Raw genomic sequence first — 841,297 nt, 5'->3', positions numbered from 1 at the left:
GTCACACTGTAAATGTGTGCTATAAATTCTGTGCTTTACAGTTGTGTCCTCCATAACCACCTGATGAAGGTGCGGCGCTCTGAAAGCTAGTGAGCTCCCAATTAAACCTGTTGGACTATAACCTGGTGTTGTGTGATTTTTAACATTGAAACGGGCTTCTGGATGGGTATATGAATAGGAAAGATTAGAGGGATATGAACCAAGTGCTGGCAAATGGGACTAGATTAGGTTAGGGTATCTAGTCAGCACGGGCGAGTTGGACCGAAGGGTCTGTTTCTCTATGACTCTATGTACGAGCCTCATGTTTTTGATTTCAAATTATCTGACCTCATTCTCTTTCACTTTCTTGGTCCATTCCCCTCTAATCATCTTCCAAGCACCTTTAACAACTTCATATACCATATGATATGATCCATTTGTCCCTTGCTGCCTTTATTGATATTCATGAAGAATCTTTCCATGTCCATTTAGAGAATTGCTTCATGGCTGTCATGTTCCCGTCAACTGACCCACTCCAACCTTTTCTTGTGTCATGTTGTACAATTCGCCTGCATTTCAGCGTGGTACAGGACACTGCAAGATATCTGTTCGTACTTAATGATAAGCAATGCAGTTTGGAGAATGCGTTATTTACTACTTCTGTTCTAACTCTTGACTTCATAGCAAAATTTACCTTCTCACAAGATTTTCCTTGGTACTTAAGTTATGCACCTGAGTGTCACCTTTGATTTCTTTTTGTGATCCTTCAGTTAGATTAATCAGACATTAGGAGATATGAACAAAAGCTTGATGAAATAAGTAGGTTTTCTAGTCATTTAAAAGAGGGAGAGGCAGAGAAATTGGAGAGGGCATTCTAGATATTGGAGTGAGAAGTCTGTGAGGGTGGTGGAACTGGAGAACTGCAAAGGTAGGGGTGAGGCCACAGCAGGGTTTGAAAATAAGTTTGAGATTTTTGATAATCCTTAAAGTTTGTGAATGACCTTTAGCGTATTCTTTAATATGACACACGCTATCAAATTCCATCTGTAAATGTCACTAAGTCAACACATGCTCTTTCACCTTCAGACCTGATTCTTCATATTTCTTGTGGCTTCCCACCTTGTAATCTTTAATTTCTCCATTGCCCTTGGATTTGCTATCATACATTGGCTCCTGGTCCCTGAATGCCAGAATTCTCTTCATGTAGGCATTGGAAATTATAATTGCACCCCCATTTGTGGCTGTGCCTGGAGTTCACACTAAACTACCTCAAAGCAACCTTCTTATGATATGTGTTTATCACTTGTCCTGTTAGCCAGAATTTACTGGTAAGAGTCCATAATGCCTGGCATTATTAGTCAAGGAGAAATAGTTGTTGTTGAAGGATAAATACACTGAGTTTGGTGGTGGTCGGGTGACTGGGGAGGTTGAGGTACCATGTGAGTGTTTGGTGATGGGAACTGAATTGTGAATCGGTTGTTTCAGGTAGAAGGGATGTCATTATTTGTATATCACCCCTTGTGTCCTGATGAATTGTATTGTACTATTATTGGGTTCAACTGTGTTTCTCATCAGCAGAAACAACACAGACTGGGCTGAATGGTTTGCTTCTGTGCTGAACTGTGGCCTTGATTCTGAAGGGTGAGGTTAGAAAAAACTCATGTTATAAGACGTGCTTCAGGAATTTGAGTCATTGTCTCCCTTTAACTTGGTGCTATTTTGGAATGTCTGTACTGTTGTGAAGCACCTTGGGGTGTCTTAATGCAATAAAGTTGCTTTATAGTTCTAAGTTCTTACCACTCAGTGGCTTCCTCCAATCCCACATGTTCCTTGTTTTAGAGTTTCTAGTATATTAAAATTTATTTTTGTGAGTGTGCCTGTCATGTTAGAAAATTGTGAACAGGTTTAGAATCTTTGTTCTAAGCCTGTGCTGTAACTACAGCCCTTGAAATAATCTTCAGGCACATTTTTGGTTTAGTTCATGAGATGTTTATTTTTAATTAATACTCATGTTTGTTACACATTTAGGAGTTGATTTGCTTGCTGGCATTATTCCTGAATTGTGCGTGAAATATCCCGATTTGCATTTTCTCATTGGTGGTGAGGGACCTAAACGAATTGTATTGGAAGAAGTGCGGGAAAAATACCAGCTTCATGAGAGGTAATGGTAATTTCCCAAACTTATTTGTTAGAAACTGTAGCAATAGTGGTCATCTTCCTGTTCAGTTATTGTTTTAAATGACAATGGAATTCAGTTCTTTTTTCTGAATACAGATTTTTCATAACTCTTTGCAAGTTTATATTTTCACTATAATGGAGGAGATAATAATATTGCAAAGTATTTGCCTGTTGATTACTTTTCGGGTTTAACATCTGTATATGCTTAGCTGCTCATGGAATGGACTACTTAATTTTAATTCATTGATCATTCTGTATCAAAGCAGAATTTGTTAAAGATTAATTCCCTCCTATAAATCTGTATTGAATTTGTCTGTAAGTATTATGATTTTCTAAGTGCCCTGTTAATGACATGCCTAACAATAGATTTCATCCTACTTATGTCAGGTTATTTTGCTGTTTTCTCCCTCCGTCTGTAGAATGGTTGGTATAAAATGTTCTACCTTCCAATTCCCGGGACTGTTCTAGAACTTAGAGAAAAAAATGCAAGATAAACAGATTCATCTGCAATTGCTAACGACCTTTAAAATCCTTAAAGGCCTTCGTGTCCAGGAGATTTATCTTTTTCAGGAGTATTACTTCCTCCAGTACCATTTTCTTTCTTAGTACTGATATTCTTGTGTTCCTCATTTTCACTTCTCCATTAGTTCGAGAATATTTTTCTGTTTCTTTGCTCCCTTTATTCTTGAAAATGATTTTCATCCTTTTTCCTTGATGAAATATTGTCAGATTTATTCTGTAGTACAAAGCTTGTTTGAGTGCCATTTGATTATGTCGGTAATTAAGCATTTCAATTCTTTATTGATAGCCTGTCTGTATTCCCTGTTATTAAATGAAAAAGTTCCTTTAAAAGGAAATGCTTGATGACATATTAGCACTGGTTGGTTTTTTTAACATGAAAAATTTATTAATTGTTTAAAAAAATCCATGAGAAAAAAATAGCTTACAGTCATAGTCACACGGCAGGGGAGTACACACTTTTGGTCCAACTCACCCCTGCTGATCAAGCTTCCGAAGCTAAATTAGTCCCATTTGTCTGCGTTTGGCCAATATCCCTCTAAACCATTCCTATTCATGTACCAATCCAAATGTCTTTTAAATGTAACTGTACCCGCATGTCCAATAAATCTTAGCCTGCTGGGGAGCCTAAAAGTTAGTGAACACCAAATTGCTCAATATTTATCATCATCGTTAGCAATATTTCTCATCGGTTTATAGGTAAAAATATAGGTCATAGTCAAAGAAATGTACAGCACGGAAACAGACCCTTCAGTCTAACTTGTCCATGCTGACCAGATATCCTAAATAAATCTAGTCCCATTTTCCAGCATTTCGCCCATATGCATCTCAACCCTTCCTATTCATATACCCATCCAGATACCTTTTAAATGTTGTAATTGTACCAGCCTCCACTTCCTCTGGCAGCCCATTCCATACATGCACCACCCTCTGTGTGAAAAAGGTTGCTCCTTAGATCTGTTTCAAACCTTTGCCCTTTCACCCTAAACCTAGACCCTCTAGTTTTGGAATCCTCCACCCCAGGGAAAAGACTGTCGATTTTCCCTATCCATGTCCCTCATGATTTTATAAACCTCTGTAAGGTCACCCTTCAGCCTCTGACACTCCAGGGAAAACAGCCCCAGCCTATTCAGCTTCTCGCTATTGCTCAAACTTTCAAAACCTGGCAACATTTTTGTAAATCTTTTCTGAATCCTTTCAAGTTTCACAACATCTTTCCTATAGCAGAGACCAGAATTGCACGCAGTATTCCAGAAGTGGCCTAACTAGTGTCCTGTGTTTTTGCCTTGGCTATTTTGTATGATGCTGCTTGTATTTTGACCAAACATTATCTGTTACAGGGTGCGTCTTTTGGGTGCCCTTGAGCATAAAGATGTGAGAAATGTTTTGGTGCAGGGTCACATTTTCCTCAACACTTCTCTGACTGAGGCCTTTTGTATGGCAATAGTTGAGGGAGCAAGTTGTGGTCTCCAGGTAAAACTGTTACAAAATGTTTTGTTCTATTTATAAATGCTCTAAATCAGCTATTTGTGTCTGGTATAGTGGTAAACCAATGCCCACTACGTTTTTGAGTTTGAAGATAGTTGTTAATGAGTATGGTAGTTGAGCTTACAGAATAAACCTATCATTGAACTTTGAATACTTTAAATAAAATTATTTATTTGTAACTAAGAACACAAGTTCTCATTCTCTTATGTCATTCCTGCAGCCTTTAGGACAGATATAAATCATAGTTACAAAGTACAGGATGCCATTCAGCCCATCAGGTCTGTGTGGCTCTTTCTGCATACAATCTAGTTAGTCCCTGCTTGATTAGTCCATTGGACTGCTCTTCCAGCTTCAGCACCTGTCACCAGATCTTAGTGAAAGAAGCCTGGGCTGGACTTGTCTGTGATCAGTCACAGTACAGTTGAGAGTATAATCCATGAACAGAGTTCCATTAGTTGCCAGGGTCATGTCTCTATGTGGCCCACTGCATTATCTCATGAAGGTTTTTATTCATTGTGTCGTACATTTACAAGCTGAGTTCTCAATAATCTAGCTTCAAAACTGGTTGTTCACTTCTTTTGTGAAAGGTTGTCAGTACCAGAGTTGGAGGAGTGCCAGAGGTTCTACCTGAAGATCTTATCATTTTGTGTGAGCCCACTGTTAAGTCTTTGTGTGAAGGATTGGAAGTAGCCATTACTAAGCACTACCAAGGGGTAGTGCCACCAGCTGAAGCAATCCACAACAGAGTGAAGAATTTGTACACATGGAGAAATGTGGCTGAACGCACTGAAAAGGTATAGATTCATTTTCTAGATCACTTATTTTAAAGGGCTTTGTGCATGACTATGAAGGTGTGCATTGGTCATTGGTAAATTGGAAATACACTGATCAGTTGCAGAATGCTATAAACAGCATATTATTCATTTGATTAACTCCTAAAACTTATGTGAATCTTGGTAGAAAAACAACATGCTGCTGAAGCGATTCTTTTTGCACTCGGCAAACGCAAGAATGCCAAATTTTAAATAATTATAGTAATTTTATGCAGTAGGAGAAATGGGTGCTGATGGGTTCACATGTCAACTTTAATTGGCTAAGTCTTTGCTGTAGAGAAAAGAATGAGAAACTGTGGGCTCCCAGTGCTTCCTGGTAATTCAAATAAGTACGCAAGTCTTGAAAATTCCTTTTATTTGCAGGCTTCTACTTATGAGTATATGTCCCTTCTCACAAGTGTAAATGACCACAATATGAGCTAAACTGGTTATGTTAAGCTAGTTGTTATAGCTACTAGCGCACAGGATTGTTCAGCCGTTGATGCTCATTTGCAGAATCACATTTTAGGTTTTATTTTGGGTTTTGTCAGCGGGAGCTGGTTGTGTAGAGTCTGCACTGTACCTGCCATGAACACATGGGGAAATATGCTGTTTGATTCCTCATGTTGTAGAGGACTTTAAATTGCACCAGTAGATTTTGCAATTCATTAATGTGAGTTCAAGTACATTTTTCCACATGGTTCAGATCTGAAATGAAATTGATCCTGAGACACTCTAAACTACACGCAACAGAAAAAAAAACAGTTTTTCACTAAATGCAAACCTTAAAAAGTGTTAATTATCTCTCAGTAATTTAAAATGATATTGAGCACTTGACTGGTACAGTACCAAGTTTCAGTATTAGCCTGTTTTTGATTGACTCTTGGAAATTAATGGTACCAATGGATTTTGTAATTTTCTCTAATTTCTTGGTGTTAATGCAGTCTTGGGCTTGGCATCCTAGTTTCATGTTTCTGTCAATGCAGTTCCAAATCAACCTTAAAAGCTTATCACATTAAGTCAAAGTCCCCAAAGTGCTGCAAAATTTAGTCTTATTTGACTGCATGAGAAACCATGCAGAGTACAAAGGTAATAGGTTCAGTTCCGCTCGTATTTCTTCATGTGTGAGAACTAACTGTTTCAGGCACAGAACTGTTTCGGGGTGCCTCAGCAGAGTAGTAATAGCATAATTTCAGGAGTTAGGAAAGGAAACTGAACACTTGCCATGTGTGTAAGCTTGGAAAGATTTAATGAAGGTGAAGTAGAAGGGTTTAGGAAGAATTTCTAGAAACCACGGCCTAGAGATTTGAGCACTTCACTATTCATGATGGTAATGGAATGAGGGAGGGATTAGACAGGAGGCCAAAATAGCCCCTGTGTGTGTGTGTGTGTGTGTGTTTATGTATTATATGTATTTTTTTTAACATCTTCAGTTATTTTTCTTTTTCTCATTGTGTATAATAGTACATTGCTTCCTATTTTTCGGATTAATGTTTTAGTTTACAAGTTGCTGTTGTGGATTTTACCCCATAGGTAACAAATAAGACCAAAATACCACAAACTATGGTGTTGCATCTGATGACTGAGATTTATTCTAATTTCTGTCTGACCTCCTTATGTTGTCCATTATTATTTGCGTTTCTCTTTTGCTAGAAGCAGAAAATGTTTCCTTTCACTATTTGTTTGCAAGCATCCCAATTTGGTGACATAGCTTCACTTAACCTGAAACACATTTTGGTAGTACCATCTCAATACTCATCTGCACTTCTTCAAAACATTAACTACCATCTTGTGCATCTGGAAGTGCTACGTTGCTTCCATTTTCTATATTTTTCAATCTTTTTGTTTCCATTTTATTTCGGTGGTTTTCCACTTATTGAGAAACCTCTTTAGACCTCTTCAGGTTGATCCAAAACACACTCCTACTTGGACAGTTAGCATGGATTTGCGTTGTCCGAAAGCATCAGCTGCCACTTCTGGTAGCAGGATAACTGTCTAGCAAAGGTCAATAATCTTTCTAACAGCTATACATACCCCTCAAGGCACTGGCATCATCTACTACATTTTCTTGCCCTGAGCTACCTTCAAGTATTAAAGTAAAACCAGTTTGCAGAAAAGAATATAATTGGAGTCAGAACTAATGAGAGGGGACCAGTCATTTTGACACAATTTCTTCTTGAAATTGTACTTTCCAGTATTCACATTGCAATCTTCCATCCGTCATTCTAATTTCATTGTCTGGACCCCGTCACATTCTCCCTGCAACTGTCATTTATTTGGCTGCGTTGGTGGAATTTCAGTATTGCATTGTGAAATCTGACTTCCCTCTCAGTTTCAACCTGCTCATCTGGGGCTTGAGATACTACCTACACACAAACACAAACCCTTCATTCACTTGTCAAATACAACTCTAGCTGAAGCATTCAGGTTTTCTCTGTTTCTGCCCCAGAAAATCTGTTGTCTCTGTTCCTGACTGACCGTCTGGAACTTGCTTTGAACCTTAAAGGAAGCTAAAGATTGTAGTTAAGTCTTCCAGTGTTTCAGTGGTGCCCATATAATTGCTTTGAATGTAGTTCTTGTTCTGAGAATCTGTGATTAAGATACATGGGAATGCCATCACCATCCTGATTTGGGAATATATTACGGTTCCTTCACTGTTGGATCAAAGTTCCCCTTCTAATGGCATTGTGGGTCTGTCTACAGCACAGGGACTGCAGCAGTTGAAGGCAGCTTACCACCACCACCTTGTGTAAACAGGTATGGGAAATACAGACTGGCAAAACCAGAGTGCCCACATCCCATCAGTGAATAAAAGATGTGTTGGATCTCCAAAGCCACACAAGTGAATCCATTTAGGTTGGATTAGCAAGTCCCTCTTCTTTCTGATCATTGTGGACATCTTTTGAACCCCTTTCTGGCAATAAACTTTTCAAAACGTAATCCAAGATTTCAGTTCAGTTACGAAAGGCTTTGTCCAGTAAAATTTTGTTTGTAATCTTCTAGAAGTGTGAATACAAACATTGCGCAAAACAAAATTCACTAGTCTGCTTATACTTTTAAGGTTACTTTCAACTAGAAATACTGACAAATACTATCTTTTATTTCTGCATTGTAAGAAATAGAAGTGGGGCTCAGCCATTGAGCTTGTTACATAAAAGTTAAGTCATGATCTTGTTGAATTATGTTAACTCTCCTGACCCCTGTATCCCCTGATACCCTCAGGATACATCCTATCTCTTTATCATCAAGTCCTCAGTGTTTTGTGTCATAAGCTCATGTCCTGTTCTTCTAGACCTCAAAAGATGTAGGTCCATTCTACTCAGTTGCTTTTTATAGTGCAATCCCTTCATCTCAGGAATAAGTCTAGTGAGCCATTTCTGCACCCTTTCTCAGGCAAATAGGAGTAGACAGCCTTCAGTAAGGGGATCACAATTATACACCATGCTGCTGGTGTGCCTTCGCACTTGTTTACTGATCCCTGCATTTCCCTTTTTGATATCCTGGTAATGGTCCTGAATCTAGTATCCATGCATAACTAGCTCTAACCCTGCTTCGTCTGATTTTTGTTTTAGGTTTATGACCGTGTGGCCAAAGAAAGGATACTGTCGATGAACGAACGACTGTACAGATTGATGACCCACTGTGGTCCTGTGGCTGGTTGCATTTTTGCTTTAGTTGCTGTTTTGGACTTTCTTTTCTTGTTGCTTTTGAGGTATATAGTTCCGGATGCTATGATTGACATTGCTGTAGATGCCACAGGTGTAAATGGAGCTTGGAAGCAACAAGAGCAACATTCAACTGTTGAGAAGATTAGGAAAACTCCACCTTTCTCTGAAAGGAGTGACTGCAATGTACAAACCTGATGCTTTGATTTATAGCTGCTTTTGGACTCCTCATTTAAATCCTTTGGGATTATCAAGGTTTTCTGTTTTGAATGACCGAGTGACTTCATCTGATCATTTTGCTACCTTCTTAAGTAGCCACTATGAACTTCAACTGCATTAAAAAAAGGGATTAATAAGCATAAAATCTTAATATAACAATTAAACAGGTGTGTTCATGATGTTGGAATTATAATTTCTGCTTCCCCAACAGCTTAAACTTTGGTCAGTTGAGTTGCTTTTTCTTAAAGATTCAAACAAGGTACTAAATCTAATTATAAATGGTGGTGAACAATCAAACAGATAATTAGAGAAGGAGGGCTACGTGAAAGGCTTAATTTTCAGTGATAAGAGTGGGCAGTCAGTGGGCAATTGAGGGGCAGATATTTGCTGGGGCATATAAAAATAATCAGTTATTAGGGAATTTGGACTACCTTCATATTAATCGGGGTAATCATAGTATAAAGGGTTTAGAGGGGATAGACTTCTTGAAAGGTATACAGAAAAGTCTTCTGTATCAGCATGTAGATGATCCTGCGAGGGATGGAGGAATGCTGGACTTAATTTTGGGGAATGATGCTGGACAGTGTTAGTGATAGTGACCTCAGCATCAGTTATAATGAGATCTATTATCTTGCTTGAATCTTTTCTTAAATTTGTTATGGAAAATGTAAAAAGATGGTCTGCAAAAAAGGGGCTTTGGTTTGGGGAGAGGGCAGATTTTATTGAAGTAAGGTAGGATCTTACCAAAATAGATAGGGAACTTGAGATTATAACTACAGTAGAACAGTGGGAGGCATCCAAAAAGGTATTAGAGAGCATATAGGCATGGTCCCTTTTGGGTGAAATGTAGGAGCAGCATATCCAGCAAACCCTGGATGTTTCAGCTTATTCAGGACTGAAGAAAAGGAAGTGAGGCATAACAGGTACTAAGGGAGCAAATAAACAGATGCCATAAGAACTGTAAGAAATAGGAACAGAAGTAGGCCATTCAGATCCTGAAGTCTGCTGCACCATTCAATAAGCTCATGGCTGATCTGACATTCCCACATAACTCTTGATTCCTCTCCTGATCAGCCTTAAATATACACAAGGAGTTGTCTGTGGCAAGGAGTTCCAAAGAGACAAACTTAAGTTCTTCCTTACCTTGTCTCAATAACAGTGCCAATTTAAGGCAGTGCCCTCTGGTTGTAGACTGTCCCATGAGGGGAAGCATTCTCTCAATTTACCCTTAAGAATCGTATATATTTCAATGTGATCACTGCTCATTCTTCTAAATTCCAACAAGTAGAGTTCCAACCTGTTTATCTTGCTTGTAAAATAGTCCCTCCATTCTGGTTTTCACCCTAATGAACCTTAATATCTTTTCTTAAATAAGGAGAGCAAAACTGCTGTCAGCACACCACACATGGCCTCACCTGCACCTTGTACAGTTGCAGTAAGAATTCCCTGCTCTTCTCCTCCCAACTCTTGAAATGGGAGCCAACATTCCATTAACCTTCCTAACTGCCTGCTAAAGCTATGTGCTAGCTTTGTTTTCTACAAAATTACCCCAAGTCCCTCTTGTGTTGCAGCGTGCTGCTGTTTTTCTCCATTTAAATAAAATTTGTTCTCTTCCACAAATGAACAATTTCATATTTTCCTACATTGCTAATTTTTGCTCACTTAATCTTTATCATCTCTTTACAGACTGTGTCCCTTTCACAACTTTCATTTCTACCTATTTTTGTGTTGTCTGCAAATTTGGATGCAGTACATTAGCTTCCTTCCCTCAAGTCATTAATATGTATTGGAATCATTAACGCATATTGCCCTATAGGAGTGCAGGGGAGATCTTAAAGCATTTAGGAGAGCAAAAATCACTGCGGGCAAGATTAAGGAGAATCCCAAGCTATTCTACAAGTGTATCAAGGGGAAGAGAATAACCAGGGAAAGAGTAGAGCCCGTTGGGGACAATGGACAAGTCTGCTTAGAGCACAAGAATTTTGGTAGAGTATTAAATGAGTACTTCAAATCTGTCTTTACTTAGCAGGTGGCGAATGTAGCTACAGAATTTAAGATGACAAAAGGTTCTTGATCAGTTTGATATAGGAAGTAAGGTGGTATTGGAGGCTTTTGCAGGTTTAAAAATAGAGAGATCCCCGGACAGGAAGAGTTGTACCCCAGGCTGTTGTGGGAGATGGGGGAGGGGATGTCGAGCCCTGACCTAAACTGTTAATTCCTCAGTGGCCACAGTGGAGGTACCAGACTACTGGAGGACACCTAGTGAGATTCCACTTTTCAAGAAGGGTGGTAGAGAGAGACACTGTGCAGATCAGTGAAAACTATTCTGGTGAATTTTTCGAGGAGGTGATTAAGGTTGTGGGTTGTGCCATTGATGTGGTTTATAATGGATTTCAGTCAGGCCTAGGAGATGTGGGAGACAAAGTCAAAAACTTGTGGGTTCCAGGCTGACGTGACAAATACAGTATTTAATACATACAGGGGCATGGGCAGGCTGGATAGAAAGCAGCTGTTCTTCTTTAAAAAAATGATAACATTTAGAGTGGGTTTAAGAAAAAGTATTTTCATCCAGAAGGTGGTAAGAGTCTGGAATGTGCTGTCAATGGTACAATGGTAGTTGAGACAGGTAACCTCAAACTTTTTAAAAGTACTTTGAACATTTTGAAGTATAATATTCAAAGCTATGAGCCTCTTCAGTACTATATGATTCTGTAAATCCAATCTAGTCCATTATGACCCATGAGCTTATTCGCAGATATCAGTAAATTGATCTAGTGTCCTCAATCACCTTATTGTACAGCTCTAATTCAAAGAATCCTTAATGTGGAAACAGGCCATTTGGCCCAGCAAGGCCACACCGACCCTCTGAAAAGTACCAGACCCATTCCCCAACCCTATTATTTTACATTTCTCCTGACTAATATGTCTAACCTACACGTCCCTGAAAACTATGGACAATTTATCATGGCCAGTTCTCCTGACCTGCACATCTTTGGACTGCGGAAGGAAACCGGAGCACCCGAAGGAAACCCACGCAGATGCAGGCAGAATGTGCAAACTTCACAGTCACCCAAGGCTGAAATCAAACAGAGGTCCCTAACACTGAGAGGCAGCAGTGCTAACCATTGAGTCACCGTGCCGCCCTTAATTCATCTCTAACCTGCTTGCTGTGTTCAGTTTGAGTTTTTCCAGATCTCAACATTATTGGCTCACGTAGTGGGCAAAAGAACTAATTCTAGAGTTGAGGTGAGAGAGAGATGTTGCCCTTGACGTCAAGGTAGTTTCTCAGTGTACCACCCCAAGAAGCTCCAGTGAAACTGAAGATAATGAGAATAGTGGTGGAGGTGACATTTTCCCACTGGTTGGAATCGTACCTAGCACAAATGAAGGTAATTGTGTTTGTGAGAGGTCAATCATCTCGGTCCCGGGACATGACTACAGGAGTTCATCAAGGTAATGTCTGAAGTCTAATCCTGTTCAGCTGTTTCAGCAAATGACCTGTTTTCTATCATTGGAGAACATGAGGACTCCGGATGCTGGAGAGTCAGAGTTAATGGTTTGTGGCGCTGGGAAAAGCACAGCAGGTCAGGCAGCATCCGAGAAGCAAGACATTTGATGTTTCGGGCATAACCCTCCTTCAGGTTTGTCATGAGACCAAACTCCGGATATTTATGCAGTGTTCCATTTGCAATTGCAACTTTTTAAAAAAATTTAGTTCTTTCACCAGATGTCAGTGTTGTTGGCTAGATCAATATTTATTGCCCATTTCAATTGCTTTTAGGAAGGTGGTGGTGAGCTACCTTGAATTGCTGTAGTCCGTTGGGCATAGGAACACCCACAATGCTATTAGGGAATGAATTCCAGGACATTGACTCAACAGCAGTAAAGAAAAGATGGTATTTCCAAGTTACAACGGTGTGTGGAGTGGAGGGGTTGTCATATGGGTGGTTGTTTCAATTGATCGGTTGCCTTTGTCCTTCTAAGTGATAGAAAATGCTGTCAGAGAGTTGGCATATCTTTCAGATGGACATTGCACGATGCATAGCAACAGCAATCAAGTGGCCTGCTTTGTCCTTGGTGTCAAGCTTCTTGAGTGATGTTGGAGCTGCAGTTTTCCAGGCAAATAGCATAACCCATCACAGTCCTGACTTTGCCTTGTTGATGGTGGTCAGGCTTTGACGTACCAGAAGCAATATGAAACAAAAGTCCACACCTGCACAAGACCTGGTCAGCTTTCAGGCTTTGGTTGATAATGCTAAGTAACATGATGACAATGGCCATCCTTTCTTCAGTGTTGCTGGGCCAAAGTAATGGAACTCTCTTATTGGAATTATGCATCTGTCTAAACCAGGTAGACTGCAGTGGTTCACAAAGGTAGCTCACCGCTACTTTCTCAGTGGCAAGTAGGATGAGCAATAAATGGTGGCCTAGCCAGTGATGATTCCCAGAACCTTTTTTTTTGTAGATTGAATTGAACTGTTGCCATGATGACTTAAAATATCAAAAGTTACCTTCTACTATCCAGTAAATGGTGTAACCTGGGTAATCTCTTTCCTTTTATGTTTATTAACTGATTTGTTTACTCCATCATGCAAGGAGCAGTAGCAACATGGATGTAAAATTGGCAGAGCCGCAGGAAACTGGGTAATCATCAATGGAAATGTTTCAGGCTGGGAATTTGAGTGAGTTTCCTAAGTGTCAGTGTTGAGACCCTTGATTTTCCTTGTATTAATGATCTGGACTTTAATGTATTAGGCACAGTTTGTGTCTGAGTTGACGACAACATTCAGAAGAATTGCAAACTCTGATAGTGTCAAACTACAAAAGGACATTGAGTTTATGGTGTTAGCAAAGGAACTTCACTGTGTAGAACTGATATATTTTGGCAAGTAGGATGTGGACAAGGCAAAACAATATAAAAGATTCAACTCTGAAGGTGGCACAAGAGCAGAGGGATCTGATTATTGAAGTTAAAAATCACACCACACCAGGTTATAGTCCAGTAGGTTTATTTGGAAGCACTAGCTTTCAGAGCACTTCTTCATCTGGTGACAACCACTTGATGAAGGAGCAGTGCTCTGAAAGTTGGTGCTTCCAAACAAACCTGTTAGACTATAACCAGGTGTTGTGATTTTTAACTTTATACACCCCAGTCCAACACCTCCACATCATGATGCCAGGTTATAGTCCAACAGGTTCATTTGGAAGTACAAGCTTTTGGAGTGCCACTCCTTTGTCAGGTAACTAATGGAGTAGGATCATAGGACACAATTTATAGCAAAAGATCATAGTGTCATACACTTATGTGATATATTGAATAAACCTAGATTAAGTCTCCCATCTTTTAGAATGGGTTGCAGGTTTTGATAGTGGAGTCAAGGGTTATGGAGATAAGGCTGGAACAGGATACTGATTGGGAATGATCAGCCATGATCATATTGAATGGCGGTGCAGGCTCGAAGGGCTGAATGGCCTACTCCTGCATCTATTGTCTATTGATTCATTAATCTATAAAGCCCAAAACTACTTTCAAGTCACATTCCTGAGATAAGTTAAGGTTTTATATTAAAAAGTGACATCTCAGCTCAGACAATGCGTTAACTTCACACCTTTAATGCATTCAAATAAACCTGTTAGACTATAACTGGAAATGTGATTTTTAATTTCATCCTTCCCAGTCCAACACCAGCACCTCCACATTTATTACTGAAGTTTTTGGCTCTATTTGAGAGGTATTGTTGAAAGTAAAAGTGCATGATAGGAGTTTCACACGAACAGTTGGGAGATCCAGAGTGAGGCACAGCCTGAGTTAGTAATATTTGTGAGTAATGACCTGGTAAATCTTTTGGACTTTATAAAAAGTTCAGTAGTCCAGTTAAAAGATTAATAAAGTAGCTGACTGGGGGGCAGTCATCAGTCAATCCCTTGAAGCCTGGATAGAAAAAGCACGACAGATAAGTAACTGTCAGAATAAGAAAAAGAAACAAGAGATTAAAGGTAAGGGGATTATCTTTCAGATTGTAGGCACCCCATCTGATTATTTATTATTTTTATTCTTTTATTATTCTGTTGTCTGAAGATGACCTTTGGATTGTGAGCAGCAGTTTATGTTAATAAAAACAGAACGATCAAGCTGTTGTTTGTTTATGAGACAAATTGATTGCAGATTGATTCTTGCTCAAAAGGATTCCCTAGACTCTGAAGGGTGGGGTTCGTGGTGAGTTTGACCAGATAGCAGATATTCTCCTATTAATGAGTTCAGTAGCTGGGTATTTGAGCCAATGAGTCTGAAAGTGAGCATAATCGTCAAACAAAGGGAAAGGCCCGAGTTTGAATTTTTTTTGACAGTTGATGTTACAGCATACAAGTTAGAAAACTCCTGCCCATTATCGGCTATTGAAGGTTCAGAGAATAAAAACAAATTTGAGTATCACTAACTTTTGCTAGAGTGAACTTCAAAGTGGTCCTAATTGATATTTTCAGAAAATCAACCAAGAAACAAACATAAATACCTGTGGACCAATGCATGATGAAAACTGCTTAAATAATCTTGGCTAGTCTTATGATTTTCTTTTATCCCTTAACTGTGTGTTTGTCTGTCTTATATGACTGAGGCTGAAAACAAAGGAAATTGGGTTTAAATCAGACATATAAATTAGATTGCTTTGTTTAATTTTGTTCTGTGGCTGGCACAGTGGTTAGCACTGCTGCCTCACAGCGCCAGAGACCCGGGTTCAATTCCCGCCTCAGGCAACTGTCTGTGTGGAGTTTGCACATTCCCCCTGTGTCTGCATGGGTTTACTCCGGGTGCTCCGGTTTCCTCCCACAGTCCAAAAATGTGCAGGTTAGGTGAATTGGCCATGCTAAATTGCCCGTAGTGTTAGGTGAAGGGATAAATGTAGGGGAATGGGTCTGAGTGGGTTGCACTTCAGGTCGGTGTGGACTTGTTGGGTCGAAGGGCCTGTTTCCACACTAAGTAATCTTATTATTGCTAATAAATTGCTAAGTCTTTTATTTAAGCTAGAAACGCAGTGTTGAGAATTAATTATTCATAGTGTCTGGGCTTAGTTATTCAAAATGTCTGGTGAGGAATCACTGGGGTCAGTTTTGAGCATCTTGGAACGTTTTGACTTTGTTGTGCTTTGGTGACAGGGTAGGAAGGGTGATTTGATTTAGCTAACTGACTCCATACTGTAACAAGACTGAGCAATTAGAAAAGTTAGTTAGTAAGATCAAATAAGTTTGGCTGGTGAAGGCAGCTTAGTGGAACGTATCACCTGTCATATGTGGGAAGTCATGGATCCTACCAGCATCCAGGATGACCAAGTATGCTCAACTGCAGAAACTTGAGTTCCATGTTTTGGAGCTTGAGTGGTGGCTGGAGACACCCTAAAACCTCTACGAGACTGAGTAATGCGGATGTGTTGCTGGAAAAGCGCAGCAGGTCAGGCAGCATCCAAGGAGCAGGAGAATCGACGTTTCGGCATAAGCCCTTCAGGAATGAGGAGGGTGTGCCAAGCAGGCTAAGATAAAAATAGGCGGCCGCAGCGGATGCAGTAAATGATGTGTGTGGAGGTGCAGGTGAATTTGTGACGAACACATCATATCATCCTTCGTCATTTCCGCCACCTCCAAACAGACCGCACCACCAAGGATATATTTCCGTCCCCTCCCTTATCAGCATTCCGGAAAGACCACTCCCTCCGCAACTCCCTCATCAGGTCCACACCCTCCACCAACCCAACCTCCACTCCCGGCACCTTCCCCTGCAACCGCAAGAAATGCAAAACTTGTGCCCACACCTCCCCCCTCACTTCCCTCCCAAGGCCCCAAGGGATCCTTCCATATCTGTCACAAATTCACCTGCAACTCCACACACATCATTTACTGTATCCGCTGCACCCGATGTGGCCCCCTCTATATTGGGGAGACAGGCTGCCTACTTGCGGAATGTTTCAGAGAACACCTCTGGGACACCCGCACCAGCCAACCCAACCACCCCGTGGCTGAACAGTTTAACTCCCCCTCCCACTCCAAGGACATGCAGGTCCTTGGCCACCTCCATCGCCAGACCATGGCAACACGACGCCTGGAGGAAGAGCGCCTCATCTTCCGCTTAGGAACCCTCCAACCACAAGGGATGAATGCAGATTTCTCCAGATTCCTCATTCTCTTCTTTCCCACCCCCCCCCCCCCCCCCAACACACACACACACACACACCTTATCTTAGTCCCAACCCTCGGACTCAGCACCATCTTCTTGAACTGCAATCTTCTTCCCGACCTCTCCGCCCCCACCCCCTCTCCGGCCTATCACCCTCACCTTAACCTCCTTCCACCTATTGCATTCCCAATGCCACTCCCCCAAGTCCCTCCTCCCTACCTTTTATCTTATCCTGCTTGGCACACCCTCCTCATTCCTGAAGAAGGACTTTTGCCCGAAACGTCGATCTTCCTGCTCCTTGGATGCTGCTTGACCTGCTGCACTTTTCCAGCAACACATTTTTCAGCTCTGATCTCCAGCATCTGCAGTCCTCACTTTCTCCTGAGTAATGCGGATGGCATGTTTACAGAGGTAGTCACATCACAACTCAAAAGGACTTAAGGAAAGAAGGGAAGAGTTGACCCCTAGATCATCAGAGGAACAGACAGGTAGGGGAGAAGTCCCCTAGGATTCCGCTTGCTAATTGGTTTTCCATTTAGGAAGCTGATTAAGGCACTGGTTCTTTTAGGAAATGCAGACAGTGCCAGGTTTGGCATCACAAGCAGCCTGACTGCACAGGGAGGGAGGAAGAAGAGAGCAGGAGTGAGAGTAACTGATGATTCGTTAGGAGAACAGACCAGCATTGCTGCAGCTGCAGACATGACTTCAGGGTGGTGTGTTGCCTTCCTGATGTCAGGGTCAAGGATGTCACTGAGCAACTGCAGGGTATTTTGAACGGGAAGGGTGATGAGATATAGGTTGTGTTACACATTGGTACTAATGATAGAAAAGGGAAATGAGATCTTGCTTCGTGTTGAGGGATCATTCCCAGTGCCACGTGCTAGCAAGTATGGAAGTAGGAGAATAGGGCAGAAGAATGTCTGGTTCGTGTTGGTGCAGAGTGGGATATTTTTTAGTTTCCTGGATCACTGGAACCAATTCAGGAGAATGTGCGACCTCTAGAAGCAGGATGATCCGCACCAAACCAGAATGGGACCCACAACCTTGCGGGTGTGTTTGCTAGTGCTGTTGGGAGGATTTTAAACTACTACAGGAGGGCAGGGGACACAGTGCGTTAGTTCAGTAATGACACAACATACTGTATCTTAGAAAAGAAACCTCTGCAAGGGAGTTCAGTCATGTGTCTCCAGGCAGGGAGGAGAGGCTGGAGGGCCTCCACTTTACTGCTCGGTCTACTACAAGTAAGACAGCTGAATTGGGTATGGATTGACATAAGGAATTGCCATGTTGTTGCCACCACAGACGTGATTAAGGGAGTGGCAGGACGGGCACCTCACTATTCACGGGTATAGGATCTTCAGGCAAGACTGGGTGATGTTGCACTATTAATTAAGGATACTAAGGAGGGCTGATGTCTTGGAGGGTTGTCAAATGGGGCTTTGAGGGTAGAGTTGAGGAATAAAAAGGGGTGTCACAATGTTCGGAGTGAGTCTTGACCCTCAAACCATCAACAGGCAGAGGAGAAGCAGATGTGTAGTCAATTCACTTAGGCTTGTAAAAAAAAATAGGGCAATTAGTGGATTTGAATGATCTCAATATTAACTGGGACAATCATAATATAAAGGGTTTTGAAGGGGCAGATGTCTTGAAATATTTTCAGTGGAGATTTTTATATCAACATGAAGATGATCGTACAAGGGATGGTGCAGTACTGGACCTAATTCAGGGAAATGAAGCTGCTCAGTTGTTCAAGGTGGTAGTGGGGGAGCATTTTTGTGACAGAGACCATATATTTTAAGTTTGTTAAAGAAAAAGAAATAGATGGTCTAAGGATAAGGCTTTTGGACTGGTGGAAAGGTAGATTTTATTAAAATAAGTCAGGATCAGTCCAATGTAGACTGAGAACAGCTATTTGAGGGCAAATTTACAGCAGAATAGTGGGAGGCTTTCAAAACTGGTACAGGCTCAACATATTCTCTTTAGTATGAAATTTAGGAGTAACCAGCCCAATAAACCCTGAATGTCTTAGAATATTCAGGACTGGATTTAAAAAATAGGCGTATAAAAGGTGCAGGGGGAGCAAATCAATGGAGATCATACAAAATAGGAACAGCAGTAGGCCATTAGGCCCTTTGCTAGCTCCACTATTCAATAGGATCATAGCTGATCCAACATTCCTTAGTCCATTTTCCTGCCCTTTCCCCATAACCCTTGATTTCCCTACTGACCAAGAATCACTTTCTCAGCCTAAAATGTACACCAGGGCTCTGCCTCCACAGTTCTCTGCGGCAAGAAGTTCCCAAAACTCAGCCTTCTGAGAAGAAGTTCCTCTACCTCTCTTTGATTGATGCCCCTTTATTGAGAGACTATGCCCTGAAGCCCCTTAAGAATACTGAATATTTCAATGAGATCACCTCTCATTCTTCTGAATTGCAATGTGTAGAGTCCCAACCTATTTAACCTTCGTTCATTAGACAATCTGTAGATCTCTGGGATCATCCTAGTGACCCTTCTCCGAATGCTTCCAATGAAGTGATAACTTCCCCATTATTTAAGGGGATGACAAACATTCACAGTGTACCAGATGTGGTCTCACGAGTGCCTTTGTTCAGTTGATGTAAGACTTCCCCAGTCCTACTCCAACCCCCTTGAAATAAGGGACAATGTTCCATTAGTGTTCCTGATGATCTGCTGCACCTGTGTGCTAGCTTTCACTTGTGTTTAATGCATGTGTCCCCAAGATCCTTTGTGTTTAGCGTTCTGTAGTTTTTCTCCATTTAAATAATACTCTGCGCATTTGTTCTCCTCAGCTCATCAGGTGTGCTCTGCCATTCGACTATTGGCTGATATGTTTCTCAAACCCATTCTGCCTTCTCCCTGTAATCTTTGATCCACTTACTAATTGATAACCATGTATCTCTATCTTAAATACACTCTGACAACTACAGCCTTGAGTGGCAATGACTACTACAGATTCAACACCCTCTACTGAAGAAATTTCCTTTATTCTGTGTGTGTCTCCTCTGGTCTGGTCTTCACCAATTGGTGGAAATATCTTTTTCATGGCCACTCTATCCAGGCCTGTCTGTATTAATGTAGGTTTCAATGAGATCCTAGCATCCTTCTAAACTGCATTGAGTACAGACCCAGTGTCCTCAACTCCTTACATGGCGAGGCCTTCATTCTCAGGAGTGTTCTTGTAATGTTCCTCTGGACCTTTCCAAGGCCAACATATTCTTCCTTAGATATGGGGTACAAAACTGCCCTCAATATTCCAACGTAGACAAGCAGGAGGCTGGAAGAATACAGCATGCCAGGCAGCACCGGGAGGTGGAGATGCCAATGTTTTGGGTATAACCCCTTGGAAATGGAGGTTGGGGTAGGGGGAGCTGCAGGTATAAGTGGTGGGTGGGGAGAGGGATGTCATGGTAAGGTGGTGATAGGTGGATCCAGGTAGTGGGTATGACCTGGTTGGTCAATGGGAGGAATGAATCCAGTTGGTAGCTGGAAGGAAGGGAGGAGGCAGGGCTGCAAAAGGAGTCAGGTGGGAAGGTTATTTGAAATCGGAGAACTCCATGTTGAGTCATCTGCAGGTTGCCCAGGCAGAAGAAAAGGTGTTCCTCCAATTTGCAGACTGATTCACTGGAGGAGGCAGAGGACGGGGACCGGGAAGGGGAATTGAAATGGGTGGTGACCGAGAGAGCAGGCTGGCCATTACAGGCCCAGCTGAGATGCTCGGCGAAACGTTCCCTTAGTTTACGTTTGGTCTTCCCAAGGTAGAGAAGACCACATCAGGAGCACCAGATGCAGTAAACTTGGTTGGAGGAGAGGTAGGTGAACCTCTGTCTCACCTGGAAGGACTGTTTGGAGGTGAGGAGGTGTTGCACGGGCAGATTTTGCACCTGCAATCTAACTCCCTTTCCAGTGCCCCCTCCTCCCTTCCATTCCACCTTCCGACTTGTCCTTCCAGCTACCAACCAGATTCATTCTTCCCATCAACCAACCAGGTGGTATCCACTACCTGTGTTCACCTATCACTAACTCTCCATTCTGCCCCTCTCCCCACCCAACCCCCCCTCCCGCAACAAAAGCTTTATCTGCAGCGACCCCTACTCCCACCTACATTCCTGAAGAAGGGTTATATCTGAAGCAGTGACTTCTCCACCTCCTGGCTCACTGTGTTATTCCAACCTCTTGCCTGTCTGCTTTAGATTCCAGCATCTGCAGTATTTTCTTTGTCTCAATATTCCAGAGCCTATACAGCATGAGCACTATAATCTCTGGTCTTGTACTCTAGCCCTCTCAAAATGAATGCTAACATTGCACTTGTCTTTTCCTAGCTGCCAATTGAACCTGCATGATAACCTTAAAGCACTGAACTTGGTCTTTTGTGATTCAGATTTCTGAAGTCTTTCCCCATTTAGAAAATTTTGCTACCAAAGTATTTCCTACACTATACTTCATTTGCCCACTTTCCTAACCTATATCCGTCTCTCTCTACCAACTGTTTGTATCCCTCTCAAACATGCCTTTCCATTTATTTTTCCACTCTACAGGCATCCTTCAAAATTCTTTCAAAGCTTGTGACCTCTACTATCTACAGGACTAGGTCAAAGGAGACACATAACACAACCACCTATAAATTCTTTCAAGTTGCTCAAAATTGTTATTTTGGCTTTGCTGCCACTGGGTCAAAATCCTGAAACCCCCTCCTTAACACGCACCATATGGACTGCAAATGTTAAAGAAGGTGATTTACCACAGCCTTTTCAAGGGTTATTTGCAATGAACAGTAAAGGCTGACCTTGCTAATGTTCACAGTCATAGAGTCATAGAGATGTACAGCACAGAAACAGACCTTTCGGTCCAATCCGTACATGCCGACCAGGTATCCCAACCCAATCCCACCTGCAAGCACCTGGCCCATATCCCTCTAAAACCTTCCTATTCATATATCCATTCAAATGCCTCTTAAATGTTGCAATTGCACCAGCCTCCACCACATCCTCTGGCAGCCATTCCATACACGTACCACCCTCTGCGTGAAAAGGTTGCCCCTTAGGTCTCTTTTATATCTTTTCCCCTCTCACCCTAAACCTCGGCCCTCTAGTCTGGACTCCCCGACCCCAGGGAAAAGACTTTGTCTAGTTATCCTATCTATGCCCCTCATAATTTTGTAGACCTCTATAAGGTCACCCCTCAGCCTCCGACGCTCCAGGAAAAACAGCCCCAACATGTTCAGCCTCTCCCTTTAGCTCAAATCCTCCAACCCTGGCAACATCCTTCTAACTCTTTTCTGAACCCTTTCAAGTTTCACAACATCTTTCCAATAGGAAGGAGACCAGAATTGCACGCAATATTCCAACAGCGGCCTAACCAATGTCAATAGACAATAGATGCAAGAGTAGGCCATTCAGCCCTTCGAGCCTGCACCACCATTCAATATGATCATGGCTGATCATTCCCAATCAGTATCCTGTTCCAGCCTTATCTCCATAACCCTTGACTCCACTATCTTTAAGAGCTCTATCCAACTCTTTCTTAAATGAATCCAGAGACTGGGCCTCCACTGCCCCCTGGGGCAGAGCATTCCACACAGCCACCACTCTCTGGGTGAAGAAGTTTCTCCTCATCTCTGTCCTAAATGGTCTACCCCGTATTTTTAAGTTGTGTCCTCTGGTTTGGCACACCCCCATCAGCGGAAATATGTTTCCTCCTGCTAGAGTGTCCAATCCTTTCATAATCCTATACGTTTCAATCAGATCCCCTCAGTCTTCTAAACTCAAGGGTATACAAGCCTAGTCGCTTCAGTCTTTCCGTATAAGGCAATCCTGTCATTCCAGGAATTGACCTCGTGAACCTACGCTGCACTCCCTCAATAGCCAGAATGTCTTTCCTCAAATTTGGAGACCAGTACTCCAGGTGTGGTCTCACCAGGGCCCTGTACAGCTGCAGAAGCACCTCTTTGCTTCTATACTCAATTCCTCTTGTTATGAAGGCCAGCATGCTATTAGCCTTCTTCACGACCTGCTGTACCTGCATGCTTGCCTTCATTGACTGGTGTACAAGAACACCCAGATCTCTCTGAACAGCCCCCTTACCTAATTTGCTACCATTGAGGTAGTAATCTGCCTTCCTGTTCTTGCCACCAAAGTGGATAACCAGACATTTATCCACATTAAACTGCATCTGCTATGCATCTGCCCACTCACCTAACTTGTCCAGGTCACCCTGTAATCTCCTAACATCCTCATCACATTTCACCCTACCACCCAGCTTTGTATCATCAGCAAATTTGCTAATGTTATTGCTGATACCATCTTCTATATCATTTACATATATTGTAAAAAGCTGCGGTCCCAGCACGGATCCCTGCGGTACCCCACTGGTCACTGCCTGCCATTCCGAAATGGAGCCGTTAATCACTACCCTTTGTTTCCTATTAGCCAACCAATTCTCTATCCAATCTAGTACTTTGCCCCCAATCCCGTGCACCCTAATTTTACTCACTAACCTCTTGTGTGGGACTTTATCAAAAGCTTTCTGAAAGTCCAGGTACACTACACCCACTGGATCTCCCTCGTCCATCTTCCGAGTTACATCCTCAAAAAATTCAAGAAGATTAGTCAAGCATGATTTCCCCTTCATAAATCCATGCTGACTCTGTCCTATCCTGTTACTATTATCCAGATGTGCCGTAATTTCATCCTTTATAATAGACTCCAGCATCTTTCCCACCACTGAGGTCAGACTAACTGGTCTATAATTTCCTGCTTTCTCCCGCCCACCCTTCTTAAAAAGTGGCACAACATTAGCCGCCCTCCAATCCTCAGGAACCGACCCTGATTCTATTCAACTCTGGAAAATAATCACCAGCGCATCCACGATTTCCCGAGCCACCTCCTTCAGTACCCTGGGATGTAGACCATCAGGCCCCGGGGACTTATCAACCTTCAGACCTAACAGTCTCTCCAACACCAAATCCTGGCAAATATAAATTCCCTTAAGTTCAGGTCCTTCAGCCACTGTTACCTCAGGGAGATTGCTTGTGTCTTCCCCAGTGAATACAGATCTGAAGTACCCATTTAATTCCTCTGCCATTTCTTTGTTCCCAGTAATATATTCCCCTGTTTCTGTCTTCAAGGGCCCAATTTTTGTCCTAACCATTTTTTTGCCTTGGACATACCTAAAAAAGCTTTTACTATCCTCCTTTATATTCTTGGCCAGTTTACCTTCGTACCTCATTTTTTCTCTGCGTATTTCCTTCTTACTAATCCTCTGTTGTTCTTTAAAAGCTTCCCAGTCCTCAGTTTTCCCACTTATCTTCGCTAAGTTATACTTTTTCTCTTTTAACTTTATATGTTTCTTTACTTCCCTCGTCAGCCACGGCCGCCCATGTCTCCTCCTGGGATCTTTCTTCCTTTTAGGAATGAACTGATCGTGCAACTTCTGCATTATACACAGAAATATCTGCCATTGTTCCTCCACGGTCTTCCCTGTTAAGGTATTGCACCATTGAACTTTGGCCAGTTGCTCCCTCATAGCTCCATATTTCCCTTTATTCAACTGAAATATTGTCACTTCGATTGTACCCACTCCCTCTCAAATTGCAGATTGAAGCTTATTGTATTATGGTCACTACTTCCCAATGGCTCTTTCACTTCGAGGTCACTGACCAATTCTGGTTCGTTACACAATACCAGATCCAGAATCGCCTTATCCCTGGTCGGCTCCAGCACCAGCTGCTCTAAAAATCCATCTCTGAGGCACTCCACAAAGTCTCTTTCTTGAGGCCTGATACCATCCTGATTCTCCCAGTCTACCTGCATGTTAAAATCCCCCATAACAACTGTAGTAACATCTTTGCGACAAGCCAATTTCAGCTCCTGATTCAACTTACATCCGACATCCAGACTACTGTTTGGGGGCCTGTAGATGACTCCCATGAGGGTCTTTTTACCCTTAGTGTTTCGAAGCTCTATCCACACTGACTCTACATCCCCTGACTCTAGGTCCCCCCGCGCAAGGGACTGAATATCCTCCCTTACCAACAAGGCCACCCCACCCCCTCTGCCCGTCAGTCTGTCCTTACGATAGCATGTGTAGCCTTGAATATTCATTTCCCAGGCCCTGTCCCCATGAAGCCACGTCTCAGTTATCCCCACAATATCGTATCTGCCAATTTCCAAAAGAGCCTCAAGCTCATCCACCTTGTGTCTAATGCTTCGTGCATTCATATATAGAATTTTTAATTTGTTACTGCTCTCACCCTTCCCCTCAACCCTTATTTCACTCAACTTTACAGCATGATGCCTTTTCCAGTTTTCTGCCTCCTTGATACAGATGTCTTTCTTGACTTCTCTTGTTCTAACTACCCCTTCAATTTCCTTTTTAAACATCCAGCTTGTCCCCTCCCCCCCGCTACTTAGTTTAAATGTAGCGGTGTTGCGGCAAAAAACCTGCCTGCCAGAATGCCGATCCCTGTTCTATTAAGGTGCAAGCCGTCTCTCTTGTAGAATTTATGGTTACCATAAAATATACCCCAGTGATCCAAGAACTTGAAACCTTGCTTCCTGCACCAGTTCCCTTACCACACGTTCAAGTCCATTATCTCCCGGTTTCTGGCCACACTAGCCCGAGGAACTGGAAGCAAACTGGAGATAACCACCTTGGATGTCCTGCTTTTTAGCCTTCTTCCTAGTTCTCCGAAGTCTCGCTGTAGTATGTTCCTCCTCTTCTTCCCGACATCATTTGTGCCGACGTGTACCACCACCTCGGGCTCTTCACCCTCGTCCTTGAGGATGTCCTGCACTCTGTCCGCGATGTCTTTCACTCTAGCACCAGGAAGGCAACACACCATCCTTCAATCCCGTCTTCTGCCACAAAAACCCTGGTCAGTTCCTCTCACGATGGAGTCCCCTATTACCACGGCTCTGTGCGATGTCCGACTCTTCCGCTCTGCTTCTGCGGCAACTTTTGATTGACAAACATGGCCGCCTTGCGAACTGGCAGTGTCATCAGACTCTACTGTGTCCAAAAGCTTCAACTTGTTCCTGACAGGTACTTCTCCCGGCGTCTCTTGCACCTGTCTCCTCTCTGCCTTCCTCATCGTCTGCACTCTTCTGCTCTCTTCTGGTACGATCGGTGTAATAACCTCGCTGAAGGTCTTGTCCAGAAAGATCTCGTTCTCTCGGATGAGCCTAAGGCCTTCGAGTTCTTTCGTCAGTGCTGCAATATGCTCGGTCAATTGCTGAATGTGCGCACACTTTCCACACATATACGAGCCAGACACACCAGAGTCGTTGACCTGCCACATCAAACATGTAGCGCACTGAACCAGCTGAGCAGTCATGTCTTCACCCTCTTCAACTGTGGCGTAATCTCTTTACTCAACCTCCTTATCAAGATTCCTGAGCTGAAGCCTCACTCTTCGATCTAAACTTCCTTAGACCCTCTTCCTATGGCAAGTCTGTGGACTCTTAATTAAGGTTAGAGGAGGAGGGAGGGAGCTGCAACATGACCTCCCAACTCCTGTACTCAATACTCTGACCGCTAAAGGAAAGTATACCAAACACCGCCTTCACTATCCTATCTACCTCTGTCTCCACTTTCAAGGAGCTAAGAACCTGCACTCCAAGGTCTCTTTGTTCAGCAACACTCCCTAGGACCTTACCATTAAGTGTATAAGTCCTGCTAAGATTTGCTTTCCCAAAATGCAGCACCTTGCATTTATCTGAATTTAACTCCATCTGCCACTTCTCAGCCCATTGGCCCATCTGGTCCAGATCCTGTTGTAATCTGAGGTAACCCTCTTCACTGTCCACTACACCTCCAATTTTGGTGTCATCTGCAAACTTACTAACTGTACCTCTTATGCTCGCATCCAAATCATTTATGTAAATGACAAAAAGTAGAGGGCCCAGCACCGATCCTTGTGGCACTCCACTGGTCACAGGCCTCCAGTCTGAAAAACAACCCTCCACCACCACCCTCTGTCTTCGACCTTTGAGCCAGTTCTGTATCCAAGTGGCTAGTTTTCCCTGTATTCCATGAGATCTAACCTTGCTAATCAGTCTCCCATGGGGAACCTTGTCGAAAGCCTTACTGAAGTCCATATAGACCAAAATCGAATAAAACAAACCTTTTTTTTTTAGACATTCATTTACAGGATGTGGATGTCACTGGCTGGGTCAGCATTCATTGCCTATTCCTAATTGCCCTTTGAACTGAATGCATTATTTCAGGCGGATAGTTAAGAATCTGTGGATAATATAAGATTATGCCTTTTGAAATGGTCAAGAACAGGAACATGCATTCACTGGAGGAACATTAGAGTGTGGGGATGATCAGAGACCCAAAGGTTCAAACATTATCGAGTCAAAGTTATACAGCACAGGAACAAACCCTTCAGTCCAACTTGTCCATCCCTACCAGATATCCTAAACTGAACTAATCCTATTTCCCAGCATCTAGTTCATATCCTCCTCAACCCTTCCTGTTCATATACCCATCCAGATGCCTTTTGAATTCATAATTGTACTCCCCTCCACCACTTCCTCCAGCAGCTCGTTTCATATGTGCACCACCGTCTGCATGAATAAGTTACCCTTTAGGTCCTTTTTAATCTTTCCCCTATCACCTTAAACCTATGCCCTCAAGTTTTGAACTCCCCTATCCTGGGAAAAAAAGAACTTGGTTATTCACCCTATCCATGCCCCTCATGATTTTATAAAACTCTATATGGTCACCCCTCAGCCTCCGATGCTCCAGGGGAAATAAAGCCCCAGCCCATACTCAGCAGCTCCCAAGAGCTCAAACCCTCCAATCCTGGCCACACCCATCTATTAGCTCTTTCAAGTTTAACAACATCTTTCCTATAGTAGGGAAACTAGAAATGAAAGCAGTGTTCTAAAAGTGGCCTTACCAATGTCCTTCACAGCTGCAACATTGCCACCCCCTATACTCAATGCACTGACTAATGAAGACAAGCATGCCAAATACCATCTTCACCACCCTGTCTACCTGCAATTCCAGTTTTGTTTTTATTCAGTCACAGGATGTGGGCATCGCTGGTTAGGCCAGTATTTTTTGCCCATCCCTAATTGCTCAGAGGGCAGTTCAGTTTCAACCACATTAAGTTGGGTGTGGAGTAAGCTTGAGACCAGACCAGTTAAGGATGGCAGTTTTGTTTCCTTAAAGGAAATTAGTGAACCAGATGGATTTTTCTCTGACATGGTCATCATTAGACTCTGAATTCCAGATTTTTATTCAATTCAAATTCCACCATCTGCCCTGGTGGGATTCAAACTCCAGTCCCTGAACATTACCTATCTCTTGACTAACCATCCAATGATAATGGCATTACCTCTCCATAGTTTCAAGGAACTATGCACCTGCGCCCCTTGGTCTCCTCATTCAGCAATACTGCTCAGTGCCCTCCCTTAAACTGTGTAAGTAATGCCCTGATTTGCTGTACCAAAATGTAATACCAAATGTATCTAAATTAAAGTCTATCTGCCACTCCTTGGCCCATTTGCCCACCTGATAAAGGTTCCATTGTACTCTGAGGTAACCTTTGCTATCCGCTACACCATCAATTTTGTTGTTATCTGCAAGCTTACTAACCATACCTGCTATGTTCACATCCAAATTATTTATATAGTTCCTTAAATGCAGTCAGCTATAGCTGTTACAAAAGTAGAAATTGCTGGGGAAACTTCTGGGTCACTGCATGAACTCTGCTTTCTCTCCACAGATGCCAGGCCTACAGAGTTTCTCCAGCATTCATAATTCTTTGTTTTAGTTCAAGCTGTTCCTTTTTTAACATCATTTTTGAAATAGGAATCTAGCGTACAAATAAACAGGTAATGTTAACGTTAAAATAGTCACTAAGAGATTGAAGAAAAGTGAAATATTTTTGCACAGAGGATTGTTGAAAGAGTGAATGTTTTGCCAAAGGGCATAGTGAGATTGAAATTGTTGCATCTTTTGAGGTAATTAGTTCAATATTTGAATTGGATGAAGATAGTGTTGTGGAGTGGATCAGGAAGTAGGATTAGTTTTGAATTGCTTGAGAACAGTTGTCACAGGCAAGATGGACAACTTACAAACATCCACAGCCCCATGCTGAATAGTTAATCTGAGAGGTGACATTTTATATAGAACTCCATGTAAAATTTTGATCATGTGACTGCATGAGTGGGACATGATGCTTCTGAATGTAACTGTGTAAACATTGAGGTACTGCACGGTGGCACAGTGCTTAGCACTGTTGCCTCACAGCACCAGGAACCTGGGTTCGATTCCAACCTTGGGTGACTGTCTGTGTGGAGTTTGCACATTCTCCCCGTGTCTGCGTGGGTTTCCTCCGGGTGCTCCGGTTTCCTCCCACAGTCAAAGATGTGCAGGTCAGGTGAACTAGCCATGCTAAATTGCCCATAGTGTTAGATGCATTAGTCAGGGGTAAATGTGGGGGAATGGGTCTGGGTGGGTTACTCTTCGGAGGGTAGGTGTGGACTTTTTGGGCCGAACGGCCTGTTTCCATACTGTAGGGAATCTAATCTATCTAATTTAAACATGTCCCTGGGTAAACACAACATGCTCATATTAAATCCCCCATGTTTTTGTTCAAACACACATTCATCCATGTAACTGATCTGAAGTTAGCCATGTAAAATAGAGAGAATTAGGTATTATGCTGCACCTCTTTGGAAAATACACCCTCCATTACTCCAGTGAACTTTATTGTAGGGAAATAAATTACGCATCTGCTCAGTTGTTTTCTATTGATTTGTGGTTAATAAATTTGTGACCCACTGTCTTCTCAGATTTGAATACAATGTGTATTTACTTTTTTCTAACTTCTAACGTCTCCTTCAGATATATATTGCATTTCTGTTGCATTCCAGTATGACAGTATTGAGTCTTGAATAATGAGTATTGAGTAATGAAGAAAAGTCAAAGGGAGATATGCAGTGAGTTCATTCAAATACAGTTAAGCTCTTAAATACAATGAGATCGCATAGACACAAAGGAAAATGATCTTCAGGATAAAAATCTTCTGAGCTCTAGCATTGTGCTTGCCTGTAACCAATGAAGTTTTGATGTTGAAAAGTTAATTATATTAGTTATGTCACAGGTGTTACGGCACGGGGCAAACCCTCTTACTTAATTTAAAACCAACACAGAAAAGATTTATCCTGTGCAGTAATCTGTAAAAATTCGAGTGGCCAAGAACTATTCAAAATAAAAATTAACAACTTTTTTTTTCTTAAAGTATAACAAAGAATAATTAACTAACAAAGATTTACAATTCCTTACTCTAACCTACCTGTTACCTTTCCTTCAACAATACTAGTCTGATAAAACTCCCAATTAAGATTTACAAAACAAGACTCCTTATCTGAAAACCAGGCAGCTTTTGTTTCTTCTATTTGGGTCTTCCTGTGTTGTCTTTTCTTCTTTTTAGGGATTCTGCTTCACAGGTCACTGATCGATTAAAGGTACTTTTAAGAGAGCTTTTTTTTGCCTCAGGCAGTCTTTTTCCATGCTGGGCAGTTCTCCTCTCAACAGTTCAGTTTTCCGAGAGCATCAGATTGTGTCATTGGCTTTTGAGATTGTCAATGTACTCAATTCAAATTGGATTGTAGTTTGATATTTTTCGGGGTATAATTTAAACTGGTCAAATTTGAATTTGTTTTTGTCTCCAGGCAACAAGCTAATCAAGTTGTTTGGCCAATTGTTAGATTGTTACCTTCTCGAGAACACTTGGTGCTGTGTCCGGTAAACCCCCATCTTCATAACATAAGGCTACCTTTAACAGAACCCACTGAACCTGCTGCTTGGTTCTGTCAGCCCTGCTTGTACAAGTTTTTTTTTCGACATTCGCTTTCCCAAGAACAGCAACAACAGTTTGTAGTTTCAATTTGTAATGTGTACTTTACCTCTACATCTGCCCTGGGTGTCAGAACTAGAGATACACATCAAAATGAGTCTGCTTCTGATAACTTACATGAAGTATTATGGACATTAATTGGGTCCAAATCTCCCAAAAACCTAGAGTTGAATTAATGGATTCCTAAATACATGTGAACACGGCTGCTGAAATATAGTAACTGACTTGGGAGGGTACACTCAAACAGCAGGAGCCCTCACCTGAGAGGGCAACACTGGATGAAACAACAGGCTTTGGGTTTCAGTGACAGGATGTTGCCTGGAAGAGCAGGTAGTGCTGTGGAGTTTCAGCGCCATCTAGTATCAGGAGAGCTGAAAGGCAAGGACAGGAAACTTTCATCAAAATACAGTACAGAGCGTTTGTCTATAACGTGACAGTTGTGTTCCTCTGCAAACTTGCACGATAGAGGATCGCGTGTAGAAGATCACTACAGAAAATCACTATACCTGTTCAGTAGAAAGTTATTCCAAACAACGTTTACAATTCACCAGTCGTGTTCTAACCAATTCGTGCTGGCAAAACACACGTTATGACAGAAAGATGTGTAAAACGGAAAGCATGCATTTAGAATTATCACACCTGGAATCATGGTGCAGAATGTGTACGTAACAGGACCTGTGTATTAATGGGGGTGGGGGCGGGGGGTGGGGGGGGGAAGGCATGAGTGGGAGTCAGAGAAGCCCCAGCTGTATCAGATAAAGAGGCAAAGGTTTGGAGACCTAGCGACCTTAACAGCAGAGCCTTGCTTAAATAAATCTTCACCACCTTTAGCTAGAGAGGTGGTTCAGAGTACAGGCTCAATGTCAGTGGGTCACAGCTTGGGACCTGCAGCACGTCGGTCATTACATGAGGATGAGGGCATCAGGTGTGACAGTGAGGCAGTGTGTTTGTTTCGGTCTGTAGAGGCAGAAGCCTTCCTTGTCAGGCCTGGGAGTATCACTTCTGCAGTAGGACTACAAGCAGCTTAAATTCTTTAACCTGGCCGTTTTTAGTCACTCAATTCCTTCCTCTTGCTGCTGCTAAGACCAGGCAGTGCTACCTTTGGATTTATTGTTGTTTCTAGTTCAACTTGAATTCTCTGAAACATTTGTACTGTAGAACATTTCTAACCTGTCACTTTTTCTAACTTGTTTGTGGATTGTGAGTTGGATCTTTTCCAAATTAAAGCAGCGTACACCATGTAGCCAGGATTTCTGAGGAGACATAATGAGGCCAACAGGACTAGTTCAGAAAGTGAGCTTCCCCATGGTGAAGTTGTCTAGAACCAGGAGTCATAGTTTAAGGATAAAGGGTAAATGTTTTAGGATTGAGATGAGACATTTCTTCACCCAGAGAGTGGTGAGCCTGTGGAATTCACGGCCACAGAAAGTGGTTGAGGCCAAAACATTTGTGCTTTCAAGAAGGAGGTAGGTACAGTTCGGGTAAAGGGATATGAGGGAGGGGTGTGGTGGGTGGGATTAGGTTATTGAGCTCAATGATCAGCCACGATCACATTGAATGGTGGGGAAGGGTTAATTTAATTTTATTCATTTGTAGGATATGGGCGTCGCTGGCTGGTCAGCATTTACTGACTATCCCTCAGCCTTGAGAAGGTGGTGGTGAGCTGTCTCTTGAACCACTGCAGTCCACCTGATGTGGGTTGACCCACAATGCCATTAGGGGGGGGGAGTTCCAAGATTGTGGCTCAGCGACAGTGAAGGAACAGCGATATATTTCCAAGTCAGGATGATGCATGACTTGGAGGGGGACTTGAAGCTGGTGGTGTTAGCATGTATCTGCTGCCCTTGTCCTTTTAGATGGAAGTGATCATGGGTTTGGAAGATGCTGTCTGAGGATCTTTGAATTTCTGCAGTATAACTTGCAGCGAGTACACACTGCTGCTACTGAGCATCGATGGTCCAGAGAGTGGATGCTTGTGGATGTGGTGCCAACTAAGCATGCTGCTTTGTCCTGGATGTTGTCAAGCTTCTTGTGTTATTGGAGCTACACTCATCCAGGTAAGTGGGGAATGTTCCATCGCACTCCTGACTTGTGCTTTGCAGATGGTGGACAGGCTTTGGGGAGTCAGGAAGCGAGTGTCTTCCATACTGCTGTTCCCCCCTCCTATATTTCTGTGTACTGCTGGTGGGATAGTGCTGGTGCCCTAGGTGGGGATGTTCTGGCAAGGCTGTAGAACTAGGAAAGAGGGATGAAGCAGAATGTTGGGACCAGTGGGGGGTGGGGATGGCATTCCAGACAACTGTATGAGACCTGACCTTCAGATTCTGAATAGAGGTCAACCCCCAACGTTTCCCCTCCCACCCTGCAATGTTGCTTCTCTGTCCTACAACCCGTACACACGCTATCCTTTCAGTGTCGGCCTTTTATTCTTTCTTTGTTCACATGACTTGGGGCTACCAGCCCTGGACCTGAAAACCCCACCTTACCTTACCTGGGGAAAAATAACTGTATGGAATCAGTGATATTGGAAAGCAAACATATAGGTTATAGTGGACCTCCATTTTGAAGTACACAAGATGAGTTGGATCAGTGTGTGTCACTCGCCATTTTGCATTTCATTCGTTCTTTGTAAATAAAATTTCATTCGGTCCATGGAGACTCCACTCCAGCAAGTCATCCCATGCTCCTTGGTGGTTCTTGGCTCTAGTCTATCTCCAAGCAGACAAAGACCGGTGTCATGGCGGGGCATATAGATTAAGCACCAAGGGTTCAAGAAGCACACGGATATTGTATCTGAAATATCGGATATGAGTGGTGCCCTGAATCACTCAATGCAAGGTAGCCAACTGCACTATATATTAACTGATTATCCTTTATTTTGATGTTATCGTGAGTTCTTTTTGTGGGGTGCAGGGATTACCTTTTGTCCCATATCTGTACATGTTGTGATAGACTGATCCTATCTCCAGAGTGAGTTTGAGCGACCTGAGAACGACTGCTGGTGAATGAAAGGGCCAGCAGGTAGGTAATGATATTCTGCCTCATCAAGGACAGCACGGTGGCTCAGTGGTTAGCACTGCTGCCTTGCAGTGCCAGGGACCCAGGTTCAAATCCTGCCTCGGGTGACTGTGCAAACTCCACACAGACATTCTCCCCGTGTCTGCGTGGGTTTCCTCCGGGTGCTCCGGTTTCCTCCCCCAGTCCAAAGATGTGCATGCCAGGTGAATTGGCCATGCTAAATTGCCCATAGTGTTAGGCACATTAGTTCGCGATAAATATAGGGAATGGTTCCTCTTTGGAGGGTCGGTGTGGACTTGTTGGGCCGAAGGGCCTGTTTTCACACTGTAGGGAATCTAATCAAGATAAGTTGCAAGAATTAATTGATTTTGATTTCATCCCTGCTCCTCTACCCTTTGCAGTTATAGCCTCTCAGAACTCGCCCATCCCACTGCACGCTTAGGCCCATTCTCACAGTCAGTTGCAACCCTTCACTGTGGTCACATAATCATAACGTCCTCTATTTTAGTCCATGAGAATTGGTCATCTTGGTGGGATGTGAGACACTTACCTTTTTTAAAAAAAAATGATTCTGTATAGGTCAGTCTGCCTGTATGTGTCCCAGTTCCACCTGCTTCGAGGCTTTAAATAATTTGAAGAGTTTGGTTACTCTTCAAAGCAATCAGGTTTACTGGCTGTCCTGCAGCCTGATTCGCTAAAACTTGTTTTTAGGCGTTAGGTTTGCCTGCTCTGCAAGTTTATTCTGCTTTTCCATTGATTGGCTCTGACACAGGAAGTTTCATCATGTGTGCTACCAGTGTTCAGGGTTGTTGAGCATTCAGTTCACCAGCACAGGCACAGCTGTTACTGGCTTCGTTCAGGTAATGGAGCATCAAGTACTGTAAAGACTTGGAGCTTAAACCTTGCCACCGTTTCCTGGCAGTTGTATCACTTTAAGATGTAAAATTTATGACTCTCCTTTCTCTCAAGATAATGTAAAATGCAGCTACATTTCTGGTGAAGGATGACTGAGAATGAAAACAGGCAGCCAGAGGCTACAGGAGGGGGTCTGTATAGGGAGTATATCTCCAACCCATTGATGAGTGGTAAGTCAATTACTTTATAAGTAACAAGGAAAACTGAGTGTTGCAATTCAGATCGTTGTGCTTTTAATGGTAGCTCTCTTTGAGAGAGTAATGTACAAGAAGAACACAGTCTGCTTCCTGTTTCAACTGTTCTGTGGGAAAACGCTTGGTCAGGTCAGACCCTGTAGCTTGTAAGTTAGGGGTTCCCAGCTGGAGATGATCACAGAAAAAAATCCAGGCTGGCATTCCTCTGTAACAATGAGTGCTGCACTCCCATCGTTCAGATAAGATATTGGACTGAGGCCCTATCTGAAATGGATGTAAAATACCCTCGATCCCAATGAACAAGAATTATGTGTGCCAGCCAAACATTTATCCCCTTCACTGTCTCAAAACTATGCAGGGCTGTGGTGTTTACATCAGTGACTGCACTTTAAAAATACTTTGGAAGTTGAGCACTTTGGGATGTCCCAGGTTTGTGAAACAGTTTATTTATTCGTGTGGTGTGGGCATCACTGGCTTTAAAACCAATCATTCTATAAACCACAGTTCTGTCCCAGTTCCACTTGCACTTGTGGTCGTAAATAATTTGAAGGGTGTAGTTGCTCTTCAAAGTAATTGAGTTTTCTGCAGTCTGGTTCAGGCTGTTTTAAGGCAGCATTATGTTTGCCTGCACTGCAAGTTTATTTTGCTTTTCCATTGATTCCGACACAGCAAGTTTGTGCTTAGCATGTATTGTCTCACCGACCCCACCCCCCACCACCTCCCAGTTGCCCCAGAGTGTGGCAGTGAGCTTCCTTCATGAACCTATTTGGTGTAGGTGGGAAGAGTTTTACTATTAAAGGGAGAGTTCCAAGATTTTAGGTCAAAATATACATATCAAGGCAAGTTGTTTTTCTTTTCTTGACACCATTAGTTAAATGTGTGTTTGAAATAATTGGGCTGAAAGTCACCATTTAAATGTGTGCTGTCCCAATTCCTCTGACAAAGGCAGAATGTTGTAGTCACAGGGTGGTCACTCATAGTTTGGATCCCAGACTTCATTTATTTTATAGGAAAGACAAAAGTCATTTTAAGTAAAAGCTCAACTAGTGAATATGAATAGTTTGGAACAATTTAATTCCAGTTGCTGCCTCAAATGCAATGGTAAATTGACCAAATTACCTCAAGTTAGAGTCATACAGCACAGAAACAGACCCTTGGTTCCAACCCATCTATGCTAACCAGATATTCCAACCTAATCTAGTCCCACCCGGCCTATATCCCTCCAAACCCTTCCTATTCATATACCCATCCAGGTGCCTTTTAAATGTTTAAATTGTACCAGCCTTCACCACATCCTCTGGCAGCTCATTCCATACACGTACCTCCCTCTGCATGAAAAGGTTGCCCCTTAGGTCCCTTTTATAACTCCACCCTCTCACCCTAAACCTATGCCCTCTAGTTCAGGACTTGCCCCACTCCAGGGAAAATAATTTTGTCTATTAATCCTATCCATACCCCTCATGATTTTATAAACCTCTAAGTTCACCCCTTAGCCTCTGACACTTCAGGGAAAACATCCCCAGCATATTCAACCTTTCCTGTGGCTCAAATCCTTCAACCCTGGCAACATCCTTGTAAATCTTTTCTGAACCCTTTCAAGTTTCACAACATCTTTCCAATAGGAAGGAGACCAGGATTGCATGCAACATTCCAACAGTGACCTAACCAATGTCCTGTACAGTCGCAGTATGACCTCCCAACTCCTGTACTCAATACTCTGACCAATAACGGAAAGCATACCAAACGCCTTCTTTACTATCCTATCTACCTGTGACTCCACTTTCAAGGAGCTATGAACCTGCACTCCGAGGTCTGTTTGTTTAGTAACACTTCCTAGGACCTTACCATTAAGTGTATAAGTCCTGCTAAGATTACTTTCCCAAAATGTAGCACTTCGCATTTATCTGAATTAAACTCCATCTGCCACTCCTCAGCCCATTGGCGTATCTGGTCAAGATCCTGTTGTAATGAGGTAACTTTTTTCGCTGTCCACTACACCTCCAATTTTAGTGTCATCTGCAAACTTACTAACAATGCCTCTGTTCACATCCAAATCATTTACATAAATGATGAAATGTAGTGGACCCAGCACCAATCCTTGTGGCACACCACTGGTCACAGGCCTCCAGTCTGAAAAACAACCCTCCATCAGAACCCTCTGTCTTATACCTTTGAGCGAGTTCTGTATCCAAATAGCTAGTTCTCCCTATATTCCATGGTATCTAACCTTGCTAAATAGCCTTCCATGGGGAACCTTGTAGAATGCCTTACTGAAGTCCATCTAGATTACATCCACCACTCTATCCTCATCAATCTTCTTTGTTACTTCTTCAAAAAACTTTAAGTTTGTGAGACATGATTTCCCACACACAAAGCCATGTTGAATATCCCTAATCAGTCCTTGCCTTTCCAAGTACAAGTACATCTTGTCCCTCAAGATTCCCTCCAACAACTTGCCCACCACTGACATCAGGCTCACTGGTCTATAATTCCCTGGCTTGTTCTTTCCACCTTTCTTAAACTGTGGCACCACGTTTGCCAACCTCCAGTCTTCCAGCACCTCACCTGTGACTATCAACGATACAAATATCTCAGCAAGGAGCCCAGCAATCACTTCCCTCACTTCTCCAGAATTCTAGGATACACCTGATCAGGTCCTGGGGATTTACCACCTTTATGCATTTCAAGGTATTCAGCACTTCCTCCTTAAAAATGTCCATGTTACAGAGATGTTATCATCTATTTCCCAGCATTCTATATCTTTCATGTCTTTCTCCACAGTAAACACTAATGCAAAATACTCGTTTAGTATCTCCCCATCTCCTGAAGCTCCACACAAAGGCCACCTTGCTAAACTTTGAGGGGCCCTTTTGTCCTCAATATATTGGTAAAAACCCTTTGGACTCTCCTAAACGCTATTTGCCAAAGCCATTTCATGTCCCCTCTTAGCCCTCCTGATTTCCCTCTTAAGTATACTCCGACTGCCTTTGTACTCTTTTAAGGATTCACTCGATCTATCCTGTCTATACCTGACACATACTTCCTTCTTTTTCTTAACCACACCCTCAATTTCTCTAGTCATCCAAAATAGCATACTTGTTTGAAATGGGGATAGCCACAGAAGGCTCCTGCATTACCTGCCTACCTCTTAGCTTTCCTGGAGTTAACCCATCTATGTGATTGTAGCTGTGCTTTTTCTCCTTCCTATAACTGCCATCCATCACAGCCCCTAGCTCTTGTAAATTTCTCATTGCCTCTAACTGTCAGTCCAACCAATCCATGCCATCTGACAGGATTCACAACCAACAGCATTTATGGCAGATATAATCCTCAGTAACATGTAAACTCTCCCTAAACTCCCACATCTGACAAGAAAAGGATATCACTCTACTAAGGGCCATTTTTGCTTCTTTCAATCTACAGACCCAGGAAATAGCACTGTCCTATCCCTCTACAAAACACTGCTCCTGGCTAACTTAATACTTACAACTTAAGAGAGTTAATTCAATAAAACACATAGTCAAGAAAGAGTCAACTCTAATAACTATTGTAGATTTCCAGCAAGGCTACACTTAAAACTATTCACTTATCTGTTTCTGTGCTGTGACCTCTCCCAACAGGTATCTCCAAGATCAGTTGTAGTTTCAATAGGTTTCAATAGAAATTTAGAAAAGTCAATGTCATCCAATTCAATGTTTTCTTGCCGTTTTGTACTTATGCTGTCGTCTTTCACAACCTGTGACTTCAGGGTGTGTTACAGGTGATGAAGCATCTTTGAGATTTACTCATTGTTATAACTATTGGCCAGGGCATTAGGGGAAAAAAAAAAAGACTCCCCCATTCTTCTGTAAAATAGTACCTTGGGATTTTTAATTTTTTAAAAATTAGTTTCCTTATAGTGTGGAAACAGGCCATTTGGCCCAACGAGTCCATACTGATGCTTCAGAGAGTAACCCACCCAGACGACTCTCCCCTCGACTAATGCACTTAACACTGTGGGAAATTTTTCATGGTCAGTTCTGCTAACTTGCACATCTTTGGACTGTGGGAGGAAACCGGAGCACCTGGAGGAGACCTATGCAGAAAAGCTGCAAACTCTACACACCGTCGCCTGAGGCTAGAATTGAACCCAGGTCCCTGGTGCTGTGAGACAGCAGTGCTAACCACTGAGCCACTGTACTGCCCTGCTTTAGATTTGCATCTGCTTGATAGAGCATTTGGGGGACCCTTGGCTTGAGGGTGGTTGGGGGGCATTTGGAAAGGGGCCATGGCAGATGGTTTGGTTGCCATCTGCAATTTGCAATGTCCAGACCACCAGCGGCTCTGGGAATACACGTAGCTGCTGTGTTCATCTGTTGTCATCCTCCTTATGCTCCAATTTCCCAGACCATTGAAAACAGGCTATGGCTAAATATCCCATTTTTTTAAACCAATTTAATTCGTGCTCTGAACTTCTCCTGTCTTTTCTTGGATGACAAAATTCCCCCATAGAATCAACTTCCCAATAGAAAATGATTATTTATCTGCATCAGATGCATATATTCGGAGGACACTTGGCTTTTCCAAAACTTTTTTTATTCAAAAATCTTGCGCATCAATTCAGAGAGAGTTAGAATCTGGGCAAAAGGACGGGTGATGCTTGTCTGTCTACAGATGTTGCTGGATGCACTGAGTGTTTCTAGCAATTTCTCTTTTTGTTTCAAATTGGCAGCATTTCCTTTTTATATTCAATTTGATGGTCAAGTTCAAAGTGGTAAAAGGAGAAATGTAGGACACAAGTTTGTGTGTGGGGCATGATGGCTGCAGACTACGACAGGAACATGCAGAAGACTCAAGACAGGAGAATGTATTCTGACCATAGGACTATCCTGCAAATGGCAATTGGGCTTTTAAAAGCAGCAAAGCTAACTTCCCTGTCCTGCTTATTTAGTGACATTGCCACCATGTGTGCTGACTGAGGACTGATCTTGTCCCAGTGTCCACCACCTTCTTACTGCTGACCCTCCAGGCTAAGTGATTGAATCAGCACTCTCTCTGCATTACCATCCAGAGTATTTGTTCTGTGAAGGCCTTTGATCCATGGGATAATTATATTGGCATCATGGCATTGACTGAGTTCTGGCTGAAGATGTCATTACACCTTCCCCTAAAATGAAACTTCCCCACCTGACTCCCTTCCACAACTTTCCACATTAAAACCATTACGATGGCCAAATTTGTCGTCAAACCATACCTTGGCCTGACTGTCTAATTCTCTGTAACTTCCTCCACCGTTAAACGTTTGACTTTATTCCACCCCTCTTGCCAACTTTTCACAATTATTTTTTCACCACGGCTGAACCAATGGAAAGAAAAATGTTCTGTCCATTATATTTTCACTGTCTTCCTCCTTCAGTTGCTGCATCAACATTGATATCTTTAGTGGTGGGGCAGAACGTAGGATGTGTCCACTTGCTCCTCTCTTACAAATCAGAAGGCATTATAAGATGGGGAGGAATGTGGAATGTGACAGTAGATAGGCCTGAGGAGGAGCTTTATTACACTAACTTAAGAATTTGGGAAGAGTTTTGAAGGGGAAGATAATGTCTGCTAAACCTTGACACATTATGAGTAAAGTGGACTCTTGCCCTGTTGTTTATTTAGATTTTCAGAAAGCATTTTTTCAGATGCTCCCACGGAGTGTTAAAAATAGAAACATAGAAAATAGAAGCAAGAGGAGGCCATTTGGCCCTTTGAGCCTGCTTCACAATTCATCGTGATGAGGGCTGATCGTCCAACTCAATAGCCTAATCTGGCTTTCTCCCCATAACTTTTGATCCCATTCACCCCAAGTGCTTTCTTGAGCCGCCTCTTGAAGACATTCAAAGTTTTGGCATCAATCACTTCTTGTGCTAATGAATTCCACAGGCTCCCCACTCTTCGGGCGAAGGACTGTCTCCTCATCTCCATCCTAAATGGTCCTCCTGGAATACTCAGACTGTGACCCCTGGTTCTAGACACACCCACGATCGGGAACATCCTCCCTAAATCTATCCTGTGTAGTCCTGTTGGAATTTTATAAGTCTCTGAGAATCCCCCCTCCATTCATCTGAACTCCAGCGAAAACAATCCTGACCTAGTCAATCTCTCCTCATACATCAGTCCCGCCATCCCTGGAATCAGCCTGGTAAACTCTTTCCCTTTCTATATTTAAAGACTTCCTTCACTTATCAGGACCCTTCCATTCTTTTGTTTAACCCATGTCTGATACTGTGTGTCAAGACAATGTATGCCTAACATCAAATACTGGATCTCCATGTGTACGTAGGCAGGAGTTTCAGATGCTTCATCAGTCATGCAGGATTTAACAGATGCCATGTCATCTCTCAATAAGTGAAGCATTTTATAGAAATCGGAAACAACAATCTTCAGGCTGGATTTTCAAATGCCTGGTGGACAGGAAGGAAGTTTGGTACTCTGTTGGAGGAATCATACACCTTAAGCAGGTGGAAGCTATCTGCCTGGTGCCAGGAGCAGCACCAGGCAAGAACTATTTTGGGGCTGCTCACTGCCTTAGCAAAGCTAGTTGGTTCATCAGATCTCATCTGAAAACAAAACGGCTTGGGCCCCACGGTAAAGCTGACACCTCGGCACTGACGTGCACAAGACTGTTCAGAACATCCGGGGAGAGAACATCAAAATTGCAATCCCAAACCAGCAAGTTTGTTCACAAGCCATTTAAGGAGCAATTTGAAGATAACCACATTTCTCCTTCCGCCACACCTCATTATTGGCCTGGCCCTTGTAAATTCAGAACTGTTCTGGAGGCATTTTGAGATCCTGTCCAGGCTGGAATGCGGGTCTCTACATGCCTTTGAAATTCAGTTCTTCATCTCTGCAATCTTGGTGCAGGGAATGTGTGACAATACAGTGCAAATTCATTTGCCTGTCTCACTGATCAAACTACATTTTTACTGCTGACAAAAGATTGATATTACTATAATTTAAAGTAGGTTTATTTAACTATCCTTCAGCTACACACTACTGTGGCACTTGCATTTTGTGATTTGTTTCCTGTTTACGTTTTTAATTTATTTAACCATAAGTGCAATCAAATGTTCAAATATAGCAGGATTTCCATCCTTTGTCTGATCTGTAGGAAAATCTCACCTGAATCATTGGGAATGATCAGCCACATTAGTTTCAAACTTAGAGTTTCTACTTTTAAAAATAAATATAACACCAAACATTCCAATGGAAATTGCTAGCAGCATTCGTCTTTACAATGATAAATCTCATTTTAAACACATGCTCCATGTTCGTAGCCCTGCTCAGTGCAACACAATGACTTTGTTAACCCACGGTTTTTGAGCTCTGCTGACAGTGGTTATTTGCTTGGTTCTGTCTCGTATTTTGCTCTGAGTTTCCCTGACTTACCTTGTGGATTTTAGACACTGCATCAGACTGGTCCCCACTGCATGATGCTGCTATTCATGGACGTCTCTGCTCACTCCAACAACTCATCAGCCAGGTAATATAATAATAATAATAAATAATTAAATATTAAATAATAACCTTTTTATTCTGACTTTACTGCAGTTATAGCAAACTACAGTAGAGACATATTTAAATACTTTGTTTTATCCTTTTCAGGACTTGTTTGAATGAAATCATTGTGAGCTAATTAGCTTTGCAGTATCTGCCAGTATGTGTGTATATATACATAAAATATTACACATTACCTTTTCCTTCAGTGTCTCAATGTCATCTTCCAATTCTCATTACTATTGCAATCAACTGCTTTCTCCTAACTTATGTAAGAGGCTGCCATAATGTTTGTATTACATGCTGTTTTACTGCACTGTTAGGAAAGTGCATCATCGACATTACGAGAATTGCCCATAAAAAAATCTTTGAACCTTCTGCTGATCAGATTGAGAGAGAGAAATCCTATTTCCATTTGAAGGACTCAAAAGGTTGATGCTCCATTTCCATGCTCCAAACGCAGAGGGACTGTCATCCATCATGTCTCAAAATTCCAGGTGTACACTAGACCTGGATCCTGTAGTCAAAGTATTTTCCTTCATAACATCAAATACTCCCAGGTCTTGTACAACACAGTTGCTACAGAGTAAAGCTTTTGTAATCTGCCTCCTATTCCAATGTGAATATTTTGATGTACTTGATGTCTACCTCTACTGTTAGTCTCCAATGGGTTGGAGGTTGTTGAGATCTTCGGCTTTGTGTCCGATACCATGATCCCTCACTGTTTCTTCCTGTCATCCTCGTCATTTTTAGCTTACTAAAGGGACTCCAGCGATTAACTTATTCATGAGACTATGTTCCAAAAATACAGCAAGCTATTGAACGTTGAAATTCTCAAATCTAATTAATATACAAATGAGAAGCAAAAACAAGTTGCTGGAAAAGCTCAGCAGGTCTGACAGCGTCTGTGAAGAGAGATCAGAGTTAACATTTTGGGTCCGGTGACCCTTATTTGGAGAGGGATCGTGGTATCTGATGCAAAGCCCAAGATCTCAAGAACTTCCAACCCATTGGAGACTAGCAGTAGAGATGGACATCAAGTACATCAAAATATTCACATTGGGAGTTTACCGGACCCGAAAAAATGCCAGCTTTGACTCCTTCAGAGAAGCAGTCAGACTTGCTGTACTTTTCCAGCAGCTTCTGATTGTGATTTACAGCATTTGTAGTTCTTTCAGTTTTTAATGTACAAATAATTTTGATGGTACAGATGTCGTCTTTTTTATATTGTGAAGAATTTTTTTTGATAAATCTTCATTTAAACATTGGAAAATTAATATTTTACAATTTTTTTTAGAAACCTGTGACAATCAATATTGTTATCAAACCTGCTTAATTGAAGAGAAATGTAGTGTCTGTACCGTCCAGATAGGGAGTATCCTCTAAAGGATTAGAATAACCATTCCTGTTTGCCTCAGACTGGATTTGCAGTAATATGAAGCTTTAGAGTCAGAGATGTACAGCATTGAAACAGACCCTTCGGTCCAACCCGTCCATGCCGACCAGATATCCCAACCCAATCTAGTCCCACCTGCCAGTGCCCAGCCCATATCCCTCCAAACCCTTCCTATTCATATACCCATCCAAATGCCGCTTAAATGTTGCAATTGTACCAGCATGCACCACATCCTCTGGCAGCTCATTCCATACACGTACCACCCTCTGCGTGAAAACATTGCCCCTTAGGTCTCTTTTATATCTTTCCCCTCTCACCCTAAACCTATGCCCTCTAGTTCTGGACTCCGCGACCCCAGGAAAAAGACTTTGTCTATTTATCCTATCCATGTCCCTCATAATTTTGTAAACCTCTATAAGGTCACTCCTCCGCCTCCGACGCTCCAGGGATAACAGCCCCAGCCTGTTCAGCCCTCCCTGTAGCTCAAATCCTCCAACCCTGGCAACATCCTTGTAAATCTTTTCTGAGCCCTTTCAAGTTTCACAACATCTTGATAGGAAGGAGACCAGAATTGCACGCAACATTCCAACAGTGACCTAATCAATGTCCTGTACAGCCGCAACATGACCTCCCAACTCCTGTGCTCAATACTCTGACCGATAAAGGAAAGCATACCAAACGCTGCCTTCACTATCCTATCTACCTGTGACTCCACTTTCAAGGAGCTAAGAACCTGCACTCCAAGGTGTCTTTGTTCAGCAACACTCCCTAGGACCTTACCATTAAGTGTATAAATCCTGGTAAGATTTGCTTTCCCAAAATGCAGCACCTCGCATTTATCTGAATTAAACTGGATCTGCCACTTCTCAGCCCATTGGCCCATCTGGTCCAGATCCTGTTGTAATCTGAGGTAACCCTCTTTGCTGTCCACTACACCTCCAATTTTGGTGTCATCTGCAAACTTACTAACTGTACCTCTTATGCTCGCATCCAAATCATTTATGTAAATGACAAAAAGTAGAGGGCCCAGCACCGATCATTGTGGCACTCCACTGGTCACAGGCCTCCAGTCTGAAAAACAACCCTCCACCACCACCCTCTGTCTTCTACCTTTGAGCCAGTTCTGTATCCAAATGGCTAGTTCTCCCTGTATTCCATGAGATCTAACCTTGCTAATCAGTCTCCCATGGGGAACCTTGTCGAACGCCTTACTGAAGTCCATATAGATCACGTCTCCTGCTCTGCCCTCATCAATCCTCTTTGTTATTTCTTCAAAAAACTCAATCAAGTTTGTGAGACATGATTTCACACGCACAAAGCCATGTTTACTATCCCGAATCAGTCCTTGCCTTTCCAAATAGATGTATGTCCTGTCCCTCAGGATTCCCTCCAACAACGTGCCCACCACTACAGTATTTCCCAAAATGAAAATTAGTTATGTGGTTTCCTGCTCCATTTAAGAATCCCTAAATCCAACCATCAGACCTGTGGAAATTTGACTGAAATGAGCAAAGTTACAGTAAAGATGTTTTAAAAATCAAACACAGTTTGACTTCAGTGATGACACATTCACAGTCAGTCTGTCAGCTCAAAACCAATTTCAGGATTTCAGCTGGTAATATGGATTGATATTTCAGTACAGCCCTTGCTGCCTTTCAGATGAAATTGTAAACAGAAGCTATTTAGTTACAGTGTCAGATATAAGAATTCCCTGCACTGTCCGTATACCTATGCCAAACGGACTTCCATTCAAGAAAACAACTCAACCTTTTGAGGGCAATTAGGGATGAAAAAGAGATGTTGGCCTTCCCAGTAGTGCTTGCACCACATAAGAATGAAATAACCCAGGGTGTGTATGCAGTTGCTACTGTGGTTTAGCCAGCACACTGCAGCAGACTACCAACACAACGCACTGGCAGAATTTCCTCCTTGTATGATTGGCACCCTCTCTGACTACTCATTGGTGCATAGGTTTGTGAGGTTATTTTCAGTCAGATCAAGAAGGCCTGTCAGAATCCTCATTGAAGAAGTAGATTTTAGTTAACGATCAGCAATTTACTGGAGTAGAGGGGAGGTACAAAGGCCTGCGAGGCCTCAGTTAGCTATTGATCAAATCTGTGGCAAAGACGTTGATGCGATCATATCCCACTTTCATGTCGGGAATGTCCACAACAAACAGATGGCTTCACTACCCAAACATGTCACAATGAATGGGGCCTGGAGCACAGCCGCACTCATGCAGTTTGGAGAAAGGGAGGTCTTCAGATGATGGAGATCAGAGTCAAAAGTGTGCTGCTGGAAAAGCACAGCAGGTCAGGCAGCATCCAAGCAGCAGGAGAATCGACGCTTCCGGCATAAGTCCTTCACCAGGAATGAGCTGATGAGCTTATGCCCGAAACATCAATTCTCTTGCTCCTTGGATGCTGCCTGACCCCATGTCATGTAGTTTTACAAGCTGTTCAAATTGTGCCAGCTGAAGTTATGATTTTAGCTAACAGTTACAAACTTAAGCCTCGTTAATCACATTTTTGTCTCAAAGTAGCACCCCATTTCATAAAAGACTTTTACAAATGATTTAATTACATTAATTATGTCATTTCTTTTCCAACACTTTCCTCTTCTGAAAGGGAAATGAACACATTCTGTTTTTGGTAAGGAAATAGTGTTTAAAATCTATTTCCAAGCCAGAAGATAGATTAGATTCCCGACAGTGTGGAAACAGGCCCTTCCGCCCAACAAGTCCACACTGACCCTCCGAGGAGTAACCCACCCAGATTCATTTCTCTTCATCTACCCCTGACGAATACACCTGAGACTATGGGCAATTTAGCATGGCCAATTCACCTAACCTGCACATCTTTGGATTGTGGGAGGAAACTGGAGCACCCGGAGGAAACCCATGCAAACACAGGGAGAATGTGCAAATTCCACACAGACAGTTGTCTGAGGCTGGAATCAAATCTGGGTCCATGGTGCTGTGAGGCAGCAGTGCTAGACACTGAGCCACCATGCCACCCAAGTTATGTAGAGTAAGTATTAAATAAGGTGTTCTCACCACATAGATGATAGACAGCAGGTACTAAATACTTAGCTGCTATTAGCTGCACATTGAGTCACGTGGGAAAATGAACATTTGTTTTCCAGGGCCATGGTGTAAATCTCCTTACAATGAACCGAGTCTCACCGCTCCATGAAGCCTGCCTTGGTGGACATGCTACCTGTGTAAAATATCTGTTGGAGCAGGGTGCTAAGGTAAGGTGCACTCTTAATCTAGTGAAGAACAACTGTCAGATTAAATTCCCATTTGTTCTGTGGAAGTGGACTAAAGGCAGGTTCAGTTGAGACATTGAAGAGAGCATTGGATGATTATTTGGACAAAAATAAGGTGAAAGGCTATGGGGGAGAAAAGCAGGAGACTGGTACAAGGTAATGATTCTCATTCAATGAATTGCTTCAGGCACAATGATACAAATAGCTTCCTTTTGCACTGTAATGCGCAATGATTCTGTGATTCGAAAGTAACAACTTGTCCTTTCCTTGTCTACCAAAACTTACAACTAATCCAGAACGATCCTGGATTCAGTGATGATATCTGGCTTCATTTTCCAACTGCAAACCATCTTATTAAACCCTTCAAGCTCATCTTTGAGCTCATCTTGTTCAGAAGACCCATCTCTTGCTCTCTTAACCCTATTTTCAAAACCTACCTTCCTGGTTCCAGAGTTAATTGATATTGTGGAGTATCCCCAGCGTATTCTGTTTTTACTTATTGTTAACGGATGTTTCTGTTGAAGTCTTATCCTCCTCTTGTTCAAATCTACCTCCATCACATCACCACTCAAAAGTCCGCCCATGACCCAATCACCCCTGGAAGCTCCTGCTCCATCTCCAACTTTCCTTTTCTTTAATGTGTTGTTGCTTCCAAAGTCCCAGCACATCTTTTCCAGAGCTTCATGTTGGATCCCTCCAATCTGTTTTTCTGCTTGAACAGCTCTCAGCTGGATAACAATTGGCACCCAGTTTGACTGTAATAAAGATAATCTATCCTTCCCCATTCTTCTCAACCAGTCCAATCTCCTTAACGTGATTAGTCAGACCAGCCTTGCTCAATGTCGACTTGCTAGGGAGACAACTCTCACTCCATACTGATCTACCCAGTCATAACCAGAGAATCTCTGGCAGTGGTTTATTCTCCTGCTCTTGCACTATTACCTCTGGTGCCCTTCAATAATCTATCCTTGGCCTCTCCTTATTCTCATCTACATGCTGCCCCTTGGTATCATCATCTGAAAACATTGCATTGAGCCCTACTGCCCCTATGATCATCTCAAAAGTTAAAGATTGAATAAAGTTACTCAAACTCCCCAATTTTCTTGTCTGATAATCTCTGGTTAACTCAAAAAAACACTGACCAATCTTCTGCACGTAACAAGAAAATGCTATTTATTATAAGTTAAACTATGCTAAATGTAAAACACCAAAACATAAATTATCAATTTATCAGCCTCAAACCTGAACTTTACCCCTTAAGCCCCTACACATATGTAGACAAACAACTAAACATAGATATTATCAGTGAAGAAAAAAGTATTAGGGGAACACAATTTAGTAGCATCAGTCTAAAGGATTCGGTAAGGTGTCCTCTTGCTGCTTCTGTGTCCTTCAGATCTCTGATCATCATCATGTTTCAAAGTCCCCTCATTTCTTTACCAGAGGTGGTTGGCATGGTAATTGCTGTTTTTCAGTCACTGGCTAGAGGAAGCTCCTTGTAGACAAATGGTAAGTGAGAAAAGTAAGCTGTCTTCTGATTTTTTTTGTTACATCTCTTCAAGGCGGTGGGGGGGAGGGGAAGAGGAAGAGTGTAATGGAGAGAACAAGATTTCCTTTTAAGATCCTGGAGGCTTTCTGACCTCCATTGTTCTTACACAGCTTGCCCATCTGCCAACCAGAGCTTTGTCATGCTGACAACTCGAGTCTCATCTTCTAAAAAGTTTAATTTAAAGGGGTAGGTCTTGGCAGAGAGCTCAAAAGCTGTGGTGTGCTCCTCCTGGTGTGGGAAGTAGGTCACATTTCCAGTGCCTGGTGTGGGAAGTAGGTCACATTTCCAGTGCCTGGTGTGCAGGAGGTAGGTCACATTTCCAGTGCCTGGTGTGCAGGAGGTAGGTCACATTTCCAGTGCCTGGTGTGCAGGAGGTAGGTCACATTTCCAGTGCCTGGTGTGCAGGAAGTAGGTCACATTTCCAGTGCCTGGTGTGCAGGAAGTAGGTCACATTTCCAGTGCCTGGTGTGCAGGAAGTAGGTCACATTTCCAGTGCCTGGTGTGCAGGAAGTAGGTCACATTTCCAGTGCCTGGTGTGCAGGAAGTGCCTCCAACTACAGCTCCTGGAAGTCAGGGCTTCGGAACTGGATTGGCAGCTGTGGACACTATATGGAGCATCTGCAAAGCTGAGAGAATTTTGAATAGTATACGTGGAGAGATGGTCACACTGTAGGCTTAAGACCTCACAGGTAGAAAGGAACCTGGGTGACCACCAGGCTGAGTAAGCGGTCTCAACAGTCAGTGCAGGAATTACTGTGTGACAATTACTCGGCAAAACAGATATACCGTTTTGAGTATGGATGGAGAGAATGGTCTCTTGGCATCAACTGAATTTGTGACACCACGGTTGACTCTGCTGCACAGCTGAGGAGCAAAAAGTAGGGAAATACAACTGAATCTTCTATGATTATTGAAAGGGGACCAGATAGACATTTCTATGGCTGCTTCTCTGGTGTTAAGGTCAAGAGTCTGAGTGGCTACAGGACATCCTGAAGGAGGAGGATGAACAGCCAGTGGTTTTGGTACACATGGGAGGTAGAACAACAGGATGAGGTCCTAAAAGCAGAATTTGGTGTGCTAGGAAGCAAGCTGAAAAGTTGGATCTCTAAAGGTAGTGATCTCGGGATTACTATCAGTGCCATGTGCTAGTCAGAGTAAAGATAGTAGTATAAACGTATGGCTAAAGGGATGGTTTGAGGGGGAAGGTTTCAGATTCCAAGGTCATTGTGACCAGTTCTGGGGGAGGTGAAACCAGCACAGCTGGGCACAGCTGGGCACAGCTGGGGCTCATGCCCTAGGGCAAATATTCGATGGTGTGTTTGAGGTTTGAAATAAAATTGGAGGGGAGTAGGAATCTGTGTAAGGAATCAGGTGAAGGGGAATCAAGGACAAGGACAAACAATGCGGAAATAGAGAAGGGATAGGCAGTGGGGTCAAAGACCAAAAGAAGTTGGGCTGCATGTGGACCTTCATAGCAAGAGGATTCAACTATAGGAATGAGGATGTCTTGCTGCATTTATACAGGGCCTTGGTGAGGCTACACCTGGAATAGTGTGTGCAGTTTTGGTCTCCATATCTGAGGAAGGACCATTCTTGCTATGGAGGGAGTACAGCAAATATCTACCAAATTGATCCCTGGGATGGCAGGACTGACGTATGAGGAGAGATTGAACTGGATAGGTTTGTATTCACTGGAGTTTAGAAGAATGAGGGGAGATCTCACAGAAACTTATAAAATTCTAACAAGACTAGACATGATGCAGGAACGATGTTTGCTGCGTGTGTGTGTTCCACAAAGTGATTGTGTTTTCAGGAAGCTGAGGTGGATAAAGGGAACAAGGGATTACGGGGGAGGAGTGTAATTAGGGTTTTGAGCTTGATGATCAGCCTTGATCCTATTGAATGATGGAGCAGGCTCGAGGGGTTGAATAGCCTACTCCTGCTCCCGTCTTGTATGTTTCTATATCCCATACAACTGTTCCGATTGACTAACCGATCAACAACCTGTCTCTGGGCAAAGCTGCCCTCAATACGCACTTACAGATCCAATGACCCCATCTCCTTAGCCATATGTTCATACTGCTATCTCTACTCTGACTAGCACATGGTACTGATAGTAATCCCGAGATCACTACTACCTTTAGAGTTCCAACTTTTCAGCTTGCTAAATTCTCCTCATAGCTTGAAGACATTAGCAGTGTCAAAACAGCACACATTGAATTCCATTAATTTGTTTCAAAACTGCAACATCTCCTAGTTCCATGGTCCTTGGTTTAAAATCAGTATCCTTTTTCTCATTTTGGTTCACAGTTCAAAATATAGAACAATAAGAAGATGTCATCTTTATGTTAGCTGTAACTCTACTGCCAAATGTCTTTCCTTGCTGCAAATTCCATTTATCCATCACTCCATGCACACTAACCTAAACTGACCCCTACGTGGTCAATCAACACCTCCATTTTAACATTTGAATCCTTCTTTTCAAATTCCTCCATAGCCTCATTCCTATTCCCACCAGCTGCTCAAGCCTCCTAAATAGCCATGCTCCTCAACTGTTGTCCTATTCAGCATGTTTGCTTTTAAACAGTCCACCACTGGTGGCTGTGCCTTCAGCTGCCATGGTCCTGAGCTCTGGAATTGCCTCTGTAAACCTCTCTGCTTAGCTTCTGTCCTTTCTTACTACTTACACTCTGAAAACCTATCTTTTTGGCCAAGCTATTGGTGATCCACTCTAATAGCATTGCTTAGTATAAGATTTTGCTTCATAAAGTTGTTCCACTAAATGCAAGTGCAAATTGATGTTGATACAGTGTGTAATGTATTTATTTGGATAATAAATTACTTAACGTGCACAGGGACAGACATTTCACAATGAGACTGTTGCTAGTACATTCAGAAGTATGGAATAATTATCACCTTTTCAAAGAGCAATACATGTCCTGGCTCAGGAAAACTGCTTTTGCACTGAAAGGATGGAATCACAGGAAATAACCTAAGCCAGGAGAGCAATCCCTTGGCAGAATAGCCAGTGAGGACTATTTCCTCAGTGTTGTCCCACCTCATCATCTGCCATACATTTTGTAGAAGATCCTCGGCAACAGCAGTTTTTCTTCATTTACATGGTTGGCATGATGCCTTTGCCTTCCATCAAACATGTGCACAAGATTGAGAAATCCTGAAGGAAATGCAAATAGGGATTACAAGAACAGGATACTGTGGGTGCTGGAGATTAGAATAAGAACAGAAAATGCTGGAAAGGCCTGGCAGCATCTGGGGAGAGAGGACCCAAATTACTCTTCCAAATCAGTGACCCTCCTTCAGAAATGGGAAATACTAGAAATGTAACAGGTTTTCAGCAGGTGAAGAGAAGTCTGGAAAGAAGTGAAAGGGGCCATCTGTGATCGTGACGAAGACAGAGATTAAATGAAGAGAGTTGGTGTGGGGTCAAAGAGCACAGAATAAGCAGTCGTCTTGATTGGCACCCAATCTGCCCCCTTTCCTGTAAGAACGTTTCCACATTCCTTTTGACCGTGCCTCCATTCTTCACATGCATTAAGGAATGACCCATTTTTGGTGGCCATGGCAGATGGGTCGGCTAATTCTTCCTCACTCAACCTGGAAAAGCTAAGATACTGCAAGAGCAACTAACAGCAGTGTAATGTTCATGGATCTCAAGATACGCAAGAGGCCTTGCACTGAGATCAACGTGAATGGTCAGACAAAAAAATGGCACATGGACAGCACACCACCTTTAAGAGAAAAAGTGATGCACAATAACCAAATTTTAAACAGAACTTTGGAGAGTCCTTAACCCTTTCCATTGCATTGATGCAGTACCAACAGTTACAGTTGGATTTAAGAGTTGTGGTGATCATCAAACAATGAAAGAGCTGTGTCCATTCTGAATGGAATGATTGAAATGTCTGCAACTTTCAGCAACTCCACATGTGCAGGAGATTCACAGAAGCTTCTTTAGACAGCACCTTCCAAATCAATGATTACTGCCTTCTAGAAGGACAAGGACAGCAGATACATAGGAACGCCACCACCTACCATTTTCCTTCAAGCCACTCACCATCCTGACTTGGAAATATATCACTGTTGCTGGGTCAAAATCCTGGAGCTCCCTTCTGAGCAGCCCATAGATATCCCTACACCAAATAGACCGCAGTTCAAGAAGACAGCTTACTACCACCTTTTTAAAGAGCAACCAGGAATGGGCAATAAACAATGACGCCCATATCTCAATCATTCTTTTAATAATCTGACAAACTGATTCCTATATTTTCATACTGGATCTAACCATTACTTCATTGAAGAACTTTGAGACATCTATTTGCTTGTACTCTTAAATAGAATACTAATATTAAGTCAACGTTTTTAAAGCACCACACTAAAACTGATATTCTAACATAAACTTGGGCATCAACCCTACTCTTCCACTAGGTAGATGCAGCTACAATTGACTGGAACACTCCACTCTACAATGCATGCTACAGTGGCAGTGAGGCCTGTGTAAACCTGCTCTTACAAAATGGAGCTGTGCCCCAAGGACAATGTGCATTGGCATCACCCATCCATATAGCAGCAAAGAGAGGTAGGTGATCCAAAGGTACACTCAGCCTCTCATTGTATAAGCTGTACATTTCCTGACCTTCAGACTAAGATCAACAATTGTAAGATTACCTGTCAAAATTGAAGCTCAAACTGTTGATTTCCAGGAAGACTGTCTGAAAGCTGACTAATTTTATTTCAATTAGTTGAAAACATCTTACTATGAATGTACTGAAGAAAACTATCTAATTCTGTTATGTACATTTCATGGACTGGTTTAGATCATAGAACCCCGACAGTGTGGAAACAGGCCATTTGGCCCAACAAGTCCACACGGTCCCTCCACCCTATTACTCTACATTTACCCTTGACTAATATACCTAACCTATATATTCCTGAACACTATGGGCAATTTATCATGGCCAAACCTGGACATCTGGATTGTGGGAGGAAACCGGAGCACCCGGAGGAAACCCACACAGACACGGGGAGAATTGCAAACTCCACACGGCTTGCTTTATTAATAGAGGTATCGAGTACAAAGGTTTTCAATAAAATTCACATCCAGTCCTTCCAGAAATTCCCACCAAGCATCACAGTTGCTTTACAAAATACTAGTGTAAAAGAACACGCTGAAGTAGTTTTCCCCCTCAGTTTACAATGGAAACAGTCTAAATTGGAGACACACAGACAGTCACCCTAGGCTGGAATCAAACCCCAGTTCCTGGCGCTGAGGTAGCAGTGCTAACCACTGAGCCACCATGCCACCCATTTACTGTATGAATAGAAAAATTACTTCTGATTAATTAACAAATGTAGTAAGTGTCTGTAGTATGTATGAAGCGAGATGGGTTCTTTAAATGAAGCCTCAGTGGCTAGTGGAATTCATTACCCCAATCCCTGGAACATCGGACTGTGAAAGTGAGAGACCTGTCCTTCTGTAGCACAGGAATTAGTATTTAAATGGAGTCAGATGTGCATTGGAAGAGGTTAGCCATTATTGTTAAATACAGCTTCTCCCAGATCCTTACTGAGGTGTCCACTGCTTGTCTAGAGTGAGATGATGGAACCAGGATGTTGAGAGTTGCTGTCACCTTCCTCACTGATGATAAGGCTTTGCAGAAGTAGACAATGATGTCATGACCTTCCTCAAAGGACCATACAGGGGGATGATCAATTGCTTTGGTGCAGTACACTGTGTGCAAGCAGAGCTGTCTGACAGTGCCTCATGTGACCATTTATCCTTTTACCCTCTCTGGTTGGAAGTGGTAATAAGATCAGTGCAATACGCTCTGCCACAAAAGGTAAGAGGCAGAAGGTTTAGACAGATGTGAGAGGATTTTCTTTTACCCAGAGGGTGTTAGAAATCTGGAACTCACTGCCTGTAAGTGTTAGAGACAGAAACCATCATAGCATTTAAGTAGTATCAACATGATCACTTGTGGTGCCAGGGTTTACAAGGCTGGAACATGGGATTAGAATAATTGGGTGGGTTGTCTTTAACTGATGTAGACTCAGTGGGCTGGAGCCTTTTTCTGTGCTGTAGACCAATGTGTCTGTAAACTTGCTTCTGGTCCAAGTCATCCAAAGTAAACTAAAACAGTCACAATGCTTTCTCCGTCTGTATGTAGAGGCGGAAGTCCTGTAAGTCATACCTTAACCAATGACTGAACTCTGGACAGCGAAATTAGCCAAGAGAATTAAAAAGGTAAAACTGTGTGTAGATTTCCAGACAGGTGAGGTGACCTTCACAGGGTGATTGTCACAGCAGGGCCTCAAACCAAATCAGCAGAAGGTCACTTTAATCTTAATGGCTGCAATACAAATGGGGATCAGTTTCTGTTGCTGATAATTGCTATGGACAACAGTGCAATATCTGCAATGTTTGGAGCCTGTTGGCTGCTGTTCTGGCATATTGTTGCTCTATTCCCAATCCCCCACAAAGGAAACACAGATTATATCTATAAAAAATTAGCATTAACTTTACCATCTCCAAAATGAAACTGGAACAGATATATATCAACCACTAGGAAGTGTCCATTACTGGAGAGTAGCAGGGTTATTGATTGAATGTTAGGGTTATGTGAGAATGAGGTTTTGGAACATTGCTGCCCATTGGTCTCAAACTGATCTTTTCAAGGTCGATTAAGAGGAAGGAACTGTATCATCATCCACTTCAGAAAAGTGGTTCAGACTGGATGGGCTCTATGCTATTATTCTATGAAGCAGCTTGAGTATGAGCAATTTCTCAGGGGAGGCAAGGTTGGGATTCCTAGCTCAGCAACATGAAAGGCTAGAGCAACAGAGTGGGTTCCTGTGGTGTCCGATCCCAGTACTCAATGCACTGTTACTGTTTGCACTACTGATACTATTTTGATAAATGGGAAATGACAGCACCCTTGCCATGACCAGACTGGTGCTATCATGGAGGCATTTTGTTTCCTCTCTAGAAACAGTATGAAAATTGAGAAACCATTGACATGAAGCTCGAATTCAGGTTTGTTGAAATGTAATGTAGGTGTTTTTTTAAATTCTTTCATAAAATATCAGAATTATTGGCAAGACTATGGTTTGATGCCCACCCTTAATTGCCCTTAAGATTGTGCTAAATTGCTGTCTTGAAGAGGCCAACTGGTGTAGGTACATCCAGAATTCTAACCCAGGAATAGTAATACATTCCCAAGTCAGGATGGTGAGTGGCTTGGAGGAGAACCTGCAGGTGATGGTATTCCCATGTATCTGCTGCCCTTGTCTGTTGAAGTGGTAGAGGTTGTGGATTTAGAAAGTGCTGTTGAAGGAATTTTGCTGAGTAGTTGCTGTGGACCATGTATATGTCTCTCACTGCTGGTGTAGGTGGATTGCTATTCAGGTGGGCTGCTTTGTCATGAATGGCGTCAAGTTTCTTGAGTGTTGGAGCTGCACTCGAGTGCATAGCGTTCCATCACATGTCTGACTTATGCTTCGTAGATGGTGGACAGACCTTTGGTAGTCAGGTTTGAGAGTGTGGTGCTGGAATTCCTGATGAAGGGGTCTTGCCTGAAACGTTGACTCTCCTGCTGCTCGGATGCTGCCTGACCTGTGCTTTTCCAGCACCACACTCTCGACTCTGATCTGCAGTCCTCACTTCCTTCGTTGGTAGTCAGGTAGTGAGTTACTTGCCCCTCACTCGCTGATTTGCTTTTGTAGGCATAGTATTGATAAGTTTCTGAAGATGTTGATTGTGATCCTCAGATTGAATGTGAAAACAAAAAAGATGATCTCTAAATAAACATCAGGCTTAATGCCAGTCTCACTAGGAAGCAACCAAGAAAGATTGGGTGCAAAACTGAAAATCTCCCATTGGTAAAATATGATATGGCATTTTGGATTACTTCCAAATTAATTGTAAATCATTAGCTCTGAAAATATACCATAAATGAAAATTCATTTCATAGAGAATTATTGACTTTTGGGATGACATTTTGCAATTCAGCAATTAATTTACTTTTGTGAAAGCCAGCTCCTTTACCAATTCTGGCTCCATCAGTTTGTTGCAAGGTAAATATTTCTAGTCCAGCACTTTTGCTTGCTCTATCACCATGTGCTGTAAAGGGGTTAGATACTGGCTCAAGGAAGCAGACTGGAATCTCTCTCAAGTTCTCCTGTAATAATCAGACAAGACGGGCTATTGCTGCATATTAAACTGCAGCTATGAGCCCACACTGTCTCTCAGTATCTTTGTGCAATATTGAATTTTCTGTCGAATTATTCAGTGCAGGTTTGAAAGAAACATGGCACCGGCGTTCAGCACCTACAGTGGTTTTGGACAAAGCTGTTCTCAAAACCCTTAAAACATCACTGGGGGATGACAACCAATTAGAGGCAATCACCCCTGTACATTGGAGAGATGTAATTGATGAAGAGGTGTTCTTCCGATCGCAACTTCCATCTCTCCCATGGTCACTGCACCAAGTCTCCAACACGTGAACCTTTCCTCCCTAATGTTCAATTGATACAATCTATTATTGGAGGAATGGCAAGAGTGGGAGGAAGAAACCTTTGATTAAGCAATTCTTCTGACTGGCGATGGGGAGGTTACAGGGCCAATCTATATGAGAGCAGATGGTTTTGAAGGAAAGTAAGAAATGGCTTTGCCAACAAAACCTGGACTTCAACTCTCAAATGAAAATCCCTAAGACCCTCATTTCAAAAGCAACAAAGATAGAAAACCCAGACTTAGAGGCTATAATATCTGGATTTGGAGGGTCCAAAACACAGACAGACCACCCAAATGGTGGACCTGAACTATGTGTACACAAACAACACAGAATCCTGTGATAAGGATTGAGAGCCTCCAAAACCTGTAAACTAAATCACTGAATCCTACACACAAAAACCTAGGTAATACCAGCCTGAAACCACCTAAATGCCAGACACCAAAAGCTGGGCCTAACACCCCCAGATACAGATCTAAAACCGGGACCCAGGGACACTGAAACTTGATCCCAGACCCCACTGTATCCAGACCACCACAGATCAGGACCAGACAAATCCTAGACCTGAGTGCTGACCCATTGAAACCATGACTGAGCTCGAAATCCCTGAGCCAGATCCACATATTGGACAACCAATACCTAAATCTGGACTGTCTAAAGCCAAACCCATCAAAAATCTGGACCTGGGATCCACAATAGCACAGAACCACCACTGGTGAATAGCCACTGGCTATTATTTTGAAAGAATGCTTTTGTCACTTTTTGTTTTGTGTTAACTTAAATGCTGTGGTGTCTACAAAAATTACTGCAATCCTGTATATGTGGCTTTAAGTTTAATGGAAGGATGATTATTATTGAGGATATTGATGAATTCTCCAAATCCTGCTTTTGAGAGTCAAAATACTGTCAGTTATCTGTAGTATTACACAGTGAGCCAGGAACACTTTCCAAATCCAAATCTCAACACTTAGTCATGTACATGTTTGCACAGGCTGGGTTATATTTCTTGCCCACAGATCTACCTTGGATTTGAAGGTAAAATACATGATTTAATTCAAAATCTTTTTTTTTGTTAAACCAAAGTGTGTAATTATTATATGTTGAGTCTATAAGGCAGAGAAATTTTATTTTAAAGGCAATACACCCAGGATAACTCCCTCCATTTTATATTTTTGTTCAATGACAATGTTCTTTGTTAAAAGTATGGCAATGGATGTGCACGTTTAGTGAGTTAACCACCTCAAAATGTTTGTGGCTTTAATATAACTAGGGCATTTCACTGATCAAGGATTACAGTATGTGCCTCATTTAAATACAGATGACCATACAAGGACATGGACCAACTGGGGGAAAAAAAATCATTGAAACATAGTAAATATTTAAAATCATCTATTACCTGATGGTAGTCTAGGTACCACAGAACTAACTTGTATATATACCCTGTGTTACACAGTTGGATCTTTGGAAGCCAATATCTTGGTGCACTTGTCAGTATGAATCTTAAACAGAAGTATTAAGCTGAAAAATACTTGAAATTTGCTGATGAAACTCAAGGTGGTTTGCAATTAATTGGTAATGGAGTACAGAAGATTTATTTATAATAAATGACTGTTTGGTACTTTTGCAACCTTATCTATCCAAAGAAATCTTAAAAGAGATTCTACCAAATACAATACCAAAGGTAATGTTACTTCTTGATTGCATCATCTATTAAAAGCGATGGTGACAATGGGACAACAAAAAAAACTCTTAAATGAAAATTAGCCCCTGGAAAATCAAGAAGTATCCTTTGAGAGAATCCCTCAAGCAAAAAAAATTGACCTCTTGTATGAACAGTCATAAATTACTAGGTTTCGGACTGTTTGAAAGATGTCAGGATCCAAAATAATCTTGCCTCTTTTGTGTAAATGCTTTCCCAATATATTTTCAGGGCACACAAAGTGCATGACCACCTTGTTGAATCATGGGGCACTCATTGACTACAATGTCACACATCTGGGGACACCCCTTTACGTAGCCTGTGAAAATCAGCAGATGGACTGCGTGAAAACCCTCCTAAACTCAGGTAAATCCCTCCCTTCTAAGACTTCTGAAATTGAGGTATCTGTTTTACACCATGAATCCTACATCAGTCAGTCTGAGGAAATGAAAGTGCTGGGGTCGATTTTTCAGATTTCAGCTTCTCAGGAACACTTTATAGCATTGTTTTTTTTAAAAAAAGGTTCCAAACTGATATATACTCTGAACTTCATCTTGATGTAGATGGATACTTATGTAAATTTTCAACAAACGTTCACAGACTTACTTGGCCTTACCCTTCCACTCACACAGGACTGTAGAAATGATGGCCAGCCAGACTCTACCACCAGCCCCAATCCATCATCACCTCTTGTGCTGTAGCCCGGGTGGTGTTCCCATTCTGGAAGGTCCTCCTTAAATGTACTATACATGGTTTTTCTTGACTGACCCTTTTGCCTCCTTCCATTCTGATGGGGCTCAGGTCCAGGTGTTGGAGATTATGTCCTACCAGCAGTTGTTTCTCTGTTAGGTTGGAGGCACCTGCAGTACACTGTTTTCTCCAGCACATAGGTAAAAACAATGACTGCAGATGCTGGAAACCAGATTCTGGATTAGTGATGCTGGAAGAGCACAGCAGTTCAGGCAGCATCCAAGTAGCTTCGAAATCGACGTTTCGGGCAAAAGCCCTTCATCAGGAGTAAAGGCTTTTGCCTGAAATGTCGATTTCGAAGCTACTTGGATGCTGCCTGAACTGCTGTGCTCTTCCAGCACCACTTCTCCAGCACATACTCATTGGTGATGCTAACTTTCCACATGATGCCCAGTATCTTACTCAGTCAACTTTGGTGAAAAACATTGAACTTCAATGATACCTTTCCTATTCTCTTCCATGTCTCGCTGGAATAGTTTGCAGTTAGTATGACTGTGAAGGTGTAGAGTTTCAGCTCCATGATGTGTTGACTGTGTGGATGCCCAGGCCATGAGTTGCTGTAAAACTGATGCTGCCTTGCCTCCTCTTGTGAGCACTGGCCTCGACATCTCCCTCCTTGGAGATGTGACTCTCTTGATAGTATAAGTGATCAGCATTCTCTGTATTCTGTCGCCTAGTGGTGATGAATGTTAACGTTCCTCTGCTGAAGCCAATCCCAAGTCTAGTCGAACTGAGTTGGATATGGAGTTAATGCTGTATAAAAGGCAATGATCACTACAAAAACAGGAAGTACCATCCATCCTGGTAAACATCACTTCTCTTTTTCAAGAAAGGGACAGCACAGTTGAGGATGTATGTAATGATAGGTTGAATAGGAATTCTTCAAAGATGAAGGAGAGGGTAGCTATCTATTTGGTAGAGGGGAGAAACAAAAATGATGGAGCACTAAAGCAAAATACTGAGGATGCTGGGCGATCTTAAAGACAGGAAGTGGTGGAGAAGCTCAACATTTTGTAAGGGACTCAACATTTTAGATTCAGTATGATGCTTCTCTTGCAAAAAAGAGTCATATCAGACTCAATGTTAACTCTGTTTCTCTCTCCACAGATACTGTTAGACCTGCTGAGCTTCTCCAACACTTCCTGTTTTTAATTCAAACATCAGTGGAACCCTGGCCCAGTGTGAAGTTGGTTGATGAAAGAAAGGTCAGGGAAAGGACATTAAGTGAAGATGATGAGAAGTACAGGAAACTAAATAAAGTAGTGGTGAAGAACTGCTGGAAAGACAAATGCGGATGGATAGAGTTGAAAGTCAGAGGGGCACAAGGAGCAGTAAATTAGAATGATCACACCCCAGATTCTGTTCAGGATTTCACAGAAGTGCAATCACTGTACCGATCAAAAGCAAAGAAGACAGGAAGCTATTATTGGGCAAGGAGCAAGAGATCCTCAACTTGCCCAATCTAGATCTATGTTTGAGTCCAGTGACAATACAGCATCGCAGCAGCTGAACGTCAATCTGGGCAATATTGCAAAATCAAAGATCCAAAAAGCCATCTGCGTTTGAAAAACAAGGCACCTGTGACCAGTATATCAGCAGAGTTGTTGAAACAGCGAACCAGCATATCTCCGCTCGTGAGCCTGTTCAATAGAATCTGAAATGAGAAGAATATTTTTCATCTGAGTGTCATTAGCCTGTGGTGAACAGCTCTTGTAGCCACACTAATATTTACATAGTTGGTCCAGTTCAGTTTCTGGTCAGTGATAATTTCCAAGTTTTCAATCATGAGTTAGTCAGCAGTACTAATGCCCTTGAATGTGAAGGGAGATGGTTACATTCTGTTTTGTTGGAGATACTCATTGTCCTGCAGTTTATATAGTCTGTTGTGTAACCTGTCCAAGCTTAAAGGTTGTCCAGATCTTTCTGTATTCAGGCATGGATAGCTTCAGTATCTGAGGAGTTACGAATGGTGCTGAAATTTATTCAATCATCAGTGAACATCCCCATTTCTAACTTTGGCGGACAGACTATTGATGGCGTAGCTTAAGACAGTTGGGCCTTGGATACTACCTAAGAACTCCTACAGCAATGTACTGGGGCTATGAAGATTTACCTCCAATAACTACAACCATCTTTTGTGCTCAGTAGAATTGAAATCACTGGGGAATTTGCCCCCTGATTCACCTTGAGTCCAGTTTTGCTAGGGCTCCTTGATGCCACAGTAGGTCAAATGTTGCTGTGATGTCAAGGGCAGTCACTCTTGCCTCATCTCTGGAATTCAATGCCATTGACCATGTATGAACCAAGGCTGTTGGCTCTTGACTGACGTACAAAACTCAAACTGGCTGTCACTGAGCAGGTTAATTGCTTTGTGAGTATCATTTGATAGTACTATCGATGATAACATCCAGCATTTTGCTGGGGCACTAATTGGTCAGGCTTTTCTTTGTGGAGGGGACACCCCTGGGCATTCTTCCACATTACTGGGAAGATGCCATTGTTATCACTGTACTGGGACAGCTTATCCAGGAACATGGTGCATGTTCAATGCCATTGCTGGAACATTACCAGAAATGATAACACTTGCAATGTTGGCATCATGTGGATGCCGTCCAGTGATTTGTATGGTGCTAAAGCTGTTTGAAGTGGAATAGATTCAGACATATTTAAAACTCAAAACTGGGCTTCAATGAGGTGTTGTAGGCCATCAATAGCAGTGGAATGGGCCATCTGCAACCTCGGCTCAGCGTACATCTCACTCAGTCATTACTGTTGAATTACAGAACAAGTGATGTTTCAATGAATGTAGGAGTGTATGCCAGGAACAGGACAACACATCCCTGCAAATGAGGATGCAACCTGAAGTTACAACAAAGGAACATATGCATGTTAAACAATGGAAGCAGTATACAGTGGAGCAAAGAAATCCCATCACTGTGACATCCAATCAAAGCTCCAACTATTTGATATTTTGAATATTCCAATCTGTTTGTTCCAAACTCCCAGCTCACTAATGTCTCTGATCCTTTTTATGGTCTTTGCCCTACCGCAATGTCTCCAGTCTCTGACTTTCTGATCATGTCATTAACACCACTATCTTCAGTGAACCAAGCATTTCTGAGCACTTGACAGTACTCTAATACCTTTTATCTGGTCTATGACCCATGACCTCTTCCACCCCTTTCTGCTACTTGGCATCAACACCAGCAGTGCTATAAATCCTATATAATCTTAGTGTTATTTCATAGAATCCCTACAGTGTGGAAACAGGCCATTTGGCCCAACAAGTCCATACTAACCCTCTGAAGAGTGACCCATTTCCCCCAACTAATGCCCCTAACCTACACATACCTGAACACTGGGCAATTTAGCATGACAATTCACCTAACCTGCACATCTTTGGACTGTGGGAGGAAACGTTATGCAGAGATATAACGATAGGTATGGTAGCACTTCTTTTGTGGGGCGTAGGTGTCGCTTAAAAAAGAAAAAACAGTCCTTTAAAGTCATCCTTTTTCTCTTTCCTAAAATTCTCTTGCTTAGGTGCCAATGTTAACACGAGCAAAAACCTTGAATCTCCACTTCATGTGGCAACCAAGAATTTGGATACACAGCTAGTCAATCTGCTGCTAGAACATGGGGCAGATACTGATGCTAAGAATGCTGAAGGAAAGCGACCTGTGGAACTCTCATTACCAAACAGTTCTTTAGAAAAATTACTTCTACAATGGGAAGGTACTGACAAACCAATAGTATTCATTTCTAAAGTAAAGATGCAAAAAATATATTACAGTTTCGGAAAAAGGGATTTGGGTATATTTAAATATTGATAACTTTCCTCTATTAAAAAAACAACATGTTTATAGGAGTCTCCTCTTTCCTTGTCAAGTTATAGTAACTACAGGCAGGATGTTTCATGTCGTTTTTCAAAGCATGTTTAGCCTGTCCTTTATTCATTGTTTTAAATTTTCCTTACAGGAAACAAAATAGGCTTTTCATCATAACTAATCCCGATGTGTTTTTCAGTTGATCCTGGTTGACCTGCCTTACGTCCATTTATCAGCATTTGTTCCACACCTCTTGGTACCTAACAGAAAATTTCAGTTGTTTCCCAGTATTTGCAGCTTTTTAAAAAAAAAATAGGACAGTGTTGCAGATTTCTACCCTTCTGTGTAGAAAAAAATGCTTTGTGATTTCACTTCTCAGCGGCCTAGTTCCAGCAAAAATAAAAGATTATGACCCCTAATTCTGGACTGTTCTTCCTGAGATTATACATTTGCATGGATAGTGGACTAGCTAATGAACAGGAAAGACCCGTTGATCAAAATTCTATGTACACATTGGTAGACTGTAACAAGTAATGCCATGCAGAATTGTGCTGAGGCATTAATATAAACTGTGAACAGCTAATGACTTGAGTGAAGGGACTGGGTGTATTATAACTAAATACATTAGTGATATGAGAATAAATCAAAAAGCAAATTGAGAGGAGTACTGATTGCCGGGAAGAAGGGATTATGCTATAAAGAAAGGTTTGGGCCTGTGTCAGAGTTTAGAGCAAAAAAAGAGGTATTTTAGTAAAACATATTTTGCGGGGTGCTGAGAGGGTGGTTATCCTCATGAGGGATTCTAGAAATATGAGGTACAGCTTCAGAACATGGGGTGTGTAAAACAAGAAAACAGTGAGGAATTTCTTATGGGTAGGGAAGGCTGAATCGTTTGTTATGTCCAACTCAACATTGAGTATCTTTTTACACAAGAATTATGGAAGGGTAGACAGGTTACTGGCAGTTGAACCCACCGTCAGATCAGCTATGATTTCACTGAAGAGGGGAAAAGGCTGAGGAGAACGGCTTATGCTCGAAACGTTGATTCTCCTGCTCCTCGGATGCTGCCTGACCAGCTGTGCTTTTCCAGCACCAAACTCTTGACTCTAATCTCCAGCAGCTGCAGTCCTCACTTTACCCGAGGAAACACATGGCCTGTTCCTATTCTAAGTTCTGTGTACATAAATAGCAGCCAATCACCTTTTCAGTTGCTGAGAAGAAAGATCTTTATAAAACTTGGTGGCCCCTCCATTCTGTCACTTGTAACTGAGCTCCAACTTAGAATCATGGCTTTTCAGATGATATAACCAGGTTACGGATATTCTTAGATCCTTTTTCTTTACAAAATGTTTAAGCTGATGTCTTGCTTCCATCGCTGCTGTTGTCAATGTTAACTGTATATTCATAACAACTCAATTGCCTTCTCATGTTTTTTAGGTCCACTGTCCTTGAAACAGTTATGCCGACTGTACATTGGAAAGTGTTTGGGTTATTCTCGGCCTATTTCCGTATCCAAGCTATCTATCCCACAGCAGCTAAAGGACTTTCTGTGCTACAGATAATAGTATGAGATTTGCATAATTGGACTACATGTCAGAAACTCATCCTGCATCCAGTGTTAGGAGATGCACCTGTTTAATTTGAAATAATACTTACCAAACTCTATTTCCATAACTGCAGCCTGACACTATTAGGTTCAGAGGTATGTACAGTACCAGATTTCAATCCTGTTATTCTGTGTGTACTGTCGCATTGTAGCAGTACAATCACTGCCTTAATTTGCAGAATTATTTGTTACTGTTACCAGAGTTCCTCAAAATTTTATGGGGAGGAAGGAAACTGATATATTGCAAAAACAAAATGGTTTACAAACATTTTTATTTTGCTTGAAATGTGACCTGTTTTATAGCACTGAGTGGCTTCCTAAGCCATTATTTTGATGAATAGGAAATGCACACTTCTTATGAATCAAGTTGTACTTTCCCATATGAGAGTCAGGCAAAACGTGGAGTTATTAAGCTATTTGATAAAAATCCAAATGGAAGCTTTGCACAGGTCAAGTTGGACAGTCTATATTTAAATTCAGAGAAACGTAGTCCCTGCTGGTCAGTGTTCCTCTCAAACTGACTCATCGATTCCAATCCTTTACCATCTCCCCAATTCCAGTAATGATGATCAGCTATGCCTGTCCTCTGCCCTCTGTTCCCAGCTGTCACATACTTATTCAATTGTCCTTTTAATGGTCTGTTTCCCCTCCCCTAATTCTAGGTACTGATCTGAGGGCCAGTGTTTGTGTGACAGTAGTTCAATGCTCAGGATTACAATGGCCAGCAGCATGATTGTCCATTTGAGAATCTGCAGTTTGCCTGCTCCAATTTCTAGGACTTTAACTGTAAACTAATCTCTCGTCTGGACTTCTGCCTGGGACTTATTGCAGGAATGTTGTATGACTTTTCCCACAGCCACAGCTAAGCATAATTTTGGAGGTGTTCACTTCTGGAGCTAAAGTATCGTAAATCTAGATATGAAGAAAGACAAAACAGTGTAAATGCTCAGTAAGTTAGGCAAGCTCTGTGAAGTAAGGAAGTTAACATTTCAGGGCAGCAAGCTGTAACCCTCAGTATTTTACTTTGGTTTTCATTCTTCTGAAACCCTGCTTGGTATACTTCAAGCCTTGCCACAAAAATATTGAGAGAGATTTTCATCACTCACTGTATTGATGATAATTCCTTTCTTGCCCTCTGGTCTACTATTGTCTTTAAATCCCCAACAGATGCGTTTCTTTATCAATAGCCTTGGTATGAGGGGTACGCAAGTGAATGAAGACAGTCTTCAGGATTCTATGATTCGGAGATGCCGGTGTTGGACTGGGGTGTACGAAGTTAAAAATCACACAACACCAGGTTATAGTCCAACAGGTTTAATTGGAAGTACACTAGCTTTCGGAGTGACGTTCCCTCATCAGGTGATAATTACCTGATGAAGGAGTGTCACTCCGAAAGCTAGTGTGCTTCCAATTAAACCTGTTGGACTATAACCTGGTGTTGTGTGATTTTTAACTTCAGGATTCTGTTAATCCACAGGACAGAAAGCAGCTCTGAGCTTAATGTAAAAACAAAATTAAGTGGTATTTCTTGGTTCTTATTGGGTTTGAGAGGATTAGATGTAAAATTGACTTTGGAGATGGAGGCTGAAGTGCTCTCTGTAAGAAAATATTTAAATAATATACAGAAGGGGACATTCAGCCTCAGCCTGATCCTTCAAAGTGTAATGTCAAATTGAAACCCCTACCTCACTACTTTTCCATGTCCCTACAAGCAACTTATCTTTCAACATATTACCTTTTGAAAGCTTCCAAGGAATATGCTTACACCATCCTTTTCAGGCACGCAAAAAGCTGTGCAAAAGCATTTCTCCTCTATCAACCTTCTTTTGCCCATTTACCCATCAAATGGCTCACTCCCTTGGGGTCCCATGCTCTTCTCTGCTCTCGGGAAAAGCAATTCCAGATTCTCCAGGCTCTGTACATAATGTCCCTCACCTCTGTCACAATTCTGTAATGCCCCCTGCAACATCTCAAAGTGCTTTACCTCCTTTGCAGAGGGTGATAGACCAAGTATCCTGCATGTTGTATGCTGCTTTCTTAAGTGTTGTCAACTTGCCTGCTAGAATTTGAGAGCATTCCCACCCATCTACTACTGCTTTTGCAGTCCCTGTTAATAACTGCACCTGCTTGTCTCCCAAACTGTCTTCGTTCACACTTTTCACAATTGCTATGTGTCTTCTCAACTCAATTTATGTCCTCCTAATGTCTGCTACTATTCTGCTCACAAATCGTCACATTGCTAAGTTCTATCATTATCAAAGGAGCAGGAGAATCGACGTTTCGGGCATAAGCCCTTCTTCAGGAATGAGGAGGGTGTGCCAAGCAGGCTAAGATAAAAGGTAGGGATGAGGGACTTGGGGGAGGGGGCGTTGGGAATGCGATTGGTGGAAGGAGGTTCAGGTGAGGGTGATAGGCCAGAGAGGTTAGGAAGAAGATTGCAGGTCAAGAAGGCGGTGCTGAGTCCGCGGGTTGGGACTGAAAAAGTAGGGGGAGGGGAAATGAGAAAGCTGGAAAAATCTGCATTCATCCTTTGTGGTTGGAGGGTTCCTAGGCGGAAGATGAGGCACTCTTCCTCCAGGTGTCGTGTTGCCATGGTCTGGCGATGGAGGGGGCCAAGGACCTGCATGTCCTTGGTGGAGTGGGAGGGGGAGTTAGTGTTCAGCCACGGGGTGGTTGGGTTGGTTGGTCCTGGTGTCCCAGAGGTGTTCTCTGAAACATTCTGCAAGTAGGAGGCCTATCTCCCCAATATAGAGGAGGCCACATTGGATGCAGTAAGTGTGTGTGGAGGTGCAGGTGAATTTGTGATGGATATGGAAGGATCCCTTGCGGCCTTGGAGGGAAGTGAGGGGGGAGGTGTGGGCGCAAGTTTTGTATTTCTTGCGGTTGCAGGGGAAGGTGCCGGGAGTGGAGGTTGGGTTGGTGGGGGGTGTGGACCTGACGAGGGAGTCACGGAGGGAGTGGTCTTTCCGGAACGCTGATAGGGGAGGGGAGGGAAATATACCTTGGTGGGGTCTGTTTGGAGGTGGCGGAAATGATGAAAGATGATAGGATGTATCTGGAGGTTGGTGGAGTGGTAGGTGAGGACCAGTGAGGTTCTGTCCTGGTGGCGATTGGAGGGGCGGGGTTCAAGGGTGGAGGTGCGGGAAGTGGAGGAGATGCGGTGGAGAGCATCGTCAACCACGTCTGAGGGGAAATTGTGGTCTTTGAAGAAGGAGGCCATCTGGGTGGTTCGGTATTGGAATTGGTCCTCCTGGGAGCAGATGCGGCAGAGGCGAAGGAATTAGGAATATGGGATGACATTTTTACAGGGGCAGGGTGGGAGGAGGTGTCGTCTAGGTTGCTGTGGGAGTCAGTCGGTTTATAATAAACGTATAATAACCACAAGAAATGCAAAACTTGCGCCCACACCTCCCCCCTCGCTTCCCTCCAAGGCCCCAAGGGATCCTTCCATATCCGTCACAAATTCACCCGCACCTCCACACACATCATTTACTGCATCCGCTGCACCCAATGTGGCCTCCTATACATTGGGGAGACAGGCCGCCTACTTGCGGAACGTTTCAGGGAACACTCTGGGACACCTGCACTAGCCAACCCAACCGCCCCGTGGCTGAACAGTTTAACTCCCCCCTCCCACTCTGCCAAGGACATGCAGGTCCTTGGCCTCCTCCATCGCCACACCATGGCAACACGGCACCTGGAGGAAGAGCGCCTCATCTTCCGCCTAGGAACCCTCCAACCACAAGGGATGAATGCAGATTTCTCCAACTTCCTCATTTCCCCTCCCCCCACCTTATCTCAGTCCCAACCCTCTGACTCAGCACCACCTTCCTAATCTGCAATCATCTTCCCGAGCTCTCTGTCCCCAACCCCTCTGCGGCCTATCACCCTCACCTTAACCTCCTTCCACCGATCGCATTCCCAACGCTCCTCCCGACCTTTTATCTTAGCCTGCTTGGCACACCACCCTCATTCCTGAAGAAGGGCTTATGCCCGAAACGTCGATTCTCCTGTTCCTTTGATGCTGCCTGACCTGCTGCACTTTTCCAGCAACACATTTTTCAGCTCTGATCTCCAGCATCTGCAGTCCTCACTTTCTCCAAGTTCTATCATTAACTGACTTCAACATTATGCTCCTGTACCCAGGTGATAGTTATTCTTGTAGAACAAGGAAAGTGATGCTTCTAATACGGATCTATGGAGGGACTCCACTGCTAACTGCTTTCCAGACAGGAAAGCATTTGTTTCTCATTATTCTCTACCCTTTAGCCAATTACACACTGTAATTACCACTTTTTTCAATGTTGTTGAAGTTTCCATAATCTTTCCATTTATCCATCCTGGCCTCCTACAGCAACCTAAAATGCGTCTTATCGAGATCTGAAAGAATTAAAAGTTGGAACACATTCAACTTCCACTTTCATAAAACCTTCAGTAGGATTTTATTGAAAGACGACAAAAAAGGTTTTGCGGAATTCCAACTTGGCTGTGACAGATTACTGAAGGGTCATTAAAGGTGAGTTATATTTTACAAGCAAAAGTCTGTCTCCCTGTCTCTTATGATCCATTAGCAATGAGTACCAAAAATGTTTGAACTTTCCTTCCTCTTCCGACCTGTTTGTTGTTGAGATTGAGCAACTCAGAATTTTTAATGCACCAGTCTACGCTTATCCTTGAACCGACGTCAATGACCTTTTAACAAGCAATTGTGGGATCTTGCTGTGCACAACTTGACCACTACATTGCATTTGGTTCTTTTCCCATTCACTTTAAATCAATGTCTTGTTTTCATGTCTGGAGGGAGTGCAGAAGAGAGAGTCACAAGAATGGTTCCAGGGCTGAGAAATTTCAGTTATGAAGACAGATTGAAGATGTTGGGGCAGCTGTTCTTGGATCGAAGGCTAAGAGTAGATAAGGAGAAGCTGTTCTTGCTCAAAAGGATCGAGAATGAGAGGGTACAGATTTTTAATGCAATGTTCAAATAGTGTTGTGATTTTCTTTTTCTGCACAAGTGATTTGGGTCTAGAATGCACAGCATGGAAGTGTGGTAAAGCTCGTTTCAATGGAGGTATTCAAGGAGGATTTATACTTAAATCAAACTATTATGTCCGAGTGTGGGGAAGACAAAGGAGAATGGCACTCGGTCACGATGCTGGCCTAGAGAGGCTGGTGCAGGCACGATTAGCTGAATAGCCGCCTCCTGCATTGCAACACCATGATTTGATCCCTCACGTTTTAAAACACCTATAGCAAATGTCTTCTCTCCTTTTGAGAAAAAAAAACAGCCCCAGCTTCTCCAATTTATCCACCTAATTGAAAAGGCTGTCACTCTGTGAATCTTTTCTGCACGACATTTATTAATAATCACATCCTAGAGTGTGACATCTAGATTTGGGCACAGCACTCTAGCTGAGGCCAAACCAACAATTTTATGAAGCAGCATCACAACTTCTTTGCTTTTGTATTTTGTATTCCATAATGTCCAGGATGTGTTCTTAACTACTTTCTTGCCTTGCCACCTACAATAATCTGTAAATCCTGAAGTCACTCTCCTCTTGCACCCTTTTAGAATTGTACCTTTTATGTAATATTGCTTCCCCATGTTGTTCTTACCAAAATGAATTTTCTGTCTGAGGTCCCCATTAACTTATCTTTACCTATGAGGCCTTTTGCATTGTAGATTGTTCAAAGCATCCACTTTTATCCTGTTAGCTTGGAAAGAATTAAAGTTTTAAAAGCACCCACTGAGGTTCAGTTGAGCCTTGCTTTTAATCGTTGGGAATGCGGTGAAACAATTACAAGACTTCCAAACTAGCTGTAAAATGTCAGATTGACTGTCAGAAAAGTTGATATGCTTGTGGCATGATTGGTAACATAATTTGTGGATTGACTAGTTACAATTTCCTTGCATCTGGATTAGTGGTGCTGGAAGAGCACAGCAATTCAGGCAGCATCCAAGGAGCAGTAAAATCGACGTTTCGGGCAAAAGCCCTTCATCAGGAATTTCCTTGCATGCAACTGTTGAAAAAGTGCACTTGGTGCCTGTCATTGCCTGTGTAATGAAGACAGTACTCCATTCAAATCAAAATAAAAGCACCCAATGTTTTCAATTCTGTATCTATGCAAAAGTATTGTTTTAAGTTTGCGATTCTTAAATTACATTCAGGTATGTAATACCTTGACTCAATTTCTACTGTTATTTACCGCACACTAAGACATGTTGTCACCTTGGACTTTTTCTTTATTCCTGTATTTTCATAATAAATATTTAGAAGAAATAAAGCCAGTGTTCTCACATGGTCTTCTAAATCAGTCAAGAATGTTCGCGGAAATAATTCCTAACACCCAGGTTACACATCATGCTGTTTATGTTCTTCATCATGAAGAAATCTACACAATCTGTCAATTTTTCCCTCCTCAGACATTCCGATCCATGGGTATATTGCTACCCAAGTCTGGCCATTCTTTACATAGGCATGGCTACTGGCTATGATCAGTTTGTTTGACATCTCAGAGAGCAGTTCAATTAAATGGAAACTAGTCACCAGGTTTCAGTAGTGTGGAGGAAATTTTGGATGGACTTCCCGTTCTGCCCCAATGCTGGATCACCAAATCCTATTATATAGCCCCTACTGCCGACTGAGCTGAAAGCTAACTTTACACTGTGGTAGATTCAATCCTGCAATCTTCCACTCTCTATGGTATGAATCTACACTTGCTTGAGAGTTAAGCAGGTCAAATTTGGATGAAGGTTTGCTCACTGAGCTGGAAGGTTCATTTTCAGATGTTTTGACACCACACTAGGTAACATCTTCAGTGAGCCTCCAGATGAAGCACTGCTGATGATTCTTGCTTTCTATTTATACATTTGGGTTTCTTTGGGTGGTGGTGGCGGCATTTCCTATGGTGATGTCATTTCCTGTTCTTTTTCTCAGGAGGTGATAAATGGGATCCAAGTCAATGTGTTTGTTGCTAGAGTTCCGATTGGAATGCCATGCTTCTAGGAATTCTCGTGCATCTCCCTCAGGGAGAATGTCTGTGTGGAGTTTGCACAGTCATCCAAGGTGGGAATCGAACCTGGGTCTCTGGTACTGTGAGGCAGCAGTGCTAAACACTGAGCACCGTGCCACCCTCTTTGGCTTGTCCTAGGATGGATGTGTTGTCCTAGTCGAAGTTGCGTCCTTCCTCACCCATATGTCATGTCGTTTTGTGGCTAGTTTAGCTCGCTAGGTCAAATTTGGCTTTTGGCCATGAGGATTATACAATATAGAATATAATTGGTAGTCACAAGTCTGCAAAATCTCTCACCTTTGCTGGTAGTCTCTTGGGGGATTAGATATCTAAAGAAAGAAAGAAATCCTATGATTTGAATATAAGGACCAAGCCTGGAGTTCTCATCCTGTCACCCAGTGAGACAAAAGCAAGAGAGGCCTAACAACGAAAGCAGATTTCCTACATCAGTGAGCTAGTTAGGTTTTAGTTACAGTTGGCTGGTAGTACCAGCTGCATCAAACTGTTGTGTAGCGCATGTGCTCAGGACTGATGTAAAGTATCCGAGAGGAGACCTTAAAGAAGAACCTTTTGTCTATGGCCATCGTATTTCTCCGAGACTGCATTTGTGGAAGCCAAGGCTGGATGTGGGTGGGAGAGGCATGAGAAAGATGGGCAGAACAAGACAGCACAGCTCCTAATGAATGCCTGAGGGAAGTCGTACCGTACCTTTCGAAGATATTTTCAGTATGATGTCCTGGACGGCATTTTTCAATGTGCCATACAGATTTTTTAAAGAAAATTAAATGGATTTAAAACCAGTTTGGCAACAGGAAGGGTGTGGTGAATGGATGTTCTTCAGTGTGGGAGGTGGTGAATGATAATCAGTTTTGGCTCTTATAATCTTCAACTTTCACAAACAGCAGTTTAGATGTTGTGAGCAACATTAAATAGTTTGCAGTTGATATGAAACTTAATACACAAAATCCAGTCTTTTAATGTACCATGTGTGTGGGGGGTGGGGGGAAACGTGTCAATGAAATAGGTTGGTTCACTAACACTCTCTTCGATCTAAACACAGGCATTCAGCAAGCAAGGTCAAATTAAAAAGTCTCAGAGTTTCACACCACTTATCTCTTCCAGCCACAATATTTCATTCAAACTAGCCAACCTTCTCTGCAGAGTAATGATTTCATATGCTGGTTTCCATGGAAATTAAACCTTAAGCAAATCCCAGTAAAAATAACTTATTAACCCAAACCCTTTCCTTTGACCTACATTGGCTGTGGATAGCTACAGTTTCCAAGATGAAAACGTACTGCCTCCTCGACCTGATTACTATTAAGACTGGGACATTTAATCCACCATGTAAACAAAACATCTCAATACTTGATTGGGTATTTTGAAAGAAAAAAGTCAGCATAGGAGCAAAAGGCTTTGTTAATCCATTCAACCACCCACCCTGAAAAGGACACAAAGTAAGAGAGATGGAGATTTTAGGAAGTGGTGAAGAAATCTGATAGAAGACTCCAGCCCAACTTCCCTGAGGGGTTCTAGAAGACCTGAATGCTAAGAGAATAGGAACAAAGGTCTGTTAATGTTTACCACCAGCTAGCCAGTCCGATCTAGACTAAAACTTGCTACTTGTCACAGTCAGATGTCTTTGCTGTAAAATTAGTCTCTTTCATCCCATCTTCAACTCTAACACCCACCTTAGTGGTTGCATTCAATGTCTGCTGATCGGATAGTGACTACTCTTTAGTAGTATTATGTTTAATTCAGTATTTCATAAAACCTTCACAGGAAGCGCCGTCTCTCTCTGAGAAATTCAAGGAATGTAATCAGTCAACAGATCACAACCCTGAATTATTTATGGATATTGAACTTTTAAGTACAACATGTTATTTTTCAAGGCATTAAACCAAAAGACAACCAACGATGTAAATTCATGGTTGTTCGGGCAAATCCCTCTGGAAACTATATAGACCAGAGGGGTATCAATGTGTCAAGAGAACTTAAAACAGCAATATTTCATAGGGAGAGATGCTATTCAAAAACTGTGATCTCCTGCGGGTTCTCTCTCTGATTGTATACGTGATGATTTGAAAGAAAGGCAGGTGTGGGCAAAAGAAATGTTTGCATTTCCTGTTCTAAATACATAGGAAATAGGAACCAGTATAGGCCTTTCATTCTGCTCTGCCATTCATAATGATCATGGCTGATTATTTCACGCAGTGCCCTACTGTATGTTAATCTACTACAGTATAATCCCAAAACACGCCTTCATAAATTAAAAAGTAACAAAACAACTTTTGTTTTATATGTAATACCCAAAACACCACTTGCATGATGCACACACCACAGCACTGAACATCTTGGTAGGTTTAAATCAATTGACTGGAACTGGCTTCAGGCTGCTTCTTCCTAAAGCTACCTCCTATCGGAGTTTGACTCTACATCCCCCCACCCTGAGAGTTCTTATCCCAACACTTTTTTGGTTGAGGATTAAAACTAACTCTTCACTCTAAGTTAATCTAATGCACCCTACCTTTCTTTTCCCAGGAGCACTGCTATATACAGCCAGCCTGTTCCACGATCTTCCTAGTATGAACACTATACAAAGTTAAAAGTGAAGCGGACTCTCTCAAATATGGTCATCTCTCGAGCTTAACAATAAAATCCCCAGATTTCAGAAGACTCTGATAAACCTTCAAGGCCTCATTATTTTTCATGCTGTGTCACAAAGATTTAAAAATAAATGAGTGAGTAGGAGCTGCAGTTTCCTTCTCTCTCAGCCACCCTGCTGCTCCACTGAACAGAGGGACGCAAAGCTTCTCTTCATAGGTGGTGATATCCCTAACACTGTTCACATGCAAAGGAACAGCTTTCTGCATATGATAAATGTGGGGTGTTGCATTTTGGCAAGGCAAGTCAGAGCAGGATTTATACACTTAATCTGGGGTAAGGTCTGGGGAATGCATTGAATAAAGAGATCTTGGGGGTGGGGGTGCAGGTTGATAGTTTCCTGAAAGTGGACTCACAGGTAGGTAGAGTCGTGAGGCGTTTGGTACACTTGCCTTTATTGGTCAGTGCATTGAATGTAAGAGTTGGGATGTCATGTTGTGCTGTACAGGACGTTGGTGAGGCCTCTTTTAGAATACTGTGTTCAAATCTGGTCTCTCTGCTGTAGGAAAGATGTTGTTAAACTAGAAAGGGTTCGGAAAAGATTTACAAGGATGTTGCCAGGGTTGGAGGGTTTGAGCTATAGGGAAAGGCTGAATAGGCTGGGGCTGCTTTCCCTGGAGCATTGGAGGCTGAGGAGTGACCTTCAAGAGATTTATAAAATCATGAGGGGCATGGATAGGATGAAGACCCAGTGTCTTTACCCCAGGGTAGGGGAGTCCAGGACTAGGGGGGGGCATAGGTTTAGGGTGAGAGGGGAAAGATTTAAAAGGGACCTGAGGGGCAGCTTTTTCAAAGCAGAGGGTGGTTCGTGTATGGAGCAAACTGGCAAAGGAAATGGTGGAGACTTGTACAATTACAGCATTTAAAAGACATCTGAATTGGTATGTGAATAGGGAGGGTTTAGAGGGATATTGGGCCAAGTGCTGGCAAACAGCACGAGATGAGTTTAGGATATCTGGTCAGCATGAAGAAGTTGGACTGTAGGGTGTGTTTTCATGCTGTACATCTATATCCCAGTATCTGTGTACCTTGATCATGCAGGGAAATCTGTTTTGCAGACAGGTACCTAGTAGTGAATACTGGAGAAAGGTAAAGTCTCCAAGTGTAAACACATTGTGGCATCTCTTGGGGTTGAGATGAAGGAATCTGCTATAGAGAGGTGACTTATGATCAGCCGTTCAGCTCCCCCTGCCTTGTATGCTTCTTTGAAAGAACTTCCCAATTATTCACAACCCTTCCTCTTTCCTTGTCATCACACAGCACCTTCCCCCCCCCCACCGACTTCTCCTGTCTTTATCCGATTCCCTTTTCCAGGGGCATTTCTCACTCTGCCCCCACAGTCCTTTCAGACAGTGCATTCCAGACCATAATAACTCTCTGAAATTAAAAACAAGGGTCTGCTTCTCAGTTATTCGGATCAGAAGAATGTAAAAAGGAGATGTGAATTAAGTGATATCATTTTTAAACTGGATGGAGGAACAGAGGGCAGGTTCCGTTGAGCTCCCTGGTGACAGGTTTTGTGGTGGTCGGACATTTTTTTCAGGTGGGGGGTGTGTCTGCGAGGGAGTTAGTGGATTCTCTTCCCACTTTGCCACCAATTAAAGACCTTAAGTAAACAAGTAGAGTCCAGTAAAGGACCTTATACCATGGCATTAACCCAGTACATGTAGGAAGCCTCAGTCACAGTCCTTCAGTTACTGACACTCCTGCCACTGGGAGCAGTTACTCCCTATATTTAGTTGATCAAAGCCATTTGAAACTTGGCTGTATTTAAATATTTTCATTCCCTTCTCTGTTGAAAGATAACAACTGCAGTTTATCCAATCAATTAACAGAAGTGAAATCCCTCATCCAAATCTCCTCTGCACCCTTTCTTTTAAGGCGATTAAAAAGCAAGGCTTTTTGCACGCTTTTGCTCATCCTTATAAATCCAAGGATCTCACATTATTTCCTAACACTTTTACAAATACATTCAAACATTTACATATACAGACCTTGCATTCCCCTGGACAGCCTCTAGCTTTGGGTCTTGCCTGTTGCTTAGAATGTTGATGAAAACCGAGAACTGCTGCGACCTTCCAAGGAAGGCCCTCTTGTCAAAGACCCATCAGGCACTTAACTAGACACAAGCAGGCCTCTCCTCAGATGCTGCCTGAACTGCTGTGCTCTTCCAGCACCACTAATCCAGAATCAGCAGGCCTCCCCTGGGATGTAGGCCTCCTGAGAATGCTGACCAATCACAGACCAGCAGCTGCCAGAGGAACACACCAAGTGATGACCCAATAATGTCACCATAGGTCACTGCTACTTCATAGAACATCACACCGCAGTACAGGCCCTTCGGCCCTCAATGTTGCGTCAACCTGTGGAACCAATCTGAAGCCCATCTAACCTACACGATTCCATTCTCGTCCATATGCCTATCCAATGACCATTTATGTGCCCTTAAAGTTGGCGAGTCTATTACTGTTGCAGGCAGTGCCTTCCACGCCCCTACTACTCTCTGAGTAAAGAAACTATCTTTGACATCTGTCCTATATCTATCACCCCTCAATTTAAAGCTGTGTCCCCTCGTGCTAGCAAACACCATCCAAGGAAAAAGGCTCTCCCTGTCCACCTTATCTAACCCTCTGATTATCTTATATGTCTCTATTAAGTTGCCTCTCAACCTTCTTCTCTCCAACAAAAGCAGCCTCAAGTCCCTTAGCCTTTCCCCGTAAGACCTTCCCTCCATACCAGGCAACGTCCTAGTAAATCTCCTCTGCACCCTTTCCAATGTTTCCACATCCTTCCTATAATGCGGACACCAGAACTGTACACAATACTCCAAATGTGGCCGCGCCAGAGTGTTGTAAAGCTGCAGCATGATCTCAAGCTTCTGAAACTCAATCCATCTACCAATAAAAGCTAACACATTGTATGCCTTCTGAACAACCCTATCAACCTGGGTGACAACTTTCAAGGAACTATGTTCCTGTGCACAAAGATCTCTCTGTTCACCTATACTACCAAGGACCATACCATTCGCCCAGTACTCTGCACTGCTGTTGCTCCTTCCAAAGTGAATCACCTCACACTTTTCCATTTGCCACCTCTCAGCCCAGCTCTGCAGCTTATCTATGTCCCTCTGTAACCTACAATATCCTTCGTCACTGTCCACAATTCTACCACCTTTAGTGTCGTCCGCAAATGTACTACGCATCCTTCTACACCCTCATCCAGCTCATTTATATAAATAACAAACAACAGTAGACCCAAAACAGATCATTTGATCCAACAAGTCCATAACAACCTCCAAAGTGTATCCTAAACCCCCCTTCCCCACATAATCTCTCCAACATTGTCCTGTACAGGGCAAAAGTGGAACCTGTCAAAAAGGGTGTTGGGGTGCAGTGTTGGGGTCGGGTCGGTGTTGGGGTCAGGTGCGGTGTTGGATGGGGTTGGGGTGGGAGGGGGGTGCGGGCGGGGTTGGTTGGGGACAGGGCCTCATGTGCTGTGGGCTGCTGTAGTCTCCTGAACAAGGAGGAGACTTTAAAAACTCCGAGCCCCAGAGGAAAGGCATTTAATCAATTAACCGAATAATTGATTATCCAAATGAAACATTACCCGCCCATCACATTCGGATAATCGAGGTTCCCCTGTATACCACATCAACTGCTTTACCCTTATCCACTTGTTTGGTCACCTTCTCAAAGAACTCAATAAGGTTTGTGAGGCACAACCTACCCTTCACAAAACTTATATTGACTATCCCTAATCATCTTGTTCATCTCTAGATGATTATAAATCCTCTCTGTAATAACCCTTTCCAACACTTTACCCACAACTGAAGTACGGCTCACAGGTTTATAATTTCCAGGGTTGTCTCTACTCCCCTTCTTGGACAAGGGGACAACATTTGCTATCCTTCAGTCTTCTGGCACTATTCATGTAGACAATGATAACATAAAGATCAAAGCCAAAGGCTCAGCAATCTCCTTCCTGGCTTCCCAGAGAATCCTAGGATAAATCCCATCCGGCCCAGAGGACTGATCTATTTTTGCGCTTCCCAGAATTGCTAACACCTCCTCCTTATGAACCTCAATCCCACCTAGTCTGATAGCCTGTATCTCAGTATTCTCCTCGACCACATTGTCTTTTTTTAGTGTGAATAGTAACGAAAAGTATTCATTTAGCGCTTCCCCCATCTCCTCTGACTCCACACACAGCTTCCCACTACTATCCTTGATTGGCCCTAACCTTACTCTCGTCATTCTTTTATTCCTGATATCTCTTTAGAAGGCATTAGAGTTTTCCTTGATCCTATCCACCAACAACTTCTCATGTCCCCTCCTGGCTCTTCTTTGCTCTCTTTAGGTCATTCCTGACTAACTTGTAACTCTCAAGTGCCCTAACTGAGCCTTCATATCTCAGCCTAACATAAGCCTCCTTCTTCCTATTGACAAGAGATTCAACCTCTTTAGTAAACCATGGCTCCCGCACTCGACAACGTCCCCCCCTGCCTGACAGGTACATACTTACCGAGGACTCGCAGTCGCTGGTCTTTGAATAAGCTCCACATTTCAATTGTGCCCATCCCCTGCAGTTTCCCTCCTCATCCTAAATCTATCCGAAATGCATTGTAATTGCCTTCTCCCCAGCTATAACTCTTGCCCTGCGGTATGTACCTATCCCTTTCCATCACTAAAGTAAACATAACTGAATTGTGGTCACTATCACCAAAGTGCTCACCTATCTCCAAATCTAACACCTGGCCGGGTTCATTACCCAGTACCAAATTCAATGTGGCCTCACCCCTTGCTGGCCTGAAACCCTCCTGCACACATTGGACAAAAACTGACGCATCTAAAGTACTTAACTATAGTATTCCTAGTCAATATTTGGAAAGTTAAAGTCCTCCATAACAACTACCCGTTACTCTTGCTCCTATCGAGAATCATCTTTGCTATCCTTTCCTCTACATCTCTGGAACTATTCGGAGGTCTATAGAAAACTCCTAATAGGGTGACCTCTCCTTTCCTGTTTCTAATCTCAGCTCATAACTACTTCAGTAGACGAGTCCTCAAACGTCCTTTCTGCCACCGTAATACTGTCCCTTGGATAACAATGCCACACCACCTCCTCTTTTCTACCTTCCCTGTTCTTACTGAAACATCGAAATCCCCAAACCTGCAACAACCATTCCTGTCCCTGCTCTACCCATGTCTCTGAAATGGCCACAACATCGAAATCCCAGGGACCAACCCATGCTGCAAGGTCACCCACCTTACTCCGGATGCTCCTGGCATTGAAGTAGACACACTTCAAACGATCTTCTTGCTTGCCGGTGCTGTCTTGCGATCTTGAAATCTTAGTTCTGACTTCGCTACTGTCATCCTCCCATATACTCGAACTACAATTTCGGTTCCCATCCCCCTGCTGAATTAGTTTAAACTCACCCGAACATCTCATTCCTTGTTGTTCTTTCTGCAACTATCCTGTGTGATGTTCTGGTGGATTGAGGGTGATGCTCGCTCACTGTGGCGATACTGTTGCACTGTGCTACCTCACAGGTCTGACTGACCAGGAAACTCTTCTTCGCTGACTGCCTGCCGTAGACATATAGATTGATAACCAAACTCTGGGGCCACTTTATGACAGCTCCCATGGCCACTACATTCTGAGACAGTAACTAAGACCAAAAATAGGAGCAGACGTGGGCCATTTGGCCCATCGAATCTCTCTGCCACTCAATGAGATTGTGGCTGATCTGATATTCCTCAATTTCACTTTCCTGCTTTCTCCCTATACTGGATGAGAATCTGTCTCTCTCAGCCTTGAATACACTCAGCTTCAACAGTAGTAAAGAATTCCAGATTCACTATCGGCTGAGAAATGAAATTCCTCCTCATCTCTGTGTTAAATGTTTGACCACCATTTGAGCTGTAGTCCTGAGATTATGCCCTCTGGTCCTGGACTCTCCCCCAGAGAGCTATAACCTCTCTGTATCTTCTCTAGCAAGTCTCCTCAGAATATTGTATGTTTCAATAGAGTCACCTCTCGTTCCTATAAATTCCAGCAAGTACAGGCCCAACCTACTCAATCTCTCCTCATAAGGCATTGCCTCCATACTTGGTATCAGCCAAGAAAACGTTGCCTCTGATGCCAGTAAGTCTCCCCTTACATAGGGGGCACAAAACTGTTCATGGTATTCCAGATGAGGTCTGACACGTGCCTTGTATAGTTTTAGCAAAATGGGTGGCACGGTGGCTCAGTGGTTAGCACTGCTGCCTCACAGCGCCAAAGACCCAGGTGCCTTGGGGGCGACTGTCTATATGGAGTTTGCACGTTGTGTGTGGGTTTCCTCTCAAAGGTCTGTTTCTGCCAACTGTAGTTAAGGGATATTACGAACCCAAGCCTCCTCTAAGTCTGAGATGCTTGTTTTTTACTCAGCAATTCGAATCTAAAGCGCAGCAGGTCAGGCAGCATCCAAGGAGCAGGAGAATCAACGTTTCGGGCATAAGCCCTTCTTCAGGAATGAAGCCCTGGCGAAGGGCTTATGCCTGAAACGTCAATTCTCCTGCTGCTTGGATGCTGCCTGACCTGCTGCGCTTTTCCAGCAACACATTTTTCAGCTCTGATCTCCAGATCTGCAGCCCTCACTTTCTCCTTACCAATTCGAATACCAGGGGGAATCCCTGGAGTTTTCGATAAGGTTAAGTTTACTGGCAGAAGCCTGTGATTTCGGTTTAACCCTGAATGAGATTCTTAGAGACTGTCTGGTATGTGGAATAAATGAGGCAACAACACAAAAGTGTCTACTGTCTGAAGTCCAACTAGACTTTAGACAGGCACGAGAATTGGCTTCATCATTGGAAAATGTGGCAAGTGGAACAAATGGTTTGCAGGGTATTCCGCTGGAAGTGGACACCTTCACCAGTCCAACTGAGCTTTGGGCACACCACGTGGTAATTGCACGGCCTCAGTCATGGCATATCCTGACCAGAAAGGCTCTAGGTCGGCCCACAGCAAAACTCCAAAACAAAGCCAAACCTCAGCCCAAATGCTCGCATTTTTCTTCAGGATCTTGGCCAGCAGGCCATCGTATTTGTTGCCAGTAGGTGGACTCAAGACAGCAGAAGATCTGGTTAGATGTAAATTGACTAAGAGAATTCATAGGCTGGTATCCAGGGGAGTCCCTACCCTGGAAAGGCCATCTACATCTAGTTTGGAACAGTTTAAATGTCTTAGCAACATCTAAATCAGAACCAGTCAAGATAGAAGGGCAAATCAGGGCAGGACTTATACACTAAATGGTCACATCCTGGGGAGTGTTGCTCAATGAAGAGACCTTGGAGTGCAGGTTCATAGTTTTTTGAAAGCGAGGTCGCAGGTGGATAAGGTAGTGAAGAAGGTGTGTGGTATGCTTTTCTGTATTGGTCAGTGCATTGAGTATAGGCATTGAGAGGTCATGTTGTGGCTGTACAGGACATTAGTTAGGCCACTGTTGGAATATTGCATGCAATTCTGGTCTCCCTCCTATCGGAAAGATGTTGTGAAACTTGAAAGGGTTCAGAAAAGATTTACAAGGATGTTGCCAGGATTGGAGGGTGAGAGCTGTAGGGAGAGGCTGAACAGGCTGGGGCTGTTTTCCCTGGAGCGTCGGAGGCTGAGGGGTGACCTTATAGAGGTTTACAAAATTATGAGGGGCATGGATAGGATAAATAGACCAAGTCTTTTTCCTGGGGTGGGGGAGTTCTGAACTAGAGGGCATAGGTCTAGGGTGAGAGGGGAAAGATATAAAAGAGACCTAAGGGGCAACTTTTTCTACACAGAGGGTGGTACGTGTATGGAATGAGCTGCCAGAGGAAGTGGTGGAGGCTGGTACAATTACAGCATTTAAAAGGCATCTGGATGGTTATATGAATAGGAAGGGTTTGGAGGGATATGGGCCGGGTGCTGCCAATTGGGACTAGGGTAATTTAGGATATCTGGTCAGCGTGTACAAGTTGGACCAAATGGTTTGTTTCTGTGCTGTACATCTCTATGTGCAGGTTAGGGTGAATTGGCCATGCTAAATTGCCCATGGTATTCAGGGATGTGTAGGTTAGGTGCATTAGTCAGGGGAAATGTAAAGTAGTTGGGTAGGGGAATGGATCTGGGTACTCTTTGGAGGTCGTTATGGACTTGTTGGATCAAATGACCTGTTTCCACTCTGTAGCGATTCTATTCTATTCCCTACTAACAACTCTATTCTCTTTGAAATAAAGGCAAAGACCCCATTTGCCTTTCTTATTACCCACTGAATGTGGCTGCTCGCTTTTTGTGATTCATGGATGCTGACTCCAAAACCTCTGTGCTGGAGTTTTGTACAGTCTTTCTTTACAGAATAGAATTAGAATCCCAACAGTGTGGGAACAGACCATTTGGCCTATGGGGTCCACACCGATCCTTCAAAGAGCATCGCACCCAGACCCATCCCCCTACACTTTCCCTGTAACCCTATATTTCACATGGCAAATGCGCCTAATTACACACCTCTGAACACTACGGGCAATGTTGCATGGCCAATCCACCTCAGCTGCTCATCTTTGACTGTGGGAGGAAACCAGAGCAAATCCCACACAGACATGGGAAGAACATGCAAACTCTAGACCCGGGAGTGGAATTGAATCTGGGTCCCTGGTGCTATGAAGCAGAGGTACTAATCACTAAGCCACTATGCCACCCCTAAAAATAAATCAACCCGTGCAGAGTACACCTCTGGGGCAGGTGAAATGTGAGCCCTGTCCAGGAGTAGGGGCACTACCATTCCACTACAAGAGGGCCCTATTTATTTAAATAATATTCAGCTCTTCTTTTCTTCCTGCCAGAGTGCATAACCTCACATTTCCTCATATCATATTCCATCTGCCATATCTGTGCCCACTCATTTAATGTACCTATATCGATCTGCAGACTCTTTGCGCCATCCTCACCACTTGCCTTCCCACCTATTGTTATGTCATCTGCAAACTTGCTGATGGTACATTAAGATATATTATATTTAACTGTGGCCCCAGCACTGATCCCTGTGGCCCTCCACTAGTTACAGGTCACCATTCTGAAAATGCCTCTCTTATTCTAACTCTTTGTCTTCTATTAGTTAGCCAATCCAATATCCATGCCAAAAGACTACCTCCAACACCTTATCTTATTAAGTAGCCTAATTTGTGGGGCCTTACCAGTCATCATCTAGAAATCCAAATATATTACATTCACTGCCTCCCTTTTATCTAACCTGCTTATTACTTCTCAATAAGTTGGATTTCCTCTTCAGAAAGCTATGATGACTGTGTATTTATAAATGTGTCCTTTATGATGGACTCTAACACTTTCCTAATCCCAGATGTTAAACTAATCGGTCTACAGTCATCAGCTTTTTTTGTTGTCTTCCCTTTTTAAATAAAGGTATTGCATTGGCAGTTTCTCAAACGTCTGTGAGATTTCCATTATCTAAGGGTTCTTGGAAGATTACTAACAATGCATGCAGCGCAAACATGGTAAACTGAGGAAAGGTGAGTTCACTGTTACAACTCACATTGTCATAATCCATTGCTTGGTGCTGTCGGTTACATTTCGGTGCGTCTCTGAATCGAGCTCCCTCATAATCTAAGAATCATCAAATCACATCACAGCAGAGGGAGGCCATTCTGGTGGTCCCGGTTAGGAAGGCTCTTTACAGGAGGTCGACTTAGATCAATCCCACCCTCTCAACCTTTCCCCTAGCTCAGCATCTTCTGTTCTACATTAATGCTTCTCCAATTCCTTTTTCAGAGGTATGATATTCCCTGCCTCCATCATGGTCTCAGGCAGTTGCTTGCCAGATTCCAATCACTCACAGAAACATAGAAACTAGGAGCAGGAGGAGGCCATTTGGCCCTTCGAACCTGCTCCACCATTCAATAGGATTATGGCCGACAATTGGATTCAGTCCCCTGTTCCTGCTATCTCACCATACCCTTGGATCCATTTATCCCTAAGAATTATACCTATCTCCTTGTTGAAGACATTCAATGTTTTGTTCCCCAGTTACGTTTTGCAGCAGACACCTCCACAGACTCATCATTCTCTGGGTTATGACATTTCTCCTCCTCCTGAGCGGCCTATCCCATATCTTCAAAATGTGACCCCCCCCGGTCCAGTCTTATTTGTTTCTTTCAATCTTCTTAAATTACTATCCTCTGGATCTCAGTTCTCCGTCCACACAGTTTCACAGTTTTGACTCTTGCCCAGACCCCTAACAATTTTGAACACCTCAATAAAAATGTTTATCCTTTAGGTGGCGTGGTTAGCACAGCTGCCTCACAGCGCCAGGGACCCAAATTTGATTCCACCCTCGGGTAACTGTGCGGAGTTCTCCCCGTGTCTGTTTGGGTTCTCTCTGGGTGCTCCGGTTTCCTCCCATAGAACAAAGTTGTCCAGCTTGGATGGATTGGCCATGCTACATTACCCATTGTGCCCAGGGATATGCAGGCTAGGTGGGTTAGCCATGGGAAATGCAGGGTAATGGGGATGGGGTGGGTCTGGGCGGGATGCTCTTTGAGGGTTGGTGTGGGACCCAATGGGCCGAATGGCCCGCTTCCACACTGTAGGGATTCCATGATGCTCTTTTCTGAAGAAGGACAGACCCAGCTTCTCTAATCTATCCACGTAACTGAAGTTCCTCATTCCGGACTGAATCTCCTCTGTGTCCTTTCTAAAAGCCTTTACATTTACCTGAAATGTGCCTTTACTTGGACACAACGCAATGTAGTCAGAACAAGTGTCTTCTAATAGTCCCTGCATTGATGGTGTCTGCAGAGTAAACTGCCCCAAGGCCCTGAAGCTGAGAAAGTAGGTCTCAGGGAAGGAAGCACAACTTTAGCTTTGCGCAGCCCTGAAGTTCCCTGAAACGATTGTATTCCACACGGGATCTGAGGAATGTCTTGTGCTCAGAGTAATACCCCAAGGACAGACAGACAAGTAGGAAACGGTCCTACACCAACACACCGTGAGGTAAAAATGTAACTTTTCATAAAAAATAATTTATTTCTAAATTGCACGATAGTAAGATTTTCCCATCTGTGCGATGCAGCCGGTATGAAGGTCATACGTATCAGGAAACAGAGAAGAATCACGATTCCCTTAGCACTTTTAACATATTTCAGTTTGACCCTCACGTGAGCAAAGAGAGAGAGAGAGGGAGAGAGAGAGAGAGCGAGGGAGAGACCTCAGTCTGCGTTGTGCCTGAGGAAAGGGGTCATCACTATGGGCTCCCCTTTTTCTCTTGAGCTCTACGCCTTGGCGTGTTTCCCAGCATGCTCTGTCCACAGCAGGGACCTTTCAGTGGTAACAGCCCCCCGGCCTGAAGTTTGCAACCAGTTTCTGGATCATCGGAATGTGTTCTCTCTCCAGCGTGGTCACCTGTGAGTATTTCCAATGACTTTTTTTCTTCCCTCAGGGTAGTTTACTAAGATCTCCAAGCAGTGGCTCCCACTTTACCCCCTCGCCGTTGAGGGAGAAGTCAGGTAATAGGAGTTTCTGATGTTCTGACATAGGTCAGTAGCCAGGGCCCAGATAGGTTTTTAGTCACCAGAGATACAACAGCAGTTTGATCTCAGGCCTGCACGGCTCTGCAGCCTTCATCCTCCTCGTGGTCACCAGAGTTCACTCTCACCGACGAATAAAACTTGAACTGCGGTAGGAAATCGATTAGCCAAGCTCCATTCTCAGCTCACTGGCTGACTGTCTTAATTCCTTCGAAGGCGCAAAATTTCCACCTTTTCTCCAGCGTGGCCCCAACGCCGGTGAACTCCTGTTTGAACATGTGCGGCAGCTGGGAGAGCAGCATCTCGATCTCACCTGAAGATATCTGCAAGGCAAAAGCCAGGCCGCAAGGTTAGTGAGCAGAGAGCTCCCAGCACAAGAGCGCCCAGATCGCAGAGGCTAATCTGGCCTCCCCACCCCCCCTCACCCCACCCCCTCCGAGTACCACCCCAAACCACGGAGACCCTCACACAGTGGCATTTGACCTTCCCCCATGGCGCAGTGTCACTTCACCCTACGTTGCCTGGTATCGCACACACTGACTGCTGCATTGCGGTTCTAACATGGTGGATTTGCGAACGAAGCAGGGCTGGAGCACGTTTAGTTGACATCACTCGGTGCTCTGAATTCCAGGTTAACACAACAACTAACTCTGTGGATTGTCAGCCGAGACAATTCCAAGGATGATTTTCTGCTCCTTCCCTGAATACTACGTGGGACGTATCAGATACAACATCGAGTGAGGGGGAGCATGCCTGGGCCAATCGATTCAGTGCCTGCATCTCTAACGTGGGCCTATCTGCTGGATTCTGCCTCAGCCTTCACTTGTATAGGTCTGTTAGCCCCATTCATCAGCGCACCAACTTGTCACCCTCTTGTGTTTTCGTGACACACTGTGGGAATTCCCCAACCCCATCCCTGACGGAAACTCTTTTTTGCTCTGGTGAACTTTGTTTCTTCATCGATTCAGAATTAAATCAGACGCAGGCCTATGACTTTCTGAAGGCCTTCACTCCCGGCATCGGGCTTGAGGCCTCTGAGGGCAACTGGAATGAGACTCTGCACTGCTTGAGGAAGAGAAAGCAACGTTACCACGGCGACCGGCCTGCTTGGGGGTTTCTCTTAACAATGGGAGATGTGCAAAATGAATCGCGGAGCAAGATGACACAAGACATTATTCTGAACTGAAAGAGCGTGCCTTCTTTTCAAAGTAAAATAACTCAGCAAGTATTTCCCGAGGAAGGTGGAATCTTGAAGATACAACTGATTAACACTCCAAACAAGGCTGAAACTGAGGAGGACAGACAGCCCAGTTGGCAAGTCTGGGGAGAGATGGCTGCTCCCTACAGGGGTCCATACCATTCTCAACTCTACTTGGGAGAGCCGTCACTAAAATACTGGGTGTCCCGCTTACGCCAGAAGGGGCTGTCAACTGGTTCAGGGCCAGCCATCTCCAAAATCTGTTGACCAATTAGCTTGGCCTAGTCAATCCAGACAGTGACACATTTGAGTGGTACCTGTGGCTGGGAACACCAGGCAGTCCCTGAACAATAAGGGGCTTATAGAGTCAGGCCTACAGGTAGGTCAGTGGACCAGCAAGACCCAGCTGGAAGACCCCAGTGAGGAATGGGGGGGGGGGGCACAGGGAGGGTGCAGGATGGATTAAGAGCCTGGAAGAGATTAAGGGAGTGGCGTGGCCTTGTGGGAAGGGGTGGCACTATTGGGCACAGAGGACCCCCTCCAGCACCACAAAGGGGATCTCCCCCTTCACATTCCCCAACCCAAACCCCTGTTAAAGCTGCCGGACCCCTCACTAGGAGTAGACCACCCCTCTGTGGCAGGTCAGGTAGTGGCCAAGCCGAGGAGCTGAGGTGGCTTCACTCGGTCCAAAAGAGTCAGCACACCCACCAATTGGGTGGTAACCTCCACAAAACTGGGGCACAGGTCAGAGTGAGCAGGCCATGTGCTGGTGTGCCCACCGACTCCCACCCTGAAGATCTGGGGAAAGCTGTTGGTGGGGGGGGCATAAAATGTCTTCTTGAATTTCAGCACAGTGTCCCCAACAACGTGAACTCTGCGGGCTGAAACATCCCCAAGCTCCACGGAGACAGGGTCAGAGATGACGGCCACTGGGGACGGAGAGGTTGGGGGAGGTGGGGGAGCGGAGAGATAACCCGTTGACTTTCTAGAGGCTGAAATACAGTAGGGAAGGGTTTGGGTAGGGGCAGGGGGAACCCGAATCCCGTTCCAAGGGGTCAGACAGACGGTTGCATCACCCAGAGAACATTTTTGGAAATTGAGAGCATCTTTCCACTTCCAGAGCAGTCCCTCATCACCCTCCTCTGTGTGTGTGTGTGTGTGAGTGTATGTGTGTGTCTGTGTGTGTGCGTCTGTGTGTGTGCGTCTGTGGGTGTGCGTGTGTCTGTGTGTCTGTATGTGTGTGTGTCTGCGTGTGTGTGTGTCGGCGTGTGTGTGCGTGTGTCTGTGTGTGTGTCGGCGTGTGTGTGCGTGTCGGCGTGTGTGTGCGTGTGTCTGTGTGTGTCTATGTTTGTGTGTGTCTGCGTATGTGTGTGTCTGCGTATGTGTGTGTCTGTGTATGTGGGTTTGTGTGTTGTGTGTCTGTCTATGTGTGTGTGTATGTGTGTGTGCCTGCGTGTATGTGTGTGTCTGCATGTATGTGTGTCTCCGTGAGTGCGTGTGTGTGTCTATGCGTGTGTGTGTGTCTATGCGTGTGTGTGTCTGTGTGTGTGTCAGAGTGTGTGTGTGTCAGAGTGTGTGCGTGGGTCTGTGTCAGTGTGTGTCTGTGTGTGTCTGTGTGTGTGTGTCTGCATGTGTGATTGTCTGTGTCTATGTGTGTGTGTGTGTCTGTGGGTGTGCGGGTGTGTGTGTCTGCATGTGTGTGCGAGTGTCTGTGTGGATGTCGTCATGTGTGTGCGTGTGTATGTGTGTGTGTGCCTGTGTGTGTGTGTCTCTGCGGTGTGTGTCTGTGTGTGCATGTGTGTCTGCGTGTGTGTGTCTGCATGTGTGTCTGTGTGTGTGTCTGTATGTGTGTGTCTGCGTGTGTGTTTGCATGTGTCTGTGTGTGTATCTGTGTGTATGTGTGTGTCTGTGTGTGCGTGTCTGTGTGTGTATCTGCGTGTGTGTCTGTGTCTGCGTGTGTGTGTCTGTGTGTGTATCTGCGTGTGTGTCTGTGTCTGCGTGTGTGTGTGTCTGTGTGTATGCGTGTGTCTGCGTGCATGTGTGTCTGCGTGCTGTGTGTCTGTCTATGTGTGTGTGTGCGTGTGTTTGTGTGTCTTTGTGTGTGCGTCTGTGTGTGTGTGGGTCTGCGCGTGTGTGTGTGTCTGTGTGTGAGTCTGTGTGTGTCTCTGTGTGTGTGTCTGTGTCTCTGTGTGTGTCTATGTGTGTGTGTCTGCATGTGTGTGTGTGTCTGTGTGTGTGTCAGTGTATGTGTGTGTCTGTGTGTGCGTGTCTGTGTGTGTATCTGCGTGTGTGTCTGTGTCTGCGTGTGTGTGTGTCTGTGTGTATGCGTGTGTCTGCGTGCATGTGTGTCTGCGTGCTGTGTGTCTGTCTATGTGTGTGTGTGCGTGTGTTTGTGTGTCTTTGTGTGTGCGTCTGTGTGTGTGTGGGTCTGCGCGTGTGTGTGTGTCTGTGTGTGAGTCTGTGTGTGTCTCTGTGTGTGTGTCTGTGTCTCTGTGTGTGTCTATGTGTGTGTGTCTGCATGTGTGTGTGTGTCTGTGTGTGTGTCAGTGCATGTGTGTGTCTGTGTGTGTGTGTCTGCGTGTGTGCGTGTGTCTGTGTCAGTGTGTGTCTGAGTTTGTGTGTCTATTTGTGTGTCTGCGTGTGTCTATGTGTGTGTGCCTGTGTGTGCATCTGCGTGTGTGTGTGTGTCTGTGTCTGTGTGTCTGTCTGTGTCTGTGTGTCTATGTGTGTGTATGTGTGTGTCTGTGGGCGTGCGTGTGTCTGTGTGTCTGCATGTGTCTGTGTGTGTGTGTCTGCGTGTGTGTGTCATCGTGTTTGTGCGTGTGTCTGTGTGTGTGTCTATATATTTGTATGTGTCTGCGTATGTGTCTGCGTCTGTGTGTGTGCCTGTGGTGTGTGTCTGTGTGTGTTGTGTGTCTGTCTGTGTGTGTGTGTGTCTGCGTGTATGTGTGTGTCTGCGTGTATGTGTGTCTCCGTGAGTGTGGGTCTGCGTGTGTGAGAGTCGGCATGTGTGTGTCTGCGTGTGTGTCTGTGTGTGTGTGTGTGTGTCTGTGTGTGTGTCTGTGTGTGTGTGTGTCTGCATGTGTGCGTGTGTCTGTGTCAGTGTGTGTCTATGTGTGTGTGTGTCTGCATGTGTGTGTCTGTGTCCGTATGTCTATGTGTGTGTGTGTGTGTCTGTGTGTGTGTGTCTGTGGGTGTGCGAGTGTGTGTGTCTGCATGTGTGTGTGTCTGCGTGTGTGTGTCTGCGTGTGTGTCTGCATGAGTATGTGTGTGTGTCTGTGTGTGTGACTGTGTGAGTCTGTGTGTGTGTCTGTGTATGCGTGTGTGTGTGTCTGTGTGTGTGTCTGTATGTGTCTATGTATGTGTGTCTGCGTGTGTGTGTGTTTGCGTGTGTGTGTGTGTCTGCGTGTGTCTGCGTGTATGTGTGTCTGCATATGTGTGGGTCTGCGTGTGTGTGGGTCTGCGTTTGTCTGTGTCTGTCTGTCTGTGGGTCTGTGTGTGTGTCTGTCAGTGTGTGTCTGTGTGTGCGTGTCTGTGTGTGTGTCTATGTGTCTTTGTGTGTGTGTCCTTGTGTGTTTCTGTGTGTCTGTGTGTGTGTCTGTGCATGTCTGTGCCTGTGTGTGGGTCTGTGTGTCTGTGTGTGTATGTCTATGTGTGTGTGTGTGTCTGTGTGTGTGTGTCTATGTGTGTGTGCGTCTGTGCGTGTGTGTGTCTGTGTCTGTGTGTGTGTCTGCGTGTGTGTGTCTGCGTGAGTGTGTCTGCGTGAGTGTGTCTCTGTGTGTGTCTGTGTGTGTGTGTCTGTGTCTGTGTGTCTGTGTCTGTGTGTCTGTGTGCGTGACTGTGTGTGTGTCTGTGTGTGTGTCTGTGTGTGTCTGTGTGCGTGTCTGTTTGTCTTTGTGTGTCTGTGTGTATGTGTCTGTGTGTATGTGTCTGTGTGTATGTGTCTGTGTGTGTGTGTCTCTGTGTGTGTCTGTGTGTGTGTATGTGTCTGTGTGTGTGTGTTTGTATCTGTGTGTGTGTGTCTGTGTGTGTGTGTGTGTAGGGGGGGTCCCTGTCCCCCCAGCCTCACCCCACTTTCTAATCAGACAACAGAGCTGATGCCTCCAAACCTCAATCAAGGCTGTCACCCAGTTAAAAGCTGTGGTACCACCTCCACGGCAACGGCTCCTTGTGTACGATAACCAGGAGAGCATATCTGTGTTGATCAATCCTTGCCTCACTGCTACAGCAGCATCTAACTCTCCCTGTGGGGCTGCTGGTCAGACATCATTGCCGTTTTCCTGGTAACGCCCTTAAACCAATAGTTATATTGGGACAGTTCTCTTAATTAGCCACTTTCAAAACATGGCATCACTGGCCAAGCCAGCATTAATTGTCATTCCCTCAGTTAACATTGGCTGTGGGTCTGGAGTCAGATGTAGGCCAGACCCGGTGAGGACAGCAGATTTCCTTCCCTAAAGGGCGTGAACAATCGACAATGGATTCATGGTCACCACGAGACATTGAACTCTAGACTTTTGTTTAATATTGAATTCAAATTCCACCATCAGCCATGGCGGGATTCGAACCCGAGTCCGCGGAACATTGGTAGGCCCCTGGATGAATAATTTAAAGATAATACCTCTAGCCCATCGCCTCCCATTTCAGGCTTTTGCCAGCCATCAGCTTTGGTTCAGTCAGGTGTCATCCTAGTCACTCCCCTCCCTTTCAAATAACTCACAAATATCCACCCAGTTAGGATGTGTGTCTGGGTGTCTACTAAATAGCTCACGGGAAATGAGGGGATAATCCTGAGGGGGTGTCACTGATCTCCAAACCCAACTTCGCAGAGTCATACATTTCACCTTGATATCTTACCTTGGCATCTAGTCGCTGTAGGTAAGACCAGAGATACTCAATGTTCGCTCCAAACGGATGGACATGTAGGAAAGTTGAAATAATACCTGTTTTAGAAAAGCGTATGCTTAGTTTTGAGATTCTGTCGTCCTCCTTTACATGCAGTAAATAAATTCTCAGACGACCAATCACAAGTTGAGTAGAGTTTTTTGAAGAAGTGACAATCAAGATGGATACAGTGGGCTGGGGGGAGCAGGTTGATGTGGTGTACTTGGATTTCCTCAATGCATTTGAAAAGGTGCCACGTAGGCTCCCTACAGTGTAGGATCAGACTGTTCGGCCCATCGAATCCACACCGACCCTCTCAAGAGCATCCCCACCCAGACCCAGCCCCCAACCCCATCCCTGTAACCTTGCATTTCACATGGTTACGGGGCAATTTAACTTGAACATCTTTGGACTGCGGGAGGAAACCCACACGGACACTGGGAGAATGGGCAAACTCTACACAGACTGACACCTGAGGCTGGGATTGAACCTGAGTCCCTGGTGCCGTGAGGCAGCAGTGCTAACCACTGAGCCACCGTGCTGCCCATTTAGATCCACCATTGTAATCCTCTAGCCCCCTTGTCGTTTATCCAGCCTCCCCTTTCACTTAATTTTCTAATCAACCTGTTCAGAGCTGTTCTTACACACCTCCAGAGGGGTGGTGGTGAGGGGGGGGAGACTTGAACTCTTGGTCCAGGGGTAGGGATACTATGCCGTGAGGCCCCCCCACAGCAGTGAAAGGCTGCGACACAAGAGTAGAGCTCAGAGCGTGGGTGGCAACCTTTTAACTGGGGCAAAGGATGAGATCGCCAAGATGGTGGCGGGAGCAGGGATAGATGCATCATCTTTAGATGAGGGAAGGATATGATGAATGGGACTGAAGGGATCCGTGCTGTGGGCCTCAGCTATTTACAATCAATATCAATGACGTGGAAGAGAGCCAGATACACGACAGCACATTGTGTGCGATCCCAGTCTCCCCGCTATCGGAAGGATGTTGTGAAACCTGAAATGGTTTGGAAAAGATTTACAAGGACATTGCTGGGGTGGGAGGGTTTGAGCAGGCTGGGGCTGTTTTCCCTGGAGCACTGGGGGCTGAGGGGTGACCTTATAGAGGTTTATAAAATTATGAGGGGCTTGGATAGGGTAAATAGACAAAGTCTTTTCCCTGGGGTCGGGTGGTCCAGAACTAGAGGGCATAGGTTTAGGGTGAGAGGGGAAAGATATAAAAGAGACCTAAGGGGCAATGATTTCACACAGAAGGTGGTACGTGTATGGAATGAGCTACCAGAGGATGTGGTGGAGGCTGGTACAATTGCAATATTTAAGAGGCATTTGGATGGGTATATGAATAGGAAGGGTTTGGAGGGATATGGGCTGGGTGCTGGCAGGTGGGACTAGATTGGGTTGGGATATCTGGTCGGCATGGACAGTTTGGACCAAAGGATCTTTGTCCACAAAATACGGCTCTAAGACTCTATAATATGGCATGTGTGAGTATGAGGGTGATGTGTGGGTCAGTGGATATGGCGTGTGTGAGTGCGGGTGATGTGTGGGTCAGTGGATATGGCGTGTGAGAGTGCGGGTGATGTGTGGGTCAGTGGATATGGCGTGTGAGAGTGTGTGGGTGATGTGTGGGTCAGTGGATATGGCGTGTGTGAGTGTGGGTGATGTGTGGGTCAGTGGATATGGCGTGTGTGAGTGTGTGGGTGATGTGTGGGTCAGTGGATATGGCGTTTGTGAGTGTGTGGGTGATGTGTGGGTCAGTGGATATGGGGTGTGTGAGTGTGTGGGTGATGTGTGGGTCAGTGGATATGGCGTGTGTGAGTGCGGGTGATGTGTGGGTCAGTGGATATGGCGTGTGTGAGTGTGTGGGTGATGTGTGGGTCAGTGGATATGGCGTGTGTGAGTGTGTGGGTGATGTGTGGGTCAGTGGGTATGGGGTGTGTGAGTGTGTGGGTGATGTGTGGGTCAGTGGATATGGCGTGTGTGAGTGTGTGGGTGATGTGTTCGTCAGTGGATATGGTGTGTGAGAGTGTGTGGGTGATGTGTGGGTCAGTGGAAATGGGGTGTGTGAGTGTGGGTGATGTGTGGGTCAGTGGATATGGCGTGTGTGAGTGTGGGTGATGTGTGGGTCAGTGGATATGGCGTGTGTGAGAGTGTGGGTGATGTGTGGGTCAGTGGATATGGCGTGTGTGAGTGTGGGTCAGTGGATATGGCGTGTGTGAGAGTGTGGGTGATGTGTGGGTCTGTGGATATGGTGTGTGAGGGTGTGTCGGTGATGTATGGGTCAGTGGATATGGCGTGTGAGGGTGTGGGTAATGTGTGGGTCAGTGGATATGGTGTGTGTGAGTGTGTGGGTGATGTGTGGGTCAGTGGATATGGCGTGTGAGGGTGTGGGTAATGTGTGGGTCAGTGGATATGGTGTGTGTGAGTGTGTGGGTGATGTGTGGGTCAGTGGATATGGCGTGTGAGGGTGTGGGTGATGTGTGGGTCGGTGGATATGGTGTGTGTGAGTGTGTGGGTGATGTGTGGGTCAGTGGATATGGGGTGTGTGAGTGTGTGGGTGATGTGTGGGTCAGTGGATATGGTGTGTGAGAGTGTGTGGGTGATGTGTGGGTCAGTGAATATGGGGTGTGTGAGTGTGGGTGATTTGTGGGTCAGTGGATATGGCGTGTGTGAGTGTGGGTGATGTGTGGGTCAGTGGATATGGCGTGTGTGAGCATGTGGGTGATGTGTGGGTCAGTGGATATGGCGTGTGTGAGTGTGGGTGATGTGTGGGTCAGTGGATATGGCGTGTGTGAGAGTGTGGGTGATGTGTGGGTCAGTGGATATGGCATGTGTGAGTGTGTGGGTGATGTGTGGGTCAGTGGGTATGGGGTGTGTGAGTGTGTGGGTGATGTGTTCGTCAGTGGATATGGTGTGTGAGAGTGTGTGGGTGATGTGTGGGTCAGTGGATATGGGGTGTGTGAGTGTGGGTGATGTGTGGGTCAGTGGATATGGCGTGTGTGAGTGTGGGTGATGTGTGGGTCAGTGGATATGGCGTGTGTGAGCATGTGGGTGATGTGTGGGTCAGTGGATATGGCGTGTGTGAGAGTGTGGGTGATGTGTGGGTCAGTGGATATGGCGTGTGTGAGTGTGGGTGATGTGTGGGTCAGTGGATATGGCGTGTGTGAGAGTGTGGGTAATGTGTGGGTCAGTGGATATGGCGTGTGTGAGTGTGGGTCAGTGGATATGGCGTGTGTGAGAGTGTGGGTGATGTGTGGGTCTGTGGATATGGTGTGTGAGGGTGTGTCGGTGATGTATGGGTCAGTGGATATGGCGTGTGAGGGTGTGGGTAATGTGTGGGTCAGTGGATATGGTGTGTGTGAGTGTGTGGGTGATGTGTGGGTCAGTGGATATGGCGTGTGAGGGTGTGGGTGATGTGTGGGTCAGTGGATATGGTGTGTGTGAGTGTGTGGGTGATGTGTGGGTCAGTGGATATGGCGTGTGAGGGTGTGGGTGATGTGTGGGTCAGTGGATATGGCGTGTGAGGGTGTGGGTGATGTGTGGGTCAGTGGATATGGTGTGTGTGAGTGTGTGGGTGATGTGTGGGTCAGTGGATGTGGCGTATGTGAGTGTGTGGGTGATGTGTGGGTCAGTGGATATGGGGTGTGTGAGAGTGTGGGTGATGTGTGGGTCAGTGGATATGGTGTGTGTGAGTGTGTGGGTGATGTGTGGGTCAGTGGATGTGGTGTGTGTGAGTGTGGGTGATGTGTGGGTCAGTGGATGTGGCGTATGTGAGTGTGTGGGTGATGTGTGGGTCAGTGGATATGGGGTGTGTGAGAGTGTGGGTGATGTGTGGGTTAGTGGATATGGTGTGTGTGAGTGTGTGGGTGATGTGTGGGTCAGTGGATGTGGCGTATGTGAGTGTGTGGGTGATGTGTGGGTCAGTGGATATGTGGTGTGTGAGAGTGTGGGTGATGTGTGGGTTAGTGGATATGGTGTGTGTGAGTGTGTGGGTGATGTGTGGGTTAGTGGATATGGCGTGTGAGAGTGTGTGGGTGATGTGTGGGTCAGTGGATATGGCGTGTGTGAGTGTGGGTGATGTGTGGGTCAGTGGATATGGCGTGTGTGAGTGTGTGGGTGATGTGTGGGTTAGTGGATATGGGGTCTGAGTGTGTGGGTGATGTGTGGGTCTGTGGATATGGCTGTGTGAGTGTGTGGGTAATGTGTGGGTTAGTGGATATGGTGTGTGTGAGTGTGGGTGATGTGTGGGTCAGTGGGTATGGCGTGTGTGAGTGTGGGTGATGTGTGGGTCAGTGGATATGGTGTGTGAGAGTGTGTGGGTGATGTGTGGGTTAGTGGATTTGGTGTGTGTGAGTGTGGGTGATGTGTGGGTCAGTGGGTATGGCGTGTGTGAGTGTGGGTGATGTGTGGGTCAGTGGATATGGCGTGTGTGAGTGTGTAGGTGATGTGTGGGTCAGTGGATATGGCGTGTGTGAGTGTGGGTGATGTGTGGGTCAGTGGATATGGCGTGTGAGAGTGTGTGGGTGATCTGTGGGTTAGTGGATATGGTGTGTGTGAGTGTGGGTGATGTGTGGGTCAGTGGATATGGCGTGTGAGAGTGTGTGGGTGATGTGTGGGCATCTGGATGAATATATGAATAGGAAGGGCTTAGGGGGATATGGGCCAAGTGCTGGCAAATGGGACTAGGCTAATTTAGGATATCTGGTTGGCATGAGCAAGTTGAACTGAAGAGTCTGTTTCCGTGCTGTATATCTCCATGAGTCTATGATCTGACAGACTGGGGTTGTTTCCTTAGAGCAGAGGAATTGAGTGGGACCATGACTGCGATGTATAAAATTATGAGGGGCATAAATAGGGTCGACAGGAAGAAACGTTGCCCTTTGGTGGAGGGATCAATGACTGGGGCGGGAGGAAATTGAAACTAAGCAGCAAGAGGTTTAGAGGAAATGTGAGGGAAAACCTTCTCACCCAGAGGGTGGTGGGAACCCTGAGCTGTGAGGCTGGGAGGCACAGAAACCCCCTTCACACTGTGGAAGGATTTAGATGCGTACCTGTGAAGCTAAGGCTATGGGCCAAGTGCTGGGAAATGGGATGAGAATAGTCAGGTGATTGTTTTTGACCAGCACAGACTCAATGGGCTGAAGGGTTGTTTTTTTTCTCTCTGTGCCGTTGATCTCTGTGACTCTATGAGACCAAAACTAGACATGGCCCTCCAGATGTGGTCTCACTAAAGCCCAAAAAGAGAACAAGAAAATAATACAGCTTGGTGTTCGTGACTGGAGCTAAATATATATCTGTTAGGACCCTGGGCAGAACACCCCTACTTTTCTTCCAAGCTTGGGATTCTTTGTAGGAACTGGCAAAAGGTGCTATATAAATGCAAGTTCTTTCCTTTCTTTGTTCTTGCAAAAAATCAAGATCACGAGAGTGATTGCTTTAAATAGCGGCTGACATTTGAAATGAGTCCTTTTGTCCCTCTTAAATAAATCAGCAATTGTAATGTGACCTAATCCTTCTGTCTGTGAAGGGTTTGAGTCCAATCTTATACCTGTCATTTTACTGATCAGTCTGCACAGCACTAACCTGGTTATTTCTGCTGATCTCCCCTGAGTCCCTTCTCATCAATCAATAGTCATTTGAATCAAGATTGAATGCCGTACACAAAATATCTTTCTGCTGATATATTTATACAATTAATATCAGAGAGCATGAGTGCTTCTGACAACTTAAACATCGGTGAGACGTCTTGCTGAGGCTTTTCATCTTTTTCTGGTAATGCGTCTGTCTTTTCAGCAACATTCAATCTCCCTTTAGTTCTTAGAACTAAATGGGGAGAGAGCAGGAACAGGCACTGAGAGTTGGACTATCAGACTGCATGGGGCAGCAGCAGCCTCAAAGGTCCGACTTGCACACCCCCTTTCTGCATCCCCAACCTGCACACTCATTATGACTTAGACTTAGAATCCCTACAGTGTGGAATCAGGCCAGTTGGCCCAACAAGTCCACACCGAGCTGCCAAACAGTAAGCCACCCAGACCCATTCCTCCTGTTGCTCTACATTTACCCCTGACAAATGTGCCTAACCTGCACATCCTTGAACACTACGGGCAACTTAGCATGGCCAATTCAGCTGACCTGCACATCTTTGGACTGTGGGAGGAAACCGGAGCACACGGAGGAAACCCACGCAGACACGGGGGGAACGTGCAAACTCCACAGAGGCTGGAATCGATCCCGGGTCCCCCTGGCGCTGTGAGGCAGCAGTGCCATCCACTGAGCCCCCAGTATCAGAGATCAATCTTCAGCCAAGGTGTCGAGTCTGCACCAAACCCAATCAAAGCACCCTGAGGGACAAACAGATCTGGCTTTGTACTGTCCAAAAGCAATCGGGATTGCAGTGTCTGATCCCTGCCCAACGAGACAGTGTGGTGAAGCAAAATGAAGCAAGTTGCACAGATGCAATATCAAACCGAGGACAAGCAGTTGGATTCTAATCTGTGATGCATCCCTTGATATTTGTGTAATGGTTATCAGAGTAGGCGCTGGGACTTTGCTCACGTTGGCTTCATATCGAGAGGGCATTGCCTGCAAATGCAGCCAAATGATATTTTCCAGGGATGCCTCCACGTGAAGAAAAGTTCCTCTTTTGCTTTCAACAGGGGGCACCGACAGCACCTCACATTGCCGGTGAGAATTACCAATTGTGGCTTGGCTGTTGCCTACGAGTTTGGACCCCAGGTCACTCACTCACCTCTTCCCCTCAGCATGGAGTTGGCAAAACTCAAGGATTGTTTTCAGATCAGCAGTGGCGTGGGGAGGGCACCGTGGTTTGGCTGTCAGATGGGAACTCTTCAAACATCTTGGTCTTGAAACATCAAATTCCGAGAGGGTTTTGACTGCGTTTAGTGCTTGCGAGGGTGTTTGCGGTCATGGTCTCGGATTTCAGTCTGAGATGAGGGGACAATTCATCACCCGAGAGGCTGGTGAGCCTTCAGAGTTCTGTAGCTGGCCGGAGGTGGAGGCCCAACAATGCACTCGTCGAATGGTGGAGTCAGTCCAAAGTGACAAAACGCCTACTCCTGCTTTCATTCCTTTCCTGATCAAATCCTCCAGCTCCAACTGAGGGCATTTTCATCTCAAAGATTTGCCATCATGGTCAGGAGCAGGGGGCTAGTGTTTTGCATAAATCCAAGGTGGAGGTCCTTTAGAAAATAGGCAGTTGACAATGCCTTTATACATGAAGTACAGACAAAATTTAGAGCCACGTAGACTGACACTTTCTATTCGTAGACTACCCTGAGCTCTGACAACTTGGACTGAACCACCATTTCCATGGACTCTGGATCTATTTTTTTTCCATTACTTCTCTAAGGCTTCAAAACGAGGAGGGTGTGTTGTGCTGCGTGTCAACAAGACAATGCATTTGGCACATGTCCTGCTTTACCCAGTATTGTTCGGTACCCACACTGGTCCACCCACCACCACCACCACCCATACCACACCCTTCACCCCCCCCCCCCCCCCAGCAATTCCTAGACACAGTCACAGCTATAGGAGTAGGCCATTTCAGTCGGCCCCTTCCAGTCTGCCCCCAACACGAGGTCAGACACTGACGGTAGCAGTCAATAGTCCACCAATCCCAGACCCAACAGTTTGGTCGGATTCAGCATTAGATTACTTACAGTGTGGAAACAGGCCCTTCGGCCCAACAAGTCCACACCGCCCCGCCGAAGCGCAACCCACCCATTCCCCTACATTTACCCAACACTACAGGCAATTTAGCATGGCCAATTCACCTGAACTGCACATCTTTGGAGTGTGGGAGGAAACCGGAGCACCCGGAGGAAACCCACACAGACACGGGGAGAATGTGCAAACTCCACACAGTCAGTCGCCTGAGTCGGGAATTGAACCCGGGTCCCTGGCGCTGTGAGGCAGCAGTGCTAACCACCGTGCTGCCCGTGTAGCATCTGCTACACTGAAGTTGTGAAGATATCCTCGACTGGCAGAATCATTATACATCATGAGCTGCTTGCAGCACTGAATTCAGAGGTTGTTATGCAATGGTTCATAAAACAGGAGCTAGTTGAATAAATTAGCCAATTAGTAAATCAGTGATAATGGCAGTTTTTCCATACACTCTTAGCTGTTTACTTCAGTTCGATCATCAGAGATAGAGGGGTCCACTCTTGCTAACTCCTTCTGTCAAGTTCAGATGTTATTCAGTGTTTGTAATAAATACCTCATTGTACCACTAGCTTGCAGTCATCCAACCTTGCCCTATCACTGACAGCGAGTGGTAGCCATGGAAACGCCCTTGCCACAATTGTTCCTTTGGACTCCATTACCTCCCCTCACGGCTCACCCTTAAACTCCACATCCAAAAAGAAATGCTCCATAACACGCGACAGTCGTGTGTAGAACTTTGCACCACCTGCTGGCACTTTGGCGGACACCACTGGGCCCGGCCGACGACCCCCAGATTCCAGGAGCTGCCTGCCAATCAGAGCAGTGCCACAGAAGAGGCACTGACTGCTGTTGGTACTGCGCCCCCTGGAGTCATAGAGACATAGAAGTTAGGAGCATGGGAGGCCATTTGACCCCTTGAGACTGCTCCACCTTTCAATACAACCATAGAATTCCGACAGTGTGGAAACAGACCATTCGGCCCAACAAGTCCGCACCAAGCCTGCGAAGAGTAACCCACCCAGACCCATTCCCTACACTCTACATTTACCCCTGACTAATGCACCCTACCTACACATCCCTGAACCCTACGGGCAATTTAGCATGGTCATTTCACCTGACCTGCACAGCTTTGGATTGCGGGAGGAAGCCGGAGCACCCGGAGGAAACCCCCTGGGAGAATGTGCAAGCATCACACAGACAGTCGGCCGAGACTGGAATCGAACCAGGGTCCTCGGCGCTGTGAGGACAGTCGGCCGAGACTGGAATCGAACCAGGGTTCTTGGCGCTGTGAGGACAGTCGGCTGAGACTAGAATCGAACCGGGGTCCTTGGCGCTGTGAGGACAGTCGGCCGAGACTAGAATCGAACCGGGGTCCTTGGCGCTGTGAGGACAGTCGGCCGAGACTAGAATCGAACCGGGGTCCTTGGCGCTGTGAGGCAGCAGTACTAACCACTGAGCCACTGTGACACCCCCCACGTGACACTCGAGGATCACACCTGATCATCGAGCTCATCACCCCAATCCCCCCCACCCCCCCCCACCACCGTATCCCTTAATGTTTCTACATTAACCTCCTTCTTGAAAACACAATGTCATGGCCTTAACCACTTTCTGTGATGATGAATTCCACAGGCTCACCACTCTCTGGATGAAGACATTTCTCCTCATCTCAGTCCTAAAAGATTTAGCCCTCATCCTTAAACAATAATCCCTGGTTCTACACTCCTCCCACCATCAGAAACATCCTTCTTGCATCGAACCACTCTAGTCCTGTTACAGTTTGATCGGTTTCTACCAGATTCCCACCCCTCAACTCTTCCAAACTCAAGTGTGTACAATGCTAACTGACTCAACCTCTCTCCTCTATGTCAATCTGCCATCCCAGGAATCAACTTGGTAAACCCTTGCTGCTCTCCCTCCTTGGCAGGGGTGAGCAGGGACAAAGGTGGGCATGATTAATGGGAGGGAGTCACGAGGACAGGTGGCTGTGAGGGCTAGCTACAAGAGCAAGGGGGTTGTTTATCACCAACTGTCCCATTGCTCCAGTCCATGTCCTCGATCAGGTACAAACAAGTTCAGTTCAAGGGCACCAGCTAGCAGACTGCTCGGATACATCCCCCTGTTGTGGAGCCTGTGTGCGGTCGGTCCCACCCTGAGCTGAGCTAATCGAAGCCCAGATGGGAACAGGCACCTAAACACTAGCCAAGTGACCTCGGATTGTGAGGCAGTGGTGAGTCGGAGGTCGCCCAACAGGCCTCTGCAGTGATTGTAACAAGGTCGCCCTGGTGGACCTCATAGAATATGAGTCCCCTGATTGGGGCTGTTAACCTGGTCAATCAGGGAGCCCTGGCTGACAGATATAAATAGGGGGGGGGTCTAGGGTTCTGTTCACTCTGAGGGAGCTGGATCAGTGTCAAGGTGTTTTGGTGAAAGGACTAGCCTCTTCCATCCTGAACTTCCTTGGGAAGGTGCTGGCTATCCATTCACACAACAACAATGTCTCGTTTTCCTGGCTTCCTCCTTCCGTGCCCCTCCTGAAGCAGGCTCACCATCCCGATTTTGGGAATAAAGGGAACGGCTTAAAGAGGGGTCACGGGACTCAAAACGATGACTCCCATTTTTCTCTCTCCACTCGTGTGTCTCCACTCGGGTTCTGCCAGCATTTCCGCTCTCGATTTCCGATCTCCTCCATTTTGCTTTCAATCCAGGCGATCTGGGTCACCTCTCTCGCTGTGGAGTGGTCTGTGTGCGGCTCCATTTCCTACATTGCTGTAGCGCCTGCACCTACGAGAAAAGGCCTTCGCTGACCGCACAAAAAAGCTACAGCCTCAAGAGGAGAGTGCTAAAACCGAACAGAGGGTGACCGTGACGAGCAAAATTCTGCAGAGCAACATTATTTTGATTCTTTTGCGTTCCCTGATTCTTACGTCCTGTCGTGTTGGTTAAGCCGGCTGTAATGCGTTCCTGGAGTTGAATCATAAAAGGTTTGTGAAAATCAAGTGTTTTTCAGAATGCGTTGTGCCTCATTTCTTCATAATTGCTCCTTTAGATTGTAATTGATGCTGATGTTTTTATTTATTCTCTAGAGGAGGAGACAGCAAATGGAGTAATGGATCATTTTTACCTAAAAGCTCCAGCAGTGCTTTGAACAGAGTACATCAGCCCCCGCGTTGCACCTAATGTGACATGTTATATTTAGTGGAACTACTGGAAGGATTACTTCTGCACGGTCCATTTTGCAGATGCTGGAAAAGAAATGGGGTGGATCTGTTGTGTGTGAAACTCCGAGCTCACTGTTTGACGTGAAGTTTTTTAGCCCCGATCCTTGCCCCTCTCCCCCAGGCGTCACTGCTCGGGTGGGCGGTGCTGAAAATTGCAACCTCCAAGAGGGCAGGATACACCCCCTCAGGCTTCAGAAACCCAGCACCAAATGGGGGCCACAATGGGATCAATTTTCCCCGCCAACATTAACCCTCAAATTGGCCGACCAATGGGCTCCAGGTGCTGCGGAGACACGCAGACAGTCTCTAGGAGCTGAAGAGGGCGATGGGGCACTAACTAACCTGGAGGAAGCCAGCAAGGTGCCCTCTCTGGCAACACTCAAGAGATCTCCCCTCCCCACTCTCCCTCTCCATCCCCCCATTGCCCACCTCTAAGTTTTGAAAAACTGGCCCTGGGCAGGCAGGCCCATTGTTGGTGACAGGGAGGCCTCCGGCTAGAGGCCGACAATGCATGGGAAGGCCTTGAGGCCTGGCCTAGAGTGTGCCTCCTGCCTCCAGTCTGCCACCTGGACGTGGTCTCCAGGCAGCTGCGGTGCGGCTCCATCTCTGCGCAGATGCTTGAAAATCCAAGCCCCTCTCTGACAGCACGATCATTAAACTGGCTCTTCGCTGCTTGTGGGCAGGCTCTCTGGGGGATAGGGCCCAGGTTTAGGGAATGGAGGTCACATGTTGGCGGACTGGACTCTCTGGCTCCATGCACTTCCCGCTGGGGCCTAGCGCTTCAGGCTGTGATCCCCCCCCTCCCCCCCGGGGAGTGGGAAATGTGACCGGGTGACCAGAGTGGCGTTTAAAAGAGAAGGGGGTCTCATGTGATCACCCGGTTTGTAAGCAGAGTCTTCAAGTCTCGGCCCAACCAAGAGGTGGAGCCGATGGCGAGCTTCCTTCACAGTAAGACTGGTGCCTATATGGGCTTGGAACCAATCTGAGGTTGTGGGCCCCAACATCAGGCTCTGAGCACTGTGCCTCTCCACGTCCCAGAAGGGGAGGGGAATCTACCATATCCCCCCTACCCTGAGTCAGGTAGCAAGTGGTCAGGCATTCTCTGGGGAAGGTCAAACAGGCCAAGCAGATCTTACTGGGAGCCCAGTGCAGTTACTTGGCCCGTACAGGAAGAGGGTTGGGACACATTTCCTACTCCCAGGGGTAGGGGGAATCACAGCCTGAAGCGTTAGGCCCCAGCAGGAAGGACATGGAGCCAGAGAGTCCAGTCCGCCAACACGTGACCTCCATTCCCTAAACCTGGGCCCTATCCCCCAGCGAGCCTGCCCACAAGCGGCGAAGAGCCAGTTTAATGATCGTGCTGTCAGAGAGGGGCTTGGATTTTCAAGCATCTGTGCAGAGATGGGGGCTGCACCACAGCTGCCTGGAGACTACGTCCAGGTGGCAGCAGCATGCTGATAACACATAGTTTGCTGATTGCTTTTAACTAGCCCAAACTCAGTGGGCCGAAGGGCCTTTTTCTGTGCTGTAGAAAGATTTAACTGGGACCTAAGGGGTAACTTATTCACACAGAGGGCGGTGCGTGTAGGGAATGAGCTGCCAGAGGAAGTGGTGGAGGCTGGTACAATTACAGCATTTAAAAGGCATTTGGATGGGTATGTGAATAGGAAGGGATTGGAGGGAGATGGGCCAAGTGCTGGCAGGTGGGACTAGATTGGGTTGGGATATCTGGTCGGCATGGACGGGTTGGACCAAAGGGTCTGTTTCCATGCTGTACATCTCTATGACTCTATGGCTGCACCTTGTGATGTGTCAGTTAAAGCAAATGTATGAACAAAAATCTCCACATGACAATACGCAGGCCTCATGCTTGCAGTCAAACATGTGCACCCTTCCTATAGTTTCCCTCCTGTGCCTTCCGGGATAAATTAGCCTATAATCTCAGAGACAAGAGTAGGCACTTACAAAGGCCAACATCCTTGTAGTATCTGACAGCTGATTCCCTGGCTTCCCACCACATAGTGTAAGCCACACTTGGAGAATTTTATCGACATACAGTTCGCACTTCAGCACGACTAGGGTTGGAGGACGAATTAGTCTTCCCACATGCTCAACCTATTCTTAAATTAATTTCTGAGGAGCGAGTGATTGATTGAGGGGATACAATTTGCACAGGGCCAGGGAGACTGGACAGTATGTGGGGTGAGGGAAGGAAGGTGGCAGGACACTGGGCTTGGAGAGTGTAAGAATGACAGGAAAGTGGGACTGGGGTGAGCTGGTTAAGGCTGGGCAGGAGAATGCGGGATTGGGCAATAGGAAGTGACAGAAACCAGTGTTAAAAATGTATCAAAGAGTGAGCAGGCTGGCCAATGGAGAACTTGGCTTGCAATGCCCTTTAGTGCTTTTCATTCAACTGAAGAAATTACAAGAATTTCAAAAGCAGCTACGATAAAGATCATATCTATTGATCACATCAGGAAGACCGCATAAATGATAAAGACTTGCCCGCATAAATGCCACAGGACTTTTGCATGATGCAGTTCATGGAAGCTACTGATGATTTTACTTAACAGTTGCCTCCCTGAGGTTGCAATTTTGTAACCCAAAGTCTGTGGATTGGATCTCAGGTAAAAGCGGATCTTTTCGGTGAGTAAAACACCCTTTAGACTCAAAGTAATAGAGTCGTCCAGCACGGAAACAGACCCACCTGCCCACACTTGGTCCATATCCCTCCAAACATTTTTTACTCATTTACGTATCCAAATGTCTTTCAAATGTTGTAACTGTACCCACATCCACCACTTCCTCTGGAGGTTCATTCCACGCATGACCCATTTGTCTGTGTAAAATAAAAGTGCCCCTCATGTCTTTCCCTTCTCAACTTAAAATTACATCCCCAAGTCTTGAAATCTCCCACCGTAGGGAAAAGACACCTATCATTCACCCTATTTATACCACTCCTGATTTTATAAATCTCTATAAGGTCACCCCTCAACCTCCAACACTCCAGTGAAAGAAGTCCCAGCTTCTCCCTATAACTCAAACCCTCCATTCCTGGCAACGTTCTATTAAATCTCTTCTGAACTCTCTCCAACTTAATAATATCGTTAATACTTAATACTCCTAAAAGTATGTATTTTAAAATCCTGTCCTTCGAATCAATGGAAGAAAAATGTCCAGAATATTAGAGATTTGCTTGCTATTTCACCATGTCTGTATATATAAACTCAAGGTCTTCCATTATTAAATTATTGCTGCATGACTGACTTCACAACCATCTATTGTCACAGCGGGATGGCCTCCCATTGCCTAGTTAGATTGCCAGCTACAAATAGTGAAAGACCCTTTGAAATGGGACAATGAATCCCATGATGAATTAGAGTAATAAGGAAGTGAATGAAGTGTTTGTCGTTCTGGATATAGGTTTGCTTGCTGAGCTGGAAGGTTCATTTTCAGACGTTTCGTCACCTTACTAAGTAACATCATCAGTGAGCCATATTTGTCATTATAGGGCTTTATTTAGGTGAAGGAATGTTAATGTAACACATGCGTTAATATGAGTGAGAGTGAAGCTTGCAACTTTATTTTATCAATTTTTAAAGTCTCATCTCCTCATAGCCTTGATGGAGTCACAAGGTAGATACAAGAGTAAAGGGTGTTGGACGGGGTGCAGGGAATTAACAACATGTTGACATCTGTGGCAAGAAAGGATATTGAGGATGGTTACTGGGTATACCTTGGCAAGGAGTAGAGAATAAATGGGATTGGGTGTGGGGACATGAGGAATCTTATCAGTTATTTACAGGGAAATTCCTTGACCTGCTACAGGGCTGGGGGAGAATTGGGATGTGATTGGGAGTCATTGGGATGGCATGAATGGGGCAGTATACATTGGAGGGTAAGGGTGAGGGAGGCTTCATGCTCCAAAAACCTTGCCAGTCTGTCAGGGCCAGGTCAGATCCATAGCACTGGGAATACTCTGTCTGTCCCAAGGAATGGAATCCTGGGCATTGAGTTACTTTCCCTGCCCGTGTCCCCACTGCTGTGCAGTTTATCTTGCCCACATGATGCAGAGGGTTAATAATGGGGTCAGGGTTACAGCATGAAGTCAGCATTCAGCTCTCAATGATCATGGGCCCTATTTGAGGGCACGCTTTGTTTTAATACCAATCCCTTGACGCCACACCTTCGACGTCTCACATTTTGAAGTGGGAGGGGGAGGTTGACCTGATCAAGAGCTTTATGACCAGGTTCTCCAGCGGTGATAAAGAAAAAGGGGTGGTGCAGTGGCTCAGTGGTTAGCACTGCTACCTCACAGCGCCAGGGACCCAGGTTCGATTCCAGCCTCAGGCGACTGTCTGTGTGGAGTTGCACATTCTCCCCGCATCTGTGTGGGTTCCCTCCCTGTGCGCCAGTTCCCTCCCACAATCCACAGATGTGCAATTTGGGTGAACTGACCATGCTAAATTACCACATAGTGTTCAGGGATGTGTAGGTTAGCTAGATTAGCCATGGGAAATGCAGGGTTACGGGGCTGGGTCTGGTTGGGTATCTGTTCGGAGAATCAGTGTGGACCTGATGGGCTGAATGGCCTGCTTCCACACTGTAGGGATTCTATGAAAAGTTGCTATGATTCTATGAAAAGTCATCAAAACTGCGTGCCAATAAATATAAGATACTCATTAATCCCTTTGGGAGTTTAAGCAGAACCTCTTCACTTGGAGATTGGTGAAAATGAAGGGAAAGCTAGGTAAATACTCAAGAAAGAAAGGGAACAGAAGGATATGTCGATAGAGTGAAACAAAGGACGGTGTAAATGGTCTGTGTGTGTTAATAGTGCACAGCGATAAACAAGGAATTGGTTAACTGATTGATTAATTGACGAGGTGGATACAGGTGGTGCTGGTGTTCGGGGGAAGGTGTAAGGCTGAATGCTCAATAAACTATTATCTACACTAAAAAGGTGACTTGAATACTGTTTCACTGCTTGGTTTGGATGCAAAATGACAGGATCACTGACGTACAGCAGATGGGCTGAATGGCCTATTCCTGTCCTGTAAACCCGATGCATTACATCAGGTTAGAGTAAAACTCAGGCGATGGTTCCTGTTTCTAACAGTTACATGCTTAGAGACAGCCACATTTCCTGTCATCTAATTGAATGTGCTGGAGACCTGAGCATTAAGTGATTTCTGAGCAGCATAAATATGTCACTCAGTTAACTAGAGCATGAGAAGCCAGCCAATCAATCCTGTCTCGAGCAAATTGTTGACAGTGGGCCTGTGCAAAGACGTGGAGCGTTGTTAACGGTTCTCAGCGTGCTGGTGAATCAGTCTGTCGGGGGGGGAAGCGGGACTTTGTGGCTATTTGAGGGAGGGTCCCGTAACATGTGCCAGGCTGCACACTTCCCAGAGCCAAGAGCAGTCTGGAGTCTCAGCACTTCCATTCATTCTGGGTCCAGCTGTGACCAGAACCGCAGCTGGGCTTCAGAGACTGAGGCAGTCAGGTAAGAGGAAGGTGGGTCCCCTCCAGATTTGTTAGGAATTGCCTTAAAAGAGATCATCATCCACATGAATCGCTCCATCCCGTAAGAACCAGGAGCAGGAGTAGGCCATTCGGCCCGTTGAGCCCGTCCCGCCATTCAATAAGATCATGGCTGGTCTTTATTGTGGACTCAGCTCCACTTACCCGCCCGCTCACCATAACCCTGGCTATGGGCTCAGGCCAGACCCCCTCAAGGAAGTAACCCAGACCCCTCACTTTGCGAGTTGTTTAAAGCAGGCGTAATGCGGATATTCCAGGTGGGATGCGGCCGGTCAACCCACATAGTTTTAAGCAAAACAGAATTTATTAACAAGGTTACCGAATGAAACGCAAACAAAAGGGAGTGGAATAACTTCACCTGTCCGAAAACCCAACAGATCATCCCAATGTAATGATGTCGTTCCAAATACTTGCAACAATCCCCACTAACACCCCTGGGCACAAAAGGTAAAATCCAACACATGGTCTTCCAGGAGAGAAATCAGAGAGAGAGAGAGAGAGAGAGGGTCAGCATGGAGCTGCTTCTCTTGGGTCCAGCAGCTTCCCAACACGACTGCTTACTGACCCAACCAAACCAGGGGTCAGCAGAGCTGGGAGAACCTGTCACTCCCCTTTCATCGTACAAGTGTTTTTTTTAAACCTGAAAGTCTTTTGCCTGAGGCAGTATCTGTTAGCGATAATCAAACTGGCCCTAAAACCCTTTTCAGAGTCTGGATCTTTTATGATCTCCCTGAAAACAAAACCAAGGGTAACATAACTGTGTTAACGGAGCAGCATCATCACAGCCTTACTTCCTTTACTGTTCAAAAATCTATCTTTGCCTTAAAATCATTCAATGAGGGAGCCTCAACTGCTTCACTGGGCAGGGAATTCCACAGATTCACAACCCTCTGGGTGTAGACATTCCTCCTCAGCTTAGTCCGAAATCTGCTCCCCCGTATTTTCTGGAAGTAGGGTTACGTCCAAAACATTGACTTCTCCCCCTCCCGATGCTGCCTGTCCCACCCGATGCTGCCTTCCTTGCTGTGTTCCCCCAGCCTCCTGCCTGTCCCTCCTGATGCTGCCTGCCTTGCTGTGTTCTCCCAGCCTCCTGCCTGTCCCCGTATTTTGAGCCTAGTTCTAGTTTTATCCACCAGTGGAAACAACCTCCCTGCTTCTATCTTATCTATTCCCTTCACAAGTTTTTGTTTCCTTAAGATCTCCCTTTTCCGAAATCTATTGACCTCTATCTTGAACATTGTTGATTACTGAGCTTTCACAGCTCTCTGAGTGAAGACATTGCACCTCATCTCAGTCTGAAACAGCCTGCCCCTTACTCTGAGTCTGTGTCCACTGGTTGTAGATCCCAGTTGTACATTGGCATCAGTGAATGCCTCTGAGAGGTGACCGAGTCATCGCTTTCGTGATTCTAGGCACTGCCCCACTTTCTCCTGGCTGTGTGTACTTTTGAGGCATTTTCCAGGAATAGGGAGGGGAAACTGATCCCACCGTCGTGATCGCAGCTTTGATGAGGGGCTGCTGGGAAACGGTACCTCCCTAGTCTGCCATCTTGATTAGCAGCCTCCCGGCAAAAGGCCCAGGAGATGGGCAGCCAATGAGAACAGCCATGTTGTTCACAAATTCTGATCGCCCCCTTTGAGGTGCCAGCAACAAGTCTGAGCCTCAGTAGGCCGCACTTAGAAATGTAGCCCCCAACGCCCTCAGGAGAGAGAGAGAGAGAGAAAAAAAAAGAGTCCATCAAACTTGATGTGGTATTCAACACACTGCCTCCCTCAACATTATCTCACCTCCAATCCTCTCACCTCCTGACTCTCCAAAGCCAGTCTACCAACTACAAGGCACAAGTCACAAATGTGGTGAAATATTCCCCACTTGCCTGGATGGGTGCAGTTCTAACAACACTCAAGAAGCTTGACTCCATCCAGGATAAAGCAGCCGCTTGATTGGCACCACATCCACAAGCATCCACTCCCTCCATCACCGATCCTCAGTAGCAGTCATGTATGCTATCTACAAGATGCACTGTAGGAATTTGCCAAAGATCTTCAGACAGCACCATGTCCCTAGAACATGAGCTTAGGGTTCTGGATTGCTAGTTCTTGGATGTTATTACTGCCTCCCCATTTGCAATCCTCAAGACCCTTTCAAGTCCACCAACTTACCTTTCAAGCTATGTCCTGGTCTTCTGTTCATCTCCGAGGCCATCCCCACCATCTCCAAAGACCCGCTGCCCCCTACCCCACCCCAAACCCTGACCCCCCCCCCCCCCAATGAGATCTCTGAAATCTCCAACCATGTGACTGTCAACAGGGCAAGGGAGTACTTCCTGCCCCATACCCTTTCCTGTGCCCTGCAAAATGGCTGCCGGATGGAAAACAGGCAGCATCGTTCTTTATGCCGTAGGGCGACCATTTTGTTTACTGAGATAAACAGCAAGATCAGGCCCCACATCTCCGAAACCAAGTCATTTTCACCCCAAAAAGTTGATGAGACTGGCGGGAGAACAGAAGGTTTGCAAAATAGGATTGACAGTTTTTTTTTGTTGAGGTAATTCCATGTTGGATCCAAAGCGATTCAGATAGATCTTGGGCACAGATTGACCATGACTGAACTGAATGCTGGGACAGGCACGAGGTGGGGAAATAGCTGACTGCTGCTCCAATTAATTTAACTTGATTCAGCCCAGGGTGGGGGACAGGCAAAACGTGAATTCAATGTTAAATCGAATCCACACCGAAAATAAGGCAGTTAGGATACTCTACCTACTAATAAAGCTTCTTTCTCCGATTTGAGTGGCCGGGAGGCAGGGCATCCCTCGCTGGTCTGGCTGCCTTGGGTAGACACGGACAAAGTGAACCCATTCATCTCCTGCACAGAAAACATAAAACAACAATACGGTGAAGTTATCCGGCACCTTTAACTAAGCAAGGAGGTCTAAGGCGTTCAGCAAGGAGAAAATTTGAGAAAAACATCTTTGATAATTAAGCCACTTACAACAGGACAGTTAACCAATAGAGGAAGGAGAGGGAGGGGTGTGGAGAAGGGGATCCAGAGCTGACAGCCAATTAGGCAACTGAAGCCAGTGCAACAAAATGGCCGCCCTATGCCATGGAGAGCGATGCTGCCTGTTTTCCTTCTGGTAGCCATTTTGCAGGAAAGGGCACGGGGCAGGAAGTACTCCCTTCCCCTATTGACAGACATACAGCCAGAGAGTTAATGGGTGGGTCAGGGTTGGGGGTAGGGTAGAGGGCAGCGGGTCTTTGGAGAAAAACAGAAGACCAGGACATAGCTTGGTAGGTAATTTTGGAGGACTTGTAGAGTCTTGAGGATTGCAAATGGGGAGGCAGTGACCATGTTGGAAAGAGTGCAGATGTGATTTACAAAAATGGGTTTCAGAGGGAGTACTTTACTCATCGGAATAGACTGCAGAACTCGGGACTGTTCTCCATTGACAGGAGAATGCTAAGAGGAGATTTAATAAAGGTTTTTGAGAATCATGAGCGGGCTGGATAGAGTCGAGAGGGAGAAGCTGCTCTGACTCGTAAAAAATGTGAAGGCACTGATTTAAAGTGATGCGGAAATGAAATGATGTGATGTGAGAAAAAAAAATTGTCACACAACTTTGTTGTTAGGATCTGGAAAGCACTGTCTGGGAATATGGTGGAGACAGCTTCTATTGAGGCATTGACAAGGGCATTGGGTGGTTACTTGGGAAGAAAAATGGGCAAGTGCAAGGGGGAAGAAAGCAAGACATGGCATTAGGTAATGATGCTCACCAAATGGCCTCCTTCAACATTGTAACCTTTCTATGATTGGGGATGGTCGAGACTTCAGAATTGGAGGAGATCGGAAATCTCGCAGGACTGTGTGACTTGGGAAGATTCATGATTTGAGGACGGGAACGCGAATGGAGTGTGGTTGGACTGATTGGGTGGCTGAGAGTTGAAGATGTGGGCAGCAGAGTTTGAGATTAGCTCTGCAATTAATGGCTGAGTCTGGGAGGGCCGCTGTGAACATCCAGCCTATCACAACGCTGCTTTCCAATTAATATTTCAGACAAAATGACCTGAACCAAAAAGAGAACACTAATAGAATAAAACTGAATTTTTTTTTTCCTCAAAAAGAAAGGAACTTTCCCTGCTCAATCTGAACACTGATGGATGCCTGACTGTGGTGGGCCTGGCCTCGCTGCCGCGGAACGCTCCGAGTAGTTGGACCGTTCCGTATCACCTGTCCTTCGTGGAGAAGTTTATGAAGAAAAACACCTTTGACCACAAGTCCATCAGGAAGTGGTCAGCACGTAGTGTCCTTGAGACCCTTTGGGAAAAGGAGAGGGTGGATCCTATCGAGCGGTTCCCTGAGCAGACTGTCAAAGCCATTTGGCAGAATGCCTCATCGCCAGAACTTTCCAACAAGCACCAAGACGTGGCTTGGCTGGTGGTGAGAAGGGCTATGCCTGTGAGATCCTTTATGCACGCCCGGACTCTCTCCTGCACCGCACGCTGCCCTCGAAGTGGCTGTGGCGGGGATCGAGACTGTCACACACCTCCTTCTGGAATGCGCCTACGCAGAAGAAGTCTGGAGAGGAATGCAGTGGGGTTTGTCGAGGTTCGTCCCGAGCAGCGCCGTGACGCGGGACTCCGTGCTCTACGGCCTGTTCCCCGGGACTCACACCGAGACGAGCATCAACTGTGCCTGGAGGATCATCAAATTGGTGAAGGACGCTCTCTGGGTGGTCCGAAACCTGTCGATCTTCCAGCTAAAGGAGTTGACCCCGACCGAGTGTTGCAGACTGGCACATTCCAAGGTCCAGGACTACGTGTTGAGGGACGCGCTGAAGCTTGGGGCAGCTGCTGCCAAGGCGTGGTGGGGAAAGACCACCGTGTAAGATCGGCCTGTCTGAGAAGAACAGGGGGCCCACGCAGTCATTTGGGCTCTGCTGACACCTCAGTTAAAAATGTAATCGTACCGACCTGTAAATAGGAATGATTACTCTGTTTCGGTATGCAAACAAATGGAATGTTTACATATGTGTGGCAAGTCCAACTGTACAGACCATTAAAGTATTTTATGAATAAAGTATATTTTTGAAATAAAAGAATGTCTGACTGTGGTGATTTCTGCTTCCATGGGTTCAATTCACTCAACCTGACCAGCAGGGGTCACTGTCTGCACAGTTTGAAGAGCCAGTGAACGGCCAGAGAGAAAGGATTGACTTTCCCACATCAATATCCACTGCAGAGGGACCCACAGGCAGTTCCTTTCCACTTGCTTCAAGACCAGTCCAAGGCAATAAATACAATTAGCAGGCCCCAGCGAAACACCGGGCAAGACACTGGAGCACAGAGGATGGGGAGACAATTCCCTGCTCCTTTTCCAATCAGACTGAACATATTGGAACCAGCACAGCACCGCAGACTTGTCTGGGATACTGCACTCAATTCCTGGGAATGAAGCTTAAGTGATTGCTTCCATATCCCCCCACCTCCATCCAGAGTGTAGTGCACTGAACCACATCACACCTATCTGTTTAATGCAAAGACATACTTGCTAGCCTGCAGTGAAAGCTTATTAATTGTTAATTCAGCCGTCGCGTGGAAACCTTGCTCTGTTTGCTTGGGATAATGAGATTTTGAACCTATTCTTCATGCACGAGCTTATGGGTATGTGGCGCACAGCACACAGGGGAAACTCTGCTCAATATAACCTGTAAATTAATGTTTAAAGGCAGAGATCCTTAATATCAAGAGGGATGAACTGATCTGCATCATATGTACAACAGCATTGCAAATATATCCAGAAAGCAACTGCTTAAAATGTCACTCACATGATATAAAGCACCTCTTCCCCAACAAATGAGGCTAGAAATTGCTATTGCGACTCTAAACTCTGAGCTACTGAGGCTCCTCGGACGAGTTGGACTGAAGGGGCTGTTTCTGTGCTGTACATCTCTATCGCTCATTATCAGACAATCACCCGCTCAATTAATTGGTGCCACTAAGACAGAGGTGGAGAGGACCTCCTCGTGGGTCTGCTCCTGGGCCTGGCCAAACTGGCCATCAACAGGTCCAGGCAGCGGGCCGTGGAGGGAGTCGTTAGGGCCTACTGCCTGCCCCTCTTCCGGGGTTACGTTAGAGCCCGGGTGTCCTTGGAGAAGGAGCACGCGGTGTCCACCGACACCCTGGAGTCGTTCAGGGAGAGGTGGGCGCCGCAGGGAGTGGAGTGTATTATTTCTCCCTCCAACTCTATTTTGATTTAGTCCCTACCCTCCCCTTCACTGTTTTGCTCACACAGCATTGCCCTGTGGTTTGAAGGGCAGTGCTTGTCACTGGCCACTCGGGTGTTTTCCCTATCTTCCTGGTGGTGGAAATCGAATAAAGATTTGTGCACTTTGTGTCTCTCACTGTAAAAAAAAAAGAAAAAAAAAATATATAACAGGAGACTTTTGATCACACAGCATTGCCCTGTGGTTTGAAGGGCAGTGCTCGTCACTGGCCACCCGGGTGTCTTTCCTATCTTCCTGGTGGTGGAAATTGAATAAAGATCTGTGCACTTTGTGTCTTTCACTGTGTCTCACACCTGCACACACACACCATGGGTGCTGGGGGAAAAAATAAGCACTACCGCACTTAGGTAGAGAAGAGAAAAAAAAAAGACAGAGGTGGAGAGGACCTCCTCGTGGGTCTGCTCCTGGGCCTGGCCAAACTGGCCATCAACAGGTCCAGGCAGCGGGCCGTGGAGGGGGTCTTTAGGGCCGACTGCCTGCCCCTCTTCCGGGGTTACGTTAGAGCCCGGGTGTCCTTGGAGAAGGAGCACGCGGTGTCCACCAACACCCTGGAGTTGTGACTGGCCACTTGAGTGTTTCCTTCCCTTCTGGAGAGATTGGACCATTTTGTGATTGTGACTCTGTGACTGTGCAAGGACTGTCCCTGTTGCTGCTTGGGGCCTGCCTCCCTGCTGGTGCCTGGGACTTTGGAGAGGCCTGCCTCCACTGCTGCTGCTGCCCGAGGCCTGTCTCTACCATCGCTGCCTGGGACTCGCCCTGGGGCCCCTCCCCAGGACCTCCACCGCTGCTGCTGTTGTCTGAGGCCTGCCTTCCACCACCGCTGTCTGGGACTCGATTTTGGGGGCTGCCTGGGACTTGCCTTGGGGGCCTTCCCCAACAGGTCTGCCTCCACCACAGCTGCAACCGAGGAACTGCCCAGGACTTGCCAGAGGCCTGCCTCCACATCCGCTGCCTGGGACTCAATCTTGGGGGCTGCCTGGGACTTGCCTTGGGGGCCTTCCCCAACAGGTCTGCCTCCACCACAGCTGCAACCGAGGAACTGCCCAGGACTTGCCAGAGGCCTGCCTCCACATCCGCTGCCTGGGACTCAATCTTGGGGGCTGCCTGGGACTTGCCTTGGGGGCCTTCCCCAACAGGTCTGCCTCCACCACAGCTGCAACCGAGGAACTGCCCAGGATTTGCCGGAGGCCTACTTTCCACCACTGCTGTTGCCTGAGGCCTGCCTCCACATCCGCTGCCTGGGACTCGCCTTAGGGACCCTCCCCAACAGGTCTGCCCCACACCACAGTGACTGAGGGCCTACCTGGGACTTGCCTGAGGCCTGCCTCCACTGCTGTTGTCGCCTGAGGCAGGTCTTCACCGTCGCTGGTTGGGACTCTCCCAGCAACTTCCACCACTGCTGCTGCCGGAGGCCTGACACCACCACCAGCAGCTGAGGATGGCGAGCCCAAAGGTCGCGGGGCCCAGCCGCACCTACGCCGGGGTAGCCGCTGCCTTAGGCTCGGCTGGCCCAGCCCCGGCTGCAAACCACACCCCCTTCAGGCACCTCACAAAACGCCTGGGGGTCAAGGCCTATCCCCACCCGAACATGACCATCGAGGCCTGCAGCAAGGCCATGGCTAGTGTGGTCGGCCCACTGGCCATAGTCGCTGCGGCCCGGATGTACGGGAAGGCCGTATTTTTCCTGAGGACCGAGCAGGCGGTCCACCTGGCCGTGGAGAGGGGGCTCACTGTGGGCGGGACACATTTGCCCGTCGACCCTCTGGAGGTTACGGCCCAGAGGGTCGTGATCTCCAACGTCCCGCCCTTCATTGCCAGCGAGCTCCTTCTCCCCCACCTCACCACCTTGGGGGAGATCCGGTCAGGGATCCAGCCGCTCCTGCTCGGTCTGAAGGACCCCGCCCTCCGGCACATCTACTCCTTCCGTCGCCAGGTGTTTATTTGCCTGGCCCGGGAGGAGGTCACGGAGGGCTCCTTTACCCTCCTCCACGAGGGCGCGGCCTACCGCGCCTTCTGGACGGCGGACGGCGTGCGGTGCCACCTGTGCCGCGAGGTGGGGCACATCAGGAGAAACTGCCCCACCCAAAAGGCCGCCCAGCCCTCACCAACGGCTGCCGGTGGTGCCGCCGTGCCCACCCCCCCTCCCCCAAAGTCAACACCACAGGCCCCGGCACCGGAGCCTGAGCCGGAGGCTTCCGATCCTCCAGCAGGGAGGGGGGTGAGTGTCCAGCCGGCCGGAAGGCGCTCAGGAAGGCGCGACGCGTCAGGCCCGCCCACGGGGAGACCACCCTATCCCCATCCCCGACACCCAGCCCACGACCTGCCCCGCCCCGGCACGACGATGCCCCTGCGGCCGTGCCAGCGTCGCCCCGGCGCGGGAACCCTGACCCCCAAACCCCCGGACCCGTACCCGACCCTGACCCCACGGACCCCTCATCTACCCCCCACCCCGATGGAGAAACCCCTAGGGATGCGACGCCCGCCCCGGGCACTGCAACACCTGGCTCGGGGGAGCCCGAGCCCGAGCCCGAGCCCCGCCCCACCCCACCCAGCCACACCCTGGCACTAACCTCGGGGGGACCACCGCTGCCCGACCTCCCGCAGCCACCGTGTCTCCAGGCCCCGGAGAGGGAACTGGGCCCCTGCCCCGCCCGCTATCACCTGATAAACCAGGGGCGGGGCAGGAAGTGACACAGCTGACCCTCCCCACCCTGGCCACGCCTCCTGCCTTCCCCCAGCCAATCGTATTCCGGGAAAGGCTGGGGGGAGGGGCTTCAGGCCCCATGACCACCAAGGCGGGCGGGGAGGAAAAGGCCCATAAATCCCCCCCTGTCTCTCTGGGGAAGAGGGGCTGGCCCTTGGAGGGGAGAGACAGTCCTGCAGCGCGCCGGCGGCGCTGCCCCTCTCCAGGGGATGGGCCCACGGGACCCTCCGACGATCCCGCACCGCGGCCTGACCTGCCCAACAACGACGACGAGGGCCGCGGTGCGGGCGTCGACAAAGGACCCTTTACTGGGTCGCCGAGCGGTGGAGGGGAGGTAGGTGTTATCCCCGCTCCTCCCTCCCAGACTGTTTTTCCGGGAGCCTTGGCCCTGGGGGATGACCTTTTCCCCGAGGAGCCAGGCGTCCCGGTGTCGGGAGGAGAGCGGGGCCCCGAGCCTCCGCCGCCCGACGACCCGAACTCGGGGCGTTCCGGGACGGGGTGCGCCGAGGAAGGTACCGCCGGTGACCCTGGGGGTGGGGTCGCCGGGGGTTCGAGGCCGGTTGGCGGCGCCGGACCAGCCCCCATCCTCTCGGTGGGGGAGGGGTCGGCGACCGAGGGCGACCTCCTGGAGGAGGGTTCGGGATCGGTGGCGGACACCGGGGACGACGCGGACTCCGTCTGCAGTGACGTTTTTGAGTCCCAGGTGCCCCCCGCCGATCTCCCCCTCATCCCCCTCGAGGAACTCCGGGAATTTGTCGAGGAAACTCGAGGTCGCCGGGATAGAGCCCAACTGGCGCTCGACCGCTGGAGCTCTTTTGAAAAAGTTTATTGGTCGGCCCACGCTGCTCGCCAGGCGCCTGGGCTCGACGTCAACGAGCGAAAGCGAGTCAGGAACTTCCTGGGGGCACTCCTGGTGAGGGCGAGGGACTCCTGTGCCCCTCCCTCGTCCTCCCAGTAATTGTACTTGTTTTTTAACTGTACTGGTGGTGGTAGCACAATGCTTCCGACATGGATACTACTATAGCCAGCCTCAACATCAACGGCAGCAGGGAGTCACAGCGCAGATTCCAGACCCTCTCGGTCCTTCGGGACGGGAGGTATGCGGTGTGCTTCCTGCAAGAAACCCACACTACCCCGGGAGACGAAGCCACCTGGCTCCTGGAGTGGCGAGGGGGGGTCTACATGAGTCACCTCACCCGCAGATCTGGCGGGGTGGCTATCCTGTTGGCCCCGCATTTTCAGCCTGAGATCTTGGGGGTCAGGGAGCCGGTGCCAGGCCGTTTGCTTCACCTGACGGTTCGGCTGGGGGGCGCGGTGCTTCACTTGGTGAACGTATACGCTCCCCTGGCCGGGCCGAGGCAAGCGAGCTTCTTCGAAGAACTGTCCGCTCATCTGGCTTCCATCGACGAGAACCAGTGCGTCGTCCTCGGGGGAGATTTTAACTGCGTCCTCGAGGGCAGGGACCACGGCGGTACCCGCACTGGCTGCGCGTCGGGGAAGAGGTTGGGGGACTTGGTCAAGTCCTTCGACCTGGTGGACGTCTGGCGGACTCTCCATCCCGACTCCATCGCCTTCACCTTCGTGAGGCCTGGGGTCGGAGCGTCCAGAATCGACCGCCTGTACGTTTCGCGGGCGTACGCCTCCTGTTTTCCGAAGGCCTCCACGCGGCAGGTGTCGTGCACGGACCATCACCTGGTGTGGGCGGAGCTCCTTCCGTTCGGCGCCAGGCTCGGCTCCGCGTACTGGCACTTTAACAACCTGCTGCTGGAGGACGAGCGGTTCCGGGACTCGTTTCGTCGTTTCTGGGCCGGCTGGAGAAGGAAGCGGGGAAGCTTCCCCTCCCTGAGGCTATGGTGGGACGTGGGCAAGGCTCACGTCCGCGTCTTCTGTCAGGGGTACGCGAGGGGGTCGACCAAGAGGCGGAAATCCAGGATCGTGGAGTTGGAGAGGGAGATGCTCGACCTGGAGTCACGCCTCGGTCAGCCCGACGCGGACCCGGCCCTGCGCGGGGTGTACGAAGAGAAGAAGGCCGCGCTCCGGGACCTGCAGCTCGTCGGGGCTCGGGGCGCGTACGTGAGGTCGCGGATCCAGCTCCTGCAGGACCTGGACTGCGGCTCCCCCTTCTTCTACTCGCTGGAAAAAAGGCGCGGCACCCGTCAGCAGCTCCTTGTGCTGCTGGCCGACGACGGGTCCCTCGTCTCGAATCCGGAGGGCGTCAGGGCCCACGTCCGAGACTATTACACGGCTCTGTTCTCTCCGGATCCGTCCAGCGAGGACGCTCGCAGAGTTCTGTGGGAGGACCTGCCGCAGCTCGGCCCGGAGGACGCCGGAAGGCTCGACGCTCCCGTCACTTTAGAGGAGCTGACCGGCGCCCTCGACCGGCTCTCGAGGGGCAAAACCCCGGGGCTGGACGGGCTGACTGTGGAATTCTTCAGGGCGTTCTGGGACGTCCTGGGGAGAGACTACGCACAGGTCCTGGGGGAGTGTCTAAATGCCGGACAGCTGCCCCTTTCTTGGCGCAGGGCGGTCATCGTCCTGCTGCCAAAGAAGGGGGACCTTCGTTCTTTGAAGAACTGGCGTCCGGTCTCCCTCCTCAGCACGGATTACAAAATTTTCGCCAGGGTGTTGTCTTCTCGCCTGGCTTCCGTGCTGGCCCACATGATTCACCCGGACCAGTCCTACACGGTCCCGGGCCGGAGGATACACGACAACGTCCACCTGGTCCGGGACCTGATCCATTTCTGTCGACGGGCTGGTCTGCCGAGCGCCTTCCTGTCTCTCGACCAGGAGAAGGCGTTCGACAGGGTCGATCACGAGTACCTGCTCGGGACTCTGCGGGCGTTCGGGTTCGGGACGCGGTTCGTCGCCCGGATCCGACTTTTGTACGCCGCCGCAGAGTGTCTGGTTAAAGATAACGGGTCCCTGACGGCGCCCCTTCGCTTCGGGAGAGGAGTGCGTCAAGGCTGCCCCCTGTCCGGCCAGCTGTATTCCCTGTGCGTGGAGCCTTTCCTGCGCCTCTTGCGGAGGAGGTTGTCGGGGCTGGTTCTGCGCGGCGCGGGCACGGGGGTGGTCCTCTCGGCCTACGCCGACGACGTGCTCCTCACTTTCACCGACCCGGCTGACCTGGGGAGGATGCGCGAGTGCCAGGCCGTGTACTCTGCGGCGTCTTCTGCCAGGATCAACTGGGCCAAGTGTTCCGGACTACTGGTCGGCCCGTGGCGGGTGGACTCTCTGCCGGAGGAGTTACGGGGGTTCAGCTGGAGTACCACCCATCTCCTCTACCTGGGGGTCTACCTCAGCCCGGCTGAGGAATCCTGGCCGGCCAACTGGCAGGAGCTGGAGGCCAAAGTCTCGGCTCGCCTAGGCCGCTGGACAGGACTGCTCCGAGTGCTATCTTACAGGAGTCGAGTGCTGGTCATAAACCAGCTGGTGGCCGCCATGCTGTGGTACCGGCTGGTCACTTTGGTCCCTCCTCCTGGCTTTGTCGCTGACATCCAGAGAACGTTGGTCGACTTCTTCTGGGACAAAAAGATGCACTGGGTCGCCGCGCAGGTTCTGAGTCTCCCTATCGAGGAGGGCGGTCAGTCGCTGGTGTGCGTCCGCACCCAGGTCGCGACGTTCCGCCTTCAGACCTTGCGGCGATACCTTTACGTCGAGCCTCCTCCTAGGTGGTGCGCCCTGGCGACGTATTTTTTCCGCCAGGTGCGTAACCTCAACTACGACACGCAGCTCCTGTTCGTCGACCGTGACGGTTTGGAGGTCGCCGTCAAGGTGCTGCCTGTCTTTTACCAGGACCTGATCACTGTCTGGAACATGGTCGAATCGCGTCGCGCCTACCCTCCGGCTGGAGTAGCGGCTGTCGTCAGGGAGCCGTTGCTCAGGAATCCGCACCTCCGTACTCGCGGGTTCGAGTGGCTGTCGGAGGGGAGGGCCGTGACTGTGAGGGTGACCAGGGTCGGGGACGTGCCGGGGGCCTGGGCTGGACGCTGCCGCAGGACATAGCGAGCAGGGCAGCGGTAGACGTCCGGTACGTGGCCACCGCCATCCGACGCCTTAAAACGGCGGTGCTCGGACCCGACGTAGTGCACCAGTTGGAGGACACTCAGGTGTGCGGTGGGATCCCGTCCGCGCTCACCCCGGCCCGGACGGAATTTCACATTGGCCCCAAGGTCCCGTACTTCCCGCGGGAGCCTGTGCCCCACAACCTGAGCCGCCTCCGGAATTTTAATTTTGTCGCCTTTAGGGACATAAAAAGGAGGGCCCTGTATCGACTGCTGCTGCACACCGTCCACCTCTTCTCCCTCATCCACCGTCCGGACACGCCTTGGCATGCCCATTTGCCACCGGGCGGTGGGGATCCCCAGTGGAGGGCTCTCTACGCGGGAGTCCTCCCCCTTTCTCTCGGGGATCTGGGGTGGAGGGTGCTGCACGCAGCAGTCCCCTGCAACCGCAGATTGCGGTGGTTCACGGACTCCCAGCCCAACTGCTTGTTCTGTGGCGCTGTGGAGTCCGTGGACCATGTATATATTGGGTGTGGGCGTTTGCACTCCCTTTTTGATTTTCTTAAAAACCTTCTCCTCTGTTTCTGGCTGCACTTCAGTCCCACGCTCCTGATCTTCGGGCACCCGGTACGGAGGAGGGAGGGCAGGTCCGAGGACCTCCTCGTGGGTCTGCTCCTGGGCCTGGCCAAACTGGCCATCAACAGGTCCAGGCAGCGGGCCGTGGAGGGGGTCGTTAGGGCCGACTGCCTGCCCCTCTTCCGGGGTTACGTTAGAGCCCGGGTGTCCTTGGAGAAGGAGCACGCGGTGTCCACCAACACCCTGGAGTCGTTCAGGGAGAGGTGGGCGCCGCAAGGAGTGGAGTGTATTATTTCCCCGTCCAACTCTATTTTGATTTAGTCCCTACCCTCCCCTCCACTGTTTTGATCACACAGCATTGCCCTGTGGTTTGAAGGGCAGTACTTGTCACTGGCCACTCGGGTGTTTTTCATATCTTCCTGGTGGTGGAAATTGAATAAAGATTGGTGCACCTTGTGTCTCTCACTGTGTCTCACACCTGCACACACACACACACCATGGGTGCTGGGGAAAAAATAAGCACTACCGCACTTAGGCGGTAGTGTGGGGGTAAGGAAAAAAAAAAGAGAAATGTCTGGCCACTCGGGTGTTTCCTTCCTTTTGGAGATTGGATCAGTGTAAAAAAAAAGACAGAGCTGGATAGGTCTTTGAGTGGTAAGTGGGTCAAGGGTCATAGGGAGAAGGCGGGAAAATGGGGTTGAGAAACACATCAGCCATGATCGAAAGACGGAGCAAACTCGATGGGCAGAATGACCTCATTCTGCTCCTATCCGTGCCTTATGGAATTCAAACACATTCCATTTTTATAATGTGGAAATTACGGATTTTAAAGAACAGTTTTAAATGCTCTTGTCAGATGCCAAAGGTCTGTAGGATAATCAAACTGCCAATATTTAAATCCCCAGCATTTTAAAAATAACAGTAAAGTGTGCCTGTCGCTGAAAGGTAAAGTAAAAATCAAGCTAATTAAATTGACAGGCCTTTTAAAGAATATCCAGAGAGATTTAAAAAAAAATCTTTTCTAGCTGTTTCCTGAGCAGCCTGTCGATATTATTAGATTGCGGTTCAATATAAATCAGCTGTTGACAATGACCCATTGCACCTCTGGTATGTCCATGCGGTTGCTACATGGGAGGTGATCAGGAGGATGATGGGAGGTGTGTTTGGGGGGGGGGGGGGGGGGGTGCAGATTGTAAAATCACTGTGTTCAGGTCTTGGGTGAGAAGCTATTGGGGTGGGTGTGGGATTGAGGCTTCTTTAACAGCCTACTTTCCACACTAGGCATAAGCCCCTCCACCCATTGCCTGCACCTGTCTCACCTGCACCCTCATCCTCTCCAAACCCTGCAAATGATTCCTCTTGTCCTCCCCCTGCCTGTCTACTTCAGACCACCAGCTCAACCTCCCCTCATTCCTCAGCCCCCTCCACCAACTCTGGGAACTTGGATGTGATCATGGAATCCCCACAGTGAGAAAGCAGGCCATTTGGCCCATCGTGTCCACACTGACCTACTGAAGAGCATCACATCCAGACCCAACCCACCCATCCTACCTTATCTACGTAACCCTGCTTTTCCCATGGCTAATCCACCTAGCCTGCACACCCCTGGACACTACGAGGCAACTTAGCATGGCCAATCCCACCCAACCTGCACATCTTTGGAGTGTGGGAGGAAACCGGAATAAATTCAGGCATACGCGGGGAGAAGGTGCAAACACCACACAGTCACCCGAAGGTGGAATCTAACCCGGGTTCCTGGTGCTCACCACTGCTGACGGCGAACTTGCAGTTCCAGTGCTGGCCACTGCGGCCTGTGGTGCTAATGAGACGGCTGTACTGCCTCTGGGATCTCCTGTCGAGTCAGTTGGCTCCATTGGTCACCCATTTGTGCTCCTTCTGGGCTGGGTGACCTGTGTCAGTGAGGGCGGTGTGTGGGGGGTGGTGGAAGAGATGCGGAATGGGGTGACGGTGCCCATCCCAACAAAAAAATAAAACTCCTGGGTTTTCCCCATTCCTGGAGGAAGGGCACCCTGGGAGACAGAGCACAGGAGAACGGCAGAAGCCGAATCCTCAAGACAGGCTTCATGAAAAAGTCAGCCCTGCTGCTTAAACAATAAGGCAAACTTTTATTCCTGTGATTAATCTCACCCCAGCAAGCCGAAGCAGCTCAGAGATTCATAATCCTTCCATGTTGCAGATGATTAAATTTATGATTGATTCAAGGCCATTGGAAAAAATTCAAGGAATGGTTACATCACTGATTTGTTTGCTCAAATATAACTGGCTAACGGTCTTTTTTTTCAGTTTCGTAAACTGGGAAACATAATATTGTTTTCAAATTTGAGCTCAACTTCCATCAATAAGCCAAGCAGTAATTATTTGTAATCTCGAAAAGGGATGCGGGCTTTTTTTGTATCTGTTGCGAAGGCCACTTTAACAAAGATTGATTGGAAAATTACCAGCAAGTTCTGGGCTATTAGACTGCAGACGTTTGTTTGCAGTGGAGAATTTACATTGAGATCAAGTAGCTCCACTATATAGGATTCAAAGGATTTCTCAGGAATTTTGCAATTCTCGGTCTTCTCGGTGCTTGGTTTGTGGGGAGGAATCACAGAGCACAGGAAGAGGCAGTTTGGCCCATCGTGTTTGAGTCGGCTCTTACCTCGTGCCACTCTCCTGTCTCCTCTCCCTAACCCCCTCACATTCTTACATCTCAGGTAATGATCCAATTCCCTTTCGAATGCCCTGGTTAAACCAGCCTCCAACGTTCCATCGGACAGTGTAGTCCAGTTCCTCAACCATTGGCACATGAAAGAGATTTTCCTCACCCCACTTTTTCCCGGTTCCTTCACATCTCAACCCTGCCACCAGTGGGAACAGTCTTCCCCTCGATACGCAATGAAGAAACCTCATGCTTTTGAACGCCTCAATCAAATCTCCTCTCAACTGACTCCTTCCGAACGAGAACAGTTCCAACTTCTCCAACCTATCCTTTATGACTGACGTTCCTCACCTCTGGAAGCATTCTTGTGAACTCTCTCCAACGTGGTCATACCCTTCCTAATGTGCAGTGCCCAGAGCTGGACGTGAATCGCTAGCTGAGACCAGCCAGTATTCCAGGAACGTAGACATGTTTCTGGACATTGTCTCTAGCCATTGTTTAGTCTCAATTATTCGGGACGAAAGTAGGTACTGCAGATACTGGAGATTAGAGTGTGCTGGAAAAGCACGGCAGATCAGGCAGCATCCGAGGAGTAGGAAAATCAATGATTTTGGGCAAAAGGCCTTCATCATGAATTCCTAATGAAATATTGATTTTCCTGCTCCTCCGTTGCTGCCTGATCTGCTGTGCTTTTCTAGCACCACTAAATCTTGACTCAATTACCTGGGACCAACCAGTAAGCACCAACCCAAGGACTGGCATTGTGTGGTGTCAATTCCCTAAATGGGTGCAGCTTCAACTAGACACAAGAAGCTTGACACCATCCAGGACAAAGCAACCCGCTTGATTGGCATCACATCCACAAACATCCACTCCCTCCACCACCAACAGTAGCAGCAGTGTATCCTATCTACAAGATAGACTGCAGAGGTTCACCAAGGTTCCACTGTTAGAGGTGCTCTCTTTCACATTAAACCATAGCCCCGTAGGAGATGGTGTAGGCCATTCAGCCCCGTGAGTCTACCCCACCATTCTTCATCATGGCTGATCACCGACCTCAACACCAATTTTCCAAGCCATTGCTTTGCCCTTATTAACACCTCCAAATCTATCCTGGAATGAACCTACTCAGTGACTGAGTCTCTATGGGCCTTTGGGAGTAGAGAATTCCAAGGATTCACCATCCTTGGAGTGAAGAGATTCCTCTTCATCTCACTCCTAAACAGCCGGCTCCCATTTTGAGTTTGTGACTCTGCTGTCTGGGACTAACCACTCACCTGTTCAGGTCATACAGAGATACAGCATGGAAGCAGAACCTTCGGTCCAATCAGTCCATGCTAACCCTAATCCTGAACTTTTCCCATATCCCTCCAAGCACTTCTTATTCATGAACTTATATACAACACAGAACATTGAACAATATGGCGCAGAACAGGCCCTTCAGCCCTCGATGTTGCACTGACCTGAGAACTAATCTAAGCCCATCCCCCACACTATCCCAACAACATCCATGTACTTATCCAATCTTTGTCATTTGGCTTTTAAATGTTGTCACTGTACCTACATCCACCAATTCCTCTGGAAGTTCATTCCGCACGTGAACTGCTTTCTGTGTAAAAAGGTTGCCCCTCGTGACCTTTTTAAGTCTTTCTCCTCCCACCTTAAATATCTACCCCCCAGGTTTGGAACTCCCCCCTACCCTGGGTAAAGATACCTGTGATTCGCCTTGTCTATGCCCCTCGTGATTTTGTAAACCTCTATAAGGTCATTCCCCAACCGGCTCCACTCTGCTTAGTGAAGCAGTACTCAAGAGTAGAAAATATCGCCTGCAGCTATGCAGAGCCCATGTGGTGCAGCGGTAGTGTCCTTACCTCTGAGCTGGGGGCAGTTAGGGTTCAAATCCCACCTGATCCAGGGAAATGCAATTGCATCCATGAATAGGTTGATTGTTTTTTTGTAAGGATACTGCTGACGGAATACCAGTGTTAGTCTCTAATGCTGACACAAGCACATTTCCTTCCCACATCTATAAGCCATGAGAGGCGCGGAGTCTGAAGATTATGGTAATGTTTCCGATTACTTACAGCTTTCCAATGTTACAATGAAGACTGAAAGTCAATATTGGAAAAAAAAGATAATTAGGCTGCTATGTTACTGAGAGCTGACAGGACAAGCCAAGCATGAACACGGCTAAATGATATTGTCACAGGTTTCATGTCAAGTGGATATTACTAATTTCTTCAATTCAGATCAATTAAATTTCAAGCTGGTACCTTTGATGAGATGCCGACGTTCAGGAAGTGAGAGGAGTCAGTGACAGCCCGATAAATATTGCACCAAGTTCAGGCTGATACTGCACTAGAAGCACAGAAACATTTACAGGAATAAAAGGAACACTATTGTGGGATTTTAAAGTCAGCAGATACTGAGAACCCGTATTTTCAGAGACATACAGCACAGAAACAGGCCCTTCGGCCCAACCCGTCCACGTCAACCAGATTTCCCAAACTGAACTAGTCTCATTTACCTGCATTTGGCCCATATCCCTCTAAACCCTTCCTATTCATAGACCCATCCAAATGTCTGTTCAATGCTGTAATTGTACCAGCCTCCATCACTGCCTCTGGTAGCTCATTCCATACACGCACCACCCACTTTGTGAAAATGTTACCCCTCAGGTCCTTTTGATACCTTTCCACTCTCACCTTAAATCTATGCCCTCTAGTTTTGGGACTCCCCTACCTTAGGGAGAAGAACTTGGCTATTCCCCTTATGATGTTATAAAGCTCTGTAAGGTCACCTTTCAACCTCTTGGTGCTCCAGTAAAGTTCCAGCCTCTCCAGCCTCTCCTTACATCCCAAACCTTCCAGTCTCAATGACATCCTTGTAACTGTGGTTTTGCACCATTTACAGCTTAATAACATCCTTCCTGTAGCAGAGTAACCAGAATTATACACAGTATTCCAAGTAGTTTTACCACTGTCCCGTACAACTGAAACATGACATCAAATTCTTGTACTCAATGTACAGACCAAAGAAGGTAAGTGTGCCAAACACTTTCCTCACCATCCTGTCTACCTATGATGCCACTTTCAAGGAACTATGTACCTGCACCCCCTCGGTCTCTCTGTTCGATAACAGTCCCTTGGGCCCTACCATTACTTGTGTAGGTCCTGCCCTGGTTTGTCTTACCAAAATGCAACACCTCACATTCATCTAAATTAAACTCCATCTGCCATTCCTTGGCCCACTGACCCAGTTGATCAAGATCTCTTTGTACGCTGAGGAGAACCTTCCTCACTAGCCACGACACCGCCAATTACAGTGTCATCTGCAAACTTACCAACCATGCCTCTTATATTGTCGTGCTGGAAAAGCGCAGCAGGTCAGGCAGCATCCAAGGAGCAGGAGAATCGACGTTCTGGGCATGAGCCTTTCTTCATCCCTGAAGAAGGGCTCATGCCTGAAACGTCGAAGATTCCTGAAGAAGGGCTCATGCCCGAAACGTCGATTCTGCTGCTCCTTGGATGCTGCCTGACCTGCTGCGCTTTTCCAGCAACACATTTTCAGCTCTGATCTCCAGTCCTCACTTTCTCCTGTTATACTGTCGCCCAAACCATTTCTATAAATAATAACAAACAGTGGACCCAGCACTGGTCCTTGCAGCACGCCACCGGTCACAATCTGAACAGCAACTCTCCACCACCACCCTTCGTCTTTGCAAAAAAACCAAACAGACCTTTTGAAAGAGGAGAAGGTTTGGGGAAGCACAATGAGAACACATTCTGTCAGAGGCTGTGAGCTGACCTATATTGCTTGTTTTGTCGTCAATTATAGTTACTTATAGTTGAGAGGGCATTGCTGGAAAAGCACAGCAGGTCAGGCAGCATCCGAGGAGCAGGATAAATCGCCATTTCGGGCCTCAGCCCTTCCTGATGAAGGGTCTGGGCCGAAACGTCGATTCTCCTGCTCCTCGGATGCTGCCTGACCTGCTGCGCTTTTCCAGCAACACCCTCTCAACTCTGATCTCCAGCATCTGCAGTCCTCACTGTCTTATAGTTACTTATAGTCAATTATGTGGAATCACTTCCAACCTCTGTTTGGGAAAAGCCACACACATTCCCCCGAACACTGTTACGTATATCCTTTTAAACAGTGTGCAAAACGTCCCGGTTTGTGACATTATTTAAGCTTCGGGAGGATGATCCTACATTGATCTGACAGGAGCAAAGGGTAGGTCAATCAGCCCATTGACTCTGCACCACCATTGATATGATGATGGCTGACTGAACACACTATCCTTGGTGCACACTATCCTCGCAATCATGTACGCCATTGACAATCGAAACTTTTATCGACCGTGACTGTAAAAATAATTTAAGGCTGGAATTCCCCAGCCCTCTGGGGTAGAGAATTCACCCTTGAGAGTAAAAACAAACATCACTTTCCATCCCACCAGCCTCCCCATTCGAAGGGTCATTCTCCGCCATTTCAGGCAGCTCCAGCAGAATGCCGCCACCAAACGGCACGGTGGCACAGTGGTTAGCACTGCTGCCTCACAGCGCCAGAGACCCGGGTTCAATTCCCGCCTCAGGCGACTGACTGTGTGGAGTTTGCACGTTCTCCCCGTGTCTGCGTGGGTTTCCTCCGGGTGCTCCGGTTTCCTCCCACGGTCCAAAGATGTGCAGGTCAGGGGAATTGGCCATGCTAAATTGCCCGTAGTGTTAGGTAAGGGGTCGATGTAGGAGTATGGGTGGGTACGCTTCGGCGGGGCGGTGTGGACTTGTTGGGCCGAAGGGCCTGTTTCCACACTGTAAGTAATCTAATCTAATCAAACACATCTTCCCCTCACTCCCTTTGTCTGCATTTCGCGGGGATCGGTTCCTTCCAGGACACCCTAGTCCATTCCACAACCGTTAACACCAGTCCCGTTCTCCATGGCACCTTCCCACGCAACCGCAGAAGGTGCAAAGCCCTGAGTCTTCACCTCCTCCCTGCTCACCAGCCAAGGGTTTGAACGGTCTTTCCAGGTGAAGCAGCATTTCACCTGTACCTTCTCCAATCTTGTGGCGCTGCATTCGCCACACTCAATGTGGCCCACTCCCCATTGGAGAAACCAAATGCAGACTGGGTGACCACTTAGCAGACCACCTCCGGTCCGCGTGCAAACGTGACCCTGATCTTCCCAGAGCTCGTCACTTAAGCAGTGTCCTGCTCCCATGCCGACATGTCTGTCCTGGGCACGCTGCAATCCTTCAGCGAACCACAGCAAAAACGAAAGGAGCGACTTCTCACCTTCAGGGCGGCACGGTAGCTCAGTGGTTAGCACTGCTGCCTCACATCACCAAGGTCCTAGCTTCGATTCCAGCCTCGGGCGACTGTCTGTGTGGAGTTTGCACGTTCTCCCCCGTGTCTGCGTGGGTTTCCTCTGGGTGCTCCGGTTTCCTCCCACAGCACCAAAGGTGTGCAGGTCAGGTGAATCGGCCATGCTAAATTGCCATGCTAAATTGCCCGTAGGTTAAAAACAAGGACTGCCAGATGCTGGAGATCAGAGTCTAGATGAGAGTGTGGTGCTGGAAAAGCACAGCAGGTCAGGCAGCATCTGAGGAGCAGGAAAATCGACGTTTCGGGCAAAAGCCCTTCAACATAGTGCTAGATGGATTAGTCAGAGGGAAATGGGTCTGGGTGGGTTACTCTTCAGAGGGTCGGTGTGGACTGGTTTGGCCGAACAGCCTGTTTCCACACTGTAGGGAATCTAATCTAATCCAGGCACTTTACAGCTTTCTGGGCTCAATATTGAGCTCAACACCTTCAGACTGCAAACCCATTCCTTCCCCTTCTTTTAGTTTTATTTGTTCCATTCTCTGTCACCATGTCCTCTCTCTCCCCTCCCCACACCCCAGTGGGTCTGCCTGATCTTCCCAGTCTGACAGTTAGACACACCATTACTTCACCATTCACATATTCCAATGAAGTAGGTAAAAACAAGGACTGCAAATGTTGGAAACCAGAGTCTTCCAGCATCTACAGTCCTTGTTTTTACTGAGCTGATTTTAACCCCACTGTGAATCCTCTTGCAAGGATGCCTGCCTTGGAGAAGTTCTCTTCCTCTCTCTACAAGCGAAAAAAAGCTCTCTGACCTTCCACCTCCATCCCCACCCCCATTCACCTATTGTACTCTATGCTACCTTCTCCCCACCTCCCCCCCCCCTCCCATTTATCTCTCCACTCTGCAGGCACCCTCCCTCTACGCCTGATGAAGGGCTTTTGCACGAAACGTCGATTCTCCTGCTCCTCGGATGCTGCCTGACCTGCTGTGCTTTTCCAGCACCACTCTAATCCCACACATTCCGATCACTTCATCCGAACTATTGACATCCTTTCTCCCATAGTCCTCCAAACCCCATGCCCCCCCAACTGTTGCATAAACACTGCCCCCCCTCCACACTTCACCTCAGGTCTGATGAAGAGTCATCGAGACTGGAAACGTAAGCTTGCTTGCTCTCCATGGAAGCTGCCTGACCCACTGTGATAGAACATAGAACATAGAACAATACAGCACAGAACAGGCCCTTCAGCCCACGATGTTGTGCCGAACATTTGTCCTAGCTTGAGCACCTATCCATGTACCTATCCAATTGCAGTTTAAAGGTCGCCAATGATTCTGACTCTGCCACTCCCACAGGCAGCGCATTCCATGCCCCCACCACTCTCTGGGTAAATAACTTACCCCTGACATCCCCCCATACCTTCCACCCTTCACCTTAAATTTATGTCCCCTTGTAACACTCTGTTGTACCTGAGGAAAATGTTTCTGACTGTCTACTCTACCTATTCCCCTGATCATCTTATAAACCTCTATCAAGTCACCCCTCATCCTTCGCCGTTCCAATGAGAAAAGGCCTAGCACTCTCAACCTATCCTCGTACGACCTATTCTCCATTCCAGGCAACATCCTGGTAAATTTTCTCTGCACTCTCTCCAAAGCTTCCACATCTTTCCTAAAGTGAGGCGATCAGAACTGCACACAGTACTCCAAATGTGGCTTAACCAAGGTCCTATACAGCTGCAACATCACTTCACGACTCTTGAATTCAATCCTTCTGCTAACGAACGCTAATACACCACAGGCCTTCTTACAAGCTCTATCCACCTGAGTGGCAACTTTCAAAGATCTATGAACATAGACCCCAAGATCCCTCTGCTCCTCCACCTGACTAAGAACCCTACCGTTAACCCTGTATTCCGCATTCTTATTTATCCTTCCAAAATGGACAACCTCACACTTGGCAGGGTTGAACTCCATCTGCCACTCCTCAGCCCAGCTCTGCATCATATCTAAGTCCCTTTGCAGCTGACAACAGCCCTCCTCACTATCCACAACTTCACCAATCTTCGTATCATCTGAAAATTTACTGACCCACCCTTCGACTCCCTCTTCCAAGTCATTAATAAAAATTACAAACAGCAGAGGACCCAGAACTGATCCCTGCGGAACTCCACTTGTAACTGGGCTCCAGGCTGAATATTTACCATCTACCACCACTCTCTGACTTCGACCGGTTAGCCGGTTTTCTATCCAACTGTCCAAATTTCCCTCTATCCCATGCCTCCTGACTTTCCGCATAAGCATACCATGGGGAACCTTATCAAATGCCTTACTAAAATCCATGTACACTACATCCACTGCTCTACCCTCATCCACACGCTTGGTCACCCTCTCAAAGAATTCAATAAGACTTGTAAGGCAAGACCTACCCCTCACAAATCCATGCTGGCTGTCCCTAATCAAGCAGTGTCTTTCCAGATACTCATAAATCCTATCCCTCAGTACCCTTTCCATTACTTTGCCTACCACCGAAGTAAGACTAACTGGCCTGTAATTCCCGGGGTTATCCCTATTCCCTTTTTTGAACAGGGGCACAACATTCGCCACTCTCCAGTCCCCTGGTACCACCCCCGTTGACAGTGAAGACGAAAAGATCATTGCCAACGGCTCTGCAATTTCCTCTCTTGCTTCCCACATAATCCTAAGATATATCCTGTCAGGCCCGGGGGACTTGTCTATCCTCAAGTTGTTCAAAATGCCCAACACATCTTCCTTCCTAACAAGTATCTCTTCTAGCTTACCAGTCCGTTTCATACTCTCCTCTTCAACAATACGGTCCCTCTCGTTGGTAAATACTGAAGAAAAGTACTAATTTAAGACCTCTCCTATCTCTTCCGACTCAATTCACAGTCTCCCACTACTGTCCTTGATCGGACCTACCCTCGTTCTCGTCATTCTCATGTTTCTCACATACGCATAAAAGGCCTTGGGGTTATCCTTGATCCTATCCGCCAAAGATTTGTCATGCCATCTCTTAGCTCTCCTAATCCCTTTATTCAGCTCCCTTCTGGCTATCTTGTATCCCTCCAACGCTCTGTCTGAACCTTGTTTCCTCAACCTTATGTAATCTCCAGTGTTTGTGGTTTTAGCAGCTGCAGTAATTTGTGCCCACACCGCAGGGTACCCACACTGATCCTTTGACTGATGCTAATTTAAAAATGAGTTCCAACCATATCTCTTGTACATGACTGAATCAGAAAATGAAGCAACAGAGGAGGAGACCGCTTGACCCACTGTGCCCCGTGCCAGCCCTTTTAAAAGGGTTATCCAAACAATCCCACACCCCTGCTATGCCTCTCGAGCCCTGTAGGTTTTCAGATCTCGGCAAGTTTCCCTTCTTGGAACGGTCGCGTCCGGGCGCTACAAAAGGTGTGGCCAAAGCTGGGCAGGATTAGCAGATGTGAAGAATGAAGTAAGGTCTGAAAAGGTTTCATCTGCATCGCTGAGGGGGTCTGTCTTCTCAGGCACATGTGAAGGCACGCAGCACTCCATAATGCACTGCACTGAGTAGGTCGCTCTGTGACTAGCACACATGATTCACTCCCTCTCAATCTGCATGTGGTTAAGAGAATTATCAGGCATTCCCAATGGTTGCACTGCGACCCAGGCTGACGCCGCCAAATGAAACAGTAGAGGGTGCAAACACACTCAGGAAACACTGCTCAGTGAATATAACAGTAAAAGACGAATCAATCTGACCTCTCCTATCACAAACTGAAACTTGTACATTACACCATGGTTTAAGCAGGACATTTTATTTTTCAATGATGCTTTAAACATTAATATTTCAGTTTTAATTTCTCTCGTGGTCCCTTCAATGGTCCAACTACAGGGGAACCTTGATTATCCTGCATTCGATTATCCAAATGTCGGATGATCCGGCGAGATCGCAAGGTCCCGATGCTCAGCGAAACTACGTTACCCGGCATTGGATGATCCGGAATTCAATTTACCGGACGAAATACGGCCCGCCCCTGAACTTTGGATAATCAAGGTTCCTCTGCAATCAGATGTTCAGAACATAAGGAAGGCGCGTTGGAATTGAAAAGGTGACACAGGAGGCAGGTTTTTCCAGTGTTGGTGGAAATTATGCTGGGGCCATGTTTCTTGTGACACCCAGAAAGATTATGCAGGAAACCTCTCTCGCCAGGCTAAGCGTCAAAGAGCTTACAACTGGGCTTCCTGCCATTACGTTAACTGAATTAATCTGGGGCACTCCATTCTTGACCCATATCAGCACCCAAAACCACCACGAGAGGGAAACAAAGACAGCATGGTCTCTTCATGTGGTATAACGTTTCACAGGAACGGCATTTCAAAGTGAAACACTAGTCAATGGTGTGTGATCCAGGGCAAATTAAATAAAAATTTGACTTAAGAAGCAGGGTTGAATGAATATATTCAGAAACAGTGCAGGGATTTAGTCGGGGTGGGGGGTGGTGGGGGGGAGTGCAGTTTCAGAGCCTTGGTGGTTGATGACAAGGGGTGAGGCAAAGGAAATCAAGGATGCACAAGACAGTGGAATTAGAGAAATGCAAACATGTTACTGTCTTTTCTCACCAGTGAACTGCGTGCAAAGGCTGACACACTGCTGCCTCCTCCCCCCGTGCGGAAACACTGCTGCTTGATTTGGACAAATTGAGAAAGCGAGCAAATGCTGATAAATGTGAGGTTATCCAACTTGGGAATAAAAAATAAGAAGGGGGGGGGTTCATTATTTCAAAGGCTGTAAACGGAGGGAGGGGAATGTTCAAACGAGACCTGGGTGTCCTCATGCACTGGTAGGGCGTGTAGGTGCAGCAGGCAGTGAAGAAGGTCAACTGTATGTTAGCCTTCTTGGTGAGAGGATTCGAGTGCAGGAACAAGGATGTCTTGCTGCACTTATGTAAGGCATTGGTGAGGCCACACCTGGAACACCATGTACAGTTTTGGTCTCCTTATCTGAGGAAGGTGTTCTTGACATAGAAGGAGTGCAGCTGAAGTTGGCAGGATTGACGTATAAGGAGAGATTGAGTCGGTTAGGATTGTGTTCTCTGGAGTTTACAAGAATGAGAGAGTTTCTCACAGAAACTATAATATTCCAACGAGGTAGATGGGTTAGATGCAGGAAGGATGTTCCCGATGGTGGGAGAGTCTAGAACCAAGGGTTGTAGCTGAAGGATATTTAGGACTCAGATGAAGGGAGATTTCTTCACCCAGAGAGTGGTGAGCCTGTGGAATACACTACCACAGAAAGTGGTGAGGCCAAAATATTATGTTTTCAAAGAAGAGGCAGATGTAGAACTTAAGAGCTAAAGGAATCAAGAGGTGAAAGTAGGAAGAGGGAACTGAGTTGGACAATCAGCCATGATGCTGATGAATAGCAGAGGCAGGCTCAACGGGCTGAATGGCCTACTCCCGGACCTATTTTCTACATTGCATGATGCTGGAAGGTCACATTATTTTGGGGATTTTGGTGACCCCCTTCCAGAGGTGTCTCTTACGATCGGTTTCCAATCCGATCAATCGCGGCCTTCAGATAGGCCTGACTTCCACATTGCATGGAATTCCCTGGCACAGGCTCCCTCCAGCGGTCCCCATTCCTGGTGATTTCCCTCGAGATTTGCAAAGGCCTCATTCAATTAAAGTTGAAAGGTCGACTGATGCTCAGCGATCGATTGGGATCTCCATTGCCCTCTGAAAGAATTTCCTTCACCACAATCTTTTGGATAATGGAGAACTCTACTCTTCCTCCCTCTCTCAGACCTCCAGCCCCTTCTGAGCTGGAGGGCCTTGGATTGGATCATCTTGGCTGCCATCTTTAGTTGGCCACTGGTTGGCTAGACTGCTGCCTACTGATATTCCCCGTGGTGGTGTGGGGTCAGGGACCTCATGTTTCCCCCTGGCCTGGGATTCCCTACACAAAATCCTGCCTCACACATCCCTGACTGTTGGGTTTGAGAGGAACAGACCGCCTCTCAGTATTTCAACTGCACCGTGGGCCCTTGAGAGCAGAATCGCTGGAGGGTCAGGAAGGGTTTGGAGGTCAGCTTAAAGCACGGCAAATCTGCCTTTGTAATGAATGACCCCTGAACTTCGATATAAGTATGGAGAAAGAAACCACATTGCATTACCTGCCAAACACTAAACTGACAACCAACCTAATCCTGTACACCCTATGGCCCATAGAGTCATATAGCACAGAAACAGACCCTACGGTCCAACCAGTCCATGCTGACCATAATCCTAAACTAAAATAATCCCAACTGCCTGCACTTGGCCCGTATCCCTCCAATCATGTACTTATCCCAATGTCAGTTAAACACTGTAACCGTACCCACATCCAACTCTTCCTCAGGAAGTTCATTCCATACGCGATGTGGAAAAACATTTGCCCCTCGTGTCTTTTTCAGACCTCTCCCATCTCGTCTTAAAAGTATGCCCTTCAACTTGAAATCCCCCACCCTAGGTAAAAGACACATCTTCTATTGGGTTATGGTTGCTCCTCAAGCTGGGACAATGGATTCTACACTGATTTATGTTTTTGATGCGAATATCTGAGCACTGACAGGAGCCTGATGGTCTCTTTGAAGGTCGGAGAGGTGGAAGCTCCGATGTTAAAACCCAAACCAGCCAAACAACCTCAGCATCCCCACCCTGAAACATAATCATCCAAATAGAACGTGGGCAGTTCGCTGGACACTTCCCTGAATAAACAGAAGACAATAGAACCCAATACAATAGAACAGAAATTTATTGCAATGTGTACCTTTACATGAAAAATACAGAGAAAGTTTTATAAGTTGCCCCACCACAGCACCTGAATAGAGCACACCCTCAGATTTCTGATTCAATCATGTCAGTCACGACCGAAACAACTGATCAGCATTTTGAGATTTGCATCAAATTAGTTTGCAGCCTGGAGTCTGAATACCACATCGGAAAACTCCTTCAATACTGGGATATAATTTGAAGATGTTTTCAGAAGTCACCGGAATAATACTGCTATAGTGCCAAAATAATACTCCAACAGAGCCAAGACAATATTCCTGTACAGCCAATACAATACTCCTATAGTGCCAATGCAATATCCCTATAGTGCCAATGCAATACCCCTATAGTGCCAATACAATACTCCTATAGTGCCAATACAATACCCCTATAGTGCCAATGCAATACCCCTATAGTGCCAATACAATAGTCCTGTAGTGCTAATGCAATATCCCTATAGTGCTAATGCAATACTCCTATAGTGCTAATGCAATACCCAAAAGTGCTAATGCAATACTCCTATAGTCCTAATGTAATACCCCTATAGTGCTAATGCAATACCCCTATAGTGCCAATACAATACTCCTATGGTGCCAATGCAATACTCCTGTAGTGCCAATGCAATACCCCTATAGTGCTAATGCAATACCCCTATAGTGCTAAGCCAATACCCCTATAGTGCTAATACAATACCCCTATAGTGCTAATACAATACTCCTATAGTGCTAATGTAATACCCCTATAGTGCCAATGCAATACTCCTATAGCCCCAATGCAATACTCCAAGAGTGCCAATACATTACTCCTATAATTTGATTAATCTAATAGGGTCCACAGGAGAGTTATCATGCCAAGCCACATCAGATATTAGTGCAGCTATTTGACCGATCGCTTGCCAAAAGGTTTCACAATCAAGGTGTGTTTTAAAGAAGGAACCTGCGAGAGCTGGAGAGGTGCAGGGGGCCAATTCCTGAGTTTTGATGTCTAGGCCCCTCCCAGTCACTGATGGTGGTGTGATCAAGGGCACAGCATTGGAGGAACACAAACAACATGGTGGGGAAGCCGTGGTGGGATTGGCGAATGGTAAAAAGTGAACGGTAATATGTGAATCATCAGTGATGCCAGGTTACGTGGCAGCGAGCTGTTCTATCTGGAAGTCCTGTGTAACGTCTGGATCTGTACCTAGTTTGAACTGGCTGAGTGTAATGGAAGGTAACGTGGTCAGCTTTTCTCAGCTTCTACCCCCAGCAAAACCCGAAGGAATTTCATCTTTCATTTTGGTCACCTCTTGTTCTCTGAACTCCACACAATACGACAATATTTTCAATTTCCCCTCATCCCAGGAACCGGTCTCTTGAACCTTACTTGCCTCCCTGGGGTACGAATGTCCTTCCTTAGATAAGGATATAAAAGGTCCACATTGTTCTCCTCATTAATGCCCTGGGCAATGATAAGGAAGTGTCTCACAGCCTTTCAAGCTAACACACTCTATGTTCCTCCCAGCTCACGAACACAAAGGAAGGTAGTTGTAATTGTTAGAAGTCAGCCATCTCAGCTCCAGGTGGTTGACTGAGGGAGGTCAGGACTGCGTGCGATGTCGAACCATCCTCAGCAACTCCCTCCATCCCTTTCTCTCCAGGTTAGATGATTGCATCATGTTTTGAGTAATTGGAAGTGAATCCTTTTTTTGTTTGCTTTACAAGGGTTCAGAAAAGATTTACAAGGATGTTGCCAGGGTTGGAGGATTTGAGCTACAGGGAGAGGCTGAGTAGACTGGAGCTGTTTTCCTTGGAGCGTCGGAGGTTGAGGGGTGACCTTATAGAGGTTTACAAAATCATGAGGGGCATGGAGAGGATAAATAGACAAAGTCTTTTCCCTGGGGTGGGGGAGTCCAGAACGAGAGGGCATAGGTTTAGGGTGAGAGGGGAAAGATACAAAAGAGACCTAAGGGGCAACTTTTCCACACAGAGGGTGATAATTGTATGGAATGAGCTGACAGAGGAAGTGGTGGAGGCTGGTACAATTGCAACATTTAAGAGGCATCTGGATGGGTATATGAATAGGAAGGGTTTGGAGGGATATGGGCCGGGTGCTGGCAGGTGGGACTAGATTGGGTTGGGATATCTGGTCGGCATGGATAGGGTTGGACCAAAGGGTCTGTTTCCATACTGTACATCTCTATGACTCTATGACTCTAAGAGGTAAGAAGTGGTGTGTTACAAGGTGTTAGTGCTCCAGTCTCCACATTTCACAATGTATTGAAGTGAACTGGATAAAGTCAGTTGAAGGTATGGTATCTCAATTTACTGATGATACAAAGATAGTTTGGAAAGTAAATTCTGAAGAGCTACAACCATAAAGGGATACAAATACGTTAAGTGATTAGGGGAAGGTCTGGCAAATGGAGAATAATGCGTGCGATTGTCCATTCTGGCAGGAAGAATAAAAGGATCACATTATCTAAATGGTGAGAAATCTGTGCAGAAGGATCTGTGTAAGCACATCCATGAATCACAAAAGGCCACTGTGCAGGTACAGCAAGTAATGAGGAACGTTAATAGAATTTTAACATTTATTGCAAGGGAATTGAATACAAAGGGAGGTTGCACTTCATTTATATAGGGCATTAGGGAGAACGCATCTGGGTGTACTGTTTATTTAAGAAAGCAAGTAAACACATTGAAAGCAGTTCAGGGAAGGTTTGCTAAATTAATACCTGCAACGTTGTCCTATGATGGAAGTTTAGGCAGGCTAGGCTTATATCGAGAGAGAAAGTGAGGACTGCAGATGCTGGAGATCAGAGTCGAAGAGCGTGGTGCTGGAAAAGCACAGGAGGTCAGGCAGCAACCGAGGAGCTGAAGAGTCTGGCATAAGCCATTCCTGATGAAGGGCTTATGCTCAAAACATCAACTCTCCTGCTTCTCGGATGCTGCCTGACCTGCTGTGCTTTTCCAGCGCCACACTTTTCGACTTCTACCGGAGTTTAGAAAAACAAAGAGGCAACTTGACTGAAACATACAAGATCCTGAGGGGACGAGACCGAGTGGATGTGGAAAATATGGTTCACCTTGTGAGAGAATCTCGAACAAGGGGGCCACTGTTTAAAAGTAAAGGGTGGCCCACTTCAGAAAGAGATGAGAAGAATTGCTTTGAGCCCTTCATCGAAAAGGGGGGCAGAGTTTTGGAACATTTTTAAAGCAGAGATGGACAGGTTTGTGATGAGCAGTCAGCAGGAATATAGAACAAGGTCAGGTTTGACTTTACAGAGCGACAGATCAGGCTGATGGGCTGAATGGCCTGCTGTTACTCCAGCTCCTCATTTATATGTTTGTATCTCTCGACTCCCTGTCTATCAACTATGAGTCAGGAGTGTGATAGAATGCTCCCCACTTGACTGGGTGAGGGTAATATCAAGGGCAGTTAGGGAGAGGCTATTACGTTGAGCTAGCCAGCAACACTTGCAACCTTATGAACAAACACAAATAATTTAAAATTGCACAATATCAAATACTTGAGAGATTGCTGACTGACAATTTTACAGCAGACCATTGTGTAAACTGACCAAGTCAAAACCATTCCCTGAACTGCAGTGAATGACTCCAATGTGGATTTGCCAGATAATCCTCCGAAAGAGCAGTGATATTGACAGAGGGGCTTACCTTTTCTTTCAGCGTTGCAAGTAATGCTTGCACTTGTGAATTCTCCTCCTTCATTTTCTCCAGTTCCAATTCCTTCTTTCTGCATTCCTCTTGCAGTGTGAGCAGTTGCTAGTTAGAAACAGGGTTGTTATCAGTCACAGGGTCTCTAAGTGAATGGCTGCAGAACTGTTGCATACTTTAGGGGTGAGGCGAGACGTTGTCTTTGTTATTTATTTCACTGTTGTTAATGTTTTTTAGATTAGATTAGATTAGATTAGTTACAGTGTGGAAACAGGCCCTTCGGCCCAACAAGTCCACACCGTCCCGCCGCAGCGTAACCCACCCATACCCCTACATGTACATCTACATCTACATCTACCCCTTACCTAACTCTACGGGCAATTTAGCATGGCCAATTCACCTGACCTGCACATCTTTGGACTGTGGGAGGAAACCGGAGCACCCAGAGGAAACCCACGCAGACACGGGGAGAACGTACAAACTCCACACAGTCAGTCGCCTGAGGCACCATCATTACTGCAGTTGGACTGGGCAAGGATGGGTACACTCTCAATGCCCTCCTATGCCACATAGCCACCTGTTAGTTCCATCGACCAACACTGAATGTTCATTTATGGCATCAAAGCTAATTTGAGAAACTGTTCAGTCTGGGCATGAAAGCTATTTATCAAAGATCACACGTAACTCATGAGACCATTCAATAAAGACCAAGATTGACAAGAAAGCAAAATGCAGAAGACACTCAGATTTTGAAAGAGACTGGCATTAGGTAATGATGGTCACCAGAGAGTGCAAATACAATGGGCAAATGGCCTCCATCTACACTGCAACTCTTCCATGACTGGGGATATTCAAGAGGGCAGTATTGGTGGAGCGCAGAAACATTGACTCCGATCCTCTCTCTACACAAGTTGCCCAACCTGCCAAACCATCCCAAAGCTTGTCATTTCAGATTTCTCGTAACTGTGGGGGTTTTCTTTTCCAATAAAGACTGAACCCAGCTGGATGGCAGAACTTCCATGTGGAAAATTCCATGGGAACTGGTCAAGTGGGGACTGTGCCCAGCAACGTTGCTGCAGCTGAGGGCAGTGGGACATTGGGAATGTCACTGGGTTAAATAATCCAAAAGCTCAAACTGATGCTCTGGGGGACGTGGGTTCAAATCTCATCATGGCAGATGGTGACATTTGAATTTAATGTTGAGCGAAATACGGGGAATAGAAAGGGAGACACTGTTGGTTGTTGTAAAACCCTATCTAATTCACCAATGTCCTTTCGGGAAGGAAATCTGCCGTCTATTTCTGGTCTGGTGACTCCAGTTTATAACTGACGGGGATGTCCTTAAGATTAGTTGAAACTATGAAGTGGCTGCGATCAAAAGAATGGGAAGATACAACTCAAGCTTGTGAATGGGACTCGGATTAAGGAATTAACCATTGTCCAATACTGAGATGGTTGTCACAGTCTGGAACTCTGCCATGACCATTATCAACAGGTTAGCTCCTGAAGCCTGTTCACATTCAACGAGGTTGCTTGCCCGATATCCCTTAATATATGAATCTATGATTCGGAGATGCCGGTGTTGGACTGGGGTGTACAAAGTTAAAAAATTACACAACACCAGGTTATAGTCCAACAGGTTTAAGTGGAAGCACACTAGCTTTCGGAGCGACGGTCCCTCATCAGGTGATTGTGGAGGGCTCGATCGTAACACAGAATTTATAGCAAAAATTTGCAGTGTGATGTAACTGAAATTATACATTGAAGAATTTATTGTCTGTTAAGCCTTTCATCTGTTAGAATGCCGTGATAGTTTCACTTCTTTCATGTGTAAATCACAAAACCCTTTTTTTAAAGTTACATTCTCGGGTTAGCTGTTAACAATGGTGATAGCTAGACAATATGTTGAAGGTGTTAGCCCCCTGTGTTCTCTGTCTATGACCTGATGTTTAGATTGATTCGAATCTAAAGAGTGAAATAACAGAGTTTTACATAAATTCATGCAGTTTTTGAGCTCAGAGTTCTACATGAATGTATGCAGTTTTTGAGCAAAGTGCAATGTAACTCTGCAAGTACAAAAAAATTCACCACATCAAAATATATGTGTGCATGTGGGTCTTTGTCTGTCTGTGTGTGTGTGTCTGTCTGGGGTGGGGGTTGTGAGTGTGAGAATCTACAAAGCCCCGATTCAACTTTAACATTTGTTTTTGCTGTTTGGATGGAAATGTTACATTCACAGGATATTGGCTCCGTTGGTGAGGCCAACATTTATTGCCCGTTCCTAATTAAGAGTCCAACCAGTGGTTTGGCTATGGGGAGGATGAAAGTTTTGGACATTAATTTTCAACAAGATTACTCAACTCTTGATTCCAGACTGTTGCTGGATTCAACCTCTACCATGGCAGGAGTTGTACCCAGAATGTTACCTCGGTCTCTGGATTATTAGGAGAAGGCGAGAACTGCAGATGCTGGAGATCAGAGTGGAGAGTGCGGTGCTGGAAAAGCACAGCCAGTCAGGCAGCATCTGAGGAGCAGGAGAATCCTGATCAAGGGCTTATGCCTGAAATGTCGATTCTCCTGCTCCTTGGATGCTGCCTGATTAGCTGTGCTTTTCCAGCAACACTCTCTCGACTCTGGATTATCAGCCCAGTGACAATACCACAAGACCGCGGTCACCTTCTGAGGCAATGCATTGAGTTTCTCTCTATCTACCTGATCTGTTCACCTCGATATGTTGGGAAATTTGATGAATTCCCTTGTCAATAATATCCATACTCTGTAATATCCATCCCCCATTTCAGGAGAGACCAGCATTGCTGGGTCATGTGAGTCAGGGTCTGCAGCACTCCATCTGCCTTCAACACTTTCAAACATTCCCGTTCATTCAGGCTATTAGAGGGGGCAAGACCAGGTCATTCTGACAAGATGGCCACCTGCCCTGGATTTCAAGGGACTGTCTCATCATTTTGTCTGCTCATCCTATATCCCACCATTTGCCCCTTATCTTTAGGCCTGCTTTCAGGATACTGATTCTGGGAGTCTTCATCTTGAATTTGAGTGACCAGAGATTACAGCCTCAGAGTAAAAGGATGACCCTTTCGGAACAGAGACAAGGAGAAACTTCTTCAGCCAGAGAGTGGTGAATCGATGGAATTCATTGACACAGAAGGCTGGGGAGGCCAGGTCATTGAGTATATTTAAGACAGAGATAGGTGGGTTCTTGACTGTCAAGGGGATCAAAGGTCATGGGCAGAAACTGGGAAAATGGGTTCATAAAACCTATCAGCCATGATTGAATGGTGAAGGAGGCTTGATGGGCCAAATGGCCTAATTTCTGCTCCTATGCCTTATGCTCTTATGATTTGACTGAGGCTGCAAGTGAGTGAGTCGGCCAACAAAAAGTTGATGACTCGGCGAGATGGCTTTGAAGTTGTTTTGAAAATTCCCACCCTTAATATGATAGGTATTAAGGCCCAGCTCCCCCAGAGTCTCTCATGCTTATTAAACCAACCAGCCTCTTCTCCCACCAATCCTATCACAGGAGCCATTGGGCGGTGTGCCCTCCACTTTATTTTGGAAGAGTGACCAGCCAATGAAGGCAGACATCCCACACAGACACCAGATACACACCACAGGCACCCTGCTGCTTTCCCAGGTGAACAGTGCGGGCACTCTGCCACATTTGCCACCTCTCCCAGTGCGGTACCATGGAAGGGCTGACTGAGGTTGCTCAGGGCCACCAATCCACCGTTATCCTGGGCCTGGCCAGTGATTTGCGGGTTGAGGGTAGACCATCACAGGAGTGTCCACAGAAGAGGCATCGTACTTCGATGTCAAGACAGGTTTCCACATGGAACTGCATTCAGTCAGGCTTCATTCCAAGGGTTGCTGTCTGCTTCCTGACGTGGCTGAAGCTGGAGAGGATGTGAACGGGACTTGAGCCAAGCAAGGGACCCACTCTTGCTCAGCCACCACTGCCTGAGTCCTGCTCCCCTCAAACTGCCCCCTTCCCAGCTGCTGACCTGTGGAGTGCTGAGCTGGTGCTTGTGATCAGTGATTTCCCTGGCACATGTCCATAAAGGTGTTACAATGCAATGCATATCACCATCGCTTTATTTTTTTAAAAAATTGACGTGATCTATGCACACTCACACAAAAAGAACACACACGCACACAAATCACACCTCACTCACAAATAACACACACACGAATTACACAAATCTCACACACAATCTCACTCACAAATAGAGTCATAGAGATGTATAGCAGGGAAACAGACCCTTCGGTCCAACCCGCCCATGCCGACCAGATATCCCAACCCAATCTAGTCCCACCTGCCAGCACTCGGGCAATACCCTCCAAACCCTTCCTATTCATATACCCAGCCAAATGCCTCTTAAATGTTGCAATTGTACCAGCCTCCACCACTTCCTCTGACAGCTCATTCCATACACGTACCACTCTCTGTGTGAAAAAGTTGCCCCTTAGGTCTCTTTTATATCTTTCCCATCTCACACTAAACCTATGCCCTCTAGTTCTGGACTCCCCCACCCCAAGGGAAAAGACTTTGCCTATTTACCCTATCCATGCCCCTCATAATTTTGTAAACCTCTATAAAGGTCACCCCTCAGCCTCCGACGCTCCAGGGAAAACAGCCCCAGCCTGTTCAGCCTCTCCCTATAGCTCAAATCCTCCAATCCTGGCAACATCCTTGTAGATCTTTTCTGAACCCTTTCAAATTTCACAACATCTTTCCGATAGCAAGGAGACCAGAATTGCACGCAATATTCAAACAGTGGCCTAACCAATGTCCTGTACAGCGGCAACATGACCTCCCAACCCCTGTACTCAATACTCTGACCAATAAAAGAAAGCATACCAAACACCTTCTTCACTATCCTTATTTACCTCTGTCTCCACTTTCAAGGAGCTAGGAACCTGCACTCCCAAGGTCTCTTTGTTCAGCAACACTCCCTAGGACCTTACCATTAAGTGTATAAGTCCTGCTAAGATTTGCTTTCCCAAAATGCAGCACCTCACATTTATCTGAACTAAACTCCATCTGCCACTTCTCAGCCCATTGGCCCATCTGGTCCAGATCCTGTTGTAATCTGACGTAACCCTCTTCGTTGTCCACTACACCTCCAATTTTGGTGTCATCTGCAAACTTATTAACTATAACTCTTATGTTCGCATCCAAATCATTTATGTAAATGACAAAAAGTAGAGGACCCAGCACCAATACTTGTGGCACTCCACTGGTCACAGGCCTCCAGTCTGAAAAACAACTCTCCACCACCACCCTCTATCTTCTATCTTTGAGCCAGTTCTGTATCCAAATGGCTAGTTCTCCCTGTATTCCATGAGATCTAACCTTGCTAATCAGTCTCCCGTGGGGAACCTTGTCAAACACCTTACTGAAGTCCATTTGGATCACATCTACTGCTCTGCCCTCTTCAATTCTCTTTGTTACTTCTTCAAAAAACTCAATCAAGTTTGTGAGACATGATTTCCCATGCACAAAACCACGTTGACTATCCCTAATCAGTCCTTGCCTTTCCAAATACATGTACATCCTGTCCCTCAGGATTCCTTCCAACAACTTGCCCACCACCGAGGTCAGGCTCACTGGTCTATAGTTCCCTGGCATATCTTTACCGCCCTTCTTAAACAGTGGCACCACGTTTGCCAACCTCCAGTCTTCTGGCACCTCACCTGTGACTATCGATGATACAAATATCTCAGCAAGAGGCCCAGCAATCACTTCTCTAGTTTCCCACAGAGTTCTCGGGTACACCTGATCAGGTCCTGGGGATTTATCCAGCTTTACCCGTTTCAAGATATCCAGCACTTCCTCCTCTGTAATCTGGACATTTTCCAAGATGTCACCATCTATTTCCCTACAGTCTATATCTTCCATATCCTTTTCCACAGTAAATACTGATGTAAAATATTCATTTAGTATCTCTCCCATTTTCTGTGGCTCTACATAAGGCTGCCTTGCTGATCTTTGAGGGGCCCTTTTCTCTCCCTAGTTACCCTTTTGTCCTCAATGTATTTGTAAAAATCCTTTGGATTCTCCTTAATTCTATTTGCCAAAGCTATCTCATGTCCCCTTTTTGCCCTCCTGATTTCCCTCTTAAGTATACTCCTACTTCCTTTATACTCTTCTAAGGATTCACTCGATCTATCCTGACTATACCTGACATATGCTTCCTTCTTTTTCTTAACCAAACTCTCAATTTCTTTAGTCATCCAGCATTCCCTATATCTACCAGCCTTCCCCTTCACCCTGACAGGATTATACTTTCTCTGGATTCTTGTTATCTCATTTCTGAAGGCTTCCCATTTTCCAGCCGTCCCTTTACCTGCAAACATCTGTCCCCAATCAGCTTTCGAAAGTTCTTGCCTAATACCGTCAAAATTGGCCTTTCTCCAACTAAGAACTTCAACTTTTAGATCTGGACTATCCTTTTCCATCACTATTTTAAAACAAATAGAATTATGGTCACTGGCCCCAAAGTGCCTCCCCACTGACACCTCAGTCACCTGCCCTGCCTTATTTCCCAAGAATAGATCATGTTTTGCACCTTCTCTAGTATGTACATCCACATACTGAATCAGAAAATTGTCTTGTACGCACTTAACAAATTCCTCTCCAACTAAACCTTTAACACTATGGCAGTCCCAGTCTATGTTTGGAAAATTAAAATCCCCTACCATAACTACCCGATTATTCTTACAGATAGCTGAGATCTCCTTACAAGTTTGTTTCTCAATTTCCTTCTGACTATTAGGGGGTCTATAATACAATCCCAATAAGGTGATCATCCCTTTCTTATTTCTCAGTTCCACCCAAATAACTTCCCTGGATGTATTTCTGGGAATATCCTCCCTCAGTACAGCTGTAATGCTATCCCTTATCAAAAATGCCACTCCCCCTCCTCTCTTGCCTCCCTTTCTATCCTTCCTGTAGCATTTGTATCCTGGAACATTAAGCTGCAAGTCCTGCCCATCCCTGAGCCATGTTTCTGTAATTGCTATGATATCCCAGTCCCATGTTCCTAACCATGCCCTGAGTTCATCTGCCTTCCCTGTTAGGCCCCTTGCATTGAAATAAATGCAGTTTAATTTATTCGTCCTACCTTGTCCCTGCCTGCCCTGACTGTTTGACTCACTTCTGTTCTCAGCTGGACCCGTCTCAGATCGATCTCTTTCCTCACTATCTCCCTGGGCCCGACCACCACCCTCCCCCTTCCCCCCACCCACCCCGCCCTTCCTAGTTTAAACCCTCCCAAGCAGCTCTAGCAGATTTCCCTGCCGGTGTATTAGTCTCCTTCCAATTTAGGTGCAATCCGTCCTTCTTGTACAGAACACTTCTACCCCAAAAGAGATTCCAATGATCCAAAAATGTGAATCCTTCTCCCATACACCAGCTCCTCAGCCATGCATTCATCTGCTCTATCCTCCTATTCCTGCCCTCACTAGCTCATAGCACTGGGAGTAATCCAGATATTACCACCCTTGAGGACCTCCTTTTTAAATTTCTGCCTAACTCTCTGTAATCTCCCTTCAGAATCTCAACCTTTTCCCTTCCAATATCGTTGGTTCCAATGTGGATAATGGTCTCTTGCTGGCCCCCCTCCCCCTTGAGAACATTCTGCACCCTCTCTGGGACATCCTTGATCCTGGCACCAGGGAAACAACACACCATCCTGCTTTTTCTCTGCTGGCCACAGAAATGTCTGTCTGTACCTTGGACTAGAGAGTCCCCTAACACAATTCATCTCTTGGAAGCCGACGTACCCCTCGTTGCATTAGAGCCAGTCTCAATACCAGAAACTTGGCTGTTCGTGCTACGTTCCCCTGAGAATCCATCACCCCCTACATTTTCCAAAACAGCATACCTGTTTGAAATGGGTATATCCACAAAAGACTCCTGCCCTAGCTGCCTACCTCTCTTACCTTTCCTGGAGTTAACCCATCTATGTGACTGTATCTGAGACTTTCCCCCCTTCCTATAACTGCCATCCATCACATACTGTTGCTGTTGCAAATTCCTCATCGCTTCTAACTGTCTCTCCAACCGATCCATTTGATCTGATAAGATTTGCATCCAACAGCATTTATGGCAGATATAATCTGCAGTAAACATTAAGCTCTCTTTAAACTCCCACATCTGACAAAAAGTACATATCACTGCAAAGGCCATTTTTGCTCCTTCACAATCTACAGACCCAGAAAATAACACCATCTTATTCCTCTACAAAACACTGCCCAGGTTAAATTAATAGTTATGGCTTATATTTTAAGTTTAATCAAGAGACATATCTCCAAAAACATATAATCAAGAAAGAACCCACTCTAATCACTACTGCAGCCTTTCTGTTGGACACACTTAAAACAACAATTAACTTATCTGATTCTGTGCTGTGAACTTCGCCCAAACAGGTTCCTCCAAGATTAGTTGTGAATTTCACTGTTTGTTAATTTTCCCAGGCGCACTCCGATATCCTGCGATACACGAATTCAAACAGCAAAGACAGTAACTGTGCAGGTTCTCTCTCTCTCTCTCTCTCTCTCTCCTGCACTGACCTCACCATGTGCTTCCTTTGTCTGCTCTTCTCCCTTTTAAAACTGCTATTGCTTTGACTTTTTTTTCCAAAGTTCCAAAACAATGCAACAGCATATAAAACAGGAATTACTGCTCCTGGAATTTGAGGAAATCACCTCCAGCACCTAAAATACCTCAAAAAAAAGGAGCAGCTGTTACAGCCAGAAATTTTTCCCATCCTCCATCTTGGATTACCCAAATAACACACACAAATCACACAAATTTCACACACACACACACATAAATAACACACACACACTCATGCACACATATACACACTCACACTTTTGCACACACACACACTCTTACTTCACATACACACCGATGCATACATACACACTTACACACAAGCACACTCATGCAAATACAGGCACACACGCACAAGTGCATGCACGTGTGTACACACACACGCTGGAAATCTGAAATAAAAATGTACAACTGCTAGAAAAACTCAGCCGATCTGGTTGCGGTGGTGGAAGGAGGAACGGGATTGCTGCTTACCTGCTGCATCCCCTGCATTGCTTGCTGCTGAAAGTGAAGCTGCTGCTCCTTGGTGTGGCTTTCGTCCATGCGTTGGAACATGCCCTGCTCCTGTTTAAGCAGCTCCACCTCGTTCCGATAGGCATCCAGCTGCCACCTCAGACTGTCATTCTCTTCCTTCAGGGCACGTGCCTGAGCAGCCAGAGCTACATCGGGGGCAGAATGAGAGAGAGTAACTATCTCCACTCTCCTTAGTCTTGGACATACATTCAAACACTCACTACTACTACTGCAGGAGTCCAGAACTGAAACTGGAAGGGAAAAGAAGTGTTAATGTATTAACAGATAAAAGCTACACGTTCAGAGATAACTTTTCAGTTATTAATTGAAATCAAAAGTTTGTTACCACAGAGGTAGATATAGGAAGAAGAAGTCATCTTGCAACTGTTCCAGAACATTATGGCTAATCTGTTACCTCTCTCTAAATACTTACTTTGTCCCTGTATTTCTGCCCTAACACCAAAACTCCTACTAATCCCAGAGAACAAAAATGTAATCGATCTCAGATTAAGAATTAACCAACCTCCTGGAGGCAACTGTCATTTCTCGAGGAGAGAAACAAACTTCCGCCATCATTTACGTGCAAGAATGCTGTGTTCAATAACTCCATGTTCAATTACTCGAGTCTAGTAGCTGATCTATGTCTGCTGTGCTTGACTGGTTAAGCCTGGCTATTGAGTCAGAGAAAAGGAAAGCAGGCCCACCAGAAGCTGGGCTGAGACATTTCAAATCATTGTGTAAGTCTCGATTAGTTGTCTCAACACACTTAAGAGAATGGGTGTCATCTCTTCACTGTGCTGTGGAAAATCAAATATATACAACATGCAACAGAAGCCTTTCCTAACTTTATCCTTAAAGGTCTGGTTGTAAGGATTTTGAGCTATGTTCTCCAGTGCTGGATACATCACCCAAGAGACTTTTCTTTCTTTATTTAACCTTAATTCCCCTTAGCATCATAATCTCTGTGTGATCTCTGGGCGGCACGGTGGCACAGTGGTTAGCACTGCTGCCTCACAGCGCCAGAGACCCGGGTTCAATTCCCGCCTCAGGTGACTGACTGTGTGGAGTTTGCACATTCTCCCCGTGTCTGCGTGGGTTTCCTCCGGGTGCTCCAGTTCCCTCCCACAGTCCAAAGATGTGCAGGTCAGGTGAATTGGCCATGCTAAATTGCCCGTAGTGTTAGGTAAGGGGTAAATGTAGGGGTATGGGTGGGTTGCGCTTCGGTGGGTCGGTGTGGACTTGTTGGGCCGAAGGGCCTGTTTCCACACTGTAATGTAATCTAATCTAATCATTGACAAACAAGATTTTAATGTTCAGCACCATTCGCGACTCCTCAGATACTGAAGCAGACCATGTTCAAATGCAACAAGATCTGGACAATATCCAGGCTTGGGCTGACAGCTAGCATGTAACATTCACAGCACATAATGCCAGGCTACGACCATCTTCTATAAGAGGTAATCTAACCACTGCCCCTTGACATTCAATGGCATTACCATCACTGAATCCCCTAATGTCAACACCCTGGAGGTTACCATTGACCAGAAACTGAACTGGATTCACCACATAAACACAAGAGTAGGTCAGAGGTTCTGAATACTGCAGTGAGAAACTCACCTCCTGACACCCCAAAGCCTGTCCACCATCTACAAGGCACAAGCCAGGACTAAGATGGAATACTCCCCACTTGCCTGGATGGGGGCAGCTCCAACAACACTCAAGAAGCTTGACACCATCCAGGACAAAGCAGCCGCTTGATTGGCACCAGATCCACAAACACCCACTCCTTTCCACCACCGATGCTCAGTAGCAGCAGTGTGTACCGTCTACAAGATGCACTGCAGAGGTTTACCAAGGCACCTTAGACAGCACCTTCCAAACCCACAACACTTCCATCTAGAAGGATAAGGGCAGCAGATGCAAGGGAACACCACCCCCCACAAGTTCCCCTCCAAGCCACTCACCATCCTGACTTGGAAATATATCATCGTTCCTGTTGCTGGGTCAGAATCCTGGAATTCCCTCCCACATGGCATTGTGGGTCAACCCACAGCGGTTCAAGAAGGTAACTCATCACCACCTTCTCAAGGGGCAACTAGGGACGGGCAATAAATACTGGGCAGCCAGTGACGTCAATGTCCTGTGAGTGAATAAAACAAACTCAATCCTCTTAAACTTAATATTCGAAATTCCACAGAATATAGCGTTGATTGTGTAATCTCCTAGTTTAACCCAGAGCGTTCAGGTATTATTCAAAGCTGCACTAACACCAAGGGCGATTTATTGCCCCGAAAGGACTGGTGCCCAGAACCATTGTCCACGCCCCATTCCTTGCTCAGCCCTCCCCCTGAGGACTAACACCTTCAAGGGCACATCCCCACAAGGTCAATGACAGCGCATCTTTCAGACTTGGCTCTCAGGCGCTGGCAATCTCAGCCAGATGAATAAATTGAGTGGTAGCTCAAGTCAAGGTAAACCCTTGATGCAGTGAATGGGAAGTCTTCCGATTCAGAATGAGGGCAGCTAATGGCTGAGCTGGATGGTATGAAACATGTGTAGACAGATTGTGGAGTGGATGGGCACTACCAGCAGGAACCCTACTGTGTGACAAGGCTGCTCCAGCCCTCCCCCCTCAAACACTGCTGAGTGAAACACTGGAGGTGACATTTTGGAGATCCCACATGACAGGGAGGGACTCTCGCTTAGAGCAGCTTCATTGGTTTGCCATATCTCCATCCACCCGCCCTCACCAGTTCCCAACTGACTCAATGGGAGTGTTGTGAGCAGATCTGGGCACCACACCTCAGGAAGGATGTATTGGCCTTGGAGGGAATACGATGTTTAAACCTACATTGCCGAAGCGCAACCCACCCAAGAATGACACCTGGACTTCAGGAGTTAAGCTACAAGGAGAGATAAGTAAAAACTAGGCCTGCTTTCTCTAGAATTTAAAAGGTTAAGGGGTGACATGATCAAAGTTCTCAAGATATCAACAGGAAAAGACACAGTAAATAAGCTGTTTCCACTGGTTAGGGATTCTAGAATTAGGGTCTAAGTGTCGGGTCTGAGTGGGATGCTCTTCGGAGGATCAGTGTTGACTTGATGGGCCGAATGGCCTGCTTTCACATTGTAGGCAGTTTATCATTCTATAACAGATTATGGCCAGACTGTTCAGGAGGGATGTTGGGAAGCACTTCTACACACAAAGGGTGGGAGATGTTTGGAGGTCTCTTCCATCGACATTGGTGGACGTTGCATTAATTGTTAGCTTCAAATCTGAGATAGATACATTATGTTCAGCAAAAGGGAATAGGGGATATGGGCCAAAGGCAGGAATGTGGAGTTGGGCCATGATCTCATTGAGAGGCGAAGCAGGCTCCATGGGGCTAAACGGTCTAATTAAAGACTAGAAAACGAAGCAGAAGGCAATGGAACATAAGGCCTGATTGCCATGGCGACAGCTTTGCAGAATGACAGTCTTTATATGGGAGTTTATATGGTGGAACAGAAACAGGTGCTTTAAGGAAGAACCCCGGCCTTAAGTCCTCTGGAGTGATTACCCAAACAGAACAGGTTAGCCAGTGCATCAAATGCCAAGGCTCACGTCGCACACGCAACATATCAGATAGTTTGAGGGAAATGTTCATGGACAGCCAAATCACAAGCAGATGTACAAAAGCAGATGGACGGAAAAAACGTGTTACATTATGAAAGCAGCTGGGCCATCGAGGTCAGTTGTAGAAATAGCTCCAAATGACCATAACAAGTGGTTCGTATAAGGTCTCACAACTGCCACTCCAACGGAATGGACAAATCTTCTTAAATCTTGCCGGTCCACGTCATGTGTATTGTCCTCCACATAACCTTCTGGTAACCTTTGAGGTGTACCTGCAGTTTACACTGTCCCTCAGCATGACCAAGTCCATCTACCTCATAACAGCCGAAATAGTCGCCAGTGCTACATATTTCTTTTAAAAATCAGATGTGTTATGGCTCCTTTGGACTCGAACCCAGGCCTCCTAGCTCAGAGATATGGACACTACCACTGCACCCTTAATTACCTTGACCGACGAAAGGCTGCTGCAAGGTATCCGCAAAGTAAATGTCACTCAATAGGTTGTTTTCACGTACAGTGCACCGAGGGGCTGGAGATTACACAGCCCTTCAGGCTACATTGCTGACAAAGAATAAACATTGCGAAGATCAATAATATTGAAAATGTCTCGAGGCGACTCAGAGCGGAACACACACAGATGCACGGAGTAAAGTTTACTTCTATTGACATTTGGCGATTTCCAATCTGAAATATTTTGCCCTTGGGCTGCATGTCAATCCTGGAATGTTTATTGCAAAAATTAAATATTTTACAATCGCATTGCATTCAACTTGAATTCCACTACAAATTTCTGTCATGTTCAAGTTGAACTCTGCTGCACTGTTCGTTTTTATCAAAAGTTTCGCTCTGTCTCTGTCTCAATCAAGACCCAGTTCCTTTCCTGAAAGCAATTTAGGAGGAAGGGGAGGAGATAGCGGCTATAGTCAGCCATTCAGTTCCTCAAGCTGGTTTCAGGTTTGACGAGATGATGGCTGATCATCGATGTCACTGCTGTTCTCCCAGTGTATTTATATCTCTTGGTATCTTTAATATCGAGAAGCCACTGATTTCTGGGGTGCCTTGTCGCTGTGCCAAGTTGTCAGCGTATCTGCAGGAGGGTTCTGTTGAACATCTGGGATCCTTCTGCCCATTTATCGCCCCACCCTATACATGGGAAGTCCATCACTGTGACTGGATGTCCTCTTGACATCCGGGCCTGTGATCTGGTTCTGGAGGCTCCCTGGGTCAGAATGAACATTCTTCTCCCTATGGTGGAGGGAGTAGTGTTCTCAGTCCTAGAGGGGCCAGAGCTCCAAACTGCTACAAAGAGAAGCATGTCGCCGAACCTCTACATCCATCAGGACCCAGATGCAAGAATGAAAAGTTTCCAGCAAGTGGGACAGTTTTGTTGTATTACCGGAGAGCCTGGGTAGCCTACAGTGTCTCTCCTTGGCAACACCTCGGGCAATCGGAGTTGACTTGTCACTCTTTCCTCAAGTAGCATAAATTGTTGTGGTCGTTTGAAATTTGGCATTCTTGCATTTGTCCTGATGACAAGAAGCTTCACAATGGTGTCTTTCTTTATGGTAGCAGCACTCCGCATCTAGAATCTCATCTGCTATTCGTGAAATGAGGCTGTTCTCATCCCTAATTTTGACAGAGGGCTTAAGAAAATTACAGTCCCGATGCTACTGAACATTTCTGTACCTCAGCTGGGAGTTCTTGCTGCCTGCTCGGAGCAAGTTAATGTAATTCTGATCCTTCCTAAAGGGCAATCAGGGAAAAGGCCTTAGGACCATTAGTAGGCTATTCAGCTCTACTTCATAAGATTTTGATTGATAGCCCAGCTCAATTGAGATTCAAGGGTACATCTTCTTTTAGAGGTGAGGATGAGGGTTAGATTGTAAGAAATGAGGTGCATTTATCTATCACCTTTCACTTTTCAAGGCCAGCGGCACTCAGGCTCGGCAGCGCCATTGAAGAGGCGGTGGTGGCAGCTGAAAGACCAGCCCTCAGAGTCCAGGGATCTTGGGGGGACCCAGGTCAAAGGGCATGGGTAGGGAGGGAGCAGCAGGTCAGAGGCATAGCGAGGGCGAATGACCTCTGTCAGTGACCCTCCTTCCCAGTCCCTCCATCCGGCACTGACTGTCTTTAAGGCAACACTGCCCCACCCCCCTCCTGCATGAACCATCACCCAATCCAACATCCCCTGAGCTAACACACTGTCTAATCAGGTTGCCCTGTTAGGTACATACAGTACTCCATGGTGTTGGGTTTATGGCTGAACGAATTTCTGGGGCAGTGAACTCAGGACTTTAAGTGAGACTAAAGGGCCTCCATTGACGGTAAATTAGGAAGGTCAAGGGAGACATCTTTACACCTTTCAAATCGTGACCTTCTGAAAAAATTTAATTCATGTCCATGGGAGGATCACCGACTAGGCCAACATTTATTGCCCATCCCGAATAGCCATGAAGGGGTAGCACGGTGGCTCAGTGGTTAGCACTGTTGCCTCACAGCACCAGGGTCCCGGGTTCAATTCCAGCCTCGGGCGACTGCCTGTGTGGAGTTTGCACATACTCCCCGTGTCTGCGTGGGTTTCCTCCGGGTGCTCCGGTTTCCTCCCACAATCCAAAGATGTGCGGGTCAGGTGAATTGGCCATGCTAAATTGCCCATGCTAAATTGCCCGTAGTGTTCAGGGGTGTTTAGGTTAGGTGGATTGGCCATGGGAATTGCAGAGTCACAGGGAGGGGGTTAAGAGTCTGGATGGGACACTCTTCAGAGGATTGGTGTAAACTCGATGGGCCGAGCAGCCTGCTTCCACACTGTAGGGATTCTATGTTCAAAGTTGCTCAGAGTCAACAGCATTGCTGCAGGTCTGGAGTCACATATAAACCAGGTAAGGATGGCAGATTTCCTTTTCCAAAGGGCATTAGTGAACCACATGGGTTTGTTACATCCATGGTTACACACCATTATTTCAGATGTTTGGTTTCAAATTTATTCAACATCCAATTATCATGTGTGAGCTTTGAACCCATGACCCCAGAACATTTGGCCTGGTCTCTGGACATCTAAACGCCAGCTCGCGGACACCTCCTCCTACTGCCCCCTTGACCATGACCCCACCTCCCACCACCAAACCATCATCTCCCAGACCATCCATAACCTCATCACCTCAGGGGATCTCCCATCCACCGCCTCCAACCTCATAGTCCCACAACCCCGCACCACCCGTTTCTACCTCCTGCCCAAAACCCACAAACCTGACTGCCCCGGCCGACCCATTGTCTCAGCCTGCTCCTGCTCCACCGGACTCATCTCTGCATACCTCGACACAGTCCTGTCCCCCTTAGTCCAAGAACTCCCCACCTACGTTCGGGACACCACCCACACCCTCCACCTCCTCCATGATTTTCGCTTCCCCGGTCCCCAACGCCTTATCTTCACCATGGACATCCAGTCCCTGTACACCTCCATCCCCCATCACGAAGGACTCAAAGCCCTCTGCTTCTTCCTTTCCCGCCGTACCAACCAGTACCCTTCCACCGACACCCTCCTTCGACTGACTGAACTGGTCCTCACTCTGAACAACTTCTCTTTCCAATCCTCCCACTTCCTCCAAACCAAAGGAGTAGCCATGGGCACCCACATGGGCCCCAGCTATGCCTACCACTTCGTCAGATATGTGGAACAGTCCATCTTCCACAGCTACATTGGCACCACCCCCCACCTTTCGTCGTGCTACCTCGTGCTCCCACGAGGAGGTTGAACAGTTCATCCACTTTACCAACACTTTCCACCCTGACCTCAAATTCACCTGGACCGTCTCAGACTCCTCCCTCCCCTTCCTAGACCTTTCCATTTCTATCTCGGGCGACCAAATCAACACGGACATTTACTATAAACCGACCGACTCCAACAGCTACCTAGACTACACCTCCTCCCACCCTGCCCCCTGTAAAAACGCCATCCCATATTCCCAATTCCTTCGTCTCCGCCGCATCTGCTCCCAGGAGGACCAGTTCCAAAATCGTACCACCCAGATGGCCTCCTTCTTCAAGGACCGCAATTTCCTCTCAGACGTGGTTGACTATGCTCTCCAACGCATCTCCTCCACTTCCCGCTCCTCCACCCTTGAGCCCCGCCCCTCCAATCACAACCAGGACAGAACCCCACTGGTCCTCATCATCCACCCCACCAACCTCCATGTACAGCGTATCTTCCGCCACCTCCAACGGACCCCACCACCAGGGATATATTTCCCTTCCCTCCCCTATCAGCGTTCCGAAAAGACCACTCCCTCCGTGACTCCCTCGTCAGGTCCACACCCCCCACCAACCCAACCTCCACTCCCGGCACCTTCCCCTGCAACCGCAAGAAATGCAAAACTTGCGCTCACACCTCCCCCCTGACTTCCCTCCAAGGCCCCAAGGGATCCCTCCATATCCGCCACAAATTCACCTGCACCTCCACACACATCATTTACTGCATCCGCTGCACCCGATGTGGCCTCCTCTATATTGGGGAGACAGGCCGCCTACTTGCGGAACGTTTCAGAGAACACCTCTGGACCAACCAACCCAACCACCCCGTAGCTCAACACATCAACTCCCCCTCCCACTCCACCAAGGACATGCAGGTCCTTGGACTCCTCCATCGCCAGACCATGGCAACACGACGGTTGGAGGAAGAGCGCCTCATCTTCCACCTGGGAACCCTCCAACCACAAGGGATGAACTCCGATTTCTCCAGTTTCCTCATTTCCCCTCCCCCCACCTTGTCTCAGTCAAATCCCTCGAACTCAGCACCGCCTTCCTAACCTGCAATCTTCTTCCTGACCTCTCCGCCCCCACCCCCAGTCCGGCCTATCACCCTCACCTTGACCTCCTTCCACCTATCACATTTCCAACGCCCCTCCCCCAAGTCCCTCCTCCCTACCTTTTATCTTAGCCTGATAGACACACTTTCCTCATTCCTGAAGAAGGGCTTATGCCCGAAACATCGTTTCTCCTGCTCCTTGGATGCTGCCTGACCCGCTGCGCTTTTCCAGCAACACATTTTCAGCTCTGTTCATCTAGCCCTGCTTACATTACCACTGTGCCACCATCTCCCTGCGAGAGGAATGGTGATTGTACCTGAGGCCCACTTCTTGAGGCTGGTCCTTCGAAATAGATGCCCACTCGTGTGCAGGGCAGAGGATGACATGAAAGGGGCAATCCAGGGTAGGGGCAGAGCACCGAGGGATGCCAGTGGTTCCTGCCAGGCCATAGCTCCCCCCATGAGGTTCACTGCCCAGTGCCGTCACCATGCCCATCTCATGGTTTTGCTGCGCCAACTGGTCATTTAGGGGAAACGTTGACCTGCTGTGAAAATGGCTGTTTTTCAATCAGTTTGATTTTAACCTGTTTTCCAGAGTGTCTCACTCTGTCAGCACATTCCCCCAGCCAGGATTTGGCCAGTCCTTCAAAAAAAATGTGATTAATTAGATTCAAGTGATTAATTCCAAATCAATGTCGCGTCACACCCACATTCAACCGTGAGATTTTGGGGTGTGACCGTGAGATGGAGCTCCAAGTGTAATAAGTCTTTTATTTTGATCTTGCTACACTCTGCTCCCAGATATATCTAGAGATGCCCTCACTTTCACTCTGCCAAAGTCATCCAAATACACACCTGAGTGGTCAATGCTATCCCAAGGTTATTTTACCTCTTTTTGACTTTCACTGCACCAACTCTGCAGCATCAGATCTAACATTGAAAGATTCTGACAGACTAACAAAATCTGTCTTAACACTGCAGTATTCAGTGAAGTAAAAATAGCCTGCAGTATCTGCGCTGTGGAGAAAGTGAGGACTGCAGATGCTGGAGTACCAGAGTTGAAAAACGTGGTGCTGGAAAAACACAGTAGGCCAGGCAGCATCCGAGGAGCTGGAGAATCGACGTTTCAGGCATAAGCCCTTCCTCAGGAATGAGTATCTGCGCTGTGTAGAGTATGAGAATCAACAACCCCCCCTCCCCAGGCGAGGTTGAAAGCTTAAGCCATGGGATGTGGGTGTCACTGGCTGGGCCAGTATTCATTGCCCGTCCCTAGTTGCCCCTTGAGAAGGTGGTGGTGAGCTGCCTTCTTGAACTGCTGCAGTCCATGTGCTGTAAGTATATTCACAATGCCCTTAGGGAGGGAATTCCAGGATTCTGGCATAGAAACAGTGAAGGAACAGCGATATATTACCAAGTCAGGATGGTGCGTGGGTTGGCGTCGAACTTGCAGGGGGTGATGTGCCCGTGTATCTGCTACCGTAGAGTCATATACATGGAAACAAACCCTTTGGTTCAACCAGTCCATGTTGACCGTTACCCCAATCTAAACTAGTCCTACCTCCCTGTGCTTGGCCCATACCCCTCCAACCCTTTCCTATTCATGTACTTATCCAAATGTCTTTTAAATGTGTTACTGTGCCCACATCCACCACTTCCTCTGGAAGTTTACTCCACACATGAACCACTCTCTGTGTAAAAAAAAAACCTTTGTGTCTTTTTTAAATCGTTCTCCTCCCACCCTAGTTTTGAAATGCCCCACCCTAGGGAAAAGACCCTTCTCATTCACCTCAACTGTGCCTCTCATGACTTTATAAACCGCTGGAAGGTCACCCCTCAACCTCGTACACTCCAGTGAGAAATGTCCTAGCCTATCCAGCCTCTCCTGATAACTCAAACGCTCCAATCCCAGCAACATCCTGATAAATCTCTTCTGATGCCTCTCCAGCTTAATAACAGCCTTCCTATAACAGGGCACACCATACTGCCTTTGTCCTTCAAGATGGAAGTGGGCGTGGGTTTGGAAGGTATTGTCTAAGGAGTCTTAGTGAGTTAATGTAAATGTTAGACACTGTTGCTACTGAGCGTTGGTGGGGGTGGAGGGAGTGAATGCTTAAGGAGCCTATTTTAGCTACTGTAGTGCATCTTGTAGTTAGAACACGCTGCAGTTGGTGTTCATTGGTGGATATTTAAGAAGCCTTTGGGAGTTATGGCAGTGCATAGACAGGTGGCAAACATTGCTCCGGGGTATCAGAGGATGGCATTAGACTGTAACTCAAAGCCCTGTGATGAGGTAGTTACCTTGGCAACCAGCTAAAACTCTCACGATTTCTTGTTGCTGCAATTATAGCTGTACCTAATGACTTGAATGTCCAAGTGATTAGTAATACAAGGTGTAATTACAGTGAGGGCAGATGTTAGCCAGTTTAATGATAAACTACAATTTGTAAAACAGACTATTGGCGCCGGGTGTTCATTCACTTGACACGGTTTTGAAAACAGATTCTGGTATTCTTTTTCACACATAGTGACCTAAGAGGAATTTATTAAAACCAATGAAGTTAAAACACTGATTGTCGCCCTGTTCAATCAGCCTCTCCTGTGTTGAAGTGGATGGGCCTTGTAACAGCTCAGTGCTGAACTAATATCGCATTGCTGCCAGGAACTATCTCCCAGCGCGATCTCTCACCTCAACAGACTCCAATAGCAGATACTCGTATTACAAATGAGTAATGTTTGTAGATACTCTTTGTGCAGTTACCAACAACGGATCCAACTTTTTCTTGAAATAAAACAAATCTGCATGTTATTTACTTTTTTTGAGAGTGTTTTTGGGACACTTGGCCCATCCTTAACTGCCCTTGAACTGAGTGGCATTTCAGAGGGCAGTGAGGAGTCTGCCACATTGCTGGGGGGGGCTGGAATCCCATGTAGGCCGGACCAGGTGAAGATGGCAGATTTCTTTCCCTAAAAGGGGCAGTACAATGGCTCAGTGGTGAACATTGCTGCCTCACAGCGCTAGCGACCCAGGTTCGATTCCAGCCTCGGGTGACTGTCTGTGCGGAGTTTGCACATTCTCCCCGTGTCTGCGTGGGTTTCCTCCGGGTGCTCCGGTTTCCTCCCACAGTCCAAAGATGTGCAGGTCAGGTGAATTGGCCATGCTAAATTGCCCAGGTGTGTAGGTTAGGTGCAAGTCAGGGGTAAATGTAGGGGAATGGGTCTGGGTGGATTACTCCTTGGAGGGTCAGTGTAGACTTGTTGGGCCGAAGGGCCTGTTTCCACACTGTAGGGATTCTAATTCTAATTCTAATTTTAAAGAACATTAGTGAGTCATATGGGTTTTCCCTCCGACAATCAGTGATAGTTTTACCATCACTGAGCTAGCTTTCGATTCCAGATTTATTAACATTACTGAAATTCTACCGGTGGGATCATTTGAACCCACATGCCTTCAGCATTAGCCTGGACCTTAGGATGACTAGTGCAGTATCTTACCACAATACCACAGACATCAAGGAGGGAGGACAGAATGAAATAAGGAGTGAAGAAAAGAGCCAGTGAACATTTATATCATGGTTGTAAGGTCTTTCAGACATTTATTTATGACTTTACATATGGTGGGTAGGTTGGGATGGGCGGGGTGGGGATTGGGTGTGGCAGCACGGTGGCTCAGTGGTTCACAATGTTACCTCACAGCGCCAGGGACCTGAGTTCAATTCCAGCCTCGGGCGACTGTCTGTTTGGAGTTTGCACAATCTCCCTGTGTCTGAGTGGATTTCCTCCCACACTCCAAAAATGTGCAGGTAAGATTGTATTTGCCATGCAAAATTGCCCATTGGTGTCCAAGGATGTGTGGGTTAGGTGGGTTATCTATGGGAATTGCAGTATTATAGGGATAGCGGGATGGGTCCAGTTGGGATGCTGTTTGGAGGGTTGGTGCGAACCTGATGGGCCAAATGGTCTCTTTCCACACCGAAGGGATTCTGGGATTGAGATGGGATTTATGCGACAGTTTATACAAGACAGCAGAGGGTTAGGATCTCATCGAAAGTTCAGGTCTTTCTTGACAGTCTTCGGAGTCCCAAAACCAATTCAAATCCTCTTGGTAAATTCAGCTTAGATGTTCCTCGAGATTCAATCCCAACTGAAGAATACTCAGGGATGCCAACACGATAAATGGTGGAGAAAATGTTGTTGGCATATGAAAACTGATCAGTGCAATGGAAACTGGGAGGGAGGGCAATTCTGTGATCTGTAAAGGTCAAGCCTGACTCTGGGGCAGAGTTACCCTGGGACAAGAGGATTTTGGGATTGACAGAACTACAAGCCCACGGTCATCCTTGCCTCAGGCTATCACTGAGGAGTTTGTCAAAAGCACGTCTCGCACAAAGAGATGCTGTTGAAGTCCAGAATATCAAGAAAGCCTACTTCTGGAAAGTTAAACAGATAGAGAGGCAATTGGATGCCATGGGACATTACACGCATCACTCATTCACATAGCAGCTGAACCAGGGCAATGGAATAAAACAGTTACATTATCCAGAGCTGGAAGTGCTCTGTATAATTGACCAACAAGATATGACAAAGTAAAAGGGCACAATTGTGCACTGTACAAAGAGTTCTGTCTAGTTGAGGGGCTACAGTGCGATGGTTTACAGCAGGGTTTTTAATCTGATCTCTCGCCCTGTGATTAACTGTCTGGATTGAACCGGAATGATCAAAAGCTACAAGCCTCGCCCAATTACCAAATAAACTTGCGATTTTCCTGTTGCTATCCTCGTCAGTTGTTGCTGGCTTTAGTTAGAGTTCCTCTCTGTGAAATCAGCACAGAGGAGTATAACAGAGTTGGCCTCATCAAAACTGCAGACAAAGGTAGCTGAGAGACCCGGACCAATAACAGAGATCTCTCAGGCCAGCTGTTAACCATTCATGGCTTCTAACTGGTCATCTGAAGGTGTCTCTCTCTGATTTAAAAAGAGGATTCTGAGGTCAACAACACACGTGCCGTATACACACTAACATACAAACATACCCACACTCTCACACACCCACATGTACATACACTCTGTCACTAGCTCTCTCATACACTCACATGTACATACACTCTGTCACTAACTCTCTCATACACTCACATGTACAAACATACACTCTATCACACAAACACACTCTCACAGACACAAACACACTCACTCTCTCACACACACTCTCACAGATATAAACACAGTCTCACAGATATAAACCCTCTCTCATCCATACACTCTCACAGATACAACACGCTTACTCTCTTACACACACTTACAGATACAAACACACTCTCACAGATACAAACATGCTCATTCTCCCACACACTCTCACAGATACGAACTCAAACATTCTCACACATACACACACATGTTGTTCTGCTATAACGCGACAGTTGCGTCCCTCTGTGACCCCACACCAGAGAAAGTTGTCCTGTAGAAGATCGCTATAGAAATATCATTATACCCATTCCATTGAAAGTTTGTATTATCCAAAAAGCATCTACAATTCGTCAATCACATCATAGCCAACTTGTGTTAACAAAACGCGTGTTATACCAGAACAACCTGCATACAAACACTCTCTCACAGGTACACACTCTCACACATAACACACTCACTCTCTCTCTCACACACATACACACAATACACTCATACGTATGGCTTTCAATCCCAGGGGAAAGACAACCCTGTATCTCTGAGCAATTGCTTGCAATATGCTCCAAAGTGGGACTGATTCTGTAGCCAATGCTATCAGACACTGATCCCCACCCAAGCTGGCTCAGGGACTATATCTCAATAGTCAGATACTAAAACTTGAATCCACTGTTTCCTTTTTGTATTCTTTATATACCTCACAATAATACCAACAATACAAACTAGCTTTTAGCTCTTAATGAAGGTTTCTACAAATCCAAGCCTGATCTAAGCCTCTCCAAATCTCAGATACCTCTGCTGTCCTTTTCCAGGTTATAATACTGTGCCTCAGTTACATCAGTCTGAATTGTTGAGCTTGAATGGATTCGAAAATAATTCTATGTGTTATCATTCTCAAATTGGTTGAGGGTGTGCAGTAATTTATCCCTTTAAAAGTATAATTCGTGTTCTCGGTGATTACCAGAGAACATACTCAGCATTTGGAATGAGTAATAGCTCTAGCGTCCAAACTAAAACTTCTCTGTTTTCCTGCAGAGACATGGAAGCCAGATCAAACCTGATGACCTGATGCCCGTCTGAGGGAAGGCTGTACTGCAAGAGGAGCCGTCATTCCAATGAGGTGCAAAGTCAATGTCCTGATTACACTCTCAGGTGGGCGTGAAAGATCTAAAAGTGCTGTTTGGAAGAAGAGAATCTCCAAAATAACAGAGAGGATCTGTTGGTTTATCTCTCTGTTATTGCTGGCTTATACAATGGCCGCCATACTTCCCAGAATGCAACAGCGACGATACTTTGAAATGATTTGATAGATTCAGGAGATGACATTCTTTCTGGTCTAACAATCAAAATGCCCAGAGTAGTGCTCTGGGAACATGGCTTCAAGCTCTGGCGGCTGATGGAATTTAACTCGACAATTGCGGGGATGTTGGGGGCGGGGGGGGGGAGGCTCATGTGGGCCAATGATAGTGTCCCTACCTCTGGATCTAGAGCCTCAGGTTCAAATCCCACCTGCTCCCAAGGTGTGTCATAACATCGCTGAACTGGTTGATTAGAAAATATCTGAATTTAGAATTGAAACTTAGTCTCAGCGATAGTTACCATTGATTTTTGAAAAATAAGCCCCATCTGGTTCTCTAAATCCTTTAGGGAAGGAAATCTGCCATCCTTAACCTGGTCTGGCCTAGACCCACAGTAAATGTGGATGACTTTTACTGCCCTCTGAAATAGTCTGACGAGCCACTCAGTGAGTAACTATTAGATTCCCTATAGTGTGGAAACAGGCCCTTCGGCCCAACCAGTCCACACCGACCCTCTGAAGAGAAACCCACCCAGACCCATCTCCCTCTGACTAATGCACCTAATACTGTGGACAATTCAGCACGGCTAATTCACCTGACCTGCACAGTCTGTATACAAACACACTCTCTCACAGATACATACTCTCACACATAACACACTCACTCACACTCTCTCTCTTTCCCTCTCTCACACACACATACACACAACATACTCATACATGTGGCTTTCAATCCCAAGGGAAAGACAACCCTGTATCTCTGAGCAATTGCTTGCAATATGCTCCAAAGTGAGACTGATTCTGTGACCGGAGCACCCGGAGGAAACCCACACAGACGCTGGGAAAATGTGCAAACGCCACCCTGACAGTCGCCTGAGGCTGGAATCGAACCCGGGTCCCTGGCACTGTGAGGCAGCAGTGCTAACCACTGAACCATCATGCCACCCTCCAACTAATGGTGGTCTTGGCCAGCGATGGACACTGCCTTGGAGTAATGCTGAGGGCATAAGAGGTGGCTACATCAATTCATTTGCTTGTAACAATCTCATCTCCCTGCCACCCCCACTTATGCCACTGATGGAGGTGGTCTTGGCAGCCATGCCCACCTTTATAGCCGTAGATTGTAAAAGTGGTGAGTGGGTATCTCCATCTTGGAAGTGCCCTATCTTTCCCTGAACTGCATGGACCAGATTATGGGCTCCATTGGCGCTGGACGAGGTCCTGCACCTGATTCCCCTCCCTCTGTTCAAAACCAAAGCCCTTGATTGGATAGTGAGTAGTCACTCCTGTCATTAACTGGCTAACCCTACAGAATTTGTAATGGGTATCTATTCCCGGTTGGATTGGGATCCTCCAGCGGGATCAGGATGTTCAGCTTTGAGGCCGGGCTGACACCTCATCTCCTCTACGTTGCTGATGGTTCATTTCGCATTTTTGATTTGTGTGTCCCACTGCCTCTGCTCTGCCTAGGACAATCTAACGACAAGGCTGGGGAGCGAGCGTTGAAAAAGGCAATAATCTGTGAATCTGCAGTTAATGAGACAGGTTGACGGCACAAGCAATGAAGGGTCTGTTTTGGCAATTTGGACGGGAAGAGGATTTGTAACTCCCACGAGTAAGGATCATGTCTAGGCATTCTGAGGCAGCACTGATGCCCCAATGTGACTCGCTGTTGTCCCTGTGTGAACGGAAACCCATAGAAGAGGGAGTCTTTCCCTTTGCTCCACCTATCAATCACACACACCCACTCCCCCCAACCCTCCGATCTTCCTCCCATCACAGTGTACTTAATAAAAGCCAACAGTACGTACACAAATAATCACATTATCGTCTTTTGCTCTCTGCTAATAACGATTTAAAGGCTGAGAGTCAACACACTGTCAAAATCATACGTTGGAACTGTCAATTAAAGGGACGCGAACAAAATGTAAATTTAGATTGCTGTTACAAATCATCGCTTGGGTGGCTTAAAATGTTAGGTTGCCATAGTAATTCCCATGGCAACATAAGATTTTACAGATGGATGAATTCCTCCTGTGGTCTTCATAATGACTAGCGAGAAACGAGGAATCAGATGCAAATGAGAGTTCAAGAATGAGAGTTCTCCAATGAAAGATACAAAGGCTATCGGTGAAAACTTTTCATTTTCAGATTTATTCGGAGCTTTGGTGCTAAGAGATTGTGTGGGCTTCGTCTCCTTGAAAACACACACTTGCAGTCTGTCAGTTACTTCTGAAACCACCAGACCTCCCTGAGATTACAGGCTGAGGCTAGGGCTGAGAGACCTAAGTATTCCAACTTGGAACACTTGGTACGGCAACTGCTCTGCCCAGGACCGTAAGAAACTACAGAGAGTTGTGAACCCGGCCCAGTCCATCACACAAGCCAACCTTCCATCCATTGACTCTGTCTAGACTTCTCACCACCTCGGGAAGGTGGGCAACAGTATTAAAGACCCCTCCCACCCCGGTGATTATCTCATCCAACCTCTTCCATCAGGCACAAGATACAAAAGCTTAAACTCACGTACCAACAGATTCAAGACCAGCTTCTTCCCCGCTTTTAGAAAGGAACTCTCAAATTTCAGATTCAACATTGTACAAAAAGTGCACCTTCTGTGCAGCCATAATGTTGTATTCCTCATTCTGTTCTATTACCCACAATGCACTTTGTATGGTACGATCTGCCTATACCGCACGCAGAACAAAATGCTTCACCGCACCAAGGTACATGTGACAATAACAAATCAAATCAAATCAATCAGTATTTTGCTTCTGTCCTTACAAAGGATGACCATGCTGCTTAAGCCCACGTGAAAATGCTTACAAAACTGGATGAGCTAAATATGGAGTCAAAAAGTGTAGTACTGGAAAAGCAGAGCAGGTCAGGCAGCATCTGAGGAGCAGGAGAGTCAATGTTTCAGGCATAACCCTTCGTCAGGAATGTGTGGGGGGGGAATGGGGACTGAGAGATAAATAGGAGGGTGGGGGGGTGAGGTAGCTGGGAAAGCGAGAGGTAGGTGTGCGTGGGAAGTAATGATAATAGGTCAGAGGGGAGGATGGAGTGGATAGGGAGGAAGGAAGATGGGCAGGTCAAGAGGGCGGTGCCAAGTGGAAGGGTTAGATCTGGGATGAGGTGGGGGGAGTGGAGATGAAGAACATCGTTGCCGTGTGCTTGGACACTCCCAAGGCAGAAGATCAGGTGTTCTTCCTCAAGACATTGGGTGGCTAGCATTCGGCAGTGGAGGAGGCCCAGGACTTGCACGCCCTTAGCAGAGTGGGAGAGGGAATGGTTGGCCACAGGGCGGCCAGGTTGGTTGGTATGTGTGAATCCCAGCGATGTTCTCTGAAACGTTCCGCAAATTGGCGTCGTAGAGGAGACCACATCAGGGGCTATGGACACAGTAGGTGAGGTGTCTGGATATGCAAGAACATCTCTGCCGGATATGGAAGGATCTTCTGGGGATCTTGGACGGAGGTGATGGTGGGTGGAATGGGCACAGGTTTTAAACCTCTTATGGTGGCAATGGAAGCTGTCGGCAGTGGAGAATGGGTTGGGGGTGGGGCGCATACCTAACAAGGGAGTTGCGGAGAGAGTGGTCTCAGCAGAATGCTGATGGGGTGGAGAGGGAAACACATCTCTGGTGGGTGGGGGGGGGTCTGACTGTAGGTGGCAAAATGGCGGAGGATGATACGTTGCATCTGGAGATTAGTGGGGTGGAAGGTGAGGACCAGGAGGGTTCTGTCCTTGTTGCGGTTGGAAGGGTGGGGTTCAAGGGCGGAGGTTCAGGAATTGGAGGAGATGCGCCGGAGTGCATCACTGACTACGCGGGAGGGGAAATTGCGGTCTTTGAAAAAGGAGGCCACCAGGGATGTCCTGGAGTGGAATTGCTCCTCCTGGGAGCAGATACTGTGAAGGCAGAGGAATTGGGAGTAAGGGATAGCATTTTTACAGGGATGGGAGTGGGGGGGGGGGGGGAACCTATCTATTCCGGGGCTGCGGAATGCATGAGATTGGCACTGAGTTAACATGCTCAGATGGGCTGAACGGCCTCTTCTGCAGTGTAGCAGCTCTGTGATTCTGAGTTGTTATGATCACCAAAGGGGAGTTAATTTGAGGAGGGCTAGCAGGAATCTGAACCTAAAGCAACAATGAGATTGGCCATGATTTTGGTGATTGGTAGAACAGGGTCAGTGGGCTGAATGACATTCCCCTGCTTCTGCTGTGTAAGCACAGGAAGGGTGCTGTATCACTCTCTGAAAGCTGGCCTGAGGAAACACAGCTGAGGACTCCCAGGGCACCTCCCTCCCTCCCGACTGTATACCCACTGTGCCACCACCTCTGCCGGGGCTGCAGAGTGCATGAAGAGTCACCGGACTCCAAATATTTGACTCTGCTTTCTCTCCGCTGACGCTGCCAGACCCGCCGAGTTTCTCCGGCAATTTGTTTTTTTCTCCAGTATCCGCAGTTTTTTGTTTTAATTATCTGCTTCTAATAACTTGCTTTGTACTCACAGACTCTATTTATAAATCCCATACATCTTCTGAACCACTCTCTGAACCTGTCCTGCACCCTACCATCAGTCACTGGGCACATCTCGCCCACTGGGCATCTGCACGGGCAGAATTCCACCCTGTCTTTTTCTGTTGCCTGTCCTCATTCATTCTTCCGACCGAGATGACTCAATTCTCTGCTTTAAATTCCATCAGCCACCTGCCCGCCTGTTCCTGGAACCAGTATCCTCTTGGGATCGACTGCTACCCTCTTCACAGTTCCCAGTCATTCCAGTCGGGAATTCTAGACTTGCGCCCTGCACGCCCAACTCCAAGCCCTTGATATCAATCAGTGAAAGCATTGGGCATCACATTCCTACCCTCGGAGAGCCCCGTGACTGCCCTCCTCCATTCATATGCCTGCTACGACTGGCCGTGGGCTGTTGCTTTGCCAACAAGCCTGTTGTATGACACTCACGCAAATTCCTTTCCAAAGTCTGTTCACACCACTCATTGCCCTCATCCACCCTCTCTGCTATCTTTGTGAAAAAAAAGTCTCAGTCAGATTAGTTTGACATGCTCCGCCCCTAAATAACACCCAGCAACCTCTCCTTATAAAGGCTGCTACTTTTGGCCTCCATGTCATATGCTTTCTCCTTCTGTGCTATAGCTGCTGGGCCCTTCCCCCTGCCCTTTTATTGGGTGGGACAATGACAATTCTCCAGTCCGTTAGCACCCGTCCCTGCCTGTAAAGATATCTGGGAGACTACAGTTATTACCTTTCATCACCCTTGGACACAGCCCTCCAGGACAAGAGCTGCTCCCTTATCCAGTGGCCCATCCTACTTGCAGCCCTCTATAGCACATCCCCTTGATCCAAATTCAGATCGGAGAGAAAATGAAGGGATCGGTTGGCAAACTGGGGAACATCATTTGGCCATCATTCAGATCTGAAGGAGGGTCACTGGACCCCGAACCCTGAACAACGCCTCCTCTCTGCAGACTCTGCCAGACCTGCTGTGGTTCTCCCAGAAATTCCCGATGGTTTTTCTGATTTCCTGCATCTGCACTTCTTTGGTTTCCAACTGCGAGGCTGTCAGCTTCCTGCCTCTGGAGGCTTGTTGTGGGAATGTGGAACTGGAGCACCAAGTGAAGCCACGGATATTCGACTGGAGATGTGGGGCTATGGGCAAATCATTGCTCAGAGCCACTCTTTCAATCCATTGTATTCTGAAAAGGGACAAATTAGGATCAAGCAAATCCTTAAGAGTTTCATAAAACAGACCACTTTCCGTGCTACTTCACTCCATGACTGTGTAACCAACACAGCATCCAACCAGCTGCCAGGCCTGAACACAGCAACCACTCAGAGCCAGCTTGTCTGCAGTATCCTTGGAAGAGTAACTTTATCGCATAATCTTTGGGTGAAATTAAATAGGATGGGGATACACAGGGACTACGCAACGCTTATTGTTAGTATGGGGTGCTTTGTATAAGGGACAGTGAGTGACTGCTGCAGCCCCAGTCTGTATCCAATGATTCTTGTTAAACAGTTGCCCCGGCTTTTGGTTGTGGGGTCAGTTAGCTGGATGGCTGATTTGTAACAGTGAGTAATGGCAATAGTGTGGACTCAGACTCCAGGCCTCAGTGTGGACTCAGACTCCAGGCCTCAGCGTGGACTCAGACACCCGGCCTCAGCGTGGACTCAAACTCCCGGCCTCAGTGTGGACTCAAACACCCGGCCTCAGTGTGGACTCAGACTCCAGGCCTCAGCGTGGACTCAGACTCCAGGCCTCAGCGTGGACTCAAACTCCGTGTCTCAGTGTGGATTCAGACTCCAGGCCTCAGTGTGGACTCAAACTCCCGGCCTCAGCGTGGACTCAAACTCCCGGCCTCAGTGTGGACTCAGACACCCGGCCTCAGTGTGGACTCAGACTCCCGGCCTCAGCGTGGACTCAGACACCCGGCCTCAGTGTGGACTCAGACACCCGGCCTCAGTGTGGACTCAAACTCCCGGCCTCAGTGTGGACTCAGACTCCCAGCCTCAGCGTGGACTGGGACTCCCAGCCTCAGTGTGAACTCAAACTCCCGGCCTCAGTGTGGACTCAAACTCCCAGCCTCAGTGTGGACTGGGACTCCCAGCCTCAGTGTGGACTCAAACTCCCGGCCTCAGTGTGGACTGGGACTCCCAGCCTCAGTGTGGACCGAGACTCCTGGCCTCAGTGTGGACTCAGACTCCGTGTCTCAGTGTGGACTCGAACTCCCGGCCTCAGTGTGGACTCAAACTCCCGGCCTCAGTGTGGACTCAAACTCCCGGCCTCAGCGTGGACTCAGACTCCCGGCCTCAGCGTGGACTCAGACTCCCGGCCTCAGTGTAGACTCAGACTCCCGGCCTCAGCGTGGACGCAGACTCCCAGCCTCAGTGTGGACTGGGACTCCCAGCCTCAGTGTGGACTCGAACTCCTGGCCTCAGTGTGGACCGGGACTCCTGGCCTCAGTGTGGACTCAAACTCCCAGCCTCAGTGTGGACTCAGACTCCCGGCCTCAGTGTGGACTCAAATTCCTGGCCTCAACGTGAAGCCTGGCACGGTCTGGGTTGGAAGAAGTGTTATTCTGAACTCTCATTTCTCTATTTTTCAAATTTATTGCTGGGCTTTAATTTCTTTTCTAACTTTCTTTGCTAAGAACTTGTACTTAAGAACCTGTACCTGGGGTACCTTGTAAGTGATGACTTGTAAACGTTTCACTGTACTGATGCAAGTACATGTGACAATAAAGCTAATTCTAATTCAATTCCTGCACTGGCTGAAGTTACCGTGACAGATTCGCCTTCTTAACCTCTGGCATGGTGACCCTCTGGTTAAACCCCCACCAGTTCTGTCTCTCTCTCTCTCTCTCTCTAATGAAGGAGTCACCCTGTGAACTGCTAGGACCATGATGACTTTACCTTTTTATTCATGATTGACTAGACATGTCCAGCAACACACCTCAAACAAGATCACAGCCCTGGAAAGATGGCTGACACATGAAGGTTTTCTCCTGTGGTTAATACTGTAGGTAATGCTGGTTAAAATCCTGACAGCTAGTTGACATTGCCATCACAAGAAGCGTTCCTTGTCCCTGATAGATTGTGTCATTGACAAATGGCACCATGGCTTGTGACAAGTTGAAGTCTCAGACCGCACTGTTTCCCCAACAAAGCTCCTTTATTTCAGAGCTCTTGTGGACCAATGGACTGTGTCACATGGACTCAATATCCAAGGAAGGCTTGTCCAAATGGGTGATCAAGCAGCATCGATGGCCAATTGAGAAAGCACCTCACACTGGTGGCTGTGGGAGAAACATGACTGATAACGTGGAGGGACAAAACAGGCTGAGTCTTAACATCAGTGCTGGCTGTGAAGCTGATAATGGGGTCCAGTTGGGGACGAGTGGGACCTGGCTATTTGACTGTCACAGGACTGAAAGAACACAAACCTCTTCTGCTCTGCATCACTGGACAAGAGCTGTCACAGTGAATTAAAATAGCAATTTGAAAACGCAAATAAACTTTACCATGTTCAATCCCAATTGGTCAAGATTAGCAGCACTCTGCTGAATTCCATTAGAGAGTCAAGTGATCCTGGGTCCCTGGTGTGTCTCTAAGACAAACTCTGTTTCAGATTCAGGCAGAGTAACTCCTAGATTCAATGGCAGGTCTGCATTGTTCACAGATCTCAATTGCTGTTACACTTGGGGCTAGAAGGGTTTATCGCACACAGTGGTCCATTTTGAACCATAACACAGCCACTGCTAATGCTTGCCTCATAATTTTAAGATGAGAGGACAAAGATTTAAAAAAGACACGAGGGCTAACTCTTTTTTATACAGAGTGGGTGCGTGTGTGAAATGTACTTTCAGAGGAGGTGGCGAATTATACTGTTTAAAATACATTTGGATAAATACATGAATAAAAAAATGTTTGGAGGGATATGGGCCAAGCGCAGAGAGGTGGGACGAGTTTAGTTTGGGATTGTGGTCTGGTTGGACCGAAGTCTCTGTTGCTGTGCTGTATGACTCTATGATATCCAGTTCCACAACTCCCTGATTAAAGGCTACGCACTCTTTCAATTCTGGCCTTTTCAAATTGCCCCAGTTGAAAATGTTCCACCACTAGCAACGTTGATGTTAAGAAAGCCCCAAATCTAGGATTCCCACAGATTGGCTGAGGAGATGTGGAAGGTATTTGGTGGTGATCTTTCAAAAATCACTGAGGTCAGGAAGGGTCAAAGAGGACTGGAAAATGGCTTGTGCAATCCCTCTGGTTAAGAAGGGAGGGAGGCAGAAGACAGGAAGGTGTGAGCTGGTGAGCCTGACTGTGGTCACTGATATGATTCAGAGTCCATTGTTAAGGATGAGATTGCGGAGTACTTGGAACAGCATGGTAAAAAGGGCTGAGTCAGCCTGGCTTTGACAAGGGGAGGTCAGGCCTGACAAATCCATTAGAATTGGATTTCCAGAAGGCTTTTGATAAAATGCTGTACAGGAAGCTGCTAAATAAGCTAAGAGCCCATGGTGTTGGGGCAAGCAGAGAGGATTGGCTGACTGGCAGAAGGCAGACAGTGGGGTAAAGGGTTATTTTTCAGGATGGCAGCTGGTGACTAGTGGAGTCCCGCAGGGGTCAGTGTCCAGGCATATTCACATTATGCATTAATGATCTGGACAATGGTAATGAGGGTGTTGTTGTTAAGTTTGCAGATGACACAATGATTGGTGGAGGGACAGGTAATATTGAGGAAGTGAGGAGGCAGCAGAAGGACTTGGATAGTTGCACAGAGTGGAATAAGAAGGGGGCGAATGGAATACAATGCGGGAAAGTGTGAGGTTATGCAGGAAGAACAGAGGCATAGACTATTTTCTAAATGGGGAAATCTGAAACACAAAGGGAGTTGAGTGTACTATTTCCAGTTAACATTGTTAAGAACACTGCTTCTTTAACAAGGCGATGTTGTCATTGGTTTTATTTTCAGGAGGTCGTTAAAACACAGGTTCCAAAAAGTCTGGGCTTGGATGGGTTTTAGGGCCAGTTTGATTACAACTAACAGATACTGCCTCAGGAAAAGGCTTTCAAGTTTAAAAATAACCCTTGAACAGTGAAAGGGGAGTGGCCAGTTCTCCCACTCAGCTTCCCTCTGGTTTGGTTTGGTCTGGTTTGTGGCAGCCTGGCTATTCACTGAAAGCAGTCAGGCAGGTTTAAAGCTGCTGGACCCAAAGGAGCAGGTCCGTGTGGATCCTCCTCTCTCTCTGACATCTCTCCTGGAAGACCCTGTGTTTGAGTTTGTGCCAAGGGGTGTTTAGGGGGATTGTCGCAAGTTTTGGGAACTGCATCATTAATGTGGCAGGATTTGTTTGGTTTTCGGGTAGGTTAAGTTATTCGGTATTCTGTTCTCTTTTGTCTGTGTTTCATTCGGTAATGATTAGATTAGATTAGATTACTTACAGTGTGGAAACAGGCCCTTCGGCCCAACAAGTCCACACCGACCCGCCGAAGCGTACCCACCCATACCCCTACATCTGCCCCTTACCTAACACTACGGACAATTTAGCATGGCCAATTCACCTGCCCTGCACATCTTTGGACTGTGGGAGGAAACCGGAGCACCCGGAGGAAACCCACGCAGACACGGGGAGAACGTGCAAACTCCACACAGTCAGTCGCCTGAGGAGGGAATTGAACCCGGGTCTCTGGCGCTGTGAGGCAGCAGTGTTAACCACTGTGCCACCGTGCCGTAAATAAATTCTGTTTCGTTTAAAACTAAGTGGTTTGACCAGCTGTATCCCTCCTGGAATATCCACGTTACACCTGCTTTACACAACTGGCAAAGTTAGGGTCTGGGCTACTTTCTGGAAATGTTCTGAGGGGGGTCGGGCCTGGTCCGGAACAACATGCAGGTTCAGTTGGCAGTTAGGAAGGCAAATGCAATGTTAGCATTCATTTCAAGAAGGTTAGAATACAAGAGCAGAGATGTACTTCTGAAGCTGTATAAGGGTTTGTCAGCCTCCATTTGGAAGATTGTGAGCAGTTTTGGACCCCGTATATAAGACAATAGACAATAGGTGCAGGAGTAGGCCATTCTGCCCTTCGAGCCTGCACCGCCATTCAATATGATCATGGCTGATCATTCCTAATCAGTATCCTGTTCCAGCCTTATCTCCATACCCCTTGACTCCACTATCTTTAAGAGCTCTATCCAATTCTTTCTTAAATGAATCCAGAGACTGGGCCTCCACTGCCCTCTGGGGCAGAGCATTCCACACAGCCACCACTCTCTGGGTGAAGAAGTTTCTCCTCATCTCTGTCCTAAATGGTCTACTCCGTATTTTTAAGTTGTAAGGAAGGATATGCTGGTGTTAGATGGGGTCCACAGGAGGATACAAAAATGATGCCAGGGATGAAGGGCTTGTCATGTGAGGAATGTACAGAATATTGATTCAGTACTCCTGGAGACACACTATTCTTTGTGTATATCCTTCCCTCATTAGAATTCCCCAAATCTATCGCTTCACATTTATTGGGATTAAGCTCCATCTGCTATTGCTCTGCCCAGTTTACTATCTGATCAACATCAACATGCAGCCTCAGACCATTGTCCTCACAATCAATGGTACCACATACCTGTGCGTCATCTGCCAACTTAGTTATTACATCTTCTACAATCACATCCAAGTCATTAACGTACAGAACAAACATACAGCAAGGGCCCCAGCACTGATCCCTGTGGTATACCGCTGGTCACAGGCTTCCAATCACAAAAGCCATACTCTACCTAGTGCCCGTCTCTCACCTTCAATTTAGAAGTCAAATATCAATACCTTCTTTACAGACTCGAATCTGTATTCTAGGCTAATGTTCCAGTGCAATACTGAAGGCTGCTGCACTGTCAGAGGTGCCATCTTTCAGATGAGATAGAGTCATAGAGATGTACAGTATGGAAACAGACCCTTCGGTCCAACCTGTCCATGCCAACCAGATATCCCAACCCAATCTAGTCCAACCCGCCAGCACCCGGCCCATATCCCTCCAAACCCTTCCTATTCATATACCCATCCAAAGGCCTCTTAAATATTGCAATTGTACCAGCCTCCACCACATCCTCTGGCAGCTCATTCCATACACGTACCACCCTCTGCGTCAAAAAGTTTCCCCGGAGGTCTCTTTTATATCTTTCCCCTCTCACCCTAAACCTATGCCCTCTAGTTCTGGACTCCCTGATCCCAGGGAAAAGACTTTGTCTATTTACCCTATCCAAGCCCCTCATAATTTTGTAAACCTCTATAACATCGCCCCTCAGCCTCCGACGCTCCAGGGAAAACAGCCCCAGCCTGTTCAGCCTCTCCCTATAGCTCAAATCCTCCAACCCTGGCAACATCCTTGTAAATCTTTTTTGAATCCTTTCAAGTTTCACAACATCTTTCCGATAGGAAGGAGACCAGAATTGCATGCAATATTCCAACAGTGGCCTAACCAACGTCCTGTACAGCCACAACATGACCTCCCAACTCCTGTATTCCATACTCTGACCAATAAAGGAAAGCATACCAAACACCTTCTTCACTGTCCTATCTACCTCCGACTCCACTTTCAAGGAGCTAGGAACCTGCACTCCCAAGGTCTCTTTGTTCAGCAACACTCCCTAGGACCTTACCATTAAGTGTATAAGTCCTGCTAAGATTTGCTTTCCCAAAATGCAGCACCTCGCATTTATCTAAATTAAACTCCATCTGCCACTTCTCAGCCCATTGGCCCATCTGATCAAGATCCTGTAATCTGAGGTAAACCTCTTCACTGTCCACTACACCTCCAATTTTGGTATCATCTGCAAACTTACTAACTATACCTCTTATGCTCACATCCAAATCATTTATGTAAATGACAAAAAGTAGAGGACACAGCACCAATCTTTGTGGCACTCCACTGGTCACAGGCCTCCAGTCTGAAAAACAACCCTCCACCACCACCCTCTGTCTTATACCTTTGAGCCAGTTCTGTATCCAAATGGCAAACCCTCCCTGTTTTCCATGAGATCTAACCTTGCTAATCTGTCTCCCATGAGGAACCTTATCGAACGCCTTACTTAAGTCCATGTAGATCACATCTACTGCTCTGCCCTCATCAATCCTCTTTGTTACTTCATCAAAAAAACTCAATCAAATTTGTGAGACATGATTTCCCATGCACAAAACCACGTTGACTATCCCTATTCAATCCTTGCCTTTCCAAATACATGTACATCCTGTCCCTCAGGATTCCCTCCAACAACTTGCCCACCACCGAGGTCAGGCTCACCGGTCTATAGTTCCCTGGCTTGTCTTTACCGCCCTTCTTAAACAGTGGCACCACGTTTGTCATCCTCCAGTCTTCCAGCACCGTACCTGTGACTATTGATGATACAAATAGTTCAGCAAGAGGCCCAGCAATCACCTGATCAGGTCCTGTACAGTCGCAATATGACCTCCCTACATTAACTGAAGGTGGTGCCCTGACTAATATCTATGATTTGTTGATGAAGCAGTTCAGCAGGATTTATACACTTAATGGTAAGGTCCTGGGAAGTGTTGCTGAACAAAGACACCTTGGAGTGCAGGTTCATAGCTCCTTGAAAGTGGAGTCGCAGGTAGATAGGGTAGTGAAGAAGGTGTTTGGTAAACTTTCCTTTATTGGTCAGAGTATTGAGTCCTGGAGTTGGGAGGTCATGTTGCGGCTGTACACAACATTAGTTAGGCCACTGGTTTCCCTCCTATCAGAAGGATGTTGTGAAACTTGAAATGATTCAGAAAAACATTTACAAGGATGTTGCCAGGGTTGGAGGATTTGAGCTATAGGGAGAGGCTGAACAGACTGGGGCTGTTTTCCCTGGAGCGTCAGAGGCTGAGGGGTGACCTTGTAGAGGTTTATAAAATTATGAAGGGCATGGATAGGGTAAATAGGCAAGGTCTTTTCCATGGGGCGGGGGAGTCCAGAACTAGAGGGCATAGGTTTAGGGTGAGAGGGGAAAGATATAAAAGGGACCTAAGGGGTAATTGTTTCATGCAGAGGGTGGTATGTGTATGGAATGAGTTGATAAAGGAAGTGATAGAGACTGATATAATTACAACATTTAAAAGGCATCTGGATGGGTACATGAATAGGAAGTGTTTAGAGGGATGTGAGTCGAGAGTGGGGTGCTGGAAAAGCCTAGAGTCCTCACGTTCGCCTAGCTTCGAGGGATGTGGGCCAACTGCTGGCAAATGGGACTAGATTAGTTTAGGATATCTGGTTGGCATGGACAAGTTGGACCGAAGGGTCTGTTTCTCTGCTGTACATCACTAATGACGCTAGGTTAGTCTCCCTTACTGCGTGTAGATTGGGTCCAAGGTTTTCTACATTACCGCAACGGCTCCACCTGCTGGTTGCAGACTTTCGGATCCGCCTGACACAATGTAAATGCGATTTTTTTTCTTGCTGTGTTTAACGTGTGCCACCTCACAGGCTCGCTTTTCTAAACAGCTGGTGAACTGAAGTTCTTCATTTGTATCATCATTGTTCATTTATTGAGGACACCAAATCAAAGGAAGGTTTCAGCTGAAGTCAAAGAGAAGGGACTCTGGCCTGTTGTAAGGGGTGTTAAATATTGTATCTCACACTGGCTGGCTTGGGCAGGAGGCTAAACCCATGTGACTACTTCCCTTCAGAAACAGCACTTTGTAATATTCTCACATCTCCTCCAGTGGTCTTTTGTTTAGGGAAATTAAAGATAAGAGTTTTGCAAGTCCTTCATTGGGAAGAATAGTTTTATATTATCAATGTCTAAGTAGCTTCGAAATCGACGTTTCGGGCAAAAGCCCTTCATCAGTGCACCAATTCTCTCTCCCCAGTCTAGTGAACCTTCACTGGAGTCCCTTCAATGCATATACATCCTTCGTTGCAGGTGGAGGTCACAACTGTGCACCATATTCCAGATGTGCGCTCACTAAAACCCTTCACCATCATAGCAAGGCTTCCTTCCTGCTCTCCTCTGCCTGGTACACGGGAACACCACCTGCTTCAAGTTCCCCTCCGAGGTCCTCACCATCCTGACTTGGAAAGATATCACTGTTCCTTCACTGTCACTGGATCAAAATCCTGGAATTCCCTCCCTAATGACCTAACTGTGAGTCAACCCACAACAGCAGTTCAAGGAGGCAGCTCACCACCACTTTCGTAAGGAGGGTAACTAGGGGCGGGCACTAAATTCTGTCAAGGCAACGATTCCCACATCCCACAAATGTATATCAAAAAAAAAACACCAATCCCCTTGCCAACATGCCATGTGGCCTTCCTAATGGCCTGCATGGGGAATAAATGCCGACCTCATTTGCAATTCCCAGATTCCAAGATGATCTGAGGAGGGGAATAGGTTGGGATTGGCTGGAGCAGTGTCAGTCTCCATCCCATCTCCTTGCTGGGATTCCTGCGCCCATCCGTTCTGGACTGAGGGAGAGTTTCTTTATCAAAACTGGGGTGAAAGGGGACAGGGTTCAGAAAAACCACTCCCCCTACACCACCCCACCCAAACTGGGCCTGAGGTACTCACTGTTCTCTGTCACAATGAAGTGGGACAGACTGGGTCCCTGTTGCAGCCTGGCGAGGGTACAGAAGGTGGCAGGGGTGGGTGGCGAAGGTGTGGGTGAAGGGCGTTCCATCATCTGCACTGGCGTTTGTGGCTCTCAACCCCCGACAATCCAAAGATTGATTTGTCGGGCAGGGACGCGAGTGAGAAACCTCACCAGTGGGGGTGGGGAGTTCAAGTTATTCTAAGAACAGAGTGTCACCATGGAGACCACATTGGTTAGGTATGTCTCCTGTTGGGGACACCTCCTTGAAGGAGCTGAGCAAGAAGCTGTGCTCTCCTTCAGCAGGAGACCCTCACAGACCAGAATCATTTGCTTGAACTGGACTCAGAGACAAATAGCCTTCTCTTTGGAGGGAAATGTGCAAAAGAGGACACCGTTAGACTCGAGTATTTCATGCAGGAGACGTCATCAGCAAAGGAACAGGACAAATGCTCAGAATAATAGAAGTGAAAGCGAGTTTATTACAAGGCTCTCTGATGGATTTGTGCAGCTGCCAGAGCACTATGCAGACATTCACTCACCTTATCAAGCACACAGACCTTGATAAGGTTGCTGGTCGTGACAAACTCATCAACGAGAATATCAGTGAGACCACTTTTATTGGCATGGCTGCACTGTAACAGAGCTGACAGGTTACAAATACCAGGAATGATTGGACAGGAGAGAGAGAGAGACACGGGCAGTGACCTGACATCAGGCTTTCGGCTTAAGGAATCGATCCAGGTAGATGCGCAAACAAGGTTCCCACTGAAGGCCATTAATATAACAGGGTCTCTAGTACAACTAGTGGGGAGGAATATCTTTACCAAGAGTGTGGAATTTTCCACCACGAGTTGTTATACTGAATAACATGGTTGCCTTTGACAGGAACCGAACCAAACATATGATAACATTGACTTAATGAGAAGGGCTAGCAGGAGGCTGAAGTGTGCAGCCAAGCCAGATGGGCTGAATGGCCTGTCTCTGTGCTACACATTCTATTCAGATCCAACGAACTGCTTCGCAGTGTCTTGGCTCACTTTAAAACAAGCTGAGGAGGAGACCAGGGTGTGAAACTGGGAAGCAGTCACCAATGATACCCTCTGCCTGATTTTACTTTGTTCTGTTGAGAATGCTGCTTTTGACAGCAATAGGGTTCCCCTTTCCTTACCTACCATCCCTCCAGCACCCACATGCAGAAAACTATTAGCTGCCATTTCCGCCAACTCCAGCGAGATGCCACCAACAGATACATATCCCCCTCCCCTCCCTTGTCAGCCTGCCGAAGGGACCATTCCCTCTGGGCGACCCTGGTCCACTCTGCCTTCACTCCCAGCATTCACCCCACAGCACTTTCCCGTGCAACCATCTGCCTGTTGACCTCCTCCCTCCTCCGTATCCAAGGGCGATTGCACTTCTCGCAATCTCCTCGACTGCGTGCATTGCTCACAATGTGGTCTCCTTTACATCAGGGAAACAGAGTACAGACTGGGTGACCGTGTTGCAGAACGCCTACGTTCTGTCCGCAAAAATGAGCCTGAGCTTCCAGTTGCCTGCTGCGTCAACATTTCACCCTGTTCCCCTTGGCCAACGTCTCTGCCTCTGGCTTGCTGCGGTGCTCTGGTGAAGCTCAGTGTAAGCTGGAAGAACAGCACCACATTTTCTGCTCAGGGACCCCACAGCCTTCGGGACCCAATATCAAGTTCAATCATTTTAAGACTTGAACTCGCTTATGTTCTAGCCCCCTAGCACATACACCCAGCCTTGTTAACACATAGTCTTCCATTACACACTCCCCATTGTTAGCCACTAACAGTCCCAATTGAAAGCTGTTCATCTTCCTAGACAGATCGTTATCCACTCCTTTATCTGTCCAACTGTTCTTCTCTCTCTTTGGGTTCTATCCCCCCCCCCCTCCTCCCCTACCCTATTTTCAGCATATAAACCGACATTTTCCTTGCTATTGCCAGTTCTGAAGAAGGGTCACCAGACCCAAAACGTTAACTCTGATGTCTCTTCACAGATGCTGCTCCATCAGCTGAGCTTTCCCAGCGACTGTAGTTTTTGTTGAAAACAAACTTCAGTTTCCCTCACAACCACAAGTCGGAAATCTATCTCGAGCCACTCACAAGGATACCCTGAGGGCTGAGATGCAGCCGAGACGTCTGTGCGATTGATGTGCCGATCTGTAAGATGGATTTTGGCCCACGGACAGGAACAGATAAAATGTGATTTCCTCGCTTTGCAATAGCAACTGGGAGCTCTCCCACCAGCTGTGCAGGTTGGAGATTTGGGAACGTGTTCGGTCCAATTGCCTAAACATTAATCATTCCTAATGCCCACTGGAATGCAGCAGAGTCAAATTGGAAAAGACCAAAATCATTTTGAGTCTGCAATCCTGTGAGTGACAGGACAGAATCCTCAGCTGCTCAGTCACATTTTTTGGATCCTTACACATTTTATATTCCTCCTTTTCAGGTACCTCTCCAGCTTCTGTTTTACTGATATTACAGCAGCTGCTTCAATAGTCACTTGAGGGATACCGATCCACATTCCTGTAATCTGTATGAAATATTCTCCCAGCTTCCTCCTGCATTATGATGACTCCGATGCTATCTCTGAGCTTTGAGAACGTATTTCACGCCAGATCAATGAGGTTTCGGGACAGGGGGCTGTCGGTACTTTGAAGAGCTATGAGTGGCTTACGATGTTGCAAAAGTTTAATTCTGGTTTCAATCAGCAAAAACAGCCCAGAATTTGCTCGGAATGTAACAAATTAATGGGCCTCGTGATCATTAACCTTTGTCACCCTTCTGCCTCCTCATATTCTAGAAGTCTCAAATCACACACATTTCCAGAGGGTTTCAAAGAAATGGCTGTTTAGCCTCAATCTTCCTGAGAATTGCACAAGTTTTCTTACAAACTCATTTAATGGGACATGGGAGCTGCTGTGCAGGAAATTACCCTCAAGAGTACCCTAACTCCAACCAATCTTCAGCTGCCTCATCATTGACCTTCCCTCCTTCATAAGGTCAGAGGTGGGGATGTTCGCTGCAGATTGCACAGTGTTCAGCACCATTCATGACTCCTCAGATACTGAAGCTGTCCATGTTCAAATAGAGTAAGACCTGGGCACTATTCAGGCTGAAAAGTAGCAAGTAACATTTGCGCCACACAGCTGCCAAGCTATAACCGCAAGAAATGCAAAACTTGTGCCCACACCTCCCCCCCTTACTTCCCTCCAAGGCCCCAAGGGATCCTTCCATATCTGCCACAAATTCACCTGCACCTCCACACACATCATTTATTGCATCCGCTGTACCCGATGTGGCCTCCTCTATATTGGGGAGACAGGCCGCCTACTTGTGGAACGTTTCAGAGAACACCTCTGGGACACCAGGACCAACCAACCCAACCATCCTGTGGCTCAACACTTCAACTCCCCCTCCCACTCCACCAAGGACATGCAGGTCCTTGGACTCCTCCATCGCCAGACCATAGCAACACAACGGCTGGAGGAAGAGCGCCTCATCTTCCGCCTAGGAACCCTCCAACCACGAGGGATGAACTCAGATTTCTCCAGTTTCTTCATTCCCCCCCCCCTCACTCACCTTGTCTCAGTCCCAACCCTCGAACTCAGAACCATTCCTAACCTGCAATCTTCTTCCTGACCTCTCCGCCCCCACCCCACTCCGGCCTATCACCCTCACCTTGACCTCCTTCCACCTATCGCATTTCCAACGCCCCTCCCCCAAGTCCCTCCTCCCTACCTTTTATCTTAGCCTGCTGGGCACACCCTCCTCATTCCTGGAGAAGGGCTCATGCCCGAAACGTCGATTCTCCTGCTCCTTGGATGCTGTCTGACCTGCTGCGCTTTTCCAGCAACACAGTTTCAGCTATAACCATCTCCAGAAAGACCCAGAGTCTTCCATCTCCCCTGGACGTTCTATCACCTTACTATCACTGAATCCTTCATGATGACCATCCAAGGGTTAACTATTGACCGCAAACGGAATTGGACTAGTCATATAAATACAGTCGGCACATGAGTAGGTCAGAGGTTGAGAACTTGCAAATTTATGGCCAGTTAAATTCAGCTCAGAAAAGTACTGACAAGTACAAGAACCTAATCAATGAGAAGATTTCAGTTACTGTAGTGATGCAGGGTCAGATTCAAACTTTGGCATCTCATTCTAATAGGGAGCAAACTGTTAGAAGCATTATATCCATACGGCCTTTTTTTAAAATCCAGTCTTTTTTTCCTCCTCCATTTGGAACTCCACACAAACCTGGCATAATTTTAGTGAATATTGGAGAAAGCTTGGAGCTGAATGACTTGCTCCTCCTGATTGGTTTGTTAGTATTTATTAAATTTGAAGGGAAGTTTGATATGAATGTAACTGATACCACTTCCTATACCAGCTGCCTTGGTCTTGCATGCCCCATGACCTTTGCACTTTCCACCTATTTGCAATTCCAGCCATTTTCCTCTGAAACCTTGCTCGGTGAAGGGCTTGATCTATCCATTGGAGACATCACCAAGATTCCCAGCTCAAGCACAACCCCAGGCTGATGATGGGACGTGAGGATTGGACGCTGCTGCTAACCCGGGTAGGTCAAAGCTGTTACCGTGTCACATCGACATACGATAGGCGACGCTAGGATGACCTCTGGGAAAATGAAGTCCCACTGGCGAATGACATTTCTCAGATTGCAGAGCTACAGACATTGACGGGACACTATCCTGACAGTCAGGGAGAGACTGTACTGTCCAGTGGTACTGCCATTTGGAACTCCACACAAACCTGGCATAATTTTAGTGAATATTGGAGAAAGCTTGGAGCTGAATGACTTGCTCCTCCTGATTGGTTTGTTAGTATTTATTAAATTTGAAGGGAAGTGGCCAGAACAAATCTGGATTTGCTTCACTTCTAGGATAGTCATTATTAAACCATTTGAAATTCAGCCAGTTGATGGAATAAGCCAAGAACCAATGTCCAACAAGTAGCAGATATAGGATCTTCCAGAAGTAATGTTTAATCATGAATGTAGTTGTGTCAATGCTGTTTTAGTTACGAAACTAGCCACGAAACGACACGACCAGCTATCCTTAGTATCCACACACACAGAGGACAAGCAACATGAATTCGACTGGGACAACACTACCATTATAGGACAAGCCAAACAGAGAACAGCCAGGGAATTCCTAGAGGCATGGCACTCATCCACAGATTCAATCAATAAGCACATCGACCTGGACCCAATATACCGACCACTGCAGTGGACAGCTGGAACTGACAACTGGAAGCGGCAGATTCAAACCACTACAAATGCCGGAGGAAAGATCACAGAAGCGCTTCACAGGAGGCTCCCACGCACTGAGGATGTCACCTAGACAGGGGACGAAACATCTGCAACACAAATTCCCAGCTCGGCGAACAGAACCACAACAACGAGCACCCGAGCTACAAATCTTCTCACAAACTTTGAACATGAGGTAATTTGAACAATAGTTGTTTTAGAAGCTAGATTGACTGCCTATTTCCCTTAATGTCTGTACTTGACTTGGAGACAGCAAAGTGATGGGATGCTCACCTGATTAAATGCCCCACCCTCACCACCACACTCCCAAACCTGCCAATGGGGAGGGCATTAAATTCTGCCCACTATCCAAACCACTGGCACATGGGCATTGCACAGAGCGAAACCTGCTGGTGCAGCAGGGATTCATCATCCCTCAGGGTTTTTCTCTGACGAGAGCAGGATTTGAGATGTTTTACTGGCTTTCCAGTGATCCCGTGCTGGAACATTCATTGGCGCAAACCGAGGGAGCGAGCTGCGCGCTTTCCAGTTCCGCAAACTCGTTTCCGGCCTTCCAGCAGGCTCCAGAGTTCTGGAAGAGGCTGGGCCAAGAATCTTCACAAATCACGGACGAGGCCTCAGCTGGAAGACTGTACCCTGATCCTGGGCCCTACATACTTTTGGAAGGACGCCGAGACTCAAGAGAGAGAGAGAGAGAGAGTGCAGAGGATGTCAGTCAGAATTCTATCAGCTACAAAAGATTTTTATTATGTGGACACACTGGAGACTGTTATAGACTCATACAGCATGGAAACAGACCCTTCAGTCCAACTCGTCTGCCTCGCCCAAACTCCCAATCTGACTTAGTCCCATTTGCCAGCACCCATATCCCTCTTAACCCTTCCTATTCATATTTCCATCCAGATGTCTTATAAATGTTGTAATTGTACCACCCTCCATCACTTCCTCTGTCAACTCGTTCCATACACGGACCACCCTCTGCATGAAAAAGTTGCCCCTCAGGTCCTTTTTAAATCTTTCCCCACTCACCCTAAACCTGTGCCCACTAGTTTTGGACTCACCCACACTGGGCTTAGGTGAATACACCAATCCTGGGAGATGGTGGGTGTTCTATATTCACATGATGTCTCAGTGTTTTACAACTGCTGGACAACATGTAGTGATCGGGAATCTGGGAATTTCATTCAAGGATTTGTTCTTCCGCCGGATACAGACGTTGCAGGTAACCTAGCACTTTCTATCCACGTCTTATTGCCCTTCAACTGGTTGACCCACTTCCAGGGGGTATTTCAGAGTCAACCACATTGCTGTGGGTCTGGAGTTACACATAGGTCAGACCAGGTAAGGATGGCGGTTTCCCTCCCTAATCTCCTTGGAGATTAGTGACCCAGATGGGCTTTTACAATTGTTGATGGTGGTGATATGAGTCATCTAGTTTTGTAAGTCCAGATTCACTTATTGAGTTTAAATCCCATTGGTTGTGCAGTAAGTTGTGTCTTCAGAACATTAGTCCAGACCCTAGTTTACTAACCACTGTCATTACCACTGCACCCGCCTCTTTGTTAGAGGCGTAGGAAGTAAAAAGAATAGGGGAAACAGACTTCCACCCGCTGATCACCTCTGACCCAGGAGGTGAATTGACCCAGCCACTCGGTAATGATTACGAGCCACCGGCTGGCCTTTCTGATAACCGCAATCCAGCTCCAATCCCCTGGGCGCCGTGACTAAAGCTACACCTTTGCCCCTCAACAGAAAACACTCCTCACCCCGGCACAGTCAACTGTGATGGTGAGGACATTCCCACTGCGTTGCTGGGAAACATTGAAATTCCAAACAAGCAGCCAGGTCGCCATGAGTTGGATCCATCCCAGCAAGCTAACGAGATCTTCATCCATAAATCTAACCAGAAGACCAATAACCAGGACGCTTCACTATGTCTATCATCCATTCATCATTCCATATAACGACAGCTCTCAAATGCATCACTTAACGCAGATAAACGCATCCCACATAAACAGACTTTCAGTCTGTGCGTATCTGTGTTCAGAATGCTGCGCAAGTAAACAGTTATTACAAAAGGTAGATTATGCGAATGCAATTTGTTTTGAGATGAAGGTATAAAGTGTTCATTTCTGGTTGTCGTAAAGCGTAGACTGTAAATGGCACATTATGCGTCGCCGCTCTTAATATGTTTTGGAGTGGTGCATTCGTTTTAAACGGCAGGTTGTTTTCATTGAAGAAAGCAAGCAATTGCTCCCTCACCTTGATAAACATTAATCTCAATTTTCAAATAAAAATGGCTCGTAAAACAGTGAGACCCTTAAAAAGTCATTAAAATGGAGCACTACGCTCATAAAGGAGCTTGTAAAAACAATTCAAATCCATACGTTTCTAAGTGGTATTCCACAGGCTCATAGTTGATGGGATGCAAAATCTTCCTTCCTACTGTACAGTGGGAATTATTTTTAGACCACTTTCTACAGCAGGGCTTCGGGAGGTGAGGGTCATAGAGCCTGGGGTAAGGGTGTTAAATCACAACTCAACAAAACCCCAAAGGTTAAGAGTTATTGTGGTCAAATGTACCTAAGTGCAGTACAACCCTCTGAACAGCATCCCACCCAGACCTATTCCCCCACCCTCTCCCTGTAACCCTACATTTCCCATGGCTGATGCACCTAACCAACACATCACTGGACATTCGGAGTAATGTCCCATGGTCGATCTACCTAACCTGCACATCTTTGGACTGTGGGAGGGACGCAGAGCACCTGGAGGAAGCCCAGGTAGACACAGGGAGAACATGCAAACTCCACACAGACAGTTGCCTGAGGGTGGAATCGAACCTGGGTCCCTGGTGCTGTGAGGCAGCAGTGCTAACCACTGAGCCACTGGGCCGCCCTACACACAGATCATCGGGTGCTTCGACAGAGGGAGGCAGATGCACAAAGGAAGGTCAATATTAGCATGATCACTGACTTAGAATTCAGGTTTAAAAGTGCAGAATGGTTAGAAGAAATGGGAGAATAAGGTCTGCTGAAGGGAGCTCGCAAAGAGTTGTCTGGTGTTGGCGCCATCTTGAATCGAAAGGTAAGGAACATATTTACAACAACAAATCCTCTCACATGAGTAGCGCCACCGCTACCCAATAAGAACAAGCATCAGAACAGGGCAGGGGCCAGCAGGAAGGGATGGATGGCAAGGCCATTAAATTGGGCACACAGGCGAGGCCAGAATTGGCACAGGGCTGATGCCCCGAATCCCTTTCCTGAGCTGCAGGGGATGAGAGAGATAGGAAGGGGCAGGGTTTAAAAACAAGGGTGGGAATTTGAAAACTGAGGTGTAGCTGGAAAGGGCACTGGTTCAGGTCAGCAAGGGATGGTGTGTGAACGGGATCGGATCGGGCAGTGGGGTTTTAGAGAGAGGGCTGAAGTTTATGAGGAACGTGTGGGGCAGTGAGAGACTGAGAAGTGAAGTTGGCTGCTGTGCTAGTATCAAACGAGGCTATGGACTGGACTGAGGAACTTTCCCGGTCCCTGGGAGACCAGAGTCAGTCAGTCATACAGCATGGAAACAAGACCCTTCAGTCCAACCAGTCCATGCTGACCATGTTCCCAAACTAAACCAGTCCCACCTGCCCGCTCCTGGCCCATATCCCTCCAAATCTTTCCTACTCAGGTACTTACCCAAATGTCTTCCAAAACAATGTAACTGTGCACGCATCCATCACTTCCTCGGGAAGTTCATTCCACATGCGAACCACCATCTGTGTAAAACATTTACCCCTTGCGTCTTTTTTAAATCTTTCACCTCTCACTTTAAAAGTAATGCCCCATAGTCTTAAAATCTCTGATTCTAGGGATAAGACACCTATCGCTAACCTACTTTATAAGCCTCTGTAAGGTCACCACTCAGCCTCCCACACTCCTGTGAAAAACATCCCAGCCTATCCAGCCCCTTTTTCTATAACTCAGACCTTCCGTTCCTGACAACATACTGATAAATCTCTTCTGAACCCTCTCCAGTTTAATGATATCCTTCAAATAACAGGGTGATCCCGAAACCGGACATGATACTCCAGAACAGGCCTCACCAACATCCTGTACAACCTCAACATGATGCCCCAACTCCTATCCTCAAAGATCGCAGCAACAAAGATGAGCATGCTAAACGCTTTCCCAACTACTATCTGAGACGCAAATTTCAAAGCATTATTTACTGGAATCCCAAGATCAGAAGGAGAATGTTCATTACGTGAGCCACCTGCTGTAGTCCTCCTGCCTCTGAGTGATCTGGCTGGAGGGAGGATCGAATCGCCATTGGACACCCACTTCGACAATGGCAGGTAGCAAGTTACCATCACTTCAGCCTCCACTTGGGATGAAACCTGCCAAGTGTTGGTTGCCCCAGTACATGGTCTGACCTGACGTATTGAAATAGTTTACCAGCACAAGGTCAGGGGACAATCAATGACCTCCTTCAGTTCCTGCGGACAGAGCCAGAGCTCCAGACACTGACTATCCTTGGAGATGGGGGTGGGGGGGGTGGGGGGGGGAAGCCGCAGTCCAGCAGGCTCCCAGAGGTGGCCACCACCTCAGACTGGCCAGGGTCTCCCTCACCATCAAACCCACCCCCACCCCCCGAACCCAGGGCGTTACTGGGCCACCCAGGCAGACTGACACTGTCAGAACCAAGACCCTGGAACTGATTAGATTAGATCAGGTTCCCTACAGTGTGGAAACAAGCCCTTCAGCCCAACCAGTCCACATTGACCCTCCAAAGAGTAACCCACCCAGACCCATTTCCCTCTGACTAATGCACCGAGCACTATGGGCAATTTAGCATGGCCAATGGCCAATTCACCTGACCTGCACAGCTTTGGACTGTGGGAGGAAACCTGAGCACCCAGAGGAAACCCACGCAGACATGGGGAGTACGTGCAAACTCCACACAGACAGTCACCCAAGGCTGGAATTGAACCTGGGACCCTGGTTCTGTGAGGCAGCAGTGCTAACCACTGAGCCACTGTGCTTCAGAACCTTCTCTGAGGAAGCGGGAAATGGAGAGTGAACGAGCAAGTGAGGGAGAGAGACAGAATGTGAGCAAAAAGAGAGCGAGAGTGAAAAAGATGGCTCGCTGGCCGCAGGGTTAGGCTGTGTTTCAATCATCAAGGTTAAAGCAAGACTGCGGAAGACAAAAAGGGTAACTAGGGAGAGAATAGGGCCCCTCAAAGATCAGCAAGGCAGCCTTTGTGTGGAGCCACAGAAAATGGGGGAGATACTAAATGGGTATTTTGTATCAGTATATACTGTGGAAAAGGATATAGAACATATAGAATGTGGGGAAATAAATGATGACATCTTGAAAAATGTCCATATTACAGAGGAGGAAGTGCTGGATATCTTGAAACGGGTAAAGGTGGATAAATCCCCAGGACCTGATCAGGTGTACCCTAGAACTCTGTGGGAAGCTAGAGAAGTGATTGCTGGGCCTCTTGCTGAGATATTTGTATCATCGATAGTCACGGGAAGTCTGGAAGTTGGCTAATGGGATGTCACTGTTTAAGAAGGGTGGTAAGGACAATCCAGGGGACTATAGACCAGTGAGCCTGACCTCGGTCGTGGGCAAGTTGTTGGAGGGAATCCTGAGGGACAGGATGTACATGTATTTGGAAAGGCAAGGACTGATTAGGGATTGTCAACATGGCTTTGTGCGTGGGAAATCATGATTGAGGTTTTTGAGGAAGTAACAAAGAGGATTGATGAGGGCAGAGCAGTAGCTGTGATCTATATGGACTTCAGTAAGGCATTCGATAAAGTTCCCCATAGGAGACTGATTAGCAAGATTAGATCTCATGGAATTCAGGGAGAACTAGCCACTTGGATACAGAATTGGCTCAAAGGTAGAAGACAGAGGGTGGTGGTGGAGAGTTGATTTTCAAACTGGAGGCCTGTGACCAGTGGAGTGCCACAAGGATCGGTGCTGGGTCCTCTACTTTTCATCATTTATCTAAATGATTTGGATTTGAGCATAAGAGATACAGTTAATAAGTTTGCAGATGACACCAAAATTGGAGGTGTAGTGGACAATGAACACGGTCACCTCTGATTACAACAGGATCTTGACCAGATGGGCCAATGGGCTGAGGAGTGGCAGATGGAGTTTAATTTAGATAAATGTGAGGTGCTGCATTTTGGGAAAGAAAATCTTAGCAGGACTTATACACTTAATGGTAAGGTCCTAGGGAGTGTTGCTGAACAAAGAGACCTTGGAGTGCAGGTTCATAGCTCCTTGAAAGTGGAGTTGCAGGTAGATAGGATAGTGAAGAAGGTGTTTGGTATGCTTTCCTTTATTGGTCAGAGTATTGAGTACAGGAGTTGGGAGGTCATGCTATACAGGACATTGGTTAGGCCACTGTTGGAATATTGCATGCAATTCTGGTCTCCTTCCTATTGGAAAGATGTGAAACCTGAGCGGATTCAGAAAAGATTTACAAGGATGTTGGCAGGATTGGAGGATTTGAGCTATAGGGAGAGGCTGAACAGGCTGGGGCTGTTTTCCCTGGAGCGTCGGAGAATGAGGGGTGACCTTATAGAGGTTTATAAGATCCTGAGGGGCATGGATAGGGTAAATAGACAAGGTCTCTTCCCTGGGGTGGGGGTGTCCAAACCTAGAGGGCATAGGTTTAGGGTGAGAGGGGAAAGATATAAAAGAGACTTAAGGGGTAACCTTTTCACGCAGAGGGTGGTTCGTGTATGGAATGAGCTGCCAGAGGATGTGGTGGAGGCTGGTACAATTGCAACATTTAAGAGGCATTTGGATGGGTGTATGAATAGGAAGGGTTTGGAGGGATATGGGCCGGGTGCTGGCAGGTGGGACTAGATTGGGTTGGGATATCTGGTCGGCATGGTCGGGTTGGACCGAAGGGTCTGTTTCCGTGCTGTACATCTAGAACATAGAACATAGAACAATACAGCACAGAACAGGCCCTTCGGCCCACGATGTTGTGCCGAACTTCTATCCTAGATTAAGCACCCATCCATGTACCTATCCAAATGCCGCTTAAAGGTCGCCAATGAATCTGACTCTACCACACCCTCGGGCAGCGCAGTCCATGCCCCCACCACTCTCTGGGTAAAGAACCCACCCCTGACATCTCCCCTATACCTTCCACCCTTCACCTTAAATTTATGTCCCCTTGTAACACTCTGTTGTACCCGGGGAAAAAGTTTCTGACTGTCTACTCTATCTATTCCTCTGATCATCTTATAAACCTCGATCAAGTCACCCCTCATCCTTCGCCGTTCCAACGAGAAAAGGCCGAGAACTCTCAACCTATCCTCGTACGACCTACTCTCCATTCCAGGCAACATCCTGGTAAATCTTCTCTGCACCCTCTCCAAAGCTTCCACATCTTTCCTAAAGTGAGGCGACCAGAACTGCACACAGTACTCCAAATGTGGCCTAACCAAAGTCCTGTACAGCTGCAACATCACCTCACGACTCTTGAATTCAATCCCTCTGCTAATGAACGATAATACTCCATAGGCCTTCTTACAAACTCTATCCACCTGAGTGGCAACCTTCAAAGATCTATGTAAATAGACCCCAAGATCCCTCTGTTCCTCCACCTGACCAAGAACCCTACCATTAACCCTGTATTCCGCATTCTTATTTGTTCTTCCAAAATGGACAACCTCACACTTGGCAGGGTTGAACTCCATCTGCCACTCCTCAGCCCAGCTCTGCATCCTATCTAAGTCCCTCTGCAGCCGACAACAGCCCTCCTCACTGTCCACAACTCCACCTATCTTTGTATCATCTGCAAATTTACTGACCCACCCTTCGACTCCCTCCTCTAAGTCATTAATAAAAATTACAAACAGCAGAGGACCCAGAACTGATCCCTGCGGAACTCCACTTGTAACTGGACTCCATGCTGAATATTTACCATCTACCACCACTCTCTGACTTCTACCGGTTAGCCAGTTTTCTATCCAATTGGCCAAATTTCCCTCTATCCCATGCCTCCTGACTTTCCGCATAACCCTACCATGGGGAACCTTATCAAATGCCTTACTAAAATCCATGTACACTACATCCACTGCTCTACCCTCATCCACATGCTTGGTCACCTCCTCGAAGAATTCAATAAGACTTGTAAGGCAAGACCTACCCTTCACAAATCCGTGCTGGCTGTCCCTAATCCAGCAGTGTCTTTCCAGATACTCGTAAATCCTATCCCTCAGTACCCTTTCCATTACTTTGCCTGCCACAGAAGTAAGACTAACTGGCCTGTAATTCCCGGGGTTATCCCTATTCCCTTTTTTGAACAGGGGCACAACATTCGCCACTCTCCAGTCCCCTGGTCTCTATGACTCTATGTCTCGAAGAGTACCAGATAACCACAGGATGAAGGGGGGCTGCGGTTTTGACGGAACAAGAGAAACAAGAGGAATGTTATCACGAGAAGGTGAGATTCATAACTCAGTAATGACCGCTGTTAGCATCAGAAAACAGAGCTGAAATTTGTTCAGAAGCATCAGAGCACGGGCGTTTTGGGGAGAATAAACTCTTGTCAGAAAATGAGACAAGAACCTGGGTGATAGTCCACTTGGCAATTGTACTGGAGAAGGGAGGCAAAGTGATAGAAAGGGGGAGTTTGAGTGCATTGTGTTGGAACTGATGGAGGGGCACTGTGAAAGGAAACACTCAGAGTCATATGTTATGGACTAGGCCAGACCCCTCAAAACCTCTTTAAGCAGGTAGCCCGGACCATAACTTTATTATTCGTTTAGCTAGGTGTATAGTGGATATTCCCAGCGTAATTTAGTTGGGTCGATGGTCAAGTTTTAAACAAACAAAATTTATTGACAAAATTACGGAATGAAACACAAAGAACAGGAAGTAGAATACCCGATAACTTATCTATTCAAACCCGACTTAATGGTGCTGTTGTGAAAACACACACACCCCTCAGCACAAACAGTTAAACATGGCACAGGCAACTCTCAGTTTGAAATCAGAAGGGCAGAAGAGGAGAGAGTCCCCAGCCTTTTTTTTTACACACACACCTGCTGAACTGAACCAAAAAAACCTCAGCTGCCAGGACTGGCCACTCCCCTTGCATTATACAAGTTATTTCTAAAAACATTAAAGCCTTTGGCCTGAGGTAGGAAACTGTTCAGGGGTAAACAATTATTCATCTCAGCACCAACTCTGCCGTTTAGGGGCCTGGGCTGTTTTACAACCACTCTGAAACAATCAAGGACACAGTCACTTGGAGAGAAAGGACCAGCTTTGTGACACATACAACACAAAAACAGACCCTTCGGCCCAACTCGTCCATGCCGACCAGGTTTCCATTTGCCTGCATTTGGCCCCCTTTCCTGTTCATGTACCTGTGCAAATAGCCCTTTTAAATTGTTTTTGCTCCTACCATTCCATACGTGCACTATCCTCTGCATGTTCCTGCCCCCTTTAGGTTCCTTTTAAATCTTTCTCACCTCACCATAATCCTGTGCCCTACCTTAAGAAAAAAAAAAGACCTTGTCTATTCATCCTATCTACGCCCCTCGTGATTTTACAAACCTCCATAATATCACCCGCTCAGTCTCTGACGCTCCAGGGGAAAAAGTCCCAGCCTAACCAACCTCTCATTATAACTCAAACTCTCCAGTCTACGTAACATCCTTATCAATGTCTTTTGCATCCTTTCCAATTTAATAACATCTTTCCGATAGCAGTGCAACCAGAATTGTATTCAGTTCTCCAAATGTGGCCTTACCAATAGTCTTGTGCAGCTATAACATGACGTCCCAACTCCTATACTCAATGCTCTGACCAATGAAGGCAAGCGTGCCAAATGCCTTCTTCACCACCCTGTCGACCTCACTTTCAATGAACTATGCACCTGCACCCTTAGGTCTCTCTGTTCAACAACGCTCCCTAGGCCCCTATCATTACCAGTGTTAGTCCTACCCTGGTTTGCCTTCGCAAAATACAAAACTTTGCATTTATCTAAATTTACCTCCATCTGCTATTTCTCAGCCCACTGGTGCACTCTGTTGTGAACAGTCTCCAGGCAAGGAAGAACATGCACATCTAGAATTACACGAGTGAATACAGAGCTAAAAGGTGGTTCTGGTCCCACTGTGATACTTCAAACACTGTGTAAAGAGGAGGGCTGGACAGAGCTACAGAGGGCAGGGTCACCGAAATCATCGACACCAAACTCCACTCTGTGTCTCTCATCCTTTGGATGCTGCAGGTGCAGTTTGATGTCGGAAGTGGTTCTTGTATTCTTGTTGGGGTGTGTCATGTCAGATGCATGAACTTGGAGTGACTGCCAATAGTGAGGACAATGTACATCATTAAGTGTATATAATTCATTGCCAACACTGCCATTTTGGGCGTCACTGGCTGGGCCAACACTTATTACCTATCTGTAATTGTCCAGAGGGCAGTTAAGAGTCAACCGCGTTGCTGTGGGTCTGGAGTTACATGTAGGCCAGACGAGGTAAGGATGGCAGATTTCCTTCCCTGAAGGGACATCAGATGGGTTTCTCCCCTGGTAATAATTGTGATTCATGGTCATTATTAAAGTCATAATTCCAGATTCTTTTATTGATTCTGCCATGGCAGGATTCGAACGCGTGTCTTCGGAACATTACCTGGTCTCTGAATTAACCTAGCAATAACACCCCCAGGCCATTGCCTCCCCAAATGTGAGAGAAGCTCCCCATTGGGAGGCCACAGGTTTCAGGGAGCAATTCATCCACCTGAACCTCAGAGAGGGGACGATTTCAGCAAGGATGTCCCGAATGAAATCTCATTCTGCTACAGGTACGAATGGACAGAGCCATTGGAGGACTGGAATGCAATGTGACGGTAATGCTGAACTTTGTGGCATCTGACTCCTTCCAGGCTGTGAGTGAAAAATAATTGTAGCATCAAGTTAACTGGCTACTAAGAGAGGTCTAGCAAGGCTCTCTCTACTCATGGAGAGCTAAGCCTATTCTATTCTCTCTTGTTAGAGAGAGCCAGCAAGGAGGAACATGCATCTTTGTGAGGATTTGCCAGCCTGCTTGTGCTGTCCATGTGACTGACCACTCTGGTGCAAAGGTCAAGGGGACACACACACACCAAACCTACGACAGAAGCCAACAGCATGGCACAGCTAGCCAGCAGCAAGGCCTCCACTGGCTCAATCTCTCTGGAGGAAGTCCTGGGGTAGCAGGGCCAACAAGCTTCCTAAAGCAAGCTGTACAGTGTGGCCATCACATGGGGGCCAGCCCCTGGCATTGCTCCTGAGAAACAGCCAGAGGAGAAGACGAGGAACCATGGAGTGTTTCAATACCATCACCGGAAATTATCTCCTTGCGCTTTTAAGTGCAAGCCTTAACTTTCATGGGTAACGTAGCAGGTCAATACAGTACAAACACAGCAACTTAATACAGGGAGTCCAATGTTGAGAAACTAATGGCCGAATCCATCAGAACCCAATGTGGAGATTTGTAATACATGCAGTATCTTGTCCACAAATTTGCATTTTCATAAAAAGCATTAAATTCGTTGTTATTTGGGGAATGGATCCAGGGCTGTTAGGGCAAAGAATAATGTGCTCAGATGGCCAATGTGAGATCTTGAATGCTGCCTGTTTCGATCGATCTGCAAGCTGAAAGATTAAGAGTGGTGTCTCCATCATTCTTCCTGAGATACAATAGATGTGCACTCTGTGATAAATAGCAAACACAGTGATAAATTTAAATGGTTTTGGCTGCACCATCCCACTCAAAGTGACTCAAGCCAAGACGTATAAAGACTGCCTGTCATGCTGACAGGACTCAGCAGCTTAATACAGACATCTTGAGGAACATTCTGCCTGCAATGAACAGCTAAATGCATCAAAACATGCTGCCAAGAACACCCTGGCTACAGAATCATTAAATGCTGTGGTTAACAAGGGACCTCTTCTGGATCAATGACCCTGGAAGACAAAAGAATGACAAGCTGGATCGAGAAACTGGAGGCTGGTTTTACTCTGGTGTAGTCCACATCATGAGAGCTGTCTCTCATACCAAGTCGGTGTTTTAGCTTGGCGTACTGCAAAGAAGGGAAGACCTTATACATTTGCAACACCTTCTGACCACACTTGTCTCGAGTCATGTGTTCTAATGGCTGCCACAGATGGCACACAATGGCAGAAGTCATAAAACAGCCAAGATACCATTGCATTTCTCCAAACGTGTCAAAAAGGAAGGCAGAGGAAAAACTTTGACACATCTTTGTTCAAGCTACCCATGGTCACCAAAAAAAAGTTATTATTCATTAACAAAACAATGTGTTAATTCTTTATCAGTCTCTGCAAATGCACTGCATTGTCCTGCACTCGTGTAGGTCTCTTTGCATGCATGCACTTTTTGACAATTGGGAATGTAACATTGATTTTCTGTTCATTCATTGGATTTGAATGCCACTGGCTAGTCAAGTCTTTATTGCCCATCCTGAAGCACCCAGAGACAATCCCATTGCTGTGGGTCTGACGTCAATGGAGGATAGATGAGCAGGAGAATCGATGCTTCGGGCATAAGCTCTGCATCATAAGGATTTAAATTCTTGGATCACTGGGGTATGTTTTGTGGAAAGCATAGATTCTACAAGAGAGACGGTTTGCACCTTAATAGGTTAGGGACCAGCATTCTGGCAGGCAGGTTTGCTACTGCAACACAGCTACGTTTAAACTAAGGAGCGGGGGGAGGGGACAAACTGGATGTTTAAGAAGGAAATTGAAGGGAAAGTTAGAACGAGGGAAGTCAAGAAAGACAACTGTATCAATGAGGCAGAAAACTCAGAAAGGGATCATGCTGTAAGGTTGAGTGAAATGGGAATTGATGGGAAGGGTGAGGGCAGTAACAAACTAAAAATACTATATATGAATGCACGAAGCATTAGAAATAAGATGGATGAGCTTGAGGCTCTTTTGGAAATTGGCAGATACGATATTGTGGGGATAACAGACGTGGCTTCAAGTGGACAGGGCCTGGGAAATGAATATTCAAGGCTACACGTGCTATCGTAAGGACAGACTGACGGGCAGAGGGGATGGGGTGGCCATGTTGGTAAGGGATGATATTCAGTCCCTTGTGCGGGGGGACCTTGAATCAGGGGATGTAGGGTCAGTGTGGATAGAGCTGAGAAGTTCTAAGGGTAAAAAGACCCTCTTGGGAGTTATCTACAGGCCCCCAAACAGTAGTCTGGATGTCGGATGTAAGTTGAATCAGGAGCTGAAATTGGCCTGTCGCAAAGATGTTACTACAGTTGTTATGGGGGATTTTAACATGCAGATGGACTGGGAGAATCAGGATGGTATTGGACCTCAAGAAAGAGACTTTGTGGAGTGCCTCTGAGATGGATCCTTAGAGCAGCTGGTGCTGGAGCTGACCAGGGAGAAGGCAATTCTGAATCTGGTATTGTGCAACAAACCAGAATTGATCAGGGACCTCAAAGTGAAGGAGCCATTAGGAAGTAGTGACCATAATAGAATAAGCTTCAATCTGCAATTTGAGAGGGAGAGGGTACAATTGGAAGTGACAATATTTCAGTTGAATAAAGGGAACTATGGAGCTATGAGGGAAGAGCTGGCCAAAGTTCAATGGTACAATACTTTAGCAGGGATGACTATGGAGGAACAATGGCGGATATTTCTGAGTATAATGCAGAAGATGCAGGATCAGTTCATTCCAAAAAGGAAGAAAGATCCCAGGAGGAGGCATGGGTGGCTGTGGCTGACGAGGGAAGTTAAGAAACATATAAAGTTAAAAGAGAAAAAGTATAACATAGCAAAGATAAGTGGGAAAACAGAGGACTGGGAAGCTTTTAAGGAACAACAGAGGATTACTAAGAAGGAAATACACAGAGAAGAAATGAGGTATGAAGGTAAACTGGCCAAAAATATAACAGAGGATAGTAAAAGCTTTTTTAGGTATGTGAAAGGCAAAAAAATGGTTAAGATGAAAATTGGGCCCTTTAAGACAGAAACAGGGGAATATATTATGGGGAACAAAGAAATGACAGAAGAATTGAATTGGTACTTCAGATCTGTGGCACTTGTCGCCCATCCCGAGTTGCCCCTGAGAAGGTGTATCTCCCAAATGCTGTCCAGAATACAGTTAGAAAACTGCTGCTGTGGTCCTGCCTCACTTGTCTGGAATTATCCATCACATTGATGGCATTAAACAGCTTCACCTTGGCAAACTGTGGCAATATTTTGTCATCGTTTGGCATGAAATAGTGAGATCTCTTCAAAGCATCGTCGACATTCTCTGGATCTGTGCTTACTCTCATCTTTCCAGGGACTTTTTTCACAATCACCACACTGAGTATCGAAGCTCTCGGAATTATCCTTTCCTTGATTATCCCTTTGCAGCTCCTTCGCATCTTGACCTTCAGGCGGGACTTGAGAGCAGCTGGAAATCTCCTCCTCAGGAAGGAGTCTGACATTTTCACCAAATTCAAGGAAACATTCAGGAAGATATCCCAGGATGTCTGGGTGCCTTTGTGACCTTTTACAGTCTGCTCAGCCACGGACTAGTGACGGCAAAACGGGCAAATCTCTTCTGCTATGTTCAGATTTACTCATTCAACTTTTACACTTGCTTCATTCAAGATGTCCGCTTCATGTCTACTGTCTGAAACTGCAGATCTCCAATCTTCCCACAGCACTGGGCTCACAGCTTCAAGTATGCTCATACGCTGAGCTTTGTTCTGTCAGAAACCTTCAGCCATACCCTCAAGGACCTCATTTCTGATTTGACATCTTGATTCAACTTCTTATTGGTTTGTGAAGTTCATCGTGTTCTAGGTTGTGGGTGTGAGGGTAAGGGGATGATGGGGGAGGGGTCAGTGTGAGGGCAGTCGGTGGGGGAGGGGGTCAGTTGGTGATGGGGATGGTATTTAATCCAGTGCCTGCTTCCAGCTTTCAATAAACTCTGACTGTAGATTTCCTATAAGAACTGTCTATAGATTTACTACAAGCATTGACTGTAGATTAGCACTGACTGTAGACTTACTGCAAGCACTGACTGTAGATTTACTACAAGCACTGGCTGTAAATTTATAACAAGCACTGACTATAGATTTATTGTAAGTACTGACTGTAAATCAGCACTGGCTGTAGTTTTACTACAAGCACTGATTAGATTTACTGTAAGCACTCACTGTAGTTTTATTAAAAGCACTGACTGTAGATTTACTGTAAGCACTGACTGTAAATCAGCACTGGCTGTAGTTTTACTACAAGCACTTTGTAGTTTTACTACAAGCACTGACTAGATTTACTACAAGCACTGACTAACTTTAATACAAGCACTGACTACAGATTTACTGTAAGTACTGACTGTAGTTTTACTACAAACACTGACTCTAGATTTACTGTAAGTACTGATTTTAGATTTACGACAAATAGTGACTGTAGATTTACAAGCATTGACTGTTAATCTGTAGATTTACGGCAATCACTGATTGCAGATTTATGACAAAGCCACTGACTGTAGATTTACTGCAAACACTGAGTACAGATTTGCTTAAAGGCATTGGCTGTAGACTTGTTTAAGCTCTGCATACAGATGTACAACAAACACTGATTGTAGATTCTGTACGAGCACTGATTTTAATTTTACTGTAAGTGCTGACTATGGATTTACTGCAAGCACTGACTACAGATTTACAACAAACACTGAGTGCTGATTTACAAGTAATGAATGTAAATTTACAACAAGGACAGGATGCAGATTTGCTAGAACTGGCTGTAGATCATTAAAAAGACTGACTGTAAATTCACCAAAAATGTTGACAGCAAATTCACTACTTGCACTGATTGTATCTTTTCAAGGACTGACTAGATTTTTGGCAAGTACCAACTGACTGACTATAGATATAATTCAGTGGTTGATGTGAGATTTGGTCCAAGTATTGTCTGGAGATTGAGTCACAGAATGGAAGAAAGCTATTCGTCCTGTCAGTGCTGGCTCTCTTAGACTGTCCACTGTCTTTTTCCTGCTGTCCTGCAAATTTATTCTCTCAATAAAAATACGCAATAACTCTTTGAAAGCCCCATGCAAGCCTGCCTCCAGCATAATGCCAGGCCTAAAATAATCCTTATCCAAACAACTCGCTATGTAAAAGCAAGTTTCACTTAATGCCGTCATTACATGTTCCACTGAACAACACGGCACCCTCCGTTTCTCAATCCTTCCACCAGTGGGAACAGTTTCTCCCTCTCTCCTCTGTTCCCTCTGCATTTGGAAACAGAAACTGAAATCACTGGAATCGTCTGTGGAGACTTAACGTTTTTAACCCAGTGACCATTCTCTAAAACTGAGAAGCCTTCTTCTTCAACTCATTTATTTTGAATGTCTCTATCAAATCTCCTCTCAACCTTATTTTCTTTAAAGAGAACAGCCTCAGCTTCTCCAATCTATCCATGTAAATGAAGATACTTGCCTCATAACAATTGCATGAATCATTTCTGAACTCTCTTCTAATGTGGTTATACATATTTTTAACTCATATTCCACCATCAGGAAGAAAGGAAATACCCAAGTGGCCAGTGGTGAGCCTTGTCAGCACAGGGCAATGCTTAAGTGATCAAAAAAGTGAAGGGGAGGGCAGGAATTAAATCAAAATAGAGTCAGGGGGGAAATAAAGCACTCCATGCCCCGCGGTGCTCACCTCTCCCTGAAAACCCCAAGGGTGTTGGTGGACAGTGCGTGCTCCTTCTCCATGGAAACCCAAGCCCAAATGTAACTGCGGAAGACGATCAGGCAATCGGCCATAACAACCCCCTGCACGGCCTGGCCAGGCACAGGAGCATCTCATGTGGTTATATTGGTCCTCACGTGCAGTACCCAGAACTGGACACTATACTCCCACTGGGGCTATACCACAATTTTGTACAGGTACATCACAACTTCCTTACTTTTCTATTCTGTACTTCAAGCTAATAGTTCCAAAAGCTAGTGCTTCCAAATAAACCCGTTGGACTATAACCTGGGGTTGTGAGATTTTTAACTTTGTCCACTAACACAGTTCCAGGGATTCCACGTGCTTTCTTAAGTACTCTCTCAACTTGTCTTACTCCTGGTGATTTGTGCACATATTACTACACGTCTCAATTGGAATGAATTGCTACATACTCCTCCGTGTTAAATGTCATCACTTCCATTTTCCCAGCCTGTCTCTGCTCTCTTGAAGTTTATCACTATCTCCCTCACTGTTCACAATTCCTCCATGTCTTGCGTATATTGAAACCGTGCCCTGTATAGCCAAGTCAAGGCCATTAATATACATCAAGGAAAAGCATTGGTACTAAAAGCAGCCCCTGAGGAATCGCAATATTTATAATTCACCAGCTCAAAACACAACCATTTACCATTACTCTCAATTTCCTGTCACTCAGCCAACTTTATTTCCCTGCAGTCACTGCCAGTTTTATTCCATGAGCTTCAACCTTGCTGTCAAGCCTATCACGAGCGTTTTGAGGGTCAGCTATGGCTTATGTAGCTCTCTTGCCTCTGAATTTCAGGCACTGGGTTCAAATCCTCCTCCAGGGCTAAGCACTGTAATCCAAAGCTGTTAGTGCTGAGGGAATGCTGTCTTTCAGATCAGAAGTTGAACTGAGGCCTTATCCACACACTCTATGAATATAGAGATATCCCGAGGCAATATTTTTAAGAATAGCAGCAATATTTTTAAAAACACTGTTGGCCTGGTCAAGATTTGTCAACATCACGAAAGCAGATTACCTGGTCACGATCATATTACTGTTTGTTGGAGGATACAGAGAGTTAGATGTACTCGCTCGGGTAATAATAAAACCGCTGGAACTTAACAGGCTCACAGTACACGGACACAACACAGAATCCAAAGAGACCCAGCAACGTATTGTGGATCATATAAAATCAATGAGTTTAGAATATGGATTAAGTTTAAATATCAAAAAAGAAAGAAAAACAACAGTTAGAAGAAACAAGAATGAAGATTGAAGTGGGTGGTGCCAAACTGGAGCAACTCAATGAATGTTACAGCCCACACCTGAGCCGAGGTTCCACAATTCCAAACAGGATACCTCAAACCATTAAATTGCCAGGTGAGGAGGGATGAACTGGGTCCCCTACTATATTCATCTGCCCTTTTTGTTGGTGACAACATGGTTAATTTACAAAGGATCCCCCTCTCTCTGAGTAGCTTTCTCCCAGATCCAATTGAACATATGCTTTAGACAGAGCTGACTTAACCAGGCTTTCTTGAGTTAGTAACAAGTTGAGTTTATTAATTACTACCTGCAAGAAGAAATACTAATGCAACACACAGCATAGAAGTAAAAGTTGAGCTCAAAAAAGATAGAATTTAATAAAATATAGACCAGTCTGCGAACTGGTTGCAAAGAGCAGATAGTCAAACATTATAATTCCTGCAGTGGACGTTACTGGGTGCATTACCACCAACAGTTGAACTAAGATTTTTGGTTTACAGATTTGACCGATTGAAATCCCTTTGTCCTAAATAACTTACAGTTGGTTCAGCTATAACGCGGTAGTTCCGTTCCTGTGTTATAAGAAAATCACGTAATCGCAGCACCATTTAAACGAATGGGGTTGGAATCACGTTATAACCGATACACACTTTAAAAGTTCGTGCTATAGAAATAGTTTCCCCAATTCGTCAATCGCATCACAGTGAATTTGCATTAAGGAACCGTGCGTTTTAGCAGAACAACCTGTACTTAGCTTGGTTTCAGCGCCGCAGTGTGAGAGAGAATTCTACCTTTCCTTCCAACACAGGGCTAACGAAGGGATAGTTCTTTGGAGTGTGACCTTCACAGCGTGTTAACACTCAAATCCAGGATGGTACAACAACAGCATTCAATCACACTAGAGCTGAAATGAACTTTTTAATCCCTGTCTGTATGTATTCATCAAAGGAAAGTCCCAAAATATGTCTCAGTTTTGCATATCATCTGTAGAATTTGGCTTGCAATTGAGCAGGGGGTTACCAACCCCCTCATTATTTTTGTAGTCCCAGTACAGTCTGCCTGAAGACCTTTTGACACCTTTAAGTGTCCCAATGGCTCCACACAGAGGTTTTACTACACTAGCAGTAATTGTCTCTGGAAGACACCTATTTTAAAAACAAAAGACATTTGGGAATTAAGGGTTAAAAATGTCCACAGCACTTTGAGATTCTGTCCAAATCACTAAATACAGAATGAGATTAGCACTGACAATAGTTACTCCAGACACTAGCTATAGATTTACTGCAGACATTGAATTTAGTTTTACAGAAGACACTGACTGTAGATTTACAGCAGATACTGTCTGTAGTTTTACTACAGGCACACTAGATTTATTGCAGACACTGAGTGTACATTAAAAGCAGATTCTAAAGATAGATTTACTTTAAACACTGACCATAGAGTTACAGTAGACATTGCTGGTAGATTTACAACAGACATTGCTGATAGATTTATGGTAGACACCGACTCAGACACTAACTGCACTGACTATAGATTTACAGCAGACTCAGCGTGGATTTACAGCAGACACAGTGGGCTGAGGAATTAGTGAAGGCACCAATTTTAGATTTACTACCCGGACTGACGACCAATTTATTACATTGAGTGAGTTTATTATGAAGTTTCACTAAAGTTTACTACAAGCACTGACTGTAAGTTCACTACAAGCAGTGACTAAACTTACTGCCAGGTAATTTTACTACGACTAACTGTAGATTTATTACAAACAGTGAGTAAGTGTACAATAAAATTTGACTATAGATTTAGTACAGACACAGTAGTAGATTTACTACTAGCACTGTCTAGATTTACTACATGTGCTGAGCACAGGTTCAATACATGCAGACACTGTAACTTTACCTCAGACAATTGTTGATTTATTGTAAACATAGACTTCAGATATATTACAAACACTGATTGAAGATTTACTACTGACACTGCCAGTAGCTTTACTGCTGATATGGTTGATAAATGTAGCAGAGACAGTGACTGTAGACTTACTGTAGATAGTCTGTAGATTTACTAGAAGCAGAGATGATAGATTTACCACAGGGACAGACTGAAAATTTGCTATGGACACTGTAGATTCAATAAGCCATGGCTGTAGATGCTCCATAGACACATATTGCAGATTTACTATAGGAACTGTTTCTGGATTTACTAGAAAGACTGACTAGACTTACCTAAGATACCAAGTGTAGATTCACAACACGCAGCAAATGTGGAAGCACTACAGGCTTGAATGTAGATTCACAACACACGTTGACTGCTGATTCACTACAGGCACTGACTGTGGATTCACTACAGGCACTGACTGTGGATTGACTACAGACACTGATTGTAGATTAACTACAGGCACTGACTGTACAGTAACTACAGGCACTGACTGTGGATTTACTACCGACACTGATTGTGGATTCACTACAGACACTGACTGTGGATTCACATCAGGCACTGACTGTAGATTAACTACAGACACTGACTGTGGATTCACATCAGGCACTAACTGAAGATTAACTACAGACTCTGACCGGGGATTCACTATAGGCACCGACTGTAGATTAACTACAGGTACTGACTGTGGATTCACTACAGGTACTGACTGTGGTTTCACATCAGGCAGTGACTATAGATAAAGTACAGGCACTGACTGTGGATTCACTACTGGCACTGACTGTGGATTCACTACAGACACAGACTGTGGATTCACTACAGGCACTGACTGTGGATTCACTACAGGCACTGACTGTGAATACACTACAGGCACTGATTGTGGACTCACTACAGACACTAACAGTGGATTCACTACACGAATGACTGTACATTCACGACAGGGACTGACTGTGGATACACTACAGGCACTGACTGTGGATTCACATCAGGCACTGATTGTGGATTCACAATAAAAACTGACTGTGGATTCACATCAGGCACTGACTGTAGATTAACTACAGACACTGACTGTGGATTCACTACAGACACTGACTGTGGATTCACTACATGCACTGACTGTAGATTCACAACAGACACTGCCTGTGGATTCAAATCAGCACTGACTACAGGTTCACTACAGGCACTAACTGTGGATTCACTACAGACACAGACTGTGGATTCACTACAGACACAGACTGTGGATTCACTACAGACACAGACTGTGGATTCACTACAGGCACCATGGATTCACTACAGGCACTGACTATGGATTCAATACAGGTACTGACTGTGGATACACTACTGGCACTGATTGTGGACTCACTACAGACACTGACAGTGGATTCACTCCAGGGACTGACTGTGTATTCACGACATGCACTGACTGCGGATTCACTACAGGCACTGACTGTGGATTCATTACAAACACTGAATGTGGGTTCACTACAGGCACTGACTGTGGATTCACGAAAGACAATGTCTGTGGATTCACATCAGGCACTGTTTGTAGGTTAACTACAGGCACTTACTGTAGATTCACATCAGGCACTGACTGTGGGTTCACTACAGGCAATCACTGTGGGTTAACTACAGGCACTGACTGTGGATTCACTACAGACACTGACTGTGGATTCACATCAGGCACTGACTGTAGATTAACTACAGACACTGACTGTGGATTCACTATAGGCACTGACTGTGGATTCACATCGGGCACTGACTGTAGATTAACTACAGGCACTGACTGTGGATTCACTACATGCACTGACTGTGGATACACTACAGGCACTGACTGTGGATTCACATCAGGCACTGACTGTGGATTCACTACAGGTACTGACTGTGGATTCACAATAGACACTGACTGTGGATTCACAATAGACACTGACTGTGGATTCACTACAGGTACTGACTGTGGATTCACTACATGCACTGACTGTGGATTCACTACCGACACTGTCTGTGGATTCACTACAGGCACTGCCTGTGGTTTCACTCCAGGCACTGACTGCGGGTTCACTACAGGCACTGACTGTGGATTCACTACAGACACAGACTGTGGATTCACTACAGGCACTATGGATTCACTACAGGCACTGACTATGGATTCAATACAGGTACTGACTGTGGATACACTACTGGCACTGATTGTGGACTCACTACAGACACTGACAGTGGATTCACTCCAGGGATTGACTGTGGATTCACATCAGGCACTGACTGTGGATTCACTACAGGTACTGACTGTGGATTCACAATAGACACTGACTGTGGATTCACTACCGACACTGTCTGTGGATTCACTACAGGCACTGCCTGTGGTTTCACTCCAGGCACTGACTGCGGGTTCACTCCAGGCACTGACTGCGGGTTCACTACAGGCACTGACTGTGGATTCACTACAGACACAGACTGTGGATTCACTACAGGCACTATGGATTCACTACAGGCACTGACTATGGATTCAATACAGGTACTGACTGTGGATACACTACTGGCACTGATTGTGGACTCACTACAGACACTGACAGTGGATTCACTCCAGGGATTGACTGTGCATTCACAACATGCACTGACTGCGGATTCAATACAGGCACTGACTGTGGATTCATTACAGACACTGAATGTGGGTTCACTACAGGCACTGACTGTGGATTCGCGAAAGACAATGTCTGTGGATTCACATCAGGCACTGTTTGTAGGTTAACTACAGGCACTTACTGTAGATTCACATCAGGCACTGTTTGTAGGTTAACTACAGGCACTTACTGTAGATTCACATCAGGCACTGACTGTGGGTTCACTACAGACACTGACTGTGGATTCACATCGGGCACTGACTGTAGATTAACTACAAACACTGACTCTGGATTCACTACATGCACTGACTGTGGATACACTACAGGCACTGACTGTGGATTCACTACAGGTACTGACTGTGGATTCACTACATGCACTGACCGTGGATTCACTACCGACACTCACTGTGGATTCACTACATGCACTGCCTGTGGTTTCACTGCAGGCACTGACTATCGATTCACTACAGGCACAGACTATCGATTCACTATAGGGACTGACTGTGGATTCACTACAGGCACTGACGGTGGGTTCACTACAGGGACAGAGTGTGGGTTCACATAAGCTACTGACTGTGGATTCACTAGAGACACTGGTTGTGGATTCACTACAGACACTGACTGTGGGTTCACTACAGGCACTGACTGCGGATTCACTATAGGCAAAGACTGTGGATTCACTACATGCACTGACTGTGGATTTACTACCGACACTGACTGTGGTTTCACTACAGGCACTGACTATCGATTCACTACAGGCACTGACTATCGATTCACTACAGGCACAGACTATCGATTCACTATAGGGACTGACTGTGGCTTCACTACAGGCACTGACTGTGGATTCACTACAGGCACTGACTGTGGATTCACTACAGGCACTGACTGTGGTTTCACTAGAGTCACTGACTGTGGATTCACTACAGGCACTGACAGTGGGTTCACTACAGGGACAGACTGTGGGTTCACATCAGGTACTGACTGTGGATTCACTAGAGACACTGGTTGTGGATTCACTACAGACACTCAATGCGGATTCACCACAAGCACTGACTGTGGATTCACTACATGCACTGACTGTGGATTCACAACAGACACTGACTGTGGATTCAAATCAGTACTGACTGCGGGTTCACTACAGGCACTGACTGTGGATTCACTACAGACACAGACTGTGGATTCACTACAGGTACAGACTGTGGATTCACTACAGACATAGACTGTGGATTCACTACAGACACAGACTGTGGATTCACTACAGACATAGACTGTGGATTCACTACAGGCACTGACAGCGGATTCACTACAGGCACTATGGATTCACTACAGGCACTGACTATGGATTCAATACAGGTACTGACTGTGGATACACTACTGGCACTGATTGTGGACTCACTACAGACACTGACAGTGGATTCACTCCAGGGACTGACTGTGCATTCACGACATGCACTGACTGTGGATTCACTACAGGCACTGACTGTGGATTCACTCCAGGCACTGACTGTGGATTCACTACAGGCACTCACTGTGGATTCACTACAGACACTTACTGTGGGTTCACTACAGGCACTGACTGTGGATTCACTCCAGGGACTGACTGTGCATTCACGACATGCACTGACTTTGGATTCACTACAGGCACTGACTGTGGATTCGCGAAAGACAATGTCTGTGGATTCACATCAGGCACTGTTTGTAGGTTAACTACAGGCACTTACTGTAGATTCACATCAGGCATTGACTGTGGATTCACTACAGACACTGACTGTGGATTCACTACAGACACTGACTGTGGATTCACATCAGGCACTGACGGTAGATTAACAATAGACACTGACTGGATTCACTATCGGCACTGACTGTGGATTCACATCGGGCACTGACTGTAGATTAACTACAGACACCGACTCTGGATTCACTACAGGCACTGACTGTGGATTCACTAAATACGCTCTCTATTCACATCAGGCACTGACTGTTGATTAACTACAGACACTGAATGTGGATTCATATCAGGCACTGACTGAAGATTAACTACAGACTATGACTGGGGATTCACTACAGGCACTGGCTGTAGATTAACTACAGTCACAGACTGTGGATTCACTACAGGCACTGACTGTGGATTCACTACAGGCACTGACTGTGGATACACGACAGGCACTGATTGTGGACTCACTACAGACACTGACAGTGGATTCACGAAAGACACTGTCTGTGGATTGTCATCAGGCACGGACTGTAGATTAACTACAGGCACTGACTGTGGAATCACATCAGGCACTGACTGTGGATTCACTCCAGGTACTGACTGTGGATTCACAATAGACACTGACTGTGGATTCACTACAGGTACTGACAGTGGATTCACTACATGTACTGACTGTGGATTCACTAACGACACTGACTGTGGATTCACTACAGGCACTGCCTGTGGTTTTACTACAGGCACTGACTATCGATTCACTACAGGCACAGACTATCGATTCAATATAGGGACTGACTGTGGCTTCACTGCAGGCACTGATTGTGGTTTCACGACAGGGACTGACTGTGGATTCACTACAGGCACTGACGGTGGGTTCACTACAGGGACAGACTGTGGGTTCACATCAACTACTGACTGTGGATTCACTAGAGACACTGGTTGTGGATTCACTACAGACACTGACTGTGGATTCACTACAGGCACTGATTACGGATTCACTACAGGCACTGACTGTGGATTCACTACAGGCACTGACTGCGGATTCTCTGAAGGCACGAACTGTGGGTACACTACAGGGACAGACTGTGGATTCACTACAGACACAGACTGTGGATTCACTACAGGCACTGATTACGGATTCACTACAGGCACTATGGATTCACTACAGGCACTGACTATGGATTCAATACAGGTACTGACTGTGGATACACTACTGGCACTGATTGTGGACTCACTACAGACACTGACAGTGGATTCACTCCAGGGACTGACTGTGCATTCACGACATGCACTGACTGTGGATTCACTACAGGCACTGACTGTGGATTCACTCCAGGCACTGACTGTGGATTCACTCCAGGCACTGACTGTGGATTCACTACAGGCACTCACTGTGGATTCACTACAGACACTTACTGTGGGTTCACTACAGGCACTGACTGTGGATTCACTACAGGCACTGACTGTGGATTCACTACAGGCACTCACTGTGGATTCACTACAGACACTGACTGTGGATTCACTGCAGGCACTCACTGTGGATTCACTACAGACACTGACTGTGGGTTCACTACCGACACTGACTGTGGATTCACATCAGGATTGACTGCGGATTCGCTACAGGCACTGACTGTGGATTCACTACATGCACTGACTGGGGATTCACTACCGACACTGACTGTGGATTCACTACAGGCACTGACTGTGCATTCTCTACAGGCATTAACTGTGGGAACACTACAGGGACAGACTTTGGGTCCACTACAGGGACCGATTGTGGGTTCACATCAGGCACTGACTGTGGATACACATCAGGTACTGACTGTAGATTCACTACAGGCACTGACTGTGGATTCACTACAGACACTGACTGCAGATTCACTACAGACACTGACTGTTGATTCACATCAGGCACTGACAGTAGATTAACTACAGGCACTGACTATGGATTCTCTACAGGCACTAACTGTGGGTACACTACAGGGACAGACTGTGGGTCCACTACAGGTACCGACTGTGGTTTAAAACAGGAGATGACTGTGGATTCACATCAGGCACTGACTGTGGATTCGCTATAGACACTGACTGTGGATTCACTACAGGGACTAACTATAGATTCACTACAGGCACTGACTGCGGATTCACTACAGGCACTGACTGTGGGTTCACTACAGGGACAGACTGTAGGTTTACATCTGGTACTGACTGTGGATTCACTACAGACAATGGTTGTGGATGAACTACAGACACTGACTGTGGATTCACTACAGGCACTGACTGTGGATTGACTACAGACACTGACTGTGGATTCACTACAGGCACTGACTGTGGATTCACTACAGGCACTGACTGTGGATTCACTACAGGCACTGACTGAGGATTGACTACAGGCACTGACTGAGGATTCACTACAGACACTGACTGTGGAATCACTACAGACACTGACTGCGGATTTACTACATGCACTGACTCTGGACTCACTAAAGACACTGACTGGGGGTTCACTACAGGGACTGACTGTGGATTCACTACGGGCACTGACTGTGGATTCACTACAGGCACTGACAGTGGGTTCATAGAACATAGAACATAGAACATAGAACAATACAGCACAGAACAGGCCCTTCGGCCCACGATGTTGTGCCGAACTTCTAACCTAGATTAAGCACCCATCCATATACCTATCCAAATGCCGCTTAAAGGTCGCCAATGATTCTGACATTAGATTACTTACAGTGTGGAAACAGGCCCTTCAGCCCAACAAGTCCACACCGCCCGCCGAAGCGCAACCCACCCGTACCCCTAACCTAACACTGCAGGCAATTTAGCATGGCCAATTCACCTGACCTGCACATCTTTGGAGTGTGGGAGGAAACCGGAGCACCCGGAAGAAACCCACGCAGACACGGGGAGAATGTGCAAACTGCACACAGAGAGTCACCTGAGGTGGGAATTGAACCCAGGTCTCTGGTGCTGTGAGGCAGCAGTGCTAACCACTGTGCCACCGTGCCACCCTACAGGGACTGACTGTGGATTCACTACAGACACTGACTGCGGATTCACTACAGGCACTGATTATGGATTCACTACAGGCACTGACTGTGGATTCACTACAGGCACTGACTGCGGATTCACTACAGACACTGACTGCGGATTCACTACAGACACTGACTGTGGGTACACTACAGGGACAGACTGTGGATTCACTACAGACACAGACTGTGGATTCACTACAGGCACTGACAGCGGATTCACTACAGGCACTATGGATTCACTACAGGCACTGACTATGGATTCAATACAGGTACTGACTGTGGATACACTACTGGCACTGATTGTGGACTCACTACAGACACTGACAGTGGATTCACTCCAGGGACTGACTGTGCATTCACGACATGCACTGACTGCGGATTCACTACAGGCACTGACTGTGGATTCGTGAAAGACAATGTCTGTGGATTCACATCAGGCACTGTTTGTAGGTTAACTACAGGCACTTACTGTAGATTCACATCAGGCACTGACTGTGGGTTCACTACAGGCACTCACTGTGGATTCACTACAGACACTGACTGTGGATTCACTACAGACACTGACTGTGGATTCACATCAGGCACGGACGGTAGATGAACTACAGACACTGACTGGATTCACTATAGGCACTGACTGTGGATTCACATCGGGCACTGACTGTAGATTAACTACAGACACCGACTCTGGATTCACTACAGGCACTGACTGTGGATTCACTAAATACGCTCTCTATTCACATCAGGCACTGACTGTTGATTAACTACAGACACTGACTGTGGATTCATATCAGGCACTGACTGAAGATTAGCTACAGACTATGACTGGGGATTCACTACAGGCACTGGCTGTAGATTAACTACAGTCACAGACTGTGGATTCACTACAGGCACTGACTGTGGATTCACTACAGGCACTGACTGTGGATACACGACAGGCACTGATTGTGGACTCACTACAGACACTGACAGTGGATTCACGCAAGACACTGTCTGTGGATTGTCATCAGGCACGGACTGTAGATTAACTACAGGCACTGACTGTGGAATCACATCAGGCACTGACTGTGGATTCACTCCAGGTACTGACTGTGGATTCACAATAGACACTGACTGTGGATTCACAATAGACACTGACTGTGGATTCACTACAGGTACTGACAGTGGATTCACTACATGTACTGACTGTGGATTCACTAACGACACTGACTGTGGATTCACTACAGGCACTGCCTGTGGTTTTACTACAGGCACTGACTATCGATTCACTACAGGCACAGACTATCGATTCAATATAGGGACTGACTGTGGCTTCACTGCAGGCACTGACTGTGGTTTCACGACAGGGACTGACTGTGGATTCACTACAGGCACTGACGGTGGGTTCACTACAGGGACAGACTGTGGGTTCACATCAACTACTGACTGTGGATTCACTAGAGACACTGGTTGTGGATTCACTACAGATACTGACTGTGGATTCACTACAGGCACTGATTACGGATTCACTACAGGCACTGACTGTGGATTCACTACTGCTACTGACTGCATATTCACCATAGGCAAAGACTGTGGATCCACATCAGGCTCTGACTATAGATGAACTACAGACACTGAGTGTAGATTCACATCAGGCACTGACTGTGGATTCACTCCAGGCACTGACTGTGGATTCACTACAGGCACTGACTGTGGATTCACTCCAGGCACTGACTGTGGATTCACTACAGGCACTGACTGTGGATTCACTACAGGCACTCACTGTGGATTCACTCCAGGCACTGACTGTGGATTCACTACAGGCACTGACTGTGGATTCACTACTGCTACTGACTGTGGATTCACTACAGGCACTCACTGTGGATTCACTACAGACACTGACTGCGGATTCACTAAAGGCACTGACTGTGGATTCACTACAGACACTTACTGTGGGTTCACGACAGGCACTGACTGTGGATTCGCTACAGGCACTGACTGGGGATTCACTACCGACACTGACTGTGGATTCACTACAGGCACTGACTGTGCATTCTCTACAGGCATTAACTGTGGGAACACTACAGGGACAGACTTTGGGTCCACTACAGGGACCGATTGTGGGTTCACATCAGGCACTGACTGTGGATACACATCAGGTACTGACTGTAGATTCACTACAGGCACTGACTGTGGATTCACTACAGACACTGACTGCAGATTCACTACAGACACTGACTGTTGATTCACATCAGGCACTGACAGTAGATTAACTACAGGCACTGACTATGGATTCTCTACAGGCACTAACTGTGGGTACACTACAGGGACAGACTGTGGGTCCACTACAGGTACCGACTGTGGTTTAAAACAGGAGATGACTGTGGATTCACATCAGGCACTGACTGCGGGTTCATGACAGGCACTGACTGTGGATTCACTACAGGGACTAACTGTAGATTCACTACAGGCACTGACTGTGGATTCACGACAGACACTGACTGTGGATTCACTACAGGCACTGACTGTGGGTTCACTACAGTGACAGACTGTAGGTTTACATCTGGTACTGACTGGATTCACTACAGACAATGGTTGTGGATGAACTACAGGCACTGACTGTGGATTCACTACAGGCACTGACTGTGGATTCACTACAGGCACTGACTGTGGATTCACTACAGGCACTGACTGTGGATTCACTACAGGCACTGACTGTGGATTCACTACGGGCACTGACTGTGGATTGACTACAGGCACTGACTGAGGATTCACTACAGACACTGACTGTGGAATCACTACAGACACTGACTGCGGATTTACTACATGCACTGACTCTGGACTCACTAAAGACACTGACTGGGGGTTCACTACAGGGACTGACTGTGGATTCACTACGGGCACTGACTGTGGATTCACTACAGGCACTGACTGTGGGTTCATAGAACATAGAACATAGAACATAGAACATAGAACAATACAGCACAGAACAGGCCCTTCGGCCCACAATGTTGTGCCGAACTTCTAACCTAGATTAAGCACCCATCCATGTACCTATCCAAATGCCGCTTAAAGGTCGCCAATGATTCTGACATTAGATTACTTACAGTGTGGAAACAGGCCCTTCAGCCCAACAAGTCCACACCGCCCGCCGAAGCGCAACCCACCCGTACCCCTACATCTACCCCTTACCCTTCACTGCAGGCAATTTAGCATGGCCAATTCACCTGACCTGCACATCTTTGGAGTGTGGGAGGAAACCGGAGCACCCGGAGGAAACCCACGCAGACACGCGGAGAATGTGCAAACTGCACACAGAGAGTCACCTGAGGTGGGAATTGAACCCAGGTCTCTGGTGCTGTGAGGCAGCAGTGCTAACCACTGTGCCACCGTGCCACCCTACAGGGACTGACTGTGGATTCACTACAGACACTGACTGCGGATTCACTACAGGCACTGATGATGGATTCACTACAGGCACTGACTGTGGATTCACTACAGGCACTGACTGCGGATTCACTACAGGCACTGACTGTGGATTCACATCAGGCACTGACAGTAGATTAACTACAGACACTGACCGCAGATTCTCTGAAGGCACTAACTGTGGGTACACTACAGGGACAGACTGTCGGTCCACTACAGGCACTGACTGTGGATTCACTACAGACACTTACTGCGGGTTCACGACAGGCACTGACTGTGGATTCGCTACAGGCACTGACTGTGGATTCACTATAGGCAAAGACTGTGGATCCACATCAGGCTCTGAGTATAGATGAACTACAGACACTGAGTGTAGATTCACTCCAGGCACTGACTGTTCATTCACTACAGGCACTGACTGTGGATTCACTACTGCTACTGACTGTGGATTCACTACAGACACTGACTGTGGGTTCACTACCGACACTGGCTGTGGATTCACATCAGGCACTGACTGCGGATTCACTAAAGGCACTGACTGTGGATTCACTACAGACACTTACTGTGGATTCACTACAGGCACTGACTGTGGATTCACTACTGCTACTGACTGCGGATTCACTACAGGCACTTACTGTGGATTCACTACAGACACTGACTGTGGGTTCACTACCGACACTGACTGTGGATTCACTACAGGCACTGACTATCGATTCACTACAGGCACAGACTATCGATTCACTATAGGGACTGACTGTGGCTTCACGACAAGGACTGACTGCGGATTCACTAGAGTCACTGTCTGTGGATTCACTACAGGCACTGACGGTGGGTTCACGACAGGCACTGACTGTGGATTCGCTACAGGCACTGACTGTGGATTCACTACTGCTACTGACTGTGGATTCACTACAGACACTGACTGTGGGTTCACTACCGACACTGACTGTGGATTCACATCAGGCACTGACTGCGGATTCACTAAAGGCACTGACTGTGGATTCACTACAGACACTTACTGTGGATTCACTACAGGCACTGACTGTGGATTCACTACAGGCACTGACTGTGGATTCACTACAGGCACTGACTGTGGATTCACTACTGCTACTGACTGTGGATTCACTACAGGCACTTACTGTGGATTCACTACAGACACTGACTGTGGGTTCACTACCGACACTGACTGTGGATTCACTACAGGCACTGACTATCGATTCACTACAGGCACAGATTATCGATTCACTATTGGGACTGACTGTGGCTTCACGACAAGGACTGACTGCGGATTCACTAGAGTCACTGTCTGTGGATTCACTACAGGCACTGACGGTGGGTTCACGACAGGCACTGACTGTGGATTCACTACAGGCACTGACTGTGGATTCGCTACAGCCACTGACTGGGGATTCACTACCGACACTGACTGTGGATTCACTACAGGCACTGACTGTGGATTCACTACAGGCACTGACTGTGGATTCACTACTGCTACTGACTGCGGATTCACTACAGGCACTCACTGTGGATTCACTACAGACACTGACTGGGGGTTCACTACAGGCACTGACTGTGGATTCACTCTAGGCACTGACTATGGATTCACTACAGGCACTGACTGTGGATTCACTACTGCTACTGACTGTGGATTCACTACAGGCACTCACTGTGGATTCACTACAGACACTGACTGTGGGTTCACTACCGACACTGACTGTGGATTCACATCAGGCACTGACTGCGGATTCACTACAGGCACTGACTGTGGATTCACTACAGACACTGACTGTGGGTTCACTACAGGGACTAACTGTAGATTCACTACAGGCACTGACTGTGGATTCACGACAGACACTGACTGCGGATTCACTACAGGCACTGACTGTGGGTTCACTACAGGGACAGACTGTAGGTTTACATCTGGTACTGACTGTGGGTTCACTACAGACACTGACTGTGGATTCACTACAGGCACTGACTGTGGATTGACTACAGACACTGACTGTGGATTCACTACAGGCACTCACTGTGGATTCTCTACAGACACTGACTGTGGGTTCACTACCGACACTGACTGTGGATTCACATCAGGCACTGACTGTGGATTCACTACAGGCACTCACTGTGGATTCACTACAGACACTGACTGTGGGTTCACTACCGACACTGACTGTGGATTCACATCCGGCACTGACTGCAGATTCACGACAGGCACTGACTGTGGATTCACTACGGGCACTGACTGTGGATTCACTACATGCACTGACTGGGGATTCACTACCGACACTGACTGTGGATTCACTACAGGCACTGACTGTGGATTCACTACAGGCACTGACTGAGGATTCACTACAGACACTGACTGTGGAATCACTACAGACACTGACTGCGGATTTACTACATGCACTGACTCTGGACTCACTAAAGACACTGACTGGGGGTTCACTACAGGGACTGACTGTGGATTCACTACGGGCACTGACTGTGGATTCACTACAGGCACTGACTGTGGATTCACTACAGGCACTGACTGTGGGTTCATAGAACATAGAACATAGAACAATACAGCACAGAACAGGCCCTTCGGCCCACGATGTTGTGCCGAACTTCTAACCTAGATTAAGCACCCATCCATGTACCTATCCAAATGCCGCTTAAAGGTCGCCAATGATTCTGACATTAGATTACTTACAGTGTGGAAACAGGCCCTTCAGCCCAACAAGTCCACACCGCCCGCCGAAGCGCAACCCACCCGTACCCCTACATCTACCCCTTACCCTTCACTGCAGGCAATTTAGCATGGCCAATTCACCTGACCTGCACATCTTTGGAGTGTGGGAGGAAACCGGAGCATCCGGAGGAAACCCACGCAGACACGGGGAGAATGTGCAAACTGCACACAGAGAGTCACCTGAGGTGGGAATTGAACCCAGGTCTCTGGTGCTGTGAGGCAGCAGTGCTAACCACTGTGCCACCGTGCCACCCTACAGGGACTGACTGTGGATTCACTACAGACACTGACTGCGGATTCACTACAGGCACTGATGATGGATTCACTACCGACACTGACTGTGGATTCACTACAGACACTGACTGTGGATTCACTACCGACACTGACTGTGGATTCACATCAGGCACTGACTGCGGATTCACTACAGGCACTGACTGTGGATTCACTACAGACACTGACTGTGGATTCACTACAGACACTGACTGTGGGTTCACTACCGACACTGACTGTGGATTCACATCAGGCACTGACTGCGGATTCACTACTGCTACTGACTGCGGATTCACTACAGGCACTCACTGTGGATTCTCTACAGACACTGACTGTGGGTTCACTACCGACACTGACTGTGGATTCACATCAGGCACTGACTGTGGATTCACTACAGGCACTGACTGTGGATTCACTACAGGCACTCACTGTGGATTCACTACAGGCACTCACTGTGGGTTCACTACCGACACTGACTGTGGATTCACATCAGGCACTGACTGCGGATTCACGACAGGCACTGACTGTGGATTCGCAACAGGCACTGACTGGGGATTCACTACCGACACTGACTGTGGATTCACTACAGGCACTGACTGTGGATTCACTACAGACACTGACTGTGGGTTCACTACCGACACTGACTGTGGATTCACATCAGGCACTGACTGCGGATTCACTACTGCTACTGACTGCGGATTCACTACAGGCACTCACTGTGGATTCTCTACAGACACTGACTGTGGGTTCACTACCGACACTGACTGTGGATTCACATCAGGCACTGACTGTGGATTCACTACAGGCACTCACTGTGGATTCACTACAGGCACTCACTGTGGATTCACTACAGGCACTCACTGTGGGTTCACTACCGACACTGACTGTGGATTCACATCAGGCACTGACTGCGGATTCGCAACAGGCACTGACTGTGGATTCGCAACAGGCACTGACTGTGGATTCACTACATGCACTGACTGGGGATTCACTACCGACACTGACTGTGGATTCACTACAGGCACTGACTGGGGATTCACTACCGACACTGACTGGGGATTCACTACCGACACTGACTGGGGATTCAATACCGACACTGACTGGGGATTCACTCCAGGCACTGACGGTGGGTTCACGACAGGGACAGACTGTGGGTTCACTAGAGACACTAGTTGTGGATTCACTACAGACACTGATTATGGATTCACTACAGGCACTGACTGTGGATTCACTACAGGCACTGACTGTGGATTCACTACTGCTACTGACTGTGGATTCACTACAGGCACTCACCGTGGATTCACTACCGACACTGACTGTGGATTCACATCAGGCGCTGACAGTAGATTAACTACAGGCACTGACTGCGGATTCTCTGAAGGCACTAACTGTGGGTACACTACATGGACAGACTGTCGGTTCACTACAGGCACTGACGGTGGATTCACTACAGACACTTACTGCGGGTTCACGACAGGCACTGACTGTGGACTCGCTACAGGCACTGACTGTGGATTCACTACATGAACTGACGGTGGTTTCAGTACACGCACTGTCTACCGATTCACTACAGGCACAGACTATCGATTCACGATAGGGACTGACTGTGGATTCACTACAGGCACTTACTGTGGATTCACTACGGACACTGACTGTGGATTCACTACAGGCACTGACTATCGATTCACTACAGACACTGACTTTGGATTCACTGCAGGCACTGACTGTAGATTCACATCAGGCGCTGACTGTGGATTCACTACAGACACTGGTTGTGGATGAACTACAGGCACTGACTGTGAATTCACTACAGACACAAACTGTAGATTCACATCAGGCAATGACTGTGGATTCACGACAGGCACTGAATGCGGATACACTACAGGCACTGACTATCGATTCACTACAGGCACAGACTATCGATTCACTGACTGCGGATTCACTAGAGTCACTGTCTGTGGATTCACTACAGGCACTGACTGTGGGTTCACGACAGGCACTGACTGTGGATTCGCTACAGGCACTGACGGTGGGTTCACTACAGGCACTGACTGTGGATTCGCTACAGGCACTGACTGTGGATTCGCTACAGCCACTGACTGGGGATTCACTACCGACACTGACTGTGGATTCACTACAGGCACTGACTGTGGATTCACTACAGGAAATGACTGTGGATTCACGACAGGCACTGACGGTGGGTTCACTACAGGCACTGACTGTGGGTTCACGACAGGCACTGACTGTGGATTCGCTACAGGCACTGACTGTGGATTCGCTACAGGCACTGACTGGGGATTCACTACCGACACTGACTGTGGATTCACTACAGGCACTGACTGTGGATTCACTACAGGAAATGACTGTGGATTCACTACTGCTACTGACTGCGGATTCACTACAGGCACTCACTGTGGATTCACTACAGACACTGACTGTGGATTCACTCCAGGCACTGACTGTGGATTCACTACAGGCACTGACTGTGGATTCACTACAGGCACTTACTGTGGGTTCACTACAGGCACTGACTGTGGATTCACTCCAGGCACTGACTATGGATTCACTACAGGCACTGACTGTGGATTCACTACTGCTACTGACTGTGGATTCACTACCGGCACTCACTGTGGATTCACTACAGACACTGACTGTGGATTCACATCAGGCACTGACTGCGGATTCACTACAGGCACTGACTGTGGATTCACTACAGGCACTGACTGTGGATTCACTACCGACACTGACTGTGGATTCACATCAGGCACTGACTGCGGATTCACTACAGGCACTGACTGTGGATTCACTACAGACACTGACTGTGGATTCACTACAGACACTGACTGTGGGTTCACTACCGACACTGACTGTGGATTCACATCAGGCACTGACTGCGGATTCACTACTGCTACTGACTGCGGATTCACTACAGGCACTCACTGTGGATTCTCTACAGACACTGACTGTGGGTTCACTACCGACACTGACTGTGGATTCACATCAGGCACTGACTGTGGATTCACTACAGGCACTGACTGTGGATTCACTACAGGCACTCACTGTGGATTCACTACAGGCACTCACTGTGGGTTCACTACCGACACTGACTGTGGATTCACATCAGGCACTGACTGCGGATTCACGATAGGCACTGACTGTGGATTCGCAACAGGCACTGACTGTGGATTCACTACATGCACTGACTGGGGATTCACTACCGACACTGACTGTGGATTCACTACAGGCACTGACTGGGGATTCACTACCGACACTGACTGGGGATTCACTACCGACACTGACTGTGGATTCACTCCAGGCACTGACGGTGGGTTCACGACAGGGACAGACTGTGGGTTCACTAGAGACACTGGTTGTGGATTCACTACAGACACTGATTATGGATTCACTACAGGCACTGACTGTGGATTCACTACAAGTACTGACTGTGGATTCACTACTGCTACTGACTGTGGATTCACTACAGGCACTCACCGTGGATTCACTACCGACACTGACTGTGGATTCACATCAGGCACTGACTGTGGATTCACTACAGGCACTGACTGTGGATTCACTACTGCTACTGACTGCGGATTCACTACAGGCACTCACTGTGGATTCACTACAGACACTGACTGTGGATTCACTACAGGCACTGACTGTGGATTCACTCCAGGCACTGACTGTGGATTCACTACAGGCACTCACTGTGGATTCACTACAGACACTTACTGTGGGTTCACTACAGGCACTGACTGTGGATTCACTCCAGGCACTGACTATGGAATCACTCCAGGCACTGACTGTGGATTCACTACTGCTACTGACTGTGGATTTACTACCGACACTGACTGTGGATTCACTACAGACACTGACTGTGGATTCACTACCGACACTGACTGTGGATTCACATCAGGCACTGACTGTGGATTCACATCAGGCACTGACTGTGGATTCACTACAGGCACTCACTGTGGATTCACTACAGACACTGACTGTGGGTTCACTACCGACACTGACTGTGGATTCACATCAGGCACTGACTGCGGATTGACGGCAGGCACTGACTGTGGGTTCACGACAGGCACTGACTGTGGATTCGCTACAGGCACTGACTGTGGATTCACTACATGCACTGACTGGGGATTCACTACCGACACTGACTGTGGATTCACTCCAGGCACTGACTGTGGATTCACTACAGGCACTGACTGTGATTTCACGACAGGGACTGACGGTGGGTTCACGACAGGGACAGACTGTGGGTTCACTAGAGAAACTGGTTGTTGATTCACTACAGACACTGATTATGGATTCACTGCAGGCACTGACTGTGGATTCACTACAGGCACTCACCGTGGGTTCACTACCGACACTGACTGTGGATTCACATCAGGCGCTGACAGTAGATTAACTACAGGCACCTTCTGCGGATTCTCTGAAGGCACTAACTGTGGGTCCACTACAGGCACTGACTGTGGATTCACTACAGACACTTACTACGGGTTCACGACAGGCACTGACTGTGGATTCGCTACAGGCACTGACTATGGATTCACTACATGAACTGACTGTGGTTTCAGTACACGCACTGACTACCGATTCACTACAGGCACAGACTATCGATTCACTATAGGGACTGACTGTAGCTTCACAGCAGGCACTGACTGTGGATTCACTACAGGCACTTACTGTGGTTTCACGACAGGGAGTGACTGTGGGTTCACATCAGGTACTGACTGTGGATTCACTAGAGACACTGGTTGTGGATTCACTACAGACACTGACTGTTGATTCACTACAGGCACTGATTATGGATTCACTACAGGCACTGACTGTGGATTCACTACAGGCACTGACTGTGGATTCACTACTGCTACTGACTGTGGATTCACTACAGGCACTCACTGTGGATTCACTACAGACACTGACTGTGGATTCACTACAGGCACTCACTGTGGATTCACGACAGACACTTACTGTGGGTTCACTACAGGCACTGACTGTGGATTCACTCCAGGCACTGACTATGGATTAACTACAGGCACTGACTGTGGATTCACTACTGCTACTGACTGTGGATTCACTACCGACACTGACTGTGGATTCACTACAGACACTGACTGTGGATTCACTACCGACACTGACTGTGGATTCACATCAGGCACTGACTGCGGATTCACTACTGCTACTGACTGTGGATTCACGACAGGCACTCACTGTGGATTCACTACAGACATGACTGTGGGTTCACTACCGACACTGACTGTGGATTCACATCAGGCACTGACTGTGGATTCACTACAGGCACTGACTGTGGATTCACTACAGGCACTCACTGTGGATTCACTACAGACACTGACTGGGGATTCACTACCGACACTGACTGGGGATTCACTACCGACACTGACTGTTGATTCACTCCAGGCACTGAGGTGGGTTCACGACAGGTACAGACTGTGGGTTCACTAGAGACACTGGTTGTTGATTCACTACAGACACTGATTATGGATTCACTGCAGGCACTGACTGTGGATTCACTACAGGGACTGACTGTGGATTCACTACAGGCACTCACCGTGGATTCACTACCGACACTGACTGTGGATTCACATCAGGCGCTGACAGTAGATTAACTACAGGCACCTACTGCGGATTCTCTGAAGGCACTAACTGTGGGTCCACTACAGGCACTGACTGTGGATTCACTACAGACACTTACTGCGGGTTCACGACAGGCACTGACTGTGGATTCGCTACAGGCACTGACTGTGGATTCACTACATGAACTGACTGTGGTTTCAGTACACGCACTGACTACCGATTCACTATAGGGACTGACTGTAGCTTCACTGCAGGCACTGACTGTGGATTCACTGCAGGCACTGACTGTGGATTCACTACAGGCACTGACTGTGGTTTCACGACAGGGAGTGACTGTGGGTTCACATCAGGTACTGACTGTGGATTCACTAGAGACACTGGTTGTGGATTCACTACAGACACTGACTGTCGATTCACTACAGGCACTGATTATGGATTCACTACAGGCACTGACTGTGCATTCACTACAGGCACTGACTGTGGATTCACTACAGGCACTGACTGTGCATTCACTACTGCTACTGACTGTGGATTCACTACAGGCACTCACTATGGATTCACTACAGACACTGACTGTGGGTTCATTACCGACACTGACTGTGGATTCACATCAGGCACTGACTGCGGATTCACTACTGCTACTGACTGTGGATTCACTACAGGCACTTACTGTGGATTCACTACAGACACTGACTGTGGGTTCACTACCGTCACTGACTGTGGATTCACTACAGGCACTGACTATCGATTCACTACAGGCACAGACTATCGATTCACTATAGGGACTGACTGTGGCTTCACTGCAGTCACTGACTGTGGATTCACTACAGGCACTGACTGTGGATTCACTACTGCTACTGAATGTGGATTCACTACAGGCATTTACTGTGGATTCACTACAGACACTGACTGTGGGTTCACTACCGACACTGACTGTGGATTCACTACAGGCACTGACTATCGATTCACTATAGGGACTGACTGTGTTTTCACTGCAGGCCCTGACTGTGGATTCACTACAGGCACTGACTGTGGTTTCACGACAGGGACAGACTGTGGGTTCACTAGAGACACTGGTTGTGGATTCACTACAGACACTGAGTGTAGATTCACATCAGGCACAGACTGTGGATTCACTACAGGCACTGACTGTGGATTCACTACAGGCACTGACTGTGGATTCACTACTGCTACTGACTGTGGATTCACTACAGGCACTCACTGTGGATTCACTACCGACACTGACTGTGGATTCACATCAGGCACTGACTGCGGATTCACGACAGACACTTACTGTGGGTTCACTACAGGCACTGATTATGGATTCACTACACGGAATGACTGTGGATTGACTACAGGCACTGACTGTGGATTGACTACAGGCACTGACTGTGGATTCACTACAGGCACTGACAGTAGATTCATTACAGACACCGAGTGTGGATTCACATCAGGCACTAACTTGGGGTCACTACAGGCACTGACTGTGGATTCACTACAGGCACTCACTGTGGATTCACTACAGGCACTCACTGTGGATTCACTACCGACACTGACTGTGGATTCACATCAGGCACTGACTGCGGATTCATGACAGACACTTACTGTGGGTTCACTACAGGCAATGATTGTGGTTTCACTACAGGGACTGACTGTGGATTGACTACAGGCACTGACTGTGGATTCACTACAGGCACTGACAGTAGATTCATTACAGACACCGAGTGAGGATTCACATCAGGCACTAACTGTGGGGTCACTACAGGCACTGACTGTGGAATCACTACAGGCACTGACTGTGGATTCACATCAGGCACTGACAGTAGATTAACTACAGGCACTGACTGTGTATTCTTTACCGGCATTAACTGTGGGAACATTACAGGGACAGACTTTGGGTCCACTACAGGGACCGACTGTGGGTTCACATCAGGCACTGACTGCGGATTCACTGCAGGCACTGACTGTGGATTCACTACAGGCACTGACTGTGGATTCACTACAGACACTGACTGCAGATTCACTACAGACACTGACTCTTGATTCACATCAGGCACTGACTATGGATTCTCCACAGGCACTAACTGTGGGTACACTACAGGGACAGACTGTGGGTCCACTACAGGGACCGACTGTGGTTTAAAACAGGCACTGACTGTGGATTCACATCAGGCACTGACTGCGGGTTCATGCCAGGCACTGACTGTGGATTTACTCCAGGCACTGACTGTGGATTTACTTCAGGCACTGACTGTGGATTTACTTCAGGCACTGACTGTGTGTTCACTACAGGGACAGACTGTAGGTTTACATCTGGTACTGACTGTGGATTCACTACAGACAATGGTTGTGGATGAACTACAGACACTTACTGTGGATTCACTACAGGCACTGACTGTGGATTGACTACAGACACTGACTGCGGAATCACGACAGACACTGACTATGGATTCAGTACAGGCACTGACTGAGGATTCACTACAGGCACTGACTGAGGATTCACTACAGGCACTGACTGAGGATTCACTACAGACACTGACTGTGGATTCACTACAGGCACTGACTGTGAATTCACTACAGGCACTGACTGCAGATTCACTACAGACACTGACTGTGGATTCACATCAGGCACTGACAGTAGATTAACTACAGGCACTGACTGCGGGTTCACGTCAGGCACTGACTGTTGATTTACTACAGGCCCTGACAGTGGGTTTACTACAGACATTGATTGTGGAAGAATTACAGGAAACAATGGTGGACTCACTACAAGCATCAAATATGGATTCACGAAAGACATGACTGTAGGTTCACTACATAGTCCGACTGCGTATTCGGTAGAAGAACCAACAATAGGTTCACTACAGTAACTGACTGTGGATTCACTACAGGCATTAACTGTGGATTTACTATTGACACTGACTATGGATTCATTACAGACAGTGACAGTGGATTCACGAGAGGCACTGACTGTGGATTCACTACAGGCACTGACTGAGGATTCACTACAGACACTGACTGTGGAATCACTACAGACACTGACAGTAGATTCATTACAGACACCGAGTGTGGATTCACATCAGGCACTAACTGTGGGGTCACTACAGGCACTGACAGTAGATTAACTACAGGCACTGACTATGGATTCTCTACAGGCACTAACTGTGGGTAAACTACAGGGACAGACTGTGGTTTAAAACAGGCACTGACTGTGGATTCACATCAGGCATTGACTGCGGGTTCATGACAGGCACTGACTGTGGATTCACTACAGGCACTGACTGAGGATTCACTACAGACACTGACTGTGGAATCACTACAGACACTGACAGTAGATTCATTACAGACACCGAGTGTGGATTCACATCAGGCACTAACTGTGGGGTCACTACAGGCACTGACAGTAGATTAACTACAGGCACTGACTATGGATTCTCTACAGGCACTAACTGTGGGTAAACTACAGGGACAGGCTGTGGTTTAAAACAGGCACTGACTGTGGATTCACATCAGGCATTGACTGCGGGTTCATGACAGGCACTGACTGTGGATTCGCTACAGACACTGACTGTGGATTTACTACAGGCACTGACTGCGGATTCACGACAGGGACTAACTGTGGATTCACTACAGGCACTGACCGTGGATTCACGACAGACACTGACTGCGGATTCACTACAGGCACTGACTGTGGGTTAATTACAGGGACAGACTGTAGGTTTACATCTGGTACTGACTGTGGATTCACTACAGACAATGGTTGTGGATGAACTACAGACACTGACTGTGGATTCACTACAGGCACTGACTGTGGATTGACTACAGACACTGACTGTGGAATCACGACAGACACTGACTATGGATTCAGTACAGGCACTGACTGTGGATTCACTACAGGCACTGACTGAGGATTCACTACAGGCACTGACTGTGGATTCACTACAGGCACTGACTGTAGATTCACGAAAGACATTGACTGTGGATTCACTACAGGCACTGACTGTGGATTCACTCCAGGCACTGACTGTGGGTTCACTACAGGAACTGACTGTGGATTCACGACACACACTGACTGTGGATTCACATCAGGCACTGACTGCTGATTAGCTACAGGCACTGACAGTGGATTCACTACAGGCACTGACTGTGGATTGACTACAGACACTGACTGTGGAATCACGACAGACACTGACTATGGATTCACTACAGGCACTGACTGTGGATTCACTACAGGCACTGATTATGGATTCACTACAGGCACTGACTGTGGATTCACTAGAGGCACTGACTGTGGATTCACTACAGGCATCGACTGAGGATTCACTACAGACACTGACTCTGGACTCACTAAAGACACTGACTGGGGGTTCACTACAGGGACTGACTGTGGATTCACTACGGGCACTGACTGCGGATTCACTACAGGCACTGACTGTGGATTCACTACAGGCACTGACTGTGGTTTCACTACAGGGACTGACTGTGGATTCACTACAGGCACTGACTGTGAATTCACAACAGGCACTGACTGCGGATTCACGACAGACACTGACTGTGGATTCACATCAGGCACTGACAGTAGTTTAAATACAGGCACTGACTGTGGATTCTCTGAAGGCACTAACTGTGGGTACACTACAGGGACAGACCGTGTGTCCACTACAGGCACTGACTGTGGATTCACTACAGACACTGACTATGGGTTTACTACAGACACTGACTGCGGGTTCACGACAGGCACTGACTGTGTACTCGCTACAGACACTGACTGTGGATTTACTACAGGCACTGACTGTGGATTTACTACAGGCCCTGACAGTGGGTTTACTACAGACATTGATTGTGGATGAATTACAGGAAACAATGGTGGAATCACTACAGGCACAGACTATCGATTCACTATAGGGACTGACTGTGGCTTCACTGCAGGCACTGACTGTGGATTTACTACATGCACTGACTGTGCATTTACTACAGGCCCTGACAGTGGGTTTACTACAGACATTGATTGTGGAAGAATTACAGGAAACAATGGTGGATTCACTACAAGCATCAAATATGGATTCACGAAAGACATGACTGTAGGTTCACTACATAGTCCGGCTGTGTATTTGGTAGAAGAACCAACAATAGGTTCACTACAGTCACTGACTGTGGATTCACTACAGGCATTAACTGTGGATTTATTATTGACACTGACTGTGGATTCATTACTGACAGTGACAGTGGATTCACGAGAGGCACTGACTGTGGATTCATTACAGGCACTGACTGAGGATTCACTACAGACACTGACTGCGGATTTACTACAGGCACTGACTCTGGACTCACTAAAGACACTGACTGGGGGTTCACTACAGGGACTGACTGTGGATTCACTACGGGCACTGACTGCGGATTCACTACAGGCACTGACTGTGGATTCACAACAGGCACTGACTGTGGGTTCACTACAGGGACTGACCGTGGATTCACTACAGACACTGACTGCGGATTCACTACAGGCAATGACTGTGGATTTACTGCAGGCACTGACTGTGGATTCACTCCAGGCACTGACTGCGGATTCACTACAGACACTGACTGCGGATTCACTACAGGCACTGACTGTGGATTCACATCAGGCACTGACTGTGGATTCACATCAGGCATTAACTGTGGGTTCACGACAGGCACTGAATGTGGATTCACAACAGACACCGGTTGTGGATGAATTACAGGCACTGACTGTGAATTCACTACAGACACAGATTGTGGATTCACATCAGGCACTGACTGTGGATTCACGACAGGCACTGACTGTGGATTCACAACCGGCACTGAATGCTGATTCTCTACATACACTAGCTGTGGATTCATTACAGGCACTGACTGTGGATTCACTACAAGCACTGACTGCGGATTCACTACAGGCACTGACTGTGGATTCACTCCAGGAACTGACTGTGTATTCACTACAGGGACTGACTGGGGAATAACTACAGACACTGCCTGTGGATTCACCACAGGCACTGACTGTGGATTCACATCAGGCAATGACTGTGGGCTCACTACAGGCACTGACTGTTGGTTCACTACAGGGACTGACTCTGGGTTCACTACAGGCACTGACTGTGGATTCACATCAGTCAATGTCCGTAGATTAACTACAGGCACTAAGTGTGGATTCATACAGACACTGACTGTGCATTCACATCAGGCACTGACTGTGGATTCACGACAGGCACTGACTGTCGGTTTACTGCAGGGACTGACAGTGAATTCACTACAGGCACTGACTGTGGATTCACATCAGGCACTGACTGTGGATTCACTACAGACACTGACTGTGGGTTCACTACAGAGACTGACTTTCGATTCACTACAGGCACTGACTGTGGATTCACTACAGACACTGACTGTGGATTCACTACAGACACTGACTGTGGATTCACTGCAGGCACTGACAGTGGATTCACTCCAGGAATTGACTGTAGATTCACTACAGGCACTGACTGTAGATTCACATCAGGTACTGACTCTGGGGTACACATCAGGCACTGACTGTGGATTCACTCCAGTCACAGACTGTGGATTCACTACAGACACAGACTGTGAATTCACTATAGACGGTGGATTCACTACAGGCACTGACTGTGGATTCACTCCAGGCACTGACTGTGGATTCACATCAGGCACTGATTGTGGATTCACTACAGACACTGACTGTGGATTCACTACAGACACAGACTGTGGATTCACATCAGGCACTGACTGTGGATTCACGACAGGCACTGAAAGCGGATTCACATCAGGCACTGACTGTAGATTAACTACAGGCACTGACTGTGGATTAACTACAGGCACTGACTGTGGATTCACTCTAGGCACTGACTGTGGATTCACTCCAGGCACTGACTGTGGATTCACTCCAGGCATTGACTGTGGATTCACATCAGGCACTGACTGTGGGTTCACTACAGGCACTGACTGTGGATTCACTACAGGCACTGACTGTCGATTCACTACAGGCACTGACTGTGGGTTCACATCAGGCACTGACTCTGGATTCACAACAGTCACAGACTGTGAAATCAAGACAGACAGTGGATTCACTACAGGCACTGACTGTGTATTCACGACAGGCACTTACTGTGGGTTCACTCCAGGGACTGACTATGGATTCACTACAAGCACTGAATGTGAATTCATGACAGGCACTTACTGTGGGTTTACTACAGAGACTGACTGAGGGTTCACATCAGGCACTGACTTTGGATTCACTACATGCACGGATTGTAGATTAACTACAGACACAGACAGCTGATTCGCATCAGGCACTGACTTTGGATTCACTACAGACACTGGTTGTGGATGAACTACAGGCACTGACTGTGAATTCACTACAGGCACTGACTGTGGATTCACAACAGGCACTTACTGTGAGTTCACTACAGGGACTGACTGTGGATTCACGACAGGCAATGACTGTGGATTAACAACAGGCACTCACTGTGGGTTCACCACAGGTACTAACTGTGCATTCACATCAGGTACTGAATGTGGATTCACGACAGGCACTGACTGTGGATTCACAACCGGCACTGAATGCTGACTCACAACATACACTAGCTGTGGATTCATTACAGGCACTGACTGTGGATTCACTACAAGCACTGACTGCGGATTCACTACAGGCACTGACTGTGGATTCACTCCAGGAACTTACTGTGTATTCACTACAGGGACTGACTGGGGAATAACTACAGACACTGACGGTGGATTCACATCAGGAACTGACTGTGGTTTCACTACTGGCACTGACTGTGGATTCACATCAGGCACTGACTGTAGATTAACTACAGGCAATGACTGTGGATTTACTCCAGGCACTGACTGTGGATTCACTCCAGGCACTGACTGTGGATTCACTCCAGGCACTGACTGCGGATTCACTACAGGCACTGACTGCGGATTCACTACAGGCACTGACTGCGGATTCACTATAGACACTGACTGTGGATTCACTACAGGGACTGACTGTGGAATCACTACAGGGACTGACTGTGGAATCACTACAGGCACTGACTGTGGATTCACATCAGGCACTGACTGTGGATTCACATCAGGCACTGACTGTGGGTTGACGAAAGGCACTGACTGCGGATTCACTACAGACACTGACTGTGGATTCACTACAGACACTGGTTGTGGATTCACTACAGACACGGACTGTCGATTCACTACAGGCACTGACTGTGGGTTCACATTAGGCAATGACTCTGGATACACTACAGTCACAGACTGTGAATTCACTACAGACAGTGGATTCACTGCAGGCATGACTGTGGATTCACGACAGGCACTTACTGTGGGTTCACTCCAGGGACTGACTGTGGTTTCACTACAGGCACTGACTGTGAATTCATGGCAGGCACTTACTGTGGGTTTACTACAGAGACTGACTGTGGGTTCACATCAGGCACTGTCTTTGGATTCACTACATGCACAGATTGTAGATTAACTACAGACACTGACAGCTGATTCACATCAGGCACTGACTGTGGATTCACTACAGACACTGGTTGTGGATCAACTACAGGCACTGACTGTGAATTCACTACAGACACAGACTGTGGATTCACATCAGGCACTGACTGTGGATTCACGACAGGCACTGAATGCGGATTCATTACAGACAGTGACTGTGGATTCATTACAGGCACTGACTGTGGATTCACTACAGACACTGACTGTGGAATCACTACAGACACTGACTGTGGGTTCACTACTGGGACTGACCGTGGAGTCACTACAGACACTGACTGCGGATTCACTACAGGCACTGACTGTGGATTCATTACAGGCACTGACTGTGGGTTCACTACAGGGACTGACCGTGGAGTCACTACAGACACTGACTGCGGATTCACTACAGGCAATGACTGTGGATTCATGACAGGCACTTACTGTGGGACTGACAGTGGATTCACTACATGCACGGATTGTAGATTAACTACAGGCACTGACTGCCAATTCACATCAGGTACTGACTGTGGATTCACGACAGGAACTGACTGTGGATTCACTACAGACACTGGTTGTGGATGAACTACAGGCACTGACTGTGAATTCACTACAGACACAGACTGTGGATTCACATCAGGCACTGACTCTGGATTCACAACCGGCACTGAATGCTGATTCACTACAGACATTGGCTGTGGATTCACTACAGGCAATGACTGTGGATTCACTCCAGTAAGTTACTGTGTATTCACTACAGGGACTGACTGGGGAATAACTACAGACACTGACGGTGGATTCACATCAGGAACTGACTGTGGTTTCACTACTGGCACTGACTGTGGATTCACATCAGGCACTGACTGTGGATCCACTAAAGACACTGACTGTGGATTCACTACAGGAACTGACTGTGGATTCACCACAGGCACTGACTGTAGATTCACATCATGCACTGACTGTAGATTAACTACAGGCAATGACTGTGGATTTACTCCAGGCACTGACTGTGGATTCACTCCAGGCACTGACTGCGGATTCACTACAGACACTGACTGCGGATTCACTACAGGCACTGACTGTGGATTCACTATAGACACTGACTGTGGATTCACTACAGGGACTGACTGTGGAATCACTACAGGCACTGACTGTGGATTCACATCAGGCACTGACTGTGGATTCACATCAGGCACTGACTGTGGATTCACTACAGACACTGGTTGTGGATTCACTACAGACACGGACTGTCGATTCACTACAGGCACTGACTGTGGGTTCACATTAGGCAATGACTCTGGATACACTACAGTCACAGACTGTGAATTCACTACAGACAGTGAATTCACTGCAGGCACTGACTGTGGATTCACGACAGGCACTTACTGTGGGTTCACTCCAGGGACTGACTGTGGTTTCACTACAGGCACTGACTGTGAATTCATGGCAGGCACTTACTGTGGGTTTACTACAGAGACTGACTGTGGGTTCACATCAGGCACTGTCTTTGGATTCACTACATGCACAGATTGTAGATTAACTACAGACACTGACAACTGATTCACATCAGGCACTGACTGTGGATTCACTACAGACACTGGTTGTGGATCAACTACAGGCACTGACTGTGAATTCACTACAGACACAGACTGTGGATTCACATCAGGCACTGACTGTGGATTCACGACAGGCACTGAATGCGGATTCACTACAGACACTGACTGTGGATTCATTACAGGCACTGACTGTGGATTCACTGCAGGCACTGACTGAGGATTCACTACAGGCACTGACTGTGGAATCACTACAGACACTGACTGGGGGTTCACTACAGGGACTGACTGTGGATTCACTACGGGCACTGACTGCGGATTCACTACAGGCACTGACTGTGGATTCATTACAGGCACTGACTGTGGGTTCACTACAGGGACTGACCGTGGATTCACTACAGACACTGACTGCGGATTCACTACAGGCAATGACTGTGGATTCATGACAGGCACTTACTGTGGGACTGACGGTGGATTCACTACATGCACGGATTGTAGATTAACTACAGGCACTGACTGCCAATTCACATCAGGTACTGACTGTGGATTCACGACAGGAACTGACTGTCGGTTTACTGCAGGGACCGACAGTGAATTCACTACAGGCACTGACTGTGGATTCACATCAGGCACTGACTGTGGATTCACTACAGACACTGACTGTGGGTTCCCTACAGAGACTGACTTTCGATTCACTACAGGCACTGACTGTGGATTCACTACAGACACTGACTGTGGATTCACTACAGGCACTGACTGTGGATTTGCATGAGGCACTGACTCTGAATTCACTACAGACACTGCCTGTGGATTCACATCCGGCACTGACTGTGGATTTACATCAGGCACTGACTGTGGGTTCACTACAGGCATTGACTATGGATTCACTGCAGGCACTGAGTGTGGATTCACTGCAGGCACTGACTGTGGATTCACATCAGGCACTGACTGCGTGTTCACTACAGGCACTAACTGTGGATTCACGACAGACACTGACTGTGGGTTCACTACAGGCACTGACTGCGGATTCACTACAGGCAATGACTGTGGATTCACTCCAGCACTGACTGTGGATTCACATCAGGCACTGACTATGGGCTCACTACAGGCACTGACTGTTGGTTCACTACAGGGACTGACTCTGGGTTCACTACAGGCACTGACTGTGGATTCACATCAGTCAATGTCCGTAGATTAACTACAGGCACTAAGTGTGGATTCATACAGACAATGACTGTGCATTCACATCAGGCACTGACTGTGGATTCACGACAGGCACTGACTGTCGGTTTACTGCAGGGACTGACAGTGAATTCACTACAGGCACTGACTGTGGATTCACATCAGGCACTGACTGTGGATTCACTACAGACACTGACTGTGGGTTCACTACAGAGACTGACTTTCGATTCACTACAGGCACTGACTGTGGATTCACTACAGACACTGACTGTGGATTCACTACAGACACTGACTGTGGATTCACTGCAGGCACTGACAGTGGATTCACTCCAGGAATTGACTGTAGATTCACATCAGGTACTGACTCTGGGGTACACATCAGGCACTGAATGTGGATTCACTCCAGTCACAGACTGTGAATTCACTACAGACACAGACTGTGAATTCACTATAGACGGTGGATTCACTACAGGCACTGACTGTGGATTCACTCCAGGCACTGACTGTGGATTCACATCAGGCACTGATTGTGGATTCACTACAGACACTGACTGTGGATTCACTACAGACACAGACTGTGGATTCACATCAGGCACTGACTGTGGATTCACGACAGGCACTGAAAGCGGATTCACCACAGGCACTGACTGTGAATTCACTACAGACACAGAATGTGGATTCACATCAGGCACTGACTGTGGATTCACTACAGACACTGACTGTGGGTTCACTACAGAGACTGACTTTCGATTCACTACAGGCACTGAAAGTAGATTAACTACAGGCACTGACAGAGGAATCACTACAGGCACTGACTGTGGATTCACTCCAGGAACTTACTGTGTATTCACTACAGGGACTGACTGGGGATTCACATCAGGGACTGATTGTGGTTTCATTACTGGCACTGACTGTGGATTCACTACAGACACTGGTTGTGGATTCACTAAAGACACTGACTGTGGACTTGCATCAGGCACTGACTCTAGATTCACTACAGACACCGGTTGTGGATGAACTACAGGGACTGACTGTGGATTCACTACAGACACTGACTGCAGATTAACTACAGGCACTGTCTGTGGATTCACTACAGGGACTGACTGTGAATTCACTACAGACACAGACATTGATTTCACATCAGCCACTGACTGTGGATTCACTACAGACACTGGTTGTGGATGAACGACAGGCATTGACTGTGAATTCACTACAGACACAGACTGTGGATTGACATAAGGCACTGACTGTGGATTCACGACAGGCACTTACTGTGGGTTCACTACAGGGACTGACTGTAGATTCACATCATGCACTGACTGTAGATTAACTACAGGCAATGACTGTGGATTTACTCCAGGCACTGACTGTGGATTCACTCCAGGCACTGACTGCGGATACACTACAGACACTGACTGCGGATTCACTACAGGCACTGACTGTGGATTCACTATAGACACTGACTGTGGATTCACTACAGGGACTGACTGTGGAATCACTACAGACACTGACTGCGGATTCACATCAGGCACTGACTGTGGAATCACTACAGGCACTGACTGTGGATTCACTACAGGGACTGACTGTGGAATCACTACAGGGACTGACTGTGGAATCACTACAGGGACTGACTGTGGAATCACTACAGGCACTGACTGTGGATTCACATCAGGCACTGACTGTGGATTCACATCAGGCACTGACTGTGGGTTGACGAAAGGCACTGACTGTGGATTCACTACAGACACTGACTGTGGATTCACTACAGACACTGGTTGTGGATTCACTACAGACACGGACTGTCGATTCACTACAGGCACTGACTGTGGGTTCACATTAGGCAATGACTCTGGATACACTACAGTCACAGACTGTGAATTCACTACAGACAGTGAATTCACTCCAGGGACTGACTGTGGATTCACGACAGGCACTGACTGTGAATTCATGGCAGGCACTTACTGTGGGTTTACTACAGAGACTGACTGTGGGTTCACATCAGGCACTGTCTTTGGATTCACTACATGCACAGATTGTAGATTAACTACAGACACTGACAGCTGATTCACATCAGGCACTGACTGTGGATTCACTACAGACACTGGTTGTGGATCAACTACAGGCACTGACTGTGAATTCACTACAGACACAGACTGTGGATTCACATCAGGCACTGACTGTGGATTCACATCAGGCACTGACTGTGGATTCACGACAGGCACTGAATGCGGATTCACTACAGACACTGACTGTGGATTCATTACAGGCACTGACTGTGGATTCACTGCAGGCACTGACTGAGGATTCACTACAGGCACTGACTGTGGAATCACTACAGACACTGACTGGGCTTTCACTACAGGGACTGACTGTGGATTCATGACAGGCACTTACTGTGGGACTGACGGTGGATTCACTACATGCATGGATTGTAGATTAACTACAGGCACTGACTGCCAATTCACATCAGGTACTGACTGTGGATTCACGACAGGAACTGACTGTCGGTTTACTGCAGGGACCGACAGTGAATTCACTACAGGCACTGACTGTGGATTCACATCAGGCACTGACTGTGGATTCACTACAGACACTGACTGTGGGTTCCCTACAGAGACTGACTTTCGATTCACTACAGGCACTGACTGTGGATTCACTACAGACACTGACTGTGGATTCACTACAGGCACTGACTGTGGATTTGCATGAGGCACTGACTCTGAATTCACTACAGACACTGCCTGTGGATTCACATCCGGCACTGACTGTGGATTTACATCAGGCACTGACTGTGGGTTCACTACAGGCATTGACTATGGATTCACTGCAGGCACTGAGTGTGGATTCACTGCAGGCACTGACTGTGGATTCACATCAGGCACTGACTGCGTGTTCACTACAGGCACTAACTGTGGATTCACGACAGACACTGACTGTGCGTTCACTACAGGCACTGACTGTGGATTCACTACAGGCAATGACTGTGGATTCACTCCAGCACTGACTGTGGATTCACATCAGGCACTGACTGTTGGTTCACTACAGGGACTGACTCTGGGTTCACTACAGGCACTGACTGTGGATTCACATCAGTCAATGTCCGTAGATTAACTACAGGCACTAAGTGTGGATTCATACAGACACTGACTGTGCATTCACGACAGGCACTGACTGTGGATTCACGACAGGCACTGACTGTCGGTTTACTGCAGGGACTGACAGTGAATTCACTACAGGCACTGACTGTGGATTCACATCAGGCACTGACTGTGGATTCACTACAGACACTGACTGTGGGTTCACTACAGAGACTGACTTTCGATTCACTACAGGCACTGACTGTGGATTCACTACAGACACTGACTATGGATTCACTACAGACACTGACTGTGGATTCACTGCAGGCACTGACAGTGGATTCACTCCAGGAATTGACTGTAGATTCACATCAGGTACTGACTCTGGGGTACACATCAGGCACTGAATGTGGATTCACTCCAGTCACAGACTGTGAATTCACTACAGACACAGACTGTGAATTCACTATAGACGGTGGATTCACTCCAGGCACTGACTGTGGATTCACTCCAGGCACTGACTGTGGATTCACATCAGGCACTGATTGTGGATTCACTACAGACACTGACTGTGGATTCACTACAGACACAGACTGTGGATTCACTACAGACACAGACTGTGGATTCACATCAGGCACTGACTGTGGATTCACGACAGGCACTGAAAGCGGATTCACTACAGGCACTGACTGTGGATTCACTACAGACACTGACTATGGATTCACTACAGACACTGACTGTGGATTCACTGCAGGCACTGACAGTGGATTCACTCCAGGAATTGACTGTAGATTCACATCAGGTACTGACTCTGGGGTACACATCAGGCACTGAATGTGGATTCACTCCAGTCACAGACTGTGAATTCACTACAGACACAGACTGTGAATTCACTATAGACGGTGGATTCACTACAGGCACTGACTGTGGATTCACTCCAGGCACTGACTGTGGATTCACATCAGGCACTGATTGTGGATTCACTACAGACACTGATTGTGGATTCACTACAGACACTGACTGTGGATTCACTACAGACACAGACTGTGGATTCACTACAGACACAGACTGTGGATTCACATCAGGCACTGACTGTGGATTCACGACAGGCACTGAAAGCGGATTCACCACAGGCACTGACTGTGAATTCACTACAGACACAGAATGTGGATTCACATCAGGCACTGACTGTGGATTCACTACAGACACTGACTGTGGGTTCACTACAGAGACTGACTTTCGATTCACTACAGGGACTGACTGGGGATTCACTCCAGGAACTTACTGTGTATTCACTACAGGGACTGACTGGGGATTCACATCAGGGACTGATTGTGGTTTCATTACTGGCACTGACTGTGGATTCACTACAGACACTGGTTGTGGATTCACTAAAGACACTGACTGTGGACTTGCATCAGGCACTGACTCTAGATTCACTACAGACACCGGTTGTGGATGAACTACAGGGACTGACTGTGGATTCACTACAGACACTGACTGCAGATTAACTACAGGCACTGTCTGTGGATTCACTACAGGCACTGACTATGGATTCACTACAGACACTGACTATGGATTCACTACAGACACTGACTGTGGATTCACTGCAGGCACTGACAGTGGATTCACTCCAGGAATTGACTGTAGATTCACATCAGGTACTGACTCTGGGGTACACATCAGGCACTGAATGTGGATTCACTCCAGTCACAGACTGTGAATTCACTACAGACACAGACATTGATTTCACATCAGCCACTGACTGTAGATTCACTACAGACACTGGTTGTGGATGAACGACAGGCATTGACTGTGAATTCACTACAGACACAGACTGTGGATTGACATAAGGCACTGACTGTGGATTCACGACAGGCACTTACTGTGGGTTCACTACAGGGACTGACTGTGGGTTCACTACAGGGATTAACTGTGCATTCACATCAGGCAATGACTGTGGATTCACTACATGCACGGATTGTAGATTAACTACAGGCACTGACTGCTGATTCACATCAGGTATTGACTGTGGATTCACGACAGGCACTGACTGTAGATTAACAACAGGCACTGACTGCTGATTCACATCAGGCATTAACTGTGGGTTCACGACAGGCACTGAATGTGGATTCACAACAGACACCGGTTGTGGATGAATTACAGGCACTGACTGTGAATTCACTACAGACACAGATTGTGGATTCACATCAGGCACTGACTGTGGATTCACGACAGGCACTGACTGTGGATTCACAACCGGCACTGAATGCTGATTCTCTACATACACTAGCTGTGGATTCATTACAGGCACTGACTGTGGATTCACTACAAGCACTGACTGCGGATTCACTACAGGCACTGACTGTGGATTCACTCCAGGAACTGACTGTGTATTCACTACAGGGACTGACTGGGGAATAACTACAGACACTGCCTGTGGATTCACATCAGGCAATGACTGTGGGCTCACTACAGGCACTGACTGTTGGTTCACTACAGGGACTGACTCTGGGTTCACTACAGATACTGACTGTGGGTTCACTACAGAGACTGACTTTCGATTCACTACAGGCACTGACTGTGGATTCACAACAGACACTGACTGTGGATTCACTACAGACACTGACTGTGGATTCACTGCAGGCACTGACAGTGGATTCACTCCAGGAATTGACTGTAGATTCACTACAGGCACTGACTGTAGATTCACATCAGGTACTGACTCTGGGGTACACATCAGGCACTGACTGTGGATTCACTCCAGTCACAGACTGTGGATTCACTACAGACACAGACTGTGAATTCACTATAGACGGTGGATTCACTACAGGCACTGACTGTGGATTCACTCCAGGCACTGACTGTGGATTCACATCAGGCACTGATTGTGGATTCACTACAGACACTGACTGTGGATTCACTACAGACACAGACTGTGGATTCACATCAGGCACTGACTGTGGATTCACGACAGGCACTGAAAGCGGATTCACATCAGGCACTGACTGTAGATTAACTACAGGCACTGACTGTGGATTAACTACAGGCACTGACTGTGGATTCACTCTAGGCACTGACTGTGGATTCACTCCAGGCACTGACTGTGGATTCACTCCAGGCACTGACTGTGGATTCACATCAGGCACTGACTGTGGGTTCACTACAGGCACTGACTGTGGATTCACTACAGGCACTGACTGTCGATTCACTACAGGCACTGACTGTGGGTTCACATCAGGCACTGACTCTGGATTCACAACAGTCACAGACTGTGAAATCAAGACAGACAGTGGATTCACTACAGGCACTGACTGTGTATTCACGACAGGCACTTACTGTGGGTTCACTCCAGGGACTGACTATGGATTCACTACAAGCACTGAATGTGAATTCATGACAGGCACTTACTGTGGGTTTACTACAGAGACTGACTGAGGGTTCACATCAGGCACTGACTTTGGATTCACTACATGCACGGATTGTAGATTAACTACAGACACAGACAGCTGATTCGCATCAGGCACTGACTTTGGATTCACTACAGACACTGGTTGTGGATGAACTACAGGCACTGACTGTGAATTCACTACAGGCACTGACTGTGGATTCACAACAGGCACTTACTGTGAGTTCACTACAGGGACTGACTGTGGATTCACGACAGGCAATGACAGTGGATTAACAACAGGCACTGACTGTGGGTTCACCACAGGTACTAACTGTGCATTCACATCAGGTACTGAATGTGGATTCACGACAGGCACTGACTGTGGATTCACAACCGGCACTGAATGCTGATTCACAACATACACTAGCTGTGGATTCATTACAGGCACTGACTGTGGATTCACTACAAGCACTGACTGCGGATTCACTACAGGCACTGACTGTGGATTCACTCCAGGAATTTACTGTGTATTCACTACAGGGACTGACTGGGGAATAACTACAGACACTGACGGTGGATTCACATCAGGAACTGACTGTGGTTTCACTACTGGCACTGACTGTGGATTCACATCAGGCACTGACTGTGGATCCACTAAAGACACTGACTGTGGATTCACTCCAGGAACTGACTGTGTATTCACTACAGGGACTGACTGGGGAATAACTACAGACACTGCCTGTGGATTCACATCAGGCAATGACTGTGGGCTCACTACAGGCACTTACTGTGGGTTCACTCCAGGGACTGACTGTGGTTTCACTACAGGCACTGACTGTGAATTCATGGCAGGCACTTACTGTGGGTTTACTACAGAGACTGACTGTGGGTTCACATCAGGCACTGTCTTTGGATTCACTACATGCACAGATTGTAGATTAACTACAGACACTGACAGCTGATTCACATCAGGCACTGACTGTGGATTCACTACAGACACTGGTTGTGGATCAACTACAGGCACTGACTGTGAATTCACTACAGACACAGACTGTGGATTCACATCAGGCACTGACTGTGGATTCACGACAGGCACTGAATGCGGATTCATGACAGACACTGACTGTGGAATCACTACAGACACTGACTGTGGGTTCACTACAGGGACTGACCGTGGAGTCACTACAGACACTGACTGCGGATTCACTACAGGCACTGACTGTGGATTCATTACAGGCACTGACTGTGGGTTCACTACTGGGACTGACCGTGGAGTCACTACAGACACTGACTGCGGATTCACTACAGGCAATGACTGTGGATTCATGACAGGCACTTACTGTGGGACTGACAGTGGATTCACTACATGCACGGATTGTAGATTAACTACAGGCACTGACTGCCAATTCACATCAGGTACTGACTGTGGATTCACGACAGGAACTGACTGTGGATTCACGACAGACACTGGTTGTGGATGAACTACAGGCACTGACTGTGAATTCACTACAGACACAGACTGTGGATTCACATCAGGCACTGACTCTGGATTCACAACCGGCACTGAATGCTGATTCACTACAGACATTGGCTGTGGATTCACTACAGGCAATGACTGTGGATTCACTCCAGGAACTGACTGTGTATTCACTACAGGGACTGACTGGGGAATAACTACAGACACTGACGGTGGATTCACATCAGGAACTGACTGTGGTTTCACTACTGGCACTGACTGTGGATTCACATCAGGCACTGACTGTGGATCCATTAAAGACACTGACTGTGGATTCACTACAGGAACTGACTGTGGATTCACCACAGGCACTGACTGTAGATTCACATCATGCACTGACTGTAGATTAACTACAGGCAATGACTGTGGATTTACTCCAGGCACTGACTGTGGATTCACTCCAGGCACTGACTGTGGATTCACTCCAGGCACTGACTGCGGATTCACTACAGACACTGACTGCGGATTCACTACAGGCACTGACTGTGGATTCACTATAGACACTGACTGTGGATTCACTACAGGGACTGACTGTGGAATCACTACAGGCACTGACTGTGGATTCACATCAGGCACTGACTGTGGATTCACATCAGGCACTGACTGTGGGTTGACGAAAGGCACTGACTGCGGATTCACTACAGACACTGACTGTGGATTCACTACAGACACTGGTTGTGGATTCACTACAGACACGGACTGTCGATTCACTACAGGCACTGACTGTGGGTTCACATTAGGCAATGACTCTGGATACACTACAGTCACAGACTGTGAATTCACTACAGACAGTGGATTCACTGCAGGCACTGACTGTGGATTCACGACAGGCACTTACTGTAGGTTCACTCCAGGGACTGACTGTGGTTTCACTACAGGCACTGACTGTGAATTCACGGCAGGCACTTACTGTGGGTTTACTACAGAGACTGACTGTGGGTTCACATCAGGCACTGTCTTTGGATTCACTACATGCACAGATTGTAGATTAACGACAGACACTGACAGCTGATTCACATCAGGCACTGACTGTGGATTCACTACAGACACTGGTTGTGGATCAACTACAGGCACTGACTGTGAATTCACTACAGACACAGACTGTGGATTCACATCAGGCACTGACTGTGGATTCACGACAGGCACTGAATGCGGATTCACTACAGACACTGACTGTGGATTCATTACAGGCACTGACTGTGGATTCACTGCAGGCACTGACTGAGGATTCACTACAGGCACTGACTGTGGAATCACTACAGACACTGACTGGGGGTTCACTACAGGGACTGACTGTGGATTCACTACGGGCACTGACTGCGGATTCACTACAGGCACTGACTGTGGATTCATTACAGGCACTGACTGTGGGTTCACTACAGGGACTGACCGTGGATTCACTACAGACACTGACTGCGGATTCACTACAGGCAATGACTGTGGATTCATGACAGGCACTTACTGTGGGACTGACGGTGGATTCACTACATGCACGGATTGTAGATTAACTACAGGCACTGACTGCCAATTCACATCAGGTACTGACTGTGGATTCACGACAGGAACTGACTGTCGGTTTACTGCAGGGACCGACAGTGAATTCACTACAGGCACTGACTGTGGATTCACATCAGGCACTGACTGTGGATTCACTACAGACACTGACTGTGGGTTCCCTACAGAGACTGACTTTCGATTCACTACAGGCACTGACTGTGGATTCACTACAGACACTGACTGTGGATTCACTACAGGCACTGACTGTGGATTTGCATGAGGCACTGACTCTGAATTCACTACAGACACTGCCTGTGGATTCACATCCGGCACTGACTGTGGATTTACATCAGGCACTGACTGTGGGTTCACTACAGGCATTGACTATGGATTCACTGCAGGCACTGAGTGTGGATTCCCTGCAGGCACTGACTGTGGATTCACATCAGGCACTGACTGCGTGTTCACTACAGGCACTAACTGTGGATTCACGACAGACACTGACTGTGGGTTCACTACAGGCACTGACTGCGGATTCACTACAGGCAATGACTGTGGATTCACTCCAGCACTGACTGTGGATTCACATCAGGCACTGACTATGGGCTCACTACAGGCACTGACTGTTGGTTCACTACAGGGACTGACTCTGGGTTCACTACAGGCACTGACTGTGGATTCACATCAGTCAATGTCCGTAGATTAACTACAGGCACTAAGTGTGGATTCATACAGACACTGACTGTGCATTCACATCAGGCACTGACTGTGGATTCACATCAGGCACTGACTGTGGATTCACTACAGACACTGACTGTGGGTTCACTACAGAGACTGACTTTCGATTCACTACAGGCACTGACTGTGGATTCACTACAGACACTGACTGTGGATTCACTACAGACACTGACTGTGGATTCACTGCAGGCACTGACAGTGGATTCACTCCAGGAATTGACTGTAGATTCACATCAGGTACTGACTCTGGGGTACACATCAGGCACTGAATGTGGATTCACTCCAGTCACAGACTGTGAATTCACTACAGACACAGACTGAGAATTCACTATAGACGGTGGATTCACTACAGGCACTGACTGTGGATTCACTCCAGGCACTGACTGTGGATTCACATCAGGCACTGATTGTGGATTCACTACAGACACTGACTGTGGATTCACTACAGACACAGACTGTGGATTCACTACAGACACAGACTGTGGATTCACATCAGGCACTGACTGTGGATTCACGACAGGCACTGAAAGCGGATTCACCACAGGCACTGACTGTGAATTCACTACAGACACAGAATGTGGATTCACATCAGGCACTGACTGTGGATTCACTACAGACACTGACTGTGGATTCACAACCGGCACTGACTGTGGATTCACTACATACACTAGCTGTGGATTCATTACAGGCACTGACTGTGGATTCACTACAAGCACTGACTGCGGATTCACTACAGGCACTGACTGTGGATTCACTACAGGCACTGACTGGGGAATAACTACAGACACTGACTGTGGATTCACATCAGGCACTGACTGTGGATCCACTAAAGACACTGACTGTGGATTTGCATCAGGCACAGACTGTGGATTCACCACAGGCACTGACTGTGGATTCACATCAGGCACTGACTGTGGATTCACGACAGTCACAGACTGTGAATTCACGACAGACAGTGGATTCACTACAGGCACTGATTGTGGATTCACAACAGGCACTTACTGTGGGTTCATTACAGGGACTGACTGTGGATTCACTACAGGTACTGACTGTGGATTAACAACAGGCACTTACTGTGGGTTCACCACAGGGATTAACTGTGCATTCACATCAGGTACTGACTGTGGATTCACGACAGGCACTGAGTGTGGGTTCACTACAGGCACTGACTGTGCATTCACTACAGGGACTGACTGCGGATTCACTACAGACACTGGTTGTGGATGAACAACAGGCACTGACTGTGGATTTACTACAGACACTGACTGTGGATTCACATCAGGCACTGACTGTGGTTTCACTACTGGCACTGACTATGGATTCACTAAGGACACTGACTGTGGAATTGCATCAGGCAATGACTGTGGATTCACTACAGACACTGCCTGTGGATTCACGAAAGACACTGCCTGTGGATTCACGAAAGACACTGATAGTGGATTTGCATCAGGCACTGACTGTGGATTCATTACAGACACTGACTGTGGATTCACATCAGGCACTGACTGTATATTAACTGCAGGCACTGACTGTGGATTCACCACAGGCACTGACTGTGGATTCACATCAGGCACTGACTGTAGATTAACTACAGGTACTGACAGAGGATTCACTACAGGCACTGACTGTTGATTCACTCCAGGCACTAACTGTGGATTCACTACAGACACTGAATGTGGAGTCACAACAGGGACTGATTGTGGTTTCATTACTGGCACAGACTGTGGATTCACTACAGACACTGGTTGTGGATTCACTAAAGACACTGACTGTGGATTCACATCATGCACTGACTGTAGATTAACTACAGGCACTGACTGTGGATTAAATACAGGCACTGACTGTGGATTCACTCTAGGCACTGACTGTGGATTCACTCTAGGCACTGACTGTGGATTTACTCTAGGCACTGACTGTGGATTCACTCCAGGCACTGACTGTGGGTTCACTATAGGCACTGACTGTGGATTCACTACAGGCACTGACTGTGGATTCACTACAGACACTGGTTATGCATTCACTACAGACACTGACTGTCGATTAACTACAGGCACTGACTGTGGGTTCACATCAGGCACTGACTCTGGATTCACAACAGTCACAGACTGTGAATTCAAGACAGACAGTGGATTCACTACAGGCACTGACTGTGTATTCACGACAGGCACTTACTGTGGGTTCACTCCAGGGACTGACTGTGGGTTCACTCCAGGGACTGACTGTGGGTTCACTCCAGGGACTGAATGTGAATTCATGACAGGCACTTACTGTGGGTTTACTACAGGCATTGACTATGGATTCACTGCAGGCACTGAGTGTGGATTCACTGCAGGCACTGAGTGTGGATTCACATCAGGCACTGAATATGGATTCACTAAAGACACTGACTGTGGATTTACATCAGGTACTGACTGTGGGTTCACTACAGGCATTGACTATGGATTCACTGCAGGCACTGAGTGTGGATTCACTGCAGGCACTGAATGTGGATTCACATCAGGCATTGACTGCGCGTTCACGACAGGCACTAACTGTGGATTCACTACAGACACTGACTGTGGGTTCACTACAGGCACTGACTGCGGATTCACTACAGGCAATGACTGTGGATTCACTCCAGGCACTGACTGTGGATTCACTACAGAGACTGACTTTCGATTCACTACAGGCACTGACTGTAGATTAACTACAGGTACTGACTGTGGATTCACGACAGGCACTAACTGTAGGTTCACTAGAGGCACTGACTGAGGATTCACTACAGACACTGGTTGTGGATGAACTACAGGCACTGACTGTGGATTCACTACTAGCACTGACTGTGGATTCACTACAGGGACTGACTGTGGATTCACTACAGACACAGACTGTGAATTCACGACAGACAGAGGATTCACTACAGGCACTGACTGTGGATTCACAACAGGCACTTACTGTGAGTTCACTACAGGGACTGACTGTGGATTCACTACAGGCAATGACTGTGGATTAACAACAGGCACTCACTGTGGGTTCACCACAGGGACTAACTGTGCATTCACATCAGGTACTGACTGTGGATTCACGACAGGCACTGACTGTGGATTCACAACCGGCACTGAATGCTGATTCACTACATACACTAGCTGTGGATTCATTACAGGCACGGACTGTGGATTCACTACAAGCACTGACTGCGGATTCACTAAAGGCACTGACTGTGGATTCACTCCAGGAACTTACTGTGTATTCACTACAGGGACGGACAGGGGAATAACTACAGACACTGACTGTGGATTCACATCAGCAACTGAATGTGGATTCACTACAGACACTGACTGTGGATTCACAACAGGCAGTGACAGCGGATTCACTACAGGCACTGACTGTGGATTCACATCAGGGACTGATTGTGGTTTCATTACTGGCACTGACTGTGGATTCACGACAGACACTGGTTGTGGATTCACTAAAGACACTGACTGTGGATTCACATCAGACACTGACTGAGGATTCACAGCAGGCACTGACTGTAGATTCACATCAGGCACTGAGTGTAGATTAACTACAGGCACTGACTGTGGATTCACTCCAGGCACTGACTGTGGATTCACTTCAGGCATTGACTGTGGATTCACATCAGGCACTGACTGTGGATTCACTCCAGGCACTGACTGTGGATTCACTTCAGGCATTGACTGTGGATTCACATCAGGCACTGACTGTGGGTTCACTACAGGCACTGACTGTGAATTTACTACAAGCACTGACTGCGGATTTACTACAGGCACGGACTGTGGATTCACTCCAGGAACTTACTGTGTATTCACTACAGGGACTGACTGGGGAATAACTACAGACACTGACTGTTGATTCACATCAGCAACTGACTGTGATTTCACTACTGGCACTGACTGTGGATTCACATCAGGCACTGAATGTGAATTCACTAAAGACACTGACTGTGGATTTGCTTGAGGCACTGACTCTGGATTCACTACAGACACTGACTGTGGATTCACATCAGGCACTGACTGTGGATTTACATCAGGCACTGACTGTGGGTTCACTACAGTCATTGACTATGGATTCACTACAGGCACTGAGTGTGGATTCACTGCAGGCACTGACTGTGGATTCACCACAGGCACTGACTGTGGATTAACTACAGGCACTGACTGTGCATTCAGTACAGGCACTGACTGTGGATTAACAACAGGCACTTACTGTGGGTTCACCACAGGGATTAACTGTGCATTCACATCAGGTACTGACTGTGGATTCACGACAGGCACTGACTGTAGGTTCACTACAGGCACTGACTGAGGATTCACTACAGACACTGGTTGTGGATGAACTACAGGCACTGACTGTGGATTAACAACAGGCACTTACTGTGGGTTCACCACAGGGATTAACTGTGCATTCACATCAGGTACTGACTGTGGATTCACGACAGGCACTGACTGTAGGTTCACTACAGGCACTGACTGAGGATTCACTACAGACACTGGTTGTGGATGAACTACAGGCACTGACTGTGGATTCACTACTAGCACTGACTGTGGATTCACTACAGGGACTGACTGCGGAATCACTACAGACACTGACTGTGGATTCACGACAGGCACTGATTGTAGGTTCACTACAGGCACTGACTGAGGATTCACGACAGACACTGGTTGTGGATGAACTACAGGCACTGACTGTGGATTCACTACAGGCACTGACTGTGGATTTGCATGAGGCACTGACTGTGGATTCACTACAGGCACTGACTGCGGAATCACTACAGACACTGACTGTGGATTCACATCAGGCACTGAATATGGATTCACTAAAGACACTGACTGTGGATTTGCATCAGGCACTGACTGTGGATTTACATCAGGCACTGACTGTGGGTTCACTACAGGCATTGACTATGGATTCACTGCAGGCACTGAGTGTGGATTCACTGCAGGCACTGAATGTGGATTCACTGCAGGCACTGAATGTGGATTCACATCAGGCATTGACTGCGCGTTCACGACAGGCACTAACCGTGGATTCACTACAGACACTGACTGTGGGTTCACTACAGGCACTGACTGCGGATTCACTACAGGCAATGACTGTGGATTCACTCCAGGCACTGACTGTGGATTCACATCAGGCACTGACTGTGGGCTCACTACAGGCACTGACTGTTGGTTCACAACAGGGACTGACTCTGGGTTCACTACAGGCACTGACTGTGGATTCACATCAGTCAATGTCCGTAGATTAACTGCAGGCACTAAGTGTGGATTCATACAGACACTGACTGTGGATTCGCATCAGGCACTGACTGTGGATTCACGACAGGCACTGACTGTGGATTCACTACAGACACTGACTGTGGATTCACTACAGGCACTGACTGTGGATTCACTAAGGACACTGATTGTGGAATTGCATCAGGCAATGACTGTGGATTCACTACAGACACTGCCTTTGGATTCACTACAGACACTGCCTGTGGATTCACTAAGGACACTGATAGTGGATTTGCATCAGGCACTGACTGTGGATTCACCACAGACACTGACTATGGATTCACATCAGGCACTGACTGTAGATTAACTACAGGTACTGACTGTGGATTCACAACTGGCACTGAATGCTGATTCACTACATACACTAGCTGTGGATTCATTACAGGCACTGACTGTGGATTCTCTACAAGCACTGACTGCGGATTTACTACAGGCACTGACTGTGGATTCACTCCAGGAACTTACTGTGTATTCACTACAGGGACTGACTGGGGAATAACTACAGACACAGACTGTGGATTCACATCAGGCACTGAATATGGATTCACTAAAGACACTGACTGTGGATTTGCATCAGGCACTGACTGTTGATTCACATCAGCAACTGACTGTGGATTCACATCAGGCACTGACTGTGGATTTACATCAGGCACTGACTGTGGATTCACATCATGCACTGACTGTAGATTAACTACAGGCACTGACTGTGGATTAAATACAGGCACTGACTGTGGATTCACTCTAGGCACTGACTGTGGATTCACTCTAGGCACTGACTGTGGATTTACTCTAGGCACTGACTGTGGATTCACTCCAGGCACTGACTGTGGGTTCACTATAGGCACTGACTGTGGATTCACTACAGGCACTGACTGTGGATTCACTACAGACACTGGTTATGCATTCACTACAGACACTGACTGTCGATTAACTACAGGCACTGACTGTGGGTTCACATCAGGCACTGACTCTGGATTCACAACAGTCACAGACTGTGAATTCAAGACAGACAGTGGATTCACTCCAGGGACTGACTGTGGGTTCACTCCAGGGACTGAATGTGAATTCATGACAGGCACTTACTGTGGGTTTACTACAGGCATTGACTATGGATTCACTGCAGGCACTGAGTGTGGATTCACTGCAGGCACTGAGTGTGGATTCACATCAGGCACTGAATATGGATTCACTAAAGACACTGACTGTGGATTTACATCAGGTACTGACTGTGGGTTCACTACAGGCATTGACTATGGATTCACTGCAGGCACTGAGTGTGGATTCACTGCAGGCACTGAATGTGGATTCACATCAGGCATTGACTGCGCGTTCACGACAGGCACTAACTGTGGATTCACTACAGACACTGACTGTGGGTTCACTACAGGCACTGACTGCGGATTCACTACAGGCAATGACTGTGGATTCACTCCAGGCACTGACTGTGGATTCACTACAGAGACTGACTTTCGATTCACTACAGGCACTGACTGTAGATTAACTACAGGTACTGACTGTGGATTCACGACAGGCACTAACTGTAGGTTCACTAGAGGCACTGACTGAGGATTCACTACAGACACTGGTTGTGGATGAACTACAGGCACTGACTGTGGATTCACTACTAGCACTGACTGTGGATTCACTACAGGGACTGACTGTGGATTCACTACAGACACAGACTGTGAATTCACGACAGACAGAGGATTCACTACAGGCACTGACTGTGGATTCACAACAGGCACTTACTGTGAGTTCACTACAGGGACTGACTGTGGATTCACTACAGGCAATGACTGTGGATTAACAACAGGCACTCACTGTGGGTTCACCACAGGGACTAACTGTGCATTCACATCAGGTACTGACTGTGGATTCACGACAGGCACTGACTGTGGATTCACAACCGGCACTGAATGCTGATTCACTACATACACTAGCTGTGGATTCATTACAGGCACGGACTGTGGATTCACTACAAGCACTGACTGCGGATTCACTAAAGGCACTGACTGTGGATTCACTCCAGGAACTTACTGTGTATTCACTACAGGGACGGACAGGGGAATAACTACAGACACTGACTGTGGATTCACATCAGCAACTGAATGTGGATTCACTACAGACACTGACTGTGGATTCACAACAGGCAGTGACAGCGGATTCACTACAGGCACTGACTGTGGATTCACATCAGGGACTGATTGTGGTTTCATTACTGGCACTGACTGTGGATTCACGACAGACACTGGTTGTGGATTCACTAAAGACACTGACTGTGGATTCACATCAGACACTGACTGAGGATTCACAGCAGGCACTGACTGTAGATTCACATCAGGCACTGAGTGTAGATTAACTACAGGCACTGACTGTGGATTCACTCCAGGCACTGACTGTGGATTCACTTCAGGCATTGACTGTGGATTCACATCAGGCACTGACTGTGGATTCACTCCAGGCACTGACTGTGGATTCACTTCAGGCATTGACTGTGGATTCACATCAGGCACTGACTGTGGGTTCACTACAGGCACTGACTGTGAATTTACTACAAGCACTGACTGCGGATTTACTACAGGCACGGACTGTGGATTCACTCCAGGAACTTACTGTGTATTCACTACAGGGACTGACTGGGGAATAACTACAGACACTGACTGTTGATTCACATCAGCAACTGACTGTGATTTCACTACTGGCACTGACTGTGGATTCACATCAGGCACTGAATGTGAATTCACTAAAGACACTGACTGTGGATTTGCTTGAGGCACTGACTCTGGATTCACTACAGACACTGACTGTGGATTCACATCAGGCACTGACTGTGGATTTACATCAGGCACTGACTGTGGGTTCACTACAGTCATTGACTATGGATTCACTACAGGCACTGAGTGTGGATTCACTGCAGGCACTGACTGTGGATTCACCACAGGCACTGACTGTGGATTAACTACAGGCACTGACTGTGCATTCAGTACAGGCACTGACTGTGGATTAACAACAGGCACTTACTGTGGGTTCACCACAGGGATTAACTGTGCATTCACATCAGGTACTGACTGTGGATTCACGACAGGCACTGACTGTAGGTTCACTACAGGCACTGACTGAGGATTCACTACAGACACTGGTTGTGGATGAACTACAGGCACTGACTGTGGATTAACAACAGGCACTTACTGTGGGTTCACCACAGGGATTAACTGTGCATTCACATCAGGTACTGACTGTGGATTCACGACAGGCACTGACTGTAGGTTCACTACAGGCACTGACTGAGGATTCACTACAGACACTGGTTGTGGATGAACTACAGGCACTGACTGTGGATTCACTACTAGCACTGACTGTGGATTCACTACAGGGACTGACTGCGGAATCACTACAGACACTGACTGTGGATTCACGACAGGCACTGATTGTAGGTTCACTACAGGCACTGACTGAGGATTCACGACAGACACTGGTTGTGGATGAACTACAGGCACTGACTGTGGATTCACTACAGGCACTGACTGTGGATTTGCATGAGGCACTGACTGTGGATTCACTACAGGCACTGACTGCGGAATCACTACAGACACTGACTGTGGATTCACATCAGGCACTGAATATGGATTCACTAAAGACACTGACTGTGGATTTGCATCAGGCACTGACTGTGGATTTACATCAGGCACTGACTGTGGGTTCACTACAGGCATTGACTATGGATTCACTGCAGGCACTGAGTGTGGATTCACTGCAGGCACTGAATGTGGATTCACTGCAGGCACTGAATGTGGATTCACATCAGGCATTGACTGCGCGTTCACGACAGGCACTAACCGTGGATTCACTACAGACACTGACTGTGGGTTCACTACAGGCACTGACTGCGGATTCACTACAGGCAATGACTGTGGATTCACTCCAGGCACTGACTGTGGATTCACATCAGGCACTGACTGTGGGCTCACTACAGGCACTGACTGTTGGTTCACAACAGGGACTGACTCTGGGTTCACTACAGGCACTGACTGTGGATTCACATCAGTCAATGTCCGTAGATTAACTGCAGGCACTAAGTGTGGATTCATACAGACACTGACTGTGGATTCGCATCAGGCACTGACTGTGGATTCACGACAGGCACTGACTGTGGATTCACTACAGACACTGACTGTGGATTCACTACAGGCACTGACTGTGGATTCACTAAGGACACTGATTGTGGAATTGCATCAGGCAATGACTGTGGATTCACTACAGACACTGCCTTTGGATTCACTACAGACACTGCCTGTGGATTCACTAAGGACACTGATAGTGGATTTGCATCAGGCACTGACTGTGGATTCACCACAGACACTGACTATGGATTCACATCAGGCACTGACTGTAGATTAACTACAGGTACTGACTGTGGATTCACAACTGGCACTGAATGCTGATTCACTACATACACTAGCTGTGGATTCATTACAGGCACTGACTGTGGATTCTCTACAAGCACTGACTGCGGATTTACTACAGGCACTGACTGTGGATTCACTCCAGGAACTTACTGTGTATTCACTACAGGGACTGACTGGGGAATAACTACAGACACAGACTGTGGATTCACATCAGGCACTGAATATGGATTCACTAAAGACACTGACTGTGGATTTGCATCAGGCACTGACTGTTGATTCACATCAGCAACTGACTGTGGATTCACATCAGGCACTGACTGTGGATTTACATCAGGCACTGACTGTGGATTCACATCATGCACTGACTGTAGATTAACTACAGGCACTGACTGTGGATTAAATACAGGCACTGACTGTGGATTCACTCTAGGCACTGACTGTGGATTCACTCTAGGCACTGACTGTGGATTTACTCTAGGCACTGACTGTGGATTCACTCCAGGCACTGACTGTGGGTTCACTATAGGCACTGACTGTGGATTCACTACAGGCACTGACTGTGGATTCACTACAGACACTGGTTATGCATTCACTACAGACACTGACTGTCGATTAACTACAGGCACTGACTGTGGGTTCACATCAGGCACTGACTCTGGATTCACAACAGTCACAGACTGTGAATTCAAGACAGACAGTGGATTCACTCCAGGGACTGACTGTGGGTTCACTCCAGGGACTGAATGTGAATTCATGACAGGCACTTACTGTGGGTTTACTACAGGCATTGACTATGGATTCACTGCAGGCACTGAGTGTGGATTCACTGCAGGCACTGAGTGTGGATTCACATCAGGCACTGAATATGGATTCACTAAAGACACTGACTGTGGATTTACATCAGGTACTGACTGTGGGTTCACTACAGGCATTGACTATGGATTCACTGCAGGCACTGAGTGTGGATTCACTGCAGGCACTGAATGTGGATTCACATCAGGCATTGACTGCGCGTTCACGACAGGCACTAACTGTGGATTCACTACAGACACTGACTGTGGGTTCACTACAGGCACTGACTGCGGATTCACTACAGGCAATGACTGTGGATTCACTCCAGGCACTGACTGTGGATTCACTACAGAGACTGACTTTCGATTCACTACAGGCACTGACTGTAGATTAACTACAGGTACTGACTGTGGATTCACGACAGGCACTAACTGTAGGTTCACTAGAGGCACTGACTGAGGATTCACTACAGACACTGGTTGTGGATGAACTACAGGCACTGACTGTGGATTCACTACTAGCACTGACTGTGGATTCACTACAGGGACTGACTGTGGATTCACTACAGACACAGACTGTGAATTCACGACAGACAGAGGATTCACTACAGGCACTGACTGTGGATTCACAACAGGCACTTACTGTGAGTTCACTACAGGGACTGACTGTGGATTCACTACAGGCAATGACTGTGGATTAACAACAGGCACTCACTGTGGGTTCACCACAGGGACTAACTGTGCATTCACATCAGGTACTGACTGTGGATTCACGACAGGCACTGACTGTGGATTCACAACCGGCACTGAATGCTGATTCACTACATACACTAGCTGTGGATTCATTACAGGCACGGACTGTGGATTCACTACAAGCACTGACTGCGGATTCACTAAAGGCACTGACTGTGGATTCACTCCAGGAACTTACTGTGTATTCACTACAGGGACGGACAGGGGAATAACTACAGACACTGACTGTGGATTCACATCAGCAACTGAATGTGGATTCACTACAGACACTGACTGTGGATTCACAACAGGCAGTGACAGCGGATTCACTACAGGCACTGACTGTGGATTCACATCAGGGACTGATTGTGGTTTCATTACTGGCACTGACTGTGGATTCACGACAGACACTGGTTGTGGATTCACTAAAGACACTGACTGTGGATTCACATCAGACACTGACTGTGGATTCACTCTAGGCACTGACTGTGGATTTACTCTAGGCACTGACTGTGGATTCACTCCAGGCACTGACTGTGGGTTCACTATAGGCACTGACTGTGGATTCACTACAGGCACTGACTGTGGATTCACTACAGACACTGGTTATGCATTCACTACAGACACTGACTGTCGATTAACTACAGGCACTGACTGTGGGTTCACATCAGGCACTGACTCTGGATTCACAACAGTCACAGACTGTGAATTCAAGACAGACAGTGGATTCACTACAGGCACTGACTGTGTATTCACGACAGGCACTTACTGTGGGTTCACTCCAGGGACTGACTGTGGGTTCACTCCAGGGACTGACTGTGGGTTCACTCCAGGGACTGAATGTGAATTCATGACAGGCACTTACTGTGGGTTTACTACAGGCATTGACTATGGATTCACTGCAGGCACTGAGTGTGGATTCACTGCAGGCACTGAGTGTGGATTCACATCAGGCACTGAATATGGATTCACTAAAGACACTGACTGTGGATTTACATCAGGTACTGACTGTGGGTTCACTACAGGCATTGACTATGGATTCACTGCAGGCACTGAGTGTGGATTCACTGCAGGCACTGAATGTGGATTCACATCAGGCATTGACTGCGCGTTCACGACAGGCACTAACTGTGGATTCACTACAGACACTGACTGTGGGTTCACTACAGGCACTGACTGCGGATTCACTACAGGCAATGACTGTGGATTCACTCCAGGCACTGACTGTGGATTCACTACAGAGACTGACTTTCGATTCACTACAGGCACTGACTGTAGATTAACTACAGGTACTGACTGTGGATTCACGACAGGCACTAACTGTAGGTTCACTAGAGGCACTGACTGAGGATTCACTACAGACACTGGTTGTGGATGAACTACAGGCACTGACTGTGGATTCACTACTAGCACTGACTGTGGATTCACTACAGGGACTGACTGTGGATTCACTACAGACACAGACTGTGAATTCACGACAGACAGAGGATTCACTACAGGCACTGACTGTGGATTCACAACAGGCACTTACTGTGAGTTCACTACAGGGACTGACTGTGGATTCACTACAGGCAATGACTGTGGATTAACAACAGGCACTCACTGTGGGTTCACCACAGGGACTAACTGTGCATTCACATCAGGTACTGACTGTGGATTCACGACAGGCACTGACTGTGGATTCACAACCGGCACTGAATGCTGATTCACTACATACACTAGCTGTGGATTCATTACAGGCACGGACTGTGGATTCACTACAAGCACTGACTGCGGATTCACTAAAGGCACTGACTGTGGATTCACTCCAGGAACTTACTGTGTATTCACTACAGGGACGGACAGGGGAATAACTACAGACACTGACTGTGGATTCACATCAGCAACTGAATGTGGATTCACTACAGACACTGACTGTGGATTCACAACAGGCAGTGACAGCGGATTCACTACAGGCACTGACTGTGGATTCACATCAGGGACTGATTGTGGTTTCATTACTGGCACTGACTGTGGATTCACGACAGACACTGGTTGTGGATTCACTAAAGACACTGACTGTGGATTCACATCAGACACTGACTGAGGATTCACAGCAGGCACTGACTGTAGATTCACATCAGGCACTGAGTGTAGATTAACTACAGGCACTGACTGTGGATTCACTCCAGGCACTGACTGTGGATTCACTTCAGGCATTGACTGTGGATTCACATCAGGCACTGACTGTGGATTCACTCCAGGCACTGACTGTGGATTCACTTCAGGCATTGACTGTGGATTCACATCAGGCACTGACTGTGGGTTCACTACAGGCACTGACTGTGAATTTACTACAAGCACTGACTGCGGATTTACTACAGGCACTGACTGTGGATTCACTCCAGGAACTTACTGTGTATTCACTACAGGGACTGACTGGGGAATAACTACAGACACTGACTGTTGATTCACATCAGCAACTGACTGTAATTTCACTACTGGCACTGACTGTGGATTCACATCAGGCACTGAATGTGAATTCACTAAAGACACTGACTGTGGATTTGCTTGAGGCACTGACTCTGGATTCACTACAGACACTGACTGTGGATTCACATCAGGCACTGACTGTGGATTTACATCAGGCACTGACTGTGGGTTCACTACAGTCATTGACTATGGATTCACTACAGGCACTGAGTGTGGATTCACTGCAGGCACTGACTGTGGATTCACCACAGGCACTGACTGTGGATTAACTACAGGCACTGACTGTGCATTCAGTACAGGCACTGACTGTGGATTAACAACAGGCACTTACTGTGGGTTCACCACAGGGATTAACTGTGCATTCACATCAGGTACTGACTGTGGATTCACGACAGGCACTGACTGTAGGTTCACTACAGGCACTGACTGAGGATTCACTACAGACACTGGTTGTGGATGAACTACAGGCACTGACTGTGGATTAACAACAGGCACTTACTGTGGGTTCACCACAGGGATTAACTGTGCATTCACATCAGGTACTGACTGTGGATTCACGACAGGCACTGACTGTAGGTTCACTACAGGCACTGACTGAGGATTCACTACAGACACTGGTTGTGGATGAACTACAGGCACTGACTGTGGATTCACTACTAGCACTGACTGTGGATTCACTACAGGGACTGACTGCGGAATCACTACAGACACTGACTGTGGATTCACGACAGGCACTGATTGTAGGTTCACTACAGGCACTGACTGAGGATTCACGACAGACACTGGTTGTGGATGAACTACAGGCACTGACTGTGGATTCACTACAGGCACTGACTGTGGATTTGCATGAGGCACTGACTGTGGATTCACTACAGGCACTGACTGCGGAATCACTACAGACACTGACTGTGGATTCACATCAGGCACTGAATATGGATTCACTAAAGACACTGACTGTGGATTTGCATCAGGCACTGACTGTGGATTTACATCAGGCACTGACTGTGGGTTCACTACAGGCATTGACTATGGATTCACTGCAGGCACTGAGTGTGGATTCACTGCAGGCACTGAATGTGGATTCACTGCAGGCACTGAATGTGGATTCACATCAGGCATTGACTGCGCGTTCACGACAGGCACTAACCGTGGATTCACTACAGACACTGACTGTGGGTTCACTACAGGCACTGACTGCGGATTCACTACAGGCAATGACTGTGGATTCACTCCAGGCACTGACTGTGGATTCACATCAGGCACTGACTGTGGGCTCACTACAGGCACTGACTGTTGGTTCACAACAGGGACTGACTCTGGGTTCACTACAGGCACTGACTGTGGATTCACATCAGTCAATGTCCGTAGATTAACTGCAGGCACTAAGTGTGGATTCATACAGACACTGACTGTGGATTCGCATCAGGCACTGACTGTGGATTCACGACAGGCACTGACTGTGGATTCACTACAGACACTGACTGTGGATTCACTACAGGCACTGACTGTGGATTCACTAAGGACACTGATTGTGGAATTGCATCAGGCAATGACTGTGGATTCACTACAGACACTGCCTTTGGATTCACTACAGACACTGCCTGTGGATTCACTAAGGACACTGATAGTGGATTTGCATCAGGCACTGACTGTGGATTCACCACAGACACTGACTATGGATTCACATCAGGCACTGACTGTAGATTAACTACAGGTACTGACTGTGGATTCACAACTGGCACTGAATGCTGATTCACTACATACACTAGCTGTGGATTCATTACAGGCACTGACTGTGGATTCTCTACAAGCACTGACTGCGGATTTACTACAGGCACTGACTGTGGATTCACTCCAGGAACTTACTGTGTATTCACTACAGGGACTGACTGGGGAATAACTACAGACACAGACTGTGGATTCACATCAGGCACTGAATATGGATTCACTAAAGACACTGACTGTGGATTTGCATCAGGCACTGACTGTTGATTCACATCAGCAACTGACTGTGGATTCACATCAGGCACTGACTGTGGATTTACATCAGGCACTGACTGTGGATTCACATCATGCACTGACTGTAGATTAACTACAGGCACTGACTGTGGATTAAATACAGGCACTGACTGTGGATTCACTCTAGGCACTGACTGTGGATTCACTCTAGGCACTGACTGTGGATTTACTCTAGGCACTGACTGTGGATTCACTCCAGGCACTGACTGTGGGTTCACTATAGGCACTGACTGTGGATTCACTACAGGCACTGACTGTGGATTCACTACAGACACTGGTTATGCATTCACTACAGACACTGACTGTCGATTAACTACAGGCACTGACTGTGGGTTCACATCAGGCACTGACTCTGGATTCACAACAGTCACAGACTGTGAATTCAAGACAGACAGTGGATTCACTCCAGGGACTGACTGTGGGTTCACTCCAGGGACTGAATGTGAATTCATGACAGGCACTTACTGTGGGTTTACTACAGGCATTGACTATGGATTCACTGCAGGCACTGAGTGTGGATTCACTGCAGGCACTGAGTGTGGATTCACATCAGGCACTGAATATGGATTCACTAAAGACACTGACTGTGGATTTACATCAGGTACTGACTGTGGGTTCACTACAGGCATTGACTATGGATTCACTGCAGGCACTGAGTGTGGATTCACTGCAGGCACTGAATGTGGATTCACATCAGGCATTGACTGCGCGTTCACGACAGGCACTAACTGTGGATTCACTACAGACACTGACTGTGGGTTCACTACAGGCACTGACTGCGGATTCACTACAGGCAATGACTGTGGATTCACTCCAGGCACTGACTGTGGATTCACTACAGAGACTGACTTTCGATTCACTACAGGCACTGACTGTAGATTAACTACAGGTACTGACTGTGGATTCACGACAGGCACTAACTGTAGGTTCACTAGAGGCACTGACTGAGGATTCACTACAGACACTGGTTGTGGATGAACTACAGGCACTGACTGTGGATTCACTACTAGCACTGACTGTGGATTCACTACAGGGACTGACTGTGGATTCACTACAGACACAGACTGTGAATTCACGACAGACAGAGGATTCACTACAGGCACTGACTGTGGATTCACAACAGGCACTTACTGTGAGTTCACTACAGGGACTGACTGTGGATTCACTACAGGCAATGACTGTGGATTAACAACAGGCACTCACTGTGGGTTCACCACAGGGACTAACTGTGCATTCACATCAGGTACTGACTGTGGATTCACGACAGGCACTGACTGTGGATTCACAACCGGCACTGAATGCTGATTCACTACATACACTAGCTGTGGATTCATTACAGGCACGGACTGTGGATTCACTACAAGCACTGACTGCGGATTCACTAAAGGCACTGACTGTGGATTCACTCCAGGAACTTACTGTGTATTCGCTACAGGGACGGACAGGGGAATAACTACAGACACTGACTGTGGATTCACATCAGCAACTGAATGTGGATTCACTACAGACACTGACTGTGGATTCACAACAGGCAGTGACAGCGGATTCACTACAGGCACTGACTGTGGATTCACATCAGGGACTGATTGTGGTTTCATTACTGGCACTGACTGTGGATTCACGACAGACACTGGTTGTGGATTCACTAAAGACACTGACTGTGGATTCACATCAGACACTGACTGAGGATTCACAGCAGGCACTGACTGTAGATTCACATCAGGCACTGAGTGTAGATTAACTACAGGCACTGACTGTGGATTCACTCCAGGCACTGACTGTGGATTCACTTCAGGCATTGACTGTGGATTCACATCAGGCACTGACTGTGGATTCACTCCAGGCACTGACTGTGGATTCACTTCAGGCATTGACTGTGGATTCACATCAGGCACTGACTGTGGGTTCACTACAGGCACTGACTGTGAATTTACTACAAGCACTGACTGCGGATTTACTACAGGCACTGACTGTGGATTCACTCCAGGAACTTACTGTGTATTCACTACAGGGACTGACTGGGGAATAACTACAGACACTGACTGTTGATTCACATCAGCAACTGACTGTAATTTCACTACTGGCACTGACTGTGGATTCACATCAGGCACTGAATGTGAATTCACTAAAGACACTGACTGTGGATTTGCTTGAGGCACTGACTCTGGATTCACTACAGACACTGACTGTGGATTCACATCAGGCACTGACTGTGGATTTACATCAGGCACTGACTGTGGGTTCACTACAGTCATTGACTATGGATTCACTACAGGCACTGAGTGTGGATTCACTGCAGGCACTGACTGTGGATTCACCACAGGCACTGACTGTGGATTAACTACAGGCACTGACTGTGCATTCAGTACAGGCACTGACTGTGGATTAACAACAGGCACTTACTGTGGGTTCACCACAGGGATTAACTGTGCATTCACATCAGGTACTGACTGTGGATTCACGACAGGCACTGACTGTAGGTTCACTACAGGCACTGACTGAGGATTCACTACAGACACTGGTTGTGGATGAACTACAGGCACTGACTGTGGATTCACTACTAGCACTGACTGTGGATTCACTACAGGGACTGACTGCGGAATCACTACAGACACTGACTGTGGATTCACGACAGGCACTGATTGTAGGTTCACTACAGGCACTGACTGAGGATTCACGACAGACACTGGTTGTGGATGAACTACAGGCACTGACTGTGGATTCACTACAGGCACTGACTGTGGATTTGCATGAGGCACTGACTGTGGATTCACTACAGGCACTGACTGCGGAATCACTACAGACACTGACTGTGGATTCACATCAGGCACTGAATATGGATTCACTAAAGACACTGACTGTGGATTTGCATCAGGCACTGACTGTGGATTTACATCAGGCACTGACTGTGGGTTCACTACAGGCATTGACTATGGATTCACTGCAGGCACTGAGTGTGGATTCACTGCAGGCACTGAATGTGGATTCACATCAGGCATTGACTGCGCGTTCACGACAGGCACTAACCGTGGATTCACTACAGACACTGACTGTGGGTTCACTACAGGCACTGACTGCGGATTCACTACAGGCAATGACTGTGGATTCACTCCAGGCACTGACTGTGGATTCACATCAGGCACTGACTGTGGGCTCACTACAGGCACTGACTGTTGGTTCACAACAGGGACTGACTCTGGGTTCACTACAGGCACTGACTGTGGATTCACATCAGTCAATGTCCGTAGATTAACTGCAGGCACTAAGTGTGGATTCATACAGACACTGACTGTGGATTCGCATCAGGCACTGACTGTGGATTCACGACAGGCACTGACTGTGGATTCACTACAGACACTGACTGTGGATTCACTACAGGCACTGACTGTGGATTCACTAAGGACACTGATTGTGGAATTGCATCAGGCAATGACTGTGGATTCACTACAGACACTGCCTTTGGATTCACTACAGACACTGCCTGTGGATTCACTAAGGACACTGATAGTGGATTTGCATCAGGCACTGACTGTGGATTCACCACAGACACTGACTATGGATTCACATCAGGCACTGACTGTAGATTAACTACAGGTACTGACTGTGGATTCACAACTGGCACTGAATGCTGATTCACTACATACACTAGCTGTGGATTCATTACAGGCACTGACTGTGGATTCTCTACAAGCACTGACTGCGGATTTACTACAGGCACTGACTGTGGATTCACTCCAGGAACTTACTGTGTATTCACTACAGGGACTGACTGGGGAATAACTACAGACACAGACTGTGGATTCACATCAGGCACTGAATATGGATTCACTAAAGACACTGACTGTGGATTTGCATCAGGCACTGACTGTTGATTCACATCAGCAACTGACTGTGGATTCACATCAGGCACTGACTGTGGATTTACATCAGGCACTGACTGTGGATTTACATCAGGCACTGACTGTGGGTTCACTACAGTCATTGACTATGGATTCACTACAGGCACTGAGTGTGGATTCACTGCAGGCACTGACTGTGGATTCACCACAGGCACTGACTGTGGATTCACCACAGGCACTGACTGTGGATTAACTACAGGCACTGACTGTGCATTCAGTACAGGCACTGACTGTGGATTAACAACAGGCACTTACTGTGGATTAACAACAGGCACTTACTGTGCATTCACATCAGGTACTGACTGTGGATTCACGACAGGCACTGACTGTAGGTTCACTACAGGCACTGACTGAGGATTCACTACAGACACTGGTTGTGGATGAACTACAGGCACTGACTGTGGATTCACTACTAGCACTGACTGTTGATTCACTACAGGGACTGACTGCGGAATCACTACAGACACTGACTGTGGATTCACGACAGGCACTGATTGTAGGTTCACTACAGGCACTGACTGAGGATTCACGACAGACACTGGTTGTGGATGAACTACAGGCACTGACTGTGGATTCACTACAGGCACTGACTGTGGATTTGCATGAGGCACTGACTGTGGATTCACTACAGGCACTGACTGCGGAATCACTACAGACACTGACTGTGGATTCACATCAGGCACTGAATATGGATTCACTAAAGACACTGACTGTGGATTTGCATCAGGCACTGACTGTGGATTTACATCAGGTACTGACTGTGGGTTCACTACAGGCATTGACTATGGATTCACTGCAGGCACTGAGTGTGGATTCACTGCAGGCACTGAATGTGGATTCACATCAGGCATTGACTGCGCGTTCACGACAGGCACTAACTGTGGATTCACTACAGACACTGACTGTGGGTTCACTACAGGCACTGACTGCGGATTCACGACAGGCAATGACTGTGGATTCACTCCAGGCACTGACTGTGGATTCACATCAGGCACTGACTGTGGGCTCACTACAGGCACTGACTGTTGGTTCACTACAGGGACTGACTCTGGGTTCACTACAGGCACTGACTGTGGATTCACATCAGTCAATGTCCGTAGATTAACTGCAGGCACTAAGTGTGGATTCATACAGACACTTACTGTGGATTCGCATCAGGCACTGACTGTGGATTCACGACAGGCACTGACTGTGGGTTCACTACAGAGACTGACTTTCGATTCACTACAGGCACTGACTGTGGATTCACTACAGGCACTGACTGTGGATTCACTAAGGACACTGATTGTGGAATTGCATCAGGCAATGACTGTGGATTCACTACAGACACTGCCTTTGGATTCACTACAGACACTGCCTGTGGATTCACGAAAGACACTGATAGTGGATTTGCATCAGGCACTGACTGTGGATTCACTACAGACACTGACTGTGGATTCACATCAGGCACTAACTGTATATTAACTGCAGGCACTGACTGTGGATTCACCACAGACACTGACTATGGATTCACATCAGGCACTGAATGCTGATTCACTACATACACTAGCTGTGGATTCATTACAGGCACTGACTGTGGATTCTCTACAAGCACTGACTGCGGATTTACTACAGGCACTGACTGTGGATTCACTCCAGGAACTTACTGTGTATTCACTACAGGGACTGACTGGGGAATAACTACAGACACTGACTGTTGATTCACATCAGCAACTGACTGTGGTTTCACTACTGGCACTGACTGTGGATTCACATCAGGCACTGAATGTGAATTCACTAAAGACACTGACTGTGGATTTGCATGAGGCACTGACTCTGGATTCACTACAGACACTGACTGTGGATTCACATCAGGCACTGACTGTGGATTTACATCAGGCACTGACTGTGGGTTCACTACAGTCATTGACTATGGATTCACTACAGGCACTGAGTGTGGATTCACTGCAGGCACTGACTGTGGATTCACCACAGGCACTGACTGTGGATTAACTACAGGCACTGACTGTGCATTCAGTACAGGCACTGACTGTGGATTAACAACAGGCACTTACTGTGGGTTCACCACAGGGATTAACTGTGCATTCACATCAGGTACTGACTGTGGATTCACGACAGGCACTGACTGTAGGTTCACTACAGGCACTGACTGAGGATTCACTACAGGGACTGACTGCGGAATCACTACAGACACTGATTGTAGGTTCACTACAGGCACTGACTGAGGATTCATGACAGACACTGGTTGTGGATGAACTACAGGCAATGACTGTGGATTCACTACAGGCACTGACTGTGGATTTGCATGAGGCACTGACTGTGGATTCACTACAGGCACTGACTGCGGAATCACTACAGACACTGACTGTGGATTCACATCAGGCACTGAACATGGATTCACTAAAGACACTGACTGTGGATTTGCATCAGGCACTGACGGTGGGTTCACTACAAGCATTGACTATGGATTCACTGCAGGCACAGAGTGTGGATTCACTGCAGGCACTGAATGTGGATTCACATCAGGCATTGACTGCGCGTTCAAGACAGGCACTAACTGTGGATTCACTACAGACACTGACTGTGGGTTCACTACAGGCACTGACTGCGGATTCACTACAGGCAATGACTGTGGATTCACATCAGGCACTGAATGTGGGCTCACTACAGGCACTGACTGTTGGTTCACTACAGGCAATGACTGTGGATTCACTCCAGGCACTGACTGTGGATTTGCATCAGGGACTGACTCTGGGTTCACTACAGGCACTGACTGTGGATTCACATCAGTCAATGTCCGTAGATTAACTGCAGGCACTAAGTGTGGATTCATACAGACACTGACTGTGGATTCACGACAGGCACTGACTGTGGATTCACGACAGGCACTGACTGTGGATTCACTACAGACACTGACTGAGGATTCACTACAGACACTGACTGTGGATTCACATCAGGCACTGACTGTGGATTCACTACAGACACTGACTGTGGGTTCACCACAGAGACTGACTTTCGATTCACTACAGGCACTGACTGTGGATTCACTACAGACACTGACTGAGGATTCACTACAGGCACTGACTGTGGATTCACTAAGGACACTGATTGTGGAATTGCATCAGGCAATGACTGTGGATTCACTACAGACACTGCCTTTGGATTCACTACAGACACTGCCTGTGGATTCACGAAAGACACTGATAGTGGATTTGCATCAGGCACTGACTGTGGATTCACTACAGACACTGACTGTGGATTCACATCAGGCACTAACTGTATATTAACTGCAGGCACTGACTGTGGATTCACCACAGACACTGACTATGGATTCACATCAGGCACTGACTGTAGATTAACTACAGGTACTGACTGTGGATTCACGACAGGCACTGACTGTGGATTCACAACTGGCACTGAATGCTGATTCACTACATACACTAGCTGTGGATTCATTACAGGCACTGACTGTGGATTCTCTACAAGCACTGACTGCGGATTTACTACAGGCACTGACTGCGGATTCACTCCAGGAACTTACTGTGTATTCACTACAGGGACTGACTGGGGATTCACATCAGGGACTGATTGTGGTTTCATTACTGGCACTGACTGTGGATTCACTACAGACACTGGTTGTGGATTCACTAATGACACTGACTGTGGACTTGCATCAGGCACAGACTCTAGATTCACTACAGACACCGGTTGTGGATGAACTACAGGGACTGACTGTGGATTCACTACAGACACAGACATTGATTTCACATCAGCCACTGACTGTGGATTCACTACAGACACTGACGGCAGATTAACTACAGGCACTGTCTGTGGATTGACTACAGGGACTGACTGTGATTTCACTACAGACACTGGTTGTGGATGAACGACAGGCATTGACTGTGAATTCACTACAGACACAGACTGTGGATTCACGACAGGCACTGAATGCGGATGCACTAAAGACACTGACTGTGGATTCACTACAGGCACTTACTGTGGGTTCACTACAGGAAAGGACTGTGGATTCACGACATGCACGGATTGGAGATTAACTACAGGTACTGACTGCTGATTCACATCAGGTATTGACTGTGGATTCACGACAGGCACTGAATGTGGATTCACAACAGACACCGGTTGTGGATGAATTACAGGCACTGACTGTGAATTCACTACAGACACAGATTGTGGATTCACATCAGGCACTGACTGTGGATTCACGACAGGCACTGACTGTGGATTCACGACAGGCACTGACTGTGGATTCACATCAGGCACTGACTGTGGATTCACAACCGGCACTGAATGCTGATTCACTACATACACTAGCTGTGGATTCATTACAGGCACTGACTGTGGATTCACTACAAGCACTGACTGCGGATTCACTACAGGCACTGACTGTGGATTCAATCCAGGAACTGACTGTGTATTCACTACAGGTACTGACTGGGGAATAACTTCAGACACTGACTGTGGATTCACATCAGGAACTGACTGTGGTTTCACTACTGGCACTGACTGTGGATTCACATCAGGCACTGACTGTGGATTCACTCCAGGCACTGACTGTGGATTCACTCCAGGCATTGAATGTGGATTCACATCAGGCACTGACTGTGGGTTCACTACAGACACTGACTGTGGGTTCACTACAGGCACTGACTGTGGATTAACTACAGGCACTGACTGTGGATTCACTCTAGGCACTGACTGTGGATTCACTCCAGGCACTGACTGTGGATTCACTCCAGGCATTGACTGTGGATTCACATCAGGCACTGACTGTAGATTAACTACAGGAACTGACAGAGGATTCACAACAGGCACTGACTGTGGATTCAGTCGAGGTACTGACTGTGAATTCACAACAGGCAGTGACAGCGGATTCACTACAGGCACTGACTGTGGATTCACATCAGGGACTGATTGTGGTTTCATTACTGGCACTGACTGTGGATTCACTACAGACACTGGTTGTGGATTCACTAAAGACACTGACTGTGGACTTGCATCAGGCACTGACTCTAGATTCACTACAGACACCGGTTATGGATGAACTACAGGGTACTGACTGTGGATTCACTACAGATACTGATGGCAGATTAACTACAGGCACTGTCTGTGGATTCACTACAGGGACTGACTGTGAATTCACTACAGACACAGACATTGATTTCACATCTGCCACTGACTGTGGATTCACAACAGACACTGGTTGTGGATGAACGACAGGCATGGACTGTGAATTCACTACAGACACAGACTGTGGATTGACATAAGGCACTGACTATGGATTCACAACAGGCACTGAATGCGGATGCACTACAGACACTGACTGTGGTTTCACTATACAGGCACTCACTGTGGATTCATGACAGGCACTTACTGTGGGTTCACTACAGGGACTGACTGTGGGTTCACTACAGGGATTAACTGTACATTCACATCAGGCACTGACTGTGGATTCATGACATGCACGGATTGTAGATTAACTACAGGCACTGACTGCCGATTCACATCAGGTATTGACTGTGGATTCACGACAGGCACTGAATGTGGATTCACAACAGACACCGGTTGTGGATGAATTACAGGCACTGATTGTGAATTCACTACAGACACAGATTGTGGATTCACATCAGGCACTGACTGTGGATTCACATCAGGCACTGACTGTGGATTCACGACAGGCACTGACTGTGGATTCACAACCGGCACTGAATGCTGATTCACTACATACACGAGCTGTGGATTCATTACAGGCACTGACTGTGGATTCACTCCAGGAACTGACTGTGTATTCACTACAGGTACTGACTGGAGAATAACTACAGACACTGACTGCGGATTCACATCAGGAAATAACTGTGGTTTCACTACTGGCACTGACTGTGGATTCACATCAGGCACTGACTGTGGATCCACTAAAGACACTGACTGTGGATTTGCATCAGGCACTGACTGTGGATTCACGACAGACACAGACTGTGAATTCACGACAGACAGTGGATTCACTACAGGCACTGATTGTGGATTCACAACAGGCAATTACTGTGGGTTCATTACAGGGACTGACTGTGGGTACACTACAGGCACTGACTGTGTATTCACTACAGGGACTGACTGCGGATTCACTACAGACTCTGGTTGTGGATGAACAACAGGCGCTGACTGTGGATTTACTACAGACACTGACTGTGGATTCACATCAGGCACTGACTGTGGTTTCACTACTGGCACTGACTGTGGATTCACTAAGGACACTGACTGTGGAATTGCATCAGTCAATGACTGTGGATTCACTACAGACACTGCCTGTGGATTCACTACAGACACTGCCTGTGGATTCACATCAGGCACTGACTGTATATTAACTGCAGGCACTGACTGTGGATTCACCACAGGCACTGACTGTGGATTCACATCAGGCACTGACTGTGGATTCACAACCGGCACTGAATGCTGATTCACTACATACACTAGCTGTGGATTCATTACAGGCACTGACTGTGGATTCACTACAAGCACTGACTGCGGATTCACTACAGGCACTGACTCTGGATTCACTCCAGGAACTGACTATGTATTCACTACAGGGACTGACTGGGGAATAACTACAGACACTAAATGTGGATTCACATCAGGAAGTGACTGTGGATCCACTAAAGACACTGACTGTGGATTTGCATCAGGCACTGACTGTGGATTCACCACAGGCACTGACTGTAGATTAACTACAGGAACTGACTGTGGATTTACTCCAGGCACTGACTGTGGAATTACTCCAGGCACTGACTGTGTATTCACTACAGGGACTGACTCTGGGTTCACTACAGACACTGACTGTGGATTCACATCAGTCAATGTCCGTAGATTAACTACAGGCACTAAGTGTGGATTCATACAGACACTGACTGTGGATTCAAATCAGGCACTGACTGTGGATTCAAATCAGGCACTGACTGTGGATTCACGACAGGCATTGACTGTTGGTTTACTAAAGGGACTGACAGTGAACTCACTACAGGCACTGACTGTAGATTCACATCAGGCACTGACTGTGGATTCACTACAGACACTGACTGTGGATTCACTACAGGCACTGACAGTGGATTCTCTCCAGGCACTGACAGTGGATTCACTACAGACACTGATTGTGGATTCACATCAGGCACTGCCTGCGGATTCCCTCCAGACACTGACTATGGATTCACATCAAGCACTGACTGCGGATTCACTACTGACACTGCCTGCAGATTCACTACAGGCACTGACTGGATTCATATCAGGCACTGACTGTGGATTCACGACAGGCACTGACTGTCGATTCACATAAGGCACTTACTGTGGAAATACTACAGGAACTGAGTGTGGATCCACATCAGGTCCTGACTGTGGGTTCACTACAGGCACTGACTGTGGATTCACTACAGGCACTATGTGGGGATTCATACAGACACTGACTGTGGATTTACATCAGGCACTGACTGTGGGTTCACTACAGGCACTGATTGTGGGTTCACTACAGGCACTGACTGTGGGTTCACTACAGGCACTGACTGTGGGTTCACTACAGGCACTGACTGTGGGTTCACTACAGGCACTGACTGTGGGTTCACTACAGGCACTGACTGTGGATTCACTTCGGTAACTCACTGTGTATTCACTACAGGGACTGACTGTGGATTCACATCAGGCACTGACTGTGGATTCACTACAGACACTAACTGTGCATTCACATCAGGCACTGACTTTGGATTAACTGCAGACACTGATTGTGGATTCACTACAGGGACTGACTATAAATTCACTACAGGCACTGACAGTGGATTCACTACAGGCACTGTTTGTGGATTCACTAGAGACACTGACTGTTGATTCACTGCAGACACAGGTCGTGGATGAACTACAGACACTGACTGTGGATTCACTATAGACACTGACAGTGGATTCACTATAGGCACTGACTGCGGATGCACTACAGACACTAACTTTGCATTCACATCAGGCACTGACTTTGGATTCACACAAGGCACTGACAGTGGATTCACTACAGGCACTGACTGAGGATGCACTAAAAACACTGACTGCGGATTCACGACAGGCACTGACTGCGGATTCCCTACAGACACTGACTATTGATTCACTACAGAAAATGACTGTGGATTCACTACAGGCAAAGACTGTGGATTCACTTCGGTAACTCACTGTGTATTCACTCCAGGGACTGACTGTGGATTCACATCAGGCACTGACTGTGAATTCACTACAGACACAGAATGTGGATTCACATCAGGCACTGATTGTGGATTCACAACTGGCACTGACTGTAGATTCACATCAGGCACTGACTGTAGACTAACTGCAGGCACTGACTGTGGATTTACTCCAGGCACTGACTGTGGATTCACATCAGGCACTGACTGTGGATTCACTACAGACACTGACTGTGGATTCACGACAGACACAGACTGTGGATTCACATCAGGAACTGACTGTGGATTCACTACAGGCATTTACTGTGGATTCACTACAGGGACTGATTGTGAATTCATGACAGACACTGATTGTGGATTCACATCAGGCACTGACTCTGGATTCACTACAGTCACTGACTGTGAATTCACTACAGACAGTGGATTCACTACAGGCACTGACTGTGGATTCACGACAGACACTGACTTTGGATTCACTACATGCACGGATTATAGATTAACTACAGACACTGACAGCTGATTTGCATCAGGCACTGACTGCGGATTCACTACAGACACTGATTATGGATTCACTACAGTCACTGACTGTGGATTCACTACAGGCACTGACTGTGGATTCACTACTGCTACTGACTGCGGATTCACTATAGGCAAAGACTGTGGATTCACATCAGTCTCTGACTATAGATGAACTACAGACACTGAGTGTAGATTCACATCAGGCACTGACTGTGGATTCACTACAGGCACTGACTGTGGATTCACTACAGGCACTGACTGTGGATTCACTGCAGACACTGGTTGTGGATGAACTATAGGCACTGACTGTGAATTTACTACAGACACAGACTGTGGATTGACATCAGGCACTGACTGTGGGTTCACGACAGGCACTGAATGCGGATTCTCTCCAGACACAGACTGTGGATTCATTTCAGGCACTGACTGTGGATTCACGACAGGCACTGGTTGTGGATGAACTACAGGCACTGACTGTGAAATCACTAAAGACACTGACTGTGAATTTACAACAGGTACTGACTGTGGATTCACTACAGACACTGACTGTGGATTCACTCAAGACACTGACTGTGGATTTGCATCAGGCACTGACATTGGATTCACATCAGGCACTGACTGTGGATTCACGACAGGCAACTATTGTGGATTCACAACAGGCACTGACTGTGGATTCACTACAGGCACTGACAGTGGATTCACTACAGGCACTGACTGTTGATTCACTGCAGACACAGGTTGTGGATGAACTACAGACACTGACTGTGGATTCACTACAGTCACAGACTGTGAATTCACTACAGACAGTGAATTCATGACAGGCACTCACTATGTATTCACGACAGACACTGACTTTGGATTCACTACATGCACGGATTATAGATTAACTACAGACACAGACAGCTGATTTGCATCAGGCACTGACTGTGGATTCACTGCAGACACTGGTTGTGGGTGAACTACAGGCACTGACTGTGACTTCACGACAGACACAGACTGTGGATTCACATCAGGCACTGACTGTGGGTTCACGACAGGCACGGACTGTGGATTCACTACAGACACAGACTGTGAATTCACGACAGACAGTGGATTCACTACAGGCACTGACTGTGGATTCACAACAGGCACTTAATGTGGGTTCACTACAGGGACTGACTGTGGATTCACTACACGCACTAATTGTGGATTTGCAGCATGCACTGATTGTGGATTCACTAAAGTCACTGACTGTGGATTTGCATCAGGCACTGACTGTGGATTCACATCAGGCACTGACTGTGGATTCACGACAGGCAACTATTGTGGATTCACTACAGGCACTGACTGTGGATTCACATCAGGCAATGACTGTACATTAACTACAGGCACTGACTGTGGATTCACCAGAGGCACTTACTGTGCATTCAGTATAGGCACTGACTGTGGATTAACAACAGGCACTTACTGTGGGTTCACCACAGGGACAAACTGTGCATTCACATTAGGCACTGACTGTGGATTCACTACAGGCACTGACTGTGGATTCACTACAGACACTGACTTTGGATTCACTACATGCACGGATTATAGATTAACTACAGACACTGACAGCTGATTTGCATCAGGCACTGACTGCGGATTCACTACAGACACTGATTATGGATTCACTACAGGCACTGACTGTGGATTCACTACTGCTACTGACTGCGGATTCACTATAGGCAAAGACTGTGGATTCACATCAGTCTCTGACTATAGATGAACTACAGACACTGAGTGGAGATTCACATCAGGCACTGACTGTGGATTCACTACAGGCACTGACTGTAGATTCACTACAGGCACTGACTGTGGATTCACTGCAGACACTGGTTGTGGATGAACTACAGGCACTGACTGTGAATTTACTACAGACACAGACTGTGGATTGACATCAGGCACTGACTGTGGGTTCACGACAGGCACTGAATGCGGATTCTCTCCAGACACAGACTGTGGATTCATTTCAGGCACTGACTGTGGATTCACGACAGGCACTGGTTGTGGATGAACTACAGGCACTGACTGTGAAATCACTAAAGACACTGACTGTGAATTTACAACAGGTACTGACTGTGGATTCACTACAGACACTGACTGTGGATTTGCATCAGGCACTGACATTGGATTCACATCAGGCACTGACTGTGGATTCACGACAGGCAACTATTGTGGATTCACAACAGGCACTGACTGTGGATTCACTACAGGCACTGACAGTGGATTCACTACAGGCACTGACTGTTGATTCACTGCAGACACAGGTTGTGGATGAACTACAGACACTGACTGTGGATTCACTACAGTCACAGACTGTGAATTCACTACAGACAGTGGATTCATGACAGGCACTGACTATGGATTCACGACAGACACTGACTTTGGATTCACTACATGCACGGATTATAGATTAACTACAGACACAGACAGCTGATTTGCATCAGGCACTGACTGTGGATTCACTGCAGACACTGGTTGTGGGTGAACTACAGGCACTGACTGTGAATTCACGACAGACACAGACTGTGGATTCACATCAGGCACTGACTGTGGGTTCACGACAGGCACTGAATGCGGATTCTCTCCAGACACAGACTGTGGATTCATTTCAGGCACTGACTGTGGATTCACTACAGACACAGACTGTGGATTCACTACAGACACAGACTGTGAATTCACGACAGACAGTGGATTCACTACAGGCACTGACTGTGGATTCACAACAGGCACTTAATGTGGGTTCACTACAGGGACTGACTGTGGATTCACTACACGCACTAATTGTGGATTTGCAGGAGGCACTGACTGGATTCACTAAAGTCACTGACTGTGGATTTGCATCAGGCACTGACTGTGGATTCACGTCAGGCACTGACTGTGGATTCACGACAGGCAACTATTGTGGATTCACTACAGGCACTGACTGTGGATTCACATCAGGCAATGACTGTACATTAACTACAGGCACTGACTGTGGATTCACCACAGACACTGACTGTGGATTAACTACATGCACTGACAGTTGATTCACTCCAGGCACTTACTGTGAATTCAGTATAGGCACTGACGGTGGATTAACAACAGGCACTTACTGTGGGTTCACTACAGGCACTGACTGTGGGTTCACTACAGGCACTGACTGTGGATTCACTTCGGTAACTCACTGTGTATTCACTACAGGGACTGACTGTGGATGCACATCAGGCACTGACTGTGGATTCACTACAGACACTGACTGTGGATTCACGACAGACACAGACTGTGGATTCACTTCGGTAACTCACTGTGTATTCACTACAGGGACTGACTGTGGATTCACTAGAGGCACCGACTGTTGATTCACTGCAGACACAGGTTGTGGATGAACTACAGACACTGACTGTGGATTCACTATAGGCACTGACTGCGGATGCACTACAGACACTAACTTTGCATTCACATCAGGCACTGACTTTGGATTCACACAAGGCACTGACAGTGGATTCACTACAGGCACTGACTGAGGATGCACTAAAAACACTGACTGCGGATTCACGACAGGCACTGACTGCGGATTCCCTACAGACACTGACTATTGATTCACTACAGAAAATGACTGTGGATTCACTACAGGCAAAGACTGTGGATTCACTTCGGTAACTCACTGTGTATTCACTCCAGGGACTGACTGTGGATTCACATCAGGCACTGACTGTGGATTCACTACAGACACTGACTGTGGATTCACGACAGACACAGACTGTGGATTCACATCAGGAACTGACTGTGGATTCACTACAGGCATTTACTGTGGATTCACTACAGGGACTGATTGTGAATTCATGACAGACACTGATTGTGGATTCACATCAGGCACTGACTCTGGATTCACTACAGTCACTGACTGTGAATTCACTACAGACAGTGGATTCACTACAGGCACTGACTGTGGATTCACGACAGACACTGACTTTGGATTCACTACATGCACGGATTATAGATTAACTACAGACACTGACAGCTGATTTGCATCAGGCACTGACTGCGGATTCACTACAGACACTGATTATGGATTCACTACAGTCACTGACTGTTGGTTCACTACAGGGACTGACTCTGGGTTCACTACAGGCACTGACTGTGGATTCACATCAGTCAATGTCCGTAGATTAACTACAGGCACTAAGTGTGGATTCACTACAGACACTAACTGTGCATTCACATCAGGCACTGACTTTGGATTAACTGCAGACACTGATTGTGGATTCACTACAGGGACTGACTATAAATTCACTACAGGCAATGACTGTGGATTCACTAGAGACACTGACTGTTGATTCACTGCAGACACAGGTTGTGCATGAACTACAGACACTGACTGTGGATTCACTACAGGCACTGACAGTGGATTTACTACAGGCACTGACTGCGGATGCACTACAGACATGAACTACAGGCACTGACTGTGAAATCACTAAAGACACTGACTGTGAATTTACAACAGGTACTGACTGTGGATTCACTACAGACACTGACTGTGGATTCACTCAAGACACTGACTGTGGATTTGCATCAGGCACTGACATTGGATTCACATCAGGCACTGACTGTGGATTCACGACAGGCAACTATTGTGGATTCACGACAGGCACTGACTGTGGATTCACTACAGGCACTGACAGTGGATTCACTACAGGCACTGACTGTTGATTCACTGCAGACACAGGTTGTGGATGAACTACAGACACTGACTGTGGATTCACTACAGTCACAGACTGTGAATTCACTACAGACAGTGGATTCATGACAGGCACTGACTATGGATTCACGACAGACACTGACTTTGGATTCACTACATGCACGGATTATAGATTAACTACAGACACAGACAGCTGTTTTGCATCAGGCACTGACTGTGGATTCACTGCAGACACTAGTTGTGGGTGAACTACAGGCACTGACTGTGAATTCACGACAGACACAGACTGTGGATTCACATCAGGCACTGACTGTGGGTTCACGACAGGCACTGACTGTGGATTCACTACAGACACAGACTGTGAATTCACGACAGACAGTGGATTCACTACAGGCACTGACTGTGGATTCACAACAGGCACTTAATGTGGGTTCACTACAGGGACTGACTGTGGATTCACTCCAGGCACTAATTGTGGATTTGCAGCATGCACTGACTGTGGATTCACTAAAGTCACTGACTGTGGATTTGCATTAGGCACTGACTGTGGATTCACATCAGGCACTGACTGTGGATTCACGACAGGCAACTATTGTGGATTCACTACAGGCACTGACTGTGGATTCACATCAGGCAATGACTGTACATTAACTACAGGCACTGACTGTGGATTCACCACAGGCACTTACTGTGGATTCAGTATAGGCACTGACTGTGGATTAACAACAGGCACTTACTGTGGGTTCACCACAGGGACAAACTGTGCATTCACATTAGGCACTGATTGTGGATTCACTACAGTCACTGACTGTGAATTCACTACATGCACAGATTGTAGATTCACTACAGGCACTGACTGTGGATTCACGACAGACACTGACTTTGGATTCACTACATGCATGGATTATAGATTAACTACAGACACTGACAGCTGATTTGCATCAGGCACTGACTGCGGATTCACTACAGACACTGATTATGGATTCACTACAGTCACTGACTGTGGATTCACTACAGGCACTGACTGTGGATTCACTACTGCTACTGACTGCGGATTCACTATAGGCAAAGACTGTGGATTCACATCAGTCTCTGACTATAGATGAACTACAGACACTGAGTGTAGATTCACATCAGGCACTGACTGTGGATTCACTACAGGCACTGACTGTAGATTCACTACAGGCACTGACTGTGGATTCACTGCAGACACAGACTGTGGATTGACATCAGGCACTGACTGTGGGTTCACGACAGGCACTGAATGCGGATTCTCTCCAGACACAGACTGTGGATTCATTTCAGGCACTGACTGTGGATTCACGACAGGCACTGGTTGTGGATGAACTACAGGCACTGACTGTGAAATCACTAAAGACACTGACTGTGAATTTACAACAGGTACTGACTGTGGATTCACTACAGACACTGACTGTGGATTTGCATCAGGCACTGACATTGGAATCACATCAGGCACTGACTGTGGATTCACGACAGGCAACTATTGTGGATTCACAACAGGCACTGACTGTGGATTCATTACAGGCACTGACTGTTGATTCACTGCAGACACAGGTTGTGGATGAACTACAGACACTGACTGTGGATTCACTACAGTCACAGACTGTGAATTCACTACAGACAGTGGATTCATGACAGGCACTGACTATGGATTCACGACAGACACTGACTTTGGATTCACTACATGCACGGATTATAGATTAACTACAGACACAGACAGCTGATTTGCATCAGGCACTGACTGTGAATTCACTGCAGACACTGGTTGTGGGTGAACTACAGGCACTGACTGTGAATTCACGACAGACACAGACTGTGGATTCACATCAGGCACTGACTGTGGGTTCACGACAGGCACTGAATGCGGATTCTCTCCAGACACAGACTGTGGATTCATTTCAGGCACTGACTGTGGATTCACTACAGACACAGACTGTGAATTCACGACAGACAGTGGATTCACTACAGGCACTGACTGTGGATTCACAACAGGCACTTAATGTGGGTTCACTACAGGGACTGACTGTGGATTCACTACACGCACTAATTGTGGATTTGCAGGAGGCACTGACTGGATTCACTAAAGTCACTGACTGTGGATTTGCATCAGGCACTGACTGTGGATTCACGTCAGGCACTGACTGTGGATTCACGACAGGCAACTATTGTGGATTCACTACAGGCACTGACTGTGGATTCACATCAGGCAATGACTGTACATTAACTACAGGCACTGACTGTGGATTCACCACAGACACTGACTGTGGATTAACTACATGCACTGACAGTTGATTCACTCCAGGCACTTACTGTGAATTCAGTATAGGCACTGACGGTGGATTAACAACAGGCACTTACTGTGGGTTCACTACAGGCACTGACTGTGGGTTCACTACAGGCACTGACTGTGGATTCACTTCGGTAACTCACTGTGTATTCACTACAGGGACTGACTGTGGATGCACATCAGGCACTGACTGTGGATTTACTACAGACACTGACTGTGGATTCACGACAGACACAGACTGTGGATTCACTTCGGTAACTCACTGTGTATTCACTACAGGGACTGACTGTGGATTCACTAGAGGCACCGACTGTTGATTCACTGCAGACACAGGTTGTGGATGAACTACAGACACTGACTGTGGATTCACTATAGGCACTGACTGCGGATGCACTACAGACACTAACTTTGCATTCACATCAGGCACTGACTTTGGATTCACACAAGGCACTGACAGTGGATTCACTACAGGCACTGACTGAGGATGCACTAAAAACACTGACTGCGGATTCACGACAGGCACTGACTGCGGATTCCCTACAGACACTGACTATTGATTCACTACAGAAAATGACTGTGGATTCACTACAGGCAAAGACTGTGGATTCACTTCGGTAACTCACTGTGTATTCACTCCAGGGACTGACTGTGGATTCACATCAGGCACTGACTGTGAATTCACTACAGACACAGAATGTGGATTCACATCAGGCACTGATTGTGGATTCACAACTGGCACTGACTGTAGATTCACATCAGGCACTGACTGTGGATTTACTCCAGGCACTGACTGTGGATTCACATCAGGCACTGACTGTGGATTCACTACAGACACTGACTGTGGATTCACGACAGACACTGACTGTGGATTCACATCAGGAACTGACTGTGGATTCACTACAGGCATTTACTGTGGATTCACTACAGGGACTGATTGTGAATTCATGACAGACACTGATTGTGGATTCACATCAGGCACTGACTCTGGATTCACTACAGTCACTGACTGTGAATTCACTACAGACAGTGGATTCACTACAGGCACTGACTGTGGATTCACGACAGACACTGACTTTGGATTCACTACATGCACGGATTATAGATTAACTACAGACACTGACAGCTGATTTGCAGCATGCACTGACTGTGGATTCACTAAAGTCACTGACTGTGGATTTGCATCAGGCACTGACTGTGGATTCACATCAGGCACTGACTGTGGATTCAACGACAGGCAACTATTGTGGATTCACTACAGGCACTGACTGTTGATTCACTACAGACACTGACTGTGGATTCACATCAGGCAATGACTGTACATTAACTACAGGCACTGACAGTTGATTCACTCCAGGCACTTACTGTGGATTCAGTATAGGCACTGACTATGGATTAACAACAGGCACTTACTGTGGGTTCACCACAGGGACAAACTGTGCATTCACATTAGGCACTGACTGTGGATTCACTACATGCACAGATTGTAGATTCACTGCAGGCACTGACTTCTGATTCACATCAGGTACTGACTGTGGATTCACGACAGGTACTGACTGTAGGTTCACTACAGGCACTGCTTGAGGATTCACTACAGACACTGGTTGTGGATGAACTACAGACACTGACTGCGGATTCACTACAGACACTGACTGTGGATTAACGACAGGCACTTACTGTTGGTTCAACACAGGGACTAACTGTGCGTTCACATCAGGCACTGACTGTGTATTCACATCAGTCAATGTCCGTAGATTAACTACAGGCACTAAGTGTGGATTCACTACAGACACTGACTGTGGATTCGCATCAGGCACTGACTTTGGATTAACTGCAGACACTGATTGTGGATACACTACAGGGACTGACTATAAATTCACTACAGGCAATGACTGTGGATTCACTACAGGCACTGACTGTGGATTCACTAGAGACACTGACTGTTGATTCACTGCAGACACAGGTTGTGCATGAACTACAGACACTGACTGTGGATTCACTACAGGCACTGACAGCTGATTTGCATCAGGCACTGACTGCGGATTCACTACAGACACTGATTATGGATTCACTACAGTCACTGACTGTGGATTCACTACAGGCACTGACTGTGGATTCACTACTGCTACTGACTGCGGATTCACTATAGGCAAAGACTGTGGATTCACATCAGTCTCTGACTATAGATGAACTACAGACACTGAGTGTAGATTCACATCAGGCACTGACTGTGGATTCACTACAGGCACTGACTGTGGATTCACTACAGGCACTGACTGTGGATTCACTGCAGACACTGGTTGTGGATGAACTATAGGCACTGACTGTGAATTTACTACAGACACAGACTGTGGATTGACATCAGGCACTGACTGTGGGTTCACGACAGGCACTGAATGCGGATTCTCTCCAGACACAGACTGTGGATTCATTTCAGGCACTGACTGTGGATTCACGACAGGCACTGGTTGTGGATGAACTACAGGCACTGACTGTGAAATCACTAAAGACACTGACTGTGAATTTACAACAGGTACTGACTGTGGATTCACTACAGACACTGACTGTGGATTCACTCAAGACACTGACTGTGGATTTGCATCAGGCACTGACATTGGATTCACATCAGGCACTGACTGTGGATTCACGACAGGCAACTATTGTGGATTCACGACAGGCACTGACTGTGGATTCACTACAGGCACTGACAGTGGATTCACTACAGGCACTGACTGTTGATTCACTGCAGACACAGGTTGTGGATGAACTACAGACACTGACTGTGGATTCACTACAGTCACAGACTGTGAATTCACTACAGACAGTGGATTCATGACAGGCACTGACTATGGATTCACGACAGGCACTGACTTTGGATTCACTACATGCACGGATTATAGATTAACTACAGACACAGACAGCTGATTTGCATCAGGCACTGACTATGGATTCACTGCAGACACTGGTTGTGGGTGAACTACAGGCACTGACTGTGAATTCACGACAGACACAGACTGTGGATTCACATCAGGCACTGACTGTGGGTTCACGACAGGCACTGAATGCGGGTTCTCTCCAGACACAGACTGTGGATTCATTTCAGGCACTGACTGTGGATTCACTACAGACACAGACTGTGAATTCACGACAGACAGTGGATTCACTACAGGCACTGACTGTGGATTCACAACAGGCACTTAATGTGGGTTCACTACAGGGACTGACTGTGGATTCACTACACGCACTAATTGTGGATTTGCAGCAGGCACTGACTGTGGATTCACGTCAGGCACTGACTGTGGATTCACGACAGGCAACTATTGTGGATTCACTACAGGCACTGACTGTGGATTCACATCAGGCAATGACTGTACATTAACTACAGGCACTGACTGTGGATTCACCACAGACACTGACTGTGGATTAACTACATGCACTGACAGTTGATTCACTCCAGGCACTTACTGTGAATTCAGTATAGGCACTGACTGTGGATTAACAACAGGCACTTACTGTGGGTTCACTACAGGCACTGACTGTGGGTTCACTACAGGCACTGACTGTGGGTTCACTTCGGTAACTCACTGTGTATTCACTACAGGGACTGACTGTGGATTCACATCAGGCACTGACTTTGGATTAACTGCAGACACTGACTGTGGATTCACTACCGGGACTGACTATAAATTCACTACAGGCACTGACTGTGGATTCACTAGAGGCACTGACTGTTGATTCACTGCAGACACAGGTTTTGGATGAACTACAGACACTGACTGTGGATTCAGTATAGGCACTGACAGTGGATTTACTACAGGCACTGACTGCGGATGCACTACAGACACTAACTTTGCATTCACATCAGGCACTGACTTTGGATTCACACAAGGCACTGACAGTGGATTCACTACAGGCACTGACTGAGGATGCACTAAAAACACTGACTGCGGATTCACGACAGGCACTGACTGCGGATTCCCTACAGACACTGACTATTGATTCACTACAGGAAATGACTGTGGATTCACTACAGGCAAAGACTGTGGATTCACATCAGGCACTGAGTGTGGATTCACTCCAGGCACCAACTGTGGGTTCACTACAGGCACTGACTGTAGATTCACTACAGGCACTTACTGTGGGTTCACCACAGGGACAATCTGTGCATTCACATTAGGCACTGACTGTGGATTCACTACAGACACTGACTGTGGATTCACTACATGCACAGATTGTAGATTCACTGCAGGCACTGACTGCTGATTCACATCAGGTACTGACTGTGGATTCACAACAGGTACTGACCGTAGGTTCACTACAGGCACTGCTTGAGGATTCACTACAGACACTGGTTGTGGATGAACTACAGGGACTGACTGCGGAGTCACTACAGACACTGACTGTGGATTAATGACAGGCACTTACTGTGGGTTCAACACAGGGACTAACTGTGCGTTCACATCAGGCACTGACTGTGGATTCACTACAGGCACTGACTGTTGGTTCACTACAGGGACTGACTCTGGGTTCACTACAGGCACTGACTGTGGATTCGCATCAGTCAATGTCCGTAGATTAACTACAGGCACTAAGTGTGGATTCATACAGACACTGACTGTGGATTCAAATCAGGCACTGACTGTGGATTCACGACAGGCATTGACTGTCGGTTTACTAAAGGGACTGACAGTGAATTCACTACAGGCACTGACTGTAGATTCACATCAGGCACTGACTGTGGATTCACTACAGACACTGACTGTGGGTTCACTACAGAGACTGACTTTCGATTCACATCAGGCACTGACTGTGGATTCACTACAGACACTGACTGTGGATTCACTACAGGCACTGACAGTGGATTCTCTCCAGGCACTGACTGTGTATTCACATCAGGCATTGCCTGCGGATTCACTACAGGCACTCACTGCGGATTCCCTACAGACACTGACTGTGGGTTCACATCAAGCACTGACTGCGGATTCACTACAGACACTGCCTGTAGATTCACTACAGGCACTGACTGGATTCATATCAGGCACTGACTGTGGATTCACGACAGGCACTGACTGTCGATTCACATCAGGCACTTACTGTGGAAATACTACAGGAACTGACTGGATTCACATCAGACGCTGACTGTGGGTTCACTACAGGCACTGACTGTGGATTCACTACATGCACTAAGTGGGGATTCATACAGACACTGACTGGATTCACATCAGGCACTGACTGTGGGTTCACTACAGGCACTGATTGTGGGTTCACTACAGGCACTGACTGTGGGTTCACTACAGGCACTGACTGTGGATTCACTTCGGTAACTCACTGTGTATTCACTACAGGGACTGACTGTGGATTCACATCAGGCACTGACTGTGGATTCACTACAGACACTAACTGTGCATTCACATCAGGCACTGACTTTGGATTAACTGCAGACACTGACTGTGGATTCACTACAGGGACTGACTATAAATTCACTACAGGCACTGACTGTGGATTCACTACAGGCACTGACTGTTGATTCACTGCAGACACAGGTTGTGGATGAACTACAGACACTGACTGTGGATTCACTACAGGCACTGACTGCAGATGCACTACAGACGCTAACTTTGCATTCACATCAGGCACTGACTTTGGATTCACACAAGGCACTGACAGTGGATTCACTACAGGCACTGACTGAGGATGCACTAAAAACACTGACTGCGGATTCACGACAGGCACTAACTATTGATTCACTACAGGAAATGACTGTGGATTCACTACAGGCAAAGACTGTGGATTCACATCAGGCACTGACTGTGGATTCACTCCAGGCACTTACTGTGGGTTCACCACAGGGACAAACTGTGCATTCACATTAGGCACTGACTGTGGATTCACTACAGACACTGACTGTGGATTCACTACATGCACAGATTGTAGATTCACTGCAGGCACTGACTGCTGATTCACATCAGGTACTGACTGTGGATTCATGACAGGTACTGACTGTAGGTTCACTACAGGCACTGCTTGAGGATTCACTACAGACACTGGTTGTGGATGAACTACAGGGACTGACTGCGGAGTCACTACAGACACTGACTGTGGATTAACGACAGGCACTTACTGTGGGTTCAACACAGGGACTAACTGTGCGTTCACATCAGGCACTGACTGTGGATTCACTACATGCACTGACTGTTGGTTCACTACAGGGACTGACTCTGGGTTCACTACAGGCACTGACTGTGGATTCACATCAGTCAATGTCCGTAGATTAACTACAGGCACTAAGTGTGGATTCATACAGACACTGACTGTGGATTCACATCAGGCACTGACTGTGGATTCACGACAGGCATTGACTGTCGGTTTACTAAAGGGACTGACAGTGAATTCACTACAGGCACTGACTGTAGATTCACATCAGGTACTGACTGTGGATTCACTACAGAGACTGACTTTCGATTCACATCAGGCACTGACTGTGGATTCACTACAGACACTGACTGTGGATTCACTACAGGCACTGACAGTGGATTCTCTCCAGGCACTGACTGTGTATTCACATCAGGCACTGCCTGCGGATTCACTACAGGCACTCACTGCGGATTCCCAACAGACACTGACTGTGGGTTCACATCAACCACTGACTGCGGATTCACTACAGACACTGCCTGTAGATTCACTACAGGCACTGACTGGATTCATATCAGGCACTGACTGTGGATTCACGACAGGCACTGACTGTCGATTCACATCAGGCACTTACTGTGGAAATACTACAGGAACTGACTGGATTCACATCAGACACTGACTGTGGGTTCACTACAGGCACTGACTGTGGATTCACTACATGCACTAAGTGGGGATTCATACAGACACTGACTGGATTCACATCAGGCACTGACTGTGGGTTCACTACAGGCACTGACTGTGGGTTCACTACAGGCACTGACTGTGGGTTCACTACAGGCACTGACTGTGGGTTCACTACAGGCACTGACTGTGGGTTCACTACAGGCACTGACTGTGGGTTCACTTCGGTAACTCACTGTGTATTCACTACAGGGACTGACTGTGGATTCACATCAGGCTCTGACTGTGGATTCACTACAGACACTAACTGTGCATTCACATCAGGCACTGACTTTGGATTAACTGCAGACACTGACTGTGGATTCACTACAGGGACTGACTATAAATTCACTACAGGCACTGACTGTGGATTCACTACAGGCACTGACTGTGGATTCACTAGAGGCACTGACTGTTGATTCACTGCAGACACAGGTTGTGGATGAACTACAGACACTGACTGTGGATTCATTATAGGCACTGACGGCGGATGCACTACAGACACTAACTTTGCATTCACATCAGGCACTGACTTTGGATTCACACAAGGCACTGACAGTGGATTCACTACAGGCACTGACTGAGGATGCACTAAAAACACTGACTGCGGATTCCCTACAGACACTGACTATTGATTCACTACAGGAAATGACTGTGGATTCACTACAGGCAAAGACTGTGGATTCACATCAGGCACTGACTGTGGATTCACTCCAGGCACCAACTGTGGGTTCACTACAGGCACTGATTGTAGATTCACATCAGGCACTGACTGTGGATTTACAACAGGCACTGACTGTGGATTCACTACTGGCACTTATTGTGGATTCACTGTAGACACTGACTGTGGATTCAGTACAGGCACTGACTCTGGGTTACACATCAGGCACAGACTGTGGATTCACATCAGGCACTGACTGTAGATTCACATCAGGCACTGACTGTGGATTCACATCAGGCACTGACTGTGGATTCACTACAGACACTAACTGTGCATTCACATCAGGCACTGACTTTGGATTAACTGCAGACACTGACTGTGGATTCACTACAGGGACTGACTATGGATTCACTAGAGGCACCGACTGTTGATTCACTGCAGACACAGGTTGTGGATGAACTACAGACACTGACTGTGGATTCACTATAGGCACTGACTGCGGATGCACTACAGACACTGACTTTGCATTCACATCAGGCACTGACTTTGGATTCACACAAGGCACTGACAGTGGATTCACTACAGGCACTGACTGAGGATGCACTAAAAACACTGACTGCGGATTCACGACAGGCACTGACTGCGGATTCCCTACAGACACTGACTATTGATTCACTACAGGAAATGACTGTGGATTCACTACAGGCAAAGACTGTGGATTCACATCAGGCACTGACTGTGGATTCACTCCAGGCACCAACTGTGGGTTCACTACAGGCACTGACTGTAGATTCACTACAGGCACTGATTGTAGATTCACATCAGGCACTGACTGTGGATTTACAACAGGCACTGACTGTGGATTCACTACTGGCACTTATTGTGGATTCACTGTAGACACTGACTGTGGATTCAGTACAGGCACTGACTCTGGGTTACACATCAGGCACAGACTGTGGATTCACATCAGGCACTGACTGTAGATTCACATCAGGCACTGACTGTGGATTCACATCAGGCACTGACTGTGGATTCACTCCAGGCAACAACTGTGGGTTCACGACAGGCACTGACTGTAGATTCACTACCGGCACTGACTGTAGATTCACATCAGGCACTGACTGTAGATTCACATCAGGCACTGACTGTGGATTCACTACAGACACAGACTGTGAATTCACTACAGATGGTGGATTCACTACAGGCACTGACAGTGGATTCATGACAGGCACTTACTCTGGATTCACCACAGGCACTGACAGTGGATTCATGACAGGCACTTACTCTGGGTTCACTACAGGGTCTGACTGTGGATTCACTACATGCACGGATTGTAGATTAACTACAGGCACTGACTGCCGATTCACATCAGGTACTGACTGTGGATTCACGACAGGCACTGACTGTAGATTACCTACAGGCACTGACTGTGGATTCACATCAGGCATTAACTGTGGGTTCACGACAGGCACTGACTGAGGATTCACTACAGACACTGACTGTGGATTCACTACAGGCACTGGTTGTGGATGAACTACAGGCACTGACTGTGAATTCACTCCAGACACAGAATGTGGATTCACAACTGGCACTGACTGTAGATTCACATCGGGCACTGACTGTAGACTAACTACAGGCACTGACTGTGGATTCACTCCAGGCATTGACTGTGGATTCACATCAGGCACTGACTGTGGATTCACATCAGGCACTGACTGTGGATTCACTCCAGGCACTGACTGTGGATTCACTCCAGGCATTGACTGTGGATTCACATCAGGCACTGACTGTGGATTCACATCAGGCACTGACTGTGGATTCACGACAGGCACTGAAAGCGGATTTACCACAGACACTGACTGTGGATTCACTACAGGCACTGACTGTGGATTCACTACAGGGACTGATTGTGAATTCACGACAGACACTGATTGTGGGTTCACATCAGGCACTGACTCTGGATTCACTACAGTCACAGACTGTGAATTCACTACAGACAGTGGATTCAATACAGGCACTGACTATGGATTCACGACAGGCACTGACTTTGGATTCACTACATGCACGGATTGCAGATTAACTACAGACACTGACTGCTGATTCACATCAGGCACTGACTGTGGATTCACTGCAGACACTGATTGTGGATGAAATACAGGCACTGACTGTGAATTCACTACAGACACAGACTGTGGATTCACATCAGGCACTGACTGTGGGTTCACAACAGGAACTGAATGCGGATTCTCTCCAGACACAGACTGTGGATTCATTTCAGGCACTGACTGTGGATTCACGACAGACACAGACTGTGAATTCACGACAGACAGTGTCTTTAGTGAATCCACAGTCAGTCCCTGTAGTGAACCCACTGTCAGGGTCTGTACTGAATCCACAGTCAGTGCCAGTAGTGAAACCACAGTCAGTGCCTGATGTGAATCCACAGTCAGTGCATGTAGTGAACCCACAGTATGTGCCTGTCATGGATCCACAGTCAGTTCCTGTCATTAATCCACAGTCAGTGTCTGTAGTGAATCCGCATTCAGTGCCTGTCGTGAATCCACAGTCAGTGCCTGATGTCAAACCACAGTCTGTGTCTGTAGTGAATTCACAGTCAGTGTCTTTAGTGAATACACATGCAGTTCATGATGTGAATCCACAGTCAGTGTCTGTAGTGAGTCTACACTCAGTGCCTGGAGTGAATCCACAGTCAGTGCCTGTAGTTAATCTACACTCAGTGCCTGGAGTGAATCCACAGTCAGTGCCTGTAGTTAATCTACAGTCAGTGCCTGATGTGAATTCACAGTCAGTGTCTGTAGTGAATCCACAGTCAGTGCCTGATGTGAATCCACAATATGTGTCTGTAGTGATTCCGTAGTCAGTGCTTCTGGTGACTGTAGATTAACTACAGGGACTGACTGTGGATTCACCTCAGGGACAGACTGTGAATTCACATCAGGCACAGACTGTAGATTAACTACAGGCACTGTCTGTGGATCTACTACAAGCACTGACTGCGGATTCACTACAGGCACTGACTGTGGATTCACTCGAGGAAGTGACTGTGTATTCACTACAGGGACTGACTGCGGAATCACGACAGACACAGACTGTGGATTCACATCAGGCACTGACTGTAGATTAAATACAGGCACTGACAGTGGATTCACTACATGCTCGGATTGTAGATTCACTACAGGCACTGAGAGCTGATTCACATCAGGCACTGACTGGAGATTAACTACAGGCACTGACTGAGGATTCACTGCAGACACTGGTTGTGGATGAACTACTGGCACTGACTGTGAATTCACTACAGACACATTTTGTGGAATCACATCAGGCACTGACTGTGGGTTCACTACAGGCACTGACTGTGGATTCACTACAGGCACTAAGTGGGGATTCATACAGACACTGACTGTGGATTCACATCAGGCACTGACTGTGTGTTCACTACAGGCACTGACTGTGGGTTCACTACAGGCACTGACTGTGGATTCACTACAGACACTGGCTGTGGGTTCACTACAGGCACTGACTGTGGATTCACTTCGGTAACTCACTGTGTATTCACTACAGGGTCAGACTGTGGATTCACATCAGGCACTGACCGTGGATTCACTACAGACACTAACTGTGCATTCACATCAGGCACTGACTTTGGATTAACTGCAGACACTGACTGTGGATTCACTACAGGCACTGACTGTAAATTCACTACAGGCACTGACTGTGGATTAACTGCAGACACTGACTGTGGATTCACTACAGGCACTGACTATAAATTCACTACAGGCACTGACTGTGGATTCACTACAGGCACTGACTGCGGATGCCCTACAGACACTAACTGTGCATTCACATCAGGCACTGACTTTGGATTCACACAAGGCACTGACAGTGGATTCACTACAGGCACTGACTGAGGATGCACTACAGACACTGACTATTGATTCACTACAGGAAATAACTGTGGATTCACTACAGGCAAAGACTGTGGATTCACTATAGACACTGACTGTGGATTCACATCAGGCACTGACTTTGGATTCACACAAGGCACTGACAGTGGATTCACTACAGGCACTGACTGAGGATGCACTACAGACACTGACTATTGATTCACTACAGGAAATGACTGTGGATTCACTACAGGCAAAGACTGTGGATTCACTATAGACACTGACTGTGGATTCACATCAGGCACTGACTGTGGATTCACTACAGACACTGGTTGTGGATGAACTACAGGCAATGACTGAGAATTCACTACAGACACAGACTGTGGATTTGCATCAGGCACTGACTGTGGATTCACTACAGACACTGACTGTGGATTCACATCAGGCACTGACTGTGCATTCACATCAGGCACTGAATGTGGTTTCACTAAAGACACTGACTGTGGATTCACATCAGGCACTGACTGTGGATTCACGACAGGCACTGACTGTAGATTAACTACAGGGACTGACTGTGGATTCACCTCAGGCACAGACTGTGAATTCACATCAGGCACAGACTGTAGATTAACTACAGGCACTGTCTGTGGATCTACTACAAGCACTGACTGCGGATTCACTACAGGCACTGACTGTGGATTCACTGCAGACACTGGTTGTGGATGAACTACAGGCACTGACTGAATTCACTACAGACACATTTTGTGGAATCACATCAGGCACTGACTGTGGATTCACGAGAGGCACTGACTGTGGATTCACTACAGACACTGACTGTGGATTCACTACAGGAACTGACTGTGTATTCACCAGAAGCACTGACTACGGAATCACTACAGACACATATTGTGGATTCAAATCAGGCACTGACTGTGGATTCACTACAGACACTGACTGTGAATTCACATCAGGCACTGACTGTAGATTAACTACAGGCACTGACTGTGGATTCACTACAGGCACTGACTGTGGATTCACTACAGACACTGACTGTTGATTCACATCAGGCACTCACTGTAGATTAACTACAGACACTGACTGTGGATTCACATCAGGCACTGACTGTGGATTCGCATCAGTCAATGTCCGTAGATTAACTACAGGCACTAAGTGTGGATTCATACAGACACTGACTGTGGATTCAAATCAGGCACTGACTGTGGATTCACGACAGGCATTGACTGTCGGTTTACTAAAGGGACTGACAGTGAATTCACTACAGGCACTGACTGTAGATTCACATCAGGTACTGACTGTGGATTCACTACAGACACTGACTGTGGGTTCACTACAGAGACTGACTTTCGATTCACATCAGGCACTGACCATGGATTCACTACAGACACTGACTGTGGATTCACTACAGGCACTGACAGTGGATTCTCTCCAGGCACTGACTGTGTATTCACATCAGGCATTGCCTGCGGATTCACTACAGGCACTCACTGCGGATTCCCTACAGACACTGACTGTGGGTTCACATCAAGCACTGACTGCGGATTCACTACAGACACTGCCTGTAGATTCACTACAGGCACTGACTGGATTCATATCAGGCACTGACTGTGGATTCACGACAGGCACTGACTGTCGATTCACATCAGGCACTTACTGTGGAAATACTACAGGAACTGACTGGATTCACATCAGACGCTGACTGTGGGTTCACTACAGGCACTGACTGTGGATTCACTACATGCACTAAGTGGGGATTCATACAGACACTGACTGGATTCACATCAGGCACTGACTGTGGGTTCACTACAGGCACTGATTGTGGGTTCACTACAGGCACTGACTGTGGGTTCACTACAGGCACTGACTATGGGTTCACTACAGGCACTGACTGTGGATTCACTTCGGTAACTCACTGTGTATTCACTACAGGGACTGACTGTGGATTCACATCAGGCACTGACTGTGGATTCACTACAGACACTAACTGTGCATTCACATCAGGCACTGACTTTGGATTAACTGCAGACACTGACTGTGGATTCACTACAGGGACTGACTATAAATTCACTACAGGCACTGACTGTGGATTCACTACAGGCACTGACTGTTGATTCACTGCAGACACAGGTTGTGGATGAACTACAGACACTGACTGTGGATTCACTACAGGCACTGACTGCGGATGCACTACAGACGCTAACTTTGCATTCACATCAGGCACTGACTTTGGATTCACACAAGGCACTGACAGTGGATTCACTACAGGCACTGACTGAGGATGCACTAAAAACACTGACTGCGGATTCACGACAGGCACTAACTATTGATTCACTACAGGAAATGACTGTGGATTCACTACAGGCAAAGACTGTGGATTCACATCAGGCACTGACTGTGGATTCACTCCAGGCACTTACTGTGGGTTCACCACAGGGACAAACTGTGCATTCACATTAGGCACTGACTGTGGATTCACTACAGACACTGACTGTGGATTCACTACATGCACAGATTGTAGATTCACTGCAGGCACTGACTGCTGATTCACATCAGGTACTGACTGTGGATTCATGACAGGTACTGACTGTAGGTTCACTACAGGCACTGCTTGAGGATTCACTACAGACACTGGTTGTGGATGAACTACAGGGACTGACTGCGGAGTCACTACAGACACTGACTGTGGATTAACGACAGGCACTTACTGTGGGTTCAACACAGGGACTAACTGTGCGTTCACATCAGGCACTGACTGTGGATTCACTACATGCACTGACTGTTGGTTCACTACAGGGACTGACTCTGGGTTCACTACAGGCACTGACTGTGGATTCACATCAGTCAATGTCCGTAGATTAACTACAGGCACTAAGTGTGGATTCATACAGACACTGACTGTGGATTCACATCAGGCACTGACTGTGGATTCACGACAGGCATTGACTGTCGGTTTACTAAAGGGACTGACAGTGAATTCACTACAGGCACTGACTGTAGATTCACATCAGGTACTGACTGTGGATTCACTACAGAGACTGACTTTCGATTCACATCAGGCACTGACTGTGGATTCACTACAGACACTGACTGTGGATTCACTACAGGCACTGACAGTGGATTCTCTCCAGGCACTGACTGTGTATTCACATCAGGCACTGCCTGCGGATTCACTACAGGCACTCACTGCGGATTCCCAACAGACACTGACTGTGGGTTCACATCAACCACTGACTGCGGATTCACTACAGACACTGCCTGTAGATTCACTACAGGCACTGACTGGATTCATATCAGGCACTGACTGTGGATTCACGACAGGCACTGACTGTCGATTCACATCAGGCACTTACTGTGGAAATACTACAGGAACTGACTGGATTCACATCAGACACTGACTGTGGGTTCACTACAGGCACTGACTGTGGATTCACTACATGCACTAAGTGGGGATTCATACAGACACTGACTGGATTCACATCAGGCACTGACTGTGGGTTCACTACAGGCACTGATTGTGGGTTCACTACAGGCACTGACTGTGGGTTCACTACAGGCACTGACTGTGGGTTCACTACAGGCACTGACTGTGGGTTCACTACAGGCACTGACTGTGGGTTCACTACAGGCACTGACTGTGGATTCACTTCGGTAACTCACTGTGTATTCACTACAGGGACTGACTGTGGATTCACATCAGGCTCTGACTGTGGATTCACTACAGACACTAACTGTGCATTCACATCAGGCACTGACTTTGGATTAACTGCAGACACTGACTGTGGATTCACTACAGGGACTGACTATAAATTCACTACAGGCACTGACTGTGGATTCACTACAGGCACTGACTGTGGATTCACTAGAGGCACTGACTGTTGATTCACTGCAGACACAGGTTGTGGATGAACTACAGACACTGACTGTGGATTCATTATAGGCACTGACGGCGGATGCACTACAGACACTAACTTTGCATTCACATCAGGCACTGACTTTGGATTCACACAAGGCACTGACAGTGGATTCACTACAGGCACTGACTGAGGATGCACTAAAAACACTGACTGCGGATTCCCTACAGACACTGACTATTGATTCACTACAGGAAATGACTGTGGATTCACTACAGGCAAAGACTGTGGATTCACATCAGGCACTGACTGTGGATTCACTCCAGGCACCAACTGTGGGTTCACTACAGGCACTGATTGTAGATTCACATCAGGCACTGACTGTGGATTTACAACAGGCACTGACTGTGGATTCACTACTGGCACTTATTGTGGATTCACTGTAGACACTGACTGTGGATTCAGTACAGGCACTGACTCTGGGTTACACATCAGGCACAGACTGTGGATTCACATCAGGCACTGACTGTAGATTCACATCAGGCACTGACTGTGGATTCACATCAGGCACTGACTGTGGATTCACTACAGACACTAACTGTGCATTCACATCAGGCACTGACTTTGGATTAACTGCAGACACTGACTGTGGATTCACTACAGGGACTGACTATGGATTCACTAGAGGCACCGACTGTTGATTCACTGCAGACACAGGTTGTGGATGAACTACAGACACTGACTGTGGATTCACTATAGGCACTGACTGCGGATGCACTACAGACACTGACTTTGCATTCACATCAGGCACTGACTTTGGATTCACACAAGGCACTGACAGTGGATTCACTACAGGCACTGACTGAGGATGCACTAAAAACACTGACTGCGGATTCACGACAGGCACTGACTGCGGATTCCCTACAGACACTGACTATTGATTCACTACAGGAAATGACTGTGGATTCACTACAGGCAAAGACTGTGGATTCACATCAGGCACTGACTGTGGATTCACTCCAGGCACCAACTGTGGGTTCACTACAGGCACTGACTGTAGATTCACTACAGGCACTGATTGTAGATTCACATCAGGCACTGACTGTGGATTTACAACAGGCACTGACTGTGGATTCACTACTGGCACTTATTGTGGATTCACTGTAGACACTGACTGTGGATTCAGTACAGGCACTGACTCTGGGTTACACATCAGGCACAGACTGTGGATTCACATCAGGCACTGACTGTAGATTCACATCAGGCACTGACTGTGGATTCACATCAGGCACTGACTGTGGATTCACTCCAGGCAACAACTGTGGGTTCACGACAGGCACTGACTGTAGATTCACTACCGGCACTGACTGTAGATTCACATCAGGCACTGACTGTAGATTCACATCAGGCACTGACTGTAGATTCACATCAGGCACTGACTGTGGATTCACTACAGACACAGACTGTGAATTCACTACAGATGGTGGATTCACTACAGGCACTGACAGTGGATTCATGACAGGCACTTACTCTGGATTCACCACAGGCACTGACAGTGGATTCATGACAGGCACTTACTCTGGGTTCACTACAGGGTCTGACTGTGGATTCACTACATGCACGGATTGTAGATTAACTACAGGCACTGACTGCCGATTCACATCAGGTACTGACTGTGAATTCACGACAGGATCTGAATGTGGATTCACGACAGGCACTGACTGTAGATTACCTACAGGCACTGACTGTGGATTCACATCAGGCATTAACTGTGGGTTCACGACAGGCACTGACTGAGGATTCACTACAGACACTGACTGTGGATTCACTACAGGCACTGGTTGTGGATGAACTACAGGCACTGACTGTGAATTCACTCCAGACACAGAATGTGGATTCACAACTGGCACTGACTGTAGATTCACATCGGGCACTGACTGTAGACTAACTACAGGCACTGACTGTGGATTCACTCCAGGCATTGACTGTGGATTCACATCAGGCACTGACTGTGGATTCACATCAGGCACTGACTGTGGATTCACTCCAGGCACTGACTGTGGATTCACTCCAGGCATTGACTGTGGATTCACATCAGGCACTGACTGTGGATTCACATCAGGCACTGACTGTGGATTCACGACAGGCACTGAAAGCGGATTTACCACAGACACTGACTGTGGATTCACTACAGGCACTGACTGTGGATTCACTACAGGGACTGATTGTGAATTCACGACAGACACTGATTGTGGGTTCACATCAGGCACTGACTCTGGATTCACTACAGTCACAGACTGTGAATTCACTACAGACAGTGGATTCAATACAGGCACTGACTATGGATTCACGACAGGCACTGACTTTGGATTCACTACATGCACGGATTGCAGATTAACTACAGACACTGACTGCTGATTCACATCAGGCACTGACTGTGGATTCACTGCAGACACTGATTGTGGATGAAATACAGGCACTGACTGTGAATTCACTACAGACACAGACTGTGGATTCACATCAGGCACTGACTGTGGGTTCACAACAGGAACTGAATGCGGATTCTCTCCAGACACAGACTGTGGATTCATTTCAGGCACTGACTGTGGATTCACGACAGACACAGACTGTGAATTCACGACAGACAGTGTCTTTAGTGAATCCACAGTCAGTCCCTGTAGTGAACCCACTGTCAGGGTCTGTACTGAATCCACAGTCAGTGCCAGTAGTGAAACCACAGTCAGTGCCTGATGTGAATCCACAGTCAGTGCATGTAGTGAACCCACAGTATGTGCCTGTCATGGATCCACAGTCAGTTCCTGTCATTAATCCACAGTCAGTGTCTGTAGTGAATCCGCATTCAGTGCCTGTCGTGAATCCACAGTCAGTGCCTGATGTCAAACCACAGTCTGTGTCTGTAGTGAATTCACAGTCAGTGTCTTTAGTGAATACACATGCAGTTCATGATGTGAATCCACAGTCAGTGTCTGTAGTGAGTCTACACTCAGTGCCTGGAGTGAATCCACAGTCAGTGCCTGTAGTTAATCTACACTCAGTGCCTGGAGTGAATCCACAGTCAGTGCCTGTAGTTAATCTACAGTCAGTGCCTGATGTGAATTCACAGTCAGTGTCTGTAGTGAATCCACAGTCAGTGCCTGATGTGAATCCACAATATGTGTCTGTAGTGATTCCGTAGTCAGTGCTTCTGGTGACTGTAGATTAACTACAGGGACTGACTGTGGATTCACCTCAGGGACAGACTGTGAATTCACATCAGGCACAGACTGTAGATTAACTACAGGCACTGTCTGTGGATCTACTACAAGCACTGACTGCGGATTCACTACAGGCACTGACTGTGGATTCACTCGAGGAAGTGACTGTGTATTCACTACAGGGACTGACTGCGGAATCACGACAGACACAGACTGTGGATTCACATCAGGCACTGACTGTAGATTAAATACAGGCACTGACAGTGGATTCACTACATGCTCGGATTGTAGATTCACTACAGGCACTGAGAGCTGATTCACATCAGGCACTGACTGGAGATTAACTACAGGCACTGACTGAGGATTCACTGCAGACACTGGTTGTGGATGAACTACTGGCACTGACTGTGAATTCACTACAGACACATTTTGTGGAATCACATCAGGCACTGACTGTGGGTTCACTACAGGCACTGACTGTGGATTCACTACAGGCACTAAGTGGGGATTCATACAGACACTGACTGTGGATTCACATCAGGCACTGACTGTGTGTTCACTACAGGCACTGACTGTGGGTTCACTACAGGCACTGACTGTGGATTCACTACAGACACTGGCTGTGGGTTCACTACAGGCACTGACTGTGGATTCACTTCGGTAACTCACTGTGTATTCACTACAGGGTCAGACTGTGGATTCACATCAGGCACTGACCGTGGATTCACTACAGACACTAACTGTGCATTCACATCAGGCACTGACTTTGGATTAACTGCAGACACTGACTGTGGATTCACTACAGGCACTGACTGTAAATTCACTACAGGCACTGACTGTGGATTAACTGCAGACACTGACTGTGGATTCACTACAGGCACTGACTATAAATTCACTACAGGCACTGACTGTGGATTCACTACAGGCACTGACTGCGGATGCCCTACAGACACTAACTGTGCATTCACATCAGGCACTGACTTTGGATTCACACAAGGCACTGACAGTGGATTCACTACAGGCACTGACTGAGGATGCACTACAGACACTGACTATTGATTCACTACAGGAAATGACTGTGGATTCACTACAGGCAAAGACTGTGGATTCACTATAGACACTGACTGTGGATTCACATCAGGCACTGACTTTGGATTCACACAAGGCACTGACAGTGGATTCACTACAGGCACTGACTGAGGATGCACTACAGACACTGACTATTGATTCACTACAGGAAATGACTGTGGATTCACTACAGGCAAAGACTGTGGATTCACTATAGACACTGACTGTGGATTCACATCAGGCACTGACTGTGGATTCACTACAGACACTGGTTGTGGATGAACTACAGGCAATGACTGAGAATTCACTACAGACACAGACTGTGGATTTGCATCAGGCACTGACTGTGGATTCACTACAGACACTGACTGTGGATTCACATCAGGCACTGACTGTGCATTCACATCAGGCACTGAATGTGGTTTCACTAAAGACACTGACTGTGGATTCACATCAGGCACTGACTGTGGATTCACGACAAGCACTGACTGTAGATTAACTACAGGGACTGACTGTGGATTCACCTCAGGCACAGACTGTGAATTCACATCAGGCACAGACTGTAGATTAACTACAGGCACTGTCTGTGGATCTACTACAAGCACTGACTGCGGATTCACTACAGGCACTGACTGTGGATTCACTGCAGACACTGGTTGTGGATGAACTACAGGCACTGACTGTGAATTCACTACAGACACATTTTGTGGAATCACATCAGGCACTGACTGTGGATTCACGAGAGGCACTGACTGTGGATTCACTACAGACACTGACTGTGGATTCACTACAGGAACTGACTGTGGATTCACCAGAAGCACTGACTACGGAATCACTACAGACACATATTGTGGATTCAAATCAGGCACTGACTGTGGATTCACTACAGACACTGACTGTGAATTCACATCAGGCACTGACTGTAGATTAACTACAGGCACTGACTGTGGATTCACTACAGGCACTGACTGTGGATTCACTACAGACACTGACTGTTGATTCACATCAGGCACTCACTGTAGATTAACTACAGACACTGACTGTGGATTCACATCAGGCACTGACTGTGGGTTCACTACAGGCACTGACTGTGGATTCACTACAGACACTGACTTGATTCACATCAGGCACTGACTGTAGATTAACTACAGGCACTGACTGTGGATTCACTCCAGGCACTGAGTGTAGACTCACTACAGACACTGACTGTGGATTCACATCATGAACTGCATGTGTATTCACTAAAGACACTGACTGTGAATTCACTACAGACACAGACTGTGGTTTGACATCAGGCACTGACTGTGGATTCACGACAGGCACTGAATGCGGATTCACTACAGACACTGACTGTGGATTAACGACAGGAACTGACTGTGGATCCATGACAGGCACATACTGTGGGTTCACTACATGCACTGACTGTGGATTCACATCAGGCACTGACTGTGGTTTCACTACTGGCACTGACTGTGGATTCAGTACAGACCCTGACAGTGGGTTCACTACAGGGACTGACTGTGGATTCACTAAAGACACTGACTGTGGATTTTCATCAGGCACTGACTGTGGATTCACTACAGACACTGACTGTGGATTCACATCAGGCACTGACTGTAGATTAACTACAGGCACTGACAGAGGATTCACCACAGGCACTGACTGTAGATTAAATACAGGCACTGACAGTGGATTCATATTAGGAATTGACTGTAGATAAACTACAGGGACTGACTGTGGATTCACCACAGGCACTGACAGTGGATTCACTATAGGCACTGACTAGGATTCACTACAGACACTGACTGTGGAATCACTCCAGGGACTGACTGCGGAATCACTACAGGCACTGACTGTGGATTCACTCCAGACACTGCCTGTGGATTCACTACAGACACTGCCTGTGGATTCATTAAAGACACTGACTGCGGATTCACATCAGGCACTGACTTTAGATTAACTACAGGCATTGACTGTGGATTCACTACAGACACTGACTGTGGATTCACATCAGGCACTGACTGCAGATTAACTACAGGCACTGACTGTGGATTCACTACAGACACTGACAGTGGATTCACTATAGGCACTGACTAGGATTCACTACAGACACTGACTGTGGATTCACTCCAGGGACTGACTGCGGAATCACTACAGGCACTGACTGTGGATTCACTACAGACACTGCCTGTGGATTCACTACAGACACTGCCTGTGGATTCATTAAAGACACTGACTGTGGATTCACATCAGGCACTGACTTTAGATTAACTACAGGCATTGACTGTGGATTCACTACAGACACTGACTGTGGATTCACCACAGGCACTGACTGTAGATTAAATACAGGCACTGTCAAAGGATTCACGACAGGCACTGACTGTGGATTCACTCCAGGCACTGACTGTGGATTCACATCAGGCACTGACTGTGGGTTCACTACAGGCACTGACTGTGGGTTCACTACAGACACTGACTGTGGATTCACTACAGACACTGACTGTAGATTCACATCAGGGACTGACTGCAGATTAACTACAGGCACTGACAGTGGATTCACCACAGGCACTGACTGTGGATTCACTACAGACACTTACTGTGGATTCAGTACAGACACTGGTTGTGGATGAACTGCAGGCACAGACTGTGAAGTCACTACAGACACAGTTTGTAGATTCACATCCGGCACTGTGGATTCACGACAGGCACTGAATGCGGATTCACTACAGGCACTGACTGTAGATTAACTACAGGCACTGGCTGTGAATTCACTACAGACACATATTGTGGATTCATTACAGGCACTGACTGTGGATTCACTACAGGCACTGACTGTGGATTCACTAAAGACACTGACTGTGGATTTACATCAGGCACTGACTGTGGATTCACTACAGATACTGACTGTGGATTTACATCAGGCACTGACTGTGGATTCACCACAGGCACTGACTGTAGATTAACTACAGGCACTGACAGTGGATTCACTCCAGGCACTGACTGTGGATTCACATCAGGCACTGACTGTGGATTCACTACAGACACTGACAGTGGATTCACATCAGGCACTGACTGTAGATTAACTACAGGCACTGACTGTGGATTCACATCAGGCACTGACTGTGGATTCACTACAGACACTGACAGTGGATTCACATCAGGCACTGACTGTAGATTAACTACAGGCACTGACTGTGGATTCACCACAGGCATTGACAGTGGATTCAAGTCAGGCACTGACTGTGGATTCACTACAGACACTGACTGTGTATTCACTACAGGCACTGACCGTGGATTCACTACTGGCACTGACTGTGGATTCACTACAGACTCAGGCTGTGGATACACTACAGACACTGACTTTGGATTCACTTCAGGCACTGACTGTCGATTCACATCAGGCGCTGACTGTGGATTCACTTCAGACACTGGTTGTGGATGAACTACAGGCACTGACTGTGAATTCACTACAGACACAAACTGTGGATTCACATCAGGCAATGACTGTGGATTCACGACAGGCACTGAATGCGGATACACAACAGACAATGATTTTGAATTCACTACAGGCACTGACTGTGGCTTCACGACATGCACTTACTGTGGGTTCACTACAGGGATTAACTGTGCATTCACATCAGGCACTGACTGTGGATTCACTACATGCACGGATTGTAGATTCACTGCAGGCACTGACTGCTGATTCACATCAGGTATTGACTGTGGATTCACGACAGGAACTGACTGTGGATTCACGACAGGAACTGACCGAGGATTCACCACAGGCACTGACTGTGGATTCACTACAGACACTGACTGTGGATTCACTACAGACACTGACTGTGGATTAAGTACAGACACTGGTTGTGGATGAACTGCAGGCACTGACTGTGGATTCACTACAGGCACTGACTGAGGATTCACATCAGGCACTGACTGTAGATTATCTACAGGCACTGGCTGTGAATTCACTGCAGACACATATTGTGGATTCATTATAGGCACTGACTGTGGATTCACTACAAGCACTGACTGCGGATTCACTTACGGCACTGACTGTGGATTCACTACAGGGACTGACAGTGGATTCACTAAAGACACTGACTGTGGATTTGCATCAGTCACTGACTGTGGATTCACATCAGGCACTGACTGTAGATTAATGACAGGCACTGACTGTGGATTCACCACAAGCAGTGAATGCGGATTCACTACAGACACTGACTGTTTATTCACTACAGGCACTGACTAAGGATTCACATCAGGCACTGACTGTAGATTAACTACAGGCACTGACTGAGGATTCACATCAGGCACTGACTGTAGATTATCTACAGGCACTGGCTGTGAATTCACTGCAGACACATATTGTGGATTCATTATAGGCACTGACTGTGGATTCACTACAAGCACTGACTGCGGATTCACTTACGGCACTGACTGTGGATTCACTACAGGGACTGACAGTGGATTCACTAAAGACACTGACTGTGGATTTGCATCAGGCACTGACTGTGGATTCACTACAGACACTGACAGTGGATTCACGAAAGACACTGACTGTGGATTTGCATCAGTCACTGACTGTGGATTCACATCAGGCACTGACTGTAGATTAATGACAGGCACTGACTGTGGATTCACCACAAGCACTGAATGCGGATTCACTACAGACACTGACTGTTTATTCACTACAGGCACTGACTAAGGATTCACATCAGGCACTGACTGTAGATTAACTACAGGCACTGACTGTGAATTCTCTACAGACACATATTGTGGATACATTACAGGCACTGACTGTGGATTCACTACAAGCACTGACTGCGGATTCACTACCGGCACTGACTGTGGATTCATATCAGGCACTGACTGTGGATTCACTACAGGCACTGACTGTGGATTCACATCAGGAACTGACTGTAGATTAACTACAGGCACTGACTGTGGATTCACTTACAGACACTGACTGCAGATTAACTACAGGCACTGTCTGTGGATTACTGCAGACATAGACTGTGGATTCACATCAGGCAATGACTGTGGATTCACGACAGGCAATGAAAGCGGATTCACTACAGACACTGACTGTGGATTCATTACAGGCACTGACTGTGGATTCACTACAGACACAGACTGTGAATTCACGTCAGACCCTGACTGTGGATTCACATCAGGCAATGACTGTGGATTCACTACAGACACAGACTGTGGATTCACATCAGGCACTGATTGTGGATTCACGACAGGCACTGAATGCGGATTCACTACAGGCACTGACTGTGGATTCATGACAGACACTGACTGTGGATTCACATCAGGGACTGACTGCAGATTAACTACAGGCACTGACTGCGGATTCACTACCGGCACTGACTGTGGATTCATATCAGGCACTGACTGTGGATTCACTACAGGCACTGACTGCGGATTCACTACCGGCACTGACTGTGGATTCATATCAGACACTGACTGTGGATTCACTACAGGGACTGACTGCGGAATCACGACAGGCACTGATTGTGGATTGACTAAAGACACTGACTGTGGATTTGCATCAGGCACTGACTGTGCATTCACTACAGATACTGATTGTGGATTTACATCAGGCACAGACTGTAGATCAACGACAGGCACTGACTGTGGATTCACCACAGGCACTGACTGTAGATTAACTACAGGGACTGACAGTGCGTTCACTACAGGCACTGACTGTGGATTCACTACAGACACTGACTGTGGATTCACTACAGGGACTGACTGTGGATTCACTACAGACACTGGCTGTGGATTCACGACAGACACTGACTGTGGATTCACATCAGGCACTGACTGTGGATTCACTACAGACCCTGACTGCGGATTCACTACAGGCACTGACTGTGGATTCACTACAGGCACTGACTGTGGATTCACTACATGCACGGATTGTAGATTCACTGCAGGCACTGACTGCTGATTCACATCAGGTATTGACTGTGGATTCACGACAGGAACTGACTGTGGATTCACGACAGGAACTGACCGAGGATTCACTACAGGCACTGACTGTGGATTCATTACCAGAACTGACTGTGGATTCAGTACAGACACTGGTTGTGGATGAAATGCAGGCACAGACTGTGAAGTCACTACAGACACAGTTTGTAGATTCACATCAGACACTGTGGATTCACGACAGGCACTGAATGCGGATTCACTACAGACACTGACGGTGGATTCACTACAGGCACTGACTGAGGATTCACATCAGGCACTGACTGTAGATTATCTACAGGCACTGGCTGTGAATTCACTGCAGACACATATTGTGGATTCATTACAGGCACTGACTGTGGATTCACTACAGGCACTGACTGCGGATTCACTACCGGCACTGACTGTGGATTCACTACAGGGACTGACTGCGGAATCACTACAGGCACTGACTGTGGATTCACTAAAGACACTGACTGTGGATTTGCATCAGGCACTGACTGTGGATTCACTACAGACACTGCCTGTGGATTCACTAAAGACACTGAGTGTGGATTTGCATCAGTCACTGACTGTGGATTCATTACAGACACTGACTGTGGATTCACATCAGGCACTGACTGTAGATTAACGACAGGCACTGACTGTGGATTCACTACAGGCACTGACTGAGGATTCACATCAGACACTGACTGTAGATTAACTACAGGCACTGACTGTGAATTCATTACAGACACATATTGTGGATTCATTTCAGGCACTGACTGTGGATTCACTACAAGCACTGACTGTGGATTCATATCAGGCACTGACTGTGGATTCACTAAAGACACTGACTGTGGATTTGCATCAGGCTCTGACTGTGGATTCACTGCAGGCACTGACTGTGGATTCACCACAGGCACTGACTGTAGATTAACGACAGGCACTGACTGTAGATTAACTGCAGGCAATGACAGTGGATTCACTACAGGCACTGACTGTGGATTCACTATAGACACTGACTGTGGATTCACATCAGGCACTGACTGTGGATTCACTACAGACACTGGTTGTGGATGAACTACAGGCAATGACTGAGAATTCACTACAGACACAGACTGTGGATTTGCATCAGGCACTGACTGTGGATTCACTACAGACACTGACTGTGGATTCACATCAGGCACTGACTGTGCATTCACATCAGGCACTGAATGTGGTTTCACTAAAGACACTGACTGTGGATTCACATCAGGCACTGACTGTGGATTCACGACAAGCACTGACTGTAGATTAACTACAGGGACTGACTGTGGATTCACCTCAGGCACAGACTGTGAATTCACATCAGGCACAGACTGTAGATTAACTACAGGCACTGTCTGTGGATCTACTACAAGCACTGACTGCGGATTCACTACAGGCACTGACTGTGGATTCACTGCAGACACTGGTTGTGGATGAACTACAGGCACTGACTGTGAATTCACTACAGACACATTTTGTGGAATCACATCAGGCACTGACTGTGGATTCACGAGAGGCACTGACTGTGGATTCACTACAGACACTGACTGTGGATTCACTACAGGAACTGACTGTGGATTCACCAGAAGCACTGACTACGGAATCACTACAGACACATATTGTGGATTCAAATCAGGCACTGACTGTGGATTCACTACAGACACTGACTGTGAATTCACATCAGGCACTGACTGTAGATTAACTACAGGCACTGACTGTGGATTCACTACAGGCACTGACTGTGGATTCACTACAGACACTGACTGTTGATTCACATCAGGCACTCACTGTAGATTAACTACAGACACTGACTGTGGATTCACATCAGGCACTGACTGTGGGTTCACTACAGGCACTGACTGTGGATTCACTACAGACACTGACTTGATTCACATCAGGCACTGACTGTAGATTAACTACAGGCACTGACTGTGGATTCACTACAGACACTGACTGTGTATTCACTACAGGCACTGACCGTGGATTCACTACTGGCACTGACTGTGGATTCACTACAGACTCAGGCTGTGGATACACTACAGACACTGACTTTGGATTCACTTCAGGCACTGACTGTCGATTCACATCAGGCGCTGACTGTGGATTCACTTCAGACACTGGTTGTGGATGAACTACAGGCACTGACTGTGAATTCACTACAGACACAAACTGTGGATTCACATCAGGCAATGACTGTGGATTCACGACAGGCACTGAATGCGGATACACAACAGACAATGATTTTGAATTCACTACAGGCACTGACTGTGGCTTCACGACATGCACTTACTGTGGGTTCACTACAGGGATTAACTGTGCATTCACATCAGGCACTGACTGTGGATTCACTACATGCACGGATTGTAGATTCACTGCAGGCACTGACTGCTGATTCACATCAGGTATTGACTGTGGATTCACGACAGGAACTGACTGTGGATTCACGACAGGAACTGACCGAGGATTCACCACAGGCACTGACTGTGGATTCACTACAGACACTGACTGTGGATTCACTACAGACACTGACTGTGGATTAAGTACAGACACTGGTTGTGGATGAACTGCAGGCACTGACTGTGGATTCACTACAGGCACTGACTGAGGATTCACATCAGGCACTGACTGTAGATTATCTACAGGCACTGGCTGTGAATTCACTGCAGACACATATTGTGGATTCATTATAGGCACTGACTGTGGATTCACTACAAGCACTGACTGCGGATTCACTTACGGCACTGACTGTGGATTCACTACAGGGACTGACAGTGGATTCACTAAAGACACTGACTGTGGATTTGCATCAGTCACTGACTGTGGATTCACATCAGGCACTGACTGTAGATTAATGACAGGCACTGACTGTGGATTCACCACAAGCAGTGAATGCGGATTCACTACAGACACTGACTGTTTATTCACTACAGGCACTGACTAAGGATTCACATCAGGCACTGACTGTAGATTAACTACAGGCACTGACTGAGGATTCACATCAGGCACTGACTGTAGATTATCTACAGGCACTGGCTGTGAATTCACTGCAGACACATATTGTGGATTCATTATAGGCACTGACTGTGGATTCACTACAAGCACTGACTGCGGATTCACTTACGGCACTGACTGTGGATTCACTACAGGGACTGACAGTGGATTCACTAAAGACACTGACTGTGGATTTGCATCAGGCACTGACTGTGGATTCACTACAGACACTGACAGTGGATTCACGAAAGACACTGACTGTGGATTTGCATCAGTCACTGACTGTGGATTCACATCAGGCACTGACTGTAGATTAATGACAGGCACTGACTGTGGATTCACCACAAGCACTGAATGCGGATTCACTACAGACACTGACTGTTTATTCACTACAGGCACTGACTAAGGATTCACATCAGGCACTGACTGTAGATTAACTACAGGCACTGACTGTGAATTCTCTACAGACACATATTGTGGATACATTACAGGCACTGACTGTGGATTCACTACAAGCACTGACTGCGGATTCACTACCGGCACTGACTGTGGATTCATATCAGGCACTGACTGTGGATTCACTACAGGCACTGACTGTGGATTCACATCAGGAACTGACTGTAGATTAACTACAGGCACTGACTGTGGATTCACTTACAGACACTGACTGCAGATTAACTACAGGCACTGTCTGTGGATTACTGCAGACATAGACTGTGGATTCACATCAGGCAATGACTGTGGATTCACGACAGGCAATGAAAGCGGATTCACTACAGACACTGACTGTGGATTCATTACAGGCACTGACTGTGGATTCACTACAGACACAGACTGTGAATTCACGTCAGACCCTGACTGTGGATTCACATCAGGCAATGACTGTGGATTCACTACAGACACAGACTGTGGATTCACATCAGGCACTGATTGTGGATTCACGACAGGCACTGAATGCGGATTCACTACAGGCACTGACTGTGGATTCATGACAGACACTGACTGTGGATTCACATCAGGGACTGACTGCAGATTAACTACAGGCACTGACTGCGGATTCACTACCGGCACTGACTGTGGATTCATATCAGGCACTGACTGTGGATTCACTACAGGCACTGACTGCGGATTCACTACCGGCACTGACTGTGGATTCATATCAGACACTGACTGTGGATTCACTACAGGGACTGACTGCGGAATCACGACAGGCACTGATTGTGGATTGACTAAAGACACTGACTGTGGATTTGCATCAGGCACTGACTGTGCATTCACTACAGATACTGATTGTGGATTTACATCAGGCACAGACTGTAGATCAACGACAGGCACTGACTGTGGATTCACCACAGGCACTGACTGTAGATTAACTACAGGGACTGACAGTGCGTTCACTACAGGCACTGACTGTGGATTCACTACAGACACTGACTGTGGATTCACTACAGGGACTGACTGTGGATTCACTACAGACACTGGCTGTGGATTCACGACAGACACTGACTGTGGATTCACATCAGGCACTGACTGTGGATTCACTACAGACCCTGACTGCGGATTCACTACAGGCACTGACTGTGGATTCACTACAGGCACTGACTGTGGATTCACTACATGCACGGATTGTAGATTCACTGCAGGCACTGACTGCTGATTCACATCAGGTATTGACTGTGGATTCACGACAGGAACTGACTGTGGATTCACGACAGGAACTGACCGAGGATTCACTACAGGCACTGACTGTGGATTCATTACCAGAACTGACTGTGGATTCAGTACAGACACTGGTTGTGGATGAAATGCAGGCACAGACTGTGAAGTCACTACAGACACAGTTTGTAGATTCACATCAGACACTGTGGATTCACGACAGGCACTGAATGCGGATTCACTACAGACACTGACGGTGGATTCACTACAGGCACTGACTGAGGATTCACATCAGGCACTGACTGTAGATTATCTACAGGCACTGGCTGTGAATTCACTGCAGACACATATTGTGGATTCATTACAGGCACTGACTGTGGATTCACTACAGGCACTGACTGCGGATTCACTACCGGCACTGACTGTGGATTCACTACAGGGACTGACTGCGGAATCACTACAGGCACTGACTGTGGATTCACTAAAGACACTGACTGTGGATTTGCATCAGGCACTGACTGTGGATTCACTACAGACACTGCCTGTGGATTCACTAAAGACACTGAGTGTGGATTTGCATCAGTCACTGACTGTGGATTCATTACAGACACTGACTGTGGATTCACATCAGGCACTGACTGTAGATTAACGACAGGCACTGACTGTGGATTCACTACAGGCACTGACTGAGGATTCACATCAGACACTGACTGTAGATTAACTACAGGCACTGACTGTGAATTCATTACAGACACATATTGTGGATTCATTTCAGGCACTGACTGTGGATTCACTACAAGCACTGACTGTGGATTCATATCAGGCACTGACTGTGGATTCACTAAAGACACTGACTGTGGATTTGCATCAGGCTCTGACTGTGGATTCACTGCAGGCACTGACTGTGGATTCACCACAGGCACTGACTGTAGATTAACGACAGGCACTGACTGTAGATTAACTGCAGGCAATGACAGTGGATTCACTACAGGCACTGACTGTGGATTCACTATAGACACTGACTGTGGATTCACATCAGGCACTGACTGTGGATTCACTACAGACACTGGTTGTGGATGAACTACAGGCAATGACTGAGAATTCACTACAGACACAGACTGTGGATTTGCATCAGGCACTGACTGTGGATTCACTACAGACACTGACTGTGGATTCACATCAGGCACTGACTGTGCATTCACATCAGGCACTGAATGTGGTTTCACTAAAGACACTGACTGTGGATTCACATCAGGCACTGACTGTGGATTCACGACAAGCACTGACTGTAGATTAACTACAGGGACTGACTGTGGATTCACCTCAGGCACAGACTGTGAATTCACATCAGGCACAGACTGTAGATTAACTACAGGCACTGTCTGTGGATCTACTACAAGCACTGACTGCGGATTCACTACAGGCACTGACTGTGGATTCACTGCAGACACTGGTTGTGGATGAACTACAGGCACTGACTGTGAATTCACTACAGACACATTTTGTGGAATCACATCAGGCACTGACTGTGGATTCACGAGAGGCACTGACTGTGGATTCACTACAGACACTGACTGTGGATTCACTACAGGAACTGACTGTGGATTCACCAGAAGCACTGACTACGGAATCACTACAGACACATATTGTGGATTCAAATCAGGCACTGACTGTGGATTCACTACAGACACTGACTGTGAATTCACATCAGGCACTGACTGTAGATTAACTACAGGCACTGACTGTGGATTCACTACAGGCACTGACTGTGGATTCACTACAGACACTGACTGTTGATTCACATCAGGCACTCACTGTAGATTAACTACAGACACTGACTGTGGATTCACATCAGGCACTGACTGTGGGTTCACTACAGGCACTGACTGTGGATTCACTACAGACACTGACTTGATTCACATCAGGCACTGACTGTAGATTAACTACAGGCACTGACTGTGGATTCACTCCAGGCACTGAGTGTAGACTCACTACAGACACTGACTGTGGATTCACATCATGAACTGCATGTGTATTCACTAAAGACACTGACTGTGAATTCACTACAGACACAGACTGTGGTTTGACATCAGGCACTGACTGTGGATTCACGACAGGCACTGAATGCGGATTCACTACAGACACTGACTGTGGATTAACGACAGGAACTGACTGTGGATCCATGACAGGCACATACTGTGGGTTCACTACATGCACTGACTGTGGATTCACATCAGGCACTGACTGTGGTTTCACTACTGGCACTGACTGTGGATTCAGTACAGACCCTGACAGTGGGTTCACTACAGGGACTGACTGTGGATTCACTAAAGACACTGACTGTGGATTTTCATCAGGCACTGACTGTGGATTCACTACAGACACTGACTGTGGATTCACATCAGGCACTGACTGTAGATTAACTACAGGCACTGACAGAGGATTCACCACAGGCACTGACTGTAGATTAAATACAGGCACTGACAGTGGATTCATATTAGGAATTGACTGTAGATAAACTACAGGGACTGACTGTGGATTCACCACAGGCACTGACAGTGGATTCACTATAGGCACTGACTAGGATTCACTACAGACACTGACTGTGGAATCACTCCAGGGACTGACTGCGGAATCACTACAGGCACTGACTGTGGATTCACTCCAGACACTGCCTGTGGATTCACTACAGACACTGCCTGTGGATTCATTAAAGACACTGACTGCGGATTCACATCAGGCACTGACTTTAGATTAACTACAGGCATTGACTGTGGATTCACTACAGACACTGACTGTGGATTCACATCAGGCACTGACTGCAGATTAACTACAGGCACTGACTGTGGATTCACTACAGACACTGACAGTGGATTCACTATAGGCACTGACTAGGATTCACTACAGACACTGACTGTGGATTCACTCCAGGGACTGACTGCGGAATCACTACAGGCACTGACTGTGGATTCACTACAGACACTGCCTGTGGATTCACTACAGACACTGCCTGTGGATTCATTAAAGACACTGACTGTGGATTCACATCAGGCACTGACTTTAGATTAACTACAGGCATTGACTGTGGATTCACTACAGACACTGACTGTGGATTCACCACAGGCACTGACTGTAGATTAAATACAGGCACTGTCAAAGGATTCACGACAGGCACTGACTGTGGATTCACTCCAGGCACTGACTGTGGATTCACATCAGGCACTGACTGTGGGTTCACTACAGGCACTGACTGTGGGTTCACTACAGACACTGACTGTGGATTCACTACAGACACTGACTGTAGATTCACATCAGGGACTGACTGCAGATTAACTACAGGCACTGACAGTGGATTCACCACAGGCACTGACTGTGGATTCACTACAGACACTTACTGTGGATTCAGTACAGACACTGGTTGTGGATGAACTGCAGGCACAGACTGTGAAGTCACTACAGACACAGTTTTTAGATTCACATCCGGCACTGTGGATTCACGACAGGCACTGAATGCGGATTCACTACAGGCACTGACTGTAGATTAACTACAGGCACTGGCTGTGAATTCACTACAGACACATATTGTGGATTCATTACAGGCACTGACTGTGGATTCACTATAAGCACTGACTGTGGATTCATATCAGGCACTGACAGTGGATTCACTACAGGGACGGACTGCGGAATCACTACAGGCACTGACTGTAGATTAACTACAGGCACTGGCTGTGAATTCACTACAGACACATATTGTGGATTCATTACAGGCACGGACTGCGGAATCACTACAGGCACTGACTGTGGATTCACTAAAGACACTGACTGTGGATTTACATCAGGCACTGACTGTGGATTCACTACAGATACTGACTGTGGATTTACATCAGGCACTGACTGTGGATTCACCACAGGCACTGACTGTAGATTAACTACAGGCACTGACAGTGGATTCACTCCAGGCACTGACTGTGGATTCACATCAGGCACTGACTGTGGATTCACTACAGACACTGACAGTGGATTCACATCAGGCACTGACTGTAGATTAACTACAGGCACTGACTGTGGATTCACCACAGGCATTGACAGTGGATTCAAGTCAGGCACTGACTGTGGATTCACTACAGACACTGACTGTGTATTCACTACAGGCACTGACCGTGGATTCACTACTGGCACTGACTGTGGATTCACTACAGACTCAGGCTGTGGATACACTACAGACACTGACTTTGGATTCACTTCAGGCACTGACTGTCGATTCACATCAGGCGCTGACTGTGGATTCACTTCAGACACTGGTTGTGGATGAACTACAGGCACTGACTGTGAATTCACTACAGACACAAACTGTGGATTCACATCAGGCAATGACTGTGGATTCACGACAGGCACTGAATGCGGATACACAACAGACAATGATTTTGAATTCACTACAGGCACTGACTGTGGCTTCACGACATGCACTTACTGTGGGTTCACTACAGGGATTAACTGTGCATTCACATCAGGCACTGACTGTGGATTCACTACATGCACGGATTGTAGATTCACTGCAGGCACTGACTGCTGATTCACATCAGGTATTGACTGTGGATTCACGACAGGAACTGACTGTGGATTCACGACAGGAACTGACCGAGGATTCACCACAGGCACTGACTGTGGATTCACTACAGACACTGACTGTGGATTCACTACAGACACTGACTGTGGATTAAGTACAGACACTGGTTGTGGATGAACTGCAGGCACTGACTGTGGATTCACTACAGGCACTGACTGAGGATTCACATCAGGCACTGACTGTAGATTATCTACAGGCACTGGCTGTGAATTCACTGCAGACACATATTGTGGATTCATTATAGGCACTGACTGTGGATTCACTACAAGCACTGACTGCGGATTCACTTACGGCACTGACTGTGGATTCACTACAGGGACTGACAGTGGATTCACTAAAGACACTGACTGTGGATTTGCATCAGTCACTGACTGTGGATTCACATCAGGCACTGACTGTAGATTAATGACAGGCACTGACTGTGGATTCACCACAAGCAGTGAATGCGGATTCACTACAGACACTGACTGTTTATTCACTACAGGCACTGACTAAGGATTCACATCAGGCACTGACTGTAGATTAACTACAGGCACTGACTGAGGATTCACATCAGGCACTGACTGTAGATTATCTACAGGCACTGGCTGTGAATTCACTGCAGACACATATTGTGGATTCATTATAGGCACTGACTGTGGATTCACTACAAGCACTGACTGCGGATTCACTTACGGCACTGACTGTGGATTCACTACAGGGACTGACAGTGGATTCACTAAAGACACTGACTGTGGATTTGCATCAGGCACTGACTGTGGATTCACTACAGACACTGACAGTGGATTCACGAAAGACACTGACTGTGGATTTGCATCAGTCACTGACTGTGGATTCACATCAGGCACTGACTGTAGATTAATGACAGGCACTGACTGGATTCACCACAAGCACTGAATGCGGATTCACTACAGACACTGACTGTTTATTCACTACAGGCACTGACTAAGGATTCACATCAGGCACTGACTGTAGATTAACTACAGGCACTGACTGTGAATTCTCTACAGACACATATTGTGGATACATTACAGGCACTGACTGTGGATTCACTACAAGCACTGACTGCGGATTCACTACCGGCACTGACTGTGGATTCATATCAGGCACTGACTGTGGATTCATATCAGGCACTGACTGTGGATTCACTACAGGCACTGACTGTGGATTCACATCAGGAACTGACTGTAGATTAACTACAGGCACTGACTGTGGATTCACTTACAGACACTGACTGCAGATTAACTACAGGCACTGTCTGTGGATTACTGCAGACATAGACTGTGGATTCACATCAGGCAATGACTGTGGATTCACGACAGGCAATGAAAGCGGATTCACTACAGACACTGACTGTGGATTCATTACAGGCACTGACTGTGGATTCACTACAGACACAGACTGTGAATTCACGTCAGACCCTGACTGTGGATTCACATCAGGCAATGACTGTGGATTCACTACAGACACAGACTGTGGATTCACATCAGGCACTGATTGTGGATTCACGACAGGCACTGAATGCGGATTCACTACAGGCACTGACTGTGGATTCATGACAGACACTGACTGTGGATTCACATCAGGGACTGACTGCAGATTAACTACAGGCACTGACTGCGGATTCACTACCGGCACTGACTGTGGATTCATATCAGGCACTGACTGTGGATTCACTACAGGCACTGACTGCGGATTCACTACCGGCACTGACTGTGGATTCATATCAGACACTGACTGTGGATTCACTACAGGGACTGACTGCGGAATCACGACAGGCACTGATTGTGGATTGACTAAAGACACTGACTGTGGATTTGCATCAGGCACTGACTGTGCATTCACTACAGATACTGATTGTGGATTTACATCAGGCACAGACTGTAGATCAACGACAGGCACTGACTGTGGATTCACCACAGGCACTGACTGTAGATTAACTACAGGGACTGACAGTGCGTTCACTACAGGCACTGACTGTGGATTCACTACAGACACTGACTGTGGATTCACTACAGGGACTGACTGTGGATTCACTACAGACACTGGCTGTGGATTCACGACAGACACTGACTGTGGATTCACATCAGGCACTGACTGTGGATTCACTACAGACCCTGACTGCGGATTCACTACAGGCACTGACTGTGGATTCACTACAGGCACTGACTGTGGATTCACTACATGCACGGATTGTAGATTCACTGCAGGCACTGACTGCTGATTCACATCAGGTATTGACTGTGGATTCACGACAGGAACTGACTGTGGATTCACGACAGGAACTGACCGAGGATTCACTACAGGCACTGACTGTGGATTCATTACCAGAACTGACTGTGGATTCAGTACAGACACTGGTTGTGGATGAAATGCAGGCACAGACTGTGAAGTCACTACAGACACAGTTTGTAGATTCACATCAGACACTGTGGATTCACGACAGGCACTGAATGCGGATTCACTACAGACACTGACGGTGGATTCACTACAGGCACTGACTGAGGATTCACATCAGGCACTGACTGTAGATTATCTACAGGCACTGGCTGTGAATTCACTGCAGACACATATTGTGGATTCATTACAGGCACTGACTGTGGATTCACTACAGGCACTGACTGCGGATTCACTACCGGCACTGACTGTGGATTCACTACAGGGACTGACTGCGGAATCACTACAGGCACTGACTGTGGATTCACTAAAGACACTGACTGTGGATTTGCATCAGGCACTGACTGTGGATTCACTACAGACACTGCCTGTGGATTCACTAAAGACACTGAGTGTGGATTTGCATCAGTCACTGACTGTGGATTCATTACAGACACTGACTGTGGATTCACATCAGGCACTGACTGTAGATTAACGACAGGCACTGACTGTGGATTCACTACAGGCACTGACTGAGGATTCACATCAGACACTGACTGTAGATTAACTACAGGCACTGACTGTGAATTCATTACAGACACATATTGTGGATTCATTTCAGGCACTGACTGTGGATTCACTACAAGCACTGACTGTGGATTCATATCAGGCACTGACTGTGGATTCACTAAAGACACTGACTGTGGATTTGCATCAGGCTCTGACTGTGGATTCACTGCAGGCACTGACTGTGGATTCACCACAGGCACTGACTGTAGATTAACGACAGGCACTGACTGTGGATTCACTACAGGCACTGACTGTAGATTCACTCCAGGCATTGACTGTGGATTCACATCAGGCACTGACTGTGGGTTCACGACAGGCACTGACTGTGGATTCACGACAGACACTGACTGTGGATTCACATCAGGAACTGACTGCAGATTAATGACAGGCACTGACAGTGGATTCACCACAGGCACTGACTGTGGATTCACTCCAGGCACTGACTGTGGATTCACATCAGGCACTGACTGTGGGTTCACTACAGGCATTGACTGTGGATTCACTACAGGCACTGACCGTGGATTCACTACAGGCACTGACCGTGGATTCACTACAGGCACTGACTGTGGATTCACTACAGACACAGACAGTGAATTCACGTCAGACCCTGACTGTGGGTTCAGTACAGGGACTGACTGTGGATTAACTACAGGCACAGATTGTGGATTCATTCCAGGCACTGTCTGTGGATTCACTACAGACACAGACTGTGGACTCACATCAGGCACTGACTGTGGATTCACATCAGGCACTGACTGTGGATTCACGACAGGCAATGAATGCAGATTCACTACAGACACTGACTGTGGATTCATTACAGGCACTGACTGTGGATTCACTACAGACACAGACAGTGAATTCACGTCAGACCCTGACTGTGGGTTCAGTACAGGGACTGACTGTGGATTCACTGCAGAGACTGTGGATTCACATGAGGCACTGACTGTGGATTCACGACAGGCACTGACTGTGGATTCACTACAGACACAGACTGGGAATTCACGACAGACAGTGGATTCACTACAGGCACTGACTGTGGATTCACAACAGGCGCCTACTGTGGGTTCACTACAGGGACTGACTGTGGGTTCAATACAGGGACTGACTGTGGATTCACTAAAGACACTGACTGTGGATTTGCATCAGGCACTGACTGTGTATTCACTATAGACACTGACTGTGGATTCACATCAGGAACTGACTGTAGATTAACTACAGGGACTGACTATGGATTTACCTCAGGCACTGACTGTGGATTCACTCCAGGAACTAACTGTGGATTCACTTACAGACACTGACTGCAGATTAACTACAGGCACTGTCTGTGGATTCACTCCAGGGACTGACTGTGGATTCACTACAGGCACTGTCTGTGGATTCACTCCAGGGACTGACTGTGGATTTGCATCAGGCACTGACTGTGGATTCACGTCAGGCACTGATTGTGGATTCACTACAGACACTGACTGTAGATTCACTACAGGCACTGACTGTGGATTCACTCCAGAAACTGACTGTGTATTCACTACAGGGACTGACTGTGGAATCACCACAGACACTGACTGTGGATTCACATCAGGCACTGACTGGAATTCACTACTGGCATTGACTGTGGATTCACTAAAGACACTGACTGTGGATTCACTACAGACACTGACTGTGGATTCATATTAGGAATTGACTGTAGATAAACTACAGGGACTGACTGTGGATTCACCACAGGCACTGACTGTGGATTCATGTCAGGCACTGACTGTGGATTCACTACAGACACTGACTGTGGATTCACTACAGGCACTGACTGTGGATTCACGACAGACACTGACTGTGGATTCACATCAGGCACTGACTGTGGATTCACTACTGACCCTGACTGCGGATTCACTACAGGCACTGACTGTGGATTCACTACAGGCAATGACTGTGGATTCACTCCAGGCACTGACTGTGGATTCACATCAGGAACTGACTGTAGATTAACTACAGGTACTGACTGTGGATTTACCTCAGGCACTGACTGTGGATTCACATCAGGCACAGACTGTAGATTAACTACAGGCACTGACTGTGGATTCACTTACAGACACTGACTGCAGATTAACTACAGGCACTGTCTGTGGATTTACTACAGACACAGACTGTGGATTCACATCAGGCACTGACTGTGGATTCACGACAGGCAATGAAAGCGGATTCACTACAGACACTGACTGTGGATTCATTACAGGCACTGACTGTGGATTCACTACAGACACAGACTGTGAATTCACGTCAGACCCTGATTGTGGATTCACATCAGGCAATCACTGTGGATTCACTGCAGACACAGACAGTGGATTCACATCAGGCAATGACTGTGGATTCACGACAGACACTGACTGTGGATTCACATCAGGGACAGACTGCACATTAATTACAGGCACTGACTGTGCATTCACATCAGGCGCTGACTGTGGATTCACTACAGACACTGGTTGTGGATGAACTACAGGCACTGACTGTGAATTCACTACAGACACAAACTGTGGATTCACATCAGGCAATGACTGTGGATTCACGACATGCACTGAATGCGGATACACAACAGACAATGACTTTGAATTCACTACAGGCACTGACTGTGGATTCACATCAGGCACTGACTGTGGGTTCACTACAGGCACTGACTGTGGATTCACTACAGACACTGACAGTGGATTCACATCAGGGACTGACTGTAGATTAACTACAGGCACTGACTGTGGATTCACCACAGGCACTGACTGTGGATTCAAGTCAGGCACTGACTGTGGATTCCCTACAGACACTGACTGTGGATTCACTACAGGCACTGACCGTGGATTCACTACAGGCACTGACTGTGGATTCACTACAGACTCTGGCTGTGGATACACTACAGACACTGACTGTGGATTAACTACAGGCACAGATTGTGGATTTATTCCAGGCACTGTCTGTGGATTCACTACAGACATAGACTGTGGATTCACATCAGGCACTGACTGTGGATTCACATCAGGCACTGACTGCGGATTCACGACAGGCAATGAATGCAGATTCACTACAGACACTGACTGTGGATTCATTACAGGCACTGACTGTGGATTCACTACAGACACAGACAGTGAATTCACGTCAGACCCTGACTGTGGGTTCAGTACAGGGACTGACTGTGGATTCACTGCAGACAGAGACTGTGGATTCACATGAGGCATTGACTGTGGATTCACGACAGGCACTGAATGCGGATTCACTACAGACAATGACTGTGGATTCATTACAGGCACTGACTGTGGATTCACTACAGACACAGACTGGGAATTCACGACAGACAGTGGATTCACTACAGGCACTGACTGTGGATTCACAACAGGCGCCTACTGTGGGTTCACTACAGGGACTGACTGTGGGTTCACTACAGGGACTGACTGTGGATTCACTAAAGACACTGACTGTGGATTAACTACAGGCACAGATTGTGGATTCATTCCAGGCACTGTCTGTGGATTCACTACAGACATAGACTGTGGATTCACATCAGGCACTGACTGTGGATTCACATCAGGCACTGACTGTGGATTCACGACAGGCAATGAATGCAGATTCACTACAGACACTGACTGTGGATTCATTACAGGCACTGACTGTGGATTCACTACAGACACAGACAGTGAATTCACGTCAGACCCTGACTGTCGGTTCAGTACAGGGACTGACTGTGGATTCACATGAGGCACTGACTGTGGATTCACGACAGGCACTGAATGCGGAATCACTACAGACAATGACTGTGGATTCATTACAGGCACTGACTGTGGATTCACTACAGACACAGACTGGGAATTCACGACAGACAGTGGATTCACTACAGGCACTGACTGTGGATTCACAACAGGCGCCTACTGTGGGTTCACTACAGGGACTGACTGTGGGTTCACTACAGGGACTGACTGTGGATTCACGAAAGACACTGACTGTGGATTTGCATCAGGCACTGACTGTGTATTCACTATAGACACTGACTGTGGATTCACATCAGGAACTGACTGTAGATTAACTACAGGGACTGACTATGGATTTACCTCAGGCACTGACTGTGGATTCACTCCAGGAACTAACTGTGGATTCACTTACAGATACTGACTGCAGATTAACTACAGGCACTGTCTGTGGATTCACTCCAGGGACTGACTGTGGATTCACTACAGGCACTGTCTGTGGATTCACTCCAGGGACTGACTGTGGATTTGCATCAGGCACTGACGTGGATTCACGACAGACACTGCCTATGGATTCACATCAGGCACTGACTGTGGATTCACTCCAGAAACTGACTGTGTATTCACTACAGGGACTGACTGTGGAATCACCACAGACACTGACTGTGGATTCACATCAGGCACTGACTGGAATTTCACTACCGGCATTGACTGTGGATTCACTACAGACCCTGACTGTGGGTTCAGTACAGGGACTGACTGTGGATTCACTAAAGACACTGACTGTGGATTCACTACAGACACTGACTGTGGATTCATATTAGGAATTGACTGTAGATAAACTACAGGGACTGACTGTGGATTCAGCACAGGCACGGACGGTGGATTCATGTCAGGCACTGACTGTGGATTCACTACAGACACTGACTAGGATTCACTACAGGCACTGACTGTGGATTCACTCCTGGCACTGACTGTGGATTCACTACAGACCCTGACTGCGGATTCACTACAGGCACTGACTGTGGATTCACTAAAGACACTGACTGTGGATTTGCATCAGGCAATGACTGTGGATTCACTACAGACACTGACTATGGATTCACATCAGGAACTGACTGTAGATTAACTACAGGTACTGACTGTGGATTTTCCTCAGGCACTGACTGTGGATTCACATCAGGCACAGACTGTAGATTAACTACAGGCACTGACTGTGGATTCACTTACAGACACTGACTGCAGATTAACTACAGGCACTGTCTGTGGATTTACTACAGACACAGACTGTGGATTCACATCAGGCACTGACTGCACATTAACTACAGGCACTGACTGCGGATTCACTACCGACACTGACTGTGGATTCATATCAGGCACTGACTGTGGATTCACTACAGGGATTCCTGCGGAATCACTACAGGCACTGACTGTGGATTCACTACAGGCACTGACTGTGGATTCATATTAGGAATTGACTGTAGATAAACTACAGGGACTGACTGTGGATTCACGACAGGCACTGACTGTAGATTCATGTCAGGCACTGACTGTGGATTCACATCAGGCACAGACTGTAGATTAACTACAGGCACTGACTGTGGATTCACTTACAGACACTGACTAAAGATTAACTACAGGCACTGTCTGTGGATTTACTACAGACACAGACTGTGGATTCACATCAGGCACTGACTGTGGATTCACGACAGGCAATGAAAGCGGATTCATTACAGGCACTGACTGTGGATTCACATCAGGCAATGACTGTGGATTCACTAAAGACACAGACTGTGGATTCACATCAGTCACTGACTGTGGATTCACGACAGGCACTGAATGCGGTTTCACTACAGGCACTGACTGTGGATTCACGACAGAAACTGACTGTGGATTCACATCAGGGACTGACTGCAGATTCACTACCGGCACTGACTGTGGATTCATATCAGGAACTGATTGTGGATTCACTACAGACACTGACTGCGGAATCACTACAGGCACTGCCTGTGGATTCACTAAAGACACTGACTGTGGATTTGCATCAGGCACTGACTGTGGATTCACTACAGATACTGACTGTGGATTTACATCAGGCACTGACTGTAGATCAACAACAGGCACTGACTGTGGATTCACCACAGGCACTGACTGTAGATTAAGTACAGGCACTGACAGTGGATTCACTCCAGGCACTGACTGTGGATTCACTTCAGGCACTGACTGTGCGTTCACTACAGGCACTGACTGTGCGTTCACTACAGGCACTGACTGTGGATTCACTACAGGCACTGACAGTGGATCCACATCAGGCACTGACTGGAGATTAACTACAGGCACTGACTGTGGATTCACCACAGGCATTGACAGTGGATTTAAGTCAGGCACTGACTGTGGATTCACTACAGACACTGACTGTGGAATCACTACAGGCACTGACCGTGGATTCACTACTGGCACTGACTGTGGATTCACTACAGACTCTGGATGTGGATTTAATACAGACACTGACTGTGAATTCACTACAGACACAAACTGTGGATTCACATCAGGCACTGACTGTGGATTCACTACAGACACTGGTTGTGGATGAACTACAGGCACTGACTGTGAATTCACTACAGACACAAACTGTGGATTCACATCAGGCAATGACTGGATTCACGACAGGCACTGAATGTGGATACACAACAGACAATGACTTTGGATTCACTACAGGCACTGACTGTGGATTCACGTCAGGCACTGATTGTGGTTTCACGTCAGGCACTGATTGTGGATTCACTTCAGACACTGACAGTGTATTCACTACAGGCACTGACTGTGGAATCACCACAGACACTGACTGTGGATTCACATCAGGCACTGACTGGAATTTCACTACTGGCATTGTCTGTGGATTCACTACAGACCCTGACTGTGGGTTCAGTACAGGGACTGACTGTGGATTCACTAAAGACACTGACTGTGGATTCACTACAGACACTGACTGTGGATTCATATTAGGAATTGACTGTAGATAAACTACAGGGACTGACTGTGGATTCACCACAGGCACTGACTGTGGATTCATGTCAGGCACTGACTGTGGATTCACTCCAGGCACTGACTGTGGATTCACTACAGACACTGACTGTGGATTCACTACAGGCACTGACTGTCGATTCACTACAGACCCTGACTGCGGATTCACTACAGACACTGACTGTGGATTCACTACAGGCACTGACTGTCGATTCACTACAGACACTGACTTTGGATTCACTGCAGGCACTGACTGTAGATTCACATTAGGCGCTGACTGTGGATTCACTACAGACACTGGTTGTGGATGAACTACAGGCACTGACTGTGAATTCACTACAGACACAAACTGTGGATTCACATCAGGCAATGACTGTGGATTCACGACAGGCACTGAATGCGGATACACAACAGACAATGACTTTGAATTCACTACAGGCACTGACTGTGGATTTACTACATGTACTTACTGTGGGTTCACTACAGGGATTAACTGTGCATTCACATCAGGCACTGACTGTGGATTCACTACATGCACGGATTGTAGATTCACTGCAGGCACTGACTGCTGATTCACATCAGGTATTGACTGTGTATTCACGACAGGAACTGACCGAGGATTCACTACAGACACTGACTGTGGATTCAGTACAGACACTGGTTGTGGATGAACTGCAGGCACATGTTGTGAAGTCACTACAGACACAGTTTGTAGATTCACATCAGGCACTGTGGATTCACGACAGGCACTGAATGCGGATTCACTACAGACACTGACTGTGGATTCACTACAGGCACTGACTGTGGAATCACATCAGGCACTGACTGTAGATTATCTACAGGCACTGGCTGTGAATTCACTGCAGACACATATTGTGGATTCATTACAGGCACTGACTGTGGATTCACTACAGGCACTGACTGCGGATTCACTACCGGCACTGACTGTGGATTCACATCAGGCACTGACTGTGGATTCACTACAGACACAGACTGTGAATTCACGTCAGATCCTGGCTGTGGATTCACATCAGGCAATGACTGTGGTTTCACTACAGGCACAGACTGTGGATTCACATCAGGCACTGATTGTGGATTCACGACAGGCACTGAATGCGGATTCACTACAGGCTCTGACTGTGGATTCACGACAGACACTGACTGTGGATTCACATCAGGGACTGACTGCAGATTAACTACAGGCACTGACTGCGGATTCACTACCGGCACTGACTGCGGATTCATATCAGGCACTGACTGTGGATTCACTACAGGCACTGACTGCGGATTCACTACCGGCACTGACTGTGGATTCACATCAGGCACTGACTGTGGATTCACTACAGACACAGACTGTGAATTCACGTCAGATCCTGGCTGTGGATTCACATCAGGCAATGACTGTGGTTTCACTACAGGCACAGACTGTGGATTCACATCAGGCACTGATTGTGGATTCACGACAGGCACTGAATGCGGATTCACTACAGGCTCTGACTGTGGATTCACGACAGACACTGACTGTGGATTCACATCAGGGACTGACTGCAGATTAACTACAGGCACTGACTGCGGATTCACTACCGGCACTGACTGCGGATTCATATCAGGCACTGACTGTGGATTCACTACAGGGACTGACTGTGGATTCACTACAGACACTGACTGTGGATTCATATCAGACGCTGACTGTGGATTCACTAAAGACACTGACTGTGGATTTGCATCAGGCACTGACTGTGGATTCACTACAGACACTGCCTGTGGATTCACTACAGACACTGCCTGCGGATTCACTAAAGACACTGACTGTGGATTTGCATCAGGCACTGACTGTGAATTCACTACAGATACTGACTGTGGATTCACCACAGGCACTGACTGTAGATTAAGTACAGGCACTGACAGTGGATTCACTCCAGGCACTGACTGTGGATTCACTTCAGGCACTGACTGCGTTCACTACAGGCACTGACTGTGGATTCACTACAGACACTGACTGTGGATCCACATCAGGCACTGACTGTAGATTAACTACAGGCACTGACTGTGGATTCACCACAGGCATTGACAGTGGATTCAAGTCAGGCACTGACTGTGGATTCACTACAGACACTGACTGTGGATTCACTACAGGCACTGACCGTGGATTCACTACTGGCACTGACCGTGGATTCACTACTGGCACTGACTGTGGATTCACTACAGACTCTGGCTGTGGATAAACTACAGACACTGACTGTGGATTCACTACAGGCACTGACTGTCGATTCACTACAGACACTGACTTTGGATTCACTGCAGGCACTGACTGTGGATTCACATCAGGCGCTGACTGTGGATTCACTACAGACACTGGTTGTGGTTGAACTACAGGCACTGACTGTGAATTCACTACAGACACAAACTGTGGATTCACATCAGGCAATGACTGTGGATTCACGACAGGCACTGAATGTGGATACACAACAGACAATGACTTTGGATTCACTTCAGGCACTGACTGTGGATTCACGTCAGGCACTGATTGTGGATTCACGTCAGGCACTGATTGTGGATTCACTACAGACACTGATTGTGTATTCACTACAGGCACTGACTGTGGATTCACTACAGACACTGCCTGCGAATTCACTAAAGACACTGACTGTGGATTTGCATCAGGCACTGACTGTGGATTCACCACAGGCACTGACTCTGGATTCACCACAGGCACTGACAGTGGATTCACTCCAGGCACTGACTGTGGATTCACTTCAGGCACTGACTGCGTTCACTACAGGCACTGACTGTGGATTCACTACAGACACTGACTGTGGATCCACATCAGGCACTGACTGTAGATTAACTACAGGCACTGACTGTGGATTCACCACAGGCATTGACAGTGGATTCAAGTCAGGCACTGACTGTGGATTCACTACAGACACTGACTGTGGATTCACTACAGGCACTGACCGTGGATTCACTACTGGCACTGACTGTGGATTCACTACAGACTCTGGCTGTGGATATACTACAGACACTGACTGTGGATTCACTGCAGGCACTGACTGTGGATTCACATCAGGCGCTGACTGTGGATTCACTACAGACACTGGTTGTGGATGAACTACAGGCACTGACTGTGAATTCACTACAGACACAAACTGTGGATTCACATCAGGCACTGACTGTGAATTCACTACAGACACAAACTGTGGATTCACTACAGGCACTGACTGTGGATTCACGTCAGGCACTGATTGTGGATTCACGTCAGGCACTGATTGTGGATTCACTACAGGCACTGACCGTGGATTCACTACAGACACTGACTGTGGATTCACTAAAGACTCTGGCTGTGGATATACTACAGACACTGACTGTGGATTCACTACAGGCACTGACTGTCGATTCACTACAGACACTGACTGTGGATTAACTACAGACACTGACTGTGGATTCATATTAGGAATTGACTGTAGATAAACTGCAGGGATTGACTGTAGATTCACCACAGGCACTGAGTGTGGATTCATGTCAGGCACTGACTGTGGATTCACTACAGACACTGACTGTGGATTCACTACAGGCACTGACTAAGATTCACTACAGGCACTGACTATGGATTCACTCCAGTCACTGACTGTGGATTCACTACAGACACTGACTGTGGATTCACATCAGGCACTGACTGGAATTTCACTACTGACATTGTCTGTGGATTCACTACAGACCCTGACTGTGGGTTCAGTACAGGGACTGACTGTGGATTCACTAAAGACACTGACTGTGGATTCACTACAGACACTGACTGTGTATTCATATTAGGAATTGACTGTAGATAAACTACAGGGACTGTCTGTGGATTCACTACAGACATTGACTGTGGATTCACTACAGGCACTGACTGTCGATTCACTACAGACCCTGACTGCGGATTCAATACGGACACTGACTGTGGATTCACTACAGGCACTGACTGTCGATTCACTACAGACACTGACTTTGGATTCACTGCAGGCACTGACTGTAGATTCACATCAGGCGCTGACTGTGGATTCACTACAGACACTGGTTGTGGATGAACTACAGGCACTGACTGTGAATTCACTACAGACACAAACTGTGGATTCACATCAGGCAATGACTGTGGATTCACGACAGGCACTGAATGCGGATACACAACAGACAATGACTTTGAATTCACTACAGGCACTGACTGTGGATTCACGACAGGCACTTACTGTGGGTTCACTACAGGGATTAACTGTGCATTCACATTAGGCACTGACTGTGGATTCACGACATGCACGGATTGTAGATTCACTGCAGGCACTGACTGCTGATTCACATCAGGTATTGACTGTGGATTCACGACAGGAACTGACTGTGGATTCATGACAGGATCTGACCGAGGATTCACTACAGACACTGACTGTGGATTCAGAACAGACACTGGTTGTGGATGAACTGCAGGCACTTGTTGTGAAGTCACTACAGACACAGTTTGTAGATTCACATCAGGCACTGTGGATTCACGACAGGCACTGAATGCGGATTCACTACAGACACTGACTGTGGATTCACTACAGGCACTGACTGTGGAATCACATCAGGCACTGATTGTAGATTATCTACAGGCACTGGCTGTGAATTCACTGCAGACACATATTGTGGATTCATTACAGGCACTGACTGTGGATTCACTACAGGCACTGACTGCGGATTCACTACCGGCACTGACTGTGGATTCATATCAGGCACTGACTGTGGTTTCACGACAGACACAGACTGTGGATTCACATCAGGCACTGACTGTGGAATCACATCAGGCACTGACTGTAGATTATCTACAGGCACTGGCTGTGAATTCACTGCAGACACATATTGTGGATTCATTACAGGCACTGACTGTGGATTCACTACAGGCACTGACTGCGGATTCACTACCGGCACTGACTGTGGATTCACATCAGGCACTGACTGTGGATTCACTACAGACACAGACTGTGAATACACGTCAGATCCTGACGGTGGATTCACATCAGGCAATGACTGTGGTTTCACTACAGACACAGACTGTGGATTCACATCAGGCACTGATTGTGGATTCACGACAGGCACTGAATGCGGATTCACTACAGGCTCTGACTGTGGATTCACGACAGACACTGACTGTGGATTCACATCAGGGACTGACTGCAGATTAACTACAGGCACTGACTGCGGATTCACTACCGGCACTGACTGTGGATTCATATCAGGCACTGACTGTGGATTCAATACAGGGACTGACTGTGGATTCACTACAGACACTGACAGTGGATCCACATCAGGCACTGACTGTAGATTAACTACAGGCACTGACTGTGGATTCACCACAGGCATTGACAGTGGATTCAAGTCAGGCACTGACTGTGGATTCACTACAGACACTGACTGTGGATTCACTACAGGCACTGACTGTGGATTCACTACTGGCAATGACTGTGGATTCACTACAGACTCTGGCTGTGGATATACTGCAGACAATGACTGTGGATTCACTACAGGCACTGAATGTGGATACACAACAGACAATGACTTTGGATTCACTACAGGCACTGACTGTGGATTCACGTCAGGCACTGATTGTGGATTCACGTCAGGCACTGATTGTGGATTCACTACAGACACTGATTGTGTATTCACTACAGGCACTGACTGTGGATTCACTCCAGAAATTGACTGTGTATTCACTACAGGGACTGACTGTGGAATCACCACAGACACTGACTGTGGATTCACATCAGGCACTGACAGGAATTTCACTACTGGCATTGTCTGTGGATTCACTACAGACACTGACTGTGGATTCACTACAAGCACTGACCGTGGATTCACTACAGACACTGACTGTGGATTCACTACAGACTCTGGCTGTGGATATACTACAGACACTGACTGTGGATTCACTACAGGCACTGACTGTCGATTCACTACAGACACTGACTGTGGATTCATATTAGGAATTGACTGTAGATACACTACAGGGACTGACTGTGGATTCACCACAGGCACTGACTGTGGAATCATGTCAGGCACTGACTGTGTATTCACTACAGACACTGACTGCGGAATCACTACAGTCACTGACTGTGGATTCACTAAAGGCACTGACTGTGGATTTGCATCAGGCACTGACTGTGGATTCACTACAGACACTGCCTGTGGATTCACTACAGACAGTGCCTGTGGATTCACTAAAGACACTGACTGTGGATTTGCATCAGGCACTGACTGTAGATCAATTACAGGCACTGACTGTGGATTCACCACAGGCACTGACTGTAGATTAACTACAGGCACTGACAGTGGATTCACTCCAGGCACTGACTGTGGATTCACATCAGGCACTGACTGTGGATTCACTACAGACACTGACAGTGGATTCACATCAGGCACTGACTGTAGATTAACTACAGGCACTGACTGTAGATTAACTACAGGCACTGACTGTGGATTCACTCCAGGCACTGACTGTGGATTCACATCAGGCACTGACTGTAGATTAACTACAGGCACTGACTGTGGATTCACTACAGACACTGACAGTGGATTGACATCAGGCACTGACTGTAGATTAACTACAGGCACTGACTGTGGATTCACCACAGGCATTGACAGTGGATTCAAGTCAGGCACTGACTGTGGATTCACTACAGACACTGACTGTGGATTCACTACAGGCATTGACCGTGGATTCACTCCTGACACTGACTGTGGATTCACTACAGACTCTGGCTGTGGATACACTACAGACACTGACTGTGGATTCACTACAGGCACTGACTGTCGATTCACTACAGACACTGACTTTGGATTCACTGCAGGCACTGACTGTGGATTCACATCAGGCGCAGACTGTGGATTCACGACAGACACTGCTTGTGGATGAACTACAGGCACTGACTGTGAATTCACTACAGACACAAACTGTGGATTCACGACAGGCACTGAATGCGGATACACAACAGACAATGACTTTGAATTCACTACAGGCACAGACTGTGGCTTCACGACATGCACTTACTGTGGGTTCACTCCAGGGATTAACTGTGCATTCACATCAGGCACTGACTGTGGATTCACTACATGCACAGTTTGTAGATTCACTGCAGGCACTGACTGCTGATTCACATCAGGTATTGACTGTGGATTCACGACAGGAACTGACTGTGGATTCACGACAGGAACTGACCGAGGATTCACTACAGGCACTGACTGTGGATTCATTACCAGAACTGACTGTGGATTCAGTACAGACACTGGTTGTGGATGAACTGCAGGCACAGACTGTGAAGTCACTACAGACACAGTTTGTAGATTCACATCTGGCACTGTGGATTCACGACAGGCACTGAATGCGGATTCACTACAGACACTGACTGTGGATTCACTACAGGCACTGACTGAGGATTCACATTAGGCACTGACTGTAGATTATTTACAGGCACTGGCTGTGAATTCACTGCAGACACATATTGTGGATTCATTACAGGCACTGACTGCGGATTCACTACCGGCACTGACTGTGGATTCATATCAGGCACTGACTGTGGATTCACTAAAGATACTGACTGTGGATTTGCATCAGGCACTGACTGTGGATTCACTACAGACACTGCCTGTGGATTCACTACAGACACTGCCTGTGGATTCACTAAAGACCCTGACTGTGGATTTGCATCAGGCACTGACAGTGGATTCATTACAGACACTGACTGTGGATTCACCTCAGACACTGACTGTAGATTAACGACAGACACTGACTGTGGATTCACCACAGGCACTGAATGCGGAATCACTACAGACCCTGACTGTGGATTCACTACAGGCACTGACTGAGGATTCACTACAGACACTGGTTGTGGATGAACTACAGGCACTGACTGTGAATTCACTACAGACACAAACTGTGGATTCACATCAGGCAATGACTGTGGATTCACGACAGGCACTGAATGTGGATACACAACAGACAATGACTTTGGATTCACTACAGGCACTGACTGTGGATTCACGTCAGGCACTGATTGTGGATTCACGTCAGGCACTGATTGTGGATTCACTACAGACACTGATTGTGTATTCACTACAGGCACTGACTGTGGATTCACTCCAGAAATTGACTGTGTATTCACTACAGGGACTGACTGTGGAATCACCACAGACACTGACTGTGGATTCACATCAGGCACTGACAGGAATTTCACTACTGGCATTGTCTGTGGATTCACTACAGACACTGACTGTGGATTCACTACAGGCACTGACCGTGGATTCACTACAGACACTGACTGTGGATTCACTACAGACTCTGGCTGTGGATATACTACAGACACTGACTGTGGATTCACTACAGGCACTGACTGTCGATTCACTACAGACACTGACTGTGGATTCATATTAGGAATTGACTGTAGATAAACTACAGGGACTGACTGTGGATTCACCACAGGAACTGACTGTGGATTCATGTCAGGCACTGACTGTGGATTCACTAAAGACACTGACTGCGGAATCACTACAGGCACTGACTGTGGATTCACTAAAGACACTGACTGTGGATTTGCATCAGGCACTGACTGTGGATTCACTGCAGGCACTGTCTGTGGATTCACTACAGACACAGACAGTGGATTCACATCAGGCACTGACTGTGGATTCACGACAGGCAATGAATGCAGATTCACTACAGACACTGTCTGTGGGTTCATTACAGGCACTGACTGTGGATTCACTACAGACACAGACAGTGAATTCACGTCAGACCCTGACTGTGGGTTCAGTACAGGGACTGACTGTGGAGTCACTGCAGACAGAGACTGTGGATTCACATGAGGCTCTGACTGTGGATTCACGACAGGCACTGAATACGGATTCACTACAGACAATGACTGTGGATTCACTACAGGCACTGACTGTGGATTCACAACAGGCGCCTACTGTGGGTTCACTAAAGACACTGACTGTGGATTCACCTCAGACACTGACTGTAGATTAACGACAGACACTGACTGTGGATTCACCACAGGCACTGAATGCGGAATCACTACAGACCCTGACTGTGGATTCACTACAGGCACTGACTGAGGATTCACTACAGACACTGGTTGTGGATGAACTACAGGCACTGACTGTGAATTCACTACAGACACAAACTGTGGATTCACATCAGGCAATGACTGTGGATTCACGACAGGCACTGAATGTGGATACACAACAGACAATGACTTTGGATTCACTACAGGCACTGACTGTGGATTCACGTCAGGCACTGATTGTGGATTCACGTCAGGCACTGATTGTGGATTCACGTCAGGCACTGATTGTGGATTCACTACAGACACTGATTGTGTATTCACTACAGGCACTGACTGTGGATTCACTCCAGAAATTGACTGTGTATTCACTACAGGGACTGACTGTGGAATCACCACAGACACTGACTGTGGATTCACATCAGGCACTGACAGGAATTTCACTACTGGCATTGTCTGTGGATTCACTACAGACACTGACTGTGGATTCACTACAGGCACTGACCGTGGATTCACTACAGACACTGACTGTGGATTCACTACAGACTCTGGCTGTGGATATACTACAGACACTGACTGTGGATTCACTACAGGCACTGACTGTCGATTCACTACAGACACTGACTGTGGATTCATATTAGGAATTGACTGTAGATAAACTACAGGGACTGACTGTGGATTCACCACAGGAACTGACTGTGGATTCATGTCAGGCACTGACTGTGGATTCACTAAAGACACTGACTGCGGAATCACTACAGGCACTGACTGTGGATTCACTAAAGACACTGACTGTGGATTTGCATCAGGCACTGACTGTGGATTCACTGCAGGCACTGTCTGTGGATTCACTACAGACACAGACAGTGGATTCACATCAGGCACTGACTGTGGATTCACGACAGGCAATGAATGCAGATTCACTACAGACACTGTCTGTGGGTTCATTACAGGCACTGACTGTGGATTCACTACAGACACAGACAGTGAATTCACGTCAGACCCTGACTGTGGGTTCAGTACAGGGACTGACTGTGGAGTCACTGCAGACAGAGACTGTGGATTCACATGAGGCTCTGACTGTGGATTCACGACAGGCACTGAATACGGATTCACTACAGACAATGACTGTGGATTCACTACAGGCACTGACTGTGGATTCACAACAGGCGCCTACTGTGGGTTCACTAAAGACACTGACTGTGGATTTGCATCAGGCAATGACTGTGGATTCACTACAGGCACTGACTGTGGATTCACATCAGGAACTGACTGTAGATTAACTACAGGGACTGACTGTGGATTTACCTCAGGCACTGACTGTGGATTCACTTACAGACACTGACTGCAGATTAACTACAGGCACTGTCAGTGGATTCACTCCAGGGACTGACTGTGGATTCACTACAGGCACTGTCTGTGGATTTGCATCAGGCACTGACGTGGATTCACGACAGACACTGCCTATGGATTCACATCAGGCACTGACTTTGGATTCACTACAGGCACTGACTGTGGATTCACGTCAGGCACTGATTGTGAATTCACTACAGACACTGACTGTGGATTCACATCAGGCACTGACTGGAATTTCACTACTGGCATTGACTGTGGATTCACTACAGACCCTGACTGTGGGTTCAGTACAGGGACTGACTGTGGATTCACTAAAGACACTGACTGTGGATTCACTACAGACACTGACTGTGGATTCATATTAGGAATTAACTGTAGATTCATGTCAGGCACTGACTGTGGATTCACTACATGCACTGACTGTAGATTCACTACAGACACTGACTGTGGATTCACTCCAGGCACTGACTGTGGATTCACTACAGACACTGACTGTGGATTCACTACAGGCACTGACTGTGGATTCACTACAGACCCTGACTGCGGATCACTACAGGCACTGACTGTGGATTCACTACAGACACTGACTGTGGATTCACATCAGGAACTGACTGTAGATTAACTACAGGTACTGACTGTGGATTTACCTCAGGCACTGACTGTGGATTCACATCCGGCACAGACTGTGGATTCACTTACAGACACTGACTGCAGATTAACTACAGGCACTGTCTGTGGATTTACTACAGACACAGACTGTGGATTCACATCAGGCACTGACTGTGGATTCACGACAGGCAATGAAAGCGGATTCACGACAGACACTGACTGTGGATTCACGACAGGCACTGACTGTGGATTCACTACAGACACAGACTGTGAATTCACGTCAGACCCTGACTGTGGATTCACATCAGGCAATGACTGTGGATTCACTACAGACACAGACTGTGGATTCACATCAGGCACTGACTGTGGATTCACGACAGGCACTGAATGCGGATTCACTACAGACACTGACTGTGTATTCATTACAGGCACTGACTGTGGATTCACTACAGACACAGACTGTGAATTCACGACAGACAGTGGATTCACTACAGGCATTTACTGTGGGTTCACTACAGGGACTGACTGTGGATTCACATCAGGAACTGACTGTGGATTCACTAAAGACACTGGCTGTGGATTTGCATCAGGCACTGACTGTAGATTAACTACAGGCACTGGCTGTGGATTCACTAAAGACACTGACTGTGGATTCACATCAGGCACTGACTGTGGATTCACGACAGGAACTGAATGCGGAATCACTACAGACACTGACTGTGGATTCATTACAGGCACTGACTGTGGATTCACTACAAGCACTGACTGCGGATTCACTACAGGCACTGACTGTGGATTCACATCAGGCACTGACTGTGGATTCACTACAAGCACTGACTGCGGATTCACTACAGGCACTGACTGTGGATTCACATCAGTCACAGACTGTGGATTCACTACAGGGACTGACTGTGGATTCACTACAGACACTGCCTGTGGATTCACTACAGACACTGCCTGTGGATTCATTAAAGACATTGACTGTGGATTCACATCAGGCACTGACTTTAGATAAACTACAGGCATTGACTGTGGATTCACTACAGACACTGACAGTGGATTCACATCAGGCACTGACTGTGGATTCACGACAGACACTGACTGTGGATTCACTACAGGGACTGACTGTAGATTAACTACAGGTACTGACAGTGGATTCACTACAGGCACTGACTGTGGATTCACTCCAGGCACTGACAGTGGATTCACATCAGGCACTGACTGTGGGTTCATGACAGGCACTGACTGTGGATTCACGACAGACACTGACTGTGGATTCACATCAGGCACTGACTGTGGTTTCACTTCTAGCACTGACTGTGGATTCACTACAGACTCTGACTGTGGGTTCACTACAGGGACTGACTGTGGAATCACTAAAGACACTGACTGTGGATTCACATCAGAAACTGACAGTAGATTAACTACAGGGACTGACAGCGGATTTACCTCAGGCACTGTCTGTTGATTCACTACAGGCACTGTCTGTGGATTCACATCAGGCACTGACTGTGGATTCACATCAGGCACAGACTGTAGATTAACTACAGGCACTGACTGTAGGTTCACTATACACACTGACTGGATTCACCACAGGCACTGACTGTGGATTCACTACAGGCACTGACTGTGGATTCGCTCCAGGACCTGACTGTGTATTCACTACAGGGACTGGCTACGGAATCACTACTGGCACTGACTGTGGATTCACTAAAGACCCTGACTGTGGGTTCACGACAGGGACTGACTGTGGATTCACTAAAGACACTGAATGTGGATTTGCATCAGGCACTGACTGTGGATTCACTACAGACACAGACTGGGAATTCACGACAGACAGTGGATTCACTACAGGCACTGACTGTGGATTCACAACAGGCGCCTATTGTGGGTTCACTACAGGGACTGACTGTGGATTCACTAAAGACACTGACTGTGGATTTGCATCAGGCACTGACTGTGTATTCACTACAGACACTGACTGTGGATTCACATCAGGAACTGACTGTAGATTAACTACAGGGACTGACTGTGGATTTACCTCAGGCACTGACTGTGGATCCACTCCAGGAACTAACTGTGGATTCACTTACAGACACTGACTGCAGATTAACTACAGGCACTGTCTGTGGATTCACTCCAGGGACTGACTGTGGATTCACTACAGGCACTGTCTGTGGATTCACTCCAGGCACTGACGTGGATTCACGACAGACACTGCCTATGGATTCACATCAGGCACTGACGTTGGATTCACTACAGGCACTGCCTGTGGAATCACTAAAGACACTGACTGTGGATTTGCATCAGGCACTGACTGTAGATTCACTACAGGCACTGACTGTGGATTCATGTCAGGCACTGACTGTGGATTAACTACAGACACTGACTGTGGATTCACTACAGGCACTGACTAGGATTCACTCCAGGCACTGACTGTAGATTCACATCAGGCGCTGACTGTAGATTCACATCAGGCGCTGACTGAGGATTCACTACAGGGACTGACTGTGGAATCACTAAAGACACTGACTGTGGATTCACATCAGAAACTGACTGTAGGTTAACTACAGGGACTGACAGTGGATTTACCTCAGGCACTGACTGTGGATTCACATCAGGCACAGACTGTAGATTAACTACAGGCACTGTCTGTGGATTCACTAAAGGGACTGACTGCAGATTAACTACAGGCACTGACAGTGGATTCACCACAGGCACTGACTGTGGATTCACTACAGACACTGGCTGTGGATTCACTACAGACACTGACTGTGGATTCACTCCAGGAACTAACTGTGTATTCACTACAGGTACTGACTGCGGAATCACAACAGACACTGACTGTGGACTCACATCAGGCACTGACTGTGGATTCACTACAGACACTGGTTGTGGATGAACTATAGGCACTGACTGTGAATTCACTACAGACACATACTGTGGATTCACTACAGGCACTGACTGTGGGTTCACTACAGGGATTAACTGTGGATTCACATCAGGCAATGACTGTGAAATCACGACAGGCACTGACTGTGGATTCACGACAGGCACTGACTGTGGGTTCACTACAGGGATTAACTGTGCATTCACATCAGGCACTGACTGTGGATTCACTACGTGCACGGATTGTAGATTCACTACAGGCACTGACTGCTGATTCACATCAGGTATTGACTGTGGATTCACGACAGGAACTGACTGTGGATTCATTACAGGCACTGACTGTGGTTTCAGTACAGACACTGGTTGTGGATGAACTACAGGCACTGACTGTGAATTCACTACAGACACAGCTTTTAGATTCACATCAGGCACTGACTGTGGATTCACGACAGGCACTGACTGTGGATTCACTACAAGCACTGACTGCGGATTCACTGCAGGCACGGACAGTGGATTCACTCCAGGAACTGACTGTGTATTCACTACAGGGACTGACTGCGGAATCACTACAGGCACTGACTGTGGTTTCACAACTGGCACTGACTGTGGATTCACTACAGGGACTGACTGTAGATTCATGAAAGACATTGACTGTGGATTTGCATCAGGCACTGACTGTGGATTCACTTACAGACACTGACTGCAGATTAAGTACAGGCACTGTCTGTGGATTCACCACAGGCACTGACTGTGGCTTCACTACAGGGACTGACTGTAGATTAACTACAGGCACTGACTTTGGATTCACTTACAGACACTGACTGCAGATTAACTACAGGCACTGTCTGTGGATTCACGACAGGCACTGTCTGTGGATTCACTACAGACACAGACTGTGGATTTACATCAGGCAATGACTGTGGATTCACGACAGGCACTGAATGCGGATACACTACAGACAATGACTGTGAATTCACATCAGGCACTGACTGTGGATTCGCGACAGGCACTTGCTCTGGGTTCACTACAGGGATTAACTGTGCATTCACATCAGGCACTGACTGTGGATTCACTACAGACACTGGTTGTGGATGAACTACAGGCACTGACTGTGAAATCACTACAGACACAAACTGTGGATTCACATCAGGCACTGACTGGATTAATGACAGGCACTTACTGTGGGTTCACTACAGGGACTAACTGTGGATTCACATCAGGCACTGACTGTGGTTTCACTACTGGCACCGACCGTGGATTCACTACAGGCACTTATTGTGGATTCACTACAGACACTGATTGTGGTTGAACTACAGGCACTGACTGTGAATTCATTACAGACACAGACTGTGGATTCACAACAGGCACTGACTGTGGATTCACATCAGGCACTGACTGTGGATTCACATCAGGCACAGACTGTAGATTAACTACAGGCACTGACTGTAGGTTCACTATACACACTGACTGGATTCACCACAGGCACTGACTGTGGATTCACTACAGGCACTGACTGTGGATTCGCTCCAGGACCTGACTGTGTATTCACTACAGGGACTGGCTACGGAATCACTACTGGCACTGACTGTGGATTCACCAAAGACCCTGACTGTGGGTTCACGGCAGGGACTGACTGTGGATTCACTAAAGACACTGAATGTGGATTTGCATCAGGCACTGACTGTGGATTCACTACAGACACAGACTGGGAATTCACGACAGACAGTGGATTCACTACAGGCACTGACTGTGGATTCACAACAGGCGCCTATTGTGGGTTCACTACAGGGACTGACTGTGGATTCACTAAAGACACTGACTGTGGATTTGCATCAGGCACTGACTGTGTATTCACTACAGACACTGACTGTGGATTCACATCAGGAACTGACTGTAGATTAACTACAGGGACTGACTGTGGATTTACCTCAGGCACTGACTGTGGATCCACTCCAGGAACTAACTGTGGATTCACTTACAGACACTGACTGCAGATTAACTACAGGCACTGTCTGTGGATTCACTCCAGGGACTGACTGTGGATTCACTACAGGCACTGTCTGTGGATTCACTCCAGGCACTGACGTGGATTCACGACAGACACTGCCTATGGATTCACATCAGGCACTGACTTTGGATTCACTACAGGCACTGCCTGTGGAATCACTAAAGACACTGACTGTGGATTTGCATCAGGCACTGACTGTAGATTCACTACAGGCACTGACTGTGGATTCATGTCAGGCACTGACTGTAGATTCACATCAGGCGCTGACTGAGGATTCACTACAGGCACTGACTAGGATTCACTCCAGGCACTGACTGTAGATTCACATCAGGCGCTGACTGTAGATTCACATCAGGCGCTGACTGAGGATTCACTACAGGGACTGACTGTGGAATCACTAAAGACACTGACTGTGGATTCACATCAGAAACTGACTGTAGGTTAACTACAGGGACTGACAGTGGATTTACCTCAGGCACTGACTGTGGATTCACATCAGGCACAGACTGTAGATTAACTACAGGCACTGTCTGTGGATTCACTAAAGGGACTGACTGCAGATTAACTACAGGCACTGACAGTGGATTCACCACAGGCACTGACTGTGGATTCACTACAGACACTGGCTGTGGATTCACTACAGACACTGACTGTGGATTCACTCCAGGAACTAACTGTGTATTCACTACAGGTACTGACTGCGGAATCACAACAGACACTGACTGTGGACTCACATCAGGCACTGACTGTGGATTCACTACAGACACTGGTTGTGGATGAACTATAGGCACTGACTGTGAATTCACTACAGACACATACTGTGGATTCACTACAGGCACTGACTGTGGGTTCACTACAGGGATTAACTGTGGATTCACATCAGGCAATGACTGTGAAATCACGACAGGCACTGACTGTGGATTCACGACAGGCACTTACTGTGGGTTCACTACAGGGATTAACTGTGCATTCACATCAGGCACTGACTGTGGATTCACTACGTGCACGGATTGTAGATTCACTACAGGCACTGACTGCTGATTCACATCAGGTATTGACTGTGGATTCACGACAGGAACTGACTGTGGATTCATTACAGGCACTGACTGTGGTTTCAGTACAGACACTGGTTGTGGATGAACTACAGGCACTGACTGTGAATTCACTACAGACACAGCTTTTAGATTCACATCAGGCACTGACTGTGGTTTCACGACAGGCACTGACTGTGGATTCACTACAAGCACTGACTGCGGATTCACTGCAGGCACGGACAGTGGATTCACTCCAGGAACTGACTGTGTATTCACTACAGGGACTGACTGCGGAATCACTACAGGCACTGACTGTGGTTTCACAACTGGCACTGACTGTGGATTCACTACAGGGACTGACTGTAGATTCATGAAAGACATTGACTGTGGATTTGCATCAGGCACTGACTGTGGATTCACTTACAGACACTGACTGCAGATTAAGTACAGGCACTGTCTGTGGATTCACCACAGGCACTGACTGTGGCTTCACTACAGGGACTGACTGTAGATTCACGAAAGACATTGACTGTGGATTCACTACAGGCACTGACTGTGGATTCACTACAGGGACTGACTGTAGATTCACGAAAGACATTGACTGTGGATTTGCATCAGGCACTGACTGTGGATTCACGACACACACTGACTGTGGATTCACATCAGGCACTGACTGCAGATAAACTACAGGCACTGACAGTGGATTCACCACAGGCACTGACTGTGGATTCACTACAGACCCTGACTGTGGATTCACTCCAAGCACTGACTGTGGATTCACATCAGGCACTGACTGAGGATTCACTACAGACACTGACTGTGGATTCACATCAGAAACTGACTGTAGATTAACTACAGGCACTGACTTTGGATTCACTTACAGACACTGACTGCAGATTAACTACAGGCACTGTCTGTGCATTCACTACAGGCACTGACTGTGGATTCACATCAGGCACTGACTGTGGATTCACTACAAGCACTGACTGCGGATTCACTACAGGCACTGACTGTGGATTCACATCAGTCACAGACTGTGGATTCACTACAGACACTGCCTGTGGATTCACTACAGACACTGCCTGTGGATTCACTACAGACACTGCCTGTGGATTCATTAAAGACATTGACTGTGGATTCACATCAGGCACTGACTTTAGATAAACTACAGGCATTGACTGTGGATTCACTACAGACACTGACAGTGGATTCACATCAGGCACTGACTGTGGATTCACGACAGACACTGACTGTGGATTCACTACAGGGACTGACTGTAGATTAACTACAGGTACTAACAGTGGATTCACTACAGGCACTGACTGTGGATTCACTCCAGGCACTGACAGTGGATTCACATCAGGCACTGACTGTGGGTTCATGACAGGCACTGACTGTGGATTCACGACAGACACTGACTGTGGATTCACATCAGGCACTGACTGTGGTTTCACTGCTAGCACTGACTGTGGATTCACTACAGACTCTGACTGTGGGTTCACTACAGGGACTGACTGTGGAATCACTAAAGACACTGACTGTGGATTCACATCAGAAACTGACAGTAGATTAACTACAGGGACTGACAGCGGATTTACCTCAGGCACTGTCTGTTGATTCACTACAGGGACTGACTGTGGATACACTACAGGCACTGTCTGTGGATTCACTACAGACACAGACTGTGGATTCACCACAGGCACTGACTGTGGATTCACTACAGACACTGACTGTGGATTCACTATAGGCACTGACTGTGGATTCACTACAGACACTGGCTGTGGATTCACTACAGGAACTAACTGTGTATTCACTACAGGGACTGACTGCTGAATCACTACAGACACTGACTGTGGACTCACATCAGGCACTGACTGTGGTTTCACTACTAGCACTGACTGTGGATTCACTACAGACCCTGACTGTGGGTTCACTACAGAGACTGACTGTGGAATCACTAAAGACACTGACTGTGGATTCACATCAGAAACTGACTGGAGATTAACTACAGGGACTGACAGTGGATTTACCTCAGGCACTGACTGTGGATTCACATCAGGCACAGACTGTAGATTAAGTACAGGCACTGTCTGTGGATTCACTACAGGGACTGACGGTGGTTTCACATCAGGAACTGACTGTGGATTCACTAAAGACACTGACTGAGGATTTGCATCAGGCACTGACTGTGGATTCACTACAGACACTGACTGTGGAATCACATCAGGCACTGACTGTAGATTAACTACAGGCACTGGCTGTGAATTCACTACAGACACATATTGTGGATTCACATCAGGCACTGACTGTGGATTCACGACAGGAACTGAATGCGGATTCACTACAGACACTGACTGTGGATTCATTACAGGCACTGACTGTGGATTCACTACAGGCACTGACTGTGGATTCACTCCAGGCACTGACTGTGGATTCACATCAGGCACTGACTGTGGGTTCACTACAGGCACTGACTGTGGATTCACTACAGACACTGACTGTGGATTCACATCAGGCACTGACTGCAGATTAACTACAGGCACTGACAGTGGATTCACCACAGGCACTGACTGTGGATTCACTACAGACACTGACTGTGGATTCACTACAGGGACTGACTGCGGAATCACTACAGACACTGACTGTGGACTCACGTCAGGCACTGACTGTGGACTCACGTCAGGCACTGACTGTGGAATCACTGCAGACCCTGACTGTGGGTTCACTACAGGGAATGACTGTGGAATCACTAAAGACACCGACTGTGGATTTGCATCAGGCACTGACTGAGGTTTCACGACAGACACTAACTGTGGATTCACATCAGAAACTAACTGTAGATTAACTACAGGGACTGACAGTGGATTTACCTCAGGCACTGACTGTGGATTGACATCAGGCACAGACTGTAGATTAACTACAGGCACTGACTTTGGATTCACTTACAGACACTGACTGCAGATTAACTCCAGGCACTGTCTGTGCATTCACTACAGGGACTGACTGTGGATTCACGACAGGCACTGTCTGTGGATTCACTACAGACACAGACTGTGGATTTACATCAGGCAATGACTGTGGATTCACGACAGGCACTGAATGCGGATACACTACAGACAATGACTGTGAATTCACATCAGGCACTGACTGTGGATTCGCGACAGGCACTTGCTGTGGGTTCACTACAGGGATTAACTGTGCATTCACATCAGGCACTGACTGTGGATTCACTACAGACACTGGTTGTGGATGAACTACAGGCACTGACTGTGAAATCACTACAGACACAAACTGTGGATTCACATCAGGCACTGACTGGATTAATGACAGGCACTTACTGTGGGTTCACTACAGGGACTAACTGTGGATTCACATCAGGCACTGACTGTGGTTTCACTACTGGCACCGACCGTGGATTCACTACAGGCACTTATTGTGGATTCACTACAGACACTGATTGTGGTTGAACTACAGGCACTGACTGTGAATTCATTACAGACACAGACTGTGGATTCACAACAGGCACTGACTGTGGATTCACATCAGGCACAGACTGTAGATTAACTACAGGCACTGACTGTAGGTTCACTATACACACTGACTGGATTCACCACAGGCACTGACTGTGGATTCACTACAGGCACTGACTGTGGATTCGCTCCAGGACCTGACTGTGTATTCACTACAGGGACTGGCTACGGAATCACTACTGGCACTGACTGTGGATTCACTAAAGACCCTGACTGTGGGTTCACGACAGGGACTGACTGTGGATTCACTAAAGACACTGAATGTGGATTTGCATCAGGCACTGACTGTGGATTCACTACAGACACAGACTGGGAATTCACGACAGACAGTGGATTCACTACAGGCACTGACTGTGGATTCACAACAGGCGCCTATTGTGGGTTCACTACAGGGACTGACTGTGGATTCACTAAAGACACTGACTGTGGATTTGCATCAGGCACTGACTGTGTATTCACTACAGACACTGACTGTGGATTCACTCCAGGAACTAACTGTGTATTCACTACAGGTACTGACTGCGGAATCACAACAGACACTGACTGTGGACTCACATCAGGCACTGACTGTGGATTCACTACAGACACTGGTTGTGGATGAACTATAGGCACTGACTGTGAATTCACTACAGACACATACTGTGGATTCACTACAGGCACTGACTGTGGGTTCACTACAGGGATTAACTGTGGATTCACATCAGGCAATGACTGTGAAATCACGACAGGCACTGACTGTGGATTCACGACAGGCACTTACTGTGGGTTCACTACAGGGATTAACTGTGCATTCACATCAGGCACTGACTGTGGATTCACTACGTGCACGGATTGTAGATTCACTACAGGCACTGACTGCTGATTCACATCAGGTATTGACTGTGGATTCACGACAGGAACTGACTGTGGATTCATTACAGGCACTGACTGTGGTTTCAGTACAGACACTGGTTGTGGATGAACTACAGGCACTGACTGTGAATTCACTACAGACACAGGTTTTAGATTCACATCAGGCACTGACTGTGTATTCACGACAGGCACTGACTGTGGATTCACTACAAGCACTGACTGCGGATTCACTGCAGGCACGGACAGTGGATTCACTCCAGGAACTGACTGTGTATTCACTACAGGGACTGACTGCGGAATCACTACAGGCACTGACTGTGGTTTCACAACTGGCACTGACTGTGGATTCACTACAGGGACTGACTGTAGATTCATGAAAGACATTGACTGTGGATTTGCATCAGGCACTGACTGTGGATTCACTTACAGACACTGACTGCAGATTAAGTACAGGCACTGTCTGTGGATTCACCACAGGCACTGACTGTGGCTTCACTACAGGGACTGACTGTAGATTCACGAAAGACATTGACTGTGGATTCACTACAGGCACTGACTGTGGATTCACTACAGGGACTGACTGTAGATTCACGAAAGACATTGACTGTGGATTTGCATCAGGCACTGACTGTGGATTCACGACACACACTGACTGTGGATTCACATCAGGCACTGACTGCAGATAAACTACAGGCACTGACAGTGGATTCACCACAGGCACTGACTGTGGATTCACTACAGACCCTGACTGTGGATTCACTCCAAGCACTGACTGTGGATTCACATCAGGCACTGACTGAGGATTCACTACAGACACTGACTGTGGATTCACATCAGAAACTGACTGTAGATTAACTACAGGCACTGACTTTGGATTCACTTACAGACACTGACTGCAGATTAACTACAGGCACTGTCTGTGCATTCACTACAGGCACTGACTGTGGATTCACTACAGGCACTGTCTGTGGATTCACTACAGACACAGACTGTGGATTCACATCAGGCACTGTCTGTGGATTCACTACAGGGACTGACTGTGGATTCACTACAGGCACTGTCTGTGGATTCACTACAGACACAGACTGTGGATTCACATCAGGCACTGTCTGTGGATTCACTACAGAGACTGACTGTGGATTCACTACAAGCACTGACTGCGGATTCTTTACAGGCACTGACAGTGGATTCACCACAGGCACTGACTGTGGATTCACTATAGACACAGACTGTAGATTAACTACAGGCACTGACTTTGGATTCACTTACAGACACTGACTGCAGATTAACTCCAGGCACTGTCTGTGCATTCACTACAGGGACTGACTGTGGATTCACGACAGGCACTGTCTGTGGATTCACTACAGACACAGACTGTGGATTTACATCAGGCAATGACTGTGGATTCACGACAGGCACTGAATGCGGATACACTACAGACAATGACTGTGAATTCACATCAGGCACTGACTGTGGATTCGCGACAGGCACTTGCTGTGGGTTCACTACAGGGATTAACTGTGCATTCACATCAGGCACTGACTGTGGATTCACTACAGACACTGGTTGTGGATTCACATCAGGCACTGACTGGATTAATGACAGGCACTTACTGTGGGTTCACTACAGGGACTAACTGTGGATTCACATCAGGCACTGACTGTGGTCTCACTACTGGCACCGACCGTGGATTCACTACAGGCACTTATTGTGGATTCACTACAGACACTGATTGTGGTTGAACTACAGGCACTGACTGTGAATTCATTACAGACACAGACTGTGGATTCACAACAGGCACTGACTGTGGATTCACATCAGGCACTGACTGTGGATTCACATCAGGCACAGACTGTAGATTAACTACAGGCACTGACTGTAGGTTCACTATACACACTGACTGGATTCACCACAGGCACTGACTGTGGATTCACATCAGGCACTGACTGTGGATTCGCTCCAGGACCTGACTGTGTATTCACTACAGGGACTGGCTACGGAATCACTACTGGCACTGACTGTGGATTCACTAAAGACCCTGACTGTGGGTTCACGACAGGGACTGACTGTGGATTCACTAAAGACACTGAATGTGGATTTGCATCAGGCACTGACTGTGGATTCACTACAGACACAGACTGGGAATTCACGACAGACAGTGGATTCACTACAGGCACTGACTGTGGATTCACAACAGGCGCCTATTGTGGGTTCACTACAGGGACTGACTGTGGATTCACTAAAGACACTGACTGTGGATTTGCATCAGGCACTGACTGTGTATTCACTACAGACACTGACTGTGGATTCACATCAGGAACTGACTGTAGATTAACTACAGGGACTGACTGTGGATTTACCTCAGGCACTGACTGTGGATCCACTCCAGGAACTAACTGTGGATTCACTTACAGACACTGACTGCAGATTAACTACAGGCACTGTCTGTGGATTCACTCCAGGGACTGACTGTGGATTCACTACAGGCACTGTCTGTGGATTCACTCCAGGCACTGACGTGGATTCACGACAGACACTGCCTATGGATTCACATCAGGCACTGACTTTGGATTCACTACAGGCACTGCCTGTGGAATCACTAAAGACACTGACTGTGGATTTGCATCAGGCACTGACTGTAGATTCACTACAGGCACTGACTGTGGATTCATGTCAGGCACTGACTGTGGATTAACTACAGACACTGACTGTGGATTCACTCCAGGCACTGACTGTAGATTCACATCAGAAACTGACTGTAGGTTAACTACAGGGACTGACAGTGGATTTACCTCAGGCACTGACTGTGGATTCACATCAGGCACAGACTGTAGATTAACTACAGGTACTGTCTGTGGATTCACTAAAGGGACTGACTGCAGATTAACTACAGGCACTGACAGTGGATTCACCACAGGCACTGACTGTGGATTCACTACAGACACTGGCTGTGGATTCACTACAGACACTGACTGTGGATTCACTCCAGGAACTAACTGTGTATTCACTACAGGTACTGACTGCGGAATCACAACAGACACTGACTGTGGACTCACATCAGGCACTGACTGTGGATTCACTACAGACACTGGTTGTGGATGAACTATAGGCACTGACTGTGAATTCACTACAGACACATACTGTGGATTCACTACAGGCACTGACTGTGGGTTCACTACAGGGATTAACTGTGGATTCACATCAGGCAATGACTGTGAAATCACGACAGGCACTGACTGTGGATTCACGACAGGCACTGACTGTGGGTTCACTACAGGGATTAACTGTGCATTCACATCAGGCACTGACTGTGGATTCACTACGTGCACGGATTGTAGATTCACTACAGGCACTGACTGCTGATTCACATCAGGTATTGACTGTGGATTCACGACAGGAACTGACTGTGGATTCATTACAGGCACTGACTGTGGTTTCAGTACAGACACTGGTTGTGGATGAACTACAGGCACTGACTGTGAATTCACTACAGACACAGCTTTTAGATTCACATCAGGCACTGACTGTGGATTCACGACAGGCACTGACTGTGGATTCACTACAAGCACTGACTGCGGATTCACTGCAGGCACGGACAGTGGATTCACTCCAGGAACTGACTGTGTATTCACTACAGGGACTGACTGCGGAATCACTACAGGCACTGACTGTGGTTTCACAACTGGCACTGACTGTGGATTCACTACAGGGACTGACTGTAGATTCATGAAAGACATTGACTGTGGATTTGCATCAGGCACTGACTGTGGATTCACTTACAGACACTGACTGCAGATTAAGTACAGGCACTGTCTGTGGATTCACCACAGGCACTGACTGTGGCTTCACTACAGGGACTGACTGTAGATTCACGAAAGACATTGACTGTGGATTCACTACAGGCACTGACTGTGGATTCACTACAGGGACTGACTGTAGATTCACGAAAGACATTGACTGTGGATTTGCATCAGGCACTGACTGTGGATTCACGACACACACTGACTGTGGATTCACATCAGGCACTGACTGCAGATAAACTACAGGCATTGACAGTGGATTCACCACAGGCACTGACTGTGGATTCACTACAGACCCTGACTGTGGATTCACTCCAAGCACTGACTGTGGATTCACATCAGGCACTGACTGAGGATTCACTACAGACACTGACTGTGGATTCACATCAGAAACTGACTGTAGATTAACTACAGGCACTGACTTTGGATTCACTTACAGACACTGACTGCAGATTAACTACAGGCACTGTCTGTGCATTCACTACAGGCACTGACTGTGGATTCACATCAGGCACTGACTGTGGATTCACTACAAGCACTGACTGCGGATTCACTACAGGCACTGACTGTGGATTCACATCAGTCACAGACTGTGGATTCACTACAGACACTGCCTGTGGATTCACTACAGACACTGCCTGTGGATTCACTACAGACACTGCCTGTGGATTCACTACAGACACTGCCTGTGGATTCATTAAAGACATTGACTGTGGATTCACATCAGGCACTGACTTTAGATAAACTACAGGCATTGACTGTGGATTCACTACAGACACTGACAGTGGATTCACATCAGGCACTGACTGTGGATTCACGACAGACACTGACTGTGGATTCACTACAGGGACTGACTGTAGATTAACTACAGGTACTGACAGTGGATTCACTACAGGCACTGACTGTGGATTCACTCCAGGCACTGACAGTGGATTCACATCAGGCACTGACTGTGGGTTCATGACAGGCACTGACTGTGGATTCACGACAGACACTGACTGTGGATTCACATCAGGCACTGACTGTGGTTTCACTGCTAGCACTGACTGTGGATTCACTACAGACTCTGACTGTGGGTTCACTACAGGGACTGACTGTGGAATCACTAAAGACACTGACTGTGGATTCACATCAGAAACTGACAGTAGATTAACTACAGGGACTGACAGCGGATTTACCTCAGGCACTGTCTGTTGATTCACTACAGGGACTGACTGTGGATTCACTACAGGCACTGTCTGTGGATTCACTACAGACACAGACTGTGGATTCACCACAGGCACTGACTGTGGATTCACTACAGACACTGGCTGTGGATTCACTACAGGAACTGACTGTGTATTCACTACAGGGACTGACTGCTGAATCACTACAGACACTGACTGTGGACTCACATCAGGCACTGACTGTGGTTTCACTACTAGCACTGACTGTGGATTCACTACAGACCCTGACTGTGGGTTCACTACAGAGACTGACTGTGGAAACACTAAAGACACTGACTGTGGATTCACATCAGAAACTGACTGGAGATTAACTACAGGGACTGACAGTGGATTTACCTCAGGCACTGACTGTGGATTCACATCAGGCACAGACTGTAGATTAAGTACAGGCACTGTCTGTGGATTCACTACAGGGACTGACGGTGGATTCACATCAGGAACTGACTGTGGATTCACTAAAGACACTGACTGAGGATTTGCATCAGGCACTGACTGTGGATTCACTACAGACACTGACTGTGGAATCACATCAGGCACTGACTGTAGATTAACTACAGGCACTGGCTGTGAATTCACTACAGACACATATTGTGGATTCACATCAGGCACTGACTGTGGATTCACGACAGGAACTGAATGCGGATTCACTACAGACACTGACTGTGGATTCATTACAGGCACTGACTGTGGATTCACTACAGGCACTGACTGTGGATTCACTCCAGGCACTGACTGTGGATTCACATCAGGCACTGACTGTGGGTTCACTACAGGCACTGACTGTGGGTTCACTACAGGCACTGACTGTGGATTCACATCAGGCACTGACTGCAGATTAACTACAGGCACTGACAGTGGATTCACCACAGGCACTGACTGTGGATTCACTACAGACACTGACTGTGGATTCACTACAGGGACTGACTGCGGAATCACTACAGACACTGACTGTGGACTCACGTCAGGCACTGACTGTGGACTCACGTCAGGCACTGACTGTGGAATCACTGCAGACCCTGACTGTGGGTTCACTACAGGGAATGACTGTGGAATCACTAAAGACACCGACTGTGGATTTGCATCAGGCACTGACTGAGGTTTCACGACAGACACTAACTGTGGATTCACATCAGAAACTAACTGTAGATTAACTACAGGGACTGACAGTGGATTTACCTCAGGCACTGACTGTGGATTGACATCAGGCACAGACTGTAGATTAACTACAGGCACTGACTTTGGATTCACTTACAGACACTGACTGCAGATTAACTCCAGGCACTGTCTGTGCATTCACTACAGGGACTGACTGTGGATTCACGACAGGCACTGTCTGTGGATTCACTACAGACACAGACTGTGGATTTACATCAGGCAATGACTGTGGATTCACGACAGGCACTGAATGCGGATACACTACAGACAATGACTGTGAATTCACATCAGGCACTGACTGTGGATTCGCGACAAGCACTTGCTGTGGGTTCACTACAGGGATTAACTGTGCATTCACATCAGGCACTGACTGTGGATTCACTACAGACACTGGTTGTGGATGAACTACAGGCACTGACTGTGAAATCACTACAGACACAAACTGTGGATTCACATCAGGCACTGACTGGATTAATGACAGGCACTTACTGTGGGTTCACTACAGGGACTAACTGTGGATTCACATCAGGCACTGACTGTGGTTTCACTACTGGCACCGACCGTGGATTCACTACAGGCACTTATTGTGGATTCACTACAGACACTGATTGTGGTTGAACTACAGGCACTGACTGTGAATTCATTACAGACACAGACTGTGGATTCACAACAGGCACTGACTGTGGATTCACATCAGGCACTGACTGTGGATTCACATCAGGCACAGACTGTAGATTAACTACAGGCACTGACTGTAGGTTCACTATACACACTGACTGGATTCACCACAGGCACTGACTGTGGATTCACTACAGGCACTGACTGTGGATTCGCTCCAGGACCTGACTGTGTATTCACTACAGGGACTGGCTACGGAATCACTACTGGCACTGACTGTGGATTCACTAAAGACCCTGACTGTGGGTTCACGACAGGGACTGACTGTGGATTCACTAAAGACACTGAATGTGGATTTGCATCAGGCACTGACTGTGGATTCACTACAGACACAGACTGGGAATTCACGACAGACAGTGGATTCACTACAGGCACTGACTGTGGATTCACAACAGGCGCCTATTGTGGGTTCACTACAGGGACTGACTGTGGATTCACTAAAGACACTGACTGTGGATTTGCATCAGGCACTGACTGTGTATTCACTACAGACACTGACTGTGGATTCACATCAGGAACTGACTGTAGATTAACTACAGGGACTGACTGTGGATTTACCTCAGGCACTGACTGTGGATCCACTCCAGGAACTAACTGTGGATTCACTTACAGACACTGACTGCAGATTAACTACAGGCACTGTCTGTGGATTCACTCCAGGGACTGACTGTGGATTCACTACAGGCACTGTCTGTGGATTCACTCCAGGCACTGACGTGGATTCACGACAGACACTGCCTATGGATTCACATCAGGCACTGACTTTGGATTCACTACAGGCACTGCCTGTGGAATCACTAAAGACACTGACTGTGGATTTGCATCAGGCACTGACTGTAGATTCACTACAGGCACTGACTGTGGATTCATGTCAGGCACTGACTGTGGATTAACTACAGACACTGACTGTGGATTCACTCCAGGCACTGACTGTAGATTCACATCAGGCGCTGACTGTAGATTCACATCAGGCGCTGACTGAGGATTCACTACAGGGACTGACTGTGGAATCACTAAAGACACTGACTGTGGATTCACATCAGAAACTGACTGTAGGTTAACTACAGGGACTGACAGTGGATTTACCTCAGGCACTGACTGTGGATTCACATCAGGCACAGACTGTAGATTAACTACAGGCACTGTCTGTGGATTCACTAAAGGGACTGACTGCAGATTAACTACAGGCACTGACAGTGGATTCACCACAGGCACTGACTGTGGATTCACTACAGACACTGGCTGTGGATTCACTACAGACACTGGCTGTGGATTCACTACAGACACTGACTGTGGATTCACTCCAGGAACTAACTGTGTATTCACTACAGGTACTGACTGCGGAATCACAACAGACACTGACTGTGGACTCACATCAGGCACTGACTGTGGATTCACTACAGACACTGGTTGTGGATGAACTATAGGCACTGACTGTGAATTCACTACAGACACATACTGTGGATTCACTACAGGCACTGACTGTGGGTTCACTACAGGGATTAACTGTGGATTCACATCAGGCAATGACTGTGAAATCACGACAGGCACTGACTGTGGATTCACGACAGGCACTTACTGTGGGTTCACTACAGGGATTAACTGTGCATTCACATCAGGCACTGACTGTGGATTCACTACGTGCACGGATTGTAGATTCACTACAGGCACTGACTGCTGATTCACATCAGGTATTGACTGTGGATTCACGACAGGAACTGACTGTGGATTCATTACAGGCACTGACTGTGGTTTCAGTACAGACACTGGTTGTGGATGAACTACAGGCACTGACTGTGAATTCACTACAGACACAGGTTTTAGATTCACATCAGGCACTGACTGTGGATTCATGACAGGCACTGACTGTGGATTCACTACAAGCACTGACTGCGGATTCACTGCAGGCACGGACAGTGGATTCACTCCAGGAACTGACTGCGGAATCACTACAGGCACTGACTGTGGTTTCACAACTGGCACTGACTGTGGATTCACTACAGGGACTGACTGTAGATTCATGAAAGACATTGACTGTGGATTTGCATCAGGCACTGACTGTGGATTCACTTACAGACACTGACTGCAGATTAAGTACAGGCACTGTCTGTGGATTCACCACAGGCACTGACTGTGGCTTCACTACAGGGACTGACTGTAGATTCACGAAAGACATTGACTGTGGATTCACTACAGGCACTGACTGTGGATTCACTACAGGGACTGACTGTAGATTCACGAAAGACATTGACTGTGGATTTGCATCAGGCACTGACTGTGGATTCACGACACACACTGACTGTGGATTCACATCAGGCACTGACTGCAGATAAACTACAGGCACTGACAGTGGATTCACCACAGGCACTGACTGTGGATTCACTACAGACCCTGACTGTGGATTCACTCCAAGCACTGACTGTGGATTCACATCAGGCACTGACTGAGGATTCACTACAGACACTGACTGTGGATTCACATCAGAAACTGACTGTAGATTAACTACAGGGACTGACAGTGGATTTACCTCAGGCACTGACTGTGGATTCACTACAGGCACAGACTGTAGATTAACTACAGGCACTGACTTTGGATTCACTTACAGACACTGACTGCAGATTAACTACAGGCACTGTCTGTGGATTCACTACAGGGACTGACTGTGGATTCACTACAGGCACTGTCTGTGGATTCACTACAGACACAGACTGTGGATTCACATCAGGCACTGTCTGTGGATTCACTACAGAGACTGACTGTGGATTCACTACAAGCACTGACTGCGGATTCACCACAGGCACTGACTGTGGATTCACTACAGACACTGACTGTGGATTCACTACAGGCACTGACAGTGGATTCACTCCAGGAACTGAGTGTGTATTCACTACAGACACTGACTGTGGATTCACGATAGACATTGACTGTGGATTTGCATCAGGCACTGACTGAGGATTCACTACAGACACTGACTGTGGATTCACATCTGGCACTGACTGCAGATTAACTACAGGCACTGACAGTGGATTCACCACAGGCACTGACTGCGGGATTCACTACAGACAATGACTGTGGATTCACTACAGGCACTGACTAGGATTCACTACAGACACTGACTGTGGATTCACTCCAGGCACTGACTGTAGATTCACATCAGGCACTGACTGCAGATTAACTACAGGCACTGACAGTGGATTCACCACAGGCACTGACTGCGGGATTCACTACAGGCACAGACTGTAGATTAACTACAGGCACTGTCTGTGGATTCACTAAAGGGACTGACTGCAGATTAACTACAGGCACTGACAGTGGATTCACCACAGGCACTGACTGTGGATTCACTGCAGACACTGGCTGTGGATTCACTACAGATACTGACTGTGGATTCACTCCAGGAACTAACTGTGTATTCACTACAGGTACTGACTGCGGAATCACAACAGACACTGACTGTGGACTCACATCAGGCACTGACTGTGGATTCACTACAGACACTGGTTATGGATGAACTATAGGCACTGACTGTGAATTCACTACAGACACATACTGAGGATTCACTACAGGCACTGACTGTGAAATCACGACAGGCACTGACTGTGGATTCACGACAGGCACTTACTGTGGGTTCACTACAGGGATTAACTGTGCATTCACATCAGGCACTGACTGTGGATTCACTACGTGCATGGATTGTAGATTCACTACAGGCACTGACTGCTGATTCACATCAGGTATTGACTGTGGATTCACGACAGGAACTGACTGTGGATTCATTACAGGCACTGACTGTGGATTCAGTACAGACACTGGTTGTGGATGAACTACAGGCACTGACTGTGAATTCACTACAGACACAGCTTTTAGATTCACATCAGGCACTGACTTTGGATTCACTTACAGACACTGACTGCAGATTAACTACAGGCACTGTCTGTGCATTCACTACAGGGATTGACTGTGGATTCACTACAGGCACTGTCTGTGGATTCACTACAGACACAGACTGTGGATTCACATCAGGCACTGTCTGTGGATTCACTACAGGGACTGACTGTGGATTCACTACAGGCACTGTCTGTGGATTCACTACAGGGACTGACTGTGGATTCACATCAGGCACTGTCTGTGGATTCACTACAGGCACTGACAGTGGATTCACTCCAGGAACTGAGTGTGTATTCACTACAGACACTGACTGTGGATTCACGAAAGACATTGACTGTGGATTTGCATCAGGCACTGACTGAGGGTTCACTACAGACACTGACTGTGGATTCACATCTGGCACTGACTGCAGATTAACTACAGGCACTGACAGTGGATTCACCACAGGCACTGACTGCGGGATTCACTACAGACACTGGCTGTGGATTCACTACAGACACTGACTGTGGATTCACTACTAGCACTGACTGTGGAATCACTACAGACCCTGACTGTGGATTTGCATCAGGCACTGACTGAAGATTCACTACAGACAATGACTGTGGATTCACATCAGAAACTGACTGTAGATTAACTACAGGGACTGACAGTGGATTTACCTCAGGCACTGACTGTGGATTCACATCAGGCACAGACTGTAGATTAACTACAGGCACTGACTTTGGATTCACTTACAGACACTGACTACAGATTAACTACAGGCACTGTCTGTGGATTCATTACAGGGACTGACTGTGGATTCACTACAGGCACTGTCTGTGGATTCACTACAGACACAGACTGTGGATTCACATCAGGCGCTGACTGTGGATTCACTACAGACACTGGTTGTGGATGAACTATAGGCACCGACTGTGAATTCACTACAGACACAGATTGTGGATTCACATCAGGCACTGACTGTGGATTCACGACAGGCACTTACTGTGGGTTCACTACAGGGATTAACTGTGCATTCACATCAGGCACTGACTGTGGATTCACGACATGCACGGATTGTAGATTCACTACAGGCACTGACTGCTGATTCACAACAGGCATTGAATGCGGATTCACTACAGGCACTGACTGTGGATTCACTACAAGCACTGACTGCGGATTCACTACAGGCACTGACAGTGGATTCACTCCAGGAACTAACTGTGTATTCACTACAGGGACTGACTGCGGAATCACTACAGGCACTGACTGTGGATTCACTAAAGACACTGACTGTGGATTTGCATCAGGCACTGACTGTAGATTAACTACAGGCACTGACTGTGGATTCACATACAGACACTGACTGCAGATTAACTACAGGCACTGTCTGTGAATTCACTGCAGGGACTGACTGTGGATTCATATCAGGAACTGACTGTGGATTCACTGAAGACACTGACTGTGGATTTGCATCAGGCACTGACTGTTTATTCACTGCAGACACTGCCTGTGGATTCACTAAAGACACTGACTGTGGATTTGCATCAGGCACTGACTGTGGATTCACTACAGACACTGACTGTGGAATCACATCAGGCACTGACTGTAGATTAACTACAGGCACTGGCTGTGAATTCACTACAGACACATATTGTGGATTCACATCAGGCACTGACTGTGGATTCACGACAGGAACAGAATGCAGATTCACTACAGACACTGACTGTGGATTCATTACAGGCACTGACTGTGGATTCACTACAAGCACTGACTGCAGATTCACTACAGGCACTGACTGTGGATTCACATCAGGCACTGACAGTGGTTTCACTACAGGGACTGACTGCGGAATCACTACAGGCACTGACTGTGGATTCACTAAAGACACTGACTGTGGATTCACTACAAGCACTGACTGCAGATTCACTACAGGCACTGACTGTGGATTCAAATCAGGCACTGACTGTGGATTCACTACAGGGACTGACTGCGGAATCACTACAGGCACTAAGTGTGGATTCACTACAGACACTGACTGTGGATTCACTAAAGACACTGACTGTGGATTCACCACAGACACTGACTGTGGATTCACCACAGGGACTGACTGTAGATTAACTACAGGCACTGACAGTGGATTCACTACAAGCACTGACTGTGGATTCACTCCAGGCACTGACTGTGGATTCACTCCAGGCACTGACTGTGGATTCACATCAGGCACTGACTGTGGGTTCACTACAGGCACTGACTGTGGATTCACTACAGATACTGACTGTGGATTCACATCAGGCACTGACTGTAGATTAACTACAGACACTGACAGTGGATTCACCACAGGCACTGACTGTGGATTCACTACAGACACTGACTGTGGATTCACTACAGGGACTGCCTGTGGATTCACTAAAGACACTGACTGTGGATTTGCATCAGGCACTGACTGTGGATTCACATCAGGAACTGACTGTAGATTAACTACAGGGACTGACTGGGGATTTACCTCAGGCACTGACTGTGGATTCACATCAGGCACAGACGATAGATTAACTACAGGCACTGACTGTGGATTCACTTACAGACACTGACTGCAGATTAATTACAGGCACTGTCTGTGGATTCACTACAGACACAGACTGTGGATTCACATCAGGCGCTGACTGTGGATTCACAACAGACACTGGTTGTGGATGAACTATCGTCACAGACTGTGAATTCACTACAGACACAGACTGTGGATTCACATCAGGCAATGACTGTGGATTCACGTCAGGCACTGAATGAGGATACACTACAGACAATGACTGTGGATTCACGACAGGCACTTACTGTGGGTTCACTACAGGGATTAACTGTGCATTCACATCAGGCACTGACTGTAGATTCACTACATGCACGGATTGTAGATTCACTACAGGCACTGACTGCTGATTCATGAAAGATATTGACTGTGGATTTGCATCAGGCACTGACTGTGGATTCACTTACAGACACTGACTGCAGATTAAGTACAGGCACTGTCTGTGGATTCACCACAGGCACTGTCTGTGGATTCAACACAGGCACGGACTGTGGATTCACTACAGGGACTGAGTGTAGATTCACGAAAGACATTGACTGTGGATTCACTACAGGCATTGACTGTGGATTCACTACAGGGACTGACTGTAGATTCACGAAAGACATTGACTGTGGATTTGCATCAGGCACTGACTGTGGATTCACTTACAGAGACTGACTGCAGATTAAGTACAGGCACTGTCTGTGGATTCACCACAGGCACTGACTGTGGCTTCACTCCAGGCACTGACTGTGGGTTCACTACAGGCACTGACTGTGGATTCACGACACACACTGACTGTGGATTCACATCAGGCACTGACTGCAGATTAACGACAGGCACTGACAGTGGATTCACCACAGGCACTGACTGTGGATTCACTACAGATACTGGCTGCGGAATCACTACAGACACTGACTGTGGACTCACATCAGGCACTGACTGTGGTTTCACTACTAGCACTGACTGTGGAATCACTACAGACCCTGACTGTGGGTTCACTACAGGGACTGACTGTGGAATCACTAAAGACACTGACTGTGGATTTGCATCAGGCACAGACTGAGGATTCACTACAGACACTGACTGTGGATTCACATCAGAAACTGACTGTAGATTAACTACAGGGACTGACAGTGGATTTACCTCAGGCACTGACTGTGGATTCACTACAGGCACAGACTGTAGATTAACTACAGGCACTGACTTTGGATTCACTAAAGGGACTGACTGCAGATTAACTACAGGCACTGACAGTGGATTCACTACAGGGACTGACTGTGGATTCACTACAGGCACTTACTGTGGGTTCACTACAGGGATTAACTGTGCATTCACATCAGGCACTGACTGTGGATTCACTACATGCATGGATTGTAGATTCACTACAGGCACTGACTGCTGATTCACATCAGGTATTGACTGTGGATTCACGACAGGAACTGACTGTGGATTCATGACAGGAACTGACTGTGGATTCATTACAGGAACTGACTGTGGATTCAGTACAGATACTGGTTGTGGATGAACTGCAGGCACAGACTGTGAAGTCACTACAGACACAGTTTGTAGATTCACATCCGGCACTGTGGATTCACGACAGGCACTGAATGCGGATTCACTACAGACACATATTGTGGATTCACTACAAGCACTGACTGCGGATTCACTACCGGCACTGACTGTGGATTCATATCAGGCACTGACTGCGGAATCACTACAGGCACTGACAGTGGATTCACTACAGGGACTGACTGTGGATTTGCATCAGGCAATGACTGTGGATTCACTACAGACACTGCCTGTGGATTCACTACAGACACTGCCTGTGGATTCACTAAAGACACTGACTGTGGATTTGCATCAGTCACTGACTGTGGATTCACTACAGACACTGACTGTGGATTCACATCAGACACTGACTGTAGATTAACGACAGGCACTGACTGTGGATTCATCACAGGCACTGAATGCGGATTCACTACAGACAGTGACTGTGGATTCACTACAGGCACTGACTGAGGATTCACACCAGCCACTGACTGTAGATTAACTCCAGGCACTGGCTGTGAAGTCACTACAGACACATATTGTGGAATCATTACAGGCACTGACTGTGGATTTAATACAAGCACTGACTGCGGATTCACTACCGGCACTGACTGTGGATTCATATCAGGCACTGACTGTGGATTCACTCCAGGCACTGACTGTGGATTCACTCCAGGCACTGACTGTGGATTCACATCCGGCACTGACTGTGGGTTCACTACAGGCACTGACTGTGGATTCACGACAGACACAGACTGTGGATTCACATCAGGCAATGACTGTGAATTCACGACAGGCACTGAATGCGGATACACTACAAGCACTGACTGTGGATTCACCACAAGCACTGACTGTGGATTCACATCAGGCACTGACTGAGGATTCACTACATGCACGGATTGTAGATTCACTACAGGCACTGACAGTGGATTCACATCAGTTATTGACTGTGGATTCACGACAGGAACTGACTGGATTCATTATAAGCACTGACAGTGGATTCAGTACAGACACTGGTTGTGGATGAACTACAGGCACTGACTGTGAATTCACTACAGACACAGCTTTTAGATTCACATCAGGCACTGACTGTGGATTCATGACAGGCATTGAATGCGGATTCACTACAGACACTGACTGTGGATTCACTACAGGCACTGACTGTGGATTCACTATAAGCACTGACTGTGGATTCACTACAGGCACTGACAGTGGATTCACTCCAGGAACTGACTGTGTATTCACAACAGGGACAGACTGCGGAATCACTACAGACGCTGACTATAGATTCACATCAGGCACTGACTGTGGATTCACGACAGGAACTGAATGCGGATTCACGACAGGAACTGAATGCGGATTCACTACAGACACTGACTGTGGATTCATTACAGGCACTGACTGTGGATTCACTACAAGCACTGACTGCGGATTCACTACAGGCACTGACTGTGGATTCACATCAGGCACTGACTGTGGATTCACTACAGGGACTGACTGCGGAATCACTACATGCACTGACTGTGGATTCACTACAGACACTGCCTGTGGATTCACTACAGACACTGCCTGTGGATTCATTCAAGACACTGACTGTGGATTCACATCAGGCACTGACTAGATTAACTACAGGCACTGACTGTGGATTCACTACAGACACTGCCTGTGGATTCACTACAGACACTGACTGTGGATTCATTAAAGACACTGACTGTGGATTCACCACAGGCACTGACTGTAGATTAACTACAGGCACTGACAGTGGATTCACTACAGGCACTGACTGTGGATTCACATCAGGCACTGACTGTGGGTTCACTACAGGCACTGACTGTGGATTCACGACAGACACTGACTGTGGATTCACATCTGGAACTGACTGCAGATTAACTACAGGCACTGACAGTGGATTCACCACAGGCACTGACTGTGGATTCACTACAGGGACTGACTGCAGAATCACTACAGGCACTGCCTGTGGAATCACTGCAGACACTACCTGTGGATTCACTACAGACACTGCCTGTGGATTCTTTAAAGACACTGACTGTGGATTCACATCAGGCACTGAGTTTAGAGTAACTACAGGCATTGACTGTGGATTCACTACAGACACTGACTGTGGATTCACATCAGGCACTGACTAGATTAACTACAGGCACTGACTGTGGATTCACTACAGGCACTGACAGTGGATTCACTCCAGGCACTGACTGTGGATTCACATCAGGCACTGACTGTGGGTTCACTACAGGCACTGACTGTGGATTCACGACAGACACTGACTGTGGATTCACATCAGGAAATGACTGCAGTTTAACTACAGGCACTGACAGTGGATTCACCACAGGCACTGACTGTGGATTCACTACAGACACTGACTGTGGACTCACATCAGGCACTGACTGTGGTTTCACTACAGGGACTGACTGCGGAATCACTAAAGACACTGACTGTGGACTCACATCAGGCACTGACTGTGGTTTCACTACTAGCACTGACTGTGGATTCACGACAGGAACTGAATGCGGATTCACTACAGACACTGACTGTGGATTCATTACAGGCACTGACTGTGGATTCACTACAAGCACTGACTGCGGATTCACAACAGGCACTGACTGTGGATTCACATCAGGCACTGACTGTGGATTCACTACAGGGACTGACTGCGGAATCACTACATGCACTGACTGTGGTTTCACTACAGACACTGCCTGTGGATTCACTACAGACACTGCCTGTGGATTCATTCAAGACACTGACTGTGGATTCACATCAGGCACTGACTAGATTAACTACAGGCACTGACTGTGGATTCACTACAGACACTGCCTGTGGATTCACTACAGACACTGACTGTGGATTCACCACAGGCACTGACTGTAGATTAACTACAGGCACTGACAGTGGATTCACTACAGGCACTGACTGTGGAATCACATCAGGCACTGACTGTGGGTTCACTACAGGCACTGACTGTGGATTCACGACAGACACTGACTGGATTCACATCAGGAACTGACTGCAGATTAACTACAGGCACTGACAGTGGATTCACCACAGGCACTGACTGTGGATTCACTACAGGGACTGACTGCAGAATCACTACAGGCACTGCCTGTGGAATCACTGCAGACACTACCTGTGGATTCACTACAGACACTGCCTGTGGATTCACATCAGGCACTGAGTTTAGAGTAACTACAGGCATTGACTGTGGATTCACTACAGACACTGACTGTGGATTCACATCAGGCACTGACTAGATTAACTACAGGCACTGACTGTGGATTCACTACAGGCACTGACAGTGGATTCACTCCAGGCACTGACTGTGGATTCACATCAGGCACTGACTGTGGGTTCACTACAGGCACTGACTGTGGATTCACGACAGACACTGACCGTGGATTCACATCAGGAAATGACTGCAGTTTAACTACAGGCACTGACAGTGGATTCACCACAGGCACTGACTGTGGATTCACTACAGACACTGACTGTGGACTCACATCAGGCACTGACTGTGGTTTCACTACTAGCACTGACTGTGGATTCACTACAGACCCTGACTGTGGGTTCACTACAGGAACTGACTGTGGAAACACTAAAGACACTGACTGTGGATTCACATCAGAAACTGACTGTAGATTAACTACAGGGACTGACAGTGGATTTACCTCAGGCACTGACTGTTGATTCACATCAAGCACAGACCGTAGATTAAGTACAGGCACTGTCTGTGGATTCATTACAGACACTGGTTGTGGATGAACTGTAGGCACTGACTGTGAATTCACTACAGACACAGACTATGGATTCACATCTTGCAATGACTGTGGGTTCACGACAGGCACTGAATGCGGATACACTACAGACAATGACTGTGAATACACTACAGGCACTGACTGTGGATTCACGACAGGCACTTACTGTGGGTTCACTACAGGGATTAACTGTGCATTCACATCAGGCACTGACTGTGGATTCACTACATGCACGGATTGAAGATTCACTACAGGCACTGACTGCTGATTCACATCAGGTATTGACTGTGGATTCACGACAGGAACTGACTGTGGATTCATTACAGGCACTGACTGTGGATTCAGTACAGACACTGGTTGTGGATGAACTACAGGCACTGACTGTGAATTCACTACAGACACAGATTTTAGATTCACATCAGGCACTGACTGTGGATTCACGAGAGGCATTGAATGCGGATTCACTACAGACACTGACTGTGGATTCACTACAAGCACTGACTGCGGATTCATTACAGGCACTGACAGTGGATTCACCACAGGCACTGACTGTGGATTCACTACAGACACTGACTGTGGATTCACTACAGGCACTGACTGTGGATTCACTGCAAGCACTGACTTCGGATTCACTACAGGCACTAACATGGATTCACTCCAGGAACTGAGTGTGTATTCACTACAGACACTGACTGTGGATTCACGAAAGACATTGACTGTGGATTTGCATCAGGCACTGACTGTGGATTCACATACAGACACTGCCTGTGGATTCATTAAAGACACTGACTGTGGATTTGCATCAGGCACTGACTGTAGATTAACTACAGGCACTGACTGTGGATTCACCACAGGCACTGACTGTGGATTCACTACAGACACTGACTGTGGATTCACTACAGACACTGACTGTGGGTTCACTACAGGGACTGACTGTGGATTCACATCAGGAACTGACTGTGGATTCACTAAAGACACTGACTGTGGATTTGCATCAGGCACTGACTGTGGATTCACTACAGACACTGACTGTGGGTTCACTACAGGGACTGACTGTGGATTCAATTCAGGAACTGACTGTGGATTCACCAAAGGCACTGACTGTCGATTTGCATCAGGCACTGACTGTGGATTCACTACAGGCACTGTCTGTGGATTCACTGCAGGGACTGACTGTGGATTCACATCAGGAACTGACTGTGGATTCACTACAGACACTGACTGTGGATTCACATCAGGCACTGACTGTAGATTAACTACAGGCACTGGTTGTGAATTCATTACAGACACATATTGTGGATTCACATCAGGCACTGACTGTGGATTCACGACAGGAACTGACTGCGGATTCACTACAGGCACTGACAGTGGATTCACTCCAGGAACTGAGTGTGTATTCACTACAGACACTGACTGTGGATTCACGAAAGACATTGACTGTGGATTTGCATCAGGCACTGAATGTGGACTCACTACAGACACTGCCTGTGGATTCACTAAAGACACTGACTGTGGATTTGCATCAGGCACTGACTGTAGATTAACTACAGGCACTGACTGTGGATTCACCACAGGCACTGACTGTGGGTTCACTACAGGGACTGACTGTGGATTCACATCAGGAACTGACTGTGGATTCACTAAAGACACTGACTGTGGATTTGCATCAGGCACTGACTGTGTATTCACTACAGACACTGCCTGTGGATTCACTAAAGACACTGACTGTGGATTTGCATCAGGCACTGACTGTGGATTCACTACAGGCACTGTCTGTGGATTCACTGCAGGGACTGACTGTGTATTCACATCAGGAACTGACTGTAGATTAACTACAGGCACTGGCTGTGAATTCACTACAGACACATATTGTGGATTCACATCAGGCACTGACTGTGGATTCACGACAGGAACTGAATGCGGATTCACTACAGACACTGACTGTGGATTCATTACAGGCACTGACTGTGGATTCACTTCAAGCACTGACTGCGGATTCACTACAGGCACTGACTGTGGATTCACTACAGGCACTGACTGCGGGATCACTACAGGCACTGCCTGTGGATTCACTACAGACACTGCCTGTGGATTCATTAAAGACACTGACTGTGGATTCACATCAGGCACTGACTTTAGATTAACTACAGGCATTGACTGTGGTTTCACTACAGACACTGACTGTGGATTCACTACAGACACTGCCTGTGGATTCATTAAAGACACTGACTGTGGATTCACATCAGGCACTGACTGGATTCACCACAGGCACTGACTGTAGATTAACTACAGGCACTGACAGCGGATTCACTACAGGCACTGACTGTGGATTCACTCCAGGCACTGACTGTGGATTCACATCAGGCACTGGCTGTGGATTCACGACAGACACTGACTGTGGACTCACATCAGGCACTGACTGCAGATTAACTACAGGCACTGACAGTGGATTCACCACAGGCACTGACTGTGGATTCACTACAGACACTGGCTCTGGATTCACTACAGATACTGACTGTGGATTCACTCCAGGAACTAACTGTGTATTCACTACAGGGACTGACTGTGGAATCACTAAAGACACTGACTGTGGATTCACATCAGAAACTGACTGTAGATTAACTACAAGGACTGACAGTGGTTTTACCTCAGGCACTGACTGTGGATTCACATCAAGCACAGACCGTAGATTAAGTACAGGCACTGTCTGTGGATTCACTACAGGGACTGACTGTCGTTTCACTACAGGCACTGTCTGTGGATTCACATCAGGCAATGACTGTGGATTCACGACAGGCACTGAATGCGGATACACTACAGACAACGACTGTGAATTCACTACAGGCACTGACTGTGGATTCATGACAGGCATTTACTGTGGGTTCACTACAGGGATTAACTGTGCATTCACATCAGGCACTGACTGTGGATTCACTACATGCACGGATTGTAGATTCACTACAGGCACTGACTGCTGATTCACATCAGGTATTGACTGTGGATTCACGACAGGAACGGACTGTGGATTCATTACAGGCACTGACTGTGGATTCAGTACAGACACTGGTTGTGGATGAACTACAGGCACTGACTGTGAATTCACTACAGACACAGCTTTTAGATTCACATCAGGCACTGACTGTGGATTCACTACAGGGACTGACTGTGGATTCACGAAAGACATTGACTGTGGATTTGCATCAGGCACTGACTGTGGATTCACTACAGACACTGCCTGTGGATTCACTAAAGACAGTGATGTGGATTTGCATCAGGCACTGACTGTAGATTAACTACAGGCACTGACTGTGGATTCACTTACAGACTCTGACTGCAGATTAACTACAGGCACTGTGTGTGGATTCACCACAGGCACCGACTGTGGATTCACTACAGGCATTGACTGTGGATTCACTCCAGGCACTGACTGTGGATTCACATCAGGCACTGACTGTGGGTTCACTACAGGCACTGACTGTGGATTCACGACAGACACTGACTGTGGATTCACTCCAGGAACTAACTGTGTATTCACTACAGGGCCTGACTGCAGATTAACTACAGGCACTGACAGTGGATTCACCACAGGCACTGACTGTGGATTCACTACAGACACTGACTGTGGATTCCCTATAGGCACTGACTGTGGATTCACTACAGACACTGGCTGTGGATTCACTACAGACACTGACTGTGGAGTCACATCAGGCACTGACTGTGGTTTCACTATGAGCACTGACTGTGGAATCACGACAGACCCTGACTGTGGGTTCACTACAGGGACTGACTGTGGAATCACTAAAGACACTGACTGTGGATTTGCATCAGGCACTGACTGTGGATTCACTACAGACACTGACTGTGGATTCACATCAGGAACTGACTGTAGATTAACTACAGGGACTGACAGTGGATTTACCTCAGGCACTGACTGTGGATTCACATAAGGCACAGACTGTAGATTAAGTACAGGCACTGACTTTGGATTCACTACAGGGACTGACTGTGGATTCACTACAGACACAGGCTGTGGATTCACATCAGGCGCTGACTGTGGATTCACGACAGACACTGCTTGTGGATGAACTATAGTCACTGACTGTGAATTCACGACAGACACAGACTGTGGATTCACATCAGGCAATGACTGTGGATTCACGACAGGCACTGAATGCGGATACACTACAGACAATGAATGTGAAATCACTACAGGCAATGACTGTGGATTCACGACAGGCAATTACTGTGGGTTCACTACAGGCAATTACTGTGGGTTCACTACAGGGATTAACTGTGCATTCACATCAGGCACTGACTGTGGATTCACTACATGCATGGATTGTAGATTCACTACAGACACTGACTGCTGGTTCACATCAGGTATTGACTGTGGATTCACGACAGGAACTGACTGGATTCATTACAAGCACTGACTGTGGATTCAGTACAGACACTGGTTGTGGATGAACTACAGGCACTGACTGTGGATTCACGACAGGCATTGAATGCGGATTCACGACAGACACTGACTGTGGATTCACTACAGGCACTGACTGTGGATTCACTACAAGCACTGACTGCGGATTCACTACAGGCACTGACTGTGGATTCACTACAGGCACTGACTGTGTATTCACTACAGGGACTGACTTCGGAATCACTACACACACTGACTGTGGATTCACGAAAAACATTGACTGTGGATTTGCATCAGGCACTGACTGTGGATTCACTACAGACACTGCCTGTGGATTCACTAAAGATACTGACTGTGGATTCACTAAAGACACTGACTGTGGATTCACTAAAGACACTGACTGTTGATTTGCATCAGGCACTGACTGTAGATTAACTACAGGCACTGACTGTGGATTCACTTACAGACACTGACTGCAGATTAACTACAGGCACTGTCTGTGGATTCACTGCAGGGACTGACTGTGGATTCACAACAGGCACTGAATGCGGATACACTACAGACAATGACTGTGAAATCACTACAGGCACTGACTGTGGATTCACGACAGGCACTTACTGTGGGTTCAATACAGGGATTAACTGTGCATTCACATCAGGCACTGACTGTGGATTCACTACATGCATGGATTGTAGATTCACTACAGGCACTGACTGCTGATTCACATCAGGTATTGACTGTGGATTCACGACAGGCACTGACTGTGGATTCACTACAGACACTGACTGTGGATTCACTATAGGCACTGACTGTGGATTCACATCAGGAACTGACTGTAGATTACCTATAGGCACTGACTGTGGATTCACTACAGGCACTGTCTGTGGATTCACCACAGACACTGGTTGTGGATGAACTACAGGCACTGACAGTGAATTAACGACAGGCACGGCCTGTGGATTCACTACAGGTACTGACTGCGGATTCACTACTGACAGTGACTGTGGATTCAAATCAGGCACAGACTACAGATTAACTACAGGCACTGACTGTGGATACACTATAGACACTGACTGCAGATTAACTGCAGGCAGTGTCTGTGGATTCACTACAGGGACTGACTGTGGATTCACCACAGGCACTGACTGTCTATTCACTATAGACACTGACTGCAGATTAACTACAGGCACTGTCTGTGGATTCAATAGAGGGACTAACTTTGGATTCACTTCAGACACTGTCTGTGGATTCACTACAGACACTGACTGTGGATTCACTACAGACACTGGTTGTGGATGAACTACAGGCACTGACTGTGAATTCACTACAGACACACACTGTGGATTCACATCAGGCACTGACTGTGAATTCACTACACACAGACTGTGGATTCACATCAGGCACTGACTGTCGATTCACGACAGGAACTGACTGTGGATTCATTACAGGCACTGACTGTGGATTCAGTACAGACACTGGTTGTGGATGAACTACAGGCACTGACTGTGAATTCACTACAGACACAGCTTTTAGATTCACATCAGGCACTGACTGTGGATTCATGACAGGCATTGAATGCGGATTCACTACAGACACTGACTGTGGATTCACTACAGGCACTGACTGTGGATTCACTCCAAGCACTGACTGCGGATTCACTACAGGCACGGACAGTGGATTCACTCCAGGAACTGACTGTGTATTCACTACAGGGACTGACTGCGGAATCACTACAGACACTGACTGTGGATTCACATCAGGCACTGACTGTGGTTTCACAACTGGCACTGACTGTGGATTCACTACAGGGACTGACTGTGGATTCACGAAAGACATTGACTGTGGATTGGCATCAGGCACTGACTGTACATTCACGGCAGGCACTGAATGCGGATTCACTAAAGACACTGACTGTGGATTCACATCAGGCACTGACTGTGGTTTCACTACTGGCACGGACAGTGGATTCACTACTGGCACTGACTATGGATTCACTACAGACTTTGACTGTGGGTTCACTACAGGGATTGACTGTGGATTCACTAAAGACAATGACTGTGGATTTGCATCAGGCACTGACTGCAGATTCACTACAGACACTGACTGTGGATTCACATCAGGCACTGACTGTGGTTTCACTACAGACTTTGACTGTGGGCTCAATACAGGGACTGACTGTGGGTTCACTGCAGAGACTGACTGTGGTTTTGCATCAGAAACTGACTAGATTCACTACAGACACTGACTGTGGATTCACCTCAGGCACTGACTGTGGATTCACCTCAGGCACTGACTGGATTCACATCAGACACAGATTTTAGATTAATTACAGGCACTGACCGTGGATTCACTATCGACACTGACTGCAGATGAACTACAGGCACTGTCTGTGGATTCACTGCAGTGACTGACTGTGGATTCACTACAGGCACTGACTGTGGATTCACTACAGGCACTGACTGTGGATTCACTACAGATACTGACTGTGGATTCACTACAGACACTGACTGTGGATTCACTACAGACAATGGTTGTGGATGAACTACGGGCACTGACTGTGAATTCACTACAGACACAGACTGTGGATTCACATCAGGCAATGACTGTGGATTCACTACAGACAATGGTTATGGATGAACTACAGGCACTGACTGTGAATTCTCAACACACAGACTGTGGATTCACATCAGGCACTGACTGGATTCATGACAGGCACTTACTGTGGGTTCACAACAGGGACTGACTGTGGGTTCACTGCAGGACTAACTGCATTCACATCAGGCACTGACTGTGGATTCACTACATGCACGGATTGTAGATTAACTACAGGCACTGACTGCTGATTCACATCAGGTATTGACTGTGGATTCACGACAGGAAAGGACTGTGGATTCACGACAGGCACTGACTGTAGATGAACAACAGGCACTGACTGTGGATTCACATCATGCATTCACTGAGGGTTCTCGAAAGGCACTGACTGAGGAGTCACTACAGACACTGGTTGTAGATTAACTACAGGCACTGATGGTGGATTCATGACAGGCACTGACTGTGGATTCACTACAGACACTGACTGTGGATTCACTACAGGCACTGACTGTGAATTCACTACAGATACAGATTGTGGATTCACATCAGGCACTGACTGTGGATTCACATAATGCACTGATTCTGCATTTACTAAAGACACTGACTGTGGATTTGCATCAGGCACTGCCTGTCGATTCACTAAAGACACTGACTGTGGATTTACATCAGGCACTGACTGTGGATTCACTACAGATACTGACTGTGGATTCACATCAGGCACTGACTGTATATTAACTACAGGCACTGACTGGGGATCCACCACAGGCACTGACTGTGGATTCACTACAGGCACTGACTGTGGATTCACTCCAGGCACTGACTGGGGATTCACTACAGACACTGACTGTGGATTCACTCAAGGCACTGACTGTGGATTCACGAGACACTGAATGTGGATTCACTCCAGGCACTGACTGGGGATTCACTACAGACAGTGACTGTGGATTCACTCCAGGCACTGACTGTGGATTCACATCAGGCACTGACTGTGGATTCACATCAGGAACTGACTGTAGATTAACTACTGGGACTGACTGTGGATTCACCTCAGGCACTGACTGTGGATTCACATCAGGCACAGACTATAGATTAACTACAGGCACTGACTGTGGATTCACATCAGGCACTGACTGTGGTTTCACTACAGACTTTGACTGTGGGCTCACTACAGGGACTGACTGTGGGTTCACTACAGGGACTGAATGTGGATTCACGAAAGACACTGACTGTGGATTTGCATCAGGAACTGACTGTAGATTCACTACAGACACTGACTGTGGATTCACCTCAGGCACTGACTGGATTCACATCAGACACAGATTTTAGATTAACTACAGGCACTGACTGTGGATTCACTATCGACACTGACTGCAGATTAACTACAGGCACTGTCTGTGGATTCACTGCAGGGACTGACTGTGGATTCACTACAGGCACTGACTGTGGATTCACTACAGGCACTGACTGTGGATTCACTACAGGCACTGACTGTGGATTCACTACAGGCACTGACTGTGGATTCACTACAGGCACTGACTGTGGTTTCACTACTATCACTGACTGTGGATTCACTACAGACCCTGACTGTGGGTTCACTACAGCGACTGACTGTGGAATCACTAAAGACACTGACTGTGGATTCACATCAGAAACTGACTGTAGATTAACTACAGGGACTGACAGTGGATCTACCTCAGGCACTGACTGTGGATTCACATCAAGCACAGACCGTAGATTAAGTACAGGCACTGTCTGTGGATTCACTACAGCGACTGACTGTCGATTCACTACAGACACAGACTGTGGATTCACATCAGGCACTGACTGGATTCATGACAGGCACTTACTGTGGGTTCACAACAGGCACTGACTGTGGATTCACTACAGACACTGGTTGTGGATGAACTACAGGCACTGACTATGAATTCACTACAGATACAGATTGTGGATTCACAAAAGGCACTGACTGTGGTTCCACTGCTGGCACTGACTGTGGATTCACTAAAGACACTGACTGTGGATTTGCATCAGGCACTTGCTGTGGATTCACTCCAGGCACTGACTCTGGATTCACTCCAGGCACTGACTGTGGATTCACTACAGACACTGACTGTGGATTCACTACAGACTTTGACTGTGGGTTCACTACAGGGACTGACTGTGGGTTCACTACAGGGACTGACTGTGGGTTCACTGAAGACACTTACTGTGGATTTGCATCAGGCACTGACTGTAGATTCACTACAGACACTGACTGTGGATTCACATCAGGAACTGACTGTAGATTCACTACAGTGACTGACTGTGGATTCACCTCAGGCACTGACTGGATTCACATCAGGCACAGACTATAGATTAACTACAGGCACTGACTGTGGATTCACTATAGACACTGACTGCAGATTAACTACAGGCACAGTCTGTGGATTCACTACAGAGAATGACTGCGAAATCACTACAGACACTGACTGCAGATTAACAACAGGCACTGAATGTGGATTCACATCATGCATTAACTGAGTGTTCACGAAAGGCACTGAATGAGGAGTCACTACAGACACTGACTGTGGATTCACTACAGACACTGGTTGTGGATGAACAACAGGCACTGACTCTGAATTCACTACAGATACAGATTGTGGATTCACATCAGGCACTGACTGTGGATTCACTACAGGCACTGAATGCGGATTCACTACAGACACTGAATGTGGATTCATTACAGGCACTGACTGTGGATTCACTACAATCACTGAATGCGGATTCACTACAGACACTGAATGCGGATTCACTACAGGCACTGACTGTGTATTCACTACAGGCACTGACTGTGGATTCACATAAGGCACTGACTGTGGATTCACTAAAGACACTGACTATGGATTCACTACAGGCACTGCCTGTGGATACACTACAGACACTGACTGCGGATTCACATCAGGCACTGACTGTGGATTCACTCCAGGCATTCACAAATTGATTCACTACAGACACTGACTGTGGATTCACTCCAGGCACTGACTCTGGATTCACTACAGACACTGACTGTGGATTCACTACAGGAACTGACTGTGGATTCACTCCAGGCACTGTCTGTGGATTCACTACAGACACTGGTTGTGGATGGACTATAGGCACTGACTGTGAATTCATACAGACACAGACTGGATTCACATCAGGCACTGACTGTGGTTTCACTACAGACACTTTTTGTGGATAAACTACAGGCACTGACTGAAAATTCATTACACACAGACTGTGGATTCACATCAGGCACTGACAGTGGATTCATGACAGGCACTGAATGCGGCTTCACTACAGACACCGACTGTGTATTCACTACAGGCACTGACTGTGGATTCACATCAGGCACTGACTGTGGATTCACTAAGGACACTGTCAGTGGATTTGCATCAGGCACTGACTGTGGATTCACTACAGACACTGGTTGTGGATGAACTACTGGCACTGACTGTGAATTCCTAACAGACACAGACTGTGGATTCACGACAGGCACTGACTGTGGATTCACATCAGGCACTGACTGTGGATTCACGACAGGCACTGAATGCGAATTCATGACAGACACTGACTGTGGATTCAATACAGGCACTGATGTGGATTCATGACAGGCACTCACTGTGGATTCACTACAGGGACTGACTGCGGAATCACTACAGACACTGACGGTGGATTCATTACAGGCACTGACTGTGGATTCACTACAAACACTGACTGCGGATTCACTACAGGCACTGACTGTGGATTCACTCCAGGAACGGACTGTGTATTCACTACAGGGACTGACTGCGGAATCACTACAGACACTGACTGTGGATTCACATCAGGCATTGACTGTGGTTTCACTACTGGCACTGACTGTGGATTCACTAAAGACACTGACTGTGGTTTTGCATCAGGCACTGCCTGTGGATTCACTACTGGCACTGACTGTGGATTCACTACAGGCACTGAATGTGGATTCACATCAGGCACTGAATGTGGATTCAGATCAGGCACTGAATGTGGATTTGCATCAGGCACTGACTGTGGATTCACGACAGACACTGGTTGTGGATGAACTACAGGCACTGACTGTGGATTCACTCCAGGCACTGACTGTGGGTTCAATACAGTCACTGACTGTGGATTCAATACAGGCACTGACTGCGGGTTCACATCAGGCACTGACTGCAGGATCACTACAGTCACAGACTGTGGATTCACGACAGGCACAGACTGTGAATTCACTACAGACATTTGATTCACTACAGGCACTGACTGTGGAATCACGACAGGCACTTACTGTGGGTTCACTACAGGGACTGACTGTGCATTCACATCAGGCACTGACTGTGGATTCACTACATGCACGGATTGTAGATTAACTACAGGCACTTACTGCTGATTCACATCTGGTAGTGACTGTGGATTCACTACTGGAACTGACTGTGGATTCACTACAGGCACTGACTGTGGATTTGTATCAGGCACTGACTGTGGATTCACTACAGACACTGAATGTGGATTCACATCAGGCACTGACTGTAGATTAATTCGACGTACTGACTGTGGATTCACTACAGGCACAGACTGTGGATTCATTACAGGCATTGACTGTAGATTAACTACAGTCACTGACTGTGGATTCACATCAGGCACTGACTCTAAGTTCACTACAGGCACTGATTGTGGATTCACTCCAGGCACTGACAGTGGATTCATATCAGGCACTGACTATGGATTCACTACAGTCACAGACTGTGAATTCACTACAGGCACTGACTGTGGATTCACAACAGGCACTGACTGGATTCACGACAGGCACTTACTGTGGGTTCACTACAGGCACTGACAGTGGATTCACTACAGACACTGACTGTAGATTAACTACAGGCTCTGACTGTGGATTCACCACAGGTACTGACTGTGTATTCACTACAGGGACTGACTGCAGAATCACTACAGACACTGACTGTGGATTCACATCAGGCATTGACTGTGGATTCACATCAGGCACTGACTGTGGATTCACCTCAGGAACTGACTGTAGATTAACTACAGGCACTGACTGTGGATTCACATCAGGCATGGATTGTGGATTCACTACAGGCACTGACTGTGGATTCACTACAGACCCTGAATGTGGGTTCACTACAGTGACTGACTGTGAATTCACTGAAGACACTGACTGTGGATTTGCATCAGGCACTGGCTGTGGATTTGCATCAGGCACTGACTGTAGATCAACTACAGGGACTGACTGTGGATTCACCTCAGGCACTGACTGTGGATTCACATCAGGCGCAGACTGTAGATTAACTACAGGCACTGACTGGGGATTCACTACAGGGACTGACTGTGGATTCAGAACAGACAATGGTTGTGGATGAACTATAGGCACTGACTGTGGATTCACTACAGGCACTGACTGTGGATTCACTTCAGGCGCTGACTGTGGATTCACTACAGTCACAGACTGTAGATTCACTACAGGCATTGTCTGTGGATTCACTACAGGCACTGACTGTTGGTTCACTACAGACACTGACTGTGGATTCATTACAGGTACAGACTGCGGATTCACTACATGGACTGACAGTGGATTCATAACAGACAATGGTTGTGGATGAACTATAGGCACTGACTGTGGATTCACTACAGGCACTGACTGTGGATTCACATAAGGCACTGACTGTGGATTCACATAAGGCACTGACTATAGATTCACTACAGACACTGCCTGTAGATTCACTACAGGCATTGTCTGTGGATTCACTACAGGCACTGACTGCGGAATCACTACAGACACTAACTGTGGATTGCATCAGGCACTGACTGTAGATGAACTCCAGGGACTGACTGTGGATTGCATCAGGCACTGACTGTGGATTCACTACAGGCACAGACTGTTGATTAACTACAGGCACTGTCTGTGCATTCACTACAGGGACTAACTGTGCATTCACTGCAGGCACTGACTGAGGAGTCACTACAGACACTGACTGTGGATTCACTACAGACACTGGTTGTGGATGAACTACAGGCACTGACTGAGGATTCACTACATACGCTGACCGTGGATTCACATCAGGCACTGACTGTGGATTCACATCAGCCCTTGACTGTGGGTTCACTGCAGGCACTGACTGTGGATTCACATCAGGCATTAACTGTGGGTTCACAACAGGCTCTGACTAAGGATTCACTGCAGACACTGGTTGTAGATTAACTGCAGGCAATGACTGTGAATTCACGACAGGAACTGACTGCAGAATCACTACAGACACTGACTGTGGATTCACAACAGGCACTGACTGGATTCACGACAGGCACTTACTGTGGGTTCACCACAGGGACTAACTGCGCATTCACATCAGGCACTGACAGTGGATTCATTCCATGCATGGATTGTAGATTAACTACAGGCACTGACTGTGGATTCACGACAGGAACTGACTGCAGAATCACTACAGACACTGACTGTGGATTCACATCAGGCATTGACTGTGGATTTACATCAGGCACTGACTGTGGATTCACCTCAGGAACTGACTGTAGATTAACTACAGGCTCTGACTGTGGATTCACCACAGGTACTGACTGTGGATTCACATCAGGCACTGACTGTAGATTAACTACAGGCACTGACTGTGGATTCACATCAGGCATGGATTGTGGATTCACTACAGGCACTGACTGTGGATTCACTACAGACCCTGAATGTGGGTTCACTACAGCGACTGACTGTGGATTCACTGAAGACACTGACTGTGGATTTGCATCAGGCACTGGCTGTGGATTTGCATCAGGCACTGACTGTAGATCAACTACAGGGACTGACTGTGGATTCACCTCAGGCACTGACTGTGAATTCACATCAGGCGCAGACTGTAGATTAACTACAGGCACTGACTGTGGATTCACTACAGGGACTGACTGTGTATTCAGAACAGACAATGGTTGTGGATGAACTATAGGCACTGACTGTGGATTCACTACAGGCACTGACTGTGGATACACTTCAGGCACTGACTGTGGATTCACTACAGTCACAGACTGTAGATTCACTACATGGACTGACTGTGGATTCAGAACAGACAATGGTTGTGGATGAACTATAGGCACTGACTGCGGAATCACTACAGACACTGACTGGATTCACATCAGGCACTGACTGTAGATTAACTTCAGGGACTGACTGTGGATTCACCTCAGGCACTGACTGGATTCACATCAGGCACAGACCGTTGATTAACTACAGGCACTGTCTGTGGGTTCCCTACAGGGACTAACTGTGCATTCACTTCAGGCACTGACTGTGGATTCACTACATGCACGGATTGTAGTTTAACTACAGGCACTGACTGCTGATTCACATCAGGTACTGATTGTAGATTAACAACAGGCACTGACTGTGGATTCACGTCATGCATTAACTGAGGTTTCACGAAAGGCACTGACTGAGGATTCACTGCAGACACTGGTTGTAGATTAACTACAGGCACTGAAGGTGGATTCATGACAGGCACAGACTGTGGATTCACTACAGACACTGACTGTGGATTCACTACAGGCACTGACTGTGGATTCACGACAGGCACAGACTGTGGATTCACTACAGGCACTGACTGTGGATTCACGACAGGCACTGACTGTGGATTCACGACAGGCACTGACTGTGGATTCATATCAGGCACTGACTGTGGTTTCACAACAGACACTGCCTGTGGATTCACTAAAGACACTGACTGTGGATTTGCTTCAGGCACTGACTGTGGATTCACTACAGACACTGCCTGTGGATTCACTAATGACACTGACTGTGGATTTGCATCAGGCACTGACTGTGGATTCACTACAGACACGGCCTGTGGATTCACGTCAGACACTAACTGGATTCACTACAGACACTGGTTGTGGATGAACTACAGGCACTGACTGTGAATTCACTACAGATACAGACTGTGAATTCACATCAGGCACTGACTGTGGATTCACTACAGGCACTGACTGTGGATTCATGACAGTCATTTACTGTGGATTCACAACAGGAACTGGCTGTGGATTCACGACAGGCACTGACTGTAGATTAACTACAGGCACTGACTGTGGATTCACAACAGACACTGACTGTGGATTCACAACAGGCACTGACTGTGGATTCACAACAGGCACTGACATTGGATTCACTACAGACACTGACTGTGGATTCACTACAAGCACTGACTGCGGATTGACTACAGTCACTGACTGTGTATTCACTCCAGGAACTGACTGTTGATTCACTACTGGAACTGACTGTGGATTCACTACAGGCATTGACTGTGGATGAACTACAGGCACTGACTGTGGATGAACTACAGACACAGATTTTGGATTCACATCAGGCACTGACTGTGGATTCACGACAGGCACTGAATGTGGATTCACTGCAGACACTGACTGTGGATTCATTACAGGCACTGATTGTGGATTCACTACAAGCACTGACTGTGGATTCACTACAGACACTGACTGTGGATTCACTACAGGCACTGACTGCAGAATCACTACAGACGCTGACTGTGGATTCACTACAGACACTGACTGTGGATTCACATCAGGCACTGACTGTGGATTAACTACAGACACTGACTGTGGATTCACGACAGGCAATGACTGTGGATTCACTCCAGGCACTGACTGTGGATTCACATCAGGCACTGACTGTAGATTAACTACAGGCACGGACTGTGGATTCACTCCAGGCACTGACTGTGGTTTCACACCAGGCACTGACTGTGGATTCACAACAGGCACTGACGGTGGATTCACTACAGACACTGACTGTGGATTCACTACAAGCACTGACTGCGGATTGACTACAGGCACTGACTGTGCATTCACTCCAGGAACTGACTGTTGATTCACTACTGGCACTGACTGTAGATTCACTACAGACCCTGACTGTGGGTTCACTCCAGGGACTGACTGTGGATTCACTACAGACACAGACTGTGGATTCACATCAGGCACTGACTGTCATTTAACTACTGGCACTGACTGTGGATTCACCTCAGGCACTGACAGTGGATTCACATCAGGCGCAGACTGAAGATTCACTTCAGGCATTGTCTGTGGATTCACTACAGTCACAGACTGTAGATTCACTTCAGGCATTGTCTGTGGATTCACTACAGGGATTGACTGTTGATTCACTAGACAATGGTTGTGGATGAACTACAGGCACTGACTGTGAATTCACTCCAGGAACTGACTGTGGAATCACTACAGACACTGACTGTGGATTCACTGCAGACACTGATTTTCAATTCACTACAGACACAGACTGTGGATTCACATCAGGCACTGACTGTGGATTCACGACAGGCATTGACTGTGGATTCACTCCAGGCACTGACTGTAAATTAACTACAGGCACGGACTGTGGATTCACTACAGGCACTGACTGCGGATTCACTACAGGCACTGACTGTGAATTCACTCCAGGAACTGACTGTGCATTCACTACAGACACTGACTGCGGATTCACAACAGGCACTGACTGTGGATTGACTCCAGGCACTGACTGTGGATTCGCAACAGACACTGCCTGTGGATTCACTACAAGCACTGATGCGGATTCACTACAGGCACTGACTGTGGATTCACTCGAGGAACTGTCTGTGGATTCACTACAAGGACTGACTGTGGTTTCACGACTGGCACTGACTGTGGATTCACTAAAGACAACGGTTGTGGATGAACTACAGGCACTGACTGAGGATTCATTACAGGCACTGACTGTGGATTCACTACAGGCACTGACGGCGGTTCACTACAGGAACTGATTGTGGATTCACTACAAGCACTGACTGTGGATTCACTACAGGCACTGACTGTGGATTCACTAAAGACACTGACTGTGGATTCACTGCAGGCACTGACTGTAGATTCACTCCAGGAACGGACTGTTTTTTCACCACAGGGACTGACTGCAGAATCACTACAGACACTGACTGTGGATTCACATCAGGCACTGACTGTGGATTCACGACTGGCACTGACTGTGGATTCACTACAGGCAATGACTGTGGATTCACTACAGACCCTGATTGTGGATTCACATCAGGCACTGACTGTGGATTCACTACAGGCACTGACTGTGGATTCACTACAGACACAGACTGTGGATTCACATCAGGCACTGACTGTGGATCACGACAGGCACTGATTGTGGGTTCACATCAGGCACTGATTGTGGATTGACTACATGCACGGATTGTAGATTAACTACAGGCACTGACTGTGGGTTCACGACAGGCACTGACTGTGGATTCACTCCAGGCACTGACTGCGGATTCACTACAGACACTGACTGCGGATTCACTACAGGCACTGACTGTGGATTGACTCCAGGCACTGACTGTGGATTCACTACAAGCACTGATGCGGATGCACTACAGGCACTGACTGTGGATTCACTCGAGGAACTGTCTGTGGATTCACTACAGGGACTGACTGTGGTTTCATGACTGGCACTGACTGTGGATTCACTAAAGACAACGGTTGTGGATGAACTACAGGCACTGACTGAGGATTCATTACAGGCACTGACTGTGGATTTACTACAGGCACTGACGGCGGTTCACTACAGGAACTGATTGTGGATTCACTACAAGCACTGACTGTGGATTCACTACAGGCACTGACTGTGGATTCACTAAAGACACTGTGGATTTGCATCAGGCATTGACTGTGGATTCACTACAGACACTGACTGTGGATTCACGTCAGGCACTGTCTGTAGATTAACTACAGGCACTGACTGCGGATTCACTGCAGGCACTGACTATAGATTCACTCCAGGAACGGACTGTGTTTTCACTACAGGGACTGACTGCAGAAACATTACAGACACTGACTGTGGATTCCCATCAGGCACTGACTGTGGTTTCACGACTGGCACTGACTGTGGATTCACTACAGGCACTGACTGTGGATTCAATACAGACCCTTATTGTGGATTCACATCAGGCACTGACTGTGGATTCACTACAGGCACTGACTGTGGATTCACTACAGACACAGACTGTGGATTCACGACAGGCAATGATTGTGGGTTCACATCAGACACTGACTGTAGATTAACTACAGATACTGACTGTGAATTCACTACAGGAACAGACTGTGGATTCACTACAAGCACTGACTGTGGATTCCCTACAGGCACTGACTGTGGATTCACTAAAGACACTGTGGATTTGCATCAGGCACTGACTGTGGATTCACTACAGACACTGACTGTGGATTCACGTCAGGCACTGTCTGTAGATTAACTACAGGCACTGACTGCGGATTCACTGCAGGCACTGACTATAGATTCACTCCAGGAACGGACTGTGTTTTCACTACAGGGACTGACTGCAGAAACATTACAGACACTGACTGTGGATTCACATCAGGCACTGACTGTGGTTTCACGACTGGCACTGACTGTGGATTCACTACAGGCACTGACTGTGGATTCAATACAGACCCTTATTGTGGATTCACATCAGGCACTGACTGTGGATTCACTACAGGCACTGACTGTGGATTCACTACAGACACAGACTGTGGATTCACGACAGGCAATGATTGTGGGTTCACATCAGACACTGACTGTAGATTAACTACAGATACTGACTGTGAATTCACTACAGGAACAGACTGTGGATTCATTACAGGCACTGTCTGTGTATTCACTACAGACCCTGAGTGTGGATTTGCATCAGGCACTGACTGTGGATTTGCATCAGGAACTGACTGTGGATTCACTACAGGCACTGACTGTGGATTCATCTCAGGCACTGACTGTGGATTCGCTACAGGCACAGACTGCGGATTCGCTACAGGCACTGACTGCGGATTTGCTACAGGCACTGACTGCGGATTCGCTACTGGCACTGACTGTGGATTCACTACAGACACTGCCTGTGGATTCACTACAAGCACTGATGCGGATTCACTACAGGCACTGACTGTCGATTCACTCGAGGAACTGTCTGTGGATTCACTACAGGGACAGACTGTGGATTCACGACTGGCACTGACTGTGGTTTCACTAAAGACAATGGTTGTGGATGAACTACAGGCACTGACTGCGGATTCATTACAGGCACTGACGGCTGTTCACTACAGGAACTGATTGTGGATTCACTACAAGCACTGACTGTGGATTCACTACAGGCACTGACTGTGGATTCACCACAAGCACTGACTGAGGATTTGCATCAGGCACTGACTGTGGATTCACTACAGACACTGACTGTGGATTCACATCAGGAACTGACTGTAGATTAACTACAGGCACTGACTGTGGATTCACCACAAGTACTGACTGTGGATTCACATCAGGCACTGACTGTAAATTAACTACAGGCACTGACTGTGGGTTCACTACAGGCACAGACTGTGGATTCACATCAGGCACTGACTGTAGATTAACTACAGGCACTGACTGTGGATTCACTACAGGCACTGACGGCTGTTCACTACAGGAACTGATTGTGGATTCACTACGAGCACTGACTGTGGATTCACTACAGGCACTGACTGTGGATTCACTAAAGACACTGACTGAGGATTTGCATCAGGCACTGACTGTGGATTCACTACAGACACTGACTGTGGATTCACATCAAGAACTGACTGTAGATTAACTACAGGCACTGACTGTGGATTCACCACAAGCACTGACTGTGGATTCACATCAGGCACTGACTGTAAATTAACTACAGGCACTGACTGTGGATTCACCACAGATACTGACTGTGGATTCACATCAGGCACTGACTGTAGATTAACTACAGGCACTGACTGTGGGTTCACTACAGGCACAGACTGTGGATTCACTACAGGCACCGACTGTGGATTCACTCCAGGCACCGACTGTGGATTCACTACACTGACTGTGGATTCACTACAGACACAGACTGTGAATTCACTACAGACCCTGATTGTGGATTCACTACAGGCACTGACTGTGGATTCACTACAGGCACTGACTGTGGATTTACTACAGGCACTGACTGTGGATTCACTTCAGACACAGACTGTGGATTCACGACAGGCACTGATTGTGGATTCACATCAGGCACTGATTGTGGATTGACTACATGCACGGATTGTAGATTCACTACAGGCACTGACTGTGGGTTCACGACAGGCACTGACTGTGGATTCACTCCAGGCACTGACTGCGGATTCACTACAGACACTGACTGCGGATTCACAACAGGCACTGACTGTGGATTGACTCCAGGCACTGACTGTAGATTCACTACAGACCCTGACTGTGGGTTCACTCCAGGGACTGACTGTGGATTCACTACAGACACAGACTGTGGATTCACATCAGGCACTGACTGTCATTTAACTACTGGCACTGACTGTGGATTCACCTCAGGCACTGACAGTGGATTCACATCAGGCGCAGACTGAAGATTCACTTCAGGCATTGTCTGTGGATTCACTACAGTCACAGACTGTAGATTCACTTCAGGCATTGTCTGTGGATTCACTACAGGGATTGACTGTTGATTCACTAGACAATGGTTGTGGATGAACTACAGGCACTGACTGTGAATTCACTCCAGGAACTGACTGTGGAATCACTACAGACACTGACTGTGGATTCACTGCAGACACTGATTTTCAATTCACTACAGACACAGACTGTGGATTCACATCAGGCACTGACTGTGGATTCACGACAGGCATTGACTGTGGATTCACTCCAGGCACTGACTGTAAATTAACTACAGGCACGGACTGTGGATTCACTACAGGCACTGACTGTGAATTCACTCCAGGAACTGACTGTGCATTCACTACAGAGACTGACTGCGGATTCACAACAGGCACTGACTGTGGAGTGACTCCAGGCACTGACTGTGGATTCGCAACAGACACTGCCTGTGGATTCACTACAAGCACTGATGCGGATTCACTACAGGCACTGACTGTGGATTCACTCGAGGAACTGTCTGTGGATTCACTACAAGGACTGACTGTGGTTTCACGACTGGCACTGACTGTGGATTCACTAAAGACAATGGTTGTGGATGAACTACAGGCACTGACTGAGGATTCATTACAGGCACTGACTGTGGATTCACTACAGGCACTGACGGCGGTTCACTACAGGAACTGATTGTGGATTCACTACAAGCACTGACTGTGGATTCACTACAGGCACTGACTGTGGATTCACTAAAGACACTGACTGTGGATTCACTGCAGGCACTGACTGTAGATTCACTCCAGGAACGGACTGTTTTTTCACCACAGGGACTGACTGCAGAATCACTACAGACACTGACTGTGGATTCACATCAGGCACTGACTGTGGATTCACGACTGGCACTGACTGTGGATTCACTACAGGCAATGACTGTGGATTCACTACAGACCCTGATTGTGGATTCACATCAGGCACTGACTGTGGATTCACTACAGGCACTGACTGTGGATTCACTACAGACACAGACTGTGGATTCACATCAGGCACTGACTGTGGATCACGACAGGCACTGATTGTGGGTTCACATCAGGCACTGATTGTGGATTGACTACATGCACGGATTGTAGATTAACTACAGGCACTGACTGTGGGTTCACGACAGGCACTGACTGTGGATTCACTCCAGGCACTGACTGCGGATTCACTACAGACACTGACTGCGGATTCACTACAGGCACTGACTGTGGATTGACTCCAGGCACTGACTGTGGATTCACTACAAGCACTGATGCGGATGCACTACAGGCACTGACTGTGGATTCACTCGAGGAACTGTCTGTGGATTCACTACAGGGACTGACTGTGGTTTCATGACTGGCACTGACTGTGGATTCACTAAAGACAACGGTTGTGGATGAACTACAGGCACTGACTGAGGATTCATTACAGGCACTGACTGTGGATTTACTACAGGCACTGACGGCGGTTCACTACAGGAACTGATTGTGGATTCACTACAAGCACTGACTGTGGATTCACTACAGGCACTGACTGTGGATTCACTAAAGACACTGTGGATTTGCATCAGGCATTGACTGTGGATTCACTACAGACACTGACTGTGGATTCACGTCAGGCACTGTCTGTAGATTAACTACAGGCACTGACTGCGGATTCACTGCAGGCACTGACTATAGATTCACTCCAGGAACGGACTGTGTTTTCACTACAGGGACTGACTGCAGAAACATTACAGACACTGACTGTGGATTCCCATCAGGCACTGACTGTGGTTTCACGACTGGCACTGACTGTGGATTCACTACAGGCACTGACTGTGGATTCAATACAGACCCTTATTGTGGATTCACATCAGGCACTGACTGTGGATTCACTACAGGCACTGACTGTGGATTCACTACAGACACAGACTGTGGATTCACCACAAGCACTGACTGAGGATTTGCATCAGGCACTGACTGTGGATTCACTACAGACACTGACTGTGGATTCACATCAGGAACTGACTGTAGATTAACTACAGGCACTGACTGTGGATTCACCACAAGTACTGACTGTGGATTCACATCAGGCACTGACTGTAAATTAACTACAGGCACTGACTGTGGGTTCACTACAGGCACAGACTGTGGATTCACATCAGGCACTGACTGTAGATTAACTACAGGCACTGACTGTGGATTCACTACAGGCACTGACGGCTGTTCACTACAGGAACTGATTGTGGATTCACTACGAGCACTGACTGTGGATTCACTACAGGCACTGACTGTGGATTCACTAAAGACACTGACTGAGGATTTGCATCAGGCACTGACTGTGGATTCACTACAGACACTGACTGTGGATTCACATCAAGAACTGACTGTAGATTAACTACAGGCACTGACTGTGGATTCACCACAAGCACTGACTGTGGATTCACATCAGGCACTGACTGTAAATTAACTACAGGCACTGACTGTGGATTCACCACAGATACTGACTGTGGATTCACATCAGGCACTGACTGTAGATTAACTACAGGCACTGACTGTGGGTTCACTACAGGCACAGACTGTGGATTCACTACAGGCACCGACTGTGGATTCACTCCAGGCACCGACTGTGGATTCACTACACTGACTGTGGATTCACTACAGACACAGACTGTGAATTCACTACAGACCCTGATTGTGGATTCACTACAGGCACTGACTGTGGATTCACTACAGGCACTGACTGTGGATTTACTACAGGCACTGACTGTGGATTCACTTCAGACACAGACTGTGGATTCACGACAGGCACTGATTGTGGGTTCACATCAGGCACTGATTGTGGATTGACTACATGCACGGATTGTAGATTCACTACAGGCACTGACTGTGGGTTCACGACAGGCACTGACTGTGGATTCACTCCAGGCACTGACTGCGGATTCACTACAGACACTGACTGCGGATTCACAACAGGCACTGACTGTGGATTGACTCCAGGCACTGACTGTGGATTCGCAACAGACACTGCCTGTGGATTCACTACAAGCACTGATGCGGATTCACTACAGGCACTGACTGTGGATTCACTCGAGGAACTGTCTGTGGATTCACTACAAGGACTGACTGTGGTTTCACGACTGGCACTGACTGTGGATTCACTAAAGACAACGGTTGTGGATGAACTACAGGCACTGACTGAGGATTCATTACAGGCACTGACTGTGGATTCACTACAGGCACTGACGGCGGTTCACTACAGGAACTGATTGTGGATTCACTACAAGCACTGACTGTGGATTCACTACAGGCACTGACTGTGGATTCACTAAAGACACTGACTGTGGATTCACTGCAGGCACTGACTGTAGATTCACTCCAGGAACGGACTGTTTTTTCACCACAGGGACTGACTGCAGAATCACTACAGACACTGACTGTGGATTCACATCAGGCACTGACTGTGGATTCACGACTGGCACTGACTGTGGATTCACTACAGGCAATGACTGTGGATTCACTACAGACCCTGATTGTGGATTCACATCAGGCACTGACTGTGGATTCACTACAGGCACTGACTGTGGATTCACTACAGACACAGACTGTGGATTCACATCAGGCACTGACTGTGGATCACGACAGGCACTGATTGTGGGTTCACATCAGGCACTGATTGTGGATTGACTACATGCACGGATTGTAGATTAACTACAGGCACTGACTGTGGGTTCACGACAGGCACTGACTGTGGATTCACTCCAGGCACTGACTGCGGATTCACTACAGACACTGACTGCGGATTCACTACAGACACTGACTGCGGATTCACTACAGGCACTGACTGTGGATTGACTCCAGGCACTGACTGTGGATTCACTACAAGCACTGATGCGGATGCACTACAGGCACTGACTGTGGATTCACTCGAGGAACTGTCTGTGGATTCACTACAGGGACTGACTGTGGTTTCATGACTGGCACTGACTGTGGATTCACTAAAGACAACGGTTGTGGATGAACTACAGGCACTGACTGAGGATTCATTACAGGCACTGACTGTGGATTTACTACAGGCACTGACGGCGGTTCACTACAGGAACTGATTGTGGATTCACTACAAGCACTGACTGTGGATTCACTACAGGCACTGACTGTGGATTCACTAAAGACACTGTGGATTTGCATCAGGCATTGACTGTGGATTCACTACAGACACTGACTGTGGATTCACGTCAGGCACTGTCTGTAGATTAACTACAGGCACTGACTGCGGATTCACTGCAGGCACTGACTATAGATTCACTCCAGGAACGGACTGTGTTTTCACTACAGGGACTGACTGCAGAAACATTACAGACACTGACTGTGGATTCCCATCAGGCACTGACTGTGGTTTCACGACTGGCACTGACTGTGGATTCACTACAGGCACTGACTGTGGATTCAATACAGACCCTTATTGTGGATTCACATCAGGCACTGACTGTGGATTCACTACAGGCACTGACTGTGGATTCACTACAGACACAGACTGTGGATTCACGACAGGCAATGATTGTGGGTTCACATCAGACACTGACTGTAGATTAACTACAGATACTGACTGTGAATTCACTACAGGAACAGACTGTGGATTCACTACAAGCACTGACTGTGGATTCCCTACAGGCACTGACTGTGGATTCACTAAAGACACTGTGGATTTGCATCAGGCACTGACTGTGGATTCACTACAGACACTGACTGTGGATTCACGTCTGGCACTGTCTGTAGATTAACTACAGGCACTGACTGCGGATTCACTGCAGGCACTGACTATAGATTCACTCCAGGAACGGACTGTGTTTTCACTACAGGGACTGACTGCAGAAACATTACAGACACTGACTGTGGATTCACATCAGGCACTGACTGTGGTTTCACGACTGGCACTGACTGTGGATTCACTACAGGCACTGACTGTGGATTCAATACAGACCCTTATTGTGGATTCACATCAGGCACTGACTGTGGATTCACTACAGGCACTGACTGTGGATTCACGACAGACACAGACTGTGGATTCACGACAGACACAGACTGTGGATTCACGACAGGCAATGATTGTGGGTTCACATCAGACACTGACTGTAGATTAACTACAGATACTGACTGTGAATTCACTACAGGAACAGACTGTGGATTCATTACAGGCACTGTCTGTGTATTCACTACAGACCCTGAGTGTGGATTTGCATCAGGCACTGACTGTGGATTTGCATCAGGAACTGACTGTGGATTCACTACAGGCACTGACTGTGGATTCATCTCAGGCACTGACTGTGGATTCGCTACAGGCACAGACTGCGGATTTGCTACAGGCACTGACTGCGGATTTGCTACAGGCACTGACTGCGGATTCGCTACTGGCACTGACTGCGGATTCGCTACTGGCACTGCCTGTGGATTCACTACAAGCACTGATGCGGATTCACTACAGGCACTGACTGTCGATTCACTCGAGGAACTGTCTGTGGATTCACTACAGGGACAGACTGTGGATTCACGACTGGCACTGACTGTGGATTCACTAAAGACAACGGTTGTGGATGAACTACAGGCACTGACTGCGGATTCATTACAGGCACTGACTGTGGATTCACTACAGGCACTGACGGCTGTTCACTACAGGAACTGATTGTGGATTCACTACAAGCACTGACTGTGGATTCACTACAGGCACTGACTGTGGATTCACCACAAGCACTGACTGAGGATTTGCATCAGGCACTGACTGTGGATTCACTACAGACACTGACTGTGGATTCACATCAGGAACTGACTGTAGATTAACTACAGGCACTGACTGTGGATTCACCACAAGTACTGACTGTGGATTCACATCAGGCACTGACTGTAAATTAACTACAGGCACTGACTGTGGGTTCACTACAGGCACAGACTGTGGATTCACATCAGGCACTGACTGTAGATTAACTACAGGCACTGACTGTGGATTCACTACAGGCACTGACGGCTGTTCACTACAGGAACTGATTGTGGATTCACTACGAGCACTGACTGTGGATTCACTACAGGCACTGACTGTGGATTCACTAAAGACACTGACTGAGGATTTGCATCAGGCACTGACTGTGGATTCACTACAGACACTGACTGTGGATTCACATCAAGAACTGACTGTAGATTAACTACAGGCACTGACTGTGGATTCACCACAAGCACTGACTGTGGATTCACATCAGGCACTGACTGTAAATTAACTACAGGCACTGACTGTGGATTCACCACAGATACTGACTGTGGATTCACATCAGGCACTGACTGTAGATTAACTACAGGCACTGACTGTGGGTTCACTACAGGCACAGACTGTGGATTCACTACAGGCACCGACTGTGGATTCACTCCAGGCACCGACTGTGGATTCACTACACAGACTGTGGATTCACTACAGACACAGACTGTGAATTCACTACAGACCCTGATTGTGGATTCACTACAGGCACTGACTGTGGATTCACTACAGGCACTGACTGTGGATTCACTACAGGCACTGACTGTGGATTCACTACAGGCACTGACTGTGGATTCACTTCAGACACAGACTGTGGATTCACGACAGGCACTGATTGTGGGTTCACATCAGGCACTGATTGTGGATTGACTACATGCACGGATTGTAGATTCACTACAGGCACTGACTGTGGGTTCACGACAGGCACTGACTGTGGATTCACTCCAGGCACTGACTGCGGATTCACTACAGACACTGACTGCGGATTCACAACAGGCACTGACTGTGGATTGACTCCAGGCACTGACTGTGGATTCACAACAGACACTGCCTGTGGATTCACTACAAGCACTGATGCGGTTTCACTACAGGAACTGACTGTGGATTCATTCGAGGAACTGACTGTGGATTCACTACAGGGACTGACTGTGGTTTCACGACTGGCACTGACTGTGGATTCACTAAAGACAACGGTTGTGGATGAACTACAGGCACTGACTGTGGATTCACTACAAGCACTGACTGTGAATTCACTCCAGGAACTGACTGTGGAATCACTACAGACACTGACTGTGGATTCACTGCAGACACTGACTGTGGATTAACTGAAGACACAGACTGTGGATTCACGACAGGCACTGATTGTGGGTTCACATCAGGCACTGATTGTGGATTGACTACATGCACGGATTGTAGATTAACTACAGGCACTGACTGTGGGTTCACGACAGGCACTGACTGTGGATTCACTCCAGGTACTGACTGCGGATTCACAACAGGCACTTACTGTGGATTGACTCCAGGCACTGTCTGTGGATTCACAACAGACACTGCCTGTGGATTCACTACAAGCACTGATGCGGATTCACTACAGGCACTGACTGTGGATTCACTCGAGGAACTGTCTGTGGATTCACTACAGGGACTGACTGTGGTTTCACGACTGGCACTGACTGTGGATTCACTAAAGACAACGGTGTGGATGAACTACAGGCACTGACTGTGGATTCACTACAGGCACTGACTGTGAATTCACTCCAGCAACTGACTGTGGATTTGCATCAGGCACTGACTGTGGATTCACTACAGGCACGGACTGTGGATTCACTACAGGCACTGACTGCGGATTCACTACAGGCACTGACTGTGAATTCACTCCAGGAACTGACTGTGGAATCACTACAGACACTGACTGTGGATTCACTGCAGACACTGACTGTGGATTAACTGAAGACACTGACTGTGGATTCACTACAGGCACTGACTGTGGATTCACTTCAGGCACTGACTGTGGATTCACTACAGTCACAGACTGTCGATTCACCACAGGCATTGACTGTGGATTCACTACAGACACTGACTGTGGATTCACTACAGGCACTGACTGTGGATTCACTACAGACACAGACTGTGGATTCACATCAGGCACTGACTGTGGATCATGACAGGCACTGATTGTTGGTTCACATCAGGCAATGATTGTGGATTGACTACATGCAAGGATTGTAGATTCACTACAGGCACTGACTGTGGGTTCACGACAGGCACTGACTGTGGATTCACTCCAGGCACTGACTGCGGATTCACTACAGACACTGACTGCGGATTCACTACAGGCACTGACTGTGGATTGACTCCAGGCACTGAAAGTGGATTCACTACAAGCACTGATGCGGATGCACGACAGGCACTGACTGTGGATTCACTCGAGGAACTGTCTGTGGATTCACTACAGGGACTGACTGTGGTTTCATGACTGGCACTGACTGTGGATTCACTAAAGACAACGGTTGTGGATGAACTACAGGCACTGACTGAGGATTCATTACAGGCACTGACTGTGGATTCACTAAAGACACTGTGGATTTGCATCAGGCACTGACTGTGGATTCACTACAGACACTGACTGTGGATTCACGTCAGGCACTGTCTGTGGATTCACTACAAGCACTGACTGCGGATTCACTGCAGGCACTGACTATACATTCACTCCAGGAACGGACTGTGTTTTCACTACAGGGACTGACTGCAGAAACATTACAGACACTGACTGTGGATTCACATCAGGCACTGACTGTGGGTTCACGATTGGCACTGACTGTGGATTCACTACAGGCACTGACTGTGGATTCAATACAGACCCTTATTGTGGATTCACATCAGGCACTGACTGTGGATTCACTACAGGCACTGACTGTGGATTCACTACAGGCACTGACTGTGGATACACTACAGTCACAGACTGTGGATTCACGACAGGCAATGATTGTGGGATCACATCAGACACTGACTGTAGATTAACTACAGATACTGACTGTGTATTCACTACAGACCCTGAGTGTGGATTTGAATCAGGCACTGACTGTGGATTTGCATCAGGAACTGACTGTGGATTCACTACAGGCACTGACAGCGGATTCGCTACAGGCACTGACTGCGGATTCGCTACTGGCACTGACTGTGGATTCACTACAGACACTGCCTGTGGATTCACTACAAGCACTGATGCGGATTCACTACAGGCACTGACTGTCGATTCACTCGAGGAACTGTCTGTGGATTCACGACAGGGACAGACTGTGTATTCACGACTGGCACTGTCTGTGGATTCACTAAAGACAACGGTTGTGGATGAACCACAGGCACTGACTGAGGATTCATTACAGGCACTGACTGTGGATTCACTACAGGCACTGACGGCTGTTCACTACAGGAACTGATTGTGGATTCACTACAAGCACTGACTGTGGATTCACTACAGGCACTGACTGTGGATTCACTAAAGACACTGACTGAGGATTTGCATCAGGCACTGACTGTGGATTCACTACAGGCACGGACTGTGGATTCACTACAGGAACTGATTGTGGATTCACCACAGGCACTGACTGTGGATTCACTACAGGCACTAACTGTGGATTCACTAAAGACACTGACTGAGGATTTGCATCAGGCACTGACTGTGGATTCACTACAGACACTGACTGTGGATTCACATCAAGAACTGACTGTAGATTAACTACAGGCACTGACTGTGGATTCACCACAGATACTGACTGTGGATTCACATCAGGCACTGACTGTAGATTAACTACAGGTACTGACTGTGGGTTCACTACAGGCACAGACTGTGGATTCACTACAGGCACCGACTGTGGATTCACTCCAGGCACCGACTGTGGATTCATTACAGACACTGACTGTGGATTCACTACAGACACAGACTGTGGATTCACTACAGACACAGACTGTGGATTCACTACAGGCACTGACTGTGGATTCACTACAGGCACTGACTGTGGATTCACTACAGGCACTGACTGTGGATTCACTACAGACACTGACTGTGGATTCACTGCAGGCACTGACTGTGGATTCACTTCAGACACAGACTGTGGATTCACGACAGGCACTGATTGTGGGTTCACATCAGGCACTGATTGTGCATTGACTACATGCATGGATTGTAGATTAACTACAGGCACTGACTGTGGGTTCACGACAGGCACTGACTGTGGATTCACTCCAGGCACAGACTGCGGATTCAATACAGACACTGACTGCGGATTCACAACAGGCACTGACTGTGGATTGACTCCAGGCACTGACTGTGGATTCACAACAGACACTGCCTGTGGATTCACTACAAGCACTGATGCGGATTCACTACAGGCACTGACTGTGGATTCACTCGAGGAACTGTCTGTGGATTCACTACAGGGACTGACTGTGGTTTCACGACTGGCACTGACTGTGGATTCACTAAAGACAACGGTTGTGGATGAACTACAGGCACTGACTGTGGATTCACTACAGGCACTGACTGTGAATTCACTCCAGGAACTGACTGTGGATTCACTGCAGACACTGACTGTGGATTAACTGAAGACACTGACTGTGGATTCACTACAGGCACTGACTGTGGATTCACTTCAGGCACTGACTGTGGATTCACTACAGTCACAGACTGTAGATTCACCACAGGCATTGACTGTGGATTCACTACAGACACTGACTGTGGATTCACTACAGACACTGACTGTGGATTCACTACAGGCACTGACTGTGGATTCACATCAGGAACTGAATGTGGATTCACTAAAGACACTGACTGTGGATTTGCATCAGGCACAGACTGCGGATTCACCACAAGCACTGACTGTGGATTCACATCAGGCACTGACTGTAAATTAACTACAGGCACGGACTGTGGATTCACTACAGGCACTGACTGCGTATTCACTACAGGCACTGACTGTGGATTCACTGAAGTCACTGACTGTGGATTTGTATCAGGCACTGACTGTGGATTCACTAAAGACACTGAAGGTGGATTTACATCAGGCAGTGACTGTAGATTAACACGATGTACTGACTGTGGATTCACTACAGGCACAGACTGTGGATTCACATCAGGCACTGACTGTGGATTCACTCCAGGAATGGACTGTGTTTTCACTACAGGGACCGACTGCAGAAACATTACAGACACTGACTGTGGATTCACTACAGACACTGACTGTGGATTCACTACAGACACACACTGTGGATTCACTCCAGACCCTGATTGTGGATTCACATCAGGCACTGACTGTGGATTCACTACAGGCACTGACTGTGGATTCACTACAGGCACTGACTGTGGATTCACTTCAGACACAGACTGTGGATTCACGACAGGCACTGATTGTGGGTTCACATCAGGCACTGATTGTGGATTGACTACATGCACGGATTGTAGATTCACTACAGGCACTGACTGTGGGTTCACGACAGGCACTGACTGTGGATTCACTCCAGGCACTGACTGCGGATTCACTACAGACACTGACTGCGGATTCACAACAGGCACTGACTGTGGATTGACTCCAGGCACTGACTGTGGATTGACTCCAGGCACTGCCTGTGGATTCACTACAAGCACTGATGCGGATTCACTACAGGCACTGACTATGGATTCACTCGAGGAACTGTCTGTGGATTCACTACAGGGACTGACTGTGGTTTCACGACTGGCACTGACTGTGGATTCACTAAAGACAACGGTTGTGGATGAACTACAGGCACTGACTGTGGATGAACTACAGGCACTGACTGTGGATGAACTACAGGCACTGACTGTGGATTCACTAAAGACACTGACTGTGGATTTGCATCAGGCACTGACTGTGGATTCACTACAGGCACGGACTGTGGATTCACTACAGGCACGGACTGTGGATTCACTACAGGCACTGACGGCTGTTCACTACAGGAACTGATTGTGGATTCACTACGAGCACTGACTGTGGATTCACTACAGGGACTGACTGTGGATTCACTAAAGACACTGACTGAGGATTTGCATCAGGCACTGACTGTGGATTCACTACAGACACTGACTGTGGATTCACATCAGGAACTGACTGTAGATTAACTACAGGCACTGACTGTGGATTCACCACAAGCACTGACTGTGGATTCACATCAGGCACTGACTGTAAATTAACTACAGGCACTGACTGTGGATTCACCACAGATACTGACTGTGGATTCACATCAGGTACTGACTGTAGATTAACTACAGGCACAGACTGTGGATTCACTACAGGCACCGACTGTGGATTCACTCCAGGCACTGACTGTGGATTCACTACAGACACTGACTGTGGATTCACTACAGACACAGACTGTGGATTCACTACAGACCCTGATTGTGGATTCACATCAGGCACTGACTGTGGATTCACTACAGGCACTGACTGTGGATTCACTACAGGCACTGACTGTGGATTCACTTCAGACACAGACTGTGGATTCACGACAGGCACTGATTGTGGGTTCACATCAGGCACTGATTGTGGATTGACTACATGCACGGATTGTAGATTAACTACAGGCACTGACTGTGGGTTCATGACAGGCACTGACTGTGGATTCACTCCAGGCACTGACTGCGGATTCACAACAGGCACTGACTGTGGATTGACTCCAGGCACTGTCTGTGGATTCACAACAGACACTGCCTGTAGATTCACTACAAGCACTGATGCGGATTCACTACAGGCACTGACTGTGGATTCACTTGAGGAACTGTCTGTGGATTCACTACAGGGACTGACTGTGGTTTCACGACTGGCACTGACTGTGGATTCACTAAAGACAACGGTTGTGGATGAACTACAGGCACTGACTGTGGATTCACTACAGGCACTGACTGTGAATTCACTCCAGGAACTGACTGTGAATTTGCATCAGGCACTGACTGTGGATTCACTACAGGCACGGACTGTGGATTCACTACAGGAACTGACTGTGGAATCACTACAGACACTGACTGTGGATTCACTGCAGACACTGACTGTGGATTAACTGAAGACACTGACTGTGGATTCACTACAGGCACTGACTGTGGATTCACTTCAGGCACTGACTGTGGATTCACTACAGTCACAGACTGTCGATTCACCACAGGCATTGACTGTGGATTCACTACAGACACTGACTGTGGATTCACTACAGGCACTGACTGTGGATTCACTAAAGACACTGACTGAGGATTTGCATCAGGCACTGACTGTGGATTCACTACAGACACTGAAGGTGGATTTACATCAGGCACTGACTTTAGATTAACACGATGTACTGACTGTGGATTCACATCAGGCACTAACTGTGGGTTCACGACTGGCACTGACTGTGGATTCACTACAGGCACTGACTGTGGATTCAATACAGACCCTTATTGTGGAATCACATCAGGCACTGACTGTGGTTTCACTAAAGACACTGACTGTGGATTTGCATCAGGCACTGACTGTGGATTCACTACAGGCACGGACTGTGGATTCACTCGAGGAACTGTCTGTGGATTCACTACAGGGACTGACTGTGGTTTCACGACTGGCACTGACTGTGGATTCACTAAAGACAACGGTTGTGGATGAACTACAGGCACTGACTGTGGATTCACTACAGGCACTGACTGTGAATTCACTCCAGGCACTGACTGCGGATTCACTCCAGGCACTGACTGCGGATTCACTACAGACACTGACTGCGGATTCACTACAGGCACTGACTGTGGATTGACTCCAGGCACTGACTGTGGATTCACGACAAGCACTGATGCGGATGCACTACAGGCACTGACTGTGGATTCACTCGAGGAACTGTCTGTGGATTCACTACAGGGACTGACTGTGGTTTCACGACTGGCACTGACTGTGGATTCACTAAAGACAACGGTTGTGGATGAACTACAGGCACTGACTGAGGATTCATTACAGGCACTGACTGTGGATTTACTACAGGCACTGACGGCGGTTCACTACAGGAACTGATTGTGGATTCACTACAAGCACTGACTGTGGATTCACTACAGGCACTGACTGTGGATTCACGAAAGACACTGTGGATTTGCATCAGGCACTGACTGTGGATTCACTACAGACACTGACTGTGGATTCACGTCAGGCACTGTCTGTAGATTAACTACAGGCACTGACTGTGGATTCACGACAGGCACTGACTGTGGATTCACTACAAGCACTGACTGCGGATTCACTGCAGGCACTGACTGTAGATTCACTCCAGGAACGGACTGTGTTTTCACTACAGGGACTGACTGCAGAAACATTACAGACACTGACTGTGGATTCACATCAGGCACTGACTGTGGTTTCACGACTGGCACTGACTGTGGATTCACTACTGGCACTGACTGTGGATTCAATACAGACCCTTATTGTGGATTCACATCAGGCACTGACTGTGGATTCACTACAGGCACTGACTGTGGATTCACTACAGGCACTGACTGTGGATTCACTACAGGCACTGACTGTGGATTCACTACAGGCACAGACTGTGGATTCACGACAGGCAATGATTGTGGGTTCACATCAGACACTGACTGTAGATTAACTACAGATACTGACTGTGAATTCACTACAGGAACAGACCGTGGATTCATTACAGGCACTGTCTGTGTATTCACTAAAGACCCTGATTGTGGATTTGCATCAGGCACTGACTGTGGATTTGCATCAGGAACTGACTGTGGATTCACTACAGGCACTGACTGTGGATTCACCTCAGGCACTGACTGTGGATTCGCTACAGGCACTGACTGCGGATTTGCTACTGGCACTGACTGTGGATTCGCTACTGGCACTGCCTGTGGATTCACTACAAGCACTGATGCGGATTCACTACAGGCACTGACTGTCGATTCACTCGAGGAACTGTCTGTGGATTCACTACAGGGACAGACTGTGGATTCACGACTGGCACTGACTGTGGATTCACTAAAGACAACGGTTGTGGATGAACTACAGGCACTGACTGAGGATTCATTACAGGCACTGACTGTGGATTCACTACAGGCACTGACGGCTGTTCACTACAGGAAATAAGTGTGGATTCACTACAAGCACTGACTGTGGATTCACTACAGGCACTGACTGTGGATTCACTAAAGACACTGACTGAGGATTTGCATCAGGCACTGACTGTGGATTCACTACAGACACTGACTGTGGATTCACATCAGGAACTGACTGTAGATTAACTACAGGCACTGACTGTGGATTCACCACAAGCACTGACTGTGGATTCACATCAGGCACTGACTGTAAATTAACTACAGGCACTGACTGTGGATTCACTAAAGACACTGACTGTGGATTTGCATCAGGCACTGACTGTGGATTCACTGCAGGCACGGACTGTGGATTCACTACAGGCACTGACTGTGGATTCACTACAGGCACTGACGGCTGTTCACTACAGGAACTGATTGTGGATTCACTACGAGCACTGACTGTGGATTCACTACAGGCACTGACTGTGGATTCACTAAAGACACTGACTGAGGATTTGCATCAGGCACTGACTGTGGATTCACTACAGACACTGACTGTGGATTCACATCAGGAACTGACTGTAGATTAACTACAGGCACTGACTGTGGATTCACCACAAGCACTGACTGTGGATTCACATCAGGCACTGACTGTAAATTAACTACAGGCACTGACTGTGGATTCACCACAGATACTGACTGTGGATTCACATCAGGCACTGACTGTAGATTAACTACAGGCACTGACTGTGGGTTCACTACAGGCACAGACTGTGGATTCACTACAGGCACCGACTGTGGATTCAACTCCAGGCACTGACTGTGGATTCACTACAGACACTGACTGTGGATTCACAACAGACACAGACTGTGGATTCACTACAGACCCTGATTGTGGATTCACATCAGGCACTGACTGTGGATTCACTACAGGCACTGACTGTGGATTCACGACAGGCACTGACTGTGGATTCACTAAAGACACTGACTGAGGATTTGCATCAGGCACTGACTGTGGATTCACTACAGACACTGACTGTGGATTCACATCAGGAACTGACTGTAGATTAACTACAGGCACTGACTGTGGATTCACCACAAGCACTGACTGTGGATTCACATCAGGCACTGACTGTAAATTAACTACAGGCACTGACTGTGGATTCACCACAGATACTGACTGTGGATTCACATCAGGCACTGACTGTAGATTAACTACACGCACTGACTGTGGATTCACTGCAGACACTGACTGTGGATTAACTGAAGACACTGACTGTGGATTCACTACAGACACTGACTGTGGATTCACTTCAGGCACTGACTGTGGATTCACTACAGTCACAGACTGTAGATTCACCACAGGCATTGACTGTGGATTCACTACAGACACTGACTGTGGATTCACTACAGGCACTGACTGTGGATTCACTACAGGCACTGACTGTGGATTCACTTCAGACACAGACTGTGGATTCACGACAGGCACTGATTGTGGGTTCACATCAGGCACTGATTGTGGATTGACTACATGAACGGATTGTAGATTAACTACAGGCACTGACTGTGGGTTCACGACAGGCACTGACTGCGGAATCACTACAGACACTGACTGCGGATTCACAACAGGCACTGACTGTGGATTGACTCCAGGCACTGTCTGTGGATTCACAACAGACACTGCCTGTGGATTCACTACAAGCACTGATGCGGATTCACTACAGGCACTGACTGTGGATTCACTCGAGGAACTGTCTGTGGATTCACTACAGGGACTGACTGTGGTTTCACGACTGGCACTGACTGTGAATTCACTAAAGACAACGGTTGTGGATGAACTACAGGCACTGACTGTGGATTCACTACAGGCACTGACTGTGAATTCACTCCAGGAACTGACTGTGGAATCACTACAGACACTGACTGTGGATTCACTGCAGACACTGACTGTGGATTAACTGAAGACACTGACTGTGGATTCACTCCAGGAACTGACTGTGGAATCACTACAGACACTGACTGTGGATTCACTACAGGCACTGACTGTGGATTCACTTCAGGCACTGACTGTGGATTCACTACAGTCACAGACTCGATTCACCACAGGCATTGACTGTGGATTCACTACAGACACTGACTGTGGATTCACTACAGGCACTGACTGTGGATTCACTACAGGCACTGACTGTGGATTCACATCAGGAACTGAATGTGGATTCACTAAAGAAACTGACTGTGGATTTGCATCAGGCACAGACTGCGGATTCACCACAAGCACTGACTGTGGATTCACATCAGGCACTGACTGTAAATTAACTACAGGCACGGACTGCGGATTCACTACAGGCACTGACTGCGTATTCACTACAGGCACTGACTGTGGATTCACTGAAGACACTGACTGTGGATTTGTATCAGGCACTGACTGTGGATACACTACAGACACTGAAGGTGGATTTACATCAGGCACTGACTGTAGGTTAACACGATGTACTGACTGTGGATTCACATCAGGCACTGACTGTGGTTTCACGACTGGCACTGACTGTGGATTCAATACAGACCCTTATTGTGGAATCACATCAGGCACTGACTGTGGATTCACTAAAGACACTGACTGTGGATTTGCATCAGGCACTGACTGTGGATTCACTACAGGCACGGACTGTGGATTCACTCGAGGAACTGTCTGTGGATTCACTACAGAGACTGACTGTGGTTTCACGACTGGCACTGACTGTGGATTCACTAAAGAGAACGGTTGTGGATGAACTACAGGCACTGACTGTGGATTCACTACAGGCACTGACTGTGGATTCACTCCAGGCACTGACTGCGGATTCACTACAGACACTGACTGCGGATTCACTACAGGCACTGACTGTGGATTGACTCCAGGCACTGACTGTGGATTCACTACAAGCACTGATGCGGATGCACTACAGGCACTGACTGTGCATTCACTCGAGGAACTGTCTGTGGATTCACTACAGGGACTGACTGTGGATTCACGACTGGCACTGACTGTGGATTCACTAAAGACAACGGTTGTGGATGAACTACAGGCACTGACTGAGGATTCATTACAGGCACTGACTGTGGATTTACTACAGGCACTGACTGTGGATTCACTACAGGCACTGACTGTGGATTCACTAAAGACACTGTGGATTTGCATCAGGCACTGACTGTGGATTCACTACAGACACTGACTGTGGATTCACGTCAGGCACTGTCTGTAGATTCACTACAAGCACTGACTGCGGATTCACTGCAGGCACTGACTGTAGATTCACTCCAGGAACGGACTGTGTTTTCACTACAGGGACTGACTGCAGAAACATTACAGACACTGACTGTGGATTCACATCAGGCACTGACTGTGGTTTCACGACTGGCACTGACTGTGGATTCACTACAGGCACTGACTGTGGATTCAATACAGACCCTTATTGTGGATTCACATCAGGCACTGACTGTGGATTCACTACAGGCACTGACTGTGGATTCACTACAGGCACTGACTGTGGATTCACTACAGACACAGACTGTGGATTCACGACAGACACAGACTGTGGATTCACGACAGGAAATGATTGTGGGTTCACATCGGACACTGACTGTAGATTAACTATAGATACTGACTGTGAATTCACTACAGGAACAGACCGTGGATTCATTACAGGCACTGTCTGTGTATTCACTACAGACCCTGAGTGTGGATTTGCATCAGGCACTGACTGTGGATTTGCATCAGGAACTGACTGTGGATTCACTACAGGCACTGACTGTGGATTCACCTCAGGCACTGACTGTGGATTCGCTACAGGCACTGACTGCGGATTCGCTACAGGCACTGCCTGCGGATTTGCTACAGGCACTGACTGCGGATTCGCTACTGGCACTGACTGTGGATTCACTACAGACACTGCCTGTGGATTCACTACAAGCACTGATACGGATTCACTACAGGCACTGACTGTCGATTCACTCGAGGAACTGTCTGTGGATTCACTACAGGGACAGACTGTGGATTCACGACTGGCACTGACTGTGGATTCACTAAAGACAACGGTTGTGGATGAACTACAGGCACTGACTGTGGATTCACTACAGGCACTGACTGTGGATTCACTCCAGGCACTGACTGCGGATTCACTACAGACACTGACTGCGGATTCACTACAGGCACTGACTGTGGATTGACTCCAGGCACTGACTGTGGATTCACTACAAGCACTGATGCGGATGCACTACAGGCACTGACTGTCGATTCACTCGAGGAACTGTCTGTGGATTCACTACAGGGACAGACTGTGGATTCACGACTGGCACTGACTGTGGATTCACTAAAGACAACGGTTGTGGATGAACTACAGGCACTGACTGAGGATTCATAACAGGCACTGACTGTGGATTCACTACAGGCACTGACGGCTGTTCACTACAGGAACTGATTGTGGATTCACTACAAGCACTGACTGTGGATTCACTACAGGCACTGACTGTGGATTCACTAAAGACACTGACTGAGGATTTGCATCAGGCACTGACTGTGGATTCACTACAGACACTGAAGGTGGATTTACATCAGGCACTGACTGTAGATTAACACGATGTACTGACTGTGGATTCACATCAGGCACTGACTGTGGTTTCACGACTGGCACTGACTGTGGATTCACTACAGGCACTGACTGCGGATTCAATACAGACCCTTATTGTGGAATCACATCAGGCACTGACTGTGGATTGACTCCAGGCACTGACTGTGGATTCACTACAAGCACTGACTGTGGATTCACTACAGGCACGGACTGTGGATTCACTCGAGGAACTGTCTGTGGATTCACTACAGGGACTGACTGTGGTTTCACGACTGGCACTGACTGTGGATTCACTAAAGACAACGGTTGTGGATGAACTACAGGCACTGACTGAGGATTCATTACAGGCACTGACTGTGGATTAACTACAGGCACTGACGGCGGTTCACTACAGGAACTGACTGTGGATTCACTACAGACACTGACTGTGGATTCACGTCAGGCACTGTCTGTAGATTAACTACAGGCACTGACTGTGGATTCACGACAGGCACTGACTGTGGATTCACTACAAGCACTGACTGCGGATTCACTGCAGGCACTGACTGTAGATTCACTCCAGGAACGGACTGTGTTTTCACTACAGGGACTGACTGCAGAAACATTACAGACACTGACTGTGGATTCACATCAGGCACTGACTGTGGTTTCACGACTGGCACTGACTGTGGATTCACTACAGGCACTGACTGTGGATTCAATACAGACCCTTATTGTGGATTCACATCAGGCACTGACTGTGGATTCACTACAGGCACTGACTGTGGATTCACTACAGACACAGACTGTGGATTCACGACAGGCAATGATTGTGGGTTCACATCAGACACTGACTGTAGATTAACTATAGATACTGACTGTGACTTCACTACAGGAACAGACCGTGGATTCATTACAGGCACTGTCTGTGTATTCACTACAGACCCTGAGTGTGGATTTGCATCAGGCACTGACTGTGGATTTGCATCAGGAACTGGCTGTGGATTCACTACAGGCACTGACTGTGGATTCACCTCAGGCACTGACTGCGGATTCGCTACAGGCACTGACTGCGGATTCGCTACTGGCACTGACTGTGGATTCACTACAGACACTGCCTGTGGATTCACTACAAGCACTGATGTGGATTCACTACAGGCACTGACTGTCGATTCACTCGAGGAACTGTCTGTGGATTCACTACAGGGACTGACTGTGGATTCACTAAAGACACTGACTGAGGATTTGCATCAGGCACTGACTGTGGATTCACTACAGACACTGACTGTGGATTCACATCAGGAACTGACTGTGGATTCACCACAAGCACTGACTGTGGATTCACATCAGGCACTGACTGTAAATTAACTACAGGCACTGACTGTGGATTCACCACAGATACTGACTGTGGATTCACATCAGGCACTGACTGTAGATTAACTACAGGCACTGACTATGGGTTCACTACAGGCACAGACTGTGGATTCACTACAGGCACCGTCTGTGGATTCACTCCAGGCACTGACTGTGGATTCACTACAGACACTGACTGTGGATTCACTACAGACACAGACTGTGGATTCACTACAGACCCTGATTGTGGATTCACATCAGGCACTGACTGTGGATTCACTACAGGCATTGACTGTGGATTCACTACAGGCACTGACTGTGGATTCACTTCAGACACAGACTGTGGATTCACGACAGGCACTGATTGTGGGTTCACAACAGGCACTGACTGTGGATTGACTCCAGGCACTGACTGTGGATTGACTCCAGGCACTGCCTGTGGATTCACTACAAGCACTGATGCGGATTCACTACAGGCACTGACTATGGATTCACTCGAGGAACTGTCTGTGGATTCACTACAGGGACTGACTGTGGTTTCACGACTGGCACTGACTGTGGATTCACTAAAGACAACGGTTGTGGATGAACTACAGGCATTGACTGTGGATTCACTACAGGCACGGACTGTGGATTCACTACAGGCACTGACTGTGGATTCACTACAGGCACTGACTGTGGATTCACTACAGGCACTGATGGCTGTTCACTACAGGAACTGATTGTGGATTCACTACGAGCACTGACTGTGGATTCACTACAGGCACTGACTGTGGATTCACTGCAGACACTGACTGTAGATTCACATCAGGAACTGACTGTAGATTAACTACAGGCACTGACTGTGGATTCACCACAAGCACTGACTGTGGATTCACATCAGGCACTGACTGTAAATTAACTACAGGCACTGACTGTGGATTCACCACAGATACTGTCTGTGGATTCACATCAGGCACTGACTGTAGATTAACTACAGGCACTGACTGTGGATTCACTACAGACACAGACTGTGGATTCACTACAGACCCTGATTGTGGATTCACATCAGGCACTGACTGTGGATTCACGACAGGCACTGACTGTGGATTCACTACAGGCACTGACTGTGGATTCACTTCAGACACAGACTGTGGATTCACGACAGGCACTGATTGTGGGTTCACATCAGGCACTGATTGTGGATTGACTACATGCACGGATTGTAGATTAACTACAGGCACTGACTGTGGGTTCACGACAGGCACTGACTGTGGATTCACTCCAGGCACTGACTGCGGATTCACGACAGACACTGACTGCGGATTCACAACAGGCACTGACTGTGGATTGACTCCAGGCACTGACTGTGGATTGACTCCAGGCACTGCATGTGGATTCACTACAAGCACTGATGCGGATTCACTACAGGCACTGACTGTGGATTCACTTGAGGAACTGTCTGTGGATTCACTACAGGGACTGACTGTGGTTTCACGACTGGCACTGACTGTGGATTCACTAAAGACAACGGTTGTGGATGAACTACAGGCACTGACTGTGGATTCACTACAGGCACTGACTGTGGATTCACTAAAGACACTGACTGTGGATTTGCATCAGGCACTGACTGTGGATTCACTACAGACACTGACTGTGGATTCACATCAGGAACTGACTGTGGATTCACCACAAGCACTGACTGTGGATTCACATCAGGCACTGACTGTAAATTAACTACAGGCACTGACTGTGGATTCACCACAGATACTGACTGTGGATTCACATCAGGCACTGACTGTAGATTAACTACAGGCACTGACTATGGGTTCACTACAGGCACAGACTGTGGATTCACTACAGGCACCGTCTGTGGATTCACTCCAGGCACTGACTGTGGATTCACTACAGACACTGACTGTGGATTCACTACAGACACAGACTGTGGATTCACTACAGACCCTGATTGTGGATTCACATCAGGCACTGACTGTGGATTCACTACAGGCATTGACTGTGGATTCACTACAGGCACTGACTGTGGATTCACTTCAGACACAGACTGTGGATTCACGACAGGCACTGATTGTGGGTTCACAACAGGCACTGACTGTGGATTGACTCCAGGCACTGACTGTGGATTGACTCCAGGCACTGCCTGTGGATTCACTACAAGCACTGATGCGGATTCACTACAGGCACTGACTATGGATTCACTCGAGGAACTGTCTGTGGATTCACTACAGGGACTGACTGTGGTTTCACGACTGGCACTGACTGTGGATTCACTAAAGACAACGGTTGTGGATGAACTACAGGCATTGACTGTGGATTCACTACAGGCACGGACTGTGGATTCACTACAGGCACTGACTGTGGATTCACTACAGGCACTGACTGTGGATTCACTACAGGCACTGATGGCTGTTCACTACAGGAACTGATTGTGGATTCACTACGAGCACTGACTGTGGATTCACTACAGGCACTGACTGTGGATTCACTGCAGACACTGACTGTAGATTCACATCAGGAACTGACTGTAGATTAACTACAGGCACTGACTGTGGATTCACCACAAGCACTGACTGTGGATTCACATCAGGCACTGACTGTAAATTAACTACAGGCACTGACTGTGGATTCACCACAGATACTGTCTGTGGATTCACATCAGGCACTGACTGTAGATTAACTACAGGCACTGACTGTGGGTTCACTACAGGCACAGACTGTGGATTCACTACAGGCACCGACTGTGGATTCACTCCAGGCACTGACTGTGGATTCACTACAGACACAGACTGTGGATTCACTACAGACCCTGATTGTGGATTCACATCAGGCACTGACTGTGGATTCACGACAGGCACTGACTGTGGATTCACTACAGGCACTGACTGTGGATTCACTTCAGACACAGACTGTGGATTCACGACAGGCACTGATTGTGGGTTCACATCAGGCACTGATTGTGGATTGACTACATGCACGGATTGTAGATTAACTACAGGCACTGACTGTGGGTTCACGACAGGCACTGACTGTGGATTCACTCCAGGCACTGACTGCGGATTCACGACAGACACTGACTGCGGATTCACAACAGGCACTGACTGTGGATTGACTCCAGGCACTGACTGTGGATTGACTCCAGGCACTGCATGTGGATTCACTACAAGCACTGATGCGGATTCACTACAGGCACTGACTGTGGATTCACTTGAGGAACTGTCTGTGGATTCACTACAGGGACTGACTGTGGTTTCACGACTGGCACTGACTGTGGATTCACTAAAGACAACGGTTGTGGATGAACTACAGGCACTGACTGTGGATTCACTACAGGCACTGACTGTGGATTCACTAAAGACACTGACTGTGGATTTGCATCAGGCACTGACTGTGGATTCACTACAGGCACGGACTGTGGATTCACTACAGGCACTGACTGCGGATTCACTACAGGCACTGACTGCGGATTCACTACAGGCACTGACTGTGAATTCACTCCAGGAACTGACTGTGGAATCACTACAGACACTGACTGTGGATTCACTGCAGACACTGACTGTGGATTAACTGAAGACACTGACTGTGGATTCACTACAGACACTGACTGTGGATTCACTTCAGGCACTGACTGTGGATTCACTACAGTCACAGACTGTAGATTCACCACAGGCATTGACTGTGGATTCACTACAGACACTGACTGTGGATTCACTACAGGCACTGACTGTGGATTCACTACAGGCACTGACTGTGGATTCACTACAGGCACTGACTGTGGATTCACATCAGGAACTGAATGTGGATTCACTAAAGACACTGACTGTGGATTTGCATCAGGCACAGACTGCGGATTCACCACAAGCACTGACTGTGGATTCACATCAGGCACTGACTGTAAATTAACTACAGGCACGGACTGTGGATTCACTACAGGCACTGACTGCGTATTCACTACAGGCACTGACTGTGGATTCACTGAAGACACTGACTGTGGATTTGTATCAGGCACTGACTGTGGATTCACTACAGACACTGAAGGTGGATTTACATCAGGCACTGACTGTAGATTAACACGATGTACTGACTGTGGATTCACTACAGGCACAGACTGTGGATTCATTACAGGCACTGTCTGTGGATTCACTACAGGCATTGACTGTGGATTCACTACAGTCACAGACTGTGGATACACTACAGGCACAGACTGTGGATTGACTACATGCACGGATTGTAGATTAACTACAGGCACTGACTGTGGGTGCAAAAACAGGCACTGACTGTGGATTCACTACAGACACTGACTGCGGATTCACTACAGACACTGACTGCGGATTCACTACAGACACTGACTGCGGATTCACTACAGGCACTGACTGCGGATTCACTACAGGCACTGACTGTGAATTCACTCCAGGAACTGACTGTGGAATCACTACAGACACTGACTGTGGATTCACTGCAGACACTGACTGTGGATTAACTGAAGACACTGACTGTGGATTCACTACAGACACTGACTGTGGATTCACTTCAGGCACTGACTGTGGATTCACTACAGTCACAGACTGTAGATTCACCACAGGCATTGACTGTGGATTCACTACAGACACTGACTGTGGATTCAGTACAGGCACTGACTGTGGATTCAGTACAGGCACTGACTGTGGATTCACTACAGGCACTGACTGTGGATTCACATCAGGAACTGAATGTGGATTCACTAAAGACACTGACTGTGGATTTGCATCAGGCACAGACTGCGGATTCACCACAAGCACTGACTGTGGATTCACATCAGGCACTGACTGTAAATTAACTACAGGCACGGACTGTGGATTCACTGCAGGCACTGACTGCGTATTCACTACAGGCACTGACTGTGGATTCACTGAAGACACTGACTGTGGATTTGTATCAGGCACTGACTGTGGATTCACTACAGACACTGAAGGTGGATTTACATCAGGCACTGACTGTAGATTAACACGAAGTACTGACTGTGGATTCACTACAGGCACAGACTGTGGATTCATTACAGGCACTGTCTGTGGATTCACTACAGGCATTGACTGTGGATTCACTACAGGCACAGACTGTGGATACACTACAGGCACAGACTGTGGATTGACTACATGCACGGATTGTAGATTAACGACAGGCACTGACTGTGGATTCACTACAGACACTGACTGCGGATTCACTACAGACACTGACTGCGGATTCACTACAGACACTGACTGCGGATTCACTACAGACACTGATTGCGGATTCACTACAGGCACTGACTGCGGATTCACTCCAGGAACTGACTGCGGATTCACTGCAGGGATTGACTGCAGAATCACTACAGATACTGACTGTGGATTTACTACTGGCACTGACTGTGGATTCACATCAGGAACTGACTGTGGATTCGCATCAGGAACTGACTGTAGATTAACTACAGGCACTGACTGTGGATTCACCACAGATACTGACTGTGGATTCACATCAGGCACTGACTGTAGATTAACTACAGGCACTGACTGTGGATTCACTACAGGCACAGACTATAGATTAACTACAGGCACTGACTGTGGATTCACTACAGGCACAGACTGTGGATTCACTACAGGCACCGACTGTGGATTCACCTCAGGCACTGACTGTGGATTCACTACAGACACAGACTGTGGATTCACTACAGACCCTGATTGTGGATTCACATCAGGCACTGATTGTGGATTCACTACAGGCACTGACTGTGGATTCACTACAGACACAGACTGTGGATTCACAACAGGCACTGATTGTGGGTTCACATCAGGCACTGATTGGGGATTGACTACATGCACGGATTGTAGATTAACTACAGGCACTGACTGTGGGTTCACGACAGTCACTGACTGTGGATTCACTCCAGGCACTGACTGCGGATTCACTACAGACACTGACTGCGGATTTACTACAGACACTGACTGCGGATTCACTACAGGCACTGTCTGTGTATTGACTCCAGGCACTGACTGTGGATTCACAACAGACACTGCCTGTGGATTCAGTACAAGCACTGATGCGGATTCACTACAGGCACTGACTGTGGATTCACTCGAGGAACTGTCTGTGGATTCACTACAGGGACTGACTGTGGTTTCACGACTGGCACTGACTGTGGATTCACTAAAGACAACGGTTGTGGATGAACTACAGGCACTGACTGAGGATTCATTACAGGCACTGACTGTGGATTCACTACAGGCACTGACGGCGGTTCACTACAGGAACTGATTGTGGATTCACTACAAGCACTGACTGTGGATTCACTACAGGCACTGACTGTGGATTCACTAAAGATACTGACTGTGGATTCACGACAGGCACTGACTCTGGATTCACTCCAAGCACTGACTGCGGATTCACTACAGGCACTGACTGTGGATTCACCACAGGCACTGACTGTGGATTCACCACAGGCACTGACTGTGGATTCAATACAGACCCTTATTGTGGATTCACATCAGGCACTGACTGTGGATTCACTCCAGGAATGGACTGTGTTTTCACTACAGGGACCGACTGCAGAAACATTACAGACACTGACTGTGGATTCACATCAGGCACTGACTGTGGTTTCACGACTGGCACTGACTGTGGATTCACTACAGGCACTGACTGTGGATTCAATACAGACCCTTATTGTGGATTCACATCAGGCACTGACTGTGGATTCACTACAGGCACTGACCGTGGATTCACTACAGGCACTGACTGTGGATTCACTACAGACACAGACTGTGGATTCACGACAGGCACTGATTGTGGGTTCACATCAGGCACTGATTGTGGATTGACTACATGCACGGATTTTAGATTAACTACAGGCACTGACTGTGGGTTCACGACAGGCACTGACTGTGGATTCACTCCAGTCACTGACTGCGGATTCACTACAGACACTGACTGCGGATTCACTACAGACACTGACTGCGGATTCACTACAGGCACTGACTGCAGATTCGCTACAGGCACTGACTGCGGATTCGCTACTGGCAATGACAGTGGATTCACTACAGACACTGCCTGTGGATTCACTACAAGCACTGATGTGGATTCACTACAGGCACTGACTGTGGATTCACTCGAGGAACTGTCTGTGGATTCACGACAGGCACTGACTCTGGATTCACTCCAAGCACTGACTGCGGATTCACTACAGGCACTGACTGTGGATTCACCACAGGCACTGACTGTGGATTCACCACAGGCACTGACTGTGGATTCAATACAGACCCTTATTGTGGATTCACATCAGGCACTGACTGTGGATTCACTCCAGGAATGGACTGTGTTTTCACTACAGGGACCGACTGCAGAAACATTACAGACACTGACTGTGGATTCACATCAGGCACTGACTGTGGTTTCACGACTGGCACTGACTGCGGATTCACTACAGACACTGACTGCGGATTCACTACAGGCACTGACTGTGGATTCAATACAGACCCTTATTGTGGATTCACATCAGGCACTGACTGTGGATTCACTACAGGCACTGACCGTAGATTCACTACAGGCACTGACTGTGGATTCACTACAGACACAGACTGTGGATTCACGACAGGCACTGATTGTGGGTTCACATCAGGCACTGATTGTGGATTGACTACATGCACGGATTTTAGATTAACTACAGGCACTGACTGTGGGTTCACGACAGGCACTGACTGTGGATTCACTCCAGTCACTGACTGCGGATTCACTACAGACACTGACTGCGGATTCACAACAGGCACTGACTGTGGATTGACTCCAGGCACTGACTGTGGATTCACAACAGACACTGCCTGTGGATTCATTACAGACACTGACTGCGGATTCACAACAGGCACTGACTGTGGATTGACTCCAGGCACTGACTGTGGATTCACTACAGGCACAGACTGTGGATTCATTACAGGCACTGTCTGTGGATTCACTACAGGCATTGACTGTGGATTCACTACAGGCACAGACTGTGGATTCACTACAGGCACAGACTGTGGATTGACTACAGGCACAGACTGTGGATTGACTACATGCACGGATTGTAGATTAACTACAGGCACTGACTGTGGGTTCAAAAACAGGCACTGACTGCGGATTCACTCCAGACACTGACTGCGGATTCACTACAGACACTGACTGCGGATTCACTACAGACACTGACTGCGGATTCACTACAGACACTGACTGCGGATTCACTACAGACACTGACTGCGGATTCACTACAGACACTGACTGCGGATTCACTACAGGCACTGACTGCAGATTCGCTACAGGCACTGACTGCAGATTCGCTACAGGCACTGACTGCAGATTCGCTACTGGCACTGACTGCGGATTCGCTACTGGCACTGACTGTGGATTCACTACAGACACTGCCTGTGGATTCACTACAAGCACTGATGCGGATTCACTCCAGGCACTGACTGTCGATTCACTCGAGGAACTGTCTGTGGATTCACTACAGGGACAGACTGTGGATTCACGACTGGCACTGACTGTGGATTCACTAAAGACAACGGTTGTGGATGAACTACAGGCACTGACTGAGGATTCATTACAGGCACTGACTGTGGATTCACTACAGGCACTGACGGATGTTCACTACAGGAACTGATTGTGGATTCACTACAAGCACTGACTGTGGATTTGCATCAGGCACTGACTGTGGATTCACTACAGACACTGACTGTGGATTCACATCAGGAACTGACTGTAGATTAACTACAGGCACTGACTGTGGATTCACCACAAGCACTGACTGTGGATTCACATCAGGCACTGACTGTAAATTAACTACAGGCACGGACTGTGGATTCACTACAGGCACTGACTGCGGATTCACTACAGGCAATGACTGTGAATTAACTACAGACACTGACTGTGGAATCACTACAGACACTGACTGTGGATTCACTGCAGACACTGACTGTGGATTCACTGAAGACACTGACTGTGGATTTGTATCAGGCACTGACTGTGGATTCACGAGAGACACTGAAGGTGGATTTACATCAGGCACTGACTGTAGATTAACACGATGTACTGACTGTGGATTCACTACAGGCACAGACTGTGGATTCATTACAGGCACTGTCTGTGGATTCACTACAGGCATTGACTGTGGATTCACTACAGGCACAGACTGTGGATTCACTACAGGCACAGACTGTGGATTGACTACAAGCACGGATTGTAGATTAACTACAGGCACTGACTGTGGGTTCAAAAACAGGCACTGACTGCGGATTCACTCCAGACACTGAATGCGGATTCACTACAGACACTGACTGCGGATTCACTACAGACACTGACTGCGGATTCACCACAGGCACTGACTGCGGATTCACTACAGGCACTGACTGCGGATTCACTCCAGGAACTGACTGTGTATTCACTACAGGGATTGACTGCAGAATCACTACAGATACTGACTGTGGATTTACTACTGGCACTGACTGTGGATTCACATCAGGCACTGACTGTGGATTCGCATCAGGAACTGACTGTAGATTAACTACAGGCACTGACTGTGGATTCACCACAGATACTGACTGTGGATTCACATCAGGCACTGACTGTAGATTAACTACAGGCACTGACTGTGGATTCACTACAGGCACAGACTGTAGATTAGCTACAGGCACTGACTGTGGATTCACTGCAGGCACAGACTGTGGATTCACTACAGGCACCGACTGTGGATTCACCTCAGGCACTGACTGTGGATTCACTACAGACACTGACTGTGGATTCACTACAGACACAGACTGTGGATTCACTACAGACCCTGATTGTGGATTCACATCAGGCACTGACTGTGGATTCACTACAGGCACTGACTGTGGATTCACGACAGGCACTGATTGTGGGTTCACATCAGGCACTGATTGGGGATTGACTACATGCACGGATTGTAGATTAACTACAGGCACTGACTGTGGGTTCACGACAGGCACTGACTGTGGATTCACTCCAGGCACTGACTGTGGATTCACTACAGACACTGACTGCGGATTCACTACAGGCACTGTCTGTGGATTGACTCCAGGCACTGACTGTGGATTCACAACAGACACTGCCTGTGGATTCACTACAAGCACTGATGCGGATTCACTACAGGCACTGACTGTGGATTCACTCGAGGAACTGTCTGTGGATTCACTACAGGGACTGACTGTGGTTTCACGACTGGCACTGACTGTGGATTCACTAAAGACAACGGTTGTGGATGAACTACAGGCACTGACTGAGGATTCATTACAGGCACTGACTGTGGATTCACTACAGGCACTGACGGCGGTTCACTACAGGAACTGATTGTGGATTCACTACAAGCACTGACTGTGGATTCACTACAGGCACTGACTGTGGATTCACTAAAGATACTGACTGTGGATTCACGACAGGCACTGACTGTGGATTCACTACAAGCACTGACTGCGGATTCACTACAGGCACTGACTGCGGATTCACCACAGGCACTGACTGCGGATTCACCACAGGCACTGACTGTGGATTCAATACAGACCCTTATTGTGGATTCACATCAGGCACTGACTGTGGATTCACTCCAGGAATGGACTGTGTTTTCACTACAGGGACCGACTGCAGAAACATTACAGACACTGACTGTGGATTCACATCAGGCACTGACTGTGGTTTCACGACTGGCACTGACTGTGGATTCACTACAGGCACTGACTGTGGATTCAATACAGACCCTTATTGTGGATTCACATCAGGCACTGACTGTGGATTCACTACAGGCACTGACCGTGGATTCACTACAGGCACTGACTGTGGATTCACTACAGACACAGACTGTGGATTCACGACAGGCACTGATTGTGGGTTCACATCAGGCACTGATTGTGGATTGACTACATGCACGGATTTTAGATTAACTACAGGCACTGACTGTGGGTTCACGACAGGCACTGACTGTGGATTCACTCCAGTCACTGACTGCGGATTCACTACAGACACTGACTGCGGATTCACAACAGGCACTGACTGTGGATTGACTCCAGGCACTGACTGTGGATTCACAACAGACACTGCCTGTGGATTCACTACAAGCACTGACTGCGGATTCACTGCAGGCACTGACTGTAGATTCACTCCAGGAACGGACTGTGTTTTCACTACAGGGACTGACTGCAGAATCACTACAGACAATGACTGTGGATTCACATCAGGCACTGACTGTGGTTTCACGACTGGAACTGACTGTGGATTCACTACAGACCCTGACTGTGGATTTGCATCAGGAACTGACTGTGGATTCGCTACAGGCACTGACTGTGGATTCACCTCAGGCACTGACTGTGGATTCGCTACAGGCACTGACTGCAGATTCGCTACAGGCACTGACTGCGGATTCGCTACTGGCACTGACTGTGGATTCACTAGAGACACTGCCTGTGGATTCACTACAAGCACTGATGCGGATTCACTCCAGGCACTGACTGTCGATTCACTCGAGGAACTGTCTGTGGATTCACTACAGGGACTGACTGTGGTTTCACGACTGGCACTGACTGTGGATTCACTAAAGACAACGGTTGTGGATGAACTACAGGCACTGACTGAGGATTCATTACAGGCACAGACTGTGGATTCATTACAGGCACTGTCTGTGGATTCACTACAGGCATTGACTGTGGATTCACTACAGGCACAGACTGTGGATACACTACAGGCACAGACTGTGGATTGACTACATGCACGGATTGTAGATTAACTACAGGCACTGACTGTGGATTCACTACAGACACTGACTGCGGATTCACTACAGACACTGACTGCGGATTCACTCCAGGAACTGACTGCGGATTCACTGCAGGAATTGACTGCAGAATCACTACAGATACTGACTGTGGATTTACTACTGGCACTGACTGTGGATTCACATCAGGAACTGACTGTGGATTCGCATCAGGAACTGACTGTAGATTAACTACAGGCACTGACTGTGGATTCACCACAGATACTGACTGTGGATTCACATCAGGCACTGACTGTAGATTAACTACAGGCACTGACTGTGGATTCACTACAGGCACAGACTATAGATTAACTACTGGCACTGACTGTGGATTCACTACAGGCACAGACTGTGGATTCACTACAGGCACCGACTGTGGATTCACCTCAGGCACTGACTGTGGATTCACTACAGACACTGACTGTCGATTCACTACAGACACAGACTGTGGATTCACTACAGACCCTGATTGTGGATTCACATCAGGCACTGATTGTGGATTCACTACAGGCACTGACTGTGGATTCACTACAGACACAGACTGTGGATTCACAACAGGCACTGATTGTGGGTTCACATCAGGCACTGATTGGGGATTGACTACATGCACGGATTGTAGATTAACTACAGGCACTGACTGTGGATTCACTCCAGGCACTGACTGCGGATTCACTACAGACACTGACTGCGGATTTACTACAGACACTGACTGCGGATTCACTACAGGCACTGTCTGTGTATTGACTCCAGGCACTGACTGTGGATTCACAACAGACACTGCCTGTGGATTCAGTACAAGCACTGATGCGGATTCACTACAGGCACTGACTGTCGATTCACTCGAGGAACTGTCTGTGGATTCACTACAGGGACAGACTGTGGATTCACGACTGGCACTGACTGTGGATTCACTAAAGACAACGGTTGTGGATGAACTACAGGCACTGACTGAGGATTCATTACAGGCACTGACTGTGGATTCACTGCAGGCACTGACGGATGTTCACTACAGGAACTGATTGTGGATTCACTACAAGCACTGACTGTGGATTTGCATCAGGCACTGACTGTGGATTCACTACAGACACTGACTGTGGATTCACATCAGGAACTGACTGTAGATTAACTACAGGCACTGACTGTGGAATCACCACAAGCACTGACTGTGGATTCACGTCAGGCACTGACTGTAAATTAACTGCAGGCACGGACTGTGGATTCACTACAGGCAATGACTGCGGATTCAATACAGGCGCTGACTGTGAATTAACTACAGACACTGACTGTGGAATCACTACAGACACTGACTGTGGATTCACTGCAGACACTGACTGTGGATTCACTGAAGACACTGACTGTGGATTTGTATCAGGCACTGACTGTGGATTCACGACAGACACTGAAGGTGGATTTACATCAGGCACTGACTGTAGATTAACACGATGTACTGACTGTGGATTCACTACAGGCACAGACTGTGGATTCATTACAGGCACTGTCTGTGGATTCACTACAGGCATTGACTGTGGATTCACTACAGGCACAGACTGTGGATTCACTACAGGCACAGACTGTGGATTCACTACAGGCACAGACTGTGGATTGACTACATGCACGGATTGTAGATTAACTACAGGCACTGACTGTGGGTTCAAAAACAGGCACTGACTGCGGATTCGCTACAGGCACTGACTGCGGATTCGCTACTGGCACTGACTGTGGATTCACTACAGACACTGCCTGTGGATTCACTACAAGCACTGATGCGGATTCACTCCAGGCACTGACTGTCGATTCACTCGAGGAACTGTCTGTGGATTCACTACAGGGACAGACTGTGGATTCACGACTGGCACTGACTGTGGATTCACTAAAGACAACGGTTGTGGATGAACTACAGGCACTGACTGAGGATTCATTACAGGCACAGACTGTGGATTCATTACAGGCACTGTCTGTGGATTCACTACAGGCATTGACTGTGGATTCACTACAGGCACAGACTGTGGATACACTACAGGCACAGACTGTGGATTGACTACATGCACGGATTGTAGATTAACTACAGGCACTGACTGTGGATTCACTACAGACACTGACTGCGGATTCACTACAGACACTGACTGCGGATTCACTACAGACACTGACTGCGGATTCACTACAGACACTGACTGCGGATTCACTACAGGCACTGACTGCGGATTCACTCCAGGAACTGACTGCGGATTCACTGCAGGGATTGACTGCAGAATCACTACAGATACTGACTGTGGATTTACTACTGGCACTGACTGTGGATTCACATCAGGAACTGACTGTGGATTCGCATCAGGAACTGACTGTAGATTAACTACAGGCACTGACTGTGGATTCACCACAGATACTGACTGTGGATTCACATCAGGCACTGACTGTAGATTAACTACAGGCACTGACTGTGGATTCACTACAGGCACAGACTATAGATTAACTACAGGCACTGACTGTGGATCCACTACAGGCACAGACTGTGGATTCACTACAGGCACCGACTGTGGATTCACCTCAGGCACTGACTGTGGATTCACTACAGACACTGACTGTCGATTCACTACAGACACAGACTGTGGATTCACTACAGACCCTGATTGTGGATTCACATCAGGCACTGATTGTGGATTCACTACAGGCACTGACTGTGGATTCACTACAGACACAGACTGTGGATTCACAACAGGCACTGATTGTGGGTTCACATCAGGCACTGATTGGGGATTGACTACATGCACGGATTGTAGATTAACTACAGGCACTGACTGTGGGTTCACGACAGTCACTGACTGTGGATTCACTCCAGGCACTGACTGCGGATTCACTACAGACACTGACTGCGGATTTACTACAGACACTGACTGCGGATTCACTACAGGCACTGTCTGTGTATTGACTCCAGGCACTGACTGTGGATTCACAACAGACACTGCCTGTGGATTCAGTACAAGCACTGATGCGGATTCACTACAGGCACTGACTGTGGATTCACTCGAGGAACTGTCTGTGGATTCACTACAGGGACTGACTGTGGTTTCACGACTGGCACTGACTGTGGATTCACTACAGGCACTGACTGTGGATTCACTCGAGGAACTGTCTGTGGATTCACTACAGGGACAGACTGTGGATTCACGACTGGCACTGACTGTGGATTCACTAAAGACAACGGTTGTGGATGAACTACAGGCACTGACTGAGGATTCATTACAGGCACAGACTGTGGATTCATTACAGGCACTGTCTGTGGATTCACTACAGGCATTGACTGTGGATTCACTACAGGCACAGACTGTGGATTCACTACAGGCACAGACTGTGAATACACTACAAGCACAGACTGTGGATTGACTACATGCACGGATTGTAGATTAACTACAGGCACTGACTGTGGATTCACTACAGGCACTGACTGTGGATCCACTAGAGGCACAGACTGTGGATTCACTACAGGCACCGACTGTGGATTCACCTCAGGCACTAACTGTGGATTCACTACAGACACTGACTGTCGATTCACTACAGACACAGACTGTGGATTCACTACAGACCCTGATTGTGGATTCACATCAGGCACTGATTGTGGATTCACTACAGGCACTGACTGTGGATTCACTACAGACACAGACTGTGGATTCACAACAGGCACTGATTGTGGGTTCACATCAGGCACTGATTGGGGATTGACTACATGCACGGATTGTAGATTAACTACAGGCACTGACTGTGGGTTCACGACAGTCACTGACTGTGGATTCACTCCAGGCACTGACTGCGGATTCACTACAGACACTGACTGCGGATTTACTACAGACACTGACTGCGGATTCACTACAGGCACTGTCTGTGTATTGACTCCAGGCACTGACTGTGGATTCACAACAGACACTGCCTGTGGATTCAGTACAAGCACTGATGCGGATTCACTACAGGCACTGACTGTGGATTCACTCGAGGAACTGTCTGTGGATTCACTACAGGGACTGACTGTGGTTTCACGACTGGCACTGACTGTGGATTCACTACAGGCACTGACTGTGGATTCACTCGAGGAACTGTCTGTGGATTCACTACAGGGACAGACTGTGGATTCACGACTGGCACTGACTGTGGATTCACTAAAGACAACGGTTGTGGATGAACTACAGGCACTGACTGAGGATTCATTACAGGCACAGACTGTGGATTCATTACAGGCACTGTCTGTGGATTCACTAAAGGCATTGACTGTGGATTCACTACAGGCACAGACTGTGGATACACTACAGGCACAGACTGTGGATTGACTACATGCACGGATTGTAGATTAACTACAGGCACTGACTGTGGATTCACTACAGACACTGACTGCGGATTCACTACAGACACTGACTGCGGATTCACTACAGACACTGATTGCGGATTCACTACAGGCACTGACTGCGGATTCACTCCAGGAACTGACTGCGGATTCACTGCAGGGATTGACTGCAGAATCACTACAGATACTGACTGTGGATTTACTACTGGCACTGACTGTGGATTCACATCAGGAACTGACTGTGGATTCGCATCAGGAACTGACTGTAGATTAACTACAGGCACTGACTGTGGATTCACCACAGATACTGACTGTGGATTCACATCAGGCACTGACTGTAGATTAACTACAGGCACTGACTGTGGATTCACTACAGGCACAGACTATAGATTAACTACAGGCACTGACTGTGGATTCACTACAGGCACAGACTGTGGATTCACTACAGGCACCGACTGTGGATTCACCTCAGGCACTGACTGTGGATTCACTACAGACACTGACTGTCGATTCACTACAGACACAGACTGTGGATTCACTACAGACCCTGATTGTGGATTCACATCAGGCACTGATTGTGGATTCACTACAGGCACTGACTGTGGATTCACTACAGACACAGACTGTGGATTCACAACAGGCACTGATTGTGGGTTCACATCAGGCACTGATTGGGGATTGAACACATGCACGGATTGTAGATTAACTACAGGCACTGACTGTGGGTTCACGACAGTCACTGACTGTGGATTCACTCCAGGCACTGACTGCGGATTCACTACAGACACTGACTGCGGATTTACTACAGACACTGACTGCGGATTCACTACAGGCACTGTCTGTGTATTGACTCCAGGCACTGACTGTGGATTCACAACAGACACTGCCTGTGGATTCAGTACAAGCACTGATGCGGATTCACTACAGGCACTGACTGTGGATTCACTCGAGGAACTGTCTGTGGATTCACTACAGGGACTGACTGTGGTTTCACGACTGGCACTGACTGTGGATTCACTACAGGCACTGACTGTGGATTCACTCGAGGAACTGTCTGTGGATTCACTACAGGGACAGACTGTGGATTCACGACTGGCACTGACTGTGGATTCACTAAAGACAACGGTTGTGGATGAACTACAGGCACTGACTGAGGATTCATTACAGGCACTGACTGTGGATTCACTACAGGCACTGACGGCGGTTCACTACAGGAACTGATTGTGGATTCACTACAAGCACTGACTGTGGATTCACTACAGGCACTGACTGTGGATTCACTAAAGATACTGACTGTGGATTCACGACAGGCACTGACTCTGGATTCACTCCAAGCACTGACTGCGGATTCACTACAGGCACTGACTGTGGATTCACCACAGGCACTGACTGTGGATTCACCACAGGCACTGACTGTGGATTCACCACAGGCACTGACTGTGGATTCAATACAGACCCTTATTGTGGATTCACATCAGGCACTGACTGTGGATTCACTCCAGGAATGGACTGTGTTTTCACTACAGGGACCGACTGCAGAAACATTACAGACACTGACTGTGGATTCACATCAGGCACTGACTGTGGTTTCACGACTGGCACTGACTGTGGATTCACTACAGGCACTGACTGTGGATTCAATACAGACCCTTATTGTGGATTCACATCAGGCACTGACTGTGGATTCACTACAGGCACTGACCGTGGATTCACTACAGGCACTGACTGTGGATTCACTACAGACACAGACTGTGGATTCACGACAGGCACTGATTGTGGGTTCACATCAGGCACTGATTGTGGATTGACTACATGCACGGATTTTAGATTAACTACAGGCACTGACTGTGGGTTCACGACAGGCACTGACTGTGGATTCACTCCAGTCACTGACTGCGGATTCACTACAGACACTGACTGCGGATTCACTACAGACACTGACTGCGGATTCACTACAGACACTGACTGCGGATTCACTACAGGCACTGACTGCGGATTCGCTACTGGCAATGACAGTGGATTCACTACAGACACTGCCTGTGGATTCACTACAGACACTGCCTGTGGATTCACTACAAGCACTGATGCGGATTCACTACAGGCACTGACTATGGATTCACTCGAGGAACTGTCTGTGGATTCACTACAGGGACTGACTGTGGTTTCACGACTGGCACTGACTGTGGATTCACTAAAGACAACGGTTGTGGATGAACTACAGGCACTGACTGAGGATTCATTACAGGCACTGACTGTGGATTCACTACAGGCACTGACGGCGGTTCACTACAGGAACTGATTGTGGATTCACTACAAGCACTGAGTGTGGATTCACTACAGGCACTGACTGTGGATTCACTAAAGATACTGACTGTGGATTCACGACAGGCACTGACTGTGGATTCACTACAAGCACTGACTGCGGATTCACTACAGGCACTGACTGCGGATTCACCACAGGCACTGACTGCGGATTCACCACAGGCACTGACTGTGGATTCAATACAGACCCTTATTGTGGATTCACATCAGGCACTGACTGTGGATTCACTCCAGGAATGGACTGTGTTTTCACTACAGGGACCGACTGCAGAAACATTACAGACACTGACTGTGGATTCACATCAGGCACTGACTGTGGTTTCACGACTGGCACTGACTGTGGATTCACTACAGGCACTGACTGTGGATTCAATACAGACCCTTATTGTGGATTCACATCAGGCACTGACTGTGGATTCACTACAGGCACTGACCGTGGATTCACTACAGGCACTGACTGTGGATTCACTACAGACACAGACTGTGGATTCACGACAGGCACTGATTGTGGGTTCACATCAGGCACTGATTGTGGATTGACTACATGCACGGATTTTAGATTAACTACAGGCACTGACTGTGGGTTCACGACAGGCACTGACTGTGGATTCACTCCAGTCACTGACTGCGGATTCACTACAGACACTGACTGCGGATTCACAACAGGCACTGACTGTGGATTGACTCCAGGCACTGACTGTGGATTCACAACAGACACTGCCTGTGGATTCACTACAAGCACTGACTGCGGATTCACTGCAGGCACTGACTGTAGATTCACTACAGACACTGCCTGTGGATTCACTACAGGGACTGACTGCAGAATCACTACAGACACTGACTGTGGATTCACATCAGGCACTGACTGTGGTTTCACGACTGGAACTGACTGTGGATTCACTACAGACCCTGACTGTGGATTTGCATCAGGCACTGACTGTGGATTTGCATCAGGAACTGACTGTGGATTCGCTACAGGCACTGACTGCAGATTCGCTACAGGCACTGACTGTGGATTCACTACAGACACTGCCTGTGGATTCACTACAAGCACTGATGCGGATTCACTCCAGGCACTGACTGTCGATTCACTCGAGGAACTGTTGTGGATTCACTACAGGGACAGACTGTGGATTCACGACTGGCACTGACTGTGGATTCACTAAAGACAACGGTTGTGGATGAACTACAGGCACTGACTGAGGATTCATTACAGGCACTGACTGTGGATTCACTACAGGCACTGACGGATGTTCACTACAGGAACTGATTGTGGATTCACTACAAGCACTGACTGTGGATTTGCATCAGGCACTGACTGTGGATTCACTACAGACACTGACCTTGGATTCACATCAGGAACTGACTGTAGATTAACTACAGGCACTGACTGTGGATTCACCACAAGCACTGACTGTGGATTCACATCAGGCACTGACTGTAAATTAACTACAGGCACGGACTGTGGATTCACTACAGGCACTGACTGCGGATTCACTACAGGCACTGACTGTGAATTAACTACAGGCACTGACTGTGGAATCACTACAGACACTGAAGGTGGATTTACATCAGGCACTGACTGTAGATTAACACGATGTACTGACTGTGGATTCACTACAGGCACAGACTGTGGATTCATTACAGGCACTGTCTGTGGATTCACTACAGGCATTGACTGTGGATTCACTACAGGCACAGACTGTGGATTCACTACAGGCACAGACTGTGGATTGACTACATGCACGGATTGTAGATTAACTACAGGCACAGACTGTGGGTTCAAAAACAGGCACTGACTGCGGATTCGCTCCAGACACTGACTGCGGATTCACTACAGACACTGACTGCGGATCACGACAGGCACTGATTGTGGGTTCACTACCGACACTGACTGCGGATTCACTACAGACACTGACTGCGGATTCACTACAGACACTGACTGCGGATTCACTACAGGCACTGACTGCGGATTCACTCCAGGAACTGACTGCGGATTCACTACAGGCACTGACTGCGGATTCACTCCAGGAACTGACTGTGTATTCACTACAGGGATTGACTGCAGAATCACTACAGATACTGACTGTGGATTTACTACTGGCACTGACTGTGGATTCACATCAGGCACTGACTGTGGATTCCCTCCAGGAATGGACTGTGTTTTCACTACAGGGACCGACTGCAGAAACATTACAGACACTGACTGTGGATTCACATCAGGCACTGACTGTGGTTTCACGACTGGCACTGACTGTGGATTCACTACAGGCACTGACTGTGGATTCAATACAGACCCTTATTGTGGATTCACATCAGGCACTGACTGTGGATTCACTAAAGACACTGACTGTGGATTTGCATCAGGCACTGACTGTGGATTCACTACAGGCACGGACTGTGGATTCACTCGAGGAACTGTCTGTGGATTCACTACAGGGACTGACTGTGGTTTCACGACTGGCACTGACTGTGGATTCACTAAAGACAACGGTTGTGGATGAACTACAGGCACTGACTGTGGATTCACTACAGGCACTGACTGTGGATTCACTCCAGGCACTGACTGCGGATTCACTACAGACACTGACTGCGGATTCACTACAGGCACTGACTGTGGATTGACTCCAGGCACTGACTGCGGATTCACTACAAGCACTGATGCGGATGCACTACAGGCACTGACTGTGGATTCACTCGAGGAACTGTCTGTGGATTCACTACAGGGACTGACTGCAGAAACATTACAGACACTGACTGTGGATTCACATCAGGCACTGACTGTGGTTTCACGACTGGCACTGACTGTGGATTCACTACAGGCACTGACTGTGGATTCAATACAGACACAGACTGTGGATTCACGACAGGCAATGATTGTGGGTTCACATCAGACACTGACTGTAGATTAACTACAGATACTGACTGTGAATTCACTACAGGAACAGACCGTGGATTCATTACAGGCACTGTCTGTGTATTCACTACAGACCCTGAGTGTGGATTTGCATCAGGCACTGACTGTGGATTTGCATCAGGAACTGACTGTGGATTCACTACAGGCACTGACTGTGGATTCACCTCAGGCACTGACTGCGGATTCGCTACAGGCACTGACTGCGGATTTGCTACAGGCACTGACTGCGGATTCGCTACTGGCACTGACTGTGGATTCACTACAGACACTGATGCGGATTCACTACAAGCACTGATGCGGATTCACTACAGGCACTGACTGTCGATTCACTCGAGGAACTGTCTGTGGATTCACTACAGGGACAGACTGTGGATTCACGACTGGCACTGACTGTGGATTCACTAAAGACAACGGTTGTGGATGAACTACAGGCACTGACTGAGGATTCATTACAGGCACTGACTGTGGATTCACTACAGGCACTGACGGCTGTTCACTACAGGAACTGATTGTGGATTCACTACAAGCACTGACTGTGGATTCACTACAGGCACTGACTGTGGATTCACTAAAGACAATGACTGAGGATTTGCATCAGGCACTGACTGTGGATTCACCACAAGCACTGACTGTGGATTCACATCAGGAACTGACTGTAGATTAACTACAGGCACTGACTGTGGATTCACCACAGATACTGACTGTGGATTCACATCAGGCACTGACTGTAGATTAACTACAGGCACTGACTGTGGGTTCACTACAGGCACAGACTGTGGATTCACTACAGGCACCGTCTGTGGATTCACTCCAGGCACTGACTGTGGATTCACTACAGACACAGACTGTGGATTCACTACAGACACAGACTGTGGATTCACTACAGACCCTGATTGTGGATTCACATCAGGCACTGACTGTGGATTCACTACAGGCGTTGACTGTGGATTCACTACAGGCACTGACTGTGGATTCACTTCAGACACAGACTGTGGATTCACGACAGGCACTGATTGTGGGTTCACTAAAGACAACGGTTGTGGATGAACTACAGACACTGACTGAGGATTCATTACAGGCACTGACTGTGGATTCACTACAGGCACTGACGGCTGTTCACTACAGAAACTGATTGTGGATTCACTACAAGCACTGACTGTGGATTCACTACAGGCACTGACTGTGGATTCACATCAGGCACTGACAGTGGATTCACTACAGGGACTGACTGTGGATTCACCACAAGCACTGACTGTGGATTCACATCAGGCACTAACTGTAAATTAACTACAGGCACTGACTGTGGATTCACCACAGATACTGACTGTGGATTCACATCAGGCACTGACTGTAGATTAACTACAGGCACTGACTGTGGGTTCACTACAGGCACAGACTGTGGATTCACTACAGGCACCGTCTGTGGATTCACTCCAGGCACCGACTGTGGATTCACTACAGACACTGACTGTGGATTCACTACAGACACAGACTGTGGATTCACTACAGACACAGACTGTGGATTCACTACAGACACAGACTGTGGATTCACTACAGACCCTGATTGTGGATTCACATCAGGCACTGACTGTGGATTCACTACAGGCGTTGACTGTGGATTCACTACAGGCACTGACTGTGGATTCACTTCAGACACAGACTGTGGATTCACGACAGGCACTGATTGTGGGTTCACATCAGGCACTGATTGTGGATTGACTACATGCACGGATTGTAGATTCACTACAGGCACTGACTGTGGGTTCACTCCAGGCATTGACTGCGGATTCACTACAGACACTGACTGCGGATTCACAACAGGCACTGACTGCGGATTCACAACAGGCACTGACTGTGGATTGACTCCAGGCACTGACTGTGGATTGACTCCAGGCACTGCCTGTGGATTCACTACAAGCACTGATGCGGATTCACTACAGGCACTAACTATGGATTCACTCGAGGAACTGTCTGTGGATTCACTACAGGGACTGACTGTGGTTTCACGACTGGCACTGACTGTGGATTCACTAAAGACAACGGTTGTGGATGAACTACAGGCACTGACTGTGGATTCACTAAAGACAACGGTTGTGGATGAACTACAGGCACTGACTGTGGATTCACTACAGGCACTGATGGCTGATCACTACAGGAACTGATTGTGGATTCACTACGAGCACTGACTGTGGATTCACTACAGGCACTGACTTTGGATTCACTAAAGACACTGACTGAGGATTTGCATTAGGCACTGACTGTGGATTCACTACAGACACTGACTGTAGATTCACATCAGGAACTGACTGTAGCTTAACTACAGGCACTGACTGTGGATTCACCACAAGCACTGACTGTGGATTCACATCAGGCACTGACTGTAAATTAACTACAGGCACTGACTGTGGATTCACCACAGATACTGACTGTGGATTCACATCAGGCACTGACTGTAGATTAACTACAGGCACTGACTGTGGGTTCACTACAGGCACAGACTGTGGATTCACATCAGGCACTGACTGTAGATTAACTACAGGCACTGACTGTGGGTTCACTACAGGCACAGACTGTGGATTCACTCCAGGCACCGACTGTGGATTCACTACAGACACTGACTGTGGATTCACTACAGACACAGACTGTGGATTCACTACAGACACAGACTGTGGATTCACTACAGACCCTGATTGTGGATTCACATCAGGCACTGACTGTGGATTCACTACAGGCGTTGACTGTGGATTCACTACAGGCACTGACTGTGGATTCACGACAGGCACTGATTGTGGGTTCACATCAGGCACTGATTGTGGATTGACTACATGCACGGATTGTAGATTCACTACAGGCACTGACTGTGGGTTCACGACAGGCACTGACTGTGGATTCACTCCAGGCACTGACTGCGGATACACTACAGACACTGACTGCGGATTCACAACAGGCACTGACTGTGGATTGACTCCAGGCACTGACTGTGGATTGACTCCAGGCACTGCCTGTGGATTCACTACAAGCACTGATGCGGATTCACTACAGGCACTGACTGTGGATTCACTCGAGGAACTGTCTGTGGATTCACTACAGGGACTGACTGTGGTTTCACGACTGGCACTGACTGTGGATTCACTAAAGACAACGGTTGTGGATGAACTACAGGCACTGACTGTGGATTCACTACAGGCACTGACTGTGGATTCACTAAAGACACTGACTGTGGATTTGCATCAGGCACTGACTGTGGATTCACTACAGGCACTAACTGTGGATTCACTACAGGCACTGACTGTGGATTCACTACAGGCACTGACGGCTGTTCACTACAGGAACTGATTGTGGATTCACTACGAACACTGACTGTGGATTCACTACAGGCACTGACTGTGGATTCACTAAAGACACTGACTGAGGATTTGCATCAGGCACTGACTGTGGATTCACTACAGACACTGACTGTAGATTCACATCAGGAACTGACTGTAGATTAACTACAGGCACTGACTGTGGATTCACCACAAGCACTGACTGTGGATTCACATCAGGCACTGACTGTAAATTAACTACAGGCACTGACTGTGGATTCACCACAGATACTGACTGTGGATTCACATCAGGCACTGACTGTAGATTAACTACAGGCACTGACTGTAGATTAACTACAGGCACTGACTGTGGGTTCACTACAGGCACAGACTGTGGATTCACTACAGGCACCGACTGTGGATTCACTCCAGGCACTGACTGTGGATTCACTACAGACACTGACTGTGGATTCACTACAGACACAGACTGTGGATTCACTACAGACCCTGATTGTGGATTCACATCTGGCACTGATTGTGGATTCACTACAGGCACTGACTGTGGATTCACTACAGGCACTGACTGTGGATTCACGACAGGCACTGACTGTGGATTCACGACAGGCACTGATTGTGGGTTCACATCAGGCACTGATTGGGGATTGACTACATGCACGGATTGTAGATTAACTACAGGCACTGACTGTGGATTCACTCCAGGCACTGACTGCGGATTCACTACAGACACTGACTGCGGATTCACAACAGGCACTGACTGTGGATTGACTCCAGGCACTGACTGTGGATTCACAACAGACACTGCCTGTGGATTCACTACAAGCACTGATGCGGATTCACTACAGGCACTGACTGTGGATTCACTCGAGGAACTGTCTGTGGATTCACTACAGGGACTGACTGTGGTTTCACGACTGGCACTGACTGTGGATTCACTAAAGACAACGGTTGTGGATGAACTACAGGCACTGACTGTGGATTCACTACAGGCACTGACTGTGGATTCACTAAAGACACTGACTGTGGATTTGCATCAGGCACTGACTGTGGATTCACTACAGGCACGGACTGTGGATTCACTACAGGCACTGACTGTGGATTCGCTACAGGCACTGACTGCGGATTCGCTACAGGCACTGACCGCAGATTTGCTACAGGCACTGACTGCGGATTCGCTACTGGCACTGACTGTGGATTCACTACAGACACTGCCTGTGGATTCACTACAAGCACTGATGCGGATTCACTACAGGCACTGACGGTCGATTCACTCGAGGAACTGTCTGTGGATTCACTACAGGGACAGACTGTGGATTCACGACTGGCACTGACTGTGGATTCACTAAAGACAACGGTTGTGGATGAACTACAGGCACTGACTGAGGATTCATTACAGGCACTGACTGTGGATTCACTACAGGCACTGACGGCTGTTCACTACAGGAACTGATTGTGGATTCACTACAAGCACTGACTGTGGATTCACTACAGGCACTGACTGTGGATTCACTAAAGACACTGACTGAGGATTTGCATCAGGCACTGACTGTGGATTCACTACAGACACTGACTGTGGATTCACTCGAGGAACTGTCTGTGGGTTCACTACAGGTACTGACTGTGGTTTCACGACTGGCACTGACTGTGGATTCACTAAAGACAACGGTTGTGGATGAACTACAGGCACTGACTGTGGATTCACTACAGGCACTGACTGTGGATTCACTAAAGACACTGACTGTGGATTTGCATCAGGCACTGACTGTGGATTCACTACAGGCACGGACTGTGGATTCACTACAGGCACTGACTGTGGATTCGCTACAGGCACTGATTGCGGATTCGCTACAGGCACTGACCGCGGATTTGCTACAGGCACTGACTGCGGATTCGCTACTGGCACTGACTGTGGATTCACTACAGGCATTGACTGTGGATTCACTACAGGCACTGACTGTGGATTCACTACAGACACTGACTGTGGATTCACTACAGACACAGACTGTGGATTCACTACAGACCCTGATTGTGGATTCACATCAGGCACTGACTGTGGATTCACTACAGGCATTGACTGTGGATTCACTACAGGCACTGACTGTGGATTCACATCAGGCACTGACTGTAGATTAACTACAGGCACTGACTGTGGGTTCACTACAGGCACAGACTGTGGATTCACTACAGGCACCGTCTGTGGATTCACTCCAGGCACCGACTGTGGATTCACTACAGACACTGACTGTGGATTCACTACAGACACAGACTGTGGATTCACTACAGACACAGACTGTGGATTCACTACAGACCCTGATTGTGGATTCACATCAGGCACTGACTGTGGATTCACTACAGGCGTTGACTGTGGATTCACTACAGGCACTGACTGTGGATTCACGACAGGCACTGATTGTGGGTTCACATCAGGCACTGATTGTGGATTGACTACATGCACGGATTGTAGATTCACTACAGGCACTGACTGTGGGTTCACGACAGGCACTGACTGTGGATTCACTCCAGGCACTGACTGCGGATACACTACAGACACTGACTGCGGATTCACAACAGGCACTGACTGTGGATTGACTCCAGGCACTGACTGTGGATTGACTCCAGGCACTGCCTGTGGATTCACTACAAGCACTGATGCGGATGCACTACAGGCACTGATTATGGATTCACTCGAGGAACTGTCTGTGGATTCACTACAGGGACTGACTGTGGTTTCACGACTGGCACTGACTGTGGATTCACTAAAGACAACGGTTGTGGATGAACTACAGGCACTGACTGTGGATTCACTACAGGCACTGACTGTGGATTCACTAAAGACAACGGTTGTGGATGAACTACAGGCACTGACTGTGGATTCACTACAGGCACTGACTGTGGATTCACTAAAGACACTGACTGTGGATTTGCATCAGGCACTGACTGTGGATTCACTACAGGCACGGACTGTGGATTCACTACAGGCACTGACTGTGGATTCGCTACAGGCACTGACTGCGGATTCGCTACAGGCACTGACCGCGGATTTGCTACAGGCACTGACTGCGGATTCGCTACTGGCACTGACTGTGGATTCACTACAGACACTGCCTGTGGATTCACTACAAGCACTGATGCGGATTCACTACAGGCACTGACGGTCGATTCACTCGAGGAACTGTCTGTGGATTCACTACAGGGACAGACTGTGGATTCACGACTGGCACTGACTGTGGATTCACTAAAGACAACGGTTGTGGATGAACTACAGGCACTGACTGAGGATTCATTACAGGCACTGACTGTGGATTCACTACAGGCACTGACGGCTGTTCACTACAGGAACTGATTGTGGATTCACTACAAGCACTGACTGTGGATTCACTACAGGCACTGACTGTGGATTCACTAAAGACACTGACTGAGGATTTGCATCAGGCACTGACTGTGGATTCACTACAGACACTGACTGTGGATTCACTCGAGGAACTGTCTGTGGATTCACTACAGGGACTGACTGTGGTTTCACGACTGGCACTGACTGTGGATTCACTAAAGACAACGGTTGTGGATGAACTACAGGCACTGACTGTGGATTCACTACAGGCACTGACTGTGGATTCACTAAAGACACTGACTGTGGATTTGCATCAGGCACTGACTGTGGATTCACTACAGGCACGGACTGTGGATTCACTACAGGCACTGACTGTGGATTCGCTACAGGCACTGATTGCGGATTCGCTACAGGCACTGACCGCGGATTTGCTACAGGCACTGACTGCGGATTCGCTACTGGCACTGACTGTGGATTCACTACAGGCATTGACTGTGGATTCACTACAGGCACTGACTGTGGATTCACTACAGACACTGACTGTGGATTCACTACAGACACAGACTGTGGATTCACTACAGACACAGACTGTGGATTCACTACAGACCCTGATTGTGGATTCACATCAGGCACTGACTGTGGATTCACTACAGGCATTGACTGTGGATTCACTACAGGCACTGACTGTGGATTCACTTCAGACACAGACTGTGGATTCACGACAGGCACTGATTGTGGGTTCACATCAGGCACTGATTGTGGATTGACTACATGCACGGATTGTAGATTCACTACAGGCACTGACTGTGGGTTCACGACAGGCACTGACTGTGGATTCACTCCAGGCACTGACTGCGGATTCACTACAGACACTGACTGCGGATTCACAACAGGCACTGACTGTGGATTGACTCCAGGCACTGACTGTGGATTCACAACAGACACTGCCTGTGGATTCACTACAAGCACTGATGCGGTTTCACTACAGGCACTGACTGTGGATTCATTCGAGGAACTGACTGTGGATTCACTACAGGGACTGACTGTGGTTTCACGACTGGCACTGACTGTGGATTCACTAAAGACAACGGTTGTGGATGAACTACAGGCACTGACTGTGGATTCACTACAGGCACTGACTGTGGATTCACTACAGGCACTGACTGTGGATTCACGACAGGCACTGACTGTGGATTCACGACAGGCACTGACTGTGGATTCACGACAGGCACTGACGGCTGTTCACTACAGGAACTGATTGTGGATTCACTACGAGCACTGACTGTGGATTCACTACAGGCACTGACTGTGGATTCACTAAAGACACTGACTGAGGATTTGCATCAGGCACTGACTGTGGATTCACTACAGGCACTGACTGTGGATTCACTACAGGCACTGACTGTGGATTCACTACAGGCACTGACTGTGGATTCACTAAAGACACTGACTGTGGATTTGCATCAGGCACTGACTGTGGATTCACTACAGGCACTAACTGTGGATTCACTACAGGCACTGACTGTGGATTCACTACAGGCACTGACGGCTGTTCACTACAGGAACTGATTGTGGATTCACTACGAGCACTGACTGTGGATTCACTACAGGCACTGACTGTGGATTCACTAAAGACACTGACCGAGGATTTGCATCAGGCACTGACTGTGGATTCACTACAGACACTGACTGTGGATTCACATCAGGAACTGACTGTAGATTAACTACAGGCACTGACTGTGGATTCACCACAAGCACTGACTGTGGATTCACATCAGGCACTGACTGTAAATTAACTTCAGGCACTTACTGTGGATTCACCACAGATACTGACTGTGGATTCACATCAGGCACTGACTGTAGATTAACTACAGGCACTGACTGTGGGTTCACTACAGACACAGACTGTGGATTCACTCCAGGCACTGACTGTGGATTCACTACAGACACTGACTGTGGATTCACTACAGACACAGACTGTGGATTCACTACAGACCCTGATTGTGGATTCACATCAGGCACTGACTGTGGATTCACTACAGGCACTGACTGTGGATTCACTACAGGCACTGACTGTGGATTCACTACAGGCACTGACTGTGGATTCACTACAGGCACTAACTGTGGATTCACTACAGGCACAGACTGTGGATTCACGACAGGCACTGATTGTGGGTTCACATCAGGCACTGATTGGGGATTGACTACATGGACGGATTGTAGATTAACTACAGGCACTGACTGTGGATTCACTCCAGGCACTGACTGCGGATTCACTACAGACACTGACTGCGGATTCACAACAGGCACTGACTGTGGATTGACTCCAGGCACTGACTGTGGATTCACAACAGACACTGCCTGTGGATTCACTACAAGCACTGATGCGGATTCACTACAGGCACTGACTGTGGATTCACTCGAGGAACTGTCTGTGGATTCACTACAGGGACTGACTGTGGTTTCACGACTGGCACTGACTGTGGATTCACTAAAGACAACGGTTGTGGATGAACTACAGGCACTGACTGTGGATTCACTACAGGCACTGACTGTGGATTCACTAAAGACATTGACTGTGGATTTGCATCAGGCACTGACTGTGGATTCACTACAGGCACTGACTGTGGATTTGCATCAGGCACTGACTGTAGATTCACTCCAGGCACTGACTGCGGATTCGCTACTGGCACTGACTGCGGATTCACTACAGACACTGCCTGTGGATTCACTACAAGCACTGATGCGGATTCACTACAGGCACTGACTGTCGATTCACTCGAGGAACTGTCTGTGGATTCACTACTGGGACAGACTGTGGATTCACGACTGGCACTGACTGTGGATTCACTAAAGACAACGGTTGTGGATGAACTACAGGCATTGACTGAGGATTCATTACAGGCACTGACTGTGGATTCACTACAGGCACTGACGGCTGTTCACTACAGGAACTGATTGTGGATTCACTACAAGCACTGACTGTGGATTCACTACAGGCACTGACTGTGGATTCACTAAAGACACTGACTGAGGATTTGCATCAGGCACTGACTGTGGATTCACTACAGACACTGACTGTAGATTCACATCAGGAACTGACTGTAGATTAACTACAGGCACTGACTGTGGATTCACCACAAGCACTGACTGTGGATTCACATCAGGCACTGACTGTAAATTAACTACAGGCACTGACTGTGGATTCACCACAGATACTGACTGTGGATTCACATCAGGCACTGACTGTAGATTAACTACAGACACTGACTGTGGGTTCACTACAGGCACAGACTGTGGATTCACTACAGGCACCGTCTGTGGATTCACTCCAGGCACTGACTGTGGATTCACTACAGACACAGACTGTGGATTCACTACAGACACAGACTGTGGATTCACTACAGACACAGACTGTGGATTCACTACAGACCCTGATTGTGGATTCACATCAGGCACTGACTGTGGATTCACTACAGGCACTGACTGTGGATTCACTACAGGCACTGACTGTGGATTCACTACAGGCACTGACTGTGGATTCACTCCAGGCACTGACTGTGGATTCACTCCAGGCACTGACTGTGGATTCACTACAGACACAGACTGTGGATTCACTACAGACACAGACTGTGGATTCACTACAGACACAGACTGTGGATTCACTACAGACACTGACTGTGGGTTCACGACAGGCACTGACTGCGGATTCACTACAGACACTGACTGTGGATTCACTACAGACACTGACTGTGGATTCACTACAGACACTGACTGTGGATTCACTACAGACACAGACTGTGGATTCACTACAGACACAGACTGTGGATTCACTACAGACCCTGATTGTGGATTCACATCAGACACTGACTGTGGATTCACTACAGGCATTGACTGTGGATTCACTTCAGACACTGACTGTGGGTTCACGACAGGCACTGACTGTCGATTCACTACAGACACTGACTGCGGATTCACTACAGACACTGACTGCGGATTCACAACAGGCACTGACTGTGGATTGACTCCAGGCACTGACTGTGGATTGACTCCAGGCACTGCCTGTGGATTCACTACAAGCACTGATGCGGATTCACTACAGGCACTGACTGTGGATTCACTACAGGCATTGACTGTGGATTCACTTCAGACACTGACTGTGGTTTCACGACTGGCACTGACTGTGGATTCACGAAAGACAACGGTTGTGGATGAACTACAGGCACTGACTGTGGATTCACTACAGGCACTGACTGTGGATTCACGAAAGACAACGGTTGTGGATGAACTACAGGCACTGACTGTGGATTCACTACAGGCACTGACTGTGGATTCACTACAGGCACTGACTGTGGATTCACGACAGGCACTGACTGTGGATTCACGACAGGCACTGACTGTGGATTCACGACAGGCACTGACTGTGGATTCACGACAGGCACTGACGGCTGTTCACTACAGGAACTGATTGTGGATTCACTACGAGCACTGACTGTGGATTCACTACAGGCACTGACTGTGGATTCACTAAAGACACTGACTGAGGATTTGCATCAGGCACTGACTGTGGATTCACTACAGACACTGACTGTAGATTCACATCAGGAACTGACTGTAGATTAACTACAGGCACTGACTGTGGATTCACCACAAGCACTGACTGTGGATTCACATCAGGCACTGACTGTAAATTAACTACAGGCACTGACTGTGGATTCACCACAAGCACTGACTGTGGATTCACATCAGGCACTGACTGTAGATTAACGACAGGCACTGACTGTGGGTTCACTACAGGCACAGACTGTGGATTCACTACAGGCACCGACTGTGGATTCACTCCAGGCACCGACTGTGGATTCACTCCAGGCACTGACTGTGGATTCACTACAGACACTGACTGTGGATTCACTACAGACACAGACTGTGGATTCACTACAGACACTGACTGTGGATTCACTTCAGACACAGACTGTGGATTCACGACAGGCACTGATTGTGGGTTCACATCAGGCACTGATTGTGGATTGACTACATGCACGGATTGTAGATTCACTACAGGCACTGACTGTGGGTTCACGACAGGCACTGACTGTGGATTCACTCCAGGCACTGACTGCGGATTCACTACAGACACTGACTGCAGATTCACAACAGGCACTGACTGTGGATTGACTCCAGGCAATGACTGTGGATTCACTCGAGGAACTGTCTGTGGATTCACTACAGGGACTGACTGTGGATTCACTAAAGACACTGACTGTGGATTTGCATCAGGCACTGACTGTGGATTCACTACAGGCACGGACTGTGGATTCACTACAGGCACTGACTGCGGATTCACTACAGGCACTGACTGTGAATTCACTCCAGGAACTGACTGTGGAATCACTACAGACACTGACTGGGGATTCACTGCAGACACTGACTGTGGATTAACTGAAGACACTGACTGTGGATTCACTACAGACACTGACTGTGGATTCACTTCAGGCACTGACTGTGGATTCACTTCAGGCACTGACTGTGGATTCACTACAGTCACAGACTGTAGATTCACCACAGGCATTGACTGTGGATTCACTACAGACACTGACTGTGGATTAAGTACAGGCACTGACTGTGGATTCACTACAGGCACTGACTGTGGATTCACATCAGGAACTGAATGTGGATTCACTAAAGACACTGACTGTGGATTTGCATCAGGCACAGACTGCGGATTCACCACAAGCACTGACTGTGGATTCACATCAGGCACTGACTGTAAATTAACTACAGGCACGGACTGTGGATTCACTACAGGCACTGACTGCGTATTCACTACAGGCACTGACTGTGGATTCACTGAAGACACTGACTGTGGATTTGTATCAGGCACTGACTGTGGATTCACGACAGACACTGAAGGTGGATTTACATCAGGCACTGACTGTAGATTAACACGATGTACTGACGGTGGATTCAATACAGGCACAGACTGTGGATTCATTACAGGCACTGTCTGTGGATTCACTACAGGCATTGACTGTGGATTCACTATAGGCACAGACTGTGGATACACTACAGGCACAGACTGTGGATTGACTACATGCACGGATTGTAGATTAACTACAGGCACTGACTGTGGGTTCATAAACAGGCACTGACTGTGGATTCACTACAGACACTGACTGCGGATTCACTACAGACACTGACTGCGGATTCACTACAGACACTGACTGCGGATTCACTACAGGCACTGACTGCGGATTCACTACAGGCACTGACTGCGGATTCACTCCAGGAACTGACTGTGTATTCACTACAGGGATTGACTGCAGAATCACTACAGATACTGACTGTGGATTTACTACTGGCACTGACTGTGGATTCACATCAGGAACTGACTGTGGATTCGCATCAGGAACTGACTGTAGATTAACTACAGGCACTGACTGTGGATTCACCACAGATACTGACTGTGGATTCACATCAGGCACTGACTGTAGATTAACTACAGGCACTGACTGTGGATTCACTACAGGCACAGACTGTAGATTAGCTACAGGCACTGACTCTGGATTCACTGCAGGCACAGACTGTGGATTCACTACAGGCACCGACTGTGGATTCACCTCAGGCACTGACTGTGGATTCACTACAGACACTGACTGTGGATTCACTACAGACACAGACTGTGGATTCACTACAGACCCTGATTGTGGATTCACATCAGGCACTGACTGTGGATTCACTACAGGCACTGACTGTGGATTCACTACAGACACAGACTGTGGATTCACGACAGGCACTGATTGTGGGTTCACATCAGGCACTGATTGGGGATTGACTACATGCACGGATTGTAGATTCACTACAGGCACTGACTGTGGGTTCACGACAGGCACTGACTGTGGATTCACTCCAGGCACTGACTGTGGATTCACTACAGACACTGACTGCGGATTCACTACAGGCACTGTCTGTGGATTGACTCCAGGCACTGACTGTGGATTCACAACAGACACTGCCTGTGGATTCACTACAAGCACTGATGCGGATTCACTACAGGCACTGACTGTGGATTCACTCGAGGAACTGTCTGTGGATTCACTACAGGGACTGACTGTGGTTTCACGACTGGCACTGACTGTGGATTCACTAAAGACAACGGTTGTGGATGAACTACAGGCACTGACTGAGGATTCATTACAGGCACTGACTGTGGATTCACTACAGGCACTGACGGCGGTTCACTACAGGAACTGATTGTGGATTCACTACAAGCACTGACTGTGGATTCACTACAGGCACTGACTGTGGATTCACTAAAGATACTGACTGTGGATTCACGACAGGCACTGACTGTGGATTCACTACAAGCACTGACTGCGGATTCACTACAGGCACTGACTGCGGATTCACCACAGGCACTGACTGTGGATTCACCACAGGCACTGACTGTGGATTCAATACAGACCCTTATTGTGGATTCACATCAGGCACTGACTGTGGATTCACTCCAGGAATGGACTGTGTTTTCACTACAGGGACCGACTGCAGAAACATTACAGACACTGACTGTGGATTCACATCAGGCACTGACTGTGGTTTCACGACTGGCACTGACTGTGGATTCACTACAGGCACTGACTGTGGATTCAATACAGACCCTTATTGTGGATTCACATCAGGCACTGACTGTGGATTCACTACAGGCACTGACCGTGGATTCACTACAGGCACTGACTGTGGATTCACTACAGACACAGATTGTGGATTCACGACAGGCACTGATTGTGGGTTCACATCAGGCACTGATTGTGGATTGACTACATGCACGGATTTTAGATTAACTACAGGCACTGACTGTGGGTTCACGACAGGCACTGACTGTGGATTCACTCCAGTCACTGACTGCGGATTCACTACAGACACTGACTGCGGATTCACAACAGGCACTGACTGTGGATTGACTCCAGGCACTGACTGTGGATTCACAACAGACACTGCCTGTGGATTCATTACAGACACTGACTGCGGATTCACAACAGGCACTGACTGTGGATTGACTCCAGGCACTGACTGTGGATTCACCACAGGCACAGACTGTGGATTCATTACAGGCACTGTCTGTGGATTCACTACAGGCATTGACTGTGGATTCACTACAGGCACAGACTGTGGATTCACTACAGGCACAGACTGTGGATTCACTACAAGCACTGATGCGGATTCACTCCAGGCACTGACTGTCGATTCACTCGAGGAACTGTCTGTGGATTCACTACAGGGACAGACTGTGGATTCACGACTGGCACTGACTGTGGATTCACTAAAGACAACGGTTGTGGATGAACTACAGGCACTGACTGAGGATTCATTGCAGGCACTGACTGTGGATTCACTACAGGCACTGACGGCTGTTCACTACAGGAACTGATTGTGGATTCACTACAAGCACTGACTGTGGATTTGCATCAGGCACTGACTGTGGATTCACTACAGACACTGACTGTGGATTCACATCAGGAACTGACTGTAGATTAACTACAGGCTCTGACTGTGGATTCACCACAAGCACTGGCTGTGAATTCACATCAGGCACTGACTGTAAATTAACTACAGGCACGGACTGTGGATTCACTACAGGCACTGACTGCGGATTCACTACAGGCACTGACTGTGAATTAACTACAGACACTGACTGTGGAATCACTACAGACACTGACTGTGGATTCACTGCAGACACTGACTGTGGATTCACTGAAGACACTGACTGTGGATTTGTATCAGGCACTGACTGTGGATTCACGACAGACACTGAAGGTGGATTTACATCAGGCACTGACTGTAGATTAACACGATGTACTGACTGTGGATTCACTACAGGCACAGACTGTGGATTCATTACAGGCACTGTCTGTGGATTCACTACAGGCATTGACTGTGGATTCACTACAGGCACAGACTGTGGATTCACTACAGGCACAGACTGTGGATTGCCTACATGCACGGATTGTAGATTAACTACAGGCACTGACTGTGGGTTCAAAAACAGGCACTGACTGCGGATTCTCTCCAGACACTGACTGCGGATTCACTACAGACACTGACTGCGGATTCACTACAGACACTGACTGCGGATTCACTACAGACACTGACTGCGGATTCACTACAGGCACTGACTGCAGATTCGCTACAGGCACTGACTGCAGATTCGCTACTGGCACTGACTGTGGATTCGCTACAGACACTGCCTGTGGATTCACTACAAGCACTGATGCGGATTCACTACAGGCACTGACTGTCGATTCACTCGAGGAACTGTCTGTGGATTCACTACAGGGACAGACTGTGGATTCACGACTGGCACTGACTGTGGATTCACTAAAGACAACGGTTGTGGATGAACTACAGGCACTGACTGAGGATTCATTACAGGCACTGACTGTGGATTCACTACAGGCACTGATGGATGTTCACTACAGGAACTGATTGTGGATTCACTACAAGCACTGACTGTGGATTTGCATCAGGCACTGACTGTGGATTCACTACAGACACTGACTGTGGATTCACATCAGGCACTGACTGTAAATTAACTACAGGCACGGACTGTGGATTCACTACAGGCAATGACTGCGGATTCAATACAGGCACTGACTGTGAATTAACTACAGACACTGACTGTGGAATCACTACAGACACTGACTGTGGATTCACTGCAGACACTGACTGTGGATTCACTGAAGACACTGACTGTGGATTTGCATCAGGCACTGACTGTGGATTCACGACAGACACTGAAGGTGGATTTACATCAGGCACTGACTGTAGATTAACACGATGTACTGACTGTGGATTCACTACAGGCACAGACTGTGGATTCATTACAGGCACTGTCTGTGGATTCACTACCGGCATTGACTGTGGATTCACTACAGGCACAGACTGTGGATTCACTACAGGCACAGACTGTGGATTGACTACATGCACGGATTGTAGATTAACTACAGGCACTGACTGTGGGTTCAAAAACAGGCACTGACTGCGGATTCACTCCAGACACTGACTGCGGATTCACTACAGACACTGACTGCGGATTCACTACAGACACTGACTGCGGATTCACTACAGGCACTGACTGCGGATTCACTACAGGCACTGACTGCGGATTCACTCCAGGAACTGACTGTGTATTCACTACAGGGATTGACTGCAGAATCACTACAGATACTGACTGTGGATTTACTACTGGCACTGACTGTGGATTCACATCAGGCACTGACTGTGGATTCACTCCAGGAATGGACTGTGTTTTCACTACAGGGACCGACTGCAGAAACATTACAGACACTGACTGTGGATTCACATCAGGCACTGACTGTGGTTTCACGACTGGCACTGACTGCGGATTCACTACAGACACTGACTGCGGATTCACTACAGGCACTGACTGTGGATTCAATACAGACCCTTATTGTGGATTCACATCAGGCACTGACTGTGGATTCACTACAGGCACTGACCGTAGATTCACTACAGGCACTGACTGTGGATTCACGACAGGCACTGATTGTGGGTTCACATCAGGCACTGATTGTGGATTGACTACATGCACGGATTTTAGATTAACTACAGGCACTGACTGTGGGTTCACGACAGGCACTGACTGTGGATTCACTCCAGTCACTGACTGCGGATTCACTACAGACACTGACTGCGGATTCACAACAGGCACTGACTGTGGATTGACTCCAGGCACTGACTGTGGATTCACAACAGACACTGCCTGTGGATTCACTACAAGCACTGACTGCGGATTCACTGCAGGCACTGACTGTAGATTCACTCCAGGAACGGACTGTGTTTAGACTACAGGGACTGACTGCAGAATCACTACAGACACTGACTGTGGATTCACATCAGGCACTGACTGTGGTTTCACGACTGGAACTGACTGTGGAATCACTACAGACCCTGACTGTGGATTTGCATCAGGCACTGACTGTGGATTTGCATCAGGAACTGACTGTGGATTCGCTACAGGCACTGACTGCAGATTCGCTACAGGCACTGACTGCAGATTCGCTACTGGCACTGACTGTGGATTCACTACAGACACTGCCTGTGGATTCACTACAAGCACTGATGCGGATTCACTCCAGGCACTGACTGTCGATTCACTCGAGGAACTGTCTGTGGATTCACTACAGGGACAGACTGTGGATTCACGACTGGCACTGACTGTGGATTCACTAAAGACAACGGTTGTGGATAAACTACAGGCACTGACTGAGGATTCATTACAGGCACTGACTGTGGATTCACTACAGGCACTGACGGATGTTCACTACAGGAACTGATTGTGGATTCACTACAAGCACTGACTGTGGATTTGCATCAGGCACTGACTGTGGATTCACTACAGACACTGACTGTGGATTCACATCAGGAACTGACTGTAGATTAACTACAGGCACTGACTGTGGATTCACCACAAGCACTGACTGTGGATTCACATCAGGCACTGACTGTAAATTAACTACAGGCACGGACTGTGGATTCACTACAGGCACTGACTGCGGATTCAATACAGGCACTGACTGTGAATTAACTACAGACACTGACTGTGGAATCTCTACAGACACTGACTGTGGATTCACTGCAGACACTGACTGTGGATTCACTGCAGACACTGACTGTGGATTCACTGCAGACACTGACTGTGGATTCACTGCAGACACTGACTGTGGATTTGTATCAGGCACTGACTGTGGATTCACGACAGACACTGAAGGTGGATTTACATCAGGCACTGACTGTAGATTAACACGATGTACTGACTGTGGATTCACTACAGGCACAGTCTGTGGATTCATTACAGGCACTGTCTGTGGATTCACTACAGGCATTGACTGTGGATTCACTACAGGCACAGACTGTGGATTCACTACAGGCACAGACTGTGGATTGACTACATGCACGGATTGTAGATTAACTACAGGCACTGACTGTGGGTTCAAAAACAGGCACTGACTGCGGATTCACTCCAGACACTGAATGCGGATTCACTACAGACACTGACTGCGGATTCACTACAGACACTGACTGCGGATTCACTACAGGCACTGACTGCGGATTCACTACAGGCACTGACTGCAGATTCACTCCAGGAACTGACTGTGTATTCACTACAGGGATTGACTGCAGAATCACTACAGATACTGACTGTGGATTTACTACTGGCACTGACTGTGGATTCACATCAGGCACTGACTGTGGATTCACTCCAGGAATGGACTGTGTTTTCACTACAGGGACCGACTGCAGAAACATTACAGACACTGACTGTGGATTCACATCAGGCACTGACTGTGGTTTCACGACTGGCACTGACTGCGGATTCACTACAGACACTGACTGCGGATTCACTACAGGCACTGTCTGTGGATTGACTCCAGGCACTGACTGTGGATTCACAACAGACACTGCCTGTGGAGTCACTACAAGCACTGATGCGGATTCACTACAGGCACTGACTGTGGATTCACTCGAGGAACTGTCTGTGGATTCACTACAGGGACTGACTGTGGTTTCACGACTGGCACTGACTGTGGATTCACTAAAGACAACGGTTGTGGATGAACTACAGGCACTGACTGAGGATTCATTACAGGCACTGACTGTGGATTCACTACAGGCACTGACGGCGGTTCACTACAGGAACTGATTGTGGATTCACTACAAGCACTGACTGTGGATTCACTACAGGCACTGACTGTGGATTCACTAAAGATACTGACTGTGGATTCACGACAGGCACTGACTGTGGATTCACTACAAGCACTGACTGTGGATTCACTACAGGCACTGACTGCGGATTCACCACAGGCACTGACTGTGGATTCACCACAGGCACTGACTGTGGATTCAATACAGACCCTTATTGTGGATTCACATCAGGCACTGACTGTGGATTCACTCCAGGAATGGACTGTGTTTTCACTACAGGGACCGACTGCAGAAACATTACAGACACTGACTGTGGATTCACATCAGGCACTGACTGTGGTTTCACGACTGGCACTGACTGCGGATTCACTACAGGCACTGACTGCGGATTCACCACAGGCACTGACTGTGGATTCACTACAGGCACTGACTGTGGATTCAATACAGACCCTTATTGTGGATTCACATCAGGCACTGACCGTGGATTCACTACAGGCACTGACTGTGGATTCACTACAGACACAGACTGTGGATTCACGACAGGCACTGATTGTGGGTTCACATCAGGCACTGATTGTGGATTGACTACATGCACGGATTTTAGATTAACTACAGGCACTGACTGTGGGTTCACGACAGGCACTGACTGTGGATTCACTCCAGTCACTGACTGCGGATTCACTACAGACACTGACTGCGGATTCACAACAGGCACTGACTGTGGATTGACTCCAGGCACTGACTGTGGATTCACAACAGACACTGCCTGTGGATTCATTACAGACACTGACTGCGGATTCACAACAGGCACTGACTGTGGATTGACTCCAGGCACTGACTGTGGATTCACCACAGGCACAGACTGTGGATTCATTACAGGCACTGTCTGTGGATTCACTACAGGCATTGACTGTGGATTCACTACAGGCACAGACTGTGGATTGACTACAGGCACAGACTGTGGATTGACTACAGGCACAGACTGTGGATTGACTACATGCATGGATTGTAGATTAACTACAGGCACTGACTGTGGGTTCAAAAACAGGCACTGACTGCGGATTCACTCCAGACACTGACTGCGGATTCACTACAGACACTGACTGCGGATTCACTACAGACACTGACTGCGGATTCACAACAGGCACTGACTGCAGATTCGCTACAGGCACTGACTGCAGATTCGCTACAGGCACTGACTGCAGATTCGCTACTGGCACTGACTGCGGATTCGCTACTGGCACTGACTGTGGATTCACTACAGACACTGCCTGTGGATTCACTACAAGCACTGATGCGGATTCACTCCAGGCACTGACTGTCGATTCACTCGAGGAACTGTCTGTGGATTCACTACAGGGACAGACTGTGGATTCACGACTGGCACTGACTGTGGATTCACTAAAGACAACGGTTGTGGATGAACTACAGGCACTGACTGAGGATTCATTACAGGCACTGACTGTGGATTCACTACAGGCACTGACGGATGTTCACTACAGGAACTGATTGTGGATTCACTACAAGCACTGACTGTGGATTTGCATCAGGCACTGACTGTGGATTCACTACAGACACTGACTGTGGATTCACATCAGGAACTGACTGTAGATTAACTACAGGCACTGACTGTGGATTCACCACAAGCACTGACTGTGGATTCACATCAGGCACTGACTGTAAATTAACTACAGGCACGGACTGTGGATTCACTACAGGCACTGACTGCGGATTCACTACAGGCACTGACTGTGAATTAACTACAGACACTGACTGTGGAATCACTACAGACACTGACTGTGGATTCACTGCAGACACTGACTGTGGATTCACTGAAGACACTGACTGTGGATTTGTATCAGGCACTGACTGTGGATTCACGAGAGACACTGAAGGTGGATTTACATCAGGCACTGACTGTAGATTAACACGATGTACTGACTGTGGATTCACTACAGGCACAGACTGTGGATTCATTACAGGCACTGTCTGTGGATTCACTACAGGCATTGACTGTGGATTCACTACAGGCACAGACTGTGGATTCACTACAGGCACAGACTGTGGATTGACTACAAGCACGGATTGTAGATTAACTACAGGCACTGACTGTGGGTTCAAAAACAGGCACTGACTGCGGATTCACTCCAGACACTGAATGCGGATTCACTACAGACACTGACTGCGGATTCACTACAGACACTGACTGCGGATTCACCACAGGCACTGACTGCGGATTCACTACAGGCACTGACTGCGGATTCACTCCAGGAACTGACTGTGTATTCACTACAGGGATTGACTGCAGAATCACTACAGATACTGACTGTGGATTTACTACTGGCACTGACTGTGGATTCACATCAGGCACTGACTGTGGATTCACTCCAGGAATGGACTGTGTTTTCACTACAGGGACCGACTGCAGAAACATTACAGACACTGACTGTGGATTCACATCAGGCACTGACTGTGGTTTCACGACTGGCACTGACTGCGGATTCACTACAGACACTGACTGCGGATTCACTACAGGCACTGACTGTGGATTCAATACAGACCCTTATTGTGGATTCACATCAGGCACTGACTGTGGATTCACTACAGGCACTGACCGTAGATTCACTACAGGCACTGACTGTGGATTCACTACAGACACAGACTGTGGATTCACGACAGGCACTGATTGTGGGTTCACATCAGGCACTGATTGTGGATTGACTACATGCACGGATTTTAGATTAACTACAGGCACTGACTGTGGGTTCACGACAGGCACTGACTGTGGATTCACTCCAGTCACTGACTGCGGATTCACTACAGACACTGACTGCGGATTCACAACAGGCACTGACTGTGGATTGACTCCAGGCACTGACTGTGGATTCACAACAGACACTGCCTGTGGATTCACTACAAGCACTGACTGCGGATTCACTGCAGGCACTGACTGTGGATTCACATCAGGCACTGACTGTGGTTTCACGACTGGAACTGACTGTGGATTCACTACAGACCCTGACTGTGGATTTGCATCAGGCACTGACTGTGGATTCGCTACAGGCACTGACTGCAGATTCGCTACAGGCACTGACTGCAGATTCGCTACTGGCACTGACTGTGGATTCATTACAGACACTGCCTGTGGATTCACTACAAGCACTGATGCGGATTCACTCCAGGCACTGACTGTCGATTCACTCGAGGAACTGTCTGTGGATTCACTACAGGGACAGACTGTGGATTCACGACTGGCACTGACTGTGGATTCACTAAAGACAACGGTTGTGGATAAACTACAGGCACTGACTGAGGATTCATTACAGGCACTGACTGTGGATTCACTACAGGCACTGACGGATGTTCACTACAGGAACTGATTGTGGATTCACTACAAGCACTGACTGTGGATTTGCATCAGGCACTGACTGTGGATTCACTACAGACACTGACTGTGGATTCACATCAGGAACTGACTGTAGATTAACTACAGGCACTGACTGTGGATTCACCACAAGCACTGACTGTGGATTCACATCAGGCACTGACTGTAAATTAACTACAGGCACGGACTGTGGATTCACTACAGGCACTGACTGCGGATTCAATACAGGCACTGACTGTGAATTAACTACAGACACTGACTGTGGAATCTCTACAGACACTGACTGTGGATTCACTGCAGACACTGACTGTGGATTCACTGCAGACACTGACTGTGGATTTGTATCAGGCACTGACTGTGGATTCACGACAGACACTGAAGGTGGATTTACATCAGGCACTGACTGTAGATTAACACGATGTACTGACTGTGGATTCACTACAGGCACAGACTGTGGATTCATTACAGGCACTGTCTGTGGATTCACTACAGGCATTGACTGTGGATTCACTACAGGCACAGACTGTGGATTCACTACAGGCACAGACTGTGGATTCACTACAGGCACAGACTGTGGATTCACTACAGGCACAGACTGTGGATTGACTACATGCACGGATTGTAGATTAACTACAGGCACTGACTGTGGGTTCAAAAACAGGCACTGACTGCGGATTCACTCCAGACACTGACTGCGGATTCACTACAGACACTGACTGCGGATTCACTACAGACACTGACTGCGGATTCACTACAGACACTGACTGCGGATTCACTACAGACACTGACTGCGGATTCACTACAGACACTGACTGCGGATTCACTACAGGCACTGACTGCAGATTCACTCCAGGAACTGACTGCAGATTCACTACAGGGATTGACTGCAGAATCACTACAGATACTGACTGTGGATTTACTACTGGCACTGACTGTGGATTCACATCAGGCACTGACTGTGGATTCACTCCAGGAATGGACTGTGTTTTCACTACAGGGACCGACTGCAGAAACATTACAGACACTGACTGTGGATTCACATCAGGCACTGACTGTGGTTTCACGACTGGCACTGACTGCGGATTCACTACAGACACTGACTGCGGATTCACTACAGGCACTGTCTGTGGATTGACTCCTGGCACTGACTGTGGATTCACAACAGACACTGCCTGTGGATTCACTACAAGCACTGATGCGGATTCACTACAGGCACTGACTGTGGATTCACTCGAGGAACTGTCTGTGGATTCACTACAGGGACTGACTGTGGTTTCACGACTGGCACTGACTGTGGATTCACTAAAGACAACGGTTGTGGATGAACTACAGGCACTGACTGAGGATTCATTACAGGCACTGACTGTGGATTCACTACAGGCACTGACGGCGGTTCACTACAGGAACTGATTGTGGATTCACTACAAGCACTGACTGTGGATTCACTATAGGCACTGACTGTGGATTCACTAAAGATACTGACTGTGGATTCACGACAGGCACTGACTGTGGATTCACTACAAGCACTGACTGTGGATTCACTACAGGCACTGACTGCGGATTCACCACAGGCACTGACTGTGGATTCACCACAGGCACTGACTGTGGATTCAATACAGACCCTTATTGTGGATTCACATCAGGCACTGACTGTGGATTCACTCCAGGAATGGACTGTGTTTTCACTACAGGGACCGACTGCAGAAACATTACAGACACTGACTGTGGATTCACATCAGGCACTGACTGTGGTTTCACGACTGGCACTGACTGTGGATTCACTACAGGCACTGACTGTGGATTCAATACAGACCCTTATTGTGGATTCACATCAGGCACTGACCGTGGATTCACTACAGGCACTGACTGTGGATTGACTACAAGCACGGATTGTAGATTAACTACAGGCACTGACTGTGGGTTCAAAAACAGGCACTGACTGCGGATTCACTCCAGACACTGAATGCGGATTCACTACAGACACTGACTGCGGATTCACTACAGACACTGACTGCGGATTCACCACAGGCACTGACTGCGGATTCACTACAGGCACTGACTGCGGATTCACTACAGGCACTGACTGTGTATTCACTACAGGGATTGACTGCAGAATCACTACAGATACTGACTGTGGATTTACTACTGGCACTGACTGTGGATTCACATCAGGCACTGACTGTGGATTCACTCCAGGAATGGACTGTGTTTTCACTACAGGGACCGACTGCAGAAACATTACAGACACTGACTGTGGATTCACATCAGGCACTGACTGTGGTTTCACGACTGGCACTGACTGCGGATTCACTACAGACACTGACTGCGGATTCACTACAGGCACTGACTGTGGATTCAATACAGACCCTTATTGTGGATTCACATCAGGCACTGACTGTGGATTCACTACAGGCACTGACCGTAGATTCACTACAGGCACTGACTGTGGATTCACTACAGACACAGACTGTGGATTCACGACAGGCACTGATTGTGGGTTCACATCAGGCACTGATTGTGGATTGACTACATGCACGGATTTTAGATTAACTACAGGCACTGACTGTGGGTTCACGACAGGCACTGACTGTGGATTCACTCCAGTCACTGACTGCGGATTCACTACAGACACTGACTGCGGATTCACAACAGGCACTGACTGTGGATTGACTCCAGGCACTGACTGTGGATTCACAACAGACACTGCCTGTGGATTCACTACAAGCACTGACTGCGGATTCACTGCAGGCACTGACTGTAGATTCACTCCAGGAACGGACTGTGTTTAGACTACAGGGACTGACTGCAGAATCACTACAGACACTGACTGTGGATTCACATCAGGCACTGACTGTGGTTTCACGACTGGAACTGACTGTGGATTCACTACAGACCCTGACTGTGGATTTGCATCAGGCACTGACTGTGGATTTGCATCAGGAACTGACTGTGGATTCACTACAGGCACTGACTGCAGATTCGCTACAGGCACTGACTGCAGATTCGCTACTGGCACTGACTGTGGATTCACTACAGACACTGCCTGTGGATTCACTACAAGCACTGATGCGGATTCACTCCAGGCACTGACTGTCGATTCACTCGAGGAACTGTCTGTGGATTCACTACAGGGACAGACTGTGGATTCACGACTGGCACTGACTGTGGATTCACTAAAGACAACGGTTGTGGATGAACTTCAGGCACTGACTGAGGATTCATTGCAGGCACTGACTGTGGATTCACTACAGGCACTGACGGCTGTTCACTACAGGAACTGATTGTGGATTCACTACAAGCACTGACTGTGGATTTGCATCAGGCACTGACTGTGGATTCACTACAGACACCGACTGTGGATTCACATCAGGAACTGACTGCAGATTAACTACAGGCTCTGACTGTGGATTCACCACAAGCACTGACTGTGAATTCACATCAGGCACTGACTGTGGATTCACTACAGGCACTGACTGCGGATTCACTACAGGCACTGACTGTGAATTAACTACAGACACTGACTGTGGAATCACTACAGACACTGACTGTGGATTCACTGCAGACACTGACTGTGGATTCACTGAAGACACTGACTGTGGATTTGTATCAGGCACTGACTGTGGATTCACGACAGACACTGAAGGTGGATTTACATCAGGCACTGACTGTAGATTAACACGATGTACTGACTGTGGATTCACTACAGGCACAGACTGTGGATTCATTACAGGCACTGTCTGTGGATTCACTACAGGCATTGACTGTGGATTCACTACAGGCACAGACTGTGGATTCACTACAGGCACAGACTGTGGATTGCCTACATGCACGGATTGTAGATTAACTACAGGCACTGACTGTGGGTTCAAAAACAGGCACTGACTGCGGATTCTCTCCAGACACTGACTGCGGATTCACTACAGACACTGACTGCGGATTCACTACAGACACTGACTGCGGATTCACTACAGGCACTGACTGCAGATTCGCTACAGGCACTGACTGCAGATTCGCTACAGGCACTGACTGCAGATTCGCTACAGGCACTGACTGCGGATTCACTCCAGGACCTGACTGTGTATTCACTACAGGGATTGACTGCAGAATCACTACAGATACTGACTGTGGATTTACTACTGGCACTGACTGTGGATTCACATCAGGCACTGACTGTGGATTCACTCCAGGAATGGACTGTGTTTTCACTACAGGGACCGACTGCAGAAACATTACAGACACTGACTGTGGATTCACATCAGGCACTGACTGTGGTTTCACGACTGGCACTGACTGCGGATTCACTACAGACACTGACTGCGGATTCACTACAGGCACTGACTGTGGATTCAATACAGACCCTTATTGTGGATTCACATCAGGCACTGACTGTGGATTCACTACAGGCACTGACCGTAGATTCACTACAGGCACTGACTGTGGATTCACTACAGACACAGACTGTGGATTCACGACAGGCACTGATTGTGGGTTCACATCAGGCACTGATTGTGGATTGACTACATGCACGGATTTTAGATTAACTACAGGCACTGACTGTGGGTTCACGACAGGCACTGACTGTGGATTCACTCCAGTCACTGACTGCGGATTCACTACAGACACTGACTGCGGATTCACAACAGGCACTGACTGTGGATTGACTCCAGGCACTGACTGTGGATTCACAACAGACACTGCCTGTGGATTCACTACAAGCACTGACTGCGGATTCACTGCAGGCACTGACTGTAGATTCACTCCAGGAACGGACTGTGTTTAGACTACAGGGACTGACTGCAGAATCACTACAGACACTGACTGTGGATTCACATCAGGCACTGACTGTGGTTTCACGACTGGAACTGACTGTGGATTCACTACAGACCCTGACTGTGGATTCGCTACAGGCACTGACTGTGGATTCACTACAGACACTGCCTGTGGATTCACTACAAGCACTGATGCGGATTCACTCCAGGCACTGACTGTCGATTCACTCGAGGAACTGTCTGTGGATTCACTACAGGGACAGACTGTGGATTCACGACTGGCACTGACTGTGGATTCACTAAAGACAACGGTTGTGGATGAACTTCAGGCACTGACTGAGGATTCATTGCAGGCACTGACTGTGGATTCACTACAGGCACTGACGGCTGTTCACTACAGGAACTGATTGTGGATTCACTACAAGCACTGACTGTGGATTTGCATCAGGCACTGACTGTGGATTCACATCAGGAACTGACTGCAGATTAACTACAGGCTCTGACTGTGGATTCACCACAAGCACTGACTGTGAATTCACATCAGGCACTGACTGTGGATTCACTACAGGCACTGACTGCGGATTCACTACAGGCACTGACTGTGAATTAACTACAGACACTGACTGTGGAATCACTACAGACACTGACTGTGGATTCACTGCAGACACTGACTGTGGATTCACTGAAGACACTGACTGTGGATTTGTATCAGGCACTGACTGTGGATTCACGACAGACACTGAAGGTGGATTTACATCAGGCACTGACTGTAGATTAACACGATGTACTGACTGTGGATTCACTACAGGCACAGACTGTGGATTCATTACAGGCACTGTCTGTGGATTCACTACAGGCATTGACTGTGGATTCACTACAGGCACAGACTGTGGATTCACTACAGGCACAGACTGTGGATTGCCTACATGCACGGATTGTAGATTAACTACAGGCACTGACTGTGGGTTCAAAAACAGGCACTGACTGCGGATTCTCTCCAGACACTGACTGCGGATTCACTACAGACACTGACTGCGGATTCACTACAGACACTGACTGCGGATTCACTACAGGCACTGACTGCAGATTCGCTACAGGCACTGACTGCAGATTCGCTACAGGCACTGACTGCAGATTCGCTACAGGCACTGACTGCTGATTCGCTACTGGCACTGACTGTGGATTCGCTACAGACACTGCCTGTGGATTCACTACAAGCACTGATGCGGATTCACTACAGGCACTGACTGTGGATTCACTACAGGCACTGATGGATGTTCACTACAGGAACTGATTGTGGATTCACTACAAGCACTGACTGTGGATTTGCATCAGGCACTGACTGTGGATTCACTACAGACACTGACTGTGGATTCACATCAGGCACTGACTGTAAATTAACTACAGGCACGGACTGTGGATTCACTACAGGCAATGACTGCGGATTCAATACAGGCACTGACTGTGAATTAACTACAGACACTGACTGTGGAATCACTACAGACACTGACTGCGGATTCACTCCAGACACTGACTGCGGATTCACTCCAGACACTGACTGCGGATTCACTACAGACACTGACTGCGGATTCACTACAGGCACTGACTGCGGATTCACTACAGGCACTGACTGCGGATTCACTCCAGGAACTGACTGTGTATTCACTACAGGGATTGACTGCAGAATCACTACAGATACTGACTGTGGATTTACTACTGGCACTGACTGTGGATTCACATCAGGCACTGACTGTGGATTCACTCCAGGAATGGACTGTGTTTTCACTACAGGGACCGACTGCAGAAACATTACAGACACTGACTGTGGATTCACATCAGGCACTGACTGTGGTTTCACGACTGGCACTGACTGCGGATTCACTACAGACACTGACTGCGGATTCACTACAGGCACTGTCTGTGGATTGACTCCAGGCACTGACTGTGGATTCACAACAGACACTGCCTGTGGAGTCACTACAAGCACTGATGCGGATTCACTACAGGCACTGACTGTCGATTCACTCGAGGAACTGTCTGTGGATTCACTACAGGGACTGACTGTGGTTTCACGACTGGCACTGACTGTGGATTCACTAAAGACAACGGTTGTGGATGAACTACAGGCACTGACTGAGGATTCATTACAGGCACTGACTGTGGATTCACTACAGGCACTGACGGCGGTTCACTACAGGAACTGATTGTGGATTCACTACAAGCACTGACTGTGGATTCACTACAGGCACTGACTGTGGATTCACTAAAGATACTGACTGTGGATTCACGACAGGCACTGACTGTGGATTCACTACAAGCACTGACTGCGGATTCACTACAGGCACTGACTGCGGATTCACCACAGGCACTGACTGTGGATTCACCACAGGCACTGACTGTGGATTGACTCCAGGCACTGACTGTGGATTCACAACAGACACTGCCTGTGGATTCACTACAAGCACTGACTGCGGATTCACTGCAGGCACTGACTGTAGATTCACTCCAGGAACGGACTGTGTTTTCACTACAGGGACTGACTGCAGAATCACTACAGACAATGACTGTGGATTCACATCAGGCACTGACTGTGGTTTCACGACTGGAACTGACTGTGGATTCACTACAGACCCTGACTGTGGATTTGCATCAGGAACTGACTGTGGATTCGCTACAGGCACTGACTGCAGATTCGCTACAGGCACTGACTGCGGATTCGCTACTGGCACTGACTGTGGATTCACTACAGACACTGCCTGTGGATTCACTACAAGCACTGATGCGGATTCACTCCAGGCACTGACTGTCGATTCACTCGAGGAACTGTCTGTGGATTCACTACAGGGACAGACTGTGGATTCACGACTGGCACTGACTGTGGATTCACTAAAGACAACGGTTGTGGATGAACTACAGGCACTGACTGAGGATTCATTACAGGCACTGACTGTGGATTCACGACAGGCACTGACGGATGTTCACTACAGGAACTGATTGTGGATTCACTACAAGCACTGACTGTGGATTTGCATCAGGCACTGACTGTGGATTCACTACAGACACTGACCTTGGATTCACATCAGGAACTGACTGTAGATTAACTACAGGCACTGACTGTGGATTCACCACAAGCACTGACTGTGGATTCACATCAGGCACTGCCTGTGGATTCACTACAAGCACTGATGCGGATTCACTCCAGGCACTGACTGTCGATTCACTCGAGGAACTGTCTGTGGATTCACTACAGGGACAGACTGTGGATTCACGACTGGCACTGACTGTGGATTCACTAAAGACAACGGTTGTGGATGAACTACAGGCACTGACTGAGGATTCATTACAGGCACTGACTGTGGATTCACTACAGGCACTGACGGATGTTCACTACAGGAACTGATTGTGGATTCACTACAAGCACTGACTGTGGATTTGCATCAGGCACTGACTGTGGATTCACTACAGACACTGACTGTGGATTCACATCAGGAACTGACTGTAGATTAACTACAGGCACTGACTGTGGATTCACCACAAGCACTGACTGTGGATTCACATCAGGCACTGACTGTAAATTAACTACAGGCACGGACTGTGGATTCACTACAGGCACTGACTGCGGATTCACTACAGGCACTGACTGTGAATTAACTACAGACACTGACTGTGGAATCACTACAGACACTGACTGTGGATTCACTGCAGACACTGACTGTGGATTCACTGAAGACACTGACTGTGGATTTGTATCAGGCACTGACTGTGGATTCACGAGAGACACTGAAGGTGGATTTACATCAGGCACTGACTGTAGATTAACACGATGTACTGACTGTGGATTCACTACAGGCACAGACTGTGGATTCATTACAGGCACTGTCTGTGGATTCACTACAGGCATTGACTGTGGATTCACTACAGGCACAGACTGTGGATTCACTACAGGCACAGACTGTGGATTCACTACAGGCACAGACTGTGGATTCACTACAGGCACAGACTGTGGATTGACTACATGCACGGATTGTAGATTAACTACAGGCACTGACTGTGGGTTCAAAAACAGGCACTGACTGCGGATTCACTCCAGACACTGACTGCGGATTCACTCCAGACACTGACTGCGGATTCACTACAGACACTGACTGCGGATTCACTACAGACACTGACTGCGGATTCACTACAGACACTGACTGCGGATTCACTACAGGCACTGACTGCAGATTCACTCCAGGAACTGACTGCAGATTCACTACAGGGATTGACTGCAGAATCACTACAGATACTGACTGTGGATTTACTACTGGCACTGACTGTGGATTCACATCAGGCACTGACTGTGGATTCACTCCAGGAATGGACTGTGTTTTCACTACAGGGACCGACTGCAGAAACATTACAGACACTGACTGTGGATTCACATCAGGCACTGACTGTGGTTTCACGACTGGCACTGACTGCGGATTCACTACAGACACTGACTGCGGATTCACTACAGGCACTGTCTGTGGATTGACTCCTGGCACTGACTGTGGATTCACAACAGACACTGCCTGTGGATTCACTACAAGCACTGATGCGGATTCACTACAGGCACTGACTGTGGATTCACTCGAGGAACTGTCTGTGGATTCACTACAGGGACTGACTGTGGTTTCACGACTGGCACTGACTGTGGATTCACTAAAGACAACGGTTGTGGATGAACTACAGGCACTGACTGCGGATTCACTACAAGCACTGACTGTGGATTCACTACAGGCACTGACTGCGGATTCACCACAGGCACTGACTGTGGATTCACCACAGGCACTGACTGTGGATTCAATACAGACCCTTATTGTGGATTCACATCAGGCACTGACTGTGGATTCACTCCAGGAATGGACTGTGTTTTCACTACAGGGACCGACTGCAGAAACATTACAGACACTGACTGTGGATTCACATCAGGCACTGACTGTGGTTTCACGACTGGCACTGACTGTGGATTCACTACAGGCACTGACTGTGGATTCAATACAGACCCTTATTGTGGATTCACATCAGGCACTGACCGTGGATTCACTACAGGCACTGACTGTGGATTGACTACAAGCACGGATTGTAGATTAACTACAGGCACTGACTGTGGGTTCAAAAACAGGCACTGACTGCGGATTCACTCCAGACACTGAATGCGGATTCACTACAGACACTGACTGCGGATTCACTACAGACACTGACTGCGGATTCACCACAGGCACTGACTGCGGATTCACCACAGGCACTGACTGCGGATTCACTACAGGCACTGACTGCGGATTCACTACAGGCACTGACTGTGTATTCACTACAGGGATTGACTGCAGAATCACTACAGATACTGACTGTGGATTTACTACTGGCACTGACTGTGGATTCACATCAGGCACTGACTGTGGATTCACTCCAGGAATGGACTGTGTTTTCACTACAGGGACCGACTGCAGAAACATTACAGACACTGACTGTGGATTCACATCAGGCACTGACTGTGGTTTCACGACTGGCACTGACTGCGGATTCACTACAGACACTGACTGCGGATTCACTACAGGCACTGACTGTGGATTCAATACAGACCCTTATTGTGGATTCACATCAGGCACTGACTGTGGATTCACTACAGGCACTGACCGTAGATTCACTACAGGCACTGACTGTGGATTCACTACAGACACAGACTGTGGATTCACGACAGGCACTGATTGTGGGTTCACATCAGGCACTGATTGTGGATTGACTACATGCACGGATTTTAGATTAACTACAGGCACTGACTGTGGGTTCACGACAGGCACTGACTGTGGATTCACTCCAGTCACTGACTGCGGATTCACTACAGACACTGACTGCGGATTCACAACAGGCACTGACTGTGGATTGACTCCAGGCACTGACTGTGGATTCACAACAGACACTGCCTGTGGATTCACTACAAGCACTGACTGCGGATTCACTGCAGGCACTGACTGTAGATTCACTCCAGGAACGGACTGTGTTTAGACTACAGGGACTGACTGCAGAATCACTACAGACACTGACTGTGGATTCACATCAGGCACTGACTGTGGTTTCACGACTGGAACTGACTGTGGATTCACTACAGACCCTGACTGTGGATTTGCATCAGGCACTGACTGTGGATTTGCATCAGGAACTGACTGTGGATTCACTACAGGCACTGACTGTGGATTCGCTACAGGCACTGACTGCAGATTCGCTACTGGCACTGACTGTGGATTCACTACAGACACTGCCTGTGGATTCACTACAAGCACTGATGCGGATTCACTCCAGGCACTGACTGTCGATTCACTCGAGGAACTGTCTGTGGATTCACTACAGGGACAGACTGTGGTTTCACGACTGGCACTGACTGTGGATTCACTAAAGACAACGGTTGTGGATGAACTTCAGGCACTGACTGAGGATTCATTGCAGGCACTGACTGTGGATTCACTACAGGCACTGACGGCTGTTCACTACAGGAACTGATTGTGGATTCACTACAAGCACTGACTGTGGATTTGCATCAGGCACTGACTGTGGATTCACTACAGACACCGACTGTGGATTCACATCAGGAACTGACTGCAGATTAACTACAGGCTCTGACTGTGGATTCACCACAAGCACTGACTGTGAATTCACATCAGGCACTGACTGTGGATTCACTACAGGCACTGACTGCGGATTCACTACAGGCAATGACTGTGAGTTAACTACAGACACTGACTGTGGAATCACTACAGACACTGACTGTGGATTCACTGCAGACACTGACTGTGGATTCACTGAAGACACTGACTGTGGATTTGTATCAGGCACTGACTGTGGATTCACGACAGACACTGAAGGTGGATTTGTATCAGGCACTGACTGTGGATTCACGACAGACACTGAAGGTGGATTTACATCAGGCACTGACTGTAGATTAACACGATGTACTGACTGTGGATTCACTACAGGCACAGACTGTGGATTCATTACAGGCACTGTCTGTGGATTCACTACAGGCATTGACTGTGGATTCACTACAGGCACAGACTGTGGATTCACTACAGGCACAGACTGTGGATTCACTACAGGCACAGACTGTGGATTGCCTACATGCACGGATTGTAGATTAACTACAGGCACTGACTGTGGGTTCAAAAACAGGCACTGACTGCGGATTCTCTCCAGACACTGACTGCGGATTCACTACAGACACTGACTGCGGATTCACTACAGACACTGACTGCGGATTCACTGCAGGCACTGACTGCAGATTCGCTACAGGCACTGACTGCAGATTCGCTACAGGCACTGACTGCAGATTCGCTACAGGCACTGACTGCTGATTCGCTACTGGCACTGACTGTGGATTCGCTACAGACACTGCCTGTGGATTCACTACAAGCACTGATGCGGATTCACTACAGGCACTGACTGTGGATTCACTACAGGCACTGATGGATGTTCACTACAGGAACTGATTGTGGATTCACTACAAGCACTGACTGTGGATTTGCATCAGGCACTGACTGTGGATTCACTACAGACACTGACTGTGGATTCACATCAGGCACTGACTGTAAATTAACTACAGGCACGGACTGTGGATTCACTACAGGCAATGACTGCGGATTCAATACAGGCACTGACTGTGAATTAACTACAGACACTGACTGTGGAATCACTACAGACACTGACTGTGGATTCACTGCAGACACTGACTGTGGATTCACTGAAGACACTGACTGTGGATTTGCATCAGGCACTGACTGTGGATTCACGACAGACACTGAAGGTGGATTTACATCAGGCACTGACTGTAGATTAACACGATGTACTGACTGTGGATTCACTACAGGCACAGACTGTGGATTCATTACAGGCACTGTCTGTGGATTCACTACCGGCATTGACTGTGGATTCACTACAGGCACAGACTGTGGATTGACTACATGCACGGATTGTAGATTAACTACAGGCACTGACTGTGGGTTCAAAAACAGGCACTGACTGCGGATTCACTCCAGACACTGACTGCGGATTCACTCCAGACACTGACTGCGGATTCACTACAGACACTGACTGCGGATTCACTACAGGCACTGACTGCGGATTCACTACAGGCACTGACTGCGGATTCACTCCAGGAACTGACTGTGTATTCACTACAGGGATTGACTGCAGAATCACTACAGATACTGACTGTGGATTTACTACTGGCACTGACTGTGGATTCACATCAGGCACTGACTGTGGATTCACTCCAGGAATGGACTGTGTTTTCACTACAGGGACCGACTGCAGAAACATTACAGACACTGACTGTGGATTCACATCAGGCACTGACTGTGGTTTCACGACTGGCACTGACTGCGGATTCACTACAGACACTGACTGCGGATTCACTACAGGCACTGTCTGTGGATTGACTCCAGGCACTGACTGTGGATTCACAACAGACACTGCCTGTGGAGTCACTACAAGCACTGATGCGGATTCACTACAGGCACTGACTGTGGATTCACTCGAGGAACTGTCTGTGGATTCACTACAGGGACTGACTGTGGTTTCACGACTGGCACTGACTGTGGATTCACTAAAGACAACGGTTGTGGATGAACTACAGGCACTGACTGAGGATTCATTACAGGCACTGACTGTGGATTCACTACAGGCACTGACGGCGGTTCACTACAGGAACTGATTGTGGATTCACTACAAGCACTGACTGTGGATTCACTACAGGCACTGACTGTGGATTCACTAAAGATACTGACTGTGGATTCACGACAGGCACTGACTGTGGATTCACTACAAGCACTGACTGCGGATTCACTACAGGCACTGACTGCGGATTCACCACAGGCACTGACTGTGGATTCACCACAGGCACTGACTGTGGATTGACTCCAGGCACTGACTGTGGATTCACAACAGACACTGCCTGTGGATTCACTACAAGCACTGACTGCGGATTCACTGCAGGCACTGACTGTAGATTCACTCCAGGAACGGACTGTGTTTTCACTACAGGGACTGACTGCAGAATCACTACAGACAATGACTGTGGATTCACATCAGGCACTGACTGTGGTTTCACGACTGGAACTGACTGTGGATTCACTACAGACCCTGACTGTGGATTTGCATCAGGCGCTGACTGCAGATTCGCTACAGGCACTGACTGCGGATTCGCTACTGGCACTGACTGTGGATTCACTACAGACACTGCCTGTGGATTCACTACAAGCACTGATGCGGATTCACTCCAGGCACTGACTGTCGATTCACTCGAGGAACTGTCTGTGGATTCACTACAGGGACAGACTGTGGATTCACGACTGGCACTGACTGTGGATTCACTAAAGACAACGGTTGTGGATGAACTACAGGCACTGACTGAGGATTCATTACAGGCACTGACTGTGGATTCACGACAGGCACTGACGGATGTTCACTACAGGAACTGATTGTGGATTCACTACAAGCACTGACTGTGGATTTGCATCAGGCACTGACTGTGGATTCACTACAGACACTGACCTTGGATTCACATCAGGAACTGACTGTAGATTAACTACAGGCACTGACTGTGGATTCACCACAAGCACTGACTGTGGATTCACATCAGGCACTGACTGTAAATTAACTACAGGCACGGACTGTGGATTCACTACAGGCACTGACTGCGGATTCACTACAGGCACTGACTGTGAATTAACTACAGACACTGACTGTGGAATCTCTACAGACACTGACTGTGGATTCACTGCAGACACTGACTGTGGATTCACTGAAGACACTGACTGTGGATTTGTATCAGGCACTGACTGTGGATTCACGACAGACACTGAAGGTGGATTTACATCAGGCACTGACTGTAGATTAACACGATGTACTGACTGTGGATTCACTACAGGCACAGACTGTGGATTCATTACAGGCACTGTCTGTGGATTCACTACAGGCATTGACTGTGGATTCACTACAGGCACAGACTGTGGATTCACTACAGGCACAGACTGTGGATTGACTACATGCACGGATTGTAGATTAACTACAGGCACTGACTGTGGGTTCAAAAACAGGCACTGACTGCGGATTCACTCCAGACACCGACTGCGGATTCACTACAGACACTGACTGCGGATTCACTACAGGCACTGACTGCGGATTCACTACAGGCACTGACTGCGGATTCACTACAGGCACTGACTGCGGATTCACTCCAGGAACTGACTGTGTATTCACTACAGGGATTGACTGCAGAATCACTACAGATACTGACTGTGGATTTACTACTGGCACTGACTGTGGATTCACATCAGGCACTGACTGTGGATTCACTCCAGGAATGGACTGTGTTTTCACTACAGGGACCGACTGCAGAAACATTACAGACACTGACTGTGGATTCACATCAGGCACTGACTGTGGTTTCACGACTGGCACTGACTGTGGATTCACTACAGGCACTGACTGTGGATTCAATACAGACCCTTATTGTGGATTCACATCAGGCACTGACTGTGGATTCACTAAAGACACTGACAGTGGATTTGCATCAGGCACTGACTGTGGATTCACTACAGGCACGGACTGTGGATTCACTCGAGGAACTGTCTGTGGATTCACTACAGGGACTGACTGTGGTTTCACGACTGGCACTGACTGTGGATTCACTAAAGACAACGGTTGTGGATGAACTACAGGCACTGACTGTGGATTCACTACAGGCACTGACTGTGGATTCACCACAAGCACTGACTGTGGATTCACATCAGGCACTGACTGTAAATTAACTACAGGCACGGACTGTGGATTCACTACAGGCAATGACTGCGGATTCAATACAGGCACTGACTGTGAATTAACTACAGACACTGACTGTGGAATCACTACAGACACTGACTGTGGATTCACTGCAGACACTGACTGTGGATTCACTGAAGACACTGACTGTGGATTTGTATCAGGCACTGACTGTGGATTCACGACAGACACTGAAGGTGGATTTACATCAGGCACTGACTGTAGATTAACACGATGTACTGACTGTGGATTCACTACAGGCACAGACTGTGGAAACATTACAGGCACTGTCTGTGGATTCACTACAGGCATTGACTGTGGATTCACTACAGGCACAAACTGTGGATTGACTACATGCACGGATTGTAGATTAACTACAGGCACTGACTGTGGGTTCAAAAACAGGCACTGACTGCGGATTCACTCCAGACACTGACTGCGGATTCACTACAGACACTGACTGCGGATTCACTACAGACACTGACTGCGGATTCACTTCAGGCACTGACTGCGGATTCACTACAGGCACTGACTGCGGATTCACTCCAGGAACTGACTGTGTATTCACTACAGGGATTGACTGCAGAATCACTACAGATACTGACTGTGGATTTACTACTGGCACTGACTGTGGATTCACATCAGGCACTGACTGTGGATTCACTCCAGGAATGGACTGTGTTTTCACTACAGGGACCGACTGCAGAAACATTACAGACACTGACTGTGGATTCACATCAGGCACTGACTGTGGTTTCACGACTGGCACTGACTGCGGATTCACTACAGACACTGACTGCGGATTCACTACAGGCACTGTCTGTGGATTGACTCCAGGCACTGACTGTGGATTCACAACAGACACTGCCTGTGGATTCACTACAAGCACTGATGCGGATTCACTACAGGCACTGACTGTGGATTCACTCGAGGAACTGTCTGTGGATTCACTACAGGGACTGACTGTGGTTTCACGACTGGCACTGACTGTGGATTCACTAAAGACAACGGTTGTGGATGAACTACAGGCACTGACTGAGGATTCATTACAGGCACTGACTGTGGATTCACTACAGGCACTGACGGCGGTTCACTACAGGAACTGATTGTGGATTCACTACAAGCACTGACTGTGGATTCACTACAGGCACTGACTGTGGATTCACTAAAGATACTGACTGTGGATTCACGACAGGCACTGACTGTGGATTCACTACAAGCACTGACTGCGGATTCACTACAGGCACTAACTGCGGATTCACCACAGGCACTGACTGTGGATTCACCACAGGCACTGACTGTGGATTCAATACAGACCCTTATTGTGGATTCACATCAGGCACTGACTGTGGATTCACTCCAGGAATGGACTGTGTTTTCACTACAGGGACCGACTGCAGAAACATTACAGACACTGACTGTGGATTCACATCAGGCACTGACTGTGGTTTCACGACTGGCACTGACTGTGGATTCACTACAGGCACTGACTGTGGATTCAATACAGACCCTTATTGTGGATTCACATCAGGCACTGACTGTGGATTCACTACAGGCACTGACCGTGGATTCACTACAGGCACTGACTGTGGATTCACTACAGACACAGACTGTGGATTCACGACAGGCACTGATTGTGGGTTCACATCAGGCACTGATTGTGGATTGACTACATGCACGGATTTTAGATTAACTACAGGCACTGACTGTGGGTTCACGACAGGCACTGACTGTGGATTCACTCCAGTCACTGACTGCGGATTCACTACAGACACTGACTGCGGATTCACAACAGGCACTGACTGTGGATTGACTCCAGGCACTGACTGTGGATTCACAACAGACACTGCCTGTGGATTCACTACAAGCACTGACTGCGGATTCACTGCAGGCACTGACTGTAGATTCACTCCAGGAACGGACTGTGTTTTCACTACAGGGACTGACTGCAGAATCACTACAGACACTGACTGTGGATTCACATCAGGCACTGACTGTGGTTTCACGACTGGAACTGACTGTGGATTCACTACAGACCCTGACTGTGGATTTGCATCAGGCACTGACTGTGGATTTGCATCAGGAACTGACTGTGGATTCGCTACAGGCACTGACTGCAGATTCGCTACAGGCACTGACTGCAGATTCGCTACAGGCACTGACTGCGGATTCGATACTGGCACTGACTGTGGATTCACTACAGACACTGCCTGTGGATTCACTACAAGCACTGATGCGGATTCACTCCAGGCACTGACTGTCGATTCACTCGAGGAACTGTCTGTGGATTCACTACAGGGACAGACTGTGGATTCACGACTGGCACTGACTGTGGATTCACTAAAGGCAACGGTTGTGGATGAACTACAGGCACTGACTGAGGATTCATTACAGGCACTGACTGTGGATTCACTACAGGCACTGACGGATGTTCACTACAGGAACTGATTGTGGATTCACTACAAGCACTGACTGTGGATTTGCATCAGGCACTGACTGTAGATTAACTACAGGCACTGACTGTGGATTCACCACAAGCACTGACTGTGGATTCACATCAGGAACTGACTGTAGATTAACTACAGGCACTGACTGTGGATTCACCACAAGCACTGACTGTGGATTCACATCAGGCACTGACTGTAAATTAACTACAGGCACGGACTGTGGATTCACTACAGGCACTGACTGCGGATTCACTACAGGCACTGACTGTGAATTAACTACAGACACTGACTGTGGAATCTCTACAGACACTGACTGTGGATTCACTGCAGACACTGACTGTGGATTCACTGAAGACACTGACTGTGGATTTGTATCAGGCACTGACTGTGGATTCACGACAGACACTGAAGGTGGATTTACATCAGGCACTGACTGTAGATTAACACGATGTACTGACTGTGGATTCACTACAGGCACAGACTGTGGATTCATTACAGGCACTTTCTGTGGATTCACTACAGGCACTGACTGTGGATTCACTACAGGCACAGACTGTGGATTCACTACAGGCACAGACTGTGGATTGACTACATGCACGGATTGTAGATTAACTACAGGCACTGACTGTGGGTTCAAAAACAGGCACTGACTGCGGATTCACTCCAGACACCGACTGCGGATTCACTACAGACACTGACTGCGGATTCACTACAGGCACTGACTGCGGATTCACTACAGGCACTGACTGCGGATTCACTCCAGGAACTGACTGTGTATTCACTACAGGGATTGACTGCAGAATCACTACAGATACTGACTGTGGATTTACTACTGGCACTGACTGTGGATTCACATCAGGCACTGACTGTGGATTCACTCCAGGAATGGACTGTGTTTTCACTACAGGGACCGACTGCAGAAACATTACAGACACTGACTGTGGATTCACATCAGGCACTGACTGTGGTTTCACGACTGGCACTGACTGTGGATTCACTACAGGCACTGACTGTGGATTCAATACAGACCCTTATTGTGGATTCACATCAGGCACTGACTGTGGATTCACTAAAGACACTGACAGTGGATTTGCATCAGGCACTGACTGTGGATTCATTACAGGCACGGACTGTGGATTCACTCGAGGAACTGTCTGTGGATTCACTACAGGGACTGACTGTGGTTTCACGACTGGCACTGACTGTGGATTCACTAAAGACAACGGTTGTGGATGAACTACAGGCACTGACTGTGGATTCACTACAGGCACTGACTGTGGATTCACTCCAGGCACTGACTGCGGATTCACTACAGACACTGACTGCGGATTCACTACAGGCACTGACTGTGGATTGACTCCAGGCACTGACTGCGGATTCACTACAAGCACTGATGCGGATGCACTACAGGCACTGACTGTGGATTCACTCGAGGAACTGTCTGTGGATTCACTACAGGGACTGACTGTGGTTTCACGACTGGCACTGACTGTGGATTCACTAAAGACAACGGTTGTGGATGAACTACAGGCACTGACTGAGGATTCATTACAGGCACTGACTGTGGATTCACTACAGGCACTGACGGATGTTCACTACAGGAACTGATTGTGGATTCACTACAAGCACTGACTGTGGATTTGCATCAGGCACTGACTGTGGATTCACTACAGACACTGACTGTGGATTCACATCAGGAACTGACTGTAGATTAACTACAGGCACTGACTGTGGATTCACCACACGCACTGACTGTGGATTCACATCAGGCACTGACTGTAAATTAACTACAGGCACGGACTGTGGATTCACTACAGGCACTGACTGCGGATTCACTACAGGCACTGACTGTGAATTAACTACAGACACTGACTGTGGAATCACTACAGACACTGACTGTGGATTCACTGCAGACACTGACTGTGGATTCACTGAAGACACTGACTGTGGATTTGTATCAGGCACTGACTGTGGATTCACGAGAGACACTGAAGGTGGATTTACATCAGGCACTGACTGTAGATTAACACGATGTACTGACTGTGGATTCACTACAGGCACAGACTGTGGATTCATTACAGGCACTGTCTGTGGATTCACTACAGGCATTGACTGTGGATTCACTACAGGCACAGACTGTGGATTCACTACAGGCACAGACTGTGGATTGACTACAAGCACGGATTGTAGATTAACTACAGGCACTGACTGTGGGTTCAAAAACAGGCACTGACTGCGGATTCACTCCAGACACTGAATGCGGATTCACTGCAGACACTGACTGCGGATTCACTACAGACACTGAATGCGGATTCACCACAGGCACTGACTGCGGATTCACTACAGGCACTGACTGCGGATTCACTACAGACACTGACTGCGGATTCACTACAGGCACTGACTGCGGATTCACTCCAGGAACTGACTGCAGAATCACTACAGATACTGACTGTGGATTTACTACTGGCACTGACTGTGGATTCACATCAGGCACTGACTGTGGATTCACTCCAGGAATGGACTGTGTTTTCACTACAGGGACCGACTGCAGAAACATTACAGACACTGACTGTGGATTCACATCAGGCACTGACTGTGGTTTCACGACTGGCACTGACTGCGGATTCACTACAGACACTGACTGCGGATTCACTACAGGCACTGACTGTGGATTCAATACAGACCCTTATTGTGGATTCACATCAGGCACTGACTGTGGATTCACTACAGGCACTGACCGTAGATTCACTACAGGCACTGACTGTGGATTCACTACAGACACAGACTGTGGATTCACGACAGGCACTGATTGTGGGTTCACATCAGGCACTGATTGTGGATTGACTACATGCACGGATTTTAGATTAACTACAGGCACTGACTGTGGGTTCACGACAGGCACTGACTGTGGATTCACTCCAGTCACTGACTGCGGATTCACTACAGACACTGACTGCGGATTCACAACAGGCACTGACTGTGGATTGACTCCAGGCACTGACTGTGGATTCACAACAGACACTGCCTGTGGATTCACTACAAGCACTGACTGCGGATTCACTGCAGGCACTGACTGTAGATTCACTCCAGGAACGGACTGTGTTTAGACTACAGGGACTGACTGCAGAATCACTACAGACACTGACTGTGGATTCACATCAGGCACTGACTGTGGTTTCACGACTGGAACTGACTGTGGATTCACTACAGACCCTGACTGTGGATTTGCATCAGGCACTGACTGTGGATTCGCTACAGGCACTGACTGCAGATTTGCTACAAGCACTGATGCGGATTCACTCCAGGCACTGACTGTCGATTCACTCGAGGAACTGTCTGTGGATTCACTACAGGGACAGACTGTGGATTCACGACTGGCACTGACTGTGGATTCACTAAAGACAACGGTTGTGGATGAACTTCAGGCACTGACTGAGGATTCATTGCAGGCACTGACTGTGGATTCACTACAGGCACTGACGGCTGTTCACTACAGGAACTGATTGTGGATTCACTACAAGCACTGACTGTGGATTTGCATCAGGCACTGACTGTGGATTCACTACAGACACTGACTGTGGATTCACATCAGGAACTGACTGCAGATTAACTACAGGCTCTGACTGTGGATTCACCACAAGCACTGACTGTGAATTCACATCAGGCACTGACTGTGGATTCACTACAGGCACTGACTGCGGATTCACTACAGGCACTGACTGTGAATTAACTACAGACACTGACTGTGGAATCACTACAGACACTGACTGTGGATTCACTGCAGACACTGACTGTGGATTCACTGAAGACACTGACTGTGGATTTGTATCAGGCACTGACTGTGGATTCACGACAGACACTGAAGGTGGATTTACATCAGGCACTGACTGTAGATTAACACGATGTACTGACTGTGGATTCACTACAGGCACAGACTGTGGATTCATTACAGGCACTGTCTGTGGATTCACTACAGGCATTGACTGTGGATTCACTACAGGCACAGACTGTGGATTCACTACAGGCACAGACTGTGGATTGCCTACATGCACGGATTGTAGATTAACTACAGGCACTGACTGTGGGTTCAAAAACAGGCACTGACTGCGGATTCTCTCCAGACACTGACTGCGGATTCACTACAGACACTGACTGCGGATTCACTACAGACACTGACTGCGGATTCACTACAGACACTGACTGCGGATTCACTACAGGCACTGACTGCAGATTCACTACAGGCACTGACTGCAGATTCGCTACAGGCACTGACTGCAGATTCGCTACAGGCACTGACTGCAGATTCGCTACTGGCACTGACTGTGGATTCGCTACAGACACTGCCTGTGGATTCACTACAAGCACTGATGCGGATTCACTACAGGCACTGACTGTCGATTCACTCGAGGAACTGTCTGTGGATTCACTACAGGGACAGACTGTGGATTCACGACTGGCACTGACTGTGGATTCACTAAAGACAACGGTTGTGGATGAACTACAGGCACTGACTGAGGATTCATTACAGGCACTGACTGTGGATTCACTACAGGCACTGACGGCTGTTCACTACAGGAACTGATTGTGGATTCACTACAAGCACTGACTGTGGATTTGCATCAGGCACTGACTGTGGATTCACTACAGACACTGACTGTGGATTCACATCAGGCACTGACTGTAAATTAACTACAGGCACGGACTGTGGATTCACTACAGGCAATGACTGCGGATTCAATACAGGCACTGACTGTGAATTAACTACAGACACTGACTGTGGAATCACTACAGACACTGACTGTGGATTCACTGCAGACACTGACTGTGGATTCACTGAAGACACTGACTGTGGATTTGCATCAGGCACTGACTGTGGATTCACGACAGACACTGAAGGTGGATTTACATCAGGCACTGACTGTAGATTAACACGATGTACTGACTGTGGATTCACTACAGGCACAGACTGTGGATTCATTACAGGCACTGTCTGTGGATTCACTACCGGCATTGACTGTGGATTCACTACAGGCACAGACTGTGGATTCACTACAGGCACAGACTGTGGATTGACTACATGCACGGATTGTAGATTAACTACAGGCACTGACTGTGGGTTCAAAAACAGGCACTGACTGCGGATTCACTCCAGACACTGACTGCGGATTCACTACAGACACTGACTGCGGATTCACTACAGGCACTGACTGCGGATTCACTACAGGCACTGACTGCGGATTCACTCCAGGAACTGACTGTGTATTCACTACAGGGATTGACTGCAGAATCGCTACAGATACTGACTGTGGATTTACTACTGGCACTGACTGTGGATTCACATCAGGCACTGACTGTGGATTCACTCCAGGAATGGACTGTGTTTTCACTACAGGGACCGACTGCAGAAACATTACAGACACTGACTGTGGATTCACATCAGGCACTGACTGTGGTTTCACGACTGGCACTGACTGCGGATTCACTACAGACACTGACTGCGGATTCACTACAGGCACTGTCTGTGGATTGACTCCAGGCACTGACTGTGGATTCACAACAGACACTGCCTGTGGATTCACTACAAGCACTGATGCGGATTCACTACAGGCACTGACTGTGGATTCACTCGAGGAACTGTCTGTGGATTCACTACAGGGACTGACTGTGGTTTCACGACTGGCACTGACTGTGGATTCACTAAAGACAACGGTTGTGGATGAACTACAGGCACTGACTGAGGATTCATTACAGGCACTGACTGTGGATTCACTACAGGCACTGACGGCGGTTCACTACAGGAACTGATTGTGGATTCACTACAAGCACTGACTGTGGATTCACTACAGGCACTGACTGTGGATTCACTAAAGATACTGACTGTGGATTCACGACAGGCACTGACTGTGGATTCACTACAAGCACTGACTGCGGATTCACTACAGGCACTGACTGCGGATTCACCACAGGCACTGACTGTGGATTCACCACAGGCACTGACTGTGGATTGACTCCAGGCACTGACTGTGGATTCACAACAGACACTGCCTGTGGATTCACTACAAGCACTGACTGCGGATTCACTGCAGGCACTGACTGTAGATTCACTCCAGGAACGGACTGTGTTTTCACTACAGGGACTGACTGCAGAATCACTACAGACACTGACTGTGGATTCACATCAGGCACTGACTGTGGTTTCACGACTGGAACTGACTGTGGTTTCACTACAGACCCTGACTGTGGATTTGCATCAGGAACTGACTGTGGATTCGCTACAGGCACTGACTGCAGATTCGCTACAGACACTGACTGCAGATTCGCTACAGGCACTGACTGCAGATTCGCTACAGGCACTGCCTGTGGATTCACTACAAGCACTGATGCGGATTCACTCCAGGCACTGACTGTCGATTCACTCGAGGAACTGTCTGTGGATTCACTACAGGGACAGACTGTGGATTCACGACTGGCACTGACTGTGGATTCACTAAAGACAACGGTTGTGGATGAACTACAGGCACTGACTGAGGATTCATTACAGGCACTGACTGTGGATTCACGACAGGCACTGACGGATGTTCACTACAGGAACTGATTGTGGATTCACTACAAGCACTGACTGTGGATTTGCATCAGGCACTGACTGTGGATTCACTACAGGCACTGACTGTGGATTCACTACAGGCACTGACTGTGGATTCACCACAAGCACTGACTGTGGATTCACATCAGGCACTGACTGTAAATTAACTACAGGCACGGACTGTGGATTCACTACAGGCACTGACTGCGGATTCACTACAGGCACTGACTGTGAATTAACTACAGACACTGACTGTGGAATCTCTACAGACACTGACTGTGGATTCACTGCAGACACTGACTGTGGATTCACTGAAGACACTGACTGTGGATTTGTATCAGGCACTGACTGTGGATTCACGACAGACACTGAAGGTGGATTTACATCAGGCACTGACTGTAGATTAACACGATGTACTGACTGTGGATTCACTACAGGCACAGACTGTGGATTCATTACAGGCACTGTCTGTGGATTCACTACAGGCATTGACTGTGGATTCACTACAGGCACAGACTGTGGATTCACTACAGGCACAGACTGTGGATTGACTACATGCACGGATTGTAGATGAACTACAGGCACTGACTGTGGGTTCAAAAACAGGCACTGACTGCGGATTCACTCCAGACACCGACTGCGGATTCACTACAGACACTGACTGTGGATTCACTACAGGCACTGACTGCGGATTCACTACTGGCACTGACTGCGGATTCACTACAGGCACTGACTGCGGATTCACTCCAGGAACTGACTGTGTATTCACTACAGGGATTGACTGCAGAATCACTACAGATACTGACTGTGGATTTACTACTGGCACTGACTGTGGATTCACATCAGGCACTGACTGTGGATTCACTCCAGGAATGGACTGTGTTTTCACTACAGGGACCGACTGCAGAAACATTACAGACACTGACTGTGGATTCACATCAGGCACTGACTGTGGTTTCACGACTGGCACTGACTGTGGATTCACTACAGGCACTGACTGTGGATTCAATACAGACCCTTATTGTGGATTCACATCAGGCACTGACTGTGGATTCACTAAAGACACTGACAGTGGATTTGCATCAGGCACTGACTGTGGATTCACTACAGGCACGGACTGTGGATTCACTCGAGGAACTGTCTGTGGATTCACTACAGGGACTGACTGTGGTTTCACGACTGGCACTGACTGTGGATTCACTAAAGACAACGGTTGTGGATGAACTACAGGCACTGACTGTGGATTCACTACAGGCACAGACTGTGGATTCACCACAAGCACTGACTGTGGATTCACATCAGGCACTGACTGTAAATTAACTACAGGCACGGACTGTGGATTCACTACAGGCAATGACTGCGGATTCAATACAGGCACTGACTGCGGATTCACTACTGGCACTGACTGCGGATTCACTACAGGCACTGACTGCGGATTCACTCCAGGAACTGACTGTGTATTCACTACAGGGATTGACTGCAGAATCACTACAGATACTGACTGTGGATTTACTACTGGCACTGACTGTGGATTCACATCAGGCACTGACTGTGGATTCACTCCAGGAATGGACTGTGTTTTCACTACAGGGACCGACTGCAGAAACATTACAGACACTGACTGTGGATTCACATCAGGCACTGACTGTGGTTTCACGACTGGCACTGACTGCGGATTCACTACAGACACTGACTGCGGATTCACTACAGGCACTGTCTGTGGATTGACTCCAGGCACTGACTGTGGATTCACAACAGACACTGCCTGTGGATTCACTACAAGCACTGAAGCGGATTCACTACAGGCACTGACTGTGGATTCACTCGAGGAACTGTCTGTGGATTCACTACAGGGACTGACTGTGGTTTCACGACTGGCACTGACTGTGGATTCACTAAAGACAACGGTTGTGGATGAACTACAGGCACTGACTGAGGATTCATTACAGGCACTGACTGTGGATTCACTACAGGCACTGACGGCGGTTCACTACAGGAACTGATTGTGGATTCACTACAAGCACTGACTGTGGATTCACTACAGGCACTGACTGTGGATTCACTAAAGATACTGACTGTGGATTCACGACAGGCACTGACTGTGGATTCACTACAAGCACTGACTGCGGATTCACTACAGGCACTGACTGCGGATTCACCACAGGCACTGACTGTGGATTCACCACAGGCACTGACTGTGGATTCAATACAGACCCTTATTGTGGATTCACATCAGGCACTGACTGTGGATTCACTCCAGGAATGGACTGTGTTTTCACTACAGGGACCGACTGCAGAAACATTACAGACACTGACTGTGGATTCACATCAGGCACTGACTGTGGTTTCACGACTGGCACTGACTGTGGATTCACTACAGGCACTGACTGTGGATTCAATACAGACCCTTATTGTGGATTCACATCAGGCACTGACTGTGGATTCACTACAGGCACTGACCGTGGATTCACTACAGGCACTGACTGTGGATTCACTACAGACACAGACTGTGGATTCACGACAGGCACTGATTGTGGGTTCACATCAGGCACTGATTGTGGATTGACTACATGCACGGATTTTAGATTAACTACAGGCACTGACTGTGGGTTCACGACAGGCACTGACTGTGGATTCACTCCAGTCACTGACTGCGGATTCACTACAGACACTGACTGCGGATTCACAACAGGCACTGACTGTGGATTGACTCCAGGCACTGACTGTGGATTCACAACAGACACTGCCTGTGGATTCACTACAAGCACTGACTGCGGATTCACTGCAGGCACTGACTGTAGATTCACTACAGACACTGCCTGTGGATTCACTACAAGCACTGATGCGGATTCACTCCAGGCACTGACTGTCGATTCACTCGAGGAACTGTCTGTGGATTCACTACAGGGACAGACTGTGGATTCACGACTGGCACTGACTGTGGATTCACTAAAGGCAACGGTTGTGGATGAACTACAGGCACTGACTGAGGATTCATTACAGGCACTGACTGTGGATTCACTACAGGCACTGACGGATGTTCACTACAGGAACTGATTGTGGATTCACTACAAGCACTGACTGTGGATTTGCATCAGGCACTGACTGTGGATTCACTACAGACACTGACTGTGGATTCACACAGGAACTGACTGTAGATTAACTACAGGCACTGACTGTGGATTCACCACAAGCACTGACTGTGGATTCACATCAGGCACTGACTGTAAATTAACTACAGGCACGGACTGTGGATTCACTACAGGCACTGACTGCGGATTCACTACAGGCACTGACTGTGAATTAACTACAGACACTGACTGTGGAATCTCTACAGACACTGACTGTGGATTCACTGCAGACACTGACTGTGGATTCACTGAAGACACTGACTGTGGATTTGTATCAGGCACTGACTGTGGATTCACGACAGACACTGAAGGTGGATTTACATCAGGCACTGACTGTAGATTAACACGATGTACTGACTGTGGATTCACTACAGGCACAGACTGTGGATTCATTACAGGCACTTTCTGTGGATTCACTACAGGCACTGACTGTGGATTCACTACAGGCACAGACTGTGGATTCACTACAGGCACAGACTGTGGATTGACTACATGCACGGATTGTAGATTAACTACAGGCACTGACTGTGGGTTCAAAAACAGGCACTGACTGCGGATTCACTCCAGACACCGACTGCGGATTCACTACAGACACTGACTGCGGATTCACTACAGACACTGACTGCGGATTCACTACAGGCACTGACTGCGGATTCACTACAGGCACTGACTGCGGATTCACTACAGGCACTGACTGTGTATTCACTACAGGGATTGACTGCAGAATCACTACAGATACTGACTGTGGATTTACTACTGGCACTGACTGTGGATTCACATCAGGCACTGACTGTGGATTCACTCCAGGAATGGACTGTGTTTTCACTACAGGGACCGACTGCAGAAACATTACAGACACTGACTGTGGATTCACATCAGGCACTGACTGTGGTTTCACTAAAGATACTGACTGTGGATTCACGACAGGCACTGACTGTGGATTCACTACAAGCACTGACTGCGGATTCACTACAGGCACTGACTGCGGATTCACCACAGGCACTGACTGTGGATTCACCACAGGCACTGACTGTGGATTCAATACAGACCCTTATTGTGGATTCACATCAGGCACTGACTGTGGATTCACTCCAGGAATGGACTGTGTTTTCACTACAGGGACCGACTGCAGAAACATTACAGACACTGACTGTGGATTCACATCAGGCACTGACTGTGGTTTCACGACTGGCACTGACTGTGGATTCACTACAGGCACTGACTGTGGATTCAATACAGACCCTTATTGTGGATTCACATCAGGCACTGACTGTGGATTCACTACAGGCACTGACCGTGGATTCACTACAGGCACTGACTGTGGATTCACTACAGACACAGACTGTGGATTCACGACAGGCACTGATTGTGGGTTCACATCAGGCACTGATTGTGGATTGACTACATGCACGGATTTTAGATTAACTACAGGCACTGACTGTGGGTTCACGACAGGCACTGACTGTGGATTCACTCCAGTCACTGACTGCGGATTCACTACAGACACTGACTGCGGATTCACAACAGGCACTGACTGTGGATTGACTCCAGGCACTGACTGTGGATTCACAACAGACACTGCCTGTGGATTCACTACAAGCACTGACTGCGGATTCACTGCAGGCACTGACTGTAGATTCACTACAGACACTGCCTGTGGATTCACTACAAGCACTGATGCGGATTCACTCCAGGCACTGACTGTCGATTCACTCGAGGAACTGTCTGTGGATTCACTACAGGGACAGACTGTGGATTCACGACTGGCACTGACTGTGGATTCACTAAAGGCAACGGTTGTGGATGAACTACAGGCACTGACTGAGGATTCATTACAGGCACTGACTGTGGATTCACTACAGGCACTGACGGATGTTCACTACAGGAACTGATTGTGGATTCACTACAAGCACTGACTGTGGATTTGCATCAGGCACTGACTGTGGATTCACTACAGACACTGACTGTGGATTCACATCAGGAACTGACTGTAGATTAACTACAGGCACTGACTGTGGATTCACCACAAGCACTGACTGTGGATTCACATCAGGCACTGACTGTAAATTAACTACAGGCACGGACTGTGGATTCACTACAGGCACTGACTGCGGATTCACTACAGGCACTGACTGTGAATTAACTACAGACACTGACTGTGGAATCTCTACAGACACTGACTGTGGATTCACTGCAGACACTGACTGTGGATTCACTGAAGACACTGACTGTGGATTTGTATCAGGCACTGACTGTGGATTCACGACAGACACTGAAGGTGGATTTACATCAGGCACTGACTGTAGATTAACACGATGTACTGACTGTGGATTCACTACAGGCACAGACTGTGGATTCATTACAGGCACTTTCTGTGGATTCACTACAGGCACTGACTGTGGATTCACTACAGGCACAGACTGTGGATTCACTACAGGCACAGACTGTGGATTGACTACATGCACGGATTGTAGATTAACTACAGGCACTGACTGTGGGTTCAAAAACAGGCACCGACTGCGGATTCACTCCAGACACCGACTGCGGATTCACTACAGACACTGACTGCGGATTCACTACAGACACTGACTGCGGATTCACTACAGGCACTGACTGCGGATTCACTACAGGCACTGACTGCGGATTCACGACAGGCACTGACTGCGGATTCACTACAGGCACTGACTGCGGATTCACTACAGGGATTGACTGCAGAATCACTACAGATACTGACTGTGGATTTACTACTGGCACTGACTGTGGATTCACATCAGGCACTGACTGTGGATTCACTCCAGGAATGGACTGTGTTTTCACTACAGGGACCGACTGCAGAAACATTACAGACACTGACTGTGGATTCACATCAGGCACTGACTGTGGTTTCACTAAAGATACTGACTGTGGATTCACGACAGGCACTGACTGTGGATTCACTACAAGCACTGACTGCGGATTCACTACAGGCACTGACTGCGGATTCACCACAGGCACTGACTGTGGATTCACCACAGGCACTGACTGTGGATTCAATACAGACCCTTATTGTGGATTCACATCAGGCACTGACTGTGGATTCACTCCAGGAATGGACTGTGTTTTCACTACAGGGACCGACTGCAGAAACATTACAGACACTGACTGTGGATTCACATCAGGCACTGACTGTGGTTTCACGACTGGCACTGACTGTGGATTCACTACAGGCACTGACTGTGGATTCAATACAGACCCTTATTGTGGATTCACATCAGGCACTGACTGTGGATTCACTACAGGCACTGACCGTGGATTCACTACAGGCACTGACTGTGGATTCACTACAGACACAGACTGTGGATTCACGACAGGCACTGATTGTGGGTTCACATCAGGCACTGATTGTGGATTGACTACATGCACGGATTTTAGATTAACTACAGGCACTGACTGTGGGTTCACGACAGGCACTGACTGTGGATTCACTCCAGTCACTGACTGCGGATTCACTACAGACACTGACTGCGGATTCACAACAGGCACTGACTGTGGATTGACTCCAGGCACTGACTGTGGATTCACAACAGACACTGCCTGTGGATTCACTACAAGCACTGACTGCGGATTCACTGCAGGCACTGACTGTAGATTCACTACAGACACTGCCTGTGGATTCACTACAAGCACTGATGCGGATTCACTCCAGGCACTGACTGTCGATTCACTCGAGGAACTGTCTGTGGATTCACTACAGGGACAGACTGTGGATTCACGACTGGCACTGACTGTGGATTCACTAAAGGCAACGGTTGTGGATGAACTACAGGCACTGACTGAGGATTCATTACAGGCACTGACTGTGGATTCACTACAGGCACTGACGGATGTTCACTACAGGAACTGATTGTGGATTCACTACAAGCACTGACTGTGGATTTGCATCAGGCACTGACTGTGGATTCACTACAGACACTGACTGTGGATTCACATCAGGAACTGACTGTAGATTAACTACAGGCACTGACTGTGGATTCACCACAAGCACTGACTGTGGATTCACATCAGGCACTGACTGTAAATTAACTACAGGCACGGACTGTGGATTCACTACAGGCACTGACTGCGGATTCACTACAGGCACTGACTGTGAATTAACTACAGACACTGACTGTGGAATCTCTACAGACACTGACTGTGGATTCACTGCAGACACTGACTGTGGATTCACTGAAGACACTGACTGTGGATTTGTATCAGGCACTGACTGTGGATTCACGACAGACACTGAAGGTGGATTTACATCAGGCACTGACTGTAGATTAACACGATGTACTGACTGTGGATTCACTACAGGCACAGACTGTGGATTCATTACAGGCACTTTCTGTGGATTCACTACAGGCACTGACTGTGGATTCACTACAGGCACAGACTGTGGATTCACTACAGGCACAGACTGTGGATTGACTACATGCACGGATTGTAGATTAACTACAGGCACTGACTGTGGGTTCAAAAACAGGCACTGACTGCGGATTCACTCCAGACACCGACTGCGGATTCACTACAGACACTGACTGCGGATTCACTACAGACACTGACTGCGGATTCACTACAGGCACTGACTGCGGATTCACTACAGGCACTGACTGCGGATTCACTCCAGGAACTGACTGTGTATTCACTACAGGGATTGACTGCAGAATCACTACAGATACTGACTGTGGATTTACTACTGGCACTGACTGTGGATTCACATCAGGCACTGACTGTGGATTCACTCCAGGAATGGACTGTGTTTTCACTACAGGGACCGACTGCAGAAACATTACAGACACTGACTGTGGATTCACATCAGGCACTGACTGTGGTTTCACGACTGGCACTGACTGTGGTTTCACTACAGGCACTGACTGTGGATTCAATACAGACCCTTATTGTGGATTCACATCAGGCACTGACTGTGGATTCACGATAAGACACTGACAGTGGATTTGCATCAGGCACTGACTGTGGATTCACTACAGGCACGGACTGTGGATTCACTCGAGGAACTGTCTGTGGATTCACTACAGGGACTGACTGTGGTTTCACGACTGGCACTGACTGTGGATTCACTAAAGACAACGGTTGTGGATGAACTACAGGCACTGACTGTGGATTCACTACAGGCACTGACTGTGGATTCACTCCAGGCACTGACTGCGGATTCACTACAGACACTGACTGCGGATTCACTACAGGCACTGACTGTGGATTGACTCCAGGCACTGACTGCGGATTCACTACAAGCACTGATGCGGATGCACTACAGGCACTGACTGTGGATTCACTCGAGGAACTGTCTGTGGATTCACTACAGGGACTGACTGTGGTTTCACGACTGGCACTGACTGTGGATTCACTAAAGACAACGGTTGTGGATGAACTACAGGCACTGACTGAGGATTCATGACAGGCACTGACTGTGGATTTACTACAGGCACTGACGGCGGTTCACTACAGGAACTGATTGTGGATTCACTACAAGCACTGACTGTGGATTCACGTCAGGCACTGACTGTGGATTCACTAAAGACACTGTGGATTTGCATCAGGCACTGACTGTGGATTCACTACAGACACTGACTGTGGATTCACGTCAGGCACTGTCTGTAGATTAACTACAGGCACTGACTGTGGATTCACGACAGGCACTGACTGTGGATTCACTACAAGCACTGACTGCGGATTCACTGCAGGCACTGACTGTAGATTCACTCCAGGAACGGACTGTGTTTTCACTACAGGGACTGACTGCAGAAACATTACAGACACTGATTGTGGATTCACATCAGGCACTGACTGTGGTTTCACGACTGGCACTGACTGTGGATTCACTACAGGCACTGACTGTGGATTCAATACAGACCCTTATTGTGGATTCACATCAGGCACTGACTGTGGATTCACTACAGGCACTGACTGTGGATTCACTACAGGCACTGACTGTGGATTCACTACAGACACAGACTGTGGATTCACGACAGGCAATGATTGTGGGTTCACATCAGACACTGACTGTAGATTAACTACAGATACTGACTGTGAATTCACTACAGGAACAGACCGTGGATTCATTACAGGCACTGTCTGTGTATTCACTACAGACCCTGAGTGTGGATTTGCATCAGGCACTGACTGTGGATTTGCATCAGGAACTGACTGTGGATTCACTACAGGCACTGACTGCGGATTCACTACAGGCACTGACTGCGGATTCACTCCAGGAACTGACTGTGTATTCACTACAGGGATTGACTGCAGAATCACTACAGATACTGACTGTGGATTTACTACTGGCACTGACTGTGGATTCACATCAGGCACTGACTGTGGATTCACTCCAGGAATGGACTGTGTTTTCACTACAGGGACCGACTGCAGAAACATTACAGACACTGACTGTGGATTCACATCAGGCACTGACTGTGGTTTCACGACTGGCACTGACTGCGGATTCACTACAGACACTGACTGCGGATTCACTACAGGCACTGTCTGTGGATTGACTCCAGGCACTGACTGTGGATTCACAACAGACACTGCCTGTGGATTCACTACAAGCACTGAAGCGGATTCACTACAGGCACTGACTGTGGATTCACTCGAGGAACTGTCTGTGGATTCACTACAGGGACTGACTGTGGTTTCACGACTGGCACTGACTGTGGATTCACTAAAGACAACGGTTGTGGATGAACTACAGGCACTGACTGAGGATTCATTACAGGCACTGACTGTGGATTCACTACAGGCACTGACGGCGGTTCACTACAGGAACTGATTGTGGATTCACTACAAGCACTGACTGTGGATTCACTACAGGCACTGACTGTGGATTCACTAAAGATACTGACTGTGGATTCACGACAGGCACTGACTGTGGATTCACTACAAGCACTGACTGCGGATTCACCACAGGCACTGACTGTGGATTCACCACAGGCACTGACTGTGGATTCAATACAGACCCTTATTGTGGATTCACATCAGGCACTGACTGTGGATTCACTCCAGGAATGGACTGTGTTTTCACTACAGGGACCGACTGCAGAAACATTACAGACACTGACTGTGGATTCACATCAGGCACTGACTGTGGTTTCACGACTGGCACTGACTGTGGATTCACTACAGGCACTGACTGTGGATTCAATACAGACCCTTATTGTGGATTCACATCAGGCACTGACTGTGGATTCACTACAGGCACTGACCGTGGATTCACTACAGGCACTGACTGTGGATTCACTACAGACACAGACTGTGGATTCACGACAGGCACTGATTGTGGGTTCACATCAGGCACTGATTGTGGATTGACTACATGCACGGATTTTAGATTAACTACAGGCACTGACTGTGGGTTCACGACAGGCACTGACTGTGGATTCACTCCAGTCACTGACTGCGGATTCACTACAGACACTGACTGCGGATTCACAACAGGCACTGACTGTGGATTGACTCCAGGCACTGACTGTGGATTCACAACAGACACTGCCTGTGGATTCACTACAAGCACTGACTGCGGATTCACTGCAGGCACTGACTGTAGATTCATTACAGACACTGCCTGTGGATTCACTACAAGCACTGATGCGGATTCACTCCAGGCACTGACTGTCGATTCACTCGAGGAACTGTCTGTGGATTCACTACAGGGACAGACTGTGGATTCACGACTGGCACTGACTGTGGATTCACTAAAGGCAACGGTTGTGGATGAACTACAGGCACTGACTGAGGATTCATTACAGGCACTGACTGTGGATTCACTACAGGCACTGACGGATGTTCACTACAGGAACTGATTGTGGATTCACTACAAGCACTGACTGTGGATTTGCATCAGGCACTGACTGTGGATTCACTACAGACACTGACTGTGGATTCACATCAGGAACTGACTGTAGATTAACTACAGGCACTGACTGTGGATTCACCACAAGCACTGACTGTGGATTCACATCAGGCACTGACTGTAAATTAACTACAGGCACGGACTGTGGATTCACTACAGGCACTGACTGCGGATTCACTACAGGCACTGACTGTGAATTAACTACAGACACTGACTGTGGAATCTCTACAGACACTGACTGTGGATTCACTGCAGACACTGACTGTGGATTCACTGAAGACACTGACTGTGGATTTGTATCAGGCACTGACTGTGGATTCACGACAGACACTGAAGGTGGATTTACATCAGGCACTGACTGTAGATTAACACGATGTACTGACTGTGGATTCACTACAGGCACAGACTGTGGATTCATTACAGGCACTTTCTGTGGATTCACTACAGGCACTGACTGTGGATTCACTACAGGCACAGACTGTGGATTCACTACAGGCACAGACTGTGGATTGACTACATGCACGGATTGTAGATTAACTACAGGCACTGACTGTGGGTTCAAAAACAGGCACTGACTGCGGATTCACTCCAGACACCGACTGCGGATTCACTACAGACACTGACTGCGGATTCACTACAGGCACTGACTGCGGATTCACTACAGGCACTGACTGCGGATTCACTCCAGGAACTGACTGTGTATTCACTACAGGGATTGACTGCAGAATCACTACAGATACTGACTGTGGATTTACTACTGGCACTGACTGTGGATTCACATCAGGCACTGACTGTGGATTCACTCCAGGAATGGACTGTGTTTTCACTACAGGGACCGACTGCAGAAACATTACAGACACTGACTGTGGATTCACATCAGGCACTGACTGTGGTTTCACTAAAGATACTGACTGTGGATTCACGACAGGCACTGACTGTGGATTCACTACAAGCACTGACTGCGGATTCACTACAGGCACTGACTGCGGATTCACCACAGGCACTGACTGTGGATTCACCACAGGCACTGACTGTGGATTCAATACAGACCCTTATTGTGGATTCACATCAGGCACTGACTGTGGATTCACTCCAGGAATGGACTGTGTTTTCACTACAGGGACCGACTGCAGAAACATTACAGACACTGACTGTGGATTCACATCAGGCACTGACTGTGGTTTCACGACTGGCACTGACTGTGGATTCACTACAGGCACTGACTGTGGATTCAATACAGACCCTTATTGTGGATTCACATCAGGCACTGACTGTGGATTCACTACAGGCACTGACCGTGGATTCACTACAGGCACTGACTGTGGATTCACTACAGACACAGACTGTGGATTCACGACAGGCACTGATTGTGGGTTCACATCAGGCACTGATTGTGGATTGACTACATGCACGGATTTTAGATTAACTACAGGCACTGACTGTGGGTTCACGACAGGCACTGACTGTGGATTCACTCCAGTCACTGACTGCGGATTCACTACAGACACTGACTGCGGATTCACAACAGGCACTGACTGTGGATTGACTCCAGGCACTGACTGTGGATTCACAACAGACACTGCCTGTGGATTCACTACAAGCACTGACTGCGGATTCACTGCAGGCACTGACTGTAGATTCACTACAGACACTGCCTGTGGATTCACTACAAGCACTGATGCGGATTCACTCCAGGCACTGACTGTCGATTCACTCGAGGAACTGTCTGTGGATTCACTACAGGGACAGACTGTGGATTCACGACTGGCACTGACTGTGGATTCACTAAAGGCAACGGTTGTGGATGAACTACAGGCACTGACTGAGGATTCATTACAGGCACTGACTGTGGATTCACTACAGGCACTGACGGATGTTCACTACAGGAACTGATTGTGGATTCACTACAAGCACTGACTGTGGATTTGCATCAGGCACTGACTGTGGATTCACTACAGGCACTGACTGTGGATTCACTGAAGTCACTGACTGTGGATTTGTATCAGGCACTGACTGTGGATTCACGACAGACACTGAAGGTGGATTTACATCAGGCACTGACTGTAGATTAACACGATGTACTGACTGTGGATTCACTACAGGCACAGACTGTGGATTCATTACAGGCACTTTCTGTGGATTCACTACAGGCACTGACTGTGGATTCACTACAGGCACAGACTGTGGATTCACTACAGGCACAGACTGTGGATTGACTACATGCACGGATTGTAGATTAACTACAGGCACTGACTGTGGGTTCAAAAACAGGCACTGACTGCGGATTCACTCCAGACACCGACTGCGGATTCACTACAGACACTGACTGCGGATTCACTACAGACACTGACTGCGGATTCACTACAGGCACTGACTGCGGATTCACTACAGGCACTGACTGCGGATTCACTCCAGGAACTGACTGTGTATTCACTACAGGGATTGACTGCAGAATCACTACAGATACTGACTGTGGATTTACTACTGGCACTGACTGTGGATTCACATCAGGCACTGACTGTGGATTCACTCCAGGAATGGACTGTGTTTTCACTACAGGGACCGACTGCAGAAACATTACAGACACTGACTGTGGATTCACATCAGGCACTGACTGTGGTTTCACGACTGGCACTGACTGTGGTTTCACTACAGGCACTGACTGTGGATTCAATACAGACCCTTATTGTGGATTCACATCAGGCACTGACTGTGGATTCACGATAAGACACTGACAGTGGATTTGCATCAGGCACTGACTGTGGATTCACTACAGGCACGGACTGTGGATTCACTCGAGGAACTGTCTGTGGATTCACTACAGGGACTGACTGTGGTTTCACGACTGGCACTGACTGTGGATTCACTAAAGACAACGGTTGTGGATGAACTACAGGCACTGACTGTGGATTCACTACAGGCACTGACTGTGGATTCACTCCAGGCACTGACTGCGGATTCACTACAGACACTGACTGCGGATTCACTACAGACACTGACTGCGGATTGACTCCAGGCACTGACTGCGGATTCACTACAAGCACTGATGCGGATGCACTACAGGCACTGACTGTGGATTCACTCGAGGAACTGTCTGTGGATTCACTACAGGGACTGACTGTGGTTTCACGACTGGCACTGACTGTGGATTCACTAAAGACAACGGTTGTGGATGAACTACAGGCACTGACTGAGGATTCATGACAGGCACTGACTGTGGATTTACTACAGGCACTGACGGCGGTTCACTACAGGAACTGATTGTGGATTCACTACAAGCACTGACTGTGGATTCACGTCAGGCACTGACTGTGGATTCACTAAAGACACTGTGGATTTGCATCAGGCACTGACTGTGGATTCACTACAGACACTGACTGTGGATTCACGTCAGGCACTGTCTGTAGATTAACTACAGGCACTGACTGTGGATTCACGACAGGCACTGACTGTGGATTCACTACAAGCACTGACTGCGGATTCACTGCAGGCACTGACTGTAGATTCACTCCAGGAACGGACTGTGTTTTCACTACAGGGACTGACTGCAGAAACATTACAGACACTGATTGTGGATTCACATCAGGCACTGACTGTGGTTTCACGACTGGCACTGACTGTGGATTCACTACAGGCACTGACTGTGGATTCAATACAGACCCTTATTGTGGATTCACATCAGGCACTGACTGTGGATTCACTACAGGCACTGACTGTGGATTCACTACAGGCACTGACTGTGGATTCACTACAGACACAGACTGTGGATTCACGACAGGCAATGATTGTGGGTTCACATCAGACACTGACTGTAGATTAACTACAGATACTGACTGTGAATTCACTACAGGAACAGACCGTGGATTCATTACATGCACTGTCTGTGTATTCACTACAGACCCTGAGTGTGGATTTGCATCAGGCACTGACTGTGGATTCACCTCAGGCACTGACTGCGGATTCGCTACAGGCACTGACTGCGGATTTGCTACAGGCACTGACTGCGGATTCGCTACTGGCACTGACTGTGGATTCACTACAGACACTGCCTGTGGATTCACTACAGACACTGCCTGTGGATTCACTACAAGCACTGATGCGGATTCACTACAGGCACTGACTGTCGATTCACTCGAGGAACTGTCTGTGGATTCACTACGGGACAGACTGTGGATTCACGACTGGCACTGACTGTGGATTCACTAAAGACAACGGTTGTGGATGAACTACAGGCACTGACTGAGGATTCATTACAGGCACTGACTGTGGATTCACTACAGGCACTGACGGCTGTTCACTACAGGAACTGATTGTGGATTCACTACAAGCACTGACTGTGGATTCACTACAGGCACTGACTGTGGATTCACTAAAGACACTGACTGAGGATTTGCATCAGGCACTGACTGTGGATTCACTACAGACACTGACTGTGGATTCACATCAGGAACTGACTGTAGATTAACTACAGGCACTGACTGTGGATTCACCACAAGCACTGACTGTGGATTCACATCAGGCACTGACTGTAAATTAACTACAGGCACTGACTGTGGATTCACCACAGATACTGACTGTGGATTCACATCAGGCACTGACTGTAGATTAACTACAAGCACTGACTGTGGGTTCACTACAGGCACAGACTGTGGATTCACTACAGGCACCGTCTGTGGATTCACTCCAGGCACTGACTGTGGATTCACTACAGACACTGACTGTGGATTCACTACAGACACAGACTGTGGATTCACTACAGACACAGACTGTGGATTCACTACAGACCCTGATTGTGGATTCACATCAGGCACTGACTGTGGATTCACTACAGGCATTCACTGTGGATTCACTACAGGCACTGACTGTGGATTCACTTCAGACACAGACTGTGGATTCACGACAGGCACTGATTGTGGGTTCACATCAGGCACTGATTGTGGATTGACTACATGCACGGATTGTAGATTCACTACAGGCACTGACTGTGGGTTCACGACAGGCACTGACTGTGGATTCACTCCAGGCACTGACTGTGGATTCACTACAGACACTGACTGCGGATTCACAACAGGCACTGACTGTGGATTGACTCCAGGCACAGACTGTGGATTGACTCCAGGCACTGACTGTGGATTGACTCCAGGCACTGCCTGTGGATTCACTACAAGCACTGATGCGGATTCACTACAAGCACTGACTATGGATTCACTCGAGGAACTGCCTGTGGATTCACTACAGGGACTGACTGTGGTTTCACGACTGGCACTGACTGTGGATTCACTAAAGACAACGGTTGTGGATGAACTACAGGCACTGACTGTGGATTCACTACAGGCACTGACTGTGGATTCACTACAGGCACTGACTGTGGATTCACTACAGGCACTGACTGTGGATTCACTAAAGACACTGACTGTGGATTTGCATCAGGCACTGACTGTGGATTCACTACAGGGACGGACTGTGGATTCACTACAGGCACTAACTGTGGATTCACTACAGGCACGGACTGTGGATTCACTACTGGCACTGACGGCTGTTCACTACAGGAACTGATTGTGGATTCACTACGAGCACTGACTGTGGATTCACGACAGGCACTGACTGTGGATTCACTACAGACACTGACTGTGGATTCACTACAGACACAGACTGTGGATTCACTACAGACACAGACTGTGGATTCACTACAGACCCTGATTGTGGATTCACATCAGGCACTGACTGTGGATTCACTACAGGCACTGACTGTGGATTCACGACAGGCACTGACTGTGGATTCACTCCAGGCACTGACTGCGGATTGACTACAGGCACTGACTGCGGATTCACAACAGGCACTGACTGTGGATTCACTACAAGCACTGATGCGGATTCACTACAGGCACTGACTATGGATTCACTCGAGGAACTGCCTGTGGATTCACTACAGGGACTGACTGTGGTTTCACGACTGGCACTGACTGTGGACTCACTAAAGACAACGGTTGTGGATGAACTACAGGCACTGACTGTGGATTCACTACAGGCACTGACTGTGGATTCACTACAGGCACTGACTGTGGATTCACTAAAGACACTGACTGTGGATTTGCATCAGGCACTGACTGTGGATTCACTACAGGCACTGACTGTGGATTCACTACAGGCACTAACTGTGGATTCACTACAGGCACTGACTGTGGATTCACTACAGGCACTGACGGCTGTTCACTACATGAACTGATTGTGGATTCACTACGAGCACTGACTGTGGATTCACTACAGGCACTGACTGTAGATTAACTACAGGCACTGACTGTGGGTTCACTACAGGCACAGACTGTGGATTCACTACAGGCACCGTCTGTGGATTCACTCCAGGCACTGACTGTGGATTCACTACAGACACTGACTGTGGATTCACTACAGACACAGACTGTGGATTCACTACACACCCTGATTGTGGATTCACATCAGGCACTGACTGTGGATTCACTACAGGCATTGACTGTGGATTCACTACAGGCACTGACTGTGGATTCACTTCAGACACAGACTGTGGATTCACGAGAGGCACTGATTGTGGGTTCACATCAGGCACTGATTGTGGATTGACTACATGCACGGATTGTAGATTCACTACAGGCACTGACTGTGTGTTCACGACAGGCACTGACTGTGGATTCACTCCAGGCACTGACTGCGGATTCACTACAGACACTGACTGCGGATTCACAACAGGCACTGACTGTGGATTGACTCCAGGCACAGACTGTGGATTGACTCCAGACACTGCCTGTGGATTCACTACAAGCACTGATGCGGATTCACTACAGGCACTGACTATGGATTCACTCGAGGAACTGCCTGTGGATTCACTACAGGGACTGACTGTGGTTTCACGACTGGCACTGACTGTGGATTCACTAAAGACAACGGTTGTGGATGAACTACAGCCACTGACTGTGGATTCACTACAGGCACTGACTGTGGATTCACTACAGGCACTGACTGTGGATTCACTAAAGACACTGACTGTGGATTTGCATCAGGCACTGACTGTGGATTCACTACAGGCACGGACTGTGGATTCACTACAGGCACTAACTGTGGATTCACTACAGGCACTGACTGTGGATTCACTACAGGCACTGACGGCTGTTCACTACAGGAACTGATTGTGGATTCACTACGAGCACTGACTGTGGATTCACGACAGGCACTGACTGTGGATTCACTAAAGACACTGACTGAGGATTTGCATCAGGTACTGACTGTGGATTCACTACAGACACTGACTGTAGATTCACATCAGGAACTGACTGTAGATTAACTACAGGCACTGACTGTGGATTCACCACAAGCACTGACTGTGGATTCACATCAGGCACTGACTGTAAATTAACTACAGGCACTGACTGTGGATTCACCACAGATACTGACTGTGGATTCACATCAGGCACTGACTGTAGATTAACTACAGGCACTGACTGTGGGTTCACTACAGGCACAGACTGTGGATTCACTACAGACACTGACTGTGGATTCACTACAGACACTGACTGTGGATTCACTACAGACCCTGATTGTGGATTCACATCAGGCACTGACTGTGGATTCACTACAGGCACTGACTGTGGATTCACTACAGGCACTGACTGTGGATTCACTACAGGCACTGACTGTGGATTCACTACAGGCACTGACTGTGGATTCACTACAGGCACAGACTGTGGATTCACGACAGGCACTGATTGTGGGTTCACATCAGGCACTGATTGTGGATTGACTACATGCACGGATTGTAGATTAACTACAGGCACTGACTGTGGGTTCACGACAGGCACTGACTGTGGATTCACTCCAGGCACTGACTGTGGATTCACTACAGACACTGACTGCGGATTCACAACAGGCACTGACTGTGGATTGACTCCAGGCACTGACTGTGGATTCACAACAGACACTGCCTGTGGATTCACTACAAGCACTGATGCGGATTCACTACAGGCACTGACTGTGGATTCACTCGAGGAACTGTCTGTGGATTCACTACAGGGACTGACTGTGGTTTCACGACTGGCACTGACTGTGGATTCACTAAAGACAACGGTTGTGGATGAAATACAGGCACTGACTGTGGATTCACTACAGGCACTGACTGTGGATTCACTAAAGACACTGACTGTGGATTTGCATCAGGCACTGACTGTGGATTCACTACAGGCACGGACTGTGGATTCACTACAGGCACTGACTGCGGATTCACTACAGGCACTGACTGTGAATTCACTCCAGGAACTGACTGTGGAATCACTACAGACACTGACTGTGGATTCACTGCAGACACTGACTGTGGATTAACTGAAGACACTGACTGTGGATTCACTACAGACACTGACTGTGGATTCACTTCAGGCACTGACTGTGGATTCACTACAGTCACAGACTGTAGATTCACCACAGGCATTGACTGTGGATTCACTACAGACACTGACTGTGGATACAGTACAGGCACTGACTGTGGATTCACTACAGGCACTGACTGTGGATTCACATCAGGAACTGAATGTGGATTCACTAAAGACACTGACTGTGGATTTGCATCAGGCACAGACTGCGGATTCACCACAAGCACTGACTGTGGATTCACATCAGGCACTGACTGTAAATTAACTACAGGCACGGACTGTGGATTCACTACAGGCACTGACTGCGTATTCACTACAGGCACTGACTGTGGATTCACTGAAGACACTGACTGTGGATTTGTATCAGGCACTGACTGTGGATTCACTACAGACACTGAAGGTGGATTTACATCAGGCACTGACTGTAGATTAACACGATGTACTGACTGTGGATTCACTACAGGCACAGACTGTGGATTCATTACAGGCACTGTCTGTGGATTCACTACAGGCATTGACTGTGGATTCACTACAGGCACAGACTGTGGATACACTACAGGCACAGACTGTGGATTGACTACATGCACGGATTGTAGATTAACTACAGGCACTGACTGTGGGTTCAAAAACAGGCACTGACTGTGGATTCACTACCGACACTGACTGCGGATTCACTACAGACACTGACTGCGGATTCACTACAGACACTGACTGCGGATTCACTACAGGCACTGACTGCGGATTCACTACAGGCACTGACTGCGGATTCACTACAGGCACTGACTGCGGATTCACTACAGGCACTGACTGCGGATTCACTCCAGGAACTGACTGTGTATTCACTACAGGGATTGACTGCAGAATCACTACAGATACTGACTGTGGATTTACTACTGGCACTGACTGAGGATTCATTACAGAGCACTGACTGTGGATTCACTACAGGCACTGACGGCGGTTCACTACAGGAACTGATTGTGGATTCACTACAAGCACTGACTGTGGATTCACTAAAGATACTGACTGTGGATTCACGACAGGCACTGACTGTGGATTCACTACAAGCACTGACTGCGGATTCACTACAGGCACTGACTGTGGATTCGCCACAGGCACTGACTGTGGATTCAATACAGACCCTTATTTTGGATTCACATCAGGCACTGACTGTGGATACACTCCAGGAATGGACTGTGTTTTCACTACAGGGACCGACTGCAGAAACATTACAGACACTGACTGTGGATTCACATCAGGCACTGACTGTGGTTTCACGACTGGCACTGACTGTGGATTCACAACAGACACTGCCTGTGGATTCACTACAGACCCTTATTGTGGGTTCACATCAGGCACTGATTGTGGATTGACTACATGCACGGATTGTAGATTCACTACAGGCACTGACTGTGGGTTCACGACAGGCACTGACTGTGGATTCACTCCAGGCACTGACTGCGGATTCACTACAGACACTGACTGCGGATTCACAACAGGCACTGACTGTGGATTGACTCCAGGCACTGACTGTGGATTCACAACAGACACTGCCTGTGGATTCACTACAAGCACTGACTGCGGATTCACTGCAGGCACTGACTGTAGATTCACTCCAGGAACGGACTGTGTTTTCACTACAGGGACTGACTGCAGAATCACTACAGACACTGACTGTGGATTCACATCAGGCACTGACTGTGGTTTCACGACTGGAACTGACTGTGGATTCACTACAGACACTGACTGTGGATTTGCATCAGGAACTGACTGTGGATTCGCTACAGGCACTGACTGCAGATTCGCTACAGGCACTGACTGCGGATTCGCTACTGGCACTGACTGTGGATTCACTACAGACACTGCCTGTGGATTCACTACAAGCACTGATGCGGATTCACTCCAGGCACTGACTGTCGATTCACTCGAGGAACTGTCTGTGGATTCACTACAGGGACAGACTGTGGATTCACGACTGGCACTGACTGTGGATTCACTAAAGACAACGGTTGTGGATGAACTACAGGCACTGACTGAGGATTCATTACAGGCACTGACTGTGGATTCACTACAGGCACTGACGGATGTTCACTACAGGAACTGATTGTGGATTCACTACAAGCACTGACTGTGGATTTGCATCAGGCACTGACTGTGGATTCACATCAGGAACTGACTGTAGATTAACTACAGGCACTGACTGTGGATTCACCACAAGCACTGACTGTGGATTCACATCAGGCACTGACTGTAAATTAACTACAAGCACGGACTGTGGATTCACTACAGGCAATGACTGCAGATTCACGACAGGCACTGACTGTGAATTAACTACAGGCACTGACTGTGGAATCACTACAGACACTGACTGTGGATTCACTGCAGACACTGACTGTGGATTCACTGCAGACACTGACTGTGGATTCACTGAAGACACTGACTGTGGATTTGTATCAGGCACTGACTGTGGATTCACTACAGACACTGAAGGTGGATTTACATCAGGCACTGACTGTAGATTAACACGACGTACTGACTGTGGATTCACTACAGGCACAGACTGTGGATTCATTACAGGCACTGTCTGTGGATTCACTACAGGCATTGACTGTGGATTCACTACAGGCACAGACTGTGGATTCACTACAGGCACAGACTGTGGATTCACTACATGCACGGATTGTAGATTAACTACAGGCACTGACTGTGAGTTCAAAAACAGGCACTGACTGCGGATTCACTCCAGACACTGACTGCGGATTCACTACAGACACTGACTGCGGATTCACTACAGACACTGACTGCGGATTCACTACAGACACTGACTGCGGATTCACTACAGACAGTGACTGCGGATCACGACAGGCACTGATTGTGGGTTCACATCAGGCACAGACTGTGGATTGACAACATGCACGGATTGTAGATTAACTACAGGCACTGACTGTGGGTTCAAAAACAGGCACTGACTGTGGATTCACTCCAGGCACTGACTGTGGATTCACTACCGACACTGACTGCGGATTCACTACAGACACTGACTGCGGATTCACTACAGACACTGACTGCGGATTCACTACAGACACTGACTGCGGATTCACTACAGGCACTGACTGCGGATTCACTCCAGGAACTGACTGCGGATTCACTACAGGGATTGACTGCAGAATCACTACAGATACTGACTGTGGATTTACTACTGGCACTGACTGTGGATTCACATCAGGAACTGACTGTGGATTCGCATCAGGAACTGACTGTAGATTAACTACAGGCACGGCTGTGGATTCACCACAGATACTGACTGTGGATTCACATCAGGCACTGACTGTAGATTAACTACAGGCACTGACTGTGGATTCACTACAGACACAGACTGTGGATTCACAACAGACCCTGATTGTGGATTCACATCAGGCACTGACTGTGGATTCACATCAGGCACTGACTGTGGATTCACTACAGGCACTGACTGTGGATTCACTACAGGCACTGACTGTGGATTCACTACAGACACAGACTGTGGATTCACTACAGGTACTGCCTGTGGATTCACGACAGGCACTGATTGTGGGTTCACATCAGGCACTGATTGTGGATTGACTACATGCACGGATTGTAGATTAACTACAGGCACTGACTGTGGATTCACTCCAGGCACTGACTGCGGATTCACTACAGACACTGACTGCGGATTCACTACAGACACTGACTGCGGATTGACTACAGACACTGACTGCGGATTCACTACAGGCACTGACTGTGGATTGACTCCATGTACTGACTGTGGATTCACAACAGACACTGCCTGTGGATTCACTACAAGCACTGATGCGGATTCACTACAGGCACTGGCTGTGGATTCACTACAGGGACTGACTGTGGTTTCACGACTGGCACTGACTGTGGATTCACTAAAGACAACGGTTGTGGATGAACTTCAGGCACTGACTGAGGATTCATTACAGGCACTGACTGTGGATTCAATACAGGCACTGACGGCGGTTCACTACAGGAACTGATTGTGGATTCACTACAAGCACTGACTGTGGATTTGCATCAGGCACTGACTGTGGATTCACTACAGGCACGGACTGTGGATTCACTACAGGCACTGACTGCGGATTCACTACAGGCACCGACTGTGAATTCACTCCAGGAACTGACTGTGCATTCACTACAGACACTGACTGTGGAATCACTACAGACACTGACTGTGGATTCACTACAGACACAGACTGTGGATTCACTACAGACCCTGACTGTGGTTTCACATCAGGCACTGACTGTGGATTCACTACAGACACAGACTGTGGATTCACTACAGACACAGACTGTGGATTCACTACAGACACAGACTGTGGATTCACTACAGACACAGACTGTGGATTCACTACAGACACAGACTGTGGATTCACTACAGACACAGACTGTGGATTCACTACAGACACAGACTGTGGATTCACTACAGACACAGACTGTGGATTCACTACAGACACAGACTGTGGATTCACTACAGGTACTGACTGTGGGTTCACATCAGGCACTGATTGTGGGTTCACATCAGGCACTGATTGTGGGTTCACATCAGGCACTGATTGCGGATTGACTTCATGCACGGATTGTAGATTAACTACAGGCACTGACTGTGGGTTCACGACAGGCACTGACTGTGCATTCACTCCAGGCACTGACTGTGGATTCACTACAGGCACTGACTGTGGATTCACAACAGACACTGCCTGTGGATTCACTACAAGCACTGATGCGGATTCACTACAGGCACTGACTGTGGATTCACTCGAGGAACTGTCTGTGGATTCACTACAGGGACTGACTGTGGTTTCACGACTGGCACTGACTGTGGATTCACTAAAGACAATGGTTGTGGATGAACTACAGGCACTGACTGAGGATTCATTTCAGGCACTGACTGTGGATTCACTGCAGGCACTGACGGCGGTTCACTACAGGAACTGATTGTGGATTCACTACAAGCACTGACTGTGGATTCACTACAGGCACTGACTGTGGATTCACTCCAGGAACGGACTGAGTTTTCACTACAGGGACTGACTGCAGAATCACTACAGATACTGATTGTGGATTCACATCAGGCACTGACTGTGGTTTCACGACTGGCACTGACTGTGGATTCACTACAGACCATGACTGTGGATTTCCATCAGGAACTGACTGTGTATTCACTACAGGCACTGACTGTGGATTCACGACAGACCCTGACTGTGGATTTGCATCAGGCACTGACTGTGGATTTGCATCAGGAACTGACTTTGGATTCGCTACTGGCACTGCCTGTGGATTCACTACAAGCACTGATGCGGATTCACTACAGGCACTGACTGTCGATTCACTCGAGGAACTGTCTGTGGATTCACTACAGGGACAGACTGTGGATTCATGACTGGCACTGACTGTGGATTCACTCCAGGAATTCACTGTGTACCCACTACAGGGACTGACTGTGGATTCACTACAGGGACTGACTGTGGATTCAGTACAGACAATGGTTGTGAATGAACTACAGGCACCGACTGTGGATTCACTACAGACGCTGCCTGTGGATTCACTAAAGAAACTGACTGTGGACTTGCATCAGGCACTGACTGTGGATTCACTATAGACACTGACTGTGGATTCACATCAGGCACTCACTGTAGATTAACTACAGGCACTGACTGTGGATTCACCACAACCACTGACTGTGGATTCACATCAGGCACTGACTGTAGATTTACTACAGGCACAGACAGTGGATTAACTACTGGCACTGACTGTGGATTCACTACACGCAGTGACTGTGGAATCACTACAGACACTGACTGTGGATTCACATCAGGCACTGACTGTGGTTTCACTACTGGCAGTGATTGTGGATTCACATCAGACACTGACTGAGGATTCACTACAGACCCTGACTGTGGATTCATTACAGGCACTGTCTGTGGTTTCACTACAGACACAGACTGTGGATTCATTACAGGCACTGTCTGTGGTTTCACTACAGGCACAGACTGTGGATTCACTACAGGCACAGACTGTGGATTCACTACAGACACTGACTGTGGATTTACTACAGGCAATGACTGTGGATTCACCACAGGCACTGACTGTGGATTCACTACAGGCACACAGACTCTGGATTCACTACAGGCACTGTCTGTGGATTCACTACAGGGACTGACGGTGGGTTCGCTACAGGCACTGTCTGTGGATTCACTTCAGGCACTGACTGTGGATTCACTACATGCACGGATTGGGGATTCATTACAGGCACTGTGGTTTCACTACAGGCAATGACTGTGGATTCACTACAGGCAATGACCGTGGATTCACTGAAGGCAATGACCGTGGATTCACTACAGGCAATGACTGTGGAATCACTACTGGCACACAGACTCTGGAGTCACTACAGGCACATGTCTGTGGATTCACTACAGCGACTGACAATGGATTCACTACAGGCAATGACTGTGGATTCACGACAGACATTGACTGTGGATTCACTACAGGCATTGTCTGTGGATTCACTACAGAGACTGGCTGCGGATTCACATCTGGCAATGACTGTAGATTAACTCCAGGCACTGACTGTGGATTCACTACAGGCACAGACTGTGGATTCATTACAGGCACAGACTGTGGATTCATTACAGGTGGATTCATTACAGGCACAGACTGTGGATTCATTACAGGCACTGTCTGTGGTTTCACTACAGGCACAGACTGTGGATTCACTACAGGCACAGACTGTGGATTCACTACAGGCAATGACTGTGGATTCACTACAGGCACACACACTCTGGATTCACTACAGGCACACATACTCTGGATTCACTACAGGCTCTGTCTGTGGATTCACTACAGGGACTGACTATGGATTCACTACAGGCACCGACTGCGGATTCACTACAGGCACTGACTGTGGATTCACTGCAGGAACTGTCTGTGGATTCACTACAGGGATTGACTGCAGAACCATTATAGACACTGACTGTGGATTCACTACTGGCACTGACTGTGGATTCACTACAGACCCTGACAGTGGGTTCACTACAGGGACTGACTGTGGATTTACGAAAGACACTGATTGTGGATTTCCATCAGGCACTGACTGTGGATTCACGACATACACTTACTGTGGATTCACATCAGGAACTGACTGTAAATTAACTGCAGGGACTGACTGTGGATTCACCTCAGGCACTGTGGATTCACATCAGGCACAGACTGTAGATTAACGACAGGCACAGACTGTAGATTAACGACAGGCACTGACTGTGGATTCACTATAGGCACTGACTGTGGATTCACTACAGTCACAGACTGTGGATTCACTACAGGCATTATCTGTGGATTCAGTACAGAGAATGGTTGTGGATTCACTACAGGCACTGACTGTGGATTCACTACAGACGCTGCCTGTGGATTCATTAAAGACACTGACTGTGGACTTGCATCAGGCACTGACTGTGGATTCACTACAGACACTGACTGTGGATTCACATCAGGCACTCACTGTAGATGAACTACAGGTGCTGACTGTGGATTCACCACAAGCACTGACTGTGGATTCACATCAGGCACTGACTGTAGATTAACTACAGGCAGTGACAGTGGATTCACTACAGGCACTGACTTTGGATTCACTACAGGCATTTTCTGTGGATTCACTACAGGGACTGACTGTGGATTCAGTACAGACAATGGTTGTGGATGAACTACAGGCACTGACTGTGGATTCACTACAGACGCTGCCTGAGGATTCACATCAGGCACTGACTGTGGATTCACTACAGGCACTGACTGTGGATTAACTACAGACACTGACTGTGGATTAACTACAGACACTGACTGTGGATTCACATCAGGCACTGACTGTGGATTCACTACAGGCACGGACTGTGGATTCACTACAGGCACTGACTGTGAATTCACTCCAGGAACTGACAGTGTACCCACTACAGGGACTGACTTTGGAATCACCACAGACACTGACTGTGGATTCACATCAGGCACTGTCTGTGGTTTCACTACTGGCAGTGACTGTGGATTCACTACAGACCTGACTGTGGATTCACATCAGGCACTGACTGAGGATTTACTACAGACCCTGACTGTGGATTCACTACAGACACTGACTGTGGATTTGCATCAGGCACTGACTGTGGATTCACTAAAGACACTGACTGTGGACTTGCATCAGGCACTGACTGTGGATTCACATCAGGCACTGACTATAGATTAACTACAGGCATTGACTGTAGATTAACTCCAGGCACTGACCGTGGATTCACTACAGGCACAGACCGTGGATTCATTACAGGCACAGAATGTGGATTCACTACAGGCACTGACTGTGGATTCATGACAGACACTGACTGTGGATTCACCACAGGCATTGTCTGTGGATTCACTACAGAGACGGACTGCGGATTCACATCTGGCATTAACTGTGGATTAACTCCAGGCACTGACTGTGGATTCACTACTGGCACAGACTGTGGATTCACTACTGGCACAGACTGTGGATTCATTACAGGCACTGTCTGTGGCGTCACTACAGGCACAGACTGTGGATTCACTACAGGCAATGACTGTGGATTCACTACAGGCAATGACTGCGGATTCACTACAGACCCTGACAGTGGGTTCACTTCAGGGACTGACTGTGGATTCACGAAAGACACTGATTGTGGATTCACTACAGGCATTGACTGTGGATTCACAACAGGCAACGACTGTGGATTCACTACAGGCAATGACTGTGGATTCATTACAGACACTGTCTGTGGTTTCACTACAGACACAGACTGTGGATTCACTACAGGCAATGACTGTGGATTCACTACAGGCAATGACTGTGGATTCACTACAGCCACTGTCTGTGGATTCACCACAGGGACTGACTGTGGATTCACTCCAGGCACTGACTGTGGATTCACTACAGGCATTGACTGTGGATTCACTCCAGGAACTGTCTGTGGATTCACTACAGGGATTGACTGCAGAATCATTACAGGCACTGACTGTGGATTCACGACTGGCACCGACGGTGGGTTCACTACAGGGACTGACTGTGGATTTACGAAAGACACTGATTGTGGATTTCCATCAGCCACAGACTGTGGATTCACTACAGACACTGACTGTGGATTCACATCAGGAACTGACTGTAAATTAACTGCAGGGACTGACTGTGGATTCACATCAGGCACAGACTGTAGATTAACGACAGGCACTGACTGTGGATTCACTATAGGCACTGACTGTGGATTCACTACAGTCACAGACTGTGGATTCACTACAGGCATTGTCTGTGGATTCACTACAGGCACTGACTGTGGATTCACTACAGACGCTGCCTGTGGATACACTAAAGACAACTGACTGTGGATTCAGATCAGGCACTCACTGTGGATTCACTACTGGCACTGACTGTGGACTCACTACAGACCCTGACAGTGGGTTCACTTCAGGGACTGACTGTGGATTCACGAAAGACACTGATTGTGGATTTCCATCAGTCACTGACTTTGGATTCACTACAGACACTGACTGTGGATTCACATTAGGAACTGACTGTAGATTAACTACAGGCAGAGACTGTGGATTCACTACAGGCACTGTCTGTTGATTCACTACTGGCACTGACTGTGGATTCACTACAGACCCTGACTGTGGATTCACATCAGGCACTGACTGTGGATTCACATCAGGCACTGACTGTGGATTCACATCAGGCACTGACTGTGGATTCACTACAGACACTGAGTGTGGATTCACATTAGGAACTGACTGTAGATTAACTACAGGCACTGACTGTGGATTCACCACAGGCACTGATTGTGGATTCACTACAGGCACTGACTGTGGATTCACTCCCGGAACTGACTGTGTATTCACTACAGACCCTGACTGTGGATTCACTACAGACACTGACTGTAGAATCACTGAAGTCACTGACTGTGGATTTGCATCAGTCACTGACTGGGGATTCACTACAGACACTGACTGTGGATTCACATCAGGCACTGACTGCAGATTAACTACACGCACTGACTGTGGATTCACCACAAGCAATGACTGTGGATTCACATCAGGCACTGACAGTGGATTCACTACAGGCACTGACTGTGGATTCACTGAAGACACTGACTGTGGATTCACTGAAGACACTGACTGTGGATTTGCATCAGGCACTGACTGTGTATTCACTACAGACACTGAATGTGGATTCACATAGAGCACTGACTGCGGATTCATTTCAGGCACTGACTGTAGATTAACTACAGGCACTGACTGTGATTTCACTACAGGCAGAGACTGTGGATCCCTTACAGGCACTCTCTATGGATTCACTACAGGCATTGACTGAGGATTCACATCAGGCACTGACTGTAGATTAACTACAGGCACTGACTGTGGATTCACTACAGGCACTGACTGTGGATTCACTACAGACCCTGACTGTGGATTCACTACAGGCACTGACCATGGATTCACTACAGGCACTGACTGTGGATTCACTACAGGCACTGACCGTGGATTCACTACAGGCACTGACCGTGGATTCACTACAGGCACTGACTGTGGATTCACTACAGGCACTGACTGTGGATTCACTACAGGCACTGACTGTGGAATCACTGCGGACCCTGACGGTGGATGCACTACAGACACTGAATGTAGATTCACATCAGGCACTGAATGTAGATTAACTGCAGACACTGACTGTGGATTCACCACAGGCACTGACTGCGGATTCACGTCAGGTACAGAATCTGTATTCACTACAGGCACTATCTGTGGAATCACTACAGGGACAGACTGTGAATTCACTACAGGCACTGTCTGTGGATTCCCTACAGACAAAGATTGTGGATACACTACAGACACAGACTGTGGATTCACTACAGGCACTGACTGTGGGTTCACGACAGGGACTGACTGTGGGTTCGCCACAAGCACTGACTGTGGATTCACTACAGGCACTGACTGTGGATTCACTACAGGCACGGACTGTGGATTCACTACAGACCCTGACTGTGGATTCACTACAGACCCTGACTGTGGATTCACTACAGACACTGACTGTAGATTCACTGAAGACACTGACTGTGGATTCACTGAAGACACTGACTGTGGATTCACTGAAGACACTGACTGTGGATTCACTGAAGACACTGACTGTGGATTTGCATCAGGCACTAACTGTGGATTCACTACAGACACTGAATGTGGATTCACCACAGGCACTGACTGCGGATTCACATCAGACACTGACTGTAGATTAACTACAGGTACTGACTGTGAATTCACTACAGGAACAGACTGTGGATTCATTACAGGCACTGTCTGTGTATTCACTACAGGCATTTACTGTGGATTCACATCAGGCACTGACTGTGGATTCACTACAGGCACTGACTGTGGATTCACTACAGGCACGGACTGTGGATTCACCACAGGCCCTCACTGTGGATTCACTACAGGCACTGTCTGTGGATTCACTACAGGGACAGACTGTGGATTCACTACAGGCACTGTCTGTGGATTCACAACAGACACTGACTGTGGATTCACTCCAGGCACTGACTGTGGATTCACTCCAGGCACTGACTGTGGATTCACTCCAGGCACTGACTGTGGATTCACTCCAGGCACTGACTGTGGATTCACTCCAGGCACTGACTGTGGATTCACTACAGGAACTGACTGTGGATTCACTACAGGGATTGGCTGCAGAATCACTACAGACACTGACTATGGATTCACTCCTAGCACTGACTGTGGGTTCACTGAAGACATTTACTGTGGATTTGCATCAGGCACTGATTGTGGATTCACTACAGGCATTGACTGTGGATTCACATCAGGAACTAACTATAGATTAACTACAGGGACTGACTGTGGATTCACCTCAGGCACTGACTTTGGATTCACATCAGGCACAGACTGTAAATTAACTGCAGGAACTGACTGTGTATTCACTACTGGGATTGGCTGCAGAATCACTACAGACACTGACTATGGATTCACTCCTAGCACTGACTGTGAATTCACTAAAGACACTGACTGTGGATTTGCATCAGGCACAGACTGTAGATTAACTGCAGGCACTGACTGTGGATTCACTACAGGCACTGACTGTGGATTCACCACAGGCACTGTCTGTTGATTCAACACAGGCACTGACAGTGGATTCACTACAGTCACAGACTGTGGATTCACTACAGGCACTGTCTGTTGATTCACTACTGGCACTGACTGTGGATTCACTACAGACCCTGACTGTGGATTCACATCAGGCACTGACTGTGGATTCACTACAGACACTGACTGTGGATTCACTACAGACACTGAGTGTGGATTCACATTAGGAACTGACTGTAGATTAACTACAGGCACTGACTGTGGATTCACCACAGGCACTGATTGTGGATTCACTACAGGCACTGACTGGGAATTAACTCCCGGAACTGACTGTGTATTCACTACAGACCCTGACTGTGGATTCACTACAGACACTGACTGTGGATTCACATTAGGAACTGACTGTAGATTAACTACAGGCACTGACTGTGGATTCACCACAGGCACTGATTGTGGATTCACTACAGGCACTGACTGGGAATTAACTCCCGGAACTGACTGTGTATTCACTACAGACCCTGACTGTGGATTCACTACAGACATTGACTGTAGAATCACTGAAGTCACTGACTGTGGATTTGCATCAGGCACTGACTGTGGATTCACTACAGACACTGACTGTGGATTCACATCAGGCACTGACTGCAGATTAACTACACGCACTGACTGTGGATTCACCACAAGCAATGACTGTGGATTCACATCAGGCACTGACAGTAGATTAACTACAGGCACTGACTCTGGATTCACTACAGGTACTGACTGTGGATTCACATCAGGCAATGACTGTGGATTCACTGAAGACACTGACTGTGGATTCACTGAAGACACTGACTGTGGATTTGCATCAGGCACTGACTGTGTATTCACTACAGACACTGAATGTGGATTCACATAGAGCACTGACTGCGGATTCACTTCAGGCACTGACTGTAGATTAACTACAGGCACTGACTGTGATTTCACTACAGGCAGAGACTGTGGATCCCTTACAGGCACTCTCTATGGATTCACTGCAGGCATTGACTGTGGATTCACATCAGGCACTGACTGTAGATTAACTACAGGCACTGACTGTGGATTCACTACAGGCACTGACTGTGGATTCACTACAGGCACTGACTGTGGATTCACTATAGACCCTGACTGTGGATTCACTACAGGCACTCACCGTGGATTCACTACAGACCCTGATTGTGGAATCATTACGGACCCTGACTGTGGATTCACTACAGGCACTGACTGTGGATTCACTACAGACCCTGACTGTGGAATCACTGCGGACCCTGACTGTGGATGCACTACAGACACTGAATGTAGATTCACCCCAGGCACTGAATGTAGATTAACTGCAGACACTGACTGTGGATTCACCACAGGCACTGACTGCGGATTCACGTCAGGTACAGAATCTGTATTCACTACAGGCACTATCTGTGGAATCACTACAGGGACAGACTGTGGATTCACTACAGGCACTGTCTGTGGATTCACTACAGACAAAGATTGTGGATACACTACAGACACAGACTGTGGATTCACTACAGGCACTGACTGTTGGTTCACTACAGGGACTGACTGTGGATTCACATCAGGCACTGACTGTGGATTCACTACAGGCACTGACTGTGGATTCACTGAAGACACTGACTGTAGATTCACTGAAGACACTGACTGTGGATTCACTGAAGACACTGACTGTGGATTCACTGAAGACACTGACTGTGGATTCACTGAAGACACTGACTGTGGATTTGCATCAGGCACTAACTGTGGATTCACTACAGACACTGAATGTGGATTCATCACAGGCACTGACTGCGGATTCACATCAGACACTGACTGTGGGTTCACTACAGGGACTGACTGTGGATTCACTACAGGGACAGACTGTGGATTCACTACAGCCAGTGTCTGTGGATTCACTGCAGACAAAGACTGTGGATTCACTACAGACACTGACTGTGGATTCACAACAGACACTGACTGTGGATTCACTCCAGGCACTGACTGTGGATTCACTCCAGGCACTGACTGTGGATTCACTACAGGCACTGACTGTGGATTCACTACAGGCACTGACTGTGGATTCACTACAGGAACTGACTGTGTATTCACTACAGGGATTGGCTGCAGAATCACTACAGACACTGACTATGGATTCACTCCTAGCACTGACTGTGGATTCACTAAAGACACTGACTGTGGATTTGCATCAGGCACTGATTGTGGATTCACTACAGGCATTGACTGTGGATTCACATCAGGAACTAACTGTAGATTAACTACAGGGACTGACTGTGGATTCACCTCAGGCACTGACTTTGGATTCACATCAGGCACAGACTGTAAATTAACTGCAGGAACTGACTGTGTATTCACTACAGGGATTGGCTGCAGAATCACTACAGACACTGACTATGGATTCACTCCTAGCACTGAGTGTGGATTCACTAAAGACACTGACTGTGGATTTGCATCAGGCACTAATTGTGGATTCACTACAGGCATTGACCGTGGATTCACATCTGGAACTAACTGTAGATTAACTACAGGTACTGACTGTGAATTCACTACAGGAACAGACTGTGGATTCATTACAGGCACTGTCTGTGTATTCACTACAGGCATTGACTGTGGATTCACATCAGGCACTGACTGTGGATTCACTACAGGCACTGACTGTGGATTCACTACAGGCACGGACTGTGGATTCAGCACAGGCCCTCACTGTGGATTCACTACAGGCACTGTCTGTGGATTCACTACAGGGACAGACTGTGGATTCACTACAGGCACTGTCTGTGGATTCACTCCAGGCACTGACTGTGGATTCACTCCAGGCACTGACTGTGGATTCACTCCAGGCACTGACTGTGGATTCACTCCAGGCACTGACTGTGGATTCACTCCAGGCACTGACTGTGGATTCACTCCAGGCACTGACTGTGGATTCACTCCAGGCACTGACTGTGGATTCACTCCAGGCACTGACTGTGGATTCACTCCAGGCACTGACTGTGGATTCACTACAGGAACTGACTGTGTATTCACTACAGGGATTGGCTGCAGAATCACTACAGACACTGACTATGGATTCACTCCTAGCACTGACTGTGGATTCACTGAAGACATTTACTGTGGATTTGCATCAGGCACTGATTGTGGATTCACTACAGGCATTGACTGTGGATTCACATCAGGAACTAACTATAGATTAACTACAGGGACTGACTGTGGATTCACCTCAGGCACTGACTTTGGATTCACATCAGGCACAGACTGTAAATTAACTGCAGGAACTGACTGTGTATTCACTACTGGGATTGGCTGCAGAATCACGACAGACACTGACTATGGATTCACTCCTAGCACTGACTGTGAATTCACTAAAGACACTGACTGTGGATTTGCATCAGGCACAGACTGTAGATTAACTGCAGGCACTGACTGTGGATTCACTACAGGCACTGACTGTGGATTCACCACAGGCACTGTCTGTTGATTCAACACAGGCACTGACAGTGGATTCACTACAGTCACAGACTGTGGATTCACTACAGGCACTGTCTGTTGATTCACTACTGGCACTGACTGTGGATTCACTACAGACCCTGACTGTGGATTCACATCAGGCACTGACTGTGGATTCACATCAGGCACTGACTGTGGATTCACATCAGGCACTGACTGTGGATTCACTCCAGGCACTGACTGTGGATTCACTCCAGACACTGAGTGTGGATTCACATTAGGAACTGACTGTGGATTAACTACAGGCACTGACTGTGGATTCACCACAGGCACTGATTGTGGATTCACTACAGGCACTGACTGGGAATTAACTCCCGGAACTGACTGTGTATTCACTACAGACCCTGACTGTGGATTCACTACAGACACTGACTGTGGATTCACATTAGGAACTGACTTTGGATTAACTACAGGCACTGACTGTGGATTCACCACAGGCACTGATTGTGGATTCACTACAGGCACTGACTGGGAATTAACTCCCGGAACTGACTGTGTATTCACTACAGACCCTGACTGTGGATTCACTACAGACATTGACTGTAGAATCACTGAAGTCACTGACTGTGGATTTGCATCAGGCACTGATTGTGGATTCACTACAGACACTGACTGTGGATTCACATCAGGCACTGACTGCAGATTAACTACACGCACTGACTGTGGATTCACCACAAGCAATGACTGTGGATTCACATCAGGCACTGACAGTAGATTAACTACAGGCACTGACTCTGGATTCACTACAGGTACTGACTGTGGATTCATATCAGGCAATGACTGTGGATTCACTGAAGACACTGACTGTGGATTCACTGAAGACACTGACTGTGGATTCACTGAAGACACTGACTGTGGATTTGCATCAGGCACTGACTGTGTATTCACTACAGACACTGAATGTGGATTCACATAGAGCACTGACTGCGGATTCACTTCAGGCACTGACTGTGATTTCACTACAGGCAGAGACTGTGGATCCCTTACAGGCACTCTCTATGGATTCACTACAGGCATTGACTGTGGATTCACATCAGGCACTGACTGTAGATTAACTACAGGCACTGACTGTAGATTCACTACAGGCACTGACTGTGGATTCACTACAGACCCTGACTGTGGATTCACTACAGGCACTGACCGTGGATTCACTACAGACCCTGATTGTGGAATCATTACGGACCCTGACTGTGGATTCACTACAGGCACTGACTGTGGATTCACTACAGACCCTGACTGTGGAATCACTGCGGACCCTGACTGTGGATGCACTACAGACACTGAATGTAGATTCACCTCAGGCACTGAATGTAGATTAACTGCAGACACTGACTGTGGATTCACCACAGGCACTGACTGCGGATTCACGTCAGGTACAGAATCTGTATTCACTACAGGCACTATCTGTGGAATCACTACAGGGACAGACTGTGGATTCACTACAGGCACTGTCTGTGGATTCACTACAGACAAAGATTGTGGATACACTACAGACACAGACTGTGGATTCACTACAGGCACTGACTGTTGGTTCACTACAGGGACTGACTGTGGGTTCACCACAAGCACTGACTGTGGATTCACATCAGGCACTGACTGTGGATTCACTACAGGCACTGACTGTGGATTCACTGAAGACACTGACTGTAGATTCACTGAAGACACTGACTGTGGATTCACTGAAGACACTGACTGTGGATTCACTGAAGACACTGACTGTGGATTTGCATCAGGCACTAACTGTGGATTCACTACAGACACTGACTGTGGATTCACAACAGGCACTGACTGTGGATTCACCACAGGCACTGTCTGTTGATTCAACACAGGCACTGACAGTGGATTCACTACAGTCACAGACTGTGGATTCACCACAGGCACTGTCTGTTGATTCACTACTGGCACTGACTGTGGATTCACTACAGACCCTGACTGTGGATTCACATCAGGCACTGACTGTGGATTCACATCAGGCACTGACTGTGGATTCACTCCAGGCACTGACTGTGGATTCACTACAGACACTGAGTGTGGATTCACATTAGGAACTGACTGTAGATTAACTACAGGCACTGACTGTGGATTCACCACAGGCACTGATTGTGGATTCACTACAGGCACTGACTGGGAATTAACTCCCGGAACTGACTGTGTATTCACTACAGACCCTGACTGTGGATTCACTACAGACACTGACTGTGGATTCACATTAGGAACTGACTGTAGATTAACTACAGGCACTGACTGTGGATTCACCACAGGCACTGATTATGGATTCACTACAGGCACTGACTGGGAATTAACTCCCGGAACTGACTGTGTATTCACTACAGACCCTGACTGTGGATTCACTACAGACATTGACTGTAGAATCACTGAAGTCACTGACTGTGGATTTGCATCAGGCACTGACTGTGGATTCACTACAGACACTGACTGTGGATTCACATCAGGCACTGACTGCAGATTAACTACACGCACTGACTGTGGATTCACCACAAGCAATGACTGTGGATTCACATCAGGCACTGACAGTAGATTAACTACAGGCACTGACTCTGGATTCACTACAGGTACTGACTGTGGATTCACATCAGGCAATGACTGTGGATTCACTGAAGACACTGACTGTGGATTCACTGAAGACACTGACTGTGGATTTGCATCAGGCACTGACTGTGTATTCACTACAGACACTGAATGTGGATTCACATAGAGCACTGACTGCGGATTCACTTCAGGCACTGACTGTAGATTAACTACAGGCACTGACTGTGATTTCACTACAGGCAGAGACTGTGGATCCCTTACAGGCAGTCTCTATGGATTCACTACAGGCATTGACTGTGGATTCACATCAGGCACTGACTGTAGATTCACTACAGACCCTGACTGTGGATTCACTACAGGCACTGACCGTGGATTCACTACAGACCCTGATTGTGGAATCATTACGGACCCTGACTGTGGATTCACTACAGGCACTGACTGTGGATTCACTACAGACCCTGATTGTGGAATCACTGCGGACCCTGACTGTGGATGCACTACAGACACTGAATGTAGATTCACCTCAGGCACTGAATGTAGATTAACTGCAGACACTGACTGTGGATTCACCACAGGCACTGACTGCGGATTCACGTCAGGTACAGAATCTGTATTCACTACAGGCACTATCTGTGGAATCACTACAGGGACAGACTGTGGATTCACTACAGGCACTGTCTGTGGATTCACTACAGACAAAGATTGTGGATACACTACAGACACAGACTGTGGATTCACTACAGGCACTGACTGTTGGTTCACTACAGGGACTGACTGTGGGTTCACCACAAGCACTGACTGTGGATTCACATCAGGCACTGACTGTGGATTCACTACAGGCACTGACTGTGGATTCACTGAAGACACTGACTGTAGATTCACTGAAGACACTGACTGTGGATTCACTGAAGACACTGACTGTGGATTCACTGAAGACACTGACTGTGGATTTGCATCAGGCACTAACTGTGGATTCACTACAGACACTGAATGTGGATTCATCACAGGCACTGACTGCGGATTCACATCAGACACTGACTGTGGATTCACAACAGACACTGACTGTGGATTCACTCCAGGCACTGACTGTGGATTCACTCCAGGCACTGACTGTGGATTCACTACAGGAACTGACTGTGTATTCACTACAGGGATTGGCTGCAGAATCACTACAGACACTGACTATGGATTCACTCCTAGCACTGACTGTGGATTCACTAAAGACACTGACTGTGGATTTGCATCAGGCACTGATTGTGGATTCACTACAGGCATTGACTGTGGATTCACATCTGGAACTAACTGTAGATTAACTACAGGGACTGACTGTGGATTCACCTCAGGCACTGACTTTGGATTCACATCAGGCACAGACTGTAGATTAACTGCAGGCACTGACTGTGGATTCACTACAGGCACAGACTGTGGATTCATTACAGGCACTGTCTGTGGATTCAACACAGGCACTGACTGTGGATTCACTACAGGCACTGTCAGTGGATTCACTACAGGCACTGTCTGTGGATTCACTACAGGCACTGTCTGTGGATTCACTACAGGCACTGTCTGTGGATTCACTACAGGCACTGTCTGTGGATTCACTACAGACACTGACTGTGGATTCACTACAGACCTTGACTGTGGATTCACATCAGGCACTGACTGTGGATTCACTACAGACACTGTCTGTGGATTCACTACAGACACTGACTGTGGATTCACTACAGACACTGACTGTGGATTCACTAAAGACACTGACTGTGGATTCACTAAAGACACTGACTGTGGATTTGCATCAGGCACTGACTGTGGATTCACTACAGACACAGACTGTCGATTCACATTAGGCACTGACTGTAGATTAACTACAGGCACTGACTGTGGATTCACCACAAGCACTGACTGTGGATTCACATCAGGCACTGACTGTAAATTAACTACAGGCACTGTCTGTGGATTCACTACAGGCACTGACAGTGGATTCACTACAGTCACAGACTGTGGATTCACTACAGTCACAGACTGTGGATTCACTACAGGCACTGTCTGTGGATTCACTACAGACACTGTCTGTGGATTCACTACAGACACTGACTGTGGATTCACTACAGATACTGACTGTGGATTCACTACAGACACTGACTGTGGATTCACATCAGGTACTGACAGTAGATTAACTACAAGCACTGACTGTGGATTCAATACAGGCACTGACTGTGGATTCACTCCAGGAACTGACTGTGTATTCACTACAGTGATTGGCTGCAGAATCACTACAGACACTGACTGTGGATTCACTCCTGGCACTGACTGTGGATTCACTCAAGACACTGACTGTGGATTCACTACAGGCACTGACTGTGGATTCACTACAGGCACAGACTGTGGATTCATTACAGGCACAGACTGTGGATTCATTACAGGCACAGACTGTGGATTCACTACAGTCACAGACTGTGAATTCACTACAATCACAGACTGTGGATTCACTACAGGCACTGACTGTGGATTCACTACAGGCACTGACTGCGGATTCACTACAGGCACTGACTGTGGATTCACTCCAGGAACTGACTGTGGATTCACTCCAAGAACTGACTGTGGATTCACTACAGGGATTGACTGTGGATTCACGACAGACACTGACTGTGGATTTGCATCCGGCACTGACTGTGGATTCACGACAGGCACTGACTGTGGATTCACGACAGGCACTGTCTGTCGATTAACTACAGGCACTGACAGTCGATTCACTACAGGCACTGACTGTGGATTCACATCAGGCACTGACTGTGGATTCACATCAGGCACTGACTGTGGATTCACATCAGGCACTGACTGTGGGTTAACTACAGTGACTGACTGTGGATTCACTAAAGACACTGACTGTGGATTTGCATCAGGCACTGACTGTGGATTCACTTCAGACACTGACTGTGGATTCATATCAGCAAGTGACTGTAGATTAACTACAGGGACTGATTGTGGATTCACCTCAGGCACTGACTGTGGAGTCACATCAGGCACAGACTGTCGATTAACTACATGCACTGACTGTGGATTCACTACAGGCACAGACTGTGGATTCACTACAGACACTGTCTGTGGATTCACTACTGGGACTGTCTGTGGATTCACTGCAGGCACTGTCTATGGATTCACTACAGACACTGACAGAGGATTCACTACAGACACTGGTGGTGGATGAACTAAAGGCACTAACTGTGATTTCACTACAGACAGAGACTGTGGATTCAAATCAGGCACTACATTTACTGGTTGTGGATGAACGACAGGCACTGACTGTGAATTCACTACAAACACAGACTGTGGCTTCACATCATGCACAGACTGTGGATTCAAGACAGGCACTGAATGCGGATTCACTACAGGCACTGATTGTGGATTCACATCAGGCACTGACTGTGGATTCACTAAAGACACTGACTGTGGATTCACTACAGGCACTGACTGTGGATTCACTACAGACACTGACTGTGGATTAACTACAGACACTGACTGTGGATTCACATCAGGCACTGACTGTAGATTAACTACAGGCACTGACTGTGGATTCACCACAAGCACTGACTGTGGATTCACATCAGGCACTGACTGTAGATTAACTACAGGCATTGACTGTGGATTCACTACAGGCACGGACTGTGGATTCACATCAGGCACTGACTGCGGATTCACTACAGGCACTGACTGTGAATTCACTCCAGGAACTGACTGTGGATTCACATCAGGCACTGACTGTGGGTTCACTACAGACCCTGACTGTGGATTCACTACAGACACTGACAGTGGATTCACTACAGACACTGACATTAGATTATTTACAGGCACTAACTGTGGATTCACCACAGGCACTGACTGCGGATTCACATCAGGCACTGACTGTAGATTAACTTCAGACAATGACTGTGGATTCACTACAGACACTGACTGTGGATTCATATCAGCAAGTGACTGTAGATTAACTACAGGGACTGATTGTGGATTCACCTCAGGCACTGACTGTGGATTCACATCAGGCACAGACTGTCGATTAACTACATGCACTGACTGTGGATTCACTACAGGCACAGACTGTGGATTCATTACAGGCACTGTCTGTGGATTCACTACAGTCACAGACTGTGAATTCACTGCAGTCACAGACTGTGGATTCACTACAGACACTGTCTGTGGATTCACTACTGGGACTGACTGTGGATTCACTGCAGGCACTGTCTATGGATTCACTACAGACACTGACAGAGGATTCACTACAGACACTGGTGGTGGATGAACTAAAGGCACTAACTGTGATTTCACTACAGACAGAGACTGTGGATTCAAATCAGGCACTACATATACTGGTTGTGGATGAACGACAGGCACTGACGGTGAATTCACTACAAACACAGACTGTGGATTCACATCATGCACAGACTGTGGATTCAAGACAGGCACTGAATGCGGATTCACTACAGGCACTGACTGCGGATTCACTACAGGCACTGATTGTGGATTCACATCAGGCACTGACTGTGGATTCACTAAAGACACTGACTGTGGATTCACTACAGGCACTGACTGTGGATTCACTACAGACACTGACTGTGGATTCACTACAGGCACTGACTGTGGATTCACTACAGACACTGACTGTGGATTCACTACAGACACTGACTGTGGATTCACTACAGACATTGACTGTGGATTCACATCAGGCACTGACTGTAGATTAACTACAGGCATTGACTGTGGATTCACTACAGGCACGGACTGTGGATTCACATCAGGCACTGACTGCGGATTCACTACAGGCACTGACTGTGAATTCACTCCAGGAACTGACTGTGGATTCACATCAGGCACTGACTGTGGGTTCACTACAGACCCTGACTGTGGATTCACATCAGGCACTGACTGTGGATTCACTACAGACCGTGAATGTGGATTCACTAAAGACACTGACTGTGGATTTGCATCAGGCACTGACATTAGATTATTTACAGGCACTAACTGTGGATTCACCACAGGCACTGACTGCGGATTCACATCAGGCACTGACTGTAGATTAACTTCAGACAATGACTGTGGATTCACTACAGGCACAGACTGTGGGTTCACTACAGGGACTGACTGTGGATTCACTACAGGCACAGACTGTGGATTCACTACAGGCACAGACTGTGGATTCACTACAGGCACAGACTGTGGATTCACTACAGGCACAGACTGTGGATTCACTACAGGCACAGACTGTGGATTCACTACAGCGACTGGCTGTGGATTCGCTACAGGCACTGACTGTGGATTCACGAAAGGCACTGACTGTGGATTCACTACAGGCACTGACTGTGGATTCACTACAGGCACAGACTGTGGATTCACTACAGGGACTGACTGTGGATTCACTACAGGGACTGACTGTGGATTCACTACAGGGACTGACTGTGGATTCACTACAGGGACTGAGTGCGGATTCACTACAGGCACTGACTGTGGATTCACGACAGACCCTGACTGTGGGTTCACTACAGGCACTGACTGTGGATTCACATCAGGCACTGAATGTGGATTCACATCAGGCACTGACTGTAGATTCACATAAGGCACTGACTGTAGATTCACATAAGGCACTGACTGTGGATTCACTACAGGCACAGACTGTGGATTCACTACAGGGACTGACTGTGGATTCACTACAGGCACAGACTGTGGATTCACTACAGGCACAGACTGTGGATTCACTACAGGCACAGACTGTGGATTCATTACAGACACAGACTGTGGATTCACGAAAGGCACTGACTGTGGATTCACTACAGGGACTGACTGTGGATTCACTACAGGGACTGACTGTGGATTCACTACAGGTACTGAGTGCGGATTCACTACAGGCACTGACTGTGGATTCACGACAGACCCTGACTGTGGTTTCACATCAGGCACTGACTGTAGATTAACTACAGACACTGACTGTTGATGCACATCAGGCACTGACTGTGGTTTCTCTTCAGGCGCTGACTGTGGATTCACATCAGGCACTGACTGTGGATTCACATCGGGCATTGACTGTAGATTAACTACAGGCACTGACTGTGGATTCACATCAGGCACTGACTGTAGATTAACTACAGGCACTGACTGTAGATTAACTACAGGCACTGACTGTGGATTCACTACAGACACTGACTGTAGATTAATTACAGACACTTACTGTGGATTCACTACAGGCGCTGACTGTGGGTTCACTACAGGCACTGACTGTGGATTCACATCAGGCACTGAATGTGGATTCACATCATGCACTGACTGTAGATTCACATAAGGCACTGACTGTGTATGCACTACAGGCACTGACTGCAGATTCACTGCAGACACTGACTGTGGATTCACATCCGGCACTGACTGTAGATTAATTACAGGCACTGACTGTGGATTCACTACAGGTGCTGACTGTGGGTTCACTACAGGCACTGACTGTGGATTCACATCAGGCACTGACTGTGGATTCACATCAGGCACTGACTGTGGATTCACCACAGGCACTGACTGTGGATTCACTACAGGCACTAAATGTGGATTCACTACAGACACTGACTGTGGATTCACATCAGGCACTGATTGTAGATTAACTACAGGCACTGACTGTGGATTCACATCAGGCACTGACTGTGGATTCACATCAGGCACTGACTGTGGATTAACTACAGGCACTGACTGTGGATTAACTACAGGCACTGACTGTGGATTAACTACAGGCACTGACTGTGGATTCACATCCGGCACTGACTGTAGATTAACTACAGCCACTGACTGTGGATTCACTACAGACACTGACTGGGTATTCACATCAGGCACTGACTGTAGATCAACTACAGGCACTGACCGTGGATTCACTACAGGCACTGACTGTGGATTCACTACAGGCACTGACTGTGGATTCACTACAGGCACTGACTGTGGGTTCTCTATAGCCACTGACTGTGGATTCACTCCAGACACTGACTGTGGAATCACTTCAGGCACTGACTGTGGATTCACTACAGGCACTGAATGTGGATTCACTACAGACACTGACTGTGGATTCACTACAGGCAGCAAACAAAAAAGACCAAAATATAAATGATAAATTCAGCACAGAAACAGGCCCTTTGGCCCTCCTATGTTGATTATCATGCCCTTACTAAAACTAACAAACAAACAAACCTTCTGCCCTCATTTGGTCAGTATCCCTCTGTTGACGCCCTATTCATGTAACTCTCCAGATGCTTCTTAAATGTCGCTAACGTGCCTCCTCCCAGCACCTCCTCTGACAGTGTGGTCTAGGATCAAACCAGTCTCTACGTGAAAAACTTCCCTCACCCACCTCCCTTCAACATTCCCCCCTCACCATGAATCCTGTGACCCCTTGTAAGTGAAACTTCAACCCTGGGAAAAAGCCTCTTGACTATCCACCCTGTTCATGCCTCTCATACTTTTGCAGGCCTCTATCAGGTCCCCTCTCAGCCACCATCTTTCCAGTGAAAACAATCCTAGTCTTTTTAATCCTTCCTCATAGAAATGCCCTCGAGACCAGGGAACACCCGAGATTGTCCTGGGCATCAATGATGCCAACAGTCAGTGCCTGTAATGAATCCACAGTCAGTGTCTGTAGTGTATCCACAGTCAGTGCCTGTAATGAATCCACAGTCAGTGTCTGTAGTGTATCCACAGTCAGTGTCTGTAGTGTATCCACAGTCAGTGCCTGTAATGAATCCACAGTCAGTGGAGCATGGGCAAAATTACCCAGATTCCCCACCCCCATTACAGTCTGGGCACATTCTCCCAACTGCAGACACAAGTCTGAATTTGCACTGGCACGGAGCCATTGAACACCATTATGCTCTGGCACCATCTGGGCAGGAAGGCGCTGCCCTGGTGTTCATGAGGCTCTTTAGCTCCTACACTCCAACAGACAAGAGCACAAACACAAGTGAATTTTGCAGATTTTTCAAAATGAGTTAGTATGAAGGCCTTTCATGGATTTGCACAAGGGACACCAATCGATGACTGGAAACAGTTGAAACTGACTTACCCGACTCCTCCAATGGGGCTAATTTATTTGGGCTTTCTTCGTAGTCATCATCAGACATTTCCATTTCCTCTTCGCGGCGAATCCCCATCAGTTCTTCACTGTGCACATTCCGGATTTCCTGTTGTCGAAGACAGAAACATGACGTCGGCAGGAATTCATCACAAATGGTCAGGTTGAGAAAACATTAAAGGTCGTGCATGATCAGCATGTCCCACCCTGATGTTCACCTACAACGGTTCTTACCTGTGAGACAACTGCAACATTACAGGGGCACAAGAGCCGGAACACACCAGATGTTCGACAAGTGTTGGATACCACAAGCAACAGTGAGCACGGAGGAAACAGGCAGCCAGTGTTTGATATTACAGGTTATCGAGAGCTGGGAGGGGCTGTGTGTTTGATATTACAGGTTATCGAGAGCTGGAAGGGACTGTGTGTTTGATATTACAGGTTATCAAGAGCTGGGAGGGGCTGTGTGTTTGATATTACAGGTTATCGAGAGCTGGAAGGGACTGTGTGTTTGGTATTACAGGTTATCGAGAGCTGGGAGGGACTGTGTGTTTGGTATTACAGGTTATCGAGAGCTGGAAGGGGCTGTGTGTTTGATATTACAGGTTATCGAGAGCTGGGAGGGACTGTGTGTTTGGTATTACAGGTTATCGAGAGCTGGGAGGGACTGTGTGTTTCATATTACAGGTTATCGAGAGCTGGGAGGGACTGTGTGTTTGGTATTACAGGTTATCGAGAGCTGGGAGGGACTGTGTGTTTGATATTACAGGTTATCGAGAGCTGGAAGGGACTGTGTGTTTGGTATTACAGGTTATCGAGAGCTGGAAGGGGCTGTGTGTTTGATATTACAGGTTATCGAGAGCTGGGAGGGGCTGTGTGTTTGATATTATAGGTTATCGAGAGCTGGGAGGGGCTGTGTGTTTGATATTACAGGTTATCGAGAGCTGGGAGGGACTGTGTGTTTCATATTACAGGTTATCGAGAGCTGGAAGAGGCTGTGTCTTTGATATTACAGGTTATCGAGAGCTGGAAGGGGCTGTGTGTTTGATATTACAGGTTATCGAGAGCTGGAAGGGGCTGTGTGTTTGGTATTACAGGTTATCGAGAGCTGGAAGGGGCTGTGTGTTTGGTATTACAGGTTATCGAGAGCTGGGAGGGACTGTGTGTTTGGTATTACAGGTTATCGAGAGCTGGAAGGGGCTGTGTGTTTGGTATTACAGGTTATCGAGAGCTGGAAGGGGCTGTGTGTTGTTTTGTGCTTAGTTGCAGATTATCCACAGCTCTGTGTTGCTGTGTTTTTGATAGTCACAGGTGGTCTAGCCGGTGTTTACATCAACAAATTTCAAATTTGAACTTGATCATTCTCTTTTTGCATCAGTGTGTGAACCTTAGGTAACAGATAACTGAATTCACGCTGTTGAGACTTTTAACAAGTGCTCCCAACGCATTCTGGAATTGGTTTAGTTTAGCTTTCTGAAATAATTGATTTGTGCTCCTGTGAGGCTCCAGTATCTATGAAAGCGTAGATTGTGCTGTGAACTTACCATGGCCTGCTCCACAGCTTCATTCTCAGGGAAAGATTATTTTATCAATCCAGCATTGTCTCAGAAACCACAACACACTGGCCAAATTCTCTCACTATGTTATGTCACTTACCTTAATTCCTGCTTTAATGAGTTTTGCGTGCTTCTAAAACTCATCTCAGAACTACAATAAGCTAAACAGTAGCATTTTATACACTTGCATCAACGTAATTAAGCATTGCCTTTGTGGTATTTTTAAACTGTCACACTAATGCACAACTGCACCCTCTGAGCCACCTTAATTGGGAAACAACAGGCTATGTGCTATTACATCAAGCAACTCACCTCCAAAGGAAAAACACTTGTCTCAAATAGCTAATATAATTGAAAGAACTCACCTTCAGAAGGAATTTCTCAGCTCGTGAAAATGTACGTGCTGTGCTGTCTGTTTAATTTCAACAGAAACCAACCTGTGAGGGACAATGTACATTGTCTTTACAATTACCTTCTTCATGAGGATGTTGATTGTCTTATAAATGCAATCGTGACTGGAACACTTTGGAATGGGTACAGGAGATGAGCAAATGAGTCATTTTCAATATATAGGATCTTAATCACGAGGACAACCTCAAGGAGTGGGACAAACATGGTCTTCGAGTTGTAAGATGATGAAGGCGACACACAGAGCTTCCGTTGATAACTGAGGGAGAACAAGAGGGTCACACTATGGCACTGTGAAATGGGTAGCTCGAGGTTAGGTGTTCCAAGTGTGTTCAGGTTTCTCCAAGAATTGTGGACTTCTGGAACATTCTGCGGGCTTTTGCATTGGACGCCAGCTCGTTTAGCTCTTTAGAGGGAGCACTGGGCCTGGAACTGGGTGAGAAAGGGCAGCCTCTCTCACCGAAGGTAGGTACTTCAGACAATTCAGGGCCAACACGCTCTGCTGAACTCGGTGTCAGTCGTTCAGATGGGTCACAAGAGGGGTTTGGTCAATTATTTCTTCCAAATTCCTTTGGGCTTACTTCTTAAGCTATGTTATTTTGGCGCTTGTGAGAGAATATCAGGGTAATAATCAAAGAAATGCATCCAGGAAAATGGTCCCGGTGACAAGGGAAAGACACAATAAGGCTTGGGTAGTGGTCACAATTAGATCACAGTGACTGATAACCCCGGTACTGTATGTTGGTAAAACAAACAAAGGCAGGACTTATACAATTAGAAGTAGGGCCTTTGGTGGTGTTGTGGAACAGAGAGACCGAGGGGTTCAGGTCCATAATTCTTCGAAGTTTGCATCACATGTGACTCAGAATGCATCGAGCACACTTCCCTTCATTGCTCAGTCCTTTGAGTATATAGGAGTTGAGACGTCATGTCGAGGGTGCACAGGACATTGGTGAGGCCTCTCTGGAGTACTGTGTCCAGTTCTGGTTTCTCTGCTTTAGAAAGGATATTATTAAGCTGCAGAGAGCTCAGAAACGATGCAGCAGAATGTTGCCAGAAATGGGGGGGGTTTGAGACATAAGAACGATGCTGGAGCCTTTTTCCTGTTGGGGCGTCGGAGGTTGGAAGGTGTCCTTATACAGATTTATAAAATCGTGAGGGGCATAGTTAAGGTGAATGGCCAGGATCTTTTCCTTTGGGGGTGATTCCAAGACCAGGAAGCGTATTTTTAAGGTGAGAGGAGAAAGATTTAAGAAAGACACGAGGGGCAATATTTTTACACGGAGAGTAGTTTGTGTGTGGAGTGAACTTCAGAGGAAGTGGTGGATGTGGGCGCAGTTACAATGTTTAAAAGACATTTGGACAAGCACATGAGTTGGAAAGATATGGGCCAAGTGCAGGCAGGTGGGACTAGTTTAGTTTGGGATTACAGTCAGCATGGACTGGTTGGATCGAAGGGTCTGTTTCCATGCTGTATGACTCTATGGCGTCTCCTGTCTACGTTCCTGTTCCACGCCAGACAAAAGGAAGATTGGATGGGGTGCACTTACTGCTGGATGTCTGATGCTGCCTCCCCGTCCCCCTGACCAAACCAACAAAATGAAGACAAGCTTCTGATGGTGGTAATTGTAAGCGCATGAGAATCGAGCCTGCAGTAATCAAAAACCACTGTGGACTGGAAGATATCTGTGACGCGATGTCCCTTTAAGAGGGATTTGCTCTGTGCTGTTTCTCTTGAAAAGGTGTTTTGTAAACCTGGTCTCGAGGGTCTGCTCCACGGAAAGCAGAGTAAATAATTTAGGGAGTTTTTAAAAATTTTGACAGAAGAAGCGTATGTAGGAGTCAGGCCCACACAGACCCAGGGTTTCAGTTTTTGTAACTAAAACAGCTAGAAACATCTCTCTGTCTCTCTCTCTCTCTCTCTCTCTCTGTGCTGCTAGATAGTTCCTTTCAGTTTCTCTTTTCCAAGGGGCTGGGGGAGATCACAAGTGAGGGGAACTTGTTTTGCTGAATTTGCCTTTGCCAAGGGAGTGTTTGTGGGAAACTGCTACATCGGAACAGCTGACGAGTAGCAGTTAACTAAAATATGATTTTATTAAGTATTTCAGTAGAGTTAAAAGTTATGCCAATCCTTTTGTTGTTTATACTTTAACTGTGGTGGAAGAATAATGTGTGTTTCACCTAAAGCCGAGTAGTTGGACCAATCAATTCACATTTGGAACACAACACCTTACACTGGCCTCTAAATAAGATAAAAGTTAGGGGGCCTCGGTTATCTCTCTGATATGTTTTGAGGGAGGTTTGGACCGGCCCATAACACATACAAGAGCCTAACTCAGGACAGTGTTTGAAGACCAATCATCAGTATAACCGTAAAACCATTGAGATCTGAGCTCCTTCCCTCGCCGAGACGATGAACAAATGGAGGAACAATTAGCTAGGTCAGTCACACACACCAGAATGCAAAGTAACAAAACCAGTGAATGAAATGTGCCAGTCCCACTCATTTTGTACCTCTACAAATGAAGCTCCAGCACATTCATTTCCATTTATAAATACCTTTTCTCTGTGGGAGGTCTTCGGAGTAGACTTGGGTGGAGTGGAGCTGATATTTTAGAGCAGAAAATCCTATCCCTTTTCCAATCTGTCATTGAGGCAGCTCCTCCAGACCTTGGCTGCACAATCAATTGTAAAACAGACATCAAAGGGGAATGAAGCTGTAAAGCAGACAGCTACAGCATAATGAGGAAATGTTGCTTCAGCGTCGCTGGGTCAAAAACCTGGAATTCCCTCTCTCAGGGCATTGTGGGTCAACCCACAGCACATGGACTGCAGCGGTTCAAGAAGGCAGCTCATCCCCCACCTTCTCAAGGGGCAACTAGGGACGGGCAATAAATGCTGGGCCCAGCCAGTGATGCCCAGACCCACCAATGGATAACATAAAAGGGTAGCTTCTTCTTCTTCTTCAGTAGTCTGCCTACAGACGGGTCTCATCCACAATGCCAAGTCTTCATCACAAAGAGGGCGAAGATGCCAGTCCGAGGTCCACTGCAGGCGGGTATGGGGACCAACCTCCTGCCCACACTTTTGACACCAATCTCATCCACATTAAGCCACCCCCAAGAAGCCCAATTTGCCGTGGCAACCTACGTTTTTACCTGTGTGTTGTAGCCTGGAGGCAGGGATTATGCTAAGGAATCCGATTTCTGTCAACCCATGAAGGAGTCTCTCTCCCATGCACCAACTCCCATTGGTGGATGTGGCGAGGATATGCAGGTGGGTGCTCAGTCTGTTTGAGCTGCAGTATAAACACGCCCTCCTTGGTTATCAAAGTCTGGGGTGCGACTTCATAGAATCCCTACAGTCTGGAAACAGGCCATTTAGACCATCGAGTCCACACTGACCCTCTGAACAGCATCCAACCCAGACCCACCCACCTACCCAATTCCTGTAACCCTGCATTTCCCACGGCTAACCCATCTAATCTACACAGCCCTCGATACAATGGGTAATATACCATTGCCAATCCACCCTAACCTGCACAGTCCCTGAACACTATGGGCAACTTAGCCTGGCCAATCCACCTAACCTACACATCTTTGGACTGGGGAAGAGAATCGGAGGAAACATCCCCTCTCTGGGAAAAGACTGCAAAGTGGGAATGCTGAATGATCAAGAGACAGCGGGAATACAGAGCTTTACTCATCCAGAGGTTTACAATAAGCAGTGCACCAGAAGATTTCTTGCCTGCTCTTTGCAGCAAAATTGCAAGTTTCTTTTTGTTCTCATGTACAATTTCACCACAGTTATGCTCTGGCAAATTTTATTGTGGTATAATTCATTTTAAATGTTAATTTTATAATGAGATATTCCTTCTAGTATTCATCTGGTAGAGTGCTAACAGAATGAATTCAGGTTTCAGTTAAAACTGTGAAAGGAGCAAAAGCCAAATTGGAGGGTCACTGCCTGTTTAAAGTTACCAACTGGCTCACACCCAGCCTTCGGTTTTATTTCAGGACCAAACAGCTTTCAACCTCAGGGCGTGAAAACACCCAATCGCAGAGTCAAAGATTCACCCTGAAGTTTGCTCAGAAGACAGGGGTGGCACGGTGGCTCAGTGGGTAGCACTGTTACCTCACAGCACCAGAGATCTGGGTTCAATTCCACCCTCAGTGTGCAGCTTGCACCTTGTCCCAGTGTCTGCGTGGGTGTCCTCCGGGTGCTCCAGTTTCCTCCCACAGTCCAAAGATGTGTAGGTTAGGGTGGATTGGCCATGCTAAATTGTCCCATATTGCCCAGGGGTGTGCAGGTTAGGATGGATAGGCCGTGCTTAATTGCCCCATAGTGTCCAGGGATGTGCAGGTTAGGGTGGATTGGCCGTGCTTAATTGCCCCATAGTGCCCAGGGATGTGCAGGTTAGGGTGAATTGGCCATGCTAAATTGTCCCAAAGTGCCCAGGGATGTGTAGGTTAGGGTGGATTGGCCATGCTTAATTGCCTCATAGTGCCCAGGGATGTGTAGGTTAGGGTGGATTGGCCATGCTAAATTGTCCCAAAGTGCCCAGGGATGTGTAGGTTAGGGTGGATTGGCCATGCTTAATTGCCTCATAGTGCCCAGGGATGTGTAGGTTAGGGTGAATTGGCCATGCTTAATTGTCCCATAGTGCCCAGGGATGTGTAGGTTAGGGTGGACTGGCCATGCTAAATTGCCGCACAGTGTCCAGGGGTGTGTAGGTTAGGGTGGATTGGCCATGCTTAATTGCCCCATAGTGTCCAGGGGTGTGTAGGTTAGGGTGGACTGGCCATGCTAAATTGCCGCACAGTGTCCAGGGATGTGTAGGTTAGGGTGGACTGGCCATGCTAAATTGTCCCATCGTGCCCAGGGATGTGTAGGTTAGGGTGGACTGGCCATGCTAAATTGCCCCATAGTGCCCAGGGATGTGCAGGTTAGGGTGGACTGGTTATGCTAAATTGCTCCTCACTTCCCTGTCAGTGAAATGTCAGGAGATGGGGAGCTTTCACTGATGTTCTAACCACCATTCACAATGAGAGGGAGGGGTTTCTCTGTAGGTCCTTGGCTGCTTGCTTGTCCTCCATTGTAGTGGCGTCACATCAGTCAAACAATGACAGCTAGTGTCCAGGGATGTGCAGGTTAGGTGGATTGGCCATGGGAAGTGCTGGTTTGCAGAGATGATCTGGGTGGGATGCTTGTTGGGGGGCTAGCATGGACTCAATGGGCTGAGCGGTCCGCTCCTACCATGTCGGGATTCTATGGCAGATACTCAGGCAGAATGGAGAGTGGATTCAGTCTGGGGTTCAATCGATAAACTTGCTACAGATTCAGCTTGCTCTGTTTGTTGATGTGTCCTTTCAAAGGTAGAATGAACGTATTGACTGAGGGTACAGCTTACTGAAAAACAACTGCAAGAATCAAAGATGAAAGACTGCTATTGATGCAGTCAAATCTCACTTCAAGTTAGCCAATTAGCAGTAAGAGTCTTTCTGATACATGATTTGCCAACTTGTTTAATCAATAAACATTCTCAAAGCAGCTTTGCAGTGATATTCAAGGCCATTACTTTTGGTCAGTTAGACTATGCTGTGCGATGAGGTCATTACCGTGGACCGAATCTTCATCGAACTACTTGAAAGATCCAGACCTCATCTAGAATTCAAATTAAACACTGACAGCATTGAGCTGATGGCTAAGCTCCGGGTTCGAGTTTCTGAGAGGACGTGGTGTAATAGACGTTGGAAGGCATTGTCATTGAGAAAGAATAGTTAGTGGAGTGGGTAAAGAAGCCTGTCTTTATACTAAATCTCAGAGCGAGCTATCATCGTTTGACTGATGTGACCCCACTACAATGGAGGACAAGCAAGCAGCCAAGGACCTACAAACAAACCCCTCCCTCTCATCGTGTTGCCTGAATGGTGGTCAGAACATCGGTGAAAGCTCCTCATCTCCTTACAATAGAGCACAAGACATTTCACCGATAGGGAAGTGAGGGCTTTAGTTTAACTCTTCGGCAGAGTCATACCACCTCTGACAGTGTCGCATTCCCTCAGTGCTGCATTGGGGCATTAGTATGGGACATGAACCTACCAGAGCATGACTCCAGTTCTCTCCCAGTGACAGGCAAGGCCTGCGGTGAGAACCCACAACTCGCTTCAAATAGTAAGTGGAGTACAATGCAAGATGGCTACGTTAATGCCCAGCGTCAGGACCAACCTCACTTTTCTTCGACCAGGACAGTAAATGGGCACCATCTGTCACAGGGTGGGGTGGATTGTCGCAGAGTGGTCATGTTGCGGAATATCTTAGTTCCACCTCTCACAGTTAATTCTGTTCTTGACAGTGTTGGCAGCAGTGACCTCCAAACTGTCCACGTAGAGGCAAAGTTCCCTCTGTATACCATTGAGCTATATGGCACTACCAACCCGGGCTAACTGGGATACATTCAGAACAAACTGAGCAACTCAAAACCAGAGATCCATGCAGCTTCGTAGATCATTAGGGGCAGAAATGTACTCAATCATGATTAACAAACCTACATTTCCATCAACATGAAACCAAAGGACCAATCCCAAGTTAAATAAGTACTGTAGGACAGACTGGCATAATTAGCAAAGATAGGGTTGTAATCTTGTCAAGCTGCAGTCCATATCTATTTGCACATCACATCGCAGAAACAGCACTTTACACAGAGAGGTTACCAGTGGATCAGATCATAGCGCTGAGGTCCCAACACATCCAGAGGGTGGGAATATAAAGGGGACTATTAAAGGACAGATGGAGGAGACTCCACAAACCCTCAAAAGGTGAGGGAGCCCAGAAAACCAGTTCAAAAAGATAAGGCTGAAGCATTTGCAACAATCTTCAAGCTGAAGAGGTGAGTGGATGATCCACCTTTAACTGTAAGAAGACAGGGAGTTCCCAACAATGTTCTGACCACTGTTCAGGCAACATCATGGGATGAAAGATCCATCACAGGTACTAATCTACAGTCAATGAGATCCATGCCACCTGTAATCAGTAAATACTCGAGGCATTGGATACTGCAAATGCTCCAGGGCCTGACAACATTCCAGCAATAGTACTGAAGACTTGTGTACAAGAACTCGCTGCAACCCCTAGCCAAGCTGGTCCATCACAGCCACTCAACTCCTGATGTAATTACAGCCTTGGTTCAAGCATGGACAAAAGATTCAAATTTCAGAGGAGAGGGGAGAGTGACAACCCTTGACATCATTTGACCAAGTGCAGCATCAAGGAGCCCAGGCAAGACGAAAATCAATGGGTATTGGGGGCAAACTCTTCACTGGTTGGAGTCATACCTGACACAAACCTGAAGGTGGTCGTGGTTGTTGGAGGTCAGTCATTTCAGTTCCAGGACATCTCTGCAGGAGTTCCTCAGATGCTTCATCAATGACCTTCTCTCCATTGTAAGGTCCAAAGTGGGGATGTTCACCGATGATTGCGCAATGTTCAACACCATTCGCAACTCCTCAGATACTGAAGCAGACCTCAGCTGTGTGTAGCAAGGTTTGGCAGAGTGGCAAGTAACATTCATGCCACATGTATACCAAGCTATGTTCACCTCAAACAGGAGAGAATCTAACCATTTCCCCTTGACCTTCAATGGCATCACCATTACAGAGTCTCCCAATGTCAACATCTTGGGGGTTACCACTGATTCACCTGGACTCACCATATAAATACAGTGACTACAAGAGCAGGTCAGAGGCTAGGAATCCTACAGCAAGGAACTCACCTCCTGGATTCAGGAGCTCACCTAAAACCCAGTGACAGCACCCATACCTTCTACCATCTGGAGGAATAAAGTCATGGGAGCACCACCTCATGTACATTCCCTTCAAGCCACTCACCAACCTGACCTGGAAATGTATTGCAGTTCCTTCACTGTCGCTGGGCCCAAATCCTGAAATTCACTCCAGAACGGAACTGTGGGTCAACGTGAACTGCACGTGAACTGCAGCGGTTCGAGAAGGGCAGCTCACCGCCACCTTCTCAAGGGGCAACTAGGGACGGGCAACACACAAGATGTGGGCATAACCTGTTGTTCCCACATCCTGTGAATAAATAAACAACTAAACAATTGTTGTGAAAGATATGATGATTGAGTCAGGAGCAGTACCTCTATTTCTCCAAGCCCACAGGCAGTGCTCTCCAAAGCTTGTATCTGTTTTCTTTAGTGAGCCAACTTTCTGTGAAGCATTACAAACACACAAACAAGGAGTAAGAGCGGCCCATCGAGTGTTATTTTTAAATTGCTGCTAGAACATAAGGCGCAAAGCCTTGTTTAACGATTACAATAATAGACTCACCTCTTCAGAGAGGTCTCTGAGTCTGGTCAAATCCATTGTAATTAAAATATGACCAGTGGGTGTTCACTGTGGGTTGGAGTTGGGTTTCGAAAGACTTGCCATTTGCTGTTCTGGGGTTTGAGGGAAAGGAAGAGGTTAAAATCCCATCCCCCCTCTCCCCTCGTAACATTGTTCATTGGAAAGGGATAGAGAGAGAGGAGTGATGGCAGTGAGTTATCGAGTCATACAGCACAGAAACAGACCCTTTGGTTCAACTGCGCTTGACCTGTATCCCTCCAAACTTTTCCTATTCATGTACTTACCCAAATGTCTTTTAGACGCTGTAACTGTACCTGCATCCACCATTTCCTCTGGAAGTTTATTTCACACACGAACCACCCTCTGTGTAAAAACCTTGCCCTTTGTGTCCCTTTTAAATCTTTCTCCTCTCATCCTAAAAATATGCCCCCTGGTTTTGAATTCCCCCACCCTAAGGAAAAGGGCCAAATCGTTCAACTTAACCGTTCCCCTCATGATTTCATAAACCTCCATAAGGTTACCCATCAACCTCCTATGTTCCAGTGAAAGATTTTCCAGTTATAGAGTCATAGAGATGTACAGCATGGAAACAGACCCTTCGGTCCAACCCGTCCATGCCGACCAGATATCCCAACCCAATCTAGTCCCACCTGACAGCACCCGGCCCATATCTCTCCAAACTCTTCCTATTCACATACCCATGCAGGTGCTTTTTAAATGTTGCAAATTTACCAGCCTCCACCACTTCCTCTGGCAGCTCATTCCATACACGTACCACCCTCTGTGTGAAAACTTTGCCCCTTAGGTCTCTTTCATATCTCTCCCCTCTCACCCTAAACCTATGCTCTCTAGTTCTGGACTCCCTGACCCCAGGGAAAAGACTTTGTCTATTTATTCTATCCATGCCCCTCATAATTTTGTAAACCTCTATAAGGTCACCCCTCAGCCTCCAATGCTCCAGGGAAAACAGCCCCAGCCTGTTCAGCCTCTCCCTATAACTCAAATCCTCCAACGCTGCCAACATCCTTTTAAATCTTTTCTGAACCCTTTCAAGTTTCACAACATCTTTCCAATAGCAAGGAGACCACAAATGCACGCAATATTCCAACAGTGGCCTAACCAATGACCTGTACAGCCACAACATGATCTCCCAACTCCTGTACTCAATACTCTGACCAATAAAAGAAAGCATATCAAATGCCTCCTTCACTATCCTATCTACCTGCGACTCCACTTTCAAGGAGCTATGGACCTGTACTCCAAGGTCTCTTTGTTCAGCAACACTCCCTAGGACCTTACCATTAAGTGTATAAGTCCTGCTAAGATTTGCTTTCCCAAAATGCAGCGCCCTGCATTTATCTGAATCAAACTCCATCTGTCACTTCTCAGCCCATTGGCCCATCTGGTCCAGATCCTGTTGTAATCAGAGCTAACTTTCTTCCCTGTCCACTACACCTCCAATTTTGGTGTCATCTGCAAACTTACTAACTGTATCTCTTATGCTCGCATCCCAAATCATTTATGTAAATGACAAAAAGTAGAGGGCCCAGCACCGATCCTTGTGGCACTCCACTGGTCACAGGCCTCCAGTCTGAAAAACAACCCTCTTCCACCACCCTCTGTCTTCTACCTTTGAGCCAGTTCTGTATCCAAATGGCTAGTTCTCCCTGTATTCTATGAGATCTAACCTTGCTAATCAGTCTCCCATGGGGAACCTTGTCTAATGCCTTACTGAAGTCCATATAGATCACATCTACTGCTCTGCCCTCATCAATCCTCTTTGTTACTTCTTCAAAAAACTCAATTAAGTTTGTGAGACATGATCTCCCATGCACAAAACCATGTTGACTATCCTTAATCAATCCTTGCCTTTCCAAATACATGTACATCCTGTCCCTCAGGATTCCCTCCAACAACTTGCCCACCACTGAGGTCAGGCTCACCGGTCTGTAGTTCCCTGGCTTGTCTTTACTGCCCTTCTTAAACAGTGGCACCACATTAGCCAACCTCCAGTCTTCCGGCACCTCACCTGTGACTATCGATGATACAAATATCTCAGCAAGAAGCCCAGCAATCACTTCTCTAGCTTCCCACAGAGTTCTCGGGTACACCTGATCAGGTCCTGGGGATTTATCCTCCTCTGTAATCTGGAAATTTTGCAAGATGTCACCATCTATTTCCGTACAGTCTATACCTTCCATATCCTTTTCCACAGTAAATACTGAGGTAAATACTCATTTAGTATCTCCCCCATCTCCTGCGGCTCCACACAAAGGCCGCCTTGCTGATCTTTGAAGGGCCCTATTCTCTCCCTAGTTATCCTTTTGACCTTAATGTATTTGTAAAAACCCTTTGGATTCTCCTGAATTCTATTTGCCAAAGCTGCTTCATGTCCCCTTTTTGCCCTCCTGATTTCTTTCCAATGTATTTTTATATCTCAAATCCTCCATTGCCGACAACATCCTGGTAAGTCTTTTCTGAACCCTCTCCAGTATAATAATATCCTTCCTGAAACAGGGCGACCAGAACTGGACACAATACTCAAGAAGAGGATTCAAGAACATCCTGTATGACGTGAACATGACATCCCACTCTACACTCAAAGGTCTGAGCAATGAAGGCTAAATGCCTTCTTAACCACTCTTTGTACCCGCAAAGCAAATTTCAAAGAATTGTGTACCTGAACGCCTACGTCTCTCTGTTCTCCAGTACGACCATCAATTGTATAAGTCCTGCCTTTGTTTGTTTTACCTCAAATTTATTCAAATTAAACTCCATCTGCTACTCAGCCCATTGACCCAATTGATTAAGATCTCTTTGTAACTTTAGCTAGCCTTCTTCACTGTCCACTGTCCACTGTCCACCTTAACCGTGCCTCCTAAATTCTCATCCAAATTGTTTATATAAATGACAAATGAAAGTGGACACAGTGTGCTGTCCAGTGGGGGGAACAGTACTGTGAAAACAAGTTGAGGGAGTTGTGAGGTGTTATAATTGTCTGACACTAAGACGCTGTGAGGCACTGGTTAAATCTTCAGTGTGGGCACTCCTGAGGTAATGCAAGTGTATTGTACTAACACTGGCTTTACTGGACGAGTCGCCAGGTAACAATTAACAACCTGAAGCCCAACTGGGTACCAAACTGGCACTAGCTGCTCGGAATGGGAAGTAAAGCCTGGGTAAAACATAAAAACAGAAAGTTCCAGAAATACACGGCTGACAGCATCAACAGAATTAAGGTTTCAGGTCAATGAATAGCTTGTCCTCAGAAAACCAACCTGAAACATTAATTTTTCTTTTTTGTCTCTCTCTCTCTCTCTCTACAGATGCTACCGACCTGCTGAATGTTTGTAGCTTTTACGGCTTTTAATTATTAAAGGAAATGAAAGTTGGGGTCGCTGTGCAAATGCGAGAATGTCTTGGAGGAGTGACAGGCAAAAGGTCTGACTCTTGGCGGAATTGGCACAGGTTAAGCCAACATTTCAGCAAAGTAAGGGATACCAGAGCAATGACAAACACACGGTCTGGAATGTCAAGAGATTCGCAGAGAGCCAGGGAAAGTTTAGAAACAGCGAGACCAGCCTCAAGTGAAAGAAAAGGCTAAGGTAAAGAACATTGCTCAGTGAAAGGATACACGATGGACAGCAACACCGCTCAAAGCTGACTTCATGTTATATGTACAGGGGTTTGGGCATAGGAGTAGGGATGTCTTGCTGCAGTCATACTGGGCCTTGGTGAGGTCACACCTTGAGCATTGTGTGCAGTTTTGGTCTCCTGGTCTCCTAGTCTGAGGAAGGACAGTCTTGCTATTGAGGAATTCCAGCGAAGGTTCACCAGACTGATTCCTGGGATGGCAGGATTGACAGATGAGGAAAGACTGGATCGATTGAGCTTATACTCACTGGAATTTAGCAGAATGGGATGGGCGGGGGGAGGTGGATCTCATTGAAACGTATAAAATCCTGATGGAATTGGACAGGCTGGATATGGGAAAGATTTTCCCGAAGACCGGAACGAGGGGTCACAGCCTAAGATTGAGGGATAAGCCATGAGATGAGGAAGAATATCTTGAAGCAAGAGAGTTGTGAACCTGTGGAATTCTCTCCCAAAGGAAGCTGCTGGGGCCAGTTCGATAGATACTTTCAAGAGGGAGCTGAATGTGGCCTTTGTGGCTAAAGGGGTCAAGGGGTACAGAGAGAAAGCGGGAATGGTGATACTGAGATTGTATGATTTGCCGTGATCATATAGAATGCGGTGAGGGTTCCAAGGGCTGATTCGCCTACACTTGCACCTATGTTTCTGTGGAGGTGACAGCCCATTGAGAGTAGCCACCTTGAAATTGGGGGGAATGTGCTTCTCTAGAACTCCACATTGTGAAGAGAGAAAACACCCAAATTCTCAGCAAATATCCCTTACAGGCAGAATGTACGCTAAATGTGATGTTTTATACGTTAGCCCGAAGATGGAAACTCAGAGTTAGACAGCAATCTCTCAGCTTGTTATGGTACTCAAAGGGTTTCCATGTTATCACAGCTAGTTAAAATCTCTGGACAGTGTCATTTTACATTTGATGGTATCAAATGTTGAAAACTAGCTTTGTTAGGTTGAGAATATGACCAGATAACCTGAAGCCAAACAGCCTTTGGAGTGGTTGGACTAAGGACAGTCTTGAAGTCATAGAAAACAGGTCGTAAGAATAAATAGATCAAAAGAAAATGGATTTTTTAAGAACGCAAGAACAAAGCCAAGTTAAATTGAAGGCAAGGAAATAACAGGGATAGGGGTTATGTATGTTTGGGGCCTTTAAAAATGTGCAATCTACATGGGAACATTTCCATTTGTTTTATATAATTTTTATGATACTAATAAAATGGCCCTGTTAATTACAACATTTTGTGTAAACCCCTAATTCATTCTGGAGTGGTCAGCCATCAAAGTGTGCGAGAGATGCTTGCTTGTATATTAGATTCTATCGTTCAATTTAAAACAGATCAGATATTTGACGAAGGGACCGTGGCCGACTTTTAAAATATCTGTGGCCCGGGTTAAACGAGGTAAAAACTAAAATAAAAAATACCTTCTGGTCACATCAAATAGAAAACATGTTTTAGCCGTGGGTTTTACTGAAGCCAATACAACTGTCTATACTGAAACAGACTTCATGATCAAAGACAATTCACAAGCCAATGGAAACACATTACCAATAGAAACCTAAAACATAGCCTGCAGTTAAATTCTTTAAAAAGCATCAAAATACTTAGCTGGGGCACCCGAGTAGCATTGCACATTACAGAATCAATACAGAATGCAAACGCTGAGGACATTACAGCAGTGACTGACAGAGTGATTTGATTCGTTAACTAAGAACACAATAGGTAATACTGCAAATCAAGTTCGCACACACTCTTGAAGCAATTGATAGAATTGGAAGAAGATGGATTTACCAACCTCAGCTTGCTTTCGCCAAATATCAATGTTCTTGCGTTGAGCTTTTGAGAAATGGTCCCAAGCCTTTTGCTTCGAGGCAGCCTTGAACACTGCAACAATCTGCTCAACTTTGGTGAACAAGGAAGTCAAACAAAACAACCAGTTTATGTTTTGATCAGGAATGATGAAAGAACAAAGCAGAGACAGACAGGGGCACCACTGTGCTGATTTGGCCGCTCTTAAAGGCACTCTGTCACTGCCACAGCAGGACCATGCCAACCTCAGTGACAGAATACCACAGATTACCAATGAAGCGGTGCCTTTAAATGGTGCCAGTGAGTGTCTCGGTTGTACTTACAGTACGCCAACTGAAGATGGGCTAACCTGATGCCTCAATGTCTCCATCACATTGCCATTCCAATACTATTTACCCCTTATACAGACTGATGGATGAAATAAAGATCTCCAGATAGGGGCTGAAATTAAAGTTCGAGGCCAGTGGCTCAGTTCAGTTTGCATATGTATTCCTCATGAAAGGGGAGATGGGAGAGATATAGAGACAGAACTCACAACCATCTTGTGCTGAAAGTAATGAGAGGGGCAGGGGCTCAATGATTTTTGTTTACTGAATGTACTGCAAGCCACATATAATGCGAGAAATTCCTCCCTCTCCTCCCAGCCCTCACTCACCAACTGATGGTAAAGCTGTGGCCAGATAGAGTTTTCCACACACATTGACATTCAAATATTCCAAAGAGAATGGAATGGTCCCTGCTGTCCCCCAGGGCCAGAGTTACGAGGCGTGCACTGCCTGGTCCTCCCCACAATAAAGGCTAGTCACTGTTTGTCACTGGGCATCAATGGTGGAGCCGGGAGGGTGGACTGAGGCCACAAATTCGATCAGTCAAGATATTATTGATGGGGAGGGTCGGATCAACAGGCTAAATCGCTCATTTCTGCTGCGTATGTCAGTTTAACTCAGAAGGGACATTGCCCTCACACTCCCAGTACCCTAACACTCGAGGCTGGGTTGAAAGACAAATGCAGAGCATTGCAAAGAGGATGATGGGGTAGAGCACGGCCCAGCGAGAGCTGGAGGAGCACTTGCCAACGTGGCCCCTCTTACGCCTAAAGAACACGGGGGTGCAACACGGACAGGCCATCCCCAAATCATGGACTCGATTATTGAGCTAATTCACCACGACCGGTCCATTTGGGCAGCCCAACTGTTTCACCCTTCCCTCCCCCACCACAAGCCCTTCCAGCCCGGAAGCCGGTGATATGCCGTAACCCTTCGGCACATGTGCTAGACCCAACCCTCACTGGCACAACTCAACAGATTGGCCAATACATTCTTTCAGAAAGATATCTGCAACAAAACAAAACCATAGATAAAACGAGACATGTAACACGCCGAAAATAAATCCGTTTTCCTTTTAAATTGTTCATTAAATGAATTGTCAACCTTTTCTTTTTCTCTATCTGCATAGCACAGGGGTAGAATTAGAATTAGCTTTATTGTCACGCGTACTCAAGTACAGGGATACAGGAGTACAGTGAAACATGTACAAAGTCAGTATTCTCTGGTACCATCCTTGGTATAAAGGTACCTGGTTGCAAAGTAGGCCTTCAGTATTTATACTCCAGTCAAACCACCTCCCAGATTCCTTTTCATCTCACCCCTCCAGCAAAATCTTCTATTCCCTTTCTTCCTCCTATGTTTATTTATCTATCTGTCTGTCAAACAGATCTCAGGTACTCGGCTTAGACATTTCACATCGTGCTGAGACCTCCCCACTCTCTAGGTGTAAAAGTTCGTCCTCGATCCTCCAATTGCCTGTAAGTGATTCTCTCTTTTATATTCATGGCCCCCTGGCTTGAAGCTCAGCTCTTATCTTGCAAGGCATCTGCAACTGGCGAGGTTTATTCATCAAGGTAATTTCCCTCGCCGCGTGAGGGAGATCAGCAACTAGTGAGCACCGGCTCTATTTTTTCTTGTTTATCCCACGTGTTTTTCGTCAGGTTCCTAATGAGTCAAATTTAATTTGTTGCAACAGAAACAGGAAGGGGTTCGACCTGGGGAAGTAATTAGAATTCCCTTCGGATACATCTAGGGGCTTTTGCACAGCAAAAAGATGATTGAAGGAATCGAAGTAGGAAATGGGAAAATAATCCTCATGCTCAGTTTCCAATTCCTTTCAAGAGCTTTGCAAACAATTCAGCTGAGGTTATGTTCGCAGGTTGTGTGTCACATTAATCCTTTCCAGTTAGAGTGCAGTTGTAATCCTGAATGCGCCAATTAAATAAATAGGGCCGACAATAACGCAAGTCAAAGTGCTCTTTAAGTCTACGTGCTTCATAGCTGTGCTGATCTTTCCCAGGATTATGTCACCAGATATTTATGGAAGCAATGATTTTACTTTTCCTCGTTTGTTAACATTGCCTAATATGGAGGCATGGAGAAAGATGTTCAGAATTTGGAAGATCAGTGTACATTGGGAATCATGCCTGAATTTCCAATAAAAGTCCCTAACGTTGGGCATACCCGCCTTTGGTAATTATGCAGGCTTTACTCATTAACCTGTCGTCTACCTATCCTGTAGCCCATCCCACACAAAATGCTCTTACACATGACGCTGCTGAGCTTAACTGGGTCAAATATGAAGGTGGAGGTCAGTGAGCTGTTTGCTGTACCTGCATGAATTATATACTCAGGTTCCTACAAAAGGCCGCCTGACTCAAAAGACGAAGTGAAAGATCTCCTACCTGAATATCTAGTCCTGTCAAGATGGGCCCATGTTCTAGAACTTTCAGCACGAGTACTTACCCCTGGTACTTTCACAGAGCTGACAGAAGGCCAAAAAGCAAATCTCACTTACATCCAGTCAGGATCCGCGCTAAAGCGTTTTTGAATCGCTCCTTGGCGTCTTCCATCTCTTGCTCGTGGGCCGCCTTTTCGCTCATCAGCCTCCGGCTGTGACTGTTGGCGGACTGAATCATGGAGTAGAAATTGTTGGCCGAGCGACGGGTCACCTCTCCCCGTTCAAACCAGGCCAGCAGCACCGAGATGGCTTCCGAGAACTTGCTCTCGTCTGCAAGGGAAGAGGTGCACATACGTGAGGCCGAGTACCTGGCTCGATTCAGCTCTTCGCAGGTCAAAGATCATAGAATCCCCACAGTGTGGAAGGCAGGCCATTCAGCCCATTGAGTCCACACCGACCTTCCGAGGGGCATCCCACCCAGACCCACCCTATCCCTATTTCCCATGGCTAATCCAGCTCGCCTGTACACCCCTGAACACCACGGGTGATTTAGAATGGCCAATCCACCTAACCTGTACAGCTTTGGATTGTGGGAGGAAACTGGAGCACCCGAAGGAAACCCATGCAAACACGGGAGGGGAAGAACATGCAAACTCCGCACAGACAGTCACCCAGAGCTCGAATCGAACCCGGGTCCCTGGAGCTGTAAGGCAGCAATGCTATTGTGCTGCTACTGGTCTAGACATTGCTATGGAGAATACATCAGTTCAGTGATGACTGTTCACTGCCAAGCTTTGTTTAAATCTAAACCAGGTAGGTTAACTCCAATTGGTCAAGGCAATTGCCTTTGAGAATGAAACTGATTTATTTATAAAGACATAACACATCCTCTCCATCTGCACTGCTAACCACCGAGACACCACGCCGCCCTCTACTTATGAGCACAGAAGATGGCTAGCCAGTTCAGGAAATTCAGAGAGAGGACTCCAATAGCCCATTGGGGTGGTGCCAAATGAGGCAATTATGAACATCAATAGGTAATTGGATGGGTACATTTGGGAAATAAACCTGCAGGATTGCTCTGCAGGCAGTCAGAGTTGATGGGCTGAAGGAACTTGTCTGTGCTAAGATGACCTTATCATTTGTTTTAAAAATAAGTAAGAAATATAACGTCCCATTGTTTAAATAATGTGAACTGTGTGAAATCAAGTTTGCCTTCAACACCAGTTATTTCTCCAGTCAACCACCATTGGCTACTGCCCTTGTTCCCATATGTCAACTGGACCAATCGCAAACCTCATACTCTTCACATAAGCATGTGATTGGAACACCACTGCCATTTGTCAAACACAACCAGATGGTGTTAAAAAGAAATTTTTGAAGTTTTCTGTCTTGCACCCCTCAGGGTACACGCCAAATGCCAAGGTAAATTCGATACTGTACACAAAAATTGTCACAGTTGATAGGCAATTGGACTATTGTTAGTCAAACCATTATTATGGAGAATGCACCAGCTTGATGATGACTGACAGTCAACTGCCAAGTTTTGTGTAAATTTAAAGCAGGTAGGTCAGTTCCGATTGGTCACAGCGATTGAACCTGCTTTGTTAAGTTTATAAAGATATGACCCGTTCTTTCCATTTGCAACTCAGTCTGCTGCTAAGGACAAGATGAAAGGTTTCAACAAAATATAAGTCTTTTTAGCAATGCTCAGACTCTGTACTGTCAGACAACTATTTATACTGGAGAGATCGTGGAACGAGGAAATGCCACTGAGCTGGTAAAACCACTTTCCTGTGGAGAATGACCCACATTTATTCCCTTTTATAACACTGCAAAAAGGGTTTTCATATTCCTAAAAGGAGCAGGATTCCACATTGCAGGCTCAGCTATCTTGGAGATGTGATTTATCCTGAGTAGTTATTTCCCTTGGCACTGTGTTCCCAAGGTCCCCTTGGTTCAAAAGCCCAGCGTGTTCCAGAGAATATTCAATTATCTCTCACTGTGTTTATCTTCATAACTGCTAATTTGGTTTCTGAACAGACTTTCACCCAGATGTTCACTGAGACAGCAATAATTGCATATTGCAGGGAGTGTAGTCCATATTCCCACAGTGTGTGGGAAAACAGGGAGCGAATCTCAAGACTGCTTTATGCATTATCTGTTTCAACACCCCATGTTCCAGCAGATCAGCACTCTCAGTTTATCTGTGAAATGTCCTTACCGCTGGAAAATCTCTTAGATATCAACTCTGAGATTTTAGAATCATTTAAAAAGTTGACGGAGGAGACTAAGGTGTATTTCTTGTGCTATTTTATGAATGATGAGGAGAGATATTGAGCTAGGCAGAGCTCCACTAATCAATGTCTTGCTCCCAGCAGGAGCATGTTTCCATTTATTATGTTTGTTTCTAGTTGCCTGGAAATTTCACATCATTTAGCATCGTTTCAGCAAGTGGGTGGATTTTCGGAACTGACTGAACTTCCACCCCTTTCTGTTACAGGACCGTGGGAGAGGATTACTTTCATCATTCATGGTCAAGTCCATTAATGATGTGCCTGTTGGATATGTGATAGAAGTACCTTACTTTTCAGACAGTTCACCTTTAAGGACACTATGTGCTATATGTATATGACGTTGTGACTCTGCCTGAGAGTTGGTTTGCTCTGCGTTTGAAAGCCTGCTGTAATGTCGGCGTTGTAACTTAGGATGTGTTTTACGTCAACTAAACCTCGGAGTTAATCAACCCCTGATGAGTGATCGGTCATTAGATCATTGTCATCGATACGAAGGAAGGCAGAATCATCATCACGCGAGAATTCACACCAGTCCCTCCTCATGGGATGACCAGGAGCAGCCAGGCCTGTATAAAGCAGCCACAATTACCATCCAAATGCTTCTAAGTGTGGGAACCACTTGGCAAATCGATCAGTGACTTGCACTGCGGTAATATGTTACAGAGGGTGACTGAAAGTTGAAACACGACTGGTTAAGCTACACATCCATATGCACGCTACCCTGTCCACCATCATCCTAAAGAAGCAGCAGGAAGCTCCTCTGAAATCCCATTGACTGATGTTCTTACTATCCAAATCAGCTCACAGTTTCCAATAGGGTTGACACAAGGACAAATAGACAACTAAATCTTCACCCACCCACCCTCTTCCCCCAAGCCCCCAGTTGCTTCACAGGCATTTCTCAGTCAGGTTCTAGCAAAGAAAAATAACTTTCCACTCTGAGGCCTGTTTTAATTAAATTGATACTGAAGTTGGTACTTTGACAAATCTTAAATAAGTGTCTACTTGAATCCTCATCAAATGCTCCCTGTTGATATTATCTCCTGGATTGCACTCAATATCAAACACAGCCATTTCCTCAAAACAGCTCTCCTGGAGAGAAATCACACTGTGTTCCCTTGATGAACGCTGAAGTAAAGTCCATCTTGTACAATTCTCTGATTTTTCAATCCTGATCAGTATTAGGTTGCTTGCACAATTACATTCGATTCTGCACTAAGCTCTTGAAAGAAGAAAAATTAAGATAACATTTGCCATCTTTCGACCTCGGGGCACAGTTTCTGTGTTAATGTGGTTTCTGAAATTGGACTTATTCCTTTACCATTTCCTGAGAGCTATTGGTTCATGACCTGTCCACATCTTCGGGCCAATGTTGTCAGGATTCAGTGATGAATTTGAATGTATTTCCAACACCATGACAGTTTCGTCAGCAGGGCCTTTGATTTCCGAGCTGCTGACCATTTACAGCACTCCCTACCATTCCATCACCGCAATATCAGTTGTCTCTCCCCAGCTTTCATCTCAACTGTTGCTCAAGCACTCATCCATATCTCTGGAACCTCTAACTTCGTCCTCACTGACGTGTCTCTTTTTTCCAAACATTTACTTTCCAGAGATGTCCTCCAGGGCTCCTTCCCTTATCATTCTCACTAATGTGATGGGGTCGTGTAGCAACAATACCTTCTGCTGACCTATGGGATATTCGAACTCATGCAGAAACTAAATTCAAGCATATGTCGGTATCCTTAATGACAATCAAGCCTCCATTAAACTTAAAGCCTCTATGCACAAGGAAAACATTCATTTCATTGATACTACAGTGTTACAACTGGCACAAAATAAATCAGCATTACTTAACGACAATAGGCTTTTTTTTTAAGACACGCACTCGAAACACGCCTTCCACAGACGGGTGAAGTCTTGGCTAATGTACTCCCCACACATTTGATTTGATTTGATTTATTCTCACATGCATTTATTACAAATACACCGAGAAGTGTTGTTTAGTGTCGTCACTCTCCAGCGCCATCTTAAAACACACAAAGGTGACCAAAACGCAGAATATAACGGCAGAAAAATAAAACAATAAAGTTCATCTTATGTGATTTGGAGGAGGTGGTGTTGGACTGGGGTGGACAAAGTTAAAAATCACACAATAACCTTTGGGACAGCTCCCATTCTGAGCTCAGCCATGGGCCTAGATTCAGGCTCCTCCATCCTCAATGCCTTGAGTCCCTGCTGCTAAGCCAATGACACTGCTGCAGGGACAAAGAGTTGCCATTTGCCGCCACAATCCTGCCTCCACCAACATTGCTGCCACCATAGGCTTGGCACTGGGCCAGCCTCGCTGGTGCAGCCAGTGCCGCTGGGACCAAACTCGTCACCTCCGCTGTCAGGCTCTCAGGCCTAGCCATGAACCTGGAGCCTCGGCTCAGCCTGCGAGCCCAGGCCATGGTGGGAGGTGGGGATGGTGGTTGTGGGTGGTGCCAGGAAATGGTGGATCCTCGTAGCCCTACACACGGATGAATAAAAAAACACCATTTTGACTGGGACAACACATCTATCCTGGGACAGGCTGAGCAAAGACATGCCAGAGAATTCCTAGAGGCCTGGCACTCCAACCACAACGCCATAAACAAACACATAGATCTAGATGCCATCTATCAACCCTCAGAAAACAAACAGGAAATGACATCACCACAAACCCCAGGAACTCCATCCAGGAGAAAGATATAAATAGAAAGCAGGAGACAACAGCTTCGCTTCACTTGGAGGTCACCACTGATGATGTTACCTAACCTGGTAATGAAACATCTGGATATCAAGCCTACAGCTCAGCGAGCAAACCTACACCCTACTAGACACTTTACACACTCACAACTGTGTGGCTAAAATCAGCTCCAACTCAAGTTTGCTGACGACACCACCGTTGTAGCGCAGATCTCAAACAATGACTCAGAACAAAGGAAAGCGATAAGAGTGCTTAGCGTGGTGTAAAGACAACCACCTCTCCATCGACATCAGCAAAAAGGAAGAGCTGGTCATTGAAATTAGGATCTGGACTGGAGGGCACGATCCTTGTCTGCATCATTGATGCTGAGGAGCATCATGTTCCTGGGAGTGACAATCACCAACAATCCATCCTGGTCCCGGGTTGACGCAACGTTCAAGAAAGCGCTTCAACATCTCTACTTCCGGGGGAGGCTAAGGAAATTTGGCAAGTCTGCAAGAACTCTTGCCAATCTTTATAGACGCACCATAGAAAGCATCCTATCTGGACGCATCACAGCTTGGCAATGACAACCGCTCTCCCCAAGACCGCAAGAAACTAGGGAGAGCTGTGAACGCAGCCCAGTCCATTCCACAAACCAGCCTTCCATCCAGTGAAGCCATCTACACTTCCCTCTGCCTCAAGAAAGCAGCCAAGATCATCAAAGACCCCTCCCACCCAATTTGCACGTTCCTTCACCCTCTTCCGTCATGCAGAAGATTTAAGAGTTTGGATACATGTACGAATAGATTCAAGAACAGCCTCTTCCCCACTGTTATTAGACTTCTGAATTGTCCTCTGAAACTTTAAACATAACATTGATCTCATGCTTAGTCCACCTTCACCGCTCCTATAACATTGTATTCCTCGCCCTGTTCTCTGACTCTAATGCACCTTATGGTTTGATCTGTCTGTACTGCACACATAACAAAACGTTTCACTGCACTGAGGTACAATAATAAATCAAACCAAATCAACGCATGTTGAAAAGATGGATTCACCAAATTCTGACCAAAAATACCGAACACCCAACCAAAATGAAACGATCACGCTTCCAGAGCTCTCCAAACCGGGCAGTAGATTATCTCTAAAGAAAGTTCGGTTGTGCTAGAATGTTCCAATCTGTAGGCGCGTGCCTATTCTAGGATTGATAGGTTAGGCTCTGATCATTTGGAAATTGTACACAGCTCGACGTTTCATCAGTAAGGTCATAACCATAGTCAAGAGGTGACACCCAATTCTCCCTTGATCTGATTGGTGCAATCCATCGGTCAACTAGGAAGGAAGGAAGTTATTAAACTGGAAAGGGTGCAAAAAATGACTTCCAAGGATGTTACAGAGACTGGAGGATTTGAGTTATAAGGAGAGGCCAGATTACCTGGGACTTTTTTTTCCCAGGAGCGTAGGAAGCTGTTGGGGTTGGGGGAGTTGGGTGGACAGAGACCTTACATAAGGGGCACGGATACTGTAAATCGCCAGATGTCTTCCCCAGGATAGAGGAGTCCAAAACTAGGGGGCATAAGTTTAAAGGCAGGACGGGAAAGATTTAAAAAGGACCTGAGGGGCAACTTTTTCACACAGAGGGTATATAGAGCTGCCAGAGGAAGTGATAAAGGTAGGTACGGTTACAACATTTAAAAGATATTTGGACAGGTACATGAATAGGGAAGGTTTAGAGGGAAATGGGCCAAACACAGGCAAATGGAATAGTCCAATTCAGGAAATCTGGTCAGCATGGACAAGTTGGGCTGAAGGGCCTGTTTCTATACTGTATGACTTGATGACTCCTTTGCAAGCGGCGCAGTGGACTGTCGGGTAATCCCTTTGTGAACAAACAAAAAATATGGAGCGAATCTCGCTCTCCTTTATTTAACATGTGGAAGAAGCAGATAACTGTGAGCACACCGTTGTGTCCAGGAAAATGTGCTCAGAGTCACGCCTTGCCAAGTGAGCAGTGCCAAACAATGAAGTAAAGGAAGCAACTGAGCTGAAAAACAAATCTCCAGGCTGCAGATGCTAAATGATTACAGTTCCTCCTCAAATCCAATTGTAACTCACTCCCTACCTGCTGCAAAGCAAGATTGAGCCCTCACACACACCGGGATCATTTCAGCAACAGGACCTGCAAAGCACTCATGTCCAAAGTGGTGTATTGAGCTAAATTTCACCACCTCACTCACCCTTTCCCATGCCATCTCCAACCTATCTCTTCCTGTTCCTTTCTGTCAGTGTCCACTGTATCGCATTGCATTCGGGTTCTGTTGTGACCAATTGAATTTTCTCAAGTTTGGTCATTTATTTAGCCGCACCAGAATTGGGAAGATTTACCTCCTAAGAAACCGCAAACCTAAATGGCAAACTTGCACCGGTACCAGAGATTGGGAACGCAGTTATGAAAGGCGCAAGGCTTTGTATTTCTCCATTAAAGAACAAAAAAAAAACCCCGCGCTCGTCAGATTCTAACTGGTGTGAGGGAAGGTCTGTTATCGTCGCCGCACACTGAACCGCAGTGCACCTTGGGAAAAGCAGCGGCTGCCATGTGCAGAGCAAGGTGATGATGCCCGCCTCTTCTGAGCTTATATCATGATGGGCTGGGGGGGGTTGCGGGGGGAGTGGTGCAATGCTGTCCAGGAAGACAGAGAGTGGGAGCTTCCACACCTGCCTGAGAAAGACAGTGTCTGGTGAGGTGAGGGGGAGGGAGGGAGGGAGGGAGGGGGGTCTCTCAGTGTAACAGCTGACATGAAAGCTGGTAGCTACGACAATGAAGTGTTGGGATGTCAGTCAAGATTCTGTGCTCAGGTGCTTGAAGCCATAACCTCCTGATCCTGGAGACGAGAGAACAGAGCCACTGAAGCTACAGCCTCACAGGATGTCGGAGAATGCATGGTGTCCAAGTCAATTCAGCAGGCAGCCCGCACAGAGAGATCCCATAGGCACAGCAGCATGAGGTGAATCATCAGAGTTAGACCTACTGACCCCCGCTTTCCTTCAAGTGACGTCAGGTGATACCAGAGAGTCAAATGCCTGAGTGAAACCAGAGGTGGTCCATCCAATAATGCAGCACTCCTGTGATACAGCAATTAGAAGATGTCGTTTGAGAATAGGACCTCAGATCATTACAAGGCCAAGGGCTCTACCAAACTGAGGGCTGCTTGAATCACAAAATAATGGAAAGTTGCACTTTCCAAAACCCAACTCGAAAGGATGGCGGTGCTGTCCCGGTGGGCCTCCAGCCTACTTTGGCTCCTATGTCTTGCATCCTTTGGCCCCAGCAGCCTGCCTTTTCCACCTCACCACCAATGTGTTAGTTGACCTTGTCACCTAACGAGGGTTGTTACTGACATGACGATGTTTGCGATGAGGTCAGTCTGACATTAAAGTCGGAGTTAACCTGTGCTAGACAGCTGGACCGGAGACAGCAACATCACGTGCAACAGAGTGTATGGAACAGAGTTTGCTGGAACTCCTGATAGCCAGATAATAGTCACTCCAAGGTAAGGCAGAGACTGAAATGCAGCAGACTACAAGGGAAGATAGTAGAGACCTGGGCAGCAGTCCCACAGTAGTGCAGGACAGAAGCCCCAAAACCCAAAATCCAGGGCAGCTTAATCCAGAAAGACTGATCAACCAAACGATCAACTCAGGGTCATATCAATGAAGACAGATCAAACCAAATCTGGTGGACGTGATGACAGAAAGGATGTGATTGGTTATGTCCAGTTGAGGGCATGTGTATATCAACGCCATTCAAATAACAAAACATGAAGAAATACTGTCTTTGCTGCATCCATAATCCATGGATACAATGACCACTTGGCTCCACTCCATAAGTTGTAAGAAATAGGAGTGGGAACAGGCTATTTGGCCCTTCAAACCTCTGCTCAACAAGACTGTGATCTATGTTCTACGTCAAAGCCTCTTGATGCATAGAACCTGAGCATCACTGAAAAAGACACATGGTGTCAAAACTTTTTGTCATGCCCTCATCAGGATTATTCGCAAGAGTTACCAACGGAGAGGGAATGTGTCATTCATCGCCACCATTAATGGATGCATTCTCCATAGCAACGCCTCTATGAGTCAGAGTCCACCTCCCAACCAATCAGCACTCTCCTCTCCAATGTCACCAGGAAAAATATTTTCTCGGCTTCCAGCCCAGTTAATCTCTTCAGAATATTATAGGTTTCTGTCAGATCACGTCTCATTTTCTAAATACCAGAGAATATCCTGCTGGTCTACTCAATCCTTCCTCAAAGCACAATTCCCTCATCCCAGGAACCAATCTAGGGCACTACCACTACAACAAGTGCGCCCTTCCTTAGATAAGGACCCAAAGTGCACACATGACTCCACATGTGTGGCTTTCCCAATGCCTGCTGCAACTGTAGTTAGACATGACTGTAGCACGACTTCTTTATTCCACTTTGTAACAAAACTTAACATCCCATTTTTTTTCCCAGCTAGTTGCTATACCTACATGTTATCCTTTTCTCTAAAGGTCATAATATCATAGAATCATAAAATCCCTACAGTGTGGAACAGGTCCTTTGGCCCAACAAGTCCACAACGAGCCTCCAAAGAGTAACCTTCCCAGACCCATTCCCCTATTACTCTACATTTACCCCTGACTAATGTACCTAACCCACACATCCCTGAACCCTACAGGCAATTTAGCATGACCAGTTCACCTAACCTGCACAACTTCAGATTGTGGCATTACAGTCATAAGAGGCACACATACAGACAGCTCATTACCACCTTTGCAAGAATGTCTAGGGATGGCAATAAATGCTGTGCCAACCTGGGCTGCCCACATCTCATGAGTGAAAAAAATTATACACACTAGTCATTCACCTAGCGAACATCGTTTGGAACAGAGTATGAGTTGGCACTAAGTTGACATGAAAGGCGTGATGGAGGGAGTTAGTTGATGGGAGGCCAGCATTAATATGAGTTGGCATGGGTAGTATTCTGGACTTAAGGGCATTGGATGCAAAGGACTGTGAGGAGTGAGGGCAAGTGAACCTGAAGTCTCCAAACACAACTGGAATAAAGTCACAGAGAATGGATTTGGGCCTTCAATCCAACCTGCCTTGCAGTGGCCACTGCAGTCTGTGGTTAACCAGGTCAACAGACAGGCAATGGTGAATGCTTAAGGAATAAATTAATATATTGCAGCAATTATACATTCCTTTTGGATGAAGGAACACAGAAAATATAGTGGTCCAATCATTGCTAACAAAATAAATTAAGGATGCTATTAGATCCAATGAGGAATCATCCAGAAAAAACATAGCAACTTGAGAACTGGGAGCAGTTTAGAAGTCACAAAACTACCAAGATCAAGAAGTTGATTAATAAGACAAAAATAGTAAACTTGCAAGGTACATGAAAGGAAAAAAAAGATTGGTGAAATTAAATTCAGGACTTTTTACAGTCTGAAACAGGAGAATTGATAATGGAAAACAAGGAAATTACAGAGCAAATAAACAACCATTTTATTTCTGTCTTCATAGCAAAAGGCATTAATAATTTCAAGAAGTGCTAAGAGTCTATGGAGGAGGAGTAAGTGAAAGAAATTAGTATTGGAAATAAATAGTCAGAAAGGCACATAGCACAGAAGAGCTCCTTCGGCCCATTGAGTCTGCACTGACCTATCTACACTAATCCCGCTTTCCAGCTTTAAACCTACAGCCTTGAAGGTTAGGCCCCATCTGACTAATTTGTCTAGTTTCTTGGAACCCAAACCCTCTTCCTCAGCATCCGACCAATCTTTCTGTCATCCACAAACTTACTTGTCATCCAACCCCCCCCCCACCTTCTCATCTACATCACAAACAGCCTTCTACCATCATCCTCTGCCCCTGTCACTAAGCCAAGTTGGGATCCAATTTACCAAGTTAGCCAGGATCCCACGCGCTTTTACCTTCTCAATCACTCTCCCATTTAGGATATCACCAAAGATTTGGGTGAAATCCATATAAACCATATCAATTGCAGTATCCTCATCTACAGACTTGTTCAGCTCCTCCAAAAAATTGCTGGAGAAACAAATGGGACTGAAAACTGGTGAATGCCTCAGATCTGATAATCTATATCCCAGGGTATTGAAGGAGATGGCCAGGGATAAGTGGACGCGTTGGTTGTAATTTTCCAAAATTCTACAGATTTTGGAACAGACCCCACAGATTGGAAGGTGGAAAATGCAACCCCATGATGCGAAGGAAGATGGAGGACAACCAGGACTTTAGGCCAGTTACCTTAAAGTCACTAAGTGGGTAAAATGCTGGGGGTCTATTATAAAGGATGTGATTATAGGGCATGGTCAAAGGATGGGGGTGCGGGTGATGCAGGCTGGGAGGGCAATGGAGGCCATGGTTGGGAAACTGAAAAAGGTGGCACCAGTAGGGATGGAGGTCTCAGTCTGGGTGTGGTGAGCTAGGGTTAGAGGTCTGGACAACGTTGAAGGCCTTGCCAGAGTGGGAGTCTGAGGCCACAGGGAAGGATTTGGAATTGAGTTTAGAGTGGTGCTGGAAAAGCACAGCAGGTCAGGCAGCATCCAAGGATTCCTAATGAAGGGCTTTTGCCCAAAACATTGATTTCCCTGCTTCTCGGATACTGCCTGACCTGCTGTGCTTTTCCAGCACCACTCTAATCTTGACTCTAACCTCCAGCATCTGCAGTACCCACTTTTTTGCCTAGGATTTGGAATTGAGTTCATTGAGGAGAGGAGTTGAGAGGTCATGTTGCAGCTGTACAGGACATTGGTCAGACCAATTTTGGAATATTGTGTGCAATTCTGGGCTCCCTGCTATAGGAAGGATGTTGTGAAACTTGAAAGGGTTCAGAAAAGATTTACAAGGATGTTGCCAGGGTTGGAGGATGTGAGTATAGGGAGAGGGTCAATAGGGTGGGGCCATTTTCCCTAGAGCATTGGAGGCTGAGCGGTGACCTTATACAGGCTTATAAAATCATGAGGGGCATGGATAGGATAAATAGACAAGGTCTTTTTCCCAAGGTAGGGGAATCCAAAACTAGAGGGCATAGGTTTAAGGTTAGAGGGAAAAGATATAAAAGGGACTTAAGGGGCAACTTTTTGACACAGAGGGCAGTGCGTGTGTGGAATGAGCTGCCAGAGGAAGTGATGGAGGCTGGCACAATTAATAACATTTAAAAGGCATCTGGAAGGGTATATGAATAGGAAGGTTTTAGAGGGATATGGGCTAAGTGCTGGCAAATGGGACTAGATTGGGCTGAGGTATCTGATCGGCATGGACAAGTTGAACTGAAGGGTCTGTTTCCGTGCTGTACGTCTCGATGACTTTACAGATTTGTGAAGAGCTGTGGGGGGAGTGGAGACAGGTGTCCAGTCAAAGGAGAGCACGTTAGGATCGGCCTGACAGGAACTCTGGGAGGAAGCAGCTCATTGGAAATGCGGTTACCTCCTGAGCAACACAACCCTCGGCTCAGCATCACAGGCAGGTTGCCTGGGAAACCCTGGCTGGCCCCAAGTTCCATTTCAGATCACAATAAAGGGGCAAGGACTGTGACCACATCACGATGCCCAAAGCTCCCACCAGTCTCCCTCCTGCTATTTCCTGATGGGCTGATTGGCCTTTTCTGCACTGTGGGACTCCATGAACCCCCTCCCAGTGGAAACTGCTCGTTAGCTAACTGTACAGAAAGCTATAACACGTTCAGGATGGGGAAGCACCAACACATGAAGAGAACTGCTTCATGGCTGGAGCTGCCTGTCACCAATCAGACTGGATTCTATCCTCAGAAATGTCTGCACAGCATTTATATCTCACAGGAGAAAGTGAGGACTGCAGATGCTGGAGATCAGAGCTGAAAATGCGTTGCTGGAAAAGCGCAGCAGGTCAGGCAGCATTCAAGGAGCCAGGAGAATCGACGTTTCGGGAAAGAAGGGCTCATGCCCGAAACGTCGATTCTCCTGCTCCTTGGAGGCTGCCTGACCTGCTGCGCTTTTCCAGCAACGCATTTGCAGCAATTATATCTTCCAGACTTAAACAGTTGTAATCAGACAGCGGACTAAAACATTGTTAATTATGTTGTCTGGTGCTTATTTAAGTTTCTAATCTTAATATATTACCATAATTTAGATTAGCCAGCTCACAGACATCGATTTTAACACAGTTGACCAGAGAGCAAACATGCTTCTGCAATCAATTTGTGACTCATGGGGGTCTAATTGGCTCAGCCAAGAGTTGCACTGACAATTTACTCTTCAGGGGGAAAAATGAGCTGGGGTCAACATCTGGTAAAAGAATAGCGAGCGAGGGATAAAGAGAAACCTGACTTCTTCAGCACAGAACAAGCCACTAGTTTTAAGTGCCCAACCCATCCTGACAGATTCCGACAGTGCAGTGGAAAATGCAACTCCAATAAAGCTTTGTGTGCAGTTTCTGTAGCCAATCAACGAGATCCCTTGGTTCGGGGGCTTTTTCCCATCATTGATGCATTGCATTCACCTCAATCAAATTAAAGAGGGAGAGACTGCTTTGAAAACTCAAGTCTGGATCTAGAGTCTGAATCACTTCAAATTTTCACGTTCAGATTGTTAGTTCTATTGTTAGCCACCCTAGAGATTGCACTGAGTGCTCCACAAAGGAAGAAAGACGAGCCGCTGCAGAAAACCACTGTGGCCTGTTGTTCGGTGACATCTGTGCTACGTACAGACATTAGCGTACAGCACAATAAAGGATGATCCATCAAGCCTGTGTGACATCTCTTAATGGAGAAAGTGAGGACTGCAGATGCTGGAGATCAGAGCTGAAAAATGTGTTGCTGGAAAAGCGCAGCAGGTCAGGCAGCATCCAAGGAGCAGGAGAATCGACGTTTCGGGCATAAGTCTGAAGAAGGGCTTATGCCCGAAACGTCGATTCTCCTGCTCCTTGGATGCTGCCTGACCTGCTGCGCTTTTCCAGCAACACATTTTTTTTAGTGCTGGCATTTCTTAATGGCTGGATATGTTCACTGGCCTCTTTCTATGCTGCAGCCATTGGAGAGGCAAAAACAAAATCAGTTAGAGGGCACCAGTTTAAGGTGAGACGGGAAAGATTTCAAATGGACCTAAGGGTCAACATTTTCACGCAGAGGGTGGTACGTGTATGTAATGAGCTGCCAGAGGAAGTGTTGGAGGCCGGTACAATTACAGCATTTGAAAGGCATCTTGATGGGCAGATGAACACTTTGGGTTTAGAGGGATATGGGCCAAGCGCCAGTGAATGGGATTAGTTCAATTGAGAAAACCTGGATGAGTTGGACCAAAGGGCCTGTTTCCATGCCATATGACTCCATTTTGTGTTTAATTCTTCATTACTGGGAATGGATGTCACTGGCCAGGCCCAGCAAGGCTTGTCAATGCCTAACTACTACAAACCAAGTGCCTTAGGCTACTTCAGAGGATGGTTAAGAGTCAACCACATTGCTGGGGGTTTGGAGTCACATCTAAGTCAAACCAAGTGAGGATGGCAGATTTCCTTCCCAAAAAAGCATTAGTGAATCAGACGGGTTTTTCCTGACAATCGAGAATTGACATCATTGGACTCTTAATTCCAGATTTTTATTGAATTCAAATTCCATCATCTGCCGTGGTGGAATTTGACTCCGGATCTCCGGAGGATTACCTGGGTCTCTGGGTTAACAGTTTAATGATAATACCACTAGGCCATCACCTTCCAAAGCATTGTCACTGGACTAGTGAACTACAAACCCAGGCAGCATTCTATGGATCCATATTCAAATCCCACTACGAATATTTGAATTCAGTAAGAAAATCTAGAATTAAGGGTCTTACGATGACCTTATAAACTCCGACGATTGTCCTAAGAGCCCATTCGGTTCATTATTATCCTTCAAGGATGGGAATCTACCAATTTTGCCTGCGCTGGACACACGTGACTCCAGACCAATAGCAACATGGTTGATACACAACTGCCCTCCGGCCTAGCCAGCAATACTCACGTCCTGTCGATGTAAAAAGCAGGGTGTTCAATAATTCTCCCTCAACTGCCTACCCAATCACACCCATTACTGTACATAGCTCCCACAAATTAAAAAACACCATTTCAAATTTCACATTTTACTCTCTGTGACAGATCACTAGGGACCGGTGGGGCGGGGGTGGGGGGGGGGGGGGGGGGGGGCGGGGGGGGGGCTGGTTGTATCTTTATCAATGGGCTGGAAATATAAATGGCTCCCATTTACTTCTTCCTTTGTTGGTGGCCAGACTGGCTTCCACCTTTTGAAAGAGTCCACATGTATCTCTACTCTGATCCATTGCCAAAAGCTACCATCAGAGCAGTTAATAGCAATCTCCTACACTTTCTTGCTACATCTGACAGCATACTGCAAGCTTTGTTGGTGTTACCATGAGAGAGTAACATGCTTATAATCTCAGGGGCAGTGGCTCAGTGGCTAGCACTGCTGCCTCGCAGGGTTCAATTCCCACCTCGGGCAACTGTCTGTGTGGAGTTTGCACATTCTCCCCGTGTCTGTGTGGGTTTCCTCCGGGTGCTCTGGTTTTCCTGCTCCTCGGATGCTGTCTGAACCGCTGTGCTTTTCCAGCACCACTCTAAACTAGAATCTGGTTTCCTCCCACAGTCCAAAGATGTGCAGGTTAGGTGAATTGCCCATGCTAACTTGCCCATAGTGTTAGGTGCATTAGTCAGAGGGAAATGTAGGGGAATGGGTCTGGGTGGGTTGCTCTTCGGAGGGTCGATGTGGACTTGTTGGGCCGAAGGGCCTGTTTCCACATTGTAGGGAATCTAATCTAATCTAATCCCCTAGTCTTGACAGAAAAGATCAAATTATCCACAGTAATCTCCATTTCATATCCCGTTAAATTTGTGTCTCAATATCTGCTTTGCCACTGTAACTCCATCCTTCCACTCTTTATTCTGATGCCTGCATCATTTCAATAAGCAGCCACAGAATGGAGACAAATGATTCGAGTTAAAGGAGAAAGCTACCAGTGGAGAGGAAATGCCTGGATTAGACGGAAAAGCAAGGGCTGTGGATGGGTCGATGAGAAAATCAAACATGACGGGATAAAATACTTGGACTGCCTGGGAGATTATACAGTACAGACACAGGGACCCATCTGAGTCAGCGGGGAAATTGAACTGCATCAGCACAGAGGTCCCATTCCATTACCAGAGAAATCAGACACCGCAGTAGTGTACATCGTCAAACAGCATGCGCTCTTCATTCTCGAATCCACCTGGGAAATAACGCCGCACTCATATACTTACAGTCAACCCACTGCAGGCACAGTTATCCAGAACACTCAACATCCGAGGGAAGGAGGTTGCTGAGAGATGGTGTTGCCTGTTAATGTCTGGCTGCAAACAGTGCAACTCCGTGTGGGTGCGGTTTTGGAGGTAACCAGCTCACATGAAGATCTTGGACAAGCAGGACAAACACAGTTGTCCAAACGGCCTCTGCCTGCACTCTGCAGAATTCTGTGATTCTGGATGTCAGCACCTACATGTCATGGCAAGTGACTTACAGAGTCAAAAGGGTCATACAGCATGGAAACAGACCCTTCGGTCCAACCACGTCCATGCTGACTGTAATCCCAAACTAAACTAGTCCCACCTGCCTGTACTTAACCCATATCCCTCTAAACCTTTCCTATTCATGTTCTTATCCAAATGCCTTTTAAAGGCTGTACCTAGACCACTATCCATGACTCCCTCTGAAAGTTCGTCCCATATACAGACCACTCTCTGTGTGAAAAGGTTGACTCTTGTGCAAATCTTTCTCCTCTCACCTTTTAAAGGTAGGCCCCTTACCTCACCTGGGGAAAAGATACCTGCCATTCAATTTATCTGCACCCCTCATGACTTTATAAACCTCTGTCAGCTCAACCTCCTATGCTTCAGTGAAAAAGGTCCCAGCTTTATCCAGCTTTTCTTTATAACTCAGACCTTCCATTTGTGGCAACATCCTGGTCAATCTCTTCTGAACCCTCTCCTGTTTAATAATAGCCTTCCTATAACTGGGCGACCAGAACTGGACACAGTACTCCAGGAGAGCCCTCAGCATCGTCCTGTTCAACTTAGAACATAGAACATAGAACATAGAAGAATACAGCGCAGTACAGGCCCTTTGGCCCTCGATGTTGCGCCGATCAAAGCCCACCTAACCTACACTAACCCACTATCCTCCATATACCTATCCAATGCCCGCTTAAATACCCAGAAAGAGGGAGAGTCCACTACTGCTACTGGCAGGGCATTCCATGAACAACTTCTCTTCCACTTCCTGCTCAGTGACCCAAATGCCTTGTTAATTTCTCAAAAACTGAGCAAAACTGCAATAGGTCTCTGACCTGAAACATTAACTCAATTGCTCTCTGTAGATGCTGCCTGATCTGCTCCAGCTCGCTATGCCCGGACTTCCGATTTCTAGCATCCGCAGTATTTTGCTTCCATGTTGTGCATCACCGCCAATGTTTTTGTTTTCCAATAACCGCACAATGTGTACCGTTCTGGTCACCGTATTATAAGAAGGATGTGGAAGCTTTGGAAAGGGTGCAGAGGAGATTTACTGGGACGTTGTCTGGTATGGAGGGAAGGTCTTACAAGGAAAGGCTGAGGGACTTGAGGCTGTTTTTGTTAGAGAGAAGAAGGTTGAGAGGTGACTTAATAGAGACATATAAGATAATCAGAGGGTTAGATAGGGTGGACAGGGAGAGCCTTTTTCCAAGTATGGGGACGGCACACACGAGGGGGCATAACTTTAAATTGAGGGGTGATAGATATAGGACAGATGTCAGAGTTAGCTTCTTTACTCAGAGAATGGTAAGGGTATGGAATGCTTTGCCTTCAACGGGAGTAGATTCGCCAACTTTAAGTACATTTAAGTCGTCATTGGATAAGCATATGGACGTACATGGAATAGTGTAGGTTAGATGGGCTTCAGATTGGTATGACAGGTCGGTGCAACATCGAGGGCCGAAGGGCCTGTGCTGCGCTGGAATGTTCTATGTTCAGCATCATTCACGTCTGCCCTACCTACAGCATATGGACAGCAGCAGTTCAAGAAGGCACCTTCTCAAGGGGCAATTAGGGACGGGCAATAAATGTAAGTTCAGGCAGCGACAGCTACATCCTAGGCATGAATTGGGATGTCTGGTTCCTACGGATGAGTTGGACCGAAGGGTCGGTTTCCGTGCTGTATGACTCAATTACCACATCATCCCGACTTGAGAGAGCTCCACATTTCTCAGAGGAGATTCCAGCCTGGGCTTTTTAAGAAATGTGAAGCGATCATTGTATTATGAGAGATCTCTCATAGTGTCAGAGGAAAGCAGACAAGGGCCCTTCTTCACAGCAGTCAGCTGCTGTAATTTAGATGCTTGTCAGTCCCAAACCACAGTCACTTTACAGTAAATACGTAAATTAGAGGTAAGAGTGTTGGGGAGGGTAGGGAACCAGGTGGGTAAGGTGACAGAGTCACAGACAGGTGAGGTGCCAGCTGGGGAGACTGTTAGCTCTGTAACAAGCAAGGTACCAGGAGCAAGAGGGCCAGGTAGGCAGGGGGCCAGGTGGGTAGGGAGTAGGTGGGTACAGCACCCAGGGTGTAGCTTGCAGTGGAGGAGGCTGAGGTGCCAAGGGGTAGATTGCTAGGGTGGATGGATGATGAGTGCCAGATAGCCAGGGAAGCGATATAGAGTTTAGGGGAGTTGGGGAAACAAACCAGGTCCGGAGTGGGGAAAGGAGATCATCTCCCAGGAGTTTGAGTTAGGGAGCCAGGGTGTTGGGAAAAGTTAGGCAGCAAGAGAAAGTGTGGAGTGAGGCCTGGAGTGAGCAAAGGAGGGCTGGGTCCAATGTAGGGTAAGGGGTTCCGATCGTTCAAGATGGCGACGGTGGCACGGTAAGCAGCGTTCAGAATCCTAGACCTGTCCGTTCCTCCCTTCTTTCTTTACCCTTTTTGTCCTATTTCTTTTTCTTCACCTTTTTCCTGTCAGTAGCAGCAAGGGTGACACGACGAAGGATGGCAGCCGGAGCGGGAATCTTGGTGAGGCGGTGGCCTCCTGGATTTGGTAGGCCTTGACCAGGTCTCCTGGTTGTTGGCGTGACAGTGGTGGCAGCAGAGCAGGGGGTTGCTGGTGTGGGGCGAGTGTTGGGTCCAGTGATGAAGAGATGGTGTCTGAAAGGTGGTGACTCTGATGTTGGTGGGTCTGGCATTGGCGCTGGAGGCATGACGGTGAGATGTGCATTGGCTTGGGACACATGGTGGAGGTGGCAGAATGGTGATGGACTCTTTAAGCAGCACCTTTTTATTCTTAAACTATTCAAAATGGTGCCGGGCCGTGGCAAATGCTGAAGCCTCACGCTCTATCTTACTGTGTTATACATTGTAGAGCACAAGTGACAATAAATCATCATTCACTCATCTGGGAGTGGAAGGTGTCTGGGGGAGGTGTGGCTGAGGATGTGCGAGATTAACTATGGGCTCAGGTGAATAGACATTCAGCAGTCAGATGGTGTATTTAACTTTTCCTGAGCAATTATTTACTCAGTTTTCTGAGTAAATCCCCCGACCTAAATGTAGACTTTCAGAAGGTCGCAGGCATTGTGGGATCACCCAGTGGAAACCTCAATCTCTCAGCAAACTCCTTCAGAATCTGCTACCTTGGGGATTACGCAGAATCCCCATGCACAGCTCTCATAAACACTGGGAGTACCAACTGTCGGAGCATCAAACCTCCAGGCCAATACTTCAGATCTGACCTTTGAGCTGAACTGATGCAAGTTCGAGGTTCAGCTAGTGTAAAACAAGTACAGAGTCACATAAATGGGGATAGGAGGTGGGGGGGGGGGGGGGGGGGGGACGTCAAAAGGGAAGGTCTGCTATGATTTGGAAAGGTGGAGAGATTGCAATATATTAACTTTCAGATCATAAACACAACCCCACTTAACGCTGTGTTCTCTGTAAACGCCTAGGAACTAATTAGTCTGGCACCAATTGTGATGAGCAAGTGCTCCAGGGAGCCACAATCTTGGCTGCACTGCAGAATCGTGTGACACACAGGAGGGCCGCTGCTGGTCAGTTTTATTTTCAAGCAGCCAGAAGAGCTAATTTAAATACAACGAGCTCTAAACCACCCAACACTAGACTGTAGTCATTCCTATGGGAAGCAAGAGCCAGAATTCCCTTACACTCCCAACCCCTTTTTTCCCTGGGAATTTTGGGCAACAGCTATGGTAATGCAGCAGTACTAATAATGTACAACTTTACACCTCCACTACATTGTCTTTTATTTCTTTGCTTAGCTCATTACCACCCCTTTGTGGTTTACACCAGCATCTCATTTGTTATGTAATCACTCTCGTCTTGTCTACCGAGGAATGACAATAACCAACAGTGTCCTGGAATTCCCAAGTAGATGCGATGGTCAAGAAGGCGCAACAACACCTCTTCTCCAGCAGAAGTGGGTACTGCAGATGCTGGAGATTAGAGTCGAGATTAGAGTGGTGCTGGAAAAGCACAGCAGGTCAGGCAGCATCCGAGGAGCAGGAAAATCGACATTTCGGGCAAAAGCCCTTCATCGGGAATGACTCTTCTCCCACAGGCGGCTCAGGAAATTCGGCATTCCCATGAGGAAAGCATTCCATCTGGGTGCATAATGGCCTGGTACAGCAACTGCTCTGCCCAGGACTGTAAGAAACTACAGAGAGTTGTGTGCACACAGCCCAGACCATCACGGAAGCCAACCTCCCATCCATGGACTCTGCCTACATTTCTCATTGCTGTGGAAAGGCTGCCAACATCATCGAAGACCCCTTCCATCCCGGTAATTCTCTCTTCCAACCTTCTCCGTCGGGCAGAAGATACAGAAGCTTGAACACACTCACCAACAGGTTCAAGAACAGCTTCTTCCCTGCTCTTACTAGACTGCTGAATGGACATCTCTAACCTCAAATAATATTGATCTCGCTAATGTTGTTCTTTCTCTGAGGATCCCCAGTGTAGTTGTAACCCTGTGTGCCTTGCTCTGTCTAAGCACCCCATGATCTACAAGACCTTGTTTTCTATGGTCTGCCTGTGCTGCTCGTAAAACAAAGCTTTTCATTGGGTTTAGACACATGTGACAAGAATCAATCAAATCAAATTAAAGGCCTTCTCTCTTGTACTTTCGTCCTCTCGTCTCTGCATTTGACTCAAAACTGTTGCGTCTCTAACAGTTCCCAGCTCTGACGAGGGGTCAGAGACCTGAACACATGACTTTATCACGTGCCCCACAGCTCTTGTCCATTCTGCTGACTGCATCCAGCAATTCTCTTTGAGTTACAAATTTCTAGCAACCGCAGACTTTTCCCTGAAGTGTGAAAGGGAGAGCGAGTTTGCTTTTTCTCTCCTTCACAGTTTTCAGGAAAAAAAACAGCTATCAAGAGATTAGTTAATTCGGACTCTCTTGTGAAGAATGACCTAAATTAAAGGTGCTATAAAATCTCCAGTTAGGTGGATGAATGTGCACTCCACAACATTAGATTATCCTCAATCACAGTCTATTGAAAATGCAATGTTTTCATGAGGAATTAATAACTTTGATTATTGGCCTTTGATTATGAACTCAATCAAGATCCTTGTGCTGTTATAATACGAAAAACCGTTCTTGAGAAAACGGTTCAAAGCATTTTTAAAATCTACTTACTGATTTTGCTATAAATACCCTCTAGCCAGCAATTTGTCTGAGTCCATCCCAGAACAAGTGGGGACTAGTATCACACAAACAGCACGCAACATATGAGCAAAGAGTCTTCCCCATTTTGTTCACTTACAATTCTTCACAGGTGAATTGGGTTTCAGTAGTTCAAACGTGCCCGACATTATTAGTTCAATAACAATCACTGAACGGATGTGCAAATATCACTGATGCTGTTGGAGAGCTTTTTCTGAATGTGGGAGCTTTGACATGTTGTTGGAGCAGTACATCACAGCCATTTGCTGCACCCATGTCTGACCGAGGTTTGCGTGGAGTTGACAGTGGGGTCAGAAGCACAACAAGTATATCATTTCCCCCAAACCATTCACCAACATTGCCCCACTCCAATCAATGTAATTGATGAGGGACTAGTGCGTGTAAGTGACCAGGTGTGTGCATATACATTTGTCTATATAAGCATATATCTATCAGGATGTGTGTATCTGAAAGTGTGTTAGTGAATGAGTGTGTCTGTATTTGTGTGTCTATGTAGGTGTGTGTGTGTATATTATGTGTGTATCTATGTAAGCGTGTGTGTGTATGTGTACATCTATGTAAGTGTGTGTATATATGTGTGTGTATCTGTGTGAGTGTATGTGCATGTAAGTGTGTGTGTACATATGTATGTATCTATGTAAGTGTGTGTGTATATGTGTGTGTATCTATGTAAGTGTGTGTGTATATATACGAGTGTCTGTATATCTATGTAAGTGTGTATGTGTTCAGCTGAATGAAGGGAATGCCTAATTTATCTATTGAAATTCAGGAACATTATTGTCTGATAAATTTTAAGCATGGTCAAAAGCTATTCCAGTGAAGTTTCTCGTTTGAACAGAAGCCTTGTTATCAAGAGTGTGTCTGCTTGGTGTCTGTGCTACATTTGATATTCAGCATTGATGGTTGTTGGCTGTAGTCAAGCCCTAAATATACTGACAGCAGATAAAGGTCAGATTGAGTACATGCAGTCCCTGCAGAACCCAGCCGAACGCCGTTTCAATGTCAGAGATGCAGGAGTACCTTTGAGTTTCTCAGCCATGAGGCTGGCCTCGTGCTCTGAATAGTGTACAATCGGCGCAGGAGAGGGTGGTCTCAGGTGTTCATCCTCCAGCATGCGCCGGTGCCGTTCCTCCCGGGCAAACATCCGCTGCTTACACTCCCACTCGTACAGATCATCGCGAGCCTGAGCAAAGTCCACATGCAGGCGACCTGTGTCTTTCTTGTCCGTGCTTGATCCCAGCCTCATTCGATAGCCTGCTTGCGAACACACGTCAACAGAAATGAGACCGAACCGATGGCGTTCAATGTTGGGTTCAAATGAAGGGTGAGCAACCCCCTCCTCTACACGCCACCCCCTCCCACCCCACCTGGGCCTAATCTCTTTCTCACATTGCTCTCTCTTCATGTAGTGCCGTGTACAGTGTGGGAACCAGTTTGCTGCTAACATGGCATTGAGAGGGGTGCTTTCCTGGGCACTTGAGGAGGGACCAGAGAAATGGCCACCAAGCAGCATGTAAAGCACCCGCGTCCCTTTTCTCCCTTGGCCATTACTGACATGATGGGCCAAAGGGCCTCTTCTGTTCTCTACGATTCTATGAGAAGGGGTTCAGTCATGGAAGCTACCCACTTGGCAAAGTGACACTGCTATTGGGATCACCACCAGCCCATCCCAGTAAGTACTAAAGATTTTTACAGAGCGGGCCAGACTTTGGTAGCTGTTGGGTTTCATGGTATGAATAACAGACTGAAGTGGGACGCCTTTAAAAGGATAAATTATAAGTTATATAAATTAATCACAAAATTAGATGTAAAATGGTTTTCCACCTTTTACGGTTCATCGTGAAATGTTGTGACGTGAGGCGCTACCTGTGTTCATAAAGGTGGGTCATGATCGTGTTGCAATGAGAATGTATAACTATCCAATAAGTCATTGTGCTTAGCAAATTGTTACTTTACCCAACTAGCAAGCTGTGAATTAAAATATCAACATTATATATATATATTAAAAACATTTCAGATGATTTAAAAAAAGGTTCATCTACTGGATAAAGAAAGTATTGTCGACTTCATTCTATTGATAGGATAGCCTGGGCTGACAAAAACATCTAAATGTTTAAACTTTTCCAATCATTCTCTTATGGGCTCTTGGCTGTAACCCTATTGCCTCGTCATTTTAGAAGTACTTCTACAAGTTCATAGAGCTGCTTTTAAGAGTATGTTGTTTAGTTAGGGATTTCAGGGGTTATTCAACAACATTGTTATAATAGGACTGGTGAGGGCTATTCATAAAGTGGGTAATGGGTGAGAGATTAAGGAGTGATTGTGAGGGGATTTGAAAAGGCTCAGGAAATCTCAACTCAACTTTATACAGTGGAGTTACAGATTCCATCAGAAGCACTGGCTTTGAGGTCTTTGGGAATGGAATCGAACTTGCCCATCTCCATTCCTTAAGCCTGTTCCTGGACATGTGTTTCAGCGAGGCCCTCACCTTTTGGCAGTCTGAGGACAGAGGGAGGTGTTTGATCTGGAGTCAGTCCTGTTTCCCAATTCCTACTTTCCAAAATGGAAGCGCTGCCCTAGGAGACCATAATGATCAATAGGCAACTTCACTGTTGGGAGGATGAGTTTCCTGAAATGTTGGCATGAATTTAATGGATTCCCAGGAGTTATTTGGGAAAGGGTTGGTGGGGGGGTGGGGATGTGCTGGTGGGAGCTGATGGTGAGATAGCTTCCCTGGGGAAGGGGCAGGGGAGGTGTTGGGCAAAACTTTAGGCCAATTTAGGGCAATTAATGGCCACTAGAGGGCCTCCTCCTGGGAGGGAATGAGCACTTGTCTACCCTGGCGAAAAGACAGGTCCCTCCTCTTTAGCCTATCCACCCAGCCAAGTGCCCAATGCAAGTTGCCCTACCCCATACCAGCAGAAAGGACAGGGATGCCCCCTTTCTCTCTCAGAAATGCCCCCTCCAGCCTCTCAAATGGGCCCGCAGTCCCTCCATGCCTGACAGGCCTTGGGAAGATGGTTCCTCATGTAGCCTGGATAAGGCTTGAGGGAATCTGCTCATGCTCAGGCATTTGTAATGCCAGTCCCGAGCCTCCAAACTAGGTTCTATTGGAAGGTTGGCGCCTCTGACCGAAGTGTGAGAGGATCAGCGGGCAGGAAGAGCTGATGCACCTGACAAGTAGATGGCTTTGTCCACCATGAACTCCTCGGCGAAGCGGATGTGGCAGAAGTTCTTCTTGCTTTTGCGGATGGCCGTGATCTCACCGCACTGCTCGAAGACTTCGCGGATCTCGTCCTCACCAGCGTTCTCTGGCAGGCCACCCACAAACACCGTCTTGCAGCCGGGTGGACGGTCACGAGTGGCTGGAGGGGGCAGATCTGCAAATGAAACAGCACCAGGCTGAGCCAGATCACAGAATCAGAGCCTCCCTGCAATGTGGAAGCAAGCCATTCGGCCCATCAGTTCCACACCAAGCATCCCACCTAGACCCATCCAATCTCCGTAACCTTACATTTTCCATGGCTAATCCACCTGCCCCCTGGAATCGATGGGCAATTTCCCAAGACCAATCCACATAATCTGCACATAAAAGCATAGGGCCCCTATGGTGTGGAAACAGGCCATTGGACCCAACAAGTCCACACTGACCCTCCAAAGGGTATCCCACTTAGACCCATTCCCCTACTGTATTACTCTCCATAGCCCCCGACTATGGACTGTGGGAGGAAACTGGAGCACAATGTGCAAACTCCCACACTGACAGTTGCCCGAGGGTGGAATTGAACCTGGGTCCCTGGCGCCATGAGGAAGCAGTGCTAACCACTGAGCCACTGTGCCATCCTGCAAGGAGGAAAGTTGCTCAAAATCGTCGTCCCGTTATGACTGGCTTCTCTCACTGTACCATGAGCTGTGCCCTACATATTCCTTGTGTGGCTATAACCCAGAAAACTGGATCAACTTGCTCCCATCCTCTGGCACTTTGAAATTCTCAGCGGAAATTATTCTACTTCTCTTGCGAAATGCAAAGACAAATGCTGTTGACCTGCTGTGCCTGATTACATTCAAAGATTACCCACTGGGGCGTTACAAAACAACACTGCTGCAATTATTTGTGAAGCAACCAGTAGCATGGTCCTCAAGTACAGAGAGTGAGACCTCACCCAAAATCACTGGGCTATCTCTGAAGAGTAGTTCATTCCCACTGCACAGTTTGGATACTCACTCTAATTGCTAGGCTGTTCAAACATTAACAAATGAGAACGTGACATTGTAACAGCAATTGCGTGGATGAGGTTCTATAATTTTCTGATGTGAAGAGACTGTTCATGACTTAAGGCTGATCCGATAAACCAACACACTGAATTGTTTTACATTAATTCCAGAATGCCATTTTCCACAGTGAGTTTCAGCTGCTTCCCGTGATGATAATGTGGCTTTAAGAGGTGTGTTCTGTCCTGGTTTCTTTCAGAGAGAGGATTGGGGGGACAGGTAACGAGCCGTCCATGGGGCCTTGGGGTTTTTTTTTAAAAGAGTTGGAACAATAGAGGTTGTTCTGCTATAACGCACATTTCCTTCATGCGAATTCGCCGTTGTGTGATTGACGAACTGGGGACACCGTTTCTGAAGCACAAACCTTTTAAAGCATGTATTGATTATAATGCAATTCCGGCTCCATTTGTCTAAATGGTGCTGAGTTACGTGATGTTCTTATAACATGGGATTGCGCGAGAACAGAATTACCGCGTTATAGCAGAACCGACTGTAGAAGCAGCCTGAATGGGTGCAGCCTGCCTCTCTCCCACAGAACTGGGATCTTTCAACATTTTGCTTTCAGCAGTTGCTGTTGGAGTCTTGAAGAGGTAGAGGCTATTTTTTTTCCCTCTCTCTCACTTACAGCTAAAGGCTGGGGGTTCTCTGCCTGCGACAGGAGTTGCATATGAGATAACCTGTGTCTGAATTTTGCCATGGGCTGTGTTTATGGGAACGTGCTATATTGGAACACTGAATCAGTAATAGGTACTGTATCTATTATTCTGTTAAGCTTGGTTATTCCAAGTTCCTCTTTCCTTTGCTGTATTTTAATTACAATGTTTGTATAAATTGTATTTTGTTTCCCATTGAATGGTTTGACCAATCAAATTGCATGTGGAACACAGTACCTCCCATTTGCCTTCAATATAAGATAAAGTTAGGGTCTACGCTACCTTCATAATCTATTTTGAAGGGGGTCTGATTTGGTCCATAACAGTCCTACTACCGATATAATCAACATGGAAATTTGTTTTATGTTAAACACATGGATCCTCTGAACTCATTAGCAACAGCCCCAGAAAATGAGATCTTGCTGTCTTCATTCTAAGCGTGCAGGGCTGAAACCTGGCCGAGAGAGGAAGTTCTGGAGAGATAAACAGACAGAGGCTAATTCCTCACTGATTGCTCAGCAGTGTTAGGTTGAGGATGGGCTTGGTTAGTTGAAAGCAATTATCTGGATGGGAGCAGTTCCAACAACATCAAAGAAGCTTGACACCATCCGGGACAAAGCAGCTCTTGGTCTTAAAGTGGACAACCTCACAGTTGCTCATTGTCACAAATCTGTATCCTTTCGCTCAATGTACTGACATGCATCACCACCACCCCGCCCCCCCCAAAACTCATAGCTTCTCAAGACTGGCACCACCCATTCCCCCCCCACAATCCACCACATCCACTCCCTCCACCACTGATGCTCCTTAGCAGCACTGTGCACCACCTACAAGATGCACTGCAGAAATTCGCCAAATATCCTCGGACGGCATCTTCCAAACCCATGGCTGCTTCCATTAAGAACACCATCACCTGCAAGTTCCCCTCCAAGCCACTTACCACCCTGACTTGGAAATATATCGCAGTTCCTTCAGTGTCAAAATCCTGGAATTCCATCCATAAGGGCATTGTGGGTCTACATGGAATGCAGCGGTTCAAGATGGCAGTTCACCACCACCTTTTCAAGGGGCCAATAGGGATGGGCAATAAATACCGCCCCAGCCATTGATACCCATATACATCATATCATCCATCGTCATTTCTGCCACCTCCAAACGGACCCCACCACCAGGGATATATTTCCCTCCCCTCCCCTATCAGCATTCCAAAAAGACCACTTCCTCCGTGACTCCCTCGTCAGGTTCACACCCCCCACCAACCCAACCTCCACTCCCGGCACCTTCCCCTGCAACCGCAAGAAATGCAAAACTTGCGCCCACACCTCCCCCCTCACTTCCTTCCAAGGCCGCAAGGGATCCTTCCATATCCATCACAAATTCACCTGCACCTCCACACACATCATTTACTGCATCCGCTGCACCCGATGTGGCCTCCTCTATATTGGGGAGACAGACTGCCTACTTGCGGAACGTTTCAGAGAACACCTCTGGGACACCCGGACCAACCAACCCAACCATCCCTTGGCTCAACACTTCAACTCCCCCTCCCACTCCACCAAGGACATGCAGGTCCTTGGACTCCTCTATCGCCAGACCATAGCAACATGACGGCTGGAGGGAGAGCGCCTCATCTTCCGCCTAGGAACCCCCCAACCACAAGGGATGAACTCAGATTTCTCCAGTTTCCTCATTTCCCCTTCTCCCACCTTGTCTCAGTCCCAACCTTCGAACTCAGCACCACCTTCCTAACCTGCAATCTTCTTCCTGACCTCTCCGCCCCCAACCCCACTCTGGCCTATCACCCTTACCTTGACCTCCTTTCACCTATCGCATTTCCAACGCCCCTCCCCCAAGTCCCTCCTCCCTACCTTTTACCTTAGCCCGCTGGGCACACTTTCCTCATTCCTGAAGAAGGGCTCATGCCCGAAACGTCGATTCTCCTGCTCCTTGGATGCTGCCTGACCTGCTGCGCTTTTCCAGCAACACATTTTCAGCATTGATACCCATATTTCCTTGTACAGTACAAATAAAAAGAAGAGAAATCCACTTAGATCACAGCTCCTTCTTTGTGATCTTAGGATGTGGGTATCACAGGGGATGGAATGGTATTTCTTGCTCATTCACAATGGTCTTGAAAAGTTGGTGTTGGGGAGAGGTGGGGTTGGGGTCAATAAGTTGAGTAAATGGGAGCCGAAAGGATGTAGGTTTGTATGAACGAGCAACTGTGCGGTCATCCACTTTGAACCCAAAAACATTAAAGCCACAAGTAATTTCCAAAATGTGAGAGACCCTTCAGCCTGTAGAGGAGATTGACAGCTAAGAGACTGGTACAAAAAGCAATCGAAAAAAGGTTAATGGCATGTTGGCCTTTATCTTAATAACCTTGTTTTCAATATCCTGATCAAGTCTCTTGTGTGCATCACACCTCAGGAAGAAGATTGTTGCATTAACAGAGATAGCTGCACAGAATGATACATAGGGTCAGAGTGTTTAATTACAAAGACAAGTTCCATAAACTTGGTCTGTCTCCCTTGAGTTTAGAAGATTGAAGAATGATCTGATCAAAGCATTTCAAATGTTAAAAGGACTCAATCGATATTTCCTCTGATGGAGTAAATCAGAAACAAAAGGACACAATCTAGTTAGTGGAACGGGGTCATTCAGGAGCAAGAGAAGATAATTCTCTCACACACTTAAAAAAAAAAGGAGCAGGAATCGAGGAATAATCTGGAAAAGGTTCACCTGCTAATACTGGACATGGAAGGAGTTTTTTATGAGGAAAGATTGAATAAGTCAAGCCTGTATTCATTAGAATTTAGCAGAATGAGAGGTGCCCATATTGAACCATATAAGACTCTCGGGGACTAGACAGGATCGATGTGGATAGGTCGTTTCCCCTTCGGGAGATAGTCTAGGACGAAAGGGCGTAATCTCATAACTAAGGCAGCGATGAGGAGGAATTTCCTCTCTCAGAAAGTTAAAAATCACACAAGCAGTTCTTGAACACAGCGGGCTGTCGAGGCAAGGCCATTAAGACAATTCAAGGTTGAGGTAGATTTTTAAGCAGGAAGGGAATCATGGGTTATGGAGAACAGGCAGGAAAGCGGTGCAGAGGAAGATAAAATCAGCCATGATTTCATTGAGGGGCAGAACAGACTCAATGGGCTCAATGGCCTATTTCTGCTACTATGCCGTATGGTCTTATGGTCCACAAGATGAGTATTGGACGAGATTTCAAAGCAAATACAAGGGTGCTGAGAGATAGGAACAGCAGAGGTCAAAATAGAATAGATCAGCCATGATTGTAATGAGTGGCGTGGCAGACCTGAGGGACTGACTGTTTTAATTGAGCTTTGGATGCTCCCGTCGGCCTTAGTGATGGAGAGCACAGCTCTGTGATAACAGGCCCAGAAGATAACCTGAAAGCCACCTATTAAGTTGGCAAAGCTGGATGATCTATCTGAAGGGAAGACAGCTTCAGAAGGATAGCAGACAGTCTGTTCCCATACTGATGCTCACCACAATGAAAGCTGAATACGTCAAAGTCTTCTCAACCTTTGTTCCTCCCAGTTAAACCCTGTGTTATGGAGCAGACCAAACCTCCTCAAAACATATCTAGGGGATAGCCCAGACCCTAACGTTTAGCTTCTTTCAAGGCAAATGCGTTCCAGATGTGATTCGGTTGGTGAAACTACTAGACTTTTAAGCAAAACATACTTTATTCTTCCACCACAGTTAAAACACAAGCAATAAAAAAAAGAATTGGCACAATCTTTAACTCTATTCAAAGACTTAATAAAATAATATATTATTTAACTACCAGTCATCGACCGTTCCAGTATGCAATACACACACCCTTGGCAAAGGCAAATTTAGCGAAACAGGGTTCCCTCACTTGAGATCTCCCCCAATGCTGGAGAAAGGAGAAACTGACAGATTGAATCCAGCAGTGGAGAGAGAACTCAAGCTTTTTGCAGCAGCAGCAGAGAGAGAGAGAGAGAGCTGTATCTAGCAGCTTCAACTCCAAAGAGCCCCAACTTCAACAACTAAAAGCGAAAATTAAAACCCTGAGGCTATGCGAGCCTGACTCCACCCACTCACGTTTCTCCTGTCCAATTTTGAAAATAAACCCAAAGCTTATACCCTCTGCTTTCCATGGAGCAGACACGTTGGCAGCAGATTGACACCACCCCTTTTTAAGAGAACCAGGACAGAACAAATCCCTCTTTATGACACATTTTGTCACACTAGGGCAGACAGACTGGGGCTGTACGTGCTGATCGGACTTACTTGGATTGGCGGGAAAGAGAGTACAGCTGGTGCAGTGGATGATTTCTTTCACTACGGATAACCCCGGAGGGACTGGCGGTCGGAGCAAGCTGATGCTGGTCATCATTGGGTTAACCGGTGCCATTCCTGTCATTAAGCCAAGGCCGTGGTCAAATGCTGGGACACAAATGGGGTCTGGGGGACACAACAAAGTTCCTGTTACCCTCTCCACCAGTACATCAGCTCTTAGTTACTGTTCGATAATATACCTTGCGAGGCGATTAAAATTACGAGGAGATGCTGACATGTTAATGTCACTGGGGTAGTAATCCAAAGGCTCAGGCTATTATGCTGGGAAACAGTTTAAATTTCAGAGAATCCCACCAGTGCAGAAGCAGGCCATTCGGCCCATCGACAGACCCTCTGAAGAGCTTCCACACCCCCCGACCCTATCCCCGTAACCCTGCATTTCCAGTAACTAACCCATCTAGCCTGCAAATCCTAGCACGCTATGGACAATATCCCATGGCCAATCCACCTAGCCTGCACACCCCTTGACTCTATGGGACAATTTAGCATGGCTAATCCACCTAGCCTACAAATCCTAGCATACTATGGACAATTTAACATGGCTAATCCACCTAGCCTGCATATCCCTGCACACTATGGACAATATCCCATGGCCAATCCATCTAGCCTGCACATCCCTGGACACCATGGGGCAATTTAGCATGGCCAATCCACTCAACCTGCACATATTTCGACTGTTCGAGGAAACCCGGGCACTCTGAGGAAACCCAGGCAGACACGTGGAGAATGTGCTAATTCCACTCAAATAGTCGCTAGAGGGTTGGAATCGAACTCGGGTCCCTGGTACTGTGAGGCAGCAGTGCTAACCACTGAGCCACCATGTGGCCCTAAATTTAAACTAATAAAATCTGGATTTAGCCAGAGGTGACCATGATTGTAGGGAAAACCCATCTGGTTCAGACATGTCCTTTAGTGAAGGAAATCTGCTGTCCCTATCTGATCTGGCCTAGATGTGACTCTGGACCCACAGCGGGGTATTTGATGCTGAAATGCACCTCATCAATTCAACGGCAGTTACGGGATGGGCAACAAATTCTGGCCTTGCCTGCCATGCCCAAGAAAGAATAAATTTGACAAGACTGCTTGACAAGTGAGCCTCCCAGCTTGAATCCTCTTGTGACGGGAGCAGAGATTTGAGAATCAAACATCCAGGTCAACATGTGATCCGGGACACTGCCAATATCAATGTTAAAATAACTCCACAGAGGCCAATATCCCATCACCAAGCCACTCTTTATTTACATGAAGAGAGTCCTTGACACTGACCTAGCTCCCTCAGAACCAGCTCTCAGAGTGAACAGAACCCCAGACACTCCTGTTTGTATCTGTCAGCCAGGGCTCCCTGACTGGATCAATTAACAGCCCCAGTCAGGGAACTCATACTCAGGGACCTCGTTAAAATCACTACAAAGGTATTCCTGATAATTGAGGGTCTGCAATGGCAGTGTGGTCTTATGGGAATAACACACGCGTCAGGAAAGAAAGAGCCGGTATTTATCTAGCGCCGTGCTGGAACCCAGAATATCCCCATGCGTGCTGCACAGCCAACAAACCTGTAAATTGTAGCTATCCTACAAACTGACATCAGTTATCTTAATCTATCTCAAACTGGTCCAACTGCCGGCTGGTGGGAGATGTTTTCAGTAGAATGGTTGGCGGGAGGATGATAGGGAGGTGTCACATCATGCAGATTTTGGGACGCATGTCAACGCAGGAAAGGCTGCAGCCAGTGAGGTGCACAGCACGGTGGGCGGCACGGTGGCACAGCAGTTAGCACTGCTGCCTCACAGCGCCAGAGACCCGGGTTCAATTCCCGCCTCAGGTGACTGAAGGTGTGGAGTTTGCACATTCTCCCCGTGTCTGCGTGGGTTTCCTCCGGGTGCTCCGGTTTCCTCCCACACTCCAAAGATGTGCAGGTCAGGTGAATTGGCCATGCTAAATTGCCCGTAGTGTTAGGTAAGGGGTAGATGTAGGGGTATGGGTGGGTTGCGCTTCGGCGGGGCGGTGTGGACTTGTTGGGCCGAAGGGCCTGTTTCCACACTGTAAGTAATCTAATCTAATCAAGCTCCCATGAATCAGAATGACCCTATTCCGTGTGTCAGTAATGTTGACTGAGAGGTAAACAGAACTCCCTTGAGATGATGCCAGAGTATGGTCCATCTCAGAGAGCAGGGTTAAGGTCTCGTCTGATAGACAGCACCTCATACTGCACTGGGCTCCCTCAGTTCACCTACAGAATAACGCCTAACTCACAGAGTCATACATCATAGAAACAGACCCTTTCGTCCATGCCGACCAGGCTTCCCAAACTGAGCTAGTCCTATTTGTCTGCATTTGGTCCATATCCCTCTAAATCTTACTTATTCATGTACCTGTCCAAATGTCTTTTAAATGCAGTAATTGTATTAGCCTTCACCACTTCCTCTGGCAGCTCATTCCATATACGCACCACCTTCTGTTTGAGAAATTGCCCTTAATGTCCCTTTTAAATCTTTCCCTGTCATCTTAAAACTAAGCTGTCTAGCTTTGCATTCCCCTACTTGAGGGAAAAAAAACCTTGGCTATTCACCTTATCCATGCCTCTCTTGATTTTGTAAACTTCTATAAGGGCACCCCTCAACCTCTAATGCTCCAGTGAAAAAAAATCCCAGCCTATCCAGCCTCTCTTTCTGATTCAAACCTTCCAGTCTCAATAACATCCTTCTAAATCTTGTTTGTGTCACTTCCAGTTTAATAATATTCTTCCAATAACAAGGTGACCAGAATTATACAGTATTCCAAATGTGGTGATACCAGTGTCTTATATAGCTTTAACATGACTTCCCAATTCCTGTTCTCAATGCTCTGACTGATGACGGCAAGAGTGTTAAATGCCTTCTGCACCACCCTCTCTACCTGTGATAACATTTTCAAGGAATTATGTATCTGCACCTCTAGGTTTCTCCATTTGACAACACTCCCCAGGACCCTAGCATTAACTGTTACGTCCTGCCCTGGTTTGTCTTACCAAAATACAACACCTTGCATTTATCTAAATTAAACTCCCATTGGTTCAGTTGATCAAGATCCGACTGTACTGTTCAATAACCTTCCTCACTGTCCACTATACCACCAGTGTTGGAGTTATCTGAAAACTTACTAACCATGCCTCCTACGTTCTCATCCAAATCATTTATATAAAGACCAATGACAGTGGACCCAGCACCAATCCATGTGGGACACCGCTGGTCACAGGCTTCCAGTCTGGAAAACAAGCCTCCACCACCACTCTCTTTCTCCTGCCATCAAGGCAATTTTGTGCCCAATTGGCAAGCTTTCCCTGGTTCCCTTGTGATCAAACTTTACTAACCAGTACACCATATGGTCGAAGGCCTTGCTAAGCTCCATGTAGACAAGGTCTACCACTTTGCCCTCATTAACCTGGTTGATGACATCTTCAAAAGGCGCTACATCAGGAAGAGACATGGTTTCGCTGTCTCAACTGTGTAGATTGACAGCAAAGCAGAAGTGGAAATGGAGTCTGTCCACCATTGACTGTATGACGCTGATGTCACAGCCGGACGATAGCTAATTGCGCTGCCAGACCGCATGCATCCGTCGGCCAAAGCGCTTGGCTCGAATAAGTTCTCTCAAATCCAGCTGCTCATCACCAGCTTTGAAAATTGATACAGTGAAACGGGGTATTTAAAGGCAGAGGGAGTGCTGCCAGATGAGAGGACACAGTGAGAGTGGAAGAGTTTAATCTCGGCGGGCCTTTGACCAGCGAGAGGGCTGAGACACTGAGGCAAGAGTCAGCCCCCAGCTCACTGTCACTGGGAAAGTCACACAGGTATTCAGGCACAACGGCATTTCCACTTGGACTCAATGTTATACAGTCATGGAGTCATACAGGACAGAAATAAAACCTTCAGTCCAACCAGCCCGTGCCAAACATAATCCCAAAGCTGTACAGCACGGAAACAGATTCAGCTCATCCTTGCTGGGAAATAGATGCTTTGGTCCAGCTCACCCTTGCTGACCAGTTATCCTAAACTAATCTAGTCCCTTTTGCCAGCACTTGGCCCATATCTCTCTAAACCCTTCCTAATGATATACTCAATGATCTGGTGCAGCAAAGCAGCACACCAGCACCTTCTCAGGGACAACCAGGGACAGGCAATAAATGCTGACTCCGTTGGCAGCATCTGGGTCTCATGAATTGAAGAAGAAAAGTTGATTAAGTTGGACCTGTGACCATTGAGGTTGTAAAGAATAAGAGGCAGTCTTTTTAAAACACACAAGATCCTGAGGGAACATGACAGAGTGGTTGTTAAAGAGATATTTCCCCTTGTGGGAGACACTAGAGATAAGTTTGAAAATATGGAGCCTTCCATTTAAGATGGAGAAATACTTTTCTTCAAAGGAATTCTCTTCCTTAGAGGTCAGTGGAGGGAGGGTGATTAAATAATTTTAAGGTGTGGGGGGTAGAGGGGAATTTTATTTTCATGTCCGTTCTCCCTGTTGTAGGAGAGCTGTTATTCAACTTGAAACAGTTCACAAAAGATTCGCAAGGATATTGCTAGGGCTGGAGGGTATGAGCTATAGGGAGAGGTTGAATGGACTGGGGCAACTTGCCTGGAGCATCAGAGACTGAGAGGTGACCTTACAGAGGTTGATCAAATCATGAGGGACATGGACAGGATGGATAGCTCGTCTTGGAGTGGGGGAGTCCAGACCTAGAGGGCATTAGTTTAAGGTGAAAGGAGCAAGGGACCTGAGGGGCAACGTTTTCACGCAGAGGGTGGTACATGTATGGAATGAGCTGCCAGAGGATATGGTGGAGGCTGGTACAATTGCAACATTTAAAAGACATCTGGATGGGTATATGAATAGGAAGGGTTTGGAGGGATATGGGGCAAGTGCTGGCAAAGGGGACTAGATTAATCTAGGATATTTGGTCGGCATGGACGAGTTGGACCAAAGGGTCTGCTTCCTTGCTATCCATCTCTATGACTCTGTGAGAGGTTGGGATCTTCAGTGTGCTGCCTGGAAGGATGGTGGGGGTGTTTAAATTAATAAATTTGGACTGGAATTGGAACTTTCCCTGAAGGTGAAGGACGTACAAAATTGCGGGGAGAAGGCTGGGGGATGACATTTGATGAAGTTCTCCTTTAGAGCGCTAGCACAGAGGAGATGGGACAAATGGCCTTTTTCCATGCTGGAACCATGCCACTACTCCATCTAATAAACCATCTGGATCACTAATTGAGCAGGAAAGTAAATGTTTCGGATTGAACGTCGACTCTCCTGCTTCTCGGATGCTGTCTGACCTGCTGTGCTTTTCCATCTTCACATCTACTGACTCTGGATTCCAACATCTGTATTCCTTACTGTCTCCTAGATCGTTATTGAGCTGCTGTGACCAGCTACCTCAACTAAACGAGATGATGTAGGCTGTACCTTAAATAAGATCTAAAACTGAAACATACTTTGGGGTACATTATGGCACAAAAGGAGGCTAATCAGCAAGTCCATACTGACATGGAACATAGAATCCCTACAGTGTGGTAGCAGACCATTCGGCCCATTGAGTCCACACAGACCCTCTTATGAGCATCCCACACAGACTCACACTCCCACCTTATCCCTGTAACCCTGCATTTCCCATAGCTAACCCACCTAGCCTGCGCACTACGGGCAATTAAGCACCTAACCTGCACATTTTTGGGCTATAGGAGGAAACCCTCATGTTCAAAGGGGAAACGTGTCAAGTCCACACAGACAGTCACCTGAGGCTGGAATCGAACTCGGGTCCCTGACGCTGTGAGGCAGCAGTGTTGACCACTGACCATGGAAGGCTAAAACATTCTTCTCAATTATCCCTCACTGCTAGGGTTAGGACCTAGCGCTGCATCAAACACAGAGATCGAGCAGTCTTACCTGATACCAGTGGTGGGCCAGTGAGTCCGACAGGTGCTATCCCCAAGTTGTTCATCGCAGTGGCCCATGCTGTAGTGTCAGTCACGTTCATACTGATCTGACTGGGACTCATAACTATGCCTTCCAAACCCTCAGTTCCTATTGGGGGGGGTGGGGGGGGGGGTAAGGGAGAGAGGAAAAAACACAGAAATACTGAGTGACAACAACACAGAAGGAGGTCATTCACCCCACCAAGGTCACAGTGGCTCTCTGTACAACATTCCAGTCAGTCCCATCCCCCCCGAAACAAAATCACAAAAATGCTGGAGAAACTCAGCAGGTCCTGCAGCATCTGTGGACAGAAAACAGTGTTAATGTTTCCGGTCCGGTGCCCCTTCCTCAGAACTGGGAAAAGGTGAGGTGGGCGGAGGGGGAAGAGTAAACGATATGTGGAGAACAAGCCCAGAGAGAGGGAACAACGGCCAGGCAGAGAAAGGAGTGGATAACCCTCAGTCCGGGAGAATGAATAGCTACTAATGGAGACTATTAGTGGATAACAATGGGCTGTGTGTATAAGCAGACCAAGTGATAACAAGGCCATGGTGTGTGGAGGTTGGGGCAAGGACATGACAGACAACTGGTATCTTAAGCCCTAAAGTTGTTGAACTTGATATGGAGCCCAGAGGCTGTGGGGCAGGGGTGGGCAAGTTAATTCCTCCAAGGGGCCACATGAGAAACCTGAGTTGTGTTGGAAGGCCGAACCAACAATAAGTTGAAGATAATTCTGCTCAGTGTTAATTTTCTCCCATTTTAAAAAGTACTAAGTTATATAGTTTTGCACTGAAACTTATAATCAAAAGAATAAGGATATTTTGTTACAATAAAGATATGAAATTGTGGAGTAGATCAACTATAGAAGAAATAAACAGTAAAAACAATAATTTCAGTATTTCATTTTATTTTTGACATGTTAATCTCACAAACCAATAATGAAAAGTTGTTTCATTATTGGTCAGTATTACAAACAATAAACAATTCTATACAAAAAGCAATAAGTCCTTTTGATGTTTTTCAGTTAATTTTACTTGTTTAGTGAGAAAAATCAGTCTGTTTTGGGCTTGAACAAGTGCATTGAAATCTGGTTGAATGTCTGAGGTGGATATGGTGATCACCAGTGATAGAGGATCTGTATTTGGATTTGTTGAACTTCATCACTGAGAATGTCTGTTCGCAAATATAGGTAGATGCAAAGAGGACTAGAATCTTCTGAGCATGCCTCCTCATGTGGGGAAAGTTCTCCTCTTTGAGAGAAGAGTAAAAATCGAGCAGTGAGACTGACCTAAAGTACTCTGCCAGAAGTGTGTCAGACTGCAGGTCAATGAGTTCAAGCTGAACATCACTAGGTGCATTCTCCACATTGCATGTCAATGGGGAATAAAATCATGTGCATTTCACACTCAACTGTTTTAAATTCTTGAAATCACCTTGAAAATTCACCATGCAGTGCTTCTGACATAGATGAGTGTGTGTGGGAGGTGATCAGCTGAAGGTGCGGCTTCCTTCAGTGTTGGCAAGTGGGTGAGAATGTTGTCCTCCATTTGGCTTGAGAGAAGCTGCAACTTTCTCATAAAAGCCTTCACCAACTTGTACATTTCATGCGCAAAAAGGCCCTTGCACTGCAGTTTCACATTTAGTTCATTCAGAAGTGCAGTCACATCAACAGCAAAACCAAGGTCTGCAATCCAGTCTGCATCTGAAAGCTGTGGAATGCCATTCTCTTTCTTCACACAGAAATCTTGAATCTCTTCTCTCAGGCCCCATACACTTTTCAGTATTTTGCCCAGGCTGAGCCACCTGACAGCTGTGTGGTAGCCTATGTCACAATGTTCAGTCTCATTTTCCTCCAAATGTGCAATAAACTACCTGTGATTCAAAGCTCTTGTCCCGATGAAGTTAACTATTTTAGTTACAACATCAACCACATGGTTAATTTTTAACACTGACTTACACAACACTTCCTGATGTATAATACAATGCAAAAATACCAATTTCTGTTCAGCGTCAATTTCTGTCACTTTATCCTACATTCTCTTTAACAGTCCAACATTTTTTCCTGTTAGATTTGGACAACCATCCGTTGTCACATCCGCCAGCTTGTCCCATTTTAGTCCCAACGTGTCCAAACATGCATTTACCTCCGTGAACAAATCATTACCAGTTGTTGTTCCTTTCATTGACTGCATGGCTGCCAGCTCCTCCGTGATTTTAAAGTCTGTAGTTATCCCATGTACGAAGATGAGTAGCTGGGCTGTGTCATGTACATCGCAGCTCTTATCCAAAGCCAAGGAAAAAAAGTCAAATTTGACCGCTCTGTGCTGCAGCTGAAGCTCCAGATTTCTTGCAATTTCCTCAATAACTTCTCGTTACAGTGCATCGCGAGAGGGGCACATTCTCAAATGCCTCCTTTATCTCCGGGCATATTAGTTCTGCAGAGTCCAACAAGCACTCCATCAGAAAACGGTTTACTGTTTCTGGCGATTTTGTGGGACGTGACATAACTTGTCTTGGCGTGAGCTGACATTTTGAGGGCTAGCCAGCAAGCATCACTTTTAGCTGTTCATGCACGCACGCACATACACGCACATGTGCGTCCATACGTAAATAAAAAAAGCATCCTTTTCAAAACAAAAGCAACACAGTTGTATTGTGGGCATGGCGTAAATACTTTTTCATTTTTGTTCTAATTTAAGATTGACCTCATGCAGGGCGGACAGGAATGACCAAAGGCCCGTGGGCTGAAAAATGCCCAGGTCTGCTGTAGGGTCTCCCGAGTGGAAAATGAGGTGTTGTTCTTCAAGCTTGCACTGAGCTTCACCAGGACACCGCTGCAAGTCTGAGGCAGAGACCCGAAATGTTAACTTTGCTTTCTCTGCACAGATGCTGCCAGACCTGCTGAGCTTTTCCAGCAACTTCTGATTTCCAGAATCTGCAGTTCTTTGTCCTTTTACCCCGGCGAGGTGGTTTCCCCTCAGGCACCCATGTGATTTCCTTTTCAAGTAATTCACCTTCAATAACTTGAATAACGAGAGACCCCTGGGCTCAAGGACAAAACGTATTGTTAGACCGCACTCAGTGTTGGAATCGTCCTGTTACAGCCATTCGAGACCTTTGTGCTTCATGTATCATTTTGCACTTTACTTTTCCCTGTCACGACAAAGATTATGGAGCAGCTGATGTTCTCTGGTGTGGACGAAAGTATCAGCAAAGGCTCAATGATAACACACTCACCTCTGAGTCACCTCCTGTTCCCAAGCTGTCAACCTTGAGGCTGGAGCCCTCTGTTTAAGACCAATAGATTGTCCTGAAGATATGCTGCTCAGAGCGACTCACAATAACACCAGCCCCCTCGTGACTGCGTCTCACTGAAGCTTGGCTTTGCATTGTAATCCTCCAGACAGAAAGGTCAAACTTCTATTAACCTTTTTGATTCATGCTTGATAGCTATTCACAGGATTTTAATGATCTGTGCAACAGGATAGCCCCTCACCCCTTTGGACTCCCACCGGCCTGAGATCTCTACAATTTGGCACGTTTTGTGTAGGCCCAAAGTGGATGACTTCACATTTATTGACGTTGAAATCCATTCCCTTAAACTGTTATTATCTCTGTAATTTTACACCTCCATTCCTACTGCTTACAATTCCCACAGGCAAAGGAAAAATGAGGTACTGAGAAATGGAAGTGCTTGTCATTCCCTATCGAAACAAGTCAGTCCAATTTGTCTCATCCTCTGGTTTTGCTGGCCTCTCTTCTTGGTGGCCATCTTGATGTCAGTACAAATCTTTGATTTGTGATGTTCTATCCCATTGTTGAGAGCACTGGAGATGCCACTAGTCATATTGTGCCAACTTGGGAAGCGTGCCTGTTACCCCACCCACCACACTCTGGGTACATAGAACAACAGGCCCTTCGGCCCTCGATGTTGTGCTGGCCTGTTGTCCCACTCTAAGATCAGACTAACCTATATACCCTTCATTGCACTGACTTCCAAGTGTCTATCCAAGAGTCACTTATATGTACGACTCTACTACCACTGTTGGTAGTGCACTCCACACACCCACCACTCTCTGTGTAAAGAACCTACCTCTGACATCTCCCCTAAACCTTCCTCCATCATCTCAAAATGATGCCCCCTCCTGATAGACATTTCCACCCTGGGAAAAAGTCTCTGGCTATCCACACTATCTATGCCTCTCAACAACCTCTACAGCTCTATCAAGTCACCTCGCATCCTTCTTCGCTCCAATCAGAAAAGCCCGAGCTCCCTCAACCTTTCTTCATAAGACATGCCCTCCAGTCCAGGCAGCGTCCTGGTAAACACCCTCTGCACTCTCTCTAAAGTTTCCACATCTTTCCAAAAACGTGGTGACCAGAATTGAACACAATATCCCAAGTGTGGTCTAACCAGGACTCTATTTAGCTGCAGCATAACCTCGTGGCCCTTAAACACAATCCCCATGCTAATGAAGGCCAATATACTGTACACCTTCTTAACAACCCTATCAACTCAGATGGCAACTTTGAGGGGTCTATGTACATGGACATCCAAGATCCCTCTGTTCCTCCACACTGCCAAGAATCCTGCCTTTATCCCTGTATTCTGCATTCAAATTTGACCTTCCACAATGAATCGCTTCACACTTTTCCAGGTTGAACTCCATCTGCCACTTATCAGCCCAGCTCTACGTCCTGTCAATGTCCCGTGGCAACCTACAACAGCCCTCCACACTATCCACCAAACCACCAACCTTCATGTCATCAGCAAACTTACTAACTCACCCTTCCACTTCCTCATCCAAATCATTTTTTAAAACCACAAAGAGCAGTGGTCCCAGAACCGATCCCTGCGAATGCCACTGGTCACCGAGCTCCAGGCTGAATACTTTCTATCAACTACCACCCTCAGTCTTCTATGGGCCAGCCAGATTTTCCCTGTATCCCATGCTTCCTTACTTTCTGAATGAGCCTACCATGAGGAGCCTTATCAAATGCCTTGCATATCATCCATATACACCACATCCACTGCTCTACCTACACAAATGTGTTTTGTCACATCCTCAAAGAACTCAATAAGGCTTGTGAGACATGACCTGCCCCTCACAAAGCCATGTTGACTATCTCTAATCAAAACTATGCCTTTTCCAAGTAAACATAAATCCTGCCTTTCAAAATCCTCTCCAATACTTTACCCACCACTGACGTAAGACTGACTGGTCTATAATTCCCAGGATTATCAGTATTCACTTTTGTGAACAAGGGAATAACATTTGTCATCCTCCAATCATCTGGTAATACTCTAGTGGACAGTGAGGATACAAAGATCATCACCAAAGGTGCAGCAATCCCTTCCCTCGCTCCCTCTCCCCCCAGTGGGCCTTCCATACCACCAATGGGGGGAGAGGAAGCATCACCCAGCAGGAACTGCTGGCCAATCACCGAGTGGCAGCTCCTACACAGAACAGCACTTCCAGACTGTCAGGATGAAAGGGAGGAAGGGAGGGGAGCAGAGGGGAGGGCAGAGGGGGGGGAGAGGGGAGGGAAATGGGGAGAGAGGGAAGGAACAGAGTGGGGGATGGGGGAGAATGAGGGGGGAGAGTGAAAAAAGGGAGAGGAGGGGGCAAGAGGGTGGGGAGAGACGGGGGAAGAGGGAGGAGGGTTCCCAATTTGCTATGGACCAGACTAGACCAGACCACCTGAATATGTTAAGAAGATAGTCCAGACCCTAACCTTTTCTTATTTTAAAGGTAAATGGAAGGTGTTGTGTTCCAGATCCAACTCGTTGGTCGCATTTAATTTTTATTCTTCCACTATAGTTAAAATACAACAAAAGAAACAAGGAATTTGAATAACTTATGTGTGGAGGTGAAAGAGCACAGCAGGTCAGACGGCATCCAGGGAGCAGGAAAGTCAATGTTTCGGGGCAAAACCCTTCAAAATCCCTCTTCCCCTAGACTTATCCCATGTCTATCCCGACCCCTCAGCTCCCTGACCTATCCTAACCTCTCCATCTTCCTATTCACCGATCCCCTCCAACATTCTCACTGACCAATCGCAATAACCCCCTACCTGCATCCACCTATCGCCATCCCACCCACTCTTCAACCAGCCCCACCCTCTTCCCGCTGTATACATCTGGGCTCCCTCCCCCTCCCCAGTCCTGATGAAGGGTTTTGGCACGAAACATTGATTTCCCTGCCCCTCGGATTCTGTCTCAGCTGCTGTGCACTTCTAGCTTCACATCTCTAGACTCTGACTTCCAGCATCTGCAGTCTTTATTGTTTCCTCGTCATTGGAATAACTGAACTCTATTGGAACACTTACCAGAATAATACATACCATAACTATTACTGACCAATTGTTCCAATATAGTAACATCCCATAAACACACCCTTGGCAAAAAAGCAAATTCAGAAAAGAGGTTTGTCTCATATGCGACGCTGGTAGCCCAAGAAAAAAAGAAATCAAGAGAAAATTCTGAGAGAGTGGGAGAGATTTACTGCAGCTTCCAACCCTGTTGAGACTCCAGCAACAACTGTTGAAAGCTAAACCTAAAATCCCTTGTTTTGTGGGTGGGAACCTCACCACACCCAGTCAGGCTGCTTCTATTGTTCCCACTTAAAAAAGAAACCAAGGCTTCATACATTGTTTATCTGCTCTGTCTCTGTCCCTCCCAATCTCTCTCTAAAAGAAATCAGGACAAAACACATCTCTTAAAGCCACAGAGAGGGGGAGAGAAGGGGAGTCGGGGGAATAAGGTAAGGGGAGGGAGAGGGTGAGGAATCCAGGATGATAGCTTTTCTGGGAAGTGGTGTGGGTTGTGGTTGTACAAAACAGGGATCTGGAAGCAATGGGAAGGGAGTGGCTCCCAAGGGAGCCTCAGCCAAGTGTGCAATCTAGTCCCTCAAACAAGTGCCCCTTGAATGAAGAAACTGCCCCTATCCCTTCCCCTACACTGTCCACTCCCCATCCCCTGCCTCCACCCAATCCCCACTGCCCCACCATCACCCCAACCAACACCCCCACCATCATCCCATTCATCCACCATCATTCATCCACCCCCCCATTCTCCATCCACCATCATACCCATCACCCCCATTCTCCATCCCTCCCATCCTCCATCCAACATCTGTCATCCCTCATCCTCTCAGTCCCCCACCACTCCCCCCAGTATCTCCCCCATTCCTTCCTCTTACCCTCCCCCTGGGCTGAGACAATGCCCCACCAGGCTGATCTCTCGGACAGGCCACATTGTGGTTTGGCCTCCTCCCTGTGGCAGCAGGCCGAGGGCACTGAGTGCTCTTCAGTTGATGCCTTTCTGACGTCAATTGGCAGTGGAGTGGGATGGTCAAGTGTGGGCATTCCTGCCCAGAGGGTGGGCTGTCAGGCGGTGTAATGAGTACCACGCCAGCTGTCTAACTGAATGGCCTTCCTGCCTCCCAGCTCATCACTGTCTGGAGCACAAAACTCCATCCTCCTGGTCCTTGCCAACCTCCCGACCCAACTCAGTAATTCACGTTCACCCTGACAAGCTTCAATTTCAGCGTTTCTCTACAAACTCATGTCAAGAACATCAATAAACAGCATTCCCCCACCCTCACCACCAACCACCATCCCCCCACCCCTGCGTACACACACACACAGCCACCTAGGTAAGGCCTACCATTTACAAACCCCTTGATGTGTCACACAGTCAGAGTTCAGACCTTTGCCACCCAGTGAAGAAAAGAGTAAAGTCATCAAATTTATAGAAGACATGGCAATCATAGGCCAATCATTCTTTGAAAGAGAATCACACATAGTTATGGTAAGATATATGATGTTTGAGCTCTTGAGTGAAGCTGAGCTGAATCGTGAGCAAGGTTCTTACTCAACCTACACTTTAGCTTTTACCAAGTGAGCTGATTGCTTATATTGTGTGTTTAAGAGACTTTCATTGATTTTGTAGTCAAGGACATTAAGCAGTGTTGAAACCAACCTTCAGGAGGACTGTGACGTCACTGTGCATTCTCTCAGAAATAAATGTGTCCCCTTACTGTGCGTGTGGTTAATAAGGGCATCTCATTGATAATGGCACATGTTAGCTTCCACTGGATGGGGGCAGGGTCACTGGGTGACCTGTGACAATAGCTCAGAGCCTGCTGCTCACCTCTTCATTTGCTGAGTGCTGTTTTGGCAGAGAGCAGTGCGACACGGCGTTCGGATAATGCATGAGGAGATTTCCTAATAATGTTCAATTACCCTGAATAAACAATGACTGCGGATTGACACTTGCACCTTGGGTAAAACCCAGATTGTTTTCACAAAGTGGCTGATGTTAATTCCCATCTGCGTGAGTGTCTGCAGCGAGAAAAAATGGCTTTGTGTTCCTTGCAGGGTAATAGATGGGAAATTTAACTTTGTGTAAAAGTCTTGGGTCTTCCTCTCCACATTGTCAGAGGACCTTCTGCTTTCAGACTTCGATGTCACAGATGTTTGAGAAGGATAATTCCAGGACTAAGAGGGTGCAACCATCGAAAATGATGAAACAAGCTGTGGTTCCCTCAGCAAGACAAGGAGGGACCTAACAGCTCCGTTAGAAAATCTATTATTACAAAAGAGGATAAGCAGGATAGATGCAGAGATAATTCAAAACTGGGGAACATCAAGGTCAAATCATTGCTCATGAATTACTGAAGGAATTCAGAAGAGAAGGTGTGGCACAGTGGCTCAGTGGTTAGCACCGCTGCCTCAGGGACCTGGGTTCGATTCCAGCCTCGGGTGACTGTCTGTGTGGGGTTTGCAAGTTCTCCTCATGTCTGGGCGGGTTTCCTCTGGGTGCACAAAAGATGTGCAAATTAACCTAATTGGTCCACGAGACATACCATAGATACAGTGTTGGAGAGGAAACAGAACCGAAAGATCCCATGGCATCATTACCACCCTTGGATGGGAAGCCTGCTTTCACCTCTGTTGCACTGATACTCACTGAGATTGCCCCATAATTTCCAGGGATGTGCAGGTTAGGTGGATTGTCCATGGGGAATGCAGGGATAGGGTAGTGGGCTGGGCGGGATACTCTTCAGAGGTTGGGGTGAACTCGAGGGGCTGAATGGCCTCCTTCCACACTAAGGATTCTATCATTCAAAGGCCTTCTCGTACTCTGCGAATAATGTGGAATGGAGGTGAGGAAGATTTATTGGGGCAATAAACAAAGGACAGGGAAGTAGAAGCATACATCAACAGGAGTAAGGGGAAGTATGGTGGCTAGAGATTCCAATGGAGCACAGACACAATCTGAATGGGCCAAATGGCCTGGTTTTGTGCCATAAATTCCAAGCAACAGGGAAAGAACACTTTCGGCATTCACTTAGATACAAACTGCTAATAATGGTCAAAATCAGCAAATATGGTGTTCATCACACCGAGGATGTGACCAGTACCTACACACCTGGCTCTGCATCAGCAGAACTGAGTTATACTGCTGAGCCAAATGATGCCAACATCTGCTCACATTTGGGAAGTTAGCGTATAGAATTAGAAGAATTAGAATTTGCTTTATTGTCACGTGTATTCAAGTACAGGAATACATTGAAAAGTTTACAATATCGCTCCATACGGCACCATCTGAGGAGCAAAGTACCTAGGCACAGGTCTTACACACAAAATATAGAAATGAAGAAGTTACATTAAAATTACAGAAGAAATTACATTTAAAAAGTTACATTACTTACAGATATTCATCATAAAAGAAAAATGTGAAACAAAGTTAAAGAGATAAACATTACAGTCTTTCTATAAAGGGTTTGCAGTAGGTCAGCGCAGGGGGATTCCACACGTGATCTGACTGGGCTTGCAAGCCACTGACTGCCTGCACTGGGCCCCAGTTCAACTTCTATCCTGTTCCACTTGGGCTCCAGACCGTTGACCTTCACACTCTGCTCTGGGCCCATTTGCCTTCCCCGCTCTGCTCCAGCCCATTGGCTGTCCCCACTCTGCTCTGGCCTCCACCCATTGGCTGTCTCCACTTGGCTCCACCCTCCACCCAATGGCTGTCCCCGCTCTGCTCCAGCCTCCAGCCATTGGCCGATCCCGCTCTGCATAGGCCTCCAGCTCATTGGCCATCCCCACTCTGCTCCAGCCTCCAGCCATTGGCCAATCCCGCTCTGCATAGGCCTCCAGCCCATTGGCCATCCCCGCTCTGCTCCAGCCTCCACCCAATGGCTGTCTCCACTCGGCTCCACCCTCCACCCAATGGCTGTCCCCACTCTGCTCCAGCCCCCAGCCCATTGGCTGTCCCCACTCTGCTCCAGCCTCCAGCCATTGGCCATCCCCACTCTGCTCAGGCCTCTAGCCCACTCTACATCCCTGCCCCAAGGTAAGTTTTTTTCAAAAAATACACACTAAACAGAAAATAACTTAAAATAAAAGGGAAGAATGAGGAAAGAAAGGAAGAGAAAAGAAAGCAGACTGAATGAACAAGCCCTGGACTGAGTGCCCCAACGCTGCCTACTCCAGCACCTCCTTTTCTGAGCAGAGATGACGATGGTACTACCACCACCCTCTCAGGGGACAATTAGGGACAGGCAATAAATACCAGTCCAGCCAGCGATGCTCACATCCTATAAACGCAGAAAGAAATAAATGATCTTCAGCAAAGTAAGAAACAGTGAATTGACATTGTTCAACTCTGCTCAAGACTCTTTTGCTCGGATTTTCAGTACAAGACCTTGTGGTGTGGTGTGAAGTGAGCTCCTGATTTGCAAAGGTCTGTTTTATGTTTGTAAGTGCGTGCATCAACTCTTTGTTCTCATACTGAATTGGGCAAATCAGTGGTAGCAGAAAACTCAGGATTTGATTTGGTTTATTGTCACGTGACAATAAATCAACTCAAATCACATCACATCTTGGGTTTTCTGCTACCACTGATTTGTTTTGTGAAAAATGTTGTTTTGTGTCGCCATTTGCCGGCACCATCTAAAAACACAGAAAATAAACCAAAACACCGTATATAAATCTGGAAAAGACTAAACTCTGTTTGCCTCTGTCCGGCTTGTCTGTATCCTCCTGGAGTTTAAAGTCATCCTCTCCACTAATTAGCACTTAACCAATTTGCGAACTTACTGATCATACCTATAGAAGGGATTTTAAAAGCTAAATCGATCTTATTAGCCTGCAGAAAACCACTACAGCTGCACGTTTCACAATGTCCAATTATTGTACATCTCCAATACTTCAACAGTATCCTTGCTGCAGGTTCTCACACAGTTATAACGGAGTGCTCAACAATTCAAAATCAGAAAATCAATTATTTTAAACTCCTCAGGCAACTGTGTGGATCAGCAAATGGGATATCTACTTGCACAGGAGATGGAAAATGACGCTGGTTGACATCTGTTTGAGCGGAGTTCCAAAGTCATAAATACCTTCAGACCTAATTCACGGTGGTATTGGTTGGCTGGCTGATGGATATGGAGAAACTGCTGTTTACAGCAAAATAAGGCACAGGATTAATCAGGGGAAACAAGGCTAAGGGAAAGCCAGAGCGAGGTGTAAACGATGGCGCTGGGATACTCTCTCTTCTCGATGTAACAGGGACTGGACAATATTCGCAGCAGCAGTTTAAGAGCACTTTGGGCAAATGGAAGTCTTTGGGCTTTGATCGGCAGACGGTGGGAAGTTTAGGACAGGTATCCATCAGTTTTATTACCAACCGTGTCTGGAAGGGAGAGGGCAGTGGGGTAGTGGAATGGAGGGCCAACAGATATTAATTTTATGATTAATCCAAGTCCCTACTACAAACGACATCCAGTCGACAGGTAGACAGGATGGCTAAGAAGGCATTCAGCATTGCTGGGACCTTTGAGCTACATGGGGTTGGGACGTCATGTACAGGATGTTGGTGAGGCTTCTGTGTTGTTCCTGTTACAGGAAGGGTATTATTAAACAGGAGAGGGTTCAGAAAAGATGTACCAGGATGTTGCTGGGAATGAAGGGTTTGAGATATAAAAAGAGGCTGGGACTTGTATCACTGGAGCGCAGTGGGTTGAGGGGTGACCGTTTTGTGGTTTATAAAATCATGGGGGGGGGGGGGGGGGGTGCAGAGAGAAGGTGAATGGCAGAGGTCTTTTCCCTAGGGTGGGGGAGTTCAAAACTACGGGGCACATTTTTAAAATGAGAGGAGAAAGATTTAAAAGGACATGAGGGGCAATTGTTTAACACAGAGTATCGTTCATGTGTGGGCTGCCAGAGGAAGTGGTGGATGTGGCTACAGTTACCACTTTTAAAAGACATTTGGATAAGTTCATAAACAGGGAAGGTTTGGAGGGAAATGGGCCAAATACAGGCAGGTGGGACTAGTTTAGTTTGGGAACATGGTCAGTGTGGACGAGTTGGACCGAAGGGTCTGTTTCCATGCTGTATGATTCTATGACGATTGCTCTGATTCTGAAATAATCTGGTGGAACACTGATGCCTGGAAACTGTGAGTGTGAGTCTGGGACAAGCCAGTGGCACAGTGGTAATCTGGAACTCGTCTTAGTAACAGTGCCCATGAAACCATTGGCAATTGTTGTAAAAGAAATCTGGCTCATCAACGTCCTTTAGGGAAGAGAATCTGTTGTCATAGAGTCATAGAGATGTACAGCATGGAAACAGACCCTTCGGTCCAAACCGTCCAGATATCCCAACCCAATCTAGTCCCACCTGCCAGCACCCAGCCCATAACTCTCCAAACCCTTCCTATTCATATACCCATCCAAATGCCTCTTAAATGTTGCAATTGTACCAGCCCCCACCACATCCTCTGGCAGCTCATTCCATACACGTACCACCCTCTGAGTGAAAAAGTTGCCCCTTAAGTCTCTTTTATATCTTTCCCCTCTCACCCTAAACCTATGCCCTCTCGTTCTGGACTCCCCTACCCCTGGGAAAATACTTTGTCTATTTACCCTATCCATGCCCCTCATAATTTTGTCACCTCTCAGTCTTCAACGCTTCAGGGAAAACAGCCCCAGCCTGTTCAGCCTCTCCCTATAGCTCAACTCCTCCAACCCTGGCAACATCCTTATAAATCTTTTCTGAACCCTTTCAAGTTTAACAACATCTTTCCGATAGGAAGGAGACCAGAATTGCACACAATATTCCAACAGTGGCCTAACCAACTCCTGTACAGCCGCAACATGACCTCCCAATTCCTGTACTCAATACTCTGACCAATAAAGGAAAGCATACCAAACGCCTTCTTCACCCAGTCTAGGCTACATGTGACTCCACAGCAATGTGGTTGACTCTGAACTGTCCGCTGAAATGGCCCGAGCAAGCTGCTTAGCTCAAGAGTGGTCAACACAGGCTGGCACTGCTCACGCCCCAGGAGAGAATGAAGATTCTGCCTTCCCTCTCTACCCCTGCTCTCAGGCACATCCAGGAGAGAAATCCAGAAGCAGAACTCTGGATAACATTCTGCTACCAGCTGCAACCCCTCTTCCCTGTCCAATCCAATGGTAGGGAGAATAATTGGAATTCTCCTTGAACAGAGAGATTGCCAGCTCTCCCGGGATTACCCCGCAGAGTCTAGGAATTGAATTTCAATCTGCCGGATATTACTACTAGCAACACAGCGAGAGAGAAAAACACATTGAGGAAAGCCACAGCAGTGTGTAAAACCCTCTGGGCTGAATCTTATCCTTTTCTGGCTAAGTCTGAGAATTTCTGAAGGGATTTCCGAATAGGTTTCTCTCTCTATTTTACCAAACTCGCTGCATTGGCTACCTACCCTGTCCCTGCAATGTCCGTTACGTTCCAGCTTCAGCTCATTGAAACTCGAATAAATTACTGCAGATGCTGGAATCAACAGTGGAAACAACAAATGCTGGCGATCATAGCAAGTCCGACAGCATCCACGGAGAGACAGCAAGCGAGCTGGGCTGGTGGGGGAGGGGGGGAGGGGAGTGGGAGGGGTCTTTGATGATGTTAGCTGCCTTCCAGAGGCAGTGGGAAGTGTAGACGGAGTCAATGGATGGAAGGTTGGCTTGTGTGATGGACTGGGCTGTGTTCACAGCTCTCTGTAGTTTCTTACAGTCCTGGGCAGAGTAGTTGCCGCACCAAGCTGTGATGCACCCCAGAGAAGAACGCTTTGTACGGTGCATCTATAAAAATTGGTAAGAGTCTTTATGGACTTGCTGCATTTCCTTAGCCTCCTGAGGAAGGAGAGTTGTTGTGCCTTCTTGACCATCGCATCAGCGTGGGTGGACCAGGACAGATTGTTGGCGATCATCACTCCTTCGAACATGATGCTGTCCACCATTTCCACTTGAGCTCCATTGATGCAGGTAAGGACATGCCCTCCTCCTTGCTTCCTGAAGTTGATGATCAGCTGTTTGGTCTTGCTGACATTGAGGGAGGGATTGGCATGCCGCCAAGCACTCTCTCTCATTCCTGTATTGAAGTCAGTGACTGACTGTGGGGAAAAGCGGGTACCTCCGTTATCCATTCCATTTCAATTCTCGCTCAGGCCAGCGGCTAACACCCCAATACAACAAAACTGGAAACAGTTGATAGACAGCGCTCAGTGATCAACAACTCCTGAAACATCTAACTTGCAGTAAAGCACGAAGATTATATGCAGCACTCCAGCTTTTACAAGTGACATCTTTCCAACCTCCCCCATCAGATTGCGATGCTGCTTTAACATTGAGGCCCAGACTTCAGCTGAGCCAAGAAGCATTGGGAGCCCTTTAAAAAGGCTGACGATCTGTGTCCCGATTCCTGATGTCATTCCTTGGTTTCCCATAGTCACAGTGCCACCTAAGGGTTGGGAAGGGGGGGGGGGGGGCTGGTTTGCATCTCCCCAGCATTGCCGGGGGTGACAGGCTCCATTGTAGAGACAGGTCTGTCCCAGGCCACCATGATCTCCACACAGCAGGGACAGCCTTTTAGAGAGCCCCCCCGTTCACAGTTAAAAGGATGTATCTTGAGGAATTAGCCCTATGACAGGCTCCTCCCCACACGTCCATCCCAGGCCAATCTTCTCCTCATGCCAGGTTATGCCATCCTTCCTGCTCCCTGAGCCCGTAATGCCCCCACTCCCCCACCCATGCCAAGCTACGGTGCTTCCATTCCCATTTCTATGAGCCTAGCGCTATTATCGCGGTGTTAATCCAGAGACCCAGGCAATGATCTGGGGACCTGAGTTCAAATCCCAACACGGTCGGAATCGAATTAAGATCACCATAAATCTATTGTCAATTGTCTGGGAAAACCCATCTGGCTCACTAATGTCCTTTAGGGAAGGAAACTGCTATCCTTACCTGGTCTGGCCTACATGTGACTCCAGACCCCCCAGCCATTGAGGGACGGGCATTAATTGGCTTAACCAATGATGCCCTCATCCTATGAATGAGTTTTTTTTTAAATCATTCATTACACACCACAGACACTCAAGAAATCGTCTGGTGATCATAGAATGTGTTTAAAAAGAAGCTTTATAAAAATCCCTTCTTATGTTCAGTATTTCCGAGTTCCCTAAAAGAAAATCTATATACAACAGGGCAGTACAAGGTCAATCAACTCCACCCTCTAAAGTATCAAACACTTCAAACACTTGATGGCTCTTAAGCCTATATAAATACGCATAGCAAATGTGAAAGAGGAGACCGGAGACCCTGAGCTACCAGTAAATGCAACGTTTTTTCCGTTGATCAGCTATTTTGATCGACTAATGGCTTTCTGGGCTCTTAGCCAAGCCTCATTACGCATTGTGGTATAAGATTAACATGATGGGGGCATGAGAGGCCAGGGGTGATGGCTGGGAAGGGAAATAGAATGAACTTAATAGCGGGGCAGCACGGTGGCTCAGTGGTTAGCACTGCTACCTCACAGCACCAGGGACCCGGGTTCGATTCCAGCCTTGGGTGACAATTCTGTTCTATTGGGTGGAACTTGCACATTCTCCCTATATCTGGGTTTCCTCCAGGTGCTCCAGTTTTCTCCCACAGTCCAAAGATGCGCAGGTTAGGTGGGTTGGCCCATTGTGCCCAGGGATGTGCAGGCTACATGAGCCATGGGAAATGCAGGGATAGGAAAGGGGGAGTGGGTCTGGTTAAGATGCTCTTGGGAGGGTGGGTGCTGACTCGATGGGCCAAATGGCCTGTTTCCACACTGTAGGGATTTGTTGATTAAATGGAGGAGACCTGGCCGTGAATCGGGCTGGAGTCATGAGAAGTGGTTGGATGGGGAAGATGGGGCGTGGGGTGTGATGGGGACACGGGATGAGGAGCCTTATCTCCTCATTATAACCAAAGCAATGTCCCACAGCGTCGAGGTGGGCCCCTTGCAAGACAGTCCACCTCGGCATCCCAGCCGGCCCTTTGCCTGTCTCCAATCTCTTTCCTGGCCGTTCAGTCCAAGTGAAGGCCACATCTCCAGAACCGCCATCATCTGTGGTGGATGTGCTCGACCTTTCCCACTCTCGACTTCGACCTCCCGGATGAAGATCCAGACCTGTATGTCTATTGTCCATACGTCAGCGCCCCCTGACACCAGACCCTCCCAGCAAAAATGCGAAAAACAAAGTTTCATTGCTACTCGTGGCAGCTGCAACATAAAACATAGCTGGTCGGGCATACAGACTCAAAACCTGCCTCAATTAATAGCACTGAGTTGTGTAATGACACTGACAGACAGCCTGATTTTTATAAACTTCTCAGTCAAGTAGATCTGTTCCCTTCATAAAGTTCTGCAGAAAATAATTTTCCTTTTGCAATTGTTGCAATGCACTGCCTCAGCAACTTCAAAAAGGATGAGATATTTGTCATGTGTTGTCTTTCAAGCAATTGTCTATGGGATATCATGTAATTTGTGACAGCTTCTAGAAACTCGCTCTACCAGCCATATCCTCCAAGGAGTAATTGCTCCCAATCATCGACTCGAACTTTAACACACTCCCAGTGACCCTCCCCTCAACAGTAACACACTCCCAGTGACTCCCATTGGGGCAGCACGGAGGGTCAGCAGTGAGCACTGCTGCCTCACAGTGCCAAGAAACTCCGATTCTAGCCTCGGGTTACTGTCTGTATGGAGTGAGAAAGTTCTGCCCGTGTCTGCGTGGGTTTTGTCTGGGTGCTCCCAAAGCTGTGTAGGTTAGGTGGGTTGGTAATGCTAAATTGTCCTGTAGTGTGCAGGCTAGACGGTTTAACTGCAGTAAATACTGGTTTCTAGGGGATAGGGTGGGATGCTGTATGGAGGGTTGGTGAGGGGCCAAATGGCCTCCATCTGCACTGCTGAGACTCGAAAACCCTCATCTAAACAGTAACACTCCTCCAATGATGACACACTTCCACACATTTTTCAGAAATTAAACACTCCCCCATGCTCCCAGAGACAAAGGTATTTCAGGCATTGATATGGCTCATGTTACGGTCTCCTTGTCTGAAGAAGGAGGCTCTTGCTCCCAAGGAAGTGCAGCAAAGGTTTACCAGAATGATTCCAGGAATGGCGGAACTGACGCATGAGGAGAGATTGACTGACTAGGTCAGGATTGGTTTCACTGGAGCTCAGACCAATGAGGGGGATCTCATAGAGACATATACAATTCTAACAGGACTAGACAGGAATAAATGCAGAGAGGATGTTCCCGACGGTGGGTGTGTCCAGAACCAGGGGTTACAGTCTGAGAATTCGGTGTGGATCATTTAGGGTGGAGATAAGGAGATGTTTCTTCACCCAAAGATGGCCGGCCTGTGAAATTCATTATCAGAGGAAGTAGTTGATGCCAAATCACTGAATATATTCAAGAGCTGGCTAGATATAGCACTTGGGGTGAATGGGATCAAAGGCTACAGGAGAAAACAGGATTACCTGTTGAGTTAGACGATCAGCCCTGGTGGTGATGAATGGTGGAGCAGGCTGGAAGGGCCGAATGGCCTCCTCCTGCTCCTAACTTAGAAAAGGTATGTTTCTATGAAGAGATTCTTGAAACTATTTCAAAACCTTTTTCCCTGACATATGTACCTTTTGTCTATACTAGTGGTTGGGTGAATGCAGGGTGATTTTTGTAAGGTAAACATGACAAACAGTGGTTCCTGTACCTTTTCACACCACGGGCATAAATTTCACGTCTGCTTCATTGTCTAGCTTGGTTTTTATTTAGCTCTGTTTAACGGCAGAACCATTAAACCAGCCTTTTCCCCTAATGAGCTCAATTATACAAAATAATTGACCATTTCTGTTACACCGCTGACCTTTTGTTCAAAGCGAAAAGACTTTGTTGTTATTCCAAAAGGTAATAATTGTTTTGTAAACCAAGTGGCTATTACAGTTTATTTCATAATTCCACCCTCTGTGATGCTGGCTGTCTTTTTCACCAGACAGTGACCAGAAACACACAAACCGCACCAGGTGAGGTCATGCTCTGCATTACCTCAGTTGCTTCGATGTGTAGATTCTCTCATTGTGCCCCAAATCCTGTCAGGTTTCTTCACAGCCTCAGTCACACTGAGCTGATGCCATCTGCGCTTTATCTTGTCATACCTCCCAGTCCCAGCCCTGCGCCATTTCCTGCAGCATAATCAGACTCATCTCACATTGCTACTGGTTATTATCCTTTCCCACTTCCTAAATATAGCATTTGATCCCAAAACAACCAAGTCGTTTTCTGTTTGACTGGCTTCTTTCCAGCGTTTTGCAAACTGTCATAGTCTACTTCCATTTGTACAACCGGAAAGTTTTGTTCCTTTTCCCACTTTTATGTTAGTAACAAGGAAAAGCCTGACCCCAAGACTTCTTAACAGTAACTTCTTTAAGTGTATATTTTCTCTGAGTGCAACTACTCACTCAGATTTCAGTCCTTTTGAGAAGCTTCCGAACTTTTGAATCATTTTCCTGCACAACAGCATTAGAACAGTTAAAACATTATACGTTTGATTGGATACTCACTTAAGTTAAACCCAAGAAAAGTCAGACTTTCCACTATATTGATTTCTTTCTCTCATTTTCTCCTCCTGATTTTCTAAAATGATTTTATCAAAGTTCAGCAAGGTAATCCTAGAAATAACATGGCCTTCAACCTGGCTGAAAAAGAGACGTGCGTTGCTAAAGCTTTTCAGTTTGCACTTCTCAGGACAAATACACAAATGCCAAACTTTCAAGCAGCCACAACACCTTGTACCCTACTGTCAAGTCCAACACAAGCCAACAAGGAGCTGCAGAAAAAAATAGGGAACTATTAAGCACCATATCTCCTGGATAATTCAAGAAGTATTGCTGAATAAAGAGACCTTGGAGTGCAAGTTCATAGCTCCTGGAAAGTGGAGTCGCAGGTAGATAGGACGGTGAAGAAGGCATTTGGTATGCTTTCCTTTATTGGTCAGAGTGTTGAGTACAGGAGTTGGGAGGTCATGTTACGGCTGTACAGGACATTGGTTAGGCCACTGTTGGAATATTGCGTGCAATTCTGGTCTCCTTCCTATTGGAAAGATGTTGTGAAACTTGAAAGGGTTCAGAAAAGATTTACAAGGATGTTGCCCGGGTTGGAGGATTTGAGCTATAGGGAGAGGCTGAACAGGCTGGGGCTGTTTTCCCAGGAGTGTTGGAGGCTGAGGGGTAACCATATAGAGGTTTACAAAATTATGAGGGGCATGGATAGGATAAATAGACAAAGTCTTTTCCCTGGAGTCCAGAACTAGCGGGCATAGGTTTAGGGTGAGAGGGTAAAGGTATAAAAGAGATCTAAGGGGCAACATTTTCACACAGAGGGTGGTACGTGTATGGAATGAGCTACCAGAGGATGTGGGGGGGGCTGGTACAATTGCAACATTTAAAAGGCATCTGGGTGGGTATATGAATAGGAAGGGTTTGGAGGGATATAGGCTGGGTGCTGGCAGGTGGGACTAGATTGGGTTGGGGTATCTGGTCGGCATGGATGGCTAGGACCGAAGAGTCTGTTTCCATGCTGTACATCTCTATGACTCTAAAAGGTGCAAGGCTTGAACATATTTCTTTTATTTGTATAGAAAGGGTCATTGCACAGGATTGTGTGGTGCTTTAGCAAGCATAAATCAGCCACACTCTGTGTTCAACTGACTATATTAAATTGGTGTGGAGAAAGTGAGGACTGCAGATGCTGGAGATCAGGGACAAAAAGTGTGATGCTGGAAAAGCACAGCCAGTCAGGCAGCATCCGAGGAGCGGGAGTCAACATAAGAGCTCATGCTTGGAACGTCAACTCTCCTGCTCCTCGGATATGCTGCCAGACTGGCTGTGCTTTTCCAGCACCACACTTTTCAACCACATTAGATTGGCTGCTCGTGTGGCAATTAGCATGCTTAGGATTACTGTCCGAGTACTGACCAATCAGTATCACATCCAGAGTCAACATTGGAGTCAAAGGGCACCCACTGGCCCAGCGGATCCGATCCAGCAAACCTAACGATTTTAATCCAGTTTTCCAGCATTTGATCCATAGTCCTGATGGCAGCAAGAAACAGTTTGCTTAATCTGTTGGTCAGTTCTGAGATACTTTGCTTTTCTGGCGTAATTTTAGATCAGGAGCTTTTCATTTTGGGATGCACTAATCACAAGGAGTGTGAAGCAGGAAAATAAACAAGATCTTTTCACTGGGCTGGGGGAGTCCAGAACTAGAGGGCATAGGGTTAGGGTAAGAGGGGGAAGATTTAAAAGGGACCTAAGGGGCAACTTTTTCACACAGAGGGTGGTACGTGTATGGAATGAGCTGCCAGAGGATGTGGTGGGGGCTGGTACAATTATATTTAAAATACATCTAGATGGGTATATGAATAGGAAGGGTTTAAAGGGATATGGGCCGAGTGCTGGCAAATGGGGCTAGATTAATTTAAGGTATCTGGTCGGCATGGACAAGTTGGACCAAAGGGTCTGTTTCTGTGCTGTCCATCTCTATGACTCTATGGTCTTTGGCTCATTTGAAGGTTTCGCTATAACATAGTTACCAGTTAGAATCAGGAGACCCACAGAACAGCTTTCACGCAAGTTATTCCTGCATCAAGCTTGCAAAGGTGGACAAATGGCTCAGGCTCTATATTTAAGACTGCTGATGAGGCTGGTCTTTTCGTGCATGAAGCCATACAAATCCCAATGTAGACCGGGAAGGTAGGACTGTGGTTGCTGTAGATAACCCATTGATGGATTTATTAACCAGGACATTGAGGAGAAGGCATCATGTTTGTTCCACTTTGAAAGTGAGTTAAGTAAAAGTAAATTACTTTTATATAATACACTCCCAGTGATGACAGGGTATTGCAGACTAACAAAGACATGCTCAAAAGCAGAGACCAGTGTGAGGAGGTTATCTGGAGTCTAACCTTGAAGCAATGCTTTGAACAGATACTAATCTTTGCACAAACCCAAGTCAATGAAGTGCCATTTTTGGAAATGCTGTATTAGCCCTCAAAGCAATCATTTTTGGCATATATTTACAAGGTTTTCCCTCATTAAAGTGAGCAGCCAATCTATTGCAGGATGCACTCAGGGATTTAAGGTAATCAAGGCCATTTTGTAATCCTCAGGTAAATCAGAATAAGTATATATTATCTCCTGTTGGAGCATTTAAGGTGTGTAAGGAAAGCCTCATATTCAGCTTCCGGCCTCAAAGATTACAAACATATCACTGACACATCAGCTGTGTGCATTGGGTTAAAAGCTGGGATTCTGTCATGAAGGGCTTGGATAGGGTAAATAGACAAAGTCTTTTCCCTGGGGTGGGGGAGTCCAGAACTAGCGGACTTAGGTTTAGGGTGAAAGGGAAAAGATTTAAAAGAGACCTAAGGGGCAACTTTTTCACACAGAGAGTGGTACGTGTATGGAATGAGCTGCCAGAGGAAGTGGTGGAGGCTGGTACAATGACAACATTTAAGAGGCATTTGGATGGGTATATGAATAGGAAGGGTTTGGAGGGATATGGGCCGGGTACTGGCAGGTGGGACAAGATTGGGTTGGGATATCTGGTCGGCATGGACAGGTCGGACCGAAGGGTCTATTTCTGTGCTGTGCATCTCATGACTGTATGACTCTAATTTCATCAAAGATTCACATCTCATGGAGTCTGACCAAGGTATTAACAAGTGCTGGCCCTCAGGGGGGGGATTTCATTGCCTACTTGTAGACCATCCATGTTACCCCTCAATTCCTGAACCCATGCCATTCTCCTCTGGCCCTTTGCAGATCAGGAATGCAGAGCTTGCCAAGATGCACATATATGCCCACAGTGGAGTCCAGTTCCCCACTTTAAACAGGGGAGGATTTCGGATTGCCTCCCAGATGCCATTTTAATCCAGTGAGGTATACATGGGGGTTATAAAGGAGTTACGGACTGGCACAGGAATAGGAAATTGAGGATACATGGGAGCATGGCTGGGAATGGGTATAGGATATCATGAGGGTGGGTGGGTGGATGGGAATAAATGAGAGGAACAGTGAGGTTTAGGGAGACCTTTAAACACTGTCAGTGGTTGGGATACTGAGTTGAAGAACCAAAAGAGGCCTACGATCCATCTTGCTTCTTCACCAACACTCATCACACACTCCCGCAAGCTCTCGCGCTACATTAGAAACTGTCCTCCAGTGTGAAAAGGCAAGAGAAAATAGCAGATGTCGCCATGCGAGAGTCATGTATACAGTTTGAGAGCCACAGCACTTGGCAGACTGGGATTTACCTAAACCAGAGGAAGATTTGACCCCCCCTAGATAGTAAAACATTCCCAGTGAGATCATTGGAAACCATCTCGGGGTACCTCATTTGGGCCAGATGGCTGTGTTTCCAATGCAGACTAACTTCTCAACCTTGCCCCTCACCTGAGTTGTCTCTCTCCAATGAGACAGCAGTCCTCTGCTCCTCTGGGACTATGGTGACGTTACCCTTACTTAGCACACTCCAGTGATAGCAAGGTATAGCATGCAGTGACCAGGCTAACAAATACCAGAGACCAATGTTAGGAGGTTATCTGGAATCTAACCTCGAAGCAATGCTTCCAACAGATACCAATATTTGCACAGACTCAAGTCAATGGAGCACCGTTTTTTAAATGTTGTTTTAGCCCTCAAAGCAATGTTTTCTGGTGTATATTTACAAGGTTTTCCCTCATTAATGTGAGCAGCCAATCTATTGCAGGATGCACTCGGGGATTTAAAGTAATCAAGGTCCTTTTGTAATATTCAGGTAAATCAGAGTAAGTTTAGTACGAACTTACCTCCAGCAGGGTATTTTACCTTCTGTGGTAATGTATACATTATCTCCTGTAATATTGGGTGTATATTGTGGCATTAATGAGTGAAAAAGGTATTTATCACAGCTATTATGTACAAACATTACATTCCTCAGGCACATAAGTGTCTGTGCTAATATGAAGCTACTCAGCTACAACAGGGCAGTATGTTTCTACAATGTGATGCTTCAGATGATCTGAGGTATGATGGAGTATGGGACTTTTCTATCCTCACACTTATGCTATGATTCAGTGCTGATATCGTGAGTATATTTCTTAAAGGCAAACTGAGATATTGACCATGGGAAACAACACAAAGAGAGCCAGAGATATGTATGTTCAGCATAAATGGAAATAATTTATCCCAATTTTAAAAGCTGACATCGTATGTGTTGCAAAAGATAAAGGCGCCGTGGTGTTACCAGATCAGAGGGCTGCTGTCTCATTGCAGAGAGATGACTGCTGGTGGTTGAACCTTAGTGTCATCATGCATCAGACTAGGGGAGAGGTTGAAAAGGAGAGTCCTCATGGTAACCTCAGCAGGGGCTGAAAGGGTTAATCTGGTGCCACGCCTATCTTTGATAATATCATGTCGACTTGTCTGTACAAGAGCTTAGGATCTCAGTTTAGGAGTAAGAGCAGACATCCAGGTTCCCCTGAAAGTCGCTGTGACAATGCTTGCCTTATCAGGATAAAATCACTACTGTTGTACATAATAAAGGGCCCCTTGTACAACACAAGACCTCTTCTAGTTAGACCAAGAAGTGGTCTTCCTCAACCACACCAGACCCTACACTAACAGAGACTGGTAGCAGCAACCTTACCTAAACTACAGACTTGACCTGGCTGAACATTAAACAGAAAGTGCTCTTCCATATCCCATTGTGTGATGCTTCTAGTTAAGCCGTGAAATCTGGAACATTTGGAAAGTAGCAGAGAGCTACGTATAATGCTAAGACGCTCCAGTGTTGGATGGCACAGTTACATTGTGAAACATTCACCAGCACTTTTTATTATGAACATCACCTTAGGATTTCCCGAAGGGAAGATGTGGAAATGCAAATAAAGTATTGTGTTTGAGGGTGGAAAAGATTTTATTTAATATGTTGATGAGCACAGTGAGGGGAACAATGAATGCCTTAATTAATTCTGATTTAGCATTTATCCTGTGGACGAATACAGAGTGTTTCCGTCAAGAAAATGAACTGCGTGTCTCCAGATCATGCACTCTTTAACTTTGTTTATGATTAGCTGAAATTCAAGTCTGCTTCAACAGGGTGTTGTTTTGCACCATTTAAAGGGGGAGAGTTGTACCATTAAAACGGACATCACTAGATTTCCTAGGCAAAAGTGGGTACTGCAGATGCTGGAGATCAGAGTCAAGGTTAGAGTGGTGCTGGAAAAGCACAGCAGGTCAGGCAACATCCGAGGAGCAGGAAAATCGACGTTTCGGGCAAACGTCTGAAGGGTAATATTACTACTGTTGTACATAATAAAGGGCCCCTTGTTCAACACAAGACCTCTTATAGTTAGACCAGGAAGTGGTCTTCCTCAACCACACCAGACTGTACACTAACATCACATTCCTGATGAAGGACTTTTGCCCGAAACATCAATTTTCCTGCTCCTTGGATGCTGCCTGACCTGCTGTGCTTTTCCAGCACCACTCTATTCATCACTAGATTTCCCACTAATGAGCTCAATTACACAAAATAATGGACCACTTTTGTTTTGCCACTGACCTTTTGTTCAAAGCAAAACAACTTCATCGTTCATCCAATGGTTTTTAATGACCAAGTGGCTATCACAATTTATTTCATAATTTCACCCTCTGTGATGCTGGCTGTCTTTTTCACCAGACAGTGACCAGAAACACACACAAACCGCACCAGGTGAGGTCATGCTCTGCATTACCTCAGTTGCTTCGATGTGTAGATTCTCTCATTGTGCCCCAAATCCTGTCAGGTTTCTTCACAGCCTCAGTCACACTGAGCTGAAGCCATCTGCGCTTTATCTTGTCATGCCTCCCAGTCCCAGCCCTGCGCCATTTCCTGCAGCACAATCAGACTCATCTCACTTTGCTACTGGTTATTATCCTTTCCCAGTCTCTAAATACAGCATCTGATCCCAAAATGTCCATGTCCTTTTCGGTTTGACTGGCTTCTTTCCAGCCTTTGGCAGTCCCTCCTTCTTTACTTCTGTTTGTGCAGTTATCTGTTTCACCACTTCACAGATCATCAACATGAACAATGAGTGAAGGGATATCTCCGGGATATCTCACTATTTGCATCCTATATGTTGATTCTTTCCAAGTACTACCACACACTCATGTTTCCATCCTTTTCAGACATGGTGTGGTGATTTAGGAGCATAGATGGGGATCTAGAGTGGACAAAGGGAATATAAAGGATCCAGAACAGTATGAGAGTCCATGGAGAGTGCTTGGGGGGGGTCTGAAGATCACTGGGGAGAGGAGGGCCAAAGTGGATGAGGTTGGGATGAGGGTTAAGGGGCATAAAACAATCAAGACATGTGCTGTTGTCCCAAAAAACCAAGACCATCCCACCATGGCACCTAAACCCCTCCAATGCTGCCCTCTGGAGATGGCGATGGAGAAGGGCTGAAGGGGGAGTCTTGGGTTTCCAAGACTCATTTCCTGAGCTAGATACAAGTACCCATTCCCTGGACTACAAAGGTCAAATTGCCAGGAGAGATTACTCGAATCAGGGCTTTATTTTTTGGAGATCAGAAGACACAGATGCAACTTGGGGTGGCATGGTAACTCAGTGGTTAGCACTGCTGCCTTACAGCGCTAGGGACGAGAGTTCTTTTCCAACCTTGGACAACTGTCTGTGTGGTGTTTGCATTTTCTCCCCAAGTCTGAGTAGGTTTCTTCTAAGTGTTCTGGTTTCCTCCCACAATCTAAGGATATGCAGGTTAGGTGGACTGGCCATGCTAAATTGTCTTAGTGTCCAGGGATGTGCAGGCTAAGTGGGTTAGCTATGGGAAATGCAGGGTTATAGGGAAGGGGTGGGTGGGATACTCTTCAGAGGGTCGGTGTGGACCTGATGGGCCAAATGGCCTGCTTCCACACAAGGGATTCAATTAATTAAAAGTTTCAAGATATTTAGGTTGGGAGTGGTGGGGCATAGAGAAACAATTTCTGCAGGATGGGGAGTCCAGGACTAAGGTCAGAGATCACCTGAACATTCAGGAGGTCAGGTGGAAAATATATGTCTGACAGGCAAAATAGTTAGGAATTCCCTGCTGCAAAAGGCAACTGATGATAGGCCAACAGTTTATCTTAGAACTGAGATTGTTCTTTGTTAACCTCAGGCATTATGGGATATATGCGGCAGAGGTCGACGTGTGTAGCTCAATCATAAATCTCTTTTGACATTTGAACGGGGCTGCGTGGCATCCACTTGATCCAATTGGTGAGATTTTAGAGACACCCAGCTAACAGTTTGAGGGCAGGAAGGTGCATCAAAGATAGCACCCTGCCTACTCACCCAGCCCGAACACCCTCCATTCTTGACAAGAGACAGAGACTTCTCCAGTCTTAGGCCAGTTGATGCCCCAAATACCTCACCTCACCCACCCCCCACCCCCAACCCACCAAACACAGTCATTTCACCCACTGCAGTGGTTGGCACCTCCTTCAATCCCCCCCAACAAGGTACACCCCTAACTTGTGCAGCCCAGCCAGCCTCAAAGCCAGCCCCACCTTGCCTCCTCCACTGAGGCCTGGCTCCTTCTCCTGCCTGCAGTCCCAGCAGTATCTGGTGCTGTTGAGACAGAAGGGCAGTTACAGAGTCATAGAGCACGGAGACAGACCCTTTGGTCCAACTTGTCCATGCCGACCAGATATCTGAACCTAATTTAGACCCCTTTGCCAGCACTTGGCCCATATCCCTCCAAACCCTTCCTATTCATATACCTACCCAGATAACTTTTAAATGCTATAAGTTTACCAACCTCCACCACTTCCTCTAGCAGCTCATTCCATACACGCACCACCCTCTGTGTGAAAAAGTTGCCCCTTCAGTCCTTTGATATCTTTACCCTCTCACCCTAAACCTATGCCCTCTAGTTCTGGACTCCCCCGCTACAGGGAAAAGACCTTGCATCTTTATCCTATCCATGCCCCTCATAATTTTGTAAACTTCTATAAGGTCACCCCTCAGCCTCCGACGCTCCAGGGAATAGAGCCCCAGCCTGATCAGCCTCTCCCTGTAGCTCAAATCCTTCAACCCGGCAACATCCTTGTAAATGTTTTCTGAACCCTTTCAAGTTTCACAACATCCTTCTGATAGGAAGGAGACCAGAACTGTATGCAATAATCCAAAAGCAGCCAAACCAAAACAAAAGTTGCCCAATGGGGTTACCAAGCAGCTCTCCAAAGAATGGCCTTCCTACCCAATGTAGATACAAGTCTTGATTTTAACCTATTAATGCTCGTCTGAGAGTCTGAATCTCTCACAAACTCCTTAATACCTACCTCTTGGATGAAATATCTCCTCAGGTTGCTGAATGACAGCTATGACTTACAATCAACATTTGTTATTGTTGGAGGTCAATCAACTCAGCTCCAGACTATTGCAGAGGTTCCTCAGGGCAGATATGTTCCAATCAACCTGTTCTGGATATGTTGTGGCACACTTCTGAAGAAGGGTCCTGGTTCAGAAGTAGGGACATTACCACCAGACACAAGAGGCCTCAGTTACTCAGGGTAATGTTCTAGGTTCAAATATCCTCAGCTGCTTCACTGACAACCTTCCATCCACAAAAGGTCATAACTTGGAGACTTCCATCTCCTTGAATAATTTATAGTTAAGATTTAGCGTGTTGAGAAAAGTGCGGAAATGTGGTAATTTAGAACCTTGGAGGGGCTGGTTATTTAAAAGGTCAGCCAGAAAAGCAATTAAACAGATGAAACCATTAAAGTCCAGGGATTCTATGATTAGCACAAGGTGATCAGGACACAGCCTGGGGCCTAGGTAGAATAGCTGAGAGAGAGTGGGGACTTAATACTTTCCACAGCTAAATCAAACGATCGTGACTGATGATGGTGAGACTGCAGAGGAGTTGCCCAATGGGATTGCCAAGCAGCCATCGAAAGAATGGCCTTCCTACTCCAATGTGGATACAAGTCTGAATTTTTACCTATCAATGCCCCTCTGAGTGTCTGGGTCTCTCGCAAACTCTTTAATGCCTATTGTTTGGATGAAAAATCTCCTTAGGTAGCTCAGTGCTGTCAATGACAAATGGGTGGAGTTTACAGGAAAACTCAATTTATTTGTGTCTACCAGTAGACACTCATAAAGATAAATGGAGATTACCAGCAGACACTGACCCCCTGAGTGGGGATTACTAACAGACACTGACCCCCTGAGTGGGGATTACTAACAGGCAGTGAGTGACTCTGTGATGGGGATTAGTGACAGAGTGACTCAGTGAATCGAAATTACTAACAGATACTGACTCTTTGAATGGGGATTGTAACAGATTGACTCTGTGAGTAGGGATTACTAATAGACAGTGACACCGTGAGTGGGAATTACTAACAGACACTGACTCTGTGAGTGGGAATTATTAACAGACACTGACTCAGTGAGTGGGGATTAGTAATAGACAGTGACTGTGAGTGGGGATTACTAACAGACACTGTCTCTATAAGTGGGTATTACTAACAGATACTGACTCTGAGTGGGGATTACTAACCAATACTGACTCTGTGAGTGGCGGTTACTAATAGACAGTGACTCTGTGAGTAGGGATTACTAACAGACAGTGCTCTGTGAGTGAAGATTACTAACATATACTACTGATTCTGAGAGGGAATTACTAACAGACTGTGACTCTGTGAGTGGGGATTACTAACAGACTGTGACTCTGTGAGTAGGGATTACTAACCGATACAGACTCTGTGAGTAGGGATTACTAACAGACAGTGCTCTGTGAGTGAAGATTACTAACATATACTACTGATTCTGAGAGGGAATTACTAACAGACTGTGACTCTGTGAGTAGGGATTACTAACCGATACAGACTCTGTGAGTAGGGATTACTAACAGACAGTGCTCTGTGAGTGAAGATTACTAACATATACTACTGATTCTGAGTGGGAATTACTAACAGACTGTGACTCTGTGAGTGGGGATTAGTAACAGATACTGACTCTGTGAGTAGGGATTACTAATAGACAGTGACACCGTGAGTGGGAATTACTAACAGATACTGACTCTGTGAGTGGGGATTACTAACAGACAGTGCTCTGTGAGTAGGGATTACTAACAGACAGTGCTCTGTGAGTGGAGATTACTAACATATACTATTGATTCTGAGAGGGAATTACTAACAGACTGTTACTCTGTGAATGGGGGTTACTAACAGACAGTGACACTGACTGGGGCTTACTAACACAGTCTGAATTGACAAATGGTCATTGCGTGCAGTCTCTAACAGAAAGTGTGGTTAATGCTAGGCACTGATATGTCTTGGATTTGTGTCATCAAAGCAACTGAATGTGATTATGCACTGGGAGAGGGGCAGTGATGGGGAGCTTAATAACACTGCGCATGGCCAGTATAAACTTGATGGATTGAAGGGCCTCCAGTTTTTGAGTGCATGGACAGTATAGCTGGTTGTACTTGTTTAAAAACTATTGATCCATGTGTTTGTAAAATAATTAATTTTATTTGGTTGGCTCCAAATTACACTGTTGTGTTGGTTGTTTCCTGAAGCTAAGGCAGCTTGTTATTCCTGTTTACGCTGCCAAATGCAAACTGACCATCAGAGACATTGTAGAGCCAAATACAACTTCAGTTTGTCCAATGCAGTCTCAGTTCGCACACAGAGCAGTGCTAACCACTCAGCCACCCCAAGTGGGATGCCCTTTGGAGGGTCAGTATGGACCTGGTGGGCTGAATGGCCTGTTTCTGCACTGTAGGGATGCTTTCAGTGGCTCCTCAGAGCTCCACTCATCAGATTCTCTGGGATTTGGGTCCAACCTGCTGAAATGGGAGGTCAATGTCTCAAAGTGGACTATAGTATGTAAGGAAGCAAATCCAAATATCCCCTGCCCTGGGAGTGGCACTGAGTGTTGGAGGAGTCCATTAATTGCTCCTCACTGATCCCTGTGAATAATGCATGTGGTGTTAAGTTCAGTCTCTGTGTTATCGGCAGAGCCATTTCACCAGTGAAAGTATTGCAGAGGTTTCCTAAACATGTGCGGGACACGTAATGGAATGAGAATCTCTCACATTCAAGTGTGGGATCAGCTGAAAACCTTATATCGCCAGTGAGAAACCCCTGTTGCATCATGTCGCATCTACGTCATTGAACCATCCCTGCCATCTCAAAACATCTTCAAATTCAGTCCAGTCTTGCACAAGTTCTTCAAAGCACTTTGTTGTAAGAGGTCAGGCTGTGATACAGGAGTGGTAGCAATAATCGGGACTATGGTGCAGTGAGTGGCAGTCTCATCTTGCAGGGTCATGGATTCAATCCTCGCTCTTAAATTTCGGCATAGATTCTAGGCTGACAAACCAGCGCAGTGATGAGAGATGGAGGTCCATGTTAATGGAGACCATGTTTCTCCTCTCAGGTGGATCTGAAAGATTTCCCACAACTATTTAAAAGGAGCACAAAGGTTCCTCCAGCCTCCTGCCCAACTAAAAGGGCGGCTGATCGGATTATTGTCACATTGCTGAGGTGTGGGCGCTTGCCATGTGGCAGTCAGCTCTGTGGTTCTTATATTTCAACACAGATGCGTTTAAAATAGTCCTCACTCCCTGAAAAGGTCTTAGGGGTAACCTGAAGACACAAAAATCACTTGCTACTTTCCTTTGTTTCTGCACCTAATGAACACCGATCACTGGCTAAAATATTGAACCTTCACATCACAATTCAAATAGTTAAACCTGCAAATCTCAGGTAAACTACTTGGGGTGGCAGGGTGACTCAGTGGTTAGCACTGCTGCCTCACAGCATCAGGGACCTGGGTTCGATACCAGCCTTGGGCGACTGTCTGTGTGGAGTTTGCACATTCTCCCTGTGTCTGCGCCAATTTGCTATGGTTTCCTCCCATAGTCCAAAGATGTGCAGGTTAGGTGAATTGACTATGCTAAATTCCTCATAATGTTCAGGGATGTGTGCATTATCAGGGGTAAATATTGGGTAGGGTAGGGGGGAATGGTTCTGGGTGGGTTACTCTTCAGAGTATCTGTGTGGACTTGTTGGGCCAAAGGGCCTGTTTCCACACTGTAGGGATTCTATGATTCTTAAGTCTACACATTACAGGCTAGAATGCTTAAACCTACACATTACAGGTAAAATGTTTAAGACTGCAAATTACAGCTTAAAATAGTTAAATCTGCACATTGCAGGTAAGATAGTTAAACCTATGCATTACAGAGTGAAATAACTAAGCATACACAGAACATTAACCAAACTGAACCTTGCTAAGGAGAGAGAGAGAGACAAAATTGAAGCAATTTGTGTTACCCTCATTAGGACTGGTCTGCAAGAACAGTTGAGCCATTTAGGGACAGGGATGCACAGCTTAAATGTGGACATTCAAACAGTGCACTCTGAGTCACACTATTTCATTGCTATTCAGTTTGCAAAATGAAGACCTGCTCCTGAAAGTCACCACTGCAATGGTCTGTAATGGTGTGTAAGTGGCTGCACCTACCCTCTCACCCCTTCTACGAATTTCACAATTCTTCAGTCTGATCGATTAGGATGGTATAGTATTGCCTGCCCTGTTCACCCAGGTTTCGAACATCCTGTTCCCCTCACTGTGACAACAGCAACCCATACGTTCAGCAATCTGCCGTGCAAAACAGTTAAAACCCGTTTCTGAGGATATCAGTTAGATGTCCAGTAACAGCTGGGTCAAGATGAACACAGACGGAGGTCAATAAGCTTTTATATTTGATGAACCTTTCTGATTAAAAGAACTTGCCAAAAAGGAAACCTGTTGGGAGCCACAGAAGAAATTCAAGATTTCTAATCCAAATACTTCACACGTTGCCAAACATTTCTAGGTGGAGATAATATTTACATGTAAGAAATAAAATGCATGCATTAAGTCTTTATATCAATAATAAGACAAAAGAGAATTTAGATAGTCCTAGCTCTAAATTATTGCATTCTTTTACTTATTTCTACTGCAAAGTCGTCTTTGAAACAAGTTTCAACTTAAGATGTATAGAATTTCCAGAACCTTCTGACTGCTGAAGGACTGTATCCATCAGCTATAAGGCATAGATCAGGAGTCTGTTGTGATTCCACATGAGACCATACAATTATGTTATAATCAGTTCGGAGACCAGTGACTTCTTTAGTTTAAGGTGGACAAAGTTGGAAATCCCAGATATTTACTGAGCCAATAAAGCCACAAGATTGCACAGTTTTGAACAAACAAAGTTTGAAAGATAAAGTCAGAAAAGTCAAACAATCTACAATCGACATAGTTTGTACTCTAACATCCAAATTGACATGAGGTAAATATAGCTTAGTGAACAAACATTAGTTGCCCCCAGTGCCCATGAGATAGCAAATGAGGCCAGGATAAGTCCTACAGATTATTCAGAAATGCAAATAGACATAGTGACACTGTAGACAAAATTGCTAGAAAAGCTCAGCAGGTCTGGCAGCATCTGTGGAGAGAAATCAGAGTTCACATTTTGGGTCAAGTCACTCTTCCTCAGAATAGTAACACTATAGGTCACCAAATACAATCAGTTCCTGTATAACGTGATTGTTGCACTCTTGTGCAACCCTGAATAAGAAAAAACTTGTGCTTCAGATACAACATGCCCAATTCATCAATCACGTTACAGTGAATTTGCGTTGAAGAAATGCATGTTATAACAGAATGACCTGTATTGTTAAAGGTATCTCTACTTTACAAATGGTTCCAGTTCTTCATTTTTCAAGATCTAGTCTTGGAAGAATCTTTATCATAGACTACCTCAAAGATTGCTCATGACATCTTAAAGCAATCTCTTCTCCTGAGATTCCTGCTCGTAAGTGCCGAAATACAGTCTCAGTTCCAGTCTTTTTTACCAAACAGCGAGGTTGCTGCTGGTGAATTTCAATGAGCACCAATCATTCTCACCAGCACCAAGCAAACATTGGCTGTGGGCTTCCATACACTCACTGTCAATTGTTTGCTGCATTTCTGCAGAGCTAACAGTGGCACCAGCAGGATGCAGCCTGCCTTTGTCTCACTCACAATCACTGGATGACCCTTGAACTACTGTTCACATGACTTGCATTGATCTCGCAACATTCTCTAAGAGAATCCTGCCCATGTCGCTAAGCAGCAGAAAATGCTCTAAGCACTGGAACGTCACGTACTGATGGATGCAAAACAACAATGGATTTTATCACAAGTGTAATGCTCTCCAGTTGCCTTGATGAGTGCAGCTCCAGAAGCCTGAAACTGTCCAGATAGCAGCCCCACTTGATCAGCGCCCCATCCACACCTTTCACCATCGATACATTGTCGCAGCATTGTGTACCATCAAGGATGTACACTGCAGTAACACATTAAAACTCCTTGACATTTTCCAAACTTACAACTCCAACATCTTAAAGGGCAAGTCGAACAGATACATGGGAACACCACCATCTGTAAGTTCCTCTCCAAGCCACTCAACATCCTGAATGGGAAATATATGGCTGTTCCTTCACTGTTGCCGGGTCAAAATCTGGAACTCCTTCTCTAGGGGCACTGTGCTGCTTCCTATGCCCTCTTTTCTGGAGTCAAGGCCTGGGGCGGTCTAGACTCAGGGTTTGGTGTGGTCTGGAGTCAAGGTCCATTGTGGTCTGGAGGCAAGGCCTGGCATCGTCTGGAATCAAGATCTGGCATGGCTTGGAGTTAAGGCCTGGTGTGGTCTGGAGTCAAGGTTCATTGTGGTCTGGAGGCAAGGCCTGGCGTAACCTGGAGTCAAGGCCTGCTGTGATCTGGAGGCAAGGCCTGACTTGACCTGGAGTCAGGGCCTGCTGTATCTGGAAACACGGCCTGGCGTGGTCTCAAGGCACGTCCTGGCGTGGTCTGGAATTGAGGCCCATTGTCATTTGGAGTCAAGGCCTGGTACGGTCTGGAGTGAAGACCTGGCACGGTCTAGAGTCAAGGCCCACTGTGGTCTAGAGTCAAGGCCCACTGTGGTCTAGAGATAAGGCCTGGCATGGTATGGAGTCAAGGCCAGGCGCGGTCTAGATTTGAGGCTGGGCACAGTCTCGAGTTGAGGTCCAGCACGGCCTAGAGGCGAGTTTCGAGGCCAAGGGTGTGATCTGGAGTCGAGGCCAGCCAGGAAGGACTATAATTCTCAACCATTTTTTTCTAATTTATCCCGATATATTTTGTATTTCTGTACTTAACGTTGGACTCTTCATTTCTTCATTTTTCTAAATTATGAATCTGGGTACCTAAGTAACCAAGATGGTGCTGTAAGTGGTGACCTATAAACTTTTCACTGCACGCATGTGAGTAAATGTAACAATAAAGTTAATTCTTATTCTAATTCTTCAAGGACTGCAGTGGTTGAAAAGGTGGTGGCTCCTCACCACCTTCTCAAAGGGCAGTTAGGGAGGGACAATAAATGTTGGCCCAGCTAGCGACACTCACAGTCCACAAAAGAATTTTTAAAATTAAAACTTTTCCTTTGGATATTTATTCTCATGATTAAAGAAAAGCTTCTCATAGCACATTCAGAACAATTTATCATCTCAGCGCAAACAATAACCATAAAACCCATTCCTTGAACCAAAGACATTATATATAACCACAGAGCAGCTATATCTCTCAGGCTTGTTCGGGGAACAATGGTCCTTTTTGTCAAAATTATCACTTGAAACCACAGAGTGCGGCATAATGGCTTTTATCATCCCCATGACATAAAAACATAATTTTGCGTTTTCTTGCTTAATTTTTGTTCAAGGCTTTTCCTCACATCAAGTGGAATTCGGGGGAGAAATGCAAACCAGCAGATTGCAGGTACCTGTACGAGAACAACTCTTGGCTCCCAAGAGTTTGTACGTTTAATTCATGTGGCGAAAGCGAGGACTGCAGATGCTGGAGATCAGAGTTGAGAGTGTGGTGCTGGAAAAGCGCAGCAGGTCAGGCAGCATCCGAGAAGCCAGGAGAATCGACGCTTCGGGCAAATTCCCTTCATCAGGAAGGTTTTTTTTAATGTATTAGAGTTGAGTTGAGTCGTAAATATGGACTCGAATTCAGAACTGTTGGGAAACAGTGGGGAAACAAAGTGCGGGCAAACTTGTCAAGAGCCACACCATTGACCTTCCAGGCAAAAGCTTTCTGCCCACTTCCTTGTTATATCGTACGACCCCTACATTGTGGGCAGAAGAGGGGAATGCAGATGCTGGAGGAGAGTCAAGATGAGAGTGGTGCTGGAAAAGCACAGCAGGTCAGGCAGCATCCAAAGAGCAGGGGGAAAAAATTAAATCAATGTTCGGGCAAAAGCCCTTCCTCAGGACCATTCATTCCCTAAAGTGTGGGAGCAGGCCATTCAGCTCATCAAGTCCACACCAACCCTCCAAACAGCATCTCACCCAGACCCACCCCCGACAGCTAACTCACCGAGCCTGCAAATCGTGGACAATTTAGCATAGCCAATCCATCTATCCTGCCCAACTTTGGACTGTGGGAGGAAACTCACGCAGACATTTGCCTGAGGCTGGGATTGAACCTGGGTCCCCGGTGCTGTGAGGCAGCAGTGCTAGCCATTCAGCCACCATGCCAACCCTTAAACTTCAGTAGCTGTCATCAATGAGATTCGAGCCCACGTCTCCAAAGCTTTGGCTCTATTAGTAGTCCATTAGTACGACCATTACACCACAGTCTCCCCAAGTTGTAAGGAACTAATTGTTGGGAGAATGTACTCAAACAAAGTGCCATGCATTGCAGTCTGGGTTCTGAGCAACAGTGTAGCAGTCCAGTAGCTCATGGAGAGTTGCCAGAAATACATTCAATAGTAGTCTCACTCACTGAATCTAGACGTGGGATTACTTCAGGCATTGAGTAAACGCAATCCCACTGCGATCTGCAAATCCCCAAGAGGTCAGGCTGGCTTCACTTCAATGCTGGATCATCCCTCCTAACACCGAAATTCCATACCGAATACTGTAGCCAATGCTGCTTTTTTTTTCTTTGACACTGTCAGTGTTTTTTGAAAGTGGGAGGCAGGGAATTTCAGGGAGAGGTGGTCGGAAATGAGAGGAACAGCTGGCTACGTGCCGCCCTGAGCATGATTAGCATTAGAAATCCCAGCGCAGGTTGGTAAGCCTGTGTGACTGCAGGATTAAAGCACTGCAGGACAATATCAATGTGCAGATATTGAGAGCTGCAAGCTGACACTCATTGGAGACCATCACCACGCTTTGTTTTGACTCATTTACCATATTTAGGCACCAATTACCACGGAGGGTTGTGAACATAGCTCAGTCCATCAACCTTCCGCCCATTGACTCCATCTGCACTTCGCACTGCCTCAGGGAGCCAACATTATCAAAGACACCTCCCACCCCAGTTAAGATCTCTTCCAATCTCTTCCATCTAACAGAAGGTACAAAAGCCTCAACAAACTCATCAAACAGATTCAAGAACAGCTTCTTCCTCACTGTTATTACACTTCTGAATGAATCATAGCGTCCCTACAGTATGGAAACAGGCCCTTCAGCCCAACAAGTCCACATTGACCCTCCGAAGAGTGACCCACCCAGACCCATTCCCCTACTCTAGTACCCTACATTTACCCCTGACTAATGCACCAAACCAATACATCTCTGAACACTCTGGGCAATTTGGCATGGCCAATTCACCCTAACCTGCATATCTTTGGACTATGGGAGGAAACTGGAGCACCCAGAGGAAACCCACACAGATACAGGGAGAATGACACACAGACAGTCGCCTGAGGCTGGAATCAAACCCAGGTCCCTGGCACTGGGAGGCAGGAGTGTTAACCTTCAACTATTGCTTTCTTGAGTTTAATATTTCTTTTTCTACACTTTTAAGCATGATAACTACTTGCTGTTCCTTATTTTTTATTTATTGGAACCAATCATTTGTCTTCTTTTAGAGCTCATTTGGTGATTAACTTCCTATTGGCTATATCTCGTAAAGGACTCTGTTTGTTGTAAATCTTGCCAAACTGCACAGGCTCCCTCTTTGTCTGAAATGTAAAAGCCCCACCTTATAGTTGTAAATCCTTCCTCTGTTACACTTCTGTCTGTCAACCCCCCTTAACCTGCCACATGATAGAGGGCCAATGGAGTCTGCGTTTCCTTCTCTTCTCAACCAGAATGGACCTCTCAAATTTAAATGTTGATCTCACTCTCTGCACACCTTCTCTGCAGCCGTAACATTGTATTCCTCGCTCTGTCCTATGACACTTGTGATGATGCCTTTCCTTTCACAAGGTTATGTTGTCTTTGTCTTTTTTTTCCCAGGGGGTTCTGAAGACACAGGTCCCGAAAAATCTGGGCTTGGCTGGGCTTTAGGGCCAGTTTAATTATAGCTAACAGATACCGCCTCAGACAAAAGGCTTTCAAGTTAAAAAGATTCACATGTACAATGAAGGGGGAGTGGCCAGTTCTCCCAGCTCAGATTCCCTCTGGTTTGGTTTGGGTTTCTGGCAGCCTGGCTATTCACTGAAGAAATTCCTGAAGAAGGGCTTATGCCCGAAACGTCGATTCTCCTGTTCCTTGGATGCTGCCTGACCTGCTGCGCTTTTCCAGCAACACATTTTCAGCTATTCACTGAAAGCAGTCAGGAAGGTTTAAAGCTGCTGGACCCAAAGGAGCAGGTCCGTGCGGATCCTCCTCTCTCTCTGACATCTCTCCTGGAAGACATTGATTTTTCCTTTTTTTTTGCCAAGGGGTGTTTGAGGGGATTGTTGCAGGAATTTGGAACAGCATCATTAAGTTGGGAAAGTCTTTTGGGTTTTCAGATAGGTTAAGTTATTCAGTATTCTGTTCTCTTTCGCTCGTGTTTCATTCGGTAATCTTGTAAATAAATTCTGTTTTGTTTAAAACTAAGTGGTTTGACCATCTGCCTCCCTCCTGGAATATCCGTGTTACACCTGCATTACACAACTGGCAAAGTTAGGGTCTGGGCTACTTTCTTGAGAAATTTTGAGGGAGTCCTAACACCCTAATGCGCTTTGATCTGCCAGTACTGCGCACAAAACAAATCTTTTCACTGTACCTAGTGGGCGGCACGGTGGCACAGTGGTTAGCACTGCTGCCTCACAGCGCCAGAGACCCGGGTTCAATTCCCGCCTCAGGCGACTGACTGTGTGGAGTTTGCGCATTCTCCCTGTGTCTGCGTGGGTTTCCTCCGGGTGCTCCGGTTTCCTCCCACAGTCCAAAGATGTGCAGGTCAGGTGAATTGGCCATGCTAAATTGCCCGTAGTGTTAGGTAAGGGGTAGATGTAGATGTAGATGTAGGGGTATGGGTGGGTTACGCTTCGGCGGGGCGGTGTGGACTTGTTGGGCCGAAGGGCCTGTTTCCACACTGTAAAGTAATCTAATGTAGGTACATGTGACAATAATAAATCAATTGACACCACAAAGAAACCTTTCACAATTCACAAAGAGTCTGTCATCCAGCAGGAATGTTAGACATCAGTAAACCATCACCAGTCATAACTCGGGAACTAACGTGGACGATGGACTACCAGGTTAAGACATTCTGAGGAGAATCCGAATGATCCTCAGAAGCCGGAGTGGGTCAGCGAGGATAAGGATACTTGCTCAACGGTGGAACATGAGCTCAGGTTGTGATTCCCTCCATCCGAGTCGGACCATTACCCATGGACCAAGCTGGTGCTGTGCTCGATCCACTGCCGGAGACTTCACAGTCATTCACATTGCACCAGCCAAAACTGCTGGGCTTATTGTTAACCTCAACGCTGAACTGCTACTGCTTCCCTTGACAATGTGAACTGGGAAATATCTAGGAACAAACCCTGCAAAACTTTTGGAATACTGCATTCAATTCTCGTCTCCCTCCTATTGGAAGGATGATGTGAAACTTGAAAGGGTTCAGAAAAGATTTACAAGGATGTTGCCAGGGTTGGAGGGTTTGAGCTACAGGGAGAGGCTGAATAGGCTGGGGATGTTTTCCCTGGAGCAGCGGGGGCTAAGGGGTGACCTTATAGAGGTTTATAAAATCATGAGGGGTATTGATAGGGAAATAGCCAAGGTCTTTTCCTCTGGGTAGGGGAGTCAAAACCTAGAGGGCATAGATTTAAGGTGAGAGGGGAGAGTTTTAAAGGGACCTAAGGAGCTTTTCCACACAGAGGGTGATGTGTGTATGGGATGAGCAGCCAGAGGAGGCTGGTGCAATTACAGCATTTAAAAGGCATCTGGATGGGTACATGAACAGGTTTGGAGGGATACGGGCCAAGTGCTGGCAAATGGGACTAGATTGGGTTGGGATATCTGGGTGGCATGGACGAGTTGGACCGAAGGGTCTGTTTCCGTGCTGTACATCTCCATGACTCTATGAACACTTCAAGCAAAAAGATGGGGAGAATCGGGAAGTTGTTACCTTGAGGAATTTGCAGGTTAAGTCGGGTGATGGGCTACCCTGGTCTAGGTGCCACATGGCCACTTATAATGGGGTTGAGGTTTTGTAGGTGTGCTTCCAATGCATGTCTTCCTGGGTAAAGGGCATTGTGTATGGGCATATCGCACCCACAGAGATAATGGTGTTAACCAGGGCGTGGCCTTCACTTGACACAGGTGCTAACACTTCAGAACGCCACACACCAGCCAATGCTCTATTTTAACCAAAAGTCAGGGGCTCAGATACTGGGGGGGGAGAGCGGGCATGCCGTGCTTGGGTTGGGGGGGTGCATGGGAGGTTAGATTAGATTAGATTAGATTACTTACAGTGTGGAAACAGGCCCTTCGGCCCAACAAGTCCACACCGCCCCGCCGAAGCGTAACCCACCCATACCCCTACACCTACACCTACACCTACATCTACATCTACATCTACATCTACCCCTTACCTAACACTACAGGCAATTTAGCATGGCCAATTCACCTGGCCTGCACATCTTTGGACTGTGGGAGGAAACCGGAGCACCCGGAGGAAACCCACGCAGATACCGGGAGAATGTGCAAACTCCACACAGTCAGTCGCCTGAGGCGGGAATTGAACCCGGGTCTCCGGCGCTGTGAGGCAGCAGTGCTAACCACTGTGCCACCGTGCCGCCCACGGGTGGGGAGGGAGGGATGGGGAGGTAGAACCAAACCCCATGTTTTGTGCCCCTGAGCACAACAACAATGATAGATGCCAGCTGTAGTTAAAAGGATGACTTGCAGGTGAATGGCCAGCACAATTGTACACCCTTTCTGAAGGCATCCTCTCCCCTATTGATCAGCCACCCAATTAGAAAAAAAGCACAGTAAAACTTGTAAATGGGATATACAGGTTCAATGTAGGTACATTTAATATTGTCACCTGTACCATGGTACAGTGAAAAATGCATAATGACGCCATGTTCTGGTGCCATCTTGGATGACGGAATAAACAGTTAAAAAATGGACTTGTCTTTGATACATCTAAATGGAAGTACAGTATGTTCATTTACCATTAAAGGTAAGGTGGCCATAGACCTACCAGAGCACAAGGCCGCTCTCTCATTAGAGAGAGACAACGGGGGAGCTGGTTTAACGTGAGGGTCACCATGCCTCTGGCAAGGGGAGAGGTCGAGAAGGTGGCACATTCATGGTAACCTCAGCTGCCACCAGGAATTGACACCATTTTCTTGGGCCGACTGAGCTAACTGACCTGCCCATTGATCAGGATTGCCCTCTGCAAAATACATTAGAGCACGGACTCTTCTCCTACATTGGGTGGGGTCACTGAAGGGCTGTCAGTTCAGGGGATCAGGCTCTTTCTTTGATTGAAATCTTCCTTTAAAAGGAGGTGGAAGCAAACTTTTGTCACAGTAAGGGTATAGAACCCCCTTCCCACTTGCAATGACTACAAGACCCTCAGATCCATTTTCAAAACCCAGATGGCGGGTCCTGTCTGGAGAAGCCTTCGCTCTCTCGGCTGTGCACAGTCCCATGCCTGTGACGGTAACGTGGTTTACATCTGAAAGCCGGGACACCACAAAGCAAAAGGATCATAGAACCCCGACAGTGTGGAAGCAGGCCATTCAGCCCATCGAGTCCACCCCTCCAAACAGCATCTCCCCACACCCTGCACACCATGGGCAATTTGGCATGGCCAATCCACCTAACCTGACCACCTTCTGGCTGTCGGAGAAATCCCACGCAGACAGTTACCCAAGGAGGGGAATCAGAGCTGTGTCCCTGGCGCTGTGAGGCAGCAGTGCTAACCACTGAGCCACCGTGCCACACCTCGAGACCTCATCAGCGATTGGAACAAGTGCCGAGCTGAGGAAATGCCTTTGTTTGTTGGATCAAATCTTAAAACAAAGGTTCAGTCTAACCTGCTCAGATCAATGTTTAACCACACGCCATTACTTAGAAAGGAGCAAGGCTCCCCAAACAAGATTTGTCCCTCAACCTATACCACAGTTCAGTGGGTTGCTGTCTAGGAGATTATGCTACCTACAAAACTGCTGTTGTATGTCCCTGAGATAGTGGCTGTAACGATACTCCCAACATTTGATTATGAGGATATGCTCGACGTATTGTAAAAACACACACCCTCTTTTCTTGCCACCCTTGTATCTATTTATTTCAAAGTCCCTGACATTGATTAAAGGGCTGCTGCACTGCTGGAAAGACATAGGAGCAGATAAAGGCAGTCAGCCCATTGCGTCTATCCCAATGAGATCATGCCCGATCTGATAATCCGCATCTCCACTTTCCTGCCTTTCCTTATAACTCTCAATTCCCTTGCTGATTAAAAATCTATCTCATCCCTGAACATATTTTTCGTGAGGCAACCTCTAGAGCCCTCTGCAGTAAAGAATTCCACAGGTACACTACCCTCTCAGAGAAGATATTCCTCCTCATCTCAATTCTAAATGGGTGACTCCTTATTCTGAGTTGATGCCCTCTGGTCCTAGACTGTCCCACAAGGGGAAACAACCTCTCCCCAATGAGCCCATCAAGTTCCCTCAGAATCCTGTGAATAGTTCATTGTCTTGGTGTCCAGGCTTCGCCAGGATGAGTCATGAAATACAGTGTGGGGCTTGGGATTGGTGGAGGCAGCTGATCATGTGATCCCACTCCTCTGGGAACATGACCAATCATTACTGATAACCCTGTCAATATCACCAACCATAACCCTGTCAATATCACCATTACTGATAACTCTGTCAATATCACCAACCAATACTGATAACCCTGTCAATATCACAGATTATTGCTGATAACCCTGTCATTATCACCATTACTGATAACCCTGTCAATATCACCAACCAATACTGATAACCCTGTCAATATCACAGATTATTGCTGATAATGCTGCCAATATCACCAATTATTGCTGATAACCCTGCCATCTCACCGACCACTCCTGATGGCCCTGTTAATATCAGCCAGTGCCATTGATAATGCTGCCCATTTTACCAACCACTGTTGAAAGCTGTATCAATATCACTGCAGATAGCACCGCCGAAATCATTGAGTACTGCTGATAACACTACCCATCTCACCCATCGCTACTGATAACCCTGTCACTATCACCGCCCACTCCTGATCACCTGGACAATATCACTGGCATCCTGCGCCAGGTTCCCCTTTCTTACCCCCGCATTCGTTGCCTGTCCTTAACTGACCAGGAGGAGGCAGCAGTGGCCCACTTTCTTGAACCTGCCTCAGCCTTGAAAGGTGGGGGGGGGGGGGGGGGGGGGGCACTGTGGCACTGTGGGAACCGTGACAGATTCCCAAGCCAGGGAAGCGGTGAGTGGCACGGGGGTACCCATGCTCCCACTCGCCCTTTTGCCCTTTGGAGGTGGGTGGTATTGAGCTGGGGCTGGTAAGGCAGCTCCAGTGCAGCCGCAGCCGACTGTAGTGGGCTGCAAACTCCAGGCTGATATCCCTTTAGCCCCGAGTAGTCAGTAACAGGGGGAAGGTGAACAGCACAGCTCATTTGCCCCCCACGTGCGGCACAGAAGCATGACCATTTAGCACTAGATGGCAGCATTGTATGCTGCTAAACCCTGATACACAAACACACACACACAACTCTGTCTATATAATTAGACAGAAACTGCAACAGCTCCACACGCATTAGCTATTGAAAGAAATATCTACAAGCATATGCATTTCAACACATTACAGGGGGCAGGAAAAATGCCTTCCCATTGTTTGCTGTACTGCTGCACTTTTTAAAAACATTGCTTTTTTTTAACAGAAGGGGCCATTTTCCTTTTGAAAAGAAGCTGGTATCCAGTAACAGAAAGTGACAATCATAGGGACTGAATCTCTGGGAATGTGCTGCCTCATTGGAGGGGGGGGGGGGTGGAATAAGAAACAAGCAAACAACAACAAAAAAAAAGAGATCTTGCGTCTCAGTGAAGAGAATAGTCCAACACATCCCATTGTCAAGAAAGGCATGCAGATGCAAGATAAGATTGCCCTTACCTGCTGCCATGGCAGAATGCTCTCTGGACCCGTCGAAATGTTGGGTGTCCCTCTCATCAAATCTTTCAATCACTTCTTCTTCCACCCTCGGGGCTAGAGAGGCGAACGCTCAGAGGTTCAGCAGCGTGCAACACCTGGTTAAAAGCTGAGGGTAGTCACACAGATAGGGAGGGAGAGAGAGAGAGAGGAGGGGGGGGACAAAAGCTTGCCGAGCATCTGCTGTTATCGCTGGCAGTAGCAATCCTTTTGCTTGCAGTCAGTATACAATCAACACCAATGTGCTCAGATAACTTCCTGCACGCTCGTCAACAGGCGAGAGAGAGAGAGAGAAACAAGCCCCACCAGCCCCGCAAGACAACAGTTTCCAGGCAGGGAAATAAATCAGAATCCGTTTCACGGGGGCAGAGTCCCAAGGGAGGTGAGTTCCTTCTGTTTGTTCTCCTCTCTCTCTGTGTTCAACGCTTCAACAACTGGGCTACAGCGTCTTTAACCTTCTCCAACTCAGAAAGACGGATGCCATTTAAGTGGCCGTACACTAGTTTACCTTGGGGACCCTGTGTCTTATCTGTGCTGGAACAGCACACGCAGCCTTTTGTCCCCAGCAGCATCTGTGATTGCAACATTTAAAGGTATATACACACACACACACGCTGGTTTACTCTTATGTGTTTCAGAGCCAGCTCCCCTCTGCATTCTCCCAGGTGCTGACTGACCCTGGTTCTAAAGAGCCAGAAGGTGCCCCTTGGACAGACTTTCCTCTGTACCCTCACCTGAAAGGAGCACATACGCTGGGTGGGGACATTGTCCTTTCACTTGGAGAACAGTTTGATTCTTTCACCAGTTTCCAATGTGTGATAGGGGAAGGAAACAGAGAGAGAGAGAGAGACACTAGCCCCCTGAAAAGTACACCACACGACCCAGATTCTGAGGTGGAGTCAGGAGTCCCTAATGCTCAGTGTGCACAATGAAGGAATGAGACCGCACACTTGCAAAATAAGCTTCCAGAGATTGTTTGGCAGTAATTGAGATGTGTCAGGCCATTGACTTGGCAACTTTTTAATCAAGTGTTTTCACCCGAGGGGCAGCTTTTTCACGCAGAGGATGGTGTGTATATGAAAGGAACTGCCAAAGGAAGTGGTAGAGGAGGGAGCAATTAAAACATTTTAAAGGCATTTGGGCAGGTACATGGATAGGAAAGGCCGAGAGGCGCATGGGCCAAATGCAGGCAAATGGGACTGGTTCAGTGTAGGATACCTCATTGGCGTGGACGAATGGGACTGAAGGGTCTGCTTCCGTAGTGTATCACTCTCTGACAATGTCTGGTGTTTGGAGACCCCTTTCAACACAGGTATGTGTGTCTGTGATTGTATGTCTATGTTTATGTGTGTGACTGTGAGTGGCTGTGTTTGTGTGTGTGTCTGTGATTATATGTCTATGTTTATGTGTGTGTCTGAGTGACTCTGTGTGTCTGTGATTGTATGTCTATGTTTATGTCTATGTTTATGTGTGTGTCTGTGAGTGACTGTGTGGGCGGGTGTCTCTATGCACGTGTGCGTATGTGTATCTCTGTATCTGTGTGTCTGTGTGTAAATTAAGAGAGGGGAGGGTTGTAATCAAATGAGTGAGGTAAAAGATTTTAAGGAAATGGTTAAAAAAAGTTATAACTTTTGATTTTTCAGAAAATCCCCAAGACTAATTCAATTGTGAAGGAATGAGAATGCACACTTGGAAGATGAACCTATGAAGTCGAGGGAGATTATTTGTCAGAAATTAAGGTTTACTGAGCTATAGAGAGAGAATGCTGTCTGTCACTTATCATCCTTAGCCTAAATATTGGGCCAGGAGAAAGTGAGGACTGCAGATGCTGGAGATCAGAGTCGAGAGTGTGGGGCTGGAAAAGCACAGCAGGTCAGGCAGCATCCGAGGAGCAGGAGAATCGACATTTTGGGCATAAGCCCTTCATCAGGAATTCGGGCATAAGCCCTTCACCAGGAAGCCCGTTTCCCTGATGAAGAGCTTATGCCCAAAATGTCGATTCTCCTGCTCCTCGGATGCTGCCTGACCTGCTGTGCTTTTCCAGTGCCATACTCTCGGTTCTGAATATTGGCCCATCATGTTCTACAAAAGCAATAGCTAAACACTCCTAAGCTCTCGCCCTTTCCTCAGAGCTCAGCATTCTCTTCAGATTTATCCACTGCCGAATTGCAATTTACGAGTGAATAGGCTTCTCTGATCCTTCGAGGAAGTATTATGACCATGCCCTCATAACCTTTCCTCTTGCCTCTGGTTGTTCTGCAGTTCCATCTTATTTCCCCAACTGAAACCCTCCATAATTCTGAAGGTGTGTATTACATTTCCCTTTGACTTTCCCTGCTCTGAGTAGCATGTCCACATCACTAAATTCTCCCAGCGTTGGTAACGTTGCTGTAACTCCCCGGCATTGTCACTCAGCCCTTAAGAGGCTTCTGAAAGTGTGGCCCCAGAACTGGGAATGTTACCCAACTGAGCTGGGGCTTAACCCAGCGTTTTAAGAAGCTTTCGTAAAAACATCCTTGCCCTTCGACTTTATGCCTGTGTCAAATTAGATCCCTTTATTTCAAAAACAGCCTTCTCAATTTGTCCTGCAACCTTCAAAGTCTCGTGCACATATACATGAGATCTCCCTGGTCTGTGGCCCTTTAATTTAGATTTTCTCGCTTCTCTCTTGAGCCTTCCAGCTGAAATGAATCATTTCACACTTTTCTGCATTAAATTCCATCTGCCATATGTCTTCCCCTTTCAGTTCTCCCCAAGTCTGTCCCTCATCTCCTCACTGTTTGCTGTATTTCCAGCATTGCTATATTTTGCGGCGTTTCACTGTGAACTTTCAAATTATGCTCTACATGCTGAAGGCAGCCTAGTGAACGTGTGTCGGGAAGGGCATTGGTTTTGACCCCAAACCCTGGGGGACACCATTGAACACATTTCTCCAGTTTGAAAAACAAACAGTCATTAAACATGACTCACTGTTGTTTTGTCCCTCAGTTGGTGTGTGTGTGTCTGGATTAGTGGTGCTGGAAGAGCACAGCAGTTCAGGCAGCATCCAACAAGCCCGGTCATTGCATCGTGAAGTGTATGGCCTTGCTTAGCCCATTATCAACCAGCTTTTGAAAATCCCTATGCACCTCACAGGCTTGACGGGATCTTGCACAACGTTGGGAAATTCCAATCTGTTTTCCTTCGGTCCAACCCACCCGTGCCGATCAGATATCCTAAATTAATCTTGTCCCATCCGCCAGCATTTGGCCCGTAGCCGTCCAATCCTTTCCTACTCATATACCCATCCAGATGGCTTTTAAATGTTGCAATTGTACCAGCCTTTCCTCACTTTCGAGAATGTTGCAGTGGAGGGAATGCAGGCACAGCAAGATCCCAAAAACAGCAGTGTGAAGGTGGCTCGCGATATACTGTTTTTTGCTTGTAGTGTTGATCAAGGAACAAACATTGGCTAGGGCACAGAGGGTAATTTCTCTGTCGACTTTCACCATGAATTGTACGTGCATCAAACAGAACCAATGTGTCCACGTCATCCAAAAGCCCCTGGCAGTTCTCTCCCGTCACATTTTCCCAACTCGGCTTTTATGCTTAGTCCCTCAACCCTCAACCTGAGTGAGCCCCAGCTGACACAACAGACGAAATATTAACCTCCGTCATCGCCTTCAAACATTTCAACAAATTCAGTTCAATTCAAGTTACCTGGAACAGCTCCTTTATGGGTTTTATTTATGAAGTTTACTTTTCCCCAAGCGTCGAGTAACCCAGCCCCAGATTATAGTCTCTGAAACATTCTCCCTGAGCCGCAGTCAGGCTGATTAGCCAAGAGATGTCACACTTATTCTTCCATTTTGGCCAGGCTTCAGTTTATATTTGCACCCCCTGACTCGCTCACCCCTCCTGGCCCTGTGGAGGACTGAGATACTGTGGCCCGCAACCACATGTCCGCCCTGGTAGCACCCATCTGGATCGGCTGACCTGCGCTACATTAAGTGCCCCCTATTCACCCATGTTTCTGCTCTCCAACCTCTCCATCGCACCCTCCTTGATTGTGATACGGATAGTCTGGCCTTCTTTCAAAAAGACAGACACAAAGGACCTCATCTGATCCATTTACCTGTGCAAAGTGACCTGCTTTACCATCCCTCATTGAGTCCAACTTTCCTTTGATTTACTGCTTCGTATTTAAATTTAAAAACGCACAAAGTCTTGGTGTTCTGTTTTGCGTTGCCCCCTAATTTATTTGGATGTGTTTTTTTCATCCCTCTGATGAGCTCTTTAGGTTCTTGTCCCCACGTTCTCTGGACTCAGATCGGAGCAGCTTGCATTATGAAACAGTAGGTGAGCAGCAGAGATAGGGACTCTACAGTCGGGGCGTGGATAGGCAATTCCGTGGCAGCGAGACAGACTCCAGGATGATGCATTTCCTTTCTGGTGCCAGTGTCTCTGAGCAGGCACTGGAACGCGCTGTGAGGGGAGATGGTGGAAGCAGATACAATAGCAATGTTTAAGAGGCATTTAGACAGGTGCGTGAGCATGCAGAGAATGGAGGGAAACAGACCATGTGCAGTCAGATGGGGATTACTTTAGAATAGCATCATGTTAGCACGACATGATGGGCCAAAGGGCCTGTTCCTGTGCTGTACTGTTAGCATTGTCAGTGCTCTAACTTTGGATGGCTTTGCTTTTCTCTGTGTCCAACATAAACTCATACAGTCTCTACTTTATAGGCCACCCCAAATTCTCACGTACTGTTCAAACTCCCAATCTTTGATTCTGATCAACCTGCTTCAGATTCCCTTTCAAACCATATAAGGTGACCTGCTTGGACTGGAAGACTTTCATGTCCATTTGTTCCATGTCATAGTTCCTCAAAACCTAAAGATATTGTGATTACTGTTACCCAAATGCTTTATTGCAAAAAGTGCTACCACGTCATTCCACGGAAATGGATGCTCCGTTTACACTTTTATGGGATATAGGTGTCACTGTATGCTGTCTATTCATGAACTCAGCCAAATGTTGGGCCGTTATCGAGGGCAGCTAACATCCACATCTATGGTTGTGGTAATGCCAACACATGTTGGGCAGGTTGGAAACTATGACAGACTTCCTATCGTATGCAATGTTCCCTCTCATTCACTGGAAAGATGCCCAGAGCATTCGTTAGTTCCCATTACAGGGATTTTTTCTCTCTCTCTCTCTCCTCATTTTGTTGTGCTTATGAGAGGATAATAAATGGTCTGCATTAAATGACAATACCAGCCCGTGCACTGAAATTAATTCAAGGTCAATACTTCAAGGCTCAAAAAGGAAGCCGCCCCAAAGTACTGCCAGCCAATCAGACGCTCTGCAACAGCGGGAAGACCATTCGAGGAATGGTCCCTGAGGGTCTCCAATACTGACAATATATAGTATACTGGGAACGGTGGGCTCCGATGGTCTCCAATACTGACAATATATAGTATACTGGGAACGGTGGGCTCCGATGGTCTCCAATACTGACAATATATAGTATACTGGGAACAGTGGTCCCTGATGGTCTATAATAATGACAATATATAGTATACTTGGAACAGTGGACCCTGTTGGTCTCCAATACTGACAATATATAGTATACTGGGAACAGTGGGCCCTGATGTTCGCCCATACTGACAAGATATAGTATACTGGGAACAGTGGGCCCTGATGTTCTCGCATACTGACAATATAAAGTATACTGGGTGCTGTGGGCTCTGATGGTCTCCGATACTGACAGCATACAGTATACTAGGAACAGTGGGAGCTGATGGTCTCCAACACAGACAATATATAGTATACTGGGAACGGTGGGCCCTGATGGTCTCCAATACTGACAATATATAGTATACTGGGAACAGTGGGCCCTGATGGTCTCCAATACTGACAATATATAGTATACTGGGAACAGTGGGCCCTAATGGTCTCCAATACTGACAATATATACGATACTGAGAACGGTGGGCCCTGGTGGTCTCCAACACTGACAATATATAGTACACTGGGAACAATGGGCCCTGATGGTCTCCAATACTGACAATATATAGTATACTGGGAACAGTGGGCCCTGATGGTCTCCAATACTGACAATATATAGTATACTGGGAACAGTGGGCCCTGACGATCTCCAATACTGACAATATATAGTATTCTGGGAACAGTGGGCCCTGACGATCTCCAATACTGACAATATATAGTATTCTGGGAACAGTGGGCTCTGATGGTCTGCAATACTGACAATATATAGTATACTGGAAACGGTGTGCTCTGATGATCTCCAATACTGACAATATATAGTATACTGGGAACAGTGTGCTCTGATGGTCTCCAGTACTGACAATATATAGTATACTGGTAACAATGGGCCCTGGTGGTATCCAATACTGATAATATACTGTATACTGGGAATGGTGGGCCCTGATGATCTCCAATACTAACAATATATAGTACAGTGGGAACAATGTGCCCTGATGGTCTCCATTACTGACAATATATGGTTTACTGTGGACAGTGGGTCCTGATGTTCTCCAATACTGACAATATATGGTATACTGAACAGAGGGCCGTGATGGTCTCCCATGCTGACAATATATTGTGTACTGGGAAATGTGGGCCCTGATGGACTCCAATACTGACAATATATAGTATACTGGTTGCATTGGGCTCTGATGGTATCCAATACTGAGAAAATGTAGTATACTGGGTGCACTGGTCCCTGATGGTCTCCAATACTGACAATATCAAGTATACTGGGAATGGTGGGCCCTGATGATCTCCAATACTGACAATATATAGTATACTGGGAATGGTGGGCCCTGATGATCTCCAATACTGACAACACATCGTATAGTGGGAACAATGTGCCCTGATGGTCTCCATTACTGACAATATATAGTTTACTGGGGACAGTGGGTCCTGATGGTCTCCAATACTGACAATATGTAGTATACTGGGAACGGTGTGCCCTGTGGGTCTCCAATACTGACAATATATAGTATACTGGGAATGGTGTGCCCTGATGGTCTCCAATACTGACAATATATAGTATACTGAACAGTGGGCCCTGATGGTCTCCCATACTGACAATATATTGTGTACTGGGAACAGTGGGCCCTGATGGTCTCCAATACTGACAATATATAGTATACTGGTTGCATTGGGCTCTGCTGGTCTCCAATACGGAGAAAATGTAGTATACTGGGTGCACGGGTCACTGATGATCTCCAATACTGACAATGTATAGTATAATGAGAACAGTGGGCTCAGATGGTTTCCAATACTGACAATATATAGTATAATGGGAACAGTGGGCCATGATGGTCTCCAATATTGACACTGTACAGTATACTGGGTACGGTGTGCCCTGATGGTCTCCAATACTGACAATATATAGTATACTGTGAACGGTGGGCCCTGGTGGTATCCAACACTGACAATATGTAGTATACTGGGAACAGTGGACCCTGATGTTCTCCAACACTGACAATATATAGTATACTCGGAACGGTGTGCCCTTTTGGTCTCCAATACTAACAATATATAGTATACTGGGAATGGTGTGCCCTGATGGTCTCCAATACTGACAATATAGAGTTTACAGGGGACAGTGGGTCCTGATGGTCTCCAATACTGACAATATATAGTATACTGGGAACGGTGTGCCCTGTTGGTCTCCAATACTAACAATATATAGTATACTGGGAATGGTGTGCCCTTATGGTCTCCAATACTGACAATATATAGTATACTGAACAGTGGGCCCTGATGGTCTCCCATACTGACAATATATTGTGTATGGGACCAGTGGGCCCTGATGGTCTCCAATACTGACAATATATAGTATACTGGTTGCATTGGGCTCTGCTGGTCTCCAATACTGAGAAACTGTAGTATACTGGGTGCACTGGTCACTGATGATCTCCAATACTGACAATGTATAGTATAATGAGAACAGTGGGCCCTGATGCTCTCCAATACTGACAATATATAGTATACTGGGAACAGTGGGCTCTGATGGTCTCCAATACTGACAAGATATAGTATAATTGAAACAGTGGGCCCTGATGGTCTCCAATATTGACACTGTACAGTATATTGGGTACGGTGTGCCCTGATGGTCTCCAATACTGACAATATATAGTATACTGTGAACAGTGGGCCCTGGTGTTCTCCAACATAGACAATGTATAGTATACTTGGAACAGTGGGCTCTGATGGTGTCCAATACTGACAATATATAGTATACTGGGAACAGTGGGCCCTGATCGTCTCTCATACTGACAATATATAGTATACTGGGAACAGTGGTCCCTGATCGTCTCTCATACTGACAATATATAGTGTACTGGGTGCAATGGGCCCTGATGGTCTCAAGTACTGACAATATATAGTATACTGGGAACGGTGGGCCCTGATGGTCTCCAACACTGACAATATATAGTATTCTGGGAACGGTGGGACCTGATAATCTCCAATACTGACAATATATAGTACAGTTGGAACAATATGCCCTGATGGTCTCCATTACTGACAATATATAGTTTACTGGGACAGTGGGTCCTGATGGTCTCCCATACTGACAATATATTGTGGACTGGGAAAGGAGGTCCCTGATGGTCTCTAATAATGACAATATACAGTATACTGGGAACAGTGGACCCTGTTGGTCTCGAATACTGACAATATCTCGTATACTGGGAACGGTGGGCCCTGATGTTCTCCCATACTAACAATATATGGTATACTGGGTGCTGTGGATTCTGATGGTCTCCAATACTGACAATATATAGTATACTGTGAACGGTGGGCCCTGATGGTCTCCAATGCTGACAATATATAGTATACTGGGAACAGTACGCCCTGATGTTCTCCCATACTGACAATATATAGTATACTGAGAACAGTGGTCCCTGATGGTCTCTAATAATGACAATATATAGTATACTGGGAACAGTGGAACCTGTTGGTCTCCAGTACTGACAATATATAGTATACTGGGAGCAGTGGGCCCTTATGGTCTCCAATACTGCCAATATATAGTATACTGGGAATAGTGGGCCCTGATGTTCTCCCATACTGACAATATATAGTATACTGGGAACGGTGTGCTCTGATGGTCTCCAGTACTGACAATATATAGTACACTGAGAACAGTAGTCCCTGATGTTCTCCAGTACTGACAATATATAGTATACTGGTAACAATGGGCCCTGGTGGTATCCAACACTGACAATATATAGTATACTGGGAACAGTGGGCCCTGATGGTCTCCAATACTGACAATATATAGTATACTGGGAACGGTGTGCTCTGATGGTCTCCAGTACTGATAATATATAGTATACTGGTAACAATGGGCCCTGGTGGTATCCAATACTGATAATATACTGTATACTGGGAATGATGGGCCCTGATGATCTCCAATACTAACAATATATAGTACAGTGGGAACAATGTGCCCTGATGGTCTCCATTACTGACAATATATGATTTACTGTGGACAGTGGGTCCTGATGTTCTCCAATACTGACAATATATAGTATACTGAACAGAGGGCCCTGATGGTCTCCCATGCTGACAATATATTGTGTACTGGGAAATGTGGGCCCTGATGGACTCCAATACTGACAATATTTAGTATACTGGTTGCATTGGGCTCTGATGGTATCCAATACTGAGAAAATGTAGTATACTGGGTGCACTGGTCCCTGATGGTCTCCAATACTGACAATATCAAGTATACTGGGAACATTGGGACCTGATGATCTCCAATACTGACAAGATATAGTATGCTGGTAACAGTGGGCTCTGATGGTCTCCAATACTGACAATATATAGTATACTGGGAACGGTGGGCCCTGATGATCTCCAATACTGACAATATATAGTTTACTGGGGACACTAAGTCCTGATGGTCTCCAATACTGACAATATATGGTATACTGAACAGAGGGCCGTGATGGTCTCCCATGCTGACAATACATTGTGAACTGGGAAAAGTGGGCCCTGATGGACTCCAATACTGACAATATATAGTATACTGGTTGCATTGGGCTCTGATGGTATCCAATACTGAGAAAATGTGGTATACTGGGTGAACTGGTCCCTGATGATCTCCAATACTGACAATATATAGTATAATAGGAACAGTGGGCCCTGATTTTCTCCAATACTGACAATATATAGTATACAGGGAACAGTGGGCCCTGATGGTCTCCAGTACTGACAATATATAGTTTACTGGTAACAATGGGCCCTGGTGGTATCCAACACTGACAATATATAGTATACTGGGAACAGTGGGCCCTGATGGTCTCCAATTCTGACAATATATAGTATACTGGGAACAATATGCCCTGATGGTCTCCAGTACTGACAATATATAGTTTACTGAGACAGTGGGTCCTGATGGTCTCCCATACTGACAATTTATTGTGTACTGGGAAAGGAGGGCCCTGATGGTCTCCCATACTGACAATATACAGTATACTGGGAACAGTGGGCCCTGATGGTCTCCAATACTAACAATAAGTAGTATACTGGGAATGGTGTGCCCTGATGGTCTCCAATACTGACAATATGTTGTATACTGGGAATGGTGTGCCCTGATGGTCTCCAATACTGACAATATGTTGTATACAGGGAACAGTGGGCCCTGTTGGTCTCCAATACTGACAATATCTCGTATACTGGGAGCAGTGCACCCTGATGTTCTCTCATACTGACAATATATAGTATACTGAGAACAGTGGTCCCTGATTGTGTCTAATAATGACAATATATAGTATACTGGGAACAGTGGAACCTGTTGGTCTCCAATACTGACAATATCTCGTATACTGGGAGCAGTGCACCCTGATGTTCTCTCATACTGACAATATATAGCATACTGAGAACAGTGGTCCCTGATTGTGTCTAATAATGACAATATATAGTATACTGGGAACAGTGGAACCTGTTGGTCTCCAATACTGACAATATATAGTATACTGGGAATAGTGGGCCCTGATGTTCTCCCATACTGACAATATATAGTATACTGGGAACAGTGGGCCCTGATGTTCTCCCAACCTGACAATATATAGTATACTGGGAACAGTGGGCTCTGATGGTCTCCAATACTGACAATATATAGTATACTGGGAACAGTGGGCCCTGATGGTCTCCAATACTGACAATATATAGTATAATGAGAACGGTGGGCCCTGGTGGTCTCCAATACTGACAAAATATAGTATACTGGGTACAGTGGGCGTTGATGGTCTCCAATACTGACAATATGTAGTATACTGGGAACGGTGTGCTCTGATGGTCTCCAGTACTGACAATATATAGTATACTGGGAACAATGGGCTCTGCTGGTATCCAATACTTACAATACATAGTATACTGGGAACAGTGGGCCCTGATGATCTCCAATACTGACAATATATAGTATACTGGGAACAGTGTGCTCTGATGGTCTCCAGTACTGACAATATATAAGTATACTGGGAACAGTGGACCCTGTTGGTCTCCAATAATGACAATATATAGTATACTTGGAACGGTGGGCCCTGATGGTCACCAATACTGACACTATATAGTATACTGGGAACAGTGGGCCCTGCTGGTCTCCAATACTGACAATATATAGTATACTGGGAACGGTGGGTCCAGATGGTCTCCAATACTGACAATATATAGTACAGTGGGAACAATGTTCCCTGATGGTCTCCATTACTGACAATATATGATTTGCTGGGGACAGTGGGTCCTGATGTTCTCCAATACTGACAATATATAGTATACTGAACAGTGGGCCCTGATGGTCTCCCATACTGACAATACATTGTGTACTGGGAAAAGTGGGCCCTGATGGACTCCAATACTGACAATATATAGTATACTGGTTGCATTGGGCTCTGATGGTATCCAATACTGAGAAAATGTAGAATACTGGGTGAACTGGTCCCTGATGGTCTCCAATACTGACAATATATAGTATCCTGGGAACAGTGGGCCCTGATTTTCTCCAATACTGACAAGATATAGTATCCTGGGAACAGTGGGCCCTGATGGTCTCCAATACTGACAATAAAGAGTATACTGGGAACGGTGTGCCTTGATGGTCTCCAATAATGACAATATTTCTTATACAGGGAACAGTGGGCCCTAATGGTCTCCAGTACTGACAATATATAGTGTACTGGTAACAATGGGCCCCGTTGGTATCCAACACTGACGATATATAGTATACTGCAAACAGTGGGTCCTGATGGTCTCCAGTAATGACAATATATAGTATACTGGGAACAGTGGGCCCTGATGGTCTCCAGTACTGACAATATATAGTATACGGGGAACACTGGGCTCTGAGGATCTCTAATACAGACAATATATAGTATACTGGGAACAGTGGGCCCTGGTGGTCTACAATATTGACAATATATAGTATACTGGAAACAGTGGGCCTTTATGGACTTCAATACTGAAAATATATAGGAAACTGGGAACATGCGCCCTGATGTTCTCCAATACTGACAATATATAGTATACTGGGAGCAGTGCGCCCTGATGGTCTCCAATACTGACAATATATAGTATACGGGGAACAGTGGGCTCTGATGGTCTCCATTACTGACAATATATAGTATACTGGGAACAGTGCGCCCTGATGGTCTCCATTACTGACAATATATAGTATACGGGGTACAGTGGGCCCTGATGGTCTCCAATACTGACAATATATAGTATACTGGGAACGGTGGGCCCTGGTGGTCTACAATATTGACAATATATAGTATACTGGAAACAGTGGGCCTTTATGGACTTCAATACTGAAAATATATAGGAAACTGGGAACATGCGCCCTGATGTTCTCCAATACTGACAATATATAGTATACTGGGAGCAGTGCGCCCTGATGGTCTCCAATACTGACAATATATAGTATACGGGGAACAGTGGGCCCTGTTGGTCTCCAATACTGACAATATATAGTATAATGAGAACAGTGGGCTCACATGGTTTCCAATACTGACGATATATAGTATACTGGGAACAGTGGGCCCTGATGCTCTCCAATACTGACAATATATAGTATACTGGTAACAATGGGCCCTGGTGGTATCTAACACTGACAATTTATAGTATACTGGGAACAGTGGGCCCTGTTCGTCTCCAATACTGACAATATATAGTATACTGGGAACGGTGTGCTCTGATGGTCTCCAGTACTGACAATATATAGTATACTGGGAACAGTGGGCCCTGATGATCTCCAATACTGACAATATATTGTATACTGGGAATGGTGGGCACTGGTGGTCTCCAATACTGACAATATATAGTATACTGGGAACGGTGGGCCCTGGTGGTCTCCAATACTGACAATATATACTATACTTGGAACAGTGTGCCCTGATGGTCTCCAATACTGACAATAGAAAGTATACTGGGAACTGTGGGCCCTGATGCTCTCCATTACTGACAATATATAGTGTACTGGGAACGGTGGGCCCTGGTGCTCTCCAATACTGACAATGTATAGTATACTGGGAACAGTGGACCCTGTTGGTCTCCAATACTGACAATATATAGTATACTGGGAGCAGTGCGCCCTGACGGTCTCCAATACTGACAAGATATAGTAGACTGGGAACAGTGGGCCCTGATGTTCTCCCATACTGACAATATATAGTATACTGAGTGCTGTGGGCTCTGATGGTCTACAATACTGACAATATATAGTATACTGGGAACAGGGGGCCCTGATGTTCTCCAATACTGACAATATATATAATGTACTGGGAACGGTGGGCCCTGATGGTCTCCAATACTGACAATAGAAAGTATACTGGGGACAATGGGCCCTGATGGTCTCCAATACTGACAATATATAGTATACTGGGAACATGTGCCCTGATGTTCTCCTATACTGACAATATATAGTATACTGGGAACAGTGGGCCCTGCTGGTCTCCAATACTGACAATATATAGTATACTGGGAACAGTGGGCTCTGATGATCTCCAATACTGACAATATTTAGTATACTGGGAACAGTGGGCCGTGCTGGTCTCCAGTACTGACAATATATAGTATACTGGGAACAGTCGGCCCTGATTGTCCCCAATACTGACAATATATAGTATACTGGGAACAGTGGCCCCTGCTGGTCTCCAGTACTGACAATATATAGTATACTGGGAACGGTGTGCCCTGTTGGTCTCCAATACTGACAATATATAGTATACTGTGAGCAGTGCGCCCTGATGGTCTCCAATACTGGCAAGATATAGTATACTGGGAACAGTGGGCACTGATGTTCTCCCATACTGACAATATATAGTATACTGGGTGCAGTTGGCCCTGATGGTCTCCAATACTGACAATATATAGTATACTGGGAACGGTGTGCCCTGGTGGTCTCCAATACTGACAATATAGAGTATACTGGGAACCGTGGGCCTTTATGGTCTACAATACTGACAATATATAGGAAACTGGGAACATGCGCCCTGATGTTCTCCAATACTGACAATATATAGTATACTGGGAGCAGTGCGCCCTTATGGTCTCCAATACTGACAAGATACAGTATACTGGGAACAGTGGGCCCTGATGTTCTCCCATACTGACAATATATAGTATACTGAGTGCTGTGGGCTCTGATGGTCTACAATACTGACAATATATAGTATACTGGGAACAGTGGGGCCTCATGGTCTCCAACACTGACAATATATAGTATACTGGGAACAGTGGACCGTTCTGGTCTCCAGTACTGACAATATATAGTATACTGGGAACAGTCGGCCCTGATGGTCCCCAATACTGACAATATGTAGTATACTGGGAAAAGTGGGCCCTGCTGGTCTCCAATACTGACAATATATAGTATACTGGGAACAGTGGGCTCTGATCGTCTCCAGTCCTGACAATATATAGTATACTGGTAACAATGAGCCCTGGTGGTATCCAATACTGACAATTTATAGTATACTGGGAAAAGTGGGCCTTGATGGTCAACAGTACTGACAATATATAGTATACTGGGAACAGTGGACCCTGTTGGTCTCCAATACTGACAATATATAGTCTACTGCGAGCAGTGCGTCCTGATGGTCTCCAATACTGGCAAGATATAGTATACTGGGAACAGTGGGCACTGATGTTCTCCCATACTGACAATATATAGTATACTGGGTGCACTGGTCACTGATGATCTCCAATACTGACAATGTATAGTATAATGAGAACAGTGGGCTCCGATGGTTTCCAATACTGACAATATATAGTATACAGGAAACAGTGGGCCCTGATGCTCTCCAATACTGACAATATATAGTATACTGGGAACAGTGGGCTCTGATGGTCTCCAATACTGACAAGATATAGTATAATGGGAACAGTGGGCCCTGATGGTCTCCAATATTGACACTGTACAGTATACTGGGTACGGTGTGCCCTGATGGTCTCCAATACTGACAATATATAGTATACTGTGAACGGTGTGCCCTGGTGTTCTCCAACACTGACAATATGTAGTATACTGGGAACAGTGGACCCTGATGTTCTTCAATACTGACAATATATAGTATACTGGGAACGGTGTGCCCTGTTGGTCTCCAATACTAACAATATATAGTGTACTGGGAATGGTGTGCCCTGATGGTCTCCAATACTGACAATATATAGTTTACTGGGAATGGTGTGCCCTGATGTTCTCCAATACTGACAATATATAGTTTACTGGGGACAGTGGGCTCTGATCGTCTCCAGTACTGACAATATATAGTATACTGGTAACAATGAGCCCTGGTGGTATCCAACACTGACAATTTATAGTATACTGGGAAAAGTGGGCCTTGATGGTCTCCAATACTGACAATATATAGTATACTGGGAACAGTGGACCCTGTTGGTCTCCAATACTGACAATATATAGTCTACTGCGAGCAGTGCGTCCTGATGGTCTCCAATACTGGCAAGATATAGTATACTGGGAACAGTGTGCACTGATGTTCTCCCATACTGACAATATATAGTATACTGGGTGCACTGGTCACTGATGATCTCCAATACTGACAATGTATAGTATAATGAGAACAGTGGGCTCTGATGTGTTCCAATACTGACAATATATAGTATACTGGAAACAGTGGGCCCTGATGCTCTCCAATACTGACAATATAAAGTATACTGGGAACAGTGGGCTCTGATGGTCTCCAATACTGACAAGATATAGTATAATGGGAACAGTGGGCCCTGATGGTCTCCAATATTGACACTGTACAGTATACTGGGTACGGTGTGCCCTGATGGTCTCCAATACTGACAATATGTAGTATACTGGGAACAGTGGGCCCTGATGGTCTCCAATACTGACAATATATAGTATACTGGGAACAGTGGGCTCTGATCGTCTCCAGTCCTGACAATATATAGTATACTGGTAACAATGAGCCCTGGTGGTATCCAATACTGACAATATATAGGAAACTGGGAACATGCGCCCTGATGTTCTCCAATACTGACAATATATAGTATACTGGGAGCAGTGCGCCCTTATGGTCTCCAATACTGACAAGATACAGTATACTGGGAACAGTGGGCCCTGATGTTCTCCCATACTGACAATATATAGTATACTGAGTGCTGTGGGCTCTGATGGTCTACAATACTGACAATATATAGTATACTGGGAACGGTGGGGCCTCATGGTCTCCAACACTGACAATATATAGTATACTGGGAACAGTGGACCGTTCTGGTCTCCAGTACTGACAATATATAGTATACTGGGAACAGTCGGCCCTGATGGTCCCCAATACTGACAATATGTAGTATACTGGGAAAAGTGGGCCCTGCTGGTCTCCAATACTGACAATATATAGTATACTGGGAACAGTGGGCTCTGATCGTCTCCAGTCCTGACAATATATAGTATACTGGTAACAATGAGCCCTGGTGGTATCCAACACTGACAATTTATAGTATACTGGGAAAAGTGGGCCTTGATGGTCAACAGTACTGACAATATATAGTATACTGGGAACAGTGGACCCTGTTGGTCTCCAATACTGACAATATATAGTCTACTGCGAGCAGTGCGTCCTGATGGTCTCCAATACTGGCAAGATATAGTATACTGGGAACAGTGGGCACTGATGTTCTCCCATACTGACAATATATAGTATACTGGGTGCACTGGTCACTGATGATCTCCAATACTGACAATGTATAGTATAATGAGAAGAGTGGGCTCCGATGGTTACCAATACTGACAATATATAGTATACAGGAAACAGTGGGCCCTGATGCTCTCCAATACTGACAATATATAGTATACTGGGAACAGTGGGCTCTGATGGTCTCCAATACTGACAAGATATAGTATAATGGGAACAGTGGGCCCTGATGGTCTCCAATATTGACACTGTACAGTATACTGGGTACGGTGTGCCCTGGTGGTCTCCAATACTGACAATATATAGTATACTGTGAACGGTGTGCCCTGGTGTTCTCCAACACTGACAATATGTAGTATACTGGGAACAGTGGACCCTGATGTTCTTCAATACTAACAATATATAGTGTACTGGGAATGGTGTGCCCTGATGGTCTCCAATACTGACAATATATAGTTTACTGGGAATGGTGTGCCCTGATGTTCTCCAATACTGACAATATATAGTTTACTGGGGACAGTGGGCTCTGATCGTCTCCAGTACTGACAATATATAGTATACTGGTAACAATGAGCCCTGGTGGTATCCAACACTGACAATTTATAGTATACTGGGAAAAGTGGGCCTTGATGGTCTCCAATACTGACAATATGTAGTATACTGGGAACAGTGGACCCTGTTGGTCTCCAATACTGACGATATATATAGTATACTGCGAGCAGTGCGCCCTGATGGTCTCCAATACTGGCAAGATATAGTATACTGGGAACAGTGTGCACTGATGTTCTCCCATACTGACAATATATAGTATACTGGGTGCACTGGTCACTGATGATCTCCAATACTGACAATGTATAGTATAATGAGAACAGTGGGCTCTGATGTGTTCCAATACTGACAATATATAGTATACTGGAAACAGTGGGCCCTGATGGTCTCCAATACTGACAATACATAGTATAATGAGAACGGTGGGCCCTGGTGCTCTCCAATACTGACAATGTATAGTCTCCTCGTAACAGTGGACCATGTTGGTCTCCAATACTGACAATATATAGTTTACTGGGAATGGTGTGCCCTGATGTTCTCCAGTACTGACAATATATAGTATACTGGGAACAATGGGCCCTGGTGGTATCCAACACTGACAATATATAGTATACTGGGAACACTGGGCCCTGATGGTCTCCAATACTGACAATATATAGTATACTGGGAACGGTGTGCTCTGATGGTCTCCAGTACTGACAATGTATAGTAAAGTGGGAACAGTGGGCCCTGATGATCTCCAATACTGACAATATATAGTATACTTGGAACGGTGGGCCCTGTTGGTCCCCAATACTGACAATATATAGTATACTGGGAACAGTGGGCCTTTATGGTCTCCAATACTGACAATATCTCGTATACTGGGAGCAGTGCGCCCTGATGTTCTCCCATACTGACAATATATAGTATACTGAGAACAGTGGTCCCTGATGGTCTCTAATAATGACAATATATAGTATACAGGGAACAGTGGGCCCTGATGGTATCCAATACTGACAATATATACTATACTGGGAACAGTGGACCCTGTTGGTCTCCAATACTGACAATATCTCGTATACTGGGAGCAGTGCGCCCTGATGGTCTCCAATACTGACAATATATAGTATACTGGGAACAGTGGGCCCTTATGGTCTCCAATACTGACAATATCTCGTATACTGGGAGCAGTGCGCCCTGATGTTCTCCCATACTGACAATATATAGTATACGGGGAACAGTGGTCCCTGATGGTCTCTAATAATGACAATATATAGTATACTGGGAACAGTGGAACCTGTTGGTCTCCAATATTGACAATATATAGTATACTGGGAATAGTGGGCCCTGATGTTCTCCCATACTGACAATATATAGTATACTGGGTGCTGTGGGTTCTGATTGTCTCCAATACTAACAAAAAGTAGTATACTGGGAATGGTGTGCCCTGATGGTCTCCAATACTGACAATATATAGTATACAGGGAACAGTGGGCCCTGATGGTCTCCAATACTGAAAATATATAGTATACGGGGAACAGTGTGCCCTGATGGTCTCCAATACTGACAATACATAGTATAATGAGAACGGTGGGCCCTGGTGCTCTCCAATACTGACAATGTATAGTCTACTCGTAACAGTGGACCATGTTGGTCTCCAATACTGACAATATATAGTATCCTGGGAACAGTGGGCTCTGATAGTCTCCAGTACTGACAATATATAGTATACTGGGAACATTGGGCCCTGGTGGTATCCAACACTGACAATATATAGTATACTGGGAACACTGGGCCATGATGGTCTCCAATACTGACAATATATAGTATACTGGGAACGGTGTGTTCTGATGGTCTCCAGTACTGACAACATATAGTATACTGGGAACAATGGGCTCTGCTGGTCTCCAGTACTGACAATATATAGTATACTGGGAACAGTGGGCCCTGATGATCTCCAATACTGACAATATATAGTATACTTGGAACGGTGGGCCCTGTTGGTCCCCAATACTGACAATATATAGTATACTGGGAACAGTGGGCCCTGATGGTCTCCAATACTGACAATAATAGTATACGGGGAACAGTGTGCCCTGATGGTCTCCAATACTGGCAATACATAGTATAATGAGAACGGTGGGCCCTGGTGGTCTCCAATACTGACAAAATATAGTATACTGGGTACAGTGGGCGTTGATGGTCTCCAATACTGACAATATATAGTATCCTGGGAACGGTGTGCTCTGATGGTCTCCAGTACTGACAATGTATAGTATACTGGTAACAATGGGCCCTGGTGGTATCCAACACTGACAATATATAGTATACTGGGAACAGTGGGCCCTGATGGTCTCCAATACTGACAATAATAGTATACGGGGAACAGTGTGCCCTGATGGTCTCCAATACTGGCAATACATAGTATAATGAGAACGGTGGGCCCTGGTGGTCTCCAATACTGACAAAATATAGTATACTGGGTACAGTGGGCGTTGATGGTCTCCAATACTGACAATATATAGTATCCTGGGAACGGTGTGCTCTGATGGTCTCCAGTACTGACAATGTATAGTATACTGGTAACAATGGGCCCTGGTGGTATCCAACACTGACAATATATAGTATACTGGGAACACTGGGCCCTGATGGTCTCCAGTACTGACAATATATAGTATACTGGGAACAATGGGCTCTGCTGGTATGCAATACTGACAATATATAGTATACTGGGAACAGTGGGCCCTGATGATCTCCAATACTGACAATATATAGTATACTGGGAACGGTGGGCCCTGTTGGTCCCCAATACGGACAATATATAGTATACTGGGAACAGTGGGCCCTGATGGTCTCCAATACTGACAATAATAGTATACGGGGAACAGTGTGCCCTGATGGTCTCCAATACTGGCAATACATAGTATAATGAGAACGGTGGGCCCTGGTGGTCTCCAATACTGACAATATATAGTATACAGGGAACGGTGTGCTCTGATGGTCTCCAGTACTGACAATATATAGTATATTGGTAACAATGGGCCCTGGTGGTATCCAATACTGATAATATACTGTATACTGGGAATGGTGGGCCCTGATGATCTCCAATACTAACAATATATAGTACAGTGGGAACAATGTGCCCTGATGGTCTCCATTACTGATAATCTATGATTTACTGTGCACAGTGGGTCCTGATGGTCTCCAATACTGACAATATATGGTATACTGAACAGAGGGCCGTGATGGTCTCCCATACTGACAATATATTGTGTACTGGGAAAAGTGGGCCCTGATGGTCTCCAATACTGACAATATGTAGTATACTGGGAACGGTGTGCCCTGTTGGTCTCCAATACTAACAATATATAGTATACTGGGAATGGTGTGCCCTTATGGTCTCCAATACTGACAATATATAGTATACTGAACAGTGGGCCCTGATGGTCTCCAACACTGACAATATATAGTATACTGGTTGCATTGGGCTCTGCTGGTCTCCAATACTGACAATGTATAGTATAATGAGAACAGTGGGCTCTGATGGTTTCCAATACTGACAATATATAGTATACTGGGAACAGTGGGCCCTGATGCTCTCCAATACTGACAATATATAGTATACTGGGAACAGTGGGCCCTGATGGTATCCAATACTGACAATATATACTATACTGGGAGCAGTGCGCCCTGATGGTCTCCAATACTGACAATATATAGTCTACTGGGATCAGTGGGCCCTTATGGTCTCCAATACTGACAATATCTCGTATACTGGGAGCAGTGCGCTCTGATGTTCTCCCATACTGACAATATATAGTATACTGAGAACAGTGGTCCCTGATGGTCTCTAATAATGACAATATATAGTATACTGGGAACAGTGGAACCTGTTGGTCTCCAATATTGACAATATATAGTATACTGGGAATAGTGGGCCCTGATGTTCTCCCATACTGACAATATATAGTATACTGGGTGCTGTGGGTTCTGATTGTCTCCAATACTAACAAAAAGTAGTATACTGGGAATGGTGTGCCCTGATGGTCTCCAATACTGACAATATATAGTATACGGGGAACAGTGTGCCCTGATGGTCTCCAATACTGACAATACATAGTATAATGAGAACGGTGGGCCCTGGTGCTCTCCAATACTGACAATGTATAGTCTCCTCGTAACAGTGGACCATGTTGGTCTCCAATACTGACAATATATAGTATCCTGGGAACAGTGGGCTCTGATAGTCTCCAGTACTGACAATATATAGTATACTGGGAACAATGGGCCCTGGTGGTATCCAACACTGACAATATATAGTATACTGGGAACACTGGGCCCTGATGGTCTCCAATACTGACAATATATAGTATACTGGGAACGGTGTGCTCTGATGGTCTCCAGTACTGACAATATATAGTATACTGGGAACAGTGGGCTCTGCTGGTCTCCAGTACTGACAATATATAGTATACTGGGAACAGTGGGCCCTGATGATCTCCAATACTGACAATATATAGTATACTTGGAACGGTGGGCCCTGTTGGTCCCCAATACTGACAATATATAGTATACTGGGAACAGTGGGCCCTGATGGTCTCCAATACTGACAATAATAGTATACGGGGAACAGTGTGCCCTGATGGTCTCCAATACTGGCAATACATAGTATAATGAGAACGGTGGGCCCTGGTGGTCTCCAATACTGACAAAATATAGTATACTGGGTACAGTGGGTGTTGATGGTCTCCAATACTGACAATATATAGTATCCTGGGAACGGTGTGCTTTGATGGTCTCCAGTACTGACAATGTATAGTATACTGGTAACAATGGGCCCTGATGGTCTCCAGTACTGACAATATATAGTATACTGGGAACAATGGGCTCTGCTGGTATGCAATACTGACAATATATAGTATACTGGGAACAGTGGGCCCTGATGATCTCCAATACTGACAATATATAGTATACTGGGAACGGTGTGCTCTGATGGTCTCCAGTACTGACAATATATAGTATACTGGTAACAGTGGGCCCTGGTGGTATCCAATACTGATAATATACTGTATACTGGGAATGGTGGGCCCTGATGATCTCCAATACTGACAATATATAGTACAGTGGGAACAATGTGCCCTGATGGTCTCCATTACTGACAATATATGATTTACTGTGGACAGTGGGTCCTGATGTTCTCCAATACTGACAATATATGGTATACTGAACAGAGGGCCGTGATGGTCTCCCATACTGACAATATATTGTGTACTGGGAAAAGTGGGCCCTGATGGACTCCAATACTGACAATATATAGTATACTGGTTGCATTGGGCTCTGATGGTATCCAATACTGAGAAAATGTAGTATACTGGGTGAACTGGTCCCTGATGGTCTCCAATACTAACAATATATAGTATACTGGGAATGGTGTGCCCTGATGGTCTCCAATACTGACAATATATAGTTTACTGGGAATGGTGTGCCCGGATGGTCTCCAATACTAACAATATATAGTATACTGGGAATGGTGTGCCCTTATGGTCTCCAATACTGACAATATATAGTATACTGAACAGTGGGCCCTGATGGTCTCCAATACTGACAATATATAGTATACTGGTTGCATTGGGCTCTGCTGGTCTCCAATACTGAGAAAATGTAGTATACTGGGTGCACTGGTCACTGATGATCTCCAATACTGACAATGTATAGTATAATGAGAACAGTGGGCTCTGATGGTTTCCAATACTGACAATATATAGTATAATGGGAACAGTGGGCCATGATGGTCTCCAATATTGACACTGTACAGTATACTGGGTACGGTGTGCTCTGATCGTCTCCAGTCCTGACAATATTTCGTATACTGGTAACAATGAGCCCTGGTGGTATCCAATACTGACAATTTATAGTATACTGGGAAAAGTGGGCCTTGATGGTCAACAGTACTGACAATATATAGTATACTGGGAACAGTGGACCCTGTTGGTCTCCAATACTGACAATATATAGTATACTGAACAGTGGGCCCTGATGGTCTCCAACACTGACAATATATAGTATACTGGTTGCATTGGGCTCTGCTGGTCTCCAATACTGAGAAAATGTAGTATACTGGGTGCACTGGTCACTGATGATCTCCAATACTGACAATGTATAGTATAATGAGAACAGTGGGCTCTGATGGTTTCCAATACTGACAATATATAGTATACTGGAAACAGTGGGCCCTGATGCTCTCCAATACTGACAATATATAGTATACTGGGAACAGTGGGCTCTGATGGTCTCCAATACTGACAAGATATAGTATAATTGGAACAGTGGGCCCTGATGGTCTCCAATATTGACACTGTACAGTATACTGGGTACGGTGTGCCCTGATGGTCTCCAATACTGACAATATATAGTATACTAGGAACGGTGTGCTCTGATGGTCTCCAGTACTGACAAAATATAGTCTACTGGGAACAATGGGGCCTGGTGGTATCCAATACTGACACTATACAGTATACTTGGAACAGTGGGCTCTGATGGTGTCCAATACTGACAATATATAGTATACTGGGAACAGTGGGCCCTGATCGTCTCTCATACTGACAATATATAGTATACTGGGTGCATGGGCCCTGATGGTCTCAAGTACTGACAATATATAGTATACTGGGAACGGTGGGCCCTGATGGTCTCCAACACTGACAATATATAGTATTCTGGGAACGGTGGGACCTGATAATCTCCATTACTGACAATATATAGTACAGTTGGAACAATATGCCCTGATGGTCTCCATTACTGACAATATATAGTTTACTGGGACAGTGGGTCCTGATGGTCTCCCATACTGACAATATATTGTGTACTGGGAAAGGAGGGCCCTGATGGTCTCCAATACTGACAATATACAGTATACTCGGAACAGTGGGCCCTGATGGTCTCCAATACTAACAATAAGTAGTATACTGGGAATGGTGTGCCCTGATGGTCTCCAATACTGACAATATATAGTATACAGGGAACAGTGGGCCCTGATGGTCTCCAATACTGACAATATATAGTATACAGGGAACAGAGGGCCCTGATGGTATCCAATACTGACAATATATACTTTACTGGGAACAGTGGACCCTGTTGGTCTCCAATACTGACAATATCTCGTATACTGGGAGCAATGCGCCCTGATGGTCTCCTATACTGACAATACATAGTATACTGGGAACAGTGGACCCTTATGGTCTCCAATACTGACAATATATAGTATACTGGGAACAGTGGGCCCTGATGTTCTCCCATACTGACAATATATAGTATACTGAGAACAGAGGTCCCTGATGGTCTCCAGTACTGACAATATATAGTATACTGGGAACAGTGGAACCTGTTGGTCTCCAATATTGACAATATATAGTATACTGGGAATAGTGGGCCCTGATGTTCTCCCATACTGACAATATATGGTATACTGGGTGCTGTGGATTCTGATGGTCTCCAATACTGACAATATATAGTATACTGTGAACGGTGGGCCCTGATGGTCTCCAATACTAACAAAACGTTGTATACTGGGAATGGTGTGCCCTGATGGTCTCCAATACTGACAATATATAGTATACAGGGAACAGTGGGCCCTGATGGTCTCCAATACTGACAATATATAGTATACTGGGAACTGTGGTCCCTGATGCTCTCCAATACTGACAATATATAGTATACTGGGAACGGTGGGCCCTGGTGCTCTCCAATACTGACAATGTATCGTATTCTGGGAACAGTGGACCCTGTTGGTCTCCAATACTGACACTATATAGTATACTGGGAGCAGTGGGCCCTGATGTTCTCCCATACTGACAATATATAATATACTGGGAACAGTGGGCCCTGGTGCTCTCCAATGCTGACAATGTATAGTATACTGGGAACAGTGGACCCTGTTGGTCTCCAATACTGACAATATATAGTGTACCGGGAGCAGTGCGCCCTGATGGTCTCCAATACTGACAAGATATAATGTACTGGGAACAGTGGTCCCTGGTGCTCTCCAATACTGCCAATACGTCGTATTCTGGGAACAGTGGGCCCTGATGGTCTGCAATTCAGTGATATGTTATACTGGATATAATTTGCCTGTCTGTAAGGTATGATTTATCTGGATATCATGCATTACAATAATTTTTACTGTATTTGAGCACGTGCTACAATGATAAATCACTTTGACTGATTGCCTGAGAGTAAACATTCTCCGTGAAAAGAAAACTCCTCCTCTCCATCTCCATCTACTGTATTGTTTACTCCTTTCCCTCCCCTCCAACCCATCTTCTGTATCAAAACTATGCTTTTCCTAGCTACCATCAGTTCTGAGGAAGGGTCACTGGACCTTAAATATCAACTCTGATTTCTCTCCACAGAGGCTGCCAGACCTGCTGAGCTTTTTTCCAGCAATTCCTGTTTTTGTTTCAGATTCCGATGAAGTAGAGTATTACAGACAGCAGTTCTTCTGGATTTACGCACTTCAGTTACACAAATTGCAGTGAGCACTATTAGAGTCACACTTGCAGCAAAATTCCACCCAATCATGAAGCAGTAAATCTTTCATTGCACTGGTCTAATTTCCTCGATTAGCAAATCTTTACATAATTGCGTAATCTCATCACGGAACCCTTACAAAGGAAACAATAGGAGACCATCTGGAAACCAAAACTATAATAATCTACAACCAGCTTTGGGTCTTTTTGCCCACAGTGAATAGCGAGGGTGTGGAAAGCACTACCTGGAAATGTGGTGGGGGCTGATTCAATTGTAGCATTCAAGGGGAGCACTGGACGCTTATTTGTCCAGAAATGATGTGCAGGAGGTTAGACAGAGGAAGGTTGCTTAACTTTTTTATCTTCCAGGAATTAATTCTTACTCCGCTACTGGAGCAGAAGCTGTTAAATTGGTGAGTATGTGATAAGTGATGAAGGCTTATTCTATCCTTAGGGGCATACGGTGGCTAGCACTGTTGCCTCAGAGTGCCAGGGACCCAAGTTCGATTCCGTGCTCAGGCGCCTGTCTGTGTGGAGTTTACACGTTCTCCCCGTGTCTGTGTGGGTTTACTCCGGGTGCTCCGGTTTCCTCCCACTGTCCAAAGGTGTGCAGGTCAGCCATGGGAAATGCAGTGGTATGGAGGAGGAGGGGATGGGTCTGGGAGGAATGTTCTTCAGAGGGTTGGTGTGGACTCAATGGGGTGAATGGCCCGGTCTCTCACTGTAGGAATTCCCTGATTAAGATTCAAATTAGTACGGTAGCTGGTGGTAAAATTAATGCAAGATGTTTAAAACAAATATAAATAAGGATTGTCCCTTAGAACATATTAATGAAGACAGGAGAGGTGATGTGCCATTATTGCAACATGTGCCAGCTCCTGGCTACCAATCTCAGTTGGTAGAGTTTGGTACCAACATCTTCAGTTCAGACTTTATGGCTTTCTACAGCTTGTGAAAGGAAAGTTATGTTTAATATAACTCCAGTTGCTGAAGTTGTCTCACGAGGTCACACATGCTGTGGATAAACGGAGGTGGGGAGGGGAGTTGGATAGTCAATGTACTGTACTTAGATTTCAAGAAGGCATTTGCTAAAGTGCCACGTTAAATTTTCTTGTCAAAATGAAATGCTGTTAGTGTTGGCATGCATAGAAGATTGGCTGGTTAACAGGAAGCTGACAGTAGATGTAAATGGGTCTTTTTACAGATGTAAAGAGTGGTGTGCCACAGGGATCAGTGTTGAGGCTTCAGCTGTTTACAAGTTAAATAAATGGCTTGGATGAAGGGACAAAAGTATGGTTGCCAATTCCGCTGGCGACAGAAAGGTAGGTAAGAGAGTAAATTGTGAAGGGGACACAAGGAAGCCACAAAAAGACTTTGATAAGTTGATTGGAAAGAAATGATGTGGCCAATGGAGCATCATGTGGGAAAATGTAAAAATGCCCGTAGAATGAAAAAAAAGCAGGAAGTTGTTCCAAATGGTGGGAGATTGCAGAGTGCTGAGACTCCGCTGATTCTGATTGGTCCAGGCACTGCCCTGAGGAATGAATAACTGTATAAATAAACTAATGCACTTGACCAATCAGAGTTAATCTGCCTGGTTCTGAGTTGAAACAAAGCTTGGCAGTTAATTGGCCATCATCATCTAACTGGTGCATTCTGCAGAGCAATGTCTCCACCACTTGGAGCCCGCTTGCCAACCAATCAGTATGCTCTTTTCATACAGCAATAAAATTGTTGTTCCCCTTTCCATTGGTATTTCTTGTGAAATGTCTTGATCAAGTCAAGGTGAAAACCTTCAACAAAATGCTAAATCTCCTTTTTAGCATTACTTAATGTTTCAAAGGTTGGTGCTTTATTTCTTAGATTACTTGTGAGAGGTGTTCACAATTAAACAGGTCAGGTGAATTGGCCATGCTAAACTGCCCATAAGTGTTAGGTGCATTCGTCAAAGTAAATGCCAGGAAATGAGTCTGGGTGGGTTACTCTTTGGAGTGTCGGTGTGAACTTGTTGGACTAAAGGGCCTGTTTCCACGATGTACGGAATCTAATCTAATCTAAAACAAGATGCGACAGAATAAATGTGGACAGATTGCAGTGACTAGGAGACTCAGACTGAGGCAACCATTATATAAAATTAAATGCAAGAGTACAGAGCACAGGGGAAACATTTTCACGGTGAAGGTTCCCAGGCTCTGTAATGTTCTGATTGAATCAGAGACTTTGTTAACACTTCACAATGGGTCAAGTAGAGTAAATAAAATGTTCAGTCAGGCTCAACTGACTGACCCTTGCTTACTTGGCTCTTCCCCTCAGGAAACTACTGCAGCCCTGAGACAGATCTGGTTTCATAAAGTCAGCATAAAAAGCCTCCTCGATTTGCATGGATACAGCCCCAATCCTGTGTCTAGTGAGTATACGGTTAAGCTGAGGCAGAAAATTCAGCTGCAAGTCTGTCTCCAGTGCATCATGATCACAGAATTAGAAAACTGCGTCAAATTTCAAAATCTGGTAGTGAGAGCAAATTTAGAGTGTGACAAACAATGGGCCAAAGGGCTGTGGAGTGGCAGATGGAGCTTAATTTGGATAAGTGCAAGGTATTTCATGTTGGTATAACAAACCAGGGCAGGACTTATACAGTTTGAAATAGGGCCTTAGGTAGTGCTGTAGAACAGAGAGACTTAAGGGTTCAGGTCCATAATTCCTTGGTTTGCGTCACAAGTGGACATGATGGTTAAGAAGGCTTTGAGCACACTTGCCTTCATTGTTCAGACTTTTGAGTAAAGAAGTTGGGACATCATGTTGAGGTAGTACAGGATGTTGGTGAGGCCTCTCTGGAATACTGGGTCCAGTTCTGGTCGCCCTGCAATAGGAAGGATATTATTAAACTGGAGAGGGTTCAGAAAGGATTTTTCAGGATGTTGCCAGCAATGGAGGGTTTGAGTTATAAGGAGAGTCTGGATGTGCTGGAAGGATTTTCACTGGAACATCGGAGGTTGAGGGATGACCTTATAGAGGTTTATAAAATCATGTGGACTATGAATAAGGTGAATGGCTGGTATCTTTTCCCTGGGGTAGGGAATTTCAAGGCTAGGGGACATATTTTTAAGGTGTGAGGAGAAAGGTTTAAAATTGCCTGGGGGCAATTTTGTTACACAGGAAATGGTTCATGTGTGGAATGAACTTTCAGAGGAAGTGGTGGATGTGGGTACAGTTACAATGTTTAAAAGATACTTGGATAACTACATGAATAGGAAAGGTTTGGAGGGATATGGGCCAAGTGCAGGCAGGTGAGACTAGCTTAGTTTGGGATTCTGGTCGGCTTGGACCGAAGGGTCTGTATCCGTGCTGTATGACTCTATAACTGATCACAGTGCCCCACGGATCTGAAGGCCTCACTCCACAGTATTCCTTTCGTGTCACTGGGTCAGGATCCTGGAAGACCCTCCCCAAGGGCATTGTGGGTCTGCCTGCAGCACGTTCAAGAAAGCAGCTTACCACCACCTTTTCAAGGGGTTATTAGAGATGGACAACACATACTGGCCTAGCCAGCGACGTCCACATCCTCTGAATGAATAAACAAAATTAAATGAAGCAAATAATTAATGTGTTAAGAATGTCCTGCTCAATGACGTGGCGTTATTGCTTTAACATCGCTTAACTTCACTCATTCTGTAGACTTATTTTCAAATGATTTTTATGTGACAGTTATTGTACCTGAAGGACCTTTTACATCCTTCACCACTTTCCTTCTTTCATCCAACATGGAATTGCATTGATTGCCACTCGCAATCTTTGCCATCTCTGATATATTCTCCTGTCAAAACTTAAGAGCTTGTGAAAAAGCCTGGCTCCCACCTGACTCATACACAGCTACACTGTCGGATTACTTCATGCTGACTTTAGTCATGCACTCTGGAACATCAGGCTCTTCAAATCCAATATCCCGTCTCCAACATCCCGTCACTACTTAAACATTGATGACTTACCTCAGCCCCTCAGGTGAACACTCCCTCGATAGCTGTCTCATGCTCTGTTTACGTACCTGAGGCCAGAGGTCACTGCAGGGGGAGGGGAATGCTTGTTTTGTTCTATTCACTCTTGGGGCATAGGTATCGCTGGCTGGACAAGCATTTATTGCCCGTCCCTAGTTGCCCCTTGAGAAGGTGGTGGTGAGCTGCCTTCTTGAACTGTTGTAGTCCACATGTTGTAGCTATACCCACAATGCCATTAGGGAGGGAATTCCAGTGTTTAGACTCAGCGACAATAAAGGTGCGCCAATATATTTCCAAGGATGGTGAGTGGCTTGGAGGGGAACTTGCAGGGGGTGATGTTCCCATATAACTGCTATCCTTGTCCTTCTAGATGGTCCTGGGTTTGGAAAGTGCTGCCAAAGGAGTTTCGGTGAATTTCTGCAGTGCACCTTGTAGATGGTACACACTGCTGCTACTGAGTGTCAGTGGTGGAGGGAGCGGACGCTTGTGGATGTGATGCCAATCAAGCAGCTGCTTTGTCCTGGATGGTGCCAAGCTTCTTGAGTGTTGTTGGAGCTGCACCCATCCAGACAGGTCGGGAGTATTCTATCACACTCCTGACTTGTGCCTTGTAGGTGGTGGACAGGCTTTGGGGAGACAGTATTCCTAGCCTCTGACCTGCTCTTGTAGCCACTGTATTTATGTGGCAAATCCATGTGGTCATTCTGGTCAATAGTCGCCTCCAGGATGTTGATAATAGGGGTTTCAGTGATGGTAACACCATTGAATGTTAATGGCTAGTGTTTAGATTGTCTCTTATTGCACAGGCAATTGCCAGGCAATTGTGTGGCATGAATGTTACTTGCCACTTGTCAGCCCAAGCCTAGACATTGTCCAGATCTTGTTGCATTTGAACATGGACTGCTTCAGCATCTGAGGAGTTATGAATGGTGCTGAACATTGCGAAATAATTTGTGAACATCCCCACTTCTGACTTTATGATGGAAGGGAGGTCATTGATGAAGATGGTTGGCCCTGGGACACTAACCTGAGGAACTCCTGCAGAGATCTCCTGGAGCTGAGATGACTGATCTCGAACAACCACAACCATCTTCCCATGTGCCAAGTCTGACTCCATCCAGTGGAGAGTTTGCCCCCTGATACCCATTGATTCCAGTTTTTCCAGGGCTCCATGATATCATACTCAGTTGAATGTGGCCTTCATGTCAAGGTCTGTAACTCTCCCCTCCCCTCTGGAACTCAGCTCTTTTGTCCATGTTGGAACAAAGTCTGTAATAAGGTCAGGAGCTGAGTGGCCCTGGTGGGACCCAAACTGGGCATCACTGAGCAGGTTATTGCTGAGCAGGAGCTGCTCAATAGCACTGTTGATGACACCTTCCATCACTTTACTGGTGATCGAGAATAGACTGAAGGGGTGGTAATTGGCTGGGTTGGATCTGTCCTGCTAAATATGTACAGGACATACCTGGGCAATTTTCCACATTGTCGGGTAGATGCCAGTGTTGTAACTGTACTGAAGCAGCTTGGCTAGGGGAGTGGAAATTTCTGGAGCACATGTCTTCAGTATTATTGCTGGAATGTTGTCAGGGCCCATAGCCTTTGCAGTGTCCAGTGTCTCCCACCATTTTGTGATCTCATGTGGAGTGAATCCAATTGGCTGAAGACTGGTATCTGTAACGCTGGGGCCCATTGGAGGAGGGGGAGATGGATCATCCACTCAGCACTTCTGGCTGAAGATTCCTGCAAACGTTTCATCCCTATCTTTTGCTCTGATGTGCTGGAATCTTCCATCACTCAGGATGGGAAAGTTTGTGGAGCCTCCTCCCCCAGTGAGTTGTTTAATTGTCCACCGCCATTCATGACTGGATGTGGCAGGACTGCAGAGCTTAGAGCTGATTCATTGGTTGTGGGATCGCCTAGCTCTGTCTATCACTTGCTGTTTGTGCTGATTGGCATGCTCGTAGTTCAGTCTGGCAGCTTCACCACTTTGAGACCTCACTTTTAGGAATGCCTGGTGTTGCTCCTGGCATGCCCTCCTGCTCTCTCCCTTGAACTGGGGTTGATCCTCTGTATCTGTTTGAAGTCTGTCCCATTTAGCACGGTGATAGTGCCACAAAGCATGGTGGAGATTGTTCTCAATGTGAGGTGGAACTTTGTCTCCATAAGGACTGTGCGGTGAGCACTCTTACTGATACGGTCATGGACAGAAGTATCTGCAGCTGACAGATTGGTAGGGATAAAATGGAGTATGTGGGTTCCCTCACCACCTGCCTCAGACCCAGTCTCACAGTTATCTCCTTTCGGACCTGACCAGCTCAATCAGTCGTACTGCTGCCGAGACACTCTTGATGGTGAACATTGAAATCCCCCCCCCCCCCCCCCCCCCCGCCACCCCCCTCCTCCCAGGGTACATGTTGTGCCCTTGTCACATTCAGTGGTTCCTCCAAGTGTTGTTCAACATGGAGGCGAACTGATTCATCAGCTGAAGGAGGACGGTACGTGGTAATCAGCAGGAGCTTTCCTCGTTCATGTTTAACCTGAAGCCGTGAGACATCATGGGATCCAGAGTCAATGTTGAGGACTCACAGGGCAACTCCCTCCTGACTCTACACCCACTGTGGGTTAACATTTGATCGAGATACCATTGAGAGGTATTTAAAATGAACTCATATGTATTTATGTGCTTTGTCACCAACCATCATTACCTCTAAGCTCTGATCTTTTCCACCTCAGTTGACTATTGACTCACTTTTTACAAAATGACCAAGAGATGGAAAACCTAGAACTCTCTGCCCAAAGGCCATAAATGATGATATGAACAGGTGCTTTCAAGATAAAGGTCAATCGATTAATCTAGGCTCAGGTACAGATCAAAGGTAGTTGCACAGGTTTGTCAACTGTGTTTGAATCTATTCCTGGAGGCTTTATTCCATGACCTGCCCTGTCACTCCAGCCACTCATTGGCTAATACGTCTATCCTTGTTGCACACCTCCTTCCTCAACCATTTGGGAAAACAAGATACAACTCCTTGTGGGTGACACGGTGACTCAGTGGTTAGCACTGCTGCCTCATAGCCCTAGGGAATCAGGTTTAATTCCAGCCTCGGGCAGCTGTCTGTGTGGGGTTTGTACATTCTCCCCGTATCTGCGTGGGTTTCCTTCGGGTGCTCTGGTTTCCCCTTATAGTCCAAAGACCTACAGGTAGGTGGATCGGCAATATCAAATTGCCCAAGTTGTCCAGGGATATGCAGGTTAGGTGGGTTAGCCATGGGAAATGCAGGGTTACACGGATGGAGTAGGGGTATGGATCTGGGTGGGATGCTCTTCAGAGGGTCGGTGTGGACTCAATGTGCTGAATGACCTGCTTCCACACTGTTGGGATTCTCTGATTCTAAATGGACGAGTCTTGAATTAGCCCCTTTTTGCTCCCATTTTCAATATTTTCACCGGTAGGGTTCTGGAGATCAATCGACAGTTCTAGGGGGTTCCAGGTTAGTCTGGGAAGGTTATGGTTTGGGTACAGATCTGCCATAATCAAACTGAATGGTGGATCAGACTCAAGGAGCTAAGTAAGCTGGTCCTGGTTCAAAATGACTGCCCTAATTAGCAATTAGGAGTGATGATCCAATTAGCAATGATCCAATTAGAGTCATTGAGTCCTAAACATGGAGACAGACCCCTTGGCCCAAACTGGCCCATGCCACAAAATGTCCGTCCATGCTAACTAAATTTCTCTGCAGTTGGTCCATATCTTTCCAAACTTTTCCTATCTGGTTTAATTGAAATCACAAGTTTTCAGAGCACTGCTCCTTTATCAGGATATCAGCTCATGAAGGAGCAGTGTTCTGAAAGCTTGCGATTTCAAATAAACCCATTGGACTATAACTTGGTGTTGTGTGACTTTTGAATTCGTCCACCCCAGTCCAACACTGGCACCTCCACATCACTCCTGACTGAAACATAGCGCTGTTCACCAACAGCCAGGGAGCTCTTCCGTAATGGAAACATCGAAATTAGGAGCAAGAGGAGGTAATTCAGCCCTTAAGCCTTCTCCACAATTCAATAGGATCGTGGCTACCCATTCGACTCAGTCCCCTGTTCCCCACTTTCTCCCCATACCGTTTCCTAAGAGCCCAATGTCCTCACCAATATTCAAATGGAAGTTTAGTGGTAGTGTCATTGGATCAGTAATCCAGTACCTCAGGCTAATGTTGTGGAGGACATGGTTTTAACTCCCTGCATGGCAGATGGTGAAATTTGAGCTTGGTACACAATGAAAAAGTTATGGAATAAAATGGCAAGCACTGTCAATTGTTCTAAAAACCCTCAGAAAGGGAAATCTGCCCCTTACTTGGCCTGGCTTACATGATTACTTTTCATCATTTATATAAATGATTTAGATGTGAGCATAAGAGGTATAGTTAATAAGTTTGCAGATGACACCAAAATTGGAGGTGTAGTGGACAGTGAAGAGGGTTAACACAGATTACAACAGGATCTGGACCAGATGGGCCAATGGGCTGAGGAGTGGCAGATGGAGTTCAATTCAGATGAATGCGAGGTGCTGCATTTTGAGAAAGCAAATCTTAGCAGGACTTATGCACTTAATGGTAAGATCCTAGGGATGCTTGCTGAACAAAGAGACCTTGGAGTGCAGGTTCATAGCTCCTTGAAAGTGGAGTCACACATAGATAGGATAGTAAAGAACGCGTTTGGTATGCTTTCCTTTATCAGTCAGAGTATTGAGCACACAGGAGTTGGGAGGTCATGTTGCGGCTGTACAGGACATTAGTTAGACCACTTTTGGAATATTGCGTGTAATTCTGGTCTCCTTCCTATTGGAAGGATGTTGTGAAACTTGAAAGGGTTCAGAAAAGATTTAGAAGGATGTTGCCAGGGTTGGAGGATTTGAGCTACAGGGAGAGGCTGAACAGGCTGGGGCTGTTTTCCCTGGAGCGTCGGAGGCTGAGGCTTATAAAATCATGAGAGGCATAGATAGGATAAATAGACAAAGTATTTTCCCTGGGGTGGGAGAGTCCAGAACTAGAGGTTTAAGGTGAGAGGAGAAAGATATAAAAGAGACCTAAGGGGCAGCTTTTTCACGCAGAGGGTGGTATGTGTATGGAATGAGCTGCCAGAGGATGTGGTGGAGGCTGGTATGATTGCAACATTTAAAAGACATTTTGATGAGTATATGAATAGGAAGGGTTTGGAGGGATATGGGCCAGGTGCTGGCAGGTGGGACTAGATTGGGCTGGGATATCTGGTCGGCATGGATGGGTTGGACCGAAGGGTTTGTTTCCATGCTGTACATCTCTATGACTCCAGACCCTCAGCAATGTTGTTGACTCCTGGCTGCATGCTGGATGATTAGGAATGGGCAACAGATGCCAGTGGTGCCAACATCCCGTGAGCAAATTTAAAAATACGGAGATGGACCCTCTTTAAGGATGTCTTTATTTTAAAAACGATTCAGAATGGCACCAGATGTGGTGACAGTTGAAGCTTTACACTGTACTGTGTTGTCCATTGTAGAGTACAAGTGACAATAAATCATCATTCATTCAAATTTAAAAAGAGGTTCTCCCTCAATCAATACAAAAAAAAATGTTATGTTGATCAACTCTTCAACTGTTGGTTGTCAGTTGAGTTTTGTTCTACACCAATTGTCTGCTCTCCACTTCAGAGCTGCTTCATTGGCTGTGAAATATCTTTGGACATCCCAAGGTGGTATAGAAATTAAAGATCTTTCTTTCGCATGGATTTAATTCTGGTGCACTTGCCCCACCCTCAAACATCTCTGCTGACTTAAAAGTATAAGCTGGGTAACTCCGATGATGTAGCCACAGCATCAGGGGAGGTGTTATCAGCGGGGAATATCACAGCCTGATATCGTCAGAGGTCTCCCATTCCACAGTGAGCCCTGTCTTTACAGACTGAAAGTTGCTCTACATCTTTAAAGGGCAAGATATCCTGCGTTAGCTGCCCCCCACCCGCATTCTGGCCTAAATAAAGGACGATTACCATGAAATTGAGCCGACAAGTCCAATTTTTAAAAAGTGGAGACAAATGAAACACAAGCAATTATTCAATGCTGATGTGCAAATATCTAAGTGGCTGCTGGATTGCAATGATTGTGTGATTTTGTGATCCTGTTTGTTGTAATATTTTATATGCTTTGCATCCAGTGGGAAATGCCACTTCAGGCCAACTTAAACATTCTATACCTCTTTCACCTTCTTAGGAGATTCATAATAATTAAAACAAATTGACAGGATTGTGGTTTAAGGATTATACTTCAATTAACCACATTACACGCTATTTGTACAGTAATAAATACACTGAACTACAATCCTATTCAATTATCTACTCTAAACATTTCCAAAGTAGCTTGCTATTATAGGCACATATAAAATTCATTACCCAGCTACATTGAGAATATTTCATGGGGATTTGTCATACAATTTTAATTTTCAGAAATGAAGGAGATAGATAACTCATGGCTAGACTGAACCATGGTTTTGTTCTGAGCGGAAGTGATATTCGATTTGTAAATGATCCACATGTAATGTTTCACTGAAGTAATAGAGAGGCATTTTTCAAACTTTGGCTGGGTCTGCAATATAGGATAATGTTACTGACATGAGATGCAACAGAATCAGTCTGCGTGCTACATTCCCCGCTATTCATTCACAAATACCCATTGCTTGAAGATTCCAGATTCAGAAAATGGCAAAGCACTCTTAAGGTCATTTTGATAAAGCTTTATAGCAAGATCTATAACAAATAATGGGTCTACTTTCATGATTTAGAGCTCCTGTCAAGATGCTTAGTGGACAACCAGGCAATTGAACAGTAGGAATAGGAGATTGAATAAACGTCATTGTATTCAGGGACAGAGGAGCCCAGCAGGCAAGTAAGTGACAAGCCTGAAGTGTCTGCAAAATACCTTCAGCAGACCTATTGATTGGGTGTGTCCCTTTGGGGCTCCCCATGGTCAGAAATTCCAATGCTCTATGTTAAGGTTCCTCGCAGCACCCATGATAATTGAGATGTTACCGTCCCGATGATTGCTTAATAATGCGAAACAAAATTGCTCAAATATTGTAATTTTTGCCAGACAACACTTACATCTGAACCCAAGTTTTTTTTTGCTTTATTAGCATCCTTCCATCCAGCAATGAAATAATAGAAATCAAATCATGAGTAATGCCATTAAGTGACACAGATAGAGTCATGGGTCATACAGCACGGAAACAGGCCTTTCAGTTCAACCAGTCCATGCCAACCAGAATCCCAAACTAAACTAGTCCCACCTGCCCGCACTTGACCCATGTCCCTCCAAATATTTCTTATTCATGTACTTATCCAAATGTCTTTTAAACGTTTTAACTGTCCCCTCATTCACCACTTCCTCTGGAAGTTCCTTCAACACCCGAACCACTCCCTGAGTGAAAACATTGCCCCCTCAGGTTCCTTTTAAATCTTTCTCCTCTCACCTTAAAGATATGCCCCCATAGTTTTGAACTCCTCCACTCTCGGGATAAAGATACCTGCCATTATCTATACCCCTCATGGTTTTATAACCCTCTATAAGGTCACCCCACAACTTTCTATGGTCCAGTGAAAAAAATCCCAGCCTATTCAGGCCTCTCCTTATATCTCAACCCCTCTATTCCCGGCAATATCCTGGTAAATAGAACATAGAACATTACAGCTTAGTAAAGGTCCTTTGGCCCTCGATGTCATGCCGACCTTTTATCCTCCTCTAATATCAAACTAACCTACACTCCCTTCATTTTACTATCATCCATGTGCTTATCCAAGAGTTACCTAAACATCCCTAATGTATCTGACTTTACTACCACTCCTGGCAGTGCATTCCACACACAGCACTCCTTTCTGCACCCTCTGCAATTTATCCTTCCTGTAACAGGGTGATCAGACCTTGACACAGTAGTCAGAAGAGGTCTCACCAATGTCCTGTACAATCTCAACATGACATCCCAACTGCTATCATCAAACGTCTGAGCAATGAAGCGAAACGCCTTCTTAACTTGACATCTTAGCAATTATCTTCTCACTGACATTCAACTCCAGATCTCTTCACGGTTTTGACTCATACATGAACACCAGTGCTGAATACTAATGGACAAGTGAGAGCACTTTCTCTTGACACTAAGACAATATTTGGTAAGTAAGGAAAGAGGGTAGCTGCAGAGATATGTTAACAGGTTGGTCAAGTGGGTAGAGAAATGACAACTGGAATCCAATCCGGAGAACTGAGATAATGCATTTGGAGGGGGAAAATAGGGCTGGGCAATACATAATTAATGTGAAGCTATCATGAAGCTTACAGAAATCGAGAGACTTGGGACTATGTGCTCACAGGTCTCTGAAGGTTGCGGGATGGCTCCTTAAGGAGACTAAGAAAACATATGAGATACTTTCTGTTACTAGCTGAGGTAGAGACTATAATGAAAGGGAGGTTATACCAGAATTGTATGTAATTGCTGAGTACTGTCCTGATCACCACATTCCAGAGAGAATATGGTCACACCAAGGAGGACGCACCAGTACGAGGAAAATGTTAACAATGGGGAAAGATTGGATAGGTTGGTGTTGTTTTCCATGGAATACAGGAGGCTGAGGGGAGAACAATTGCAGTAACAGGGAATTATGAGGTATTGTAGATAGCATGAATGGAGAGCTCAATAACAAAGAGGCAAGGGTTAAATCAAATGAAGAGGAGGATTAGAGGAGAATTGAGTTCTCAGTTCCCAGAGTGGAAATGGTCTGGAACTAGAATCTCTCAACATGCTTGAGGCAGCAGCATCTCCAAGGCTTTGGACCAAGAGATAGTGATGGGGATTACGCTGGATAGCGTTTTCTCAGAAGCAAACACGGTGGGCCAAGTGGTCTCCTTTTGTGTTGTAGTCTTTCTCGTGAAGAGTTATAGCTAATGTCCATCAATGGCACATCACTGTTGAGACTCGCACCAGCAGTGCCCTTTTGTTGGGTAGGGGTTGGTGGGATTGCCATTGACCAGGAGCTGAACGGGAAAAGTCATTCTAACAGCAGAACACCAGGGCGGGGCAGAAGCTGGGCAACTCCACCACAAGTGGCACAGTGGCTCAGTGGTTAGCACTGCTGCCTCACAGTGCTAGGGACCCAGGTTCGATTCCAGCCTCGGGTGACTGTGTGGAGTTAGCACATTCTCCCCGTGTCTGTGTGGGTTTCCTCCCACAATCTAAAGATGTGCAGGGCAGGTGGATTGGCCATGCTAAATTGCTTGTAGTGTTCAGGGATATGCACACTAGATGCATTAGTCAGGGGAAACGTAGAGTAGTAGGATAGGGGAATAGGTCAGGGTAGGATACTCTTTGGATGGTCAGTGTGGACTTGTTGGACCAGTGTTGCAGCACTGTAGGGATTCTATATAAGTGGCTCAGGTGGAATGTCCTGATATTGTGAAATGCGCTATAAGAATGCAATTCCTTCTGTTCTGTGGCTAACATGTTGGTTAACTGCCTTAAAACAATGAAACAAATGGTGGAAAGCAAACAGTGACTTGTAGAATCCATGATACACATTCAACAGAGGTCCATATCTCTGGCAGCAAGGCAGTGAGATGGTTTAGGACACTTGCATAGCATCTGTATATTCCTGGACCTTTAGAAATTCTGCCCTTTACCTCTCCGTGACCCTTGTTACTCTCTCCAGCTCCTGAGGTGTAATTCTGCCTTCAGATCATGAAACGTCTATTGCTGCTCTGCACCGAATTCTGGTGTTCATGTTGGAATAATTCAGTTCTGCCGGGAGGAATTTGGCAGGTGGATCATTTTACAGCATCTCTCACAGACCCATCAGAACCACCCATCTCTTAGTTGTACCAATTCTGCCAGAATGTTTGAAAAGCCCATGGGTAGAGGCAAGGATATGTGTTCAACAGTCAGGATTGAGAGCAATGTTCCAAAATATATTTCCCTTGTTGACCTTGAGGGCATCCCTGTCCCTTTTTGCCCTTGGCCCTTCCAGGGGATAGCATGGTGGGCATATCCTGAGTGGTGGAGGGAGGTCTTGTCCGCCTTTAGTGGTCTTAAGTCGTCCACCAATTCTGTACATACACAATTTAGATCTGTTGAAGCTCCCAGAGAAACTGTAGCAGTGTTGGACTTGGACAGGAATCAATAAAATACAGCTGTACAGCCCAGGAGAAGGAAAGTCCGGTCAGGTTTTTAATGCAAAGCTTTTGGGACCTAACCCGTCTTACAACTGTTTTGTCAAAGCACTTCAAGGGGGACTTCTAGTTCAAAACACATCGGTCCACAGGGAGGATATCAGGATAATGTTAAAATGAGAAATATTCAGCAACAGCAGCAGAGAGGAGAGTGGGAATAGTGATAATATTACTGCGCTGGGAATATAAAGGTCCAGAGATGAGCGTTCAAATGATACAATGGACACATTGAATTCAGTAAATTATTAAATCAGGAATAAAGTACTAGCATCTGTTGATAATAACCATTGAACTACAGCATCAACTATCCCTCACTTTGCGCCCGCACCGCCCCCCCTCCCCTCCCCCCATCCCACATTCTCCCCGTGTCTGCTCCAGCTTTCTCTCACAGTCCAAAGATGTGCAGGTCAGGTTAATCAGCCGTGCTAAATTGCCCATAATGTTAGGTGCATTAGTCAGAGGGAAATGTGTCTGAGTGGGTTACTCTTTGGAGGGTCGGAGTGGACTGGTTGGGCTGAAGGGCTTATTTCCACACTGTAGGGAATCTAATCTAATCATCTCATTTGAAGTAAGCGAGACTGTCTTGCTGACACCCTCAAGAAGCAGAAACCATGGGAAGTGACAGGAGTAATGTGGGATCTTCTGTCTTGTGAGGGAATAGCAGCAGGCTTTATTGAACAAATGATAGTAAAAGAGGGCGCATTACCTGGAGGCCTACAGGCCAAGGCTTCAGTTTTCCATGATCTGGTTGTTGCTCAGTCGCGTGTTACCTCAGTAAAGATAGCATTCCTCTACATTCACTCACTTAATTCTTATGAGCAAACCAATCTGGTGAATGTTTAAGCTTCCACAGTGACAGTGGACCTTGTTAAACAGGTTCAAGACCCCTGTGCAGCCAACCTCCAGCTGTGCTGGGGGCCCAGTACAAACACTGTATCCACTGGTGGGGGAGACATTCACAATGCTACACATTCCCCAGGAGTGACCCCTGTGCAGACTGAGGTTGGGGGTAGGGGGGGAAGCAAATCGCCTTCAACTCAGCAACTGAGGAGACAGTCACTTGGGTCTGTGGATTTATTTGTTTTTATCATCTTCCTGTGAATAACTTATAAAAAAATCAGTGCGGGTCTTGCCAATGATCTTGCGTTCCAACAATGGATGTAAGAAAATCATAGCTTTTACCCTTGCAACGTCAACAACTCACATGAACTAGATTAGAGTGTTGCTGGAAAAGCACAGCAGGTCAGGCAGCATCCAAGAAGCAGGAAAATCAACGTTTCAGGCAGGAGCCCTTCCTGATGAAGGGCTTTTGCCTGAAACGTCGATTTTACTGTTCCTCGGATGCTGCCTGACCTGCTGTGCTTTTCCAGCACCACTCTAATCCTGACTCTAATCTCCAGCATCTGCAGTACCCACTTTTGCCTACCTCACGAGTACTGGCTAGTCTGCTAGAAACAACAACTCCTGGACTGAACGTGAATATTTACTGTTTAATATTTGCTCTCTTCAATGATGTGAATTTTGGTACGGTAGATATTTAACAAATTAACTAATCACAGACCCTCTCAAGGGTTTTCCCAAGTGCTGAACAATCAGCATAAGAGATAAGGCTGCATATAACACATTGGGGATCTTTCAGCCAGCTCACTGACACACTGCAACAGGCTGGCAATCAGACAGATCCCTGCATTCATCAACAATGCCCTGGAGATTAAAAACAAAATCTTGTGTGCATTTTGAATGGTGAGTCCAAGACTGATGTTCTCCCAGGCAGCAGTAGCCTGACTCTTCCAGATGCTGGGTCACAGACACTGTGATCACAGTAAGATCGACTTTAGAATGAGACAAATCAGGGCTTTAAGCATTTGTTTTCAGGAAGCATTACATCGATGAGCAAACATTACTTTGGATATTCTGATAAAAATAATGAATAATTAGCACAAATCCATTGTTTGTACTGACTATGCTAATTTTAACAGTTTGAGATTTAATAAACATGAGAACTAATTTATAACCTAAGCCTTGTCCTCATGAAGTGCTCATTTCGAGATCTATTGAAGAGCATGTAAGACCATAAGATATAGGAGCAGAATTAGGCCATATGGCCCATTGGCTGGCATGGCGGCTCAGTGGTTAGCACTGCTGCCTCACAGCACGAGGGACCTGGGTTTGATTCCAGCCTCGGGCAACTATCTGTGTGAAGTTTGCACATTCTCCTCATACCTGCATGGGTTTCCTGTAGGAGGCTAGGTGAACTGGCCATGCTAAATTGCCCCATAATGTTCAGGGGTGTGTAGATTAGGTGCATTGTAGAGGAATGGGTCTGGGTGGGATACTCTTTGGAGGGTCAGTATGGACCATGTTGGGCCAAATGGCCTGTTTCCGTACTGTAGGGATTCTAAGAGTCTGCTCTGCCATTTGTTTAGAGGTGATATGCTTCTCTCTGATCCCTAATAATGTCCATCTCACTACACATCACCAAATGTTCCCTACTGGGCTCGACCATAAGCTGTTCCAAAAAAAACCATCTTGTAGACATTTCACAAATTATTTTTCTTGACATCACTCCCAGCTTGATGTTCCCAGTCCTCCTGTATATTGATGTTCCCCCCTGATTATTGCAATAGTGCTTTTCTTCTAAGTCTTTTCTATCTCCTGATTTATTTTTTCCTCCACATCCTGATTACTGCTAGGAGGCCTGTCCACAACTGTCATCGGGGTCAACTTTCCTTACTCAACTTTGCTCACACAGATTCTATGCCTGCCGACTCTATCTCAATTCTTGTTATTGATTTAATATCATTTCTTACTGAGAGGGAAACCCAGCCTCCCCTGCCCATCAGCCTGTCCTTTCGATAGGACGTGCATCCTTGCCTATCTTGTTCCCAGCTGTTTCTCTTTGGTACCCCCCAACTTTGGGACAGCACGGTTGCTCAGTGGTTAGCACTTCTGCCTCACAGCACCGGAGTCCCAGGTTCGATTCCAGCCTTGGGTCTGAGTGTTGTTTGCACATTCTCCCTGTGTCGGTGTGGGTTTCCTCTGGGCGCTCCAGTTTCCTCCCGCGATCCAAAGATGTGCGGGTCAGGTGAGTTGGCCATGCTAAATTGCCCATAGCGTTAGGTGCATTAGTCAGAGGGAGATGGATCTGGGTGGGTTACTCTTCGGAGGGTCAGTGTGGGCTGGTTGGGCCGAAGGGCCTGTTTCCACACTGTAGGGAATCTAAAATCTAATCAATTGTACTTTCCAATTTCAATCTGCACTATGATCTCATTCTCATTTTGTAATACTGCATGCATTTCAGTACCACACCCTCAGTCCCACATTGACTGCCCCCTTCTCATAGTCACCTCCTCAGCTGCTGTGCCTGATGTTAGATTCCTGACCCATTTCATACTCCCTGTCCTATTCCTTCTTCTGCAAGCTTTATTAGCCTCTCCCCCTCCAACTATTTGGTTTAACGCCCTATCCACAGCCCTGGTTATGGGATTTGCCAGAACTCGGGTCTCGGCATGACTCAGGTGGAACTGTGGATGCTGTAAATCAGAAATGAAAACAGAAGATGCTGGAACAGCTCAGCAGGTCTGGCCGCATCTGTGGAGAGAAATCAGAATTAACATTTCGGGTCTGCCTTCTGTTCCCATCAGAACAGCTCCCTCCTGCCTCAGTACTGGCGCCAATTTCCCGTGAATTCAAATCCCTTTCTCCCACAGCAATCTGTTGAGCCACACGTGTACCTCTTTAATCTTGTTGACCCTGTGCCAATTTGCTCATGGCTCAGTAATCCAGAGATTATTACCTTTTTGGTTCTTTAATTCAGCCCCTGAGCAGAACCTCTGCTCTCTTTCCACCTTTATCAACTGGTTGTTTCTCTTCCCAAACCAAATTCCTCTGCAGCCCAGATGAACCCAGGCACCAGGCAGGCAACACAGCCTTCCAGACTCTGGATCCTGGCCACAGAGGCAGTGTCTATTCCCCTGACCATACTATCCCCGATTACAACTTCATTTCTATTTTCTACCCCCCTACCCCTCTTGAGTGGCTCCCTGCACCATGGTGCTATGGTCAGTTTGCTCAATCTCCCAACAGCCCTTGCTCCCATCCACAAAGGGAGCAAGAATCTCAGGCCTGTTAGACAAACTCAATGGATGAGACTCCTTCAGCGCTACTTCCTGGATCCCTCTACCCGACCCTGCTGGTAGTCACACCCTCCTGTCTGGGACCACTGACTGGATTCGAGGTAGTTAACCTCAGGGGTGTGACTGTCTCCTGAGATATAGGTAGGTCTCCCCCTCCCTGATGTTTGAAGCTCAGACTCCAGCTCATCAACTCTGAGCCGGAGTTCCTCAAGTGACCAACAGTTGCTACAGATGTGACCAATATGAACTTCAGTGAGGTCCACCAGCTCCCACAACACACATCACTTAGACCGGCATCTCCATTTTAGTTATTTAATTCTTAAATTACTTTTACAAACGGTTGTACTTGTCGTATAGTTTGCAGCCTGGAAAATTTCCTTTATTTAGCCTCAACCTGAAAGCAATCTTTACCAGTTAGTTCAATTAGTAACTCTCACCAACAAGTGAATGTATGGTTTACCTGTATTCTCACTCTTTATTATAGGGTCCCTGATCCTACTTCAATTTATCCCATTTAAAGAAATCTTGCAAGCTGTGAGCCAACAAAAAAAGCAAGAAACAAAATCACCTCTTCCCCTCTGCACCAAACTCCCACACTTCCTGCAAGTCCCTCAAACTATATACTCACTCTGGTTATGTCTCACACTGGATGGGATCTCGCCTTCCTAACCATGTGAAGCACATGTAATATTGACATTAGGTTATAGTCACTGATGTGAGCTGTCTGCTAAACCCTTCAACTCATTCCAGTCACCTAGACGTCATTCTGAGAATATGTCCTCTGGACCCAAACTATCCCACAAGAGGAAACAGAGCTCTTCATCTGTCCTATGAAGCCCCTTAATCATCTCATATGTTTCAATAAGGTTGCCTCTCGTTGTTCTAAACTCCACTGAGTACAGACCCACCTTACCCAACCTCTCCTCGTCAGACCTCTCTCCCATACCTGGAATCAGCCTTCTCTGAATTGTCTCAGTGCCAGTATATTTTTCCTAACATAAGGGACTCAAAGTGTTCACCTTACTCCATCTGTGGTTTAACTAATATTTTGTAGAGTTTTAGCAAAGCCTCTTTACTTTTATGCTTTGTTCCTTTTGCATTAAAGGCAAACACTTCATTTGCCTCCCCTATTATCATCTGAACTTGGAGGCCAGCTTTTGTGCTTCATGGATGAGGACTTCCAAATCCCTCTGTACTGGGGCTTTCTGCAGTCTTTCTCCATTTGTATGATAGTCAGCTCTTCTATTCTTCCTGCCAGACTTACCTCACTTTCACCTGCCTATATCCATCTGCAGACTCCTTGCGTCAAGCTCACCATTCCTCTTTCCACCTATTCCCTGGCTGTGGAACAGGGCTCAAACCATAAACTTATGGTTCAGAGGCAGGGACATTCCCCCCTTCACTTACAAAATACTTCAATTCCACTGGTGGTGGGATTTGAATCTATATCCTCAGTGCAATGGCCTGAGTCTCTAGACTACAAAGCTAGTGCTACTAACACTGTGCCAAAACATCCTCCATAATTTTGTTGCATTCATTCATGGATGAGGGTGTTACTGGTTAGGCCAGCATTTATCATGCATCTGTAATTGACCAGAGGGCAGTTTGGCATCATGGTAGCCCACGAACCCACCAACCCACTAAAACAGCAGCTAATGAACTTGCAAGATTCTATACAGACAAAAAGTAAAACTAATGTCATTCACAAAATACCGTGCACGAACTGTAACAAACACTACATTGGGCAAACAGGCAGAAAACTAGCCACCAAGATACATGAACATCAACTAGCCACAAAACAACATGACCCTCTCTCACTAGTATCCTTACATACAGATGAAAAAGGACACCACTTCGATTGGGACAACACATCCATCCTAGGACAAGCCAAACAGAGACATGCACGAGAATTCCTAGAAGCATAGCATTCCAACCAGAACTCTATCAACAAACACATTGATTTGGGTCCCATTTATCACTACCCCTGAGAAAAAGAACAGGAATGGCATCACCACAGGAAATGATGTCACCACTGGAAATGACATCACCAACCCAAAACCTAAACACATAAATAGAAAGCGGGCTATACCACCAGTGCTTCATCCGGAGGCTCACTGATGATGTTACCTAATATGGTGAGGAAATGTCTGAAAACGAATCCTCCAGCTCAGTGAGCAAACCTACTTCTAGAACCTCAACCTGAGGTACAAATCTTCTCAAAACTCGCTGCCCACAGGACAGTTAAAAATCAACCACATTGCTGTGGGTCTAGAGTCACGTGTCAGCCAGAGCAGATAAGGATGACAATTTCCTTTTCCAATGCACGTTAGTGAGCCAGATGGGTTTTTCTGACAATCAACAATGGATTCATTGTCATTATTAGACTCTTCCTTCCAGATTCTTTTTTAAAAAATTGAGTTCGAATTCCACATTGGCGGGATTCAAACACAGCTCCCCAGGATATTGGGTCTCTAGATTAACAAGCCAGTGCTAACACCACTAGGCCATCGCCCCTCTGGAGCAGGAGTGGGTCATATACCAACAACCTTTAGGGTAGAGGTAAGACTGCAGCAGACTGAGCCACAATTGGATATTGGGCATTTGAGTGCCCATGCCCATTTCAATCATAGAGATCAAGGTTTATGGTCTGCCCATTATATAATGTACAAAAGCATTTGAAAAGCAGTGACAAAGAAGTGCCAAATGAGTTCTTTCTGCCTGGGTTTGACATTATTCAAATGGGAATCCATGCGGTGTCATGATCATAAATGGAAGTGAAGTTATTGTTTTCTTTTAGACTAAAGAGATGGAGGAACAGTATAAAATTCTTGTGCATTGACAATCAGGAATATTGCAATCGCATGCTGAGATTATGCAGTTTAATGAGGCAATCGGATTTGATGGCTGGTTATATTGGAAAGGTGCTTGTTCACACTGCTGTCAAAGCACATGGGGGGGACATTTCACAACGTTGATGATGCTGTATAACTTGAAGGAGCTGTTTCCTGTTATCTTCAAAGGCTTGGGTGAAAATTTGGTTAAACTTGATGCTCAGGAAAGATTTGCAACAAGCCTGCCCTTTGTCAATCCATAAACCTCTGTGTTATTGGCAATTGGTCGGTTTTCACTGGAGCAAAGAGGATTGACAGATGTTCAAAGCTTTTATTTTTATCGTATTTTCCAATTTCCTTCATTTTTGACCTGAAGATGAAAACTCATTTTATGGGGCATATGCTACTTGCCTATATTTCTGTAAAGCAGGAGCTTACTTTGATATTGTGGCTCCCGGGAACTTGGTACGGGAATCAGAAACCAGTAGCTTTACACTTCCCAATATTTAACTGGAGGACTACTTTGCTCATCCATTACCAAATGCCACATAAGATGTCGGATGGTTTCTCAAGAATGAGGTACCTGAGGGAGATAGGACTGGGTGTGCATCAGTGAACTCGTGAATGTCAACACTGTGCTTTCGGAAGCTGAGGAACAGGGAGCGGGGTTGCTGGGGGATAGACCCTTGGCCGACTGCAGGAGCTAATGGTGTGAAATGCCTCATACTTACCACTCTATCCATGCCATTCACAACTTACAGGGAGGAATGGCCTAGTGGTATTGTCACTCGACTATTAATCCAGAAACTCAGCTAATGCTCTGACGAAAGGGGTTCAAATCCCACCAAGACAGGTGGTGGAAATTGAATTTGATAATCATCTGGAATTGAGAATGTCCTGATGACTGTTGTTAGGGGAAAAACCCATCTGGTTCAGTAATGTCCTTTCGGGAAGGGAACTGCCATCCTTAACCTGGTCTGGCCTACACGTGACTCCAGACCCACAGCGATGTAGTTTTGACTCTCAACTGCCCTTTGAAATGGCCTAGCCAAAGCCACTCAGTGTGGAGGCAACTAGGGGCAGGCAGTAAATGCTGGGTGCCAACAACACCTGTGTCACATGAGTGAATCAAAACAAAATCTTTTCGACTTCCATCAGGTCACCCCTCAACCTCCTGTGTTCCAGTGAAAACAAACCCCAGTCTATCCAACCTTTCTTCATAGCTAAAATCCCCCATCTCATGCAACATCCTGGTAAACCTTTTCTGCACCCTCTCCAAAGCATCTGCATCCTTTTGGTAGTGTGGTGACCAGAACTGTATGCAATATTCCAAGTGTGGCCTAACTGAAGTTCTACACAACTGTTTCTGGCTGGCATTAGATTGTGAAGAGCTAAAGCAGGTGAGAATGGAGAAAGCAGCGAAAATATTGAGCAGGCCAGGGATTATCTGTGAAGGTGCCAGTGGAGCTAACACCTCAGACACAGGGAGATCAGTTGCACACAATGTGACCAGTGACAGGACAGTGGAGGAAGGTGACAAAGGGCTTTTATGCTCGTAACGTCAACTCCCCTGCTCCTGAAATACCGCCTGACCGGCTGTGCGTTTCCAGCGTCACACTCTTCAGCTCTGATCTGCAGTCCTCACTTTCTCCGAGTGGAGAATGGTGGCTTGTTTTTTTGAGATTAAATTCCCTACAGTGTGGAAGCAGAACTTTCGTCCATACCAACCCTGCGAAGAGTAACCCACCTAACACTATGGACAATTTAGCATGGCCAATTCACCTAACCTGCACATCTTTGGACTGTGGGAAGAAACTGGAGCACGGGGAGGAAACCCACGCAGATATGGGGAGAATGTGCAAACTCCACACCGACAGTCACCTGAGGCTGGAATCGAATCTGGGACCCTGGCGCTGTGAGGCAGCAGTGCTAACCACTGAGCCACTGTGCCACCCCTCTCTCCTTTGATTGGGTAAGACCACAAATCCAAAGGAGAAAGGGAGAACACCTGAAGAGCTGGAAATTTCAGCTGCCCAGGGAGCAGGAGGTCAAGTTGGAGGATTAGCAGTTTAGTGGGAATGGGCGGGAGGCGGATATCATGCCTCAAAGATGGCATGAGGAGAAATAAGAGGGCAGCTAGTGAAGGTTGAACATTCGAGGGTATGTTCAGCCGAGTGAAAAGGAGGGAGATGGTGAAGGTAACTGATTGGATGGTCTCAATCTTGGTAACAACAAAACTCCATGAGTCCCTCACACTTGCAGCCCAAGGTGAGGCTGGAGGAGATAATGTGAAGAGTTTAGATGATAATTTACAGTAGGAAGAAGTTGGGAAGGGTCTCTGTTCCAGAAGGCTCCTGGAGTTGTGAGCTGCTGTAGCAAACCAGAGATGGACCAAATGGTCCTTGATGTGGTTCAGGCAGACCAACAGATTCACCATATTCGTCCAAGTCTGTGTCATTTCGACATACAAGAGCAGGGGTGAGGGGGAAGGAGATGGGCGAATATCTGTGCTAAAGGTTCCAGGACATCAAAGGTGGAGGTGAGGGTTAATTGAAAAAATCAGGAACTGCAGTAACACTGTTGCAGATGGAGGTCAGGTTTTGAAAATACAATTCTTAAGGCCATTTGATTCTTCAGGGATGTATACAAAAGGAGATAATGTCATTAAAACAGATCATAACCTTAGATTACTTGCAGATTTATTCAACTTTTAAGTACCACTTATGATTTGTTTATGAAAACCAAGACATGCAAGCTAAAAGATGGCTGAGGATGTGAATTCAGAAGCTCTCTAAGACTCCAGTGTGGATTACACTGAGGCCAGAGAGGATTCACAGAATGTAACACTTGAAGGGTATCAAGGGTGCCTTACATAACACTTCAAGAAAGTCAACTGTCATCGCCCTTGTGTTATGTCCTAAACTGTAGACATGATGAACAGGAGGAAAAGCAGCTCTGTGTAAAAGACATATTTATGTTTTACCCTTCCAAGAATACTCCAGAAAGGAGTTAAACCATTTTAACCTGTGGTCTCTATGTACTATTGTGCTGGGGTTTGGGTTCACTGCACTAAAATATTGCTGCGAAGGGCCACAGCAGATAACTTCAACTGGGCACCCTGAATGTGCAGGTGAGAAAAATACAGTCAGTCTCTCTGATTGCTGAAGACAAGTCATCAGAAAAGACGCTATTGAAGGAAACTGGACAATCTCCATTCAGCTAATTGCAGGACCAAGCATGACTGTTCACCTACTACACTACCAAAGACAATGCTTTCGGAATCACACAACACAGTGGCCTAAATGGTTCACCATTAATTAATCGTAGATCGTTCAAAAACTGTTTTGTCAATATTATGTTGATGGATGGCAAAAAGCTTGTTAACAGGTGACCATACATTGTTGAAGGGAGATACTGAGAGAGATGGTCCACTCTCATAGCTCATAGGTGTCAGCAGTGGCCAGAGTGAGTTGCACTGGAAAGAAATAGGCACAAATAGCCTCCGGTGGGTGGGAGGTTCAGTGTGGGAATGGGATAGGGTGATATGCCTCATTTTTCCTCATTATTCTGTTTTGAAGTTGAAGGCATGTACTGTAAGAGAGAGTAAATGCTGTTCTGAACTGAGAACGTACAAGTATATGACTAGATAGTCTCAGTGTGTACTGGAAAATTGAAAATATATGACGTTTGGTTGTGAAATAGACGCCTGAGTTGGTTGCTGTTTTGACAACAATTCAAATTTAATCAATCAGTTTAAATTATGCCCCAGGATACTAAAACCCAATCGAGTTTAAATTTATTGCTTTGCCAACATCGAACCAATGAGACGATCCAATGTTGGGAATACAGAAAGGCAGGTATTTTGAAAATCAGGCAGAGCAACTGCCATCAACACAGATCAAGAAATTAGGAAACACTCTTTACCAAAGGTATGTTTTCATATGAAACATCTTCACAGTGAAAAGAAAGAAGATGACCCAGGGATATCTTCAGCCGAAAGAAGACAGGCCCTGAAGACAACAGATGCTGTATGGGGTTGAAATTAAGTTGATGTAATTTTAATAAGTGTTTTATTGGAACAGCATATTGTTATAGAGTTGGAGTCAGATAATAAGCAGTTAAGAGAAAGCGGGGCTTAGAGTTGTGAATAGTTGTTGTTTAATGTTCACTTTTGGAATTAAAAAAGAATAGATTAGTTTTATTTTCTTTAAATAATGGAATTTCGGAGTTCTCTGTCACTCATATTTTAACAGATCACGAGGCAAGGTGAGCTGTTCTGGCTGTTTGGTTTAACTAACAGAAGGGTTCACTGCCGTGTCATAACAATAGGATAGGATGTTCAAAAGTGCACCACCATCGTAGATGGCTTTGGAAGTGTTGCAGCTGATGTAATGTGGGATATGCATTAGTACGGGGAGCTGCTAGGTAGTACACTAATTTGGGGCTAGTCTTTTTAAAAAGACGCTTCCGCTAAACAAAGCATTGCTAACCTGAAGTCATGGTTAATAAGTGAAGTGCAATCTTATTCCAGTGGAGATGAAATGTCGTGTGGGGAGCCCAATGGAGACATTGACTGAAGCAGTGCCTCCCAACCATTTTCCCCTTGGGAAATAGATGTGACCCCAGACCCTGAGACATGGGAGCGGCCGTGTTGGGAGAAGAGACCCATGAGGGGAGGGTGAATCTTTAGATTAAAAGAGCACGACCGTTTCCAAAGGGGCTTTCTGCACAACATTCAGGCCTCAATTTTCAGCCAGTTCAGCTGCACCCAGATTGAAAATCATTGCAACGATTTAAAGGAGCCGTGGGCAGTTTAACCATTTGGAAAGAGTTCCTGAGCCGTCACTGGGGTAAACAAGGCCAAAATTCCAGCTCGCTGCCCCGCAGCTTGTGAAATGATTAGATTAGATTAGATTACTTACAGTGTGGAAACAGGCCCTTCGGCCCAACAAGTCCACACCGCCCCACCGAAGCGTAACCCACCCATGCCCCTACATCTGCATCTACCCCTTACCTAACACTATGGGCAATTTAGCAATGGCCAATTCACCTGACCTGCACATCTTTGGAGTGTGGGAGGAAACCGGAGCACCCGGAGGAAACCCACGCAGACACGGGGAGAACGTGCAAACTCCACACAGTCAGTCGCCTGAGGCGGGAATTGAACCCGGGTCTCCGGCGCTGCGAGGCAGCAGTGCTAACCACTGTGCCACCGTGCCGCCCACTGAGCTAAAGGCAAAATGAGGTATCACCTCTATATACTTTCGAATGTACAACAGCTAGCATACAACGTATGGCTCAGCTTCCTCAGAGCTGGCTCTCAGAGTGAGCAGAACCCCTGACACTCCTGATTATACCTGTCAGCCAGGGCTCCCTGACTGGACCAGAGGGAGCTCATAGTCTACGAGGTCCAGCGAGCTGACCTCATTGCAATCACTACATTCTGAAAGACCTGAGCCTTGTTTGTGAATTTGTAATGCAGTCAGGAAACCCTCTCGAGAATTTCAAAGAGCAGGTGTCAACGCGGCAGCAGCAATTCCAGAAGAAGGGTCACTACAGCAAAGATTTGGAGATGCTGGTGTTGGACTGGGGTGTGCACAGTTAATAATCACACAACACCAGGTTATAGTCCAACAGGTTTAATTGGAAGCACTAACTTTTGGAGCGCTGGTCCTTCATCAGGTGGTTGTGGAGGACACAATTGTAAGGCACAGAATTTATAGCAAACATTTACAGTGTCATATAACTGAAATTATACATTGAAAAATACTTTGATTGTCTGTTGACAACATATTGTCTCGCTAACACCAATTGTTACCGTTAACCTGAGAGTGCAACTTTTAAAAAAAGGTTTTGTGATTTACACATGAAAGAAGTCAAACCATCATGGTATTCGAATAGATGAAAGACTCAACAGACAATCAAGGTATTTTTCAATGGATAATTTCAGTTACATCACTCTGTAAATGTTTGCTATAAATTTTGTGCCTTACAATTGTGTCCTCCACAATCACCTGATGAAGGAGTGTCACTCCGAAAGCTAGTGTTCTTCCAATTAAACCTGTTGGATTGTAACCTGGTGTTGTGTGATTTTTAACTCACTACAGCAAAGCAACTGGCCTCAATGAGGACAGAAACCTGTGGACTCACCAGCAAGCTTTTATTGTCTTGAATTCTCTTTCTCCTTGGCCCAGTTTAAACCTCTGACTTTGTAATGTTATATTTCCTAACCTGCTTGCGTTTTGAGTGCGTGTGCTTGCACTAATTAGTTGGAGCGAGGTCAATTTTTCATTTCTAAAATACTTTCACCCAAGTGAGATTTAACAAAGACAAAACAAACTTGTGACTTGCTTAACTCCAGGAAACTGCCCGTCAACTTGCTTTGCACGGACGAGTGCGTACTGCATTGCCAATCCCAGCATCCCATTTCAAAACTGTCATGAGACGTGGGAAAAGAGTGACCCCAAAATAGCCCTCCTCACTTTTCTGTCACGCAGACAGCAATAAGGTGAACGTCCTGACAGTCCGAGGTTGCTGAACTGAGACGTTCTTGCTGAGCACCTCAGGGAAAATTGCCAGTGCTCCTTTGAAATCATCTTGTCGGCCTCTTTTCAGTTTTGACATTCCCCGGAGGGTGTAGGCAGGAGCTCGACTGACCAGCTCAACCTGAAGTTGAGAACCCAAGCCTACAGGGCAGCTTTCTGTCAGCACAGCGATGGGGTGTCAGCCGGGACTAGGGGCTCCGGTGGGACTTGAATCCCCACTTACTGACAGACTCATGGCTAATACATGTAGGGATTTGATCAGCACCGATCCCCTCTTTCCCTCACCCCTGAGAAGCTAGTAACGTTCAAAGTGACAAGGGTGGCTATTCAAACCTTGGACCTCGAGAGTTCAAGGATAAAATTAAAAATCACACAATACCAGGTTATAATCCACCTGGTGTTGTGTGATTTTTTTAACTTTGTACACCCAAGTCCAACACCGACTCCTCTAAATCAAGGATAAAATTAAAAAGACTTGGACAAGCTTTAATATTCAAAGGTTTGACATCCAGCGTACAAGTCCATCGAGAAGACAGCAAGTTAACACTGGCATCCATTAAACACACAATAAACAGAAAGTGCCGGAGAACCTCAGCAGGTCAGGCAGCAACTGTGGAGAGAGGAACAGAGTTAGCTTTTCGAGTCCAGAACTGTTTTAGCCTATGATACTTGCGTTCGTTGAGATCTACAAGCCAGAGCTGCAAGCGAGACTTGGCTCGTGCTGGGACTGCGGATAATCTGGAGAGATTTAAACAAATGCAGCGTGAGGGATGGAGGTTAGGCTGCTTCGGAATATAAATGATGAAGATTACACACACACAGGCTGAGCAGAGGCGACCTGAACTTTTGCTCAGTTGACCTGTTCGGCAAGGGAGAGGACCTGGGTAGGAATGAATTCCATGGGATGAGAGGTCACGGTTACATAAACTTCACCAGAGGGACAGACGATCCTGGTCTGACGTTCCAAGTTGTGTTGGCCATGCACTTGGATCTGTCTGTGAAAAGGATTTCATTGCTTGTGCACAGGCCTGGTGGCAGTCAGTAAAACAAACAGCAGGGGGGTGGTTCCAAAAGCTGAAACAAAAGGCACCACATTGAAAAGGGGTGGCCGCATTCAGTTTATTGGTGCTGGAGCTGACTGGGAGGGAAGCTGAACAAGGGGGTTGGGTGAGTGGACATCAGCCAAGCATTCAACAAGGTTCTGCTTGGTAGATTGGTTAGCAAGGTTAGATCACATGGAATCCAGCAAGAGCTAGATATTTGGATGCAAAATTGGCCTGAAGGTGGAAGAAGGTGATGGTGGAGGTTAGAGGGGAAAGATTTAGAAGGGACCTCTTGTCATGTATTCCCCATTTAAACAGTCCTGAAAGAAAATGTCATTTTAAAACACAGCCATGTTGAAATGTGAACTCACTGAGTTGCTCCAGCCCTTTCTCTTTTTATCATTTGGAATGCTTCAAATTATGCAACAGCACAAAGAAAATGGCTGCAGATGGACTGGAAACAGTTTGCGAATACTAACCACAAGTCAACACATGTACTGGAAGAGTACATGTGTTAACCTGCTTATTATTACAGCGAGAACTCTGTGACTGATGTAAAACAACCAGCTGTAAATGTAATTCAGATATAGTCAAACGCCAATAACCGAGCTCCCTGTCTCCCTCTCACAACACCCCTCTCTTAAACACATAATTGATTTTTTTTTTGAAAATAAATCTTTTTGCAATTACGTGCTGAATTCAGAGAGTTTCTAATAACAGCTGTGTCGGAAACATATCTTCTGCAGGGTCGATTGAGTAATGCGTGCATCATGAGCAGAGGATATCAACTGTTATGGAACCAGCAAGGTTTAAAGAACACAAGGTTTCCAGTCCACTGGAGACTCATGAAGGAAAAAGTTTTCAATCAGTGGCATTCTGCAGAGTGGGTTTGGAGACTGGGAAATTCACACAATTATTACTACATTCCTCTTGACTGGAATATCCCATTCTTATGTCCACAGTCATGTAATTACCTGCAAATGTGTACCTTTTGTGTGATAATGTTATTACTGATAAATCAGAAATTAGATGGAAATCTGGCTTTGTTCTTGAATTGTAATGAAATAGCTTCCACAGAGAGACACAGGCATGCGAGATTACAGACTTAACAATAAAATAGTTAATACAGTAAATAATGCAGTTCTAACAATAAAGTAAAAATGCATTATGCAATATTTTATTATTAAAATAGAACAAACCAATTCAGTTAAATATAGGACATTTAAAGATTCCCATATTCACGGTAAATCCCTTGTGTTGCTTCCGCTGGTGGGTGAAACTGGGACTAGGGAGCATAGCCTCAAAAACAGATTAAGGACTGAGTTGGGGAGAAACACCTTCACCCAAAGGATTGTGAATCTGTGGACTTCCCTGCCCAGTAAGCAGTTGAGGCGACCTTGTTGAATGTTTTTGAAGACAAAGATAGCTAGATTTATGAACAGTGAAGGAATTATGGGTTATATGAGCGGGTGGGTAAGTGAAGATGAGTCCATGAAAAGATCAGCCATGATCTTAATGAATGACAGAGCAGGGTCAGACAGCTGACTCCTGTTCCTGTTTCATGTGTTCTTATGTCCTTACAACATTCTTTTTTCAGTGCTAACAGCAGAGACAGTTTTCTTCCATCTCACCCCTGTTGTGTTTACTTGATGTTCCAATTCCTAGTTTGCCCTTAACAAAATAATAAAATGTTAATTTTGCAAACTCTGCTAAAGTCCTTTAGCCAAGGTCTTGCTGGGTTTTCAGATACCGTTGTGGAGGCGATGTCATTGTTCAGAAACATGAGCATGTGCATTTCTTAGCCCCTGAAGCCTCCCGTACCTGATGATCTGAACTTGGACATCAATTCCACTCTCCTGCCTGCCCCACACATTCCCAACTGATTTAGTGCCAAACGATCTACCAATATTAATCTTGAATATACTACACCAAAGTCATATCAAGGTCCACTCCCCCAACAATGGACTCTAGGGACATGCAATTAACACAACAATTGTTTCTTGATCAAGAGAAAAATGCAATGACCTTGCCAGAGCTGATGAGTTAAGACTCTGACATATTTCTTACACTCTGCGTAGACCTGGACCACCTTACTGTAGCTTGAACATTATTATCCCATCTGGAACGTGAAATGTTTGAATTTCTTCTCTCTTCAATCTCTCTTTGGACTGAGCTCCCTCACTCAAACTATATCAGCATCATGCCTCTTGTGTGCTTTAGTGCTATCATGCACCCTATTACCTGTGTGCTAGCTCGTCTATATACAAGGGTGGCACGGTGGCTCAGTGGTTAGCACTGTTGCCTCACTCCATCGGGGATCCAGTTCGATTCTAGCTTTGGGCGATTGTGTGGAGTTTGGATGTTCTTCCCCGTGTCTGTGTGGGCTTCCTCCGGGTGCTCTGGTTTCCTCCCACAGTCCAAAGATGTGCAGGTTAGGTGGATTAGCCATGGGAAATGCAGGGCCAATGGGATAGTCTGGGTGGGATACTCTTTGGAGGGTTGGTATGGGCTGAATGGCCTGCTTGCACACTGTGGCGATTCTATGATCTATTTGCAAGATTTCAAGTAATTGGGAGGTATGGTAAGGAGCTAACAGGGTGTCCCTGCAATACAATTGCTCAGGAAGTGGCTGTCCAGTTAATGAGGGCCATAGAATTTGTTGCTGATTCACAACAACAGCTTCTGACAGCAGGGAGCATTTGTACGTGATACCAGGATGTTGCCTGGGCTAGAAATGTTCCATTGTGAAGAGAGATTAGACAATGTGGGGTTGTTTTCCTTGGAGCAGAGGACATTGAAGGGGAACATGAGTGAGATGTATAAAATTATGAGGGCGTAGATAGGATAGACAGGAAGAAATTTTTCCCAACCATTCCTCACTTACCTACAAGGCCAGAACGCTTATTTCCTTTCCCATCATCAGCTACTGTCGTACAGCGCGCTGCTAAGTATTGCCACACTGTGAAGTGTGAAGCGCAAAGTGTGAAGCACATTCACCACTGAATCACCAAAATGTGGGTTTGAGTCCCACCACAAAAACATGGGGCCATACGCTTGGCCATCACTCCAATGCAGTACCGAGAGAACCCTGCACTATTTGATCTGCTATCTTCCAAATGAGGCATTAGACCAATGCCCAGTCTACACCCCTCCCAGGTCATAGAATCTTAGACATCCACAGCACAGAGACACAACCCTTCTGCTCATCAAGTCTGTGCTGGTCAAAAAAAAACCCTAACTTGGCCCATAGCCTTGGCATCACAAGTGTACGCCTAAACACTCCTTCAATGTGCTGAGGGTTTCTGCCTCTCCCATCCTTACAGGGAGTGAGTTCCAGATTCCCACCACCCTCTGGGCGACAACAGCTTTCCTCACATCCCCTCTAAACCTCCCGCCCCTGACCTTCGATCTATGTTCCTGGTCACTGATCCCTCCAGCAAGGGGAAATGGTCCTTTTCCTGTCCACCCTATCTACGCCCCTCATAATTTTATACATCTCCATCATCCCCCCTCTCAATCTCCTCTGTTCCAAGGAAAACAACCCCAGTCAGTCCAGTCTCTCTTCATTACTGAAACTCTCCAACCCCAAGGCAACATCCTGGTAAATTTCCTTTGCACCCTCTCCAGTGCTATCACATCCCTCCTATAACGTGGATTCCTGAACTGCACACAATACTCTAGCTGTGGTCTAACTAACATTTTATACACTTCCAACATAGCCTCCCTGCTTATCAATTTTATGCCTCGGCTCATAAAGGCAAGTATGCCTCATGTCTTCTCAATCACTTTAACCACCCATCTGAGTACCTTTAAAGACTGGTGTGTATGCACACCAAGGTCCGAGCAATCATCATGTATTCCCCTGCCTTGTTCGTCTAGCCCAAGCCTAACCCTAATCCTAAATTTATATTTATCCAAAGTGAATTCCATTTGCCACTCATAAATCCATCTGACTAATCTGTCTATATCCTCCTGTAATCTAAGTTTATCCTCCTCCTTATTTACCTCATTACAAATGTTTGCATTGTTTGAGATAAACCCGCCTACATCCAAGTCTAAATCATATATTTAAATAATGTAAAATATTGCATTACTCTATTTCATGGAAAGGTTTGGAGTTCTTCCTGGTGTCTTCGTCAACATGTACTTATCAAGCAAGTGGGTGGCACGGTGGCACAGTGGTTAGCACTGCTGCCTCACAGCGCCAGAGATCCGGGTTCAATTCCCACCTCAGGCGACTGACTGTGTGGAGTTTGCACGTTCTCCCCGTGTCTGCGTGGGTTTCCTCTGGGTGCTCCGGTTTCCTCCCACAGTCCAAAAGATGTGCAGGTCAGATGAATTGGCCATGCTAAATTGCCCATAGTGTTAGGTAAGGGGTAAATGTAGGAGGATGGGTGGGTTGCGCTTCGGCGGGTCGGTGTGGACTTGTTGGGCTGAAGGGCCTGTTTCCACACTGTAATGTAATCTAATAGATGACCCCATTGCTGTTTGTGGGAGCTGGCTGTGAACAAATTAGCTGCTGTGTTTCCAACATAACAACAGCGATTATATGTCAATATACTTTGGGAAGTCCAGAGACTTTAAGCATGACTACAAACTTCAATCTTTTGGAAAAAAATCGACCTCTTGGTAAAAAAAATGATATCACTGTTTTGCCGAGAATTAAAATGGCACCTGAAGCTAGGATCAGAAAGCTGCAGCAAAGTATCTGCCCAACTTTTCTCCAGAGCCTTTTCATTGAATCCCTACAGCATGGAAGTAGGCCATTCAGCCCATGCTGACCTTCTAAAGATTATCCCACCCAGGCCCACCCATAGCCAATCAACCTAAACTGCACATCTTTGGACTATGGGAGGGAGTAAACTGGAAGAAACCCATGCAGAATGCACAAACTCTACACAGACAGTCGCCTGAGGCTGGAATTGAACCCAGGTCCCTGGGGCTGTGAGGCAGCAGTGCTAGCCACTGAGCCACTACGAGACTAACATGAGCTTCCAAATTTATTTTCGATCCTGGTTCACTCATTGATAGGAATCGTGCTTATTGCCCGCCCTAAATGCCCTTGAGCTGAGTGGCTTACTTGGCCATTTCAGAGGGCAGTCAAGAGCTAATCACATCGCTGTGGGTCTGGAGTCGCATGTAGGTCAGACTGGGTAAGGACAGCAGAGATAGTTGCATGCTCATGTTGCCAGACAGTAGCTTTCAATTCCACGTTCATCGATAAAATGAAAACTCCACCAGCTGCTGTGGTGGGAGTTGAAAACATGTCCCCTTGTCTATTTGCTCTGGTCTTTGAATAACTCGACCCCTGACAAGGTTACTGCATCACAGCCTACCGCAGTGATGGCAAATTAGTTTGTTCCTTCTACTGCCTGTTTGGCTAGAGTTACTTCAAAGGGGTACGAAAAGTACAGGGGGAATGTTACCCTTTGCTCCCAACATTAAATGTTCCGCTGTGCACTCAACATCTATCAGTCAGCATCTGAAAACTGCAGTCAGAAAGAAGGCAAGGCAGAGAATTAATGGCTCCGGGCAATAACTACATCTAGAACGCACGGACTTAAACACTTTGGTAAAGGAACTCAAGGAGAGAAGAGGAAAGTATTAGTTTACAAAGCACGCTGTTATGCTCTGGAGTGAACTGTCTGAAAAGATGACAGAAGGAGATGAAATTGGAATGTTTAAAAGGGATAATTACTCGGTTTTCTTGCCCGTGCTCTCCATCCATGTGTAACAGAGTTTCCAGCAGCAGGTGGTGATGTTGAGGGAGGCCACCAAGCAGGGAGCTCGGTAGCGTCTGTGGACCCTTTCTGGAGGAAAGGGTTTCTTTGTCAGGAACAGAGGATTCCTGAACCAAGATGTGAAATACAGGATTAATTTTCTGTCGCTGGTTGTAGCTTTGGAACCCCTTTATGTTTGTAATGACCTGATGCCAGTGGAATAAATAATCCCTGCTTCATGATCTTTGGGCCATCTATGTATGAAAATCTCTGGTTACACACTGATTTCCTGAGATACCAAGCCTATTTCAACCTTATTTATATTCAATGAAGGAGCATTCCACAGATTCACAACCCTCTGAGTGAAGAGCTTTCATAGAATTGCTTCAGTGTGGATGCAGGCCACTTGGCCCACCAAGTCTGAAGGTCATCCCACCTGGACCAGCCTCATCCCCATAACCCTGCATTTTCCATGGTTAAGCCACCTAACCTGCACATCATCTGGCAATCTAGCATGGCCAATCTACCATGGCCAATCTACCTAATCTTTGGACTGTGGGAGGAAACCAGAGCAAACCTGCACAGACACGGGGAGAATGTGCAAACTCCACACAGACAGTCACCCGAGGCTGGGGTCAAACCCGGTCTCTGGTGCTGTGAGGCAGCAGTGCTCACCACTGAGTCACTGTTTCTCCTCAACGCTTCACAACCTCCAGCCTATTCTCCCTGAAAGTGTGACTCCCTTGCTCAAATCTTCCCTCAGGTCGTCCCAGTCACCTTCTGAGCATGTTTCGGATTGCAGAAACCCAAGAGCTCTCTGAAGAGAAGCCTCAGCTTTGATCTCCCATGTCAGTTCAATCAGCTCATCAACAGAATTGGAATCTTTGAGGTGTCTATCGCTTACTCCATGTAAAAAAAAATCGCTCACCACTCCTTGGCTCTGTGTCTATTAGCTCGGGGGCCGAGCGAAGTTCTGCATTTATTTCGGCTGCTTGCACAGAATGTTCTCAGAACAGAATCTTACACCATGTCTGTTCAATCAGTCTCTGAAGACAGCTTTAAATGTTAATGGTCTGCGTCTCTAGTGTCGGTGTCTGAATAGAATGCATTTCAAAACTTACTACCATTACAGCAGGCTATGAAATCACTGCTTGAAGAGCTCAACGGGTCTGGCAGCATCTATGGAGAGAAATCAGAGTCAGCGTTTTACGTCCAGTGACCCTTTCTGAGAACTCAGGGTCTCTGATTACAGAGGGAGCACACAGTGTTTACCAATCCTTTTGATGCCTTTAGAGGGAGCAGTGGGCACCACGGGATAATAAATGCATTATTTCTGCCTCCAACTCCAATTGGATTTTTTTCCCCTCCTTTTCTCCCTCTCTTTTGACATCAGCATTGCCCTTAACTGACTTCGCTTGTTATTCCACAATTGGCCACATGGCTGTTTTTCCCAGTGGTGGGAAAACGCACATAGTAAAGGCTGAAAACAAAGTGAAATAGGCTTGAATAATCTCTCAGTTTCTAATGGGGTTGGGCAGAGCATTAAGCTAGCCCAAAAATAGATGGTTGCACAGTCAGTGGCTGAAGTTTCGGCATGTCGCCAGGACAGAGTCACTGGCAGCTTCTAGCCTTGCCTTATGTGACCTGGTAAAGCCTGATATTGAGGCAGGATGCTTGAAATTCCCCAGTGCTACACAGACATCAAACAGCTCTAAACGAGATCAGGAAATGTGATTATTCAACTTCGTATTGCATTCTTCACGTCCAATGGGTCCCCTGCCTTACACTTCTTCTGCTCCAGCACTCTCCATGTTGTATCTTTTCATTCTTATCTGCACACCCCACCTGCCCCCCTGTCCAAATAGCCATCCAGCTCCTTCCTTAAAGCAAAGATTCAACACAAGCCGAACGATTTTTGCCTGAGCTGACTCCAACGTGTGGAAGGAGAGAGCATTTTGCCTCAAATTGTGCCCAGTTCTTGATATTGCCGCACTCCTTTGGATTTCCCTGCATGCAGTCCAAACTGATCGGCTTAAATCTTCAATTCCTCTTGGTATTTTCAAAACTTATACCATGTCTGCTTTTAATCGCCTTTTCTCCGGGAGAAAGCATATTGAGCTCCCCGACCACCAGACCCTGAAGACCTCAGAGCGTGACTTCACATTTATAAACAGGAGTGATCCTGTGTTGTTTCCAAGCAGGATGGACAATTTCTGAGCGATTGCCCTGCTTTATATGCATTAAGGTTGAGCCCATTAGGTCCTAATCCGGTTTGCAGAAGCTCATTTGATTCGAAGCCCTTACGGTTGGCAGAGGAATACAGCTTTCATCATGCTGGGTTGGAATAGACGCTGACCTTTGCTCTCAGGGGAGAAAGGATAATGTAACAACCTATTAGCTTACCCATCTCTCAACACTGCTCATTCTTGCTGCTTCCTCAAGTTTCAGGCCCTTTTCCCCAAGCTGTGGATTTGATAGATTATGTGTAGCAAGAGCAAGCCAGTCTGACACAGGACTGATGACAAGGTAAACATCAATGCTAGTGCTGAGCTTTGTGACGGCTCGGAATTTGGGGAGGTTGAGTTGGATTGGGAGGGGCTGGAATGATGCTGAGAGCACAACGTGGGTCTCCAGTATGTGCATCACCCAGGCAGCTTGATGCAAAATTCGTCACCCATCGAGATTTCTGGTCCAGGCGAACGAATACTGAAAGCATCGGCTTAAAAAGGAAGAGTTCAGTTTAGGGCCAGGAGATATCTATTTGTCTTCTCTCAATTTTCAGGTGGGTAGCTGGGGATTAATTCGTTGTTATCCACATTCATGGGACATGGGCAACACTGGCAATTCCACTATTTGATGCCTGCATGGTGAATCAATGGTGAATCAGCCTCACAGCGCCAGGGACCCGGGTTCAATTCCAGCCTTGGGTGACTGTCTGTGTGGAGTTTGCACATTCTCCCCTTGTCTGCGTGGGTTTCCTCCCACAGTCCAAGGATGTGCATGTTAGGTGAATTGGCCATGCTAAATTGTCAAGAGTGTTCAGGGATATGTAGGTTAGGTGCATTAGTCAGGGGTAAACATAAGGTAGGGGAATGGGTCTGGGTCGGTTACTCTTTAGAGGGTTGGTGTGGACTTGTTGGGCCAAATGGCCTGTTGCCACACTGTAGGGATTCTGCGACTGTTGTGAAAACCCATCTCCTTCACTCAAGCCTCTAAGACATGAGGAAGCCTGGCTTCCATGTGACTCTAGATCCACAGCAATGTGGTTGACTCACAAATGACCCAGCAAGGTTGTGTTAAGATCACTGCAAAGTCTCGTAAACATGGCATGCCACTCAGCATTGAGCTAGAGAACAGCAATTGCAGACTCAGGCCCTCCTTTCTAATGCCGAATTGAGAAATAATAGCCAGAGCTTATCTGTAAGGTAAGATTCAGGGCACTGGCGTATGCAGTTATTAAAATTCATTTACAGGATGGGAACATCGCTAGCCAGGCCCACATTTATTGCCCATCCCTAATGGCCCAGAGAGCAGTTTAAGAGTCAATCACATTGCTGTGAGTCACATGCAAGACAGACTTCCCCATAGCTCAAAGGTGTGATGAACCAGATGGGTTTTCACAACAATCAACTGGCTTTTAATCCCAGATTTAGAACTTAATCCAAATTTGGATTTGATAAGGTCCAGTAAGGATGGCAGTTTCCTTTCCTGAAGGACGTTAGTCAGCCTGTTGGGTTTTTCCTGACACTCAACAATGGTTTCATGGTCATCACTGGACTCTTAATTCAAGAATTAATTCAAGTAAATTCCACCATCTGCTATGTTGGGACTGGACTCAAGTGCCCAGGACTTTACTAGGACCTCTGAATTAATAGTCTAGTCAAGTCATCACATCCCCTAGGAAGGAGTTAGAATGAAGTTCCACTGAAGGTCCTTAGCATTGTCTCTGGACCCCATAGACAGATGCCCTATTCTCTTTGATGGCTGATAAGATGTACAATGCTGGTGAACTAAGAACCTCTGATCCACTTGGAAGCTCAACCAACCTCGAAATATCTCCATTAGAAGTCCAAGAAAAAAACCTGACCATTACAATTTGTTGCATTGTACTTTTACATCTAAACATATCAATCACACATTACTGATCCAATATTGTGTTCTGTATTCAAAGACAGGAATATTTGCAGTTAATGCTCATCAGGTATTAATTATAGTACATCCAATCTCAATCTCAACTGCTTCAAACAGCCCCATGTCATATACTAATTGTTGAGGTAGCTGACGATTGACAGTAGTTGAAGATCTACTCCTTTAAAGGCAAGGCATATCATATCACAATACCACCCACATCAGTTCCCAGGACACAGGAGCTCTCTGCACTGTTGTACAAGGTATTGGACACAAATTAGTTAATCTGCGACTCTTCCCATTCACACGGTAGCTGGGTGGAGTATTGAGCAATTTGGTGTGTTTTATGTCAGAATCTAGCTCATCTCCTATGCTTTTCCTACCTTGTGTTACACTGCAGACTCATACAGGACTACCCAGATGGGGAGAGGGAAGGCTTCATCATAAGTACCATGTAAATGATGGGCACAATGAAAGAGAGATTGGTAACAAAAAAAATGATGAATGTGGTTGGGAAAGTTCCAAAAGGGTGCCAATTCATAAAAGGTCGTCATCAAGGCCATAGGGGAGAACAGCCAAGAGGCAGCAGGGGTCATAGAATCACTACAAAATGGAGGCAGGTCATTTGGCCTATAGACCCTGCAAAGAGCATCCCACCCAGACTCACCCCTGTAACCCTGCATTTCCCATGAATGATCCACCTATCCCTGGTCACTATGGATAATTTAGCATGGCCAATCTACTTAAACTGCACATCCTTGGACTGTGGGAGGAAACCAGAGCAACCCAGAGGAAACTCACACAGACACGAGGAGAATGTGTAAACCCCTCACAGATAGTTGCCCGAGGTTGGAATCGAACTCGGGTCCCTGGTACTGTGAGGCACCAGTGCTAACCACGGAGTCACCATGCCACCCTGAATGGATGTACCATCTGTACCATGTATGATGTCATCTGGAGTGGAACCAGAAAGCGGCTGATCATGTTTGCTATTTCCTGGCACTGGTTCCCCAGGCCAGACTGTGGTAATGGAAGATCCGTGTGGTTTGGAACCTATGGCTCACTCTGAGGCAGATTGGAGGCCACAGCACACTCAGGCCAGCCCTATCACTATTGCCCAGAGTACATCTCCATCTCTCTCAATCCTCAGCTCATGGTGCATGTCATAGTCACGCGTTTGAGGCCTGAGTACCAGAATGCTGCCGCTAATGGGCAGCACGGTGGCACAGTGGTTAGCACTGCTGCCTCACAGCGCCTGAGACCCGGGTTCAATTCCCGCCTCAGGCGACTGACTGTGTGGAGTTTGCACGTTCTCCCCGTGTCTGCGTGGGTTTCCTCCGGGTGCTCTGGTTTCCTCCCACAGTCCAAAGATGTGCAGGCCAGGTGAATTGGCCATGATAAATTGCCCATAGTGTTAGGTAAGGGGTAAATGTAAATGTAGATGTAGGGGTATGGGTGGGTTACGCTTCGGTGGGGCGGTGTGGACTTGTTGGGCCGAAGGGCCTGTTTCCACACTGTAAGTAATCTAATCTAATCTAATCTAATCCTCCCTGTGCTATTCCAGGGGCTTTTTAAGAATTAGGAACCATAAATAAGCCCCATGTTATCATCTTAGAACACAAGGGAAGGTTTATTACATTATAGCAACTATATGCAGGTCAAATTAACACTGGGGCATATAAATGGACAACTTTGATGTAAAATTGCAAATTTTTGCATGAAGCGTTGCAGATTGGTGTGCATTAAGAAAACGCCCTTAAATTCTTTGGGTTGGAATCCTGGAGAGTTTATGCCTGAACTGTGCTTCTCAAACCCCTCACTTTGATGTAGTTGATAAAGCTCAAAGAGGGGGACTTGCCACAGCAGATAAGTTTGGATGTACCAAACTGGGGCTACTTATCGTTGAGAGCAGACCCCCGCTCCAGCCCTGACAACCATCAAGTAGAGAGTCAACCTACAGAATGTCTTGTGGATATAACACTCTTTGAGAGGTCGGTACCCCACTTTTTCAGAATCATTCCCACAGGTGAAGCACAGGTCAGGTCTTGGTATGACCAGGATTCTTTCACTGTTGTGAGTCAAAAATGATCCCGTAAAGTACCAACAGTCTCTGAATCCAACAGATGAAGAATGAAAATTCGGTTAGATTCCCTACAGGCCCTTCAGCTCAACCAGTCCACACCGACCCTCTGAAGAGTAACCCACCCAGACCCGTCTCCCTCTGACTAATGCACCTAACACTATGGGCAATTTAGCATGGCCAATTCACCTGACCTGCACATCTTTGGACTGTGGGAGGAAACCAGAGCACCTGGAGGAAACCCACGCAGAGACTGGGAGAACGTGCAAACTCCACACAGACAGTCACCCGAGGCTGGAATCGAACCTGGGTCCCTGGCACTGTGAGGCAACGGTGCTAACCACTGAGCCACTGTGCTGCCCCAGGGACCATTCGGATCACAAGCTGCCCACTGTGTCTGTGCCAGCTCATTGCAGAGCCATCTAATTGATGCTAATTTCCTATTCTTTCACCCGCACCTCTCTCTCTTTGTAACCGACAAATTCCATTTGTAAAGTTATTACTGAATCTCCTCCCACCAATCTCTCAGGCAGCACAATCAAAACCCTAACACACTGTCTTAAAGAAAACAAAAATCATGGACTCATACAGTACAGAAAAGCCCATTTTCTGTACCACCAAAAAATATAATACTACCCTCAGTAATCTCCACTTTAATGCACTAGGTCCATAGAGTTGAATATTGACACTTCAAGTGCTCATCCAAGTACTTTTTAAGCTTCCCACCTTTAACTACCCAGCTCCTATCACCAGGATGTTGCCTGGGATGGAGCATATCAGCTATGAAGAGGCACTGCATAAGTGCAAGTGTTTATTCCTCACCTCCACTCTCCTGGCCACTCTCCATAACTCTTTGACCCGTTACTGATTAAAAATCTGTCTATCATCTCTTTATATGAAATCATGGTCGATCATGTATTCATGAGCAGGTTTTGATTTATGAAAGGTCAGGAAGGCTGAAGATCTTGTTGTTTATTTTGACATTGAAAAACCACTTGATGAAGTCCCATACAAGAGCTTTGTAAGGGAGAAGCCCACAGAATTGAAGGCAAATTACTGGCATGGCTGAGAAATTGGTTAACTGGATGGTGACAGAAAGTAGGGATAATGCGTCAGCACAGTTGGTTCTGATATATAATGCGTGTTTCTTCGTCAGGACTTGGCTTTAATGTGATTGAAGAATTCATTTGCGTGAGAATGTGAACTTTCCATCCATGTATTGTCTATGACATGATTCTAGTCCCGTTAGTTCAAATGGTGAGGCTATTGTGCAATTTTCTTATAACGCGAGATCACACGAGACTGGAACCATTGTGTTATATCAAAGCCAAGTGTACTTGAATTGGCAGGATGTGACCACTACTCATAAAATCCTGACAATGTGGAAGCAGGCCATTTGGCCCATCGAGTCCATACTGACTCTCCTGAGAGAGTTTCCCACCCAAAGACCCAAACAACCAATGTATCCCTGTAATCCTGCATTTTCCATAGCTAACCCACCTAGCCTGCTCAGCCCTGGATGCTATGGGCAATTTACTGGGCTCAGTCTGCCTAACCTACACATCTGTGGACTGTGGGAGGAGACTGGAGCACCAGGGAAAAAGACACACACACACACACACACACCTGCAATCCCTGGCACTGTGAGGCAGCAGTGCTAACCACTGAGTCACCATATCACTCTGGTATCCCATAAGGATTAGAGCTAACACCCCAATTATTCACATTATCTATTGATGACTTAGATAATGGAATAGAAAGTCATATCGAGTTTTGCTGATGAGACAAAGTTACGGAGATAATGTAGATGATAGCATAACATTACAAATTAGTTTTGTTCGACTAAGTGAATGGGCAAAGCTGTGGCAGATGGAGTTCAATGCAAGAAATTGTGGTGGTTATTGATTTTGGGCTGAGAAAGGATAGATCAAGGTATTCTCTAGATGGAGTTAAATACAGTGATAGTCTAAAGGGACATGGTGTTTCAGGTGCCTAGATATTTAAAATGCCACCATCAGGTGCAGGAAAGAATCAAGCAGCTGAGTGGAATACTGGCCTTTCTATCTCGATAACTGGAATATAAGGATGTAGACGTTATGGTGCAGTTATATAAAATACTGGCCAGACCCCACTTGGTGCACAATGAGCAGATCTGGGCAGCACACCTTTGGAAAGATGTATTGGCCTTAGATGTATTGATTCTTAAACAACAAACAAGAAGATGCAACATGCCCAGAGACTCTAGCCACACTGCCATGCATCAAAGATATCTCAGAGATGACTAACGGACTACTCCGGCCTCTTGGCATCATGGTAGCCCACAACCTATCAACACACTGAAACAGCGACCGATGAACCTAAAGGACCCAGTCCCAACAACTAGCGAAATGAATGTCATGTACAAAATAGGGTAGGCACAAACTAAAGCTAATGTCATTCACAAAATATCATGCAAGGTCTGTAACAAACACTACATCAGACAGACAGGCAGGAAACTAGCCACTAAAAGACATGACCCACTATCACTAGTATCCATGCACACAGACAAAGGAGGCCACCACTTTGACTGGGAGAACACATCCATCCTAGGACAGGCTAAACAGAGACTTGCATGAGAATTCCTAGAGGGCTGACATTCAAACCAGAACTCGACCAATAAACACATCGATTTGGACCCCATTTACCAGCCTGACCCTGAGAAAAGGAACTGGAAATGATATCACTCACCTTAACAGACCAAGACACACAAATAGAAAGTGGGACAAAACGCCAGCAGTGTGGGCGGCACGGTGGCACAGTGGCTAGCACTGCTGCCTCACAGCGCCAGAGACCCGGGTTCAATTCCTGACTCAGGCGACTGACTGTGTGGAGTTTGCACATTCTCCCCGTGTCTGCGTGGGTTTCCTCCCACAGTCCAAAGATGTGCAGGTTAGGTGAATTGGCCATGCTAAATTGCCCATAGTGTTAGGCAAAGAGGTAAATGTACAGGAATGGGTGGGTTGCGGGTCGGTGTGGACTTGTTGGGCCGAAGGGCCTGTTTCCACAATGTAAGTAATCTAATCTAAAAAAAACAGCTCTTCACCAGAGCCTCACTGATGATGTTACCTAGCATGGTGACAAAATGTCTGAGAACAAATCTACCAGCTCAGCGAGCAAAACTTACAACCTGAGCTACAACTCTTCTTAAAGATTGTTCCTCTAATTCCAGTTGACCATTTGGGGGCCTATAGTACAACCCCAACAGCGTCAGCTGTGGTTCAGTTGGTAGCATCCTTCCCTCTGGGCTGGAAGCTCCAGGTTCAAATCTCACGTTGGGTCTTGTGGGCCATGGAAGATTTGTTCATAACCTGATCAGACAGGCTGATTGTTAGCCTGTAGTTCCTTCCAATATGCCTGGTGGAAGGTAGCTAGTACCATCAACTTTCCCAATGAGCCATCCTGAAGGAGACAATGGCAAAGCAGCCGCACCAATGCCTCACTCCTCTCTTGGACGCAAGGTTGACTTCCCTCAAGTATCTAATCAGGAAGTTTTTAAGAACCATCTCAGCATCTGTTTAGCATCAAACCACAGAAGCATACCCCCACCATCCAATGTTGTACCCAAACTAGCACCAAACATCGCATGATAGGGCGAGATGGTGGCTTGTGTGGAGTACTTTAACAAGCTCCAAGGGGGATATCATCTGAATCATTTGTTCACAATGAGCTTTACGGGTTTGGATGGCAGAAATTCTGTTCAGTAACCACTGGACTGTCAAGGAACAGGCTTTTATAGAAAGGGCTGCATAATTAAACATGCTCCCCATCCATCATACATGAAGGTACTCCGTAATATGTTCAAGCAATTATTTTCAGCTTACTTCACATTAATAATTCAGAGGATTCAGAGGCTTTGCATCTCTCCCTGACTGTGGAAAGGAAATCCTTCTGAGCAGGGCTTGCGTCTCGCCTCCAACAAATATTCTGACTTTCTTTCCTCACATTTCAGATTCCAGCATTTCATCTCGTCTTTGTTGTGCGAGTGAAGGACTTTGACAATAAAGAGCAGCCGCCTATATTTCTCAGAAGAGTGCCAGGAATAATTAAACATGTCCCCGGCTTTCACTTTAATTGTTCAATAAATTAGTTTCGCTGAGAGCTGAAAACAGTACGCTGCCTGAAGAGGTTTCCAGGGTTAACTGGGGAAATGATTTGAAATATAGAAGATAATTGCGGCAGCATAATTAGAAATTCCACAATAATTGCAATCTCATCTATGATATGTATAGTATTTCAAAACTAATTCAATGATATGTCCCGCTTTAAAGGCCACATCCTTTGAGCTGCAGTGCCACCAAGCACTTCACTCCTTTGGTGTATTCTGCTGCAATTAAGTAAACGTGCAAAGGCAAATATTAGATTAATGTAAGCGCCACACTTCAGCATTTTATCACGGAGTTCAGCTTATTAGAAAGCAGCTTGGTCGAGCTGGGTTGGAGGAGGGCCCTGGATTGTCGCATTGAAATAGTGCAACTGTGGGAGCTCCGAAGCTCCTCACTCGAAAAAAACCCCTGCATTTATGTAGCGCCTCTCGCGATCGCTGGCCTGATCCGATGTGCATTACGACCGGCAAAGGACGCTCGAAGCACAGTTACCGCCTTGGCGTAGGCAACAGATCTGTGCACAGCAAACTCCCACCATGGCCTGGCAGTCTGCTGCTTTACTATTGATCGAGGGATATATAATTGACCTGGGCCCCCAGGGTGACTTGACCTCAGCAGTCTCCACCTGGTTGTCAAATCCCTTTACGCCTTTGCACTTCCCGAACCTTATATGCTGCTCTGTGCCTCACAAAACATCCCAAGTTATCTGTGCTTCTTCAATTTTGGGCCTTTGTGCACCCCTAATTTAACTCGCTCCATTTGTGATTGTCAGTGGTTCGCCCTGTTAGAACCTTGTATGTTCCTAAAAGGTCTCAATTCATTCTTCTCTTTTCCAGTGAGTGCAGCCCCATCCTCCTCAATGTCTCCTCATAAGATAATGTCTCTATATCCGGGATCACCTAGTGAACCATCTCTGGACTGCCTTTAAAGCCAGCACATCTTTTCTTCGATAAGGGCCCAAAATTATCCACAGTATTCCAGCTGTGGTCTGACTAGTGCCTTGTATAATTTTAGCAAAACCTCCCAATCTTACAGCCCATTCCTTTCGAAATGTTGACCTTGTAGAGGTTTATATATTCATGACGTGCATGATTTGGAAGTGGGGGTGTTGGATTGGGGTGGACAAAGTTAAAAATCACACAGCACCAGGTTCTAGTCCAACAGGTGTATTTGGAAGCATGAGGGACATGGATAGCCAAGGTCTTTTTTCCAGGGTAAAGAGAGTCCAAAACTAGAGGGCATAGATTTAAGGAGAGAGGGGAAAGATTTAAAGGGGACTTCAGGGGCAACCTTTTCATGCAGAGGGTGGTGCGTGTACGGTATAAGCTGCCAGAGGAAGTGGTGGAGGCTGGTACAATTGCAACATTTAAAAGGCATCTGGATTGATGTGTGAATAGGAAGGGTTTAGAGGGATATAGGCCAAGTGCTGGAAAATGGAGCTAGTTCAATTTAAAATACCTGGTTGGCATGGACAAGTTAGACTGAAGGATCGGTTCCAGGGCTGTATATCTCTGTGACTCTAAACAAAGTCTATTCATATAACTCAAACCTTTCACTCCTGGTAACATCCTTGTAAATCTTTTCTGCACCTTTTCCAACTTATCATAGGGTGACCAGGATGGTCCTTTCCATCCTGGTCTCAAAAATTCACCCTGATCAAACTCAGGGAGCTTAAATTCTGCTTCAAGCTCACGAGAAGTGGTTGGAAGACGCGTGTCACTGTTGGCAGTGTTCCCACCTCTGAGTTGGAAGGTGCCAAGGGAGAAGGGCTTGTGTGAATCAAAGTAGGTCATTAATCAGCCTCCACCATTCTTTCAATACTCCACATTATCCTTCCACAGAGAGGAAGGAGAGGGTTGCTGTGCATCTAGTTGATTCATCCAGGGATTCTACCACAACCTAAAATTTAATTTTGTGCTCCTTTAATGTCTCTTTACCTTTGGTTTCATTTGGTGCCTTTATGCAGCAACCTGACTTTTCCTTTCTTCTCATAGACTAAAATATTGTCTACCATGGTGGAGATTCCTTTCATAATATCCTGGTACTCAACCTCTCGCTGTGGGTGAAATTGATAATCTGGGCACAAAACAATTTCAAAATTGCACCAGTTTTCTGAAACATATTTTCTTTTCCCTTAGGTTTTTGCTCAAGCACATTTGCATACACCTAAATACAAAATCAGGAAACAAAAGACATATTCTGAACATAATTTTTAATTGAACACGATAAAAAAACAATTTCCTTGATTTATTTCAGAGTGCAATTTGATCACGATTAACAGCTAATGGGATATACTGTAAAACAAAATATATTTTTTGAGGTTTAAACCCAACTCCAGTTCTGAAGGGGTACCAGATTCAAAACGCTAACCTTGCCTGGGTTTCCTCTGGGTGCACTGGTTTCCTCCCACAATCCAAAGCTGTGCAGGTTAGGTGGATTGGCTGTGCAAAATTGCCTGGTAGTGTCCAGGGATGTGCAGTTTGGGTAGGTTAGCCATGGAGAGTGCAGGGTTATGGGGATTGGATGGGGAGGAAGTCTGGGTGGGATGCTCTTCAGAGCGGCGGTTTGGGTTTGATAGGCCAAATGACCTCTTTCTGTACTGTAAGGATTCTATGCTGGATTTCTCCTGCTGTTTCTGCTTTTGTTCCTATTGAGTAACTTGATTTTAAATAACTGAAAATGACATTGAAATATTACACTGTACGATTCACTACTGTATTTGTTTGATGCGTAATAGTCAATTTCTTGGTGGTTCAAATGTTTTTACAATATCTGAAAGCTTTTTGAAATGTGCTTATTAGTGGTCTTGTGCCTAAAAATAACATCTAATTCAAAAACCTGCTGAAAGGGTGTTCATTAATAGCAGAAACACACAATGGTAACTAATTTCAGCTTAGGGTCTGGTCAGCTTTGTGGGCAGCATTATTTCACAATACAAAGTGGGTGTTTAACATCGCTCGATCATTTATTTTCATGTGACCAACTTTGCATCTGGCAGAGCAGACCAACCTGTTGAAAAGTGCGGACATGCAACAGCTTTTCTGAAAAGCTTCTCCCAATTGGCACAAGAAAGGTATTCGCCAGTCCAACCCTTCATTCAGTGTAACGTGTCAAAACCACTCTGTTACAGCTGCATCAGATTCGCTTTGGTTGCTCTCTGCAGAACATAATCTATTACTCACAGCGAGGAACAAATACACTGTTCAATGGTTTTGGACTGATCAAAAAAACAATAAATAACGATTGCTGGAAATCGGAAACAAAAACAGGAGTTGTTGGAGAAACTCAGCAGGTTTGACAGCATCTGTAGAGAGAAAGCAGAGTTACTATTTTGGGTCCAGTGACCTTTCTTGAGAATTTGTTTGGAAATTCTATCCCACAAATAAGCACTTTCACACGTTATTTTTCCTTGTCCTTTTCCATTACTGCTCTCCACCTGATAATGTAATGATCGCTATTTCCAAACTTTCTCCTGCCAACACTTACTCCATAACAGTGAGTGCATTAATCAAGAAAGTTCTCTTGGATAAAGTATCAGGAACTCTTGTCTAGTTGTCCTGAACACTATCATTTATCTACTCTATACAGGGATAATTGTCATCCTCTGTTGTCACTGCTCTATAACTTTTTGCTTTCCTCTGTAATTTTCCAGCCAATTTGTGTCTTCTTTGCCATCCTATTTGTTACATTATTGTCGGTAACTTAATTAGCTGTGATCTACTTGAACAAAGAAACAAGCTCAGGAGGTGAATGCTTCTTCCTGTTCCTCTGAGCTCCTTCCAATCTATTACTGAGCAACTTGTCAGTAATGGGGAATAGTTCAATTATGCCTCCTAAGGAGAAATTAGACACAAAAAGACATTTTAAATACAAAAGATGCCAGCAGTGTTACCATCTGTATGTCCCAATCTCCAGGACAGGAGTCATCAAGAGATGGCCGTAAACATCTTGCTGCCTGTTTGGGGAATTGAAACACAGGCACATCCCTGGAATCTCCGCAATACATGACAAGGATCCTAGCTTGGAATGCAATGTCTGACAACTTACCCTCTAGCTGACTGATGGTGTTAACCGTCGCTGGGCTCTGGATAATGCCAGCTGGAGCCATGTTCAGCACCCGGCTGCATTTGATTACTGCAGGTGAGTGTTGCGTATTACATAGATGCCCTGCTGCTGTGGGGATTATGGTGGAGGGCATTGTGGGGCCTGAATCTGAGCCCAGCATTAGGGGTCTTTGGCTGAGAGGACTAACTTTTCTCCACCGTTATTTGAGAGGCTAGTTTGTCTGATACTTTATCCAAGAGAACTTTCTTGATCAATGCACTCATTGTTGTGGAGCAAGTGCGCAGGAAATCATGTCTCACAAACTTCATTGAGTTTTTTGAAGAAATAACAAAGAGGATTGATGAGGGCAGAGTGATAGACGTGACCTATATGGACTTCAACAAGGTTCCCCATGGGAGACTGGTTAGCAAGGTTCGATCTCATGGAATACAGGGAGAACTAGCCATTTGGATACAGAACTGGTGGTGGAGGGTTGTTTTTCAGACTGGAGGCCTGTGACCAGTGGAGTACCACAAGGATCGGTGTGCTGGGCCCTCTACTTATTGTCAGTTACATAAATGATTTGGATGTGAACATGAGAGGTATACAGTTAGTAAGGTTGCAGATGACACCAAAACTGGAGGTGTAGTGGACAGCGAAGAAGGCTACCTTAGATTACAACGGGATCTTGATCTGATGGGCCAATGGGCTGAGAAGTGGCAGATGGAGTTTAATTCCGATAAATGCGAGGTGCTGCATTTTGGGAAAGCAAACATTAGCAGGACTTAACGTCCTCAGGAGTGTTGCTGAACAAAGAGACCTTGGAGTGCAGGTTCATAGCTCCTTGAAAGTGGAGTCGCAGGTAGATAGGATAGTGAAGAAGGCGTTTGGTATGCTTTCCTTTATTGGTCAGAGTATTGAGTACAGGAGTTGGGAGGTCATGTTATGGCTGTACAGGACATTGGTTAGGCCACTTGGAACATTGTGTGCAATTCTGGTCTCCTTCCTATCGGAAGGATGTTGTGAAACTTGAAAGGGTTCAGAAAAGATTTACAAGGATGTTGCCAGGGTTGGAGGATCTGAGCTATGGGGAGAGGTTGAACAGGCTGGGGCTGTTTTCCCTGGAGCATCGGAGGCTGAGGGGTGACCTTATAGAGGTTTACAAAATCATGAGGGACATGGATAGGATAAATAGACAAAGTCTTTTCCCTAGGGCCGGGGAGTCCAGAACTAGAGGGCATAGGTTTAGGGTGAGAGGGGAAAGATATAAAAGAGACCTAAGGGGCAACTTTTTGATGCGGAAGGTGGTACGTGTATGGAATAAGCTGCCAGAGGATGTGGTGGAGGCTGGTACAATTGCAACATTTAAGAGGCATTTGGATGGGTAAATGAATAGGAAAGTTTAGAAGGATAAGAGCCAAGTGCTGGCAGGTGGGACGAGATTGGGTTGGGATATCTGGTCGGCATGGACAAGTTCGATCGAAGGATCTGTTTCCATGCTATACATTTCTATGACTCTATGACTCTAAGTGTCGGCAGAAGAGAAGTGGGATATTAGTGATCATAATTTCTACCTGGATCGCGCCTTCAGCATAACACAACCAGTATAGAAGGTACTCAATCCTCTCGGAAAGGCCTAGAATCTCCAGGACACTGCCATCGGCAGCTCTGGAGAAAATACCTGTAGGAGCTAAAATTAAGGGTACCTCAGATCATTTTGTGTCAACCTTTCTCCTTGCAAGAGTAAAGAAAAGAAAATCAAAAAAGGAGAGGAATCAACCACCATCGTATTTGGTACAAAGTCTTTTTGCTTTCCCATTGGCCCAGCGATGGTGAAGAATGAATGGCAGGAGTAACAGGAGCAAGCAATGTGATGAAAATCCAGGAATGGGTTGAACCGCAGTTGGCAACTCTACCTGGTAGAATCCCGATTTGTGTCTCTAATGCGGAAATGTTGGGAATGACCAGGACATTTGGACTCACCGGGCGGCTCTTGCAAGATGCTGGCACAGGCACAGTGCACCGAATGGCCTCCTTTGCTAAGGGAGCAGGGTGGAAGTGGGGCAGCATGCCTTTGCTGGGGGAAGAGTCTGGCAGTGGGACCACAGGCCATTGCTCGGGGCACAGTGCATTCCGAGGGAAGAGAGTGGATGTGGGACCGCAGGTTGTTGTGAGGGAAACAGACACCGAAAATAGATTCCAAGATGGCGTCAATGGGACTCGGTGAATTTGGCGGCGGTGGTGATGATAGGTAGCGATCCGGCACAGGACTTACAGTGGTATCATCGAGTTGGCCATGGCGACAGTGGCGATGTTGGAGGGCCTGGCGTAGAATACATGGAGGCAGTGGTGAGATGGCAGCAGTCAGCCCCCGGCCCCTGGCAGGTTGGAGGATCCCACGGAGAGCCAGCGCAGGAACTGGAAGCTATGATTGCTGTGAGCTGTAACAAGAAGAAAATGTGAAGCTGAACTCTGCTTTACTGTTTGGTTTTAAATTCTGTGTCGTGCGTCATGTTCTGTGTTTCAAGATGGCTGCAGACAGCGGAGACACTAAGTGACACTTTTCACTGTATTTGTAATATATGACAATAAATAAAGCTAAGTTTATCTCATCCTTTCCTTCTGTATAATGCTGTGGGACCAACCCTTCAAAGTATAACTCATTCCATTTGTAAGTAATGTATCTGTGGTTGTATGATGGATCCTGAGTATAGCTCTTGATGGGTGCGGTATCAATTTGGTGAATTTTCTGCTACCATCATGCTTTAAAGAGGGGTCAGCCTAGTGCTGTCAAGGGAAACCACAAATGACATTAGTACACAGTCACAAAGACTCTGAAGGGACACCTTAATGTTAAATCTCACAAAGTCCAAAGCTGTCCTCCTACCCGAGATGGTGTGAGCGTCATCCTATTAATGCTCTCTTTAGCATGACCTTTTTTGGATCCTTACACTGGTGCAAAAATTGTGACTACATTGCTGCCACGTGACAGAGAGAAGAAAGACAGGAGAAACCATTTGGCTGAACAATCCGATATTTTCCACTCGTTGCATCATGGATATGGCCAACTGAGACAGATACAGTGTCCAATAGATATTTGTCTCATTACGCACTGGCAAAGAGCGTTTTTAGATTAGATTAGATTAGATTACTTACAGTGTGGAAACAGGCCCTTCAGCCCAACAAGTCCACACCGCCCCGCCGAAGCGTAACCCACCCTTACCCCTACATCTACCCCTTACCTAACACTACGGGCAATTTAGCATGGCCAATTCACCTGACCTGCACATCTTCGGACTGTGGGAGGAAACCGGAGCACCAGGAGGAAACCCACGCAGACACGGGGAGAACGTGCAAACTCCACACAGTCAGTCGCCTGAGGCGGGAACTGAACCCGGGTCTCTGGCGCTGTGAGGCAGCAGTGCTAACCACTGTGCCACCGTGCCGCCCATGTGCCGCCGTGAAAGACGTGATATAAATGCATGTCGTTGTTATGCCCACGAACCAGGTAAGATTCCAAACAGAATCGCGATCTTCGACTTTCGAAGTTCTGGATTGAATGAAGTAAGATGTTGGTGTTGTTTTATAAATCAGACTGACTCCAGCTCCTATGGTGCGTAAACTGGCCATTGGGTAATTTGGTTTGAAAAGGGAACGATTAACTTCAAGTCAACAATTCACCTGAATAATCCTTCCCCTGTTAAGCAAAAATATAGCCAATAGCTACATTCCATCGCTGGGCAGTCTCACCAAAACTATTTAGTATATGTCGCTCTCATCTCAATGAGTAACAGTTCTGGGTGCGGTACTAATTGTAATCGTGTTAATAGATTTTTAATCCAGAGGCCTGCCCTGACTATCTGCAAATGTGGCCTCAAATCCCATGACTGAGAAATTTAATTTGTTAAAATCTATCATAAAAACAGATCTAATTTCAGCATTGTGATCATAAAACTAACTGAATGGTGGTAAAAATCCATCTGGCTTACTCCTATCTTTCAGGGAGGGAATCCACTTTATATGTAACTCCACACCCATCAGCAGTGCAGTTAGCTTGTAACTGGCAAGGCATTCATACAACAGAATGCCCAAAATGTAGAAGCAGGCCATTCAGCCCATCGAATATATACTGACCCTCTGAAGAGGATTCCCCATGGCTGAACCACCTAGCCTGCACACTATAAGCAACTTAGCATGGCCCAATCCACCTAACCTGCAAATTTGTGGACAGTGGGGGGGGTAACCAGAGAACTGAGAGGAAACCCACACAAACACACGAAGAACGTGCAAACTCCACACAGCGAGTCACCCGAGGCTGGAATTGCACCCAGGTCCCTGGCGCTGTGAGGCAGCAGCGGTAACCACTGAGCCAATCACCAGGTAGGCAGCTTGCCAGCACATCCGCAAGAGCAACGTGGGTTGGGCAATAAATGCTGGCCTTATTGGCGAAGCCTGTTTCCTGACAATGACTTGAAAAAAGGCATTTTGGTCTTACCTGAGCCCAGAACCCTGACTGAGTAGCGAGGGAGTGCTGCATTGTCGGAGGTTGTTGAGTCTTTGGGACGTGACATTAAACTGAGGCCCAGTCAGGCACGGGAGGTGGATTAGGGGGTGACAATGCTTTCATAGCTACCTTCGATTGGCTGAGAGGTGCACTGAAATACCCTAAACGATGCTATATAAATGCACCAGCATTATTCAGCTAAGGAGTCAATGTATACTTGGCGTGCAGCATCGCCTCTGTATGGAAATGACAGTCTGTACAGCAGGGCAGCCACCTTTTGGCCTGATTGTTCTGGCCTGGCTGCCCGTTCACACTAACACATTAAACTGTCACAGCCAATTGTTTGCAGTCTAGACGTGTGTGCACATTACTTCAGAGATCACCTTGAGGGCTGTGTACATTCCAGTAAAGAGCGATATTGGAACAAGAGGTCTTAACGTGGAAATGCAGTACAACTGTTCTCTGATCTGCTTCAGCGAACACTGCAATGTTCAGAATGCATGCGCTCTCTGTAAATTAGGCTTTTACAAATTTCAAGCATTCACCTGTCCTCAGAGGTCGGACTGAGGTTTATTGACGGTTGGAACTCTGTGCTCTGAGTGGGATGGGAGAGCGCAGGGCTGGTAAGGCCAATTTTAAAAGAAATCATTTCCAAGTAAGTGTCTGATGCTATTTGATTTATCTCAAAAGCAAGACGGATTAATGACCTTTAACTCCTTCTATTTGCACTTTTCCCTCCTCCCATTCTAACTCTGGTATGCAGGGGTCAGTAGATGTGGTGCTGGAAAAGCACAGCAGGTCAGACAGCATCCGAGGAGCAGGGAGGTCAACGTTTCAGGCTGAAACCTTTCTTCATGACTGGGGAAGGGGAAGGGAAGCCCAGAAGGAAACAGAGGGAGGTGGGTGGGGCTGGAGCAAGGGTAGGTGAGATGGTGATAGGTGGATGCAGGTAGGAAGTTATTGTGATTGGTTAGTGGGAGGAATGGAGTAATTGGGTGAGGAGGAAGATGGACAGGTTAGGTCAGGTCAGGAAGGCAAGGAGGAGGGGTGGGACCCGACTAATACTTCTGGGCTCCCTACCCAGTCCCAATCCTGACAAAGGGTTTCGGCCTGAAACATTGACTGCTCTGCTCCTCGGGTACTGTCTGACCTACTTTCCAGCTTCACATCTATTGACACCAATTCCGGAGTGCGTTCCCCTACTAGTACCTTGCACACAGTCAGCACTGCAGGGTTATGGGAGCTTTGTCAGTGACTGGGTTTCTGGTGTGCTGTCTAAAGCATCATTATTATGTCCTGAGTGGGAAGAGTAATCACAAACGATAAATCTATCCCCTGCCCAACCCCTTGGTCACTCAGTTTCTGATGGAGCTCCCCCCATTTTGTTCGAGTTCAAAACAGGAGCCCCCACATCTGCCTGGCTCAACTCCACTTGAACTCATTCACCTACTGATTGGGTCATATGTTTGAACCTCTCAGCGCTGATTGTACCTCTGGCATATCCGTTCACATTACATAAGTGATTTTGTCAGTGCTGAAAATGAGAACCGAAATGAAGAAAATCTAAACGATGCTGCGGACTCTAAAATCTACTTAAACTAAATAGACAATAGACAATAGGTGCAGGAGTAGGCCATTCTGCCCTTCGAGCCTGCACCGCCATTCAATATGATCATGGCTGATCATCCTTAATCAGTATCCTCTTCCTGCCTTATCTCCATAACCCTTGATTCCACTATCCTTGAGAGCTCTATCCAACTCTTTCTTAAATGAATCCAGAGACTGGGCCTCCACTGCCCTCTGGGGCAGAGCATTCCACACAGCCACCACTCTCTGGGTGAAGAAGTTTCTCCTCATCTCTGTCCTAAATGGTCTACCCCGTATTTTTAAGCTGTGTCCTCTGGTTCGGCACTCACCCATCAGCGGAAACATGTTTCCTGCCTCCAGAGTGTCCAATCCTTTAATAATCTTATATGTCTCAATCAGATCCCCCCTCAGTCTTCTAAACTCAAGGGTATACAAGCCCAGTCACTCCAGTCTTTCAGTGTAAGGTAATCCCGCCATTCCAGGAATTGACCTCGTGAACCTACGCTGCACTCCCTCAATGTCCTTCCTCAAATTTGGAGACCAGAACTGCACACAGTCCTCCAGGTGTGGTCTCACAAGGGCCCTGTACAGCTGCAGAAGAACCTCTTTGCTTCTATTCTCAATCCCTCTTGTTATGAAGGCCAGCATGCTATTAGCTTTCTTCACTATCTGCTGTATCTGCATGCTTACCTTCATTGACTGGTTTACAAGAACACCCAGATCTCTCTGTACTGCCCCTTTACCTACATTGATTCCATTGAGGTAGTAATCTACCTTCCTGTTCTTGCCACCAAAGTGGATAACCAGACATTTATCCACATTAAACTGCACCTGCCATGCATCTGCCCACTCATCTAACTTGTCCAGGTCACACTGTAATCTCCTAACATCATCATCACATTTCACCCTGCCACCCAGCTTAGTATCATCAGCAAATTTGCTAATGTTATTACTAATACCATCTTCTATATCATTAATATATATTGTAAAAAGCTGCGGTCCCAGCACTGATCTCTGCGGTACCCCATTGGTCACTGCCTGCCATTCTGAAATGGAGCCGTTTATCACTACTCTTTGTTTCCTGTCAGCCAACCAACTTTCAATCCAAGTTAGTACTTTGCCCCCAATACCATGCACCCTAATTTTGCTCACTAACCTCCTATGTGGGACTTTATCAAAAGCTTTCTGAAAGTCCAGGTACACTACATCCACTGGATCTCCCTCGTCTATCATCAGAGTTACATCCTCAAAAAATTCCAGAAGATTAGTCAAGCGTGATTTCCCCTTCATAAATCCATGCTGACTCTGACCTATCCTGTTACTACTATCCAGATGTGTCGTAATTTCATCCTTTATAATAGACTCCAGCATCTTTCCCACCACTGAGGTCAGACTAACTGGTCTATAATTTCCTGCTTTTTCTCTCACACCTTTCTTAAAAAGTGGTACAACATTAGCCATCTTCCAATCCGCAGGAACTGATCCCGAATCTATCAAACTGTGGAAAATAATCACCAATGCATCCACGATTTCCCGAGCCACCTCCTTCAATACCCTGGGATGTAGACCATCAGGCCCCGGGGACTTACAACCTTCAGACCTAACAGTCTCTCCAACACCAATTCCTGGCAAATATAAATTCCCTTCAGTTCAGGTCCTTCAGCCACTGTTACCTCAGGGAGATTGCTTGTGTCATCCCCAGTGAACACAGATCGGAAGTACCAATTCAATTCTTCTGCCATTTCTTTGTTCCCCGTAATATATTCTCCTGTTTCTGTCTTAAAAGGCCCAATTTTAGTCTTAACCATTTTTTTGCCTTTCACATATCTAAAAAAGCTTTTACTATCCTCTGTTACATTTTTGGCCAGTTTACCTTCATACCTCATTTTTTCTCTGCGTATTTCCTTCTTAGTAATCCTCTGTTGTTCTTTAAAAGCTTCCCAGTCCTCTGTTTTCCCACTTATCTTTGCTATGTTATACTTTTTCTCTTTTAATTTTATATGTTTCTTAACTTCCCTCGTCAGCCATGGCCGCCCATGCCTCCTCCTGGGATCTTTCTTCCTTTTAGGAATGAACTGATCCTGCATCTTCTGCATTATACACAGAAATATCTGCCATTGTTCCTCCAGGGTCATCCCTGCTTAAGATATTGCACCATTGAACTTTGGCCAGCTCCTCCCTCATAGCTCCATAGTTCCCTTTATTCAACAGAAACATTGTCATCTCCGATTGTACCCTCTCCCTCTCAAATTGCAGATTGAAGCTTATTCTATTATGGTCACTACTTCTCAACGGCTCCTTCACTTCGAGGTCCCTGATCAATTCTGGTTCGTTGCACAATACCAGATCCAGAATTGCCTTCTCCCTGGTCAGCTCCAGCACCAGCTGCTCTAAGAATCCATCTCGGAGTCACTCCACAAAATTTCTTTCTTGAGGTCCAATACCATCCTGATTCTCCCAGTCCATCTGCATGTTGAAATCCCCCATAACAACTGTAGTAACATCTTTGCGACAGGCCAATTTCAGCTCCTGATTTAACTTACATCCGACATCCAGACTACTGTTTGGGGGCCTGTAGATAACTCCCAAGAGGGTCTTTTTACCCTTAGAATTTCTCAGCTCTATCCACACTGACCCTACATCCCCTGACTCAAGGTCCTCCCGTGCAAGGGACTGAATATCCTCCCTTACCAACATGGCCACCCCACCCCCTCTGCCCTTCAGTCTGTCCTTACGATAGCACGTGTAGCCTTGAATATTCATTTCCCAGGCCCTGTCCACTTGAAGCCACGTCTCAGTTATCCCCACAATATCGTATCTGCCAATTTCCAAAAGAGCCTCAAGCTCATCCATCTTATTTCTAATGCTTCGTGCACTCATGTATAGTATTTTTAGTTTGTTACTGCCCTCACCCTTCCCATCAATTCCCATTTCACTCAACCTTACAGCATGATCCCTTTTTGAGTTTTCTGCCTCATTGATACAGTTGTCTTTCTTGACTTCCCTCGTTCTAACTTTCCCTCCAATTTCCTTCTTAAACATCCAGTTTGCCCCCTCCCCCTGCTACTTAGTTTAAACGCAGCTGTGTTGCAGTAGTAAACCTGCCTGCCAGAATGCTGGTCCCTAACCTATTAAGGTGCAAACCGTCTCTCTTGTAGAATTTATGCTTACCACAAAACATACCCCAGTGATCCAAGAATTTAAATCCTTGCTTCCTGCACCAGTTCCCCAGCCACACATTCAAGTCCATTATCTCCCTGTTTCTGGCCTCTCCAGCCCGAGGAACTGGAAGCAAACCGGAGATAACCACCTTGGACGTCCTGCTTTTCAGCCTTCTTCCTAGTTCTCTGAAGTCCCACTGTAGTAAGTTCCTCCTTTTCTTCCCAACATCATTTGTGCCGACATGTAGCACCACCTCTGGCTCTTCACCCTCGTTCTTGAGGATTTCCTGCACTCTGTCCGCGATGTCTTTCACCCTGGCACCAGGAAGCCAACACACCATCCTTAAGTCCTGTCTGCTGCCACAAAAACCCCGGTCAGTTCCTCTCAAGATGGAGTCCCCTATTACCACGGCTCTGTGTGATGTCCGACTCTTCTGCTCTGCCTCCATGCCAACTTTTGATTGACAGACCTGGCCGCCTCGCGGACTGGCAATGTCATCTGTCTCTACTGTTTCCAACAGATTCAACTTGTTCCTGACAGGTACTTCTCCCGGGGTCTCTTGCACCTATCTCCTCTCTGCCTTCCTCATCGTCTGCTCTCTTCTGCTCTTTTCTGGTATGGTCGGTGTAATAACCTCGCTGAAGGTCTTGTCCAGAAAGATCTCATTCTCTCGGATGAGCCTAAGGTCCTCGAGTTCTTTCATCAGTGCTGCAATACGCTCTGTCAGTAGCTGAACGTGCACACACTTTCCATACTTATACGAGCCAGACACACCAGAGTCGTTGACCTCCCACATCAAGCACGTAGCACACTGAACCAGCTGGGCAGTCATGTCTTCACCCTCTTCAACTGTGGTGTAATCACTTCACTCAACCTCCTTGTCAAAGACTCCTGAGCTAAAGCCTCACTCTTCAATCTGCAGGAACTTCCTTGGACCCTCTTTTTGGGGCAAGTATGTGGACTTTTAATTTAGTTTAGAGGAGGAGAGAGGGAGGGAGGCTCTACTTTGTAAGACCTGGGGTCTAGAACACACCCACTCAAATAACAATCACTTACCTTCCCGACCAGCTTTGCGCTCCGATTTCACTTCCACCCAGCTCCCGTCACTCTCTGATGTGAAAAAAGCATGGGGTCAAATGAGATTCATATAAATCATGGCAGTGTATCTAATGCCATATTTTGACATCAATAAGTGAGCAGACTCCAGTTTAGAATGAGTGTGTAAAGAGAGAGAGGTCTGAGACAATACACAAGAGAGATGTATTTGATAATCTAGTATGAATGGATGTATATAAAGGGGTACGTTGGGAATTGAAGAGTATTACTGAGTGATAAGCAGCCTCAGGGACAGAGTCATGCAGGCACATGCAGTACAGAGATGCACCAGACTGCTATTCCAACATCTCGACCTTTCAGCACACAGACCGTCTCTCATTTTACTTTTTCTCACTCTGTTACCATCTCCTTTCATTCTTTTCACTCTCATGTGCTTCCTTAGCTACCTGTTAAATGGAATTGCAAGAACTGTTTAATTTTCTGATAGCCGAGGGAACAATTATGTCCACACACAGAGTCATACAGCACACCCTTTTGTCCAACTAGTCAATGTCGACCATGTTCCCAAACTGAATTAGTCCCACTTGCCTGCGTCGGCCCATATCCCTCTCAACCTTTCCTTTTCATGTCCCTGTCCAAGTGCCTTTTAAATGTTACAACTGTACCTACATCCATCAGTTCCTCATTCCACACACCGACCACCCTCTACCCTCAACATTTACGCCCTCCACCACTGACAGTGGCAACAGTCTATAAGATGCGTTGCAGCAATTCATCAAGCTTCCTTGCACATCACCCTTCAAATCTACAAACTCTACCATCTAGAAGGACAAGGCTAGCATGTGCGTGGGAACAGGCTTGCTCCCATGACTCCCCTCTCTAACCAAGTTTCTCCCCAAGACACACACCACTCTGACTTGAAACTAAATCACCGTTCCCGCAATCGTGCAGAATCTTCGATCTCCTCTCCTCAGCCCAGTGAGCGTATCTCTATCACATGGGGCAGGCCTGTTCAATGACAATCTTAAAGCCTGAGCCCTAGTTTGCCTTACGTGCAGCTTTATATTGGGTAAGGCACAGAGACCGTTCGAAGTTTGGGGCAGCACATTGGCTCAGTGTTCAGCACTGCTGCCTCCCAGTGCCAGGGACCCAGGTGACTGTGTGGAGTTTTCACATTCCCCCTATGTCTACATGGGATTTCCTCCCACTGTCCAAAGATGTGCAGGTTAGGTGGATTGGCCATGATCGATTGCAAATAGTGTCCAGGGATGTGCAGGCTGGTGGGGTTAGCCATGGGACATGCAGAGTTGCAGGGATAGGATGGGGGTGCGATGATCTTCGGTGTGTCGGTGTGGGCCAGATGGGCTGAATGTCCTTCTTCCACACAGTAGGAGTTAGATGGTTATGGGAGAGGTACATTTGCTACAATGCAGAGGTAAATCTCCATGTCAACGCTTGTTTTGGTGAAAAGCACAGGGGGGCCATATTGTCAAGACTCTGATTCCAGAATGTCTTGATTAATTTTGGAGCCCTGTTCAATTGTGCAACATGAGAGGCCACTCCGAAGTGAGACGGGGCAAGTCATTTTTGAGGTTGTTTCAGGATGGAATGTAGCACACAACCACAATCAAGCAGGAGTGAGAAACACTAAGTGCTGGTAACGGGTCTATGGTCGCTGCTGTTCGGGAAACAAGAGAAACGTCAGAAGTGAAATTGGAGGTTTTAAACAGCGAGGTTGAGTAGCAAGGTATCAATTTCAGTAGGACCTTTCCTTACAATGCCGAAAACAATCTGTGGTAACATCGACAAAACCAAGGCACGTCAGTGTTTCACCCGTAAGTGTGAGGCAGAGGAGATCCAGATTGAAGTAGCCAAAATGGAGAATACAGAATAACTCTTCAACTGAAGTCCAAAGCCAGCACCAGATGCCTGTAAGTTTGAACCCTTACAGGCCAAAGCTAAACATGAACTTAAAATAATGAGATTGAGAGTTGACCATCAGAAAGAATCAGGGTGTAGGTTAGGTGGGCTTGGATCGGCGCAACATCGAGGGCCAAAGGGCCTGTACTGCGTTGTATTCTTCTATGTTCTTCTATGTTCTATGGTTCAAACATTTCAAAAAACACAACTATCTGAATGATATCCCATTTTTGGAGCATTGTTTATTCTTTAATAGGGTGTGGGTATTGCTGTTGACAAAGCTTGGCACAGCAGGTCAGGCTACATCTGAGGAGGAAGAGAGGCGATGTTTCAGCCAAAACCCTTCTTCAATCCTGAAGAAGGGTCCTGCCTGAAATGTTGACTCTCTTGCTCCTCAGATACTGCCTGACCTGCTGTGCCTTTTCCAGCACCACGATTTATCAACTCTGAATCTCCGGCATCTGCAGTCCTCACTTTCTCCTTTTGGGTACCACTGGCAAGGCCAGAATTTCTTTGTCCATCCTGAGTGGCCCTTGAACTGAGCTATTGGCCTTTCCAAAGGTAGTTAAGCAACAACCACATTGCTATGTGTCAGGCTAGACCATGTAAGGTTGGCAGATTTCTTTTCCTCATGCACATTAGTGAGCCACCCTCATCTCCCTGATGTATTGGGGAGGTGGGAGTGGTGTCAATGGCCCGGTGCGTGGATGCTTGGGGTGGCAGCAGAGCATTGGTTGCGGTGATGGTGGAGTGGGGACTCCAGTAGGCCTGGAGCGAGGACCTTGGAGAAGTCCAGGAGCTGTGTTTGGGATCCTGGCCAATGAAGATGAACCCTATTTAAGTACTTTCTTTTATTCTTCTTGTACCTCAAAATGGCACCAGATTGTGGTGACAGAACACTTTTCACTGTATTTCTCTAGATGTATGTGACAATAAATAACTCAGTTATCATTCAATTAGCCTCTTGCTAAAATCAAAGATGGCGCCATATTCATTGTTACTCAAAGCATCTGTCAATTCCAGGTTTAGGAGCTGAATTTAAATCCCATAAATTTACGTGGTGGGATTTGAACACCCACTCTCAACGTGTTAGATTGGCTCTGTGGATTACTGGCCCAATTAGCTTACCACTATGCCCCATCCTCACCAACCAATGAATCAGCTGCTGAATTTCCTGCCCACTTGAAGAGGGTGCTTTGAGAAGGTGTCTACTTCCTGAAATAACCCTTTCACATTAATAAGTCAAAGTTTAATTGGAAATGTATGTTACGAGAATATACACCATAAGGAGGAGAGGCATTTGGATTTCAGACTGTCACAAATCCCAGTCAGTTTCTGGATATATTGCAGGAGGTTTCATGTTCAAACCATTATGGGTATACCACTTGAAGACAACGAGCTGAAGGAGTTATTCCAAGGAAAATCAGCACATCATTTCTCATTAAATAAGAAAGCCTTGGAACTGGGGTAATGTTTCAAGAGTGACACCATCCCAACAAAAAGGAATATCATTGTGGAAGCTTGACAGAGGGTACAGAGGAGATTTTCCAGGATTCTGCCTGCACTGGAGGGGCATGTCTTATGGAGAAAGGTTGAGGAGCTAGGGCTTTTCTGATTGGAGTGAAGAAGGGTGAGAGGTGACTTGATAGAGGTGTATAAGATGATGAGAGGCATAGGTAGAGTGGGCAGCCAGAGGCTATCATGAGAGGGCATAATTTAAAAATAATTGGAGGAAGGTTTAGGGGAGATGTCAGAGGTAGGTTCTTTACTCAGAGAGTGGTTGATAAATGGAATGTACTGTCAGTAGTGGTAGTAGAGTCAGATACATTCGGGACATTTAAGCCACTCTTGGATAGGTACATGGAAGTTAGTACAATGAAGGTATGGAGGTTAGTCTGATCTTAGAGTAGGATAAAAGGTCAGCGCAACATCGTGGGCCAAAGGGCTTGTACCGTGCTGTACTAGTCTATGTTCTATATTGGCTTCAAGATATTGCTCGCCTTGGCTAACTGCCCTGGTCATTCCGTCACATTTGATGAAAATGTGAAGATGCTGTTTTTGTCAGCCAATACCACTTCAGTGCCTGCAGCACACAGATCAGGCCACAATGGTCACATTCAAAACCCAATGACACTACCCAATACTTTCACCCATGCAAAGATGGTGAGAATGGGTCAGTCAGGATATTTTGGTGTGCCCACAACACCGCGGATGTGCCCAATTAGGTTGGCGAATGTCATGTCTCATATAGGCAGGGTGGTTAAGAAGTCCTTTAGCATGCTTGCCTTCGTTGCTCAGACCTTTGAGTGTAGGAGTTGGGACGTCATGTTGAGGTCATTGTAGGATGTTGGTGAGGCCTCTTCTGGGGTATTGTGTCCAGTTCCAGTGTCCATGTTATCGGAAAGATATTATTAAGTGGGAGAGGGTTCAGAAGAGACTTACTATGATGTTGCCAGGAATGGAGGGTTTGAGTTATAGGGAGAGGTTGGATAGGCTGGGACATTTTTCACTGGAGCGTCGGAGGTTGACGGATGACCTTACAGAGGTTTATAAAATTGTGAGGGACATCGATAGGGTGAATGACAGGTGTTTTTTTTCCTAGGATGGGTGATTTCAAGACGAATGGGCAAATTTTTAAGGTGAGAGAAGAAAGATTTTAAAAAGATATGGGGGGGGGGGCAGTCTTTTTACACAGAGAGTGGCTCGTGTGTGGAATGAACGTCCAGTGGAATTGATGGGTGCAGGTAGAGTGACAACATTTAAAAGATATTTGGATAAGTATAAACAGAAAAGGTTTGGAGGGATATGGGCCAAGTGTGAGCAGGTGGGAATAGTTTGGTTTGGGATTATGGTCAGCATGAAGTGGTTGGGCCAAAGGATCTGTATCCATGCTGTGTGACTCTGTGTTGACAACTTATTTGATTCGTGGTAGAGGTTCACACCTGAACAGTCTATTGGTAGAATGTGTGACCCCGGGTGTGCCAGCAACCGTAGAGAACCTCACAATGCTATCCCAAGGTTCAATGTGAAATCAACACCTTGGCAAAGAAGGCTGGCTTTAATGGAGAGGATGAGGTTGATGTGATGGAATTGCTTGTGTCTTTGAAGACTTAATACATCTTGGAGAGTCAACCAGCCAAAGAGAAACACCACACTGTAGAGGCCATTGCTGTTTTCCTGCTATTTTTCTCATTTAGTTTTGTTTGGAACTGAGAGTTGGAAGTTAGTGATTGAACTTCGAACAGAAGCTCATTTTAAAACAAAATGAAAGCAAAGGCAGTGTTTTCTGTTGAGAACTGACCTGGAAGTAATGCAACTTAATTACTGATCCAAGGACTCTGTAGATGAACTGACATGGAGTAGCTGCTACACTCAGGGCTGGCACCTGTTTGGACACTGTCTTGGTCCATCATGGTAATCAGTCAACCACAGAGAATGTTGATAGAAGAGAGAGAAAAAGAAACCAAACCTGCTCTGACTGGGATTATGGACCAGACCAAACCCACTCAAGATGTATTAAGAAAGTAACCTAGACTTGTTCTCATTTTAAAGGAGTTGTGTTCCAGGTGTAATTCAACATGTCAAACTACCAGAAGTAAAGCAAAACACACTTTATTCATAAACTATGTTAAAACACAAGGAAAGACAGAAGGAACTTTTGAATAACAACTTTATTGGACAACTTAACAGAGTAATAGATACAGTAACTATGACTAATTAGCTGTACCAATATAGCAACATCCCATAAACACAAGCTCATTCCTGATGAAGGGCTCCTGCATGAAATATCAGCTCCTCGGATGCTGCCTGACCTGATTTGCTTTTCCAGCCCCACTCTAATCTTGACTCTAATCTCCAGCATCTGCCGTCCTCACTTTCGCCTATCCCATAAACACACCCTTGGGAAAAGGTAAATTCAGAAAACAGATCATGTCACATGCGACTCCGGTAGCAGGAAGAGAACCCTCAGCTTTTAGCTCCTTATACAACAGGAGAAAGGAGAAATTGGAAACAAAAACTTAACTCGATTGGAAAGCTTAACAGAATAATCGATTATTTTACTACTAAACAATAACTGTCCCAGTATAGTAACATTCCATAAATGCGCCCTTGGCAAAAGGCAAGGTCAGGAAAAGAGATTGACTCACAGGCAATTCTCCAGTCCCAGAGCAAAAACATTGAGAGGAAGCTCTGATGGAGAGGTTGTAGCAGGGAGAGATCTACTGCAGTTTCCAGACCTAGCTTCAGGACCCAACAATAACTGCTACGACTGAAAAATTAAAACTAAAAATCCCGATTCTGTGGGAGCTTGACCCCAAACATTCAGGCTGCTTCTCTATTGTTCCAATTTTGAAAAGAAACTCAAGGCCTTGCAAACTGTTCACTGAGTTTTAAAAAAATCACACAACACCAGATTATAGTCCAACAGGTTCATTTGGAGGCACTAGTTTTCAGAGCGCTGCTCCTTCATCAGGTAACTAATGAACTTTTAACTTTTCAGGCAGCATCCAAGGAGCTTCGAAATCGTCTGGATTAGTGGTGCTGGTCTGCTGTGCTCTTCCAGCATCACTAATCCAGAATCTGGTTTCCAGCATCTGCAGTCATTGTTTTTACCTCGAACTTTAAACTTTGTCCACCCCAGTCCAACACTGGCACCTCCACATCATGGCTACCATCGACAGCACAGACATTTTACTGTAAAGTCTCTGAGTCGACTGTTCGCCGCCCCTGTGTCAACCTTTCATCACAAACAAAAACAGAACAAAATGCACCTCTTAAAGGCACAGTATCATCACACTGGGTCTGGACATTGGAAAGTGACCAGAGACTGAGCTGCTTTGTTTTGTCTCTCTCTCTCTCTAGTTTCCCTTGTTATTGAATTGTTGAATGCTTTGGGAGAAGAAACCCAATCTGGGAGAAATAAGTAAATATTTTGAGAAATCTGCTGGAATTATTTACATCAGCTGACAACTTCAGAATTCCAGATACACAGTTCTACTTGCCTGGAAACAGCCCATTGTACAAGGATTTCTAAAGGACTGGTATTCAGCACTTGAAATTGGCTAATAAGCTGGCAAATTATTATTCTTTTGTTTCTTTCTAAATTTATCCGTTAACTGTGTCTGTCGGACTACCTGTGTGAGACACTGAGGGTTATGACCAATGAAGATTGGGTTTTAGATCATGGATATCGATTTGATTGCCTTGTCGTTTATCTATGTTCTGCTAAAGTTACATAACTGTTCTTTAAGTTACAAATTTTGTGTCCAAGATCTGTGTTATTTGTAAAGCCTTCTGAGTAAGAATGGGCAATTCTGATGGTCATTGAATGTTGTTATTTGACCATATTGCGAAATGATTGTGATTTGGTTTGGGCTTGCTATCCTTGCGTTGTATCAACACCCGTTAATTTTGTCAATGACATTACTGTCAAGAGCTCTCCAACTCTTGAGAAGCATGACCAACAGCACAGTGCCAAGGCAAAGAGGATCGTGTGGAGGATCAGTGATCATGACCACACCTGTGGATGGGGGTGGTAAAGAAGGCATATGCCATGCTTGGTTGGGGCATTGATTACAAGAGTCACGATGTCATGTTGCAGCTTTATCAGACTTTGGTTCGGCCGCACTTAGAGTCTTGCATTCAGTTCTGGTCACCACATCACAGGAAGGAGGTGGAGGCTTTGGAGAGGGTGCAGAATAGGTTTACCAGGATGTTGCCTGGATCAGAGGGCATGAGCTACAAGGAGAGGCTAGAAAAACTCATGTTGTTTTCTCTGGAGTGGCGGAGGCTGAGGGGAGACTCGGTAGAAGGCTATAAAATGATGAGCTGCGTAGGTGGGGTTGACAGTCAGAGCCTTTTCTCCGCAGAGTTGAAATGTCTAATATTAGGGGGCACGTGTTTAAGGTGAGATGGAGGAAACTTCAAAGGAGATGTGAGGGACAAGCTTTTTACACAGAGAGTAGTAGGAGTCTGGAATGCACTGCCAGGGGTAATGGTGGAGGCAGATATGATAAGGGGGTTGGGGCGGGGGGGGGGGGGGGGGGGGTTTAAGGGGCTTTTTTGATAAGCACATCAATACGCAAGGAATGGAAGGATATGGGCCAAGGGCACGCAGAAGGGATTAGTTTAATTAGGTGTCATGCTCACCACAACATTAGAAGCACCTATTCCTGTTCTGCACAGTTCTATGTTCTATCTTATAAAGAGATTTATAGCCAAAGGAATTCCTCCTAGCGCTATGGGTGGGCCTATACCCTAAGGATCACAGAGTTCTAAAGAATTCACTATGAGATAAGCCCACCTGTAACTGCCTTTGAGGCCTGGGTTTCTTGAAGAAGGTACTTTCTTGAAGCACCCCAGTATCTTTAATGTCCTTAGATGTATTCTTTTTAAGATCATTGATGATCCTGGCAATTCATTCCATTAACTCCACCAAGGACTTAATGGTTCAACCGACACCATCCTCAATTCTGAGCTAAAATAACTCCATATTCTGCGCTGAGGTTTTTAAGTACCTGGAAGCCCCGGGTTGCTCTGAGTGAGTGCAGGCATCAGAAAATGAGGCTTTCACTGCTGTCAACCTGGTACGCAAAGGTCCTCTTCCGACAGCACCTCTCCCGTCAGTTTAGATCAATTCTCTGTTCTTTGCAAGCCCCTTCTTATGAACTTCATCATTGCTATAGGTGTGCCCACTGAAGAAAAGAGCATTGGAGGGCCAGTATCTCAAACCCAGGTCACCAGGCAGCTCTGATTTCTCCACTCCACTGGTACTTCAAGAAGGTAACTTGCCACCAGGGGTTCAAGGGCAATTAGGGTTGGGCAGATCACATGAAGGAATTTGCTTAAAGCTCTGCTGTTCTTGGGGTGCATGCATATCGATAGTACTATATGGAATTCCTCTGGCTATAAATGTCTGTTTGTCACAGTTACTACAGTCTGTTCTGCTATAATGCGGTAGTGCATACTCGTGTGGCCTTGTGTTATAGAAAATCACGCACTAGAAATAACAGAGCTGATGGGGAAAAACAGAGTTGGGGCGAACCACCAAAAATACCAGTAAAAATCAAAATGAAGATCGTAGTTAGCCTAACTCAAACAATAGCGCAGTCTAAGTAAATGTTAAAATTGTGTATTTTAATGAAATAATACAATAAATTTAACACTTCAAGGGTTTTCTGAATTTGTTGAGTGACGGTACAGGTCAAATCAGTCTGCACTCAGATTCCCTGGTTATACACCCCTCTGAGTGACTGTTTGTAAAGATCAACAGAATCCATGAAACTCCCACTGCATGGATCAGGGATAATGATAAAGGTATCATTCTCACCACTTGGAAACCAATTCCTGCTATAGGAAGGATGTTGTGAGACTTGAAAGGGTTCAGAAAAGATTTACAAGGTTGTTGCCAGGATTGGAGGGTGAGAGGCTGAACAGGCTGAGGCTGTTTTCCCTGGAGCGTCGGAGGCTGAGGGGTGACCTTATAGAGGTTTATAAAATTGTGAGGGGCATGGGTAGGATAAATAGACAAAGTCTCTTCCCTGGGGTGGGGGAGTCCAGAACTAAAGGCATAGGTTTAACTTGAGAGGGGAAAGATATAAAAGAGAGCTAAGGGGTAACTTTTTCACGCAGAGGGTGGTGCGTGTGTGGAATGAGCTGCCAGAGAACGTGGTGGAGGCTGGTAAATTGCAACATCTAAAAGGCATCTGGATGGATATATGAACAGGAAGGATTTGGAGGGATATGGGTGTTGGACCGAAGGGTCTATTTCCGTGCTGTACATCTCTATGACTCTATCTCATAAAACTGCTACTAAAAATAATGTGAAAAAAATGTTCCAAACAAAAGATTTGATGAGGTGAACTCTGAGTCAAGAGTATGGTGCTGGAAAAACACAGCAGATTAGGCAGCGTCCGAGGAGCAGGAGAATCAATGTTTCGGCTTCATCGGGGATCAGAGTGAGCTCTGCCCAGTCATGTAGATCTGGAGGTTACCCGATGCACAGAGAGTGCTCTTCTACCAGGGCAGCACCAGGTCAGCGTCAGGCACACGGACAGAAAGGGCAAATAGATTCACATCTGAACTCACATCTTCCAGCCTGGAAATCTGAAGCTCTCTTTACTCAGAGAGTAGTAAGGGTATGGAATGCTTTGTCTGCAACGGTAGTAGATTCGCCAAGCTTAAGTGCATTTAAGTCGTCATTGGACAGGCATATGGACATACATGGAATAGTGTAGGTTAGATGGGCTTTGGATTAGTATGACAGGGTGGCGCAACATCGAGGGCTGAAGGGCCTGTACTGCGCTGTAATGTTCTATGTTCTATGTTCAATGTTCACCCATTCTGGTAAAGATCTTCAGAATAAGCTCAGCAGGATCTCAGTCTTGTGCACCTACAGCAACATTCTATTTTGCTGTTGAATCCTGTGGTCCAATCAGAAAGATCCATGATTTAAATGGTAACATCCTTCAGGTTCCACAACCTATTCCATTGTGTGCCCTTCCTGCAGGTTCTATGGTTCCTGCTGCCTCTATCCTCCTGCAGGATCAACTACCCTTCCTACATTTGTGGCATCCTCCAGGTTCAGCAACCCTTCCTACCTTCGTAACATGCCCCCTTCCTCTGGGATGTTCCCCAGAAATGCACTGGAGGATGGTAGAGGTTACAGAGACAGACAGAGAGATGTCAGGACTGGAGGATTTCAGAGACATTAGGAGGATTGCAGTGACAAAAAGAGGCTTCAGTAATTGCAAGAACTCATGGTGCTAAAGGAGGTTACAGAGGTTGGGACGACTGTAGGGACTTGAAGAGGTTTCATAGTTTGGAAGTGTTGAAGGGACAGGACGAGATTAGCAGGATAGGGAGGATTTAAGCACAGGACGATGGCGCAAAAAATAGGGAGGTTTACAATGGTAGGAAGAGGTTTCAGGAAGCTGGAGAGGAGGAGGTCTGGAGGAAGTCACACAAATAGGAAGGGTTATTGGGAGAGGAGGAGGTTACAGAGAGAGCAGTGGTCTGACCTGGAGCAGTTGTGGGGACTGGAGGTGGTTTCACAATGACGGAGAGTATTTAGCCACAGGAGGTTACAGAAGTGCACACATCGAGTGGACTTAAGGTAACCGGGGATGGAATTGTGTAATTGCCAATGGGAGTTTGCATTTTAAAAAAAACGTTCCCCAATTCACCAATCACGTTGCAGCCAAATTGCGTTGAAGAAATGTGCGTTACTGGAGAACGATCTCACTGATCATCCTGTTCGCTTTGCCCGTCAGTTGGCCATGTTTCTTGAAGGTTTCCATTATCTCTTCCGTGAGACGAAGAGCTCTTGACGGCACCAAAATGAATGGATGTTGTTCCAACACAGGGATACCAAGCCAAACCAAACTCAGCCTCACTTTCATCGGATTCGCATCAGGGTGAAATGACAACATTTAATGACCATTAACGTTGCCCAATTCTTCCTCAGCAAACTTTACAAATAACAGCTCTTGGATACCAAGCTTGTAAATTAAAGAACAGTTATGTAACTTCAGTAGAACAGAGATAAACGACAAGATAATCTAATCAATATCCATGATCTAAAACCCAATCCTCTTTGTAAGTCTCAGGCGCTCACACTGATAGTCAGACAGACACAGTTAAGGAACATTTGAGACTTGGGCAACTTTGAGGTTGTCCTGAAAACACTGCAGAAGTCAAACAGCCCCGTCACCTCAGGGGTGACCAAACAACACAGAGTAGATTCATTCAATAAGGCACCTAACAGAGAGACTCCATTGGGAATATAGAGTCAAATCAGTACAAAAGCACCAAATAGTTTAACCAACTGACCTTCCAAGCAACAGCAGACCCATGGCGCAGAGACGGTGAATCACACATAGGACTTATCAGGTACCTCAGACAGGTCAACATCCCTTGCTTTCTTCATTACCTTTGACTGCTCCATATGTTTTAGTAATTGCTGAACTTGTGTGGAAAAGCCAGCTGCTGATATTTTGGTCAGAAAATCATTCATTGCTCATGTACGTCCCTTAGTTTTAGCCCAAGGTTCTGAAGGCATTGTCCCTACTCACTCACTTGCTGGTCAGCTCAGATATGCCCTGGTGATAGGATGACAGAGTGGCACCCATCTAAAGGTGGCTGCTCATCTCCCCATGACTGCACCCAAACTACTTCTGTGTGACTTCCATTCCCCCCCCCCCCCCCCACCACCCCCCTGTGCAATGCGCTCCCCACACAAAGCGCAATATTTTCAGGTACCCCCTCGGCCTCTCCAGTCTGCCACCCCTTGGACAAAGAAGGCTAAGTCCTCATAGAAAGTTTCAGTTTTGAACTGGGTGTGGTCAGAGTCCTTAAAGACTCTGCACTGGGGCTACACAAGGAGGAGACTCTCTCCGTCCTGCCTCACACTTCACTGTCCAATCCATTGCGTTAAAAAGAGACTTTGCAGGGAGCTTGGGAAATAAGTTTATAAACAAACTAAGGACCAGAACGAAAATCTAATTCAGATGATTGATGTCGGAAAAGGATAACATCTTTCCCTTAGCCCAATGCAGTCTCCACTTTTAATGATATAATGATTTAATGCTGTTACCAGTGAGACATCCTCCTGAATAACATTTCCATTTAGTTGGCCTCATTCCAGCTTTAACTACAAATGCTAACCTCTTAAATTAAGCTTGTACGAACAACAAGAGGCAATCTGAGCTGTTCCCCTTGACATTGGCACAATGCTTGGCTGGGCATGCTCGACCTTTCCAGTGGGATGGGCTGCTTCACAGCTCCCACAGTTTAAGTCACCCTCGTGCCCTCGGATTGACTTGCCTTCCTGACCAAGGCACGCAAACCGGAGTAACTTTGCAAAGACAGAGTGACTGGGATTGAGTCGAAACGGAAGAGGGTGCTGGGACTGATTAGCAAATTCCACTGACAGCGTGATCAACCATAACGTGACCTTAAACATGGCCCAGATGGTAAAAACAAACTAACCCTTTCCTCTTACTGTAGCTATTGTACAGAAGAACATGTTACCGAATCAAACACAGCATGTAAGTGCTGAGTCATGATATTGGGAATCATGAAAGGAGGCCTTTTGGTTGATTTTGTCTGTGAGTCGGTGCTGACTCATTGAATACTATCTTGTTTCATTTTGCTGTCCATTATTCCTCCTTATAAATGTTCCTTTAAACAACAGACACCAAATCCATTGGTGACAGACTACTCCACGTGGATGTTACTCTCAGCTGCTGGGTTGGTTAGCTCAGTTGGCTGGATGGCTGGTTTGCAATGTAAAGTGATACCAGTAGTGTGTGTTACATAGAACATAGAGCCGTACAGCACAGTACAGGCCCTTCAGCCCTCGATGTTGTGCCGGCCTTCTATCTGACTCTAAGGTCAGACTAACGTACATACCCTTCACCAGATGTTGCCAGGCGTAGATAGAGTGGATAGCCATGGCGGAAATAGCTATTGTGAGGGGCATAATTTTGAGGTAATTGGAGGAAGGTCTAAGGGAGATGTCAGATGTAGGCTCTTTACATAGAGAGTGGTGGGTGCGTGGAATGCACTGCCAGTGGTGGTAGTAGAGTCAGATACATTAGGGACATTTAAGTGATTCTTGGATAGGTACATGTGTTGGACTCCTGTACTGGCTGAGATCACCCACCTATTTTAACCTTGCCCCTCGATTGAGGTTTGGAAACCCTCTAATAAAAGGGAGAATTCGATTAGATTCCATACAGTATGGAAACGGTCCCTTGGCCCAACAAGTCCGACCCTCCAAAGAGTAACCCACCCAAACCCATTCCCCTACCCTACATTTATCCCTGACTAATGCACCTCGGCAATTGGGCAACACTATGGGCAATTCAGCATGACCTGCACATCTTTGAATTGTCTTTTAGAATAGAACAATCATCTAATGTTCACCCCTCATTATGTTTTTAATGCAAAGTCACAGCTTAGGTTTCCGTGTGTCCAAACCGATTGCTACGATGTTGAAAAACAGAAAGAAAGAGGATTTAGACACAGAAGGAGGTCATTCGATCCACATTGTCTGAGTTGTCTCTAGAAGAGCCAACCATTCTAATTCCAGTTTCCAGCTCTTGCCGTAGAGTCATACAGCATGGAAACAGACCCTTCGACCCAACCCAGTCCATGACGACAATAATCCCAAACTAAATAGTCCCACCTGTCTGCGCTTGGCCCCTATCCCTCCAAACCATTGTTATTCGTGTACTTATCCAAATGCTTTTTAAACATTGTAACCATCCACTACTTCCTCTTATTTCATTCTACAGACAAACCGCTCACTGTATGAAAGAAATCGCCCCTCATGTCTTATTTCAATCGTTCTGCTCTCCCCTTCAAAATACGCCCCCTAGTTTTGAAACCCCCAATTCCAGGGAAAAGACACCTGCCATTCAATTTATCTATGCCCCCTCCAACCATAATTTTATAAACCTCTATAATATTACCCTGCTATGCTCGAGTCCCAGCCTATTCAACCTCTTCTTATAACTCAAAGTGTCCGAGCTCTGTAAGTCACAATAATTCAACTGTTTATCGAAGTGTTGTTGGAATGGGTTGCAAAAACTTTTGCCTTGACATGTTTTCAGAGAGGCGAGTAATAGACTCCTACCCACCTCTGGGAGAAAATAATTACTTCTCAGCATCTCTCTGATCCTCCTGACAATTGCGTAAAATCTATGTCTTCTGGTCATTGATCTCATTGCAGAGAGAAATTTATCTCTCTGATACATTTCATCTAGGCTGCACATAATTCTAAATCCCCTAATTCATTTTCCCCCTCGGTCTTTTCTGTTCCAAAAAAAAACAACCACAGTCTATTGGATTCTTTCTCTTCATTACAATTCTCTCCTCCAGATCCTACTCTTGATAGTGATGGTCCTTCGGTCTGATCCTCCACCCACAGACCCGTGGGTGCCTGGGGTGGGGGGGGGTATGTCAGGAAATGTAGGGGGGTGTGGGGGTTGGGCGAACCCAGAGAGCAACGTTTGCTCTTTTTTTCTTTCCTTCTCTCCCAACACTCTGCCTCATCAATCGGGTGCCTGGCCTCAAAACATGGTACAACTTGACAGGAAAAGTTACTGCCATTTTGAATTATGGTAGCAAGCTCCAAGCAGTCAGTGATGTCAATGCTGCCACACTTCAAAGTGATCTTCAGAATGTAATCACAATCCGACTTATAATGTGACTTCGCAAGCCCTGGCCTAGCTGCAGTTTGATTCAGTTTGATACAGTAATCTCCCTACTCTAAAGTACTATCCCATGGCCAGTTGAGGTAAATATCTGCATGCCTTCTTCTCCATCTGTCTTAAAAGCCTCATTGACTTCCAGACATCCACTCCAAACCCAAGTTCCTCTCTACCTTACTCAGTATTCGACAATTTACTCCCTTCTCCCAATGCATTGCCTCATGTTAGAGACATAGAGCACAGAGAAAAAGACGCTTCAGTCCATTGAGTTTGTGCTGGTCCAAAACAGCTAATTAACTATTCTCCATTTGTTACTTTATGGTCACATGACCCATTCACTATGTTTTCCTGCAATCGATAGGGTTAGGGTTTGTGATAGCATTAAAGTTTGTGTTGGGGGTTAGAGTTAAGAGTTAGGTTAAGTTTCAGGATAGATTAGATTAGATTACTTACGGTGTAGAAACAGGCCCTGAGGCCCAACAAGTCAACACCCAGACCCATTCCCCTACACCTAACATTCCGGGCAATTTAGCATGGCCAATTCACCTACCTGCACATTTTTGGAGTGTGGGAGGAAACCGAAGCACCCGAAGAAAGCCCACGCAGAGACAAGGAGAATGTGCAAACTCCACACAGACAGTTGCCTGAGGCGAAAATTGAACTTGGGTCTCTAGCACTGTGAGGTAGCAGTGCTAACCACTGTGCCACCGTTAGGGTTAGGGCTTGGCTTTGGGTTAGGACTGCGGCTAGTGTTAATATTAGGATTAGGGTTTGGGTTAGGGTCAAGATTAGAGTTTGGGGTTGGGTTTGGTTTAGGGTTAATGTTAGGATTAGAGTTAGGGTTGGGCTTAATGTTTCTTCGGATTAACAATCGGCAACAATTTATCCAGTTCCTTTCATGTTGAAACCATGGTTTAAAAAGCACGCCAAAGCCTTTATTTTCTTAGAGGGCAAAGGAAATTTGACATTTCCACAATGACTCTTACAGATAGACCATAGCAAGCACCTATCCAAATACATCACAGTTTGGCAGGCCCAGCATAGGCCTTTCTTCAAAGTGGCTTCAACTCCCTATCCGAGAGTTCCTTAAATAAAGGAATAATGAATATAATATCCTCTAGCCTTTATCACTTACACGGGGACTGGACATGGCTCCATCTCCAGGCTCTTCACTCACTGCCTGTGGCACTCACTCCCTCTGAGCCCGTTTGGGTGCTCACTGCATCCCTGCCTTGCATTGCCTTCCCTTGTCTTATTGTGCCTTTCCCTCTCCGCCAGAGTTACGGGGCTCAGATGACTGTGGCCTTTCCTGACTGCTTAGAGTTGACACAAGGCCTTGAAGCCTGTCCCAGTCGTCAGCACACCTTTGCTCAGGGGCCCTGGCATTGTAAGTCAAAGGCGGCCTCTGAATCCAGTCCACGCCCTGGAAGTGGTCAGAGTCAGGATCCTGTCTTCATATTTTACCCGACTTGACTCTTTCTGCCCTACAGAAGGCTGTTTTCCTCCTGGAATGAGAGAAAGAGAGAGAGAGAGAGAGAGAAAGAGAATCAAGACTTGAAAGTTGGTAAAATAACTCTTACTGTTGGTGGTGAGTTGTCCTGAATGAGCGAGTGAGTGGGCAGTGCAGGGGGCCTACAAGGTTAGTGTTGTCAGGGATTGCAGTTGGCGAGAGCGAGTGAACAAAGATATTGCAGGCAGAGTGGCAGATGGTACACACTGCTGTTACTGTGCATTGGTGGGTGAAGGCAGTGAGTGCTGAATGTAGCGGAAGGTGGTGCCAATCAACCGGGCTGCTTTATCCTGGATGGTGTTGGGCTTTTTGAATTTTGTTGGTGCTGCACCCATCTCGGCAAGCGAGGAGTGTTCCATCATTGCTCCTGTGTGTCTTGTATATGGACAGGTACTGAGGGAACAGGAGATGAGTTGTTCACTGTAGAATTCCTAGCCTCTGACCTGCTCCTGCTATATATTGCATGAGAATTCCTAGAAGCATGGCATTCCAATCGGAAGTCTATCAACAAACACAACTCTAACACATGAGTTAGACCCATCTACCACCCCCTGAGAAAAGGAACAGGAAGTGACTTCACCACAGGAAATAGCATCACCACAGGAAATGACATCACCAACCCAAAGAAACCCAGACATAGAAATAGAAAGCAGGAATTGTCAACATTGCTTTGCCTGAGGTCCACTAAAGATGTAAGGTAACGAAACGTCTGGAAATGAACCTTTCAGCTCAGTGAGCAAACCTACATCCAAAGTATATTGTATATGGCTGGTGCAGTTCAGCTTCTGTTATAGAGTTGTACAGCACCTTCAGCCCAATTCATCCATGCCAAACATGTCCTAAATTCATCCAATCCCACTTGCCAGCATTTGGCCTGTATCCTTTTCAACTTTTCCTATTCACATACCCATCCAAATACCTAAATGTTGTAACTTATCAGCCTCCACCACTTATTCTGGCAGCTTAGTCCATATGTGCACTACATGAAAAGGTTGCCCCTTAGGTCCCTTTCAAATCTTTCCCCTCTCACCTTAAACCTCCAGGTTTGGACTCCCCACACCCTGGGAAAAAGACCTTGGCTATTCACCTTATCCATGTACCTCATGATTTTATACAAGGTCACCCCCGGGAACCAAGCAACCAAAGATGCATTTCATCCAGGCCTAACGATGGAGCTATGTTCACTAATGTTGGTTCCCCCCACGTTTCCTCTCTCCTTGTTTATACCATCCAAACTTTCACATTTCTCCTCATTATTTCCACATTGTATGCATTGTCCCACTTTTGTGAGAGCATATGTGGTGGCACAGTGGTAAGCACTGCTGCCTCACAGCACCCAAGACCGGGGTTCAATTGCCACCTCAGTCAACTGTCTTTGTGGAGTTCGCACATTCTCCCCGTGTCTGTGTGGGTTTCCTCCCACAGTCCAAAAATGTGCAGACTAGGTGAATTGGCCATGCTAAATTGCCTGTAGTGTTAGGCGAACGGGTAAATGTAGGGGAATGGGTCTGGGTGGTAGCTCTTCGGAAGGTTGGTGTGGACTTGTTGGGCCGAAGGGCCTGTTTCCACACTGTAAGTAATCTAATCATATTTAATTTGATTTATTGTTAGCAATTGAAAGTATTTATCACTTTGATTCTCTTCGATAATATGGAGTATTTGTCTCTTTCTGTCAAGTGTGATTGTTGTCTTAAGATGGTAGGTACAGTGAAAGGTTTTGTTTTGCGAGTATTACAGGCAGACCAGAACAAGAAAGGACATAGAGATCATAGAGTGATTGACCAGAGCGCGGTATGCAAGGTTACAGCCACACACGAGGTGTATGAAGAGAAGACCAACATTCGACTTGAAATTTGAAAGGGCCTATTCTGCAGTCTGATTACAGCGGGAGAGAAGCTGTTCTTGAACTTGTTGGTACCTGTTTTTAAACAGACGCAGAGTATTCATTAAAATAAGCATGCGAATGAGTTGCACCTCATAGCACATGTTTACATTTTAGGCCGACAGGGCCTTATCTTTGGCTGAGTCGTCCTCTTGGTCTTTCATATGTTTTTATTGGACATTTTGGGCATAACCTTCAATTTACAGATAGGAAAACAGCTTTCAGTGGTTAAACTACCAGGGACCAAAAGCGGATAATTTGCTTCAGTTCCAAAACCCACATCACTCACAGCGCAGGGTAAACGTTGCCAAGAAACATCAGTGAAACAGAGTCATCTCCTGTGTGATGAAATTGTATAACGGCTCCATATAAATAGATAAATATGTGAGTGTGGACTCTTGAAAATCCAATAATAAAAAACTGTTTTCTTTGGCTAATTTGTTGCAAATTAGGTTGGCCTTAAGCCACATCGATTTGCTTTTATTTATCGCTCTGTGTATAACCTGATATGAAGAATCAGAAAATTCAGGATGGAAATTAAAAGTATTTGTCACCGTGATTCTCTCCAATAATATGAAGCACTTGTGTCTTTCTGTCCAGTGTGATTTTTGTCTTAAGATGGTAAAATGTAAAGGAATAGTTTCTTCATCAAATGCTACAAATTGCCTTAATGCCGATATGCGAGGTGGAAGCTTTCACCTTGTGTGTTAATCCTCAAATAACCCCAAGAAACTGTGTGTCATTCCAACCTGGAAATAGCCCAGTCACCCCTCAGCAAAGAATACATCCTGACATCAAAGGGTGGCGCCAGGGCCCAAGGTTCGATCCCAGCCTCAGGCAACTGTCTGTGTGGAGTTTACACACTCTCCCTGTGTCTGCCTGGGTTTCCTCTGGGTGCTCCGGTTTCCTCCCACAATCCAAAGATGTGCAGGTTAGGTGAATTGTTCATGCTAAATTACCCATAGTCTTAAGTGCATTAGTCAGGGGTAAATATAAGGCAGGGGAATGGGTCTGGGTGGGTTACTCTTCGGAGGGTCGGTGTGGACTTGTTGGGCCAAGGGACCTGTTTCCATACTGTCGGGGAATCTAATCTTAGCCTGACAAAGAAGGACAGCTACTCTCAGAGACTCCCCGTTCCATCTGAGGAATTAAACTGAGGTTTTTCTCATAGCTTCAGAATGTGCAAGAGATCCCACAGAAGACAAACCCCTTCCAAAATAGCTTGATGTGTGACTCATTCACTGAGGGCACCAATCTTTGCCCAGGATGGTAAGAAACTACAGAGAGTTGTGAACACAGCCCAGTCCAACACCCAAGCCAGCCTTCCATCCATTGAATTCATCTACACATCTCCCTGCCTCAGGAAGGCAGTCACCATCATCAAAGACCCCTCCCACCCAGGTCATGACCTCTTCCAAACGCTTCCGTCAGGCAGAAGATACAAAAACTTATACACACGTACCAACAGATTTAGGAACAGCTTCTTTCCCGCAGCTATTACACTTCTGAATGGACCTCGCAAATTTCAAATTTAATGTTGAGCTTGCTTTCTTTGCAGCTGCCAAATTTGTATTCCTTGCTCTGTTCTATTCAACAATGACAACACATCCATCCTAGGACAAGCCAAATAAAGACATGCACGAGAATTCCTCGAAGCATGGCATTCCAATCGGAACTCTATCAACAAACACATCAAGTTAGATCCCATCTACCACCCCCTGAGAAAAGGAACAGGAAGTGACTTCACCACAGGAAATAACATCACCACAGGAAATGACATCACCAACCCAAACATATAAATAGAAAGCAGGAATTTGCAGCATTGCTTCGCCTGAGGTCCACTGAAAATGTTACCTAGTAAGGTAACGAAACGTCTGGAAATGAACCTTTCAGCTCAGTGAGCAAACCTACATCCATTAAACCATGATCTTTGTATTGTATAATCTGCACTCAAGACAAAACTTTTCACTGTACCTCCATAAATGTGACAATAATCAATCAACTCAAGTTTAAAAAAAATCAAGTGTTCATTTTAAAAAGTTAGATGGCTAGATTTCCGTGAGCATTAAGGGATATGAGGCAAACGCACAGAGTCAGGCTGTGGGTTTCAGAACAGCAGCACAGGCCTCAAAGAGGTTAAGTTGAAAGCAAAATATTGCCGATGCTAGAGAGCAAAAATAAAAAACAGCAAGTGCTAGGGAAACGCAGCCGGTTGGATAGCATCTATGGAGAGAGAAATAGAGTTAATGTTTTGAGTTCAGATAATGTGTCTTCTTCGGATCTGAATTGAGCTGGAAAATTATGGTTTTGGTCTCACAGAGGGAGAGAAGGAACAGGATGGTGATGGTGCCCAGGGCAAATGATAAAGGCAGTGTCGAAGGAGTGATAGAGATGTAAAATAAGTGTGAATGTCATCTGTGAAGAGTCCTGGAGTTCTGAACTCAAGATGTTAAAGCTGTTCCTCTCCTCATAGATGCTGACAGACTCGCTGAGTTTCTTCAGTACTTTTCTTCATTTTTATAAAGGGTTCAGTGGCCCCACCCCATTGCTACCGTGTCTCCCTGCACAACACACTGGATGTTAGGTATTAGTTGGGGTGTATTAAATAAAGGCTAAGGAGAAAGTGAGGACTGCAGATGCTAGAGATCAGAGCTGAAAATGTGTTGCTGGAAAAGCGCAGCAGGTCAGGCAGCATCCAAGGAGCAGGAGAATCGACGTTTCGGGCATGAGCCTGAAGAAGGGCTTATGCCCGAAACATCGATTCTCCTGCTCCTTGGATGCTGCCTGACCTGCTGTGCTTTTCCAGCAACACATTTTCAGGTCTAAATAAAGGCAAAGCCCATTATACTACATGGACAATGTATAAAGGAAGACAATTGTGAAATCTGTGTAGTCGGGTAAATCTTTTAGTTAGCCTTTGGGACCAGGCCGATCAAATCTCTGGTTAATCAAGAAAAACGCGGTAAATGCAGTGAAAAATATGAAAGCTGCTGTAAGACGGAAACAAAAACAGAAGTTGCTGGAAAAGCTCAGCGGGTCTGGCAGCATCAGTGGAGAGAAATCAGAGTTAGTGTTTTGGGTCCAGTGAGTCTTCCTCAGAACCTAATCGCAGTAAACTCTCACCAAGCAAAGCTACGGGACATCAATATCCCTCAGAAAAATCGATATTAAAAACATCAACACACCTCCTAAAATCAATGTAAAAACACACAGTGCATAATGGAAATGTAATTCAGGGTGCATACACATCACTGATTCACTTTATTTACAGCATAAATCCTCAGACATCGCAGCAGATCACAGTATTTGAGATATACAGCTGGTTGAGAAGGTGCCAGTTAAAAAGAGTGTGTTAACATCACGAGAGGGGAAATATTAATATGTTTAGTCTCTATGAGAATGGTTATTACGCAGGCCCAAATATAGCAGGCAGTTCACAGAAGCTGAGGGAGAAGTAATCAAGAGTCTGATTATCATGGTCTAATCTACCTTGGCTACTGTCGGGTTTCTCCAGGAGTAAATGATTGCTAAAAGTGTATTATTGTTGGGAAAGGGAGGAAGGCTTGCCAGACTAACGTTGAAAGGGAAAGACTGAGTGAAAAAAAAATCCGAGAGACAGGATAAAGCTTCATTTCAAAAGGCATACATTAACAAAAGACAGTCAACATGGATTTGACAGAAGGAGGTTTGTCCCTGACGAACATGACTGAACGTTTGAGGAGGCGTTGATGGTGGTGGTACATTTGACGTGGTCTCTATGGATTTCTAATAAGACTTTTGACAAGCTCTCACACAACAGACTGATCAGAAAACTAAAAACCCATGGAATGCAAGGCAACGCGGCAAGTTGCTTCCAGAACTGGCTTGGTGACAGGGAGTAGTGTAAGTTCACATCTTGTACAAGTAATAGAATAATGCATTTCAATTCTTGCTGATTAATGGGAAAAGATGCTTGGCTCTCAGTCTGACAATGTCATCACTTTGAAATTCTCATTCTTGTTTTCCGTTCCTTCCAAGTCCTCACCCCTCCTTATCTCTAATCCCCTTCAGGAGCACAGCCCTCTGAGAATTCAAGGTAACTCCGCCCATTTCCTCTTCTTTCACTGTTGGTGATTTGCTCTCTCAGTCTAGTGTCTCTCCCCAAGCCTTCCCAAACCCTGTCGGAGCAAATTACTGCAGATGCTGGTATCTATACTCAAAACAACAAACGCTTGAGATCACAGCAGTTCAGACAGAATCCATGGAGAGACAGCAAGCTAATGTTTCGAGATGACTTCCTATTCATTGCTTTGTCTTGCGTTTTAAGTCAAAGCACACTGAGATACCAGTCTGGACTATGTCTGGGCTGCATATACACTGTGCCTGATGCTGCCTACTCCCCAGTTTTAAGGAAGGCTCTATAATTCCTTATATTCTGCAACACTCCTTTATTTACATCTGTACATTGTAAGTTATCGAAAGCATCTCTCTCGCAGTGTCTAAGATCCCTTACTCTTCACATGTTCATTCCACACTGGAGTCTTCAGTCTTACTGATCTCAGAGGCAAATTATATTACACTGTCTACCTTTTGCTTGCTTCCTAAAACACCTTTTTGACCAGAGTTTCTATCTGTGACTCAGTGTCACGTTTTGTCGTATCACATTTTTGTGAAGAGGGTTGGCACATTTAACTATGGCAAAGGCTTGGTATAGATCCAAGCTGTTGTTGCTTCAATGCCGACCTTTCTAAACGCACTATTGTTTTATTTTCTCTCTGATTCCCTCCACCTATTTTTCACGACTGACGTATGTGGGCTGACACTGGTTCTTTGCAGTTAGTGAAGCTTCCTACTTCCGTGAGTGAGGGATGTAGGTCCAATGGGATGGAAGACTTGCCGTGCAGCTCCAGTTTAACATGCAGAGATACAGAGGGACAGGTTACCACTGGGAAACGAGGATCATTGCTCTCCAGCATCAGCCACCACTGCTCCAGTATAACCCTAGCCATCCCGTTCACCTTGCCATTGCACTGGATTACAGCAGCTTCATGTTGCTGAGCTGTGCTTTAAGAGTTTTCTGAACCTTTCAACAATGACCCTTGTGAATTCAGGATCACTTCATCATCACAGTGAGGAGGCCATTCGGTCCATCAGATCTATAATATCAAAATGCTGCTCTCCTGCCTTTTCCCATATCTCGTAAATGTCTAGCTAAATAACCATCTAATGCCTCTCAGTTGAATCTGCTTCCATCATATTTCCAGGCAGTACATTCCACACCCTCACCACTGGCTGCACCACTTTCTCGTCACATCCTTGCTTTGTTCGCAAATCACTTTACAACTTCTCTCCATACACAACTTCTCCAGGTTCAAGGCCTCTTATCCATCCACAAAGGACACTCCTCCTTCGGATAGGAGGGACTCAGGCACAGGGAACTGTTCTTCCCCAAATGTTCATCTACCTCTTTCACTCATCCCTCCCTTTGCTCTCCTCCCTCCATTCCATTCGGAGGCCATTCAGCCCCTCTACTCAGAACATGTTTCCTTTTAGCCCTTAGCCTCGGCTGGACTTGAAACAAGACTGGAGGAGCTGAAAGGATGGTACCAGTGCCACTCAATCCCTTCTTTAGGTTTTGGAAATGCTATTCCAGCATGGGGAGAATCGCCTGTTCTTATAGATGATATCCAGGAGTGAATTCCATTCTCTCCTCCCCCAGTACGTGGGAAACAAGGAGACCAGTTGCAATTTATTTTGGTGATATCAATGGTTTGACTGAGAGGGCAGAGAACAGCAAATGGAATTAAATCCAGAGAAGTATGAGGTAATGCTTTGGGAAGGGTAGACAAAGCAACGGAATATACAATAAACAGTAGGGTATTAGAGAGATAGAGAAAGTGAGAGACTTTGGAGGGCATGTCCACAGGCTTCTGAAGGCAGCAGGACAGAGAGATAAAGATGGACTACTTTCCTACATTGACTGAGGCATTGAATACAAGAGCAAGGATGTGATGATGGAACCAGATAAGACACTGATCAAGCCACCACTGAAATCTTGAGTACAGTTCTGGCCATCATATTACAGTGACTTGTTGGCTCAGTAGTTAGCGCTGCTGCCTCACATTGCCAGGGACTCAGGATCGAGTCCACCCTTGGGCAACCGTCTGTGGAGCTTGCATTTTCTCCCCATTTCTGTCTGGGCTTCCTCTGGGTCCTCCCACAGTCCAAAGATGTGCAGGTTAGAGTGGATTGGCCATGTTAAGTTGCCCCATTGTGTGCAGGATGCACAGACTAGGTAGATGGGAAATGCAGGGTTACAGGGACAGGGTGGGGGGTGTGGGTCTGGGTGGGATGCTCTTTAGAGGGTTAGTGTGGACCGGTGGGCCTAATGACTTGCTAAAAACAAAAGGAAAGAATGTAATCTCTCCATAGAGAGTAGAGGGGTGTTGCCAGGGCTTGAAAATTGCAACTAGGATGAAAGATTAGAATGGTGGAGTTGTTTTCCTTAGAACACAGGAGATTAAATGAAGACTTAATGGAGATGTTCAAAATAACGAGGGGGTTTGGATGGAGAGCACCATGAGAAATCTCTTGCAGAGGAGTCAATTACCAGAGAGCACAGATTCACGGTGCGTGCCTCTTCTTCCTCAGGCAGCCAGGGAGATTTGACACGTCCATAGGGACCCTCACCAACTTCTACAGATGCACCATTGAAAGCATACTGTCTTAGTGTTTAACAACCTTGTACATCAACTGCTCTGCCCAGCACGGTAAGGAACTACAGGAGGGTGTGTGCACAGCCCAGACCATCACGGAAGCCAACCTTCCATCCACGGACTCCATTTACATGGCTTGTTGCCGTGGAATGGCTGCCAACATCATTGAATACCTCTCCCACCCCGGTAATGATCTCCTATAACCTCGCCCGTCAGGCAGAAGGTACAGAAGCTTGAACACACCCACCAGCAGCTTCAGGAACAGCTTCTTCCCAGCCGCTATTAGACTGATGGATGGACTCTCTAACTTCAACAGCCTGTGGAATGTAACCTGTCCGCCTCTGTCCTTTTTTCTCATCCTATGATCTGAATGCCTTTGCTTGCTGGGGCGGCCTAGTGGTATTATCGCTGGACTATCGAACCCGATAACATCTGGGGACCTGTGGTTCGAATCCTGACACAGCAGGCGGTGGGATTTGAATTTAATAAAAATATCTGGAATGAGGAGTCTAATGAAGACTGTGAACCTATTGTTCATTGTCAGGAAAAACCCATCTGGTTCACTAATGTCCTTTAGGGAAGGGAACCCCCATCCTTACCTGGTCTGGCCTACACATGACTCCAGACTCACAGTGATGTAGTTGACTCTTAACTGCCCTCTGGGCAATTAGGGATGGGCAGTAAATGCTGGTCTAGCTAGCAATGTCCTTATCCTGTGAATGAAAAATAATGCTATGATCTGCCTGTACAGCTGGTAAACAAAGTCTTTCACTAGACTTAGGTACACGTGAAAATAAACAAATAACTCAAATTAAATCAGACGGATTGGACAGAGCACAAGTAGAAACCTTTCACCCAGTGAGGCAGTGGGGGGGGAGGGGGGTGGGGGGGGGGGGGGGTGGGTGGGAAGAGAGTGTCAGGAATTGAGTGGCTGAGAAGGAAATTCTCAACTCATTTCAAAGGAATCCCGATCTGCACCGAATCACTGAGACACGTGAGGCTGCAAACCAAGTGGGATTAGAATGGGCAGCCAATTTATTGGGCTGAACGGCCTCTGTCTCTGTGTAACCTTTCTACGGTCCTTTGACCAGCTTTGTTCCAGTGGTCGAGATGAGCTGAGTTGATCAGACATCAATGACGGAGGGCACCACATACCCTTGGGCCAAAGCACATGATTCAATTCATTTTCCAATTATACAATGGGGGCAATTTGACAACTCCCTCCTGATTTTAAGAATGATACTACACCTTGCGCTCTGCATAGATTTCTTCCCCTGCCATCTTAATCACGCGTGCACGCAATAACAATAAAGGCAGAACTAATGATTACAATGGCCCTTTCTTTTTAGACACAACAAAATATAATCACAAAATTGAGACATCTTTAGTTCTAAGTAATACTGTAGCTCCGAGCAATGAGCAGCTTAATACATTGAGAAGATTAATGCCACTCTTTGGATCTGGATGAAGGGCTGGCTAATGACTCTTTCTAATCAATCTTTCATTGTAATCGATTGCTCCTGAAGTAACTAATGTTTTATTCACTGTTTCAGTCAGTTGGTATTGTTTAATTCTCCTCCCGTCTCCCTCTGCAATGTTTCCATGTCAGCACTTCCTACAGAGCAGATTGATTTCAAATTCATGAAAGGATCTCTGAATTCCTAAATGTTTCCAGCGAATGTGGCCTCTCTCAGCCCTGTGCCAAGTTCAGCAGTTGCTGTGGAAAATCAGAGAAAAGGGCTTTTCTATTTCTAATTCTGTCACAAAATGCAGGTCTCGCTGGCTGGGCCGCCCGTTCCTAACTGCCCTCGAACTGTGTAACTTTTCATGGCCATTTCAGGGGAGCGATGAAGGTTCGAACACATTACTGTAGAGTCTGGAGTCACGTGTAGGCCAGACCAGCTGAGGATGGCAGATTTCCTTCCCCAAAGGGAGACTGGAGACGAGGCCTATTTTGAGACAGCTTGCTGATGTGATCAGGAGGGCGCTGCCTGGAGAAGAGATGGAAGGCAAGCTCAATTGTTACCTTCCAAAGGCCGAAATCCTGCATTCAAAGTTAAGGCGCATTCATTGTAAACTTGGAAAAGGCTTTATATGGAGCGTGGAGTCAATCTCTCCAAAATGGAACAAAAGCCCACCTTTGTCGCTATTGTCGGCAGAATCAATCACATGACCCATCTCTCAGCTTCCAATTAAAGGCCAGGCCATTGTTGCTCTGAGTGCTATCAATGCAACTGTTTGGCCCTGTGCTCAAAGAGTGCGTGCAGTCTGTTAATCTGCCCTCCAGCAGGGGTCAGGGGTCAAGAGGGCAGGGTCAAAGGTAAAGATGAAGGAAGCAACCTGCGCCAATGGAGGTGATTTGTTTTCAGATTTTTGAAGAGGAACAATGCAGGTTCCATGAGAACTTACCTGGCACTTCCTTCCCACGTTGGCCTGTAACATGGCTGCAGATTCTTGGGTAACTCAGCCTTTCAGCTGACTGTAGTGAAGTGAAGACCACTGTTCAGCTGGAAGTGTTCCTCCACTTATGTCAGGTCAGACTAGCAGGAAGATCATTCAACTTCCTTCGAAGATAATGCTGAAAACAGCAGCTGGAAGCCTCAGTTCTCCCAATAGAGCAACTGGCCTCCATGGACTATTGCTTGCTTCAAATAATGTTTCACCCAAATATGACTGGCGCTTCCAATAATGTACAGCAAAACTCATAGTGTCACTGTTTTTAACTTAAAGTGTGAAACTGAGGAAACGGGTTGGGAGAAGTGATGTGTTTCTTGGAAATAATGGGCTAGAAATTAGGCCGAGCGCACTTTTGAAGAAATCCTGATCCTCCCTGTTCTATGTTTGGATCCCAACTTCTGTGAGCATGGTCCATGGTTCATTTGTGCCCACCAGACCAGAAGCTCAGGGCATAATTTCCACTAATACATCTCATTGACATCAGTCTATGTCACTGACACCAAATAGAGAAGGATGCCTTCATAACATACAAAGAACAATAAAGAAAATTTACAGCCCAGGAACAGGCCCTTCGGCCTTCCAAGCCTGAGTCGATCCAAATGTACTGTCTAAACCTGTCAGTCAATTCCTAAGCATCTGTATTCCTTTGCTCCCCACCTACCCATGCATTTATCCAGATGCATCTTAAATGAATCTACCATGCCTGCCTCTACCACGCCTGCCTCTACCACCTCTGCTGGCAACGTGTTCCAAATACCCACCACCCTCTGTGTGAAGTACTTGCCACTTGTATCCCCCTTAAACTTTCTACCTCCCACCTTGAAAGTGTGACCTCTCATTATTGAATCCTTCGACCAAAATTAGATACAGTATTGGTAAACAGAAGTGGTTCATTATGTATTACTTAGTAGCTAGTTACATTCCAATCTGAGCTACATGGGGGTCCACACTAAGACCTCAGGCTATTTTTAAGTGCAAGTTCACATTACTGCTACAGAAACATTCTAGTTAGAGATAACCAATGTCGGAGAGACCCAAGAACAGTCCTTTGTAACTTAATGGGTAGGGCTTAACTCATCGCAGCAGGAACCTAACTGTTTTTCATCAATAATTCAGACTTCACACCAGGGTTCAACATTCTTTTAACTCTTAGCTTGTTGGTTTATCCGAATGTGCTCTGGTCTACCTGTAGTGTAAACTGGGTTTTTAGCATGAACCAATCTTACAGGATGAATCAGATCCAGCCATTTGTTCCCCATCATTTGAACTTTGAATTTTTGGCCTTTACCAACAGGTAGAGCACCTCTAGCTGGTAGTGAGGAAGACCTAAAATATACAGAGGCCCATATATTTACAGTGACTGATTTGCCTTCCAGTTCTAATGATGCTGCTCCTTTAACAAGGTTATGTTGACCTTGTTTTTTTCAAAAGCGGTTGTCTTTTACAGAGGTTCCGATCTGTCTGGGATTAAGCCACTTTGATTCTGGCTAACAGATACTGACCTAATCTAATAAAAGGTTTCTCAAACCTTCCTGCTTTTTATACACAATCAGGGAAAAGGCCTTTGAGGTATTTTCTTTAAAAACGCTTGTACGATGAAAGAGGAATAGCCAGTTCTCCCAGTTCAGGGATATTCCTAGTTTGGTTCAGTTTTTAGCTGGGAACCTAGAGGAGCAGCTGGAGCGGAAAGAGGTTCCATGTTTCAGCAAATGATCCCTAGCTGATCCTCTCTCTCTCTCTCTCTCTCTTTCTGACTTCGCTCCTGTAAGACTCTCCGTTTTTGCCAAAGGGATGTGTTGCACGGAATTGGAACAGTAACCTTGCGATATGGTTGGCTGGGTTTTCACGTCGTTGCTTATTCTAAATTCTGTTGTCTTTTGATTTTGATTCCTTCAGTGGTGTGGAAATGAAGTCTGTTTTACTTGAAGCCAAGTGGTTTGATCAGCTGCATCACTCCTGAGGTACCCACTTTCTGTCTGACTGAAGCAACTAGAAAAGTTAGATTCTGGTCTACCTTCTTAAAACATTTTGAGGGGGTTTTGGCCTGGTCCATAACACAATCGGCAATGTACGTTTCTCCTCACCTCACAGTGAAGAGAGGAATGGAGCAAAGCACATGAGAGTTTTGAGCCTCATAAATAGAGGCGAAGTGTACAAAAAGCGGGAAGATTTGATAAACCTTTTATAGGATTAGGTCAAAGCAGGAGGAATGTTTGCAGATCTGGTCATCACACTTGAGGGAGGATCTTCCAGACAGGGCGGAAGAGATTTATCAAAATCATTTGAGGGATCAACCACAGATTTGAGAGAGGTGTATGAGGTTGTACCAGGTTTGGGTAAATTAGACAAAGAAGAGATTTCTCAATGAACTGATGGTGAAAGAACTGGAGACCACAGCACCTGTCTAGGGCGATGGAGCTGGGCAGCTGCAACAACACTCATTCCTTCGCAATTAGCAGCAAGTCTTGGAAGAGTGCCCTCAGCATCCGACTCGGAATACTGCACATAAGTGGCGAGGTTGGCGTGTCTCCATGTCAATCGCTGGAAACCAGAGAAAAGAACTGCTTTACACTCTTGAAAGCCAGGCGCTGACAACGAACCAAAACAAAAACACATTTGTGTCAGGCATTCCCGTTGAATAAAATGATGGGAAAGGAGCAAGAGGACTGGAGCAACTATTTAACACCAGCCGAGTCAATCGATTCGGGACTGAAGTTATTTGGCTGGGAGCCTGAAATATGAATTTTCTTTTCCTCTGGAAGATGTTGCAGAGGCTGACGGAAATCTGAGAGGAGTTGGAAGGTAACGTTTTCCCAGTTATTACTCCATGAGGAATGGGAGGATCAGGGCAGGTGGAGTGTAAAACACACTGCAATATTGCCCCCAGATGACCCTTGTGCCCACCTGGGGTTAACCTCAGAATGACGTTCAGGGCTTCCTTTGAGACCCAGCAGTAGTAACACCTATAACCCTCCCTGCTAATCCCCCCCCCCCCCTCCCCCCCCCCCACTTGAAGGACGGCATTGAGAATGTGAATCCTTGAGCAATGGAAATCAGAGAAGGTTGTAATGTGAATGAGACCAATAAGGCAAAAGGAAGGAAGCATTTACAAGTGCGTTACACCTTTCATGATTGCAGGATTTCCCAACACTGTTCACAGTCAATGAAATAGTTCTGAAGTGTAGTCAATGCAGGAAATCACACTTCCTCAGGAAAGTTTGTTCTGAAGATGTAGGTGTACTGCACCCTTAAGAGAGTCAAAAGCTAGCAGTCCAGCACCAAGCGTCCTCAATAAGATACAGTGTAATATGTGGTCCAGCTACTGGGGTAGCTAGAGTAGCTAGTTACCTGGAAAGGATAAAACAGATTCAAATTAGGTCAATCAGTTTAAATTATAAGCTGAAAAATACCCAACTCCAATACAGTTTGAATTGAGAATACTGACAATCTTAAAAGCCAATGACACAATCCGATGCTTTGGGGTATAAAACTGGGGAAAATTGAACAGTTGAGAGGAGAACTGCCAAGCTACCAGCATGTAAAAAGACTGCCTGAGAAAAAGCTCTCTTAGAAGTGCCTTTATCGATCAGTGACCTGTGAAGCAGAAATTCCAAGAAGAAGAAAAGACAACACAGGAAGATCCAAATAAAAGAACCGAAAGCTGCCTGGTTTTCAGATAAGGAGTCTTGTTTTGTAAATCTTAATTGGGAGCTTTATCGGACTAATATTGTGGAAGGGGAAGGTAAGGGATAGGTTAGAGGGTGGAGTTGTAAATAGTTGTTGGTTAATTATTCTCTGTTATACTTTAAGAAATAAAGTTGTTAATTTTTACTTTAAATAATTCTTGGCCTCTCGAATTTTCACAGTTTAGTGCATGGGGCAAATCTTTTCTGTGTTGTTGGTTTTAAATTAAGCAGAAGACTTCACTCCATGTCATAACAAGTTATACCAAAGAGACCTTAGCTTTGTTTCTTCATGTTCTCTCACACTTTTGCCATAGAGGTGAATGTGTCAGTTACCTTCTTCATTGCTTCCTGCTGCTGTATTGGCACTTCCTGTGCTCCTAGAACAAGCACGTCCAAGTTCCTCTGAATAGGGGGAGGTGGTGGTGACCTAGTGATATTATCACCAGATTATTAACCCAGTGACTCAGCTAATGCTCTGGGGACTTGAGTTCAAATCCTGCCACGGCTATTCAATTCACAAACAAATCTGGAATTCAGAATCTACTGAAGACCAGGAAGCTGTTGTTGGGGGAAACCTCATCTGGCTCACTAATCCACTTCAGGGAAGGAAACCTGCCATTTTCACTTGGTCTGCCTATACGTGACTCCAGACCCACAGCACTGTGGTTAAATGTCAACTGACCTCTGAAATGGCCCAGTAAACAATGAAGTTTCAATAAAGAAATGAAACCAGACATCATTGTCCTAGGCACTGGAAAAGGCGATGGCAGAAACAGCCTTGTTGACCCTGCAAAGTCCTCCTTACTAACATCTAGGGGCTACTGCCAAAATTGGCAGAGCTGTCTCACAGACAAGTCAAGCAACAATCTGACATAGTCGTACTCACAGAATCATAGCTTACAGACTATGTCCCAGTCACCACCATCCCTGGATATGTCCTGTCCCACCAACAAGAAAGACCCAGCAGAGGTGTTGGCACAGTGGGTATACAGTCAGGAGGGGGGTTCCCCTGAGAGTCCTCAACATTGACTCTGGACCCCATGAAGTCTTATGGATTCAGGTTAAACATGGTCAAGGAAACCTCCTGCTGATTACTACGTGCCATCCATTCCCTCCTCAGTACACTCAGTAGCAGCAGTATGTGCCAAATATAAGATGCACTGCAGAAAATCACCAAGGCTCCTTAGACAGCATCTTCCAAACCCATGACTACTTTCCTGCAGTGTGGAACACATCTGCGCACACCACCAACTTGTCAGTGCCCTTTTGGTGTCCCACACTGAACGTCTCACAGTTTACAGTGCTTCCAAGATTAGTGCCATCTGCAAATTGCCATTCGCCAGTTAGAATGACAAGGACAGCAGAACCATGGGAACACTACCACTTGCAAGTTCGCCTCCAGGCACTCACCATCCTGCTCATCTTGTAGATAGCACACACTGCTGCCACTCAGCGTTGGTGGAGGGAGTGGATGCTTGTGGATGTGGTGCCAATCAAGTGGTTGCTTTGTCCTGGATGGAGTCAAGCTTCTTGAGTGTTATTGGATCTATACCCATCCAGTCAAGTGGGGAGTATTCCCTCACAGTCCTGACTTGTGCCTTGGAGATCACAGATAGGCAGTGGTTGTGAAAACTCCTCTGTCAAATCTCCTCTCAGCTTTCTTCTTTCCAAGGAGAACAGTCCTAACTTCTTCAGACTATCCTCACAACTGAAGTGCGTTATCCCTGGAACCGTTCTTGTAAACTGCTCCTGCACTTTCCCAAATGCATTCACGTCTTTCCTGCAGTGTAGCATGCAACTGCCCAAGCCACCAACTTGTCAGTGGCCTTTTGGAGCCCCACACAGTTTTAGTGCCATCTGCAAATTTTGAAATTGTCCTCTGCGCAGCAAGATCCAGATTATTGATATACACCAGGAAAAGTAATACCAGTCTCTGAGGGAACAGCACCACAAACGTACCTCCACCCTGAGAAACAACACCTCAAACCTACCTCCAACCCAGCTATGTAATGAGCCAGACTTTAACAAAGATCTTAAAGTAAGGGAACTCTTAGGAAGCAGCGATCATAATAGGGTACAGTTCAGTCTGCAGTTTGAAAGAGAGAAGGCAAAATTGGATGTAATGGTGTCACAGTTAAATAAAGGCAATTACAGGGGCATGAGAATTGACTGGAAGCAGAGCCTAGCAGGGAAGACAGTAGAGCAACAATGGCAGGAGTTTCTGGGTGTAATTGAGGACACAGCACAGAGGAACATCCCAAAGACAAGAAACAATATCCAGTGGTGGGGGGGGGGGGTGTGGGGGTTGAATAGACAGCCATGGCTGACAAAGGAAGTCAGGAAATGTATCATAGAAAAAGAGAGAGCCTATAAAGTGGGCAAGAGCACCAGGAAATCAGGAGATTGGGAAGGCTACAAAAACAAACAGAGATTAACAGAGAGAAATAAGGAAGGAGAGGATCAAATATGAAGGTAGGCTAGCTAGTAATATTAAAAATGATAGTAAAAGTTTCTTTCAATACATAAGAAACAAACGAGAAGCCAAAATAGAAATTGGGCCGTTCCAAACTGATGCAGGAAAGCTAATGCTGGGAGATAAGGCAATAGCTGGAGAACTAAATAAGTACTTTGTGTCAGTCTTCACAGTGGAAGACATGAGTAATATCCCAACAATTCAGGAGAGTCAAGGGGCAGAGTTAAGTATGGTAGCAATTACAAAAGAGAAAGTGCTAGAAAAGCTAAAATGTCTAAAAATTGATAAATCTCCTGGTTCCGATGGGCTATATCCTAGAGTTCTGAGAGAGGTGGCTGAGGAAATAGCGGAAATGTTGGTTGTGATCTTTCAAAAATCACTGGAGTCAGGGAAAGTCCCAGATGATTGGAAAATCGCTGTTGTAACCCTCTTGTTCAAGAAAAGATCAAGACAAAAGACAGAAAATTATAGGCCAATTAGCCTAACCTCGATTGTTGGTAAAATTCTAGAATCCATTGTTAAGAATGAAATTTCTAAATTCTTGGAAGTGCAGGGTTGGATTAGAACAAATCAGCATGGACTTAGTAAGGGGAGGTCGTGCCTGACAAACCTGTTCTAACTCTTTGAAAGGTAACAAGTAGATTAGACCAGGGAAACCCAGTGGATGTCATCTATCTAGACTTTCAAAAGGCCTTTGATTATGGTGCCTCATGGGAGACTGCTGAGTAAGGTGAGGGCCCATGGTGTTCGAGGTGAGCTACTGGTACGGATTGAGGATTGGCTGTCTGACAGAAGGCAGAAAGTTGGGATAAAAGGTTCTTTTTCGGAACACAGCCAGTGACAAGTGATGTCCTGCAGGATTCAGTGTTGGGCTGCAGCTGTTCACTTTATATATTAATGATCTGGATGAAGGGACTGGGGGCATTCTGGTGAAGTTCACCAATGATATGAAGTTAGGCAGACAGGCAGGTAGTTCTGAGGAGGTGGGGAGGCTGCAGAAACATTTCGACAGTTTAGGAGAGTGGTCCAGGAAATGGCTGATGAAATTCAACATTAGCAAATGTGAGGTCTTACACTTTGGAAAAAGGAATACAGGCATGGACTATTTTCTAAAGGGTGAGAAAATTCATGAAGCCAAAGTACAAAGGGATCTGGGAGTGGTAGTCCAGGATTCTCTAAAGGTTGACTTGCAGGTTGAGTCCGTGGTTAAGAAAGCAAATGTAATGTTATCATTTATCACAAGAGGGTTGGAATATAAAAGCAGTGATGTGCTACTGAGACTTTATAAAGCTCTGGTTAGGCCCCATTTGGAATACTGTTTCCAATTTTGGGCCCCATACCTCAGGAAGGACATACTGGCACTGGAGCGTGTCCAGCGGAGATTCACACGGATGATCCCTGGAATAGTAGGCCTAACATACGATGAACTGCTGAGACTCCTGGGATTGTATTAATTAGAGTTTAGAAAGTTGAGGGGAGATCTCATAGAAACTTACAAGATAATGCATGGCTTAGAAAGGGTGGACACTGGGAAGTTGTTTCTGTTAGGCAGGGTGACTAGGACCCGTGGGTACAGCCTTAGAATTAGAGGGGGTCAATTTAGAATGGTGGGCCTGTGGAATTCATTGTCACAGAGCGCAGTGGAGGCCAGGACATTAAATGTCTTAAAGGCAGAGATTAATAAATTCTTGATCTTGCAAGGGATTAAGGGCTATAGGGAGAGTGCGGTAAGTGGAGTTGAAATGCCCATCAGCCATGATTGAATGGTGCAGTGGATCCGATGGGCTGAATGGCCTTACTTCCACTTCTATGTCTTATGGTCTTATGGTCCAACCCGAGAAACACCACTACAAACCTATCTCCAACCCAAGAAGCATCATTACCTTGAGGACTTGTTGGATGTGTTCAGGCCAGCAATGGAATCCTCGCCAGGTGCCCTTTCCCAGTCTTCGAGCAAATCCGTCCTGAAAGCCAGAATCTTGGAATCTTGTTACGGCGGAGATAGATAGATTCTGAATAACCAAATGAGTGAATATAGTTGTCAGCCATAGGTGGGAATGTGAGCTCACAAGAGCAGTGATTTTCTTGAATGGGGTAGCAGCTTCGATGGGCTGAGTGTTCAACTCCAGCTCCAAATCCATGTTGCTGGATGACAACAGGAGTGTTGTTAATCGGGAAAGCAGGTCAGATAGAGCTCAAAAAACTGCACTGTTGATTGACTCCTAATTGAGCAAGGCTCCCCACAGGTAACTCATTTACAAAGTCAGCCGAGCTTATATGCACATAGGATGTCAGCAATTCTCCCACTGTCGGTTGTTTATTTAAAAGGAATCAAGGGCCAGTCATTCTCCTTGTATTCACATGTCTCGTAACCCAGCGTGGAATCAAAGCTCTTTGCATTGCCAGTTGTCATTGCAATCGCAAAGGTTGGATTTATTTCTGTAAGTAGGTTATCTTAAGGTCAGATGACTTGCTAACAGTGGTCCAGCCAGGTACATGGCCTTTTCAAGCAGACTCAAGGAGCCCAGCTCCCACTGCTGTTCGAACTGTCAGGGTAGGGAACATCAGGTGATTACTAGTCACAAGCTTGGGACCTGCGACTCTTGCCACACATCAGAAATTTCAACGTGTGTAAAAGTGGCAAGCTGCATCCATCAGGAGAACTGCAGGGGACATTGATGAATATATTCTCTCTTATCCACTCTCCTCTGTATTCTCTTGTGTTCCTTTGCTGTGCACCTCGCCCTTTGATCTATTTTCCTTCATCTCTTCAAAGGATGCCTCGGTGTATTATGTGCAAGTGTTTGAAAGGGAGGGGTATGCGATTGACTGGGGATGACAGCTGTGATAACCTGAGAGCCTATAGACTAACAGAAGGGCTTTCTCTCTAGCTTCAGGAATCAAAGGAAGTGGCGAAAATTCCTGGCAGCTCTCTCTAGAATTGACTTGAATCCATAGCATCCTCCACACGCCATGTTTATGCATGACACATTATTTAAACTACACAAGGCAGGAATCGAAGGGCTGTTAACCAGTTGCTGACAGAGTAGCGGCTCTCTACAAACCATGCTGCTGAATCGCTCTGCATCAGGAGAAAGCTGGGCTGTTTTCTGCCTGGGTCAAAGTTCACATCATAGAGATGATCATATAAACAGCTCTGAAGAAGGATCACTGGGTTCGAAGCATTCATTCTGTTGCCACCCCCACGGTTGCTGCCAGACCTGCTGTGTTTCCCCAGCACTTTCTACTTTTATTAGATCTCCAGCACTTGAAGCACTTTGTGAGAGGAAATCATATTTGTTCTGTATCTTCACAGAGACTTTCTTTATCTTCCTTTGGGGACCAGTAACTGAGCCGGTTGCTGTGTGTGAGTCAATGTGCATCTTCCTTATCAACATTCACTTCCCGATTCACCTTCCAGGCGAATTGACAGCTTCTGAAAGACCCCTTTCAGATCAATTCTGTGACTAACAGAGTTCGGGTTCAGTAACCTGGCTGGTACCCACTATACCATAAGATTTTTGCATAGCAAATGGAGATCTTGAGAGATAACACTTGCTCCTTGTGAACGTCCTGGGCTGGCTTGTTGGATTGTGAGGCTTGGAGAGGAATTTTCCAGTGCACATTTGACCCTGGGTTTTATTGCTGTTTTCAATCCCAGGAGTTGACGTACCAGCAGGAGTTGGAGAGTGGGGTGGTTAATTTAGCAACGGCTGTCTTGTGACGAGCCAATTGTTTTGAGGTTATGACGTGTGTAAGTCAGGCATCATGGGTTACTAGCCTTGGGCTAGTCAACCGATTTGCATGCTTTCAGTGGTGAGACCTACCTTCAAGAAGGGCAAATAACTGGGTGAGCTTGCCATCTGTCTGGGTGAGAGATACTCACCCTGTTCTTGCCATCTCCACCGTTAAGTGCCGGGTGAGAGGATCCACAGAGACAGTAAAACTAGATGGCCTGTCTGCTGGTATGGTGGGGAAGGAGAGAGTCTCCATTCGCCCCAATTTGGGGCCAATCAGGAGCAAAAATGGTGATCAAAGGACTGGCGACTGAAAGCCACCACACCCATCCCCATCCCCATCCCCACACCACCTCTACCTTGGACTCCACCTCCCCAACCCTCCTCCACCTGTCCCACTGCAAAATGCCACAGTAAGGCAAGGTGACTGACACTCCCAAGTGCTGCCATTCCATGGAACTTTCCAGGCCTGTTAAATCTCACCCACTTCCCCCTACACCCCCACTTCCGGGGTCCTCGGGAGAATGCAAGTTATTCTCTGGATAAAGAAGTGGAATTATAGTTAAAAATCAGCTTCATCTCTCATTGATCTCCTTGCTATTTGTTGAGTTTTCTCAGGATAAATTGGCTGGAGTATTGCCTACATGACAACAACAAGAGCATTTCAGAAGTACTTCACTTACTAAAAAAATTCTTCACACCATCTGGAGATTGTGAGAGGCATTGTATAAATGCATATTCTTCCCTATCTTTTGTGCTCCTTTATGCAGGCCATGCAATGTTCCTCCATGACAATCCAACATTAACCATGCCGTTTGTTTATAGGATCCCTACAGCACGGAAACTTGGCCCAACAAGTCCACAGCAACCCTCTGAAGAGTAGCTCACCCAGACCTATTCCCCCTGACTAACCTACACATCCCTGAACACTATGGGGCAATTTAGCGTGGCCAATTCACCTAATTTGCACATCTTGGGAGGAAGCCAGAGGGAATCTGTGTAGACACGGAGAGAATGTGCGAACCCCACACAGACAGTCGCCCGAGGCAGGAATTGAACCTGGGACCCTGGCGCTGTGAGGCAGCGGTGCTAACCACTAAGCCACCGTGTACCCCAGATGTCTTCCTTACATCTGAATTCTTTCTGGAATAGCAGCAGCCCCAGGATGGCTCCTGACTGAGTGTTACATTAACTGGTCTCAGAGATGGTCAAGATTCTACTGAATCTTGCTCGAGGTGTGCCAGTGTGAGGACAGGATTGGACTCTGCTGTGATGGCCCTGCAGCCAAATAGCTCACCACGGCCCGCTGTTTAGTCTTCGACATAATCATGAGGAGTTAGACTTGCCCCTCAGGTCTCCAGGCAACTGCAGCCAGGAATCATAGTGTGGGAAAGAGAATTCTGGAGAGACCTTCCTGGGTTCCAGGAGCTTGTCCACTTTTCAGTGTTTCTGAGGCTGCTTCGCATGTAGCAATCTTCACATCTGTTGTCAATCCCTGAGCCACTGTGACTTGTCTTGGAAAATTTCCCATCTCAGTTTGTTAACTCTCATTTAACAGATCTTTCATTTCCTCATCTCTCGTCTTTGCCCTCAACCTTGCCTTTTAAAATCCCATCTGTTTTTTAAATGCCCTAAAATCCATCGCAAAACTCATGCCTCCAGGGAGGGAGTGTGTGCTGATTTTACTTGTTATTGTCTTTAAAAACCTTTAAAAATTCCCATTGCATGAAATTCTTCTTGGGCTATGGGTAATTTTCACCTCCTTCAAAGAGGGCAGCACGGTGGCTCAGTGGTTAGCACCACCGCTTCACAGCGCCAGGGTCCCAGGATCGATTCCAACCTCGGGTGACTGTCTGTGTGGAGTTTGTTCGCCCCGTGTCTGTGTGCGTTTCCTCTGGGTGCTCTGGTTTCCTTCCACAGTCCAAAGATGTACAGGTTAGGTGAATTGGCCACGCTAAATTGCCCGTAGTGTTAGGTGCATTAGTCAGAGGGAAATGGGTCTGGGTGGGTTACTCTTTGGAGCGTCTGTGTGGATTTGTTGGGCTGAAGGGCATGTTTCCACACTGTAGGGAATCTAATCTATGAGGGAAACTGGTCCGAATAGCTATTCTTCTCTCTTTCAATTGGAAGGCCAAACTAATGCAGAAGATTAAATGTAAATTTAAAAGTAGAGTTCAATTAAAGGACCAACAGTGTGGAGTGGCCAGTCTATACTCCTGCCAAATGAGCACATGAATGGTGGATTGTGGGATTGCTGAATGTTCAAACTCCTGAGAAACCATTCTGTTCTTGTGCCTGAAGCCCTGTCCCACCCATTTTGCTCAGTTCAACTCCCATTCAACAAAACCTCAGGCACCACTCCAATGCAGGACCGAGGGAGTGCTGCAGCTGGTGCCTTACAATAGCAGGAGTCAGTGAGGTCTGCAGATGCTGGAGGTCAGAGTTGACAGTGTGGTGCTGGAAAAGCGCAGCAGGTCAGGCAGCACCCTTGGAGCAGGAAAGTCGACGTTTGGGGCCGGAGCCCTTCAGCAGAGCCTAACTCATTCCTCTACTTTCCCTCTTTTTTAAAAAAATTTCCTACCCAGAAGTGTTATCGCACACAACTGACCAGCCCTCCTGCCAAAATCACCGTGACATCAGTGTTTGTTTTTTTTAATGCTAGCAAAAACCCTCATGTTTCCAATTGAGTATTTCCAAGTAAAGTCACTTACATTGAAAGTTAACAAAGGTGGTGGTGGGGCAGGGAGAGTAGGAAGTTGGAGGGAAATAAAGCACTGTAACCTTGGCGGTGCCCATCTCTCTCTAAAGGCATCGATATACACCACTTGCTCACTGTGCGGGCTTGAGCATAACTGTGGAAGAGGGGCAGAGACGGCCCCTGCTGCCTGGACCTGGTTTATTGCCAGCCTGGCTAGGCCGAGGAGGAGGCCCACAAAAGGTGTCCTCTGATCTGCCCGCACCTCTCTGCACCGGGGTGCCCCAACGATCGTGGTGCAACCAAAAAACACAACGGAAGGTTTTTCAAATAACCAAGAAGGGAATGCAATTGCCCACAACCAATATGTACATGGTACACGGACTCTACAGCAAATGGTTGGGCCGGGAATCTGTGAACCACTGCAAGCTGCGGTTATAAGGGACTGCTGTGTGCAACACCCTTCACCCTGTGTCCCTATGGGAAAGTGAGAGGACTCCTGCGTGGAGAGCCCTCCACTGGGGATCTCTGCCGTCCGTTGGTAAACAAGCACACCAAGGTATGTCCGTGCAGCAGCAACCTGTACAGAAAGGTGGAAAGACACGCTATACATATTCAGGAAATGGCACAGGCTATGGGGCAAGGGGTCCTGGGGGAGCCTCAGGATGCTGTGGCCGACATGAACTTCCATCCGAGCAGGGATACCTGCAGATGGGTCTTCGCTGCCGTATGCCTCACTCTCTCATTCCCATTTACCTCACTCTTGCAATCCAATCGAGCTGCTGCCAATGAGGTCCGAGTGCTAAAGGGGCAACTGGAAGGTGGTGACCTTGAATCTCAGCATGTCCAATTAGCGTCATCGTGTCACACAGCACAGAAACAGATGCTTCGACCCAATTCATCCTTGCCCACCAAGTTTCCCGAACTAAAATATTCCCACTTGCCTGCATTTGGCCCATCTCCCTTTAAACCTTTCCTACTCGTGCGCCCATCCAAATGTATTTTAAAGATTGTACCCACATCTACCACTTCCTCTGGCAGTTCATTCCACATGCCAACCACCCTCTGCATGAAAAAGTTGACCCTCAGGTCCCTTTCCAAATTTCCCCTTAAACCTATGCCCTCTAGTTTTGAACTCACCTTCCCGAGGGAAAAGACACCTGCCATTCATCTTATCCATGCTCCTCATGATGATGTAGACCTGTACAAGGTCACCCCTCAACATTCCCACCAGTGTATAAAATCCCAGCCTATCCAGCCTCTCCTTATAACTCAAACCCTCCAGTCCTGGCAACACCTTTGCAAATCTTTTCTGGACCCTCACCAGTTTAATAATATCCTGCCAAAAGCAGCCTCACCAAAAGCTCCTTAAAAGTGGAGTCGCAGGTAGATAGGATAGTGAAGAAGGCGTTTGGTATGCTTTCCTTTATTGGACAGAGTATTGAGTACAGGAGTTGGGAGGGTCATATTGCAGCTTTAAGGACATTGGTTAGGCCACTGTTGGAATATTGCATGCAATTCTGGTCTTTTTCCTATTGGAAGGATGTTGTGAAACTTGAAAGGTTTCAGAAAAGATTGACAAGGATGTTGCCAGGGTTGGAGGATTTGAGCAGTAGGGAGAGGCTGAACAGGCTGGGGCTGTTTTCCCTGGAACGTCGGAGGCTGAGGGGTGACCTTATAGAGGTTTATAAAATCATGAGGGGCATGGATAGGATAAATAGACAAAGTCTTTTCCCTGGGGTGGGGCAGTCCATACTAGAGAGCATAGGTTTAGGGTGAGAGGGGAAAGATATAAAAGAGAAGTAAGGGCCAACTTTTTCACACAGAGGGTGGTACAGGTATGGAAGTAGTGGAGGCTGGTACAATTGCAATAGTTAAGAGGCATTTGGATGGGTATATGAATAGTAAGGGTTTGGAGGGATATGGACTGGGTGCTGGCAGGTGGGACTAGATTGGGCTGGGATATCTGGTCAGCATGGACGGGTTGGACCAAACGGTCTGATTCTATGACTCTATGTCCTGTCCAACCTCAAAATCAATATATTCTCCCATCGTCATTGCCAAGGGTTAATCTCGAGATTTCCCTAGGACTGGCCCAGGCAGTTGTTTACCATTGCCTTCTGTAAGATGGCAGTCTCCCCGACACGATCAGGTATATTTAAGGGTTTACAGACTAGTGTCAATTCATTTGGCCACGTTATAAGCACAGCTTCCATTAGCAAGAAGACCTGAGGTGGCCCTCAGACCTGGGGCTTCTGGCCCAGAGGTAGTGCAGTGCCCACTGTACCACACGCCTTCCCCTCCTGCTTTATATAAGGTAGCTCCTGTCTTTCACAAATGTATACATTCGAAGACTCGACATAGTAGACATTTTGAGTTTGGATAATCAAGAAATCGCAGCCAACACATGGAGGTCAGAATTACTCAGTGGCTAAGAGGTTTTGTCAATGCTCGCTTTTCTATGAACAGCTCGGAGCTCACCACAGAATGTTAAAATCCATCTCAAAATGGGAACAAATTTGATTTTATATGGCATTGCAGCCACAAAACATTCCCAGCTCCACTTCACATCCGATCATTTACTTTTCTCGCGCAGTCGCTGGTTCTTGTGCAGGCGGCTGGATGAAGCACAGGAAGATCCCACCAAACCGTGAGTGAGCCAAGTGACCCATTGCCTACTTTACAGTTCCCCACTCAGATGAGGGAAGAATGTTAGCAGATTCAACAGGAGAAACCCCCAGCTTATCTTGAAACAGGTGTTCTGGACCAGGCCCGACCCCCCTCAGAACATTTCCAGAAAGTAGCCCAGACCCTAACTTTGCCAGTTGTTTAAAGCAGGTGTAACGTGGATATTCCGGGAGGGAGGCAGATGGTCAAACCACTTTGTTCTAAACAAAACAGAATTTATTTACAAGATTACCGAATGAAACACAGACAAAAGAGGACAGAATACCGAATAACTTAACCTACCCGAAAACCAAACAAATCCTGCCACATTAATGATGCAGTTCCCAAAACTTGCAACAATCCCCCTAAACACCCCTTGGCACAAACTCAAACACAGGGTCTTCCAGGAGAGATGTCAGAGAGAGAGGAGGATCAGCATGGGCCTACTCCTTTGGGTCCAGCGGCTTTAAACCTGCCCGACTGCTTTCAGTGAATAGCCAGGCTGACAAAAACCAGACCAAACCAAACCAGAGGGAAGCTGAGCTGGGAGAACTGGCCACTCCCCTTTCACTGTACAAGGGTTATTTTTAAACTTGAAAGCCTTTTTCCTGAGGCGGTATCTGTTAGTTATAATCAAACTGGCCCTAAAACCCTTCAACTTAGACTTTTCGGAGAGTGTGTCTTTTATGACCTCTCTGAAAACAAAACCAAGGGCAACATGACCGTGTTAATGCAGCAGCATCAGCACACAGGGAGAAACGGGAGTTTAAGAATTCCACAGGGTCTCTCCTGATTTCCCATCATGACTTGAATGGGAAATCTGTGGATTCATCAGGCATGGAGCACAGAAGGAACTTCCTCGCTATTTTTGCAGACTATCAGAGGGAACCCTTTACAGAAACTCAGGCTTTCCCTCCTTTCTGAACCAAGTATACCGAGGGATGTTTATGCTGTGGGTCCTGTCCCCAAGGTGTCTTTACCTGGTGTGGCAGTGCTTCAGATTCACTTGTGATATGAGAGACTAGGACATTGGCACTGTGGCAGTGAAAAATCCAATGAATGTTTATGACAGCTAGTTAGTATTCACAAATATTACAGTCACAGCCAGTGTGACTAGGAAAACAATATTCAGTTGCAAATGGCAATAGCTTCCATTGGCATGTCATCTTTCTAGTGTCTCTCTTAAGAGACTAGACAGGCTTGGATTGTTTTCTTTAGGATAGAGAAGGCTGAGGGGGGACATGATTGTGGTGTATAAGATTATGAGCGGTGTGGGCAGGGTGAGTAGAGAGCAGCTGTTCCCCTTGGTTGAGGGGTCAGTCAGGAGAGGGCGTCATTTTGGGGTAAGGGGCAGAGAGGTTCAGAGGGGATTTGGGAAAAAAAATGTTTATCACTTAGAGGGTGGTGGGATTCTGGAATGCACTGCCTGGGATGGTAGTGGAGGCTGGAAACCTTACAACCTTCAAAAAATATTTGGATGAGCACTTCAAATATCACAACATCCAAAGGTATGGGACAAGGGCAGGAAATTGGGATTTTAGTGGTAGTTGTTTCAAAACATTGATGAATCTCTTTCTCTTGAATATGTATAACACAATGGCTTTCAAACCAATTTATGAGCAAAACTACGTCACTTGGTCTATCAATCTTCATGTTAAAAAATGTCAGAAAGACTGCTCCATACAATGTTAACCCTGATATCACTCCTACCACTGAGCGTCTTTCTCGGGCCTATTCTATTGTTTCTACAGCAACTGTACCCTGCCTCTTCCTCCAGTATCTCACATCAGTCTCATAATACAGCCCCTGACTCTGAGGCATTTTTCCCTGGGATACTAAATTATGGAACTCCACTCCTCCTTCAGCTTTTCCTTCCTTTTTTGTACATTCTTCTGAAGCAAAAACACCATGTTTACGACAACTCCAAAGATGTGCAGGTTAGGGGGATTGGCCATGCTGAATTGCCCATCGCGTTAGGGGCATTAGTCAGAGGGAAATGGGTCTGGGTGAGTTACTCTTTGGAGCGTCGGTGTGGCCTGGTTGGGCCGAAGGGCCTGTTTCCACACTGTAGGGAATCTAGTCTAATCTAATCTAAACTGATCAAAACTTGTACATAATCAGTTGAAACTTAAGCGTCTTCAATTTCTTTTTCTGTCTTTGGCTGGTTCTAGCTCTCCCTCCTGTCTCTCATTCTCATTTTAACAGGAAGGAGAGTTTAGAAACCGTCTAGGCAAGGACAATGTGAAAAATCTACCCCCGGATGCCTTTGGAAGCTGTAAGTGGATTGGTGTAGGCCAATGAAGTGGACGTTTTGTTTGCCTTGGCTTCAGAGTGACATCTTGTTCATCAATTAGGTACTTTGCTCTCCCAAAGACATGACCACTAAGCCATGTGATCTGGGTGTGCGGGTTACAAAATACCTCAAGAGACAGACCTCCTTCCAAAGTAAACTGAAACAGGCTCAAAAGTACCTTTGTGAAAAAGAGCAGATCACAATCATTTGCCTATTTTCCATAAATTGATGAGCCACTGTGGAAAACAAAGTCTTCATCTTGCTGCATTTCAGATTATAGCCAAGTCTAGTGGATCGTGCTGGAATTAGGTACAAAGTACAGTTCAGAGCCTCACAATATGAGTTGCCTCTAAGCCGTTGGTGGGGTTAAAAAAAAGACTAAATCTCAACTTGTACATAATCAGTTGAAACGTAAAGGAGACACAGGAAAAAGGACTCTCTAAAACAAACATTTTTGTTATCGTACCGAAGTAAAAATGCTTGCAAGGCTATGCAATGACTGTCTGATCATTTATCATATATAAAAGACCCCTGCCTGGATATTAAACTTGGTTTACTCCCAGGTTCCATCTAAGAAATGCAGTGCTCAGACTCCTTGGCTCTTGGGGTTCAGAGTGATGAACAATAGAAGGATAAATCAGTTTCAAAAATACCTACGCAGTACTGCACCTTCCCCTTGACCTGCAGCAGTCACGTGATCCATTTAGCCCTCTCACAATCACTCAATAAAGGTGCCCTTACATGGCATCTTAACGATGAGGACAGGTACGAAAATTCTTTGAGAATTTTTTTTAAAAATGCATTTGTTCTCAATACACAAAGAGTGAAAAATATTCTTTTCTCAGCTTGACACCAAGTGAACACAATATATTGAAATGTATGAGTTTCTTTTGCTTGTAATCAGAACGGATTGAATTTGTCTTGGATTGATTTCTCTCATTATTGTAGTGAAAAGGAAGAGAGCGTTTGAAACTGGGTGGCGGAAGGGAAAAAAAGAATAAGCAGCAGTTTCTAGAGCAGTTGGACAAGTACTGAGAGAGTGTTAACAGTTATTGACCTGAAACGAGGGGGTGACCTGATAGTCTGGAGAGTCAGGCAGGGCCACAGTTGCAAGCAGCCCCCTCTTGGTGATGTATGTGATTAATGTGACGATAACATCTGAGAATACTTCAGGGCTGAGCTGAAGAACATCACTCCACGAAGCCCAATGATCTTGGTCCCTGGATACAGAAAGGTCCCTCAGACTGTGACTTAGTGAGGCACGGTGGCTCAGTGGTTAGCACTACCGCCTCACAGCGCCAGGGACCTGGGTTCGATTCCAACCTCAGGCGACTGTCTGTGTGGAGTTTGCACGTTCCCCTTGTGTCTGCGTGGGTTTCCTCCGGGTGCTCCAATTTCCTCCTGCAATCCAAAGATGTGCAGGTTAGGTGAATTGGCCATGCTAAATTGCCCCATAGTGTTCAGGGGTGTGTAGGTTAGGTGCATCAGTCAGGGGTAAAATGTAGAGTAATAGGATAGGGGAATGAGTCTGGTTGGGTTGCTCTCCGAAGGGACAGTATGGACTAGTTGGGCGAAAGGGCCTGTTTCCACGCTGTAGGGATTCTATGAAAAGCAGGGTTCTTCAGTATATCTGTTTGACTCTGTAGGGATTCTATGATTCAACATTGGAATGACCTGTTTGTGGAAGGTTAGTTCAAACTCAAAGTTAGATGTCCTTCAAAGGATCTATTAAATTCAGCAACGAGTCCTGGTGAAAAATGCTACTATGCTCTCCAACAATTGTGCTGACTGTTTTGTCTGCAAACTGTTCTCAACAACACTGACTGGTGAGAGGTCAAAGGACTGGCAAAGGCCCGCTGGAATTCAATGCCATGAGAAGTCTGGGATCATAGAAAGACTTAGTCTCCAGACCAAAACGAGGCAATAAGGGTTAATTTTGGACTTATACCTAGAGGAAGAGACCCTCCATCATAAGTTCAAGAATCGGGACGTTCACCGATGATTACCCAATGTTCACGACTCTCAGTACTGCACGTTCCCCTTGACCTGCGGCTGTCACGTGATCCATTTAGCCCTCTCACAATCACTCAATAAAGGTGCCCTTACATGGCATCTTAACGATGAGGACAGGTATGAAAATACTTTGAGAATTTTTTTTTAAAATGCATTTGTTCTCTATACACAAAGAGTGAAAAATATTCTTTTCTCAGCTTGACACCAAGTGAACACAATATATTGAAATGTATGAGTTTCTTCTGCTTGTAATCAGAACAGATTGAATTTGTCTTGGATTGATTTCTCTCATTATTGTGGTGAAAAGGAAGAGACCGTTTGAAACTGGGTGGCGGAAGGGAAAAAAAGAATAAGCAGCAGTTTCTAGAGCAGTTGGACAAGTACTGAGAGAGTGTTAACGGTTATTGACCTGAAACGAGGGGGTGACCTGATAGTCTGGAGAGTCAGGCAGGGCCACAGTTGCAAGCAGCCCCCTCTTGGTGATGTATGTGATTAATGTGACGATAACATCTGAGAATACTTCAGGGCTGAGTTGAAGAACGTCACTTCGTGTCAGATACTGAAGCAGTCCCTGTCCAAAAGCAACAAGATTTGGGCAATATCCAGGTTTGGGCTGACAAATCAGCAAGTAATGTTCGTACCACACAAATGCCAGGCAGTGACTGATAGAGACAATCTAACCGTCAACCACTTGGCATTCAATGGTGATGCCATCATTGAATCCCCTACTATCAACATCCTTGGAAATTCAGCTGGACTCGCGGCATAAACACAATAGTTACAAGAGCAGGTCAGAGGCTAGGAATACTGTGGTGAGTAACTCACCTCCTGACTCCCCAAGGCCTGTCCTTCATCTACCAGACACAAGTCAGGAGTGCGATGCAATACTCCCCACTTGTCTGAATGGGTGCAGCTCCAATAATACTCAAGAAACTTGACACCATCCAGGCCAAAGGTGCCCAGTGACTGGCATATGCACAAGCACCCACTCCCTCCATCACCGATGCTCAGTAGCAGCAGTGTGTACTGTCCACAAGCTGATCCACATAAATTCACCAAAGATCCTTAGACAGTATCTTCCAAATCCATGACTACTTCCATCTAGAAGGACAAGAGTAGCAGATACGTGGGAACACTACCACCTGCAAATTCTCCTCCAATCCACTCACCATCCTGACTTGGAAATATATCACCGTTCCATCACTGTCACTGGGTCAAAATCCTGGAATTCTCTCCCTAAAGGACTTTGTGGGTCAACTTTCAGCTTAGGCACTGTGACGGGTCAAGAAGACCACCACCTTCTAAAGGGGCAATTAAGGATGGGCAATAAATGCTAATCTAGCCAGTAACACCTACATCCCACAAGTGAATTTTAAAAAAATCAAGAGAACAGGATTCATGTATTTGAACATGTTATTGCAGTGGTGTGCACATGATCCAAACATGGAGTCGGCTTTAGGGAGTAAATTAAAAGTCTCACTCGCCACACCACAGGAACCTTCTTCCTTAAGACAAATCATTTCCCAGCTGATAGTATAAAACATTCAGGAAGCAATGGATCTGGGAAACTTCCATCCATGTCTAAAACAATATGTGATGAAGGCAGGTGGAAAGAGTGAGGGTTTTCATTTGGACCACCTCAGTGGTGGCTCAGTGGTTAGCAATGCTACCTCACAGTGCTAGGGAGCCGGGTTCGATTCCAGCCTCGGGCGACTGTCTGTGGGGCATGTGCACGTTCTCCCTGTGTCTGACTGGGTTTCCTCCCTCAATCCAAAGATGAATTGGTCATGCTAAATTGTCCATGACGTTCAGGGATGTGTAGGTTAGGAGCATTAGTCAGGGGTAAACATAGGATAATAGGGTAGGGGAATAGGTCGGGGTGGGTTACTCTTCGGAGGGTCAGTGTGGATATGTTGGGCCAAAGGACCCGATTCTACACTATAGAGATTCTATGATTATTCAGTATATCTGTTGACCCTACACCAAATCTTCCACATGTTGTTAAGCTCACTGTTCCTGTAAGAGATGCATCACCCCGATAATGGTCTTCCCATTGAATGCTTTCGACTTTTCTGTGAATCGGTACAACATAGTGATATACGTCTGGCCAGTCTGGTGTTGGATCCAGGCAGTGACTACTAAGTGAGTGCAGAGGTGAGTTATCCAGTGGTGCACTTAACACGACAGGAATGTACAATGACATGTAGTAGAAAGCGTCTACAGAAAAATAACTACGCTGTACACATCCACGTTTCCATGGGCTGGTCATTTGCTGAATCTGTTCCGCTGTTGATCGCTGCCCAGATTCAGTGTTTGTTTTTACTGTATTTCAAAAATTATATATTTTCCTATCCGTCTCGACAGAACACTAGCTCATACCCAAATCATTTCCAGTTTCCACTGCACCTCAGTGTGAACACTGATGCCACCAGGGTATGTCTGAAGTCAACACTCAAGCTAAGATTCAGCTGGCTTTCAATATTGTGGCAGCAATGTTGTGGTTCTTTTTTGCATCTTATCATAACAAAAGCTCAGGAGAGAGGTCACTTTCACAACTGAAAAACATCAAGACACAAAGGGAGATAACAACATGACAAGAAATGTGGTCTGCTCCAATCACGATGTGCACAGAAAGAGATAAACTTCATCATTTATCATTTGAGGACACCAGTCGTGACTTTGCTATCCAAAGAATTCAAGAAAGAGAACGTTTTCAATTGTTTTGTAAGTACTGAGCTGCGTGATTCCTCTTGTAGTGCAGTGGATGAAAGGTTTTTATGTACACAAATTAGGAAATCGTCAAGTATTTCTATTTGAAAATGTTTGACAGTCAAATATGCTTATTGCAAGATTTACGTTTTATGCTGAAAAGGCCATTTTTTGTCAAAGCCTTGCCCCTACTAGAATCAATATGCCTGGTTTAAAACCCGAGCACAGCCTGGCAGTTATCTATCAATCATCATTAACTGGTGCATTCTCCACTGTAAAGCCTCTACCAGTTAGAGTCCACTTGCCAACCAAACAGCATTCTCCTCTCATAGCGTATAAAAGGTGGTTTCCCCTTAAATTGCTATTCTTGCGAATTGTCCTGAAGAGGTTAAACAGAATTGACTTTTCTTAGCAATAATCAAACTCTGTACTATCAAGTGAAAGTACAGCTTTGATTAGGTTATTAGTTTTTTGTTGTACCTTTGCCTATGTATGTATCAAAATGTAAAGCTATCTTATTTCTATTTTCATTGCCCCTTCTGTTAGATCAACACGATATTTTTCGTATTGCTGTGGGATCTCTTTAGCTTCATACAACAAGTGGCCTCAGCACCTGTCATTATCTGCCTTGGTCTGGGACACAAAAATATTGCAAGTGAGAATTGCTGATCTTCACTGCTGTATGGCTCTGACTGTACAGTGTTCAAATCGTGGAGTGAGAATTAAGCATAGACCCTTACAATACACAGATCAGAAGGCCACCAAACTGAGACACTAAAACAAACTCTCAATAGCAATAGAGTCATAGAGATGTACAGAGTTGGGAGTGTGGTGCTGGAAAAGCACAGCAGGTCAGGCAGCATCCAAGGAGCAGGAGAATCGACATTTCGGGCATAAACCTTTCATCAGGAATTCCTGACTTTATAAAGTTCTATAAGGTGTCTCCTCAGCTTCCAATGTCCCAGGGAAATCTGCCCCAGCCTATTGCGCCTCTCTTAATACCTCAAATCCTCCAAACCTGGCAACATTCTTGTGAATCTTTTCTGAACCCTTTCACGTTTCAAAACATCCTTCCAATAGGAAGGAGACCAGAATTGCACACAATATTCCACAAGTGGCCTAACCAATGTCGCAACATGACCTCCCAACTTCTATACTCAATGCTCTGACCAATAAAAGAAGGCATACTAAACATCTTCACTATCCTATCTACCCAAGAGTCCACTTTCAAGGAGCTATGAACCTGCACTCCAAGGTCTCTTTGCTCAGCAACACTGTCCAGGACCTTACGGTTAAGCCCTGCCCCGATTCGTCTTTTCAAAATGCAGCACTTTGCATTTACCTAAATTAAACTCCATCTGTCACTCCTCAGCCTATTGACCCTCTGGTCAAGATCCCATTGTACTCTAAGGTAATCTTTGCTGTCCCCTACACCTTCTATATTGGTGTCATCTGCAGATTGACTAACCATACCTCCTCTATTCACATCCAAGTCATCTATAAAATTGACAAAAAGCAGTGGACGCAGTCAACGTCTAGGTCCACCATTGATCATAGACCTCACTCTGAATGTATTTGAGATTGCTGCTTGTGGGAGTTTATTGTGTGGACATTAGCTGTGGTATTTCTTAGATCACTGCACTTCCAAAGCACACTATTGTTTCTGATGGGGATTTGAGACATCGATGGTGGTAATGAAAACTGCAACATAGATCATTGTCTTTCTTCGTAATAGTTTCCAGTCTGTTCTAAGTTGGTTCCCTGTGTCATGGTATCACTTTGCTTCCCTCAGCCAAGCTCTTCATGTTAGTACGTTGGTCAGCTATGGATGTTCGGACTCTTCAGAGTGTTGGGAAATAAAAAGAGGCAGTAGGTACTCGTTCTTTGACGGTAATAAACATGAGAGTTTGGAGGGATAAAAGGAGAAAATAATGGAGAATCTCAGCAAGCCTGGCAGCATCTGAGGACGAATATTGTTTCCAGTTGAATAAGGTTCTGCGTAAGAGCTGAAGGGAGATGTTGAGTTCATAGAAATAAAAAAAAACACCCACTTGGCCCTTTGAGCCCACTCCCCCATTCAATATGCTCATAGCTGACCATCCAACACAGTCCCCTGTTCCCGTTTTCTCTACATACACTGTGGACCCTTTAACCCTAAAAGCTATGTCACCCTCCTTCCTGAAAACATTCAATGTTTTAGCCTGAACTGCTTAATGGGAGCTGGGCAGGAGAAATGCAGCTCACGATTAAGTGATCATTGGAAACATTAAGGATCAGAGGGACCTTGGTGTGGATGTACACTAGTGGGTAAAGTGATTGAGAAGGTTATGGAAGGGTATGGGACGCTTGCCATAGGAGGTTCCTGATGAAGGGCTTTTGCCCGAAACGTTGGTTTTCCTGCTCCTCAGATGCTGCCTGACCTGCTGTGCTTTTTCCAGCACCACTCTAATCTAGACTCTGGTTTCCAGTATCTGCAGTCCTTGTTTTTACCTAGTTGATTTTAATAGATGAAGTGTATAGTTTAAGAGCAGGAAGGTGATGTTGGAACTGTATAAAATGTTGGTTAGGCTCTGGCTAGAGTATTGTGCACAGTTTGGGAATCTACATCATAGGGGGGATGTGATAGCCCTGGAGAGGGTGTGGAGGGAGATTTACCAGTGTGGTGCCTGGGCTGGAGAGTTTAATTTATAAAGAGAGATTGGACAGACTGGGTTTTTTTCCTTAGAGCAGTGGAGATTGAGGGGGGCATGATTGAAATGTATAAAATCATGAGGGGCATTGATAGGATAGATGGGAAGAAACTTTTCCCTTGGTGGAGAAATGAGGGAATAGATTGAAGGGAAGAGGTGGGCAGTTTAGAGGAGATGTGAGGAAAATTGTTGTCATCCAGAGGGTGGTGGGAATCTGGAACTCACTCCCTGTAAGGATGGGAGAGGCAGAAACCCTCAGCACATTGAAGGAGTGTTAGGCGTACACTTGTGATGCCAAGGCTATGGGCCAAGTGCTGGGAAATAGGATCAGAATAGTTTTGTGATTGTTTTTGACTGGCATGGACGCAATGGACCAAAGGGCCTTTTCAGTGCTGTCAGCCTCTGTGTGTGTAAGAGTCACCACTCTCTGGGTGAAGAAAGGCCAACTCATGTCAATCCTAAACGGCCTAGCCCATATCCTTAGACTGAGATGACTGGACTCCCTTGAGGAATAGCCCTCCTGTTTTGTTTTTGTGGTGAAGGACTGCAGGGTAAGGGGGAACGAAGGGAAGGTCTGAGATAGGGTAGAGGATGACAGAGGCTCAACAGCAAAGAAACTATTGAAAAAGCACAAAGGAAGTGGTGAAAGCTGTTGTAAAATAAAAAAGCATTGGTCAGAGTGACTGTGAATGTCTTTTTTCTGCAGGTAATGCTAACATTGGACCAGTTGTTTATCCCTTTAGTGCAACCGTTCTCCTTAGTGTTTGTGCCAGGACATCTACACTAAATGTACCCTACCTTATTGCAGTCCTCCCCTTTGGTTTGACCTTCCTCCTGCTGTCAACAGCATTAAGCTCATCTCCTGTGAGTTCTGTAGAATGGTCATACTTAATTCAAAAGGTTTATTGGATCCAGACAGCTGAAACCCTCCAACACTGGCCATGTTGTGGCTGTACAGGACATTGGTTAGGCCACTGTTGGAATATTGTGCTCAATTCTGGTCTCTCTCCTATCGGAAGGCTGTTGTGAAACTGAAAGTGTTCAGAAAAGATTTACAAAGATGTTGCCAGGGTTGGAACGTTTGAGCTACCGGGAGAGGCTGAATAGGCTGGGGTTGTTTTCCCTGGAGCTAGGGGTTACCTTATAGAGGTTTATAAAATCATGAGGGGCATGGATAGGGTAAATAGACAAGTTTTTTTTTCCCTGGGGTGGGGGTGTCCAGAACTAGACGGCATAGGTTTAAGGTGAGAGGGGAAAAAAATTAAAAGGGACTTAAGGAGCAACGTTTTCACGCAGAGGGTGGTGTGTGTATGGAATGAGCTGCCACAGGAGGCTGGTACAATGACAACATCTAAAAGGCATCTGGTTGGGTATATGAATAGGAAAGGTTTGGAGGGACACGGGCCAAGTGCTGGCAAATGGGACTAGATTAGTTTAGATATCTGGTCGGCGTGGACGAGTTGGACCGAAGGGTCTGTTTCCGTACTTTCCAGCATCCTCTGTAATATGGTAGCTCATGATGATGTATTCTTAAAGTCTATCTGTGTGGCTGTGAGATATACTCATGTTGGTATGGAACCAGGCCAGACCCCCTCCAAACATTTCAAAAAGTTAGCCCAGACCCTAACTTTGCTGGTTGTTTTAAGCAGGTGTAGAGTGGATATTCCAGGAGGGATACAGCTGGCCTAACCACTCAGTTTTGGTGGCACAGTGGTTAGCACTGCTGCCTCACAGCAGCAGAAACCTGGGTTCAATTCCCACCTTGGACGACTGTCTGTGTGGAGTTTGCACATTCTCCCCGTGTCTGTGTGGGTTTCCTCTGGGTGCTCTGGTTTACTCCCACAGTCCAAAGATTTGCAGATTAGGTGAATTGGCCATGCTAAATTGTCCATTGTGTGAGGTGAAGGGGTAAATGTAGGAGAATGGGTCTGGGTGGGTTGCGCGTCGGTGTGGACTTGTTGGGCCGAAGGGCCTGTTTCCACACTGCAAGTAACCTAATCTAATCTAAAAAAACCAGAATTTATGTGCAAGATTACCAAATGAAACACAAGCAAAATGGAACAGAATAACTTTACTTCGGGGCGGCACAGTGGTTAGCACTGCTGGCTTGCAGCACGATGGGCCCAGGCTCGATTACAGCCTCAAGTGACTGACTGTATAGAGTTTGCACGTTCTCCCCATGTCTGAGTGGGTTTCCTCTCGGATGCAGCTGGCCCAACCACTCGGAGGAAACCCACGCAGACACAGGGAGAATGTGTAAACTCCATACAGATAGTTGCCCAAGGTGGGAATTGAACCCGGCTCCCTGGCGCTGTGAGGCAGCAGTGCTAACCACTGAGCCACCAGAAAGTTGGGGCGCTGTAGAATTCATTACCCCAAAGTGCAGTGGATGCTGGGACAGTGAGTAAATTTAAGGAGAAGTTTAATGGGTTGAAGGCAAGATAATGGGGGTGAGGAGCATCACAGCCATGATTGAATGTTGGAGCAGACTCAAGGGCCAAATGGCCTAATTCTGCTCCTATATCTTGTGAACTTCTGAACCTCCTCCCTTCTGTAGTAACAATGCTTCCTGAACCTGTTTCAACTCAACTGTGCTCATGCGTAGGTTTCCAGTCACGGCGTGAGAGTGGTACATTTCTCCAAATGACTGAATCACCATGGGGAGAGATCAGGACTTCCAAGCTGGTTAATGGCTTGAAGGAACAGCAGCTTCTAAAACTTAAAAAAAATACATTGAGAAACAGGGCCATGGAGGGAAAACATGACTTTTCTGCATGTAGGAGGACCATTCTTTAAAAATCTGGATTTGTTTCAAATGTGAACTTGAATCGTCGCTTTGCGTGTCAACTGCAAGTTTGCTTCTCATTTATTTTTAACCATTCAATTTTCTGCCCCAGTTGAGGAGCCAGTGGGATTTATTGATTGGAGGTTTCTTGCTAAATGAGCCCAATACCGTCTAAATTGTATTTGATTTTCTTTCAGCCTGCCATTTCTTGATCAGCCACTTTTACAGTTCCAGTCCCCAGCGTGTTTCGGTTTGTTTTTCAGTCTTTTATGTGGTTTGCCTCCATGCCAGCGGCATTGTTAGTGTGGCTATTGTCATCCAGTTCCCAAGGTAAGATGCAGGCAAAGTATTATTGACCTTCAAAGGGACAGAACTGTTTCATTTGTGCCCATCTGTCATGCTAATGAAAATTACAGTGCAGTTGAGCCGAGACTGTGAAGCATCATCTAGTGAAGCACGGTGTAACTATTTTACAGTCTGCACCGCACAGAGTAGGGAGGAGCACATCTGTACTTAGTCACCACAAATCTACCCACCCAGTTGTACTCACCTCAAGTTACAGTGAGACTATTTGCGATTAACTGTTGTCCACAGCGCAAAGAGATCGACAAACAAATGAGGCCGTCTTACGGTCTAATTAAGGAGGACAGTGGGCTCGAGGATCACCAAATCAGCCACCATCCCATTGAATGGCAGCACAAACTAGATGGGCTGAACGGCCGACTTCTGCTCCTCTACCTTACTGTCTCACGGAACCACAGTTTGAAATTGAACATTAGCAGTAGACCACTCTGTAATGGCGATGAAAGGGATTAAGTCGAACTGGGAGTGGTGGTGGGTTGGAGAGGAGTTGAGATTTTCCCCCACGTTTGTGCTCGGATTCACACATCACCACAACCTCACACAAGGAAAGAATCTCAGCAAACAAGACCTGGACACAGACTGTACCTTTTAACTTGTGAGTATTGTCTGGGAGGGAGATAGAGGGGTTAGCTGCTAAAAGGCAGTGAATTGTTCAACAAACTATTTATTCTTGCCAAAGGTGTTTATTTTTTGCAATTTCTTCATAGTAATTTCTAATCTTTTCTTTTTAAAACCTTCCCCTCTGGCACTTTGAAACTTATTGCAAAATCTAAGCCACATTGTAATTGATCAACCTCCTTATTTGTAGCTTCTGGTGTCTAGTGAGGAATAATGACAGAGTAATTCTGTGCAAGTTTGTAGCCCTGCATCCTCATTTTCACGTTCCAGAGTTCAGGCAGCGATTTTACTGTCGCGAACAGATTCTACGCAGCCATGAGGCTTCGGGGTGGAATAGAGTGTGGCACCTTCTCCTGTCCCATGTCTTTGTTTCGAGAGCTACAACAACCGTCCAGCACCAGGGAGCTGCGATACTAATCTCCAAAAAAATACACTTTCAAATCAAGTTTGTGAAAATATGTTGCAAAGTATTCGAGCGCAAAGATTACAGGAAGTGTGACAAAATTCAACTTGTCCCCATGCAATCTGTTCTGCCCCTCCATACAATTAGTAAATTTCTTGTTGATGTCAATGCTGCTGCCAGGAGGGAGGTGATAGAATGCAGATACAAAGGCACTATTTAAGAGGCATTTAGATACACATGATCAGGCAGGGTATAGAGGGAGACAGACCGTGTGTAGGCAGATGGGATTAGCTTAGAATGGTGTCACGGCTGGCACAGGTATGATGGGTCGAAGGGCCTGTTCCTGTGCTTTACTGATCCATGTTAATATATATCAGTCAAACATACAGCCCTACATTTTAACATTGAAAATATCTTTTGCGGCTGGTCTGATTTCGGTCAGGGGTAGCTGAGTGTAATGCCCTCACCAGCGTGTTAGGTGGCATTGTGCTTGTTTCTAAGCTTGGAGTGACTAACAACGTTCCCTGGACATTAAGCGGCATTTAGGATTGTGCTGCCCAGGAGACAAGCAGGAAGGACATGAGGCATCTTTCCCTTTAAAATTCACACATCTGTATAAAGGCAGCAAGTGGGCAATGCATGGCATTGGAGAAAATAAGCAAGTCACATGACACAATGGGGGAAAGAAAACCTCGCATTTAGGTAGAGTCTTTCCAGATCTCAGGGCATCCCGAGGGCCTTGACGAGACATATTTTAGTTATCGTAATGAAGTGGATGCAGCATCCAATGTGTGCTCAGCAAGCTCCCACAAAAAGGCCACGTGATGCTCATTCAGATCTGCTTTGCCTTGTGTGTGTTTATGTCGATTGAGGGATGAATACTGGTCAGAACACGGTTTGGTAAGGGGTTACGCTAACAGTGTGACACTTCCATAAGGCACTGTTCATGTCATTTGCAGGAAACGATGCAATGTCATCCGATCTTGCTCTCTCTTTGCCTTGCAGCCTTGTGGCAAGGTGAAAACTCAGGATGATGTTCCTCAAATGAAGTTAATGTCTTCCTTACATCAGCCGACTCTTTAAATACATCTGTGAGCATAAAGAAGACCAAGAATGTTGCACAAAAGAGTATGCTATAGAGCAGTGAGGCAATGCTCCATTTCCCTCAGTAAGGACAGGAACAACTCTGAACTGAGGGAGGTTGTACTCTGTCTAAACCACTGCACCTCACTCATTGCCCAGTGACCAATAATGTCCAATCTGGCTTCTGTGATGGAACCCAACACATCTTATTCCATCTTACTCAAATCTGCTGCTTCATTCAGTGACCAGGAAAGCTGGTGTGGATTATAGCTGTAAGGCATGGCCTACTGTGGAATGCACCATACAAAGTGTTGCTGTGCCTGTATTTACTGGGGTTTAGAAAATGGAGCAGACATCTTATTGAAATCTAAGAGATTCTGAAGACAGGGTGAACGCAGAGAAGTTATTCCCCTTGTGGGGCCACAGCACACAGTCTCAGAGTAAGGGAGGCAGCTTTAATTCAGAGACAAGGAGGAATTTCTTCCCCCAGAGGGTAATGTGGAATTCTTTACCACAAAGGACTACGGAGGTTAGGCCATTAACTATATTTAAGGCTGAAATAGACAGATTTTTGATCAGCAAGTGGATCAAGGGTTATGAGGAAAGGCAGGAAATTTCTGAAGAAGGGTCACTGGACCCGAAATGTTAGACAATAGACAATAGGTGCAGGAGTAGGCCATTCTGCCTTTCGAGTCTGCACCACCATTCAATATGATCATGGCTGATCATCCTTAATCAGTATTCTGTTCCTGCCTTATCTCCATAACCCTGGATTCCACTATCCTTGAGAGCTCTATCCAACTCTTTCTTAAATGAATCCAGAGACTGGGCCTCCACTGCCCTCTGGGGCAGAGCATTCCACATAGTCACCACTCTCTGGGTGAAGAAGTTTCTCCTAATCTCTGACTTAAATGGCCTACCCCGTATTTTTAAGCTGTGTCCTCTGGTTCAGGACTCACCCATCAGCGGAAACATGTTTCCTGCCTCCAGAGTGTCCAATCCTTTAATAATCTTGTACGTCTCAATCAGATCCCCTCTCAGTCTTCTAACTCAAGGGTGTACAAGCCCAGTCGCTCCAATCTTTCAACATAAGATAGTCCCGCCATTCCAGGAATTGCCCTCGTGAACCTACGCTGCACTCCCTCAATAGCCAGAATGTCTTTCCTCAAATTTGGAGACCAGAACTGCACACAATATTCCAGGTGTGGTCTCACCAGGGCCCTGTACAGCTGCAGAAGAACCTCTTTGCTTCTATACTCAATCCCTCTTGTTATGAAGGCCAGCACGCTATTAGCTTTCTTCACTACCTGCTGTACCTGCATGTTCACTCTGTTTCTCTCTCCACAGATGCCGCTGAGCTTTTCCAGCAATTTCTTTTTTTTCTGCAGGAAAGCAGAGTTGAGGATTATCAGATCAACCGTGACCTCATTGAATGTCTTTTAGCAGCCTCAATGATCCTAATTCTGCTTCTCCATCTGCAGTCTTCTGGTAAGGTAGCCTGAAAGGTTGTAGGTTTAAGGCGTGAATACTTTGGTGGTCTTTGTGAACAGCTGAAATTTGCTTTGTCGGTTGTCATGGACTGAGGGGATATTCACACCGTTGTTCCCTATGGCCTTGATCCCTGGTTCCCGCCCTCCGATCTGGCTCTGAAACGTGGACTGTCTACAGCAGACATCTGAAGGCCCAGGAGCAGTCCCACCAATGCTGACTACGCAAGATCCTGCGAATCCGTTGGGAAGACGGACACATGAGCACCAGCATCCTCAACCAGGCCAACATACCCCAGCATCGAGGCACTGACACCCCCTTGATCGGCTACAATGGGCTGGGCATGTCTTCCCCATGACCAACACGAGACTCGCCAAGCATGTGCTCTACTCCCAACGGCAGGCGAGCCTCAGGTGGGCAGAGGAACAGCTTCAGGGATACCCTCAAGGCCTCACTGGGGAAGCGCAGCATTCCCACAGACACCTGGGAATCACTGGCTCAAGACCGTCCAATGCGGAACAGGTGCATCTGGGAAGGCGCCGAGCACCTCAAGACTTACCATCAGGAAAAAGCGGAAGCCAGGTGAAAATAGTGAACGGAGCGCGCAACCACACCAATGCCCCACCCACCCCTTCCTATGTCCACCTTCTGCTCCAAGTGTAACAGGGCCTGCTATCACCCCTTCAGGCTGTACAGCCACTGATGGACTGACCCTGAGAGTGGAAGAGAGTCATCTTCATCTACGAGGGACCGCCGACGATGATTAATCCCTTTTTCAGGAATAACTTTTCCAAACATGCACTTACAAATTGAAGAAATAATGGAACATATAGACTTGATGATTTACAACGCAGCCAAATATTTAATTCAACCTTCCCTTTATGTCGACCGTACAATCCTTTACGGGATATCCTGAGCTGCAGCATCTATGATTCAAAGGCCATGAATGGCCTTTCCCTCTTCCTGTATCCCAATGGCTTTATAGACCAACAATTAGAGCAGCATGGTGACTCAGTGCTTAGCACTGCTGCTTCACAGCACCAGGGTCCTAGGTCTGATTCCAGCCTCGTGCAACTGTCTGTGTGGAGTTTGCACGTTCTCCCCGTGTCTGCGTGGGTTTGCTCCAGTTTCCTCCCACAATCCAAAGATGTGCGGGTTAGGGTGAATTGACCATACTAAATTGCCCCATAGTGTTAGGTCCATTAGTCAGAGGGAGATAGGTCTGGGTGGGTTACTCTTCGGAAGGTCGGTGTGGACCAGTTGGGCTGAAGGGCCTGTTTCCACACTGTAGATAATCCAACTTAATTCACTGTGTGTTGCCAATATCTACCAAAAAAAAACTTGCTGTGAAAAGTTATGCTAGACCTGCAAAGTTTGTGGATTCTAGAGCATCACAGATAAAGCTTTGGCAGGCCCCAGGAAGAACAGCTGGGGAAAGTTAAGTAAACAGCCGCTACAATTTACTTTCAATAAAGTTTCAGTTGGCAGCTCTGTCAGTGTAATGCGTGCCAGCTATGTGCAGAGATAAAGCAGGCACAAGATGCCAGGTACATCAGGCGAGGGTTTTATGGTGAGCAGATTGGCGCACATGATTGAGCCTCCAAGTATTGCACAAGACCCAATGGGGTAAGGAAAATGATCCTGTCTCTTTATTTACCCAGAATGCCTAACTGCTCATAGTTACTGAAGTGAAACAACGCAAAGGGGACAGAGGATTGAAAACTCCCATTGTAATCAACACCACAGACAAGTGGAACATCTCTGTAGGTTTACACAATGCATCTTGCTCGGATGTAACCCGCAAGAGGTAGATTTGAAACCGTCGTCCAAAGATCTCTGCAATGTGGTGTGAGGGCTAGATAACTTTTTAAAATATGTGCTGCTGCAGCTCTCTGTTTTGGGAAATTTCTCTCAGAGCCTTCACAGCGAAGGCCTTCTCTTTTTGCAGTGAAATGTATTTTTCTTTTGCGGCAAAGATCTTCAAAACTCCCAGGTGGTGGAGGGGCCACCAATTGAGTCACGCTGTTATTGGTTTATATTTTATATTTCTGGGTCATCGCTGCAATTGACTAATCAGGCCCTGACTTCAAGGCAGCAGCATCAAGGAGATATATCGTTCCCATTGTTCAACAGTGAGCAGTTTCTCTATTCCCAAATCACAAGTGAAGGAATGATCACATTCAAATGGAAAGGGAGGAGAAAGCTTGGTGTGTCAGCTTAAACTCAAGGGGCTGAATGGCCTCCTTCAGCACAATTCTACCCACAATGCAGAGTCCACATTAACTTCCCGACCATCAAACCCACTCAGAACGATTTGCAAAAGTCGACAAATTAATGGTGATGTCGCCTCTAGAGAATCTCAAAGTACAAAGTGGCAGAAAATGCCCGTGGTTGTGAGGGAGAAAGCCCAGCTTTCACCATTTTCTGTTCATGTCGGAAGGGGGGGGTGGGGTATTTAAAAATGGTGAGTGGGGCTCGGCTTTGGAAGGGCTGCCACTATTCCTATCACGTGGGGGCTTTGTGGTCTCAGTATCACAATGAGGCTGGGAAATCCATATTATGGCCACTCTTGCCCACTGCATAATGGGTGTGAGCATTTTAGATATCCTGCTGCTTTCCTGGAATCAGGCTTGTTTTGTTAGGAGATACAGTTCGGGGCAGCTCAGAGGAGATCATGTGTGAATCTTGCAATAAGCCTGTTGTGGCCAGGGGAATCTTTTGACAAGTTGATAACCTCTTGTTAACCTCAACTATCATAATTAAATATGATATGATGAGTCAAATATCATAGAGGTCTATCCATAAAAGGTAAACATCTATTATATTAATCATCAGCATGCATCACAGTACTTTATCCAGTTGATAAGGTCCTTTTCTTCACTCAACAGGATTGAGAATTTAAATTCGATGTGTCATCTGGACAAATGCTTTTATCTTTCTATTAAGGTAAAATCCAGAGCTCTGTGGAATCTTTGAAACACTCCTCCAGTGCCTGTTTTGTCTAGAGTTCATGAGCCTTATAATAAACTGAAGAGTCTTTGAAATGCTCAAAACATTCTCTAAAGTAGCAAACACCCATTTAAACACTCTTTGAAAAAAGGTCCACACCGACTAACTACTGATAAAACTGTGAAAAATAAACAATCATACATTTTTTAAAAAGTTTCAAAAGCTCACAATCCCCTCAGCAGCTCATTAAACTGTCAAATAAGGCATGCAGTCTTCTTTATAGCTATGTAAATAATCCATGCAGTATGGAAGGCATCAGTGGTGATTGTAGCTCAGCTAACCATTCAAAATGGAATTCTATCTCAAAGCTGGATTACCAAAGGCTATAGAGGTAAATCTATTGAAATATATGAAGCAGCTGAACAGATAGCTATCCAATTCAACAGATGGCTGACACCTCTGTTTTATAGGCCAAACATCTGATCAATCTGCTATGGAAGTGAGAGCAAGGACTGGGGTGGGGTGACAGTCAGTCATAGTGCGAAGCAAATCTTCCAATGAATGGAGGCGGGACTTCTTTCTCACTTTCTGGGATTGGCATCCAAATACCTTTGTTCCCATCTCAGGCCTATATAACACTCCAGTCCATTCCTGCCCCGCACAACAGGAGCTGTGGATAGTAGAAATGGACGGGATTACAATTCCTGCCTCACGGGTTAAAATCCTAAAAGTATCAGTCGTTACCTGAATGAAAAGCCTCATGACGTCAAGTCGAGGTAGAGCAATGTGTTTCATTGCTCAGATCCTCTTACAGGAATGTAACTAGTTTTGTTGCTTTGACCAACTAAAGTGGAACTGCAAAACCTTTCCTCACAACCAGGGTGTTCAGTAGAGTTGGCATTGCCCACATGGAATCTTTGAACTGGAGGGCTGTCAAAGTTTATGAGGAACAAGCAAGAAAGTGGAGTTAGAGTCCAAGAGTCATAGAGACGGACAGCATAGAAACAAAACCTTCAATCCGACTTGGCCGTGCTGACCAGATATCCCAAATTAATCTGGTCCCATTTGACAGCATTTGGCCCATATCCCTCTCAACCAATCCTATACCCATCCAAGTGCTTTCTAAATGTTGGCATTGCGCTGGCCTCCACCACTTCCTCTGGCAGCTCATTCCACACACGCCCCACCCTCTCAGTGAAAACGTTGCCCTTCAGGTCCCTTTTAAAGGGACAATCTTTTCAGAGTTGAGGCAAAGATGCAATCAGTCACCATCCTATTGAATGGGGGAGTGGGTTTGAGGGGACCAAATGGCCCTATTCCCATCCTGTTTCTGCTATTCTGATGGACTGCTTTTTAATATGTTTGAACTTTCCCTCAGTCAAAAGGAACATTAACCTTTCAGTGAAGCTTACTCTGACAGACTGGGCTGCCTCTGACACAGCAAGCCACCGCGCTTTCAAATTGCTTTCAAGGTGAACTTGAGAAATGCCTTTTCAAGTGTTGCTGTGCAACAAAAAAAAAATGAAATGTGGATGCTGTGGCTTGCGAAGAAATATCACGTCATGCTCCCCTTTCTGATCGAAAGCTGCGCTGGTTTGAAAGTTCATCTGCCACATGGACAATTCCATCCTTTGCACCTTTCGTAGCTGCATTTCAGTTTTCAGTGGTTCATAACCGGCTTCCTGTGTAGTGAACCGAGGTCACACAGGTCTGAAAGCTTTTAGTGTGTTTTGTTTCCTATCGCAGTTTCCACCTTTGAAAGAGGGTGGCGGGAGGTGATCTCTTACTTCAAAGGTCAGCCTTTCAATAAGCAAGATGTGAACAGTGACAAGTCTCTGAACTCAGAATTTTCCCCTCTGACTGAGGAATTAATATCATTACAAAGATGTTATATTATATTTGGAGTACTTAATTGTGCTCTAATGGATGGCAGATGGAAAATTATTCAATACAGTGCATTGTTATAATTACCGTACGTACCAGGGTTAGAGTCAACTACATTTCGAGCTGTAAAGTATAGAGGGTTGACTTATATATAAGAACTATGTTTGAGGGTTGCACTCCATCTCATCCCATTGTCTCGCTCCTTACCTGTTTGTGGTGATCCATCAGAGAGACCGCCCTGCCAACCCAGATGCCAAATACACGTGGCGCCGGAGCCAAGACGTATTTACATATTCATTTTATGAAATTGAATTGGAACGTCTCCATGGAGACAGATACTGACTTGTCTCGGCACTAAATTCGTCAAATTCATCTTTCACACCACAAATTGTTTTTCTCTGTAAACCTGGTACAGGACCCAGGGCTGGCTGGGAAACCTGAAATGCCTTAATTTCTCATTTACTTCAAAGCAAACATTTCATTAGATTCTCGATAGACTGAGAATCCATTCTGGTGATCTTATTGGCAGCTTAGTTATCCAACTGCAGTCACATGCTAAGCTCTACAGACTTATTCCTAGGCACCTATTTAAGTTAAGCAGAGAAATTTCTCAAATTTCTATTATGCTGCCCTGATAGCTTGAGCTCTCTAGTTGCTGCACAATTAATTGTCATTGCTTTGCTTTTGAACTAGGCTGTGTATTTGCCGACTACAATTTAATCCCTCCAGTGTGGAAGCGGTCCATTTGCCCCATCGAGTCCACACCAACCCTCTGAAGAGCACCCCACCCAGACCCACACCCACACCCACACCCCTACCCTATCTCCATGGGTAATCCACCTAACCTACACATCCCTGAAGACTAGGGGCAATTTAGCATGGCCAATCCACCTAAACTGCACAGCTTTGGACAGTGGGAGGAAACCAGAGCACCCAGAGGAAACCCACGCAGACAGGGGGAGAAGATGCAAACTCCACACAGACTGTCTCCCGAACTGTGTCTCTGGCGCTGTGAGGCAGCAATGCTAACCATTAAGCCGTCGTACCACACATACCATACTATTAGTTGCATGCACCAGTGAGGTGATAATTCTGAACTGACTTGAACAGCCGCTCCCATTGAATACATTTACATGAGGTTTGAGTTTGACATCAGTGGAAAGATTAGATTAGATCAGATTCTGTACAGTATAGAAACAGGCCTTTTGGTCCAACAAGTCCACACCGACCCTCCGAAGAGTAACCCACCCAGACCCATTCCCCTACTCTATATTTACCCCTGACTACTGCACCTAACACTATGGACAATTTAGCATGGCCAATTCACCTGTCCTGCACATCTTTAGACTGTGGGAGGAAATCAGAGCATCCGGAGGAAACCCACGCAGACACGGGGAGAATGTGCAAACTCCACACAGTCGCCCAAGGTGGGAATTGAACCTGGGTCCCTTGTGCTGTGAGGCTGCAGTGCTAACTGCTGAGCCACCAAGCCAAGATTGGATTCCTTGCCTTTAAGTCAGAGATCACCTTATATGTGGAGTTATATGAAAAGTAAGTATTTTACTTGGCCAAAAATTGGGGATCGATTTATAAGCAAGATCGATCGTCACTTAATGATACATGGAAATGTAACTGAAGCTCTTTCTGAAGTGGATTCTGCAACTCTTCCAAGTAAGTTATGATGTCAAAATGGCAAGAAGTAAGATGAAATCCAGAGATCTGATGTAGTCTGGCAAATCAGATTTGTTACAAAATAAACTTGGGCCTCATGCAGGACTGCCAGACATATAATTTGAAAATCAGACAGTCACAGACTCTTGGTAATAAATGTGTCAGACGTGTGTTCAAGGGCAAAGTATTCGTGGAGCCACAGTTCAGTGCTATAAAAGCTCTTCATAAGGCAATTCCTTTTTCAAAGGAGCCAAAATCCACAAGAGGAAGGTTAATGAACTTATCAAAAATCCAGTAATTAATATTGAGTTGGAAACTGAAGTGTTGGGGACACTGAGTCAAAATAAAAATGCCATTCTGAACTTGTTCATTTACGAAAAGTCACTTTTATAAAACTTTGCTGCTGATCCAGTTTTATGTTTTCCTATTAAGGAGGGGATAAGGTGATGTTTCCGATGGGGTAGGATGGATAGAGTGTACAGCAGCCAATCTGTTAAGGAAAAGAAATGACAGAAATGAGATATGCACCCCCAATGAAGCTGTTGAGACCCACAATCCTATTAAGAAACATTGGAGGGTGGATCTGTATTACAAGCTCAGTATAATATTAGCAGAGTTTGAGGCCTTATCGATGATAGTGTACACCATCACCATCCCGGGATATGTCCTGACAGACCCAGCAGAGGAGGCAGCACAGTGGGGATACAGTCAGGAGGGAGTTATCCTGTGAGTCCTCAACATTGACTCTGGACCCCATGGAAGTCTCACGGCTTCAGGTTAAACATGAACAAGAAAAGCTCCTGCTGATTGCCATGGACCATCCTCCCTCAGCTTGATAGTCCTTTACGTTAAACAACATTTGGAGGAAGCACTGAGGGTGGTAAGGGCACAAAATGTACTCTGGGTGGGGGGGATTTCAATGTCCCCCATCAAGAGTGTCTCGGCAGCAGTGCTACTAGTTGAGCTGGTCAGGTCCTAAAGGACATAACTGCTAGATTGGGCCTGTGGCAGGTGGTGAGGGAACCCACAAGAGGAAAAAAGCTTACTCAACCTCATCCTTACCAAACTGTCAGCTGCAGTTACACATCTGTCCACGACAGTGTCAGTAAGAGCGATCACCGCACAGTCCTTATGGAGACAAAGTCCCACCTTCACATTGAGAACAACCTCCATCGAGTTGTGTGGCACTATCACTGTGCTAAATGGGACAGCCTTCAAACAGATCTCGCAATGTGAGACTTGGGTTCCATGAGATGCAGTGGACCATCAAGAGGAGCAGAATTATATTGCAGCACAGTCTGTGACCTCATGGCCCAGCATATCCCCCAGTCAACCATGACCATCAAGCCAGGGGATCAACCCCGGTTCAATGGAGAGTGCGGGAGGGCACGCCAACACCAGGAGAGGTGTCAACCTGGTGAAGCCACCAAACAGGACCACTTGTATTAATGTTTTGGGTATAAGCCCTTACTCAGGAAAGAAGGGCTTATGCTCGAAACATCGACTCTTCTGCTTCTCTGATGTTGCCTGGCCTGCTGTGCTTTTCCAGCACCACACTCTCAACTCTGACCTCGAGCATTTGAAGCCCTCGCTTTCTCCTCGGACTATATGCATGCTAAACAGCATAAGGATAGACATAGCTCATGGTCCCATAACCAGCAGATCAGCTCTAAGCTCTGCAATCCTGCCATATCCAGTCATGAATGGTGGTGGATAATTAAACAACTCACTGGAGGAGGAGGCTCCACAAATATCCCTATCCTGAATGATGGAAAAGCCCAGTACATCAGGGCAAAGGATAAAGATGAAACATTTGCAGGAATCTTCAAACAGAAGTGCCAAGTGGATGATCTATCTTGGCCTCCTCCAATGGTCCCCAGAATTACAGACACCAGTCTTTAGCCAATTCAATTCACTCCATATGATGTCACAAAATGGTGGGAGACACTGGACATTGCAAAGGCTATGGGCCCTGACAACATTTCACCAAGAACGCTGAAGATATGTGCTCCAGAACTTGCCGCTCCCCGAGCCAAGCTGTTCCAGAACAGTCACAACACTGGCATCGACCCGACAATGCGGTAAGTTTGCTCACTGAGCTGGAAGGTTTGTTTTCAGACATTTCATCACCATATTAGGTAACATCATCGGTGAGAGTCTCCGGTGAAGCGCTGGTGGGATGTCCCACCTCTCTGTTTATAGGTCTTGGTTTCTTAAGGTGGGTGATGTCACTCCTGATTTTTTTCAAGGGAAGGTCGATAGGATCTAAACTGATGGAATTCTGGTTAGAATGCCACGCCTCTAAGAATTCTCGTGCGTGTCTTTATTTCACCTGTCCTTGGGTGGGTGTGTTGTCCCAGTCAAAGCGACGTCCTTCTTTGTCTGTGTGTATGGAAACGAATGATAGTGGGTCGTATCTTTTGGTGGCCAGTTGGTGTGCTGGTGGCAGGTTTCCTGCTTGTTTGTCTGATGTAGTGTTTTTTACACTTCTTGCATGGTATCTTGTAAATGACGAAAGTTTTATTGGTAGTATCCAATTGATCCTTTAGGTTCGTTAGTCGTTGTTTAAGTGTGTTTGTCAGTTTGTAGGCTACCATGATGCCAAGGGATCGGAGTAGTCTGGAAGTCATTTCTGATATGACTTTGATGTAAGGTCATGTGGCTATAGTTTTTTGGTTGCATTGCGTCTGCTTGTTTGGATTTGTTTCTGAGGAATCGGTGGATTGTGTTTATTGAATATCTGATTTTCCTGAAAACATTTTACATGTATTTTCCTTCTGCTGTTTGTAGTTCTTGGGTGCTGCAGTGTGATGTGGCTCATTGAAATAATGTCTTGATGCAGCTCTGTTGTGGGTGTTGGGATGATTGCTTCTGAAGTTAAGTATTTGGTCTGTGTTTGTTGCTTTTCTGGAACTCCATCAAAAAACACATCGACTTAGATCCCTTCCACCTCCCTTGAAAAAAAAAATGGGAATGACATCACCCACCTTATGAAACCAAGACCTATAAACAGAGAGGCCGGACATACCACCAGCGCTTCACCGGAGACTCTCACTGATGACATGTCATGGTGACGAAACATCTGAAAACAAACCTTCCAGCTCAGTGAGCTAACTTACATACATATCATTAACCTGAGCTACAAATCTTCTCAAAAGTGGATAATACGTGGAAAATTGCCAACATATGACCTGTACACAAAATGCAGGACCAAACCAAACTGACCAATTGCCCTCCTATCAGTCTATTTTCGATCACCCAGTAAAGTGATGGAAGGTGACATCAGCCGTGCTATTGAGCAGCTCCTGCTCAGCAATAACCTGTTCAGTGACGCCCAGTTTGGGTTCCACCAGGACCACCCAGCTCCTGACCTCATTACAGCCTTGGTTCAAACATGGACAAAAGAGCAGAATTCCAGAGGGGAGGGGAGAGTGACAGCCCTTGACATCAAGGTCACATTTAACTGAGTGTGGCATCTAGAGGCTGTGACAGAACAGGAATCAACAAACATCAAGAGCAAACTCTTCATTGATTGGACTCACGCTTGGCACATAGGAAGATGGTTGCGGTTGTTGGAGGTCATTCATCTCAGCTCTAGAACATCGCTGCAGGAGTTCCTCAGAGCAGTGTCCTATGAGATTACACTCATCCAGGCAAACAGGGAGTATTCCATCACACTCCTGACTTGTGCCTTGGACAAGCTTTGGGGAGTCAGGAGGTAAGTTACTCACTGCAGTATTCCTAGCCTCTGATTTGCTCTTGTAGTCCCTGTGTTGATGTGGTGAGTCCAGTTGAATTTCTGGTCAATGGTAACCCCAGGATGTTAATCGTGGGGGATTCAGTAATGGTCAGGGCATTGAATAGAAAGAGGCGATGGTTAGATTGTCTCTTATTGGTGATGGTCATAGCCTGGCAATTGTGTGGCATGAATGTTACTTACCACCTGTCAGCCCAAGCCTGGATATTGTCCAGATCTTGCTGCATATGAACATGGTCTGCTTCAGTATCTGAGGAGTCACAAATGGTGCTGAACATTGTGCAATCATTGGCAAACATCCCCACTTCGGACCTCTAGATGGAGGGTAGGTCAGTGATGAAACAGCTACTTTGCATGATTAGTTCATTCAGTCAGAACATGAATTGCAATATATTTTTACTTTACACTGTGCTCTCAGCAATTATGTTCCAAGCTCCCGCAGGTGGGGTTTTTTTCACAGCTTCTCTACGCTGTACTAACTAGATTGATTCTTTCAGCACCTTTTTGAAAATCATTCCATACAGTCTTCTGAATATTCCTGAATTGACTCCCAGCAGCAAGGCCCCTTCAGCAATTTCTTGTTCCTTAAATCTTACACTTACAAACAGGAAGCCAGTTCTCACCAGCATTCTCCTTGGTTGCTAACACACAAAAAAACCTTTCTACCTGTTTTCTTTGAAACAGATGCCCCTCCTCCACTTCTCTCTGTGTTTCTCTCACTCTCTTATTCTCTCTCTGTCTCTATCACTCTCTCACTCTCTCTCTGTCTCTATCTCTCTCTCACTTTCTCTCTCTATGTCTTTCTCACTCTCTTTCTCTGCCTCTTTCTCTCTCGGCAGTTAGTGGCATCAATAATAGTCATGATTTTGAGATGCCGGTGTTGGACTGGGGTGTACAAAGTTAAAAAATCGCACAGCACCAGATTATAGTCCAAAAGGTTTAATTAGAAGCACTAGCTTCTGATGAAGGAGCAGCACTCTGAAAGCTAGTGCTTCCAATTAAACCTGTTGGACTATAGCCTGGTGTTGTGTGATTTTTATCTTTCTCTCTCACACTCTCTGTATATGTATGTGCCTCTCTCTCTCTGTGTCTCTCACTCTCTCTGCATCTCTCTCACTCTGCCTCTTTCTCCCTCACTCTCTTGATGTGTGTGCCTCTCTCTTTATGTCTCTCTCCCTCTCTTTGTCTCTTTCACTGTGTCTCTCTGTGTCTCTCTCACTCTCTGTCTCTTTGTCTCTCTGTGTCTCTCTCACTCTTTCTGTTCCTCTCTGTGTGTCTCTCACTTTCTTTCTCTCTCTTTCTCTCTCTGTTTCTGTATTTCCCTATCTTTGTGACCTGGGTGTAAAATCTACCATTTGATTTTCAATAGGTTTTAGTTACGGATATAAAATAGAAACCAGGAGCAGCAGTAGGCCATTCAGCCCCTTGCTACCTGTCCCATCTTTCCATTCAATCATGTCTGATCTGCTATCTCAATGCCATATATCCCACGATGCTTTTAATGTGTAAAAAACATCAATCTCTTACTTGAATACATTCAGTGACTTGACCTCCAAGGTCTTCTGTGGAGAATCCCACAGACTCACTCCCCTTTGAGTGAAGAAATTTCTCCTTCTCTCAGTCCTACCCCATATCCTGAGACTATGTGCCCTGATTCCAGACTCCCCCAACCAGGGAAACCTTCCTCCCTGCATCTAGTCTGTTCAGCCCTTCTAGAATTTTATACATTTCAGTCATCCTTCTAAACTCCAGTGAATATAGGCCCAGTCAAACCAATCTCTCCTCAGAGGACAGTTCCGATATCCCTGGTATTAGCTGAGTGAACTTCTCTCTCAATGATGATTTTATCTTTTCTTTAGTGTCATACCTTATGAGACCAAAATCAGATGCAATGCTCCTGGTATGGCCTCTCCAAGGCCCTGTATATTTGTAGTAACATGTCCCTATTTTTGAATTCAAATCCGCTTACCATTAAGGCCAATGCATCATTTTCTCTCCTCACTGCTTGTTGTGCCACCCCGTCTACTTTGATTGACTGGTGTTGAAGGGCACCCAGATCCCTTTGTACATCCACACTTCCCAGTATATCAACATATGTCACATGGATTTATCTCCATCCAGAGAGTACCACCACCATGCCTCCACCCACAACCATTGCATTCCATTTGTACCTTAAAGAACTGAGTTCTCATGCCTTGCATTTGCAATGTATTACGTGAATGCACAACAAGGTGACGAATAGAACGTAATAAGGTGGGTCGTGAGGTTATGGTTGGCTGTAAGAACAAAACAGCGGAGTATTTTGAAAGGGTACTAAACATGTTAATGTTGAAGTTCATTTTACACAGAAAGTTAATATGGAGACACACCAAGTCATAAACATATCATACTGGCCTTTATTGCACGAGGATTGGAATGCAAGACTGAAGGAATCTTGCTGCAGTTGGAGTGAATATACAGGTCGTTCTCCTATAATACAATTTCATCAATGTGATTTGGTTGCAATGCAACTGGTGAATCGGGGAATGAATTTTTAAAATGCGAACTCCCATTGGCTAAATGTGATTCCATCCCCGGTTCCCTTTAATCCACCCTTGGTGTTTACTTCAGGTAAAGCAAAAGAGGTTCGGTCACCGGGCAAATTTTTTTCCGGCCTTGATGTTTTCGAGGGTGAAGTTTAGAAACTATTGCAGGAGAAGGGATTTGGATTTCAAGCTTCTCCTCATCGTGGACCAAGCCATCCTCCCACCACCGGTGAGGCGTTCTGAAAACATCAAAGTATTATTCCTACCTCCGAACACAACCGCTCTCATTCAATCCATGGGGCAGGGTGCAATAGCAGCTTTTAAAGCTTATTATTTAATGTGCACATTCAGGAAGCTGACTGCAGCTATTGAGGGGGATCATGAGGACTTCAATTTTGTAAAAGCTTTAACATTAAGAATGCTATTGACATCATTGTGGAGGCCTGGGGTGATGTCAATAAGGACTGCTTGGTTTGGTAGAGGCTTCTCCCAGACTTTCTCCATGACTTTAAAGGCAGTGAACCGTCAGAGGAAGCTTCCAACAATCAAAGGACATTGTGTCGCTCTGACAAAGCAACTTGGGTTGAAGAAGTGCAGACTGAGGATGCCGAGGAGCTGCTTGAGTCCCATTGTGAAGACCCCTGCCCAGCTGATCTACAACAACTTGTTGCTGCAGGGGAAGTTGAAGCTGGAGATGAAGGCGATGAAGTCCAGGATCCAGCCCCATGAGAACTTCCCACTTCCCTTTTGTCTTCAATCCTGAGGGAAGCTGAGAAACAGCTGAAGCTTAGGGAAGACAATGACTACAATGCAGAACACAGCAGGATAGCGGTTCATGGCATTAGATCTTATCTGGGACCCTATGAACAACCTCTACATGACAGAAGAAAGTTGGCAAAGCAGCAAAACTGTGATGCTTTTTTTTTAAAGTCGACCCCCAAGAAATATCCATCCATGTCTGGATTAGTATTTTATTTCATCATAACTTTGCACCCAGAACAGCACATGAAAGTAATGATGGTGCTGATGATGACTCAGCCCTTGTCTTAATACAGTACCATAACTCAGCAAACTCAGAAACCCCTGGAACCCTGCATTTCCCATGGCTGGCTTGCACACCCTGTGACACTATGGACAATTTAGCATGGCCAATCCACATTGTATTATTTAATTAAAATATACAATGTCAACATTTACTGAAAGAAACAATAAAAAAATGCATCACCTGAAAGGTTTCTCTGTATTATCGGTTGCACACATATAACTTAAAATGTGCTATTCTTTGTGTTAGGCTAAATACTATTCTGGTTTCGGTTTTTATTGATATTTCCTCATCACCTCAGGACGCTGAAGCCAGATGCCAACTCGAAGACACCACTTCCTACCGCCCCCTCAACCATGACCCCACCCCCCATCACCAAACCATCATCTCCCAGACCATACAGAACCTCATCACTTCAGGAGATCTCCCACCTACAGCTTCCAACCTTATAGTCCGGGAACCCCGCATTGCCCGGTTCTACCTCCTTCCCAAGATCTACAAGCCTGACCACCCTGGCTGTCCCATTGTCTCAGCCTGCTCCTGCCCCACTGAACTCATCTCGACCTACCTCGACACTGTCCAGTCCCCCCTAGTCCAAGACCTCCCCACCTATGTTCGAGACACCACCCACGCCCTCCACCTCCTCCAAGACTTCCATTTCCCCGGCCCCCAACGCCTCATCACCAGTCCCTTTACATCTCCAAGCCCTCCGTTTTTTCCTCTCCAGACGTCCCTAACAGTACCCTTCCACCGACACTCTCATTCGTTTGGCCGAACTGGTCCTCATCCTTAACAATTTCTCCTTTGAATCCTCCCACTTCCTCCAGACCAAAGGGGTAGCCCTGGGCACCCGTATGGGCCCCAGCTATGCCTGTCTCTTTGTTGGCTACGTAGAACAGTCCATCTTCCATAGTTACACCGGCACCACTCCCCACCTCTTCCTCCGCTACATTGATGACTGCATTGGCGCCACCTCGTGCTCCCGCGAGGAGGTTGAGCAATTCATCAACTTCACCAATACATTCCACCCTGACCATAAATTTACCTGGACCATCTCTGATACCTCCCTCCCCTTCCTGGACCTCTCCATCTCCATTAATGATGACCGACTTGACATCGACATTTTTTACAAATCCACCGACTCCCACAGCTACCTGGATTACACCTCTTTCCACCCTACCTCCTGCAAAAATGCCATCCCGTATTCCCAATTCGTCCGCCTCCGCCGTATCTGCTCCCAGGAGGACCAGTTCCACCACAGAACACACCAGATGGCCTCCTTCTTTAGAGACCGCAATTTCCCTTCCCACGTGGTTAAAGATGCCCTCCAACGCATCTCGTCCATATCCCGCACCTCTACCCTCAGACCCCACCCCTCCAACTGGAACAAGGACAGAACACCCCAGTGCTCACCTTCCACCCTACCAACCTTCGCATAAACCAAATCATCCACCGACATTTCCGCCACCTCCAAACAGATCCCACTACCAGGGATATATTTCCCTCCCCACCCCTTTCCGCCTTCCGCAAAGACCGTTCCCTCCGTGACTACCTGGTCAGGTCCATGCTCTGCTACAACCCACCCTCCCGTCCTGGCATCTTCCCCTGCCACTGCAGGAATTGCAAAACCTGTGCCCACACCTCCTCCTTTACCTCCATCCAAGGCCCTAAAGGAGACTTCCACATCCATCAAAGTTTCATCTGCACAACCACTAATATCATTTATTGTATCCGTTGTTCCCAATGTGGTCTCCTCTACATTGGGGAGACTGGACGCCTCCTAGCAGAGCACTTTAGGGAACATCTCCGGGACACCCGCACCAAACAACCACACCGCCCCGTGGCCCAACATTTCAACTCCCCCTCCCACTCTGCCGAGGACATGGAAGTCCTGGGCCTCCTTCACTGCTGCTCCCTCACCACCCGACGCCTGGAGGAAGAACGCCTCATCTTCCGCCTCGGAACACTTCAACCCCAGGGCATCAATGTGGACTTCAACAGCTTCCTCATTTCCCCTTCCCCCACCTCACCCCAGTTCCAAACTTCCAGCTCAGCACTGTCCCCATGACTTGTCCTACCTGCCTATCTCCTTTTCCACCTATCCACTCCACCCTCCTCCCTGACCTATCACTTTCATCCTCTCCCCCACTCACCCATTGTACTCTGTGCTACTTTCTCTCCACCTCCACCCGCCTCTCACTTATCTCTCCACGCTTCAGGCTCTCTGCCTGTATTCCTGATGAAGGGCTTTTGCCCGAAACGTCGATTTTCCTGCTCCTCAGATGCTGCCTGAACTGCCGTGCTTTTCCAGCACCACTCAAATCTAGAATCTGGTTTCCAGCATCTGCATTCATTGTTTTTACCTACTTTAGTGATTCACCTGTTTTTCCCACAGGCCCCCGTCATTTCAGTTGCAGGATTTTCTAAAACACAAGGTCACACAAGAATGCAACCATCATGCTATAGCAGAACAGATTGTAGACAGTATAATATAGTTTTCCATATTTAAGGATGGATATTGTTGCATTGTACTGAAGGCAGTACAATGAAGGTGCATGGAATCCATACAGTGTAGAAGCAGTTTGATGAAGGGAATATTGAAATGGCATGACATTATTGGAACTGGCCGCCTTAAACTGGGTGTAAAACATGTTTGGATATAGACGTTCCACATGGCTCCTTTCAGAAGAACACAATGTCCCTCTGCTAACCTCCTTATTGCCTTCTGCTGCAATATTAACTGCTCATTTGTCCCTTTATTGTTTCTGAATCTTCCTCTTGCTGTGCACAACTGTGAGTCACATTTTCCAAGAAAGACAACAGTAATTACATCTCAGAGCTGCATTCTGAAACCCTGTGGGACATCCTGGGGAGGAAGGCATTGATCTAACCGCTGATGTCTTCTATCTTTCTCTGTACTTTCACACAAATTAATAACTAATTTGTCAGTCAAACCAACAGAGAGAAGTAGAAGGAAAATAATGATTTTCCTTTCAGTCGTGTCCTGATTTCAGAAGAAGATACTTGTTCTGTGTTTCACTCGTGACATTGTGACAGCCCCAGATTTACACATCATTTTCAGTATGTCTGGGGTTTAACGTCACAGAGTGAAAGAGATATACAGCACAAAAAAAGACACTTCGGCCCATTCTGTCCGTGCCGTTCAAAAACAATCAGCTGACTATTCTAATCCCATTTCCCAGCACTTGGCCCATAGCCTTGGCTTCACAGGTACACATCTAAATCCTTCCACAGTGTGAAGGGGGTTTCTGTGCCTCCCAGCCTCACAGGAAGACAGCTCCAGGTTCCCACCACCCTCTGGGTGAGGACGTTTTTCTCATATCCTCACTATACCTTCTGCCCCTTCCCTTAAGTCTATGTATTCTACTCATTTATCCCTCCATTTAGGGGGAAAATATCTTCCTCTCTGCCCTACCCATGCTGCTCAATCATATTCCTCCCCCTCTCAGTCTCCTCTACTCCAAGGATGTTGTGAAACTTGAAAGGGTTCAGAAAAGATTTGCAAGGATGCTGCCAGGGTTGGAGGATTTGAGCTCTAGGGACAGGCTGAACAGGCTGGGGCTGTTTTATAGAGGTTTATAAAATCATGAGGGGCATGGATAGGGTAAATAGACAAAGTCTTTTCCCTGGGGTGGGGGAGTCCAGTACTAGAGGCCATAGGTTTAGGGTGAGAGAGGAATGATTTAAAAGGGATCTAAGGGGCAACCTTTTGATGTAGAGGGTGGTGCGTGTATAGAATGAGCTGCCAGTGGAAGTGGTGGAGGCTGGTACAATTGCAACATTTAAAAGGCATCTGGGTGGGTGTACGAATGGGAAGGGTTTGGAGGGATATGGGCCGGGTGCTGGCAGGTGGGACTAGATTAGATTAGAATATCTGGCATGGACAGGTTAGTCCAAAGGCTCTGTTTCCGTGCTGTACTTCTCTGTGACTCTATAATTCTAAGAAAGCGACCTCAGTTAGCACAACGAATGGAAGATTAAGTTGATTGATTTGATTAAGATTTGACAGCACTTTCCAAACCCAGGATCACCACCATCTAGAACGACGAGGGCAGCAGACAGATGGGGGCACCACCACGTTCAAGTCCCCTTGCAAGCCACCCACCATTCCTGACTTGGAAACATATCATCGTTCCTTCATCGTTGCTGGGTCGAAATCCTGGAATTCCCTCCCTAAGGACGTTGTGGGTCAACTCACAGTAGGTGGGCTGCAGCGGTTCGAAAAGGTAGCTCACCACCACCTTCTCAAGGGGCAACTAGGGGCGGACAGTAAGTACTGACCACATCCCACAAATGAGTAATATAAAAATAAAAGAATTTAGATGATAGAGTCTCAAGTCGGTATTCCAGATCTGAGGTAACATCTTAGGGTCAATCAAATGTATTGCTTGAGGGGATAAGAGAAGGCACATTATCGATACAGAAGCTTCTACTTGAAGCTTCATTGAACCACATAATTACCAGGATGACGCAGGAGGGGTATCAACCGCTCTCATTTTAATCAGTCCCAACAAATATTTTTGCGTCCACATTTGCTCCCAGGAGTATGCATCGTGGCAACAAAATCTCAGAAATAAGTTGAACTAAAGACCAATAAAAACCTGAGGAATGAAAATTTATATTGGTAAATAAGAGAACAAAAAGCTAAATAAAGAAGATATTTATTTTTGATTTTTAAATCATTGTCTATATATTGCACATGCGTATGTGCACTTGAAAGAGGTGAACGCACGCATTCGGAACTTATCATTTGATGTTATCATTTAGCAGACACTGTCTATTTTTAATTAATTTTTCAGCAAGTAGCTATCACACTTCAATTAAAACCGAATTAACGAGATGAAAATGAAGGAGTTTGATTGCAAGGCTTTCTCAATGAAAGAAAGGGGAATTTTATGACTGGCTACCCACAAAAAAAATTAAAATATGGCATCAAACACATACCCAAACTGAATCCAAAATGAAGGAGGGTGAATGGAGCTTCAAGTATGCAATGACAGCTTGGTCAGGTGATGATAGCAATTATTTTAGGTCAGTATTAAAGTTTAGTTCCAAAGGGCATTAATTTTTGTTTGTACAGTAATGGTGTGCAGGGGAAGGGAGAGAAAAATAATCAGGAGATTGGTATAAGACAACAGAGCCAGACTAGAATAGGCACAGTAGGCTGAATAGCCTCCTTCTGCACCATAATAATTCTGAGACTCTGATTTGTCCTTTTAAAAGAGTTTTTTTTTACTCCATTACACTCTCAGGTACTAAAATCAGGTGTTGGAAGTTAAATATTGGTAGATGGTGTACGATAACAGGTCACCAGCAATCCTTGCCTCTTGAATAATACCCTCAGATATAGACGTATTATCCAGTAAGAGCACAGGACAGTGGCTCAGTGGTTAGCACTGTTGCCTCACAGCACCAGTGGACCTAGACTCGATCCCAGCCTCAGGTGACTGTCTGTGTGGAGTTTCACATTCTCCCTGCATCTGTGTGGGTTTCCTCCCACAGTCCAAAACGTGCAGGTTAGGTGGATTGGCTAGGTAGAATATGGGGGTCTGGGTGGGGTGCCTCTTTGGAGGGAAGCTAATGATCTGATGGGCCAAATGCACTGTCGGAATTCCATCCTCATGAGCCAGCAGCGTTTGTGCTTGGCAGTGCCACTGGGAGGCAGTGGTCACTACCGGAATGACACCCACAAGAGGCTTCGGCCATCTCACTGATGTAGTGGGGTGGGGTGGGTGGAGCGGGGAGGGTTCAGGGGGTGTAGTGGGGTCTCTGCAGCAAGAGCAACAGGGTAGCACTCAGTGGGCTGCGCCTCCCGGATACTGGCTCCCTCGATCAGGCTGAGTGCTTCTGAAGGAAGGATACCCTCCGCCCCTGCCAACCTCACGAGTTTGGTTTTCTGTATGGCATCAGCCCTTCCCACAGCTCGGTTCATGCCAGTGGTGGTAAGATGAGCCCTTTAGTGGTTAATTGTCAGCATGGGTACACCAAACCAAACTGTGCTTTCGCCCCAGCCTGCGTCTCAGAGCTGCTCGGGACGAACCTTGACAAAAAACTACTGTGCGTCTGAGCTAAAGTGCAATATGATTGTGAACTCCGTAGCTATGTGTGAATGTTCTGATGAGGAGTGAGACCCTGTGCACCTCTGTGTGTGCTGCCTGGTCATCATGTACACTATCGCAATAAGCATCACCTAATGGTCACCCAGAAATCTGCTCTGGGCTTTCAGAAAGAGGCTTCGGATTACAGGGGGCACGGGGGGAGGAGATGTAATCTGGGTAGCTGTGGGAGTCGGTCGGTTTATAGTAAATGTCTGTGTTGAGTCGGTCGCCCGAGATAGAAACGGAGAGGCCTAGGAAGGGGAGGGAGGAGTCTGAGACGGTCCAGGTAAGTTTGAGGTCGGGGTGGAAGGTGTTGGTAAAGTGGATGAACTGTTCAACCTCCTCGTGGGAGCACGAGGTAGCGCCAATACAGTCATCGATGTAGCGGAGGAAAAGGTGGTGCCAGTGTAGCTGCGGAAGATGGACTGTTCCACATATCCGACGCAGTGGTAGGCATAGCTGGGGCCCATGCGGGTGCCCATGGCTACTCCTTTGGTTTGGAGGAAGTGGGAGGATTGGAAAGAGAAGTTGTTCAGAGTGAGGACCAGTTCAGTAAAGATAAGGTGTTGGGGACCAGGGAAGCTCCATGAATGAAGATAAGGCAGCCACTCCAACCTCTCACCCTCGCAACGTGCAGCCCTCCACTCCCTCCGCTCCAACCCCAACCTCACTATCAACAGGGAGACAAGGGAGGCGCGGTAGTAGTTTGGCACACCGATCTTTACACCGCTGAGGCTAAACGCCAGCTCGCGGACACCTCCTCCTACTGCCCCCTTGACCATGACCCCACCTCCCACCACCAAACCATCATCTCCCAGACCATCCATAACCTCATCACCTCAGGGGATCTCCCATCCACCGCCTCCAACCTCATCGTCCCACAACCCCGCACCACTCGTTTCTACTTTCTGCCTAAAATCCACAAACCTAACTGCCCCGGCTGACCCATTGCCTCAGCCTGCTCCTGCCCCACCGAACTCATCTCTACATACCTCGACGCGGTCCTGTCCCCCTTAGTCCAAGAACTCCCCACCTACGTTCGGGACACCACCCACGCCCTCCACCTCCTCCATGATTTTCGCTTCCCCGGTCCCCAATGCCTTATCTTCACCATGGACATCCAGTCCCTGTACACCTCCACCCCCCATCACGAAGGACTCAAAGCCCTCCGCTTCTTCCTTTCCCGCCGTACCAACCAGTACCCTTCCACTGACACCCTCCTTCGACTGACTGAACTGGTCCTCACTCTTAACAACTTCTCTTTCCAATCCTCCCACTTCCTCCAAACCAAAGGAGCAGCCATGGGCACTGCATGGGCCCCAGCTATGCCTGGCTCTTCGTAGGATATGTGGAACAGTCCATCTTCCGCAGCTACACTGGCCCCACCCCCCACCTTTTCCTCCACTACATCGATGACTGTATTGGCGCTATCTCGTGCTCCCACGAGGAGGTTGAACAGTTCATCCACTTTACCAACACCTTCTACCTCGACCTCAAATTTACCTGGACCATCTCAGACTCCTCCATCCCCTTCCTAGACCTCTCCATTTCTATTTTGGGCGACCGACTCAACACGGACATTTACTATAAACCGACCGAATCCCACAGCTACCTAGATTACATCTCCTCCCACCCTGCCCCCTGTAAAAGTGCCATCCCATATTCCCAATTCCTTCGCCTCCATTGCATCTGCTCCCAGGAGGACCAATTCCAATACCGTACAACCCAGATGGCCTCCTTCTTCAAAGACCGCAATTTCCCCTGAGACGTGGTTGACAATGCTCTCTACCGCATCTCCTCCACTTCCTGCTCCTCCGCCCTTGAACCCCACCCCTCCAATTGCCACCAGGACAGAACCCCACTGGTCCTCACCTACCACCCCACCAACCTCCAGATACATCGTATCATCCTTTGTCATTTCCGTCACTTCCAAACAGACCCCACCAACGATATTTTTCCCTCCCCTCCCCTATCAGCGTTCTGGAAAGACCACTCCCTCCACGACTCCCTCGTCAGGTCCACACCTCCACCAACCCAACCTCCACTCCCGGCACCTTCCCCTGAAACCGCAAGAAATGCAAAACTTGTGCCCACACCTCCCCCCTCACTTCCCTCCAAGGCCCCAAGGGATCCTTCCATATCCATCACAAATTCACCTGCACCTCCACACACATCATTTACTGCATCCGCTGCACCCGATGTGGCCTCCTCTATATTGGGGAGACAGGCCGCCTACTGGCGGAACATTTCAGAGAACACCTCTGGGACACCCGCACCAACCAACCCAACCGCCCCGTGGCTCAACACTTCAACTCCCCCTCCCACTCCGCCAAGGACATGCAGGTCTTTGGCCTCTCCATCGCCAGACCATAGCAACACGATGCCTGAAGGAAGAGTGCCTCATCTTCCGCCTAGGAACCTTCCAACCACAAGGGATGAATGCAGATTTCTCCAGCTTTCTCATTTCCCCTCCCCCCCCCCACCTTATCTCAGTCCCAACCCTCGGACTCAGCACCACCTTCTTGACCTGCAATCTTCTTCCCGACCTCTCCGCCCCTCCCCCCCACCCCCTCTCCAGCCTATCACCCTCACCTTAACCTCCTTCCACCTATCGCATTCCCAACGCCCCTCCCCCAAGTCCCTCCTCCCTACCTTTTATCTTAGCCCGCTTGGCACACCCTCCTCATTCCTGAAGAAGGGCTTATGCCCGAAACATCAATTCTCCTGCTCCTTGGATGCTGCCTGACCTGCTGTGCTTTTCCAGCAACACATTTTTCAGCTTTCATAAAGACTCAAAGAACACATGTGGAATGTGGTATCAAATGAGGAAGATATGTCCTTAACCCTGACTCACACAAAGAATCAAAGATGTAGCGATGTAAAATTAGCTGTAGTCCTACAGGATTTAGAGATTGTCAGTTCGTGGTGATTTAGTCTGAGAGTCATCACTGTGTGGGGAACTGAACCCCTACTGTTGACATCACTCTGCATTGCAAACCAGCCATCCAGCCAACTGACCCCCGTGCAAAAGGTGCTTATGATAAATGACATAAATGACGATGCTGCTCTGACATCTGGCCAGCAGGTGGGAGAGAGACACAGAATGGAGTAGGAGTGAAACTCCTGGAGAGCTGTACTCAGTAACACTAATGTTCAAGCATAAAGGAAGATTGTTAGAGTATTTAAATGAATGATAATACTTTAGTCTAGATTATAAGGAGAAATTTGAGATTCTAGACACTCGGAATATAACACTTCTGAGAAGACATATGTAGACAGCCAATGCCTTAGGAAACTAGACTATGGAATCCATGAAGAGATCAGTACGGTAGCCACAGTGTGCTCTCAAAGAACATTGATAAAAGTATTCTCAGTGCTGAAGGAGGCCATTTGGCCCATCATGCCTATACTGGCTTGTTATGTGAGCATCATTACCTCTTGCTTTCTCCCCCATAGCCTATTTCTATCCAAATAACCATCAATGCCCTGTTGATTGCCTCAGTACATGTGCTGCAAGTGTGCGACGATGACCTTAGTGAGCAGCTTAGTGCTAGAGGAGCAGGCTTCACCAATGACATACTCTAGGAGCAGAAGCCTGTTCCCAATGCCTCCTTCCTGGAGGACTCTGTGTTTGGATATGAAGGTACCGATCACACTCAATGAAATCTCACACTGTATGAAATCCCACCACTCAAAGGGGAATTTGAGTTTGATTAATAAAGTATGGAGGCTAAAGCCAGGCTCAGTGATGATGACTATGACAACTACCATCAATTGTCATAAATAATGCAGCTGGTTCACTATTGTCCTTTAGGGAAGGAAATCCTCAGTCCTTCCCTGGTCTGGCCTAGATGTGACCCCAGACCCACAGCAATGTGGTTCACACTTAACTGCCCTCTGAAATGGCCCTAGCAGTTCAGGGTGACTGGGCATGGCCTTGCCAGTGATACCCACATCCCATGAAGGAAATATTTTAAAAAGGCATGAGTGAACAATCTATAAGGTATGAGCCAGGCTGCACATCGAAGTGTACTGATTAATAATTGAGATGCTTTATTAATAGAGTTCAGAACTGCATCTAGTGAACAAGGTAGAGAAACTGGGAGAGAGGGTCTTCCCAGATTTCAGGGTACTTTGTAAACTATTGTAATTCACCCTCCTGCCCCCGATGTAAAGCAGAACACCAGGACTCTCCAGGTACACAGACAGGGTGCGAGAACTGATAAAGAATCTGTGACATCTACATGGTAATTACTGTAAGTTGCTACGGTACATCTCACCTTGACATTTAACTCTCTCTCAGTTTGTCAAGGAGAAAAGCCATGTGAAATTCAGATACAGGCCGCTTGGCCTATCGAGTCTGCACTGACCCTCAGAAGAGCACCCCACCCAGACCCACCCTTTCCCTGCATTTCCCACGGCTAATCCGCCAAACCTGCACATGACAGGCAATTGAGCATGGCCAATCCACCTAACCTACACGGGTTTGGACTGTGGGAGGAAACCCGTGCAGAGACCGTGTAAGTACCACATGGACAGCCCGAGGCTGGAATCAAACCCAACTGCCTGGCACTGTGAGGCAGCCGTGCTAACCACTGTGCCACCCAGAATAATGATCCCGCTAGACAGTTACAAGAGGAACAGCAGTGGGGAGAGAAGAGACATCCCCATCAGCATAGTCACTGAGAGAACGATCAGGGGTCTTGACTTAAACCTCCCTCTTAAATTCATGTGCCTCTGTCCTTCTATGTCACAAGCCTATGCCCTCCTGCCAGATTCCTCCTTTCCTGTGAATCATTATGCCCCTTCTAGGGGCTTGAAGAACTTTCTTGTTAAAGGCTGCCTTCCTACTTCTGAAACTTCCTAGAGCCAGGGGAATGCTATTTTTACAAATGCTATTCACATTACAACAGACGCCATGTGACACGGCGCTGACCCCAGCAATTAGAGTGGGATTGGTGCTTACCGACGTATGACAGGGGCAAGTACTGAGAGTAGGGCAACAGTTGGTGTAATTGAGCCTGCAAAATGCCAGGCGGACACATTTAATTTACCCAGTCAACATTCAATTCCTTGTGAGTTCCACCGCATGCATATGAGCTTGACTAGATAATAAATTGGGGTCAGTGCCGAAGTACACATGTTGTGAGGCATTTAAATCAGCAAAAAGCATTGCATGAAATGGACTTGGTATGAGAGATATAAATATTAGTACAATGGTGTTTGATTGCCGGCAGCTCCTGGACTGCTCAAGTGATTCATGGCTTGCATCCAAATGGAATCTTAAATTATGCAGAATGCAAGGGGAATATATCCTTTTAGACAAACCTTTCACGCAACAACCCACCAGAATAAAGAAGTCACCGTGTCTACTTATTTGGGACGATGCCATACTTCCAGAGTGTGTTACGTGCTTTTGTGTGGGTTAGCTCAGTTGGCTGGTTTACAGTGCAGCATAACGCCAACAGCATCAGTGCAAGTCCTGCTCGATATGATGTCACCATAATGGCTCCTGCCTTGCTGACCTTTCCCCTCACCAGAGATGATGGCCTACTGGCATTATAGCTGGACTGTTAATCTAGAGACTTGGGTAATGTGCTGGGGGCCTAGGTTCATATCCTGCCACAGCAGATGCTGGAACTTAAATTTAATACAAATACAGAATTAGGAGTGCAATGATGACCACGAATTCATTGTTAATGTTCGGAAAAACTTATCTGGTTCACTAATGTCCTTTAGGGAAAAGAAGTGCTGTCCTTATCTAGTCTGGCCTGTATATGACTCCAGACCCACAGCAATGCAGTTGACTCTGGGCAATTAGGGATGGCCTAGTCAGTGATGCCCTTATTGGGTGAATGTATAAAGAAAATGTGGTGAATCTTGATTTGATTTATTATTGTCACGCCTTGGCGCAGTGAAAAGTTTTGTTTTGTGTGCAGTACAGGTCGATCATACCATACAGAGTGCACTAGGGAATAGGACAGAGCGAGGAGTACAATGTTACGCTGCAGAGAAGGTGCCCAAGGGGTGACAAGATCAACATTAAATTTAAATTTTGAGAGGTCTACAACAACAGCGGGGAAGAAGCTGTTCTTGAATCTGTTGCTACGTGTATATAAGCTTTTGTGTCTTCTGCCTAACAGAAGAAGTTGGGAGAAATTATATCTGGGATGGGAAGAGTCTTTGTTGATGTCAGCTGACTTTCTGAAGCAGCGGGACGTGTAGATGGAGTCAATGGATGGAAGGTTGGCTTGTGTGATGGACTGGGCTGTGTTTGACAACTCTCTGTAGTTTCTTACGGTCCTGGGCAGAGCAGTTGCTGTGATGCATCTGAATAGTATCATTTCTATGGTGCTACTATAAAAACTTGTAAGAGTCCTTATGGATATGCCGAATTTCCTTAGCCTCCTGAGAAAGTGGAGGTGGTGTTGTGCTTTCTTGCCCATCGCATCGTGAACCTGTACAGATTGCCGTGAACATCACTCCTAGGAACTTGATTCTCTTGACCATCTCCACTTCAACTCCATTGATGTAGACAGGGGCATGCCTTCCACAAGTTTTCTCTCTGTCTTTAATGAGAGAGCAAGACTATGGTGTCCTTCCCTTTATAGTTGAAATACAGACAAGGACCATGAAGTTTGACAGACCTGTACTCCACCTGTGACTCTCTCCCGCTTCCCCAAACTTCCTCCATCCCATCTTATTAATTGTGCTAAATATATTTCGAGGTTAAACATGCACTTTAAAAAAATTAATTCATAGCTAGCATAGAGTCAAGAACAAAGAACAAAGAGCAAAGAAAATTTACAGGCCAGGAACAGGCCCTTCGGCCCTCCAAGCCTGAGCCGATCCAAATCCACTTGTCAAAACCTGTCGCCCAATTCCTAAGCATCTGTATCCCTGTATTCCCCACCTACCCATGCATTTATCCAGACACATCTTAAATGAATCTACCATGCCTGCCTCTACTACCTCTGCTGGCAATGCGTTCCAAACGCCCACCACCCTCTGTGTGAAGTACTTGCCGTGCATATCCCCCTTAAACTTTTCACCTCTCACCTTGAAAGAGTGACCTCTCATTACTGAATCCTTCACCCTGGGAAAAAGCTTGTCTCTATCCACCCTGTCTATACCCTTCATGATTTTGTAAACCTCAATCAGGTAGCCCCCCTTCAATCTCCTTTTTTCTAATGAAAACAAGCCTAACCTACTCAACATCTCTTCATAGCTAGCACCTTCCATACCAGGCAACATCCTCGTAAACCTTCTCTGCACCCTCTCCAAAGTGTCCACATCCTTTTAGTAATGTGGCGATCAGAACTATACACAGTATTTTAAATGCAGCCGAACCAACGTGTTGTACAATTTTAACATGACCTGCCAGCTCTTCGACTCAATACCCCCTCTGATGAAGGCAAGCATACCATATGCCTTCTTGACCATTCTATCCACCTTTGCAGCCATCTTCAGGGTACAATGGACCTGTATTTCCAGATCTCTCTGCTCATCAACTTTCCTTTTACAGTATAATTTGCTCTAGAATTAGACTAGCCCAAATGCATCACCTCACATTTGTCTGGATTGAACTCCATTTGCCAATTTTCCGCCCAACTCTCCAATCTATCTATATGCTCCTGTATTCTCTGACAGTCCCTTATGTTTTCTTATACTCCACCAATCTTTGTGTCATCTGCAAATTTGCTGATCATACCAACAGTGCCCTCTTCCAGATCATTTACGTATATTACAAACAACAGTAGCCCCAACACTGACCCCTGTGGAACACCACTGGTCACCTTTCTCCATTTCAAGAAACTCCCTTCAACTACTACTCTCTGTCTCCTGTTGCTCAACCAGTTCTTTATCCGCCTAGCTAGAACACCCTGCACACCATGTGACTTCACTTTCTCCACTAGTTTACCATAGGGAACCTTATCAAATGCCTTAATAAAGTCCATGTATATGATATCAACAGCCCTTCATTCATCTATCAACTTGGCCACTTCCTCAAAGACTCTATTAAGTTGGTAAGACACTATCTCCCCTACACAAAACCATGTTGCCTATCACTAATAAACCCATTCTTTTCTAAATGTAAATAGATCCTATCCCCCAGTACCCTCTCCAGCAACTTTCCCACCACTGACATCAGGCTTACTGGTCTGTAGTTACCTGGAATATCCCTACTAGCCTTCTTGTACTGGGGGACAACATGAGTAACCTTCCAGTCCTGCGGCACCTCACCTGTATTTAAGGATGCCACAAAGATATCTATCAGGGCCCCAGCTATTTCCTCTCTCACCTCCCTCAGCAACCTGGGATAGATCCCATCCGATCCTGGGGATTTGTCCACTTTAATAACCTCTAGCCTACCCAACACATCTTCCCTATTTATGCCAACGTGATCCAGACTAATCAAACTTCTATCTCTAATCTCAACGTTCATCATGTTCCTCTCCTCAATGAACACTGATGCAAAGTAATCATTTAGAATCTCACCCATTCTCTCAGGTTCGACACACAGCCTTCCTTCGTTATCCTTTAATGGACAAATGCTTTCTCTAGTTACCCGCTTGCTTTTTATATAAGAATAAAGTGCTTTGGGATTCTCCTTAATTCTGCTCACTAAAGCTACATCATGACCCCTTTTAGCCTGCCTGATTCCTTGTTTAAGACTGGTCCTACTCTCCTGATGTTCCTCCAGGGCCCATTCTTTTCTTAGCTGCCTGGACCTTATGTATGCTTCCCTTTTCCTCTTGGCTAGTCGTATAATTTCTCCTGTCATCCACGGTTCACGAGTCTTGCCTTTCCTATCCTTTGCCTTCAAGGGGACATGCTTATTCTGCACTATCTTCAAGCTATCTTCACCCTCGGGTGACTGCTTTACCTGACCGTTGGTGTGGGGGGTTAGCTCAGTGGTAGAGTATTTGACTATACAATCCTAAGAGGTCCCTAAGTTCAAATTCAGGTGCCCCTTAGGAGCATGCATTTTGTATTTTGCAACAGTATTTACTGTGGAAAAGGATATGGAAGATAAAGAAAGTAGCAAAATAGATGGTGACACCTTGCAAAATGTCCAGATTACAGAGGAGGAAGTGCTGGATGTCTTGAGATGCATAAAAGTGGATAAATCCCCACGAGCTGGTCCCCTCGAACTCTGTGGGAAGCTAGAGAAGTGACTGTTGGGCCCCTTGCTGAGATAGTCACAGGTGAGGTACTGGAGGTTGGCTAACATGGTGTCACTCTTTAAGAAGGTAGTAAGGAGAAGCCAGGGAACAATAGACCAGTGAGCCTGATATCGGTGGTGGGTAAGTTGTTGGAGAGAATCCTGAGGGACAGGATCTACATGTACTTGGAAAGGCCAGGACTGATTAGGGATAGTCAACATGGCTTTGTGCGTGGGTTTTCATGTCTCACAAACTTGATTGAATTTTTTGAAGAAGTAACAAAGAGGATTGATGAGGGCAGAGCAGTAGATGTGATCTATATGGACTTCAGTAAGGCATTCGACAAGGTTCCCCATGGGAGACTGATTAGCAAGATTAGATCTCATGGAATACAGGGAGAACTAGCCATTTGTATACAGAATTGGCTCAAAGGTAGAAGACAGAGGGTGGTGTTGGAGGCATGTTTTTCAGACTGGCAGCCTGTGACCAGTGGAGTGCCACAAGGATCGGTGCTGGGCCCTCTACCTTTCGTCATTTACATAAATGATTTGGATGCGAGCATCAGAGGTACAGTTAGTAAGTTTGCAGATGACACCAAAATTGGAGGTGTAGTGGACAGGGAAGAAGGTTACCTCACAGTACAGCAGGACCTGGACCAGATGGGCCAATGGGCTGAGAAGTGGCAGATGCAGTTTAATTCAGATAAATGCGAGGTGCTGCATTTTGAGAAAGCAAATCTTAGCAGGACTTATACACTTAATGGTAAGGTCTTAGGGAGTGTTGCTGAACAAAGAGACCTTGGAGTGCAGGTTCATAGCTCCTTGAAAGTGGAGTCGCAGGTAGATAGGATAATGAAGAAGGCGTTTGGTATGCTTTCCTTTATTGGTCAGAGTATTGAATACAGGGGTTGGGAGGTCATGTTGCGGCTGTACAGGACATTGGTTAGGCCACTGTTGGAATATTGCATGCAATTCTGGTCTCCTTCCTATCAGAAAGATGTTGTGAGACTTGAAAGGGTTCAGAAAAGATTTACAAAGATGTTGCCAGGGTTGGAGGATCTGAGCTACAGGGAGAGGCTGAACAGGCTTGGGCTATTTTCCCTGGAGCATCGGAGGCTGAGGGGTGACCTTATAGAGGTTTACAAAATTATGAGGGGCATGGATAGGATAAATAGACAAAGTCTTTTCCCTGGGGTCGGGGAGTCCAGAACTAAAGGGCATAGGTTTAGGGTGAGAGGGGAAAGATATAAAAGAGACCTAAGGGGAAACCCTTTCTTGCAGAGGGTGGTATGGGTATGGAATGAGCTGCCAGATGAAGTGGTGGGGGCTGGTACAATTGCAACATTTAAGAGGCATTTGGATGGGTTTATAAATAGGAAGGATTTAGAGGGATATGGGCCAGGTGCTGGCAGGTGGGACTAGATTAGGTTGGGATATCTGGTTGGCATGGATGGGTTGGACTGAAGGGTCTGCTTCCATGCTGTACATCTCTATGACTCTATCTTTGAAAGCCTCCCACATATCAAATGTGGACTTCCCTTCAAATAGCTGTGTCCAATCCACATTTCCCAGCTCCTGCCTAATTTTGATATAATTGACCTTAGTATTCTTCCCTTAGGACCACTCTCATCTTTGTCTACGAGTATTTAAGCAGCAATTGGATAGGTACATGGATGGGTGCCTAAGCTAGGACAAATGTTCGGCACAACATCGTGGGCTGAAGGGCCTGTTCTGTGCTGTATTGTTTTATGCTCTATGTTCTATGTATTCTAAAACTTACAGAATTGTGGTCACTGTTCCCAGAGAAATCCCCCACTGCAACTTTTACCACCTGGCCTGGCTCATTCCCTAGTACCAGGTCCAACATGGCCCCTTCCCTCATTGGACTATTGACATACTGCTCTAGAAAACTCTCCTGGAAGCTTCTTACAAATTCTACCCCATCCAGACCTCTGACGCTAAGTGTAGATCAGTCAATGTTGGGAAAATTAAAATCTCCCATCACCACTACCCTATTGCCTCTACATCTTTCCATAATCTGTTTACCTATTTGTTTTTTTCCTCACGCTCACTGTTGGGAGGCCTGTAATACAGGCCCAACAATGTAACTGCACCCTTCTTATTTCTCAGCTCCACCCATAATGCCTCACTACCCAAGCCCTCCATAGTATCCTCCTTTCTTCTGCACTCTTTCCAGTTTAATAACATCTTTCCTGTAGCAAGGGGATCAGAACTGAATACAATACTCCAAGTGCAGCCTCACCAGCATCCTGTACAACTGCAACATAACTTCCCATCTTCTACACTCAGTGCCCTGACTGATGAAGGTCAGTGTGCCAAAAGCCTTCTTCATTGCCCTGTCTACCTGTGACTCCACTTTCAGAGAACCATGAACCTGAACACCAAGGTCCCTCTGTCCCACTACACTCCTTAAGGCCCTACCATTCACCACGAAACTCCAACCTTGATTTGACTTTCCAAAATGCAAGACCTCACACTTATCTATATTAAACTCCATTTGCCATTTCTCGGCCCACTTCCCCAGCTGATCACGGTCCTGCTGCAATTTCTAATAACCTTCCTCACTGTCCACATTACCACTAATTTAGAGTCATCTGCAAACTTACTAATCAGACCTTGCACATTCTCCTCCAAATCATTGATATCGATAACAAACAGTAATGGGCCCAGCACCGACCCCTGAGGCACTCCACTAGTCACAGGCCTCCAGTCCGATAAGCATCCTTCCATTATTACCCTCTGCTTCCTACCATCAAGCCAATTGTGTATCCAACTTGTCAGCTCCCCCTGAATTCCCTGCGATCTAACCTTCCAGAGCAGCCTACCATGTGGAATCTTCTCAAAGGCCTTACTGAAATCCATATAGACTACGCCTACCATCATCAACCTTCCTGGTCACTTCATCAAAGAGCACTAACAAATTTGTGAGGCATGATCTGCCACGCATAAAGCCATGCTGACTGTTCCTAATCAAATCTTGTCTTTCCAAATGCTTGTATATTTTATGCCTCAGAATCTTCTCAAGTAACTTACCTAGTACAGACATTAGACTTATGGATCTATAGTTCCCAGGTTTTTCTTTGCAGCCCTTCTTGAATAAGGGCACAACATTCACTCCCCTCCAGTCTTTCAGGACCTCACCCTTGGCTAACGATGATGCAAAAATATCAGTCAGGAACCCTGCAATTTCTTCTCTAGCCTCTTGCAGTGTTCTTGGATATACCAGGTCAGGACCTGAGAATTATCCATCTTCATGCATTTTAATATCTCCAACACCTCCTCTATTGTGATAACAAAGCCAGCTTTTATCACCTTAAAGGTGGTGAGCTACATTCGTGCGTGCAACTGGGTGGCATGGTGGCTCAGTGAACAGCACTGCTGTCTCACAGTGCCAGAGTCCTGAGTTTGGTTCCACCCTCAGGAGACTCTCAGTATGGAGGTTGCACATTCTCCTTGTGGCTGAGTGGGTTTCCTCTAGATGCTCTGGTCACCTCCCACAGTCCAGCTTCGGTGGATTTGCCATGCGAAAGTGTCCAGAGATGTGCAGGCTGGATAGGTTAGCCATGAGAAATTCAGGAACAGAGTGGTGGGGGTCTGGGCGGGATGCTTTTCGGAGGGTTGGTGTGGACTCAATGGGCTGAGTGACGTGCTGTAAAGATTTTATGAACTGAATATCTCACTGGGCCCTTCCAGAGGGTTGTTAAAGAGCTAACCACATTGCTGTAGCTCTGGAGTGTCACTGTGGGGAAAATTTTCTTTCATGACTTCAGTGAATCAGATAGGCATTCACCACAATATAACAGTTTCATGGTTATTGCTCCCTGGAGCTAATCTTTCTGGTCAGATTTATTGAATTTAGATTCCCCAGGTATATGGATGGGATTTGAACTCACGTTTAGCAGATTATTGACCTTCACCGCTGGATTATTAGGTCAGTGCTGTAGCCACTATGACACTGTATCCTCTGTGGCTTCTAGCCTTGAAAGGAGTTTAGCAACACAGCTCCTGCCCTGGCAGCTGTGTTTTGCAATTTGTTTTCATCTTATCTTGGCAGCTCACCAAAGACTGACTTGGTTGATGGCCCTGCAGCCTCCAACTTTGTTTTCAGAAAGGTTCAGTGAGGATTTGACAGCTATTTTGTGATTCTTCAAGAGGCACCAATGGCTGAAAATTCAGGTGTTGCCAACATTTCATCAGTACCCCGCTCCTCACTTCATTCGGTCGCAATCACGCAGGTGCAGATTTGGGAATGTTTAAGCTACGCTGGTTCTGGTTCCCACTATCATGAACTTCGTGGTTGAAATTGGATATTCTGCCCCTGTGTGATTCCTTATTCAAATGTAATGAGACTTCCCCGTGTTAAGATAACTTTCTCACCACCTGCTTGCTTCAGACAGACCTGGGTGCAAGATTTAGCTGTCATTTCACAGGAACTGCAGCTCTGATTTGCATCTTTTTTCTTATATAAACTACTGTGTTTTGGTGTTAAAATGAGCAATGATTATTTATCGAGTTTCTACAAGGCTGATTTTGTGATAATGATTTCCTCATGATTTGAACAGCGAGGGATAATTTGAGAATGATACTGGAGTGTGTTGCTACCTTCTGCTCTGCTGATGTTGCTTCACCCTCAAAGGCACCTTGTCTAACATTTTCTCACAAAGGCCTGACCTTCTTTTGAAAGGCAGAATTTACCACGAAACATATGCAGCCTGATCACAAAATACCTCTGCTGCTTTAACTGAAGGTGTTGGTATTACTGAAGCCACTCAACATGTGTTACTACCTTGAAATGTTGTTCTATAACAAAATCAAAAATCACAGGATCATAGGACATGGAATTTATAGCAAAAGATCATAGTGTCATACAACTGATGTGATACATTGAACAAACTAGATTGCTGTTAAGTCTTTAGTCACTTAGAACGGGGATGCAGATCTTGATCGATTAATATGCAAATCACAGAACTTCTTTCAAGGCACTGTCCAGAGATAAGTTAAGGTTTGTAAAAAAGGTGACATCTCAGCTTAGACAATACATTAAAGGTGTGAGGTTAGAGTCTGTCTGTACTTCAACCTTGAGTCTGACTGGTTTTACTTCCAAAGCAGGAATTTATAAGATGTCACATTGACTGACTGTCTACAGATTGTGTGCTTTTTAACAAAATAGAATGTTTCTGCAAATACAAATATGCAAATACAAATTCACCCATAGACTTGTGTGTGTGTGCGTGCGTGTGTGTGTATTTTAGAGAGAGAGAAAGAGAGGAAAGAGTGTGTTTGTGACAGAGAGTGTGTGAGTGCGTGCATGAGCGTGTGACAGTGTGTGTGTGTGTGTACATGCATGTTGGAGTATAGGCCTGTGAGAGGGTGCACGCATGAGTGTGTGTCTGTCTGAGAGCGACCACATGTATGAGAGATAGTCAGTGTGAGCATGATTGTGTGTAAGTGTATGTGTGTGTGTGCGCTTTGGTGGGACTGTGTGCGTGAGAGTGTATAGTGTAATGAGATCACCTGTAGTGTGACATGAACCATAACAAGGGATCGAGAAGCAGTCAAAATACACTTGCATCATGGCACAGTGGGTGAGTACTGTGCTGATTCTATCCAAATGGTGCCCTAGTGACACTACCTGGCTGGAATACCAAAGGTGAGGCTGCTCACACACGCCATTTTAATGCTTGCACCATTATTTGAAAGAGATGGGTGTATATTGGAGAGCATTTAAGCCACAAGTGATCCAAGAGAAGGCCATAGATGGATTTTAGGCATTCCTCAAGCTGTAAGATGGGCAGCTATTTTAATGTTCAAACTCAGCCACAATACCTGTGCTGAAATTAACCCCGATACCTGTTGTATTGTGTAAATTGATTCTTATCTCCCAAAGGACGCCTCTTCCTGTCTAGCAATGTACAGGCCAACCTCCGAACCCGCGGGTCCGATTTCTGCGCTTTCACTTCCCTGCGGTTTACCACGGGCCTAACGTATTATAGTGTACCAGGGATTGGGCGCTGCTGGGAAGGTACATTTGCCGTTTGAATGAATGGGTTTATGACTATCTGTGGTTTCAGGTTTCCATGGTAGGTCTTGGAACGCATTCCCCTGAGGGTACGGGGGGACTGCTGTACGTAGGGAATTGTTTGTCATTCCAATATTTTCAAATATTTAGCACTGGAGTACTCGGGTGCCACTTGCAAAAACAACAGGATCAGGTCCTTAATGAGGGACCGCAATGTACATCCTAGTAAAAGGCGTATCACCCTTCACTATCCAGTATGATGGTCTTTAACAAGCTCAGAATCTAAATCCTGCATGTGTATTGACACATTACATTCCATACTCCAGCGAGTCATAGAGTCGTACAGTATGGAAACTGACCCTTCGGTCCTACCAGCTATGTTCCCAAACTAAACCAGTCCCACTTGCCTGATCCTGGCCCTTATCCCTCTAAACCTTTCCTCTTCATGTACTTATCCAAATGCCTTTTAAACGTTGTGACTCTACCCGCATCCACCACTGTCTCTGGCACCATTTTCTATGGAAAAATGTTGGCCCTCATGTTCTTTTTAAATCTTCTCCCATCACCAGGAAAGAATGCCCTCTAGTTTTAACCCCAACAACCCACCTTAGGGAAAAGACCCATGTTATTCACCTCATCTATATCCCCCATAGTTTTATGAATCTCAGTAAGGTCACCCTATACTCCAGTGGATAATGTCCCAGCCTTTCCAGCCTATTTTTACATCTCAAACCCTCCAATCCCAGCAACATCCCGGTAAATCTTTTCTGGACCCTCTCTAGCTTAATGATATCCTGCCTGGAACAGTAGAGCTGGACACAGTACGCCAGAAGAGGCTTGACCAGTGTTCTGTACAACATCAACGTAATATCCCAACTCCCACGCTCAGCAGTCTGAGCAATGAAGGCAGGCCTGCTAAATATCTTCTTAACCACCCTGTCTATCTGAGATGCAAATTTCAAAGAATTGTGTTCCTGAACCCCTAGGCCCTGATACAAGTGCTACTTTTGATCACTCCAATTCCATGAAAATTGCCATTAAATCACAATGCATCAAAAATATAGTAAGTACAACATCAGAAGAACAGTAATTTCAAGCTCCACTTAGTTGGTCTCAATCTTTTCTAATTTTTAAAAAACTGTTTCTTGTCATGTCATTGATAAGACCAGTATGTCAGCTACACCAGGCAAGGATGGTATTCCTTACAATCCTGCTCCAGCCCATCAAATCAACTGGGATTTTACAGTAATCTGGATATTTCACAATTTTCATTCAGGTTGGAAGGTGACATCAGCCGTGCTATTGAGCAGCTCCTGCTCAGCAATAACCTGCTCAGTGACACCCAGTTTGGGTTCCACCAGGACCACCCAGCTCCTGACCTCATTACAGCCTTGGTTCAAACATGGACAAAAGAGCAGAATTCCAGAGGGGTGGGGAGAGTGACAGCCCTTGACAGTAATTCTGCATTGAACCTAGTGTGGCATCGAGGAGTCCTAGGAAAACCGAAAACAATGAATATCAAGGGACAAACTCTCCAGTAGTTGGAGTCATGGTGACACATAGGAACGTAAGAACTTGGAGCAGGTGTAGGCCATTTGGCCCCTCTATCCTGCTCTGCCATTCATTAAATCATGGCTGATTTTTTTTCTCATGGCCTCAGCTCCACTTACCCGCCTTCTGACCATAACAGTAATTCATTTACTGTTCAAAACATTATCTATCTTTGCTTTGAAAATATTCAATGAGGTAGTCTCAGCTACTTCCCTGAGCAGGGAATTCCACAGATTCACAACCCTCTGGGTGAAGAAGTTCCTCCTCAACTCAGTCCTAAATCTGTTGCCCCTAATCTTGAGACTATGACCTCTTGTTCTAGTTTCACCTGCCAGTGGAAACATCCTCTCTATTTCTATCTTATCTATTCCTTTCATAATTTTATATGTTTCTATAACATCCACCCCCTCATTCTTCTAAATTCCAATGAATATAATCCCAGTCTACTCAGTCTCTCCTCATACGCCAACCCCCTCAACTCCAGAATCAACCTGGTGAACCTCCTCTCCACCCTCCCCAGTGTCAGTACATCCTTTCTCCCAAGTAAGGAGACCAAAACTGCACGCAGCACTCCAGGTGTGGCCACACCAGCAACTCTGTACAGCTGCAGCATTACCTCTCTGCTTTTAAACTCAACCCCTTCAGCAATGAACGATAAAATTCCATTTGCCTTCCTAATTGCTTGTTGTACCTGCAGACCAACGCTCTGTGATTCATGCACAAGGACACTCAGGTCCCTCTGCACAGCAGCATGCTGCATTTTCTCACCATTCAAATAATAGCCCTTTTTACTGTTATTCCTACCGAAATGGGTGACTTTACACTTACTAGTATTGTACTCCATCTGTCAGACCTTTGCCCACTCACTTAAAATGTTCCTCTGCAAAGTTTCACAGTCCTCTGCACACTTTGATCTGTCACTCATCTTAGTGTCATCTGCAAACTTTGACACACTACACGTGATCCCACGACACCAAACCATCTATGTAAATTGTAAATAATTGCAGTCCCAACACGGATCCCTGAAACACACCGCTAGTCACTGATAGCCAACAAGAAAAGCACTCATTTATCCTCACTTTTTGCTTCTTGTTGGTTAACCAATCCTCTATCCGTGCTCACACATTGCCCATAATACCTTGCATCTTTGTCTTATGCAGCAGCCTTTTTTGTGGCACCTTGTGGAATGCCTTTGGGAAATCTTGGTACACCATATCCACTGGGTCCCCATTGTCCACCATGCTCATAATATCTTCATAGAATTCTCGAAGATTAGTTAAGGATGACCTGCCTTTCATGATTCCGTGCTGCATAATCCCAATGGGACAATTTCTATCTAGATGCCTTGTTATTTATTTCTTGATAATAGATTCAAGCATTTTCCCCACCAGAGAAGTTAAACAAACAGACCTATAATTCCCCTTCATTTGTCTAACTCCCTTTTTAATCAGTGGTATCACATTTGCTGTTTTCCAATCTGCTGGAACTGCCCCAGAGTCCAGCAAATTTTGGGAAAATGCCACAAGTGCATTTGCTATTTCTCCCACCGTCCCTTTTAGCACCCTGAGATGGATTCCATCAGGGCCAGGAGATTTGTTTACCCTTAGCTCCATTAGTTTGCCCAACACTACCTCTTCCGTGATAATGGTTGTTTCCAGGTCCTCACCTACCTTCATTTCTTTGTCAATTCCTGGCATGTTATTAGAGTCCCCCACTGTAAAGGCTGACACAAAATACCTGTTCAATGCCTCGGCCGTTTCCTCATATCCCATTACTAAATCCCCATTCTCATCCTCTAAAGGACCAACGGCTACTTTAGCTACTCTTTTTCATTTTATATACTTATAGAAACCTTTGCAATCTGTCTTTATATTTTCAGCTGGTTTACTCTCATAATCTATTTTATTTTTCTTTATAAGTTTTTTGTGGCTTCCAGTTGACCTTTAAAGTTTTCCCAATCTTCTAGTTTCCTGCTGGCCTTTGCCACTTTGTTCGTCTTCATTGTTGTGGTTGTTGGAGGTCAGTCATCTCAGCTCCAGGACACCTCTGCAGGAGTTCCTCAGGGTGGTGTCCTAGGCCCAACCATCATCAGCTGCCTCATCAATGGCTTTCCCTCCATCATAAGGTCAGGAGTGGGGATGCTCGCCGATGATTGCAGAATGCTCAGAACCATTTGTGACTCCTCAGATACTGAAGAAGACCATGTTCAAATGCAACAAGATCCGGACAATATCCAGGCTTGGGCTGACAGGTGGCAAGTTACAGTCATGCCACACAAATGCCCAGATTGTGACCATCATCAATAAGACACAATCTAACCACTGCCCCTTGGCATTCAATGGTGTTACCATCACTGAATCCCCCAATGTCAACATCCTGGGAGTTACCATTGACCAGAAACTCAACTGGACTTGCCATACAAATATAGCAGCTACAAGAGCTGCATGGGCAACACGGTGGCACTGCTGCCTCACAGTGCCAGAGACCTGGGTTCAATTCCCACCTCAGGCAACTGCCTGTGTGGAGTTTGCACATTCTCCTCGTGTCTGCGTGGGTTTCCTCCGGGTGCTCCGGTTTCCTCCCACAGTCCAAAGATGTGCAGTTTAGGTGAATTTGCCATGCTAAATTGCCCGCAGGGTTAGGTGAAGGGGTAAATGTAGGGGAATGGGTCTGGATGGGTTGCTTTTCGGAGGGTCGGTGTGGACTTGTTGGGCCGAAGGGCCTGGTTCCACACTGTAAGTAATCTAATCAAAACAAGAGCAGGTCAGAGGCTAGGAATACTGTGGCAAGTAACTCGCCTCCTGACTCTCCAAAGGCTATCCACCATCTACACGGCGCAAGTCAGGAATGTGATGGAATATTCCCCACTTGCCTGGATGGGTACAACACTCAAAAAGCCTGACACCACCCAGGACAAAGCAGTAACTTTGATTGTCACCACATCCACAAGCATGCACTCCCTGCACCACCAACCCTCAGTAAGCAGCAGTGTGTACCATCTGTAGATACACTTCAGAAATTCACCAAAGATCCTTCGACAGAACCTTCCAATCCAACAACCACTTCCATCTTGAAGGTCAAGGGCAGCAGATACATAGGAACACCGCTATCTGCATGTTCCCCTCCAAGGCACTCACCATTCTGACTTGGAAACATATCACCATTCCTTGAGTGTCGCTGGGTCAGGATATTGGAATTCCCTCCCAGAGGGCATAATGGGTGTCCCTACATCCCAAAGACACATCTTCTCTCAGGCGATAAGTGGAATATACACTGACCCCAGCCAGTGATACTCAGATCCCATGAGTGAATAAGCTACAGTCCCCAAAGTGGGTTGGGTTCCTTTTACCTGACACCTTGAAAAGCAGAAGTAGGCACGTTTGAAGGGAGTTGGAGATGAGTTTGACATTGTTAAAAATGAATCAAGCCCACTCGCATCAAATCCTTCACTCCAGCCCAATATTTTCAACACAGGGAGCAATGCCACACCACAGCACCAGCCTGGATGAGGCACCAAATGCTGGCGTGGTCTGTGTCTGGCTTCCTGTTGAGAACAGCTGGGGCATGATAGCTGCTGAAGTGTTGGCACCAATCTGCAGATTGGAGAGGACCCTTTGTACTTTATAAGGGCTTGGGTCACAATAAGGCCATTTCTATCCTTCTGGTGTTTCGGGGGTTATTTGTTATGGAGACTGAACAATCTTTCCCCATCCCTTGCCTGGATGCCTTCTCCGAGAACATTTCTTTACAATTGACTTGTAATTTATGGGGATTTATTACTCACTGTAGCTGATCTACTTTCTCTCGTTTCTTACTGCCTCTGGAGAAACAGGCCTTCGCCCTCAATTTGTGTGAATGCACTTTCCAGTTACAGAGGCACCCAGCACGGATACAGGCCCTTTGTGCCTGTTTCCCAATGAAATTAGCCCCGTTTGCCTGGACTTGGCCCGTACCCTTCTGAACCTTTCTTAACCGTGTACCTGTCCAAATGAGTCTTTTAAATGTTGTGACTGTGCCTGCACCCAGCACTTCTACTCACAAACCACCGTCCTTGTGGAAAGGTTGCCCCTCTTGCTCTGACTCTGTGCTTGAATGTGCCTCAAATTCCTTCATAGCCAGCCTTTATTACCCTTGATCTTTACTTCAGGTATTTTGCCCACTTCTGGGTTTGGATCATTGGACTAGCTTTGTAATCCATCATCTCCCATTTCACTCCCAGTCCTTACTGCCAACCTCCAGTTCTGTGTGACCTGTTACTGCAGCAGTAATATGGAATCAGTGTTTTTCTGAGTGAGCAGGGTTTATTGAACGTAACTCGATACAGATGACAGTAAGAAGGAACATTTTAACTTGAGAACCACTCACCCAGGCTCCAGTCCCACTTCATCTGATATTGCTATAATAAAGCTCGTTTCACACACGCTCAGTCACCGTATCCAGACTAAATGTACAATTCCCTTTACTCTATAGAAGTCAGAGCTCCTGGCCCTGGGAAGGACCACCATTTCTTGAATTGTTTAAGGCACTTGACATGCCAGCAATCTCTTCTCTCAGGATCACAGACTCTCGGCCAGATCTCCCACCTACCAATAACTACGAATTAATCCAAGTCCAGCATGTCCAGTGAATAGCAACGCCATATGAGATGTGTTTGAAAACCTCGATAACAGGGGCAATGGGGTGGCTGTCAGTGGAATCAAACAGCATTCTCTTTTACTTGTTTGTAATAGGCAGAGCCCTAACCACACTCAACAAGCTCACGCATGCAAAATTATGAACAAAATGAAGGCTAACACTGCTGCCTCACGGTGCCTGGGGCCCAGGTAAAACATCACACTCGGGCGACTGTCTGTGTGGAGTTTGCACATTCTCCCCGTGTCTGCGTGGGTTTCCTCCGGGTGCTCCAGTTTCCTCCCACAATTCAAAAATATGCAGGTTAGGCGGATTGGCCATGCTAAATTGTTAAGGTAAAAACAAAGACTGCAGATGCTGAAAACCAAATAATGGATTACTGGTGCTGGAAGAGCACAGCAGTTCAGGCAGCATATAGTGTCCAGGGTTGTGCTAGCTATGTGGGTTAGCCATGCTAAATTACTCTGTAGTGTCCAGGGATATCCTGGGTAGGTGGGTTAGCCATGGGTACGTACCCCATAGTGTCCAGGGATGTGCTAGGTAGGTGGGTTAGCCATGGGAAATTACCCCGTAGTGTCCAGGGATATGTTGGGTAGGTGGGTTAGCCATGGGAAATTACCCCATAGTGTCCAGAGATGTGCTGGGTAGATGGGTTAGCCATGGGAAATTACCCCATAGTGTCCAGGGATGTGCTGGGTAGGTGGGTTAGCCATGGGAAATTACCCCATAGTGTCCAGGAATATGCTGGGTAGATGGGTTAGCCATAGGAAATTACCCCATAGTGTCCAGGGATGTGCTGGGTAGGTGGGTTAGCCATGGGAAATTACCCAGTAGTGTCCAGGGATATGCTGGGTAGGTGGGTTAGCCATGGGAAATTACCCCATAGTGTCCAGGGATGTGCTGGGTAGGTGGGTTAGCCATGGGAAATTACCCCATAGTGTCCAGGGATGTGCAGGTTGGGTGGGTTAGCCATGGGAAATTACCCCATAGTGTCCAGGGATGTGCTGGCTCGGTGGGTTAACCATGGGAAATTACCCCATAGTGTCCAGGGATGTGCTGGGTAGGTGGATTGACCACGCTAAATTTTCCATAATATCACAGGGATATGTAGGCTGGGTGGGTTAGCCATGGTAAATGCAGGGTTACAGGAATAGGGTGGGGGTCTGGGTTAGATACTCTTTGCAGATTCGGTGCCTCTTTCCTCGCTGTAGGGATTTTATGATTCTATGGATAGGACTTGGATTTCAGTGTACAACCTTTGGAATCAGGGGGACAAGCACAGAGCTCAGATTCATATTCCGGCTCCACTGTCTGGGCAGCTTGTGCAGTCAACTGTTAAAGATCTGGCTGATAGTACAGTAGGGTGGCTGAAAACAGCGTTCCAATCCAGTGACTATAAATCAACAACAAATCTGCAGCATTTATCTGCTGCTTGGTGTTTTCCACTAATCGTGGAGATAAAGTACTCCAATTGATTGATTTTGATGCACATTGAGCTCCCAGAGTACCACTCCAATTTTTATTTAACAATTTGGGGTACCTATTTCACCTCATCACAGAGCAGCAAGCACTTCTTTAACAAAATGAAATTGTCACATAGTACAGGAGAGGTAAGAATCAATTTTTTTTTCTCAAGGTGACATTTCATCACAAACCAGCTTCCAATTTAGCTCTGCCAATTTAATTTAGGAGGAATTGCTCTTTGCTTAATGATCTTTTTGTTCTCTCGCAATATCAAAACACAGAGATTGCAATTCTGGAACGTTTTTTTTCACGATAATGTGTGTGTTTTTTTTAAAAAATCAGTTGTTGGCAAAAGTATGAGCGGATGAGGAAATTGATTAAAACATTCCCTTCATTGCAAATTTACTTCAGGCAGTGCTCATTAGATTAAGACACTGACAGGTTTACGGCAGTTTTGGATCACACTTAATTTATCCACCAGAAACTACACTTAGGTGAGACATTTACTGACACAGTGCAGTACGTGCTCAGTTCATGTAAGGTTCACACTGAGGCACTTCTGCGAGGGAGACAATATATTAAAATGCACTCGTTATTATATTAGAGGTCAAACTTCACCACATATCAGTGATGGATCTATATTAATCAGTTCCAGCACCAAATGATCTGATATTAGTCCAGATTTCATTGTGATACCGTAAGAGGGGGAGAGGGGTGTTGGACAGCATTGTGAGCACTGTCTGATACCAGGGCAAGGGAGGAATTATGGATGGAAATAAATATAAAAAGGGGGATTCAGGCTCCTGAACGCTCTGCACTTTCGAACTGTAGGATGCAGTTTCACCTTCTTTTCCACAATGTTTTCTGTTTAGCGAACCCGTTGATCAATAGGTTGATATAAAAGGAAAATGCTGAAGATCCAAAATGAAAGCCAAAGGATAATTGGACTCTCGAGATGTTAACTCTGTTTCTCTCTCCGCAGATGTGACTGGCTGAGTTTCTCCAGCAATTTCAGCTGCGATTTCTCATTGACAGCATTAATGGTCATGTAAGCCACAGAGGAGCAATGGGTAGGCAGAGATTGCTCATATTGGGAGCTGGTGAGGTGAGGGTGGGAGAAGCCTGAGGAGCCAAGAGGAAGCAGATCCAATCCTCTCGGTCTACAAGTCGTGCTGTCAAGGTGACTCTATTATGGGTGCAACGTTTCACACCTCCCACGACCTTGAAAACTCAGTGAATTGTGGCTCAGAACAGATAAATGCGGCAAGTGAAGATATACCACCTCCTTAGAAAGTTTCACCAACCCATCTCTGCTGGAATGATTAGTTGCCCTGCTCTGCCCTCTGTTAAAACTGGAAGTTGGGAGTTTCGAAGTGAGTTCATTACCTCTTCTCTTTAAGAGTTTTAACTTGTTAACAAGACGAACAAAGCCATTTGTTGGGGGATAGGGCTCACCCCATTATCATTCAGTAATCATTTTGCCGTCACTAATTTGTCATTGTGATAGGTGACAAACTGCAACTCGAATAGACCATAAATTTCATCCACTCATAGTTGTGCATGAGCTCCTTCGAGTACACATTGTTGTGTGTTTGCTTCACTCAAGTTTAACAGATCCTCCAACTTTCAGAAGTATGCAGCATTTTCTTGGCCGGTAGCATTTGGGAATTCATGTTAAAGTTTGGCTGTGAGCAGCAAGACTGGGGAAAGTTCAAACTGCTTACATGTTAGCCACAGGCTACGCTTCTGAACCAGCGCCCCTTCCATTCTGGATCAAACCTTCACCTGGGAGCTGTCCATTCAGGTCTCATCGCAAAACAGCACCTGCTTACGCAGTTTCTCTCTGGATTGCTCCGTCTATAAATTTATCTTTTACACAATCCAATATAGCACAGGGGCAGGCCCTTCAGCCCTGCAAGCCTGCGCCGATTCTAATCCTTATTTAGATCTGCCACGTATTGTCCACGTGCGGTTTCTATCCCTTGATTTGCCTCCTGTTCATGTGTTATTAAGATATACCTTAAACCTTGCTGATGTGTTACTGCCTCCACTGGCAGTACATTCCAGGCACCTATCACCTTCTGTGTGAAAGCTGTTCCTCCCCATTTCCCCCCTCACCTTGAACTTATGCCTCCTTGTAGCTGACCTTTCCACCTTGGGTATAAAGTCCCTATCTATGTCTCTCATATAAATGAGGTCTGTAGGATAGGTGCATTAGTCGTGGGGAATATAGAGGGATAGGGTAGGGGAATGGTTCTGGGTGGGGTACTCTTTGGAGGGCTAGTGTGGACTTGTTGGGCTGAATGGCCTGTTTCCACACTGTATTAATTCTACGATTCTATAATTTTGTAGACTTCCATCAGGTCACCCCTTATGCCTCCACCTTTCCAGTGAAAACAATCCGAGTTTATCCAACCTTTCCTCGTAACTAAAACCCTTCAGACCAGGTAACATCCTGGGAAACCTTCTCTGTACCTTCTCAAAGCGTCCATGTCCTTCTGGTAGTGTGGTAACCAGAACTATGCGTAATACTCCAGAATATGGCCTAACCAATGTTTTGTACGGCTGTAACATAAGTTGCCAATTTTTATGTTCAATGTCCTGCTAACAGAGGCAAGTGTGCCATATACCTTCTTGACCAGCCATGCGATTTATCTTGTTGGGTTCAGAATCTGAACACCACTATCTTCAAGCTCCCCTCCATTCTGATTTGGAAATACATCACCATTCCTTCACTGTCACTGAGTCAAAATCCTCAAACTCCCTCCCAAATGGCATTGTGGGTCAACCCACAGTAAAAGGACTGCAGTGTGGACTTCTGTGTAAATTACTTACTCCTTATAACCTGTATTTGTACACTGTATATAATACTTACATGAAGTATTTTGATCAGTTGCAAAATAGACTGACGTGACACTGACTGTAAGCATGCTGCTAACATAATTGAATGTTCTGTACATTGTATACATATTGTGATACTGTAGCATGTATTGTAATTCTTTTATAAAATTGTAATTCCCCTCCCACATTTTTGCTCTCACCTGCCATTCATTTACCTGACTGATCAGACAGACTCAGAGAGTCATTGAGGTACACAGCACGGAAACAGACCCAACCCATCCATGCCGACCAGATATCCTAAATTAATCTCGTCCCATTTGCCAGCACTTGGCCCATATCCCTCCAAACCCTTCCTATTCATATACCCATCCTGATGCCTTTTAAATGCTGTAATTGTACCGGCCTCCACCACATCCTCTGGCAGCTCATTCTGTACACACACCACCCTCTGCATGAAAAAGTTGACCCATAGGTCTTTTATATCTTTCCCCTCTCACCCTAAGCCTCTAGTTCTGGACTCCCCTACCCCAAGGAAAAGACTTTGTCCATTTACCCTACCAATGCCCCTCATGATTTTATAAACCTCTATAAGGTTTATAGAGTCCCCGACACTCCAGGGAAAACAGCTCCAGCCTATTCAGCCTCTCCCCATAGCTCAAATCCTCCAACCCTGGCAACATCTTTGTAAATCTTTTCTGAAGCCTTTCAATTTTCACAACACCCTTCCCATAGGAGGGAGACCAGAATTGCACACCATATTCCCGGCATTTCATTGCCATTAACTGTAAGGGCACATCTTTGTTACCAAATCTGTCCAAAATAGTTCTGTCTTCCCAGAAGGTTACAGTTTGGACGTCATGGCCCAAAATAAAGTGGAATGAGATGGGAGCTGAAATAACTGCACAGATGCTGGTATCCTGTTACTAAGTCAGCGTCTAATTTCTTGTTCACTGGCTGTGGCAAGCCAGCTCGGAAACAGTCCCCTGAACTGAGGTGATTCTGAATCCCCTGTTATTCCTTTTTTATCTTCCTTAACAAGGGGGATCTCTGGTCCTCAGTAGCAGCAGGAACACACTGACTGTGGCCCAGCCAGTACAGAGTCAGTGCCCTACATTGAGGAGGTGCTGAATCTCCTGGTTATATTTTTCTTTTTTTATTGAGGAGGGTCCCCTGTTAATATTGGTCAGTCAGGGCTATCCTGGTTGGCCGAGGTTAACAGCCTCAGTCAAGGACTTCGTAGACAACAAGATCAACCTGGCCGCTACAGGAGCCCGACTGCTCTCTGTTCTGGTGTTAGCCCAGGCTTTCCCTGAGGCTATGTTTCCATTGTACAGTGAAGGAATTGATCATGGAACCAAAGACACCACACCAAAGACAGCTCAAAGACCTGCAAGCTATCTATGCAGGCCACCAACATTGTACTGACCAATCAGAGGCCTTTCCATGCTGATATTAGAACCAAATTCTGCAACAATTATTTCACTCCAAACTTAGTACCATCAGCACGTTCTGATTGAAAATGACTAGCATCCACCTATGATACCAATTTCAACCTTTATCTCATCCCATTATAATATTTAGGTATCAAGCTAGGTGTGTTTTACCTGCTGCTACAATCTGCCCTTCATTCTGCGGCCAGGACCTATGTTAAGTTAAATTCTGCCCTTGATTTCTCCCAGTATTAAGGGAATCATGGGGATAAGGCAGGAAAGTGTGGCTGAGGATCATCAGCTCAATCTTGATCTCATTGAATGCAGGAGAGGACTTGCTGTGCTGAATGGTCAACCTCTGCTCCTCTGTCCTGGACAATATTTGTACCTCAACCCATATCACTGAATCAGATTATTTAGCACATCGCTGTTTGAGTGATGGTGTATGTTGGCTATTGTTTTCCTTCCTTACAACACTTGGAAAGTTGCTTCAGTAGTTGCAATGCAGGACATCCTGACACCGTTCTATGTCAATACTCAACTTTTCCTTTCATCTTGATTGAAATAGCTGCTGATTTAAGACAAAAGCTGGGATGGTTCAGTTACAGATCAGCATTAACATGCAAGTCGCCCACAGTGCTATTGGAAAATCTTCCTGGTTAATAAATGTTGCCACTCGTGATAACATTAACGTCTGGAAATCAATCACTTAGTGTGTTGTATCTTCTGAAAAGACACATGTAGTCCGCACTAGAGTCAAAGAGCGTGGAAACAGACCCATCGGTCCAACTTGTCCATGCCAATCAAATATCCTAAATTAATCTAGTCCCATTTGCCAGCATTTGGCCCATATCCCTCCAAACCCTTCCTATTCATATACCCTTCCAGGTGCCTTTTAAATGTTGTAATTGTATCAGCTCCCACTAGTCCCTCTGGCAGCTCATTCCATACACCCACCACCCTCTGCATGAAAAGGTGCCCCCTCGGGTCTGTTATGACATGGCAGTGAATCTTTTTGTTAATTAAACCAAACATTCAGAAAAGATTCACTCACCTAGTAGTCTTTCAAAATATATCTCAATAAGTGCGGTGCTGGAAAAGCACAGCCGATCAGGCAGCATCCAAGGAGCAGGAGAGTCGATGTTTCAAGCATCAGCTCTTCCTCAGGAATGTTGGGGGGTGGGGGGGGTGGGAGTGTGCCCAAGGGGGTTGAGAGATAAATGGGATGGGGGTGGTTTTATCTCTCAGTTCCCTTGGGCACCCTCCCCCCCCTCTCCATTCCTGACGAGGGTCTTATGCTCAAAACATTAACTCTCCTGCTCCTCAGGTGCTGCCTGACCTGCTGTGCTTTTCCAGCACCACACTTTTTGACTCTGATCTCCAGCATCTGCAGGCCTCACTTTCTCCCTGTTAAAATATAAATGACAGAGAGCTCCCAAGTTCCACTATTTAAAGAAAATAATATCAATTTATTTTTTAACTCTAAAAATGGACATTAAACAACAACTACTCACAACTCTAAGCCCCGCTTTTTCTTAACTGCTTATTAGCTGTCTCCAACTCTGTAACAATATGCTGTTCCAATAAAGCACTTATTAAACTGACATCAACATAATTTCAAACCAGTGGCTGACATCTTCAGTGCCTGTCTTCTTCCAGCTGAAGATCTCCCTGGGTTGTCACCTTTCTTGTTACTGCGAAGATGCTTCCTATGAAAGTGTACCTTTGATCGAGAGTGTTTCCTAATTTCTTGGATCTGTGTTGATGGCAGTTGTTCTGTATCCAATTTTCAAAACTCTTGCATTTTTATATCTCCAACATCGCATCTACTCATTGGTTCAATGTTGGCAAAGCAATACATTCAACCTCGACTGGGTTTTAGCACCCTGTGGCATAATTTGAACTGATTAGTTAAATTTGAGTTGTTGTCAAAACAGCAACCAACTCAGGCATCCATTTCACAGCCAAATGTTACATATTTTCAATTTTCCAGTAAACTCTGAAACTAATATTTAGTCATTTCACAGGTGCCTGTAAGCTCTCAGTGCAGAACAGCATACACTCTCTCTTAAATATACAGTGCACACCTTCAACTTTGTAAAGGTCCATTTTAAATCCTTCCCCTCTCACCCTAAACCTATGCTCTCTAGTTTTGGACTCCGCCACCTCAGGGAAAAGGTCGAGACTATTTCCCTGATCCATGCACCTCACGATTTTATAAACCTGTATAAAGTCACCCCTCCACCTCCAATGCTCCAGGGAAAACGGCTCCTGCCTGTTCAGCCTCTCCCTGTAGCTGAAACCCTCCAACCCTGGCAACATCCTTGTAAATCTTTTTGGAACCTTTTCAGCATGGCAGATTTCCTTCCCCACAGGGACATTGGAGAACGAGATGGGTTTTTACATCAATTGACAATGATTACATAGTTGATGTTAGGCCGGCTATGTAAAAAAACCTCAATTCAAATTTTACCATCTGCCAAAATGGGATTTGAACCATTGTCCCCAAAGCTGAGGTTCTGGATCACTAACTCAATGAGGTGGAGATTCATACACCTCAATTAAATTCACCCTCCACTACCCACACTCCTTCCTTCCCCAACATAGAAACAATCTCAGTCAATCTAATCACCTTGGCAACAGAAATCCCCATTCCTGCCAACAGCCTTGCGTTCAGTTCTGGTCGCCACATTGCAGGAAGGGTGTGGAGGCTTTGGAGAGGGTACAGAACAGGTTTACCAGGATGCTGCCTGGTTCAGAGGTCATGAGCTACAAGGAGAGGCTAGAAAAACTCATGTTGTTTTCTCTGGGGCGGTGGAGGCTGAGGGGAGATAGAAATCTCTGAAATAATGAGATGCATGGATAGGGTTGACAGTCAGAACCCTTTTTTCCTTGAGTTGAAATGTCTAATACTACTCGGGGTGGGGGGGGGGGGGTTGGATAGGGGGAGGGGGGGCGTCATTTAAGGTGAGAAAGGGAGCACTCAAAGGAGATGAGAGGGGCAAGTGTTTTATCCAAAGAGTGATAAGAGTGTGGAATGGACTGCCCAGCGTGGTATTAGAGGCAGATAGGGAGGGGGGGGGGGGGGGGGGGGGGGGGTGCTTAAGGCGCTTATAGGTACTGCATGATTATGTAAGGAATGGAGGGTTATGGACCAAGGGCAGGCAGAAGGGATTAGTTTAATTTGGCGTCATGGTGAGCACAATAAGGAGGGAGGGGTCAAAAAGGCCCATACCTGTGCTATTCAGTTGTCTGTCCTATATTCTGAGAGATCTCCAGTACACCCTCTATCGTGAGAGGACATCTTTACCATGATACAACCAGCAGCAAGATCTGCATTACTCCAGCTCCAGCCCAACTCGTGCTTTGTAGTTTCCCTGTTGTTATATTCTATCACCCGCTCATCAAGGATTTTATAAACCTTCTTGACAACCTTATTTGCCTGATCAGTCCCCTTCAGGAAAGGAGGGCACAGGCTGGAAGATTCCTCTGCTCCCCTGCACAAACAATATTCAACCATCATTTGCATTTCCTTCGCAAATGCACGACATTGCACTTTTTCTGGATTGAATTCCAATTGTCTCGTTACCTAACCAGTGCATTGATACCTTCCTGCTGTCTCCACCTTCTATCCTCATTACCAACTGCTCAGCCAATTCATTGCGACGCCTGCGAATCTGTTAATCCTTCCCCTTGTATTTTATGTCTGAAGCATTGATATAGGTATCAAACAGCAAAGGGCACCTGCCTGAGACCCGGATTCTAGTCTGAAACATCCCAGATTGCCATGACATGTTGTTCCCTGTCACTAGAACAACTGCAAATCCCTTGTCAAAAAAAAAATCAATTGTTGAGATCCACAAGCACTAAAAAGCAATACCCTCAACTGAACCTGTTTGTAACCTCCTCAAACAAGTGCATTGTCATTAGTCAGATGTGACCTTCACTTCACAGCTCCATGCTGAGTCTCCTTAATTAATTTGTTGCTTTCTAAAGGTGATTTATCCTGTTCCCTCAGAACGTTTTGTCCACTGCCGCGTTTAGGCGGATTGGCCTTCCGAGACTCGGTCTTTGCCTTGCTCCTTTTATTAAAACCTTCTTCGCTCTGAGCAGAACAATCTTATAATTTTACCTTGATGCTTTCTTTGATTATTTTTTTTGAACTCTGCTGAGGGGGAAAAGAAAACAAAGCCAGTGCAAACGTATAACTTGGGGAGAGGCTTCAGCAGTGCATCAAACGCTGTTTGCAAAAGAGAAGCTACTGATGATGTCTAATAACAATATATAACTGCTCTCATTGTGTAGATGGCATTGTGTATGAAGAATGCCTCTGTCAATGCAGGAACGAATAAATTAGCTCTGAGATTTACATTATGAAAGCATGTCGTGGGCATTAAGCAGAAGCTCTTTGGAGTTTTGGGGCTGTGCTATTCCCCCATTAATAAAGATCCCAGATACCTGCATTTTTGGCACATTCTGTTTATTCTAAAATGGAAAATGTTTGCTTATCACTCTGTTTGAGATGGATGTGAATGTAGTGCCACATATATTGCATGGAAATTCATTTCCCAGCTGTGAATTTCTTCTGTTATCCTGTCACCATTCAGTCCCTATCTGGAATGAGGATATCCCAGCACGTTATAGACCTTGAAATATAAATGTACAGAACAAACACCAGAGCGTGAGAAATGTTGCTGCAATTTCCCGCAGAGAGGGAAAAATACCATCAGCTCACCCCAACCCGACTGCCTGTGGCCTGCGACTCCCTCACCAACTCAACCCAGTTAGCTACCCACTGTGCAAATGTGGCTTCCTTTCTCGAAAGGTGAACCTGTCTCCAGGAAGCTGATGTGGTGTCAAGTTGTGACTCGCATATCCTTGGCAGCTTTGCCTGGCAGATCCTATTATCACAGCAGCTCATGAAACATCGTGGTATTTTATCACCACCACCTTCTATTCCACTTCCAGCCAGTTATCAAAACGCATTTCCAGTCACTAATAAGCGTAGAATTGACTGCATTACTTGGGCACCTATCCCATTTAATGTATTGGTGTGGGGGAACGGGTGGTATATAAATTCCTCAATAGAAGTCGTACTTCAGAGTAATTTATTTTCTTCACCTTCTGCTTTCCCCAGTCAACTTATCGATTCGTGTCTTAACCATGCAATCCTCGAACTCACCTCGGCCCCAATCTCCCTCCCTTCCGTTATGTATGTTGCAGTAAAGTGCGACCCTTTGGGAATGATCTTCATTGCCCTTCTGTGGGGGACATTGCTCAGTGTGACAGGTCATCGAGTAAGTTGATGAGTCGTGTCTTCGTGTCAAGACAATGGAGAGGTTAATGGCGCTTATCATTATTCGTACACAAAAGACTATACGTGCCCAGCTGAACGCAAAAGTTCATAATTTGCTTTCTCAGGGATCTTGATCAGATGGGCTGAGCAGTGGCAGATGGAGTTTAATTTAGGTAAGTGTAACTGTTGCATTTTGGAAAAGCAAATCAGGGCAGGACTTCAACGCTGAATGGCAAAGTCCTTGGGAGTGTTGCCGAACTAAGTGACCTTGGAGCGCAGTTTCATATTTCCTTGAAGGTGGAGTCACAGATAGACAGGAACGTAAAGAAGGCACTTGGTACACTTGCCTTTATTTGCCAGTTCAAGAATTGGAAGGTCATGTTGCAAATGAGCAGGATTTCAGTGAGGAATACTGCGGACAATTCTGGTCTCCTTCCTATCGGAAAGATGTTGTGAAACTTGAAAGGGTGTAGAAAAGATTTACAAGGATGTCACCAGAGTTGGAGGGTTTGAGCTATAGGGAGAGGCTGAATGGGCCGGGGCTGTTTTCTCTGGGGCATCAGAGCTGAGGGCCTTATAGAGGTTTATAAAACCATGAGGGGCATGGATAGGGTAAAGAGACAAGGTCTTTTCCCCAGGGTAGGGCAGTCCAAAACTAGAGGGCATAGGTTTAGGGTGAGAGGGGAAAGATATAAAAGGCACCTAAGGGGCAAACTTTTCCACGCAGAGGGTGGTACGTATATGGAATGAGCTGCCAGAGGAAGTGGTGGAGGCTGGTACAATTGCAACATTTAAAAGGCATCCAGATGGGTATATGAATAGGAAGGGTTTGGAGGGGTGTAGACCAAATGCTGGTAAAGGAGGTGAGATGAATGGAGAATATGTGGTAAGCATGGACAAGTTGGACTGTATAATCGGTATCACTCCATTCCTCTAGTTCATTTCACAAACCCAGGATCTTGCTGACTGCCTCACCACCAAAGTTCACCCAAATAAAAGCGAATAGCTGCAGGTATTGGCTGGGGACAACTGGGAGAGACCCTTGTACGGGGAGAGGGCTGGGATGGAAGGGCCAGAGGAGGAAGGTAGGAGGGGACCATGTCTTGGCAGGACTGCCTTCATGTGCAGAGGGACCAAACCAAAGGAGGTAGCTGGCCCGGTCTCAGACCCTGCTGCCAGGCAGCAGCCTGCACTGCCAATGATACCAGGGTGTTTGCCTTGGCCAGTGTTGCCCCCCAACCTCCACCTCACCGCCCCCCCACCCCCACTCCCCCAAACCTATACATTGCTGCAAAGGTGCAGTGAAGTGCTTAAGAAGCCATTAAGTCTGAGCATCCACTAACTTCCTTGGACTCCATTGGTTGATCAGCCATCAGCTGACCCTTGTGGGTGTACAAACGATAGTGCCATCTATGGTGTACCAATGAATTGTCGGCCTTGTATCCTATAGATCACCCTTGCTCTACAATCCAATTGCAGAATGAGAGTAACAGGGCTTTAATCCAGCAATAATGAAGAAACAGTGATACATTTCCATGTTAGGATGGTGAGTGTCTCGGAGGGGAACTTGCAGGGGGTGGTGTTCCCATGTATCTGCTGCCCTTGCCCTTCTGGATGGAAATGGTTGTGAGTTTAGAAGGTCCTATCTAAAGAGCCTTGGTGAATTTCTGCAGTGCATCTTGTAGTTGGTACACACTGCTGCTACTGAGCGTTGGTGGTGGAGGGAGTGGATGCTTGTGGATGTGATGCCAATCAAGCGGCTGCTTTGTCCTGGATGGTGTCAAGCTTCTTGAGTGTTGTTGGTGCTACCCCCATCCAGGCAAGTGGGGAGTATTCCATCTTAGTCCTGACTTGTGCCTTGTAGTTGGTGGACTGGCTTTGGGGAGTCAGGAGGTGGGCTGCTCACCGCAGTATTCCTAGCCTCTGACCTGCTCTTGTAGCCACCGTGTTTATGTGGAGAGTACACTTGAGTCCCTAGTCAATGATAACCTCTAGGATGTTGATGGTGGGGTTTCAGTGATGGTAACGCCATTGAAAGTCAAGGGGCTGTGATTAGATTCTCTTCTATTGGAAGTGATCATTTGCCTGGCATTGTGTGACACAAATGTTACTTGCCACTTGTCAGCCCAAGCCTGGATATTGTCTGAATATGAACTGCTTCAATATCTGAGGAGTCGTGAATGGTGCTGAACACTGTGCAATCATCAGTGAACATCCCCAACTGACCTTATAATGGAGGACAGGTCATTGATGAAGCAGCTGAAGATGGTTGGGTCTGGGACACTATCCTGAGGAAATCTTGCAGAGATGTCCTGGAGCTGAGATGACTGTCTCCCAACAACCTCGAACACTACCACAGCCACATCACCTTCCTCAGCACCTGCCTCATCCTCACCACCCTGTGGCTAATCACTTCAACTCCCCCTCCCACTCCGCCAGGAACATACAAGTGCTGGGCCTCTTCCACTGCCAAATCCTAGCCACCCGATGCCTGGAGGAAGATCGCTTCATCTTCCTACTTGGGACCCTCCAACCACACGGCATCAATGTTGATTTCACCAGATTCCTCATTATCCCCCCTCCCCACCTCATCCCAGATCCAGCCCTCCAACTCAGCACCGCCACCTTGAACAGTCCCAGCTATCCATTCTGCTTCCCACCCATCCACTCCTCCCTCTCCTCTGACCTATCACCATCACCCCCCCACCTGCATCTGCCTTCCCAGCTACTTTCCCCCACAGCCCCAAATCCCCTCCAATTTATCTCTCAGCACCTCCCCTGCCCCACACTCCTGATGAAGATCTTACACCCGAAACATTGACTCTCCTGCTCTTCGGATGCTGCTTGATCTGCTGTGCTTTTCCAGCGCCACCCTTTTCGTCTCTGACCCCTAACAACCACAACGATCTGCCTCTATGTAAGCTTTGTGGGTAACTTTTACACCACAAGGACGTAAGAATTTCAAGAAGGCAGCTCACCACCATCAAGGGCAACAAGTCTACTAAACTACAATGGTACTGTGAAGATTAGCTTGGCCCCTGTGCCAGGATAACATGCAAATTCCTGAACCATTCCATATTTTTAAAGGGAGGTGATGGCCGAGTGGTATTATCGCTAAACTCTTAATCCAGAGACCCAGGTAATATTCTGGCGACTGGGCTTGAATTTGAATTTGCAAAAAAAAAATGGAATTAAGAGTCGATTGATGATCAGGAATCATTATCAATTGTTCGGAAAATCCCATTTGGCTTGTAATGTTCTTTAGGGAAGGAAATCGCTGTCCTTACCTGGCCTGGTCTAGTCTATACGTGACTCCAGACTCACAGTGATGCAGTTGACTCTGAACTGCTAATTAGGGATGGGCAATAAATACTGGCCGAACCAGTGATGCCCACCTCCTGTGAATGAATACAAAAACAACAAAATAAATATAAAAGACAAGGCTGGTGCAATAAATGCTGGCCCAGTGAGAGTGACAAATCAGGATTACATTCTGTCGTGCCCAGAATGTGATTGGCAAGGGTCAGGCTTTTCGCCTATTGGAAGAATGGGGACTGTTCTGAGAAACCCTACAACTGCTGATCACAGACACCATTGTCACCTTCTCCTTTATTAATTCATATATCATTGACTGATTCCCTTTCTGTCCTGACCCGAACCCTTACTCTCGGCCCCTGGCACAGGGTCACTCCCCTGGCATGTGTTGTGCCATTGTGCAACTGCAATGGCTCTGCAGAGGAATACCAGTCTGAACTTGAAAGATGTCCCTCCTGCAGCCACTTCAGCACAAACCAGGTATCAGCACAGGCACCCCTCAAATTTTCTTTTAACACGTTGATGCCACCTCAAATTTTCACGAAATAAATCTCAGTTAAATAGTGCAGTGGTATTTTTGAAGGCTGACTCCTCTACCTCCAACCCAAGGGAAGACAAGGCTGTGCTGTACCATCCCACCTACAAGAGGTCACCGCCAGCAATGAGGCCTGCCCTCAGTACTGAACCAGGCCAGGTCTCATCGTCAGTACTCTGAAGGGGGAAGGAACCCACGCCAACTCAATTCGATGGCGAGATGGAGCCCAGCACGTGTGACAGATCAGGCTGAGTGCAGGGAGAGAGATCGAACCCAATGCAGGGAGAGAGATCGAGTCCAGTGCAGGGAGAGAGATCGAACCCAGCACAGGGGGAGAGATTGAGAACAGTGCAGGGAGAGAGATCGAACCCAGCACAGGGGGAGAGATGGAGAACAGTGCAGGGAGAGAGATCGAACCCAATGCAGGGAGAGAGATCGAGTCCAGTGCAGGGAGATAGATCGAACCCAGCACAGGGGGAGAGTTGGAGAACAGTGCAGGGAGAGAAATCGATCTCAATGCAGGGACAGAGATCGAGTCCAGTGCAGGGAGAGAGATCGAACCTAGCACAGGGGGAGAGATTGAGAACAGTGCAGAGAGAGAGATCGAACCTAGCACAGGGGGAGAGATTGAGAACAGTGCAGGGAGAGAGATCGAACCCAGAGTGTGGGAGAGATTGAGAACAGTGCAGGGAGAGAGATCGAACCCAGAGTGTGGGAGAGATTGAGAACAGTGCAGGGAGAGAGATCGAACCCAGAGTGTGGGAGAGATTGAGAACAGTGCAGGGAGAGAGATCGATCCCAGCGTGGGGGGGAGAGATTGAGAACAGTGCAGGGAGAGAGATCGATCCCAGAGTGTGGGAGAGATTGAGAACAGTGCAGGGAGAGAGATCGAACCCAGCGCGAGGGAGAGATTGAGAACAGTGCAGGGAGAGAGATCGAACCCAGAGAGAGGGAGACATTGAGAACAGTGCAGGGAGAGAGATTGAACCCAGCGCAAGGAAGAGATTGAGAACAGTGCAGGGAGAGAGATCAAACCCAGAGAGAGGGAGACATTGAGAACAGTGCAGGGAGAGAGATCGAACCCAGAGAGAGGGAGACATTGAGAACAGTGCAGGGAGAGAGATCGAACCCAGCGCGAGGGAGAGATTGAGAACAGTGCAGGGAGAGAGATCGAACCCAGAGAGAGGGAGACATTGAGAACAGTGCAGGGAGAGATTTCGAACCCAGCGTCAGGGAAAGATTCGGAACAGTGCAGGGAGAGAGATCGATCCCAACGCAGGGGAGAGATTGAGAACAGTGCAGGGAGAGATATTGAACTCTGCGTGGGGAGACATTGAGAACAGTGCAGGGAGAGAGATTGAACCCAGCGCAGGGGGAGAGATTGAGAACAGTGTAGGGAGAGATTTCGAACCCAGCGTGAGGGAAAGATTCGGAACAGTGCAGGGAGAGAGATCGATCCCAACGTAGGGGAGTGATTGAGAAGAGTGCAGGGAGAGAGATCGAACCCAGCGCAGGGGGAGAGATTGAGAACAGTGCAGGGGGAGAGATCAAACCCAGTACGGGGGAGAGATTGAGAACAGTGCAGGGGGAGAGATCAAACATAGAGCGAGGGAGAGATCGAGAACAGTGCAGCGAGAGAGATCAAAACCAGCACAGGGGAGAGATTGTGAACAGTGCAGTGAGAGAGATCGCTCCCAGTGCAGTGGGAGAGTTTGAGAACAGTGCAGGGAGAGAGATCGAACCCAGGGCTAGGGAAGTGATTGAGAACAGTGCAGGGAGAGAGATCGAACCCAGCGCGAGGGAGAGATTGAGAACAGTGCAGGGAGAGAGATCGATCCCAGCGTGGGGGGAGAGATTGAGAACAGTGCAGGGAGAGAGATCGATCCCAGAGTGGGGGAGAGAATGAGAACGGTGCAGGGAGAGAGATCGATCCCAGCGGGAGGGAGAGATTGAGAACAGTGCAGGGAGAGAGATCGATCCCAGCGTGGGGGGAGAGATTGAGAACAGTGCAGGGAGAGAGATCGATCCCAGAGTGGGGGAGAGATTGAGAACAGTGCAGGGAGAGACATTTAACTCTGCGTGGGGAGACATTGAGAACAATGCAGGGAGAGAGATTGAACCCAGCGCAAGGGAGAGATTGAGAACAGTGTAGGGAGAGAGATCGATCCCAGCGTGGGGGGAGAGATTGAGAACAGTGCAGGGAGAGAGATTGAACTCTGCGTGGGGAGACATTGAGAACAATGCAGGGAGGGTGATTGAACCCAGCGCAGGGAGAGACTGAGAACAGTGCAGGGAGAGAGATTGATCCCAGAATGAGGGAGAGATGGAGAACAGTGCAGGGAGAGAGATCGATCCCAGCACGGGGTGGGGGGGGGAGATTGAGGACAGTGCAGGGTGAGTGATCGATCCCAGCACGGGGTGGGGGGGGGAGATTGAGGACAGTGCAGGGTGAGTGATCGATCCCAGCACGGGGTGGGGGGAGAGATTGAGGACAGTGCAGGGTGAGTGATCGATCCCAGCACGGGGTGGGGGGGGGAGATTGAGGACAGTGCAGGGTGAGTGATCGATCCCAGCACGGGGTGGGGGGGGAGATTGAGGACAGTGCAGGGTGAGTGATCGATCCCAGCACGGGGTGGGGGGGGGAGATTGAGGACAGTGCAGGGTGAGTGATCGATCCCAGCACGGGGTGGGGGGGGAGATTGAGGACAGTGCAGGGTGAGTGATCGAACCCAGAAAGGGGGGTGAGATTGAGGACAGTGCAGGGAGAGAGATCGAACCCAGTGCGGGGGGAAAGATATCAAACCCAGCGCGGGGGGAGAGATTGAGAACAGTGTAGGGAGAGATATCGAACTCAGCGTGAGGGAAAGATTGAGAACGGTGCAGGGAGAGAGATCAAACCCAGCGCAGGGAGAGAGATTGGAACAGTGCAAGGAGAGAGATTGGAACAGTGCAGGGAGAGAGATTGAGCCCAGTGCGGGGGGAGAGATTCAGAACAGAGCAGGGAGCGAGATTCAATCCAGCATGGGGGAGAGATTGAGAACAGGGCAGAGAGATAGATCAATCCCATCGCTGGGGAAGAGATTGAGAACAGTGCAGGGAGAGAGATTGAACCCAGTGCAGGGGGAGAGATTGGGAACAGTGCAGAGAGAGAGATTGGGAACAGTGCAGAGAGAGACATCAATCCCAACACAGGGGAGAGATTGAGACTGGTGCAGGGAGAGAGATCGTACCAGTGCAAGGAAGAGATTGAGAACAGTGCAGGGAGAGAGATCGAACCCAGCACGGGGGGAGTGATTGAGAACAGTGCAGGTGGAATGATTGAACCCAGTGCAAGGTGGAGAAAGTGATTAAGGGGGGAGAGCGTGATTGAGCCCAGTGTGGGGGGAGAGACTGAGTACAGTGGCAGGAGAGTTATTGAGCCCTGTGTGGGGGGAGAGACTGAGTACAGTGGCAGGAGAGTTATTGAGCCCAGTGTGGGGGGAGAGATTGAGTCCTGTGCGAGGGGAGAGATTGAGCCCAGTGTGGGGGGAGAGATTGAGTCCTGTGCGAGGGGAGAGATTGAGCCCAGTGTGGGGGGAGAGATTGAGTCCTGTGCAAGGGGAGAGATTGAGCCCAGTGTGGGGGGAGACATTGAGTCCAGTGCGAGGGGAGAGATTGAGCCCAGTGTGGGGGGAGAGATTGAGCCCAGTGTGGGGAGAGAGGTTGACCCCAATGTGGCGGGAGAAACTGAGCCCAATGTGGGAGGAGAGACTGAGTCCAGTGCAGGGAGAGAGAGATTGAGCCCAGTGTGGGGGGAGAGATAGACGCCAGTGTTGGGGGGAGAGAGAGATTGAGCCCAGTGCAGGGAGAGAGATTCAGAACAGTGCAGGGAGAGAGATTGAACCCAGTGCAGGGGGAGAGATTGGGAACAGTGCAGAGAGAGAGATTGGGAACAGTGCAGAGAGAGACATCAATCCCAACACAGGGGAGAGATTGAGACTGGTGCAGGGAGAGAGATCGTACCAGTGCAAGGAAGAGATTGAGAACAGTGCAGGGAGAGAGATCGAACCCAGCACGGGGGGAGTGATTGAGAACAGTGCAGGTGGAATGATTGAACCCAGTGCAAGGTGGAGAAAGTGATTAAGGGGGGAGAGCGTGATTGAGCCCAGTGTGGGGGGAGAGACTGAGTACAGTGGCAGGAGAGTTATTGAGCCCTGTGTGGGGGGAGAGACTGAGTACAGTGGCAGGAGAGTTATTGAGCCCAGTGTGGGGGGAGAGATTGAGTCCTGTGCGAGGGGAGAGATTGAGCCCAGTGTGGGGGGAGAGATTGAGTCCTGTGCGAGGGGAGAGATTGAGCCCAGTGTGGGGGGAGAGATTGAGTCCTGTGCAAGGGGAGAGATTGAGCCCAGTGTGGGGGGAGACATTGAGTCCAGTGCGAGGGGAGAGATTGAGCCCAGTGTGGGGGGAGAGATTGAGCCCAGTGTGGGGAGAGAGGTTGACCCCAATGTGGCGGGAGAAACTGAGCCCAATGTGGGAGGAGAGACTGAGTCCAGTGCAGGGAGAGAGAGATTGAGCCCAGTGTGGGGGGAGAGATTGAGTCCAGTGCGAGGGGAGAGATTGAGCCCAGTGTGGGGGGAGAGATTGAGCCCAGTGTGGGGAGAGAGGTTGACCCCAATGTGGCGGGAGAAACTGAGCCCAATGTGGGAGGAGAGACTGAGTCCAGTGCAGGGAGAGAGAGATTGAGCCCAGTGTGGGGGGAGAGATAGACGCCAGTGTTGGGGGGAGAGAGAGATTGAGCCCAGTGCAGGGAGAGAGATTCAGAACAGTGCAGGGAGAGAGATTGATTCTAGTGTGGGGGAGAGATTGAGAACAGTGTAGGGAGCGAAATCAAGCCCAGCGCAAGGGAGAGATTGAAAACAGTGCAGAAAGAGAGATCGATCTCAGCACAGGGGAGATATTGAGAACAGTGCAGGGAGAGATATTGAACTCTGCGCAGGGAGAGATTGAGAACAGCGCAGGGAGAGAGATTGAACGCAACGCGCGGGGGAGAGATTGTGAACAGTACAGGGAGACAGATCGAGCCCAGCACGGGGGAGAGATTGTGAACAGTGCAGGGAGAGAGATTGAATGCGGCGCGCGGGGTGAGATTGAGAACAGTGCAGGGAGAGAGATCGATCCCAGAGTGTGGGAGAGATTGAAAACAGTGCAGGGAGAGAGATCGATCCCAGAGTGTGGGAGAGAGTGAGAACAGTGCAGGGAGAGAGATTGATCCCAACATGGGGGAGAGATTGAGAATGGTGCAGGGAGAGATTGGCCCCAGTGTTGGGTGGAGAGAGAGATTGAGCCCAGTGCAGGGAGAGACTGAGAACAGTGCAGGGACAGAGATTGATCCCAGCGCAGGGGAGAGATTGTGAACGGTGCAGGGAGAGAGATTGATCCCAGCGCGAGAGAGAGATTGAGAACAGTGCAGGGAGAGAGACTGATCCCAGCGCAGGGGGAGAGATTGAGAACAATGCAGGGAGAGAGATCAAACCCAGTACAGGGGAGAGATTGAGAACGGTGCAGGGAGAGAGATTGATCCCAGCGCGAGAGAGAGATTGAGAACAGTGCAGGGAGAGAGACTGAACCCAGCGCAGAGGGTAGAGATTGAGAACAGTGCAGGGAGAGAGATCGATCCCAGAGTGTGGGAGAGATTGAGAACAGTGCAGGGAGAGAGATCGAACCCAGCGTGGGGGGGAGAGATTGAGAACAGTGCAGGGAGAGAGATCGAACCCAGCGTGGGGGGGAGAGATTGAGAACAGTGCAGGGAGAGAGATCGAACCCAGCGTGGGGGGGAGAGATTGAGAACAGTGCAGGGAGAGAGATCGAACCCAGCGTGGGGGGGAGAGATTGAGAACAGTGCAGGGAGAGAGATCGAACCCAGCGTGGGGGGGAGAGATTGAGAACAGTGCAGGAAGAGAGATCGATCCCAGCGTGGGGGGGAGAGATTGTGAACGGTGCAGGGAGAGAGATTGATCCCAGCGCGAGAGAGAGATTGAGAACAGTGCAGGGAGAGAGACTGATCCCAGCGCAGGGGGAGAGATTGAGAACAATGCAGGGAGAGAGATCAAACCCAGTACAGGGGAGAGATTGAGAACAGTGCAGGGAGAGAGATCGATCCCAGAGTGTGGGAGAGATTGAGAACAGTGCAGGGAGAGAGACTGATCCCAGCGCAGGGGGGAGAGATTGAGAACAGTGCAGGGAGAGAGATTGATCCCAGCGTGGGGGGGAGAGATTGAGAACAGTGCAGGGAGAGAGATCGAACCCAGAGTGTGGGAGAGATTGAGAACAGTGCAGGGAGAGAGATCGATCCCAGCGCGGGGGGAGAGATTGAGAACAGTGCAGGGAGAGAGATTGATCCCAGCGTGGGGGGGAGAGATTGAGAACAGTGCAGGGAGAGAGATCGATCCCAGCGTGGGGGGGAGAGATTGAGAACAGTGCAGGGAGAGAGATCGATCCCAGAGTGTGGGAGAGATTGAGAACAGTGCAGGGAGAGAGATCAATCCCAGAGTGTGGGAGAGATTGAGAACAGTGCAGGGAGAGAGACTGATCCCAGCGCAGGGGGGAGAGATTGAGAACAGTGCAGGGAGAGAGATCGAACCCAGCGCGGGGGGAGAGATTGAGAACAGTGCAGGGAGAGAGATCGAACCCAGCGCGGGGGGAGAGATTGAGAACAGTGCAGGGAGAGAGATCAATCCCAGAGTGTGGGAGAGATTGAGAACAGTGCAGGGAGAGAGACTGATCCCAGCGCGGGGGGAGAGATTGAGAACAGTGCAGGGAGAGAGATCGATCCCAGCGCGGGGGGGAGAGATTGAGAACAGTGCAGGGAGAGAGATCGATCCCAGAGTGTGGGAGAGATTGAGAACAGTGCAGGGAGAGAGATCGAACCCAGCGCGGGGGGAGAGATTGAGAACAGTGCAGGGAGAGAGATCGAACCCAGCGTGGGGGGGAGAGATTGAGAACAGTGCAGGGAGAGAGATCGATCCCAGCGTGGGGGGGAGAGATTGAGAACAGTGCAGGGAGAGAGATCGAACCCAGCGCGGGGGGAGAGATTGAGAACAGTGCAGGGAGAGAGATCAATCCCAGAGTGTGGGAGAGATTGAGAACAGTGCAGGGAGAGAGATCGAACACAGCGCGGGGGGAGAGATTGAGAACAGTGCAGGGAGAGAGATCGAACCCAGCGCGGGGGGAGAGATTGAGAACAGTGCAGGGAGAGAGATCGATCCCAGAGTGTGGGAGAGATTGAGAACAGTGCAGGGAGAGAGATCGAACCCAGCGCGAGGGAGAGATTGAGAACAGTGCAGGGAGAGAGATCAATCCCAGAGTGTGGGAGAGATTGAGAACAGTGCAGGGAGAGAGATCGATCCCAGAGTGTGGGAGAGATTGAGAACAGTGCAGGGAGAGAGATCAATCCCAGAGTGTGGGAGAGATTGAGAACAGTGCAGGGAGAGAGATCGATCCCAGAGTGTGGGAGAGATTGAGAACAGTGCAGGGAGAGAGATCAATCCCAGAGTGTGGGTGAGATTGAGAACAGTGCAGGGAGAGAGATCGAACCCAGCGCGGGGGGAGAGATTGAGAACAGTGCAGGGAGAGAGATCGATCCCAGCGCGGGGGGAGAGATTGAGAACAGTGCAGGGAGAGAGATTGAACCCAGTGCAAAGTGGAGAAAGTGATTGAGGGGGGAGAGAGAGATTGAGCCCAGTTTGGGTGGAGAGACTGAGTACAGTGGCAGGAGATAGATTGAGACCAGTGTGGGGGAGAGATTGAGCCCAGTGCGGGGAGAGAGATTGAGCCCAGTGTGGGGAGAGAGAATGAGTCCAGCGCGGGGGGAGAGATTGGCCCCAATGTGGGGAGAGAGAATGAGTCCAGTGCAGGGAGAGAGAGATTGAGCCCAGTTTGTGGGGAGAGATAGACGCCAGTGTTGGAGTGGGAGAGAGATTGAGCCCAGTGCAGGGAGAGAGATTCAGAACAGTGCAGGGAGAGAGATTGAATCCAGCGTGGGGGAGAGATTGAGAACAGTGCAGGGAGAGAGATCGATCCCAACATGGGGGAGAGATTGAGAACATTCCATGAAGATCGATCTCTCCACAGGGAGTGATGGAGAACAGTGCAGGGAGAGAGATCGATCCCAACATGGGGTAGAGATTGAGAATAGTGCAGGGACAGAGATCGATCCCAACATGGGGGAGAGATTGAGAACAGTGTAAGGAGAGAGATCGAACCCACTGCAGGGGGAGTGATTGAGAACAGTGTAAGGTGGAGAAAGAGATTGAGGGCGGAGAGAGAGAGAGAGAGAGATTGAGCCTTGTGTGGGGGGAGAGACTGAGTACAGTGGGAGGAGAGAGATTGAGCCCAGTGTTCGGGCAAGAAAATGTTTGAGCCCAGTGTGGTGCGAGAGAGAGATTGAGCCAGGTGTGAGGGGAGAGATTGGCCCCAGTGTGGGGAGAGAGGTCGAACCCAGTATCGGGGGAGAGATTGGGCCCAGTGTGGGGAGAGAGATTGGGCCCAGTGTGGGGGAGAGAGATTGGGCCCAGTGCAGGGTGAGAGATTGGCCCCAGTGTGGGGAGAGAGGTCGAACCCAGTATCGGGGGAGAGATTGAGCCCAGCGTGGGGGGAGAGATTGGGCCCGGTGTGGGGAGAGAGATTGGGCCCAGTGTGGGGAGAGATTGGGCCCAGTGTGGGGAGAGAGGTCGAACCCAGTGTCAGGGGAGATTGGGCCCGGTGTGGGGAGAGAGATTGGGCCCAGTGTGGGGGAGAGAGATTGGGCCCAGTGCGGGGAGAGAGATTGGGCCCGGTGTGGGGAGAGAGATTGGGCCCAGTGCAGGGTGAGAGATTGGGCCCAGTGTGGGGGAGAAAGATTGAGCCCAGCGCGGGGGAGAGATTGGCCCCAGTGTGAGGAGAGAGGTCAAACCCAGTGTCAGGGGAGATTGGGCCCGGTGTGGGGAGAGAGATTGGCCCCAGTGTGGAGAGAGAGGTCGAACCCAGTGTTGGAGGAGAGATTGGGCCCGGTGTGGGGAGAGAGATTGGGCCCAGTGCAGGGTGAGAGAGATTGGACCCAGTGTGGGGGGAGAGATTGAGCCCAGTGCGGGGGGAGAGATTGGCCACAGTGTTGGGAGAGAGGTCGAACCCAGTTTCAGGGGAGAGATTGGGCCCGGTGTGGGGAGAGAGATTGGGTCCACTGTGGGGAGAGAGATTGGCCCCAGTGGGGGGAGAGAGGTCGAACCCAGTGTCGGGGGAAAGATTGGGTCCAGTGCGGGGGGAGAGATTGGCCTCAGTGTGGGGAGGAAGGTCAAGCCCAGTGTTGGGGGAGAGATTGGGCCTGGTGTGGGGAGAGAGATTGGGCCCAGTGTGGGGAGAGAGGTCAAGCCCAGTGTTGGGGGAGAGATTGGGCCCGGTGTGGGGAGAGAGGTCGAACTCAGTGTCGGGGGAAAGATTGGGCCCAGTGTGGGGGAGAGAGATTGAGCCCAGTGCGGGGGGAGAGATTGGCCACAGTGTGGGGAGAGAGATTGAGCCCAGTGTCGGGGGAGAGATTGGGCCTGGTGTGGGGGGAGAGATTGGGCCTGGTGTGGGGAGAGAGATTGGGCCCAGTGTAGGTGAGAGAGATTGGGCCCAGTGCGGGGGGAGAGAGATTGGGCCCAGTGTGCGGAGAGAGGTTGGACCCAGTGTGGGGGAGAGAGATTCAGCCCAGTGCGGGGGGAGAGATTGGCTACAGTGTGGGGAGAGAGGTCGAACCCAGTGTCAGGGGAGATTGGGCCCGGTGTGGGGAGAGAGATTGGCCCCAGTGTGGGGAGAGAGGTCAAGCCCAGTGTTGGGGGAGAGATTGGGCCCAGTGTGGGGAGAGAGATTGGGCCCAATGCGGGGGAGAGAGATTGGCTCCAGTGTGGGGAGAGAGATTGGGCCCAGTGCAGGGGAGAGAGATTGGGCCCAGTGCGGGGTGAGAGATTGGCTCCAGTGTGGGGAGAGAGGTCGAACCCAGTGTCGGGGGAGAGATTGGGCCCGGTGTGGGGAGAGAGATTGGCCCCAGTGTGGGGAGAGAGATTGGCCCCAGTGGGGGGAGAGAGGTCGAACCCAGTGTCGAGGGAAAGATTGGGCCCAGTGTGGGGGGAGAGATTGGCCCCAGTGTGGGGAGAGAGGTCGAACCCAGTGTCAGGGGAGAGATTGGGCCCAGTGTGGTGAGAGAGATTGGGTCCAGTGTGGGGGGAGAGATTGGGCCCAGTGCGGGGGGAGAGAGATTGGGCCCAGTGTGCGGAGAGAGGTTGGACCCAGTGTCAGGGGAGAGATTGGGCCCAGTGTGGTGAGAGAGATTGGGTCCAGTGTGGGGGGAGAGATTGGGCCCAGTGCGGGGGGAGAGAGATTGGGCCCAGTGTGCGGAGAGAGGTTGGACCCAGTGTGGGGGAGAGAGATTCAGCCCAGTGCGGGGGGAGAGATTGGCTACAGTGTGGGGAGAGAGGTCGAACCCAGTGTCAGGGGAGATTGGGCCCGGTGTGGGGAGAGAGATTGGCCCCAGTGTGGGGAGAGAGGTCAAGCCCAGTGTTGGGGGAGAGATTGGGCCCAGTGTGGGGAGAGAGATTGGGCCCAATGCGGGGGAGAGAGATTGGCTCCAGTGTGGGGAGAGAGATTGGGCCCAGTGCAGGGGAGAGAGATTGGGCCCAGTGCGGGGTGAGAGATTGGCTCCAGTGTGGGGAGAGAGGTCGAACCCAGTGTCGGGGGAGAGATTGGGCCCGGTGTGGGGAGAGAGATTGGCCCCAGTGTGGGGAGAGAGATTGGCCCCAGTGGGGGGAGAGAGGTCGAACCCAGTGTCGAGGGAAAGATTGGGCCCAGTGTGGGGGGAGAGATTGGCCCCAGTGTGGGGAGAGAGGTCAAGCCCAGTGTTGGGGGAGAGATTGGGCCCAGTGTGGGGAGAGAGGTCGAACCCAGTGTCAGGGGAGAGATTGGGCCCAGTGTGGTGAGAGAGATTGGGTCCAGTGTGGGGGGAGAGATTGGGCCCAGTGTGGGGAGAGAGATTGGGCCCAGTGCAGGGTGAGAGATTGGCCCCAGTATGGGGAGAGAGGTCAAGCCCAGTGTTGGGGGAGAGATTGGGTCCAGTGTGGAGAGAGAGATTGGGCCCAGTGCAGGGGAGAGAGATTGGGTCCAGTGTGGGGAGAGAGATTGGGCCCAGTGTGGGGAGAGAGATTGGGTCCAGTGTGGGGAGAGAGATTGGGCCCAGTGCAGGGGAGAGAGATTGGGCCCAGTGTGGAGGGAGAGATTGGGTCCAGTGTGGGGAGAGAGATTGGCCATAGTGTTGGGAGAGAATTCGTACCCAGTGTCGGGGGGAGAGATAGGGCCCGGTGTGGGGGGAGAGATTGGATTAGTGCAGGGGAGAGAAATTTGCCCCTGTGCGGGGTGAGAGAGATTGGGCCCAGTGCGGGGGAGAGATTGGGCCCAGTGCGGGGGGAGAGATTGGGCCCAGTGTGGGGAGAGATTGGGCCCAGTGCGGGGGGAGAGATTGGGCCCAGTGTGGGGAGAGAGATTGGGCCCAGTGTGGGGGGAGAGATTGGGCCCAGTGTGGGGGGAGAGATTGGGCCCAGTGTAGGGGAGAGAGATTGGGCCCAGTGTGGGGAGAGAGATTGGGCCCAGTGTGGGGGGAGAGATTGGGCCCAGTGTGGGGAGAGAGATTGGGCCCAGTGTGGGGGGAGAGATTGGGCCCAGTGTGGGGGGAGAGATTGGGCCCAGTGTGGGGAGAGATTGGGCCCAGTGTGGGGAGAGATTGGGTCCAGTGTGGGGGAGAGAGATTGGTCCCAGTGCGGGGGAGAGAGATTGGCCCCAGTGTGGGGGAGAGAGATTGGTCCCAGTGTGGGGAGAGAGATTGGGCCCAGTGCGGGGGAGAGGTTGGGCCCAGTGTGGGGAGAGAGATTGGGCCCAGTGCTGGGTGAGAGAGGTTGGGCCCAGTGCAGGGGAGAGAGATCAAACCCAGCCCAGGGAAAACCCAGTTTGCTATGATTGCTGTCTCGTTGCTAAAGAAGGGCTGTAATTTGGATCTTTACCGTTATTTCTTATTCACTGCTTTATGAAGAACCGTAATGTTGAACTTGGAACTTATTTCTTTAATTTTACCTTAGTTTTTATACCTCGGTACTTTGTACCCAAGATGACACCAGGAATGTCACCATTGTAAACTTGCACTGTAATCCGGTATCCATGTACGTGAGCGCATGTGACAATATCTCCTAACTCTAAATCTGTTTTTCTATTCCTGTTGATTAAAAAACGAGATGGAATTGCTTTTGTCGCAGTCCTGGCAATGCTTGTTTGTCTGGTGGCTCCCGTCGGGAGATCGAACTGATAATTCTAGTTCTGACCCCAAATCTGCTCAGAGCATAAGCACAGCAGCTGAACCGTACGGCTATGGGCCAAGGTGAAATTATCAAATTGCCAACACAGTGTCTAGACAGCAGCTGTGATGCCACGACATTTTATTTATGCCAGTACTCATGCCCCGTTCAGACTGGGGATGGAAAAAAACGGGCACAGGATGCGATGCTTCACGTACAAACTGGTGATCTGACCTATCGCCTGAACTGGGGGCAAGGTGTCGCGACCTCAGCCTTAGCTTCAGATGCCAAGCTGCTGTGGGTCTTGGGAGGACTTCTCATTTCATTCCTGGGTTGAAAGGGATGCGAGCTTTTCAACAGACTCGCCTGCTTTCATATCATTGCCAATTTCTGGGATAAAAATGCAAACGCTTAAACTATTTCCCTCCTGTCGCAACAGGAAGTGAGGTCAGAAAAGAATATCGCAATGCCAGGAGAGAACAAGGCGTGTTTTAGGATTCCATTTGTCCGCAATGGTTCGAGAAAAATTCAGATTTCCTCCTTCAGGCCTGTGACTTGTGGGAAATTGATTATCATGGTTGCCTGTTGCTAAGGATGAGACACAAACCAATGGCAGTGAAATGGTCTCCACAGTCCAACAGCACCACCCTAAGCTGCACATAGCCCAGTACCAACAGTGGGAGTGTCCCGGTGAGAACCCACACCAGCTCCGCGTCTCCATCTATAAAAGGCTTCATGTGACAGATGAAAGGGAATCACCCGAACAGAAAATGGTGCTTTACAATCTCCCAGGATTGCAATTGAAATAAAGAAGGGACCCGACAACAGAAATCGCTGGAGAAACTCATCAGGTCTGGCAGCATTTGCGGAGAGAAAGCGAAGTCAACTTTTCAGTGACCCTGCTTCAGAACATCAGAATTCTCGTCGAATTCTCCTTTAACTCATTCTCACTTGCTTCAGCCCAGACGGATGGCCATGGGTCCCCGAATGGGCCCCAGGTATGTCTGTCTCTGGGGTACGTGGAACATTCCTTGTTCCAGTCCTATTCAGGCCCCCACCCACAATTTGATGACCTTATCAGTGCTGCTTCCTCCCACCCCCCTTGTCTGGAATTAGAAATGTTTATCAATTTCACTTCCGATTTCCACCCTGCTCTCACCTTTACAAGGTCTGTCTCCAACACTTCCCTTCCCAGCTCTGTTTCCATTTCTGGTGATTGGCTGGCCACCATTATCCACTACAAACCCATCAACTTCCATAGTTCCCTTGACTATCCATCCTCAGACTCTGCTTCCTGTAAAGATTCTGTTCCATTCTCCCATTTCCTCCATCTCTGTCACATCTGTTCCAATGAAGCCAACTTCGACAAAGGAGCCTCCGAAATGTCCACTGTCTTCCTCGACCAAGGATTCCCCAGTGCTGCAGTTCCCTCAGCTGGGTCCAACCCACCTCCCTTGCTCCTGTCCCCACTCCCTCTCTTCCCTCCCACAACAGCGACAGGGACCCGCGGTCCACTAACTGTATCCACATCCTGAAGATCATCAGCTGCCAATCCACACCTCCAGTGAGATGCCACCACCGGACACATATTCTCTCTCCACTCTTGTGTCAGCCTTCTGCAGGGACCCGCACTCTCCAGGACACCCTGGTCCACTCCTCCTTCCCTCCCAACATCCCCCCCATAGCCTCACGACACTATCCCCTGCAACCTTCGAAGGTGTAACACCAGCCCCTTTACTTCCTCAGTATCCGAGACCCAAGACATATCTTCCAGGCGAAGCAGTGCTTTACCTGCACTTCACTCTCGCCTACTACACAATGTGGTCTCCTCCGACTGGGGAGACGAAGCGCAGACTGGGTGACCACTTCACAGGACACCTACGTTCTGTCTGCAGAAGAGACCCTGAGCTTCCAGTTGCCTGCCACGTCAACACCCCACCCTGTTCCCTGGCTAATATCTCTGTCTCGGGCAAAGCTCAGACAAAGTCTCACCTCCCGTTTGGGAACCCTGTAGCCTTCAGGACTCAGTTCTGTAATCTCCAGGCCTGAGCACTTCCTCCCAGGTCCTTCACCCACCCCCACCCTAGGCCCTGCCATCACATGAGCTAACTATCTTTCTCGCTGAGCTCCACCTCCACCTATCATTTACTCCTTGACCTTGCCCCACCCCACCTACCTTCAGCATAAATACCAACCTCCTCCTAGCCATTCTCAATTCTGAAGGAGGGTCACTGAACCCCAAAACATTGACTCTGTTTTCTCTCTCTGCAGATGCTGCCAGACCTGCTGAGTTTCTCCAGCACTTTCTGTTTTCTGGAATCCGCAGTTCCTTGTTTGATTTGATCATAGAATCCCTGCAGCGTGGAAGCAGGCCATTCGGCCTATCAAGTCCACACCGACCCTCAGAAGAGCATCCCTCACACTCTCACCCACTACTCTCTCCCTGTAAACCTGCTTATTCCCATAGCTAACTCACCTAAGTTGAAATATAGAGTCAGCCTATGGGAGGCCTAATGTCAATTGCAATGTTAAAAACTCCATCTGGTCCTTGAGGGAAGGAAATCTACTTTGATTGATCAACTAGTCTGTTTATGGTGGGGCTTGTGGAGACAGAGCTGGACATCAAGGAGAGAACTTTAACCTTAAGTACATATATATATAAAGTAGGTGGATATGGCTCAGGTCAGGTGGGGAGGGTTCTGGGGATCAAAGATGACAAGCCTTCTAATACCCCCCTTTTTCGACCACTCACTTCCTTGTTTTAACATTGGCCGAGGCTATGACTAAACCTGTAGCATCCTCGCTTGCCTACCACCTTCCAGAAAGTGGATCAACAATTTACAGAGAATCCCTACAGTGAGAAAGCAGGCCATTCAGCCCGACACCACTCCTCTAAAGAGCATCCCATGCTGACCCATCCCCGAGTCAATCCCTGTAACCCCACATTTCCCACAGCCAATCCACCTGACCTGCACATGTCTGGACTGTGGGAGGAAACCCACACAGATACAGGGAGAATGTGCAAACTCCACACAGACAGTCACTCGAGGCTGGAATCGAACCTGGGTCCCTGGTATTATGAGGCATCAGTGCTAGTCACTGTGCCATCCACACGTTGTTATCAAGTCTGGACCTCTATCATCATTCAAGATTGAAAATTGTTGGTAAAAGGTCTTGGGGAACCGAGCGTCTATCCTAAGGTGAGAGCTGCTGTATCCATGAGGGGGTCCTCTCACCTCCAGGATGTAGTCTTGCCTCCCTGCTTGGGAGATCAGATTCCTCTCATTCCCCTAATAAAGCACACCATTCCGTTCTCCCATTATGTTCCCTCTGTGACCTTTAACCTTCCTCTGAGTTCTGCAAGAGGGTCAACTGGCCTTAGCCAAACAAAAGGAGACTTAACCTTAACAATGGGTGGTGATGGGGGGGTGGGAGGGAGCCGTGGGGAAGTGATCCCCTGAGAGTTGGGGGTGCGAGAGGATGCTAAGGGAAGGGTTGAGGTGGTGGGGTATCAAGACCAAATCGGGGGGACTGAGGGATGATTTGGGTGGTGGTTGGCTACCGGCCCTGCCCGCTTCGATCCTGTCATTGCCAGCTGAACCCCGGGAACAACCGCAGACCCATGTGCCCCCAAACCTCCAGTCCCCACCCCATGCCAACCCTGTCAGTGCGGATCCCGGGCTCAGAGGGCTCAGCCGGAGACGGAGAAATGAGACAGGGAGATCCAACCTCTGGGAAGAGAAGTCAGACGGTCGGACCGATCCAGGGAAAAGCTGGTCTGGTGGGTCTCCCTGGTCTCCAATCTCCACGTCCCCCTGGTCCTCACCGAGCTGCCCATCCCTTCTACTAAGATGGCCAATCGATGCGTGACATATCACCGTGCAGTCTTTCAGGGGGGTGGGGGGGGGGGTGGAGGAGGTGGGGGAGTGGGATTTGTGATTCAGAGAGAGCCTGGAAGACCCCTGCAGTGCCACCCCAGTGTGGCCCCTGAGGTAGGATCATGCTGATCAGCTGCTCCCCAGTGTAAGTGCTGGATTCTGTCTGCGAGGTACTATAGGAGGCACGTGGTGTTTTACAAGCAGAGGCGGCTTATCCTTCCACAACACCACCACCCTCAGCCTCAACCACCCCCTCACATACCCCTCCTTATACCCTCCTTTCCCCTCTCCCAGATGCTGAGAAGCTTCTGGCTTCTGTCAGGACACCTACCCAGTTCTGGGAGGATGGTCAACTAGAGACCAAAATTCCAGGGCCATTCAAAGAGCAGATCAGAACTCACACACACACACACCTGTACTCACACTCACACACACACACCTGTACTCACACTCACACCCACAACACACACCTGTACTCACACTCACACACACACACCTGTACTCACACTCACACACACACACCTGTACTCACACTCACACCCACAACACACACCTGTACTCACACTCACACACACACACCTGTACTCACACTCACACACACACACCTGTACTCACACTCACACCCACAACACACACCTGTACTCACACTCACACACACACACCTGTACTCACACTCACACACACACACCTGTACTCACACTCACACCCACAACACACACCTGTACTCACACTCACACACACACACCTGTACTCACACTCACACCCACAACACACACCTGTACTCACACTCACACACACACACCTGTACTCACACTCACACCCACAACACACACCTGTACTCACACTCACACACACACACCTGTACTCACACTCACACCCACAACACACACATTAATAGATACACAGACATGAACAGGCAGTCTTTCTTTCTCACACACACTATCTCTCATTCATATTCACACACACACACACACACACACTCTCACACTGACACACACACACACAAGTCCACGATCAGCCAGCCAGCGTACATGAATTTGCAACCCTCATTTGATTCTGGCCATGGGATTCAACATCCGCTGACAAATCCTGCCCTTTATCTGCCCTGAAGCAATGTGGCCTCAGATTAGCGAAACAGTCCAAAAGCAGCATCTCCAACAGTGCAGCACTCCCTCAATGCCATGAAGTGTCAGCTTCCATTGAGCGCTGAAGTCGACAGGTTATCGATTAATTATAAATTTCACTGCTTAGATTCTTCTCCCTCCCCCTCCCCAGCCTAGCCTGGTGTATAAGTAACAATTCCATTAACTGCTGCAGTGTTGGGTGACAAGACCATTAAAGTACAGACAATCCAAGATGTGAAACTAATTACTATCTGTTCTGAGCTATGGTTACAGTAATTGGGAAATTACTGGCCCTGCTTGTTACAGAGAAAAAGCCCACAACATCTCACAGTTATTAATGAAGATTAATGAACAGATTTAGGCCAAGTGTGAGCAGCTGAAGGTCACTTTAACTTGGTGTGTTGAAAAATACATGGAGGCCCTGTATCTGCCTCTGTTACAAGTGTTTAAGGAGGTTAAATAGACATGCTGGAAGGATTACTGAGTCTGAACTGAAGAATGGGAAAGGTTTTTTTTCATCGAATGCAGTTGTCACTGACTGGAACAGTATTTATTACCCATCCCTAGTTGCCACTTGAGAAGGTGGTGGAGAGTCACCTTCTTGAATTGCTGCAGTCCTTGTGCTGTGGGTTGACCCACAATGCCCTCAGGGAGTGAATTCCAGCATTTTGACCCAGCGACACTGAAAGAACAGCAATATATTTCTAAGTCAGGATGGTGAGTGGCTTGGAAGGCAACTTGCAGGGGGTAGTGTATCTGCTACGCTTGTCTTTCTAGATGGAAGTGGTCACGGGTTTGGAAGGCATTGCCTGAGGATCTTTGGTGAATTTCTGCAGTGCAGCTTGTAGATGGTACACTCTGATGTTCCTGAGCTACGGCAGTGGAGGAAGTGAATGTTTGTGGGTGTGGTGCCAATCGTGCCCACTCGATTTACTCAATGACTTGGCTTCCTTTGTCCTGGATGATGTCAAGTTTCTTCAGTGTTGTTGGAGTGCGCCCATCCAGATAAGTGGGGAGTATTCCGTCACACTCCTGACATGTGCCTTGTCCATGGTGGAGAGACTTTGGGGAACATCTAGAATAAAAAGGCAGGATTAGTGAGGGTGACAACAATAATGAAACACTGTTAAAAAGAAAACTCAATTCACTAATGTCGTTTGGGCAAGGAAATCTGTAAATCCTCCCTTGGTCTGGAACGTGTGGCAACTACAGCATGCGACTGATTCTTAACTGTCCCCTGAAATAGTCAGTCAGTTTAAGTTTTACCAGTGAGGTGCAATGATACTGGAACAGTGTAGATGATTAACTACTGCAGGGTACAGTGATGTCCTCTGAGAATTCAAATAGGTCACAATTTCAAGTTCAAAGTTTTGGGCAATTGAGTACCGCTCATCAACCTCATTGTTTCTCTCTGAATAATGACTCCTTTAAAATCTCTTTTCCAATTCTACTTCCTGAGAATTAGACATTCCACAGCATCGCTTCACACAAGTAATAATTTCCTTCATTCCTTAGCAGTCTCTTTGCAACCTTTCAAACTTTATTAAAGCTTAACTTTTAAGGCCGTTAATCAAATCGTTCAGCTGAGGGAAGCAACAGAGAGAGATTTAATGAA

At 46.8% G+C, this 841,297-nt stretch overlaps 3 protein-coding genes, 1 long non-coding RNA gene and 1 pseudogene across 6 annotated transcripts; 4 read left to right on the top strand and 1 right to left on the bottom strand.

Moving 5' to 3' along the window:
- The first annotated feature begins 1,973 nt into the window (after positions 1 to 1,973).
- Positions 1,974 to 9,039, top strand: piga (phosphatidylinositol glycan anchor biosynthesis, class A). The gene is made up of 4 exons (XM_072584652.1): positions 1,974 to 2,140; positions 4,017 to 4,149; positions 4,752 to 4,958; positions 8,549 to 9,039. Exons 1-4 carry the CDS (start codon positions 1,989 to 1,991, stop codon positions 8,837 to 8,839), a joined length of 783 nt encoding a protein of 260 aa, XP_072440753.1. The 5' UTR covers positions 1,974 to 1,988; the 3' UTR covers positions 8,840 to 9,039.
- A 143-nt stretch (positions 9,040 to 9,182) lies between these two features.
- Positions 9,183 to 66,502, top strand: LOC140486056 (ankyrin repeat and SOCS box protein 9-like). 2 transcript variants are annotated; one of them, XM_072584651.1, is made up of 8 exons: positions 9,183 to 14,857; positions 34,906 to 35,021; positions 42,476 to 42,555; positions 47,110 to 47,217; positions 53,231 to 53,381; positions 59,243 to 59,377; positions 63,305 to 63,496; positions 65,026 to 66,502. In XM_072584651.1, exons 2-8 carry the CDS (start codon positions 34,940 to 34,942, stop codon positions 65,148 to 65,150), a joined length of 873 nt encoding a protein of 290 aa, XP_072440752.1. In that variant the 5' UTR covers positions 9,183 to 14,857; positions 34,906 to 34,939; the 3' UTR covers positions 65,151 to 66,502. The 2 variants fall into 2 exon arrangements, with proteins under 2 accessions (XP_072440752.1, XP_072440751.1); XM_072584650.1 differs by lacking the exon at positions 9,183 to 14,857 and adding an exon at positions 34,735 to 34,796.
- Positions 66,503 to 85,894: 19,392 nt separating this feature from the next.
- On the bottom strand, positions 85,895 to 621,413 carry enox1 (ecto-NOX disulfide-thiol exchanger 1). Of its 2 annotated transcripts, none has more exons than XM_072584648.1 (13): positions 621,260 to 621,413; positions 577,391 to 577,528; positions 571,403 to 571,576; positions 565,361 to 565,567; positions 563,208 to 563,441; positions 540,500 to 540,712; positions 537,642 to 537,748; positions 521,858 to 521,975; positions 150,106 to 150,290; positions 140,991 to 141,098; positions 111,726 to 111,831; positions 92,474 to 92,559; positions 85,895 to 86,741 (listed from the first exon to the last, which is right to left on the bottom strand). In XM_072584648.1, the coding sequence occupies exons 1-13, from the start codon at positions 621,267 to 621,269 to the stop codon at positions 86,604 to 86,606; spliced, it is 1,824 nt and encodes a 607-aa protein (XP_072440749.1). In that variant the 5' UTR covers positions 621,270 to 621,413; the 3' UTR covers positions 85,895 to 86,603. The 2 variants fall into 2 exon arrangements, with proteins under 2 accessions (XP_072440749.1, XP_072440750.1); XM_072584649.1 differs by having other exon boundaries at positions 86,591 to 86,741; positions 111,730 to 111,831.
- A 158-nt stretch (positions 621,414 to 621,571) lies between these two features.
- On the top strand, positions 621,572 to 677,349 carry LOC140486055 (uncharacterized). Its single transcript, XR_011962515.1, has 3 exons — positions 621,572 to 621,677; positions 648,745 to 648,862; positions 677,074 to 677,349. It is a non-coding gene; the product is annotated as an uncharacterized lncRNA (long non-coding RNA).
- Positions 677,350 to 821,487: 144,138 nt separating this feature from the next.
- LOC140486560 (U6 spliceosomal RNA) lies at positions 821,488 to 821,584 on the top strand (annotated as a pseudogene).
- Positions 821,585 to 841,297: the final 19,713 nt, after the last annotated feature.

Source organism: Chiloscyllium punctatum, chromosome 15 (assembly GCF_047496795.1).
Source record: "Chiloscyllium punctatum isolate Juve2018m chromosome 15, sChiPun1.3, whole genome shotgun sequence".
Taxonomy (NCBI): Eukaryota; Metazoa; Chordata; class Chondrichthyes; order Orectolobiformes; family Hemiscylliidae; genus Chiloscyllium; species Chiloscyllium punctatum.
Note: the sequence above shows the minus strand (reverse complement) of the source record. Positions and strands in the feature narration are given on the sequence as shown.

Excerpts from the sequence above, each read along its gene's own strand:
- enox1 (XM_072584648.1), bottom strand. Across the intron at positions 150,291-521,857 it reads AGCCCCATTGGAGGAGTCGG|CTCTGGCTGCTCAGGCACGT; the intron begins GTAAGTCAGTTT and ends CCCCCGATGTAG. Across the intron at positions 86,742-92,473 it reads TACAGCGACTAGATGCCAAG|ATATCTTCAGGTGAGATCGA; the intron begins GTAAGATATCAA and ends TTTGCCTTGCAG.
- piga (XM_072584652.1), top strand. The coding sequence starts at position 1,989 with ATGTTTGTTACACATTTAGGAGTTGATTTGCTTGCTGGCATTATTCCT. Across the intron at positions 2,141-4,016 it reads AAATACCAGCTTCATGAGAG|GGTGCGTCTTTTGGGTGCCC; the intron begins GTAATGGTAATT and ends TATCTGTTACAG. Across the intron at positions 4,150-4,751 it reads GAGCAAGTTGTGGTCTCCAG|GTTGTCAGTACCAGAGTTGG; the intron begins GTAAAACTGTTA and ends CTTTTGTGAAAG.
- LOC140486056 (XM_072584651.1), top strand. The coding sequence starts at position 34,940 with ATGACTGAGAATGAAAACAGGCAGCCAGAGGCTACAGGAGGGGGTCTG. Across the intron at positions 47,218-53,230 it reads TGTTGGAGCAGGGTGCTAAG|GTAGATGCAGCTACAATTGA; the intron begins GTAAGGTGCACT and ends CTCTTCCACTAG. Across the intron at positions 53,382-59,242 it reads CCATATAGCAGCAAAGAGAG|GGCACACAAAGTGCATGACC; the intron begins GTAGGTGATCCA and ends ATATATTTTCAG.